Below are 1071512 nucleotides of genomic sequence, written 5' to 3' on the forward strand. Positions count from 1 at the left end.
CAAACCAAATCCAGCAGCACATCAAAAACCTTATCCACCATGATCAAGTGGGCTTCATCCCTGGGATGCAAGGCTGGTTCAACTTATGCAAATCAATAAATGTAATCCAGCATATAAACAGAACCAAAGACAAAAACCACATGATTATCTCAATAGATGCAGAAAAGGCCTTTGACAAAATTCAACAGTCCTTCATGCTAAAAACTCTCAATAAATTCGGTATTGATGGAACATATCTCAAAATAATAAGAGCTATTTATGACAAACCCACAGCCAACATCATACTGAATGGGCAAAAACTGGAAGCATTCCCTTTGAAAACTGGCACAAGACAGGGATGCCCTCTCTCACCACTCCTATTCAACATAGTGTTGGAAGTTCTGGCCAGGGCAATCAGGCAAGAGAAAGAAATAAAGGGTATTCAATTAGGAAAAGAGGAAGTAAAATTGTCCCTGTTTGCAGACGACATGATTGTATATTTAGAAAACCCCATCATCTCAGCCCAAAATCTCCTTAAGCTGATAAGCAACTTCAGCAAAGTCTCAGGATACAAAATCAATGTGCAAAAATCACAAGCATTCTTATACACCAATAACAGAGAGCCAAATCATGAGCGAACTCCCATTCACAATTGCTTCAAAGAGAATAAAATACCTAGGAATCCAACTTACAAGGAATGTGAAGGACCTCTTCAGGGAGAACTACAAACCACTGCTCAGTGAAATAAAAGAGGACACAAACAAATGGAAGAACATTCCATGCTCATGGATAGGAAGAATCAATATCATGAAAATGGCCATACTGCCCAAGTTAATTTATAGATTCAGTGCCATCCCCATTAAGCTTAACAATGACTTTCTTCACAGAATTTGAAAAAGCTACTTTAAAGTTCATATGGAACCAAAAAAGAGCCCACATTGCCAAGACAATCCTAAGCCAAAGAACAAAGCTGGAGGCATCACACTACCTGACTTCAAACTATACTACAAGGCTACAGTAACCAAAACAGCATGGTACTGGTACCAAAACAGACATATAGACCAATGGAACAGAACAGAGCCCTCAGAAATAATACCACACGTCTACAACCATCTGATCTTTGACAAACCTGACAAAAACAAGAAATGGGGAAAAGATTCCCTATTTAATAAATGGTGCTGGGAAAACTGGCTAGCCATATGTAGAAAGTTGAAACTGGATCCCTTCCTTATACCTTACAAAAAATTAATTCAAGATGGATTAGAGACTTAAATTTTAGACCTAAAACCATAAAAACCCTAGAGGAAAACCTAGGCAATACCATTCAGGCCATAGGCATGGGCAAAGACTTCATGTCTAAAACACCAAAAGCAATGGCAACAAAAGCCAAAATTGACAAATGGGATCTAATTAAACTAAAGAGCTTCTGCACAGCAAAAGAAACTACCATCAGAGTGAACAGGCAATCTACAGAATGGGAGAACATTTTTGCAATCTACTCATCTGACAAAGGGCTAATATCCAGAACCTACAAATAACTGAAACAAATTTACAAGAAAAAAACAAACAACCCCATCAAAAAGTGGGCAAAGGATATGAACAGACACTTCTCAAAAGAAGACATTTATGCAGCCAACAGACACATGAAAAAATGCTCATCATCACTCGCCATCAGAGAAATGCAAATCAAAACCACAATGAGATACCATCTCACACCAGTTAGAACGGCGATCATTAAAAAGTCAGGAAACAGCAGGTGCTGGAGAGAATGTGGAGAAATAGGAATATTTTTATACTGTTGGTGGGACTGTAAACTAGTTCAACCATTGTGGAAGACAGTGTGGCAATTCCTCAGGGATTTGGAACTAGAAATACCATTTGACCCAGCCATCCCATTACTGGGTATATACCCAAAGGATTATAAATCATGCTGCTAAAAAGACACATGCACACATATGTTTATTGCAGCACTACTCACAATAGCAAAGACTTGGAACCAACCCAAATGTCCATCAATGACAGAGTGGATTAAGAAAATGTGGCACATATACACCATGGCATACTATGCAGCCATAAAAAAGGATGAGTTCATGTCCTTTGTAGGGACATGGATGCAGCTGGAGACCATCATTCTCAGCAAACTATTGCAAGAACAGAAAACCAAACACCGCATGTTCTCACTCATAGTTGGGAATTGAACAATGAAAACACGTGGACACAGGAGGGGGAACATCACACACCAGGGCCTATTGTGGGGTGGGGGGAGGGGGGAGGGATAGCATTAGGAGATATACCTAAAGTAAATGACGAGTTAATGGGTGCAGCACACCAACATGGCACATGTATACATATGTAACAAACCTGCACGTTGTGCACATGTACCCTAGAACTTCAAACATAATAAAAATTAATTAATTAATTAATTTTTTAAAAAGACAGACAAGTCCTCATCTGGTGGATGTAGACTGTCAATAAGTAGTATCTAAAATTTAAAAATAAAGACCCAGCACCATGAGCTTACTATTTAGAAATATGAAGTGAAGTTTACTATTTAGAAATATGAAGGTGGCTCAGTCCTGTAATCCCAGCACTTTGGGAGGCTGAGGCTGGTGGATCATGAGGCAGGAGCTCGAGACCATCCTGGCTAACATGGTGAAACCCCGCTTCTACTAAAAATACAAAAAATTAGCTGGGCGTGGTGGCGGGCACCTGTAGTTCCAGCTACTCGGGGGACTAAGGCAGGAGAATGGCGTGAACCTGGGAGGCAGAGTTTGCAGTGAGCTGAGATCCAGCCACTGCACTCCAGCCTGGGCGACAGAGTGAGACTCGGTCTCCAAAAAAAAGAAAAAAGAAAAAAGAAATATGAAGTGAACACCAAAGGAAACATCAGAAAAGCACGGTGTACTTGCCTGTAGGAAATGGAATCGGTGTGGAAATTGCTTCATTGGAAGTCTAGTTATGCAAGTATACATTTTTTATTGGGAAAAATAACATACAGAAATGTGCATAAATACTTTGATATTTAACAAATAAGTAGAAAGCCAACTAATTATCAACCAGGTTATAAAATTGATTTTCATTTCTTTTGCAAAATATATAGAGATGTGAATAAATGTTACAGGTAGCACTTAAATGATTGAAAATCCAACTAACCATGAGCCAAGTCAAGACATTGAACATTATTTTCATCCTAAAAGTCCTTCATACAGCACTTCCTGACTGCAATTCCCTCATTCCTATCAAGACAGACCATTCTCCTGACTTGCACAGTGATACTTTTCTTTACTACTATTGCATGCATCCCTGTAAAATATGGTTTAATTTTGCTTACTTTTGAACTTTGTATAATGTTTATGTATTTTTTTCCACTCTCCTTTGGGTTGGTAGAGTCATCCATGCTGTTTCACGTAGCCTACATTTTTTTCCTCTATCTAAATATTTTTTGAATGAATATATTGGAGTGTATTGATCCATTCTATCATTCTACTGTTGATGGACATTTGGGTTGTTTCCAGATTTGGCTACTATAGGACAAATATACTATAATTTCATAAGTAATATAATATATATGGTTACATACTATCATATATATGATACTCTGGTGAACATAAATGCACTTTTCCCCCACCACTCTGAATTGTTTTCTATGTCACAGGTTACCAAGCACTTATGAACTCTCTATTCTGTTCCACTCATCTATCTGTTCATTCCCGAACCAATACTACATGGTATGAACGCAGCCAATAACATCTACATATCTGACAGTGCAAGATCTCTTGTGCCTTCCTTCCCTGCCTCCCCCTTCTTCTCCTTCTTCGATGCCTTGGCTCTTCCTGTGCCTAGAATTTTTGCATATTTTGAATTACCTTGTCATGTGTCCCTACCTCACACCAAATGCCTCCTGGGATTTTGAGTGGGACTGAACTGAATCAAGACATCAATTGAGAGATTAACCACCTCTCTGCATTTTGAGTCTCCACAACATGGCCCATCTCTGCATTTGTTTAGGTTTTCAGTAATGTCTCTCAGTCTTTCAGTAAAGTTTTATAATTTTTCTCACAAAAGTTTTTCACACTATCCTTTTTTATCCATTATAATTGCTATTGGTGATGCTATTTGTAAATGGTATATTTTTAACTACATTTTCTATTTGTTGCTTTTATATAGAATACAATTGAATTTTTAGACTGATATTGTTTTTGGTAATCCCCCATAAACGTTCTTACTAATTCCAATAGTTTATCCGTAAAATATTTTTTAATTTACTACAGATACAATTGTTTTATCTACAAAAAATGATGGTTTAGTTTTTTCCTTTCCTCAGCATTGCCCAGGTGAGGCCTCTCTGCAGCGGTTCACCCTTGAATTTCTGCTTGCCGTTGCCCAAGTACAGGCTCTCTGTAGTGTGGCTCTGCTTCTATGAGAAGTCCCCACTTGGGGCCCCAGGCTGTCCACAGCATCTTTTGAAATCCAGGTGGAGGCTGCCCCATAGCTCTAGCATTCTTCTTGCCTAAAAATTAGCACCACATGGATGCCACCAAGGTTTATAGCTTGTACTTTCCAGAGCCATGGCTCCAGCCACAGCTGCAGTGACTGGGCACTGTGCCGGATGTGGGTCTCCTGGTCCTGGCTGGTGATGGGGGCAGCCTTGAAGATCTTAGAGGTGCCTTCAGGGTCATTCTCCCGGTTCTGATCATTCCTTCTCTCCCCATCATCTCCTCAGTGAACAGTCACTTGGCCACACCCTTGGTTTGCTCTCCTGAACTCACCTTGTTATTCTTTACATGGTCAGGCTAAAAATTTTCAAAATCCTTCCATTTTGCTTCTCTTTTAATTATGAATTCCATCTTTAAGTCATTTCTTTTATCTCATATCTGACTGTATGTTAGTTAAAGTAACCACACAACTTCTTCATTATTTTGCAGAGACATTTCTTCTGCCAAACATCCTAGTTCGCTGCTCTTATAGTCCATCTCCTGTAAAGCCTGAGGCATGGATATAATTCAGATCAGTTCTTTGAATCTTTATAACAAGGATGGCCTTTCCTCTAGTTTCCAAATCTTGTTCCTCATTTCTGCCTGACACCTTATCAGAATGTCCTGTCCATATCTCCACCAACATTCTAGTCACAACCACTTAAGGAATCTCCAGGAAGGTTCAGGCTTTCCCCACCGTTCTCCTTTTCTTCTGAGCCCTCACCAGAATTGCCCTTCATGCCCCATTCATAGCAATCCAGGCTTTTTCTAGCATATACCTCCAAATCCTTCCGGCCTCTACCCGTTTCTCAGTCCAAAGCCACTTCCGCATTTTCAGGTATTTGTTATAGCAACGACCTGATTTCTCACTACCAGTTTTCTGCCTTAGTCTGTTTTGTGTTTCTAGAAAAGAATACCATAGACTGGATCATTTATAATGAACAGAAATTCATTTGGTTCACAGTTCTGGAGGCTGGGAATTCCTACATCAAGGTGCCGGCATCTGGTGAGGGCCTTTGTACTGTGTCATCTCAGGGCAGAGAATGCAAGAGAGCAAGAGAAGGCTGAACTGGCTTTTATAACTAACCCATTCCTGCAATAATGGCATTTATCCATTCATGAGGGCAGAGCCCTCATAACCCCATCACCTCTTATGACAGGCCTTACCTCCCCACACTGTTGTATGGGGGGTTAAGCTTCTAACACATGATCCTTGGAGGACACACTCAGACCACAGCACTAGTCAAGGATATCTTGAGAGGTGATGAAGTAAAGGATAGGCCTCTGCATCCCAATATTCTCCCAACTTAAAAGCCACAGTCAGGCTGATAAATGAACTCCAAATAATCAGATTTCTGAAATCCATGCCAGTGTCTTTGAAAGCCAAGTCAGTCACAAGAACAAGAATTTTTCCCCACTGATACTTAAGCCAAAAATTGACCAAAAGATTAGAAAGGAATGAAGAGAGAAAAAGAAAAGAATAGAAGGAAAAATCCATATATATAAAACAACAACAGGAACTGGGGGCATAGTTGGAATTCTGCAGCTCTCACCCCTGCAAAGAGTGAGTTGTGCCAGTTTGACTTGACTATTCATGAACTTCAGAATAATGGGGCATGTATTTTTTTTTTTTTTTTTTTGAGACGGAGTCTCGCGCTGTCACCCTGGCTGGAGTGCAGTGGCGCGATCTCAGCTCACTGCAAGCTCCGCCTCCCAGGATCATGCCATTCTCCTGCCTCAGCCTCCTGAGTAGCTGGGACTACAGGCGCCCGCCACCTCGCCCGGCTAATTTTTTGTATTTTTAGTAGAGATGGGGTTTCACCATGGTCTCGATCTCCTGACCTTGTGATCCGCCCGCCTCGGCCTCCCAAAGTGCTGGGATTACAGGCGTGAGCCACGGCGCCCGGCTGGGGCATGTATTTTATTCAATTGGTTTTTATTTTGATTTCATGATATTATTCTGGGGCTTACTATATTACTATATGTAAAAGTTTTTACATTCACGTTCATAAGCAAAATTGGCCTGAAATATTCCTTATTTATTTGTCCTTGGTATCAAGGTTTGTTATATCTTAAAATAAGTTGCAAAATGGTCTTTCTTTGTCTGTTGTCTGGAAGACTTTGTGTAAGAATGGAGTTGTTCTTTCCTTGAGTGTTTGGAATAACTGCCCTGTGAGGCAGCAGGGCCTGGAGTTTTAAGGAAAGAAATGTACCACTGATGTAAGTATTTGAAGGTTTTTGGTCTGTTGTAGTCTTCCATTTCCTCTTAAGTCAGTCTTGGTATACTTCCCTAAGCATTTCCCCATTTCATCTACATTTTCAAATTCATTGGCCTAAAGTTGTTAGCAATGCCTTATTTCTACTATGTTTGCACGTGCCACCTATAGTGATATTCCCTGTTTTATTCCAGTATCGGTATGTGTACCTTCTCTTTATTTTTGGTATATATCACAAGGTTTTGTCCATTTTATTCATGTTATTGAAGAATAAACTTTTATATATCTCAATCCTTCCTACTGTATATTTCTTTTTGTTTCCTTTGCTTACTGATCCTATCTTTATTAATTTTTTTTTCCTTTTTGGATAATTTTGCATTTGCTTTTTTAAACTTCTTTGAAGGATATCAAACTCATTTTCAGCATTTATTCTTTTCTAATATATGAATATGAAGCCTTTTCTTCTAGTTAAAGCTTTGGCTTCAGTCACAGTTTTAATATGTAGCATTTTCTTCTTCTTCTTCTTCTTTTTTTTTTTTTTTTTTTTTTTTTGAGACGGGGTCTCACTCTGTCGCCCAGGCTGGAGTGCAGTGGCGCAATCTCGGCTCACTGCAAGCTCTGCCTCCCGGGTTCACTCCATTCTCCTGCCTCAGCCTCCCAAGTAGCTGGGACTACAGGCACCCACCACCACGCTCGGCTAATTTTTGGATTTTTAGTAGAGACGGGGTTTCACCTTGTTAGCCAGGATGGTCTCGATCTCCTGACCTCGTGATCTGCCTGCTTCAGCCTCCCAAAGTGCTGGGATTACAGGCGTGAGTCACCACACCCAGCCAATATGTTGCATTTTCATTATTCAATTCAAAATTCAATTTTCATTATAATTATATAACATGATCCATTTATAACAATGTTTCTAATTTCCAAAGATATCTTTCCATTTATGCTTTTGTGATTGAGTTCTCCCTTAATTACATTATAATCAGAGAATATTTGGATATTATGTAAATCATTTGAAATGTTTTAATGTAAATCATTTGAAATGTTTTAAATCTTGCTTTATAGTCATGTTTGCAAATGCTCTGTGTATACTAGAAAATATGTTTTTTCTGCAGTTGGTTATGATGACCAACAGATGCTACTAAATCTAGTTTGTTACTTATATTATTCATCCTTTTGTATCTGGTCTGATAACTTCTTTCTTTTTGGAAATAGAGTCTCACTTTGTCGCCCAGGCTGGAGTGCAGAGGCGCAATCTCGGCTCACTGAAAGCTCTGCTTCCCAGGTTCACGCCATTCTCCTGCCTCAGCCTCCCGAGTAGCTGGGACTACAGGCGCCTGCCACCATGCCTTGCTAATTTTTTGTATTTTTAGTAGAGACGGGGTTTCACCATGTTAGCCAGGATGGTCTTGATCTCCTGACCTCGTGATCTGCCTGCCTCGAGCCTCCCAAAGTGCTGGGATTACAGGCGTGAGCCACCACCCCTGGCCTGGTCTGATAACTTCTATCAATCACTGAGAGGAGTGTACCAAAATTTACTTCTATAATTGCAAATTTGTCTATTTCTCCTCATAGGGCTCTCAAGTTTTTGCATTATATATTTTGGTGTTATTTCTATGAGGTACATCCACATTTAGATAATTGTGTCTTCCTAATTGAAATTTTCATTACCGTGAAGCATCTTTATCCCACCCAATGCTTTCTGCCTTGCAGCCTAGTTTGCGTGACATTAATCTGTTTACACCAAAATATCTTTTGCAAGTACAAAAGTGCATAATTGCCAATCATTTCTACATGATCTATTTTCATCAGCTGATCTTAAGATTTTTTTTTCTTGTCTTAGAGTGTATCCACTGAGCTTTAAATTTCAGTTATTATATTTATTTTTAGAAGTTCTGTTGTCTCTCTGCTGCTGCTCAGCCTGAAGAGAAGTGGTGCGATCATGGCTCCCTGTAGCTTCGACCTCCTGGGCTCAAGCGATCCTCCAGCTTCAGCCTTCTGAGTACCTGGGACCACAGGCAAGTGTCACCATTCCTGGCTAAGTTTTAACACTTTTTTGTAGGCCAGGTGCAGTGGCTCACGCCTGTAATCCCACCACTTTGAGAGGCTGAGGTGGGTGAATCATGAGGTCAGGAGATCGAGACCATCCTGGCTAACATGGTGAAACCCCGTCTCTACTAAAAAAAATACAAAAAATTAGCCGGGCGTGGTGGCAGGCGCCTGTAGTCCCAGCTACTCGGGAGGCTGAAGCAGGAGAATGGTGTGAACCTGGGAGGTGGAGCTTGCAGTGAGCTGAGATTGTGTCACTGCACTCCAGCCTGGGAGACAGAGCGAGACTCCATCTCAAAAAAAAAAAAAAAAAAAAAAAAAAAAAAAAAAAAAAAAATTGTAGCGATGGGGTCTCACTCTATTGCCTAGCCTAGCCTGGTCTTGACCTCCTGGCCTCAAGCGATCCTCCTACCTCAGCCTCCCAAAATGCTGGGATTACAGGTGTGAGCAACCACACCCAGCCTAGAAGTTCTGTTCTTAAGTGGACCGTATTGTTTTTTATAGTTTCAACTTTCTCTGCATAAATTTCAAATTTTTATTTCATTTCTTTAAACATGCTATGTTTAGTTGTTTCAAAACGCGCATCTGATCATTTCATTCTTTAAAATCTGTCCAGTTCTGCTTCCGTGATTTTTGTGTCTCCTGATCCTCATTCATGTTGTCTCCCCACCACCCCACCGCCATTACTTTGGGTATCTCGCAATCCCTACTAGAAAACATGTGTGTTCTGCAATGGGTTACAGAGTCCACTAGATGTTATTAAATGGCTGCCTGCTGGCCGCCGCTCTTGGAAGTTACTGCTGTTGGTGACCCGAGGTCCCTCCTTTACAAGCTTTCCTGTTTCCTTTCAGGAATGTTAGGGGCACTGACAGTCTCAACCATCTCAACTCAACTCCAGGGCTTGATTTTCCTTGGCCTCCAAGTCATAGATCACATGTACCCAGGACAAGTCTAGGCAGGAGCTGGTCTGTGGTCCCAGATAAATTCTCCAGAAATTTTTTCCCCATTTTCTTTTCTGTCGGTTCATTTCCAAAGCAGCTTTCTTTAAAATCCCCTATGGGTGCGTGGAGTGTAGGTTTAGATACGGCTCACCTCTGCAGTGTGTGTGATTCCCTTTGGGGTCCCAGCCTCGCACCAGGAGGCTCTTCTTTATGACTCTGGGTACTGGAACTGATTTCTCCTCCTCTCGTCCCGAGTGGCTGAGGAACCAAGACCTAGTGTGGGCCCCGCAGGCACCCTCAGGACATAGCCTGGTTTGATGGTCACAGACCCTTTCATGCATTTAATATACACACCAGCTTGAAAATTCTCTACAGACTTTTGTACCGTAGTTCCTACTGCCTTTTCATATTTTTGATATTTTTAAAGTTTTTTTGAAAAAAAAAATAGGCCAGGTACAGTGGCTCACACCTGTAACCTAGCACTTGGGGAGGCTGAGGCAGGAGGATCACTTGAGCCCAGGAGTTTGAGACTAGCTTGGGCAACATAGTGAGACCCCATCTCTACAAAAAAAAATACAAAAATTAGCTGGGTGTGTGATATGGTTTGGCTGTGTCCCCACTCAAATCTCATCTTGAATTGTAGTTCCCATGATCCCCACGGGAGGGACCCGGTGGGAGGTAATTCAATCATGGGGGTGGGTTTTTCCCCCGTTGTTCTCATGAAAGTGAAAAAGTCTCACAAGATCTGATGGATTTATAAAGGGGAGTTCCCCTGCACATGCTGTGCTGCCTGCTACCATGTAAGACCTGCCTCTGCTCCTCCTTCACCTTCCACCATGATTGTGAGGCCTCCCCAACCATGTGCAACTGTAAATCTGTTAAACTTCTTTTTCTTTATAAATTACCCAGGCTCGGGTATGTATTTCTTTATTAGGAGTGTGAGAACAGACTAGTATAGTGTGGTAGTGTGCACCTGTTGTCCCAACTACTCAGGAGGCTGAGGTGGGAGGATCAATTGTACCAGGAGGCAGAGGTTGCAGGAGGCTGAGGTGGGAGGATCAATTGCACCTGGGAGGCAGAGGTTGCAGGAGGCTGAGGTGGGAGGATCAATTGTACCTGGGAGGCGGGGGTTGCAGGAGGCTGAGGTGGAAGGATCAGTTGTACCCAGGAGGCGGGGGTTGCAGGAGGTTGAGGTGGACGGATCAGTTGTACCCGGGAGGCGGGGGTTGCAGGAGGCTGAGGTGGAAGGATCAGTTGTACCCGGGAGGTGGGGGTTGCAGGAGGTTGAGGTGGGAAGATCAATTGCACCTGGGAGGTGGGGGTTGCAGGAGGCTGAGGTGGGAGGATCAATTGTACCAGGAGGCAGAGGTTGCAGGAGGCTGAGGTGGGAGGATCAATTGCATGTGGGAGGCGGGGGTTGCAGGAGGCTGAGGTGGGAGGATCAGTTGTACCCGGGAGGCAGGGGTTGCAGGAGGCTGAGGTGGGAGTATCAGTTGTACCCGGGAGGCAGAGGTTGCAGGAGGCTGAGGTGGGAGGATCAATTGTACCAAGAGGCAGAGGTTGCAGGAGGCTGAGGTGGGAGGATCAGTTGTACCAGGAGGCAGAGGTTGCAGGAGGCTGAGGTGGGAGGATCAATTGCACCTGGGAGGCGGGGGTTGCAGGAGGCTGAGGTGGAAGGATTAATTGCACCAGGAGGCGGGGGTTGCAGGAGGCTGAGGTGGGAGGATCAATTGCACCTGGGAGGCAGGGATTGCAGGAGGCTGAGGTGGAAGGATCAGTTGTACCAGGAGGCAGGGGTTGCAGGAGGCTGAGGTGGAAGGATGGCTTGCACCCAGGAGGCAGAGGCTACAGTGAGTTGTGATTGCACCACTGCATTCCACTTTCTCTGGGTGACTGAGTGAGACTCTGTCTCAAACAAGAGGTCAAAGTTCTGAGTCACTACTTCAGTTTTCTCTGGATTATGGACCACAGGAGTTAATGCAGGCTCTAAAAATGCCTAACATTACCAGGAGATTAGGTTGGGCTCTGCAAGAATCCAGTTCAATAGCTATTAAAATATATTCTTCTCCTTGAATAAATGTTCTTAGAAAATTGAATAATATTGCTTTATAGGCCTCCAGATCCTAGTTGGTTTTTATTGCTCTGTTTTTAAATAGTTCACGGAATCAGGATAATAGAAGTTTAGACGGCACAGTCCCTGCATTGCTTATTACTAAATCTCCTAAGCTACTGCATAGCACTCTTCCCAGGGAATATGGAAAAGTGAGCACGGCTACACAATCAGAGACTCATATGCTGGAAGGACCCTTAGAGATTTTCTGAACCAACCAATCAATTGATTTTTTAAAAGAAACAGAAGAATTCTCAAGGTTAAGTGACTTGCCTCACATTAAACCTGCAGTGTTAAATTGCAGAGCTTCGACTAGAATGTGTCCTCTCCATTCCAGGCCATTGTCTAAGTAACAGCTTCTCCTAACAGAAAACTCAACAACATCACACAACACCATTTCTCTGACCCAACAGGAAGCCCTGAGGTAGGGGCACTCAGTCACAGGGTACCTCAGCCCTGCCATTGGGAACCAGACCCTCCCCTCTTCCCATTGAACCATCCTTGTGGCTGCAGAAAGAGGAGAGGTGAAAAGGGGGAAAGAAACATCTTCCTATGAGGCTTGGACTTGTTCTTGCAAAGAAATGCCTGAGCCAGGGACATCCACCCCTGTCTGGATGGTTGAGGCAGTGTCTGATGGTCAGTTTTAGCTTTCCAGGCTCCAAGGAAGAGAAGAGCCAGAAAGAGGAGGTTTCAGATGCATTTCTTGTGCCGTCCCTTTAAAATAGATGCTTCACCGGTTTGCTTTTGTTGATTTTAAGACTACAAGATAGTCATCTCTCTCTCATAATATCTGTAATGCTGACATCCACAAATATGTACAGATATTTATATGCAATTTAGTCAAGGTTGGTAAATCTAACAACTTGTAGCCACTACCCAGAACAAGAAAGAGAACATCACAGGTCTCCATGCATCCCTTGCCAATCACAACCCCCCTCTAAACAAGTATCTGACATTTTTAGTGGTCATTTCTTTTCTTTTCTTTTCTTTACAGTTTTACAACATGTGTGTGCCTCCATCGAATATACAGTTTGGTTTTTCATGTTATTGAATTTTATGTAAATTAAATCACATTATGTATTTTTTTAAAAGATTTTTTGTAGAGATGGGGTCTTACTATGCTGTCCAGGCTGGTCTCAAACTCCTGGCCTCAAGTGATCCTCCTGCCTCAGCCTCCCAAAGCTCTGGGATTGCAGGTGGGAGCCACGGTGCCCAGCCACCCATGCTGTACACTCTTCTGGGACTGCTTTTCCCCCTCATCATTATATTTGTAAGATTCATCCACACTGTTATCTATAACTGCCATTCTCTTCATTGCTGAACAGAATCCCATAGAATAAATATATTTCAGCTTACTTATCAATTCTATTATTGATTGGGCAGCTTGCAATTTGGGGTTATTATTAACAGTAATAATATGACACCTTGAGCATGCTGCTACATAGATCTTTAGACACACACACAGACTCACACTCAGATCTCTAAGGTATATTCCTAGGGGGAGAGCTGGTGTGATTGTCTTCAACTTTACTGGATAACATGAGGCCGTTCCTCAGTGATGGCACCCATTTGCAATCCTTTCAGTGGACTGGAGGGTCCCTGATACTCCATCCACATCCTGGTGAACATGTAATGGTGTCAAGCTGTAAACCTTACTGACATGACGGTGAGATGGCAGCACCGCCGAGCATTTCTGTGGTTTGGGACTCTGACTGCTGATGAGATCAAACACAGTGAAAGGTGGATTGGCTGTTTTTGCATCAGCCTTTTTGTGATTTACTCATTCAAGTCTTTGGCTCATGTTCTATTGATCATCCTGGCCTTTTGCTGTGATTTATAGATGTTCTTTATGTATTCTAGATACTAGTCCTTTTCCAGTATCTTTTCCAACAGTCTGACTTCTGTTCTCATTCTTCTTGTGGTGTGCTTTGATGAATAAGGTTCTTCATTTTAGTGTGTTAAATCGAGCAATCTTTTTTCATGTGTGGTTGGTTACTGTGTCTTCTTGGGGAAATCTTTCCCTCCCCCAAGGCCATGGCAACATCCTCCAATAGTCCCTTCCAAAAGCTTGTGCTTCCATGTTTAGATCTTGATATTTTCTACCTCTGGTCTTAGTTCTGGACTAATACCCTATCAGGTGACCCCCTCCCCCCTGCAGAAAATAATGATAACACCTGCATCTACCAGAGAAGGTGAGCAGCCTCCACCTGAGGCAAATGTGGCACAATCAAGCAGATAGGATCCTGGTGAGGCCACCCTCTGGAGGACCTGCATGGGAGCTACGCAAGTGAGTTCCCATGTCCAGGTTTTTAGTTTAGACCAAGCACAGTCCACACAGTGAGCACAGGGACAGGCAGATAGAGAGCCCATGGGGAAGAGCCTGCAGCCTTTGTTGGAGTGGGAAACCAGTGGGGAGGCCAGGAACAGGATATGAATGCCAAGGCAGGGAAATCCCATAAGTGAAAAAGCCAGAGAAGGGGTCCTCAGACTCCCCCTTTCCTCATAACCCATTGATCCTGAACCACACGTACAACAGACGCAGTCACTCTGCTGAGGACAGAGGAGACGAACGGACTGAAATTGTCACTCAAGAAACAAGTTTTCAGTTCATCCAGCCAAAGAAACTACCTACCAAGCAAAGGAAGCAATAATCATGGAGGAAAATAACTGATTCTGAACTTCCCAGCTCAGCTTTTTTTTTTTTTTTTTTTTTTTTGAGACGGAGTCTCGCTCTGTCCCCCAGGCTGGAGTGAGTGGCGCAATCTTGGCTCACTGCAAGCTCTGCCTCCCGGGTTCCCGCCATTCTCCTGCCTCAGCCTCCTGTGTAGCTGGGACTACAGGCGCTGCCACCGCGCCCGGCTAGTTTTTTGTATTTTTAGTAGAGACGGTTTCACCGTGTTAGCCAGGATGGTCTCGATCTCCTGACCTCATGATCCGCCCGCCTTGGCCTCCCAAAGTGCTGGGATTACAGGCGTGAGCCACTGCACCCGGCCCCAGCTCAGTTTTTTTGACCAGAATGCAATGAAAAATTACTCAGCACATGAGGAGCCAAGAGATCAGACCACGTTCCTGAGAAAAGGGAAGTCAGCTGTGTGTGGCTCTGAGTGTGGTTCTGGGTGCTGGAATCAACATGTCAGTGTTCACTCTGTTTATTCATTCTTGTGTATATAGTTAAAAGAGTTCTTTTTTTGTTTTTTTTTTTGTTGTTGTTGTTGTTTTTTGAGATGGAGTCTCGCTGTGTCATCCAGGCTGGAATGTAGTGGTGCAATCTCTGCTCACTGCAACCTCCACCTCCTGGTTCAAGTGATTCTCCTGCCTCGGCCTCATGAGTAGCTGGGACTACAGGAGCACGCCACCACGCCCGGCTAAGTTTTTTGTATTTTTATTAGAGACAGGGTTTCACCATGTTGGCCAGGCTGGTCTTGAACTCCTGACCTCAGGTGATCCACCCGCCTCGGCCTCCCAAAGTGCTGGGATTACAAGTGTGAGCCACTTTGCCCATCCTTTTTGTTTGTTTTTAACTATTTCATTAGTCAGTTTTCCCAACACTGTCTATTGAAAAAAATCCACCATTGCTGCACTGACCTGAAGTGCATATGCTCACACAGTCATAAATCACACACACGCGATTCTGTTTCTGGGTTTTCTCTTCTCCTCACGTGGCTCACTCGCCTACCGTTAGCACACTGTGGTGACCCAGCTCTACAACACGACTTCATATTTAACACAGCCAGTGTTCCTACGGTGTTCCAGGATGTCTTGGCTACCTGTGCACTTTGCAATTCCATATATATTCTAGAGGTGGCTTTAAAATGTCACTAAACAAACAAATGAAAAACCTGTGGAAGTGTGATTGAGGCCACATGGAATTGCACAGTCAACTTGGGAAGGGCCCAGATCATGGTGTGGCATCTGCATGGCAGTGGCATGGTGTCCGCGTGGCACCTGTGTGGCGCCTGCTAATCCATGAACATTCGTGGCTTTGTATCTGTAGGCTCTTGCAATGTCTTACATGAAGTTTCATAACTTTACCTGGGGAGGCCTTTTTGTTAGGCCTTTTTCTGGCCATTTGACATTTTTTGATGCTACTTTAGTTATATATCTAATTTTTTTTTTTTTTTTTGAGACAGAGTCTGGCTCTGTCACCCAGGCTGGAGTGCAGTGGCTGGATCTCAGCTCACTGCAAGCTCCGCCTCCCGAGCTTACACCATTCTCCTACCTCAGCCTCCGGAGTAGCTAGGACTACAGGCACCCGCCACGTCACCCGGCTAGTTTTTTGCATTTTTTTTTTTAGTAGAGACGGGGTTTCACCATGTTAGCCAGGATGGTCTCGATCTCCTGACCTTGTGATCCACCCATCTCGGCCTCCCAAAGTGCTGGGATTACAGGCTTGAGCCACCGCACCCGGCCATTTTTTTTTTTTTTTTTAGATGAAGTCTTGCTCTGTCACCAGGCTGGAGTGCAATGGCACGATCTTGGCTCACTGCAACCTCCACCTCCCTGGTTCAAGCAACTCTCCTGCCTCAGCTGCCCGAGTAGCTGGAATTACAGGCACCCGCCACCACACCGAGCTAATTTTTGTACTTTTAGTACAGACAGGGTTTCACCATGTTGGCCAGATGGTCTCGATCTCTTGACCTCCTGATCTGCCCGCCTCGGACTCCCAAAGTGCTGGGATTACAGGCGTGAGTCACTGCACCTATCCTAAAAAAATTTTTTTGAATTTCTTTCTTGAATACAGAAATGTAACTTTAATCCTTGTATCCAATAACTTTGCAAAGCTCGATTACCATTAATTCTAGTAATTTATCTACAGATTACTTTGGTCTTTCTATGTGCATGATAATCTGTGAATAATGGTACTTTTATTTATTCCTTCATAATCTTTATAAGTTTTATTGCTTTTTATCACTTACTGCACTGGCTGGGACCTCTCTTGCAAAGTTTGATAGGAATGGTGTTAGCTGACACTCTTATCTCATCTTCCTCTCTAAGACAAATTGTTGACATCTCACTATTGAGTATGACCTCTGCTGTGGGCCTTTTGCAGCCATCCTTTATCAGATTGAGGAAGTTCCTGTCCATTTCTAGATTGCTAAGAGGTTTCTTTTTAAATTATGAACACGTGCTGAACTCTGTCCAAGGCTTGTTATAAATCTACTAAGGTGATCATATTCTTTTTCTCCTTTAATGTGTCAGCGTGAAGAATTATATTGATTGGTGTTCTAAGGCTACACCTATTCTGAGAATACATCCACTGTGGTAATGAGGTATTTTTTCTCCTTCTGTTACTGATCTCAACTTGCTGATATTTGTTAAGGATCTCTGCACCGTGTTCAGGAGGGAGATTAGCCGGCAGTTAATTTTCCTTTCTGGCAATGTTTTTACTTGGTTTTTGCATCAAGTGTGCTGGTCTCAAACAACATATTGGGATGTGCTGCTGCTTTTCCTGTATTCTGAAAGCGTATGTGTGAGATCAGTGTTACTTATTCCTGAAAGCCTTCCTAGAGCTCACGAAATCAGTCTGCCATGCAGAACAAATCCCGGCCACGAGACTCTTTTCCTTCTCCTTCGGTCAGTTCAGAGTTGGGCATCTTTGTCTCAGGAGTTCCCAGGGCTGGGCAAGAGATGGGCACCGTGGTGATGTGGATGAGTCTTCCCCGATTTCCCACCATGGGCAGGCCCTGCCTCACTGTCCCCGCCCCAGGCCTCTCCACCCCGAGAGCCAAGGGTGTGTAGGAACTACCTCCCTTCGGACAGAGGCGGCCCGTGGCCCTGGAATTCTCTAGCCTTTCTGTGTCCATCCAGGGAAATACCTCCCTCTGGACAGAGGCAGCCCGTGGCCCTGGAATTCTCTAGCCTTGCTGTATCCATCCAGAAATTGACCTTGAAGTTTCAGATCTTTAATGCTTTCCTAGTACTTTCCTTTCCCCCAAATGCAGGCCTCGTGTGATATCATTTCAGTGGGAAGGTTCAGCCTAACAGCATTTCCAGATTCCAGAAGCATCAACTCTCCTTGCTCATCACGTCACATCCACTCTAGGAAATAGATCTTTGTCTGCTCAAGCCAAACCAACCCCTCTCATCTTTGTGATATGACAGAGGGTAGCATGGTAACTTCCCCCCTCTCCAGAATAACATCAGCAACACTTCACAGGAAGGTGCAGCTTCACAGCCAATCACACATTCCAGACAAACGGGCCACAGCTGTAAACCAAAGACAAGCTAATATTTCAAGTGCTTTGCGTTAGCAAATATCTTAGTGTTCTTGTTTCAATGAATACAAGTGGTAGAGCTAAAGATTTTGTCTGAGTCTAGAAAAAAGTCTTACAATGAATCTCTTCCAGGCGTACATCTAAGAATAATGAAATAAAAATCAGGAATATTGTTGGATAAATCAGAAGCTCTGGCAAAACCTATGCTTGTGTATATGCTTGTGTTACTACAAAGAGGAAGAAAGTTTCCAGTCCTGCCTGGCTTGCGTCAATATGCCAGTCAATTTGATCCCTTTCCAGTTTCTGGGGGTGTAGTGTCTACGATATTCGCAATTTTCAATGTTCTTTGAATAAAGAAAAGAAATAGGATGTTTCTGAATCTTTGCTCCACTTTGCTGCAGGAACCTGTGTATACAGAGCACCACTAACATTTTATTCTTTTTTCACTGTAAAAGAATATGGGCTTTTTTCATTCTCCGTCCAAAGTCATTATTACTTAAAAAAATGGAATTGGGCCGGGTGTGGTGACTCGCACCCATAATCCCTGCACTTTGGGAGGCTGAGGGGGGCGGATCACCTGAGGTCAGGAGTTCGGGACCAGCCTGGCCAACATGGCGAAACCCCGTCTCTACTGAAAATATAAAAATTAGCCAGGTGTGGTGGTGGGTGCCTGTAATCCCAGCTACTTGTGAGGCTGAGACAGGAGAATCGCTTGAACTCAGGAGGCGGCGAGCCAAGATCGCACCACTGCACTCCAGCCTGGGTGACAGAATGAGACTATCAATAATAATAATAATAATAATAATAATAATAAATCAGCAAAGGGAGTCTGTAATTAGTATGCAGTGGGTTTTGCAAATCACACCACAACTCCTGCTGGGCACTGGTGCGGAGCAGGCGGACGCACACGTTCTCTGCGTTTGTGACCTGCTCACACATGGGTCATTCCAATGCAGACCCCGTCACCCAGGTGACATTTACGGAAAGCATTACGCTGTTTGGTGAGTAGTTACTATAAAAAAGTTTAAAGGAAGAGTTGTCCTGGACAAAGATGCTTTATACATGAAGGATTTGGGTGCTTGGAAAAGCGTCCTGCAGAAGGTGGAGTGTGGGTTTTGCTCAGCCCAGGATATGGGTGGCTGTGCTCTTGCCCTACAGCGTTGACCATCACGACAGTGCTCACGCTGGTCCTGGCAGAATCGGTCCCTGCCATCCACGCTGCCTGAGTCACAGAATTGAAGAAGTGGTGGCAAAACGAGCGTTCAAGACCACACGGCCCAACAGAAAGGCCGTGGCCGGGGGAGACTTGTGGTTTGGCCTGCCTGAGGTCCTGCCAAAACAGTTCGTTCTGGTCTCTACACCTCCCTGGAAGGAGGTGCTCCATATTTTGGAGAAAATTACTCTCCTTTTGAGCGTCCTGACAGTTTTTACGCTGGCCATGCCCTCTAGTTACACACCCGAAAGTCCAGAAGCTGCCCGCCAAGGGTCCACAGCTCACGTTCCCGCCCCGGGTGTCCAGGTTATTCACTCGGGAAGCAAAAAACAATGGGACCAAGGATTAGAAATTAAACTGTGGAATTTACCTTTTTATCGGCAGTGTGCGTGGCTCTGCCTTCCTCGTTGCCTGTGTGGAAACCCAGGTCCACGTGGAGGAATCAGACGGCTCACAGGGCGGCTGCTGAACTGAGAAGGTGTCTCTGTTCACTGCACTAGTGTCGGCAGCAGGGCCCGAAAGAGATGATCTTCGCCCGCACACTTCATGAAGTCTTGAATTAATTATCCGAACTTCCACTTTAGGATCCTAATCATTTAAATACAAAAAAGAGCGGGGAGAGCCTTTTCGTGTGGTCAGAAATAAATCTCCTTTGAGTGTGTATTTCATTCTCGGTGCCATGATTTAAGGGATGAGACGGCTTTTTGTAGAAGTGAAAAGAGACACAGATAGAAATACAAAAAATACTGGAGCCGAAGTTTCTGCTTCATACCTGACTTTACACGGACAGTTTCTAGGTCTCAGAGGCCAGGCCTCCAGAGCAAAGGGGTCTTAAGAGTAGCCTACAACAGCACGGGCACATAGTAGCTGCTCAATAAATTTTGATGAAAGAAAAAGGACTAGAACCATTTTTGTTTGCCAACAAGAACCGCCTTCTAGGTTTCACCACAAATAACAGAGGGCAGGTAGAAGAAGCTCACGTTTCCCCAAATGATTGTTGAAGCACTTCTTACTCGTCGTACATTTCTGCTAAATACCTTCTAATGTGACAGGCGTTAGTAAACATCATTAATTGTTCAAAAATATAATTAAATATAAAAACACAATTTCCCACTTCTAATTGATACCTTATATTTTCCAAAATAGATTTAAGAAAGAGTTTTATCAAAACAACAACTTTCTAAGGACGATCATCCGTGGGGACCCCAACCTTACGAGGAGCTGCCCCCACCCCCACATTCCAACCAGCTGGCACTAACCTGCAGCAACAGCCAGGCCACAGTGGAAGCTTCTCTTTCAAATTTATATCGTCTTATAAATTATTTGCCTTTTACAATAATGCAGCACTTTCATAATAAAATATAGCAAGCAACAAAAGCAAAAATAAATAAGTGGGATTATATCAAACCAAAGAGTTCCTACTCAGCAAAAGAAACAACAATAAAAGGAAAAGGCAGCCTACAGGTTGGGGGAAACATTTGCTAATATTTTCTACAATATCCAAAATACACTGTAAGGAAGTCAAACAACTCAATAGCAGAAAAAAAATCTGGTTAGAAAATGAGTAAAGGACACAGCGAGATCCCATCTCTATAAAAAACTTTGCAGATAGACAGGCACGGTGGGTGCACCTCATGGTCCAGGCTACTCAGGAGGCTGAGGCAGGAGGATCACTTGAGCCGGGGAGTTCACAGCTTCAGTGAGCTGTGATGGTGCCACCACTCTCCATCCTGGCAATGGTGGTGCAAGACTCAGCCTGTTTGAAAAAAAATTGTTTTTTTAAGGAGCCAAAGACTTGAACAGCTATTTCTTTAAAGAAGATACACAAATGACCAACAGGTACTTTAAGAAGTGCTCGGCATCACTAGCCATAAGGGAAATGCATATCAAAACCACGGTGAGGTATCACCTCGCCCCAGCTAGAACGGCTACTATCAAAAAGACAGGAAATATCCAGTGCTGGGAAGAATGTGGAGAGAAGGTATCACGAGTACACTGCTGGTGGGAATGTAAACTGTTGCAGCCATTATGGAAAACAGTGTGGAGTTTCCTCACAAAAATGAAAATAGAGTTACCTGCGATCCAGCAATGCCACTGCTGGGCATCCGTCCAACGAGAAGGAAATCAGAACATCACGGAGGTCACTACACGTCTGTTTACTGTGGCACCGTTCACAGTAGCCAAGGCAGGGAAGCAGTGTAAATGAACACAGAAAACACGGTAAATGTGCAGTGGAATATTATGCGGCCAGCAACAGAAGGAAGCCCGTGTACAATGCGATGCGTGGAATTAGAAGGCATTCCGTGAGGGAGACAGGCAAAGACGAAGAGCTGCGTGGTCTCACATGCGGAGCCTAAAAAATTGTGTCAAACTCATAGAAACAGTAGAATTAGAACAGTGGCTGTAGGAACTGGGAGGGGAAATGATGATGGCGCCATCATCACCACGCCCCACGTCACAGGACAGGGATACATTACGTGTCAGGGGTATCACTGTGTGGGAAAAGATCACGCCATCATCACCACGTCCCATGTCACAGGACAGGGATACATTACGTGTCAGGGGTATCACTGTGTGGGAAAAGATCACGCCATCATCACCACGCCCCATGTCACACAACACGGATACAGTACGTGTCAGGGGTATCACTGTGTGGGAAAAGATCACGCCATCATCACCATGTCCCATGTCACACAACACGGATACAGTACGTGTCAGCTGTATTGCTGTATGGGAAAATATCATGCTGTCATCACAACATCCCATGTTATGTGACACGGATACAGTACGTGTCGGGGTATCACTGTGTAGGAAAAGGTCACGCCATCATCACCATGTCCCACGTCACACGACAGGGATACATTATGTGTCAGGGGTATCACTGTGTGGAGAGAAGGTCACATGGCCAGGACGTAACAGACAGAACGTGGAATCCCGGGCTTCTGCTTCGCACACGAGTGCTCCATGTATCCATTCTCCCCTGAATTCATCCACATGTCCAGTGAGTGTTCAGTGAGCACCACTACGTGTTGGACGCCATATTGTATTCAGCTCTGGGGATGCACTGGTGGGAGACAGAGGCTCCGTCTCTCTGGACCCCCAATGCCCCACAGCGCTCTCTGATCTCCCATTCTCTCGGATCAGTGTGTCCAAGCTCCTGTCACAAACCCACCCTGTGCAATCAGCTGCAGCAAATCAGTTCAGCTGTCCAGTCCAGTCACTCCGGACAAAGCTCAGGGTGGCCGTCTGGCTGTTCCCAGGCCCACAAAGGCCACGCTTCACTAAAACAGACACTTGCATCAATCTAGGAGATGTGGTCCCATCTATGTTGAGTGTTTATGTTATTTAAAATCTAGGCAAGCCAGGCACAGTGACTCACACCTGTAATCCCAGCACTTTGGGAGGCTGAAGTGAGTGGATCATCTGAGGTTGGGAGTTTGAGACCAGCCTAACCGACATGGAGAAACCCCATCTCTACTAAAAATACAAAATTAGTCAGGCGTGGTGGTGCACGCCTGTAATCCTAGCTAGGGAGGCTGAGGCAGAAGAATCACTTGAACCTGGGAGGCAGAGGTTGCCGTGAACTGAGATCATGCCACTGCACTCCAGCCTGGGCAACGAGAGCGAAACTTTGTCTCAAAAAATAAATAAATAAATAAATAAATAAATAAATAAATAAATAAATAAATTTAAAAATGGGCGTGGTCGCGGGTGCCTGAAATCCCAGCTACTTGGGAGGCTGAGGCAGGAGAATCACTTAAACCCAGGAGGCAGAGGTTGCAGTGAGCCGAGATCGTGCCATTGTATTCCAGCCTGGACAACAAGAGCAAAACTCTGTCTCAAAATAAAATAAATAAAATAAAATCTAGGCACATCAACATTTTGTAGATGAAATTCCACCTTAATATAAACTTTCTATATAAATCCTTGAGTCAAGTAAAGAAAATAATTACCCTTTTATTTGTTTTTGGCATCTGGGTTTCAGAAGCTTAAAGACAAATGTGCTGGTGCATCCCCCTATATTTAGAAACCTGTCGTATTCCTAGGAGGGGTAGAAGCATCTCCAGCTCTTTCAGAAACTCCTGCAAGATGAGATCAGTTCCAGGGCTGGGCCGGGGTCGGCCTGCAATGGGAGGGCCGTGGACGGCACCAAATACACAAGTTCTACCTGGCTTTGTGTCGGTGAAACACACACTTTCTGCTGTAGCCCCCAATCCTCGTTAGACCGTGGAGGGTCCTGGATGTTTAACAGCACAGCGCTGGCCCCAAGGGTCCCTGGGCCTACTGTGGACCAGCCCTTCCCCAGACCAGGAAGCAGCCCTGCCCAGAGCCCAGCAGGGTCTGTGTCTGGAGCGCCCCCCACCAGCTGCCCCGACCCGGGCATTCTGCCTGCAGATCCCTGGGAAAGCGCTGCTCCCTGCTCTGGGTGTCTGCACGTTCATAGCACGTTCTCAGCACGTTCTCGCTGACATGTTACTCGGCAGGAAAAGCCCTAGCTGGGAGGTGCAGATGGCGGGCGTGGCCCCTCCCTGGTCCTCCCTGCGGGCGCTGCCCAGGCCTCAGCCCTGCGTTTCACCAGGCCCAGCCCACACCCCTGCTGGCCTCTGAAGTCCCGTCGGCCCCACTCTCCCTGACTTCCTCAGCCTTTCACTGTCCTGGTCTTTGCCTTTTCCCTCACTTCCCCAGCTGCTGTGCAGTGGAAACACGGACTGTGTCTGATCTAGTCTAAACAGCAATTTCAACTCCCATTCATCAAAACGCAGCGTCACGCCTGGGAACCAAGGGTGTGGAGGGGATGTGCCCCGGCTGAGCATGTCCCCGTGGCCAGCAGCTGTGGAGCAGACACCAGCCACCTCCAGGACTGAGCAAGACCACGACCCTCCCTGAAGCCGCTGACCCTGACACGAGCCTCACCCGGCCCCGTGATGACGGCCACCCTGCGTTCTCCTGTATTCATTCACACACCCGTCGGCTCACCCATCTATTCACCAAGAACCATAACATTCACGCACCTATCTGCTCACCTGCCCACTCACCAAGCACCACATCGTTCATGCACCCATCGGCTCACCCATCCATTCACCAAGCACCATATAATTCATGCTCCCATCGGCTCACCCATCCATTCACCAAGCACACGCACCCCTCGGCTCACCGATCCACTCACCAAGCACCGTATCGTTCACGTACCCATCAGCTCACCTGCCCACTCACCAAGCACCACCCTGCAGATGGCATGGAGTGGATGCTGGAGGCGTGTACTCTGGGGACTCAGTCCCCCTCTCACCCTTGCTGTGGCTCGATGACCTTCGCTGGAAGGTCATCAGGGGCCAGCCCAGGCTGGACAGGGGCAGTACTGGGAGAGGCTAGAGGGCCAGGCCAGGCTCCCTCTGTCCGCTGTGTGCATCGGCCTGTCTCTCAGGCCTCACAGGACAACACGTGTCTGTGTGGACCTGGGTGGCAGATGTCACAGTGTTCCTGAAGCACGAGGCACACGCCTGCACTGCGGTTAAAGCACGAAGGTGCTGGCCTGAGCACACCCTCATGTTCATTCTTCCCACACCAGAGCTACAGTAACAACAGAGATGTTATCTGAGGCAACCGGACTGACCTGAAGAAAAAGAAGGGCTGGGACACGTGTGAACTCCGTGTGGACAGGTGGGGTGGATGGCACAGTTGGTGGGGGCACAGGCGGGGGCACCGAGAGGCGGGGCCAGGGCAGGAGGAGCCCCTCACCCCTGGGAGCTGGGCAGGCAGCCAACCACAAAGGCACGTCCGTATCAGTCGTCACCAAACTCCAAGGAAAGCCGGCACCACCGCAGGGGAACATGGCAACAGGAGAGAAGCTGCCGCCAGGGCAGCAGAGCTAACATCAGAATTGGAGCAGGACATTTTAAGAATATAGCTAGCTAATATCCTCAGGGGGACAAAGAGGGGTATCTGATGTTTCATGTTCAGCTGTGAAACAAAAACAGGTGAAACTGAAATATTTAACTGTTGGGGGAAAAGTCTTCACAGAAGAGGAAAACTGGACGCAGTCTTGAATGAGAAAAACAGACCCACTCTGTGGATTAGGTCGGATCAAGCCATCACCCCTGACCATGCCCTGTGGAGCCAGAGGATGCTCTAGTGTGGCATCTGTTTTGTACACGTTACTATCCTATGTTTGAATATCACAAATTTCAAATTCTCTAAAAACATGGATCATTTTTATTTATGCTAGAAATTTCAGTTAAGCAAGACATTTAACCAGAACAGGTTTGCCAGGCATTTTTGTAGTGGCAATGTTTTTATTTAAATGGCTGTTAAGTGACGGTCCTCTATACACAGCCACTAGCCCACCTCGTCCCTTCGTGCAAATGCGACAAAGATATCTGGATCTTGGCTGGGCGCGGTGGCTCATGCTTGTAATTCCAGCACTTTGGGAGGCCAAGGCAGGTGGATCACCTGAGGTTAGGAGTTTAGGACCAGCCTGGCCAGCATGGTGAATCCCCATCTCTACTAAAAATATAAAAACTAGCTGGGCGTGGTGATGTGTACCTGTAGTCCCAGCTACTCAGGAGGCTGAGGCAGGAGGATCACTTGAACCGGGAGGTGAAGGTTGCAGTGAACTGAGATTGTGCCACTGCACTCCAGCCTGGGTGACAGAGTGAGACTCCATCTTGGGAAAAAATGGTATTTGGCAAATACCTGCATTAATGTGCCATTAAGAGTAAAATTACTCTTTGTAAAATGTCTTACAAGTTTGATAAGAAGCAGTTTTATGATTTAATTGAGACAATTTTTAAAGATTTTTGTGCCTTGTTCTTCAAATAATTTCCCTTTGGAAAAGTGGAGAGATTAATTGAGTTTTTTAGGCAATCCTATTTCTTTGTTGGATCCAGAAAATCTAGGCCTTGAATTGCCTCTGCCCTTTCCTGAGAATCAATGTGGAATAAAGATGGTGTATTAACTTATTCCCAGCTCAGATATAAGGGTGATATTAAAGAAAAAAATGAAGGCCATGTAACAGAAGAGACAAGAAAAATCTACCAAAAGTCATTGTTGCTTCATGGAGTCATTAAAAAAAAAAAAAGTGACATTTGTGTAAGCACAGATTGAATACAATGTAATTAAATAGAGGCTAATAGACCTCTACTCAAACTGGGTACAATGTAATTAAATAGAGGCCAATAGATTCCTACTCAAACTGAGTACAATATAATTAAATAGGGGCTAACAGACCCCTACTCAAACGTTGTGGGAAACTAGATATTCAAAGGCCTTTCTCCAATTGGGACCCGAGTGCTAACGGGTCCTGTAGAGCTTATTTTACCTGTTATTAAAGTGAGGGTTATCTATAAACTTTTCAAAAAACGTTTTTTTCTGGCCAGGTGCAGTGACTCATGCCTGTAATCCCAGCACTTTGGGAGGCTGAGGCAGGAAGACAGCTCAAGACCAGGAGTTTGAGACCAGCCTGGGCAACATGGTGAGACTCCATCTCTACAAAAAGTACAGATTAGCTGGGCATAGTGGTACACGCCTGTGGTCTTAGATTCTTGGAGGATCACTTGAGCCCAGGAGTTTGAGATTGCAGCGAGCTGAGATTGTGCCACTGCACTTCAGCTTGGGCAACAGAGTGAGACCTTATCTAAAAAGAATAGAAAAGAAGAGAAAAAGAAAAGAAAGAAAGAAAAAGGAAAAATAGCAGATGTTGGTGAGGTTGCAGAGAAAAGGAAACACGTACATATACATTGTTGGTGGGAATGTAAGTTAGTTCAGCCACTGTGGAAAGCAGCTTGGAGATTTCTCAAAGAACTTAAAACAGAGCTACCATTCCAACCAGGAGTCCCAGTACTGGGTATATATCCAAAAGAAAACAAATCTTTCTACCAAAAAGACACCTGCGCTCGCATGTTCATTGAAGCACTGTTCACAATAGCGAAGACGTGGACTCAACCTGGATACCCAGCAGTGGTGGACGGGATACAGAAAATGGGGCCCATACACACCGTGGAATACTATGCAGCCACGAAAAGAACAAGATCATGTCTTTTGTGGGAACAAGGATGGAGCTGGAGGTTATTATCCTTAGCAAACGAGCACAGGAAGAGAAAAGCAAATACCGCATGTTCTCATGTTCACGTGGGAGCTAACCACTGAGCACACATGGACACGAAGATGAGAACCACAGACACTGGAGACAGTAGAGAGGCAGGGAGCAGGGCGAGGGCTGAAAACTCACTCTCAGGTACTGTGCACAGTGCCTGGGCGACAGGGTCATTCGTAACCCACACGCCAGCAACACACAATTTACCTACAGCAATAAACCTGCATGCATATGCCTGGACCTAAAATAACAGTTGAAAGAAAAAAACTGAAAAATACAGAAATTGGAAATAAATATTATGGAGGATTTATTTATTTGATGGAGATGAACATTTCGAAATGTGATCTCCTCAAATTTTTAGGATAAATGGAAAGCAAAAAGCTTCCCTCATTGTCTGAAGTCAGCTGTTTATCTCCATCGGCACACGCATTTTAGGTAATGAATTTGTTAAATAATGATATATGTACATTTAAAACTTGGAGCAATACCGGAAAGTCTCATTTTTAAAAAAACAGTATCATCCCAAATTCCACTGATCAGAAATGAACACTGTCAACATTTGGTGAATGTTATTCAAGATGTCTCTAGAAAAGAAAATGTCCTCCCTGCTATCTCTGAACACATGTTCTGCTGCTTCTCTGAAGTCGCTATCCAGGGTGCACTGTCCTCGCGTGGGTCACACACACTTTCTCCTTCTCCACCTTTGAGCCACCGCTCTGGGCTCCTGGGCGTTTCCCGCTGTCTCTTTCATCATCTCAAGCTCCCCTTTAACCTGACTTTCCAGTCATGTCTATTCTTCCCTTGTTTGTAATTAAATTAACTGGGAGGGTTTTGTTTTGTTGATGCTGTTGTTTCCTTAGCTCTCCACTGCTTCCTATTGCTTTGCCATCTCGTCTTTGAGCTGCTGTTTTCTTTCATTCATACAATCATATTTTCCACAGCAGGTGGGAAGCCCTGAAAGGAATTTACTTCTGTTCCTTTTGTGATAGTTCGTCTAGCCTGGGTTCTCCCCATTTTGCTAACCTGGTTCTTTTCCTTCCCTCCTTCCTTCCCCCTCCCTCCTTCCTTCCCCTCCCTCCGTCCTTCCCCCTCCCTCCCTCCTTCCCCCTCCCTCCCTCCTTCCCCTCCCTCCCTCCTTCCTTCCCCTCCCTCCTTCCCTCTCCCTCCTTCCTTCTCCTTCCCTCCTTTCCCCTCTCTCCCTCCTCCCCCTCCCTCCCTCCTTCCCCTCCCTCCCTCCTTCCCCCTCCCTCCTTTCTCCTCCCTCCATCCTCCCCCCTCCCTCCTTCCCCCTCCCTCCTTCCTTCCCCCTCCCACCTTCCTTCCCCTCCCTCCTTCCCACCTGTCATCTTTCCTCCCTTCCTCTCTCCTTCCTTTCTTCCTTCGTTCTTCCTTCTCCTTCTCTCCCTCCCCACTCCCTCCCTCCTCCTGCCATGCTCCTCCTCTTCCTCCCTCATGCTCGTGGGAAGTCGGCAGCTTGGTTTGCTCTGATGTCCTGTGGCTGAATTCTCTCCCAATCCCACCTGAGCCCAGCTTTTCTTCCACGAGGAGGGAGACTGGGAGTGGTTTTTGTATCCCAAACGTACTGTGTGTGTCTGAGGGTGAATGCGTGCGAACGTGTGAGTGTTCGAGTGTGAGTGTGCATGTTTTGTGTGTGTTTGTGAGTGTGTACGTGTGTGAGTGTGCGGGTGTGAGTGTGTAAGTGTGAAAGACGTCATGTCATATACTCATGTCTAAGTGTGAGTTCAGTGTGAGCATAAGTGTGTGTACGTGTGTGTATGTGTGTCTGAGTGTGCAGTGAGGCGGGATAGGGAGGGGTGTAAGAACTCAATTCCATTTACAATAGCCACAAAAACAATACAGTACCTAGGAATGCATTTAATCAAGGAGATGAAAGATCTCTACAAGAAGAGCTACAAAACACTTGTGAAAGAAATCATAGATGACACAAAAAACATGGAAAAGCATCCCATGCTCATGAATTGGAAGAATCGATATTGAAATGGTCATACTGCCTACAACAATCTACAGATTCAAAGTACCAATGTCATTTCTCACAGAATTAGAAAAAACAATCCTAAAGTCCATATGGAACCAGAAAAGAGTATGAATAGCCAAAGCATTCCTCCTGAGCAAAAAGAACCAATCCAGATGCACCACATTGCCTGACTTTAAATTATACTACAAGTCTATAGTAACAGCAGCATGGTACTGGTACAAAAATAGACACAGAGATCAATGGAACAGAATAGAGAACCCAGAATAAAGCCACAACCTACAACTGATCTTCAACAAAGTTGACAAAAATAAACAGCGGGAAAAGGACATCCTATTCAACAAATGGTGCTGGGAAAACTGGCTGTCAATATCCAGAGGAATAAAACTGGACTCCTGCCTCTCATCACATACAAAAATCATCTCAAGGTGGATGAAAGACTTAAATGTGCAGGAAAATAAATCGTCGACCGAGTGAACAGACGAGAAATAGAACGGTAGAAAATATTTACAAACTACGACTCCAAGAGAGGACTGAGATCAGAAATGACAAGGAACTCAAACAACTCAGCAAGAAAAACTAAACAACCCCATCACGAACTGGGCAAAGGGCATGAACAGACACTTCTCCAAAGAAGAAATATACATAAAATATACATGAAATATACATGGCCAACAAACACATGCAAAAATGCTCAATATCACAAATCATCAGAAAAATGCAAATTAAAACCACATTGAGATATCATCTTGCACCAGTCAGAATGGCTCCTAAAATGTCAAAAGAACAACAGATGTTGGCATGGATGTGGAGAAAAGGGAATGCTCATACCCTGTTGGTGGGAATGTTAATTAGTTCAACCTCGATGGAAAACAGTGTGGAGATTTCTCAAAGACCTAAAAATAGAGCCATCATCCTACCCAGCAATCCCACCTCTGGGCATCTACCCAAAGGAAAAGAAATCATTATACAAAAAGACACCCATACCTGTATGTTGATCAAAGCACTACTCACAGTAGCAAAGTCGTGGAACCAACCTAAGTGTCCATTAATGGTTGACTGGATACAGAAAATGTGGTATATCCAAACTACAGAATATTATGCAGCCATACGAAAGAATGAAACCACATCCTTTGCAGCAACATGGTTGGAGCTGGAGACCATTATCCTAAATGAACTCATTCAGAAACAGAAAAGCAAATACTGCAAGTTCTCACTTATGAGCGGGAGCTAAACGCTGGGTACCATGGACATAAAGATGGAAACAACAGACACTGGGGACCCAAAAAGTGGGGAGGGAGGAATGGGGGTAAGGGGTGAAAAACTACCTATCAGGGCAATGTTCACTATTTGGATAATGGGTACTCTAGAAGCTCAGTCCCCCCAGTGTGCAGTATACCCACGGGACACAATGTGCACATGTATCCCTTGAACCTAAAATAAAACAAAGTTTAAAAAAAAAAAACAAAAAAACAAAAAAAAAAAAACAGAGGAAAAGGATAAAAATGGAAGCACATCAATTTCCCCGAAGTTGAAAACCAGCACCCAGACCCGGGACAGAGTGAGGCTCCAGACCTGGAGAGAGTGAGGCTGCAGACCCGGGATAGAGGCTCCAGACCCGGGACAGAGCGAGGCCCCAGACCTGGAGAGAGCGAGGCTGCAGACCCGGGACAGAGCGAGGCTCCAGATCTAGCATCACTAAACCACTTTCTCTTGAACATCCACAGATCATCACAAGGAAACCATTGGGCGGTACGTGAGGGAAAGTCTAATGAATCCATCCAAAATAGGATCTGAATTTTACTTCCAGAGTCTAAGCATGATGTGTGTGAACTGTGTGTTTTAAGGGAATAACTTTCAATTAAATAAACTTTCAACTAAAAGCACCTGAAATACATCTGGGTTTTAATTTTGCCACTAAGGACGCCTGCATTACAGCCTGAGTCACCTGATCCATAAACCACAACTCGTTGTTGGGGGCCTTTGAGGCACATGTGATCCTCGGCGTTGTGTCCATGTATCCAGGATCCCACATGCGTCTGTTGTGCGCTGGGCACAATTCTAAGGTCTCGAAAGGTGGACATGAGGAGGTGGTGTTCTGAGACTGAGGCCCCACAAGCGTCTTGCTCAGGAAATAATTGTAAAAGATACCTAGCCTGAGACAGGAAGAAACATCTGTGGTGTATTATGAAGCAAAGAAACAAAGTGGCAGAATAATATACAACCTCATTTTTAAACAAAAAACAGTGTGTGTGTGTCTGTGCATGTATGTGTGTGTCTGCGTACGTGTGTTTGTGTCTGTGTGTGTGTTTGTGTGTGCATGTATGTGTCTGTGTGTGCATGTGTATGTCTGTGCATAAATGTGTCTATGTGTGTTTGTGAGTGCATGTATGTGTCTGTGCATGTGTCTGTGTGTGTTTGTGTGTCTGTGCATGTATGTGTCTGTGCTCGTGTCTGTGCTTCTGTGTCTGTGCAGGTTTGTGTCTGTGTCTGTGTCTGTGCATGTATGTGTGTGTGTTGTGTGTGCATGTGCACATGAGCACATGGGAGAAGTCTGAAGTGTTAACTTCTAACTGATCATGCATGTCATGTCACACGGTGAAAGGATGGGAGAACTGCAGCATCTCACTTGTCACTTTACACTTTCTATATTGTTTGAATTTATTTTATGCTGAGGATTTATTACTCTTATTTCCATTGGTTGTTATTTTTATTGTGATAAAATACACATAACAGGCCAGGTGTGGTGGCTCATGACTGTAATCCTAGCACTTTGGGAGGCCAAGGAGGGCGGATCACCTGAGGTCAGGAGTTTGAGACCAGCCTGGCCAACATGGCAAAACCCCATCTCTACTAAATATACAAAAATTAACTGGGTGTGCTGATGCATGACTGTAACCTGAGCTACTCGGGAGGCTGAGGCAGGAGAATCACTTGAACCGGGGAGGCAGAGGTTGCAGTGAGCTGAGATCGCGCCACTGTACTCCAGCCTGGCGACAGAGCGAGACTCCGTCTCTAAAACGAAAAACAAAACACATATAACATAAAAGTAACCACTTTTAAGTGAATAGTTCAGTGGCACCAAGCACATGCACACTGCTATGCAGCCATCGCCACCATCATCCCCAGAGCCCCGTCTTCCCACACAGAAGCTCTGTCCCATTAGACACCAGTTCCCCATCTGCCTTCCCCAGCCCCGGGCACCCATCCCCCTCCACTTGCTCTTGCATCTTAGGCAACTCCAGGGACCTCCTGTGAGTGGAATCATGTAGTGTTTGCCCCTTTGTCCTTCTGTGTCTGCCTTATTCACCTCAGCATGATGTCCTCAAGGTTCATCCGTGGTGTAACCTGGGTTGGAATTTCCTTCCTTCTTTTCCCATCCTGCTTTAAGGCAAAACCCACAGCTGTCATCGTACTTGCTGTTGAGACGGAATTCTTTCTCCCTCAGCTCTAACACGACTTACTGTGCCCTCACAGGTCTCCCTCCTTAATCCAAAGTGAATGGTGAAAACAGCCAGAAATAATGATAAAAGGGTGACAGATGGAAATCATAATCCATATGAGACTATATGATAAATTTTACAGACATAAATTGACTCTGATTCTTTATTAGCAAAGAGAATAAAATTGACTTTTTTTTTTTGAGACAGGGTCTCACTCTGTTGCCCAGGCTGGAGTGCAGTGGTGCTGATCACAGCTCGCTGCAACCTTGACCTCCTGGGCTCAAGGGATCCTCCTGCCTCAGCCTCCCAAGTAGCGGGGACTACAGGCGTGAGCCATGGCGCCCAGCTGAAAGAAAGTCTCTTACACAGAAACACAGCATTACCATAAGAATAGAAGGCAGAATACATACATAACGAGGAGGACACCCAGGACCTGCCACAAAGGCCCGTGAGAAAATCCCAACAATTAACAAAGACTCATATTTCAATGACCCATTAATCACAACTATATAATATTAAACCCATCTATATATTAATACTAGAAACACATTTCAACTCACCCATACATCCCACACACTTTAATATGAATAGGCAAATAAATCATTAACTGGATCCAAAAAAACCTAACTATTGAACTCATGTACTATTATTTAAAGAGTACCTACAGAATTCTTACCTCAATATTTTCTTGCAAAATAAGTTCTTTTTAAGTCTAAATAATATCCTATTGTATGTAGACAGGAGCCATAGTCTCAGGGAGACTCCGCAGACTGCCAGGTGCAGGGTGTTGACGGAGGCCACGTTGCCATCTATCCCACACTGCAAATCATGTGAACTAATGTGCGGTCCCTCCAACGTTAGAGAAGAACATTTACTTCACCACAGGCTTATCAGCACTGGATATTAATTTTTTAAATGTTTGTTAATCTGGTAAGTTTAAAAAATCATATTAATCATTTCTTTCACTTTGATTTCCCAGCCTAATATTGAGGTATAGCTTATTTCCACATGTATATTGGCTATTTGAATTTCTTCTGTGAATTACCTCTTCAGACACTTTTCCTATTTCTTTACTGGTTTCTGTTTAAAAATATTCTTGCCTAGACCACTGTTACACACATAAAGGTGAAATGGAAGATTAAACAATTTTGCAGGTAATTCAAGAAAAGAAAACCTTGATTTTGTACTTAATTATCTAGATGTTCCAAGTGCAAATTTTGATTTGAATTATCCATGTAATTACCTTAATTCCTTACTTTGCCATTTCAGCCAAGAAAACTTATTTTCACTGTACTTTTACCGAATAATTTTAAAATAAAACTCTGTTGAACTTTGTTCTTACCACAACCAAAAATCTAGCATTAGAAATTAGTTCCACCTCAGCTATTTCCAGCAAGAGTCTCTGGCGAAGCCTTTCTTACTGCTTTTACCTAAACACCTCTTCCAAAGCTCTGTGGTCAGGGTGTGCGTTTCTTGGCCATTTTGACTGAACTGGTCAAGTTGGAGAAGAAATAAATGAGATGAGCACACTGTGTGCTCAACACCTCCCGCCAGGCCACGCGTCCACCTTCAGTGGCCACGGAGTGGTCCGGAGAGGTTTAGGGGGTCGGTGGGGGGAGGGGACTTCCAGTGACGAGTAAACAGCAAAAGATGCGATATTCCAACAGGAAGCGAAATGAAAATAGAAGACTCAGTCGTTATTTACGGCGGCTATAATTTTCTCCATAAAATGAAAATGAAATCAAATGAAAAGAATTAAAATAGATTTTTAGCCAAGTGGCAGCATAAACAGAAGGATGAATTGTGAAGGCAGACAGCTCACCTGTAACCGGCAGTGTGTCTGCCTAGAAAATGAGGAGAGCGAGCGAGGAGAACACACCACCCTTGACAGGATCTAAAAATATAAAACAGCTTTGAAACTGTCATTCAGGAGATGAACAGCAGGCCAGGCGCGGTGCCTCACGCCTGTAATCCCAGCACTCTGGGAGGCCGATGTGGCCGGATCACTATCAGGTCAGGGGTTCGAGACCAGCCTGGCCAACATGGCGAAACCCCGTCTGTACTAAAATTACAAAAATTAGCTGGGCGTGGTGGTGGGCGCCTGTAATCCCAGCTACTCAAGAGGCTGAGGCAGGAGAATTGCTTGAATCCGGGAAGTGCAGGTTATAGTGAGCCCAGATCGTGCCATTGCACTCCAGCCTGGGCGACAGAGCAAGACTTTGTGTCAAAAATCAATCAGTCACTGAACTGGCAGTGCGTGGACCATGTTTTCCTTCCCCCCAGTCAAAAAAGAAAGAGAGGAAGAGAGGAAGAGAGAAAGAGAAAGGGAAAGGGAAAGGGAAGGAGAAAGAAAGAAGGAAAAGAAGGAAGGAAGGAAGGAAGGAAGGAAGGAAGGAAGGAAGGAAGGAAGGAAGGAAGGAAGGAAGGAAGGAAGGAAGGAAGGAAGGAAGGAAGGAAGGAAGGAAGGAAAGAAAGAAAGAAAGAAAGAAAGAAAGAAAGAAAGAAAGAAAGAAAGAAAGAAAGAAATTTTCGTGTCAAAGAAAACAATTTGTCACTAGTAAATTCTCAGAACATGAAATGCTAAAAGAATTTCTTTCAGAATGAAAGGAGTTGATATCAGATGAAAATGTGGACCCTTAGAAGTGAATGAAGAACATAAGAAATGGTAAATGTCTGGCTAAATACAAAAGATGTTTTTTGCTTTATTGCCTTTAATTCTTTTATACTGCATGTGACTGTTTAAAGCGAATACTACAACATTACCTTGTGGAGTTCATAATAAATGTAAATAAAACATGTCTAACAACAATACCACAAAGGATGTGGGCGGGAGAAATACAGACCTATGTGATTGTGGGGTTTCCACATTTCATGTGAGTATTAAAACGGCAGCTGTGATTGGATGTGACAGGGAAGGGCCTCGAATCCCGGTTCCGGTTCTAAGGGAACTCTCCTTCCTGTTTTTCCCACTAAATGCAGCAGCTATTAAAGAACCTGAACACGTGCACAGAGCAGCTAATGGAAGTCTCTGAACAGTGCATAGTAACAGGTACATTGGAAGAAGAACAGAGTTTTAAATATCACGAACTGGCAGTGAGTTTACCATATTTTCCTTCAGCATCATCCAGCCCAGACTCAATTCAGCCTAAAATCCAGATGACAGGGTATGGATACAGACGGCCCCAGAGACCGTCAAGTTTTGGGTTGAATAACTGGAAAGGGGTCTCCTAACACTCAGAAATTTCCCTTTACAAATACGTATGTATGTATATACTCGCTCACATGCTAATCCCTAAGTAATTCTGTGGTGGCAGCAGTGGCAACAACAGCCAGGACCCACCCACAGGAGCTTAAACTGTGGGGCATCAACTGTGGGGCAGCCAGCCCTTCCTCTCCATGTGGAGGAGCTGGGGCACGGGGCTGGTGGGGCACGGGGCTGGTGGGGCGCGGGGCCGGGTGGGGGCGCGGGGCCGGGTGGGGCACAGGGCCGGGTGGGGCACGGGGCTGGTGGGGCACGGGGCTGGTGGGGCACGGGGCTGGTGGGGCGCGGGGCCGGGTGGGGGCGCGGGGCCGGGTGGGGCACGGGGCTGGTGGGGCACAGGGCTGGTGGGGCACGGGGCTGGTGGGGCACGGGGCCGGGTGGGGGCGCTGGGCCGGGTGGAGCGCGGGGCCGGGTGGAGCGCGGGGCCGGGTGGGGCGCTGGGCTGGGTGGGGGCACGGGGCTGGGTGAGGCACTGGGCCGGGTGGGGCAGGGGGCTGGGTGGGGGCACGGGGCTGGGTGGGGGCATGCCTCAGCTTCCTTTCCTCTCTTCTCTGGTTGGCTGGTCCTGGATGCAGGAGCAGTGGCATGAGGTGGACAACAGGACAAGGTGAGCAAAGTTCAAGTTTTCTGACTGGAGGATTAAAATGGGGAGCTCCAGCACACTTGAAAAGTGCCAGGACATCGTGGAGAAAAAGGAGCTCAGAACATCGAATTCATGAAGCTGTTGATAAACATCTGCGTTCACCTCTGAACTACACATGCATAGATCTGACTTGAAAAATATGTACAATTTTCATAAGACTTAAACAAGACCTGGAATACTGTAACATAATATTCAAATTGTCCAAGATACAATCCAAAATTACTTAATATAAGGCCAGACACAGTAGCTCTCGGCTGTAATCCTAGCACTTTGGGAGGCCAATGTGGGTGGATCACCTGAGGTCAGGAGTTCAAGACCAGCCTGGCCAACATAGTGAAACCCCACCTCTACTAAAAATACAAAAATTAGCCAGGCTTGGTGTTGCGTGCCTGTAATCCCAGCTACCCAGGAGGCTGAGGCAGGAAAATCGCTGGAACCTGAGAGGTGGAGGCTGCAGTGAACTGAGATCGTGCCACTGCCCTCTAGCCTGGGTGACAGAGCGAGACTCCATCTCAAAAAAAACAAACAAACAAAAAACAAAAACAAAAAAATGTACTTAATGTAAAAAGAACCAGTAAATATCTTAAGTTACATGGAAAAAGACAATCAACAGGCAGTAATGCTGAGACAACACAGATGTTGGAATTACCCGACAAGCCTTTAAGTCAACTCTTATAAAAATGCTCCAAGCACTCTTGGAATGAATGGAAATATGGAACATCACAGCAAAGACACAGAAGATACAAATAAGAACTTTCGAGCAGACACCACACACCAGTTATCAAACCAGGGGAGGACTCCAGGTACGTAGAAAATAGCCAAGGTCATCGCAATGCTGACCACCAGAGAGAAGTCCAGACACTTCTGCCCACTGCAGCTTGGTATCAGGGTCACCGAGGAGTACAAACAACAGTCAAGCACTAGGTAGAAACACATCTTAATTCACCACAGAGAAGAGACAGAGAGATCAGCTCCAGCAGTGTGCACTGTCCCCTGGCTGGTGGACCACTCTGGCAGCCAATGCCGGACAGCTGACTTTCACGCACCCCCTCATGCTACGGAAGAGGACCCCTGCCTCTCCCACGCAGAGTGTGAAACCCTGAAAGCTGGGGCATAGCTGAGGGTTATTGATGTTATACATTTAAGCTGAACAAAAGAGCACATGTGGGCCGGGTGAGGTGACTCACGCCTGTAATCCCAGCACTTTGGGAGGCTGAAGTGGGCGGATCACCTGAGGTCAGGAGTTCAAGACCAGTCTGGCCAACATGGTGAAACCCTGTCTCTACTAAAAGTACAAAAATTAGCTGGGTCTGGTGGCGCTTGCCTGTAATTTCAGTCACTCAGGAAATCTCGCAGGTGTCTACTTGAACCCGGGAGGTGGAGGCTGCAGTGAGCCGAGATTGCGCCACTGCACTCTAGCCTGGGCGACAAGAGCAAAACTCTGTCTCAAAAAAATAAATGATTAAATGAAATTAGAAAGCACACATGGAGCTTGAAAAAGGGAAAGATGAGTCCTACACAGGCTGCGTGGCTCTTTATCTCAGGGTAAGGAAGTGTTCCAGGCCCAATGCCCATCTTTATCAGCCTAAAGAGGGTTCATGCATGTGACTGCCTTTCCCAACAAACACCAAACGGAAAAAATTCTAACAAAATACAATCACAAAAATTTTAAAGCTCAATGGATAGTCTCAACAGAAGAATGGAAATGACAGAGGAAAGGGTAAACTTGAAGAAGGACCAATAGAAATTACCCAACCTAAACAACAGAGAAAAAGACTGAAAAAAATGACAGCTTCAGGGACTCGTAGGACAATATCAACATGTCTAACATTCATGCTACCAGCGTCCCAGAAGAAGTGAAGGAAGCATACGATGCAAAAAGAAGCATTGGAAGAAATGATGGCTGAAAAATTCCATTTGACAAAAACCTAAATCTCAGTGTCTTTTGAGATTTAGAAAGTGCAGTGAACTCAAAATATGATAAACCTAAAGAAATGTACACTCAGACACATAATTAAGCAGCTAACAACTAAAGGCAAAAAATTTGAAAGCAAGCAGAGTAAAATGACATATTACTTACAGGGTAACAAGCTTTCAAATGACTGTCCATTTATCTTCAGAAACCATGGAAGCCAGAAGGAAATGGAACATTTTTCATGTGCTGAAAGAAAAGGGATGTCATCATAGAATTCTATACCCAGTGAAAAATATCTGTCAGAAATTAAGGTGAAATAAAGACATCCTCAGATGAAGCAAAACTGAGAGAATTCATTGCCAACAAACCTGTTCCTGAAGAAGTGATAATGGGAGTTCTTGAAGCAGAAGGAAATAACATTGGAAAGAATCTGGACCATCTGGATAAATATAATACAGTTCTCCCATTTACCTGCAGGAGATACATTCAAAGACCCCAGTGGACGTCTGGAACCATGGATGGCACTGAACCTGACTGCCATCTGTGGAAACACGATTTTGTTCATGTTTTCCATCCACAAACATAATGCCTTTTCCATCTTAACCAAGCGCTTACCGGCTCACTGTAACCACCACCTCCTGGGTTCAAGTGATTCTCCCGCCTCAGCCTCCTGAGTTGATGGGACTGCAGGTGCTGGCCACCATGCCTGGCTAATTTTTGTATTTTTTAGTAGAGATGGGGTTTTGCCATGTTGGCTAGGCTGGTCTTGAACTCATGACCTCAAGTGAGCCACCCGCCTCGACCTCCCAAAGTGCTGGAATTACAGGCATAAGCCACCGCGCCCGGCCTCACTGTAGCTTTTGCAGTTTGAAGTGCAACAGCAAAACTAATACGAATTTATTTTTTCATCTTCATAATTCATGGGTAGAAGATTTGTTCTTACCATAAGATCTTGGGAATCTCAGCAACTTTTTTCTTGCCTTATTAAATAAAAAATGTTTACTTTTTCACTGAAGCATTTTACTGCTTCTCTTGGGTGTGTCTATCTGTATTGCCAGCATCACTGCTCTTGTGCTTTGGGGCTATGATAAAGTAAAACGAGGGTTACTGGAGCACAAGCGCTGGGATACTGCAACGGTTGATCTGATAACCAGGATGGCAACTGAGGGACTAACGGGTGGGTAGCGTATACGGCATGGATACGCTGGACAAAAGGACGATTCATATCCCAGGTGGGAGGAAGCAAAATGGTGTGAAATTCGATCACACACCCAGAAAGGCAGGCGATGTAAAGCTTATGAGTTCCTTCTTTCTAAATTTTTCCATTTAATATTCTGGGCCATGGTTGACCTCAGATAACTAAAACCACAGAAAGCAAAAACCTGGATGAGAGGGGCTACTGTAAATGAGTCTTCTCTTGTGTCTCTAAAATGTCTGGCAGTTGAAAGCAAAAATTATAACATTGTCTGAATTGTTTTTTCAAGGTATGTAGATATAACATTCAAGATAAATATAACATAAAGGAGAAGGAGTGAAGTGCCGTATGTAGTAATTAGCTTTCTGCATTCCATTTAAAGTGTTAAAATGTGATTTTAACTTGACTGTGAAAAGCTAAATGTGCACATTCTAGTCCCCAGAGCAGTCCTTTAAAAACTGTACAAAGAGATAGAGTTTAAGAATGACAATAAATTAAAATGGAATATTTAAAATGTTCAAATAACAAGAAAGATGAAACAGGGAAACAGGTGAATAGAGAACAGGGAACAGCAGAAAACGATGAATGAAATCATGGTCTTAAATCCAAACGCAGCAATAATTACACTGAATGTCAATCATCTAAGTACACCAATGAAAAGAGTGATTGTCAGAATAACTAAAAATGACCTAATTATATTCTACCTACAATAAATTGACTTTGAATGTAGTGATATAGGCAGTGAAAAGATAAAAGGATGGGAAAAGATACACCATGCAAATTCTAACCAAAAGAAAGCATGGAAGTGGCATCAGCAAGGTTGTGGATCGGCAGCTCCAAGCACTTGCTACCCCAAGGAAGGCCTGGAAATCCAGGAGAAAGTGTAAGAACCAACGCTGGGAACTTCAGACTCAGGCTGCACTCCTGTATCACCAGCTTTCCTGGTTCTCCAACTTGCAAATGGTGGGACTTTGCAACTTCATAGTCACAGGACCCAATTCCCATAATAAATCTCTCTCTCTAGATGTAGATTTAGATATGGATAGCTATCCTCCTGGTTATATTTCCCAGGATAACCCTAATACACATAAAAAGGATGGAAATTCTGACACACATGACAGCATGGATGAACCTTGAAGACATCGTGCTAACTGAAATAAACCAGACAAGAAAGACAAAAAGACAAATACTGTATGATTCCACTGAGATGAGGCACCTAAAGCAGTCAGATTAATAGGTTCAGAAGGCAGAATGGTGTAGGTAGGGGCTGGGGACACAGAGGAATGGGAAGTTATTGTTTGATAGGTACAGACTTTCAGTTTTACAAGATGAGAAGAGCTGTGGAGATGAATATTGGTGATGGTTGCAAAACAATGGATGTATTTAAAACAACAAAACTGTGGTTAACATGGCAAATTTTATGTTATATGTATTTCACCAGTTTTTTAAGTTAAAAATAAATATTTATAGTCTCAGCATCTTCAAATGCCTCACAAATATTTCCAAGCTTTATCCTTGATTTCTTATCCTACCTGTGTCAAAAATCTTCACCTTCCCAAGATTTTTTGTATCAAATGCTAATAAGAGGTCCCTAATCCCTGGCAAACACTTGATTTTTTTGGAGTCAGGCTGAATAATAGTATATAGGACTCACTGAATCAAGGAATATGGGGTTTGCAATTTTCTGTTCCCAGGCTATCTGTGCAAAACTCAGCAAACTTAGTAATGAATGAAATGATGTTAAAAAGCAATCTCTTTAAAAGTCTGAAGCAAGACAAAGATGCCTGGTAGCTAGGCTTCTATTCAACATTGTCGAGACCCTTGCAATTGCCCTGAAATAAGAAAAAGCCATACAAAGTATATTTCTGTGAAGGAAAAGACAAAATTGTCATATATAGCTGTTACGGCAGTTTCATAAAGATTCTCCAAAATACATAGACAAATGGTCAAAGTTATTTAAAATTATCAAGTTTGCTAGGTATAAAACAAATATGCAAACTTCAACTGCATATCCATATACTAACAATAAACAGAAAATGTAATTTGTTAAAATGTTGTTTATAAAGGAAACAATAAAATGAAGGGACAATCCACAAATGAGGATAAAATATTTACAAACCATATATCTGATAAGGGCTTAATACTCAAAAATATAACGAACTCAAACAGCTCAACACCAAGAAAACAAACAACCTGATTTTAAAATGAGCAAAGGACATTAACAGACATTTCTCAAAAGAAGACACACAAGGCCAGGCACAGTGGCTCATGCCTGTAATCCCAGCACTTTGGGAGGCCAAGGCGGGTGTAGTACTTGAGCTCAGGAGTTCAAGACCAGTCTGGCCAACATCACAAAACCCTGTCTCTACTAAAAATACAAAAAGTAGCCGAGTGCTGTGGTGCATCTGTAATCCCAGCTATTCAGGAGGCTGAGGCAGGAGAATCACTTGAACCCAGGGGGCGGAGGTTGCAGTGAGCCAAGATTGCACCACTGCACTCCAGCATGGGCAACAGAGCAAGACTCTGTCTCAAAAAAAAAAAAAAAGACATACAAATAGCCAATGGAATATTTTTAAATGCTCAACATTTTTAGTCATCAAGGAAATAAAAATTAAAACCAAAATGAGGTATCACCTCAAGCTTATTTGAATGGATATTATTTTAAAAAGATGAATGATAACAAGTGTTGGTGAGGATGTGTAGCAAGGGAACCCTTGTGCACTGTTGGTGGGACTGTAAATTAGTACAGCCTCTATGGAGAAGAGAATGGAGGTTCCTCAAAAAACTGAAAACAGAACTATCATGCAATCCAGCAATCCCACCTCTGGGTATACAGTCGCCCCTCGACACATGATGGCATTATTCGGACAGAGCCCTATTGTATATCAAGGAGCATACTGAACGTGTATGTATCACTTCTGCACCATTGTAATGTTGAAAGATTGTAAGGCAAACCATTATAAGTCAGGAGCCATCTGTAGAGCCACAGGAATTAAAACCAGCAAATCAAAGAGACATCTGCACTCCCGGGTTCATTCACAGCACCGTTCGCAGTAGCTGAAATGTGGAAGGAGCCTCAGCACCGGACGAGTGGATAGAGAGAACGTGGAGCACGTGCAGAATGGGACACTACTCAGCCTTTAAAAAGAAGGAAATTCTGTCATTCTCAAAAACACAGATGGATCTGGAGGACATTATGCTACTTTGAATAAGCCAGGCACAGAAAGACAAATCCTGCATGATCTCACTTACATGTGGAATCTTCAAGTCAATCCCACAGAGAAACAGAGTGGAATGGTGGTTACCAGAGGCTGAGGGGTGAAGTGGGGAAGGAGAAGGATGGAGAAAAAGGAAATGCTGATCAAAGGGTACAACATTTCAGTGAGGCAGGAGGAATGAGTTTTAGTGATCCACTGCACTGCACAGTGACCACAGTTAATAATAATGTATGTTTCAAAATTGCCAAAATAATAGGCCTTTAAGATTCTCACAGTAAAAAAGAATGACGAGTTGGTGAGGTGGTGGAGATGCTAATTAGCTTGATTGGGTCTTTCTACAAAGTATACGTAGATCAAACCATCACGTTGTACCCCATAAATATACACAAGTATTATCTGTCAATTAAAAATAGATTAAAAAATAAGTCTGGGAATGGTAGCTCACACCTATCACTGCAGCACTTTGGCAGGCCCAAGAGGGAGGATTATTTGAGGCCAGGAGTTCGAAATCAGCCTGGGCAACATAGTGAGACCCCCGTCTCAATAACAATAGTAATAAACCCGGTGTGGTGGTGCATGCCTGTAGTTCTAGCTACTTGGGAGGCTGAGGCGGGAGGATCACTTGAGCCCATGAGCTTGAGAGTTCAAGGCTGCAGTGAGCAATTATCATGCCACTGCACTCCAGTCTGGATGACAGAGCAACAATCTGTCTTTAAAACTAAATACACAAACAAATTGAAAATACATTAGAAATGTGAAGATGAAAGTTTTACAGAAAAAAAAGGTACACCTCAAAAATATCTTGCTTTTCCCTTTTTTACCTCATTCGAAAGTAAAAGCACTGCAAATGTGGTAACTGCCAGGGCACAAGCAACTGTCACTTCTGGGAATTGCTGTTCCTTCATCATAACATCAAACAAAATTTTAATACGAAAATTTTAGTAACGAAATTGAAATATTTTGCATAAAAATTCTAATAAAAGTTAACATTTATTCTTGTGTTTCAGACTTTTTTTAGTTTTCTGATATTCGATCTTGGTCACAGCTCTGGCCAAACATCTCTTTAGCCCCCTGGCCATTTGGTATTTAGCAAAAAATGAAAGAGAGTATGGAGATGTACCTCTGGCAACTCTGAATATACCTAACAAATTATTTGCAAGACCAGCACAGAGAAAAATTTGAAACTTTTTGAAGACCACTAAAGGATACTCTAAAATAGATATATGCCTTTATGCTGGAAAGACTGAAGACCACAAACATGCTTCTTTCTCCCCGATTGATATATGGACTCAGTATGATTTCAATCAAAATCACAAAAGGGATTGTGTGGAATTGGATGAATTCTAAAACTCCTGTTGAAAGGCAAAGAACCAAGAGTGGCCAAGACACTCCTGCAGGAGAGTACGGTGGGGATCTGCCCAATATCTAGATTTTTATAAGGACCAGCTAGTGTGGTGTTTGTTCAGGACAGACCCAGGGGACAGAAAGAGCCCAGGAGTAGACCCAGACATATTTGTAAATTTAAATGTTTGTAATTTATATAAATAAATATCTGATGATAGGATTAAAAAATGTGAAATCATCTGAGTAATAAAAAATATAGAAATGTAACTGGCATATTAAAGAATACAGCCCCCAGGCCGGCTGCGGTGGCTCACGCCTGTAATCCCAGCACTTTGGGAGGCCGAGCAGGCGGACCACAAGGTCGGGAGATCGAGACCATCCTGGCTAACACGGTGAAACTCGTCTCTACTAAAAATACAAATATTAGCTGGGTGTAGTGGTGGGCGCCTGTAGTCCCAGCTACTCGAGAGGCTGAGGCAGGAGAACGGAGTGAACCCGGGAGGCGGAGCTTGCAGTGAGCCGAGATCTTGCCACTGCACTCCAGCCTGGGTGACAGAGAGACTTCGTCTCAAAAAAATAATAATAAAATAAAATAAAAATAAAAAGAATACAGCTCCCCAAAAGAGAAGACTTCTCAATATTAGCCATTTACCTTATTTCACCTCTCACATAATAGGGATTCATTTCCCCCTCTGTGACGACTATCCCACAAGTAAAATTCTCCCTTTTATGACTCTGGGAGTCCTAGTAACCGCCTGTTACCAAAATATTGCACCACACAGGGTGGGTGATCTTCGCTTTGCATCTTGAGTGGACACATTGCTGGCAGCATTCTGAATTTGTGTGGCTGACCTTCGCCACGGCATAGTGGCAGGTTTTACAGCTCAAGCCAGGCAAAACGGTCCTTTCTAAAATGAGAGAAAAACTGACCAGCAAATCAATCAAAGCTTTAAATAGCTGAAAAATTAATTAAAAGGTGACATTTGTGAGAGTCCAGAGTTAATTGTTTTGGTCTGTGACTCTTTTTTTTTTTTTTTTTTTTTTTTTTTAAACAACCCTTCCCACTCTGGTGTCCACTCTGTGCATCTTCAGTTAATCCCAGCCAGTCAGGTGCCCACCTGCACGTTGCTGTTCCCTCCAGACAGCCACGCGTTCCTCTGTCTTCTCCCAGTGAGATCCTAAACTCCTCAAGCACGCAGACCATGGCCTCTATCTCCTTTGTGTACACTGCCATGTCTGGCATGGTTGAGGAGTGGAACTGACTCTGCAGAGAAGTTTTGCAAAACAATTAGGGTAAGAAAGAAGTGGGAAGGATGGTAGATGAAGGGGTTCATGAGTAAAGAGCTCAAAGAGATGGTCTCAGACTTTAGTGATGTGGAAACTGATAAAAGGAAACTCAGATTGTAAAATAGTATGTACAATATCATCTTACTTTTATTAAAAAAAAAAAAAAAAACGGTACGGGGAGAGGGGCTCCAAGAGGGATAACTGGAGGCATTAGTTACTTATTAGTTACTTGCCTCCTTCACTGAGAAGCAGCAAAATAGTAAATCATCACGTTCTGAGTAGATTGTCCAAGAGGGACACTGGAATTCAACAGAAAAGTGGCAGGAAACTCCTACACCAAGGAAGACAGGGGAGAAAGGACTGTGGGGCTGGGACAGGCTCCCAATGCAGGAAAAGGGTAAGGGAGAGAGGAAGAGAGGGGGCATGGCTGCTGCTGCTCCAGGAATGTGGGGGCTGGGACAGACCCCCCCCAGTGCAGGGAAAGGGTAAAGGAGGGACCCTCAGCAGCCTACATTCCCACCGCGGACTCCTGCAGTCTCAGCCGTGAGAGCCCCTTTGACCATGCAGGTCCTGACCTAACAGGGTGCTGCCAGGAGGCTGTGCGGTGGCACTGCCCGAGGGAGGGAGTCTCAGGGTCCCACACGCTCCCTGAGACCTAAGCGGCTACAGCAAGGCACGGTGCTGGAGTCCCGCCCCCAGGGTACCGAGGCAGTGTCCTGGGGCTCAGTGATGCCAGGCTGAGACATGAGTGAGGCCCGGGCTGCCACAGCTTGGGCTAAGGTGCAAGTGCTGCCAGGGCTGAGGCTGTACATGGCACGCATATTCTCCACCCACCTGCCTAGGCTTCCACCATTGAAGGGGGGCCTGCTCTCCCCAGTGGAAGGCCACAACATGGTCACCACTGTCCCCCACCCAAGAATTCCGCAGGGGGCCTGGGGATGACCCTGCCCCAGCCTACCATAGCTGCCACCTGCACACATCACTGGGGGACCTGAACACAAGCCTGCCTGGCCGTCTGTGCCCTCACCTCATGCCAGAGCATGCAGTCTGGGTGCCAGGCGATTGCCCATCCCAGTCCATCACTTTCAGCACCTGAATACTTCTTCTGGGCCCTGAGGTTGGGCGCACCGACTCTGCTGCTACTACCACAGCTGGCACCTACCTGCATGTACCACCTGCGGGCCTAGACACTGGCCTGCCCAGCCCATTGCAGCCACCACCAGCACCAGCATGCACTGCTTGGGACCCAGAGGGCTGTCCTGCCACTGTCATCACCCATGCCATGCTGGCTGACCAGGGGCGCAAGAACCACCCACTCACCTGGTCCACCACTACCACTACTGGCATCCAAGTAAGCTACCTGGAAGCCCCAAAATTGCCCACCTGGACCTGCCACAACCGGTGCCAGGATATGCCACCTTGGGGCCCAAGGACAGGCATGCTCCTTCCTCCACTGCCACCACTGGGGCCTAAAGACTGGCCCCACCTGGGATTCCAGCCCCCAGCAAAGCGTCACCACAGCCTCCACTAATAACCACACCCTAAGCCACAAAGGAAATCGCAGACACCACTGACATTGTTTACAGCTAAAGAGGAAATATGGAGACGACACTGCTGTATGCACCCAGAGTCAAAGCCAAAGGGCCCTATCCAACCAGCACCATCGACACATTTCAGGAAAAATCCTCCACTATGAAAGCAAACTCAAAGAATTGGAAGAAGTGACTATTACAGCAGATCTGCAGATGTCAACATAAGGAAACATGAAACAGAATAAAGGAAGGAAATATGACACCTCCAAAGGAACATAATAATTCTCCAGCAATAGACCCCAACAAAAAACAAATTTACAAAATCCCGGAAAAAGAATTTAAAATATAGATTTTTAAAGTGGCTCAGTGAGATACAAGAGAATAATGAAAAACAATGCAAAGAAATCAGAAAAACAGTTCAGCACATGAATGAGAAATTTACCAAAGAGATAACATCATGAAAAAGAACCAAACAGAAATTATGCAAATAAAGAATTTACTGAATGAAATACAAAACACATTTGAAAGCTTCAGCAATGAACTAGACAGAGCAGTAGAATCTCAGAACTTAAAGATAAATCTTTTGAAATAACCCAGTCAGACAAAAATAAAGAAAAAAGAATTTAAAAGAATGAGCAGAGCTTTTGTGACATATGGGACACATTAAATGACCAAATATTTATCAGTATCCCAGAGGCAAAGAGAGAACAAAAGGTTTAGAAAATCTATTTAATGAAATAATAAATGAAAACTTCCCAAGCCTAGCAAGAGTGTAGAAATCCAGATATAGGAGGCTCAGAGATCCCCAAACAGATATAATGCAAAAAGATCTTCTCCATGGCACATTACAGTCAAATTGTTCAAAGACAAAGTAAAAATTCTAAAAGAGCAAGAGAATAGAATCTAGTCATCTACAAAGGAACCCCCAGCAAGCTAACAATGGGTTTCTCAGTAGAAACCTTACAGGCCAGGAGAGGGTAACATTCTATATTCATATTCAAAGGACTGAAAGAAAAAAAAGCCCTGCTATATAAGAATAGTATACCCAGCAAAATTATCCTCAATAAGTAAAGGAGAAATAGTCTTTCCTAGATAAACACTGGGGGAATTTCACCACTAGAATGGCCCTACAAGAAATGCTCAAGGGAGTCCTACCTAGAAGTGAAAAAAGGACATTTACCATCATAAAAACACAGGAAAATATAAGATTTACCAGTAAAGCAAACACATAAATGAGGAAGAGAAAAAACGCAAATGGTACTACCAAACCACAACCCATAAAACCCACCAAACCACAACAACCCATAAGATAAAAAGAAAGGAAAAATGAATACAAACCAGAAAACAACTAACAATATGACAGGAACAAAACCTCACAAATCAATAATAACCTTGAACGTAAATGGATTAAATTCTCCACTTGAAAGGCATAGACCGGTTGAATGGATTAAAAAGCATGATCCAACTATATGCTGCTTATAAGAAATGCACTTTACAGGTAATGCACATATAGACTGCAGTTTAAACAAATAGACTAAAAGTAAAGGAATGTAAAAGATATTCCATGCAAACAAAACCCAAAACAAGCAGAAATAACTACACTTATGTCAGACAAAACAGAAGACTTTAAGTCAAAAACAGTAAAAAAGGGCAAAGAAGATCATTATATAACAATAAAAAAATCAATCCAGCAAGATGATATAGTAAGGCTAAATATATATGCACTCAACACTGGAGCACCCAAATTTATAAAGCGAATACTACTAGATCTAAAGAGAGAGACTCCAATACAATAATAGTGGGGGACTTCGACACCTTACTCAGCATTAGACAGACCCTCTAGACAGAGAGTCAACAAAAAAGCATTGGATTTAAACTGGACTTGAGACCAAACAGGACCCAAGAGATATCTACAGAACATTTTATTCGACAACTGCAGAATACACATTCGTCTCATCTGCACATGGAACGTTTTCCAGGACAGACCATATGTTGGGTCACAAAATAAGTCTCAGTGAATTATTTAAAAAATCAAAATCATATCAAGTATTTTCTCAGACCAGAAATGGAATAAAATTAAAACTCAATACCAAGAGGAAGTTTAGAAACTGTAAAGATACAGAGAAATTAAACAACATGCTCCTGAATGACCACTGGGCCAATAAAGAAGTTAAGATGGACCTTCAAAAAATTTATTGAAACAAATGGAAATGGAAATACAACCTACCCAATTCTATGCGATACAGCAAAATCAGTACTCAGGGAAGTTCACAGCAATAAACTCCGACTTTAGAAAAGTAGAAAGATTTCAAATAAACAACCTAACAATGAACTGCAAGCAATTAGAAAAGTGAAAACATTCCAAACCCCAAATTAGCAGAAGGAAAAATAATAAAGACCAGAACAGAACTTTACAAAATACAGATGAAGAAACAATATTAAGGATAAATGAAACGAAAAGTTGTTTCTTCAAAAAGATAAACCAAATTGATATACCACTAGCTAGACTAACAAAAAACACAGAAGACCCAAGTAAACAAAATCAGAAATGAAAAAGGAGACGTTACAACTGATATACCACAGATATACAAAAGATCAGACTTTTGTGAACAACTATATTAACAAACTGAAAAATCTAGAAGAAATGAATAAATTCCTGGACACGTACAACCTATGAAGTTGAATCAGTAAGAAACAGAAAACTTTAACAGATCAATAATGAGTAGCGAGATTGAATCAGTAATAAAAGGTCTACCAACAAAGAAAAACTCAGGACCAGATGGATTCACTGTCAAATCTACCAAATGCATAAAGAAGAACTAGTACCAATACTCCTCAAATGATTCCAAAACATTGAAGAGGAGAGAATTCTCCCTAACTTATTCTACAAGGCCAGCATTACCCTGGTAATAAAACCAGACAAGGACACAATTAAAAAAAGAAAACTATAGGCCAATATCCCTGATGAACATAGATGTAAAAATCCTCCACAAAATACTATCAAACTGAATTCATCAGTACATCAAAAAGATTATACACTATGATCAAGTAGGATTTAACCCAGGGATGCAAGGATGGTTCAACATACACAAGTCAGTAAATGTGATACATCAAATCAAAAGAATGAAAGACAAAAAAAATTTAAAAACACATGATCATCTCAATAGATGCAAAAAGAGCATTTGATGAAATTCAATATTCCTTTATAAGAAAAACTGTCAACAAATTAGGCATAGAAGGGACATATCTCAAAATTAAAAGGCCATATATGACCAGCCCACAGCTAACATCATACTGAATGGGAAAAAATGAAAGCCTTTCCTCTAGAACTGGAACAAGACAAGGATGCCCACTTTCATCACTCCTATTCAACATAGTACTGGAATTCCTAGCCAGAGCAATCAGGCAAGAGAAAGAAATAAAAGATATCCAAATTGAGTGGCCAGGCATGGTGGCTCATGCCTGTAATCCCAGCACTTTGGAAGGCAGAGGTGGGTGGATCACTTGAGGTCAGGAGTTTGAGATCAGCCTGGCCAACATGGTGAAAACCCATCTCTACTAAAAATACAATAATTAGCCAGGCGTGGTGGCATGCACCTGTAATCCCAGCTACTTAGGGGACTGAGGCAGGAAAATCACTTGAACCCAGGCGGCAGAGGCTGCAGTGAACCGAGATCACTCCACTGCATTCCAGCCTGGGAGACAGAGCAAGACTCTGTCTTTAAAAAAAAAAAAAAAAGCCGGGCGCGGTGGCTCAAGCCTGTAATCCCAGCACTTTGGGAGGCCGAGACGGGCGGATCACGAGGTCAGGAGATCGAGACCATCCTGGCTGACACGGTGAAACCCCGTCTCTACTAAAAAATACAAAAAACTAGCCGGGCGAGGTGGCGGGCGCCTGTAGTCCCAGCTACTTGGGAGGCTGAGGCAGTAGAATGGCATAAACCCGGGACGTGGAGCTTGCAGTGAGCTGAGATCCAGCCACTGCACTCCAGCCTGGGCGACAGAGCGAGACTCCATCTCAAAAAAAAAAAAAAATCCAAATTGGAAAGGAGGAAATCAAATTGCCCCTTTTTGCAGATGACATGACCTCATATCTAGAAAAACCAAGAGACTCCACCAAAAAACTCTTAGAAGTGATAAACCAATGAAGTTAAGTTGTAGCATACAAAAATCAGTGGCATTTCTTTTCTTTTTCTTTTTTTTTTTTTTTGAGACAGAGTCTCACTCTGTTGCCCAGGCTGGAGTGCAGTGGCACTATCTTGGCTCACTGCAAGCTTTGCCTCCCGGGTTCACGCCATTCTCCTGCCTCAGCCTCCTGGGTAGCTGGGACTACCGGCACCCATTACCTCACTGGGCTAATTTTTTGTATCTTTAGTAGACATGGAGTTTCACCGTGTTAGCCAGGATGGTCTCGATCTCCTGACCTCTTGATCTGCCTACCTCGGCCTCCCAAAGTGCTAGGATTACAGGCGTGAGCCACCGCGCCCGGCCTCAGTGGCATTTCTATACACCAATAACGATATAGTCAAACAAGATAATCCAGAAGGCAATCCCATTATGATAGCTACAAAAAATAATAAAATACCTAGCAATAAATTTAATCAAGGAGGTAAAAGATCCCTCCAAGGAAAACTACTAAATACTGGTGAAAGAAATTGAAGAAGACACAAAAATTGGAAAGCCATCCCATGTACATGAATTGAAAGAATATCATTAAAATAACCATGATTCCTTAATCTACAGATTCCATGTAATCCTTATCAAAATACCAGTATCATTTTTCACATAAATAGAAAAAGCAATCCTAAAATTTATATGAAACCAAAAAAGATCCAGAATTGCCAAAGTAATCCTAGCAAAAGGAGCAAAGTTGGAGGCATCACATTACCTGACTTCAAATATATTACAAGGATATAGTAACCAAAACAGGATGGTATTGGTATAAAAGTAGATATGTAAACCAATGGAACAGAATAGAGAACCCAGAAATAAACGCACCTATTTACAACCAACTGATCTTTGACAACATCATCAAGAAGATACACTGGGCAAAGGATACCATCTTCAATAAATGGTCCTGGGAAAACTGGATGACCATATGAAGAACAACACTGGACCTTTATCTCTCACCATATACAAAAATCAACTCAAGATAAATCAAAGACTTAAATATAAGATCTGAAACTACAAAACTACCAGAAGAAAACATAGGGGAAACGCTTCAGGACATTGATCTAGGCACAGATTTTATGGTGAAGACCTTAAAAGCACAGGCAACAAAAACAAAAATAGACAAATAGGACTACATTAAATAAAAAGCTTCTGCACAGCGAAGGAAACAATCAAGAGTGAAGAGACAACCAGTTGAATGGGAGAAAATATTAGCAAATTACTCATCCAACAGGGACTAACATCCAGAATATACAAGGAAGGAATTCAAACAACTCAACAGTAAAAACACAAATAATCCCATTTAAAAAAAATAAATGGTCAAAGGAGAATAGACCTTTCTCAAAAGAAGACATACAAATGTCCAACACACATATAAAAAATGCTCCCCATCACTTACCACCAGAGAAATGCAGATCAAACCCACAATGAGATATCATCTTACCTCACTTATAATGGCTATTACTAAAAAGAAAAAAAACAATAACAGATGTTGGTGAGTATACGGAGAAAGGGGAACTCTTATACACTGTTAGTTTAGGAACTTACATTCCCATTTAGGAACAGCATGGAGATTTCTAAAACACCTAAAAATAGAACCACCGTAAGATCCAGCAATCCCACTACTGGGAATTTATCCAAAGTGGAAAAAAATCAAAGGGATACCTGGCACTCCCAGGTTTACTGCAGCACTATTCACACTAGCAAAGACATGGAACCAGTCTAAGTGTTCATCAACAGATGAATGGATAAAGAAAATGTGATACACACACACAGACACACACACATACCATGGAATACTATTTGTCCATAAAAAAGAATGAAATCATGTCATTTGCAGCAACACAATGAAACTGAAGTTCATTGTGTTAAGTAAAATAAGCCAAGCACAAAAAGACAAACATCACAAGTTCTCATATGTGGAAACTAAAAAAGTTAATCATACGAAGGGGACAGTGCAAATGCACAATTAGAAAACATAAGGTCTAATGTTTGATAGCCGAGTAGGAAGACTATAGTTAATAATTATGCATTGTGTTTTTTAAATAGCTAGAGGACCTCAGACGTACCCAACATATAAAAATGATAAATACTCAAGTGACTAATACCCTAAGTATCCCGACTTAATCATTACACAGGCACATATACTCATAATATCCCGACTTGATCATTACACATGCACATATACTCATAGTATCCCAACTTGATCATTGCACAGGCACATATATTCATAGTATCCCGACTTGATCATTACACAGGCACATATACTCATAGTATCCTGACTTGATCATTACACAGGCACATATACTCATAATATCCCGATTTGATCATTACAGAGGCACATATACTCATAGAGACCCCCACCAGAAAGTTCTATGAGTGTAACAAAATTTTACATGTACCCCATAAATAGGTACAAATAGAATGTATCAAAAATAATTTTAAAAATTAAAAAACCAGTGTATGTATATATACACATTCACACACATACACATATACTCATAGGGACTCAACCAGAAAGATATACACCAAACGGTTATGGTTTTTCTGTGTGTTGTGTGTGGTTTTTATTTTCTTTTTTTATGTTTATATGTGATTTCTACATGTTCTAAAATGAAAACATATTTTCATTATTAAGAAAAAGATCATCATTAAGCATAAAACCAAGGCTTCTACTTCTAGCTAAAACAGCTAGAAAATTAGGTAACATGTATTTAACAATCTATCTGCAAAATAACCCCAGTACATAACACTGTTACAGGCACTGAACAGTAGATAGTGCCGGACTGTGATCCTTAGAAAGTGGGGAACAGTGGAGATGCGAGTCCTCCAAGCAGCCTAGATTGGCTCCTGAAGGCCAATTGTGATCTTGGCAAAGATAGGGAAAACAAGGCCAGGTGGCCTTGTTCATTGAGTAGAGGAGTCGGAGTACTGGAGAGGACAAAATCACTCAGGCAAAGAGCTCAGAAAGATCCATAAGGGTTCTCCTGAGTCTTTAGCTGGAAACCATTTGCTCATGACCAAGGCAAAACTCCTTAGATTGCAAATAGCAAATTCCAGGGAAAGAAAAGGCACTGAGGAGCTATAAGGGAAGCAACGTCCAGAGCTCACAGGTGAGGAATCATTTACATCCTCCATGGCTAGCAGGGAGAGACTGTGTTGAGTCCATTGGCCATCGGTAAACTGCCTTAGTAGTGAGCCTAAACGAGCGCTATGGGAAAGACTAACTTATACCTGCCTTAAAACAGCTTAAAAACAAGACTTGAAAGGATCAAGCAGGACTGAAAATAACTTCAATAGTTTTTAAAGAAATACAAGAAAATCTAGAGTTTGAAAATCTAAAATTCACATTGACTGGCATCTAAAACAAAATTACTAGACATGCAACAAAGTGAGAAGATGTGAAGCCTAATCAGTCAATAGAAGCAGACCTAGAAGTGACAGAGATTATGGAGTTATCACACAAAGACTTAAAGTAGTTATTATAAACGTGTTCAATATTCTCAAGAATATAATGAGGAGAGAAAAATGCAGGATATAAAAGATAGAAAAAGAACTAAATTTCCAGAGATAAAAATTGCAATAGCTGAAACAAAAATTCTATTAAATGGTATTAACAGCTAATTAGACATTGATGAAGAAAAGATCAGTGAACTTGAATTCACAGCAAAAGAATCTATCCAAAACAAAGCACAGAGAGAAAAACACTGAAAAACTGAGCAGAGGCCTCACACACCAAAGGCTACATCACGCAGTCTAAATGTGTGTAACTGGAAGCCTAGCATTGGGATGGGGACAAAAAGAAATTTAATGGTGCAATTTTCTAAATTCAAAAAAAAGTGTATAAACCTAGGACCTAAAAACTCAAAGAACCCTCAAGGATAAATACAAAGAAAATCATGCCAGGACGTATTATAATGAAAATACTCAAAACTCATAATAAAAAACCAAAGTCTTAAAAGTAGCCAAAGGGCTGGAAATGGTGGCTCATGCCTGCACTTTGGGAGACCGAGGCGGGCGGATCACTTGAGGTCAGGAGTTCGAGACCAGCCTGGCCAACATGGCAAAACCCCATCTCTATTAAAAATACAAAACTTAGCCAGGTGTGGTGGCACACGCCTGTAATCCCAGCTACTTGGGAGGCTGAGGCAAGAGAATTGCTTGAACCCAGGGGTGGAGGTTTCAGTGAGCCAAGATTGCACCACTGCACTGCAGCCTGGGTGACAGAGTGGGACTCAGTCTTAAAAAAAAAAAAAAAAAAAAAGTAGCCAAAGAGTGAAGACACAGAAGACACAAATTAAAATCCAAACTTCTGCACTTTGAAAGTTTCCATAAAGAAAACGAAAAAGCAAGCCCCAAACTGGGAGAAAATTTCTGACACACGGCTCGTACCTGGAACACGTAAACAACTCTTACAACTCAGTAATAAGACAAACAACTCATTTTTTTTAATGGGACAATATTTGGACACTTCATAAAATATACAAATTGCCAAAAAACCAGAAAATATGCTTAACATTATGCAGATTAATCCCATGCAAATGAAAACCACAATGAGAGACTACTGTATACTCCTAAAGGCTACGGTTTAAAAGACTGACATCGCCAACTGCTGGTGAGTATGTGGAGCAACCAGAACGCATGTATGTAGTTGAGCCCTTTCGTTTAAATCAGTAAATATAACAGCAACTGATACTCAATCCTGGATTGAACAACATGTGCAAGACTCGGTGAACTGGGAGAGCAGGTCATTAACGGAATCCACACAACGAATGGAACATTTCATTGTAAGAAAAAAGGATGGCCAGGCATGGTGACTCACGCCGGTAATTCCAGCACTTTGGGAAGCTGAGGCGGGTGGATCACCTGAGGTCAGGAGTTTGAGACCAGCCCAGCCAACATGGCACAACCCTGTCTCTACTAAAAATACAAAAATTAGCTGGGCGTGGTGGTACACACCTGTAGTCCCAGCAACTTGGGAGGCTGAGGCATGAGAATCACTTGAACCCTGGAGGCAGAGGTTGCAGTGAGCCAAGATCACACCACTGCACTCCAGCCTGGGTGACAGAGCGAGGCTCCATCTCGAAAAACAGACACAGCTACAGACAGAATGTTCATGTCTCCCCAAAATGCATACACTGAAATCCTGAGAGGATGGTGTTTGAAGGTGGGTCCTTTGGGAAAAGACTAGGTCATGAGGGTGCAGCCCCTGTGAATGGGATTAGTGCCCTATGAAAAAGGCCTCAGAGAGCTCTCTCCCCTTCCACCATGTGAGGACGTGCGAGGCAGGAGAGCATCGTCTACAAACCAGGAAGCGGGTCCCCACCAGACACTGATTCTGCCGGTGTCTTGGCTGCCAGCCTCCAGCACTGTGAGTGTTGTTTACAAGGCACCCAGTCTATGACAGCGGCCCGAATGGACTCACACAAAGATGTAAATATAACATTTAAAAAAGTAAAAACCCTAGAATGTTAAGTGTGGGTTGGAAATATTAGCATACACATATCACATTTTTCCCTAACTCTGGCCAATGAACGGCCTGGAGGCAGTGAGAAGGCAGAGGTGGCCACCCCACACTCAGGCTCCGGTTGCTGGACACCAACCCCTCAGCAGAAGCCAGGGCTCAGAGGAGGTCAGGGAGGATGGCCGGTCCAGGACAGGGGCAGGGGAGACGCAAGATGAGCCCAAGGACACCTTTGTGTCCTGGAAATCAAAGAAGCTGCAAAGACCAGCTAGACTAAGAACAGAGGCACCTCTGGAAACTGAGCTCCGCAGCCAGTGATGGGAAGGCTTAAGGTCAAAAGGAATCATGACTGTATTGACTGAGACATAATCTAACAAAACATGTGTTCACGCCATTAGTTTAAAACTAAAAAGCAAAACACAAAGAATAAGACAAAAATTCTTATTTGTTACCATTGGAGGTAAGTTGGACACCAATTTATTATACCCAGAAAATTGGCAATGAAAAGGGAAAATGTTAAAACTTTCTTTCTGAACAATCCTAATTTAATATTAAGGGAATATTCTTTTTAAAGAGGAATTCCAGCTAATAAATACAGAAAGACTGGAGAGGTAGAGCATCACCGGTTTGCAATCCCCAGTGAAAAAACGAATCTGTGCAAACATCATCAGCATGGAGTCACGAAATGAACACCGGGACGGGAGCTGCCGGAGCCCTGTAACAGGAGCGTGTTGCCACTGATCAATCTTAGAGTCGCCGCTGAAGCTGGCCGATGTCTTTGAGTCCTCGTGTGAGAGGAGGTAAAGTATCCTGCACTGCCTGTGACATATTCCCGCTGCTCTACACTGCACTGGAGTCTGATCAAACCTTCACGGCTGCCGTTCAGCTTGGAGGAGACCGGGGCGTGCAGAAGCCAGCCCAACAGCACCACACAGCCCCGGTGTTAGCTAGCTGTGGACACAGTCATGCTGCATAACGAATGACGCTGAAATTGATTATGGGCTTTCATACCCCCTGGAGTAAGGAGGGCCCCACAGCTCTGTGGCTGTCTCGGTTGAGCCGAGCTGTGCAAGGGCCACAGAGGAAAGCTCCTGGAGAGGGAGGCACCTCCTCCCACCCTAGGTCAATACAAGTCACCGTCCAACCAGCTGTGCTGGGGCAGCAAACCTCCTTCTCCTACAGAGCCTGAGGGCAGGGAGAGAACTATTTGCTTACAAACATCCTACATACCTCATCCGTAGATAAACCCAGATTCCGCAGGACAATTGACCCAGTTTCTTCAAGTCAAAGACAAGACAAAAAACTGTGGAACAGAGAGACGACTCTGAGACTTCAGAATCATGTCCTTTACAGGGACATGGATGAAGCTGGATACCATTATCCTCAGCCAACCAATGCAGGAACAGAAGACCAAATCCCACATGCCTCACTTACAAGTGGGAGCGGAACAATGAGAACACGTGGACACAGGGAGGGGAACACCACACTCCGGGGCCAATGGGAGGCGTGGGGTGGGGGGAGGGAGAGTGTCAGGATCAGTAGCTAATACACGTGGGGTTTAATACCCAGGTGATGGCTGTTGGGTGCGGCAAACCCCCACGATACACGTTTACCTAGGCTGCACGTCCTGCACAAGGATCCTGGAACTTAATAAAATAAATTTAAAGAGACTTCAGAGACAACACCAGACCACACGGCTCTTGATGGGGTCTTGATGGGAACATGCAAACACACGAATTTCCCCAGTTCTGAAGCAACTAGGGAAATTCCCCTGTGGACTGGGTTTTCTGTCATGCCAGAGACCAATCAAACCTTTACCTCTGACGGTTTTCAAAATAATGATGAAGGCATCATTTGCAATGTGCATTTAAAACAGCCGCCTGGCCTGGCTTGGCTGCTATGGAAGCTGTCAGCTGCAAAGGGAAGGTGCCTGGGAGATGGGGAAATGGAGGAGGGGCTGCCCCAGGACCCCAGCCAGCCTCCTGCCCCTCCCTGCAGCTGCTGCCCGGGGGTTGGGCTGCTTGCTGGAGAGGGAGGTCACAGAGCCCCACGTGGCTCCCCTGCTCACTGCCTGCAAGCCAAGGCCACCATGAGACTCCACCTCGCTCCCTGTGGGGTCGCCTGGGGCAAGGGGGTTGGGCTGGGGCTTGGCCTCTGCCACGCCTCCAGAGCAGCGCTTCCCTGGCCCACCTGTGCGCAGATGGGTTGCAGGTGAGGACGGTCAGAGAGTGGAAATGGCCCTAAGCCCCACAGGTGTGACTGGGAGAGAAGCGGACAGCCAGGCCTGGGGGCACTGAGGGTGGCAGACGCTGGGACCAGCTCACTGTGCAGACTGGGGCTGAAAAGCAGCTGGGTCCACGCCAGGCTGTCAGCATAAAACACATCAGATTTCCAAGACTTTGCAGCAAACCCCCCACAAAACACTTGATTAATGATCTGTACACTGGTTACATGTTGAAATGATAATATTACGGATATAGTTGTTTAAAATATTTTATCAGAATTTCATCTGCTTCTTTTACTTCTTAACCATGGCTACTAGGAATCTAAAATTACATGGGTGTCTTCTTGTTCTGTTTGTCCTGGGTGGTGGTGGCCGGATGGGAGGACGACGTCAGGCGAGGGTCACTGGGACCCCGGCTCAACGCCATTCATGGAACGGTGACTCAGCGGTGGGGCGAGGTGAGGACACTCCTCGAATTCCGGCAGGCACTCGAGGCAGGACCATCCTGCTGTGGGTGACGCGGTCTCTGAAAAGATCCTGACAAGGGGGAAAGACTGACTCTGCCAAGATCTATTTATTTATTTATTTTTTGAGACGGAGTTTCACTCTTGTTGCCCAGGCTCGAGTACAATGGTGCAATCTTGGCTCACTGTAACCTCCGCTTCCTGGGTTCAAGCGATTCTCCTGCCTCAGCCTCCTGAGTAGCTGAGGTCACAGGCACATGCCACCACGCCTGACTAATTATGGATTTTTAGTAGAGATGGGCTTTTGCCATGTTGGTCAGACTGATCTCGAATTCCTGACCTCAGGTGATCTGCCCACCCCGGCCTCCCAAAGTGCTGGGATTACAGGCATGAGCCACTGAGCCCAGCCTGGTGAGATTTCATTTTATTGTCTATATAAGTTTTTGCACTGAACTAACCCCAGATTCACTAATGTGGGGAGGAAGACGTAGCTTCTAGGGGCAGACGCAACCCCCAGGGCTCTTGGAGGAAAATCGTGTGGAATCCAGAGTCCGGTGACTTTGGCAGTAACTGAAACGGGATATTTAATATTCATGCATTTATTTCACAAATGATGCCAGTGCACCTGTGTGTGCCTGGGTCCCGGGAGTGGCCAGCCTTGCCCTGGAACACAAATGAGTCACAGAGAGGGACAGGTCACTTGAAGAATAAGCCAGGAGCTGATGCGGGAGAAGACGGGTCAGAGGTGTTCCCTGGCAGGAAAACCCAGGCCCCCCAGAACCTCCTAGAGCGCCCTGAGATCTTCGGGTTTGTTCTGAGAGTGGCAGGCCCTGCTGGGGAGGGGCGGTGGGCCCCGCTGGAGAGGGTGGCAGGCCCCGCTGGGGAGAGGGGTGGCAGGCCTCGCTGGGGCAGGTGAGCAGGGATGTGATGGGGTCACGCGCTTTGCAGGGAAACCAGCCTCTGGCTGCTGCAGGGGTGCAGGAGGTGAGAGGGCAGGGGCCGGGGCCAGGCGGGGTGGCGGTGTGTTGAGAAGCTGGGTACACGTGCTCCAGACGATGGCCGTGTCCCTGTGCCCCCAAGGCTGAGGTCGAGGTGGCTGCAAGGTGTGCCCCGGTGATTCAGGGGCATTCTTTGATGGACAAAGGTTGGCTGCAGCCCTGAGTTTCAGAAAACTGCTTTTTCCTCCAACTGCAGTTACTCATTTTAGAAAGTAGAGCCGGGACTGCCGGGCAGCACTGAAAATACCAGGTATTAAAGATGGAGTTTTAAAAACGAGTGAATGGAGGTGCACCCCGGAAAGGCAAGCCCTCGGCAGGCAGGGGTCGTTTTGCCCGAACAGGGGGCAGAGGCCCGCGTTGCCCACCAGCTCAGGAAGGAGGGTCGGTGGCGAGGCCCCGCCCTGCGCAGGACCAGGCTCCACACTTCCCTGGGCCGGCGAATCGAATCACTCAAGAGCTCACCCAAGTTCAGGTTCGTCTCTGGGGGCTCGTCGGGGGCTGAGATGCTGGAGGTGTCCTGAGAAACGAGGCTGGAGGCTGCGGCCAAGGTTTGCTGAAGAGCGAAGGGGCTGGAAGTTCTGCGTAATCTTGATGATGATTTTTTCCCCTCAAGATGCTTTTGTGTCCTGGGGCAAACCCTGGGCACTGGCCCTAATTCTGGCCCTGACTGGAGGTTGGGAGTAGAGTTTTTAACACTGAAGGTCTTTCCGATAGGTTTGCCGAGCTTTCCATGCATCTGTGATGTCCGACCTCAGCCCCCGTGTCCAGCGTGAGGGCTGGTGGCTGCTGAGATGGATCGCACACTGGGTTTAGAGGCGCCAGTCGCTGGCAGCATTGGTGCCACAAACCCTCCTGAGATATTATTGGAAAAGAGTCTTGGTGCGCCTGCCTGGCACAGAGAAGCCTCCAGAGAAATGTCAGATGAGTCATGAGTCTCAGAGGGGGCGGGCAGCCAGGGAGGAAGCAAGGAGCCGAAACCAGGAGGGAGCCAGCAGGAAGGCGGGGGCGGGCGGGCCCCGGGGTCAGTGCAGCAAAGGTCTGGGGGCGCCGGGTGCGGGCAGTTGGTGCAGACGCTGCAGGCAGAGATGCCCTGTGAGTGCCTGGACCCAACCCAGGCCTCCACATCCAGGTCTAAAGGGGTGGCCCTGGCCTCGGTTTCCCTCTGGTCTCGGGTAGTCATTCTCCGTCAGATCAGAGGCCCTTCTGGTCACCTGGTGGATGGCCGGTGTCTCTAACGCCACCAAGTGGATCTGCTCTTAGCCCTCGACACCTGCGCATTTGGCTGACGCTGACCCTGGCAGCCTGGCGGGAGGCCCTGCGTAGCCAGACGAGGTCCCTGAAGTCCACTGATAAGGCCAGCCCAAGAGGAGAGGCCGGAGCAGAAGGCGCCTCCATCAAGCTCTCACCACAAGCTGTACTTTCTTTCTTTCCTTTTTTTTGAGATGGAGTTTCACTCTTGTCGCCCAGGCTGGAGGGCAATGGTGCTCGGCTCACTGCAACCTCCACCTCCCAGGTTCAAGCAATTCTCCTGCCTCAGCCTCCCAAGTAGCTGGGATTACAGGTGCCTGCCACCACTCCCGGCTGATTTTTGTATTTTTAGTAAGGACAGAGTTTCACCATGTTGGCCAGGCCGGTCTTGAACTCCTGACCTCAGGTGCCCTCCTGCCCCGGCCTCCCACAGTGTGGGGATGACAGGCGTGAGCCACCACGCCCGGCCCATGAGTGGTACTTTCTAGGCTCAGTCCTGTGTTTGGTTTTCTCCTCAGCGCAGCTCACTGATGCTAGAGGTGCCATCATACTTCGCTTCTCAGGGCTTGGCCCTGGGCCCCATCCAGATGCCCTGGGCGACTTCGCCTGTGAAGCTGGCTTTCTGGAAGGGCCCAGGAACCTGCATTTCAACAAGTTCTCCAGGGGATTTTAGTTCTAGGTCACCCCTGGCCCGGATTTGACTTTTCTGCCCCTGATTTGATTCCAAGGCAGGAGTGGTCAGTTCAGGACAGCAGCACGAGCTCTCACCAGGTGCATGAAGCCCAGGAGGCCCATCTGACTCTCTGAGAAATCAAAGCAAACTCACTCAGCCAAGCCTCCCGCAGACCTTCCCTGGGCAAGGCCTGCAGTAGCCCCGGCCCGGGAGGCAGCGCACAGCTCCTGGATTATTTATACGTCAGGTCCAGTCCAGCCAATCTCAGCGTCTACGCCCCTTCCGAGGCCTGGCGGGCCACCAGGGATCCACTCAGAGACCCGCTGTCCCCTACTGGCCGCTGCAGAGGAGGTGGGAGGTCAGGAAAACCACGCTCGTTTTAGAGAGGTGGTTCTCAGACTGTACGCACTGCGCGCTCTGCAGAACCAGAACGCCCGGCACCCCCGCGTGTGCGAATCTGTGATGCGGAAACGTGTCGGTGGGAACCCCGACCCCACCAGCCTCCTTCCCCCGGCCTGGGCTCCGACACCAATTCCTGCGGCCGTCGGCATTTTCCAGGTCGAGGTGAGGTTGATGGTGGTGTGGGCTGTTTTCAACCACATCCCCCTCTTGTTGCCAGGATGGGAAGAAAAGCCAAGGGCCTGGCCTGCCCTGGGGCTGTGCAGGTGGCTGGAAGGTGCCAACCAGACATCTCATCCCACCCGCAGTAGGGCTCCTTGGGAGAAGGAAGTCACTCCAGCCCCCAACAAGCAGAAGCAGGTAGATAAACACCACGGCTCCTCCCTCGGGATAACCACATTCCCGGGAGGCCCCACAGGCCCAGCTGCCCACATGGTCAAACTGAGGGGCAAGGTGCCTTCCCCTGTCCGCTTCCTGGGGCCACCTCCAAGATGAACCACTTGTTCTCAGATGCCACCCTCAGCTCTTCCTGTGGGGAACCCCAACCTCAGCCCCACAGCACACGAGCCCCCAGGTGAGTGACTCCAAGTCCTCCCTGACTCGCTGACTCCCCGGCCTGCAGGAACCAGCGCAGCTTTGGGAGCTGAAGAGTTTAGTCCGGATGGATCGGTGGGCAGAAGCCTGGCAGAAGGGAGGGTCTTCATGTGAACTCGGCTGTCTCAGGAGACACCCGGCTCCAACCTGGAGGAAAAGACGTTGGTAGCCGAGAAGCCCAAGCCTGTTTTGTGCTGGGGCCGAGGACCTTGGCCTGGCAGTTTGGTGGAAAGCATGGCCAGTGAGCAGCACCAGTCTCCAGAGGCCGCCCTGCCCGCCAGCGAGGGGCAGGTGAGAGCGCCGGCCTCACATCTGGGGGGAGGGGGATCGGCTGGTGCTGGCCCAGCGACTTCTCTAGCCCTTGGCTACTGGGGCGGCTCCTACCTGGGGAGAGGTGAGTGGATCCTACCCTGGGGAGGCAGCAACTGCTCCATCCACAGTCAGAGACCCCGAGTGAGGACAGCCTGACCTGGCGCCAGGTGCCTGGGTTGCTGTCAAAGGATCTTTGGTGCAGGGAAGGAGGGTGAGTCATTCCTTCCCACTCCCTGAGGCCGTCCTCCATTAACCACTGACAGTGCTGGGAAATGCATTTCAGAAGCTCCCTGAGGCTCGGTCAGTAAGAATTTCTGATACTGAGCAAGAATTTAGAGAAGCCCTCATTTCCGGCAGGTGGAATCTGGAGGGATAGAGCTTGTGTGGTAAGACCAAGGCCTCCCACACAGGCCCGTGGGCAAACAGCCCTGCAACAGGACAGGGTCCCCAACGAGGGCACCCCAACCCATGGGCGGCTCCACGGGGGAAAGGGCCCAGGTGTACAATAGAGGGTCTATGGGATCAGGACCCAGGTCTACAGTGCAGGGTCTATGGGGAGGGGACCCAGGTCTAGAGTGTAGGGTCTGTGGGGACGGGGCCCGGGTTTACAGTGCAGGGTCTGTGGAGACAGGACCTAGGTCTACAGGGCAGGGTCTGTGGGGAGGGGACCTGGGTCTAGAGTGCAGGGTCTGTGGGGACACGACCCGGGTCTACAGTGTGGGGTCTATGGGGAGGGGACCCAGGTCTAGAGTGTAGGGTCTGTGGGGACGGGGCCCGGGTTTACAGTGCAGGGTCTATGGAGACGGTGCCCAGGTCTAGAGTGCAGGATCTGTGGGGATGGGACCCAGGTCTACAGGGCAGGGTCTGTGGGGATGGGACACGAGTCTACCATGCAGGGCCTAGGGGGACAGGACCCGGATCTACAGTGCAGGGTCTATGGTGCAGTGCCCTGGCCTACAATGGGACTGTTTTTCAGTGTGTTCATGGGACAGGTTGGCCCCCATACTTGCACACGCTGTTGGGACACCCACCTGCCCTCCTGGGCTGCTTTCCCGCCCTCCACCAGGATGCAGGTGACCATGAGGCCCTTGGAGACAATGTAATCTCAGCAGGAGGCAGCACAGCCTGGGCGCCATGTTTGGACTTTGTCCAGCTGTGGGAACATCCACCTGGAAGCCCAGGTGAGAGCACTGGAGCGTGTGCCGGGTAACCCCATGTGTTCAGCCAGCTCCATGGCCCTGGGACCACGGGTGAGGGTCCTGACCTGGTTCCACGTGAGATCACCAGGTGAGTCCCTCTTCTCTGCAGGTGAGCAGGGCTGGCCCACCTGATCCCCTAGGATACACCCACACCTGTGCCTGGGGCCTCTGCAGGTAAATGGAGAAGGGAGGACTATGCAAACAACAGGAAAATAACAAGCATTGCTGGAGATGTGGGGAAGCTGGAATGTGGGGAACCCGGTGCACTGCTGGTGGGAATGAGGAACGGTGCAGCCACTGTGGAAACAGCATCGTGGCTCCTCCAGGAATTAAAGATGAAATTACCATAGGATCCTACAGTCTCTCTTCAGGGTGTATCCCCAAAAGAATTGAAGGCAGGGTCTTTTGTTTCCAGTCTTTTTTTTTTTTTCAGAAGCTCGCTCTGTTATCCAGGCTGGAGTGCAATGGAGCAACCATAGCTCACTGTAGCCTCAACCTCCTGAGCTCAAGGGATCCTCCTCCCTCAGCCTCCCGAGGAGCTGGGTCTAGAGGTGCATGCTACCACGTTGATATGGTGTGGCTGTGTCCCCACCCAAATCTCATCTTGAACTGTAGTTCCCTTAATGCCCATGTGTCATGAGAGGGACCTGGTAGGAGGTAATCGAATCATGGGGGTGGTTACCCTCATGCTATTCCCGTGATAGTGAGTTCTCCCGAGATCTGATGGTTCTGTAAGGGCTTTTTCTCCTTTGCTCAGCACTTCTTCTTCCTGCCATCACGTGAAGAAGGACATGTCTGCTTCCCCTTCCACCATGATTGTAAGTTCCCTGAGGCCTCTGCAGCCATGCTGAACTGTGAGTCAATTAAACCTCTTTCTTTTATAAATTACTCAGTCTCAGGTATGTCTTTACTAGCAGTGTGAGAACGGACTAATACACACATGCAGCTAATTTTTAGATGTTTTGTAGAGATGCAATCTCGCCATGTTGCCTAGGTCGGTGGCAACATGATCCTCCTGCACTGGTCTCCCAAAGCACTGGAATTGCAGGCATGAGCCACCACCCCAGCGAAAGCAGGGTCTGGAACAGCTATTTGCAAACCCATGTTCAAAGCTGTATTCACAGCAGCTGAAAGGGTGGAAGCGACCCATGCATTCACTGATGGATGAATGAACAACGTGAGGTCTGTTCATGCAATGGGATCATTTCCAGGCTTTTTCTAACACCCCCCACAGCACACATGAACCTTCAGGATGTTATGCTGAGTGGAATCAGCTGGTCCCAGAAGGATAAATCCTGCGTGATTCCACTCATATGAGGCCCCTAGAGTCATGAGATTCACAGACAGAAAGTAGAACGGTGGGTTCCAGGGCCCAGGGGAGTGGGAATAAGGAGTTGTTCGATGGGGCCAGAGTTTCGGTTTTACAAGAACAAAGTTCTGGAGATGGGATGTGCAACAACACAAATGTACTTAATGCCACTCACTATGCACTTAGAAATGGCTGCAATGGCAGACGTCATGTTATGTGTATCCTACCACATTCAGGGGGGCTGGACAGAGAGACCGACATGTCGCAGGAAAAAGAGGCGCTGACCCGCCCCGGCCAAGGCAGCAGTGTCAACCAGACATGCGGCTGAGTGTGGCAGCCTGCAGCGGTGGGAACAGAGCTGCTGGGAACTGAATGGCCCTGGGGCCCCTGTGCCCTCCCTCTCTACTCCTGGTCATTTTCTGGAGTCCTCAGCAGTGGGAGGAGCTCAGCTGACAGTGACCATGTTCCATCCACCCAGAAATCCCCCCAGGAGCTGGTGAAAGCAGCTTGGATGACACTGCCCAGTGGAGACCTGTGCAGTCCAGGTGTGGACCTGTCCCTGCAGAGCTGGGCTCCTGAGATGCACCTCATGTGATCTGAGAGGCCAGAGGTTCAGTGCGGAAAACAGCAGGGAAAACCACATTGCATTCTCTCACGCTGACGGTGTGCAGTGGCCATATTTTGGAGGTATTGGGTGAATGAACTAAGATGAGCTTAGCCTGTTTCTCCTTCGTTGAATGCGGTTGGCATCCTATTTCCATCAGAACACACTGCGGAGATTGCTGGGAAATACAGGATTCCTCCTCTTCACAAGAAGATACGGGATTCTTGAACCAGAAGTGGCCCTGGGGTGAGGACCTGCCTGTTCCTCCAGGTGGGGAGCGCCTGTGCTGGGAAGCAGAAGGGGCAGGCACCAACGCCGTGGTCCACCCCGGGACAGTCCACCCCGGGACAGGCAGCTGTGACCAACGGGCCCTGGACCCTTCCCACCCAGAGGCCAGCACTCCTCTGGCCCGACCTGGCCCCAGTCTCCACGGCGACTGCCGCTCTGATCCACAAGCTGCCCTCATTCTTCCGTGCAGCAGGTTGCGCCCTCACCGATTTGTGTCACAGGAATCAATCCTGTGGTTTGTGTCACAGGAATCAATCCTGCACAGAAGGCTGTTGTGTGCTGAAGCTGGAAGGAATCTGCGAGGCTCTAAGACGCTGGTCCCTCAAGCCATCCCATTTGTGTGTGCAGCAAAGGCCAGGACTAGACTGGCCAAGGAGTGATCCAGAGGCCCTGTCCCTCCGTCCACCTCCCAGGCCGGCCTGCACCTGGTGACGGGGGGTGACCGAGAGGTCCCGTCCCTCTGTCTGCCTCCCAGGACCTGGTGACAGGGTGACCGAGAGGACCTGACCCTCCGTCCACCTCCCAGGCCGGCTTGCACCTGGTGACGGGGCCAAGGCCGCGGCTGGGGGAGGATTTGCAACGTCTCCTGCAGGTGACAAACTGCGTCCCAAGGCCAGATACAGACAGAGCTGCCACCGACCGCTCCCACGCCCGGCATTCCGGGAGACCTCCCTCCCATCCCCAGCAGCGGACGCCCCCCGCCCCCCACCTCCCGCGCCGGGGTCTGAACTCCCAGCCAGGCCCGGCCTCTGCACACAACAGTGAGAAGCCAGGCCCGACGCAAACCCCCTGCTGCCTCCCCGCTGGCGCCTCTGCGCCCTGGGACCTCCCCGCCTCCTGAGCCTCCAGGCGGTTTCGGAGCGGCTCTGGGCGATCCGTCTTCCTCCCGCCCCCGCAGCGCCCGGAGCGGCATCGGGTCCCCGGCGTCACCGCCTCGGGCTTCTCGGGTCCTTTGGGAATCGGGCCTGAGGCATCCCTGGCTCTCGGCTGCCACTTCCCCGCGGGCTGCTCCTCCCAGAGCTGAGGCTCCGGCGCAGCCGCGCTCCCCGGCAGCTGCTTCCCAGCGTTCACGGCGGGGCCCGCGGCTCCCCTCCCTGCTCTTTATTCCCCTGAGCAGCCCCGGCGAGCACCAGAGGAACTCGTGCCTGATCCACACGGGCCGCGGCTGCCGGCACCTGAGAGCTTCTCCAGGAAAACCCGCCTGACGCCCGCAGGGGCCGGACCGGAGAAGCCCCGAACAGCGTGTGCTGCGGGCCGGGGCCCCCGAGGGCTGTTCCCGGAAAGCTCCGGAGAGCCACGTCTGCCGCGGGCAGAACCGCGCCCCCCAGATCCGTTCCCTCAAGTCTGGACTTCGATGCGCGGTGTTTGGAGACGCAGCCTCTTCGGAGGTAGTTACGGTGACTGAGCCGGGATGCGGGGTCCTGAGCCGGGATGCGGGGTCCTGAGCCGGGAAGCGGGGTCCTGAGCCGGGAAGCGGGGTCCTGAGCCGGGATGCGGGGTCCTGACCCCAGCGCCGTGGCTCCGGGAGAAGAAGAGACACGGGGTGCGCTCCCTGTGCAGAGGGAAGGCGCGGGGCGGCTCCGGGAGCCAGGTCTGCGGGCACCGCGGCCCAGAACTTCCAGCCTCCAGACTGTGCGCAGCAAAGCCCCGGTGTCCGCGGTAAATCCCCGGTGTCCGCGGCAAAGCCCGGTGTCCGCGGTAAAGCCCCGGTGTCCGCGGTAAAGCCCCGGTGTCCGCGGTGCTGGGGCTCACACGCCTCTGCCTGGCTGCCGGGTCCTCGCAGGCGGGGACGGTGCCCGCCGTTCCTAGATCCCTGGGGAGCAGCACAGGCTGCGGGAAACCGGCTCACAGCCCGGCTGCAGGCACCAAGGCAGCGTCCAGACTCGGGACGTCCTCCAGCCACGGGCGAAATCACAAATCACAGCCATTGCTGTGGAGTTCGTGGGTCCTGTGGAAACTGGATATGAGCCTCTGGTGGCAGCTCCTGCCAATGCCTTTTTTTTTTTTTTTTTTTGAGACGGAGTCTGGCTCTGCCGCCCAGGCTGGAGTGCAGTGGCCGGATCTCAGCTCACTGCAAGCTCCGCCCCCCGGGTTCACGCCATTCTCCGGCCTCAGCCTCCCCAGTGGCTGGGACTACAGACGCCGCCACCTCGCCCGGCTAGTTTTTTGTATTTTTAGTAGAGACGGGTTTTCACCGTGTTAGCCAGGATGGTCTCGATCTCCTGACCTTGTGATTCGCCCGCCTCAGCCTCCCAAAGTGCTGGGATTACAGGCGTGAGCAGCCGCACCCGGCCCCAATGCTTTTTAAATTCCAAGACATTGAGTTAACTAGTCTCTAGAATCTTCTGCTTCTAACCTGGAGTCCCAACCGTCTTTGGCCAGACAGGGTTCAGGCCAAGCTAAAGCTTCAAGTGCTGGGCCCCAGTCCCTGAGCCGAGACTCACCTTCCTGGATGCCCGGGGCATTTTCCTGGCTCCGAGGAGGAGGTGGTGGAGGTTCTCCTCTGTACACAGTGAGTCGGGGCCTCACACAGGCCATGCCAGGCTGGTGCCCGAGGGGCTGCGAGTGCCCTGGGCCTCCAAGGGCAGGGGAAGTGAGGGGCTTCCCTGTATCAGTGTGGGGAAACTGACATCCATGTCGTCTGTGCGGCTCTGAGCCGCGGGTTATCAGCTGCTGGTGAGGCTGTTCCTTCAGGCGTTTTCCTGCCTGTTCGTCAAGACAGGCGGGCACGAGGAGTGAGTCTCGTGAGAGGCCCCCAGGCAGGCCCGCAGGTAGCTGGGGTTGGACCTCAGCTGCCCTCTGCCCATCTTGCAGGCGCTTCAGGCGCCAGCCCTGGGTCCCTGGCTGCCAACCAGCTGGGTAGGGAGCGCCCGGGTCCAGGTCTTGCCCTTGCCGTCCATGTGAAGTGCCCTGACCCCGTGTCTTCACTGTACTGCTCACTGCTCAGGTGAATTTAACAAAAAACCCTGGGATTACGGTGAACTCAGCTAATGACAACAGTGTCCCTCCCTGACCCCACTGGTCTGAGCTCCACAGGCAATGGTCTCTGAAATCTTAACCAGAGGAGCATGTCATGTGACATTTCCAGACAGAAGCCACTGAGAGAGGCGTCTCGCTCTGTCGCCCAGGCTGGAGTGCAGAGGCCTGGTCTCTCAGCTCACTGCAACCTCCGCCTCCCAGGTTCAAGCAATTCTCCTGCCTCAGCCTCCCAATTAGCTGGGATTACAGGTGTGCCCCACCATGCCTGGCTAATATTTTATATTTTTTGGTAAAGACAGGGTTTCACCATGTTGGTCAGGCTGGTCTCCAACTCCTGACTTCAAGTGATCCACCTGCCTCAGTCTCCCAAAGTGCTGGTATTACAGGCATGAGCCACCGTGCCTGGTGAGAGTTGGGTTTTAGTTTTATTCTGTTTTTCACAGATTCTGGGGGTTGAATGGCAAAGAGGCAGGAGCAGGCAGAGGTCCATACACAAGCTCAGACTCACCCTGCAGGAGCTCTGGCTGGGAGGCTGCCAGGATGGGCAGGATGTGGGAGCTGCCCTGGGAGGTCCCTCACTCTCCCCATACTGACCTCACGTCCCCATTACGTTCCTCATCCCAGGTTGGGCCAGCCACTGGGCGCTGGACAGAGCTTAGGATGTGGGACGGCTCCGGCTGGGTTAGAAACCAGGTACGTGGCAGAAGCTGGCCTGGAGCTGTCCACAGGCCCCGCCATCCTTGGACGGCCCCAGCTGAAGGAGCTGGTGCAGCTGGACACAGAGACCCACTGGTGATGAGACGGGGCCATACACTCCTGCAGGGCACAAGCCGAGACCCCTGGCTGGAGGGTCAGCACCCAGGGTGGCAGCAGCTACAGGGGGGCTAGGGAAGGACCGGGAGCAGAGCCTCAGCTCCTGCTGCTGCTGCATACACAGAACACACTGGCCGGGGGATGCCAGGCTTCTGAGGAGTCATATTAAAAAGCAATATGAGACAGGCGAGGTTAATTCTGACAGTGACGCGTCCTCTGACCACGTATCGCGAACGCACCATCGTCCTGGTGTGGACTCGGTGGAAAGACCATGGGGCGTCTCTTGCCAAACCAGCCACATGTGGCAGGCCCCGCCGTGGAGCCTGGGGGCCCAGTGTTTCTCGGATTGAAATCACACACAGACCCTCTTTAACAGAAACAAAAAGTATTGCCACTACCCAGGGTTTTGATTTAATGGCCACTTATGCTGTGCAAACAGCTATAAAACTGGGCACAAGCTCTTGCTGACTTGTATTCCGCCAAAAAGCCGAACAGTGGCAAATAAAACAAATGTAATGAAAAACCAACATGAACATAACTCAGCGGGCGATGTTTTGCCGAGAGAGCGCCGGTTCCAGAGGCCACTCTGGGGTAGGGGGACGTCTGCTTGGCAGTCCTCCGTGCACTCCAGCTGGGAAGCTGCTTGGCCCCGCTGGCTCGAAGGTCCCCCTGACGGACGTGCCTTGATGTTGCCACGATGGACAGGATTAAAGTGCTGTGGCTACTGTGACGGGTCAGGAAGACAAACTCGGCCCAGAGCACAACTGCGAGGCACATGGCCGTCCCAAAACGGCATCAAAACCAAACGTGGCCCCGGGAGGCCACGAGAAAGTCCCACCTTGCAGAGAGCTCGGCTCCGGCGCCAAGCGGGGCTGGCTGGGGCCCCTTTGCAAGGCCCACACACCCTTCAACACCAGTGCCCGCCACAGGCTTTGTGGGGAGACGCTGCCGCTGTGTTTCCTTGCCAGGGGTTCTGGGCTCAGACCCTGTCCACAGCACCCTGCCCAGCGCTGCAGGCTCACAAAGTGTGGACGTAGGTGGCAAGGGAGCCCCTCCCGGGTCTCTGTCCCACGCTGATGGCTGGCTGTCTGGGCAGGGGTGGGGCAGGGGCCTCTCCGGGTCTCTGTCCCATGCTGATGGCTGTCTGTCTAGGCAGGGGTGGGGCAGGGGCCTTTGCCACGGGTGTGTATTTCCTTTTTGTTTCCTGATATGGAATTCTGTTGGGATTTTGGGGATGACAGTAAGAACATTAAGGAGCTGCCACTGGATGGCGGAGCCCCTCGTCACAGGAAGGTCACTCAAGCTGGCATGGTGTCCGTCCCCCTATCCTCTGGGAATTTCCAGTCTCTGGTGAGCCTGGCAAAGATGCCCTTGTGAGGCAGCACTGGCCACTGGAAGGTAAGCTGAAGCCACAACCACAAGGAGGGGGACGGCGGGGCCGGGCTTCTCTGGCACTGACACTGAACGCCCACGTGGTCCTGGGTGCCCTGGCTGTGGCTGGACCTGCGGCATGTGGAACCCCCTCCTGGCCCAATTGTCTGCACGGAGCAACCGGGGCGTGGGGAGGTCTGAGCTCCACAGTTCAGGCTGCAGTATCCGAGGATGGAGCCTGGGACCCCTTTGCCTTTCCCATGTGTGATGCCAAGAATTTCCCCAAATGTCCTCCGTTTTATCCCCGAGTACAACATGGCTAGAAAGTGGAGCAGAGGAGCTGAGGGCAGGAAGAGGAAGGTGGGCCACGCCTCCCAGGCCAAATGCCAGCCCCACGCTCCTTGCCCGCTGGGCTCCTGCACTGCCCACTCCAGGCACACACCCAAACAGGCAGTCACTCTGCCTCTCACCTGCCCAGGTGCACAGCCAGCCCCCTGACCTCCAGCAGGCACTGGCGAGGCAGGGCAGAGGCTGCCAGGATAGAGATCACAGTGGGCAGAGGCCTGGAGACAGAAGGCAGGAGGGGGCAATGTGCCAGCCTCATTCAGGGCAGCAGTCACAAGATGGGGAGGGGATGTGGCCTGAGAGGCTGAAGTCTGAGCTGCTCTGCACCAGGTCCAACTTCAGGGAAAGCTGTAGGGCCAGTGAGTCTTCCTCCCTACTGGGTCTGTCCACAGCAAGCTGGTCAGTCCTCAGCAGGAGGTCACGTCTCGGCCTCCAAACCTGCTTCTGGCAGCCACAGACCCCCAGTCAAGGGGACCTGACTCAGAAGCCCGTGCAGCAGGGCTGAAACAGCTGGCTTTGGAAAATCCAGCTCTTAGACTGTGTGTGTGTATACCTTAAAAACAGTTCAGGGCTGGGCGTGGCAGCTCACACCTGTAATCCCAGTGCTTCAGGAGGTTAGGAGTTCAAGGCCAGTCTAGGCAACACAGCAAGACCCTGTGCTAAAAAATAATTAGCCAGGCATGGTGGTGTGCACCTGTGGTCCCAGCTACTTGGGAGGTTGAGGTGGGAGGATCACTTCAGCTCAGTTCAAGGCTGCAGTAAGACCATGCCACTGCACTCCAGCCTGGGCAACAGACCCTGTCTCAAAAAAAAAACTTTCAGGTGGAGCTCCTAGGAAAGGTGGCCTGCAGCAGGCATCCCTGAGCCAGGCCCCCAGGCACTCTCAGGGTGACGCTTCTTACCTGGACCACCATCTGTGTCCACTGCACCGCACTTCCCCTCCTCTGGCACCGTCATCTAAGGGTGAGGCCAGCCAGGGGCCAGGAAGAAAGAGGCCCCCAGGCATCCTCAGAAGTATCTTTGTTCCCAGGGCGGCTCCTTCCAGGCTGACAGGTGCACTAGTGTCTGTGATGAGACACCATAGCACAGGCATTTGGACCCAGCATGCAGCGTCTCAACGGGCTTCCTGCCTGGGTTGAAGGCTTGTTCTCTGCGAGGGACGGCCATGGGCTCTCAAAACCCCTAAGAGATGTGTCTGTCGGCCTCTCAGCTGCACATCCCTGTCTCTGGGACTTGCCTGAGCACAGGGCCGGGCCTGGAGTCTGGCTCTGACAGCGCCTGCCCAGGGGATGCAGATTGGGCCACACTTTGAGGAGGACTAGACTCCGACGTGCCTTTCACAGAGGAAGGACAGGGAGGAGTCGAGGCAAGGCGAGCCTGTCGCCAGCGAGTCATGGAGCTGTGCGGGGTCTGCCGCAGAGCTTCCAGTGCACTCCGACCCCGCCACCGGACCAGCTAGGCCAGACCCCCTGGGAGCCGAACACCCCAGCTTTACAGTTTTCCCAGGTGGTTCTGAGTCACTGAGCCACAGGCAAGCCTGGAGCCAGGAACAGCAGTGGAGGACCCAGACACAGAGGCACCGAAGCCCACACCGGCTCCCCAGTCTGGCCCAGTGAGTGTGCATGTGTGTACCTGTGTGTGCATGTATGTGTATCTGCGTGTCTGTGTACACGTATGAATGTGTGCATGCGTGCATGTCTGCCTGTGTGCATGCATATGTGTACGAGTGCATGCATGCATTCCTGCGTCTGCCAGCATGTGTACATGTGTGAGTGTGCATGTGTGCCTGTGCGTGCATGTATGTGTGCGCATCTAGCTGTGTGCACGTTTGTGTGCCTGTGTGTGCATGTCTGTGTCTGTGTGTGCACGTTTGTGTGCCTGTGTGCGCATCTACCTGTGTGTGCATGTCTGTGTGTGTGCATGTTTGTGTGCCTGTGTGCACGTGTGCATGCCTGTGTGCAGGCACCTAGTTGCCAAACAGACCATGCCGACTCACTAGTGATAGGTCAACAATAAAACTGGACTGTCATCGTCATAGAGCAGTGGTTCTCAAAGTCAGTTCTTCATCAGAAATCTAGGGGCCAGGCCTCTAGGCAGCTGTGACACAGGCCAACGGCCAAGAGCTGCAGGTGCTGATCAGACTGCAGGGCATTGGTCCTCCTGAAAAGGTGGACACAGCCTGCCCCTCAGGGTTGTGGGCACAGGGCGGCTGTGTGGGGCCCCCTCCTCTCCCACCAGGACCTCTGCTCACATGGGATGTGTGTGCCTCTCTGGGTGTTCACCTGATAATACAGACCTGGTGGCCCAGTCTTCACTCACAAGCACAGGTCCCAGGCTGCTTACCGGCACGTGAACTGCTGTGTTGGAGTCAAATGCTCACCCCTATGGTCAGCATTCACTGGGGAAGGGTCCGGTCTTGTGAAGCCTTGAGCACGACTGGGCAGGGGTGGCCCTCAGGGCTGGGCCATTCACGGGAATAACATGAATTAGAAAACGAATACTACCAAAATGTTTAAAATTTGTATCCAGGTGTAATGGTGCACCCCTGTAGTTCCAGCTACTCGGGAGGCTGAGGTGGGAGGATCCACTGAGCCCGGGAGATCAAGGCCGCAGTGAGCCGTGATGGCGCCACTGCACTCCAGTCTGGGCAATGGAACAAGACCCTGTCTCAAAAGAAAAAAGGAAAAATAAAACCTCAAAAGTGTTTCAAAAGCTCTCTACTGTTTCTTTTCACGCTTATTGTTGGAGATGGCTGCACTGGAAGACCACACTCTGAGTCACTGCTGTGTCAAATTAAGTCAGGGCTGCTGGATGACAGCTGTTCTATTGCTGTCACTGACTTCTGGTGTATCAAAAACAGTCCAAATAAAACATAAATGGCATGAGATGGGGCTAGAAACCAGGAGAAATGGCGTAACGTGTTGCAGACATTCAAAAACGGAGCTACAGCCATGGTCTTCCCATCTAGCACCCGCTCTCTATAGCTTTGTTTCCTTAAAGTCAACGAGTTTGAGGAAAAAATGGCACAAGACTTTGAACCGCACTTTTGAGCATTTTTAAACAGTCCTTCCAACTTTCCCCTGGTGCTCAGCTCCATCACAGGACCAAATGCTGGCCCAGCACTAGGGCCTGGGCAGAGCGCGATCTGTGATACGTGCGCAAACAATTTAGTACATTAGGCCTAGGGTGCTTCCTTTTCAAAGGTCTCCTTTGACCCTCACTACTCTGTAAAATGGGCAGGGGAGAGCTGCTCATGCACCTTTTAAACAAGTTCAAAGGATGCAGAGATTAGAAGATTCAACCCAGGTGTTCAGAGGCCACAGTGAATAAAAGTCAGGCTTGGAACCAGCTCTGAGAGTTGAAGGAAAATAAATTCAATATTAAAACACCAACCATATTTCTATAGGTTCGCAATGAACAATAAAGCAATGGGAAAAAATCACATCAAAATATGAAATCTCTACAGATAAATTTAACAAAAGGTGTGTAAGACCTGAGTATGTTGACTACCAAACACTGAAATTAAATGAAACAGTGACATTGAGACCTAAACAGAGAATCAGAGGACCCAACACCGTCAAGATGTCTGTCCTGCCCAGTGGACGGACAGATTCCCTCCTGCCCAGTGGATGGACAGATTCCCTGCAATCCCAATCAGAATCCCGGCAGCTTTCTTGTAGAAATGACAAGCTGCCACTGAAACTTACATGGAAATACGAAAGACCTAGAATAGCCAAAATTACCTTGAAAATTAACACAGTCGGGCTTGGGGCCGAGAAGGTTTCCCAGCTCCATACCTGGACCCACCTCTGTGCACCTGGTGGCCGCCCCCTGGGTTCTCCCTTGGTGCTGGTGATTGTGCCAGTCATCAGAGGGCCTGTGGGTGGGCCCGTCCAGTCTGGCCCTGCACCCCTCCAACCCCCTCCTCCCCACCCCACCTCCAGGCTAAGCAGGGAGCTCGGGCCTCTGTGCACTCCAAGCATCAGCCCATTGCCTAAGGCAACAGAAAGCTTCTCCCAGTAAACAAGGATCCAGGATACACCCAGCCCCAGCGGCCATAGCCACTCCTACCCATACACACCATCTACCGGCTCGTGGGTCAAACTGCACAGCCCGACATAAAACCTGCCGACAGAAGTGCATAAGGCTCCAGAGGCAAAGCCAAAAGACCGTACCTAGAACTCGCTACAGTCACACACACCCCCCACCAGGGGGTGGGGGAGGAATTAAAAGATAATATTACAGAGAAAGAAAGAGAAAAATCCTACTTGCAAGAAAATAATTACAAAAATTGGAAGTGCCGAGTCTCCAGATGAGCCAGCAGAAGAATTTTGGTGCCATGAAAAATTTGAATGTAGTGACACCACCAAAAGATCCCAGTAGCTCTCCAGGATTGGTCCCTGACCAAAACAGAAACTCAGAAACGACATGTAAGAAATGTAGGCATGGATTTCAAGGTAAGGGAGGAGACCACCCCTCATATTGTCTTATGTCCAGTTTCTGCCTCCAAAGAAAAAAGAAGTAAAAACTAAAAGAAATGAAATCCACAGGAAGACAGCCCAGCGCACGCCCTGGGCCTGGTAGTTAAAAATCAACCCCTGACTTAACTGCTTGCGTTATCTACAGATTTCAGACATTGTATGGAAAAGCATTGTGAAAATCCCTGTCCTGTCCTGTTTTGTTCTGATTACCGGTGCATGCAGCCCCCGGTCATGTACCCGCTTCTTGCTCAATTGATCACGACCCTCTCACGCAGAGTTGTAAGCCCTTAAAAGGGACCGGAAGTGCTCCCTCGGGGAGCTCGGTTTTTTGAGATGTAAGTCTGCCAACACTCCCCGCTGAATAAAGCCCTTTCCTTCCTCAACTCGGTGTCTGAGGTGTTTTGTCTGTACCTCATCCTGCTACAAAGGGAGCTTGACAAGATGCCAAACAGGGTTGAAAATTAGCACACAGAAACTTCTAAAGCCCCCCAGGAAATGAAGGAAGAGATAAACATCTTAAAAATAAATCAATCAGAGCTTCTGGAATTGAAAAACTCATGGAATTTCAAAATACAACTGAAACTTTACCAATAGACTGGGCCAAACAGAATAATGAATTTCAGAGCCTGAAGACCAGTCTTTTGAACTAACCAGATAGACAAAAATATAGAAAAAAAAATTTTTAATGAACAAAATCTTTAAAAAACACAGAACTATGTAAAGTGACCAAACCTACAAATGATTGGCATTCCTGAGAAAGGAGAAAAAGTAAACAACCTGGAAAACATATTTGAGGGAATAGCTCGAGAAAATTTCCCTAATCTTGCTAGAGAGGTAGACATCCAGATACAAGAAATCCAGAGAACACCTCTGATGTGGTTTGACTCTGTCCCCACCCACATCTCTTCTTGAATGGTAGCTCCCATAATCCCCACGTGTTGTGGGAGTGGCCTGGTGGGAGATAATTGAATCATGGGGGTGGGTTTTCCCATGCTATTCTCATGATAGTGAGTGAGTCTCGTGAGAGCTGATGGATTTATAAAGGGTAGTTCCCCTGCACACGCTCTCTTGTCTGCCACCATGTAAAACATGCCGTTGCTTCTCCTTCGCCTTCCAGCATGATTGTGAGGCCTCCCTAGCCATGTAGAACTGTGAGTCCATTAAACCTCCTTTCCTTTATAAATTAACCAGTCACAGGTATGTCTTTATTAACAGTGTGAGAACAGACTAATACAGTAAATTGATACCAGAAGTGGGGCATTGCTGTAAAGATACCCAAAAATGTGAAAGCAACTTTGGGACTGGGTAACAGGCAGAGGTTGGAACAGTTTGGAGGGCCCAGAAGAAGATATGAAAATGTGGGAAAGTTTGGAACTTACTAGAGACTTGGAGGGCTCAGAAGAAAGGAAGATGTGGGAAAGTTTGGAACTTCCTAGAGATTTGTTGAATGTCTTTGACCAAAATGCTGATATTAATATGGACAATGAAGTCCAGGCTGATGTGGTCTCAGATGGAAATGAGGAACTTGTTGGCAACTGGAGCAAAGGTGACTCTTGCTAGGCTTTAGCAAAGACACTGGCAGCATTTTGTCCCTGCCCTAGAGATCTGTGGAACTTTGAACTTGAGAGAGATCATTTAGAGTATCTGGCAGAAGAAATTTCTAAGTGGCAAAGTGTTCAAGAGAAAGCAGAGGATAAAAGTTTGGAAAATTAGCAGCGTGACAATGCAGCAGACAAGAAAAATCCATTTTCTAGAGAGTAATTTAAGTGTGCTGTAGAAATTTGCATAAGTAACACTTGGTTAATCATGAAGACAATGGGGAAAATGTCTCCAGGGTGTATCAGAGACCTTCAAAGCAGCTTAGCAGGAATAAATGGTTTTGTGGGCTGGGTGCAGGGCCCCCCTGCTGTGTACAGCCTAGGGACTTGATGCCCTATGTCCCAGCTGCTCCAGCCATGGCTAAAAGGGGCCAAGATACAGCTCAGGCCATGGTTTCAGAGAGTGAAAGCCCCAAGGCTTGGCAGCTTCCACATGGTGTTGGTCTTACAGGTGTGCAGAAGACAAGAAATAAGGTTTGGAAACCTCCACCTAGATTTCAAAGGATGTATGGAAATGCCTGGATGTCCAGTCACAGGTGTGGCTGCAGGGGCAGAGGGCACGAAGTCGTCAGACTGCACAAAGCAGCAGGACCCTGAGCCCAGTCCACGAAACCATTTGTTCCTCCTAGGCCTCCTGGCTTGTGATACGAGGAGCTGCTATGAAGACCTCTGACATGCCCTGGATACATTTTGCCCATTGTCTTGATGATTAACATTTGGCTCCTTGTTACTTATGCAAATTTCTGCAGCTGGCTTAAATTTTTCATCAGAAAATTGGTTTTTCTTTTCTATTGCATTGTTAGGCTGCAAATTCTCTGAACTTCAGTGCTGTGCTTCCCTTTTAAACATAAGTTCCAATCCCAAACCATATCTTTGTGAAGTAATAAAACTGAATGCTTTTAAGAGCACCAAAGTCACCTCTTGAACACTTTGCTGCTTAGAAATTTCTTCTACCAGATACTGTAAATCATCTCTATCAAGTTCAAAGTTCCACAGATCTCTAGGGGGCAAAAGGCTGCCAGTCTCTTTGCTAACGCAAAGCAAGAATCACCTTTGCTCCACTTCCCAATAAATTCCTCATCTTCATCTGAGACTATCTCAGCCTGGACATTTTGGTGAAAACTATTCAACACATCTCTAGGAAGTTTCAAACTTTTCCACATCTTCCTGTCTTCTTCTGAGTCCTCCAAACTGTTCCATCCTCTGCCTGTTATCCAGTTCCAAAGTTGCTTCCACATTTTTGGTTGGTTGGTTGGTTGGTTTTTTGGAGATGTGAGTCTCACTTTTTTCACCCAGGCTGGAGTGCGGTGGCACGATCTCGACTTACTGCAACCTCCAACTCCTGGGTTCGTGATTCTCCTGCCTCAGCCTCCCAAGTAGCTGGGATTACAGGCGCTCACCACCATGCCTGGCTAATTTTTGTATTTTTAGTAGAGACGGGATTTTGCCATGTTGGCCAGGCTGGTCTCAAACTCCTAACATCAGGTGATCGTCTGCCTCCCTCAGCCTCCCAAAGTGCTGGGATTACAGGCGTGAGCCACCACATCCAGCCTCAGGTATCTTAATAGCAGTACCCCATTCTACCAGTATCAATTTACTATATTAGTCCATTTTCATACTGCTATAAGAAATACTCAAGAGTGGGTAATTTATTTTTTAAAAAAGAGAGAGGTTTAATGGACTCACAGTTCTACATGGCTGGAGAGGCCTCACAATCATGGCAGAAGACAAAGGAGGAGCAAAGGCACATCTTACATGGTGGCAGGCAAGACAGCATGTGCAGGAGCCCTTTATAAAACCATCAGATCTCATGAGATTTCTTCACTATCACAAGAACAGTGTAGGAAAAAGCCATCCCTATGATTTAATTACCCCCACTGGGTCCCTTCCGTGACACATGGGGATTATGGGAGCTCCAATTCAAGATGAGATTTGGGTGGGGACACAGCCAAACCATATCAGCCTCTGAGATCTATTCAAAATGAACACCACCAAGGCATATAGTCACCAGACAGTCCAAGGTCAACACACACACACACACACACACACACACACACACACCTCTTAAAGACTGCTAGAGAAAAAGGTCAATTTTTTATGTACAAAGGGAACCCCATAAGGCCAACAGCAGATGTCTCAGCAGAAACCTTACAAGTCAGGAGAGATTGGGGGCCTATCATCAGCATTCTTAAGGAAAAGAAATTCCAACCAAGAATTTCATATCCCACCGAACTAAGCTTCATAAGTGATGGAGAAATAAAATATTTTTCAGACAAGCAAGACCTAAGGGAATTAATTGCCACTAGACCAGCCTTACAAGAGATCCTTAAGGGAACTCTGAACATGGAAACAAAATAATGATACCTGCTGCCACAAAAATATCTTAAGTACATAGTCCACAGACCCTATAAAGCAACCACACAATAGAAACTCCAAAGCAACCATCTAACAACCTGATGATAGGATCAACACCTCACATATCAATATTAACCTTGAATGAAAATGGTCTAAACAGCCCAGTTAAAAGGTACAGAGTGGCAAATTGAATAACAAAGCAAAATCCATCTTCAAGAGACCCATCTCGCATGTAACAACACTGATAGGCTCAAAGTAAAGGGTTAGAGAAAGATCTACCACACAAATGGAAAACAAAAAAGAGCAGGGGTCACTATTCTTAGATGTTAAACCAACAACAGAGAAAAAAGGGGATGAGGGGACAAGGAAGGGCATTACATAATGATAAGGGGTTCAATTCAACAAGAAAACTATCCTAAATATATATGCATCCAACATTGGAGCACTCAGATTCATAAAACAAGTACACCTATACCTACAAAAGACTGATGGCCACACAATAAGAGTGAGGGACTTCGATACCCCACTGACAGCATTAGACAGATCATCAGGGAATAAAACTAACAAAGAAATTCTGGACTTAAATTCAACACTTGACCAACTGGACCTAATAGATATCTATAGAACCCTTCACCTATCAACCACAGAACATACATTCTTCTCATCTGCACATGGAATATACTCTAAACCATATGCTTGGCCATAAGGCAAGTCTCAATAAATTCAAACAAAATTGAAATCATGCCAACCATACTTGGAGACCACAGTGGAATAAAAATAGAAATTAGTACCAAGAATATCTCTCAAAACCACAAAACTACATGAAAATTAAACAAATTGTTCCTGAATGACTTTTGGGTAAACAATAAAATTAAAGCAGAAATCAAAAATTTCTTTGAAAGAAATGAAAATGGGCCGGGCGCGGTGGCTCAAGCCTGTAATCCCAGCACTTTGGGAGGCCGAGATGGGCGGATCACGAGGTCAGGAGATCGAGACCATCCTGGCTAACACGGTGAAACCCCGTCTCTACTAAAAAAATACAGAAAAAACTAGCCGGGCGAGGTAGCGGGCACCTGTAGTCCCAGCTACTCGGGAGGCCGAGGCAGGAGAATGGCGTGAACCCGGGAGGCGGAGCTTGCAGTGAGCCGAGATCCCGCCACTGCACTCCAGCCTGGGTGACAGAGCAAGACTCCGTCTCAAAAAAAAAAAAAAAAAAAAAAAGAAATGAAAATGAAGACACAATATACCAAAATATCTGGGATGCAGCAAAAGCAGTAATAAGAGTAAAGTTTGTAGTGATAAACATCTATCTCAAAAAGTTATAAAGATCTCAAATTAGCAACCTAACATCACACCTAGTGGAACTAGAAAAATAAGAACACTAACCCCAAAACTAGCAGACGGAAAGAAATAACCAAAATCAGAGCAGAATTGAATGAAATTGAGATGCAAAAATCCATACAAAAGATCAATGAAACTAACAGTTGGTTCTTTGAAAGACTAAACAAGATTGACAGACTGCTAGCTAGATCGACAAAGGAAACATAAAATCTCCCAAGATTGTACAGGAAAACAAACAAAAAAATACTGAACAGACCAATATTGAGTTATGAAATTGAAGCAGTAATAAACCCACCCATCAAAAAAAGCCACGGAATAGATGGATTCACAGCCAGTCCACCAGATATATAAAGAAGAGACGGTACCAATTCTACTGAAACTATTCCAAAAAATTGAGAAGGGACCCCCTCCCTAACTCATCTTACAAGGCCAGCATCAGCCTTTTATCAAAACCTATGCACTAGTAACACTCAAGCTGAGATCCAAATCAAGAACACAATCATATTCACAATAGCCAGAAAAAAAATAAAAATACCTAGGAATACATCTAACCAAGGAGATGAAAAATCTCTACAAGAGAGCTAAAACACACTAATGAAAGAAATCACAGATGACACTAATAAATGGAAAAACATTCCATGCTTATAGATTCGAAGAATCAATATAGTTAAAACGGCCATACTGCCCAAAGCAATCTACAGATTCAATGCATTCCTATCAAATTACCAACATCATTTTTCACTGCACTAGAAAAATTATGAAAAATGTTAGATCTACTCTAAAATTCATATCGAACAAAAAAAGAGCTGGAATAGCCAAAGCAAATCCTAAGCAAAAAAATAATAACAGAGTTGGAAGCCTCATATTACCTGACTTTGAATTACACTATAAGGCTACAGTAACCAAAACAGCATGGTACTGGTGCAAACACAGACCCAAAGATCAGTGGAACAGAATAGAGAACCCAGAAATAAAGTCACACACCTACAGCCATCTGATCTTTGACAAAGTCAACAAAAATAAGCAATTGGGAAAGGACTCCCTATTCAACAAATGGTGCTGGGATAACTGGCTAGCCATACGCAGAATGGCACTGGACCCCTACTTTCACAAATTTTTACAAAAATTAACTCAAGATGGATTAAAGATTTAAATTTAAGACCTCAAACTATATGCATCCTAGAAAAAGACAGGAATCACCACTCTGGAAATCGGCCTTGGCAAAGAACTTACGACTAAGTCCTCAGAAGCAATTGCAAGAAAAACAAAACTTGACACATACCTAATTAAACTAAAGAGCTTCTGCACAGAAAAAGAAACTATCAACAGAGTAAACAGACAAACCACAGAATAGGGGAAAATATTTGCAAACTATGCATTCTACAAATATCTAATATCCAGAATCTATAAAAAAAGAAATCAACAAGCAAAAAACACATAAATCAATTAAAAATGGACATAAACAGACACTTCTCAAAAGAAGACACAAGTGACCAACAAATGTGAAAAAATACTCCATATCACTAAACATCAGAGAAATGCTAGTCAAAACCACAATGAGATACCACCTCACACCAGTAAGAATGGCTATTATTTCGGATATTGAGCTTTTTTTGAGACAGGGTCTTGGTCTGTTGACCGGGCTGGAGTACAGTGGCACAATCACAGCACAGTGCAGCCTTCACCTCCTGGGATCCTTTCATTAACCCCCTAAATGGCTGGACTACAGGTGTGTGCCACCACACCCAGCTAATTATTTTTATTTTTTGTAGAGACGAGGCCTTGCTATGTTGCCCTGGTTGGTCTCAAACTCCTGGGCTCAAGCAATCCTTCTGCCTTAGCCTCCCAAAGTGCTGCGATTACAGATGTGAGCCATTGTGCCCAGCCAGAATAGCTATTACTAAAAAGTCAAAAAACAATAGATGCTGGGGAAGCTGCAGAGAAAAGGGAATGCTCATACACTGCTGGTGGGAATGTGGGCCCTGTAATCCTGGCCTACGGGGAGACGCCATCCTCCAAAATAAAGTGTGGAAATGAACGCCTGCTCTGTCCCACATGGCTGCAAGCGTCAGAGTTCTTTGGGGACCAGCTGTGCACAGTAAGCCAGCAATGCTCTGATGTCCCCAGGACAGAAGCGTGGAATCACAGCAATAGCCACTCTACCCACACCTTCCGGCCCGTGAGCCAGGGACGAGGACGACGAGCCTCAGGCCTCGAGGGGCATGAGCCCCTTGTGCTGCCCCAGGTCTCACAAGACTCCAGGACAGAGCTCTGGCCTGCAGCAGCCAGGATCACCCTTCAGCCCCGTGCTGTGTGACACAGTCATGGCCACACAACACAAACTGTCTCCTTCATCATGTTTTATGTAGATTGTGTTGAAATGGTCCTATTTTGGGCACAAATAAAATATTTCAAAAATCACTTCCCCTGTCTCCTGTTGGGCTTTTCTAGGGTAACAGGACGCTCCCACTCGCACTGCAGGAGCACCTCCAGAGGGGGGCTGGAAGCTTCTCTGGGTTTTCTGAGAAGAGGGCCCGGGGTTCTTGCCCGTGGGGGTGTCTACCTGGCACTCACCGGCTGGCTCGCTGACCTGCAGGGATGTCTGTGCACTCCGGTGGGACTGGCTCCCACAGGCCCAGCTCAGCATCCAGGCTGCAGCCATCTTGCAGCCCACATGGCAGTTCCGAGAAGGGGGTTGGCGGTTTTCCTCCCATGGAACGGCCAGAACACCGTGAAGCTTGTTTCCTCCCCACCCTGACCCAGTCTTCCCCGAGCCCTGTCTCTCCAGGTCGGGTCTTTCGGGCTCGAATGGCATCCTAAACGGGGCGGGAAATGCCTCCTCCTGCCAAACCAGAGGTCAGGAAGGCCAAGGACACGAGGGTGGGGCCATCTGCTTCAGGAAATGAAGGCAGCTTCTCCTGGAGATGTGGAGGGTTCACACTCGCGCCACCTGGGTTCCTGCTGTCTAGATGGGTGGGCCCACGATCCCCGCCTCTCCATACCTCCCATCGGCTGTCCTGCCCTGTCCTGTCTGTGCACAGAAGGGAGGTGTGGGCATCGAGGCGGTCCTGGGCTGGGGGCACGCTCTGGCCTTTCTCACCTTGAAGCGTTGCTGCCTGGACAAGCTCCTCGGGGCTCTGCACTGGCAGCACACGAGGTGTGCGTGTTTCTACGACAGGTGGCCCCGCAGACTTTGTGGCATGCAGGGCCCCTCCCGACTTGAGTCACTGGCAGGGCACCCCCCCAGCTCACTCTGTGCCCTCAGGAGGCTCAGCCCTGCTGGGCGGGAGGGCCAGTCCTGTGCAGAGGGGCCACGTCACACGTTCCCTCTCATTCGTGGCCAGTGGGAGGGAAGACAGGGTCAGTGGGCGAGCCGCCTGTAGTTTAGGAGGAAAAAGCAAAAAATTTAACAAACGTGAAATGTAAAAACGATGATTTTTACAGAAATACTACGTTCTGAAAACATTTAAGATGGTGAGCTCTGCCATCATTTTTTCATGTTTTTTATTTTACATTTAGGTTTGAGGTTTCCATCGTCATTAAGTTTCAGTAAGTTTTCTGCAGTCATCCACAAAAACGGGTCAGTAGCACAAAAGTGTTTCAACAGAACATAAATGTAACATAAATATTAGCTGGAACCATAGAAAGTTGCTACTTGATCACTTTGACCTCAAAAACAGTAATTTCATCTGGCATGACCAAATAGACCTGTAAGTAATATGGATGTTTACAAGCAAAGCTGACTGGGCTCTCTAAGCCACAGGGAGAGCAAGATGAAGCTTGCAGGACGCAGCTGGCGACGATCACTCAGGGCATCCCTGAAAGTGGCTCTCCTGCAGCAGGGCCACCCGCGACGGAGGTCACAGCCAGGGCCACACGAGCTGCAGGGTGGGGCAGGCTCTGCCTCTGCCGCTCCTGTGCACAGCAGAACAACGGGCGTGACGTGACACAGATGAGCCCGGCCCTGGCTCCTCAGGGAGGACCCTGTAGACCTACGCTGGGGATGGTGGGCGCCCTGAGGAGGCGTCACCTCCCCGGCAGGGCCCTCCACTGGGCACCACCCTGAGGTCTCTGGCTGCCAACCGGGCGGGACCACCTGAGTTTCTAATAGGATGGATGAGGCCAAAATATGTATCCTGGGCAATGACAGGCGTTTTCGCAGCTGCAAGGGGAAAACCTCCAGGATGCCTTCCCAGCCTTGGGATACAACCGACCCACTGTCCACAGTGCGGAATTGCACAGGAGTGCCAGTGCCTCATACCTCAAGCTGTGCCGATTCTCCTCACCTGGGGAAAATGCTTATTTAAATCCTTGTTTACAACTGCTCTTGTCAAGGGCACCATAAAACTCCATGTTCAGAATCTGGGACATGATGGCTTCCCATGGCCTAAGTGGGTGCTGGTAACATCCCCCGCATGCAGCGTGGCTGGAGCCCCTGAAACCCGGCTGGGGCCACATCCTCCCGTCACTTTGGGCTCCTCTGGCTAAAGAGGAACCCTGCCTCTCCTCTCCCGGGCTCCTCTCTCCCCACCTCCCCAGCTTGCAGTGTCAACACCACGAACCCACGTGAGCTCCACCCTGGTTTCTTTCCTGCCCTCCCCCATCTCCCACGTGGCCCGGGGCTCTTCCCATCCCTCCTGACCTCTCCCTCCACGTTACTTCCTGGGAGGCAGCTCCAGGGCCTCGGAGGGGCGGCTGGAGGCCGAGGGCGCGTGGGGGGCCCGCAGGGTGCAGGGGACGCTGAGGGCGCGGGGCCCAACCTCCGGCCAGCCGCCTGGACTCTGGTCTCTGCTCTGAGCGAGGTGCGCAGGTGCCTCCCTAAAAGGACCCCCGGGGCTGCTGCGTGGAGAAAGGTGGACAGGGATCCAGGGCGCAAGCAGCGATGGCGGGAGAGGCCGGCACAGACGCGGCAGGTGCACGTGGTGAGGCCACCCCACGCAGGGAGGGGTGGAGCGCGCAAGCCGGGACTTCCACCTGCACAGGCTGAGCCAGGCCTCTGCGGAGCTGCTTCTGGCACCTGTCCACAGCGTCTGGACACTGGGCTAGGAATGGACCCAGGAGCGTCCCCTGCGCAGGGGGTGCTGCAGGTACCCAGGGGAAGGGCATTCGCGGCTGCCAGGCCCATGGAGCTCACGCCGGAGGCAGACCAATTAGACGACTACAAACGGTGCTCAGTGCTGCAGAAGCAGCCAGGGACGGAGGAAGGTGACAGGCGGCTGTCTTGAGAGGGCGCCAGGCATCTCTGGGAAGGGAGAAATATTCTGCGAAAAGTGGGAGAAATTCCACGGGAAGGGGCCAGCAGGTCCCAGGCAGTGTGGGCGGAGAGTGTGGGGTCAGAGATGAAGCTGCAGGTGGGTTAGGGAGTGACTTGCAGGTGCGCATCTAAACCTTATTCCTTCCTGCAGGAAACCATTGGAGGTTTAAAGCAAGGGAACAGGGCGCGGTCACTACCACAAAGGAACCCTCCGGCCGAGTGGAGAACAGGGAAGAGATGGCCGGGCTGGACAAGGCGGAGGCAAGAGTGGGCAGGACTCTCGGAGGGACCTGGGGAAGAACCAAGGCTGGCCCAGGATTTGGGCTTGCCTGTCTGCGTGGGGGGGCTGCCTGTGGAGATAGGGTTCCTGTGAGGAGCAAGAGGATCCAGGCCAGAGGGTGGGTGGTCCCATCTGAGATACGGACTGACTGCAGGTGGCCATGCCAAGGACACAGTGAGACATGGGCTGGAGGCTGAACAGGCTGGGGCTGAGGAGCTCGAATGTACTGAGTGGATGTATTACCCCTTCTTTCTTAAAGGCCCCCATTTTTTTCAGGGACCCCCCTCTCCTGTCACCATGCACCTTGGGGGAGCTGACCCCACTCCCGAGCCCAGGATGGACTTCACTGGCCTGAAAGCCCCTTCCCCGTGATGGTGTTTGGGTGCTAAATCTGGCCAATAAGATGTCAAATTTACTGGCACATTTTTTATTCCCAAAGCTACACAAAAAGAAACCCTTGTCTCCTCACCCCCACCCCGAGGTTAAGATGTCTGGCTGCAATACCCCCCACTGCCATGCACTCCTGCTGCCTGCCAAGGACGCTGCCACCATGGTGGCATGGCCCGGCCCGACAGCAGCATGGAGCTCTGCCTTCCTCTGCAGGCGACAGCACATCGCACCTGCCGAGGTCGAGGAAATCCTGGGCCGGGCCCAGACTGGGGCCTCTGTGCTTCCAGGCTGATGCATTTCAGCTGGTATGGAAGGTGCGGGCCTGGAAGAAACTACCCGGTAGCGAAGTGCAGACACTGAAGAGGGCACTGCCCCCGCTGGCCTCAGGAAAGGGGAGACGCAGTAGCAGGAGAAGGTCAGCTGGGAGCTGAGAGCACCAGAGGACTGAGAACTGGCAAATTACAATCCCCAGGAAGGCAAAGGGAAAAAAGAAACAGAGCAGCAGGAAACAGCAAAAGGGCAGATGTAATTGGTCCATACGCAACAGTTAAAAGACGGAGGCTGGCAGAGCGGATTACAAACACCCACCACTTCGTGCTGTCCACAAGCAGCTCCCTTCAGATAGGGTACAGGCGGGCTGAAAAGTCAAAGGATGAAAAACGGCACATCACACCGACAGGAGTGAAAAGGAAAGAACTGGAATGGCTTTGTTACTATCAAAGTAAAACTTCAAAGACAATTACTACGGTCCAGGGTCCTAATGACAGATCAGTCCAACAGGAAGACATGGTGACCCTAAACGTGCACGCGCAGAGTACATCCTGTCAGGACGGGGGTGAGGAACAGACTGCGGCTGCCCATACTTGTAAGCTCCCCACATTTCTGCACGAGTAGCTACCGTTAGAGAGAGCCCTTCTGTACACTCTCATTCTATGCAGTACACACACAGTGAGCTTCAGCTGGGAAAGCGGCTGCTCCAGCTGAGGAAATCCTGGTCGTGGAGGAAACTGCATCTCTGTAGGCCCTCACAGGCCCACGCAGAGGCGAATGAATTTGGCTCTCTTCTGCATCTCCATCTCCCGGACGCTCACTGATCCGCCCCCGGGCCTGGTGGTTGCTGTCCCAGCTTGGTCCTGCAAGCCCCTCTGGGTGGAGCTGCTCAGCCTGTGCTCCCAGACTCATGCCTGCAGGGTGACCCTGCCTGCATCAGGATCCTCTTCATAACCTCCTGCCCTCCAGCTCCACTAGGGCAGGGCTTAGCCTCTCTGGCTGGCCTGGCATAGATGCTCCAAGACATCACACACTTGGCTATGGCCTGGGCTGACACAAGTTCCGTAAGCACCTGAAGGCTGGCGCACGAGGGTCTCTGGCTAAAGCCACCGCACGCTTAGGCTGTGCCCTTCCTTCCTGGCCTGCGGCATCACCTGCTGTCCCTCCTCTACATGGTGGAGACACCCACACACCTTTGTCTAAGCAGACCAGCAGCTGACTTGGATTGGAAACGGCTTGTGCCCCAGCAGGCCCAGCAACACACAAGCGACACACGAGCAACACAAACGAGCGACACACGAGACACATGAGCAACAAGCGACACACGAGCAACGAGCAACACACAAGCGACACACAAGCAACGAGTGACACACGAATGAGCGACACACGAGCAACAAGCAACACATGAACGAGCGACACGAGCAACAAGGGACACAAGCAACGAGCGACACACGAGCAACACAAACGAGCGACACACGAGAGACACACGAGCAACACAAACGAGCGACACGAGAGACACACGAGCAACACAAACGAGCGACACACGAGAGACACACGAGCAACACGAGCAACGAGCAACGAGCGACACACCTGCAACAACCAGCGACAACGCACTCCTTCAGTTGGTTCGATCCAATGCTTTAGAGAAACATGGGATTTCTGCATTATTAAAATATGTAGATATAGCAAAGAATGGAATACAACAATTTCAAAGTGTCGGGGGTGGGGGCGGAATACATAAACCTTTAGGGTTGGGGTCTTGCACATCTCTAACAGCCATGAGGAGACCAAGCCCTGGCTCTCTTGTGGGACCTGCTGACCCCAGCAGAGCCCTGCAGACAGTCCGCAGACACACGGTGGTCACTTCCATCCAGGGAGTTCTGGCAGGATTTGTTATGTGGCAATAGCAACTCAATACCTCATCCTAGTTCTTCCCAGGGCAGGGCTGTGCACAGAGAAGGCACAAAATATACTTGGAGTTAATACACATTTACCGAGTATCTGCTAATTTGCAGATGGCATGCTAAGGACAAGGGAGAAGCTGGTGATTCAGATGGCATAATTCCTGCCCTCAGGGAGCACAGTTGATCACACTGCAATGAGTTCTATGAAGGAAATTCTCAACAACACAGGATGCCAGATGAGTTAAACGCTATGGTGTTAGGACAGAAAGGGAAACAGGCAGTGTAGAATAGAGACCCGAGAGACCCCAGGTGGAGACCCCATGAACACGTGTGACGTCTGCAAGTAACAGAAGCAGCACTGCAGACCAGTGGAGAGACAGTGAACTCACTGGTGATACTGGAAAAAAACACTTTCCACATGCCATAAAGTAAAATTGGGTTCTGCCTAAGCACACACACCACACACACACATGATTAGGCCCAGCTGGATTAAAGGCGCACACACACACACTAACCCTATGACTCTGGAGTAGGGAAAAAACCTTCTTAAGTCCAAGACACGCAAACAACAAAGGAGAAGATTGATAAATTTTACTACATAATAATTAAACACTGTAAAAGATACTATTCTAAATAATGTTAAGAGTTAAGACAACTGGTAGACGGAAAGAAAATATTTGTAACATATATAACAAAGGCTTAATAGCCTGAACAGATCAAGAATATCAGTTCCATCAGAAAAAGAGAGTAAAAATGGGAAGACGACATGAAAAGGCAATGCACAAAGGAGGAAGGCACCAACATCTGAATCAGTCCCCCATCCACTCGGTGCCGGGCACAGGAGGGGCCCCGCCTCCCGCCAGCCTCTTCCTAGTGCAGACATCACTGCTGCGTAAGGCTGAGTCACTCCATCACCGTGAGGACGCAGCGTCAGCTCCAAACGGCTTTCTGGACACAGCTTTGGAGAGAGCGCCATTTTAACAAAATCAAAGTCCTCATACAGGAACATCTATTTTTGCGGTAAATCTTGGCAGTCATGGTAACGACCCTCTCCCCATGAGCACTTGGTGTTAATGCTCACTTTGAACCCCTAAAACACAAAGGGTGAGCCCCGTGTGCTGCAGCCAGCCCCCACGTGGGTGAGAAGGCCTTTAGGATCCAGTGAGGCCCGTGTTTCTTTCTCATGCACACTTATGGGAACAGACAAAAAACTATGTTTAGAAAAGATGCATTCTTGAAGAAATTTTAATTTAAAAAAAATCAAAAGAAAAATTGAACAGTGCCTAAATCTTTATTTTCATAACCTACATTTTTTTTTTTTTTCAAATTAGACAGTTTTACACTGAATGACACCAAAGGAAACTTAAATTACCAATAGTTTACATGTAAGCTTGATTCCAGTCTTAATGAAAAGAAGCAGAACAAAAACGAAACCCTCAAGGAGCGTTCCACGTGGCCCCCACACTGTGAACTGCCGGCAGCCAGTGCCCTCGCCTCGATTGTCTGCAGCCCGGTAGTGGGCCGCGAGGCACGCAAGTCACAACTACAGCTCGCCAGCGGGGCACGCAGACAGGCATGCACCACCGCTACCCGTCGCCTGGATACACTGAACTGGTTGTTAAGCCTGAACTGCAGAGATCCTAATACAGCAACGCAGGACGTTTACTGCCACCCGCCAGTGACAGCCGGTGATGTGATGACAGGAGGGCCTGGGTGGAAATGTCAAGACACTCACTCTCAGAAAACGACGACTCCACTTGAAATTCATGTCTGGTGAAACGGGGCCAGGTTTTTATTCTTCTATTTCAAAATGATAAGCATCATCACACGATTTTACAAGTTAAAATGCCATTTGTCGCTGCTGCATCTCTGATTCTATAACCTGAGATACTGCTGGGGGTAAAGGAGGGTGTTAACTTAAAAAAAAAGCATGAAAGCCACTCTCATCGCTGTATGTGACACACGCCACAGCAGTGGGCGTGGACCACCACAGCTTCCCATTATGGTAACTCTCATTTTCTTCTGAGTGGACACTTTCAAAGTAGTATCGGGGTTTCTGGATATCATATAGCTATCTGTGTTTCACCTTCGTTTAATTAAAAAGGATGCTATAAAAATCGCATCCGAGCAAGGTCTCTGCTCTTGATGCAAAAGACTGCTGCTGGCTAGGCAGTAACTACAGTGTATTGACCGGATGGCAGCAGAGCCCTCCAGTGGCGACTGGCTACCACACGCGCTGCCCTCTTCACGCAGCTGTTGAGCTCATACTTCAGCCGACAAACAAAGTGAAGGACTAAGCTGGCTCGAACCACACACACACACACTGCGCTGCAATGCTCACACCTTGGGGGAAAGGACTTCTCATTATTAAAAACCAAGGACTCACTGGCGGAGGGGCAGGCCTTGTGATTTGGGAATGGCTGATGGCGCCCCTGGTCCTTCTGTAGCGAAGATGCACCTCGTAGGCCAGGCCTTGGGGTTGCCTCCCAGCTTTTAGAATATTGAGAGTTTGGGTTTCAGAGATCAATTATTTCTGATTTTTTTTTCTTTTTTTTTGGTCAGTGAACTGACAACTACAAAAAAATAAATCCCCATGTTTCTTTAAAATGCATTTGAAAAACACTAGCCCTGTGGCTGTTTCTCTGTATTTGAATAATAGCAACTGCTTTAAAGGAAATGGTCAAAAATGCCAGGCATGTTTTCCTCTGGCAGGTAAATCATGCTTAGCTGCAAGTGATTTTAATTAGATTACTTTTCACCTCCACTTATGATCCTGCCAGTTTTTGCTCTCTACATACTTTAAAACTCTTTCACGTTAGATATGATTAGTATGCATTTACATACATTTTAAAATAAGAGTATGAAAACATCTGGAGGCTTTTAATAAGACTTTCCAATTCCCTTTTGCAGCAAAGAGGCAGAATCAGTTCAACACACCGATGTAAGAGAAAAAAAGAAAATCTCAACAAATCAAAATAATATTCAAACCACAACATTTAGTTTATCTACATCCAGCTCAACAGCAACATTTATAATATATCAATAATTTGTATCAGAATTTTCTCTGTAGGTACCTTTTTCATATGTTCTGATTATTTACAACTGTACAAGCGAAGCACACTCCCGAGTGCACGTATTTAATACAGTATTGACTATTTGCATTTACAGGATTTCCCAACATTCTGAAAAAAGATCAACTGTTGAAGATCTTTAAGGTATATTACAAAAACTACTGCTAGCTCTTGTACTACACTATGCTTACTCAGTAAAACCAGCGACAGGAGATCCACACAGTAACTGAGTAACTCTGACCCACTCACGCCAACCCAGGGCCGGGCTCCATGGACTCTAAGCTGTCTTATACAAAAGTTAAGGCAAAGTCATTTTCAAGTTTAAATAAAATTCAAGTCTTTAAATATTGGATGGAAATAATTTTTTCTTAAAAAAAACCCTCAGTCTTGTTAAATAACATTTTGTGGAATAAAGTGTATGGTTACATTTAGCAGGAAATATTCTTATTTTAATGTTTGCTGCTTAGAATACTTAAAGAAAAATTTGAGGCATTTTAAAACAAAATAATTTATATTTAACTTTATTATAAACTTGCTAACTTTAGTGCATCCTTGTTCTTCAGAAGTGCAGCACTTCTGGAAGTGAATCAATGAGGCCCTCGTCTTGGAGGTAAAAGAGCAGGAACTTTATCCTCCACCAGCCAAAGAGGGGGAAAAACCACAAACACCATTCTCTCACGATTACGTAACTCTTAAATCCATGTGCTGATGCAGAGGTACGGGAAGATGTCCACACGGAGCTGACGATGTGGACTCTCTCCAACCAGAGTGCTGGGGAACACGGACAGAAATGTGCACAGAGCAGGGCTGGGGCCGTCAGCTCACAGGGGTCAAAACAACATCATGGTACAACTTCTGGTAACATGTCAGTGGGCAACCAAGTGTATGTTTTCATTTAGGTTCTATTCACAATGTGCTTTGAATTTATATTACATAATAGCCACTTGAAACTGGAGTGAGAAGCTGGTTACTTGCTTGCAGTGCATCAGAACCAAGGTTTCAGGTCTCTCTGGGGTGGCCCCTGCAGGTTCACTCTGCCCAGGAGATCAAAAAGGACGCGCTCTCTACATTCTTAAATGCCAGAGTCCCCTACCAACGGCTTAGGTAGAAGCACAGCTCCCACATCAGCGCTGTTGCCCTGGCACGGCCAGCACTGCCTCTACGAGGCCACACCTGCCTCTGCCAAGGCCACTGGCCCTCATTCATCTGCGGGGACATTCTAGAGATATGCACTTGCAGACCAGTTACTAAAAAAAAAAAAAGTAGCAGAGTTCCCTTAATTTAGAAAAACTCACTATATATAGCTTGCATTCAGAGCCACATGGAGGCTTAATAAAAAATACCAATTTGTTAGGATAAATGCTTTTTCTATCTTGGAAAAAAAAAAAATCAGACTTATGCATCACCTCCAGTTAAGCACCAACCTAAAATAAGGTTTGTATTAATTAAATCCTGAAAAATCGATTTTTTTTCAAGAGGGGGAGAATCCAACTCACAGAAGAAAACCAACTTGAGGATCCCACAGGCCTCAGACACTGCAAGCTCCTAACCAGCGGCTCGCCCTCGCACTGAGTGTCGTTTGTGGTTAACACAGCGCTCTGCGGCCCCTCCCAGACGTACGGTTTTCACTGAGGAGACTTGGGGGGAGTGCTCTGCTCTCGGCTGAGACGCTTCCCCATGGCCGAGGGCGAGGGCCGGCCCCCGGCCGGCCGCCTCTGGTCTCTGGGGGCTCCAGGTGTGGACTTGAGGGCTGGGGGCTCCCGGTATCTCTCCGCGGGCTCTGCCAGCTTCTTTTCCTCCTTCCCACAACCAACAGTGTTTGGCTTTTGTTCTTTTTGGGGTTGCAATGGGGAAGAAGGAGGCTCTTTACTTGTTCTCTGACAAATCTCTGCGTAGCTGGGCTTTCGCAATTCCTGGAAACAGACAATCCTGGGTTACCTGTGTGAAATGGTGTCTCCAGGGACAAGACAGGTAATCAAGTTCACTTAAAAGAGTTTTCAACTATAACTAAGTTTCCATCTTCACTAGTGTTTTTAACTTTTAAAAAGTTCATAAAATCTAATGATTTAGTTTCCCCTGCCGTGTAGCACTCCCTCTGTGCCACTGTAGTAATGGATAAAACTAGAAAAGGTGTGAGGGAGAAGAGTGCTGACTGAACGCCATCCCCACCTAGCCCTCAGCTTGCTTGGGCAACGCGGAGGCCCAGGAGGAGTCCGGATGCTGCCTGCGCTCACTCCGCCACCTCGGGACAATAGAAGGGTGTCCCAGGTGCCCACGGTGGGCAAAGGACCCTCACACAGTACTCAACCCTGAAAGGCAAACTCCAAAAACAGTCTTTAAATAAAAATGTTTTGCACATTTCAAACTACAAAGCACTGGAAATGTGTAAGAATGATGAAGACAGCTAAAATCTTCAAAGAAATGTGTAACAGTTTTCAGATAAGTGGAAGCATAAAGGCTAAACAACAGAAAAGTAAAATATTTCCCTTAGCTTTTTTTTTTTTTTTTAAGAGATACAGTCTCACTCTGTCACCCAGACTGGAGTGCAGTGGCGCAATCTCAGCTCACTGCAACCTCTGCCTTCCACGTTCAAGTGATTCTCCTGACTCAGTCTCCCGAGTAGCTGGGACTACAGGTGCCCACCACCAAACCCAGCTAATTTTTTGTATTTTTAGTAGAGACGGGGTTTCACCATGTTGGCCAGGACCGTCCTGATCTCCTGACCTCATGATCTGCCTACCTCGGCCTCCCAAAGTGCTGGGATTACAGGCTTGAGCCACCGTACCCAGCCTCTCCTTTTATTATTATTATTTATTATTAAAAGTATTAATTTTAACCTATAAAAAAATCCTTTTTTAGACTCAGCCCAGGGGACAGTAAGGGATTAAACTCCCAAATTCAATTAAAAAGCTCACCTAAGATCAAACTACAGAGGCCACAACTCAGAGTAAGAGAGGTCACGGTTCACCCAGTAGGGAAAACAGCAGAAAGGAAGTCACTGGGGTTCAGGCCTGCTGGGCCGACAGGGGTTGGAGGCTGGTGGGGCCACCATCTTGCTCTTCCTGTCTCTTCATCAGACACACGATGCGCACGCACGCAAACACACACATGCGCGCACACACACGCACGCAAACACACGCGCGCAAACACACACGCGCGCAAACACACACACGCGCAAACACACACACGCGCGCACATTGCTGAAATGATCCTAGAGTCTATGGAGAAACAGGAGCTGGGGTCTTGCTACTACTCAAGAAACCTCTACTGACCAACACTGAAATAAAAAGACTACATGGTGGTCCGAGAAAGAACTTGAGCAGTTAGTGGAAAGTTATTAGCAAATATTAAGCATATTTTGTACAGAAAACACAACACAGACAGACGCAAATAAAAACCCACCAAATTAGATGTGATTAAAAAACGAGCAGGTGCAGGAGTGCGCAGCGTCTGTTCACACCAGAGCCTCGCGGCTGTCGTGCAGGAAGGCAGGCACGAGGTACGTACCGTGGCGGCTCCGTTCACCTGCACCGATTTACATGCGGTCGCAGTGAGGGCGGGAGGAAGTCTGTCCACACTGTGGGCTTCCCTCTGTTTCTCCGCCACCTTGGGATCACTGTAAAAATGCCACCCAATATTTGAATCTCATGCAACGTCACAGGCCATTCAAGTCAGTAAACACCAAGGCGCTGGGAGAACCCCAATACTCACTCAGGTGAATGAGCTGGGGAGGGGGATCGCTCGTACGCTGCTGATACAGCACAGGAAGCCGGCGCTGAGGGCTCTCTGGAGACCACTACAGGAAGGGTGTTCACACTTGCATCTGCACTGAGGGTCTGAAACAGGGTCGAGAGTGTTCATCAGAGTCCTGCCGGCACTAAGCGGAGCTGGCACCAATACCCGTTCACCCCACCCGTGAACAGCCTTGGGAGAGCGGCACAAGGACACAGGGGAGGAGGGTCTTCTCCAGCAAAAATGTCGCAGAGAGCCCAGGACTATCCTCTGCCCCACATAAGCGCCCACCCTTCTCTTTCTCGGCAAATGCCCCATTGTTCTTACATCACAAGCCTTATCTCCTCTCCCGCAATGATGATCTGCAAGCTTATTTCTTAACTGAACAGGCATCCAACACATCTCACCCACCTGGCACTTTGGGCCCAGCACGACATGGCACCACAGTACACGCACATCTGCTGAGTGTCGAATCCTAACACAGTTCAACACAACTCATTCACGCAGCTGAGAAAAAACAATCGGCGCCTCCACACCCGTATAAATGTGAGCTCCCAGCCCTCCCTGAATTCAACCCCAGGAAGCAGGTGTGCGAATGCCCCCATCTCAACAGGTGAGGAAACTGAGGCCCAATACCTCGAAGTTAATTCATCCAAGGCCAGGAAGCTAAGGACGGAGCGAAACTTACTCTCTCCTTACTCTAGCCAGCGACCCCTGGGCAGTGGCTATTTCATGTGTGCTTGATCTTATGCATGTGGGATGTGACAATACACTTGTCATGCAACTTAAAAAAGGCAGGAGGGCAGGTGATCGTCACACTTCTGCCCTTAGATGAAGGCTAACGACAGACTGAGAGCCCTTCCAGCCTGAGAACCAGAATCTGCTGCGACTCCTATGCTCAACCAGCAGGAATCCAGCTTGGTGGAAACAGGATGGCAAAGGACTCCTTTTGTAAAAGTGCATTTTAAATTCAGGGTAGGGGCCAGGTGCGGTGGCTCACACCTATAATCCCAGCATTTTGGGATGCTGAGGTGGACGGATTACCTGAGGTCAGGGGTTTGAGACCAGCCTGGCCAACATGGTGAAACCCCATCTCTACTAATAATACACAAATTAGTCGGATATGGTGGTGCACGCCTGTAGTCCCAGCTACTTGGGAGGCTGAGGCAAGGTGGGCGAATCGCTTGAACCTGGGAGGCAGAGGCTGCAGTGAGCCAAGGTCATGCCACTGCACTCCAGCCTGGGCACCAGAGCAAGACTCCATCTTAAATTAATTCATTAATTAATTCATTCATTCAGGCTACATTCAGTCCCAATGCAACTGAAATGCAGATCCACAACTGCAGGTCATGAAGCAAGTCAGAGCGACCGTCACGAGCTCCATGTCAACAGGGGAAGGGCTGAACCCCATCATTTCTGGAGCCTCCACCCCACTTTGAAACCCAAGGGCCACGCTGTTGACTCGAGAAGCTCCTGAGAAGCAGCAATGGAGCCCACTACACCTGGGTGGCGGCATGAGGCTCAGGGTCAGGCTTTTCAAAGCAGCAATTCGTTCTTCAACAGAAACCTTACACAGAAACTCAAATTGGGCACAGCAGTAGCTGCTGTTTCTGAAGCAGGATTGGAGACCTGCCTCTTCTCCACTCAATACCAAGGGTAGAGTAGGCCACAGTTGGAAAACGAGATCTTTAAAGTGCATTTCTTCTCAAGGCACTAATACCTCAGAAATGATGGTGTGGAAATTTAAGGCTGTGTTGACAATCCTGGAATGTACTCAGTCTCCAAGGTTGAACACAGGAGCATGATCATCTACCAATACACAAGGACTAGACACATCACCTGGCTTTTTAAAGTGTAAAGATGCTGCATCAAAATTCACCTTAAATTCTGCCCAAGGAACTAAGGAACTGTTCTATCCAATGCGGTGCCTTCCCGAAAGCCTGGGGGGAAGAGACACTGACTGCAGACCTGGGTGAGGGAGCAGGCGGCATGGTCACGTGGCGTGGAATAGACACACGGTGGCTCTGGGGCACAGCCGGGGAAAGGGCCCCGGCACAGGGGACACGAGCAACCAGGAGTGCTCAGCAGGCTCTTCCTGGGCTCTTCCGACGCACAGGAGGTAACTGGGCAGAAAACTTTCTCTGCACTTCCCAGAGCCTTCAAACGTCAGGTGTGGCAGCTGGACAAGTCCCACCTTCACCTCGCTAAGGACGTTAGAGGCCAGAGCGCTGGGCTGAGCATCCTCTGGCAACTGCAGCTCTGGATGACTCCTGGGATGATGTTCACTGCAGCCGAGGGGGCACCTCGTGGGGCAGCCCAGACCTCACCAGAAGCCACCCGCACTACACACTACAGGGGGGTTCTCCCAGGCTTCTTGCTCCTTGTCTCATGTAGATTACTACACATTTTACTTATTTCCAATATTATTCAGGTTCTTCTATTTCATTCTATTGTTTTGTAAAATAAAGGCAGGTCTGAACAACAATGACAATGCAATCTAAGTTTCTGGGTGAGAGAAAGGGTGTGTATAGCCTATCATTGCACAAGTTTCTACCTCTGACTTCATCAGACAGCAAGGTTAAGGAGAAGGCCCAGTCCTGGGATCAAGACTGGCCTTACTCCAAATCTGTGCGACCTCTGCAATCACATGGCCTCCAAGCCTCTCTTGAGTATTAAAAACAAACATGTATAAAGAGCTTAGCAAAGCGCCTGACACGGAACCCATACCTAAACACTGTTGGCAACTATTAGACATGCAATGTATCCCTTACCCTTTCTTTGGATGGTCCTATTATCAAGCTAGATAGCCTGTTTTCAAACAAGTCCTCTGTCTTCAAATTGCCCGCAGCTCCAGGTAATGGAGGGAAGTTGGACAGCCCCAGCTCGAAGCTTGGCGACGGAGGCTTTGGTGGCGTCGGAGACTGTGTTTGGCTGCTCTGCAACAGAATGACATCCCAGGGTCACGGTGTGGAGAGAGAAGACCACGCAGCTTCTCATTTCCACACCCGTCTGGAAAATATCTGTAGAAACAAGCAGATCATTCAACCCAGACAAGGGCTTCCTCACCCAATCGAAGCAACTTCAACCATCTAGAGCAGAGCTTAAAAACTGAAATCTCAAGATGCTGCTGCCCAAGAGACGTGTCACCAAGGACACAGTGAGGCTAAGGTGCTATCCAAAGAGCCGTCCAGCCATGGCTGCCAGCACTCACAAACACCAGGGGCAGCTGAAGGCAAGGGAGGCGCTCTGGAGTGATGGAAAGGAGGGCAGCCTGAGTCTAGACATTAAACTTTCCCACTTCCAGACAAGTGTTGGGCTATTACAGCATGGTTTCTAATGCAAGTCACAAAGATAACTGTGAACAATACATGACACTCTCCACAACCTGTGTAAGAAATTTTACACACGTGCATCAAAAAAGTGGTTTAATAAAAGGGAAGGGGGCTTGAATTCTCTGAAAATAAACTTAATGAAAGTTATATTTTTTAATAATTAAAAACACAGTATTTGATAACAAATTCGAATCAGATTCTTTGACTTCAAGAAAGCAAACTCAGTATAAAAGAAGAGAGTGTACTTTGTAAGCCCAAATCTCAGGAGAAAGGCGGTAATACCTTTTATTGGAAAATGATCTATCCACCCGCTTTAACAAGCTGGCAGTCATTTTGCGAGTACGCAGTTCCTCGGCTGAAGGCCACATGGCACAGAATGGGGAAATGAGTGTATTTTAGTTTAGAAATGAGTTTATATTTACTAAAGAATACAAGTATTTTTAGTTGAAACAATGAGCTACTTTGACCAGGAAGCAAAGCTCTCATGGGATCCACCTAACTTGAGAGTGCCAACGTTTCTCCAAAATTTATACACAGGAAGGTGAATCCCTGCATCAGTAGATTCCAGAGAAAATACATCAGAAGTGAAAGCAGGTCAAAGGATGAAAATGAACTCAGGCTGACACAAATCCCAGTCTGTGACATAAACCCCAGCACAGTCTGTGTTGGGCATTCTACTTGCTTCTCTGCTCCATGGGACAGGTGCCTAATTTTAGCTTAGCTTTTCCCAGTTAGGTGTCCTTGGCAATAAGCTTGTTACCTACTAAGCAGCTGGCTGTTGTACGCTCTCTACAACCTAGTATTGTGAACATGATGCTCGAAATAATCCTGCAAAGCTCTAAGTTACACATGGCCATCGTGATGGCAAAGCGGTTTTAAACATCTGCACGTTTCTGAGGTGAACACAGCTTTTCAGAAGATAAGCATCATTAGAGAGACAGCCTTCCCAAAAAATGTATTTAAATCTCAACTCGTAGAAGCAAAAGAGGCAGGCAACAAATGCTCAGATGTTGGAGTTATAAAATGACATCGCCGACAGATGGGACTTGACTTGGAAGGCAGTGTTAAAATTCTCTAGGATCTGAGCGCCCCGGGTGAGGTCTGAGTACTGCTCAGGTCCCATGGGCGTGGTTAGGCCCGAGGCTCACACACTCTTACAGAAAAAGAATCTGGACCTTTCTGAGGTCCTGAGAGCAAGTACGTAAAACGATGGGCGTACGCTCTGTAATCAGTACAACACTGGGCCACACACCGAAGCTTCTAAGCAGGTCAGTCATGAACACACGCACCAGGAAAGCAAGGCAAAACGGAACGGAACAGAAACAGGGGTGGGAAAACATCACAGCAGGCACAACAGTTCCCCACGTTTAAATGCTTGCCTTGTTAGTCCAAATGGTTACAGGAATTCACTAAATCCAAATGGAATTAACCGGTAAAAACTGCCTTACCAACTAGTTAAACAAAAACTAGACTAAGCCGACTTTATGAAAGGCAGAATTTCTGAGTTCTAAACAGAGATTGTATCTTTTGTGATGAGAAAGCACCTGTGTGATGGCTTGAGGGGCTGGACCAGGATTTGTCCAGGTCTTCTCCAGCATTCCTTGTATGGAATCCCACATCTGCAAGCCCATGGAGGCATCCCTCCCATCTTTGTGGGTACTGCTAAGTGCCACTGTGCCGTCCCACCACTGGTTCACGGGTACTGCTAACTGCCACTGTGCCGTCCCACCACTGGTTCATGGGTACTGCTGCCACTGTGCCGTCCCACCACTGGTTCATGGGTACTGCTGCCACTGTGCCGTCCCACCACTGGTTCACGGGTACTGCTGCCACTGTGCCGTCCCACCACTGGTTCACGGGTACTGCTGACTGCCACTGTGCCGTCCTTCCTATCTTTGTGGGTACTGCTAACTCTGCCACCGTGCCGTCCCACCACTGGCTGTGGAGAAGTCCATGCCAACCTCCACTAAAGACCAGCACAAACATTTTCCACAGGAGAAACTGTTTAATCAACCCAAGCAAAATCACCACGTCTCGTGTACTTACCGCCACAAAAACCTATCACTTATGTTTGGGTCTGTCCTGCCAGTAAGTTACAGCAGAAGGAGATAATGCTTTCTACACAGCAGGAGAGTATTCGAAAGTTTTGAAGGAAAAACACCAACAAACAAATTGCTCCGTGGAAGACGCTTACTCTGCTCATTGAAATGAATGGCTCCAGTCTTTTGAGACTCTTCGGTACAGCTGCCACACAGAAGAGCTCACGTGCACACCCGTGTGTAGGCTGCAGTGCGTGCGACAGCAAGCTCCTGGCCATGCCTATACCACAGCACACACGCCTGTGCACAATGGAGTCCCGTGCAGCACATCGCTATTTCCAAAACCTCTACAACTGCTTCTTCCTAGGCCAGCCAGGGTGTCAGTTATTATTTAGCGGATTTCAGGTTACAAGTCTTTTGAAATGCTCATTCTTGTGTCTTAACCTTAATCCATTTAATTAAATCTCAGGTTTGGTATAAATTAGATTTAAATGTCTTGTCAAGAGGCATATGCTTTATGTACTCACTGTAAACTTCTCCTCCCTTTTCTTCCGGTAGCCAAAGGAATTCTTCCTAGGAGTGGAAAGTGAAAGACTGTTATTTTTTTTCCCACTTGGAGAATTTATTGTTGAGCACGTTTGCACTCACATAAGCAAAGTACACATCAACTCAGTCTTCATCACTTTAAAACCTTTCAAAGATGACTTTCAATTCTAGAATCCCAACTCTAAGAAGCATAAGCGGAGCAACACCAAGTTTACAGCAAGGGACTAACGTGGAAGTCCAGGCAAGTGACAGAGAAAGGAAGAAAACACTGACTAAAACCATCTCCCTGGTGCCTCCCTGGGAGGTCTGTTGAGACGTGAGTACTGAAGATCCCGTGGGTTGAAATGACAAGACACATAAAATCTGAGACGGAGCTCCATCAGTGAGTTGTTTAAAATGGTGGTAAGAATTTTCCCGGTGCAGATTTGTTTTACCAAAAACAAGGCGGGCCTCTTCCCACGAAAACCACACAAGGACCTCTGTGCCCCAAAGACTTCCTGTCCTCGCCTGCCAGCCTCAGGAACCACGTTCTGGACCTCCCCCTGCAGGCAGCAAGGCCATGCCACACACGCCGCTGATAACCACAAGACACACACTGATTAAGTGGTGACTTCACGTAGAGACCTGGGACACTAGGATGGCCAAGGCATTCCCATTTCCTTGGACAGGCTTATGTGGACTAACAAGTCACATGACACACATTAATCTTAATTTATAATTTAATGGAATGCAAAGACTCCCCCAAGAGCCTTGCGTTACATAACTTAGAAAGGCGTTCAGACATAGTCTTGACTAATCCCTTCATTTAGAGAAAACCAAAAAGTAGTCTTGCCTAAGATGGCCTAACACTGGAACACTCCGTGGAAGCATGGGCCAGCCCCTCTAGGGGAAGGATGGCACAAACCTTCAGGATTCTGGAGCAAATCCCTATTATCTCCTACAGAAAACTTCCTGGAAATAGCTCCTGGCTTTCTACTGGGGCCTTGCGGAGACTGCAAGCCAGACTATGGGACGTGGGTGAGTCCTGAGCCACAGGTGGGGCACAAGTCCCGACAACCCACCCTCCTGCAGGAACAGGGGGCTTGGTGCTCCTTGTCCTGGATCCCTGCCTGCAGCCTCACAGGGAGAAAGGGACCTGGGCCTGCATTATGGACAGCCATCCCAACACACACCTGGCTCGGCACCACTCCCTAACAGGGGGTGCTCCCGAAACCCAGGGAGCTGAACGCCCACTCCGCTGTGCCACGATGTAGAACTGGTGGAAAGGTGGGGCTACGACGGCTCATGAACAGAACTAGGAACGCAACCGGATGAGAGTCCGGAGTGGGACAGGACTCAACTGGCCCTGGGGACCTGGGAGGGGTGTGAGATGGATGGTGCCAACACCTGCCTGCCCGGAGGCACTGTCCTGAGTGAGGGACAGCAGCCACATGGGAAGAGGACATCCCGCAGGGCTCGGCAGAGGGCATCCCTCCGCCAAAGGCAGCCTGCTCGTCACTACCAGCTGAGACACAGGGGCACCCATCCCTTGGAACACAGTGGTGTCCAGGACACAGACCTGCCTGCCATGGAGTCCTATCCCAGTCACCATGAGTGGGCCCAGTCAACACTCCCCACACCCTCACTGGGCTCCACGTAACCCGTGTCAGACCCAGAAGCCCGCCTGCAGCTGCAGAGCGCAGTGCCCACCATGCAGGGGAGCAGGCTGGCCAAGCCAAGGCTCACCGACAGGGCCATGGCGGGTTCCAGCTCACAAGGGGTAGCAAGGGACCCAGGGTGGTGCCAGCACCACAGAAACACCACTGTGACACCTGCGACTCTGAATGCGGTGGTGTGAAGAGACCCTGAAGAGGTGTGCTTCCCCCAAATAACCCTAACAGTAGCTCCACCAAGGCAGCCACCTGGCACTTGGGCTCCTCATGCCCATCAACCCGGCTGGGCTGTGCCCTGCCATGGCTGCTATGCAAGGGTAGGGACGTGTGTATGGACTCCGGTAAGGGGTTCTCCAGGGTATCTTAGCACTTTGGCCCAATAGAGAAAGTTAATGGAAACAACACAAACCTTCCCAAAAAGGGGAGGTGGAGGCTGCTGGGGATCAGGTTCTCGGGGCAAGCAAGGCCTGGAGCACTCCCTGCGAAACAGAACAAGCTCTTTCTCAACACAGAGGGAAGGAGGACGTTATGAAGGTCAGCTCTGGCTTCAGGACCCGTTGCAGAAACAGGCTGCAGGAGCTGCATGCACTTTCCCCGCCCATTGTGCCCATGCGGTGTACGCTTCCTAAACCACTCCCTGCTGCAGTGCTCAGGTTTCAGGTGGGAGGACAGCTGTCCTCCCTTGGTGGGGGGACAGAGGGTCTCCATTGGTGCAAAATCTGCATCTGTTAGGCAAAAGCACAGACTTGTTACCACTGCAGCATTTGCAAGTTCAAGTACTGTTCAAGGGTATCCTGGGTAGAGCACACTCATTAGCAAGTGTTGGACTCTCAGCTTCAAGGCCACCTGTATACACTGTGTGAGGGAGCTGGAATTCAACAAGCCCCACTTTCACTTGCCAGGAAGCTTCTTGTGACGCTCCTATGAACAAGGCACACTGAAGGGCACAGGAGGCTGAGGCCAGGGGTCTTGTCCATTTAGTCTGCCTCCTTCCACACCATGCCCACAACTGATGCCCCCCAGAGGGAGCCACATGGCGTTGATGAGTGGGGCTCTGTCCCAAGTCTGAGCCCCAGCTCTGCAGCCCTCCTCCCTCCAAGCTTCTGGGCCTTAAGAACCCCAAACTGAGACCCAGGGCTAGCAACTGCTCCCTGAAGTCAGTGACTCTGCATGACACAGTGGGCCCCTTTTGGCTTTGCATCTCCAAGGCCTGTTAAGCCAGCCTGACGCCATGTTTCCTGTGAGACAGCCCAGTGCCAGCTCTCCCAGACCATGGTGCCTTCCAATGCCACTGCACAATCCCTGCAGCAACTTCTATGTGCTCATTTAATCATTATGGGCAGGAATGAGATGCTTCTGATGCCTCTTCATGTTGAATTCTCACTGCACAGAGCGTGTGCACTGGGGCAGCAGGAAGAGGAGTCTGCACATGAGGCACAGTGCTATACATTTTGTGTACAGAAAACTCAGAAAAAGTTCAGGAATTCAAGTCACTTGTTTGTCACTTATGAAAGGGAAATCCTGACGGTCCTTATCAAGGCAAGGACTGGCCTTATCAACAATGGGCGGGTGTGGTGGCTCACGCCTGTAATCCCAGCACTATGGAAGGCCAAGGCCGGAGGATGGCTCTAGGCCAGGAGTTCAAGACCAGCCTGGGCAACACAGCGAGATCCTGTCTCTACAAAAAATTTAAAAACTAGCCAGGCATGGTGGTGTGCACTGAAGTCCTAGCTATTCAGCACGCTGAGGCAACAGGATTGCTTGAACCCAGGAGTTCAAGGCTGCAGTGAGCCATGATCGTGCCACTGTACCCCAGCCTGGGCAATAGAGCAAGACCCTGTCTTAAAAACAAACAAAAAACCAACTACAGGATTGATGCCAAAAAAATATTAAAACCAAAAACAGTGGGCAGGAAGCACAACCACGACCCATCCTGGCTAGTCTCAACCCTCCAGTGAGATCAGACTTCAATCCTGATCTGCCTGGTTACCCGCTCCAGGCTCCACCTGCAGTGCCTGGTGCACACCCCGCTGGAGGGCACCAGGCCAGCAGCCATGGGGCAGAGCCTGGACACTGCTCTCGCAGAGGGGCCTGGTGAGTCAGAGACACTGCCAAGAGGAGACTGCAGGCACATGGGATGAAGTCTACGACTGCTGAGCTCCAATGTTTCTACAGACAATGATCTAAAACATCTACAGTTCTCACTGAACCATTTCATATTCCAAAAAAGATGAAGCCATTTAAGTCTCAGCAATTATATAAAACCCTTTATGTTTATAGCCTTCAATTAGATTTTCTGTGACATACTTAAAGACAATTACAAAACAGACCTAAATTAAAGAATTTTAAAAATATTAGTAGTTTACGATGGTCCACAGTAGCTGCTCAACAACTCACCTTCCCCTCCCTAAACCAGGAGAGGATTCAAGACTGCCTGGCTCCACGCGCCCAGGCCCAGCCTCTCTCTTGGCATATGCTGAAGGGTTTTGTATCCGTGTTCTAGTTTGACCTGCTTGCCTTGTTTGTGGACTCCGGACACCATTAATTAATCGATCTGCAGTGAAGTTAAATATTGAAGGACTTTCTAATAACCCAGGTCCTCTCTCCGCACTAGGAATTGCATGCCGCAGATGAGATTTACTAGGATTCCTGTAAATAAAAATGGTTTTATGTGTTCAATTATAAAATGATCAAGGCATGACATAACATGCAGACTGATAGGGAATAGCTAAGCTGAAATCTGCTTTCTATTTAATAAAATATAAAAATAGGATTTGGAATGGTTAACTCCTACCACATAGGATAATACAAATCTATTAACAATGTGCCACGATTCTGCTGTTTTTCCATCCAGGCCCAAATTAAAATCAGGCACACCTGATGTGTACAAGTTGCCCCAGAGCCTCCTCTCAGAGAATCTGAGGCAGGCACCCACGCCAGATGGTAGTGCTTAGTCTTTACAGAATGCAGCTGTGTGCTTCAAGTGGCTCTGTCTGCAAGGAGCAGGATTAGTGATCAAAGCTCTCTCATCCCAGCTCCGGAAGGGCAGTAGCGTAAAGACCAAAAGCACGAGAAACGCCCCGGAACTTGCCTGCTTCGAGGAGGATACTGTCTGAGAGAAGTCAGAGGAGACGCCGCAGGCTTGAACGTTGGAGACGTAAACCCATTTATAAATCCAGTATTTGGAAATGGAGTTACCTAGATTCATTTGAAAACAGACAAGTAAAGAAACTACAAAACAGACTTCAATTTCATTAATACCAACAAATCTGTGGAAACCGACGGCATTTCTTGATGTTGTCAGAGTCATGACTCATGTTGAGACACGTATTTTACAATTTTATCGCCAATGGGTGCTGTTTAGAAGTAGGCTGGAGCTTTTGTGCATCCTTTCAGCCAATCCTTACAACAATCCAGCAAGGAGAACTGACACGTAGAAACTGGCACTGAGAGGAAAGACGTGGTCAAGAGTGCATGGGCTCCAACAAGTGTTGTAACTTTTAGCATGTAAGTCTGATACTACCTCCATCGCTGGCAGGAAGTCAACAGGTCTTGAATCCTGATGGCTTTAATACAACTCATCAACATTCTCAATCTCAGGAGCACCTGCACCTGCACTAACCCTACTGCTGCTCACTCGGCTTGATCCAACCACAGACTGACAGCGCCTTTACTTTACCTCGACACAAGTCCTGCTCTGCAGACCAGGGTATTTTCATATCATCATTATTCCCCAAGTCACAAGGTAAACATGGCATGCAAATATACTAACATAAGATTCAGAAGAAAATTAGAAAGGGCCACAGAATCCCTAAAAGATCTTAAGCAGTTAAAAATACTGAGCATAGAATTTTAAGTATCGGCCAACTATTTTTAAAATCTAGACACATACAAAAGTAAGATAAAACTTAGTGTTAAAACAGTTCCTTTAAAGAAAAACAAAAAACAAACAAACAAACAAAAAAAACCAAGATCAATCACTCTAATTCTCTGGCTTCTGGATCCATGGTTTCCAATACATTCTGAATCACTGACATTTTGCTCCTAATGCTCCTGACGCAGGGCACTTAGTTCCTGAGGGCCTTACAGTCCACACCCTCAATGTCACTAACGTGACAGAGATAGGCAGAGAGCCCTCCTCGTTTGGAGAAAAAGAGAAAGAAAAGGAAAAAAGCAAGTAATTCTCCTTAATTAGAGCTAACTGGGAGATATAACAGAAAAAGAATATTAGAGATAGCTTGGGACCAAAACAAAATCATACAAAAGGCAAGTTAGAATCTCCAATTTGCTACTTGAGAAACTCTATACGCTGTAAGAATCGGATTCTTTAAAAATACATCACACATGGCCGGGCGCGGTGGCTCACGCCTGTAATCCCAGCACTTTGGGAGGCTGAGGCGGGCGGATCACTTGGTCAGGAGATGGAGACCATTCTGGCTAACACGGTGAAACCCCATCTCTACTAAAAATACAAAAAATTAGCCGGGCGAGGTGGCGGGCACCTGTAGTCCCAGCTACTCGGGAGGCCGAGGCAGGAGAATGGCATGAACCCGGGAGGTGGAGCTTGCAGTGAGCCGAGATCAGGCCACTGCATTCCAGCCTGGGCGACAGAGCGAGACTCCGTCTCAAAAAAAAAAAAAAAAAAAAAAATACACCACACAGGAGGAGCCATGGATGCAGACCTAGATCTGAGGCTGTAAATCACGGGAAGAGCAATGAGGACTATTCATTTCAAGCAAGTCATTTTATAGACAGAGCCCTGATATTCCAGTAAATTTGCTCAAGATAAAAAATAAAATTGGTCATATATAAAAAATAAAGTTGATTATTAATGCTATAACTTCCTATTATTACTTGTTGGGGATTAATAGGCACGACCTCTTCAGTTGCAGAACAAGGGACACACATATTTTAGAGCAAGTAAAAGGCTGCGATGGAGAGCCCCAGTTCCAAGACTCAGAGCAGGACCAGCTGGCTGGCACACACCGCAGTCTGAACGTACAACACGAGTCAAGGCCATAAGCTGACCCAGGACCCCAAGGATCCCCAAGAGGGTCAACCATGATTAAAGAAACGGGAGAAGCAACTGCTGCAGGAAGAACTAAAAGGACAAGCACGGCAAGCCACGTGCAGCGATGATTCTTCAACACCCAGAGCCTACGCACTAAAGTCTCTGAGGTTCTCTCACGATATGCTTTTGGGAAAAGGAAGTATTCAGCTATGGGTACACTTTTACAGATGTACTACTTCAAAAAACCAGAAACTTTCTTAGCATTAGGACTTACTCAAAAGAGAGAAACGTAACTTTACCAAAGGTTCTTCTACTGCAGTGGTTCCAGACTCAAGGGGAACTGGGGGCCTCTGAAAATCTCTCCCTGTCCCCGCCTGCAATTCACACGGCCTTAGGAGCTATTTTATAAATGGAGTATGGTTTCATTTCTCTGCTTAGAAACCTTAGACAACTTCCCACAAGCACTAGGCCAAAGCCCACAAGCCTCAGGACAGCTAAGCACCTGTGCAGTGAGGCCTGGAAACTTCCAGCTCGCTCCCCAACTCCCTGCCACCTGTCTACGCTTCAGCTCCAACACCCGTGAATCCACGATCATCTTCTGTTCATGAAACTTCCTTCTCTTTGATTCCTTCTGAAAAACTCATACTTAACCCGAAAAGCTCAACCCAGACAACACCACAATCCCTGATAAGCCCTGTCTGTCTGTGTTCTGCCATTCTGTACACATTCCGTACGCCTGTCTCCTTGGCAAGTTTGACTTTTCCAGCCTGAGTTGTTTGATGGGCCCATATCTTCACTTTCCGTATACAGGCATTTGTTTTCTCGAGTTCACTCTGCTCTGAACCTACCCTCATTTTCTGCCTGTCAGCAGTGACGTCCCTGCCCATCAGGGTGCCTGGCTCCCAGCCATCGGACCCCGAGGACCACCCAGTCTTCCCCTTAGTCCACAGCAAAACCCTGGACATGAACTCTTCAAAGCTACTAACTCAATTTCTGCTTTCTGATCATAACCTTCTATGGATACTACCCTTCAATCTCTCCAATTCCAACTAACCTGCATTGCTACCTCATGCAAACCTCTAGTCCATGAACCCATCTTCAGTTCTCAACTAGACTTCAGCTTCAAGGACATGCTCATCCGTGTATTGCTGACCCTTGTGCATCCAATGCCACCAAACTCATGCTAATTCCCACCCAGGACCCACCTGATCTTTCAAGCATCTATAGCAGCACACAAAGATCCAGTACAGACTTATGAATTCCAACCACAGCCTTAACAAAGGCCAAAATCCATAAAAATTAATCATGTCAACCAACTCTAAGGCTGGTGAGAAGTGAGCAAAATAAGGCTGGTGAAAGAGGAGGCCTTCTCCTCGGCCTTGCTGTCAGAAGCCTATTAAACACCTCTTCCTCCTCAGTTAATCCCCCTTGCATTGTCCTCTGTGTAGGGGACACCAGGTATACTACCGCTCTTACCGCCCTCTGTATCTTGATAAGAGCTGCATGACAAGAGCTCAGGAGAGGGGAGAGGGGAGAGGGGCTGAGCAAGGATTGTGATCACAGCAATCCAAAGTTCTTTATGCATAAGCTCTGTTCTCAACTACATTTAAAATCCCCCACATAACTTGAAGGTCTATTTTACTATGTCAGACTGCACACATATCTGGCTTCCTATTAGATGAGGATTTTAATCCTTCAAATTATCTAGCATAGTGTCTACAATATAAATTCCTAGTAAAGAAACGACGTACCAGGGGTGGGTCAAGATAGCTGTGCGTTGCTGACCACGTCTGGGGCGTGATCAGGCTGTACAGGGGGAACTGCTGCTGGGGGCTGTACATGGGAGGGAAGTAGAACGATGTCGCGTAGCGCTGCTGGGCATACAGGTTCACGTCCAGGGGTCTAAATCCATTCTTTGGCAAAAATGTGTTTATAGCTATTGCCTTTGCTTTTATCCGCGCCTGTTTGAAAATATGTAAGTTTCTATTAGAATACTTACGAACTTCAATTTGCAAATAAACAAAGAATAACCAATGGTCTTGCTTACCTTAATTGGTTTTCCTTGAAAAGTTTTGACTTCTTCTCGAAGGTATTTGTAAGCCTAAGGGCAAAATTAAGTACAAAATTCCATTTGATTAACCTTATGAATAAGAGACACCAATAGTTCACTCAATAGCTCAAATAGGGAAATATATATTTAAATTATGGTGAACAGAACTTAGAATAATGATTCTTGACACCCCCTGGGTCACAGATCCCTTAAAATAACCTCATAAGAGCTATGGAACGTGTACCCCAAATTCTCACAAACAAGATTTGTACACAATTTTGTAAGTATTAATAGATGCCATTGAAGTCTCCCAAAGACCACTGGCTAAGAACCTTGACCTGGTGGAAAATGATGAATACTGATTTCCTAGTATTAATCCCAATTTCAGATTAGGAGTATGCAGTTCAGGAAATACCAGACAGGAAGGAAAAGGATTAGGATCATAACATTCTTTACATATCTCCTTGTTCTTCTCCACACGAATTCTACATTAAACCCCTACAAAACTGTGGAGGCCCTGCACCTCTGATTCAGTCTCATCCGATCACCTTCGCCGTGCAGGCTGGCAGAGCTCACGCTCAGCTCCACAAACATGGTTACTCTATCTTCCGTCCCCCCTTTCCCCTCCATCCAATTCAAACCCATCTTTCAGGTTTCTGTGTTTTCTTTTCTGAACCCCAGATATTGTTTATACCATTTAACACTTTATAATACATGCGTTAGTTTCCCCACAAATAAGATGTTTCATTCCCTTAAGGGCAGGAAAACTACTAACTCCTTATACCTCCTTACAGAGCTTACTTCTCAATACCATTAAAAGCATCTTCCAACATACAATGAAGTCTGCAGGGAGATGAAGATTAGGTTCAAATTTCCCCCCAAACACTTTGCAAATAGTAAAACTTTTATCTGCCCAGACAGAAGAACAAAACTGATTTTCCTAGGTTGCTTAGCTTGCTGTCCTTAGAAAGTAAAATCACATGCTTTTTATATTGCTATAAAAATTATCCATACAAATACACTCATTTAAGTTTCTACAACTTGATTTCCTCTGCAGATTATATTCAAACTTACTATCACAAATAATCTCAATGCCCAAGTTTAGTCCCAACATGCACTAATACTAAAAACTGGTAAACTATGCAATTCATAGGGTGATGGTGGAAAGAACTTACCTGTTGTGCATCAGCTTCTGTTTCAAATGTAATAAACCAATTATCATTATATGCAAATTCACAGTTTATAAATTTTGGTAAATTATCTCCTTTAAATAGTGCTTCTACTTCCTACAGGAAATAGAGATGTTAGAAATTAATTCTCAACAATGCCACTTTTTGTCCTCACTAAAAATTTTTTAACAAATGCATTATCTTAAGGAACTATCCTTAAACAAACTAACATACCATGATGCCTAGTAAATTTCTCTTCCAAAAAGGATGAGGGTTCAGCAGGGCTTCCAGAATCAGAATCACAATGCCATAGAGAAAAACAGTTACATAGCTTACAGCTTCCCCTACTCTCAAGATACCATTAAGCTAAATTAATGTGATAACTATCATACCATTTTCTGGGCTGATAATTTCACAACTTTAAAAAAAAAAATAAAAACATTGCTTGGACTTCTGTTTCTGGCCATGATGGACTAGATTTACTCTCCCAGATGACTCCATTTAAAAAACAAAGACAAAATACATGAAGAACGGTTTCAGGCCCTGACCCCCAGCATGTACACGAGTGTGATCCCTGAAAGGGACATGAACGGGGTGCGGGGGGGTGGGTAGCCCTCAGTGCCTGGGCCACAGAGCCCGCAGGGTAAGCCTGAGATGGCCTTCCCCACATCTCCAGCCTGGAAAACAACTGCCTGAAGGATGAGAGGGAACAAGCCCAGGGCAGGCTCACCAAGACAAGAATGGTTTGTTTTCCCACTAGCCACTGTGGAAAACTCTCCTAAACCCACAGGATAGCACGGACAGTGCTCAGAAGGACACTGCTTCAGCCGTGGGGAAAATGAGCCCTGGAGAAAAGGCTGCTCTGATTCCACCTAACAAGTTGGCTCCAAGTAACTTAACTGCATTTCAAAACAAAGCTCAAGAATATTTATTAGAATACAAAAATATTCAGTAAAGTCAAATTTAAAACGCCAAGCATCTCTTCCAAAATCACAAAGCATGCAAAGAAATAGAAAAATATGACCTATAATGCAAAAGATTAGACCTAGAAATGATAGAGACGATAGACTTAATACACATAAAACGTTTACTACATGTATATTCCATATCCCATAAAAGGTAAAGACTGAGCATGTTAAACATACATGGAAGATTTTTTAAAAAGATCCAAATCAAACTTCAGTGGAGATGAAAAATACAGTGTCTGAAATTAAAACTACACTAAATAAAATAAACAGCTGGCTAGGCACTTTCTGAAGAAAAGGGCGAAAGGGAGAAGAAAACATTTAACAAAATGGCTTGATAAATTTCAGGTACAAGAAGTTTGAAATCTATACCAAAGTATATTGCAATCAACTTGCTTAAAACCAATAGTAAAATCTTCACAGCAGCCAGAGAAAGACTTATTACACACAGAAGGATGGTGATAAAAACCACAGAAAACGTACACCAGCAGAGAGAATATCTTTAAAACACAGAAAGGAAAAAACCCCATCAATCCAGAAATCTATATGCAGCAAAAATACCTTTCATAAATAAAGGTGAAATAAGATTTTCCCAAACATACTAAAGCTGAAAAAAATTCATCATCGGCAGACCTGTACAAGACATGCTAAAGGAATATCCAGGCAGAAGGAAAGTCCAGATTGACATAAAGGAGTAAGAAGCACTGTAAATGGTAAATACTGAATAAACATAAAACACGTTTTTCTTATTTTTAATCTCTTTTTTTAAATGACTTGTTTAAAGCAAACACAACAACGATGTATTGTGAGGCTTATGACTGTGTAGAATTAAAATGTATGACAACAGCACAGCCAGAAGTGGAGAATGGGAGAGCATGGCTGGAAATGGGAGAGCATGGCTGTAAGGTCAAGAGGTATGCTGCTCTGTGAATTACACGGACTCTACTACAGTTAGAGGGTCAGCTGAAAACCCTAAAGACAGGGGGTCCAATCTCTTGGCTTCCCTGGGCCACACTGGACTTCCGTGGAAGAACTGTCTTAGGCCACACGTAAAATACACTAACACCAATGATAGCTGATGAGCTTTTTTTAAAAAAAAACAACTCATAATGTTTTAAGAAAGTTTACGCATTTGTGTTGAGCTGCATTCAAAGCCGTCCTGGGCGGCATGTGGCCCACGGGCTGGAGAAGCATGCCCTAACGCACAACTAAAAATCAGAAACAAAGGGTTATACCTAATAAGTCAAAAAAAGGAGATAAAAATACACATTTAATCCCAAACAAAAGGAAGGAAAAGGGAAAGAAAATAAAGAACAGAAGAGACAAACAGAAAACAAACAGCAAGATGAAGAATTTAAATTTAATCATATCATTACATCATTAACCTCTTAAATGTAGATGGGCTACGCTCTGAATTAAAGGACAGAAACTGAGGAGGTTCATGCCTGTAATCCCAGCACTTTGGGAGGCCAAGGCGGATAGATCACAAGGTCAAAAATCAAGACCATCCTGGCCAACACTGTGAAACTCTGTCTCTACTAAAAGTACAAAAGTAGCTTGGCATGGTTGCGCACGCCTGTAGTCCGAGCTACTTGGGAGGCTGAGGCAGGAGAATCGCTTAAACCCACGAGGCAGAGGTTGCAGTGAGCTGAGATCATGCCACAGCACTCCAGCCTGGCAACAGAGTGAGACATCATCTCAAAAAAAAAAAAAAAAAAAAAAGACAGAAATTTTCAGATTGGATAAGAAAAGCAAGACCCAATTACACACTGCTCACCAGAAATCCACTTTAAATACGAAAACACAAACGGGTTAAAAGAGGATAGAAAAGACCTACCATACTAATGTCAATCAAGGAACGCTAGAGTGGCTATATTCATACCAGACACCAGAGGAAAAACAGCAACAAGGAAACACACGGCCATTCCATAAAAAGTTTCTAGCCAGGCACACTTCAAAAAGTACAAAAGGAACCTGACAACCAAATGAACAACAAAAAAGGATTCCAGGGATTCTAATGCCCTATGCTGTTGTCCCATCACTGGTAAATGCTTACTGGTTAAAAGACAAAACACATCAACGCAAAAGTCACACTTGACTAATGGTAAATTAGGATTGACTTTTAAACTCAAACAATAATACTTTCAGGCCACTAGACCATCAGTCTACTAGTGGCAAGAATGGTTGACTCCTCTGCCTCTGGGAAAATCCTATTTTTAAGAAAATCAGAATCAGTATTTAAAATGTATTCATCACTGACAAGCACCTAGTGACATTTAAAGAATTTTCTGGAAACTCCTAGCCTACATTTCTAAGACCCAGTAGAAGGGCTCTATAAAAATTATACAGAGTCCTTGGGAACTTCTTTTCTTACGTGGATTGTTTTAGGCTACTTATTTTCCTTCCTTTTTTTCCCAACTTTTAATTTATCAAAGTTTCCTTTAAACCTTCTCTCTTAAGACTTTCATTGCTCAAGTTTTACAACAGATATAAGGTCAGCAGTTTTAAATAATATAAATATTCCAAAATCAATGTCTACTGCTAAATGCAGAAAATTCTCCTTGGTTAAAGTTTTACAAACATTTCAAGTCTTAAAAATTAGGATCTATGTTTTAAATATTACTTTAAGTTAATACAGATGTCCAAATTAGTCATAAGAAATATGCTGGTCCTCGGCTGGGCCCGGTGGCTCACACCTGTACTCCCAGCACTTTGGGAGGCCGTAATCCCAACTACTCGGGAGGCTGAGGCAGGAGAAGTGCTTGAACCCGGGAGGCAGAGGTTGCAGTGAGCCAAGATCGCGCCACTGCATGCCAGCCTGGATGACAGAGCAAGACTCTGTCTCAAAAAAAAAAAAAAGCAAGAAATATGCTGGTCCTTCATATTCAGACCCTTAATAAAAATAGGAGGAAAAAATTACAATCCAAAATTCTTTTTCTCCACATACTACAATACAGAACTCGTAAAGACAGGCTGAGTTGAACAGAAGGTAAAACTTGCTAGGGTAGGACCACACTTACATGAGAGTAACAGAATTCCTCACGCCAGGCAGAGAACTTTGTTGGAACCCTAACCTTTGTCACATGCTAGTTTTCCTTAGGAAACTCTCACACACACTAACCCACTCGGACTGAAAAGCTAAATTTGGAAGCCTGAGCAGCGATGTCCATTTCCTCGGCAGAGAAGGTGTGTGGAAAGATGCAGCATGAATGACGAGGCGGAAATCACAGGAGAGATGAGAGCAACGACAACGACAAACCCAGGCTTCCTGTGTCCTGCAAGTCCCCAGAGCAGGCAGAGCCCGTTTTCTGAGGGAGGATAAACTAAGTTCGCAGCACCTTATACAAAGACTTTGCTTCATGATTTCAAGGTGTAACCATCAGTGTGTTTACTACACAGAGCAACTCAGTTTAGGCACCTGGATAAACGGCAGATTTTACAGCAACATGTAACAGTAGATAGCTTTTCATTACTTTTAAGCTATCAGATACTGTGGTTCCCTAAAATTACTGCCCAAGTCGGGTGAATCATGAGGTCAGGAGTTCGAGACCAGTCTGGCCAAGAGGGTGAAACCCTGTCTCTACTAAAAAATACAAAAATTAGCCAGGCACAGTGGCAGGCGCCTGTAATCCCAGCTACTCAGGAGGCTGAGGCAGGAGAATCGCTTGAGCCCGGGAGGCAGGGCTTGAAGTGAGCCGAGATCACGCCACTGCACTCTAGCCTGGGCAACACAGTAAGACTCCGTCTCAAAAAAAAAAAAAAGGCCTGCCCAGGTTCCCGGTTCTCTAAGAGTGGCTGTGCTGGCTCGGACCAGGTTACCGGTTCTCTGAGAGTGGCTGTGCTGGCTCGGACCAGGTTCCCGGTTCTCTGAGAGTAGCTGTGCTGGCTCGGACCAGGTTCCCGGTTCTCTGAGAGTGGCTGTGCTGGCTCGGACCAGGTTACCGGTTCTCTGAGAGTGGCTGTGCTGGCTCGGACCAGGTTACCGGTTCTCTGAGAGTGGCTGTGCTGGCTCGGACCAGGTTACCGGTTCTCTGAGAGTAGCTGTGCTGGCTCGGACCAGGTTACCGGTTCTCTGAGAGTGGCTGTGCTGGCTCGGGCTGTGCTGGCTCGGACCAGGCCACTCTGGTGGCTCAGGGAGTTATTCATGGCGCCCCTTTGACATAAAATACTTGTTTTGAAAAGTTATTTATCACAAAACTGCTGTTTTCTTGATTTGTGGGTTTACTAATCTTATTTTTAAATAAATATTTAAATGTGTTATTTTTAATTTCTAAATATAGAAACGAATAAACCTTCACTATCTTATTATAAGGAGTCCTGGGAGCAAAAGGTTTGGGAATCATTCCCTCCTACTCTGTAACTCAGTGTGTGTAAACCCTGGGAAAACAGTGTTAATATAAGTATTCAGTCTAAAAAACATACAGCCCAAAAAAACACACAAAAGTAAAAAAAAATCAAAACCAACAAAGACCTTTGGGAAAATGTTCAAGTAACCTTCAGAAGAGAAAGTACTTACTTCCACAGGGGTAGATTCAGGTATTTCACGCAATATTACTATGCAGCGATTCTGATTTGGCCTTACTTTCTCTCCCTTTTCATCCACTTGGACTAAAGGTAAAGCTATAAAGAGAAGAAAAATCAATGGTAAAACAAAAATATTAAAATGTGATATGCCAGTGGAATATGTTACATTCTATTACTATATTACTAAATACGCTAAAGAAACCTACAAATAATGGGCAAACTGTCAAAACTTTTGCTAGTCTAACACAATCCAAAGATTTTAAACCAATCTCACATGTTAGTTTTCAAAACTAAGGAATACGGACATTTAAAATCCTGCAAGAGCCATGATGTATGTAACACTATGAAACAAAGGTTCTAAACAGCTCAAGCACTAAAAGCAGACAAAAATACAGGGTTAATGGCTTTCTCCTTCCCACAAGTACCTAAAGTGAAATAATCTTGTCTTATAACTTGTTTCTGTGTGCCCTTCCCTGGCTCCCTGATGATCATCTCTTACCTAACAGTCATGCATTGTTTAACATTAGGATGCTCATGTGACTGCGGTAATAGACCTAATTCAGATTTTGCCAGTTTTTACATAAATTGTGTTTTGGTGTCATATCTATGAAACTATGCAATGCGCAGATTCGAGTTACAGCAAGTAATGATGACAATTAGGGCTCAGAGGTGCCCATTGTCGCAAAGATACAAATTACCAGCATCAAGATGAAAGTGGCAACATCATTACAGGTTCCATCAACAGGAAAAAGGTAACAATGGAATATTATGAAAAAGTTCACACTAATAAATTACGTGAAACAGAAACATTCCTTAAAAGACATAAGCCACGAAAGCTCACTCTACAAGAAAGGTAACTGGGGCATGACTGTAATTTAAATTTTTGTATCTTAATCTGACAAAAGATCATCAAAGACTCATACGCTGAAAACTGCAAAACACTGCCAAGCGAACGTTTTACAGACCTACATAAAGACATAGTCTGTGCTTGTGGGTTGCAAAACTTAACACTGATAGAATGGTTCTCGAGTGAATTCTTCTCGAGTGAATTTACAGAATCAATGCAATCCCAATAAAAACACCAACAGGACTTTTTGAAAAATTGTAATGATGATTCTAAAATTCATATACAAATGCAAAACATTTAGAAGAGCCACAACAAAGCTGGAGGTTCCGTAACTACTTTAAGACTTACTATAACGTTACAGTGATCAAGACACTGTAGTGTCAGCATCAAATCAGACAAATAATCTAGGGAATAAAACACACATTCCAGAGATCAACACCCATGTGCACGGGCAGTCAATACAACAAGAGCCCAGACATGTGGGGTGCTGCAACAGATACACACAGGATGCATACCCCACACCATGTGCAAACATCAGCACAAAAAAGATCACAGACTCGAATGTTCAAATGTAAAACATAAAAGTAATAAAAGGAAAACTATTAGAACCTTGGACCAAGCAAAGATTTCTTAGGTACAACACCAAAAGCAAGATCCGTAACAGGAAAAAATTAACAAATTGGACTATAAAAAAATTTCTACTTCTGCTTCTCAAAAGACACTGGAGAACAAAAAAACCAGCTGTACACGAAGAGAGCATATTTGTAAATCACGTGATAAGGACTTGTATCCAGAACACCTGTACTACATATTTCAGTGTACCCACATACATCATTGACAACGTGACCGTGGGGCAAAGAAGCATCTTTTCAACAAGTGCTGCTAAACCACTCGACATCCACAGGCAGAACATTCATCTAGGTGCAGACCTGGCACCACCATTCACAAAAATTAACCCCAAATGGATCATGGACCTAAGTGTAAAATGCAAAACCTTAAGTCCTAGAAAACACAGGAGAAAATCGAGAAGACCTTGGGTCTGACAATAACTTCTTAGACACCACACTAAAGACAAGATCCGAAAAAACGTCATTAACTTTTAAAACTTCTGCTTTGTGAAAGGCAATGCCAACAAGATGAGAAGCCATTGACTGATGGAAAACAGTCGCAAAAGACACGTTTGACAAAGGATCGTTAACATCAAAAAACTTAAAACTCAACAGGAAAATGAACAAGACTAAAAAATGGGCAGAAGACCTGGACAGACACTTCACAAAAGATTTACAGAGGGTGAATCTACATATGGAAAAACGCTTCACATCATATGCCACAGACAATGCAAATTAAGACATCAATGAGCTGTCACTGCATACCTATTAGCACGGCAAAAATAAACAACAATGACACCAACAAATGCTGCCGAGGATGCGGAGCAACAGGAACTCCCATTCGCTCCCGACGGGAATGCAAAGTGGTTCATCCACACTGGGAGGCAGTTTGATGGTTTCTTACAAAACAAATCATGTTCGTAGCATATGATGTGGCCATTGTGCTCCTTGGTATTTATCCAAAGGAGCTAAAAACTTATGCCCATGCAAAATCTGTACACAGATGTTTATAGCAACTTTATTCACAACTGCCAAAACTTGGAAGTAATCAAGACGCCCTTCAGTGGGCAGACGGATAAAGAAACTGTGGGACATCCAGACGATGAACTATTATTCAACACTAAAAAGAAATGACCTATCAAGCCATGAAAAGACATGGAGGAACTTTCAACATATATTGCTAAGTGAAAGAAGCCAATCTGAAAAGGCTACATCCTACAGGATTCCAACCCTAGGACATTCTGGAAAAGGCAAAACTATAGAGGCAGTAAAAAGATCAGTGGCTTCCAGTGATTGGGGGAGGCAGGGATGAACGGGTGGAGCTCAGAGGATGTTTTTTTAAATTTTTTTTATTATACTTTAAGTTCTAGGGTACATGTGTACAAGGTACAGGTTTGTTACATATGTATACATGTGCCATATTGGTTGGTACATATGTATACAGGTGCCATGATGAGTTAATGGGTGCACCCGCTAATTCATCATTTATATTAGGTAGATCTCCTAATGCTAACCCTCCCACCTCCCCCCACCCCACAACAGGCCCTGGTGTGTCATGTTGCCCTTCCTGTGTCCAAGTGATCTCATTGTTCAATTCCCACCTATGAGTGAGAACACGCGGTGTTTGGTTTTCTGTTCTTGTGATAGTTTGCTGAGAATGATGGTTTCCAGCTGCATCCATGTCCCTACAAAGGACATAAACTCATCCTTTTTTATAGCTGCATAGTATTCCATGGTGTATATGTGCCACATTTTCTTAATCCAGTCTATCAATGATGGACATTTGGGTTGGTTCCAAGTCTTTGCTATTGTGAATAGTGCCGCAATAAACAGACGTGTGCATGTCTCTTTATAGCAGCATGATTTATAATCCTTTGGGTATATACCCAGTAACGGGATGGCTGGGTCAAATGGTATTTCTAGTTCTAGATCCCTGAGGAATTGCCACACTGTCTTCCACAATGGTTGAACTAGTTTACAGTCCCACCAACAGTGTAAGTGTTCCTATTTCTCCACATCCTCTCCAGCACCTGTTGCTTCCTGACTTTTTAATGATCACCATTCTAACTGGTATGAGATGGTGTCTCATTGTGGTTTTGATTTGCATTTCTCTGATGGCAAGTGATGATGAGCATTTTTTCATGTGTCTGTTGGCTGCATAAATGTCTTTTGAGAAGTGTCTGTTCATATCCTTTGCCCACTTTCTGATGGGGTTGTTTTTTTACTTGTAAATCTGTTTGAGTTCTTTGTAGATTCTGGATATTAGCCCTTTGTCAGATGAGTAGATTGCAGAAATTTTCTCCCATTCTGTAGGTTGCCTGTTCACTCTGATGGTAGTTTTTTTTTTTTTTTTTTTTTTTTTCTGTGCAGAAGCTCTTTAGTTTAATTAGAACCCATTTGTCAATTTTGGCTTTTGTTGTCATTGTTTTTGGTGTTCTAGACATGAAGTCCTTGCCCATGCCTATGTCCTGAATGGTACTGCCTAGGTCTTCTTCTAGGGTTTTTACGGTTTTAGGTCTAACATTTAAGTCTTTAATCCATCTTGAACTAATTTTTGTGTAAGGTGTAAGGAAGGGATCCAGTTTCAGCTTTCTACATATGGCTGGCCAGTTTTCCCAGCACCATTTATTAAACAGGGAATCCTTTCTCCATTTCTTGTTTTTGTCAGGTTTGTCAAAGATCAGATGGTTGTAGATGTGTGGTATTATTTCTGAGGGCTCTGTTCTGTTTCATTGGTCTATATCTCTGTTTTGGTACCAGTACCATGCTGTTTTGGTTACTGTAGCCTTGTAATATAGGTAATATAGTTTGACTTCAGGTAGCATGATGCCTCCAGCTTTGTTCTTTTGGCTTAGGATTGTTTGCAGATGACACGATTGTATATTTAGAAAACCCCATTGTCTCAGCCCAAAATCTCCTTAAGCTGATAAGCAACTTCAGCAAAGTCTCAGGTTACAAAATCAATGTGCAAAAATCACAAGCATTCTTATACACCAGTAACAGACAGAGAGTCAAATCATGAGTGAACTCCCATTCACAATTGCTTCAAAGAGAATAAAATACCTAGGAATCCAACTTACAAGGGATGTGAGAGAGAACTACAAACCACTGATCAATGAAATAAAAGAGGACACAAACAAATGGAAGAACATTCCATGCTCATGGATAGGAAGAATCAATATCATGAAAATGGCCATACTGCCCAAGGTAATTTATAGATTCAGTGCCATCCCCATCAAGCTACCAATGACTTTCTTCACAGAATTGAAAAAACTGCTTTAAAGTTCACATGGCTCAGAGAATGTTTAGGTCAGCAAAATTACCCTATATGATACTGTAATGGTAGATACATGTCACTACACAGTTGTCTGAACGCACAGAATATACAATATCAAGTGAACCCTTATGTAAACTGTGGACTGCAGGTGATAATGATGTGTCTGTGTAGGTTTCATCAGTTATAACAAATGTCCCTCTACTGGGGAATGTTCATATGGGAAGAGGCCATGCATGTGTGCAGGGGATATAATGGGAGATCTCTGTACTTTGCTCACAATTTTGCTGCGAATCTAAAACTGTTCTAAAAAATAAAGTATACTGGACGGGCGCGGTGGCTCACGCCTGTAATTCCAGCACTTTGGGAGGCCAAGGCGGGCGGATCACGAGGTCAGGAGATCGAGACCATCCTGGCTAACACGGTGAAACCCCGTCTCTACTAAAAATACAAAAAATTAGCCAGGCGAGGTGGCGGGCACCTGTAGTCCCAGCTACTCGGGAGGCTGAGGCAGGAGAATGGCGTGAACCTGGGAGGCAAAGCTTGCAGTGAGCCGAGATCACGCCACTGCACTCCAGCCTGGGCAATAGAGCAAGACTCCGTCTAAAAAATAAATAAATAAAGTATACTTCTAAAGAAAGGACTCAATTGTTAATAAAACTAATAAAGTATGTGTGGGACATCTAAATAGACACTACTGCAAAGAAGAAAAAAGAAGGCAAATAAGCACATTTTAAAAATGTTCAATTTCATTAATCATTAGAGAAATAGAAGTTAAAACCTCAACAAGATACCACTATATAGTTATTAGAAAACATAAAATTAACATGATTGCATACCAAGTGTCAGAAGGATATGGGGAAACTGGAGCTCTCATCCCTGCTGGTAGTGGCCAACCGTAAAATGGTCCAACCACTTTGGAAAACAGGTGGGCGGTTTCACAGTTAACCATACACCTAACAACACAATCCAGACATTCCACTTCTGGCTATTTACCCGAGAGACAGGGAAGCACAAGGTCACGCAGAGACTTTCACACAAGTGTCCACAGCAATTTGTAGTGGTAAAAACCTGGCAATAACCTAAATGTCTTTAACTGGTAGGTGCATGAACCAACTAGGAATATCCATTTGAAAGAATACTTCCCAGCAAAAAGAAGCAATCACCTACTAATCCAGTCAACAACAAAATAGTTATGCCAGACCAAAGGAAAGTGATATTGCATAATCGACTCCATTTACATCAAATTTGTAAATACTGCACACTGATCTGTAGTGACAGGAAGCAAATCAGTGGTTGCCTGGGGAGGGGTTGAGGAAGCTTGGCATGGGTGGCTGTGATGGCTGTGTTTGGTATCATGATTGTGGTAGTTTCATGGGTGTATAAATATGTTAAAACTTACCAAATGTACACTTAGAATGCATAATCTATGGTATGTAAATTCTACCTCCATACAGGCAAGGGTGTCACCCTCTGCACTTCACGCCTCACCCAACTCACCTGCCCCCATGACGTGACACTGAATGATGAGCTTCAATCCCATTCATGCTTTCCCACCATCTCCATGCTCCTCTGAAGCCACAAAAATCCCTGCGCTTCAGCTTTACACACCCCCAAGCTTTATATACATGGTATCACCTTGCACAAATTTGGAAATATGCTTTTATAAACATTATAATTTTAAAATTTATTCTTGTTGGAATATGTAGGCCTAGCTCACTGTAACAGCTCTGGTACTCACTGTGTGAATATAACACGATGTATTTATTCTGGTGACAAATATTTTAGCATGTCTTTTTAATTAGCAGTTTCAGTTATATGAAGGGTAAAAACAGCACTTGAATCAGACATACTAGGACATGCACTGTATGTTTATTATGACATTAAAAATAATCTAGAAATGTAACTTACACAACTTAACACAAGAGCTGCAGTATTCAAAGTAAAATCATTCAGACAATCTTGAGTTAAATTTTTAAAAAGATAAAATTAATTATTCATCAAGTATCTGCTGTGTGTCTGAGTCTCTGCTAGGTATTCTGGGCACAAGATTTAAACATAAGATGAAGCCAGGCATGGTGGCTCACACCTGTAATCTCAGGACTTCGGGAGACTAAGGCGGGCAGATCACTTGAGGTCAGGAGTTTGAGACCAGCCTTACCAACGTGATAAAACCTCGTCTCTACTAAAAATACAAAAAATTAGCTGGACGTGGTGGTGCATGCTTGTAATGCCCAGCTACTTGGGAGGCTGAGGTAGGAGAACTGCTTCAACACAGGAGGCAGAGGTTGCGGTGAGCTGAGATGGCACCACTGCACTCCAGCCCTGGCGACAGAGTGAGATTCCATCTCAAAAATAAATTCATTCATTCATTCATTCATTCAATTTAAATAAAAAACAAAACAAAACAAAACAAAAAAACAAAGTAAGATGAGAACTTTAATCCTGTGGACCTATTTATGACATGTTCATCCTCTTTTTTTTTTTGAGACGGAGTCTCGCTCTGTCGCCCAGGCTGGAGTGCAGTGGCGTGATCCTGGCTCACTGAAAGCTCCGCCTCCTGGGTTCACACCATTCTCCTGCCTCAGCCTCCCGAGTAGCTGGGACTACAGGCGCCCGCCACTGCGCCCGGCTCATTTTTGTATTTTTAGTAGAGACGGGGTTTCACCGTGGTCTTGATCTCCTGACCTTGTGATCCGCCCGTCTCGGCCTCCCAAAGTGCTGGGATTACAGGCGTGAGCCACCGCGCCCGGCCATGTTCATCCTCTTAAGAACTACAATTAATGCAATAACTTGCTAATGATATTCTTATCACACAGGTTCTTACAAAGGCATGTACATCTCTGTCCAAAAATCGAGTGAAAAAAAGACAAAATGAGAAACTAAAGAGCTGAGTGCAAATGGATAAAAGGTAAGTCATAAAGAAGGCAGGAGAAGATGGGACGAAATAGGTGACGAGGCTGCCCTGGATCGCCTATGGGCAGGTGGGCTCTGTTAAGTAACCACACAGAGCAATTTAATATCCTCATGGTCGGTGGAAACCACTTCTTGCCAGTAACAATCAACTGAGAAATCATCCCAGTGGGGCAGCAGCATTTGCAAAGTCTGTCCTAAAAGGAATAACTAAACCTGGAACTCCTAATCGTAACCAAAAAGACTTCAGAGTATAAACAGGGACAAGAATGCTGCTGGCCTTTCAAAGATGGGGCCCAATTCAGCTGGCACAGACAACAGCTTCTGTTCTGCATGGTGACACCAGGGAGCACGGCGCCATTCTGGGAGATGGCAGTGCCACTCTCAGAACTCACAGTCAATGGTAATCATGTTTGCCAGTTTCTTCACTGTCTCCAATAATTTAATAACCCACGATATCTGTCTAAAAACAGAGAAATAGAGAACTTGTATTTGTGAAAAGAAAATCCAACTAAGCTCTAAGGTAAGATGCTTACCTTTTTATACTACTGTAAAGTCAAATCCACACAAGAACAAAAACACCTGCATGAACTGTCGCCAGTGCAGTTGAGCCAGGGACAATGTGGAAACCCTTCTATGTGAGTATAGGCAGTGGACTTAAAGGAGACTTTAAGTCAGGCTTAGCAATGTCCAATCACTCAAAATTATGTAGGGGGCATCGTCAACACTTAATGCTTAAACACTGTTTGATGTTGCCAAATTTCAAAGAAACAACTTCACTCACAACATAAGTTTTTTGTTTTTTTTTTTGAGACGGAGTCTAGCTCTGTTGCCAGGCTGGACTGCAATGGTGCGATCTCAGTTCACGGCAACCTCCGCCTCCCGGGTTCAAGCAATTTCCCTGCCTCAGCCTCTCAAGTACCTGGGATTACAAGCACGCACCGCCACGCCCAGCTAATTTTTTGTATTTTACTGGAGATGGGATTTCACCATGTTGGCCAAGACAGTCTCAATCTCCTGACCTTGTGATCCTCCCACTTTGACCTCCAAAAGTGCGGGGAATATAGGTGGCCCACACCTGGCCCACAACATAATTTTAAGAAAAACTGCAATAATTATTTCATCAAAACATAAACAGGAAGTTGCAATTTGAAAGAAACACCTTTAGCGGCAAAACTGTAATTAAAATGTATTTTACTTTAACTATAAATGTTATTTTTATTTTGTTTTTCATGAATGAAAGAGCTATCTTTAAAATTCCCATTAAAAAGATTATTTTCTACTTCATATGGCCCAAAACTTGTTTGAGGTTTCATAATGGATCCAACTGGCATTCCCAGGACTATCAGATGCGAGTACAGAATTACTGGACCTGAGCAGAAAGCAACGGAGGCAAGAGAAGAATCTGACTTGCCATCAAGGACCTTAATGTTTGATGGCTATAGATTTAAAGGTTCACGCTGAGAAGACAAATACTCTAAGGACAAGCATTATTAATTTAAAATTGTCATTCACTTACATCTTAGCACTTCCACAATCAAGTCCACATCAGTGCTGAGCTTCTTGATGTGGTCGAGGTTAGCCACCGTTGTGATTGGCACATACTGGTCACTGTCCATCTGTGATATAAGATACATGTCACTAGCAAGGTTCTCCCTGTTGAAAGAAAACAATCTCTTTTAATCAATATTTCTTTAAAAAGAAGTTTCACCTACTGCAATTCCAGTTTCACAAGAGGCATGAGTGTGGCATGGTATTGCTTTGGAGTTAAATCGGAGCCCAGGACCCATCTGTTATTTGCTGTCTCTCCAGCCTCAGTTAAATTTTTTCAAAATCTCAGCCTTGAAGAGGCAGGGAGTGCAAAAGTAAAAGTATACTGCACTTTCTACAATCAAAATTCAGGAGAAGACGGTTATTTTTAAATAAGACGTAATTATTTGTAGCTGTCATTTTTGCCCTAAGAAGTATTTGAGGAGTTTATTAAAAATACATACAATTTTGTTAGGCTGGGCACGGTGGCTTACGCCTGGAATCCCAGCACTTTGGGGGGCCAAGGTAGGCAGATCACCCAGGCTCAGGAGTTTAAGACCAGCCTGACCAACATGGTGAAACCCTGTCTCTATCAAAAATACAAAAATTAGCCAAGCATGGTGGCAGGCACCTGTAATCCCAGCTACTTGGGAGGCTCAGGCAGGAGAATCGCTTGAACCCAAGAGGTGGAGGTTACAGTGAGCTGAGATCGCACCATTGCACTCCAGCCTGGGTGACAAGAGTGAAACTCCGTCTCAAAAAAAAAAAAAAAAAAAAAAAAAAAAAAAAATTAAAGTAAAGAAATCCAGCTGAATGAACAAGAAAGGAAAACATAAAAAGGCCAGGATAACGTCATTCACAAAATTCCTCCTGTAGACTCTGGAACACTCACTAGAGAGCCTATATCCAGCCCTGGCTTCCTGGCAGCCAGAATTAAAAAGAAGGAAACAGTAACTTTACCCACAAAATCCAAAGGTGAGCCACAAATCATCAGCAGTTTGGGCCATGATGAGCTATTTTCTGGTGTTTTGGTCAAAGATCAATGTTTCCTGTGAATTCTCAGGGCATCGTACAATGTAGTAAACAAGGTCCTAAGAAACATTTCAAAACTGAAAACAGTGCTGGGTTCCTGGGGACTCTGCTCAGTGTCCCTCAGTGAAGGCCCATGACTGCCGATCAAACGGAGGCCATGCAGGAGGAGGCCCTGCTCCACCCTCATCTTGGCCACCTTCCAGTTGTAGCTGATTTTGGCCCCGTGGGGCTACAGAAGGGGGTGAATGGCAGAGGGCTCACACCTGTGCCCCCCAGGGTGCTCCACTGGTGCCCCAGCACCTCTTGCGTCTACTGTGTCATGGTGCGGTATGCTCAGACTCCACACGTGGACCAGCATGGGCATGGGGAGGAGGCCAGCAGAGCCCCTGACACCTCCACCTCATACAGCCCACAGGCTTCAAGGAGCCCCTAGCAGACACCTGTGTGGAGTCCTCAGGGCTCCGGAGAAAACACCTGGAAAACCACCATCGACAGAAAACCTCACACACGGCCAATCGGTTGTTGCCACACTCAGAGAAATTACATCAAATCCAATCCCACCTTCCTTTATGTCCAGTTCTGCCACTGGAACTTTAAAGGTTTTACTAAGAAAAAGGTATTAATCAGGGGAAAAAAAAATGATTAAAAATGAGTGTTATATAAATAAAACAACTTGCTATCTCAGTGTTTGGTGTGTTTTCAGAAACAACTGGCACATTTGTTCTCAAACTTCGGTGTGAAGAGTCTGATTCAGCAGCACAGGGCGGGCCAGGCCCTTCAGACGGCACTCCAGACAGTGACCCCCAACACCACAGGGGACCACTGACATGAAGGTTCCATTCCGTTCTCAAATGTCAAAAGATTGTTATTACTCAATATTCCACGTCTTAATATTCATATATATGGATATGAGTAGATACTCCTTCATAAAATATCACATTTGTATATAATTTAACTATTTGCACGAGACTAGAAATATCAGGCATTAGAAAAAAACACCACCAGCCTTACCTAGATAAGCAGAATTCCAATGTTTTTTTAAGTACTTCCCGGGGGTCTTCCTGGCTTTCTGGTTGAGACTCATTTCCTCCTACAGAAAAGTAATAATCAACTTAGGAAAAACGGCTTAAAATTTAGGAAGCAGATAATTCAGTACAGCGGTTCTAGTGCTTTCAACTTACATTCTGACACAACTACATAAGTGTATATTGAGTATGAAAAATGCTACTTTACCTATCAAAAAAGAAAATCATGCAAAAAAACGTATTCCTTTATCCCCCAAAACAAAAACAGCACAATTTAGAAAAATAATCTAAGTCTCATGAGCAGAGTTTAGCACGGGCTTTTTCTACCAGAAATGACAAGTGTAAGTTTAGCTAATGCCTTGTCTCACTGCAAAAAGAATTTTCAAGTAACCTACACAAACACAAACACTAAACAATAATAAAATATAGAGGAAAAAATTAAAACAACAACAACAAAGATAACTGGCAAACAACCAAGGCTGGAGATCATAAACAGACAGGCTCTACAACACTAGACAGTTTCTACAACAGAGGCTTCAATTTGCCTTTCAACTTCCAGAGTAGAAGGAACAAGTGAGAACTGCTGTGTTACAGAATTCCTGTAAGAGAATGATAAATAACACCAGATCTTCAAGAGGAATTTGAAGCCGTGAATTTGAAGCTCTATAAGACAGAGCTGGACTCTGGACACTGCATAAACAGGTATTTTAATAATGTTGAGACGACAGGCACTGAAATCCTAAGAACTAAGTTTTTTTCTACATTCCTATACAAATTAGCATGGTACAATCATACATGAGCCATGCTAACACAAGAGACACTTGTATCTTAAAAGTCAAAGTTAAAGACCATGAAAAGGCAAAGACAAAGTGGAGCGTTCAGGACAAATAAGAGGGACAGGGAGTTTGTATGGTGTTATACAATGAGCTTAGTAAAAATCCACTCCCATCAGCAAAAAGAAAACAAAACTGCTAAAGCAACCATAACACAAAACCAAACCATGGGACTCAATGAGACTGAAAACTGAAAATTGAAAACACAACCTGATGCCACTGTCCATCTAGACTAAAGTGTCTCCGGGTCACTCATCTAAATTTACACTCCACCCCCCATGTTTGATAGGTGTTTACTAAATATTTCTATGTGCCAGGCACTATGGCAGGCTCTGGGAATTCAGCCTGAATAAGGCAAAGCCTGTGCTCTCGTGAAGCCAACACTCTCGTGGGAGAGGCAGATAACAGACAGTTAACCAGTAACTATATACATCATGTCAGAGAGAAACTGACACTGAGGAAACCACCCAGGATGAGGGGCAGCAAAGCCTGGTGCCGTCCAGACAGGAAGTGCCATGCGATCTGATAGAGGAGGGGTGGGGCACGCAGGAAGGTGGGAAGTGTGTTCTAAGTGGGGAGCCTCAAGCACAGGCGTCCCAAGATGGGACCTCTCAAGGGGTAGAGTTCAGCAGTAGGAGGCCAGCACAGCTGAGAAGAGGGGTGACAGACACAGTAAGAAATGAGGTCACAGAGGCTGATGTGTGTGAGTGAGATCAAGGAGGACGTTAGAGGATGTTAGAGTAAACGTCATAGAAAACCAATTCAAGGCTGACATTTTGAAAAGATCTCTGGTTCCATGGTGTAGACAGACTGTGCAGGCACCAGCCGGAAGTTAATGCAATCATTGAGGACAGGGCACTAGGGAGGACTCTCCAAGCGACAGGTGGTGCCGAAGCCACAAGGGAAGGAAGAAAAACAGCCCAGGACTGAACCTGGGGCACTCCCACCTTCAGCAGGAGGCAAGTGCATGAGGGCCAAAGGACATAGGTTAACAGCCAGCAAGGTGGGAAGACCATTAGGATACTCTGAAGTTAGGAGCCAAGATAATCACCCACTACAACATAACACAGTAGAGCCAGGTAAGTTAAGAAGTTGGAACTAACTGCTAAATCTGGGTCTACTAACTACTAACTACTGCACCAGGGTCATTAAAGAGCTCGACAAATGCTGCTTAGGACAGCTGTCTACCTGGACTGGACTCCAGAGGGAATGGAAGCAAGGAGACCTGGACTGGACTCCAGAGGGAAGGGAAGCAAGGAGACCTGGACTGGACTCCAGAGGGAAGGGAAGCAAGGAGACCTGGACTGGACTCCAGAGGGAAGGGAAGCAAGGAGACCTGGACTGGACTCCAGAGGGAAGGGAAGCAAGGAGACCTGGACTGGACTCCAGAGGGAAGGGAAGCAAGGAGACCTGGACTGGACTCCAGAGGGAAGGGAAGCAAGGAGACCTGGACTGGACTCCAGAGGGAAGGGAAGCAAGGAGACCTGGACTGGACTCCAGAGGGAAGGGAAGCAAGGAGACCTGGACTGGACTCCAGAGGGAAGGGAAGCAAGGAGACCTGGACTGGACTCCAGAGGGAAGGGAAGCAAGGAGACCTGGACTGGACTCCAGAGGGAAGGGAAGCAAGGAGACCTGGACTGGACTCCAGAGGGAAGGGAAGCAAGGAGACCTGGACTGGACTCCAGAGGGAAGGGAAGCAAGGAGACCTGGACTGGACTCCAGAGGGAAGGGAAGCAAGGAGACGTGGACTGGACTCCAGAGGGAAGGGAAGCAAGGAGACCTGGACTGGACTCCAGAGGGAAGGGAAGCAAGGAGACCTGGACTGGACTCCAGAGGGAAGGGAAGCAAGGAGACCTGGACTGGACTCCAGAGGGAAGGGAAGCAAGGAGACGTGGACTGGACTCCAGAGGGAAGGGAAGCAAGGAGACCTGGACTGGACTCCAGAGGGAAGGGAAGCAAGGAGACGTGGACTGGACTCCAGAGGGAAGGGAAGCAAGGAGACCTGGACTGGACTCCAGAGGGAAGGGAAGCAAGGAGACCTGGACTGGACTCCAGAGGGAAGGGAAGCAAGGAGACCTGGACTGGACTCCAGAGGGAATGGAAGCAAGGAGACCTGGACTGGACTCCAGAGGGAAGGGAAGCAAGGAGACCTGGACTGGACTCCAGAGGGAAGGGAAGCAAGGAGACGTGGACTGGACTCCAGAGGGAAGGGAAGCAAGGAGACCTGGACTGGACTCCAGAGGGAAGGGAAGCAAGGAGACCTGGACTGGACTCCAGAGGGAAGGGAAGCAAGGAGACGTGGACTGGACTCCAGAGGGAAGGGAAGCAAGGAGACGTGGACTGGACTCCAGAGGGAAGGGAAGCAAGGAGACGTGGACTGGACTCCAGAGGGAAGGGAAGCAAGGAGACCTGGACTGGACTCCAGAGGGAAGGGAAGCAAGGAGACCTGGACTGGACTCCAGAGGGAAGGGAAGCAAGGAGACCTGGACTGGACTCCAGAGGGAAGGGAAGCAAGGAGACCTGGACTGGACTCCAGAGGGAAGGGAAGCAAGGAGACCTGGACTGGACTCCAGAGGGAAGGGAAGCAAGGAGACCTGGACTGGACTCCAGAGGGAAGGGAAGCAAGGAGACCTGGACTGGACTCCAGAGGGAAGGGAAGCAAGGAGACGTGGACTGGACTCCAGAGGGAAGGGAAGCAAGGAGACGTGGACTGGACTCCAGAGGGAAGGGAAGCAAGGAGACGTGGACTGGACTCCAGAGGGAAGGGAAGCAAGGAGACGTGGACTGGACTCAAGAGGGAATGGAAGCAAGGAGACGTGGACTGGACTCCAGAGGGAAGGGAAGCAAGGAGACGTGGACTGGACTCCAGAGGGAAGGGAACCAAGGAGACCTGGACTGGACTCCAGAGGGAAGGGAAGCAAGGAGACCTGGACTGGACTCCAGAGGGAATGGAAGCAAGGAGACCTGGACTGGACTCCAGAGGGAAGGGAAGCAAGGAGACCTGGACTGGACTCCAGAGGGAAGGGAAGCAAGGAGACCTGGACTGGACTCCAGAGGGAAGGGAAGCAAGGAGATCTGGACTGGACTCCAGAGGGAAGGGAAGCAAGGAGACCTGGACTGGACTCCAGAGGGAATGGAAGCAAGGAGATCTGGACTGGACTCCAGAGGGAATGGAAGCAAGGAGACGTGGACTGGACTCAAGAGGGAAGGGAAGCAAGGAGACCTGGACTGGACTCCAGAGGGAATGGAAGCAAGGAGATCTGGACTGGACTCCAGAGGGAATGGAAGCAAGGAGACCTGGACTGGACTCCAGAGGGAAGGGAAGCAAGGAGACCTGGACTGGACTCCAGAGGGAAGGGAACCAAGGAGATCTGGACTGGACTCAAGAGGGAAGGGAAGCAAGGAGACCTGGACTGGACTCCAGAGGGAAGGGAAGCAAGGAGACCTGGACTGGACTCCAGAGGGAATGGAAGCAAGGAGACCTGGACTGGACTCCAGAGGGAAGGGAAGCAAGGAGACGTGGACTGGACTCCAGAGGGAAGGGAAGCAAGGAGACCTGGACTGGACTCAAGAGGGAAGGGAAGCAAGGAGACGTGGACTGGACTCCAGAGGGAAGGGAAGCAAGGAGATGGGACAGCAAGCAGACAGCTGAAGTGTTTTACAGTGGAAGATGGGCTGCCCCGGGGTGGCTTCATCTGAGATGAGAGATAATACCACCTTAGAAAGATGGGGAGTGACCCAACCATGCAAGAAACGCCTGGCACTGCAGCCAGAGGAGACTGAGGAGCAAAGACAATGACAAGTGAGGCTCTCGGGGAGATTGGAGGTTGGGCACATGGTGCTGGGAAGACACAGGCCATCTGCCTCCAGGCAAGATGGAGTCACAGGAGCTAGGTTAACTTTCCCTTTAAAACCACCAAGAAACCAAATAAGATAGATGAAATGATAGTTTTCTAGATGTGGGACATAGGGCAACAAAGGACATGGATTCCTACGTGACATGAGACTTTTTTTCTTTTTTTTCTTTTTTTTTGAGAGAGTCTTGCTCTGTCACCCAGGCTGAAGAACAGTAGCGCAGTCTTGCAACCTTGGCTCACTGCAACCTCCACCTCCTGGGTTCAAGTGATTCTCACTTCAGCCTCCTGAGTAGCTGGGATTACAGGCACACACCACCAGGTACGGCTAATTTTTTTTTTTTTATTTTTAGTAGAGACGGGGTTTCACCATGTTGGTTAGGCTGGTCTCGAACTCCTGACCTTGTGATCCGCCCGCCTTGGCCTCCCAAAGTGCTGGGATTCCAGGCGTGAGTCATCGCGCCCAGCTTGACATGAGACATTAAAGCAACCCCCACAGGTCCAGCCCACTGCCCTAAGGGAAGTCCCAGGCTGTGCCCAGGGAGTGGGAAGTCAGATGGGAACCCAGTGTATGGTTGCGTGAAAGAGAAAAAGAGAATGCAGGAGATGGGGAAGCTGAGTGCATAAGCCAGACAGCAGGAGGAGCTCCAGAGAACCGCGGGGCCCAGGCCCCAGCACTTTTGTCGGCCAGGTTCTTTGCAAAGCACAGATGTGATGAAACTACCCAAGGCTCATGGAAGAACCACCTGAGAGGATCAGAAGTGTAACAATATATGTTATTCACGTGCAGGGCCTGAAATGGTTAACCGTCCCCCCCCCCCCCCCCCCCCCCAGAAAATCTTGTGATTCCCGGAGCCCTGCCTTGGTGATAGGAAACAGGTCCCACACCACACGGTTCCACTCACACTTAACACATTTTAAAAACAAGATATGAAAGGATCACACTGTTTCCAAGAAACTTGGCTGCATCTCAGAACAAATATCAAATACTTAAAGAAATACAAAAATACTAAGCCCTGAATAAAGTAAAACTCAATCTAACCAAAAATGACCACGCATGCAAAGAAAGCAGCAGAACGGTGTGACCCGTGACAGTGAGAAATATCAACCCACAGACGTCGTCCAGACCTGACACGGACGGTAAAATTAACTGAGAAGGATGGTAAAAGTTACCATAACTGTATTCCATATGTTCACAAAGTCAGGTAAGGACATAAAAGTTACAAAAATAAGAAAGAAAAGAGAAAAAACTTATAGAGATGAAAACTCCCATGTCTGATATTAAAAATACCTGATGAGATTAACAACAGGTTAGGCATTATAGCAGACTTGGGAACCTGAAGACACAGTAACAGAAACTTCCCAAAATCAAACAGAAAATGAGAAGCACGACGAGCTCCGAGGATCAGTCAGCTGCGGACAACATCGAGCAGCTCAGCTCCAGTGTAACATCAGACCCTGGCACAGTCCGCCCCCAACCCAGAGAAATCTACACACGTGAATAGAGAGCACTGGAAACCACCACCACATGGACAAAGAGGTGTGCTTTTTTGCTTGTTATAATTTAAATCTCTTTCAAAAACAACTGACTTTTAAATAAAAATAAAAACAATATATTGTCAGTTTATAACATAAGTAACTGCAAAATGCATGATGACCAAAGCATCCAGGCCACGAGAGCAATGGTGGCAGACTGCCCTGATGCTGTGCTCTACGCGAAGCAGCACGCAGCTGCTTCACAGGTAGACTGGGTTAGCCGAAGGAAGTGGAACAAGACGCAAAGAAATCATTAAAACAGCAAAACAAAGAAGAAGGCTACTCCACAAGAAAACAGAAAAAGAGGGAAAGAGGAACGAAGAACGGATGGGACAAAAAGAAACAGAACACGCCTAGCACTCAATCTTGGTTTCTAATATCACTCTCCAATGAAGGGCCCAGTGCTCCTTGGAGAAATGGCTGATTCTAAGACTGAAGCAAGGAGAAAAAAACAAAACCAAACAAAATAACCACGAAAAGCCCTACGTTGATGGGGCATGTCAAAAGGAGCCAACCAGAACTCCTGATGGCCAAAGCTAGAACAATTTGAGCAACAAAATAAAGTAGTATTAGATTATAACGAAAAGTATAAAACAAACATTCCTGAATCCACACTGCTATAAATAGTTGAATAAGTAAATAAAGAAGAGACGAGACAAATCTCCCATACGTAAGAATTTTAAATAATTTACGAAGATTCGTGTCCTCATAGAGGGGAACTGTAACTCCCCAATTCCTTGAGTGTGGGCCATACGCAGCGACTTCCTTCCAAACAGTACAACACGGAAATGGGGAGGGAAAGAGTAACTTCACGGTGAGAAACCCAGTAAACAGCCAGGCGATCAAGATCCACACCAACAGTGATATGTCATGCTGGCAGTGTGCACCTTGACATACGTGATGAAAATGGTGTTTTACCTTCTCAAACCCATTAACACTGCAGCATCACAACGAGAAAACATCCAATTCTAATAGAAGAGGATGCTACAAACCACTTGACTAGTACTCTTCAGAACTATTATATCAAAATTACCACAAACAAGGAAAGCCTGGGAGACTGTTACAGCCAAGAGGAGCCTAAGGAGACATAACAATTAAATATAATGTAGTTCTCAACTGAGATCTTGCAACAGAAAAAGGACGTCAGGTTACAACGTATCACTACTGGTTCAGTGATGGGGACAAATGCACCATATTAATGTGAGACGTTAATGGTAAGAAAAACTGGGTGCCAGGTGTATGGGAACTATGTGTGTTCAATCGTCTCCATCTGCCTGTAAGTCTAAAACTATTCTAAAACCAACAGCAAGATGAGAGACCTAAACCGAACCAAAGCAATTACCACACTAAATGTTAACATTCTAAATGGAAAACAAAAAAGCAAAACCCAAATGTTATCTACAACAAATGCACTTTATTAAATACACAAATAGGTTAAAGTAAAAAGGATATAAGGTATACCATATTAAGGCTAGTCAAAAGAAACCTGGAATGATTACATTAACATGAGACAAAGTAAATTGAGAGCAAATACTATTACTAAAGATAAAGACAGGGGTCAATCAAGAGGCCACAAAAATCTTAACAAGTCTTCAAATACATGAAGCAAAAACTGATAAAACTAAAAGGATAGGCTGGGCACGATGGCTCAAGCCTGTAATCCCAGCACTTTGGGAGGCCGAGACGGGCAGATCACGAGGTCAGGAGATCGAGACCATCCTGGCTAACACAGTGAAACCCCGTCTCTACTAAAAAAATACAAAAAAACTAGCCGGGTGAGGTGGCGGGCACCTGTAGTCCCAGCTACTCGGGAGGCTGAGGCAGGAGAATGGCGTGAACCCGGGAGGCGGAGCTTGCAGTGAGCTGAGATCCGGCCACTGCACTCCAGCCTGGGCGACAGAGCGAGACTCCATCTCAAAAAAAAAAAAACCAAACAAACAAACAAAAAAAAACCTAAAAGGATAAACAGACAAATGCATAAATTAATAGAACCTTTCTTTCAATAGCTGACAGAACAATTAGGCAGAAATCAGGAAGCGCATAGTAATCCTGCACACTGTCACTCACCCTGACCTCATTAACACTGACAAAATATTCCCCACAGCAACAGCAAAACACATACTTCTCTCAAGGACAAATGGAATATTTAACAAGACAGCCCATATTTGAAGCCATAAAACAAGACTTAATATATTTAAAGAAATTCAAGTCATACAAAGTATGTTCTTTGACCATAATGAAATTAAACCAGAAATTAATAAAAGCAAGATCCCTGGAAAACCCCCAAATATTTGTAAACTAAATCAAATACCTCTGTATTACCTATGAATCAAAGAAAAAAAAAATCAAAAAAGAAATAAAGTATTTGAAAGTAACTGAAAATGAAACAAGGCATCTAAATTCCAGAGATTCTGCTTAAGCACTACTGATGGGGAAAATAGTGAAACTAAATGACTGTATCAGAAAATAAGAAAGGCCTTGTATTAATGAGCTCCACTTCTACCTTAGGACATAGGAGAAAGGGTAAATTAAACCCAAAGAAATCAGAAGAGAGTACATTACAAACATCAGAAGAAAGACAATGAAATAGGAAAGAGTAAAATAAATGAGAAAAGTCGATAAAATGAAAACACTAACTTTTTTTTTTTTTTTTGAGATGGAGTTTTGCTCTGTCCCCCATGCTGGAGTGCAATGGTGCGATCCTGGTTCACTGCAACCTTCGTCTCCCGGGTTCAAGCAGTTCACTTGCCTCAGCCTCCCAAGTAGCTGGGACCACAGGCGCCCACTACCACACCCGGCTAATTTTTCTATTTTTAGTAGAGATGGGGTTTCACTATGTTGGCCAGGCTGGTCTCGAACTCTTGACCTCAGGTGATCTGCCCGCCTCAGCCTCTCAAAGTGCTTGGGATTACAGGCGTGAGCCACCGTGACCAACGGAAAACACTTTTTGATAAGGTCAATAAAACTAGCAAACTTCTACCCAGATCGATTGGGGTGATAAAGACGACACAAATTACCAGTAACAGGGATGAGTGATGTAACGTGACTACAGATTTCACAGGTGATAACAGAGTATTAGGAGCAACTCTGTGCCGCAAATCCCATACCTCCGATGAAATAGACCAAATCTGTGTAAACATATAAACCAAAGCTCCCTCGAGAAGAAATAAATAAGTAGCACTATGAAAAAAGAAACTGTAGTTGAAAGCTTTCCCACAAATAAAACTCCTGCCCAGGTGGGATGCGGTGGCTCACACTTGTAATCCCAGCACTTGGAGAGGCTGAGATGAGCGGATTGCTTGAGCTCAGGAGTACAGAGACCAGCCTGGGCAACATGGTGAAACTCCGTCTCTACAGAAAATACAAAAATTAGCCAAGCATCGTGGTGTGCTACTGTAGTCCCAGCTACTTGGGAGGCTAAGGCGGGAGAATCGCCTGAGACCAGGAGGTTGGGACTGAGTGAGCCATGATCATACTACTGTACTCCAACCTGGGTGGCAGACCAAGACTCTGTAAGTAACTAAATAAAGTAAGTTTAGTAAGAAAGAAAGAAAGGAAAGAAGAAAAAAAGGAAAACTCCTGCCCACATGACTTGTTTCACTTCCTCATATGAGGAAGAAATAATACATAACCTCTCCCAAAAACTTAAATAGAATGAAAAACACTGAAATGAAAACTAGAAACCAAGATCTCAGGTGTGAAAATTCTAAGCAAAGTTTTGGTAAATGGAATCTAATAGTATATCCAAATACACTGTATCACGATCTACGGAGGTTTAGACCATGAATGTTGGTATCACATTTGAAAAACAATTAATACAATTCATCCTAACATACTAAAAAACAACAAACATATGCCTATCTGCATAGATGACAAATTACAATATTCATTCCTCATAAAAACCTCTCAGCAAACCAGGAAAAGAAGAGCGCCTCGTCCACATGATAAAGGGCACACACCTAAAACCACCACTAACGTTACACTTAATGGGGAAATACTGAGTGCCTCTCACAAGACCGGGGACAAGCCACACGTTTGTCCGTTGTTTCCACTTCTGTTCACCTTTGTATTGGAGGGCCTACTAGTACAACGGGGCAGGGTAAAGAAATAAAAGGCCTCAAGATTGGAAAGAAAGTAAAACGGTCTTTATTCTAAAATAATCCAATCATCTATGTAGAAAATCCAATGTAACCTACAAAAAAGTGCCTAAAACTAGTAAGTGAGCATAACAAAATTTCTGGGTTTGGACTCAGTATATAAAAATTAATGTTTTGATATACTAGTAACCAACAACTGCAAATACTAATTTTAAAAATCACTTACAATAGCACCAAAAAATAAAAAATACGTATAAATGGGATAAAAGATGTAAAAGACCAGTACACTGAAAACCAAAAAATACTTCTCAGAGAAATTAAAGAAGATCTAAACAAGTAAGAGATATATCTTGTTCATGGATATTGTTCAGATGTTAACGTTCTCCAGCTGATCTAGAGATTCAATGAACCCCCAACAGAAATCTCAGGACTTTGTCGATATTAACAACCTCATTCTAATTTGCATGGAAATGCAGAGGAACTAGAATTTAAGAAGAAACTCTGAAAAATAAAGTTGGAAGGCTATCACTACCTAATTTCAAGAATTATTTACAGTACAGGCATACCTCAGAGATATCATGGGTTCAGTTCCAGAGCACTGCAATCAAGCAAGTCACACAAAATTCTGTTTTCCCAGTGAATATAAAAGTTATGAGTACACTAAATTGTTGTATATTAAATGTGAGATAGCAGTATGTCCTTTAAAAAAAAAAAAAAACTACAATACCTTCATTTAAAAATACTCTAATGATGGCTGGGCATGCTGGCGCAGGCCTGCAATTCCAGCACTTTGGGAGGCTGAGGCGGGTGGAACACTTGGGGTCAGAAGTTCAAGACCAGCCTGGCTAACATGGCAAAATCCTATCTCTAATAAAAATTTAAAAATTAGCTGGGCATGGTGGCACACGCCTGTAGTCCCAGATACTTTGGAGGCTGAGGCGCAAGAATCACTTGAACCCCGGAGGCAGAGGCTGCCATGAGCTGTGATCGTGCCACTGCACTCCAGCCTAAATGACGGAGTGAGATTATGTCCCAATAAAAATGATCTATTGTTGGAAAATGTTAACGATCATCTGAGCCTTCAGCAGATAATGATCTTTTCTGCTGGTCCTGCCTTGATGATGAGGGCTGACTGTCCAGGATGGTGGTTGCTGAAAACTTGGGTGGCTGTGGCAATTTCTTAAGAAAACAGCACTTTCACCAAAGATTTCTCTGCAGCGTGTAATGCTGTCTGATACCATTTTATCAACAGTGGGACTTCTTTAAAAATTAGAGTCACTCTTCTCAAACCCTGCTGCTGCTTTATCAACTAGGTTTATGGAATATTCTAAATCCTTTGTTGTCATTTCAACAATATTCACAGCGTCTTCACCAGGAATAGATTCTAACTCAAGAAACCATTTTCTTTGCTCATCCATAACAAACAAGTTTTACACATTCAAGCTGTACATGAGATTGCAGCAATTCAGTCATATTTTCAGGCTCTACTTCTGATTCCAATTCTCTTCCTATTTTTACTACATCCGCAGTGACTTTCTCCACTGGAGTTGTGAACCCCTCAAAGTCCTCCATGAGGGTTGGAATCAATGTCTCTGGTTAATGTTGACATTTGGACCTTCCCTCATGAATCACAAATGCTCTTAACAGCATCTAGAATGGTGAATCCTTTCCAGAATCCATCAGAGGAACCATGATCTATAGCAGCGAGAGCCTTATGAAATGTCTTTTTTAAATAAGAAAATTTGAAAATCACCATGACTCCTTGATCCATGGGCTACAGAACGGATGTTGTGTTAGCAGGCATGAAATCAACATTCGTCTCCTTGTACAACTACCAGTCAGAGCTCTTGGGTGACTAGGTACATTTTCAATGAGAAACTAAAATCTAAAAAATATCTTTTTTTTTTTTTCCTGAGCAGTAGGTCTGAACAGTAAGCTTAAAATATTCAGTAAACCATGATGTAAACAGATGTCCTGTCATCCAGGCTTTGTTGTTCCACTTACAGAACACAGGGAGAGCAAATCTAGCATAATTCTTACGGGCCCTAGGATTTTCAGGATGGTAAACGGTAAATAAGCACTGGCCTCAAGTTAAAGTCACCAGCTCCATTAGCCCCTAACAAGAGAGTCGGTTTCTAATGTTGAAACCAGGATTAACTTCTTCTCTTTAGCTATGAAAGTCCTAGATGACATCTCCTCCTAATATAAGGCTATTTTGTCTCCATTGAAAATGTGTCATTTACTGTAGTCATCTTCATCAATTATCTTACCCAGATCTTCCGGAACTAACCTCTATGAGCTTCAAACTTTTCTTCTGCAGCTTCCTCACCTCTCAGCCTTCACAGAACTGAAGAGAGTTAGGGTCTTGCTCTGGATTAGGCTTTGGCTTAAGAGAATGTTGTGACTGGTTTTTCTATCCAGATCAAAGTTTCTCCACCTCAGCAAAAAGGCTGTTTTGCTTTCTTATCATTTCTGGGTTCACTGGAGGGGCACTTAATTTCCTTCAATGACTTTTCCTTTGCATTTACAGCTTGGCTAACTGTTTGGCTCCAGAGACCTAGTTTTCGGCCTATCTCAGCCTTTGACATGCCTTGCTCACTAGCTTAATCATTTCTAGTTTTTGATTAAAATTGAGATAAGTAAAACTCTTCCTTTCACTGGAACCCCTTAGAGGAGGGAATGTAGGGTTATTAATTGCCTAATTTCAATACTGTCATGTCTCAGGGAACAGGAAGGCCCAAGCAAAGAGAGAGAGAGACAAGGGAACAGCCAGTTAGTGGAGCAGTCGGGACACACACATCATTCATAGATTAAGTTTGCCATCTTAAAAGGCGTGGCTCCGCTCAAGCCTGTAATCCCAGCACTTTGGGAGGCCGAGACGGGCGGATCACGAGGTCACGATATCGAGACCATCCTGGCTAACACGGTAAAACCCCATCTCTAAAAAAAAAAAAATACAAAAAATTAGCCGGGCGTGGTGGCGGCGCCTGTAGTCCCAGCTACTCGGGAGGCTGAGGCAGGAGAATGGCGGGAACCCGGAAGGCGGAGCTTGCAGTGAGCCGAGATCACGCCACTGCACTCCAGCCTGGGCGACAGTGAGTCTCAACAAAAAAAAAAAAAGGCATGGCTCCTGGCGCCCCAAAACCAAAACAATGGCAGTAATACAAAACACCAAAGATTACCGATCACCATTAGCATTAATAATAATGAAAACGCTTAAAATACTGTGAGAATTACAAAAATGTGACACAGAGACATGAATACCGTGCGATTGGAAAAATGGTGCCAATTACTTGCTTGATGCAGGGTTGCCAAAAATCTTCAATTTATAAAGAACATGGTAGCTACAAAGCACAATGAAGAGAAGCACAATAAAGCAAGTTATGCCGACAAGCCAAGCAGTGCACTACTGGAGTCAGAGCGGGCCAGTGCATCGATGGCACAGAAGAGACAGTCCAAAAATAAACCCAGACCCACATGGACAAATGACTTCCTACAAAGGTGCAAAGGCAGCGCTGGTGGAGAGAAGCCTTTCAACAAACAGCCGCAGATTCCTACACACAAAATGAAAATAACTTTGATCCACATTTCATACGTTATACAAAAACTAACCTAAAATGGACCTAGAAATGTAAAATCTAAAGCAATTAAACTTATAGGGAATATAAACCAATAGGAAGAACCATAAAAGAAAAAAATGATAAACTTTATTATATAAGAAATTTTTAAACTGCTTTTCAAAAATACTCTTAGGAGAACAAAGTATATTGCATACCTTGGACTTATATCCAAAACATAGAAATAACTATCAAAAGTGAATAATAAAACAACCCAGTAAGAAAATGCACAGACAGACACAACATCAAGTAAGATATATGCATTACAAAAAAATGCTGCAAGTGAGAGCCTGGAAGTTATCACTCTGGTCTGACAAGTAAAAAATCTAAAAAAACAGAACAATTAACAACTCTTCTTAGATCCTAAGTAAGGTCACAAGGCAAACAACTGCTGCCATATCAGACAGACAGACAGACAGATGAATACAGAAGCGATCACAACGTATGGAGCAGAAACCTTTGCAGGAACCAGGGCGAGGACAGAAAACACTGCCCTGGAACTGATGAACTGCTGGATGCTCAGGGTGACCAAGTCTGACAGTTAAAAACTGCAGGGAGTCCCAGTCATTGGCAGGTGAGGGGGTCCTGCACTTCTGTGAGTTATACTTTCTGGAGCTCAACCAGGTCCTCATAGTGAATATGAGAGAAAAATCCCTTTGTGCTTCTGGCAGGGGTAGGAGTAAAGTAACCATTTTGAAAAATACCAGAGCACTCTGTTCTTCTTAACAAGGTCTGCTCTCAGGAAAGACAGTTTACCCAGAGTCCAACTTGCTGGGGTTTAGTCAGAGCAGAACATACCTAGAGGAAGGGAAATACCTAGCTCCTGCCCCATCTAAGAGGGGTGGAAAAAAGAGAAGCTCCTGTGAGCTTCACAGTCCAGGCCCGGGCTCACTACAGACTGAGACTCCCAGGCCTCCTGTGGAAGGCGTCCCCTGCCCACACCTCACCCTACAGCACTGAAGGTGTAGTCACCACAGTGCCTTCCACCCAGCACACCACAGCTGGTTCTCGAGAAAGTTACAAGGCATACAAAAGGCCAAAAACACAATGTCAAGACAGAGCAAGCATTAGAACCAGGCATGACAGGGATGTTAGAATTATGAGACAGGGAATTTAAAAGAACTAGGATAAGATGCTAAGGGCTCAAATGGATAAAGGAGACAGCAGGTAAGAACAGGTGGGCAAGGCAAGCAGAAAGATGGAAATCCCAAAGGAAAAAAAAGAAGTGTGACAGATCAAAACTACTGTAACAAATGTAGACTGCCTTTGATGGGCTATTAGGAGACTGGACATGGATGAGGACGTATCAGCAGAAACCTCTGTTGGGACTCAGAAAACAATACCCCAAAATGAAGGTCTCAGAAACAAAAGTTTTCTGGGGTCTTGTTTTATGTGCTTGAGAGTTGAACTGTGACCGAGTGGGAGCACTCTGGTCTCCACCATCAGGGGAGACACGATTTTCAGTTCAGGTCAGGTGGCCGGTCTGAAAACAGGAACCCAAGACTTTTTGTTCTGCACACATCAAGCGCTCAGGAGTTTGTCTTAGTAAGAGGTCCCGTGTGTGGGGGTTTTTGTCATCTCAGCTCCTGCTGCCTGGTTAGCTTGTGTCAACAAGAGTCTTTGCTAATTGAGCCCATTCCTGAGAGTGAATGTTTTACGGGGGATATCTTTGGAATTGCTTCTTCTATGTCCTCTCCAGGATCTATCCTGGACTTTCCATCAAGAGGTTATTGGATTGAGTCACTACTGGAATAAATACACCACTGAAAATTCTAAATGTCAATGGCCAAAAGATAGACGCTTTAAATCAGAATTGTAAATCTTAAACGGGATTTTAGAAATCTCATCCTAAACAACTGATAAAAACATCAAGAACAAAAAGGGTGCTTGGCATCACTAGCCACTAGGAAACACAAGCCCATTTCTAGAAAGACCCAACAGTGCTATGGTTAGCCTTAAACATTCTCTTTAAAATTAAAGAGCAAAAATCTGACCTAAAACAAAATTAAAAAGAAATGAGTTACCAAGCCATAAAGACGTGGAGGAAGCTTAAATGTATGTTACTAAATGAAAGAAACCAATCTGAGAAGGCGACATCCTGCAGGATTCCAACCCTATACATTCTGAAAAAGGTAAAACTATGGAGACAGTGAAAAAACCAATGGTTGCCAGGGGTTGGGGTAGGGAGGGGTGAGTAGGCAAAACACAGTGTGACTTTTCGGGCAGGGAAACTACTCTCTCTGATGCTACAATGGAGGGTACATGTCATTATACATTTCTCCAAACCCACAGAACATACACCACCAAGAGTGAGCCCTCATGTAAACTGCAGACTGCAGGTGATGGTGATGTGCCAATACAGGATCATCAGTGATAACACAAGCGCCCTCTGGTGAGGGAATGTGGACAGCGGAAGAGGCCACGCACGGGGGGGGGGGGAGGGGAGCATATGGGAGATCTCTATGCCTTCCACTCAAATTTGCTGTGAACCTGAAAAGTGCTCTAAAAAGACAGTCTTTTTTAAAAAAGATGTTTGATACTAGTCCTTAGGAAAATATAAGGGTCATAAGGATGTGGTGCTTTAATCTACCACTGGTTGAGAATAGAAAATGGTACCACCACTTTGGAAAACTGCTTTACCATTTCTTAAAAGGATAAACATGCCTATGAGATGATCCAGCTACTCCATTCCAAGGTATTTTACCCAAGAGAAATGAAAACGTAAGTTTATATGAAATCTTGCTGGCAAATGCTCACTTTTATAAATACTTTATTTACTGGCAAAGCCACATTTTGAAAACAATCCCAAAATCCATGAATAGGGGAGCGGAAAAACAAACTGTGATATATCCATATCATGAATACTTCTCAGCAATAAAAATAAATGATTAATTCATGTTACAACATGAATCAATCTCAAAAATAGTAACTTAAGTCAGACAAAAACAGTACACACTGTCAAATTCTATCACACGTCTGTTGTCCAGCAACTTGTGGGGCTGACGCTGGAGGATCTCTGGAGCCCAGGAGTTCAATTTTTTTTTTTTAAGAGAAAAAAATCTACAGAATGCAAACTGACATACAGTGATAGAAAACAGACCACTGGTTCCCTGGAGAAAGGAGAGGGCACAGGAAGCTCTTCCTGGTGATTGGGATGTTCATGATCTTGATTGTGATAAGGATTTTACAGGTACAGAACAACTTATCAAACTGGGTGGACAAAGCAAAGAGGAATGAAAAAGGTAACAAATCAGTAATGCATTATTTCCTCAATTCTCCTTAAGCTATGGAAAATCTGGGGTATACCTGAATATATGATGTTTATTGTACATTGGTTATGCCTCACTAATGCTTTATAGGAGTGAGGGAAGGAGTTGTGGGAGGGAGATGAAGGAGGAAGACAGAGCAGAAGGTATTCTTTTTCTTCTTTTGAAAATAGTTTTAAATACCCCCTTTAAAAAGAATCACCTTCTTTTGAAATTAAACTTTCCAGAATATACTTTAACGTGCTGTTATTTCACTTTTGATAATGTTCCCTATCTCCTATCTTCAGACAGATTTTAACATGTTATTTCACTTTTGGTAACATTATTTATCTGCCATCTTCAGGCAGATTTTCACATGTTATTTCACTGTTGATAACATTACCCATCTTCCATCCTCAAGACAAATCTTCACATCTATCTACCTCCTATCTATCTTCCATCTTCTGTACAAATTCTGACCCCAGTTCAAGATTAGGTCATTTCAATTTAGTCTGAAATTTAAATTGTTTATTTTGAACCCCTTTTACTTCCTGCCATTAGGATTCTCACTCCTTCCATGTATAATGCCCTTTTATCTTTTGTAAAAATCTGTTTTAATGATGAGGATTCCTTTCCTTTGCCATCTTAAATTCAATGGACTCTAACATGACTCCAGTTTATCCCAATGTTCTGCCATTCCCAAGTCACTAACCAGTTATTGGTAAATTAACAAGGGGGATATAATCAAATGAATTGCTGAATACCAGCACTTCCTCAGATTTAGAAAACTGCTCATATAGACAGGAAATTCACTTTAAGCAAATTCAAGATGGCAAATTTATATTTACAAGAAACAAACATGGCTTAATTTTTGTGCCTTTATAAATACTTTATTCATTTTACCAAACAATTATTATTTAAAGCAACAAGCTCCACTGAAGTTTTTAAAAAAAAAAAACAAACAAAAAACTGTCACAGAACATCTACATACACATTTTCCCTCTTAAGTGACAGTTTCTGATTTTGACAGTCTTAAGCCAGCGAAATCATTCTGCATGGCTGTGCCTTACAGCATTGAGGTCTGGCTCTCCAGCCCTGCCCAGTGCACTCCCTGCTCACTCGATAACGAAATGTCCGTGGCAAGTGGGGTGGGGGAGAGGACAGGGACTGGTTAAGAACAATTGTGGTAATACAAATGAAAACATGGGAGGCCGAGGCGGGTGGACCATGAAGTCAGGAGATCGAGACCATCCTGGCTAACATGGTGAAACCCCATCTCTACTAAAAAAATTTTTTAGTGATCCGCCCGCCTCAGCCTCCCAAAGTGCTGGGATGACAGGCGTGAGCCACCGTGCCCGGCCCAGGTTTCATCTTTTGAGACCTTACATGCTCCAGGGCACCCTCCCTAAACAAGGACTCTCATCTTCTCTGCATCCACATAAGAGTGAGTTTAAAGTAGAATTAAAAGGAGGCAAAGACAGACACATTGTTCAAAGACTGTTAACGTGCTAAATAAAAAAAAAAATACATAAAGCAGACCATAATCCCTGGGAAAATGAACCCATAAGATATGTTTACCTGTCTCGCTATTTTCAGGCAGAGAGTCATATTCCGAGGGACCCAGAGCGAGCGCGCTCATGTCTGCTGGGTCCGACTCCTGCGGGTCTGGCAATGCTGCATTCTCACGGCTCTGGTCACCATCACCACTGGCATCAGATCCTACAGTTAGGAGTTTGCCCCAAGGCAGGGTTAGAAGCATAACCTTCTCTTAGAACAAAGCTCACACTTGCAGTCACTCAACTTCTTTAACTGGATTGTAAAAGACCTCTGGCCTCTCAAGCACTGCCACATACCATGACACAGTTGTGAATGAACAACAACATCTTAAAGACAGATTAAAATGGCAACAAAAGCACAGGGCTGAAAGCCGGGGGCTGCACACCACAGCCATGCTCAACTTACCCTGTGGGCCACGGTCTGCGTGGTGGCCAGCCGCCTCCTCCCATGCGGCACTCACACCGTCAGCAGCACTGCTTGCTTCCAGATGTAACACAGGAGCCCCCCACACTTCTGCATTAGGGTTCAGCTCTGAAACCTTAGTTGCTGGTACCTAGGAAGAAATAGGAGATAGACATTTGTATCCAAATGTCAACCAAATACAATTTTACTCCTTAATGCAGAGTTAAGAGACATCTGATACAGGCTCCAAAGGCTCAGCCTATGTATTTACACACACCTTTGGGATGAAATCAGGTTCAAAATTTTTTAAAAAAGAAAATGCAGTCAGGATTCCATCAAATTCCCCCCAAGTTTTAAGTTCCTCCTCCCAAGACCAAGGCTTGCAGAGATGGGGAAGGACAGGCCTGCCACCAAAAGATTCAGTATTTCACAAACTGTACCTGAGGAATAGCTGGTGACTTCCTAGACTCCTAATAAAATCACAATTCAGGGTTTTACAAACTTGAATACAATGTAGACGAATAAAATTCTAAACAGAAAGCTTAAAAAAGTCAGCAGTGCACAGTGGCTCACGCCTATAAACCCAGCACTTTGGGAGGCCAAAGCGGGCGGATCATCTGAGGCCAGGAGTTCACGACCAGCCTGGGCAACATGGCTCTACTAAAAATACAAAATTAGCCAGCAGTGGTGGCGCGTGCCTGTAATCCCAGCTACTTGAGAGGCTGAGGCAAGAGAATCACTTGAACTCAGGAGGCGGGGGTTACAGGGAGCTCAGATCGCACCATTGCACTCCAACCTGGGCGACAGAGCAGAACTCCATCTCTAAAACAAAAAAAAGAAAGAAAGCTTCAAAAAGTCACATAAACAAAAGGTGTAGAAAATGAACATTGCTCCTGAGAACAAAGGTGTTCTAATAGGTCTGTCAGGGATACTGTAGGATAAGAAAGCTCAGGCATCCTTTGAGGAAGAAGATAAAATATCTCACATTTTTCACAGAACTACCTGTTCCCATTCCCAATAGAGCTTCAGTATCACCTTGAAAGAGAATCCACAGGTGACCATGAGGCTGCTAGTCCAGTGTTCCGGACAATGGGTTCTCAGATCACTGGGGCTGAGGCCAAAGCTGCCTCGGACAGCTGTGAACATGGGCTAAACCTCACCTGGAAGACAGAACAGCTCCCGCCATCAACATGATGCCTGGCACACACCAAGCTCATCGGCCATCACGACAGTCACGCATGCCCAATCAGTCCGACAGGGCAGAGTCCTCTACTCAAAACCCCCTGCATCAGCTCGGCTCGTCTGGAGTAAAAGATGAAGTGCCCACTGCAGTCACAGAGCCCTCCTGTGCTCACTGCTCCCTGGCCTTGTCCACTTCCAAGCACACTGACCTCCTTGCTGTCTCTAGGCACACTGGCACTTTTGCTCTCCCCATCCGTCTGTCCAGAACATCCTGCCGAGAGACTGGGGACTGGTGGTCCTTCTTGACATAGAGTATAAACCCACAACAGTCCCCCACCATGTGGATACTCCCTACTCCCTGCTTTTTCTGATACAAGCCTTTCTTATGCTTACACACCTTGAAGCACTCCCCTAAAGTCTAAAGAAAAGTCAAATGTCCAAACATACAATCCTTCAACAAACTTACACATTATTTGCCTTTTCAAATGTACCACACACCTTCACACCACAGTGTAGGAAGTCAAAGTTTCTGGAGGAAGGGACAGGTCCCCGGTACCCGGTGCCCCTTGGACCCAGGCTGCAAGCTGGGAGCAGGTACACTGCACTACCCCAGCATGAAGCACAGACACACCAGTTTCGGTGCCCAGAACACAGGAGAAGGGCTAGGAAGCACCACCATGGGCCGTCAAGAAAACAATGGGTGCATTAACAGTTTTTAAAAGACAGAATAAATCCACATTGGCTCAGGTGATGAGGCTGGTAGGAAAAAACATAAAACTATTTCTGAAACTGAGAGAAGGCGGCTGATGTGGTGAAACTTATGGTATACACTGTTCGTTCCTGCTCCTCCAGTCACTGGACCACCAATGAGCATCATGCCCATAAAACCAAATGTTTCAATGAGGACCTATCTGGAATTCTTTTTCCTTTTTTTTTAAGAACTGGTGATAGGGCAAATAATTGGGTTCCTTCAAGAATATTATAATCAAGAAACACCAATTCTTCAATTTTCCCTCTTGCATTACATCTAAATTTCATTTTTGGCCTCTGCTTCTGCACAGTGTTACCTGCACTCTTCTCTCTCATTAACTCATCTGTCCAACAAGTGCCTCCGACATGCGCACCAGCATGCTTGTGCCAGGCACAGCGCTGAGCTGGCAGGTGTGACGGTGAAGAAAACAGACAAGAGCTCATGGAGCTACATGAGGGGCAGGAGACAGCCACAGGTCACCCACAACACTGGCTCTGGCAGCATGCACACCTTTCCGCCCGTTCTGTTGTCTTTGTCAATTCATTTCTCTATTCTCTTTCCTACTCTACTACTTCCATACAGCGCCTTTCCTATTAGACCGCCACCACCACACAATCCAGTTTTCCGGCCTTGGTTCCATTCCATCCACTTAGCTGGCTCCCCTCAGCTCATGCACATACTACACGTGCTTTAAATTCCCAACACTAACTAATAGTAACCTTCTCTATTATTAGTACCTTTTGCAGTTGACTGTCCTTCAGTACCAAAATAAATTTTGTAGTTTATTAATACAGACCAACAGCACTTTGAAAGCAGTGACAGCATGGCTGTTGGGGCCCCCATGGCCCTCATGCTCCTCCCATTCCAGGGTGGCAGTCACCATGGGCATTCCGTTCACTGTAGTACTGCTGATAGCTAGCACAGTCCCGAATTCAGTAGGGAGGTGCTCAAGATAAATGAGGAATGAACCAATGTTTAATAAATAACATAAATTTACATTTTCCACTATTTGACAACTTCTGCAAGGTTTTATGCCACCAATGACTACGACTCTACCCTTAACCAGTGACTACCTCTTAGTGAAGAAGTCCAAATCAAGTGTAGTGTATGCAGTTAGGAAATGTTCAATCAATCCTGTGACCGAAGAGATGCGACCAGGAATGAAAGAATGAAGACATCTTTTAAGGCTTAATGACATTCAAGGATCTACCATATGCTGAGCACATTCGACGCACTTCCTTGTACTGAATCAGAACAAGTCTTGGAGGCAGTTATTAACTGGACTCATTTCACAAATGAAAAAACCAAGGCAGAGAAAGGTTAAGTAACTTGCCCAGAAAAACGATGGTTAATTAGAAAGTTAGATTCTAAGCAACTGTGTTCAGCAAAATACAACATTCACCAAGAGTTCATTAACTTATAATTTACAAGAGAAATAGTTTGTATTAAACAAAGATCTGAATCTCCTATTATTTCTACAAAATATGGCTATTCTCTTGCAGTCATATGGAACTCTAAATGGTTATCAAGAACTCCAGCGTCGGGCCGGGTGTGGTGGCTCATGCCTGTAATCCCAGCATGTTGGGAGGCCAAGATGGGCAGATCACTTGAGGTCAGGAGTTCAAGGCCAGGCTGGCTAACATGGTGAAACCCCATCTCTACTGAAAATACAAAATTAGCTAGGTGTGGTGGCACACACCTATAATCCCAGCTACTCAGGAGGCTGAGGCAGGAGAATCATTTGAACTCAGGAGGCGGAGGTTGCAGTGAGCCGAGATGGCACCACTGCACTCCAGCCTGGGCGACAGAGCAAGACTCCATCCTTTAAATAAATAAATAAATAAACAAACTCCAGTGTCGTCTGCTTGACTATAAGTCTTATTTTTTCCATTAAAAATGTATGGCCAAGCAATGGTTATTAAAACCACAGGTAAGCGGACCTTAAGAGCCACATTCCAAAGTGAACATGCCTGAGTTCAGATGCTTAAATAAACCCTTCTACCCCACCCACCCTGTGAGAAACACTAGGCTCCACTTTGAAAAATAACATATCAACTAATAAGTTTGTATACTATGGACATGAGGCACAACAGTCTCTCCGACAAGTTACTGAGTAGGAACCAGAGTGACTAATACTGGAGAAGGGAAGGGGGACTGGCCAATGAGGCATAGAAAGCAGGTGAGAGACGGGGGAAAGAAACATTCCATGCAAGCCCCAACCACTCCTAGAGATGCACTAAAAAGTTTAGTAATTCAGGGCAATTTGCTGACTCCGGAACCATACAAGGCTCTACCTCCAGTTCTTCATTTGTGAAATGGAGTGACAGTTGTTATATTAAGATTTGCTACCAAAAAAGACACCTGTAACAGCACTTTGAAAACTGAAGTTCTGAAAGGCAAGACACCATCGTTAAATGTGGTAATGCCTCATATTAGAATACTGTTTGGGAATACCTCATAATGGAAAAGCTAATTTAAAACTGGAAGCACACCTCTCACTTAGGCATCATTTATGCTCTGTGTTGACATCTGAGGCAGTGACACTGGTAACCAACTGAAAATTACGTCACTTCTGTAAAAGATTAACTGCAGATTATCTTAAAGATGTAGTTTTATACTGTTTTGCCTCCACAACCATTTAAGGAGCAAAACTAATGAATCTGAACATAACTCTCTCCAGAAAAACTCCCAATGTGAGCATGGAAGTAGAAGAGGTTGATGGATCATTCCTTATGTTACAGAAGGGGATTTCTACTTGTTTATTTCCATACAGTAACTGTTGACGTTTAAGCCATCTTTATCTCCTTAATATCAATACTTTTTCTTGCTTCACTGCCCACAAAAATCACAAATAAACCACTGGCTGAATAATGAGATCTTGCTACTCTGAGTATGTGCTTTCAATCACACTGCTTCAATAAATGTCTGTTTTGTGAGCAAAACTAATTTCCTGTTGTTGAATGTTGCCATTTATTACAGAATTTCTAAAAAGATGTTCAAATTAGCTGCCCATAGAATCATTTGCTAAGCTTCTTCCAAACCAGAGGGGCAGCCCCATCTTGGGGTTCTGAAAAAGAAAGAACTCCACAATGATTCTAACTGCAAAAAGACAAAACCAAGATTTTATAGCCAGTTAAAAGCAGCAAATTCTACCTGCCTCAGACACATACAAAGGTATCAGGAAGCACAGATTTTTAGATAAGTTTGTCTTTTGCAGTGTGACTTACACCTTCAATGGGCTCACAGGCTTACTAAATCAACTACACTACCCATGAGATAAGATGCCCTCAAAGGGCTCTGACTGCACTGCGGCCAGGAAGACAGAAGAGCTGGCAAAATTCACAGACAGAAAAAAGTCAACACAGAGCTGTGTAGGACAACTAGCAGGGCATGCTTTAGTGCTAACAGGAGTTTGCACACAAACTCTGGCTTAAGTACACCAAACAAGAATTCATATTCTCCAATTTGGAAATCATTGTTAGAGTAATTCACAGCCATATATAAGCATTCAAACAACTACCCACTGTTTAGAATAAATCTTTATTAATTTTAAGTTAAAAACAATTAAAATGGGCTGGCCTGGTGGCTCATGCCTGTAATGTCAGCACTTTGGGAGGCTGAGGTGGGTGGATCTCCTGAGGTCAGGAGTTCAAAACCAGCCTGGCCAACATGGCGAAATGCCATCTTTAAAAATACAAAAATTAGCCAGGCGTAGTAGCACATGCCTGTAATCCCAATTACTCGGGAGGTTGAGTCACAAAAATAACTTGAACCCGGCAATCACTTGAACTTGGGAGGTGGAGGCTGTAGTGAGCCGAGATCGCGCCACTCGACCTGGGTGACAGAGTCAGACTCTGTCTCAAAAAATAAATAAAATTTAAAAATTAAAATGTATAGCCTAGCATACTGCAGCACAACAGTAAAACAGAGAAAACATACTTACGAACTGTCCGTCTCTATCATGCCATCCCCAAATAACACCGTCCTCTGACCCCGGCAGCTGAGGAGTGTTTTCTGAAAACGAAGCAATTTCCAAGCCCTGTGGCTTGTGGTGTAGATCCTCGCTAAATACTGTTTCACCTTCTAGCGCACCTTTTGTGACTGTATTAGTCCAGAGATAGCGCACTTGATATCCACCACAACCACTGGCCAGTCTTTCAGAAAATACTGGGTTTCCTAACCCTCCCATCGGGTAATAAGAAAATTCACTCAAAAAACAGGAGACTCCTTCTGGGACACTCTGCCAATTCACTTTTGAGGGATGTTCAGATCTATTTAGGATACCTTCTGTGAGTGATGAAATGTGGCCACTACTTGGTACGACAGTGTCTTTGTTGTCCACGGGGACAGCGGGAATCCCCTGGGCCGCATTGCAGGGGGCAGCTGGGTATCTGTCCACTAGGGCGGGATCAACACCAACCAAAAAGAAATGCCCACTGGAAGTGTCACGTGACTCTATTTTCTCGAAACTCACCTTAGCATTTCTCATAAAACCCAATTCACCATTTAAAATCGACTGTTTAAGAGTGGACTTGGTGTTTCCTTCTTCGAAACGGTGTGCACTTTCACTTGTCCCATATGGACCCAGGCAGTCAATAATTTTGGGGTCAATACGATCTTTCTCCAAATAAAGTCTCTCTTCCTCTTCTTTACGTGTTAGTTTTGGTTTACTCAACCCTGATGTATTAGGACCAAAGATACCAGGAGCGTCTTCAATTGATTCACAGTAAATTCCCTTCCATTTTGTGCTTTTACCACTACTAACAGAATTCTCTACTATTTCTGACTTCTGTATAACTGGATTAAAACTCGGATTTAATGGTGGTATAACATTAAGACCATTATATTTGCAGTTGTATACTCGGTGTGTTTCATAATTTTTTTCTATTTGATTAGTTTCAAAATCAGCGTTCTCCGTTGTACTAGAACTAACGCAGGAGAGTATATCCTGACGTGGCACTGCCTCATATCTTTGTGTGCCTGTTTCCCCCTCACAGGTTGTTTTAGAATCTGACTTGACAGTCTCTATGCCATCTTCAGTTGTCTCTCTATACTTTGCTTGCAGTGATTCTTTTTCACCACTTTCTAACCTTTGAGGGTCACTCAGGTGGTCTTGTGACACACTGAATGAACTCTTCACACATATTTCACCCTCTATTTTGTCACCTGGGCTTGTTTCCCTCTCTTCTTCCTCTGCGCAGGTGAAAACAAATACGGAGGACATACAGTCACTGTGAAGAGATCTGGAGTGACTGGGAGACTTGCCATTGGGCGGCACTCCTTGTGCCATGCTAGGCTTTAGGCCGTCTGTCCTCTGCACTATCCCCTCCGTGTCCACCAAACGCTCCATACAAATTTGGTCACAGGTCTGTGTTGCAGCCTCATCTACGTGACACCAAGATTTCGATTCAAAAGCCCTTACACCATGACCCTCAGCCTTCAAAACGCCAATTCTGTCCTCTTCTTGGTAAAAGGCACTATTTTCAGATTGCAGAGACACCTCTCCTCTGTCTGGCAGCAGGGAACTTCTGGCCTCCAGGCTGCAGTCCGCTCTGCGCTGCGCCTTCCTGACTAGCCCGGGAACAGGTTCCAGCTCCCAGCAGTCATCAAGCTGGCTTGGGGCTGCTTCTCTTGAATTAGCATAACCTGAGAGACACCCACTTCCAAATCTCACTGCAGTGATAGGCCTCTTGGGACTTAAATCAATTCTATCTAGACCAACATGAAGGATACTATCTGATTTGCTAACATCCAAGTGGAAATCATCATTGTCGCTTAGTGGTATGATAGAGTGATTTTCTCTCTCCTTTTTAGAATGTAAACTCTGGTCGACAATAACTGTTACCCGCCTCCGGGTCATTACACCCTGCAACATATGCAGTGTTAGTACGGAAACCACCAGGTGGATGTGCACTGTCAGTACGGAAGCTACCAGGTAGATGTGCACTGTCAGTACGGAAGCTACCAGGCGGATGTGCAGTGTCAGTACGGAAGCTACCAGGCGGGTGTGCGGTGTCAGTACGGAAGCTACCAGGCGGGTGTGCGGTGTCAGTATGCAAGCTACCAGGCGGGTGTGCGGTGTCAGTACGGAAGCTACCAGGTGGGTGTGCGGTGTCAGTACGGAAGCTACCAGGTGGGTGTGCGGTGTCAGTACGGAAGCTACCAGGTGGGTGTGCGGTGTCAGTACGGAAGCTACCAGGTGGATGTGCAGAGTTAGTACGGAAGCTACCAGGTGGGTGTGCGGTGTCAGTATGGAAGCTACCAGGCAGGTGTGCGGTGTCAGGAAGGAAGCTACCAGGTGGATGATCCATCTCACTTCCTACTCCTGAGTTATGGCTCTCACTTTCTTCCAGAAGGACACACACGTGTCTTAGTGAGTCACTGTCCATGTTGTTATTTAATTCAGGGAGTAAGTCAATATTATGTAGTGCACTACTTTCTGCATAATTTTTAGGGAATTCAGTGCAAGCTTCGGGCTGTAAAGCCTCCACCTGCGTGTTACCAGCGTTTGCTTCACAAGGTGCATGGCTGAACGCCACAGGCTCAGGGCAAGGCTTGGTTTTCCCACTGCATTCCCCTGTCCTTTCACCCAGCGTGTCCCAAGGCGAGAGTTCTTCCTGCTGTGGCTCTGGCTCGCTGGCCCCTGACACGGCACGCAGGGCTGAAGGCACAGCAGAGCAACACTCTCGTCTTGTAGCTACTCTGTCTGCCCAGGTGCCCAGTTCCTCTGCTACGCTCGGGCAGGCAGAGTCGGCAACACAAATGCTGTGAAACTCGCACTCTCTTGAATCCTGACATTGCTGATGATCAATACCAACAGAGTTTCCATCTTTCTTCTCCCGATCGGATAGGTCAAAAGACTCACGCTCATCACCGCTACTGAGGTGAACGCCGACCACCATTTCTTTCTCTACTAAAGAGTTTTTACAAGTAGCTGGGTAACAGTGCAGATGGCCACTCACATAGGTTTCCTCCTGCAGGCCTCGGTCAGAAGGCAGGGGCACACATGAGAAAGGCTCCTCATCTTCATAACAACTTTGTCGGCTGCCGTTACCCACACACGGTAGATCACAGACCCCCTCAGAATTCTGCTCATTAACAACAATATCTAAATTCTTGTCACTCTCATCCAAGTTATCATACCTTGTTAAGAATGTATATATAAAAGAGGAAAGAGAGTTCAATAACTGCTTGGGTCTATGACCCTGTTTGTGCCCAGACCCTGAGAAAATCCTTGTCCGCGCGCTAATGCCAGCTGCACTGCTGGCTCCACTGCCAACAATGTGAACCTCCTCACCTTCAGGGGTATCAAATAATGAAGATAAAGTTTTACTTATCTTGTTTTCTGGTTCCTTCTCCTCCAAAGATTTTTGTAACAGGCCAGTTTTTTCACTGTCATTGTCACTACCTAGTTCTTTGCTGAAGCAACAGCCCATGTTTGAGAGCTCACAAGCATACGACACGCGTGCCGATCTCGAGCCTCCACAGACGCACCTCACGCTAACACTAACTTGCTATAATTTCTGAGGAGAAGCCAACACCCAGAGAACAAAAATAACCCCTTGCACAGCGGTCACATGTTCCTGCCACTCAAACCCAAATCCTAATGACAACAGAGCCCGACTGACAGCCAGCATACTCCATGTGCCCAATTCCAAACAGGACCGGGATCCAAAAGCTCAGAACAGCAGCAAGAATGCTGCATTGTGGTTTTTCTTATTCTCATAAACTCAACAAAACATAACTTTAAATGTTATCCCAGCCAGAAAGATTTCAGGCTTCTGGTTTTTCTATAGTGTTCCAGTATTTCCCAAATTATATTTCATGGGATGGTGTTAACGAAATAAAATAGTTCATAAATTCCCCCAAAGGAAAACTGTATCAGAATTTTGCTCCGTAAAATATATAGCTCCTTACAGTTGTATTTAATTTTCTAAATTTACGAAATGATGTCTGAAATAAATATCAATTTTTAAAAGGTGAAAAAAATCAAAGGAGAGCAAAAAATAAATAGCAATAAAAAATAGTGTCTGTAGGAATCAAGAAATTATTACTAATTATGTCAGGTGTGAAAATGGAATGATGTTAGAGATGCATGCTGAAGTATTTGGGGCAAGGCGATACATTATCTACAACTTGCTTTAAAATACCCTAGCAAATACAGTAAATATATACACACATATATAAAAGTTAAAACAGTCATGTGCATAGGGGGAGGAATAGATTTAAAAACAGCAGTCCAGGCCGGACGTGGTGGCTCATGACTGTAATCCCAGCACTTTGGGAGGCCAAGGGGGATGGATTACCAGAGGTCAGGAGTTTCAAGACCAGCCTGACCAACATGGTGAAACCCCATCTCTACTAAAAATACAAAAAATTAGCCGAGCGTGGGAGTGCGTGCCTGTAGTTCCAGCTACTCGGAAGGCTGAGGCAGGAGAATCACTTGAACCCTGGAGGCAGAGGTTGCAATGAGCCGAGATCGCGCCACTGCACTCCAGCCTGGGTGACAAGAACGAAACTCCACCTCAAAAAAACAAAACAATACAGCAGTGGAATGTGGGGATGGGTAATCGTTCAAGTTCATGATGCTGCATTCGGTTCATATTATTCTCTCCACTTCTGCAGATGTCTGAGCACTCCAATTAAGAAAAAGGAAAGAAAAGGAAAAAAAGGGAAAAGAGACCTACAAGCTCTGGTGCCAGAACTAGAAAGTCTCTTGAAAGCACTTGATGCAGGAACGCCCAGCCTGCCATCTGGTGAGAAACAGGCGCTGTCCACAACTAAACAAGTTGCTCCTGCACTACGTGGTCCGGCCCCTGACGGTGGACTCACATAATGGGTCTTGTCTTATCTTATGTTGACATCTGTAATGTTTTGCTTTTAGTATAAGTAATTATTTTTCTTATCATGGTTCTGACATGCTATGTGAAAAACAAAATAATTGTTTTAATTCCTCTGCAAGAGAGATGTTGTTGTTTATTTAACCTGTGAGTTATGACTGGTGTCCTATTAATTTTTTAATATTAACATTTTATGATAAAAAGTTTAGGAATTATACTTAAACATGAAGGTAACAGGAGCAATTCTGAATACACTAAAATTCAAGTACTGAAATCATCATAATAATAATGATTATGATGATAAAGGTAGTAAACACTTTACATAGCACTATGTGCCACAAAATATTAATTACATCTATGCACCCATTTTGTCACACATCTTAATTTGCACTCTTAACGACCCCCCAAGGTAGATACTACCAATCCACTGTACAGATAAGGGAAATGAGGCACCAAAAGCTTTAGTGGCAGCTTCGAATGACAAAACAAAACTCAGATCATACATTGACCATACTGTTACACTACTCAAAGAGAATGAAATATCTAAATGGAAAAAAACATTCTGCTCTAAAGATACAAACGATTCATACCGGCTGTAGAATGAAAGGGCACAGTAAAGCAGACAAGGTCACGAGATCACCTGACTGGGTTTGAGTCTCAGCTCCATTTTTACGTGTCATTTCTGGCAAATCATTTAACCTCTTTGTCTCAGTTTTCTCATTTGTAAAATGGAGCCAACAACAACATCTATTTCAAAGAGCTGTTACACAGACTTTAAGTAGTTGGAATAGAATCCCAAAGTCCCACTTCAAAGTCCCTCATAATCTGGCCCCAGCCTACCTCTATGATCTCGGCTTCTAAGACACCAATCCCCCAACCTCTTCCATCTCATACCAACGAACGCCAGCACACTGCCTCACTGTTTCTTTCTCTAGTCTCCTCCCCGCACTTTTCAAGCCTTAAAGTCCTTTGTGAAACCATTCTGTGCTGCTCTAACAGAATACCTGATATGGGGCAATTTATAAAGAACAGAGATTATCCCAGCACTTAGGGAGGCCAAGGCGGGCAGATCACCTGAGGTCAAAAGTTCGAGACCAGCCTGACCAACATGGAGAAACCCAGTCTCTACTAAAAATACAAAAAATTTGCCAGGTGTGGTGGTGCATGCCTGTAATCCCAGCTACTCAAGAGGTTGAGGCAGGAGAATCGCTTGAACCCAGCGGGGCAGGGGTTGCAGTGAGCAGATATCATGCCATTGCACTCCAGCCTGGGCAACAAGAGCAAAACTCCGTCTCAGAAAAAAGACAAAAAAAATCCCTTTCCAAAAGGGAGAAATAGGCAAGAAGCAGCAAGAGGTCCCAAGTAAGTTCAAGACCCAACAGGGCAGACAATATTAACTATCAAGCCTCTCTGCAGAATCATCTCCTTTGACTCCAGGTCCTAACCCTCTGGGCACCATGGAACAGGGTTGGGTCCCCAGGGCCTCAGGCAGCCCCACCCAATGGCTTTGCTGGGCTCAGTCCACCCAGCAGCTGTCAGGGGTTGGAGTCTCCTGCCCACAGCTCTCCCAGGCTAATGCTGTAAGCTGGCAGCTCCACAGTTCAAGGCTCTCAGGCCACTCCCACGACTCTACTAGGCAACGCCCTTGGTGGGGCTTCTCTGCAGCAGGTTCAACTCCAAATTTCTGCTTGTCATTGCCTGAGTACAGGCTCTGCTGCTGTGACGAGTCCCTGCCTGGCCCCAGGCTGTCCACAGCATCCTGTGAAATCCAGGTGGAGGCTGCCCCACAGCTCTATAGCATTCTTCTTGCCTGAAAATCAGCACCATGGATGCCAACAAGGTTTATGACTTGTACCTTCTGGAGCTGCAGCTCAAGCCACCACTGGGCCCACTCGAGCCACAGCTGGGGTAACTGAGGAGCAAGGCACCGGATGTGGGGAGTAGAGATCCAAGGCAGTTCTGGGCAGCAAGCCTGTGGAGGGTCCCCAGTGCTCATCTACCAAGACACTTCGGCCCTCCTAGAGGGCAAATGTGATGGGCCTGTGATGGGGGGACAGTCTTAATGATATCTGAAGTAGCCTCACCAACACAGCAAGACTCTATCTCTACAAATAAAAACTAAAAGTTAGCTGGGTGTGAGGGCGCGTGTCTGTAGTCCCAGCTACTTGGGAGGCTGAGGCAGGAGGATCACTTGAGCCCAGAAGTTCGAGGCTGCAGTGAGCTATTACTGTTCCACTGTACTCCAGCCCGGGTGACAGAGTAAGACCCTGTCTCTAAAAAACAAACTAAACTAAACAAAACAAACAATTCTGAAAAGACTTTCAGATGGTTGAAAGAGCTGGGTGTTATAAATTATTTCCTTCTTGTTTATCTTTTTAAACGAAATAATAGTGCCAAATACAAAGTATTTCCTCTTGAGTTGAGACTCCGAAGCCAGATTGCCTGGGTCCAAATCCTGGTTCTACCACTTTTTAGTTCGGTAATCTTGGAGATAAATTACTTAAACGGCTTTGTGCCTCAGTTTCCTCATTTGTAAAATGGGGAAAACAGTAACTAGGGGTAAGACAGGTGTAGGGATAACAGGAATTAATGAGTAAACTGAAGTGTTAGCAGAGTACACAGTAAGAGCCATGACAATCTGCAGTGATTACCACCATATGTGATACATTCTTTATACTGGAGACATTCATGGAGCACCTACCTGTCAGGAAGACACTGGGATACATCAACGAACAAAACCAAACCCCAGCTTTGATGGAGCTTGCATTCTAGTCCAGGGAGACAAACACTAAATCTAACAAATACCTAACATTGTTAGAAGGTGCTAACTGCTACACGTAAAGGGTCTGAAGCAAGCCAGAAGTGAGGAGATGGATGTGGATAGATAGGACTCGCTGAGAAGGTGAGGCTGAGACTGAGAAAGGTAAGAGAACAAGCCTCAAACACTTCTGGGAAAGGGACATGCCAGGACCAGTTGAGGCAGAGAGCCCTGCGGTAAGGTGATGCTGGAATGGTCAAGGGTCAAGAGCCCACTGGGGCTGAAGCAGTGTGCCAGGGGAGAGCCAGTGGCCAGCAGAGTCAGAAAGGACAGGTGCCAGACTGTGAAGGGCTAGGGCCCTGCCAGGACTCAGGGTGATTGTGATGTTGAGCACAGGAGTGGCAGGTTCTGACTTGGCCTTCTCGAAGGGATCCTCTGGCCACTGTGTTAGAAAGGAAGGGTGGGTTGGGGACACCAGTGAGGAGTGACTACAGCTGCCCAGGTGAGAAGTACGGGCTTCATGAGATGAGAAGTCCAAACAAACAATGAAGCAGCCTGACCATCTCAGAAACTTTGACACCACTGCGTGATTCAAGTATCTCATATACACAAGTTCCCTAATTTGAAGATACACATTTCTCCTATTTTCGCAATTTCTATAATCACGACACGTCTTCAAATTGCTGCCGAAACTCACAGGGCTGTTTCAGGATCTTGGCAGTGGATTACCTACATGTGTTTATTTTGCAGAAATACACTGAGTTGTACTTTTATGATCTGTGCACATAGCTGTGTGTGTTGTATTCCCATACATATGTAAGGACACCAGGGCCTATGAAGGCAGCCAGCTGCCAGGCAGCGGACTCTGACACATCTGCCGCTTCCTCCCAGGGATTTGACTATCCTCTCAGTACAACTGTTTGCATGGTACTGCCACACAAAGTTGATTTATAAATCTACTATTGAACAAAATGCCTTAATAGCAATTAAACTGAATCCCAAAATGAAAACGAGTTTGCAAAAAAACTATTTGTCATATTCTAAATGATGCAAATACTAAGCAGTAAAATTACTAATTTTTTTTTAAAGAAATTACAAAATGTTCTAAGTCAAGAGATGTTTTTACTGATCCCAGCGCCTTGAAAGACTACTATTACATCTGTCACACTCCCACAACAAAAGAAGTTTTAGCAGCATGGAACTCATTTACACAAGGATAAAACTAAGAATAGTGAACCAAATAGGGAATGAAGAAATCCTTCTATTTTTAAGTATGCCTTGGAGCTAAAAAGATCAGGGGTATGTGTTATAGAAAGCATTCCTTCTGTCAATGGCCAAAATGCTACAATCAAAATGCTACAATACTATGTCATCAAAAAGAAATATCCTACATTAAAAAGGATCTACTCCGTCTCAGCACGAATACAGTCTAAGAGCAAAAGAGGGCATCTGGTCAGAGTATCCTCCATCCTGGGGCACGTTCTCGGAAGTCAGCAGGAGACCAAGAACCGTGCGTACACTCTGGGGGTAAAAGGATTGTTTTGTCACTAAATCATTCTGAAGTAAAGGCAGCTTTACACTTCCTAACATAGTAACAAACGTATTTCTAAGACAGGAAACTGTACCAACATCCTTAAGGAAAGTTCTGAGGTCTTTTGTTTTTATTTTATTTTTTTAGAGACAGTGTCTTCCTCTGTCACCTAGGCTGGAGTGCAGTGATGCAATCACAGCTCACTGCAGCCTTGACCTCCTGGGCTCAAGCAGTTCTCCCCCATCAGCCTCCTGAATAGCTCAGACAGCAGGCACGCACCACCATGCCTGTTCTTTTTTTTCTGTGTAGATATGGGGTCTTGAATTGGGCTCAAGCAATCCTCCCACCCTGGCCTCCCAAAGTGCTAGGATTTATAGGTGTGAGCCACTACACCCAGGCAAGTCTTTTCTTTTCTTTTTTCTTTTCTTTTTTTGAGACAGAGTTTCGCTCTTGCTGCCCAGGCTGGAGTGCAATGGCGCTATTTCAGCTCACTGCAACCTCTGCCTCCCAGGTTCAAGCGATTCTCCCATCTCAGCCTCCCGAGTAGCTGGGATTACAAGCATGCGCCACCACACCCGGCTAATTTTTGTATTTTTAGTAGAGACGGAGTTTCATCATATTGGTCAGGCTGGTCTCGAACTCCTGACCTCAGGTGATCTGCCCGCCTAGGCCTCCCAAAGCGCTGGGACTACAGGCGTGAGCCACTGCACCCGGCCCAAGTCTTTTCTTAAAACAGACTGACAAGGTGGCAACAACCTGCCAAAAGGTTTAACCTGCAAGATATCAAGCCAAGAGCAGCCATGTGTCATTTACGTATAAATATAGGAGTTGGATATTTTCATAGAAATGCAAGCTTTCTGATTGCGAAGCCTACTCTTATTTAAAATATAAGTCTGCAATAATTAATCTGGATTGCTAATTAATATTCATTCAGAAGCTGTGTCATCAAAAGGCAAAGGTGGTTTCTTTGAAAACTGATAAAGGAAGGGACGAAAGTTTTTTGTTATTACCATCTGTAAAGGAGTTTTAAAAAAAGAAAATTCTGGGCCAGGTGCAGTGGCTCATGCCTGTAATCCCAACATCTTGGGAGGCCAAGGCGGGTAGATCACTTGAGGCCAGAGTTTCAACATGGCAAAACACCATCTCTACGAAAAATACAAAAATTAGCCAAGCATGGTGGCGCATGCTTGTAATTCCAGCTACTCAGGAGGCTGAGGCACAAGAATCGCTTGAACCCTGGAGGCGGAGGCTGCAGTGAGCAGAGATCGCACCACTGCACTCTAGACAGCTTGAGTAACAGAGGGAGACGGTCTCAAAAATAAATAAATAAATAATCATTTTGATATAGATGATTTGCTGAACTGTACATAGAGTTTAGTATGAGGACGAGTTAGAGTTCCAATTTCACCTTCCCAGTTTCACACTATGATTAGAAGACTTGCTGTGACTTTGCATTTTTCTTTTGAGGAAGTAATTTAACATAAACACTTCTATCTAATATTACTTGTCCCTTAAACATCATCATTCACTCTCATTCCTCTCTCAAACCTGCTGTTGATTTATGATAAAACACAACAGGATCATTCCAGCAGAAAATGGTTTCCAGGCTGATGCAGTGCCTCCAAGGGAAAAGCAGCTGTTTGGCTGGTCACACGCAGGAATAAGAACTGGAGTCCCTGAGTGGGCTTCAGGAGGGGCAAAAAGCCGCCGAGAATGACGTTTGCTATAGATGAAGTTTGTGGCCCTAACAGGGAAGGTAAAGAACCTTTAACCAAATGACACTGTTGCTGAATGCAAGTGGTTATTTTTTCTTCTCAAGGAGAACCCATCGCAGTGGCCCACTGCCAGTGGTCACTCTTCATCATAAATACCCTCAAAATCCTTTCAATCACTTCTCGCTATCTATCACCTTACCTTCAAAGTCAAGATCTTAGGAGGAATGTCACTGTTTAAGTTGTGTCTACCACTCCTGTCTCTCACCCACTGCAATCTGGCTTTTGCTCCTATCAGTCCTGGAAAATACTCTTGCTAAGGTCACAACTGACCCCTCACTTTGTACCTTACTACACTTCACTTGAGTCAGCCTCTCTGCCTCTATCTCCACCCCACACTGTCCTCTGGTTTTCCTTCCATCCCTCTGACCACTCCCCGTCCTAGTTTCCTTCACGTTTCTGAAATATTGAGGGACTAGAGAGTTTCATCACTATCCCTGCCTGGAACTCAGGGAAACTTAACGCAAAGTACTGTAATCATAACTATTAGTACGATATACTTCAAATCAGTAGATCCTTATTACATCAAGGTGAGAACATTCAAAATGATCTTGCTTGACTAGGGGCAAGATAAAGAGTGCTTCTTCTAGACTCACCTATGTCTCAGCGCCTCGCACCTCCAGGTGTACGCTCATCTCGTACCTAAGGCTCACACACAATATGATCATGCAACCTTGCATGCTGTGTTAGGGCTCCTTGAAGGCATGTGTATCCCACGCTCATCTGAACAAGCTCTCCACAGAAAATTCTTAGCCATCATTATCACTTGCACTCAGTTTTGTTGAATGGATAGACACTCAAATTTTATGCAGGCAGTACTAGTTGCCTGTCTACCAGACACAACGCATTGAGCTGGCCACAGAAGTGAACAGAATGCGGAGACACAGAGCATGTTTGTGACTGCCCAACGCTGGGTGAGAAACAGGGCCTAACTATAAGTGGGCCTGGGAGTGGACTGGGGATTTACTGGGGTAATGTAAAAGTTCTAAGACTACATTATGGTGATGACTGCAGAACTCAGTAAATCTACTAAATATAATTCAACTGCATACTTTAAATGGGTGAATTTTACAGAATGTAAATTACACTTTAATAAAGTTTTGTTTTTTAATGAACAGAACACAGTACCAGAAGTTTACAGTTTAGTGGAGAAAACACATGTACACAAATTTGAGTAATTCTGACAATCAAGTAACTCATTATAATATACTGCTCTCATATTAAATAGGGAAACTATATTCTTTTTTTTTTTTTTTTCTGAGACAGAGTCTCACTCTGTCACCTAGGCTGGAGTGTGGTGGCACGATCTCAGGTCACTGCGACCTCCGCCCCCCAGGTTCAGGCCATTCTCCTGCCTCAGCCTCCCAAATAGCTGGGACCACAGGCACCTGCCACCACGCCCAGCTAATTGTTTTGTATTTTTAGTAGAGACGGGGTTTCACCGTGTTAGCCAGGATGGTCTCGATCTTAGGGAAACCATATCCTTACAGTCTAATAAAGATCACTTTTTTGTATTCTTTGGCTAAACCTGTAAATAGTTACTAGCTCAGTAAGTTTTCTGGAGATGGCAGGAAGCTGTCTAATAAATGCAACTAAATAGTACCAGTGGATAAATGCAAACCTGCTCCTGAATTATTCAGGTATTTCTTTGGGTATCTCTATTGCAAGTCTCCTCCTACTCGACTTTAATGGAATGGCTAAACTGTAAATAGCCTGGTTCCTCAACCCTAACTGCTAAATGTACTCACGTGCCCATCATAACAACTGGCTGAGCCCTGCCACCTAATCACTAAACCAAAGCAAACTCCTGGTCAACTATGAAGCACGTAACTCTCCACACCTGTAGGTGCACTATGAACAATGCTAATTAGAAAACATTCATAGCAATGCCTGCAATAGGTGGATGTCTGAATATTATGTTGGACTGAAAGTCAACCATGGAGAGAACCGGAACTTGCTGAAACAAACTAACTCCCTTAAAGATTTATACTCGAGGGATATCTAATTTATGTCTTATATAATTTTCTTCTTAGACTACCAAAGGTCTTATGCTTGGATTTAAAATGACTTTAAAGTATTATAAAATTCATTTTTAAAAAATCAATGTGCACCAAGCGCAGTGGCTCATGCCTGTAATCCCAACACTTTTGGGAGGCTGAGACAGGTGGATCACTTGAGGTCATGAGTTCAAGACCAGCCTGACCAACGTGGTGAAATCCCATCTCTACTAGAAACACAAAATTATCCAGACGTGATGGCACATGCCTGTAATCTCAGCTACGCGGGAGGCTGAGGCAGGAGAATCCCTTGAGCCTGGGAGGCGGAGGCTGCGGTGACTGAGATCACGCTATTGCACTGCAGCCTGGGCAACAAGAGGGAAACTGTCACAAAAAAATAATAATAATAAAATAAAAAAATTAATGTAGAAACAGAATACACAAAAATTTTACATAAAAAATAAATTTATAAAATATAATAATTTGGAAGGTGTCTTTTGTTTTTTTAAAATTCTTCTTTGCTAAAAGCTGGCCGGGCATGGTGGCTCATGCCTGTAATCCTAGCACTTTGGAAGGCCAAGGCGGGAGGATCACTTTGAGTTCAGAAGCTCAAGATTAGCCTGGGCCACAAAGTGAGACCTCGTCTCTAACTGAGGAAAAAAAAAAAATTAGTTTAACAATCCAACTCCTCCTTTAATTCCTACATGAACTGCTTATAATGAGGGAAATAGATGAGATTTATTGTAATTTTTATTTTTTACATAAAAAATTTTTACTTTTTAAATTTTATGCAATGTATAAGATCCTTCCATCAAACTGAATTTCGAGTAGTAGCTCTCTGAAGCACTTTATATATGCATATGCAAATGATGAAAGGCAGAATTTAAAAACCAATGAATTCTACTCCCTTATTCTTTCTTTAACCACAGCTAAAATGTGAAACAAATTTTCTGAGTAAAAGCTTACTATTCAATCTGTGTGGTTTAAGGAACACCAGCTACCAAAACGGAAAGCTAATCATATACATACAACAGATTATCAATGACACAATAAAAATTTTGTGATTAATATTTGACAATAAATTAATCTAAATGGTATGCTGCTGTTTGCAGAACTCCACAGAAAACAGACACACACAGAAGCTAGTAAGGACATACAGTATTGACAGTTACTATACCCGTGGGGTGTGGTGATGAATGGATCCCCGACCACAACTTTTTGAGAAATATCTACATTTTCTAATTTTTGTTACAATAAACATTTTTCTTAAGGAAGTATCTCTGAGCCTTGACTGTGATTAAACAATCTGTGATTAATCTCAAAATCAAATTACCTGACTCAAAGGTGGGATGGAACTTGTCTGAGAAGTGGTTTGAGATATAGGACCGTTCATCTGTAAAGTTGAAAACAAAGACAACATCAGTACAACATTAAAAAAAAACAACAACACATGTCTTCAAACCACAGTAATTGGGCCAAACTAAACCCACTGAGAAATGCACATTTTACATGACAAATTTGTGAATTCATAAGATATTCAGAAGGTAGGAGGCTTAAAATTGTTAAATTCTGAATGAACATCATAGATAAAGTTCTTTGTAGTTTCGTTTGGGAAAACTAAGAAAAGCTACTTTTCTCAAAGCCATTTTGGAACTTTAAATATTACCGCTTGACCTAAAATTTTTAAATGAACAAAAGTAGTCAAAAAAATTTATATTAAAATCCTAACTCTTTAAGTACATCCTACTATAGTGACTATAATGTTATTAAAGTGTTTACAAATCACTACATATCCTCGATTTAAAAAATAAATGGCTTTAAGTATCTAGAGCTATAACAATTTTGTTTTTGTTATCACCTACTACTTACAGTTTCCTCTACAAAGCTACCTATACATTTTTCGGAATGATGGGGCTCGGACTTCCTCCCCCAAAAATACGGCACATTGACATTTGAGGAAACAGCAGAATCAGGCCAAGGAAACTAGAAAGAATTCTCCTTACCCCTTCTCCCTCGAAGCAGGCCATAACACAGCCAACATTCCCCTAAAGACCCTTCCAGAGGGGCCCTGCTTTGTACCAGGAGGAATATCACACAGGGATGTCAAGAAAAACCTGAACACACCAGCCTTGCTAAGCTTCTCCAGTTTATTAGCTCTAAGTCACATCCCTTCTGTCCAATCATGCTTCTCCACACTGTCAACATCTGCATCAGACTCCGTAAAAAAACAAACACACAGTTTTCCCTATTTCTTGGGTTCTTCCTTTGTGGAGGCTCCTATGTCACATACGACTTATTACTAAATACACGTGTACGCTTTTCTCTTGTTCATCTGTCTTTTGTTACAGGGGTCTCAGCCATGATCCTCAGATGGGTAAGAAACCTGTTCTCCCCCACAAGACTCTAATATCCATATGCAGATCCTAAGATGTGCCAGTGTTCCTGCTGAGAGCCCCTTACTAACTCCAGTACAGAATCCTTTATCAAAATAGCAATAGACTCCCCACCACCCCATTCGACAGCACCCACCAGATGAGCACTGTCCTTGCCCTCCTGGACTCTCTGCGTCTGCGGTTCAGCCACAACCTTAGCGTCCTGATCAGAAGTCATGGGCTCCACTGGAAGAAGTGTGATGCTAACCTCAGGATGCTGTAAAATGGCAAAGACATTAAACAGGTCATTTGAAGGGCACAGTATGATTATTTAAATAAAATTAAAATCCTTGAGTTTTCCAGCACACACGTTTATCCCTCTGAATTTAAAAAAGTTTAAAGAAGTCTGCCCATATGCATACCTTACTCACCAAGAAGTGAACTTAATTTTTTAAATAAGTAAGTTTCTTCTTCACACCATTCTGGTGAAGATGACCACACTGGGAAACTTGGAAACCCACGTGCTGACACAAATAAACCCATTTGTGCCTGAAAACTCAAGTCTTTTAAAAAAACAGAAAATTGAGGGCTTAATATCCAAGATACATACGGAACTTGCACCACTCGATAGCAAAAAATAAATAACCTGATTAGAAAATGGTCAAAGACATGAACAGGAGTTTTTCCCAAGACAACATAAAAATGGCAATAGAAATATGAAAAAGTGCTCAGCATCACTAATTATTGGGGAGATGCAGAATAAAACCACAATGCTATTTCACCTCACGATGTCAGAATGACTACTACCAGTAAGACAAGAGATAACAGGGCATGGAAGAAACAGAACCTTTGCACACTGTTGGTGGGAATGTAAATTGGTGCAGCCATTATGAAAACAGTATGGAGGTTGCTCAAAAATTTGAAAATAGAACTACCATACGATCCTTTCTGAGTATTTACCCAAAGGCAATGAAATCACCACCTCATAAGAATATCTGCACTCCCATGGGGACTGCAGCATTATTCACAATAGTCAAGACATAGAAACCACCTCGTTGTCCATCAATGGACAAATGGATATAGAAATCGTGATGTGTGTATATGTCTGTCTATGCTATGGAATGAAATATTATTCAGCCTTTAAAAAGAAGGAAACCCCGTTGTATGCTATAACATGAGTTAATCTGAAGGATATTGGCCAAGTGAAATATACCAGCACAAAAACACAAATGCTGCATGATCTCACTCATATGTGAAAGCTACTATCTTAAAAAGTCAAACATAGAAACAGAGAATAAAATGGTGACTACTGCCAGGCACGGTGGCTTAAGCCCATAATCTGGGAGGCCGAGGCAGGCAGATCACCTGAGCTCAGGAGTTCGAGACCTGCCTCACCAACATGGAGAAACTCCGTCTCCACTAAAAATACAAAATCATCTGGGCGTGGTGGTGCATGCCTGTAATCCCAACCACTCGGGAGGCTGAGGCAGGAGAATCACTGGAAATCAGGAGGCAGCGGTTGCGGTGAGCTGAGACAGTGCCATTGCACTCCAGTCTGGGCAACAAGAGTGAAACTCCGTCTCACAAAAACAAAACAAAAAACAAAACAAAAAATGGTGACTACCAGGGGGCTAGCAAGTAGGGAGGAAATGAAGAGATCCATGTCATGGGTACCAAGTTACAGATATTTTGGCTGAGTAAGTCTGGAGATCTAATGTACAACACGAGGCCTGCAGCTGTAATACTGTATTGTACACCAGAAACTTGCTGAGAGTATAGTCTAGGTGCTTTTACCAACACAAAAGAAGGGTAAAATTACATGAAGTAATGGCTATATTAATGGGCTGGACTCTAGTAACCATTTCACTACGTACATCAAAACACCTCACGCACACACAATTAAAAAAAAAAAAAAAGGTCAGTTGCGGTGGCTCACACCTATAAATCCCAGCACTTTGGGAGGCCAAGGCAGGTGGATCACCTGAGGCCAGGAGTTCGAGACCAGCCTGGCCAACATGGCGAAACTCCATCTCTACTAAAAATACAAAAATGAGCTGGGCCTGGTGGCCATGCCTGTAGTCCCAGCTACCCGGGAGGCTGAGACACTAGAATTGTTTGGATCTGAGAGAGGCAGAGGTTGCAGTGAGCTGAGATGACACCACAGCACTCCAGCCTGGGTGACAGAGCAAGACTGTCTCAAAACACACACACATACAACACACACACACACACACACACACACACACACAACACACACACAGAAAATTACAAAGTTAATAGGACTCCAGAAATAAAAACAGTTGTTGATGAATGCTAAATTTAGATATATTTAAGTGTCCTCACTTAACATCATCAATAGGTTCTTGGAAACTGACTTCAAGTGAAAGGATGTGTAGCAAAATCAATTGTACCACAGGCACAAACAAGTGTTAAGTTCCTACAGCATATTTCCAGTCACAAAAATATCACCAAACTTCTAAATAAAGACCCAAAACTCCTTCTAACATTTTCAAATGGCAATAAATATGAGCCACACACATTTTTAAAAGATTAACAAGACAGACAATTATGTACCTAATATCTGGTGAGTCAGAAAGTGACAGTGGTCACAGTGGTGATGTAACCACCACTGGATTTAACCAACCAAGGAATAAATGCTTGCAAAGTGAAAACTGTAAAAATATTATGGCAGGGCGCAGTGGCTCACGCTTGTAATCCCGCACTTTGGGAGGCTAAGGCAAGCAGAATGCTTGAGCCCAAGAGTTGGAGACCAGCATGGGCAACAGGGCGACACCCATCTCAACACAAAATACAAAAATTAGCCGGGTGTGGTGGTATGTGCCTGTAGTACCAGCTCCTTGGGAGGCTGGGATAGGAAGACCACCCAAGCCCAGGAGGTGGAGGTTGCAGTAAGCTGAGATCGCACCCCTGCACTCCATCCTGGGGGACAGAACAAGATTCTGTCTCAAAAAATAAAAATATAAAAAGAATATTCGTGCCACCAAGCAGTTAAAAAACAAACTAATGATGACAAATAGGGCAGGCTCGCTGAGCACTTTATTCGTTGTACATTTATATTATTACAATAGACTTTATGAATTTTTGTTTCACAATAATTTATATTCATTCATTTCCCAACCTGCTTATTCCAGTTCAGGGTGACAGGTGGCCAGAGCCTATCCCAGCAGCTCAAGGAGCAAGGTGGGAACCAGCCCCAACAGGACACTATCCCATCACAGGGCCACTCACACACATACCCACACTCACTCACTCAGACTGGGACCAGGCAGACACGCATATCCACCTAACATGCACACCGTTGGGATGTGGGAGGAAACTAGAATACCCATTAAAAAAACACATAGACATGCAGAGAACATGCAAACTCCACACAGACAGTAGTCCTGGCCAGGAATTGACTTCTTTCTCATAATGTTGAAATGACATTGAAAGAAATGATGTTTTTCAAAGTGGTTCTTCATGAAGCATTTACTCAATCCAATGTCTAGACACTAAACTTCACATATAACATCTCACTCAATTTTTCCAAACAACGTAAGAAGTAACTGGATCACCACCACTTTGGGAGGCTGAGGCGGGCAGATCACCTGAGGTCAGGAGTTCGAGACCAGCCTGGCCAAACTGGTGAAACCCCATCTCTACTAAAAATTAGCCAGGCGTGGTGGCAGGTGCCTGTAATCCCAGCTACCCAGGAGGCTGAGGCAGAAGAATCACTTGAACCCAGGAGGCAGAGGTTGCAGCGAGCCGAGATCACCCCTAAGCATACTCTAGCCTAAGCGACAGAGTGAAACTCTGTCTCAAAAGGATCAGGAGGGATAACTGTAGCAATCCCGTATCCTGAGGATTCCTAGACATCCAGGTCTGACTTCAAGGCATTTCTTTTCACTGCAAGCTACACTGCTTCCCAAACAAGACAAATATTTTTATTTAACCCAGGTATCTTTTTAGATACATCTGAAAACATACATCAGACTGTCAGAAAAAAATACCTTTAAAAGTATATGTATTTTTGTCTTACTAAGTAGCCATACAGGTTTTTCAAGATATAGTGGAGCTCCCTATTCACCATAATCTGCTTGTGATAAATTCTCAAAAACCTTGTTAATGAAATAATCTGATGATCAAAGGCAATCTCATCCAATTGTGTAAACTGTATCATCAATCACAAAAACATCTAAATGCTATCAAACAGAGCTGGAAATGTAAGCTAGCACAGAAAAAATGCTTGAAATAAAAGTTTCACAGAGGTTGCTGTTTTCCAAAATATGGGGCGTATGACAAACGTTACATTTTAACAGACATACCTTCATTTTAACGTGTATTATCTTCTTTTTATGTCTGTGCAGTACCAACCTCTTTATTAAACCAAGAAAAGAGTGAATCAATTTAAAGAAATATATTAAGTTCTAGTATAAATGCTATCAGGACTCAAAACGATCTTGAAAACAAATGTGAGTAACTAAATTTTAGAAGACACAGATTTCGGGAACATCTGGACTGAGATTCTAGGTCCTTGGCTCTCAGGCCTCAGACACACTGAAGAATCCCTGGAACACACTGTGATTTTGCAATTTTGTAGTTCAACTTTTTATTGTTATTTTTATTATTTTTTTAACTATGCAGATGATTCTGAAAAACTTGAGCAAATACTTCTAGGTGATGTTGAAGTAACACACAGGGGGAGTAGCTCCCACTCCCTGAGGTGGTTTTCTACAAAAGAACAGATGGATTCCACTGCAAAAGAAACCTATATGTCATTAAACATCCATTCTCACACAACCATGAAATCCAGAAAGTAAAGACGTATTAATAGCTTAGCAATCAAATGGGCAAGTCATGGAAGGTGCTGTAGAGGCTTTTACCAACATTAACTTCCAGATTTTTAAGATTCTTATGATAGCCAAAAGGAAAAATAAAAAACAATTAAAATAACACTTTAATACTTGTATTTTTTTTTAGACAATTGGAATTTACATACCTCCTGATGGAAATACCAACAATACCATATATGAAGTGGTCTTGCAAAAAAACAACAACAAAAATCAAAATGTTACCATGACCCTAAATCTTATTACAAACTAACCGCAAATACAAAAGCCAGGGAACCAGCAAGGGATTCCAGGCAGTGGGAAGTTTCTGAACAACTGGCTTCTTCAACACAAAAGGAGATGTAAGACACACGCTGGTCAGTCAGACTATGGCTTTACTTGGATAAAGGGAACAAACCAACTACTAAAAAAGAAAAAAGATAATCAGAGAAATAACAGTAACAGGACAACTGAAAATACTAAAAAATGAGTCTATTTTCTTAGATGTGATAATGATGTTGTGGTTATGTTTAACAAAAAGGAAACCCTGTCTTTTAGAGATGTGTATTGAAATATTTACAGGGAAAATAATACAATGTGTGAAATTTTCCTCCAAGTACTACGTGGGGCAGAGACCCAGAGGTTCATCGTTACTCTTCCACCTGAGAGAAGGAAGTTCACTATGCTATTCTACCTTTGTACATTTGAAATTTTCTATAGTAAAAGGTTAAAAAAGTAACCACGCCACGGTGTCAGCACAACACAGTGATCCTGATTTGAACACTCTGCATCCTATCTATTAAAAAAAGTAAACTTTACACCAATGTATCTCTTAATTACTAATCTGATAGTTTTTCAAAAAAGGCTTATAAAGTTTTCCAACAGAAGGGATTACTGATAGTCACCTCATTTAAACAGTTAATAATGTATCATTTTAATGCTTTTTAAATTTACCTAACGTGTGAATCTAGAATGAGATTTAAAGAATGATACAAGCATTGACAACTGTTTCAATAAATAACAAATTTTTTGTTACTGGTTCAAGAGACCTAAAATATTTTGAGACTTAAAATATATCAATTATTGCCTCCTGGCATGGCCAAAAAGCAGATCTCTAGATTGTAAAGGGAAATATTCAAGGGGAGAAAAGAATCCTCCAGCCAAAGCAAAGTATTTCCACGCAGCAGACCAAGGAGTTGAAGGCAGGCTCCACACTTGCCAGAGACTCACACCTCTCGCAGGCCTTACCGAATTGGACAGGAGGATTTTATTTAACATCTCTTTATTTTAAAAGCAGAGAGGATAAGTATGTTCTCCCTTCCTATCTGTGGCCTCTATGCCAGTAACATATTTTTAACCTCATCTGTCAAAGCTACAGTCTAAAAAAGTAGTTTTATCAACCTTGTTCAACACTTGGGATAACATAACTCTCTTAATTCAGTTTCTAAAAATTTCTTTTCATATACACCAGAAATGTTTGTTGCATGATTAAACAGTTATTACGGTCTTTCTAGACACAAAAGGCAATCTTAAAAATATAACACCATCTCAAATAAACAACTATATGTCAGGTAGGTGACATAATGATTTAGAGAAAAATTATTAATTTTGTTTTGTTTTGTTTTTTTGAGACAGAGTCTCCCTCTGTCGCCCAGGCTGGAGTGCAGTAGTAGGATCTGGACTCACTGCAAGCTCCGCCTCCCGGGTTCACGCCATTCTCCTGCCTCAGCCTCCCGAGTAGCTGGGACTACAGGCGCCCACCACCGCGACCGGCTAATTTTTTGTATTTTTAGTATAGAAGGGGTTTCACCGTGTTAGCCAGGATGGTCTCGACCTCCTGACCTTGTGATCCGCCCACCTCGGCCTCCCAAAGTGCTGGGATTACAGGCGTGAGCCATCGTGCCCGGCATTTTTTGTATTTTTAGTACAGACAGGATTTCACAGTGTTAGCCAAGATGGTCTCCATCTCCTGACTTCGTGATCTGCCAACCTTGGCCTCCCAAAGTGCTGGGATTATAGGCATGAGCCACCACACCCGGCCAAATTATTGTTAATTTAAAGGACAGCTATTTACACACAAAATCCTACAAATTCACCAAGAAAAAAAAAAAATTAAGGCCGGGCCCGGTGGCTCACGCCTGTAATCCCAGCACTTTGGGAGGCCGAGGCGGGCGGATCACGAGGTCAGGAGATCGAGACCATCCTGGCTAACACGGTGAAACCCCGTCTCTACTAAAAAATACAAAAAACTAGCCGGGCGTGGTGGCGGGCGCCTGTGGTCCCAGCTACTCGGGAGGCTGAGGCAGGAGAATGGCGTAAACCCGGGAGGCGGAGCTTGCAGTGAGCCGAGATCGCGCCACTGTACTCCAGCCTGGGCGACAGAGCGAGACTCCGTCTCCAAAAAAAAAAAAAAAAAAAAAAAATTATTATTATTTTTTTTGAGACAGAGTCTTGCTCTGTCGCCCAGGCTGGAGTGCAGTGGCACAATCTCGGCTCACTGAAACCTCTGCTTCCCGAGCTTAAGCAATTCTCGTGCCTCAGCCTCCTGAATAACTGGGATTACAGGTGTGCAACACCACACCTGGCTTTTTTTCCCCCCAGTAGAAATGGGATTTTGTCATGTTGATCAGGCTGGTCTTGAACTCCTGACCTCATGTGATCCACCCACCTTAGCCTCCCAAAGTGCTGGGATTACAGGAGTGAGCCACCGTGCCCGGCCACACCAAGAAATCTTAAAATGTACTCAGTAGGCTTGTTTTTTGAGGTAAATGTTGGTATTATTATTTTGAAGCTATTTTATTTTACATATTGTATATATACATGCCTACACATATTCACACTGAACAGGATAAAGCTGATATGAATTTCCTTAACGTTAGGTACACAGATTTTCAACATAAAAGGAGATATGAATACAAAATTAAAGAAGCTAAGTAAACTCCACATGGTCATTTTTTAAAATTGGAAGTGTGACTTTTTAAACTACAGTACAGGCTTCCTTTGCAATACACCACTGTTACCACCGATTTCCTTTTCCTATTCTGGACTCTGATCTTGGACCTCATGGTGTACGTAGCTGTCCTTCCGTGGAGTCTCCTTTAAGCCACCACAGTTCTTCAGTCTTACCTTATTCATCTACACTTTTCCAGAGTACTAGTTAATTACTCTGTAGAATGTTCCTCAATTTGAGATGAGCCTGGGACATCTTACCATGGAGCAGGAAGCCACGAAGACAACTGGTCCCATCAGGAAGACACAGAGGCCACAGCAAAGTAAGGGAGGGATTCCCAATAGCCATGCATGGGACCACATCGGGATCAGGAAGAATGAACGGAAAACAAGTCGGCAGCGATCATGAGAGCTATCACCACCACCACACTGCTCGCCTTGGGACTGCAGGACACCCACTCATTATTCCCAAGATCACTAAAGAACAATAATTCTTTCAAGCTGCTGTTCCTGGATGAACTGCATTTCCGAATAAACAAAAAGCTGATCAGAGCAAGAACCACAGTCAATGGGGAGTGAACAACAGGATCAGAAAAATCAAAATATCCCAATACCTAATATAATAATGAAGTCAATAATCATTGATGTCTGCTAAAATTATCAAGTGAAGAACTGATGGGAGGTTTCCAAATGGTTAAGTGAGACACTGAATGAAGCCATTTTTCAGTATTATCATTAAAACTGGGCCTCTAGGCATTATATTTTTGGCGTGATCAAAGGCTACCATCCACAAAGTACTCATGCCAAAAAAGAGCCTTAATCACACCTCTAGATCTTACTCCCAGTTTAAAGGGAATTCTAGGGAAATACATCACACCAGCACAAAGCCATCATCTAAATCCAAAACGTGGGCAAGAGAGACAACCTCATTTCTATAGCAAATAAAAGACATTTAAAAGGAGAGCTATTTTTATTGCCACAGAATTGAAAAGCCTTAACCAAAATAATCCAATGTGATGTAAGAACTGTGTTTGGATTCTGAGTCAAATAAATTAGGTTTAAAATAACCTTTTTGACATAGAAAAACTTGAAGGTTGCCTAGGTAATAAAAACATGATAAAATTACTATTAATTTTATTGAGTTCCAATCACAGTACTGTTATATTTATTATAAAAGATCTTGTTTATAAGAGCTAGAAACTAAAAGACTCATGAATAAAGATATACATCTGGAATTTGCTTTAGAATGTTTTTTTTTAAAGAATATATATATTTTTTTAAGTTTAAGGGGCGAGAAGAAACAAAAACATATGAATGGCAGCAAGCTGATGGTAGCTAAAGCTAGATGACTGGTTAATTGAGGATCACTATAGTATCCTCTTTACTTCTATGTGTTCAAAACTCCACAATAGGCCAGTCGCGGTGGCTCACACCTATAATCCCAGCACTCTGGGAGGCCAAGGCGGGCCGACTGCCTGAGCTCAGGAGGTGGTGACCAGCCTCGGCAACACAGTGAAACCCCATCTCTACTAAAATACAAAAAATTAGCTGCACATGGCAGCGTGAGCGTGTAGTCCCAGCTACTCGGGAGGCTAAGGCAGGAGAACTGCTTGAATCTGGGAGGCCGAGGTTGCAGTGAGCCGAGATCGCGCCACTTTACTTCAGCCTGAGCAACAGAGCAAGACTCTGTCTCAAAAAATAACATAACATAACATAACATAACATATAAAATTGTCCACAATAATAAGTAAAAGAAAATCCAACTTAGATATATTATCAGTACACACTTAAGACTTCATATGCTTATTTCTATTTAAAATTTGTATTAATGAAATATTAAATGTGTAAACAAATTTATTAACAATGTTCACAGCAGCTTAGCAAAAAAAAAAAAAAAAAAAAAAGGTGGAAATAACACAGAAAGTAGGCTCATGCCTGTAATCCCAACACTTTGGGAGACCATGGTAGGGAGATCACATGAAGTCAGGAGTTCAAGACCAGCCTGCCCAAGCAGGCTGGCGAAACCCTGTCTCTACTAAAATAAATACAAAAATTCCCAGCTACTCGGGAGGCTGAAGCACAAGAATCACTTGAACCGAGGAGGTGGAGACTGCAGTGAGCCGAGAGCGCACCACTATACTCCAGTCTGGGCAACAGAGCAACACTCCACCTCAAAAACACAAAAACTAATGTAGTATGTTATAATTACTTAAAATAGTCACAAAAACTGCATAAAGATTTTTTAAAAAGATAAAACTATAGATACTAAAGTTGCAATATATTTATAAAAATTCACACAACAAACTTTGTAAGTACTTAAAAACAAGAAACTAGAAGAAAATATACCAAAAGACTAACAATGTGTGATTAAGTTTTTTATTTCGTTTCATCTTCCAGAGTCTCAGTTTTTTAAATAACGTATTATTTTTATTACACATCTTAATAACACATCCAGCTTGCTGATTCCACCAGCTGCTGAGTCCAAGGCCCCTGTCATCTTTCCCACAGAAAGGACACTGCTGTCCATGCAGGAGAAGCATCTAAGTCGCTTGGCTGTTGTTTCTCAATACAGATTAATCAAGTGCAATTCCGTGAGCAAATTTTCTTGTGAAACTACACTGTTCAGTCCTGTTCACTAAGACAATGGTTCTCAATGTGTGCTGTAGGCATAGTCCAGAGACCCAGAAACCCTTCCAGTGGGGCCACAAAGTCAAACCATTCTCAAAATAATGCACAGATGTTCTTTGCTTTTTTCGCTCTCATTCTCTGGACAACACCACAGTGGAGTTTTGGTATAGCATCAAAGAACATTCAAAGAATACCCAACATTCATTTGTATGAAATGACTACTAAAATAATGAAGTAAATTACCTGAGGCCAGATTTCCTTCACACACTTCAACCAAAATAACACAGTACTAAGAGATGAAATGCAAAAGCAGGTAAGAATCCAGCCAAGATTCTATTAAGTCAGACATTAAAGAGATTTACAAAGCATGAAAAGCCAGTGCCACTCTTACCACCGAATTATTTTTTGTTTTGGGAAATACTGCTACCTTTCATAAACAATGTTATTTATATTACCTAATGGGTTTGTTATTATTAAAAATGTATATTTCTAATATTAATTGATTCTTGATACCTAACATAGTAAATACAGATAGAGATAAACCATACATGGAGACAAAACATATAATAAACTCAAGCTTTTAGACCAAAAGCGTGAGAATCACTCCGCTAATACAAACCCTTAAAACCTAGTTCTCAAGGACAGATGCCCATGTTCATGGATGGAAAGACATACCATTTTACGGATGGGAAGACATGGTATTTTTAGAATGCCAACAATCCCCAAATTAAGCTAAGATTCAATATAATCCCTATCAAAATTCACTTTTTTGATAGATATTATTTATTTATTTATTTTTGCAGAAATTGCTGAGCTGATCCTAAAATTCCTATGGAAATGCAAGGGACCCAGAATAGCCAAAGCAATCTTGAGAAAGACTAAAATTGAACAACTCACACACTTCCTAATTTCAAATCTTACTACAAAGCTACAGTAATCAAACCAGCATGGTACTAGCATAGACCAGACACATAGATCAATCAATACAATAGAAACGAGAGTCCAGAAGAAACCCTTACATTTATAAACAACTGATTTTCCACAAAGGTGTCAAGACCAGTTGAGGGGAAAAGAACAATCTTGTCAACAAATGGTGCTGGGACAACTAAACGTCAACATGAAAATAATGAAGCTGGGCTCCTACCTCAACATACACAAAAATTAAGGCAAAATGAACCAAAGAAGTAAATGTAAAAGCTAAAACAATACGAGTTGGAAGGAAACAGCAGTAAATCTTCATAAACTTGTATTAGGTAATGGTTTATTAATTATGACACTAAAAGCATAAACAGCAAGAAAAAAATACACTGGATTTCACCAAAATGAAAACTTTTGCCCTTCAAATCACACTATCAAGAAAGTGAAAAGATAACACAAAGAATGGGAAAAAACATTTGCAAATCATATATCCAATAAGGGACATACATCTAGAATATATAAACAATTCCTAAAACTCAACAATGAGACAAATAACCCAACTTAAAAATTGGCAAATGAGAGCTGGGTGCAGTGGCTCACGCCTGCAATCCCAGCACTTTCAGAGGCCAAGGCAGTCAGATTACTTGAGGTCAGGAGTTCAAGACCAGCCTGGTCAACATGGTGAGACCCGGTCTCTACTAAAAATACAAAAATTAGCCAGGCATGGCAGTGGGTGCCTGTAATCCCAGCTACTTGGGAGGGTGAGGCAGGAGAATCACTTGAACCTGGGAGGCGGAGGTTGCAGTATGCCAAACTCATGCCACTGCACTCCAGCCTGGGCGGCAAAGCGAGGCTCCATCTCAAAAAAAAAAAAAAAAATTGGCAAATGATCCAAATGAACATTTTCCCAAAGAAGATATAAAAATGGCCAGCAAGCACATGAAAAGATCTTCCGGCCGGGCGCGGTGGCTCAAGCCTGTAATCCCAGCACTTTGGGAGGCCGAGACGGGCGGATCACGAGGTCAGGAGATCGAGACCATCCTGGCTAACACGGTGAAACCCCATCTCTACTAAAAATATAAAAAACTAGCCGGGCGAGGTGGCGGGCACCTGTAATCCCAGCTACATGGGAGGCTGAGGCAGGAGAATGGCGTGAACCTGGGAGGCGGAGCTTGCAGTGAGCTGAGATCCAGCCACTGCACTCTAGCCTGGGTGACAAAGTGAGACTCCGTCTCAAAAAAAAAAAAAAAAAAAAAAAAGAAAAGATCTTCCATATCATTCGTCATGAGGGAAATACAAATCAAAACACAAAATACCGCTTTGAAATGAAATTAAATAAAATGAAGTAAATACAGAAAATTAAAACAAAAATACCACTTTGCATCCACTTGGATGACTATTATCAGAAAGATAGGTAATAGCAAGTGTGGCAAGTACATACAGAAGCTACAATCTTCACACACTGCTGGTACAAATGTAAAACACAGCAGCCACCAAGGGAAGAAGTCTGTCAGTTTCTCAGTATGTTAAACACAAAGTTACCACATGACCCAGTCATCCTACTCCTAGGGATATATCCCAGGTAACTGAAAGCATGTATCTGCCTGAAAACCTGTATGTGAATTTTCAAAGCAACATTATTCATAATAGCCAAAAAGTGGAAACAACCCAAGAAATAAACCACTAGGTTAAGAGCCTCCCTTTGGTGCATGTGTCTGGCATAACTCATCGGATTTTCCAATAATAGCAAAAATCATAATTTCAGAACTTGATAATTTCTAAGAAAATCAAAATAAAGAGGCATTTCCTAAACAGCATGAAATTCTTTTTTGGTACGAAAGGGTAATGTGGAAACACAAATTACTTGTCTCTGAATCAGAAACCTGGAAAGAAAAAGAAAGAGTTTGGTAAGGATTTGGTAAGGATTATTCTAAGTGCTTTCTCCACATGTTACCAAATCAACTTAATTCTGTTAATTAGGTTCCATGCCTATTTAGCAGAGCAAGAAACTAAGATCGGGGATAACTCAAAGTCACAAAGCTAGTAAGTTCAGTGAGGCTGTATCAATGCACACATAATTTTGCTATTCAACTATGCATGCTTGGAGATCATTTAAGTGCTATAGGCAATTCACTCTATCAATCCCTGTGTGTGGGTGCATGTTCCACCCTAACACGCCCTCAGAGAAGTGCACCTACAGTTTCCCTAGCTCATCTTCATTCCTTCTTCCCTTTTACGGTAATAATCACTGCACCAATGTACAGATCATGATTTTAGTATGTAAAGATAAGCATCTTTTTTCTTACAATATGGTACTTAAATATAAGCCAAATACTTATCTTTTTATACATCAAAAACAGTGATTTGATTTCATGCCAGAATAAAACTGGTATTGGATCAATTACATCAGTGATAACATTAAATATATTGTACCTTACACGGGGATCTTCAAGCGTATGGATAATTTTTGCATTATGGGTTGACCTTAGAATAGACATTTCCCATGAGAATGCACTGTACGGGAGCCAAATATAAAACCTCTCTCCTGAATCTAAAAACAGTATTCTGAAGTCAGGAACTCCCTACTCACAACAGATTACTCCCTGTTCTACCTGCCATGTTCTGCACATTCTATTCCCTTTTCTTGGAACACAGGTGTCCCTGTGCCCTGTGTTCTTATCTACAGCACACAGTGATACTGAGAACAGGACAGAAATACATATCCTACCAACGATATATTACAACTTACCTTGATGATCTTCCTTTTGTTAGAAACATTCAAATACATGCAGTTTTACTACAGTGTTGTCTAAGTACTCCATTTCTTTGTTTGTAAAGTTTGCTAAGTTATCTTCTAACTCTAGTTGTCTATGATTAGGAGCAATGAGTTAAGGGATGGCACATGAGCAGAGATGGACAGCACAAGATGCTCCTAGACAGACATGTGTTCCAAGAATTCCAATATAATTAAGACTATTTTACAAAAATTAGTAATATTCAACTAGATAAGTAAATAGAAATTTACCTAAATAAGGAAAAAGGGCTACAAGAACTTTAGAGATTGCCTTAATTACGTACTATATAATCTCCTTGGGAACCAATTAGAAAAAGTCAAAATGTGTTACTTCCAATGTCCAAACATAATTTGTAGAAAGCAGTTTACCATCCAGACTTTGATCCCTTTAAAGCTACATAAATTGATCAGGAAAAAAAAAAAGATCACAGAAGCTAAATCCAATCATTAAAAGCACAGCACAATCATGGCTGGGCACAGTGGCTCACGTCTATAATTCCAGCACTTTGAGAGGCCAAGGCGGGTGGATCATCTGAAGTCAGGAGTTTGAGACAAGCCTTGCTAACATGATGAAATCCCAAAACACAAAACTTAACCATGAATGGTGGCATGCGCCTGTAATCTCAGCTAATGGGGAGGCTGAGGCAGGAGAATTGCTTGAACCTGGGAGGAAGAGGTTGCAGTGAGCCAAGATCGCGCCATCGCATTCCAGCCTGGGCAACAAGAGCAAAACTCAGTCTCAAAAATAAAAAATAAACATAATAAAAAGCACAGTCAGAGCATTCTAGGATCAGAAAGAAGGATGTCTTTTTTTTTTTTTTTTTTTTTTTTTGAGGTAGGGTCTCACTTTTTCACCCATGTTGGAGTGCAGTGGCCCAATCTCAGCACTGCAGCCTCGGCCTTCTGGGTCCAAGTGATCCTCCTGCTTCAGCTCCCCAGGTAGCTGAAACTACAGAAGCATGCCACAAAGCCTGGCTAAAAAAGGATGTATTTCCTTTTTTTTTTGAGGAGTCTCACTGTGTTGCCCAGGCTGGAGTGCAGTGGCACAATCTCGGCTCACTGCAACCCCTGCCTCCCGGGTTCAAGCAATTCTGCCTCAGCCTCCTGAGTAGCTGGGACTACAGGCGTGCATTACCATGCCTGTCTAATTTTTGTATTTTTACAGAGATGGTGTTTCACCACACTGGCCAGGCTGGTCTCAAACTCCTGACCTTGTGATCCGCCCGCCTCAGCCTCCCAAAATGCTGGGGTTACAGGTGTGAGCCACCAGCGCCTGGCCCTTTTTTTTTTTTTTTTGCAGGCTGGAGGGCAATGGCACAATCTCAGCTAACTGCAACCTCCGCCTCCTGGGTTCAAGCGATTCTCCTGCCTCAGTCTCACAAGTAGCTGGGATTACAGTGGGATTACAGGCTCCTGCCACCATGCCCAACTAATTTTTTGTATTGTTAGTAGAGACGGGGTTTCACCATGTTGGCCAGGCTGGTCTCAAACTCCTGGCCTCGTGATCTGCCTGCCTCGGCCTCCCAAAGCGCTGGGATTACAGAAGTGAGCCAACACGCCCAGCAGAAGGATGTATTTCTTAATAGAAACTTTCATTATGATTTCCACATGTCCATATCTAAATAGAGAAGTGCAGAAAATAAAATATAATAGGAATTATAGTTCTTCACTCATCTGCCTTGTGCTGTTGGTTGGATGATATGGATATCTCACAGCTGCCAGCACCACTCTGTAATATTTGAAATGCATTCTTATCTTACAACAGAATAATGTGAGAGCACCTTAGGGCAGATTATTCTGTTCCTTCCATGTACCTTATACAGATCATATACTCAAGTGAATCTGTAAGCTTGAATAGTGGGAACATTTACAGAGCAACAGACTGCTGTTTCCGACAAAACTGTTATTTTAGTCTTTTGTTTTTTTTTCAAGATTCAGTGTCTCTATGATATTCTTTTCATTTCATGTTCTTATAGTAAACCTGTCACTCAAAGATACTGACGGATAAAAGAAATGTGTCCAATCTCAGTAGAGTAGTTGTTTAATTATACATTTAAACTGGCACTCAGCACTGGAGTATTCCTAAGGAGATGCTGCCAATAAATTTCAAGATTAATTTTTTAAAATTTCCTTTATAAGTGTACATCAGTGCTTCTACTGAAAAAATCAGCAGTAAGAAAATGTGAGTTTTATTTATAGTTTGAGTTGGTTCTGCTCCTAAGAAGGACATAATCAGACACAAGATACAAAAACTTATTTTTCAGCAAGATCTGACTGGAAAAGTACCTACATGAGAAGATCATCAAATAATGTACTTTCAAAATCTTCCCGTTTTTAAATTTAGAACATATCTACTAAGTCGACACACACAGAAAAGGAAAACAGTCCCCTCCAATGTTAAGGTCTGTGACTGGGTCTACGACATTATCTTCTGGAGAGTACAATCTTTTGAAAAGATCATTTTAGCTAGGATTCTTACTAAAACATAATACAAAACCACCACCAAAATTGGAGTTTAGATCATCTCATTCTCTGGCTAGGAGAGCATTTTACTCATTAAACCTTTGACAAACTCAAAAACCACCACTCTAATACTTTGTTATAAAGAAGCTTAAATAAAATACCTAAACCAAATGCACAGAACATTGTTTTGCACAAGCCCTAAGCTGCAGCAGTGCAAATCATGGCCCTCAGAGTACCACTTCTTGCTTTTATTCTGTGCTGTACCTTTTCCAGTAAAGAGCTTTTTAGGAAGGGTTTCCACATCTTTTCACACACTTTCACAAGGGGAAAAGCAAATGGAAAAGTTGAACACTACATTAGGAGTATCTTTTCAGGACACAAGCTTAGCTAATTTACACAGCTTCCTTGTCAAGTACTGGACTACCAGGAAGCACCGTAACCAAAATCTGCAGTCAGAGCAGGGCACAGCTGCAGCATGTTCACTTCATTTAACCTCAAGTTGAAGAAGAAACATAAATTTTTTTTTTTCTTTTTTTTTTTTTTTTTTTTTTTTGAGACAGTGTCACTCTGTTGCCCAGGCTGGAGTGCAATGACGCCATCTCAGCTCAATGCAACCTCCGCCTCCCAGGTTCAAGTGTTCTCCTGCCTCAGCCTCCCAAGTACCTAGGAGTACACGTGTGCACCACCATGCTCAGCTAATTTTTGTATTTTTAGTAGAGACAGGGTTTCACCATATTGGCCAGGCTGGTCTCAACCTCCTGACCTCAAGTGATCCACCCACCTTGGCCTCAAAAAGTGCTGGAATTACCGGTGTGAGCCACTGTGCCCGGCCTAAAATCTTTTTAATATAGATGTTAAATTACCTGGTTGAAAAGCTAGTTGCCTCTTTTGTCCAGTCTGTTTAGAATATATTCTAACCTCCATTTTTCTGTCCATCAGCATTTTATTCCATTAGAAATTACTTCTCATGTTGAGAAGGTCAACCTAGACAAGCAAGATTCAACCTAACCTGGCAGGATGTGTGCTGGATGCCCAGGAAGCCTATCCTGACTTGCTAGCGTCCCCTGCTTCCACTCTTCCACATCCTTCAGACCCACCTGCTCACTGCTGCACTCCTGCTCACTTATGCCATCTCTCAGCCATGGACTGATCTCGCAGATGGCAAACAAAGTATACCCAGAGTCCATAGAAGGCAAAGGCAACTTCTTGATGTTTCACATGCAATCTTACCTTTTGGACAAGGAGCAGAACTGCCTGATTCAATCTTTTATAATTTACTTTTACCTTAAGGAATTGCATATATAAACTTATCTTACTGCACAGCTTTAATTCCATTTTGAATATGTATTTTCTTGAGATTATTGATAGTCTCCATAAAAATCTTTGCTTCCTCTCATTTACATCTGAAAACAAAACAAAAAAAAATGCCGATGGACAAACACAGTAGCATTGGTATACACCTGAACTGAGGAAAAGCCAGAACTGGCAGCACAGCACACAGGGCCTTCCTTGTCAGGAATGCACCTTGTAGAGTACACCACTTCACTTTGCTGGGTGGAAAAGGTCTCTCTCCACCTCACCCTTCCAACGGATCCTGCATTTCTTCAAGGAATACAGATCATATTCTATTGAGCTTTCCAATTCATAATCACAAAACTACAGTTTTCAACTGAAAATACATAATACTTAAAGAGTAAGATGGGGCAGTGGTGAGCAAACTCATTTTTCAGAGTGGCAAAATGTCAGAGCTGGGAAGCAGTTCGGAGCTGCTTTAACCCTGTGCTGCTCAAATAGGAAGGCATACTTGCTCCTAAGAATGAGTCAGAGAACCATACCCAGAAGGTGCCCAACTCTTCTATGGGGAAAAAAAGCACATTCCAATTTTTAGAACATACAATGTTAGATGTCTTGAAATGATACATAAATTGATTTAGTTTAAAAAAAAAACTTGACACTCAACACTGACAGAAAACAAGCTGAGCTGCACTAATCTGAAAATCTGAAATCCTCCAAAATCTAAAACTTTTTGAGCACCAACATGACATCACAAGTGAAAAATTCTGATGTTTCTTCTCACCTACAAAAATAAAACATATTCCAAGAACAATGGTGCATAACTGTAGTCCTAGCTACTTAGGGAGCTGAGGCAAGAGGATTCCTTGAGCTCAGGGGTTCAAAACCAACATGGGCAGCATAGCGAGACTCTGTGCCCTAAAAGATAAAACAGGTCGAGTGCGGTGGCTCACACCTGTAATCCCAGCACTATGGGAGGCCAAGAAAGGAAGATCACTGGAGCTCAGGAGTTTGAGACCAGCCTGGACAACACAGTGAAACGCTGTCTCTATAAAAAATAAAAAAATTAGTCAAGCATGGTGACATGTGCCTGTAGTCCCAGCCACTTGGGAGGCTAAGGCAAGAGGATCACTTGAGCCCGGGGGGTGCGGGGGGGCATTAAGCTGAGATCATGCCACTGCACTCCAGCCTGGGCAACAGAGGAAGACTCTGTCTCAAAATAAAATAAAGTAAAATAAAAAAATAAAATAAAATAAATACATAAAACACAGTGTACAGTGACCTTTTAATCACAACACAGCATCGTAGGTAGAGACTGAAGTCTGCTGCTGCTGTTATCTGATGGCTGATTCAGGTACTATGGCGATATTACTGGACTAGTTAGTTACCTGAGCACATCATTTCCTCACTGTATTAATGCTATGTCATGTTCTTTACTGCTGAGTACTCCCATGTGAGCAAGGATAAGAAGATGACTGACACTTGGTAGCATATAAATCCAGAGCCAGGCACGATGGTGACATTAAGCAAGCAGACTGTCCACATGGGTGGATGGGATGGTGACATCTTTGCTTTCTGATGGTTCAATGTACAGACCTCATTTCATGCTAAAATTATTTAAAACACTGTATAAAATTACCTTCAGGCTATGTGTATAAGGTGTGTAAGAAACAATTCTGTGTCTAGACTAGGATCCCATCCCCAAGATACCTCATCATGTATATGCAAATATCCCAAACTCCAAAAATAACTGAAATATAAACACGTCTGGCCGCAAGCATTTCAAATAAGGGATACTCAACCATAGTTATAAAAAGGTCTTCCTCAAGTTATTAACACAGCCCTGGAGGCATTACCTAAAGTCTTATTATCTGAACATGCAAATTACCTTCCTTAATAATTAAATGCCATTTATACAGTGTTGTAAGTGGTGATAAAATACACCTTATTTAACATACGCATTAATGTGAAGTCTTCCTTTCTTGAATTTAATATTCCTAATAGATACGTACTTCTTAGCACTTCAGTGAAAGGGAAATATTCCATAACAATTATAATAATCCCATATAGCTCTTGAAAATCACACCTCAGAAAGTCAAGACAAGGAATCTAACTAGAGCAGACATAAGACACTTGACCAAAGTCAGGATCCTATCTTCATTAGTCTAGATCCCATTTACTCCTGTCTTTGCAATTATGCTCTTTTTTTCCATTATGTTCTACCCTTCCCTGTCACTGTTTCAACAGCTTATGTCGCAAAAGAAAGAAAGTGAAGGTGGGGAGGGGAGGAGCTGAGGAACAGGGAAGGAGGGCAGAATCAATGGGACTGGATGTCCTCCTGGCCTCCTGCTGAGGAGGCAGCTCTCAACTGTTTCTATCTCCAACCTCCCAGAAAACGTTCCTTCTACAAGCACCAGCCTCCTGCTTGCTGCTGGACAGGGAGGGCCTCTCAGCACAGTGCAACAGACCAGTCTTTCCCTTGAAGCCCACTCTACCCTCTTCTACTCCCTCACCTGCTTTCTCAGCCTCTTGGGAATGCTCTTCTGCACTAGGTAGGGCAAAAGCTCTTTTGCCCAGTGCAATCTGAAGAAATAGTAAATCAAATGGGCAATTATAAATATGAATACATATTTAGCTATTTTATACATCTTCATTCATGTGGGCCTTTTTCTGAGACTTAGTCAATTAGATATTCTTTCTTTCTCACATAAACCATATCCATAATGCATCAACAAAGATTTTCATTGCTTTTTAAAGTGCAGCTGAGACCGGAAAACACTCTGAACAGTACAGCGCTTCTATGACCAAAGTTTTCAAATAAGTAACTGCTTTTACACTCGGTTCAATGATCAATTTATATTAATTAAATCACACAGATGCATGAATGAGTACGATCGATGAACAAGTTTGGAAGCTAACCTGGCTATGGTAAGCACACAACTCCACTGGTGGGACAAGGGAACAGCCCCGCTGAGGAGAAGCCAGCCCCAGTGTGGTGCAACCCACAGGTATGCACGGATCCACAGACAGTGTTGATCCTGGTGACAGGTCACGGTATGTGTGCAAAGGAGTCTACCTCCTCGTCTCCTTGAGTTATGCTCCTGTGCTCCCAGTTTCTCCTGGCTTCCGTTCACAACCATATGCTCCATTGCAGCACAAAATTATCTAAGCGAATGCCCAGTGAACATCTTATGATCCTACAGACTTCTTAAAATCAATTCCCCACTTCTCATTTAAAACAAATACGAACTGATAACCAATCTCTCTTATTGAAGGACATATCATTGACTCAGGTGCCCAAGGCAGAAACTTGCAAACACAGCCTTAACTTCTTCTCAAGTTTCATGAAACTGTTCAGAAAACCACCATCTGAACTGAATTACCACCCAGTTTCTTAAACCCTTCCTCCCACCTCCCTGAACTCCAGATTCTTCCAGAGACTGCCCTCCCAAAAGCGAAGGACTCGCAATTGAAACCTTCTGACAGGTTGCACCAGGATAAAGTGAAAAGAACCACAGCTACTGAGATGCTCTCCCCATCCTCCCACAAAGCCTGGGTGAGTTATTCTATGTACTCCTGCACACCTTTACACCTGGGAATACAGCATATCAAATTACCATCCTCACTCAAAAAACTCAAGTTTCGTCACTGGGAGGTCAGAAACCTGTCTACCCTGTTCACCGCTGTATCCCTAACACAGCACCTAAATGAGTAAAATCTCAGTAAATACATTAATAACTTATTACCTTGCGGCAACAAACGTGGGAAAAATTAACTAGCATTTAAAATATAAAGCCCAGAAAATGGGATGAGTCCAAAGAACGGCCACTGCTGGTGCACATTCCAAACGGTGTAACAAGGGAAAAGGCAGTACTCACAGCTGAGGGCAAAATTACTTTGAGTTAATTTTCATTTTATTTTATTCTCTAGACTTTGTATATGCATACATGTAGGTCCATTTAAGTGTGCACTTGGGATCTAAACATACAAAAGAGTTAAATACAAAGTGATGACATTAAAATTTTTAATTTTATTACCAAAACAACAAATCATTAAAAAAGTTCCCAAGTGGCAAACACATACTAAAACAATTATTTGTATTGGATGTGAGATTGTAAAATCTATCTATTTGGTCTTCCTCCCATTTCATGGCATATAATTCCTAAATTCCCTGGAATCTCCACAGTAATAAATGTCTTTTTGTGCACTAATGATATGACTGGGCTGGCAGTGCTAAGGCAGTTTCAGGATGGGAACGAGTCACCAGAAAGACTGAGCCAGAGTTAGACAGCTGGGACTTTCAGCCCATTCCCCATCTCCAGGTAGGGGAAACTGGCAGAAGGTTAAGTCGATCATCAATGGCCAAGGATTTAAGCAATCATGCCCATGTAATGGAGTTTCCATAAAAACCCTAGGCTGGGCGTGGTGGCTCACGCCTGTAATCCTAGCACTTTGAGAGGCCGAGGCGGGAGCATCACTTGAGGTTAGAAGTTCAAGACCAGCCTGGCCAACATGGTGAAACCCCATCTCTACTAAAAATACAAAAATCAGCCGGGCGTGGTAGCAGGCACCTGTAATCCCAGCTACTCGGGAGGCTGAGGCAGGAGAATCACTTGAACCTGGGAGGCGGAGGTTGCAGTGAGACTGACCCGAGATCATGTCACTGCACTCCAGCCTGGGTGACAGAGCAAGACTCCATTCCAAAAAAAAAGAACTAGGTTTGTGGAGCTTCCAGATAGCTCAACACGTGGAGGCTGTTAAAGGGTGGCAGCTCAAAGAGGACATGGGAGCCCCTTGCTCTTTCCCCACACCTCGCCCTATACATCTCGTCATCTGCATCCTTTGTAATATCCTCCAAAATAAACCAGGAAACATGTCTTCCTTATTTCTGTGAATCAGTCAAGCAAAGTAATGGAACCCAAAGAGGGGCCATGGGGATCCTGAAGTATGACTGGTTCCTCAGAAGCATGGGTGAGCACCCTGTGGCATGGAAGTGGCGTCAGAAGGGGCAGTCTTGTAGGACTGAGCCCCCATCCTGTGGGACCTGATACTATCTCCAGTAGAGGGCTGAGATCAAAGGGGAGGGTGCCCCGCTGGTGCCTGCTGTAGAACTGATTGGTTGCTGGTGGGGAGAAATCCCCGCACGCTTCTTGGTGACCACCAGTCACAGAATTCTTCTGGGTTGACTGTTGTGATGTGAGAGCAGAGGAAAAACTGTTTTTTCTTCAGGAGGGAAAGGTCAAAAAATCCTTTTCAAAATCTACTGAAAGCTATGATACAGAATTCAGAAGTTCCAGGACTCCGCCAAGTTCATCTACAAACAAGAAAAGGAAACGTCAAGGAATGCAGGCTGCAGCATGGCGAAGGGGGGGGCGGGGGGGCGTCCCCTGACAGGTGGTGAGGGCCCCACCTCTCTCCTCCTTCGGGGGACACCCAAAGCAGATACCACAGTGCCTGGCACACAGCATGTGTTACACACCAGAGCCAAACGGCAGGCGTGGGAGCTATGAAATTCCAAGTTGCGGCCAGGGGCGGTGGCTCACACCTGTAATCCCAGCACTTTGGGAGGCCGAGCTGGGTGGATAGCGAGGTCAGGAGATCGAGACCATCCTGGCTAACACGGTGAAACCCCATCTCTACTAAAAATACAAAAAATTAGCTGGGCGTGGTGGTGGGCACCTGTAGTCCCAGCTACTCGGGAGGCTGAGGCAGGAGAACGGCGTGAACCCAGGAGGTGGAGCTTGCAGTGAGCCAAGATTGTGCCACTGCCCTCCAGCCTGGGCGAAAGAGCAAGACTCTGTCTCAAAAAGAAAAATAAATAAATAAATTCCAAGTTGCTCAGAGAGTCAAAGTCACTGATTCCAAGCACAGAATCCAACAACAATCTTCAAATATTAGGCATTACACCTGCAGATGAGAACTGTTTCCCAGACAACAATATAAACTGTTTAATATTAAAATATAATGAATGTCCCCTAAAACTGTTACTTACAAAAGTGATACTACTTTTTAAAAAAGAGACCAGGCGCAGTGGCACATGCCTGTAATCCCAGAACTGTGGGAGGCAGAGGCAGGTGGATCACCTGAGGTCATGAGTTGACCTGCCTGGCCAACGTGGTGAAACCTCGTCTCTACTAATAAAGTATAAAAATTAGCCAGGCATGGTGGTGGGATCCTGTAATCCCAGCTACTCGGGAGGCTGAGGCTGGAGAATCACTTGAACCTGGGAAGCGGAGGCTGCAGTGAGCTGAGATTGCGCCACTGCACTCCAGCCTGGGTAACAAGAACAAAACTCCGTCTCCAAAAAAAAAAAGAATTTAAGTTCCAAGATTTTTTTTTTAATCTTACTTTGGTTTACTATTCCAAATGACAATTACCTAAGACATAGCAGTACCATCTCCATTCTACAAATAAACTGTATTACAACTATAGGCCTGTTATGGTTATATGCCTACTTCAATAGACAATGTGACTGCGAAAAGAAAAATAGCTCAGAGCAGTTGAGCTATGTGAGGTATGCAGGCCCAGAGAGCCATGAGTGTGGGACTTCTGTCATGCCTCCCGCCCCAGATCCATGTTGAGCACAATTGTTTAAAGTCATTTTGTTCCTGACTGGCTGCTTTACCCTTATCTTCATGTTCCTGAAATCTATGACAACAATGAACAATGTACAGCCAATCAATAGCTTATGTTATTTTGATGTACGTTTTTTATAAACAACTCAGGAACTGCCTTTTTTCCCTTTAAAAATTTACTTCCAACTTCTGCTAATGGGGTGTATACTCAGAGCAACCTGAATCCACACACCTGGGCTGCAATCCTCAGGCTTGGTCCAAATCAACTCTACTTATATTAATTTTGCCTCAGCTTCTTCCTTTTAGGCTGACATACCTGATGTAGACAGCAGGATTCAGAATGTCTCCCCTCAATCAACTGGTTTTTCTGAGCGCGGTGCTGGGAACCAGTGTGACACTCTCCACTTCAGAGGTCTCCTGAAACTGGAACTCCCATTCTTTGGCTGAACATCTAGACTTTACTTGGACTGTTTTTCAAACTCCCTCTTTCCTTTAAGAGTTAGGGCTTTGCTGTCTTTGGACAAGAGATTTGGGTAAAGAGGTCCGCAGACAACTGCCTTCTTTCTGCCTCTGCCTCAGGGCCATGATTTCGGGTCAAGGTTTTTCCACCTCTGCCTCATGCAGAGGTTTGGGATGAAGGACTGGCAGATACTGGTGGTTACATTTTACAGAGCATGCTTTTAAGATTGCAGCTGTTTTCTATAATTTGAAAATATGGACTTAGCCTTTCGTTTGTGACCAACTCCTGTTAGTTCCCAAATGAAAAGTGCACCTTTTTGCTCCTGCAGAGAGATATGAGGGTCTACTCCCACGTACCTTGCTTGAGCACTCCCGTCACCTGGCAGTTAGGGACAGTCCAAGACACATCGCACTTAGCCTCTAAACACATTCCCAGCCTTTTGTCACTTTTCAAAAGTTAGTAAATGATACAAAATTGGACTTCACAATCTGAGCACTCTTTGTAGAAACATCAGCTGGATATATGTGCACTTATGGAGCACTCTCTTATAGATATTTAGAAAGTGGAGCCACCTAACACAGGACAGTTGTGAGCAGCAGTAGCCAAAATGAGGATCCTTTGAAGTGTCTAAAATAATTAATTTGTGTACCTAATTGGGGCAAAAGTTGGCTTTAGAACCAGAGAAACTAAATGGGAAACCTACTTTATGTTTCTGCTAAAATGTGATAATAAGATTTGAAAAGATTCTTTTTCAGAGTTCTATGGTCAGAAGTATAAAAAGCTGATACTTTGGCTATTGTTTTTTTGGAAGGAAGAAAAAATGTCTTTCTGCTTTTTCCTCTTTTGGATCCTGTTTCTGGGAATTCTTTTCAGTCAACTGAAACTCATCTTAAAATGTGTTTGATCCCTGTTCGATTCCAATCTTGTTGGTATGATTTTTGCAGAGGAAAATACAAAACTTCATTTGCCTTTCAGAAAGCTTAAGATCTCCCTAAAATGCTCCTCTAAGACTTGTTCTTCTGTTTCCTTCCACACTCCACACTTCTACTCCTTCTTCCTTTTGCTGTATTTGATACATGACGAAATCTAGAGAAGTCTTATGACTCTGAGACTCTCTTAGGAACACAGAAAGAGGCAACACTCACCTGCTGTGGCAGGGGGGCATATTTTCGTTACAGAGTCTGAAGAGTTGTGAGTAGTTTCCTCTCAGGTCTAAAACTCTGCTCCCTTTTGCATTGTCCAATTTCGTTGGTTTTGGGGGGCTTTAGGGGTTACTTTACACTGCGAGAGAGCGCCTGACTTTTGTGTGTGCGAGGGCGGACAGCTCACTGGTGAAAGCTGCGGTTTGGGAAGTGGCTGAGTGAATAGTTGTTACTGCAGGATGGCTACTCTTTATACATTTAGACAGATGCAGTTTGAACAGTTGGAGGTTATAAGCGCTCACCACCAAGTGATAAGATTCCCATATGGGATGGGCTTGTCACAGTAGGCTGACTGGGCCACTCACCAGCCTTGAGGGAATGTCCTTGCAGTGAGAAGCACTGTGGAAGCTCTGCGTGGCACGTGTTAAGGCATTTCCCTCCTTTGGGGGACCCAAGGTTCAGTGTATTAATAAAAGTGATTTTTAAAGATCTAGATCAAGGGTGTCCTATCTTTGGCTTCCCTGGGCCACAGTGATCTTGGGCCACACATAAAATACACTAACGATAGCTGATGAGATGCTTAAAAACAGAGAGAGAGAGAGAGAGAGAGAGAGAGAGAGAGAGAGAGAAAAGAAAAGAAAAGAAAAAGAAAAAAATCAGAAAAAAAAAATCTCATAATGTTTTAAGAACATTTACGAATTTGTGTTGGGCCACATTCAAAGCCATCTTAGGCCGAGGGTAGGACAGGCTTGATCTAGATGCTCTGCCTTTCATCTGCTTTTCAAATTTAAGTATTAGGCCCTAGAAACTGCAAATGTTTTTTTTCCACTCATTAAAGTAAGTAATCTAATCAAGAAACAACTAGGTTGGAGGACCACCTATCTAACCAGACTGCTCTCCAATACATGACTTTCTATGGCCGAGGGCACTGGCTCACACATGTAATCTCAGCACTTTGGGAGGCTGAGGCAGGCAGATCCCCTGAGCTCAAGAGGTCAAAACCAGCCTGGGCAACATGGAGAAATCTCGTCTTGACAAAAAAAAAAAAATACAAAAAAAGAAAAAATTAGCGGGGCATGGTGGTGCACGCCTGTGGTCCCAGCTACCCGGGAGGCTAGGGTAGAAGGATCACTTGAGCCTGGGAGGCAGAGGTTGCAGAGGTCACTGCACTCCAACCTGAATGACAGTGAGATCCCGTCAAAAACAAAAACACCAAATATGACTTTCTGACATTTAGCTAGCTATCCTGAACCTCTTTACAAAAGAAACTGACATCTCTAAGGGCATCTCCCTTCCTGTACTCAAGCCACTACAAACTTTTACAATGAAAAAAACATTGGCTTAAGGTTCACAGAGCAAACCTTACCTTTGTTTAATGTTTTTCCCTGGCAATTCCTGACTATCACTATCCCTTTTTGATTCAACAAATAGTGTTTAGATCTAAGTTCTCTGCCTTCGGGATGTAAGTTTTCACCTGAGAGTCATGTCTTCAGAAGTGAAAATTTAGGGTTGCCTAGCAATCTGAGTTGTTTAGGGTAATGGAACAGATAACTAAGAGACTGATAGTCTAAAAGCGGGGAATTATTTTCACTAGCAAATGAAAAAATCTTATAAAACTATAAGATCTGCTTCTGTTAGTGCATCTGCACGTCTTTACTTTTATGTATCATGTATATATAATATTTCACTACGAAAGTATATGAAAGACCTCTAATTAACCAGCTTAAAGAAAACACAAATGCTTAAATCAAATATTTTATCAGAAAAATAGAAACTCAAAAGTCTTTTAGTTCATGACTTGGGTAAATCTTTGGTAAATAAAGATTAGTTTGTTGGTTTAATGAAAGGAGCTGTGTCTTCTCATCAGCAAATACTCATTCATTTAACTCTAGGGTTTCACAGGCTGTAGAAACGATTAACAAAGAAATAACTTGAGATGATGGCTAGCTTTGTTTAATGAACTATTCAAGCAGAATAACTGTTAAGAATGAACAAATTAGGGCCGGGTGCAGTGGCTCACACTTGTAATCCCATCACTTTGGGAGGCAGAGGCAGGTGAATCACTTGAGGTCAGGAATTCGAGATCAGCCGGGCCAATACAGTGAAACCCCGTCTCTACTAAAAATACAAAAATTAGCTGGGCATGGCGGCACGCACCTGTAGTCCCAGCTACCCAGGAGGCTGAGGTGGGAGGATCACTTGAACCCAGGAGGCGGACGTTGCAGTGAGCTGAGATCAAGCCACTGCACTCCAGCCTGGGTGACAGAGTAAGGCTGCGTCTCAAATAAATAAATAAATAAATAAATTAGATGAATGTAAATGAGATATTTATAAACAAACTTTTCATAGTTTCACAAACCTTTTTCAAAAATTTAATCTTAAAGCCATGTTATATTAATTAACAGATAATCATAAAATACCTATGTCATTTATAGGATACAGAAAAGTTAAATATATTTAGGTCTCTTATAAACAAAAATTGAGGAAATACTAAGAAATTGTTTTCATGTGGTATAAAACAGTTCAAAATTACTTCCTGGGTTTTTCACTGGAAATTTGAGTTACTGAGAGTTAAAATTGTAGTTAATATACGTAATTAAAACTATTAGGTGTAAGAAACAATTTTATATACAGAGTGTATTTTAAAAGATGTAAGGAAAGTTGAAAAGAGAAAATAATTGTTTTCCCCTTTTACACAAGAGATTTTTGCATGGTCAAAATGATAAGGGGGAAAGGAAATTAAGTTTTTTCTCTTAAGGTAAAATGCCAGTATAAAAAAGAAAGGTAGGTTGCAGGGAGCTGAGACTGTGCCACTGCACTCCAGCCTGGACTACAGAGGGAGACTCAGCCAAAAAAAAAAAAAAAATTTCACATCGGGCGTGGTGGCTCACACCTGTAATCCCAGCACTTTGGGAGGCCAAGGTGGGTGGATCACAAGGTCAGGAGTTCAAGACCAGCCCAACCAACATGGTGAAACCCTGTCTCTACTAAAAATACAAAAATTAGCTGGGCATAGCAGCGTGTGTCTGTAATCCCAGCTACTCAGGAAGCTGAGGCAAAAGAATTGCTTGAACCGGGACCCGGAAGGCAGACGTTGCAGTGAGCCGAGATCATGCCACTGCACTCTCCAGCCTGGGCTACAGAGGTAGACTCGCTGCCCCCCCCACAAAAAAAAAAAAAAAAAAAAAGAGGTATAGGTCAAAACCAGCTTAAGCAAGTTGTAGAACGTTTGTGGAAGATTAATCTTGTGAAAAAAATATTGTGTATAATCAAGCTGGCTAAATTAGAAGAGATTTAATTTTGCTAAAATTGAACATTAATATACAACATACACTAATGCAGGGCCAGAGACTGGGTCCCTGTGTCAGAACAGCAGACTTTTCCTGGAGCACTGGTCTGCTCTTTAACAAAAAATTTTAAGTTGTCGTAAAAAGTTTATGGAAATTTTATCTTGCATGGTCCAAGCTGACTGAGATTTGATGGACAGCTCTATTAAAATAGCTTTCTATTTAGGAGGCTGAGATGAAAGGATCACTTGAGCCCAGGAGTTTGAGGCTGCAGTGAGCTATGATCACACCACTACACTCCAGCCTGGGCAACAGAGCAGACCCTGTCTCCAGAAAAAAAATAAACAAATAAAGGCTCTAGCATTGATAATATAGTGATGCAAAGGTAAAATGTATTTTTCTCTTTTGAACAAGATGTTCGTATAATATTAATGATGATAACAAAAGACTTTTGTTCACCTTTTGAATAAGCTGCAAAACAAGAGAAAGATTCTGTTGATCTCATGCTGTCTTTGTCAGGTCATTTGATTGTTTAGAAAACTGAGTATCAAAAAAGAGTAAAGGTTTTTGCATTTTTGGCCGGGCGCGGTGGCTCACACCTATAATCCCAGCACTCTGGGAGGCCAAGGCGGGGGATCACGAGGTCAGGAGATTGAGACCATCCTGGCTAACACGGTGAAACCCCATCTCTACTAAAAATACAAAAAATTAGCCGGGCATGGTGGCGGGCGCCTGTAGTCCCAGCTACTCGGGAGGCTGAGGCAGGAGAATGGCGGGAACCCGGAAGGCGGAGCTTGCAGTGAGCTGAGATAGCACCACTGCACTCCAGCCTGGGCGATAGAGCGAGACTCCGCCTCAAAAAGAAAAAAAAAAAGGGTTTTGTTTCCTGAAATCTTTCAATTATCTGGCTAAATAACTAGTATTTTACAGCAACCTGTGATCCTATTTTGAACAAGAGTTTTAAACCTTTAATGTTTCACATATTTCCCAAAATCAACTTTCAAATTCTAAAATTAAGTCTTTTCCAAAAGGAATCCCCTGCAAGTCCGAGAGAGATCTATTAGGCTTAATTTCCATGTTAAAATTGTATGTGAAGCTCTGTCAAGTAAGACGTGCTGTTTAACTTTGGGTTATATTTGAGTGCATGTTATTAATATGTGTTCCAAAATCACATGAGATTTCTGAAACCCTGATATGTCTTGGTATGTCAGACATAATTATGGTTAATTATGTTAAATTTTTGTATGCCATAAAAATAACGAAATTTCTTGTAAATTGTGACTTTAACTGTAGCTACTGTAAGTCTTTTGGCATCCACAGATAACTATTGTTCTACTTTGACTCTTCTCAAAAAGCAGTTTACACTTGGCTATGGTCAAAATTTTGCTTTTTCTTCAAGGGAATTCATGGAAAATAATTCTTTTTTTTTAAGAGACAAGGTCTCGGCCGGTCGCGGTGGCTCACGCCTGTAATTCCATCACTTTGGGAGGCCAAAGCAGGCAGATCACCTGAGGTCGGGAGTTCGAGACCAGCCTGACCAACATGGAGAAACCCCATCTCTACTAAAAATACAAAATTAGCCGGGCGTGGTGGCACATGCCTGTAATCCCAGATACTTGGGAGGCCACGGCAGGAGAATCACTTGAACCTGGGAGGTAGAGGTTGTGGTGAGCTGAGATCATGCCATGGCACTCCAGCCTGGGCAACAAGAGTGAAACTCTGTCTCAAAAAAATAAAGAAAGAAAGAGACGAGGTCTCACTGTGCTGTGCAGGCTAGAGTGCAGGCACCTTCTAACTCACTACAACCTCCCACTCCTGGACTTCTGTGGTCCTCCCACCTCAGCCCCACTAGAAGCACACGCCACCACACCTGGCTACTTTTTCCATTTTTTGTAGAATAGGTGTCTTGCTATGTTGGCCAGGGTGGTCTTGAACTCAAGGCCTCAAGCAATCCTCACTTCTTGGCCTCCTAAAGTGCTGAGATTATAGCCATGAGCCACTATGCCTGGTGGTAAGTACTCTTGAATACAAGTTTCTGATAATTTTGGAGATCGTATCGCTGGACTAAGTAAAAACTTTCAGAACTCTAATAAACTGTTGAGTTCATGAAGATTGCTAACTCTGTATATCAAGCAGAATAAAACTTAATTACATAGGACTGAAATTACAGATAACTGAAATGATTTTTACAACATTTTGTTCGAAACATTGCTGATTCTTTTCTTTTCATGTTTTGTTTTCCCAAGTCAAGGAAGCTTTTTCTTTCATTTATAGCTTGTAGCGAATGAGTAAAACATAACTTTATGAGCAAAACTGAAACATTTGCCTTTCTACCTGATTTCTCCAAAATGCGTAAACCAGTCATGAGTATCCTTATTTTATGACAGTCTAATTATATGTGTTTTAAGCTCCATAAAAACCGGTTTATTGTAACAGGACACAATTGAAGACACTGGCTATTCTACCGACGCTCTTGACTGGAACGGTGTATTTTAAAGTACGACCAGACTGGTTTAAACAACTGAGGTTGACTATGTAGAGCCAATAAGAAGCCTGTTGGAAAGACCAGCCTGGTACCTTGTTTACACGGCTCCTTTACAAGGTTCCTGATGTATAGCAGTAAAAGAATCTTACTTTCTGACATGCCCAGGAACCTCAAGATATTTTGTGACCTCAAGAAGAGAGGAAGTCACCCAATTCATATATTACCAGCATAGTCCTTGGCTTGGCTTCCTAGCCTTGAGGGTTTAGAGTTGAATCCAAAATTCCTTATGAAAGTTCCAGCAAAGATAAAAAGAAACTATATGGCCAATCATTATTCTTGTTGTATTTTATGCAAACAATCAGCCCAAGGACAATACTAAAACTTATTTTGCAAGTAAGCTGGTCCTCCTAAGATTTATATCTTTGGTAAAAATGGGGACTAGAGAGAAGAAAAATTATGCTTCCCAAGAAAACTACAGTACCCATGTTATTAGATTCCAGCCTTGACCATTGTGTGTGTGTGTGTTTGAGTTTTTATTGTTTTCCTACAATTTGGACTGAATCCCCAATGTAACAGGATTTTTACTATGTATCTTATTGTTTTACCTCTAAGAAAACCAAAAGCATGAAATTCAAAGACTACAGAAGATTTAACAAGCAATGACAGTTACACAAATCAGTGACTTGACTGAGGACTGAGAATGAACCTTCCCAGCACCGTCATACATCATTCCATCATAAAAATCCACTTGTAACTGCTGCTAATCAGAATGTGTATACATACACACACACACATACATATATACACATGCACATGCACATGCATATACATATACATATACATATACTCAGAGCAACTTGGTCCATGCTCCTGGGTTGCAATCATCAAGCTTGGCCCAAATAAACTCTTTACTCAGCTTCTTCATTTTAGGTCAACACTAACATCACAAAGAAAGTTTCAGACAGGCCAGGGATGATGGCACATGCCTGTAATTCCACTGCTTTTGAAGGCCAAGGCAGGAGGATTGCTTGAGCCCAGGAGTTTGAGACCAGCCTGTGCAACAAGACAAAAACCCATCTCTACAAAAAAATACAAAAATTAGCCAGGTGTGTGGCACGTGCCTGTAGTCCCAGCTACTCAGGAGGCTAAGGAGGGAGGACCGCTTGAGACTGGGAGGTCAAGGCCGCAATAAGCCAAGATCACGCCACTGCACTCCAGCCTGGGCAACAGAGTGAGACCATCTCAAAAAAAAAAAAAAAAAAAAAGTTCCAGGCAAACTATAAGAATCAGCCACTGAAAACTGCCATCAGTTCCAATGATTCTGAATTACTGTTCAGAAAGGTAGTTAACTTTTCTCAATCTTGTAGTGTAGGACATCTCTAGCTTCAAAAGATAACCACGATGAAAATTACTATTAATACTTTCTGTTTAACAGTAATTATTAAACTATTAAATATTTAAACAATTAAGTTATTAAACTATTAAATACAGGGCCTGTATCTCTGATGCTGAACTATGATGTGTGACTTAAGCCCCCAAATATATCATGTTATTTGGATCCAAGGTGCTGCACAGAACGCTGACCCTTTCTAAGAGTTGGGTATTACTTGCAACAGGCTTATAAGCAAGAAGCTAGAAAGATCCCATTTTCTGTTCTTCCTGTATTGGATGATGTAAAGCAAACTGTCACCAAGACTCAGTTTCCCAAACAGTAAAACAAGTGTTCTGTCTGAAGAATAAATGGGGGAAAAAAAGGCGGGGGGCTTTCAATCCTCTGAATCACAAGTCCAATACATTGTTGAGGGTGGGAGTTGTTGCAATTTGCAGTAGTTTCTTAGAGTGTAAGAAAGCTGTGTGAAAGATCCTGACACATACCACAGTTGCCTGAGGACAGTAAACCAAAGGCCAGGAGAGCTCACAGCAAATCACATTATCTCTAGTGTGAGTTCCTCTACACAAAGGTGACAGGTATGGACACAGGTGTTGAAGTTGGATCCGCGCCTGCACACAGACTCCTGTGTTAACAGCGTGGACGTTAAAATTAACAACTCTCTCTGAATGCTTTAGGAAGAAAACCATTCAATTTACATGAGTTTGTCTTAGACTATTTCTCAAAGATGAACTGTAAGCTGCAGTCTGATTACATGATACAAACTGGAGCTTGTTAACTAGAACACCAATTAGCACCTCCCTATTTGGATTAAGGTTAATGGATTATCTAAAATGACAAAACACTTAATTTTCCTGGAGTAAATATATTTCAATCTTTTAAAAAGCACAGTCTAATACCTGCTATAAAAATCTACCTCAAAAAGTTAAAACACTTATTTAAATTATCTAACATATATATCTAACATAACAATGCTTTCACCAATTTCTTTTGATACACTACAGCGCAGGGTACGCCTTAATAGCGATCACAGTGAACTCTGCAATTACAGCGCAAAGGGATGCTGGACTTAAAGAGGAGACTCGTTACAGTCCTACTTTTGTTACCAACTAACCAGCTGTATCTCTAATTAATTTTACCTCACGGGCTTCAGTTTCTGAGTCTGTAGAGATCTAAAATCCTAAGACTGCAACTGCAATATTACACTGTTTTTCTGACAGTTATTTTCACAAACTAGTTACAAAATCTCAGTTGACAAAATAACATAGAACAAACCTCAAAGTCTTAGAATATAAACGTCCTACTTCGAAAGTACTATTTAATTCACACCTAACATATGAATTAAGAATTAATCAGGCGCGGTGGCTCAAGCCTGTAATCCCAGCACTTTGGGAGGCCGAGACGGGCGGATCACGAGGTCAGGAGATCAAGACCATCCTGGCTAACACGGTGAAACCCCGTCTCTACTAAAAAATACAAAAAAAAAACTAGCCGGGCGTGGTGGCGGTGCCTGTAGTCCCAGCTACTCGGGAGGCTGAGGCAGGAGAATGGCGTAAACCCGGGAGGCGGAGCTTGCAGTGAGCTGAGATCCGGCCACTGCACTCCAGCCTGGGCGACAGAGCCAGACTCCGTCTCAAAAAAAAAAAAAAAAAGAATTAATCAGGCCAGGCACAGTGGCTCAGGCCTGTAATCCCAGCACTTTAGGAGGCCAAGGCAGGCAGATCACTTGAGGCCAGGAGTTGGAGACCAGCCTGGCCAATACGGAGAAACCCTGTCTCTACTAAAACTATAAAAATAAGCTGGGAATGGTGGCGTGCCTGTAGTCCTGGCTACTCTGGAGGTTGAAGCACGAGAATCACTTTAACCCAGGAGGTGATGACTGCAGTGAGCCCAGATACAGTCACTGCACTTCAGCCTGGGGGAGAGAGTAAGACTCTGTCTCAAAAAAAAAAAAAAAAAAAAAAAGAATTAAACGTTCCTTCAGTCTTGTAATTCCAGACTGATAACAATGGAACTGATAAAAAGAAAATATTCCATGCAACTGGGTTAAGGCTGATTAAATGTTATGTTCACTATTATTATTATTAAACATTTCATAAACATATGCTTTACAATAAATTTACCTAACCACACGTCCCAACATCAAATTGAAAACTGGAAGTTAAGGGTCAGGCACGGTGGCTCACGCCTGGAATCCCAGCACTTTGAGAGGCCAAGGCAGGTGGATCACCTGAGGTCGGGAGTTCGAGACCAGCCTGACCAACATGGAGAAACCCTGTCTCTACTAAAAATACAAAACTAGGATAGCCCAGCAGCTGCGGCGGTGGCGGCTGCGGAGCGACCACGCTGCAGGCTGCGGCAGGGCGCGGCAAGATGGAGGTGACGGGGTGTCGGCACCCACGGTGACCGTTTTCATCAGCAGCTCCCTCAACACCTTCCGCTCAGAGAAGCGGTACAGCCGCAGCCTCACCACGGCTCAGTTCAAGTGTAAACTGGAGTTGCTGGTGGGCAGCCCTGCTTCCTGCATGGAACTGGAGCTGTATGGAGTTGACAACAAGTTCTACAGCAAGCTGGATCAAGAGGATGCGCTGCTGGGCTCCTACCCTGTAGATGACGGCCGCCGCATCCACCTCATTGACCACAGCGGCGCCCGCCTTAGTGAGTATGAGGATGTGTCCCGGGTGGAGAAGTACACGATCTCACAAGAAGCCTGTGACCAGAGGCAAGACACGGTTTGCTTCTTCCTGAAGCACAGCAAGCTTGGCCGCTACAACGAGGAGGAGCGGGCTCAGCAGGAGGCCTAGGCCACCCAGCGCCTCGCCAAAGAGAAAACCCAGGCCAGCTCCATCCCCGTGGGCAGCCGCTGTGAGGTGTGGGCGGCAGGGCACTGGGGTACCATCATGTATGTAGGTCTCACAGATTTCAAGCCTGGTTACTGGATTGGTGTCCGCTATGATGAGCCACTGGGGAAAAGCGATGGCAGTGTAAATGGGAAACGCTACTTCGAATGCCAGGCCAGGTATGGCACCTTTGTCAAGCCAGCAGTCGTGACGGGCGGGGGGGGGGCACTTCCCGGAGGAGGACTACGGGTTGGACGAGATATGACACCCAAAGAATTCCACTGCTCCACCTCCTAACTCGGCCATTGACTGCCCCTCCTGTGTGTGCCCATGGCCCTTTTCTCCTGACCCCATTTTAATTTTATTCATTTTTTCCTCTGCCATTGATTTTTGACACTCATGCATTAAATTCACTAGAAACCCGGAAAAAACAAAACAAAACAAAACTAGCTGGGTGTGGGGGCACATGCCTGTAATTCCAGCTACTCAGGAGGCCAGGACAGGAGAATCGCTTGAACCCAGGAGGCAGAGGTTGCAGTGAGCCAAGATCGCACCACTGCACTCCAGCCTGGGCAACAAGAGCAAAACTCCAGCTCCAAAAAAAAAAAAAAAAGAAAGAAAGAAAGAAAGAAACTGGAAGTTAATGATCCAGCATTTATTTGCCTTACTCATATAATTATCTAATATAATTTGTGGCCATATAATGATTTTGGGAAAACATCTAATCTTTAGCTATTTATGTTGAGCTGTAACTTCATGTGATTTCATGAAAAACCTATTCTCAATAACAGACTAAAACTACCACCTCTTTCTACCCATAAGGTTGGCAGGGGAGGTGGCGGGGGTGGGGGGGACTACCACAGTGACCAACACACTTCCAAAATTCTGAACTTATAGGAAATACTATGCCAAGAGTCTGTGTGGCCTTGCCTGAAAGATAATAAAACTTGTGGTCACTCAGAATCCCAAGGCACACTGCAAAAGTTTACTCTTCACTGGAATTTTGCCAGGTCATGGAGATTTTTAAGTGCCTCAATGCTTCTACAGTTTATTTGGCAGTTCTACGTCCCACCTCCAGTCCTTTCAGGCTTAGGTTTAACTCTCCTTACTGAGCCCTAAAGAATAATGATTTCAGCAGAAGAGATTCAATTCATCAGTGTATAGAAAAAAATGGGAAAGTTGTGAAAAACTGAAAAGGTCATGTGCACAAAAGCAACACTGGTAATGCTGCTTCCCATATTCATTCTTTGGTCTTCACTGACAGTGTGAAGAAGCAACTATTGCTGATTCATCAGTTACTCATTTTCACAATAGTCAGTACTCCAAGTCAGCGGTACCCAACTTTTTTTGATACCAGGGACTGACTGGTTTCATGCAAGACAATTTTTCCACAGACAGAGCAGAGGGGTCAGGGGGTGCGGGGTGGTGAGGAGGATGCTTTCAGGATGAAACTGCTCCACCTCAGATCATCAGACATTAGATTCTCATCAGGAGCATGCAACCTAGATCCCTTGCATGTGCAGTGCACAACAGGATTTGCGCTCCTATGAGAATCTAGTCAACTGCTCATCTGAGAGGAGGTGAGCTCACTCACCCTGCTGCTCACTCACCCTGCTGCTTGCTGCTCACTCACCCTGCTGCTTGCTGCTCACTCACCCTGCTGCTCACCTCCTGCTGTACAGCCCAGTTCCTAACAGGCCATGACGGCTATGGGTCCACAGACTGGGAGTTAGCGACCCCTACTCCAAGTGACCCACTGAAAGGCAATCTGAACTAGCAATCTAGCCTGGTAACAACTGTCACTGGAGCAAGACACAGGGGCTCACACTCACATTCCCAGCAACTTGGGAGGCTGAGGTTGGAGGATCACTTGAGGCCAGGAGATTGAGGCCAGCCTGAGTAACATGGCAAGACCTCATGCATCAAAAAATTATTATTTAAATAGCCAGGAGGATCACTGGAGCTCAGAAATTGGAGGCTGCAGTGAGCAATGGTCATGCCATTGCACTCCACTCCTGCAGCCTGGGCAACAGAGTGAGACCTCACCTCTTAAATAAATATCAAGTATCACTGGAGGTATGAATATCAACCACAGAGGAATATGGAACATAGAACTTAAAATCATGCCAGGCAGACCGGGCGCAGTGGCTCACACCTGTAATCCCAGCACTTTGGGAGGCCAAGGCAGGCGGATCGCTTGAGGTCAGGAGATCGAGACCACCCTGGCTAACACGGTAAAACCCCATCTCTACTAAAAATACAAAGAAATTAGCCGGGTGCGGTGGCAGGCACCTGCGGTCCCAGCTACTCAGGAGGCTGAGGCAGGAGAATGGCGTGAACCCAGGAGGCAGAGCTTCCAGTGAGCGGAGACTGCGCCACTGCACTCCAGACTGGGCGACACAGAGAGACTCTGCCTCAAAAAAAAAAAAAAAAAAAAAAAAAAAAAAAAAAACCATGCCAAACAAAAGTTCACCCAAAAAGACTTTCACAGTAAGCTACCGTATTTACAGTACTCAAGAAACACTAAATGCCAACCAGCGTTCTATTAATGGTTTGAATGTTTTTAACCCCCTAAAAGCACAAGAGACAATGCTTTCATCCTGTCAAATGTCTAGATTTTTAGAAGGTAACATCCCATAGGGACTTCAAGTCTACTTTTAAAGTCAGGACTGAATGGTTAAAGCAATGAACTGGAAATCCATTGGGGTTTCCCAGCACAGATCTGAATCCTACCAACTACGGCGTCTTTTCGTTTGCAAAGGTGATTCACTGACCCCTCCCACAGACAGAGAGCCTGGTATTACTTCTCAGGAAGAAATGAGACTGCTCTCCAACCGGACTAAACTTTCCTTCTTTACAGACCCAGTAAAAACAAACAAACAAACAAAAAAAACTGTACATGCCTCCCAAAGGTTACTGGTATTCTCTGATAAGGCAAAAATTACACAGACGATAATCTCAGCAATGAAATACAAGTATATAATCAACAAAGAGAAATAAAAAGAATGTTCAGAAAAGCACGAAGCCTATAAAGAAAATTTTGAAGGACTTGGTATTTTTAAAAAGAGAATGTCTAACATGTTAACAGACAATAATCACTGAAGCAATTTGTAAATCTATACCAAATTGATCACTAGGTTTTTATCTCTGTATTTTGAGCACTGACAATAAAAACAAAGCTCTCTGAAATGTGAAAACAAAATGTTCTCATTTTTCAGAGACATTCTTAAAAAAGGAATGTTAATAAGTTTGAAATTATCTGAAATAACAAATATATTTTAAACAACTGGCAAATATTAGCAAATTTAAGACATATTTTCTAAACAATTTTTAAAGCATTTTTAAGCCAGGTGCAATGGCTCACATCTGTAAGTCCAACACTCTGGGACTGCTTGAACCCAGGAATTCGAGACCTGCCACCTCTACAAAAAAAAAAAAAAAAAAATTTTTTTAATTAGCCAGGTGTGGTGACATGCACCCATGGGTCCCAGCTACTCGGGAGGCTGAGGCGGTAAGATCGCTCAAGCCCAGGTCGAGGCTGCAGAGAGCTGTGAGCACGCCACTGGACTCTAGCCTGGGTGACACAAACTGTCTCAAAAAAATGAATAAAATATTTTTAAACATACATGATTATATGTAATACAAATTAAAGGGATTTTAAGGAAGCTGGCTGGTCTCATTTAGACTGGGGCTTGGCCTTTTCAACTATGAAGATGTATAAAGGTGTACACAAGAAAAAAGAGGTTCCCTAACTTGCCGCCTAGTAACACCCACCATATAACCACTTCCTGCTTCCACACCACTCTCTACAAAACAGAATCATTTAAAAAAGACAATTCTATGACATAAAACCCTTCAACTGCTTCCCACTGGTCTTAGGATAAAGGGCAAAATAATCAACCTATATGGGACCTCCCAAGCTCTGTAAAATAAAACTCTCCACCTGCTTCCCAGCCGTGTTCTCTTCCTTCAGCCTTGTTCACACTAGTTCCTTCAAAGCATTCTGCACCTTCCCACCTGGGGCACTACACAGGTAATTCTCTCTGCTGACCTCTCACTCCATCACCATCCCTCCAATCTCAGTGCCACCATCGCGTCCTCAGGGAAGCCTCCTGATACCTCCCCCCAAGGCCGGATCTTAGTGCACTGCACTTTCCTATTGGATTATGTGATTGTCCACCTGTCTCAATGGACAGCAAACTCCAAAAGAGATGGCAATCTATCCCTGTTGTTGATACTGGGATTTACTCATCAACTATTTAGTGCAAGCTACATACCAGATATTGTTCTAAGGCCTAGGTTCATACTGAGGAGCAAAATATAAATCTTGATCTCGTAAGAGTTTACTTTCAAGTATGAGAAGATGGGCCATAGCAGCCGAAACAGCTCAGTTGGGAGAGCGTTAGACTGGAGAAGATGGGCCATACATAAAGTAAGTAAATTACATGGCATGTTATAGTGTCATAAATACTATGAAGAATAACACATCAAGGAGCGGAGACATGGAGAGTGCAGGGCAGGATACACCCTAACACATGTAACTGTTGTAGCAGACTATCCAAAGCAGCATGGAGCTGAGAGCCAGTCACTTCCAAAGGCCAGTCTCTACGGCTTTACAGAGAACAACGCACTTTCCTATTCCTGCTGGATGACGGGCCTTACAGAAAAATCCTGTTGCCTTTCATCTTTGTATCCCTAGTGCTCAACTGGTCAGAACACTTGCCACAGGAAGAAAATGAACCCTTCTCTTACCTCTCAGTGGCCCTCCTTTATTCCAGGCCCTGTAGCAAGACTTAACAGAAAATTAAAAATGGAAAAACTTCCACTAAAGTTTAAAAGATACATTTTCAATATTGCAATTGTTTTATTTTGGGTTAACACGATGTTTTTATTTTAAAGCAAAATAAAGGTAAGAAATTCTATGGCTATCAAAAAGGGGGCGTTTATTTTATTTTATTTATTTTATTTATTTTTTTTTTGAGACAGAGCCTCACTCTGTCGCCCAGGCTGGAGTGCAGTGGCGTGATCTCAGGTCACTGCAACCTCTGCCTCCTGGGTTCAAGCAATTCTCCCGCCTCAGCCTCCCAAGTAGCTGGGATTACGAGCACGCACCACCACGCCTGGCTAATTTTTATATTTTTAGTAGAGACGAGGTTTCACCATGTTGGCCAAGCTGGTCTCGAACTCCTAACCTCAGGTGATCCACCTGCCTCAGCCTCCCAGAGTGCTGGGATTACAGGCATGAATCAAAGCGCCCAGCCGTGCCAGGCGCGGTGGCTCACGCCTACTAAAAATACAAAATTAGCTAGGCGTGGTGGCACATGCCTATAATCCCAGCTACCAGGGAGGCTGAGGCATGAGAATTGCTTGAACCTGGGAGGCAGAGGTTACAGTGAGCCGAGACCGTGTCACTGCACTCCAGCCTGGGCAACAAGAGTGAAACTCCATCTCAAAAAAAAAAAAAAAAAACAAACGCCCAGCCGAAAGAGGGCACATTTTTAAAGACTGAGAAACAGTATAATTTAAAGGTCGTGTGGTTAAATCACCCTATCTGAAAATACTTTATGTACTGTATGTAGCTATGAAAAATCAGTTAAAAATTTGTAAATATAGCTTTTATACTCTATAAGAACCTTTCTAATGTATTCTTTTTGAGTAAAGATTTTCCTATTTGTTTACAGAAAGGTATAAGTATACAATCAGCAAACAATTTCTCTGGAACACAGGTGGGAGATAGCTTTAAGCATTCTTATCTCTTTACTTGAATTAATTTCATTAAACATCTACAGTTTACCAGGCCCTGGGCTGGGCAGAGTTGACAAGCATAAAAAGAGAATCTCACTCACAAGGAGCTTACATTAATTATGTGCTAAATAACACAAGGGTACACTTACGTTGCTACAGAAACAGAGAAGCATAACCTCAGAACTTAAGGCAAAGCAGCCTGGAGGAATCCTAAAATATCTTTTTAAGGATGGGTTAAGGAGCTAAGTAAATATTTTAAAATTTTTTTAAAAGGAGGTGGACATTCAATTTCAGGCAAAGAATCTACCAAGAGCAATGGCTACAACATTTGCAACACCAAGGCAAGAGAGGGAGGTATGATCCTGACTAAAAGGCGGGGCAGGGCAGAGAAAGAAAACACAGAAGTGGAAGCACACACAGGGCGAGGCCTAGGGCAGTCCTGGAGAGTTTCTGAAGAGGCCAGCCATCAGGCTATGCCACACTCTGGCTACAGTGTGACTAACATGATTTGTGTAAATACAAGAGTATTTTATCAGGCAAATTCACGCACATCAGACTTCATAAAGAACATTTTCAGCAAAGATCAAGTCTCATCTCTATGATTATCACACTCAACCTAAAAAATTAAGTAGTACGCTTTCAAATTTGTATCAAACACGGCCAGGCGCACTGGCTCACGCCTGTAATCCCAGCACTCTGGGAGGCCATAGCAGATGGGTCACTTGAGGTCAGGAGTTCAAGACTAGCCTGGCCAACATGGTGAAACCCCATTTGTACTAAAAATACAAAAATTAGCCAGGCGTGTTGGCACGCACCTGTATGTAGTCCCAGCTACTCAGGAGGCTGAGGCAGGGGAATCCCTTAAACCAGGGAGGCAGAGTTTGCAGTGAGCCGTGATCATGCCAGTGCACTCCAGCCTGGGCAACAGAACAAGATTCAGTCTCAAAAAAAAAAAAATTGTGTTAAACATGAAATACTTTCAATATTACAACATACTCCATGGTCTAGGTCTCCTAACCGGGGCAATGGGGCTGATGGGAAAGAAGATGTAAAACCAGCAGCATCACTGAACTGCATACCCTTTATGGTTGAAATCAGAGCCATGACAGCTTCACCAGAAAAACTGTGAGAAGACAGAGTTTATAAAGGCATTGAAAGGACAAAAGGTATTAAGGTATGGGGTGGGGGGTGGCAGTGAGAAAGAGAAGGGAAGGAAACACAGCTGAGTTAATAATCTTCCCTGTTCCTAAGGAAGGCATTTACACACAGGAAAAACAAAGCATTAGAATGTTAGGGGAAAGAACTTTCAAGTTGGAATTTATCTTCCTTCTTTTGAGAACCTAGCAGTTTTCTACCTTACAATTCCATGTTCTAAAAAAGGAATTCATTTTCTAATCAAAATAACTCTAGAAGCATAGTAGTTACAAAGATACCAACAAGCATAAGAGCAAAAAGTTGAACCTGAACTAAACTCAGGCCTGATGAGGTTAACTCTGAGTGCCTCATTTACTTCGTACTCTAAAATAAGCTTTTACAGAAAAAGGAGAACTCTTCACATCAATAAAGTTCTAGAAAAAAGCATAAGCAAGCGAACCCTCATAGCAATGTCTGTTTTTAACAAGGCATTTCCCAAAAACTTGACTTCAGCGCTCATGTCTTCTCCCCATTGGAAAAAGGTTGTTTTGAGGATTTTGTATAAGAAATTGCAAGAATATATACTCCAAGAGTTTTGTGTAACTTATCAATCTGAAAAGAATATCCCTAAATCTGACAGAATCTATAAGAGTACTGCATGCATGACAAAAACATATTTAAAACTTGTACCTTTGGCCGGGTGCCACGGCTCACGCCTGTAATCTCAGCACTTTGGGAGGCTGAAGTGGGCGGATCACCTGAGGTCAGGAGTTCAAGACCAGCCTGGCCAACATGGTGAAACCCCATCTTTGCTAAAAATACAAAAAAATAACTAGACAGGTGTGGTGGCGGGCACCTGTAATCCCAGCTACTCGGGAGGCTGAGGCAGGAGAATCACTTGAACCCAAGGGTAGAGGTTGCAGTGAGCCCAGAATGAGAATGCACCATTGCACTCCAGCTTGGGCGACAAGAGTGAAACTCTGCCTCAGGAAAGAAGAAAAAAAAAAAACCTTGTACCTTTAACACTAGGATAAAAACAAATGGAATTGATGGTAACATATCTATATAGCTTTTTTACAACCTCAAAAGACCATAACATAGACAACAGGTTACTAAAACTGGAAGACCCAGATTATAATCCTAGTTATCACTATTTTGATGGAAAATATGAATTTTAACATCACAATGAAATAACAGTGAAAGGAGTTTGTCAGCCACTCCTTGGCTAGTAACATCTACCACAGCCTATCACTACAAAAACTTGCAAATCTATGTAGAGTAGCTGCAGCTACCTGAAGGCACTGTTCATTGTAAACACCATTAACAATTTGATGTCCCAATTTGCATGTTTTGGGGGTGGGGAGAGACAAGGTTTCACTGTTGTCCAGGATGGAGTGCAGTCGCAGGATCATGGCTCACTGCAGCCTCAACCTCCCAGGCCCAAGCTATCCTCCCACTTCAGCTTCCCCAATAGCTGGGTCTACAGGTGTGAGTCACCATGCGTGGCTAATTTTTTGTTTGGTAGAGATGAGGTCTCTCTCTGTTGTCCAGGCTGGTGAACTCCTAGGCTCCTAAACTCATGTAGGCCTCCCAAAGTGCGGGGATTACAGGTATGGTGAGCCACCTCGCCCAGCCTGCACGTATTTTAGAACTACATTTTAAGATAATGTGAAGACTACTTCACAAAAACAGCTTAAATATATACTTGTCAAAACTTGTGCTTACTTATGGAAATTGCATTAAATTCAATAAATTCTTTAAATCTCACTTTTAAACAGGGCAATCTTCCCAAACATTAAATCAAATTACATTTCTCCCTGAATTTGCTGCCACTTAATTTCAGCTGCTCTTCTACAGAACTGTACCTATGTTATCTTTTTTTCTCTCTGGTTCCTACTCAAAAATAGTGGAACTGCTTTCTCCAAATACGCATTCTGTGCTCAGAATCTGTTTTCTCTGCCCAGATACATGTAAACAAGCAAAAAAAAAAAAAAAAAAAAAAAAAAAAAAAAAAAAAAAAACCTTTCTGCTAATAAATTGACAGCTAGAAAGTAGAATATTTTAAAAATTCAATAAGCTGGGCGCAGTGGCTCACTCCTGTAATCCCAACTCTTTGAGAGGCTGAGGCAGGTGGATCACTTGAGGCCAGGAGTTCTAGACCAGCCTGGGCAACATGGTGAAACCCTGTCTCTATTAAAAATACAAAAATTAGCCGGGTGGGGTGGCACGTGCCTGTAGTCCCAGCTACTCGGGAGGCTGAGGCAGGAGAATAACTTGAAGATCTAGGAGGTAGAGGCTGCAGTGAGTTGAGATCGTGTCACTGCACTCCATCCTGGGTGACAGAGCAAGACTCCATAGGGGTGGGGGGGAGGAAATCAGTAATAGTAAAAATAGCAAAAAACAGTCAACATTTTCATGTCTGTGTTAAAACAGTCCTAAGAAAATTATATTATCATCATGTCCCTGTTACAGTTGAGAAAATGTAGGCAACACGAGGGTAACTTCTAATGAATAAGCCATGCCTTTGTTTCATATAAATAAGTCAACTCAACTCACACTAACTTTTCAAAATACAGGATAAAATTTATTTCTAACCAATGCAAGTTGCAAAGTAAAGTATATAAATTAAATTAATGGTTAAATAATAAGTTTGTTAATCTGATGTCTTTCGGAACGCATTTCACTTAGCAAACCTCTATTAAGCTATTTCTTATATCGTTTGATTACAAAACTGCCTTTCAGCATATTAAATACAAGGGGAAAAAACTGAAAAGCCACAACCATTTCAACTTCTGTAAATTACCCTGACTGTAATGAGGGGCGCCAGGCAGGTTGGGGAAGTATGGAAATTGCACACTGCACACACCACCTGACCACTAAGGAAAAAGAGGACACCACTCTTCCCCACTGTGGTCGTCACAAACTACAACTCAGCACCTATTTCAAGTGCATTTAAATATTCAAACAACTGAAACTAAGAGAAAAAAACTTTCGAAAGGGAAAATAACTTGTCTGTCTCCTTCAATGTTCACCTTGGAGTTACTCTTATCTCTAGAAAAAGGCCTCACGCATACTGTTTATACTTACAAACTCCACTGCCCTGTCAAGGAAAACCTTCCTGTTTTCTCAGTTATCCAAAACTTCAAACTTCCAATTTACTATTAAGACAAGTTATTGGGCATCCACTTATTCGAGAATCAAACGAAAGCCAGATAGGAGGTAGTTTTCTACAGGCAGCTTTCTCAAGTTTCATCTCAGCCAAGTCTTAAGACAGTTTTAGGTAAAAATAGGGGGAAAAACAAGATGACATTCGCAGGAAGTTTCGATGCACAACAGCACTGAGGCGGAATGGCTCTTAACGTTCCCAGGCGCACCCTGAGAGGCAGGTGCAGCAGCTTTCCGACGGCTCCTCTGCCGCCTGTGTATCCCAGCCCCAAGACCAACACCGGCAATCTTCACATCCGACTTTATTTTTTTAACTCCTTCAGATCTACCTCCGCTCAAGTCTATCAAGAGGAAAACAAGAGCGTTCCAAACACACACCGAGCAACAGGATCCCAACTTCCTGGTTCTAAAGGAATGTGATGCCCTGATGACCCGTCCCGCCCCGCACCCGCACGGCCGCCTACCCGGGCTCCGGCGGAACCGAGGGGCGAGCAGCGAGGCTGGCGCCGCACTGCGGGTGCCGGCGCCCGCCGGGCCTGGGGGCGCTCGCGGCCCGCGACCCCGGCCCCGCCCAGGCCCTGCCCGACCCCAGTCCCCGCCGGCCTTGGCCCGGACCCGGCCCAGACCCTCGCCCGGTCTTCGAGGCACCCAGCTCCGTCGACTCCCGCCTCGCCTCGGCGAGTCCTCCTTAGTCCCGGCCCCGGCCTTCCCCTGCCCCGGTCCCGGCCCTCCTCAGCCCCAGTTTTTCCCTGCCCCGGCCCCGGTCCTCCTCAGCCCCGGCTTTCCCCGGCCCCGGCCCCGGCCCCAGTCCTCCTCAGCCCCGGCCCTTCCCGTGCCCTAGCCCCGGTGCTCAGCCCGGCCCCGGCCTTCCCCTGCCCCGGCACCGGCCCAGGCCCGGCCCTGCCCGCCGCGGCCGCGTCCTCCGGGAAGATGGCGGCGCAGTGACAGGCGGCGCGGCGCGGGTCCGAGCTGGGCCGGGAGGGACCGCCCGCCGCGACCCAGGGTGCCTCACCTGTCAGCGCCGCCGCCCCGCCCGACCGGCCGCCCGCGGGCTCCTCGCCTCAGCCCCGGGGCCCGGTGGCCGCGCCACACGCGGGGACGGCGAGGAGAGAGACGGCAGGGAGAGGCGGCGCGGCCGGGCCGGGCCGGAGGTAGGGGAGAGGGCGAGGGCGGGCGCGGGCTGGCGGCGGCGGCGGCGGCGGATTCTTCCCCTTTTGGGCCCGAAAATGTCTCAACCCCGGGACTCCAGATCCCCAACGCTCCTTCCCGTTCGCATGAGAACACACAGCTCCCACTTCCGGGGCCCTGCGGAAGTCCCGCCCCCGCGCGGACCCGCGCCCCGCGCCCTGCCCTCTCGCACTCACCCGCCGGTCCCGCGGACTGGCGCTCAGCACCCGGGAGAGCCTCACGTCATGGCGTTGCGGCGAGCTGATTGGGCGCATCCGATGCCCGGCCCGCCCCGCCGCCTTCTTGGCCTCTCCGCGCGTACACCCTGCTCGCGGTCTTGCGATTGGCGCGTGCGCGCACATCGCCCCGCCCCGCGCACGCAGCGCGTTCCGCCCCGTCCGTCGTACCCGGCGCCGCCAGAGCGCCTGACGCTGCGGGGCCGTTCGGGCCCTGACTTCCGGAGGGCTGGGCTCTGGTGGTCCGCACCGCGTGCGCCAGTTAAAGACTCCTGTCTGCCGCCCAGGACGGACGGCGACCCAGCCCTAGCCCATCCCCAGACCCTGGACCCAGACCTGGACTCTGCCCCGAACCTCACCCCCGGGACCCAGGCCCCGGCCCTGCCCCGAACTCCCACCTCACCCCCGGGACCCAGGCCCCGGCCCTGCCCCGAACTCCCACCCCACACCCGGGACCAAGGTCCCAGCCCTGCCCCGAACTCCCACCCCACACCCGGGACCAAGGTCCCAGCCCTGCCCCGAACTCCCAACCCCACATCTGGGATCCAGGCCCCGGCCCTGCCCCGAACTCCCACCCCACACCCGGGACCGAGGCCCCGGCGCTTCCCCGAACTCCCACCCCACACCTGGGATCAAGGTCCCAGCCCTGCCCCGAACTCCCAACCCCACATCTGGGATCAAGACCCCTGCCCTGCCCGGAATCCCCGCCCCACACTCGTAACCAAGGCCTAGGTTCAGCCCCGGAATCCCCAAGCCCACACCTGGGATCAAAGCCCCGGCCCTGCCCCGAACCACCAACTCACACCCGGGACCAAGGCCCCGGCACCACGTTTCCCAGAGGCGCTGGGGTCGGGCCCACGTTGGAACGAGTCAGATGCTCTTGGCAGCTCAGGGAGGCGTTCACACTCCTGTCATTTGCTTGAGGATGGTGACGACTCCGAAGTATAGCAGTATGCTTTACCTACCCCGATCAATTTTATGGAAGAAAAGGAAACCAAACAAAGTATGTTGCATTTCCCTTAAGCTTGCTGCCTGATTTCCTGGTTTTTGCTCTGATTGGCTACATATACACATGTATCAATTATTCCAAATTTTAGGTTTGTTCCCCCATTAAAAAGGCTTTTCAGGGATACCATATTCATGGTTAACTGTGTACCTGTGCTTACAACTGTTTTTTTAATTTTGGTTTTTGATACAGGGTCTTGCTCTATGCAGGTCTGCACTATGAGCTCGGAGTGCGGTCCCGGGCCCCCAAAATCTGGGATTACAGATGGGAGCCACTGTACCCAGCCTGTGCTTATAATTTTTCCTACTCAGTGTTCAAATGCTGACAATTCTATGTTTTGGAAGAAAGCCTCTCCGACTTCCCATAGTGGGTGATGTCCGACTTTATTGACATCAAGGTTGGTTGCCTTCTTTGTGAAACCTTGTTGCATCCTAGCTGTAAGGGAATTTGCAAGTTAAATAATTATATTCATAGCAATGTTTTTAAAGAACATTTAACCACATAAGACAGATTTCCTTTAATATTAAAAGCATGTACATATTTCAGAAAACTTGCTTACCTGGACAACGTGCCCTGCCCAGTAGGCGATAGTGTCCTTGCTTAGGTGCGTGGTTGCTTTACCTCCACCGATAGCCTGCAGGAGTTTACTCTTGCTCTTGAATCCTAACATTGCTAGGCCCATTGATGTGGTATAAGTCTAGGAATTCTGCCCCAAAATTGGTAGGTTAAACTTTTTTTTTTTGAGACTGACTCTTCCCTCTGTCACCCAGGCTAGAGTGCAGTGGCACAATCTCGGCTCACTGCAACCTCTGCCTCCTGGGTTCAAGCAATTCTCCTGCCTCAGCCTCCCGAGTAGCTGGGACTACAGCCGCGTGCCACCACGCCCAGCTAAATTTTTGTATTTTTAGTAGAGACGGATGGTCTTGATCTCCTGACCTTGTGATCTGCCTGCCTCGGCCTCCCAAAGTGCTGGGATTACAGGCGTGAGCCACTGTTCCCAGTTGGTAGGTTAAACTTCTATCTTTTTTGTCTATGTCTACATTCCAGCAGACATGTATGTCTTATCTGTTACAAAAGAAGGTAATGGATGGGTTCAGTGGCTCATGCCTGTAATCCCAGCAATTTAGGAGGCCAAGGCGGGCAGATTGCCCAAGGCCAAGAGTTTAAGACCAGCCTGGGCAATGTGTCGAAGTCCCATTTCTTAAAAAAAAATTGTTAAAAATTAGCGAGGTATGGTGGTATATGGCTGTGGTTCCAGCTACTCGGGAGGCTGAGGTGGGAGGATCTCTTGAGGTGGAGGCTGCAGTGAGCTGTGATTGTACCACTGCATTCCAACCTGGGTGACAGAGCGAGAGCCTGTCTCAAAAAAGAAAAAGAAAAAAACTGAAACTAAAAGAATTACATCTCTTATTTTCTCTTTGTATTGTGTAATCCTTTCCAACAATCAAAACTAGGCCTTTTGTTCCCTCATGGTCTTCTTTTTTTCAAACCTGTGTTTGAGAAGAAACATCCATTTTCACCTTGAGATGTGAGGTTATAACATGAAATACATTTTCCTGGCACTTCTACTTAGACAAGATCAATTTTTAAAAACTTTAGCATAAATTTCTCAAACCATGGTCAGATCTCCCTCATTTCCCATGTCAAGCAGTTACAAATTCTGTCAATCCTACCTAAAAGCTCTTTCCTTCTCCCCCTCCGCCCAGTGGTTTTGCCTGTTGTTACTGCTCACCTGGTTTGTTTCAGTAGCATCGCAGTTGGTCTCTGCTACAGTCCATTACTCACAGTGCCAAAACACGTTTCCTTAAAAAGCCTCATCACCATCCTCCTGCAATGCGACCTTCACCGGCTCCCTGTTGCCTGCCCAGGAGGATAAAGTCCAATTTCTCCTGCGGAAGAAAGACCCTTGACACGCTAGTCCCAGCCTGTCTTCAGCCCAGTCCCTTGTATTTCCTTTCCTGCCTTATCCTAAGACACCCTTACCTTGCAATCGCACTCATTTTCCGAGCATTTGTAAAGGTACTGAGGGAGTTGATAGTCTACACTTGAATAAAATACAGACTTTACACTCCAGACTGCACAGTTGACAGGTAAGTCCACAGTTCATAGTGTGGACAGTCCTATACAAAGAAATGGAGAGGTGCCTCAGCTCCAGATGCTGTGCTCTGGAAGTCGAGGGCGGCATTCTTTTGGAGCCTGAGCACTTGGGTCCTAATGGGTGTGAGTCCCCTGGCCTCAAATGTGCTTCCTCTACTTCAATGTCTACTTCTGGGAGAATCTCGCTTATTTTTCAAGTTACAGCCCAAATGTCAACTATTAAGTCTTTTAGGCAGTTGGTTTTCCTTCTAGGCCCTATTGTTAGCACTCTGTTTGTAGCTCTGTTGAGCTTCATCACATCATACAATTTTCAGCTGACACTACTGTCATCCCAAAGAAATGGTCAGGCCCCGAGGGCAGAGGCAGTGAGGGCAGTGATCTTGGAAGAAAATCTCTACCGAACAAATACAGCAAGTGTATTTCTCTAGCAAAGGCCTACATTTCAGCTGGTATCTGAGAACATTCTTTTCTTTGTCTGCGGGGGGTGTCTCCCTCTGTCGTCCAGGCTGGAGTGCAGTGGCGCAATCTTGGCTCACTGCAGCCTGCGCCTACCGAGTTCAAGTGATTCTCCTGCCTCAGCCTCCCGAGTAGCTGGGATTACAGGGATACACCATGACGCCGGGCTAATTTTTGTTTTCGTTTTTTTTTTTTTTTTTTTTTTTTTTAAGTAGAGACAGGGTTTTACCATGTTGGTCAGGCTGGTCTCGAACTCCTGACCTCAAGTGATCTACCTGCCTTGGCTTCCCAAAAATGCTGGGATTACAGGTGAACATTTTCTTTTATCCCCAAGCATTTTCTGTGAAAGAATAAACACCACTTCTCCATTGTGTAGCCACACTGCTCAAAAATTTATTTCTAATGGTTTAGGACTATTCCTTTGCCCATTGATTAAACAAATATTCATTGAGTAGCTACTCAGTCTCAGGGACTGCTAATGCTGCAATGACCAGGGCAGCATCATAGATGAGAAGCAGGTAACCAGGGATGGAGGGTGAGGGTGAGGGATGGAGGGTGAGGGGAGGGATGGAGGGTGAGGGATGGAGGGTGAGGGTGAGGGATGGAGGGTGAGGTGAGGGATGGAGGGTGAGGGGAGGGATGGAGGATGAGGGGGAGGGATGGAGGGTGAGGGTGAGGGATGGAGGGTGAGGGTGAGGGATGGAGGGTGAGGGTGAGGGATGGAGGGTGAGGGTGAGGGATGGAGGGTGAGGGTGAGGGATGGAGGGTGAGGGGAGGGATGGAGGGTGAGGGTGAGGGATGGAGGATGAGGGTGAGGGATGGAGGGTGAGGGATGGAGGGTGAGGTGAGGGATGGAGGGTGAGGGTGAGGGATGGAGGGTGAGGGTGAGGGATGGAGGGTGAGGGTGAGGGATGGAGGGTGAGGGTGAGGGATGGAGGGTGCGGGTGAGGGATGGAGGGTGAGGGATGGAGGGTGCGGGTGAGGGATGGAGGGTGGGGTGAGGCTGTGTAGAGTGCTTGGGTGGCTCAGAAGCGGGTCCAAGCCAACTTAAGAAGGAACCAGAAAACGATGACTAAGCCAGGGCCAGAGACACACCATCCACAAAAAGGAACACAGGTAGGAAGAAGGAGGCAGTGAGTCAAGATTTACTATGAGGCAGGCCAGACGTGATAGCTCAAACCTGTAATCCTAGCATGTTGGGAGGCCAAGGCGGGTGGATCATCTGACGTCAGGAGTTCGAGACCAGCCTGGCCAACATGGTGAAACCCCTATCTCTAGTAAAAATACAAAAAAATTAGCTGGGCATGGTGGCAGGCACTTGTCATCCCAGCTACTCGTGAGGCTGAGGCAGAAGAATTGCTTAAACCCAGGAGGTGGAGGTTGCTGTGAGCGAGATCATGCCATTGCACTCCAGCCTGGAAAACAAGAGCGAAACTCTGTCTCAAAAAAAACAGATTTACTATGAGGCAAGAGAAGCCCTTAGAAGGTTTTGCTGTGGAGTATCTCCAGCCACAAAAGCCACTCAAATAGAAACACAATAAGGAACTGACCTAGGCAAATTAGGTGGAAGTATTAAAATGAAGAATGGTGGTAATACATTTGAATACTTTGAGTATAAAGGAACGCATGAGCTTTTACAGATACTGACTAGTATACATGAGTGGGTAAGTAAAAAATAGTAGCCATGAGGAAGGAAAAAAGAAAGCTCTTCTTTACAGTAAAATGCTGACTAATATATGAAGAAGAGATTTTTTTATTTTTATTTCTGGAGACAGGGTCTTGCTCTGTTACCCAGGCTGGAGTGCAGTGGCACAATCCCAGCTCACTGCAGTCTTGACCTCCTGGGCTCAAGTGATCTTCCCGCTTGAGCTTCCCAAGTAGCTAGGACTACAGGCATGCACCACCATGCCCAGCTAATTTTTGCATTTTTTGTAGAGACGAGGTTTCCTCATGTTGCTCAGGCTGGTCTCGAACTCCTGGGCTGAAGCAGTCCGCTTACTTCGACCTCCCAGAATGCTGGGATTACAGATGTGAGCCACCGCACCTGGCCAGAATTATTTTAAAAATCATTATCTCGTAACCACCAGAATTCTGGCAGAAATCACAAATGAATGCTAAAATCATTGGGCGAAATTCTGTTAAGGATGTAGATTATGTACACCACCTCAAAGCTTATTAATTACTTGTTGCTTATTAATTTCAAAGGGAAAGGAGTATTTTTACAGTGAACCAATATGTTAGACCCCATCTGAATCAAGTAATCAAAGTTAGCATAACTAATAATGGTGGCCTGACCCCCTCCGCCCCACACCACTATGTGTCTGCCTCAGTTATATGGTATTCCAGCTAAAATTCGGCCGGGCGCGGTAGCTCACGCCTGTAATCCCAGCAGCACTTTGGAAGGCTGAGGTGTGCTGATCACAAGGTCAGGAGATCGAGACCATCCTGGCTAACACGATGAAACCCCATCTCTACTAAAAATAGAAAAAATTAGCTGGGCGTGGTGGCGGGCACCTGTAGTCCCAGCTACTCAGAAGGCTGAGGCAGGAGAATGGCGTAGACCCGGGAGGCGGAGCCTGCAGTGAGCAAAGATTGTGCCACTGCACTCCAGCCTGGGTGACAGAGTGAGACTCTGTCTCAAAAAAAAAAAAAGAAAAAGAAAAAAATTCACAAACTTATCATGAGGAACAATCAGACAAACTGAAATTGAAGGATATTCTGCTAAACAAATGGCCCATAATCTTTAAAAATGCCAAGGTCATAAAAGACAGTGAACACTTGAGGAAGTTTTCCAAATTATAGGAGACTAAGGAGAGAACTCAAGCACGACATGGGCAATCCTAGATTAGCTCCGAGGTCCGAGTAAACATTTGCTGTGATTAACATTACTGGATTTTATTTTATTTTATTTTATTTATGTATTTATTTATTTATTTATTTTGAGATGGAGTCTTCTTGCTCTGTCTCACAGGCTGGGGTGCAGTAGTGCGCGATCTTGGCTCACTGCAACCTCTACCTCCTGGGCTCAAGCGATTCTCGTGCCTCAGCCTCCTGAGTAGCTGGGACTACAGGCCCACACCACCATGCCTGGCTAACTTTTGTATTTTTAGTAGACAGGGTTTCTTCATGTTGTCCAGGCTGGTCTTGAACTCCTGGACTCAAGTGATCTGCCTGCCTCAGCCTCCCAAAGTGCTGGGATTACAGGTGTGAGCCACTACAGTCAGTTTGGGATTTGAGTATGGACTGTGTATCAGTCTTCTAACCAAGGCTAAATTTCTTGAATTGGTTCTTGTTTGTTTTTTTTTTTTTTTTTTTATTTGAGACGGAGTCTTGCTCTGTCGCCCAGGCTGGAGTGCAGTAGTATGATCTGGGCTCACTACAAGCTCTGTTTCCTGGGTTCACGCCATTCTCCTGCCTCAGCCTCCCGAGTAGCTGGGACTACAGACGCCTCCCACCATACCCAGCTAATTTTTGTATTTTTAGTAGAGACGGGGTTTTACCGTGTTAGCCAGGATGGTCTCGATCTCCTGACCTCGTGATCCATCTGCCTCGGACTCCCAAAGTGCTGGGATTACAGGTGTGAGCCACCGCGCCCAGCCGAATTGGCTCATTGTTTTATGGCTATGTAAGAGAATGTCTTTGATCTTCGGAGATAGCAATGAATTATTTAGGGGTGAGGGGTTAAGATACCTTCAAGTTTCTCTCAAAAAGTTTAGTGAAATATACACACACATATGAATGTGTATCTCTGTATATATGTATGTATATATACATCTCTCTCTCTCTTTCTCTCTCACTCTCAGAGAACATGACAAAACCTTAATTGGTAAATCCAAGGGTAGGATATATAAGTGGTTGCAATTTGTCTGTAAACTTGTAATTCTTCAAGATAGAGTTATCTTGTGGAGACACATATTGCAGTTATTGATGAATAGAGAGTTACCTTGTAGAGACACATACTGCAGTTATTTATGAATGGCATGGTATTATGTTTAGGATTTTCTTCTAAATAATCTAAAGAGGAAGCAGTTGGTAGAGACAGGTGAGAAACAATGGACAAGCTGGTGTGGTGAAAATTGTTGAAGCTGGGTGTGATGGATACAGGTGGGGTTCCTGATACTCTTCTCCCTACTTTTGCATGTTTTAAATTCCCTATGGCAATAAAAACATAGTAATGAGATGGAGGATTTTAATTTGTCATAGACATTCCATGACAGTGTATGGCTCAAAAAGCAGTCAGAGAGGACTCCACCCTTCCTGGCTGCAGGAAAAGAGCTCTGAGTCTCCCAGCCTGGGAAGTCAGAGAGGCTGCAGTGGAGTTGAGTAAGGGGTCCCGCTCAGACGAGGAGGGTTCAGGCTTGTCGGGAGGAGATGGCACAGGAGGGAGCAGCCAGGGACGAAGGAACCACATGGGTGAGGCCTGTTAGGAGGTTTAGGGTCTGCAGGAACATGGAATTTTGGAAAGACCCTCTCTAGGGGGAGATGAGAAGCTTTGCTGTGTTGTACTTTATAACTCTCTAGGGCTACAGCCTTTGCAGAAACCCACGTTAAAGACCCAGGCTGCCCTGAAACGGCTTCTTGAAGCTGGATGTGTGTTTCCTTCGTAACTAACACCACTCTGGCCTAAGATGTCTAGGGCTGCAGATATTCATGTGATTTCTTGCAGAAATCTGCTGGGGTTTAACCTACATAGCGCCCGTCTGCACATAGGCATAACATTATCTTCTAGGCCTGAGAATGGCGTCACTTGCACCTTGATGACTTGCCTGGCCATCGCCCTCATAAAGAAGAGGAGTGAGTTGATGAGACATGAGGTTTGGTAAAGACTCCCCAGTTGGGGATTGGATGTGTGAGGAAGAGGCAGAGACCCCGACTTCACAAGCACCCGGAGAACTGGCAAAGTGGACATCGTTTTTTTTTTTTTGAGACAGAGTGTTGCTCTGTCGCCCAGGCTGGAGTGCAGTGATGCCATCTCGGCTCACTGCAACCTCCACCTCCAGGTTCAAGCAGTTCGAGTTGCCTCAGCCTCCCGAGTAGCTGGGATTACTGGCATGTGCCACCACGCCTGGCTAATTTTTTTTTTTTTTTGAGTCACAGTTTCACTCTTGTTGCCCAGGCTGGAGAGCAATGGCATGATCTCGGCTCACCACAACCTCCGCATCCTGGATTCAAGTGATTCTCCTGCCTCAGCCTCCTGAGTAGCCGGGATTACAGGCATGCGCCACCATGCCTGGCTAATTTTGTATTTTTAGTAGAGACGGGGTTTCTCCATATTGGTCAAGCTGGTCTCAAACTCCTGACCTCAGGTGATCCACCTGCCTCGGCCTCCCAAAGTGCTGGGATTACAGGCGTGAGCCACCGCACCTGGCCTTAATTTTTGTATTTTTAGCAGAGATGGGGTTTCACCATGTTGGCCAGGCTAGTCTCAAACTCCTGACCTCAAGTGATCCTCCCACCTTGGCCTCCCAAAGTGCTTGGATTGCAGGCATGAGCCGCCACGCCTCGCTATTGGTGTTTCATATTTTTAGTAGAAACAGAGTTTTGCCATGTTAGCCAGACTCCTCCTGAACACCTGGTGTTAAGTGATCAGCCTGCCTCAGCCTCCCAGAGTGCTGGCATTACAGGCATGGGCCACTGCACCTGGCCTTGACTCAAGAAATGAGCGGTGGGGTGCAGTGGCTCACGTCTGTAACCTTTTTTTTTTTTTTTTTTTTTTTGAGACGGAGTCTCACTCTGTCACCAGGCTGGAGTGCAGTGGCATGATCTCAGCTCACGGCAACCTCCACCTCCCAGGTTCAAGTGATTCTCCTGCCTCAGCCCCCTGAGTAGCTGGGACTACAGGTGCCCGCCACCACGCCCAGCTGATTTTTGTATTTTTAGTAGAGATGGGGTTTCACCGTATTAGCCAGGATGGTATCAATCTCTTGACCTCATGATCCTCCCACCTCGGCCTCCCAAAGTGCTGGGATTACAGGTGTGAGCCACTGCGCCCATCCCACATCTGTAATCTTAACTCTTTGGGAGACCATTTGGTCGCTGTGAAAGGTGATGAGGATACAAACTCCAAGGTAGAGTTTCAGCCTTCGGAGCATGCGATGAAGCAGGAGCTAAAACAACACATAAACCCAGGCTCATCGGCAGTGCAGCAGGGGCTGTGATGAAGGAGCACAAGGAAGGGGGGACCAGGTGTGTGCACCTGCCCAGAGGCTGGGTGTGTGTGTGTAAAGCACCTGCCCTGCCTGGGGGCGTGGGGGCGTGTGCCTGCGCGCGTGGGGCACCTGACCAGGGTCTGGGTGTGCGTGTATGCGGGGCGCCTGTCCAGAAGAGGCCCCAGTGTCTGAAGTGGGCATGAAGAGCCCAGCAGCATTAGAGTAACAGGGACTGACAGGTTTCCCTCAATGGAAAGAAAGTTTTTGAAACAGAAAAACAGCATGGGCATTTGTGGGGTACATAAGAAAGAGACAAAACGGAACCATCTGGGCCAGAAGGCATGATGGGAGAAGTGGCAGGAGCCTGGGAGAGCCTAGGAGAGGTGTGAGCTAGGCTCATCCTGGGGTGGCCTGTCAACGCCAGACTGTGTCCGGGAGGCCATTGCGAGGCTTTGAAAAGATGCTTCACATAGAAGTTACGGTGTTCAGGTGACAGGCAGAGGTTGACCTAAACGCTGCAGAGATGTTGAGTGGAAAGCTGGAACTTAAAATCTTGATTTGGCAAAATCACAGGCTCAGCCGGAGAGGCGAGTGTTGGCCAGGACATGGGACCCACTTCCTCTAAGACTTACAGGAGCTCAGAGCCCTGGACTTCAGCTTTGTGGATGAGGAGGTCAGGTTGTTTGCTGAAGATGAGGGTGGGCTGGTAGGGTGGAGAAATGATGGGGTCTGTAAAAATGCTTGAGGCAGGTGCTTAGAGGAGGATGGACATTGCCAGTGTCCACTTGTGTCCACTTTGCTGCCCACTCACACGTGCGGGTGCCAGGGACTCAACCTGCTCTTCCTCCTCTTCAGAGCTGTCACCTGTTGTGTTCATGGAAGTCCTTCTCCAACCCCCATTTAAGACCAGCTAATCAGGGAGAGTCCCGATTCCCCATGACCTTACTTTGTTTTTTTGGTTGGTTTGTTTGTTTTGATTTTTTTTTTTTTTTTTTTTTTTTTGAGACAGAGTTTTGCTCTTGTTGGGCCGGGCGCGGTGGCTCAAGCCTGTAATCCCAGCACTTTGGGAGGCCGAGATGGGCGGATCACGAGGTCAGGAGATCGAGACCATCCTGGCTAACACGGTGAAACCCCATCTCTACTAAAAAAATACAAAAAACTAGCCGGGCGAGGTGGCGGGCGCCTGTAGTCCCAGCTACTCGGGAGGCTGAGGCAGGAGAATGGTGTGAACCGGGAGACGGAGCTTGCAGTGAGCTGAGATCCGGCCACTGCACCCCAGCCTGGGCCACAGAGCCAGACTCTGTCTCAAAAAAAAAAAAAAAAAAAAAAAACAAAACAGAGTTTTGCTCTTGTCGCCCAGGCTGGAGTGCAGTGGCATGATCTCGGTTCACTGCAACCTCTGCTCCCAGGTTCAAGCGATTCTCCTTCCTCAGCCTCCCGAGTAGCTGAGATTACAGGTGCCTGCCACCACGCCTGGCTAATTTTTGTATTTTTGGTAGAGACGGGGTCCCCCCATATTGGCCAGTCCGGTCTTGAACTCCTAACCTCAAGTGATCCGCCCGCCTCGGCCTCCCAAGTGCTGGGATTACAGGTGTGAGCCACTGCGCCCAGCCTGATATTTGTTTTTTAAGCGATTGCAATTCCGCCTGGTGTTCTGGTGATCTGGTGTTCCGTGCTCTGTTTACCAAAAGAGCAATGCTTTTGTTGTGCTGTATTGTTATTTCAGTTACTTATTTATTTGTCTTTTTTTTTTTTTTTTTTTTGAGACAGGGCCTCAGCCTGCTATCACCTAGACTGGAGTGCAGTGGTGTGATCATAGCTCCCTGCAACCTCTAACTCCTGGGCTCAAGCGATCCTCCCACCTCAGCCTCCTAAGTACCTGGGATAATAGGCTCAAACTAGCATGCATGGCTCGGTACATTTTTTTAAAATCTGAATTCTGTATATCTTGAACTATACCGAGAGAAGTATACATTGGTGGAGATTTTGAGGTGCCACTGTTCAGAGACATTCTAATCACATTCTCCACTGTTTGAAACTCCCCAACGTATCTATTTTTACCTTAATTTATATTCCCTATGTTAAGAAGGGCATTTGAGCACATTTTCATGTTTGTTAGCTATTTCTATCTTTCCCTTGCCTGTTTAGATCTAGATTTATTACAAGAAGTTCATGATGGAGACAGCTCAGGAATGGAAGAGGTGAGAGATAATTCTGTCAAGGAATATGGGGGGTGTCGTAGGGAACAGGGAGATGAGGTCAGAGAAGGGACTGAAGCTGCCTGATTGTGTGACCTTCCCAGGAACCCAACCCCTTACTGGTTCCAGTACCAAATTCTATGTTCTTCCTCCCCACGAAGTTTTCTCTCCGGAGTCAGATGCATTTCCCTAGAGAAATTTATTTTAACCAGGATCTTCTTTTACAAATGTCCTATTTGCACAGACTCAAGCCCAAAGACCAGAAGAACCTCTGTCCTGGAAGTCGGTTCTGTTTCCAATGGAGCAGCCTCTGCAAAGTGTACCACACGATGAGTTAACATATCTCACTTTTAAAAAGAAAAATACTGATACGCCACTGACATGGTTTGGATGTGCGTTCCCCCATCCTCACCCACAGTCCCATGCTGGGAGTGTCACTCATATTTAGCTCTGAATCAATGGGGAACCCATGCAGGAAGATCATAATAAACACGGAAAATTCTGATAATTTTGTGATTCCATGAGATAAGAAAAGAACTTCCCTCTCCCGGAAATCTCACTTTGAGGGGAGCCAGCTGACATGTCTTAGGCCTCCCTGCACCCCTGAGAGAGGCCCACATGGAGAGGAGCCCACAGCCAAGGAGGCCTCTTGGAAGTGGACCCTCCAGCCCCACTTGAGCTTTCAGATGATCACAGCCCAAGCTGACCTCTTTTTTTTTTTTTTTTTTTGAGACAGTCTCACTCTGTCACCCAGGCTGGAGTGCAGTGGCATGGTCTCGGCTCACTGCAGCCTCCACCTCCTGGGTTCAAGAGATTCTCCTCCCTCGGCCTCCCAAGTAGCTGGGATTACAGGCACACTCCACCACCTCTGGATGATTTTTGTATTTTTAGTAGAAACAGGATTTCATCATGTTGCGTGGGCTGGTCTTGAACTCCTGACCTCAGATGATCTGCCTACCTCAGCCTCCCAAAGTGCTGGGATTACAGGCATGAGCCACCGCACCTGGCCTCACAAGTCCTTTCTGAAACCACAGATGGGCACTTCGCCTGCTGTGTGTTATTCTGGGACTTCACCAGCCTCCCTCCTCCTGTCACCGCCATCAGTCTGTGGGATGCACGTGGAGCCTCTTCACAGGACAGCAAGCATTTGAACATAGCAGGAGGATGACCTGGGGCCAGGGTTTGTTTTGTTTTGTTTCATTTTGTCTTTTCGAGACAGGGCCTCACTCCGTCACCCAGGTGGGAGTGCAGTGGTGCGATCACGGCTCACTGCAGCCTCTGCCTCCTGGGCCCAGATGATCCTCCCACCTCATCCTTTTGAGTAGCTGGGACCACAGGCATGTGCCACCACATGGGGCCAGTTTTCGGCCTCCATTCTGAATGGTTGTGATTTCTGTTGAATTCTTTTTCCAAGAGGTGATTGGGTGAGCTAAGATTGACATTATCAAGTATTTTTAAAACAAGGCTGTGAAGGAAGCAGTGGGCGGCGAGGGCGATGGAGTGGAGGGAAGGTGCAGGAGGGCCCAGGTCGGGAGGGCCAGGGAGCGCAGCGGCATTTCCGGGGTAATTATGTCTACTTTGCAGCTTTCTTGGTGGTGTCCACAAAAGCCCCACAACATCAGAGCCGCTGCTTTATCCCCAGCACCTGATACAGGCACTATCGAAGCTCGCTGCAGTCTCCACCCTACAAGACTGCAGAAAATACGGAAGAACATGAATAGCATGATTCAAAAAGAAAAAGAGGGCTTACTGGTGCATAACAAAGGGAATTAGGAAGAAATGAACCAGAGACACATTGAATTTTGAGGTCACACTTGTCTATTTCTTTAGAATTCTCAATAAAGTACTGAACATTGGCTGCACGAATTATTTACACACTTGTCACCATGTAGCCGAGGACTAAAACTTCAACATTCACCTGCTACCAGCCTCCAAACGGTGGCGACGTTTGTATCAACAGTTACCTAAATTGTAGGTGGGGAAGTCTAAATATTCCTATTAAAGACAATTAAAGACAATCGTATTCAAGGCCTGGATAGTGAGACCTGTTTCCTGGGAAGGTAGTCAGTTGGTTTTCACCACAAGGAGAACCTGGACATCTTCACGCAACATCATCAGCCTGGTGTATGGCTCTTAGAAGAGGCTGGAGGGGGGATCTTGGAGCTGGCAGATTTGGGTTTGCATCTCAACCCCCAGCTCGCCCCTGCCCTGGCACCAAGCCTCTGCTTCCCCATCTACGTGGGGACGGACCTTGCGTTCAGTGCTGCTATAGGTGTGAAGAAACAGCATAGCCTATGTGCCTGCCACTCAGCCAGCGTTGGGGAAACAGCACTCCTTTCCTGCCAGCGCCAGTGCCAGGGCAAACTCCGGCTGTGGGCATCTGCTCTCAGCCCCACGTGTGTCTGGGCGTTGCCCCCGCCCTGCCCTGGTGTCTGCCCGTGACTCACTTTTCTTGCTGCCTTCAGCTTTGAGTTCCGGTTTCCCATCTTGAAGTCCTGGCCCTAAGTTCCAGTTTCTGTTTCTGGTGTTCTTTGATTTCTAATTAAATCCAGTCCCTAAATGGTTGGTTCAAATCGGTGTCTAAAGGTTGATTCTCTGACACTGTGAATCTCAGGGGTGCATTACAGTCTAAGTCGTACTTACAATTAGTGGCCAGTAAATTGCTGATAGCCTTTAACAAGTGTTAGCAATTTGGAATTCAAGAAGTGTTTGTCGATACTTGTGTTTACGGATTTTAAAATGTTTCCAATTTTTTACATGTTACAAAAAATATAAGCATAGATTGTAACCATGTTTATAATTCATATTTTATAAATGTATTTTTAAAATAATTTGAAGAAATTTTTAAGGCTGGGCATAGTGGCTCACCCCTGTAATCTCAACTCTTTGGGAGGTCAAGGCAGGTGGATCACTTGAGGTCAGGAGTTCGAGACCAGCCTGGCCAACATGATGAAACCTCGTCTCTACTAAAAATACAAAAATTAGCTGGGCGTTATGGCAGGCACCTGTAATCCCAGCTATTCGGGAGGCTGAGGCATGAGAATCGCTTGAACCCGGGAGGCAGAGGTTGCAGTGAGCCAAGATCACACCACTGCCCTGCAGCCTGGGTGACAGTGAGACTCTGTCTCAAGAAAAAAAGACATGGTCCGGGCATGGTGGCTCACACCTGTAATCCCAGCACTTTGGGAGCCCGAGGCAGGCGGATCACAAGGTCAGGAGATCGAGACCATCCTGGCTAACACGGTGAAACCCCGTCTCTACTAAAAATACAAAAAAATTAGCCGGGCATGGTGGTGGGTGCCTGTAGTCCCAGCTACTCAGGAGGCTGAGGAAGGAGAATGGCGTGAACCCTCCTGGGTTCAAGCAATTTCTTGTGCCTTAGCCTCCCGAGTAGCGGGGATTACAGGCGCTTGCAGTGAGCCCAGATCGTGCCACTGCACTCCAGCGTGGGCAACAGAGTGAGACTCCATCTCAGGAAAAAAAAAAAAAAAAGACATTTTAGCCTTACTATCTGTTACAAACTGAATGTCTGTGTCCCTCCACAAATTCATGTGTTGATGCCTTCACACCCACCGTGCCTCTCTTTCGAATAAGGAAGTATTTATAGTTAGTTAAGGTCCTGAGGGTGGGGCCCTGACCCAATGGGATTGTGTCCTTATAAGAAGAGACATCAGAGCCCTCTGTCATCGGAAGACACTGTGAGAAGCTGCCGTCCGCATGCCAGGGAGAGGCGCTCAGCAGAAACAGCCTTGACGACCCCCTGGTCTCGGACTCCCAGCCTCCAGAGCTGCGAGAACATAAGCCCAGCCTGTGGTATTTTGTGACGGCGGGCGGAGTAGACTCATACCCTATGCAGCGGTGTGTCTGTGAACCTTCTTAACATCTTGAATTGAAGTTAACTTACAGCCAGGAAAAACTCAATTACAACAGGATGAATCCCGGATAAAAGGTCTCTCTAGGGATATTACTTGCTGCCACTTTTTCACATTTATCGTTTTTTGGTTGATACCACATCACAGAATACTGAAAATCCACTAGTAAACATAAAAATGGCCTTTTAAACATTTTGCAGTCTGTCCAAAAATTTTTGGGGAGGCCTTTACACCCCTTTCCCTTCAGGAAACTTTCTAGGAGCTGCACATTCTACACCAATTAACATCAGCTGGCTCTAAAGCGAAACTACAAAGATTCTTAAATTGTCTGATTAGGGATAATCGTGATTTTTAAAGTGACATTTGTCCAAAAGGATGTAGAAAGGTAAGCAACTTACTTTCCTGATTCACTTTTAGGTTGATTAGAGTGGCAGTTTCTGTTTCTCCAGTTATGAAAGAATCTCATAGGGTTAGGGAACAGGCCTTTCCTTTAAACTTTGTCTTCTAATTCAGTGTGGTAACATGACTGGGGTTGGGGGACCCCTCTCTCTCTCTAACTTTTGGCAAGTTATTTAACTTCCTTGGGGCTTGTTTCTTCCATTTGTTGAATGAAATACTGATCTAGAAACTATCGTGACTGAACAGAGCAGTTATATTAGTTTTTTTTTATCTTAAAAGTTCATCTCCCTCCTCCTCCTTGCCACCCTCCGTCTTCTTTGTGGAAAACAGTTAGTGATGAGAACTTAAGTCAAAGGTACCTGGCCATGAGAACTTCTATACTTTTGACTATGAAACATTTTTTTTTTCTTTTGAAATAGAGTCTTGCTCTGTTGCCCAGGCTGGAATGCAGTGGCACAATTTTGGCTCACTGCAACCTCTGCCTCCTGGGTTCAAGCAATTTCTCGTGCCTTAGCCTCCTGAGTAGCGGGGATTACAGGCACATGCCACCACATCTGGCTAATTTTTGTATTTTTAGTAGAGACAAGGTTTCACCATGTTGGTCAGGCTGGTCTCGAGCTCCTGACCTCAGGCGATCCACCCACCTCGGCCTCCCAAAGTGCTGGGATTACAGGCATGAGCCACTGTGCCTGGCCGGAAGCACTTGTATCTGCCACTCTCCAGAAGTAAACCTATTTCAGACTGACAAGGAAGAAAGGCAGCGTTTCGTCATCTGTGTGTATTGCCGGTTCTTCCAACAAACAAAGTTCTGTTCTGCTTCTTTCAGGCATGGAAGATAGAAGGCACAGTTCCATTCAGCAAGGCAAACAGCAAACATGCTGCGGCTCTTGGCAGCAGGATGGCCATTGAATGACCCACATATTCTGAGGCCATCGCAACGCCGTCCCAGGCAGTCAGGACACACCACGCAGTACCGGGAAGGACGAAAGAAGTGACAGCTACGACAGAACGAAACGTTCTCTGGCCCTGGAAGGAGGCGGCTGCGGAGTCTCCGATTTTCTCGATTGACTGAGGAATACCGGTTTCTTCTTTAAATGTAAAAACTCCCAAATCATGAAGTTAATGAAATGCTTTTTAAATTAACAAATCAAACAAAAGTGGTTGAAAACTTGCCACGCTGGAACTCCTGGCAGTGTGATAGTGGACCCCGGACCTGAGGAGGGCAGCATAGGGGACCCCTGAGAGTGAAGTCCTCGGGCCCGAAGTCGCTCCCACCGCCGGCCGCCCGCCGCAGCCCACCTCCAAGCTTCCTGCGCTGCTCCCTGCTGGTGGGACCCATGGTGTGCATTCATTCAGCTCACACATGGTCAAAGACGCAGCTCCAAATACCAAGCGACGCTGCTTGGTTTTTAAAATTAAACTGTTAATTTTGAGATAATCGTAGCTTCACATGCATTTGTAAGGAATAATACAGAGAGGTCTTGTTCACCCTTTACCCAGTTTTCCCCAATGGTTGCGTCTTGTTATTTTTATTTTTTATTTTTTTTGAGAGTCTCGCTCTGTCACCCAGGCAGGAGTACAGTGACATGATCTCGGCTCCCTGCAACCTCCACCTCCCGGGTTCAAGAGATTCTCGTGCCTCGGCCTCCCAAGTAGCTGGGATTACAGGTGCCCACCACCACGACTGGCTAATTTTTGACATTTTTAGTAGAGACGGGGTTTCACCATGTTGGTCAGACTGGTCTCGAACTCCTGACCTCAGGTGATCTAGCTACCCCGGCTTCCCAAAGTGCCGGGATTACAGGCGTGAGCCACTGCACCTGGCCTCAGTGGTCGCATCTTGCACAATTAGGGGACAATATCAGGATGCTGACTCGTGGCCCAGGCACAGCCGTCCACCCCCACAGGACCTTCTGCTCCCTCTCAAGCCACCGAACTTTCCTCCCATCCCTGCCTCCTTCTCGGCCCCCGTAGGGTCTCCATTGCTGTACTTGGATCATTTCAAGAATGTTGTATAAATGGAATCTCATGATGTACAACCTTTTGGTCTGGACTCCCTTCACCAGGGCCACTCTCTGAAGGTTTCTTCAGGCCGTGGTGTGTGTGCCCATAGCTTGTTCCTTTTCACTGCAGAGTATATGCCATAGTGTGGGTTTCTACCATCTGCTTAACCTTACCCTTGTTCAAGGTCAACTCGGTACTTTCCAGTTTTTGACCATTATGAATAAAGCTACTACAAACGGTTGTGTACAAGTTTTCACATGAACGTCAGTCTTCGTTTTCTCCGGGATGAACACCCTGACCTGAAGTTGCCGGGTCTGACGGTGATTGCGTGTTTAGTTTGTTAAGAAACTGCCAACCTGTTTTCCAGGCGGCTGTACCATCATACATCCCACCAGCCCGGCGTGAGTAATCTCCAACCTGTTTCCCAGGTGGCTGTGCCATCTTACATCGCGCCAGCCCCGCGTGAGTGATCTCCAACCTCTTTCCCGGGCGGCTGTGCCATCTTACATCCCGCCAGCCCCGCGTGAGTGATCTCCAACCTGTTTCCCGGGCGGCTGTGCCATTTTACATCCCGCCAGCCCCGCGTGAGTGATCTCCAACCTGTTTCCCGGGCGGCTGTGCCATCTTACATCCCGCCAGCCTGGCGTGAGTGATCTCACCAACGTGCGGCCGCATCACCCTGTTATTTTCAGTCACGTGGATAGATGTGCAGTGCTGTGTTGTTGTTGTTTTAATTTGCATTTCCCTAGGAGCCCATTATGTTCGTATCAGTCTCTCGGACATCTCTTCTTGTGCTTATTTGCCGTTCATATCCTCTTTGGTGAAATGTTTTTTTCTGTCTTTTGCTCATTTTTCTAACTGAACTGCACTTTTTTTTTCTTTATTGGACAGAGGGTTTCACTGTGTTGTGGAGGCTGGAGTGCACTGGTGCGATAATAGCTCTCTGCAGCCTCAGCTGTCCACGTAGCTGGGACTACAGGTGCGTACCACCACGCCCAGCTAATTTTTGTTTTTTTTGTGTAGTTGAGGTTTTGCCATGTGGTCCATGCTGGTCTCGAACTCCTGGTCTCAAGCAATCCACCCTCCTTGGTCTTCCAAAGTGCTGGGATTACAGGCGTGAGCCACTGGGCCTGGCCTTTGCTTTTTTTTTTTTTTTTTTTAACCATTGAGTTTTGAGAGTTATTTGTGTATTCGAGGCACTGGTCTGTGTTGGATATGTAGTTTGAATCTATTCAGAATATTTTCTCTCAGTTTGTAGCTTGTCTTTTCATCTTCTTAACATAGTCTTTTGCAGAGCAAAAGTTTTTATTTTTTGTGAAGTCCAATTTTTTTGTGAAGTCCAATTTTTCTATTTTTCCTTTTATATATTATGATACTGGTAAGAAATTTTATATATTATGATGCTGGTAAGAAATTTTATATATTGCGATGCTGGTAAGAAGTCATTTCTTAGTCTTCAATCCCAAAGATTTTCTCTGTTTATTTTCTAAAAGGTTTATAGTTTTGCATTTTACATTTAAGTCTGTGATCCATTTTGAAATCAGGTAGATTGAGTCCATCACTTTATTCTTTTTCTTTTTTCTTTTCTTTTTTTTTTTGAGGCAGAGTCTCGCTCTGTCATTTAGGCTGGAGTTCAGTGGTGCGATCTTGGCTCACTGCAAGCTCCTCCCGGCTTCACACCATTCTCCTGCCTCAGCCTCCCGAGTAGCTTGGACTATAGGCACCTGCCACCACACCCGGCTAATTTTTTGTATTTTTAGTAGAGACGGGGTTTCACCGTGTTAGCCAGGATGGTCCCAATCTCCTGACCTCGTGATCCACTCGCCTCAGCCTCCCGAAGTGCTGGGATCACAGGTGTGAGCCACCGTGCCTGGCCTGCTTTATTCTTTTTCAAAATTGCTTTAGCTACTCTCATTCCTTTGTCCGTACATATAGATTTCAGAAAAATCTTCTGTATATCTGCAGGATATTTGCTGGCATTTCAATAGGAATTCATTAAATCTATATATCAGTTTGGGAAAAATGATATTTTTGCTATAGTGAGTCTTCCAATCAATTAACACCCTGCGTCTCTCTCTTTATTTAGGCTTTCTTTGATTTCTTTCACTAGTGTTTTGTAGTTTTCAGCATTTAGATCCTGTACATGTCTTAGATTTATACCTAAGTATTTTTTTGAGTAACTGTAAATAATATTGTATTATTCATTTTGGTGACTTTGTATTCATTACTAGTATATAGAAATATTATTGAATTTTGTATGTTTGTCATGTATCCTGTGATCCTGATGAACTCACTTGTTAGTTGTAGGAGGGTTTCTTTTGAGATTCCTTGGGATTTTATCTGTGGACAATCGTGTCATCTGCAAATAGGGACAACTTCTTTCCATCCTTCCTTCCTTCCTGCCTGTCTGCCTTCCTTTTCTCTCATTCTCTCTCTCTCTCTCTTTCTTCTTTTCCTTTTATTTCCCTTTTTGCGTTATTGCGATAGCTAGGACTCCCAGCACCATGTTAAACAGAGTGGTGATAACAGACATCCTTGCCTTGTTCCTCATCTTAGGCTGGGAGTTTTCGGTCTTTCCCATTAAGTATCCTGTTAGCTGCAGGTGTTTTATAGATGTTCTTTATTAAGTTGAGGAAGCTTCCCTTTATTTCTATTTTTTAACAGATTTTCAGGCTGGGTGCGGTGGCTCATGCTGTAATCCCAGTACTTTGGGAGGCTGAGGCAGGTGGATCACCTGAGGTCAGGAGTTTGAGACCAGCCTGGCCAATATGGTGAAACCCTGTCTCTACTAAAATATAAACATTAGCCGGGTGTGGTGGTGGTTGCCTGTAATCCCAGCTACTTGAGAGGCTCAGGCAACTAGAACTGCTTGACTGCTTGAACCCAGGAGGTGGAGGTTGCAATGAGCCAAGATCACGCCACTGCACTCCAGCCTGGGCAAGAGAGCAAGACTCTGTCTCAAAAAAAAAAAAAAAAAAAAAGAAAGAAAGAAAGAAAGAAAGAAAGAAAGAAAGAAAGAAAGAAAGAAAGAAAGTCCAGTCTGCAGAGATGTTGAATTAAAAACAACGTCCGGCCGGGCACGGTGGCTCAAACCTGTAATCCCGGCACTTTGGGAGGCCGAGACGGGCGGATCACGAGATCAGGAGATCGAGACCATCCTGGCTAACACGGTGAAACCCCGTCTCTACTAAAAAATACAAAAAAAAACTAGCCGGGCAAGGTGGCGGGCGCCTGTAGTCCCAGCTACTCGGGAGGCTGAGGCAGGAGAATGGCGTAAACCCGGGAGGCAGAGCTTGCAGTGAGCTGAGATCCGGCCACTGCACTCCAGCCTGGGCGACAGAGCGAGACTCCGTCTCAAAAAAAAAAAAAAAAAAAAAAAAAAAAACAACGTCCACTTTGCCAGAAACTTCAAACAGGAGACCAAGTGGTGCTTTCAGGGACATCCAGGGTGATGTTGCATCCCAGGACGAGAAGAGGCTGCCACTAGGACCCACAGACAGAGCTCCAGGGAGTTTAACATACAACCTTTAAAAGGAAGAAATTGGCCAGGCACGGTAATCCCAGCACTTTGGGAGGCCAAGGTGGATGAATCACGAGGTCAGGAGATCGAGACCATCCTGGCTAACACAGTGAAACCCCGTCTCTACTAAAAATACAAAAAAAAAAAAAAAAAAAAAAAAAAAAAACACATTAGCCGGGTGCGGTGGTGGCTCCTGTAGTCCCATCTACTTGGGAGGCTGAGGCAGGAGAATGGCGTGAATCCGGGAGGTGGAGCTTGCAATGAGCCGAGATCAAGCCACTGCACTCCAGCCTGGGCAACAGAGCGAGACTCCATCTCAAAAAAAAAAAAAAAAAAAAAAGGAAGAAATCACGCCAGCCCAGAATCAACTGCATAACAGAATGTGCTCCAGTGTGTAATCGGCAGGGTTTGCTGGAGGACGTCTCCTAGGATGCTCTAGAAGCATAAAGAGATGCCGGTTGTGAGGCTTCTGCCTCAGGACTCGTGGACTGGGCAATCCAGCCCTCTGGAGACCACTGAACAGGCAGCATTCCAAATCTTCTGGAAAACATCAGAGGAATAACAGGACATGAGAAATCCCCAAGCAAGCTCCAAGGAAGGACGGGAGCTCATTTCAGCCTGGAGGCGTTTGCTGGTCGGGAGCAAGGGGAAGGTAAGGTGCGAGGCCGAGGCCAGGCCTGCTGGGCAGAGCCACGGGCAGAGCCACATGGGTTTATCCTGGAGTCCTGTCTGAGCGACATGGGCTGGGAGGGCTGCACCCTTGCTCACACCGGCGGCCGGGCAGCCCAGGAAGTCCCAGGCCCGCAGGCTGGATCTCCGTGGCCTTGGGAACATGCCCATTTGTTTTTGTGCCATCTGCAGCACTTTGAGCTGCAAAGGCAGAGACCACCTAGAGCATCAGCCAAAGGCCTGTCTTTTATGGCAGTCTGTGTCCACCAGCCTGGCTGGGGAAGGGCTCCCGCTCCAGGCCTCCTACGTGGGGACACGGACGAAAAGGGGCTCTAAACAACCACTGGGAAAGAAGTGTGTGAGAAGGACAATCTCCGGCAGTGGTGAGTGTGACAGAAAGATGGGGTGTGAGGCAGAGCCAGGGAGGGTGGCCGGGCTCATTCAGACCGGCGGGTCAGAGAAGCGGTGTGAAAAGTTGGGCCTCATGGAATGGGAGTTGGGACATGGCCTTGGCTGCCTGAGGTCGGGAGGACACAGCTACTGCGTGGAGTCAAGGGACTGAGAGGCCACAGAACCTAAATGGGACCCGTGGGTCTGGGGGTGCGGCCATGAGTGGCAGCGGAGTCCTTCAGGGTACGGGCCAGGCGCATTCACTCAGGGATGGTGCATCACACGCGTGGCAGGTGTCTCCTCCCCACACTCCCCAAGACAGCTCCCACCCCACGGCCACATTCTCAGGCGGCTCTGACACTCCTCCCAACAGTAGGCCCACATTCCCTCCCTCTTCACCCCCGTGGGCTTCCAAGGTGGTGGAGGTAACACCCCGACTTCTGAACTGAGGGCCCCACCCCTGCCTCACTTCGGTCTGCCCCTGCCCCCTCGCCCCGGCCAGGACTGCAGCCCGTGGGGGGCCCACACCACAGGCGTCAGGCAGGCTGTGGGGTGGCAGCTTAGGCAGGTACCTGAGTACACTGCCAGGTCATTCTTCCTTGTCCCCAGTCCCCAAGGGATTAGAAGTGTTTCTAGCACTTCTATACTTCCTGAGATGACTCCCTGTTCTGTGGTTTTGGTGCCAGTAATTGATAAACCTCCAAAATGCTGCCAATCGGACCACGTCCTTGCTCCTAACGCTAAGACCCTCAGCTCAGGCCGCTGCCCCTTCAGTAAGACACTCCACAGCCCCTCCACATGCGTCTCCACCTGTTGCCCAGGACGGGGAGTTTACGTTTTCTAACACCATGGTTACTAAAGGGCTTTTCCAGGCTGCCTGACTTCAAAATCTGGAGAGCTTAGTGTTCTTTTTGCTTTAAGTTGTTAGCAGGAAATAAAGTAAACACCGCCCTGTTCACTGGAATAACTTAAAACTGCGCTGTTAATTAAAAAGAAAGAAAGAAAGAAAGAAAAAAGAATTCTAATCCTTTGAAAATCCTGGCAGAAAGGAAACTTTCTCAGTCCCACCTGAGGCGACTGTTCCCCGCTGACCGAGCGTCCTTCCCTCCCGCCCTGGGCCCTGCAGTTTGAGGCCCCCACTTCCCGCCCCAGTGCCTGCCAGGCACCCCACAGAGGTGGGGACGCGGGCTCTGCAGGACAGGAGGCCCCCAACAGGTTTCCGGCTAATCCACCAAATGGGCACCTTCTTTGCACAGCGGCTCTGGGAGCTGACTCAGATGGCAACGACTCCACAAATCCTGACAGATTCCATCAAATCACACCCAAGCCAACCGCTACAGCTGAGTGTGACGGCAGCTTGGGGCTGGACGGACACCACAAACTACACAGTTATGTTGTGGGAGTACGCAGGAGCCCCTGACTATGTGCCCAGGAGCACGCCTGTGTCTAAGGGGTTCAAGCAGTGTGAAATTCTATTTTTTTTTTTTTTTTGAGACGGAGTCTCACTCTGTCCCCCAGGCTAGAGTGCAGTGGCACAATCTCGGCTCACTGCAAGCTCCGCCTCCCAGGTTCACGCCATTCTCCTGCCTCAGCCTCCCAAGTTGCTGGGACTACAGGTGCATGCCACCACGCCCAGCTAATTTTTTTTTGTATTTTTAGTAGAGATGGAATTTCACCGTGTTAGCCAGGATGGTCTCGATCTCCTGACATCGTGATCTGCCCACCTTGGCCTCCCAAAGTGCCGTGATTACAGGCGTGAGCCACCGCGCCCAGTCCAGAAATTCTTTAACTTAGGATTCCAATCTGCCTAAAAGACAAGCACTAAGCAGGTTCTGACTGGACTGCTCCCTGGAGGGTGGGCTGTGGGCTGCAGGATACGGGGCTCCCACACCTGTTGCTAGAGCCATGGCCTGTAGCCGAGAGGAAAGTCCCTCGAGGCCTGAGATATGTGGCTTGGAGCTAGGCCTGGGGGGTCAGGAGAAGGGTAAATAGGAGACGCCACAGGAGCTCTTAATTTGGGCCAGGAAGGCGATGCATGAGATATGATGTAGGCAGATATTGAGGAAGAGCTTGACATCTCCAAGGCCTCGTCTGGAGCCTGAGATGGAGTGAACAGTTTGGTCCTTTACACCCTGTCATTCTGTGATAGGAATGAACTCCAAATGGGAAGACAGCAGAGCCTCAAATCCCAAAACAGCAGCCCTGCTCACTGTTCGTAAGCACTTTTGTGACGGGAGAGTGCAAGCTGGTCCTTCCGGGGAATCTGGTCCTTCTCCTGACCCTCTTCTTTTTTTACTTTTATTTTTATTTTTGAAACAAGGTCTTGCTCTGTCACCCAGGCTGGAGTGCAGTGGCATGATCTCAGCTCACTGCAACCTCCACCTCCCGGGTTCAAGTATTCTCCTGCCTCAGCCTCCAGAGTAGCTGGGATCACAGGTGTGTGCCATCACACTTGGCTGATTTTTGTTTTGTTTTTAGTAAAGACCATGTTGATCAGGCTGGTCTCGAACTCTGACCTCAAGTGATCCACCCACCTCAGCCTCCCAAAGTGCTGGGATTACAGGCATGAGCCACCATACCTGGCCTATAGTTCATTATTCTACTGGCAATTTTGGGATTGGTAATGAATGTTTTTAGATACTTATACAAATTGCTTATTTGTCGATTTTGGAGCTGGTGTTCTTATTTTATTGTTGGACTTTGTACACCAAAAATATAAATGCTTTTTAATATGTGATGGAATTATTTTTTGGGTTATATGTAGACTTAATTGTGTTGTTATGACACTCACATATAATAAAAATTTGGTAAGGTTAAATCTAAGCTTTTGGGGGATATGATTTTGGCCTTTTGAATCATGCTTAGAGATTTTATAAAATAGTCTTGCCTGTAATCTTACTCTTTTCAATTAATTTTCTTTTCTTTTCTTTTCTTTTTTTTTTTTCTGGGTCTGGCTCTATGGCCCAGGCTGGAGTGCAGTGGTGTGGTCTTGGTTCACTGCAACCTCTGCTTCCCGGGTTCAAGCCCTCCTCCCTCTTCAGCCTCCTGAGTAGCTGGGACCACAAGTGTGCACATGCCTGGCTAATGTTTGTATTGTTTGTAGAGATGGGGTTTCGTCATGTTGCCCAGACTGGTCTCAAACTCCTGGGCTCAAACAGTCCTTCTGCCTCAGCCTCCCAAAGTGCTGGGATTATAGGCGTGAGTCACGGTGCTTGGCCTCCAGTTACTTGGCCTCCAGTTAGTTTTCTACGTGTAACTGTGATGATATTTCTAAATGCCCATTGGTTTGTCACTTGGATTTGCTTAAAATCCACGCAGTGCTCCCCACAGCCCTCGGGTTGAAGAGTCCCTGAGAGCTGACCTGTTTTGCTGGTCGGCTGCTCCCTGGCTTAGCTGGGTGCTTGCAAACATGCCTCTTCTGGGACCTGCCTATCCGGCCACTGTCAGGCCTAGGGACGCCGGCTGCACCTGGGCGCAGACACCCCGTAAAAGCACCTTGTTCCTCACACTCAGTGCCTTGGCACGCACCACTACCTCTCCTAATGTTCTTTCTACTTCTTTCTTCAATTGACCTTTGAAATGTTTAAGTACCCTGCAGCCTAAGGCAAGTACCTTTCGCTTGATGGCTGCCAAGAAAAGCACCTGTGTAGCCTTGCTGGGGGTGTCAGTGTAGGTGCTGTCCACCCACTGGGGAAGGCAGGGGCCTCTGCACACCCCACACCTCTGATTTATATCTTCCCCTCAAATTATATCATAAACATCCTTCCTTGCTAGCACAGAAGTACCTGCCTTAGGTCTTCATAGCTCCGCAGTCACCTGAGGGGATGGCTGAATCTGTTTAGCCGCTTTCTCTGCTGACCTCATCCAAGTCTCACCACCCAGTGTTTCTCCTGTAAATGGCACAGCTTCGCGTAGACACGCTGACAGCATTCATGGGGGTCCACGTGGAGTCACAGGCCTGCTGCCCACATCATCCACTGTCCCAGCGTGGACTTAAAGGACTCATCAGAGACCTCAGGTTGAACATGAAACATTAATTCTGAAAGAACAGACAGAAACAAAACACATTAGACCAGAAGGACAAAGAGCCTGGGAGGAGCACCTTCAGCCAGGAGGGGTGGGATCTGGAATTGTGGAGTCTCTGTTTGGAGGAAGGACGCTCCACCTGAGGTCCCCGCAGGCAACGGCCCTGGGTTGGTGGCCGCCGAGTCCCTGGAGATGGCAGGGCAGGGCTGGTGGACAAGGTGTGGTTGACAGTGGGTGCTGGCTGAGTTTGGATATAGAGTGTGTGGTCCCAGGACACCCTCAGAGAAGTTTGGAAAATTTATTCCTGAAAATGTGCGACAATGGGCTGCAGGGTGTGGAAATATGTGTATTCTCCCCTAGTGATGCAACGGTTAGGAAGGGAAATTTGGCAGCATTTGTTGGTGAAAGGTGTAAAGCAGACATTCCTGCTGGTTCAGCAATCCCACCTCCTTGTCAACCCCACCTCCTCATCAACCTCATCTCCTCATCAATCCCACCTCCTCGTCAACCCCATCTCCTCATGTCCCCTCATGAATCACCCACACATGGGCATTCTCCGTTGTGAAATGTATTGCAGTTGTTGGAAACAAGATGGTTCGACAATAAAAAGAATGAGCTACAAGCCATGAAAAGGCGTGGAGGAACCTTGAACGCATGTCACTAAGTGGAAGAAGCCAATCTAAAGAAGCCAATCTACGAGTCCAACAACAAGACATTTTGGAAAAGACGGAACTGGGAATAATAAGATCAGTAATAAGGTGAGTGATTGCCAGGGGTTGACAGACGGGGAGGAATGAGTGGGGGAGCACAGAGGATTACTAGGCCAGTAAAATGATTCTGTAGGATACTGTGGTGGTGGATCCATGTCATCATACATTTGTCCAAACCCATAGAATGTACAACAGCAAGACTGACCTCCAATGTAAACTGTGGACTAAGAATGGAGAGAGGCACTGGGTGTGGTGGCTCACCCCCTAAGATCGGAGACAGGCGCTGGGTGCGGCTGGGTTCGGTGGCTCACGCCTGTAATCCCAGCACTTTGGGAGGCCAAGAAGGGTGGATCATTTGAGGTCAGGAGTTTGAGACCAGCTTGTCCAATATGGTGAAACCCAATCTCTACTAAAAATATTCAAAAAATTAGCTGGATGTGGTAGCACACCTGTAACCCCAGCTACTCTGGAGGCTGAGGCAGGAGAATCACTTGAACCTGGGAGGCGGAGGTTGCAGTGAGCCGAGATTGCGCCACTGTACTCCAGTCTGGGCAACAGAGTGAGACTCTGTCTCAAAAAAAAAAAGAAAAGAAAAGAAAAGAAAAGTGAAAAAGATTGGAAGAGAGGGTCATTACCAAATGATTTATCAATTAATTATTTAATTAATATGGTTAATTTCGTGGACCCCGTACAGCATTCAGGACTCCAGTCGGGCGTGTAAGGAGCTGGGATGTCATCACTTATACTCTCAGAATAAGAAAAAAACTGAACCATCTGAAAATCGACGCCTTTTCTTTGGTCTGCCACAGAATCGAGGCATAGGGAAAAACCACTGCCCAAAACCCCAGAGAGGCAGGAGAACGTGCAGGAGCACAGCTGAACGGAGCGGAAGCGCCGTGTGGATCCAGTACCAGCAGGAACACCAAACTGCCACTGATGCCTGCTGGAACGTGGGAAGAAAAAACCACCTATCTAGAGTTCTATGTCCGGTGAAATTACCTTAAGGGGATTTGTTGTCAGTAGATCTGCCTTGTAAGAAATGTTACAAGTAGTTCTTCAGAGAAGGAAAATGATGTAGGTCAGAAACCCGTATTTCTCCTTGGCTCGTTGATGGCTGTTGTCTTAGTCCATTTGTGTTGCTATAAAGGCACACCTGAAGCAGCGTAATTCATAAAGAAAAGAGGTTCATTTGGTTCACAGTTCGGCAGGCTGTGCAAGAAGTGTGGTGCCAGCATCTGCTTCTGGTGAGACCTCAGGAAGGTCCACTCACGGCGGAAGGTGAAGGGGAGCTGCTTGTGCAGAGATCATGTGGCCAGAGGGGAGACGAGAGAGGGGCGAAGGCACCAGGCTCTTTTCAACAATGAGCTCTTGGGGGGACTCATAGAGCAAGAACTCTCTCATTCCTGCCAGGACAGCACCAAGCCGTTCCTGAGGGATCCAGCCCCGTAACCTGAACACCTCCCACCAGGCCCCACCTCCAACACTGAGGGTCACATTTCAACACGAGGTTTGGGGAGACAAGTATCCAAACCATAGCCGGCAACTTCTCCCTGTGTCTTCCTTTCATCTTCCCTCTGTGCACTTGTGTGTCCCCATCTCCTCTTCTTATAAGAATACCAATCCTAGGCCGGACGCAGTGGCTCACACCTGTAATCCCAGCACTTTGGGAGGCCAAGGCCGGTGGATCACCTGAGGTCAGCAGTTCGAGACCAGCCTGGTCAGTGTGACAAAACCCCATCTCTGCTAAAAATACAAAAAAAAATAGCCAGGTGTGGTAGCTCGTGCCTGTAATTCCAACTACTTGGGAGGCTAAGGCAGGAGAATCATTTGAACCCAGGAGGCAGAGGTTGCAGTGAGCTGAGATTACACCATTGGACTCTAGCCTGGGCAACAAGAGTGAAACTCTGTCTCAAAAAAAAAACAAAAAAACAAAAAAAAAAACAATCCTTTTGGGTTAGGGCCCAACAATATGACTTCATTTAACCTTATTACCCTCATCTAGACCCAATGTGCAAATATAGTCACATGGGGGTTAGGACTTCAACGTGCAAATTTGGGGACACCCAGCTCAGTCCATAAGAGTCCATGGGAGAGGTCAGGGCTCAAAATAAGAACTTGGCTTCCTTGACACAGAGACGACTGTCCTCAGTGACCCTCCTCCTGTTGTATGTGCGACAAGCCTGTTAGCTTGGTGTGATACAAATCCTGTGATTATGCTATGTCATGTGGCAAAAGGGATTTTTAGATGGAATCAAGGTCCCAAGCCAGCTGACTCAGTTAATCAAAAGAAAAATAATATCGAGTAGGCCTGACCCAATCAGGTGAGCCCTTGAAGAGCAAACTTTTCCTCTGGCTGGCCTCAAGGAAGAATGCAGAGACCTAAGCTTTGAACTCCCACTGGCCAACAGCCAGCCAAAGCCAGGGACCTCCCTCAGACAACCACAGGGTCTGACTTCTGCCACAGCCTCAGTGAGCTCGGAAGACCACCTGAACTCCAGATGCAGCCTCCCAAGACCCTGGGCAGAGGGCTGAGCTTCGCGTGCACAGAATTCTGACCTACAGAAGCGGAGGTGATAGCTGGGTGTTGTTCTCCACTCTAAGCTTGTGCTAAATTGTGCAGCAGTAGCGCTTCCCACACTTGCCATGGCATTTCCTTCCTCCCCTCTCCTTCCTCCAGCCTGTGGCCGTATGCCTGCTCTCTGCACCCCATATACCATGGTAGTCCAGGCCTTGGTCCTCCCCCGCACCCCAGGATCACCACAGTGACCTGCTATTTTTAACCATATGTTTAAAACAGGGTAGGAAGACAGAAGCACATCAAGTTCATGAAGCGTGAGTTCCAGAGACACTCTGACTTTACAAGTGAGTGACTGTGGATCTTTCTCACCCTATCATCTTCTTTCTTGGTTCATTTTGAACACGTGCTTCTTATCCACCACGTTGCTATTTCTTGACATGTGCTCTGAGGACCACCCATCGCATGTGGCTTGGAGAGCTGGGGTGCTGCCTCCAACGTGCAGAATCTGAACCATCAGCACAGGGCTGGGCATTTGCCTGTTCTCCTGGGGGCTTCTGGATATATTAAAATGTCACAATTCCTCTGGTGTCTAACCAGAAGTGTGGGAAATAGAAAGATGAATGGGTTATGGTCCGCATCTTCCAGGAGTTTACAAATTCAGCCTAATAAAGAGGAAAAGATGCCTTCGATGACAATATAAGAGAGTGTCTGAGTCCGTTTTGTGATGCTATAGCAGAACACCACAGGCTGGGTAATTAAGAAATAGTCTATGTTTATTTGGCTCATGGTTCCAGAGGCTGGGAAGTCCAAGATCGAGGTTCCTTCCTGCCGTGTCATAACATGGTGGAAGGCATCCGTCACATGGGCAAGAGAGAGCACGGGCTCAAAGTTGCATCAGCATTAATCCCTTCATGAGGGTGGAGCCCTCGTGACCCACACACCCCCATATGGCCCCACCTCCCAGTGCTGTTGCCTTGGGGATTAAGTTTCTAACATGTATTTTTTGGGGGACACATTCAAGCCATAGCAGGGAGAATATGGTAAGTTCTATAAGCAAGCTCTAAGGCCTGAAAATGTAAATGCCCCCATGTAGAAACCTGGCTATGAGTTGAGGGTGATCTGAATATTTTTATTTATATTTTTGAGACAAGAGTCTCGCTCTGTTGCCCAGGCTGGAGTGCAGTGGCCTGATCTCTGCTCACTGTAATCTCCACCTCCCAGGTTTAGATTGTTCTCCTGCCTCAGCCTCCCGAGTAGGTGGGATTACGGGCGCCCGCCACCACGCCTGGCTAATTTTTGTATTTTTGGTAGAGACGGGTTTTACCATGTTGGCCAGGCTGGTCTTGAACTCCTGACCTCATGATCTGCCCGCCTCAGCCTCCCACAGTGCTGCAATTACAGGCGTGGGTCACACGTGGGCTAGGGCACAGTCCCCAGAAATCTGTGGATTAGGGCCAAGGATAGATGAAGGAACCTGAAACCAGGATGTCAAATGTTGTTGCAGGAGATAATCAATTTGGGCTCCATAAAAACTGGAATGTGCTGAAGTTAGCAGAGATCTGGCTCAATGAATGTATCAGACGTCGAAGGCCACATCGACTTTAAAGGTCATGGGCCACAAAACACAGGGTCCAAGTGTGTGCCCAGAGTGACACCGGTTTTCCTGACGCCTCTGAGGATAATGCTGTTGGCCCTGCTAACTAATGAGGGTGTTTGTGATGAAAAGGCAACAGTGGCCAGGACTATGCTGACTGTGGGGTGCTGGGGCTGCGGGGAGAGAGGGACCTCAGCAGTCGTGTGTTTGTCATGGGCGTGGACAGCTCAGGACAGCACAGCTCTGAGCTGGGTGGACAGGATCAACACCTACCGCGGGGCCAGGCCTCAACGGGAGCCCTGGGAGTGAGGCTTACAGAACACTGACACACATTTGGTGTAGACGCACAGGCTATGACGCATGACCCCAGACAGGGCCTCCACCCGGGGCTGCCTTACACGCTGAGGCCCGAGAGGACTGCCTGGGAACCATGCAGGGTCAGGCCGGGAGTGGACGGGGCACGTGCTAGATCCTCATGGCTCAGCACCCACCTGCCTGTGGTCCACACAGCACCAGTTTCCTTGGGAGAACGCATCCTTCCAGCCGTGTGTCTGTCTGTCCTGCCAGGAGTGCCCGTGGGGCAAGGCCGGGCTGAGGGCCCTGCGTGGCTGTTGGCGAATCCCACGGTGGTGCTCAGTGGAGCATCCCAAGGACAGAAGGCGGCGGTGCTGATTCACTTCTGAGGCACAATCAGAGACCAAGGTCCCGCCTGGACTCCGAGGCTCCCTGGGCCTCGGCCAGTTTCTCTGCTCTCATTTCCCCACCTCTGTGTGGCTCCTGGATCATCTCAAAGACACTGTGCCTGCTCCCCGCCATTTCTCAGTTCTACAATTCGAAGGCGATCCGTATTTTCAAGCAGCTTACAGTCTTGTCGGAGACACCAAGAATGCAGCAGACGCTCTGGAAGAATCAACAACTGACAGATACTTGTATATAAGCAGGAACAAACTAAAGAAGAAAGGAAACATGCCATTTAGAGTCATTTCTGCACTAACCAGGTGCTGATTCGTTAAATAATCGATGAAACGGTTGTTTATTCGCCAAGTTGTTCAAACATTTGTTAACTGGCACCTACTAGAGAGCAAGACCCGACGCTGTAAAGAAAACACGGTGACGTCACACGTTGGGAGATGACTGACATCTGCTGCTTAACATGAGAACTAAGCAGGTGACATTTTGGTTTAGAATCCTCAGCTGATTTATGTCAAACAAGCAAAGGAAGCAACCATGGAAACAGAGCTCAGGCCCTTTCCCGGCAGTGGCTTTGCTGTTTGGGAGAGACAGGCTTCATGGACTCACTCATTATTTCAGTTTATCCCTATTTGCAGCATAACGTTGTTTGAAAAAGCAGAAAGGGACTTAGGTGTAGATGAATTGAATACACCGTGGGTTCTTGTATGTGTGGGTTTTGTGTGTGTATGTGTGTGTGTGATTTTATTTTGCTTCTATCTAAAAATCTCTCTAAAAAGACACTAGAGGTGACGAAGATAGAGAAGGAGAAAAAGAAGGAGGAGGAGGCTGGGTGTGGTGGCTCACATCTGTGATCCCAGCACATCGGGAGGCCAAGGCAGGAGAATTGATTGAGGCCAGGAGTTCAAGACCAGCCTGGGTAACATAGTGAGACCCCATCTCTATAAAAAATTTAAAAAGATAGCCGGGCATGGTGGCACACACCTGTAGTCCCAACTACTTAGGAGGCTGAGGTGGTGGGATCACTTGAGCCCAGGAGTTTGAGGCTGCAGTGAGCCATGATCGCACCACTGCACTCCAGCCTGGGTGACAGAGTCAGACCCTGTCTTGATAAACAGGAGGAAAGAAGGATGTGGTACAAGCCTTTCAGGACAAACAAAATGGAAGAGGAGGCATGGATGAGGAGCCATGGGAGCTGGGCCAGTGGTGTCCGCACATCCTACCGAGGAAGCCGAAGAACAGCGGAGCCGCAGGCAAGCACATTTGCAGCTCAAACCCGAGAGGCACAGAACGGGAGCATCAGCATCCATGGGTGTCGGGTGAAGGCAGGCCTGAAATAAAAGGCTCGCAGGAGATGGGGCAAGAAGCCTGCTCCTCCACCTCTCACAGAAGGTGAGTGACCCCCTGCTGTGGCCGGCGCCTGGAGAAGGTGTGTTCTCTGGGCCACACAGAGAGAGGTCTCTCCCGGGATGGTTTGAGTCTGAGGCCACCTCCTCTTCCTCACTTGGCTCTCGGAACACTGGCAGCCAAAGGATTACTGTCTCCCAGACAAGGCGTTTGAACACTTTCCTTTAAAGGACCTCATTCATCCACTTGGAAAGCCACGAAGATCCTAACAGGAAGGGGTCTCAGATGAGGCTTCCCCCAAGATCACAGAGCAATGTGGCCACACACAGAGCTGCAGTCAGCCTGGTAGTGGCTGCTTTGCTGGGTGGACAACGCCAAATCTTCAGACTCCTGGGGAAAGCATCCACGGTCAAGTTCACACAGAAACAGGACAAACAGGAAGCCATTCGGAGGAAACGGGCACCGCGCAGGGAGAACACCTCAAGGAATAAAAATGCTAGAATTTACATCCTTAGAGAGAGAAGTAGATGTTGAACCCATGAAACAATAACGGAACACTTAAAAAAGAAATGTATTCAAGGAAACAAAAGCTTATGCAAAAAAAATTAAACTATGAGAGCAAAAACGCCAACCTCAAAAGAAAGGTTGGAAGATAAAATCTTTAAAAACTCTCAGAAGGTAAAACCAAAAGACAAAGAGATGAGAAATGAAAGAATAAAGATACATTTTTGGTTCAGTGAGTAGCTAAAACATTTAAAATAAAGTTCCAGCCTGAGCAAAGAATGAACAAGACCCACAAGGCATGTCACGAAATCGCAGAGCTCTAGGGAGGAGGAGACTCAACCCTTACTGCCGAGAGAGTCAGAAGCCAGCCTGACACTGGGCCGGGCAGAGGCAACCCCGGACTTCAGGAGGCAACAGAGGGGGAATGCTGGGAATTCCGTGAGCACACCATCTCCATTAAGCTTCCTCACCCAGCCACAATCTCAGTTCACTGCAACCTCCGCCTCACGGGTTCAAGCGATTCTCCTGCCTCAGCCTCCCGAGTAGCTGTGATTACAGGCGTGTGCCACCATGCTCCACTAATTTTTTGTGTTTTTAGTAGAGACAGGGTTTTACCTCGTTGGCCAGGCTGGTCTCGAACTCCTGACCTCAGGTGATCCACCTTCCTCGGCCTCCCAAAGTGCTGGGATTACAGGCGTGAGCCACCACGCCCAGCCCCGTTTTCTATTTTTCTAGAGCAGTGTTTTTGATGGACTGTGTTATCCCCTCATATGTGTGGTTCTGGCTCAGGAAACAGTCAAGCAGAGGCTTCTAGAAATGGATAAAAGATTGGATTCAATTCCCACTAAGATTCCTTCTGTCTCCAAGACCGTGTAATTCTTATGGCATGAAAATCTCATTAACATGAAACCTGGTAATTTGTAATTTGTACTAATCATACTGAGCTCAAGTTGGAGTGTGGCGTTGAGTTCATAAAAAGGCTGTCCCAGCAAGTAATGCTGCTTGAGAACAAACTGAGGTCAAACTTTATAGATGCACCATACAAGCAGTTTGTGTGATAATTAAAATAGTTCTTAGAGATAGTTTCCAAGAATGTTTTTCTGCTTAGCAACCCTTTATTAGCATACTTTTTGGTTACTGAATATACTTGACATTTCCCTCATTCCACAGCCTTCCCTCCAATTAGCCTGAATTGATAGGGTTTTTACCCATGTAAGCATCTTGACTACCGCCGCAGAAAGAAGATGTGAATGAGGGTGCTCCAATCTAAGGAACAAAGACAGGTCACTGAGGACAGAGACTCTGACTTCCACTTGGCTGTTGTCAATAAGATTTTCCTGAAAGCTCATCCTCTGACAATTTCACGTGCTTTGTTGATGATATCTCAAAGAGCTTAACATTCCTTGAGCCACAAAGAAGAACTTGGCCGATGGAATGAAGTGATGGCAACACCGGGAGGAAATGCCATCTTCTTCAAAGTCTGGTAGCTGTGGGCGTGAGCGCCCTCGTGTATGATGGCTTCCTGCGTGACAGTGAGCTCACATCCTGGAGAAAGGGCTAGAAAGAGAATAGGCAGTTCTATCTGACTGCAAATGCAATATAAGTCACAGAATGCTGTGTCTGGGGAGAAAGCTGTTATGATCTTACGCTTTATTAATAGTGCATTCCCCGAAACAATGGCTATTCTCCAAGCCCTGTGACCCTCTGCGTTGGTAGAACACACCTTCCATGCTGAACTTGGGCCCTGGCACTGTATTTTAAGAGAGACATGGGCAGACAAGTGCAGACTGAGGTAGGGTAAAACACCAGGAACTCTGTCTTATGAGGAATAGTGGAAGGAAATGGGAATAATTTCTGGATTGCATAGAATTTCAGGCAAACACGAAAGATCTTTTTAAATATTGGGGGGGAAAGTAAGGGGAAAAATGATTCCTTTTGCGAGGTAGGCAGTGACAACTTATATTCTGTCTCCCTCCATTTACCTTCCTGGTTTGTTCTCCCATCTCCCAGCTCCACTCCAGGTGACGGTTCAGACTTGGAATTCAGCTGCTGTGGGTGTTTTCCAGAAAGCTTGATGACAAGGGCTCTTCCTGACTTTTATAAAAGCTTGGAAGAATTTAGTGGTAGGATAGACAGAGGAGTGATGCTTTTAAGAATTAGGAGAAAAGGCTGGGTGTGGTGGCTCACACCTGTAGTCCCAGTACTTTGGGAGGCAGAGGTGGGTAGATCACTTGAGGCCAGGAGTTTGAGAACAGCCTGGCCAACATGGCAAAATCCAGTATCTACTAAAAATACAGAAATTAGCCAGGCGTGGTGGCGCACGCTTGTAGTCCCAGTTACTCAGGAGACTGAGGCACAAGAATTGCTTGAACCAGGAGGTGGAGGCTGCAGTGAGCCGAGATTGCATCATTGCGCTCCAGCCTGAACGGCACAGCGAGACTACGTCTCAAAAAAAAAGAAAAAGAAAAAAAGAAAATTAGGAGAAAAAGAACTGTTCTGGGAAGAAAGGAATGGAAGTATCGCAAGATTAGAGGAAGGCTGACTCCCATTTTATGGAGATGTCCAGAAGAAAGGACCGCAGGTGCAGCTGAGGGAGTTGGTGAGCGGCACGCCCACACGGAAGGCAAGGGACTGGAGCATCTCGGCAGTCATGAGCCCGGACTGACGCCTGTGGGAGGTCCCTGGGTGCTTGGCTCTGCGCCAACTCCGGGGACCCCTTCATTGTCCCGGCGCCGTCGGACAGTGACCGGGAACTAATAACGAGGGAGATGAAGTGTTACCACAACGCTGATGGAAAGAGGCTTAGACATGGATGTAAACTGACTTTAAAGAAAGTACTTTCTTGCATGCCTATATTTATGGATTAGATAACTATACATTTACACAGCTCAAGGACAGATCAAGGACCAATGCGTAGAAGGTTCTGGAAGGAATATTTAGTTAATGCAAAAAGAAATTTCTAAGCATTGTCACTCCCAGCAGTAGGAGAGTGCTTTTGGAAGCCAGAGCTCCTGCCACAGGGCAGAACACTGACATCCATCTTTCAGGGGTGTTTTAAGGGAAAATTCCATGATGAGTGTCACACACTGGATTAAGCAATATCTTCCAGCCCTCCCAAATCTGGGGTTCTGTCATTCTATGAATTATCAGAATCCCTGGCTCACAAGTGGGACTGGACTGAGGCTCTAAGAGCTTGTAAATATTTGCACAGCAGTCCTTTGAAAGCACTCATCGGGACTTCTGTGCCATAACACTCTGCCCTGAGTGACCACCGAAGTGTTTATTTTACTCTGGCTCCTCGGACGGGTGACTGAACTCATTTGCAAACAGCGAAAAGACAGCCGTGTCAACTTTGATTGATCTCAAGGTCAGAGGTGTTGTTTTCCTTCTTGTTGTGTAAGGAATGCGTTTTTTTCTTCTTATGGTAACTGTAATACTGGACTGAGCACAAAGAGAGAGGACATTTGAAGTACATGTTGCAAGTACCGCTGGAGGGATTAGGGACAAATGAAATGGAGGCAGAGATTGGGAAGACAGTTGAAGTATTAAGCTTACTTCCCAGCCCAGCTGAGCATTTTATGACGGATGTGTCAGAGCTCCAACTGCTGGCCTTGGCTCGACCGCCCTGAGATTGCTCTGCTGTGTGTCAGAGGACATCATCAGTGTTTGCAAAATCCAATTAAAGCAGCATTAGTGCACACGGGCACACGGAGCCGCCCAGCGCGTTTCATGCCCAGTCCCTCTGGCAGTTCTGGGAGCCCAGCCGCAGTTTTAGAAAAGAGTTATTTGGATGAGATTTGGAACAGAATTTTTTTCTCCAATTTAAATTATTTTTCATTTTATTGAAAACTTCCAGAGTTCCATTGGTTCAAATATCAAAGCAGGGAAAAGAAACTTTTCCTTCCTTTTTGTGACACGCTTATAAAAATTATTTTCGTCACTCAGGTGAATTATCAGCAAGTATGATGTCATGCTGCTGAGATTAAGCACGAGGACAGGGAGATGCAAGGCGGGAAGGCTCGGCTCCCGCCCTCGCTCCTTAGATGCAGAATGTGCAACTGAACCGCAGCTGTTAGTGTTACGTAATCCAGGGATACTAGGAAGTAGAAGTGGCCAGAACTATTTTATAACAATAGTAGGAAAATACATTTTTCTCCATTTGTAAAGATTTCTGGTTTTGATTATGTATCAGTCCATAATCTGAATGTACATCCACATGGTGAAATTGTTTTGCATAATCTGTTTTAGGCCACGGCAGAGTTGCCTTTACTGGAGGAATTCTCCTGCTAATAACCATGATAACCTCTGTATTAGATATTAAAATAACAGTTCGAAGGCCCTAGAGATCACCCAGAAGCTGACAGAAACTGGAAGGACAAAACCCTTGCAATAAGGGAAGCAAACTGAAAAACTTAGTGTAGCCACATGAATCTGACTATTTGCTGAGGGCACTTCCCAGTCCATGCAGGGTGTGTGAAGATAGAGTTCAAATGAGAAGTGCCAATGTTCTCAACGCAGTGGTTTGCCTGTGTTCCCCGAGTTCATTTGCTGGAAGCTGAGTTGCTCTTGTAACAGGGTTGGGGCCTTTCCAAGGGGGTTAGCCCGAGGCTCTGCCCCTGTGGATGGAATATGCTTTTGTATTGGGAGTGGATTTGTTGTCTAGGGAGGTGGCTCCTGATAAGTTTGTCCCCATTCTTTTTTTTTTTTTTTTTTTTTGAGACAGAGTTTTGCAATTGTTGCCCAGGCTGGAGTAGTGCAGTGGTGTAATCCCAGCTCACTGCAACCTCTGCCTCCCAGGTTCAAGCGATTCTTCTGCCTCAGCCTCCTGAGTAGCTGGGATTACACGCCTGGGTAATTTTTGTATTTTTAGTAGAGACAGGGTTTTGCCATGTTGGCCAGACTGGTCTTGAACTCCTGACCTCAGGTGATCTGCCTGCCTCAGCCTCCCAAAGTGCTGGGATTATAGGCATGAGCCACTGCACCTGGCCTCTCTCTGTCTCTTGTCCCCACTTCCACCAGGGCAAGGCCCTCACCAGATGCTGGCACCATGTCCTGGACTTCCCAGCCTCCAGAACCATAAGCCAAAAAAATTGCTATCCCTTATGTATTACCCAGTCTGTAGAATTGTGGCAGGACAGTCCACAGCTCTCATTCTATTCTCAAAGAGGTGAGAGGTTCCAAAGGGGCTCATGTCTACTCATGTAGAAGCCAGAGGAAGACAGATCAGATCACACAGCCACAGCATCAGAGTTAGACCAAGAAAGGGGTGTTTAGAGACTTCCAGGCAATCATGAAACATTCCATTTCTATGTAAGCTGTTTGACTGGTATGAAGTTCGCACTTGCTGAGAATCAAACACTGAGAATATCAGGTATTCTATGTTGAGATCTGATCTTGACAAGTAAATGACAAAAGGCAGAGAAAAGTAGCTAGAAAAGAAGGAAGATGCAGCCCCAGTAGCTGCCTTCTTTCCCGTCCAAGGCCACGCATGCTGCCCAGCAGGTCTTGGCGTTACAGAGAATGCTGGCGGCTCTGTCTGTTGTTTGTTTGGAGGGCTCGCTGCTGAGCCACATCGAGTTTTCTGGAGACGCGTCAGCTAAGCTAGTGAGACCGTACTCAGTTCCTCCCCGTGCAGTGGGCGTTACCACTGTGATTCTGTGGGTGGGACAAGGAGGCAATGAGGCTAATGGGAGAAGTCAAGGGGCAAGCGCCCACTCAGTGCCCACTCAGCTGCCGACCGTGTGCTGTGGGCTCCCTTTCTTGCACAGAGAAAGGAGCTCTGGTCTGGTGATGGAGGTGGATGTGCTATGAGAGTCCACCTGCCAGAGCCGCAATGGAAATGGGCCCAGACTGCTGGCGCGTGCAGCAGGGACGACTCACTGGGGCAGGGGGAGTTCGCAGGGTGGCTGGGACCACACAGTCCCTTCCTCACATAGGGCATGGCACACCCCACTCCTATACAACCACCACTGTTCAGTTCTCACTTAAAAATCCGAACATGATCCCCCTTTGGTGAACTTTTTTGGTTTTTTTTTGAGACGGAGTCTCGCTCTGGCGTGCAGTGACACGATCTCTGCTCACTGCAAGCTCTGCCTCCCGGGTTCACACCATTCTCCTGCCTCAGCCTCCTGAGTAGCTGGGACTACAGGTGCCTGCCACCATGCCCAGCTAATTTTTTGTAGTTTTAGTAGAGACAGGGTTTCACCATGTTAGCTGGGATGGTCTCGATCTCCTGACCTCGTGATCCACCTGCCTAGGCCTCCTAAAGTGCTGGGATTACAGGTGTGAGTCACCACGCCCGGCCTGGTGAACTTTTAACATACTTTCCCCGTGCTCTAGCCACAGCCACATTGGTTCCCGTTAGCTAAATTTTTTCTTTTTCTTTTTTTTTTTTTTGAGATGGAGTCTAGCTCTGTCCCCCAGGCTGGAGTGCAGTGGTGCAATCTCGGCTCACTGCAAGCTCTGCCTCCCAGGTTCACACCATTATCCTGCCTCAGCCTCCCGAGTAGCTGAGACTACAGGCGCCCGCCACGGGACCCAGCTAAATTTTTTGTATTTTTAGTAGAGATGGGTTTCACCATGTTAGCCAGGATGGTCTTGATCTCTTGACCTTGTGATCCACCCGCCTCAGCCTCCCAAAGTGCTGGGATTATAGGCGTGAGCCACCATGCCCGCCCCCCTTAGCTAAATTTTTAACCATACAGTATTGTCATCTGCATGCTGTAGTTAAGAGCTTCCAGCGGTTACACGCACTAGATCTTAACAGCTGAGCCCTCATGAATAACATGTTATCTTCCACCATCTCTGGGAAGCAGTGATACTGTGGGATGGGAAAAGTGCAGTCTCCCAGGATTTCTGCCGTTTCCATGCTGAGTAACAGAGTATTTCCAGTCCTGTAACTCCGGTCCACGACCTTCAGTTAGGTGGGAATAACCTTAGGAAGTGCCCTTTCCCCATGTGGGCCTTTACAACCTTTAAAACTCCCAAGGATGGACCCAACTTGACAAACATCAACAGCTCCCCGTGTCCCAAAGGTGGACAGTCAGAGAACCTGGGGAGTGCCTGCTTCCGCACAGCTCATCAAACATCACACCTTTTGTGCAAGGTTTGGGAGAGCTGGTTTGGAGTGGCAAACATCGATTCAACCTCCAGACAGCACGGGGTAACCAGGAGGGGCACGGGGTAACCAGGAGGGGCAGTGGTCAAGGTCCCATGAGGAACAACTCAGCTGGTGCTCTGTCTACATGGCTCGCTCCCACGGAGACCCAGGGTGGGTGGGAAGGGGTTTTCCCCTTGGCGAGTTTGCCTCTTTCCCCCATTAACTATTATTTTCTCCAGACAATGCTCAGCTTCTAACACTCACCTTCCCAGGGAGCCTTGCTGTGGGAAGTGTGTCCGGGTGTTTCTCAGAGAGGCCTGGACGCTCACGGCCTGTGTGGTCTCAGCTTCCTTCATTGTTCTGGGCCTCGGTTTCCTTATCTATAAATTGGGAATGTGAAAGGCTCTCTTGAAGCATTACTCTCGGGACTAGAAATAAGTCACATAAAGCAAGGGGCTGGTGTGCACACTTCATCTATAAAGCACGGCTCTGACCCTGGGCTGCTTGTCTCAGAACACAGACATGTGGCCAGGCCACTGGTCCGAGCTCCTTCGGCCATTAGGCCAGACTGTAATCGGTTCTGCTTACAGAAGTTCAACAAGATGTAGTTTACCTCAACTGTGAAACACCTGCTAATACAGAACTCAAAGGTGGTGTAAAGATTAAACAGGTTCATGCTCATCAAAAGCTCCACAACATTCAACAAATGTCGGCTGTCACTGTTGTACAGACGCTCAACCCTCCCACCCTGTCATTCAAGGGTCTGGGGACAGGCATGAGGTGACAGCGTGACTGGGAAACTAGTGGTGGGGGTGGAAGCCAGGGCAGGCTCGGGAGGCTCAAGACCTGGCACTGTTCTGTGGCTGGGATGGGGTCTGGCCTCTGCAGGCCCTGCCTGGCTCCTTCTGTGTCCACTGGTCACCGTCACAACGGATCAAACCAGCACACAGGAATGCCTGTGCTTCAGAGGAAGTCACTCACGTAAAATATTTGATGTTTAAAAGGGAAATACATGCAAGTTACTTTTATGATTTTATAGGTTCTCAGCAGTCAGAAAAAGTAGCCAATCTATTAATCAGAAATAGTTCACAATACAGTTCTTAGATGATGTGCTTGTTTGAATTAATTCTAACATATCCACCCGTGGTGTCCCGAGCATGCGTGCTCTGACGCAGCAATAGCTTCCTGTTGTTTTATTTACTGATGTCCCCACGTGTGTAGCGCAGGGTCTGCCAAACAGTTGGAGCTCAGTGTCTGTTGAATTCAGTTTCAATGCACCAAACGCCCTGAATTTACTCCTGGAATTTCTTCTTCTTCTTCTCCCAGTCACTGGGGCACAAGCCCTGCCTAGATTTTCATACACAAAATGTTAGGTTTGAAGAAATGGAAGAAATGCTGTTTTTTTATGTGCAGTCAAGGAGCGACTTTCGAGGGAGCTCCACTGAGTGGCAAATTGTCTGAGTGCACACAGATCTCTTGGGGTGGACGTGACAGAACCCAGGCAGTGTGAAATGCGAAACACAACAGGAAGGCAAGCAATGCGGCCCGGCCCAGTAGAAGGCAGGCCCGTGGTGCACGGTGCGGCCCGGCCTAGTAGAAGGCAGGACCGTTGTGTAACGTGCGGCCCGGCCCAGTAGAAGGTAGGCCTGTTGTGTAATGTTTGAATTCACTTTCTTGTCTGAAAATGAGACACTTGAGGAACAGATCTTTGATGTGTGAGTGCAGGCTACTGCCCACGCACTTAGCAGAGAGGAATCAGTCACATGGGTTTGAATCAGTGAGTCGATGGTAAGGTATTTAAATAATGCTGAATTTACTTTATTCATTCATTTATTTATTTTTAGAGACAGGGTCTGGCTCTGTTGCTCAGGCTAGAATGCAGTGGTGTGATCACAGCTCACTGTAGCCTCTACTTCCTAGGCTCAAGTGATCCTCCCACCTCAGCCTCCTGAGTAGCTGGGACTACAGGAACTTATCACCATGCACAACTAATTATTTTATTTTTTGTAGAGATGGGATCTCACTGTTGCCCTCTTGAACTCCTGGGCTCAAGAGATCCTCCCAGCTGGGCGCTGTGGTGTGCGCTTGTAGTCCCAGCTACTCAGGAGGCTGAGGCACGAGAATCACTTGAACCTGGGAGGTCGAGGCTGCAGTGAACCAAGATCATGCCACTGCACTCCAGCCTGGGTCTGGGCTACAAAGCAAGATTCTGTCTCAAAAAAAAAAAAAAAAAAATGAGAGAGATCCTCCCGCTTCAGCCTCCCAAGGTGTTGGGATTATAGGCATGAGCCAACATGCTGGCCTAGAGTTCTTTTTCTTGTCATTATTCCCTAAACAATACAGTACAACAACTATTTACATATCGTTTACATCATATTAGGTATTATAAATCACCTAGAGATGACAAAGTACACAGGAGGATTGCATAGGTTACATGCAAATACTATGCCATTTTATACCAGGGACTTGAGCATCCACCGATTTGGGTGTCCACAGGGATTCCTGGAACCAATGCCCCATCCATACCAACGGATGACTACGTACAAAGACTCTGGTGAAAGGCAAGGGTGGGCTGAGGTCACTGGGTGTGGGGGTGGGTGAGGCAGCTCTACCCACACTGCCTTTAAAAGTGAGCCCCCGCCTAGGGTGTGCTGGATGAACTACCCTATCCCATAGGCTATTTCTATAGTTACAAACAGAATAATGGGGCTGAAGAATGAGAACACGCATTCAGTAGCCGCCTCTAGGCTGGAAACAGCATTTCCACTATTCACTTTTCTTCATCAGTCTGGCCCCAGGTTTGACCATTTCGTCTTTTCATTATCAACTTTTGTTTTATACAGCATGAATTTCTGCTCATTCCTTCATTTTATTTGTTCTTTTACTTTATTTTGCTGTTCTTCTTAAATTTAAGATGGATGTTTACCTTGTTAACTTTCAGGTAGAATTTTGTACTGCCAATTTTTGCATTTTGTATTTCAAGGTTATGTTGTTGGTTCACATTACTCTAAAGTTATCTTTAGGAATTAAACATTTATTATAATTATTAACACATTTGGGTTTATAGCTACCATATTATTTGTGATTTTCCTTTTTTTTTCTGTTTCTTTTCACTGTTTTCTTGCCTTCATTTCAAGTAGCTTTTGTTAACCATTTTAGGTTTTTTTCTACTAATTTGGAAGTTTTACATTCTGCTTGTGTAGTTATAACCATTAACCTAGGAATTATAATAGGAATACTTAATTTACCAAGTCTGAAGTTCATCAGTACTTTACCCTAGTTCTGAAAGTAGGACCTAGAACTCAACTCTATCCCTTTCTTGATTTATAGGCTTTATTAATTATGTGTTAAAATGCAATAAGATATTACTATTGGCCAGGCGCGATGGCTCACGCCTGTAATCCCAGCATTTTGGGAGGCCGAGGCGGGCAGATCATGAGGTCAGGAGGTTGAGACCATCCTGGCTAACATGGTGAAAACTCATCTCTACTAAAACATAAAAAGTTAGCTGGGTGTGGTGGCGGGCACCTGTAGTCCCAACTACTCGGGAGGCTGAGGCAGGAGAATGGCATGAACCTGGGAGGTGGAGCGTGCAGTGAGCTGAGATCATGCCACTGCACTCCAGCCTGGGCAACAGAGCGAGACTCCTTCTCCAAAAAAGAAAAAAAGATATTACTATGGTTTTATGTGCACTTTATTTGTTCCTCATTCTGGCACTTTATTTGTTCCTCATTCTGATAACTTTGCTTCTACTGCAAGTATATTATTATTATTATTATTATTTATTTATTTATTTTTGAGATGGAGCCTGGGTGACAAAGTGAGGCTCCGTCTCAAACAAAACAAAACAAAACAAAACAAAAATAGAGTCTTCTAAAAAATTGATTCATGGCTGGGCGCGGTGCTCATGCCTGTAATCCCAGCACTTTGGGAGGCCAAAGCAGGCAGAACACAAGGTCAGGAGTTCAAGACCAGCCTGGCCAACATAGTGGAACCCTGTCTCTACTAAAAATAAAATTAAAAAAAATTAGCCAGGCATGGTGGCGGGCGTCTGTAATCCCAGCTACTCAGGAGGCTGAGGAAGGAGAATGGCGTGAACCCTCCTGGGCAGGAGAATGGCATGAACCTGGGAGGCAGAGGTTGTAGTGAGCCAAGATTGCGCCACTGCATCCCAGCCCAGGTGACACTGTGAGACTCCATCTCAAAAAAAAAAAATTAATTTAAAAATTATATTCATTTAAATTATTCCAGTGTGCCATCTATTTCCTGCCTGAAACAGGAACTAATACAAATTTATATTTCACACTACTTTTTTGTGATCTGGATACTTTCTTTTCATCTATCTTTCAGTTCTCTACTTTTCTTCAGCTATCTCTATTCTGCTGTTAAAACCGTCTATTAAGTTTTCATTTTCAGTAATTAGTTTTTTTTTTTTTTAAATCAGGAAATTTCAGTTAGATTTTTTCCAAGTCTTCTTGGTTGAGTTTTCTAGCCTGAGTTTCTTTCTTTTCCTTTCTACATAGATTTAAAGTTTGTGTATTACTTCTTTAAACATAAGAAACAATATTATTTTGTATCTTGTGTCCTATAAGTCCAATATCTGAAGTCTTTGTGATTTAATTTATCTTATTTGTTGTTTCTGCTGGTTCTTATTCTTAATGCCTTGTTTTCTTTTGGATTTAATGATTTTTTGTTTTTTATTATAAGTTGTTCATTTTCCATGGAAAATTATTTGTAGGTATTCTTTGGGGTCTGGCATGAAAATAAGTTTCTTCAGGAAAAATTGTGTTGCTTTGCCAAGTTCACTCTAAGACCAGCATGAGGCCTAGGGTTTGGCTATAACTTCTCAGGGGCCTCCTTTACCCATTTTCTTAGTGCTCAGTGTGTACCCTTTGGGACCCAGCTTTATAGAGTGAATACTCTATTCACCTTCGGTAGCCCTAGGTTTTATTTCCAGCGCCTCATCCCCACAAGGCTATAAACACCAAAACTGGAGTTCAGTCAGTTCAGCAAATGCTCTGAGACTGAAAACCAACGCAGAGCTCCATCTGAGTACCTGCTTTCACTGACACTTTTTTTTTTCAAAGTGTATTAGGCCATTCTTGCATTGCTATAAAGAACTACCTAAGACTAGGTAATTTATAAAGAAAAGAGGTTTCATTGGCTCATGGTTCTTCAGGCTGTACAAGAAGCATGGTGCTGACATCTGCTCAGCTTCTAGGGAGGCCTCAGGAAGCTTACAATCATGGTGGATGGCGAAAGGGGAGTAGGCACATCACATGGTGAAAGCTTCAGGAAGAGGTGGGGGAGGTGCCATGCACTTTTAAATGGCCAGATCTCATGAGAATTCACTTGCCATTGCAAAGACAGCACCAAGCCATGAGGGATCTGCCCCCATGACCCAAACACCTCCCACCAGGCCCCACTTTCAGCACTGCGGATTATAGTTCAACATGAGATTTGGTCAGGGACAAATATCCAAACTCTATCATTGTACCCCTAGCCCCTCCCAAATTTCATGTCCCTCTCACATTAAAAAATATAATCATGCCTTCCCAAGAGTCTCCTAAAATCTTAACTTGTTCCAGCGTTAACTCACAAGTCCAAAGTCTCATCTGAGACAGTAAAGCACATTCTACCAATAAGCCTGTTTAAAAAAAAAAAAAAAAAAAAAAAAAAGTTATTTACTTCTAAGACACAGTGGAGATACAGGCAGCATTGGGTAAACATTCCCATTCCAAAAGGGTAAGTCAGCCAAAAGAAAGGCACTACAGGCCCCAGGCAAACAAAACCTAGCAGGGTAGTCATTAAATCTTAAGACTCCAAAATAACCTCCTTTGACTCCATGTCTCACATCCAGGGCACACTGCTGCAAGGGTGGTCTCCCAAGGCCTTGGGCAGCTCTGCCCCTGTGGCTTTGCAGGGTTCAGCCCCCTGGGCTGCTCTCACCAGCTGGAGTTGAGTGCCTGTGGCTTTTCCAGGTGTAGGGTGCAAGATGCTGGTGGATTTACCATTCCAGTTTCTGGAGGATGATGGCCCCCTTCTCACAGCTCCACTAGGCAGTGCCCCATTGGGGACTCTGTGTGGGGGCTCCAACCTCACATTTTCCCTTGGCACTGCCATGGCAGAGGTTCTCTGTGAGGGCTCTGCCCTTGCAGCAGGCTTCTCTGTGCACTCAGACTTCCCCATACATCCTCTGAAATCTAAGTGGAGGCCACCAAGAGTTCTTCATCCTTGCATTCTGTGCACCTGCATGCTTAACACTATGCAGGAGCTGCCAAGGGTTATGTTCTCCAAAGCCCAAGCTGTACCTGGGCCCCTTTGAATCATGGCTGGAACTAAGCAGCTGAAATGTGGGAAGCAGTGTCCCAAGGCTGTGCAGGGCAATGGATACCCTGGGCCTGACCCGTGAAACCATTCTGTCCTCCTAGGCCTCTGGGCCTATGATGGGAGGGGCTCCTGGGAAGGTCTCTGAAATGCCTTCCAGCCTTTTTCCCCATTCTCTTGGCTCGCTTTTACCTATGCAAATATCCCTAGCAAGTGATCATTCTGCAGCCTGCTTAAATTCCTTTAAAAAGCTTTTTCTTTCTGCGCCACATGGCCAGGCTGCAGATTTTCCAAACTTTTATACTCTGCTTCCTGTTTAAATGTAAGTTCCAACGTTAGGTCATTTATTTGCTCCTCCATCTGAGGTAAGCTGTTGGAATTAGCCAGGCTATCTCTTGAACGTTTTGCTGCTTAGTAATTTCTTCTGCCAGATGCCCCTAATCATCACTTTTTAGTTCAAACTTCCACAGATCCCTAGGGCAAGACCAGAACGCAGCCAAGCTCTTTGCCAAGGCATAACAAGGGTGACTTTTGACCCAGTTCCCAATAATTTCCTCATTTCTATCTGAGACCTCAGCAGCCTGGACTTCACTGTCCATATCACTATCAGTATTTTGGTCACAACTGTTGAACCAGTCTCTAAGATGTTCTAAGCTTTCCCTCATCATCCTATCTTCTCCTGAGCCCTCCAAAGTCTTCCAACCTCTGCCTAGTACCTAATCCCAAAGTTAATTTTACATTTTCAGGTATCTTTATAGCAATGCTCCACTCGTTGGTACCAATTTTCTGTGATCCAAACACCTCGCACGAGGTCCCACCTCCAGCACTGGGGATTATAATTCAATATGAGATTTGATGAGATTCAATATGAGAAAAATATCCAAACTATATCACTAAGTAATATTTAGATAACTTTAAAGGGTGTTTAAAACATAGTTTAGGTACTTGGTAATTTTTTTTGTTTTGTTTTGTTTTTTGAGATGGAGTCTCACTCTGTTGCCCAGGCTGGAGTGCAGTAGCATGATCTTCACTCACCACCACCTCTGCCACCCAGGTTCAAGCAATTCTCCTGCTCAGCTTCCAGAGTAGCTGGCATTACAAATGCCTGCCACCGCACCCAGCTAATTTTTGCAGTTTTAGTAGAGACAGGGCTTCACCATCTTGGCCAGGCTGGTCTTGAACTCCTGACCTCATGATCCACCTGCCTTAGCCTCCCAAAGTGCTGGGATTACAGGCATGAGCCACCGTGCCCAGCCATGTACTGTTTTCAATATGAGACTGTCCTTTATCCTTAGTCAACCATGTAAAATGGCACTTGTTTTAAAATTTATTATGTGTGGAACAGATAATGTCTGAAATTGCCTGAATCTAGCAGTAGGCAGCAGGGTAAGCCTGCTTTTAGCATATATGTGCTGGTCAAAGCTATTCTTGATCTGCCACTTTTTTAACCTATAGCTTTTCTTTTCTTCTTTTTTCTTTTTTTTGAGATGGAATCTCACTATGTTGCCCAGGCTGGAGTGCAGTGGCACAATCTTGGCTCACTGCAACCTCCTGCCTCAAGCAACTTTCCTGCTTCAGCCTCTTGAGTAGCTGGGACGACAGATGTGTGCAACCATGCCCAGCTAGTTTTTGTATTTTTGGTAGAGATGGAGTTTTGCCATGTTGGCCAGGCTGGTCTCAAACTCCTGACCTCCAGTGATCTGCCCACCTCGGCCTCCCAAAGTGCTTGGATTAGAGGCATGAGACACTGCGCCCAGCCTCAACCTATAACTTTTTATATTTAAAAAAATAATTTGGATTAGACCACATTTTCTCATGGCAGAGTCAGTCAGTCAACTAAAAAGGGAAAAAAGAGCAAATTGTGATGAGGTGACAAAATGGAAAACACGATCTAGATAAAGCCACATATCGCAGGTGATAACACATTGCCTCAAAATACGAAATCATGAAGTTTTTACATATCTACTTCTAAAATTTACTATTTAAAGTTATTAAAATTCTGTATGATTCAATTTTCTCCATCAACCCCATGGTCTTCCTAGCACTTTCCTATTTTAAATGTGTTTCAACTTCTGTTTACTGAGTATTGGCATGGTGGCCTGCCACAGAAATTTTGAAAATGAGAATAACTTAAAATAAAAAAGTGGTCTGAATTAATCCCAATGGAAAGTGAGCTATGCAGATGATGATCAGCTGAAACAGACTATAAGGAGAAAGGAAACAGGATAGGAGTTACTTGCTGGGCAGGATCATTCACGAGAGTTCTTTCATGTTTTCTTAAGAGTTTGGAATTCCGACTTTGTCAGTTCCCAGGTATACTGATGCTTTTATGGAAGTTTTAAATGAATGAACATTTATGAAGAAAGACCTGCATTAGTCAATATTAGCCTGGGACAGAGGAACAGAAGAGGGTTTATTACCTGTCTCTTTATATAATGGTCATAGGTTCGGATTTTCTAAACAGAAGTATTTTGGCATTATACGTTGTACCATATTTGGATTATCAATTGAACATGGATTTATTTTTTATTTATTTATTTATTTTTGAGACAGAGTCTCACCCTGTCACCCAGGCTGGAATTCAGTGGTGTGATCTTGGCCCACTGCAACTTCTGCCTCCCAGGTTCCAGTGAGTCTCCTGCGCCAGACTCCCAAGTAGCTGGGATTACAGGCATGCACCACCACGCCCAGCTAATTTTTTGTATTTTTAGTAGAGACAGGGTTTCACTATGTTGGTCAGGCTGGTCTCGAACTCTTGACCTCATGATCCGCCTGCCTCGGCCTCCCAAAGTGCTGCAATTACAGGCGTGAGCCACTGCGCCCAGCTCAATCAAACATAGATTTAAAGAGCATCTGCTTTAGATGCCAATGCGGTAGGCATCAGTACTGTTTACAAATAACTCTGTTATTCTCAACTCACTGTCCAGAAATAGGCACATGGGAGCTGAGACTGAAACATTTGATTGTCAAACTCATTCCCCTTTCCTCAGCATAGCTATTGTCAACCTTTATTCCAGGAGTCTGATCTCTCAATGACCATCCTGAACAGAGGCCCCTGCTGACCTGTGGTGGGTATCTCAACCAGTTTGGGCTGCCATAACAAAATACCACTGACTGAGTGGCTTAAATAACATGCAATTTTCTTTTCACAGTTTTGGAGACTGGAAGGTCAAGATCAGGGCATCAGCATAGTTGGGTTCTGGTTGCAGCCTCTGCCTGGCTTGCTGAAAGCTGCCTTCCCTCTGTGCTCACATCGTCTCTCCTTGGTGCATGCACGGGGTCGGGGAAGCCTGGGAGCAGCCCTCTGGCATCTTTTCTCAGAAGTGCTCATAAGTGTGCTAACTCCACCAGAAGAGCTCCAGCCTCGTGACCTTTTCTGAACCGAATTATCTCCCCAAGGCTCCATCTCCAAATACCATAACAATGGAGGTCAGGGCTTTCACATAGGAATTTGGGGAGACTCAATTTGGTCCACAGCAGTGGGCATGAAGCATCAGAGAGAAACAACCAACGCTGAGATTTGGAGACTATTTGTTATCATAGGATAATTTAGACTGTCCAGACAGATACATTCTGATAGCGAATATTATTTTTATACCTCTATGCTTTTGTGAGGAAATAATATGTTTTTAATTAAAAATAATAGCGGGAAAGGCACTTAGCTTACTATTAGTCTAGAAGTTGGTGGCAGGGCTGGAATTGAAATTTTAAGCCTCCTCCCTCTGGAAAACGGAAATTGCTAAAACATTATGGTTTCCTTGTGCAGACCTTCAAAATCAATTATTAAACTTGTGACAATAACGTCACATCATCAAAGTGAATTTTTTTCGCTGTTTTTAACCTGAGGGTCAGACATCACAACTACCTGCTTAACCAGCTTCCATAAACACCAAGGATTCAGATGTCTGTTGCAATATGAAACTTATCTTTGCTTATCTCGAGTATCTTTTTGGGTACAGCACAGAATGCTAATCTTAAGAAATTCTGCCTGCAGATATTTAGAATCGTTTGGAAATTGATCATACAAGCATAAGTACATGCATTCCAATACGTGTATGTTTATTATTATCACAAATCTTCTCTAGGAAAAGAGATCGGAAGATTTCCATTAAACCTAAAATTGTTCCTTTATGGAACAGCAGAATGCAAAGAATGTTTTTAACAGTGTGTCAATTGAATGACTCTTACTCAACCCATGGAAACAGCCCTTATCAGCAGCTCTGACGTGAGCAAGGGCAGAAGTTCATTAGCACAGGTGCCTGTCATGATCCACACACAGGAACGGAATTCTCACAGAAGAAACAACCTGTCTGCGTACGCAAACAGTGCTTTAGTGAAACACAGGGGCTGGGGGATTATTGACAGCATCTGACCCCAAGTGCAATCCATCATGTACCTCCATTTAAATACCAAACAATTCATGACCAGCCTGGACAACACGGCGAAACCTTGCCTCTACTAAAAAATACAAAAAGTAGCCGGGTGTGGTGGCGTGCACCTGTAGTCCCAGCTACTCGGGAGGCTGAGGCACTTAAATCTGAGAATTGCTTAAACTTGGGAGGTGGAGGTTGCAGTGAGTCAAGATCACACCACTGCACTCCAGCCTGGGCGACAGAATGAGATCCTATCTCATAAATAAATAAACAAACAAACAAATACCAAACAAGGTAATAACCCTAAAGAGGTCAAGAACAAAGCCACTCTTGGCTGGCAGTGCAAAAGGAGAGTGGCTTTGGAATTCCATGCTCCCTGGACTCACCTCCAGTTGTGTCTCTCCAGCTGTGTGACGGTGAGCAAGCATTCAACCACATCAAAGCCAGCACTCTTATCTGTGAAACAGAGACAATCACAACCACCTCACTATGCTGTCCCGAGAAGGAAAGCAAGTGACCTGGCATGTGGTGGAGGCTCCCTGCTTTGCAGTTGTTAAGGTTCAACGAGAATTTAACGAACAGAACAAAAGTTTAGCAAACGTTATTGTAACTAAGTAGTTAATAAGAATATAGATAATACATAATAATGCATAACAAATAATAATCTCTTTGCTCACTTATTAATGCCTGTAGAATAGGGTTAGTGAAAAGCAAAAATAATTCACATAAAGTATTTTTAACATGCCTGGTAGATAGTAACTGAGCAAAGAGTGAAGAAACAGAGGCTTGGTGAAGCTGATAAATTTTCCCAGGATCACAGGGGGTGGAGCTGTATCTCAGAAACGAAGCTCACACTCTTAACTCATTGTGTAATTCTGCAGAGAATGTCAGGCTGCACCTTTGGCCCAGAGGGTGGCTCTCATGCCATTGCTGCCTTCCACAAAGGAGGGTGTTTCCTTAGACTTCCCTGTTGACAGTTTTCCTCTTTATGGCACAGTGTGGAATTCTGACCCACTTCAGGGTTGTGCACAGGGTTCTGACAGTACTGTAATTCAGTAGGACTACTTGAGTATCGCAGGAGCCAGATTCCAACTGCTACAGCCCCAACTACATCAGGAACTTCCTCAAGCCAATATTCAATCAACAGAGTTCCATGGCCACTGCGAATGCTCTCGGCAGTGCTGCCTGAGGGGAGGGATGGCAGAAGAGTAAGACACAGTTCCTGTCCACGAAGAGCTGGCTACTTCCTTTGCAAACAAGATGTACACGAGGAAGCCTCCAGGTACAAAGCAGCATGTGACTCGTTCTGAACGAGTTCCTGTGGGGATCCAGGAAGTGGCTGATGGCCCGATGGAGCACTCTTAGGACCCTCTAAGACCGGATGGCTACTGACGGCTAATCCCCATGCAAAGACTCCTTTCAGGCAGGAAATTCAATTCTGCAAAATGTACCTTCCATTCATCAGAATCACAGCAACAAGAAGGTAAAACAGAAAATACCAAGTCCACAAAACAAAGAGATTTGAAAAACAAAGCTTTTCACTGAGAAGTGCCTGGCGGTCAGAAGCTTTGCAGAGGACCCTTGAGAGCGTCCTTTACTACGGCTGAGAAGTACCTTTCTCTGTCACAAGGTACACACACTTGGAGGCATCCTGGTAGCTGGAACCTCCATTAATACAGTCAAGAATTGGCAATGTGCCTCATACTGCAGGCAGCATTTCTGACTCTCCTCAGAAAGGCCTTTAGCGTTTGGTTTCTCCAGAGAAGCCCAGAAGTCTATCAATAGAGAAGCTTGCTCCTAGTGGTGTAGAACACGCACTTGCCCCCAAGAAGCTATACTCAGCCAGAAAATCACAAGAATAGGCAAGGATGTTGATTCTTATCAACATGCACATGGTGTAGGATGCTTGGTACCTTACCATTGTCATAGCTCTGGGCCCATGATATGCTTGGTACCTTACCATTGTCATAGCTCTGGGCCCATGATATGCTTGGTACCTTACCATTGCCATAGCTCTGGGCCCATGATGAGTCATTATGGTTGTGCATTCGCAGACATGCCTTTGTAGCTGAACAAGTTAAAAGCAGGTGGCTCACACTTATAATCTCAGCACTTTGGGAGGCCAAGGCGGGTGGATCACTTGAGGTCAGGTTTTGAGACCAGCCTGGCTAATATGGTGAAATCCTGTCTCTACTAAAAATACAAAGTGTTAGCCGGGAATGGTGGCAGGTGCCTGTAATCCCAGCTACTTGGGAGGCTGAGGCAGACGAATTGCTTGAACCCCGGAGGCGGAGGTTGCAGTGAGCTGAGATCGTGGCACTGCACTCCAGCCTGGGTGACAGAGTGAGACTCTGTTTCAAAAAAAAAAAAAAAAAAAGAAAAGAATTAAAGAAAGGATGTTTGCCCATCTGAAGCAAAGTATTGACTGGACTTATCTAAATACCGGATTAAAAGAAAAAGAAAGAGGAACTGGCTATATCAGAGTGAGAGAAAGTGGGAGATGCTGAGGAAACATATAAGAACCTAAAAGAAAGGGCAATAAGTATAAGCATAGCTTTGCTAATCTCGGAAATGGTGGCCAGAACTGTCCTGCGGCTTAGCAAATGATCATAGCCAGCGAATCCTAATTACCCTAGAAGCTTCCTTTAGAAGTGCCAGAGATGTAGGAGGTATGCTTATCCGCCTTGTGACACAAAAATGGAAGCATAGTTAATAGATGAGAAAAGCATGACTCAGAATGATTTTCAATATTGGAACGTTGGGAATTTATGAGAGGTATTTTCGTGTAAGAATAATAGGACTTATTTAAAAGGATTGGAGAGTGGGGGGCATCCCAGATGCGTGAGAAGCAGTATAGCTAATCGTTAGAAGTAGGTTTGCTGGAGCCAGGCTGCCTGGGTTCAAAGCCCACCTCTGCTGCCCCTTAGCTGCACAACCGCGGGCTGCTTTCGAGCCTTGCTGTGCCTCGGGTTTCCCCACGCACTTCATGAGGCTGTTGCAGGAATTAAACGAGTTAATATGTAGTCAACAGCTCTGAACACTGCTTGACTGAGTCAGCCCTACCTAACGTTTAATTTACGGGATGTGGCCCTGGGTTCCTTAAGGGAGCGGCCACACTATTCACAAACATTAAAGCAGTAAAGGCTCCATCCTCATCACCTTTCTCCTCTGTTGGACCCCACAGGACTGTCTCTCGCAACTGCTTCCTCTGCTCTCCTAAGGCACTCTGCGGAACCAGCGGCACCTCTTTCGCCTGAGATCAGGATTTCCCTTCTCCGCCCTTTTTGGGATTTAATAAGCACGAGAAACGAGGGCTGCAGGGGAGCCGCGAGGGCCTCCTCACCACCGCCCGGGATCAGGGTCGGGGGCGTCACCCGCTCTACACCCAGAACCCGGGCACGCCCCGCACGCGCGGCTCCCTCCTCCTCTGCGGGGCTCGCGGCGACCCGGGACGCCCAGACTCCCGGACACCCTCGACCCTCTGGACACTTAAGCCCCGCATCCCCCAAATGCCAAGACCCCGGACCCTCGAACCCTGGCCCAGGGCGGGTGGCTGGGGGCCTGAACCCGCTCCAGAAACCCGCAGGGCAGTCTGTCGGAAGCCTCTTCTTTACCCAGCATGAATTTTAGTCTCCGCGCGCCCCCTAAAACCCAGGCGTCCTCTCCCCCGCGCCCTCGCTCCCGGGGCCCTCACACACTCTCCGCGGCGGACCTCCAGGCCGGGCGGGTGCGCTGTGCGACGCCAAAAGCGCCATAGAGCACGCAAGACACGTTTGGCTGAGCTCCCGGAAGTGACGTACAGCAAGCGCCCGACGGCGGAAGTCCCTCCTGCTCCCGACGGCGGAAGTTCCGGGAGTGCCCAGTACCCGCGTGCATAAGGCAGGCGGCATGGCGCATTACAACTTCAAGAAAATTACGGTGGTGCCGTCCGCCAAGGTAGGTGGCTCCGGGAGGACCACTGCTACTTTCGCCTTCTCATTAGCGGGGTCTCAGGGGAGGGTCCGGGTCTGTAGCCGTGGGAGAGCGGTCGCCTTCCGCTCGCCCACCACCCGCTCCCGGGCCCGACCTGCCGGACGCGTACTCGAGATCATTTCCCCTCCCGCAGCAGAATCCGGGGTCCACCAGAGATCGGATCCCCCAGAGACCCGGGTCCACCTGAGACCGGGGTCCACCCAAAGACTGAGGGCCCCCAGAGATCGGGGTCCACCCAGAGTAGGGTTCCCTGGAGGGGCTCCGGGTGACGAGGTGGGCGAGTGGAGGGGACCCCAACATGTGAGGGAGGAAGCACTCCGTGGTCCGTGATGAGCCTTCAGATTCTGGGTTTGGCGTAGCCCCTCCCGTCTCAGGAATCCTCGGTTCGTTGCTATTGTGATTTAACATTTCTTAATTTTTAAGTCATTCTCTTTGACTGTTAGATTTGGGAACCCCTGTTCTTTTTTAGACCATAGTAGGCCCAGACTAAATTTTTACAGCGTTGGTTAGTGTGGCAAGAATGAGTCAACAAGTGTTAAGTGTTAGGATTTTTTTTTTCCCGCGAGACAGAGTTTTCCGCTTTTGTTTCCCAGGCTGGAGCGCGATCAAGGCTCACTGCAACCTCCACCTCCCGGGTTCAAGCGATTCTCCTGCCTCAGCCTCCCGAGTAACAGGGATTACAGGCGTGCGCCACCACGCACGGCTAATTTTTGTGTTATTAGTAGAGACGGGTTTTCACCACGTTGGCCAAGCTGGCCTCGAACTCCTGATCCCAGGTGATCTCCCGCCCCGGCCTCCCAAAGTGCTGGGATTACTGGCGTGAGCCACCACACTCGGCCCTGGTGTTACGACTTTTAAGAAGTCACGTTTTTATGTAGTGAACATGCGATTTGGGTCGCAGTTACAGAGACATTGACGGGCAACTCGAGCCTCTCAGGGACTGCTGCACGAGAGGGAGTTACTGAAGTCCCTGCAGAGTGACTGTTTTCCTCTCATCAGTGTCTCCTTTTCTTCACGTCTCAACGACGGAATGAGCTTGCCTTGGAAAGCTTTGTGGGAGTCTCGTATTTTACCTTCATAGCAAAAATTGTTTCCCCACTTCTCTCCATTTCTCATTTCTTCCTGACAATTGTTCTGACACATCTCTTGATAGATTGTAGTATTTTCTTTCTTTCTTTCTTTTTGAGATGCAGTCTGGCTCTGTTGCCCAGGTTGGAGTGCAGTGGTGTGATCTCAGCTCACTGCAGCCTCCGCCTCCCAGATTCAAGTGATTCTCCTGCCTCAGCCTCCTGAGTAGCTGGGATTACAGGTGCAGACCGCCAGGCCTGACTAATTTTTGTATTTTCAGTAGGATGGAGTTTCACCATGTTGGCCAGGCTGGTCTTGAACTCCTGATCTCAAGTGATCCACTTGCCTCAGCCTCCCAAAGTGTTGGGATTACAGGCATGAGCTACCGCGCCCGGCCAGATTGTAGTATTTTCGAGTGCAGGAATCATGTCTTATTTGTATTTTTGGTCAGCCATCTCTCAAGTTTGTTGAAGGAATTTGCTCTTTGGATTACATGAACTTTGTTCATGTTATTGACTTATGTGGAGAACTTTAGGATATGTTAGTACACCATCCATCTTCTGTGGAATGAGATTTGTATTTTTAGAGAACAGATGAGTTTACTTACCTAAAAAATGGGTGATGGTAATTGTTTGGTGATTGGAAGTTAAAAAAAAAAACACTTCAGGAAAGTGTGTGGTATTCAGTTCATTCTAGAAGCTGTTAAATGAGTGCCTGTCCTATGCATTGGGTACTGTGTTACAAAAATGCATTAGATAAAATACCTGCCTCTTTGGAAGTCGTTGTCAAGAGGGGTAAGTCGAGGCCAGCGCGGTGGCTCATGCCTGTAATCCCAGCACTTTGGGAGGCTGAGGCGGGTGGAGCACAAGGTCAGGAGATGGAGACCATCTTGGCTAACACGGTGAAACCCCGTCTCTACTAAAAATACAAAAAAATTAGCTGAGCGTGGTGGCAGGCACCTGTAGTCCCAGCTGCTGGGGAGGCTGAGGCAGGAAAATGGCGTGAATCCAGGAGGCGGAGCTTGCAGTGAGCGGAGATTGTGCTGCCACTGCACTTCGGCCTGGGCGACAGAGCAAGACTCTGTCTCAAACAAAACAAAACAAAACAAAAAAGGGTAAGTGGCATCATGAATGACCATACTAGAAATGAAACTGTTATCATGGAGGACCCACATGGATTGGGAGAGAAGAGTGCGGTTAGCTGTGGTAAGTTGGAGAGTCAGGGGCAATCTTATGAAGTAGGTAACCTTTGAACTGGTCCCCCTTCAGGATATGTGAACGCCATTAGTTGCAGAAAAATGTAGGGAAGATCTTCTGTAGGCCCAGAGGGAAGACCGTGTGTGCCCCTCATAGTACTTGGAAGACTGTTGTGACCACCTGTTTACTTGTCTCACTTGTAGACCCAGAGGGGAGACGGTGCGTGCCCCTCATAGTATAATACTTGGCAGACTGTGTTGTGCCTACGTGTTTACTTCTGTCACTGGACCCTGAATTCCATGAAGGAAGGGACAGTATCTTGTTCATTATCTTCAGCACCCAAGTATCCCTAACAACCTTTGTTTGAAATAATATTGAGTTAATCAAATTGTTGAATTAAAGTGTTCAAGAAAAAAGATCCAAGTAATTTTGTGTGACTAGATACATTGGATTGAGGAATCCTGGGAATCAGATCCTTATTAAAGAGAAGTGCTGACTCTTTGCACTGGGCAACTCATGCAAAAATCCTTCATCTCCTCAAGTAGTTCCCTTCCATGCTCTTAGGAAATTATGAAGTGGATTTTAGTTTTACCTGTTATTTTATGTACTTTCAAAGTCAAAGATACGCATAAAGAAATGGGAGGATTGTTTCTTTTTCTCAACTATTTTTTCTAATTTATGATTTGAGTTCTCTGATTACTGAAGTTTCAATGGTTCTTAGGTGTTTGGAAATTAAGATAGCATCAAGAAAGTATGGCGTAAAATTTATCTTAGCAGCCGTGTGTTTGAAGATGAACAAGGTTGTACATAAAATGTTTAGTTAGAGTAAATTTTTGTAATTTAAAATATGTAGTACTGTAATTAGTGTTTTAAGAAGGTTTCAAATAAGTGGATCAAAAGTAGACACTTTTGATGTAATTATGTTTTATTTTCTTTAATTGCAGGACTTTATTGACCTGACATTGTCGAAGACTCAACGAAAGACTCCAACTGTTATTCATAAACATTACCAAATTCATCGCATTAGACATTTTTACATGAGAAAAGTCAAATTTACTCAACAGAATTACCATGATAGACTTTCACAAATTCTAACAGATTTCCCTAAATTGGATGTAAGTGACTTGGGGGACTTCTGTGGTTATGTAAATATGAGCCTTCAGAGAATCAGTGTTTAACCAGTTTGGTGTACTCATTTGACAGAAAAGGAAACAAAGTAAATTACTTAGATTATTACTCAATAAGTTAGTGGCAAATAACTAATTTGTTGAATTAATAAAAGTGGGAACAGAATATGGGTTTTTTGATTCCCTAGTATTCTTTCCTCCAACCAAACCCCATCTAAGGAGGCCCGAAGCTCTCTTCTCAGGCTTTCGGTGTAACCCCTGGGCTTGGAGGTGCCAACCCAAGTGGTAATGATAGCTGTGGGTTATGAATGCAGAAGCTGACAGCTCACTGGTTGTCTGGGCTTCATCTCCTGCACCCTCTTTCCAAGGGTTTTATTCCTCTGGGCTCAGCTTGGTTGAGTGGTGTAAACTCCACCACTGTTTGTGATCTTGTTGCTTCATCAGCTGATGACAGTTCAGCACTGACTGTTTTCTTCTTTGGCAAGAAGAGATCACGTGGGAGCTGTGACTTTTGAATGAAGCCAGAAACCTTGAGCTCCTTTCTCTGCTGCACATTGCAGTTTGCCTGTTTCTTTATTTCTTTTTTTTTTTTTTTTTTGAGGCTGAGTCTCGCTCTATCGCCCAGGCTGGAGTACAGTGGCGCGATCTCAGCCCGCTACAGCCTCTGCCTCCTGAATTCAAGCAATTCTTGTGCCTCAGTCTCCTGTGTAGCTGGGATTACAGGCGCATACCACCACGCCTTGCTAATTTTTGTATTTTTAGTAGAGACGGGGTTTCACCATGTTGGCCAGGGTGGTCTTGAACTCCTGACCTCAAGTGATCTACCTGCCTCAGCCTCCCAAAGTGCTGGGATTACAGGCGTGAGCTACCACGCCCAGCCTGCCTGTTTCTTTAGCTGTGGAAAAGTAAGAGCAGTATCTGCTTGGCAGGCACTGCTGACAAAGCCTCATGACACCACGCATGGGGTAATGTGGTTGCAAGGTTATTTGAGGTTGTGAAGGGTGCGGGGATCAGCAGTATAGTCTCAAAGCCTAAATCCGCCATTGCCCCAGAATAGTCGCTGAAGGCAGATGTAAGCAGAGAGAAACATTTCGCTTCTGTGACAGTACTTCATATTTAAACAAGTAATGATGGCTTTTTTTTTTTAAGCCGGGGTCTTGCTCTGTTGCCCAGGCTGAAGTGCAGTGGCACGACCTTGGCTCACTGCAACCTCCACCTCCCAGGTTCAAGCGATTCTCCTGCCTCAGCCTCCCATGTAGCTGGGATTACAGGTGCCTGCCACCATGCCTGGCTAATTTTTGTATTTTTAATTGAGACAAGGTTTCACCATGTTGGCCAGGCTGGTCTCAAACTCCCAACCTCAGGTGATCCGCCTGCCTTGGCCTCCCAAAGGCGTGAGCCACCACACCCAGCCAATAATGGCTTATTTTTAAAATACAGAAGTACTTAAAATAAAATGCAAAAATTCTTGCTAGAGGACAGACACTTAGGTTGTATCTGTCTAGGATTTGACACAGTTGCTCAGTAGATGTTTGTTGAATGAGTGAATGGTTTCTTGGGAAAGGTCAGGTACTAGAGAGTACCTGGGGGTGAAGAAGGTGATTAAGAATATGTTTTGATTTTTTTTTTTTTTTTTTTTGAGACGGAGTCTTGCTCTGTTGCCCAGGCTGGAGTACAATGGCGTGATCTCAGCTCACTGCAACCTCCACCTCCCAGGTTTGAGCGATTCTCCCACCTCAGCCTCCCGAGTAGCTGGGATTATAGGCATGTGCCACTACGCCCGGCTAATTTTTGTGGTTTTTTTTAGTAGAGACGGGGTTTCTCCATGTTGGCCAGGCTGGTCTCGAATTCCTGACCTCAGGTGATCCGCCTGCCTCGGCCTCCCAAAGTTTTGGGATTACAGGCATGAGCCACCGCGCCTGGCCAAGAATGAGATTATTCTTAACTGATTTGATATTAGGAAACACTTGATTTTAGCAAACAACATATTTTGATCTACTTAGTATCAGATTTTTGTGGTTCTTTTTAAGAAGTTTTATCTTTTTCATCCTCAGTGTTATAGCCATCAGAGGTAGGAGAGTTCAAAGGTATTAACATTCTATTACTTCTTTCAAAGCCAGGACTGGTTATCTGAGAACAGCTTCAGAGTGGAGGGTTAGTGGAGGGTTAGACACTAAGTCGTCATTCACTGAGCGCTTATTGTCTGTCAGGTACTGTTCTGAGCACTAGGAATCCAGAAGTGGTCAAGGTTCATGATCTCATTCTGGTGGAGAAAAGACAGTAAACAGCGTGTCAGATGAATGCAGTGAAGCCATGGAAGGGAGTAGGGAGTATCTGTGCAGGGAGAGAGAGTCAGGCCTGTAGTCAGAGAAGCAGCAGGTGCAGGAGACCCAGGAGGTGGGGCAGGGTGGGGAGGTGAACACTGGGACATGGAATTGGAGGTGGTAGTCAAGGGTTGAGTTTATATGCACTGGCGAGATCTCTCAGGAGACGCTGACCTGTTGATTTAAAATGCATTAGTAAAATGTAGACGATGTTTAAATCTATCTGAAATCATCTTGGAAGAGAATGTAGGAAGAAGGGTGCTGTGGGGAGCATGAATGTTTCGGGTAGAGCTGTGAGCACGAGCCAGCACAGGACTTAGAGGGGGCAGACTCTTTACCTGGAAGCTGTGAGGAGAATGCTGCAGGCAGGATGCGTGGCCAGCCCCCAGTGCTTCAAGAGGTCTGTGAGATTTTAAAAACTGAGAATTGGTCGTTGGGAGGTCCTTGGTGAGCTTGTAGGCTGTTTAGAAGGAGTGGTGGACACAGAATTCTGGTGAGAGTGGGTTCAAGAGAGGGAGGAGAGAAGAGGAGAGACACAGGACCTCCTGGGAGCAAAGAGAAGGAATAGGAAGGATTTGGGGGCCACGGGCGTTTTTAATTTTTTTTCCTAAAGATTGGGAAATAACGGCAAATTTTTAGGCTGATGGGAATAGTCCGGTGGAGGGAAGAATTTCTGGCGCTGAGTTCCTGAGCAGCAGGAAGGGCACATGCAGGGCTGGGGGCTGGCCATTGCTGGGTCCTACAGCTCCACCACTGCGCTGGGAGCGAGGTGGGTGCGAGCCGTCACCATTGGCGCCCGCATCCCTTCTGATGCTTGTTTTCTCAGAGGACTAAATAGACAGGGCCCCTGGCCGGGAGAGGGAACTGAGGAGGAGACACTGCGGGCTTGAAGGGAGAGGGAAAGAAATTGTTCTTCAAGTGGTACTTCTAGGGATGAGAAACTGCCGGCCCAAAGTGACCATGGTGTGCTTTTTTTGTTTGTTACAGGATATTCATCCGTTCTATGCTGATTTGATGAATATTCTCTACGACAAGGATCATTACAAGTTGGCTCTGGGGCAAATAAATATTGCCAAAAATTTAGTGGACAAGTAAGGTACTTTTTTACTGTAGTGTCTTTTAAGTTATCAAAAGTGGGAAAAAAAAAACTAGTGCTTTTTATTTTTTACAGTGTTGCTAAAGATTACGTGCGACTGATGAAGTACGGCGACTCTCTCTACCGCTGCAAACAGCTGAAGCGCGCAGCCCTGGGACGGATGTGCACGGTGATCAAGAGGCAGAAGCAGAGTTTGGAGTATTTGGAGCAAGGTGCTTGTCACACATCTGCAGGAACTGCGTTAGTGTCCTGCTGAGAGGATGTGTCCTTGTTGAGGACTTGAGATGTCTGTTTTTGTTGTATTTTGGAGATGACCGGGTCAGTTATTTTTCCTAGCTTTACCTATGAGAAACAGTAATAGGCTGGTTTTTATTGAAAAAGTGGTAGCACGTATAATACTTACAAATCAACAGCACTGGTAAGAAAATTTATGTATTTCATATTTAATAGGTAAGGCATAGACAAAAAATCATGAGAAAGTACTGAAAAGTATAAAAAATAAGATGGCTCATAGTTTATTATTGACTTTTTTATTTTTAAAAATACTTTTATTTAATAGCACTTTCTGAATTAACGTAGTAGGATTCTATTGAAACAATTACTTGCCTATTTATTTGTGTGTATTCTTACATGACAAATTATTTTGATTCATTTGGTTTTCTTATCCCTCCTGCATCTTGCAAATAATTTTAAACAAAATTTATGATACGTGGACGCTTTGCAGGTGCTTTCCTGCAGATCTGTGTGGTCTTCGTGATGGCCCAAGGGATGCCACCCTGGAGCCATGTGTGTTACAGATGAGGTGGCAGAATGGCAGTAACCCATGTGTAGCCAGAACGGCATGGCATGCAGGCTTCAAAGTACGCTGTTTCCCTAATGTCATCTTGCTAATGAGAATTATCTGGACACTTCCAGCAACGCTGTTGGCCCCACTTTTCACCTAATGAGTTAAAACATGGGCTTAGAAGGGCTGAGGAATATGATTCTTACTAGAGCCAAACTTGGGAAATAACTATTGAATATACTATATATATACGGTTACTCTCTGCAACTATTTTTCCATCACTTTTGCATTACAAAAGTTGGAGTAAGATTAATATCACCACAGGCCTGGACTGTAACTAAGTTGAAAAGAAAATTGAAAGCAAATCTTACACTTTGAGTTTCTTAATTTTTCAATTTGAACTTTTCATATTTTCATAGTGCGTCAGCATTTATCCCGTTTGCCAACCATTGATCCAAATACCAGGACTCTGCTTTTGTGTGGGTACCCAAATGTTGGGAAGTCCAGTTTCATCAATAAGGTTGGTCTGTTTTTTATCGTAAAGCAAATAATCTGACCGTTTTAGGTCAGCGTTATTGTGTTCTGACTGCGCGGGATTCAAGATGGCCTTGGTGATAATCTTGGCCTCCGAGTTGGTCCTTGAGTAAACACTGCCCTGGTCTGCAGGAGGCCCCAGTGCCTGAGCACACCTGAGTTCCTCTTGGAGAGGATTGACTTTGTCTGTATCTACATTTATATTACTATTACAGAAGCCATTACTTTGTGTTCTTGTGTGTGTCCTGTGATTTCTAAGGAATTTGAGACATGTAAGTGCATTTTTGTTGACAACTGGAGAGGTTTTCTTGGGTGGTGTTGGCCTGTCCTGGAATGGCTATGCCAGGGGGGCTCTAGTGGCAGGTGACACTCGCCCAGCTGAGGTCTTCCAGTCTCCAGCTGCTTCTGGGTGATCTGTTACCTTGGTTGCTGTGTCAGCTTTCACATGAAATCATACGTGGTCCAGTAGAGGTATGGTGCCAAGTCGCTCTTTCCCTGGGTGAGCTCACTGACTAGGATTTGAGTGTAACATTTAAGAGACTCGGTCATTTGGTTCTTCAGGAAAATTTGGCTGAGTTTGAGGGACCCAGGAAGAGGCAAAGCAACATTTGAAATGTGAATTTACAACCAGCAGCAGCTCATGTGCTCAGAAAATTTGACTTACTCGGTGCCAAGATCACTTTATTTTTAATTTTAAAAATTCTTTCTTTTTGTTGAAACTTTTTCTTCTGCTTTTTGAGACAGGGTCTTGCTCTGTCGCCCAGGCTGAAGTGCAGTGGTGCAGACTTGGCTCGCTGCAGCCTCAACCTCCTGGGCCCAAACAATCCTCTCACCTCAGCCACCCAAGTAGCTGGGACCACAGGTGCACGCCATCACACCTGTTTAATTTTTTTATTTTTTGTGGAGACGGAGTCTCACTGTGTTCCCCAGGCTGATCTCAAACGCCCACGCTCAAGCCATCCTCCTGCCTCAGCCTCCTGAAGTGCTGGGATTACAGGCGTGAACTACTCCACCCTCCTTAAGATCACTTTTGCTTTAAAATCGATTTGTAAGTTTTGCTTTGTCTATAGGTTGCTGTGACGTGGTGACCAGCAAAGCTCTGTAGGGTCCTTGCTGATGTTTCAAATGCTTGTCAGCTCTGAACCTGCCACAGTGAGCCAGTGCTCTGGGGCCGATTTGGTGGCTGCTGGACCAGGTGGCTTTTTAAATTGCAGTTTAATTCAGCAAAATGAAAATTTCAACTCCTCAGTCACATGAGCCACATATTGAAGGCTCGTTAGCAGTGCGTGACTGGTGGCCCCGTTTGGACTGTGCAGACGGAACATTCGTGTCATCATAAAGAGCTCTGAGGGCGTTGCAGGCGGTGGGACAGGACGTGGGAGGGTGAGGGGAACTGGTGGCTGTCCTCCAGATGCCGGCCCTCACGCTGTCCTCGTGTCCCAGTCCTTGGCCTGGTGGTGTAAAGGAAGAGGTACCAGGCTCCTGTTTTGATGCAGTTTTATTGTGTGAGGTTTCTTCTATGGTTTTTTCCTACCCAAAATTAGTCTTGTGAAAACACACAGATGCCCTGTGTACACAGAGGAAACGAGGTGATTCTGAAAGTTCTCACTGTTGTTTCAGGTGACGAGAGCAGACGTGGATGTCCAGCCCTACGCGTTCACCACCAAGTCTCTGTTTGTTGGGCACATGGATTATAAGTATCTCCGTTGGCAGGTAAGAGTCTTGTCTTTATTTTTTTTAATTTATTTATTTTGAGATGGAGTATCACTCTTGTTACCCAGGCTGGAGTGCAGTGGCATGATCTTGGCCCACTGCCACCTTTGCCTTTGCCTCCGAGGTTCAAGTGATTCTCCTGCCTCAGCCTCTCGAGTAGCAGGGATTGATTACAGGTGTGCACCACCACGACGGGCTAATTTTTGTGTTTTTTTAGTACAGAGGGGGTTTCACCATGTTGGCCAGGCCGGTCTTGAACTCCTGACTTAAGGTGATCTGCCCACCTTGGCCTTCCAAAGTGCTAGGATTACAGGTGTGAGTCACGCGCACCTGGTGAGAGTCTTGTCTTTAAACAGAAAAAATATATTGGTTTATCTAGGGTAATCAAGAACTTGAAATTTATCATCATAAAGAAAACTCGTCTGAGCTCTGGGGATGCATAATAACAGGTCACATGTCTCTGATATAATTCAGGGGAGGCAGCCAGCTGCTAGTGTGGATTTCTGCATTTTGTTAACATAAAATGAAATTCTCTTTGTGTCATTTCTAACTCTGTTATCAGAAATGGCATATATACAGTTTAAAAGCATGAAGCAGGCCGGGCACGGTGGTTCACGCCTGTAATCCCAACACTTTGGGAGGCCAAGGCAGGTGGATAACCTGAGGTCAGAATTTCAAGATCGGCCTGGCCAACATGGCGAAACTCCGTCTCTACTAAAAATACAAAAATTAGCTGGGCGTGGTGGTGGGCACCTGTAATCCCAGCTACTTGGAAGGCTGAGGCAGGAGAATCACTTGAACCTGGAAGGCAGAGGTTGCAGTGAGCCGAGATTGTGCCATTGCACTCCAGCCTGGGCGACAAGAGTGAAACTGTCTCAAAAATAAATAAATAAATAAAAAGCATGAAGCAATGTTTTCACACTATAATTTTATAAATTGTGAAGAAAGTAATTCCTAAGACATGGGAGGGTTCTCAGTTATCCCAGTTTTTGTGTTTTGTGATGTCACTGGTAAAAAGAGGAGTCATTTCTCTCAGTGTCATGGCTAGCATTTCATTGAGCTCTACAGGGTTCCTCCTCCCTTTTTTGATGTTTAAATAAATAATATGGACTTTTTTCTCACTGCTTTATTTTATGGTGTTTAGGAGACCTACTTTTTTTTTTTTTTTTTTGAGACAGAGTCTCTCTCTTTCGCCCAGGCTGGAGTGCAGTGGCACTATCTCAGCTCACTGCAAGCTCCACCTCCCACGTTCACGCCATTCTCCTGCCTCAGGCTCCCAAGTAGCTGGGACTACAGGCTCCTGCCACCACGCCCAGCTAAGTTTTTTGTATTTTTAGTAGAGACGGGGTTTCACCATGTTAGTCAGGATGGTCTCGATCTCCTGACCTCATGATCCACCCGCCTTGGCCTCCCAAAGTGCTGGGATTACAGGCATGAGCCACTGCATCTGGCCCTACTTTTTTTTTTTTAACATGATTCTCCTGTAAGATTATTAGGTCTGGTTGGGCATGTGTGAGTGACTTCTGGGATGTGCTGGACAAGAAGCTTGTGGGTGAGTGTGCTTTCAGTGACAAGGTCTGGCTGTGTTAGGTTGTAGACACTCCTGGGATCCTGGACCACCCTCTGGAGGATAGGAACACCATTGAGATGCAGGCCATCACTGCCCTGGCCCACCTCCGTGCTGCGGTCCTGTACGTGATGGATTTGTCTGAGCAGTGTGGCCATGGGCTGAGGGAGCAGCTAGAGCTCTTCCAGAACATCAGACCTCTCTTCATCAACAAGGTGTGTGTGGTCACTCATGTTTTGCTTCATATCCTGCAGTATGAGAATAATGATTTCATTATTTTTCTTCCTTGCCTAGCCTCTCATAGTTGTAGCCAACAAATGTGATGTGAAGAGAATAGCTGAACTTTCTGAAGATGATCAGGTAAATCACGTTAATATTTTAAATATTTCTTACTTACCAATTCTGAATTCTCATCTCAGACAACCAAAGTTTAGATGAAGGAATTTTAGCAATACTAGTCCACAATTGTATTTTATAGTTGAGATAATATCCTCAGTGGTTTAGTGAAATGACATAATAAAAACGTAGTTATTGGCAAACTAAAACTAAAACATAGGTTTCTGGATTCCTACTTTGTTCTTGAGTGTGTAGAACTATCTGTATTTGATGGGCTGAACTTTTGGAAAATGTGATTACTTAGGAGAGAACTGTTGGAGGAGGGTGCTCACAGGTGTTAATTCATAAAACAGGTTCTGTGATTAAATGAGTTTGGAAACGAATGATTGAGTGAAGGAGAAGGAGGATCTTGGAATTTGGGGCTTTCTGGATCTATGAGTGAGACGTGCCTGCTAGCTTTCTCCAAGAGACAGGCAGTATTGTTGGACATAATTTTTCAAACTAATTGAATCCTACAACCCTTTTTTTTTTTTTTTTTTGAGACGGAGTCTGGCTCTGTCGCCCAGGCTGAAGTGCAGTGGCGTGATCTTGGCTCACTACAAGCTCCGCCGCCCGGGTTCTCCTGCCTCAGCCTCCTGAGTAGCTGGGACTACAGGCGCCCGCCACCACGCCCGGCTAATTTTTTGTATTTTTAGTAGAGATGGGGTTTCACCGTGTTAGCCAGGATGGTCTTGATCTCCGGACCTCGTGATCCACCCGCCTTGGCCTCCCAAAGTGCTGGGATTACAGGCGTGAGCCACCGCGCCTGGTCCTACAACCCTTTTTAATAGGCGTCCTTCATGATAAATGCTTTTAGAAGCATGCATTGGTAGAGTGGCTTTCAAATTGTGGTCCTGGACCAGCCATGTCAGCATCACCTTCTTAATTTCTTCCTTAATTTCCTCATTGATCCATTGGTCATTCTGGGACATGTTTATAATTCCCATGGGTGTCTTTTTTTACAGCTTTGAAAGTTTCTCTGGGTATTGATTTCTAGTTTTATTCCATTGTGGTCTGAAAAGATACTTGACATGATTTTAATTTTTAAAAATTGATGAGATTTGTTTTTTGGCCTAACATATGGTCTATCCTGGAGAATGTTCCATGGACTGAGGAGAAGAATGTGTATCATGCAGTGGTTGGATGACATGTTCTGTAGATGTTTGGTCTACAGTGCACTTTTTTTTGTTCTTTGAGACGGAGTCTTCCTATGTCGCCCAGGCTGGAGTGCAGTGGCACGATCTCGGCTCACTGCAGCCTCTGCCTCCCAGGTTCAAGTGATTCTCCTGCCTCAACCTCCCAAGTAGCTGGGATTACAGGCACGTGCCACCACACCTAGCTAATTTCTTGTATTTTTAGTACAGACAGGATTTCACCATGTTGGCCAGTCTGGTCTCAAACTTCTGACCTTAAGTGATCCGCCCGCCTTGGCCTCCCAAAGTGTTGGGATTGCAGGTGTGAGCCACGGCACGTGGCCTACAGTGCACTTTAAATCCAATATTTGTTGATTCTTTTTTGCCTAGGATCTGTCTAATGTTGAGAGCCTGATGTTGATGTCCCCAAGTATTATTGGCCCCTTTATTATTATATAATGATCTTCTTGTCTCTTTTTACTGTTTTTGACCTAAAATCTGCTTTATCTGATAGGAGTGTAGCTACTCCTACTTGCTTTTGGTTTCCATCTGTATAGAATATCTTTTTGTATCTCCTCGTTTTCAGTCTATGTGTGTCTCTACAGGTTAAGTGAATTTCTTGGATACTTTTTCATGTTTTCGTGATAGTGATTATCGTCTTCACTTCCAGATGTAGGACTTTCTTAAGTATTTCTTGTAAGGCTGGTCTACTAGTGATGAATTCTCTCAGTTTTTGGTTTTCTCGGAAAGAATTTATTTCTCCTTATTTCCGAAGGATAGCTTTGCTGGATGTAGTATAGTTGGCTGGCAGTCTTCTTTTTCTTTTCCAACACACTGAATATATATCACCCCATTCCCTCCTGGCGTGCAAAGTTTCTGCAAGGAAATCCGCTGTTAGTCTAATGGGGATTTTCTTATATGTGACTTGAAGCTTTTCTCTAGCTGTTTTTAGAATTTCCTTTGTATTTGATATTTGACAGTTTGACTATAATGTGGCTTGGGGAAGACCTTTCTGGGCTGACTCTATTTGGGAATCTTTGAACTTCCTGGTTTTAGATGTCCGTACCTCTCCCCAGTCTTGGAAAGTTTTCAGCTATCTCATTACATAGGTTATTAAGCCTTTTCCCGTCTCCTTCTTGAACTCCCATAATACCAACGTGTATTCTCTTAATGTTTTCCTGTAAATCTTGTAGGCTCGTTTCATTCTTTTTCATTCTTACTGCTTTTTTTTTCTCTGACTAGGTAGTTTCAAATGACAGATTTTTCTTCTGCTTCATCCAGTTTGCTGTTAAAACTGCCTATTGTATTCTCTCATCCATTGAATTCTTCAGCTATAGGATTTCTGTTTGGCTCTTTTTTATAATTTCTGTCTCAATTTAATTTCTTGTTCATATCATGAAATTGTTTTCCTGATTTTGTTGAATTGTCTATCTGTATTTTCTTGTTTCTCATTGAGTTTCTTTCAGAAAAATTATTTTGAATTCTCTTTCTGGCAACTCATGATTTCCTTTTCATTAGAGTCTGTTCCTAGAGAGTTAATATTCCTTTCGTGATTTCTTATTTCCTTGCTTTTTCATGTTTCTTGTGTCCCTTCATTGATGTCTCTGCATCTGGTGGAACAATGGCCTCTTTCATACTTTCTTCTCGATTGGCTTTCGTGGAGAGAGGCTTTCACCTCACTGGGTTTGAACGTGCCGTTTGGGGAGGGAGCCGTGACTTTCTGGATAGGAGCAGTGACATTGTTTCTGTGCAGCTTCCTCACCTCCACGAAATGTTGGCAGTAACTGGGTGGCTCCGTGGCCTCAGCTCTGGAAGTTTGTGCCAGCAGTGGTGTACGTTTTTAATGTCCTTGGTGTCAAGGGCTTTTGGGGTCCTGCTATTCTTGTTTTTCCCACAATAGGGGACTTATCTGAAGGGATCTTTCTGGGTGTCAGGTCTGAGATGGTCTACAAGCAGCTGCTATGGTACTGGGTTCCAGCTACAGGTACTCAGAGTAGCTGTGGGACTGGGGTCCTAGCCTTAGGGTCTTGTGTGCCTATCATGGTATCTGGCCTTGGTGTGCAGGTTTGCTCTCTGTGGTGGATCTGTGATCCTGAAGCACTCCTAGCAGCTTAGGCCCACAGGGCCAGGTTGTAGCTGTGACTCCACCCATGGGGTCAGGGCACAGTCCTGGCCTGACTCCAAGGAAGAAGTACTCTGGAGGTTTGAGCCTGGGAAGCAGGGTAGAGCTGCACTTCAGAAACCTGAGCCAGTAGGGAGGGCTTAGTGTCAGCTTGAGGGGACGAGGCACTGTGTAGTGGTAACTCTGGACCCTGGGATGGTGGGGCCCAGCAGTATCCCAGACCCTGTGATGCTGAGCGAGGTGGCAGCAAGGACCCCAGAATGGACCAGTCCGGCTGTCATTTGGGCTTTGGAGGACAGGGAGGAGGACAGCAGTGACTCCGTTTCCTGGAAAGAGTGGTGACTCTCCAGCTCAGACTGTAGGGTTAGTCCAGCTCCAGGGAGCAGGTGCTGGAGCTGTTTGCCTGGTGGGGCAGGTGCCTCGGCTCAGCCCCTGCCCTGTTTCCCTGGGACGTGGAGTACAATGTCAGCTCCTCCCCATGGTGCATGGCTGATTAGCTTGGGCCTGAGGGTTGTGACTCTTCTGGGTGGCCCAGGCACTGTTTCCTTGGGATACAAGGTATCTCTTCAGTGTAGGTGCTGGGATATGTGACCATTCTGGGCATTTCCCAGGAGGCCGCGCACTGCTTCAGCTCCGGCAGCAGGGAGACAGGGGTGCCCGGAGAGGCCACAGTGCTATTTACCTGGAGGCAGGGTACCGTTGGGTGCTGGGGCAAGGGCCGGGAGAGGGGCTCCGCCTCCACCAAGCCCTGCTGGGAAGGAGCTCCGCCTCCACCAAGCTCTGCTGGGAAGGGGCTCCACCTCCACCAAGCCCTGCTGGGAAGGGTGTAGCAGCTGCTCACAGCTTTGGGGATGTTGGGCCACCAGGTTTGGGTAGTTTGGAGGCAGTTTAGCCTCAGGGATGAAGGGGAGCTGTGGCCACTTTCCCCTGAGCAAGACGTACTGCAGCCGCAGTTCCAGTCCCAAGATGACGGAGTATAGCCGCCCCATGGGCCCAACAGACGGGGCCCAGTGTCAGCTCCTTCTGTGTGGGAGCTTAGCTGCGAGGACGCCAGGGGACTCCAGTGGTGAGGGCTGTGGGTGTCCAGAGTGGTGGTGGGAGCTGCTGCCATCCTCTTGCTTACCCTTCGCTGTAGGGAGAACCTCCTCCTGGGACCCGTTGCATCCCGCCTGTGGGGGGATTGTTGGCAGCCCAGCGTTTTTTTTGTTTGTTTGGTTGGTTGGTTTGTTTTAAGACGGAGTCTCACTCTGTCGCCCAGGCTGGAGTGCAGTGGCCGGATCTCAGCTCACTGCAAGCTCTGCCTCTCGGGTTCACGCCATTCTCCTGCCTCAGCCTCCCGAGTAGCTGGGACTGCAGGCGCCCGCCACCTCGCCTGGCTAATTTTTTATATTTTTAGTAGAGACGGGATTTCACCGTGTTAGCCAGGACAGTGTGTATCTCCTGACCTCATGATCCGCCTGCCTCGGCCTCCCAAAGGCTGGGATTACAGGCTTGAGCCACCGTGCCTGGCCCCCAGTGTTTTCTCTGGGCTGTATTTCATCGTTTTTCTACTCACCAGGGTGCCTGTCACTCCTGTGATGCCCTCTGGAGCTCCCCCTCAGTTACTAACATGTAGTTGTTCGTTATTCTGATTGCCTTTGTTGTAAGGGACAGATGTGAGGGGCTACGAGTCAGCCATCTTGTTGATGTCATTTGTATTTTCTTGATCATAGAAGAATATGAAGAAAATAACTGTTTTTAGGATATGTCTGTTTTTTAAGACTTTGAAACAGCCACAGATGTTGAACAGTTCACATTTGCAACCTCCATTTGCAGAACTGTACAGTTTGTTCCATAGGGAACTGGAAATAAATAATACATCTCTCATTTTTTCTTTGTATTCCCAGAAAATATTTACAGATTTGCAGACTGAAGGATTCCCTGTAATAGAGACCAGCACCCTGACTGAGGAAGGTGTTATTAAAGTTAAAACAGAGGTCAGTGCTGCCTTAAGTCAGGTATCAGTCTTTTTACTATCTGTTGTTTGATTCAAGTCAGTCATGGGGAGAAAATAGTTTTCTTTCTAGACATTATTACACTTGGAGCCCTCGCGGTAGCGAGGCGGGTGGCGTGCGAGAGCGAGGCGTGAAGACAGACCCCTCTAAGACCCACTTTCCCTGCGCCCAGTGGACAGTGGGGTTTGAGGGGATGCTTTGCTGTTGTCACCCCAAACAACTTTACCCTAAAGCAGCTGTTGTCTCTGGCCTTCTAATATTTCAGTAGCAAGTACAGTGAAAATTATTTTTATGGAACCTGTTCAGAAGTAGAAGGGAGAAAAGTCTGAAAAGCAGAACAGCTTTTGCAGGAGGCAGTCTGCTGCTGGATTTCACGTGCTGTCCTAATTACTTTCTACTTCACGTTGTTTTTATCTCAAAGAAAAGGACACTCCTGGCCGGGCGCGGTGGCTCATGCCTGTAATCCCAGCACTTTGGGAGGCCGAGGCGGGCGGATCACCTGAGGTCGGGAGTTCGAGACCAGCCTGGCCAGCATGGTGAAACCCCGTCTCTCCTAAAAATACAAAATTAGCTGGGCATGGTGGCGCATGCCTGTAATCCCAGCTACTCGGGAGGCTGAGGCAGGAGAACAGCTTGAACCCAGGAGGCAGAGGTTGCGGTGAGCCGAGATCGCACCACTGCACTCCAGCCTGGGCAACAAGAGTGAGACTCTGTCTCAAAAAAAAAGAAGGTGCTCCTGATGCCGTGGTTGCACCCAGGGATTTAAAAAGAAGGCGGTCCTGATGCCGTGGTCGCACTCAGGGATTTAAAAAGAAGGCGCTCCTGATGCCGTGGTGGCACCCAGGGATTTGTTGCTCGGGTTAGAGTCCTGAGGGGCAACATTGCCTCCAGTTTGTGACGGGCAGTTGGAGGGCGCCCTGCGCCTGTGCACGGGGTCACTGTGGTGGGAGTGAGGCCCAGGCACTGAAGATGCATCTTCCCTCAGGGCCGCTTCTGCCTGGGCCTCAGAGGGTGTGGCCCCTACATGTTAGTTACCTTGAGGGAAAAGTCTCAGTGGCTCTGATCTGTGGCTTCTGGAATCTGCAGCCAGAGGCTGCTGGAGGCTGTGTTTGTGACTGTGCCTTCTTTTTTACGTTATTAGGCTTGCGATAGGCTTTTGGCTCATCGAGTGGAAACCAAAATGAAGGGAAATAAAGTGAATGAGGTGCTGAATAGACTGCACCTGGCTGTCCCAACCAGGAGGGATGATAAGGTAAGGCGGCTCCTGGGACTGCCGTGGGCTCTCTGCGCTGTCAGCAGGTGGCATCCATGTGCCTTTTCCAGAAGCCTCAGATCCAGCTTCACACGCTCGCAGGTGGATATCATGGGTGGGCCTCAGTTTCACCTCCTTGCGTACAGCGAAGGATAAGAAAGTGCAAAGCGCCACATGGCACCTGTTTCTCACTGCATGACGCGGTCGTCGTGTATCCTTCCAGAAATGTGTCTGACATAGAAGATTAATTTTATTCACTGCATGACACGGCCGCTGTTTATCCTTCCAGAAATGTGTCTGACATAGAAGATTTAATTTTTAAAAAGTTCTTTAAACACAGATGGAAATCTGTTTCATTCTTTAATTTTTCATTTTTTTGGCCGGGGAGGTGGCTCACGCCTGTAATCCCAGCACTTTGGGAGGCCAAGGTGGGAGGATCACTGAAGCCCAGGAGTTCAAGACCAGCCTGGGCAACGTAATGGGACCCTGTCTCTATAAAAAAGTAAAATAAAATAAATTTTCATTGTTTTGTCCATTGTGGATGGGCACACGTCGTTACGCTGTGTCTTCATGTTTTACTGCAAATGTGTCCACACTTCACAATGTGGTGTGGACAGCATTCCTGACCCACAGACGCATTCCTGTCCCACAGACGCCTTCCTGGTGTGTGCTCCACTGACACCGGAGGCTGTGTCCTTCCCTCTGTGTCCTTGACGTGGTCGGGCGCTCACTCTGTCAGCCTTGTGGTGTAAAGATGGTTTTATTGTTGTGTGTTTCTGTAATGATGGGTGCGGTTGAGCTTGTCTGTCTGCTTATTGGCCTTTTCAGAGTTCTTTAGGCTGTTTATGTTTTTCTCACTGATTGGTTATTTTTATATTACAAAGGTTGGATTCTTGTTAGATACACTGTAAATATTTTTTTTCTCTTTTTATCACTTGCCTTTTTAACCTCAAATGTGCTGTACATTTTTATTTTTATTTTTATTTTTTGAGACAGAGTCTGACTCTGTCACCCAGGCTGGAGTGCAGTTGCCGGATCTCAGCTCACTGCAAGCTCTGCCTCCCGGGTTTACGCCATTCTCCTGCCTCAGCCTCCCGAGTAGCTGGGACTACAGGCGCCGCCACCACCCCCGGCTAGTTTTTTTTTTTTGTATTTTTTAGTAGAGACGGAGTTTCACCGTGTTAGCCAGGATGGTCTCGATCTCCTGACCTCGTGATCCGCCCGTCTCGGCCTCCCAAAGTGCTGGGATTACAGGCTTGAGCCACCGCGCCCGGCCACATTTTTAAACTAGTAAAATACATTAATATTTCTGGCTCTTTGGGTTTCCATTGTACATAGAAAGGCTTACCATTCATTCCAAAGTCATTTTAAAAGTATATTTTCTTGCTGGGTGCAGTGGCTTACATCTGTAATCCCAGCACTCTGGGAGGCCGAGGTGGGTGGATCACCTGAGGTCAAGAGTTCGAGACCAGCCTGGCCATCATGGTGAAACCCCATCTCTGCTAAAAATACAAAAATAGTCAGGCGTGCACCTGTAATTCTAGCTACTCAGGAGGCTGAGGTGGGAGAATTGCTTGAACCCGGGAGGCGGAGGTTGCAGTGAGCCAAGATCACTCCATTGCACTCCAGCCTGGGAGACAAGAGTGAAACTCTGTCCAAAAAAAAAAAATTATCTTTTATACTTGCATTAAAAATTAGCTTTTTTAGATAGTCTTCACCATGTCTTGAGTTGGTTCTGTTGTGAGGGTGGAGGTTGCACTCCGTTCCAAGTGATCGGCATTTCTGACCTGAGTATTGGAAATTTTATCTTTCCATTGAATTCTTATATGCACTTGAGTTTATGTCTAAATTTCTTTCATTTATTGATCCAGTGTTGTTTCTTACCACTTTCTTCTTCCGTAATTTTTCACGATAATCGTGATTTCTGTTTTTCCTGGATAAACTTTGGAATCACTGTGTGGAGTTCTCCTGGTCTCTGCGCAAAGTGACCCCGAAACCCTCTCCTTGCCCCTAAAATAATCTGTTGGTTTTAACTGGTCTGGGTATGGTTTTCCGTACCCCTTACACATAGGGAATTTGTTTCTACTTTTTCGGCTTTGTAAGTTTCTCATTCAGCAGGCATTTCACATAAATACTTTTTGTGGTGTCTTCTCAGGAGAGGCCCCCTTTCATCCCTGACGGAGTGGTGGCTCGCAGGAAGAGGATGGAAATTGAGGAGCCCAAGAAGAAGAGGGTATGCTGCCGGAGCTCTTGCCCGGTGTTCTCACTGGGGGAGGCAGGCTGTGTGTGCGTGTCACAGGGGCCTGGGGCATCGAACAGGAGGCGCGGGTGCCCAGGCACCGGCCCCATCAGGCTGCGGACACAGCAGTGAGTCCCCCTGCAGAAGCCCCTGTCATGGAGCTCTTTGGCTTGAGGGAAGATGGCCATGAATAAAATGCATGAGTAGGATGGACAGTCCACAGACGGCCAGAAACAGCTTTCCTACCGGAACCCAAAGGCGGGCCCCACAGGCACTGAAATAAGAAACAACCTTCCTACCAGAAATGGAAGGTGAACCCCACTGATACTGAGGGGATTGGAGAAAATATTGTTTCAAGTGACAAGGGGCAGAGCATTTCTGGATCTGAACGGCAAAAGGAAGCTGATGATCATTTCTCTTTCCATTGCAGGAACGAGATCTTGAGCTGGAAATGGGAGATGATTATATTTTGGATCTTCAGAGTAAGGCCCAGAGTGGGATCATTATTATAAAATGCCAGTTGAACGTGAAGTATTCCAGAAAAGGGGGGAAAGACTTAATGAGTAAAAGTGTTTCAGCCTATTTGTCAATTTCAAGATTAAAAGTTGCATCCTGAGGACCAGGTGTGGTGGCTCACGCCTGCAATCACAACACTGGATTGCTTGTGCCCAGGAGTTTGAGACCAGCCTAGGCAACATGGCAGAACCCTGTCTCTACAAAAAATACAAAGATTAGCCGAGTGTGGTGACATGTGCCTGTAGTCCCAGCTACACGGGAGGCTGAGATGGGAGGATCACTTGACCCTGGGAGGTCGAGGCTGTAGTGAGCAGAAATTGCACCACTGCCCTCCAGCCTGGATGACAGAGCGAGAGACTGTCTCAAAAAAGAAGTTGCATACTGATAGCACTCAGTGGGAGTTCTTCTGTTGTTTCCTGTTGTTTTGGGACGGTGGGGTGACTTGCAGCTTTCTCCGTGTGTGGGTGTTGAGTGAGGGTGATGTGGGAGTTGCTTCCTGTTGTTTTGGGACGGTGGGGTGGTTTTTGTCGCTTTCTCTGCGTGTGGGTGTTGAGTGAGGGTGATGCTGTTGGTGCGGCACGTGGAATTGCACGTCGTGCTCTCTTCTGCGGTGGTCGCTGACTTGCCGTCAGTCACAACTCATTTTACGCACGTAGTACTTGAAGATATTAAAAACTGCTGTAAATGTAACCACCGTTTTTTTAACTTTAGAGTACTGGGATTTAATGAATTCGTCTGAAAAACATGATAAGATACCAGAAATCTGGGAAGGCCATAATATAGCTGATTATATTGATCCAGCCATCATGAAGGTTTGTGTCACTTTTTAAATTGTGGATTGTTTTCCTTTTTGTCATAATATTACTGCTGGAAGATAGCACAGCTTCTGGGCCTGTCCCCTCGATCCTGATTCTGCCCCCGGCACCTCTTCCCCGCCCCGAGACTCTGGCAGGGTGCCGGGCCCGGGATGGGCTCTGCTCTGCTGGGCCCTATTCCTTGAGAGCTTTCCGCTGTCACATCTTTTTCCTGCCTCAGTCCCCTCCCTACATGCTTTTTCTTAGCATATAAATGTCCACAAGTTTTACTCATCCTTTTAAAAAACGAAAACATACTTAAACCGTGTCCTCCATCAGTTGTTATCCTGCCTTCTCAGTTGAGCTGTGTGAAACATGCTTTATATAATACTTGCCCTCTGCATGTCCCACGTTTCCACTCCTTGGTTCCCACAGGCCCTCCATAGTTGAGTTCACATTTTCAGTCTCATGGTCTCTGTGCTCCCTTTGCCTCCATAGCAGATTCTGGGATAGCAGATTCTGGGGGCAGCATCTCAATTTCATTGGTGCTGGAGGAGTGGCCTCAGGGCATCTGCTCTCGCCACTGCTGGGGCCCCCGTCCCGCCCATGCCCTCACTGTCCCTGCAGTGGCCGCCTGCCTTCCCAGCCTCTTCCCCTCTGCAGTCCGCGCTGCCAGGCGTGAGAAGCCTTGAGACTCCCCTCCTCCGACACAGCTGTGCCCGTGCCATCCGCTTCCGTGAGGCCTGGCCCCCCAGCCTCACCCTCTGCACTCCTGGCCAGAGTCTCACGCAGGCACATCTGCCTGTTGGGCTCCTGACTGGGTTGCTTCATTAGGGTGTGATAAACACGCATGTATTTTAGTTTTCATTTTTGTCTTATTTGTATCCAGTGATGTTGTATTTGGGATGACATTAGAACGGATACATGGGATGTGGCACGAATTCAGTTTCTCAGGACTGAGTTCCTTTTGTGTGTCTGCTGGGAGCATTGGAAGTGAAGGAGGCAGTCTCTGCACATTTTTAGCCTTGGAATTTAATTGTTTTACAAAAGGGAAACGGTGCACAGCGGTTCCTGACTTGCTGGCAGCTGGCGTTCACGTGGTCTCCATTTTCTTCACAGAACCCTCCCTGTGAGGTAAATGGCACGTAGGCAGGGCCCAGGTGGGACCGGACCAGGGCAATCGCTCTGTCTTTCGAGGCAGGGAAACATAGCTTATATATACACACTGCCACACTCACTGACTTAGGGGTTTTCTCACTGTTAATTTTGTTTAATTACAACTCTGTTTTTAAAGAAATTGGAAGAATTAGAAAAAGAAGAAGAGCTGAGAACAGCTGCTGGAGAGTATGACAGTGAATCTGAGAGTGAAGATGAGGAGATGCTGGAAATCCGACAGCTGGCAAATCAGATTAGAGAGAAAAAGAAGTTGAAAATTCTGGAGTCCAAAGAAAAGAATACACAGGGACCCAGGATGCCGCGAACTGCTAAGAAGGCAAGTTTGTGTCTTTCCAAAGAGGTGTGATCTCGTTTTTGCAGATTGGATTCCTGTGTGATCATTGCTAAATAACAACTTTCCACCCATTCATGGCCATAAGATTGCACATTGTTATTTTATTGGTTTATGGATTTGCAAGATTGCTCACGTCCTGATCTTTCATATTCTTTACTGTGTCCTTTCTTGGTGATTTTTAGCTTCGAGTTTGGCACTATTCTAGATCCAGTCTTTTTGCAGTTGTACAGAGTAAAACTGTAACCTAAGATTCACAGACATTTAAGGCTATCAGTTAACATTTTCCTGTTCTTTTCTCGCTCTCTCTCTTTTGCGGGGGTGGAGATGGAGTCTTGCTCTGTTGCCCAGGCTGGAGTGCAATGGCAGAATCTCTCCTCACTGCAGCCTCCACCTCCCAGGTTCAAGCAATTCTCCTGCCTCAACCTTCTGAGTAGCTGGGATTACAGGCACCTGCCACTACGCCCCGCTGACTTTTGTATTTTTAGTAGAGATGAGTTTCACCATGTTGGCCAGGCTGGTCTCGAACTCCTGACCTCAAGTGATCTGCCTGCCTTGGCCTCCCAAAGTGCTGAGATTACAGGCGTGAGCCACCGCGCCCGGCTGGTTTTCTTGTTGTTTAATTTCTGCATTAAATCTGGACTCTTTAGCAATTTACAGAAACCTGACCCAGTCTACAAAAGGCAGTTTATTGGCTCTGTGGCAGGGTGGGATGGGGGAAAGAAAGCCCACATGCAGGGCGGTTAACATGTCACCAGAGAAGTCACTTGACATTCAGGATGCCTCTCAGTGGGTCTTCCTGTTTGAACACACAGTTTTCATATGGTGGCAAGTGACTGGTTATGGCGGACTTGGACATTTTTTTACTTCTCCGGGTGGGGCTCAGCCATCTCTGGAAGGAGAGAGGTTGGCACACTGCCTTTGTCTTAGGCCGCCTCGCTAACCTCAGCTTTAGTGTCTCACCTCCGATGGAGACGGTCACTCTCCCCCGTGTTGTGGTGAAGAGCGAACAGATGTAGAGAGGACACTCTCCCCCGTGTGGTGGTGAAGAGCGGACAGACATAGAGGACACTCTCCCCTGTGTGGTAGTGAAGAGCGGACAGACGTAGAGGACACTCTCCCCCGTGTGGTGGTGAAGAGCGGACAGACGTAGAGGGGACACTCCCCCCCGTGTGGTGGTGAAGAGCGGACAGACGTAGAGGGGACACTCCCCCCCGTGTGGTGGTGAAGAGCGGACAGACGTAGAGGGGACACTCCCCCCCGTGTGGTGGTGAAGAGCGGACAGATGTAGAGGGGACACTCCCCCCCGTGTGGTGGTGAAGAGCGGACAGATGTAGAGGGGACACTCCCCCCCGTGTGGTGGTGAAGAGCAGACAGACGTAGAGGACACTCTCCCCCATGTGGTGGTGAAAAGCAGACAGACGTAGAGGATACCTGATGCTTCCCACGGCAATTGTTCCGTAAATGTTAGTTTCCGTGGGATTTAATTGAGCTATCCAAAAACATGAAAGCGAGGCCCAGTAAAAATTGCAACTTCTAAAATAAGTATAATTGTTGCAAAATATATATACATATATATTGTCTTGAAGTTTTTTTCAGCATTTCATCAAACTAATTTCAAACAAATATTTATTTTTTTCCTTTTCAGGTTCAGAGGACAGTTTTGGAGAAGGAGATGCGCAGTCTTGGTGTTGACATGGATGATAAAGACGACGTGAGTGTGGGGGCGGTTCATGTGTTCATGTGGCGGGATACACCTTTTTAATAAAGAAAACTGGCCAGATGTGGTGGCTCACGTCTGTAATCCAGGCACTTTGGGAGGCCAAGGCACGCTGGAAGATCATGAGGTCAGGGGTTCGAGACCAGCCTAGTCAACATTGTGAAACCCGGTCCGTACTGAAAAAAAGTACAAAAAATTAGCCGGGCGTGGTGGTGCCTGCCGGTAATCCTAGCTACTCAGGAGGCTGAGGCAGGAGAATTGCTTGAACCCGGAAAGCAGAGGTTTCAGTGAGCTGAGATCACACCACTCTACTCCAGCCTGGGTGACAGAGTGAGACTCCATCTCAGAAAAAGAGAAAAGAAAAGAAGGAAGGAAAAAGGGAAGGAAAGGAAGGAAAGAAAACAAACCAGGGTTTTGGAAAGCCGTGGGAAATGACAGCAAAAGAAATGAGAGCTTCCAGTTTTCGTCTTTAGAGATTTTCTGGCCCTGGGGCTGGGTTGAGGATTCCCTGACCCTGGGTCTGGGTTGAAGTGGTGGTGGGTTGAGGCTGCAGTCCAGCCTGGGCGACAGAGCAAGACTATCTCAAAAAAAAAATAAAAAGCTTCACAGCCCGCAGGAGGCAGCTCTGTGCGTATCCAGGGTGTGTCCACAGCAGCACCAGGCGGCGCCGTGACGTGCCCAGGGTGTGGCTGCAGACCCCGTCCTCTAGATGTGCAGTCTGCAGTTTCTGTCTGACAGTTTCTGTCTGACGGTTTCTGTCTGATGGTTGTCCCTTTGTGTTCATATCAGTAACCCCCAAAACGGGACGATGAGGGACAGAGTGTTATTTATGTCTGAAATACAAATCGTGATGCTATACTCTAATAATCACTTTTAAATGAGAGTTCTAAGTTTCTGTAAGTGGAGTTAAAATAAGCTTTCTTACATAAAGCAGCTTCTGTTAAGCGAATAAGAATATTTGACCAACAATTAATGTGAAATTGTTACAATTAATGTGAAATTGTTACTAATGTGAACTTAAAATGGTGTCACTAATATGAAAATATGTATTTTCAAGATCTTTAGCCCGTGTGGTAATGGTTCAAACACTCCTCTCCTCCCCTCTTGCTGGAGTGACCTCATGCCTGTTGCTGAGCCGGGGAGCAGGGCCGGGGTCCTGAGCGCTGAGCCCGGGAGCAGGGCCGGGGTCCTGAGCGCTGAGCGTTGCTTTCCCTGCTTTGCAGGCCCACTACGCAGTCCAGGCAAGAAGATCCCGGAGCGTCACTAGGAAAAGAAAGCGGGAAGACTCCGCTCCCCCGTCCTCTGTGGCCCGGAGTCGGAGCTGCTCTCGAACTCCACGTGACGTTTCTGGTCTTAGGGATGTCAAGGTCAGTCTCTGTGTTGTGTAATGTGATAAAATGACAGCCCCTGTTGTTTATTGCACAGGGTTCAGGGCAAACACCCGCAGTTGCCATTTGCAGGAGCTATGCAGGGGTTGTGTGCACTGCCTGCCCTTGTTTTGTGGCATCCTTTAGAGGAGAGCACGGGCCAGGGTACAAGTGGACGCCCCTGGACAGCTGCCCTGGATGGACCCCTCCGTGGCACTTTCCTTTTGCGGAGGGTGGCCAGAGCATGGTCTGACAGCACCGGCAGTCTGGGCTCAGGCCCCGTTGTCTGAAGAGGGCCAGGAAGTGGCCACTGCTGAGCACCAGGAGACCTCAAGTCCCAGGAAGCCCCCTGTGGGAGGAACAGCCAGAGGGAACTCCTGGGTCGATTGGCAGGTGATCCTGCTCATCCTTAGGTTGCAGGATTGTTCCCCCCAGGTGGAGAGCTTGAGTTGCATTTAGTTCATTTGTAATGTCTTTTGGCAAAGACACTTTAGATGTACACAGTCTCTCTTGGTGAAATGTCCTTTTATTAAACACAACAACTTTTAGTTTCAACATTGTGGCAATGGAGATGCAGGAGAAAGTCTGTGTGTGAACTGCAGTCTCCTTCATAGAAGCCTGAGCTTCACTACTCTGTGCCGTTGCCATCTTGAAACCTGGCTGTTAATATTGGCATTACCACTTGTCAATCAGACCTGAGCAAAACAGGTTCACGGGCCTGAGTCCTTAGGTTGTATAAGAGGGAGTTAAAACAGATGTGTTCTGACCTTCTAGGTCTAAAATGTAGCTAGTCCTGGGTGTAAAGCTTGTCCTAGGTATGATTTTCATCCAGTCTTTATACAAAAATATTCATTGAGTTCCTGCAGATACTGTGCTGGGCTTAAGAGAAAAGAGATGTTACAGGGTCTCTTCACTGAACAGACTGGAACCATTAAAACGGATTGTTACCCAGTAGTTCAAATTCAGAATGGTAAATTGGTTTTTAGCCATGAACATACTTCATTTTTTCTCCTCCTTTTAGATGGTGAAGAAAGCCAAGACTATGATGAAGAATGCCCAGAAGAAGATGAATCGGTTGGGGAAGAAAGGGGAGGCAGACAGACACGTGTTCGATATGAAGCCTAAGCACTTGCTCTCTGGGAAGAGGAAAGCTGGCAAAAAGGACAGGAGATAGTATCCGTTTGATTGTGGCTTGGCTAGACTGTTGCTGTTTATTTCCTGGCTTGGCACAGTGTGGTTTCATGAAACTGGAGTTCTGTATAAACTGAAAAAGACAAAATAAGTAAAGCACTTGTTGCTTTGCTGAAAACTATGGTTAACCCTATATAGATGTGGGAAAGTTTTGTCACTGCATAATATTACAAATATTTTGAGTAGACAATATTTCTACATTTAGTGGAGTATCAGTCGCTTCAGATTTTCAGAACTGGTAAGATTTACTGGTGTAACTGGGTTGTTTTTGATGGAGAAAAACCTTATTTTCTTTTGTAAGAGTTTGGGAGCAAACATGTTTATGAATGTGTCGGAATCCGTGCTTAAAATACCCTCCTAAATTATTTTCTACTCTTATTGTACAGTGTCTCATTGTAATCTGTCTTCAATTATTTTATCCAAAATAAACTTCCAGAAGAAAGTAGTTTTGATTTACTTAGCCATGTTTTGGTTCAGTTATAGTCACTATTGATTTGACCAAATAAAAAGGCAAAAAACATATGACATTTCTATTTTGTTTTAAAGCAAAAATACTTTTGGGGGAGTAAAGTGTTGCTGGAGGCATTAGGCAATTAAATATGGGCATTCTCCTATTTCTGTGGCCTGTCCCTGAAGTATATATGTTCAGTAAAACACAGAAATACCCCCAATACCATCTCAGAAGCACCTGCTGGGGAGCGTTGGGATGAAGAGCTGTGGGGTCGGAGGGACCCGCCCAGGGGTCCATGTGCTCCTGGAGCCCTGAGGACACACAGGGATCCGAGAGCCACCACAGATCAGTTATCAAGTCGCAATCAACATTATAGCTGAGGAAAGGATTTTAGTTGGTCACACTTCTGGATTACATATGGCAATTTTCAAAATTTACCAGGTCTAGGCCGGGTACAGTGGCTCAGGCCTGTAGTCCCAGCACTTTGGGAGGCCAAGGTGGGCAGATCATGAGGTCAGGAGAGCAGCCTGGCCAACTTGGTGAAACACCATCTCTACTAAAAATAGAAAAATTAGCCGTGCTTGGTGATGGGCATCTGTAATCCCAGCTGCCCGGAAGGCTAAGGCAGGAGAATCACTTGAGCCCAGGAGGCGGAGGTTGCAGTGAGCGGAGATTGTGCCATTGCACTCCTGCCTATGTGACAGAGCAAGACTCCATGTCAAAAAAAAATTTTACCAGGTCTGGTTTTTGAAATTCTTTCTCCGTATTAAACACCAAAACCTAATATGTAGTTACTTTGTGTTCAACAACAGTATGTTTTAAAGCAAGTATGTCTTTATTTGTAAGCATATTACTGAAATGTAATCAAATGAACAGAAGTGGATAAACATCGAGTCACTTGGCTGAGACCATACACATCTTCTGTACTGCTCGTATTAGGAATGTAATATCTGTAAGCCTAAATTCATTTGAAAGGTGAACTTAAATGCACATCGCCAAGGCTTAAGATGCAAAATTGAATGTCTTTTTTAAAAAATGCAACCTTGTGTTGCACTTGGAAATAAGTGATTTAGAAAGAAACAGATGAAGCAGAGACCCCTCCTGACCTTGGAGGCTTGGATAAAGCTGTGGGAAGGCAGCCTCACGGTCCAGCCAGGCTAGTCCGCCTGCGTCAGAACTCTCAAGCTCTCCCCAAGACTTTCAGGATCAGCCGCTGTTCATCGACCAAGTGCTTATAAAATGGAAACTGGGACAAGGGAAACGTTAAATTTCCTCCCTGCCACCAGGCAGATGAGAAATACAGAAATAAAGGAAAGGGAAAATGAAGACATGACAAAGTTGATGGAAATGAGTGATTTATAGCTGATGGGCAATCACATGCCCCTTTCGCCCTGTGTTGGGTGTGTTGTTGCCTCGATGGTGTGTCTGCCTGCACTGAGAGCATTCCACACAGCTGACTCGACCTCCCTGCCTCTCACACTCTGTGTGAAGCTCCACAAACTGGGTCACATCATCCAGGTGAGGCCACCACTGGTACAGAAACTTCTCGGCAATGGTTCTTAGCCAGGGGGTGACTTTGACTTTGCCCCTGGCCCCCTCTCCAGGAGCTCCCGCAGCTCCTCCTGGGACAGGTAGAGGATGCTTTTCTTTTCACTGGGATCCAGGTTCACGGTGACATTTTTCCTCACAAGCAGAAGGTAACAAATGTCATGCTGTCCCCAAATTCTGTCTGATTTTGCCTTGTGGTGATAGATTGTCATGAACACAATGTCCTCTGGAGAAATCTGACAGAAATTGGTGCAGTGTTAACAACACACATGTAAAACAGAATTTACAGAAAAATAGAGAAAATAAACACATTGTTTTCCTCAAAGAAAATGAACACTTTCTTTTGGTAATTGATAACTTCCAAAACCTCAATTTTAGCTAAGTAAATTTTTGTGGACTCAAGTCTGAATGATAAACTGGCTTTGGTTTCTTGGTTCCAGTAAACCTGTCTGTGTCTTCATTTAAAGAACTAAACCTGTCACACACACATCCTCAACAGAAAATCCCATAGAAACCGGCCAGCACTGTCAGGAGAACATCCGTCCTCTCTTAAAGATGTTCTTGAATGGATGAAGTTAACACATATGCTCACAGGATCCTGGACATTCTTTCTAGTGGACACTTGAATTTCCTCTTTGGTGTGTGGCCGACAGATTCCTGCATAGTCTCAACCCTGCCTGGGACACACAAAGACTCACACTGCCCCATCTACAGCTACATTCACGTTCCCATCCACAGCCCATCCACAGCCCCATCCACAGCCCCATCCTTCATCCTCACGGTGCTTCATGAGGCCAACAGCACAGATCCAGCCTGGACTTTGTTCAGCTTCTGCCCACTGCCAACCTGGACTCCCGTGGACACAGCCGTGACTGCGTGCTGTGCGTACCTGCTCCCCAGGAATTCCCAGTTCTGCTTGCAGATGCCTCTGGGCCGCCCGCCTCACTCCGATGGCATCGTTTTCTTCCAGTTCTGCTGGGTTGTATAATGGGTGGCTACAACGGGAGTCGGTAAAATACCCTGGAAAAAAATGCATGGGAATATCCCTCTTTATTCCTGAAAAGTGAATATATTAAATACAAATGCAGACGCTTCAGGTAAAAGCATCATCCGTCATCAGCAGATGACGGCCTAGCAGGGGAGGAGTGGGTTTGTCACGGGCTCTCAGAGCAGCATCCGCCTCCAGCCTCCACGGCCGTGGGCTTGGTGAGGGTCTTCCACATGACCCCCTGGCAGGGCTGGCCCTGGCTGCTCCCGCGGCCCTTCCTGCAGATGTGCACACACGTCCCGTGGCACTATCCCAGTATGTCGTGGGAGAGGGACTGGTTCCCACTCCGTTTTGTACCCACAGGGGACCTGAGATGCCATGGGATGGCAGGAGGAGGTGGTGGGGCTGTGGGGTGGGTGGCTGCAGTAGCTGGGCTGAGAAAGCTGGGCTGCACTTGGAAGGTGGTGATGAGTGAGCATGGTTTCATAGGAAGACTCTGCTGGAATACCTTTGACCAAGTTTTCTTACTGAAAGATTCTACCTAATTTACTCAAGTAACAGCAATGGTGCTATGACGGGAGGTCACACTCTCAGTAAATCTCTGCTCCCTGTCGTTCGTTCCTCAGACCCTCAGTGCTTCCTTGGGTCACTCTGCAGGAGTTTGTCTAAAGCCGAATCCACTCTTCCAAGTACAAGAGCTGGCACTCCCACCTGCCCCTATGTATCCTGGAGGCAGCTAACACATGAAAGGAAATCTTAGCTCCAGGGGCTTTATTTGCAAACTGTTGACTCTGTGCTACAGTTGAGCCTCTTAACTTTGCAGCTCCTGAATTTTTCTGCAACAAACTCTGCATTCAGTTCCATCAAGGAGCCAGTGGGTACAATTTGACCAGCAAACATGGTGGTGGATTTCACAAAGGGCAGGATCAACCCACGGCGGATCCGAGGAAGAACTAAGGGAGGACAAACCTCCTCAGACACAGCTGGCCATGCTTAGCCCTTCGCTTTAATGGGTCAGGCAAGGTCTGGTTTTGAAAATTTGAGGACAGCATAGGCCAAGACACTTTAAATGACCACAATTGACGTAAATGCTGTTCCCCTCTAAAAAGAAATTTTTAAAGTTGTAATTTTAAGAAGTACAGGATAATTAAAACTCTAAGACCTGTAAGATAACAATTTTTATTATTACCTAGTTAATTTTATGCTAAATGCTATTTATTTTAATCCCCCTAAATCCTTAGGTTGATAAATTCCTCTGCATTTAAGTAACTTGGCATTGCAAAGAAACAACAAAACAAAAAACCCAGAAACTCATATAGTTTCTTAATTTTTTTTTTTTTGAGATGCAGTCTCACTCTGTCGCCTAGGTGGGAGTGCAGTGGCGCAATCTCGGCTCACTGCAACCTCCGCCTCCCAGGTTCAAGCAATTCTCCTGCCTCGGCCTCCTGAGTAGCTGGGACTGCAGGCGCCCGCCAGCACACCCAGCTAGTTTTTTATGTATTTTTAGTAGAGACGGGCTTTCACCGTGTTAGCCAGGATGGTCTCGATCTCCTGACCTCGTGATCTGCCGGCCTCGGCCTCCCAAAGTGCTGGGTAAACAGGCGTGAGCCACCGCGCCCCACTTAACATTAACATTTTAGGCCGGGCGCGGTGGCTCAAGCCTGTAATCCCAGCACTTTGGGAGGCCGAGACGGGCGGATCACGAGGTCAGGAGATCGAGACTATCCTGGCTAACACGGTGAAACCCTGTCTCTACTAAAAATACAAAAAACTAGCCGGGCGAGGTGGCGGGCGCCTGTAGTCCCAGCTACTCCGGAGGCTGAGGCAGGAGAATGGCATAAACCCGGGAGGCGAAGCTTGCAGTGAGCTGAGATCCGGCCACTGCAGTCCAGCCCGGGCTACAGAGCAAGACTCCGTCTCAAAAAAAAAAAAAAAAAAAAAAAAAAATTTTAATGTATGATTAAGGTGACATTTAAAATAGCTAGAAAAAGAGAAATTATTTGAGAATCGATGATATAAGTGGTTAGTTTTTAGAAAGAAAGTTACATCATTTTCTCTAATGTCATATTAGAGACATCTATGTGAATTTAAGATTTAATTTTTAAAAATGAAAGCATAAAGTACTAGAAACATATATGGATGAATAATTACATGATATTCTGTAAAGAAAAATCTTTACAGGCAAGACACCAAGTCAGAACTCTAAACACACAAAAAATTGTAGATTTAAATACCTTAAAATAATCCTTCTGTATGTCAGCAAAGCCTTGATAAAAGACAAATAAAAATTATAAAATGTTTTATATTGATAAAATATTACAGATAAAGACAATACCCTTAAGATAAGAAGAGTTCTAATTTTATAATTAAAACCATGTAATTATTTATATAAGATCATCAATGTACAACTCAAAAATGAGGCAGACTGTTGTGTAAAGATGTCACCATTTGATATTTAAATCCACTCAAGATGGATTTGACTTGTATCTGTTTCATTGTTGTTACGAAAGATGTTGGTGTACATGGGCTAGAGTTTCTTCAGTTTTAATTTAAATTTGGCTGGGCATGGTGGCTCACTCCTGTAATCTCAGCATTTTGGGAGGCTGATGTGGGCAGATTACTTGAGGTCAGGAGTTCCAGACCAGCCTGGCCAACATGGTGAAATCCTGTCTCTACTAAAAATACACAAAAAAATTTAGCTGGGCATGGTAGTGGGTGCCTGTAATCCCAGCTACTTGGGAGGCTGAGGCAGGAGAAGCACTTGAATCTGGGGGGGCTGAGGTTGCAGTGAACCGGGATCATGCCACTGCACTCCAGCCTGGGTGACAGAGTGAGACTCCATCTCAAAAATAATAATAATAATAATAATAATAATAATGTAAATATGTAATTGACCTTTGCCTTATTTAACTAGTTTTCAACAACATGCACTCCCTCTTGCTCAATTTCTTGGCTTATCCAACATCAATTCCAGGAAAGAACAATAGGCTTTTATTGTTCTTTCTGGGTAAGGAGTCTGGGATACCTTAGCCTTACTTCATCCACCTTGAGGTAGGGACAGTTCTTCCCTCAAGCATATTTTTATTTAGAAATTGTTCCATTTGTATCATGGCTCCTATTTCCACAGACCTGTATCCTATCACTCTGTTACCTTTTAATCCTGTGTTAATCCTGTGCAGGGTCTGCCTAGAGGGATGAAGGATTTCTCAATAGCTCCATTTCTTTTTTGCCCCTTTTCTGAGGCTCCAGAGGCAAAAATTTTACTATTTAAAAAACTTTGAAAATATAATGCTTTGCACTGTTTCATTATCTATTTATCTATTTATTTATTTATTTATTTTGAGACGGAGTCTCACTCTGTAGCCCAGGTTGGAGTGCAGTGGCGCAATCTTGGCTCACTGCAACCTCCGCCTCCTGGGTCCCGGTTCAAGCAATTCTCCTGCCTCAGCCTCTGCAAGTAGCTGGGATTGCAGGCATGTGCCACCATGCCCAGCTAATTTATATAATTTTAGTAAAGACGGGGTTTCATCATCTGGGCCAGGCTGGTCTTCAACTCCTGACCTCATGATCCGCCCACCTCGGCCTCCCACAGTGCTGGGATTACAGATGTGAGCCACTGTGCCCTTCAACGGCACATTTTTAATTCACTTACAGTATGTATCATCCCAGATTTTAAAAAGAAAAAATAAAGGTGGCAAATGGAAGAGGAAAACAAAAGATTGTGACTGAAATTACTGAATAAATTATTAGAATAACTGAAAATCGATAAATGAATGCAAGACCTTGGAAACCAATGTGTTTGGAAGAGCTAAAAAAACTGTATAATTTCTTGCCTATCATATTCCAAACATTATCTACCAACTAAAGCTCTGGGCCAAATAGTTTTGCAATTAGGTTCTGTTAAAATATCAAAAACCTGTTTGCCATATCTGTCAGCTCTCTTAGGGAATATGAGGGCTGCATGACTCAGCTGACTTTGGCACAGATAATACAGAACAAAAATAACACAAAAGCAGTGATGGGTAATATTCTATAAAAGGATTAATGTGTTTTGTTCTTTTGTCTTTCCATAAGTTCACCTTTATACATGTAATTTTTAGTTATGTAGAAAACCAAAAGGCTATGCCTGAAATGTTTTCCCTAGAAATCAGTTCTAAGACTCAGGCATAAATGGTCTGTTTGAAACTTGTTTCTTTTGCAGTCAGAAAAGAAAGAATGGGAAAATGATATTCTTTTAAAGTTCTAAAAAATAAAAAATAAGTCTATGAACTAGGCTTTGAGGAAGAAACTAGTATACGATACTGTACCTATTATAATCCAACAGCTCTAATAATAATAATAATGATAATGAGACAGCCAGACACACTTGTGCTTCCTTTGTGCCAGTTTCTATTTTAAGAGTTCAATGTATACTAATTCATTTGGTCCTCACAACAACCTTTTGAGATAAGCACTACTTTATTCTCACAGTATCAATAAGGAACAGAAGCACAGAGAGGTAAATTACCTGTGCAAGGTCATGTGGCTGCAGATGCAGTTGAGCCCCCAGAATCTGTGCAATTTAACATGTTGGAATTGTCACTACAAATTAAGCACTGAAAGTTTTAGAGGCAAATGTTATCCAAATTTCAAGGAAGGAACTGTCATGCTCTGTAAAATGTTCTAGGGAATAAAAAACAGGGAAACCCTTTGCTAGGTTGATCTGGGCAGCAGATTCTGATACATAACACACAGAAAACATTGTAAAGGAAAGGAAGACAGACATTTTGATTAGGCTATATGTGGAGAATTTTCTTAAGAGAGGTTGTGACAACTTTAAGAATGATAGTTGATGACCTATAATGCTACAGGTAGGAGGTTAAGAATAAACTCTGGGAATAGATGATTACATTCAATTAAGGCAAATTAGAAGCAACAGAAAAGGCTCTAGATGTCAGTGAAATATAGAGAAAGACATGGAGGCCAAGACTGGGAAAAGCAAGTAAAAAGAAATGGAAGTGGAAAGAGTTAAAAAGGAGTAGGCCAAGTACTATAGGTATGAAAGAGAGGGTAAAACAAATCCAGCATGTGCTATGTGATATCCTTGAAAAAGAGAGCCATAATAATAAAGAAAAATATCCCAGACATAGAAGATGACTTAAATCCACAGATGGAAAGGGCTTGCCATGTTCCAGAAATACCGACACATTGATGTTGACACTGGGGTAACCTTCTCAGATCTCTGAGAAAACTGCTGCATTCAGAAGAGAACACCCACTCCCAACACCATCACTCCATCTTCTAGGCATTGTACAACCCTAATCGTCTGCTTTCCACCTAGAATGATGGATGATCCGTGTACTTATCAAAAGTCACTTCTTGGGCCAGGTGTGGTGGCTCATGCCTGTAATCCCAGCACTCTGGGAGGCTGAGGCAGGTGGATCACCTGAGATCAAGAGTTTGAGATGAGCCTGGCTGACACACTGAAACCCCATCTTTACTAAAAATAGAAAAAATTAGCCAGGCGTGGGGGTGCATGCCTGTAATCCCAGCTACTCGGGAGGCTGAGGCAGGAGAATTGCTTGAACCTAGGAGGCAGAGCTTGCAGTGAGCCAAGATCACGCCATTGCACTCCAGACTGGGTGACAGAGTGAGACTCTGTCTTAAAAACAAAACAAAACTCACTTCTTGTGAGGAAGATTCACCCATAGTCACCTCAAAGACATCGTCCAACAATTTCCCTTTTCTTCTCTATCAAATTTTCTCTCTCTCTGATGGAATTTTCCTACCAGCCTGCATGTGGCTATGATTTCATTTTATTTAAGTAACAGCTAGTTTTTTTGGCCCTCATTTGCCCAGCAAGCTACTCCACTGCTGCTCCGCTGTCTTTTGCAGGAACACTCTTAGAAAACACACTTCATGCTCACTATATCCAATTCCTTTCTCCAATATTTCTCATTCCTTTTCTCACATTTAAGACTATCAAGTAACTTAACCTAAATTATTAAGTACAATTGTTGTTGAGCTGTTCAAATTTTCAGCTCCTATCAAGAAAATTCCAAAGAACAAGCTTCTAAGATAACCACTTCCTGATATTTGATAGCATAGGTTAAAATTTCTGTAAATATCTTGAGAGATTATATTCAAATCCACATGTTAGAAAATGGTGATCAATAAAATTTTGGCAGTGAGGAAAATAAAAATAACTTTCCACAATAGGGACATTTTTATCTATATAAGTCAAGAAAGAATTAACACTTAAGCTATGATCACAAAAAATGAGGCCCTTGATCTTATCGGGAAAATTTGGGAGAGATAATTTTGGGAGGGCGTCTGTACATTGGTATAGTTTCTTGTAATAACTAAAAGAAGGTGTTCTTTTTTCCTCTATTTCTTCGAAGTGCTTATGAAGGACTGATAATATTTCTTGTTTATTTTTTATTTTTTGAGACAGAGTTTCGCTCTTGTTGTCCAGGCTGGAGTGCAGTGGCGCGATCTCGGCTCACTGCAACCTCTGCCTCCTGGATTGAAGTGATTCTCCTGCCTCAGCCTCCTGAGTAGCTGGGATTACAGGTGTGTGCCACCACACCTGGCTAATTTTGTATTTTTAGTAGAGAAGGGGTTTCATGATGTTGGTCAGGCTGGTCTCGAACTTCTGACCTCAGGTGATCCACCCGCCTCAGCCTCCCAAAGTGTTGGGATTACAGGCATGAGCCACCGTGCCTGGCCAATATTTTTTCTTTAAATGTTTGGTAGAACTCATTAGTGAGGCCATTGGGCCTTGCCTTTTCTTCATGGGAAGGTTTTAATTACTATGCCTTAGCTGGGTAATGCAAAGATGTACCTGCATTATTTCTGATTTTAGTCATTTGTGCCTTCTGTTCTTGATCATTCAATTTTATTTTTTAAAAATTTTTATTTATTTATTTTTTTACCAACTTTGTTGCTCTTTTTCTTTTCTTTTCTTTTTTTTTTTTGAGACAGTCTCATTCTGTTGCCCAGGGTGAAGTGCAGTGGTACAGTCTTGGCTGACTGCAACCTCTGCCTTCCGGGTTCAAGCAATTCTTGTGCCTCAGCCCCCTCCCCCTGCCTGTCCCCAGTTCCTCCTGCCGAGTAGCTGGGATTACAGGCACACACCACCATGTCTGGCTAATTTTTGTAGAGATGGGATTTCACCATGTCGCCCAGGCTGGTCTCAAACTCCTAGCCTCAAGTGATCTGCCAGTCTTGGCCTCCCAAAGTGCTGGGATCACTAGAAGCTTTTCAACTTTTTTATTCCAAAGCTATCTAATGTAGTTTTTGCCTCCTGAAATCACTTATATATAAACATATTGCCTGCAAAGTGGGTCACTGTATCACACCTTGGGTTTCTTAGGACACAAATCAACTGGCACGTGCCTGGCCAGCAGGTCATGTCTCTCAAATCAATCTGCAAACCATGGTCACAGAGCCAATCAGTCTTACAGCTTTCATTGTAGCTACTCTGTGGAATATTTTCAAGGACATATGTGTACTTTAGGATGTTCACATGTCATGATTAAGTTGTAAATTTCAAACATTCTAAGAATGCCTATTGTTGGCCAGAAGTATAAAAATTTCAGAGATTTTAAATAAAAGCATCTTTCAATCTTACTTAAATAGGTCTATGAAGTCTCCTTCTCTTCCTCTGGAAAGTAACTTAAGGGCGGTGAAGAACATCGTCCATAATGAAATTGAGAAGGGCTGTTCTCCCTGGGGACAGAAAGGTCAGTCTTTGCTCAACAAACAGCCGAAAGCCAGGAACACAGGCCTCCCCAGGCCTCTTGGCCGCCTGTCAAGCCTCCTCCATAAAAAATTCACATGGAACACGTTCTATTCTATCTTCTTTTCCTTCTTTCCTCCCTTTAGCAAATAATTATTGAGTGCCAACTATGTTCTGGACACTGTTCTAGAACTTCTGTGATAAGAAACAGAGACCCCAGCAGTGATTCTCTGCTGGGGCTGACGACTCTCAGGGGCATCCTTCAAAACTGGGCCCATTTGATTCTTTAAAAAAAAAAATTTCCAGTTCCTCTAAAAATTATGTCATGACTTTTATTTCCTTGATGTTAAGCTTTGTGTCTTAGGTTTGTGGCTGCTGACAACATTTTCTGGGCCCTGAAGTCACTGCCACTGGCTCGTTTGCTGGCCACTTGATTGCGCTGGCCTGTCTCCCACCAGGTGGACGCCCAGCGACTTCTGGATGCTATGTATGACAAAGATATGGGGGATGTTTGGAGTCTGTGATGTGCTATTGTCCTCCAGATAATGGTTTTCTGCAAGAAACTAGAGAAGTAACTATCTCAGATTTCCCTAATAAGAATAGGTTTTGAGCCAATTCTAGGCTGGCCCTAAATTCCTCTTCCTAGCACGTGAAGCCTGGGAAGCTCTCTGTGGGCCTTGCCCTCGGCAGCTCTCAGCCCTCGTCTCTGCTCCCCCATTCCTGTCCAGCTATTGGAAGCACCTCTCCGTTTCTCAGACTCTCTGCTCCTTTACTGGAACTGGGCAGTGCCCCTTGGAAAAAGCAGCACAGGTTTTCTTCTCCTAGATTTTGCCCTACACTTTTCAGAGCTATCTGGTCTCTGACATTCTCTCTTAGGTGTTTCCGGCGCTCTTGGGAGGTGGGCTGTGCCACTGCCTGACCCACCTGGCCTACCATTACCTGAAGGGAAGCATGAGCAGCCTTTGACATGGGAGTGGCGACTGCTGAGAGGGCACCGTCTGCACACAAGCGACGTAGCCTTACAGGACCCATGAGTATACGCTTAGTTTTTACTCATAATTTACTCAAAGTCACTGAGCTCCCACTTTGTGCCTGTGATTCAGATTTGAGTCCTGGGAGGATCATCTGAGATGACGTTTAAGCCAAGGGTTTCGATGAGTCAGATTCGGCCAGCTGCAGACTAAGGAAATGCAGGTTCCAGGCAGAAGGGGAAGCACGTGGACACGCTGAGATGCAGGCAAGGCCTCACGGCTGGAGCTGGCTTGTCACCTGGCATGGGAACCCCTTTCCTGTTCAGACTCTGCGTTCCTTTTAATCTGCGTCAGGGCATGTGATCAAGCAGCACACAAGCAACCCCACTGCAGCATCTGTCCCCCGTGGGCTGGGGCTGGGGACAGAGTTCTTTTCTTACAGCTCAAGTGTGTCATGTCCACTAATGCCGTGTCAGCTGCCAGCAGGGGCCCACGGGCATGGGGACCCGACACACACCGTGGAAGCTGACCTTGCTGTCTTCTCTCAGGAGTGGAGCCCAACCCACGCAGGGTGTGTCTTCACGGCTTTTCCTGGCCAATCTGATACCAAGATGCAGTGGCCAGAAGCACCTGCACGTCCACTCCTGTCGAGGTGAGATGCCATTTGCTCTCCACTGATTCTCTATCAGTGCTGAGCTATATTCTATAGAGTGCACTGATTCTATGTTAAGCTGTCACTTAAAGGTGCACAAATTGTTTCAATCAATCCTAACATATTCATCCATGTAATTAACACACTATCAACACAGAGAATACTTTCAAAATCTCACAAGGCTCCCTGTGCCCCCGGAAGTAGCCTCTATTCTTGCCTACATCTTAATTGGTTTAGCCTATTTTTGACCTTTATTTCACTGGAATCACATGTGCCTTTTGTATCCAGTTTCTTCCACTCAAGACTGGGTCTGTGGATTTACTCACACTGCTGTGTGTAGCAGGACTGCTCCCGCGGCATGACACCATCCGATTGTGCGAACACCAAGGCTGATGGAATCACGGCAGATGTTCTGCAGGGGCGTCCCTGGGCTAGAGACTGGACATGTAGTAAGGAGCTCCGTGAGCGAGCGCAAGCCTGGAACCCACACCGTATCATCTACTTATAGGGCAGTGCATAAAAACCTAGGAAACACCTAGTTTCTCAAAGTGACAACGAATGTGTCAACAACTTCCCAGCTCAGGAATATGCTGCATTAGTTCTCTGCTAAGTTAGTAAAATGGAAACAGAAGAAGGCAGAACCATCCACATTGATCTCCCACCAGGTCCGACTCCTTTGACTTTAGCAGATAGTGGCCAACAGCTCCACGGTAGCAGACGTGCTGCTCAGCAGTTACTTTCTATTCTGTCAACACTTGGTGATGTTGGTCCTTTAAATTTGGGTTTTAATTTGCACTTACCCAGCGATTAATGAGGTTAAGCTCCTTTTCATGTTTAACACCCATATTTTAATAGACTTTATTCTTTAGACCACTTCAGGCTCACAGCAAAATTGGGTGGAAGGTAGAGAGTTTCCATAGATCCCCAGCCCCTCCACACACACAGGCTCCCCGACTATCAGCATCCCCATCAGAGTGGTCCATTTGTTACAGCCGATAGACGTCCATCAACACATCGTTATCACCCGGAGTCCAGTTTACTTGAAGCTTGCTCCTGGTGTTGGACAAATGCATAATGACCTATATCCACCATTTCAGTACCATTCAGAAGAGTTTCACTGCCCTGAAAACCCTGTGCCCTGCCCACTCATTCCTCCCTCCCCTCTCACCCCTGGCTTTTTACTGTTTCCAGTTTTCCCTTTACTGGAATGTTGGAGAACTGGACTCTTTCAGGATGTAGCCTTTTCACGCTTCTTTCAGCAACATGCACCTAACTTTCCTCCTTGTCTTTTCGTGGCTTGGTAGCTCATTTCTTTTTAGTGCCAAATAACATTCTACTGTCTAGATATATCAGTTTACTTATGCATTCACCTACAAGAATTTAAAATAGAGAAGAGAATGCAGTGTTGGAGATTTACATTTGGGAGTCTAAACCATGTATGTAGTAAATAAGTATAAAGTATGTGTGAAAATTGTAAAGTAAAAAGCTGTCAGGATATTTGAATACACACAAATATACACTTCAGTTCATGCCGTAAAATGTTAGAAAATGTGTAAGTACATACTTAGGGTTGAAAAAGCACCTAGAGAGGAAGGGTGAAGAAGAGGTGTACCTGAAATAATAAAAAGAAAATCCCATCTGTCAAGAGGGGATCTAGAGTACCTCATCCCATGAGGAACTCCTAACCTTAGTGAGAGTCCAGCAGACAGATCCAAGTGAGAGGATGAAATCACTGCATGAGCACCCCCTAGGGAGCAGGTGGAGGGCAGCTCCCACAGGGACCCACTGCGGGTATGACCTGGACTTGTCCCCTAGGGGGCAGGTGGAGGGCAGTTCCCATATGGACCCACTGCGGGTATGTCCTGACCTGGACTTGTCCCCTAGGGAGCAGGCAGAGGGCAGTTCCCACAGGGACCCACTGCAGGTATGACCTGGACTTGTCCCCAGGTGCCAGGGCCAAGTGAGAAGGAAATGTGCCTTCCTTCCTATTACACCATTTTCTGTTTTGGTCTTGTTCTTTTGATAATATAGGTAGGGAAACAGAATCAGCAATGACATAGAAAGGCACCTCTACTTTGTCCTTAAAGGAGTTGGCAATGGTTTGACCAGAATCAAACAAGTATATATTTTGAAGACTAAGAATTTAAAACAGTTTAATAAAAAAAAAAATTATAGATATCACTTAGCTTTCAAGTTCAAAACCAACACATCTGCCTTTGGGGTCAGAAGTGGTTATATCTAGGAGACGGATACTCCTCTTTATAAAAGATGAAGGAGTTCTAAATCACCAGGTCAAAAGACATTCCTACTTAGATTTTCTGGATGGCATCCTAGTAATATAACAACAGTAATATCTAACCCTTGCTAAGTACTTACAAGGTGCTGGGTAACAGTCTAAGGCTCCAATGTCCAATTCAGTAGCCATGGCAACTCATAGTTCTTACATAACTAATTATATGTGGCTTTCAGCCTAAAACTTGCTAGAAAATAAAACTAAAAAAATCAGAAACAATATTATAAATGCAACAGAAACTATATAGGCAATATCCTATTAGTGTATCAAAATTTTAACAAACTAGACACAGTATTAAAATGCAATTTTTTTTTACTTTTCAATAAAACACCTGCTAAACAGTCTTGTCTGAAATTATAAATTGCCCAAAAGTAACCATAAATGAATCATTCTATTGAATTTAACATTTAACTTTGTAAGAAATAAATTTTTATTTTTCTTCATTATCATACAGCATTTAAGAATAAGAAAGCTGTCTTGAGAGTTCAAATTTGAGATACCTATGGCAAGTTTATAAAAGTACATTGATCAAGGTACAATTTTTAACATTAATATACACATTCCATAATCTCATTCTATTTAACATGAACACTGGCCTTTGTCGTTGTTATTTTTTTCTCCCTACAATATTTCCTGACTCTATAGGACAGCGGTTGACGCTGTCCCCCAGGGGCATCTGGCAACATCTGGTATAACTGTGGGTGTCACGGGAGAGGGATGCAAACAGCATCCAGTGTGCAGTCCAGGGATGCTGCTCATCGCCCTATAATGCACAGCATGGAACCCTCCCTACCACAAGGATTTCATCCAGCCCAAACGTGAACAGTATCAAATTTAAGCAACTCTTATCGAGTGGGACACAATTCCTATTTTATGAACACCTCTGTGCCCACTGTAATTCTGAAAACACAGACTTTGCTAACTGGTAAATACTATTTAAAAGAAGATTTAACCTAATCAATATCACTTATCAAAAGCAATGGTTGACTTTAAGTATCAACATGTTTCCAGAATGAATAAACCACACAATCAACTCAGAATGATACAAATTAGGGTCCATATCATTTAATTTCCCTTGAACCTGCTCTGCTAGTTTAATCTGCTAATATGAAAGTTAATTAGGATTGTTTTGAAAGAGTGAGACAATAGTTTCCTTTGCACATTTTTCTGAACTATGATAAAAATTTAATGACATATAAAGCACCTGGCAAATAGCAAGTGCTCTGCGAGTGCTCCGGAAATGTTTATCACAGCTTACTAAACACACAGGGTTTCACTTATTTGTTCAAATTTCCCGTAAGTATGTTATCTGCAAAGGTTAAATTAAGTTTTAGTTGCTCTCTCTCATTTTACAATAATCTGTTACAAATGTTGCTTAGAAACAGAACACATATCCAGGGCATGTGATACAAAATTATAAGTTAGTTTTTTCCACACAAGTTTTAAAGTATCAGTGTATATAACACATTCATGATAGTATTAAATGATAGAACTAAATTTAATGATCAATTAATGATAGAACTAAGTTTAAACTGAAAAAGTCATTCTAAGTTTGTTAAGTAGAGACATTTCTCAGTAATCACTTCCCTGCATATTCACATTCTGTGTATTTTCTCATGGTCAACAAACTGATTCAAATGATTTAAGTTATCCCACCATTTAAAGAGAAAAGTCTCTGTAATAATTTGAAACCATGGCGTTATCTTAATTTCACCACTGGCTGCTTTTTTCAGAAGTTCTTTTAGTTCTTCCTTGGACACATAACAAAAGCTTTTAATCTCATTGGGATCTGGATTCAGAGTGACATTCTTCCTCACAAACAAAATGTAATCAATTTCATGTTCACCCCAGATACCGTCCGACTGAGCTTTGTAGTGAATTCGTGTCAAATAATTAATTTCTTCTGGAGGAACCTAAGACATTAAAAAAAAAAAAAAAGTAAAACATTGGCCACGGCCGGGCGTGGTGCCTCACACCTGTAATCCCAGCACTTCAGGAGGCTGAGGCAGGTGGATCACAAGGTCAGGAGATCGAGACTATACTGGCTAACAAGGTGAACCCCATTTCTACTAAACATACAAAAATTAGCCGGGTGTGGTGGTGGGCGCCTATAGTCCCAGCTACTCGGGAGGCTGAGGCAGAAGAATGGTGTGAACCCGGGAGGCGGAGCTTGCAGTGAGCCGAGATTCTGCCATTGTACTCCAGCCTGGTGACAGAGGAGACTCCATCTCAAAAACAAACAAACAAACAAAAAAAACCCAAAAAACCATTGGCCACAGTAACAAAAAAAATCTAAAATTAGCTCACTGTATTACAGCAATATCTTGAACAGGAGTATAGGTTTAGGATTAGAACTTTTAAAGCATTAATCTCCTATCAACAATATATGGAAATCTTAATATTACATACGGAAAAATGATTATATTATTAGTTTCAAGCGTTTGCGTTTTTTCCTGTAGGACCAAAAAGATAAGTTTTTTTTTTTAAATGTTAAAAAAAAGGGGCAGTCACTCAAACTAGAAATGTGACATTCTTCTTCTTTCTTTTTTTTTTTCTTGAGACGGAGTCTTGCTGTCGCCCAACCTGGAGTACAGCGGCATGCAACAGCTCACTGCAACCTCCGCCTCCCAGGTTCAAGCGATTCTCCTGCTTCAGCCTCCTGAGTAGCTGGGATTACAGGCACGTCCCACCATGCCCAGCTAATTTTTGTATTTTTAGTAGAGACAGGGTTTCACCATGTTGGTCAGGCTGGTCTCGAACTCCTGACCTCGTGATCCACCCACCTCAGCCTCCCAAAGTGCTGGGATTACAGGTGTAAGCCACCATGCCTGGCCCGACATTCTTCTTTCTCATATTTTAAGATTGCTTTTTGGAAAATATAGATAAGAAAAACTTTATTTATCCAGGTCTTATTTAAGGGGGACAATTCTAAGAAAAAAAATTATTTCAATTAAACGAACTAGATTTATGGTTGATATTACTAAGAATTTCCGTAAGAAAACCTTCACCTTTTTTTGTAGGGGGGGAGTTTCAGGTGAAAACTGGAAAACCTGCTAGTTAAACTCTACAAGAGCTGTAACACTTGAAAATATTCATCTTAGATTTGATCAATTATAGAAATATTCAACCTGATATAGTACTTAACTGATCAATCCATCCCAGTATCGAGCTAAGTTTTGATGAGTGATACTAAGAAATTAAAATTTAAATAATCTTTATTCAAGATGGTTTGTGGGGCTAACTCATAACTCAGGAGGTTACCAAGCAAAGAACTATGTTTGAATTTAAAACTTTTATTAAAAACCTTTTTAAAGTATGTTTGGGTTTCAGCTTGTATGGTTGTGTAGTAGAGCCGGTTACCTCTTCCAAGGGAATTCCTAGCTCAGCTTTCAGCCGCCTCTGTGCTGCTCGCCTCACTCCAAGGGCGTCATTTTCCTCAAGCTCGCCTGGATTACTTAATGGATGACTACAACAAGTATTAGTAAAACAACCTGGAAAATGTTAATACAGAGACAGATCAACTTTTCTTCAAAGTAGGTCTGAAAGATCAAGAAAGAGTTTTATAAGTAACTGAAAAATGAAACATTTTTTAAGAATTTTAAAATGAGTTATAAAGGCCTATCAGTAATTATTTTAAGGATTTTAAAATGAGATATAATGGGCTATCAGTAATTATGTTGTGAAACAGACTACATTTGTAGGTAAGTTCCTTATAATGCTTCTTCAACCAAAAAAGATCAAAGTGTAGATAATACAGATTAAAGATGAATATATAAATCATACATATTGCCCAATCACTTACTAGTTCTTAATTTCTCTTGCTGTTGTATTAGGTTGCACGCATTGTGTAAACCTAATTTATGTAGAATATAAAACTATGCCATTCACAGGATTTCCTTTGTGACCGTGGCTCCAAGAATTCAGAATGATAAAAAGTCAAGTTAATGTACAAACAAAATATTGTACATTAAATGTACTAACCTGGAAAGGTAATCTTAGCATCTGATCTTTGCTGTAGCAGAAGCTTATTTTCGGTGTTGAATAAAAAGACACTAAAAGCTCGATGCAATAATCCTGAAAGCAAAAGAAATAACAATTACTTTAGCCTTAAGTACCAGTTATTTGCTGAATTCTCTCCTTGCAGTTCAGAATAACATTAGTAGCTTCCTGCTGCTTTTGCTTTTTCCCATGGTTTATCCACATGCATAGTCTCTGCATGGCTGTGGTGAGAAAGAGCTCTGCACTGGGCAGGGAAGTTGACAGTCGAGTGAAGGAAATGGTGATGCTGGTGGCCCCTTTCCTGCAGTCAAGTTCCCTACCAAGGACATTCAGTTCTCGGAAAGTGGTGAAGGCACACTCTTCCCTGCACGGTGCCCGCCTCTCTCCATTCTCTAGAAATATTAGAGGCTAGGCTGCTGCTGTATGTCAGGGTTAGTCCTCTTTTATGAATCCAGAATAACTCTGAAGAAGCCGAGTAAAAAGCGTGAAGAGAAATGGCTGTAACAGGAAGACAGCAAAGCAGATGCTAATGACTACACTACTTAACGAGCTGGAACCAAAGAGAAAATATGGTATTATTAAAGCCTGCACTTCCTTGAACAGAGTGCTCTTCTCAGCAAATGGGAAATGCCTACCCAAATAGTGTTATAAGAAAGACTATTTCAAAGCAGCACCTTTCTCAATGTTCTCATTCAGGTGACAATTCTTCTTGGTCTCAGCCCCAATTTTATTGTCATTTTCATCAATAAGGATACACATCTCTGCCAGGAGTTGAACCTGTTGCTTGTCGAGGTGGTCAGTGTTTATTTCAGGCATCATTACAAAATGTCTGATCTGTCCTAGAACACTAATATTAAAGGAAAAGAGAAAGAAAGGCCATCATATATTTTTCTGAATGTCATATAAACACAGGTTAATAATGATGTTGCTTCCCCATCTGCAGTTGTACCACTCTGCATCCCCACAGGGACCCCAAGAATGCTGCCAGCTGGCTGCTCAGCGCTATCTCGGTCATCATTTCTCCTGCAGGTTTCACAGCTGGCCTTTTACCACAGTCATGCTCCTAAAAGCCAAGCTCAACGTTCCACTCTAAATTCTTGACCTCTGAGCTATTCTGCAGCACTTGATACTCTATCCTTTTTCCAGTGTGCTTTTCTTCCCTGGTTTTTGGCCCCAACCTAACTTTTCGTCCTGCTTTTCCACACGAGCTTCTGTAATCTCTAGAATGTGCTCCCACTGCTGTCCTGAACTGTTTTTCCCACTGCCTGTCTCTGCACAGTTGCTCAAGAATGCCACAGGCCAATCTTGGCTGAAATCAATTTTTTCAAGGCACAATTTATGTGTCAGACATTCAATAACCTTTCTACCAATTTCACAGTAAGACTTAATCCAGTTTTTCTCAACCCAAGCTCCTGATCAGAAAAATGATTTGTATGAGTTTTGTCAATTTCCCCCAGGACAGTACTTAGCTGATATCATTCTAGATAAACAGGAGAAGACTTAATTTGTTATATTCAATAGATGCTTTAAGGCAGTGCTTGGCAAGTTTTTTCTGTGAAGGGCCAGATAGTATGAACTCTGCCTCTGTAACACTAAAATAGTCACAGGCAACAGGCGACCTGGGCAATATGTGAACTGAGTATGGGTACAGGCCAATATTTATGGACACTGAATTACAACTTAATTTTCATGTGTCACAAAATATTGATTCTTCTCCATCCATTTAAATATGAGAAAAACACTCAGCTCACAGGATGTAACAACAGGCAGCAGGCCAGATTTGGCCTGTAGGCCACAGTTGGCCCATCCCTACCTTAGTGAAACAAGCATTAATTTTCTGAACCCTCATTAATCCCTCCCATGTGATTAAAATGTAAAGCACTTACTAGGGTACTTTCAGTATTCTGACTCACACTTTTACATATCTATATCCAGCAGCATCTATGCTCTCTAACCTTTGTATCCTTCAGGGCATCTTTACATAGCCCGACCTTGAAGTTTTTTATTCCCTTTTTTCTTCTCCTTTATTTCTGAATGAATTATATATATACACACATACACACACACACACACACACACACATATATATATATAGAGAGAGAGAGAGACAAAATCTCACACTGTTGCCAGGGCTGGTGTGCAGTAGGGCGATCTCAGCTCACTGCAGCCTCCACCTCTCGGGTTCAAGCGATTCTCCTGCCTCAGCCTCCCGAGTGACTGGGACTACAGGCATGCACCACCACACCCAGCTAATTTTTGTATTTTTAGTAGAGACGGGGTTTCACTATGTTGGCCAGGCTGGTCTCGAACTCCTGACCTCGTGATCTGCCCACCTTGACCTCCCAAAGTGCTGGGATTACAGGCACGAGCCACCGCGCCCGGCCTCTACACAATATATTTTGAAGATCCCTTGTCCTCTCCTTTCTATGTGACTTTATTTCAAATATATAGATTTTACTGAAATACTTTTTTGTCTTTTAGAGGGCGTCTCGTTTTGTTGCCCAGGCTGGAGTGCGACGGTGCAATCTCAGCTCACCACAACCCCCACCTCCTGGGTTCAAGTGATTCTCCTGCCTCGACCTCCCAATTAGCTGGGACTACAGGCGTGCACCACCATGCCAGGCTAATTTTTGTATTTTTAGTAGAGATGAGGTTTCGCCATGCTGGCCATGTCGATCTCGAACTCCTAACCTCAGGAGATCTGCCTGCTTTGGACTCCCAAAGTGTTGGGATTACAGGCATGAGCCACCATGCCTGGCCTACTGAAATACTTTCAACAGAGTTCAAGCATACTGCAGAATGTACACAAAGTGTTTAAACAGCTACTTAATACAAAGTTCTAGACCCACATAGGGTCTGGGATGTGTATGTGTGTGTGTGTGTGTATGTGTGTGTCAGGAGTCAGCGATGATGGAGATACTGATAGCTAATACAAAAAATCTAAAGTAAGGTTAATGATGAAAACAAATCAAGAGGGAAAATAATGTGAAAAGGAAGTTGACTTCAGACTTAGCCTCAATTTCTCAATTTTAGAAAGATTTCCAACTTCTATAGGCTAGTTTTATACACAGTCATCCTTTGGTATATATGGGGGTTGGTTCCAGGACCTCCCACAGCTTCCAAAATTTAAGGATACTGAAGTTTCAGATATAAAATGGTATAATGTTTGCAGATCAGCTGTGTATATCCTACTGTATACAGACATGGGTCACATGATGGTGTTTCCGTATACTACAGACTGCATATACCACAGTGGTTCCACAAAATTATAACAGAATTGACATATTCCTATTGCTAATGATGTTGTAGCCATTGCAACATCCGAGCACAACACATCACCTTTTTTATATTTAGACACACAAATACTTGCTATTGTGTTATGACTGCCCGCATTATTCAGCACAGTAACACACAGTCCAGGTTTAGGCCTGAAGCGACAGGAAAAACAGCCTAGGAGCCACTGGCTACACCACACAGCCCAGTGGCTCCACTGTCTAGGTCTGCGTCAGCACACTCTGCTTCCACAAAGATGAAACTACCTAACAATGAACTTCTCCAAAGTATCCCTGTTAAGTGATGCGGGCCGAACGTTAAATTATCATCTGTAGATGATCTCATAATATCTAAAACAAGTAAATCCTACATAAATAGTTGTACTATATTGTTTACAGAATGTCTGTATATGTTCAGTACAGACGAAAATTTCTTCCAAATATTTTATAATGTGCAGTTGGTTAAATCCATGGATATGAACCCCAAGGACACAGTAGGCCAACTGTATCTCGGCTCACAGCAGCCTTCCCCTCCGCCTCCCAAAGTGCTGGGATTAAAGGCGTGCACCACCGCCCAGCTGTAACTACAATTGCTCTTTCAGGATTTTCAGAATTCATATTTTAAAACTAAGCTTCATAATAACAAGATAAAATGAATACGTCTATTTATGCATTTAAAGATAATACCACGTAGCAGACGCGAGAGCACATCACCCAACTCAAGAAAAAGGCCTAGTTCCATCTATGCGGTGCTCCCCATCTCTTCTCCTGCTCCATTCCCAGGAGAAGCGCCTTGAATGTGTTGCTGTCACCCCCTTGCACGGACGCAGGTGTATGCACCCGCGTCACACGCGTGGACTCGGCACGGGGAGGCCGGTGTCCTCACGCTCGAGTTTCTGAATTCTCTAAGAGGAGACTCCCAACTCTTAGTCTCCTGCGACTCGGTTTCCAATTCCACGAGTTCCTAAACCTCAGGTTACTGTGCGCAGACGACGATCTTTTCCACTGACAAAGAATGGCAACGTCTTCTTCGCCCCAACCCACGCCTCCGCCTTCCACAGGGCGCGGGCGCCCACCGGCCTCGCTCCAGTTCCGGAGACCAAAGCCGCCGTCCCCAGAAGTCCAGGCCACCGCGCCGAGACCTCACGGGTGGCCCAGACCTCGGGCCTCCTCTCCGCCCCGTCCCGCAGCTCCCCGGTGCCACCCTGCCCCTGTCTCCCGAACTCCTGCCCCTATGCCCGTCCACAGTACCTGATCCGCCTCCGGCCACAGACACCGGCCGGTCCCCGAGCGCGCCCACTTTGAGCGCTGTCCGCAGCGCGTACCGCCCACCGGGACGCGCAGCCAATCGCCCGCGCCAGCTCCAGTCCGCACCACATTGCTCGGCCAATTGGCGCCCGTACACGTCTGACGTCACAATCTCGCCAAGCGTCGCGCGGTGGCGCCACCTCAGTGGCCTGTGGCGCCACCTCCCTGCCTGTGGCAATCGCAGACGCGCGAAGCACCGGGAACCTGAGTCGTGAGCTCGGGTTCCGGCCGCTCCCGAGGGGGTCAACACGGCTCACCCCCAGCTCCGCAGAGGCAGCGTCCCGCGACTGGGCGGTGCCCGAGACCACACCAGCCGCCAGCCAATCACGCTTTCGATTCTGGCGTGCGAGCCCGAGGCGCTGCGAAGGGTGCCAAACGTCAGCCGTCTCGAGGCTCGCGTTCCGTGGAACCGAGCCCTCCCGGTCGGAAGGCGCCCGCGCGGCTGGGCCAATGGAAACGGAGGAAAGGCGGGACGTCACTGCTGACTGGCTGGTTGGGAATCCCCCCTCCCGAGTTCCGCCGCTGGGACTACAGCGTTTGGCCGCAGGGCGAGGTCTTGCACGTCTGGAACGGCGGTCGTCTGCGACCGGGACGAAGGCGGAGCAGAGCCGCGAGAGGGGCGGGGCGTTCCACGCTATGTTGGGAGTGTTCGCTTTCCGGGTACACGACAGGACGTTCTACATGTTTTCATTTCTTGAGACAGTTTCGCTTTCGTTGCCCAGGCTGGAGTGCAATGATGTAGTCTCCGCTCACAGCAACCTCCGCCGCCCGGGTTCAGGCGATTGTCCTGTCTCAGGCTCCCAAGTAGCTGGAACTACAGGCATGCGCCACCAAGCCCGGCTAATTCTGTATTTTTAGAGACGGGTTTCCCCATGTTAGTCAGGCTGGTCTGGAACTCCTGACCTCAAGAAGTGATCCACTCAGCTCAGCCTCCAAAGTGCTGGGATTACGGGTGTGAGCTACTGCGCCTAGCCCTCTAAACCTTTAAATAATCGTGAAATGTAGGCGCAGCTACAGCGAATTCAGCTGTTTCCTCTACCTTTTGTGTGGAATTTAAAATACTGAACTTGAGATGAACCTGGTGCGCACCAGTTCTCAAACTTCTTGGTCTTAGGACCCTTGCACACTCTTAAAATGTACTGAGGACCCTCAAAAGCTTTTGCTCATTGTTGTTTGCTACTGCTATTTACTAACGTAGAAATTAAACATATTAAAATATTCACTTAAAAAACACATGACACTAAGTTACATTTTTATTCAAAATCTTTTCCAGACAAAAAAATAGACTGATTTTGTTTTACATGTTTGCAGATCTCCTTCATATCTGGCTTCACACAGATAAGAAAATCTGGCCTCCTGCATGCGCAGCAAGTCCTCACTGCTGTCAGTGCGTTCTTGGGAATTACTTTAAGTGAAACAACGTATAGCAAAACCAATTTTACCAGAGGCTAAAAAATAAGGATTAAGTTCCTAATACTTCTGGCCAAGGAAAAAAAAAATCACTAAGCTTCTAAAGGCCATTCTAATATTAAACATTGAAATAAACGTGAGCTATACATACATTTAAGAAAGATTAATAAAAAACAAGATAATTACTACTTAAATTATTCCAGTTCTGGGTCATGTGTAACTGAAGTCTATTTCAGTAGCTCAGGGCACAAAGAGGGAACCAGCCCTCTTTGTGGATAGGACGCCATTCCATCACAGAGCCACTCACACGCCCACACTCGGACTGGGACAGTGAAGACACACACCAGTTCACCTCACGTGCACACCTCTGGGATGTGGACAGAACTGCGGTACTCAGAGGAAACCTATGCAGGTGTGGGGAGAACACGTAAACACCACAAACACAGTGCCACTGGCCGGGAGTCTTTTTCTCATCCATGTTACAAAGAAATGAATGAGCACCTGCTGTATGCAGTTTGAAAATTGAGAAGTATTTTTTAACAGCCTTTTCAAATTATCTTGGTTATTCTTTTTCGATACTACTACACCAAAACATGAGTGGTGGATTTTCCAATTACTATTTGGAATGTGAAACCACTTCGATGGACATTTTATACTCTTGTTACATTAAAACATTATTTTTGACTGTACCTCCAATGTCTATTTTCCTATGCGTGAGGTTGAAATGTCATGCATTGGTCATTTGGAAAATATTAATTTACTGAATTAAATCTTCGAAATGCTAAACATTTCATTATTCAATATCAATCACATTGTTAATATCACTAGTAATCTCATCAGAAAAGCTTTTAAGTATTGGGAAGCTGGCTTAAGTATTGTAGCACTGGCTTCAACATAAAGTCACCAAGTTCTTGATGGTTTTAAGTTTTTTTAATTTGAATTTTTGCATGAAAATTCAAACATTATTGGCAACAAGTACTGAGAATTATGTTCCTTGAAGTGGCACGAACATATTTATTTTCACGAAAATGTCTGCCAAATATCTAGGTTTGAGTACCTCACTTTATCTGTCAGTTCTTTCCAGTAAAAGTGGTATTTCATGAAAAAAGCAGCTAGTTAGTTCAGCTTACAAAACAAACGTTCCCACAAGTTCTTTTCCTGGAGACAACAGTCATAATTCAGTACGTAGCAGAAGTGCTTTATGTGTATTTTCCATTTTGTTATAGACAATATTAGATGTGTACTGAATGGTTGAGATGATTAGTTAGTATTTTTTACTGCTAACCATTAGCTGAGCCTTCAGTGAGTCATGATCTTTCTGCTGGTGGAGGGTTTTGCCTCAATGTTGATGACTGTTGATCAAGGTGGTGCTTGAAAGTTGGGGTAGCTGTCACAGTTTCTTAAAATAATAATGAAATTTGTCACATTAAGTGACTCTTCTTTTCATGGAAGGTTTTTTTTAACCCACAGGAAAACTTTTTTTTTTTTTTTTGGAGACAGAGTCTCGCTCTTTCACCCAGGCTGGAGTGCAGTGGCGTGATCTTGGCTCACTGTAACCTCTGCCTTCCGGGTTCAAGCAATTCTCCTACCTCAGCCTCCTGAGTAGTTGGCACTATGGGCGTACGCCACCATGCCAGGCTAATTTTTGCATTATTAGTAGAGCTGAGGTTTCACCATGTTGGCCAGGCTGGTCTCGAACTCCTGACCTTGTGATCCGCCCGTCCTGGCCTCTCAAAGTGCTGGGATTACAGGCGTGAGCCACAGCACCCGGCCAGGAAAACTTTGAAAATTGGAGTCAATCCCCTCAAACCCTGCTGCTACTTCATAAACTAAGTCTCTGGAGTATTCTAAATCCTTTGTTGTCATTTCAACAGTGTTCACATCTTCACTAGGATTAGGTTCCATTTCAAGAGACCACTTTCTTTGTTCATCCACAAGAAGCAACTGCTTGTCCATTCAAGTTTTATTATGCTATTGCAGTGATTCAGTTACATCTTCAGGCAGCCATAGACTTACAAAATATATTTCTTAAATAATGAGACTTGAAAGTCAAAATGACTCCTTGATCCATGGGCTGCAGAAGGGATGCTGTGTTAGGCATGAAATCAACATTCATCTCCTTCTATATCTCCATCAGAGCTCTTGGGTGAACAGGAGCACTGTAAAGCAGCAGTAATATTTTGCAAGAAAATCTTTTTTTTTTCCTGAGCAGTAGGTCTCAACAGTGGGCTGAAAATATTTAGGAAACCACACTGTAAGTAGATGTGCTGTCATCCAGGCTTTGCTGTTCTATCTACACAGCAGAGGCAGAGTAGAATTAACATAACGCTTAAGGAGCCTAGGATTTTCAGAATGATACATGAGCACTGGCTTCAACATAAAGTCATCAGCTGCACTAGGCCCCTAGCAAGGGTCAGCCTGTCCTTTGGAGCTCTGAAGCCAGGCTTTGACGACTCCTCTCTAGCTATGACAGTCCTAGGTGGCATCTTTTCCCAAAATAAGGTTTCAACTCCAGTGAAAATCTGTGGATTAGCAAAGCCGCCATCATCAGCGATCTTACGCAGATCTCCTGGATGACTTGCTGCTTTATCTTGCACTTGCACTTTCTTTTTTTGAGATGGAGTCTCGCTCTGTTACCCAGGCTGGAGTGCAGTGGCGCGATCTTGGCTTACAGCAACCTCTACCTCCTAGGTTCAAGTGATTCTCCAGCTACTCAAGAGCCACTGTGTCCGGCCCACTCTTACATTTGTAGCTGGGACTACAGGTGTGTGCCACCACACCCAGCTAATATTTGTATTTTTAGGGGAGGCAGGGTTTCACCATGTTGGCCAGGCTGGTCTCAACTGATCTACTTGCACTGGCCTCCCAAAGTGCTAGAATTACAGGCATGGTTGGCCTATCTTGCACTTTTGTATTATAGAGACAGCTTCTTTCCTTCAACCTCATGAACCAACCTCTGATAGCTTCAGATTTTTCTTCTGTAGCTTCCTTACCTCTCTCAGCCTTCAGAGAACTGAAGAGAGTTAGGGCCTTACTCTGTATTAGCCTTTGTTTAATGGAATATTGTGGCTGGTTTAATCTATACAGACCACTCAAAGTTTCTCCACATCAGCAATAAAGCTGTTTTATTTTCTTATCATTTGTGTATTCACTGGAGGAGCACTTCAAATTTCCTTCAAGAACTTTTCCTTTGCGTTCACAACTTGGCTGTTTCAACATGCCTTCCTCAGTATGCTTAATCATTAATCATTTCTAGCTTTTGATTTAAAGTAAGACATGTGCAACTCATTCTTTTATGAAACACTTAGTAGCCATTTTAGGGCTATTAATTGCCAGATTTTTTTTTTTTTTTTTGAGTCAGGGTCTTGCTTTGCTGCCCATGCTGAAGTGCAGTGGCGTGATCATGGCTTACTGCAGCCTTGAACTCCTGGGCTCAAGCAATCCTCCTGCTTCAGTCTCCCAAGTAGCTGGGACTACAGGCATGAGCCACCACTATGCCTGGCCCCTAATTTCAGTATTGCCGTGTGTCAAGGATAGGGAGTTCTGAGCAGAAGGAGACAGACAGGGAGGCAGCTGGTCAGTAGAATGGTCAGAACACATAAAACATTTATTGTCTCAGTTTGCTGTCTTATATAGGGGTGGTTCATGGTGCCCCCCAAACAATTACGACAGTAATATCAAAGATCACTAATCACAGATCACCATAACTGATATAATAATGGAAACATTTGAAACATTCCAAGAATTACGAAAACGTAACACACAGACATGAAGTGAGCACACACTGTTAGAAAAATGGTGCCGATAGACATGCTCCATGCAGGGCTGCCACAAATCTCCACTTTGTAAGAAACACGATACCTGTGAAGTGCAATAAAGTGATACATACGAAAACAACTGTGCCTGTTATATGACATATATATATGTGTGTGTATATATATATCACTTGAGAATGATTATGAAGCAACATGTCAAACAAGTTATAACACTATAGTGAACTAACTATCCAAGTGTTTCAGGCACAGTTAAAATAATCAGTAATGAGGACAATGACAGAATACCTAGTAAATCTTAATTCCCTATCAAACTATGCTCATAAATAAGTCTTAGTAAATTCAGCATTGTTGCCCTATGTCAGGGACAAATTACATGTATTTTGCATAGATGGACATGTGATAAGATAGAAATTGGTTTTCTGAGATAAGATTCCCTGCAGCTTCTGCAGGAGTATGTAATTGGATACCAGGATTGCAATCATAACCTTTTATAATTTTGGCTAGTTTTGTGTCTTTAAAAAGAAGTACACTGGTTACTTCAGGATACAGGGTGTTATGGGTTAAATTGTGTCCCCTCTTCAAATTCATGTGTTAAAGACCTCACTTCCAGTATTATACAATGTGACCTTATTTGGAAACAGGGTTGTTGTGGATATGACTGGTTAACATGAGGTCATATTGGAGCAGGGCCTACCCTACTCCAATATGACTGATGTCCTCATAAAAAGAATGCTAAATGTGCAGACAGACACGGACACAGAAAACGTCATGAGAAGACTGGTGGGGATATGCTGCCACAAGCTAAGGAATGCCCAGACGCTGAGAGCATTAACGGGCTCCCACCACAGCTTTCAGAAGGAACCAATCCTGCCAATACCTTGATTTTCGATTTCGAGTCAGACCTCTGACAATAAATTTGTTTAAGCTGCCTAGTTTGCAGTATTTTGTTACTGCAGCCTTAGCACATTAACAGTGAAAAGAACACGGGCTCTGGTGTCAGCCTTTAGTCTTTGCCCAGATGCACTATTATTTTTCACTTTTGACAAGTAATTTCAACATTCTCATGCTTAAAATTCAATTTAGAGTAACTTATACTTTATTGGATTCTTTTGGGGATTAAATTAGTTATAAAAGATGTTAAGCCGACTGACCCTCAAAAAATGATTTCTTTCCCTTGTTCTGTGACATGTCATGCACTCAGTTATTTTCAGTGACTTTTGTGGAATCCTAAATATATCAAATTTAAAAATTACATTAACGATATTCTTGGTATTACCTGACTGTGGTGCAGTGCTGCAAAATAAAACCACCTATTAGAATGTGGGTTAGATGGGACACCGTCATTTATAAAGCTTTCTATTTGTTGCCATGCCCAGCAGAATGTCTTTGCATACCACGCACTAAATAAAATCATGTTACTTAAATGTCACAACCTCTAAAAGTTTAAAAAATGACTTCTCTAAAGTCAAATATTTTTTCCCTGGCGTTCCTCTTACAGAATTATTTTTAGTGATAAAGTTTTATTAATATACTTAATGCAGAAATAACTTCACTTTTTTTTTCGGTAACCTGGATCCCCTAAATAGAATGCTAAATTTGTTTCTCGTGCAACAAACAAGTTACCGCTTCTGACTCTTCTTCTTGAGCTTCATTTTTGTTGTTGTTGTTTTTTTGTTTTTGTTTTTTTGAGACGGAGTCTCGTTCTGTCCCAGGCTGGAGTGCAGAGGCGAGATCTCGGCTCACCGCAACCTCCCGGGTATAAGCGATTCTCCTGCCTCAGCCTTCTGAGTAGCTGGGACTACAGGAGCGCACCATCATGCTTGTCTAATTTTTGTATTTTTACAGAGAGAGTATTTCACCACACTGGCCCGGCTGGTCTCGAACTCCTGATCTCGTGATACGAACGCCTTGGCCTCCTAAAGTGTTGGGATTACAGGCGTGAGCCACCGCGCCCGGCCTTGAGCTTCATTTTTAAAGGAAGGAGCAGGAATGTTAACCTACACAGAAAAAAAATGCTTTCACGCTCTTGATTTACTCTAGGCGCGGCTAGAGCTTTCTGCAGAGCGTTGAGACGGCTGTTTACGTAAAGACCATCATGCGGCGTTTCCAACCTAGATTCTAAGAAAAAAGCGGCCCAAGTCCCACCTTTCGCAGGGAACAGCTGATTCTGTTTTTCCTTCCCAGCCAATGGTGATCAAAAGCTTCAGAACGCGGGTGAGTCACCGCGGAGGAGCCGAACACTGACCGCCCCGTCCCCGCCAGGCTACCGGGCGGCCGGCAGCACAGCCCCGAGCGCAGACGGCCCCGGGTCTCAGGCCTCAGGCGGACCCCACCGCGGGCTCGCTACCCTCCCGCCTCGGTGGCCAGGCTGCGGGGCAGATGGACTCGGAGCGCCCCGCCGGTGAGTAGCTACGACCTCCGAGGCCACCTCTCGCGACCCGCTCGGCTGCAGGAGCAGGTGACCAGGATGGGGGCGTTGGCCCAGCAGCCAAAAGGGGTCTCTAGCGCGCCCGGACCCCTCGGGGCTGCGGGGCGGAAGCTAGGGCGTGACTTCCGGCGCCGCCGGGTGTGGGACGGAGGTGTGGGGCGGCTTCCGGCGGCCCCAGAGGCGCGGGACTTCCGGCGCCGCCGGAAGTGCATTAGCGCTAGGTCGGGGTTGTGGGGTCGGGGCAGTGCGGGGACAGCCGGTGTCCTGCGCGTCTTCGGGTCAGTACTGGGGGCCGCGTCGTAGGAACTCACTGGCTGTGCGCGACCCGGGCTGGCTCCGGGGGTGGCGGGCGCGGCTGCTGTGACAGGTGAGTGCCGCCATCTTCCTACCTGTCGGGCGCCGAGTCCTTCCCCGGATGCCCCGAAGAGGAGTCGGGACACTGCAGGGCTCAAGGGGGTGCAGGGGCAGTCGGGGCATAGTGGGGGATGGGTGCAGGTGGGCTCGGAATGCAGAGGATCCATGGTGGTGCAGGAGGGGTCGGGTCCCTGGAGGGCCCGTGGCGGTGCAGGAAGGGCGGTGGTGCAGAAGGGTTAAGGGTGCAGGAGAAGTCGGGGCGCAGGAGAAGTCCGTGGCGGTGCCAGAGGGACCAGGGTGCGGGAGGGATCGGGGCCCGGGGCAGTGCAGAAGAGGTCGGAGTCCAGGAAGAGTCGGGGCGCTGGAGGGCCCGGGGCGGTGCTGGAGGGGTTGGGGGCAGAAGGGTTCGACCCGGGGTGTCTCCCCTCCCCCTTTGCTTCGGCCTGGGCATCCCGGGGAAGTGAGTCTCCAGGGAAGCACTTGGGAGGCCCTTCGGAGAGGAGAATGGCTTTCCTTCTGTCCAGAGAGTGGGGATGGTCAGCTTCAAGAAGGGTGGTGAGTGCAGAGTGGCGGATGCTGAAGTGATTAACACAGCGCCATGATGTTGTTCCTCTTTTGAAGACTTCCTTTTCCTTCCTTTCCCCCTGTAAGCAGCCACCGCTGGAGGGAAACATTATTTTAAGACAGCTGTTCACCGGAATAACACAAGAGCAACAATAATGTACTCATTTACTAAACAAAGTTGAATAAATAAATTTTTTCAGGTTGTGAGCGAAAATATCTTAAGGTCTGCCAGGTTTTTAGAGATTTTGTCATTTATCTTAAACGGTAAAACATTTGTTCCTTGAAGCTGATACCATTATAGAAAAGTGTTAATTGCTTAGAAGTTTCATTTATTGACGTTCAAGTGTTTTTCTCTTAAATTCAGTATGTTGGCCTGTGAGTTACGGTCGTAAAAGTATTGCAGGAATTGTTTACCTCTGAATGAGAAAGCTCAAGATAGTTATATCTCCAGGATCTTTCTTCCTCTTCTGAACTTCCCCCAACCGCAGCACACACGCACATTGTTCTGGTTACTTTCCTGATCAAATTCGAGTCTTTCAAAATAGCTTTTGAAATGTCCCAGGAGTTGAACACGGTATCTAAATATGAACTGACCAATGTGGAACAAATGGAGTTTTCTGTTACCCCTGGGTTTGGTCGCTGCCTTTCTATTAATACTGCTCACAGGAGACAGAGTAGGGACTCGTGTACACTGGCCAGGTCTCATAACAGCAGCGTGACCTTGGGGAGGCCTTCCTAAGTCCCCACTTCCTGTCCTCTAACATGGTGTTCATATCAGCCTCATTTTGTTATTGGGAAGGTTATGTTATGTAATATATGCCAGCCATTCTTGCAAAGTGCTGTACACAGGAGATCTTGAGTGAGTGTGTTTCCCTTCTCCTCTTCTTGGGTAGCTATGTTAGACTCTTCACTTTGGGCGTTTGCCCTGAACTAAAATCCCTAAGACCCTTTCCCCGAGGTGAAACTAAGAGTTTTCTTATTTATCTTGTCTTATTTTTTCAGGGAAAAGATTTTACATCTGTTGAATTTCATCCTTGGTTTAAACTTGTTCTTTTAACTACTGAGATCTTTTGAAAATCTTGATGGCTATTTATCCGATTAATGATATTTCCTAATTCATTGTCATCCACAGAATTGATGGCGTATGTATTCCGTGCCTTCTTTTCGTCAGTGACAAAACATTTTAAGCAGGTTAATTCTGATGACAGATTTCTGAGGTTGCCTATAGAGACCATTCTCTTCCGCGATATTGCTCAGAAGTTGAATTTGGTGTCTCAGCCCACTAGGAATTCATCTAACAGTGTTATTATGATAAAATGTTACTACAAACTTGATTAAACTTCTGGTGGAAATTCCATCACATTTTATTCAATTTTCAATTAGTTTCTCCAATTTATTTTTAATGCCATGTGGAAATTATATTCCTTAACCATTCTTTTGCATTTGATTAACATTTACGAAATTAACCATTTAAGTAAGTGTTTTTGCTTCGATGAAAGAAAAATGTTTAAAATCCTACTGGATATGAAACTGAAAGTAATGTTTTGTGTTTTTCTGTTTCAAATGAAAATGTAAATTAAGAATTTGTTGGCAGGGCGTGGTGGCTCACACCTGTAATCCCAGCACTTTGAGAGGCCGAGGCGGGTGGATCACTTGAGGTCAGCAGTTCAAGACCACCCTCGCCAACATGGTGAAGTCCCGTCTCTACTAAAAATACAAAAATCAGCTGGGCATGGTGGTGAGCACTTGTAATCCCCGCTACTCGGGAGGCTGGGGCAGGAGAATCACTTGAACTCAGGAGGCAGAGGTTGCGGTGAGGCGAGATAACGTCACTGCACTCCAGCCTGGGCGACAGAGTGAGACTCTGTCTCAAAAAAAAAAAAAAAAAAAAAAAAATATATATATATATATATATAGAAAAGAATCTATTGAGAAAGAGCAGAAAGCTAAGTGTGCATTGATGCTATTTAATATTACAGCATTTCTGTTGCCCAGGCTGGAGTGCAGTGGCATGATCTCAGCTCACTGCAGCCTCCACCTCCCAGGGTGGAACAATTCTTGTGCCTCAGCCTCCCGGGTAGTTGGGAGGCGTGCACCATCACGCCCAGCTGATTTTTGTATTTTAGTAGAGAAGGGGTTACACCATGTTGGCCAGGCTGGTCTTGAACTCCTGACCTCAGGTGATCCACCTGCCTTGGCCTCCCAAAGAGTTGGGATTACAGGTGTGAGCCACCATGCCTGGCCCAATATTACAGCATTTCTAAAGATGAGGAATTTAGCCTGCTAACACAAAATGTGTTTATGGGTTTCATTAATTTGTTGAATGTTTGACCAGTGCCTACTTTGTGGAGAGCACTGTGCTGCATCAAAGCCGTGTGCCTATTGTTTCTGACTGCTTACAAACAGTAGGGGTATATTACGTACATGGCATGGCAACATATACTAGGGGCAGATGAATTGGACAGACTGTAAATCAGTCAAGAGTTCAGAAGGAGAGTTTATTCTGTGAAATCCATGGTAGGATAAAGAGATTGAATTTTTAGAAGGGACTATTTATAGTTTCTTGAAAATAATGTTTTACTAAAAACCAGAAGAACATTTAATCTACATAAGCCTTCTTTTTAATATGGTAATCTGCTCAATAATATTGGGTAAATGTAATATTTTGAAGGAAAATAATTACGTTTTGGAATCTCAGGTTTCTCTCTGTTTATATTTAGGTAAAACAGTGCATAGAGGTTAAAGAAGGTTATATTTGGAGTGAAGAAGTGTGTTTTTTCTCTTTACATTCTATAATCAGTTTATTAGTGTTTAGTCTGTTAAATACAATTGGATGCCACTTCACAAATGATGTTTTGGTCAACAACAGACCTCATGTAAGATGGTGGTACCATAAGATTGTAATACTCTATTTTTACTGTACCTTTTCTATGTGTAGTTATGTTTAGATACACAAATAGATACCATTGTGTTCTAGTTGCTTGCAGTATTCAGTACGGTAACATGCTGTGCAGGGATGTAGGCTGGAAGCAGCAGGCTCAGCCATCTAGCCTAGGTGTGGAGTAGGCTGTACATCCAGCTTTGTGTAAGTGTACTCTGATGCTCCCACAGTGACGAAGTCACCTAACGACGCATCTCTTAGAACCCGTCCCTATCCTTAAGCGATGATATGACTGTGTTGAAAGGCTCTTAATTGGATTTGGGAACTCTGTCCCGTAGGGATGTTATGAGGATTAGTGACTCTTTGTATTTATTGATCCATTTAAGCCTTACAGCAATTATTTGTAGTAGCTCTTCAGCCTCTGGTAGATCTGCCAGTCCACCAACTTTCTTGCAGTATCTCTCCATTAATTCTTCCTGTTTTCACTTCCCTTGTCTATTTTAGATCCATGGTATACCATTTAAGTAGTTGTTTTACAAACACCTGCCACTTCCTTGCCCCTCTTCCCATGGTACCAACCTGAAAACCCTCTAAACTGGTTATTAAACATTTAAATAAGATTTTTGCTACTACCGGTTGAGCATCCTAATCCAAAAATTCAAAATCCATAGTGCTCCAAAATCCAAACCTTTTTGAGTGCTAACACAACACAAGTGGAAATTTCCACACCTCACTTTGTGACAGACAGGTTGTAGTTAAAATGTGGGTGTGCAACATAGTTTATTCAGGATCCCCTAGGGCAAAATAAAATTACCTTCAGGGGGCCTGGCGTGGTGGCTCACACATGTAATCCCAGCACTTTGGGAGGCCGAGCTGGGTAGACCACTTGAGGCCAGGAGTTCGAAACCAGCCTTGCCAACATGGGAAACCCCCTTTCTCCTAAAAATACAAAAATTAGCTGGGCATGGTGTTGGGTGCCTGTAATTCCAGCTACTTGGGAGGCTGAGGCAGGATAATTGCTTGATCCCAGGAGACGGAGGTTGCAGTGAACCGAGATTGTGCCACCGTACTCCATCCTGGGCTACAGTGGAGACTCCATCTCAAAAAAAAAAAAAAAAAAAAAAAAAAATTACCTTCAGGCTATGTGCATGAGGTATATATGAAACATAAATGAACTTTGTGTTTAGCTTTGGGTCCCATCCCTGGGATATCTCATTATGTATATGTGGATATTCCAAAATCTGAAAGCGTCTGAATTCTGAAACACTTCTGGTCTTGAGCTTTTTTTTGGTGGGGGGCCAAGGACTGAGTTTCCATGGAGGATCTGGTGTGAAAGGAAAGAAGTGGTGATAGGACCAGTACAGACGCTGGGAAAAAATGTGAAGGGTGTGAATACAGAGACGATAAGGTTACTGCAGTATGAAAAAGTCTGTATTTGGTGCCAAGTTCCATGGAGATGATTGTAGGAAATGCATACATTTGGTTGCAGTTGATCGGCAGAAAAAGATTGCCAGCAGTATTGATTATTTTGTGAAGTGGCGAAGACAGCAAGCTAAACCAAAGAGAACACCATGTAACTTATGGAGAGGCTGGAAAACCCAGTGAGATAAAATACGTGATCCAAAACTTATAATTTTGATGAGAAAGGAGAGTTGATATTGTAATCTCTGCATTTTTGGTAACGAACTTGTAGAATGTCTGGAATGCAGAGGAATGTTTCTACAGATGAAGTTCTTAAGAGAGGGAAGGGAAGCCCTTTGCTGGTTTTATTTGCTTCATTTAACTGAAGACAAAGTCTCCCTTGTTCTCTGAGGCCATATCAGGACAGCTTTCACAGGCTTTTGATGTGGTTTCTTTTTTTCCTTTACAAAACATACTCTATAAACTACAAAGTAACTGTGTTTTATGTTGTAAAGCAAGACTTGCTTTCTTCTCCTTTGAAAATAGGCCTACACATATGCAATTTCAGAATAAAAGATGATTCTTGACTTTGTGCTTGCAGAAAGATGGAGACTTATTTTTCCTTATTCCTCCCACTATCTAAAAACACTGGCCATATGTAAAACAAATGTAAGAGTGGGCAGGGTGCAGTGGCTCACGCCTGTAATCCCAGCACTTTGGGAGGCTGAGGCAGGCGGATCACAAGGTCAGGAGTTCAGGACCAACCTGGCCAATATGGTGAAACCCCGTCTCCACTGAAAATACAGTAATTAACCAGGTGTGCTGGTGGGTGCCTGTAGTCCCAGCTACTCGGGAAGCTGAGGCAGGAGAATTGCTTGAACCTAGCAGACAGAGGTTGCAGTGAGCCGAGATTGTATGCCCACTGCACTCCAGCCTAGAGAATAGAGCAAGACTCTGTCCAAAAAAAAAAAAAAAAAAGACTGAAAGATGGAGAAAAGAAAGTAGGCTTGCTTCGTACATTGGGACCACAGAAATGACACGAAACTTAGTTCTCTGGGTTTTCTTTTTGCCTCATGTATCTCACACGTTGTGCTGGATAAGCTAGCAGTGCAGGTATAAAAGGGCTCAGACAAAACAAAACCCAAGAAAAGCCTGCTGTCTGTGGCTGAAAGACCAGGAAAGGGGCAGCCTACGTAGCGGAGAACTTTTCAACAGTGAGTGCTTTCCTCCAGCTAAATATCATAGGAAACACTGCAGCACCACCCTCACCCTGCTAATCAGAGGCTGGGCAGGTACTTCAGATTCCTACTCATGACAAGCTGGGATGAGATGCTCGTCTCTGCAGGGTTGCTGTCAGAGAAGGCTGGCTGAGGAGTTGGGGTTTTACTTCTGGGTGGTGACAGAGCACAGCCTCCTTCCTGCTAGGATGTCATAAGAGGGACCTTGCAAAACTCAAGAACTTTACTGCTGCCCTGTGGTCATGAGGCCACCCCTCCGTGGTGTGGGGGAGACTGTGTAGGGAGTAGCAGGAGGCAGCCCTGATTCAGCCTTGGTGGTGGGAGTGGAGGTTTGGGAGGAGGCTGAACTTCCCTTCTCATGCAGGGGTCCATGGAGGCTGAGTGGGAATCTCAACTTCCACCTCACTGTCCACATCCACCTGGCAGAGGCCTGCTGTAACAGAAGACTTACATCAGATCCTGAGTCTGATGTCAGGATTTCAATGGAAAATCGCGTAAAGTATAAAAATCTTACTTTCCTCTATGCTGCTTTACCTTCCCCATTTATAACGTAATCATAAATATTTCCTCCATATACCCTGAGAACCACACCACAGTTATGGAAAAACCTCACCACACTCATAGGAAAATATCAGCCTGAATAAGAAAAGACCACTGATGACACAGACTTTAGAATTATTTAACAAGGACCTTAAAGCAGCGATCGTAAAAATGTTTCAATAACCAATTAACATTGGAGACAAATGACAAATAGCCTCAGGAAGAAAATACAGGATGTGAAAAAGAAACACAACATTTTAGAAGGGAAAAATAGAATACGTGGAATAAATTCCGTGGATGGCTCAGCAACAGAAAGGAAAGACAAAAGAAGCTGTCAGTTTGAAGACAGAACAACCGAAGTTACCCAGTCTGAACAGCAGAGAGAAAATAGACTGGAAAAAAGTGAGCAGAGCCTCAGGGGCTGTGGGACTGTAACAGAAGATGCCGTATTTGTGTCGTCAGAGGTCTAGAAAGAGGACAGGGTGGGGGATGTGGAGGTGGGGGAACGTGTCTGAAGAAATCACTGCTGTATGGTTCCTAAATTGGGCAAGCCATACGCCTTCAGACTCAAGAAGCAGCATAAGCCCAAAGAAGATAAACACAAAGATGCTAAGACACATCCAGGCAAACTTCTGAAAACTGAAGACAGAAGAGTGGTAAGAGAGATACCACTTGACCTGTAGTGGGAAACAATTTGAGTGACAATGGATCCTTTTTTTTTTTTTTTTTTTGATATGGAGTCTTGCTCTGTTACCCAGGCTGGAGTGCAGTGGTGTGATCTCAGCTCACTACAACCTCTGCCTCCCAGGTTCCAGCAGTTCTCCTGCCCCAGCCTCCCAAGCAGCTGGGACTACAGGCAATGCCACACCACCCCTGGCTAGTTTTGTATTTTTAGTAGAGACGGGGTTTCACTGTGCTAGCCAGGCTGGTCTTGAACTCCTGACCTCAGGTGATCTGCCCGCCTCGGCCTCCCCCACGCCTGCGGGGATTACAGTCGTGAGCCACGGTGCCTGGCCTGACAGTGGATCTTGTGGAGGGCATAAGGAAGTGGCAGGACATTTTTCAGGTGCTGAAGGAAAAGGACTGTCAACTCAGAAATTTATATCAAGTGAAAATTTCCTTCACATGATTTATCTCCAGCTGATCTACTCTGTGAAAATAACCAAGGAAATTCTCTAAACTGAAAGGAAATGATAAAAGAAATGTGGGAACATCAGGAGGGAGAACAAACAATGGACAGCAAAAATATCGGTCGATTCAGCATTCATTTATTTTCTAAATTATGTTTGGAATTTGAAGCATAACTGTGGTGTGGTTCTCAGTGTATGTGGAGGATATATTTATGATTACATTATAAATGGGGAAAGGTAAAGCAGCATAGAGGAAAGTAAAGTTTTATAATTTATGTGAAATGGTAAAATGTTGATAATCAGTAGACTACAATAAGTTGTAAATGTATAATGTAAAACCTAGAGCTACCACTAAAAAAGTTATACAAAAGAGGCAAACTCAGAAATACTGTAGGTAAACAAATATGAAATTATAAAAAATGTTTACCCTAGAAGAAGCCAGGAAAAGAAGGCAAAGGAGAGAAGAGAGGGAGAGAGAATGAATGATACACCATGCAAAGTGCAGTTTATTTTGTGGCTGCAAGGTTGGATCAATATTTGAAAGTCATCAGTGTAATTGGTCCTGTCAGTAGGTCAAAAAAGAAAAGCTGCTTGGAAAAAACATGATAGAATTCAGCACTCATTTGTGAAAGAAACCCAGAAAATAAATGATAGAGGGAAACGTTTTCAATTTGGTAAACAGCATCTACAAAAAAATCTACAGCTAGCATCAAACTTAATGGTGAATAACACTATTTTCACCCAGATATTCAGGGCAAAGCAAGGATGTTTGCTGTCACTGTAGTAATTTAAGATAGTACCGGGATTTGTAGCCAAATCAATAAGGTAGTAAAAGGAAACAGAAGGCTTACAAACCACAAAGGAAGAAATAAAACTGTCCTTTTTTTTTAGATGACATAATAGTTGACATAGAAAATCCCAAGGAATCCACAAAAAATCTTGAAATTTAAGTAAGTTCAGCAAGAACGTACGCGTTTAATACATAAAATCCAGTTGTATTTATACTGGCAGTTAACATGTGGAAACCAAAATAAAAATGCAGTATCATTTAAACTTACACACAAAAAAGAGAGACGTTAGTGTAAAATGGAGAAGATACATAGGACTTTTTTTTTTTTGAGGCGGAGTCTTGTTGCCCAGGCTGGGGCAGCAGTGGTGCGATCTCAGCTCACTGCAAGCTCCGCCCCCCGGGTTCCCGCCATTCTCCTGCCTCAGTCTCCCGAGTAGCTGGGACTACAGGCGCCGCCACCTCGCCCGGCTAAGTTTTTGTATTTTTAGTAGAGACGGGGTTTCACCGTGTTAGCCAGGATGGTCTCGATCTCCTGATCTCGTGATCTGCCCGCCTCTGCCTCCCAAAGTGCTTAGATTACGGGGGTGAGCCACTGCGTCCGGCCCGATAGTAGCACTTTTATGCAGAAAAAACCTTGGCATTGAGGAAAGTAAGATCTTAATAAATACTGTATTCATAGATTAAAAGACTCAATAAATATACCATTTCTCCCCAGATTGATGTACAGAGTTAACACAATTCCTATCAAGATCCCAGCACAATTTTTGTAGATATGCAAAAGTTTATTCTAAAATGTAAAAGGACAAAGGACTAGAACAGCTGTAACAAAATGGAGAAAGATTTAATAGGAATCACTGTAACTGATTTTAAGACTTATACAGAACAATAATAGAAAGTGCTTCTATTAGTCTATTTTCATACTGCTGATAAAGACATACCTGAGATTGGGCAATTTATAAAGGAAAGAGGTTTATTGGACTTAAACAGTTCCACATGGCTGGGGAGGTCTCACAATCATGGCAGAAGGCAAGGAGGAGTGAGTCAGGGAGGAGTGAGTCACATCCTACCTGGATGGCGGCAGGCAGAGAGGGAGAGCTTGTGCAGGAAAACTCCCCCTTAGAGAACCGTCAGATCTGGTGAGACTTACTCACTATCACGAGAACAGCACGGGAAAGACCTGCCCCTCCATGATTCAGTTACCTCCCACTAGGTCCTTCCCACAACACATGGGAATTCAGGATGAGATTTAGATGGGGACACAGCCAAACCATGTCACTGCTGTTGGTGGAAGGATAGATATGTAGGCCAGTGAAACAGAATAGAGAACCAAGAAAACCCCATACAAATATAGCGAGTTGATTTTTTGACAAAGATCCAAAGCAGTTCAATCTAAGGATGGATCATCTTCAACAAATGGGGCTGGGATAATTGGATACACAGGTGAAAACAAACAACAAAAAGTTGACTTAGATTTTACACCTTATGAAAAGGTCAGTACCATATAGGTAATAAATTTAAATGTGAAACAGAAAACTATAAAAAATTCAGGAGAAAACAGGAGAAAATTTTTGGCCCCTAGGGATTCATGAAAAGTTCTTGTTATGACTTTAAAAGTGTGATGCATAGAAAAAAAATTATCAAAATTAAAGAGGTGTTGTGTTGTGAAAAACTCTATTAGAATGAAAAGCAACAGATTGGGGGAAATGATTTGCAGTTTAACCTATGTGACATATAATTCGTACTATAGAGTATATAAAGAACTCTTAAATCTCAACACTAAAAAACCCAAACAATACTATTAGAAAATGGGAGTGAAGAGGCCCCTCACTGAGGAGGATATGTGGATGATGGGAGTGAAGAGGCCCCTCACTGTGGATGACAAGCACATGAAAAGGTAGTGTCACTAGCCATCAGGGAAATGTAAATTAAGACCACAGTGAGATACTACACACCTAACGGAACAGCTAAATAAAAAAATAGTGACACAGGGATGCCTGCACTTGCAGGTTTACACAGCACTGTTCGCAATAGCAAAGGTGTGGAATCAACCTGAGTGCCCATTGACGGATGACTACATAAAATGTGCACACACACACACTCTGCAATACCATTCAGCCCTAAGAAGAATGAAATCATGCCATTCACAGCAACATGGATAGAACCAGAGGCCATTATTTTAAGTGAAATAAGTCACGCACAAAAAGTTATGTTCTCACGTGTGGGAGCTAAAAAATGTGAACATATAGAGGTAAACAGTAGAAAAATAGATAATAGAGACTGAGAAGGTTGAGTTGGGGGAGGAGGGAGGCTAGGGAGAAGAGAGTTAAAAGGTACAAACATACAGTGTGATAGAGGGAATACATTTAGAGTAGGGTGAGTGTCCTTAAGAAAATAGTATTTTAGGCCAGGTGCGGTGGCTCACGCCTGTAATCCCAGCACTTTGGGAGGCTGAGGCGGGTGGATCATGAGGTTAGGAGATGGAGACCATCCTGGTTAACATGGTGAAACCCCATCTCTACTAAAAATACAAAAAATTAGCCGGGCATGGTGGTGGACGCCTGTAATCCCAGCTACTGGGAAGGCTGAGGCAGGAGAATGACCTGAACCCAGGAGGCGGAGCTTGTAGTGAGCCCAGATTGCGCCACTGCACTCCAGCCTGGGCGACAGAGGGAGATTCCGTCTCAAAAAAAAAAAAACAAACCCCCCAAAAAACAGTATTTACTGGGATGGTGGACCCCCTAAATTGCCTGTCTTGATGACTATGCGTTATATACATGGCACAAAATTTCTCATATATGACATAAACTTGCATAAAAAAGTAGTGACAATACCAAATGCTGGTGAGGATGTAGATAACTGAATCTCTCATGTGTTGTTGAGGGGAATGTAGAATGAAACAGCCACCCTGGAAAATACTGATAGTTTGACACTTTCTTGGAAAAAAACCACAAAAACTAAACATGATTAAACATAAGCAATTCTGTTTCCAGGTATACCCAAGAGAAATAAAAGTATCTACATATAACAAACTTGTGCATTAACATTCATAATAACCTAAAAAATGAAAACAACCAAATATCTATCAGTTGTATTTAGCAATGAAAGGGAATACATTACCACTATGCTACAACACAGATGGACTTTGAAATCATTGTCCTAAGTGAAAGAAGCCAGTTGTAATAGACCAGAGCGTATATTGTATGATTCCATTTTTATGAAATGGCCAGAACAGGCAGATTGATATGGAGAGAAAGTAAATTAGTGGTTGTCTAGGACTAGCTGGGATGTGGGTGGGAGGAATGAGGAGTGAAGGCAAATGGGTGTGGGGTTTCTTTTTGGGGTGATAAAAATGTACAGTTGATTGTGGTAATGATCGCATAACTTCCTGAATATACTGAGTCATTAATAGGTGTCTTACATTGGTGTGTGAATCATATATCAAGATTTCTTTTAAAGCTAAATATACATTTACCCTGTGACTGAGCACCCTTATCCTTGGGCCGTTTATCCAAAAGAAATGAGAAGTTAGGTTCACATAAAACCCTGTATATTATTGTTCATGGCAACTTTATTAGTAATAGTAAAAAAATGGAAAGTATATATAAATATGTGTATATATGTATATATATTTTGCATCAGGTGAATGGTTAAACAAATGGTTAATGGTTAAATGTCCATACTGTGGACGCTAGCTAGTAACAAAAAGGAAGAAACTTGATACATGCAGAAAATTGGTTGGATCGCAGCCATTAAATTGAGTGGAAAAAATCTCAAAAAGGGTGCATGCTCTTTGATCCTATTTACATAACATTCTCAAAATGACAAAGTTGTAGAGATGGTTACAGATTAATGGTTATCAGGAGTCGAGGGATGGTGCCAGGGAGTTGGAGTAACTAGTGGGTGATCTGTGTGGTGAGGGGAGTGTTTCGTATCTTGAACATGTGGCACCTAAAGGAGTTTATGTATGTGACAGAGTGACAACTATACACACATTGTACTAATGTCATTTTGTTGGTTTAATGAAATTAACAAATTGTACTGTAATGATGTAAGATCTAACCACTGGGGAAATAGGGACCATCTTTGCAACTTTCTGTGAATCTGCAGTTATGTCAAAATAAAAAGTTGAGGCCAGGCACGATAGCTCACATCTGTAATCCCAGCACTTTGGGAGGCCGAGGTGGGTGGATCACCTGAGGTTAGGAGTTTGAGACCAACCTGGTCAACATGGCGAAACCCTGTCTCTACTAAAAATACAAAAATTAGCTTGGCATGGTGGTGCATGCCTATAGTCCCAGTTACTCAGGAGGCTGAGGCACGAGATTCTTGCTCGAAACTGGGGGATGGAGGTTGCAAAGAGCCGAGATCACGCCACTGTACCCCAGCCTAGGAGACAGAGCAAGACTCCGTCTCAAAAAAAAAAAAGTGGAAACTTCACAACTCACACGACTGTTTTGGTTGAGAGTTACTAGAAGCTTGTGATTAAAGCTTTTAAAAACTGTCCTAAATAATAGGCAAGCTGTCTTCCAGGTTTCTAACGTTTTTGGGTTGTGCTTGGCTTTTAAAGAGGTTTTCGTAACAAAATTTATATATGAGAGTTCTGCATAGTATGTAAGAAACAGGAAACAAAGCTAAACTGTATATACTCACATTCATATTTAGAAATATTTAGAAGAGATATTTAGAAAAACGCTACGACTTCCTTGAATTCCAAGGTTAAATATGTTGATTTCTACTATTTTATTTATAATATTAAAAATAATCTAAATGAAGTAAATTTTTATAAGTGACAGTATTGTCTCTTAGAAAAATATTTTCAGACTTGGTATTTAGGATTATAATTAGAATGCTTAATAAGCTGAATAGGAAAGATCTTGTTTATGTTATTAATAACCTTTATGGAAGACACTCTAAATTTTTTGTGAATACATTTCATCTCTGTTAAGATACTCTCCTTGGCTGGGCCAGTGGCTCAAGCCTGTAATCCCAGCACTTTGGGAGGCCGAGGTGGGTGGATCACGAGGTCAGGAGTTTGAGACCAGCCCGGCCAATGTGGTGAAACCCTGTCTCTACTAAAAACACAAAAATAGCCAGGCGTAGTGGTGGGCGCCTGTAATCACAGCTACTCGGGAGGCTGAGGCAGGAGAATTGCTTGAACCCAGGAGGCTGAGGTTGTATTGAACCAGAGATTGCGCCATTGCACTCCAACCTGGTGACGGAGTGAGACTCCGACTCAAAAAAAAGAAAAAAAAAATACTCTCCTTTATGTTTAAACTTATTTTTCAAAACAGGCTGACTTGTTTAAAAAGAAGGGAACGCTAGTGATTTTAAAATATTGTAGAAAAGGAATCATTCTATAACAAAGTAAGGAGGTGTTAGGGCTATTGAGTAAGTGAGAGCCATTTGGAAGGAAAGGAATAGCATTTCAGGGATATGGGTCTGCACCTGGTAATGTCTAGGGAGTTGATTATGAAGAGGGCTGGACACACCAGAAGTAAGGTCTTGCCTTAAGGCACAGAGCTATTGCTGTTGCGTAAGTCACCAGTGTAACCGTCTACGTGGAATTTAGATGTTTACATAGTTCTTATGTGTATTTTAAAGGTTAGCATATTTTTCCATTATGCTGATATATTCATTTAATAGAACCATCTGCTACTCTTGGGACTTGGGCCAGTCTTTTCTGTAAATGAAGATGATGGAGGCATATTGGCTTTAGGGAGATTGTGGGTGTGTCCTGCTTTGCTTTCAGCTGCACGTGGGGCAGGCATTCTGTGACAGTGAGGTGCTGAGCTGGCCTGACTATAGTGTTCATGGGAGGAGGGATCAGTAATAGCAGAAAATCAGCAGGTAATGTTCAAAATAGTAAAATCTGTAGTCGAAGAAAGAAGATATGTATGTAAATATATTACTTAAGATTATAGTAAGTAACGTAGTGATATAATTGGGAGGAAGGATGGATAATAACAGGAAATGAGTAGAAAATGCCCAAAGTGGGTAAATCGTAATGTTTATGTTAGAGATTTGAATAACTTAATCACATGTGGTTAGTTTGAATTGAGATATGCTGTAAATATACATGCTGAATTTCAAAGAGGTAATCATAAAATATCCCATTGTTTTTTATGTTGACTATAAAATATTTTAAACATTGGGTTAAGCAAATCATTAAAAGGAATTTCATATGCTTTTATTTTAAAAAATGTGGACACTGGAAAATTTATATCCATGGCTTGCATTGTATTCCTATTGGACGGCATGAGTCTAGAATGTGTGGTCTAGAATACGCAGTTAACATTGGTTCCCTCGGAGGAGTAGACCGTGCCTCTGTTGGACACCATGAGTCTAGGATGTGTGGTCTAGAATATGCAATTAACATTGGTTCCCTCGGGGGAGTAGACTATGCCTAGGGAATGTTGGGTAAAGGGAGAGCTATTTTTTTTTTTTTAATTTTAAACTTCTTTTTTGCCATTTGATACTTAAGATGGTAATGAAATTTGATAAAGAAATTACCCCTTTAATAAAGGCTGTGGTCCTACCTTAAAACATCTTAATTTGTCATATTCTAAATTATATAGTTAATGTTAACCATAGTAAGGAAGCTTGTAATTAGAAATCATCATTATGTTGTTCACTGTTTTTCTTTTGTTTCAACTCGCTATATCAGAAACACTGTTTTTTCTTGCTGTTTTTAGCTTATTGCAGGAGTGACCAGGACACTACCTTCTAGAAGTAATGCCCACAGAAAGCGCAAGTTGTTCGACTGCTCGCCAAGCAAAACAGAAGCGCAAATCCCATAGCCTTTCTATACGAAGAACTAACAGCTCGGAGCAGGAGAGGACGGGACTGCCCAGAGACATGTTAGAAGGACAAGTAAGCTACAACTGATCAGGGCCTTATTGATTGATTGATTTTTGAGACGGAGTTTTGCTTTTGTTTCCCGGGCTGGAGTGCAATGGCGTGATCTCCACTCACCGCAACCTCCACCTCCCAGGTTCAAGCGATTCTCCTGCTTCAGCCTCCTGAGTAGCTAGGATTACAGGCATGCGCCACCATGCCTGGCTGATTTTGTATTTTTAGTAGAGATGGGGTTTCACCATGTTGATCAGGCTGGTCTCGAACTCCCAACCTCAGGTGATCCACCCACCTCGGCTTCCCAAAGTGCTGGGATTACAGGCTTGAGCCACCGGGCCCAGGATCAAGGTCTTATTTTAAAGATGGTGATTATGTCTGTAATGTTATAAAAGTAGGCAAATGTGTAAAGGTCTCCAAAGTAGAAAAGAGGTTTGGGTTACTAAAAAATGATCACTCCTCCCAAACTCCCCCAAAATAAACTCATTAAAACTTCTGTCAAATACAACAGCATACACAGATGGGTTAGCATATGTATACTAGGTAATAACAAATCAAAGTAGGTATGAGAGTTTGGATTAGTTTTATTCTTTGTACAGCTTTGTGGACAGTACAATTCTGGGTTTTCTGTCTCTAATGGTCTCAAGAAAACGAGAGTATCATATCCTTTTAATGATCTCTTTCTGTTCTCTGAAGAGTTTTTGGAATCAGATCTTTTAGTGACTTGACTTGGCTTTATCCTTGTCTCTGCTGCAGTGAGTAAATGTCATCCTTGGATTAAAATGAACTAATTATTTTTGATAAAGATAAGTTTTGCTTATACTTTTTCTAGTTCGTTTATAGCTGATGAAATTCTGTCAGAATTTTTAAAGAGTATTATGAAGCCTAGACGCAGTATATGTTATATTAAAATAAACTCTAGATATATCTAATATATGGTTATATATGTCTGTAACTATATATAAACTTACAACCATTTCTTCACAATTGGAACACATTCATCAGCCATAATGCTGTAGGAAGATAGGGCTTAAACCTGAGAAATTGGCTTCTGTGAATATTGGATCTTGTTAGAACCTTGTGGGTAACTTTATGCCAGGACTTTGAGGCCGGGACCTCTACACTGAATACAACAGTGTGAACCCGGAACTCAACATGATTGCTGCCACGAAGAGGATCTTCAACTCCAATTAGATGAATATGCGTTGAATAAATAAACCTGGTTTATTGAATATGAATAAATACCTGGTTCTAATTTCTATAAAAAATGATTACATTTTAACTTAGTGTTCAAAATAAAATTATAAAAATAGCTTTGGTATTCTTAGTGTATTACTTTGCTAGGACTCCCATAACAAAATGCCCCAGACTGGGCAGCTTAACAGACTGGGCAGCTTAAACAACAGACATTTATAGTTTCTCCTAGTCCTTCCAGGCAGCTGGAAGTCCTAGATCAAGGTATGGGCAGGGCTGGTTCCTCCTGAGGCCTCTGTCCGTGGCTTGCAGACACTGTCTTCTCCCTGTGTCCTCACAGAGTTGTCCCTCTCTGCGTGTCTGTGTCCTAGTCTCTTCTTACGAGGACCTGTTATACTGGAGGGCCCTCCTTTATGACCTCATTTTACTCACCACCTCTTTGAGGGCCCTGCTTCCAAACACAGTCGCATGCTGAGGTCCTGGGCTTTTGGACCTCAGCATGGGACTTCTAGGGGACCCCGTTCAACACAGCACTTAGGAAACAGCAGAGCTGAGTGGCAGGACTCCTGTGGTGTTGGCAGTGTCTGTATCTATATCTGTGCTGCCTGATGTGGGAACCACCAGTCACATGTGGCTACTGAGCGCTTGAAATTTGGCCAGTGTCCCGGGACATAAAATTTTAATTGTTAAAACTTTAATTACATTGAAATTTACATAGTCAGATGTGGCAAGTGGCTACCCTATTGGACAGTGTGAGTGAGCAGTCTCAGATAGGTTTTCCTAGTTTGTAGGTTCACGTACGTTTCTAGCAGTGGAAACCCTGCAGCCCCCTCTGCTGGCATATTCTAGAGTTGTCCCCCACCTGGGGTGAACGTGTTCTCCTCTGGGCCCTGAATGCCCATTCTCCTTTGTGACACAGCACAGGCGGTGACTGCATCTCATGGTAACCCTCACGAAGGTAGCTCAGAGGTCTCCAAGCTGCACGGCCTCGTCCTCTGCCCCACCTTCGGCCTCTGTGTCTCCCACGCTGGCTCCCTAGACGGAGCTCATTTGTTTAATGAGCAGTGATTTGGAGTGGGACCAGCCAGCATGTTCTGTGAGTGGCCAGCGTGAGGTGCTCTGCCTTCCCGCTGCGGTGGGCGGGAGAGAGCGGTGGTGTCTGCTGCACGCGTTTGGCATGGTAGGTGTGAGGGGCGATCTCAGAACGGAGGTGTTTATTAACGTAGGAGTGGTCTCGTTCTAGACAGTGTAGAGCGATGCCCTTTCAGTTGTTGAGGAGCAGCAACATAGAAGAAAGGGCAGATGAGCCTGAGGGAGACATCGTGTTAGGTTTAACTTCATATGTCTCAGATTTGCCAGTCTGAAGTAGTTTAGAAAGCCAGGTTCGCGCAGGCACGGGAGGTCTGTCATTGCCGAAAGCTGCGACGTCCACGTGCACACAGTGCTGGCTGCGGCCTGAAGAGCTGGCTGCTCCCTGCACGTGTGCGCCGTGGCTTTCAGGTGCGGTGTGTTGGTGTCGATGTGATGAAAGAAATTCATTTAAAAGCTTTGCTGAGTCATAGCAGTGGTGTCTTGAGTTTTGTTAAGTGGTACCGAAAATTCAACAACTCGTTTTAGAGTCCGTGAAATGGAACGGCACAGAAAGGGAGAACTGATGGAAAGGTTGAAAGTCGTTGTGTAAGCGCGCTCTTCCTGGGCTCAAGTTGCCCTCTAGTGGGAAAGGCCTCATTTTGCTGTGCATTTAGTTTCTTGATTATAAAGTGAGGTTAATGCTGACTTCTCAGCTTTCTTTTCCATAGCAATTCCTTTTTTTAAAAAATTATACTTTAAGTTCCGGGGTACATGTGCAGAACATGCAGGTTTGTTACATAGGTATACACGTGCCATGGTGGTTTGCTGCACTCATCAACCCATCACCTACATAAGGTATTTCTCCTAACGCGCTCCCTCCCCCAGCTCCCCACGCCCCGACAGGCCCCGGTGTATGATGTTCCCCTCCCTGTGTCCATGTGTTAGCAGTTACTTTTATATTAATATGCACTTAATATTCAAGTATATATGACATGATGTAATTAGTTGCTGAATAATAAGAGCCTTAAAACATGATGGGTATAGATGAGTAGGAACTGATTCTGTAGGAGGAGATTGGCCTCGTGTAGGAGCCAGAAGGGCTTCTGAGGACGTGATGTTCGTGGGGAGGGATATTCACAGAGAGGGAATGGGGCATGCGGAGGCCACAGGGCAGGGAAAATACTAATAGCGATTCTCAGTTCAGTGCAAGCTTATGTTTCGTCGTTATTGGAACTTCTTTTTTTTTTTTTTTTTTTTTTTTTTTTTTTTTTTTTTTTTGAGACGGAGTCTTGCTCTGTCATCCAGGCTGGAGAGCAGTAGTGTGACCTCGGCTCACTGCAACCTCTACCTCCCGGGTTTGAGCAATTCTCCTGCCTCAGCCTCCCACATAGCTGGGATTACAGGCACTTGCCACCACTCCTGGATAATTTTCGTGTTTTTAGTTGAGACGGAGTTTCACCATGTTGACAGGCTGGTCTCGAACCCCTGACCTCAGGTGATTTGCCCACCTTGGCCTCCCAAAGTGCGGGGGTTACAGGCGTGAGCCACCGTGCCTGGCTGGGACATCCTTTTTGATGGCCTAGTTTTAATTTTGATTGTTACATTTTCCTTCCTTTTTCTTCATGTTCTTCATTGGTTTTAGAAGGATGTTTAGCGGCTATAGTATCAATTCTGTAGATTCAGTATTTAAAGTAGTATATATGTGTGTGTGTGTGTGTGTGTGTGTAGTTTGTGAAATTTATATGAGAAATCTGTGATAACTGTAAAACTCATATTGCTAAAATGCTATCATTTTCCTTAAAATTTCTGTCTTTTAAGTTAATCTCAGAAGAATTTAATAAATATCATGCATCTTTTTTAAAAGTTTACAACTCGGCCGGGCGCGGTGGCTCGCACCTGTAATCCTAGCACTTTGGGAGTCCGAGGCGGGTGGATCACGAGGTCAGGAGAAGGAGACCATCCTGGCTAACACGGTGAAACCCCGTCTCTACTAAAATTACAAAGAATTAGCCGGGTGTGGTGGCGGGTGCCTGTAGTCCCAGTTACTCAGGAGGCTGAGGCAGGAGAATGGCATGAACCCAGGAGAAGGAACTTTCAGTGAGCCAAGGTCGCACCAGCCTGGGTGACAGAGCAAGACTCCATCTCAAAAAAAAAAAAAAAAATTTACAACTCATCAGAATAAAACAGTTTATGCAATATGTAAATTTGAAAAGTCCCATAGAAAGGTTAAGGATCAGCCGGGCGCAGTGGCTCATGCCTGTAATCCCAGCACTTTGGGAGGCCAAGGCGGGCGAATCACAAGGTCAGGAGATTGAGACCATCCTGGCTAACATGGAGAAACCCCGTCTCTACTAAAACTACAAAAATTAGCTGAGTGTGGCCGGGCGCGGTGGCTCAAGCCTGTAATCCCAGCACTTTGGGAGGCCGAGACGGGTGGCTCACGAGGTCAGGAGATCGAGACCATCCTGGCTAACACGGTGAAACCCTGTCTCTACTAAAAAATACAAAAAAACTAGCCGGGCATGGTGGCGGGCGCCTGTAGTCCCAGCTACTCGGGAGGCTGAGGCAGGAGAATGACGTAAACCCGGGAGGCGGAGCTTGCAGTGAGCTGAGATCCGGCCACTGCACTCCAGCCTGGGCGACAGAGCGAGACTCCGTCTCAAAAAAAAAAAAAAAAAAAAAAAAAATTAGCTGAGTGTGGTGGCGCGCGCCTATGGTCCCAGCTACTGGGGAGGCTGAGGCAGGAGAATTGCTTGAACCTGGGAGGCAGAGCTTGCAGTGAGCGGAGATCACACCACTGCACTCCAGCCTGGGTGACAAAGTGAGACTCTGTCTCAAAAAAAAAAAAAAAAGGTTAGGTATTGAAACACTATTTTAAAAATATTTGATGAGGATTTTTTTGAAAATTACTCTGGGTGTTGGGAGTAGGGGACACATACCAAATAGTACATAGGCCATGCCCTCAGGGAGGTTGGAGTGGCATGTGGCTGTATCTAGCAGGCTCCTGTTGACTGGTGGGTTCAAGCAGTGAGTGCCTGTGATATGTTTAGTGCCCAGGACCTGCCCACTTGCTGGACCACACTTGACGATGTTGCTCCTTCCCTTCGCCTTCCCAGGGGTGTGGGAAACACACAGGCATGAAGAGCGTGGCCCAGGCAGGAAATTAAAAGTTAATGTTTTCACTCAATTAATAGACATTTGGCTCTTTTTTGTGAGATTTTTCTTTTTTTCCTCTTCACAACACTCTTTTAGGTGTTGTGTAGAGTGACGGGAAGAGTGACTGTGCTTTTGCTTGAAGTGCAGTGGGCATGGCGGGAACTCTGCAGAGGTGCCTCTTCTATGAGGGTCTAGCAGATGAAAATACTCATAGGATAGTGTCTGATGGCACTCAGAGACTGTTTATAATAGTTCATTTATGGGAGCTGCCACCTTTCTCTACAAATTTGGAAGTTTTAAAATAAGGTAGGTTTATGTCCTCTCTTGAAAGGGAAAAATTGTGTTATTTTGAAGGAGTGTTTGTTTTTAAATCTCGTATCACACTAGGTAGCCATTTCTACAATTTGATTCATAGTTTCCTTGGCAGAAATTTGGAACTTTAAACTCTTTAAGCATTTTATGTATAAAAATATGTAATGATACAAAACAAGAGTTTAGAATAAAAGATAATTCACTTTGGAAAAGGTTTAGAGTTATTCATTCATTCATTCATTCATTTTAAACAAAGTCTTCTTCTGCAGGATTCTAAACTGCCCTCCTCGGTTCGCAGTACACTTCTGGAACTGTTTGGTCAAATAGAAAGAGAGTTTGAAAACCTTTATATTGAAAACTTAGAATGTGAGTATCTCCTATTTTAATATATTTTTATAGCTTTACCTATCCATAGGAATCTTTGAAAGTCAAATTTATGAATTGACATTCATCACTATATTAGTTTTCTGCTCTGCTGTAGCAAACTTAAACTTATTTTAGTGGCTTAAACTAACACAGGTTTGTCATCTTGCAGTTCTGTGGGTCTGGTATGATTCCCACGAGGCCACAGTCGGGTGTTGGCCAAGCTCCACTCCCTCTGGAGGCTCTGGGGAGGAATGTTCCTGCGTGTTTGGATTGTGACAGAATTCAGTTCTTTGCAATTTTAGGATGGAGGTCTGTGTGCTGCACTCCTTGGCTCCTGGCCCCTTCCCTCTTGCTGGAGTCCTGCTTGCTCTCTGACCCGCCCTCTGAAGGATTGGGCTCCAGGATTGGGCTCCAGGATAGTCCAGGCACATCTCCCACTGCAGAGTCCTTGTGCCTGTGCTGGGTCCTGTTCACAGGTTATGGGCTTAAGGCACGGGCATCTTTGGGGGTTCATCATCCTGCTTACTGCACTGACCAGCCCAAATTGTGATTTTATAAAAAGCACATGGATCTTGGCCAGGCACGGTGGCTCACGCCTGTAATCCCAGCACTTTGGGAGGCTGAGGCGGGTGGGTCACGAGGTCGGGAGATCCAGACCATCCTGGCTAACACAGTGAAACCCCGCCTCTACTAAAAATACAAAAAATTTAGCCCGGCGTGGTGGCGGCGCCTGTAGTCCCAGCTACTCGGGAGGCTGAGGCAGGAAAATGGCGTGAACCCAGGAGGTGGAGCTTGCAGTGAGCCGAGATGGCGCCACTGCACTCCAGCCTGGGTGACAGAGCGAGACTCTGTCTCAAAAAACAAAAATAAAAAGTAAAAAATAAAAAATAAAAAATACATGGATCTTATAATTTTCCCTATACCAAGTACACCATAAATTGAGAAAACATTGATTTACCTTTTTATTAACATGCCATCATTTGAAAATTGATGCATATACTATATCTGACTTATTAAAGGCAAATCAAAACAATTTTGAATTAGCTTGGCTTTAATTTTTCTTTCTTTTTTTATTTTGGAAGTAATGCCCATATATGCTTAAAAATTTATCAAACAGTGTAAAAAGAAATCTACCATTACCCCTCAAGCCCATCACACTCTTCAAAGGAAGACATTTTCTGCATGTTTTTGCTTTTGGTTCTTTTGGTGGTCAGTACTGTGGGCACCCACCACCACGCCTGGCTAATTTTTGTATTTTTAGTAGAGAAGGGGTTTCGCCATGTTGGCCAGGCTGGTCTTGAACTCCTGACCTCAAGTGATCTGCCTGCCTCGGCCTCCAAAATTGTTGGGATTACAGGCATGAGCTACTGCGTCCAGCCCAGAATAATGTTTCTAACTGTGCAGAATCAAGCACTATGGAAACTGTTGAAATGCAGGTGCTATCTTTGAGACCCTGATAGCAGTGTCTTCCACAGTGTAGCAAGTGTGTGACCTTTTATTTTTGGAATGGTATCTGGAATGATTTCTTTAGTTTTTTGAGAACTCTATGAATTATGATCTTGCTTAGTAGAATATTATTCACATGTTTGTTTATATAACACTAATATATAACATTTTTTCTGTGTGCAAGTTTTGGAAGTGGTGAGTACACTTAAACATAAAAACATACTTTACATTTTTGAAAACTTTTTTCTTCCCAGTACGTAGAGAAATCGACACTCTTAATGAACGTTTAGCTGCCGAAGGACAAGCGATTGATGGAGCAGAGCTGAGTAAGGGCCAACTCAAAACAAAAGGTGAGGTGAATTCCCGTGAAAGTTTTTGTCTTGCAGATTATGTATGTAGGAAATTTGGAATTTAGTGAAGGACACTGGCTGGTTTGCGTTTTGCTGTCAGCAAACCTTGAACTATCTAATTCAGGAGTGGGTCTAAGAGAATAAGGAGCTCGGTTCTTGTTCCTGTTCCGCCATGGCTCTGTGTCACTAGGGTCAGACAAGCGCTTCTGGGCCCCCTTTCTTCCTGTTCGAGACACAAGACCTATTTGCAAGGCTGTGAGTCTTTGATTGCGTGATTGTGTTTGATTGTCACTCTCTGTCCCTGCAGCCAGTCACAGCACCAGCCAGCTCTCCCAGAAACTGAAGACCACTTACAAGGCTTCCACCAGCAAGGTATGCAGGCCACTGGCTCTTGAGCCAGCATGTGGTGGTTAAGGTGTGCAAATACGTACTTTAAGTTGCATATTTTCCAATTAGAAAGGCATAGTAGAAAAACATAAATGGTTTTAAGGGAAATTTAGTTTTTTAAAGGAATGTCCTGACTGGGCATGGTGGCTCATGCCTGTAATCCCAGTACTTTGGGAGGCCGAGGCGGGTGGATCACTTGAGGTCAGGAGTTTGAGACCAGCTTGGCCAACATGGAGAAACCCTATCTCTACTAAAAATACAAAAATTAGCCGGACGTGGTGGCGGGTGCCTGTAATCCCAGCTACTTGAGAGGCTGAGGCATGAGAATTGCTTAAGCCTGGGAGGTGAAGGTTACAGTGAGCTGAGATTACACCACCACACTCTAGCCTGGGCAACAGAGTGAGACTCTGTCTCAAAAAAAAAAAAAAAAAGAATGTCAGTATGCAGGCATTTACACAGTAGCTTACCCTAGTACCCACAGGAATTAATATATGATGTTTTAGTAAATATATTGTCTTTAGAGGGAATATATAATTTCTGTTGTTAATTGGCTTAATATAAAGGATCTGAATTTGGAGGAAGCTAATAAATAGGTACAAATTAGTGAAAATTATGTTCTGAGCTAAAGTTACATTTTAGTTCATTATGTTCTTTTCCTCAGTTTCCTAAATGTGAAGGTCTGTCTCTCAGACAAGTAGGGATGTTCATGGTGTTTTGTATTTTCTTAAAGTATCTCGTGCTGACCTTCTTAAAGTGGCAAAGGTTTAAATGTTTGGAAATTCATTTGTCTATGATGAATTACTACTATCAAGTGATATTTTGAGGTAATTTTGTATGCGTCTGTACTTTGGCATATTTCAAGGATACAAAAGATAAATTGAAATTTTCAGTGATCCTGCTATGATGGTGTAAGTAGTTCTTATTATCTTTGTATTTTTCCAATCTGTTTCCTTGAGTTTAAAGTTATTTAGCAGGACATCTGTAGTAAGATTAACTACAATTAATAGAGCAAATTCAGTCCTTCTGCCATTTGTCCTCATGTGATAGTCTTTGGTAGTTCTTCGTTATTCAAAAGAAAATCGGAAATTCCTGGTATTTTCTACTGTACTTTCCTTTGATAACATCTAGAATGTAAGTTGCTAATTTATTTTTTTGGCCATGTAATAGCTAGCTTCTACTTACAAGTTTTGAACTTTTTAATAAATTAACTTGAAGCTTTTTCTTCATTATGAAGTGTGAAATTATGTTCTTCCTCATTTAATTTCTTGTTACATTATCTTGAATTATGTTGCTTTTTCTGGTGTGTAGAGTTGTATGTATACAATGTATGGTCTTGGAATTCCAAAACTCTCATTATTACTGAAGTAGAGGAAGAAATGATTATATAAAGTTGTCCTTTACCGTGGGCAGTAAAAGGTAAGATTTGGACAAGGGTAAGGATATGTATAGTAATGCTTTGCTTTAAAAACTGTATTAGAGATATTGGCCGGGCACGGTGGCTCAAGCCTGTAATCCCAGCATTTTGGGAGGCCGAGGCGGGTGGATCACGAGGTCAGGAGATCAAGACCATCCTGGCTAACACAGTGAAACCCCGTCTTTACTAAAAATACAAAAAAATTAGCCGGATGTGGTGGCGGCGCCTGTAATCCCAGCTACTCGGGAGGCTGAGGAAGGAGAATAGCGTGAACCCGGGAGGCAGAGCTTGCAGTGAGCTGAGATGGCGCCACTGCACTCCAGCCTGGGTGACAGAGCAAGACTGTCTCAAAAAAAAAAAAAAAGTATTAGAGATTTTTAAAGCCCAGTCATTTTAGGTACTAGAAATTGATCTGAATCTATAAGAAGCATATTACTAATGATCTTTATAGTTTTTGCACACTGCCTGTACCCATTGTAAAAAATAACTATGAAAATATAAGACATCTGAAGATTGAAGAACTAATTTGGTAACAATACCTTCTGATTTGTACTACAGTGTGGATTCTTGGTACCAAAGCTAAGCATGAATGCGACAAGAGAAAGGCTACACAGTCTAGATTTATTACTTTCCCTCCTTCTGACCCAGAGCCATGAAAAGCAAGTAGCGTGCCAGGTGGGATGGCGAGAACGTAAAAGTGTGTTACATGAACACAGAAGAGGATTTTCCCCTTCCTTGGTGGCTAATGAGATTTCTGATGCCTACGTGGGAGGGAAGTGAGGCAGTCTAACCTGCAGCCCACTTTAAAGAAACTTATAAAAATCAGAAAGGGCTTTTTCCACAAAGAAAGATACTTATCTCCTCAAAAATATTTACAGACATTTTCACAACTGTGCTTTAGATTGTGCCTCAGTTAAAATGATCTGGGATGATGGGCGTGAGCATCAATTTGCTGCTTCATTCTGCTGCTTTTCTGTTATGAATGTTCCCTCTAAGTAATTCAGTGTGTTTTGGTGGGTCTCTTGGTAATGACGACTAAGTCAGCATTTTTAAGGAAAAAGAGTTAAGGTAATAGATGGTCAGAGTGTGGTGGGCATTTTGGAAGCAACACATGAGAAAATATTTGAAAACGGCGCACAATCTCCTGCACAGCTCCAGCAGCAGTGCAGTCAGCCTCTGGAAAGGAGCCACTCTGTTCTTACCCTGGGAATGCAGCAGGCGAAGAATGTAGCTCTAATAGTTTGTTTCTTATAATACTGTCATTAATGTTAGAAGTGATGAGAGACTTGGAAAATGAAATTTACTACAATATTGTTATTTATGTTAGAAATGGTGAGAGTCATGGAAAATGAAATTTACTACAATACTGTTATTTATGTTAGAAATGGTGAGAGACTTGGAAAGTAAAATTTACTATCATACTGTTATTTATGTTAGAAATGGTGAGAGACTTGGAAAATGAAATTTACCACAGCTTATTATGGTGGGAGGTTGTGTATGTCCTTTAATTTCACTCCCTGCTAAAATGTTATAATATTATTTAACATCTGAATGACACATTCTGTAAGCAAAAGCATTTCCCATGTGGTGGAGGCATAATTTTGTGGGATTGAATAGGATATAAGTGTTCAGAAAGAAAAGAGGATAGTGATGGGTTTGAGGTTGAACAAGTGCTTTTGCAATTCCTGTGACCAGTTCCAGTGGAAGTTCTTTCTGTTACTGCTGAAAATGTTGGCCTCTTCCTCAGCCTTTTATGTCATTGTATCCGGCAAGAATAACTCGAGGGTGCAGACCCAAATCGATGTGACAGTGGCTTGTGCTTTCATGGCTTAGGAAGAATGAATTTAGATCTGTTTTTCAGGGCTGTGCCAAATCAGTGTTTAAAACAAGTTTTGTAATGCCACTGATTTTCGTTTTTCACTTAATTTTTTGTTTTATTCTGAAAAGTCTACATTATTCTGATTTACTTGACCGCTGGACAGCTGTTTTCTTACCCAAGAAAAATTTAAAAAGCAAACTCTGCAGAAATCGTTGTGTTGAATTAATTTCTTCCTCACTCACTTCATATTTTTCCTGACAAGAGGACACGAGAACTGTCTGCTGTGTGTGTCGTCATTCGAGACGATGCCTTTCTCTGGTCCGTGCTGTGTTCGCGTTGTCTCCTGCTGGACTGAGCATGTCCGAAAGGCCAGGGGCCCACGGCCACACTGCTCTGCATCCTCATAGCTGGTGCCTGCTCTGAGCGAGCGCCCAGTCTCAGACAAACCAGCACACCTGTTAGTGTCGCCTTTTGATTCCTCCCAACCACAGGCTTTTTTCCACTTGATGATATGTGGTTGGTGTAAATTCTCAAAAACAGCAAAATGTGAACATGTACAGCGATCAGTGTCATTAGCTACAGTTAAGGGTTTGTGATGTCCTTCCTGACTCATGTCCTTCCTGACATGTCTGAGTGGCTAGCTAACAATTTGTTTTTTTAAGAATTTGGAAATTTTGTCTGATGGTTTGGGTTTGGGAGAGAGTGACCTGAAACACCTAAATCTACCCTTCTGCAGTGAGACCTTCCATGACTGGCTGTCAGACTGAGGTGGGGGAGCCTCCACAGGTCACCGCGAGAGCTGTACGCGTTCTCTGTGATATGAGCTGAACCCGCCACCCTTTCCACACAGGGCGTTTCAGCTCACACTTGTGCTGTGTTCCTTGATGCTTTAACTGTCTTAGTCAGTGATTTGTGCATTTTCCAGGATGTCTTTTTCATTTTCTCTTCCTTGACTTAGAAAAATTTACTTCAGTAAATTGTTTCATAAGACTCCTCATCTCGGTTTCAGATTGTCTCCAGCTTTAAGACCACGACATCGCGAGCTGCCTGCCAGCTCGTGAAGGAATACATCGGCCACCGGGACGGGATCTGGGATGTCAGCGTGGCCAGGACACAGCCAGTGGTGCTCGGGACTGCGTCGGCCGGTGAGTTGCACACGGACCTGGCCAGTCTGCAGAAGCATGGCTGTGCCTGATCCCTGAGTGACGGACATTCACTTTTCTGTGACAGAGGAACCCTAGATGCAAAAGTGTCCTGGAGGAGTCAGTGGAACCAACACATTAGCCCTTGGTGATGCTTAGTGCTGCGGCCTGCAGTCCTGCATTCTGTGGTCTTGTGAGAGGGTGTCCGGCTGCACCCTGCATTCCGTGGTCCCATGGATAGATGTGCATCTGCACCCTGCTTTCCGTGGTCCCGTGGGAGGGTGTCCGGCTGCACCCTGCATTCTGTGGTCCCGTGGGAGGGTGTCCGGCTGCACCCTGCTTTCCGTGGTCCCGTGGGAGGGTGTCCGGCTGCACCCTGCTTTCCGTGGTCCCGTGGGAGGGTGTCCGGCTGCACCCTGCATTCTGTGGTCCCGTGGATAGATGTGCTTCTGCACCGTCTTTTCCAGGTCCCTGTGGGTAGGACGTTGCAACTCATAGTGAACCAAGTATCTGAGGAAAGAAATACTTGTTTGGAATTGATTTAACTTAAATGTGTTGAGGAATCAGTATTCCAATTATTCGTTCTCTTTTTTTTTTGAGATGGAGTCTTGCTCTGTCGCCCAGGCTGGAATACAGTGGCGCGATCTCGGCTCACTGCAACCTCCGCCGCCTCCCGGGTTCAAGCAGTTTTCCTGCCTCAGCCTCCCGAGTAGCTGAGACTACAGGCGCCTGCCACCACGCCCGGCTGATTTTTTTTTTTCTTTTTTTTTGTATTTTTAGTAGAGGTGGGGTTTCGCTGTGTTAGCCAGGATGGTCTCAATCTCATGACCTTGTGATCTGCCCGCCTTGGCCTCCCAAAGTGTTGCGATTACAGGCGTGAGCCACTGTGCCTGGCCCTCTTTTTCTTATCCATAGCCACGTGTGTTTCTGATTTGTAGATGTATTTGACTTTTTTCCCACAAGTGGAGTACAGCTGAGGGGCAGTGCTGTGGTACTCACTGAAAGTGAACACTACATGGGCATGTAGCCAGCAGTGGAGGCTGATGGCCTCCCCCAGCTGGAGTTTGCCCGCAGAGTCACAGGGGCAGAGTGTGGAAAGCGACCCTTTGTTTTCTCTAAAAAAAGATATTTTATGAAAGCTATCTAAGGTGGTATAATACCCCTTCAGATAAAAATTGCTCATATTAAAAACGGTGCTCACTGAAAATGCTGTCCCAGCTTGTGAGACGTTACTCACTCACTGGACTCTGCTTTTTAGAGGCAGAAGTGAACGTGATAAACCACTTGATAGCAAAGAAAGTTCTTGCTTCTCTTTGTCGTGGATAAGTGTCTTGGATTCTTTGGAAATCATAGTTTAAAAAAAAGAATAGAAGGGTCCTTTCTGATATTTCAGAAATTTCATTTGGCTAATTGGCGCTTATTTCTCAGATTTTTCCATTAAATCTACTTAAAAAAGTAATGGCTATAGGAGAAGGGCCCGAAGATCCGAAGAAATGCTTATCTCAACAGTCATAACTGAATTTGGATGCTGTTTGAATTTGAACGCTAGATGTTCTGGAACATTTTAATACTTTAATAAAGTAATGAAACTGTGATGGAAACGACCTCTGTCTGTAATTTTCCAGCATGATGTAGCCAGCCTGATAGTAAAGTAGGAAATCGAGTCTCTGGTTGTCTGTTAGGTGACTTCATGGCCTCAGACAGGTCACAGCTTCTCCCATTTGGGAAATGTTTTCTTTGATCAGTTGAAGTCTACAGAGTAATAGAATCAAAGGTACAAGAGATATCAGTGGTAGTGTAACTTCCCATTTTTAGAGTATTTGTCTTATTCTTTCATTTGAAAAACTGTAAACTGATGATAGCTAAGTTCCGACTTCTTCATTTCCATCTTGCAGATCACACGGCTTTGCTGTGGAGCATAGAGACAGGGAAGTGCCTAGTCAAGTACGCAGGCCACGTGGGCTCAGGTAAGCACTGCCTAAGGAGTGCCGTAGCCAGAGGCCATTGCCTCCTCCAGTGTGTTTTTAAAATCGTGCATGGTAAAGCCCGCTGCTACTTCGTAGGAAGCTCTACTGTTTCGGTTGTCAAGGGACAGTGTGGTTTGTTCAGAGACTGGGATAACTCTGTGTCTTGAGTTTGTACGGGCTCAATAACAGGGAAAAGCTTAACTCCCTAAACAATGTACATATCATCTTAGTCTACATTTTATTTAATGTTGTATATAAACCATATGTAGGAAATTTTGTAACTGAAATGTGTGCATTATTTATCACAAAGTATCTGTTTTAGAGATTTACTTTTGGTGTAGTGATAACTTGGATATATTCAATAAAGGATACTCCATGAATGCGCTTGCGTGCCTGTAGTTAATGCTGTCCACGTAGTTAATGCTGTCCACGTAGCTCTTTTCTGCCTTTTCACTTAGAGCTGTGTGTGTACCAGTTTCCTGACCAGCTTTTGTTTCTGTTTCCTCTCGCACGTGGTATGTGGTTCCTTCCCCTGCAGTGCCCTCTTCACCTGCTCACTCGCCCTCCCTCACACCCTCCATGCTGCCAGGCTGAGAGGTGGCATCACCTGTGTGCACAGAGGGACAGGTGTGGGTGGGGCCTGTGGCTCTGCGCACCTGTTTGCCCATCCCCAGGGCCCTGATGAGCTACGGACCCCTCCCCTCCCCTTTCACAGGACCTCCTCTCCTTCGGCCATTCCTGCTGTCACCGTGTCTTGTCTTTCTTGCCCTGGACTTTTCTTCTTAGCATGTAGACAGGCTGGCACCTTTCCCGTGTTTGACGCCCTCCTCCGTGCTGCCTTCTTACCTGTCTTCCTCCCCTGGCATCCCACAGACTGACTGGGGTGCCACAGTGTCATCTGCAGTTTTCTAGCAGTGCCTGGTGTGTGTGTGATCGGTGCTCAAATGTAGAGCAAAACGATGTTACAGGAACAAGCGCTGTATTGTTTCCTCATTCAAATTTCCTCTTCAAAAACGTTAAAAAAATTAAATATATGTGCATAGGCTAAAAACTTAAGACTTGAAAGTCGAAATGACTCCTCGATCCCTGGGCTGCAGAATGGATGTTGTGTTAGCAGGCATGAAATAACATTCATCTTGTACATCTCCATCAGGGCTCTTGGGTGAGCAGGTGCATTGTCAATGAGCCAGTTGTATTTTGAAAGTTGTAGGTCTCATTGGTAGGCTTAAAATACTCAGTCAACAATGCTGTCATCAGATGTGCTGTCATCCATGCTTTGTTGTTCCATTTATGGAGGACAGGTAGAGGAGATGTAGCATGATTCTTAAGGGCCCTAGGATTTTTGGAATGGCAAGTGAGCACTGACTTCAGCTGAAAGTCACCAGCCACTTTCGCCCCTAACAACAGTCAGCCTGTCCCTTGAAGTTTCAAAGGCATGGATGTCTCCTCTCTAGCTATGAAAGTACTAGACGGCATATTCTTCCAATATAAGGCTGTTTGTTTGCATTCAAAACCTGTTGTTTAGAGTAACCATCTTCACCAGTGAGCTCAGCTGGATCTTCTGGAGAACCTGCAGCTTCTCCGTCAGCATTTGCTGCTTCACCTTGTACTTTTATGTTGTGGAGACGGCATCTTAAACCTCATAAACAACTCTGCCAGCTTCCAGCTTTTCTTCCGCAGCTCCATCACCTCTCTCATCCCTCATGGAATTGAAGAGAGCCAAGGCCCTGCTCTGGATTAGGCTTCGGCAAAAGGGAATGTTGTGGCTGGTTTAATCAATCCCAACCACTCCAACTTCCTGTGTATCGGCGTGCTTATCATTTGTGTGTTCACTGGAATAGCGCTTTTACTTTCCTTCAAGAACTTTTCCTTTGCATTCAGAACTTGGCTGTCTGGTGCAAGATGCCCAGCTTTCAGCCTGTCTCAGCTTTTGGCTTGCCTTCCTCACTAAGCTTAATCATTTATAGCTTTTGATTTAAAGGGAGCGATGTGCAACTCTTCCTTTCATTGGAATACTTAGAGGCCATTGTAGGGTTATAAATTGGCCTAATTTTAGTATTGTTTTGTCTCAGGGAGTAGAGAGGCCTGAGCAGAGGGAGAGATGAGAGAAAGGCTGGTTGGTGGAGCAGTCGTAACTCCCACAACATTTATTCAGTAAGTTTGTGGTCTTATGTGGGTGTGGTTTGTGCCCCCCCTCAAAATGACAATGGTATCATCAGAGAGCACAGGTCACTATTAACAGATACAATAATTATGCAAAAATCCAAGGTCAAGGTGCTGGCAAAAATAAATTAAAAAAAAAATGAAAAAGTTTGAAATATTGCAAGAATTACCAACGTGTGTCACAGAGACGTGACGTGAACACATGCTGTTGGGAAAATGGTGGCAATTAGGTCTTCGACGCAGGGTTGCCACAAACCCTCAATTTGTAAAAAATCCAATACCTACAAAGCACAATAAAGTGAAGGGTAATTAAACGGGGTATGCCTGCATCCACACACAGGCGAGTACATACACGCATAGTCATTTCAGTTCTCTAGAGAGGATTTAATTTTCCCCTGGCCAGCAGATAGAGTGGATGGCAAGCCTTGATTGACTTAAGGGTTGGTGGCCGGTGGGCTTCAGGCTTTAGGGGCTGTGCTGTTCTTCTCGCTCTCCCTTGTTCTAAGGGAGTTGTCCTTCAAGGATGTGCCTTCACAGGCCCCGAGCTTTAGTTTCATCTGCCGGTACTCTCTGCGTTAGCTCTCAGAGGCTGCTTTCTGCTTGGTGTCCGCCCTCATGCCCAGTTTAGGTGCTGTCAGTGCCTTGGGGAGGCGAGCAGCTGGCCTGCTCCTTCCGGGCTGCCTCTCCTGAGGGATCCGGCCTCAGCTCCTGTTGCAGCCCCTCACCTCTGGACTGCACCCTTGCTCCGGCTGGTCTCTGTGCCTTGAGGGAGTGCATCAGGTAGGGGGGCCTCCAGTGCTTCCCCCTGGGGCGTCTGGGCTTCCATGATGACTTAAAGCCTTTTGTTTATTTTTTGCTGTTAATCTGCAGCTTTTATAATTAATCCCAGCAGGGGTTTGAGTGGATCCATAGAGGCTGCCTTGTCCCAGCAGGAAGAAGTCTCTTCCTATTCTTGTGCCTGGCTTGTTTTTTTGTTGGCTTTCCATTCTTCACGCAGGTTAATTTGACCTTCCTGTGTTCACCCACTCACCGTCACCATCTGCTCTTCTGGCCTCCAGTATTTGGTGTCTGTTTCTTCGCTCATCGTCTCTTTAGTTCTTTCTTTGTGGGTCTGTGCCTGTTTCTTCCAGGATGCCTCCTGCATTTAGAGAGGTGTCAGAGAGGGGAGAAGACGCCTGTGTTTCTGGCACGCTGTCGTGTTGCGTGTGTCTCTCCTCTTCCTCCTGGGGACTTGTGTTTGCATTTTTCCACTAGGGGATTTTTTTGTTTTTTTTGAGATGGAGTCTCACTCTGTCACCTAGGCTGGAGTGCAGTGGTGCAATCTCCGTTCACTGCAACCTCCGCCTCCCATGTTGAAACGATTCTCCTGCTTCAGCCTCCCGAGTGGCTGGGATTACAGGTGCCCGCCACCATGCCTGGCTAAATTTTGTATTTTTTTAAAATTTATTTTTAATTAATTTACTTTTCGAGACAGAGTCTCGCTCTGTCGCCAGGCTGGAGTGCGGTGGTGGGATCTAAGCTCACCGCAACTTCTGCATCCCGGGTTCACATGATTCTCCTGCTTCAGCCTCCTGAGTAGCTGGGACTACAGGCACGTGCCACCACGCCCAGCTAAGTTTTGTATTTTTAGTAGAGATGGGATTTCACCATGTTGGCCAGGCTGGTCTTGAACTTCCGACCTCAGGCGATCCGCCCGCCTCAGTCTCCCAAAGTGCTGGGATTATAGGCGTGAGCTACTGTGCCCGGCCTGGGATGTTTTGATCTCTAAGTTGACCTAACTAAAGGGAGTAGTGGGGCTGCTGGGAATTGAATCAGTACAACTCTACAAGGAGGTGGTTTGACCCTGGATCACACTCTGCCTCTTTCCTCTTGGGTCCTCTGAGCAAAATGCCCAGCGGCAGACTCCCCCTCCTGTCCCCCAGGAGGGGAAAACCAGTGAGGGTCCCAGTTTTGCTGTGTCTGCGCCTCTCAGAGGCAGAGGTGACGCTGGTGGCAGAGGTTGTTGTCCCCTTTGTTCTTCTCTCTTTAGATTTCAGCTTAAATTTTATGACAGTTAAATGTGCACGTGATGGAAAGAGCCAGTGTCTTTGACACTGGATGAAAGGTAGCCGTGACTGGCATCCCCATTTCTGCTCCCCTCATGGCTGCTGTGGATTGGGTCAGGTGCCCATGGGTTCTGCTGCCACGCCTTTAAATCATGGCTCACAGTGCTGCCCCGGCCTTCTTGCTCCAGCCCGCCTATTGACCGTCCACTGTGGAAGGTGACTGGGGGTGATTGAGCTCTCTCGAGGACCTCATTACACCAGGCGTGGTTTCCATCCTCACCCCAACATGATTCTGTGCCGATTTTGTAAGATCTGGGGTCAGTTTTCACATTATTATGCCTGTGTGAGCAGTGCTGTGAAGAAGCTGCCTCCACAGCTCCCGTCACCATGTGCCTGCCCTCCGCCTCCTTCTGTGGCGTAGTGTCTTCCACCCACTCCTCACAGTGGCCCACCTTCATTTGTGATTAGCTGAAGGTTGGGATAGACATAATAAAGTGAAAATTGATCATCGATCTTACCAAAATTTCTCATCGAAATTGGAAGCGTTAATACTATTTATTAGTGGTTCTAGTGATAATTTGGTTTTAGCTCCATTGAGTGCTTAAGTTTATTGCTTGTAAGTGTACACAGTTTCCACCAGCTTTTGCCACAGTTGTCTGTGTTTTAATATTAATAATGAGGCTATCTTCTAGCATTTTTCATTTAGTTACTTAGAAAAATACAATTCTAATGGCATAGCTAGCAACATTTTGTTAAGGAGATCACCTTTTCAGATTTGGTAAAATTTCCTGTATGTTCTATGTTAGGGACATGCATTTTCTTTACAAGGGATGGAAATAAGGGTTGGTGTCCCCACAGTGACATGAGTCAGCTCTTTGCTCTGCTGACTGGTGCTGACTGATGTAGCTCACCCCATCCCAATCCCTGTCGTTTGCTTCGGGAAGATCCCAGGTGGGCAGTGTGGGCTGCAAGACGAGGTCAGACCTGTGGAGCCGGGCTCTGTGTTCAGTGCTGACATTTATGTGCGTGCTTGTGGTCTTGCTGACCACATGTCAAGCTATTCTGTCTACATTCAAGACAGGAGCAAGGGGGAAGTTGAAGTGCCAGGGTCTCACGCTCCTTTTTCAAGAAAATGATAGCTTCCGCAGACCTCTGGCTGGGCGCAGTGGCTCACACCTGTAATCCCAGCACTTTTGGAGGTCGAGGCGGGCAGGAGTTTGAGACCAGCCTGGACAACATGGCAAGACTCTGTTTCTACTAAAAACACAAAAGACCCTGTCTCTACTAAAAATACAAAGAAACTCCAAACTAGTCAGGTATGGTGGTACATTCTTGTGGTCCCAGCTACTTGGGAGGCTAAGGTGGGAGGATCACCTGAGTCTCGAAGGTGAAAGCTGTAGTGAGCTGAGATCGCGCCACTGCACTCCAGCCTAGGCCACCAGAGTGAGATTCTGTCTCGCAAAAAAAAAAAAAAAAAAAAAAAAAAAAAAGGCCTCTGCCAAATACCCCTTTTGTAAGGAGAGTGGGAGGACATCATAACCTGCGTAACCCAGTCCTGATTCATTCTCTGAGGCTGGCAGAGGTTAAAGTTTCTGGGGCCTGGGGTCTCTACTAGTCACAGAACAGATTGGGGTCCTTAGGCTGGGAAGGAAGGTGGGTGGGGTGGGGCTTGTGTAACAAATGGTGTCTGCCACACTATAATTTGTCTTCACCTGTTGTCATAATTATGTTTTCTTTTTTTTAATCCTGATTTATTTTTAGCTGAAAATGACATCTTTGTCTATAAAAAGAAATAGATGATGAATATCCTTTTCCTGGGTCCTAAACTGGGGTGATTTGGTGGTTCGTACCTTAGTTGTTTTTATTGTGCCTCTGTTCTAATTCACACATTTATGTATAGTTTAACTGAGTGGAGGATCTAATGTTGAACTCATAGTTCTTTTAATGTTGACTTTGAAATACACGCTATAGCTAATAAATGTTGATAACATGTTTTTGTCACTTTAAACCTGTTTTTATCATATTTTTATTTTGCAGTAAATTCTATCAAATTTCATCCCTCAGAGCAGTTGGCTCTCACTGGTATGTTGATTTTTTTCTTTACTGAACAAAATGATAGATGGTCTTAAAACAACTATAAATATTCCTTTCTTATCGTAGCAGAATAATCCATGGCTTTTATGAAAGTTAATCTTTAGTAGACATTTTATGAATTAAATGAGAAATAGATAAAGGAAAATACATTGAGCAGTACTTTCTAGAGATAGTAGTGGATAAGCAGTTGGTTTTATTGTGAGATGAAGATGGCTTCACGGTCTTCTTGAAACCTTTCTGTACAGCATCGGCACGTTTGTTGTTCCCCATGTGGTTCCTGTAGATGGAGCTCCTCGAGGCCCTGTGATTACCGTTGTGTTCCCTTAGATTGTATGCATCTGATACGGAGAAATGAGAAAGGTAGCACAGAGACACGGCAAGTTGCCAGAGTCAGCATTTTTACTTCTTTCTGGGTAATTTACCTAACCCGTGGTAGCTTGGATTTGCCATAATTTCAGAGTAGTTTTAAAAACGTGCCTTCCTTGGTTGCTTTTGGAGGGTAGCCTTACAGTACTGAGGACTTTTCCTGTGAGATTGTCAGACCCCCACAGATCCCCGTGATAACTCAGGGACATTGGTGATGATCTCGAAGGATGTGTGTAGGCTTTCCGTAGACCAGAGGTCCTTAGCGCTTTTTCTGTAAAGGAATAAGCAGTGAATATTTTCATCTTTGTGGGACATTCAGGCTCTGTCGCCAGTACTGAGTTCTGCTCTTGCAGCATAAAAGCAGCAGACAGTGCACTGATGAGTGGACATGGCTGTGTCCAGCAACTTTATTCACAAAAGTGGGCGGCTGCCTGGGTTTCGCCTGTGGGCCAGATTGTGCTGACCCAAGGATGGAGCACCGAGGCTGAGATGACTGGCAGCTTCACGCAGGTGGAGTTGTTGAAGAAGGAGCCCCAGTGACAAGTACTTCCAGTGTGTGGTGCAGCGAGTCACGCGGTTCGGTCAGAGTTTTTATGTGAGAGAGAAATGTGGTGGGAGGGTTAGACTGAGAGTCATTTTGAGCAGACCCAGACCACATAGCTGACTTTCACCTTCATATGTGTGTGAAGACTAAAGCAGACAAGGAGTTTACACCTTACGAAGTTGGCAGTTTGTGGGATGATTGGAAAGGGGGCAAGGAGACTGGTGGCAGTTAGATGTGTTCAGATTCAAACCAAAGGGCTCGAAAAGAGGGTGGAACCAGACACATCCAGGAACTGACAAAGACTTGGAAACATGAGGTAATGAGCATAGAGAGGGGAGAGTTAGACTAGGAAATGTGAAGTAATGGGGATAGAGAGGAGAGTTAGACTTGGCAACATGAGGTAATGGGCATAGAGAGGAGAAAGTTAGACTGGGAAATGTGAGGTAATGGGGATAGAGAGGAGAGTTAGATGGGAAACGTGAGGTAATGGGGATAGAGAGGAGAGTTAGATGGGAAACGTGAGGTAATGGGGATAGAGAGGAGGGTTAGACTGGGAAACGTGAGGTAACGAGCATGGAGAGGGGAGAGTTAGACTGGGATTGGGCATGATGTTGATCTGAGGAGGAGTTGCAAGTCCGGGCAGTACATTTATTTGCATGAAACGTGCTGTGTCAGCTCAGAGCAGCTCCTTTAGGGAAGTTGGGTGGCAGTGAAGAGAAGATGGAAGCCAGCCTGCCTCCTGTGTGTGGGTGAGATGTGGCCATGCTGGTGTCCGAGGCCTGTTCTGTGCCCCACAGTGCTGTACTTTTGTCTTTCCAATCCTCAATAAAAGCGTTTCCTCGCAAACTGGCTGCTGAAAACAGAGCGGGGCGGGAGCCGCACATATAAGGAGTGCTGATAGGTGCCTGGCCCATTGAAAGGCCGCATCTGTGTTGAATGGATGGAGATGAGTGTCGCTTTCCCGAACATCTCAGAGTTGATAGCAGCTCTGAGTTCTGATATGATAGGATTTCTTAGAGGTTAGATAGATGGAGAGGAAAATCAACTATTTGTACATTTTCTCTGAACTTCCAGGACTTCCTATGCTAGAATGAAAGGTGAAATAGTTTTTTAAGTGATCATTATTTCCTCAATTTTGGACATGTACTCTATTCTCAATAGCATTATGCAGTCTCAGAAAAGAGTTATTTAAGTAAAAAGTACATTCATCTCACTAAGTGGTCACTAAGCCGGAAAGGTCTGACTGCTGCTGCTCAGCCAGAGTGGCGGTGAAGAGCGCATTTTACCATGGTCTGTGCCTTGGGTAATTTTCCCCGATTTCTCTCTTCAGCTTCTGGAGATCAGACTGCTCATATCTGGAGATACGCGGTGCAGCTGCCGACACCCCAGCCTGTTGCTGACACTAGTGTAAGCACCTTTCCTTACCTGCGAGTGTGTAGGATGCTGATGTCTGCGAATCTGAGAATCCATTTATAATTTCTGTCATGGACCGAATGTTTGTGTCCCCCCAAGTTCAGCGTTGAAGCCCTCACCCCCTGTATGGTCGAATTTGGAGATGGGGACTCGAAGGAAGTAGTTAAAGTTCAGTGAGGTTGTGTGAGGTCCTCGTAAGAGGAGACGGTGGAGAGCTCGCCTGTGTTCTCAGTCTCTCTGTCACTCTCTGTGTCATGTAAGGGCAGAGCCAGAGGGTGGCCGTCTGTAAGGACGAGCCCGCACCAGAACCTGAATTGGCTTGATCTTGGACTTCCAGCCTCCAGAACTGTGAGAAAATGTTCTGTTTTTTATAAATCACCCAGTCTGTGGTATTTTGTTATGGCAGCCAGAGCAAACTAAGACAGATTTTAGTACCACAAAGTGGGGGACTGCTAAAGAAATGCCTGAAAATGTGGACGTGGCTTTGGAGCTGGGAATGGGTAGATGCTGTAGGCGTTTTCAGGTACCTGCTGGAGAAAGCCTCCATGACTGTGAAGGGCTTGTTGGTAGAAATACGGACATTGAAGGTGACTCGGGTAAAGGCTCAGAGAGGAAAGGGGAGAGCTGGAGAGAAAGCTTTTAGTGTCTTAGAGAATGCAAGTATCATAGACAGAATGTTGTGGAAAAGTGGATGTTGAAGGCTCTTCTGCTGAGGCCTCAGAGGAGGTGAGGGACAGGTTACGGGGAACTGGAAGAAACTGATCCTCATTACAAAATGGCCGAGGACTTGACTGAGCCGAGATCTTGTGAATGAAATGTTAAAGGTGCAGCCTGGTTGCTCTCCTTGCTTATAATAAAGTGCTAAAGGTCGGAGATACTCTGAAAGAGTTGTTAAGGGAAAGGGGATGACAACTTGTAAGATTCGGGAAATTCCCAGCCTATGCCTGTTACAAAAAAAGAGAAAGCCGGTTCCGAAGAGAGCATGCAGGGTTTGTCTGAACAGCCAGTTGACATGGAGGTGAGTGTGGGTGGGAGCCACGGCTTTAAGCACCCACCGCAGCAGGATCCAGGACTGGAGATGGGATTACACCCAGAGACTCTGCCAGCTCAAACCAGAGGGGACATGGTGGGGACAGAATGAAGGAAGGTGTCAGACTGCTGGGATTCCACAGCACAGAAACCAGCGCTGCCTGGGCAAGAACCTTTACAACCCTTGAAGATGAGGGAAGAACGCCCCTGAAGGTGATTCTGAGGTTGGTAGGGCTGCAGCTGTCACCGCAGTTCCCAGGACAAGGGCCTGTTTCTTCCTTGGTTTCGAAGTGTGGGGGCCTCCTTGGTTTCAGGGCCAGGCTGCCGTGGTCCAGTGCTGTGGGGGTGGGGCTGCCAGGCTTAGCCAAGGGGGTGACGCCCCTGCCCCAACATACTTGGAGGGTGGCGCATCTAGCCCAAGAGGGGCTCTCTGGAGCCTGAAGGAGCTCATGGAGTTTGCCTTGCGGGGTTTTGGACTTGCTTGGACCCCGCCACCCTTTCCCTGTTGCCTCTTTCTCTCTTTTGGAAAGGGAACGTCTGTCCCATGCCTGCCCTACTGTTGTATTTTGGAAACACGTAACTTGTTTGGGTTCCGTGGTTTACGGCTGGAGGGGAGCTCAGCTTCAGGGTGGGCGAATCGCACCCTGAGTCCCACCCAGTCCTGATTCAGGTGATGTTTTGTTGAGACTTGGGACTTCACACCATAGCGCTGATGCTGGAATAAGACTTCTGGGGCTGTTGGGATGGGATGACTGTATTTGCCATGCAAGAAGGACATGAATTTGGGGGAGGCCAGGGATAGGATGTTCTCAACCGAATGTCTCTGTCCCCCAGAAATCTGTGTTGAAGCCCTAACCCCCAGTGTGGCTGTATTTGGAGATAGGGCCTCTAAGGAAGAGGTTAAAGCAAAATGAGGTAGTGGAGGGGCTGCCCTGATCCCATAGGATGAGTGTGTCAGAAGAGACATCAGACACTCACCCTTATGGCTGCCCTTGTGCGCGCATGCTCTCTCTCTCCCCCCTCCCCATTTCTCCGTTTTTTTTTTTGTTTTTGAGATGGAGTCTTGCTCTGTTGCCCAGGCTGGAGTGCAGTGGCGTGATCTTGGCTCACTGCAACCTCTGCCTCCTGGGTTCAAGGGATTCTCCTGCCTCAGCCTCCCAAGCAGCCGGGACTACAGGTGTGTGCCACCACACCCAGCTGATTTTTGTATTTTTAGTAGAGACAGAGTTTCACCATGTTGGTCAGATGGTCTCGATCTCTTGACCTCATGATCCACCCTCCTTGGCCTCCCAAAGTGCTGGGATTACAGGGGTGAGCCACTGTGCCCAGCCTCTCTATGCTAATATTAATAGAAGAGCCCCTGTGGGCATGCTGCAGGATGGCAGTGCCATACACCAGAAAGGGGCCTCACCAGAAGCTGCACTGGTTGACACCTTCGTCATGGACTTAGAGTCTCCAGAACTGGAAAATAACAAATTTCTGTTGTTGAAGCCTCTTGGCCTGTAGTCTTCTGTTTTGGTGGCCTGCGCTGACTGAGACAGCACCTAGAAAGACGCTCCTTTACCTCTGTATGCGTGCATCTGCTCCAGTCTTCCTTTCTACAGATAGTAAACGTTTATCATCCACTCTCTTACAGTTTACGTTTGGATCCTGTTTCTTACTGTTTCGTCTGTTTAATATTAGACATCTGGTGTATCTTCCATGGACTTTTATCATCACATCAGCTAATGGCCTGTATGACATCAATTTTATGTGGTTCAAATTTAAACATAAATAACAAAAGATGTTGTGTATTGAGAAGAATGAATTCATGTTTTTATGCCATAAATTCATAAAATTCTTTACTTACCATTTGCCTTGGGCTGTCTGTGGTAGCCCAGCACCCTATGTTTATGATCTCAAAGAGGCCTGAATGTTCCTCTGAGTGCAGTTATCTCCCTAGTTTCAATGACAGGCTAAATGTTAGTAGCGTGGTCTTCCCGCATGCTCAGCCCTCACTGTGCGCCTGAACAGGTGGGAACAGCGCCAGGCAGACAGCATAGATGATGTACATGTCTAGTTGTTTTCATTTTGTATTGGGGTGTGATTGTTGCAAAGATGAGAGTAATCTAGTTTTGATATTTTCATCTTGGAATATTCCTTTTCTGCTTTGTGAACATTCTAAACTGTTCTATGTGGAGATAGTTAAGCAGTTAATAAATTACAGTGATAAATGAGTTTTCTTTGGTCCTAATAAAGGTTCTAATAGTTCATTTTTAACTGAATGTATTATGTATTAACACAGTTTTGTTCTCTTTGTGGAATTGCCAGACTATTTATTATGTAGAACATAACACTGTCCACTAACACGCACATTTAGTGATGAAACAAGTGAAATGTGCGCTGATGGCGGGCATGGTGGAGAGGTGAGGAGGGTGATCACTGATGCTCAGAAAATTCAAAATGTGCGCTGATGGTGGGCATGGTGGAGAGGTGAGGAGGGTGAGCATTGATGCTCAGGAAATTCAAAGGAGTTAATGTATGGATTGTTTTCCAAATAAAATAAGAAAGACATCAATTTTATCAGAGGGAAGATTCATGTACAGTACTTACATTAAAAACACCTAATAGTTCACTTAGAATGTTCACTTAATTTTATTTTCTTCTTTACTACTTTGCATGTGTTGGGTGAGTGCACTTCTCATGTTGATAGTTGCCATCTCAAGATTTGGGGCTGGTGTTGGGGGCTCTGAGTTAAAGACGAACCTCTGTGATGTGCCGTGACTTGAGCTGTCCTGGGAGCACTGCACACAGAGTTGTGTTGGGCCCTCCCTAAAAAAGAGGAGGCAGTGCAGCCCGTGGATGGCCAGGTCCCTGCAGAAACGGTGTGGGAGGTTCCTTCCAGCACTGCTGGATGAAATGAGGCTCCTTAGGTGGAAAGCAGTTTTGTTTTCTGAAGCTTTTGCCAGCCCGTCTTGACTCTGATTTGCTTAGCAGTTTTCATTTTAAATCTTAACACAAACTCTAATCTGTTAAAATCTGTATTCATCTTGAATCATTATAGCTTTTGGACAGATGTCTTGTGTTTTAAAATTTGCATCTGCGAGTTTTGCTTGACATCCACAGTGTTGATAAGCGTTTGGGTGGCACAGTGGAAACAGATTTAGACCAACAGAATGACTGTCGCATGCGAGTTAAGTTACACTGAGTTACTCGTTTAACTTCGTCGGCCTTCTTTTTATCCTTTGGGGGTTTACCCTGTGGCTGCTCCCGGCTCTTTGCTGTGTTCCCTCTGGAGCCGTTTTCCCAGCCGCGTGCAGTGCTGTCACCCATCACCCCCGGCCTTCAAGGTGACGTCCCGACTACTCCCCTGCTGCAGCCTGTCTGGGGGCCTCTGCCAGCCTTGTCAGCCTGGGGCCCCCCGGCCCCCCATCCCGACTGAGCTGCACATGCCACCCTGAACTTGCTGTCTCTGGGTGTTCCTTTCTTTGTGCCACCCATTTCAGGAAACGTCCCTGTCTGTCACCCAGTGCTTTAGACCAAACACCTTTCCACGGTCTAAACACCTGTATTGTTCTCTTACTGCCTGTGGAAATCACCCTGTCAGCCACGCCTGCAGCAGAGGGCACTTCAGTTCTTTCTTCCCACCCTACTCCAGGCCACCCTCTCTCATGGGCACTTCTCTCATCTCCTGTCCGTCTCCTCCGTTGTTTTCTGGGGCTACCATAACAACGTGCCAGGGGCAGGGTGGCTTCTAAACAACAGATTCGTGTTCCCACAGTCCCAGAGGCTGGAAACACGAGATGAGGGTGTGAGCAGGGCTGGTTCCTCCTGAGGCCTCTTTCCATGGCTCATAGATGGGTCTTCTCCTGGGTCCTTTATCCCTCTGGGAGTGTCTGTGTCCTCATCTCTTCTTACAAGGACGTCAGTCCTATTGGAATAGGGTCCACTCTCTTGGTCTCATTTTATCTTAATCACCTCTTTAAAGCCCCTTTCTCCAAACAACCACATTCTGAGGTCCTGGGGTGAGGACTTCAGCACAGGAATTTGGGTCCACAGTTCTGCCCCTAGCAGCCCCTTCCACCATTCCCTCCCCAGTTTGTTCACACAGCACACACCTGGCATCACACCCCGCCCACAGCCGTCTGGTGATTTTGCATCACACGGAATAGAACCTGGCATCCTTTCCACAGTCTCCCGGATTACACGAGCTGCTCCTGATGCCACCTCCGACTTTGCCTCCTGTAGCTGTTCCGCACATGGCGGAATGCTGTTCCTCAGCATGGGCGAGCCTTACTTAACCCTTCCTTTCCTCACATCTGATTCATGTGCGACCTCATCAGAGAGTCCCTCCTCAGTAATTCTATGTAAAATAGCCCCCATCCAGCTGCCCCTTGTCCTATTTTATTTTACTTCATAGAACTTACTGCCGTCTTACTCTGTGTGGCCATGTTGACGTGTGTTCCCGTGCTGCTCTGCATCCATGTGATACGTCTTCCCGTGCTGCCGTGCGTCCCTGTGACGTGCGTTCCCGTGCTGCCGTGCGTCCCTGTGACGTGCGTTACAGTGCTGCCGTGCGTCCCTGTGACGTGCGTTCCTGTGCTGCTGTGCGTCCCTGTGACGTGGGAACCCTTGTTGATGTGCGTCCCCGTGACATGCGTTCCCGTGCTGCGGTGCGTCCCTGTGACGTGCGTTCCTGTGCTGCGGTGCGTCCCTGTGACGTGTTCCCGTGCTGCTGTGCGTGCCTGTGAGGCGCGTTCCCGTACTACTGTGCGTCCCTGCGACGTGTGCTCCCGTGCTGCGGTGCGTCCCGGTGATGTGCGTTCCTGTGCTGCTGTGCGTCCCTGCGACGTGCGATCCCGTGCTGCTGCGCGTCCCTGTGAAGTGCGTTCCTGTGCTGCTGCGCGTCCATGTGACGTGTAATCCCGTGGTGCTATGCGTCCCTGTGACGTGTTCCCGTACTGCTGTGCCTCCCAGTGATGTGTAATCCCGTGCTGCTATGCATCCATGTGATGTGCGTTCCCTTGCTGCTGTGCGTCCCAGTGACGTGCGTTCCCGTGCAGCTGTGCGTCCCTGTGACGTGCGTTCCCGTGCAGCTGTGCGTCCCAGTGACGTGCGTTCCCTAGTAATGTGTTTGTGCTCATGACATACCTGTGTTAGGCCATTCTTGCATTACTATAAAAAAAATACCTGAGACCGGGTAATTTATAAAGAAAAGAGGTTTAATTGGCTGGTTCTGCAGGCTGTACAGGGAGCGTGGCACCAGCATCTGCTTGGCTTCTAGGGGGGCTTCAGGGAGCTTGGAGCTTTCACTCACAGCAGAAGGCGAAGCCGGAGACGGCATCATGTGATGGAAGCAGAAGCAAGGTGGGGGCGGGGGGTGCCCCACATCCAAACAGCCAGATCTGGTGAGAGCTCACCCCCTATTGTGGGGTCAGCACCAGGCTATGAGGAATCCTCCCCCGTGAGCCAGACACCCCCACCAGGCCCCACCTCCAACATAGGGGATTCCAGTTCAGCATGAGATTTGGGCTGGGACAAATTTCCAAACTGTATCAGTTCCAGTACTAGTACTTGTGTACATACGACATACCTCCCCATACTAACGTGTGTGTCTGTATGTGTGTGTGTGTGTGTGTGGTCTCTCTCTTTTGCTAGTTCTCTGAGGGCAGGAGCTTTACCAGGGGTCTGCACCCCAGAGTTTCTACCTGCTAGATTGAGCGTAGTTTTGCATGTGTGCATGTCAGAAGTCCTCTGTCCTCTTCTGCACTGTGTAAGCAGCACTTGGGCTGGGGGTGGGGACTGGCACTCTGTCAGCCCCTGATAAATATTTGTTGGATGAATATACAGATTTTCTTACAGAGCTGGCTGTAATGTGTTTGTTTTAGCCTTGGCCTTTGACAGGGGGCTTGATGTTACAAAGGAAAATAGACTTTTATGACTATAGCAATAGAATTCTAAGTATATTTTAAATAGGCTTTTGAGAATGAAAATGCTTCTTTTTTGCAATGTGATAAATTACTGACTTTCACTTGTATTTGGTTAGTTTTATATTGCATTTCTACTAATAACTGATGAAAACTTAAATGTTGAAAATCATTTTATTTGCCATTCTGTTGATGCGTGGAAATAAATGGTAGTTCAGTTTACAACATTGTGGATTCCACTTTTTTTCTGTATGAGATGGTTGTAGAGTTGATGGGCATTCACAGGCAGCAGTTATGGCTCAGAGGAGGACATACTTATCACAGTGGCCAGCACCGGGCTCCTGGTGGTGGCCATCGTGATGGATATGTCCTCAAGAGATTAATGAGAACCATCTATTTTGTAGCTGTGTCAAAAGAAACTCAAGATTTCCAGGAAATGTCTTTCTTTTCTGGCCTTCCCTTTGGCAGCAGATATCTGGGGAAGATGAAGTAGAGTGCTCTGACAAGGATGAGCCCGACCTCGATGGGGACGTGTCCAGCGACTGCCCCACCATCCGCGTCCCGCTGACATCCCTCAAGAGCCACCAGGGCGTGGTCATCGCTGCTGACTGGCTGGTTGGGGGGAAGCAGGCTGTGACTGCCTCCTGGGACCGGACAGCAAACCTGTACGATGTGGAGACGTCTGAGCTCGTTCACTCTCTGACAGGTGCCTGGGTTCTCTGAGTCCACCGCCTTCTGGCTGTGCATGTTAGTTTATGTCCATGGGTTATGTCTGACCTTGCCAGTTACTTCTTGACCAGAATGAGTCTCAGTCCTCTTGGCTCTTCTGTGGTAATTTTTGGAGATTCTTTCTATTAATAATAGAACTGTTGGTAGCTAAATTTATTTTATCTTCAGGGCTTTTAAATTGTAGCATGTAGTATCTAGATATTGGAAATATGGTAGTTGTATTAGTTTTCTATTGTTCTGTAACAAATTTCCACAATCTTAGTGTCTTAAAATGACAGGAATTGACGGCCTTATGGTTTCCCAGGTCAGGAATTTTGGGCCCGTAGTAGCTGCTCTTCTCCCTGGGGCCTCAAAGACCTGAGTGAGGGTGCTGCCTGGGCGGGACCTCCCCGAGGCTGCGATCCTCTTCCAAGCCTGCTGGTCTTTGGAGGAGGCCGTCCCTGCGGCTGGAGTCTGAGGCGTCGTCTTCTTGCCGGCTGCCAGCCAGGGCTCCTCTGGGCGTGCAGAGGCTGTGCCTGGCCCCGGGGTCCCTACACAGGGCATGCCTTTCCCACACAGCAGCCACTTTCCTCTGCAGCTGGAGCTCCCTTGCTGCTCTGAACTCTCCAACTTCTGTGACCCTTTTTAAGGGCTAGGCCAGACCACCCAGGACAATCTTGCCTTTGATAAACTCAAAGTCAACTCATTTAGGGACCTTAATTACATTTGCAAAATTCTTTTTGCCTTATAATGTATCATAATTACCAGAAAGATAATCTCATCCTATTTACAGGCTCTGCCCTAACTGAAGGGAAGCGTGGTAGGCATGTATGGGGTGGGGGTGGCTTGGGGCCATCTTGGGGTTCTGCCTACTGAAGTTGCTTCTGCGAACCTGTCTGTAAGTGCATTTCCTGCATGAGCGTTAAAGATTGTATTTGAGTGAGGACCCACAGCGTAGTATCATTAGAAGATATTCTAAGCAAAGAATTAAGATTTAAGTGGTTCTCACATTCAGCCTGTTAATTTGCCTGACCTTCTAACTGTTAGGGTCAGAAAATGGGTTATGCACCTGCTTGGTTTTCTGTTCCTTTGACGTGGACGGCTGAAAGGACTTCAGCTTCTGAGGGAAAACCTGCCCCACCGTGACCCACATGCTGCTGAGTGATTCCATTAGGTCAGGTTCACATTCTAAGAGAGACGGCTTCTTGGGTTCTTGTGCTGTTGAAAAGCTTTTTTCTCAGTGTGCTCCTCAGGTGATGACCTTGTGTTTTGCCATTTGGTTACAGGGCACGACCAGGAGTTGACGCACTGCTGCACACACCCTACCCAGCGGCTCGTGGTGACCTCTTCCCGTGACACGACTTTCCGCCTCTGGGATTTCAGGGACCCCTCCATCCACTCGGTGAATGTTTTCCAGGGACACACGGAGTGAGTTGCGGTAGTTTAGACATCTGTCTTTAGTCATGAAAAAAGTTCTGTGGGTTGACATGAAAACTTAATTCTAGCCTTAATTTTCAGTATTTCCAACTCTACTATCTTTCAAAAAAACGACTACCTTTCAAATTCTGCTATTCTTTTTCTAAACATTTAGCTCCATTTTGGCTATTTCAGAGGATCTAGGAGATTAACAGAAGGCACCATCAGATGTTCTCTTGAGAAGTTTAAAGAAGACAGAATGGGGGAGTTGGGTGGAGAGGGTTAGAAAAGAGCAGGGCTGCCAGAGCCTGTAGCTGAGCACAGGGAGCTGTTACCACCACCCACAGGGCCTGTGGCTGAGCACAGGAGCTAGCCGTGCCACCATGGGAGCCACGGGAGCTGTTACTGCTACCCACGGGGCATCTCCTGGGTCTTTTCCATCTAGTTTTTGTTATTACACGTGTCTGTGTGGTATATTCTGGGAGAAGGTGCACACATAGATGCGCACGCAGACAGAGACCCTCAATCCAGTGTGTCCCTTTCTGCTTGGGTTTCTCTCCAGCAACTCAAGCGTAAGGTCTTAACAGAACTCATCAGTTCTTTCTGTGACCGCCTCCTTCCCCGAGTCTGGCCCTGCTCAGTCAATGAGACCGCCTGCCCACTCATGGGGGCTGTCTACCTAGAGTGTTCCCTGGTTCTTCTCTTTTAACCTCTGCTCCCCGTTCCCCCATCATGTCCCATGTAGTCCACTGGCAGGTCTGCTGCCAGCTGTGCCTGTGGGATCTGTCCCGGCCACTCCTTGCTCCTCCATGCCCCCTGCAACCTCCCACCAGTGCTGCTCTCCACTCCACGTCTGGATAAGCAGCGTGCAGTGAGAGGTTTATAAATGAACTCCAAATATGAAAATCTGTTTTATATGTTTAACGTGAATTACTAAGTTTTAGATTTAGTGTTCAAAATGTTAGTAAGATGTTGGAAAGGAAAATAGGACTTTGTTTGTTTGTTAATAGATGGAGTCTCTTTCTGTCACCCAGGCTGGAGTGCAGTGGCACAATCTCGGCTTACTGCAACCTCTGCCTCCCGGGTTCAAGCGATTCTCCTCCCTCAGCCTCCCTAGTAGCTGGGATTGCAGGCGCCCGCCACCACGCCTGGTTAATTTTTGTATTTTTAGTAGAGGTGGGGTTTCACCATGTTGGCTGGGCTGTTCTCAAACTCCTGACCTCAGGTGATCCGCCCGCCTCGCCTACCAAAGTGCTGGGATTATAGATGTGAGCCGTCACGCCCGACCGGGACGACGTTTTCAAAAAGAAGCTTGAGATTGGAAAGCTAATTCCTTGACTCTGAGACTGGAACAGGAGTAGGCAGCAGTCACGACCACACGTAGAGATCTTTATGTCAGCCTGGGTCTGTTCGGGGGCATCACACGCATTAAACTACTCCGTCCTGACGTCAGGTTGGCGTTTATTCTGCCAGCTCCATTAGCGATAGCCACAGTAATACAGACTTCCCAGCGGTCAGTGGCTGAACACAGCACCGTGTTGTTGCTGCATCAGGGTGCAGTGGGCACCGAACTGGGCCCCCATGAGCTCCGCCATATGGCCTGACCCCGCTGCAGGCCAGCTCGTCGGTGAGGAAGATGGAAGATGCCGTGGCTCGGGGAACGCTGCTTCCTATGCATGTTAGCTTGGATGTGGTGCTCCCTGACGTCCACCAGATGCAGAGGGGCCCCACAGCAAAGCCCTGGCTGCACCTGGGCCTGCCACCTGGCAACACTGTGCAGGGCAGGGCAGAGGGGCCACATGGCTGCTCTGCTGTTCCTCATGAGAATTCACTGGAAGGGCAATTGGAGGCCTAGAGGGTGGGAGGAGCAAGATGGTCTCACTCCTGCGCCTGCAGTGCTTTCCTAAGCTTTTTTCTTAGAAAAGTTTCAAGCCTACATAAAAACTAACAGAGTAGTACAGTGTACCCACAAACCCTTCACCTAGGTTCGCCTGTTGTATTGCAGCACTGCTGTCTCCTTACACGTGTACACACCTCTCTCTGAAACACATGCCCACTAACCCTTCACCTAGATTTGCCTGTTCTTGTATTGCAGCACTGCTCTCTTTACACATGTGTACACACTGCTAACACACACGCCCACTACCCCTTCACCTAGGTTTGCCTGTTGTATTACAGCACTGCTGTCTCTACATAAGTGTAACACACACGCCCACTTACCCATCACCTAGGTTCGCTTGTTGTATTGCAGCATCGCTGTCTTTCTTTACACATGTGTACACAACTCTCTCTGAAACACACGCCCACTTACCCTTCACCTAGGTTCGCCTGTTGTTGTATTGCAGCACTGCTGTCTCTGTAGATGCATACACACCTCTCTCTGTAACACACACTTGTGTATTTTCTTTGACTGAGACCTTTGAAAGGAAAACTCCAGCATGCATTTTCTAAGAATAAGGATGTTCTCCTAATACAGTACCATTGTTCAAATAAGAAAATTAGTAAAAATTCTATGGCATCCTTTATCTGGTCCATATTTACATTTACTGAGTTCTCCCCAAAATGTCTTTGATACTTTTAATAGAATGGTCCTTCCCCCATTTTTTGTTACTTTTTAGGACATTGAGTTTTTTGGTGAAGAATCCAAGATTCTTCACCAAAGAATCTTGGTGCTCTTTTGTGGAATGCCCCTCATTCTGCATTTTTCTTATGACTTCCTTTAAAGTACCCCTCTGCTGTGCTATTGGTGTGCTTGAAGCACTCTTGCTGTTAAGATGGCATCTGCAGGTGTGCCTGCCAGAGGTGCTCTCCTGTTTCAAATAGTGAAGCGACACTGTTCCACGGATGTTAATTCCCCAGTGACCTTTCCTCAGTCCAGGGCCTCAGCTCATTGTTACATTGAGTCCTGCAGAAGGGGATCTTTGTAATTCTGTCTACACTGGTTAGTTGGCACTGTGTTTTTTGAGTGTTAGCGAGCGTAGATACCTGCACTTTGTTGGTGTTGGTGGTTGTGATCCCTGTGGTTGCTTTGTTTTTGGCTTCTGAGTGCCCCCCACCTCCCCACCCATGGGACCTGCAGGGCCGAGTGCCACCATCCTAGCACAGCTCCCTGCCCCAGGCTGGGACGACCCAGCAGCTCTCACTGCATTGACTCTGGTCATCTATATGGAGCACAAAAATCTGTCAGAGCTTTGAGAATTGGGTGAAGAGGGTAGTTTTGTGTCTAGAGAGCAGGGCAGCTTCCTCTGTGCTTCCAATATGGGGGTCGCAGGTATAGACTGGTGTGCCCTGCCGTGTCTGTCCCCTATGAGGGCAGAATGGAAAGGCCCAAGAATTCTGTCCAGAGGAGGACGCAGTGGAGCCAGGGCTTGGTGAGTTGCTGGTTTGTGCCAGGCACTGTTGGAGCCCCTGGCATCACCCCAGTTCAGAGAGAGAAACTGAGGCATGAGGACGCCAGGTGGTTTGCTGAGGGTTTGGCTCTAGGGGGTGATTCCAGAGCAGTCCCTCCTGGTGCCTTCAAGGTGCCTCTTGTGTTATTTAAGACCCTTCTAGCCCTGTGTTGTCTCTGTTCAGTTACCTTATTTAATTGAAAGACTATTTTTGTTTTGTGTAAAAAGAAAAGTTTTTGTATTTGTATTACTGGAGTTGATTGCAAGTGCATGTTTTTGCTTCTAAGGCTGTTGCAACCGTGTGGTCTTGGCCATTTGACTGTGAAGTGTAGTGAATGCTGGTGGCATCTTTAAACCATCTGCTTAGGCCGGACGCAGTGGCTCACGCCTGTAATCGCAGCACTTTGGGAGGCCGAGACGGGCGGGTCACCTGAGGTTGGGAGTTTGAGACCAGCTTGACCAACATGGAGAAACTCTCTCTCTACTAAAAATACAAAATTAGTCAGGTGTCGTGGTGCATGCCTGTAATCTCAGCTACTTGGGAGGCTGAGGGAGGAGAATCGCTTGAACCCAGGAGGTTGAACCCAGGAGCCGAGATCGCGCCGTTTTACTCCAGCCTGGGCAACAAGAACGAAACTCTGTCTCAGAAAAAAAAAAATCTGATTAATTTGCGGAAAATTTTTGCAGCTGGTGGATACGTGAAACAATGGTTTTTAGAGAGCTGTACTTATGAAGAATGTAGTAACTGTTATGAAGGAGTTATTATTAATGTGGACCTATGAATACAGTTTCCTAGGGTTTATGTCTTTCTATTGGAATCAGGTGTGGGGGTAGAGTAAGGTGGAGTGTGTAATTCCGTGTGCTCTCTCTCCCACATGGGTCTTCCAAGCTGTAGTCTATACTTCCACTCACCTGAACCGCGGGCGTGAGGTGAACGTGGACCAGACCTGCCCGGGCCAGGCTTACTCAGATCGTTTATGCTTTCGTTTCTTACTCAAATTATCATGAAGTAGCGTATCTTGTTTATGTGTACATCCAAAAATAAGTTTTGAAAAGATCTCTCTTTGGTGCTAATTTTGTTGCTGCGTCGAGGCGAGTTCACTGGACATCCAGCTTCCCCTCACCGGCCTGGTGCTTCCTCAGCTGTGCTCCTGCAGGATGAAGGCTTGGTCAGCAGGTGGAGCCATGGACGCCTTTATTGAACACAAACTGCCTGACATCAGATCAGCTGTGAGCCTTTAGACATGCCTCATAATGAGAAAAGCAGGAAATGAGAAATTTTACAAAAATGTTTCATCTGAGGCATCTTCTTAGTACCGCTTGCCTTTGTCTCTGGCGTGGGTTTTGCAGGTTCGAGCCAGTACACCAAATAAAACCCACACAAGGCATGATCCTTACAAAAGTGTAGAGCTGTGCATCTGCGCCACAGCACACCTGAGGCGCGGAGTGCGGGTTTAGTTTCTAAGATGTGCATCCACGCCACAGCAGAAGTGCGGCTTTAGTTCCTCAGATGTGCAGCGCGTCACAGCGCACTGAGGTGCGGGTTTAGTTCCTGAGATGTGCATCCGCTCCACAGCAGAAGTGCGTCTCTAGTTCCTAAGATGTGCATCCGCGCCACAGCCTTCGAGGTGCGGGTTTAGTTCCTGAGATGTGCATCCGCTCCACAGCAAAAGTGCAGCTTTAGTTCCTCAGATGTGCATTCGCGCCACAGCGCACCAAGGTGCGCGTTTTGTTCCTCAGATGTGCATCCGCGCCACAGCAGAAGTGCAGCTTTAGTTCCTGACTAAGATGTGCATCTGCACTGCAGCACACCTGGGTGAGGGCCGAAGTGCGGCTTTAGTTCCTGAGATGTGCATCCGCGCCACAGCAGAAGTGCAGCTTTAGTTCCTGACTAAGACGTGCATCTGCACTGCAGCACACCTGGGTGAGGGCCGAAGTGCGGCTTTAGTTCCTGAGATGTGCATCCGCGCCACAGCAGAAGTGCGGCTTTAGTTCCTAAGATGTGCATCCGCGCCGCAGCACACCTGGGTGAGGTCCGGGGGTGGGTTTAGTTCCTCCTTAAGAGAAATGACCAGGTTGTGTGTATCCGTTGGATCACTTGTCTGGGACGTTCTGAACATGACTTATAAGAGCACACCCTGGGTCTCCTGCCTTCCTTGCCACTATGTCATTCTTAGGGATCCTCTGCTCCGAGGGCTTCTCTGCAGTGGCCACCGCATCGCCAAGGACTTCCGTGAGCCTTCGATGCATATCCAGCCTGTTAGCGCCCAGACCCATGGGGCCTGGCACCCTGATAGGTGGGAATGTTCGCCCAGGGCCCGGCCTGAGGCCTGCAGGACTGCCCGCTCATCCAGGAGGTAGCTCTGTCGGTTTTCCAGGGCGATCCTGAGTCCTTTTCACCAGTTCTTTTCCTGAGCGTTGAAAGCAAAAGTCAGACATGCGTTCTTAGAAAGTTTGCTGTTCTTGTTGATGTAGGCCAAAAAGTTGTATGCAGGGTGTTTTTAGTGATACTGCTTAAACAGAGGCAGTATTTCTTCAACGTGTGTGACTAAAAGTACCCTTTCTCACGTAATTTATATTAACATGGTGTGGAATGTGGTGTTCAAAGTTTTATCTTAGGGCGTATTTTCACTTGTAGGAACTCAACATAAATTCTTTAGTACAGTATATTAGAATCTAATGTCTTTTATAATGTAGATAATTAATTATCTAGTTAAGGTGACTTGCTGTGTATTGGGTTTTCTTAAAGCATGAAGTAGCTCTAAAGGCTTAACGGTAACTGGCCCAGTTTTGTGATCCAGTTTCCAGGAGAGATTTTTCCCCACTTTCATTTTTTGCTTACTGTAATCCTCGTACTTTTACTTGAATTCTGTGCCTTTTTGAAAGACTGAAATTTGAGTTCCAGTGCTTCACTGTAAGAAAGAAAAGCGTAGGGAAATGGGTCCCCTGAAACGTGTGGTCGTTATCTTAGCTGGAGAAGTTGGAGCTCCGTGCAGTGAGCTGCTAAAGGCTTTGATCATCCGTGTTTAGAAGGACCTGTCGCCTTTTCCTTTTGATGTGTCTTATTTCTTTTCACTCTGTGTTATGGTATCTCTGTATTATAGCAGGAATTTTACCATGGTATTACTTAGTTGGCATAACTGTGTGGCTGTTTTTATTTGACTGTTAGTGACCCAGTGTGTACTGATTTATATGAAAAGCAATTTTAGATACTTCATATAGCAGAAATGTGAAGTTGTAGTATGTATTCTTAAAAATAATAAAAAGGCTTAATTTGAAAATTTCAGTGTGTCACAGAAATTGAGCTGTTGGTGGCTATTTCTCCCTTTTTTTTTTTTTTTTTTTTTTTGTGCCTTGGTGGCTATTTCTTATACCTTGTTTGATTGCACTCCGTAGATTGATGTTTTTTACAAATGAAGGTCTGTGGAGCCTAGCCCTGGCCGAGCAGGTTTGTTGATGCCAGTTTTCCAACAGCATATGCTCACTTCCTGTCTCTGTCACATTTTGGTCATTCTCACAATATTTCTTAGTTTTTCATTGTGATTATGTGAGGGTGGTCAGTGACTTTTTCCGTAACTGTTATTATTGGTTTTGAGGTCCTGGGAACCTTGCCCGTAGAAGACAGTGAGCTTAGTCGATAAATTGTATGTGTTCCAACTGACCTACTAACTGACCATTCCCTCGTCTGTCACCTTCTCCTAAGGCTTCTGACTCCCTGAGACACAACACTATTGAAGTTAGGCCAACTAACATCCCTACAGCCTCTCTGCCTTCGACATGTCTTCCTCACTAAGCTTTGTTCATTTCCAGCTTTCAAGTGAGGGACACGAAACTCTTCATTTGAACACAACCTCTCAGTGTTCAAATGAAGAGTTTCGTGTCCCTCACTTGAAAGCTGGAAATGAACAAAGCTAGTGAGGAAGACGTGTCGAAGGCAGAGAGGCTGTGAAAGGTGAACATCCTGAACCGGACAGCCAGGTTCTGAATGCAAAGGAAAAGTTCTGGAAGGAAAGTAAAACTGCTACTCCAAGTGAGAAGAACACAACCCTAATGCTGATATGAAGGAAGTTTGAGTGGTCTGGATTGGTTAAACCAGCCACAACTTTCCTTTTAGCCAAATCCTAATCCACAGTAGGGCTCTGACTGTCTTCAATTGTGTGAGGGCTTAGAGAGGTGAGGAGCTGCGGAAGAAAAGCTGGAAGCTAGCAGAGGTTGGTTCATGAGGTTTAAGGAAAGAAGCCGTCTCCATAACATGAGAGTGCAAGGTAAAGCAGCAGCAAGTGCTGATGGAGAAGCTGCAGCAAGTTCTCCAGAAGACCCAGCTGAGATCATCGATGAAGATGGCTGTGTTTAATAACAGATTCTCAGTGTAGACAAAACAGCCTTCTGTTTAAAAAGATGCCATCTAGAACTTTCCTAGCTAGAGAAGTCATTGCCTGGTGTCAAAGGACAGACTGATTCTCTTGTGAGGGGCTAGTACAGTTGGTGACTTGCAGTTGAAGCCAGTGCTCATTTACCATTCTGAAAATCCTAGGGCCCTTAGGAATTATGTGAAACCTACTCTGCCTGTGCTCTATAAATGGATCACCAAAGGCTGGATGAGAGCACATCTGTTTACACCATGGTTTACTGAATATTTTAAGCCTACTGTTGAGACCTACTGCTCAGGAAAAAAGTGTTTTTTTCCCCAAAATTGTACTGCTTATTGACAGTGCACCTAAGGGCTCTGTTGGAGATGTACAAGGGGATGGATGTTGTCATGCCTGGTAACACAACCCCCATTCTGCAGCCCATGGTTCAAGGAGTCATTTTGACTTTCGAGTGTTATTATTTAAAAAATACATTCGTAAGGCTATAGCTGCCATAGATAGTGATTCCTCTGATGGACCTGGGCAACGTCAATTGAGCACCTTCTGGAAAGGATTTATCATTCTAGATGCCATTCAGAACACTTGTGATTCATGGGAGAAGGTCAAAATGTCACAGGAATTTGAGAGACGTTGAGGGGTACAAGTCTTCAATGGAGAAAGTCACTGCAGGTGTGGTGGAAACAGGAAGATAACTAGGATTAGAAGTGGATCCTGAAGATGGAACTGAATTGCTACAATCTCATGATAAACTTGAATGGACAAGGAACTGCTTCTTATGGATGAGTAAAGAAAGTGGTTTCTTGACTGGGAATGTACTCTTGGTGAAGATGCTATGAACACTGTTTAAATGACAGCAAAGGATTTTGAATATTCCATAATCTTCAGTGGTAAAGCAGCAGTAGGGTTAGGGTTTCAGAGGACTCACTCCAGTTTTGAAGTTCAATTGTGGGTAAAATGCCTTTTTTTTTGAGACAGGAGTCTTGCCCTGTTGTCTAGGTTATAGTGCAGTGGTGCTATCTTGGCTCACTGCCACCTCTGCCTCCCAGGTTCAAATGATTCTCCTGCCTCAGCCTTCCGAGTAGCTGGGATTACAGGCATCTGCCACCATGCCTGGCTAATTTTTACATTTTTAATAGACAGGGTTTCACCATGTTGGCCAGGCTGGTCTTGAACTCCTAACCTCAAATGATCCACCTGCCTTGGCCTCCCAAAGTGCTGGGATTACAGGCGTGAGCCACCATGCCTGGCCTTGGTAAAATGCTTTTAAACAGCATCACATGCGATAGAGAAATCTTTTGTAGAAGGAAGAATCAGTTGATGCAGCAGACATCATTGCTGTCCGTTTTAAGAAATAGCCCCAGCCTTCAGTAGCCGCCACGCTGAACAGTCAGCAGCTGTCAGCATCGAGGCAGGACCCCCCACCAGCGAAAAGATGATGACTCACCAAAGGCTCAGATGACTGTTAGTGTTTTCAGTGGTAAAATTTATCTTACTTATAAAACACACATTGTGTTTTTAGAGGTAATGCGGTTGCTCACTTAACGGAATGGTTAAGTGAGCAATGGTGTGGTGTGATGGTGTGGCTGTGGCTTCTATATGCACTGGAAAACCAGACAGCTCGTGTGATCTGCCTTACTGCGATCTTTACCTCACAGCGTGGTCTGGAACGAACGGAACCCGCAGAAGCTCTGAGATTGCCTGTGTTTGTCCTAACCACCAGGAGCTGCAGCTGGAAGTCAGTGCTTTTTACCTGAACTAAGTTCTTTTCTGTTTGTGTGTTTTTCACCTGGCAGTGTAATTCCATAAGCCTGGCCCTCTCCTGGCTGCAGCATTCCCTTGCATACATCTGGGGGTTGAACCCACACGCAGGCCGTTCCAGCGTGGGCCCTCACTGTGCGAACTGTGGGTGAATAGACGTGCCTGCAAGAGGCTTTTGCTGTCATGACATTTGCCTGTTTAGATCCCAGCCTCAGTTCTCAGACTCCCCTCCACACACCCCAACCCCATAGAATTTTCCTCCTCTCCCCATTTCCCTTTTTTTTTTTTTTTTTTTTTTACTTTTTTATTTTGGTTGCTATAAAAAGGAGCTGACAGGCGAGGCGTCACTGGCCATTAAACCTCCTCCGTGGGTGGCGGGTGGCTCTGCCTCGTGCCGGGCTGGCAATGAGGATGAAGAAAAAAATAGGAGATCATCTCAACATGGATGCGATATTTGAGGATGCAAAGTTTTTTTGTTTTCTTCCTTTTTAATTCTTTACAAATGATTTTAACTTTATTCCCCAAATGTGGCCTTTGGTGCTTTCTTCTAAAGAAAACAAAACACACATCTAACCAAACAAAATTTTAAAAAATCAGTTGGAAAATTATAATGATCACTTTGAAGTGATGACATCTTTGTGTGCTTTTATTTCCAAACACCTGGGGGAGATATTTGGTACTAAACACTGAGTTCTAGATTGTGTGCAGTTTCGCACCTTGTGTCATGGTGTTAACGGTTTTCTTTATGCTTTTAAAGGGAAAAGGTATTTGGAAAGTGACATTTTTAACTGGATGATGGGCAGTTTTAATTGCACCTGACCTTTGTGCTTGGTCACAGGTAGCATGCAGGCGTCAGCTCGGGTGTGGGCCTCTGGGTGCTGTCCGGCCAGCCGGCCACCTGGGAGGTGGGCATTGGAAAGGCCGCATGTGGTCTGTGAATCAGTTTGCTTTCCACTTTCAGATCTGCTTTCTTTTTGGTGATGGTTTTTGAGTCCTTGTCTGTGAGGAAGGTGGAGAGCCAGTCGTCTACCAGGTGCTGACTTTGCGGACAACAGGGCCCTGTGGAAGGGCCTCTGGGGTGGAAGTGACATGGAGATGAGGATGACCTGCAGGCTGCCAGGCCTGTGTCTCCTGTCAGTGTTACATCCCCTACCCATATGCCTGAAAGCTTGGTGGTTGTTTTTTTAATTAAATTAAATTAGAGTATTTTAACAAAATGTTGTTATGTATTCTTGGAGTGTGAGTGCAGTTTTGCTACCTTGATGTACTCCACTGAGGTGAGGCCAGGGCCTTTAGCGTACCCCTCACTGGAGTGACGCTCATTGCACGCACCAGGCAACCTCCTGTCATCCACCCTGCCCCAGATCTCCACCCTGTCCATCAGTCCCATGTCCACCCCACCCTGGATCATCTGTGCCCTGTCCATCAGTCCTCCTGTCACCCACCCCACCCCGGGTCTCCGCCCTGTCAGTCCTCCCGTCACCCACTCCGCCTGGGGTCTCCGCCCTGTCAGTCCTCCCGTCACCCACCCCACCCCGGGTCTCCGCCCTGTCAGTCCTCCCATCACCCACTCCGCCCTGGGTCTCCGCCCTGTCAGTCCTCCTGTCACCCACCCCACCCTGGGTCTCCGCCCTGTCAGTCCTCCCATCACCCACTCCGCCCTGGGTCTCCGCCCTGTCAGTCCTCCTGTCACCCACCCCACCCTGGGTCTCTGCCCTTTCAGTCCTCCGCTGTCCCTTTGTGCACGTAGTTTTGCTCCCACTTGCCAGTGAGGACACACACTCTGTCTTTCAGTGTTTGCATTGTTTCACTTAAGATAATGGCCCCCAGTTCTATTCATGTTACTGCATAAATTAATAAATGTGATTTTATTTTGAGGAAGTGTATAGATTTATATAAATACAACTCTTAGTAATAACTGGCTAATATCCAAGGTTATTGTAAAACTGAGGCTAGGGTCACTAAGGACTCCAACTGTCACCCGTGATAGCTTTTCTGAGCTTTGCTGGTTGGTCTGAGTATGGTGCAGATTCCAGAGAACCGTAGTGGGCAGCAGTTGGTGGGAACAGGACCTTACTGCAGCAGTCGTGTTCAGGGGTGGTCTTGGGTGTTTCCTGTATATTAGCTAGTGACTGTTTTGTCTTGTGACAACAGAAACTGCCAAGGAGACGTTAGCAGATAATAGTGTGCAGCTGGGCACACCTAGGCCCAGTGGTTCTTTCTGTGCAAAGGAGAATCCTTGTCTCTTACCAGCAGAGCAGTGCTGGCCATGCCACCACCTTCAGAGCTGCCGTTCCGTCCTTCTCTGTCAGTGTCCTGTGGTATGAACGTAACAGTAACTTCCTGAGCTAGTCCCTTGTTGATGCATGTTTTAAAATTTTTATTGGTTTATTTTTTTGAGACAGGGCCTCACCCTCTTGCCTAGGCTGGACTGCAGTGGCATGATCACAGCTCACTGCAATCTTGACCTCCTGGGCTCAAGTGATCCTCCCACCTCAGCCTCCTGAGTAGCAGGGACTACAGGGCTGCGCCACCACTCCCTGCTAATGTTTGTGTTTTTTGTAGAGATGGAGTCTCACTATGTTGCTTAGGCTGCTCTCGAAATCTTGGCCTCAAGTGATCCTCCTGCCTCAGCTTCCAAAGTTCTGGGATTACAGGTGTGACCCAGTATGCCTGGCTGCCTGTTGATGCATTTTAAAATTGTTTCCAAGTTAGAATATTGTTTTTAAAAGTGAGAGGAGATTCAGTGTATCTCTGTTTTACCCTTTTAAAGTTCCTCATTTAAGAAGGGCTACTCAGAAACTAATAAAATAAGAACTTAAGGAAATAATTGCATTTGAATTGCTCTACTTAACAGCTTTGTTTTGACCTGTCAGATTCTGTCACTTTTCTTTGAGATAACTGTAAGACAGCCATCACGCTATTGACACATACTAGAAACTTCCTAACTGTGAGGTACTTTAGGACAGACTCCAGAGACAGGGGCGGGTGTCTGAGTCCACAAGTCAGCAGAAACCAGCATGATATGCAGAGGGGGCAGAATGGGGAGGGACGACTGCCTAAAGCATCAGCTTACGTTTGGAAAAGATGGTGATGACCATGCTGTGTGCATGTCCACTGCAGAGCCAGGGCCTGGGTGGCACGTGAGGGTCGCCTGGCAGCCTCTGATCAGCATCTGTGCGCTGTGTGCACTCAGCCACCCTCAGCTAGCTCTGCTTGAAGTCCCTGCACACATCTGAGCTGCAGGGTTTCTGGTGCTCAGTAGCAGAGCAGAGAAACACTTCATTTAACACCGTCTTTGGAGAGCACGATGTTCCACAGAAGCGATTTCTCCAATGATCCCTCAAGAACCAACACTTTGTAAAAAAAGACTATTTCGTGTGTGTGTGTGTAAGAGAGGGACATACCAGTGCTTTAGGAGTGTGCACGCACTGCCACGCTGCCTCCCTGCCCTGATGGCCTCACAGGCTGGGTGTTACTGTTTGTCTCTGTTGTGTTTTGTTTTGTTTTGGCTTCTCTGGAAGTCAGTTGTTGCGTTTTGCCATTTTTGTGTTGGTTTCTAACGCTGTTTCTCATTCAATCCCACCGAGGCGCCACAGATCAGTGTTTCTGTAATGGGTCTTCTTTCTTTGTGTCATAGCCAAGGTGAAGCTCTTCAGCTAGCAGAAGAGTGTTCTTACTGTGCCCCTATAGTTCATGGACCTGATCTTTAGAACCTTATTTTTGGCTGGGTGAGGTTATACTGAAGTAAATGTTTTCTTTGAATAGTCTGTGGAAAGGTTCTTATTAATTCAGTTAATCAGATCTTAGGGAGGCTTTAGTGTAGTCTGAAGTCACTTTAGAAGCTCTTCTCTGTGGACTGTGGTAAACACGGATATTGCAGAGGCTTCTTGTAGCTTTGCTGTGCTGCCTGTTGGCAGCACTTCCAGCCCTTAGAGTGCTATTGTGTGCCTAACACTGCTGACCTTATAAGTGGCTGGTCACTTGCCCCCTTCGCTGGGAGGAGGGAGGCGTCACTGGAGTGACTTTACCTCCTCCTCTGCTGCACACTGTCTCACGAGGAGCGGGGCCTGCACACAGCCAGTGCTTAATAAATATTTGTTGCATGAACAGTTCTGTAGTGCAGCCCTTATCAGTGACTTAGTTGGGAAATCTCTCATTATTTTTGCCGAGAGGGGTTTGGAGAGTAGCATGGCCCCATGAGACTACTGAGGTAGAACTATGCATTAGGAGAGCTGACTTCTCCAGGGAACAGTTGAATTTGAAATTCTAAAAAAGAATCACGTGTGATACATACTTGATTTTTGCTTTGATAGTTTTTTTTATTTTAAGAGTCCACTTTTTTGGGAGGTAGCCATCAAGGAGTATTTAGAAATGTGTCTTATTCGAATGTGACTTTTCCGTTTCTTGGTCAGTCCTCCGAGTTCGTCGAACGAATGCTTGTGTGAGTTCTTGAATTCCGAAAGATGTGGATGATGAGAAAGGCCGGGATGGAACTTCGGAGACCCTGAGTGTGCATTTGGGCTGCCTGGCTGTGAAGGGAAGACCTGATTAATGTGTTAGGAGTTGGATTTCATGCAGATAGCTTAGAAATTGCAGGAAGGACTCTGGTAACTCTGAACACAACGCAGCTACCCCACATGTTCCCTTGCACTGTGAAGCGCCCTCTCCGAGGGGCACCCGGGGTTCCTGGGCTGGCTTGTTGGGGTGTCCTTTGGTTACTTAGAGCACTGTTTTAAGGTCAGGGTTGTTGGTGACACAGGTGTTGTACTTTTGTATCAGCACTGTAATAGAACAGTTGACCTGCCAAAATAATAAAGCCACAGTGGTGCCTGTTTCACAGCTGTTCATTTTCAAAGATCTATTCTCAGTGCCTTGACTGAGAAGCCTGGGTTCCAAGGAAGGGACTGCCGTCCGCAGGCCTCCCCCTCGAGCACCCTTGCTGTCTGTGGACACACAGGCGTGCTCCTCAGAGGTAAACACATTACCTCGAGGAAGCTGCGTTTTAAAAATAGGAAAGGAAACGATCGTCAGTGTTTGATGTCCTGCCGGAAAAGCACTCCCATCAGCGCTTTGTGGCCCAGTGTTTTCCACGTCGTGTCTTCTTTTCCTTAGCCGTGAAATTTCGGCAGATTGTTATGCAGAAGCGGTTCTGTGTCTCTGTGTGACTGCGAGACAGCTGTTGGTCCTAATGAGGATGCCAGCTTCGCGGCGTTTCCGCTGATGGAGACCCGCGGAGGGAGCGGAATGTTCCAGACCAGGCAGTGGTGTGCGACGAGGAGGTGCCGCACTGTCAGCTGGAGGAGCACGCTCGGCTGCCCCACACGACAAGATAAATGAGTTTGCCGGAGTTTGGCAGCGTCGGAACCATTTCCAGTGCACGGCGGTGCGCGCCAGCCTCCCCGTGGGACCTGTGGGCTGAGGGTGCCTTGGAAACTGCTGCCTCTTTGCCAGTTCTTTTTTCTTTTGATGTCCGACAATACTTGTCAGGATTGTGATTTATTAAAAACCTAATGTCTTTCAGCATTTCATTAACATGGGGTTAGGCGATCTTTTGTTGAGCCTTTTTTCCTATTAATTTAGCAGAATGTTCACTGAAATTTAACTTGGCCAAACCTCCTGAAGACTCCAGTTCAGAAAGAAGTCGGGGGCAGCTCTCCTGTCGCTCTTCCAGGCTCCCCCAGCAGTCGGAGTCCTCTAAGCCTCATTGTAACCTTCTCACTGAAGCATGGCAGCGTCTGATTCATAGTCAAGCCCTCACGTTGTTTTTATTTTTTTAGATGAAGAATCTGGAGGTGTTACCAGGTTGATTTTGCAGAGTTTCTCTTCTCTGCTCATGCTGCTCTAGTTACCCGTGCTGCCCTCATTACCCGTGCTGCCATTGTTACCCGGCTGGGCGTTTGTTTGTGTCCTGCCCCGTGTGATGCTGCGGTTTCCAGTGGAGCAGTTTCCCCCCAGGAGACGATGTTGGTTGTCACCCCTGGGGAGGGGCCTGCTCTAGTTTCTCATGGACCTGGGCAGGGCGGCTGCTACATCCACAGGCCAGGATGCTGCCCCACAGGGAAGGGCCCCGAGCGGGGGAATAAGTATCAGCAAATCCACACTGCAGCTGTGGGCACCACGACCAGGCCTTTGAGAAGGCAGACGTGAAAACGGTCGCTGCCACATCATCCCGACTGTGTTCCGGGGCCTCAGTGTCAGAGCGTGTTGCCAGGTGTTGTTGACACTCCTTGATTCTTAGTAACTTTGCTGTACTTTGATGTTATATTTTTAAAAACCTTGTCTTAATGCAGTGGAACTTAGACTTAATTAGAACTCAGCTCGTGTCCACTTAAATGAGGAGGATTTTCATAAATGGTCTTGGTGACTGGATGGTGCTCCTCTCATCCAGGGCCGCATAGAGCATGAAATCCCATGTCACGGTACAGCTTCAGTGGCTGGGACAACTGGCATTTAATTGGACTCCAGAGTTCCAAGCAATTTTTATGGACCGGACCTCGGTGAGGGTAGATGTGGAAACCAAGCTTTTGGTCCACGTACATTAGTGATTTGTGATGACGAGAGGACACTTCCTTCATGGATAGGTGGAAATTCACATGCTTATCATCTATGTAGGTATCTCAGCCGCTTTAGTGAGGGGTGAGGTGGGTTTGGAGCCTCTGTACAGAGTGAGTGACCCCAGTTTTTGTGCCCTGGGAGACAGTGTAGGGGTCAAGCCTGTGTCTCTCCGAGAAGGCACTGCTCCTGCGTCTCAGGATCTGCCCACTGTGTCCTGAAGTCAGACCATGTCTTCCTGGGTGGGCCAGTCATGGGGGACTGGCGAGCACGCGGACCCACCCCAGCGCTGAGCCAGGCAGGACATGCAGCCCCCCCCCGGCCGCTGCTGAAGAGAGCTGTGGATCCTGCCTGGATGGTGTGCCCTGAGCTCACAGGGAAAGTAAGGTTTTTATCACACTCTTTTTACTGAACTTTGCCAGTGAGCGAAGAGGTGATTGAATTTTCTTCTTCAAATGTCGTTTTATTATTTGAGTCTTAAATACCTTCTGGCAAGTGCCAGAGACTTTCCTTTGATTGCTGGTTAAGGTAGTCGCCCCAGCCACCGCCAGCACAGCCTCAGCCAGTGAGGACATGGTTTCCTCTGTAGATTTTGCCTGGGTTTCTTCAGTGATTCTCAGTGCAATTCAAGTGATAACATACTTTGTTTATATGTTTAATCCAATTTTACCACTAGTAAGGGTATTTAATACACTTAGCACCATGTCATACACTGTTTTTTACATTTCAAGAGCAAAGTTGATGAAAGAGTTTAACACAAACTGATGAAACCTTTCTTCCCCATCTCTTCTTGTCTTTATGGTACTTTTCATCTTTAGGGTGTGTCTCCCATTTTAGCCGTTTTAGGGCCCCTTTGGTTCCTTGAGCCCCTCTCCCTGAGGGCCACATATTTCAACACATTTGAATTAAAAAGAAAATTGTTATTATTTTGGATTTATATAAGCAGGTTCCAAGAGTGGTTGTGATGTTGAATTTTTCTCCTCAAACTTTTTAAGATAAAAATTGTGTTTCAATATACATAATATAAAACTTACTATTTTAACTGTTTTTATGTGTGTATTTCAGTGGCATTAAATCAATTCACATTGTTGTACAACCACCAGCACTATTTCCCGTGCTTTTTCATTATCTCAAATGGAAACTCTGCACTCATGAAACTATTCTTGCCTGCCCCCCTTACCCCAAGAACCTGTGTTCTACTTCCCGTGTCTATGAATTTGCCTAGTCCAGGGATCTTAGATGTGCCTGTGAAACTATTCATGCCTGTCCCCCAGACCCCGAGAACCTCTGTTATACTTCCTGTGTCTATGAATTTGCCTAGTCCAGGGATCTTAGATGAGGGGGATTCTTGAGAGTTCATTCATGTCGTAGCTTGTGTTAGAGTTTCTTTTTTTACGACTGAATAATATTCCATTATGTGTACATGCCACATTAAATCCATCTGCTGATGGACATGTGGGTTGTTTGCATCTCTTTGGCAGTTGTCAGTAATGCTACTGTGAACGCTAGTGTGTGGGGCTTCTTGGCTGTTTGTATATCTTCTTTGGGAAAATGTTGATCCAAGTCCTTTGTCTGTGTTTGAATTGTTGAGTTGTCAGAATGTTTTTCTCGTAACTCCTGTGTTATGATTACATTGATTGAGAGTTGTTGTTGGAATGGATTTTTTTAAATTCTCTGCCATAGACCCAGATGTGTAGACATTTGGGCATGTTCTGTCCAACCCTACTTTCTGTAACCTCTCTTCATTCCGTTGCCTGGAGATGTGGAATAGAGTAGAATGGACTGTGTGTTTCTAATCCACTGGGAAGAAATCAGGTGTCCTTTTCTTGCACTGGTGGAGAGGCTTTGGGAGGCGGGAGCAGTTTGCAGAGGAGACAGCTGTGAGTCTGCGCTTCTCCGACCTCCTTCCCACCCACTTGGTCAGGGATGTGTGTGGGGTGTGGTGTCGCGTCCTGCACCTGCTGTTGTGTCTGACCCTGTGCCCTCTGCTTGTAGCACTGTGACCTCTGCCGTGTTCACCGTGGGAGACAACGTGGTTTCAGGCAGCGATGACCGCACGGTGAAAGTCTGGGACTTGAAAAATATGAGATCCCCCATTGCAACTATTCGCACGGACTCTGCCATTAACAGGTAACGTCAAACTGTTGGTTAAGTAAGTGGCGTAGTCTGATGGGAAAGGGTTGATTGTGATTTCATGTTTTATTCATGGAGGTTTAATTGATAGAACCCTGGGAACAATGGTTTAGGTTCCTTTGTCCTCTAATGCAGTTTCAGTATTCCATGAAAACTTAAACTAACTGAGCCTAAAACCAGGTAGGATCAGTGAGATTTGTAAGAATGAGAATGACACATTTGTGGCAGATGTGCAGGGCTTCTCTTGACTTCTTGTGAGGGTTGGTCTTGTGTCTGGGTGGGTCTGGTTCTACCATTGAGCAGTGTGTGTGCGTGTATTGTGTGTATGTGCGTGGGGTCTGTGTGATCTTGTAGCTACGTGTGAGTAACTTGATCTCTTTTGAATACTGTAAGCAGGTGGCACACGCAGTGTGTTAATGTAGTTAGCCTTGAAATGTGAATAATATGGAACCTCCTGCCTCATTATCTGTAAATTCAAAAACTTACAGTGTCACTGTTTTATACACAACCCACTTTTACCTCTTCTTTGCAGGATCAATGTATGTGTCGGCCAAAAAATTATAGCCCTCCCCCATGACAACCGACAAGTGAGACTGTTTGATATGTCAGGAGTGCGCCTGGCACGGCTTCCCCGGAGCAGCCGACAGGTAACAGCACGGTCGGTGTGCATACGCAGGGCATGGTGGAAGAGGACGGGTAGAGATATTTTACATTCTTATTTTGTTACTAAGTCTTTGCATGCTAAGTTTTCGTTGGAAATACTTGAGCTGTATTTAGAGTTCATAAAATTTAAAGTTGAAGAAGTAGAGTTGTATACCCGAGTTATTCCACACCTACCTCAGTGTTCTTTTTTTTTTTTTGTGAAATGGAGTTTTGCTCTTGTTGCCCAGGCTGGAGTGCGATGGCGTGATCTCACCGCATCCTCTGTCTCGTGGGTTCAAGCAATTCTTCTGCCTCACCTTCCCGAGTAGCTGAGATTACAGGCATGTGCCACCATGCCTGGCTAATTTTGCACTTTTAGTAGAGACGGGGTTTCTCCAAGTTGGTCAGGCTGGTCTCAAACTCCTGACCTCAAGTGATCTGCCCGCCTCAGCTTCCCAAAGTGCTAGGATTACAGGCGTGAGCCACCGCACCCAGCCCAGTGTTCTTAATACCATGATCAGTTTTTAAGTTTAAAAATAAACAAAACATGCAGTTCCTCTGTTTCACAGCCATGCGGAACGAGCCTTTTGGTGCACGTGTTAGTGGTGGCAGCTCTGTAGGGAAGCAGACTTAGATGTCTGCAGTTGTGTCTGTACAGACTGGAAGTGTTGAGTGGGCATTGTGGCCAGGCAGAAGCCGGGTTGGTTGTAGGTTGGGGGGTCTTTAAGGTGGGATCTCTTCCACCTCCAGCCAGAAAAACACGTTTCTATGGCAGGCTGTTGACGACAGGAAAAAATCTATTTAAATGTTAGTTTCTTGTTAGTGAAGGGTTGCTCCTTACTAACTTTGGAAGACAGCAGAGGGAGTTTCTTGCTATGTGCTGTTCAGCCCACCTGTCCTGGTTGCCTGGAAGGCGCAAAGAGAATCGAGACTCCACGGCACCCGCACAGATGCAGAGGCCTAGGGGGCCTGGGGGCCAGTGTTCAAATTCCCTCGCGACTCTGATGAGCTCTGCAGTCGGGCCTCGCTGTAGTGTGGGCAGCATTTGCTGTTGGCTTTCCCCTGGGAGGTCACAGGGGCAGCTGCAATGCACAGAAACTTCCCGTGGTCAAGGCAGCGTCTCCCCAGCATTGTGCATAATGGAACCCCTCATAGATGATCCCTCTTTCCTGTCTTTTGATCTTGTTGGAGTACTGTCTGGATACCTGTGTGAGTAAATGGATTTGTTCCCTGAGGCCTCCTGTGGCTGCACAGGGCCGCACACACCTGCAGGCTGCTCCGGTGGCCCCCTCAGTGCCTCTGTGGCTCAGTCTGGAGATCAACTCGTGGCTCATGGGCCGCAGCTGCCCTGCGGGGTGTGAGCCTCAGAAACTGCAGGCAGGTTGGGTGATTCGGGAGGCACGTGCGAAAGTGGGGGCTCTCTCAGCACAGCAACACCTTTTCTTCAAGTGGCACAGACTTTCTGGAAATGACCTTCACTGAGACCAGGTGTCTCTTCAGTCCCCTTCACAGCGTGAGAGTGCACTGTTTGAAGTTAATTATTGATGTTTTTACTCCTTGATACACATCAAAATAGTGGAGTAGAAAAATTTCATGACATTAGACTAAAATATGCTTCACAACCCCTAACACAGCCGTAAATTGCTTGTCCTGGGGAATCTTTTCATGTTTTGTTAACAGCTGAGTATCACTTATGTGTCCTCTCAGCTGCATCTTAGACATAGTAGAATGTTGTCTTTTCAACATGCCTGTGTGAATTGTAAAATTTCTGTGCAGCATGTAAAGTTTGCATTTTGAAGCACAAATTCATGAGAACTATTTGTTTATGACTATGAATTACGACTTTATTACTTTGAGAGTATTTTCCCTCAGAGAAATGGAATTCTGAATGGTTCTTCGTGGCCCTAATTCTGTGTAGACAGTTTTCTTTTCAGTTATCTGTGAACATTCAACTTTGTTGACATTGTAGGATTCTGTTGTGCCTGGGTTTATTCCCTCCTAAAGTGGTATGTGAAATAGATGTATTTATTTTTTATTTTTTAATTATACTTTAAGTTCTAGGGTACATGTGCACAACGTGCAGGTTTGTTACATATGTATACATGTGCCATGTTGGTGTGCTGCACCCATTAACTTGTGAAATAGATTTATTTTTAAGATTAATGAATGTGATTTAACTTTATTTAGAACTTGTAACACCTCTTCAGATAAATAAATGTGGTTTTCAGTGTCGCAGAACCCTGCTGGAAATCACCGACTTATATTGTTCTTACTTCTTCAGCTAACCGACTTGGAAGAGAGAAAACAAAACACTTATTTGAGCCTTTAAGTGGTGGAGTGAAAGGAACTTACTGAAAATATTTCCCTGTAGTGCTGGAGTAGGTGTGACTTCCCAGTGTGAGTTTTGGGAAAGCGAGCTTGGTGGAGAGTCAGGAGGTCCAGGGTCAGGGTTCCTGTGAAGAGCAGGCTCATGGGGCGCGAGGGTCACTGCGTGAGGGTCTCTGTGATGTGGAGACTCACGGGGCGCGAGGGTCCCTATGAAGTGAGGGCTCATGGGGTGTGAGGGTCGCTGCATGAGGGCCTCTGTGAAGTGGAGGCTCACAGAGCGTGAGGGTCCCCGCGAAGTGGAGGCCCACGGGGCTCAAGGGTCCCCGCGAAGTGGAGGCCCACGGGGCTCAAGGGTCCCCGCGAAGTGGAGGCCCACGGCGCTCAAGGGTCCCCGCGAAGTGGAGGCCCACGGGGCTCAAGGGTCCCCGCGAAGTGGAGGCCCACGGCGCTCAAGGGTCCCCGCGAAGTGGAGGCCCACGGGGCCCCGTGCTGAGTGTCCTGGAGCAGCACATCATGTACACTGGGGCTGCCACGATGGCATGGGACATCTTCGGGGTGCATCTGCTTCCTGGGTGGCAATGCTGTGGGCGCACGAGAGATGGAAATCCCATGGGAGCTCTGCCGGCGGTGAAAGCCTGGCTGGCTTTCTTCTGGAAGCTCTTTGTCTTTGGCACTTCCGCAGCAAATGCCTTGAGTTTCACTGTGAAGAGCTCTTGCCCACAGCCTTGGTTTTACTGCCAGTTAATGGATGCATTGCTGCTTCCTTTTTTGTGCCTTTTGTAACCCTTTGTTATGTGGTCTTTCTTACAATTATTTTATTTTTCTGGCCTTTTGTGATTCTCTCTCCAGATGTATAAATAGCTATTGTGGTTCTCTCTCCAGATGTATAAATAGCTATTGTGGTTCTCTCTCCAGATGTATAAATAGCATATTTATATGTGAATATTTTGCAGGAAAATTTTATGCCATTCTTTGGGTGTTTCTTAATCTGTCAGCTTTACTTAATACTGACTCACTGCTGTAATAGCAACGTATCAGAGCTGTTGTGTAATTTAGAAAATGCAGATGGGTCCTAAGGCACTGCTTACAGACATTCTAAGTGTTGGCTAAGAGTCTGCATCTGCTACCTACATACACACCAATATGCTATTGCTCTGTCACATATTTTGCAGTAACTTTTCCAACATGCTGATATTTAAGTGGAATTGCTGAAGATGGCAGGAATCTACCTAAAAGGCCATTTATTTATCCTTGTTTTATATGACACCAAATGTATTTTTCCAGTTCCTTTATTACTGAAGCCAGTTATTTGTTGAAATCCTATTTGAAGTATTTGAGTGAATATCATTTAATCTATCCCTAAATATCTCCTAGCCTCATTTATTCAAAATTTTCACGTTGATCATTTTTTTTTTGTCTGACTGTAATCTTACTCATATTTTCTTAAAGAAGGAGTCATACAGTGGTTTTGGGGCGGGTTCCACCAACCCTTGTGCTCACCGGCATCTTGGCCTCACTCGTCCTGGCGGCTCTGCTGGGCTCGGCGGTCAGTGCTCGGCAGTCCGTGCTCGGCAGTCCGTGCTCTATGATCCATGGGGTGCTCGGTGGTCTGTGTTCGGCAGCGGTTGGTGCTCGGCGGTCCGTGATCCATGGTCCATGCTTGGCGGTCCGTGCTCCGCAGTCCTTGGGACTAATCCTGGGCACCATGTTATTTTCTTGTAACTTTCTTACTTTGAGTGATGTGGGTATTCATTTCGCTGAGGTCTTATAAATCTTACTTTCGGGAATAATGCACTGATTTTAGTTTGTTTGATCGTCACTAGGGCCACAGGAGAATGGTGTGCTGCTCGGCATGGAGTGAAGACCACCCCGTGTGCAATCTGTTCACCTGTGGGTTTGACCGGCAAGCCATTGGTTGGAACATCAACATCCCTGCATTGCTACAAGAGAAATAAGGACACCGGCAGTCCTTAGTTTCACTCTTTGCCAGCACAGACCTTTGATGGGTGCAGGCTTTTCTGCATATTAATCAGCCATTTTGTGCGAGTTTGACCCTGGGAAGGGTGCTTTGTATATGTTCTTTTCACATAGTGCCCAGCTTGCATGAAATGTACAGAGAAATGTGTGGTCGTATTTTTTACTTTTGTCTTGTATATGTGTGTGTATTGGATCCTCTGGGCAGTAGAGGCAAAGCTCACCTCCCATGTAGCACATGAAATGCTTGTGAGTTGTTGACATTGGACAGGTGAACAGTAGGGCATTACATTTGTGTGAATTACATGTGAACCTCTGTATTACGTTGCGGCGTTGGCAGTCCTGCATTCCCTGAAGTAACTGTATGTATCTGCCTGTGCTGGGAAGACTGTGGGGCTGCCTGTGTTGGCTGGTGACCAGCAGGATCGCTCCGGGAGTTTGTGTTTACCTCACGTGAAGTTCAGCACGTGCTGTCGTGTAGTCAGCTTCCACTCTGATTTCTGTTACAGTTCTGCAAAGGTAACCTGGAGTTGAGAAGTTAAAAAAAAGCATGGGATGTTGGATTTGCACCATTTGGAATTTCTTTAGGAAAGAAAAGTTTTCTGCTTTTTTATAGAAAATCATTTCAATCTCTTGAGCTCTCATGCTACCAAATTTTGAAATAGGATTCTAATCACCGATTTCAAATATTAAGCAAAATGTAAAGCACTTTAATTTATAGCTATGGTTATAAACAGGCTTTAGATGTTTCAAATGACTTGTCCATTGAATGTGACTTGACCTTGATAAGAGGCCCTGCCGCCTGCACACAGAGCCCAGTTAATTCTCTGCACCTCGGTCGTGTGCTTCCGAATGGGCTCACTCCCGTGGTGGTGTTTGAGAGCCAACAACACTACCTCAGAGACGGGTCTTTGGGAAACTTTGGGTCTCACTGTTGCCTGGCTGGAGCACTTTGGTTTATAGCTGGAATACTGAGTTCAGTTCAGAAGGCAGGAAAGACAGTCACACCGACGTGTCCTGTAGGTGTAGGCTCTCCACTTAGGCGCACAAGCTGATGGCCGCAGCCAGCAGGTCCTGGTGACGAGACACTTCCAGCCCCCATGGTGGGGACGCCTCTCAGTGCCAGTCCCGCTACTGCTGAGGTAGCCTGGTGTTCTTGCCTTCTTGGAAATTACTGCTCACCTGGTATCTGTACGTTAATGTTTCTTGCTGAGTTATGGTTTTGATAAAGAGGCTCTCTTTTCTTGCCTCTTGTATTTTCAGTCCTTTCAATACGTCCACCTGGAGGCTCACCACTTGGAGAGACAGAGGAAGGTAATATTTGCAGCTGTCATGTGACACCCCCAGGTCTTTGTGTTTTGCCCCGTTTTACGGTGAGGTAGGAGGGAACCCATCTGGTGACTGGTAGATGCAGGTGCATTAGGACGTGGGACTTTTGGACCTGTTCTTTGGTGCAGCTCGCCAGGGCTGAGAGGCACCTCCATACTTGGGTCTTCAGGAGCTGGCCCGAGGAACTTCAAATCTAAGTCATCTAGAATGACTCTGAAATGACTGACAGCCCGGGGCCCGAGAATAACTGATAACGACCTCAGATGGATCGGACGTGGCTGAGGGACAAACAGCAAATATTTCAGTCATTTGATTTTACAGATAAAAAATGTGTTGTGTTTTTGTCCGACATTGTTTCCTGACTGCACTGTTCTGAGAACGGAGCCTACCTGGTCCCTCTGGCTGATTAGACTCTCAGGTTTCAGCTCCTGCTGTCCTGAGCGAACTTGCCTGATGCAGGGCTGTGCTGTGTCCAGATGTTGCTGGGGCCTCACTTTTTCTCTTGGCCGGAGGTCCGATTCCCAGAGCCTCCCGCACTGCACATGCAAAGGTCTGAGCCCAGGGCAGCTTCTGGGGCCACTGCATAGGCCGCCTGCTTGGGTTCCTCAGGGTTTAATTTGAAAGTCTGGGTGTTTTAGGATGATGGTTAGGAACATTGAAAAATGGCTGCAAATAGCCAAATCCAGATCCCTGCCAGATTAAACATTTTTGAGGCTTTTAAAAATCAATATTCCTAGTGGTCATTGAGTTCCAGGCACGCTGGTGCCCTTCACTGCCACAGCTGCTCACCTTCTCCAGCGAACTGGAGGGACCTCAGAAACTGGATTCCTGCATGTCCTTCAGGGCGCAGCCCTGCGGTGCTCAGGCACAGCTCTCAGGAGCGGGGGCGCCTTGCTGTTCGCTGCTGTGTCATCTTCTAATGTGAGCTCATTCACTGCTGCTGCAGCGTGTTAATCAGGAGTCACAGACAAGATCGGGGATGGTGCGTGTATGTGTGTGTGGCTAAATTAAGTCATACTGTCAACCACATGTGATCTCGTGTGAAACAGTGTTTGGAAGTGGGAACAGTTTTGTCCTGTATGCTGATGTGTCCAGAATTTCATTTAATGATAGACAGAAAATGTGTGGTTACTGAAAATTGTGTATCGATACAGAATTTCTTAACAGCCATGCTGTTGGGCAAAACAACTCTTTTTCAACCACTGCTCATCAGTTTTGGTAGAGACAAAAACTCTGTACATATTTTGGAATCTGAAGAATCCTCTATAAATCATTTGTTACTTAAATCTGTGAAAAACATATTTCTTTGGAGGAAAATGTATGCATTTATAAGTGTTCTGTGGAATCAGTTTTTATTGTATTGATATAATTGTCTCTAAGTGTTGAGTGTCTTCATTGCAATATGAAATTCATTAAAATGTCCATGTTCCATAATTATTATTATAAAAGCTTTGTGTTATTGGGAGTCTTTTATTATTTTTACAGTTTTTCATGTTTTGCTTTGGTGAAACATTGTGAATGACTATATAAATATCATGACCTAGAAATTGAACAAATATAATACTGGTCACTCGAAAAATTTTCAGGCTTAAAAAATCAGTTGTGTTTTCTATCTATCTCTTATGTGAACATTCAACAATACATAATTATGCTGCTTCATCCCTCATCAGGACCCTGAAAACTTCCAAAAGGGTTAACAGTTTGACACAATTTTTGGTAAAGTTCCTCAGTACAATAAAATGTTCATACTGTTCTCATTGCAGTAAGCTTGTTTGAAAGTTAAAAAACAAACAAACAAAAAACAGTTACAGCAAGTAGGTGCCATTTTCTGTGGGAGAATGCAAACCAGATTGGGAGTGGCTCCTGGAGGCTCCTGGTGCATGGCCATGTCCGACCCACGCGTGGAGGCTGAGACTGTGGCTGAGGCCATGCCTGAAGCTGAGGCCGAGGCTGAGACCAGGGCTGGTGCTGTGGCTGTGGGTGAGGCTGAGGCCTAGGCTGGGCCTGGGGCTGGGGCTGAGGCTGAGGCGGAGGCCTTGGCTGAGGCTTTGGCCGAGGCTGAGACCAGGGCTGTGGCTGTGGTGGTGGCCGTGGCTGTGGCTGAGGCTGTGGCTGTGGCTGAGACTGCTGTGGTCTCAGCAGGTGGAGAGTCTAGGAGGGTTCTTGCTTGAGCAGATAGTGGCTCCTTCACACTGGCAAGGCCACTGCCTAAGCTGCATTAGTGCTGGGAGTATCTTCACACCCAGAAAGGCAGACCATTTCTCCACTGGTTACTTAACTTTCCTACCTTCCTCCTTAAATCGCCTGTGATTATTGTCTAAATTTCATAATGTTACATCTTCAGTGAATTTAAAAGTTCATGCTCTATTAATATCAAGAATCCTGATAGAAACGCTTACACATTGCTGTGATTTCACCAAAACGCCAGGGCACTGGTCTCCCTTACTATCCATAGGTTTACTGTTTTTCCCTAATAACTTAGAATTTTAAAAATTATGCTAAAACTTGGAAACACCTGAATTTATATATGTAACATATACAGTTCATCTTATAGTGGGAAGAAGCTGAAAATGAAATTAGCTAAAAGTCTTGTGTGACTTTATTTTATTTAAAAAAATTTTTTTTTGAGATGGTGTCTCACTGTGTTGTCTAGGCTGGTCTCAAACTTCTAAGCTCAAGCGGTTGCTCACCTTTGCCTCCCAAAGTGCTAGGATTACAGGCTTGAGCCACCACACCTGGCCAAAAGTCTTGTGTAATGTAAAATCAATTTTAGTAGAGTATCTTTTATTAAGCAGCTTTTGGTCAAAATGAAAATGAATTAAGCAGGTCTTTGGAGATGCAGGAGCTCTGTGTGGAAGCCAAGCGAGAGTTTCCTGAGGCCTCTTGGTTTGTGGGCTGAGTGGAGAATGGTGAGGAATTGCTTTGGGTATCTGGTCAAGGAGGCTTCTCTGAGGTTGGTCAAGGCATCAGGAAGTGACGGGGAGAGTTCCCAGTGAGCAGAGCGCCATATGCAAAAACAAGGTGAGCTTGGCACACTTCAGGTGCCGAGCTCACGGTGTGACCAGAGTGTTGGTGAAAGGTGGTGGCCCCAGGGGGCTGGAGTGACTTGCAGGTACCATCTCACCCAGAAGCTCTGGGGAAGCTCTGGATTTCATCCTGTGCACCTGAAAGGGTGAAGATCAGAAGTGGGGAGACTGCCCAGTCATCCAGGTGAAGGATGTTGGTTGCCCGGGCTGTGTTGTTGGCAGTAGGATGGAGAAAGAGGATGGATTGAGATCTAAGGGTTAGAACAGGCAGTTCTTGCTGGAAAGAAGTGTTCTTCATTCTGCAGTTCAGAATACATCTAGGAAAGGTATTGATTGTGCAGGCATTTCTTAGTGTACTCAAAAGATGTTTCAAGCACCGACAACCTAAAATATATGATCAGGATTTTCCCCTTAAAGGGTTGATGATGAGTTAGGAAATGTCAGTCACAACTTAGAGACATTATTATCTTAGCTAAGTTCATCTGTCACCTGGGCTGATGAGCACCTTGCCCCCCACCACTCCACAGACTCTGCCTCCCTCTCACCTGGGCACCACATCTGCCTCCCACGTGGATGCTGTTGGAGTGGTTATGCCCTGGTATATAACACCCTGTCTAGGCATGATTGATTGGGGGTGGGAGGGTCTCAGGCCTTTAGACTTGGCCTGGAACACCACCAGCAGCTCTCTTGGGCCTGTAGTTTGCAGATGACAGACTGCAGGACTTGTCAGCCTCCATAACCACATGAGCCAGCCCCTCATCACAAGTCTTTGTGTATATGTATACATCCTATTGGTTCTGTTTCTCTGGAAAACCCTAATATAGTGACCTATTTAGTTAATGGTTCTAGTACTGTTTGTTATCCACATGAAATAAAATAATCTATTTGGAGCCCTACCTCACACCAAACAAAAATCAATTCCAGCATTAACTGTTAAATTTTAAAGGAGAAATCAAAATTAATTTTAAAAATAATTTTAGATTTATTAAAGTTCTTTAAAAATACATTAAGCATACTAGAAAAGATGGATGAATTTGACTACATTAAAATTAAAAGATTCTGTTCATATAAGACACCTTTAAGGTGAAATGATAAACCACAAGTGGTAGTTGCAACATATAATTCACAAAGGACTACTATCCAGGATAGTGAACAAAATAAGATTTTATATGTCTATAGGAGAATTGGAAATTGAACAGCAGACCTGAATAGGTATGTCACAAAAGAGAAAATATGAGTAGCCAATAGCAAAATATAGAAATTGAGAACATGAAAATTAAGGCCAAAATGAAATGCCATTTCACAGTCATTAGATTGGAGGGAAAATCTGTGGAGCACATATAGACTACTGGAACTTTGCACCCTGTTGGTTGGGGCCTACACTAGTACAGCAACTTTGGAAACAAAGCAAGTCTGGCTGTGTGCATACCTCCGTGCCCAGCACACTAGGTATGTGTTTAGAACACAGTTGATTATGCTGTAATGTCTAGAGCATTTGCATTAGAATCATCTTGAGTGTTTGTTAAAATGGAGACTTCTGGGTCTCCAGAAGCTACTGACTCAGAATCTCTGCGGAAGGGTGACCTGCCTTTTATAATAAACATGCTTTCATGTGGGATTCTACTGTCCAGTTTGAGAACCACTGTTATAAAGAACTTGCACATGTGCTGGGGGACTGTGCAGGGTGATAGCACCAAACTAGAAACAACCCAAACGTATACATGGGTAAATTGGCAAATCTACACAGAGGTAGCACAGAGCGGTAAAATCGGAGACCACCACGCTACATGCAATCCTTGATCTTAGGAACATAATTTGGAATGAAATCATAGGCACTGAAGACCACAGACATATGAAACCATTTTCATAAAGTACAAAAACAAAACCAAACCACATCTGCCTGTCCATCTATCTAATCCATGGTCACGTATTTTGGGGGCAGAGGGTGGGACTGGGAGGAGCTCAGAATTGGCAGTGTTGGGTTCTTAATTTGGATGGTGGGAACATGTCTTTTTTTTTTTTTTTTTTTTTTTTTTGAGACAGTGTCTCACTGTGTCACCAGGCTGGAGTGCACCAGCTCAATGATGGCTCACTGCAGCCTTGACTTCCTGGGTTCAATCGATCCTCCCACATCAGCCTCCTTAGTAGCTGGAACTACAGATGCATGCCACCACACCTGGGTAATTTTTGTATGTTTTTGTAGAGACAGGGTTTTGCCATGTTGCTCAGGCTGGTCTTGAACTCCTGGGCTCAAGCAATCTGAGTATTCATACTTTATAATACTTTACAATTAGAAGGAATTTTTTATACTTCAGTGTACCTAATATTATATAATTCAAAGAGTAATATAAGAAATTCTAAAGAGAAAGTGTGTTATTCCAAAGATGGATAAAGTGAGTGCTGATAAGATGGGGGATTTATACCAATATTTTTTGATAGCATCAGTTTTAAACTCATCATTGAAGAGCCATATTTTATTCACTTCACATATTAGTACTTTTTCCATTTTCAAACATGTAGTTTTATTCTAAACTGATTTTCAGGCAGTGTGCACATTTCATAGGAGGAAACACAAAGCCAATTTTGCTCCAAGATAATGTTCTTGAGAAAATGGTCACTGAGGAAGTTGTTGAAAGGCAGTGTGTTACACTGTGTCAAAACTGGGCTGCTTTCAAATACATTTTAGAAATCCCAGCTTTAAAGTAGGAAATGTAATAAGGATTTCATTTGCCAGGTGTGATCATAAAACAATACAAGTAGTTTTCTAATGTTGCTCATAAACTGGGACTGAAAATCATTTCAAATCCAGGAGACAGTCCAAAAATGGTTATTGAGCAATGGCCACATATTGGAATAAAAATTTTTATTCTCAGTCTGTGTTTTGGGGAAACAGCATTTCATTGCATAGGTGGATAAGTTCTAGAATATTGGCTAAACATATAATCATTTTCTAAACTGCATATGCATTGTAAAAGTTTTCTAGCTCCTGAAGTATTATGGAATTTTCTAGCTCCATAATATAAAAATATTCTACTGATAAACTTTATTTTCTTTCTTTTTCAGTAATAAAATTAATTATATATGTTCTCTAACCACTCCCTGTCAGAAGGAGCTAATTTTGGTTTTCCTCTCTTTTGAAACAGCTTTATTCTGGTATTCTGGTGTAACAGACAACACGCCAGTCATATTTAAGGTATAAAACGTGATTTCCTTTGACAGGCATTTACCATGAAATCATCCCCACAATCAAAATCATACACAGTCCCCCAAGAAAGTCACCCAGGCCCTTCCATGTTCCTGCACTGCCCCTCCTCACCCCCACTCCAACCTTGGGGAAACAGTGGTCTACCTTCTGTCACTAGAGATTAATTTGCATTTTCTATAATTTTGTATAAATGCAGTTATACAGTCTGTATTTTTTTTATTTCTTTCACTCAGAAAAATTATTTTGAAAGATTAATTTTATTGCATATCCCAATCTATTTCTTCTCATTGTGAGTAGGATTTTGTTGTGTGGATAAACCAAATTCATCTGTTTACCTGCCGATGAACATTCAGATTGTTTCCAGTTTTTGGCTATTTCAAATAAAGCTGTTATGAACACTTGTGTACAAGTCTCTGTGCTGACATGTTTTCATTCTCCTGGGCGAATTCCTGTAAATGTTGATTTTTAACTCTGAGAGCCTGCCATACCTTTCCCAATGTGACCGTTCTGGAGACCTCTGGTTTCCATTCCAACATGTAAAGGAACTTGGAAGTCATTTCTCTCTCCCTCACCATAAAAAGGCAAAAAACAGAAAACAGTGATTTTTCTTAGATCACAGCAGAGAGTTGTGGTCACAGGGCAAACTGCTGACCCCAAAACTGGAGAAACAGGCAGATACAGAGAACTGTGGTTTCCAGAAGAGCAGCTGCTGAAGCCAGAAATGGGTAGGAACCCCACATAGGGCCATGGAGGCATTGATGGAGGCTGGGGCTGGCTGTGGAGCGAGGGCTCCCAGATTTCTGGTCTGCTGACTGCCTCAGTTTCATGGGTTCTACTTCCAGGAGCACCACCAAGTTCCTATGGTGCAGACAGGAGAAGGATCCCCTCCAGTGTGGCGAGGGGAGGGAAGGTGGCTGAATTCAGCCAGAGCTTTCTCCCTACAGACCCCACTCTGCAAGGGCAAGGCCTTCACCAGCACATCTGACTTGTGGGGAAGGAAAATCACTTGGCTCCAGCCTCTTAGCCTTCCTGTCTCAGGGGGCAGTACCTTGAGAATCATTTGTGAAGGTCACAGATGCAGTGTGCAGGCCCTCTGAAAACATGAGACCAAATCATGGGGCTACAGACCCCTCCCCTCCCACTCCCCTTTCCTTTCCCTCCCCTGCCCTCCCCTTTCCCTCCGCTGCTCTCCCCTTTCCTTCCCTTCCCTCCCCTTCCCCTTCCCTCCCCTCCCCTCTTCCACCTGGCCTCACAACTACAGAGCTCCTGAATAAGGACAACCAAGGGGGCCACAGCTCTGACTCTACTTAAGAAGGAGTTTCAAGGGAAATCAAGACAGTAGGGGAGACAAAAGCAAAGACACCAGAGAAGATTGGAGCCTCTGATTTTTGCAGCTACAGCAGATAATGAGCCCAGCCTTCCTCCTAGACAGAGGCATAAAACCTCACACCAAAGGCCTGCTTACCTCAGTGCCTTCTGCTGAATAGATCGTGTTTGGCTTTCAGCTGAAGATGAGAAGGCATGCCAAAAGTCAAAACACAATCTGAAGAGACAAAATATCAGACCAGACTCAGATATGACAGAGACACTGGAATTAGCAGACCTGAATTTAAAAACACCTGTGATGAGTATGCCAAGGGCTTAAGTGGGAAAAGTGAACAAAAGGCAAGAACAGTTGGGCAATGTAGGCAGAGAAATGGAAATCCTAAGAATAAAAAGAAATACTAGAAATAAAAAACGTTGTAACAGAAATGGAGAATGCTTTTGATTGGCTCTTAGCAAACTACACATGACTGAGAAAAGCATCAGTGAACTTCAAGACAGGTCAATAGAAACCACTCAAACTGAAGAGCAAAGTGAAAAAAGAATGAAAAAGGCAGAATGGTATCCAAGATTTTTGTGGCACAATCACAAATGATATAATATGTGTGTTTGGGAATACCAGGAGGAGAAAGAGAAAGGGTGAGGAGAAAGATGTAAAGTAATAGCTGAAAATTTTCCAAAATTGATAGGAAAAACCAGACTACAAATCAAGAAAGCTCAGGGAATAAATGCCAAGTGGATAAATACCAAGAGACTTGATCAACACTTAGGCACATTATATTCAAACTGCAGAAAACCAAAGACAAAAAGAAAATCTCGAAAGAAGTCAAGGCAAAAACACTTTATCTATGGAAGAACGATAATAATAATGACATCAGATGTCAGGAACCAATACAACTAAGAAGAGAATGAAGTGAAATGTTTAAAGTCTGGAAAGAAAAGACCATCAGTAAAGAATTTTGTGTCCAGAGAATTATCCTGCAAACGTGAGGGAGAAATAGTTTCCGAGACAAAAACAGAGGAAATATGTGCATTTATCTGTATCCTGCAGTTTTTAAAAAATTTACCAGTTAGTTATAATCACTTTTAGAATAGGTTCTGTCAGATTTTCTACCTCAGGAAAGTAGCAGTTGGTTTATTTTCTTATTTTGATGTACTGTGATGGTGAGAACCCTTAATACAATGTGGGGCCAAAGTGGGGAAGGTGAACTCCATCTTGTTCCTGATCTGAAAGAGAAAGCACTCATTATTTCACCATTAATTAGGATATTAGGGCTATGTTTTCCACAGATGTTCATCCAGTTGAAGGAGTTCTCTTCATTGATGGCTGAAGAGTTATTAACAGAAATGGATGTAGGATTTTTTTTCCGATTTTTTGGTGCCTATTGAGATAACCATATTGTTTTTCTTTTATAGGTTATTAATGAGATTTATATTAATGGATTTATGAATGTTAAACTAACCTTGCATTTTTGAAGATAAACCCAGTTTTGTCATATTCTACTATTCTTTTTTATATTGCTGCATTTGATTTGCAATTATTTTGTTAAGGATTTTTGTGTCTATGTTCATGAGAGAGACTGGGCTGCAGTTTTCTTCTGAAGTCTCTGTCTGATTTTAGTATCAGTGTAATGCAGGCCTCATAGAGTTGGAAAGCTTTCCCTATTCTTCAGTTTTCTGAAAGAGTTTCTGTAGAATTGGTATTATTTTTACCTTAAATGTTTGGTAGAATTCATGAGTGAAGCAATATGGATATGGAGTTTTCTTTGTGAAAAGGTTTTAAACTATAAGTTAAATGTATTAGATATGAGGATATTCAGGTTATCAATTTCTACTTGAGTTAAACATTGACAGCTTATGTTTTTCAAGGAATTCCTTCATTTCACCTAAGCTATTGAATTTATTGGCATAAAGTTGTTCATATTATTCCCTTCTTATCCTTTAATATCTGTGGAATCTATAATAATGTCACCTCTCTCATTCCTGATACTGGTAACTACATCTTCCTTTGTTTCCTGATTAATCTTGCTGAAGGTCTATCAATTTTATTGGTATTCTTAATGAACAAAATGTTGATTTATTGATTTTTCTATTTCATTTGGTATTTTATTGTTTTCTGCTCTGATTTTTATTATTTCCTTTCTTCTCATTACTTTTGAGTTTACTTTGTTCTTTTTTCACTTAAGGTGGAAGCTGAGGTCTTTGATTTAAATCAAAGTTAGGAAATTACATTCCGTAGTATCTAACTGCATAGATGAGAACTTTTAAAATAGGTAACACATTGTGGGTTTTTTTTGGTTGTTATTGTTGCTATTGTTTTTAAGTGAAAACATTTTATTAGGAAAAGTAAAGTCACAAAAACATAAAAGTCATCTTTACCAGAACAAAACCATGTTTCAGAGCCCTTTATCTTTATGAAACATTGCACAGTTACTTTGCAGTTATTTTCTCTTTTCTCGAGAATGGAATGTGTATTTTTCCAATGTAAAATTAAACTTAGAACATCATAATCTGGAGTGGTTGAAATGTGCCTCTATTTGGAAAATGCATGGGGATGATTGATTATCCTAATTCAATGCCATCAGACGCAGCCCGGTGTGCTCAGACAGCTCCTATATCAGGCTTCCCTTTTCCAGCCCATTTGAAAAAGAGAACAGGGCTGGGTGGTGCAGGGCTTGGTACCTTTCCATGAGGCCAGGGTGTCCTGGTGGCAAGGCTCTTAGCAAACCTCTCCTCCCAGCCACGACAGATTTTCTTCTCTTTCCTGCCTTTCTGCTGCTGCTGGCTGTCCCAGGTCACGTGCTATCCTCAGCAACGGAATCATTTAATGACGCTCCCAGCCTCTGGCTTTACTCTTCTCTCCTTGTAGATAAGTTTGTTTATGAAAGGTGTTATTTTCTTACCCACAGCTAAAATGTCTTGAGGGACTGATTAATGATATTCCTAGCCCAAACTAAAACAGGCTGAAGCAGTGTCGGGCTTCCATTTCTTTTCATTTTTTGGCTGAAGTCGTATGCTTGCGTTGTTACTTTTAGCTTCACTCCATGGTTTTGCAGCATCTTTTGAAGTCACATGTGGGCTTGAGTGCACTCTGAACAAGGGAGGACCACACTGTTGCCCTTCCTGGGTTAGGCCCCTCCAGCAGGCACTGAAGGTATCTCCAGTTCTCGCGTGGCTACTTCAGGGAAGGCTGAAATGCCAACCATGGCGGACACAGCAGGCCTGCAATAGAGATTGCCCAGGAATCGCCAGTATCCCCTGCAAGGAACTCACTCCGTGTTTGATATATTTAGGAAGCAGTATGTATTTCCTGTTAATTTGCTAGTTCGCGGTTATGTTCTGTATTTCAGAGATTTCCAAATGTGCCAGAAAAGAGGAACCCCTCAATATTCCATCCAAGTAACGACTGCCTGTGGGATGAGGAACCCATTTAAAATGGTGTCTCTTCCAGCAGCTCTGTAAATGACTGGATGCCCTGGAGAGTGGGTTCAACGCTGGCAGAAAACAGTGCATGACTAGGGCTGCCCTCCTGAGTGAGGGACCGGAGGGGCCGGGGCAGCTGTCCTGAGTGAGGGACCGGAAGGGCCGGGACAGCTCTCCTGAGTGAACGACTGACCGGAAGGGCCGGGGCAGCTCTCCTGAGTGAGCGACTGACCGGAGGGGCCCGCACAGCTGTCCTGAGTGAGTGACCGGAAGGGCCGGGGCAGCTCTCCTGAGTGAGCGACTGACCGGAGGGGCCCGCACAGCTGTCCTGAGTGAGCGACCGGAAGGGCCGGGACAGCTCTCCTGAGTGAGCGACTGACCGGAAGGGCCGGGGCAGCTCTCCTGAGTGAGCGACTGACCGGAGGGGCCCGCACAGCTCTCCTGAGTGAGGGACCGGAAGGGCCGGGGCAGCTCTCCTGAGTGAGGGACCGGAAGGGCCGGGGGCAGCTCTCCTGAGTGAGGGACCGGAAGGGCCGGGGGCAGCTCTCCTGAGTGAGGGACCGGAAGGGCCGGGGCAGTTCTCCTGAGTGAGTGACCGGCGGGGCCGGGGGCAGCTCTCCTGAGTGAGTGACCGGAAGGGCCGGGGCAGCTCTCCTGAGTGAGTGACCGGAAGGGCCGGGGCAGCTCTCCTGAGTGAACGACTGACCGGAAGGGCCGGGGCAGCTCTCCTGAGTGAGCGACTGACCGGAAGGGCCGGGGCAGCTCTCCTGAGTGAGCGACTGACCGGAGGGGCCCGCACAGCTGTCCTGGGTGAGCGACCGGCGGGGCCGGGGCAGCTGTCCTGAGTGAGTGACCGGAAGGGCCGGGGCAGTTCTCCTGAGTGAGTGACCGGAAGGTGAGTGAGTGACCGGAGGGGCCGGGGCAGCTCTCCTGAGTGAGGGACCGGAAGGGCCGGGACAGCTCTCCTGAGTGAACGACTGACCGGAGGGGCCCGCACAGCTGTCCTGGGTGAGCGACTGACCGGAGGGGCCGGGGCAGCTCTCCTGAGTGAGGGACCGGAGGGGCCGGGGCAGCTGTCCTGAGTGAGCGACCTGAGGGGCCGGGACAGCTGTCCTGAGTGAGCGACCTGAGGGGCCGGGACAGCTGTCCTGAGTGAGGGACCTGAGGGGCCGGGACAGCTGTCCTGAGTGAGTGACCGGCGGGGCCGGGGGCAGCTCTCCTGAGTGAGGGACCGGAGGGGCCAGGGCAGCTGTCCTGAGTGGGGCGATCCTCCCTGCTCATTTTGTAAGGAAGGAGCCTCACCAGACCCCAAAGACCACTCCCAAGGGTGCCTTCAGACATAGTCTCTGCTATTTTTTTAAACTAATATTTAAATATTACCAACATCTATGAAGCAAAAGGTTTAAAATTCAGATTTTTGACTTTTCTTGTAAATATTAGAATACCAGACAAAACCTGGCCAGCATCTCCACCTTGCAACTGGGTGGAGCTGCAGAGGGGCCACCGTGTCTAGATACCTGAGCCAGGACCAGGTCAGCACCGTCCTTAACCGCCCGGCTCCTGCAGGAATTTGAATTTGCACCCTATGAAACGCATGCTGGCCACTTTCTAAATTTTCTCTCTGAGCCAACTTCTGTGCAGAGCTCCAGACTCTGCCACCTGGATGTCATGGATGTCCTGGATGGCAGAAACTCATGATGTCAACATTTATTTTTCCACAGCATTTTATTATGACAATTTTCAAACGTACAGAAAAATTGAAAGATTTTTTCAGTGAAAGCCCATATTTCCACCACTTAACTTTATGATTAACATTTTACATTCCTGTTCTATCACATATTCATCTATTCTCTAGCCCTCTTCTAAACCATTTTGTTTTATCTTTAGATATTAGTTTTTAGGGCAATTTTAGGCTTACAGCAAAGTTGAGCAGAAAATGCACAGTTGTTGCATATCCCTCTGCCCCCACACATGCACGGCCTCCTCCACCGTCAGCATCCCCCACCAGAAGGTGCATATGTTACAATAGAAGAGTCAACACTGTCACATCATTATCACCCCAAATCCACAGTTTACATTAGGGTTTACTCTTGATTTTGGACATTCTTTGGGTTTGGAGAAATGTGTAATGACATGGATCCATCATTTTAGTATCATATACAGTAGTGCCACTGCTCCAAAGAAATCTCTGTGCTCCACCTATTCATCCCTCCCTCTCCTCAGCCTTGGCAGCCACTGATTTTTAAAAAAATTACCTTTACTTATAGTTTTGCCTTCTCCAGAATGTCACAGAGTTGGAATCCTACAGTATGTAGCCTTTTCAGATTGGCTTATTTCACTTCACAATATGCATTTAAGGTTCTTGCATGTCTTTTCATGGGTTGATAACTCATTTCTTTTTAATACTGAATCATATTCCACTGTCTGGATGTCGCAGAGTTTATCCATTCACCCACTGAAGGACATCTTGGTTACTTCCAAGTTTTGGCAATTATGAATAAAAATGTTCTAAACATCTGTTTGCAAGTCTTTATGTAGACATAAATTTTCAACTTCTTTGGGTAAGTACCAAGAACAGCAACTTTTGGATCATATGGTAAGAGTATGTTTAGTTTTGTAAGAAATTGCCAAACTACCTGATATGGTTTGGCTGTGTCCTAACCTGAATGTCATCTTGAATTGTAACTCCCACAATTCCCCTGTGTTGTAGGAGGAACATGGAAGGAGGTGATTGAATTACGGGAGTGGGTCTTTCCTGCACTGTTCTCATGATAGTGAATGGGTCTCAAGAGATTTGATGGTTTTAAAAAGAGGAGTTCCCCCTGCACAAACTCTCTCTTTGTCCACCAGCATCCATGTAAGACTTGCTCCTCCTTGCCTTCCGTTATGATTGTGAGGTCTCCCCAGCTTTGTGACACTGTAAGTCCATTACACCTCTTTTTCTTCCCAGTCTTGGGTATGTCTTTATCAGCAGCATGAAAACGGACTAATATGTTACCTTTCAAAGTAGCTGCACTATTTTGCTCTCCCACCAGCAGCGAATGAAGGATCCTGTTGCTCCATATCCCTGCCAGCATTTGGTATTGTCAGTATTTTGGATTTTGGCCATTGTAATACGTGTATGGTAGTATCTCATTATCTCATTGTTTTAATGTGCAATTCCTTAATGACATATGATGATGAGTATCTTTTCATGTGCTTACTTGCCATCTGTATATCTTCTCTGGTGAAGTGTCTGTTCAGACCTTTGGCCCATTTTTAAGTTGGGTTATTTTCTTATTATTGAGTTTTAAGAGTTCTTTGTATATTCTGGATAACAGTCCTTTATCAAATGTGTCTTTTGCAGGTACTTTCTCCTAGCCTGTGGTTGGCTCCAGGATCTGTAGTGATATCCTCTATTTTGTAATTTTGGTGATTTGTACCTTATGTTTATCTTTGTCAGCCTAGCTAGAGGTCTATCAATTTTATTGGTTTCCTTTTGGGGTTGTGGGGATGGAGAAGTAGTTTTTTGTCTCATTGATTTTCTCTCTTATTTTCCTCTTAAGTTTAGTTAATTTCCATTTTAATCTTTTTTATTTCCCATTTCTGCTTGTTTTGGATTTACTTTGCGTTTTCTAATTTCTTGAGGTAAGAACTTAAATGATTGATTTGAGATCTTTCTTCTTTTCTAATACAGATGTTATATGCTATAAATTTCCCTGTTGGAATTGCTTTAGTGATATCCCACACATTTTGGTGTGTTTATTTTCATTTGTATCTGATTCTATGCATTTTAAATTTCTTTTAAAACTTTTCATTTGACCTATGGTTCATTTAGAAGTATGTTGTTAATTTCAAGTGCTTGGATGTTTTCCCGTTCTTTCTACTATTGATTCTAATTCTGCTATTGATTTGTTCCACTGTGGTCAGAGAACATACTGCATGATTTCAATTATTTAACATTTCCCAAGGTTTGCTTTTATGGCTCAGGATATGTTCTATTTTGCTACAAGTTCAATGAGTACATACAAAGAATCTGTATTCTGCTGTCATTGGATGGAGTCTTCTGTAAAATTCAATAGATCTCATTGGCCAATGTTGCTCACTTCTTTTATATTTTTGATGAATTTCTTTCTTGCAGTTGTATAAATTGTTGAGAGTGGGATGATGAAATTCTCAATATAATTGTGGATTTGTCTATTTATTCCTTCAAACTTGTTTTGCTTCATGTATTTTGAAGCTCTCTCATTTGGTACATGCACATTTAGGATCATTATGTCTTCTCATTTATCCTTTTATCATCATGTAATGTCCCACTTTATTCTTAGTAATTTTATTTGCCCTGAAATCTACATTTTTAAAATATAGCTACTCTGGCTTTAATTTTTTAATTTTTTTCTTTCATTTTATTCTATACTTTGAAACAGTGTCTCTCTCTGTCACCCAGGCTGGAGTGCAGTGGTGCAATCATGGCTCACTATAGCCTTGAACTCCTGGCTCAAACAATCCTCTTGCTTCAGCCTCCCTAGTAACTGGGACTATAGGCATGTGCCACCATGCTTGGCTTGCTTTTTTAAATTAATATTTGCATGATATATCTTTTTCCATCCTTATCCTTTTTGTTTCAAGTTAAGAAAAAGATAAGGGTGTCTGAAGTGAGTTTCTTGTAGGCATATAGTTGGGTCAGGTTTTTAAAAAATTCATCCTGCCAATTGCTGACTTTTAATTGCTATATTTAGACTAATTACATTTAAAGTAATTATTGATATGTTAGGACTTAAGACTGTTGTCTATTTGTTTCCTTTATCATTTCTGTTTTCTTGCCTTCTTATGTTATTTGGACTTTTTTTTACAGTTCCATTTTGACTTATTTGTAGTGTTTATGTGTATATTATTTCATATAATTTTTATTAGTTGCTCTAAGTATTACAATATACTTACACAACATCACAATCTACTGGTATCAGTATCTGTCTTAGCACTTTGAGTGAAATGTACAAAACTTACTTTCGATTAGTTCAATTTCTTCTTTCTACTTTTAAAATATTGTCATGAGTATTGCTCTGACAATAAAATTGTCTCAAGTATTTGCTCTGCATACATCAACCACCACATTGGATGGTTTTCTCATTTTTGCTTCAACCATCAAATATGATTTTAAAAACTCAGGGAAAAGAATAGTGTGTGCTATTTATCCCTATTTTTACCTATTTATATGTTCTTCCTTCTTTTCTGAGGTTCCAATTGTCCTCTTGCTCTAATTTCCTTTCTGTTTGGAGAGCTTCCTTTAGCCACATTTTAAGTGTAGGTCTACTAGCAACACATTCCTTTATATATTTTCATCTGAAAACATCTTTATTCCTCCCTCATTCCTGAGGGATATTTTTGCTGGATATAAAATTTAGGGCTGACAGTCCTTTTAGCACTTGAAAATTGTTGTACTACTTTCTATTGGCCTCCATGGTTTCAGATTAGAAATCTGCTATATTTGAGTAAGTTTTCCACTATTGGTAATATGATGCTGCTTCTTGGCTGCTTTTAAACATGTTTTTATTAATTTGTAGTCTTTAGAAGTTTAATTATGATGTGTCTTGGCATGAATTTCTTTGGGTTTATCTTGCTTGGGACTTACCGAGATTCTTTAGTCTTTAGGTTTATGTCTTTTGCCAAATTTGGGCAATTTTCAGCTATGATTTCTTTGAATCATTTTCTCAGCCCCACACACTTTCTCCTGTCCTTCTGGGACTCTGATGGCATGACTTTTGATTTTTGTGTGTGTGTGTGTGTTATTTTCCCATTGGTCCTTGAAGCTCAGTTCATTTTTTTAAAATCTAATTTTTTCTCTGTTGGTCAGACTGTGTAGTTTCTGTTGTTCTATCATGAAATTCACTGATCCTCTCTTTTGTATATTTATTCTGCCATTGAGCTCATGCATTGAGTGTTTTTTGTTTGTTTGTTTCAGTTGTATTTTGGGGTTCCATAGTTTCTGTTTAATTCTTTTTATCTTCTATTTATTTGCTGAGTCTTTCTCCTTTTTCACTTGGTTCAAGAGTGTTTGTAATTGTTATTGTCTTTGAGTGGGGGGCGATTCTGGTCCTGCAGGAGGGCACCTCCCATGCTGCTTGGTGTTGGCAGAATGCTAACTGTTTGCTAGTGCCACTCAGAAGAGTGGAGTGCATTTCCTCGAGTCTCCTGGTGCTTCTTAGTTTTGGGAGGTGGCTGAGAAAATCCGAGCTGCAGGGTGGACAGTGCTTCCCCAGGCCTCATGGTGTGTGTAGGGGGAGGAGGGAGACCTTGGGCTTGTGAGGGGGAGAACATTTCCCCAGGTCACCTGGTGTTGATGGGCCCTCTCCATCCTTGCTGGCACCTGAGGGGGCGGGCATGGTTTGTGGTGGAAAGTTCTTCCAGCGCTGCCTGTTGGGCCCTGGGCCAGAAAGGTTTTCCTGTGCTGCCTGGTGCCTGTAGCTCTCCTGCTCAGTCCCTGTCTGTGTCACCTGATTCCTGCTGGTGTTGCCCGCTGGTGCTTTCCTGAGCCACTGGTGCCCATGGGTGTGGGGTGGGATGTTGGGCCCGTGGGTGGGGAGTGCTTTCTGGACCACCCATGCCAGAGGGGCTCCTGGTTGTTCCCAGCTGATGTGGCTGCTGGGGCTAGAGGCGCTTCCCAGGGCTGCTTGCTGGTGCTCAGCGGGTGTCAGTAGACCCCAGGACTATGGGTGGAGACTCTGCCAGACCACCCAGTGCTGCAGAGGCTCCTGGCTGACCTCTGCGGGCTCCATGGACAGAGCAGAAAAGTATTCAAGAAAGGCTGGGCTGTCTTCTGCCGCTTGGTGGGGTTGAGTAAGCTGGAGGTCTGGGCCTGGGCTGCCTTCTGCCCCCAGGTGGGGGTGGGAGCACTGGGATGCTGCCCTTCCTCAAGTCCTCGGGTCCCCTCCACAATCTGGTCTCCCCCTCCCACCTGTCAGACGCTTCCTCTGACTGTCACCTTGTGGGAGGAGCAGGGAGGGAGGAGTCTATGCCTCCTTGTCAGAATCAGAAGTTGTTAAATCTTAACAGTGTCATAGGAGGAAAAGAAGTTTTAAATTTTGATGAAATCCAAATAATCAACTTTTTAAAAAGCCTTTAACAACTCTGTCTCCTGTGCAGGGGTTGTTGTCAAACTTTTCTTAAAGGGTTAGATAGTGAATATTTTAAGCTTTGCGGGCCATGTGATCTTGGCTGGAAGTGTTTGAGTGCCGTGGTAGCGTGAACGCAACCATATACAGTATGCAAATGAGTGGGTGTGGCTGCATGAAAGCCACTATAGACAGTATGCAAATGGATGGGCGTAGCTGTGTCACAGTAAAACTTTATTCAGATAAACAAGCCATGGACTGGGTGTGGTGGCTCATGCCTGTAATCCCAGCACTTTGGGAGGCCGAGGTGGGCAGATCACCTGAGGTCAGGAGTTTAAGACCAGCCTGACCAACACGGTGAAACCCCGTCTCTTCTAAAAATACTGAAAACATTAGCTGGGCATGGTGGATCCCAGCTACTCAGGAGGCTGAGGCAGGAGAATTGCTTGAACCCAGGACGCAGAGGTTGCAATGAGCCGAGATTGGGCCGCTGCACCCTAGCCTGGGCAAGAGAGAGGCTCCATCTTGGAAAAAAAAAAAAAAAAAAAAGCCGTGGGTTGGATCTGGCCCAGGGGCTGTGTTTGCTGACCCCTGGTCTGTAGGATAAAGTGGGGTGCGGCAGTCGATACCCCCATGATTGGACCCCTGCAGTCTCTGTGGCTCTACCCAATTGCATGCTGACCTGAAGTCCTTCGTGCATTAGGCTGTGGACCGTGTGCCTGGAACAGACTGTCTCCCTCTCCCCAGCCTTTCTGTGGACCACGGGCCTGGGACACGCTGTCTCCCTCTCTCCAGCCTCCTTCTGGAGAGAATGTGACTCACACTTTAAGATTCATCTTAAAGATCAGGCCACTATCAACCTTTTTGACCCCTCTGAAGTTGACACTCCCTCCAGACGTGTACTGCAGTGTCTGTAATATTTTACTGTCATCGTTTGTTATATTTTTACCATGATAGAGACTGTGGACCTATCGGGAACCATGTCTGTCTCCTGGCGTTACACCTAACTTGTCGTAGCACTGACTGAAGAAGTGCTGACCTTGTGTTCCATTCAGACTTAGTTAAAAAGAAAATGCTTGTCAGGTGACTGGAGGAGGATGGTTCTTAAGCGAGTGGAACTTGGCCCGGTGGCGTTGCCTAAAGCTGCCGCCCTTCCTGGGCTTCTGCATCTCATGCTCATCTCACAGGTTCCTGCCCCTCTCACCTCACCGGCCTAGGAGATGAGCGGCCTCCATCCCTTACAACCATGCACAGCATGGCAATTCCCCACAGAGACCGTCCTTTCCCCTCGATCCTAACTCAAAGCATAGGCAGTCTTCCCTGACTCAGTATATCTTCTGCATAGGGTGTTAGGGGCTGGTTATCTCCTCAGTAATTTTCTCTACATCTTGATGAAAAGGTTAATATACAAAAGCAGCAACCACCATTTTTCAGCTTATACATTGTCAGTAGCCTCTCTTCCACCATATAACCTCACACTTAGAGGCATTACATTCCCATGGCGCGTCCTAGGCACAGTCTGTCTAGCCTTAGAAAGCTAACGTCGTCTTAACCTCGCGGCCACAGCCACCAGCTGTGAAGACCGGGGCCGCAGGAAGCTGAAGTGTGGCGAGGGGGTTGCTATGGCAGTTATCAGCATTTTCAAATATCACAGGGCGGAAATTGCTTTGCTCAGCAGTGTCCATTTTTAATCTGCACATTAGTCCTTTCTGCAAATCAGTGCCTGGTAGGAAACTGATCTGCTGTTAGATTGAGTGGCTCCAGAGTTCTTCTTTGTGGAGGGGGAGAGATAAGGGAGAGGGACAGTTCCCAACAGTCTCTGCCTCTTCTGCCACCATGGATTCCGCTGACAGGAAAGGCCTTCTCGCCCCTCATGAGCCTGTCCCAGCCTGGATAGGCTGGGACAAGAGCTGCGGGGCGGCGCACACAGGGGGCACAGGCCACTCGATCATGGTTGGCTTTGTCCTGAGGCTCCCTTCCTGGGGCTGCTTCCCTCCTGATTTGTCCTCAGACAGGTGGTCCCCTCCTGACTTCGCTCCATCACACACAAACATGCACGCATGCGTGTACACACAAACGAGCACACACATGAGGACACACACATGCATGCACCACACAAAATGCACATACGTACACACGCACCACACAGCACACCCATGTGAGCATGCACATGAGCACACACACCACATACATACATGCCTGTGAGCATGCACAGAGGTGTCCACACACATGTGCACACACATGACAGGCATCCTTGGCCCTGCTCTCTGCTCCAGCTGCAGAAGCCCCTGCCCCTGCTTTGATGGTGTGGTTGTGGTGCACAGAAGTAGTGAATCCAGTATCTGCCTCAGCCCAGGGCAGAGGGGCGTGAAGGACAGATACCCAGGTGTGAGCGAGTGGGCATGCGGCCGTCTGGGTGTGTGTGCTGCTGAGCATGGAGGGCCAACGGATCCACATGTGACAAGTGGAGCACTGAGGTGGACCTGGGCGCTTTGTGGTAAAATTTGCAAAGGTCTTTGTGAGACAGGAGGGAGCCCTGGGGAAGAGGCCCTGGAGCACCATGTGTCCTAGAGGGAGGGTCAGAGATGGAGGCTGATGGTCACAGGAGAGAGGAAGAGGGCAGAGTGAGGAAGGATGGGGAAGAAGAGAAGATGGGGTGCACCAGCTGAGCCCATGAAGGCCGAGGTGGGTGTGCAGAATCTTTTTCTACCTTCACAAGATGTTCTCTATGAGAAGCACCAGTAGAGCAGTGAGGCTCTATCCTGACAGCAGCACTGGGCTCTCTTAGTTATTCACAAAGGCCTGGACCCAGAGGGACTGAGTCCATGGAGCTCCTCCCCAGTCCCTCATTTCCTCCTGGGGCACTGGAGCCTGGTGAGCCAGGCGTGGCCATGACCTCTGGGACGAGTCAGTAAATCTAGAACTTCCCACATCCATCTGTGGCACGGAGGGAGCCATCTCTGGACACTACCAGAATGTGGTCAGAACCCAAAAGCCTCATGAGCAGGGGTGTGGTGGGGAGACAAGAGTTAATACTGCCTTTATCAGCCACTCCATCATGCATCACGTAGCACCGTTCATACCTCATCCGGAGAGTGCAGCCTTGTGGCTTGTTTGCAAAGAACAGTGCTTGTTCTGTAAGTCAGCACCTCAAAGAATGAGTTGATTTCAGGTTCTGAAGTATTTCATACGTTTTGGTTCAGGAGTTTCAGTGAAATAAAAGATGGGTCTAGTTTGAACTGGTTCAACAGGTAATCACAAGTTGAGCTGATTCATCTGGAAAAAGATGACTTTCTGGGCTCTTTCATGCTTTAGTTTGGTTCACAACCTCGTTAGACATTGACAGAGGAACCCAGTGAGGGTTGCTGTGAATAGGAGAGTGGGTGACCTGTGTGGCATGCAGCCCTCTCAGCTAAACATGGACCTTGACGCCCTTCCTAGCATAGCAGCCGCAAGCCAGAAACATCAGCCACTGTTGGGTCTCATCTCTCTCCAAGATTTGATGGGTGATTCACTCAAGTACGAGTGCTGTTCACGAGAGCCTTCCAGGCATGGGGCGTTGTGCCGCTTCTAAGCATGTAAGAGCAGGGCCCAGGACTGCGCCCGGCATTGACCCACTGTTATTTTTTGCTTTGTTTTATTTTATTTATTTATTTATTTATTTTTTGAGACGGAGTCTCACTCTGTCGCCCAGGCTGGAGTGCAGTAGCACCATCTCAGCTTACTGCAAGCTCCGCCTCCCGGGTTCACGCCATTCTCCTGCCTCAGCCTCCTGAGTAGCTGGGACTACAGGTGTCTGCCACCATGCCCAGCTAATTTTTTTTTTTTTTTGTATTTTTAGGAGAGACAGGGTTTCACCGTGGTCTTGATCTCCTGACCTCGTGATCCGCCTGCCTTGGCCTCCCAAAGTGCTGGGATTATAAGTGTGAGCCACCGCACCCAGCCTATTTTATTTTTTTGAGACAGGGTCTCACTGTCATCCAGGCTGGACTGCAGTGGCATGATCTCAGCTCACCTCTGCCTCCCAGGTTCAAGCGATTCTCCTGCCTCACCCTCCTGAGTAGCTGGGATTACAGGTGCCTACCACCATGCCTGGCTAATTTTTGTACTTTTAGTAGAGACGGAGTTTCACCATGTTGGCCAGGCTGGTCTTGAACCCCTGACCTTAGGTGATCTGCCCGCCTCGGCCTTCCAAAGTGCTGAGATTACAGGTGTGAGCCATGGCACCCAGCCTGACCCACAGTTGATGGTGCACCATGCGCTTCAATGCATCAGTCGGGTGTCACCGTTGGAACTGCAGAAACTTTTATCTGGAGATGTAAACGGAAAAGGGGTTGAGTGTCCTGAGAGCCTTCTGCACGGGCGCAGCTCCAGTCTCAGTCCACATTCCATGGCTGATCACAGAACCCGCCAGGAGCTGTTCTCAGGAACAGTGTGTGTCCAGTGTATCCCCCCGCCGCCTGACCCAGACACTCCGTGATTTTACGTCCTCTATCAAGCAGAGAGAATTCTCCATGGTTGCTATTGTTTAAAACCTATGGCTCCTGATTAAAATACCACGAGCATGCCGATAGCAGAGCTGAGCCCTCGCTTTAAGGAGCTGAGGATCGAGCATCTGATGCTCATGCAGGAGGCAGGGGTTTCCCCAGAACTGAGGGGTTCAGGCGCTGGAAGGCCCAGCAGAGCCAGACCACGTGTGCCCCACAGCACACCGCAGTGAACCACAGAGCAATGACTCTCTTTGAAACAGAACCATGAGGTAGAGGCAGAAGCTTCCTAACTCAGTCTCTCCTGGAATCCAACTTAAAAAGAGTCCTGCCCAGCCTGCACCCACTGTCAGCGCACTCCCATGCGTGCACACAGGGGTAGACAGTCACCGCTTCTGCACTGGAGCACTGATGCCTTGCAGAGGAGCGACTGAGCTCACAGACCCACTTGGAGACATTAAACGTTGGCTTGGGCAGAGAATGAATCAGGAGCTCCTGACCACCCCAGTCTGATTCTCCAAACCTCTGAGAGTAGGCATTTGTGCTGACTGGCAGCACCCGGAGGGCTGACATCTGTTGCCTGCAAGGATTGGCGAGGAAGCTGGACAACTTTCAAGTACATCTAACAGTCATGGCAAGTCTAATGCTGGTAAATGGTGCAGAATCAATCATGAAGTCCAGTTTTGATACAGTTATAAAACCTCATATTCCTGACTAAGGAAGCCAGAGGTAAAGGGACAATGGTCTCTTTCTTCCCCTGAAGTTATTTCTTTTAGCTGGTAAACCAGAGACCACATGAGAAAGAGAAGAAAAGGTTTTCTTGGAGGTCTTTCTGGTGTGCAAGGCCTGCCTAGACAAAATGTGGTTCAAACTCAGCCAAAAATGTTCATAGAAGACACATTTGGGATCATTTGTTTTTTTCCTGCCTTTTTGGGAAAAAAAAAATTGCTTTGTTTTGTGAATATATGTACATATTAGGTATAAAAAACATGTAGGTTTCGGTTTGTATTCAAAGACTTCCAGTGAAACTGCAATAGTCCAGATTGCCCTGTGTTGTTTTTCAAGGAAACACTCACGTGGCTTGTGCAGGGCGACATCGTAGGGGCCTGGGGTGGGAAAGGCCAACACCACTGCGCACCCCCACCCCACTGGCGTCTCTGTCCTTCCCACAGGCCCTGCCCGCCTGACTCAGACAAAGGCCGGCCTCGGTTCTGACTGGAAAGAAGTCAGCCGTTCCCTTCCCACGTAGTGCTCCTGCACATCTTCCTTCTGTCTTTCCTCTCTTCTGTGCTGTTCTCAGTTTCCCATTGTTCTAATCGCCCCTCTCTTCTCTTCCCCGGGACTCTGGCTCTCGGGGTCCTCCTCTGGCCTCCTCACTCTGGTTTATCTCCCTTGCCTGCACTTGCCTGGTTCTCACATTTCATCCCACACAAAGCACCCGATTCCAGCCAGCGCCAGGGAGCAGCGCAGGGGCGCGAAACCCCGGGAAAGTGAACAGAAGCTCCCGGGGAGCTGCCTGGCATGCACCTTTGCAGATCTTCAAAGACGCTCGCCAGTGATGCCAGGACAAAACACTTTGCAAACTTCTCTTCCAAGAACAAACCTTCACCAGACTTATTACCTTTAGTTAAAAAGCCAGTATTTTAACTTTTTCTACCTATTGATTTTCTATCTGTCGATAACTTCTTATCAGGGCAGTGTCCTGAGCAGTACAGGAAAATCTGTACTTATACAGGAAATTATAGAAATTGTAGAATTTTCTGAGAAATAGGAAAATCTATATATTGGTGAAAGCTGCTGTGTGAGTTTCCTTGGGCTGCTGTCACAAATGAACACAAACTAAGAGGCTGAACACAGGTTTGTTATTTCACAGTCTGTGGGTTAGAGTCCGACGGGGTGTCCACTCAGCGATAGCCGGGCTCCTTCCGGCAGCTCTGGGGAGATGCCGTTTCTCTACCCTTCCAGCCTCCAGGACCCCCTTGCGGGCCCCTCCCCATCCTCGCAGCCACAGGCAGCCCTGCCTGCCCCATCCTTCCCTCGTTCCATCTCCCTCGGCCTCTCTCTTCTGCAAGCTTCCATGGAAGGGTCCTTGAGGTTACATGGGGTACACCCAGATGATCTGGGACAGCCTCCCTATTTCACGGTGGGCTGAGTAGCTACCTCCTTTCCCTGAAGCTTTAATCCCTCACCATGGAGCATTATGCAGTCACGGGGCCCAGGATGGGGACGAGGATGTTTTTGAGGGACTATGACTCTGCCTAGCACAGTTGGTATAAATCTTAGATTACGCTGAAATAAATTCATTTTCATGACCATCATATGAAGCAAACTCATCATATAATGTTTGAAAAGATCACTGTAGCTTTAAATTATTTTGTGTGCTTGTAACATGTTAACATCTGCTAGGCTTTGTAATAACTCTTTCATCTTTAACCATTCTCTGTATTAGTTCTCTTTTTTTCTCTCCAAACCAGATAACAGTTGTTTAGCAGGAGAAGCTTTTCTCTGGATCTCAATCTGCATGTCTCTAAAATGAGATTTTTAGACTTCCTGCCAATTTGTCATAAACATCAGAGTGATAAAATGTGGTCTCTGTCACAAAGAAATTTGCAATATTTCAGGGGAGATAAGAGATCTCCCCAAATGTTGAGAAATTTTGCAAAATTGCTAATATTTTCATTTGACCTTCTCGTTAAGAAAATATCAGTGTTCAATGGCGTGTAGTTCATATCCAATAATTTACCTACAAACGTTAGCCCAGGTCAGGACCTGCCCTTTCTAGGAAGGCCTGAGCCGTCGTTGGAGTGTGTGTCAGTGCAGGCCGGGGAGCGGAGGAGCAGTGGGGCTTTCACCCGCTGCATTTGTACATGGCTGCAGCAGCTGCGTGGTTACCGGGTGGTTTGGGAGTTTTGCAATTTCTCGTTCTTCCTGAGGAATTGTGCGGGATTCCATCTCACCCCCATGCAGTGTGACATTCGGGAACCAGACAAACCGTCTGTTGGGTTAGAAGGCGCCCAGGGGAAGATCCATGGACAACCCTTCACCTGGGGATTTAAAATCTACAATAAAGAAACCATCTTGCGGCCCTTGAGTTGCATACCTGGTTTTATGGCCAGAGCAGCGTCCATACCTCCGTCTCTCTCTGTGGGCTCTCCCGCGATGAGTGCTTCCTCATGTCATGGAGGCCCTCCCTGGTTCCCAGGGGCCCTCCCTCTGCCCCCCAGCCACGTGGCCTCTTTTCCAGATTCTTCTCTGTAACCTGCTATGGTTTCCGCAGAGGCGCCCCATCTGCCTGCCATGGAGGGCCCTTCCTGCCTCCCCTCTGATCCCATCAGGACAGACCTGGAGCTTGTCAGTTACTCATGCCCTTTCCTGTCCTGCATCCTAGTCATCTGCTTGGGTCTCCAGCTGCCCTGGGGATGTGGAGTGTTGGGGATGAGGACAGGGCTGCCTGACCCCAGCCATCCTCAGGCTCCACCCCAGGGCAGGCTGGGCCCTGTTGCTGTGCCCCCTCGGGTCCTGTGTCCCCAGGGCAGGCTGGGCTCTGTGCCTGTACCCCCTTGGGTCCTGTGTCCCCAGGGCAGGCTGAGCTCTGTGGCTGTGCCCCCTCGGGTCCCGTGTCCCTAGGGCAGGCTGGGCTCTGTGCCTGTGCCCCCTCGGGTCCCGTGTCCCCAGGGCAGGCTAGGCTCTGTGCCTGTACCCCCTCGGGTCCCATGTCCCCAGGGCTGAGCTCTGTGGCTGTGCCCCCTCGGGTCCCGTGTCCCCAGGGCAGGCTAGGCTCTGTGCCTGTACCCCCTCGGGTCCCACGTCCCCAGGGCTGAGCTCTGTGGCTGTGCCACCCGGCTCCCCTCCAGCACTGCATGGTGCTGTCATTGGCCTGTCAGCGCCATGGTGCTGTTTGCTTTGAAACATGCCCATCAACAGCCTCTGTTAAAACTGTGGGGAGCTGCCCAGGCTTTTGATGCCCCGACTGAAGGAACCGCAGGCCTGCCTGAGCCTCATTCATTAACTTTTTCCACACTGTTTAGAAGCACAGAGAGACTCATCAGCTCAGTGGCGAGAGTTTCGTTTCTGAGCCTGAGAAGCATGTTTGTTGCTGCATCTGATTTCCTTCAATAAACATGAGAGCACGTGGTGGTGAGACGGGTCAGGGACTCCTGCTCCAAGCAGGGTCTGGAGAAGAGGTGACTGTCACACAGCACTGATGGCAATGCTCATGCTGCACACGCATGTCCTCAGCAGGTCCGTGTATGTGCCTGTTCTCCTGTGCAAAGGGAGCCACTTTTTGAGGGCCCCATGGCTGTTTGCGCAGATGCCTTCTAGAGGAAAAGGCCCCTGGGGTCTGTGATGTGCATCTGAGGAACTGGGCTCCCCCGGGGCAGGGGTCCCAGGAGGTCATCTTCTCGCTCCTCTTTTTCTTTCTCTTCTCACTTTGCTCTCAAGGTCAGGGCACTGGGGGGTGCAGCCACGTCTTCACAGCCCTGCTGTGGGGGCGACCTTGGGCAGAAGAGGCCGCATGGGTGCTGGAGCCAGCTGTGGGTCCCACCCCATCGCCGCCATCGAGTGACCACAGCAATCAGCACATACCCCGAAAGCACCTTGACCATCATTACCAGCAGAACACACTTGAGAGAGAGCTTAGCATCACAACACGCTCACCACGGAGGCGAACGGCTCCCGAGTGATCCCACGTGTGTGTGTGCAACGTGTGCACGTGAAACAGGGAGAGAGACAGAGACAGAGACAGACAGGGAGAGACAGAGAGAGGAAGAGACAGAGAGACAGATACAGAGAATCAGAGACAGAGTTAGGGAGAGACAGAGAGAGACAGGGATAGAGACAGATGGGGAGAGACAGAGACAGACGGAGAGACAGAGAGACACAGAGAGAGACAGGGACAGGAAGAGATATAGAGACAGAGACAGGGAGAGACATCTAACTCTAAATGTGGCAGAGGCTGGTGGGTGTGATCAGGGTCGGGGGGTGTGGGGGTGGCGAGCGGAGATGCCGGAGTCTGTGTGGGAAGTGAATGACTTACTAAGTTCAAAGGCGGGAATGGAAAGTCCCCTGTATGGAGAGGCCGCTGTTGACTTGCAGGTTGACAGCTGACTTCTCTTTCATCTGCCACAGCCCCTGTGAAGGGACCAGTCACCATTTTTTCACTGAAACTTGTGCAGACAAATCATGGGGAGAGGAAATGGCCTTTTGGGGGTGAGGGGAGACTTGGAGAAAACCAGGCAGAGCTCTTGGGTTTTGAAGTACAGGGGAGCTTCCTAGGCTTTTCAGAGGAGGACCAGTGTGTTGTGGTTATTTCTGAGGAAGGACCATCTTCACCGGCTCATCCAGGATGGAGGGCGGAGGAGAAGCTCTCACGGCCAAGGGCCTGAGGAGATGCTTGTGACGCCACCTCAGGGTTCTGCCTCGAACTGAACTCGGGAGAGGGGAAAGAATCGATGATGACTGCAACATTTTGAGAGTGGAGAACCGAGGAAGAAGGAATTGAAAAGTAAAAAAGGGGGAAAACAGATGATGAGTTCAGTTTTCCAAATGTCAGATTTCAAATCTGTGTGGGACGTGGCTGTCGTTTCCTCCCACAGTCATCGAAAGCAGGGTCGCCTGTGGCGGGCGCAGCGTGAGGGCCGCACCCCAGCAGCACAGAGAGCAGCCTGCTCAATGCCACGTGACCTGCACAGCCACCGTGTTCCATTTCCTTCACGTTTTTTCTTTTTCTTACCTTCCTTCCTTCCTTCTCTCCCTCCCTCCCTCCCTGTTTCCCTTCCCTCCCCTCCCTCCCTCCTTTCCTTCCTTCCTCTTTCTCTCTTTTCCTCCCCTTCCTTTCTTTTTCCTTCCTTCCTCCTCTCCTCTCCCCTCCCCTCCCCATCCCCTCTCCTCTCTTCTTTTCTTTCTTGAGGTCTCACTTGATCACCCAGGCTGTAGTGCAATGACATGATCTCTGCTCACTGCAACCTCCGCCTCCTGGGGTCAAGCGATTCTCCTACCTCAGCCTCCCGAGTAGCTGGGATTACAGGTGCCTGCCACCATGCCTGGCTAATTTTTGTATTTTTAATAGAGATGGGGTTTCACCATGCTGGCCAGGCTGATCTCGAACTCCTGACCTCGTGATCTGCCTGCCTTGGCCTCCCAAAGCACTGGGATTACCAGCGTGAGCCACCGCGCCTGGCCTCCTTCACATTTTCTCAAAAGCGAGAGCAGCCCCATGCACACTGGGAGCTCACTTGAGTACCTTCCTTGGTGCTTTGCCAGTGAAGGAGGGCTTGGGAGCCGCTTTGACCATCATTAAAATAGCATTTCAGTCATAATACATCAAAAATGTAGTAATATGAAAACTGAAAAACTCCAGTGATGTTTCAAAGCAATGCAATTTAAAAAAACCAATTCAATCCGTTAACCAAAATAAACTTGGGGGAAACAATGCATTTTCTATGCTGGCAAGCAGATGTCCAAGACTGTGTCTGTTTGGGGTGAAAATGCAGGTTGCATCCTGCAGGAAGCCAGCATGGGGATGGGCTACTCACTCACCTCCCAGGGCAGCGAGGTAGCCGCTGACTCCAGCAGGCCTTGAAACCTCCCCTGCAAACGCAAGAGTATTGTCTCAGGCAGCGCGGCCGCCAGGGCCTCACTGTATCACCCCAAAGCGGGCGAGTTTCTAAACATTCAGCTGCTGGCACCAGCAGCAGAACCCACTACAAGGCTCCAGGCATTCAGATGCCTCCAGCCAGGCCAGCACGCCCATCTTTCCTTGAGCTGCAGGGCAGCCCAGTCATGGAGGTGGGAGCTTGGCTTTCTTCCTCCACGAGCAGGGACGTGGCTTCAGGAACCCGCTGGAGGACACGAGGGGCCTCCATGGTCTCAGCCCTCGCTTTGTGCACGGACTCTGGCCTTGGCACTGGGGCGTCTCCATCCTCCCGAGGGCAGTCGGAGGCTGAATGTCTTCAACAAGAGCACACGCAGGAGAGAGAGCTCAGACGTGCTTATGGCCAGGATCCACGCGTGTCCTCCTGTGAGAGGGAGACTGTGAAAATCCAGTAGACAATGTCAAAGTGTTGTTTTCCAACACGCAGCCTGAGCACCTTACGCTTTATGTAGATGAGAGATGGCACAGGCATGGGAAACGGCACAACCTGAAGTCAGCTCTGCAGCTTTCCAAGGTGTGAACGCCTGGGGAGCCAGCAGAGACCCCACCACACCTCAGCGGTCCCAGTGTCCCTGGAAAAGGCCATTTCAGCTGAGCTAGGAAGGCTGAGAACAGTTTCCAAAGAGACTTGTGATTCTGGTCTCCATTTGTGTCCCAAATGAAATCGAGTGAAATGAAGTATATTAATATTTTTTTTTTGAGATTTTGACAGACCCCAAGTCATAGTAGTTTAAAGAAGACAAAAACTTTATCGTCCTCCCCAATGTGAAACTATTTTAATTAGTTAGGATTAGTTTCAATGGTGAATGATAGAAAACCCCAAATAATAGAGGCCAAAACCCTTGCTATTCAGAGTGTCGTCAGCATTTCAGCAGGAGGTAGTCTCAGTCGCAAACCCAGGCTCTCTGGTCAGAACCTGCATTTTGACAAGATCTGCTGGTGGTTTACAGGCATACTAAGCTTTGAAATAAAATGGGGGTTTACTTCTCTCTCATATTTAAGTCTAGAAATGATCTCCCAAAGCTCAGTATGTGCCCCATGAAGTCAGCAAGCCAGAAAATTTTTTTTTTCATCTTCCAACTTCATTCTGTGTGTCCTGTACTCACAGTCATCTCATGCTGCACGGTGGCTGTGTGTGCTCCGTCCATCACACCCATATTTCAGGTAGGGACGGTTCCCGGAGGGTGCTCAGCACCTTGCCGACATCCTGCTGGCTGGCACGTTCACACATGGCCCTGTTAGCTGCAAGGGCCATGCTGACATCCTGCTGGCTGGCACATTTGCACACGGCCATGTTAGCTGCGAGGACAATGCTTCTGCACGTTTTGGTTTCTTCCCTTTCATCCTCCCACCCCTGACCGTTTTTGCCTGGGAGCAAGTGCCTAATAAATCACCTGCTCAAATCTTTGACTCAGAGACTGTTTCTAAGCAAACCCAAGCTGAGACAATGAAATCAACACTACCACCCATTTAGTTGCCAGCTGGGTGGAGAGTGGGCTGCTCTTCTGAGATGCTTTTCAGCCTCTGAAGGCTCCTTTCTAGAAGGCCCTGTCTATTTGGGCTACTTGCTTCCAGAGCAGTTGCATCTGACTGGATAGCTGATGGGCGATAAGGCCTGTAAACCTCAAGCCACATCTTTAAAGATGAGGGCCCTGATGTTCCACAGTGTGGGAAGTTACTGGGGTCCAGCCAGTATGTTCTGGGAGCTGCCTGAATGAAGGCCAATTTGTTATTTTAGTTGGTTGGCTTGTTTAACAAAAAATCAAATAACAAGAAATAAGAAAAAACATGCAGTGGCTTTGAGGTAGAACAGAAAATCCAGTGAGCCCGCTCTGTGCCTCTGGCAGAAGAAACTGTGAAGATTTGCATTTAGAAAAATGCCTCCTCAACTTTGGTGGCACCTGATGGTTCATGGTTCCTAAAATTAGAAAATGCTAGTGCCTCTGTTCTTTCTTTCTTTTTTCTTTTCTTTTTTTCTTTTTTTTTTTTTTTTGATGGAGTCTCACTCTGTCACCAGGCTGGAGTGCAGTGGCGTGATCTTGGCTCACTGCAACCACCACCTCCTGGGTTCAAGTGATTCTCCTGCCTCAGCCTCCGGAGTAGCTGGGACTATGGGCGTCCGCCACCACGCCTGGCTAATTTTTGTATTTTTAGTAGAGATAGGGTTTCACCATGTTGGCCAGGATGGTCTCGATCTCTTGACTTCATGATCCACCCACCTCGGCCTCCCAAAGTGCTGGGATTACAGGCGAGAGCCACCGCACGAGCCTTGGTTCTATGCGAGTATTTCGGAGACAATTAGACAAACATCCCACAGCCCCATTTTGAAGCCTGGCATTGTGTTGGCTGCAATGAATTCTAGGGGTGGAGGTGGCTAGTGAGAGAGAGTTGGGAGTCTTGTTTTGTTTTGTGTGTCCTGGAGGAGTTTAGGGTTCTGCAGGGTAATATGTGCTTGCAGGTACAGCAGGAGTAGCTTTCCCATTTCTCACAGAAGTTCAGTCCCCGAGCAGACAGAAGAGGTGAAATAGAAACACACATTACAGCTTTCTTAATGGCACGGGGACCGTGACACATTCCTTTGATGAACGGTGATGGAGTCACACATGAGGAAATTCAACATGGACACACCAGTCTCACTATTGAGACATCTGCATTGTATGGGAGCTAATGGCTTTGAATGAGCCCATATTCATTTTTCTAGCATTTTGATATTGACATAAAGAGAGAATGTGTGTGGACGGAGGAGGCTGCCCTGCACAGACTCTGGGTGTACTTTTTGCCGGTGACATTATGTTCCAGAGCCATTTTGCTTGTTCGGTTTTTCTGAAAGGAAAACATCCCCACAGTTTTTGGGGACTGCTGTTTCTCTCATGTCACATGTGAAGATCTGTGGGGTCCACAGTCTGCGACTGTTCTGTCCAGCATCAGTTCCATTCACACTGATTCTCACTTTCAAAGTCTACTCTGTTATAGGGAGAAGACTGCACATATAACGCAGCTCAGCGTGGAAAACCTTCCGCCTGGAGGGGTCGCCTTCCTAGAGGTGTGGCGTTGCCCTCTGTTTTGAACAGGCTGTGAGCCTTTTTGTCATTTGGGTTTTCTAGATGCAAACAGCAGAAGCCGCTGGCCAATCACCAAAGGGAACGTGCTGTTAGGATATCAGGGTCCCGGAGCTGCAGCAATGTGGGCTGACAGAAGAGAGCTAACGCACTTTTGGAGGTGAGGAGCTGGGCGCTATGCTGGAGACAGCTGGGCAGAAGCAGTTAGCGGGCGTTTCCTTGTGTCCTTAGCTCAAGAGTCACAGTTTCAGGAGCGAGCATCTCAGAGGTCAGGGTTCCTTCACATGCCACCTCCCTTCTAACTGTGTCATTGGGGAGGGGCCCGCCTGGACCCTCTGGCTCCTGTGGCAAGAAACGGTCCCATCAAGTCATCCAAGGGCCTGGAAGGAGGCTCCCAAGGAAAGCAGGAGGGGTGGGTGCTGAGCAGCGTCCAGCAGCAAAGATAGGCTCCAGCCCTGCAGGTGTGGCTGCGCCATCCCAGGGAACGTGCCCCGGCAAGCACTGGTGCTGTTCTCATTACAGGTGGGGTTAGTTTCACTGGACAGGTAGCACTTCCTCACCTCTCCCCCTCTGGATCGAAAGCAGGCGCTTTCGAGGGCAGATCACGTGGGCGTGCCATCTGGTTGCTGGGTCCACGCGGGTTCTCAGTCGTGACCTGGCTTGCAAGCTCTTTCCACAGTCAGATAAATGAAGCCGTCGGGGAAGTATCCTCAAACTCTTACAAATGAGCGTGTGATAATGACACATGGGGGGCCCTTCTAAGACCTCCGCTAGGCATATCAGTGACTGTGCTCATGACTGCCGACCTCCGCTAGGCGTTATCAGTGACTGTGCTCGTGAGCACGGACCTCCGCTAGGCGTTATCAGTGACTGTGCTCGTGAGCACGGACCTCCACTAGGCGTTATCAGTGACAGTGCTCATGAGCGCGGACCTCCGCCAGGCATATCAGTGACTGTGTCATGAGCGCGGACCTCCGCTAGGCGTATCAGTGACTGTGTCATGAGCGCGGACCTCCGCCAGGCATATCAGTGACTGTCATGAGCGCGGACCTCCGCCAGGTGTTATCAGTGACTGTGTCATGAGCGTGGACCTCCGCTAGGCGTTATCAGTGACAGTGCTCATGAGCGTGGACCTCCGCCAGGCATATCAGTGACTGTGTCATGAGCGTGGACCTCCGCTAGGCGTTATCAGTGACAGTGCTCATGAGCGTGGACCTCCGCCAGGCATATCAGTGACTGTGTCATGAGCGTGGACCTCCGCTAGGCGTTATCAGAGACTGTGTCATGAGCGTGGACCTCCGCCAGGCGTATCAGTGACTGTGTCATGAGCGCGGACCTCCGCTAGGCATATCAGTGACTGTCATGAGCGCGGACCTCCGCCAGGTGTTATCAGTGACTGTGTCATGAGCGTGGACCTCCGCTAGGCGTTATCAGTGACAGTGCTCATGAGCGTGGACCTCCGCCAGGCATATCAGTGACTGTGTCATGAGCGTGGACCTCCGCTAGGCGTTATCAGAGACTGTGTCATGAGCGTGGACCTCCGCCAGGCATATCAGTGACTGTGTCATGAGCGCGGACCTCCGCCAGGCGTTATCAGTGACTGTGTCATGAGCGTGGACCTCCGCTAGGCATATCAGTGACTGTGTCATGAGCGTGGACCTCCGCTAGGCATATCAGTGACTGTGCTTATGAGCGCGGACCTCCGCTGGGCGTTATCAGTGACAGTGTCATGAGCGTGGACCTCCGCTAGGCATGTCAGTGACTGTGTCATGAGCACAGACCTCCGCTAGGCATATCAGTGACTGTGTCATGAGCGCGGACCTCTGCTAGGCATATCAGTGACTCTGTCATGAGCACCGACCTCTGCTGGGCCTTATCAGTGACTGTGTCATGAGCGCGGACCTTGGCTTGGGGATATCAGTGACTGTGGTCATGAGCGCGGACTTTCGCCAGCCAGCTTCCGAGGAGTGGGGTCTTTCTCCGCTCTGCTTCTCCCAGGTGACCATCTTGTGAAGGTGATGAGTTCTTTACACACAAGTTCTGTGTGTGTGCGTGTGTGTGTGTTCCACACACAGGACCAAAGTTGAGACAGGCGCCCATTCTCTTGGTCCCACTCATGGCCCCAGTTGGCTGTCAGAAGTGGGTGTTCCCCACATGTACCCACCATGTCAGGGCACAGTGGTCACGTTTCACACCTCAGCAGGTGCCTTGATGTTGACTGGAGGCCCCAAAATCATCTCTTTCTGTGACTTCCAGATCTTAGATTCCCAGGAACTGGGAAATGGCAGTTAGTATCTTTTGGGTCCAAGAAACTTTGTCAGAGCCCTTGTGGGAGAACCATAAATTCTCACTGGATAAAGGGAAGAGTCTCGTGTTAGAGGAACTGCCTGTCTCCCCACATTCTCAGGTTCTGGAGAGCAGCTGAAAGCCATCTGGGTGGAGGTTGAGCTCCCACCGTGTAGCTTTGACGTATCGGGCAAGTTGCTTAAGCTCTTTAATGCTGTTTCCTCATTTATTGTGTGAGGCCAAAAATACCCATTCCCTAAAGTTGTGAGGATTAAAAACAGTAATGAAAAGTGAGTGGCAAGTGCTGAGTACATAGTCAAGTACCTGATACTTTTTAGTGTAAGGTAAGTAGCAAGAAAGCATTAAATTTATTTCCATTTACTCTGACTACATGCCGTAAACCATCTATGCACAGAGCACTGTACTGGGTGCCATGAATGACAGAATTAGAGTAACAGGTGCATGAAAAACTTAGAAGACAAATGGGACAGAGCTAGGTTGCAGAAGACTTAAAAAGTTTATGTATTTACTTTTTAATGGACACATTGTACATGTTTATGGGGTATGATTTGTTGTTTCCATGCATATCTGTGTTGTGTAATGATCCAGTCAGGGTAGTGTGTGTACCCATTGCCTCAAGCATGGATCATTATGTGTATCATGCATCATCATGTATCATGCATGCACCATCATGCATCATTATGTAGCATCATGCATGTATCATTATGTATCACCTCATGCATGTATCATTATGTATCATCATGCATGTATCATTATGTACCATCATGTATGTATCATTATATATCATCATGCATGTATCATGTATCATCATGCATGTATCATTATGTATCACCTCATGCATGTATCATCATGCATCATTATGCATCATTGTGCATGTATCATGATGTATCACCTCATACATGTATTATGTATCACCTCGTGCATGTATTATGCATCACCTCAGGCATGTATCATGCATGTACCATCATCATGTCTCATTATGCATCATTGTGCATGTATCACCGTGTATCATGCATGTGTCATCATGCACCACCCCATGTGTGTATCATTTCTTTGTGGTGAGCACACTCAGAAGCCTCTCTTCTCGCTATCTTGTCATATACATTATTTTATTGTTAACCGAAGTCAGCCTATTGTGCAATAGAACAATCTCTCCTCATCCCCTGTCCTCATCCTCCCCTCCTAAGCTTCCATAACCACTGTTTATTCTCTGCTCCTAGGAGATCAACTTAAATTTTTTTTTTATTTTTGGATTTTACATACAAGAAATCCAAAATCCATACAGGAAATCCATACAAGAGCTCCATACAAGATCACTCAGTACTTGCCTCTCTGTACCTGGCTTATTTCGCTTAACATGATGTCCACCAAGCTCATCCACATTGTCACAGATGCCGGGATTTCATTTTTTTCATGGGAGAATAGTATTCCATTGTGTATCTACACCACATCTTATTTATTCATTCTCCGTTGTTGGGCATCAAGGGCAATTCCATACCTTGGCGATTATGAACAGTGCTGCGATAAGTGTGGAGGTGCCAATGTCCCCTGAACCCACAGATCTTCTGTCACCTGGGTCTCTACCCAGCAGTGAGTTGCTGAGTCCCATGGTAGTTCTATTTGTGTTTTTTTGAGGAACCTCTCTGCTGTTTTCCTGAGTGGCCTTATAGAGCTATAGAACTTTAGGCCTATCAGAGATAAGCCCTCCAGGACACAAGCCATTTTCAGAAGGGCAAACTGGAGCCCAGGAAGGTCGGGTGCCTTGACCAAGGCAGGCAGAGTGTGAAAGAGGAAGTGTTAGAACCGCAACTGGTTTTCCTCTCCAGCCTCTTTTGTGAAGATTGGATGCCAAGGTCATGTAGGAAGCACTATGGATTATGTAGTAGGTGCTGTGTGCCATACATTAAGATTACGTTGTAAATAGCAGGCACTGTGTATTGTATATCAGCATGATGCACTGGGTCCTGTTTTCTGGGAGCCTGGCATCTGGCAGCTTCGAAGAACTTACAAGGTCCACAGGAAGAAATCTGGGACAGCCCAGGGAGCATCACTGAAAGAATTGGCCTGGAATGGAAGCCCCACAGCTCACCTTGGGGGAGCAGGGGGAGGATAGGGGTGAGGAGGGAGAGGACCAGGGAGAGCAGGGGGAGGACTGAGGGTGCAGGAAGAACACTGGGGGTGCACAGGAGAGCAGGGTGCAAGGAAGACAGTGGGGATGGCGGGTCCCGGGAGAGGGGAGGAGGGGGGGCAGGCCACCGGCCACCCTGACTTCAGCCAGGAGACCCATTTCAGAGGCTCAGAGGGTCCTGAGTTTGTGGAGATTATGCAGCCACAGTGGGAAGCCCATACCCGTGCTGGATGTGCAGATTGAGGGGGCTCCTGGGGGACTGCGTTCCTCTCCCCAGGGGCCATGGGACAGCAGCTGCTTGTCTCACAGGTATTTATTGGGGTTTTCACGACCTGCCAGGACTTTGCTGCCCATGTCATACATTTCATGTAACCTGTAGGTGTACAGGCCTCATTTTCAGACAAAGATGAACTAACATCAGAAAGTGTCTTGTTGGAGGTCACGGCTGGAGCCGGTTGGTCAGGCTCAGACTCAGGTTGGCTTCCCTCCGTGTGATGAATGGCTCCCGTATCACCTTTCCCTGACTATCAGGAGCTCCCAAAGGCCAAGGATGGGATGGCCGCCTGGACAATTCAGACCTAAGGAAGGGCTCCTGGCCTCTTCCCCGAGAGCCTCCAAGCTGACCACTCTCTTCCTGGTCAGCAGCTCATGACCCCCGGTGGCTTCCTTGAGCTGGGACTTGACTGAAACCCCTGGGACTGGCCCTCCAGCCGCCCTGACCTCAGGGAGTCGAGGTGCTCACTGGGCCAGTGCTCAGGAGGCTCCGTGCCAGCTGGAACGCCAGGAAACCCTCTCTCTGAAGCTTTGACCCAGGTAGGAGCCTGGAGAGGTGACATCCTGGCAGGCCTCTCCTGCAAACCCCAGAATCAGAAGTGGCCACACCAGGTCCAGTGCCCATGGCAGCAGTGGGAGCCATTTCCAGGGGAAGCTTTGGGGGTTATCTCCACTGTAATTGTCCTTCAAGTCTTAAAAAGACCCCTGAGTAGGAGAGAAAAAGTATCTTCAAAGAAAACTCCCTTCATCTTAAAGAAAGTGAAACGTCTGTGCCAGCCTTGTGCTCATCGCATTGCAGTAGAATTTTAGGCTCCGTCACTCTTGTGACTTCATTCGATTGGCATCGATATTTTGAAAATAATGATTTTTCCTAATTGTAAATGTAAAATGTATTAATTATAGAAACGTCATCCACAAGCCTCTCACTCAGAGAGAGGCACCGATAACTGTTTCTTTCCATGAAGTACATTCCACTGTCCTGTTTTCCCACCGCACCGTGAGGCCTGACGCTTTCCTCTGTCATGAACGGCTCTGATACAACGTGAAATGGAATTCCATCTCAGACAAGCACCGTGATCACTCACCCCTCACTCCTCAATGCCTGTGCGTCATCGAGCACCTCACCTGTGCTGTGTATTTCTCTTTAGGGTCACAAAGTAATTGCTCTGTAATCTCTGTGGGCAAGGAGATTTCTCCCGAGTTTGATTGGTTTTTCTGTTTTCTTAGGATAGAAATTTCTTTCTTTTTTTTTTTTTTTTGAGACGGAGTCTCCCTCTGTCGCCCAGGCTGCAGTGCAGTGGCCGGATCTCAGCTCACTGGAAGCTCCGCCTCCCGGGTTTACGCCATTCTCCTGCCTCAGCCTCCCGAGACTACAGGCTCCCGCCACCTCGCCCGGCTAGTTTTTTGTATTTTTTTTTAGTAGAGATGGGGTTTCACCTTGTTAGCCAGGATGGTCTCGATCTCCTGACCTCGTGATCCGCCCGTCTCGGCCTCCCAAAGTGCTGGGATTACAGGCTTGAGCCACCGCGCCCGGCCAGGATAGAAATTTCTCTGGCAGTCATTGGACTATTGAAAACACAAATAAGTCTCACTTCATACACTAGAAAACTTCATAATATAAGGTTTATGTTTGCCATGAGAGGAAACAAAATGTCTTAAATGCGTTCACACGTCCTAAGAACAATGGCATGAAACAGTCAAGGAAAAGTTCCTTCCGATAGTAAAAAAATTCACCCCCTTATTAAACCAACGATGAAGTTGCACCAGATTAGGGTTTAGTTCCGAAACTCTGTGCTTTTAGATATTTGGTCCGTTAGGATTTCCTGGTGGGAGACACACGCACCTAAGTCTCTTGTTGGTGGGGCTCCGGTTCCCTGGCCGAGACCACGTGTGTGTCTTCAGGCAGATGCATCCTCTGCAGGTGTCTGATGACCACAGTGAGGTGGGTGTGTTGATAATAATCTACTGTCATAGACACCTTACCTCATTACGCTGAACCAGGAAGGGCACAATTGATATTCTCAGGTTTTTTAATCCCTTAAGAAGAAAAGATAATTAAAAAACTCTTTTTACTCAAGAAGCATACGATAGAATCTGATCATACAAACAAAGGGTATTCCCACTGATTTGAAAATTACAGGTTGAATCCCTGAGACAAATATCTTCCCTGCTTTCAGGTAAATCACTGTCTATAGGTGAGATAACCATGTATAAAATTACATCAAATTGTGTTGTGGTGTGTTTTGATCTCCTTTATCCACACCACTATCAGTGAAGAGTTATTGACATGATATTAGCTAATCATAACAACCATTATTTATTAGTGACTATTATATATCAGACATTTTACACACTTTATTTCTAGTTTTCCAGAAACCCTGCATGGGAGCTGCTCTATTTTTTTTCGAGAAGAAGTTTCTCTCTTGTTGCAGTAAGGGCTATAGTAAAATGGCACGATCTCGGCTCACTGCAACCTCCGCCTCCTAGGTTCAAGTGATTCTCCTGCCTCAGCCTCCCAAGTAGCTGGGATTACAGATGCCACCACACCTGACTAATTTTGTAATTTTAGTGGAGACAGGGTTGCACCATGTTGGCCAGGCTGGTCTCGAACTCCCAACCTCAGGTGATCCGCCCACCTCGGCCTCCCAAAGTTCTGGGATTACAGGCGTGAGCCACAGCACCCAGCCTGAGCTGCTGCTATTCTTATGTGATAGATGGGAAAGCACATTGGAGGCACTGGTTGGTTAGGTGGTGGGGCCAGGCCGCACATCCAGGCTGAATTTTCTCCACGTGGCTGTGGGAATCCCACTGCCTGCAGCGCCTCCCAGAGGATCACACACACTGTCCAGGCGCTAGTAAGTGCTTTTAGGTACAGCTTTCTGTGTTCTGTCTCCGTATGGCCAAATTAAGCATTCAGTTTTAATTAAACTAATAAGAGGTGTCATTGGATGTGGTTAGAAAAGTGTGACATGTTCTGACACCTAGCGGTTTTAAGTATTTTCATCTGCTACGTGGCTTACGTGTGCCATGATGGCAGGACCCAGTGAGTTCGGTTCCCGCTGGGCACAGGGCTGGCTCTCAGGGTCCCAGCGGGGGTGGAGGTGTGCACAGGTGGCCTTGGCATGTCCTCAGCCTTCCCTGTGGGCTGTGGGCTGTGGACTGCAGGCTGGGCTGTGCCTGTATCTGGGCAGCTTACCCAGGGCTCCCTGGTATGACTTCCTTTGATGCCCGTAGCAGCCCTGTGGGGCGGCTGGAGGTAAAGTTTGTGTTGCAGGAGGAACTGATGCACCTTCCTTTCCTTTTGGCTTTGTAGTGCTTTCTTCATTCATTCATGAGCCCTCAAAATAGAATTTGAGGGCTTACTTTTTACTAGGTAAATCACAACATCTCCTAGCTCGGAAGGGCTGGGACAGCAGGGGAAAGAAAGTTGTGGAGATTGGAGTCTGAGTGACCCACGGTGGGGCACAGGGAGAGGCGGTCCCTGGACGCAGCTGGGCAGCCCTTCGTGCCTGGCCAGGCCCCACAGTGGCCACCCCATGCCCCTGCCAGTGCCTTCACCACCACAGCCCCATGCCCTGCTGTACTCCCAGCACGACCTCGGCAGGTTGAGTGAGCACGTGAGTGGGAAGAAGGGGCTTCCAAGACCATCCACATCCCACAACTCCGGGGACGTGTCCGAGGTTTCCATGGGGGAGTCATGTTTTCTTGTGTTGTCTAAGCCACTGCTGTTCCATTGTCTGCTAAAGCAGCTGAAATGGTTTCCCAAACAGAGTGAAAGAACACTTGTGCTTTGCTGAGGAATTCCTGCCCCTCCTACACTCCCCCCACCCCCGATGACACCTGGAATTGAGCGGGGGCCCTGGAGCCGCCCCTTGGCTGGTCAGGGTGGGCTGTTGATTGCCCGTAAGCAGCCACGCCCCTGTCCTTGGCCTCTGAGCTGTGCGAGGACGGCTTACACCAGCAATGCCGAGATTGGCTCGGGGAGTCCAAGTGCACATTCTATTTTGGAGAATTCTATCCACCGAAATTTACTGGCTTATACAAGAAGCCATGATCTTTGCTTTCTTTTATTTAACGATACATGATGTCCACGTGAACTAGGCAGCTTCCGGCGGCTCCAGAAGAGAGCAGTGGTGTTTGGATCTTCTGTTTCATCCTGAGCTGGCAGCAAGGGGCTCCCAGGAGGAGTGAAGTTTGACACCCCCACTCCTCCCCCAGAGGCCAAGCTCGCCCCTTCCCCAAAAGTGCAGAGCCCTGAGGTCTCTCACCTCACGACACTCCTAGGTGGCAGGCACCACTGGGGCTGCCATCATCCACAGATGAACTAGCAAGCTGGAGGGAGTCTAATGCTTTTCTGAAATGACAGCCAGAAAGTGGCAGGGCTGTTTCGTTCCAAAGCCCTCTCCCCTCACTCCACACAGAGCTGGCTGCACACGGGGCTTGGAGTTCCAGGAGACAGGGAGGAGGCACTAATGTCTTCACTTGCAAAAAACTCATGCTCAGCATAGAAGTCTTAACATGGGAAGCCAGCAGGCATGGCGAGGTGGTGTGTGGCCTCATGCACATCTGTGTGGCGTAGGGGACACCGTTTGGGGGCATCTCCAAGAAAAATGAGCAGGGCCAGGGCTGATGGAGGCCGGGATCAGGAGGGCCCTGGAGGGATGGGCAAGCACATGCGAGTGGTGATCAAGCCGCCTTCAGGAAGCCGTGAGAAGGGTTCAGGGAAGCTGATGAAAGGCCCAGATCTGGGCATCACCAGTGCATGGAGGGCTGAGTGGGCAGGAGAGGCCTGAAGAGCAAAGAGCACTCAGAGCCTGGAGAGCAACCGGCCCAGGGGATGTCCAAGAGGCTGGCACAGAGGGGGCTGGTACCCGAGCCTGATCACACAGCTCCTGCCTCTGCTCCCTTCTGAGGCTCTCGTGTGCTAAATCTAGCACACACACACATATGCACACACACGTACACATGCATGCATATGAAACACACGGCACACACATGCACATGCATACACACAATACACATGCACACAATGCACACATGCACACGTGCACACAGCACACACAAACATGCATACATACAATACATGTGCACACAGCACACACATGCAGAGCAATGTCCATGAGTGCAAAGCACACACATGCACACACATGTCCAATGTACACACAGCATATGCTCACACACATGCATACACATGCACACAATGCAACACATGCACATGTGTACACACTCCCCACAGAGTTCTGACTGGAAATGCTCAGGCAGGAGCAGCATTGGAAAGAGGCCCCTGGTGGGTGTGGAGACGGGACATAACCCACACTAGCCCAGGACACCATCAACTCCTCTACCCCAGGCTATTGCCCTCGGAAGAGCAGTGGCCCCCTCCCCATGGGATCCCTCACGTCCTCCTCCTCCCCTCTGTCTGAGACCCACCAGCCCACCCTTGCATCTGGGGTTTCTTCCCTTTCCTCTCACTTGGAGCCATGCACTGTCCCCCTGCCCAGACATCCGTGTCCACACTGCTCACCACCCCACCAGTGGTGAGAGCTTACCTGGGATCTTCCCTTTGCAAGAAAGAAGAGAAGGGATAAATACTTATTTTTCCTTCTCAGGGACAGTAATAATGGTCATTTTCTTTTCCTTTTCTTCTTAAACATCTCATTATGGAAATGTTCAAACACCTGCAAAGTAGAACAGAATGAGCCCCAATGCTGTCATCTCTGGGCTGTCTCTTTTGATCTGGTCCCCGCCCGCCCTCCTACGTCCCATGCTGATTCCTTTGAGGCAAACATCAGATGACATCTGGGCATTGGATTCTGAAACGTGAGTGTGAAGGAGACGGGGCGTGTGGTTGCTAAGTCTGCTCAGAAATCGTAGCCTTCGGGGAACCGATCACTATTTTGAAATGTCAGAACATGCGGACAGGGAAGAACTTAGTCGAAGTTTTGCTGTGACGAGGGCGCGTCCTCAGGAAAGAGGCTTGTGCGGCATCATCCTCAGCTTCTCATGAGGTGGCGTTGGTCGCGCGGTTCTTGGTTATTCCATAAAATCTTAGGGTCTTGTGACGTGTTGGTTGTTTTTTCATGTGTATGACTAAGCCTAGCACGCCAGGCCCCTGGGACGCCGATTTACAGGCTGTGTCCTCTCAGTGACAGCGCCCAGCTCCCGTTTCCTCCATCCTGCAGTAAGAGCTGTTAACATCACAGAGCTCACTGCGTGCAGCGGCAGAGGGAGCGGCTCCCCTCCCGCCTCTCGGGCTCTCCTCGCCTGTTTTCTGCACCAGAGAGTGAGCAACGGGGCGGCCTGGCCTTGTCCTCTCGTTCCCTCAGCCGCTGGCACAGTGCCTCGTAGGCAGTAGGTGCTTAACAGATGTTCAACTAAACTCCTTTCAAGCTACGTAAAGTACCCGTATTTGGCTTTATGGAACTGCATGAGCGATTATAGATGTTCAACTAAACTCCTTTCAAGCTACATAAAGTACCCGTATTTGTCTTCGTGAAACTGCAGGAACAATTTGGCTCGTGCTGGTTGAGTGAGAAAAAGCAGCTCCCGGGCCCTCTGGTGATCAGCTTCAGCCTTGGGTGTGTCTGCGCCTCCCTCTCCCGCCTGCCCCCACACCTATGAGACCGTAGGTCATGCTTGGCCAGGCCTGGCAGGGAATTTCTGAATCTACTTTGCATTCTTTTGAAGAAATGATCTGGTGTGGAGTTGGCTGTCGAGGGAAGCCAGGAGGTTTGTGTGCGATGCTGGGGGGATCGGGAGGGCCGGGTAGTCCCAGGGTGATGTGGGGCCCTGAGTCCCAGGCCCTGAGCCCATGGGCACGAGGGGCAGGTTGACTGGGAGCAGTTGTATTGCACCAGATCCTGCGACTCTTAGATGCCAACGTGTCCTCGTGCCCTGTTTAATTCCTCCTCCATCAGAGCCTCCTGAGTAGCTGAGACCACAGGCATGCTACCACCACACCTGGTTAATTTTTGTATTTTTGTTTTGTGGAGACGGGATCTTGCTATGTTGCCCAGGCTGGCCTCAAACTCCTGGCCTCAAGTGATCCTCCCACCTTGGCCACCCAAAGTGTTGGGATTGCAGGTGAGAGCCGCCACCCCAGGCCCTGATATTTTTTGATATTGACTAAATACTGAAAGGATAAAAAGCTCCTACTGAGTTGACCATGAGGCTGTCTCCTTCACTGTCCAGAGAGGAGTGCTGGGGCCCGCAATGCTCAGAGGCAGTGGATGAGGATGTGGACAGTCACTTTCCCTGTGCTTGACTTCTCACACAACCATCTCATACCTCAGAGCTGTGGGCTCGTGGTCTATGGAGGGGCCATGTCCTCAGGACAGAGCTGTGGGCTCGTGGTCTATGGAGGGGCCACGTACTCGGGGTAGAGCTGTGGGCTCGTGGTCTATGAAGGGGCCACGTGCTCAGGACAGAGCTGTGGGCTCGTGGTCTATGGAGGGGCCACATCCTCAGGGCAGAGATGGGGTATGTGGTCTATGGAGGGGCCGCATCCTCAGGAAAGAACTGTGTGCATGTGGTCTATGGAGGGGCCACATCCTCAGGGCAGAGCTGTGTGCTTGTGGTCCTCTCCCTACCACTCTGTTCTCCAGCCCCCTGATTCCACACGGCATCCCCTTCCCATCACTCCATACCAAGCCCAAATGTTCCATCCATGAAGATTCATGAGGTCGTTTCCTTTGGAGCGTGAGGCACATTCTCCTGTGGTCCTGACCTCTGAGCAGTGGGAACACCTTTCCATGTGGAGGTTCTCAGCGACCTCGGTTTTGGGTTTCGTCAAGCCATGTGTAACCCTCAGGCCAGCCAATGGAGGCTGCTCTGGGGTCCTCTGTGTTTGTGCTGTTGATTGTCCTTGGTCTCCTCCCAGCTTTGTCTCTGTTGATTAAAGGCTTTCTTTTGGGAAAGCTGGCCCTCTAAGGGCAGTGGCTTCCTGAAACCCTCCAGGGAGAGTGCATTTCTGTCATCGAGTTTAACTCAACTAACGGAACCGGATTTAATAGATTTAAAGCGGATGAAGGTGTGTCAGTCACAGAGCGGTGTGTCAATCACAGAGCATAAGGACCACTGCTGTGGCCACTTTGTCCTTTAACCCCGTGCACACCTATCAGATTTTGAGAATCAGAGTAGATGGCGGTTACTTTCTGTGGGAACATGCGCTTAGCTGAAACCCCTTACTAAGATGATCTGTCATCAGCTTCAGGTTTCATGCTTTAAAAATATTCTCAACAAGAGAGAAAAATAACATAGGAGACTTGGCTGTCTGGGGTGAGGGCAGGCTTGAGGAAAGACGGGCAGATGTGTGGAGCTGTTATGTTTGGAGGGGTTACCAAGAAGCAGACCCCCCATTGCCAAGAATGAGGGCCTTTTCAGGCAGGAGGGGCTCCTCTGTGAGTGACAGCGAGGACCAACCCCAGGAGCCACTTCTGGGGCCCACGAAGAGATGAGGCTGGAAACCTTTCTGTCCCTGGGCCATGAAACCATCCCTCCCGACATTCTGATTCTCCATGTTCAGTGGCTCTGGCCAGGGACCACTGACCCACCTTGCAACTCTGACACCTTTGAGGTTCGTCTTGAACCCTCTTTACACCTGCAGTTCTTTTTCATTCTCTGCCCATAACCTTGACCCTTGTTTTACTGTCTATGGGATAATTTATCATAAGGCCCAAGAAATGAGATGGTCTTTAGGGGGCTGACATCCCACCCGGAGGAACAGCCCGCACCTGCGGATGAGGGGGAGGCATCAGAATCTCCTGGGGTGTTTTCAGAGCCCCCCCACCTCCACCTCTGCCTCCACCTGAGGCCCCCCACATCCTCCCTTGAGTGGAGAATCACTGTGGTTAACGTGAAACACATAGACAAAAAAAAAAAAAAAAAAAAAAAGGCAGGCACCCACAGCTTGGCCTGAGGGCGGTAGGGTGGGACTGGAGACACGAGGTGGATGAGAGCAACACCTCCAAATGCAGGCCCACGGCCTGGCCTGAAGGGCGGTAGGGTGGGACTGGAGACGCGGGGTGGGTGAGAGCAACACCAAACAAGACGTCTTATCCCAGCCCCTCCGGCTGCAGCGTTGGAGCCCTGTGCTCAGCATGGCTGTAAGTTTAGTCTATTTCCTGGGTGACAGTGAGAAATTAAAGTCTCTTCAGCCAGCACAGGGATGTCCCTTTCTGGGCCTGCCGTGCCCACAGTTAAGTCCCTGGAAAGCAGCCAAATGTGTCACGGAGAAAACACTCTACTGGATTCTGGGGCGCTCAGTCCACACAGACTGACGTGGAGCTGCGGTGCAAACCCCTGAGATGTTTAGGAATCCCTTCCACCCCAGTTCCCACCTGGCTTAGTATTCTACAGGAAATTACCAGCCACACCCATGCTCCGTGTATTATGGCAAATCTGGGAGAGGACTCAGAACATCTCAAATTTCATAACCCTTCAACCCCTCAAGCCTCCATCGGCAGCCCTGGGAAGTAGGAGGCTAAGGCTGCGTTCACACACTGGTGAGAAAACCAAGGCGCAAAGTCACGCAGGCAGTGATTAGTTCATTTTATGCAGTTAATGAGAAGCGGGCTTAAGGCTTGAAGGGAGCTCTTTTCACTTCCTGCCCTGTGCTATTAGAACAAGTTCATTTACAGTAAATCTGTAAGGCTAATGTCGGGCTAGTAACTGCTGCTCAGGCAGAGGCCACTAATTGATGTAACTGTTACAAAAAGGAGAAGGTTTTGTTTGTTTGTTTTGAGATGGAGTTTCACTCTGTCACCAGGCTGGAGTGCAGAGGCCGGATCTCGGCTCACTGCAACCTCTGCCTCCTGGGTTCAAACGATTCCTCTGCCTCAGCCTCGAGTAGCTGGGATTACAGGTGCATGCCACCGCACCAGGCTAATTTTTTGTATTTTAGTATAGATTGGTTTCACCATGTTGGTCAGGCTGGTCTCGATCTCCTGACCTTGTGATCCGCCTGCCTCTACCTCCCAAAGTGCTGGGATTCCAGGCGTGAGCCACCACGCCCAGCCAGGAAAAGGTTTTAGAGCCAATTGTGTCCCTTCTTTGGGGTGGGTGGACACGTTATATAGTCTTGAGACCCCCCCAGAACTTAGCTTGATGAAAAAGGCCCAACAACCCAGGAAAGAACAATTTTACTTAATATTTTTATTCACTTAACAGAAACATTCACTTATCAGATATCACTGAAGTGCAATTTACAGAACTTAAAGGCAAATTAACATATGTAAATTCATATTTTAAGGTTTTGGATTTTTTTTTTACAAATATTACAAATGTACATCCATTGATACAATATTGCCATTCAATCATGCTTTTTTATGTACATACCTTCAATTAGAATTACTATGTATTAAGTTCATTTTGCTTACAAAATGCTGAAAACTAACGGGGTGCGCTGGGAGAGACTTTTTTTACCGATGCATAAACTGCAGAGAGATAGAAATCTCGGGCCTGTGTGAAAAGAGGCCCTGGGACCCAGGTGATCTCACCTTGGTGTTTAGGGCTTGCTCATCCCTCCAACCTCGGCTTTAGGATGATGAGTTGGGAAATAAAGTGTTCCTCTCACCAGGGTTCGATCTGCCTACGGTTCCCGCAGGGGCGATATTGTTTCGTGCGCATCTCTAGAGGTCGGCGCGGTGGCTCATGCCTGTAATCCCAGCTCTCTGGGAGGCCGAGGTGGGCAGATCGCTCGAGGCCAGGAGTTCGAGACCAGCCTGGGCAACATGGCGAGACCCCATCTCTACCAAAAATACAAAAATTAGCCAGTCTCATAAGCCGGTCTCAAAAAAGTAAACAGATCTCTAGAGATGTGGCCACTAGTGTTCCTTCTCGTGGGAGGTCAGATCACGTGGACACATTTAGGACAGTCCAAAAATGACTACAGTGACTCCCTGTGCACAAAGCGTCAGGAACCCAGCAGGGCTTCCCTAGCCTTGAGCATGAACCTGCTGCCTAGGAACCCAGCGAGGCTCCCCCAGCCCCAGCATGAACCTGCCACATAGGAACCCAATGGGGCTCCCCCAGCCCTAGCATGAACCTGCTGCGTGGATCCCTCGGTGGGGATGGTGCCTAAGACGGCCTCCTCCTGGGTGGGGGCCATGGCAGCAGAACAAAGCAACCAGGAGCTTTGGGACAGGGACTTACAAGACAGCAAGAAAGGGAAGAGGCAGGGAGGAGAGAAAGGGGCAAGAAGGGAAGTGAAGTGGCTGAGGGGAGAGTGAGCAGAAGGTGGTGCCAGCCGCCTCTCAGGCTTCCCTGAAATGGCCTGAGAAGGAAGCTCCCTCTGTCTTCACCACATCTCTGGTCCCCTGTGGCCTCTGCTCCTGCCTCCTCACTTCCCCACCATCCTTCCTTCACTTTCTCAGATTCGAAACTTGGGAGAAGTTTGACAGGAGCCACCAGCAGCCCAGTGTTGCCGGAAACAGCCCTGCTCATGCAGTGGTGAGGCCCGTGCCGCATCCTCCAGCCGCCTGCCTAGCCCCACGCGGTGGCAAAATACCAAAAGACCCTAAAATACCAGCGAGACGGGGTTGGTCTGTCCCTGCTAAGAGCTGCCTGGGGGTGCTACGGCCTTGCCTGCAACACAGAGCTTCTAAATTTCCACCTCCAACCGCGAACTCTGCAAAAACTGCAGACGAAGACAGGCTTTGGAGGTGTGTGGGACGGCGGCCTCCTGATATGGACTAGGGGCCTCTGCAGCCTCCCTGAGGGCCGTGGGAAGCCCACAGAGCCTCGCCGGGTTCTGTCGGGCGTTACAAGAGGCGGCCTCAGCGATCCAACAGCAGTTGGAAGAAAGGCTCTCAGCTTCCCTTTGGTCTCCGTTAGAAATTGATACTTACTGTATTTTGGGCCAAGTAGTCAGATTATTTTATTAGAATGGCTTCTTATAAAAGGGCATATAAGTTTCCCTAAATTAAAAATGTCTACTTTATGTACGTCTCAAATGTCTTTAATTGTTTTAAACAATATACTATAGACATATCTTGAAATTTATCATCTAAAAATAGGATTTCATCAAAATACTCTAACTATTCTGGGCATTGATATCCTCTGTATTTACTGTTTATGGCTCTCCAGATGTGGTAAACACTATATCAAAAAAAAGCATGTGACTTTGTTGATAAGAAAAGCTCCCTGTGAAAACAAAATGAGGTGGAGAAATATGAGCTGTGTGTTTCTTTGAAAAGTGGAGAAATAGGAGCTGTGTGTTTCTTTGACAAGGAACCCAGCTTGACATTTCTGAGGAACAGGACTCATCACAAAGTCAGCATGGTGTGATAGATATATACAGATGTAAAGAGAATCGCAGGAATGGAAAGGAAACAATAGCTATCGACCCGCACATCCTTTCCTCGGCAAAAACAAAACCAACGGAAACCTTAACTCCATCCATCCCTTGACATCACACACGGCTGCGAAACCGGGGCTGGAGGTGGACGGCAGAGCATGCCTGGCTGCTCAGCTGTTCCCTGCCGCTCAGTCCTGCAAAATTCCGGAAACAACCAGACACTGACTTTTTGACTAAGAACCAGGCAGGAAACCACATTGCTGATCTTCCCGATGGGAAAGCAGTGTGTGTTTTGGAGGCAGATAAAGGTGGCGTTGGTTTTATGAGGACTTTTGTAGGGGGCCTAAGCAGGCATGAGTATAGACCACAGAAAATCTGAAGCAAGGGGCTTGGTGGTGTCAGGTGGCGGGAAGTGTGGGGGAGCCAGGCTGTGATTTTGAAGTGGACTCGGAGGGGCCGGCCTGACTTCATCAGCCCCCATTGTGTTGTGCCCAGCGTATTTTCAGGGTGACAGAAATTGACCCGTCCCCTACTTGTGTCTTGCACCCTCACTTGGAGGGGGGTGCGTGGCCACTCCTAAGACCAATTCAGCGGTCAAAATTGCAGGGCAGGGCAGACCTGGCCTAAGAGTGGTGCTGGGATGTTCTGACCTGGACCCAAGAGCAAAATCCTCAGGCGTCAACACCAGCCCTTCTATCTCTGCAGAGGTGGCACAGCCCCTCCAGGCCCATCTGGGGCTGTGGGAATCCTGGGACCTGGCCCCTCCAGGCACACCTGTGGCTGTGGGATTCCTGGGACCTGGGTCTTCCAGGCACACCTGGGGCTGTAGGAATCCTGGGACCCATCTTTTCCAGAAACTCTCGGGGCTATGGGAATCCTGGGACCTGGCCCCTCCAAGCATAGCTGCGGCTGTGGGGATCCTGGGACCGGGGTCTTCCAGGCTCTCCTGGGGCTGTGGAATCCTAGGACCTGGCCCCTCCTGGCTGGGTCAGGCCCTGCCAGTTGGGAGCAACCTGTGTGTGGCGTGATCTGGTGTGGCATGCCTCCCGCATGTGGGGTCACCCCTGACTGCCTCGACTTCCTTCTCCTTTCACTACCCAGGGCCTGGGACCCTCCTCTCCTTACAAGGGGTCCCCACTGCAGCCCACATCGCCTCTGACAGATCCCTCCATGGAAAAGCTCCAGCACCTCAAACTCACTTCTGGCTGCTTTGGAAACTCTTCTCTCGCTCTCAACCTTCTCTGAAGAGCTTTAGTCTCTCCTTCCATGGAGTCTCCTGTGGACTTAATAAACGAATCCACACACTTGTACTAGTGGGTAGCGTGGAATTAATGTGTGGCTTTCTCCGATGTAGATGTCGATATTTCAGTACAGTCTGAGTTGTTTCTGGAAGGTCAGTGCCTGAGACAACACGAATCCCAACCCCACAGGTGCGGCTTCATGGTGCTGGTCACTGGGTGGCCGAGCACTTTCCGAGTCCCGTGAATTAGACCCTGCGTCTTCCCTCTAATGGTGAAGTCTGCTTACAATGCAGGCCCCCTCGCTGCAGAAACAGTGTGATTTGGAGCCCACTGGGGGAAAGCATCATACGCTTCTCTAGCCAACATCTCAGATGAAGGTGATTTGAGGCCTGGGTCGGAGACTTTAGCCAGGAGCTGGCCATGCTCCCACACGTTCAGGGGAGTGCTCGCTTCTGATGGCTGCGAACGTCTGAGTCTCCCATCGCCTCTTGACTCTCTCAGTTCTCTAAGCTTCATCTTAGGGACATCAGGTTACCAGAACTTAATAGAAACTGGTCGTTTGAGCTTAGCTTTTGCACTGAATTAAGATTTCATTTATTTTTGCGATTTTTATGAAAGATAAATATGAGTCCTTTATTTGAAAAAATGTTCTCATATCTTTTGAAACTTTATCTTGAAGTTGCCTACTCCAGTGCCTGTTTTCTTTTCTAAAAAACTCGACTGATAAATTTGGCCTTATTTTAAATCCCAGGAAAAGTTTCTATTTCCATACTAATATCCCTACTTCTTATTATCTTGTAACAAATAGCTACAACTCAGTTTCATTTCTGCCTTCTCATTATGATAACTGTAATTTATAGCACTCGACTATGTACAGCACGATGTTATTCTTGCACTTTCTGGGGTGGTCAGCTGGGATTATTTCCAGGAAGCCCACACTCCAGAGGTGGACACCAGCATCCAGAGGTGGACGCCAGCATCCGGAGGTGGACGCCAGCATCCGGAGGTGGACGCCACCATTTGGAGGTGGACGCCACCATCCGGAGATGGACACCAGCATCCGGAGGTGGACGCCAGCATCCGGAGGTGGACGCCACCATTCAGAGGTGGACACGACCGTGCTTTGCCGTCTGCCATCACCGTCATGAATTTCAGAGATGGATTTTTTAAATTGGAGAAATGAGAGACTGGCTACCTAGCATGATGAATGTTAGAAATGAGTTATCGGTGGTGAGATGGACAGCAACTCGAGGCACATGGATTACGTAAAGATACTTGGAAAAGAGCCTGACCCCTGTATGAATACAGCGCCTCGGTTCTCAGGGATGACGCCGTGGGCTAAAGCCCCTGTGTCCCATCTCCACTGTGAGCTGAAGGTCTCTGGTGTTGGAAGCCTGCTCTGAGGGTCACAGAATCCTGCCTCTTACATTGTTTGACAGCTGAACTTTTTTGGGGTCTTGTCCTGCAAGCTGTTGATTGGAGAATCTGAAAGAGCAGAGAGCTGGTAGCCTCTCAAGCTGAAAGTAAAGGTTGTTTTGAATTTTATTTTATGCTTGCTTTCTAATGAAAATTTAGTTAAAAAGTCAGACTTTGATCAAAGACTTCATCTCCTTATTACCTAGTAGGGAGGTTATAGGGTGGTAGCTAACCCTTACACAACCTTACAGACCTCAGTGGCTCTCAGTATCGGCCACAATAAACCAAACATGGTGATGGACTGAACAGGCGTGGGTGGCTTTGCAGCGTGCGTGGGCTGGGTGTTTCCAGGCTCCCCACCTCTGCAGCAGGCGTGGGCCGGGTGTTTCTAGGCTCCCCACCTCTGCAGCGCGCCTGGGCCGGGTGTTTCCAGGCTCCCCACCTCTACAGCGCAAGTGGGACAGGTGTTTCCAGGCTCCCCACATCGCAGGTCTTAACTCTGCCTCACCCGGGCTTTGGGACCTCTTCCTTCACTTTGCGGGAATGGCTTTTGTTTCTCTGGTTCTGTTTTAGGTGTTTGGTAATGTCGTGCATCTTAAATATTTTTTGAAAGGAGGTGAAGTATAAAAACCGAAATGAATAATGAAAATAATAGAGGATTCTTATTGGTTTCTCTGGGGCTGGGGTGGGCATGGCTTTTCTCTTGGCTTGTGGCTTATCTTCATGTGCCCCCTAAAGCTGTGCTTGTTAGACCCCAACATCGCCCAGAGGCGCACGCAGGGGTGGGGTGCAGGGACAGGGCCTGAGGCTCACTCCTGCCTGGCGATGCGTCGGTACCTCCTTCCAAGGCCGCAGCTAAGCCCCCTTGCCTGGATGGAGCCCCTCCCTCGGACGCCACAGGAAGCGTTGGGCTGACTCAACAGCACGTGTGCCCCTGGGTGTGGGAACATGGTTCTGGGGCCAGCGATCTGGGAAGAGGCATGTTCTGAATTCCAGTCTGGTTGCTTGTCCAAACATTGCACACTCGCGTGTTTCTGGAACACCAAAGGAAAACGAATGCAGGGAACCGGCCAACCCGCTGCGTCGCCCCCCAGACACGGCCCAGTCCCTCCAACGTCCCGCTCAGCTCCAGCAGCCAGGAGCCCGCAGCCTAGAGAGTCAGTAGAAACTGCTGCTGCTCTGGCGGTTTCCTCACCCAGGTGCCCAGGCCAGCCTTCTGAAAGGCCTTGAACAGCTGCTGTTTCACAGACTGGTAGGTGTGCGCCCCCAGCTTGGCCTCACAGTACATGGAGGGCGTGTCTCCGGGGCTGGGTGTCCGTGTGCTCAGCTGTGGACAAGAAGGAGAAAGAGCCAATCAGACACCAGCAGAAAAGGAGCTTCTGCCAGGTGAGTTTTACACACCAGGCATCAGCTCTCGGCCTTGGCCTTTTGCCTTTCTTTCTCCCACCATTACAGAGAGCAACCGTGACCAGGTCCTCCCGCTATTCCACAGGAAACCCAGTCATCGAGGAAACCCGCTTCATCCGAGGTCTGAACGATCAGTGAGCGGGTAAACTTGACTGCGATTAAAAGTATGAACACTGTGCAGGGGCTCCAGGCGGGGTGGGGGACGGAGGGGGACGGTGGGAGCTAAAACCGCGTCACAGTGGGCAGGGAGCAGGCTGGTGAGAGTCACTCTGTTGGCCGAGCAGGAGGATGATGGAGCTGGGGCGATTCCTCTGTTAGCTTTCTGAGGTGTGCCAGGCAAAGCTTAGCAGCAACACAAGACAGGGATCAAATGCAGCTCTGATCCCCCCACCACAGGGCAGGGAGGCCAGGAGGGAGGACGGGGCTGTGGGGATCTCCGAATCCCACAGCGGGTCTTCCAGGGAGGCACTTATGGGGGGGTCACCTCGAGCACGTGCAAGGGGAGAGGGCCCTTTTGTTCAGCAGGACGGCATGGATGCTTCCCTGACCTTCCCAGTCTCCAGGAGAAGGGAGACCCGGGCAGTGCCACTGAGCGGACAGGACAGAGACTGAGAGCTGCAGGATGCTGGGTGTCTTGGCCAAGCTCAGAACTAATATGTGCAATTCTGAGTGTCCTCTAAGCTGGCGAAAACGTTTGTTTTAGGCGTCAGTATGCCTACCCTGCTCTACCAGTTGACAAATCAACAACACTATTATTCCGGCTTGGAGTCATTGCTTGGATTAAAAAGTACGGAAAAATGAGCGAGGCATTTTTTATGTGTTGGCTGGTTTTTCTGTTATTTGTTGTTTTTGGTCACAGTCTATGCTGGAAACGCATACGAATGTGGATTTTGATTTAAAATCCAGAACTGTTGCCGTTATCCCTGCCTGTGAAGGAGAAAGCTTGCTCCTAATCGCTGATGTCGTGGAAATGCTTGGGCTTTGGGGTTGGGGAGAAATTCTAACCCTGAGATTCATTTCCTGTGAAATTTTGGGGAAATTATACAATTTTTCTGAGTGTCGGTTTCCTGATATCTAAACCGGGAATAGTGTCGACTTCAAAAGTCCCCAGGAGCAGCTCCTGTGACACCCGGAGTGAAGCAGGCGGGGCGTGCCCGGTGACGTCACGGGTTCAGCAATGAGCTCGTTTCCTGCTTCCGCAGCTCCAGGCTGGTCTGGGGGCGGTGCCTGGGGCCGTCCGGGGGCGGTGCCTGGGGCAGTTCGGGGGCGGTGCCTGGGGCCGTCCGGGGGCGGTGCCTGGGGCCGTTCGGGGGCGGTGCCTGAGGCCGTCCGGGGGCGGTGCCTGGGGCAGCGGGGTCTCTAGCCTACGGGGAAACGCTGCTGGCCTGGACAGCTGGGAAAAGGACATGTGAGGGGCGCTGGGTTTTGTGTCCTGCCTCTCCCTCCCTGCAGACCAAGTGGTGGCCTCTCCCGGGGGCTCGCTCAGGGCTGGAGCCAGGGTCTGGCTGGGCCCGTTTCCCTCCAAGGATGGGTGTGACCTACCCTGCCATACAGCCGCGCCCACCGTGCAGACAGCACGTGCTTGCAGAGCCGGGAGGGGCCCCCGCAGCTCCTCCGCCCGGTGGTGGTGTTGATAATCTCCAGGTCCGCGCTGCCCACGACCCAGTTCACGCTGAAGGGGGGCGACTTCCCCGGCTGGCGCGCCTCGGCGTCACTCACGCCTGTCAGGGGAGATGGGGAAAGGCGGCGTTAATATTCCTGGCCCCACACGGGGCTCCCCCGAGGGCAGCTCCCGGGAAACGGAGCCTGTGTGTGAGCGGGAGGAGATATTCCCACGCACACGGTCCTCCCTTTTCATCCTCAGGACCGGCCAGTTCACGTGTCACCCGCAGGGTGGAGGCTGCAAATCGGGCAGGACCGTGGTGGCCGCCTCAGGTCCACGGCGTTGCTGCGCCTGCGTCAACCTTCTAATCGAAAAGATTTTAATAGTCTGGCGATAATAAAGCTCGTCCAGACTCCCTCCCTTTCTATAAATATTCGTGGAGTGAATGAATGAGCAGAGCCACGTGGAAGTGATCTGAGATTGTGTTTATCGGGCACCTCTGTAGGCCCAGCTCTGCTGGAGGCTAAACACTGGGGTTCCTAAGCAGCAGGCAGCTCCCTGGCACCCTTGGGCTTACAGTTTAGCTGATGAGAAAAACAAAACAAACAACAATAAACACAAGACAGAAACGAGTGTAGGATCAGTTGATCTGCAATGTGATAGAGTGTTTGAGACTCAGTGCAAAGTGGAAATATGGGGCCTTTTGTTTGAAGGTTAGGAAGAATTTCGAGAGGACAGTGGAGCATTAAACCATGCGCGGGTTTGTCTGAGCTCAGGTGCCTGTGTGAGCTGCAGGGCTGCACGCCTACAATGCTGGTCCTGTCCAGAGAGAGCCAGCGTCTTCAGGGAAGTCCTGGTTTCAAATGTGTTGCCCCCTGTGTGCTTGGACTTTTAACCTGGACCACACAGTCCTTGCAGCCCGGCTCACCCTGCAGAGGGGTGTTGAGGAGGTCTCCACTCTGGGGTGGCAGCTGCTTTGCAGCTGGGGGTGGGGCACTTTCTGGCTTCCAACTGTGGCCCCAGCCCTAACTCCTTGAGGTGCTCCTGTGCTGATTAGGGCTTCTGGAGATGCTGCCATGAGATGTCTGGAAACCCCAGGGGGCACCTACCGAGACCCTGCCCTGTGACGGCCTGAGGATTCCAACACATGAGATTCAGGTGCAGCTGAGCCCCCACCTCCCCAGTTCATTGTCTCTTTCAGTCCCTTCTGAAGGCTGCATTTGGCAATGTGACCCTCGGGGTGGGGAAGGCATCAGAGGAATACAGGCTGCGGGAGGCCAGAGGCAGCGCCCCAGAGTCATAGTCCGATGCTTCCCATGCCCAGGGCTTCCTCATGGCCCCAGCATGGTAGACGTGGCCCTCAGACATCCATGGGCAGTGCGGGGAGGCACGTGCTGTTTGGCCCTGTCTCTGCTCGGAGTCTCATAGGAAGACGTGTGGTCCACACAAAAGTGAGTCGGCAGGGAGTCCAGGCTCCCGCTCACAGCAGTGGCGTTGAGAGTCTTGGTTTATAACCCAGGATCCCTTGCTCCATTCATTCCTCTTGAATCTCCCACCTCCCGTGGCACCTGCAGGACCTCCTACCCGATGCGTTCCCCAAGCCCAGCTGGCCGGGCATCTCCTTCTCATTCATGTTTCCTCGCAGGTCAGCTCTGCCTCTCCAGCCCTGCCTGCCTTCCTGGCCTGCTGTCCTGCGGTGCTCGGAGGGGAGCGGGGCCCCTGAGCTCTCGGGGGCCCATCATGCATCACGAAAGACAGCAGTGCCTACAGAGAAGAACTTGGCATCTTGGCCAGGGTATTGCATCCAGGCCACCCAAGTGCCTGCTCAGGTCCCCGGAAAGCTATTGGTAGAGAGGCCCAGGTGTCAGGATTGGTCTGAGAGCAAAGACCTGGTGGGCTGAGCATGGTGCGAGTGGGTTCCGGCCGTAGCAGACTCCCGGGAGGAAGCTGTCCCCATGTCATGTGGCAGCACAGCTCACAACACCTTCCTGGAACCTGGCTTCATTTAAATTCAGGGGAAGACCCATTCACTACGGAGCTGCACAGCCACAGACCCCAGATCCTCTGCTGCTCTCAGCTTCATCCACAAACCTGAGCTCTGTGGACAGACCGAGCAGATGTCCCACCCCACCCACCTCAAAAGTGACCTGGTGAGCCTGCCGGCCTCGGATGGGCAGTGTGGGACACCAAGTGAATCCCGTTCATGTCAGCTCTTCCTTTTTCCTTCAAGTGATCCATGGTGGCAGCTGCCACCGAGAGCCAGGAGGGACAATCTGGCCTGTTGGCCGCTGTGGCCGTCCTACTGGGCAGGGGCCGCCTGGGCAGGAGGAGCCAGCCGCCAAGGTCAGGGATGACCAGGAACTGGGAGAGGCAGTCACTGCCCTGATCTGCGTGCGCTGGGTGGCCTCCCCTCCCCCTCCTGCTCCCATCACCAGGCGGCCTCCCTTCCCCCTCCCACTCGCATCACCAGGTGGCCTCCCCGCCTTCTCCTGCTCCCATCCTCTGGTCTCCATGACTGTCAGGATCAACCACTGAGGCGCTGAGCTGCAGTCTGAACTCAGAGGAAAGCCTTGGGAGCCTGAGGTCTACACAGGACCTCCTGGTTCCTTGTCAGGACACCCTGGCTCTGGTCTGGGCCCATCTCCCTTCTCTTTGTGGAGGACAGCGGGGGCAAATTGTTGCTGGCCCTTGGCTGGCTGCCGTCTGACGGGGCTTCCTCCCAACACTCCCGTCTGCCAGCCATGATGAGGTCCGAACACTTCCGGGAAGGCAACTGTGAGGACGTGGGTGTGAACCCAGCATGTGCACTGCTCCACATGCGGTGGGTGGAAGGAAGGAGCTGGCAGGTGGGCCACGGGGTCCAACCTTGCACGGGGGCTTCTCCTTGCCAGGGTATGGTCCCATGTGTCCAAGTGCGCACAGGGAGGACGGCACCTGCTGTAAATAACAGCTCACCTGTGACGACGAAAATCACACTGCAAATCATCCAGTTCTAACTACAACAGCCCCACAGACTACTATTTAACATAGAAAGTGTTGTAAACCCAGGAGCAATCTTCAATATCCGAGCCTGTCCCTGACCCCAGAGGTGGAAAATGCACCCCAGGGGCCTCTCCCACTGGCCAGGAACCAGGTGGCTGGAGTTCCAGGCAGTTTGAGTCCTGTGACCCAGGTCATCCTCCACTTACCGCTCTGTGACAGGTGACTTCTCTGCTTCACGAGGTGATGTGAAGTTCAAATCAAGCAAACAGGAGCCCGTTTGGAGCACCCAGGCTAGGAATGCTGTTGTCTTCATTGGAAGGAGGATTTGAAGGCCAACTGCAGTTTGTTTCCTGCTCTCCAAGTCACACAGAGCAACAATGTTTCTAGTTAGATCACAGGGAACGTTTCCAACTTAGTTACAATCACCTAATTGTGTCCAGGGAGTGGAGGAACCCACCGACAAGCGAAGGTCAGAGTTCCTTTCTTTTTTGAGACGGAGTCTCGCTCTGTCGCCCAGGCTGGAGTGCAGTGGCGCAATCTCGGCTCACTGCAAGCTCCGCCTCCCGGGTTCACGCCATTCTCCTACCTCAGCCTCCCCAGTAGCTGGGACTACAGGCGCCCGCCACTGCGCCCGGCTAATTTTTTTATATTTTTTTTAGTAGAGACGGGGTTTCACCGGCAAACACGTTCTGTTCCCTTTATTTGTCCTCTGTGGGGGACAGGGCAGCGTGCTTACGCTTTGAGCTTCTAGGGAAGGGTCCGCTCCCCTCTGTGTTCTGCCAGCAAGAGAAAAACTTCCCAAGGCAGCCTAGAAGAATAGCAGTCCTTTTTTCTTCTACCTTCTTGTCTTTTTTTTTTTTTTAAATAAACGTTCCATGGGGAGATAGTGTTGGGATGTTTTCCTGAATATTCACACCGACAGTCATTTCTGACTTCGCTGTAACTAACATCTGCAGCTGATCACGCCCACGGAGCGGGAACCATGGCCCAGATCCCTGAGTCTCATGTACAAAGAGACACGGATGCTCATGTCAGTCTCACCATTAGGTTTTGCCGTTAATGACTCTCTCCGTGGGACAGATCCCTCATGGTGAGGGGAAGTGCAGTCAGGAGCGGCCTGCTTGCTCTGAGGAGCCCGGAGTTTCCTTCTCCAGTGCGGCCAGCAGCCAGGCCCTCTTCCCACGCCGGGGCCAGCCCTCCCGCAGCAGGTGTCCAGGCTCCAGGAAGGCCGTCTCTTCCTCGCCGACATGGAGGGGCCGTGGCCTCGTGTGCTTTCACTCTTTTTCCATTTCCCTGCGGCCCGAATCACACTCATGGAGGTAACTCCCCGTCCTGGGATGTCTCCTGAGGACACTCCAGCATTGGGACATCAGGTCACCCCAGGCTCTTCCTTTCTTTGTTTTATTTATTTGGACCCAGGGGAGCCCGTTGGTTTCTCAGGAGGCTTCTGCTCATACGTGAATGATCCCACTCACGCGTCACTGATTTTATAATTTTCCACCAATTTCCAGGTGCTTCACGAAGATGCGCAGAATCTTCTGGGAGCCGGTGCAGTTGCTCGCACACGGCGTTCCTGTTGAGCACCTTCCTGGCCATGGAGAAGTGGGTTTCGCGAGGGTTGAAGGGTGTTAGGGCTAAATTTTAACTCAGGCTGATTGCATTGCTAGCAGTAGTTGTAGACAGAACCAGACAAGGTGAAGACACATGTGCTCAGGCCTAGAAACGAAAGCCTGGCTTGTGTTTAATTTTAACTCCTAGGGCTGGAAATGTGAAAATGTGTTAACTCCTGGCTCATTCCTCTTGAAGTGGGCATCGGCTGATTTAAGATGGAACTCGAGTCCCAAGGACAGAGGGCGTCTGCAGCTGCAGGGGCACCTGCTCAGGCCTGTCCCACCCTGTCCCTCGAGATAACACAGCAGCACATACCTAGTGACCCAGTCCACCCAGAACACGTGGCACTACCTCCTTTCTCCAGCAGCGAAAGGTGCGAAGAGACCTGCGGCGATCGCGGGACGGAGACTGTGCCATCTGAACTGAGAAAACCTGAGCATCAGGCCAGCTGAGCTCCGACGAGAAACGCGTCCTCCCGAGAAATCACACGCAGAAACCTCAGTGCTGTGGACAAACACGTACACGCTTGCACGGGGCTCCCGTGCTTCTCACTCTGCAGGCTGCCCTGTGAGACCAACATTCCTGTGAACCTCTGGCATCCAGAAGCTCAGACAAATCCACACTAACCCCATGGAATGCTGGGCACCTCCTGCCTTCGGTGAATGGCCACACTGGAACAGTACTGTCTGTTCTAATGAGGTTTCCACATGCATGGAGCGTTGTACTTTTGTAGGCTGTATTTGCTTTAGGTGGTTGCTGTAACACATTGCTACACATGTGGTGGTTTAAAAGAGCAGAAATCTGTCCTCTCATAGCTCTGGAGGCCAGAAGTCTGAAGGTGCAGGCAGGGCTGTACCCCCTCCAGAGGCTCTGGGGAGACCCTCCTTGACTCTCCCAGCCTCTGGTCAATCCCGGGCTCCCTGGCTTGTGGCGGCTTCGCTCCCGTCTCTCCCTGCATCTTCACCGGCTTCTCTGCATGTGCCATATCTCCTCCGCCTCCCTCTTCTAAGGACAGAGGTGGCTGCAGGCAGGACCCGCTGAGATAATTCAGATCATCTTCCGTCTCACGATCCTTAGTTTACTCACCTCTGTAAAGACCCCTTTTTTCAGATAAAAGGTAATTTACAGGTTCAGGGATTCGAACTTGGCATCGGTGGGGCCATTGTCCAGCCCACTGGGAGTGAACCTCGGGACTGGTCTAAGGACGGAGTGAGCAGCGCTCTTCGCGGAGGAGGGACAGCCCCACATTCTGGGCCCCACACTTCGCAGAACAGGGGGGTTTGCAGGTGGCAGCTCGTGGGCTGCTTCTTCCCGCACCTGCTTCTTTTCCTCTGTGCCTTCTGCGTGTGATGAGGACCGGTGGGGCTCATGGTCCGGGATGGTGGGGAGCCTGCAGCTGCCCAGAGAGCAGTTCTGTGCCACCGGCTGGGTGTGCAGAGTGACCTGGAGATGCATGGGGCACCCGGCACGTGCACCTGCTGAGTGAGGGTGGCCTCTGTTGGGTAGGACCTTGGATTTGAAAATTTGTGTAGGAAGCCCAAGGAAGGGTGAGGGAAAAAAAGGTGTCCCTGAAACACTTTGTAGCCTGGTGGTGAGCAGGGTGGGGCCCACATTTTCTTTAGTAATTGCGCCCGAGCAGCCTTGGGAATAACGCCCTCGCTACCTGAGCAGCTTCTCCCTGAGCCGTCTGTCAGGGAACCACGCTCACAGACGCTTGTTAAACTTGGTATGTAACTGAGGGATGTGTTGGCATTTATTAATTTGTGAATATACCATGCAGCATATGGGCCATTCATCTTTGATAACATTTTTAAGGGAGCTGTCGTATTTCAGAGCAGATCTGTATGGGAATAAGCTGGTCTCCCGGAGCCTTTGGCACGAATATTCTGCCAGGCTGTCTGGTATGCAGAGATTGACTCGATGGGACTGTGTGACCTTTTCGCTAAATGCACACAGTCGTGTTAGCTGTGGGCTGTGGCAGCAGAGGAAAGCTGGACTCACTTCTGTGACGTACTAGCACTGTGGCCTCTGACAAGTTAATTAACCACTCCTACCAGCGCCCTTCAGCTACCACCGTGATCACCACGACCACTCCCGTTACGTCACCATCACTAGGACTGGGGGGGGGTGAATCCACAATTCATGTATGAAAGTGAGTTTTACTGTGGCTCGCGGAGCTATAAAAAGATACCTGACTTGAAGAAAATCCTTATTTACCTTTTAAAAAAGGCATTTTGTAAGCGAGGCATTACAGCATTTCTTTAAATAGCGAGCCAACTGTATTTACAATGTAACTCACTTTCCCAAAATTAATTTTACACAAGACATTTCAGGAGTATAATTTTTACATGCAGTGAGGCAAGTGTGTGTCACTGGGTAGCACTGCATTTAATTTTGCAGAGTGAACGGAACAGCACGTCATCTGGGCATGCACAGATTCGTAAAGCTAAAGGAATCACAGGGATCTCCTGAGTTTTCTATATGGCCAGGCATGCTGTGGGGTCTCTCTCTCTCTCACGCACACCCACATGCCTTTAATGGAAGTAGAGATGGTACATTTAATGTGAACTTACGGATTTGGGGTAACTAACTTCTAAGGCTGTATTAATGCCGTTTTATTCATTATCATTGATATGGACATCTTTATAATTGCCAGTAATTTTACAGCTGCTGTCTTGCTTTGATACAGTGCATTCTGTAAGAAACATAAAATGTACTATGGAGGCTGGAGATGGTGAGGTTAACTGAGGATGGACAGCTGGTTCTTTTTGCTGTGAGATAGTCCTAAAAAATTCTGTGGGTTCGGCCCGGCACGGTGGCTCACGCCTGTAATCCCAGCACTTTGGGAAGCTGAGGCGGGCGGATCACGAGGTCAGGAGATCGAGACCGTCCTGGCTAACACGGTGAAACCCCATCTCTACTAAAAATACAAAAAACTAGCTGGGCGCGGTGGCGGCGCCTGTAGTCCCAGCTACTCGGGAGGCTGAGGCAGGAGAATGGCGTGAACCCGGGAGGCGGAGCTTGCAGGAGCCGAGATCGCGCCCCTGCACTCCAGCCTGGGTGACAGAGCGAGACTCTGTCTCAAAAAAAAAAAAAAAAAAAAAAAAAATCCTGTGAGTTCCTGCAAGCCAGAAGGGAATACGAATGTTGAAAACACAGAGACCATGGCGGCTTTTCCTCGCCTTCCCTCACGTGACTGGTTTGAGACGGAGGTGCTGAGAGGGTGGAAGGCAGGCTCTGCAGGGCGTGGGACGGGCCACGCTGGCTGCACTGTCTGTGAATGTCCCGGGTGCGAGTTCTGCTGGGACGGCCGTGATGTCCAGGGATGCCGAGGCCCGGGCAGTGTCCTCTCAGGAGGGTTTGTGCCTCCACTGATCTCCAGGAACTTTATGCCTAAGAGACAGCCGAGGAGTTGCCAGGATGGACGACTGCTCGGGTTCCCCGAGTTTAAAGCACAGAGGCTCACAGGAGGCTTCATGTGAAATTTCCATGGCAGAGGAAAAAATCTGCATTTTTCATTTTTCAACCTGATAATGGCATGACTTGGCTTCTGTAAGGCTTGCTATTATTTCAAAAGATACGGGACAAATGGACTTTGGGGAAATAGGGTCTTTTGTTGTTTCAAATTATATATTTTTCTGCCCTAGTACTCAAAATGTAGTAATATGCCAGGTTTCAAGCTGGATAAAAGTGTGGCTGGTTTTCATTGCTTTTCAGTCCGCATTACCCATCTGAGATCGTTTTTCTTAAGCCCAAATAACACATTGAGTGTTTCCTGTAGAGTGAGCCCATCGGAGTTACACTCTCTCAGTGTTTCCCTGCAAACGCTGTCTCACCTTTGTTTTTGAAGGATACTTTTTCTTGATATCAGATTGTAAGTTGAGATTGTTTTTCTATCGGCATTTTAAAGATGCCATTTCATTGTTTTTTTGTCTTCTGAGAATCAGTTTTCAGTCTGATTTAGCTCCTTCGAAGTGAATTTGTCTTTCATTTCCTGACTGCTTTTAAGATTTTTTTCAGCAGTTTAACCACTGAGATGAGAATTAAAAAACAAATTCTTGGAGTATAATGTGCTTTTCAAACCTGCGCTTGGATGCTTTTTGTTTGTCTTGGAGAATTCTTAGTTACAACCTCTTTAAATATCTCTGCTGTTTCCTTACTTTTTCTTTCTTTTTCTGGAACTCTTAGTACATGCATTCAGACTCCTGCTCTCAGCTCTCTTTCGTACTTTCTGTGTGTGGTGGTTCATTTTATGTGTCCCCTTGGTTAGGCTAGAGCACCCAGCTAGATTAACTGTGAGATTAACCGGCAGTCCCAGATAATGCTGGGAAGGCATGTTCAATGCGATTAACGTTTAACTTGTTAGACTTCGAATAGAGCAGGTAACGCTCTGCAGCGTGGCTGGGCCTCATCCAATCTGCTGAAAGCCTGAAGAGCCAAGACTCAGGTTCTGTGAAGAAAAATAAATTCTGCCTCCACATGGTCTGTGGACTCTAGACGTGCCACTTCCATTCCTGCTGAAACTTCCAGCCTGCTGGCCTGCCCTGTACATTTTAGACTTGCCAGTCCACATGACTGCATGAGCCAATTCCTTAAAATAAATCTATCAATCTCTATCTATCTATCCTCTATCATCTATCTATCATCTATTATCTATCATCTATCATCTATCTATATCTATCATCTATCTATTATCTATCATCTACCATCTATCATCTATCTATCTATCTTCTATTCATCCATCCTTCATATATCCTTTCTGCCTTCTGTGCTGCATTCTGGATGTTTTCTTCGGAACTGTGCTCCCATTTATTAATTCTCTCTTGTGCTGTGTTTATGTGGTATTAAACCATCCTCTGTTTACTCTGTTAACCAAATTATTTTATTTTCTGTATTTCTGAAATTCCTATTTGGTTCTATTTTTTTCTGAGCTTTCTTCTCTCCCTCTAAGTGTTCCATCTTGCTTCAGAAAATGTCCTTTCTCCTACTGAGCGTGGTTATATTAGGGTCTGTGTCTGAAACTCAAACTGGAGTGTCTGTCCTGCTGCCTGTTGTTTCTTCTGGATTTGGGTTTTATCTCCTGTGTCTGCTTATTTTTGTGTGTGTGGCCATATTCTATTTACAATTTTTTTGTAGAGTTATTTTGAACTAATGAGTAATAGGACCATCTTAATTTAAATCAGGAGTGGAGATCATTTCAAGCTGTAAACACTGTAAGGGGCTGTTTGCCTTGAGCCCACCTTGGCCCTGGGAGGCAGGCCCACCTGCCCCCTTAGCCTGCCATGGCTGCTGAAGCACGTCTCAGCCCTTCAGCTTCCCAGGGACTCTTACCGGAAAATCTCACTTCCCATACCTGTCCTTCCCCAGGTCCTGGCCTGGCAACTCTTCCCTCTCCCGTTCGCTCTCTGGTGCCACAAAGGAGAATTGCAGGTGCCCTGCCAATGTCTCCCGCCGTCCTCGGTTTGCGGTGCAGCCCCCTGGGAGTGGCATTCTCCAGAATTTTACAGAATCTTCAGGGAACCATCGTTCTATATCTGTCAACGCCGGACACAGTTTTTTTTTTTTTTTTTAAGATAAGGGTCTTTAGTCTCTCGTTAAGTTTTGTGATTGGCAAACATTTCTCTCTCAGAATGGCAGAGCTTTGCATGCCTGGGTAGGAGAGCACATCTAGGCAGAGATGACGTTGAAAAGTTTTCATGCCAGAGAAACCTCAGAGTTTTGACTCCAGGGATGCGACTGTGAGCAATGAAGGATGTCCATGGAGAGGCTGATCCCAGTTCAGAAGAAGAGGGGTGGTACTCTTAGCCCGAGGCTTCTGAAGGAGGTATGGCTCACCGCAGCAGAGCGAGGCTTTCTAGCCCCCAAGCCAGCAAAGCACGGGGGGCGGGGGGCAGGGGGAGAGTCCAGCATCCTAAGATGCCGGCGGGGGCTAGGTGGCTTTTACCGTCCTAGTCTGCACTTTTCCCTTTAGCCCTGCGGCCACCTTCGTAACCCCACCGAAGCGAGGCCCACATGATTGTTTCAGGTCTGGGAACCAAACAGCAACCTGAAACCAGCTGGAATCTTCCCTTGGTGAGAAGGGAGAGGAAGCCTGCTGCAGCCTTTCCAGAGAGTCTCTCTCTCCCGCTGCTTACCCCACACTCTCAGCCCAACCCTGCCCAATTCGCAAAACCCTGTGGGAGTCCTTCTCCCAACTCCGTTCCCTCATTCCTCCAGGACTCTGCGCCAGTGTCTCCACCAAACCGAGAGTGCTCCTGACCCTTTTATTAGAGCTGAGGGTCACTTTTTAATCCTTCTTTTGTCTTGTTTTTTCTTTTTTGACAAAGCACTCATATTTTGTTTGTCCATCTCCCCTGCTGGAATGCAATCACCCTGAGGTGTGGATTTTTGACTGTTTTGTTCACTGCTCTATTCTCAGTGTGGGACTGTGCCCGCCACTTTGTAAATCATCAGTACACACTTGCCGAATGATTAAGCAAATGCCTGGATTATGCTGATCAATTTCTCGATGTTGGATACATTTAACGTATTGACAACTGAAGGATTTTCCTGGAGTCAATGATACAATTCTCAGGAGCAATGGGATTAATTTTGTTGCTTAAATTCTATTGGGAAACAATTCCTTAAGATCGTGGTGGAAATTAAATGAAAATTAATTATTATACAAAATATTTTTAAAAGGATTCTCCAGAAAATGAAAACAAGGTTTTTCAATAATTTTAAATTTATCATAAGCTATATGTCATCTAATTTGCCTAGAAGGTTCTGTGCTAATCTATAAAAATGTCTCATTAAATAGTTCTTTGTTGAATCTAACTTTTTTAGTTCTCATGAAAAGATATTAGGATTGTTTTTGTTTCTTTTTTTTTTTTTGTAGACATGGGGTCTGGCTATGTTGACCAGGCTGGTCTCAAACTCCTGGCCTCAAGTGATCCTCCCACCTCAGCCTTCCAAAGTGCTGGGATCATAGGCATGAGCCACTGCACTTAGCTAAGACTGCTTTTAGATTATTCTAGCAAGATTTATAATTTTTTTCCACCAAAAATTCCCGCAAGGGCACAGGAGGATAAATTCCTAGCTCTAGTGACTGTAAGATACAGCAGGCTGCTAAAATATTTTTGTAAAGCTTATGTGTTTATTACTAAACATTTGCAAAAATTTTGTAGGTTACTCCATAATAGACCTCTGTTTTAATGTAAAAATAATATTGCAAATCACTTACCATCTGGATACAAGAAAATATTTGCTACTGCTTCGCTAATATGTTATTTTGCAAAATACTCTTAATGATCATTAATTTCAGAAATTTCTCCTGAATTAAAGAGGCCTGATACTCCATAGAAGTTTCTTCAACTTAGTGTGATAACATTTGGAAAATCTGGACTCATAAAGAAATATGGACATAAATGGCAACAGAGAGATACTTTGAATGCCAAAAATAGGTAGCATTGGGCAAAATTCATAAGCTGGTATCGGTACACATTTCAGTAAGTATCAAACTTCTTTCTGGCAAATGGGGTTACTGTGAAACATGGACACCTGAAAGGGCTTCGGACGCCCCAGCTGTCCATTTTCACGACTCCGGGAACGTGTGTGCTGTGAAGGAAGACAGCTCGTGTTCTTCTCTATTTTATCACCAGCACTGCAATGTTCATCAAACGAACATAAACCAGGAGTCTTAAACAAGTCACAGTTCTAACAATCAATTCTCTAGGTCCATCTCTCAGATTTCATGTTCATTGCCAAGACCTTGAGGTGGGCTATAAATAATCACAGTTTTATCTTCAGTGTGGACTAAAAAATTAATCATTGGCAACATATCGGTTAAATAGGCCATTAACACAAACAACGATTTTATCCTACCCTGATTTTTTCCCCTTTGTTTTTTGTTTTTTTCCTTGATGAAGAGAAATAAAAATTTAGCCTTGATGCTGAAAGCTTGGAGAAGCATATATCCTCAGCTTGGTGGAACAGGCTGTCAAAGTGGCTCTTTCATCTTACTTTTTCCTAAAAGGGTGATTAATCAAAGCATAGGTTTTTATTAATTACTGTCCCCATCACTTTGTTCATCTTACTGAATTCACTGAGAAGGACCAAGGGCAAACTCCTTTAGGCTATACGTACTCAGGAAATAATGCAACTTTTGCTGAAGGATTCAGGGTTTGAGACATCCTCGAAATGGGTTTCTGGTCCTGAAGTTTTGCGGTAGGTTTAGACTGGTAAGTGCAGAATTTTTCAAGTATATCCTTCAAGAACGTTAATATGCATCCTGTGACTGTGTGAGTAAGGGTATCTTTTTCAGCTTGGCTGCTTCTTTTTAACTCAGAGCTGATTTAGCCATATCTAAATTGCTCAGCCTCATTCTGCTAATACATAAGCTTCATCTTCTAAGGCAGTTCTGCAAACTGACCTTGAGGGAAGCTTCAAGCAAACTTCATTTGCTTATTTGAGGGGGCTTTTTATTATTATCCCTATGCAAGATCTCTTTCTCTTTTGGTGCAAGAAATTCTGATGATTTCCTTTCAAAATTTGCATGATTGGTTTTTAAATGTCCATCAAGAACAATGCAGGGACAGCTTAGGGGTTGCGTGCAGGCAAGATACCAACATTTAGGCTCATTTGCATCTCCAAAATAATAAAAACCAGATTCCCGATAAGCATGTAAATGGAGGCTGAAATATTTAGTCAGGCTGCGCTGGCTGTGGTGTGGCAGGTGCCACCTGGGGTCAGGAGTAGGCAGGTGCCACCTGGGATCGGAAGCAGACAGGTGTCTCTCGGGCTTGGCCATTATCTGTGCCGCTCAATGATGTCAGGTGGATCTGAATTTCTCTAATTGCGTTTTCTAAAATTCACTGTGTTCACACTTAGGATTCAAAATTCCTGTTTTTATTTATGTTGACATGTTCCCAGATGGACACATGATTGAAAATCAGCACTGGGAGACTGGCTGCCGAGGGTGACACGCCAGTCCCAGGGAGAGCAAAACCTGCTCCGTTGATGGTGACTTGGGGAAGACGCGGTTGCATTTGTAGTCTGTATTTCCTTGTGCTGCGCAAACTTAAATAAGCCCTTCACTAGGCGCGGGACACAGAACGAGGATGGTCTAAGGAAAACGCACAGAAAAAGATCACAGGGGCCACTCATCAAACAGGTGAAAATCCTCTCAGGTTTAACTCTGAAATCTAAGAACTGCACCGAGGCCTTTTGGGTCCTCGGCGCGGGAACACTTGCTCTGAGTTCCAAACCGGTGATTCCAGGGCTTTTTGGGGCCCACTCCAGAGCAGTTTTTTCTGTTCAACCACAGTGAGTAAGTAGTCGTCACTGTTTTAAGGAAAAGTAGGGGAAAGAACCAAAGGAAACAGGAAAGCAAGAAAGAGGTTGAAACTGGGTCCAGACTCACTGCAGTGATTGGCCATTTCCACAATGCATAGAGGTGTACGGGCTGTGACTTGGCGGTGCACCTTTAGGCCCTCCCCTGCTGGGAGACGGCGGCCAGTGGGTGTCTTGGCAACGACATGGGAGCAGCGGCCACCCCTCCCTTAGCTGCGGCCTCTTGCTGCGAGGCCTGTTTCGCATTGTTAGTTTCTGTATGATTAGAAACACGGACAACTGCCCTAAGAAACCGCACCACACTGCCCAGAATGCAGAGTGGCACGCTGAAGGAACCGGGGTTTACCGCCAATCGGATCTGAGTTCAAGTCCTTGCTCCCTACTGATGAGGGGTTTGGGCGAGGTGTTGAATTTCTGAGTCTCTTCCCATCCCACATTAAGACAACAGAGGGGCTGGGCACCGTGGCTCACGCCTATAATCCCAACACTTGGAGAGGCTGAGACGGGTGGATCACTTGAGCCCAGGAGTTCAAGACCAGCCTGGCCAACATGGTAAAACCCAATTTCTACTAAAAATACAAAATTTAGCTGAGTGTGGTGGTGCACGCCTGTGGTCCCAGCTACTCAGGAACCTGAGGCACACGAATCGCTTGAACCTCGGAGGCGGAGGTTCCAGTGAACTGAGATTGCACCACTGCGCTCCAGCCTGGGCGACAGAGAGAGACCCTGTCTCAATAAAAAAATAAAAAGACAGCGGTAATAACCTTTGTCATTGGCTGGTGTGAAAATCGAGCAGCACAGTTAGGTGCTTTTCACAAATTATTTATTTCAAAAAAAGCTCCCACTCCTGCCTCCATGAATCCCTATTTAACCCGGATCTTACCCTTTGAGCAGTTTTAGAGTCCTGGGAAGAAATCCTAGGTCCAGTGACTCTCAGCTGCAGCAGGACACCACTCTTTCACCGTCCTGCTTTCTCTTTCCGGTGATTTGGTTTCAGACCTAACCCTGCCAAGCCCGTGGTGTCGCATTCCTTGTTGGGGCACAGGTTTTCTCTGTTTCCCCCACATATCTGCCTGATTCTGCCACAGCCAGGCCCTTCAGAGAGCTCTCCCACTCCAGCAAGGGAGGCTGACTCAAAGACCTGGTGTTCTGCAAGCCCAGCATGAGGCTGGCAGCGATTGGGGAACCCTCCCCCCGCTTCCTGTCGTCCCTGTTCCTGTGAAAGGCAGGGAGTCACCTCCGGTCAGTGTGTCCTTCACAAAACCCTCCCGAGACCACTCCCCGGTCTTTCTAGGGCACCTCACAGCTGCCAAGGGACTCTTCATCCTTGCAACTGGCTGTGTGCCAGGCAGCCCGGGCAGGCCCCAGGTAACGTGGGGAAGTGGAGGCTCGGGGAGGCTCGGGTCTCTGAGGACAGCTGGGCTGTGGGGAACCCTGGTGCGGAGCCGGCCCAGGGCTTGCGGAGTCACCTTGCAGCCTCTGAAGGGTGTGGAGGACCTGGGGCCCTGGGTCCTGAAGACCCGCTTCGCCGTGTGGCCCTCGTGCCCCCCTCCCTGCCCCTCCTCGCCCACCTGGCTCTTCCTCAGCATCGCCTCCTGTGGGCGGGCAGGTGGGGCCTCTCGGGTGAGCCCAGCACTAGCGATTCTGTTTTCAGGGCTCCTTCAGACACCGCTGTGAAAACAGCACCACGACCCATTCTGAAAACAGCATCGTCACACAGTCGTGAATTCACCGCAAGACCTGGCCTGTTGGCTATATGCAGAGAGACGCTGAACCCTCTCATCAGTTTTCCTTTTTAAAATCAGAGGACTTTGCCTATTAAATCATAAATTGCCACTAGCCAGCATGGGTGCAGTCTGCCGGGGATGGCACCGCCGGGCACAGCTGCGTCTGGCCTGGTGGTGGGAAGGAGGCGGACGGCCCCGGGAGGGGGGTTCTTACCGCTGAGGAGAGGCCGGTTGTGCCGGTAGGAGGCGGGCAGCTGGCCCACACCCTCCATGCGGTGGCTCATGACGCGTGCGAGGTGGCCCGTGTGGTGCAGGCTGCCCACCACGATGCTCTGCAGGTACACGGGCTCCACGAAGTGGGACAGGAGCGCGCCCTGCAGCCCCAGGACGTTCCACCTGTGGGGAGAGCCAGCGGTCAGCGGGGCCCCACCCGGGAGCCAGGGGAGCCCGGTCCTCCGCCCCTCTGCAGCCTGGTCCTGAGGACCTGTCACTTTCCCCACTGTGCGGACCTGTGGGGCGCTCGCTGGGAGTGCCCCAGACTCAACCCAGCCATCACGGGGGCTCTGGGGACGCTGTCGCCTGGGACTGGGCTCCGCAGGCCCCTGTGTGCTAACAAATGCTGCTCCCTTTTCTGAAAATGAGTCGTTAGAGTGGAAGCTGCTATGTTCTCTCTGGGACTTAGAATTAGATTTTTTTAAAAAGAGACTCTGTCCTGAAAGTGAATCTGAATTTTTCTTTATGTTAGCTGGGAAATATTGTAAATGGAATTTCTTTTAGTTTAGGGAAAAATACTTTGTACTCCCTTTGTTCTTAGCAGTCAAAATGACCTAATGTGTTGAAATTACATTAACAAATGACCTCGTTTTGGTCTGGGGATGATTTTGGTTTCAGAAGCCCGGATTGGAGATGAACAACAAGGCCATTTTGTGTGAAATAAATATAGCTCTGGGGTGAATGTTTTTGCTTTCTCAAGCAAAAATGCCGAGAGCATTGACAGGTTTTCCCCTTAAATTTGGGTGGCAAGAGTGTGTGTTTTTCAAGGCAACATTCTGTGGTTTCCACTCTAAATAATGTGCTTAAAATCCTACCTCCTTCAGCAGCAAGTGTTATGCAGCTAATTTCTTACATCATTGTTCTTTTCATTAATTAACATTTCTCCACTGTTAGAGCAATTACTGCCGTCCCCGCATGCAGCGTCTCTTTTCATGATTAATAAGGAGTCATTACATTTCCCTTCCCGAAGCAGTCAATTAACACAGAATTCTTTCCATTAATTACCGAATCTACCTGGAGAGTAATCTTCTCCCAGAACCTGTGACACCAATTGCTTTAAAAAGTTCTCTTTAAATTTTATTCCAAAAACACAAGCAATTTAGCCAGCGATATTAATTTGCCTCAGAAGCATCTCCGTGAATGAGAAACATCTTTTAATCTCATGCAAGAAAAGGCAGCCATCTGGCTGGTGGGGGTTTCGGGGAGCCGCTCTCCCTCTCTCCCTCCGCAAATGCAGGTCATTAAAGTAATGTGCTCATCTACATAAAACTCAAATGGAATATAAAAGGTAATATTTATATACAAACAATTTAGTCCTACAATTTAAACAGTCATTGGTTTTATGAAACATTTACTTCAGTCTATCAGATTTGCATAACTTCATTTAAAAAAATATTGTGGTCATTTCTACAAGTCACGGTGTTTCTCCCAGAAAGCAAGGGAAGGGCTGGCCGCTGGATGCGTGAGCTTCTACCAGGGGGGCAAAGTCGGGCACTCTGAAGAGTAGGACGAGACAGAGGCCACAGAGTGCCTGTCACCAAGGACCTTCATTCCACAGCGTGTCTGCCTGGATCTCGGACGGTTGGAGGCCACAGAGCGCCTGTCACCAAGGACCTTCATTCCACAGCGTGTCTGCCTGGATCTCGGACGGTTGGAGGCCACAGAGCGCCTGTCACCAAGGACCTTCATTCCACAACGTGTCTGCCTGGATCTCGGACGGTCGGAGGCCACAGAGCACCTGTCACCGAGGGCTCTTCATTCCACAGATTCCACAGTGTGTCTGCCCAGATCTCGGATGGTGGCTCTTCAGAGTCAATCTTTTCCTTGATGTTCACTGATAAGTCAGAAAATAGCAACAAATCCTGGGAAAGGAAATTTTTTGTAACTGAGCTTTTCCTTCGGGGAACAACGGCTGTGTTTTCTGTGTGTGTGTGGTTTTTTTTTTTTTTTTTAAAATAAAGACATGGTTTCACCATATTGCCCGGGTTGGTCTTGAACTCCTGGGCTCAGGCAATCCTCCTACCTCAGCCTCCTTAAGTGCTGGGATTACAAGTGTCAGCCACTGAACCTGGTCTTTGTGTGTTTTTTTTAGACAGAGTCTCACTCTGTCACCCAGGCTGGAGTATGGTGGTGCAAGTGGTGCAGCCGTAGCTCACTGCAGCCTAATTGTTTTGTATTTGTCATAGAGGCAGAGTCTTGCTATGTTGCCCAGGCTGGTCTCGAACTCCTGGGCTCAAGCCATCCACCGACCTCGGCCTCCCACAGTGCTGGGATCACAGGCGTGAGTCACCGCGTCCGGCCAATGCCGATGTTTTTGAGGCGCGGTTGAGGGATTTGGCTTGTTCCTTTGACTCTGAGACCAGAGGACAGACCAAAAGCTGGGAGGAGATTCAGCAGCGTGGCCCTCCTCGGGGTGTGAGAGGCCTCTCCCCAGATTTGGAGATACCGGAAAACAAGGCCCAGGAAAGGACCCCGTGCAGGGCCCAGGGCTCCAGGTTCTGTGTCCCAGTGAGCCTGTTAATTCTCGGTCTTAAAATGTCTTATAAATTAAAGCAGGGAAAAGTACATTTCCACCATCTGTGACAAAGCACCTTCTTGAAATAAGCCACGAGTTAAAAAGTAAAATTGGGTTTCCTGGAAGAGACGCCTCAGTGTTAGACGCCATCAGAGCACGGGCTTTGAACAAAACTTCCGGAACGTATGTGCGTGGCTGTGATGCTGCAGAACCGTCAGAAGACAAATAACTTCTCTATCTGGTTCCCACCTAATAGCCTTTACAATAAAGAGGAAATCAACCTTCTCCTTGCCTGGCTACCAGAGTTTAAACTTATTCGGCTAACGTGACCAATAAAACCAAATGTCTTTCTGAGTATCAGCTGGAGAATTTTCACCATTCAGGATTGAATGGAAAAATGCCTCTCCTTTTGTTCAAACAGCCGATATTACTGCAATGTTGACAGAGGAAAAAAACCCATGTCTAGTTTTCAATATAGATAATCCCTAAATAAATATATTTTTGTCCGTTTGTCAATCATTGAAATACCACAGATACGTGGGAAAGGTCTTGGAAAAAGGCTGCTGTTCTTTAGCCGGGAGATGCAACCTGTTCAATCAGTCCAGGCAGCGGCCTCCAGGCCACAGTGGAAGGAAAGACAGGTCTCTGGTGTGTTGACGACACCTCAGGCTGTCCCTGCAGGCGCCGGCGTCAGGCAGGGAACAGGACGGCCCTTGCCTGTTTTGGATGCTTTGGTTTTCCTCTGTGATGTGGCCTGTGAGGAGACGTAACTCTCTAAAGTTACATGAAGCCTGCGGCGAAGTCCTCAGCTACCACCAGGCCCGGCGTCCGCAGCTCTGCAGGGCCGGCTCTCAGGCCTGCTGTGGGATCGTCTGGGAGCTTTGAGGATCTCCAGAGGCCTGGCTGCCCCAGGGATTTTGGTGTGACTGGGGAGTCAGCGCGGCCATCAGCTTTCTCGGTGCCGCCCACGTGATCCTCATGAGAGCCGGGGTTGGGGACTTCGGCAGCAAAGCGGCACATTTGGAACCAACACAGTCAGGTACCAGTTAGGTCGTGATGCTGGTCCGCGGGGCCTCCCTTGACCCCTCTCTTGCTGCTCTGAGCGACTGTCTTCTCAGTGGTCCTCAAAGTGGGGTGCCTGGGCCAGCCATGGAGCATCACCTGAGAACTTGATAGAAATGCAGATTCCTGGCTGCCCCCCGGGGCTGCCGGCTCACGAACTGTGGGGTGGGGCCTGGCGCTCCAAGGAGCCTCCAGGTGGCTCTGAGGCTGCTTAGTTCGAGACCCACCATCTCTGGGTTGGTTCTGGGGTCACAGTCGCCGTATCTACCTCTCACGGCATTGGAAGAGCACAGGAAACAGATGAATCTCTGGCCGGTCTGGGGGTGACATTTCCCTTCCTCCACACCCCACCCCCAAACCCTGTCTCACACCTTCTTCCTCCCACCTTTTGCCAAGACAGGTAATAAGTCCGCGATGTCTCTGCATACAGGCCCCACCCCATTTCCAGGCCACTCAGACCTATTCTGGGGCCTTTCTAGGTGAAAGAGAAGCCAATGACTCAATAGCAGACCTGCTAGGAATTCACCCAGCATCTGCATTCTCGGTGGAATGCCTGATGTACGGATAGGGCCAGTCTTGAAGGGGCTGTTTGTAATTGCAAAGCAGACAAAGCGCGGCAGAACAGAAGTGGGAAATCACCTAAGTGCGTCTTAACAGGGAACTGGTTACATAAATGAGGGTGCATCCTTGACACCCTGGCCTGCCTGACCGTGGGTCCCACAGCTCCTGTGCCTCTGCGGCGGGCCTGGCTCGCTGGGATGCCCTCAGGGCCAGGAGGCCACAGCCGCCCCATCTGCACCTTCTGCCGTGTGGACCCTCTGCCCCTCACCGGCTCCTGCTGGCTTCGACCATCACATCACGTAGGACGCTTGTGACTGCTCTAAAAACACCGGGCTCTCACGCTGTCCCTTCCAAGGTCCCCTCCTTGTGTCCAGCATCATTGTGGCTGCCTCCTGCCAGGCTGCCCCTGCCCTGGCCCTCAGGTGCCTGTGGTGTAAATCTCCTGGCACTGCTGAGCACCGGTCTGGTGTGCAGATGGAGGTGCCTGACGCATAGGAGGAAGCTGATGGACAGTTCGTCCCTTCACCAGCAGCTGTGTTGTGTTCAACGGTGGAGACAACCCATCTGGGCTCTCAGCGACCCCACCCCACAGGCTCTTCCTCAGTGTGACCGTGACACCCACAGGGTGGGCCTGCACCTGCCCTGAGCCTCTGCAGCTTGGGACGTCTCAGCCCGAGGCGGTGGGATGATGCCACCTGGGACTGGGTCCTCTGACCTCCTGGGTGCTCCCTCAGGTCCCGGCCGCCATTCTGCAGAGACTCCTGAGTCCGTGAAGCAGATCCAGGGCCTCCGCCCACCCCAGCTGATCTGCCAGGAAAGGGTCCCTGCTGCCCGGGGGCTGCCTCGGCTGGTGCCACGTGGGGATGAAGTGAGCCAGCCCCCAAGCTCAAAGGGAGGGCTTGGGAGTACAGGAGGGCCTTGTTGTTTTAGGGCCACGTGCAACAGGCTTCAGGTGGCCCTAGGGTTTTGGGGTGGTTTGCTTCACAGCAGGAGACAACTCACTGGAGTCCGCGGCACAGCCTGAGGGGTCTTTGGGCTGCCGGCAGCTTCCCCAGGAGCTCACACAGGTCAGGCCAAGGGGAAGGGAGCACAGTGCACACCCCCAGGCTCTGTGGTCCGATTGCTCGTGTTCCCAAAAATTCACATAGAATCCTCACCTCCCAGAGTGCTCCCCAGCCCCTTCCACCATGGGAGGACATGGCACAGGGCGCTGTTACCACCTGGGAAGCCTCACCAGACATGGAAACCGCTGGAGCCGAGACCTTGGCCTCCAGCCTCCAGCACCAAGAGGAGCAAATTCCTGTGGCGGACCAGCATGTTCCGCTGCAGTGGCCGGGATGGACCAAGACTAGGTGGACGCCATCCTGACTGCTGACGTTTGGAGTGTGAGGCATCCGGGGACACAGGGGAGCCCGCTGGGGTCAGGTGGGGGCACGGGGCAGCCCGTTGGGGTCAGGTGGGGTCACGGGGCAGCTGGGGTCAGGTGGGGGCACGGGGCAGCCCGCTGGGGTCAGGTGGGGGCACGGGGCAGCCCGCTGGGGTCAGGTGGGGGCACGGGGCAGCCCGCTGGGGTCAGGTGGGGGCACGGGGCAGCCCGCTGGGGTCAGGTGGGGGCACGGGGCAGCCCGCTGGGGTCAGGTGGGGGCACGGGGCAGCCCGCTGGGGTCAGGTGGGGGCACGGGGCAGCCCGTTGGGGTCAGGTGGGGGCACGGGGCAGCCCACTGGGGTCAGGTGGGGGCACGGGCAGCCCACTGGGGTCAGGTGGGGGCACGGGGCAGCCCGCTGGGGTCAGGTGGGGGCACGGGGCAGCCCGCTGGGGTCAGGTGGGGTGGGTGGGATATTCAGCCGCTTCCAATTATTTTCAGTAAATTACTTCCAGGCCACACATGTCTCACTTCCCTCCTTAAAAACCTATCTGAAAAACACGCTTTTTCTTGATACAACTTCTCCGGCCAAGTCTGCCTGCAATACGCTGGTGAAACATAAAATTCCTCCGCACGAGGGCGAAGAGGACGATCCCAGGCACGTCTCTCCATTCCCGGGTCCCGACGATTCCTCCTCACCTCGGCCACCCGTGCGGGGGCCACGCTTTCCCACTGGGAGGACGGTTTCCGGGACATGTGGCGTCTCCTCCTCGGGCCTGTGCGGTCTGAGAGTCCTGCGGTGGAGCCTCTTGGTTCTGGGGACAGAGGACACTCTTCACTCAGCCCGGGGACCTTTGGTTCCTTCTGTGAAGACGGCGGCCATGAGATGACGCCTTGTGACTCGGGCCTCAGCCCTTTGCCTCCGTCTCTGTGTCTCTGTGTTGGGTTGGCAGCGTCCACGCAGTCTGGGTCATTGCCGAGCGTCCCAGGTCCCCACTCAGCCCGGCTCGTGTTTTCTCTCGTCCCCTGACTGGAGTTCCAGTTCTTACCTTGCAGATGCTGGGCTTGTCACCCTCTGCCGTCTCCACAGCATCTGGGCAGGGTCCCCCCAGGAACTGGGCTGCGGATTCTTCCATTATTACTTTTTGTGTTTGGTAAGTGTTAGCGAATTGATCACTGCTTCTTTCCTCACTAGAGGTGTTATAAAATGTCACTTAAGGCCGGGTGCGGTGGCTCACCCCTGTAATCCCAGCACTTTGGGAAGCTGAGGTGGGTAGATCACTTGAGGTCAGGAGTTTGACACCAGCCTGGCCAACATGGCGAAACCCTGTCTCTATTAAAAATACAAAAATTAGCCAGGAGTGGTCGCGGTGCCTGTAATCCCAGCTACTCGGGAGGCTGAGACAGAGAATCGCTTGAACCTGGGAGGCAGAGGCTGCAGTGAACCGGGATCGTGCCATTGCATTCCAGCCTGGGTGACAAGAGTGAGACTTCGTCTCAATCTATACAATGTATATTTTAAAAGGAGTAAAAATATTTTTAAACCAGACTGGGGGAACTTTGGGTTCGGTGTTTAAAAGCAGTTCTGTTAGGAAGGACCTGCACTCTGAGATTAGAACAAAGAACAACACTCATTTGACCTCAGTGGAGTCAACAAATCGTGGAGGAAGGCGTCAGAATTGTTCCCAGGCGGGCCGGGTGGCCAAGAGGAGGCGCGAGAAGCTCTTGCTGAGGGAACATTGAGCCGCCGATCTCTAGGTGGGGGGAGACGGAGCTCTGCACAGGCTAAAATTTAGATTTAGAAATCAGCCAGTGCCGTATTCCCCAGAGAGCAGCTGTAATTTCTTACGGTTCATTTTCATGGAGAAAGTTTTAATCTGCTCATTTAAAGACACATTGTGATCAATAATCAAGCTCAGGTACTTAAAATTAGAAACCATATCTGAAGGAACATTAGTTCCAGAAGATTTAGATTTTTTATATGCCACTCAACGTTTGATTCTTTAGAGACAAAAGCTAAAAGCACCTCTGCGGTTTTCCCTGTTCTTTCAAGAGCCTGCGGTCTGGCTGTTAGTGAGAGCGTAGCCTGGCTTCATAGAGCTAGAAAAACAGGCCGCCTCCACAGGCCTTTGGGATGGGACTGTTAAGCCTGCGGCGTCTGGCCTTGTCCCACACAGGGGCAGGGTTTGGTCTCCAGGGCGCTCAACCTTCACTTATGGCTTTGCCGGTCAGTTCTCATTGACCTGGGAAACCACCCACTTTCTGCAGTTCCACCCCGTCTTCCCAGGACTATGGTGGTGGTAGGATTTTAGGAATTGAGTTTACTGTGACTGTATCTGTTCTCTGATTTCGTGAAGACTGAATGGGTGACTTCTCTCGTCCGCCAGTGCCAGCCCCCCAGGGCTGCTGTGGGATGGCCCGAAACAGGGATGTTCCCCAGTTCTGAAGGCCAGAGTCTGAAAGGCATCTGCAAGGTCGTGCTTCCCCTGGGAGCGTGTGGCTGGTGCTACCCCCCAGGGTCCCTGTCCTCCAAGCACCCACTGCCCCTGAGGTCACAGAGGAGGCCAAGGACACCTGGACGCGTCTGTCCCTGGCCCCAGCACTCAGGTGCAGGCAACTGGGCCCCGTACTGGGCTCTGTCCCTGCCTCCCATCCTCTCGTCTTCCTGCTTCCCCAGCCTTTTTGCATCAGCACGAGGCCCTGGGCAGACTGAGATGCCTCAGGGACCTGGGACTCTAGAGCATCCTCTCATGGCCTGGACCCCCAGTGGGCCTGGCTGCACATCAGGCCATTTGCTTGGGGCTGGTCTTAGTGACCAGGCAGCACCCTTGGGCTCTAAGTGGTTAGGTAATCATCAAGTCAGTGGTGTCTGTGGAGCCCCTGAGATGTGAGGACACAGTTCTAAGTGCCACAGGGAGGACCTGATTTGTCATGAGAGACAAGATGGTCACAGGCCCTTGGCCCAGGAAGAAGGGCTTCTGAGCAGGGGCTTGGCCTACAGCTTTCTCTGCTGGGGCGCCCGGAGCCTGATGAGTGATCGGTGCTGTCAGGGCACCAAGGCAGGCGGAGTGGGGGTTCTGCCCAGCAAACAGGCTCAGAGTATCCTCCTGTGGCTCAGTCGTGGGTTCCCAGAGACCACAGTGGATTTCAGATGCAGCGAGGGGCGTGTGGCCTGCCAACACCCACAGATCCTTCTGAACGGCAGAGCACATTAGGTGTGCATCTCGGGAGGCATGCAGGATGGAGACAAAAGACTCGTTCAGTGATCCCCAGAGCAACGCCGAGGGTGCCCGAGAAAGAATCACAGCCCCATCAGCACAGGGTGACCTGCCTCGGCCCTTAAGGGTGGGGATGGCTGCACCATCACTGTCACCCACAGCAGCACCCACACCCATGTCCACACCTACACCATCACCCACACCCACATCCACACCCACACCATCACCCACACTCATGCCCACACCTACACCGTCACCCATGCCCATACTTACACCATCACCCACACTCATGCCCACACCTACACCATCACCCACACCCACATCCACACCCACACCATCACCCACACCTACACCGTCACCCATGCCCATACTTACACCATCACCCACACTCATGCCCACACCTACACCATCACCCATGCCCACATCCACACCCACACCATCACCCACACTCATGCCCACACCTACACCGTCACCCACACCTACACCATCACCCACACCCACATCCACACCCACACCATCACCCACACTCATGCCCACACCTACACCGTCACCCACACCCACATCCACACCCACACCATCACCCACACTCATGCCCACACCTACACCGTCACCCACACCCACATCCACACCCACACCATCACCCACACTCATGCCCACACCTACACCGTCACCCACACCCACATCCACACCCACACCATCACCCACACTCATGCCCACACCTACACCATCACCCACACCTACACCGTCACCCACACCCACATCCACACCCACACCATCACCCACACTCATGCCCACACCTACACCGTCACCCACACCCACATCCACACCCACACCATCACCCACACTCATGCCCACACCTACACCGTCACCCACACCCACATCCACACCCACACCATCACCCACACTCATGCCCACACCTACACCGTCACCCACACCCACATCCACACCCACACCATCACCCACACTCATGCCCACACCTACACCGTCACCCACACCCACATCCACACCCACACCATCACCCACACCCACACCATCACCCACACCCACACCATCACCCACACCATCACCCACACTCATGCCCACACCTACACCGTCACCCACACCCACACCACCACCCACACCTACACCATCACCCACACCCACATCCACACCCACACCATCACCCACACTCATGCCCACACCTACACCGTCACCCATGCCCACACCTACAGCCTGGTCCACACCCACATCCACACCCACACCATCACCCACACCCACACCATCACCCACATCCACACCATCACCCACGCCCACACCTACAGCCTGGCCCACACCCACATCCACACCCACACCATCACCCACACCCATGCCCACACCCACACTGTCACCCACACCCACACCTACAGCCTCACCCACACCATCACCTACACCCACACCACGCTGTCACCCACACCCACATCCATACCCTTCCCCAGCTCGAGTGCTCTCCCGTACCCTGGTGCACTGAACGACTGTGGCCGCAGGAGGCCAGAAGCCCACACAGAGGACGGAGGGGACATCAGATGATGTGTAAGGAAATGTGAAAAAAGTTTTCTCCACAACGTTTTGTGGCTCATTTTAAGCCACTGTAAAAATTTCAAGGTTTCTATCACACACTTTCATATTTTGCTGTAAACCGATCTTACTGCGGACATCGTGAAGTGAAATCTATTATTATTCATGGAATTCCGTACCCCGAAGAAGATCTGCTGCCACCCAGGAATATTATTATGGGTATTATTGATCTGACAGGTGATGCCTGTGCATGCCTTTTGATCTGCAGGTGGGAAGTAATGTAGTTGTGTTGTTTGTTTAGATATTTTGATACAAAAGATCATTTTTCATTGATATCAAAGGGAAATTGCAAAGAGAATGACCAATTTGTCTGGCAGACGCACTTTCTGTACCTTAATGATATATACAATTCTATCCATTTATTCTCATTTTAATACATGAAAGTTGCACAAAGTCGGAGATCAAAAGCCAGCCAGACATTTATCTCATGGCTGCCCAAACAGAACTGCATCTATTCCCAGAGAAATTTCTAAATGATGAAGCAACTATGACCACGGGTTCCTGGCCTCGTGTGGCATGAGACTCGTGCTCTTGAGGAGAGAAAATCCGTAGGTTTCACTGGTTTCAGCACATCCCTAAGATGTATGAGCAGCACACATACCTTTGGAGCCCTGGCCGAAGTCAGTGACTGAGCAGAAGATGCGTGCTTCACCGCCGTACAGTCGTCTGCCTGGCACATCAGAAGCCTGCAGTCCTTTCAACTTCCAGGTCCCAGGGCGGCGTCAATCATGCCACAGCGATTCCTATTTCACATCGTGGCCATTCGGACGAAAGAGCAGGTTTCCTTCATTCACGAGTGCAGTGAGCGGTTTCTGGACGCTGACTGCGTAGAGCACTTTGTGCCTCGCGGGGGTGTAAGGAAGCCTGGCAGGCCTCAGGTGGACGGACAGGCTGGCACGGTTGGAAGCAGCCCCTTCCTGCGCTGGGGCCTCCCCGTGGTGTAGCCGCCGCCTCGGGTGGGTCTCAGTGGAGCCGTCATAGCCAAGTCAGCCGGCGCTTGAAGACTGCTGCAGCCAGCACCAGGGCAACATGGAGGCTGCACTCGCCAGCCTGTGCCAGGGAGGCTCCAGGCACTCTCCCTGCCAGCCCACCAAGGTGTTACCAATGGCGCTGTGAGGGGTTCAAAGCCCTTGTCCCCTCCTCTGTGGCTCAGCCTCCCATTGCTCCCTTCTCCCTCCCTCCCTCCCTCCCATCTCTCTATCATCTATCTTCTATCATCAATCAATCATCTAATCTGTAATCTATCTTCTCTCTATCATCTATCATCTATCTACCTATCATCTATCATCTGTTAGTTGTCTATCATCTAATCTATAATCTATGTATCATCTGTCTGTCATCTCTATCCATCTATCTGTCTGTCATCTCTCGATCTATGTATGCCTGCTATGTACCCGCACCCACCGTGCCAGACACTGAATGCATGACGTGGGATGAGACAAGGTCCCTGCCTGCCAGAAGCTTAGAGTTTGGTGGGAAGGGTTGATTCTAAGGAGGGTGAGGGCCTCCCGGGTTCAGACAGTGGACTCCTAGCAGCCTCAAATATGTTATTTCTGGATGAGACCGTAGTATGCTGCTAACAATCAACTCTCGAAAGAAAGAAACCAGCATGTGTGTGTAGCTTTCCAATTTCCATGGTGTAAGCACCATCACTGTGGCCGATTTCAAGGCCCCAGCGTGAGGTCACTGAGCAGGTTTGGGCAGCGATGAAGGGGTTTGGAAAACAGCATGATTTTGTGGTATTTCTACCAAACAGATACAAGAGGTGTAGATAATTTCAAGACCACAAATAACAGTAAAATAATTTGGAGTGGTGAGTTTTGAGTACTTATTACCTTTGTTTTACTATAACTTATTTAGTTCTAAGTGTATGTAATTTAGTTTTTAATAATGACTTATTTGACAACCAACTTTCAAAACTGCCTGCACATCTCATCATGGCCCTCAGGACGAGGCTGGCTCCTGTGCACCCAGCGCCGGGCACGGTGCCTCGTGTGAGGTTGTTTCCACGGCCACGTGTGTCCTCCTGCCACTTCACAGACGGCGACTTCCACCTCCGTGTCCTCAGACTCCACTCTCCACAGAGCCCTGGCTGTCATGAACTCCCTGACTTAGAATATTTCATCCGTATTTGTGCATGAAGGATCCTTTATGTTGAATGTTATTTAAGCCCTAGGTTTAATTTTTGTTTTTGTACAGGATAGAAAGCAGATGAACACATACGTTATCAGATGGTCTCTCTGTACAAATAATGCACGGCCCAGATGCTTATGGTCTGGAATCATTAGCGTAACATATGCTTCCACTCAGAAACGGCAAGTGCGGCGCAATTCTGAAACAGCTCCTGCCTTAGCACGGACATCCTGGTCTACGCTTAGGTCTGATTTTGGCAGATACACAAGTACCTTCTTGCCAAAGGCTGTGTCCCCAGGCCACTGTTTGTGCCTGGCCCAGAGCAGAGGCTCCGAGTGGTGGCACCACTTCTGTCATCGTCGGGACCACTGTTTCCCCTCCTACCCCTCCTGCTCACCAAAAAGGGCTGTTGACCGAGGGCTCCCGAGGACCACCGAGGGCCACTGAGTGCACCCCACCATGGCAGGTACCCTGCAGCCGAGCAGCACTGGTGAGCCCTTGGAGGTCAGAACTCAGATGCAGAAGCAGACAGTACCTGGAACCGAACCCCTGCAGGCTCTGTGCAGGGAACAGCGTGGCGGCAGGACCTGAGAAGGGAAAGGTGTTGGGGAAGAGGGAGGGAGGCAGAAGGAGCAGCTCAGAGAGCTCATCAGTGAGGGGGGCGAGTGGAGCAGAGATGAAGAGATGGGATACGCACAGCCAGGGCAGGGGATGAGACAGAGAGGGAGAGACACAGACAGAGAGAGAGAAAGAGTGACAGAAACAGAGAGACAAGGACAGAGATAAAAAGACAAAGATAGAGAGAGACAGAGATGGGCACACAGAGAGAGACAGAGACAGAGAGACAGAGACGGGCACACACAGAGAGAGACAGAGACAGACAGACAAGGACAGAGATGAAGAGACAAAGCGAGAGACAGAGAGACATAGGGGAGAGACATAGAGACAGAGGCAGAGACAGAGAGAGGCCGAGAGCAAGAGAAGGAGGGAGAAGAGATGATGGGGACAAGGGGAAGCTAAGTCTAGACAGGTGACAACCAGTGACAGAACCAGAAGGTGGGCTGGGCTTCGAGGGGCCTCGGCCAGCGGTTGGGGGCATTTCAAGCTCTGCCTGTGCCCCCACACCCGGGCACCCCTCTGTCCACTGCACCCCTGTCCTGTCACCAGACTCGGGAGTGAAGCACTTGTGAATGGAGAGAGAGGACAGAACTCTATTCTAACCCAGCAGGCGCTTAGGATTAATTCCTGGACAAATTCAGGAGTTCTCACTCCAGCCACCCAGAGCCATGGGCGTGACAATTTCCACAAACTTTTATTCTCTTTTCAGAAGGAGTCTAGAATCGCCCCAAATTCCCAGTCACTGAAAACCCCTGGCCGGGAAGCAGTGTGGACCTTTGTTTTTCAAGATTTTGTTACAGAGAGAAAACCCTGCCCCTTGAGTGGCCACTGAGTGCCTGAACCTGCTGGCATCACGTGGGTTTGCACCCGTGTCCAGCATCGCGTGGGTTTGCACCTGTGCCTGGACCTGCCGGCGTCACGTGGGTTTGCACCTGTGTCCAGCGTCGCGTGGGTTTGCACCTGTGTCCAGCGTTGTGTGGGTTTGCACCTGTGCCTGGACCTGCCAGAGTCATGTGGGTTTGCACCTGTGTCCAGCGTCGCGTGGGTTTGCACCTGTGCCTGGACCTGCTGGCATCACGTGGGTCTGCACCTGTGACCGGACCTCCCGGCGTTGTGTGGGTTTGTGCCTGCGTCTAGAGTCGCGTGAGTTTGCACCTGTGTTTAGCCCACCGTCGATGGATGTTGAAGATCCCAGGGACAGCCAGGTTTCAATTCTGTAGATGCTAATTTACTTCATTTTTCTGGGGCACCAGAGAGTAAATTTAGAAACCCAATGCTATCTTAGGGCACCAAGAGAATTTCAGTTGAGGTGAAAATTACTGCTTTTTCTCCGTCATGAATAGATGAAAACATTACAAAGGAAGAATACATTTTCTTCTGAAAAATGAGCTATTTGTCGACAATGGGCTGTTCCCTTTGATGCAGAAACCACGGCCGGCTTTGGTCTGCTGTCATTAGGCCGACCCTGTGGCTCCCCAGCCAGGAGTGCCCAGAGCTGGGAAGGAAAGGGCACCATTTTCCCCAGCTCTCCTACCATTTCCATGAGAAGGCAGAACCACTGCTGTCAGGACTGGGGTTTCATCTGCCTGGACCCCAGAAGCCAGTCTGTGTGGATCCTGGGGAGCAGAGCTGTAGGGGACTGCAGGGGCTGGGGCAGGTGAGGCAGGGGCAGGTGCGGCGGGGGTCTCCCCTTCCTTCCTGGGCCCTGTGTCCCCTGATGTCACCCCCCTGACCTCCAGCCCCTTGGGTTTTGTGGATGGGCCAGGGCCCAGCGCTTGGGGTTAGGACGGGTAAGCACTGGAGACACAGCCCACCCCGATGGGGCGTCTGTCTGCTGGGGAACCCCGTTGTGGCTGCGTTTTGATGAGGATTTTATGGGGGCTGGCTGGGCCCACCCTCTCCCTTCTCTCCCCAGGTCCTGCTGTGGCAGTCGAGAGCCCAGGACCCCGTGGGCACAAGAGCCTCCATGCAAGCCTCGGGGGTGATGCGCCGGGTCCTCCTCTGGCCTTGGGCTTCCTGCCCCTCCCCACTCAGCCTCCTTCCTGCACATCCTGGGGACCAACCTTTGCATCCCCTGCCTGGCTCCGCCACAGAACGTCCTTACAGAGGGCCTCAGGGCCACAGCCTCGCTGGGAGGTGGGGGTGGTGCCCGGAGACCACATTTGCGTCAAGTGCGCTGTTTTCACTCCAGCTGCAGATGACAGAGGAACAGGACGACCAGAGTGTCCAAGCGCGTTCTGGGTCACTCAACCCAGACTTCCTGTGACCACGTTGTTATGTTATTAGTTTTTTTTTTTTTTTTTTTTTAATCAGGCTTGCGGGGAGTTCGTGGCTCTTTAGGGAAACTCATGCTATCCCCACACCTGTGACCCTTATTTTCCAAACCAAAGTTACAGAAATGTCCTGCAGAGGGGATGGCACTCTCGGGGCATCAGGCCAACGCTGGGGAGGTCTCAGGGCCTCAGACCAATGTGGGGGAGGTCTCAGGGCATCAGACCAAGGTCAAGGAGGTCTCGAGGCATCAGGCCGAGGTAGGGGGAGGTCTCAACGCGTCAGACCAAGGTTCGGGGAGGAGCTCGGGGCGTGGCAGCGACTGGAGGTGCTGTGGGGGAGGCAGGTGCCCATTCTGCACCTTCCTGCTCCTCTGCACAGAGCTCAGCTGAGGCACCTCATCCCGAGACCTCCACACGGAGCCTTTGAAAACTCCTTCCAAGAAGACAATGTCTCGGGGTGGTGGGGGAGAGGTGTTCCAGCAGCTGACCTCAAGGCCTGTGGCTGTCCCTGGATGATTTTGTCAGGTTTTGGTGGAAAGCACAGTGGGCAGGGGAGGCCCTGGCTTCTCATTAGCCTATGGCCACCCCGACTGGCCGGCAGCCTCAGGCCAGGTTGTGTTTGCCCCATGCAGCGGCAGTCTGGGGTGGCTGGGCCTTGCTCACTCAGGGACTCGGGGCGTCTTGGCCTCAGGGTGTGGGACTGAACACGCGAAATGGCTGTGGAGTTCCACGACTCAGGCACAGGGCCCTGACCTCATGTGCCCAACATCTCTGACCTCACCAGAAGTGGTACGCAGGGAGCCTGGGGCTTGGCCTCCCCACTGGCCGCAGCCAACGTCCACAAGAGGAAGCCGTGGGCCTCACCTGGCAATCTTGTCCGTGCAGGACATGGTGACCAGCTGCTCCCCCAGCAGGACGCCGTCCCAGGTCTGCACTGCGCTGGGGCCACGCACGGGGACTGTCCCTTCCCCGGACTCGATCTTGGTGCGCAGGTGCCCGCGGAACTTCCTGACGAGGTGTTTGCTGCTGTGCACTAGGAGAGAAGAGGACGGGGAGGGGTGAGAAGAGGGAAGCCGCCGTGGTTTGGGAGGTGGGAGAGGAGGAAGGACTGCAACAGAGGCCAAAGGGCCCCTCGCCATGGCCGGGCATTTGGCACGAGGAAGGGGCGTCAGAAGTTAGCGCTGTGTGTGGGTGGGCTGCAGAGCCACACCATCCCGCCTGGGCTGGGCCAACTTCCCAGTCAAGGGTCAGGGAGTAAAAACCCAGGCTTCATGAGCCAGACTCTCTTTTCACCAACACCTGCCTCTGCTGCATAAACGCAGCCATGGCCTGGACCGTGCTCAGGCTAGCGAGGGGCCACTGCGTCCTCAGTGCTTCATTTTCCTTCGCAGACTTGCACACGCAGTTGGACGTGTCGTTTTCAGGTGTCGTGAAATATCATTTTTCTCACTTTTCAGCCATTAAAAATGTAACTATTTATGCTTAGCTGGAGGGCTGTGCAGAAGTAGGCGGTGAGTGGGACTCAGCTCTTGCCCTGGTCCAGGTGTCAATCCTGGCTCCATGGTAAGCTGGCTGTGTAACCCTGGGAACGTGTCTCAAAGTCACTGTGACCCAGTGACTTCCTCTAACAACGGGGTATAACAGTGCTTGCTGCCCAGGCTGGGAGGAGTCAGCGAGGTGGCTCCTGTGAAGGTGCTGGGGTCGCCTGGGCACCTCCACTCTCACTGTGTCCCCTAATTACCAAGGGTCTCCATGGGTAGGAGTTCCATGAGGCCCAGAAGTGACAGAGCCTCTGGTGGGTCTTCGTGGGTCCCTCAGGTGTTCTGTGTTCTCCTTTCCAGGGTCCCCTTGACACCCACCGCCCCCCCATACCACATTCCCCATAATTACTTGGAGAACTAGCATGAGCAAGAGGAAGCTTAAATTTATATTTTTCTTTCTTTGAAAAAATTTTGTATGTTTTTGTTTTGTTTTGTTTGAGATGGAGTCTCACTCTTGTTACCCAGGCTGGAGTGCAGTGGCGCAACCTCGGCTCACTGCAACCTCCACCTCCCAGGTTCAAGAGATTCTCCTGCCTCAGCCTCCTGAGTAGCTGGGACTACAGGCATGCACCACCGCGCCCGGCTAATTTTTGTATTTTCAGTAGAGACGGGGTTTCACCATGTTGGCCAGGCTGGTCTCGAACTCCTGACCTCATGATCTGCCTGCCTCAGCCTCCCAAAGTGCTGCGCTTACAGGCCCGAGCCACTGAGCCCAGCCAAAATTTTGTACGTTAAATCTGGATTGTATTGTAATATGGAAATGGCCCACTGCTTTGCATTTGAATTATATATAAAATAGTATATTGATTCTATCATTTATATACGTATGATGACATAAGTGAATATTAAATACTTTCTTTAGAAAGTTCCTATTGAAGTTTCAGAAGCTGTGGAAATGGAATTTCCCCCTCACTTTCCCCCAGTGACAGTGCTTGATATGGCTGGGATCTGTGTCCCCACCGAAATCCATATTGACATGTAATCCCCAGTGTCGGAGGCGGAACTTGGTGGGAGACGATTGGATCATGGGGCGGATTTCTCATGCCCGGTTTAGTACTGTCCCCTTGGTGCTGTCCTCGTGGCAGTGAATGGTTCTCATGAGATCTGGTCATTTAAAAGTGTGTGGCATCTCCCCTCCGGCTCTCTCTCGCTCCTACTCTGGCCATGTCACCTTTCACCATGATTGTGAGCTTCCTGAGGCCTCCCCAGAAGTCAGGCAGAAGCCATGCTTCCTGTACAGCCTGCGGAACCTTGAGCCAATTAAACCGCTTTTCTTTATAAATTACCCAGTCTCAGGTGTTTCTCTAGAGCAATGTGAGAATGGACTAATACAGTGCTGAATGGTAACTACTGCTTGGGTTTATATAGGAACTTTCTCCTACAGATCCCAAGTAATTTCCAGTGTCTTTTCTAATTGTCTCTAAGAGTTGACATTATTTCACTATACATTCATAGTACCTAACGCCATGCATTGGGAAGAAAGATCACTGCATTCTTTGGAGAAAAGACCTTTTGAGAGGCTTCAGATGGCTTTTCACTTTGTAACCAACTAGATACTTGATGAGATAAAATTTGGACCCGTCTTTGAGTCATTCATGGAAAAAAGAGCCAAGGAGAGGTATTGAGCCTGGGCAGGCACAGCAAATAAATGCCCAGTCCTTCCCCAGATAAAGCACAAATCTCTTCTTTGCAGCTTTAAAGGTGATGGTGATGATAATGATGGTGGTGATGGTGATGGTGATAATGGAGGTGATGGTGATGGTGAAGATGATGGTGGTGTGGAGATGGTGATATGATGGTGATGATGGTGATGGTGATGATGGTGAAGATAATGATGACAATGGTGATGATGATGGTGATGGTAATGATGGTGGTGGTGATGATGGTGATGGTGGTGGTGGAGATGGAGATGGTGATAATGAAGGTGATGATGATGAGGGTGAAGATGATGGTGATGATGATGTTGATGATGGTAATGAGGGTGATAGTGATGACGGTGGTGACGATGAGGGTGATGATGATGGTGGTGGTGGTGGTGAGGGTGATGGTGATGATGGTGGTGGTGATGGTGATGGTGATGGTGGTGGTGATGATGGTGATGGTGATGGTAGTGATGATGATGGTGATGGTGATGGTAGTGATGATGATGGAGATGATGGTGGTGGTGATGGTGATGGTTGTGGTGATGATGGTGATGATGGTGATGGTGATGATGGTGATGGTGGTGATGGTGATGGTGGTGGTGGTGATGATGGTGATGGTGATGATGGTGATGGTGATGATGGTGATGGTGGTGATGATGGTGATGGTGGTGGTGATGATGGTGATGGTGATGATGGTGATGATGGTGGTGGTGATGATGGTGATGATGGTGATGATGGTGATGATGGTGATGGTGGTGGTGATGGTTGTGATGATGGTGATGGTGATGATGGTGATGATGGTGATGATGGTGGTGGTGATGGTAGTGATGATGATGGAGATGATGGTGGTGGTGATGATGGTGATGATGGTGGTGATGGTGGTGATGGTGGTGATGGTGGTGATGGTGATGATGGTGATGGTGATGGTGGTGATGGTGATGGTGGTGGTGATGATGGTGGTGGTGATGGTGGTGATGGTGGTGATGGTGGTGATGGTGGTGATGGTGGTGGTGATGGTGGTGATGGTGATGGTGGTGGTGATGATGGTGATGATGGTGATGGTGGTGGTGATGATGGTGATGGTGATGGTAGTGATGATGATGGAGATGATGGTGGTGGTGATGATAAATTGAACACAAAATAGTTTGTATGACTCAAAACACTTGGTTCTTTATGAACATCAACTTTCTGTGGAAGGCAACATTGAAAGCATGGAGGAGCCATCACACTTAACAGTTTCCACAACATTATCACAATATTAGGGACTTTACTCTTCCATTTGGGGGATATTTTCTCAGGGAATGTGGTTGTTGCTGTCCCTCCATTTCTGTTAATTATAGTATTCTTATATTCTCCCAATGTTTCAACTATTGTGGTCTTTTTCGAGATCTTGAAAGTTGCCTATTATATTGTAAGACTTTTCTAAATTCTTACCAGTTGCTACTGCACAACTAACTTTCCATGAAGTAGACTTGATAGCTTGTTAATGCCGTGACAACAGGGAGGTCTGGCTTTAATGAACAACTAGTTCCTAGCAGTTAACCCAAAGCTTTCAGGTTAGACTAATTTTGCCTGAAGAGCCAGGTGCATGAGATGCTCCTGAGTGTTTATTTTTGGAGGTGTTCAGTCTTGGGCTGCCTTCTCCACAGGCTCCCTGATAAGTGAGCAGCCCTAGGGTGACCTGAATGTCGGTGATCCTGCAGAGCCCATTTCCTCTGGCTCTTTCCTGGCTAATTGTGAGAGGTGGGAAGGAGTTGAAGATGCCACTTAAGGCTGAACAAAATGCGAATCCAACCGGCAATTGCAGGGAGCTGGCCCTAAATGATCTGTAGTGGATTTAGAGTGTGCCCGAGACAGTGAAAGCGTAGAACCTCAAACTCCTGACTGCTGTGTCTGCATAGATGCTCCCAAATACATTCAAACATTCTGGTCCAATTCTGCCAGTCCAAGTCATCAGACTCTTCATTATGGTGTTTATTAACCTATATAAAACCCTAGATAAAATGCTTATCTTTTGAGGTCAATATCAAGGTAAATAAGGATAGTTTTTAGATCCTCATTTCTAAATGAGGATGTGCTTTAGAAAATTGTTCCAGTGACTATTTTATTTTTAGGGGAGAATCAAAAGGAATTGGAGACAAACAAGAGGAGGCTTGTCCTCGGGGGAGCTAAAGATTTATCTAAAATGTGATGCGTGGTTGCTACAATCACAAGGGGGAGAGAGAGCACCAAAAATGAAACAAACCACAGGCCTGAGAAAAGAAGAAAATATTTTTGAACACCAAATAAATTTTAGATTTTCAAACTGTCTTCAAAAGGCATATCCCAGAAAGTCTACCTGTGAAGCAACCGGGTATTCATTGTAATAATAATACTATCCACAGTAGTTACCATGTGGCCATGTGAGTACACTTTGCTTTACTTGATTGATGATGATAGTGATGATGCTGGATTGTAAGGCCATTAAAATTCATTATCCTACAATGCACGGATATTATCATATTTTGCACATTTCTGTAACTCAATAGGAAAATCTGAAGACAGGAATTTAAGGAACTGTATTTTATATTCCCTGACTTCCTATGGGATTTTGATTAAATCTCTTGAACTACCTTTCTAATCGTTGAATGGAATTGGCTTAGAACAAACATACTAGGCTCTTAGCATGAACTTGTAGGTAAATATATGACATAATCTATTTTTCTTGGCATTTTCTGGACATAGACTGGAGAATTTAAGCTGCTAAGTTCTTGGAAAATGGCCGTAAGAACTGAGTTTACCAGGTTATTTAAAAACCATGCCAAGAAAGAAGAATTTGCAGGCAGGTCATTGGTGGGTTGGGAGGAGAGGAGCTGCTCATCCACAGTGAAGTACTGAGATCCTCATCTTCTGTTCCATCTGTGCTCTTTCAGGTCTTTCTATCCCAGGCCTCCCAGAGCTACTAAGGGACCCGTTGCCCTCTGTGAGTCTGCACTGACAGCAGTCATCAGAACCCTGACTCTAACATAGACACACACAGCATGTTCTCCTGGCTGTGCGAATAAATGTCTTTCAGGCACTTGTCCCCACCTTAACTGACTTGGCCCTTCTAGGTCCAAGGAAAGCCACAGATGTAGCAGTTTTGAGTCACCTGAGATGAATGGAGTAGCCCTGGGTCGCATGACATTGAAGACTGAGTCCGCGGCCTCTGTCGCGAAAGCACCTTTCCCCTCGATCACATGCGACACCACAAACACTTTTCCTTCCTGCCGGTGACACCACAGAGCAGGGAGTCCGACCATAAGCTCTGCCGGGCCTCTGCAGACAGACAGGCTACCAGGCCGTCCATGCCGCCAAGCCCTTTCTACGAAGCCAGCAAGGAAACAAATATTCCCAGTCTGAGGAGGTGATTTAAGGAGTTCAAACCCGGTGGCTCAAAACCCGACCTGTGCTCAGATAACTAGAGTCTTGGATGCCTCTCTGCCCCGAATGCATCAGAAACTCAGCCAGAGTGCATGGGGCGAGCTGCACTGGTAAACACTGGCCCAGAACCCTGAAAGATAAGCCAGGGCTGGAAACAACAAACTTGAATGTCTTCCAAAGCTGGCAGGCGACACGGCTCCCACAATACCTGCGACCAGCCGGCACTGATACCATGTCTAAGGCCTCCGGGAATGGGGAATTTACGATCTATCTAGACAAATGTTTTTGAGGGAAAAATAACATGGGGACATCTAGAATTTCTCAAGCCACATGCCTCCCAGGAAAGTGGGGTTTGCTGGTAACTCCAGGGCCCTGGTGTTGTGTGCAGGACTTGGAGCCCCTGAGCCTGGGCCTCCGGTGGTTGGGGCTCGGGGAACTCTGGTCCTGCTGAGCTGTCGGAGCAGGTTGCTGCTGGGAGGCAGCTGCTCAGCAGACACCGGAGAGTCAGAAGTGTGCTCCTAGAAACCCCAAGTCAGACTCGCTTCTCTCCTGGGCCTTTGGTTACATGACACTTACTGTAATGATTATTTAAACCTATCTACAGAAATTTTTTCTTATGCTCTACTCTGTGTTCCTTCATTTTTAAAGGAAGGGGGAACAATCTTGGGCACCAAACTTCTCTTTGACTTAATCACATCATGGTTATATTGATAGATCCGATGCATCAGATACCTGTCGTGTGCTTGTGTGGGCACATATGCTTGTGTATGTGTGTTTGTTTTGTGCACGTGTGCTTATGTGTTTGTATGTGCACACATGTGCTTATGTATCTGTGTTTGTGCATGTGCAGATGTGCTTAAGTACATGTGTTTGTGTGTGCACACATGTGGTTACGTACGTGTGTTTGTGTGCACGTGTGCTTATGTGTGTGCATGTGCACATGTACTTATGTATGTGTTTTTGTGTGCACATGTGCTTATGTATGTGTGTGTGTATGTGTGTGTATGTGTGTGTGTGTATGTGTGTGTGTATGTGTGTGTGTGTGTGTGTGTATGTGTGTGTATGTGTGTGTATGTGTGTGTGTATGTGTGTGTATGTGTGTGTGTGTGTATGTGTGTGTGTGTATGTGTGTGTGTGTGTGTGTGTGTGTGTATGTGTGTGTGTATGTGTGGGTATATATGTGTGAGAAAGAGGAGAAGTCTGGCACAGTTGAGAGAGAGGTTAGCAGGCGTGGCCCCTGTGGAGATGCACAATAGCTTGATGCAGGCCAAATGGGAGATTGAGGAAGGGATGAGCTAAAGAGACCAGGACCAAGCACGGTGCTGGTGAGAGGAGACAGGGCAGGTCCAGAAGGCGCCAGAGGCAGAGAGCACTTGAGAAGACTGAGACCTCAGTCCAGAGCGTCCTTCGGTTTCAGATGGGCTCCTCTGGCCCCCAGCAAGGGTCTCAGTGGAGGGGACTCAGCTCTCAGCACTCTGCGGCCTCTGCATTTGTGAGAATAACATCATGGCCCTTAGGGCTTCTTTCCTTCCCTGGGTTTCTTTTGGGAGTGTGGGCCTCTGAACTGGAGGGGCAGTGCAGCTGGGTTTCTGCAGGGTGAATCCACAGGAGGGAGGCAGTGCCAACTGCAGACCTCTGGGAACAGTGCAAACTGGAGGTGTCCAGCTCCTGCCGCCAGCGTTTCCTTTGGGGGCTTGTCACTATCGACACTGCCCTTGGCTAGCCCTGGAGGAGCCTGTCACAGCAAAATCCAGGCCACTTGCTCCCCTTATCCATGCTCCAGCCCTCTTTAAAGGGTAACAAAGAAACACACCGCCTGAGTTAGCAACCTGGAGACCCCTGCCCCTTATTGTAAAGGAGCTTAAAGCGTCTCTGCAGGGGAAATGGCAGGAGTCGTTCCTGAAGGTCTCTGCCTTCCTCGGGAGGTTCGAAGGTTGCAGAGCCAGCTCTCTGAAGGCTCCTTCCAAGCAGACAACGGCAGGAACTTGGGTTCTCCTGCCTTTACTGGTGACTTTGGCAGACAAATCCCTGTTACAGGAAAGTTCGCCGAGTGCCTACCTTCTCCACACCCTCCAGATAGGAGAGCGGAGGAGCGGTACCAGCCCAATGGAGAGCACAGCACAGGAAGGAGTTTCTCCATTTTGCCTGGCATATCTGCTGCAAAAATGTGAGAAAAATGCTTTATTTTTTCTCCTACCAGCACCTGCCACTTCTTAAAAGCACCATGAAATAAAAGACGTCTGTGTCTGGAAGTGAACCCCAGGGCGCCTCGGAGAATGTATTTGTTTTTCTAAACCACAGACACTGCAGTTGGAAGTGAGGGCTGGCTGGAGAGGCTGCAGTTGGTGATCGATGTACAGAGACGTGGGAGGCCCAATGGACTAGAACTGTCCCCTGGGGAGACCACGGGGTCTCAGGCGTGGACAAGGCTCCTGCTGTTCTCACTTAGCCCTCTCCCAACTCCCACCAGGGGCACATTAGCCAAGGAAGAGGCTGGACAAATTAGTGCCAACCCCAAGCATTTGGCGGCACTTTTCCTCTCGAGTCTGAGGGTTCCTAGCTGGGTCTTTATGATGGCAACCCTTTAAAGAAGAATGGAAAGATAATTTCCAGTAGCTGTCCAATGCGCCAGATTTCACAGAATTCCCAGTAGCTGTGCAATGCACCAGATTTCACAGCTTTATCGGGTGAGCTGGTATCATGTAGCTCTGGCTTGCTGAATATGTCCAGTGAAAATGAAGCCACTCCTGGTGGTTTTCCTGTCTCTCTGTTCCTGAGTCAGCCTGGTAGCAGGGGTGCCCTGTGTGATCTCATGGGGCCACACTGGGCCCCCTTCCCTCTGTGGCTGTGTTCACTTCTCAGGTGCTCAGGCTGCCCCTGCCTCTCTCTTCCTCCTGCAGGACGTTCCTTTAAAAGTCCCTGATGTTGAATAGGCTTCCCTTTCTTCATTCCCAGTTTGATGGGATTCTCCCATTTAATTTCCAAAGGGTGTGGAAATGCCACCCTAAATCCACTTACAGAGAACCCTATCCAGCCATCCCAGAGGATCCACTTACAGAGAACCCCGCCCAGCCATCCCAGAGGATCCACTTACAGAGAACCCCGTCCAGCCATCCCAGAGGATCCACTTACAGAGAACCCTGTCCAGCCATCCCAGAGGATCCACTTACAGAGAACCCTGTCCAGCCATCCCAGAGGATCCACTTACAGAGAACCCTGTCCAGCCATCCCAGAGGGAGCAGTGGGGCTGGAGGGAAATCCACAGAGAGGAGGAGGAATGTTTGTTTCTGGGCCAGCATCCCATCTGAAGACTGGAGAATCAGGCTAAGCTCATGTGGGATTAAAGGCACCATTGTCCCCACACCTTCTTGTCTTTGGTGGAGGCTGCATGACAAAGCCTGGAACACAGCAGGGCTCTATGAAATGCTTAATTTTCCTTACCTTGGTAATTAAAACACCATGTAGCCTTCCACCGGAGGAGAGTCAGGCCAAAGCCAAGCCTTAATAGCGGTGTGCGGTCCATGTATGTCTACCAGAGGTTTCCTCCCTTATCAGGACTGGACCCCTCATCATATACATATCACATACATCACACACACCACACACACACCACACACCACACACACACCACACACCACACACCACACACACCACACACACACCACACACACACCACACACACACCACACACCACACACACACCACACACCACACACACACCACACACCACACACCACACACACACCACACACCACACACACACCACACACCACACACCACACACACACCACACACCACACACACACCACACACACACCACACACACACCACACACCACACACACACCACACACACACCACACACACACCACACACACACCACACACACACCACACACCACACACACCACACACATCACACACACACCACACACACACCACACACCACACACACACCACACACCACACACCACACACACACCACACACCACACACACCACACACACACCACACACACCACACACGCCACACACCACACACACACCACACACCACACACCACACACCACACACACACCACACACACACCACACCACACACCACACACCACACACACCACACACCACACACACACCACACACCACACACCACACACACACCACACACCACACACCACACCACACACCACACACACACCACACACACACCACACACCACACACACACACCACACACCACACACCACACACACACCACACACCACACACACACCACACACCACACACCACACCACACACCACACACACACCACACACACACCACACACCACACACACACACCACACACCACACACCACACACACACCACACACCACACACACACCACACACCACACACCACACACACACCACACACCACACACCACACACACCACACACCACACACCACACACACACCACACACCACACACCACACACACACCACACACCACACACCACACCACACACCACACACACACCACACACCACACACACCACACACACACCACACACCACACACACACACCACACACCACACACCACACACACACCACACACCACACACACACCACACACCACACACCACACACACACCACACACCACACACACCACACACACCACACACACCACACACCACACACACACCACACACCACACACCACACACACACCACACACACACCACACCACACACCACACACCACACACACCACACACCACACACACACCACACACCACACACCACACACACACCACACACCACACACCACACACACACCACACACCACACACCACACCACACACCACACACACACCACACACCACACACACACCACACACCACACACCACACACACCACACACACCACACACACACCACACACCACACACACACCACACACCACACACCACACACACACCACACACCACACACACACCACACACACCACACACACACCACACACACACCACACACCACACACCACACACACACCACACACACCACACACACACCACACACCACACACACCACACACACACCACACACACCACACACACCACACACCACACACACACCACACACACCACACACACCACACACCACACACACACCACACACACCACACACACACCACACACCACACACACACCACACACCACACACCACACACACCACACACACCACACACACACCACACACCACACACACACACACACACCACACACACCACACACACCACACACCACACACACCACACACCACACACACACCACACACCACACACCACACACCACACACACACCACCCACACACCACACCACACACCACACACCACACACCACACACACCACACACACCACACACCACACACACACCACACACCACACACCACACACACACACCACACACCACACACCACACACCACACCACACACCACACACCACACACACACCACACACCACACACCACACACCACACACCACACACACACCACACACCACACCACACACCACACACCACACACACACCACACACACACCACACACACACCACACACCACACACACACCACACACCACACACACACCACACACCACACACACACCACACACACACCACACACACACCACACACACACCACACACACCACACACACACCACACACCACACACACACCACACACCACACACACACCACACACACACCACACACACCACACACCACACACACCACACACACACCACACACCACACACACCACACACACACCACACACACACCACGTGCATTGCCTGCATTGAAAGATCTGCCTGGGACTGCTTCTGGAAAGGATGTGGGAGCATGTGAATGTGTGTGTGGTGTATGTGATGTGTGTGGTGTATGTGATGTGTGTGGTATATGTGATATGTGTGGTATATGTGATGTGTGTGGTGTATGTGGTCTGTGTGTGGTGTGTGTAGTATGCGTGTGGTGCTTGTGGCATGTGTGTGGTATATGTGGTGTGTGTGTGCAGTGTATGTGGTATGCATGTGTGGCATATGTGGTATGCATGTAGTGTATGTGATATGCATGTAGTGTATATGATATGTATGTAGTGTTTGTGGTATGTGGTGTGTGGCATGTATGTGGTGTGTGGTATGTGTGTGATATATGTGGTGTGTGTGCTGTATGTGGTTTGTGTGTAGTGTATGTGATATGCATGTGGTATATGTGGTATGGTGTGTGGTGTGTGTGGTATGCATGTAGTGTATGTGGTATGTGTGTATTGTGTAGTATGTGTGTGGTGTGTGTGATATGTGTGTGGTATATGTGGTATACATGTGTGGTTTATGTGATATGTGTGTATGGTGTATGTGATGTGTGTGGTGTATGTGGTCTGTGTGTGGTGTGTGTGGTATGCCTGTGGTGCTTGTGGCATGTGTGTGGTATATGTGGTGTATGTGCAGTGTATGTGGTATGCATGTGTAGCATACGTGGTATGTGTGTAGTGTATGTGGTATGTGGTGTGTGGTGTGTGTGGTATATGTGGTGTGTGTGTGGTGTATGTGGTTTATAGTGTATGTGATATGCATGTGGTATATGTGGTATGTGTGTGGTGTGTGTGCTATATGTGGTATGGATGTGTGGTATATGTGGTATGTGTGTGTCGTGTATGTGATATGCATGTAGTGAATGTGCTATTGTGTGTATCATGTAGTATGTGTGTGGTATATGTGGTATATATGTATGGTATATGTGGTGTGTGTGGTGTATGTGGTTTGTGTGTGGTGTATGTGGTATGCATGTAGTGTATGTGGTGTGTGTGTATTGTGTGGTGTGTGTGGTATGCATGTAGTGTATGTGGTGTGTGTGTATTGTGTGGTGTGTGTGGTATGCATGTAGTGTATGTGGTGTGTGTATTGTGTGGTGTGTGTGGTGTGTGTGGTATGTGTGTGGTATACATGTGTGGTATATGTGGTATGCATGTGGTGTATGTGGTGTGTGTGTATTGTGTGGTGTGTGTGGTGTGTGTGTGGTATACATGTGTGGTATATGTGGTATATATGTATGGTATATGTGGTGTGTGTGGTGTATGTGGTTTGTGTGTGTGGTGTATGTGGTGTGCATGTAGTGTATGTGGTGTGTGTGTATTGTGTGGTGTGTGTGGTATGCATGTAGTGTATGTGGTGTGTGTATTGTGTGGTGTGTGTGGTGTGTGTGGTGTGTGTGTGGTATACATGTGTGGTATATGTGGTATGCATGTGGTGTATGTGGTATATACATATATGTGTGTGACATGTGCAGATAGCACTAAGCAATAGGATTTAATCATTAAAATGAAAGAGCGGAGTTTCCCTGCAGCACCTTTTCTTTTATCATGGAGATGCTGTTGTCAAGGGTGGCATCAAGGGAGAGCCCCACCCTGCTCCATGCCTGGCCCTCCGACCCTGGCACTCACAGCATCACTGCCCTTGGCTGATGGAGAGGACAGAGAGGCGGGGACCGCGTGGGTGTGTTCTGTCCTATCTCCACCGATAAATGCTCACAGGGCGGGTTTGCAGTGGAACTTTATAGTTCACCTGGGGAGACCCCTTTGCAGGGAATCACTCATCCTTGGCTTGGTTGCAAAAGCTGAGCTTTTTTCTCCCCAACGCTGTGAGCGAAGGCAAGCAGAGCCAGTCGGAATTTGCTCCCAGCCTCCGTAGCTCTCACTGGCCTTCCCTTCATCCCATTTTCCCAACCCAGGACACAGGGATTATCTGAGTTATTAAAACAAAACAGAGAACTACGGCCATTAGGTCGCTAATTTTAGGCCTCAGACTACTCTTCTGCCAATCACCTGAGCATTTCAGACTAAGATTTTGGAGGCATGATTATCCCACTAATGGCAGACGCAGTCCTCTTCCAGTACCCGAGGGCCCCACACACCGCCCAGGACAGAGTCCCAGACAGAGGCAGCTGGGGGCTGCTGGCCCACAGAAGGTGAAAGCATTGTCTCTTACGGTCTGCGGTGATCTCGTAGGGCGAGTGGAGTCTTGCGTCTCCGCAGGGGGAGGTGCTCACGTAGAGATGGAAGAGGATGTTTTCCCGCAGCCGGTAGCCGCCTTCTTTTAACCGCACAAATATCGATCGCTCCGAGTCCTCGCGCCGCTTGCTAGGGTCACAAAGAGGTTTGGGGTCATTTATCACAAACCAAACCAGAAATGTTCCAACCAGGTGAACGCTTGAGTCCTGTTTTGTAGAGTTGTTCCCCAAGTCTTTCTTTATCTTTTTCCTTTCTTTTCTTTTCTTTTTTTTTTTTTTGAGATGGAGTCTTGTTCTGTCGCCCAGGCTGGAGTGCAGTGGCGCAATCTCAGCTCACCGCAACCTCCACCCACTGAGTTCCAGCAATTCTTCTGCCTTGAGTATTAAGTGATACTCAGCCTCCCGAGTAGCTGGGATTACAGGCGTGCGCCACCACGCCTAGTTAATTTTTGTATTTTTAGTAGATACGGGGTTTCACCACGTTGGCCAGGTTTGTCTTGAACTCCTGGCCTCAGGCTCCCAAAGTGCTGGGATTACAGGCGTGAGCCACCGCGCCTGGCCCCACCAGGATCTTTTACCAGGCCATTTTTCCCCGTTGCTGTTAACCCACATCTATCCGTCTACACAGCTGTGACTCTGTGGATTTGCCAGTGCTGCTCACGGCCGTACCTCACAGCGGACTGCAGGTTTGACGCAGCCTAAGTGGGCAGCTTGTGTGTGATTAAAAGGAGAAAAGGAGCTGTAGGAAGGCCTGGGCTCCGTCACCAGCACAGGTGGACGTGGAGAGCCGTGGGGAAACAGCTTTCCTTCTGCATCCAGCCATGACCCAGGTGGGGCGGGAGAGGTCCCAGCCTCTCTCTGATGGTGAATGATTCGGCCTGTTGCAAAACCCCCACCAGCTGTGAAGCTCCAGCTGAGCAGCCTCACCTCGCCCCACCTGAGCGGGCACTGAGCAAATGCGCCTGCATTTCCTTCTTCCGTGGTTATTCCCTGTGTCCCGGTGTTTATTCCCCTGTGTCCCGGTGTTTATTCCCCTGTGTCCCGGTGTTTATTCCCCTGTGTCCCGGTGTTTATTCCCCTGTGTCCCGGTGTTTATTCCCCTGCGTCCCGGTGTTTATTCCCTGCGTCCCGGTGTTTATTCCCCTGTGTCCCGGTGTTTATTCCCCTGTGTCCCGGTGTTTATTCCCTGCTTCCCGGTGTTTATTCCCTGCTTCCCGGTGTCTATTCCCCTGTGTCCCAGTGTTTATTCACCTGTGTCCCGGTGTTTATTCCCTGCTTCCCGGTGTTTATTCCCTGCTTCCCGGTGTTTATTCCCCTGTGTCCCGGTGTTTATTCCCCTGCGCCCCGGTGTTTATCCCCCTGCGTCCCGGTGTTTATTCCCTGCTTCCCGGTGTTTATTCCCCTGTGTCCCGGTGTTTATTCTTCTGTGTCCCGGTGTTTATTCCCCTGTGTCCCGGTGTTTATTCCCTGCGTCCCGGTGTTTATTCCCCTGTGTCCCGGTGTTTATTCCCCTGCGTCCCGGTGTTTATTCCCTGCTTCCCGCTGTTTATTCTCTGCGTCCCGGTGTTTATTCCCTGCTTCCCGCTGTTTATTCTCTGCCTCCCGGTGTTTATTCCCTGCTTCCCGGTGTTTATTCTCTGCCTCCCGGTGTTTATTCCCTGCTTCCCGGTGTTTATTCCCTGTGTCCCGGTGTTTATTCCCCTGTGTCCCGGTGTTTATTCTTCTGTGTCCCGGTGTTTATTCCCCTGTGTCCCGGTGTTTATTCCCCTGTGTCCCGGTGTTTATTCTTCTGTGTCCCGGTGTTTATTCCCTGCGTCCCGGTGTTTATTCCCCTGTGTCCCGGTGTTTATTCCCCTGCGTCCCGGTGTTTATTCCCTGCTTCCCGGTGTTTATTCTCTGCCTCCCGGTGTTTATTCCCTGCTTCCCGGTGTTTATTCTCTGCCTCCCGGTGTTTATTCCCTGCTTCCCGGTGTTTGTTCCCCACTTGCTGGCCATCTACTTTCTGCCGGTCTTGCTGTTTTCACACGTTCTGCCCCATGGGTGATGGATTGTGTTCTGCGGGGCCCTGAGATCACACAGGCAACAGAACAGACATTTTCTCCACAGGAAGCCCTTGCGGCATCCAGCAGCCTTCCTGCCTCTGTGCCTGCACTCAGCCCATAGCCACCGCCCCCCACTGCCCCAGCCACCTCCCCCAGGACCCTTGGCAAATGTGTCCCAAGCCTGGACCCTGGGGCAGGGCCTATCAGCCACGTGGCTGCCCTGGACCCCACTCCCCTGTGCTGGTTCCCCATGCAGGGCAGGCATCAGGTGCACCTGTGGACCCCCCAGCTGGTGGCACAGCACCAGGCAGGTAACCAGCTCCTGGTAAATATTGGCCCAGTTACCTTCTCTGACACAAACATGAGCGAGGGATCTTGGAGATAGTCCCAGTTGAGCAGGTGGGCATTTAGGAGAAATCCTTCCCTACATTCTGAGAGATTTCTCTGTTCTCCCATATCCAACTCCTGCCGCACTCACAGGCCTCAGGGAACTGAGGGATGGGTTCAGTCTGTGGCTCCCTGATCAGAGGCTCTGATAAGAATGAGCTGAGTGTGGGCCAAGCGCAGTGGTTCATGCCTGTAATCCTAGCACTTTGGGAGGCTGAGACGGGTGGATCGCTTGAGGTCAGGAGTTCGAGAGCAGTCTGGCCAACGTGATGAAACCCTGTCTCTACTAAAAATACAAAAATTAACTGGGCGTGGTGGTGAATGCCTGTAGTCTCAGCTATTCAGGGGGTTGAGGTGGGAGAATTGCTTCAACCTGGGAAGCAGAGGTTGCAGTGAGCCGAGATCGTGCCACCGCACTCCAGCCTGGGCGACAGAGCAAGACTCCGTCTCAAAAAAAAAGAATGAACTGAGTGTGTTAAGGTGTTGTTTTCAGTGGCATCTGCTTGGCTACACATGGGCCTTTCTGCTTGTGTGTGGCTTTTGCACAGCTAATGGGCATGGAGATGACCCTCGCCAAAGCCTCCCGAGGTCCCATTACTCGTGGATTTGAGGAACGCAGACGGCTTCAGGGGATGTGAAAGAATAGATAGGAGACACAGGAGGAAGCGTTTCGGGCAAGGAGCTGACAGCGAACCCTTGGGACTGAACGGCCCGGGCTGGAGGTGTGTTGGAGAGGCCACGTGCTGCAAACCACGTGGGTTTCATTCCCGTCTAAGGTGTCTCAGGGACAGAAGGCTGCGGCATGACAGCCACCTCTGCCCAATGGCCAGAGCAGGCCACAGAACCCCGGGAACCCAATACTGGGGCACAGTTCTCAGGGTCTCAGCGGCCTCCTCACATGGACTTGGCACAGGAGGCAAGAAGACAGCGCATCTCCAAACCACTCCTTTGGCACTGCACTCATGTTCTCTGAGGGCAACGGTGGAAAAGGGGGCAGTGCAGGAATGTGGGGGGCGTGGGGAACCGAGGCCAGGAGAGGGTGGCCTTGCCCAGGAGGACGAGGGCTGCAAAGGTGTTTTCTGGGGGGAAACATGGAGTAAGGAGGAAGCCTGGAATTTTAGCATCTTCCCAGCCCGCATGGCGGCTCTATAGGTGTGCCAGGGATGTCTCTAGTCTGAATAATAAGGGACGCTTCCTGGCTCACCCTGTGCCAGGATAGAGGGAAGCGTGTTGTGAGCCAGGCACGGGGCCCCCTCTGCTCCCTGGCAGCCCCCAGCCGCAGTGTTCACCTGCCCTGGAGCCCGTCCCCAGCCGCTCACCTCAGGTGCAGCTCCAGTTGCGTGTAGAGGAAGTGCAGGAACGCCCGCCGGGCCACCACCTCCGCGTGGCAGTCATTCACCACCAGCCCCTGGTCACTGAGGTGCTCGCCGCTGATGCACTTGGTCCCCGACGACAGGGCCACGACCTGTGCTTGCCGAGCGTCCAGTCCTGGGGACACAGACAGCGTCAGGGCAGCGTGGCCCACGGCCCCCGTCTCCCTCCTCAGTCTTTTCAGGGTCTCACAACAGCGGTTTCCCTGGGTTAGGAAACCTTGGAAACACTGTTTTGAGAGCTGGGAAGCAAGGCTTCTGTGTGCCCCAGGCCGTCACAGGCGACCGCCCGCCTGAGGGATTCCCACCTACTCCATGGCAGCCTGAGACGGCGCTCAAAGTGCCTCTGTTATCCTTAAGGTTGCTGAAATGCTCCTGAGGCACCTTAGGAGCAGAGTTTTGAGGTCAGACTGACTACCAGGGCAGTTTTCTCCACCTCTGAATCCCAGGTCCCCTGTGAGTGGGAGCAGTGCTGGCTGCGGCCTGGGCTTCCTGCCCGACCTCTGACCACCTTTGCGCTTTCCCCTGTCCCCCAACGGGATCAGTGCACGACAGGAGCTGATGAACCTGTCACACTAACACAGAAAGGAGGCTGGATGTGTCATTTTAACCATAGTCAAAGGAACCCCATCCACAAAAATGATACTCCCTTCAGGGACTGAAAACAAACAAAACAAAGAAACCTGAAAAACAACCCCCAGCGTAATGTCCTTAAAGTATAATATCCATCACTTTGTTTCAGAAGAAGCTGGAAGACACAAGCCAATGTTTGTTTGCTCTGCTCTAACAGGTCTGTGTGGATGTGTATTTTCTCTGCACTTAGATGGTGAATTCCTTGAGGACACGAGTCAGAATTTCCACCAAATGATCCAAGCAGGGTCTCCCTAGGGAGTCCATGTCATTAGACGGGTCGGTGTTGCCGATCCAGTAACAAATCCATCATCCAGTCCCTTCGGCTGGAGGTGGCGGGTACATTGTGGCCACCGAGGAGCCTTGGGATGTGACAGCCACTGGCTGGGCCCGGATCCCAGGCCAAGTGAGGGCAGCACAGAGCCGCGTTAGCCGCCGACTGCGGCCACGTCCACGGAGTCACCTGGTAAATACATGTCCAGACCATTTCTGGGAAGAGGTGACGTGCAAATTCATGTCATGCCAGAAGCAGAGACCTCCCTCCCATCTTAAATAAAACCGACTTCCCCACGGCGAACAGTGCTGGCTGGTCATGAGCACTTCTCGCTTCTCACACACGTGTTCCTCTGATGTGACGTTTTCTCCCCTGAGCACTTGGTTCTCGAGCCTGAGGGCATCTGCCCTCTCTGGGCCCCAACGCAGGATCTTTCTTTGTGAGATGAAAGGGCGGAGTCAGCAGCTGCCAGTGAGAGCCAGGGAGAACGTGGAGCCCGGAGGGACGGAGCACTGCGGAAGTGCCCCGTGGAGGCCCAGCGGCATCCTTGCCCCCGTGGTTCTGCAGCTGGGGTCTGTCTGTCCAGCGTCCTTCCTTCCAGGCAAAGCGGTCCAGCACAGCCCCCGCCTCCTGCCCATGTCCACTGCTGTCTCCGCTCATCCCAGTTCTCCCAGCAGCCCCTGTTTCTGTGCCTGAAGAGAACTCCATGGTCCTGGTCCTGCTGTCTACCCACTGCCCCCTCCCTGGTGGGACTGGACTGCTCCTGAGCTCAGGAAGTGACCGGACTTCCCCAGGCCGCTTTAATCAAAAGAGGAGACGACCAGCCTCCCTGAGTTTCCTCCCCCAGGAAAGTTCGTGAGCAGCTGCCCTGTCCCAGCTCCAGGCCTCCTCCTCTCTCAGCCATCCTGGGGGCGGAGGCTGCCCCCCAGCAGGGGTCCCGGAAGTGGAAGAGCAGATGGGATCAGGATCTAAGGCTACAGGGAGCCGGGGTGAGCAGCTGCTACTGACTCTGCCAGGGGTGGGAGCCACCGTCTCACTGAGGCAGTCAGTGACATGTGGACTGTTGAGAAATGGTTCACGAGGGTGACATCACGAAGCAGAAATCACCCCACAGGTTCCAGCTTCATTAAGGCAGGTAGTTAGAGAAACGGGGAACACATTGATAATGATTCCTAACGAGTTTCAGGGTTCATGACTGGTGCACATGCAGTCTCTGGTGGAAACAGACAACTCTTTGGGAATAGGTGCTGTGGCCCGTGAGGCCCCGGCCTGCTCCTTCTCTTTGGATTCCATGGAAATTGGAGCTGTAGAAAAAAGCAACTGCTTTCCCTTCACCCCTCATTGATTCCCAGCTCCGTTTGGCTCCAGGCTCTGCCACACTCAGCACAGTTACGTGGCCCAAGAAGTGCATTGTTTGCATATTCAGTTTTCATGATTCCCACCCCTACGGCCAGCACCATGCTCCCAACACAGGAGATGTGAAGCCTGGACCGAGGGAGATGATGTAGTCAGAAACAGCTGCAGCACGAGATGTCATATGAGAAATGTCGCAGAACTGCTGTACACGGAATGTCACCAGCACGAGAGCGAGGGAGAGCGAGGGAGGAGAAGGGAAAGATGGACTCACACCCTGGGAGCTTCTGCACAGGGGGCAGGAGGAGGTGTCCAGGCAGAGTGGGCATGGCGACCAGAGGCAGGGATGGGAAAGGCACAGGCGTATTCTGCGGGACAAGGAGAAGCCGACGTTGGAGCCTGTGGGAGATGTGTGTGGGAAAGTGACGAAGCTTCCAAGGTGGGTGGAAGTCGGTCACAGAGGCCTTGAGTACCACCCTGAAGATCCAGCTCTTCACCAACAGACAGTGGGAGCTGTGAAAGGGTTTTCCGGAAGGACAGCAGCACTGTTGCCCATGAGTGAGTGCTGGGTTGCACAGGAGGAGAGAGGGGCCGGGACACTGGGTGGGAGGCCAGGGCTGGACATGGTACAGGAGGACTTAGGAGGTGCCCTCAGGAGTGGGTTGGTGGGAGGGACCCAGAGAGCAGAGCAAGGACCAAATCCACAGGATTTGGGAAATTTACACAGAGGATGGGGGAGAGCAAGAAGCCAGAAGATGTGCTCGGGTACCACACATTACAAATGAGAAAGAGGAAGATTTTAATGAAGAATGGCCAAATTCGGGGCTGACCGATTTAATTTGGGGGAAAGGAGAGGACGGGCGTCGTCATCTCTCCCCTCGGCGCCACGCGGACAATGCGGCATCAGGCAGCGTGGTGAGGTGGAAAACAGCTCAGTAGCAGTTAAAGACTGCGAGCAAAATGGTCAAAAACAGAAACAGCACCAACCAGTATTCAGATAAACACGCTTTTCTTAACACCCACGTCACGGGACAGCGCGAGGGTGCTGCCGCCATGGTGGGGCCACAGGCAGGTCGAGGCCACTCATACCTATGGAGAGAAACCAGGTACTTGGTTTATGGGCATCACCCTCCAGGTACAAACCAGTGGCATTTAGGGCTGTGTCAGCCCTGCACAGAAGTGTCTAACATTCTCCTTTTTCAGTGCTCTGATTCCCCACACGGAGATCCTTGATTGCTGGGGTCAGGGTGAGGCCACGCCAAGCTGTATGGACACCAAAAATGCTCTGCACTCAACGAGCAATGCTTTGTGTAAAAATGTGCCCGAAGCCAGGCCGCCTTGCAGCAGAGGCTGGGTTGGGGATGCTCCGGCAGGGGCTTATTAAGTCAGGAAGACAGGATGGGGCAGCAGAGACGCCAGGCGAGGGGAGGCTGTGCTGAGGTCCCATGTCCAGCTGACCCAACAGGAAGCTCTGGAGTGTGAGGCAAGGATGTGTGATGTGTCAGTCACGAGCTGTGGGCGCTCCCAGGCATGCAGGAGGTGCAGGAGGTGCAGGAGGAGTTTGGAAGTCCTCCTGAGGTCCTGTCTCCAGCTGACTCAACAGGAAGCTCTGGAGTGTGAGGCAAGGATGTGCAATGTGCCAGTCATGAGCTGTGGGTGCTCCCAGGCGTGTAGGCTTCTGGTGGCCAGGGCCGTTCTCAGGAGGTGGCTGCAGCCGTGAGCTGCCCTGGCCGGCACTCGGAGCAGCTGGGGAAGATTACGAGCCCAGGATGGGGTGGCTGTGGGGCCAACAGCATTTATTCCAATCCTTCCAATGATGCTATTAAGCCGATAAAATGTAAGTTTGTATAGAAGCATCACTCCATACATAGTGGCTATTGGTGATCTCTTTTCTTATAAATGGCTATTGAGAGTAAAACTACTACTCTGTAAGACAACATAAGAAGTAGTCACAGAAAATATATGTATACGAATTTCTATAGAATAAGTAGAAAAGCTGGCCAAAGAGCAGGGCTACTGCACCCCGCCAAAGCACCAAGCACGGTGAGTTTTGTAGAATTCGACCGAAAGGTAGCAGATTGTAAGTGTTCCGGAGCATGTAAAGACAAGAGAAGCCTCAGGTTGTGTGTCATCATGGAATGCCTAAATTATTGCCATACCCATCTGACGGAGGCTACGCAACAAAGAAGACAACAGAGCCCTCAGTTAGACAAAATACTAGCCATCAAGTAGCAGAGGAAAAGAGTACTACAGTACGTCCCTGCAAGGTGGGCTTATTTCTGAAATGTAAGAATTGATTATATTAAAAAATTAAGGCCAGGCACACAGTGGCTCACACCTGTAATCCCAGCACTTTGGGAGGCTGAGACCAGTGGATTGCTTAAGCCCGGGAGTTTGAAACCAGCCTGGGCAACATAGCCAGACCCCAAGTCTACAAAAAATACAAAAGGTAGCTGGGTATGGAGGCATGAGGCTGTAGTCCCAGCTACTCGAGAGACTGAGGTGGGAGGATCACTTGAGCCTCGGAGACGGAGGTTGGAGTGAGCTGAGATTGCACCACTGCTCTCCAGCCTAGGTAACAGAGCAAGACCCCGTCTCAAGAAAAAAAAAAAAAAAAAAAAAAAAAAAAAAAAAAAAAAGAAAAAAAAGAATTTAAATGCAATACAAAAATAAACATAATCACAGATACTGATAAGGCATCTGACAAAATACAACTGCTTTTGATAAAACGTTGAGTTTTTATCAAAACTCAACTCTATCAAGTGGAACAGAGGGATTGTTTCCTGAATGTGATTTTATGCACACACACACACACACCAGACACACATACACACACACGAGTATCATGCTCTACGGGGAGGCACTCCAGGCACTTCTATAACCATTCAGGAACATCTGCTGCAGCCACTGACGAGCACAACAAGAGAGAGAAATTAGCTCTGTAGTAATTGGAGAGGGGCAGGTAACACAAGCACTGTCTGAACATGCTATGATTCTGTGTCTGGAAACCTCCAGAGAATCCAGTTGACATACTGCTAGAAACAATGAGAGAGCTTAATATGGTGAAAGGGTTCCAAGTTAATAGACAGAAATCAATAACTTTCATATAGACACACAGCAACTAGAGAGATACTGTAAAGGAAAAATGACTCCATTTATAACGGCAGCAAACAAGATAATAGGAATAAGTTTAACAAGAAATGACCAAAGACTATAGTGAATAAAACTTCAAAATCCTATTGAAGGACACAGCAAAATTTAAACAAACAGAAAGACATGCCACATTTTTTGGATCGGGAGGTTTAACATAATGAATCCTCTCTAAAATTGATTTATAAAGTTGACAGGATTCCCAAAGAAACAGCAATAGTGCTTTGTTTTAGACAAGACACCTGGTTAAAAAGTATAATTTTGTTTTGTTATTGCTATGACTTGGGTATGGTTTATTTGTAGCTAAAACTCCTGTTGAGATTTGGTCCTCAGTGTGGTGGTGTTGAGGGGTGGTGGGACCTAGTGGGAGGTGTTTGGGTCATGGGGTGGATTCCTTATGAAGGGCTTGGTGCTGTTCTCAAGGCAGTGAGTTCTTGCTCTGGCAAGATGGATTAGTCCTCAAGGAAATGGGTTAGTTCCCATGAGCGTGGGCTGTAATGAAGCCATAATGCCCCTCTGGTTTTCTCTTTGCAAGTATCTGCTTCCCCTTTGACCTTCTCCTTCATGTTATGATGCAGGAAAAAAGCTCTCACCAGAATCCACTGCCGTGCCCTTAAACTTCCCAACCTGCAGAACCGTGAGCTAAATAAACCACTATTTTTTCTAAAGTACCCAGTCTCATGTATTCTGTTATAGCAACACAAAATGAATTAAGATAGTTATTTGTTTTTAACTGGGCAAGCTGATTCTAAAAGGAAACCCAGAAAATTCTGAAAAAGAAGACTAATGCTGGAGACAAGCCCTAGAGTACACCAAGCAGGTTACAGGGGCTCCACGCCAGGTCACTGTGGGGATGGGGTGTGAAGGGAAACAGGTGGAACAAAGTGGGGCATCCAGAACTCAACCCAACATGTACAGGAATTTAGTATAGGACAAAGGTAATCACATCTCAAACCACTGAGGCAAAGAGAGACTATCCAATTAATGGTATCTAACAACTGAATAGTCATCTGAGAAATAAAATTGCATCTTTATCTGAAACCATGTACCAGAATAAATTCCAAATTGATCAATATTTAGATGTAAGAAATGAAGAACTGCATTTGAATGTTTATAGCATCTTTACCCATAATTGCCAAAACTTGGAAACAACCAAGATACCTTTAGGCAGGTGAATGGATAAATAAACCATGGTATGTTCAGACAGTGGAATATTACTCAGCACTAAAAATAAATCATTTATCAAGCCATGAAAAGACATGGAGGAAAGTTAAATAAAAGTTAAGTAAAAGAAGCCGATCTGAAAAGGCGACATATTGTATGATTCCAACTACAGGGCGTTCTGAAAAAGGCAAAACTACGGAGATACATAAAAAGGTCAGTGGTTGCCAGGGATTGAGCAGGGGAAGGGATGAATAGATGGAGTACAAAGGATTTTTAGGGCAGTGAAACTACTCTGTATGATGGTATAATGGTGGATCCATGTCATTATACATTTGTCCAAACCCATAGAGTGTACAACACCAGGAGCAAACCCTAACACAAAGAATGGATTTTGGGTGATTAGAGAAATAAAGATGCATATGTCATAAAGAAAATAATGGATAATGTATAAACTTGGTGGGTACTATGGTTTAAATATGGTGTTTTCTCCAAGATTTATATTGAAACTTAATCCTCATTGTGGTGGTATTAAAAGGTGGGGCCTTTAGGAGGTGATCAGGGGATGAGGGCTCCACCTTCATGAATGGATTAATAACCCTATAAAAGAGACTTCAGACAGAGTCCAGCCCTTTTTTGCCCTGCATCTCATCTGCCCTGTGAGGATACAGTGTTTCTCCCCTCCAAATGATGCAGTAACAAGGCGCCATCCTGGAGGCAGAGCGCAGCCCTCTCCAGACACCAAGCCTGCTGACATCTGGATTTTGGACTTCCCAGCCCCCAGAACTGTGAGCAATGAACTTCTGTTGTTTATAAATGGCTCAGTATGAGGTGTTTTGTTGCAGCAGCACAAATGGATGAAGACACCGGGCTTCTCCCCAGCACATCACCCATCTCCAGACGATGTCTGGGAATGGGTTTTTATTTATTTACTTGGAACTAAGTCATTCTCAGCCTGTTCCAATGTTTTAAAGGTACATTTCTTATACTATATCTGGTTTTGGAGGAAAAAGATTAACAAATTTCAAAGAAGAAAACTGAAAGTAAAATATACCAATTAGCATCAAAGAAATACATTTCAAAATTATGGAAGATAGAGAGAGAAAGGAATAATTTTTACTCCACATGTAGACTGCCCCAAGGGTGTCGTGTGTTATTAATTCTGACTCCCTATTTCCTAGAACTGTTCCCACTGAATTTAATGACTCAATAACAGGGTTTCCACACCTTCCCTTAAGAAAGACTCTTCCACAGTTTATCAGCGCTCAGTGTTAGGAAACCTTCTTCAATGTTCAGCCTAACTGATCTTCTGTACAATTTCAGTCCACTTTCCAGACTTCATCTTTAAAGCTCCCAGTCTCTTTGTGGTTGCTATTCTCTGAATACTTGCAGGGAATATCATGATCGGCCTGCAATCCCACGTCTAGTCATTATTTGGCCAAAGTCTGTGTTTTATTTTCAATCTTTTCCTGCAAGCCAATTTTTAAAATCTTCTTGTGTTTCTGCTTCCATTCTCTATATTTCCTCTAATTAGTTTGAAATCAAGTAGATTTTAAAATGTCTGACTTGGGCATGTCTTATCTGTTGGGGACATGATTAGACTGAGACTGAAAGGAAACAGTTTTGCTTTTGACAGGGGAGATTTTTCTTCCACTAGGGTCTTGATTTATGGCTTTCCTCAGGAATCAGAAGACACTAGTGTCCCCTGGGCTTTTATTCTCTAAACATTTCAAATGCATTGATTTTGGAAGGAAGACAAGTTACGTGTAAATGTTTTGTGCTCTCCTCTACGAATGACAATACATCTGGGGAATATCAGATAACAAAGCACTGTAAGCAGAGTTTAACAGGCTCTAGGGCACAGGTAGCCCTGTTTCTGCTGCTTACTTGAGGCAAGAATTTAATTGTGTTCAGTTGTCTTGTTCGGAAAAAGTTTTCAAAGATTAAAGAAAATAATGCGAAGTTCTTAACATGTGCCTGATACACAGCAAAAATACCACCATCTTTAGCTATTATGATGCATATATTTCTATTCTCTTGTAATCATATTTGTTTCTCCATCTGCAACCAGGACATTTCTGTGACTTCCCTTGCTAGAATGACACAAAAACACCATTTGTTCCATTATTACTTCTACTGATTATAAAGCACATGTTCTTCCAATGAGAACAAGAGGGCTGGTGTGGGACAGTTGAAAGACAAGACACATTCAAGAACACCTTTCAACTAAATCTGACCACGGCACTGAACCATGGGCCAAATAACAATTCCAGGATGAGCACTCACTTGCCTTAAAGTATCAAGGGCATATTTTCATGTATTTCTGTTTGTTCATCCATCCATGCATTCAATGGGCATTAAACACCTAACTTATTCGAGGGAAAGGGGATACAAAACTGTGCAGTCTCAAAGCTCCTTTCACAGCACATGCTCACAGGCAGGGAGAAGGCAGCGTGGCAGGAGAGCAGAAGCTCACTGTGATTGGGCTACACCAGCTGTGGGGATGCCTTTTCAGAGGATGGGGCAACTGTGGACGTCAAAGCCAGTGTTAAGAGAGGGAGAAAGAAGAGACCTGTGTCCTGGACTACAAGGTGTGTAACCACTGGCCAGGTAATGAACAAAGAGGAGCCAAGGAGTGGGAGCAGCCTGCATGAAAACAAGGAGCATGGGAGGACAGCTCTGTGGTGAGGATGCAGTGGCATCTGTGGTTAGGACGTGGTGGGCTCTGTGGATAGGATCCAGTGGGCTCTGGTTAGGATGTGGTGGGCTCTGTGGTTAGGATGTGGTGGCATCTGTGGTTAGGATGTGGTGGGCTCTGTGGATAGGATATGGTGGGCTATGGTTAGGATGCGGTGGGCTCTGGTTAGGATGTGGTGGGCTCTGTGGATAGCATCCAGTGGGCTCTGGTTAGGATGCGGTGAACTCTGTGGTTAGGATGTGGTGAGCTCTGTGGTTAGGATGTGGTAGGCTCTGTGGTTAGGATGCAGAGGACTCTGGTTAGGACATGGTGGGTTCTGTGGTTAGGATGCAGAGGCCTCTGTAGTTAGGATATGGTGGGCTCTGTGGTTAGGATGCCACAGTCTGGTTAGGATGCAGTTGGCTCTGGTTAGGATGCAGTGGGTTCTGTGGTTAGAATGCAGTGGGCTCTGTGGTTAGGTCATGGTGGACTGTGTGGTTAGGATGGGGCGAATCTGTGTGGTTACTGGTGTAGAACTCCAGTGCCTGTGGGGCAGTAGTAGTTTCTGGAGGGCCTCCTGTTGTGTGGGTGACATCACCAGAACTGTCTACCTTCTTCCTAGGTACTCTTGAGTGGAGATGATGGGTAGAAGCCTTGCCCACCATGTCGCCTTCACCAGAACTGGGAGAATTGCTCTCTGCATAAAAGATGTCAAGCAAGTTTTGGCCATTCTTTCTTATACTTGTGTGATCGGAGGAATCTTTTGGTCACTGTTGAAATCACAGATGTGGCTCCAGCTTCCTACCAACCAAGAACCCCAAAACTATTGAATGAGTGTCTCCTTGTGAGGTTCCTGAAAATCTGTTTTTAGGCAATATTTTCAGGTTATTCTTATGGCCAGGTGAATTTGGGGAGCACAAGTGAAAAAAAGCAGATGAAGAATATTCATTTTTTCACCTGGCTGTGTGATGTCATTGGATGCAGTTTGGCAACAGGTGCTCTTCACTGAGGCGGATTCTTTGGTTTGGCAATTTGAATGAGAAACCATTGAATTGAGGGACAGTTTCTCTTGAACGTTGCACACATATGGTGCTCAGTAGATTCGGAGGCATCTACAAAGAAAACCCACTCCGTGGGCATCCACAGATGCTATGGTCCCCATTTGCTATACCTGAGTTTCAAAGAATGGTGGGCAACCGATTAGTGAATCCCAAATGCTGACTCTGTCCAACTGTGTGAACACGCCGCGAAAGCCAGGGTTTCTCAGCCTCAGCCCTTAGTTGTCAGGATAAGCAAAGTAATCACATACTCATTAATTTCCTTATAAAATGCTCCCAGAGGACATGCCACCCTCACTTTCAGGTGCTGAGACTGCCAGTCATGCCGGGGCTCAGTCCCAGTGAGGAAGCAAGCAGAGCCAATGCTCCAAGCTCCTCATGGGGCCAAAACATGAGGGAGTGCTTGGACCCAGGAATGTTAGACATGAATAACTCTGCTGTTTTAACACTCATTCTTTTTCCTTCCAAAATGACTGGGGCTTGCTTTGTAGACACAGATTCACATGTTGCTCTGACAGGAAATGAGGCAGTCACTGGCCCTGGGTGCCATTCATGTATCTTGTCCTCCTCAGTGTGGCTGACACTCGCCAAGCCTTCTGTGCCAGGCACATGTGAGAGCGCTGGGTCTACACACTAATCCAACATGCTGCTCACTCCACATAACATACAACACGGCAAAGGCACTAAGAGAGCCCAGAAACCACGCCAGGCTGATGCTGGCTGCTCTCCACCTGTGATGGCCTCAGGCACTGTGGCCCCCTCTACAACCCTAAGAGGGTCAGCCTGTGGACAGAGATGTGACCAGATGTCAGCTGGTTAACACTCTTTGCTGTCCCCCTCAGGGAATGGAACTTCTCCAAACCTGATGGGCTGTTGGTGAAGTTAGAGGTGAGAGGGAGGAAACTCAGGAGACGTCAGTGACCTTTCTGTGGGCCTTGGGGGGGAGCCAGCTGTGTGGTTCACTAGACAGTGCAACCTTATGAGAGTGGAGGGGATCCATTCCACAACACATCACATGTGTGTCTGTGACTCATGGTGAGTCAAACACACTACAGCCCCATCAGAAGGCAGGACAAGCTAGGCACTGACACAGGCAGCGTCCAGGCAAGCAAGCACATTGACAACCATGTGTCAGCCCTGAGACCTAACTGTTTACATGACAATGGCACATCTGGCACATTCTCCTACTGAATTAACTTGACTTTTCCAAAGTATACTTTTGGGGCATGAGAATGGATGGGCAGATGCAGCAGTATTTGCTGCTGCACAGTCCTCTCCACACTTGTCCCAGCACAGTGCTCAACTTGGAGTATTGCCCAGTATTACAGCTCAGTAACGAAGAGGGACTTGAGGCTCTAGGAGACGTAAGCAGGCACTATGGATACCTGCACCAGTGTTGGTTCTTGAACATCCAGCTGCTCCAAGCCATCCTCCCTCACTGGCCCTGCTGTGGAGACTGAGATGCAAAACTCTCCCTTTCCAACTCTCCCCATTACTTCCTGCACAGCTGGGCGGCCAGCAGCAAAATCCTGGCCAAAAGAAGTCTTCATGATGGAAAATGTCCTCCTCCTGCCCTGATGGGGTCTGGGAATGTGACCTGCAGCAGCAGGCGGGATGAGGAGTGGCCAGGGGGTGACACATCCTGAAACCACAGGGGCCTGAATGGTGCCTGCCACCACTGTCTGGCACGTGGGCCACTGTTGGTTACTGAGACAATAAAAAGGTAAAAAGGTGCTTGTTTGCAACACTGCTAATCAGCTATCTCACCTCCTGCAGCCAGTGGCGTTCCGAGTGGATACAACTGCAAAATGCATAGAATTTGGGGTAGGACACCACGTACATCAAAAGATCAGGCCAGGCAAGCTTATGAGAAGGTTATTAGTTATGTTCCTCAACATCAACACTGCGAGGGTTTCACTGGATATAAATATGGTAATTTCACATTTAGTAAATATATTCAATGCCCTCTTCCTACCCCCAAGAAAGAGGTAGAATGACAATGAACGCTTTGCAATTAATAGATTGAAAAGTCTATTTATCTCCACATTTGCATTAGGCCGAGCAAGCTCTTCACCCCATTAGTAACTCATTCTTTTATATCAAAGGAACAAATAGGAAACACCTGGTCTGATCGATGAACGGTCTCTTCCTTCTCCTACCAAGGATGGCTGACAAGGTCTTACTGGCGCTAAAACCAGAAATAATGAGAGCATGAAGCCAGAGCTCCTAAATAATTCATGAGCTAAATCTTGTAAGTGACGGTGCTTTCTTCATCTGTAAGCAACCACTTGACATGCTCATTTTTGTTCTGTTTTTAAGAAGATCATATTTGAATCAGCTCAGAGGGGAGCCTTGTTCAGGCCCTGTGAGTGCCACGCCCTCTCTGCTGACCTCCAATACTTTCTCTTCCTTTCTTGACTGAGGTGTGAGTTCCCCTGGGCTCAAATCTGGCTGGCTAGTTAGAGTCCTCATTCTTGGGTAATGACCCAATGACATAGGTAGGCACTGACCTAAGGTGGGGAGGCTGCCCCGAACCCACTGTCGATCATAGCTTCATGTTCTCCTCCCCTTCTCTGCCCTCCACTGACCTTGTCAATGACTAGCTCCCCCGTGAGCCACCTGTTGCCAGCATGGCCCCAAAGCTGAGACTGCTTTCTTCCATCAGGAGCTCCTCCTCAGCCCGAGACCCCACCTCCCTTCCCCTTCAGGGTCAGCCCTCAGGGATCAGATGCCCACCGCCTCTCTAACCTGGGAGCCTGCTTCCATGCACACCTCTTCCTGTCATCAGTGTGGTGAAGCCTCTGCAGGGGCTGGGTCCAGAGTGCTGTGCATGAGGACTTCAAAAGTCCAACGGAGCAGCAGAAGGAGACACAGACACGGTGTGCAGTGAGGGTGTGTGGGAAAGAGAGGTGTGGGGAGAGGAAAGTTTGGTTATAGCAGCATAGGGCAGGAAGCCAGGAGACCTCCATTTTGCTGTGTGAAGTCATGAGACCCTGTTTCTTGGCGTGAATTACCCCCAGGTTCCAATGTGGATGTGTCTGGAACAGCACGACAGATTCCTCCAGTGTTTCTGCAGGGAAGCCCTTTCAATATCACCTAATGCAGATGGACACATCTTGAAATTTTAAATACAGGGTCTACTAGGGAACGAGGGAGTGTAAACCATGACCCCAAGTGCATGCATTTGGAAGTTCACACTTATTTCAGAGGGTTACAGCTTCACTCAGTTTCACATTTGTTCACTAATTAGCCCAAATCCTTTAGAATATCTTTAATATCCCCAGCCACAAAGTGGGGACCCGGTCAATGATGATAACTCCTGCTCACAGATAACACACAGTCATTTCATGAAGCTTCTTTCTTCCTTCTCCCTCCCTTTCCTCACTCTCTCTTTTTCTCTTTCTCTCTCCCTCCCTCCCTAACTCTCTCTTTTTCTTTCTTGCCCTCTTTCCTAACTGCTTAACCAGAGCATGGTTAGGGTAAACATAAGAATATTTTAGCTTGTTGAATAACAGGAGAATGTGGCTTTACATACCCCAAACATTGCCTGGCATGCAGGTAAACACTGGATGCTAGTGTCCTTTATTTTTTCACCAGCAAAGTACTGTTACGCTTCCATTAAAAAAAGACTCATAGTCAAAGAGACCAGAATAAAATGAGTTTAGTTGTGTTGCCTTGAGACATAATGTTGGATTTTCTTTTCTCGGTGAAGTCTTTTGGACAATTAGATTAAAGATAGAAATGAATGCTCAGTTATGAGTTAATAATCAGAGAAGTGCAGAAGTGTTTGAACAGCTTTGATTGGAGTACTAGACCTTGAGAGAGTGTAGCAAAAATATTTTCTCCTCCCGTTCTCATGTTATTTCCATCTACCCATTTCCTTACTTGGGATAAATGAAGGCATTTGGTGAGGATTTAACTCATGGCCAGGGCTGCCAGTCCTCTCCTTAGTTAATTCAGCTTTGAGGGTTTTCATTGGCACCCTGTGAATTATTCCAGGCTAAACTATTTAAATGAGCCATAAGTGGGATTCGGGTGGAACAAATGTCTAGTCAGTGACTGATTTTCTTTTTCTCTCCATTTTGAGGAGGGATGTTTAGTAGAAATGTGTCAGCATTCACACTATGCAAGGGTCAGCATTGGTATAGTGAAATCCGTCCTGCATCTTATAGTTTAAACCTAACAGTTTAAACCAAAGATTTAAAATCAATTGCCCATCAGTGCTCCTTATTATACTGGGCTGTCGGCCTCCATGAATCTTAATGTGCCTGAACAGACCCACAGAGACACAGCATTAGCTTCACATTTCTCAGTATCCACTTAGCAATCATTAAGATCAATTCCTTGAAATACAGATGATAATTCGCCATCTTTCATCACAGCATGAGGTTTCTGTTTAGGGTTTTTTGTCCAGTTCATTTGTTTCAGCTTATCTTCCTCATGCCCGACTGGATGCAAATAAAAATATCTTGCTTTTAATTTTAAGATCAAAGTGACTGCCAGTCACTTTGGGGAGACAATGAAAGCAAAGGTTTTGAAAAATTGGGGGAATAAACTCCTTGTACTCCGCTTCTCTTAGGTCCTTGTGAAGATGAACTTACACAGATGCTCTTTGTATGATGGAAAGAGAAGTTTTAACTGTATTTAAACTGTCACGGTTTCTAAAGTGCAAATGGGAAAATCGTGTTTGATAACCAGCTTTATCTGGTACAACACAATAACACAATTCTTTATTCAAGCCAAAAGCGTGGCACAGATAGTACAGACACATTTTTTTTATCTTATGTGCTCATTTTAGGTTCAAAGCCAAACATATGAAGCAAAACATAGTCTACATTTCAAAACTTGGAAAACTTATGCTCTGCCGTGGAATTAATTGGCACTTCTGTATTTTCCCTAATAAATGAGGCCAGACCACTTCCCTCAGAAGGGTTTCCTTGTTGTCCTGGGCTGTTTTTACAAAGTTCAACTTTACCAGGCTGTTTTCAAGAAATGTGCATTTTTCCAGGGCAGTTATAAGTCCAAGAAATTTGTGGAGTGATAAAACTGGACCTTAGTTTAAATGGGAAAGAATATTTATAAAAGCCATGGTTTCAGAACATGTTTTGTAGGCTAGACTAGCAAAAGTTTAAACACGAACCCCTAAAAATGTACTCTAGAAAACTCGTTTTTTCTAGTTATTTACTTAATAAACTCAGAAAAATAATTTCCCATGAAGAGGTAATGCGTGGTCACCACCGGGCCTTGATGCCTACTTCCAACAGGAACCTGGAGCCGCGAAGGATAAAGGACCATCAGCTCCACGTTTCAGCTCTGCCCAGCCCGCAGGGCGTCAGGAAAGCCACTTGGCCTCTTGATCTTGGTGTCTGCATTTCCTAAAGCGTTAATAAGAATTCCTGCCTTCCCCACTTATCGGGGTTATGTCAATCAAACTGATTAGTGTACGTAAAAATGCTGTCAAAATTGTAAATCTGCATATTAAATGCAAGGCATCACTATCAACAGCCCCTTTAAGAATCATTCTCTCATGAAACACAAGAGTTTCTAAATAAAGCTGTACCCTGACAGCTTGGCCAGTAAGTGCTGTCGGGGTTCAAGAGGATGGGGAGAACATTTGCTTTTCTTTGTCCGGTGAAACGAGAGGATTCGGGAGGGAGCAAAGCTGAACTACTGTGTGATCCAGAGAAGGGTTGAGTGGGACCCATGCCCTCCCGGGAGACGGCCTGAGCGAGGCCCACGCTCCCCCGGAGACGGCCTGAGCGAGGCCCACGCTCCCCCGGAAGACGGCCTGAGGGAGGCCCACGCTCCCCCGGAAGACGGCCTGAGCGGGGTCCACAGCTTCCCGGAAGACGGCCTGAGCGGGGTCCACAGCTTCCCGGAAGACGGCCTGAGCGGGGTCCACAGCTTCCCGGGAGACGGCCTGAGCGGGGTCCACAGCTTCCCGGAAGACGGCCTGAGCGGGGTCCACAGCTTCCCGGAAGACGGCCTCAGTCAGGTTCACGCTCCACCGGGAGACGGCCTGAGCATGGCGAGGCTCCTCCGGAAGACCTGAACAAGGGCCCACGCCCTCCCAGGAGACGGCCTGAGCAGTGTCCAAGCTCCCCCGGAAGACACAGTCCACGCCCTCGGAGAAGATGGCGTGTGAGTCGGAGCAGAGGAGTTGAGAGAATGAGAACGAAGCTTCCGAGTGGCAGAGAGAGCAGCTGCCTTCAAGGTCGGGCCTGGGAGGGCTCAGGTTCGGTGCCTGCGGGTCCAGGGGCAGCAGTGCGTGTTCTCCTGGCATAAGGCTCACTGGATTCTTTTTAATAAAAGGCTGCCGCAGTTGGCCAAGCGTCCTGCTCCCTGGGGAGAATGTCTGAGGGTGGAAGCACTTGTTCAGCATGAAAGATGGAGTCTCACGCTGCAGGGAGGGAAGGACCACCTGAGAAGGGTCCAGGGCCGGCTGGGACCCCACCTCATTGGCGCTGTCGGGGGTGGGGACGCCTGCCGGGAATCCTAAGGAGACCTGAGCGGATGGAAATGGGCCCTGCGCCGCCTTCCCATCCGGGCGGGAGCCTGTGGGAGAAGGACCAGCTGGCCACAGAAGACGCCGCAGAAGACACCAGGCCAGCGCCTACGATACCAATCTAACGTCTCGTTCACAAGTGTGTGTATTCAGACGAGAGCCATGACCAGGACACGGGAGAAAGACCACGCGAAACAGAAAGCCACTGCCTCTGGCCTGGAGGACACGGGCCAGGGCGTCTCCTCAGAGGAGTTAAACAGAAGTTACAGCTACAGAACGATAGGCTCCCTCGAAAAAGGAAGAATGGAAGATAAGTGAAAGACTCAAATAATGAGAATAGGTTGCAAAAATTAGGAGGGAAAGGCAGTTGATGAGCTGTAGGATAAATTTAAGAAATCTCCAAAAACATCGAGTAAAAGAATGAAGAGACTAAAATTTAAAAAGTAAAAGCAGAAGATTAATACAGAGTATTGAAAATTTAACAGAAATGTGTGTAAATGAAGGAATTCATAACACAAATGACATGAAAATATACAAATAGCTTAAATATGTCAAGAGAGGTGAATGACTCATACCTAAACATATTCTTAAATCCAAGTTAAAAAAAAGACCTTTCCCCCTCCCGGGTAGGGATGGGTGCTGGTCACTGCAGAGAAAATGTGAGGCAGGTCAGAAATATTGGATAAAAGATAATGGAAACATTCCTTCAAAATACTGAGGGAAAATAATTGAAAGCTTAGAATTCCCCACCTGGGAACCTATTGAGACGGATGAGAAGCAAATCAAGGCATTTTGAGATGTGGGAATATTCACAGAGTTGATCTCCCATTGTAGATGATGCTTCTTGAGGAAGCTCTGTATGAGGGGAGACAAAGCAGGGGAGAAGACAATGATCTTGGAGATGGTGTCCCACTGGAAGAGCAGGACGCGGGGTCTGCAGAGCATGTGCCTTGGTGGGCCTGGCTGGGGAGTTCTCCGGGAGAGAGGCAGGTACCCTGTGCAAGATGCTTCCCTAGAGGCCTCGTGACTTAGCACGTATGGTAAAGGCACAATCTTTCTCTTCTTTTTCAGTAAGAAAAAAGAAGACATTCCAGAAAAAAAAAATGCACAATATTTCAAAAGCAATATAAGCAAGTCTAGCAACACACGTGAATCAAACTTAAACACAACACAATTGGAGCTGGGGGTGAAGGCAGAGCCTCTGTGTGTCCTGACGCCAGGCAGCCAGGCTCACTTTCCGGGGGAACTGTCCTGGGAAGGTTGAACGTGGTTCTGCTTGGCTCTGTGGTCGGAGTATCTACAATACTCTCATCAGATAGATGCTGTTCAGCTCTTACAATCACTCAAAAGACAAAATAGAGAAGACTTAATTATGGGCATAAGAAAGGATTTAAATACCAGTGATGATGGTGTAAAGATGTAACGTGTAATTGGGAGAGGCTGGCTAGTGGGGAAGGGACTGAGGGCTGCCACCCTCAACGCACAGAACGTAGTGAAACCACACTTTCTAAATTTGATGCAATAAGAAATAAAGGTTTATTATCTATAATTGTGCATTACAAACAATAATGGAAAATGAAAAAGTATCAAATGTTAATAGCATGAGTCAATAGATGTTCTCTAGAACTGAAAATCTAGAAATACAGAAGCAATATAGTACTTAGAGTCACAAGAACAAAATTTAAAATGGTTAGAGGTGGCTTCTGAGAGTGAAGGGGAGTGAGGGGTGGAGTGGGAGAATATGGCTTTTCATTCAGAAGTTCTTTAGAATCTCTACCATATGACTGCATTAATTTGATAAAAATAAAACCTTCTGTTCATAAGTATATATTTCTCTGATTATATTTCTCATAATGGCAAAGAAATGGTCTCTGATTCATAAACAGAACTTTCAGGAGCTAATTAATGTGAGTGAGTTGGCATCCCATCCACTGGAGTGGCAAATCAAATTGTGTTTTATTTCAAAATAAGTTTCATTTTAAAACATTGTGACATATACAGCAACTAGAACAAGACACATTACTCTGAGAATTTCTTAGGCATTTGCTTGAATAACTAACTAGAATTAAGATGAAATGGCACATCAACTTTAAGTAAATGAGTATCTAAAAATGTTTGTATTAGTAATTTTGCACATTTCTAATTTTTTAAAATCAATGTTTATCTCTTTACAATAGGAAAGTAAATTTCAGCAAGTTATTCTTCAGCATTCAGAAGTCACTAATTAGTGAAGCTCTACCTTGTGAAGCCTCATTTTCATATAATAAGTTTAATTCATGTAGACAAATTGCCTACACATAAAGCATTGTATTCACTGGCAACTCAGAAGTATCATTTCCCCACAAGCCTCTGTAAAACATTACTGTTTTCCACATGAAGTTTGAGAGTAGCTTCCAAAACTTGCCAGATTTGTTTCCCAGAAAGACGGAAAGATATTGGACAATCACGGTTCTGGAGCCGAAAAATGCTAAAAAATTACTTTCCAAGTCATACTGACTTATGCCTCTGGGGCTGGAAGTGCATTGCACAATAAGGAAGCCAGGGTGGCTGGTTCCCCTCGCCCTTCTACTCCCTCCCCCAACCCTCCCTTCTTTCCTTTCAGACCAGGACACTAATTTAAACTGAGTTATTCAGAAATCTGTAGCAGAAATCTGTGTAACACTCCACATTTTAAAATTTACCAAAGTTTTGTTTATATGGACCAACAACTCCGTGTGTACATAATTCTTTTATAGTTCTTTTATATTGGATTTAAATTATTCTTTATGAACCATTCCCCACTGGAATATAAGAGCCACAAGGGTAAGCATTTGGTCTCTTGTTCTCTGCTGTTTCCCTAGAACTTTGTATGCCAGGCACTGACTAAATAATTTGTAAATAAAACAGTGCCATTACCAATAATTAACTAACACTTACATGGTACTTGCTATGGGCTAGGTAACTCTCTAAGAGCTAGAAATACATGAACACATTTAGCCTTCAAAATAACCTGATCAGGTAGGTGTTGCTGTTATCCCTGTTTTAAAGGTGAGAGAACAGAGTCCCAGCAAGGCTCAGTTGCTGGCCATGGGTTGCAGAGCTCTGTGCAGGTGGGGCTGGATTCTGTACTAGGATGATGCTTTTGGCCTGCCAGACTCACTGCTCCCTTAGTGAGACTGCTGTACCTTGAGTGGGGGCTGTGTCTCTTCCTTGCAGCCCCGTGGGCCTACAGAGCAGTGCCCAGTGTATGGCAGTGCCCAGTTGATGGCTGCATGCTGGAGGATGAAGGAATGGTCACCTCCAGCAGGGATGAGCTTGGTGGAGGTGAACTCTTAGCCCTCAATTTGGAACATTCCTAATTCCACAGAGGCAGGTGTCATCTGTGTCTGAAAGGTGGGGCAGGTGCTGGTGGTCAGGGCGGGGCTGGTATATTTATATACTGCATGATCTATTTATAAAACAACTTTACCTTTCAAAGCATCTCATATTCTAGATCTCACCCAGTTACATTGTGAGGAAGCAGTTTCATTTTCATTTTACCAGGAGGCCCACACTGGGAAGATTACACAGCCAAGACATGGCACTGGGTGCTGGGTTCCAATATTCCCACGCCCAGCAAGACTGGAGAGGACCCTGCCAGCCCAGCATGGCTGAGAACCATGCCAGTCATCTGGTCCTTTATTTTTCACTATAAATACGATTGTATGTCAGGTCGATGGTCTTTTTCCGCCTTAGATTTTGCCGGCACATGCAGAGCAGGCGTGTGTGTGAAACTTAATCCAAAAGTCAGTTACTATTTTACAGTAACGACTCTCAAGTGTGTGAGAGTGTAATGAGTGTGACAAGGTGGTCATTACACAGTTGTGAAAAACTTTGGAAATGGAAATGGTTGAATTCAAATAACCCGCTGGCTTGTTATTAATGGGTTGGTGGCTTGTTGTTTCCACAGTGCTGACTCATCAAATCTAGCCCTCATTCATTTTCCTCCATCCTGGCTGACTGGAGAGGCCACCTCCTTGGCTCTCAGTGTGCCCCTCGCGCCTGGGTCACCTGTGTTTCTTAGAGTGGAATTCCCTCCCTGGGTGTGTGGGATGGGGAATCTTGGCAGAAATGAGAGCAAGAGGGACTCAGGACTCTCAGGAGACTTGGGTTCTCTGGAAGGGACTGGCCAGGCCCCCCAGAGATGGGGGATGTTTGTGCAGAGCTGGGCCCTGGCAGCCTAATCACAGCACCATAGTCAGGATGGCTTTTCCTGCTAATACGCTCTGGTCACTGATCTCTGTGTATTCTATAATATTTTGTCTTTCTTTGTCACAGCTTGGTGTGGAAGAGAGCCTTTTGGCCTCCAAGATCAGGTAGATGCTAATGCTCCTTTCTTTAGAGATGAAAATGCCCACAGGAAAAGAGGAGGTGGCTACCTTTGGTCATGACGATTCCTGCCAGAGCTTTGTGGCGGGCGTGCATGGGCATGAGGTCCATCGTCACCTCGCGGAACTTCTGTGTGACCAGCTGGGATATGGAGTCTGCGAATTCCTGAAAGACACAAGCACAGGCCTCCACGTTGGGCTGAGCAGGTGCCGCAAAGGATGATGGGCACTGTCCTCCCCATCCTCAGCCTCATCCCCATGTGGCCACATGTGGGCCTGCTCTCCTCCCCTTCTCACAGCCTTGTCCCCCCCTGGCCACATGTGGCCTCTCTCTGGCTGTGCCCCCAAAACTCAGAATCATATTGAGTGGCTTATGAGTGGTTAACCTCAGCGTTGCTCTCAGCAGAAACCCTGAGCTCTGCCGACCTCCCCATGGAAACAGTGTCCACTTCCCTGTCCCTGCCTCTCAGAGCAGTGGCTGGAGGAGTCTTTCAGGGAGGAGGAGGGGATTTTTACAGGGATGATGGGCCACCAGTCTTCTGAGTATTCCAGAGCCAGCGTCTACACAGCCGGCAGTCTCAGGCTGCTCTCCTGGCTAAATGGTTGGCGCTATGGCTCACTCCACAACCTCTTCTCACCTTCCTGCACATGCACCAGATGCACACATTCACATGCAACACGCAATGCACCTAGGGCACACATGCACACACGAATATGCACACACATGCACACACAGAGGCACGTGTGTATGTGCACACACGTACACAGACACATACACGTGTGCCCCTGCACACCCCTTAACATAATTTGATGAGTGATAAGGCGACTCCTGGTCTCTGGAAAAGCAGCACACACGGTAGCATGTGGCAGCCAGAGTGTGGCTCTGTGGCCACCCTTTCCGCAGCTCGTCTGGGCCCAAGGCTGCAGCACTGCCTTTTCCTTGATGTGGGGCCCCAAGCTTCTCATTGGGGGCAGTATGGCTGGCATAGCTGTTGCAGGCCTTGGAGTAGGAAAACCTGGTTGGACCCTCAGTTCTGCCACTCAGGGGCCTGGGTGAGTCATTAACACCTCAGAGCCCATTTTCCTAATTTACAAGCGAATCATCTTCATTTCCACTTTATGGTGTTTTTGTAAGGATTAAATGTAATACGGCATCTTAAGTGCTCAGCGCAGTGCCCCACACTTGGTAGGAAGTGCTCAGAGATGACGGCTGTGACTGTTACTTTTATTATTTTCATCATTATCATCGTCTCCCCCAGTCACCACAGGCATTGCCCGAGCCTCTGAGCAGCCAAATCAATTCATCGTCTCATCCATGAGGCAGGAAACAGTCCCTTTTTCTGATGAACCGGGTTTCTGCGTTTCCACTAGGCATGTGCTGATGTTGATACTGTGCAGTCTTTGGGCCCGGTTTCCACATTCCCACCAGGCGTGTGCGGACGCTGATGCTGTGCAGGCGTTGCTGCTGATAAGGACAGCTCTCTGATTAACAACGATAAGAAAGATAGACAGTGTTTAAAAATCCCACTTGTAGACAATAAAACATGTTTGTGTGAAAACAGCCCTGCCTGCCAGAAGCGAAAAACCTGCCACAAAACAACCTAGCCCCTCTCCCTCTTAATTCTTCTGCAGTAAAGGGCAGAAGTGCAGGGCCCGGTGCAGTCTCCTCTGCTCACCCCGGGGTTTGAGGTCCCCGAGCCACTGTAGCCCGTAGGTGATGTCAGCTCCTTTTCCCACTGTGCCATGAATCAATACGGAAGCCCCACATAGGACAGATGGCAGATGAGCTAGGCTTCTTCTGAGGGGCGCAATGCTGGCCTGAGAGGGAGATGGGCCCCCGACCTTTCAGGGACTGCTGTGCGCCTGGAGTCTTCCTGGGTGCTCCCGGCCCAGGCTGCTCCTGGCTGTCCTGTCTTTCATGTCTGGAATCAGGTCCAGAGAGGGAAACCTGTGTCCTGGACACCCCATGTGCTGTGTCCTGGAGCTGCTGGAAAAATACCCTTAAATGGGGGTCTTTAAACAGCAGGCATTCATCCTCCCACAGCTCTGGAGGCAGAAATCTGAGACTGAGCTGTCCAGGGACTGTGCTCCCTCCTGTGGCTCTGGGGAGCCTCCTTCCTGCCTCTCCCAGTTCCAGGACTCCGGGCATCCCTGGGTGGTGGCTGCATCACTGCAGTCTCCGCCTCTGTCCCCACGTGGCCTTCTCCTCTGTGTCTGTGTCTGCTCTTCTGCCTCTTGTAGGGACAACTGTCATTGGATTGAGGGCCCACTTGGTCAATCCAGGATGAGGCCATCTCGAAGTCCTTAACTTGAGGATATCTGCAGAGAACTTTTTCTCAGTCACCGTCACAGGGTTGGATGTGTCTTTCTGGGGCCACTGTTCAACCTGTTGCACCCTCGTTTACTCTTCCAATGCATGCTGTCAAGGGAGAGCATAACTCTTAATTTTTTTTTTTTCTTTGAGACAGGGTCTCTCTCTGCTGCCCAGGCTGGAGTGCAGCGGCACCATCACAGCTCACTGCAACCTTGAACTTTTGGGCTCAAACAATCCTCCCACCTCAGCCTCCCAAAGCACTGGGATTACAGGCTCTAGTCACTGGACCAGGCTCCTGTGATAACTTGGTCTTCCTTGGTGCCCAAATCACACATAGTAGCCATGAATGACATCCACAAGGTGGTTGGCAGGCGGGAGCCTTCGTGACAGTCCTTGGTTCTCACCTAGAAGGCTGGCGCTGCCCACATCTAAAGGTCAGGCCTGGTTGTGAGGTCGTCTGGCCCCTCCTGTGCCCCCCACGAGCTTGCACGCTGAGCTCTGAGCTGGGGTTGAGAAGAAGATGCAGGGGACAGAGGCCCACAGAGCCCTGGAGCCCCGAGAGGCCTTAGCTATCACCTTGGGCCTTGAGAAATCAGCTTCTGAGCACCGTGATAGCAGGCGAAGGTGACATCGGCAGCCCCACCACAGGCTCCTGCAGGGCGTGCACCACCAGTCCCATCCTGCCGGGACGTCCTGCGTCTCCCAGGGGAAGCATCCAGGCACAGGGTTGATGGGGCAGCCCTGCCTCTGGGACCAGGTGACGGGTGGGACCTCTGCCAGGCCCGGGACTTGTAGGCGCCAGCAGGTCTGGGAGATGGGGAGGCTGGCGTTGGGCCTTGACTTGGGGTGCTCATCCTCACCGGCCCGGTAGAGGGGACGGGGCACTGAAGGGCTCCCCGCTGGGCAGAGGGTCTAGAAAGCCTTGTCTGAAGCTGATGTCTGAGATGAACCTTGAAGGAAGAGTAGGAGAGCTTCCCTTTCCCAGGTGACAGAACGCAGGCTGCTCTCCTGTCGGTCGGCCCCAAGGCACATGGGCAGGCGAGGGCAGCACTGATCAGCTTTACTGCACAGGCATCCTGGACTCCAGGCATGGGGACACTTCCCCGGCCCGGGCAGTGGCTGTGGCAGCCTGGGGGCCACATCTGCCCCACGGGGTTCACTGTTGTTTCCCGCTCTGGAATCCGATTCTGGGTGATTCACGGGTGTTAATGTTGATTTGAGGACAGAACTACATCTTTTGCTTCTAAAACAGCTGTTATGGTGCCAGCCATCTGATTCCAGCACCTGCTGTGCTCCGGAGTTATTCCAAATGATGTGTGTAGCTGTTTCTTTTTCTTTTTTTGTTTGTTTGTTTGTTTGTTTTTTTAGGATGAAGTTTCGAATGTCTAAGAAGTGATAGCTTGTCGAGCACAGGAGGACTCTCTGTGTCACTTTGTGTCTGCCTGAGGGGCTCCAGCACAGGACATCAGGATGGTCCCAGACCAATGAGTCATGACAGTGCGCGCAAAAATAGATTTCACTGTGGAAACCGAGGGAGTGCTCTGTCCCCTTAGAGATGGGAAGACACACAAACAGTGACAGCAGGGACTCATTCTGAGCAGGCGCATTACCAGCCCAGGAAAGTGCCAATATTATCCTTTTTAGCTACTGAAGCAACGTAACCAGTCACACGGCAGGGGGTGGCAGAGATGGGAATTACCCCAGCCGTCTTGACCGTGACCCTTGCACTGAACTGGTGACCAGATTGCTCTGAGGAAAAGCAGGATCTGAATTCAAGGATGGCTGCAGGCTTCACTGCCTCTGGGTGCAGGTTCGAGCAGCCATGGCTGGGGCGAAGGTGGCCGGCACCTTGAGAAGGCAGCGGCCCTCGGAGGGGGGCCCATGGTGGAGCCTGGCCGCCCGCTCTCCGCACCCTGCAGGCCTGCACCCCTGCCCTAGGCTCCTATTATGAACCAAGCAGCCTGAGCCCCAGCTGCTCCCTCGTGGGGTCATTTGAGGAACAGCTGGGGTGGAATGAATCACATTTGGTTTGGGCCTCAGCATTTCCACAGACGAAGGCCTCCTCGACTCACTGGGGAGGGCTTGCATGGCCAGCAGATGCCAGGTGGACAGTAATGCTCAGCCTTCTTCCAGAGTGACAAGAGCCCCTGGCTGGTAGAGACAGCCTTGAACTGACAGAGCTGAATGGAGACATTGCTGGCCGGATGGTTCCACCCATCCCAGCTGGAGGAGGTGGGAGGCACAGCTGCCAACCAGGAGGCCATGGCACTCACGTGTGCACATTCAGTCCCGCAGGGTGGCTCCAGGCAGCGGCCATGGTACCCTCAAGAACAGGGTACTTCCTCTCCCCAGGGCCACACATTTCCGACTCCACAGCCTGTTTCTTTCTTTCTTTCTTTTTCTTTTCTTTCTTTCTTTCTTTTTTTTTTTGAGATAGAGTCTAGTTCTGTCACCCAGTTTGGACCTCAGTGGCCCAATCTCAGCTCACTGCAACCTGCACCTCCCAAGTTGAAGCAATTCTAGTGCCTCAGCCTCCTGAGTAGCTGGGACTACAGGCACGTGCCACTGTGCCTGGCTAATTTTATTTTATTTTGTATTTTTTAGTAGAGATGGGGTTTTGCCGTGTTGGCCAGATTGGTCTAGCATGCCTGACCTCAGGTGATCCTCCCACCTTGGCCTCCCAAAAGTGCTGGGATTACAGGGGTGAGCCACCACACCCGGTCCTTTTTTCTTTTTTAAAATTTCAACTTATATTTTGGGTTCAGTGGGTACATGTGCAGGTTTGAGTGATGCTGAGGTTTGGTGTACGAGTGACCCCAGTAGTGAGCACAGTACTCGGTAGTTAGTTTCTCATCCCCTTCCCTCCCTCCCCCTAGTATTCCCCAGTGTTTGCTCTTCCCATCTTGATGCCTGTGAGTACTCCATGTTTAGCTCCCACTCGTGAGAACATGCGGTATTTGACTTTCTGTTTCTGTTAATTTGCTTAGGATGACGGCCTCCAGCTGCATCCATGTAGCTGCAAAGAACATGATTTCATTTTTTTTTTAATGGCATAGCCTGTTTCTCAATCCATTATGTCCTGCCCTGCCTCAGTCTCCAAAACTCCTTCCTAGGCTCGAAAGGTTTCCTGTTCCCCTGTGTGGAGGTCCTCTCCCTCATCTGTAATCCACTGCCTTTAGAACTCCAGCAACATTCATGTAGGGGCCGATTCACGTTTTTTCCTGCACAATTACCTAACAGTTCATGTTTTATGATGTGACTCCCATGCAGTGCTGCATCTGTGGCTGGGAGCGTGGCTTGGATGCGTTTTGCATTTTCATGGTCCTGCCATAGCACCGTGAGTGATCACGGCTGTCATCAACAGTGGTGTACCTCTCGGATGAATGAATGACTGCGTGTATGGGTAAGTGCAACTCTCAGGGATGAACAGTCTAACAAGTAAAAATTTCAGAAAAAAGTTGGTTATTATTTTTTCAACCAGTTATTATCAGCATTTTTTCCTCAACCTTATCACACTGTCTTCATCTGCTGGGGCTGCCGTAAAAGAATACCATAGACTGGGCAGCTTAAGCAACGGAAATTAACGTTCTTACAGTTCTGAAGCTGGAATTTCAATATCAAGGTGTTGGCCAGGTCAGTTTCCTTCTGAGGCTTTTTCTCTTGGCCTGTGGGTGTCGTCATCTTGTCATGTGCTACCTGACCTCTCCTTTGTGTATGCATGAAGATTGAGCAGGACCAGACTCCGTGGCATTATTTGTTTGTTTGTTTGTGTGTATTTGAGACACGGTCTCACTCTGTTGCTCAGGCTGGAGCACAGTGATGTGATCATAGCTCACTGCAGCCTCAACTTCCTGGGCCCAAGTAATCCTCTTAGCTCAGCCTCCCAAGTAGTTGGGACCACAGGCACAGGGCGCCATACGTGGCTAATTTTTCAATATTTTATAGAGGTAGGGTCTCACTATGTTGCTCAGGCTGGTCTCAAACTCCTGGGCTCAAGCAATCCTCCTGCCTTGGCCTCCCAAAGTTCTGGGATTACAGGTATGAGCCACCGTCCCCGGCCCATGGCGTCATCTTTAATAAGGACACTAATCCACTGGATCAGCTGCCTCAACTCCATTACCTCATTTCGCCCGAAGTACTTCCTTAGGGTTTTGGACTTGCTTGGGCCCTGCCACCCTTTCCCTGTTGCCCCTTTCTCTCTCTTGGAAAGGGACGTCTACTCCATGCCTGGCTTACTATTGTATTTTGGGAACATGGAACCTGTTTGGGTTCCGTGGTTCACGGCTGGAGAGGAGAGCTCAGCTTCAGGGTGGGCGAATCGCACCATGAGTCCCACCCATTCCTGATTCAGGTGATGTTTTGTTGAAGCTCTGGACTTCACAGCTTAGTGCTGACGCTGGAATGAGTTAAGACTTCTGGGGCTGTTGGGATGGGATGAGTGCATTTGCCGTGCAAGAAGGACATGAATTTGGGGGAGGTCAGGGACAGGATGTTCTCAGCTGAATGTCTGTGGCAGCGTCACCTCTTTGGCTCAGAGTGAGTGAGTTCACTCTCTGGTGTCACCTCTTACAAGGACACTAATCCCATCAGATAAGGGCCCCACTCACGGCCTCACTTAACCTGAACTACTTCCTTAGAGGACCCATCTCCAAATACAGCCACACTGGGAATTAGGGCTCCAACATATGAATTTTGGGGGACACGAACATTAGTTCCATCGAACAAAACATGATGTCACCTGAGCGGCTCCCTTTCTGAACCCGTGCCATGCATTAGCCTGGTGGGTACACCTTAGGGGCAGGCACCACTTGCTCTCTGCCCCTCATAGGCTTTATCCAGAAACATGTGGACATGCAGGTGTGGACCGTCCCTCTCCTTCCTCGACACATGACAACATCTCCTTGCTTCCAGCATCGAGGAGGGCTGTGTGACCAGGGCTGCCTGTTGAATGCTGGAGGAAATTGTGTTTGCCATTTTTAGGTGTGGATCCTGAAATTCCTAAGTGATGCTCTGTGTTCACCTCTGAGGCTCTTTTCCTCCTCTTTATCAATCCCTTGTTTCCCTCTTCCCTCCCTACAAGCTGGATTCACAGAACCCCAGGATGGAGCCACGAGAGGGTTGGGGCCAGGGTGAAGGAGTTAGCTACAAGCCAAGCACTGCACAGCTTATTTATAGTGCGCCACTGGCTTTGGGGCTGTGGGTTACGGCAACAACATTATTAACTCTGAGTCACACAGGAGAGAAATCCATGAGAAAAAGACAAAGAAAACGTGGCAATCGAATTGAAGACTTATGCAAATAGTGCATAAAGTCTTACAACTTATAAATAGCAAAAGTCTCTGCACCATAACTCATGATTGATTTGACATGTGTGGTGGATCCATGATGAGCTGGTCTATTGCCAATGTCACATGTTCAGTAGGTCCAGATGATGACCATCTCCATTTAGGTGCTCTTCAGGCCTGGAGGCAGGTCTTGAGCATGTGCTGGGGAATCCCCAGGCCTCAGGGATTAGCTCCTCCTCACTGTTCTGCTGGCCAGTAGAAAATATTTTTGTTATGAAAGTAGCCATTATTAGTGTCTCACCTATGGAATGCTAGATTTCTGTGTATTGGTGGTTTGTGGATTCAGATATGCAATAGGAGGCGCAGGCAAAGCACCATGCACTCATATGCTTTGTGCTGGTCGATCTTGGTCCAGTGGAAAGATGTGGATTGGATAGCTCCAGCACTTGTTTCCGAGAATTGGTCCAGCTCTCATGCAAGTCCAGCCTTGGTGAAAGATAATTTGCATGATTTCTCAGCATGGTGCCACCAGGGCTCAGGAGTAGCACTGAGGGGTGCACAGAGACTGTTGCCCCAGAATGCCCCCGCATCCTGCCCCTCAGGGACTGCAGGGTCACATGGGGAGGACATGGCACTAGGTTCCTGGGTGACTGCTCTTGCTACACTCCTAAGCCCAGGAAACTTCCATGAGAACTTTTTTTTTTCCTTTTAAAAAGCCAACCTCATCTCCTCCTCTATAATCCTTTTCTCTTTATTCTTTAAGTTTTAAATTGAGGGGTGCTTGACACTTATATGCAGCATATTTTTCAACTAACATTTTATAAAGGTAAATGTAAAAAGAGAAAAGCAAAAATTTAAAAAACTTTCCTTACTTTGGGTGGTTAACTAATTAAAATGTAGAAAGATTTGTAGTGAGCTGGTTAAATTTTCTCTCTTTGATATTTAACCAGCATGATTCCCCATGACGGCTTCAGCAAGTCTCACCTCCTGGCTGGGGTCCCCATAGGTTGGCATAGCTCAGCTCCAGTGATAACCTCACTGTCTGAGTAATTAATCTCTTTCTCCGGGAAGTAGGCTTAGAATGGGTTGTGTTGGGGTCCCATTTACTCACTGCAGATCTTCTTCCCCTCCCTGTCCTTTTGGGACCACCTTGGTGTTTACATGGTGCTCAGAGACCTGAAATATTTCTGTGCTTGTCCACACAAACCCATCTTACTGATAACCAACATGACTTTCAACACAGATCTTGCTTTTTTGCACTGCATCCTTCCATTTCCCCAACGAAGCCCTTTCCGGGTCTCTCCACAGAACTGTGTCTACTGCGCCCCAGGTATTTTAAGTGATTGGTTTTTAATTAAATCACATACATGATTGCAGCTCTATGTAGTTTTCCATAGTTGAATTACTGTATGTAAATGACATTGTCATTGATGACATAGGGTGTTAGAAGCTAGATAGCAGCTCAGAATTCATATAGGGAAACATACTTCTTTAACACTAGGGATTTTTAATGTTTTAATCACTTGGGATATAATATATACAGTCAACTTTGGTTACTGCAAACCCAACTAATCAGACTTTGCCATAATGTGATTTTCTTCCCCACCTGGCACTTGGTTTACAGGAGAAGCAGCTAAAGTGCTCAAAAATAAGCTTGTGCCCGATTAGTTTTATGCATGCAAATTACAGAATATGCTCATGGGCCTGCAAGGGGTTCATTTCATCTGGATAAATGCATTCAGATTTAGAGTTTTGAGCATGTGGGCCAAGTTACACTGCATGGTCCCTTTCTAAAATAAGGGAAGAGGGTGCCCATAACCCGGAGGACCGAGTTATCTCATTGTGTATTATGACCAATCCACACCTTTCTGTCGTATCTTTCAATTCAGTGCTTACGTCAGAAGCTCTACAGAGGCTCCTAGGCTGCTCAAAAACCATGTACTTCCTAATTGTGTCCACTTGAAATTGCATCATAGAAGGTAGACAAACCTGTGTTTCTCTATGGAGGTCAAATGCCAGCTCCTTTTTAAAGGCTTCCCAGCATGGGAACCCTTGGTGTCCTACAGCACTTTGAAGCTGTGTCTTTCCTGGCATAATTCGTATGCGTATCTTTCTTTCTTCTGTACATGTCACACCTGTGCAATATACCACAGACCCTGTGGATAGGTGGTTATTGTTTCTACTGACTTTCTATTGGTTAATAGGAGTTCTAGCTAAGGTCATTGACATCGTGCTACTTGCCAGACACTTTCTAAATGCTTTAGGTGCATTTTTTCAATTAATACTCATAAACCACTTTATGGTTAAGGGGCTGCAATGATCTCTATCTTTGTTAACAATCCTGTGAATTAATGGTAGTGTGCACAGCTTAGGATACATGTCCTACAGTGAGCCACCTGTAGGTGCACAGCTTAGGATACTCCACAGTGAGCCACCTGTAGGTGCACAGCTTAGGATACATGTCCTACAGTGAGCCACCTGTAGGTGCACAGCTTAGGATACTCCACAGTGAGCCACCTGTAGGATACGTGTCCTATAGGTGGCTCATTGGTGGAGTGTTGTCCATCATGAGAATAACTAGTGTAGACAGCCTATGGCACATGCCCTCCATGTGGTTCATCAGGGGAGTGTTGGATCACGAGAATGACTTCTGTAGACAGCCTATGGCCTGTGTCCTTCATGTGGCTCACTGGACCTGTACAGATACTTGCAGGAGGAAGAGGCCACTTCTGGGTAGGCACTGGGAGTGGGGCAGTCAGGGAAGGCTCCTGGAAGAGAGTTTCTTTCTGGTCTTTGAAGGAATCACATAATCTAAATTGTCAGGGATTAAATGACCATAAAAAAGTTGGAGAAGCCATAGCCTAAAGCAGTTCAGAGGTGGAAACATTTGTTTCTGTGATAAGAACAAAGAGTAGATCAGCCTGGCCTGAGTAAGAATTTGTGCAACGTAGTTATGAGAAATTAAACTGAAAGGGCCACTCACTACAGGAGAGTGTAGGGTCTTGATTCCAGGCCAAGGAGTTCATCTGTTAATTCATCAAATATTTATGAATTGTGCTTCTCAGGGTCAAGCACAATTATACCTGCCAGGGATACATCAGCACAAGAAACAGGCAGAGATTGTTCCCGCATGAAGTTCAGACGTCACCCAGGCACATGGATGTCCTTTGAGCGACCCTGATCAGCAGGGTGACAGGGCTGGGTCTGCAGCTGTGTGAGGAGCCACATGTCCTGGTGAGGACAGTGATCCAGGGCCTGGCACCGAGGGCACATCTCAGCCATGGTAGGGTCAGCAGTTTGTTGTTTTGCTTTGTTTCAAGCACCCTAGATGTAAGCTGGATTATGAGGATGCTCTCAGGGCTAGGAAGGTCAAACTGTTGCACTATAGCTGTTGTTACCAATGGCTGCCTCCACCTACAGCATGGGCAGCACCCTGCATGGCTCTCGAGTGAGATCCCTGCTGGGAACTGTTAACACATTATTTAATCCACCCAACAACTGTGTGAAGAACTGTCCCATTTTATAACAGCAGCAAAAGAGGTTTAGGGAGATTTGGTAGGTCGGCCAAAGGTCTAAAGCAAGCAAGTAGTTGAGGCAGAAATGGGGTTGTTTCAGGTCTGAATCTGAGCTGCAGCAGCCTATCTTCATGGACACTATCTGATGCTCTTTTGAGGTGGATTCCCAGAAGGTCTCAGAAAACAAATCCAACCATACACTGTAAATCCTCAAGATAAAGAACTCAGCACATCTGTAGTGTCCAACTCCAGTCCTTAAGTGGGAGGGGAAGGTGGGCCTTAGAGACCCTCATGGTCTGGTCCACCTTCAGTCCTTGAGGGGAGGCACAGTGACAGTTCCAGCGGCAACTCCCCTACAATGTCATGAAGGCATAGGCTGCGGTCCAGATGCCCCAGCTCCTGCAGAAGACAGGTGAGCAGCTGGGGAGGGGCCGAGAGAGGCTGGACTGGGGGCAGGTGAGATGGTGCTTTGCAATATAGAAAGCCCTGCACAGAGAGACTCTAAAACCTGTTCAAAAAAGCCTGCAACAGAAGAGTCATCTGCAGCATAAACTGCTTTTTACAGAGGAAAAAGAGAGACATCCGGCTGTACCTGTTATTGTTGGTGATTTAGCCATTTAGAAAATGCCTGTTGAAGGGTCTCTTGGCAGCGGCGCAGGGTTAATATGTCTTCCATGAGTCTTCACGCCTCCCAGGAAAGAGCTCACACCGTGGGGAAATGAGCCCCTCCTGTGAACCCTTAAAAAGCAGCTTGGCTTCTCACAGGGACAATGGTGGTAGGTGGGACTGGGTGGGTGGGGGTTCTGGAGAATCATTGGTGATGTCCTGAGGCTTTGCCTGGAGCCCTCAGAGCAGAGGTCTGAGATGCCTTGAAGCTATGAATGCACAAATGGGCACTGGCTGCACACTGGACCAGCAGTGGTCAGAGGAGAGGGTGTGTGGTTTCTCGTTACATGATAGTGACAACCAGGTGCTTCCAGCTCCAGAGTTAAGTGGGGAGTCGACCCCATATTTGATGAGCTGTGCATTCCTGTGCTTAACAGAAAAGCAAAGCAAAAGCCTGCTCCGTTAGCTTCCACTTTTTGTTGCCCACATTTTGCCTACTGGCTCCGATTACCATGGCAAATTACCAGCATCATTCACATTGGAAAATGAACTTTAAATGGGAACATTGCAAAACTCAAACTTTATTCATTTCCAACACTAATATTTTGAATGGCATGAATAAATAAAATGTGCTCAAATTTGCAGCAGTAGTCCTCAGGGTAAAATTGACATTCAGCCAAAGTGGCGGGATACTAAAATCCATAGATTATAAAGGAGAAAGCCTTTAGTAAATATTTTCCTGTTGAAATCCTGTCTTCGGGTTTATTCCACTGAAAAATCAGAAAGGTTAGATTTGCATGTATGTGGGGCAACACGGAATCCAGGACCAATGCCCCGAGTCCCCAGGCTCCTTTCCCCTTTGAACTTTGCTTGGCAGTGGGTGGTGTGGCAGTGGGGGCGGGTGGTGCCTCACTGGAGAGAAGGTGCTTGGGAGTGCAGATGGCAGAGGGAGGCAGGGCCAGAGTCCACGTGGAGGTGGGACACACCTCGGAGCCCCCTTTCAAACAACCCATCCTGTCTAGACCCGGGAAGTAGGAGAAACACTGCTAGGAAAGTCCAGCCAGACACAAACCAAAGCCTCCAAGATAATCAGAGAAAATGGAAGATGATCTTCCCTGACTTCCATCTTCATATCCCTTTGTGTTTCTGTGGAAGAGGCAGTCTCTATGTCATGTAATGAGCCCTGTTTTCTGACAATTACAATAAAGCATCATTCATTTCAAAATCAGGGACTGGTAAAAACCGATGTCCAACCAAACAGTTCAAATTATCTGACTATTCAATTATTCTAAATCTCAAATTACCTAAAGGCAGATGGCAAATTTGAATGAAGGCATGAAAAGGAAAATCCCTTATTGTAGCCATTGTGTGGTGGGAAAAGCTCTAAACTTGGAATCAGAAGAACTGGAGTTGAATTCTGCCACCAACTTCCCCAGCTGCACCACCACCATGGGGCAACTGGGGTCTCTGAGCCATGGGTTCCTCCTCTGCAAGAGGCATCATAATAATCACCGCTCAAGGCCGAGGCTCTGCATCTTGGCACCGAGATGTACGCCTGCAGTATCCTGCACTCGTCTTTTCAGATGAACAGTGCTGGTGTCATAGGGGTGTTATGAGGTTGGATGACAGTGGATGGAGGTGCTTAGCCTGGTGCCCAGCACTGTTAAGCTCAGTGTCCAGCACTCAAATACCAGCTGCTGTTGTTATTGCCATTAGCATCCAACTGTGTGCAAACATAATTGTTTTTTTTAGAAAAACTACAGAAATAACTCACCCCCATGTGCCTCATCCTTGAAATTAAAGTGTTCTCAGTAGTAACCTGTTTAAAGGGTACCTTTGATACAATTAAGTATGCAGGCACATGCAGTTTTGAGGGGGCATATGTTGGGGTGACCTTTCCTGTGACTCTCTTGAAGTCAGTCTCTGTCTGTCTTGGCTAACTGACTTTGCTGTTGCTGGTGAGGCCTGTCCCCTGCAACGGTGCTCACAGGATGGTCCCTTTAAAAGAACCTGAATAATGAGGTGAATCATAAGGAAATCAAAGCTACATAGTTAGCCTTTTAGAGTTTTATTTTTAATTCACAAATAATAATTGTATATATGTATGGGGTGCAATGTGATGTCTTGATACATATACACATTGTGGGATGATCGTATCAGGCTGACATATCCACCACCTCAAAGACTTACTGTAGTGAGAGCATTTACAGTCCTTTCTTTTGGCTGTCCTGAAATACATGATACATTATCATTAACTATGGTCATCGTGCTGTGTGACAGATCCCAGAACCTGTCCCTCCTGTCTACCTGAAACCTTGCGCCCTCTGACGGACATCCTAGCCCCCGGTAACCGCCTTTCTCCTCTCCATCTCCATGAGAGTTCTACAGCCATGCACATAGATGCTGGGTAGACTTTGGACCCAAAGCCAACCTTAGGAGGAAGTTACACATATATCAGCTGTGCCATTTAGTCACTTTTAGTGAAATCATCAGTCTATTTTTGGTGAGGAAATGCTCATCAGTGAAAACGCCAGCTCACTCTTTAATTACATGTACCTTTATTTCTGTTTAAATTGGAAGCTAGCGTCTGAGGCAACAGCACATTCAAAGGTTAAGTCAGTGTGCTTTGGAGTTACGCTGTTGGCTGTGTGGCCCTCTGAGCATTGTTTTCTGATCTAAGCGTTCCTTCCTCTCTGATTTCACAGCTTGGGTGTGTTCTTTTGTGACTCTTGACACAAACATCGTCCTTGTCAGAATGGATGCCCGAGGACAAGGACTCAGTCTTACTCCTCACTGCAATCGCAACACTCACTGAGTGTGCATGGTGTGCCTCATCCCAAAGCACACTTGCCTCCGGGTCAGCTCGTGCACCGCTGTCTCTGAAGCCCTGCCCCAAAGGGAAGCTGGAAAGGAGCTGAGGGGGTCTGTCAGAGCCCTGACTACAGACAGGCTCAGCCATGCCCAGAACATCACAGACACCAGTTCTCAAGCATTTCTGCTTTTATTTCACCCCCATCCCTGTCCCCCAGGGAAAAGAATCAATCAGAATTTATTGTGCAAGGCACTGATGAAATACAGGGCGAAATAAGACAAGGTCCTCTACGTAAAGCAGCCTAGAATACGAAACAGGAAGCACAAAACATCATGTGATAAATGGCAGCTGACATTTCTCAAGGGCTGGCTGCATACCAGGTGCTCTTCTAAGTAACAGCGAGTGTCATTTCTGTTCATCTACATTGTAATCCTAAGAAGCAGGTATGATTATTATCCTGTTTTACAGATGAACAAGCCAAGGCTGAGGAAAATAAAATTCCTTGCCCAGCACACAGATAGTAAGTTGTGGGTCTGTGAGTCACACTAGTTCCATGAGGGCCCACAATGCATGCTGCCTCCGAGACGCTGAGGAGAGAGAGGAGGGGCCTTGGTTGCAGCTCCCACCCTCAGATGAGATAAGCCTGCAGGTAGGAGGCCTGCCATGGCAAATGCTCCCTCTTAGACAAATTGGGATAGGAGCTTAGGGGAGCAAATGACCCCTGACCTCCTGGAGCAGGCAGGCAGCCACCTGCATCAAGACCACGGGGTGCTTCTGTGGGTCCTAAGCCCCTTCCCCACTCCCTGAATAGGGGTTTCTAACAGAGGATGCTGAGGCACTCTGATATGTAATGTGGTTACACTGGTATAAGCCAAAAATAAAATTCTAAGGCCCCTCAACCATCCAAATGGACTCCTCCTCTCAGCCAAGGGCATTCCAGAGTTAACCTGAAAAACTGGTTCAGGCATGATGGAAGAGGGGGGTCGGACATGCCTCATGATACCTTCCTCCATTGTGGAATTCAGGAAAAGCCAACCAGCCTTAACATCAACACAGACCTGAGTCCGATGAGAAACAGTGACCATCTGTTCCCTCCAAAGCCTGCTACCCGGAGATCTGCATGGTCAAACCCTGGTCTCCACACCCCTTATCCTAACCCAGACCTTCCTTTCTACTGATCGTAACTCTTTCAACCAGTTGCCAATCAGAAAGATGTTATGATCTGGAAGCTGCTGCTTTGAGTTGTCCCGTCTTTCCAGACTGAACCAATGTCAATCCTACACACATTGAATGATGCCTCAATTCTTTCTAAAATGTATAAAACCAAGCTACGCACCAGCCACACTGGGCACATGGCATCAGGACGTCCTGAGGCTGCGTCACAGGTGCGTCCTTAACCTCAGCAAAATAAACTTTCTAAATTGGTTAAGGCTTGTCTCAGATACTTTTGGGTTCATGTTGGGGATCTGGAAGAGTAAGTGGGAGGCTTTCGGGGGGAAGCCTCTGCCCACGGCACCCTCAGGAAGCCCCAGTCTGCCAGGGCTGCTGGGTAGGACAGACCAGGGTGCTCCTGATGGGCAGACCCATCCCACTTCCCGAGGTGGAAAACCAGACCTGGGCCTCCCACTGCCCACCTCCTGCTTCCTCTCACTGGCTCAGTGTCCAGGACCCCTTCTCTCTGCCTCTCCCTTTGGTCTACGCAGGCCTCACCCCATGTATTGCTGCTGGGAGACAAGAGAGCCCACAGGATCCAGCCCCTGGGAGGACCGCCTGACCCTTACTCCACGGTGGGTGTGCCACAGCCAGCACGCAGGAGCAGGCCGGGCCCCAGCTCCATACCAGGGCGGGGCAGGTGTGCGTTTGCCTAACAAGAGCCTCCAGCCTGCAGCAGGAAGGTCCTCCCATGCATGCAAGGAGATGCATTAGAGCAGGCACAGCATATGCTGGTGGCTGGGCACAGCTTTAACTTCCAGGGTTACAGACATTGAGGCATTTCAGTCTTGGGTTGTTAGCATGTTTTAATCCAACATAATTACTTACAGTAAAGAATCCATCTAGGGAAAATGAAGAAAATACGGCTTTAAAATGAAGGATCTGCATAGAGCAAAAGCAGGGACTGAGTCCTACAAGGCTGAGTCTCTCTTGGTGCCTGAGGCTGTGCAAGGTCGGGAGCTGACCACCTTTTCCCCGTGTCTGACAAGTGGATTCTGTCCTTCGCATGTTGCTGTTTATTTTATGAATCAACCCCAGCCATTGTCCAACTCACGGGCACCTCCAGCAGAGAGTGGAGGCCTGCAGGGACAGGGACTCACAGGTGACCCACGCCTGCAGCAGAGTGGAGAAATGCCTCCCTCCTGGTCGGCGGAAGGACATCGACACTGAAGCCAGATGCTGGGGTCCGCAGGACCAGGTATCCACACCCCCACTGCACGATGAGACAATCAGCACAGAGAGGTGGGCTGGCTCTCTGACATGGGCTCAGGCAGTTGGTGGGAGGCTTGGAATCAAATCCCTATGTTTAAATTCTAGCTCCAAAATGTGAGCTCTTGACCATCATGTTAGAGGTGCCTTCCAAGGGCTTTTCACTAATTGAGGATTTCAAACAAGCCTGAGATAAGAGATCCCACATTCAGCCTTGAACAACTGAGGGTTGAGGGTTGTGTGCGCTGACATCTGTTGGTCTACCTGTTGATTATGTAAAGTAGTTGTCCACAGTTTCCTAAATCGTTAAATATCCACAATTCTGTTTACGCTCATTAACGGTAGTTACTGTTTTAGCAATCAACTTCAAATTTGAAAACCATTAAAACACAGAAAATAAACTAAAAACCACATTGGGAAGATGCATATTTCTGTTTTTGTGAAACTGGTGCTTTCTGGTCTACTCAGGAAGATATTTTGAGCCCGGGTTTAATTAGGATCTTTAAATTCTCATTTGTGTGCTGACACGAGGGTGCTAACAGATGAGGTCCTCCGTTTGGGGCTGATTCATGGTTATTTGCATTCATCTGGATTTAAAAAGATAAAAACCAGAAGAATCATTTCAGGCCATCTAGAGAAAAAGATTCCCTTAGAAAAAGTAGTTGTTCCATAATGAAAGTAATATTTACTTCCTAGCTTCTGTTAAATTCAAGAAAAGCCTTTAAGTGAGCATCTAAGGAATGCCAACCCCTCTTCTGCAAAATCACCAGGGAGGCTGATGTCACACGGGCTTCCAATGACGCAGAGGTGGGGCCTTCAGACCCCTTTGTCCCATGACTTTGCCCCTTTGCCCCTGAGTCTTTCTGTGTCCTGAAAGCAAGCTCTGGAGAAATCAGTGGATGAAAATTGCCAAGTGGTTCCCAATGCGCCTGGGTCCCTGAGGCAGGCTGGGTGCCGCTGCTGAGCATCCTGTGGGCTCCCAGAGGAATGGGGTCGGAGCTCCCTCACAGCTCAGTGTGTGCAGAAAACGCAGTCCTCTGGTCCGTGTTCCCTCCTCACAGCAAAACCACCAGCATCTTTGTGACGCTGTGTTCCCTGCACAATCCTGCAATATTTTTATTTTGTTTATTTACATACCCGACGCCCCTGGTGGAGTGAAAGCAACTGCATGGAGTGAGGGCCCCACGAGGTCCCAGAGCACCATGAAAATCTTGCAAAAAGTAAGCGTCTCAGAGGAAGCCACAAATGGCCCACCTCGGCCGGGTAAAGTTTTAAATTTGGACAAACATGCAACCAGATGGCTCCCGTGGTGTCCTGGAGGAAGCTGAGCTCAGCCCTGCGGAGTGCATGGTGTGTAGGTTCCATTAGATTTTCGTCTGGTGTCTGGAGGGCCTAGAGGAAGCCAGGAGAGGAGAAGGAGCCTGTGTTTCCCTAGAGAGGTCCCCGAGGCCTGGCTGGGCAGAGACTTCATGCCTGGCACTGCGGCAGGTCAGGGGCTGTGTGGTGGCAGAAGGCATGTCGTGGCCATGTCAGTGGAGCTGCCCCCTCTGAGTTATCAATCCCAGTTGGGGTGTTTGTGTCTGCCACCAACTTTCCTAAGACTCTGACCTCGCCAATCGCTCAGAAAGCAGCGTTCACCACTGTCAGTGTGCCTGCAATAAGTTGACTTGACCTTGTCTGCACTGGGCATTTCCAGATGGCCTGGGAGTGGGCAGGGGAGGGAGGGCACCTCACTCTGTGACCCAGGCTGGTCTCGAACTCCTGGCCTCAAGCGATCCTCCCGCCTCAGCCTCCCACAGTGCTGAGATTACAGGTGTGAGCCACCGCACCTGGCTAGAATCTTGTTTTTCACTCCCCAGGAGCATTGAAACAGAGTAGTCACAAAATAAACGTTTAGAAAAAAATTTAAAAGTTGCAGATATTACTGTCACAGGATTAGTAATTGTCACTGTACTGAGAAGACTTTTTATCCCCCTCACTTAGACAAAAGGCTTGTGACCTGAGGCCCTTCTCTATTAAGTGATTTTCTTTCAAATCACAGCACGCATAGACACTCAGTATGTCTTTTCTGATAAAATTTAAGTATGTGTTTTCTTCATACCCTGTTGCACCAGGAATCAAAAATGTCTGTATCAAGTTCTGTCGCCGTGAAATCTTGCTGGATCTTGTCACTGCTCCACGGGACAAAATGTGATGAACGGAGGTGGTTCAGGTGCTGCGCTTCTGAGAGGAGTGACGGGTTTCCTGGCTGAGGCTGCGAGGCCACTGCCCACTATGTGCCCACTTGCCTGGATGTCCCGGCCCGAGGACACCCAAGCGGGGAACAGAGGTTGAGGGGCGCGTGGCTGCTTGGAGCCTGTTCTCCAGAGAAAGCTCCTTGTTCGAAGAAGGTTTCTGACACCAGAACTCATTCTGGTTTCTTGTCAGTAACTGGAGGGGAAAATCCAAAGCCTTTGTTGCTAAGATACACAACATCCTTCCATGGAGAGAGGGAAGGAGAGAGAGAGGGAGAGGGAGGGAAGGAGAGAGAGGGGAGGGGAGAGAGAGGGACACAGAGAGGAAGAGAGAGAGGGAGAGAGAGAGGGAGAGAGAGTAAGGGAAAGAAAGAGAGGGGGAGAGGAGGGAGAGAAAGAGGGAGGGAAGGAGAGAGAGGGAGGGAGAGAGAGAAAGAGAAAGGGACATAGGGTAGGAAAGAGAGAGGGAGAGACGGGAGGATAAGAAAGAGGGGAAAGAGAGGGGGAGAGAAAGACAGGAATAGAAAAAAGGAGAGGGAGGGAGGGACAGACAGAGAGGGAGGGAGGGAAGCAGGGAGAGAAAGAGTGGGGAGAGAAAGCGGGGGAAGAGAGAGGAGAGGGAGGTGGGGGAAAGAGAGGGGAGAGAGAGAGAGAAGGGAGGGAGGTAGGGAGGGAAGAAGGGAGGAAGATAGATTTCAAAGCAGTTTTACTTTTCATGTGGTCTGTTTTAGCCTCTTCCTCCTCTGCCTTTCTTCTTGTATGTGTTTTAAAAGCTATTAATCAGTTTCAGAAAGCCAATTTCTGCCTCTGTTGTGAGCATCTCAGATTTTTCTTTTGCATTTTCAGGGCATTCTTGCTGGAAAGGCTCAGGCATGCTGGACAAACTATTATACCAGTGGAAGTCTGTCCAGTTTCTGATAAAACCAAAACTAATTTATTTTTTGTTTATCCTCCACTACCTTTGACAGAGCTTCCTCTGGAGATGTGTATCTTCATTCCCCACTCCTTTCTATGCCATCTCTTTTTGTTTTGTTTTGCAACTGACAAGGGGAAAAAATCTGACACCAACCTTGGAAGACGGTAATGCATTCAAGGCTTTTTTTCCCTCTCAGATGTGATAAAAATCTTGCCTAAAACCATGTCCAACCTTTTCAGCAGAAAGTCCAGATGGCTTTACAGCCTGTATAACAGACTTTACTCACTGATGCCTCTCAGAGTGTCGGCAGGGCAATGTCTTTCTCGAAGCAGAAATGCAAAACAAAAGACAGCATCTGTGATTTAGGGAGGGCTGGGGCATGGGGGCGCTGATGGTCATCTGGGAGTGCAAACAAAGAAAAAACTTAGAGCAGGCTCAGAAGAGAACTTCCCATGAATGAGGATTCCATCAGGTGGGCTGCAGGGTGAGGAGGAGATGGATGAAAATCAGCTGCAGTGGGTACGAGAATAGATCATTTGAGATGAGGAAGAATTTAACTTTTCCACCATTGAAGATGAGTGACTGCCGATAGAATCAGCTGTGGTGGCCGCATCTCTCCATCGGGGTGTGCTTGCAGTTCTGTTATGAGAAATTCCATTTCTGATGCTAACCATATGCGGATGTGCTGAGGCTCACATGAGCAGTGTGTGTGCAAGAAAAGAGGCCCAGGAAGACTCGTGATGCCTGGGACCTGGCGGGGTGACGTGGCTCCTCACTTACCCATCTTCAGTGTGAGGACGAATTCCTCATTTCTGTCGGCCACAGCTGCATACTCTGAGTGTGTGCTGATAGGCCCTTGACTCATCTGATGGCGTTACGCTTTACAGCTGGGGAAACTGCTTCTGGAAGAAGGCGGCAGCCCCTAGCGCCGTTCCACCAATGACCAGGCGGAGGGTTGAGGCAATGTTGTCCCTAGGATTTCTCCAGCTCTGACATGAATGTCTCACTTCCCGCATCCAGCGATGGTAACCGCTGGGTCACACTGCCTTGCCTTTCTGTTCTCTTGCCCCCAACTTCAAAGCTTTGCTGAGCTCATTATTACATCTGTGATGGAATTTCCGTCAAGCCATCTCCTTCCCTGAGTTGAAAATCGCCTCTCCCCTGCTGCCAACCCTAATTAGCCCTACCCAGTTCTGACAACCTGTGTGCCCACAGCATGGAGTGGTGGCTCTCAGCCCTGTCTGCAAATTGTATTCTCCTGGGGAGATTTAAAAACCATCCCCTGCCAAGGCCCCGACCTAGACCAATTGTGACGGGATGCCTGGGCTGGGGCCAGGATGTCTCTGTTTGTTGAAGCAGATTTCCATGTGTAGCTGGAGTGCAGAGTCACTGGCATCAGGTAAGCAGCTGGCTTCTGTGGGAACGGCCCACATCCTTTCCTGGTGAAACATGTTGAATATCTTCATTACGTGTGTTCCTCTCACTTCAGCTGTGGAAATGCCAGTGTTCCTGGAAGGCCAGGACAAGGCCTTTCTGTTTGAGGTCATGGTGTTATGTCTGGTGCAGAGCCTGACATGTGACATTTGTCGCTGTTGGTTGGCTGATTGATGGCGGCTGGGGAGTGTGAATGTAACATGGGATGTGGGAGAGAACATCAGAGGAGCTAAAAACCAAGAAATGATCTTCAAGGTGCTGTAAAATCTTGGGAAGGGTGTGAGAGTTGTGTGCAGGAAGATATGCTGGGGTTATAGGTATTTACACCCCAGGCATGTGTTGAAGTGGATTGCTATGCACTTTTGACCTCTTTAAGCCACTTAGGTAATAAGCAGATAGACCATAACAATTTCACCAGAAAATGTTGGGGACATCAGAGATGTCCGATGCAATTTAGAATAAAGAAGAGTACAATGGACAGGGAGGACGAGAGGACCCTGAGTGCCGCTGTCTCTGGTGGTGGGAGTCTGGGCTCTGAGCTGATGTGTGCACCTCTGTTTCTTCAATGACCTCTCTTGATAAGATTTTGGATCTGCCTCTAGAATCTTGACTTGTTTAGAGATCAGAAATAGCAGAATGCATGAAGGGTCTCATTAAGAATTTTTGCTTTTTAGAGTTGCCTAAGTCTAAAATACAGAATAATGATAAATGGTTTTATTTTATTCTTTCAAAATATTTTTCAGAGAAATAATCTCTAGTATCATTGAATAAGGGAGAAGTACAGCTTCTTTAAGACCCTGTTAATTCACAGACTTTAGTAGGAAAAGGTGACCTATGTGTGGTGCAACAGTAAGCTCTTGCTGTGTAACGACCATCCCCAAGTGCAACGGCTCAGTCAGCAAGCATTTGCTCCTCACTCAGGAGCCTGTGGTTGGCTGGGGTGGGATGATATAGACTGGCCCGTGCAGCTTGGCTTCCAGCTGTGCTGTGGGGTTAGGCCTGCTCCATGTGGACCTCCCTTTGGATCAGCCCCTCTGGAGACCCTTCCTGTCATGGTGCTGGCAGATGTGCCAGGGTCCAAGTCCAGCTGCCCAAGTGAACTTCAAATCTCTGCTTATTGGGTCCCTCCAGTCCCACCGGTCTAAGCAGGATCCATGTGTAAGACAAACATGAATGGGAGGGGAAAGTGTGTTCCCTCCACGGAGGAGGGAGAGAAGGCTAATATTTACTGACCTATAATCTAACCCATCTCAACAGCTTAGTGAGTGCAGAGTATAGAAAAATATGAAGGTTCCAGAAAGTGTGCACTAAAGTTTTCCTTCCCCATGGCTAGTCTCTCTTTCATAGTAGAGATGCTGCTTAACCCCATTATCAGCAGACACGATTGAAAAGGTTATTGGCTACTGATGTTTCATAACATATTCTATGCCTTTCCAGACAACTGCCACATTGAGATGCCTAACTGGTGGGGGAGAAATTGAGGGACGGGCATGGTGCATGGGGGTCTTCCTGTGGTGCTGTGGGGTACAGAAGGTCAAGTGCTCCATCGCAAATGTTGGGGGAGTGGGGTAAGGGGTCAGGATGGTTGTCTGCAGCTTTGCCTGGGACTGTCTGCATTTAGCATCTTTCCATGCATAACATATGTAATGACCCTAAAACTCCTAGGACACAATTAAGTGTGGAAAGGAGGAGTCCCGGCTGTCTCTGTTCTAAGCTCAACAACAGAATTGGAAAATGGGAGAGTAGTTTTTAGCCACCCTCATTTCTACTGCAAAATTCCCTTTTCACTCATCCCTTTATCCTTCCTAACTGCCAGAAAAATGTGCTCCTTCTCTGCTCCCAGCCTGGCTTCTCGCTAAGATGCTCGGCACTGTTCTGCTCACTGCCTTCAGGACAGTAACCGTCTGTCCTTTCTAACTCCCATCTCTCCAGCATTTTATTTGTGTAATTTTTGCTGTTTTCCTTTTCTTTTCCTCCTATACAAAATACCTATCTAAACATACAAACAAAAATAAGTATCCTGGATTCAACAGTATCCCCCAAATTCAGGTCTACCCAGAACCTCAGAGCATAATGTTATTTGGAAATAGGGTGTTTGCAGATGTGATTAGTAATGAAATTATCCTGGCCTTAGAGGAAGCCCTAAATCCAGGGACTGGTGTCTTTATCGCGGGGAGGAAGGGAGGCATAGCCCCGTCGGCCTTGGGTATGGAGGGAGACGTAGCCCCATGGGCCTTGGGTATGGAGGGAGGCATAGCCTTGCTGGCCTTGGGCATGGAGGGAGGCATAGCCCCATCGGCCTTGGGTGTGGAGGGAGGCATAGCCCCCGATGGCCTTGGGCATGGAGGGAGACATAGTCCCATCAACTTTGGGTGTGGAGAGAGGCATAGCCCCCGTCGGCCTTGGGTATGGAGGGAGGCGTAGCCCCTGTCGGCCTTGGGTATGGACCCACAGGTGGCATGTTTCTTCACTGCAACTGAGCCCCATTAGCTCAAAGCTTGCCAGAGCCAAACTCAAGTTTTTACATATCCAGTTATTTTAAAAATAGCCCAAACAAGCAGACTTTTAGCCATTGAATGGGTATCTGCTTGGCATTCCCTGTAAAACCTTACCATAGATGGGGACTCTATGGGGACTTGTGGTTATAAGATGGGGACTTGTGGTTATAAGACCACAGGCCGTTCAGGCCCCAAAGAACCCTCTGACCCAGAGACCTCCAGGGCGGCTGCGTGGCATTGCCTGGACACGGAGCCTCCTCTGAACCCCCTTTCCCGGCAGCTCCCTTGCCCTCCTCTCCTCTTGGAACAGACTTAGGCCGTGAGGGACGCCCCTGTATGCAAATCTGTCCAAGTGCCAGCCTCATATGGCCTGTGTGAGCTCCTGCCACCTGGTGGCACATCTTTTTCCTTGGTCAGCTCTGAAACTCCTCCAGTCTAGAGACGCGGGCACAACCAGGACAACAGCAGCCATGGAGGCAGGGGCCAGAGGGATGCATCCACAGCCCAGGGGTAGAGGATCCCCAGCTATGACTGGAGGCCAGGAGAGAGGGTGGGATGGATGCCCCTCAGAATCAGAAGGAACCAGCCCTGCCCACACCTTGAGGTCAGCTCTGGCTCCAGAGCTGTGAGAGAGCTGTGAGAGAATAAACTTCTGTAGTTTCAGCCACCTGGGTGTGGTCACTTGCTACAGCAGCCGAGGAGCTCTCACAAACACAGCCTTGCTTTCCACCACACCAACGCAGTGTTTGCTTCCAGAGTTGAGAGGTGGCTGGGAGGCATTTTCCACCATACTCAGAAATGCAAATAGATTCCTTGACAGGGGATGTCAAGCACCTTCCCTCGGCCGTTTTTCCGTGGGAGACTGACTTCCCTCCCTCATATTTGAGATAGCAAAAAATGGAACATTTTGTCATTCATTCATTTCAGAAACACACACATTGTCTCTCCTTTGTGTCCCACACATGCCAGGAAACAAATGAAACGGACAGAGATCTGCCTTTCCAGGAGACTAAAATGTAGTGGAGTAGATGCTGTTGAAAAAATAGTACAAGTTTATAAAGACAAAACGAAGTTTCTCACAATTGCTTTAGTAAACACATCTTGGGGAAAACAGCTGTGTTTTTTTTACCAAGGAGGGTTTTTGGGAGTGGCTGGACTTAAGGGTTTCCATGAAATCCGCTCTGGGTGATCCTGGAGGCACTTCCCAGGGCCAAGCAGCCATTATCTATAGAAAATGAGGTTTTCCCTTCACCTAATTTACAGCCTATATTTGAGATGCTATTGTGCTTAAAACATAGGCAGGATGGTATGCACAAAAATGCAAAAACCTTGAGGGAGCCCAGAGAAGACTTCATAGAGACAAGCAATAGCCAAACTGAGGCACAAGAAGGGCCTCTGTTTTGGAAGAAACAGGACACACGTGGATGGAGAAGACACATACTGGGCTCAAGCAGGAGCTCCCCTCAAGGGCACATGCCCCACTGCAGAGTGCAGTGCAATGCTGCTGCGACTGTCCCATGTGCGATAGGAATTGTTTTTTTCTTTTTAGACTTGCCCAGGCTGGAGTGCAGTGGCACGCTCTCAGCTCACTGCAGGCTCGACTTCCGGGGCTCAAGTGATCCTCTTACTTTAGCCTCCTGAGAAGCTAGGACCACAGGCGTGCATCACCATGCCCGGGTAAGTTTTTATTTTTATTTTTTGTAGAGATGGGGTCTCACTATGGTGCCCAGGTTGGTCTTGGACTTCTGGGCTCAAGTGATCCGCCTGCCTTGGCCTCCCAAAGTGCTGGGATTACAGGCATGAGCCACTGTGCCCACCCGCAATGCAATTTTTATTTGACGATGGATAATGAGTCTCCCTGATGATGATAGTCAAGCCAGCTGGAAGACATATGCTCTTAAATGTCTTGCGTGTTAAGAAGGAAAGCGTAAGGGACTAGGAGACCGACCACAGGGACCCCAGCTAATCTGGGGAGTCAGGAAGGGGCCCCCAGATGAGGAAACCCACAAGCAGAAGGTATCAGGAGCCTGCCTGCAAAAGCCAGGAAGGGCAGAACCAGTGTGTGCAGAGTGTGAGAGGTTCCTGTGTCACTGGGGGACGGGGACATGGATGTGGCCACAGCCCAGGCCTGGACTGCCCCTCACATGTCAATGGGGGTGTCCTCCCCCTGCCCCTGGTGAAGATCTAGCAGACTCCAGACATCAGAAAATTCTAGAGTCACTTTAAGTCACAAGCAGTGACTCCTTTGGTGATTTTAAGTGTGCAGCCCAGTATGTTAGCCACTAGTTTGGATGGTATGCAAATAAGAACTCTGCCCTGGCTGATTGCCTCCGTGAGATTCTCAGCCCTGACTACAGGAGGATGAGACTGTGTCCCACAGACCTGCCCTCCGACCCCAGACCGGGGCATGGCTTGGTGCGGCAGTTTTCTGTAGGGCGCACAGCTAAGGACATTTCATCCATCAGACCTGGGACTCTTCCACCCCTGGGCTTCACCTCCTCCTGCTTCCTGGCCTCCTGGGTCATGATGCAGCAGTAGCCTTTGGTTTGGGCTCCTGGGCCAAGAGCGGGTCCCACAATCTGGTCCCCTGTGCTCCTGGGGGAGGTGCGGACACCCTGGCCTCTCCCCTGCTCTGTGTCTCGAAGTGAATAAAATGCACTTGCTACTTGAATGTGGCTCATTGTCCTAACGGCCGCTTTGCGCCTGGCCATCGACCACATGCTGAAGTTACCTACACCACCAGGGGGGCCGGGTGGAGGACCCTGGAGGGAGAGGTCTCCTTTCCCCACCGTCCTGGCCACACCCACCACGCCTGTCTCATCTCACAGGGATGAGATTTTCCCACTCTGCCCTCCAGCTGCTTAAAGATGCTTCCCTTTTTTGGTGCTTTTGGGATTTTTAAAGATAAAAACTATCATAGTTGCCTCTTACGTAGTCTCTCTGCTTCTTATCTGTCTTACTTCCAAACCCTTTTAGCCTTGCTGGTGGCTTAAGTTTTCTCACATGCAGGTATAATGGCGTCTACAGCTGGATGCCCATCGAAGGCTGCCCTCACACCAGGGATGGTTCTTCCACATCCCCTCCTGCTCCTACAGTGACAGCTGCTCCCAGCCTCACACCACACCACATAGCCAGGCTGGGTCAGCTCTGTGCCCCCTATACCGCCTCTGCCTGGGGCACCCCCACGCCTCTCCTCCTGACATTGCTGGGCTCACACAGACACCTCCTCCTCCACTAATCAATTCCCCCCATCTGTGCTCCTATAACACTTAAAAAAATCTCTCTTACATTACTCATGAGACAGTATAATTTGTTCATTTGTTCAACGAATATTTACTGAAGACCTGTTCAAAATGCTTCTTTAGGTGCCTCCCTGAGCATAGCAATTGTATCTTCCTCATTTTAAAATTCCTCGTGGCTTCATAGATGCTCAGTAAATATTCACTGCAAAGGTATTTGGATTTGAAATCAAAACACACAGATGTGAATCTTCTGCCATGCGTTCTCTGGCCGTGGGCAATCATTTACCCTGATCTTGGAGGCTTGTTTTTCTCATCCATGAGATGTTACAATCCCACTCGTTCTTTCAACTTGATGTGGTCACTATGCCAAAGGAGAGGAAATGTAGGCCAAAGTGTTTAGAAGATAAAGCAATATGCAATGTAAGATGCTGCTGTGATTGTCAGGGTTGTGACATGCTTCTGGGATCAGTGATCAAGGAGCTGAATTGGCCCTGAAGGTCCTGGTGTCCACTCTACTGCCAGACCACGGTGTCATCTCTCACTTAAAAACCACTGGTTCTGAGAAGAATTAACCAAATACAGGGCACATAAGCACTGGTCAGAAGCCCACTCCTCTTGGCAAAATGCTGAGGAATTACGAAATGCTTTCTTGTCTCTTCAGTTATGGTACTGATGATAACATCACAGTGCAGGGATTTAACAGGTCCACACAGTTATGGACTCTGTGTGTGCTAATTTTAAAGGTAACAGGATAAAATAGTTATTTATTTAATTGCATTAAAAATAAAATACAGAAGTGACTTAACTGCTGAATGTTCATGGAGATGAGAAAAATTAAGTGGCCAAGCAAAAGTCATCAACTCTGGTTACCACCAACAGAGGGTGATAGCAGCCTTTGATACAGGGATAGGCTTGAACAGGTGAATTTTGGAACCTAAATGGATGATAAATGGAAGCGCTTACATATATTATTGAAAATGAAACCCATCAGAATATTGAATATCAATGCCCAATATAAAACTGTTAAGAAAATCAACCTTAAACAGAAAACTCTTTCTTTTCTTAATGCTTCTCTCTTCTGTCTGTTTCTGTCTCTCTGTCTCTCTCCCTCCATCCCTCCCTCCTTCCCTCCCTCCTCAGGGTTCATTAATTTGGCTGATTAAATACTAGGGTGACTGCTTAGAATTTAGAGTGAAGACCAGGCATCCCTGAGAAATCATTATGAATTTCTTGTGGTTTATTTTCTGTCATTGAATTTTGTGCTGACAGCTCTGGTATAATCCTGTCAGGTAGCTAATTTTTAACAAATAGACTTTATATTTTAAAGCAGTTTTATGTTCAAAGCAAAACTGGGAAGAAGCTGCAGAGATGTTCCCTATACCTGCTGCCCCCACACATGCACCTGCTCCTCTATTATCATAGTCCCCACAATGGGTGTCCTCACAGTGACACATCACCACCACCCAGAGCCCAGTGTTCACAGGAGGGCTTCCTCTGGTGTTGTGCACTGCACTGGTTTGACAAATGGATGAAATGTATCTCCCACTGCAGTACACACAGAGCAGTTTCCCTGCCCTAAAATCCCCTGTGCTCCACCTACTCAGCCCTCCTTCCTCTAGCCCCTGGTAGTCCCTGATCATTCCACTGTCTCCATGGTCTTGCCTTTTCCAGAATGTCCTGTAGATGGAATCATACAACATGTATCCTTTCCGGATGGGCTTATTTCACTCAGCAATATGCATTTACGTTTCCTCCCTGTCTTACTTGTTTGTAGTGCTGACTCGTATTCCATTGTCTGGATGGATGAGAGTTTGTGTATCCACTGGCTTACTGAAGGGCATTTTGGTTGCTTTCATGCTTTGGCAACTATGAAAAAGCTACTATAAGCATCCATGTGCCTTTTTCTGTGTGGACACAAGTTTTCAATTCATCTGGGTAAAGACCAAGGAATGTGATTGCTGAACCATATGGTCAGTGGATGTTTAGTTTCATAAGAAGCTGCCATGGTGTCTTCCACAGTGGCTGCACCATTTCACACTCCCACCAGCAGCAACTGAAGTTCCTGTTGCTCCAGCATTTGGTGGTGTCAGTGTTCTGGGTTTTGGTACTGGTGTCTCAGCATTGTTTTAATTTGCATTTCCAGGTAGCTAATTTTCCATCATATGATTTATTTTTGTGGATGATTAGCAGGTCAGGGAGCTCTTTAACACAGACCACCTCTATTTCTATTTTTTTTTTTTTTTTTTTTTTTTTGTGGAAAGGACAGGATGGATAGAGCATAGAATGCACATTTTTCTCTAGCACTTTATTTTCTCAGCTGGAAAACGGTTGGAGAAGTGGTTTTCTAGGATAAACAGATGCGGTTTCTTATAAAGTTGGTTTTGGAAACCATCAAATTCCATCAGATTCCTGACTAAGATTTCCTATGGGGGGAAAAGTCCCCAAAAAGGCAATAATTTTTAAAATAAAATTCAGTTCTTTAACTGATGGATATTTACACTAACTGAAGTCCATGCCTCTGACAGCAAACCATACAGACATTTTTGTGTGTCGGGCTGTAGGAATTTGCACTTGAAGGGATGATATTTGGGACGTGTCTGAGGTTGCGTCTAGGGGGGTTCAGGACTCCATACCCAGAGGGTGACTGATAAACATTGCTTGTCACGTTGGATATTGAGCACCAAACTTGATCCGGAAAGAAATGTGCCATTGCTTAGGAGTGCGAGGTTGCCTATCAGCGGATCTTGACTCTTGGGTTTGAATCTCGCCCCGTGCCTACAGACTAACATCCGCCATGCCAACCATGGCCTTGTCATCGTGGAAAGTGCCTCTTCAGCCGGGTGTGCACTGGCAGCGCTCCCTGGCATACACAAGGCCTGTCTAGTGGGCCAGGGCCGGCTCCTAGGATGAGGATTCTGCAAGACCTGTGGGTGGTCCTGTGGACGGTCCAGTGGCTACCACTGGGATATTTGTTTCTGGCTTAGGTTTAATATTTGAAAAGTTTTGTGAAATGTGCCAGGACGGATGATTATCATTCCAACAACAGAAATTTCAGCAGAATTACATGTTAACATTTCCCCTAAGCACAAGCCTCCCTGGTTCAGAGCCTGGCAAGGCAGGATGAGCCACTAGGCTCTGGTCTTTAGATCCTGGTCTCCAGGTTGGTGGTGCTGGAGGAGTCAGCCCTGGATTTCGACAGGAGGGAGGTGCGCTCTGGGGTGTGGCCTATCTCCCTCACAAAGCACTGTAACCTCTCCGCTTCCCATTTGCTGCTCTCCTGGCCCCTGTTTTGATTCAGGATGTTCCTGAGGTTCCCTTCAGTTCCCAGTCTCTGCAGTTGTGTGGACTGCCACCTGCGGGCACACCTGGGGCCGCATCATTTCACCTGGAATCTCTGTCTTCAGCCTCTTCCATTCCTGAGATTCTAGTTTAACTTCATCCTTTGTTTCCATGCTCTCTGTGTCTTCCTGTGTTTCCTTTAACTTCTATCCTTCATTCTCCAATTTCACCTGCTTCTCAGTGCTTGATTTCACCAAAGTCTCTATAATTTCCTGCTGCTTTGTTTATTAAGTCACTCATCAGATGTTGAATGGGGCCTATTTGGGACCCATTCAACATCTGATGAGTGACTTAATAAACCTTGGACTGTGCCAGGTGTTGCTGTCACGCTGGGTGAGCAGTCGGAAGGTGTTTGCTATATGCAGAGGTACAACTTCTGACTTCCACCATGCCTGGCACTGAGAGACACTCCCAGATGTTAAAATATTCACCAGTCCTGGAGAAGCAGCCTGCACCGAGGCTCAGCACTCCTGCTAACCTATAGAGATGTTGGAATCAATGAGACAAACTTCATTGACTCTGAATAACATTCCTTGGATGAAAGAAAAACAGAGGAAGAATAAACAAGAATCCATCTAAACCCACTTTCCAAGCCCTGGAGGCCCCAGAAGTGAAATTCCTCAACCACAAATTATTTTACTAATTTACTGAGCAGACATTTGTGGACGGCCCACTTGGTGCTGGGCACTGTTGCAGGCATGGGGTAGTGATGGGGTGACGGCGGAGGCTGCTGCGCTCCAGTCGGGACTAGGTCCTCATGGCAGCCCTGGAGGGGATCTCTGTGGTTGGGATGGGGGTAAGTGGAGAGGGGAGGAGGCTTTCCAGGCCCCTGATGCCTCAATCTCCTGTCCCGTTTCACTCTGACTCTCATTTCCCCAAGGAAGAGGCAGGGAAAGAGGAGACAGGATTGTAAAGACAAGGAGTAATTTTTAGTAACTTGGACTAAAAATAAATTGAGGTTAAAGGTTGAACTTAGTGACAATATTTTGACTTACAAGAATGCAAATTTCATATATTTCAACTTAATAGCTAAAATATGTGTTTTGGAGTAAACGTGGATTTCAATTATTCACATGATGTTGTCACTGGCCTGCCACAATCTAGATCTGGCTGTAGGCAAATGAAGAGTGAGACAGCCTCAATAGCTCCAGAGCTTGGCAGCATGGAGCCATGAAGACCAATGCTCGTGGGGGTCACTCAGGAGACTTGACTATAGATCCAAGTGTTGCCTTTATACAGTTGTGTGATCTCAAGCAAACCTCATTTCTCCTTCCATGGGAGATGGGGGCACACCAGCTCCATGCTGATGCCAGCCCTTTCCCCCGCCACACATGACTCAGTGCCCATGCCAGGCACTTGCGCTGCTGCTGATGGCGTTACTTTGTTTCTGGTGTCAGTGTTGTTTAGACTTTTGGGCAGATTGGGGGAAAGCCTAACAAAAGGCTTTCCGGGAGCAGGGAATGGCTGGGGTCCATGTGAAGCTTCTCCTGTCTTGGTAACAGGTGCGATCCTTCAGATGCTCCCCAAACATTTCTAATAAATGCTTAGTGGGTTCTTCTGGGAAATGAAAAAAAATGACACCTGACGTTGTTGTTAATATCCGAGCACACCTGCATCTTCCATGTTCAGATACTGTGAACTCAGAGGATAGGTAAAGAGCTGGCCAAGGTGCCTGGAGTGTCCCCCTGCCTGCTCCATAGAGACCTCACCACACAGATGAAGACCCTGAGTGAGGAGAGAGCCTGCGAAGCTCCTTAACCCTCCCCCCGACTCTGTTAGCCCTGGGTCTTCTGTCTCCCACTGGGACCCCTGTCACTGCTACGGATGCTCGTTCCTCAAGCTGGCACTCAAGCTACCGTCTCCACCCTATGATGATGGAAGCATAGTTAAATGAAGCTCTTTCTGGAGCCAACGGGCTGGATCTTAAGCCTCCCTGAGAATGTAAGTGTAATTTAGGAAAGTGGAAGGAATGATTGAGTCTGTGTCCTAATCCCTGAGAGTCTGTACTCACTCAAGTGAGCAGCCTAATCCTCCTGGTACCTGCGGCCTCAGGATGGAATCCTTAATTACGAGAGTCTCATTTCTGCTTCACAAGCACTACCAGAGTAGCATCTGTCGCTCAAATAACCTCATGTGAAAATAAAGTATTAAAATCAATAATTCAGCTTGGAGGTGAAATGGAACAGAAAAATAACTTTCTGGCTTGCCATGTCCTGGATTTGCAGGCGACCAGTTTTGCTGACTCCTGCTTCTCCTTCTCCTTGGAGCATCTGTACCTGGGTGGGTGCCGGCCGGCGTGCACCAGAGATGCAGTGGGGGATGCAGCTTCCGTCAGGGTGTGGGGGATGTACTTTCTGGAAGCAAGGGCAACAGTCATACCTTCTTCCAGGAGACCCCGTGGCCACCTCCGGGTCAGAGTGAGCCCCCGGCAGGCCCCAGGCTGGCTCCGAGGCCGATGCAGCAGGTCCAGTTATTCTGCTGTGGCCTGAATGTGGGTTTCTCTTCACTTCATCACATTTTGGCTTCAACACGGAACAGATTTCAAAGATCACACGAAGTCCCCTGTCTTCGGGACATCTCTCCTGATTTCTCATTTCTGGAGTGATTGTGAAGAAAGCCAAGTTTACCAGTCATTTATAATTTCACTCCAGGTGCCGTGATAAGCATGCACATCTCCCTTTGGCTGTCACAGTAACCCTCTGAGGTAGGCGCTGCCACGTTTCCCATTCAGAGAGGAGGAAAAAGATGCAGGGACGTGAGGCACCTGCCCAACCCGCACGGGCAGGTGGGAACCAGGGTCCAAACCCGGCCTTCCTTTCCTGCCTGCCTTTCCTCTGTGGAGGTGTCACTGCCGTGCTGCACACAGCTGCCATGAGTGCTCCGTCCCAGGTCCCTGTGCCTGTGGCCCCTCTGCCCACGAGGCTGGGCACAGCCACTGCCACACTGAGCTTCTGTGTCTTCTATTTTGTGTTTCACCATCTTTTTATAGATGGTAGAGGATGGAGTGGACACAGGAGGGCAGCAGGAGATGGGGTAGGAAGATGCAATCTTGGGGTTTTCTCACCATTTCACCTGACCAGAGGCCGGAACTTCATTTGGAATTCTTTAGCCTTTACATCCAATGATACAGTTGGGGCTGTTCGTCCATTCCTCAACAAGCATCTGCAGAAGGCCTGCTGAGAGCCAGGAACCAGCTGTGGAGTGGGGTGGGTGTGCCCAGGGTCTTACCTCAGGGTCTTACCTGTGTGGGGGAGGGCCCATTGGGAGACAGCTTTGGGGAGAAGGATGAAGGGGGATGTGCCCTGAGTGCCTCTGAAGTGACTCAGAGCTGGGGCCTGAACTTCTGAAAGATGCCCCTTCCACCTGTCCCCCAACGCCACTCCTCTGGCTTTCCACAGCCAGAAGTGTCCTGCTGCCTGCCAGGGGGTCCCCACAGCAGACAACAGATGGCAGAATGTTCATGAGGCCTCACTGAGTGCCAGCCACTGGGAGATAAGAGGTGAAAGTGGGACTGCCCCTTCCAAAACGTGTCTCTGCCACTCACGAGCGACTGTCCCTTTCAAATTGGGCCAATTGAAGTGACAAGAGTCCCTGCTCGCAGAAAGCACTGACACTTCCACAGTAGAGCCCACCACTGTGAGGCACCGCCTCCTGGGATAACAGGGGAAGCACAACTAAAACAGGGCACAGGGTTACCTCTGCTCAGCCAGGATGGCTTCCTGCCCTGGTCAGAGGGAGGGTGGGAGAACCACAGTGGCCACACACACCGCAGAAAAGACACCTGTACACCCATCCAAGTCAATTGAGGGGCCTTGCCTGCACAGTGCAAACTTCCATTGTGCAAAGGTTTCACAGAAATGTGCTTGCATCAACCTTCCTGCTGAGGTTGTAGAGACTCCCAAATGCCTGAGGCTGTGGGTCCTGCCTCCCAGCGTCCTCCTGCAGCCAGCTGGCAATGCTAAACACCCACACCATGTCTTTTGCTAACTGGTAATATTTCTGAAACTTGCTATGTCTGAAAACCAGTCACTTGGAACATTCTGCAGGGCAATCTCCAGCCTCCACTCTTGAGGAAGGAGAGGCAGTCGTGGAAGCCACACAGCCCGTGCCGCATCTCAGGAGCCCTGTGGACCCGAGGCTCGGTGACATCGGCCCTGGCCTTTGGACCTACTCACTTAGAAATCTGACATTCTGGATTCCTATTTTGAACTCTGTCTTCCCGTTGCTCTAGGAACCATCACAATCCTTTTGAAAACCACACCAAGAGGAGAGCTGCCAGCCGTCAACACCTGCTCCCCAGCAGAGCTGAGAAGGTTTTTCTGCAGCCCCCTCCCTTTCAGCAACGACATCTCCCCTCACAGGTCATCAGCCCTGCCCACAGCTAGGCTCTACTTGCCCCATCCTCTTTGGAAGTCCCTTATGAGAAGCAAAGCCAGACAGACTATAGCTGGGGGTCCTAAGTCAGCAGACGGGCCCTGCCCTCCAGGGTCTGTCCCCACAGCCAGTCCTTCCTCCTCCTCTTCCTGGTCGACCTCTTCCTTCCCACATCGGCCCTTCCACGGCCAGTGCCCTGCCATCCTTCCCACTGCCTGGCCACCAGGGAGACCTCTTCCCACACCCGCCCTGGCCTTCCAGCCGCCTCTGACCCATGTGACAGATCTGAGCTCAGGGTTTCACAGCAGGGTCTCAAATGTGGCATGTGAAGGTGCAGAGTTGAGTACGAGGTGCCTGAGATGTGATGATAATCTGCCAACCGCCTGAGGGGAGAGGGGGCCCTGAGAGCATCTCTGTTACATGCTACCCAAACAGAAGCAACAAACGTGCCCCCGGATGTCTGAAAGCTTCAGCGGCTCTCCAGGAGGAACATGGCCTCAGATGCCTGCGCCTGGGCTGCTCTGAGCACTGTGGTGTTCAGAGTGAACTTGAGGCCCTCTCTGGCCTTGAATATTTCACTGTTGGTGCAAAATTCCCCAGAATTTATTTTATTGTCCTAATGGGAACAGGGAAGTTCGTCTAAGAAAGACGCAGAGGGTGTCAGCCTCACTCTCAACCCCTTCCTGATCATCACCCTTCTCAGGGAGAGAAGCCTCCCCGAGGTTCCAACATGAGGAAGTGGGGTACATTTAAGGGGTCCTGGCAGGGAGCCCCGAGTTCCTCTCCCCACCGAGTCTCTCTGGGAGTTTGGGAAAGTGGTCAGGAGGGGAGGCCAGGGATAATTTGAGTTGGTGCAGACTCTTGTTCCCCTCAGCGTGGTGGGGGCTTGCAGGGAGAGATCAGAAAGCAGCTCAGGAACAGCCGAGCCAGGCAACAGGCGCCGCAGGTGATAGGGTGAGGGTCTGCAGGGGCTCCTGCGCCTCTGCATCAGCCCCAGCCAGCGCACATGGCTTCCACGGTTTCCGCCTTCATTGACTGCTGCTGCGGCACCCAGCACGGCTGAGTGAGCGCAAAGCGTCCTGAGTGAGGCGTCTGGCATGGCTGATGTTTCTAAGCCTCCCAGCAAGCCATACATCATGAAATATTGATATGGTTCCACTAGACTGCTGCACCTGACATTTGATTTATAGCTTTAGGTGTTCTTTTTTAATTCTAAACAGTCAATGAGGGATCAAAGGAAATGTCATATTTGTAGGGCTCAAGCTCAGAGGGGCTCCTCGGAAGCCAGGCAGGGAGGCGCCGTGGTTGCTCCCACAATGGGTCCTTCCCTGACCTCCCAGGGAGGGGCTTTGAGGGGCCCCTGTGCAGGTGAAGGCGCCCCTTCCCTATGCCCCAGCATCTCAAATATTTACCACGTTAAATATCAGCCTCCAGAATATTGCCTTCATTTAAGCTTTTCACGTTCCAATGATTTTTTATTATTTCCATCGACCAAAATAAATGAAGAAAATGTTTTAGACTACACTTGAAAGCATGTAAAAATCAATAACTGGATTTTAAAAGATTCAAAATGTCTTGAATACATTCATTTTCAAACATTTTCCTCTGATCTTTAAATAGCTTTTCTTGGAGCATAACAGTTTTTTGAAAAGTCAAATATGGAGCATTAAGGGTATAATTACCATTTTAATTATAACTCAATCATCCTATCTGCTTTGCATAGAAATTAAAGCTTTTATGTCAGGATTTTGGGCACTCACAAATGTTCAGGAGCAATTAATGTTAAAAGTTTAATTTTTTTAAAGACTGAGTGTGAACTTTGCAGTTCTTAATTTGCTTATTGCTCAGATGGGGCAGCAGAGATGCTCCCACGTGTCGTTTAATTTCTGAAGTGAGTTCATTTCCCCTTCTGAGTCAGCGCCCACATCCCTGTGACAGGCGGCACCGCACAGTGGGGAAGGGAGTGGATGGCGCCAGGCTGCTGGGCTTGGGCCCTGCTCTGCCGTGGTGATGGCAGCTTCCCTGAGTGCAGGCTCCCCTCACCCGGCTTCCTTGCTCATAACGTGGCCTTGTTGCAGCCCTTGCCTTGTGGGGTTGCTGCAGGATTCCTGTGAGTGGCAACGTGCAAGGTGCTGATGGCAGTGTCAGCCACAGTGCATTCCCTGTGCTGGCCTCATTATTTTCCAGAATCCCCTTTTTGGTTTGATCTAAAATAATCCCAGTCATTCTGGGAGTCATTGATTTTCCTCCTACCTGGAATAGGATTGTTTAAAAAATGGTACAACCTGTACATCCTTTGTATTCAGAGCAATAGTTACTAGATCACAAAACAGCACAAAGCCCTGAGAATCTTGCAGAAGCAGGGCCCTCTACTGCTGTGCCCTCCCCACACCCCACGTGCACTGACTGGCCTGGTTATAAAGTGACAAGGCTGCTTGCAAAGTCTTTATTTTGCATTAATTAAAATGCCATTTGGCTAAAACTTAACTAGATTTTCATTGAATTTTGCCTTGAGAAGGAAATACTAAAATGATAGATTTTCCCATCATTTTTCTGCGAATGAGTAATGTGCTTAGCGCTTCACTCCGGAGGCACAAGGTTGCAGTTTTGTGTGCATGTGTCTGTGCATGCTTGTGTGCAAAACGCAGCCTGGACATTTTTCTCCCAGTTAACCCCCCGGTCTAAGATCTGGTCCATTTCCTCTTGAGCTGCCACTGCTCAGGCTGGAAGGAAAAATCATTTTTATGGGCACTGCCGTGGCAAAATAAAATAATTCCATTTTTAGAAAGGCTGTGGAGTAGACCCCTCCCTTCCTGTATGTTTTTGCTGACAGCCTAGCTCTGCTTCACTTTTTATTTTAGCCAATTTTTATGTTTTTTAGTTTCCTCACTTGTGCTTAAAGTCTTACTTATATTAGAAAAAAATGAATGGAGGCAGGCAGACATAATTTAAAAATAATTATTATGCCATATCTTCTATACCTTGCACTAGATAATGTTCCCTGCGACTTAATCACTGAATATCACTTACATAATCAGGCATAATCCCAAGCGTAATTACAAAACATCCCATAATCTCCACGAGCCTGACAGGCAGTCGATTGGCTTCGTAAGTGATCGTACGGATTTTTCTAGAACACTGAGGGTTTCACATAATTTTTAAATTTTTGGTGAAGGGAAATTATTAAACATTTAAGTGAACACGTTTTAGTTTTGATGGCTCTGGGACAGTCTTTATATAAACAAGATCACTTCTGGGAAGACATCCCTTAGGCACTGCCTTCTGGTTTGGGTTTGCAGGAGTTGGCAATGTTTTTGGGGTAAGTCTAATTCCCTGACGTTGCTGGTGCATCCATCTGCCTGTCTCACTCCTTGGGCAGCACTGAGGGATCCGTGCCCCTGGGTCCCCCGAAAGCCCATCAGCAGGGGGCACAGGCGGGGTAGCCCTGGGGGATTGGGTCAGTCTGTGTGGCTCTGGTCTTTGTGGGCCGGCCATGCCCCTCCACTGGGGGCTCAGCTTGGAAGGGTGGCTGGACACATGGCTGCCTCTCTGCACCCCAGCCTTCCCATCTTGGGCTTGGTGCCCATCCCGTCACTTCCCTAAACCCTGCCTACTCCCTGCCAGTGCCTCTTTACTTGACTCTCCCTCAATCCCTGGTGTGAGTGCCAGGTAACTGCTGGACCCTGATCTATAAAAATGTTAACATTAGGGGCAGGCCCTGTCTCCTCTGACTGAGTGTGAAGTGTTGGCCACTTACAAACCTGCATTCTGCATAGCTGGGCAATTTAAGATGGTAAAGAATATACTATACTTTTGTTAGACACTGTAAAATCTATGTCAGTTTCTACTATTTGTTATTAGTTTCACAGTAACACAATCAATCAAATAAAACAGAAAAAAATCCACCCACAGAGAAGCAGTCACAGGTGACTGTCACGTTCCTGTGACAGGGATGTGGTGAAGCCCATCATGGTACGATTTGGTGCCATTTGTTCATTTTTGCAAACTCTTACAGCCCATAAGATACTAGAAGTTCCCTTTCATTTCAAACACTGACAGCTCCCTGCAGAATTTGAGAAGCATGAAGGAGATCATGGGCTGGACTGGAGGGTGTGGGAAAGCCGAACCATTCACTAGAAACAAGCAGCCATTTGCATTCCTAGTGTGGGGAGTGGCCTGGATTCATTTATTTTCCATCCATGCCTTTGTGGATTTCTCAGTGCACACACAATTGCTGAGTGCCAGGGTTCAGATTCCACCTGATCTCTCTGGGCATTGCTGCCCTCATGCACAAGTGGGGGCAACAACACTTGCTTATTCAACTCAGGAATGATACAAAGGCCACTTGAGACTGTGTTTGGGAAGGCCTTCTGTGAGTTCTAAAGTGTTGTCAAAGTATAATTTGTCCCTGTCAGAAGGAATATCAGGGAGTGTGGGAATCTCTTGTTACTGTGTTGGCCACAGTCGAAATAATCTAGTTCCCACCTCTCCACTGGAGAAAGCAGCTCTCAGATCACACCCCACAAATTCCCATGGTGGGTAAAGGGGCTGCCAACCTCCAGACAGGCATCCGTTCCAACAGAAAATGACCCAGGGTAGATGGACGATGCTCCAAAGGCCTATGAATGTGGCCGGTGGCCTTAATTTCTGTTGTCTGCTTATAACTCCATCCAAAATCCTGGCTGGAGATGATAAAAAGGATTCAAGGAGCTCAGAGTAAGCGGGACATGTAACCTGCTCAGATGCTGACCCACACCACATTGTGACAGCGATGAAAACAGAGTGAGGAATAAGGCCAGATCTATAGGATGGGGCTGGTGTCTCAGGAACAGACTTTCTTACACAGAGATGCAGCATATAGTATGAGAGCAGGGACACTCCAAAATAGTGAGGAAGTAAGTTCCGTAAAGGTTTCTAGGCCGACTGTCACAAGCAAGCATGATCTTGCCTATGGATCATACCTCAAGATGTATTACAGGTAGGTAGAATAAAATGGAAAAATAGCACAGAAAAGCAAACATGAATGTTTACCAAACTTCCTGGAGGTGGGTGGAGAAGATTTTTCAAAGCATAAATGCAGAAGGATAAGTCATAGAGCTGACAGATAGATTACCTGGAAATTAAAATTTTTTCTGTATCAAAAACCCTCCATCATAATCAAAATAAAAAGCAAAATAAAAGACATATTCAGATAATAATGATGGATTAGCAAGATCTCAAACAAAATGATTATAATCACATCTTGGTTGATAAGAACTCATCGCACAAATTCCTCTTAGAACTTGAAAACCGTCTATTCCACGATAAATGGATAACTGGCATTTTTTCTTCTACAGAGTGTTGAGGACTATGCAATGCATGTTTCCCTCTTTGTCTTGAATGCCAAGGCATTCTGTGCCCTGTCCGAGTACCTACCTTAGCTTGTTGTACTTACTTCCTGGAACATGACTTCTCCTGGGAATTAGACAGTGAATAAATGTAGTGATGTAGCTGAATGCCTGGCTAGTTAGAGAGTCGCCACATTGTCTTTTCCTCACGAATATAAATATTTCCTTTGTATGGATTCCCAGCAGTGGGAATACTAGACCGATGTGTACAAACGTTTCTGAAGTTATTGGTGTGTATTGCCAAATTGTTTTGTGCAAGGTGTAGCCCACCAGCAGTGTGTGCATGTAACACTGCCCTCACCCTCTGCAGCATTGGGGCTATACTCATGTAGACCTGGCCTTTGCTCACTTCTTGCTACTCCCTTCCCGTTCCTCATTCCAGCATCTTCACGTCTTGTCTCCATCCCCAGACTCACAGTGGCCTCCAGCCGCCCAACCACTCCCATTCAAATGGAAAGCATGCATTGAAATTGAGTCCCTCCCATGAGGCTGGAAGGATGCTTCTTGCCATTCTGGTGTCCCATGACGTGCTATGGAGAACAGAGTAAGTCTCAATAAACATCATTGTTTTTAACACAGCAAAGTGGGGCTCCCAAAAGTATTTGAATTTTAAAAGGATGAAGGCAGTGATTTGTCCAAATAGATCACTCAGATTTAGGGTCTGGTATCTAGCATCTCTCAAATCACACCATGTAGGTGTCACTTTGATTTTAGGGGAGTTGGGCTTACTGAGGAGGCCAGTATCTGAGCTCAGGGAAGACCTCAATTTCATGTCTTAGGGTATCTCCTTGGTGAAGGCAAAGTGCCCCCTCTCAGGCTAAGAAAAACCATTGGACCATGGTGTATCAGATAGTTCTTAGTCATAATACACATAATTTAACAACTATCTGCAAAGTGAGAATTTTTCCAGAAAGCATTATTTGGTAGCTTTGGTGTTGATTTTATAGCTGCCCTTCTGCCAGAGAACAGCGGTGATGAGATTTGCTGTCAGTCTGTTGGGTCCCATTTTTCTGTAATGAGAGATGATGTAGTGAGCTACAAAATAAGAGACAGATGATAAAACAATTCCTTACGAAAAAAAATATTAGAATACAATGGACCGGCAGGCAAATGATAAAATGCCTCTTTCCTGTTTTTTAAGCACTGTAATAAAACATTTTGGAGGTGGGGCATTGTGGATGTGCAATGCCATATCATAATTGTAAACAGAACTGAACTGGCCCAGAATCAGAGCCTGTGGCAGCACAGGGTCATTGGGATTCATTGTTCAATTGGAATATATTTTACTGTGAAATGTTCTGATGACATTAGAATGCAAAGTTCCTACAACCTGAACAACAGGTTTCACTCTGACTTCCATCTGTCATACTGAGGTACCATATGACTCTGTAGTTAAAAACCAATATAAATAATTTGGAACCCAAATCCATCCCATTGGCTCTTTATAGTTCTCCCCATATGATGGTGGCATACAGATCTCTCTTCCTGCCCACTTTGCAAAAGCACTGTCCAAATCTTGCCTCATGGAAATTGTCTTCCTCCACTGCAGCCCAAGTGGCCTTGTGGAGAGCAAGCCCATGATGTTGTCCTCATCGGAAAGATCCCAGTCTATCCTGCCTGAAAACAGCCCATTGAGAGCAAAGATGACTGCACTGCCTGCCATCCTCAGATACAGAAGTATGCTACTAACTTTTAGTTTTTATTTTTTAGAGACAGGGTCTTGCTGTTTCCCAGGCTGGAGTGCAGTGACACGATCCTAGCTCACAGCACCTTTGAACTCCTGGGCTCAAGTGATCCTCCCGCCTCAGCCTCCTGAGTAGCTGGGACTAAAAGTGCTCATCACTACACCCTGGTAATATTTTCAAATTTTTTTTTGTAGAGATGGGGGTCTCATTACGTTGTCCAGGCTGGTCTCAAATTCCTTGCCTTAAACAATCCTCTCACCTCAGCCTCCCAAAGCGCTGGGATTAGAGGTGTGAGCCACCATGCTACTGATGCTACTATTTTAATATCCTCCTTCTCTTAAACAAATCATCATACTCTGTTCCAGGGAGAATTTCCCAGCTACAAGGGCTTTTGTCTAGGTTGAAAATGGCATGGGTTGGTAAGCCCTGTACTCTAATGTAGAAGGAAGGAGGCTGGGCAGGTTCCAAGGATGCCGTTCCTGCCTGTGGGCAAGTGTGTCCCACAGCTGATTGGGAGGGGGAAGAAAGAGGAAGGGAGCATGAATGAGGAGGGGAGGAGAGAGGCTCTGGGGAGGACTTTGGGTTCTCGGTGAGGGATGAGAGCCGCAGATGACACAGAAATGCTCCCTCTGCGTTGTTTCCATCCTGCCTCCTCCTCCCTCCTCCAAGCACCCAGCCCTGGACTCAGGAGACACCAATTGGTCCCTGGTGATATTTCTAAATAACTCAGTGCAGAGAAACTGCAGGACTCAACATTTGTCACTGTCTTTTTAATGAAGCCCTTGAAGCTTGGTGAGAGGTGATGGGAGAGATACTTTCAGGGAAATAATTTTGGATGGGCACTTTCTGTTGGTAGAAAGGACTCACCCCATCTGTTAAGAACCTTGTCTTGTAACTATTTTCTTTTTCAAAAAACTCAGTATAGGATGGAAGAAAAACCCTGGGCTTCAGAGCAAGATGGACTCAGTTTAAACTCAAACGCTGCTCTCACCTTCTCTGTGTCTCTCTCCTTGTACTTCTTCTAATTCTCCAAACTGAGTATTTGAGCTAGATTTCCTCATGACTTACTACAGAGGTCTTTGGTTTAGGCAATGTGGCGATTATTCCAGGCAGTTTAGGGAGATTTACCAGATTGGAGAATGATGAGAAAAGAGCAGACGATACCTATGAGGCTAATATTGAGGAAGGAGAATACAATGTTAACAAAACAGGCAAGGGAATTTAAGCCATTTGGCCATTTGGAGCCATTAAGTGAAGGAAAAATAGAAAATTGACTGATCATAAGAGCCATTGGCAGCATCACTCACTGTAATACAATAATATCTTCTATGTCCAGAAGAATGAAAGGTCTAGAAAAAAATGTTATACTTGATACACTCGATTCAAGAAGAAAAGATATGGCATTTATAATTATTTCTACCCAAGTTACTTAAAGAAAAACATTAAAGGGTACAATTTTAAATTGTTTCAAAATTCAAGTTAGTGTAACTGCTCTCTTTTTCATAATGTACATAATAAATAAAATGGCATCAGTAGCCCATACACGGAACAGATTTGGTTCAACTTTCTGTACCACATTTGGCACCAGGAAAAAGCTGACACTACTCTGCTGCACTTACTACAACGGTGTTGTTAGAATCAGGAAAACAATACCCTTCTTTGGTCGGCTAGTGGAAAGTTTTTCAAAAGTATATCGGAATTTCAAAAAGTATTGAAGGTTAATAAAGGAGGAAAGCCCTTTTTGTTTTGTGAAATAAATTAACACAGTAATACATTTAGAACTACATCTGAATCTGAGGAAGGCTATCTAAATTTTAGTTAATATTGCCTTCATCATCTTCATCATACTCCACAGATTCTATGGGATACTTTGAAATTGTAAAAAAAAAAAAAAAAAAACACTGTTGTTGACACCCTAGCATCACAATTAAAAGAACTAGAGAAGCAAGAGCAAACACATTCAAAAAATAGCAGAAGGCAAGAAATAACTAAGATCAGAGCAGAACTGAAGGAGACAGAGACACAAAAAACCCTCCAAAAATCAATGAATCCAGGAGCTGGTTTTCTGAAAAGATCAACAAAATTGATAGACCACTAGCAAGACTAATAAAGAAGAAAAGAGGGAAGAATCAAATAGACACAATAAAAAATGATAAAGGGGATATCACCACCGACCCCACAGAAATACAAACTACCATCAGAGACTACTATAAACACCTCTACGCAAATAAACTAGAAAACCTAGAAGAAATGGATAATTTCCTGGACACTTACACTCTCCCAAGACTAAACAAGGAAGAAGTTGAATCCCTGAATAGACCAATAGCAGGCTCTGAAATTGAGGCAATATTTAATAGCCTACCAACCAAAAAAAGTCCAGGACCAGACGGATTCACAGCCGAATTCTACCAGAGGTACAAGGAGGAGTTGGTACCATTCCTTCTGAAACTATTTCAATCAGTAGAAAAAGAGGAAATCCTCCCTAACTCATTTTACAAGGCCAACATCATCCTGATACCAAAGCCTGACAGAGATACAACAAAAAAAGAGAATTTTAGACCAATATCCCTGATGAACATCGATGCAAAAATCCTCAATAAAATACTGGCAAATCGAATCCAGCAGCACATCAAAAAGCTTATCCACCATGATCAAGTGGGCTTCATCCCTGGGATGCAAGGCTGGTTCAACATATGCAAATCAATAAACGTAATTCAGCATATAAACAGAACCAAAGACAAAAACCACATGATTATCTCAATAGATGCAGAAAAGGCCTTTGACAAAATTCAGCAGCCCTTCATGCTAAAAAACTCTCAATAAATTCGGTATTGATGGAACGTATCTCAAAATAGTAAGAGCTATTTATGACAAACCCACAGCCAATATCAAACTGAATGGGCAAAAACTGGAAGCATTCCCTTTGAAAACGGGCACAAGACAGGATGCCCTCTCTTACCACTCCTATTCGACATAGTGTTGAAAGTTCTGGCTAGAGCAATCAGGCAAGAGAAAGAAATCAAGGGTATTCAGTTAGGAAAAGAAGAAGTCAAATTGTCCCTGTTTGGAGATGATATGATTGTGTATTTAGAAAACCCCATTGTCTCAGCCCAAAATCTCCTTAAGCTGATAAGCAACTTCAGCAAAGTCTCAGGATACAAAATCAATGTGCAAAAATCACAAGCATTCTTATACACCAGTAACAGACAAACAGAGAGCCAAATCATGAATGAACTCCCATTCACACTAGCTTCAAAGAGAATAAAATACCTAGCAATCCAACTTACAAGGGATGTAAAGGACCTGTTCAAGGAGAACTACAAAACACTGCTCAGTGAAATAAAAGAGGACACAAACAAACAGAAGAACATACCATGCTCATGGATAGGAAGAATCAATATTGTGAAAATGGCCATACTGCCCAAGGTAATTTATAGATTCAATGCCATCCCCATTAAGCTACCAATGACTTTCTTCACAGAATTGGAAAAAACTGCTTTAAAGTTCATATGGAACCAAAAAAGACCCCGCATTGCCAAGACAATCCTCAGCCAAAAGAACAAAGCTGGAGGCACCACGCGACCTGACTTCAAACTATACCACAAGGCTACAGTAACCAAAACAGTATGGTACTGGTACCAAAACAGAGATAAAGACCAATGGAACAGAACAGAGTCCTCAGAAATAATACCACACATCTACAGCCATCTGATCTTTGACAAACCTGACAAAAACAAGAAATGGGGAAAGGATTCCCTATTTAATAAATGGCGCTGGGAAAATTGGCTAGCCATAAGCAGAAAGCTGCAACTGGATCCTTTCCTTACTCCTTATACGAAAATTAATTCAAGATGGATTAGAGACTTAAATGTTAGACCTAATACCATAAAAACCCTAGAAGAAAACCTAGGTAATACCATTCAGGACATAGGCATGGGCAAGGACTTCATGTCTAAAACACCAAAAGCAATGGCAACAAAAACCAAAATTGACAAATGGGATCTAATTAAACTAAAGAACTTCTGCACAGCAAAAGAAACTATCATCAGAGTGAACAGGCAGCCTACACAATGGGAGAAAATTTTTGCAATCTACTCATCTGACAAAGGGCTAATATCCAGAACCTATAAAGAACTCAACCAAATTTACAAGAAAAAACCGAACAACCCCATCAAAAAGTGGGCAAAGGATATGAACAGACACTTTTCAAAAGAAGACATTCATACAGCCAACAGACACATGAAAAAATGCTCATCATCACTCACCATCAGAGAAATGCAAATCAAAACCACAATGAGATACCATCTTACACCAGTTAGAATGGCGATCATTAAAACATCAGGAAACAACAGGTGCTGGAGAGGATGTGGAGAAATAGGAACAGTTTTACACTGTTGGTGGGACTGTAAACTAGTTCAACCTTTGTGGAAAACAGTGTGGCGATTCCTCAAGGATCTAGAACTAGAAATACCATTTGACCCAGCCATCCCATTACTGGGGATATACCCAAAGAATTATAAGTCATGCTGCTATAAAGACACATGCACACGTATGTTTATTGCGGCACTATTCACAATAGCAAAGACTTGGAATCAACCCAAATATCCATCAGTGACAGACTGGATTAAGAAAATGTGGCACATATGCACTATGGAATACTATGCAGACATAAAAAAGGATGAGTTCGTGTCCTTTGTAGGGACATGGATGCAGCTGGAAACCATCATTCTCAGCAAACTATCGCAAGAACAGAAAACCAAACACCGCATGTTCTCACTCATAGGTGGGAATTGAACAATGAGATCACTTGGACACAGGAAGGGGATCATCACACACCAGGTCCTATTGTGGGGTGGGGGAGGCGGGAGAGATAGCATTAGGAGATATACCTAATGTAAATGACGAGTTAATGGGTGCAGCACACCAACATGGCACATGTAACAAACCTGCACGTTGTACACACGTACCCTAGAACTTAAAGTATAATTAAAAAAAAACAAAAAAAACAAAATGAAAACAAACAAACAAAAAAACACTGTTAGGATATGTATGATGAAAATTACAAAATGCTGACCAAAAAAATCAAAGAAGACCTAAATCAATAGACAGACATGCTATATTTACAGTTTGGAAGACTGAAATAGAAGAAATGTGAATTATTCCAAAATTGACCTATAGTTTGGTGCAATTCTTAACAAAATACCAGCAAACATTTCGTAGACATAGACAAGCTTATTCTAAAATATGTATATAAATGTTTAAGTCCTGGAATACCTGAAATGCCAACTTTATGAGAAAAGAGAATAAAGTAGACGGAATCACTCTACTGAATATTGAGGTTTACTCTATAGCTACAAGTAATTGATTGTGTGATGTTGGTAGATGGACGGATGCATGGGTCCACAGAGCAGAACAGAGAACCCAGCAAAGATACAAAGGTAATTCAGCGGAGGTAACACAGCCTTAAAAAAAGTAAACTGTAAATCCCACATCTCCATGTCTTATACAAAATCTTATACAAAAGTAACTAAAAGTAGACCATAGACGTAAACTATAAAACCTTCAGGAAAAAAACAAAAACAAAACAAAACAAAACAAAACAAAAAACAGGAGAAAATCTTTGGGATCTAGAGCAAGGTAAAGATATCTTAGACTCGATACCAAAAGCACCACCCATAAAAGGAAAAATGGAAGAAATGGATTTCATCAAAATGGAAAGCTTTAATTCTGTGAAAGATTGCCTTAAAGGGATGAACAACAAGTTACAAACTGCGAGGAAATATCTGCAACTCACCTGCCTGACAAAGAACTAGTATCTAGACTACACAAAGAACTCTCAAAACTTATCAGCAAAAACAAATTAGAAATGGGCAAAAGACACAAAGACATTTCAGTGAAGACGATACATGGATATATTGATAGGCACATGATAAGATGCTAAACTACATTAGTCATTCAGGAAATGCAAATGAAAACCACATGAGGTACCGTATGAGTCCACACGTCATGGAATGGCTGTTGTGAAAAGTAGTGGCCACATTAAAGGCTGAGAAGAGGCTGGGTGGGTCCCTCATGCCTTGTCTGAGAGGTGGAACAATGCAAACCACCAATTAAACTCTTGAGCATTTACCCCAGAGGGCATGGAAATTTATGTTCACACACAGAAAATTTGTAGTGATGTTTATAGCAGCTGCGTTCATATGAGTCCCAAACTGGAATCTTCCCAGATGTTCTTTCACAGGTTAATGCTTAGACAAATTGCAATGTGGCTTATTGTGGGATACTACTCAGCAATGAAAAGGAACAAAATATGAATGAATGCAACACCTGGATGAGCGTGTGAAGAATCATGCTGAGTGAAAAGACATGATTCCAAATACATACTGCATGATTGTATATATTTATGAAATATCAAAATCATAGAAATGGAGAACAGACCAGCGGCCACCAGATATTAAAGTTATGGGGAATGGGGGTGGAAGGTGGCTGCATGGTCATCAAGGGGCCCTGTGGGATGGGTGATCTGTGTCCTGACACACAACCTACACCTGGGATAAAATTACATGGGCTAAACAAGCGCAAGTGCAATTAAAACTGGGGAAATGTGAGCAAGCTGGGGGATCGTCAATGCCTGTCTGTGAGGCGTTGTGCTCTGGCTTTTTGAGGTGTAACTACTGAGGGACACTGGGTACAGGTACATGAGCTCTTTCTATACTATGTCCTAGAACAGCCATGAATCTACAGTTGTCAGAACTAAAAGCTTAAACAGGCACCTACACTCACACACGAACTTCTGGGCCTCACGCCAAACCTACAAATCTGTACTCTTGGGAAGGGAAGCTACAGTGTCTGCTCCACACACTGCCCAAGGGTTCTGCAAAGGACCCAGCCCAACATGTCACAGATAGTGTCCAGGAACCTCCATGGACACAGAGTCCTCTGCCGTGAGGTCCCTCCTCATGGGAACATCCCGAATGCTGGGCCGTGACAACTTCATGCCGCACCTCTCTTCACCTCTTCATGAGGACTTCTGACTGCACGCCTGACACTTTGCTTTCGCTCCTGCACCCCAAGTGTATTCTATGCTTTCACCTTCTATGTTTTAGCTGTTTGGGGCAAGGGTTCATATCCTCACGTTCCAGCAGCACTCCCACATGTACTGGATAGTTTTGATGTTTTCCTAGTGAGGGACTGAGTAGCACTCCCGCATGTAACTCACTGAAAACAGTTTGGGTAAAATGTAAAGTGAAACTGGAAACTGACTTCCCTCCATATTTAAATATTTCTGTCACTCAGGAAAATAAATAAGGAAAGTATTCAAAATGGGACAAGACCCCGGGACCCCGTCTGTTTCTGTTTTTTCTGCTCCGCCTTCCTCCTCCATGGAGTCTGTTCAGCAGGTGGTTGTGAGACTGCCCCTGAAGCTCCCCCCACATCTTTCTTGTACTGGAGACTCAGGTTTCTTTCTCAGTCCTGCGAGAAGGAAGAACATGTGGGACGGAGGAAAGCACTGGGTACCTACACTTCTGAAAACATGCCTAAGAACCATCGACTGCCATTAGAATATCTGCACCTGGGAACAAGCTGTTCATTCTGGAGGTGAATTAATCATCCCAAAGCCCAGGCCATAGTGATTCTCCTGTTTAAACTCCTAACGCCTCAGAATGTAGTTTCTGTAAGTTTACGGTATTTGCTTTGCTGAGATAGTTTACTAATCAACTCTCTCACAGGAAACCATTCGAATCGAAGAGAGAAGGCAATAAAAAGCTAAAACAGTAGATATGTAAACAGTAAGATATTCTCATCTTGGAAAACTGAATGCAAGTGAATTGGACCATTCACCTCACACTTGATAAACTTACCCATTTTGGTGTCTTGTCCACGGAGTGGAACACACAGAGAACAGTAAGTCACTATCTTCAGCTTTACTGTGCTGCTAGGAACTTTGCAGCACACAAGGCTGAGCCGATTTTAACTCATTAATTATGATGCTCTGGGGAAATTCCTTGGTGACTGACTCAGTTTCTCACTAGGAAAACATCAGAACTATCCAATAACTCCAGCTGGGTACCCTTGGAGGGGCAAAAGTGTAATTGCTCAACTATCTGAACCATTCTGTGACGTGGGCAAACTGAGAAGGGTGATCTGGCAGGAAAGGCTAGACCCACGAGGGAGATGACCCCGGGCTAATTCTGTTTCTGTCACTGTTTTTCTACGAATTCGGGAAAGTAACCGTTTCTGTCACTGTTTTTCTATGAACTCGGGAAAGTAACTTTTCTCTGGATTCCGACATGAAATTTGACTATCTTTACAGAAGCAGAGTCTTCGAAGATGGAGGAGGACAATGAGCAGATGAAAAAGAAGAAAAACAGGAAACACAAGAATGTTAAACCCATAGAGCTCCTCCCCACGACACAGCGCCTCCTCACAGCTCAGCCTCTCCTCACAGCACCTCCTTAGGACACGGCGCCTCCCATAGATAGCACAGTGACTACCCCCAGCACGGTGACTACCCCAGCATGGTGACTCCCCACAGCACGGCCACTCCTCACAGCGACTCCCTACAGCACGACGACTCCCCACTGCAATGTTCCTCCCCACCGCTCGGTGCCTCCCCACCGCTCCGCGCCTCCTCACCGTTCAGCGCCTCCTCACAGCGCCTCCTCACAGCACAGCCTCCTCACAGCACAGCCTCCTCACAGCGCCTCCTCACAGCACAGCCTCCTCACAGCACAGCCTCCTCACAGCACAGCGCCTCCTCACAGCTCAGCCTCCTCACAGCTCAGCCTCCTCACAGCACAGCCTCCTCACAGCACAGCCTCCTCACAGCACAGCCTCCTCACAGCTCAGCCTCCTCACAGCACAGCACCTCCTCACAGCACAGCCTCCTCACAGCTCAGCGCCTCCTCACAGCTCAGCCTCCTCACAGCTCAGCGCCTCCTCACAGCTCAGCGCCTCCTCACAGCACAGCCTCCTCACAGCACAGCGCCTCCTCACAGCTCAGCCTCCTCACAGCACAGCGCCTCCTCACAGCACAGCCTCCTCACAGCACAGCCTCCTCACAGCTCAGCCTCCTCACAGCACAGCACCTCCTCACAGCACAGCCTCCTCACAGCACAGCGCCTCCTCACAGCACAGCGCCTCCTCACAGCACAGCCTCCTCACAGCACAGCGCCTCCTCACAGCACAGCCTCCTCACAGCACAGCCTCCTCACAGCACAGCCTCCTCACAGCACAGCACCTCCTCACAGCACAGCCTCCTCACAGCACAGCGCCTCCTCACAGCACAGCCTCCTCACAGCACAGCGCCTCCTCACAGCTCAGCCTCCTCACAGCACAGCGCCTCCTCACAGCTCAGCCTCCTCATAGCACAGCCTCCTCACAGCACAGCGCCTCCTCACAGCACAGCGCCTCCTCACAGCACAGCCTCCTGACAGCACAGCGCCTCCTCACAGCTCAGCCTCCTCACAGCACAGCGCCTCCTCACAGCTCAGCCTCCTCACAGCTCAGCCTCCTCACAGCACAGCCTCCTCACAGCACAGCCTCCTCACAGCACAGCGCCTCCTCACAGCACAGCCTCCTCACAGCTCAGCCTCCTCACAGCTCAGCCTCCTCACAGCACAGCCTCCTCACAGCACAGCGCCTCCTCACAGCTCAGCCTCCTCACAGCTCAGCCTCCTCACAGCTCAGTGCCTCCTCACAGCACAGCCTCCTCACAGCACAGCCTCCTCACAGCACAGCGCCTCCTCACAGTGCCTTCTCACAGCACTGGCGCCTCTTCATTCTGGGGGCACAGATTGCAGGGAAGTTGCACTGGAGGAAATGACATGCAAGGAAGCCTTACAATAACCTGCTCAGGAAATGATGGTCCCACATGAAGCAGCTCAGCAGGTGCGGAGAGGCAGTGCAGGCTCTGGAAATGTTGAAATAGAGGCATCAATGTGTGTTGAAAGGGCCACACCCATGATGTGGAGATGAGCGATTGTGGCGGCACAGGGACCCCTCTATGGGAGGCAAAGAGGGATTCTGGAACCCCTGGCTTTAGTCAATGAAGGGCAGCATCCAGGAAATTAGCGGTTAACAGCAGTGGAGGGTGGAAAGGACAGGACTGCAAAATGGCGTTGGCCTTGAAGAAAGGCTCTTAAACAAGGGTGGAAAAGCGGTTTTAGAAGTTGTGTTAGGGAATGTAGACACCATGCCAATGTGACGAAATGAGCAGACACTACCTGAAAATCAACCACGTAACGTTCAGTTATTCCATTCAAACCCATGTCAGTTTTTTTTCTTGAACAGTGCAAACATTATTACATACTTCAATTATTCTTATCATCACATTTTGCAGACATTCCTGGAGTGGGACACAGCCTCCCGGGAGTGTTTACAGAACAGAGGGGATGGGATTATGCCAGCGTAAAAATCCCCCTCCCGAGCTTGGCACGTAAAACTTCGATTTCATTTTGCTTACCAAGAAGCAGTGCAAGGCAGGGCATAGTGGCTCATATCTGTAATCCAGCACTTTGAGATGTATGAGGCAGGCGGATTACTTGGGCCCAGGGGTTTGAGACCAGGCTGGGCAACATAGTGAGACACCCAACTCTATGAAAAATAGAAAAATTAACTGGTCACGGTGGTGTGTATCTGTAGTCCCAGCCACTTGGGAGGCCGAGGTGGGAGGATCACCTGAACCCAGGTGGAGAAGTCAAGGCTGCAGTGAGCCATCATTGCACCACTGCACTCCAGCTGGGGTGACAGAACAAGACCCTGTCTTAAAACAAAACAGAAAAAACAAACAACAACAACAACAAAACAGGACTGCAGAAGTTAGTTGCTGTGCTAATTTATGATACATCTGGTTCAGACACGCTGCTCTGATTCAATATGAAGTTCACACCCCAGTGTGGGCAGTCTGTGGCAGGTATGCAGATAAAGGACTTAACAAAGCACTGCGATATTACATTTCAGCGCGACAGAGAGTGTCTCAGCAGCTGTCTGTATTCTGTGCCTGCTGCCAGTTGAGATGTGAAAATTGTCAGACTATTTCTAAATGGAAATCTAGGCATTCACAGTAATGAACGTGTGAATAAAAGAAAAAGAAAACCTCTGCTGTTAAATTTGTTCCAGTGATTCTTAAGAGTTTAAATAATTAAATCTCTGAAAATGTATCACTTGTTTAAGCTCTTTCAGACCAGAAGCAGGATGCCCTGACTTTTTGAAATTCTGAACCCACTGTCCATGTGGGAAGGCTGTAGCCTGACCTGGCTGGGTGCTCCAGCCACACCCAGGGTGTCTGGGTTATGTAGAAAACGTCTTTAGGCTGAGTGTCTTGGACTCCTGACCCTTGCTGTGATTCAGGTGGTGGTTTCTGCCCCATCAGCTCCCCTGCACTTGGCTGCTCCACGTGGGTCCTCTAGTGGGTGTAGGCCTAGAGGGTCCATTAATCCCTCCACCTCTCCGATGGCTCCTTTTAAGATCTGTATTCAGTGGTGTGGGACAAACAACATCCCCGCCAGGCACTAGCCCCCGATTCTGGAGCTGCGCACCACCTGGGGGCTTGGTTTGCTCTTGGAAATAGTACCGGACAGAAGCGTTTGTAAGAGTGTGGGCGGGACCAGGCAGGGGTGGTTATCCCAATTTGCTGATGCTCCTCAGGAAGGCTCCAGACTACGGGCTGTGAATCAGGGCCTGAGAACTAGTAAAGCCAGGTAGAAGAAGTGCCTTTTGTTTTTTTTTTCTCTCTTAAACACGTTTAGATAGGACGGGAATGTTTTCCAGGGCTGGATGACCTGTTCAATGATGCATTATCTCTTCCCTTGCATGGTATTTTATGGTTTTGGATGTTTCTATGAAAGTAGGGAATACCTGGATAATCAGTGAATTTTACCCATGTTCTTTTGTGTGTAAGGGTGGTAATAGAGACTTCTTCACAAGGAGGGCTGAGTCAAGGTCGATTCAGCCATGGACCGTCCCAGGGCACTTGCAGGCATCTGAGAGGCAGCAGGTAGAGGATGTGCAGCTGTGAGCCTTTCCTGGCTTAGGCTGGCCATGGTCATGGCCTCAGACAAGAATAAAAACGAATTTCCTCAACCTGATAAACAGCATCTACAAAATTCTCACAGTCAACACCACGTGAAATGGGGAAAGGCTGGGCTTGTCCCCTGAGAGCAGAACTGGGCAAGGACATTGGCTCTCACCAGTGCTGATGGTTCTACTCAACGTTGCGTTGAAGGTTCCAGATGAAATGCTTAAACCCTTAGAAGAAAGCACAGAAATAAATCTTTGTGCTCTTGCTTTAGGCAATGATTCATTAACTAGGCACCAAAAGCACAAATCATGAAAGAAAAAATAGATAAATTGTGTTTCATCAGAATCAAAATGTTTGGTACTTCAAAGGACACCATTAAGAAAATGAAAAGACAACCCACAGAGTGGGAGAAAATATTTTTAAGTCATGTATCTAATGAGGCACTGATAAGACATTCTCCTATGTCTTATAATATATAATTGTATGATATACCCTAATACATAATAACATTTTATAACTCAGCAATAAGTAGCCCCAAATAAAAATAGGCCAAGGATTGGAATACGTATTTCTTCAAAGAAGACATAGAAATGGCAAATGGTACATTAAAAGATGCTCAATATCATTAATACTTAGAGAAATTAAAATCAAAACTACAATGAGACACCATTTCACACCCACTAGGATGGCCACAATCAGAAAGACAGATAATAACATGTGTTGGCAAGGATGTGGAGAAACTGGAACCCTCATACATTTCTGGTGGGATTCAAAATGATGCAACCAGCTTAGAAGTTTTTCAAAATGTTAAATACATTTTAACTCATCAAACCTACTGCCAAGTATATACCCAAGAGAAATAAAAGCATATATCTACATAAAACCACGTATTCAAATGTTCATAGTGCCAATATTCATAATAGACAAAAGTAGAAATGACCCAAATGTTGGATGGATCAACTGACAAATGAATAAATGAGATTCTGGACATCCATACCGTGGAATATTACTCAGCTATAGAAAGAAATGAAGTTCTGACATATGCCACACCCTGAAGACACCAAACTTAGTGAGAGAAGCCAGACACAAACGCTCACTTATGTGTAATTCTATTTACATGAAAAGTCCAGAATAGGCAAATTATAGAGACAGAAAGATCAGTGGTTGCTAGGGGCCAGGGGAGGGGAAAATGCTAACAGGTTTGTTCTGAGGTCAGAAAAATGTTCCAAAATTCCTATCCAAAGACAAGAATGATGGTTGCAGAACACTGTGAATATAGTAAAGACCTTTGAATTGTACTTTAAAGGGTGAATTTTATGGTATCTGATTTATAACTCAATAAAGTTATAAAAATACTGAGATCAAAGTATCAGTAAAAGTTCTAGATTTTTTTCCTTTACCTCAATGAATCATCTACATACCCCACACTTTGAAGACTTTAATACACTATACTAGTGAATTCTGGCCCCATGCATTTGGAATTTTTCAGAGAGCTTTTAGGATTTTTCAGAGATTTCCTTCCCCATGGGATGGTGGTGGTTATTCGAGCTGTTTGGGAAATTTTCAGAAAAGATACTCCTGCAGTTGTCAGATCAGCTGCAACACTTAGCTTTGGTTGACAGGGCTCAGGGTGCCACCTGCCATTTTCTTTAGTCATATTCATCTGAAGAAGTCAAAATCTTAAATCTGCAAAGCAGGCAAGAATGGATACACTTGCTGGGTATGGTGACTCACGCCTGTAATCCCAACACTTTGAGAAGCTGAAGCAGGCAGATTGCCTGAGCCCAGGAATTTGAGAGTGGCCTGGACAACAAAATGAGACTTCATCTCCACAAAAAAATAAAAAATTAGCCAGGTGCAGTGGTGGACGTCTGTAGTCCCACTTACATGGGGGGCTGAAGTGGGGGCTGAAGTGGGAGGTTCACCTGAGCCCAGGAGGTTGAGGCTGCAGTGAGCTGTTGTTGCACCACTACATTCCAGTCTGGGTGATGGAGTGAGATGTTGTCTCAGAAAAAAAATAAAAAATAAATAAAATAAAAGAGTGGATAGACTGGCTAGCTAGCATCATTTTTTTTTGACATCTAACAGTTATTAAATAAATATTATTTGTTGATTAAAAATATTAGAGTAAAAAATGGCATATTTCTGATATTTTGACTTGAGAATTCAAAAGACTTTCAGACAGCACAGCACATTGGCCCCCTGACCTCAGAGGAGAGACACATCGAAGAGAATTCCCCACGTGCAGGACTGGAGACATCCAATGTCCCTCCCACTCTAAATTGTAATTCTGGTCTGTGCTGGTGTCTGTCCAATACAGACACAACTACTGGTTAATTTGGTTAATTCAGACAAGATATATCAATTTATCTGAGGAAAACCCCCAAAGCTTCATGTGATCTGTTTGATTAAATTGTCTAATTGATTACATTGTAAAGATTTCTCTGATTACATTGGAAGCAGAGTTACTGTTTTCCCTCTCTCTAGATTTCAAGTTGTCCATTTTTTTCCCCATCCCCACAATCAATGGGAGAGACCCTTGTGTTGACGGTGGCAGAGCCAGCTATCCGACAGCCTTCCTCTGTTAGCTCGGATTCCTGGTCTCCAGCCCCCTCCTGCTATTGAGTTTTGACTCCAAATGCAAGTGGCCATCTCAGAACACAAGTCTCTCAGCTCATTACAGAAAAGTGCTTGATCAGTTTCTTATCCAATTGCCAAGCTCATTACATGTGCCCCAGACTTGGCTGAGTTGACTCAATTTCTACTAGCTTTTCTCCTGGTTTTGATTAACTTTGATGCCATAATTGCTTAGTTTGGAGTCATCTGATGTTACACAATCTTTAGGCACCTAGTAATGCTTTGCTGGGAAGAAGCTGTGGACTCAATGTGTGCCAGGCCCTGCACCTTTGTCTCCCATGGCCCTGTGAGCTGGGTGCCCTTACCATCCAAATTTTATGGAGCAGAATGGGCCACATATGAAAGGCCTCACAGGGAGAGCCAGGGTTCAGATCCTGAGTTGGGGTCCCTGGCCCAGGACCTCAACCACCACGTGAAACTGCCTCTCTGTGCTCAGATGGGACCCGCTTAATTTTGAGGGTTTTAGTCTCTAAAGGTAATTTTCCTTACACCACAGCACATTGTTTTCCTCATCGTATTAATACATGATACTTGTAATAGGCAAAGTGTGTATGTGTAACAGAAAATTTTATACAGAAAAAAAAGCATACAGGAAGGAGGCTGGGGAAAGACATGATGATGATTTATCAACTGCAGACCTCAAAGTTCAATAAAGTGAAAGGGAAGCAGCAGCCTGTGAGCTACTATCTGAGGGGCAGGGGCCGATGGTGAGAGGAGCTGTCTTAGGTGGGACTGCCTGTACGCTCGGTTCATCCTACTTACCTGTAATGCCACGGGGATGCTAATTCCTAGGGACAAAAGGGCAGCCCAAACCTAAAACACAATTCCTATTTCCTTTGCTACCCAGATTGATGAAATAAAAACCTCTCAAAGAAAACAGACACCAAGCACCCCAATGGTCTTTTTACAAACGCCCATAGCCCCATTATAGAAATGCTCAGGCGGCAGGTTACTTAGACAGGTCGGAACAATTAGACCGGAGACACAATGAAGGTTATTTCTGCCAAAGTGTTTTTAACTTTTCAGGTAGGCAGGGGCCATGGCAAGATGCAGACTCATGGGCAGAGGCTGGAGGCTTCTTTGTGTTTCCTGGAGCAGTGGTGCGGCGGGAAATGTGGAAGAAGAGGTGGGGTGGCCTAGGTGGGTGTTTCGTGATCTCCAGAAAGTGGAATAAATAATTTGTTAATTAATGGCATGCCATATGGAAGAGATCAGGTCACGGCTTTTGGTCAAATACATTTGAAAATATTTTATCAAATGCCCTGCTTACTGTGACTGTCAAGTGCCATGAGCAGCGATGTCTAAAGCTGTCGTTGTGAGCCTCATGGACTCCTCACTGCGCTTCCTAAAGAGAAATACGCTTCCAGAGATTAGGAATATTTCTCCGCAAGTGGGTGCACACACATGTGCATGTGTTTGTATATAATAAATATATTTATATTGTATTACATGTTTATATGTGTGTATATAAAAGTGCATTTATTATCATTTGTATCTGCAAATCTGGCTACTCACATGTAGGTTCCTTGGTCAAGATTTATAACCTTAATAGATGAATCTTTAAGATTGCAAGGCTGATTATTTTCTGTGTTATTTGAAGTTTTCCTTTTATAAATAAAGTTTCTTCAGGAAGTCAACAATATTTGTATAGTGTTAAAATTAGCCTCTTATTTTAATGTTTGATTTTTTAAAGGTGTGTAACTTCTTTGTGAAGTACCTGTGTGTAACTGTGCCATTGCTGCAAAACGTCCTCATTTCTGGGACTGGAGCTGGTCCTCGCTCCTCAGTGCTTTGACAAAACCCTCAGTGCATCTCCAGAATCGCACCAGAAGATGAACTGTCATGATTTGTCCTCACTTCAAACTCTTCCCAGAGCTTAATTCTAACATTTTATCATGACTAAAAATCATGTGGGGCCCTTGTTAAAAGTGCAGCCCAAGATAGTATGGTTTGGTAGCTCTGGGTTAAGTGCCCAGGAGCTACATTTTAAACATGACACCTAGCCAAGTCTTATGTGTGTGGGTTACAATTCAGACTGTGAGGTCTTCTCAGGGGCAATGGGTTTGTCTTACTTGTCTCTGTGTGTTCCAACTACCTGCGCCTGGAGCACATAGTACTCATTGAAGATGTCTGTGAGATGAATGGATGGATGGAGGGAGGGAAGGATGGAAGGAGGGACGGAGGGTGGGAGGGATGGATAGAAGAATGGAGGAAGGAATGGAGGAAGGGATGGAGGGAGATATGCAGGGATGGAAGGAGGGATGAAGGGAGGGATGGAAGAAGGAATGAAGGAAGGGAGAGAAGGAGGGATGACGGGAGGGATGGAGGGAAGGATGGAGGGAGAAATAGAGGGAGGGATGGGTAAACAGGGAAGGAGGGTGGGGGGGTGAAGAAATGGGGAAAGGGTAGAAGGACAGATGGATGTATGGATGGAGGGTTGGAGGGATGAAATGATGGAGAGAGGGGTGAAAAGATGGATGAGGGATGGAAACCAGTCTCCTTGCAGGAAAGCGTGACTGCCTGCAAACCACTGGTTGAGCTATAACAAACTTGGGCAGTCATTTATGTCTTTTCTAAAACCTGAGGAACATTTTGATGTGTCTTAAATAAGGATAAGTGAGTCCCATCCTAAATATGAAATACTCTGTCACTTTTCTCTGATTTCAAAAGTCATCAAAGCAGAATGTGCACATCTCGATTACCTCATTGTTTCTGCTCCAGCTCACTGCTGGGCTTATCCTGCTTGGCATATGCAAATTAGAGAGATGCCTGCATTACAGACACGCTGCAATCCCCGTGTCTTCACACTGAATTTGGATTTGAATAGTGCTAAATGGGTCTTCACATTTGGCTTTGGTGGTTAATTTGACCATTCATAGCATGTTTTCATATTTTTTCATGACGAATGTAAACATAATTAGCTCTTATTCAAAAATAATTTGGTTGTAGAATGCAGTGATTTCTAAACATGTCCTCCATTTTAAGAAACTCTAATATGCAAACATTCGAAATCATGGAGTGCGTAAATTCAGCATCTATTCTTCTCACAGTGATTTTTGGCTTTGGGCTTCACTGCAGGAGGCCTACAGACAATGGGATCCTGTAAGGCATTTAAGATGATACCCACTTGGCAATAATTGGATGAGTCTTTAAGGAATGTTGTAGCACCTCCATTAAAGCAATTATCTTGTTATTGTGTGGCTATTTCCATATCTGTTTCTCTGGTTCACTGTTTCTTAATAAATTTTATCCTGTTTATCTTTGTTTCCACAGTGTCTTAAATACCTGGTGCCTAATTAATGCTTTAGGTATTTAAAGGGTATTTTCACACATCTCTGTATCTCTCAACACTTCTGAAGTATCATGGGAACCCCCACATATTTATGAAATGAACATCCTTACAGACAGACAGATCATCCTGTATTATGATGTATGAGTACTGCACAGCTGTGGGAGGAAAATGAAAGGTTTAAAGACTCCTTGGATATTTCTTCATATTATAAAATAAGAATGACCTTTGCAACTCTACTTAGGTTCAGCTGCTTGTGAATTACGAGAGGTTCCTCAAGGAACAGACATTTCCCAGAGCCTCCTCACCCTCAGAAGACCACAAAACTTCTCTGCAGAAAGTATTACACTTTCTCAGTCCACTGAGGACTCCCTGTGTCAGGTGAAGTTTTATTATTGTCCTTAGCACTGAAAGAATTGCTTGCAGGATGTTTCAGCTCATTTCTTCCTGTTGTCATCTGTGATTCTCGACGGTGGTGACCTTTACAGTGCATGTGTGGCCTCCCCCTCTGTTCTGATTCTGACTCTCCTCTTCCTTTCCATCTAACAGAGTATACAGCCCTGTCACAGATAATGACTCCAGACAGCCAAAAATCAACAGACAGGAGATTAATGGACTTGGTTATTTTATAACTAATCCACATAATGATTTTTCCCTTTTTTATTTAAAGATTTGTGTGTGTGTGTGTGTATGTTTTAGATATAACCAAGAATGAACTTTTCCAAAGGTCACTTAATTACTAGGGGAAAATAGAAAGTGGTGCAGATAGTGTGTGTTTATAAGCATGTGGTGTCTGTGTGTGTGTGTGTGTGTGTGTGTGTGTGTGTGTGTGTGCACTTGTCTCCAAATTAAATTTTTTGGCCAAATAATCAAGTATTAGGAAAGGCAAAATACCCAGAGTGATTCTCACTCAGGATTTAGACTCTAATGATGGCTCACCTGCATGGACTGCAGTCAGAGAAGGTGCACACTCGCCTTAGGTGGCAGGCTGGGCTCCACTGCACCAAATGCTGGGCGTCCTGCTGCGTGGTCCAGCTTTTCTGAGTGGTTGGTGTCAGTGATGCCATTGAAATGCCCAAGAAACGAGCTGAAACATCCTGCAAACAATTCTTCCATGGTAAGGGGTATAATAAAACTTCACCTGACACAGGGAGGCCTCAGCAGACTGAGAAGGTGTAATTGTTTTCTGGAGAGAAGTTTTGTGGTCTTCTGAGGGCGACGAGATGCATGCGCTGGGGTTACCCATCCCTCCCACCAAGGCCTCATTATCACCTCAACTTTACCCTGGGGCTGGAGTGCAGGGATTAGAATGAAGTTTCTGATACTCATGGCTTCATTTAGGCCACTCCAATTGTTGATATGATTTTACTATATTGATTTTATTGCATTTAATTCCCATTTCAAATACCAGGAGAAGTTAAGGAATTGGTTCATAAAATATTTAAGATAATTGGCCAGACTATAAAAGGGGAGTGCCCTTAATTCACAAAGAGGAGAAGTCACAGGATTTGCTTCTCAGGTCTTGGTCCAGCCCAGCCTTTTTCACCTCATGCATACTACACACACACTGGATGCTCTGCTGAAGTTATGTTGTCACCTGGGACTGACACGTGCTTTCCGTGGCATCGTTTAATATGGTTGTGGTACTTTGCAAAATGGAGTAGAATCATTGGAGTAAATCATCGTGGCTCGAATAAAAGCATCTACTTTACAGAGAAACGTTCACTGAAGCTAGCCCATGTGGATGGAACTATGAGGGAGAACCACATTCCCAAACTCTACAGGCAGCTCATTAAAAATAGGGAGTGTCTTAAGGAATGTGGCAGGCATTTCTCCTTTTATTCATGCTGGCAGACTGATAAATACTTAACCGAATATGGCTTCAGAGCTTCAGCCCAAATGCTTAAATGCATTCACCCAAAAGCTCAACTGTCTTGGGCCACACAGTTTCAGTGGACTGTTCCTAGTTCACTGCTTCTGGTCCCTAATAACCACATTGCAGATAAACTTCATTTTCGAAACCATTTTCCCCCATTTCCAATTTCTCTTCTTCAGATCCCTAACATATAAAATGCTCAGTTTTAACTATTTCCTCAAAAACAAAAACAATCCTGTAGAGGCAAAATGCTTAAACAAGAAAACCAGGTCCCCTAGTCAAGTGAGGTGTTGTTTAGAATGATGCAGAGTTTTAAAATGGCAAGAATTTTCTATCTAGGATGGCCTCAAACATGGACCAGCTAGTTCTCAGTTAGGCAATTTCTGTCTGTTTCATAAATGAATCTAAAACATGAATGGAAATGGTGGTGCCTATGAGGGCCGGCTCACAGCCCGAGCCTTACGTCACCCCCTGACATTTTGGCATGGTGGATAGAGAGGTGGCGGATGAAGGATTTCAAGGCGGAAAGAAGACAAATCTGCCCCTTCTTGTCCACCAGGCGTCAGGTTCCAGGTTCTGGAAACAGGACGGTGGGCGGGCTCTCTGCTTCCTTGCATGGGCTAGAGTGCAGGGTGGCTGTGAGCTCTCTCACTCCAACATTTGTTTCATTCCCAGCAGCTCCTGACCTTGAGGGCTGATCTTCCCAACTCATCTCCACATTCCAACACCAGAAGCCTCTGCTGGGTCTCATACTCTGGATTCAAAGCATTGCTTCTCTTGAGACGCTTTCCTCATTTTGGTTGAATAGGATGTTTCTTTCCAAGTTTCTGACAGTGTTTCTGGTCTGTTGGGTTTTTCCTCCCTGGCCCCCACACTAGCTGGGTTGCTTGGCCACACCCTGGGCTGAGCGGAGACGTCTTCCTGCCATGCCTGTAGCTGAGCACGGACCCCCACAGCCCGGCATAGTCTCTCCTCAGGTTAACCCTGCCCCATTGAAAGGGTGGGTCAAATCTGCAGTTTTCAGAGCTGGCAGCACGGTGACCACAATTCACACAGGGCTAAGCGCATCCTGCACCTTGCATTGACCCCAAGTCTATGGGACTAAGGAGAAGTCATCTTTTTCTGGGTCCCGTTCCTGCTGATGGCAGTTTCATGTGAAGGAGTCACTCAGAGCCTTCATTTCATTGATGCAACAGGTTGTGAGGAGGTGGAGACAAACTCTGGCTGTATTTTTACTGTTTTTGCTTTCTTCTTGCCTCTCACATCCCTACATTTGCTCTGATTACAAAAGGGATTAAAAATGTATAAACAAAATCAAACAACACCAAACACAGCAGAAATATCAACCCATCCAGGCTGCAGTGGATTCTTGCCAAACTTTGAAAATTCTCCAAGTCAATACTTCCATTAGAAAAGAGCTTTTCTGGCCATGAAAAGTGGAGCAGCAGCGATCCACAGAGGGAGCAGGTGTGGGGCTGCTCCTGCCCCTGCTCTGAAGTCCCCCTGGGAGCTCAGAGGATGAAGAGACAGCCATCCATAGCAGGTGCCAGCCCACCTGTGACCAAGTGCAGATTTGCAAAAAGGAATGCATTCCCAACAATACAGCACAGAAGGTTTGGAATAACTGCTTTTGATAGAAGTTTCAACGGTTTTGAAGTTACTCTCGCAGCAGCACTCCTGCATTCTGGCTTGGTGTCTTCAGAGGGACGGGGTGGGCTCACAGCTGGGGGTGGGCAGTGGAGAGGGAATACGTCACACCTGTGATTATCGACCTTCCTGTGTGCTGTGGCCCCACATAGCCGAGAGCCACGTGGGTCCGGAGTTCAATCAGAACCCACAAAAGAACCATGTGCCCCACAGCAGCGATAACTAGCATCCAACAGAGAACCACGTGCCCCACAGCAGCCATAACCAGCATCCGCCAGAGAACCACGTGCCCCACAGTGGCAACAACCAGCATCCACCAGAGAACCACCTGCCCCACAGCGGCCATAGCCAACATCCAGCAGAGAACCATGTGCCCCACAGCAGCGATTGCCTTCAGGCAGAATGGGACTCTTTTGTGATACTTCTTTTTCCTGGGCCACTTTCACCCTCTCACTCTTCTTTTTGATGTGTGCATCCCAGGCTCGTTGATCATGGTATTGCTACGTGTTTCTTTCAGCCAGGTTTTGTCCTGAATTTAGTCAAAACTAAGCTGCAGCTGTGCGGGAAAGTGTGGTTGGCTGGCAGTGCCCACATGTTGGGGTGTCCCATCCTCCTGCTCACTCTCAAAGATGGGCAGTTATGGTGAAATCAGTGAAAGTCAAATCCAGCTTTTCATGAATTCTTAACCCTCTGCCTGGATGTCCCATCTGATCATTAAAATCACCCTGTGATGAACCCCCTTCCTCAGCTTCCCCACACCACGGAGAAGGCTGAGGCAAGTCCTTCAGACACACACATGGCCCCACAGAACCAGGACTGACACCCACAGGGCCTTGACTCTGAGGCCCCTGCCCAACCGCTGTGCACGCTGCTTGGCTGTCTGCTCACATTAAACATCACAGCATCGAGAAACATTCAGGGAACGATGACTCCTGACTCCTGCAGTCTTCTCCAGGTGGGTCATTCCTAGGGAGGAGGAGGAGCTTCGGGAAGCCGGTCTTTCCCTCTCTCCTCCTCTTGGAGATCGCAGACCCACAGGAGGAGAGCACCCTCAGATGCTCTCGGACACGGGTGGGTGGAAAGTCTCAGCCTCGTCCAGCCCTGCCTGTGATGGGCTAGCACTTGAGGACATCAGTGGCACTCTGGCTTTGAGTTAGGAAACCTACCGCCCCAACGGTTCAGCCACCTCCTCTGCATCTTTGTCCACCTGACTGTATCGCAATGGGGATGACAAGCTGTTTAGGAAAAGAGGTGTTTTGCTGTGATCAGTTCTCATCTTCTCTCCTACATTTATTACTCTTTTTAGTTAGTCCTTTTTTTGAACAAAAGTCTCCCTCCATCTCAAAAACAAGAGCCTTGTTTGTGAGTCACAGAAGAAAGTTATCTCCAAATTGGGGAATGTACAAAACTATGAGTTGGAGAAAAATGTTGGAACTTCACCTTAGAGACTTGTATGATAAAAAAATGCTTTTGCAGATACAAGAACAGGACGTGGTCATGACCTGCTGGTTCCCAGCGACACAAAGAGAAAGAATGGAGCATAAAAGATCCGGGGTGAAGAGAAATGAGATCTATACATGAGACATGAAGGTAGTCAGGGCTTTTCTGACATAGGAAGCCATAGGAAGCCAGTACATAAAAACCAGGTTTTCAAACAACCCCATAAAAAAGTGGGCAAAGGACATGCACAGACACCTCTCAAAAGAAGACATCCATGCAGTCAATAAGCGTATGAAAAAAAGCCCAACGTCACTGATCATTAGAGAAATGCAAATCAAAACCACAGTGAGATACCATCTCATACCAGTCAAAATGGCTAATACTAAAAAGTCAAAAAATAACAGATGCTGGTGAGAAAAAAGAACAGAATGTAAATTAGCTCAGTGGGAATGAGCTAGTGGGAATGTAAATTAGCTTAGCCACTGTGGAAAGCAATTTGGCAAGTTCTCACAGAACTTAAAACAGAACTACCATCTGACCCAGCAACCCCACTACTGGGTGTACACCCAAAGGAATATAAATTGCTCTACCATGAAGACACACGCATGCGCCTGTTCATCACAGCACTATTCATAATCGCAAAGTCACGGAATCACCTAAATGCCCATCCATGGACTGGATACAGAAAATGTGGTACGTATACACCATGGAATACTATGCAGCCACAAAAAAGAACCAGATCATGGTTCTTTTCTGCAGGAACATGGATGGAGCTGGAGGCCGTTATCCTAAGCAAACTAATGCAGGAACAGAAAGCCAAATTCTCACTTATATGTGGGAGCAAAACACTGGGCACCCATGGCCATGAATGGGGGAGCAATAGATACTGGGAACTACTTGAGGGGTGAGGGGTGGGAGGAGGGTGAGGACTGAAAATCCACCTCTCGGCCACTATGCTAATCACATGGGTAACAAAACAATCTGTACACCAAATCCCCACCACCCACAATTTACCCACATAGCAAACCTGCACATGTACCCTTGAACCTCAAATACGAGTCAACAAAACCCAGGTTTGGCAGGAGGCATCTGCGTGTGATTGAGCATAGCTGGGTCCTCCTAATCATGACTCTCCCACCTGTGGCTGCGAGTCCTCACCCAAGCCACCTGCCTCACAGGATTTGGGTTCCATTTCTGTAAGATAATGGACTGGGTCAATGTTTCTAAAATTCACTGGCATCTGATTTACTCATCAAACCAACAGACCACGCTATAAGGCAGGGAAATAAGTTCCTTTGTTCAGTAGCGAAGGACTCAGTCAAGGTCATGTGTGAACTCTTAGAGACTGGGTGGCTGTCACAGCAATGACCTGATGAGAAGGTGATGCCTCAGCGTGCCCAAAGCTGCATGGCAGGAGAGGGAAGGGCTCAGAATATCTTCTCTGGTGTTGTTTGGGAATAACCCTGCTTTAACTAAAGAATTAAAGTTACACTCACAGAGGAAAGGTAAAAGGCAAGAATTGTCACAAAGCACAAGTGGGAGCTGAATGCTGAGTATACGAGGGGAGATAGCTGGGCCAGTGACCTGACCCGCCAGGCCGCTGCAGGAGGCCGACCCCAGCACCCTTCTGGCAGCCACATGGACCCCATGCCTTTCACAGACTGTTTCCCAGGGGGCAAAATGTCAGCAACGGGTGCTAGTAAGGTGGTCAGAGCGAAAGCTGTGGACACGGCTGTGACTTCTGGGACAGGCACGGAGAGGCACTTTCACACACACTGTATCGTGGGGCCCCAAATGAACCAGGAGGTCAGCATCAGCACCCACGTTCTACGAGTGGGCAGGAGAGGGACCCTCAGCCTGGCTGTGCTGGGAGTTGGGCCAGGCCGGTCCCACACCCATGTGCCTGCTGTCTCTTCACGCGGCCATCACTGTGTTTCCAAGCTCTGTGCATAATGTCCTCTAGGCCAAGAAATAAATCAGACTGTGGGACCCAGGAGGGCATGTGGAGGGAACCACTGCCGCCTGCGGAGTGAGCCAGGAGGGCACGTGGAGGAAACCACCGCAGCCTGGGAGGTGAGGATGCTTCACTCTCATGCCAGACCCACCTGTCACGGTGGCCACCCCTCAGGAGGCCTCGTCAGACCCAGAACGGTGTCAGCATGGGCTGGACTGCAGTCCAGGGACTCTTTATGGACCAGTGCCCCTGACCTTAGAGGTGCTCAGAGAAGCTCCTTCCTTTGGAAACCCTGGCTGCTCTGCAGGTGAGGCAGCTCAGAGTCTGCGTATGCTGCTCGGGGCACCCAGCTGGCAAGAGGTAGAGCCAGGCTTAAGTTCAAGTCTGCCAACTCCCCAGGAGGCTTTCTCCCATTTCCATCAGAATGGACCCACCAGGACTTTTGCAGTGCCCTGTGGACTCTCCTGTGACCACACTTGTCACAGCTCAACTGACACCATGTCCTCCTGCCCTTGGGAACTGAGCCAGCCCAGCCTCCTGCACGTGGCTCTGCTGGTGACCTGGGTTCACATCCAGGGAGCTGGCTGGACAGAAGGGCTGCTGCTCTGTGTCCTCCCATGACTCTGATTATGAGGACAGCACCCCTTCTTTTTTGAGGGACAGGACAAGAATTCTAGGGTCATGTACAGAGGCCACACGGACGCGTGACCTGCCTATTCCAGCCCATTCTTAGCATTTGAATCCCTGTTTCTTGGCGTTGAAATCCAGAACAACTTTGCATGGCTGCTGCAGGCCAACACGTGTGCTTGATGGAGGGACATTCACTTCGATCTCTCAGTTTAGATAACTGAATAAAGCCTCTACAGCAAACCCCGCAACCTGAGAGCCATTTTACTAAATACTTTTAATTTTACTAAAATCATCACAAATGAAACGTGGTTAAGGCAAAAGGAGAGACTGCCGGCAGAGGATGGCTTTCACCCCTGTGTGTATTATCGTCATGACCAGAAGAAAAACGTCCTGTATTTTTTTAAAGACCCATTCACCCTTAGTGTTTGTATAGTAACTTTTGTTCTGTTCGCCTTTAATTTTGAATACTTGAGTGAATTCACAATTCCACTGAGTGCATTGATTTAGAAAACTTCATTTTAAAAACAGTTAATCGTGGTGCCATTGTTACAAATTCCCATGCCACTTTGTTACTCCCCATGCAGTGACAGGGCCTCAGATGTGTGGGTGAGAGAGTGGCCAGAATGTGGTGGTGAAGGAGATGGGGCTTGAGATTGGGAAGAACGAGTTCATCTCTCACCAACCAGCGAGAATCCCTCAGCCCCTCAGTTCCTGCCCCTTCTTGTGGGTGCTGTGAACACAGGCGCCCTCCAACCCTGGGGGACCTGAGGTCGTCACTGCATTTTTACTTAAAAATGCAACATATGAGACAGTTGTTGTTGATACGAGCATGCACTGGCTTTCAGTGTTGCTGAGTCTTGCTCTTCAGAATGATCTGGGAGCATTTGTGGGGAGGAAGAGATAAAATGCCTCGAGATGCGGCATATTTAAACAGATTTGACCCCCAGCCACGCGGCAAGCTCCAGCCTTTACAGAGTTGCTCGGCACTAGGGAACTAAAGGCGAGAACAAGGCCATGAGAAGCAGAAGGTGCCGGGGCGCTCCAACCAGTCTCCTGCTCCAGACACTACCTGGGGCAGTGGACCGAGAGCCAGGCCCATGTTAGGTGAAGGCACCTGGGCCCTTCTCCCATCTGCCCAGGGTCCTCTGTTTCCCATTGGTTTGGAAAGCTAGAATTTAATGGAAAATACTACAGGAATGAGAAACTATAAGCTCCAGTTTTGGGCAAAACGCTGCAGATTGCACGTTAATGAGGGATGTGTGCGTGTTTGCTGCTCGTCAAATGTTACCAAGACAGCGGCCCCCAGCATATGTGCCCATATTGGATACATCATGTTGGCATATGGACATATGGACATCTTACACAGGTTCTACTTTCTCAGGATGTGAGAAACGCATGTGAACATTCCATCACAGATCCTTCTTTTCTTTTTTCTTTTTTTCCTTTTTTTTCTTATTACACTTTAAGTTCTAGGGTACACGTGCATAGCGTGCAGGTTTGTTACATATGTATACTTGTGCCATGTTGGTGTGCTGCACCCATCAACTCGTCAGCACCCATCAGCTCGTCATTTACATCACGTATAACTCCCAATGCAATCCCTCCCCCCTCCCCCCTCCCCATGATAGGCCCCGGTGTGTGATGTTCCCCTTCCCGAGTCCAAGTGATCTCATTGTTCAGTTCCCACCTATGAGTGAGAACATGTGATGTTTGGTTTTCTGTTCTTGTGATAGTTTGCTAAGAATGATGGTTTCCAGCTGCATCCATGTCCCTACAAAGGACACGAACTCATCCTTTTTTATGGCTGCATAGTATTCCATGGTGTATATGTGCCACATTTTCTTAATCCAGTCTGTCACTGATGGACATTTGGGTTGATTCCAAGTCTTTGCTATTGTGAATAGTGCTGCAATAAACATAGGTGTGCATGTGTCTTTATAGCAGCATGATTTATAATCCTTTGGGTATATCCCCAGTAATGGGATGGCTGGGTCAAATGGTATTTCTAGTTCTAGATCCTTGAGGAATCGCCACACTGTCTTCCACAAAGGTTGAACTAGTTTACAATCCCACCAACAGGGTAAAAGTGTTTCTATTTCTCCACATCCTCTCCAGCATCTGTTGTTTCCTGACTTTTTAATGATTGCCATTCTAACTGGTGTGAGAGGGTATCTCATTGTGATTTTGATTTGCATTTCTCTGATGGCCAGTGATGACGAGCATTTTTGCATGTGTCTGTTGACAGATCCTTATTTTCAAGATGAGGAAGTGCAGGCCCAGAGGGGCCCAGGACTGGCTGAGTCCCTTCAGTTCTGCTCTGCCTTCCCAGCCCTGCATGCCAGCCCTCAACATGTTACTCCAGAAATGGGATTAGAGGAGCTCATTTGGATTTTCCCTGAAATCCCTGTTCCCTTTCCCGCCTTCCTGATCATGAAGTTTCAGTGAGTTGTGTTGGAGGACCAAGGCCTCGTCTCCACAGCCGTCGTCCCTGGGACAAGAATGAGATTGCCAAATGCCACTCTAAGCATGGTTCATGCATCTGCCCATTTCATTCTCCCAGCCGCTCTGTGAGCGACTGCTTTTTGTATCATCTCATTCAGGAATGAGGAGAAACCAGGGCACAGGTGCTTGGCACTCAAGGGCTTAGGTCCCACAGCTGGTAAGCGGATGCAGGAGACTGGCTCTGGAGACAAAGCTCACCACCTTCTCCAGGGCTGTGGATGGCAGCCGTGTGATCTGTCCCCTGCCCAGGAGACCACTGAAGAGTACACAGATTAGGAGCCAGGAGGCCTCAGCCCTCACCTCAGCTCTCCACACTCATTGGCTACTATCCTCAGTAAGACCATGGATGCCTCGACTTGGCCAGTGCACAAGGAGCACAGCATCAATGCCTCCAAACAGCGCTCACAGGTGACGCCCTCCTCTGGACCCCACGGACGCAGTGCACCGAAGCACCCTGACTGGACACCAGGATTGCTGAGAAGGGGGCTGGAACAGACTCAGGGTAATTGGGAGATGAATGGGAAGAGAGAGGCAGTAAGAGATGGAGGGAGGTAAAGAGATACAGGGATAGAGAGGGAGACGGAGACAGAGACAGAGAGACTGAGAGACAGAGAGACTAAGAGACAGAGACAGGGAGATACTGAGAGAGAGGGAGAGACAGACAAAGAGAGACAGGTACCAAGAGAGACAGAGACAGAAGAGGGAGACAGAGGCAGAGTGAAACAGAGACAGTGGGAATGTGAATCCCAGGCCCCTGCAGGGCTATCTCAGTCCTTAGTGCAGTGACTTGCAGAGCATGGGGCGTGCCCTGCATTGCCGGGGGCTGGGGTGGGAGTGGCTACGAAGTCATTTCTCTTGGGAGGAACATTTCCCTGTTGTTTCTAAACTCTCCGGAAACTGTCTGATGTCTCTAAAGAAACCACTGTTGCCTGCACTCGTGGAAAGCTGATTCAGGAAGGGGTCTCAGGAGTCTGGGATGTGAGTTTCCTGGGTGAGCGGTTGGGGGGCCTCTGTGGTGCCTCTGAGTCTGCAGGTCCTGCTGCTGCCGCCACTCCTGGGCTGTCAGGCGACGCCCGAGCCGTGGAGCCTGTGACTCTTGCCAGCCTGGGCAGTGCTTGCTCCCTGCAGGGTTGGCCCAGACTCTGTTCTGAGTGGGTGGTGGTCTGGGGCCCTTAGCCAGGCGGTGCCTCCCTCAGCTGCCTCCATCTGAGGCCCTCCCTGCAGCTCTGCCCCCCACACCCTGTGCCCTGCTCTCCTCCTCCCACCTGCTCTGCTCTGTCTGCTGTCAGTTTCCAAGGGAACCTGAGCTGACACGGGGAGAAGCAGAATTAGGGGCTGTGAAGGCCCCGAGAGGGGGTCCAGGTCCCAAATGCTGGTTTTGGGCTCCATCTGGGCACCCTGAGACTGTAATAGGGTGGCCGGGCTGCTGCTGAGGTCAACGCTGGGAGCTGAGTGCCCATGCACCCCAGGGCTGTCCAGCACCCATCCACATCAGCTCCTGGGGCTCACAGGAGGCACAGGCAGGTGTGCAAGCAACAGCGGCCCAGGAAGTCACCAGGTGCTGCGAGAACAATGGAAAGAGGCCTGTGACAATGGGCGAAGGAGAGAGGACTCAGGGGAGGGGGCTCAGGGGAGAGGACTCAGGGGATGTGACAATGGGCTCAGGGGAGAGGACTCAGGGGAGGGGGCTCAGGGGAGAGGACTCAGGGGAGCAGGGCCCTCCCGGGCATCCTTGGGGTGGGGCAGGTGGTACCCCATGTGCTCTCCCAGGTCCCCTCTCTTCTCTCGGACGCGCCTCTTTCCTTTATCTGCTCATTTAAACGTTGGCTTTTCCCAGCTGCCACCTCCTTTAGCTGTCCCTGTCCTTTTTGTTGTAACGATGAGTCCCAAAGGAAGGGAGCTCGGCCATCCTAACGGAGCCGTTGTCTACCCCAGGGAAGCTGTGGGTTCCCTGCTTACGGAGCCACCTTCCCACAGAAAGTAAGCCTCTCTAGCCTCCGAGCTCCATGGAGGTACCCAACGCAGCACTAGCCAGGAGGGCGGTGGAGCCCCTGCCGGCAGGTGACCCGATCTGCTCCAGCTTTCACCTCCCTGAGGGCTCCCACGAGGCTCCCATGCACTCAGGGGTCTCTGACCACTAGGACATGATGCCCAGGTGTGTGTCCCTCTCCTGGCTGCCTACCTCCTGCCACACAGTCGGGCTCTGCAGTCCTTCAATCAACTCTTCCCTGCCAGTCAGCCCACCGTGGTTTCTCCCTGTTTGGAACTAATAACAAACACTTTTTGTGTCACTCTTGCTGTGCTAAATCACAGACCTCTATTTTGATTAACAGTGTTCTGTGTCCTCCATCAGCCTAAAGCCCTTGGGGGCTGGGAGGATGGAGCAGGCTGGAGTCCTGAGGATGAGCCCCAGCCCCACAGAAGCTGAGCTCTGCTGTCTGTAACTGTCCTCCATGCTCCACCCCTCAGTGATTAGACTTTGGGCATGGGACTCAGGTCTCTGGAAACTCAATATCCTCCTCTGTAAAATAGACCTCAAAAATTTTAAATGAGGGTTACTGTGCATGTAAAGCACTTAGAAAAATGTGTGACCCAGATTAAGTGCCTGGGAAATATTAGCTGCTAATGGCACTATTGTCATCATCAGTAATCATGGCTATGAAATAGAGGGAAGTGGTGAAGCTTGGCTCACAGGCCCTGCTTAACTAATGAGCAGTCATATTAACCATATTTAAAAATTCTGAACATGGCATTGGGAATCTATAGGCTTAAATACATACCAGTGACATATTACAATTTCGCTTAACATGTTTTAGTAGAAAGTAGGGTGGCAGAAGCTATTATATAAATGTGTACTGTATACTGCATACATTGCATGCACATTGCATAATGTATGGTGTACATTGTGTGTACATTGTGTAAACATATATCACAACTGTATATACATTGTATACGCATGTTATAGAAATATATAGCATACACTGTATATACATTGTACACAAGTATAGTGTATAAGTGTATATCATACATTGTATTTACATTGTATAAATGCATAAATATATTGTTAAGCATCTAGGAAGCCTCTAGTGCCTCATTAAGGAGGGATTTTCTGAAAGTTTTTTTTCCATGTGTAACGACAATGAGCGACCTCTCACTTTCATTCTGGCCATCACAGACCCAGGACACGAAGAAAGCCAGAAGGTTTGGGGAGGGCTGGATCTGCAGGACGGTTTTTCCTTCCCTAAAAGAACACCTTGCCTTCCTGCGTGGACCACAGGATGGTGTGTGTGGCCACAAAACCCAGAAGGTGAGGTGCTGAAAGAAAGCAAGCTGCTGGGATCATTCCTGCTTCAAAGCAGGTGACGTGGCCACAGGCGTGTGGGAAGAATGGTCCAGAGACACAGGCAGCCAGCTGGAGTGGAAGGGCGTCCTGGAGACCCACCCCCTAGAGGGCTTCACAGAGAACAGAACCGCCTGGGGAGAGCTGGTGGAAAACAACAGAACTTCACACAGGCCCAGTGATCCGTTACCAGGACCCGGAACCTTAGCTTCAATGAGGCTTAGCTTGTCCCCAGTGACTGAAGCCTCCCAGGGCACTTAGCTGACCGGGGGATGACGGAGGGGAGTTGGGGCTTTCATGCTGGTCTTCCAGGGAAGCCTTAAGGCTGGCCCAAGTCTGGAGGAAAAGCTGTGTGTAGGAGTGACACCATCTTAAAGCCCATTCTTTGGAAGCCATCATGATGAAAAATGGCACACGCTGCTCTTCAGTCTCACCTCCTTCCACCCTTCTCCAGTAAAGCACCAACAACACACCCATCACCACTTCTAAGACACGAGAACTAACTTCAAACAAGCCAATTGTGAAATTCCGATTTTTCTCTGTAAGTAAGTTATGGAATTATTGAAAACCGTTAGGTAAGAAGGGCTAATTCCTACCTAACTGGTCTGTCTTCAGTCCTCCCTCCCTGAGTTACACACGGAGGCCTTTGCCACGATAGAAATGACGTTTGTTTTAATAGTGGATTGCAAAAGGGCAGAGGCGTGAAACCAAACTCAGCACACTGCAAAGACTGCTTGGCTCCTGACCCGCTTGTGATTATCTGTCCTCCACTCCATTTGTTCACAAAGTGAGTGAGACTGAATGGCCAGTTTCTAGCCAGAGCGGACTGCAATATTTGAGTGAGGGAGACAGGAAAAGACCTGAAAATCATTAGTGCCACCGCCTCAGGACCCTGGCATATCCGTGACCTCTCTGAGTGCTCTGAGAAAAATGAGGGACATTGGTGGGCACAGCGGCAGACAGGTGGCTGCTGGAGTCTCCCTCTTCCCACGGGACCCTCCTCTCCCTGGCACCACACTCTTACTCCCTTTTTCTCACTCTTCAGCTGCAAGGAGGGCTGCATCGTTTTTTGGCAAATAAAATATAAGACATCTGGTTAAATTTGAATTTCAGATAAACAATAATAACTTTTAAATGTAAGCTTGTCACTGTATTTTATCTGGCAACCCCTTGCAAGGAGCCTGCAGACCCCAAGCAAATGTCTCCTCTTAATCTAGAAAGCACCTTCACCCAGGATGGGAGCGACATGAGCCATCAGGCTTTTTGTTTGCTTTTAATATACTTTGGTGTGGGAATAAGTATCTCAAGGAATTGAACCCGTAATTGCATCATAAAAACAATGATGCTAATAACAGCCAACAAGCGAGGAGCGCTTACTGTATTGTTATAGACACACAAGCCTCAGAGCAACTCTGTGCAGAGGAGAAAACGAGCCACAGACTCGTTAGCAGCTTGCTGAATTAAAGATCTTTTGATAGGTCTCTGAAATGCTCACACAGGACAAGCAGGTTTTTCCTACCTTTGCACAAAGATCTGGTGACTGTAAGTCTTTCTCTCTAGTATAGATCTATATACACATATATGTGTGTGCGCATCCTGCACAATAGTGTGTGAGAGAGAGGAAGAAACAGAGAGAGAGAAAGAGACAGAGAGAGAGACAGACAGAGAGGGAGAAAGAAATTGCCCTGGACTTAGCTCTGCGCATCAAAGAAATGGCTTCATCTCGACTGACTGCCTCAACTGATTGAAGCCATTCCCAAGAATTGGTCATGATTTTTCTGCAAGGATTCAGCTGCATATTTCTTGGTGTGGGGACAGAGGATGAACCCCTCAGGCTTTCCTCTCATTACGGTGTCTCTGGTGGGAACAGTTGGGGATGCAAAGCCACTAGACATCGGATAGGAGAGAAACCTGCGGTTCCCTCAGCCCTTGAGGATTGCTTGGTGAGAATGTGGAGCCAGGTCCATCCAGGAGGTGAAGGCCCAACTCTAGGCTTCTTCTCCCAGGGACTTCACAGACACTTTTTATGTCTTTAATACCTGCATTCCCAGAGCCAAACCCACAGTTTCCAGTTCAAACACCTTGTTCTAGTGCCTTTTCCGCCGCCTGGGGATGCCCGAGGTGCCACCCCTCCCTCTCTGGGTTCCCAGTCTCTCTGAGTCTTTATGCAAATATAAAGAACTTCTTGCTGGCAGTGAATAATTCTCACAAGGCTGGGTGGCAGTGGAAAGTTTTTTTTTTCCAGCAAAACGAAGATTCTTTAAAAATTTTAGAAAGTCATTCAAGGAACTGTTTCTGTTTCTGAAGGCACTAGTTTGGAGTACGGACTGAGTGTGGGAGAGTGCGGGGTGAGAGTGTGTGGACAACAAGGTGTCCGTGCCTGATATGAAAATTTAAAAAACAAAGAAATAAAGGGGGTACTTGAGGATGAAAGATAAACTCACAAACAAGTCGATAAACTTCCTTTTCAGAGTTACTGAGCAGACAGCTGACTTTTACTGATTGATTTATTTTTACTGGCATTATGGTGTACTTTATTCTCCTTTCTAAATAGTTTTCATGGAAAGAAAATGCTGAAGAGCGTTCCTTTATGGTTGCATTTTTGCTTAGGATTTCTTTTCATGCTGGGGTGGGGAGCAAACTGAAGAGAGATGTAGGTTTTGTGATTTTATCATCTTTTATGATGATGCCTCCAGGTAGCACATATTTATATCCTGACACAGTCTTGTTCTTACTTCTGAGTACCCAGTTAACCTAGAGGAGCCTTGAGTGTACTGCAGATGAGGAAAGCATGAGAGATTTGCAATGGGCCAGGCAGGTGCACCTGAGCAGGCACTGCCCCTATCAGCTGATACTCATGGAGACTGGCCTGCAAACCCTGCGCCAGCACTGTAAACCCTACCTGTTTAGGTCTGGTGTGAGTTCTAAGGAATCTGATTAATGCCTGCTTTTGACACTCTGGCTGACTCAGATCCCATGAAGCTGAAGGGTTAGATGAGTCCAATCCTGAGAAACACCCTCAGGTGCAGGAAATAGTGAAAATCAGATGTGGAGAAGCCACACTTGTGATTTTAATCTTTATGAGAATTCATGCTTCTGAACTTCCTCTTTCAAAATCCAGATGACACACAAGTCTATCGTACATCTTTACCACTGGAGTGTGACTTCAGGTGTTTATAAGGAAGCTGAGATTCTGAATCCCAAGCACCACCACAACGATCACCCTTACAGACACTACTCAGGTCTCCGAGGGCCTTTGGGTGGCCCTGCTTCCTGCGAGCTGTCCCGGCAGGACAGAGAGACTCTTCCCGCCACGGCCCTGCCATTCCAGGCTGAGGCTGTGAGCAGCACCATGACAGGCTCTGGCCGCACTGGCTCTCAACAGCGTGGGTCTCTGACCACTCCGCAAGCTGGAAGTGCAGACCGCTGACTTCCCTCGAGAACCCACTGGGTTCCTGCAGGAGGTTCCTCAGAGGTGTCTAAACACACCACTCAAATGATTCGTATGCACCATCACATTGGAAACTTGTTTTCATTGACTGTTACTTAATGAGGAGACTGCCCTCCAGGATGGAGGTTCTGGAGAACCATCCAGAACCAGGATGGTTCTGAAGCTTCATTCGTAGGAGCAAGCCTTTGGTGGAGAGCACCGAGCAGACGTGCAGCATCTTTGCTGGCTTCTACCGAAACACCATGTGGATCCAGAGGTGGGTTTGTCGTTCTGCACGTGGAAGCCAGCCCTGCATGGTGTGAGTCTGGGACTGTGGGCAGAGAACCCAGGTGCAGAAACTGCATCGTTCCAGCAGCAGGCGCTGCTTCCAGGCTCCCTGGACGGACTCCGGCAGGGCGGCCTTCCCCCGTCCATCCCCCGGAGGTGGGGCTGTCCTTTTCCCAGCGTGGGACACAGCCCAGGAAAACGCACGGCTTGCTCTCCAGACACGGGTGCTAACAGGGTAGTCAGACAAGGGCCAGGGACTGAGGCCTTTAGGAACTTCAGCTCCAGAACCCCCATGCGGTGGCACCAGGGGTCTGCCTGAACAGAAGCAAGCTGTGTAGACTGGGGTCCGTGAAGTAGAGGCAGGATTTTGCGGGAAGGTTGGGGCAGAGCAAGGAGGAAAAGCCACATTTACAGCAATTTCTGAACTCTTTTCATTTTCCCCCCCTGAATCACATCCGTAATATGATTCGAATTTAATAAACTGCTGAAGGTTCCTGGCCCTGAGTCCCAGTGTCCTCCCAGCCCCCGCCCAGTTGGGGGTGCGCATGGGGAGCGGTACAAGGGAGGGTAATGGGCCCCTGGGACGCTGCGTGCAGAGCAGTGATGAACGGCCCGAAACCCTCGCGCTGCTCTGTGCCCTTCATCATCCAGTCCGGGTGGTTAGGGACTGTCAGAGAAAAATAATTTAGCAGCCACGGCTCTAACTGATGTTCTGCATTCTGGGGTCAAATGACTATTACAAAGTAGTAGCGCTGCCTGGTTTCTCCATCGTAAGAGTTCAGGGCTGACAACATGAAAGCAAAAGGCATTGCAGCCAGAATTCACTGACATCCTTCACATTTTACATGAGAGGGACGCAGGAGAGGGACTGGGGAGGCGTGGAGGACTGTTTCCTGCTTAACAGATTCAACAGAAGAGTGGCAGGCCCAGCTGGGTGAGCAAAGTGTCCCAGCAACGGGGGACACGCCCCAGACCGTGGGTGCTGGGGCTTCTCAGAGAAGGTGGCAGGAGACCTGAGCCTGCCAAGGTTGCACCCAAGGTCGTGGGCAGCGTTAGGAGGGCTCTCTCCCAGTGCCCCCCAGCCCCCTCCGCCCCTCCCCCCTCCCCCAGGCTGCAGGGATGAAGTGGCTTCCCGAACTGTCACTGGCTGGCAAGTTTAAACTACAGACAGTGCAGAAACAGGGTGAAAAAGGAAGAGAGAGGGGAGTAAATAAGAAGGAGGCATAAGAAAAGACCAAGCCAGGCCCCAGCACCCTTGTGAGGAAGTGTCCAGGGACTTATGTGGAAGCCGTTCTTGCTGTCCACCACCTTGTTTTTACTTACCGTTGTGTTTTTATTTGAGGATGAGTTTGGACAGCAAGACTGACAGAGATTGTGATTTAAATCCCTCTAACCCACTCCTTAAAATGACCACCGGATGTTCCACAAGTACTTGAAAATGAATGAATGGCTTCCTGAGAGGCAGATGGCCGGGGTGTGCCCTACCCCATGCCGGCCAAGAGTTCAACAAGCATTGGTTGACAAGTGAATAGTGAGCACTCAAACCCAGTCACAATTCAAGATGAGGGCTCTGTCACGACCCACGTGGTCTGTGTCACCCTGTAGTCTCCCTGAGCGGCGTCTGGGGTTGGAGTGGGACCTGCGTTCATGAAGAGATTTATGATCTTCCCAGGCAAAATAACGGATTCTGTCCTAGGTGTTGGGATGTAACGATGGTAGCGATCACGGCCATAACTTACAATTACTGCATACTTACGACGAGTCCCGCACTGGGCTAAGTGCTTTTTAACTATGTGAAATGTTTCTTTCCTTGATTGATGCCAAAATGAATAAAGATAATTTTCTATATCTGCTACATTAGTGATGCCCACAAATAATTCTGAACATGATAAGAGAAAAGATAATTTGCATAACTCAGCCATTGCACGACTTGGCAGGATAAGATTGTTTTAAAATGGTATCAGAATAGTTTCTGACAGACATGAGGCAGCAGAATAGGGTCTGGAGGCTGGAACATAAGGCCAGTTGACACTGACTTTCTAGAGCTGAATCAAATGGAAATACTTTAGTGATGACAGGAAGTGTCCTCTCCATTTACACAGGGCCTAGGCCGAATAAACAATGGAAACCTCTAGAGGGTATTTAAACCCCAGAAACTTCTGTAAGGCGCTCTGGGGCCCCTGTGCGCAGGCACTCCCACCCTGTGAAGTGTGCTTTCTTTTTCCAGAAATCTCTGCTTTTGTTGCTTCTTTCTTTCCTTGCTTTGTGGGTTTTGTTCAATTCTTTGTTCAAGGCGCCAAGAACCTGGACACCTTCAACCGGTAACACCCAGACAGAGCTGAGAACATGTGAGTGAAGGTAAACACAGGTTAGAAGGCGGACCCACAGCCGCGCAGGAAGGAACCAGAGGGGTCCTGCCGGGCAGAGTGAGGTCCAGCTCCCTACTCTCGCTCCGGCCTCCTCAGCCTCCCAGCGCGGTTCTCTCTTGGACCAGGGACCCCGTCTGGATCCTGCGGGACTGGGCGGCCTCCCCGGCTGCACCCAGGCACAGGGCGCCTCCCTGGTGGAAAACTTGACACCAATTGTACCCAGCACGACCATCCGACCCCACGCGTGGAGACCCAGCCACCCACGAGGCCTGGCACGGGGGAACCGGCCCTACCCTGCAGACGGAGGCACCCCGGCAGCTCCCTACCCGGCCTCGCCGTCTCCTCCCGGGCAGCCGCATCGTCACCCTCAAAACCGCCGGCAGCACCTGCTCTCCGGTCACCTCGCCAGCCCGGGGGGACATTCTTTCCCCTCCCGCTCCACGCGGCCGCTCCTTCCCCGAGAAGCCCGGACGCCAGTGCCCACAGGGAAATGTCGGGGTCCTCCCGCGCCCCCCGCGCCCCTCACCTGCGGCATTGGCGTCCTGGCCCTGCCGGGTGCGTGGCCGGGCATCTGGATGTCGAAAAGCGCCTGCAGCGCGGCCTGCGCGGCCTGACCCCGGGCCAGCTTCTTGCTGCGCCCCGAGCCCTCGAACGTCCTGCCATCCACGCTCACGGCCATCACGAAGCTCCGCGCCCGCCGCTCAGCCGGTTCCGCCAGACACACGTAGCGCAGCCCAGCGCGCAGGCGGTTCAGCAGCACCACGGGATTGCGCTCACCAGGGGCCGCGGGGGTCGCGGGGGTTGCGGGGGTCGGGCCCACCAGGTCCAGCGCGCGGCACAGCAGCCGCCGTCGCCCGTAGGCCGCGGACAGAAGCGCGGCGTCCCCGGGGCGGCCTCCCGAGAGACCCGGGCGTGGCGCCGGGGGCTCGAACTCCTGGAAGAGCGTGTCGGGGAAATCCGCCTGGTCAGAGGTGAAGTCCGTGCCAGGGCCCGGGCCGCCGCCCATGGCCAGATGTGCCTGGCAGGCGTTGGGGAACTGCACGAAGGACCTGAGCGCCAGCTCGGCCGCGCGCATCTTGGCCTTCTTCTTGGTGGGGCCCGTGCCCTCGAACGTGAGCCCGTTCACCTCCACCGCTACCGCGAAGACCGGGGCGTGCACCGGGCCCGTCTGCGACACTGTCCGGTACTGCAGGCCCGGTCTCAGCTCGTGCAGCTGCACCAGCGCGTTCTTGGGCGCCACCGACCACGACAGCTTCTTCCAGACCAGCTGCAGTTTGCACAAATGTCCTCCATTCCCCTCCTCCAGCGGCCGCTTCCTCTTCGCACCGGGGGCACCGCCCCGGGCCCGGTCACCCAGGGGCGGTGGCCGCGCGGCCAGGTTGCCCACATTGCGGTTCTCCTTCACCTCCGCGCTGCTGGTACCTGGAGGGGAGAACAGACCAGTCAGGACCCTGGGCGAGCGCCGGCAGGTCGATGGGAACAGCAGGCACTCCCCTAGGGTCCCTTGTCCCCAGGCCAGGCCTGAGAAATGACTGTGGCCACTGGAGGGAGGGAGCCCCTGGGGGGGCCTATGGCCCATGCGGGGAAGCAGCGTCCCTGGTCCCTTGCTGAGGGCCTGTGGCTGGGAGCTGTCCTCCTCTGGGCTGGCTCCCGCTCTAAGTGCCACTGTGTACCCCAAACAGACAAGCGCCCCTGACTTTGGACAAGTTTTGTGCAATGTCAAAGGTCAGAGAGGCCTTTCCTGGGGTGGTGTGGCCTAGTGTCCCCCTTCCCACCTGCTACAGGGACCTCCAGGCCCGGTGACCAGGGCCCCCCAATACTGAGGGGCAGGGGGTCCAGCCCCCAAACTCTACTTCCTCATTCACAGCCAGAGGTGAGGCAGGTGGCGTCTCCTGAGACCTCCCTGGAGGGAAGGATAGGAGCCCGCCCAGGTGAGGCACTGCGGCCTTGGGGTGAGTCCCGGTCTTTCTCCACGGAGGAGGGGCACACCTATTCAGTAACTACCCTCAGTCCTCTGTATTCCTGAGTTCCCCATCTATGGATTCAACTAACTGTGGAGAGAAAGTATTTGGGAGAAAATGGATGAATCACTACGGAACGTGTACAGACTTTTTTCTTGTTATCATTCTCTAAACAATACAGTATAACAACGATTTGCATAGCATTTACATTGTATTAGGCAGTATGCTTCTTCCAGAGGTGACTTAAAGTACAGGCACCCCTCCTTGTTTGGCTTCCCAGGTATCGTGTTATTCACTAATCTGAGGTTTGTGGCAACCCTGAGTTGAGCAACTCTATCAGCACCATTATCCCATGCCATGCGCTCACCTTATGCCTCTGTGTCACATTTTGGTGATTTTTTTTTTTTTTTTTTTTTGAGATGGAATCTCACTCTATTGCCCTGGTTGGAGTGCAGTGGCACGACCCCTCCCACTGCAACCTCTGCCTCCCAGATTCAAGCAATTCTTCTGCCTCAGCCTCCTGAGTAGCTGGGATTACAGGCACACACCACCACGTCTGGCTAATTTTTGTATTTTTGTAGAGATGGATTTTGCCATGTTGGCTAGGCTGGTCTTGAACTCCCGACCTCAGGTGATCCGCCTGCCTCCATCTCCCAAAGTGCTGAGATTATGGATGAGAGCCACCGCACCCAGCCACATTTCGGTAATTCTCAAAATATTTCAAAGTTTCTCATTATTGTATCTGTTATGGTGCCCTCTGCTGTGTGATCTTTGATGTTACTATGGTGGTTGTCCTGGGGTGTCACGAACCACACCCATTTAAGACGGCAAACTTAGGAAGTGTTGTGTGTGTTCCGATCGCTCCACCAGCCGGCTGTTCCCTCATCTCTCTCCCTCTGCTTGGGCCTCCCTGAGAAGCCCCAGTATTGAAATTAGGCCACTTAATAACCATGCAGTGACCCCTTAGTGTTTAGTGAAAGGAAGAGTCAGTCCTTTCTCACTTTAAATAAAATGTAGGGAGGAAGGCACGATGATAGCCAAGATGGGTCAAAAGCTGGCCCCTGGCAGGAACCCAGGCCACTCACTTGGTTTCTGCCCCTGGGAGTCTTACCACCTTCATCAGACAGGCAAGCACTGTAAAAAGACCTGTAATGTCCCAGTGTTTTCAGGGTAGGTACCAGGGGTCGGTGGTCAGGAGCATAAGCACAGATCCTTTGGAATGCATTTTGGGAGCGTGGGGCAAGAATAAAGAAACACATGCCTTACTCAGCAATTCTGCCGCTGGAGATGCGTCCTACAGAAACCTTCATACACAGAGGCAGAGCTGAACAAGGGTGTGCACTGCAGCATGCTTTCACAAAACTGAAAACTTTGAAAATGCCCAAGTTTCTATGGTTAGAGGAATGATGAGTAATCAGTGATACAATCACACTACAGAATATATAGAATACTGTATAGCAGTTGCGTCTAATGGACTACGTCTGTATGCTTCCATGTAGATGAATCTCAAGAAATAGGATGCCAGATAGTAAAATTGACTTGCAAAATAACCCATAGGGTAGGATATTATTATTATAAGAACACCAACGTTCTATATTCTTCATGCAGTCATCTATCTGTGACAAAGCTGCTGATGTGTGGGTAATAAAGATCCAGTCCGGTCTCCCCTGGGGAGTGCAGGAGGGCAGTGCAATGAGGGGCTGGGGGTGACTTCACGTGTGACTGCGGTGCTTTATTTCTTTTGCAGAAAATGTTCTGAAGTCAATTTAGCAAAATCGTCGTTTGCCAGCCAGGGTGACGGATGCATTTGATGATGATTTAACTTTTCCAGACTGACTATCCTGGACCACTGTTTTCTGGCAAAGTTGTTCCATTAGGGAATCTCAGCCATGGATGACCCCACAACCTGCTGGGTCCATACTGCCCTCACTGGTGAATGTGCTTCTGGAAGGCTCCATACAGGTTTACCACAAAATACAAAATTATGGTAGTGAGCTGCACCATTGCCCCTCCCTGAGGCCTGGCTCCTGCAGAACCAGACTTTGTTGTTTCTCATGGCCCCCGTCAGCCCTGGGGAATGTATTAATGTCCAATTGTCTCAGTGAGAAAGTTCCTTTACTGAGGTCGCAGAGTTTGTTAGCTGGTCGAGGTGCAGTTCAGTCCCAGGCATCGGATCACTCTTGTCTGTGTTGTTGCTATAAAGGTGATTTTATGGAAACTGATTACTTCCATCATTGTCTTGGCCTCTGTACAGTAACACCCTTTTCTGGGCTCTCTGGAAGAGGAAGAGGAAGCTGAACCCACAGGCTGCCCCACGTGTGACCGGATGGTGAGCTGTTCCAGGCAAGAACACACAGGCTTCCCCTCACGCATTGGCTTCGTCCGTGGAGAGAGGCTTTTCTGCTGGGTGTGGATGAGTTTTTTCCATTAAGCAAGTGGAAACTCGAGGCAATTTTTACAGCTAACCCACAGCTTAGAAATAGAGGTTGAGTGTGGCTGGATGTTGACACGTGGATTTGCTGGCCATGTGGCCCGGAAGCCAAGCAGGAATGAGACCGAGCTGGCCCAGCCCCACGTTCCCTGCCCCTCAGCTTATGACATCATTGTTGGAGAATGATAAAAACATACATTTCGCAGGCACAAAAGATGCCTTTGAAAATCGGGCACCTTCGCGAGGTATCCTGACACTGGAGAATATTCTTTCAGCTTGCACGCTGCCTGCCCATTCAGCTCGGGGTGGAACCATCGTCTCCTGGCCTCAACTATCATTACCATCTGGGTGCTCCTGCAGAAGGCTCTCGGCTCTGCTTTAAAAGTGCTCTCTGTTTGCTAAAATCTCTATTTCTCATTTGAATTTCCCGAATTGTGAGGTGGCTCTGTTGTTTTCTCTGGCAATTGTGTCTAAAAAGTATTAGGTTTGGGGAGTTAATTTTGTTCAAAATGTGGATCTGAGAGCTTGATCAGTATAGGTGCACAACGTTCATTTACAGTTGATGGCAGTAGAAACAGTTACCTTCTGAGGAGAAAGTGCTGAGTGCAAATGCTTTTGCTAGTCATTATGCACTTTGGGTATACATATAGCACTGAACTCTACTGTTTAGTGTGTTTCAGGCCAAGGGTTAGCAGATCAGATTAACCATGTGATTTTCCAAATTGAACTTAAAGATGGAGCAAAAACCCCAACACGGTCAACTCCCCAACCCCATACCAGACTGCATATAAATTTGCTTGGTACTCTGTAATTTCTTATTGATTTCTAGCAAGGTGGAGATGGACGAGACGGCCAGTGTGATTACAGTATGACCTTTGCTGGATCTTGGATTGGAACTCACGGAGCAACGCTTTGCCTCTAGCTGCACCGAACGCCTCTTTCTGATTCAATGTCCTATGACTCTCAGAATTAAAGTTTTCCATGGCATAAACCATGAATGTCAGATTATGATATGAGGGCCTCTTTCATGATAATCAATAATTAATAACAGCATACTTCAGGGGCCTGTCCTGGACACACCGGCTGGGCCCTCTGGGGGTGATATCACCCAATTAGGGTTCGGACTGCTCTGCACAGGCCCCGATTCCCATTTCCCTGATATGGGGGCCTAGCACAGAGGCCACAGTCCAGCGGTGGCCTCTGCATGGAGCTGTGGGGAATGGGGGTGCAGCAGGCGCTGCTCTGGGCTCTGCTCCATTGTTCACGGCTGTGTGACCCTGGACAAGTCACTCAGTCTGGCCAACTGATTTTTTAAGACAGAAAATGAACATTTAAAAAATATTTGCCTTATAAGATTCTTACAGGGATGAACAGAGGCAGCACATCTAATGGGCTGAGCGAGAGTCGGCCGTGGGGGAACATTGGATGCATTTTGAAAACACAGCAGGGAAATGGCGGGGCAGACACTTCTCACCCTCCTCTCACCGCATCTCGCCCACCTTGTTTCTCTCTCTCCGGGTCCCGGTTCTCTCTCTGCTCATCTTTTTCTCTGAGCTTCTCCGTGCACTTTACAGGAATTCCAAGGCACCTGGAAGAAGGGTTTCCAGAGCCTCACGTCTGCGAGTCACGAGCTGTGGCGGGGGTCGCATCTCCCACCTTGAGAGGAGTTTTTGAGGGAGTTTTGCTCCCTCAGAAGGGCCGAGAGCAGCATGAGCTTTTCCACACACAACAAAACCTCCCCTCTCTCCCTGGTTGGCAAGGCAAGAGTTTGTTCTCACAAAACCTTCCAGAACCTACTGGGTCAGGTAAAAGTGCAGGAGCCCGAGGCATACAAAGGGAAAAACAGGCTTTGCCTTTTTGTCCCTTGGGCCCAAGTGGGAGGAGCCTGACACTGTGACCCTGTGACAGTCGTGGGGCTGGGCTGGGTGAGGGTGGGAGCGGAGCTCACCCTGTGGTCCTGTGGCAGTCGTGGGACCAGGCTCAGTGAGGGTAGGAGCTGACCCTTGGGGAGTGGCGCTCTGGGCTCTGAGGCTGTCGGTGGATAGAGGCGCTCAGGCCCAGGTGCTGCCCTGCGGGCCTCTTGCTGTAGTGACTTCGTGTGAACCACTCACGGCTTTAACGCCGACTTTACAAATTAATGTTTTTTCTTTCCACATGGAAGGTATTAAATGTGTTACACTTACCTCCCCAACCCAGGAAATTATTCTCATTTTTTTCTCCATATAATCAACAGGTTTCTCACACTCAGTCGTCATATATAAAAACCTAGAGATAAAACATCAGGAGACCAGGAAAACACCAGGCTCTAAGTAGAAAGCTATTGATGGAAAGCTATTGTTGATGCACCTGCTTGGTGGGTCTCAGAGTCCAATTCCTGCACTCACCAGGGTCTCTACTTAACAGGCTACACCCTGGGGGTGAGGGGAGCTGGGGGACTATCTGCCTCCCCTCTTCATGCTGCTTGTGGAAGTTACCCCCGGGTTGTGTCCCAAACCCCTCACTCTTTGTCTGTGCGCCCCGAGTCTGGGTGTTCCCATAGGCCAGCAGGGAAGATGATAGCGGCTGTTACCACACAAAAGGCAGTGGAAGGTGCGGGTGTTCATTTGCTTGACTGTGGTAACTACTTCACCAAGTGTAAGTGTAACAAAACATCATGATGTACACCTGAAATATACACAATAAAACCCACAATAAAATACATTTAAAAAAGTCAGCCTGCCTTAGGCTCATGAAGCCTGATTAGCCCACCGATGGACAGCTCTGCCCTTGCTCCGAGAGGCTGGGCATGGCCACGCCCCTCCTGAGTCATTCCCTCTGTCTCTGATCCTTAGAGCAGGCACACTGAGCTTTTCCCTGGCTCCCACTTTTTGCATTTTGTCCCTGTCTTCTCTAGGGAAGCTGTCTCCAAAGCTCGGTGCACAGAATGGTGAATGGACTTGTCTCTCGGGCACAGAGGTGGATTCCAGAGGCTGGGTGCTGGCAGTGTGACCTGACCCATCACACAGTTCACAAATGCAACCTACTACACGGGCCTTGTTAGATCAATGGAGACGGTGCGTGTAACAGTGTTAGCATGATCTGTCAAATGTTGCAGACACTCCGAATGCATGATTTCAGCAACACATCAAAAAGATGATTCATCATGATCAAGTGGGTTTTATTCTAGAAATGCAAGGATGAATCCACCTCTACAAATCCATAAATGTGATTTACCACACAAACGGAACTAAAATCAAAAACCATATGGTCATCTCAATAGATCTATAAAAGGCATTCGATAAAATCCAACATCCCTTTATGATAAAAACTGTCAACAAACTAGGCATTGTAGACACATACCTCAAAATAATAAGAGCCATCTATGGCAAACCCACAGCCAATGTCACACTTAATGGGGAAAAGTTGAAAACATTTCCCTAAGGACTGGAACAAGATGATGTCCACTTTCACCACTTATACTTAAAATAGTACTAGAAGTCATAACCAGAGCAATCGGGCAAGAGAAAGAAATAAAAGACATCCAAATGGAAAACAGGAAATGAAGCTATCTCTGTTCCCTGATGACATACATGTATGTTATATATACCTGGAAAACCCTAAAGACTCCTCTAAAAGACTCCTCGACTTGATAAATGACTTCAGTAAAGTTTCAGGATACAAAATCAATGTACAAAAATTAGTAGCATTTCTATACATCAATAATGTTTAAGCTGAGAACCAAATCAAGAACTCAATACCATTTACAATAGTCACACACACACAATAAAATACCTAGGAATAAATTTAACCAAGGAGGTGGAAGACAGCTACAAGGAGAGCTACAAAATACTGATGAAAGAAATTGTAAAAGACACGAAAAAATGGAAAACCATCCTATGCTCATGGATTGGAAGAATTAATATTGCTAAAATGTCCATATTGCCCAAAGCAATAGGCAGATTCAATGCAATCTCTATCAAATTCTAACATTATTTTTCACAGAATTAGAAAAAACAATCCTAAAGTTCATATAAAACCAAAACAGACCCTGAATAGCTAAAGCAGTCCCAAGAAAAAGAACCAATCCAGATGCATCACATTGCCAGACTTTAAATTATACTACAAGTCTATAGTAACAACAGGATGGTATGGTATTGGTACAAAGATAGACACATAGACCCATGGAACAGAGTAGAGAACCTGGAAATAAAGTGGCTCATCTCCAGCCATCTGATCCTCAACAGAGCTTACAGAAGTAAACAATGGGGAAAGGACATCCTAGTCAATAAATGGTGCTGGGAAATTGGCTATCCATATGCAGAAGAATGAAACTGGACCCCTATCTCTCACCATACACAAAAATTAATTCAAGGATGGTTTAAAGACTTAAAAATAGGACCTGAAACTATAAAAATCTTAGAAGAAAACCTAGGAAAAACTTCTGGACATTGGCCTGGCAAAAGGTTTATCATGAAGGCCCCAAAAGGAAATGCACAAACCAAGAAATAGACAAAGTGGACTTAATTAAACTAACAAGCTTCTGCACAGCAAAACAAAACAAAACAAAACAAAAAACAAAAAAGGAAACAGACAACCTACAAAATGGGATAAAATATTTGCAAATTATGCCTCTGATAAAGTACTAATATCCAGAATCTAGATGGAATTCAAATAACTTAGTGAGAAAAAACCAAACGACTCCACAAAAAAATGGGGCAAAGGGCATGAACAGACCATTTCTCGAAAGAAAAAATATAAGCAACTAACAAACATATGATAAAATGCTCAACATCATAGGGGAAATGTAAATTAAAATCACACTGAGATATCATCGTACCCCAGTCAGAATGGCTATTATTAAAAAGTAAAAAAAAAAAAAAAAAAAAAAAAAAAATCCAACATGTTTGTGTGGATGCAGAGAAAAGGGACTGTTTGTGCATTGTTGGTGGAAATGTAAACTAATTCAACTTCTGTGGAAAACAGCATAGCGATTTCTCAAGGAACTAAGAAAAGAACCACCATTTGACCCAGCAATTGTACTGCTGGGCGTCTACCCAAAGGAAAAGAAAATCGTTACATAAAAAAGACACCAGTGTGTGTATGTTCATCTCAGCACTATTGACAATAGCAAAGACATGGAACCAACCTAAATGTCCATCAACAGTGGATGGATAAAGAAAATGTAGTACATATACACCATGGAATACTAGGTATCCATAAAAAAGAGTAAAATTATGTCCTTTGCAGCATTGTGAATGGAGCTGGAGGCCGTTATCCTAAATGAACTAACTCAGAAACAGAAAAGCAAATACTGCATGTTCTCACTTATGAGTGGGAACTAAACCATGGGTACACATGGACATAAAGATGGAAACAACAGATACTGAGGACTTGAGAAGCGGGGAGAATAGGAGATGGGTAAGGTTTGAAAAATAAGCTATCAGTACAAGGTTCACTATTTGGGTAATGGGTACATTAGCAGCCCAGTACCCACCAGGGTGCAGTATACCCACGGGACGGTATACACATGGGATGGTATACCCACAGGACGGTATACCCACAGGACGGTATACCCACGGGACAGTATACCCACGGGACAGTATACCCACGGGACGGTATACCCACGGGACAGTATACCCACGGGACAGTATACCCATGCACAGGTATCCCTAAGCCTAAAATAAAATGAAATTAAATTTTAAAAAAGTTTTGGCATGACCTACCAAATGTTGCAGGCCCTCAGAACACATTAATTGTGACCACAAAAGACACTGTAAGCCGCCAACACCTTTTGAGAGCATGAAGAGGGAGGTGTGGGGCCCACCTCCCAGGGTGGTGCCAGGGATTTGGGATCAAGGGGTTTGAGGGGCCTGCATTATAAAAATGATGTGATTCTCAAAATGCATTATTTGCATTTAGAACAATTCAAACGGACAATTCAAAATAGAATATAAGAATTGGTGATTCCTTTAGTCCACTCCGAAATTTATCATCCCAAATAATTATTATTCTAGCCAGTCATAATTGCATACTCATAGTATATTAGAGCTGGGAGTAGGTCTGCAAGAAACTCATGTGCTTACACCAGGGCAGACGGGGAACCACTTGCTATGCCAGCTGCACATCAGGATTCTTAGAAAGGTTTAGCATGTAACCAAGGAGATGAAAGATATCTACAAGGAGAGCTACAAAACACTGATAAAAGAAATGGTAGACACAAACAAATGGAAAACCATCCCATGCTCATGGATTGGAAGAATCAATATTGCTAAAATGTCCATATTGCCCCAAACACTAGTAGACTCAACGCCATCCCCCTGTCAAATGGCCACAGTTATTTTTCACAGAATTAGAAAAAGCAATCCTAAAGTTCACATGGAATCAAAACAGATCCCAACTAGCCAAAGCATTCTGAGAAGAATAGAAGAGAAGAATATCACTCTGTCTCCGTGTCTCTCCCTGTCTTTGTCTCGCTGTGTCTGTCTCTATCTCTGACACACACACACACACACACACACACACACACACACACACACACACACACACCCCTCGTTGGTTAAGGCTCCCCAGAGTCACTCACTCAGACTGGAAACAGATTCTTATCAACCCCTGGAGGGCTCCAGCTGGTAAACAGTGCCTGAATGTGTAACGTAACCAGTGTGTGTACCAGTGTGTGCCTGAGCATGTGCCTGTGAGTGTATGTGTAATTGTGCATGTGTGAATGTAAGTGTGACTGTGTGTATGCATGTGTGTGTGCATTATGTATACTTTGTGTGTGTGTGTGTGTGCATTTGTGTGCACACCTACATCAGTCCGGTGGGAAATGGCAGCGAGCTAGCCAGAAAGCAGGATGGCATGGTGGCCCTGGGGGGACAGCGCAGCTCCCCTGCCTTCTTGCCCTCAATGGGGCTCACACCATACTTCTTCTCCCTGGACATTCCTGATGTGGACTCCACGCACCCTTCCTAATGAAACCCGCTCCCAGTGAGACTCCGTGGGTGGCATCCCGGCCGCCCACACCCTGGCATGTCCTCCTGCCTCTGCACCCCAGCCAAGAACCTCATTCTGGAGACCTCCTAGAATGAGGCATCTGTGAACTGTGGCTTCTCTGAGGTCTTTGTGAGCGGCACCAGCTTTTCAGAGAGCTGCACATATCCTTCCCCTGTAGAAATTAGATAAAAGCAGGCAAATAATTTGGAACTATTAGATAAATACCACAAACCACAGTAAGAGGATGATGATGAGCAATTTGAAAACTCAGGGAGGCATCTGCATGGGAAAATGCAACATGAAATGATTTCCATCCATTTCTCTCACGGGCGTCCTCCTGAGCCTCAAACGCAAATGACCTTGTTTGATACAGTGTCCGGAAATGTGCTAAGTTTAAAGGTTTCGTGCGTTAAAGGACAGCATTTGGTGGAGAAAGCCCAACGTTTTATATTGTCATGACTGTGGTGAAACTTTTGCTTTCCAGGTGAAAGCTGTTCTGGCCGTGCAAAGGCGGATGGCCTAGGCTGCTGCCCTTCATAGGCGGAGAGCAGGTGCGGGTGGGGCCGGGCCTGGTGGATCTGCCCTCCGTCCGCCCCCCGTCCGCGGAGTGCAGGGCTGCGCTTGCTCCAGAGCTCAGGCGTCCTCTCCTCTGGCTCCCGCTGTCCGTCCTCTGCTGGGCCGTTTGCACACCCGGCTTCCCCTGTGCGGCATCATTGGGACCGCACGCATCACTAATAATGACGCTGCGTGTCTGCGGGTCAGACGGGCTCCTGGGAGCCAGCCAGGCGGCGCGCCACGCTACATTGGAAGAGATAATGTTGTTCCTGGTGAAGGTTATTCTGCGGCCGAGCAGCTCTTTTCCCTCCATGAAGCCCCGCTGAGGGACGGGAAGGCAGGTGCCCGGGTTCTCCAGGGCACAGCAGAGGTTCTGTAAGCGGCAGGAGGCAGGCTGGGGCCGGGGGTGGGAGGCAGTGGCTCCTGGCATTTGCGGAGTGGACACTGGCAGGCTGGGCAGCTGCAGAAGGGCCTCCTTCAAAGACCCGTCACGCAGGACCCCACGGGGCTGGGCCTGTGGTGTGTGGGACTCAGGAAGGAGCAGGTGCGCCTGTCGGGAGACTTCTCTCCAGCAAAGCCCAGGGCCGTCTTTGTGCCGGGCAGCCTTGGGCTCACCTGGTCAGAACTGGGTTGGATCCCAACCTCTGCACAGTGGTCAGCAGAGAGTTGACAGTGACCAGATGGCAGGAACTCATGACTGCTCAGCGTTGGGAGAGAAAGCTCCTCAGAGTTAGCTGCCCCAGGCAGACACGCCTTACAAACGTGGAGTTGTTCAGTCCACTCAGCCGAGACCAGCGTATGGGTGATGGGCTTCCAGGTGCGGCTCCCAGGCCCACTTCCCGCAGGTTCATGGCGTGGTGTGTGCCCTGCGAGCCTGTCCCCCGCTCCGCACCCTTAGATGAGGGGCGCTCGGCCCCAGACAAAAGCCATGATCCTGTGAGGTTGTGGGCATCCAGCATCCACAGGGAAGCACATGGGATTCCCCAAAGGTGGAGCACACGCGAGGTGGGATGGGAGCGGTCCTCGTGTCGGAGCCCACAGACACATAGACTCACAGGGTGTGAAACACAGGAGACGGGAGGAGGCAGGGCAAGGTCATGTGTGCTCCCACCACCCACCCTTGCTCCTGACATATGTGCGTGCACTGACGTGCACAGACTCACACGCCACACACCTGTGCACATGTGCAGACTCACACACTACACACATGCACACATGTGCACACACATCACACATATGCACACAGGTGCAGAGACTCACACCACACACATGTGCACACACCACACTCGGCACACATGCCACATGCATGCACACAGCACACACATGCACACACCTGCACAGACTCACACATCACACACATGCACACGCATGCACACACACACCACACACATGCACACACCTGCACAGACTCACACACCACACACATGCACAGACTCACATGCCACACACTTGCACACACACGTATACACACCACATGCATGCACACACGTGCACAGACACACACCACACACATGCACACACGTACACACACCACACACATGCACATACCTGCCACACACATGCACACACACGTGCACACACCACACACATGCACACACGTACACAGACACACACACCACACACATGCACACATGTACACACACCACACACATGCACATACATGCCACACACATGCACACACACGTGCACACACCACACACATGCACACACGTACACAGACACACACACCACACACATGCACACACGTACACAGACACACACACCACACACATGCACACACGTACACAGACACACACACCACACACATGCACACACGTACACAGATTCACACACCACACACATGCACACACGTACACAGATTCACACACCACACACATGCACACATGTACACACACCACACACATGCACATACATGCCACACACATGCACACACACGTGCACACACCACACACATGCACACACGTACACAGACACACACACCACACACATGCACACACCTGCACAGACTCACATGCCACACACATGCACGCACGTACACACACCACACACACACATGTACACAGACTCACACACCACACACATGCATACACATGTGCACACACCACACACATGCACACACATGCACAGACTCACATCACACACATGTGCACATACGACACTCGGCCCACATGCCCATGCACACACACACAACACACATGCACACACGTGCACAGACTCACACACCACACACATGCGTACACACACACCTGTGCACACACATGCACACATACGCACATGACACATATGCACGTGAACTCACCCCACACACACGTGCACTTCCCCACACACCACACATGCCACATGCATGAACACACACACACACACACACACACATCTTTTTCTACCTTCCCGTGCATCTGGATTACAAATGGATAAGGCCAAGCTGGCGGTGCCGCAGGGAGCTATGAAGGGAGGGCTGATTCATTTGCAGGTTTGTCTTTGAACAATCCATGAAAAGAAAGTAAATAAACAGCATCTACACAAAGGGGAGCAACTAGTTGATTGATTGAAAATGAGACTTCTCAAGCATTTCAAGAGCATTTTAACTACCATAAATCATTTAAAGTTATTGTTACCTCTAAGTTTCTACCCATTAGCGTGGAGGCTCGGAGAGGTAATGTTTATAGCCCAAGGCAGCTTGGCTGCCAGGACAGAGCATGAAAGGCTTCCGGAAAGTCCAGAAAGTCTTGGCCTCAGCAGGCCGTCTCCTCTTCTCATTGCCCGCTGTGGGAGTTCTTACAGGGAGGCAGGGGGAAGGAGAAGCTCCTACGTGGGGTGGGGACGTCCCTCTCTCAGAAATCTCAGGGGCAGAGGAGTGATTTTCCCATGCAGCCAGGCGGTTTATCCAGATCTTGGCCTCTGGTTGCTACAGAAAGGCGGTTGCTGCACCTCTGTAAGGTAGAAACCATTCGCTCCGCACCGCAGTCCTCTGGCCCTTGCTGAAGCTTCATTTCTTTTTCTCCTGAGGGAGGCCAGCTCCAGCCAGGATCCCAGCAGCTCCAGGTGTGGAGGAGGAGGAAACAGTGAACTTCCCCTTCCCAGGTGTTTCCAGGTCCACATGTCAGGCTCAGCTTGGGTGGGGGGTGTGTGCTCCTGGGGGCTGTGTGCTTGTGTGCTCTTGGAGTGTGTGTGTTTGTGTGCACCCCTGGGAGGGGTGTGTATGCACACATGCACATGCCTGGTGTGTGCTTTTTACTTTCTCTATCCCAGATTTCAGAAGTAGTGATCAATAAATGGACTCATCTGGAAATTTTCCAGTTTGGGTCACCAGAGAACACAAGCAACCTGCGTCAAAACTTGGCTTGAGTCTCAAGCTGTGCCGGGGAGGGAGCATGGAGTCTGGGTCGAGCCCTCCCTAGTGCCAGCACACCCTCCTCCTAACTTGCTCCTTCCATGTCTAGAAGAGAAGGGGTCCAAGAGAGGGCATTGACCTTCGCTCTGGTCCTGACACTAAAAGACTGTGATGCTGCTTTTGCTGAAAAACCTCCATTTCCAGTACGGTTAATTATTATGCTGTCTGGGAAGGGCTGTGTTTCCCAGGCTGATGGCAAAGTGCACGGAGTCCCTTGCAGACCCTTCCCACTGCCTCTTGTTGGTCTGACCAGCAATCCCAAGGTCACCTCACCTCCTCCCTGTCCCATGACAACAGGAGTGTGCTGACCTCTTCCTGGTTGAAAAAGGAGCCATCTGCCAGGTGGTGTTAAAATTTGAGGAGCTGTTCACATGGTGTGGAATGTCTTGTCCTCTTTGTTAAATGCCTGACAATTTGCTGTGAACATAGAGGCCAGCTCCTGCAGCCACACACTCCTGGATCCTCACCCCCACAGTCAGCTCCCGAGACACTGCTCAGGTCCCTTTCCTAAACCAGCCTGGTGCCATCCTGAAGACTCTGCTTGGCCCCTTTCCAATTTCATGTGCCAGAAATGTTTGCACAGGAGGGGCTCCTATCCAGCCCTTTCCTTGTTAAATACTTGTACAAACCATGCTCTAAGACACCATGACCATTGCTCTTTCTGGTTTGATGAAAAAACAAAGGAAGGAGAGGAGAGAATAGTCCAAGAAAACTGGTTAATTTCTTGGAATCCCTGGGGTTATCAGTCCCACAGACATTACTGACACTTTCCTGCCCTTTTGGTAAGGAAGGATTCCTGGTGAGGATGAGACTCCAGGGAAGCCTAAGATTCCAATTAAGGATGGAACTGAAGATGAGAATGGGACCAACCAGGTTGGAAACAGATCCAACCAGGAAATGCCACAGGTGAGGATGAGACTGCAGGTGCGGGTAAGATTCCAGGTGAGGGTGGGACCACAGGTGAGGATAGGATCCAGGTGACAATGACACTGAAAGTGAGGATGGGACCACAGGTGAGGATAGGATCCAGGTGATGATGACACTGAAAGTGAGGATGGGACCACAGGTGAGGATAGGATCCAGGTGATGATGACACTGAAAGTGAGGATGGGACCACAGGTGAGGATAGGATCCAGGTGATGATGACACTGAAAGTGAGGATGGGACCACAGGTGAGGATGAGACTGCAGGTGAGGATGGGACTGCAGGTGAGACTAAGTTTCCAGGTGAGGGTGGGAGCACAGGTGAGGATAGGATAGGATTTCAGGTGAGGATGACACTGAAAGTGTGGATGGGGCCACAGGTGAAGATGAGACTGCAGGTGAGGGTGGGACTGCAGGTTACAGTAGGACTCCAGGTAAGGATAGGACCTCAGATGAAGACAGGATTGTAGGTGGAGATAGGATTCTGGTGAGACCCTCAGATGAAAAGGATTCCAAGTGAGGATAGGATTACAGGTGCAGGTGGGACTGCAGGGAAGATGGGGATTCTGTAGGGGACTGAGAGCAGACAAACAGACCCTCCCAGATGACTCCAGGTATCTCAGGGTTTGGGGACAGCAGGGGACCCCTGCACACACACGGGGCCTTTGTGCACTTTGGGGAAAGGAAGCTGCTTACTTAGGGTGTCTTCATCCTCCGTGTTTGTGGTGCCAGGACTCAGGTGCTTGAAGGGAGCGAGGAAGGTTGACAATATGCTTACTTTATCTGGAAAGAAAAGAACAGGAAATGCACTTTTGACATGGAGTTTCAGAAAAACGCAATGCTTTTAGAAGTTCTTATTACTGAAGGTTGGACAAGGGACGTGGAAAGGTCACTTTGGTTTCAGCCATTTCATTTTGGTTCAGTCTTTTATTGAATATCTGACAGCATTTTATCAAATTCTTTTCTCCACTCAATTTAAAATTATACGATTTCCTTCTTTCTCCTTCTCTTATTTTAGCATTTCCCTTCACCTTGCCCATGTCCCTTAAAACTTTAAGCAGCTGTCTCCAGGGTAGCAACCTTGCATCTCTTTACAAGATCCCGGGTAGGGCAGAGCCTTCCGTCGAGATCATTTCACAGAGATGGGCTAAAACAAGTAAAACGATCTCACAATTAAAAGAGAATGGTGCAAATAAAGCCAAGACTATCTTTCCCTATTAGTGCAGAATTTGCTTTCTGGGCTTGACATGCATTAAAAATAAAGGACCTGTCACTTAGCAGGCGTTTGGCAGAAGTAGAGGAGGGGAGGAGGGAGCTAGTGGTGTGGGCAGAGCACGCAGTCCTCCCAGAAATGGCCAAGCGTCCTCAATACGGTGGCTGGAATTCCAGGGACTGCCTCTGCCTAAAGCCTGTGGCTGGGTGAGCAAAGGCCAAGCAGGTCTTGCCTCCTGGGTCCCCACTACTCTGAGTGCAGCACGATTGTGGAAACAGATCCAATCAGGAAATGACACTCCTCACCAATAAAGTATGCTGTTTTACTCCCATGGTCTCAGCAATTTATTTCATCAATAACGAGATTAAGGAATGGTGGGTTCGAGGTATGATTGAGAGAAATAAAAATGACTAATAAAGGGATCCGAAAGAAAAGCTCCTTATTTTGGAGATTTCCACCACCTAAGTTAAACCACCGCACTGGGGAGTATTGGTCCACACGTAGAACTCACTGCACTGCAGAGGAGACACCAACAGAGACACAGCACAGGGAGCCCCTGGCTCCCAGACGTCCTCCAGTCTACACGGTTCGCGTGTGCCATTATGAACCTGGACCTCATTGATTAAGAGGCCCCAGGTGGAAATGTTAGCGTTGCTCATGCAACACGGTGCAGAGTGCGACAGAAGCGTGTCCTAGCGTCCCTGCTGTCCAAGTTCCAGGGCACTGGCTGCGGGATCGGCTACTTCGCTACGCGGGATCCTTCCCTCTCCTTCGGAAGCTGTGGACACCCACGGGCAGGATTTCCCAGGAGGTCACTGAGTTTACATCACCCTGTAATGAGGACAGCTGTCCACAGGTGCCCCACCATGGCACTGTATATCTCCCTGAAGTGTAATTTCTCAAGAAAACATGAGCTGCTGGTTTCATCTGCCCTTGGCCTTCAGGCATCCAGACCCAGCCTGAAACTGGCTCTTTTTCTTTTGAGGCTGAGCCTGTTTTCTCCTTAGCCAAGGTTTTCAGAGGCCAGAAGAGTTCACACTGAAATTCATTCGGGAGCCCGTTAACAGCTGTTGTTTCCAGTAGGGACGGGCAACAGAGAGAACAATAAATAACTCAGATATAAAATGCCTGTGCCTTCTTTGTTCTACCAAACAAGAATAAACCAGGGAAGGGTTTGCTCTTCTAAACCCTTGCAGCCCAAACTAATTTACTACAAGAGAATGAAATATCTTGCTTGAGTTATAATTTCATTAAGGGAGTCCAATAATGTTACACTAAGAGTGTGAAGCTCAAATGATTTAGTCTGGAGGATCTCAAGATGAAATTACATTTTTAATAAAGTAAGGCTACCAGCCAAACACTCACACAAACGCACTAAACTATTCCAGACTTTACTTTAGCAAAATCGTAAGATATTTAAGGATTGTTTTAGATCTATCAAAGTTTTTACTTTCTGATGTTGCTAGATTTATCAAATAAAAATTCAGGATATCCAGTTAAAATTGAGTTTTACATAAACAGATAATTTTTTGGTATATAGGCATTTCTAACATTGTGTGGGACACACACATAAATATATATCTGTGTACATATATATATATGTATATACACACACACGTATATACTTAAAAACCTTATTCATGGTTTATCTGAAATTCAGTGGAAGGCAAAGGACTTCAATAGACATTTCTCCAAGGAAGATGTACTAATGTCAATAAGCACATGGACATGTAATCAACATCACTAATCATTAGGGAAATGCAAATCCAAACCACAATGAAATATCATCTCACACCCATTAGGATGGCTATTAGAAAAACAAAGCAAAGCCAGAAAATAATGTGTTGGTGAGGACATGGAGAAATGAGAGCCCTCTGGGGATGTGAAATGGGGTAACCGGCAGGTCAATGCCCAAATAATTGAAACTCAGAGAGATAACTGCACCCACATATCCACCGCAGCATCGTGCACCAGAGCCTAGAGGTGGAAGCAGCTCAAGTGTCCTTCAGTGGATGAGTGGATGAGTGAAACACGGTACAGCCAAGCAACAGAAGATTAGGCAGCCTTAAAAAAAGGGAAATCCTGCCATTTGCAACGAGCGTGCATGAAACTGGAGGACCCCATCCTAAGGGAAATAAGCCAGGCATAGAAAGACAAATCCTAGTGCATGATCTCTCTCATACGTGGAATCTAAAAAAAGTTGAATTCATAGAAGCAGAGTATAGCATGGTGGCTGCCAGGGTCCATGGGGTGAGGGGAGAGGGGAGAGAGTGAGGAGATGTTGGTCTAAGGTACAAAATTCCTAGGATGAATGAGTTTTGGAGTCTTAATGTGCCGCATGGGGACTCTGGCTAATAACACGTATTGCCCACTTGACATGGGATAAGAGAGCAGATTTTAAGCATCCTCATCCCCCACAATGGTAACAATGGCTGGTGACAGATGTGTTAATTAATTTGTGGTGATCATCATTACACAATGTATATATCAAATCATCACATTGTACACCTTGAATATATTCGACTTTTGTCAATTAAACATTTTAAAATTAAAATAAATACATAAAAATCAATGGCAAAACAAAATCAAATGTAACTGGGCGTCCTGTATTTTCTCTGACACTCCCAGTTGTGCCTAACCAACTTTTCTTTCCGCTAGGGCAGCGGACTTTAGATTTCATGGGACAGCTTGAGCAACCAAACTAAAGCAAAGGAAACAGAAAGCCAGCAGTATTGCAGACACTTATCTATTGCTAACAAGTACACCTGAAATTCCAGCTATGCTCTGTAATCACCGTGAAGGCACGTGAGCTCTGGGAGAGAAGCGATTATTTCTAAGAAAGGGCAGACCGCGTCTTTAGAGTGTTCTTGGAAAAGGACAGGAAGAATTACATTTTTAATACAGAAAAAGTACGACAGAAGTTCTTTGGCTTCAGGGCCTCTCTTTGTGGTTTCCTCGGAACCGATTGTCTGTTTGGGATCTGATCTATATTCTCTTAGTTCAAGATGAGTGGAACTCTGATATTCAGATAATTCGATTTTTTTGCATGTTTTTCATTGTCATCTTTTGAAAATCTGGTTTTTCAAGCTTCTGATGAAAAAAGGAAGCCATACTTTTTATTTTTTTTGCCTCCATTCTGGACCTTTTGGGTGTGCCGGAGAAGCTGCATCGCAGGGCGCCCCACGCTGCCGCTGCCGCCCCACCCTCTGGGTAACGCCTGGAAGAGCGGGCTGGGCTGGCTGGGTGCTCCTCTCAAAACGTCAGGGGTCGGCTGGGCAGTCTCCACGCCTCAGCTGCTCACATCCTGGGTTCTTGAGCTTGGGCTCCCATTATCGAGTATGGACCAGCTAGAAGCTGACCCGGAGGATGCAGTGAGCCGGGGCCAGCCCTGGTCTAAGAGTCAAGAGTCATTTTTAGGAAAGGTCGATGGTTGTTTTTAATGCATGGCTTGAAAGTTCCAGGACACTTGCTTTATAAATCTTGTTACTCACTGTGGAATAAACAGCATTTATTTGAAGCAGTTTTATGTATTTTAGGGGGCATCTGGGTGAGCATCTGGAGGGCACAGAAGCCCTTGCCTGGAACCACGTGCAGCTGTGAATTGCAGTTGGCCTCGGCAACACTGAGGCTCTGTGGTTATCGCCGGTTTTTCACATTATAACAGTTTGGGAGAACTACTACGCTGTCAGGGCTGAGGGAAAGAGACACTCACTGGAATAATTTTTAGGTATTTTCAGATGTCCTAATCATCTTGTTTAGAAATAAAATGCCCTGAGTTAATAGTCTACTTATTGTTTCGTGTTAACATCTTGGGGTGAGGATTATCCTTGAGTGAGATTAAAAAAAAAAAAAGCGATGGCTTATTTTCCCTGAAAGGCACTTGTGGCTATGCCAGCAGTTTTTCATTCAATATCACGAGTCCCCTGAATTCATGGCCTTTCCCAGAATGCTTGATATGAATTATCAGGTTTTAAGAACATGTGGTTGAAGTATTAGGTGTTAGTGTACTTTGCAAAATCAAAATAACTGCACATATTGAGGATACCTGGTTACTTCGTCATTAGTCACACTGCATAATCACTGGGGCACGTCTTAGCTTTCTTGACGTATTTATTCCAGGTAAAGAATCTGAGACGTTGAGAAGTTAGTGGCTGTGCCCAGGACTATCTATAAGGTCCTCAGCACATTCCAGGCTTCCAGCCTGCAGTTGCCTTCCGCACTGAGCAAAGGCTACTTAAGGAGATCTTCATCTTCCTATCTTTTCCTGCCTGAGTAAAGTTTATCCTTGTAGTGGCGGCTGAATGTTCTGAATTTTTCTTCCTTGCCTTGACTTTGTTAAATTTTATTTAACCTTCTATGTTTCATTTGTCATAGCTTTAAAATCAGAATAGCATCTTTGTTTCTAGGGCCACAAAAGGAAGAATAGTGCAATAAATAGTTTTTAATTCAAATATGAAAAGCATTTAAATTTAGGGTCTGTTTAATATTTTGTAGAAAAATCAAATGTACTCTCCTCTCTGCAGAAGTAATCACATACAATGTATTCATAAACAAGTTATCGGGGTTGGCTGAAAGCCCCAGGATCAGACAGTGCAGAGGAACCTTCCCTCATCGTGAAGAGGGAGAGCCAGTTCTCTACCTTTCCTGGTCCAAGGACCATGACTCAACAACATTAGCTGAGTGGGGCACAATGAGATTTCAGTTCTGTCTTACCAAATTCTTTCTGATCTATTGAAACCAAGAAGGAACATGGTAAGTGCATTATAGTCTCCACCAAAGTGAGCCTGGAGAAGACATGAGTGTGTGAAGTGATCTTGAGCCCACATCACAGTCCTAGAAAGAGCAGGAAGGAAGGCTCACTGGCCATGAATGCACAAGCCCTGGCCAGGATGACGGAGCTGCAGCTCACCAGCAGTCTCATTGTAAACAACAGCAAAACTGGACAAAGTCTATGAAACAACCGGTTTCAGAGTTTGGATGCCAGGCAGTCGTGACCACTGTTGCTGAGAAAAGGAAAGCATGTGAGTGCACCCCACAGCTCCACAAGCCTCCCACCCGGAAGCTCTTTTCAGCAGTAGAAACGTGGACCTGAAGAAGAACAAGCATCACTGTAAGTTGAGAAGGTGAAAACCAAAGCTTGTGCTGCTGAGGCAAGTAGAATTTGAGGGCAGAAGAAAGCTGCTTCAGAGATCTGGTGGGGCCACTGGATTTGGTTGAGACTCAGCCCCACATGAGAAGGGGAGACTCAGATCTCACTGAGAGCAGTGACTGGGGACCTGTGAGCTAAATGAAAATTCAAGTGATGGCACAATGCTGAAAGTCTGGGATTCTGATCAGGCAGAATTACAGATCACTGAAGAGCTAGGATTCAGCTGGGATGGTAAAAAGGTGATGTTTAAGGACTAGGAATACTCTAGTCCTAGATTAAGAACTGCCATGAACATGTGCTAACAAAGACTTAAAACAAGCTTTGAAATGATCTAGTTGATCATTTCAACTAGAAATTGGTCGGTAATAAACTACCCTTGGTCAGTAATAAGCTACCTGCTAGAAGAAAACTTAAGAACACCACAAAATCCATATTCTCAACAACATAGTATCCACAAAGCCCAGCAAATAATGATATAGTAATAGTAATGACATTGCTAGATGTGAGAAGCAACAGGAGAATATGACCTATCCTCAGAAAAAAATATAGTCAAAGTAAAAAGATCTAATGATCTTATCTGCTGAAATTAGCAGATAAGGATGTTAAATAGATGTTAGAAATATTTTTAAGAATTTAAAAATAAAGGGGACATAATAAGTAAATAGATGGGGAATCTTGGTAGAGAAATGGAAACTGTATAAATAAAATAAAAATTCTCAAGCTCAAAAACATAACATTTGAAATGAAAAAATTTACTGGATGGGTTTCACATTAGATATGTCATTTCACAAAACATATCAGTAAATTTGAAGGCAGATCAACAGAAACAATCAAAACTAAGCACAGGGAGAAATAGAAAAGGTGAAAAAGGTGACAGAGACTCAATGATCTGTTGGACAATACAAAGCAGTCTAACTTATGTATAATTGGAATTCGAGGAAAAAACAGAAAAACTGTTAAGGTAGAAAATGTACTTTAAATAATAGTTTTAAAGTTTTCAATTTTTTAAGACACGTCAAATCACAGACCCAAGTATCTCAATCAAACTTACACAGAATAAACCTGAAGAAGACTGTACAAATCAGCACAGCCAAACTCCTGAAAACGAAAGACAGGGAAAGTATTTTCAAAGTAGCCAGAGAAACAAGACCTCTCACATACAGAGCAACTGAAACAAGAATGACAGAATACAAATTTCAATTCTGCTAAAAGACTATTAACTCTTTAAATACAAGATAATGACAGTGTACTGTAATGTTTATCATATATTTAGAAAATATATAAAAAGAGGAGCACACATCTTGGGATGGGGTAAATATAATTATTCTGTTGTAAGTTTCTTCCTTTGATCATGAGGTAGTTGGCTATGGTAAGTTAAACATGCATGCTTTAATCTCTAGATCAGTCATCAAAAATAATACAAAGAGGTATAGCTAAAAAGTCAACAGAGAAGATAAAATAAAATACTAAAAATGATCGATTTGTTGAAAAAGGCAAAGAAGGAGAAACAAATAAACGGAATAAACAGAAAAAAAATTAGCAATGTGGTACACTTAAATCCAAATATGTCAGTGATTACTTTAAATGTAAATGGACTAAGTACTCCAATTAAAATGCAGAGATATTCAAACTATATTTAAAAAACAAAACATATTTTTGATTGCTACAAAAATGTACTTCAAATATAAAAACGTAGATAGGTTAAAAGTCAAATAATTGAAAGAGATACATCATGTAAATGCTTATTTTAAGAAAGATGGAATGGTTATGTTAACAATAGACACAGTAGTTCTCAAAATATGAAATATTGCCAGGGATTAAGAAAGACATATCATAATGATCAAGTCATCAAGATAATATAATAATCGTTGGTGTTTATGCACTCAACAGAGTTTTAAACAACATGAATAAAAAACTAAAAAATGAAGGAGGGTAGGAACATACATAAAGATAGTTTGAGATTTTAACATTCCTCACCTAGTTACTGATAGAATAAGTAGTGAGGAAAAGACTGTATCGAACAAAAAATTAGAAGAATGCTAACAGCTAACTTGACCTAAATTACATTTATAGAGGACTGTATAGAGTATTTGTTGAGATGGACTATACACTACAAAATAAAAAAGGTCTCAATAAATTTTATAGGTTTGAAATCATAAAAGTGTATTTTCTGGCCACAATATAATCATGTTAAATATACATAACAAAAACATATATGGAAAATCTCTATATACTCAAAAATTAAGTATCGCCGTTGTAAGTGACCGAAAAGTTAAAAGAGAAATCACAGGAAAATTAAAGCCTCTTTATTCTCAGTGATAATGAAAGTATAACATACCTCAATTTGTGAAACAGAGTTAAAGCAATGCTGAGACACATTTTAGCTCTAAATTTATGTTCATATTAGAAGAGAAGAAATGTCCAACATTATCTAAGCTTCTACTGTCAGAAGCTAAAAAGGAAAAAAAAAGAGAGTGCATCAAACCCAAACTTGTTAGAGGAAGAAAATACTAAAATTAATAGTAGAAGTCAAAATAGGAAGTGGAAAACAATAGGGGAAAAAACCCTAATGAAACAAAAAAATTGACTCTTTGAATAGGTTTGATAAATCTCGAGTTAGATTAATCATGAAAAAGGAGAAAAAACTTCCATGTTATCTAATTAGAAATAAATAAGGGGATCTTATTACAGTTCCTGCAGTCATTAAATAAGAATATGGGAATAATGTAAACTATTGTATGCTAGTTAGTGAAAAACATAGTTGCAATGGGAACACTCTTTGAAAGGCACACACTGTCAAAGTTCACTGATGGAGAAGTAGAAAACCAGAAGAGTGCAATGTATATTAAGTAAATTTAATTCATAGTAAAAACCACCTCACATGTAAACTAGTCTCAGACAGCTCCCTCTGGTGAATTGCAAGAAGTATTTAAAGAAGAAATTATACCAATTCTGTGCAAAATTTTCTAGAAAAATGGAAGGGGGGGTGACTATCAAAATTATTTGATGAGGTCGATGTTAATCTAAAGCCAAAACCAATCAATGACGTTATTAGGGAAAAAACCCTACAGACCCATGGTCCTCATGAGCAGATGAGTTTCTAACAAAATATTAGCAAATCAAGTTCATCCCTATATAAAAAGGTTAATGTATCATGAACCAACGTGGTTCATCCCGAAATGCAAGATTGGTTTACAGTTTGAAAATCAATCAATGTAATTCACATCCTTAACATAATAAAGGGGGAAAAAAATCATAGCATCTCAATAGATGCAGAAAAAACATTTGAAAAACACATGCCAAACCTCCACACTTGTATTTACAAACTATTGCTAAAATAAGTTAAAGATAAATAAATAGAAGGATATACCATTTTCACAGAATTCAAGATTTAGTATTGTTGTAATAACAATTGTCCCCTAATTTATCTACAGACACAAAATCCCATTCTTCATGAAAATTCTGAACACACAAAGGACTAGAGGAAAATTTCCTTAAATTGATACAGGACATATACAAAAGTTATAGCTAGTATTATATTTAATGATGAAAGAGTGAATGATTTCCTCGTGGGACTGGGAACAAGGCAGGGACGTCTGCCTTCACCACTTCTATTCAACATTGCACAGGAGGTCCTAGTTAGTGTCATAAGGCAAGAAAATAAAAGTCAAAGAGATTGGAAAGGAAGTAGAACTGACTTTATCTTCATGGCATGATCATGTTTGTAGAAATTCCTAGGGAAAGATGAAAACAACTACCAGAACTAGTAAGTGAATTCACGTATACAAAAGTCTGTGTGTTTCTATGTATCAGTTGAAAAAGTGGAAAATTAAATTAAAAAGCAATACTCTTAGGACAAAAAGTTATAAAATACTTAGGCATATTTGAAGGAAAAAAAAGACATGCCAAACCTACACTCATATTTACAAACTATTGCTAAAATAAGTTTAAAAAGACCTAAATAAATAGAAATAAATGCCATTTTCACAGAATCTAAGATTCAATATTGTTACAATATCAACGGTCCCCTAATTTATCTATAGATATGATTCAATCTCAGTCAGTACCCTTGTTGAAATTGAAAGATAATTTTGAAGTTTATATGGAGATGCAAAAGACCCAGAATAGTCTAAACAATATTGATAATGCAGAACAAATACAATGTAGTAATGGCGTAAGGCTAGATAAGTACCAGTGGAACTAGGAATAGAATCAAGTCTCAAGTCTGTATGATCAATTGATTTTCAACAAAGGTACCAAAGCAAGTCGATGAAGGAAAGAAAATCTTTTTAACAAATAGTACTAAGAAAACTAGACAACATATTAAAAAAATGATTCTGAGCCCCACCTCACATCCTATGTGAAAATGATCACAAGATGGATCATAGACCTAAAAGAAAAAGCTAAAACTATAAATTTTTAAGAAGAAAATTGAGGAGATTAGTTTCATGGTTTTCATGTAGGCAAGGATTTCTTAGCTAGGAGATAGAAAGCACTAACTACAAAAGAAAAAAATGACAAATTAGTTTTCATCAAATTGGAAAAATTCGGCTTGTTGAAATACACTGTTGATTAAGCTAAAAGGAATGGATAGATTGGGATGATATATTTACAATCAAGGTGACTGTTTTGTATCCAGAATACAAAAACTCTTGCAACTTAATAATAAAGGATATCAAATCTCCACTTATAAAAAGTAGGCAACATACTCGAACAGAAACTTCACAGTGGAAGACACTACAAAGATATACAAATAGCCAATAAGCACTTCCAAAAGACCAGCCTGGGCCACATGGTGAAACTCCATCTCTACAAAAAATACAAAAATTAGCTGGGTGTGGTGGTGGGTGCCTACAATCCCAGCTACTTGGGAGGCTAAGGCTCACGAATCGCTTGAACCGGGGAGGCAGAGGTTGCAATGAGCTGAGATCGTGTCACTGCACTCCAGCCTGGGGGACAGACAGAGTGAGACTCTGACACAAAAAAAAAAAAAAAAAAAAAAAGAATAAAAGGCTGACAGTGCTACATGTCTACATGTCAGTAACCATGTGGAAAATCAGAGCTCAGACCTTGGTATAATAACTTCAAGAAATTTTGGAAAATGTCTTGGTTGTTAAATATACACCTTTCCTACGAATTACCACCTCCACTTCTAGATATTTACCCAAGATAAATGAAATGTATATGTTCACAAAAAGAGTCACACGGGGATATTGATCCAAACTATTCATCACAGCTTAAAACAAGAGAGATCCCAAATACCCATCAACAGAAGAGTGGATACACTAATTGTGGTGCATTTATGCAATGAATTGCTCTTCAGTAAAACAAAACAAAATGAGTGAACTATTACAATTTTACATGATGATGTAGATGGATTTCAAAAACACTATGCTGAGCAAAAAAATCTGGGCACAAAAAGGAATATGCAGTGTGGTTCCATTTACATAAAGTTCCAGGAGGCTTTCAGCCCTCCATGGAGAAAGCAGAGCACGGGCATCTCTGAGGGGGGTGTGTGGATTGCGGGGAAGAGGTGGAAGTGGGCTTCTGCTGGTGAAACGAAAAGATGCTGTATTTAGATGGGGCATGTGCTACATGTGTGCATTTGTCGTTGGACTGGAATGTGTACGGTTTGTACATTTTGCTGTATGTAAATTACACTCCCATTATTAAAAAAATAAAAAAAAACAAAAATCATGACTGGACAAGAAAATAAATGATGTAAAGCAAGCCTCAAGGAATTGTTGAATCTACAAAGAAGAAAATTGAGGATGGTAGATATTAAATGAAGATCCCTGCTAGGAAAGCATATCTGCTTATGCCTCTGCTTATCAGGACTTAAGGTTTCTATTTTCTTTTTTATTCCCCCTATTTTATAGATGTGAAAGCTCAAATATATCAAAAAGCCTTAGACATTGCAATAAGAAAAATTATAGTCTCAAAGACAAAGTCCTTTGGAGCCAGCTTTGGATTTGCACTGAGGATCTGCATCTACATAAAATGAAGGGGGAGTAACCAGTGAGGGGGAAAACAAGAGCTCCAGAAAGCTGCAAGCTGAAATCAGAACTGTGAGCCTCAGGCCTGAAGGAAATAACATATACAGTGGTCCATTTCCAAGACAATGTGCCTTAAATCGGCTTAGGTCAGCAAACTACAGAAAAAACAGGATATACTAGGCCCCTGCTTGGATAGCCGACACCTACTTGTTGGCCCACCCCTCTGCCCCTTTAGTTGTCCTCACCCGAACCAAAGAAGTTTAGCCTAAGATGAAAGTTTATGAGCTTGTGAAATAGCTTGTTTTGTCTGTTCTTATCAGCCTGCCCAGCTACTTAGGTCATAAGTCAAATACCTGGAGAGCCCCTGAGCTGACTGGGATTGCAATGCATTGTGGGTTGCAATAAAATGCAGCAAGACAACCCTAAAGAAAACACCTAAAGCCCATGCCCAACGACCAATAGGCCACGTCCGGGAAGACTGTGACCCCATAGTGCTCAGCCTATGAGGGGCCGGGGGAGGGACCTGCGCACGAGGGGATAAATGGTTTGTTGAAGCTGTGCTGGGTGTAACTGCCCATCAGACACCCGATCTTGCAAGACCATCATTAAAAGTCTCACGTCCGCTCTTCTGCGGGTCTCTGAGTCCATTCTTTGGGTTTGGATGAGTGAGTTTGTTTCTCACAGGTCCAACCACAACCACACATACCTTGGTGGTCTCTGAGGCCTCAGTTTACCCACGATGATTTGAGGGACTGTGAAAAGATCAATGTTTTTGGAGGCCACTTTGTGGATGGAAACCCTGTTTCATTTTACAAATAGTTTATCAAACAATTTTTAGCAAGTATGATGAAAATTTAAAAAAATCTTTTGGTACATGATGATATGTCAGTTATCTGGAAAGTCATGTGAAATAACATATTGGCTGGAAATTTCAATAAAAATGATACTAAAAGTGATAATTGCCAGGATGTCTAAGAATTGGATTTTTTTTTTTTTTTTGTGAGACAGGGTCTCACTCTGTCACCCAGGCTGGAGTGCTGTGGTGTGATCCTGGTTCACTGCAGCCTCAACCTCCTGGGCTCAAGTGATCCTCCCACCTCCTGAATAGCTGGTGCCCACCACCATGCCTGGTTAATTTTTATATTTTTTTGTAGAGACAGGGTTTTGACATGTTGCCCAGGCTGGTCTCAAAATCCTGAGCTCAAGCAATCTGCCTGCCTCACCCTCCCGAAGTGCTGGGATTACAGGTGTGAGCCGCCGTGCCTGGCCAGGATTTGATCTAATACTCTGCCTCCGAAAAAGCACTAAATATTTCATAGGATAGGCTATTAAAAATCATAAAGTAAGCACTTTGAGTCTGTCCTTATTTCAAAAATTGAAAGTGAGGTTTGCACTTCTGCCTTTCCCTTTTGTGGGCCACGTCCCTTCCACATCTCGCAAAGCTCTGCTCTCCTGAATAGTTACATAACTGGAATCGGGGCTGACAGCTGGAGTCCACAGAACTCACTTGGTGCCCTCAGGCTACAATACTTCGGCCTCTGTTACAAGCTTCCTTCTCATGTTTTCCTTTTGCCAAAGCACGCTCTGACAGATGGCCTCCCTCAGGCTTGACCCACTTTCTCCATAGCTGTATATTCAAACAGAATACAGGTGTGTCTTCAAATGGATGCACTTCTATCTAAACACAAACGCAAATCAGTGTGGACAGGTGGGATGCCCTGGGAAGCAAGAGGATGATTAACCTCCATGCAGGCAGGAAGAAGGAGTAACACTGCAGAGGAAAGGCAAGGAATTTGTCTCACAGGTTTTCAGGAACATGGGCTTTAAAACGCCATCTCCAAGCTCCCGTCCTATGAACAACACAGGGAGTTCAGGCAACTTTTAAAGAGATTCTGGGTCTGCACTGAGCTTTGTGAAACACAAGAAGGTTTGATTCTTTCGGTGAATCTCTTCTGGCAATTTCAGAGATGGACACAATTCATGGGTTTGGGCCTGAAAGCATCCAGTTAAAACGGAGGTGGCCCGCGGTGTCAGCCACACGTTCATTGTCATGGGCTGAACGGTGTCCTCCAAGAATTCTGCTGAAGTCTAACCTCCAGTCCCTCAGAACGTGACCGTATTTGGAGAGTTTCTTTAAAGAGGTGATTGTGTTAAAAGCAAACATACAACTCCTAATTACCTTCTCAAAGTCCCCAAATTAGTAGGAAGTAATCTGTGCAAGTGGCAGCGAGCCTCTGGCCGTGACAGGAGCTCCTAGCAGCTGTGCATGTAAAAGCATCACTTCCAATTCATAGGGCTCAACGTTGGGCTAGCAATTAGTAGTATGGCCAAATTTGAGCTATTGGTGGAATGTGTCCTTTTTTCATAGTTTAATTTCTTTTTCTCTTTGTTGGTTACAATATTTCTGGTAGCTTTTAATTTTGAGATTTGTGGGTAGATAGTAGGTGTATCTATTTATGGAACACATGAGGTGTTTTGATACAGGCCTGCAATGCGTGACAGTCACACCATGGAAAACATGGTATCCATCTCCTCAAGCCTATAGCTTTTGTGTTACAAATAATCCAATTATACTCAGTTATTTTAAAATGTACAATTACATTATTATTGGCTCTATTCACCCTGTTGTGCTACCAAAAACTAGGTCTTCTTCATTCTTCCCAGTTACTTTCTTTTCGGTACCCATTAGCCATCATCACCTTCCTCATCTCATGGTTTAATTTCTAAGGCATTTTGTTCTCCCCCCAGGTAGCTTTCCTCAAAGCCAGGGCACTGGGACATTCCTGGGTCGTCACCAGGACTCATGGCAGGGCAGGGTTTTGACAGCAACCGTGGGGCTGTGCACAGTCTCAAAGACCACCCAGGCCACACCTGATGCACCGCACTCCAGCTAACCTTGGAAAAAGCTGAGACGCTGACATGGACACACAACAGATTGTTCTGTGTGCCCTTCCAGATGTGAGCGGTGGGCACAGATACAGATGGTCCCTCAGATGATTGATGGGAAAAGGTGACTCCTTGCAAGAAACTATATTTAAATTAGGAGAATAGTCTAAAGGTGTGTGTTCACACTTCACAAGGAGAAACTCACAGCTTTCCAAATGATTAGCCAAGGCTCAGCCAAATGTCAAAGTTCTAGACACGAATGCTCCACCTGGGAGTGGAGGCTCCAGAAATTGCCTGACATCATCCTCGTCCTTTCAGGATGGTGTCCTCAGTGAACTCTGCCTTAGGGTGCAATAATTAATAGCACTTCCTCCCACTCGCGCGCCCCAGGTTTAGAAGAGAAAGCACAGAGCCATCCCACGTGTGAAAGAAGCTCCCCTGGGAGGTGGGTGGCCTGAAGGCAACCATACTCTAATCCCCAGTCAGCTTCTGATTCCAAGGCCAAATTCCTCATGTCCTACTGAAAGCTTATCTGATTGTTCTGTAGGATTTCTGAGTCCATCTGCTCAAAACTGGACAAGTATGTCCTGTAAAGATGCAGTGTGTCCTTGTTCCTCTGATCCGTTTAACGCCATCCACCTAAGGTCCAGCCTCAAGGCCCGCAGGTCACCTCTGCCTGCCCGTTGTCCTCACTGCACCTGTTAAATGCCTCAGCTTCTGTAGAGGGTCCCTCCTGCTGTTTCTCCGCTCCACAGCCTGCTCCCGCCACTTCGGCTCTCATCTGGGCTTTGCAATAATCTCCTATTTATCATGGTCACCGATCTATTTGTTAACTGGTTGCCAAAGTCACTTTTCTTGAGTGGACGTTGTGCAAAGGCCCAAGAGGGGAGAGGGAGTGACCTCGTGGAATTTCACGTAGGTTTGTGTGGCCAGTGTTGGGGGTGTCAAAAGTGGGCCACGAGCCAGAGAGGAGCAAGTCAGGCCCCACTGGGCTCCCTGCACTGCCTGAAGTCACTGACAACCTGGCTGGCACCTCAGGAACATCAAAGGTTTGAAGCCAGGGCCTGAGAAGAGACTTGCATTCTGCAAAGTCCTCGTGGGAGCATCTAAGGGGAGGAGCTGCTTCCTCTCCCTGCTAAGGAAGAGGGGCACCCCGGACGCAGGACTCTCTGTGCACAGGTCATTTATTTCCTTCCTTCCTTCCTTCCCCTTCCTTCCCCTTCCTTCCTTCCTTCCTTCCTTCCTTCCTTCCTTCCTTCCTTCCTTCCTTCCTTCCTTCCTTCCTTCCTTCCTTTCCCTCCCTTCCTTCCTTCCTTCCTTCCTTCCTTCCTTCCTTCCTTCCTTCCTTCCTTCCTTCCTTCCTTCCTTCCTTCCTTCCTTCCTTCCTTCCCCTCCCACCCTCCCTCCCTCTCTCTCTCTCTCTCTCTCTTTCTTTCTTTCTTTCTTTCTTTCTTTCTTTCTTTCTTTCTTTCTTTCTTTCTTTCTTTCCTTCTTTCTTTCTTTCTTTCTTTTTCTTTCTTTCTCTTTCTTTCTTGCTCTGTCCCCAGGCTGGAGTGCAGTGGCGCGATCAGCTCCCTGTAGCCTCGAACTCCTGGACTCAGTCGATCCTGCCTCGGCCTCCCAAGTAGCTGGGACTACAGATGCGTGCCACCACAACTGGCTATTGTTTTATATTCATTAGACATGAGGGCTTGCTGTATTGCTTTGGGGGCCTCGGCCTCCCAAAGTGTTGGGATTACAGGTGTGAGCCACCATGCCTGGCCAAGATCTTTTATTCTCCAAGTCTAATATGTTCTTCCTGAATTCACTGCTCGGAGCTCCGGCCCGACAGCTGATGACACCATCTTGAATCGAAGCCTAATACAGAAGCCAGGCTTTAAGCCCCATGGTGAGCCAGGAACCTTGGCCACCTCCCTCCTGTCTCCTACCTGGGACTCTCCGATGGTCCTGGGAGGAGCTTGTTGAAGGCCTCAGCTTCACAAAGGTACTGGCAGTTCCTTGATAAGAGAATGGCAAGGTCCTTACTGCCCTCCTCTAACTCCTCCAGCCCTGATGACCCCAGCCTCACACTTGCTGTCACTGGGAGCCCAGGGGGCCTTGATGGGCCACCAGGCTCTTCTCCCCAGCGGGGCGTCTGCTCCTTGTGGGCCCAGGCTGCCTCTTCCATGGCTCCAGGTTCCAGTGCAGGGGCTGTGAGACCCTTCCAAGTGCTGGACCTCCCTACAGCTGGTGTCCTCATCCCTGCAACACAGACCTTCCCCATCTGTGTCCTGGGGTGCTGCGGGGATCCAATGAGACAAGGACAAGGAGAGAAAGTGCAGCAGGGTGGGGGGCTACCCTCCTGTGATGGCCAGGCCCGGCTCACTGCGTCTCACAGCAGCTGCCTTCAGCGCCCCCGGCTTCCCCAGGCCTTGCTGACGCTTGCCCTTCTGAAGCCAGTCACAATCAGCATTTCGCTTTATTTTCTGCTGAGCTTATTTGAAACTGGAAGTGTGGCATCGTGAACCCTCCTAGCAGGGCGCCCTGTTCTCTGCTGACCACACCGTGCCACGTTGTCCGCTCTGAGTCCATGTTTCTTCAGCACTGGTCCAAATGTGGGCCATTTCTCACCTCTTCTACAGATCAGACATTCTAGTTAACTGGAAAGCGAGCAATGATCGCGTAAGTAATTTGTTTAGAGAGCAGGTCAAAGAGCTAATAGCTGAGCTTGCAAGTCTAAATCTAATTATTTCCTCAGCACTGAGCTTCTGGCTGGCGCATGGAATGGGTTTTATTATTTTGAGCCTCCCAACTCCTCTGTTTGTGCGACTCTCTCCAGCCATGGGAGTGCTGCCGAACTGAACTTCCCGTCCCTGGCCCCATGCCCTTGGTGGCCCATCGCAGCTGCACGGGGGGGCGCCCACGCCTCGGCCGACACATCCTTCACGTTCGTCTCTGGTGAGTTTGGGCTATTTGAACAAAGGCTGGAAAAGCCTGTCATTCATTCCTTTCATCATTCTTTTGTTCAACAAAGACTTGCCAGGCATGTGCTGTGTCCCAGGATCTAAGAATCCAGCCCGGAGCTCCTGTCCTGCTCCATTTCCTCCCTGCCATCCCCATCTCCAGTGCCCCTGTGACGCCTACTACCTGTCCACCTCTCCCCTCCTGAATGAAGGCTTCCTGGGGCAGGGCTTTGCCTGCTTCCTGCAATTGTGTCCAGGGCGCGGGAGGCGGCCCAGCACAGGCAGGGGCTCTGACACGGGTGAAAGACCATGAGTGCTGCTCGGGACATCTGGCCTTTCACGTGTGCATGGCTGGGAGGGAGACGAGTTTCTTCCTTGGTCATCCCACTCGCTCCTGTTTTTCAGGGCCCCTCCTCTCCGACACAAAACCCTCCCCACCCTCTCCCTGTAGAGCTCCAGTGAGGACCTCCCTCCAGGAGCCCCAACCCCAGTTCCAGATAAACCTGTTTTTTCTAAAACTGTCAAAACCCAGCTCTAATGCAAAGGTAAGACAACCGAAAAGCATGTCAATTTGCCATTTCTTTCTTTGAGAAATCTGTAATAGGCTAGGGAACAACTGATCAATATAAATAAAGTTTTAACGGTGGAATTTCAGGTATCGGCACAGATGGAGAAGAGACTTTCGTGTCTCTGACCCTCAAATTACCCACCTCTCGACTCTGCGTGGGTTGGTGCACCCCAGTTTACCTGAGAGGCCAGGTTCACTTTTGGGGAGAAGAGATTTTCTCCCTCTGCAGCAGCAGCGCAGCCGGCACGAGGTCGCTGGGGGAATCTTCGGGGTCTTGATGGGTAGAGTGGTTTGCCAGAGAACCACCGAAGAGCCTTCCAGCAACTTCCAAGAGTGGGCACTTACTTCATGCCCTGGGAAATCTCTCCTCAGAGCCTGGCACAGGTTTTGGTATCAGCAGGGCCACGGCAGATGTTCACTGAATGAATAAGTGAATGACATGGAACGTAGGAAACATGAAATAAAATGAACTGAGAAGATCTGCAGGGACTGGTTATCTTGTCCATCTCCAAACACAGAGGAAATATGCTGACTTCCCACCAAAGTCCTGCTGGGGCCAACAGCAATCAGTTCGCTGTGCTCAAGTACCGGCTGTCTTCTAAGAGGTTGTAGGAAGGTATTTATAGTTCGGGGGAAGGAAGGAGAAACCATCTCTCGAGATCCCGTCCTCTCTCAGAAATCTTTGCGATGATAAGAATGAAGAGGGATGGCATTTTGGGCCTGTGATAGATGACACCACCCCAGATTTGCAGATGAGACCCTTTTATAGGAGAGGCGAGCACTGGTCAAATGGCATTTATAAAGAATCTGGCCAATAATATCTTTTTTTTCTCCTGGTTTTCATTACTACTCAGCACTTCCCGCCTTTCCAACTGAAGTTCAGTCAATCAGCAGGGTCTAGCAGGGTCCCCGACCTGATGCCTGGGGTCCCTCTGCCTCTCAGCTTCCCAGGAGGTGGCTAATGAGTGCTGAGATACAAGAGGGGGAGTGTGACAGATGCTCTGTCGGCATCGTCTTGCTATGCGATGATCACGCCCTGAGATAGATTCCTAAATGTGTCTTTCCTATGTTCAGGGTTTTTGTAATGTTATTTGGAGGGTGCACCAGCTTGTCATTGAGTGTGCCAGGGAACCACTGACCAGAGAAGTTTATTTGTGCCATGTCATTAGGACTGTGAGTAATAATAACAATAATAATAATAAAACAAAGGGAAGAAAACTCAGCAGGGGGCTGCCCTTGAGGGTGCCATGAGGGACACACAGGAGGCCCTGGTGGGAGGCTGCCCCGAGGAAGCCGTGCATTCTAGGATGTCACAGCCTGCCTCTGGCCTGTGCTTGGGAGGTGCCAGTGCAACCGCGCTTTCCATTTCTGTCTCTTGTTTTGGAGGTTGGATTTGAGGGATGAGGACAAACATGAGGAGCGAGAATTAGCTGGATCAGATCAGAGGAAAAGCATGAACCACAGGTGGAATGGGGCGTGTGGTGTGCAGGGTTGGAGGCACCGCTGTGGGGGACACGGGAGCATGGGCAGGGAGGGGATAGGCTCCGGGGCTCTGCCTGCCTCGTGGAGCAGGCACCTGCAGCTGTCCTGCACCTGTCTCTCCTGCATGAGTTGGCAGAGCAGCGTGGGCTCCCCCAGGCCAATTCTACCGCAGGGCTGAGCCCTGGGCCTCCCCGAACCTGAGTCCGGGCAGCAGTTTTACCATAAAAGGTCCATTTAGCAAACACACCTCAGGGCCTAGACTCCGTGTCACAGCTACCTGAAGTGCACAGAGCGAGACACATTGCGGCGAATCACTGGCCTCTCACTGCTCCCAGCGACCAGCAAAGCAAGTCACGGCAGCACATGGAGATGGATTTTCTGAGAGAAAGGCAGCCTGCAGTGCTCTCTATTAGATGCCCTGAAAATCAATCTGCAGCCCACTCCAGCCTGGTAAAATTAGATCTAAAACTGGTTAATTTAGTTTCAGGAGTGTTTTCCCACCCGAGGCCAGGCCTGAAGACACCGGGTGGTAAAGCACCCTGAGCTAGTGCCAGCCCCGTGCTCCTCCTCTGGGTGGGGACGATGCTCCATGGCACTGAGGGGCTGGTGCCAGGGACAAGATGGCGCTGCTCCCCTCCCCACCTCGTCACTGAGAGCCTCCTTCTCATGCTGTTCTTCTGCATTCCACATGGTTTGTAAAAGGATGTGGCATGTGGATGTTTTTAATTTGCCTGAGTGGGCGGGCTTATGGTTTTGGAGTTGGATCCTTGGGACAGCCGAACGCTCTAGGACGCAGCTGTTTTGCAGCTCAGGGCTCAGCAAGGGCTGAGTTAGGGAGGGCCGGGAATGACCTCAAGGCAGGAGTGAGAGGCCGGAGAATCATCACTTCCTCTACCGGAATCTCAACCATGCTGGGCCCCTGACCGTGAATGGAAAATTGGGAAGAGCAAGCGCAGTATCAGAGAGTCCCAGGACCCCTTGCCAGGGCCCCGGCCTGGGTGGGCACCCCCGTGATTACACGCCTCCCACTGTGTGTCCCAGCAGCCACAGACACCGTCAGGGCCAGGGTCACCCTCCCCGCCTCCCGGATGAGAAGAAGCCTCCAGAGCGGCCGAGAGACCCACCGTGGAGGCAGCCGGGTGGCAGACAGGGCCCGGTGTGTGTGGTCTGGTTGTGACTTTCCCACAAGGCATGACCCGTGGGAAGGAGGCGTCAGCTGGGATGGCACAGAGCCCTGCGGGGACCAGGGTTTTGTACCACCTTGGCTTTCAGTCATGCTGCGGGAAGCCTAGGTCCTCTCCCTGTAAGAAAAGACAGCTGGGTTCTGGGCTTTCATAGCACACGGGCACCCCCGGTTCCAGGACCCACCGTGAAGGGCAGATGCCAGCGCTGTTCGGGGCCTCCCGTGATCGTTCCAGCTCCCTTCCCACAAAGGCCAGGTGCAGCCTTGGAATCCTTGGAATCCTCCCCATGGATCCAACGGGAGCTCGCGCGCTGTGAAGACGGCCGTGCATTTTAAACGGCGCCAGCAAGGAGGCCGCACTGTGTATCCCGTGTCCCCATTTCCACCTATGAGTGGCGGCTTCATGGCGGTTTGGGAGTGGCGTCCAGGCTCTGTTCTGCAGAGTCCCTGTTTTTCTGCGAACCTCACCCTCTCTAGAGGGGAATGAGCCACTGAGCAAGCAGGGTTTCTTGCTTGTCTTCAGAAAACTGCAGCAAGGCCTGGGGAGCAGTTCCCAAAGTGTGTTCTGCCAAACACAAACAGGTGCTAGTGCCCAGAGCATCCTCACAAGCGTGTACTTGTGGAGGGCTGAGTTCTACAGAATTAAGCAGATTTCTTTATGGAGGGGCTTCCCGGGGCTTGTAGTGCGCATTGTGCTGATACAATTTGAAAATCTCCAAAATGGAGTGAGCACACACAGCCTCTCTCATGACCTTGGAACTCGATTTTCACGAGCATCTTACGGAACTTCTGTTCCACCAGACAGACTGGAGAAGTGCTGACATCTGGGGTGTCACGAGGCCTGGCTAATGTCTTTCGAACTGCCCTGCAGACACTTCGTAAGTGAAGCAGCGGACAGACCTCATTTAACCTGTGCTGAGCTCCAGGATGAGGGGTAGGGAAGGATGGCTGTCTCATTCTGCGTCTGGTCCAAAGTCAGTGTTTACATGTGCGCCGGCCGGTCTGGCCAGGGGTAGGGCGCATTCTAAAATCTCCTTCTGAGCGATTTGCTCATCAACAGCTGTTCTGCACACACACGTGGGGAGCCTGCCACGTGCCCACTCTGCTTTGCCTGGTGGAGTCAGGGGAGAATAGAACAGAGGGAGTTTCACTGAGAAAAAAATGCCGTGTGGAATTGGTGCATGGTTAGCATAGACGCAGCCACTTAGCTCACACAAGCCTGGAAATGCGCGCTAGTGCAGCATGTCACTTACGTCAAACTCTGAATGATCAAATATGGGAATCAATCAAAGACGGCTGACAGAGGGGCCCAGCCAATGGCGCACACGCTCACCGAGTCAGAGGCGGCCCCACTTCAGTGGAGACTCATCCTGCCTTCCTCGCCATCAGCTGGCATCTCCTTCGGGTTAGTGGAAACCTCCTCCCTGGGGCCACTCCTCTCGCCCCCCAGCTTCTTGAGTGGATGAGGCTGACCCCTCAGCTCCAGCGGGGGCTCTGATTAACCTGATCAGGATAAACCTACTCTCCTGGCAAAAAGGGACTCCAGAATTTGCAGTGTCCAGTGTAAAACAGAAATGTTGGAAAATCACTAAGAATTTCAAGATGGCGCCAGCAGAGCCTGAAGCCGAGGCCGGGGCCTTCCAGGTGGAGCTGGGCCGGCTCCTGCCCCACGCCCAGATGCCACGCTCCTCCCTGGCGTTTGTTCCGTGATGGGCACAGGACTCAGCTCAGGGCGGCGGAAGTCAGTCTTCCGGCTGGGGCAGGTGCGCTCGTGCGCCTGGAGCTCTGCTGGGTCCTGCAGGCACCGCCTGCGCCTCTCCTGGAAGCGGCCGGGGGTGGGGATGGAGAAAGGCCGGCCGCCCCCTCCACGGGACCCAGACCCCAGCCGCTGCTCAACTTTTCAGCCAGCCGCTGCTCAACTTATTTTTGCTTTTCTGAGCCAGCTGCTGCTCAGCTTTTCAGTTCCACGAGCCAAGGTTGGGCCTTCTCACATTTGCAGCCAAAGAGGTCCTGATTCATCCACCCCTTGTGACCGAATACCTCAAGCGTCTTCCCTGGGCTTGGAGTCCCCCATGTGTAAAGGGGAGATCACGATGTCTGTTTCAGTCATTACGGGGGCGCTATCTGGGTCGTCACTCACACCCCAGACACAGGAACAAGGCTAAGCCTGGTGCTGGTCAGGTGTGGGCTGTGCTCCTCGAAATTACATATACGTTTTTTAAAGACTTTTGCTCCGTTTGTCAGTGAGAGCCATTCTCATTCACTCCCGCCTTATTCATGCCAGAATGAACCAACTTAGGCAGCAGCTCTCGGTGAGCTGACGGAGAAGCCGCTCTGACAAGCTCAGAGCTTGCGCTCCATGTGAGGGGCCCAGCAGCTGCCCACTCTGAGGGAGGGCACCGTGGGCTCCGGGCATAGCTGATCTGCAGACCCTCGAGCTGTCATTCTCAGAGCTGCAGCCTGGGACCCACTTGGCCCGCAGCAAGGACAAGTTCCTCTGTAACCCACAGACTTTCTCAGGCAATGCATTGTTGGAGGCGTGTCCCTCCCGGTCTCCTATTGCCCCTAAATTTGCTTTCATTCATCATTGCAGTGCTCCTACCGTCCCCGCTCCCTAACCTCCTCTGCTCCTGCCTCTCCGACTGGAGGCAGCCAGAGCACACCTGTGTCATCTGGGTGTGTCTGCAGGGTGCTGTCCTGTGAATATCAACCAGGCCAGTCGTTGTGGGGGAGCGACATTGCACCCCAGGGTCACCAGCCACCCCCCAGCCACTCCCAGCAAGCCAGGGTCAGGGGCTCCCTGTGGGGCAGGGGCTTCTGCATCCAGCAGCTGGAAAGCTCTAGGCCGAGAGGATGAAACAGCTCCCAGTGTAGGGCTCTTGCCACCTCGGTGCTTTCCTAAAGACAGCTCTAGAGGCTGAGTTGCTTACTTAGTTTAAAACAAGCGTTTTGGCTCAGAAGAAGCAGGAGAAGCTGCTGCCGGGAGCTGTCTATGCTTGGCCAGGAGGAGAACAGGACACAGGGAAGGGCATGGAGCGGCTCAGGGGGCACCTCGGGAGGTCCCCAGACAGGTCTCGCAGGCCCCACCCCTGGGGGCCTGATGGGGCTGAGCTTCTCCCCTTGGCAGGTGCTGAGGTGCCCCTCAGTGCCCAGCATAAATCACTCTGCAGAGATGCTGCCCATTTGCCAGCTGCCATCCAGCAGACGCCAGGGAGACGCTGCATGGTGATGGGGACTCCACTCCTCCTGCCTATGCCCTGAGAAAAAACGTGTCATTGTGTTACTCGATTTTCTCAATAACAACCATGTGGGGCTCTGCAGGTAGAAAAGTGACCACTTGTGCCAGGCACTGAGCTGAGCGGAATCCAAATTCAGTAAAGCCCCTGCTCTCCGGTGCCTGGCGAGTCTCTTAAAGCTTCCTGGAGACCTGTGAGCTCGCCAGCTTCGGGGCAAGTTCCTTCCGCTTGACCGGCCAGCAGTGACATCCGTGGACCCAAAGGACCCTAGACAGACCCCTGAGGAAAAGTGACAGGCAATTGTTTGGAAATCCCCAAAAGAGAGCTGGAACAGAATATATTAGGACCTTCTTTCCCATCCCAGGGAGCCATGGGTGATTCCCCGGGAGTTCAGGCTTTCTACGTTGGTCCTTTTCATTGGATTATTTAAGGACACACAGCTTGTTGAAGCAGCAGGACCCTGTGTCCCTTTATGTGCAAATTAAATTTCAGGTCAAAGCCTCCTACGTACAGTTCCTGGCACCTGCATGGAGGGACTGTTCTGTCCTCAGAAACTGCTCCCAGCTCTGAGGGCTCCCAGAGCCTGTGGGGTTATGCCGGGCCCAGCTGACAAACCACAGAGGTAACGGGGCAGAGGTGACCCTGCCCAGGCCCCCATTCTGCATGTTGCTCCTGTGCCAGATGCAGTAAGAGGCTCAGTGCTAAGGAGAATATACATTTACCACGTCCTGACTGTGTTCCAAAAACGTGTGAAGCATTGATTTAGATGTGTTCCCTCAACCACCGCTCATGGGGTCCTCTGAGATACCTGCAATTACTCTCCTGATCTTGTGCTTCAGTTTGCTGAAACTCAGCCTGACTCTGGTGCCTCCACAAAATGAGCGATCTCCAGAAATAAGGGTTCAAGATTCAATGTGGCCAGGAGTTCGAGACCAGCCTGGCCAACATGACGAAACCCTGTCTCTACTAAAATTACAAAAATTAGCCCGATGTGATGGTAGGTGCCTGTAATCCCGGCTACTCAGGAGGCTGAGGCAGGAGAAACACTTGAACCTGGGAGGCAGAGGTTGCAATGAGCCAAAATTGCGCCACTGCACTCCAGCCTGGGAGAGAGTCTCAGTCTCAAAAAACAAACAAACAAACAAACAAAAAAAAGATTTAATGTGTTTCTTGAGAAATGTACCAGAATCCACCCACATCTTCACAACGTATGTTGAAGCCTCTAAGAAGCTGTGCATCAAGATACACCCATTTATTAAACCCCCTAGATACACCTGTTTATTAAACCCTTCGCCATGATACACCCATTTATTAAATCCTTCTCCAAGATATACCTGTTTATTAAACCCTTTGCTATGATACACCGTTCATTAAACCCTTCCCTTAGATACACCCATTTACTAAACCCTTCTCCAAGATACACCCATTTATTAAACCCTTCACCAAGATACACCTGTTTATTAAACCCTTTGCCACAATACACCTGTTCATTAAACCCTTCCCCTAGACACACCCATTTATTAAACTCTTCCCCTAGATACACCCATTTATTAAACCCTTCACCAAGATACACCCATTTATTAAACCATTCTCCTAGATACACCTGTTTATTAAACTCTCCACCAAGATACACTCGTTTATTAAACCATTCCCCTAGATACTACACTACTAAACCCTTCTCCAAGATACACCTGTTTATTAAACCCTTCCCCTAGATACACCCATTTATTTAACACTTCACCAAGATACACCTGTTTGTTAACCCTTCACCAAGATACACCCATTTATTAAACCCTTCACCAAGATACACCCATTTATTAAACCGTTTGCCTAGATACACCTGTTTATTAAACCCTTCACCTGTAGACTTGGGCTTTGTGTTGTTCTTTTCAAAATCTCCGACCATGGTGGAGGTGTGGATTTTCACTGCGATGAGCTTGTGGAAGGATCTGTGGGTTGCAATGTCACCATAGACCTCACCCGGCTGCTCTCCTTGCAGGACTGGTTGGCCGAGGGCCTGCCTCCTTCTGTGTGTGGGCCCTCCCCAGGGGCTCAGGTAGGGAGCTGAAGGACACACCTCACTCTCAGGACACTTGCTGTCTGTGAATCACCTTGCCATGGTACCTGTTTTCCATCCAACTGGTACCTGCTTTCCATCCAGCTCCAAAGACGTGTGGGCTCGGTACCCGGGAAGGAGAGAGTGGCCTGGGGGACCTTGTGGCAGGCTGGAGGGGCCAATGAAACCCACAGAGGATCATCTCCTCAAGTGTCTCCTTTCTTCTCCTTCATCTCTGTGACTTCCCTACCTGGGGACTGCTGGTGGCTAGAAATAAACTTGGCCTTGACTTTTCCTCCTATGGGTTGATGAGTCTTTCAAACTTTGGTGGAACTCTCAGACAATTTAATTTTGGGTCATGCTGGCTAGGGACGTTCCCTTTTCCCAGGTTGTCTGAAATAAAGAAGGCTTTGGCGGGGGGAGCACTGGCACCCCTTGTGACTGCTGTGAGGGTGAGTGCCAGGGTGGATCTGGGGCTGCCCACAGGTTCGATGGCACCAGCACCCTTTGCCCCTACCATCAACCCACTGGCCCTGCAGCCGGGGCCCCGATTCCTGCACGTCCCAGGACTGGACAAGGATTGCCGGGGCCCCGATTCTTGCACGTCCCAGGACTGGACAAGGATTGCCGGCTTTCCTGCTTCACAGATGATGAATGAGGCGAGTGGCAACAGCTTGCAGGACAAGAGGAGGAGCTTACGCACCCCCCCAATAAGCAGCCCACACCCACTCTCCGCAGAAGCAGCTCTCCTCGGGATGGCCGGGGGACGCTGGCAATCTGGGCCCTGGGGGACGCGTCTCCTCCTTTGACTGTGTGGCTGCATAAAGCAGGCATCCATAAAGGCCACTTATTTTTACAACCTTGCATTAAATTAAATGTGTTATTTTATGCAGGTGCTTACAAAGTCCACTGAGTAGCCTCTGATGACTCCCTGGTTCCTGACACAGTGGCAGGACTGGCACAGACCGAGTAGACCCCACATTGATTTGCTGCTCCCAGGACAGGACAGGAACAGCCGGGCAGCACCACCGACTCCTGGGAAGCAGGACGATGACCTGCAGTCACCTGCAGGCCCTGTGCTGGCCTCTGTCTTCTACAAGTGCCATTGGGAGGGGTCCTGGGTCCGACATCTCTGGCGTCCTTCTGAGCCACGGCTACTCCTGAAGAGGGCACAATGGCTGGAATGGGGATCTCTGGCTTAACCCCTGGCGGTGGTCCCATTGGTGACCCATTGGCTTTTTTCTCTGCAGGGCTAGGCTGCCCTTAGAAAACAGTTTCAGGTTCAGAGAGACTCGGAGGCTTGGGGAAGTCGAAGTAGGGGGCAGGGAGTCCTTGTTTTCCGGGGCCTTAGCCTGCATTCTGTTGGATTATGCCTCAGCCCAGGGGTCCCGGCTGCCCTTCCTCAGGGCATAGTCCTAGCCCAGCACTGGCAGAGAAGATCTCCCTGGGGCTTCTGAGAATTCAAGATCCTGGCATCAGATGAGTGACAGTGTTTTGAGAACACTCAACCTGCTTCCCAAGGTGCTGCCCTCCCCCGCCTCCCAGGTGGCAGATTCTCCCTGGCCTGTCCTGGGGGCTGCTCTCGCCCGGCCTCCATCCCCAGGCCCTCCTTCCTCTCTGCATGACTCTTCTGTGGGGAGAACTGGGCAGATGGACCCCAAACCCTCCCAGCAGAAGAGAGAAGTGAGGAAGCTGGAGGCCAATGCTTTCTTTGACTCTAAAATGAATTATCTCAGTATTATAGAAAATATAAAAATATACAATATTTAAAAAGGAAATTATATTGTCTCCCACCCCACCTTCCAAGAGCTCACACTGTTTATTATTTTGCAGAATATTTTATACTGTCTTAGCTTGAGAGGCAAGATATTAGATGAAAATAAATTGGATTTAATTTGTAAATATGAGCCCATGCTTCTTAATGAAGCTGAGATCATGCTTTACATGGTTTGGCAATCCCCTTTCCCATTGAATATTACATTGTGAACATTTTTCATTATCTAAAATATTCTTTAAAACATGAGTTAAAATGTCTACATAACACATTCCAATGAAAATATATCCCACGGCATGGCCGACCATTCCCAGATTGCTGGATATACAGGGAGCATCAGCGATTTTAGATATTTTGTAGATACGCGCTCACGTGTGATATGCATATGTATTATTAATAAGACTGCACTGAACATCTTTACACCATCTGGCACTACATCTACGATGATCTTTCAGTTCACATTCTTAGAAATGCAACAGCTGAGGAAAGGGAGTCAAGAACGTCAGGGCTCTCGATATCCAAAATCAGATTATTTTTAGAGTCACACCTAGTCCCAGGGCCACCCGTCCAGCATGAATATGCCCATCTCACTCAACCCTTGCCAGCCATGAGTGCGATTTTAAAACCTTGTTGCCCATCGGAAACCAGAAGGTCACCCTGTGGCTTTCACCTGTCTGTGTTGGTAACTAGGGAGGCTCGGCTGTTGTGTGTCTTGGTGAGCCTGTGTGAATCCTGTGTTCCCTGGGCTCTCGATTTAACTTGCCTCTGAGCCTCTGTGGACTGAGAGAGACAGTGGGCTGCACACTTGTACCTGGGAATTGTGTCTGCATGAGCAGACAGGGAGTGGCCTGGGTCTTGCTCTGTCTGCCTTGGACCCAACGCCTGCTGCAGGCTCAGAGGATGAGGGTGGCCGCAGCTCTTCATCCACTGTGCCTGCAGCTGGGCTGGCCAGGTTGTGTCCCACCCCTGGAGCTGCTGGCTCCGTGGTGATGGCGTCAGTGATTGCAGAGGAGGCTGGGCTGGCTGTGCTGCCCTCTGGGGAGACCTGATGAGCTCCTCCTCACTCCTCAGGCTGATGCCCATGTCTCAGTCTACTCTGGACCCTTGGACATGCTCTGTTCACACCACACACAGCATGCTTGGCCCATGGAGCCACTGTATCCAGTCCAGGGCAGGCATCTTTGCCTTCTTTGCCCCACCCTGCCTGACAGCAGGCTCCCACCTTCCTCACCCCACCCTGCCTGACAGCAGGCTCCCACCTTGGTCAGTGCATTCTGCAACCTTGAGTTGACCTGCAGCTAAAGAGAGCTAAATTTTTCTCTTTTCATATGTTTCATCTCTGTGGCCACCTGAACACCATCTGTGTGGGGCGTGTGGCTTGGCCATCACTGTGGCGACGGGTTCTCAGTGGTGCCGAGGTCTGGCCGTGGTCAGAGGGAAGGATTCTCAGTGGTGTGGAGGCCTGGTCGTGGTCATGGTGCCGAGGTCTGGCCATGGTCAGAGGGAAGGATTCTCAGTGGTGTGGAGGCCTGGTCGTGGTTATAGGGAAGGATTCTCCTCCCCTCCACGCACCAGCACGGTATCAGGCATGGAAAGGTTTGGGCTGGAGGTCTTCTCAGGCTGAGATAATGTCATTTCCTGAGAGCAAAATAATAAACCAAAGAGCAATGTATTCCCCTCTCCAGGCAGGCGGACAACAGTGACGTCAATTAAATCTAAAGGCCTGCTCCTGTTCAGCAGAAAATGGCTGCTGCTCTAGAAATCTTACGATGTTAAGGAGATCACTGGAGTCTAGATAACTGTTGATGGTGTAGCATCTGCTCCCACGGCCTCTCCTCGGTGTCTGCTGCAGTGGCTGCGGTGGTTTTCCTGTCTGAAGGCCGCCCGTCCCCCTCTTTCCTCCTTCATTTTCAGGGTCAGCCGGTCTGTGCTTTGATTCACCATAGGGACGGGCAGGAATCATCAGTGCAATTTTACCTGAGTAAACAAGCAAACCTTCTTCCACTGAGCTTCTGCCTTGAGACGTCTGTGAGCGCCGCCTGGTCACTTGGCGAGCAGCCGTTTCAGCTGCCCGGATGGAGGGGGTTCCAGTCAGTTACAGCTTCTCCCTCTCCCTGAGCTGCGCCCTGTCCTCCTGGAGGCGAGGGGCTGAGTCTCAGATCCTGGGCTTTAGTGCAGAGCAGGAAGCCTGTCCTTGGTCTGCTCCATACTGTGCCGGCATCTGCGCTCCTCCCTCATGATGCCTGCAGGGAAACTGCAGCCCGCTCTGCTCTCTGTAGCCTTTGGGACCAGGGCACGGTCATCCAGACACGGCCTTAGCTTCCTTGTGTCTCCTGGGCCAGGTGGGCAGGTGAGATATGTCCTCAGCCTCTGTGGGCCTGGAGAATCTCAGGGGCCTGGTTCAGGCCTTCTGCACCTGTCTGCTCCAGGCTGCATGGTGGCTGAGGCACAGGTGCGTCTGTAAGGCTGCAGGGCAACCCTGACTGCAGGGGACACAGTGCTGCTCCTTCAAGTTCACTGGAGGCTCCATTGTTAGCCCACCCATCCCCACCAGCCCAGGGTGGGACCGGCCCACAGCACCACATCGTCTCCAGGCCACAAGTAGAGGTTCAGGAGGAACCAGGGCTTCCAGAAGCAGTGCTCTCCTAACTCTTACCCAAGTTACTGCTTGACCCAAGATTCTGTGAACCCACAGTGGGAATTTGAAGCTTTTTCGTCCTCCCATGACTTTCTGACAGCATCCCTGAAGCCAGGTTGGCTTCACCAAAGCGACAGGCACCCCAGATGTGGTCCTGGGTGGGTGGCGGGGACGGGCGGACGGTGCTGAGTGGACACATTGCAGCAACACCACAGAGGCCCCACAGTGCATCGGGTGTGAGCTCTGCCGGCAAGAAGCGGATCGAATCATCCGTGCAAGGCTGCTGTGGGTACTTCCTGAGGCGCCATTTACAAAGGTCTTAGATGCAAGTGCCTGGCCTACGGTAAGTGCCCCTAAGTGCTTGCTAAATGCACAGAGTTCTGCAGGAAAAGCTATTTTGTTTCTCTGCATTTTCAACCAAAATTTGGAAGCCATTGCTTTCAGCTAGCAGTGTAGATTTCTATACATAAAGACCTGAAAACCGCTGTTTAAAACAACCTTTACTCTGAGTGGACTTAGAAATGAGGCATCAGGCCGAGAGATGCAGAGAGGCCTGACGTGTTCAGTCCCTTCTTGCCCCAGTCAAGTTACCAGGAATTTGAGGAAAGTGCTTGTCTCCCAAGACATTCTCAGACTCCAGGGCATGCGCTGGGGAAGGATGCGGTCGAGATGTCTGTGCCCCGTCAAGGGTCCTTTTCTGCGCTGAGCCGAGGCTCCGGACGTGGACGGGTTCAGAGCGAGCTGCACCCTGCGAGCCCGGAGACCTCGCGGCTGGTTGGAGGACGGCTCAGTTCCCAGAAAACACTCGGGTCTTTAAAAGGAAGTTGCAAACCCTGTTAAAGAGCTGGACTTCTTTTGTCTGTTTACTGTATCACCTTGAAGTCTTCACTGAACAGTTGATTAAAAGATGTGTGCTTTTTTTTTTTTGAACAAATAACTTAAAAAATTTATAAATCCATGTTTAAATGTAACCTGGGCTTTAGCTATGTAAGGTTGTGACTTTATTATTATTAATTTTTGCGTTTAAAATCGCTGTCTATTTTATTTTAAAGCAATTATATCCATACATTCAAAACAGTCCAAAACAGCAGAAAATATTTCCTTTGAGCCAACGCATAAAGCACAAAATTATCCTCATATCTGCCAGAGGATGGGCCGGACCGCATTTCAGGTAATCAACTCAGGAGCAGCAGAAGGCTTCCGAGGGTAATGGACCATGTAATGAGTCAATTTGTGGTTGCCGGGCGCATCCCTGCTCAGACCTGGGCGGGGCAGGTGGGTGTGGGGGCACGACTTTCGGGGCTCATCCTCCTCCACCACCTGTGGGAAGCTACGTTGCTTCTCTACGTCTCAATTTTCTCCTCTCTACTACAAAAATAGCAGCTACCTCATAGAATTGTCTTGAATATCAAATAAAGAAATCCACATGCAGTGTTTTTGTTACTTTAACGTAGGTTCCTTTTCCTCGGTTCATTTCCCTGCCAGTCCCCAGCAGCCCACCCTAGTGGAGAGGGGTCGTGCCCATGGCCTCAGGGCTGGCGGGAGGGTGGATGCACCCTCTGGCTGTGGGCTCCACGGTGATTTGGGCATGGCTGCTTCTCAGCAGAGGAACCACAGGAACTTGGCAGAGCCCAGCCATGCATACTCTAGAATGGTCTGCAGGAAGGAGATTGGTGTTAGGATCCACCCACGTGGCCGATAGCCTAGGAACCACTTGAGCAGTTGTTGTAGGGTGAGGGTGCGGGGCCCAGCCAGGGCAGCAGGGGTCCCAGTGAGAACATGAGTGGAAGATGGTGCAGGAAGGGGGTCCCCAGCCAATGTCCCAGCCCCAATCCCGACACTGACACAGCACTGGGGAAGTGGGTGCTCTGTGGATAGGAACGGCATCCGGTCTTGCAGAATGGAGGCGGAGTTCCAGAGCAGGAAAGGTTTATTTTGTCATGCCCAGGCTCTCGGTCTTGAATTCACACAAAAACCATGTGGGTCCTAACCACGACCCAGCCCATGTCAGCGATGGCTCGTGTGACTGGAATACCATAAATTACAGCTGAAATGCATACGGCCTGTGTCGTGCACCTGCTCAAGTCTCACCATCTTATGAAAGGGTCCTGCTATCAGCCCTGTTTTGCAGAGAAGAAACCCGGACACAGGAAGCGCAGCCGTGAACACCAGGGCGGGGAAGCCAGGATTCTCATCCAGGCCCCGCCCCTGGGACTGGGCCTCTTGCTCTGCGCAGTGACCTCTCAGCCTCGCCTTGAGAATCTTACAGACTGAGCACTGATGATGCTCCCAGGCACAATGACAAATTCATCCTTTTAATTTTTTGGTCAAAACCCAAATAATCTTTAGTAAAAACCAATTTGTAAATTATGCATCAATTCTGCCTTGATGGATAGAAAAGTTTTGCAATACCCAGTGAATATTGGGGATGAGTTCAGTTAAGCAGGTAAAGAAATCCTCGTCTTGCAATTGCAGGTCTCACGGTGATGTCCCCTCAGTGAAGCCTAAAAAACAAAGTGTGTTCGCTGGGTGCCAGACCCATATCAGGGGCTCTATTCATTCTTCAGACACTGTTCAGGTCCCACTCTCTGGAAGCCTCCTTGTTACTCCTTTTCTCACCCAGCCCGGCTCAGTGGGCTGCCCCTGCACAGCCATGGCCTCCAGCCAGCTACCCTCACTGTCCTGGAATTGCTCAACCTGCCCCCGACCCACCTTTTTTTCCTTGATGGGGGGAATACAGTGAACACTTAGCTGATGGGCAGATTATTAGGAAAAGCTGAGTGCTGGGAGAAGCTGAGGCAGGACTTTCATGTCTGACATAATGTAAAAGCATCTTAGAACATGTCTAGGGTCCAGGGTCTAAAACCCCTCATGGCCTTTGGAACACCAAGCTCTGTGCTAAAGGGTGGAAGGCTACCCTGACGCACCATAATGTAAGCCCAGGGCATAAAATCCCTCGTGGCTTGGAGAGAATCCAGGGCTCGTAGCTCTGGAGTGTGTCTAGACTTGCTGGCTCCTTGCTCCTTGCTCTCCCAGGATCGATTGTATCTAGAGTTAAAAGAATCTGCTCTCCATTATCTCAGGTAGCAGAGCAAATGCTAAGCCATCACAGCTGTAAATCATGTGCTTAATGCAACACGCCTTTCGACCTCCACATTCTCACCACCTGTTTCTTTGTTGGATTACCAATAAATAGCGTGAGCTCCCAGAGCTCAGGGCCTTCACAGCCTCCATGATCATGATGGCCTCCTGGTCCCACCTTTACTTCTCAAACTGTCTTTTCTCAATCCTTTGATTCCACCAGACTTTGTCACCCCCATGACCTGGTGTTGGGTCTGATCACCCCAACACAGATGGACAGAAGGATGGATGAAGAGATAGCTGGGTAGGTGGAAGATGGGGGCTGGATGAGTGGCTCATGGATGGTTAGAGAAACAGATAAAGGAATGGTGAATGAATGGATAGATAGGTGGATGGACGAATGGTGGATGGGTGGGTGGCTATATGGTGAATGGATAGGAAGATAGAAGGTCGATGAATGGATAGATGGATGATAGATGGATGGATGGATTGGGGAATGTTTGGGTGGATCATGGGTGGGTGGATGGATGGTGGACCAATGAATGGATGGATGGTGAATGGATGGGCAGAGGGATGATGGGTAGACAGGTGGATGTATGGTGGATGGATGTAAGGATGGGTATATGGATAGATGGGCAGGTGGACAGATGGTGGATGGATGGGTGGATGGGCTGATGAGTGGATGGATGGGCAGACAGATGGGCACAAGGGTACATGAGTGGATAGATGCTGGATGGATAGGTGGATATATGACGATAGAGTGGGCACATAAATGGTGAATGGATGGATGAATGGATAGATGGCGGGATGGATGGGTAGATTATGGATAGATGGATGGATGTAAGAATGGGTATATGGAGAGATGGATAGATGAGTGGATGAATAGATGGTGGATGAATGGATGACGGATGAGTTGATGAGTGGATGGATGAATGGATGATCAGTACATGATTTGGTGGTGGGTGATAGACAACTAGATAAATGCGACACCTCTTCAGCATGGTAAGAAATACTTGGGAATAGGGCGGCTCTAATTAAGACTTAAATCACTTTTTGTTTGGGCATGTGTCATGAAATGATAATTTGATTGGCTGTTTCTTAGTCATTTCATCAAGTCAATTCTATGCAAATAAGAAAACTGCCATAATATAGCAGATTAGCTATTTATTAAAATTAAAAATAATTTAATTTACATTAAGGATAAAACTAAGAAGTTATTTGTTTGATTCTGTTGATCATAGAGTCAAAGCAAAATTATCATGCTATGTGAAAAATTATCACTTTCTCAAATGCCACCTCTTCCATGCAGCCCTATTTATTGCCCCTAAATCAGTAGTGTCTCTCTTCTCTGAGCATTGATGGAACTCCTAGGGTAGTTATGTTATAGAGCCTGGATAGCCTGGATATGAGGCTGGTTTTACCACTCACCAGCCGTGTGATCACAGCCTACTGAGTGAATATCTCTAGACCTCAGTTTCCTACTGCATAAATGGGAAATAGCAATAGGACCAAACTCAAGACCCGCTATGGGACTTAACAAGCAGTACACATGACTCACTGTGCTATCCGTGAAGATCCAAGTAGACATTACTTGCTGTGATCGCCTGTCTTATTTCCCTCCTGCAGGTTCTTAGATGGACTGGTCTGTGACTCACATGAACAAATGTGGTTCATATTCATAAACACTTATTCACACACACAGATATGCACACACATGTATATCTGCATGTAAGACAGGATTTGGCAAATAGAAGATACTGAAACAACTTTATCGAATAAATGAATTATTAGGTAACTCATGCTACCAAAAGTTGAGAGATGAAACCAAATGATGGCCCAACTGGGATGGATGTGCCTGCGGGTGTTTGTTGAGGGGATACCAATCATTCTATTGCACTTCAGTTATAACTGGTTCCTCCTCTAACCTACTCTGGGGTCCAAAGTCAGCATAGGAGGCCCAGAGGAGTGAGCACCTGGTCATTGACCGGCCCCTGTGGGTCTCTCTCCCTCTGTTGATTCACAGCCTCCCTGTGGAGAGACCTAGAGCAGGTAACTGACTGGGATCCAGGAAAGGCCGTTTTGAGGCTGCACAGGCAGGGGCCTTGGAGTTTCTCACCCAGGCTGCACTGATGCACGCAGGTCCCTACCATGCACCTGGCTCCATCACCACTGTTGTGGGTCTGGGAGGATGGCAGTCAGCCAGGTGCTCCACTCCAGAGAATGGAGCCTATGAACTCACTCAGTCTCCATGAGAGCCAGATTCCTGCCGGTAAGTCACGTGGTGAAGCCCTATTAAGGGGAGCCAACCCTTTCACGTTGGCAGCACCCGGCTTGTGGGAGAGAGAAGGTGTCGGCCTGGGGCATGACCATCCACAGCTGACAAGGGAGATGGGTGCAGCATGGGTCCCCCTGAAACATTCCATGTGGAGACATCAGACCCCCTGGCTTAGGAGGTGTTACTGCAGGAGTGTTTGAGAAACTGTGTGTATGGTGGCCTGCAGTGTAGACCAGATGGTTATGAAGCATAGATCAGATGGCCAGAAAGTATGGGATATAATAGATGGGCAGGAAGTGCAGACCAGATGGCCAGGAAGTGTTGACCAGATGATGAGGAAGTATAGACCAGATGGCAAGGAAGTGTAGACTAGATGGTCAGGGAGTATAGATCAAGACAGTCAGGAAGTGTAGACCAAGACAGTCAAGAAGTATAGACCAGATGGTCAGGATATGTAAACTAGATGGTCAGGAAGTGTAGAATAGACAGTCAGAAAGTATAGAACAGTCAGTCAGGAAGTATAGACTAGACGGTCAGGAAGTGTAGGGTAGATGATCAGGAAGTGTAGCCCAGAGGGCCAGGAAGAGATCTGACGAGCAATTTCTAAGGCACTCTGCTAATTGCCCTGCATTAATTATCTTACTGACTCATAAGAATGATGAAGGGTTGTTGAAGGATGGATTTTATTGTAACTCCTATTTTACACATAAGCAAACGCAGTGGAGTAAGTGATATTCCTAAAATCACATCAAAACGGGCAGGTATGGAGTTTGCACCGTTTGCCTGACACATGCACGGGAGTCTGTGCTCTCCTTTGTCTGGGTTCTGTGTTGGTGGCTGGGTGGTTTTTGCCTCCCCACTCTTCACTCCTGTGCTATGGGCCGGCGTTGCACGTCCCGGGGTGGGCCCCACTCTTCTGGACTCAGCGCCCTGCCTGGCCTGGGCTCTGCATGCTTCTTCGCCTCTCCAGGGCCCACAATAGACACCTGCACGATGAGTGGCAGCCACGTGTGTTGAGGCCATGGGCTGTGGGCCCTAGGGCACCACAACGTTTAGGCAGGAAGAGCAGACGCCAGGGTGCACGGGGTAAATGGTGGACGGAGATCTGTGTATTTGTTTACGGATCACAATGTTTAGAAGCCTTAAAGAATAAGCCACTTGCAGTACATTTAAAAACCAACGAAGGTCATTCCACATTCTTTGTTGAGATGTCTGGGGAGACGTGACTTTGGAGCAGATGGCCCAGGCAAGGAGGTTCACAATTGCACCTCCTCTGTCTGTGGAGGGATGACTCTGTAAACTGAAGGGAGTCGCCCATCTAAGATCATCTTCATCGTGTTATGGTGTTTTGTTAAACTGTCCACAGAAACCAAGCAGCCCAGTCCTGGTGTGGGGAAGGGTCTCCTCAGAATTTCAAGTCGGCTGTGAGCACCCCTGGAGCTCCAGGGAAACACTGTGGCCTCAGGGTCAGGCCTTGAGCTTTAAGATGCAGCAGGGACCTGCCCCGTGGCTTTGCTCTGTCCCAGGCAGCCCCATTTCCCTCCTCCAGGGCCGCGCTGGCAGATCCCCTGCCGAGACGCCACGGGGAGCCTCCTTATATGTGGGCTCTGGCTAGAGGCAGATGAAGCCCAAGGTGCCAAGGAGAAGCTCTGACACTTGAATGTCACTTAACTAGATTTCCTTCCAGGCACCGACAAAACAATTGGAATGGCATCGACAAGGGGAAAAAAAAGCCTGCAGTAAAAAGCTGTTGTCTATGGCTTCTGGTGTCTTGAGGAAATTATTTCCGCTATTATCTTTCATGCAGGACTCCAGATTGGCCAGAGTAGTCTGTATTATTATGTGACCATCCAGACTCTTTCCTCCTCAGCACCCTAGCTAGTTTTAGGCTGAGCAACACTGATACAATAGTGGTTTTAAACTCAATGGGCATTCCAAAGTTCAGCAAATATATCAAGCCTTTCAAAGTTTCAGCAGGATAACTGTGAGGGAAAAAAAAAATCTATGTCTTGATTTTTGTCAATTGTCTTGGAAAATTTCCGTTTTCTGTTTAATGCGTGCTGTTGGAAATCAGCCAAGTGTGTCCCGCACCCCTTTGGTATGTAGGCTGCATGGCCGAGGGAAGAAAAGGGTTCACTTGGAACCCTGGATCCTGGTTGCATCGTGTGGCTAAGAAAACGGACATTTAAACAACACTGTTTTCAGAAAAATGAAACTAAAGCAGGAGCTTAAATATACACAAAAGGTACAGTGACATGTCTTTTTTTTTTTTTCTTTTTTTTTGAGATGGAGTTTTGTTCTTGTTGCTCAGGCTGAAGTGCAATGGCACAATCTTGGCTCACTGGAACCTCTGCCTCCTGTGTTCAAGTGATTCTCCTGCCTCAGCCTCCCAAGTAGCTGGGATTACAGGCGCCCACCACCACACCCGGCTAATTTTTGTGTTTTTTTTAGTAGAGATGGGGTTTCACCATGTTGGTCAGGCTGGTCTCGAACTCCTGGCCTCATTTTATTGATCATTTTACCTTTTTGGTGTCTAAGAATCTACTCCCAATTTAATATATAGCTTTAGCTTAGAATTTAATGTATGGACAGTGGAAACTTACTATTAAACACTTTAAAAAAAATCCAGCAGAATCCGTATGAGAGGTTCATTTTGGCTCATGCATATGCTCCCCTGTGCAGACGGAGTTATAGCAAAACCATGGGCTACTTTACGGAGGGCACAGCCTCACTGGGTGGAACCGGTACCCAGCGGGACAGAAGCCCAGAAGGTTGATGCTGCAGTAAATGAAGCCTGATATAGAGATGTTTGTAGGCTTTATTAAAATCTCATGTCTCTAAGCATTCTTGTTATATAGCAGAATGAATTATACCGTCCGAGGTTATTGCTCAGATAACCTACTGGAAATGATAGTTTTCCTCCTTCATCACATGGATCTAAATGTTAACTAAGTGCTTCTTAGCTTTTCACATCACATCGGAGGGATTCATTAGCTCTCACATCTCTGCATATGTGGTTTAAGAGTCTTTCGATTAAAGATGAATCAAAGTGATTCAGTTCTGTAAGTTTTGGATTAGAAATCAGGGTCTCTCTGGACACCATCTGAGTGTAAAATGTAGCACAAATTGCCTTTAAAAATTAATAATTTACCAAATCTATCAGCTAAGCCCAGTCTGGCTTGAGAAGATAAGTAAAATAAATATTGTAAAGTCAATTTTTAATAATCTGTGGCATGAAATTTAAGCACAAGAGAAAACATTTAGCAATTAGGCAGGAATATTCGGTGCATGATTAAATGTGAATAATAATACATATTTAAAGGCCCCATACCTTACCTGCTAGCAGGAAATATTTAAAGTTCTAATCTACGACACAGCATAGCTCATGCAGTTTCTTTGTTTAATGAGCTCTTGCCTTGTGCTTTTCATGTTTGAGCAGTTACTTTATAAGTATTTTTACATGGACAGCTATGTGTAAGGCTGACAAAGAGTAGCACAGACAGCTATGTGGTGGGGGATCGTCAGGCCAGCGCAGCCACGGAAAATAATATAATCAGATCCTTCATCATGCTGGTAACCAGTGGCTGGGTGTATTCATCTAATTATTGAGACAGCACATTTACATCTGAGGGATTTTATTATAAGAGGTTTATAAAATTTAGAGTTGAAGCTGATCTGTCTCTATCTACCAAATAGAAGCTGGACTCAGGACCACAGTTTTTCACGATGAAGAATCAAATTCTTGATGAGTGATGGCAGGTCCTCATCTTCCAGAAAGAGGAATTAAAAAAAAAAAAAAAAGGCAGAGGAAAGGAAATAGCTCGGCTGAGAAACAGAGAGTGAGGGAGCACAGTGCTGGCAGAGAGGGAGCTGCCGCCTGCCGCTGAGAACACACGCTCTGCACCCAGGGCACAGAAGAGGGAGACGATGTAATTGTCGAGGACCACATTGATGAACGCCCGCCCAGGGCCAGCCGCAAACTAGAGCCCCGTCCTGAAGGAGTCAGTGCTGTGTCTTGTGAGGGATGCTTCCAAAGGAGCTTGCATTGCACACACCCCGGAGCAAACCAGCAAGCAGAGAAGACGGACACTTCCCAATGAAAGCAAAATGTTCCTGCCTGCCCTGCAGGGCTCAGTTCTCCTTCCTCTCTGTGCTCTCACAGGGGGGCATTACACCTCCTCTGTTCTCGTCTAGCGTGTTTGTGAAACACTCGTCTCCAGGGGGAGCTCCAAGCTTTCCCGCCCTCCACCTCTGATCAGAGCGCTGGTGAGAGTCAGGTCCCCAGGACGGCGGGGGCACGGGCTGGAGGGCTGGGGCTCCTTGAGACCTGCCTGGATTAACCCGGACCAAAGGGGCCTCTGCACTGGAGAGTTACAGTCAAAGCAGAGCCCGTGCACTTGCCCGTCAGTTCCTTAATGTTTGTCTCCTGTTTGGTTTGTGGGCCACGTGGGTGGTCAGGATCTGCTGGACCTAACCCCACCCACGCCCAGCTGTGAGGAGATGAAAGGGTCTCAGGTGGCCGGTCAGGAGCTGCCAGACCTAACCCGAACCATGCTCGGCCATGAGGAGATGAAAGGGTCTCAGTGGTCAGGGTCTACAGGACCTAACCCCACCCACGCTCAGCTGTGAGAAGACTAAAGGGTCTCAGTTCTCAGGTCCAGGTTCCAGGCTGGCTTCCTGCGATTTCACAGAAGCCACTAAATCTTTTTGGGTAACAATGGGCTTATTCCTAAAAGCAGTGGGAGGTTGGGGGTCAAGGAACAACCTGAATTTATTCTTCTCTAGATTCTCTTTCGTTACAGAATCTTATTCACATTGAATAAATATTTATTCATGCCTACTGTGGGCCAGACACTATCCTGGGCCCTGGGGCTATAGCAGTGAACAAAGTAGACAAAAGTCCTGCCTTTATAAAATGCACATGCTGAGAGATAAGACTCAAGATGCTCAGACGGGGCTGCTGGCGTGTAAGTCAGGAGAGCCCACGCTGTTAGTGTTGACTGTTTGTTTTGTCCTTTCCATTGTAAGATTCACCCCATTGTCTCCTACAGTGAAGCCCAGGGCAGGGAACATGTTGACAGGGAGGTGGTCTAACCTCAATCCAGCTAGAACACTCAGAGAGCTCCTAGACTGAAATAGGGAGAAGGAAACACATTTTGGATGATTGTATTTGTTCCTTGGTGGGTCTGCTGCGGAAGAGCTGAGATATGTACCCATTGCATGTGCTATTTCCATCTCAGGTTATCTGAAGGGAATACGGAGGAGAAGCAGCCCCAGACACCTAGTGGCAGAGTGGCAGGCTTGAGGCACCTGTATCTGAAAGCTGCTGTGAGTTAAGGAAGCCACCACTCAAAAGGCCCAACAATGGGCAACGTCCCCCATCAAAGCCATGGACATGTCCCTGGCAACAGACTTGGCTCTTGACTTCCACGAATTTTTAAGCCAAAGTTGGCAGGAGGAATAGAACAGGGACGTCGAGTTACATCAAAGGAAAGATTTAAAATATATGGAATCCATCAGGCCACAAAGGATATTTCATAGCTTTATGCTTTTCTGATAAAACCTGGAAGACTTAATATAAGGTTGGGAGTTATCAGTGCTCTGATTCTTTAAATTTATTTACAGAGACAGCTGTGGAACGAGGGCTCATGAGTGAGAGGGAGGCACCGTCAATGCTTTCAGGCCAGACCAGCGGCTCATGCTTGGGAGACCGGGGCTGCAGGTGGGGGCACAGGTGGACCTCCACCTACCTGGACACTCCACTAGAGGGGAAGGTGCAGTGAGAGGCGGCGTCCTGTGACTGAGCTGACGGCGCTGGTCTTGGGGCAGGGAGAGGAGCCTGCAGGTCACAATGGCCTTGGTGACCCCAGCCCGCAGGTCACACATCCCTTACCTGGCAGCCATCTATTCTGGAAACCATGGATACTTACGCATCTGTGCAAAATTGACACAGTGCCTTAGTTATTTGGGGAAGGCTGACCAGGGAACTCTGATACATTGCTGTAACAATGACCACTCATCCGTCAGTGTGGCACCAAGCACAGGCTGCATACACTGTTCAGACCGTAGCGACTCACTGAGATTTCAGCCCACGGCACCCAGGAATGAAGGGCATTGGCACACCTCCTGTGGCCACACGCAAACTCTGCCTGGGGTCCACCCCGTCGCTCTCCACTCCATTTTGCAGATGGAGCCCGCCGAGTCTCCCTAGAAACAATGGCTTGGATCCTGGGAGCAGTGGCACCCACCTGTCTGGTTCTTATGGCCAAGAGCCCTGCAGCTAGATGTTCTGTGAGCCTGTGTTCCCATTTTATGGAGACTCAGAGAGGCACTTGCCTTGTGCATTTCTCCTGGAGCCTACACCACAGAAGGGGCCGTTGGCCAGCAGTCTCTCTGCTCAGAGTCCCCGAGTCTCCACAGGTGGCCGTGGCCATTGGGTTCCAGCTCACCTCTCACCCTTGCAACTGCTTTCCCAGCCCTCAGTAAGCTGGAGTCCTGGCCCGGGCCCTTGTTCCAGCTTCACGCCATTGCTCACACCCTTGGCCCCCTCCCTTCCTGGAATCACTGCTCTTCTTTTCCCCTCTAATCTGAGTCCCCTTTACTCCTTAAAACTCAGCTCAACTCCTCTGTCCTCCCTGAGGGATTCTGCAGGCCTCCTAGAAACCCCTCCAGTCTCCTGGCTCCTGAGCACCCGGCCTTGAGCCTGCAGTCACCTTGCCCAGCACTGCTTGGTCCTGGCAGCGTGACTGCTGTATGTTCATGGTGCTAGGGGGATTCAAAGGTTCTGGGGGAGGCAGGGACTACCCTTTAATTGTCTTTGCTACCTTCCTAGGGCCTAGTGAGTCCCATGCCACTATGTATGCAGTAAGACCACTGTGTATGCAGTAGGTCCACTATATATGCAGCAGGACTGCTATGTATGCAGTAAGATTGCTATGTATGCAGTAGATCTACCATGTATGCAGTAGGTCCACTATGTATGCAGTAGGTCCAACACATATGCAGTAGGTCTATTATGTATGCAGTAGGTCCACTATGTATGCAGCAGGTCTGCAAAGACTTTGCTGATTGACCTAAGGAAGGATAAGAGGATACGAATGTTTTTCCTGTGGCTTTGGGAGTAAGAAGCATTTAGGGCTACACACCTGACTACCTCTTGGCTTAATGGACGCTCTGTGGGCCTGCATGAGAGCAAGAATAAACGCCGAACACCCCTGTGAGAACCACGTCAGAGCAATGACTCCAAAAGCCACGCGAGATGGCGTGCTCTGGGGCCTCTTCCCCCGTGTGTACTGACTTGTGGCAAAGCGCGGATTCTCGTGCATATTTACAAATGACTTCTGTTTACCACTGGACAGTTCTATTGCTGAGTGGTCTGATTTCCTGGATTATGTCCTAAGAAAGTTGAGGACAGGGCACTGTGGCCAGCCTCCCAAAGTGCTCATTTAGTACCCACAGAAGCTTGGTGCTTTGTGTGTCATGATGGTGTGCATCAGGAGATTGCAAAAAAAAGAGAGATAAATAAAAAGTAAAAGGCACAGATGGGGCATGGACAGCTTCTCATTGCTTGTTCCATGTGATGGAACTCAACACATCTGCTCTCCTGCGGAAAAGCATCTTTGCACTAATTTGTTTGTCAGTGTCCATTGAGAGGACGATCTGTCATCCTGTCGCATTGTGGTTGCCCCGAGATGTTTGAAGACAAGGCTAGCCACAAATTGGAACTGTGGCCACTGGGGAGTAAGCGATGGAAACCACCAGCTGTTCTAAGTAACATCAACTGTGATTTTTTTTGTAAAGCAGAAATTTCAACCTAAGGTCTCCAAAAGCATTTAGCAGCTGCACACAGAAAAGCTAATCACCGTAACAGAAGAGTGAGTCTCTTCTAACGCACGTCCCGGGGTGTGTGCGTCGAAGCCTTGTTATAGCTGGAAAAACAAGAGAAGGGGGTGGTCAGAATTCAATGAGCCTAGGACCTCTATTTTGCTCCCTGGTATTTTAAGTCTTTCTGGTCAAAGGTAACAAGCATTATCCTGTAATTGGACTAGGGTTTCGGGAACAAGAATTGAGATTTCACTGTGCTACTGCATTTGATTTCCTGATCAAATGCTGCGATCTGGTCATGGCTGTTCTGCCCCACACACCACCGGCTTCTTAGAACACTTTACGCTGAACGGCACTCGTTTATTTGGGTTTTTGTTTCCCTGAATCCATTTGAATCTTCACGGCGTGTAGAGACTGTGCTTTGTCCTAGAACACAGTTAATGCTCAACAAATGTTACTTGGATTGAATCAATTCAAGTTAGTTTGTATCCTTCAAGCAATACCTGAAGTATCTGATCGTTTATACTGAATGTGTTGCTGTCCAGGGTTCCAGGGATTCGCTTGCAGACTCCCGGTCCTCTGTCACCGGGCAGGTCTCTGCGGAGCACCGCGGTGTGGGAGCCTGAACTCACTCACTCCACTTAGATCTTGTAGAAGACGGTTGGATCTAAGCAGAACCTTCCATCTACGGCCTCTCAAGTTGCCAACCCATAAAAGCCAGCTGTGCTCCTGGCTCGGTGAGCCTTCAGTCCCTGCCTTTCTCTGACTTCTCTTCCTTGTCAGCAGGTTAGTTTGTAGCCTGAATTGCAAGATGGAGACTGAGCTGGATCTATTTTAATTGCCATGAAGACATCATGAGCAGGAAGCATGCATGCTGGAATAGATGAGCAAACATTGACTCCTGCTGAAAGCCACAGCCTTCCAACTGCAACTCAGTGGTCAGAGGAGGATGAGCAAAAGTGGAGAACAGAGAATGAATGACCTGATGTGGAGCTGAGCAGGTGAGGGCTAATCTCACGGAGGGATGTCACTCAAAAATGAGGAAACAGGTTGTTTCAGGAGGTTAGAGTTTCCTTCCTCGACTCAGGCAGTCATTCTGAGCGTTGTGGTATTTGTCAAAAGGATGTGTTTATGTTTTATGCTTGATCTATAATGACACAACAAAACTCATATGGAGAAGGGGAGTCAAGATCTGATGTGTAAAAGACTCTGCGGTTTAAAATACGGAGGTATTTTGGGCTCCCTGGTCAGGGGTGAGGCCGAGCAGTGCAGCACACAGATCAGCTCTGCAGTGCCAGCCTCGTTAGGTTGGCCCTCCTGATCCTCTGACATGTACAGTTCTGTTGTCTTCACTGTGTATAAACAGGGCAAAGAGAGAACTGCCTCATTCCTGGGCATTGGCCTTTTTAAATCCTTTCTTTTTCTCTTTAAATTTCATGTTCCCTTGTCATTGTTGCTGTAAAACCGAAGACCTCTTCTGCGTGGCGATTTGGAGAACTAACACAGTCAGCATATGCACACGCATCATTCTTCAGGTGCAGTTATGACGGAAGGACGGTCCTGTCTCATCCCCATGCCTGTGAATCCTCAATTCTGCCTCTGTCCCCTGTTGCAGGCTTGGAAGGAAAAGCCTCCAGCTCTGAATCTGCTGCCCGGCGGAGGTTATTCCATTTGATAAAGTGAGGAGCGTGAATGGACGGAGCTGAGCTTCTAAGACCGGGAAACCAGTGAACCTGCTCGCCATGCTGGGCAAGGGAGCCCAGGGACTGGCCCAGGAGAGGCGGCAAGGCCGTGTGCAGACACTTTGCCCCTGGTTGACTCCGTATGGTGCTTCCTCCAACACTGCTTCCCTTCTCTACCCTGCTTCTCCCATCAGACATGGGGCAGACGCCTAAGAAGGCAGCTTTGTGTTTGACAAAACACAGTGGGGCCAGGAACCTAAGGCAGCTGTGAAAGAGCTGGAGGACTCCGGTCCCCAAACCCTGCCCGTCGGGAAGAGGCCACAGAGCTATGTGTCTGCCTCACGCTTGGGCAGACTGCTGCAGGCACGTGTGCACTCCGCTGGGCTCCAGGGGCCTGATTTTCTAACTTCTCTCTGAGATTGAGTTATAAAATTTAGATCCCCCATAAGCAGACTCATAGAGTCCCAGCTGATTTCTGATAAGGGTGGAAAAGGAATTGAATGGAGGACAGGTCACCTTTTTAGAACATGGTGTGGGAGTTTGGGAGTTCTTAGATGTGACACCGAGTACAATTCATAAAAGAGAAAATGCAGACATCAGACCTCATCAGAATTAAAAACGGTTCTGTGCTGCAGAAGGCTCTGTTAAGAAGGTAAGACAAGCTCAAGGTTAAGATAAAGGATTTACAAACCACATACCTGACAAAGGGCTAATATGTAAAACATATAAAGAACTCGCAAAACTTTGTAACAAAACTGGCAATGCCCCTAGAAATGGGCAAAAGACAAGAAAAGATATTTCTCTGAAGAGGATATGCAGATGGCAAATAAGAATATGAAAAGATGTTCAACATCATTAGCCATTAAAGAGATGCAAATTAAAACTACAGTGAGGTGTTACCATATACCTGGCAGAATGGCTTGGTTGAAAAGTAGTGACCACACCAAATGCTGGTGAAGATACAGGGAAACTGGATCGTTCATATGTTGCTGGTGGGAAAGTAAAATGTTACAGCCACTCTGGAGAAGAATTTGGCAGTTTCTTATAAAAGTAAGCATGCAACTACCACATGACCTGGAAGTCAAATTTTTTGGGCATTAATCCTGGAGGAAAGGACACTTTTGTTTGCATAAAAACTTGTACATGGTTTATTTATAGCAGCTTTATTTGTAATAGCCCCAACTGGAATTAGTCCAGACCAGATGTTCACCAGTGGTGAATGGTTAAACACACCAAGGTCATACACCTGCTTAACAAAAAGAGGAAATGAACTATTTGTATACACAACAACTTAGATAAATCTCCCGAGAATCACACTGAATGAAAAAACTCAGCCCCATTTTTTTTTTTTTTTTTTTTTCTTTAGACAGAGTCTCACTCTGTTGCCCAGGCTGGAGTGTAGCGGTGCAATCTTGCTCTCAGCTCACTGCAACCTCCGCCCCCGCCAGGTTCAAGCCATTCTCATGCCCCAGCCTCCAGAGTAGCTAGGATTACAGGTGTGCACCACCAGGCCCGGCTAATTTTATTAGTAGAGATGAGGTTTCACCATATTGGCCAGGCTGGTCTCAAACTCCTAATCTCAAGAGATCCGCCCACCTCAGCCTCCCAAAGTGTCGAGATTACAGGCATGAGCCACCGCTCCTGGCTCCAAAATGTTTTTATTTCTTTTTTTTTTTTTTGATGGAGTCTTGTTCTGTCACCCAGGCTGGAGTGCAGTGGCGTGATCTCGGCTCACTGCAAGCTCCGCCTCCCGGGTTCACGGTATTCTCCCATTCTCCTGCCTCAGCCTCCCAAGTAGCTGGGACTACAGGCCCAGCTAATTTTTTGTATTTTTACAAAAAAATAAACCACCATGCCCAGCTATTTTTTTGTATTTTTAGTAGAGATGGGGTTTCACCGTGTTAGCCAGGATGGTCTCGATCTCCTGACCTAGTTATCTGCCTGCCTTGGCCTCCCAAAGTGCTGGGATTACAGGCATGAGCCACTGCGCCCGGCCTTTTATTCCTTTTATATGACATTTTTGAAGTGACTAAACTATAGAAATGGAGAACAGAGTAGTGGTTGTCACGGGTTAGAGATTGGGGGCTGGGGATGGGAGGGAGGTGGGTGTGCTTATGAAAGGACAACATGGGGGCCTTGTGGTGACGGGACGTTCTGTGTTCTTCACAGTGATGGTGGAGGTATAAGCCTACACCTGTGATAAAATTACATAGATTTAAACACATGCATGCACACACACATACACACACACACACACAAGGACAAGGAACCAAGTAAAACAGGAAATCTGAATAAGGTGGGTGGAGGGTGCCAGTGTCTATATTCTGGTCTGAGTCAGGTGGGTGGGGGACACCAATGTGTATATTCTGGTTGTGGTGATGTGCTCTAGTTTTGCTAGTTGTTATCATGGAGGGAAGCTGGGTACGAGGTATGTGGGCACTTCTGTAATGCCTCTTACAATGGCATGTGCGTCCATAAACTTAAAAGTCTAATTAAAAATTGTTAAATGCCTACAGGGTTATATGGGTTTTATGTTTGCATAAATCTCATAATCAAAACCTTGAATCATGATCATGAACTGCAGTGGTGCTCCTGATGTTGTTTTAGCTGATGAAATTTCATTAACCTGCTTTCCGTAGGACAAAACAGTCATTACTCAAAAGTGTACCCAACTGCCTGCAAACAACGTAAACTGAAACCTCGGGTGTGGGCCTTTGGTATACAGACGGAAATTCTCATTCTCAATAAGATGACTCTGTAAAGAGAATATGGTAATACATTAGTCTGTAGATTCAGGCCCAACCCACGTGGATGCTACAGACGTGAACGGAGGACAAAGGTTATTGCTCTACCTGGTACACACATGAAGACTGTCTTTCCATGAGAAGCAGCCTCTGTGGACTCTAGGTCTTGCAAGAGGCATTATTCAGCTTCTATATTCTGCTGATATGTTTGCTTAAATGAAGATGCTTTAGATATGAATCCTGCTGGGCTGGTCTGCACCATGCTTACAAAGACAGTCACTTTGCATATCTGACTTTAGGAATCCTGCTAAAGATTAGATACAATCTTTCTCTTCCTTATCTTACTGCTTTCTTCTATAACTGCTATTTTTGCTTTTCCTCTTATGTTTCCCTCTTCTCCTCTACTTTTTCCTCCCCTGTCTTACTCTCTCCTCCCCTCATCTGCTTTCCTTGTTGCTAGCAAATCCACTCTTAAAGAACAGCTAAGGTAACTTCTCTAAACAGAAATGAAATAATAACAGAAGAAGGCTTGGGGCTTCGAAATGGAAAGAACAACATTGAAATGAATAAAAATAGTGCTAAGTATCCTTTTCCTCTTGTGGCACTCTCTCTATATAGAGGATACTTAAGACAATTGTATTTAGAAAGTATGGAGTGTAAGCGAACTAAGTGAAAGTAAACTTTCTATGCTTTACTCGAAGTGGCAAGGCACTGATGTCAGTAGACCACGGTGTGGTGTAGATGCACACTGAGATACAAAGAGCAACTGATAAGAAAACTGTAAAAGGCAAATACTAAAAATTTATGAATAAATCTAGGTAGAATCCTTAAGAATGTTCAAATAAGCCACAGTAATGTAAAAAGGAAATAAGCAGAATGAGAGGCAGAGGAACAAACAAAACAAATAACAAAATGGAAGATTTAAGCCTTGATATGTCAATAATTATGTTAGTTGTAAATGGCCTATAACATTCATTAAAGACAGAGATTGACTGAGTGGATTTTTTAAAAACCCACAAAAACATGATTCAACAATACACTGTCTGTATAAAGCTCACTTAAATTACAATGACATATGTGGATTGAAATTAAAAGGATGGGAAAATCTATACTGTATAAGTAGTAATTAAAAAATCAGTAGCCAGGTGTGGTGGTGTGCACCTGTAATCCCACCTACTTGGGAGGCTGAGGCAGGAGAATCACTTGAACCTGGGAGGCAGAGGTTGCAGTGAGCTGAGATCATGCCACTGCACTCCAACCTGGGCAACAGAGGGAGACTCCGTCTCAAAAAAAAAAAAAAAAATCAGAAGTGTCTATATGAAATTATATAAAGCAGACTCATAGCCAAGAAAATCACTGAAGGCAAAGAGGGAAATTATATAATGATAAAAGGAACAATTCATTGGGAAGATATAACTATCCTAAATTTAGTGCATGTTGCAAACAACAAAACATCAAAATATATAAAGCAAAAAGTGATAACCTGAAGTGAGAGGTAGGCAAATCAATAGTTACCTTTGGGACTGTCAACACCGTATTGTCAGTAACGGATAGAACTGCTAGACTAAAAGTCAGCAAGGATGTAGAAGACTTGATGGTAGTGCATCAACTAACAGGATCTACTTGACATTTTAGAATATTGTCACAGAATATGTCACAGAATTGCCATCAGCAACAAAGAATACACATATTTTTCAATTTATTCTGAAACACTCATCAATATATACCATATACTGAGCTACTAAACAAATCTCAACAAATTTAAAATAATAAAAATCATATAGTGTGTTCCTTGACCATAATGGAATTAAACCAGAAATCAATACTAGAAAGACAACAGAAAAGTCTTTAAACATTTGGAAATTAAACAATACACTTCTAAATAATCCATGTTCCAGAGAAAAAATCTCAGAGGTAATACAAATGCATTGAACCAAATGAAAATGAAAATACAAAAGCTCCAGTGTTAAGATGCAGCTAAAGCAGTAGTGAGAGGGAAATTTATAGAACATTTAGCACTTACACATATTTAGAATTGCTCTCAATGCTTACATTAGAAATGAAGAAAGGTCTCAAATCAATGATGCAAGTTTCTATCTTATAAAACTATAAAAAACTAGAAAAATAAACCCAAAGCAAGCAGAATTAAAGAATAAAGATGAGAGAAGAAATCAATGAAATTGAAAACAAGAAAATAGAAAAGCAATGAAACAAAACTAGTTCTTCTAAAAAATCTATGGAACTGAAAAACATCTTGCAAGACTGAGAAAGATACACAAAGAGAGAAACAGAAATCTCCGGTATGGGGAATGAAATAGGGGCTAGTACTACAGAACGTGTAGTTTTTTAAAAGAATAAGGGAATACTATGAACAATTTTAAGTTCACAAATTCCACACTTAGAAGAAATGGCTTGTAGAAAACCGTAAACTACAAAAACTCAACCAAGATGGAATAGCTAACCTGAGTAGTCTTACAACCATTAAGTGAACTCATACTTTAAAATCTCCCAGGAAAGAAATATTCAGGCTCAGCTCCCCGCCACACTTCAGATTAGGTCAGGCACCCACTTCTGCTTTAGTTCCTGTTCTTTTCCTTCACACCATGCATCACAGTTCATAATAATATATTAATATGATTATCTTATTAACCCCCTCTCCCAGAATCCTACAAATTCCACGGCTATGTTACTTGTTTTAATGTGTCTCCAGCATAAAGCCTGATACCTCATGGAAAATGCAGAGATAGTAACTAAATGAATAAAGGACTGAATGATATCTTTGCATGATAGGAACATAGCTCTCAGGGTGTCTTCTTTAACTTGGGATATATTGAGAAATTGCCCTAGAATATCAAGATGGAATTTGTTTAGGTTGGCAATGTCTTCATCGTTGACAAATATTAGCTCATGAGGTCAGTCAAGGGCTGGCTGGTTAAAGGAAAAAGTAAATAGAGGTATGAAGGAAGCATAGTTCCCTAATGCTCTAAAGTTTTACACAATAGAGTTTGTCTTCCATTTCCTGAAGTCTTAGCCAGGGACTGCGACCTTTACCTTTTTACTTTTGCTAGCAGTATTTTTTCATGAGAGTGTTTTAATCTAGGATGCACGTTCACTCAACTAAGTGAAAAGTCCCAAGTCGAGAAGTTCCAAATCTCTTTAATGGAGGTTGCAATTATGACTTATTTCCTTTGTCTGAGAACATAACCTTGCTGTCTGGCTGTGGTACAGATCGCCATTCAATATGCTTATATGAGTGTGCTTAATATGAATATGCTTATTCAAAGAATCAATTCAAAGGTCCCCAGAGCTCCACTTTCTCTTTTGCTTTTCATTGTTATTGATTATTGTCCTTTGGGAGATGGTCACCTTGGGCAGGGAAGGCTGGGGCTGACCAGGCATCCCCCAACGGCAAGGGTGGTTCTGTTCAGCTGGAAGCCAGAATCTCGCACAGCCACGGCCTCTTCCTAAATATCTCCTGAACAATGAATAAGTGGTTCAATGGATCCTCAGTTTTAAAGGAGATCCCAGGTGAAGATGAACCTGGCTGATATACATCCTTAAAAAGAAAAAAACTAACAAGCCAAAAACCTCCCATTTTCTAAAAAAATCCTGGTCTGGAAAGAATTCAAGCCATTTCAACTCTGAGGTAAGCTTTGGGAATGGAATTATCATAATCAAAGAGAAAAAGAAGTTAAGAGAGTAAGAAGAGGAGTCATGCAAGGAAAGGTGAAGCTTGAGAAAGAACACGGTGGGATAGCCAAGACCACAGTATTCTCTGAATTGTGGCAGCCAGTGTGAAATTAGGGCTGGGGTGTCTTGTGTGAGCCCAGGACGTCTCGCAGGCACGGAAGTGCTGCACTGGCCAATGTCATTCTCACTGCCCCACCAGCCTGCCGGGAGGACGTATGGTTTGCTGTGTGACTGATTTTACAGTGATCTCAGGGAAGAAGAGGAAGAGGCGGGGAAGTGGATTAAAACATGGGGATCAGCTGCTGCATGGAGGTCTCCTGTAATCCTTATCACCTCCTTACAAAAGGAATGAGTCCGGCTTCCCAGATGTGGATGTTCAGGTGGTGAGGTTGTCGTTCATCCATAGATGACTGAGGGGTGGAGCAGGGTTTCAAACCCACTTTGTCCAGCCCTGAGCCTGAGTGTCTCTCCCAGGACCACCTCCTACCAACCCTGAGTTGGGATGAGGACTGCTGCCCTGCCCCACTGACAGGAAATTGTGGGGAGAAGGAGAATACAGAAAGTTGGAAATACAATGCAGAGATAATTTAAAGGATCAGGAGCAAGAAGTTCTATTTATGTGTATAGAATCTCTGAAAAATTTAAATGATTCCTTCAGAAATTTAATAATTTTGTAAATGCAGGTCTAAAATGAACCACAATGTCCGCTAAGATACATCTTGGTTGGACACTATCTGGTGACATTACCATTATACTGTTGACTATAAATGTGACTGAATGAACAATTATGGTATCATTTGATGAGTTGGTGCATATTGAACACATACTATAGAACAATGTGTCTATTTTAATGTGTAGGTACTGATCTTTTTTTGTAATCAGAAAGAAAATTACGTTTTCAAGTATATGTTAAAAAAAGGGTTTGAGTTTTGGGTGGAGCTGTTAGATTCGGAGTAGGCTGATAAGGAGAGATTTAAAATGACATAAAGAGGTGATGTACACAGAGGCCGGTATGAGAGATTCCACATTAACTGCAATTTGAAAACGTTCTGCCTCTCTCCGCTTTTCACGTTTTAAATGGATATGTCTAGCCCTCGCTCTCTGAGGCCTGCTCTCTTTGTGTCAGGTTTCGGCTCCCACTGGGGCCTCAGCTGTGAGGGTGTGGCAGGCCAGGCCTCACGAACATGGGCCGCCTCTGGAACAGCTGTCTCACTGTTGACTGAGTGTTGAAGTTCAATAGTAAAAGCCAGTGCCCTTGTACAAACGCTGGGATGGAACAGAAGCCCGCCAAGAGTTTTGCCCAGGCCTTTCCTGGGCCTGAAAGCATGACAGAATAACGACGGAATTCTTAACAGGACCCATTCGGAATTAAACTAGTTTTACTGGGGTCTGAAGAAACTCCCCAAACCTTCGTGATTTAGCAGGAGACAAGATAAGGGTGATCACCCCGGAACCTGGACCATTTAGAGTAAGTAAATTTACTGAGGCTCGGGAGGAAAGTCTTCAGGACTCAGACCTTAGTTGTAGATGAGACGAAGTTCATCACTTATGTCCTCAGATGAATGCACACTTACACGCAGACATAGAGCTTAGAAGGCAAATAAGCTCCGGAAAACTCTGTAATTTTGAGTTGGTCTGGCGATATTTTCCGCTTCTTCTCCCTGTAACCAGTTATGGAAATAAACTCTCTTCCTCCTCCGTTCATCTGCATCTCGTTATTGGGCAGAGAAATTGCAGCTCGACCCTCAGTTCGGTCCAGGAACAAGGGGACTCGGGCTCACAGCTTCGTTGTGGGGAGATTCAGATCCTCAAAAAATTAAAGCACAGCATGGGTCCCCTGGGAGGCCATGGAGCACGAGGGAGGGCACAGCACCCACCCTGGCTCCAGGCCCCCTGTGCCTCCAAGCAGAGGTGTTCCCAGGCTGTGGGATGCCCAGGTTAGGGGGAAGGTGGGGCGGCTGGTGCCGGGCGGGGGGCTAGGAGCAGGTGACCGGTGGGAGCTCCGACAGGTGCTGGTGAGAGCAGAGCGGGGCTCAGGCCTGCTTCCAAGCCGATGCTTTTGTATAAAAAGAACTCAAGCAAGGGTTTGAAGCTTTCCTCCCCTCAGTGTTAGTCCTGGTGGAGAAAGCTTGTTAAAGGTGATTTAATCTCTGCTGTGGTGAAAGCCAGGACCATTAACTCAGGGGGGCCTGTGTTCCTTCTGCTTGAGGACAGAGCCTTCGCTGCCCCGGGCTGAGCCTCCCTCTAGACCAGGACCATTAACCAGAGGCCTGTGTTCCTTCTGCTTGAGGGCAGAGCCTTCGCTGCCCCGGGCTGAGCCTCCCTCTAGACCAGGACCATTAACTCAGGGGGGCCTGTGTTCCTTCTGCTTGAGGACAGAGCCTTCGCTGCCCCGGGCTGAGCCTCCCTCTAGACCAGGACCATTAACCAGAGGCCTGTGTTCCTTCTGCTTGAGGGCAGAGCCTTCGCTGCCCCGGGCTGAGCCTCCCTCTAGACCAGGACCATTAACTCAGGGGGGCCTGTGTTCCTTCTGCTTGAGGGCAGAGCCTTCGCTGCCCCGGGCTGAGCCTCCCTCTAGACCAGGACCATTAACCAGAGGCCTGTGTTCCTTCTGCTTGAGGGCAGAGCCTTCGCTGCCCCGGGCTGAGCCTCCCTCTGCACCATCCTGCAGTGTCTTCTCCTCATCCAAACTGTGGCCGCCCTGCCAGGCCCCTCCTTCTCCTCCCACTTCCTGGGCGAGACTTCAGAGTTCACAGCATCGTTTCAAAGCCTGCGCGGGAGAATTTAAATTCGGGTCTGCCTGCGTCCAGCACGGGTCCTGTCCTGTCCTTGGCTGCCACCCGGCTCCCTGCTGGTCACCCCAACTGGCAACGTGAGGCTGGAAGGACATGGCCTTGGGGAAGGTTTTAGTCCACACGTCACTCATAATATGACATTCAGCAAAATGTGTAAAAACGTTTCAAAGGGAAACAGATTTTATAGAAAGGGATGGGTAACCTTTAGGATATAATTGCTTTGCCAGAGCCTGTTGCTTGTGACAGCACCGCCTTTCTCTTCCTGACAATGTTTGTCTTATTAACTAAACAAATGTTAGCTGAATTGAATGAAATTATGTACAACCTAGAGAAGTTGGGAGGATGTTTGAGGTGCGAGCCCTCGTCATCACCTTTTGTAATATAACTTCATCTTGTAATGGAAGCAGCTCCTGCGAGGCTGTGTGTGTATGTGGTGTGTGTGTGTGTGCGTGTGTGCACGCTTGTGTGTGGGTGTACGACGAACACCTCTATTTAAATAGAGCAGCTCTTCAGAAGCTACTTGGATGGATCTGTTAATTTGCAAGGATTTTACAATATGGGGAATCATCACAAGGGAAACCTATACTATCCTAGCAGCTACTTTTTAAAAATTCTTTTTGTAATTCGTCCAGCTCTCTTTTCGTGTTAAAGAAAGTCTTCACTGATTTTTAGCGATCACACTTACTTCTTGTGAGCAAAAGCTGACAATGTCTGCAGTTTCAAAGGTAATTATGCCTGGCTTCTCAGCCAGCAGCTACTCTGATATTCCAAAATAATAGTATTAATGTTACCATTGGAACTGGGTTACTCTTCATACGATACTTCGTAGTATTGTAAACATCTTTATAATAGTAAAAAGGCATTTATATTATGAACACTTAATTTTTGTTTTCTAAAATTTCCCACCTCTTAAAGTTTTTAGGAAAGAGAACATTAAAAGATGTTAATGCACACACAGGTAGCACACAGGTACATCTAAATTTCCCTTGGGGAGAAGCTACCTTAACTGCCATTTCGAGTTTTATAGTTTTGCTTTAAACGAGTGATTTCATTTAAATAAAAAAGTCTTATTTTCTGTGATGAAAATTCAGCTGCTCTTTGTAACCCTGAAGCATCTTGATTTATTATTGACCATATCCTCTTTCAAGGAGAATATTCTTCTCAAAGCCATTATGCAGGAATTCTTATGTTTCTTACTGTTTGGCATTTTCTATTAATCTCACCACATCTGTATTCATGCTCTTTGGATAAAAAAACAGAAAAGTATAGTAGTTGCATATTTGGATAAATAAAATTGCAAGAATCAACACATTCTGTTCACCTGAAGGAGCCTAATGTATGCTGTTAGTTGCATTAAGGAACTCTTAGTAATTTAAAAAGCATTTTCAATAGAGCAAAGGTTTTTCTTCAGTTCTTTAGTAAAAAATGTACAAACTTCATTAAAATAAATTTTAGAAATTATTTTTGTGAAAGATGTAAATGAGAAAAAACATTTTATATGCATTTGTCTTCCAAAAATAATTTGGTGTATATATATACACATATATATACACACACACATGCACATACATATATGTAGCTAACTTTCCATATGTATTTATGTATATATTTGGATTAATGTAAACTTAGTTGCAGCTTATTATATAGTTTCCGTCCATGTATAGTTGCAATTCATACGTACTTATAGTACATATCCACAGAGTCACAGGACCCACACATTTAGGGTACAAAGACTAAGAAGCAACTCCAGCCAGGACGCTTGCAGCAGACACGCAGCCACGGTTTATTAGGAGCCCGAGTCTAGTCTCTTCTTTGCACAGCAGTTGCATGCCTGGCTCTGTGCTCATCTAACAAGCATCTCTTGCCTTCAGAGAGCTGAGTGACTCACCTGAGCCGATTGGGAAATTACTGATGGCAAGAAATATGGGAAGAAGGGAGGGATCCGAGTGCATCTAAGCCCTGATGAGGATCTTGGCCTTGGAAGGGCGGCCTGGGCAGGAGTGGGGTTTGGTTACTGATAGTGGGTCCTGTTGGGAAGGAAGCCAGGGTTTCAGGCTGGAGCGAAGTTTCTTTGGAGGTGAAAAGTGACTTGGAATGTTCAGGAAACAGTAAAACTTAAAATGGGCCAAGGATGGGACGTGTGGGGCAGATGGAATAAACAGGAGCAGAAGTTATTCCAGTTACGCTGAGCAGATCTGCTGTCTTTAATTTCTAACGTGAGGCTCCCCACCTGAGGTCTCACTTCTTAGGAACATTATCCCAGCTGGCGTGACCCTGTTTACTCATGAGAACCACTTCGTCCTCTTCCCTTCCTGCCACCTCTTACTTCCTCCTCTCCATTGGGCAGAGTCGCTGAAGCAGGGTGGGCAGCCAAAGGCCCTGCAGAACACCAGCTCTGGCCTTGGGAGTGAGACGCACCTTCCCTCTCCTCAGTGGACGGAGCAGGTCCTTCACTACGGGGCTCCTGAGTCTCCTCAGTGGACAGAAGCAGGTTCTTCACTATGGGGCTCCTGAGTCTCCCCCGGGATGGAGGCAGGTCCTTCACTACGGGGCTCCTGAGTCTCCTCAGTGGACAGAAGCAGGTCCTTTACAATGTGGCTCCTGAGTCTCCCCCAGGACGGAGCAGGTCCTTCATGATGGGGCTTCTGAGTCTCCGCTGCACATTAGCTCTGACGAGCTGAGCAGCACCTGGGCTCGGAGACAGCCTGGATTCTAAACCGAACATGGCCACTGATGAGCTTGGTGACCGTGGGACAGTCATTCTGATCCTCATGGTGTGGACCATGTCTAATATTAAATCTAATATTATATCTCCAGTCCTTAATATTTCACACCTTTGCTACAACTGCCTTTTATTTTTTTTTTGGTACCATCTTTAAAACTGGTAGCACCTGGCTCAGAGATTGCTTTTTGGAGCCAGAGCCCACAACGTACCCCCACATCGTGACACAATTTCAATGTCATGATAATGAATGACACCAGCTACACATAATATTTTCAATTTTAATTCTTAGTTTTGCACAACCTAATTTATTTGTTGCCTGTCCTGGGGGCAGCTGCACTGGTTTCCTGAAAAATGTCTGAATTCTAACGTAAATTAATCAAGATCATGCCACACTCTGGTCCAAGGTAAGCTATGAGCCAAGTATTAATTGTAAAGTGAATCCTAATGTGTTTCCAACAGAAGAAACGCATGAGATGCCAGAAGGTGAAACTGTTTTAAATCATGAAACGGGGTCCTCAGGAGAACATGAGCACAAACTTCAGGTGAGTTTTACAGCCTCTTTTGTGTCTTAGCTAAGGTGCCACAGACATGACAACGAAAACTCATGTGTTCAAGCCTCACTCCAGCCTTTGCCAGACCTAGAGGAATGAAGAGCTAGCACACTGCAGGATATTTTGTGATTTGACTTTATAGGTCCAATGGTGGACCAGTTTCTCAGCTCTCTTGGTAGTGTCAGCTGAATCATTTCCCTAAGTAGGACTGTCAAGTAGACCAGATGTCAGCTTTTGCATCTGTGCAGTAGATGACTAGTTTCACTTGCTGTTGGGTAGTTAATAACATCTGCCTCCTGAATTGCCTCTCATTATGCATTTAGAGAAGAATATCCTAGATTCCTTGGGAAAAAAATAGAAAAAGAATATTTCTAGCAAAATCTTTTACTTCCAACTTGTCTAAAAAAATTGTTTTTTTGGAAAAGCAATATTCCTCTCTGCCGTTTTTATTGTTTTTGCTTCAGATGCACTGTTTTTAACATAAGCTTTCTAACATCTGAAAGAAAGAAGAGTTAGTGTGGTTAATCTCTCAGAATAAAGAGGCAACTTCTCAGAGGGAAGAAGATTTGATGCAGAAAACCCATTGTTCACATATGATTCTTACTTTTGGAAGACACTCAATAATAAATAATAAGAGTTAAAGATATTTTCCAAGTCCTTTAGACATATTATCTCATTAACTCACATTCAATCCTTCCTATGAAGTTGGTATTACTCTTCACTTACACAAAATCTCACAGGAAGTAAATCAATCATTTTTATTTATTCTCATAACATATTTATCTTTTTTCTGTTACAATCGATTAATGTTGTAATAATTAAAAGAAATTTTAACATTTGTTGGAATGTTGATGCTTCCAGTGCTTAATAATACATAGAATCTCCTTTAATTTTCAAAATTGACGTTGATAATAAGATATTCGTCTCTGTATTTTACACAGATGAGGGAATTGAGCCTAGAGAAATTAAGAAACTTGTGCTAATTCTGTTATTCTGAATTCTCTTCTTATATTGTGGAAATAAATATTCATTTGATTTTATATTGCAAGTCAATTCCCAAGTAAATGTGTGGATATTCAACACCCTGGTCCCAATTAACAATGAAAAAAACAAAACAAAACAAAATTCAGTTTCAGTGTGGTTTTTAACCAATGCATGCTAAAACATCCTGGAAATAGGATCTTTCTCTAACTTGCCCGTAACTATAAAGTTAAATGCCCCATGGGGTATATTAGGCTAATAAAATTTAAGCAATATAACTGTATAAGATCTGGATTATTCAAAATTTCTGCAACAGCTTATCTCCTTATTACCCTGACCCAACAAATACTTTCCCTTTTTCCAAGAACCCCTTCTGGGGAAGACCAGAAGACAGTTCAGATTTCCCTCCTGGCTAGGTGAGGTTTCCTCATGTCTTTATTAAATTTCTCCCTGGTTAGGTCTCGTCTGTGCCCCCATCACTAAGCATCACCCTGTGGAATTCATGTTTTCACATTTTAATCTAAATTTTAAGTTTTCTGTGTGTTAGTATGTGTTAAAGTTTCATGTTTTCAGTGTGGAGCTCAAACCACAGGCCTGCTAGAGACGGCCATGCTGTGCTTGAAGCTGAATTGAAAAACAAAAATGTATACAAAATAGAAAACCAGACATTTTCACTTAATAGCTACTCTCTCGGTTCAAATAATGACAGTGTTATTCCAGGCTCACCCTGGTGCTACCCTGACAATAAACATTCTAATAAAATGAAGAGACCAGCAGCCGTACTCTTGAGAGTGAGACACTGTTCTTACGAAATTAAATGAAAAGATCAATAAGAGCCTGGCTACCTGTTATACTGTATATGGTAAAAGCACAGAAAATAGAAAAGTTTAGTTTAACACTTTGCTGTTTTGAATTTTTTTTCCTGGAAAACTTGGGAAAGAAACAGAGAATTCTGACATAGTATAAAATAAACAGACCAAGAGATGCTCGAGGAGTATGACCACCTGAGCTGAATGGACAAGAGGAAAAGCAAAAACAAGGAAGATGGGGAAATGCAAATGAGCCAGTCTGAAAAGGGGGTTGACTGTACTCAAACTAAGATAGAAAACAGTAAAGTAAATGAGATGGGACAAGAAGAGCAAAGAGGGATGAAAACTACTTCAGCACAAAATTGAAATAACACCTATAATGGGTTGGGAAGGCCGGGAGAGAAGTAAATGAATAAAAACAAACAACTGAACTTTCTAGGACGAGACCAAGTACAAAGTGATTTAATTTGTTCCTCTAAGTAGGCATAGGCCAAAGGGGAAAAACACCCAAATCCAAAGCTTATTTTTCTGTCCTCTGCTTGGAAGTCATTTTTCCTTAGGAGAGCTTTTGCCCCGTTTCATGTGGGAGAATGTGAGGAACCTGGACCCCACATCTGGTTCATGCTGAAGACCTTTCTTTGCTGTTTATGTTTCCTCAAAACTAACTGTCTTCAGTTTCCTTTCCTATTATGCAGGCTAATTAATTCTTTAATGTAAATAATATATTCCATTTGTTAAATATTATACAGTTTTTGGTCTGCCATACATAACAACTTACTTGATTCCCCTTGCAAATTGAATTAGTATTTGTATTTAACCATGTCCTTCAGTTCTCAAGTTCTTCAGCTCTCTATTGAAGGAATCGCCTCTGTGTGTGGGACCAGAGGGCAATGAAAAACTCAACACCTGTCAAGTCACCATTTTAATGTCTTAAGACTATTAAGACATTAATAGAAACCTCCTTTTTTCAGATATCAGTATGAGTTTAGCTGATTTCATAGCTAATTCCTAATAGCTTGGACTTAAGTGAGAATAAAAGGTTCAAGAGTAAAACTTGATTAAATGAGAGTTATCTAAGAATATTGAGAAAGTCATTGCAAGAGATGATAAAAACTAAATGAAAGGAAGACTCGAAGTCAGTGGATTATCTTTTTCTAGAGAGTATTAGTAGAAAAAAGGAAGGTAAAGAAATGTTTCCCTATTCAGCATGGTGGAGTAGAAATCTACCACTACGGCAGGTTAACACAAGTGCTATTCACCCATCTATCTATGCCAGTTTTCATATTTTTTAAAGGAATATTTTCTTCATCTCTCTTACAGTGTTCTCGTGACAGTTACAACGTTCATGTATGCGAGTTCACCTCTTATAGTGCTTGGTTCACAGTGGACTTTGATAAGTTTTGCTTTCTTGTGAACATATTCAACCATTTCTCACTTATTGATACCCCTTCCACAGTGCCTGACTTAGACCCTGGGAGGGTTGATGGCCTCAGAGGGTTTTGACCTATGCAATTGTCAAGCGTTTATTTCATTCTTCTCCTTAATTGAATTATAGCACTTGGTTTCTTGAAGCTCATGACTTCATTTAGGAAATATTTGAAAATTGATTATTTCATCACTTCATTGTAAAACATGAATGGAACTTCTTAGTTAATTAAAGCTGTGGATGAGAATTTAATTTTAACTTTATATGCCAGACTTACCCAAAGCATCTTAAGGATGAGGATTTAATTAGGAGCCTTTGGATGCATAGGTCAGTGGGATACCACCTACAGCAAGGTGTGGAATGACTTGGAGCGGCGTAGCCTGAGGTGCTTTATAACAGAAGTTTGGAGAGCAGGACACAGCTTCTGGCTCCACAGGTATATGAAATTATCCTGGCAAAATTATTTAACCTCTTTAGGTTTCAGTTTTCTCATCTGTAAAATGGGATTTTTGTATGTCTTTCCAAAAGATATGGTAAGGATCAAGTTATTTTCCCCTGTGGCTCATAGCAGGTAACAACCCACCTGGCTCTCAGGTGTGGGGAGAAAGGAGATGGTTGTCAAGGACGTCCCTGTAGTTCCACCAGGCAGAACAAAACGGGAAGAGAGTACAGAAGTCCGGCCATACAGCTTCTGCATTTTTGAGTGAAGACAGATCATATATAATTCTTTTGTTTTTGTTTTGTTTTGTGTGGTTGTTTCTTTTTAAAATGCGATTGCAGCCTCAGGGGTACATGTGCAGGTTTGTTATACTGGTGAACTTGTGTTACAGGGCTTTGTGTACAGATTGTAATGGCACCAGGTAATAAGCGTAGCACCTGATCTGTAGTTTTTTTTTTTTTTAATCTCCATCCTCCTTTCACCTCCATCTTCAGGTAGGTCCTGGTGTCTATTGTTTCCTTCTTCACGTCTCTGTGTTTTCATCATTTAGCTCCCGCTTATACGTGAGAACATGTGGTATTTGGTTTCCTGTTGCTGTGTTGGTTTGCTTAGGATCATGGCCTCCAGCGTCACACACATTGCTGCGAAAGACATGATCTTGTTCTTTTTTTGTAGCTGCATAGTATTCCATGGTATATATGAAGCACATTTTCTGTATCCAGCCTACCACTGATGGGCATTCAGATTGATTCCATGTATTTGCTATTGTGAATAGTGCTGCAACGAACATATGCATGCATGTGTCTTCATGGTATAGAAAAATAGTATTGCAAGTCTATAGACTAAATTGATGTTCTTTAGTTATTAAAGGGGAAGGATAATTATATTATTGGTGGTGTTTGATTTGCATAATGCAGATGTTTGAAACAAACATGTTAGTGGTGTTGGAAACATGTAAGACAATGTCTCTGAAGAGGTGAGGGGGAGATTAGGTTTTGGGCTGACATGAAACGAATGTGAATGAGACACAGGATATGGCCCCCTTTGATTTCAAGTTAGTACTACAGTCCAGCGGTGATAGGTCGACAAAGGAAAGCTGTTGATTTAGACCAAGCACGGTTTCCTTTCTAAGGCCCTATAAGGCACAGAGTTCCTGCTTAGCTGCTGGACTGAGGGAAATGTACATGTCTGGCCCAACCAGTCTTTCTAGTTTCAGTCTGCAGGAAATAAAGATGTTAACATAAGAAGCTATGTGAGGTTGGCTTATCCATGCACCCTATCACCATGCGAGTGATCTGTGAAAACTTTCATGAGAAAACACCTGAGAGAAGCATGAGTAAGATGGAAATGGGGTCATAGCTTATGTGTTGAAGCAAAAGTTTAGCTCATTAAGATGGCATAGCTGTAGTAGTCATGAAATTGACGTGTGGAAAACAGATTGGAACAACAATGAACTTAGGTAGATTCTAGATAATTCTAGTATTATTCTTGGTAATTTGTTGAATCTTGTTTACCTTCCTATATTAAAATAGAGAATATATTAGAAAATAAGAATAAACATAGAAGAATAGACTAATGAAACAACAAAGAGGGCCCAGAAATAAATGCATACATGTAAGGAAGACGGTACATTCTGAATTAGTGGGGAAATATTGACTGTTAAATAAGCTCTAGAAAAAAACTTGTTATCAATATGAGAAATTAAAACTGGTTTTCTACTTCCCACCAAATATAAAAATCAATTTCAAAAGGACAAAATACTTAAATTTAAAATAAAAACAATACAAATTTTAAGAGACTTAAAAATGTCTATAATGTTTAAGAAAGAATCAAAAGAAGAAAAGTGATGAAAAGAAAATTTGATAAATTTGACCTCATCGAAACTAAGGGTCTACATGATAATGTAAAGAGAGAATATAAATGAAAATATAAATAAAGCTACAAGCTGGAAATGGTATTTTAAAATGCACACAACTGACAAAAAATACTATCCACAATATGCAATAAAAAAGACAAACAACCTAGTTAAAAATGGGTAAAAACATGGACAGGCATTTTATGTAAAAATAAAAAAGTAAATAAATCAATGACAAGATTCACAAAATCATGAGGCATCAATGAAATGCAAAGTGAGATATAATGAGATACGAAACCTTCCGATGACCGAGTTGGAGTAGGTCCTTGAGAGATGGTAGATAAATAAGGTGAGCCCTGTGATTGCCTCAGCTTAATTCCCTGAGGTTGTTTCTAGGTGGCCACACAGGGAGGTGAACTGAAGCAGAACCTAGCAAGCTCCCTAGCTGAAAAGATTAGGCTGAAAAATCCAGGGAGGCTCAGACAGCTGGGGTTTACAGGAGAGTGTACGCAAGAGAGAAGTACACAGAGAGACCCCCAGAGATCCACTGCGAGTCCCCTGGAGTAATCAGCAGGCTACTTACCACAGGTGGGAGGAAACTACACCAGGTTGGGGAAAGAACCACCAATCACTAAGGAAAGTAATGCTAAGCTTTCACACAGGCCTGGAAATAGCACCTGTTTCCACCAGCAGCTGGAAAACCTGATGATTCACCAGATATTGCACAGCATACACAGAAGGGTCTTGTCTCAGTCCTAGGGAGTAATTACCCTTACACAGAGCATTGCAATGGTTCTACCTGGCAAACCTCAAGACCCCAAATAATGTAAACTGTTTCAAAGTAACTTAAAGGCATCCTGGAATGAAGTCAAGTCTATTTACAGGAAGACAAAATTATCCAGCACACAACAAGGTAAAATGTACAATGTTTGGTATCCAATTAATAATCATTAATAATTACTAGGATTGCAAATAAACAGAGAAATATAACTCATAGTGAGAAGACCAATCAATCAAAACTAACCCAGACAGATATTAGAATTAGCAGACAAGAAAATTAACTGTGTTTTATAATTGCATTCCACATGTTCAAAAAGTTAAGTAGAGACATGGAAGATAGAAAAAAAGACCCAAATCAATTTTTTAAGGATAAAAACTGCAATGTATGAAATAAAAAATACACTGGATGGAATTAACCATAGATTGGCCATTGCAGATGTAAAGATTAGTGAACTTGAAAAAATGAACTTTAAAAAATGAAACAGTGAGAAAAAAGAATTTTAGAAGTTCCTGAAGGGATGGGAGAGAAGAGATATTTGAAGATATAATGTCTAAATATTTTCCTTATTTGATGAAGATTATAAACCCACAGTTTCAAGAAGCTCAATAAACCTCACACACAAAATAAATCAAAAAGAAGAAAATTATACCAAGTCCGTCCATAAGAAAAACATTCAAAATCAATAACAAGAGAAAAATAATGAAAGCGGACATAAAATAAGACGTATTAGGTACAATTTAAACTAAAAACAGAATCTACCAACTGAATGGATCCTCCTGCCAAGGAAACCCTATACAAACCTAAAACTGAGTTCCCAGCCGTAATGAAATGGGAGGTCAGACCATGCCTCATTATACCACTCCCTTTTATGGTTTAGATACAACAGCTGACCAGCATTAATGTTAAAACACAGATCATAAGAATGACAGAACAGATTATCTGTGGCAATAAGATACTACATTATAAACAGGACCTAAGACCAAGCCAGGCAAGGGTGAAGTCACACACTCTACACTTGAGTGGTATTTTCACTGCCACAAGGTTTTTCTTTTTCTCTACTAGCTAAACTAGCAGTGGCCTCGAGATAAGCACCTAGTGACACAATTCGTAGCTCACAGTCGCCGCCTAACTGACCCTCGTGTTCCGCCAGCCATGACCCTGGCTTTGATATGACAAGAGACTGATTTCAGTAACTTTCTCCGGACAAGACCACAGACCATGGGCTGATTTTGGCTGGTTTACAGAGATTGAGCACTTGAGCGCCTTCATGTCATGAAAAACCTTTGACGTACAGGGCTTAATTGTCATATATTTAAATGTTAAGTGTCTACTCCAAAGTGAACATGGGTTTATGTATGCGCATGTCTGTTTCATATGCATGTGTCAGGACCCCCTTCATGAATACCCACAGCTCCTTCTGTCGCCTGTTGAATACGTATGTTCAGCCAACCGATTCAGCAAAGAGCTGCTGCCCAAATCCCTCCTCCGTGGAAATGCCCATTTCTGGTCTTGGCAGGAAGCTGTTCTTCCCAGCCTGTGAGACGGCCACCTTGCAGGCTGTAGCCCTTTACAAGAAATAAAGTCTCCTCTCCTTTCTAAATTTATAGATATTATTTTCTCGAATTAACAGCAGAAAAACAGACATAAGGAAAATAGCAGATTTCTTGTCAGAAAAAATACAAATGAGAAGATTATAGAACAATGCCTGAAAGGACTTGAAACAAAACAACTGTAAATCTGTAGTTCTATACCCAGCAAAAATGTCTTGAAAGAAAATAACTGTAAATCTGTAGTTCTATACCCAGCAAAAATGTCTTAGAAGAAAACAACTATAAATCTGCAATTGTATACCCAGCAAAAATGTCTTGCAAGAATGGCAAAATAGAGACATTTTCAGATATACAAAAGCTGAAAAAATTACCAGCAAACCCTCAGTACAACAAACGTTAAAGAAAATTCTTTAGGTGGGAGAAAAATGATAGTAGATGGAAATACTGATTCACGAAAAGGAATGGACAGCACCAGAAATGGTCACTGCATGGAGATATATGTGTGTGTGTGTGTGTGTGTACATATATATGTGTGTGTATAACTTTTCTTCATATTTACATTTCATAAAAGATATTGACTGCTTAAACACAAATAACAATAATGTAGACTGGGGATTATAATATATGTAAAAACAAAATGTATCAAAACATAGGGAAGATGAAGAGGTATACTATCTCTTGAAGGTAGATTTTGATAAATTAAAAAATATAAATAAAACATATAGCAATAATGAAAATAACAATAGAAAGGTATAGCCAATACCTAGAGGTATAGCCAATAAGCCCACAAGGGAGATACAGGCAATAAATGTATTCAATTAATCCACAGGAAAGCATAAGTAGTGAAAACAAATAGATTGCAAATGTAAAAAAAAAAGAAAAAAGAGAAACACGATAGGTTTATTCCTAATAATGTAAACAATCATATTAAATGTAAATTGTCTAAACACCTCCACTAAAAGACAGAAATGGGCAGATTGGGTAAAAAAAAAGCAAGACCCAACTGTATATTGTGTAAGAAAACTGCACTTCAAATATAAAGGCACCCTTAGGTTAAAAGTAAAAGGATAGAAAAAGATATACCGTAATAAAACCAAAGAAAGTAAAGCTGACATTGCTATATTACCATCAGATGATGTAGATGTCAAGTTACCATGGATAGAGTCATTTTCTGATGATAAAATGTCAATGCATTAAGAAGTCACAGCAATTCTGAATCTTTATGCAACTGGTATAGCTTGAAAATACACAATGCACAAACTTACAGAGCTTCAAGGAGAAGTAAACAAATATACAAACATGGCTGAAATTTCAACATCTGTCTCTTAATCATTCATGGAACAACTGGTACCACTTGACTGAAGAGACATTTCTAGAACACTTCACCCAACAACAACACAATGCAGATGCCTTCTTGGCATACCTGGGATACTTACCAAACCGGCTGGAGTCTGGGCCGGAGGAGGATCAATAAACTTAAAAAGATTCACATCATACAACCACATTCTCTCACTGCAACGGAGTCAAATTGTAATCAAAAACAGGTGGGCCTCTGGAAAATCTCCGGATGTTTGGAAATGGAATAACGTGCTTTCAAACCCCCCACAGACCAGGGAGGAGGCCAGCAGGGCGCTCAGGAAGTGTTTCAGACCGAGTGAAGGAGGAGTCACCACAAGCAGGTGCAGGGAGCTTCTGCGGTGATGGATGTGGCTGCTTTCTGGGTTGTGGTGATGACTTCATGTGTGCACAGCATAGGCCAAAGGTAGGTCAATTGAGCCTTGATCACATGGTTGGGTGTGCATGCGTGCAAGTGTATGATGTATGTATGTGTTTTTATAAACGAGGTGTTGCATCAAACTCACTAAAATAGCAAAAGTAATTTAAAGTGTTGACAAGGATGAGGGGACTGGGAGCCCTTCTTGGGTGCTGAGTGGAGGGTCAGTTGCAACAGCTGCTTTGGAAGAGCACGTCAGTCCGCATCCTAACGCACCTCACTCCACCCCTGTATCTGTCCCGCAGAGGATGACTTAGAACAGCATTGCTCCTGGTGACATGAAGCTGGACACAGCACGCATATCATCACCCAGGAAGGGGGAAATGAGCTTCCACACAAATCAGAATCCTGTATTCTATACCATCTGTATAAAACAATCACACGTATAGGAAGGTCAAAAAGCTACCATTTAGAAGAGTGCTTCTCAACACGTGGCCTGCGCTAGAATCGCTGGACGTTTGCTAAATTCAGATTGCCGGGCCCGGCCCCAGGGTTTCTGAGCATTTCTTATAAGCCACCAGGTGATGCTTTGAGAACCACCAGCTTAGGCATACTTGAAATGAAGCAGTGGAATGATTAGCTGAGCTCCAAGGGCAGGTTCACATCTGGGGAGAAGGAGGGTTGCACAGTCAGGAGGGTATGCGAGGTGTAGAATGTTGTATTCTGTTTCTTAACCTGGCAGCAGGCATTCACTTTGTAAATTTTAAAAGAAAACTGCATGTTAGTAAACTCTTTTGCATCCACGTTATACTTCACAATAAAGCAATTAAAAATGGACTAGACTAAGTAAATATTGCAAACAATGGGAAAAATAATACTATGAAAGAGAGAAGGAAGGAGGGTCCAGAAAATATTCATGAAGTATTGGTGGAAAGATAGAATATGAAAAGTGGAATGAGAAAATGAGAACAGAAGCATGAAAAAATTAATTATAAAGTATTTAGTTGTGGTCCTAGACCCTTGAGGAATCGCCACACTGTCTTCCACAATGGTTGAATTAATTTACACCCTCACCAACAGTGTAAAAGTGTTCCTATTTCTCTGCATCGTCTCCAGCATCTGTTGTTTCCTGACTTTTTAATGATTACCATTCTAACTGGCATGAGATGGTATCTCCTTGTGATTTTGATTTGTATTTCTCTAATGACCAATGATGATGAGCTTTTTTTCATATGTTTGTTGGCCATATAAATGTCTTCTTTTGAGAAGTGTCTGTTCATATCCTTCGTCCACTTTTTGATGGAGCTGCTTGTTTTTTTCTTGCAAATTTGTTTAAGTGGACCCAGCAATCCCATTACTGGGTATATATCCAAAATATTATAAATTATTCTACTATAAAGACACATGCACACATAAGTTTATTGCAGCACTGTTCACAATAGCAAAGACTTGGAACCAACCCAAATGCCCATCAATGATAGATTGGATAAAGAAAATGTAGTACATATACACCATGGAATACTATGCAGCCATAAAAAATGATGAGTTCATGTCCTTCACAGGAACATGGATGAAGCTGGAAACCATCATTCTCAGCAAACTAACACAGGAATAGAAAACCAAACACTGCATGTTCTCACTTATAAGGGGGAGTTGAACAATGAGAACACATGGACACAGGGAGGGGAACATCACACACTGGGGCCTGTTGTGGGGTGGGGAGCTAGGGGAGGGGTAGCATTAGGAGAAATACCTAATGTAGATGACAGGTTAATGGGTGCAGCAAACCACCATGGCACGTGTATACCTATGTAACAAACCTGCACGTTCTGCACATGTATCCCAGAACTTAAAGTATAATAATAATAAAAAAATTTAGTTGTTATTTCGAAATAAGATGAGCTGTTCGAGTGGCATCTGACACCAAATAACTCACTTCATTCTGTTTATCTCTGGTTTCCACCAGCAGAAAGTGAACTTTTACAAAAGTGAAAGTCCTTTAGTGTTGTAGAATGACCAGTAAAGTTTATACAGACAGCAACGCCAGGACCTCCTTTGATGATGAAAAGTAGGGCTAAATATCATCTGCGTGGAACAATGTATCAGAATATGTTTTGGCTTTTAATTTTATGAAGAAGAAAACACACCATTTAAATAATAAACATCATACTGAACTTGGCTATGGTAAAAGTTTGGTGGAAAATGGTTATTTTGTTAAATGAAATATTTTGACAACAGTAAAAAAACAACTAAAAGAGTTTCAGATATTAGAAAAAATAGAAGATGTAAGATAAGGGCCTGAAATTAAAAGTAGCAAAATGTTTCAGGAAAACCTGTCCAAGAAAGTCTGTACATACAGAGAAGAAATTGATGAATGAAGATACTTCCAAATTGACTCAGGGGAATGAATTACCCCAAAGGAGGGGCCTGGCAGCACTGTAATGTGACAAGGAATCTCAGCCTCAGATGTCAAGTTGTGAAAAGAAACCCTCAAACACCCTTTCTGGTCATCCACGATGCTGTGAGTCCCCACAGCACACACTGTGACGGGAAAGCCCAGGAAGCTCAGGTGGGAAGAGCGTGCACCTGCTCTCACGTGTGTCCAGTGACAGCATGCACGGATGGCTTCCTGCACAACCTGCACACATAACGCCCATCACTGAAGCTGATCTTGGTCAGATAGCCTCCCCTTCTGCAGGTACTCACCACCTGTACCTGGGTGACCGTCCCTGGCCTTAGCTCTAGGTAGGGGCTAATTATGATGCATTCAAGATACAGTGGTGGTCCCACTCCTAGCGCCAGTGATTGTTTTGTAATTTAATTTTGGTTAACGAAGTGTCAGGTCTTCTCCTTGGCAGTCGCCCATAGGAAAATGTTCCCCCTGCCTTTCTAGATGTTTCCATGTCTGGATGCAACCAGCAGGATTGCTGGGGTCATCTTAGGACCAGGAGAGCCCTACCTTGTGGACCAGGTCCACACCTGGATGGGGAGAGGAGCACAGCCTGGATCCTTGGCACCACTGAGCTGTCCCAGGAACCCATCCATGAGACTATTTCCAAAAGGCAGTTTCTTAGGGTGTCAGCCGTGGAATGGGGGCTTCGGTTACAAGGAACTGAGAGGAGCCTGTTCAATGCAGTGCCCCATTCAGAGACCTGCAGAGTGAACTACTAAAGACTTCGGGAGACACAAATAAATCTGCTCATATCTGCTCACGGCCAGAAGAGAGGCCCAGGTGTTGACAGAAATGGTTTTCCTAGTGAGGAAGACGGCCCAGTAAGCAGACCCAGGAGCCACACCACCCAGTCCTCACAGGGGTTTTAGTTTTCCTTTTCCAATGGGCCTGTCCTTGCAGCCCTGAGCACTAAGAGTGAGACGATGGAAACAGCCTGTCGGATGACCTGGGATACCTCAGGTCACGATGCTGGGGCTCCTCATTCTCGCTAGTTCGAGTCCCTTCCAGGCGGTAGATGTTATGTTACACCAGGCTCATCGGGAGCCCCGACTGGCCTCCCAGGAAGCTCCACGCTTCACTTAAAAAGCAGAAGAACAACAGGAAGAAAAATAATACAATACAGGGAAGAAGCAGTGGTTTCTGTATTTTACAAATAAATTGCACCCCAGGAGGGCATGGAACTTGCCCATGTACCTGGATCCAGGGGAAGACTGGGGAAGGAATGCTTGCAGGGCTTTACCAAGAGGAAGATGGAGCCAGAACCCAGGAGGCAGGTTCTGGGGAGTGGGGAAGGGCTCCATCAGCTCCCCAGCGCCTGCCCACCCAGAGCCACCGCCTTCCCACCAGCCAGAGCCTCAGCCTGCTGATCCCATGACTGATCTCAGGGGTCCCTGGCTCACCCCATAAGCATGACCGCCCTGTGCACACTGCACCACAGGACACAAACGTGCACCCTGATCCTGCCCATACACTCCGGAGAAGCGAGTTCCCAGGAGAAAAGGGCTCTGGGTAAGCGTATCCTGCACACCGGGATTCAAGAATGAATGACTGTGGTCGCTGGTGGTCCTGGTTCCATCCTTGGTCTTTCCACGAGTCTGGATGAGACCAGGTCCCCCTCATCTGAGTGACCCCCACTCCTTTTCTTTATTGCCAGGAACAGTCAGCCCCACACGCTGTTATCAATAACTGTCATTTTCCAAGGTTTGCCCAAGACTCTGCCTCGGTCAGGGCTGCCCTTTGGCCAGTATCCCTTACCTTTTTATTAGGATCTGGTAAGCTCTTCCAGTTGGACCCCACGCCCCTTCACATTCCAGGGACTCATCCTGTATCAGCCTGTATCATTCAGCTGCCCCCCCCCCCCGCTGTGCTGAGCGTGTGCAACGCATCACTACAGTAAAAGTTCTTAAGAAGTCCCATATCCATTGGTCCTGTCTGTTTTCTCCCCTTTTATCCTAGGTGTCTCCTGTGCCTTCCGTTTTCTCTCCCCTAATTGCTTTCAGGACCCTCTGCACTAGCACATCAGACAGCTTCATAAAGGCTCCTGGAGCAGAAATTAGATGCCCATCCGGACAGAATTCCCAGAGGAGAAGCCGAAGAGAACACACGTGAAATCTCATGCAAATCCCTGAGAATCAGGACCTCATGGGAAGAAATTCAACATATTCCTTTAAAAGAGGAGACGCAGTGAGGCTCATCCTCAGGGCTTTGTGCAAAGTGCTTCCCCCAGATTGAAATATAGGCAGTATCTCCAGGTCCAATTTAATCTCTATTAGGCACTCAATGGCTAAATTAAGGACTTTACGGATACCTAATTTAGATAAACCCTTAACTATTAACCTCCAATAATGTCATCATTTCACTGAGTAGAAAAGAAAACATCTGGGTGAGTTCAATTAGCCAAGGGCGTGGAGGAGAGGCCGGCACAGCGTCTGTGCATGCTAATTGTGTCTCGCTGACCCTGACGGAGGTGCTGCCTGCAAGGAGGCTGCGGCCAGCATGATGCTTGAAAGAGACCATCCTGCCCTCCTGGGAAGAGCTTCCCGAGAGACACCAAGAGCACAGGTGGAGGGAGGCCCACACTCCCACTGAGAGGAAGGAATTCCTCCTGCATAGCTCTGGTCCTCAGTTACAAGCCTGCTGCTTTTCCTGCCCTCTGAAAATAAGGACAGCTCATCTTATTTTATGCAATTACAGTCTGTTATGTAAAAGACATCCACAATCTTTGGAAAATCGTCATGGGTGTGTCTGTCCACTTCATTTCCTGCGGCTGACAGGGTGCTTTTTCTTTAGCCGCTGTGGCTGTATTTTGGTCGCTCCAGGAGGCACCCAGAGTCACCCCTGCCTCCCGTTCTCATGGCTTGGGTAATGATTCAGCACCGGACTCTCATGTCGGACGCCCAGACGGTGCCTCTTGCACCTGCGAATGCCTCTCTCACCCCCTTGGATCTGTCACTCATTATGTTCACACCTATGCTTTGCTGGCTCCTTTTGTTGAGGACGTCTGGTTCTTCCCCAGGGGAAACCGATCACAAAGGGGACTGAACAAAAACAGGCTGCCTAAAGCTATTTGACAAGGATCCGAGCGCAGGTGGATTTATCCTGAAGGTCATGGCAGGGAACATGGGTGAGTGGCAAGGAAGGGAGGTGGGGGAGACAGAAGTCCCTGCTTGCATGGGGCCCCTGGGGCTTTGGGGGCTGCAGGAGCATGCCTCAGCATTGTTCCAGTCTGAAAACTGAAGATTTGGGGTGTTATCTGCCACGTGACCCTCCACGGGCTGAAGGCTGCTGCTGAGGGGTGAGAAAGTGGTGACTTCTGGGTCCCCCGCTGGCCCTCGTCATGACTGGCACAGCACGCAGTCAGATGTGCTGGCAGGGAGCTCCTGGGCGCAGGCACGGTGGCCTTGAGAAAAGCAGAGGGAGCTGACAGTGTCTGCTGTGTGCAAGCCAGAAACACAGAGAGAGGTATGTGTCGATAAAACCTGGAAAATAACCATGTCCTCACATCCTGGGACTCTGGGAAGTCCTACAGCAAAGAAGAAGCCTGGCCTGTCCGTCTTCATGTGGCAAGTGTTTGCAGGAAATAGTTCATCATAAAACCCTTTTCCTCAGGTGACAGCTAGGAAACACCTAGGACACTTTATGAAATGGTGAACCAGCCATACAGGTGAAAGTGCCCTCCCAGTATGGGGAAAGATGGCAGAGTGTTAAACAGGGACACAGGAGCAGCGTGGATCCTCTGGTGGGAGCAAACAGTGGAGTGTGTGCCTTACTCAGCCACGAACATTGCACCTGGCGGTGCTGCCCTGACACCTGAGGACTCGGAGGGCCAAGTGAGGCTCAGAGTCTGAGGCAACCTGGACTGATCCCGAGGTGGACAGCAGGATGAGAGCCACCTGTGCAGTAAGAGGGAACACAGCTGCAGAGAAGGGGACACACCTGTATGAGGAGGGACACACATGTATGAGGAGGGGACTCACCAGTATGAGGACAGGACACACCTGCCTGAGGAGGGGACACACCTGTATGAGAAGGGGACACACCTGTATAACAGGGGACACACCCGTATGAGGAGGAAGTACACTCATATGGGGAGGAAGTACACCGAACACACTGGCGGAGGAAGAGAGCCCCCACCATGTGCCAGAGCCCCGTGGACATGAAACCATGAGAGACATCTGGTCTCTCTCCTTGCCCACATGCGAGACAGACGGGAAATTTTGGCATTTTGTTTATAGACTTAGGGAAGAGAATGAATGGACATTTTTTTTAGAAAGAGGTCACAGGCCATCTCAGTGGCTTATTAAAGGACAGCCTTGTGAACAGTATCCAGGAATTGTGGACATGGAGTTGGAGGCAATGTGGGAGCTGAGGGGAGGCCTGCTGCCATGCACTCCTGCGGGTCAGAGCAGACACCTGGCCAGGAGGCCAGCACACCCCCTTCGGATTAGAGCCGCTGCCACCATCATACCACCGGGTGTCGTTTGATCTGAGACAGCGGCTTTCCAGCTGTGGGAATTCAGTGGCATGATGATGGCAAATGCAGGGAGACAGCAGATGTGAAAGTGCTGGTCAACTGTCGCACATGTAAATCTAAGTCCACGGCCCACAGAAATCAGCTCTGTGTCCTGGGTTTGAATAATTGTGGGAAAAATAGTAATAATAATAATAACAATAATTTAAAAACCTCTTGGTTTTCTCTCTCTCCATGACTTTCTAGTTCTTTCACTTGGCTCAAAGACTTTCTTAGAAATACAGGTGATGCCATGGAATACTATGCAGCCATAAAAAAGGTTGAGTTCACGTCCTTTGTAGGGACATGGATGAAACTGGAAACCATCATTCTCAGCAAACTAACACAAGAACACAAAACCAAACACTGCATGTTCTCACTCATAAGTGGGAGCTGAACAATGAGAACACATGGACACAGGGAGGGGAACATCACACACTGGGGCCTGTCGGGGGATGCGGGCCTAGGGGAGGGACAGCACTAGGAGAAATGCCTAATGTAGGTGACAGGTTGATGGGTGCAGTAAACCACCATGGCACGTGTATACCTGTGTAACAAATCTGCACGTTCTGCACATGTACCCCAGGACTTAAAGTATAATAAAAAAAAAGAAGACATGAAAAAAACCCTTTTGTATTTTTAGGTAGCTTATGCAGCTAATAAATTCATTAAAAAAAAAAAAAGAAATACAGGCAACAGCAGTGGTTCTCCAACATCAGTGTGTGCCAGTCACCGGGCTTTGTCACAAGGCATCCTGGTATGCCGTGCAGAGCCTGGCCTCAGTGGGGTCAGGCCGGGCCTGACAATCTGCATTGCCAGCACATCCCAGGTGCCACTGCTGCTGTCATCGGGGCCACACTTTGAGGACTCTAGTTCTGTGATGCTGAGTCCCTTACCTAGAATTTAATTCCACATCCTCTCTCCCCTCCCCCAAGTCTGCAAAAAATGGCCTTGAAGGAGTTGTATCAACAAGACATTAGATGAGGCAGTTCTTCCCCATCTCCCCACGAAAAAATCAAGGAAATCACGGCTTTTCCCTTTGCCAATTGTACCCTTTGATGCTCAAGACATTTTTAATGTGATGATGTTCAACTTCTTTCTGCCTTTTGTTTCCTGAGCTTTTGGTATCACATCTGAGAAATTCTTTTGCCAAATCCAATGTTATGATGCTTCCCCTGTGTTTTCTTCTAAGAAAGTTTTAGCTCTTACATTTAGATCTTTGATCCGTGTTGAATTGATTCTTGTACACGGTGTAATGTAAGGCTTTAGCGTCGTTCCTTTGGGTGTGAATATCCAGGGTTCTCAGCACTGTTTCTTGAGAACACTGTCCTCTCTCCACTGAAAGGTCTCAGTACCCTTTTCCAAAAGACAACCCACAGAATGGGAGAAAATACTCACGGATCATGGATCTGATGTGAATTGGTTTCTAGACAATATTAAAAATTCCTACTACTGAATGCACACACAAAACAAAGAATCTAATTAAAAAATAGGCACAGGACTTGAACAGACATTTCTCCAAAGAAGGTAAACGAACGGCCAGTACGCACATGGAGAGAAGCTCAACGTCACTAATCATTAGGGAAATGCAAACCAAAACTGTGAGATACCACCTCATACCCACTGGAATGGCTACCGCAAGGGTTAGTGAGAACGAAATACCACCTCATACCCACTGGAATGGCTACCGCAAGGGTTAGTGAGAACGAAATACCACCTCATACCCACTGGAATGGCTACCGCAAGGGTTAGTGAGAATGTGGGAAAAATGGAACGCTGTGCACTGATGGTGGGAATGTAAGACGGTGCAGTTGCTATAGAAAATGGTATGGCTCTTTTCAGAAAATTAAAAATAAAATTGCCACATAATCGAGCAATTCTTCTAGTTATATAGTGTATTAGTCTGTTCTCACCCTGCTAATAAAGACATACTTGAGACTGGGTAATTTATAAAGGAAAGAGGTTTAATGAACTCACAGTTCCACATGGCTGGGGAGGCCTCACAATCACGGCGGAAGGAGAAGGAGGAGCAAAGGCACGTCTTCCATGGCGGCAGGCAAGAGAGCATGTGCAGGGGAACTGCCCTTTCTTAAACCATCAGATCTCGTGAGATTTTTTCACTATCAGGAGAACAGCACGGGAAACACCCACGCCCGTGATTCAATGACCTCCCACTGGGTCTCTCCTATGACACATGGGAATTGTGGGAGCTACAGTTTAAGACGAGATTTGGGTGGGAACACAGAGCCAAACCGTATCATAGACCCAATGGAATTGAAAGCAGGGACTTGAAGAGAATTTATACATCCACGTTCATGGCAGCACAATTTATGATGGACAAAATGTGGAAGCGTCTATCCATTGACAGATAAACGTGTAAACACAATGTGGAATATCCACTATTCAGCCTAAAAAGGAAGAACATTCTGATACATGTTACAACGTGGATGAACCATAGGGACCATCCACAATGAAAACTAAGCCAGTCACAAAAGGACAAACAATGAACAGTGTCACCTGCATGAGGTCCCTAGAGTCCTCACACCCACAGAGAAAGGAAGCAGCGGGTGGTTGCTGGGGCTGGGGATGGTAACGGGCTTAGTGTTTTGTGGGGACAGAGTTTCAGTTCTGGAAGATGAAACCTTCTGTAGATATGGATGGTGGTGATTGCTGCACAACTGTGTCAATGTACTTAATGCCACTGACCTATATACTCAAAAATGGATCAGAGGGTACATTTTGTGTTATGTATATTTTACCATAATTTTAAAAAAGAACAGAAAACAGAAGACCCTTGCCGAGCTTTACAAGCAACTCAGTCTTGTCTTCAAATATTCTTCATGAATTGAGATGGTGCCAGGTTGCTGTTTAATACCAACAAGTGACAGAGGAAATTCTAAATAAGTTTAGTCACGTTGTAGAAATTTGCTTACAAAACACGAGACTGGAATCAAACTCCTTTAGGGCCTTTTCCCCTCAATGGAGAGAGTGGATACCTTGTCACTGAACAACGTGATTTTCCCAGGTACAGTTTATTTACAGGCAACGCCATGTCCTGCTTACACATATGAGTAGTCAGCAGCTGGCTTAGGGAGGACGGATTGCAGGTGAGAGGAGGCGCTTTGTTAACGACCAGATGCTTCCTTGTTCTTTTTCCAGGTGCAAATCAAGCACCACCTGGAAGAAATGTAATCATTTCAGATGTCTTTAAAAATAGTCACTCTCTGAATTTAAATGTTAATTTAAAACAATTATGATGAGCAAAATAGTTAGGAAATACAGACTTTCTAAGTTAGGGAGCCAGGTTATTCAGACTATGATAATATTGAATTACTTATGTATCATGGATGAAGCAGCTAGATCTAAGTAAAGAAAGATAAAAAAAATAGAGAAAACAGAAACAAACATTGAATAATAATGCATAGATTAAGAAGAAAACAACTAGATGTGTCTTTATGGAAAGTTAAGCTCTGGTCAGAGCTAAGTTGGAGGTATTGGTGTTTCTTTCTCTAAAAAGGTTTAATGTGTTGGATCCAGTTTTTTCATAGTATTAGAAAAACTCTCTTTTTGGGATTGTTACTTCTTAAAATATTAACATTCTTACTACTACTATTTTTGAGGGAATTGAGCCATTTATGATTTTCAATTTTCAAATTTCTTCATGGATACAGATTCATTTCTGATTCATTCAACTGCAGACTTATTTTTTATAGGGAAGAACAGACCAAAAGCAAGTGATTTTTATATCTAGAAACTATTCCCCCCTTCTGTCTATTTCTCACCTATCAATCACCACACAAATACGTCTTCCATGAATGCAAGCAAATTAACAGATAATATTAAACAAAAGGGATTCCTTTTTCTTTAATATATGTCACTTAAAGGACTGCACTAGTTCAGAACTCGGCGAACTCATGCACAAAAGAGTGGTTGAAAAATTTCACTTACAATGGCACATTCAGAATAAATCATGTGGCTATAATTATTTGTATGCTTTTCCAGGCACATTAACTAAGCTAAACTCAGTGTATCATTTCATGCATAATTAAAGATTTAAGATCAATGAAACTTATACTCTTTATAGTTTCACCTAGGGACCCGGTGAGGGAAACAGCTTAGAAAACTTTTTAGACATTATCTACTAGGAAGAACGGAAACCACTGTAATTCCTTGTCCCTGTGTTAAACAATCCTGGGACCAGCAAAAGGAACTTCCCTGATTTCTCCAGGAAATACCTGCCCATCAGAGCTAAGCCTGGGAACCAACCAACCACGTCACTTCCTTCTCACCACCGGCAGTGGCTCCTGGAGACATCTGCTCTCCCTACCAACCTAAAGTTTCCTCATTAACTCTGCCCCACACAAGCCAGTTCTTGACTCTCATGCCTCCTGTCCGAGGCCCCAAACTTATAAACACCTCACCCTAATTTTCTGCTTTTAGCTCCCGCCAGGCTGCAACCCCCACCTCACTGCAGGGGGTCTCGTGAACACAGCTCTGCCTCAGCAACGATCTTGCAAGTGGCCATTTTGGGGACTTGACGGTTGATGGAATTAATCATCATGGTGTGCTCAAGACGCATGGGGCGTGGTAAGAAGGGTCACTACTGGCCCTTTCTTGCCCTTTCCCCTTAAACATATTTCTCTTTTACTTTGGGTAAAATAAAGAGTTGAGACTTCTTTAAGAAACAGGATCTTCTGACTGCCCGAGAAAGATCAATTTCTTTTTTTGTTTTGAGACAGAGTCTCACACTGTCACCCAGGCTGGAGTGCAATGGCATGATCTTGGCTCACTGCAACCTCCACCTCCTGGGTTCAAGCGATTCTCCTGCCTCAGCCTCCCGAGTAGCTGGGATTACAGATAAGCACCACCACGCTCGGCTAATTTTTTGTATTTTTAGTAGAGACGGGGTTTCACCATGTTAGCCAGGCTGGTCTCGAACTCCTGACCTCGTGATCCACCCGCCTCGGCCTCCCAAAGTGCTGGGATTACAGGCATGAGCCGCCGCGCCCGGCCGAAAGATCAATTTCTTTTCTTGGAAAGAGATGACATGGCACAATCTCCTGGGACAGGTTTTCATCCTAAACAACAGATTTTGCCTGAACAAAATAAAACCACTCAAAACTACAAAGGAAATCTTCAGAGAATAATTTTCTGAGCAACTGGAATAAGAAATAAATTTAGATGTAAGGCTCAGCTTGCTGCAGAGGAGTGGTGAGCCTGAGGGCTGGCCAGGGTGCTGGACGTGACCATTGAGACACAGCCGGTGTCCACCTCTACCCCGATTCCAGGAGGGTTCCGAGTTCGCTGGGACGAGCCATCCTGGCTTTAAGGCGGCTTCTCATGTCAGGGTCTGTCTTTGTCTTCTGATGCTCCCAGGACCAGGCTTCTCCCAGCTGTGGGTGGAAGGTGCGCCCCATTAACCCACACACAGAAAAGCATCTTGCTGCAGCTTGGGAGTCTCTGCTATGCCTCGGGAAAGAAAATGGAATCTTGGGACACCACACTCACTCTGCCAAAAAGAAAGTGACGCTTCGGAGCTGAGCCACGCGATGATGCTTCCCTTTCGTTCCTGAACACGGAGCTACAATTCCACAGCCTCATCCCTAAGCCAGGTCCCCACAGGGACAGAAGGCCACATAGCTCCCTGACGGCCTCCCTCACAAACTGCTCACAAGGAAAGTCCTGGTGGGCCCCTAAATCCCTCAGCCTTTCAGGATAGATATCCGCCTGTTTCTAGCCCTAAAACCGAGTTCTGTGGCATCTCACCCTGACGATGTCAATGACCAGCTCATCTTCACAGGTAGAGGACAAAGACCTGAACAAAAGTCATCCCTCTGCCCAGAATCATGCCTCCGCCCAGCCCGAGGGGAAGGCACCACTGGCCTTTTCCTTCACTCCTTCTGTCTGCACGTACAAGGTAGATTCACATCAGAGCCTCCAAGAACGTAATCATTTGCCTCATAGCCAACCCTCCCTCCTTCTTTCTCTCCTGCTCTCTCCCCTTTAAATATCGAAGTTCCCCAAACGCTCTTTAGAACAGGCGCAGGTCATGGACCCTCAGGTGACTGGCGCAGGTCATGGACCCTCAGGTGACTTTTGGTTCTTTCCCCAGACGCATCGTAACACTCAGGCCAAACAAACCTCTATCAGTGGAGGTGTCACTGTGGTGAACCCCCTCTAGGCACGTGTCCATCGGTCTGAACCTCTGCAGGTCTCCACAGGAAGAACAGCGTGCACCCACGTTCACATTTCTTGCAAGTACTTCCCATCTGCAAAGCAGGACTTTCTGAAGCTTGCAGTTGCTGTCCATCTCCTGGCCCTAATGAGCTGCCAGGAGAAGAAGGAAAGTCCCCACTTGAGAATGAGAACTTGGGGTCTCGCAGGCTTCCCTTTCCCTGATGAAACAATCAAGGCTTTTCTACGAAATCAAGCTTCTTTGCATTTTGATATATATTGTAAGTTTTTATTGATCACTAAAAGCAACGAAAAAAGGTTCTGCCCAAGAACTGATGATGCCCCTCTTAGCTCTATCCCAGGAGAGGCCCACCTACATGGAGGGAGGCCTTGCGGACCCCCGCTTCCTTCTGCACTTGGAGGTCCGCTGCTATGGCTTCCAGGTGCCCTCTGGTCTGGCATCTTTGCTTTTACATTTTTCTGCCTGCCCCTCACTCTGGGAGCTAAAAATCAATTAGTTCTTAAATAATGAGGGAAGTTCCCACCTAAATGAACCTCTTGGGGAAGTTTTTTGCGAAATGAGGACCCACCCAGCAGCGAACATAGTTTCTTCCTCATGCGTATGTTTTTAAATCTAACATTAGATTTGCTTCAAGTGTGACAGAACAAATACTCAAAGGAACAAACATATTTAAAAAGGTACTTTTCAAAAGAAGACACTTATGCAGCCAACAATCACATGAAAAAAAGCTCAACATCACTGATCATTAGAGAAACGCAAATAAAAACCATAATGAGGTACTGTCTCACACCATGGAATACTATGCAACCCTAAACAAAAATGAGATCATGTCCTTTGTGGGGACATGGATGGAGCTGGAGCCGTTCTCCACAGCAAATTAACACAGGGTCAGAAAACCAAACACTTCATGTTCTCACTTACAACTGACAGCTAAATGATGAGGACACACGGGCGAGGCGCGGTGGCTCATACCGGTAATCTCAGCACTTTGGGAGGCCAAGGGGGGTGGATCACCTGAGGTCAGGAGTTTGAGACCAGCCTGGCTGGCCAATGTGGTCAAACCCCATCTCTATTAAAACTACAAAATTAGCTGGGTGTGTGGCGCATGCCTGTAATCCCAGCTAGTTGGGAGGGTGAGGCAGGAGAACCACTTGAACCCAGGAGGTGGAGCGAGCTGAGATTGGGCCATTGTACTCCAGCCTGGGAGACAAGATTGAACCTCTGTCTCAAAAAAAAAAAAAGATGAGGCCACATGAACTCAGAGAGGGGAACAACACACACTAGGGTTGTTGGACGGTAGAGGTGGGAGGAGGGAGAGGATCAGGAAAAGTAATGAATGGGCATGAGGCTTAACACCTGGTTGACATAATCTGTGCAACAAACCCTGTGACGTGAGTTTACCTGTGTGACAAACCTGCACATGTTCCCCTGAACTTAAAAGTTAAAAAAATCCAATTTAATGTGCAATACCCTGACAGGTTTTGTGGCCAAATTTAAATGTTAATTTGGACATTATATATTCTGTTAGTTTTGATTGTCTTTACTAAGATGAGAAAAGTAGTCAACGGAATTAACTTCCTTAAAATCAGTACCTGCTGCACGCCAGGGACGGCAACAGAAGAAATCATTTCAGCGACAACGTAACACTTCCAACCTGCAGAAGTGCCGTATCAATGTCGTCATGACAAATGGCCCAGACCGAATTGTTTCTGTGTCAGAGTCGCTCATTATAGCTCTGGCTCTTGCAGGTCATCTCCCATTTAGGATAACTTGTTCTATTGTCTTCGTCAGAACACGTGTACTTGTCAGGCCTGCAGTCCTGATGTTTGGTTCAGAAAATATGGTCACTGTAATTATAGCTCTTCCCGGGCGAGGAAATGAGAATCCGACTCATAATCCTTTTATCATTGACTTGGATGATTTATTTCTCACCAAATGAGAATGGAGAAATTTCAAGGGCAATTTATCTAATTCTTTCCCTGTGCATATATTTCTTTTTTTAAAGAAATTTGCCCTGATCAGAAAAAGCACATTTTCCAGAGGGATTCTTTAATGATATTGATCTCTTGTGCATTGCCTAGCCTCTGATAGACCTTACATAATTGTCCCAATTAAGCTACCAGGTGAGTTTCTTAATCGGGTTTTTTTTCCCCTCTTCTTCTTGACGCATCACAGATGATTTTAAAGTTATTTTCAGGTCAGGTGCAGTGGTTCATGCCTGAAATCTCAGCACTTTGGGAGGCCGAGGTGGGCGGATCACCTGAGACCAGGAGTTTAAGACCATCCTGGCCAACATGGTGAAACCCCCTCTCTACTAAAAATACAAAACAATTAGCCAGGTGAGGTGGCATGCGCCTATAATTTCAGCTCCTGGGGAGGCTGAGGCAGGAGAATTGCTTGAACCAGGGAGGCGGATGTTGCAATGAGATCACAGCACTGCACTCCAGCCTGGGTGACAGAGTGAGACTCTGTCTCAAACAAATTTTTAGTTTTTAATTATTAAAAGTTGTTTTAATTATTACTTTGCCATCAGGTTCTATTTTCCCAAGCAAAGTGATCACAGTGTGTGTTCAGCTTCTCCGCCCCTCTTGGCAGGATATAACCATTCCCTACCCTGCCTGCCCACTTCCCACCACCTCCAGACCCCCGAGCACCCAGCAGCAACCCTCAGCCAGAGCCCGCCTCGGCCACAGCTCAGGGCTCTCTGCCAGCTCCACTGTTGAAGTCCCTATGTCAGCTGTGCGTGTGTTCTCTTGGCCAAGTGTCCCCAGCAAGCCTTTTAGTGAAAGAGAGCTTCAAGGGGAGAGGCAAAATGGTGGCAAAAAGCAAATTATTACAGCCTGTGACAAAAGGTACTCCACCCAAACCTCTACCTGCCGTCAGGGCTGCGTCCTAACCCAAGACAGCCAGGCAATGATGGTGACTTTTGGAATGGGATGAGGTTGGGGGCTTGAGAGTTACCCAGTTAGGGTGTGTGCACGCGTGTATGTGTGCATGTGTATGTGTGCATGTGTGCATGTACATGTGTATGTTATGTGTGCATGTGTGTACACACGTGTATGTGTGCATGTATGTATGTACGTATGTGTGAGCATACATGTGTGTGCATATGTGTAGTGTGCATACGTGTGAATGTGTGTATGTACGTGTGTGCGCACCTGTGTGTACATGAGTGTATACATGTGTGTATGTATGCACGTGTGTAGTGTGCATGAATGTAGGCATATGCATTTATATACCATTGTGAAGGAAATAACTGATAAATAGAAATGTTATTTAAAACAAGAAATAGCCTTGAAACACGTCCTCCACTCCGGACACAGTAGGAAAAGTACGTTTCCGGGGCTGGGTGGAGTGGGATGCAGCTGGTGGGGGAGGTGGGATGTGTGTCGGTTTAGGGTGGCCTGAGTGAGCTGAGCATAGTAACGGGGGTCACGGTAGGTTTGTGGGCCATTGAGAAGGAAGTGATCTTCACCCGGGGTGATGAGTGGGATTGGGGCCACAGTGGGGGCAGAGGAAGTCAGCCCATGGTGCATGGCTGGTGTGTGGGTGCAGGCAACTGTGGCGTTCAGCAGTGTTTCTTCTCTGGGGTGTTCATAGCATTTGGAGGAGGCTGTTATTCCAGCACTTGTCACATAGAATCCCTGCGTGTGGCTGCGTGTGGCCTTCGCTGATGAAGCTGCCTCCCGCCCCCCTGGGTCCCTGGTCCCTGCTCAGAAACCTCCGTGTGTCGTTGGTGAAGAGGAGCGTGTCCTGGTCAGTGACGTAGATGCAGACATGGGTGGAAGTGGCAGCAGGTTTGATGCCATCAGCTTTTCCGCTAAAGTGGTTAACCCAGGCTTAAGAAGCGCCCATATTCATCTTAGAATGAGAATCTATTTACGTCTGATAAATAAAATGCCTTCATTTTTTCTAGTGTGTACAACAAAGGTTCTATTTTATTTTTCATAATAGACCCAGATATGATTCTGTCTCAACTTGTGCTACTGAAAGGATTTCTGGCACAAACGTAGCTTAAGATTCAACTTAAATAGTTTGGACCTTTTTAAGAACTTGTGCTCTTTGAAATGCACTAAGAATGAAAAGAAAAGCCACAGACAGGGAGAAAATATTTGCAAATCACATAGCTAATGCTGGACCAGTATCCAGAATATGGAAAACTACTCTCAAAATTCAAAATTAAGAGGATAAATAACCCAACAAAAAATGGTAAAGGGATTTGAGCAGACACTTTGCCGAAGAAGATGTATGAGAGACGCAAGAACACGGAGGACAGCTAGCACCATCGGTCATTAAGAAAGCGCAAACGCAAACCTCAGTCAGACGCCTTGACACACCTGTGAGAGTGGCTGCAAGAAAACAACCACCGAGAAGCTGTCGGCAGTGAATGCTGACAAGGACGCGGAAGAGCCAGGACCGTCACATGCATGTGCTGGGGACAGTCACAGCGGGCAGCACGCCGGAGAGGAGGGTGGACACGCACTCCACACACACATGTGCTGGGGACAGTCACAGCAGGCAGCATGCCAGAGAAGAGGGTGGACACGCACTCCACACACACGTATGCTGGGGACAGTCACAGCGGGCAGCACGCTGGAGAGGAGGGTGGACACACTCCACACACACACGTGTGCTGGGGACAGTCACAGCGGGCAGCACGCCGGAGAGGAGGTTGGACACACACTCCCCACACACACGTGTGCTGGGGACAGTCACAGCGGGCAGCGTGCCGGAGAGGAGGGTGGACACACACTCCACACACACACGTGTGCTGGGGACAGTCACAGCGGGCAGCACGCCGGAGAGCAGGGTGGACACACTCTCCACACACATGTGTGCTGGGGACAGTCACAGCGGGCAGCGTGCCGGAGAGGAGGGTGGACACTCTCCCCGGAGGCCCCGGTGACTCCCGCCTCAGTCACCTCCCGCAGGGTGAGGACGCTCACACCCGCTCCAAGACCCACGCGGGACTGCCCACAGCGGCTTGGTTCCTCATCTCCCTGAACTGGAAACAGTGACATGTTTTCCTATCAGGGAGAATGGAGGAGTGAACGCGGCTCCTCCCCAGGATGAAACATGACCCAGCCACGCCCAGGAAGGAGCTGCCAACAGTGAAACTCAGATGTGTCCTGCTCAGTGACAGGAACCGGCTCGGAGGCGCCTGAGGATGGCTCCGTTTATGTGTTCTTCTCAAAATGGCAAAGTTACAGGGCCTGGAGGCAAAGCTGTGGTCTGTAGAGGCTGGGGTGGGAGCAGGAATGGGCCACAGAGGGTGCGAGAAGGTTCCGGGTGGTGGAGCTATTTGACATTTGATGGTGCTGTTCAGCCACGTGTACTTCTTAAAACCCAGCGCCGTGCACCGAAAGGACTGAATTCTCCTGTGTGTTAACGACACCTCAGTAAAACTTCAGCCAAGGTGAACGGAGCAGCCAGGGCTTCTCTTAGCTGGAACACATCGAAGGAGTGCTTGGAGCTGCCTGCCCCTCCGAGGCACCAGGGGGTCGGGGATGTGACTGTGTGCTTCGGGGCGGTGATCGTGTCCCCGGGGACTGTGATGACCGCACTGCTGACACAGTGAGCCCCAGAATTGCCCTGGAGATCAGCAAACTCAAGCAAAGCTGCCTTCAGCAGGGCGATTCCTCTGTAGGGAGTGTGTGCCTTCCCACCCTTGGAATTCGTTAGACCTTTCTGTTGTTGGATCCCTGGAAAGCCCCAAATAAAGTTCGAATTTCTCTATGGAAGACCCAGCACCTGGAACCACAGAGCAGGTTCCCCTGACACTGGATGTGACATTGCTTGTCAGAAGCCGCTGGGTCTTCAGGACAGATTCTCCTTTAATGTAAACTGGAATCCAGGGAAGGTAAACTGAGGCACGGCCCTTAGTGCTGACTGCAGGGCGGCTGGAGAGTTCTATGGAGAGGAAGGAACGTGGCGAACAGTGGAGACAGAATTCAGGATTCATTTACCTGTCCTCAGACTGACCTTTGCTCATGGGAATAGTGAAAAACACAGCCTGGGGGGAGGTTTAAGGTGCTAACGGGGCACGTGATGTATGGACAAGCATGGATAGCTACTTCATGTGCACCCAGAGGGCCACCCAGAATGTGCGGACCAGCAACACCTCTCCCACCCCCGCATGAGCAGTGGTGTGGGACCCCCAGGGCCGGAGCCTCCCTCGGGTGGTCCTGGCTGACACACTCTCCATCAGCCACGCTGACTCGTCTTTCAGAGTCTACTTTTGCTTTTGCACTTAGATTGCAGAAGGTTCTTTCTCTGTTGCAATAAACTGCTTTCTACTGCTGTGTGTCTCTTTAAATTCTTTTAAACTAAGAAGACAAGAACCGAAGACTCAATCGCCACCAACAATGGGAACAGCTAAATATGACCCAGGCGAGAATTCCCCGTCCATCGGGTTAAACTTGTAGTCCACTGCTGATTCCACAACTCTCCCCTTGTTCTTACACCAACGCTCCCTCCAGGCAGCCCGTGGGTGACATGAAGCTGGCCTCGGACACCACATCTTCTGGCTTCCCTGGCCTCTGGTCCGGTTGTTTCCTGGACCTTGGCCATGGCTGAAGTTCAGGCTCCTTTTGATAACGGGCTGCTGATGGCTTCTGATGAATGAAAAACGGGGCTAACACGGTTTTTCTCCTCCCTGCCAGTCCCTTGCAGGTGAGGGAAATTTGAGTAGCACAAAGAGAGACGGCCTCACTGAGGGTCTTCACAGGGCCCCATCCAGGTGCCTCCAGATGTGAGCGGCTCTCTGAGCACACGGAGGTCATTGTGCCGGCTGCACGCTTGGTGGGGAACGAAAACGTTTCTTTCTCTTGTCATCCTGGGGTGGGAGCCTCACCTAGTGACTAGGCGGACACACAGTGCAGGGCGGATTCAGGCCTGCCTCACCCTAAGAGAGTGGAGGGGCCACTCTCAGGAACCCGGGACGGGGTTGATTGCACCAAAGGCTCTGCCGTGGGGACTAATTCCCACCCTTGGAATTCATTAGACTTTTCTGTTGTTGGATCCCCAGAAAGCCCCAAATAAAGTTCAAATTTCTCTATGGAAGACCCAGCACCTGGAACCACAGAGCAGGTTCCCCTGACACTGGATGTGACATTGCTTGTCAGAAGCCGCTGGGTCTTCGGGACAGATTCTCCTTTAATGTAAACTGGAACCCAGGGAAAGTAAACTGAGGCACGGCCCTGAGTGCTGACCGCAGGGCAGTTGGAGAGTTCTACGAAGAGGAAGGAACATGGCGAGCGGTGGAGACAGGACCAGGGAAGGTAAACTGAGGCACGGCCCTGAGTGCTGACCGCAGGGCAGTTGGAGAGTTCTACGAAGAGGAAGGAACATGGCGAGCGGTGGAGACAGGACCAGGGAAGGTAAACTGAGGCACGGCCCTGAGTGCTGACCGCAGGGCAGTTGGAGAGTTCTACGAAGAGGAAGGAACATGGCGAGCGGTGGAGACAGGACCAGGGAAGGTAAACTGAGGCACAGCCCTGAGTGCTGACCGCAGGGCGGTTGGAGAGTTCTACCAAGAGGAAGGAACGTGGCGAGCAGTGGAGACAGGATTCAGGGTGCCATTCTGAAGGACAGGCCTTCAGCAGAGAACTCGGTATTCTGGTCTCCGGTCTATTTACAGCATCTCTTTCGCTTTCTCTCCCCTTTCCTGCCACACTTTGATCCATTCTCGTAAAGCAGGAGAGAAACTCCTTGGTTTATAGCCGCCATCTAAACATTGCGATGCTTTCTGTGTGAGCGTGGCAGTCGCTCTCTGTTTCTGTCTTTAGTACTGTAACCGCTCATCGGTTTAGCGCTTCACTACCAATTGGAGATGCGCAAGATTCACGGAGATCATTTGTGAGAAAAGGCATCGCCGTTCCTCGAGCCCCCATCTTGAAAGCAAATGTCTCTCTGGCAGAACCCAAGAAAAATTCCAGTTGGGTTTTCAAGAGCTAATTAAGGCACTGCACAGCTTCGTGCGAGATCTTCTCCCTCCCCATCGCCTTCTCAGTTTCTTCAAGATTAGGCTGAGGTTGGAAAGCAAACCCGAGAGCGGCTCCTACCGCGTTATTTCTGGGCTGTGTTGACGCACGAAGCCACCTCTGGCTCAGGATGGAGACTCAGGGTCTGAGCGAGATGACAAATCCAAAGGCACCTGCTGTCGAGCGAGGACTGAAGCCACCGCTGACACCGTGCCCAGCAAAACCAGCACACACGGATTATTAACCGGTCGACTTTGCTCCTAGGGGCGTGGAAGGCAGAATCAAAGTGAATAATGTAAGCATTCCCGAGGCAGCGCCAGCACGCCCTGCTCTGGGAAAATAAAAATAAATGCTGATGCTGGTGGATTGTAAAATCCCCTACCACTTCCCTTATTCCATCCTGTGCTTTTGAATCCAGCACATTAAGCTCGCCAGGGGAGGCTGGCTCTGACACAGCGCCTTGTCCCTCTTGCTGAAACGAAAGCCGCCTGTCTGACGAGGACATTGAGGACCCATAATTTACAGCCTCTGCTGCAAGTCTAAATGCTCCCCCACTGCAGGGATTGAAACGTTCTTCCTATAATTACAGTGGAATCCGAAGGCTAGCCAGCTAATGCGTGGAGCTTCTCCGCCAGCTGTTTATAATAGGGGCTTCTCAGCCAATATGTTGTTTTTAATATGTCATCCATACGAGGTTGTCAGGATCAACCTGTCCTTATTTTCTGTGTTTCTCCCCTAAAATAACATTATTACTTAAAAATTTAAATATTTGTGAGACTAAAAAGAAAAAGAAAAATACCCGAAAATGTAAAACCCAGTCTAGCCCTGTTGCCTCTTGGTCTGCCATAGAAGGATTCTTTGGGATGGACGCCCAGGATGGGGTGTTGTGGCTGCCTGAGACGAAGGGGGCTCTCTGGGAAAGCAGGCTCCACGCTCTGGGCCTCTGGGTCTCTGATGCCTTCGGTCTTTGGGAAACATTCTTGCTCCCTGGTGGTGTGGCGTCAACGGGGAGACGCTACCTAGTGTGGCCCAAGATGTGGTTTTGTCTAACTCATCCCACCCACAAATCCGGGTGCAGCTGCAGCTGCGTGGATATCTCACAGGTCACAGGGTTATTCTGGCATCCGATCCCCCAGCTCTGCTTTCCAAATGCTCTCCGATGGAGAAGGCGGCAGGCAGCTGCTGGTGCTGGAGCAGCCTCTAGGTCTGCCAAAGCCTGGTTTTGGCAGTCGGGGCCAGGGGCTCCCCCAGCAAGCAGCAGTGCTGCCCAACCCATTCTGGCCCAAGGACAAGGGGGTGCCCTCCTTCTTCTGACTCAGACCCCCGGCTACCTTTCCTTTTCACCTGCAGAAGCGACGGGGCACACATGGCAAAGCTGACACAGAACAGGTGTGGAGGGGATGGCAAGTGGCAAACCTTCGTGCCCAAGTGGGACACAGCTTGTGCTTTCTTGGATGGTTGAATTTGAAAGCTTGAAGAAACCTGCAGGATCCACACCAACACTTTTGTTATTTTGCGGCTCAGAACGTCAGCGTGTCTTACCCAAGTGGCCCCGCTGGGCTGATGGGGTCCCCTGATTGCTATCGCATGTTCTTTCCACCACGGCGACGCTTTCTCGCTACCCAGTCTGTTCAGATTGCCCTCCAGGAATTGGAAATGGACCCCAGATGCATCCATTTCTTCTCTTTCTACATCAAGTGCCGATCACAGACACTGAAAGAGTCGTTTCTATTAGAGATGGGAATGTTGGACTGGGTTTAATGTGGATGCTTCCACGGCAGAACTAACGGAGCTGCGCCTCCCCAGTGCCCCCTGCAAAGCGCCGTGGTCTGCGCACGGCTCCGGGAGGTCACGGCCTTCCCTTTACTGGCAAATGCAAAGCTGGCAGAAGACACTTAGGAGTCACATCTCTGAGTCCACTGTCTTTATTCTCTTCCCTACTTGGATTTCTTTTTCAGTATTCTGATCTTAGAATTTGTACTGAAAAAGTGAAAAAAAAAAATTGAAAACTGCTGGATTCTCCAGATTTCACTGGAGCTATCTGATTATAATTATCACAGTTTTAATACCAAACTTTTACACTTTTACACAAGTTTTTGAGAAATCCCAAATTATGAAAACCTCCAGAATAGACTGGTGGGAGAATAATTGTCTCAACCATCCAGAAATCAGTTTATTGAATTGGTTGGTTTGATGTTAGTTGTCGTAATTGACGACGGGTGCCTTCTGAGGAGAGAACGAAAAAAGAAAACAGTGCTTTATCCTCGAGGCACCTGTGGGCTAAGAGGAGCTGGTAACACCTGGAGCTGTGATACTAGAAAAAGGGAACATGGAGGAAGCTGTAAAGAGCTATGAAAATCCACGAAAGGATGGCAACTGCTAGAGAGATGGTAAATGGGGTCCATGGCAGGTGCATCGCATGGGTAGAGTGGATTTCAAAATCATAGAATGAATCCAGCCAGATGGAAAAAGCAATCAGGTCTTGGAGACAGGAATAAACAGGACTCTCCTAGGGAACGATGGGAGTTCAGTTAGGATGAAGCAAAGTGTCCTTCCAGGGGGCATGAGGCCAGCGTACCTGGGAGCCCTGGTAGGCTGGACTTGGTCAAGGGAACAACAGAGAACTGGAGACTCCTGGCCCTGGAGCAACGTTCCGAGGTCATCCAGCCTGACCCTCTCCCAGCTGTGTCCATCCCGTCTCACACCTTCCCAGCCAAGGTCCTGGGCAAATGACACCATGAGCCACCTACACACCCGGTTTCTGCTCAGCTGTAGCAAAACCACTCAGATTAAAAAATAACTGTTTTCAATACAAGTGCCTTCGAGGTCAAAATGTGTATCGCCTACTCCTACCCCAACTGCAGTACACACGCCTGTCCGTATCCACGCACAGCACACCCCTCGCTGAGATGTGGCTGATGCAAATACGCATCGCTCCACACAGCAGGCCCTGTGGGGCTAACAATGGCATCCCACGAGATCATTGAAAATGCCAAATTAACAGAACTTTATACTTAGCAAAATGAAAATTGGCAACTCAAAACCATGACTAACCCAAAATAACAAGGGCTCCTCCCCTGACTGCAGGAATTCCAGGAGCCCTTTCACAGCCAGGACTTACTGTAAATGCATAAGTTCAGTCTTTATTAACTCAAGAACACCAATTTTTAGCAAATTTTATGACTCATGCAGTGTAATATGTGTAAATGATCATTAGATGTAAAAATAGATAAAAATCTATGGCACCAATTTCTTGTGAGAACCAGAGAAAAGAGAACCTATTAAAACACCTCCCGGCCGGGCACAGTGGCTCACGCCTGCAATCCCAGCACTTTGGGAGGCTGAGGCGGGCGGATCACGAGGTCAGGAGATCGAGACCATCCTGGCTAACACGGTGAAACCTTGTCTCTACTAAAAATACAAAAATTTACCAGGCATGGTGGTGGGCACCTGTAATCCCAGCTACTCGGGAGGCTGAGGCAGGAGAATGGTGTGAACCCGGGAGGCAGAGCTTGAGATCGCACCACTGCACTCCAACCTGGCGACAGAGCGAGATTCTGTCTCAAAAAAACAAAAACAAAAACAAAAAACACCTCCCATTTCTTAACAGCCTGGCAACCTACTGGGGAATGATTCCAAAGGAGTGTTTTTTTCAACCTCAAAATAATGGAAACTCACGATTCCACAAAGTATTTCATTCCACAGAACCCTCCAGAAAGGTTCTCTTCTGTTAGTACCAGCATTCTCCTTGTAAAACCTTCTCATCGTTCTCCTTCTGAAGCTCCACAGAGCGAGTAGAACTCTATCTTCAAGTGTCCACTATGGGAAGACAACTAATTGCTCTTCTTTAATTTTATTTGGTGGGGGGTCGGGGGTGAAACTAAGAGCCGACTTTGTGTGTGTGTGTGTGTGTGTGTATGTATATATATATATATATATTTTTTTTTTTTTTTTTTTTTTTTTGAGATGGAGTTTCGTTCTTGTTGCCCAGGCTGGAGTGCAATGGCAAGATCTTGGCTCCCCACAACCTCCACCTCCCAGGTTCAAGTGATTCTCCTGCCTCAGCCTCGTGAGTAGCTGGGATTACAGGCATTCGCCACCACGCCTGGCTAATTTTTTTGTATTTTTAGTAGAGACAATGTTTCTCCATGTTGGTCAGGCTGGAGTTGAACTCCAGACCTCAGGTGATCTCCCCGCCTCAGCCTCCCAAAGTGCTGGGATTATAGGCATGAGACTACGCCCCCGTCTGTATAATTTCTTGTTGTTTAGTTGCTTAGTTGTTAAACTTTATGTTGCTTAGTTGCTTACATTATTGCAACTTGGTGAAATACTTTTGCATTCTAATTCTGATATTGTCTACAGTACTTGTGCTTCCCAGGTCCCTGTGCCTTCACGAATTTATGGCCGTGTACACATGTTAGACATTGAATAACACAGGACCAAGGAGAGAACCTTGTATCTCACCCACCACATCCCCCCTTCCTGTGAACAGGGGTCTCTGGGTACCGTCATTTGAACAAAAAAGTACTTTAATTTCTGGGTGTGGTCATTTAACTAATTACACATCAAGTTTATTTATGCTATAATTCAATCCACACTACACCATCTTGCCCTCAGAGGAGACCCTACAGTCTAAGAGTTCACCGAGCCTCTACTGAGCACCAGTGAGACGGCTGAGGTGAGAGAGACGCGGCATCCACACGAGAAGGGCTCGTCTTGCTCCCTCTTTACAGCAAATGCATTTTGATGGCAAGCACAATGGCCAAGTGGGTAGGGTCTCAGGAGGAGGTGCTGTGGCTGTGGCATCACCCAGGGAAGCCTTTTCTCCAGGACTCAGGGGAGCTGACCATGCATGAGGGGCAAGGGCAGCCACAGGAGGAGCTGCCCAAGCAGAGACCGAGGGCCACGCAGCTCGGGGGTCAGCCAGGTGTGACGAGCTGCAGACCGTGGGGGTGTGCACAAGTGGGCACTGGGCCAGGAGAGTCTTCCTCACCATCCCGGGGCTTGTGGAGTGCTGGGAGAAGGACCCAAGAGAAGAGAAACAACATGCCTTCGAGAAAGGTGGTGGGCACGGCCCAGCAGCCTCCTGGTCTCACAATCTAGAAACGTCTGAAAAGGAAACTGGTCCGGCACAATCCCTCAATCCCTCTGTGCAATCGCTTTCTGTCTGTGTTAAGTATTGATAAATGATTGATTAAGCAATTTTAGCAATGGGAGGGCACTGCCTGGGGCTCTGCAGTGGGGGGCAGGGCCACGCTCCTCACACCAACCTGTGTTACCATGGGCAGCTGATGAGACATGAGCAGGGCACACCAGGAGCGTCGGGCTGCCATCAGGCGGCAGTCAGGTGGCTGTTACACTGTCTCTCTACAGTAGTAGTTGGTCACAGGTAGCACCAGGGAAAGGCATCTCCCAATAGATAGAAATGCTTGGGACTGGTGATGAGCAGCTTCCCAATAGGATCTCAGGAACTGGGCAAGTGGGCTCAGGCGTGCGCATGTGGACAACTCACCCCAAGCGAAGAATCATGGGGGAAGGATCACGGGGCCCTGGAACATGACAGCGGATAAAACCCCAAGTCACATGTCAAACCGCGCACCCATCCTTCAAGCGGCCTGCTTGGGCCTCTTCCAAATATACTTTCCTTCCCTCCATTCCTGCTCTGAAGATTTTAAATGAACTCTCACTCCTGCTCTAAAACTTGCCTCAGTCTCTTCTGCCTTAGGCCCCTCAGGCAAATTCTGTCTTCTGAGGAGGCAAGAATTGAGGTTGCTGCAGACTCCAACGATACAAATTTGCTGCTGGGATAATTGGAACTGGCTTTTTTTTCTCTTTTTTTTTTTTTGCTGACAGGGCCTCGCTCTGTTGCTCAGGCTGGAGCGCAGGGGTGTGATCTGTGTCACTGAAACCTCCACTTCCCGGGCTCAAGGAATTCTCCTGCCTCAGCCTCCTGAGAAGCTGGGACTACAGACATGCCACCACTCCTGGCTAATTGTTTTGCTATTTTTTGTAGAGATGGGGGTCTCACCATGTTACCCAGGCTGCTCTTGAACTCCTGGGCTCAATCTATCCACCCACCTTGGCCTTCCAAAGTGTTGGGATTACAGGCGTGAGCCACTGCGCCTGACCTCAGATCTGCATTTTAAAGAATCACTCTGTCCCCAGAGCCACAGCCATCTATAGACGTCTATAGACATTAAGGAAATTTATCGGACTAGGGGACTGGAAATCTGGGATAAGAAGAGAAGGGTTTTTGGATTGGGCAATTTGGGTGGCCTCTGGGGTGTTCACCAGGATGAAAAGTGTAAGAAGAGAACAAACCTTTGTGTTAGGGACAGGTGTCGAGCTCCACCCTAGAGCTGAAGCGTGGCGGATCACGGGGCGGGGGCGCAGGTAGTTTCTAGTGCAGGAGACATGCCTTTCCTTGCTGAGGCCCCATCCCACTGAGCACCTGCTCTTCGGTTGCTGGCGTCCTCTCCACTTTGTGTGAATGTCTCAGGCTTGATTCCCTGCATGGCTTTCGTGTGTATCTCACAGCACATGACTCTCCTGTAAATTAAAAGGCATCTTCTCCATGGACACCCTGCTCTTTCCTCCTGAGCTCCCAGCATCCTTGTGTAAACTCCAGGGAAATCGAGGGTGTAAAACTCGTTCCCAGCCCTGGGGAGGGGTGAGAGGTCACCAGCTGCTAATAGCTGGAGTTTGGGGACGGGCTTCCAGGATGAAATGTCTGGGACACCCGGGGCTCAGAGCAGGGGCTCCCTGGTCTACACTGGGGGTCAGTGGGTCTTCAGAGAGACTGACGGACACACAGGCCTCTTCTGGGGGCCAGGAGGAGGGGGATGCATCCCAGGAGGCTGGTGGCACCCAGGCAGGACTGCGAACTGAGTGACACAGCCGGAGTGGACGGGCAAGGCGGTGCTGTGTCCACACACGGAAACATGACACCGGCCTGGTATGGACAGGTGAGATGACACTGTGTCCACACATGGAAACATGACACAGGCCAGGAGCGGACGGGCGAGGCGACGCTGTGTCCACACACGCAAACATGACACCAGCCTGGTGCGGACGGGCGAGGCGACGCTGTGTCCACACACGCAAACATGATGCCGGCCATGTCCGTGCCCCAAGCACCTGGGAGAGGCTCTCAGCCTCCACTTGCTGAGTGAGATCATCTGCCCAGCAGGAGGAAGACCCAGTTCACCTGTGCCCAGGATACAGGGGAGAGAATGTGTGGGAATGGATGAGCCTCAGGCGGCCGGCGGGTCAACTGGGCGGGGAGATGAGATTTACGTGTGCAAAGTCGGGATGGAAACGCCTGTGTGAGTGCTGAGCAGGACACCGGGAGGAGGCGGCTTCAGAAAGGCAAGGATGCTCACAGCACTGCGCGTCACGGAGGGTCCCGCACCACCCGGCTGGACTGAGCCTGGGGCCTCAGTGACTGAGGCGGCCGTCGGTCGCCCTGGAGGGAGCGCTGCCTGTGAGTCTATCGCACAGTGGGTCGGATCCTGGTCTAACGGCGCCACACCCACGGGGACCCCCATGGCTGCTGCTACAGAGGCTACAGAGCAGAGGTGCCAGCAGGTCAGGTGCTCAGGAAGAGTTGAGGAGAAATCAACGCGGCGGCTTCAAGCTCAGTCAGCAGGAGGATCCCTGGGGAGGGTCCAGCACTCCCAATTTTTCCAGTACCACTTACTGAAAACAGTGTGCGTTCCACCGTGTATGTTATATTTGACTTTGTTAAAGATCCCCTGGCTGTGGATATGTGACTTTATTTCTGGGTCGGATCCCCCTGGAGCAGGAGGGCCTCTTCCTCCCAGATGGAAGCCAGAGGCAGGTCCCCTTCTGCTGCTCCGGGGGCTTCGGTGGTTTGGAATAACTACTGTGGAGAAAGGAAACGTTACCCCAGGCTGGGTTTGACAGTGTATCTGGGCAGTTCTTCCCCTTGGACTTCCTGGTTTATGTTGTTACGAGTCTGTTTCAGGTGCTGTGAGGGGAAGGCAGGGGCCTTCACTCCCCATCTCTCGCTTTCTGTCCCTGAGCAGCACATCACCCATCCCGGGCCTCAACGGCCTCCTCTGTGGGGACGCAACAGCAGGGCAGGGGCCTGGAGTCTCCAGAGCGGCGCTGTGTGGACAGGGAAATCCTTGAAATACCCTCAGGATTGCCCCAAAGGAATTTGAAAATTGGAAGAGAAGGAGACACACTTCAAGAAGAAAAACAAAAGATGTGACACCTTGTTTTTTACCTGGCATATTCTGGCATATTTTTTTTAAAGTTCAGCTGTTTGAGCCAGACCTCATTATGGGAATTGTATGAACGCTTGGTGTTTGATGGATATTTTGCATAAATTTGGAACTGAAGTTTGAGGAGAGATAGGGCTGCCCAGTGGAAAGAAAATGTGGAAATCAATTACCCTTCCCGGGGAGCCTTATCTCAGAACGCCAAGGCCACCGGCAATGAGGAGGGAAATGCCCCCACAGCTGGAGGTAATTGTGGGAATTTTCTAGGCCACAGAGGATGGTTTCTTCATTACAAAACACTAACATTTTTGTTTCAGCCAAGTCTAGGTGGCAGTCTTTTGTCTTAGAGACAGTTAAGTGTTACTGTGAGAAAATTCTCAGCTGCTTTGAAAACAGTGAAAACTCTTTGCATTTTTAACAAAAGAAATGCATTTTGAAGGTGGGAAATTGTCCCTAGTGATTAAATAGAAGGCTCTGCAGAAGTGAAACATCCTTTGAAGGGGTGAGAGAAGGAGAAGGAGAAAAAAAGGGAGAGAGAGAGACAGAAAGAGAGAGGGGAGGAAAAGGGAGGGAGACAGAGGCAGAGAGAGAAAGGGAGAGATGAGGGCTGCAGGAAGGAGCCTGGAGTAGAGCCAGGGGGGCCTGCCTCGGGCGGGGGCGGGTGTGGAGGTGGGGGTCCAGCCCAGGACGCCTGACTGCGGGTCTCTGGCAAGGGCCCTTGGCAGGGAGGAGCCCTGGGCCCTGCAGGGCAGAGCTGGGCTGAGTGGGGAGAAGGCCACACCTGGGACTCAGGCGGTTGCTTTCAGCGTCCTGCATGGTGGCTGTGCTTGTAAAAGTCCAGCTCTTGGGGGATGAATTCCAGGCTCCTGAAGACGCCTGGGCTGCCTGATTGACAGCCCAGAAGCTGAGGCCTGAATGCATCTGCCAGGTGGTTATTGCTCTGCTTCCATGGAAACGCATGCAGGACGGGGGAGCCGAGGTGAGGTTTTAAAGACAGCCTTCTTTTTATAACTTGCCTACCTTATCCTCTTCCATCTGACCGCCGTTCCCATGGCAACCAGATCAGAAAGGCCATCGGCCGCACAAACTCTGATTTGCACGGTGGATTTGCCAAGTGCCAGGCGCCACCGTGCATCCAGGGAGGCAGAGGCCTCCCCGTGCATCTGAGTCACCCGAGGGCGGCTGCATGGAAAGGGCTGGGAGGTTGCAGGTGCCACGGCCTTCTGGGGTGTGGAGGGAATTCTAATTGCTGAACCCAGCCTGGGTGCCACGAGTGAGGGTGGCCACATCATGTTCAGATGCTCGGGGACAGGCAGCCTGGGTGCCACGAGTGAGGTGGCCACATGACGTTCAGACGCTCGAGAACAGGAACTTCCTTTCTTAATCAGAAACACAAGTGCTGGGCTGCCCACAGGTTCTGGATGGTGATCTTGTGGCAAATCATGGTGACTCTCCCCAGATCCCCACCTGGCCTACGATCCAACCCCTAGAGCACCTTCCCAGCCTCGCAAGGGCACCCACCCACTGCGCAGCGCTGCCTCTCACTCATGGCTGTGAAACTTGGGTTGCCTGATCCTGCAAACCCTGGCTTTCTCCTCTGACCCGTGGCTAACGCCATTTCCTTACTGGAGGGTTGACTGCACTGATCACAAGTGTGGAGTCCTGATAAGATTCGTAAGTAACATTGAGGAAGGGGCTACAGGTCGGGGAGACGGCCAATCACAGGCAACTGCTGGCGTGACATTCTGTTCCCAAAACCTCACTCCACAAGTAGCCCCAGCAGCATGACCTTATCTGCCCGTGGCCTGCTCCAGTATGACCCTATACAGCTTCCTTCCAGCCCCTGCTTCTTTGCGGACCGCCCCTTTTCTGCTGTGCTGCCCACTGCTTTCTTGCAACGTATCTTTGTACTTTCTCTGATAAATCTGCCTTCTTTACCCACAAATGTCTTGGTAAATTCTTTTACCACCTGTGACACCAGCCCCGGCCATTGCACCCACAACAACACACGGATGTGCCAGAAACAACGAAAAGCCATCCATACATAGATAAAAATATGGGACCAACATGAAGTGGCACCCTGCGCGCCTCTGTCCAGAGGAAGAGGGGGTGCTTACTTTTCAGAGAATGCCTTCGTGACTATTTCCCTTCGAAACAGTTATTTCATGCTATGTTTAAATCTAACTTGGGACTTCTGTGGGCCACAAATGTCTTTGACAATCCTGTGGTGGGCATGCACCTCCCCCAAACGCTTCTCGCAGGTGCACTGGGAGGTTCCCTCCTGCCCTGACGTGCATCCCTGGGAACAGCCCCTCTGCTGGAGGACTTAGAGCGTCCGTGTGGGATCCTGTCATGCCCAGGTAAACTGTCCCACTGTGTGTCTGTGCTGAGGTTCTCTGCCTGTGAAAAACCTGAATGCAGCAAACCTCCCGGGGTCTTTAACGAGCTGTGAGTGAGGATCTGGGCCTGAAAAGCCAAAGAAGACACCAGTGCTGCCCTAACAGGGAGAGACTCCAGTCATGGGAGCTCTGCTGGGCCTCTCCAGCCCTAGGACGGTGTGCAGTGTGTTAGGAAGTGCATAGCATTCAGGCGTAGTGTTGTTCTCTTTCGTGTCTCAGTAAAATTCTGAGCTGCACAGATGTGATGGAAGCCCTGGGAACAGCGTCACGGACGTCAGAGGGGCTGGTTCTTCTGTGTCTCACCCTGGTGTTGGCACAGGGCATGGAGGTTTCCATGACTGGATGTAAGGAGAGTCACAAGAATCCCTCTGGCATCTGCTCTACACTTCCTTAGTATCTCTGTTTAAGTAACTTAATACCCTGAGTCCAACTCTTAAATTTGTTGGGGAAAATGTCCTAACTCTAGACACGGACATCGTTGTTTGAAAGATTTCAGCTTCTCAGAATGATGATGAGCACTGTCACTAGCTGCTGACCATCAGGAGAACGCCAAAATGAGGACCCTCAGACGGGATAGTGCTAAAATAAGGACCCTTGGATGAGATAGCACCAAAATAAGGACCTTCAGACAGGAGAGAGACAAAATAAGGACCCTCAGATGGGAGAGCAGCAAAATAAGGACCTTCAGACACGAGAGAGACAAAATAAGCACCCTTGGACGGGAGAGCACCAATATGGGGCCCTTCAGACAGAAGGGTGCTAAAATACGGACCCTCGGATGCGAGAGAGGCAAAATGGGGACCCTCAGACAGGAGAGCGCCAAGATGGGGACCCTTGGAGGAGAAGGGGCCTGCAAACAGATGAGTCTTCACCAATGAATCCAATAGCTGATAGCACCGTCCCTGAAAGGTAAGCCAGCAGTCTACGGCATAGCAGCCAAGAGGGACGGTGAGTTGTGTTTCGAGAGTGGGGCTGCAGCTGTCCTGGGCGGGGCAGCATAGGTTGTATATGTGTGGCTGCATCTCAGCCTCTCAGCTACAGGGCGACCTGTCTGGGTCAACCAGGATCCCAGTTAGTAGCTGCAGTACAGAGTCCAATTCTTAAGGCAGGAGTTAGGCTGGAGGCTGGGACTCCATTCAGAGGGACTGTTCAGAGTGAGGACTGGGGGTACAGACCAGAACCCAGGCAAGGCAGCAGCCACGTGGAGTGGGAAGAAGCCCTGATGTTTGACAGGTTTGCTGGGGCCTAGGCAGTAGCAGATCACCTATGACATGTGAATGACAAGTTAGGGATAGCAGATTCCTTTCAGACCCTTGGCCTCACACGGGGGGTGTGCGTGGCTTCAGGGCCCGGACAGCAGAGGCTGGGAGATGGAGTTTTGGTAGAGCAGCTCGGAGGAGTAGAGTAGGTGGGATCTCACAGCCTAGCCTTTGATTGAAAACCTGTTTCTGAGAGGAACCCAGCACAACCTGCTGGGGAGAGCAGGAAATCCAGAGTCGGGTTCTGCCTCCTATACCATGGGTGGCTTTTGGGCGTATGGAGGGCAGAGCCCCATAGGAAGGGGAGAGACTGAGGAGAGGTGGCAGCCCCAACATGTAACCAGTTTCCACCAATAACACCAGGCAGGAGGTCAATTTACTTAGTTACTTGAGGGATGTGTTTTACTATTGATTTATGTTGATCAAAGCTGAGAACAATGATTTACAGGGAAGTGTATTTGAAGGACACACACTTCATTCATTTGTCAAGAGAAAGTTTAGCTTCTCTCAATATCAAGATAAAACATCGGAGGACTCCGTGCTTATGCCAGGTTCTTTGGGGCCCTCCATAGACGTGCTTTACTCCATAGATGTGCTTTACTCCATTGCATTTTGGATTATGCACCCAAATGACATATAGAAGAGATGGAAGGAGCTGTCTTTAAAAACTCAACAAACTGGAAATAGAAACAAATGCTCTCAACATGACAAAAACCATATACAAACAAAACAAAACAAAACAAAAATAACCTATAGCGAAAATCATACTCAATGATGAAAGACAGAATGCTTTTCCTCTAGAATAGGAAAAAGAGAAAGATACTCACTTTATCACTTTTATTTAATACAGTATTGGAAATTTTGGCCAGAGCAAATTAGGCAAGATGAAAGAAGTAAAGGGAATCCTAGTTGGAAAAAAAGAATTAAAATTATCTGTTTGCAGGTGACATGATATCATATCATATAACATGATACCATATGTAGAAAAGACATGATATCATATGTAGAAAAACCAAAAGCATTGTTAGAACTAATAAGTGAATTCAACAAAGTTGGAGAATATAAAATCAACACTTAAAATTAGTTGCATTTCTGTGTACAAACAATGATCAATCTGAAAAGGAAATTAAGAAAAAGTTCTGGCCGGGCGCGGTGGCTCACGCCTGTAATCCCAGCACTTTGGGAGGCTGAGGCGGGTGGATCACGAGGTCAGGAGACTGAGACCATCCTGGCTAACACGGTGAAATCCCATCTATACTAAAAATACAAAACATTAGCCAGGTGTGGTGGCGGGCACCTGTAGTCCCAGCTACTTGGGAGGCTGAGACAGGAGAATGGTGTGAACCCGGGAGGTGGAGCTTGCGGTGAGCTGAGATAGCCCCACTGCACTCCAGCCTGGGCGACAGGGCGCGCGAGACTCTGTCTTAAAAAAAAAAAAAAAAAAAAAGACAAAGTTCTATTTATGCTCTCATCTAAAAGAATAAAATACTTAGGGGGTAAAATACAAGGAGTAAAAGACTTGTATACTGAAAACTACAAAACGTTGTTGAAAAAAATAAAAGACATAAATAAACGGAAAGACATCTTATGACTGGAAGGCTTAATATTATTAAGTGGATAACACTACCCAATGCAATCTGCAGATTCAGTGCAATCTCTACCAACATCCCAAGGACTTTTTTTTCAGAAATAGAAAAATCCATCCTAAAATTCATGGAATCTCAAGGGGCTTTGAAGGGTCAAAATAATCTTCAAGAAAAGGAGAACAAAGTTGGAGAACTCCTGACTTCACTACGTACTACAAAGCTACAAATCAAAACAAAGTGGTGTTAGCATACCACACACAGGCCAATGGAATAGAACAGAGGGCTCAGAAATAAACCTTTGCATATGTAGTCAAACGAATTTTAACAAAGGTGCTGCAACCAGTCAATGCAGAAAGTATAGTTTTTTCAACAAGTGGTGCTGGGAAAACTGAATATTCACATGCAAAAGAGTGAAGTAACATTGTCTGCAAAAACGAACTCAAAATGAGTCAAAGACCTAAATATATGACCTAAAACTATAGAACTCGTAGAAAAGCTCATCAGGGAAAAGCCTCATGACACTGGGTTTGGCACTGATTTCTTGGAATGACACCAAAAGCATAGGTGATGAAAGAAGACATAGATAAATTGTACTTCACATTTAAAAACTTTTGTTCCTCAAAGGACACCATCAATAGAGTGAAATAGAAACGCACAGAATGGGAGAAAATATTTGCAAATCATATATTTGATGAGGGACTAATATCCATAATATATAAAGAAATATGGGCTGGGCATGGTGGCTCAAGTGTAATTCCAGCACTTTGGGAGGCTGAGGTGGGTGGATCACCTGAGGTCAGGAGTTTGAGACCAGCCTGGCTAACATGGTGAAACCCCATCTCTACTAAAAATGCAAAAAGTAGCTGGGTGTGGTGGTGGGTGCCTGTAATCCCATCTACTTAGGAGGCTGAGGCAGGAGAATTGCTTGAATCTAGGAGGTGAAGGTTGCAGTGAGCTGAGATTGTGCCACTGCACTCCAGCCTGGATGACAGGGTGAGACTCCATCTCAAAAAAAAAAAAAAAAAAAAAAAAAGAAAAGAAAAGAAATACAAATCAACAACACTTAAACCATCCAATTTAAAAATTGGCAAAAGATTTGAAGAGACATTTATCCAAAGAAGATGTACAAATGGCCACTAAACATATGAAAAGATGCTCAACATGACAAATTATTAGAGAAATAAAAATCAAAACCATGCGAGACCACTTCACACCCATGAGGATGGCGATTACTAAAAAACACCCACAAGAAATATAATTATTGGTGAGAATGTGGAGAAACTGAAACTTATAAATTGCCAGCGTGAATATAAGGTGGTGCAGCCACTGTGGAGAACAGTATGGTGGTTCCTTGGGAAAAATACGCATGATTCATAACTTGTACTTGTGGGTATATGTCCTGGATAATTGGAAGTGGCGCTAGAATAGATATTCAATACCCATGTACACAACAGCATTACTCACAACAGCCAAAAGGTAGAAACAACCCAAGTGTCCATCAGTGCACAAACGGATAAACAACATGTGGTCTATCCATACAACGCACTGGAATTCTGACTTGTGCATAACGGAGGCATTAGGCTAAGTGAGATGAGCCAGCCACCAAAGGACAAATCCTGTGTGATTCCACTCATATGAGGGACCGAAAGTTGTGAAATTCACAGAGACCGAAAGCAAAATAGAGGTTACCAGGAGGAGAAGGGGGTGTTCGTGTTGATGGGGACAGAGTTTCGGTTTGGAAGATGAAATGGGTCTGTGGGTGGATGGTGAGGTGTTAGCACAACAGTGAGAAGGGGCTTAACGTGACGGAACTATACACTTAAAAGTGGTACATTTTGTATTATGTGTGTTTTACCACAAAAAAGATGAAACACCCACATACCCAACAAGGCTATCTCACGATATTCTTGTTACCTGCATTGGAATGCAGTGAGGACGACATCCCTTCTCAGGACTGCTTCTGTGGACACTAGTGCAGGACCCTTCTTCTGTCTGTGTTCTAGGTTTCTCAGGGGCCATTGACAGACATTGTTCCCTATGAATAGCAAGTTCACAAAACTGAAGCTGTCAAAATTTTCTTTATACATGGGCTGTGAGGAAGTCCCATGCTACATTTGTAGCTCAACTTGTAAATTGCCCATGTATGTGTTCTAACTTTCCAATGAAATTATGTTTCTATTTTTCCTGTTTCTGGACATGATTTTAATGTATTTCATTTCCTGTTTTGTTACACTGAAAACATCCTAATAACTGAATTCAGTATTCCTGTATACTGTGTTGTGCTAATTATTATAACTAAATAGAGCTCTGAATCTATGGTACACCTTTTTATTTCTCCTTGGTTTTCCTTTTTTTCTAAAAGTCCCATAGGATTTAAATTACAGATTCAAATGATGCTGAAGGTAAAAGCTGAGAATAATAGTATATTTCAAAATGGCATATTTCAACACGTTTCTGTTTCAAACAAAGTAGTTATTTTGTTAGTCATTTTTCTGGACACTGTGAGCTCAAGGTCTTTTGGGATCTAGGAAACCCCGTTACTGAAACCACACTGTTCTAACGGTGTAAGAAGTCACAGAATCCTAAACAACTTTACAATTCAACAGTAATCCCAAGACAATGGTACAGCCGTTTCGTCCTAGCCCTACAAATGTTCACGGAAAACAATACTTAGCTCCCTAGACAGCGAATACTTTTCAAGAGCATTTTTTCCTTGAGAAGAAACACAGCTCTGTGGAAAAGTCAGAAATCTCTTTGTCCTTTCTATCCCAGAGTATTATTTTTCTGGTCTCTCAGTGGTGCTCTTTACCTGATAATATCCAGAAAGTCAGTTTGATTGTTACGTGATGCCAACAAAAGTGTTTGAAAATGACGAAGCCACCTAATGAAAACAAACAAACATACAAAAAATAGCCTCAAAGGCCCCCCTGGAACTGATGGAGTCTAACTGCATCATATTTGATTTTTTGGAGAGGCTTGATTCCCCTCTTGTCACTGATATCCCAGGGCCAGGGCCACCCTCGAATGACTCTCTCGAGAGATTTAGCATTTGCAGGTTTAAAAAGACAGCACCTACAGGAAAGACTGTAATACGACGTTGTTTAATCAAGTTAGTGTTGAGCTTGTTGTAACCGTTTCGACTTTTAAAGTATTTACAAATCAACAGTGCTGGAATTACCCCTCCAGTTTCAAATATGACACGGAAGTAACTTAAATGAAAACATCCTTTCTTATTCCGCGGTGCACCAGGGGATTTTTCTTCCCCTGAATGAAAGTGTCAGCGTCTCATTTATTAACAATGCAGATACACATCAAAGCCACTATTGAATCTGTCTCTCCCCATTTACTTTGCCTTCCTATTTCTACACCCTATATTTCTTGTTTAACGAATTGTTCTTGATGTGACGTCTTCACAATAAGCCCATAAGCACAACTGAAACACAATTTCCTGCTAGCTTCAGTCAAGATACATTAATCCTCTCGATATTTCCCAGGACAATACTATCTCTCCTCTGCAGACTTTATTTCTCTCATTTGTCTGAGAAGGAGAAAAATCCTTGAAAATTGGTTTGAAAAGTGGCGTGCAAAAACAGTCAGAGCTAAAATTTCTTGGGCACACACAATTTTCTTTAAACGCTCACATGTTCATGATGCGCCCGCACATTAAACACTTGCATGTGAGAAGCTGAGAATGAGGAGTCGCCGGACAGCTGAGCGTCCCTGTGCTGCTGCCACCCCAGGCTGCCGCCCACCACTCAAGCTCAGAGCTAGGGCCCCGTCCACGCTGTTGTCCCTTCCTGCAGCTTCAAGTCTGTTCTGTCCAAGTCACTTCTCCATGAAAACGTTGAGTGGAGCGTAAGGAATGGGAAGAAGCCTAAGCCATTCCTCTTATAGACTTGGGCAACCACATGGCGTTTATTCTCCAGACTATTCATTTGATGGGGACCTATGGGAAATGCTCTGGCAGCTATAGTAATTGCCTTCTGCATAGGTAGGTATGCATGCCTGTATGCAGGTGAGGAGGCGCATGTGTAAGTGCGTATGTCTGTGGGTGTGGAGGTGTGTATGTAGGCGTGCACGTAGGTACGTATGCCGGTACGGATGGATGTAGGTACAGATGCAGGTACACATGTAGACATCCATCTATGTTGGCAAGCAGGTGTGTATGTAGGCACCTATGTAGGTATGTGTGTAGGTACATATGTAGGTATGCAGGTAGATTTGTAGGTGCACTTATAGGTAGGTATGCAGGGATCTGTGCAGGTACGTATGGATATGGCTACAGATGCAGGTATGCATGTAGGTGTGTTCCTATGTTGGCATTCAGGTATGTATATAGGTACCTATGTAGGTATATAGGTGGATTTGTAGGTGCACTTGGAGGTAGGTACCTGTGTAAGTATCTATGTATGTATGTAGGTGGATTTGTAGGTGTACTTGGAGGTAGGTACCTATGTAGGTATCTATGTGGATTTGTAGGTGTACTTGGAGGTAGGTACCTACGTAGGTATCTATGTAGGTATGTAGGTGGATTTGTAGGTGTACTTGCAGGTAGGTATCTATGTAGGTATGTAGGCGGATTTGTAGGTGTACTTGGAGGTAGGTACCTGTGTAGGTATCTATGTGGATTCGTAGGTGTACTTGGAGGTAGGTACCTACATAGGTATCTATGTAGGTATGTAGGTGGATTTGTAGGTGTACTTGGAGGTAGGTACCTATGTAGGCATCTATGTAGGTATGTAGGTGGATTTGTAGGTGTGTTCGTAGATAGGCATGTGTATGTATATAGGTGTGTAGGTAGATTTGTAAGTGCCCTTATAGACAGGTCGCTACCTAGGAGGCATGGACGTAGGTGCAGATGCAGGCACACATGTAGGTATGTACCTATGGCAGCATGCGGAGGGAGATGTAGGCACCATGCAGCTCTGCACACAGCCTGCATCAACGACTCTCACCCACCAGTCTCTGGCCGCTGCCCGCTTGCAGTGGGTGGGAGCAGAGGGGTCCACCAAGTGTCCCAGGTCTGGTCAGCATAGTTGATGACTCTCCTGGTCTGATCCGCAAGGCTGAAGCACTAACTTGTTCATTGCTGTCTTGTCACCTTGTCACAACACCAGCCCCTTCGGGATGGAATAATAACGCTCTGTCTATGGTGAAGGCTTAGGCTTTGTAGAATTGTTTGGGGGTGAGAATGAGGCAGCACTGATTCCCTGTGTTCATTCCTCTGTCTCACCCACCTTGAGTGTTTGAAACCAGAAATGATTCTAATTCAGACTTGCAGTGTGATTCTAATTGACAAAATATTGGCCTTGGCTTGGAGTGTTCAAGTTTTGTCCAATGAGAAATAAAATATATGACTCTCCCTCCCTCTTCTGAGTGCATCATTGGATTCCAGCAATTGAATGTTTGTGAAGGTCTGGCAGGGAATTAAAATCTATTTCAGCTGGCGGAAGCTCCGAGGTGCTGTATTTCTGACCTGTGTATGGCCGTATTGAAGGGAGGAGATGCACAGTTCCTAGAGGTGCCACGTTGGCTACTCATTCATCTTTGAGTTTCGTGGTTGGGCCAATTACATCAAGCTCTACTGTAAACCTCGTTAGAGGAAAAACACAATGAAAATGTGTGTGTGCATGTGTATGTGCGTGGACGCCTGTGTGTGTGTGTGTTGTTAAGCACATCTCAGAGAAGCTTTCTAGATGGCATCTATTCCAGGCTTATCTGTTTGGGAGATGATAAATAGAATTCTTAATTATTGCGTTATTCTCTCTAAATTCCATATTATTAGTATATTCTACATAGGTAACTCTAGATGGATAATTAAGTAAATCATCTGGAGAGTCGAACAATATAGACACAGAGTCTGCACATTTCAGGTCGAGCTATTAAAAACATCAAGGTCTTCAGGGACTGGCTGTGTGTGGCCAGAGTTAACTAAGCTGGGTTTAGAACAGATTTGCTTTGGCTGTGTATTAAGCAGTTCGGGCTGCTCTCATACAAATATATTCTACTATGTATTCCTTGGACTGTGTTTTATTCTCTTATTTTTGACAGATATATGGGTATACAGACATCATGACAGACTTCAAGAAAAAGCAGCCGTGCAAAAGTAATGACGGCCAGCCATCGGCAAGCCTCAGAACTGAGGGTGGCCAGGTTGGTGGGACTGACCAGAGACACCACAGCTCACTGTTACCACGTGGGAAGGTGTCCAGGACTGCCAGACATTTCAGGAGGAGTCAGGAGTCTAGATTTACTGGTGCAAGAGATTCCCAAATTTAAAATGCCAAGAAAAGAGTGAACGTCGCTCGAATGGAGACAGATGAAGTACCTGTAACTGGTTTAGGGTTGGAAGAGGAAAGAAGAGAGAACACATGAATCTCCATTCTAAGTTTCCCACTTAGACCTCCCCACAGAGACCGCTGTGCGCTCAGCCCTCATTGTGTGTGAGAATTATCTGCAAGAATGCTAGAAAGTCACGGAGCCCTGGGCCCCACCAGAGAGGCCATCAGCTGCGTGCGTGAGGGCCGTGGAAACCCAGATGCTGGGGAGGCTGGATTTCAGCCCTGCTCCCCTTGGCCAAGGCCTTGGCTAGCAAACCTGGAAAATCAAACCAAATCCATCTATGACTGGGTGACACTCAGGTGAAGGGTTGGCAAGTTATCTGGTGATTCTCATGCAGCATAAGGGTTGGGAACCCCAGTAACATTTACATTACTTGAGTTCTTCGGTTGCAAGTTATTTAAAACAAGTGAAAACAAAAAGACTAAATAAATATTCTCCACACACACACTCACACTTCTCATAAACACAATTTGGCAAGTTAAGCCCTTGCTGGGTCTGGGAGCTGGACTTCTTTATAGCTCTGGAGGGGAAGGAGAGGAAGTGCCTGCTGCTGAGTGGAGACCCTGTGGGCTCACCCATGCCCTGCCCAACCTGCTCCCAGCCCCAGGCTGTGGGCAAAACTATAGCCTTACACTTCATTTTGGGCCAAGGGTTAGGTGAGGTAAATAAAGGTCATGAAGCATGACTTGGGACATCTGACTTATTCCTAAGGTGTAGTTGGAATAAAGCAGGAAGAAAAGAATACAGACATTCGGCAATGGACATGGTTTAGGGAAAAATTTTAGGTATTACAAAATGTGCAAAAAATGTTTGTTTTACATTTATGTTTTCAGGCTGGTGTGAACTAAATAGAGATTGACAGCTCTGAAGAACCAAGAGTGGTCAGAAAAACAAAAGCGTGGTGGTAGCTCCTCACCTACTGAGAGTTAAAAACAAGTGCCCAGGGCGTGAGAAGAGCTTGGCCTGATTCCAGAGAGGAGGAAGAAAAACAAAAACCAGATGAAAGGGAATTAGTTGAATTTACAATGAATTGGAGTCTTTCCATTGTACTAATTTAAAAATTAATATATCAGCTTCTAATTTTCATAAATTGTGGAAATTTCCGCAGAAGGTCATAGATATGTTTCTTGGTTTGCTTTGTGAAAGCATTCAATATAAAGAATCCATTCTATTACTTTTTATATATTAAACTCTCTCTTAAGCATCTATTTCATAATTTATAAGCTAGTGTAGACTTTTGAGGAAAGCATTTTCTTCAAAAAGATAAAGACATTATCTCAGATTTGCCAAAAAAAAAAAAAAAAAAGGATGTACAAACATCCTACAGTTGGCATTGCCTTTTAAAGCACGTTCAAAAATGATCCACAGCAAAGTGAAAATGGTAATATTTGCTCACATCATGTGAGCAGGTCTGAGTAGCTGATGTCCTGTGTCTGGGTTGCTGGTGTGATGTATTACAGTTTCTACAATTTGCTGCAGGCAGAAATCTTAATTAAGGCCTTTCCTAAAGAGTGACCTTCAGGGAGGGCATTACGGAATTGGTGTGAAAATAGACAAGTGGCCAAATGGCCCCGGTGGGACGGTGGAGCACTTGGATATCCCTCCTACCAAAGAATGGGCTGTGCTGGATATAGGCCAGGCTACAGGATCAATGATCAATGATCAATGAGGCCTGCACCCCATGAAAGATCCTAACCCTGGGGAGACGTGAAAGGGAGGACTTTTCTTTTTGGTGAATGCATGTCTGCTCCTCACACTGGAATGTTCTGCATCTCCCTGCACGCATGTCTGCTCTGTGAATTCTGGGCCTGTGCGAGTCTGTGAAGAGCCGTGCTCCCTAACAGCATAAGTGTCTCTGTCTTTCCTTGGAAGAAAACGCTCGCGTATCTGCACTCCTTGACGACTCCGTCTGACAGGTTTTAGAGGGAGATGGTTTCTTCCTGGTCAGCAAACCCAGGATGAGACGGGAACACATTCTGATCTGGTCAGGGAGACCTTATCATACAGTGTTTGCCCTCCTGTCTGAGAGAAATTGGAAGGCATCCTCCATGAAGGTGAAGATGGATTGTGCAGCTTCAGGGGGCACAGGCTCCTGGCCGGGTGCCAGCGAAGCGCGACTGCACGCCTCTGATCAGCAAGGCTTGCTTCTGCCAGATTTCTCGCGGCTGTGTGAGGTATCGCAGCCGAATGTCTCTCGGTTTGCTCATTTCTTGGCCAAAGTTACTCCCTGATATTTAAACTCTAAGACACTGATCAGCTCATGGAGGCCCACGGAGGCATCAGACCTTCCCTTTCAGCAAGGTGTGGCCATACATCTCTGGGAGCTTCTGCATTTAGGGGCAGTGGATTGACCCAAGTCGTCTGGTCACATTTCTCAGTATCCTCTGGTCTAACATTTTCACGTGAGTTCAGAGGAACAAATACCTTCACAGCCGCCACTTAATGTGTTTGCCCATTAGTAGCGGATCCACAAGTTTCGAGTTTTCTGTTTGCATTAGCAGAAGAAAAACAACAAAGTCAATCTCAGAGTTTTTTAAACCACTGGGAAAACTGTAAAGATGGCAAATGCTTTTGGGTAACAATTCTTAGGCAACAGACACCATGGTTATTTCAACCTGCCTGGTCTTTAGGTAAGATGAACTCTAAACTTCTCAAACCAGCACTTTCTGAAGCCTAGAAGAAGAATATGTAAGGAAGAAGAGACTCCAACACAACTGTATGCAAGAAACACTGGATGAATGTAGCATATTAGGATCAAACACTCTTGGTGTCTCTCTTGGTTGAAACATCTGGTGAACCTGAATGAGAGGGGGACAAAATGCTGTGGGATATTTAAATTAAAAAGTCTCTATACACCACATACTTTCATATTATGAGGGCCTGTCTATGCAAGCTGCTGCTACGGGTGCATGGACAACCAAGACCTCACCCTTGCAGCTGACTGACAATTCCATGACAAACAGAAGCACACATTAGCTCTCAGGTAAGTGAGCCTGTGCAAGGTGCTGTCATCAGAGAATGCATGAAGAACCAGGAGGCCCACGAGAAGAAGCAACACTAACAAAGGCCTAGGAGAAGAAGCAAGCCTAACACCAGCCCCTTTAGTGGAAAGCTTCATCCAGGACATGCCTTGGGAACTTGCCCTGGAGAAAGAGTAGGATTCCATCACTCAGAAAGGTAATAATGGGATGGTAATAGCAGGCAATAGTATACTATAGATTGTATGGAAATAATAATTGAGAAGAGTAGGTTAAATGATAAGATAATCTTATATCTGTAAGCACTTAACTGTTTACAAGGTAAGTTCAAATATATTAGTTCAAATGACCACTGAAAAAAATCCTCTGAGGTTTCTTTCACTACTGCTTTTAATTTTTATTTTAATTTAATTTAATTTTTCTGAGACAGAGTCTTGCTCTGTGGCCCAGGCTGCAGTGCAGTGGCACAATCTCGGCTTACTGCAACTCCTGCCTCCTGGGTTCAAATGATTCTCCTGCCTCAGCTTCCCCAGTAGCTGGGATTACAGGCGTGTGCCACCACCTCGCCCAGCTAATTTTTGTATTTTTAGTAGAGATGGGGTTTCTCCATGTTGTCCAGGCTGGTCTCGAACTCCTGACCTCAAGTGATCTGCCCTCTCTGGCCTCCCAAAATGCTGGAATCATAGGCCTGAGCCAAGATACCCAGCCTGCTACTCTTTTTTAAATAAGTGGTTAAATGGCTCACTCAAGACAATATACACATCAAAGTAAGAATCCAGAGCTGAACTTGGTTCTCTGTTTCCAAGGACTATACCCCTCTTGTCTCGTGAACTGCATCCGTTAGCAGATAGGATGCCACGTTTAAACCCTACAGGTTTGCCATGCTGAAGGAACAGGAACTTGAAGTCCACATCATGGCAGGTGCTTCCTATCTGTCAGGAACAATGAAAAAGTAACTGGCCAGAGGAATTGCCTTCTGCAGTCCTCACAATTTTATCATTTCTTTTTATTTATGTATGTATTTAATTGTTATTATTTTTTAAGAGACAGACTCTTGCTCTGTGGCCCAGGTTGAAGTGCAGTGGCATGAACATAGCTCACTGCAGCCTCCACCAGGCTCAAGCGATCCTCCCACCTCAGCCTCCCAAGTAGTTGGGATTGCAGGCATAAGCCACCACACCCGGTTAATTGTTTTTATTTTTTGTAGAGACAGGATTGTGCCACGTTGCCCAGGCTGGTCTGGAACTCCTGGGCTCAAGTAATCCTCCCATCTTGACCTCCCAAAGTGCTGGGATTACAGGCGTGAGCCGCTGTGCCTGGCCTATTATTTCTTTTTAGGAACCATTTTGAATCCTCTTATTTAACCAGAGGTTTACAGTCTTACTGACACCTAGCATTTGTGTGCCTACAGAGTGTTAAGAAATCCTGACAACAACTCAAAAAACCCCATTCTTCGGTTTACAATTTTGTCAGCTCCACAGCCATCCTACCTGACAATTAGCAGGGCTGATTCACAAGGATTCCCAAACCAACGCACACTGTTTTTGTGGAAAATAAAAATGGAATAAACAAAGTCAGATTTAATGAGCCCCAGAGTCTGGAGAAAATCCTATCCCTAGACTCGACGTTGAATCTGCCGTAACCTACGTTTCTTTATCTTTTTGTGTATACATACTACCCCTCAACAAGGCAAGGAGCTTGTCTGTAGCAAGATTTCAGAAAAAAAGAAAAAGAAATCAGTGTGCAAAGACCTTTCTGTCTCTGCTGTTCATGGCTGAGTGATTTGCCTCTTTGAGTTGCAGTTTCTCGTGTTAAAAAGTAGATAAATTTCCCTTGCTCGTCTAACTGGATTGTTGTAAAAATCAAAGGAGATAAGACAGCAGAAAGCTACTTCTAATTTGTAAATTGCTACGAAATGAGTTATTGTTATGTATCTCTCTTGGCCTTTAATAGTTGTTGATAAGATCATTTTTGTGATATAAGCTCACTCATTTGTTCTATAACTCTTCATTGAGTCTCTGCTTTTTGATTTAGGGAACTGAGGAGCGGGCAAGACACGGAAGCGTGCAGTTTAGTGGCAGAAGGCAGAGTGAACCATCAATAAGTGAACAATGAGCGCCGCACAGAGAAGTAAAACTAAGTAATGGGATGAGAATGAGACTGGCTGGGGGAGGGGCTTCAGAGATGGGGGTTGTTATGGGTTCGATGGTGTCCCACCCAGAAAATACATGTTGGTGTCCTAACCTATGGGGCCTCGGGATGTGACTGTGTTTGGATATTGAGTCCTAGCTGTTTAAGAGGAGACCCCACTGGGGTAGAGTGGGCCCATGGTCCAGTATGTAGGTGTCCTTATCAAAGAGGGTCATGAGGGGACACAGGGAGAGCACCACGTGACCCTAAGGCAGAGATTGAAGGAGCAGGAAGGGTCGTCCGCTGGAGCCTTCAGAGGGAGTGCAGCCCTGTTGACACCTTGATTCTGGACTTCTGGCTTCCAGAACTATGAGAGGATGGATTTCAGTTGTGTTAAGGCCCCGGGTTTGCTGGACTTTGTGTTGGCAGCCCTAGAAGACTAATGGGTGGTCCAAGAACACTTGTCTACAGGTGCAGCATTTCACCTGGGACTTGACCAAGGAGGGGGGCAGGGATGCAAATCAGGGAGTGTCCGGGGTGCTGGGGGCTCCGGCCGTCTGAGCCTCACAATCAGAAGGTGGGCAAGACCGCTGGAGGGGAGCAGGTAGGGAAGGAGGTGGGAGATGAGGCCAGGAGGGAGAGCAGGGTTTTGTAGGGGGAGTTGATGTGCTTGGACTTCATTCCAAGTACCATGAGAAGCCTGGGAGAGCTTTAAACACAGGTCACTGCAGACACGGAGCTCAGGCCTTCATGGAAGTATCTAATCCCCATGTACTTGCCAAGCAAGGCCACATGAAATGCTCCCAAGAAGGACTGTGACTTTAAAACCCTAAAAGGGACAGGTTACAGCACATTTTTAAAGTTTGCAACATGACATTTTCTGTTGCTATTCAATAGTTGTAAAAATGCTTCCTCAGAACTTTTAAACTATACAATAGTCACCATCGAATGCACACTTCCATTAGGTGAGTAACGTTGGCTCCAGACTAAGAAATTAAATCAGGATTCCAGTTTTTGGCAGCATAGTGTGTATCATGCATTTTATTTCTGCTATTGGATAATAGAAGTATTTATGCTATTTATAAAGTATTAGGTGGTGCAGTTTACAGAAAAATTTAAATTCCTAATGTTTAAGTGCTAATTTGCAGTCAGTAGCTTTGTTCCATTTTTTGTTTATTTCTTTGGGTATATTTTTGTATTAAGTAGACATAGTTTAGTCTTAGACCATGATAGATTCAGTTCACAATAATGAATACATAAAGATTCAGAGGATAAAATAATGGCAAATTGGTCTGTTTCTCTGTGTGCTACAAAGAATGAACTAACTAAGGAATCAGAGAATGCAAGTTCACACTTGATTCATGGTCCTCTTGCTGATCTCTCTGAACCTATTTCCTCAATTAATTAATTCTTGCCTTAATTTACCAAGTGTTTGTTTGTTGTTCAGTGCTGAGAGCACCATACTGTAAGACTGGTGTGATCCTGTCTTTAATCCGAAAAGTAGAGATGGAATCCAAGCATTGTTATTCTAGGCACAGCATAATATAGCATTCTTTTTTTTTTTTTTTTTTTTTTTTGAGATGGAGTCTTGCTCTTTCACCCATGCTGGAGTGCAATGGCATGATCTCGGCTCACTGCAACCTCCGCCTCCAGGGTTCAAGCGATTCTCCTGCCTCAGCCTCCTGAGTAGCTGGGATTGCAGGCGTGTGCCACTACGCCTGGCTAATTTTTGTATTTTTAGTAGAGATGGGGTTTCTCCATGTTGCCCAGGCTGGTCTCGAACTCCTGACCTTGTGATCCACCCCCCTCAGCCTCCCAAAGTGCTGGGATTACATGGGAGCAACCACGCCTGGCCCATTATATGGCATTCTTATGCCAAGTATAGTACCTGTTTTACAAGAGACAAGAATGATCCATTTCCATGGTTTCTTACTCAGGACACCAATTTTAGGTATTCAGCAGAAAAGTTAGCAAAACCGCAAGCAGGAATAAATGTTAAGTACATCTTCCTCCATTTTTTCTCCTATAAATAGACTTTAAAGTCTTAAAGGAATGAGCCCATAGACAATGTCCCTGTCTCCTGAGAGGCAGCTTTGGGTCTGAAGTCAATCAACTACTTTTGATTGAATAGTGTCCTGTCTGGATTTCTGTTCTTTATTTACTTTGAAATATGTAAATATTTGCATAGATGGTAAATGGAAATGGTGTACTTGTTGGTGAACCTCTGTTTGATGACTAAAACCATAATAATAACACCACCAGCTATGAATACTAAGCAAAAATGACCCTTTGTTCTAATTTTTCAAATCTGTGGACTACAACAGCACTCTTAGGGACAATAACCCACACAATAGATTAAAAGCCTGTTAAATGTTATTTTCAGCTTGGCAGAAGACCAACTGCTGAGTACCCTTTAGCTACACTTTTTTTGAAGTATGGCAAACTTACCATATCCAGGTAACTACAGTAATGTGTCATTTTAGAGTGATTAAATAATTGTACAAACAAATGGAATTAGGTTTACTGTGATTCCTAAATCCAAAATTCAGGCAGAGCCAAGGGGTGAGTTGTGGGGGTCTTTGACCTCCTAAACATTTACCATGTGCTCCAAACCTCCCTCGACAAATGTATAATCTAGTAGAAGCACACCTGGTGGATTAGTGCAGCTTCAGGACGAACCATCTCCCGTTCTCCAAACTACAGTCTGTCCTATTTTGAAAATCTGGAGGTATATCTCACTAAAAACATAAAAGATTTAAATATTTTTCTAGGTTTTCTCTTTTTTTCTACTTTAAATTCTCAACCAAAACAGAGGCATAATTTATATATATGTTTTAGTAGGAAGTCTTGGATTATCTCCTAATTTTAAATAGTTTGATTCTGGTTAAAATAATTTTTAGACCACAGTTTACATGATTTGGCTGATTTGAAAATTGCTTTTTATCATAATTAGTAGAAATTGGTGAACTGAACTCCTTTAAGTCTGCTACAAAGCCAACTTTGCAAGAATATTTCTTCTTTAAAGCACATGCTTTAAGAGAATTGCCAATAAAAAGCAACCAGTTAGAAGATTCATGCTGGAGGAAACATTCAAGTTGTATATCAAGTGCATACAATGTGTATCAAGTAGTTCATGTTCACATTTATTTACAAAACTCCTCAGAGAATTTCTGCTATGCTAAGACAAAATGAGAGCTCATAACTTCTGAATGTAATAAAAAGTATCATAGAGGTTATTTTGCCAAATGAAAATAAATCCAATACAACACCACTATGCAATGGGTTTAAACATTTATACCCAGGTTGATGAAGAGAATTCCAGCCTAATACTATATTTTGGCAGAACATAGTCTTAGAAAATATTTGGAGCAAGCTTCAGTCTTTAAGATGGGTAAGCTTTAGAGGAGCCTTAGAAATATTCCATGCCATTTGTTAGAATATGATGAAAAGTACACACTTTTCTAGTCACCGTGGCCATCATTATTAACATGACTGTCATCATACTTATTAATATAATCATCACCATCACCATAGTCATCATCATCACCATCATTATTACCAACATCATCACCATCATCATCATCACTGCTATCGTCATCATCATTGGTATCATCACCATCATCATCACTGTCATCATCACCACCATTATCATTGTCATCAACATTACCATCATCTTCATCACCATCATTATTATCATGATCACCTTCATTAGTATCAACATTATCACCACCATCATCATCGTCATCACCATCACCATCATCATGGTGATCATCAGCATCATTGCTATGATTATCGTTGCTATTGTAATCATCATAGTCATCATCATCACCATCATTAGTATCAACCTCATCATTGACATCATTATCTTCATCATCACCATCACTATTATCATCGTTGTCATCGTCATCTTTGTCATCACCATCATCATTGTCATCATTACCATCATCATCATAGTCATCATAATCACCATCATTATTATTAACGTAATCTTCACCATCATCATCACCATAATTAGTATCAACATCATCACTATCATCATCATTGTCATTATCACCATCATCATCATCAGTACCATCATCATCAACTTTATCATCATCATAGTCACCATCATCAGTATCAACATCATCATTAGTATCCACATCATCACCTCCATTATCATCATTGTCATCAGCACCACCATCATCATTGTCATCATCACCATCATTATTACCAACATTATCATCCTCACCATCTTCATCATCATTTAGTATCAACATTATCATTAGTATCAACATCACCATCACCATCATCATCATTGTCATCACCATCACCATCATTGTCATGATCACCATCATCACCATGATCATCATTGCTATCATCGTCATCATAGTCATCATCATAACCATCATTAGTGTCAACACTGATGATACTAATCAATCTGTCATTATCATCATTATTATCATCATATCATCATCACTGTCATCATCATTATGGTTATCATCTTAATCATATTCATCATAATCACCACCATAATCAATGTAATTATCATCATCATCATTGTCATCATCACCATAATTAGTATCAACATAATCACTGTCATCATCATTGTCATTATCGCCAGCATCATCATCACCATCATCATCATCGTCATCATCTTCATCACCACCATTGTCATGATTATCATTATGTAACTTAACTTTCCTCATATGGAGATCAATGCACACTGGGCTATGAACAATGGGGAAATTATTGTGTACTTTGGCTTCTTAGGCTGAGACATTAAGTAGAAACAACCACGTATTAAGACATCTTAGATAGATATTTATAGCACTATGACCCAGTGGCAAGGACCTGGAATGCAAACTCAGAGGACCTTAGTCCAGCCCTCCCTTTAGCTGGACTTGTGACAGTGACAGTGACCATGTCACTGACTTTTGAATCTCAGGTATGTCCCTTAAGTTCTATAAGTCTAAGTTGTCACATCAATGAAATGGAATAATAATAATAATAATACTTGACTAAGAAGTTGTTGTGAATGTCACACAGTATCCTTACTAACATCCTCATTTTGCAAAGAGAAAACCAAGCTCATGAAGATTAAGTAACATATACAAGGAAGCACAGGTGTTAACTGATGGAGTCTGAGTATGAACTAGGGTCTTTTTGATTACAGAATTTGTGCCCCAAACCACTTGTCTATACTGCCTTCATCGTATGAAATATTGCACATTTAATAATGTTCCTCTCCATTTTTGAAGACCACCAAAAATTTCTAAATAAGTTTGTGGAAATATGCAGAAAACACATGTTCTTTTGAGACAAATTTTAGAGAAAGAGCTTTTTGAAATAAAGGCCAATTTACACACCATTTTCTAATTCATCAGTTCTCAGTTGCATTAAACACTTATTGTTCTTCTTTCTCTTATAAATAATTGATTCAAAACTATTTATAAATTACATATATATGTACACACAGACACACAGGCACAAGCACCAGTTATGCTTTTTAGACACTAATCCTAAATCTGTCTTCAATCTGAAATTATATTTCATAAAGAACTTGTTCTGAGGAAATAAAATTATATATAAATGTCACTTCTATTTTCTAATCATTTATAAATTAATTGAGGGGATCTCACATACATTCCTGAGATATCTGCAGAAGTAACCACTTTAAAGTATAAATTCCATAGAATTTGAAGGGAGATGGAGTCTAATGTTGGTTGATGAGGTGGAGATGGCTTCCTGGAGGGCATGGAAGTTGAGGCATGGAAGAGGATATGTCTGGGTAGGATAGGAGAGAATAACTCAGTTTTAGAGGTAGCGAAAATGAACATTTCTGGGTTGGCAAAAATAAAAAGTCTCATTAAATCAAATATTGTGTGTATATGGAAAAACAGAAACTCTCATTTAGTGCTTGTGGTGGTATAAGTCAGTAGATACCTTGGAAAACTGTTTGGACTGGGCATGGTGGCTCATGCTTGTAATCCCAGCACTTTGGGAGGCTGAGGTGGGTGGATCACCTGGGATCAGGAGTTCGAGACCAACCTGGCGAAGTTGGTGAAACCCATCTTTACTAAAAATACAAAAAATTGGTCAGGCATGGTGGCAGGTGTCTGTAATCCTACCACTTTGGGAGGCTGAGACTGGAGAGTCACTTGAACCCAGGAGGCGGAGGTTGCAGTGAGCCATGATTGCACCATTGCACTTCAGCCTGGGCAACAAGAGTGAAACTCAGTCTCAAAAAAAAAAAAAAAAAAAAAAAAGGAAAAGAAAACAAAACTCTTTGGAGGGATCTCATTTGTGTGACAATACGCATGGTCTATGACCAGGTAATCTCACTCATACATTTATGAACAAGAGATACTCCCAGGATACAAGAAAAAATTATTGTTTATAAAAACCAAAAGTGGAAATCATCCACCTATGTTAGAATGAATAATTTTATGTGTTCAAAAATTTTAATGCCTTCAAAACATTCAAATTCCACTCAAATAAACATGACACATGCAATAACATGGATGAATTTCACCAATACAGTGGTGAATGAAAGAAGTAAAACACAATAAATTATAGATATATGCTTTTGTATAAATTTCAGAAATGACCAAAATCAAAAAACTTTGTTTAAAAAGACATCACTGACTCATCACTTACTCATCATTCATTCATTATTCACTCATCACTCACTCATTACTCACCTGTTGCTCATCATTTATCATTCAGTCATTACTCATTCAGTACTCAACACTCACTCATCACTCAACATTCATTCATCATTCATCACTCACTCATTACTCATGTATTACTCATCGTTCAGTATTCACTCATCACTCACTAATCACTTACTCAATACTCACTCATTACTCAACACTCATTCATTACTCATCATTCACTCATTACTCATCATTAATCATTCGGTCATTACTCACTCATCGCTCAACACTCATTCATCACTCATCACTCACTCATTACTCATTTATTACTCATCATTTATCATTCACTCATCACTCACTAATCACTCACTCATTACTCAACACTCATTCATTACTCATCATTCACTCATTACTCACGCATCATTCCCTCATTACTCACTCACACTCACTCATCACTCAACATTCATTCATTACTCATCATGCATTCATTACTCACTGAATTAACCATTCAGTCATTACTCACTCATTACTCATCACTCACTAATCACTCACTTATTACTTACTCATGCATCAGTCATTACTCACTCATCACTCACTCAACACTCTATTATTTATTACTCACTAATCACTCACTCATTACTCACTTATCATTCAGTCATCAGCCACTGATCACTCACCTATCACTCACTCATTACTCACTCAAACTTATTCATCACTCACTCATGTCTCACTTATCACTCATCACTCACTCATCATTCATCACCCACCACTCACTCATTTTTACTCAACACTCACTCATCATTCACCATTCGCCACTCATTCATCATGCACCACTCACTCATTACTCATCACTCACCCATTACCCATCATTCACTCATTACTCACTGATAATTCATTCATCACTTATACTCATCACTCATTGCTCACTCATCACTCACTTATCACTTGTTGCTCACTCATTACTCACTCATCATCATTCCCTTATTACTCACACATCACTCACTCATCACTTAACACTCATTCATTACTCATCGCTCACTCATCATTCATCAGTCAGTCATTACTCACTTATCTCTTATCACTCATTCATTACTCATCACTCACTCAGCACTCACTCACCAATATAAGTACCTCTCTGACTACATGGAGAAGTGATGTTGATATCTTTTAACCCTTAATCAGATATAAAATGATAGCCCATAATTGCATATGAACTGCACAATGTAAAGGCATCATTCGCTTTGTGAATTTTTTGTATAGTTCTCCCCGGAAAACTAGATTCAGGAGTTCCTTTGAAGAGCTGGAGTTGGTTGTCAGGCCTGGGTCCCTGCTTCTGGGCAGTGCCTCCCACTGAGCCCAGCACTGAAGTGCCCTGTTCCCATCATCCCACCCGTGTTCCTGTTTACCCGCCTATCATCTCACCCTGTGTGTAGTGACCTGTCTGTTCTCTATTGTTATTTCAGTTTTCTCCCTGAACTCTAAAGATATTTCACCTAAGTGTTACATGAATCAAAGTGCTGGTGTGTTTTTCTCTGTCTTTGGAAAGTTATAGAAGGTAGAATCGGCATGACTTTGAAGCGATTATTCCAGTAGAAATTCTGTTTTCATAGCTATGAAAAAGGGCTGCATGACAAAAACTGTGGCAATTCCCAAATGCATCTCGATACTTCTAGGTTGATTGTAAATGATAACTTGCTTACTAACATAAAATACTAATTTAGTTAATTATATTTTTAGTTCTTCATAAATACCTGTAGCACAAAAGGGTAAAAATAATTTTGGCATGAGTTGTAGCAAAGAACATTTTGATTAGGGCAGTAAAAGAGAAGTAAAATAGGTACACAGCAAAAACATTTCATCTTGTCCAGCTGTTATAGGTGGGCTGCATATTCAGAGAGGAGCTTCCCAGCTGCCAATGCAAAGAAATAATTCTGACCTTTGCAAGATTCACAATAATCATGGGATAAAAACAAACCACTTGTTTTGGAAAAGCACTGTTGTACTGTCCCTGAAACCTAGAGACATATTCTCTGGTGCACTTTTAAAGAAGTGATGGAGGGTGTGTTTGGGCAGCTTAAACATTTCTGCAGTAAAAGGGGGAGTTTAACTTGCTAGCTATGTGTGGGAACAGCTTTGAGTCTCCTGGAATTGTACACAGAATTTGGTGTGCATGTATACATAATTTTTCTAGAGTTAAATATCCAGAGCTTCCTTCGGGTTCTCAAAGGCAGACTTCTCCCCAGTGTGCCCCACAGCCCAGTTGTGTCAGAAGCACTCAGGGAGCCTCGTAAATTGCAGAGTCCTGGGCCTTACCTCAGTCAGAGTCACTGGAGGTGGAACTTAAGAATCTGCATTAGAATGGCTCTTTCTCTCTTCCCCTACAACATGTACACAAACCAATTCATGTGTCTGTTCATTCCCATTATCTTCAATTCAATTAAAAATGAAAAATAGTAAAAATCAATTTAGCAGAAAGCAATTCCACAGAGGGGCCTAATCAAGACAGCTCGAATAGATTGCTCGCCAGTAGTCTGTTTTGATCCAAGGGTAAAATGTAAACTAGCCAGGGGAATTTATGGACTTCGTGTCCTTCAGCCAATCCTCCATAAATATCGTTTCTCCCCACTGGGCATTTCAGGAGGATTAGAAAACAGAATTCTTTTTTTCTTCACTGACAAGAACCTGGAGGGCAGAAATTCAGTGTTTCAACTAAGGACAAAGCCATTTGATTCGTTAATCAACTGGGCAGAGGACAGGATTAAGGTTTTATTCTCTTCTTTCGAAGAACTCTGCCTGGCTGAAGGGTCACCACCTCATGCAGTACCAAAGTAGGTCAGTGGATGTTACCTGTGGGAATAGCCTGGTGAGATCTGAAATAAAAACTGCAATCATGAGGAAACTTCCAGAACACTGAGGCGGATCACTGACCACCAGGTAACCTGGCAAGGAAGGATGCCACACAGTGTCCACCTGGGTGCCATCAAGAACTGACACAATAGCTGTTGCTTTCACAGAGAAAGAAGGTTTCTCGTTCACCAGCCCCAGAGGGGGCCCGGCCCCTTCTGCACCTGCTGACCCCAGAGGGGCTCTGTGATGCTGCAACTCCCACAACTGTCCAGCCAGTCATGCTAAAGACCCTTTACTTCCCGGGGCATTTCTAATTTTAAATTTCGTGCTCCCACACCAGGAAAGAAGGTTTAGTTCTGTACTCTGGAGAAGTATATGACTGTGTGCACACAGGCAGACCCACACATCCTTGGTCTCTCAAGAGTGACAAAAGGTGCTTTTGCAAACTATAGGCCTCCTTCAAAATCCTGAGATTCCTGGCAAGGTTTTGTGTCACCCCTCTCAGGCTTAAAAAAAATTAAGTGTGTGCACACTTAATAAAAATTCGGTGTGCACACACTGAATCAGTGACATGGTGACCCATGGAAGAAGCAAGTCTACTAAATTTACTTGTGTTTGAAGAGGAGTTAAGCTGTAATAAAGGAGCTGTCAGCCGCTTGCAGGGGTCTCAGTCCTGCCTCTGTCAGGGCCTCTGGCCTGTGGACGGAAGTCTGAGTGGGTGTCACTTGGCTGCATGAGCTGGGCCTCAGGGTGAAGTCCAGGTTGTGCAGTCTAAAATATTCGTTTTCTAACCTGTGTTACTTTAACCTTTATTTGTTTTCTCACAACACTTAGATAGAAAAAGAAATGGGATCATGTTATCTGGTTATTGCATTAAAATTCTTTAAGCATGCAAGAAAGAATTATTTTTCAATAAATTTTGGTGAGGTGTCTGCATTTTGGAGAGATCTCTGTAATAGCATGAGCATATGGTGCCATTTATTTTCTGTCACCATCTTATTCATTTCCTTATTTTTTGTGTCAATCTAGCATATTATCTTAATTATGTTTTAAATAACTTTTGGAGAAAGCATTAAGGAATAGCAGTGAGATTAACTGTAAACACACGTATCATATGCACGTCCAAGGAAAAATCTAAAAGAATACAGCAGCTGTCTCTACTATTTAGAGCTTTACTCATTAAATTATTTTCCTCAAAATAACACATACACATTTAATTTTTAGGAAGAGAACCATGGATTATGCAGTATCAGGCTTTCGTGAAGGGATTTTGTTGTTGTTGTTGTTCACTCTGTAGCCCAGGCTGGAGTGCAGCTCACTGCAACTTCTGCCTCTCAGACTCAAGCAATCCTCCTGGCTCAGCTTCCTGAGTAGGTAGGAAAGCAGGCACACACCACCATACCCAGCTGTTTTTTTTTTTTTTGTTTGTTTTTGTTTTTGTTTTTTTTTTTTTTTTTTTTGTAGAAATGGGGTTTTGCTATTTTTCCCAGGCTGGTCTCAAACTTTCCGACTCCAGTGACCTCCTTGTGCCCCCGCAGGCCTTGATAGGTCCCAGGAAATCACAAAACCAGGCAATTCCCTTCTAGCACCCCTTCCAGCACCTGTGAGCCCTTCACATTCATTGTATCATTTCCTTTACACAGCACGATATAGATCTCGGTTGGCAAATATTTTCCATAAAGGGCCGTGATGTGGTTCCAATCTGTGTCTCCATCCACATCTCATGTTAAAATGTAACCCCCAGCGTTGGAGGTGGGGCTTGGCAGGAGGTGATTGGATCGTGGAGGTGGATTTCTCATGAATGGTTTAGCACCATCCTCTTGGTGCTGACCTCGTGATAGAGAGTGAGCTCTGTCCAGATCTGGTCTCTAATAGTGTAGCCCCGCCCATGCCCCGCCCCCTTGCTCCTCTCTGCCATGTGACATGCCTGTTCCACCTTCACCTTCCGCCATGATTGGAAGCTTCCTGAGGCCTCCCCAGAAGCCACGCAGATGCCAGCATCCAGCATCACGCTTCCTGTACAGCCTGCAGAACCGTGAGCCATTTAAACCTCTTTCCGTTATACATGTCCCGTCCCAGTCTCAGGTATTTCTTGATAGCAATGCAAGAATGGCCTAATACAGGCCAGAGAGTAGGAGTTTTTGACCATTCACCCGCTGTCCCAATCCTCCACTCTGCCAGTATTTCATGAAGCAGGCGCAAATGACATGCAAGTGGCCATGTTCCGTGAACTTGGATTCCGTTGCCTGAACCGGTTCGTTCCCTTCCATGCTGAGGTCCTGGATCCGCAGCTCCAACTTCCTTTAAATCCCTCCACACGGAGCCCATCGTGTCCAGCAGTGGCTCTCACACTGTGAGTGGGCATGCTCTGTCCCAGGCAACACCTGCATACCTTTCTTCACAGCCCACAAGCCAGTCCTACTGTTTTCTCCCGTGAAGCCAATCTTTTCGTTTCTCCACAACTCAGCCCACCCCTTACTTTTTCCTCTCCTTAATGGGAAATAATGCATCTGGCTCTGGAACTTCTGAGCGTGTCTGAGTGCACGTCTCATTGCAGACATGTGCGTATGCGTGCATATGCAGCCAGTCTGGCCCTGTTAGGGAGTCTCGCTGCAGACCCCTGACTCGGCTGGCTGTGCACTGCGTGGAGCCCCACGTGCATGGGCCTGGATATTCACATGGAGCTCCTGCCCTGGTCGTGAAATATTGTGGACTGCTTGCCTGACAACACAGGTCAGCTGCTGCAAAAAGCCAGTCTGCAGGTGGGCAGTCCAGGATGGTTTCCATGAAAAAAGGAGAAAAACAATGACCTTGAAGTAAAATTTTTATAAAGCTACATTTTTTTCAATATTTAAAAAATTCATAAAAAGTATCCTTACTATTCATTTTGGTTTTTTGCTACTAATATGCAAGGGGGCAGTTGTTGCCGGCTTCATGCTGTGCCTGACACTCTGTTTTGAAATTGCTCTGGACGGAAATCCCTGAATCTGGGACCCAGGTTCTAGGAATGCAAACACACACACACATGTACATACACACAGAGACACACACATCACACACAGAGACACACATGCACACGCAGTGCACACACACGTGCACACACATGTGCACACACGATGCACACACAACACACAGACACAAGCACAGGACACAGACACACACATAGACACAGACACACACACACGACACACAAACACATGCATACAGACACACAGGACACACACACATGCACACATAGACACACACACGACACAGACACACACACATATAGACACACTGATACAAAACACACAGGCACACAAACACACAGGCACTGACACACACACAGACACACACGCACACACAGAAACACACCAACGACAAATCAGCCTCACTGTGTGCATTGCCGTTGCCCCATTTAACCCGCATCCTGCGTTGCTGGACAGTGTGTATGTGGCGATGGTGCTGAGGAAGATGAGCGCGGAGGGAAGGCGGCACCTGCAAGGGATCGGAGGGTGCATTTTTTTTTTTTGCAACAGATAACTCAGATGCCAGTTTTCCTTTCCAGGGACGTTTTATGGTTGAGTTAGCTGTCTTAGGGAGGCGAAATGATTTCCCTAAGGTGTCTTCTGACTCACATCCACACACACCTTCCCTCGGAAAAGACTCGTTCTGCCTGAATTGAAAGCAGCACGTCCAGCCCTGAGCCAGTTGGCCTCACCGTGCCCCGGCCGGGCGTGGCAGCCGCCTCCGCATGCCCATGGTTCTGCCACTCCCATCCCCACCGTCTGCGCTCCAGACATCTTCTTGAATTAGGAGGACTCCAAACCAGAAGCTCCATCATATTCTATTTCTTTGCGAGTGTGTGACATCTTACAAAAAAGTAATAAATAATCTTCCAGTTTATCCTTTTCCATGACTTTTTCCATTCTTGGTATCAAAATGAGAGCACACTTTAATAACCATCTAATCATTTTTGGTTCTTTCTCTTAAAATCTGATCATCTATGATCTGATTATTATTTTATCTGATAATCTATTGTCAGCTTTTAAGAGAAACAGTGCGTGTGACCGTGTCTTTGGCTAGATGACGTGCGTCTCACCTATTGGACGTTTTACTGTCTGTCATGAGGGTCCTTTGGAATGGTTTTCAGGTAGAAATGAATAATATTATGGTACTGGTCAGGAAGAAATTTAATGACAACTGAATTTGTTTATGAAACTTTGAATTTGGTCATGCAGTTCATTTCAACTTCTCCTCCTGCAACGCTTCTGAAATAGAGAAATCCTGCCCATAATACTTACTATTTCTGGGGAGGAAATGCTAGAATACCTAATGGAAGCTTCCAGATGATACAAGTCCCAGGTCTAGCAGGAAGCCCACAGGCCGTTCAGTTTCCCTGCTACGGTATTTGCACATTTGAGGCTCATGTCCCCAAACACCAGACACGTGCAAAACTCTGATTCCCCGGCTACACGTTCCCAAGCACCAGACACCAGCAAAACTCGGATTCCCCGGCTACACGTTCCCAAGCACCAGACACGTGCAAAACTCTGATTCCTCGGCTACATATTCCGAAGCACCAGACACCAGCAAAACTCTGCAGCACATTTCTTTATGCTCGTCTGTTAGTTTCAGTGGCAGCCTATCTAGGCATTGCGCTTCTAGAAAGAAAACCAGAATAATGCGAAGAACGGAAGCTCTATGTACTGAGGGCCGTCTGGGCTCCAGGCGTCCTGTTGACCCACTGCGCAGTCTCATGTGGCTGTCCACACGGCCCAGGGAGGTGGAGATTCTTATTGTGTTCATCTCGTAAAGGAGGAAAATTAAATGTAGGGGAGAAACTTGCTCTAAGTACCTGCCGTGGACTGGCCATGGGATCCCCCAAATTCCTATGTCGATACCCCAACCCCAAAGGGAAGGTATTAGAAGGTGAAGCCTTTGGGAGGCGATTGGGTCATTAGGTTGGGGTCCAGTGATGGGATCAGTGCCTTTCTAAGGAAAGACATGAGGGCCCTGGCTTCCTCCCTCTCCAATCCCTGCTGTGTGAGGACACAGTGAGCAGGTGGCCAGTTGCAGGCCGGAGGCCAGGATGTCAGGAGGCAGGTCCTCCCCAGAATCCTGATCTGCTGCCTGGACAGTGGGCTCCCAGCCTGTTGCACTCAGGGACCAATGTCCACTGCCTAAGCCACCCAGCCTGTGCCCTGCTGCTACGGCTGCCCAAGACGGTGGCCGAGATGGAAGCGCTTCTGAGTCCTAGGGTGTTACTCAGTGATTCTTCCAGTGGCTGTTGAGTGACTTCCCTATAGGAGGGCAGAGCTGTGATCAATAAATATGGAAGCAGGAGGACAGGAGGTGACGCTGCTACAGAGGAAGGAAACAGAGCGGGCTCAGATGTGCTGGCTGCAGAAGAGAAGCTCGTTTTAGGTGAGGGAAACTCAGGAGGCCCTGGAGTCAGGAGGGAGCAAGACCAGACCCACTGGAGAGGCCGGCATGAGCCTTGGCACTGGACAGGAAGGCTGCACCTGCCCCCTTTGCCAGGCTGCCTTTGGAGCTCCCTCCTATCCATGCACCCCAGCTCCTGCTCACAATGCCCTTCCTCAAAACCCCTCGTGAGCACACATGGCGATCCCCTCTGAGCGCCTCCTTCACTCTGTGAATCTGATGACCGCCTGGAGCGAAACATGAGCTCCTTCTGGAGATGTTTACCCTTGACCAGGTGGCAGCTTTGAATGGCAGGGACTGGAATCTACCAGTGCAGCTCCTGTGTGGGCACCAGCTCAGGACGGGAGACAGGCCGAGTTCCAATGTCTTCCAGGACATGGTGGAGGGGCAGGGTGCTGTCTGAAGGGGTTTCCCTGGCTCATTGTGAGTTCTAAGTGTCAGGTGTTGGATGTACAGTGAACACTTCCACTGCATTTGGCGTACGCGGCTTTCCTGGCACTCACGTGGGGAGAACCCATGAGGAGGAGAGCTGGGAGCAGCCAGCCCTCCCTGTCCTGGATCCGACCATGGTGCCCTTCTTACTGTTGTCTGGGATAGGCAATGACGGCTCTTCCCCTGGCCTCTGGGTCCTTCAGAACTAGTCACGTGGTCAGGGCTGTTCTTTAATTTCAAGGATGTCTGGTCCAAGGTTCCGCAATTTACTGACTGTGTGACCTTGGGGAAACCTCACCTTTCTAAACCTCACAAGGGAGATACACACAATTCCCGAGTCATGTGTTCATCACGAAGGTCAAGTGAGGTCGCGCATGAACATGAATTATCCAGCAGCACACGGCCAGCGAGCCCTTGACGCTGGTGTTGGCGTTGGATGAATAGGATGCATTTGAGGGACCCTTGGTGGTTGAGAGCCCTCACTGTCACTGACCTCCATCCATCCTGGGATGGGCACCTCGCAGAACCTGAATGGATGTCAGTGCTGTCCCCGCAGCCAGTGAAGACCATGTGCTGTGGTCAGAGGCTGCATCTGGACCTCGGCTTGGCCAAGTTATGTGTGAGCATGCAGCTTGTTTCCTCCTCTCAAACGCGGGGACAACCCAGTAAACCTGCCTGGCAGAGTCGCTGAGAGACTCCCAGGAGGCCCTCGAGGTCACTTGCCACATTACTGTTTTCACGATGGCTTCTAAAGAAGTCATGCTGGCCGGCGCGGTGGCTCACGCCTGTAATCCCACCACTTTGGGAGGCTGAGGCGGGGGAATCGCCTGAGGTCAGGAATTCGAGACCAGCCCAGCCAACATGGTGAAACCCCATCTCCACAGAAAGTTCAAAAATTAGCCAGATGTGGTGGCAGGCACCTGTAGTCCCAGCTACTCAGGAGGCTGAGGTGGGAGAATCGCTTGAACCCAGGAGGCGGAGCTTGCAGTGAGCTGAGATCACAGCACTGCACTCCAGCCCGGGTGACAGAGTGAGACTCCATCTCAAAATAAATACAGAAGGAAGGAAGTCGTGCTTATTCTGTCAGTCCCTAGGATATCAACCCTGATTTCAGTAGACATTGGAGGCTGCTGAGCTCCTGAAAGCCCAGCCCTGAACCCAGGCTCTGCCGAGGGCATTCCTTTTCCTCTGGCTTCAGGTGAGAAATCGTCTGGCCCAGCGGTTCCTGGGCCTCAGCATGAAGGCTGGGGAGCTAAGCGAGGAGTCTGGGCATTTCTAGAGGAGCAGTGTATAAATAGGCCCTATTTTGTAGCATCCGGGAGAAGCCGGTTGGTCTATAAAAACCTCGATAATCGTGCCTCGTTTCCCGCTTTCACGGCGTGCCATGCCCTCGGTGATTAGTGTGCTTTTCAGACTAACAGCAACAGTATGTTGAACTGAATGCCACCTCCTGGGTAAAATGATCAATCTCTTTGACTTCTGCAGTAAACATGTTCCATCGGGGGGTCACTAATATGCTTTTATGACCTCACTGTCGGAGACGATACCATTACCAAGCTTGATAAACTATTCTTCAGAGGCTTGCTTTTAATTTTATTTTTTATGCAATCATGGGGGACTATAACCAATAAATTTAGCTCGATGCTTTCTCACTATTAACTAATTCTGAAGAAGCCCTCGGGGGTTCGTCAGGCACAAATCCTTCAAAGAATTTGTACAGGATATTGGAAATGATATTCACCCTGGGACAGAGGTTTAAGCCCGAGCTGCTACTGTTTTCTTTGCCATTAGAGTTACAACTTGGCTAAATGTCATTTAGTCAAAATGCTGGATTCTGCAGGATTTGCAGATAGGCCTGACTATTTGTCTTTAATAAATTCATAGACTCACAGAAGAGGTATTAGATTATTTGTTTGAGAAAAGGATGTGTAAGTGGCACCAGACTGCTGATGTGCAGTTTCTCATTAGGTCCATGCAGGCTCAAAAGTGCTCAAATCCAAATTAAGCTCCAGAGCCTTTTTGGAAAACATTGTAACAGCTGTGAAATGGAAAGGGGAGTTCAGATGAGGGCCTGGCTAGGGATCTTATCTTAAAGGGGCATCAGCTAGAGCCACGTCTGTGGTACAAAACCACGGGCTTGGCTATTTTCTTCTTTCTTTATGTCAAGGAGGGAGCTTCTTAAAATTATGCTTTAATGCTTGCATTGCTTCTGAGGTTCTGCTGTCTTAAAATCCCATTTGCAGAAGCAATTTCTTTCTTTCTTTCTTTTTTGAGACAAGATCTTGCTCTGTTGCCCAGGCTGGAGTGCAGTGGCACAATCTTGGCTCACTGTAGCCTTGAACTCCTGGGCTCAAGTGATTCTCCTGTCTCAGTTTCACGGGTGGCTGGAATGACAGGTGTGTGCCATGATATTCAGCAAATTTTTTGATATTTCTTCAGAGTTGGGGTCTCACTATGTTGCCCAGGCTGATCTCAAACTCCTGAGCTTAAGCAATCCTCCTTCCTCAGCGTCCCAAAGTGCTGGGATGACGGGGTGAGCTACTGTGTAGGCACCAGAAGTGATTTCTGGCTATTGTTTTCAACCACTGAGGACACCTATTGCCAAATGTTTACTTTCAAACCAAAGTTCAAATTTGAAAGATGTCTTAAACTGAGGGAATTGTTTCTTGGTTGAATTTCATATGCACACATCTATCTGGAGACCTTGGAGATGGAGGATAGAATCAATGACACCTTAGAGTCCTTTGTGATTCTATCGTAATTATCGTAATTACTTTTACTCTCAGACCAGTAACTCCCCCACCCCCAGTCCCTTCCTCACTAGAATCTAGCGTAACACCAAGCTAGAACACTGAACGCTTTTGCCACAAAACCAGTAATAATCAAATACCATTATAGATAGAATTCTCAATTCCAAAGCTTTCTCTCTCTCTCTCTCTCTCTCTTTCTTTCTTGACACTGCCACCCAGGCTGGAGTGCAGTGGAATGATCATGGCTCACTGCAGCCTCAACCTTCTGACTCGAGTGATCCTACCACCTCAGCCTCCTGAGTAGTTGGGACTATAGGTGGGTACTACCATGTCCAGTTAATTTTTTTAAAATTATTTTGTAGAGACGGGGTTTTGCCACATTGCCCAGGCTGGTCTTGAACTCCTGGGCTCAAGCCTTGGCCTCCCAAAATGCTGGGATTACAGATGTGAACCACTGCACCTGGCTCCTGTTCTACTGCTTGTTTTGATCCATTTGTTTGTGTGCTGCTGGGGTGGGTGGTATATCAGCTGGATGCACTTATTGTTGAAAGCTAAGGTGAAGTGCTATGTTCAAGGGATAGATTATGTATCAGAATGCCTTTTTGTTAAAGCAATACATGTTCAGTGAACACCTAACCCATGGTGGGCTTTGATCTCATGCCTGGAATTCAACAGTAAACAGAACAGGGAGACTCTCTTTCTTCAGGTAGCTCCTATTCCAGGTGGAGGAGACATGTGTGGGATGTGCCAAGGGGTGAGAAGTTGCGTGGAGAACAGAAAAGCAAAGTCAACGAGGTAGGGATTCCTGCAGCTTGAGGGATTGTCAGCGTCAACATTTGATGCTACATATGTGAGCCCGGTCTGAAAGGAGTGAAGAATCAGCCCAGGAAGAACTGGCTGGGCACACATATGAGCCATTGATGCCACCACACTGGATACCAAGACAGGGATGCTGTCTACACTGGACACCAAGATCTCGATGGTGTCTACATTGGATACCAAGATGTCAATACTGTCTGCACTAGATACCAAGACTTTGATACTGTCTACACTGGATACCAAGACATGGATGCTGTCTACACTGGACACCAAGATGTCAGTGTTGTCTACACTGGACACCAAGACATCGATGTTGTCCACACTAGATACCAAGACTTTGATACTGTCTACACTGGATACCAAGACATGGATGCTGTCTACACTGCATACCAGGATGTTGATGCTGTCTACACTGGACACCAAGATGTCAATGTTGTCTACACTGGACACCAAGACATCGATGTTGTCCACACTAGATACCAAGACTTTGATACTGTCTACACTGGATACCAAAACATGGATGCTGCCTACACTGCATACCAAGATGCTGATGCTGCTACACTGAACACCAAGACATAGATTCTGTCTGCACTGGATACCAAGACTTTGATGCCATCTACACTGGATACCAAGATGGGTGTTTCAAGTTGGCCATCTAATCCTCAAAGCAACAGAATGAGGTCAATATCATCATATGCATTTCATAGATGAGAAGCCTGAAGTCCAAAGAGTGGAAGCTATTTCCAAATAAATACAAGTCGCATGACCTGGAGAAGAGCTGGGATGTAAATTCAAGAGCACATGATTCTGAAGCAAATTATTTGCCCTCCAAGTTTCTGCTCTCATTGCCAGACAGCACCTTCGCAGGGGTCAGAGCTTCAGCCACAAGCAAGGTGCATGGACATTGGAAGAGTTTTTTGTCCCCCATGGACGTGGAGTAGGTGCTCTTACGTGTCCCAGTGAGATGCAGGAGCTGTGTGCTAATCTCGTCATGCCAGGGACACATCCGGAGTCTGTGCTGGGCTCACCCCGCGTCTGCCACCAGCCTTTTGCACAGCAGGAAATCAACAAGGACTTGGTAAAGAGAATGGGCTCTGCCAAGCTGCTTACTTTAAAGTTCACCTGACACATTTACGCTCAGGGGGAGTGACGAGGTCTGGAAGCGAACGTGAAGAATGAAGACTACAGCTGAAAACATTGCATCCTGAAAATCTGCCAAGAGTAGATTCTAGTGCTCCTACCACATCCACGCTGAGCGGTAACTTTGGAAGGCGATGGGCTTGTTGGTTGTTTGACTGTGGTGTTCATTTCACCATTTGTATGTATATCACAACATTGTGTTGTACACCTTAGAGATGTACAACAGTAAATAAAAAAATTACCAGAATGTTCACTAGTTCCAAGAAACCTGTTTTAATCTTGAGCTACCAGAAACCCACAGCCCACACATTAATGACAAAATGTTCTAGAAACGCGCCTCGAAGACCCTCAGTGACAAGGCTCGCTATGACACGATGACCGCCACCGTTAGGCCTGTTTCTGGAAGCCAGCAGTGCTCTGCAGCCGACCCTGGCAGGAGGGCACTCCACAGTGTGTGACTGGCGATGACAGTCCTCCTTCTCCTTGGCTGAGGATCCTCTTCTTGCCTGTGTGGAGTCTGTGGCTCTGCTCTGGCTCCAGTGCTCCCACCGTGGTTCTAGCCAGGAGTCTCCCATGTTGGAGCACGGTGGGAAGGGCAACTTTGGGGTGGAATTATCCAAACACATGGCGGTGCTGGGGTTCCAGGGCAGCCCTGAGGAGAGGGGCAGGGGGGCAGGGGTTCTGTAACCCCTCTGCCCAGGTGCATGCTCAGAAGCTCGGCGCCTGTGTGGAGGGACTCAGTGTCAGGAACAACCATGGATTTGCTGGAGAAGGAGAAGCTCTGGAATAGTAAAGTTGGATCACAGCTAATCATGGTGGCTTGAAGTGATAGCTGGTGAATGCTTGTCTATCTCGTGTTCAGTTACCTCTCTGGTTGCCTCTTACTGCTCAACTCTCCATTTTCTGAGCTCTGTTTACCCTGTTCTATCTATCTGAGTTAGCCACTTAAATTTGTTTTGAATGTGGTTGTGTATAAACAAAAGAACAAAAATACAGCCGGGGCGATGGCTCATGCCTGTCATCCCAGCACTGTGGGATGCTGAGGCAGGAGGATCGCTTGAGCCCAGGAGTCAGAGACCAGTCTCGGCAACATAGCAAGACCCTGTCTCTACTAAAAACAAACAAAAAATTAGCTGGGCAAATCACTTGAGCCTGGGAGATGGAGGCTGCAGTGAGCTAGATAGCTCTCTGCGTTCCAGGGCTGGGTGACGGTGTGAGACACTGTCTCAAAATATATATGTGTATGTTATATAAAATGACAAAAATATGTAAATACATAAAAATATACCTGAAATTGCGGATATAGAGCACTCCTGAATGTTCAGAAGGACGACTCTGACGCTTTGGGACGGTAGTCGGGAAGTTAGTAAATCACACACTTGCACGATCGTCCATTTCAGGGTAACAGCCATTAGTTCTCCATTGCTTTTCAAGTATTTGAAGGAGCAATGAATTTTGAATTTTAATGTTTCTCAGGGACCATGTGGTACTGAGTATGTTTTTTGATGCCCATTATCTGCGACATATTTTCCCCCTACCTCCTCCCTCAGCAGGGTTCTTTTCTGGCTACCCCCACACAGTCTGATAGAACTTGGTACACTCCAGACGTTTCCAGGTCTGGGATGTCCTGCACGGCAGCCCCCGGCCTCCTATGGCCCTGGAGTGCTTGAAATGTGGCCGCTGAGACAGAGGAACGGAATTTTAAGTTGTATTTAATTTTGATTGAATTGGAGTTGTCACCTGTGGCTGATGGCCACTGCACCGGACCGCCACCCAAGAAGCTTAAGATCCCAGGACACTCAAATGTGGATGGGTTTTGTGTTGTGAGAACAAGAAATCCTTTATGAAGAGGTTTTTACACCTTGCCAAGAACATGGAAAATTATGCAATTTGGCGGCGTTGCAGGACAGAGCGGAACCCTCTCTGCTCACGGCGAGACCAGAAGTGGAGTGTGGGGTTTGAGCACCCCGTGAATTCTCATCCTGACCACGGTAGAGAAAGGACGCAGAAAAGGGGTGAAAGAGACAGTAAAACGGAAAGGCACGCTGTGAACGGGCGTTTTCACAGGAAGGCCTTTGTTTTACAGCTGAAACCCAGATCTACCGGCCAGGTTCAAATTGAATTTTAGCTGGAGGCTTTGCAGAAAACCTGTCGCAGCGGCAATAGTGCAACGTCGTTAACAACAAAGACCAAAACTGGAGAGGAAAACCATGCAATAGCAGCGGCAATAGTGCAACGTCGTTAACAGCAAAGACCAAAACTGGAGAGGAAAACCATGCAACAGCCAGGAAGCAGACTGAGTGTCAGCCTCAGTGGGCCGGAAGAAGTGCGGCTGCACAGCAGTGCGGGGCAGGGGCAGACGGGCACACGTGTGGCTCGTGCCTGGACCCCCTGCTGGGAACCTGGATCCCACTGGCTGGTGTGCTGGGCCCTGACCCCCTGAGCCGACAGAGTCCAGGTGAGCACAGCACATTCGATCCCGGTGGGAAACCCTCTGCCTGGCTGCTGCCGGGACCCAGTGGTTCTGAGATCACAACTATTACAGCTTTCTGGCGGATGCGGGGGACGTTCACGCTGCAAAAGAGTAAGGACGTCCCCGCAAGGTCTTCCTGCAGCCCAGACCCAAGTCAGTTCTGGAGAAGCTGAAGGCGTGGGAAAACCCTCCAGCCTTGGGAGGCTCCCCAGGCCCCAGAGTGACCCTGTTCTTGCAGCCCTGGTCCTTTGTCCCCACAGTGAGAGGGTGGGCCCCATCACCTTCCACGGCTGTGCTGACACCTGCCCACCCCTCAGCCAGAGTCACTCGGGTGCCCAAGGAAAAAGTAACTTCAGATCCCAAAGTGTTTCTTCCAGGCCCGGAAGGTGCAGGAAGCGGTCAGCCACTGACTGCCCAGCTGGCACCTGCAGTGATGATGCTATTCTCACTCAGAGGTTTTGTGAGCAGATTTTTCTAATTCTTTGATTCTTCTTTGTGAGATTTAAGGAAAGCCTACGTGACAGTGCCACTGTCACCGCTCTTTATTCTTGCTCTCTGCCCATGGTCAACACGGAGTGTGCAGTCCTAAGATGTTTTCTATGCCTGGGCTCTGCCTCCGTATTTGTGGGCAGGAGATCTGAGCCAGTGCCAGATGTGGACAAAACTCAAGTCAGAGCCCAGAGGACAGCCCTGTGTGAATCAGACCGGGGTGCCCTGACCACACCCTCTTCCCAGAGGATGGCCCTGCTGTGAATCAGACCAGGGTGCCCTAACCACACCCTCTTCCCAGAGGATGGCCCTGCTGTGATACAGATAAAGGGTGCCCTGACCACACCCTCTTCCCAGAGGATGGCCCTGCTATGATACAGACTGGGGTGCTCTGACCACACCCTCTTCCCAGAGGATGGCCCTGCTATGATACAGACTGGGGTGCTCTGACCACACCCTCTTCCCTTTGCCACCTGCACGCCTGGACTTCTAGCTGCACCTGCATTGCTTTGCCCAAGGTTTTCTCTTCTGCTAGGGTTGGCTTTGCCATGTCCTTGGGCCAGAAGGGCTGGGGAGGGAACTCTTCCAGGAGCCACCATGGACTAAGAATGGGGCTGTGGGTGCAGGACGCCTGGCTCCCACCTCCGTCACAGGATGCAGTTCTGATGCATGTGTTTTAAGCCCTGCAGGTTCCCCAGAAGGGCCACCCCCAGTTGCTCACCGGGTGGCAGGCTCAAGGCCGGCCTCGTTGCTGGCTGACCTTCCTTCCTCGTGTCCTGCAGGTGCGTCCCTTATCCTCACTCCAAATAAACCACCTTCCCTCCATCCTGACCCGAGGCTCTCTCCTCTCCCAAGACGATGGAGGCCGGCAGGTGAGCTCTGACAGGTGTGTTTAACAACCACGTGTGCAACAGACGTGGCTTTCCCTGCTCCCTTTCCGTCCTCCTTTCCCAAGCTGGAGCTGGATGCAGAGCATCCCACCTGCTTGTGACTAGTGTGCATTCTCGAAATACATGCTTCAGACCAAATGTCTGCTTGTTCACCTGTGCGGGCTGCTCGGTGCTGTGCAGGCTGCTCTGTGCGGGCTGCTCTGTACTTGGGAAAATGAAGGTTGGCATGATTTCCTGCGGTAATGCCATCCGTTTTATGCCTTAATAAAGACTAGAAGGAAAACATTTTCCTCGAGCTCCGTGCGAATATCGCCCAAAGTGCAGCTCCCTGCGGAGGCCCCGTGCGCACTTCCGACTGTGACGTGATGGAGATGGGGGAAAATGAGTTAAAGTACGAGGATAATCTGTAAAGTGACACAGAAAGCTTGCAAACGGCCTCACTTGAAGCATTTGTATTTTACAGGTCTCAGGCAATGACAGGGCACGTGAAATTTGCTGGGTCGTTTATTCTAGATGCATGTGTTTGTGACTCAGGCTTTCATGTGCTGGGTTTTAGGAGTCATTATTCATCTGAAGTAGCAGAAAAGGGCTGGCTTTTCCACCGTGCCAGCCAGTCCTTTCCCGGTTTTTTATCGGAGCACTTGCTGGGGGAGGAACGTTTCATCCCAGCGGTCCTGGCGCCAGGCTGCCCGCTCACTGGAGGGAGGATTTCCATTAGAAAATTTCAAATTCAAAGTTTGGGGCGGCTGCACTGCAAGTGTGAGACAGAATGTCACTCAGATGTGGCCCCTGGAAGTAACTCTTGCATCGTGCCTTCCTTTCTTGGAAAAGGCACTGCTGTATGTGCTTAAATGGTGAATTGGACAGGAAGTGATTAAAATTCATTTTTTTCTCCTTCAGATCATATAGGCAAATTAATATCCAATAGCACATTTTTCTTGTCCTTCTTTATATTCTCACTAAAAGCAAAGCAAGGTAGAGACATCCTGGAATGCTGTAATCTTCTCTGGGGAAAAAGCAATTACGGAAACTGATATTACCGGTTTCGGAAACTGATATTACCAGGAAAAAAGCTCCACTAGGTAGTAAGCCTAGAATTCCACTTGGAGGTTCAGTAAATCAGCTCTTGAAATGGCTGGGAAAGGATGGGAAAACTTGCTTTCTTTCCTATGTTGGAATTTAAGTTTTTACATTTCTTCTTTCCTTTTCTTATTCTCCTGGTCTGCCCCCACCAATGTCCACCAAGTGAATTTGCTCATGCCGTATGTCACCTTGCTTAATAGCGAACATTTTGTCAGAATACTTGCACACGCGGCTTTCTGGGACGCCTTCCCAGGGTGGGGTGGGCCCATTGACTGTGGGACCCCATTTTCATGAAGAATCCTGAAAAGAGCTTGCCCTGAGAATCACGAGATGGGATTTCGTCTTCGGTCGTATGATCAGCTAGCCAGGAAGTTACTTAATTTTACTGGTCCCTGCTTCCTCCTGTGAAGCACCTGCATAGGCACTCTGTGAGGAACGGGGTCACCGAGCCACCCTTTCCTCGCAACTCAGCCCCAAAGCACAGGACAGAGCCTTTCCCTAGCAGGCGCTCACTAAATATTCCTTGAGTGAATGAAAGGGGGCAAAATTCACATCCATGTCAGTCCCACGTCTCTCTGAAATAGGCCTTCTTAGTGGAAAGGTAAAAAGAATTCAAGGATAGAAAGACAGCTGAGACAAAACAGGTGATATTTATCACTTTGTACATGAGAGGCCAACCAGTTAGAAAGGCAAGCATTCCAGCAGCGAGAGTGATGGATCCAAAACTCCCTGATCAGATCAGAAGATGCTGTGTTGGCCACATGAGCTTCGGCCTCAGTCCTCTGAGTGGAAGCAGTGAAGTCAGACAAGGTGAACTCAGAGCTGATCCACTCTGCCACGTCCTCACTCCAGAACCCCCGGATGACCTGTTCAATTCCCACACAAGCGATGACTCCTCGAGTTTCCAGGTGAATGCTCCTAATATCACTTTACATCTGTATCTGTTTGCCTCGGAATGCAACTGTTTCTTCTGTGGACACGTAGCCTGTGAGGATGGAGCTCTGCACATCCAAGCTCCTGGAAAAATACACTCCCCTGGACCTCCACTGAGGGGCGTCGGATGGAGCCTTCCATGTAACGTCTGCATGTGGTGTGGTCATATGCATGCATTCCATGTAACATCTGCATGTGGTGTGGTCACATACATGCAATCTGTGTAATGTCTGCATGTGGTGTGGTCATCCACCTGCATTCCATGTAACATCTGCACATAGTATTGTCATACGCATGCATTCCATGTAACGTGTCCACGTGGTATTGCCATATGCATGTATTCCATGTAATGTCTGTACATGGTGTGGGCATACACGTTCATTCCATGTAACGTCTGCATGTGGTGTGGTCATACACATGCATTCCATGTGTGGTTATACACATGCATTCTGTGTAATATCTGCATGTGGTATTGCCATATGCATGTATTCCATGTAACGTCTGTACATGGTGTGGTCATATGCATGCATTCTGTGTAACATCTGCAGGTGGTATTGTCATATACATGTATTCCATGTAACGTCTGTACATGGTGTGGGCATACACGTGCATTCCATGTAACATCTGCATGTGGTGTGGTCATACACATGCATTCCATGTGTGGTTATACACATGCATTCTGTGTAATATCTGCACGTGGTATTGCCATATGCATGTATTCCGTGTAACGTCTGTACATGGTGTGGTCATATGCATGCATTCTGTGTAACGTCTGCAGGTGGTGTGGTCATACGCATGCATTTGTGTAGTGTCTGTATGTGGTATTGTCATACGTATGCATTCTGTGTAACATCCACATGTGGTGTTATATGCATGCATTGTAGGGTCCTGCTTTTTTGTCTGAGGAGCTCCCTGGAGGACTCCGCAGCTGGGCCAGCAGAGAGCCATCACCTCTGGTGCCCTGCTGTGGTTTAGGTGGTGTGGATGGGAGGTGTGGTGCTCTCTGTCAGCCCAGGGCCCTACCTTTGGGTCCGTTTGACTTCTCTGTTGCTGTGATGCCCATATTATCAGATCATGAAAAAGTCATGCCACTCAGGATTTGGGACTGGCCACGCACAGTTAGCAAAACCCATGGCCTGAGGATTTTTCGCCCTGCATCATGGATCTTGTAACTCTTACCTCCCTTCGCCCTGCATGGATCTTGTAACTCTTACCTCCCTTCACCCTGCATGGATCTTGTAACTCTTACCTCCCTCTGATTCCTTGAAACAGAAACCACAGAGTATTCAAATAATTATCATGTAGGCTGCCTTCTGCCAACTGGAAATGTCTTTTCAGAAGATCACACACCCTGGACAAATCCTTTCCTCTAGAATGAGTCCCTTGCTGTCTCTACCCAGGAATTCCACTTCAGAAGAGGCTCTACGAAGCACGTGGAAAAAGCTTGCATTGGCATGTTTGCTAGTGTTTTCCATAAAACCAAAACGTTTAAGTAGAATAAATATGCAACAAAAACTAAATTAAGTGTATCCATACACAGGAGCATATGCAGTTTTAACTTGGTAGCACATTTGCTTAGAGATTTTCATATAATATATTGTTAGGTTAAAAATCCAGTTTCTGACTGAACCATATGCATCATATGACCCTGTTTTTGTAATAAAACTGTATTTATATTTACAGTTTGCAAATGTATATATATGTATGTGCATAAAAATACATCTGGAAGGACACAAACCAAAATTGAAAAAGCACTTGTACCTGGCTGGTGGGGTTATGAATGACTTTTCACTTTCATTTTTAATATCTATCTGAATTCTCTAGACTTTTACCATGGCCATACTTTATATTTTTAAAAACACACAAATGAAAAGCTAAACTTAGGGAAGAAAGAACAATGGGTCAGGCCTTCCCATCCAACATCTGATGAATACTAAATCATTTAAGCCAATTAATTAGTAGATATAGGAAACATTCGCTAATCACTAAACTTGCATCTACTTTTTGACATTTCAAAACAAAGTGGCAAGAACCACATTGCTTAGTTTGTCTGCTGTTTGGCCAAATGGTTAGACTAAAAATATGAGTTAATTGTCATTCTGCATGCATTTTTGGCCAATATATATCACCTCCTATGATAAGAAAATTATGGAAGAATTTCTTCACACATTTCCTGGGTGGTGGACACTGAGGCTTCTCGGAAAACACCATTTTCTTTACAATGTTGATGTCAAATGATATTTGAATATTTACTACATATATAGCATTGAGATGCAAGCTTTTCATATGGTTCCTGGACCTTTTCCATTTCTGAGAATAAGACCTCGATTTACGCAGAAATGTTTAATTTGACAGAATACATTTCGGAAACATCAAATGGGTTAGTCTAGGTCCAGCCCCACTGTTATCCTGAAGTTTTATTCTTTGAGTTCAAGACCACTTGGAATAGACCCTGAGGCTGCCCCTCGGGGACTCGGAATTAATACTCCCACATGCTCAGCAAGTACAGGCGGCCAGGAGTCAGGTGGGGGAGCTGTAGAAACTCTGTATTAGTCATAGAAACCGTGTGTGTTTAAAAGCTTCCACAAGTTCTGTTTATGACGGGCATGGCATTATTCCCCCCACCATAGATGAGTTAGGTCCCTGATGTCTCAGGTGACAGTAGAATGCAGTGGTTAAAAGCAAGTCTTTGAAGCCCAGCCGACTCAGGTGTGAATTCCGACTCAGCTCCTAACCACCTGCACAGTCTTGGACATTAAAAACCTCTCTTCAGTCTTTTATATACATATACCCTATATAAACCAAAAATCATATTCTAAGGCCCCCTAAGCTTCTGAATGCACTTCCTCCCCAGCCAGAGCTCTTTTAAAATTTAACCTGAGAGACTGTTTGAGGCCATGATGGGAAGTGGGGGTCAGACAGGCCTCATGATGCCTCTCCAGCATTAACAGCAACACAGACCTTAGGTCTGATAAACATTTACATATACCTAGGTATATCACCTAATGTAAATGTTTCTTATCAGACCTAAGGTCTGTGTTGCTGTTAATGCAGATTTGTGTACATGTACCCTAGAACTTAAAGTAAAATAAAAAATAAATTAAAAAAAGAAAAAGGAAATTCTCAAGAAAAAAAAAAAAGAAAAGAAAAGAAACATTTACAACCTCTTCTCTCTGAAGCCTGCTACCCGGAAGCTTCATCTGCATATGATAAAACTTCAGTCTCCACAACCTCTTATTGTAACCCAGACACTTCTTTCTGTTGATTCCAGGACTTTGGACGAACTCAACCAATTGTCAAACAGAAAATATTTAAATCTATCTATAAGCTGGAAGTGCACCCCCCCACCCATCCCCCACCACCCCCAACCCCTTCTCTGCTTCAAGTTTTCCCACCATTCTGGACCAAACCAATGCATTTCTTAAATGTATTTGATTGAAGCCTCATAGCTCCCTAAAACATATAAAACCAAGCTGTGCCCCGACCACCTTGGACACACGTTCTCAGGATCCCCTGAGGGCTGTGTCGTGGGCCAGGTCACCCATATTGGATACACGTTCTCAGGATCTCCTGAGGGCTGCGTCGTGGGCCAGGTCACCCATATTGGATACACGTTCTCAGGATCTCCTGAGGGCTGCGTCGTGGGCCAGGTCACCCATATTGGATACACGTTCTCAGGATCTCCTGAGGGCTGCGTCGTGGGCCGGGTCACCCATATTTGGCTCAGAGTAAATCTCTTCAAATATTTTACAGAGTTGGACTCTTTTCATTGACACTTAGTTAAACATGTCTATCCCACAAGATAGTTGAGACAAATGAAAGGAATTTCTGATAACCACACAATTGTCAGGAGCCAGGGAAACATTCAGTGAATGGTCATCATCATCACTTGAGTGTTGAGACGCTGCCTTTGTGATATTGTCAGAGTTGCTAAAATGCATGGCTACCTGTCAGTTCTCAGAGACCCTCATGTTTGAAGTAGCTGATAGTAACAGACGTTGTCTTCGTACAACCAGATAGACAGGGATCAGAGACAATTGATCTCTGGCCTCACAAACTACAAGAATCTGAGAGAGAAAGCCACAGGACACCGCCTCTAAGAGGGGAGATGGAAGGCAGGAAAATTCGCTCCGGGGTGTCTGACGCCTGGGAGTCAGAGGACAGTAAAACAAAGCGTGGCTGAAGGCCTTTCCTGCAAACCAGAAACCAGTGTCCCCAGTTAGCCATGGGGTAAACACCGACTCCCAGGAAGGTCCAGGCACAGGTGCCACCTCCTGTCTGTGATGAGGACACTATCTCCACTTTTGCATCCTCCAGCTCCTTCTGTCACTCAGCGTGCGTGCTGGGTGATCCAGTGCGTACCAGGGACTCTTACACATGCATGCCGACCCTACACGTGTCCCTCTTCCCAGCAATCATTCTTCTCCTTCTTCCTTTGCCCTTTTATACATTAGTTATTAAACTTGTGTATCTTAGCCCCATTGTTCAGTAACCTCTAAAGACTTGCACTTCTACTTCTCAGAACACTTCCGAGGTCTTCGGAGGATGGCGTGCCTGCAGCCCAGGCCAGGCCCCTTCGTGCTGGGCTCCAAGATCACCATGCCTCCTAACCAGACACCTCGTTTGTGCCGCTCCAGTCCCCACGGCAGGAGCGACTCCTCTCTCTCACAAGCATGAGGATCATGATGTTATTGCTTATAAAGCCCTTAAGCTCTCTTTCAGGTGTGTTTCAAATCGTTATCTCCTTACACCGACCAGACAGATGTGAGTCCGCTGCCTGGTGGCATCATCCTCTTGTTAGAAGAGCAGCAACTCACATTTCTATAGCAAATCGATGACACCACGTGACAAATCCAAAATCGACAACGGCTATTTCTTTGTTTTAGGTTTTATTTTTCTTCAGAGAGAAGCAAGTACAGCAAATATCTATCAATTTCTGTTTAATCTGATGACAAATTAATTGACTATGATAACAAGTGGTTATCTGCTTAGATATGTAACGTAGGCATTGGAAGGAATATTTTATCCTAACATTAGAACTAATATTTTGTGTAAGTGCAAAGAGGACATCGTCTTCACCCCACTGTGTTACAGATCAGGAGGTTGGAGGTGGCTCGGTTACGGGGTTAAGTGACCCTCACGCACGTCTTGTAGCCCTGAGCTGGGGAAACGAACAAACCCCTGTGCTTGCTGGGCCGTTCCACCCTCACATGCGATTTGCTTGAAGAACCTGCCAGAGGCTTCGTCTGGAACAGCACCTCAGTCTCATGCATCTCTATCACGAGTTTCTGCATTTTGACCACCAGCCTGTTCCAACATTCTCCACTCATCATTAAAATAACTTTATTCCAACCTTGCAGCTTCCAAATTAATGCTGACTCTTTCGTTATCAGAAACAAGCAATGATTTAGAGTATCACTGAACTAAAATCAGAATGTTTTACCTTGAGGTTTAATTCTCTCTAAAATCTAGTCAGATGCTCCACATCCTGGTTTCACCATCGTATCAGCACAAATCTTGAATATTTCATTTCCTAATCTGTCATCCTTCTAATCTCCTATTTTATAAATGCTCTGTTCTTTTTAATAATATAAACAGTATTGAATAGCTTATTTCTTTCTCTAATCAACCTGATTTATTTGTCTACTCAACATCCATCCATCCATTCATTCATCCACTCACTCATTCACCTATTCATTTTTTAATTAAGCATTTCACTAAATTCTTCAGCACTTACTATGTTCTAGACAGTGTCCTGGGGATATGAAGATAGATAGATAGATAGATGATAGATAGATAGATAGATAGATAGATAGATAGATAGTTAGATAGAATAGATGATAGGTAGATAATTCTTTGTCACTATGTTTAAGGTACACAAAATTTCATAGGAGAGTCCATGATATACCAACTTCTTGTAATACAATTAATGTATTTAGTGCAATAGAGCAAAAATAGGTCCAGGGCTTTATGACTAAGTGCTCAAGCCGAGCAGGTGTTCTGATGCCTGTGGAATCACCACCTGTAAGTCCCACTAATTCAATCGCCATTTGTGCCTAACATGCCCAATATTCAGTAGGAAAGAGATGCAAGAAAATAATTAGAGTTCCTAATATCTCTTTTGCCCACCATTAGATATCCATGTTTGCGATCTTCTGGGCAATTTTCAGGCCTGCTGGCATCACAAGTTCCTCCAACTAGTCTTGGATAATGGGTGAATCAGCGAGAAGCACTTTTCCTGAGCCCAGGTTCTAAAACCTCCACAGCAACAGCCCTAATGAAAAAGGTAATATCTCCCACTTCTCCTTTCTATTGCCTTTTTGTTTGGTTTTCACGGGAATCTATTTCTGAGTGTTTGCTATGGGCAGAAGCTTTCCTCATCTCCACTTTTGATTACGAGAACAGTGTTGCCCGGTGGCTGCCCAGGGGGAGGTGGCGGGCAGGGTCAGAGTGCGCACACACGTGTGTTCATGTGTGCTGTGCACGTGTGCTGCTGGGATCCAGGAACTACTGGCAATCACAGTGAGCGGTGACACGAAGGCCTGTAATTCTGTGTTGAAAATAATTATTTCCAGCCTAGAACTTGCAGTCTCGCTGGAATGAAATACACAGAAAATAGTCAGGACAGCCCAATCTATGTCTGAGCCTCAAGATTTAAAGATAATTTATATCCAAAAATACATACTGCTACGTCTCTTTACCTTTCCATTTTCACAGCCAGCTGCCAATTTAAGTAAGTATCATTGCTTTGGTTAAGGGCTTTAGTAATAAAATAATCATAACTTCACAAACAGGAAGAGATTCTATAAATCCTGAGTTTCACACCAGGAAACCACCCCAGAAAACACTTTGTGTACTAACAGCTGTAAAAAAAGTCAGGAACCTGACTTAAATAATTTCTTTCCTTTATGTATGTTTGGGGGAGGAGGCATTTCTGGTTCTACTTGTAACACGTGCATGTGAGGTTACACACAGATTTCTTTCCTGGAAAATTGTAAATAATCATCATCAAAACTGTAAAATGATCAAATACTGGCACGATTATTTTCTTCAGGAATCTCACAAATTCATCCGGGGGAGTGGATGTGAAATCTAAAATCTGAAAACATTTATTTCACTTTATGATTCTTTTTACTCTACATTCTTCTCTAATTTTTTTCCTTGACTGCAACATTGGTGTCTCTGTTTCTCACGGTCTGTCTTCGCCTCAGTCGTGCAGTTCTGTGGGTATCTAGGGGGCCTTTCAGCTGAAAGTACGTCCGCAGCCGGACGCTGGTGGTCCACGTTTTCCTGTCGGCTCTGTGGGTTGCATCTGCCTCCCGTGACCTCGGAGGGGTTCTGTGTGTGTCCTGAGAGGGAGGCAGCCTGGGAAGCGAGGGTGGCTTGCAGAAGACGCCTGCCATTTGCACAGAGCTAGCGGAGGCAGCTGGCCTGTGTGAGTGTGTGTGCATGTGTGTGTGAGCGTGTATGGGGGTGTGTGTACGCTCATGTGTGTGTGTTTATGTGCATGTATGTGCACGTGCGTGTGTGTGAGCATGTGTGTGTGTGCACACGTATACGCTCATATGCTTGTGTGTGTGTGTTTATGTGCATGTATGTGTCAGCAGGTATGCTTATGAGCGTGTGTGTGTGTATGGGTGTGTGCGCACGTGTATGCTCATGTGCTTGTGTGTGTGTGCATGTCTGCATGCATTTATGTGTGTGTATGTGTGTGAGTGTGTATGGGTGTGTGTGCGCATGTATGCTTATGTGCGTGTGTGCGTGAGTGTGTATGGGTGTGTGTGCGCATGTATGCTTATGTGCGTGTGTGCGTGCATTTATGTGCATGTGCGTGTATGCACGTGTTTGTGTGTGTGTGTACGTGCGTGTGCATGTGTGTGTGTGCACGTGCTTGTGTGTGTGTGTGCACGTGCTTGTGTGTGTGTGCACGTGCTTGTGTGTGTGTGTACGTGCGTGTGCATGTGTGTGTGCACGTGCTTGTGTGTGTGTGCACGTGCTTGTGTGTGTGTGCACGTGCTTGTGTGTGTGTGTACGTGCGTGTGCATGTGTGTGTGCACGTGCTTGTGTGTGTGTGCACGTGCTTGTGTGTGTGTGTACGTGCTTGTGTGTGTGTGTACGTGCGTGTGCATGTGTGTTGAGGGGATGTTGCTCGGGAAGCGAGGGCCAGGGCATGTCCTGGATAGAGACAGCTTCCTGGGGGAAAGCCTTGTTCTAAGACAACAGGGCAGTCTCGAACCTGCACGGCTGCTCCTGGGATTTGGAAAGGGTACAGACGGGAAGCTGGAGAGACGGCCTGGGGCAGTGGGGCAGACGTTAATGAGCATGCCTGGAACCCCATCCCTCGCCTTGCAGAGGAGGCAAGGAGCTGTCCAACTGTCTCCTAAGTAGTGGCACGGTCAGTGCTATGGTTTGGAGGTTTGTCCCCTCCAACTCTCATGTTGAAACGAGATCCCCAGTGTTGGAGGTGGGGCCTGGTGGGGGATGCTGAGGTCAGGAGTGGATCCTTCATGAGTGTCTTGGTGCCGTCCTCCTGGTCATGAACGAGTTCTTGCTCTGTACGTTGCAGTGAGAGCTGACTGGCAGGAAGAGCCAGGCCCTCCCACCGCCTCTCCCACCACGTGATCTCTGCACAGGCAGCTCCCCTCCCCCTCGGCCACGAGTGAAGCTTCCTGAGGCCTCACCAGAGGCAGATGCTGGTGCCACGCTTCCTGTACAGCCTGCCGAGCCACGGCTGCACAAACCTTTCTGCTTCATAAATCACCCAGCCTCGGGTGTTCCTTTCTAGCAACACACACGGACTAAGCCGGACGACATAAAGTGGCTGTTCCCGCCGCCTCCTGGCACCTCCCTGACTCACAGGCTTGGTGCGTGGCGGGGTCATGAGCGGGCACAGGCAGCCACTTCGCTGCTTGCATCATCGGCCCCATAGTTCCCCACAGGTGAGTCCTGCCCTGGAAACATCCCCTGCATCTTAATTTGCATTTGTTAATAATTATGTGAAATAGAGAAAATAACCTATTTGTGCACAGCTCTGACTTCCGAACGAAACCTACTCCAGCTTTTTGGAAGCCTCCACGTTTGGGGATGATATTAACCAAGTGAGCACAGAGGAGAGAGGCACGGCCCTTCTCTTTAACCCAGAAACTGGTCAGGAGCCTGAGGAGAGTGACGAAGGGAAAGAATTCCTATAGGAACTTCTCCCTCCGCTTCCCTCAGTTTAAAAGCACAGTGCTCGCCACAGCATCTCACTTCCAGTTCCTTGTGGAGATCTGCTTCTTGTACTTATCACATCCTCATTTACGATATGACTCTGCTAGTATTTTAAATACGTGTCTACCGTCCCTTATAGAGACATTCTCATCCCCACACAGATGAGTGGTTATGAGAGTTTTCCTTCCTAGTGCCTAGGATTCTGTTTTGATGATTTTTACGGGGTTTGCTTATGGTAGTAACTCAGCAAACTGCCTGATGATATTTAAAAACTTCTTCCTCCTTGATTTTCATTTTAAATCAAGCAAACACCATAATCCACAAAAACTAAATTAAAATCAATGTCCTTAACATGACTGGCAAGAAGGATGCTATTTCTGTTGTAAAAAGACTTGATATACATAATAGGATGATTAGAAAGTTAAAAATATAATATTGTGAGATGCTGTTTGGTTTGGTAAGACAGGGGTAAGATAGTCTTATTAGAATAATTTTCTTCAGTTTGATCACACATCTTATCAGAGGAGTAGGAGAGCTGTCCAGCATGAGATATTTGAAGGGGTGTTGGCAAGAACATCAGATGGACGACAGGAGAGAGGGGCCCAGCGGCATGGGGAGAAGCAGATGAGGGATGGGTCTTTGCTGTCGTCAACATTCACAAATCTATCATTCTGGATGCACAAATTAAAGTTATTCACTAAGCAAGAATGCCATTGAACTGTACCTTATAAAAATCCTGGAGTAAGTAGAAAAATGCCAGGCTGATATATCTGTGCAGTAAGAGACATATAACCCTGCCTCCATCAATAACAGCCCCCACACTTCATGGACTCCCTTCTTGGAGGTGGCTGTGAATAATCCGAATGCGTGCACAGCCTCACAACAAACTTGTGTCCATGGCTGTGGGCTACGTTCTCGCCAATGACAGTGTCTTCAACACACCTGAGTTTACTGCATTAACGTTACTGTGCAATACAGCAACTCCAGGCCTCCTGTGAGAGCCCGTGTTCACTTCCTAAACTGCTAGTCTACCCGGATTTTTAAAGTGTCATATCAAATACTGTTCCTCCATTTCTGGTTCCTTTCAAGCTGCACTGGTATCGATGTTTGGATCCCTGGCCACATTTCATATTTGTGTAACTGATCTGACAGTGCAGGTGAATCTATGAGCAGTTACCTATTGAGTCCCTGCTGTATGTGAGGCTCTCAGGAAGGACTTACGGACGCGCCAAAGTACTGCTGATGATAGTGGTGCGAGGAACACACTTTTACTCCTGTTTTATGGAGGTAAATCGTGGCACAGAATTTCACTTTACTCGTCTGAGGTCTTTGGTCATCCCAGCAGTGCCCGGTGTGAGCCCTCTCAAGTTCTACATGGTTTTCCCATCACCCACACCCTTCCCGTCGTGCTGGTTGATGGCACTCTTGCCTGTTGGGTGAGAAAGCCCTTTCCTGGACAGGTGGTGCCCTTTGTAGTGAAATCAGTTAGGTACTGTCACGTTTGGTCAGACGCTGAACCACAGATTTTAGAATGAGGCAATGATGGCTGAGAGGGAAATGGTTGCTGTTGCCACCAGCAGAATGTGCGGAATTGGGATTTTGAAAGCGTATTTACCCAGCGGAATCTGCCCTCTATGAGCTCCAGATTGGACTTGTCCTGCCCTTGTGGTCTGTCCCTTCCCAGGTTCCCACGGTTCTCTCTTTCCTACAGTGTAGCTTTGCTTTGGACTAGTGTTTGGGACAAGATGTTGCTTGTGGGTAGGTCTGACTGCAGGAGCCAAGCAGCACCACCCCAGCAAATCCCCCAGTCAGTCCACGCACCACGCCCAACACTGTGTGTCTCCCACAGATTGAGGGGGAAGATTAGGGAAGGCGAGTACCTGAGAAATCTGACTCCCTGGGGTCATCAGCACCCACGAGACACCTGCCTGAATCCGCCCCTGCACAGTGGCTATGGTCATCCTTGACCTGGGCCCCACACCCTTCCACTCTCCTGATGCAACGTCACATCTCCTGTGACCCCTTCTATAGTCTTCCCCTCACCGACACCCTTATCACCAGATTCTAAACATTTTCAAATCTCCCTCATTTAAAAAATAGCCCTCGTTGGAGCTCCTCTGCCCCCCTGCAACTCAGCAGCTTCCACGCGAGGGGGAGTCTTGCCTAGGAGACAGGGCGACGTCGGGAGAAACTATTGGTTGTGAGTCTTGCGGGCAGCGCTGCTGCGTCTAGAGGGCAGAGTTCAGGGGCACATGCAGGGCAAAGGACAGGGGATCTCCAGCACCAGTGCATGGCTGGGAAGCTGCTCTTTGCTCCCCTGTGACTGTGGGCATACGTCCACTGCCCCCTGTCACCACGGACACCCATCCACTGACCCCTGCCACTTCAGGGACCCGTCCACTGACCCCTGCCACCGTGGGCACCCGTCCACTGCCCCTGCCACCACGGGCGCCCGTCCACTGCCCCTGCCACTTCAGGGACCCGTCCACTGCTCCGCCACCGCGGGCACCCGTCCACTGCCCCGCCACCGCGGGCACCCGTCCACTGCCCCTGCCACTGCGGGAACCCGTCCACTGCCCCTGCCACTGTGGGCGCCCGTCCACTGCCCTTGCCATTGTGGGCACCTGTCCACTGCTCCTGCCACCTTGGGCACCTGTCCACTGCCCCTGCCACCTTGGGCACCTGTCCACTGCCCCTGCCACCATGGGCACCCGTCCACTGCCTTATGCCTTTCTCCTCTGCTCACCTGTTGCCCCTGTTATGGGACGTGGAGCGTGCAGCCGAGTCGCCTGACCAAAACACCCCTCTCAGAGCTCAGTGAGGGTCTCCCTCTCGGCACCCAGGTGAAGGGACATTGTTCAGACCTCATGCTGCATGGCCTCTGCCCCAGGGCCTCCCACACCCACAACCTTCCCTCCTTCTGAAACACTTGCGTCCTGGGTTTCCTCATCCAGTTTCCAAACCCAGCACCCAGGTCACAGTCACTTTGTCCTCCTTTCTCCAGCCTGCCCAGGTCCTTGTGAGCGCGTCTCACTGAACTCTGTCTCTCATGGCCACTGCCTCAGCCAGGGTCACCTGGCCTCTGTGGGAGCCACAGGACAAGACTCCTTGTGACCTGCTCTTCACGCGGAGCCTGAGTGGGTTTTTCTGTTCATCAACCTCGTCCGTCCCTGCACCCAAAGCCCTCCATGCACACCGCCTGCTTATGTCGGTTTCTAAACAAGATCTGCGAGGTGGGGTGTGGGCGCCCCACACTCTCCAAACTCCTCTCAGGTCATGGCCCACACTCTCCCTGCTCACGGCATCTCTGGGTTCTCTCTCCAGCTCACCGAGCTCATTTCCCATGTACGCCTTTGCCTTGAGGCTTGCTCTCCCGCACCTCTGGAAACCCACTTGTCACTTAGCACTCAGCACTCAGGTCTCAGCACTCAGCACCCAGCACTCAGCACTCAGTACTCAGCACTCAGCACTCAGGTCACTCGTTGCTGCTTCAGCGAGGTCGGCCCTGAGCATTTCTGCCTCCCATTAGGTTGGATCCTTGAATGAAGCTTTCAGACAAGCCCTGCACTATGACAGCTGGCGAACCTCAGCCTATCATGTGCTTCAGGACGTCCTGCCCTTGGGCCACCCACAGGTTCACTGAGCGCCTCTCCCTGCACTATGTCCTATGCAGGCAGCGGGCAGAGTAACCATGGAATGATCTGGTAAATTAGTGAGTGGCCGAACAGGCCTTGCCTTTTTGGGAGTGCGGGATCATTTCACAAGTCGATCCCATCAGGACAAAGTGAGTGCAGAGACTGCTGCATGCCAGGGGCTCCTCCTCCAGGCAGCCCTTCGCGAGAGGCGTGGCCCATGCTCCAAAGATGCAAGTCTTTCTGGGCCTCTGGCTGTTGACAGTTCCTTAATTAAAAATCCTCCTTCCAGCCCCCAAATGGACACCTATCTACAATATTCCACACCAACTGCAGCTCAGTCAAGCATTTTACTCATTGCAGTGATAACTGTGCAGCCTGATCATTGTTACAGCCACACAGTAATGGTGCCCTAGAGGCGGGGCGCGGCGGCTCACACCTGTAATCCCAGCACTTTGGGAGGCTGAGGTGGGTGGATCACAAGGTCTGGAGTTTGAGACCAACCTGGCCAACATGGTGAAACCCCGTCTCTACTAAACATACAAAAATTAGCTGGTGTGGTGGCAAATGCCTGTAATCCTAGCTAATCGGGAGACTGAGGCAGGAGAATCCCTCGAACCCGGGAGGCGAAGGTTGCAGTGAGCCGAGATCGTGCCACTGCACTCCAGCCTGGTGATAGAGCAAGACTTCGTCTCAAAAAAAAAAAAAAGTGCCTTAGAATTCCAGTTTTCCTCCTAACAACACACGTGGTTCACATCCCGTGTCTGATTCCCATCTCCACTGCAGGTTCCTCCAGCATTCTGTGTATTTTCTGTGTGTTGTTTTTAAAAAAACACCATCCAGTATTGCAGGCTGCAAATTTACATCAAATAGTTCATGCCTGTGATTTGAATCAGAGCAAAACATCCCTGGGCACCTGGGCACTGTCCCCGAAGAGTTAATTATCGGGGCCCCCACTGCGTGCTGTCTGCAGGCGTTTTCCTGTGTCAGCCTGTGCCATTCCCTGAAGACAGACCGTCCTGTGATGCTTTCTTGATGTTGCTTTCTCCCTCCAAGACATAATGTCTATCTCTAATTCCCGCACTGATTTTCGTTCTTAAGAAATCAACAAAACCAGTATCAAAAACAGCTGTTCACCCTCATCAACCAAAAGCATGGGAATCAACTCTCCCCCATGATTTCCTGTTCTGATCCTGATGATCCCTGGCTCCCTGTGTCTGTTGATGGGGCCTTCGGTGTGGGCTCCTGTTCGTGGAGCCTCAGTGGCCTGTCCCTGTGTCCTTCTGCCGTGGGCCTGTTGCTGGGAAATTCACCCCCGATACTGACCAGGGAAAGGTGTGATTCCCTGCGGAGTTGGGAAGCGGCTCCCAGAGGTCAGGCATTGGGTGCTGCCCCAGCACGTGTTATGGGCAGCTGTCCATTGCGTGCAGGGCCACTGAGATGCCAAGAGGTCATTACCAGCCTCTTCTCATCTCAGTGCCAGCCGTGATGATCAGAAATGAAGCATTTCTTCAGGGGGATGTGACCGCTGGCTATGGCACTGGGACTTTTCTCCCAGCGGGCCAATCGCACCTTCCCTTCGGGCAGGTGAGGGCACAGGCAGGCGCCTGAATGTGCAGGTTCACGCAGGCCAGGCGGAGAATGGGTGCTTCTCCAGGAACTTAAATCTTCATAATGAGGCGCATCTGAACCCCTCAGTCTTCCCCAGGAGTCTCACCTCACCTGCGGGCATCCAGCGGTGTCTGTTTAATGAGCCTGCTCTGAAATGAAGGGGAGGAACCGCATCCTGTGTGTTACCCCAGGGGAAGGACAAGGCAGGGGCTGGCCTCTACGCTCCTTGAAGCAAACTCTCATTATATGTTCCTGCTGGGCCCTAGAGAGTAATGAGCCAGCTGATTACTGTCTCTAGTGTAAACATCACCTTTTTTTTATTTCTTTTTTCTGAGATGGAGCCTCGCTCCATTGCCCAGGCTGGAGTGCAGTGGTGTGATCTTGGCTCACCGTAACCTCTGCCTCCCTGGTTCAAGCGATTCTCCTGCCTCAGCCTCCCAAGTAGCTGGGATTACAGGCACCCGCCACCATGCCTGGCTAATTTTTGTATTTTTAGTAGAGACGGGGTTTCACCATGTTGGCCAGGCTGGTCTTGAACTCCTGACTTCAGGTGATCCACCCACCTTAGCCTCCCAAAATGCTGCGATTACAGGCCCATGTCCGCGCCCGGCCTCTTGCACTGAAGCCTAAAGGCCAGAACAACCCAGAGGCTGTCGGGGTTTCCGCATTTGGGTTCCAATGTCCATTCCCGTCTTAGCAGTAGCCAGCCATTTCTGCTTCATCCCGCCATTGCTTCCTGCCTTGATGCTTCTGAAACTATCTCCTCAGCAGATGATCCCTGCATCAGTTGCCAGAGCTGATGGCGTTCCCTGTTTTATCCTGTGGTCTCATTTCTGGATGCTGCTACCGATGCCCATCTCTATGGCTCCCTGCCCACGGGTGCAGCCCCATCACTGAGAGGGAAGTGGCTGGAGAGGCGTCCAGATCTGGAAAGACGGAATGAGCCAGGACCAGGCAACAGCACGCAGGCCACGCCTCTGCAACCCGTGGGTCCTGAACAGGATTTTGGTGACATGCTCTGATCCATCATGGTGAGGGAGGTTCGCACAGTCACGCTTGTGCTGGGATTCTGCTGTTTACACCGTCCCCGGGCAACACAGACGTCAGCTCTTCTCTGCTCCAGCTGAGCAAATGTAAGCTGTCGAGGAGAATCCATGCCAGCTGCTAGCAGAATCTTCAGACGAGAGTCAGTCTGATTCGGAGTGAAAGCAAATGAGCGTGCGGCAATACCTCGGCGCCGGTGCAGCTACCTTCTTGGTAAACACAGTATTCCGAGGTGGTACTGAGCTCTGCTTCCTCAGATTAAATGTATCTCATTCTTAGATTGGCTCGGGCATTTTATGGCTTCCGCAAATGACAGCCTCGGTGCTGCAGAGTAATTCCACGCTGTCATATTTGTCTTTGGAAATTGTAACAAATTATGGTGATTTATAGCATCAAACTCAGCTCCCATTTTTCCCCAGACGGCAATGTCGCTGATGGCGAGATTCCGGGCCATCCATTTATCCTGCGTGGAGGCTGACAGTGACGCATGCCTCATCTGCTGCCAAGACACTGGGATCCCTTGAGGGGACTCTGTCGACATAACTCATGCCGTCCCTCGTGGCTCGCACCTCTGCTTACCTGCGGCCTCCTAATAACTCACGCTATCCCTCGCGGCTCGCACCTCTGCTTACCTGTGGCCTCCTAACCAGCTGTGACTTCTCGCCTGGTGAGCAGCGCAAGTCCTGAGTCTCCTTGCCCTGACCTGGCCCCTGTGAGTCCGTGGAAGTTCAGAGTTGTTCTGCCAAGGGGTGGGGGCCAGGGTGTGGTCAGGGCCTGTCTGGGGAGTGCCGCCCTCTCCCGCCCCAGTCTTTTCTTTTCATTTGAAAGGGAGGCAAACGTCAAATCTCTCTCCCATGGTTTCACAGACGACTCGGAATCCTGGCCTTTTAGGGTAGAAAGAGAACACAGAGATCCTGGCCCATCAACCAGGCCCCAGAAACGTGGGCAGCAGCGGGAGAGTGTCCAGGCTCCTGGCAGAGTGGGTCCAACCCCATGTTGTGCCCAGATTCAGGCGTTGAGGCCCCAACCCCAGAGGCTGGCATGAGGAAGTGATGTCTGGGGAGGTGATTTGGGTTAGATGGGAAGAGAAAGAGACCAGAGCCTCACGATTGGAAGAGAAAGAGACCAGGGCCGCTCTTGCTGTTTGCCACGTGAGGACACAGAAAGCGCCATTCACAAGCCAGGAAGGGGCCTCACGAAGGGCCTCAAGGAAGGCCTCATGGAGGGGCTCATGGAGGGGCTCACGGAGGGGCCTCACGAAGGGCCCTCACGGCAATCCTAGTGGGCTGGACCTTGGTCTTGGGTTTCCAGCCTTCAGAACTGAGAAATAAACATTTATCGTTTAAACCACCAAATCGATGGTATTTTGTGACAACAGCCAAGTGGGCTAAGACACCTTCCTCCCAGCATCTCGTCACCCAAAAACCTTGATGCTTCTCCATCGGCAGCGGACCAGGAAGGCAGGTCTGCACCTGTGTCTCCACTTGCCACTTCGCACATCCGGCGCCGGACAGTGGCCGCCTCCTTTCGGATTACTCACGGCTCTAGAATCTAGCTTATGTGTTTATTTTCTAAATGCTATAACTAGGACTCTGGCCCTAGACAAGCAAAATGTTCCCAAGAAAAATGAGAAAATAAAAATTGCTCTTTTCAATGGGGAAATGGTTCCCTATGTAATAAACGGTGCTGAGAAAACTGGCTAGCCATATGCAGAAAACTGAAACTGGATCCCTTCCTTAAACCTAATACAAAAATTAACTTAAGATGGATTAAAGACTTAAATGTAAAACCCCAAACCATAAAAACCCTAGAAGAAAATCTAGGCAATGCTATTCAGGACATAGTCATGGCAAAGACTTCATAACGAAAATGCCAAAAGCAATTGCAACAAAAGCCAAAACTGACAAATGGGATCTAATTAAGCTAAAGAACTTCTGCACAGCAAAAGAAACTATCATCAGAGTGAACAGGCAACCTACAGAATGGGAGAAAAATTTTGCAATCTACCCATCTGATAAAGGTCTAATATCCAGAATCTACAAAGAACTTAAACAAATGTACAAGAAAAAAACAAACAACCCTGCCAAAAAGTGGGCAAAGGATATGAACAGACACTTCTCAAAAGAATACATTTATGAGGCCAAACAAACATGAAATAAAACTCATCATCACTGGTCATTAGAGAAACGCAAATCACAACCACAATGAGATACCATCTCATGCCAGTCAGAATGGCAATGATTAAAAAGTAGAGAAACAATAGATGCCAGTGAGGCTGTGGAGAAATAGGAACGCTTTTACATTGTTGGTGGGAATGTAAATTAGTTCAACGGTTGTGGAAGACAGTGTGACGATACCTCAAGAATCAAGAGGCAGAAATACCATTTGACCCAGCAATCCCATTACTGGGTATATAACCAAAAGAATATAAATCATTCTACTATAAAGACACATGCACACATATGTTTATTGCAGCACTGTTCACAATAGCAAAGACTTGGAACTAACACAAATGCCCATTGATGATAGACTGAATAAAGAAAACACGGCATATATACACCATGGAATATATACACAATGGAATATATACACCAGGGAATATATACACCATGGAATATACACACCAGGGAATATATACACCAGGGAATGTATACACCAGGGAATGTATACACCAGGGAATTCTATGCAGCCATAAAAAGGAAGGAGATCATGTCCTTTGCAGGGACACGGATGAAGCTGGAAGACACCATTTTCAGCAAACTATCACGAGAACAGAAAACCAAATGCAGCATGTTCTCACTCATAAGTGGGAGTTGAACAGTGAGAACACATGGACACAGGGAGGGGAACATCACACACTGGGGTCTGTCAGGGGGTGGGGGGTGAGGGGAGGGAGAGCATTAGGACAAATACCTAATGCACGCGGGTCTTAAAACCTAGATGACAGGCTGACAGGTGCAGCAAACCCCCATGGCACATGTATACCTATGTAACAAACCTGCACATTCTGCATATGTATCCTGGAACTTAAAGTAAAAAAGAAAAAGAATTGCTTTTTCTAAAAAACTGAAAGTTCAGAAGTGCAAGCAGTAGCTCCTCATAGAGCAAGGTGGTGAAGGGCTCAAGTTGGAGCACTTCTGAGACACACACGGATGACACACAGAGGCCTGGGGGAGCTCCTTTAGAGGCTGGATGTGCTGAACACCTGCCCGGCTCCCTTCCCTTCCCTCTCGGGGTCAATGCTGCATTCTTGCACACGTCCAGAGAGCCTGGAAGTCTCTCGGGTGCCTGCGTTTGTGGCTGTGCCTGCGGGGGTTGCAGGCCTTTGGAAAAGAGGGACGCTGCAGGTCTGTGCCAGCTGGGGGCATCCCACAGGGGTCTTGATCTGGAACTGGCCAGACGGCAAAGTCCCTTCCAGGGCACAAGTTGGAGGGATCTCCTCTGATCCCTCCTTCACCCTCTCCCCAATTTGCATTAGACACAGTGGATCCAGGAGTGAGATGGGATGTCCCTGAGCATCTGGTAGAGGAAAGAGAAGTGGGCAGCTGTGGCAGAGCCCAGTATGAGTTATCTCAGAGGACCACGTGGCCCCTGGAGGACATGCTGGAGGCACACCTGACCCAGACCTGCAGGAAGAGAGAGAGGCGTGGAAGCCACAGGGCACTTGGAGGATGGGCATCCTGTGGTGGACGGGGAGCGTTCTGCCCAGGGACACGGCCTGGGTGAGGGTATAGGAGGCTGAGGCCAGGCATGCTGAGGGGCTCGAGGTCCTTCAGTGCCACTGGAGCATGTCACACAATGTCAGGGCTATGGGAGTCAAGGCCAGGAACTCAGCAGAAATCAGGGCATGAGAAGCCACTGCTGCCCGTGCCGCCTGACCCTGGCTGCTGCCGCACTCAGTGGATGCTTACCTCCATGCCTAGAGGGAGAGTGACAGGCTCTGCCTGCCCGGAAGTTCACACTGCACGGCATCCCATCCGCCCTCACTGAGGCTGCTCTGCTGTCCTGTGGCCTCAGAGGGTACAGGCGTTATTTTCACGACAGGTGAGGGGTCTCAGGCCAGAGAGGGCAGAGACCTGCCTGGCTCCACGCAGCCCTGGATGTGAGTCTCTGCATCCTAAAGCCAGAGTTTCCCCTGGGAGACTATAGTGGAGGGGAGGCAAGGCCAGAGCGGGTATAACAGAAACTCCAGGGGCAGCACTGCAGGTTCAAAGCCAGCCTTAGGATATAGCTGCTCTGGGACTATGCACCATACTTAACATTTCTGGAACACTTTGTCTTTTGTTTATTTATTTTTTTTTGTCCAGCAGTGCAACAGGTGTGCTCCCCACTTGCTAGTGAGCACGAAGGGGCATGGAGTCCTTCTCTGCCTAAGCCTTGTAGGTGTTAAGCGCTCACTCCACAGCAGCTGGTGCCATTTTCTCCATGCCATGGTCTGGCCTGATGCAAACCCATCAACCACTCCTGTGTGTCTGGCTTCCAAGGCCACAGAAAGGGGGCATTGGGCCTGCTGGCGCTGAAGTGTAAGCAACCTCTCCGGGACTAGGCTAACTACGGTGGTCTCGTTTCCCTCAAACAGGAAACGCAACACAACTGGCAAGGTCGAGGGTACGCCGGAAATTAGGGAGGCCCACCCATGGTGTTTGGAACCCTGAAGTTGCCCAGGAGAGCTAGATATTGTTTTCACGTCACGGGGGAATTTAAAGCAGCACACTACTGTTTGACAATTTCGCTTTTATTTACAGGGGCTGGATCAAACGTATATTTTACGTGATAAGTGGAAAGTGTCAAAATGAGCCACACACAAAGTGGTGACAAAAGAAATCATTTCAATAAAATTACATAATGTAAAACGAAATCTTAGAAACAACCCCCGTTAAATATGATTTGCATGCAACATAGCATTATACAATTTTTGACACACTGCAGAGAGGTATTGGGTCGGAAGTAGCTATGTGTAGAAAGCCATTTGCAGAATTTCTGTTCTTTTAGTGGTTTGAAAGCAGTGATAATTTTTTTTTTTTTTTTTTTTTTTTTTTTTGTGGCTGACAAGTGAATAAAAACCAATAATTGAATAGTACCATTTTACCCAGAAGGCAAGCTGATAATTAGAGGTGTAACAGACAGTTTGGATTTTATCTGAATTGTGGCAGCTCTGACTTGTTTTTAAAATCTGGGAACCAAATCAAGGCCCTGATTCTCAACAAGACAAGAAGAAAACAGGATTTTATTTGCAGTTCCTCCTTCTTGGCAGACACACGTGTTTTGGTACCTGAAGGGCAGCCTGTGGGCCCTGAGACGAGCACGTCCACATCTGATTGGGGAAATGAAGTTTCTCGGTAGCCAACAAGGTCAGGAGGAGAATGAAAATAAACTCAGTCCCTGCCACCAAGGGCACGCCAGGCAACAGCCCCTGCCCTCCTGGCCCGGCTGCCTCAGGGAGTGTTCCAGGGCACGTGAGTCTCACCTGCGGCCTTGGAAGATAGCGCCCCACTCAGACCCAATTCGGACCCTGCGATCACAGCCGCCCAGACCCCACTCAGACGCAGCTTGGACCCTGCGATGACAGCCGTCCAGACCCCACTCAGACGCAGCTTGGACCCTGCGATGACAGCCGTCCAGACCCCACTCAGACGCAGCTTGGACCCTGCGATGACAGCCGTCCAGACCCCACTCAGACGCAGCTTGGACCCTGCGATGACAGCCGCCCAGACCCCACTCAGACGCAGCTTGGACCCTGCGATGACAGCCGCCCAGACCCCACTCAGACGCAGCTTGGACCCTGCGATGACAGCCGTCCAGACCCCATTCAGATGCAGCTTGGACTCTGCGATGACAGCCGCCCAGACCCCTCCACTCAGATGCAGCTTGGACCCTGCGATCACAGCCGCCCAGACCCCACTCAGACCCAATTCGGACCCTGCGATGACAGCTGCCCAGACCCCTCCACTCAGAGGCAGTTTGGACCCTGCGGTCACAGCCGCCCAGACCCCTCCACTCAGACACAGTTTGGATCCTGCGGTCACAGCCACCCAGACCCCTCCACTCAGACACAGTTTGGACCCTGTGGTCACAGCCGCCCAGACCCCTCCACTCAGACACAGTTTGGACCCTGCGGTCACAGCCGCCCAGACCCCTCCACTCAGACACAGTTTGGACCCTGCGGTCACAGCCGCCCAGACCCCTCCACTCAGAGCCAATTCGGACCCTGCGATCACAGCCGCCCAGACCCCACTCAGACCCAATTCGGACCCTGCGATCACAGCCGCCCAGACCCCTCCACTCAGACACAGTTTGGACCCTGCGGTCACAGCCGCCCAGACCCCTCCACTCAGACCCAATTGGGACCCTGCGATCACAGCCGCCCAGACCCCTCCACTCAGAGGCAGTTTGGATCCTGCGGTCACAGCCGCCCAGACCCCTCCACTCAGACACAGTTTGGACCCTGCCGTCACAGCTGTCTGTCTGCACAAGCAGATTCTTGTCCAGGTGTGTTTTTCCACTTGCAACTCTGTGGCTGGGCAGCTTCAGGCCCGTTATGGTGGTCATGCGGCTTCCCTGCCTGGGCTGTTGGGACGGGTGGGATTCCACTCCGGGGCAGTGTGGGGTGCCTGCCCTGCTCTCCCCGCTCTCCGCGTTCCCACACTGCAGGATGACGGCCTTGAGAGCCAGAAATGAAACCTGAGAAGCGGAAGCTGGTCCTGACCGCCCTCCTCTGCCCGGCCTGTGTGGAGGGCTGCGCCAGGCCCTTCCAACTTTAAAGAGTTGCCCGTGAAGGGCGTCCTCCAGGTGGGTCTGCAGTGCAGTCAAGGCCTCCTGCAATTAATATGCTGGGAACACGTTTTAAATAGCTCCCTCCTCCCTTGCATAGCAGACGCTGACAACAAGCCTGTTATTTAGTATTCCATTTTTGATAGCTCATTGTATCTAAAAAGAGATCAATTAAAGCTCTCACAAACCTCTCCAGCTTAATTGAAGGACAATTTAGACATCACAGTAACAGCAGATCTGCCGTCCATTGCCGCATTTATTCAGGCTGGGAGCTGTTCACGTCTCCCACACACCCTCGCAGATGAAGAGATTTCAACTGGAAGAGAAACGCTACCATCAGAGGAAAGATAAATTGTCACCAACTTCATTCTCCAACGGATGAAGGGAGCTTTTGAAATAAAAAATAGACCTGAACAATGCTGTGGTGGAAATATTTGTGCCCGTGCTCTCCTGAGCAGCCAGGGACTGCGTTCCTTCTCCTTCCCTGGGAAGGGGCAGTGCCAGGCCCACTTATTAGCCAACAGCAGAGATGCGTTAAGTTTACAGCCCGCCCGTGATGTGAGGCAGCTCCAGCCAGAAATCTCAAGTTCATCCCGTCAAGTCAATTTTGTCTGTATTTTAAGAACTTATCTCTTGCAAAATGGGAACTTAACGTGTTTGTGATGGCCCACAGATAGCTCTTACTGAAAGCGAGAATCGCAGATGACAAAAAAAAAAAAAAAAAAAACACAAAATGGTGACCTCAGGGACCTGACGAATGGGCAACGATGGCTTCACCGCGTGTTTTCCTGACCGTGGAGTAGAGCCGTCCCGGGTAGATTATCTGGGCCCTGCTCAGGACGGTCATGAAACCCCATGCTGTTGTTATGTGAATATTGAAAGCAACACCAGGGTCTGAGAGGGCAGTGGGGTGAGCCTGGCCTGGGGCAGGTGGCACGAGAGCTGCTGAGTTTCCAGGGCATCGGCTGGTGAGTGGCCACAGCCCCTCCCATAGATCACCACCTGGTGGGCAGCAGCATGAAGCCCCTAGCGGTATGAAGTGTTGGGCCGTGTGCTGCCTTGGGGGGCTCTGATGGGCAACTCCACTCCTTGGCCGAGGGCAGGCTTTTCAGGATCAGGCTGGGGGGGCTGTGGCTTTTTTCACACAGGATGTGGACTAGCTGCTCGCCTGAGGGACCATCCTTCTGGGGTCCAGAGCACCCAGCTGGAGTCATCAGGGCAGGGTGTGCAGGGTTGGGGAAGGCTCTGTTGGGGCTGGGCACAGCAAGAGGTGGCAGGAGGATAATGCTGGAGCCTGGACAGGAGGTAAAGGGGTGGGAATGGATGCACAGGTCCAGACTCTGCTCTTACATCTAGGAGGCGTGTATCACCTATGCGATGTGTAATGTGTACATAAAGTGTGAAATGTATGTAGTATGTAAAGTACACATAATAAAGTTTATATAGTATGTAAAGTACAAGTGTTATGTCAAGTGTACATACCACATAAAGTCTATATAACATGTAGGGTGTATACGATATGTAAACAGTGTGTAATACGTCAAGTAAACAAAATACATATTGTCTATATAATGCAAAGTGTCTACATTATATATAAAGTCTACATATTGGGTAAAGTCTACATAATATGTGAAGTCTGTAATTGCAAAGTAAACACACACACACACACACACACACACACGTCCCTTGCAGCAGGAATGTGAATGGTCCCTGGGAAGTTTGGTAGGCTTGGTGAACTGACTTTTACTGAGCACCCAGTATTGGGAGTTGAAATACCAGCTCCATCTCTCCACCCGTCTCGTAGCTGTTGGCCTTGGCATTCTGAACCTCTGTGTTGTGCGGTGCCACTTCATTCTGAAGAGTGTGTAGCCCCATGCAGCCATGGCTCCATGCTTCCTAACGAGTATTGATCCCACTAGGGAATATTTTCAGAACCAGATGCAGTGGGTGCAATTCACACCAGCATCCTTCTCTGGAAGACTATCTACATTTTGCACTTTACTTCCATTTTCTATCTTTCTTATGTTTAAAGATAGTTCAAAATAATTAAAGTCAGTGTGATCTGAACATTTGGGGGATGTTTGTAACCGTAAACAATAGATTCTTTGGGATATAAGATAAAGAAAAACAAGTAGAACAGAAACGAGCATGGATTTCCTCGTCCACAAAGTTAGAAGAGAGTTTCAGTGAACTTCCCTGGGCAGTGACCTTGACTGTGCGAATTTTATCTCTCCCCTGACTTTTTCCTCCCCTTCCTCCCCTTCTCTTAAGCACGATGGCCTCTGTTAGCAGGAAGGGACCTCGTAGAGCTCTGGGAATGCTGTGGCCTTAGCAGCCGAGGGGTATTACCTGTTCACGGCTGTGGGCAGCCTTGGCAGGGGTGGCGGAGCAGCCTATGCTGACTGCACTGCGCTCCATGAAAAGCAACCAGGAAACCCCAAGGTCAGCAGAGGCAGAAGCGCAGTGAGGGTGCACGGGGCATGTCGCCAGTGCCCTGCACACTGTAGTGTTGGGAGCAGTCAGCAGAATGGCCGGTGCTAGTGGGCAGGATGAGGGAGGCTGCAGGGAGCAGATTTCAAACTGACTCAGCAGCCTCATAGCTTTTTGATAAGAACAGAGAAATGGACCCTTCTGGTTGTAAAGCTTGAAAATTACGTTTGTTTTTATCTGAGTTTCTTCCTCAGGAAATGACCCTCGGTCCTTTAAAAAAAAAAGCACCAAGGAGCCGAAACTCACCAGATCACTGCATCGGAACAAGACACCAGCCCCTTGCCTGCCTTGACTGCCTTTGCGACCACCTGCCTGCTGCCTGTTGACCGATGGCTCCTCCTAACTCTCCCTGGTTCCTGTTTTCCCACACATTTCTTCCCTGCTACGTAAACTCCTGATTTTAGTCAGTCAGGGAGATGGAGTTGAGCCTGAGCTCTCCTCTCCTCTGTGTCAGCAGTACTTGTTGTCTCGGTGATTGGCTTTCTGTGCAGAGAGCAGCAGGATGTAGGTCAAACCCCTGCTGTTTTGGCAACAGGTTCCTGCACTTATAGACCGGCCTCCACGGGGTGGGAAGGCGCTCCTGTGCTTCTGTTACCACTGTTGACCAGCTGTAAAATTACCGCCTGCAACTCGCAGTGAAAAAGTCTGCCTCCTGACTTTGACGAGAAATGGTGAGGAGCTGGGGACACAACCTGGGGACACTACGGCTCTCCGATCACAATGCTCTCACCACAAGTCACTGGAGACTGGGCAGCAACTCTGTCTGTGTCCTGGGTCTCATCTGAGACAAGAGTGCCGCCCTGTACCAGGCATCTCTTGTCCCTTAAGGCAGATGCTAAAGCCTTTGCAGAAAGGCCACGTCCGGGCCAGAGGATGGTAATGATGTTTAGGAGATCACAGCTGGGTGAAGGGTGAAAACAATGCCAGGAGGTCGAAAGACTGCAGAACCCATTACCGGTCTCCCGATAACCATTCTGATGGGAGGCCCTGACAAATGACCCCTGCAGAGCCAGATAAACTCTCCGCGTCCATCAGCTAATGCCAGGAAGGCAGGAACTCGATGAGGGCTGGCGCCAGGAAGGCAGGGCTGCCAGGAAGGCAGGGTCTGTGAAGCGCGAACACACTCACTGGTTTTGGGGAAAGGGTGAACAACCCAGTGAGCACTGCATGTCAGGAACAGCCACAGTAAACTCAGCCAGGCAGGAGCAGACAGAAGCCGTTCATCGAGAGCGGGACATGGGTGGGAGGCCTTGGCTACACAGACACAGGACCTGAAGATAAGATATTGTGGTGTGTCGGTCCCCACCATGTGTGCATAGCAGCGCAGGTGAAGGCATTGCCTCTGGGGAAACTGGGTGAGAGGCTGCGCAGGTGTATCCACTGTAGGGTGGGGCGAGAGGCTGCGCAGGTGTATCCACTGTAGGGTGGGGTGAGAGGCTGCGCAGGTGTATCCACTGTAGGGTGGGGCGAGAGGCTGCGCAGGTGTATCCACTGTACGGTGGGGTGAGAGGCTGTGCAGGTGTATCCACTGTAGGGTGGGATGAGAGGCTGGGCAGGTGTATCCACTGTAGGTGGGGAGTGAGGCTGCGCAGGTGTATCCACTGTAGGTGGGGCGTGAGGCTGGGCAGGTGTATCCACTGTAGGTGGGGAGTGAGGCTGCGCAGGTGTATCCACTGTAGGTGAGGAGTGAGGCTGGGCAGGTGTATCCACTGTAGGTGGGGAGTGAGGCTGCGCAGGTGTATCTACTGTAGGTGAGGAGTGAGGCTGGGCAGGTGTATCCACTGTAGGTGGGGAGTAAGGCTGGGCAGGTGTATCCACTGTAGGGTGGGGCGAGAGGCTGGGCAGGCATATCCACTGTAGGGTGGGGTGAGAGGCTGCACAGGTGTATCCACTGTAGGGTGGGGTGAGAGGCTGCACAGGTGTATCCACTGTAGGGTGGGGTGAGAGGCTGTGCAGGTGTATCCACTATAGGTGGGGAGTGTGGCTGCGCAGGTGTATCCACTGTAGGGTGGGGTGAGAGGCTGCGCAGGTGTATCCACTGTAGGGTGGGGGGAGAGGCTGCACAGGTGTATCCACTGTAGGTGGGGAGTGAGGCTGTGCAGGTGTATCCACTGTAGGGTGGGGTGAGAGGCTGGTAGGTGTATCCACTGTAGGGTGGGGTGAGAGGCTATGCAGGTGTATCCACTGTAGGGTGGGGAGAGAGGCTGTGCAGGTGTATCCACTGTAGGGTGGGGCGAGAGGCTGGGCAGGTGTATCCACTTTAGGGTGGGTGAGAGGCTGGGCAGGTGTATCCACTGTAGGGTGGGGAGAGAGACTGTGCAGGTGTATCCACTGTAGGGTGGGGCGAGAGGCTACACAGGTGTATCCACTGTAGGTGGGGAGAGAGGCTAGGCAGGTGTATCTACTGCAGGTGGGGAGAGAGCTGTGCAGGTGTATCCACTGTAGGGTGGGGTGAGAGGCTGGGCAGGTGTATCCACTGTAGGGTGGGGTGAGAGGCTGGGCAGGTGTATCCACTGTAGGTGGGGAGTGAGGCTGTGCAGGTGTATCCACTGTAGGTGAGGAGTGAGGCTGTGCAGGTGTATCCACTGTAGGGTGGGGTGAGAGGCTGTGCAGGTGTATCCACTGTAGGGCGGGGCGAGAGGCTGGGCAGGTGTATCCACTGTAGCGTGGGCGAGAGGCTATGCAGGTGTATCCACTGTAGGGTGGGAGAGAGGCTATGCAGGTGTATCCACTGTAGGGTGGGAGAGAGGCTATGCAGGTGTATCCACTGTAGGGTGGGGCGAGAGGCTGCACAGGTGTATGCACTGTGGGGATGGTGAGAGGCTGCACAGGTGTATCCACTGTAGGTGGGGAGAGAGGCTAGGCAGGTGTATCTACTGTAGGTGGGGAGAGAGCTGTGCAGGTGTATCTACTGTAGGGTGGGGCGAGAGGCTGCACAGATGTATCCACTCTGAGGATGGTGAGAGGCTGCACAGGTGTATCCACTCTGGGGATGGTGAGAGGCTGCACAGGTGTATCCACTGTAGGGTGGGGTGAGAGGCTGCACAGGTGTATCCACTGTAGGTGGGGAGTGAGGCTGTGCAGGTGTATCCACTGTAGGGTGGGATGAGAGGCTGGGCAGGTGTATCCACTGTAGGTGGGGAGTAAGGCTGGGCAGGTGTATCCACTGTAGGGTGGGGCGAGAGGCTGGGCAGGCATATCCACTGTAGGGTGGGGTGAGAGGCTGCACAGGTGTATCCACTGTAGGGTGGGGTGAGAGGCTGGGCAGGTGTATCCACTGTAGGTGGGGAGTGTGGCTGCGCAGGTGTATCCACTGTAGGGTGGGGTGAGAGGCTGCACAGGTGTATCCACTGTAGGGTGGGGGGAGAGGCTGCACAGGTGTATCCACTGTAGGTGGGGAGTGAGGCTGTGCAGGTGTATCCACTGTAGGGTGGGGTGAGAGGCTGGTAGGTGTATCCACTGTAGGGTGGGGTGAGAGGCTATGCAGGTGTATCCACTGTAGGGTGGGGAGAGAGGCTGTGCAGGTGTATCCACTGTAGGGTGGGGCGAGAGGCTGGGCAGGTGTATCCACTTTAGGGTGGGTGAGAGGCTGGGCAGGTGTATCCACTGTAGGGTGGGGAGAGAGACTGTGCAGGTGTATCCACTGTAGGGTGGGGCGAGAGGCTACACAGGTGTATCCACTGTAGGTGGGGAGAGAGGCTAGGCAGGTGTATCTACTGCAGGTGGGGAGAGAGCTGTGCAGGTGTATCCACTGTAGGGTGGGGTGAGAGGCTGGGCAGGTGTATCCACTGTAGGGTGGGGTGAGAGGCTGGGCAGGTGTATCCACTGTAGGTGGGGAGTGAGGCTGCGCAGGTGTATCCACTGTAGGTGAGGAGTGAGGCTGTGCAGGTGTATCCACTGTAGGGTGGGGTGAGAGGCTGTGCAGGTGTATCCACTGTAGGGCGGGGCGAGAGGCTGGGCAGGTGTATCCACTGTAGCGTGGGCGAGAGGCTATGCAGGTGTATCCACTGTAGGGTGGGAGAGAGGCTATGCAGGTGTATCCACTGTAGGGTGGGGCGAGAGGCTGCACAGGTGTATGCACTGTGGGGATGGTGAGAGGCTGCACAGGTGTATCCACTGTAGGTGGGGAGAGAGGCTAGGCAGGTGTATCTACTGTAGGTGGGGAGAGAGCTGTGCAGGTGTATCTACTGTAGGGTGGGGCGAGAGGCTGCACAGATGTATCCACTCTGAGGATGGTGAGAGGCTGCACAGGTGTATCCACTCTGGGGATGGTGAGAGGCTGCACAGGTGTATCCACTGTAGGGTGGGGCGAGAGGCTGCACAGGTGTATGCACTGTGGGGATGGTGAGAGGCTGCACAGGTGTATGCACTGTGGGGATGGTGAGAGGCTGCACAGGTGTATGCACTGTGGGGATGGTGAGAGGCTGCACAGGTGTATGCACTGTGGGGATGGTGAGAGGCTGCACAGGTGTATGCACTGTGGGGATGGTGAGAGGCTGCACAGGTGTATGCACTGTGGGGAGGGGGAGTGAGGCGTTGGTTTGTCATTGCAGGACTCATCTTTGGAGGCCAGAGCCAAGACTCAGGGCAGGGCTGTTGGTCAGGCCCCTGATAGGCCTGGGAAGGCCTTGCCTGCTCACAGTGTTTTGCGTGCCTGAGCATGCGGCCACAAGGTACTTGCTTGACCAGATAGTTTATTTTAATGATGGGATTATGCGGAATTTCTCTTTTCCCTCTGGGAGGCTGGAGTCTGAGCCACTGTGATCTGTCACACAGATGCTGCCTCCCTAAGTGACTGACCTTCAATAAAATCCTTGGACCTGGAGAATCAGGTAAGCTCTCCCGGCTGAACCTTGGACACCGAGGCTCAGGTGAGTTTCCCGGCTGGCGACATTGTCACCATCATTTCTGTGGGAACTGAGCCCATTCCCACAATTAACGGGGCAAGGACACCTGGAGGCACATGCCTGGATTCTCCTTGTTGTCACCCAGGCTCCCCTCCCTTCGCGGGTGACAATTTGTGGACTTGCACAATGTTAAACAGTGGCTGCTGGTGTGCCAGCCTCACCCAGTGAGTGCAGTGAGTACAGAGCCAGGGGGTGGTTTTGGGGGACCCCGGTGTGGCCAAAGACCCCTTCACTGACATGGTGAATACGCTGTGTAGGTCCAGAGACAGTGAGGACAGTTTCACAGACTTTGAATCCGGGACGGCCAGTGAGATAGCCCCGCCAGGACACCCTGGAGGCAGTGAGCAGGGTGAATAAAATGCATGGGTCACAATTGAAGCCACAGATGTGAACTTCAGTCCAGTAAGTGCAGGGGGAGTAAAGTTCTAGGATAAGGAGAGAAAGAGAAACTGGCACTGACAGAAAAAAACAGGAAGAGAAAAAGCCGGCAGAGGCTACATGGAAACTACTACACTCAAGGGAGGTTGGCTAATGGTGTCACGTGACGCCAGGCAAGTTAGGAGCCTGGGGAGAGTTACTGTGTGACCTGGGCTGACAGTTTTATTAAAAGGGACAAGTGGGTGGCCAGCGTGTGAGGGGCTGAGGCAGGCCTGGTGGGAACGAAGGTGGGCTGTTAAGGGGATCTGGCTAGGCCACAGGGGAGGGGGAGAGAGGTGTTGGTTTGTCATTGTTCTTGAATTAAGCTTGTTGAGTTGCCAACTAGAAGATGATAAAAGAGAGGGAGAATCTGAATCTGAAGACATCTGAGGGGAACTGCAGCTGGGTTTCAGTACAGGGTGGGAGCAGAGGCTGGGGTTCGGTACAGAGAGTTCAAAACACTAGGGAGGAAGCACTTTAGCTGGTGGAGTCCCCTCCTCTCTCACTCAAAAGCGGAGTGGGGTGGGGCGTGGAGCTGGGGGTCCCCTCCTGTCTCGCTGAAAGACGGAGTGGGGTGGGGCATGGATCTGGGGGTCCCCTCCTCTCTCACTGAAAGGTGGAGTGGGGTGGGGCGTGGAGCTGGGGCTCCCCTCCTCTCTCTGAAAGACGGAGTGGGGTGGGGCATGGAGCTGGGGCTCCCCTCCTCTCACTGAAAGACGGAGTGGGGTGGGGCGTGGAGCTGGGGCTCCCCTCCTCTCTCACTGAAAGGTGGAGTGGGGTGGGGCGTGGAGCTGGGGCTCCCCTCCTCTCACTGAAAGACGGAGTGGGGTGGGGTGTGGAGCTGGGGATCCCCTCCTGTCTCACTGAAAGACGGATGGGGTGGGGCGTGGGGCAGACATGACCGAGTGTATAAGTTGGGACTCAGCAGGCAAACAAGTTTCCTCAAAAAAATTCGACTGTCTCTGTTTAGCAGGGACACGAGGAGTGTTTTTTCGAAAGCCGTGGGAGTGGATGGATTGTGATTCATCCTTGTCATTTGATTATTCCAAAGGTATATTTGTGGGAGAAATGCAGGAAGGAAGGAGGGAGACGGGAGGAGGGCGCAGGGGCAAGCAGGGTGCCCGGGGCTGGTGTTTCCACCCAGTGGCATGGATTTGTCCTGATTGTGCTAATTCTTCCTCCTATTCTTCCTCCGAGACCCACCTATGGTCAAACAGTTTAAATAAGAGGCAAATGCAACGCAGAGCTCCTCACTCTTCCTCCCCATTGTCATGGCGTTGGCCAAACCCATTATCTCCGTTCTCTAGACTCCACAACTGATGCCCTGGAAAGTGAGGAGATATCACAGGGTGCCCAGAGAGACGATCCAGTCCCTGCTCAAGCGTGGGAACAACCCCAGACCCTTCCTTCCAGCCAACTGTGACCCCAGAGGGACGGCAGCCAGCAGAGCCTCTCACCCCCTCTCCTGGGTGCTGGGTCTGCAGCATGAGATTAGGTGGAGCTCCCCGTGCCCATCCAGGAAGCCTTGAGTTTCTCTTAACATGCAATACAAGCTTGCGACAGAGGGAATCCCCTCCAAAACACAGCACACCGTATTGTTTGTAAGAGCCTACCAGAGACTGAAAAGTAAACACACAAAGACACACAAAGTCTTCCCCACACCCAGCAGGGCCAAAGAGATTTTTCCCTCTCTCCAATAGGCTCTGAGAAATGGGGTCCCTGCTCCCCACACCACAGCCCACACCTGGAACCCCTCCCCACTGCAGGCTGCCCGACCACCCGCTCCACTGTATGCGGCAAACACACAACTACCTTTGGTTTGTTTTCCTCTCTGGGCCTCTGATCACATTTTTAAACACCTCCTTGTTGCTTTGTTCTCCCTGAATTTCCTGGAAGTGCTAACCTCAAAGTACCATGGAAAATGCCTTCCTAGAGCACCTTTGGCCTGACACGGTGAACAGCAGCTATTTTCTGAGAAAGCTCATTCTTTGGAGAGTCTCAGTGTAATTGCACTGATTGTGCTGGCTCTGGAAACCTCGGAGCCACCATAGGTCTTTGAAAACCAAGGAATGTGAGTCAACGCATTTTCGCAGCTAATGACGCTCTCTAGTTGATTAGAGTCAATGGCCCACATGGACCAATTTACCACTATTTACTGGAGCTACAAAAGGCATGAGCCTCAGGCCCCTTCATAGAGGTCGCGGCCACACAGACTGACCCTGGAGAGGTTTTAGTGTAACACAGTCTCATGGCTTTGGAGTGAAAGGATCTGATTTTGGAATTTGTTAGAGTCGTGGGAGCTAGAAGGGATTTAGAGACCAGTAGATACCTCAGTTGTACAGACAAGAAAACCGCAACCCCGAGTGCTTAGTAATTTGGCAAGAGTGAAGGTGAAGAGATGGTAGATCTAGAACGCAGAGTCTCCGCCTCACGGTCCCCACGTTTCCCAGGCCGCCGTGCGAGCCCTGTTTGTGCTGCGATAGGATGAGTCGTGCGGAATTGAGAGACTTACGGTGCACTGTGCTTTTAAAATAAAAAGAACAGCAGAAAAGGTGCTGTTCTGGGCTGCATAAAGCCCCGTCAAAATTCACACGTGCAAACCCTGACTCCCAGGACCTCAGAAGATGACAGTGTTTGGAGACGGTCAGAAGGCGACAGTGTTTGGAGACGGTCAGAAGGCGGCAGTGTTTGGAGACAGTCAGAAGGCGGCAGTGTTTGGAGACGGTCAGAAGGCGACAGGGTTTGGAGACGGTCAGAAGGCGACAGGGTTTGGAGACGGTCAGAAGGCGGCAGTGTTTGGAGACGGTCAGAAGGCAGCAGTGTTTGGAGACGGTCAGAAGGCGACAGGGTTTGGAGACATTCAGAAGGCGACAGGGTTTGGAGACGGTCAGAAGGCGGCAGTGTTTGGAGACGGTCAGAAGGCGGCAGTGTTTGGAGACGGTCAGAAGGCGGCAGTGTTTGGAGACGGTCAGAAGGTGACAGTGTTTGGAGACAGTCAGAAGGCGGCAGTGTTTGGAGACGGTCAGAAGGTGACAGTATTTGGAGATGGTGTCCTTACAGAGCTAATGAAGATAAATGAAGTCATATGACTGGACCCTGGTCCAACCTGCCTGGTATCCTTATAAGAAGAGCAGATGACAACACAGACACACACAGAGGGAGGACTCTGTGAGGACACAGGGAGAAGACACTGTCTGCAAGCCACGGAGGGGCCTCAGGAGGAACCAGGCCTGTGGACACCGTGATCTTGGGTTTCCAGCCTCTATGACTGTGACAACGTGAATGTCTATTATTGAAGCCACCTGGGCTGTGGTACTAGGGCAGCCCTAGGAAACTTACAGGGACTGACCGAATTATTCTCCACTTGCTTAAGAGAGGAATATGTGTTGTTCAGGCTGCCACAGTCGTAAAGTCCTTCTCATCTTTACCCAGACAATTTCTCAATGATCCAGAAGACGCAAAAGAGGCAGGCTCAAGTCTGACAGGACCGCACTGCCAGGAGCAGGCCTCACAGCTTCCCCTCCTGGGCGGCTGTCCCTCTGCCCGCCCTTCCTGCCATCCCTCTATTGTAGAACTGGTAAAACTTTCATTATTTTTAAAGCAAAAATAAAATAATTTTAAGGTCTTTCTTCCAATGATATCTTACACGAAAGCCCAAAAATAAAACAAGAAAACGGCGGAAGCACTTGAGGCACCCAGGGCCTGGGGATTGGTTTCTGAAAGCCTCCCTTCCCGCCCCTCTGGTGCCGACGGGCCCCAGGTCCAGTGATGGCCAATTGAAGGTCCTGCCCGGCGTCTGGCTGTGAATGTCTCCAGGACCCAAGGTACCAAGTAGACGGGTGTTCTGAGAAGTGAGGGCTGAACTGGGCTTGCCAGAACGTGCTGGGAAAGGCAGAGAGAATGGGACTGACTGGCCCTTACACTGTGGACACAGAGTCCTGGCCTCAGGAGGGGCAGTGTGGCCACCCCAGGGAGGCGGAGTGAGGTGAGTGAGGCTGAGGGGCTCCAGGTGGCCTCCTGTGCGGAGCACGTGGGCTCTGGCCAAGACCTCCTTCCGCACGTGGCCTGAGCTCCTCCCTCGTAGCCAATCACGGAACCATCCAGTCCCAATTATGCCAGCAAGTCACTATCAATCAGGGGTTAAAGGCTGCTCCTGGCCACTCCCACTCTGAGCAGATGGCTCTGCAGCCCCCAGGATGCCCATGGCGGGAGCTGGTCTGTGGCCAGGAGCCTTTCCTTTGCAGCTCGTGGACTGCACTCCAGGGCAGCTGTGGCCCGCACTGTCTAAGTGGATACAACCTTGGGCTGTCACTGCACTCTCCTTCCTCTCTGGCCAGTTTGGGGCTCTGTCCTTGGGGAATTAGGGGTGTAAAATGCCTGCAGTGGAATGGATCCTTCTGGTCTTGGCAGGTATTTTACTGACCTAGACTTTCTGTATGTTTTGGTGTTGACCTCCTGTGCAATGGAACCCTTAATTAATCCATTTAGTCTCTCATTCAGCAAACGTTTGCCAGGATTTTTGAGGCGGAAGCTGTGTGTCACCCCCACAGTCTGTGCCAAGTCACTGTGGGAACATCCTGGGACATGGCGGGAGAGCAGTGTCACCCAGAGCTCCCCGCCAGAGACGCTGCCCCACTGCCGGGAGCACCGCGTCCTCGCAGCCCGGGCCAGCACCGCCATCTCTGAGTGCCACCAGACACCAGGTGGCTCATAACATTAGGAAATGACTGTTTTAATCATTAATTACCAAATAAATGTCACTTTGCTGGTACAATATATGCAGTGATTTCTGTCATAAATTGACATCTGTAAGTCATAAATTGCTTAGTTTTAGCTGCTTTTAATTGCTGAATTTTCCCAAGCTACATGGTGCACACATTTTGGATCAGGTTCAAACTCCTCTGGCACTGGGCGCCTTCTGGGAACTGGCACGGAGGAGACGGGCAGCGGATTCTGACGGCTTCAGCAGCGCGAGAGGCACCCGACCTCTCACTGAAACGCTTGGCCTGCTCCCAGGAAGAGGCTTCCACGGAAAGCAAGAAGACCCTTTAATCAGAGGAGATTCTAGCGGGTCTCAAAGGAAGGATGCAGCTTCCACCGTCGAAAACGGAAATCAAAGGAATGAGACGCTCTAATGGACTGGAGGAGGCTGGCTCCGTCTTGGCATTGTTCAGAAACCCTGGCTTCTTCTCTGTTTGATTTCCAACAGGTTATTCCCAGAGGAACCACAGTCCTTTCTACCCAGAAGCCTAAAAATACCTGCTTTTGAGAGCACTGCCAGAGTAGGTGAAGAATAAAGAAGGCGTTTGGAGCGCAGGTGGGAAAGACTTGTGCTCTTCTAAGCACAGTGGCTGTGGCAGGAATAACGAGGTACAGAGACCACACCCGGACACGGGACACGCATGTCCCATTGCCCCAAACACGAGCCCCACACCTCTCGCTTGTAAAGGAAGTCCAGGCTCTCTTAGAACCGGCGGAATTCTAAAATGACACAAATTGGCAGAGGAGGCCTGCAAACCGGCGTCTGTAAGGTCGGCTGGCGGAGGCAGTGCAGAGTCGGAACCTGCCCCCGCGCTCAGCTCTGCTCTGTCCTTGCAGGAGACGTGGGTCCCGCAGCCTGGGGCAGAGACAGAATCTGGGCTCTGAGTCCCCACCCAGGTCCCCCAGGCTCATCTCAGGGGCCCTGTGTCTCTTTCCTCCACCCGTCTGCAGGGCAGGGCCCAGGTTTTGTCTCCGGGTGGCCTGTGCTCAGGGCTCTGGGCTTCTTACTCAGCTGCTCAGCCCTCCAGCATCCACCCAGCCTGGGGCAGGGGTGGGCCTGTGGCTTCCTCATTCCTGGCTGTTTTCTTGGGGCTCCGAGTCCTTCCCTGGCTCAGAGAATCACCTCCTAGGGTTAAATTCCCTCTGGTTTAAATGCACAGAGTCATTTTGTTCTCAAGGTTGGGCTCTCACAGAACCATCAATGAATGCTGTCTCTTCCCTGGTATATGCTGGAGATTAACACTTCACTTAAAAACACACCAAGAACCTCTGCCCTGGTCTCCACTGTCCCCCAACCAGCACCCCCTCCCAAGTTCTGCTGGTGACACTGAAGCACAACGTTCTTGCCCCGGGGAGGTGACTTCAGGACACAGACGGCTTCCCTTCATTCTCCTGCCTTCACCACAGCCCCCAACGGTACTGCAGTTATTGTGGGCGTCAGTAGGTCCTTTCTGATTTCAAGCAACGTGTGTGTCCTGGGCCTGTCTTGTCTCTTATTTCTAGGTTAGCTTTGTTTACGCTACTAAAAAGGTATTTTTAAACATTTAATTTCAACTTGTATTGTGGGTTCAGGAGGTAAGTGTGCAGGTTGTTACCGTGCTATACTGCGTGATGCCGAGGTTTGGGATATGAATGATCTCATACCCCATGTAGTGAGCGTAGTACCGAATCGGTTTTCAACCCTGTGCCCCTGCCGCCTCCCAGGGTCTGTTGCTCCCATCTTTATGTCCGCGAGTATCCGACGTTCACCTCCCACTTACGCACCGTCTCCCTGGAGAACCCCTGCGTGCCCCGTTGAAATCCGCATCCACCTCTGCCCCCCTCCGTGGGTGCTCATCTTGCCTTACTTTTCTTCACAGCTGTGACCACGTCCCAGCATAACATGCATGTGTTACTGTTTGGTACACGGATGTTTATGTTCCGTGAGAACCAACACTTGGCTGGTTTGTTCACGTTTGGACTCAAAGCCTGGCACGTGTGCGTCTGGTGTCTGCGTCTGGCACTGCTTTTGAGGCTTGGGAAAGGCGGGTAAAGTCTCTCAGTCACATCCCCAGTGTTGAGACTGTCCACGCCCACATCCACGTGAGGCTTTAAGACCCAATCACATCCCCAGTGCTATGACTGTCCACGCCCACATCCACGTGAGGCTTTAAGACCTGATCACATCCCCAGTCTGAGACTGTCCACGCCCACATCCACGTGAGGCTTTAAGACCCGATCACATCCCCAGTGCTATGACTGTCCACGCCCACATCCCCAGTGCTATGACTGTCCACGCCCACATCCACGTGAGGCTTTAAGACCTGATCACATCCCCAGTCTGAGACTGTCCACGCCCACATCCACGTGAGGCTTTAAGACCCGATCACATCCCCAGTGCTATGACTGTCCACGCCCACATCCACAGGAGGCTTTAAGACCCGATCACATCCTCAGTGCTGAGACTGTCCACGCCCACATCCACGTGAGGCTTTAAGACCCGATCACATCCCCAGTGCTATGACTGTCCACGCCCACATCCACGTGAGGCTTTAAGACCCGATCACATCCCCAGTGCTATGACTGTCCACGCCCACATCCACGTGAAGCTTTAAGACCTGATCACATCCCCAGTGCTGAGACTGTCCACGCCCACATCCACATGAGGCTTTAAGACCTGATCACATCCCCAGTGCTGAGACTGTCCACGCCCACATCCACGTGAAGCTTTAAGACCTGATCACATCCCCAGTCTGAGACTGTCCACGCCCACATCCACGTGAGGCTTTAAGACCCGATCACATCCCCAGTGCTATGACTGTCCACGCCCACATCCACGTGAGGCTTTAAGACCCGATCACATCCCCAGTGCTATGACTGTCCACGCCCACATCCACGTGAAGCTTTAAGACCTGATCACATCCCCAGTGCTGAGACTGTCCACGCCCACATCCACATGAGGCTTTAAGACCTGATCACATCCCCAGTGCTGAGACTGTCCACGCCCACATCCACATGAGGCTTTAAGACCTGATCACATCCCCAGTCTGAGACTGTCCACGCCCACATCCACGTGAAGCTTTAAGACCTGATCACATCCCCAGTCTGAGACTGTCCACGCCCACATCCACGTGAGGCTTTAAGACCCGATCACATCCCCAGTCTGAGACTGTCCACGCCCACATCCACGTGAGGCTTTAAGACCCGATCACATCCCCAGTCTGAGACTGTCCACGCCCACATCCACGTGAGGCTTTAAGACCCTGATGCACTTCAGCTGCAGGGACAGTCAAATCCAAGCTCAGGAGAGAATCATGTGGTTTCCAAGATAAATGCCAGATACTTGCTTCTCCCCATGCAGGACTCTGCTGCTTTTAGGGAAATGCACATTGCTGTCGGAGAAGAAAGAGAGCTGAACAGATCATGTTGCCGCGTGGATATCCGTTTTGTCTGATAAGGGCTGTGATCACTGGCTCTTGGCACTGTCCCCGACAAGGTGTCAAGGGTCCCGAGATGCTAACGTGCGGTGAGGTCAGAGTCTCTCTAAGATCCTGCAGGTGACTCAGGCCACAACCCCTGGGGAGGGTCCTCCAGAGGCTGGTCCACTGGGTGGAGACCTGGGCCCCGAGACGGGAGACTTCTCGTTCACCACCAGCCTGGCTCAAAGGACAGATGTCCTCTGGAGATGTGGCAATTAAGCTGACCGTGACAGGGGACAGGTGCTGACTAGCAGATCCTAGTTCAGATTTTGACACAAGAAGGTCAGGAGGAGCCTGTGCTGGTGGGGGTGGTGGTGCTGAGCTCAGCGGTGGAGGAACAGGGCGAGAATCACACCAGAAAACAAAACGCCTCGCTCAGCGACTCCACTGTCCTGCCCTGGGTTGACTGACGATTTTAGACATTTTAAGAAATTTCATAGGGTTTTCTGTAGATTTGACAGGTCTTTTCATCTTGAGCAGGAAGTAAAAATGAAAGGACTAAGCAAGGAAAAACCGCTGATAAAGAGGAGGCCACGCTGCAGTGACATTCTCATCATCGCTAGAGACGGGCGGCGCCTCAGAGGTGTGTCCTCACCCCCAGGGAGCAGCGGGCTTCTGATTGTTAAAGGACCGTGGGCTCTGCATCAGATCTGTGAAGTGAGGAATCCCACTGCATGGACGGCGGGTGAAAACCGTCAGTGTAAACAACCTACTTCCATATCTAGGACAAAGGTTAAGATGGGAGATTTTCTCCCTCTGAGGCCAAGTTGGATTACTTATCTAGCAAACACTAAGATTCCCAGACTAGGCAGCTGCCTAACGCATTTCTCTAAAAATTCCTGAAAAGAAAACAGAGCCAAATGTTTGTGTTTTTCTGGACGCCCCCAACGGAAGCCTGTTCCTGAAACGCAGCCTGGAAAAGGGAATGGGATCTGCTTTCTCCCTTGTTCCTGCCGAGAGGTCAGGAGTGATTAATTAGAAACGTGATTTGATCAAAACCACGTTTTAGCAGAGCAGCAAGAGTTTACCAACTCCTTTCACCATCACACGCAGCAGAAAGTCAGACGAGAAGGACGCGTTTCAAACACCTCGGGGCACCCTGGGTCGTCTCGCACGCCTGAGCACACGAGGGGCACCCTGGGTCATCTCGCACGCCTGAGCACACGAGGGGCACCCTGGGTCATCTCGCACGCCTGAGCACACGAGGGGCACCCTGGGTCGTCTCGCACGCCTGAGCACACGAGGGGCACCCTGGGTCGTCTCGCACGCCTGAGCACACGAGGGGCACCCTGGGTCGTCTCGCACGCCTGAGCACACGAGGGGCACCCTGGGTCGTCTCGCACGCCTGAGCACACGAGGGGCACCCTGGGTCGTCTCGCACGCGTGAGCACACGAGGGGTGGGTTGGATTGGAGAGTTCCCTTCTAGCAAAGCTGGAGAGTCTGGCAGTCCTGGAAAGTCCAGGCAATTGTAAGACTGGAGTCAGGGAAGCCAGGAAAGGCAGAAAAACGGCACTCTCGCCCGGGAAGGCAGGCAGGGTCAGGAGCCGAGGATGTGGGAGCAGATGCAGCTTCCCAGGGCCTGTGGCCGGTCATCTGTCTACACCGAGGCCCCAGACTGGGCAGCTGGCTGTTGCAGGGAGTTTGAAGACCTGCAGGAAGCTCTTGCCTCTGAATCAGGTACACAGACAGAAAACGGTCCTCTCTTCCAAATACCTCTTGCCAAGATGCAAGGGAACGTTGCCTCCCTTTCTCCAGCGAGGGCCTCGTGTACTACAGACTTGCGTTTCTAAGTGCCCGACCTAGAGTTTCAGATCCGCACTCACCGTCCATAGAAACGTAACGTGAGCCACACGGGTGCCATTACGTTTTCTAGAAGCTCAGTAAAAAACACAAGTGAAACTAATTTTAATAATAAATTTTATCATCCCAGTATGTCCAAAACATGATTATATCAACTTATAAGCAATATAAAGACATCAAGGAGATACTTGAAATTCACTTTTTCTTTGAAATGTGTTGTGTGTGGGTCACTGGCAGCCCCTCTCTCTCCAGACCTGCCCAGATCTGAGTGTGTAATTGGCACGCGTGCCCTGGCTGCGGGACTGGATGTCACAGACCCAGACGGCTTGTGTTTCAAATGCATGGTACGGAGACATGAATTTATTTTCATCAGACCTACTCTTGCTCATTTCCTTGACGGCCTAATTTTTTGGAATTGATTTCGTACAGCATTCAACACATTCTACAACAAATATTTCCTGAGGGCTTATGATGGGCTAACCACTGTTTCAAGCACTGAAGATTTAACAAGACAAAACAAAATGAACAAAAGACCAGATTAGACTCCTTCTGTGTTCTCCCAGGCCGGGAACAGAATGATTGTTTCGGAGCCTTTTCTTAATCCCAGATTTGGGGGAGTTGCCGGAACCCGCTGGTCCTCCCTCCTTCCCACCCGGTCCCCCACGCAGCTGCTGGGCCTGATCCTGGATACCGATAAGAGCTTCCGAAATCCATGCATGCACACCTACCCTGGAACTCCCCCCAGGTGGAGGTCTGAGAAGCTCCTCCTGCCCGAAGGCCTCAGGGGCTTCCTGGCACTCAGGATCCTCCTGCTGTGGCCCAGAGCCGCTTTCCCCAGCACCACGGCTCCCTCGGCAGCCACTTCATGCCCACTCCACTTCCCCTCTCCAACTCTTGCCCACGCAACCAGGATTGCCACATCGTGTCTTTGCTCATGATGCCTAGAAGCCCTGGAAATATGCAAATCAGATCCTGCTAAAATGCTTCTGTGAATTGCAGTCACCTCTGGATGCAGCCCTGGCTCCCGGGCTCACCGCCTCCCAGGAATGGTCCTGCCTCAGCCGGAGCCCGTCTCCTTCTGGTCATTCGCACTGCAGTTCTCAGGGGTTCCTGCCACGCGTCCTCTCTTCTCAGTTACCCTTGGTCCTTCTGCCTAGAGCAGCCCCTCTCACCCAGCCCGATCCCCTCCCAAGCCCAGTCAGCATTTGTTCACCTTGAGAACTCATCTCTGGGCCCCTAGATCTGGCCATTCTCCTGCCAGCGTGTTCAGCTCATGCTGCCAATCCGTGTCCCTCCCAGCCCCCATCACACGAGGCCCTCATCACTCGTGCAGCCACCGTTCCTTTCTGTCAGGGAGAGAGTCTTCCTTTCTGGAGGGCAGAGACCTTCCTGTCTCAAAAAGTCGCAGGACACAGAGGTTAGGATGGGGGCTCTGCCATCAGACCCACCTAGTTACAAGCCTCACTCCATCACTGGGACAGGGGAAAAGGTTCCCAGCATTTCTGAACCTGCTCCTCAAGTGTGAGACAACAGCATCTAGCATGTCAGGTACACGCGGTGTGCTCACGAGCTGTCTCCCTGGAACTGCCTCAGTACATACCAGTTATGATCTGCAATCTCTCATTTATCTCCGGCATCTGTGATGAGGCCTAGCACAGAGTAGGTGCCAGTGAATATTCCTAAAAAGGAGAATGACACTCCCCCAGTTGGAATACTTCCTGGAGCCTGGCCCTCGGCACTGGGCTAGACTTGAATTCAAATCACGGTTCTGCCAGTTACCAGCCTGCCGTGAGGGGCAGGCCACTTCACTTCTCTTTGCCTCACGTTCTACAGTAGGACAGCCAAGGTCAGGCCCTTGCCCTTGCAGGGGTGCGGGGAGGCCACCACGTGGGCTGGAGACAATGCCGGTAACAGTGGTGTCCCTCATGGCAGAGACTCAAGAAATATGATTGAAGTTGTTATCACTATTCTTCCTCTTCTTCAATTGCTCCTTCAACAAGTGTTTCCTTAATCTCTCAGCCAGAAAAAAGTGCTTCCCATGCTGAGTCCCCGCACCCTGCAGCACTGTCTATGGTGAGAACATCGTTCACTTAAGGTGCTGACGTGAGTCCCTGAGTCCTCCGCACATGACCTCCCGCACCCTTTGAGCTGTCCATGGTGAGAACGTGGTCCTCTAAGGTGCTGACCTGTGTCCTTGTGACCCCAGGTGACCTCCCGCACTCTTTAGAGCTGTCCGTGGTGAGAACGTGGTCCCTCCAAGGTGCTGACCTGTGTCCCTGCATCCTCCCCACCAGATCTCCTGCACCCTTCAGATCTGCCTGTGGTGAGAACGTGACTGCCCTACGGTGCTCACATGTGTCCCTGCATCCCCCCATATGACCTCCTGCATCCATCTCCCACATCAGATGCTTGCTGCTGGCTGTAGCTTAGTGTAATCATCTTCTTATCCTCCTTGGCCACTTAAATATTAAGAGGCCATTGATGAAATTTTGTTGAATGAATATAAAGTCACTAATACAATCGCACCAGTTTATGGAACAGACAGAACACTGACGTGAGGAAGAGGAAGAGAGAGCACTCCCTGTCTCTATAGGACATTTGATTTTACTTTTATTATCTTGCTATTATTATGATTATTATTGTTTCTGCCTTTAAAACAAACCCAGAGCTTTGTAATAATAGCGAAGCCTTTTGCCTTAACAGCTCTTAGGGTCAGTGGGCTGCAGGGTGAATTCAAGATTCCCGTGATCTCAATTCATCTAACTTCTAGAGAATTTGAGCAATGTCTCCTGCAGTGATTCAGCCCTGCCCTTGGCCGCAGACCTGCCTCCCACCTGGCCTGGGGGCCGACGTGCAGCAGCACTGGTGCTTTCCCCTCCCTCCCGCGCAGGGCTCTCCACTCTCCTCACCTGGAGTGATGCCATTCCTGTCCTTCTGATTACTCTGGCACCAGGTCTTCTCTGAAGTTTGCTTGAGAACGTTTTAGATTCTGGACCTCTCATTGCACTCTGGTCTATAATTTGCCCCATCTTCGTCTTTATGTCTCTCAGTCTATGACTTTGGATCTATTTAGGTGCATTATTCTGGTTTCTTTATATGAAACTTCTTCTTGTGTCTTTTTCTGTTTTAATCTAATTCCAGGAATAATCATTGCCTGCAACACAGATTGAATGTGTCTTCATGAACCACTATAAATATGAGGGTATGCATGTAATGTCATACCTCCCCTCGCCCTTCTCTAAGCACACCCTCTTCTCCGGCACAGATATACTTGGAATTTCTGAAATGGAACTGAAAGTGTCTACAAAAGGAGAAGAAGCTGAGGGGAGGCAGCGGGGAACTGGGCCAATCTCTTGGGGGCCTTAGAAGCATTAGGGAGCATTTTTGAAAGCCGTCTTACTTCTGCCGCCCAGGACAAGAGAGAATTTGAATACTATAATTTGGCCACCTAGAATAATTTACCTTACTCTGCCAAGTGAGGGCAAGCAGCTTTGTCTTTTCCCTCCTGTTTTCCACGATTTGTCCAGGCTGACTATACACTGTATTTGTGGTATGCCAAAGACACTTATTTCTTCAAAGTATTAGGAATGAGTATTTTATCCGAAGAAGATTCCTGGAGAGAAGGGACATTTTGGTCATCTGTCTTGGAGGTTCAGTGTGTTCACGTGACTCTCCGCGGTGGGCAGCATTGCCTGCTCTGGGCCTGCCTGTGACTCTGTGCCCCACCCTATCAGCTAAACTCTGCAAGCAAAGGAAGCCAGGATCGCAGAGCCCTCCACGTAGGCTGGTCGGAGAAGGACGGAGTTAAGAGATCTTGATACTTTTCTCCTTGTTGCTTCTCTAGGTTGAGCTCAGTGTAGCAAACAAAACAAAACTCCTCTGTGTACAGTGAGCGTGTGTGTGTCTAGCTGAAGCTATTTTGTAATTGTTTGTAAGACGGTTTACTTCCTGTGAAGATTTCACTCTCATTTCACATACCCAGGGTTAGCAGTTGCTGGATTTGCCAGGGACAGACCTAGCTTTTGTCCCCCGGACCATGTAATTTCTGCTAGCACCCCCTTGCCCACTTAACAGGGTCCTGGTTTAGAAACGGATTCGTATTTTCAGTCTAAACATGTGTCTCCTTGAAAGAACAGTACTAAGAAATTGTTCTTTTTTCTCTTTTGTTAGCAATTCTAATTTGTTTTCCCAAGTTGCTACTCTAAAGACCAGGTACCATGAAATCCTAATTCCTTTCCCTCAATTGCTGTGCACACGAGAGAGTAATTTGGAAATCATGGACAGCGTTTTAGTGGTTACTGTGGGGAGAAAGAAGTGCATTCATTTTTCAGTAGAACAATTGTATATGATTCAGTGATGTATATTTTCTAATAGCAGATGGCAGATTCAATGAGAGAAATTGCAACTCAAATCATTAGTTAAAAAATTCATGTCACTTTGTTAGATGTGGTGATTGCATTCTAAACTGGAGGTTGAATTACACACTGTTTAGTTTGCATATCTTGTTTTAACTTTTCTATATATTCTGTATATCTACATATAACCATTTTAACTGCGAAATTCCATGCATGTATACGTTCCTTTCTTAAATGTGTGCTTCCATATAACTATATTCTTTAAAATTCTAACATCTAGCTAAAGCAATGTTTATGAACAGAAAATAATGTCACTATAATTGACTTAAAATTAATAGGAAGATCAGAAATGAAGAGGTATAAATATACAATACACCTGTCAGGAAAGAAAATAAAAACCCTGGGGTTTTAGAAATACAAAGTAAGTAAGAATTCTTAATTGTATTCTCTTTAGTTTAGACTTCAGAGCAGACTTAGAATTGCGGACATTTGGAGAGTGAAGGACGAACAGTAGGAAGGCCAGTGGGCACCCATGTGGGTGAGGCTGAGGGTGACTGGGGGTCCCTGTGATGCTCAGAGGAAGTCTGTGGGTCCTCCCCACACCCGCACCGGGAAGCAGACCTGCTCACACTGACCCCTGTGCATTTGGAAGATTGGAGTCTGGTCTTTTGGAAACCTGCCCGTCCACTCCAAGTCCTTTTTCAAGAAGCCTGAGATGACCCGTTGCTTTCTAGATGCTCTCTCTCCCAACGTGCTTCGAACTCGGAGGCGTGAACCCAGTGCGGTGGGGTGGGTGGTGCTGGCCCTGCCTGGATGCGGCTGTGGGTGTTGGCTTTAGCGTGGGTCTCTGCATCCTGCCCGAGGCTCACATCCCAGGCCTGTCCCTCCCACTCTCCCAGGCCAGCGGACCCTCACTGGCCACAATCCTTCCATCCATCTCTCAGGACCCAAAGCAAACTGCCCCCACTCTGAAGAGAAAAGGAAAGGACGGTCAGCCCCTGCCAGGGGGCCTCGTGCCAGGATGGCCAGGCATGGGGGCTTTGTGCTTGTGCCTCTTAGCTGTGCCTGGGCGCCCGCAGCCCTACCAGGGCACTACAGACTTCGAGGCTTCTGATGCTCGGTGTCTTGGAGGCAGACCCTCTTTTATCCTGTCTTCCTCACCACTGTCTTCCTCACAAGGATTCCTCCACTGCCACACGCACAGCAGGGGCTCAAAGAGCGTTTGTTGAAGGAATGGGAAACTGAGGGATGGAAGGTTACGTGCCTCACTCAAGGCCAAGGTGTTTAGCAGCCAGACAGGCCCCGGATCTGATCCCGACTCCTCAGGGTGCCCTTTGCCTCCTGCCTGCGGGAGCAGCTCAGAGACACCGTTGATGGCATGGCATCACCCGCCTGGAGCACCTCGATTCTTGGGAACCCGCGTCACACAGCAGCGGCTGCCATTCTCTCTAACTCACAGGAAACTTAAACAGTTTCACAAGAAAAGCAACAGAAGAATACTGGATCATCTGTGACCAGCGAGAGACGGCGCAGTGCAAACCGCCCGGGGAACAGTGTCACCTCGCAAGGCCTGAACCGCGACAGGGGAACCCTTGACACAGCCGAGGCATTTCAACAGAGGCTTGGCCAGGCCTCCGCGGTCCTAACTCTCCCTGGTGTCCTATATCTGTCTAGATGGAGCCCGGGACCACAGCTGCCAGGAAACGCTCAGCGGGGAGCGGGGAGGGAAGGAAGCGCTCCTGCACCAGCAGCACAGAAAAGCAGCCCTGACAGTCCAGGTGCAGAGGCCTCAGTGAACACACAGCGCAGGTGCAGAGGCCTCCGTGAACACATGGTCCAGCTACAGGGGCCTCAGTGAACACACGGCCCAGGTGCAGAGGCCTCAGTGAACACATGGTCCAGGTACAGGGGCCTCAGTGAACACACGGTCCAGCTGCAGGGGCGTCTCCGCAGACACGGCTCCCCACAACCGAACTTCTCACCAGTCAACCTGCCCACGTGAAGTGTAGCCCAGAAGTCCGTGGTTTTCTTAAAAGACTATTTGCCAAGTTAATGGTTTAAAAAATACCAAGAAGATGAAAGAAAAAGAAAGAAAGAAAGAAAAAGAAAGGAAGAAAGAAAATAAAGAAAGAAAGAGAGAAAAGAAAAGAAGGAAGAAAGAAACAAAAAAGAGAGGAAGTGAGGAAGGGAGGGAGGGAGGGAGGAAGGAAGGAAGGAAGGAAAGAAAGCTGGAGGTCTTCACATGGAGTTAACAGTGTCACCGTTTCCTAAGGAGTTTGGAGACCAGGCCCTTGGAAAGGTAAGCAGGTCTGAGTTACTGACACTGGGCCCAATTCCTGAAATGCTGACTTTTGAATCTAAACTGATATATATATATATACACACACACACACATATATATATAGGTTAAATGGACAAAACACACATGGCAGAATCCCCGATTTGTCTTGAGCCCCTGTGGCTAGTTCAGTTCCCCAGGTGAATAAGTTATGATTTCTATGATGACCTGGAAGGATCTGAGACAGGAGATGCTCCCGTTAGAAGGTGAGGTGAGATGGTGAGAGAGAGACACAGAGAGGCAGAGACAGAGCGGGACAGAGATAGAGAGACAGAGAGAAACAGAGAGACAGAGAGATATAAAGAGGGACAGAGACAGACAGAGGAACAGAGACAGAGATATAAAAAGAGGGACAGAGACAGAGAGACAGAGAGTCAGAGAGAGACAGAGAGATACAAGGAGAGGGACAGAGAGAGAGAAAGAGACAGTGACCAAAAGAGAAGGTGGTGGGGCTTGGGGAGAGAGAGGAGAGAGAGAGAGAGAGCGAGAGAGAGTGTGCACTGGATCCCGAATGTGCCCAGTGGCCTCCACAAACTCCAGCAGTGGCTGCTGCTTTGCTGTTTCTTGCCCCTGTGTCAGGGACCCCCAGCCTGCGGCACGTGAGCCTCCTGCTGTGTAGAGAGACCAGGCAGCTGGGGCGCAGTCCTCTCTCGTTCCCACAGGGAGCATGGCTAGTTTACCCAACACCTAACAAGGTCAGCAAAGGTTGCCTCTGGGTTCTGACTCAGGCTATATTTCTATATAGAAATATATATTTCAGCTTCTAATTTTATTTTTAAATTCCATTCTGATGAGCTGCAGAGGAGGAGGCCTCAGGAAGTAAGCATTTCTACTTTCGCACCTATCTCCTTTTTAGAAATTAAATGCAGCCATTTGCCATATCTTAAAATCAGTTTAGGGTTTAATTGGCCATAAATTTCATCGTTTTTTGCCTTCTTACTCTAGACACATAGAAGTTATTTTCTAAAATATCATTTTTTAAAAAATGCAATACTGCGTCAAAATACTATGATATTATGCTCAAGACTGTCTTATAAATGACATCCTAAAAGAATGGCAGCATTTGGCACTGCTTGTTTTTTTTTTTTTTTTGAGACGGAGTCTCGCTCCGTGGCCCAGGCTGGAGTGCAGTGGCGCCATCTCAGCTCACTGCAAGCTCCGCCTCCCAGGTTCCTGCCATTCTCCTGCCTCAGCCTCCCGAGTAGCTGGGACTACAGGCGCTGCCACCATGCCCGGCTAATGTTTTGTATTTTTAGTAGAGACGGGGTTTCACCGTGTTAGCCAGGATGGTCTCGATCTCCTGACCTCCTGATCCACCCACCTTGGCCTCCCAAAGTGCTGGGATTACAGGTGTGAGCCACTGTGCCCAGCCTGAAGCACATATTTTTGCCTTGGATCACATGGGCATCTTACATCATTTCTCTCACCAGAGACTCTCATGCCCCCTGGCCTGGCACAGCAATGGGTGAGCCGGGAGGGCACAGCTATGGGAGAAGATGGAGATTCTGACAGGGGAAAGACCAAAGTGAGCCCTGCTAGTGCTTAGGGAAGGCATGGGGGCTGGTTGTCCTAGTGGCAGGGAGGACGGGGCAGATAGGAGCCCACAGGACAGGGGAGCGCTGGACCTGAGTGGGGTCGCAGAGAGAACACCGCACACTGGAAACTTTCAGGAGGATGGGAGCCCGCACCCTGGAAACCGCCGGAGGACTTGAGAGACAGGTGCAGAAGAGGCTGCTGCTCCGATCCTCTGAGAGCATAGTCTGGCCAGCACGGAACGCAGGGCAAGCACCCACTGGGCTTTAGGGTCTCCTGCCTCCCAGATAAAACCTGTTATTGGGTCTTCCAGTTTCATGGAATTGAGTTGATTCCATTTATTTATCCTAATAAATAAATATTGAGTGATGTGAAAGAATCAGAGTTTCTAAGAATAATTTTTAATGCACTCAGAATTAAGGTACAGAGAAAAGAAAGGCCACTCTGGAGTCTCTTCTGGAAGACCTTGCATTTGGACATCTGCCATCCAGCAAAGGAGACACACACCTGCCTGCGAGCGAAACTGGGATCACACTGTACACTTTCAGAAGTGTAACTTTTGGTCTATTTTTACTATTTTTTTTTTACTAAAAAAAAGCCTGTATGACAGGTTTTGTTTACAATTTCATGAAAATATTTGCATAGGGCTTGATGCTAATACAATACTATAGTTTATTTCAATCATGTTTGCTTTCTGTGATATTTTCTCATTGTAAATTTAGGAAGTCAAACAGAGAAACAGTGCGGAGTTGTTCAAAGCAAAATCACCACTGGGATTTGCGATGTTTTTCTGCTGCAAATGAGTGAGAATTGTGGATATTGTGGCAGCTGCAGTTCCTGAGGAGCTATGAAGCCAGATACATGGGTATCAGGACTCATTCTTTCATCTCCTCATTTCCTTTGGTTGCAGAGGTGAGCGTGCAGGTGTGCAGGCAGATGAGTGTGCAGGTGAGTGGACAGGTGAGCGTGCAGGTGAGTGTGAAGGTGAGCATGGAGGTGAGTGTGCTGGTGAATGTGAAGGTGAGCATGGAGGTGAGTGGACAGGTGAGTGTGAAGGTGAGCAGGCAGATGGGTGTGCAGGTGAGCATGGAGGCGAGTGTGCTGGTGAGCAGGCAAGTGAGTGTGCTGGTGAGTGGACAGGTGAATAGGTAGGTGAGTGTGCAGGTGAGTGTGCTGGTGAGTGGGCAGTGAGTAGGCAGGTGAGTGTGAAGATGAGTGAACAGGTGAGCTTGCAGGTGAGTGTGCAGGTGAGTGGGCACCTGTTTATCTCAGGTCTCTACAGGGCTGAGCCAGGCAGGGATCAGGCAGCTGTGCTGTGAGGCCACCAGGACATAGAAGAGGGAAGATGAAAATGGCTGCAGGAGGCTCTTTGGGGACTGATGGTGGGTGCCCTTCCTCGTCTGTCTGAATGACGGTGAGGGTGTTTGTTTTGTTTTGTAGCATGTTGATTCGTATATAAGAGACAAGTGCCCAAGGCTTGTCATTCTCACTTATAAAATGGGAGGACCACCCCTGCGCCATGCTGGGCTGAGTACTGGCTGGGTAGGATGTGGGCAGAACTTGGTATAATACTGAGCCCTCAGTAAATAGGAGATAAAGAAGAAAATAAACACAACACTTTGTAAAGAGAGAGGGCTGGGGAAGGAGGGCGGTGAAGAGGAGGTCATTGAGATAGAGGACCCAGAGAGCAGGTGCTGCAGCCTGGCTCCCCAGGGGCCCCCCTGAGCTGGGACCTCCCTGAATGGACATTTGCTGATGGTGCTTCTGGGCCCCAAGTGCTCCTAGTGCCCTTCTGCACCCACGCACGGCTTGTCCCTGCTTGGCTCACTCACACACCCTACTGCGGCCGTGCAGGTGGGTCTTAACCTGCAGCAGTGACCTTTCTCCACATCCACTGCCCCCCAGTGCCCACTTACATGGCCAGAGTGGCCCCAGTCTGTCAGAGGGTCGGCTTCAGCGGCCCAGGCTCCTGTAGGCCAGCAAGCTCTCAGCAGAGGTGGAGCTCAGAATAGGGCTTTGGGCTTCAGTTCAGGAGGCCAGTGAATGAATAGAGGATGCGTCTGCCGACATTTGTTGGAGGCAGACAGTGGCTGTGTGTGCTTGTCTGGGGTAGGCCTGTGCCTGTCACTGCTGGGGATGAGAGACTCAGTGAGCCTGGGGACCGGGGCTGTCAGCTGGGAAAGGACAGCTTGGATGAGCCCGGGTGGGGCTGTCACCGGCACTCAACTGTGCTCAGGTTACAACTCCCTACCCCGTGCGCACCAGCTGTCAACTGCTGCTGCCTGGGATAAAAGTGCCCTCCCCCATTTCCCCCCATGTCACAGAAGAGTGTGGGAACATGTTGAGCGTGGCGCGGAGACTGGTGAGGTTGAAGTACATGGCAGAAAGTAAAGGCACCGTCTGCAGAGAGCCGGGCCGGTGCCTCGAACACCCCACCCTCACTCTCATTCTGTCCCCTGATGTCCATTTCTTAGAGAAGGTGAGTCAGTGGATCATGCAGTGGTCACGGCGGCCTCTCCCTGCCCTTCCCAGACCCAGGCCCACTCTGCACCTCCTTGCACAGGCCTGAGGAAGAGCTCAGTGTCCTTGGGAGGTTGAGCCGGAAAACGCTGGGGATCTCGTTATGACGTTCTCCATGCAGCAGGCACCCAGCAGGGCGGTGCTCTACCCGGCTCCTCAAGGCAAGATGATGGGGGCCAGAATGGGGGCATGCTGGGCTTCAAGCTCAACGGGGTCTTGTGAGCCCTGCTGCCGCCCAGTGAGCCTGCTGCAGCCAGCTTCTCAACTGGCCATAGAGGTCATGACACCCAGTGAGATGGCCGCTGGACAGGACGCAAGACACATCCTGCTAATCCTCGATCTGCCATGAACTGCATATCCTAACCTTTTGGGGCCTTTGTTTCTTATGTTAAAACAATGACAACACTTCCGTGATGTACCTGGTGTTTCTTGAAGATAAAAATGTCTTATACCTGAAAGACCTTTAGGAAAAAAATAAGATACCCACACAGGGAATTCTGAGACTGCAAATCTTGGAAGGTGGCATCCTTCCCTCCTGCCTCCCGGCTGAGCCGTCTGCTGAGCAAGGAAGAGCCACATGTGATGTGGGCCGAGAGCACGGAACGGAACAGCCTCTTACACACGCACAGCATGAAGGAAACAGCCGGTTTGGGGGCATTTTCTCAGAGGTCATGAGTCAAACCTGCACAGATGATGAGGCGTCAGGCTGGGACAAGGGCTTTGAGTTGAAGATTGAGAAATTGGTGCTGGAAGCAGAGGGGACATGGTGAAAGGTGGAGTTTTAGAAAAGAGAATTGGGTGGTCAACGGGAGGCAGAGGACAGGTTAGAAGTGGCACGAGTCTTCTTGGACTTTCCTAGAAAGCGCCACAGAGAACAGACACTCCTGTTCCCAGCGTCCTGGAGGCTGGATGTCCAACGTCGAGGTGTCGGCAGGGCTGGTTCCTCCTAAGGTCCCTGTTCTTATAGACCCTGCTGTCTCCCTGTGTCCTCGTGGGGTCCTCCCTCTGTACGTGTCTGTGTCCTAATCTCTGCTTTTATAAGGACACCGTGTAGATTGGATTAGGGTCCAGCCTAAAAACCTCATTTTACCTTAATTATCTCTGTAAAGACCCCACCTCCAAACCTAGTCAACTGAGGTCCTGGGGATTGGACTTCAACCTGTGAATTTGGGGAACACACACAGCCTGGAAGTGGTGGCTATTTTAGTTACTTGACATGAGGCAGGAGGGGCTATGGTGGCAGAGTGGAGGGGAAAAGGTGATTTGAGGGATGATTTCAGGGTGTTGAGTGGCACTGCCAGGAGATCCAGGGGCAACAATTCAGGGGCTGAGTTGACAGAAAAACAGAAGCCAAAAGAGAAACTGCGGGCAGCAACATTGTAACAGGTGACTCAACTTCCTGACTCCCTTGCACAGGTTGTTAAGCTGAATTGGTTTTGTGGGTGAATTAATATTATTGATGGAGCAGAATGAATCAATAGCAGTAAAACCTTAGTAAGTAGCGCTAATTAATTCACCCCTCACGGAACGGCTTGCTTGTGGTTGGATTTTATGAACAGAGCAATTCTGCTGTTTTTGTTTCTTAAAAAAATTAAAACTAATATATTCCCCTGGCTGCTTAAGAAGCTGCTATAAATTAAAGGCCAGTCTGCTCAGCTCGTTAAAAAGGTAGCGGCTGGATTCTGTATTCTCAGTGCTGATTATTTTTCTGGGAGGGAAATGTATGCTTGTTCTGCCAGCTCACAGGTGGTGATTGTGGAGAATAATGGGTCTTAAAGATGCCAAAGCAGCGCATTTCACAGCAGAGATACAAAGCAGCACATCTCATAGCAGAGACACGGGAGAACAGCAAGCACACAGGCATGCGGCACTCGGCACCAGCACCGCCGGGTCAGAGGGACTGTGGAGCCCCTTTCCGTTTGCACACCCTGGAGACACAGGCGTGCGGACGCTGCTCTGAGGGGCTCTGCGCCCAGCCACCGTCTCTCCCCCTCTGTCCTCAGCCTCCTCCCCACCTGCTCCTGTGCCTCTGAGGCCCTGGGGTGCAGGAGGGTGGGATGGTCAGCTGGGGGACCCTGTGGGATCCGCCTGGGGTCAAGCTCTGTGGTTTCCAGATGGGGTCACAGAGACCCAGAGAGGCTGGCGGTTTGGCTCTGGCCTTGGGGCAGGACCAGGGTCGTTTCTGAATCAGCTCAACCCAGTCCACCTGATCCCTCCTCCGTCACACACTGCTCAGGAAACCCTCCTGTCAGACAGCGCATGAAGCCCCTCAAGTCAGACAGGGGTACCTATAGCTGCAGAGCACACAGCCCACGGGAAGGGGCTCAGGATCCATGGGAGGGGGCTCAGAGCCTATTGGAGGGGGTTCAGGGCCGCTGGAGGGGGCTCAGGGCCACTAAAGGGAAATTCAGGACCATGGGAGGGGGCCCAGGGCCACTGGGGAGAGGGGGAATCAGGGTCACAGGAGGGGACTCAGAATCATAGGAGGGGTCTCAGGGTCACTGGAGGGGGCCCAGGGTCACAGGATAGGGGCCCAGGGTCACAGGAGGGGCCTCAGGGTCCCTGGAGGGGGCTTAGGGTCACAGGACAGGGCTCAGGGTCACTGGAGGGCTCAGGGGCCATTACAGGAGGGCTCTCCCTGCTGAACATCCTGGAAATACAGTAGCAGCAGTTCATGCTATGGTTGTGTGGTGCTGGCAGGAGCCGAGAGGACCAAGAGTTCCATGAATTGCAGGTGGGACCCCTGGGATAAGCAGTGCTAGATCTATGTCTCTGTCCAGTCTTGAGTGGGTGAAGGGCGCTGTGCAACCCCCAGTTGGAGACAGGTGATCATCAGTCTATAGTGAGCGGAGGGGCCCTGTGTCACTCCCCAGTTGGAGATGGACCAGCTGCGTTTCCTGAAGCTTTTTGAGCCCTGAAACCTGCGCCCCTAGTGTCTCTCAAGGAAAGGCCCTTGGGGACAATGGCTGCATCACACATTGAAGGTGGAGGATGAGGAGGGGTGTGTGGACTCTGTCAAGTGCGATTCAGGCCCCATTATGCTGTGCGGCCTTCCAGCTCCGATAGGGCTGGCATCCTCCTAGCACACCCTTTATATCAGTACTTAGGGTCGGGCAGGCGAAGCTGCTCAGTGGTCACAGACCCGTCATCCGGGAACGCCGGTCACCTGCTCGAGGGCAAATATGCTGTTTCCCACAAGGCGTGGAGCCCTGGCAAAACCACACCGTGAGTAGAAGGCACAATTTACATCCTCCTACGATTGCCTGCGTTAGACTCAGCCACATGCTTATGTGTGCCGCTGAATCATGTAATTTCTGCATTTTTTAAAGAAAGATGAAAATGGGGAAATGATAGTACGCACATAACAGCAAGTTAATCATCAGTTGGTCGGAATCAAGAGAATTGTTGACGATGATTTGAGAGATTGTGACTCAGCTGTAAAGAGTACACGGGGAAACAGACGTTCAATGGAATGGCCCCTTTCTGATTTAATTTGACAGTCACAGGGGTGGAAGGGACTCTGAAATGCTCTCCAGTGAGGCAGCATGTCGCAGACGCAGAGCACCTCGCTTTTCTACGTGAAGCAGAAATACTTCCTAAAAAATAAAATAAAGACTCCGAATCTGAGCTAGTTGATGTAAATATGCTAGTTTACCATGTGAGAATGAGGAAGGATGAACTTCTCAACAGAAGACGAATTCCTTGGCCCCGACTGACACCTCTGAGGTTACTGCCGTTGACTTTTCCTCCCAAACCCTCATCACACTTGGTCTGACTTCCGAGTGGCCCAGTCACCCCGCACAGGCTGGCCATGGACACCCAGGTGCCATTCTCTCCCCGAATCTCCCCAGACATGCCTGGTGTCCCCGGCAGCCGCTCACCTTTCGGGACTCAGGGACTCCCTTTGAAGTCTTCTCTGTTCACCCAGTAAACATTAGTTATCCCTGTTCACGAAAACAGTCTCTACTCCCCAGGAATGTACAGCTTGGACGAGGCAGACGAGCGAGTGCCCCTGAATTGCCTATGTTGTGTGCCAGATTTCTTTCTTATTTTAATTTTTAAAAAAACTTTATCATGGTTTCAGGAGTGCAGGTACATGTTTGTTACACAGGTAAATCGCATCTTGCCAGGGTACACTGGTGTACACGTTATTTCACCACCCAGGTCATAAGCAGAGTGACTGATAGATGGTTTTTCAATCCTTGCCCTCCTCCCACCCTCCACCCTCAAGCAGGCCCCGTGTGTATCATTCCCTCCTTCGTGTCCATGAATACTCAATGTCTAGCCCCCACTTACAAGTGAGATAATGTGATATTTCATTTTCTGTTCCTGCATTAGTTCGCTTAGGATAATGCTATGCCATATCTCTAAAATTGTGTATGTATGTTGGTCTGGCATTGTAACTTATCTTTCATGGGTCTTTCTTTCTGAGATGAGAAAATTTGTCTTAAAGCTTCTTTTTTTTAAGATTTCATTTTATTTAGAGCAGTTTGAGGTTCTCAACAAAATAAAGAAGAAGGCACAGAGAGCTCCCTCGTGCTTCCTCCCCCCAAATGCACAGCCGCCCCATTATGAAGTCCACGGATTAAGCTGGGGCTTACGCTTGGTGTTGAACCTTCTATGGGCTTGGACAGATGGAGAGTGACTTGGATCCACATTGGAACATCACACAGAGCAGTGTCCCTGCCCTGAAAATCCACCGTGCTCCTTCTGTTCATCCCTCCTTCCCCACAAGCCCTGGCCACTGCTGGTCTGCTTTCATAGCTTTACATTTTTAGAATATTTTTTAGAACACATACCTTGTAACCATTTCAGACTACCTTATTCACCTAGCAATGTGCATTTAAGATTCCTCCAGGTAATTCCACGGCTTGATTGCCCATTTCTCTTTGTGCCGAATCACGCTCCACCGTGCGGATGAAGCCCAGTGCTTATTCTCTCACCCACGAAGGGAATCTTGGTTGCCTCTTATTCTGAATAAAGCCGCTATAAACATATGTATGCAGGATTTTGTGTGGACGTGTTTCCAGCTCCTTTGGATGAATACCCAACGTAGAGCTGCCGGAACATGCAGTGAAAATGTTTGCAGCCCTGTGTGTCCTCACCAATGCACTGACTAGAAGCAGGGAAATAACCTGGTCTGGGAGAAGCCTGCTGTGGGGCCAGCAGTCCTCAAACGATGTTCAAGGTGTAGGGAGGAAGCCCGGAGCCATGTGAGGCTTAAACCCATCAGACATTCTCCTCGTGGGAGCTTTCCCTGTGACAGCTACAGGGAAGCACACACGCAGTTCCACTGGAGCCGGGTTTCCAGGAAGGTGCTGCCTCTCCTGGTAGAGAAATGTCACCATCTCCCCCGAGGACAGCAGCTCAGGCGGCCACGTGGCCCCTTCCCTCCCAGAGCAGGAGGCGTGACAGTGGAATCTGGGCCCTGGAGCCACCTCCTGAGTTCCTAGCCTGGCTCTACTTCTTGTGAGCTGTCACCTTGACCAGGTAATTAGCCTGAATGTAAACCTGTAGAATGGAACAACAATATTACCTACCACAGGGGTAGGTCTTGAGTATCTGATAGTGCTCACCTCATGGATAATTTTTTGAGTATTAAGTGCGTGTGTGTATACATATATACATGCATGTGTGTGTGCATACATCTATATAGAGCTAGATATAGACAGAGAATGTATACACAGCACGTATAGAGGAGAGAACACACTCAGAGTCATATACACATATGTAGACACAGTGCAGAGAGACACAGATGCACCCAGATAGGCATAGAGATGATTTAGAAGTGTGTGTGTGTGTGTGTTTGTGTATGTGTGCACAGAGCTCACAATCTCAGCACGGTGCCCACACATGCTAAGCACACAATGGCTATTTTCTCTGCCCTAGAACAGGAAACCACCTCCTCCCCCAGAGGCTGCTTCCCTACTCACTGTGGTCCGCTGAGCTTGGTTGACACTTGAGCTGCATAAACAGCACTTGAGTCAAGGTCCGAGCAGACCTTCTTAATCTAATCAACTCTAAAATACTTGCTGTCGAGGGCTAACAGCCTCTTGAAGAAACTTGGGACCGTTCCACGTTTCATTTACATGATGGATGAGATGCAGAAATGGATTAAGTGGTAGATGAGCACCTTGGGACCCAGGAAACCATTTGGAGTTGGGGTTGTCTCTGGCCCGGCTACTTCAGCGGCAGTGGGAATCGATGTGGCCCTGCGTTATCTGCTGGTAGCAGAGGGAGGGCCTCGCTGTCTCCCATGCTCAGTCTCAGGGTCCCTATCAGCAGCAGGCCTCACTGGGGTCCGCCCAGCACTGACCCACGGCTGCTAGATCCCTGCGTTTGACTCCACATTTTACGCCTAAGGAAACAAAATCCACCCTCCTGCTGCCCTGATTTCCCTGGCAGTATCAGAAGACCAGAAAGGGCCTTCAAAGAATAAATCCATGCATATTTTTCTTGATATATTTTCCACCTTTATGGGAGATGAATGACAGTTGTAGCTACAGAACGATGACCACTTCCACTGCAGCTGCCACCATTTGAATGCAACAGGCACACCAAGCAGCACCCTCAGCCAAACAGCCAGTGAGTGCCAGTGTGTGAGCTCAAGCCACATCTGCTGGTGTCTGTGGCTCGACCCTAACCCTAGTGCAGATGCTACTGTCCCCAGGCTGCTCAAGTTCCTCCTATCCTCAATAAACTCCCGTGCGTTCCACGTCACGGGAAACACGGTTGTCAGGAAGATCAACGTCAGCCAGGCCCCATTCAGCACCCTCCTCGTAGTGACCTGTAGCACTGATTTCATAATCGCGGTGCCTCTGCTCAGACCCAGGGGCTGGGAGAACCCCTAGCTCTGCTGAGCGTGTTAATGACACTACAGAGTGGTCACGGGCCTGTCTTTGAAAGGCCTCCCGGGTGCATGGGCCGAGCCGCTTACGTCCCTGTATTCCCAGATGCATCCACTTTGTATTTCTTGTCACCAATATTGCTCTTTCTCCTGGCGACTGGGACTTCATCTATCATCACAAAGTAATTGTTGGATTAAGGATGAACGATTTTTCAGGATTTCAGACATTGGGACTTCATGCCACAGATCAACACTTGACCTATGCTGCCTCCACAGAGGTCACATTTCAACAGGAAGTGTTTCAAAATTTCACCTTCCCAGAGAAAAGTAAAAAATGCCACAGGATGAGAGGATGGCAAGGGGTCACTGTCATAAAGACAGTCGTAGAATTGTATATACTGACAGGGCCCTTCGTGCAAATATCTTGAGAATCTACAGAGCTTTGCATTTCGCAGATAACTTTCAAGCGTGATTTATCATTTGGTCTTTGCAACGGCCCTGTGCAGTGTATAAAGCAGAGTTTTTAAGATGAAGTGACGCAGGCCTAAAAGAAATGAATGGTTTATGAAAATAGATAATTAGGTCAAAAAAGAACTCAGCCCACTCCCCAATCAGATGCTTAGGTATAAATCTAACAACACATGTACAAGATATGAGGAAAACTACAAAACTCTAATGAAAGAAATTCAAGAACCAAATGAGAGAAATTCCATGGACAGGAAGACTCAGTATTTTAAGATGTCAGTTCTTCCTCACTTGATTTGTAGATTCAATATATTCTCAATCAAAATCTAAGCAAGTGATGTCATGGATATCACCAAACTCATTCTAAAGTTGATATGGAGAAGCAAAAGGCCCAGAGTAGTCAACACAATGCTGAAGGAGAAGCACAGACTGGTGAAAGAATGGACAGATAGATCAGTGGAACAGAACAGAGAACCCAGAAGTAGAGCCACACAAATACAGGGTTAGGGTTAAGGATTGATCTTTGATAAAGCAGAAAGATAATTAGACATCCGCAAGCCAAAAAATGAATCCAGACACAAATCTAACAGCTTTGTAAAAATTAACTCAAAATGAATCACAGACCTAAATGTAAAAGGCAAAACTATAAAACTCCTACAAGATGACATAGGAGAAAATGTAGATGACCTTAGGTATGGTGATGACTTTGTAGATATGACACCAAAGAAACAATCCATAAAAACAAAATCAACAAATGGGACTTAATTTAAAAACTTGTGCATGGTAGAAGCCAACGTCAAGAAAACGAGGAAGCATACCATAGATTAGGAGAAAACATATAAAGCATCCTTAAAACTCAACAATACAAAAACAAACAGCCCAGTTAAAAAATGCACCTGAGACCTTAACTGATACCACAGCAAAGAAGACATACAGACGGCAAAGGAACCTATGCAAAGAAGCCCCCTATCACATGTCACTAAAGAATGCAAATAAAAACACCAATGAGATGCCACTACACCCCTAATAGCATGGCCAAAATCCAGAACACTGACACCCCACATGCTGGTGAGGATGTGGAGCAGCAGGAACTCCCATCATTGCTGGTGGGAACGCAAAATAGTGCAGCCTCTGTGGATGACGGATGATGGTTCCACGGTTTCTAACAAACATTCTATGGTCGGATGATCCAGCAATCGAACTTCTTGGCATTTACTCAAAGGAGTTTAAAACTTATGTCCACGCAAAAACCTGCACTTGGATGCTTGTAGGAGCTTTAACTGTAACTGCCAAAACTAGGAGCAACCAACAGGCCCTTCAGTGGGTGAATGGATACTTCGTCTGTGGTTCATCCAGATCATGGCGTATTAGCCAGCTATTCAGTGCTTGAAAGAAATGAGCTACGAAGCCACAAAAAGACACGGGGGAAGTGTAAATGCACATTGCTAACTGAAAGAAGAAAGACCATCTGAAAAGCCTACATCCTGTAGGAGCCCATCTCTAGGACATTCTGTAAAAGGTGAAACTTTGTAGATAGTGAAAAGATCAGGGGTTGCCAGGGGTTGGAGGAGGGGGAGGTAAACAGGTGCAGCATGGGGGATTTAGGACAGAAAAACCACCCTGTATGGTATTGTATACTGTAATGGTGGATACACGCCATTGCACATTTGTCTACACCCACAGAATGTATAATACATTCTGCTGTAGCGAACCCTAATGTAAACTGTGAGCTCTGGGTGGGTGGTGATGATTGTCAATGTAGGTTCATTGACTGTAACAAAAGCCCCCTTTGCTGGGCAGTGTGGACAGTGGGGGAGGCTGCGCCTGTGTTGGGGCCAGGGGCATGGGGGGACTCTACTCACCACTCCATTATGCTGTGAGCCCCATGAAAGGAAAATAAATCTCAGGACCCCAAAATCGCTAAGCCAAAGGGAAAAGTCAAGCTGGGAGCTGCATCAGACAAACCTGTTTTCCATCTCATTCCTAAATAAGATCGCTACAAAGATAAAAAAGTTACACGCTTCCCTCGTGAGTTGCCCACAAGAAAATTCCCTGTGGACAAAGGACAAAGTCATCCCCTGTGCACCTGAGACAACGTATATCTAATTGCTTCCTCTGCCCTATTGTTTATGTCACAATGCAGAGTCACCGAGCCAGACCGAGGCATACCTGACTATTCTTCCTCTGCCCTCCTCTCACATGGGAATTGTGTATCCGGTGAAAAGCTACCTGTGACCTGGAAGCCACTGCTGACCTCAGTTGTCCTACCTTTCTAGACTAACTGATGTACGTTTTACACAGATTGATATGGATTGAGGTCTCATGTCTCCCTGAAATCTATAAAACCAAACTGTGGCCAGGCGAGGTGGCCCACGCCTGTAATCCCAGCACTTTTGGAAGTTGAGGCGAGGCGGGCAGACCACGAGGTCAGGAGATCGAGACCATCCTGGCCAACATGGTGAAACCTCGTCTCTACTAAAAATACAAAAAAAAAAAAAAAAAAAAATTTAGTCAGGCGAGGTGGCGGGCACCTGTAGTCCCAGCTACTCGGGAGGCTGAGGCAGGAGAATGGCATAAACCCAGGAGGCGGAGCTTTCAGTGAGCCGAGATCCCGCCACTGCGCTCCAGCCTGGGCGACAGAGCGAGACTCCATCTCAAACAAACAAACAAACAAAACAGAACAAAACAAAAAAAAACGAAAAACCAAATTGTGACCTGACCACCTTGGGCACCCGTCATCAGGACCTCCTGAGGCTGTGTCGTGGGTGCATCCTTAACCTTGGCAAAGTCAACTTTCTAAATTGATTGAGATCTGTCTCAGGTATTTTCTGTTCACAACCCCCAAATTATTAAAGTCCATTAACAACAAACAGCCACAAGAAGTCCAACCCAGTTCCTCTGCCCCCCACCCCCCAGTCTTTGGCTTTCTACTCCTGCAGCAACTACAAGAAGAGTGAGGCAGCAAAGGGCATTGGCTGAAGGATCCCGGGTGCTTGATCTGAAAGCCACCAAATCCGGAAGATGAGACACCTGAGAGCAGTTGGCGGGATGGTTGGGAACGGCTCAGCCCACATTTTCTGATGCATTTGATTTCACTTCAAGACCAGAGTGAAGCCTTTCATGTGGGAAGATCCATGCAGGCTGGCGTTTCAACATGGTACCAAGGTCAGGATCTCACGTTCCTAAGTGATTACCTGCACCTCTGCACCGAGGGGATGTGCTCACCTTCCTCCATCAGGTGATGGTTAGAACTTTGTCAACACCTTTTTCTTTCAAGTAAATCTCAAGATGCTTTGCCCAGAAAACCGGAAAAACTGACTCCCTCCTACACAAAGAAAGGATTCCTGGCTTCTCTGCGATTACTTCATGTCAGTGGAACAACATTCTCATTACTGTAGTCGGGAAGAAAAAAATGTGTTGCACAAGTGTGATTTCTATTCAGGACATAGTTTGGGTTTGTAAGTAGCATAAAGAAATAAATAAAAAGCCTCCTTCATTAACTCGTTAAAATATGAAACAATAAACAGAAATGAAATACAATGTAATGAAATCAATATATAAGTTAGGGTTGTTTTTAATTATAACTTAAATTAACCAGGATATCTCCATTGTGCAAGAATTTATTTCCAAAACAAAAATGAAGTCTATAAAAGTATACTCAATTACACCGGGGAATTGCAAATTTTCTGTCTTCCGGCATTCAAGAGATTTTTGTTTCCATTTATGGCTAAAATTATTATAACTGCTTGTATACTCATTTCCTTTACCAAAGGGGCTTATCTCCTTTCTCGTGTACACATAGCTTGACAGTAAAATTGATTTGTCCCTAAACAACGATTTTGACCTCAAAAAAAACACAGTGATTTCTGACGTGAAAGCTCCAGGGATGTAATTGGGTTCTGGGAGTCTGGGGGCCCCTTAGAGACCTTCCGGGGTCCCTCCAGCAGAGAGGAGCTGCTGAGGCTCCAGTCCTCATCCAGACAGAAGAACTCAGCTTTGTTTTAAATATAGTACTTTCTTGTTTCCCTTGAAAAATGAAAAAATGTGTGAAAACCACTGCTTCAGCAGGGTATGTGATTGTTGCATAGGTTCGGTTTCAGACAGAAGGAGGTGGTTCTGTGTGAATACGGTTATGCATTTGGTCTATTTGTTGTTTTGATTTGGTTGTTGTTGTTGTTGTTTCCTGAGCACTTACAAAGCAATATAGGTAAGTGTGGGGAGATATCATGGGTTCCCATGAAAAATAATACTGATCTCTTTCTTGTGCCTCAGCTGAACAATCTGAAACCAAGCATTTTATTTTTCCCTGTGCTAAACAATTGATATGGTTTGGCTGTGTCCCCACCCAAATCTCATCTTGAATTGTAGTTCCCATAATTTTCACCTGTTGTGGGAGGGACCTGGTGGGAGATAATTGAATCAAGGGGGCTGTTTCCCCCATACTATTCTCGTGGTAGTTGAGTAAGTCTTATGAGAGCTAATGGTTTTATAAGGGGTTTCCCCTTTCTCTTGGCTCTCATTCTCTCTTGACTGCCGCCATGTAAGATGTGCCTTTCACCTGCTGCCATGATTGTGAGGCCTCCCCAGCCTCATGGAACTGTGAGTCCATTAAGCTTCTTTTTCTTTATGAATTACCCAGTCTCGGGTGTGTCTTTATCAGCAGCTGAAAATGGACTAATGCAACAATACTGTGACAAGGGGAAAAATGACCTGGCTCCAGTAAATCTTTGTTTGACCCAATTACAGGCTACACACCGAGGCCACCCTGGCTCAAGGCTCACTTCAAGACCCACCTTGCAGGACAAGCAGTTCCAAGCTCACAGGTCACACCCTCTCCCCAATTCCTCCAGTCACTGCCCTGAAAGATCCACCTTAAAGCCGCCCGGCCCAGGCCTGACACCTTGAACTTATCTTCCTTTATTCCCATTTTGAGATACCCCAGATGCTACGTCAAGGTGGTTTTTTATCTGCAGCGGGTCCAATAAACCTGGATTTGATGGTCAACAAAGTCTTTCCTTGGGTTTTTGGAGCATCAGCAACCAATGTAAGGAACTTGATAGGCCAAATGATGGGAATTTAATGTGCAGACTGTCTTAAACAGATTCCTCCTTGGTAGGCAGAGGTAGGTCGGCCAGACGGTGCTGCTGTTGGGAGGATTTGCTGGTGAACAATCAAACAGAAGAATGGCACCAAGAGTCACCCCTCTGTGGTGGGAACATCGCCTGGATGAAGGCAGAGAAAACCTTTCTATGCCTGATACTGTGCTCGGAATCCTGGCCTAAGGAGGAGAAAGTGGGTTCGACAGACATAAATCAGGGAACAAAGATGGGAAGACAGCCTGGCCCTGGATGGACACCAGCGCCTGCCTCGGGGTTCACACTCAGCTATGGAGGCAATGGGGAGCAGGATCTGCTTTGACACGAATTCATGAGAAAAAGATGTGGAGTGCTTCGCAGATGACAAGGTCGATACAGACCAAGACACAGCTCCTGACGGAGGCAGTGTGGCCTCCGACGCCTTGGAGGAGTCGACTTGAGGCCTGGCTGGCTTTGTTCTGATCAGACCTAACCAGCCCAGAACCACAGCCCAGCACCCTCATCCACATTTTAAAACGTTCCCAAATCCAAAATCCTGTGGCTGGGAGACATAACCCGAAGCGACCCAAGGCCGTTTGTCTTCCTTGTGTATCCCTCTTCCTCTGAATATTCCTGTGTTCTCATGCACAAGTTACCAGCATGGCTCCATCAGTCCACTGTTTATTGTTTGATGTGCACTGAATTCCTTTCTTTCATATCTGAAAGCCCCCTGGTTCTGAATTCTGCCACATTTGTGGCAAAAGGATGGTGGGTATTTTTAGGACTGATACTTCCATACAGGAACCTACCCATCTTCAGCCAGACCACCAGCCTCCAGGGGAGAACGTATGGTGGAAAGGTGCAGACTTCGCCATGGTCAGGGTGTCCACAGTCGGGGCATCCACGATCGGGGCATCCACGGTCGGGGTATCCATGGTGGGGCATCCACGGTTGGCATGTCCACAGTCGGGGCATCCACGGTCGGGGTATCCATGGTGGGGCATCCACGGTTGGCATGTCCACAGTCGTGGTGTCCAGGGTCAGGGCATCCATGGTGAGGGCGTCCACGGTCGGGACGTCCACGGTCGGGGCATCCACAGTCGGGGTGTCCATGGTCTGGGTGTCCATGGTCCGGGCATCCAGCTCCATCAGAACCAAGGGTCCTGCCTCTTTGGTCTACACTTGTCCATGGCCACCCCTGAGTTAGAAGCCTGCTGGCTTCTGTCCTCGGCTGCTTGTTCCCCATCCCATGTTTCAGGAGGTTTTTATTTTTATTTTTTATTTATGAGATAGAGTCTCGCTCTGTTGCCTGTCTGGAGTGCAATGGCACGATCTCCGCTCACCACAACCTCTGCTTCCTGAGTTCAAGCAATTCTCCTGTCTCAGCCTCCTGAGTAGGTGGGATTACAGGTGCCTGCCGCCACACGTGGCTAATTTTTGTGTTTGTAGTAGAGACAGGGTTTCACCATGTTGGCCAGGCTGGTCTCAAACTCCTGACCTCAGGTGATGCACCCGCCTCAGCCTCCCAAACTGTCAGGTGGTTTGTAAATGGTCCTTCTGGCTTCAGCAGGTGCTCCTCTGGGAGCCAGGCTGTGAGCTGTGGGCTGGCCTTGCTGGATTTGGGGAATGGGCCTGAGAGAGTGTCCAGGCCCCGGTGGGCTGCATGAGGTTGGCCTGGCTTGGCGGCAGCATCGCCTCCACGGTTACTCCCAGCACTCCATGTCTTGGGCACCCCTGTGGTATCGTCTCGAGGCAGAGTGGCGCCGAGCCTGCACAGGATAGTGGCCTTGGTGACTTCCAGCTGTGCTCATTTTCACATTTTGGTTTTCGAACCCAGCCCATTAGGAGCCTCAGATTGCTTGGCCAGACTGGGATCAGCTATTAATACCAGGAATTCAGGTTTTAATTAAGCACGGGAGAAACAGGCTCAAGACAACAGCTCCATATGGCAAAGTTCTTTCCGTAACGTGGCTCCTTCTAATGTGAATGGGTTCTTGGTGATTTTTATTCTGAATTTCGTTTTTATGAATAATACATCCGCATGGTTAAATAAAAGGTGGAAAACATATAAAAATAAGGCGGCAGTCCCCCCCTCCCGCCCAGAGGCGTTTTCTCTGAACCTGGTTCCTCTTGGAGGCAGCACCTGTGTCTGTCATTGTTGGTTCCCCTCTGGCCGTTAAACGAGAGGCTCTACAGTGCTGACTGGAAAAACCACGTGCTTTGGTCAGGCTTGGAGATTTGCAGCAGTCGTTTTACATAAAGAGATGGTAGAAGTTGGTAGCAGAGTCAAACTCGTAGAAACAGCAGAAGGGTGGTTGCCAGGGGCCGGGGGAGTGGTGCAGGGGTTGCTGGTGTGAGGTGGATGGTTTCAGGGGTGGGAGGAGTGCGTTCTGGAGACTCAATGCTCGGTGTGGGAACCGCAGTCAGTAACCATGCGTCGTCTGCTGCAGGAGCTGTGATGAGAGAGGCTCCAGGGTGCTCAGGCTACTCAGTAAAAGGGGAACTGACCACGCGAGGCCACAGGCGTGCTACTGAGCGCAACTGTGGAAATCATTTCACAATGTACGTGTGCATCTAAATGCCACGCTGGACTCCGTAAACAGGTGCAATTTCTATGTGTCAATTAGACCTCAGTGAGGCTGTTCTAAGAATCTGTGTCTGAAGCCTTTTTAATTCATCCTGTGTGGTTCCTCAGAAGAGGATTCCTCAACCTTGCCTGGGCTGGGGCCTCGGAGAGAGCCTGGTCCTTGGGTCATGGACTCCACCTGAGTTTGATGGGTGTGGGTGGGAGAAGCAGCCCTGAATCCAGAGGCAGCACCAGAGGAAGGGCTGCTGCTGTCCCTGCCTCGGCCACACTGCAGGGCACTCGGAGGCTCTGCGAGGGCGTGCCATCCCCTTCCTTCTTTCCTCCCTCTCAAAAATGCCCCTTCATCTCCCCCACCAACAGCTCATTCCCACTAAGCATGGTTAAACGGTTGGCTGCTGAGGGTCTACAGCTGCATTACTGGCGAATGCTTGGACCCAAAGGCATCGAGACAGTGGGGCTGCATTTGGGGGCAGGGGTCTTTGTGGGAGCCCCTGAGTTCATTCTGTGCCCTTTCGGGGCTGGGGGGCTGCTCCCTGTCTTCAGCGTCTGTGCAATTCAGAAAGTGCTCCCTGGGTGCCTCTTCCCTCCACATTAAACAGATCTCCTGTTTCCCTACCTCTGAACGTCTCTCACACACAGAGGCAGGCGTGCACACACACACACACACACGCTCACCAGGACCCCCCTCCTCCGTCTTGTTGGACGAGGCGGCAGATTGTGTTATGCTTGTCCGACATGATTCCACTTATGCCTCGACATGGAAAACTCCTTAGGGCAGGGACTTGGTTCAGCACAATTTCATCTATTATTCAGCAATCTCTGTGTAGCGCTGGTATCTTGTAAGTGATAAATTATTATAATGAAAGAAAATCTGCTCGCCAGTTCATCTTGGAAAACACAAGATCGAGTTCCTCCGGCCGGCGTCCTTTACCTCACCAACCAGCCTGGGGACAGCAGCTCTCGGGCTCTCCTGGGCAGGGGGTCCTGCTCTATGGCTGACCCTGGTATGTGGGCTTTTTAGACCCCTGTTTTTCCCCGGATTCTCCTGTCAGGGTGGGATCGCTTTACAGTGATTTCGAGATCTTGTTTAGGAAGGTTTGGAAGAAGATGCTGAGGAACCGGACACCCAGGAAGGGATAAAACCCTTTTGATGACAATAATAAGCTCAGATGCCCTCGCAAGTATAAACGAAGCCCAGCTCCTCCATGCCACATGGTCCCGTCTGTCACCCAGCTCCCCTCGCCCAAGACACGCTCCACAGGTCTCCTCTCTGGCATGGTCCCCTCCGTCACCCAGCTCCCCTCGCCCAAGCTGCGCTCCACAGGTCTCCTCTCTGGCATGGTCCCCTCCGTCACCCAGCTCCCCTCGCCCAAGCCGCGCTCCACAGGTCTCCTCTCTGGTTCAACAGTGTCAGGGGACCATGAGTACTCAGTACTCTTGAGTTGATTTAACTCATATTAAACGTCCTTTAGGTAACTGGTAATTAGAAATACAAGAAATGACAATTTTTTAAAATTTAAATTTCTCAAGTATGTTCCATCGTACACCATTTCTGTGAAGTAGTAATAAGTGAAGGCTTAAAGAAGCAGAAAGTTCTGTAGTTTCAAGAGTTTAGAAAAGCCTTCTTTGAATTAATTAATTTACTATTTGGTTTATGTTTTTGCTTATAACTGAGGCTCCTCAACAATATTGTGGCAAACGTGACTGTATGTACAAGGTTGATGATGGGCAACTGTTTCTAAGTTTATTTGACTTTTACCTTTCTCTCTCCTTTTTCCTAATACAGTGCTTGGTGGAATGGTTTGGGGGGATTTCATAAGAATGAGCCCTTGAGAGTAGAATTTGACGATACGTGAAGTACCTCCACATGACATCTTACGCCTGGTCCATCTCATGGGACTCAGAGAGCCGCAGGACGTGTAACAGCCATCCAATCAGCTGCGGCTGGTCCTCCTGATGCATTGACTTAAAAATAAGTCTGTGAGGCCGGGTGCAGTGGCTCACGCTTGTAATCCCAGCACTTTGGGAGACTGAGGCTGGTGGGTCATGAGGTCAGGGATTCAGGACCAGCCTGGCCAACAGTGAAATCTGTCTCTACTGAAAATACAAAAATTAGCCAGGCGAGGCTGCGGACGCCTGTAATCCCAGCTACGTGGGAGGCTGAGGCCGAGAGACTTGCTTAAAATCCAGGAGGCAGAGGTTGCAGTGATCTGAGATCACGTCACTTGCCCTCCAGCCTGGGGGATAGAGCGAGACTCCATCTCAAAAGAAAAAATCAAAAAACAAACAAAACAACAACAACAACAACAACAAACTACATCTGCGTGACTGCCTCCCAGGCGAGGTAGCATGCCTCCTGTCTACGTAGCCACGGGTTTCTCTTGTCATTTTTCTCCTCAGGTCTTCCGTGGTGGGGCCATTTTCACCTCAAGTCTCCAAGAGCAGAGCCTTTCCACCCAGTCTGTTGGAAAGGATTTTGGCGTGGGTGTTTGCCATGAGCGGATGTTGCTAACTCGCCGTCAAGTGGCCCAAACTGTCTGAGTGGGCTGAGCAGACACCCTGGCACCAGCACAGGGCCTCAGACAGACCCTTCGCAGTGGCCTTAGCGCTGCGAGAAACGCCCTCTCCTCGTTTTCCTGGCTAAGCAGGGGGCTGCTTTTTGGAATTAACATTTAAAGCAGCTTAGGCTGCTGGAGCAAGGTCAAGGGCCTGTGCTGGAGGACTCTTAAAGAGCCTCCAGTTTTTCAGCCAGTGGCATGATATCAGGTCCAGTAAGTGGAGACCTGCAGAACTGCACAATCAGGGCTCTCTTCCTCCCACCCCTTCGTTGTACCAGGGGCAGAGCAAGGCTTGAAGATGTGTGGCACGCCTGTGGTGGGGTAGCCATCCACGCATCCAGCACACACGCACTGAGCACCCGCCGCCTGCCCCGTCTCTGCCGGGGACCGGGCTGCGCTGCAGGATGTGAGGATATGCAGGAAGCCATCTTTCCTCAGGGGCTTGGAGTTGTGGTGACTCATTCCTAGACGCGCCCGCCCAGCACAGACAATGCAGGGAGCCAGGTGGCCTCTGGGGCACGACCTGAATGTCACACGGAAGCTGAGGCTTGGGAATGGTGCACTTATAACGTGGCTGAGGTTCCTCAGGTGGCTAATCTCTGAGCTGGCTTTTGGAAAATCAGTAGACATTTGCAAGGCACAAAAAAGACAAAAACTTTGCCCTCAGAGAACAGGTGATGTTTAAATTCAAGAAAGGCACTCAAGAACAGCTTGCCTGCATGGAATTCCTGTGTCTAGAGGAGAGGGTCTCAGAGTAGAGCAACAGGGAGACCAGAAAAACCATCTGGGCCCGTGGCAGTGGCATCAGACGGTACGGTATGGAGGCTGGGCTTCACCCCAGGGCACTGGCTAAGAATGTTCAGAAGGATCAACACAATCAGATTTGTATTAGAAAAAATAGTGTGGAGGGCAGGCGCGGCAGGGGCATCTGCTGGTCGGAACCGTGGCTGTCGTCAGGGTCGGAGGCTGAGGGCCGAGGCTCAGCTGTCACCATGAGGCCAGGCTCTGGGATTCTTCCCTGTCCTCCCAGTCCAATGCCTTTTCCCTGGAGCTCCGTGCAGGCACTGCTTGTTCTGCACAGACCACAGAGAGACCAGAGAGAAGTATTCTGCGTGGCGTCTGTCTTCACAATTTCTACAATTCAACCGAGAGACAAAATCCTCCCAGGTGAACCATTTTAAAAACATTTGGTGCTGGTCCTAATGGACTTCAAAGTTGGTTTGTGGGGATCCAGAGAGATGAGAGCAGCCCTAGGCCTGGCAGCACTGGACGTCTACATGTTGGAGCCCATGGGGAGAACGAGCTCACTGCCAGGCAGGTGAACGTGCTGTGTTCCACGGCCCGCTGGCCTCGCTCATGCCTTCTGCAGGCTCCAGGTGCGTGCTTTACGGACAGGCTGCTCTGCCTACGGCTTTGTGATCTGTTTCCACTTGCAGCCGGGTCTCATGGACGCCCCTTCATGACTTGTTCACAGAAAGAGTGAAGGGGGCTTTCTTCATGCTGGTGACCAGCCAGGTGCAAGAGCTGGATAGCTGGATTTTCTGGACTGCTGGGTTGCACATATCCTTGGGATTATTGTCTTCTAAGAACTTGTATTCAAAAATGACAATAACATAGTTTGAAGTGGTACTCAATGGCAATGACATTTTTAGACAAGGAAAACAGTGATAGGCACCAATTGGAATGTCATGATTGTTTTTCTTATATCCCATTTACTTGTGGGGAAAAACCAGCAACAAGTCTATCTTGTTTAGGAGTAAAATGGCTCAGTATAAAGAGAATCTTCTATGAAGAGGGATCCTTTTGGCCTCCCTGCAAGCATTACTGCTCTATAAATGATTTAATAACACTAGTAATGACCATCAGCAGCTAGGAGAATCAAGTCCTGTACCAGGAGAGAAATGTCACTTAACAAATACTTACATGCAACCCCCTGTGCCTAGAGCTGAGTGGAGCCTCCTGGAGAGGCCCCATCAGGAATCAGGACAGAGGTTTGCAGGTGGGCTGCTCCCCAGGACAGACCCTGATCCCTGCAGGGGCTGGGGAGGTGCCGAGGATGGACCCACTGGCTGAGTGGCTGAGGCCAGGGGAGCACTGCTTAGAACAGGATGAGGGAGTCGGTGTCACCCGGCCAGGAGCCCCGGGGCACAGAGAACAGCTGGCCAGAAGCCCCTACGGGAAGGCCTATGGAATCTCACAGTGGGGAAGACGGCAATGTTGATGAAGGAGCAAAGCAAGGGTGTCGTGCAGCAGGAGGGAGAGTGGGAGCAAGCCAGGATTTACCGGTGCCCAGAGGGTTTAGTCTTTTATTTCATTTCCCGTCACTGGTGCCCAGTGTCTTCTTAGGCAAAAGGGAATGGGGGGCTTCGTCACCGACTTCTCTCCATGGCGGGGGGCTGTGTGTGGTCCTCTGTCCACGGCGGGGGGCAGTGTGTGGTCCTCTGTCCACGGCGGGGGGCGGTGTGTGGTTGCTAAAGGGAAAGTGAGTCTCCTGCCCAGGAGTCACGAGACTCAACAAAGTTCACGAGAACTACCGACCACAGTATTAAGGAATTATGATTATATAGGCGCAGAGCATGGCATAATTACACATTATGCTGACGGTGCCTTTCTTTTGAAGAGTTGTAAGCCTTCATTAAAATCTTGCAAATGACAGTAATGAAATGAAAATGAAGCCTTTCAAGGGAAGCCCTCTGGGTATTTTTCTTTTCCTTTTTGGGGGTAGACGGATACATCTATATAGCAAAAATGAAGCAGATATTTAGGTGACTATGATTTTTATAATCTTTAAGGCAATTCCCAATTGACAGAGTAAACAGACAACCTACAGAATGGGAAAAATATTTGCAAACTTTGCATCTGACACAGGGTCAATACCCAGAATCTACAAGGAGCTCAAACAACTCTACAGAAAAAAAATAACCTCATTAAAAAGTTGGCATAGGACATGAGCAGACATTTTCAAAAAGAGACATATGAGGGGCCAAGAAACGTATGAAAAAATGCTTAACCATCATCACTAACCATCAGAGAAACGCAAATTAAAACCACAATGGGACACCGTCTCACACCAGTCAGAATGGCTGTTATTAAAAAGTCAAAGAACAACAGATGTTGGTGAGCTTTCGAAGCAAAGGAAATGCTACTACGCTCTTGGTGAGAATGTAAATTAGTACAGCTTCTATTGAAAACAGCTTGGAGATTTGGCAAACAACTAAAAATAGAACTACCATTCAATCCAGCAATTCCACTAGTGGATATCTACCCAAAAGGAAAGAAATCATCGTATAAAAAAGATGCTTGTCTTCCTTTGTTTATTGCAGCACTACTCACAATAGCAGAGCATGGAATCAACCTAAGTGTCCATCAGCAACGGACTGAATAAAGACAATGTGGTACATACACACTGTGGAATACTATGCAGCCGTGAAAAAGAAGGAAGTCATGTCTTTTACAGCAACATGGATAGAGCTGGAGACCATTGTCCTAAGAGAAATAACTCAGAGCATGTATCCAATTGCCACATGTTCTGACGCGTAAGTAGGAGCTAAACGGTGGGTACCCATTGGATACACTGAATGGGAAAACAGACACTGGAGGCTCCATAAGGCAGGAGGGCAGAGGTGGGGACATGAGCCGAAACATCACCTGCTGGGTGCCCTGTTTATAGTTCCAGTGGTGGTGCACTGAGACATCCCCTTCTGGGTGCCCTGCTCACAATTCCAGCGATGGGTGCACTACACCCAGACTCCACCACTATCCAATATACACATGGAAGAAATCTGCAGCTGTAGCCCCCAAATCTATAGAAATAAAATAAATGAATATTGTAACTTAAAGTAAGAAAAGCAAGTCCCCACCACGCAGCCTTGCTCAGAAGCCCACAGTAGACAAAGATCCGTGGAGAAGCAGGTGGCAATGTGGCCCATTGCTTGGAATCCTGAGGGTGGCGAGGTGGCCCATTGTTTGGACCAAAACTGGTGGGGGATGTGGCCCATTACTTGGGGTCCTGATGTTGAGCTACACACAATTCTGGAAGATCCTGACAGCAAGCCCCTGCGAGGAGAGGAAGACGCGTCCCTGGGCAGGAGGAGCTCACAGAGGATGCAGAAGGCCCCGGGAGAGCCGGTGTGGGACCACGCAGGAGCGGGCTGTCCGGGGAGCTCTGGGTCAAAGCTTAAGCAAGCCAGGGAGAGTCACGGCCCTCTGGCCAGGAGGCAGACTGGAATCCACACACACAAGCGAAGGGATCTCCCAGGCCACACACAGCCTGCGGCACCCAGGCAGGAACAAGTGAAGCCCAGGTGAGGGAGCGGACGCCCATGGGGTTCCCGATGGGAAGCCCAGGGCTTCGGGCCGCCGTGCGCACCTGCTGTGCGGCTGGACAGAGGCGCAGCTGCCGGTGTGTGGCGGCCCCAGGCCCTCAGCCGTTAGCATGCAGCCCTGTATTGTAGCTCACAACCATGAGTGCTGTGTTAACGGGAGGACTCGAAAGAAATCTTCACTGATAAATTGAGAAAGTGTGTATGTGTTTTTGTGAGCTAACAGTGTATCTCAGATGTAAAATTCCAGCTTCCCAGTTTATGATTGGCACGGGCATCCTCCCTGCAGCGTTGACTCACTTGACAAAAAGATTCAGGGGAAACAAAGATGGAAAGGCCGTGGAGAATCTCACTGTTCTACAACAAGGGACTGACCCACGGGCTTCTATTTGCTGAGCTGCAAAATGAGGATGATGATGGATGAAATTCGTACAAGAACTGTACAGATTAAGTGAGAAACATGTAAAGTGTGTGTCACTTTGACCTGCAAGCATGCAGTGACGACCAGTGGCTGTCAATACTGCCACTGTCAGCATGACCATCATTCCCACGACCGCCTCACCCTGTGACCCTGTGTACAGGGAAGGAGGTATTGGAAATACGGGCTTGAGGAGGGGGTGCTCCTGAACAGTCTTTAATTAATATTTTAATACACTTTCAAGGTACTGGAAAGGACACTAAATTTACTTGGAAGATGCAGCCCTCCCGTTTGGACTTTAAATCACAACGGAAAGACAGATTGTGAAGTGGGTCAGTGAGAGGGTTTAGGAAAAAATTCGTACCTGGGCTCTTAAGTGTCCCTTCCTCTGCCTGGAAGCCTTCGTGAAACTTTTTCTTTTTTTTCATTTTTTGAGACCAGGTGTTTCTCTGTTGCACAGGCTGGAGTACAGCGGTGCCATCACAGCTCACTGGAACCTCTGCCTCCCTGAGCTCAAGTGATTCTCCCGCCTCAGCCTCCCAAGTAGCTAGGACTCCAGGCATGCATCACCACACCTAATTTTTGTATTTTTTTTTTCTAGAAATGGAGCTTCACCGTGTTGCCCAGGCAGGTCTCAAACACCTGGGCCCCAGTGATCTGAGCACCTAGGCCTCCCAAAGTGCTGGCATTACAGACACGAGCCACTGCGCTTGGCCTGTGAAACAATTTGATGACAAAAATTACTTCTACTTTTTAAAAAGTCATGAGGACTCCATGTGACAATGCCAGGTTCACCTGAGGGTAGGCCACAAGCAGCATAAATAGTGCAGAAATGGGAGCGGCGGGAAAAGCACATCCGTCGGCAGAGAGAAGCTGCAGACTCAGATGGGCCCATTGGGCATTCGCCTGGGATTGGGTGCCGAGGCCTGGCTACACTTAGGGAAACTGGCATTGGCAATACCTCACCCCAACAGCTGGCCTTCGTTTCCTGGGTCCAATCCTATTGTAAACACCTGATAGAGGATGGATATTAAGATTCAAGCAGGAGGCTGGGCACGGTGCCTCACATTTGTAATCCCCCAACACTTTGGGAGGCTAAGGTGGGGGGATCACCTGAGGTCAAGAGTTCGAGACCAGCCTGGTCATCATAGCAAAACCCCCATCTCTACTAAAAATACAGAAAGTAGCTGGCCTTGTTGTTGCGTGCCTGTAATCCCAGCTACTCGGGAGGCCGAGTCGTTGGAATCACTTGAACGCAGGAGGCCGAGGCCGCAGCCAAAATTGCATTGCTGCACCCCAGCCTGGGCAACGGAGTGAGACTGTCTCAAAAAAAAAAAAAAAAAAAAAAGATTAGATGTTACCAGAAAGGACACTAATTTATTGTGTAATAGCTGCTCTGACTAGAAGGAGTCCAGTTGACTTCCACTCTCCCATTCTTCCTATTTGGCAGGGAACTTAACAACGGCATGTGTTTGGGCAAATCTATGATTCTCTGAGGCCCCTGTTCCATAAAATGGTGCTAAATCCCTCCTCCCAGGTGCGTGCGAAGATGGCATTCTATGCTGGAGAGGAAGCAGCCGGCAGGCGGCTTCCTCTGGGCAGATTAGCTGCTGGGAGCAATGACGATGGCGGCAGCAGCAGTGACACTTGTAGCAGGGCCTTGCTCAGTCTCAGAGGTGGATGCTACGAATGACTCATGGGAGGAAGTGAGCTCTGAGTGTGAAGAGCCTGCAGTACTCAGACCGACAAGTTTGCGTTGGCCACAGACCGGCTGCTCAGAGCAGAAAGCCAGTTTGCCTGTTCCCGTCCTCTTTGGAACACCCAACTCCTAAAGTCACGGAGATACCACGTGTGGCTCAGAGACTCAGGGGGAGCTTCCCTAGATTTTCGTGAAGGCCATGAGTGGTCACTGGAGCCCAGGAGTCGATGACCAAGCCGAAGATAGGCTGGGCGGGCCCCCATCGGTGGCCGTTGGACAGAATCCATGACCAAGACGAAGATAGGCTAGGTGGGCCCCCGTCGGTGGCCGTCGGATAGAATCCAGGGTCGGCTCTGCAGTGTGGTTCTAAGCTAACTTCTGTCCAGTTTTCTTGCCAGCACACCCTTCTTGCGGTAAACGGTTTCCTGTGCCCTGAAGGAATCTCCCCATCTCAGCCTTGCCAAATGCATTCAATTTTCCTGTAACAACATGATTTAAAGCCTGCTTTAAAAAATAAACACCGATCTTAGCTATTGTGTCTTAGCCAGAGAGCTGGCCTCACAGGAAAAAGGCTCACGTTTGTTCCTTCTGCAGGAAACTTGGCATGCTGTACCCACGTCAGAAACACGTGCTGAGCTAATGAGCAGCTCACCAGAAAGAACCACATAGCTGATTGGTGTCCAAGGACCAGTGGTGTGAGAGGTGACGTGCTCCTGACGACAGCCACCTGCTCCCCTGGACGCCGGCATCAGCCGCTGCTGTCTGTGTGCTGGGTGCTTCCAGGCATCTTTCAAAGAAATCTTTAGGAACAGCTGTCACTGCAACCCTCGTGGGTCACAGTGAGAAAAGTTCAGTTTCAAAAGCAAACTAAGCCAAAGATAAAACAAAAGCAAAAGCATTAAATGTGAGTGGATCTCATTCCCTTTGCGGAAACCGAGGACTCAGCAGAAGTCATGGACGTTCTTAGCAGGGTCGACCGTCTCTATGGCAAGCTCTTCCTTGGAGACGGACTCTTGGAAGCCACTGGCAGGAGGGCTCCTGGGAACCGCTGCGTGTTGGGCGCTGCGTGCAAACCGAGCAGGGACGAGCTCGGAGGACCTGAAGGTGGTGGGGAAGTCTCAGCCCTACCACCCAGCGATAGCTGGCTATCCTACAGCGGGGTCTGCTGACTCCACACAGGGGACTGACTCCCAGAGACTCTGACATGGACTTTCTAACTGGCACCTACTGAATGCACTCCATGGGCGGCCAGGCCACTCAGGTGCAGGAGCCGCTCCCCAAGGTTCTTTCTGTGCCTGGAGAGGCCTGAGAGCCAGGTCCACTCTGCTTTCAATGCCACTTTTCAGCTCGTGCTTTCCCAGCGTCTCCCTCCCCAAATCAGCAATTCCTCACAACACACCTAGGAAAGAATGACTCCTGATGACAGGCCTCCTGAGGAATTGAGGAGGGGAAGCGTGATTTTTCTTCTTTCTTCATCCCCCCGGCATCCATCCGCTCTCCATGATAAACGAGGAGGGCATGGCCTCCTTTGTCATTGGAGAAACTGACTCCACACTGCACAGCCAGGGAGAGGCTATCCCGGCTGTTTCCTCAAGAATGAACCTTGACGGTGGCTGTGCAGATACACACACACACATACACACACATCCACACACACACCTGTACATCCATACACATCCACACACATACGCACACAGCTGTACACACACACATACACACACACGTGCACATACACACACCTACACACATAAACATGTACACACATGCCTATATACACACATACACATATCAACCCACATGCACACACACCTGTACATACACACAGACACACATCAGTACGCACACACACATGCACACACACCTGTACATACACACGCACGCACACACACTTGTACATACACACACATACACACACAACACGCACACATCTGTACACACATGCACACACGCGGCTGGGGTGGAGCTGGGATGAGGAAGGTGGATTCTTCGGGAAATGGGTAGTCAGCACCCCCGGATGACAGCTGGGCTGTGTCAGAGACGGCCGTAGCTGTGGCTCTTCCTGGTGCCACATTGACAAGGACCAGGAAGCAGCGCCGGCCTGGAGCCCGACCCCGGCAGTCGCTCTGCTCTAAGGACCTTTGCACCTCGAGGCCCTGAGTAGGACCAGCCCTGCTACCTGGACAGAGATGAGGATCACAGGACTGAACATTTCTTCTTGTGAAGAGGACGTCCCCTAACCTCCTACCCATAGCATCTGAAATCACCCGGATTAGAATCATTTCCTTGGCCGAAGGGAAGCCTGAGTGTCACTGAGCAAGCACGAGGTACCCAGCACCGTGGAGGGTTCTCTCTATGCTGCCAGTTGCACTTTTGTGGTTGGTGCAATAGCTCATAAATATGTACAGTGGTCATAAGCATCACAGTCACATACGATTTTAGAGCTGTGGTCAGTTTTTTTTTTTTTTTTTTTTTTTTTTTTTTTTTTTTACCATTTTCAAATTTTATAGTAAAAAATTGAGTCCTAAAAATTTGATGATTTGCTTAGTCACAAACTATAGTATCAATATATAGTCATATATATTTTATGTATTTGTTTATTTTGAGACAGAGTTTCACTCTGTCTCTAGGCTGCAGGGCAGTGAGGTGGTCCCAGCTCACTGCAACCTCTCTGCCCCCTGGTTCAAGTGATTCTCCTGCCTCAGCCTCCTGAGTAGCTGGGGTTACAGGTGCACACCACCCCCCTGACTAATTTTAGTATTTTTGGTAAAGATGGGGTTTCAGCGTGTTGGCCAGGCTGGTCTCAAACTCCTGACCTCAGGTGATTCGCCCGTCTCAGCCTCCCAAAGTGCTGGGATTACAGGCATGAGCCACTGCCCCGGCCAATATTCTATCTATCTATCTATCTATCTATCTATCTATCTATCTATCTATCAATACTCATCAATCTGCATTTACTATGAATTTTTCAGAAAAATATATTTGTTTCAGCTACTACAGAACCCAGATAAATTCTAGCTCTCAAGGAATGGCCTTATAAAGTGTCAACAATAAACAAAATTTTCTCCAGAAGTTAGTAAATGTCAGAACCTTTTCTGCATTATCTAATTTTAGTCTTTACAAGAGTTATCTGATGTTGACCTGATGTTGACTGTTTCTAAAAGAAACTGATGTCAAAGGTGTGGGTGGCTCCCCCGTGATCTCCAGGCTGGGAACAGGCAAGAAGATTTGAGCCGGATCCCTAGAGCCCTGGGTCAGCCCTTCCTGGAAAGGGAGAGGGAGTGGATGGAGAATGACTCCAGGGAGAGGTCAGGCGCTGTTTTGTTTGCACTGCCACGGCTTACGTATTCACACCACAGTCAGAAACACGGTAGCACAATTTAGGGATAAAATACAAACGCCCTGGTTATGTGGTGTTTTGAATCTTACATCTGCTGTATATTCTCTTTACTGTTAACACCAAAAGGAAAGAGCTGCTGTGAATCTATGACCTGTAGCCTGTCCCCGTCTCCTCTAAGCCTGTTCCTCCTTAACGCATGAGAACGTTACAATGAATTCATGCATCAACTAGAGTGTCGGTGTATTTTATTTGGTTCTAGATTCAAAGAGCACCCAGCCGCTTCTCGTGGTAAGTTTGGTGAGGATCTCTGTGTGCATGAAGCTTTGATACTACAAGTGTCTCCCAATTTCATCATTTCTGCTATGACGAAGATGCATACTGTAGCCAAAACTCAGAAAAGAGATAAGAAAAAGGGCAAACTGTTATGGTCAGAGAACTCAAAAGGCACATTTTCCATGCAATTATTTTTTGTAACAGCAGAATAAACCCATTTATCGAATAGAGTTATAGTAATAAATGGTATATTAAATTTTTCTGTAGGGATGATGAAAATGTCATCTAGATAAAGCCAGACTGAAAAAGCTGTTTCCAAACAGACCCTCAGGGCAGAATCCATGGTTCAGGTGAGTTCTCCCTTCCTGTCTCTTCTTCTGGCTGGCAAGCCATGCGTTGTCTCTGTGGTCTCAGCGGGTCCCTGAGCACCGTGTTCCTTCAGCCTGGAGTTTACAGGGAACCTTCAGGCTTTGCTGGTCGCTAATGCAATCAGGTTCTTTTGATTCCATGCAGCTCTTACTGTGACAAAGTCACCTTCCCTTCTCTCAGAGGCATTGCCCGGGGAGCGAGGTGGGCCCGGAGGCCGCTGGGGCCCTTCCTTCCTTGACAATCTTGATTCTGGATTGAATGGGGTGTGAGTGGTCTCCTCTGAGAAGCCTGGATTTGGGATTCAGTAAAAAGTCCAGGGTGACCATTTCCTGCTGCACTTGCACTTATAATTGTACTTGTAACTTATTTTTAATATATGTAGTTTCTAATGGGATAAGGAAAATGTATTTATTCAAGTGCTAGTAAGTTGCTTTTTGTAACTATTTTCTTAAAAAGTAAATACTCAACCTACAGTTACTATTGCGTGAGGAGGCAAGACATTTTGGATATTTAAAGATGGCCCTTACCTTTGAAAAGAAATGGAATTTCTGCTTTAGATGTCTCAATAACAGGAAGAGTGATGCAAAAGAATATTGCATCAACGCATATTGGCTTAGAATATGAATTTATGGACAACTTAGAGAATGTTAAGAGGACTAGCAGCCCATTATCTGGCAAATGAATGTCCAAAGTAAATGATTAAAATGAAATAAAATATTGATTTTCATGACAAAATGTCCATAGAACAATCAGTTTGGATGAACAGCTGCACAGTTTTGGAATTTAAACATTCAGAGTCTAGTGATCACAATGTTTACCAATCAATTTGTTAGTGATTTAGTTTAAAGGATGGCATTTGCAATATGTATATTTCTTTCACGTGAAAATTACACACAATTCAAGATCATTCCCACTGGTGATTCCTGGGCCGGGTTTCAGATTCTCCGTGTTTCTTCCCCCAACCCTTCCTTTCCTGCTGCCCAGGTTTGGGGGTGCACCTGGTGTCCCAGCACCTTTCTGACAGCCTACAGTCTTCACCCTATGGCAATAGTTCTCGAAAGTCTCCTCACCTGGGGCTTAGAAGTGCAAATTCAAGCCCCAGCCCAGACCCTCTGAGCTGGAAACCTGGGGAGGGGCCTCCAGGCTGTGCCTGGCAAGCCCCCGGGTAACCCTGGACACACCTGGTAAGGAGCGCGAAAGAACGCTGTCTACGCAGGCAGGTGAGAGCCCTGCTTCACAGCCCAAGGAAGGGACACGGAAAGGTTTAGGGCCTTCAAGAGACAATATGCCGTTCAGACAGAGGCTGATTGGCAAAACACGTAACGAGATGAACCCACCAAGCCTGTGTCCATCCCGAGTCCGAAAGAGACCACAAGAGGGCCAGCTAGAGCCCCACAGGTGGTCAAGAGGGAAGAAAAGGTGCAGGGAAGGGATGATTTCTTTCTGGCTGGAAGTTCTTTCTCCTCTAATCCAGCAGGTTTAGCGGTAGTAGAAGGGACTGCATGGGAGTGTGGGTTGGGGCACTTGGAGAACCGATGGGCTACTGCACGGACCGAACAGGAGACACACCGGGCTGGTACCTGCTTCCTGCATGGGGAACAGAATCCAGCAGAGCCAGGGTCCACTGAGTCAACAACAAGTGTGTGTCGGGCAAATTAAACCTGAGGTTCACATTACCACAGTGAAATGGCCTGTGCTATTGTGCCATTTTGTACCAATTTTCTCCATCCATGACAAAATGTGGGGCAAATAGATCAGTAATTAAGGCAAAGAATGAAGAATTCCACCGTCTACTTAAACAAACTGCTAAAGGAAGTGAGGATTTTTAACAGTGCAACAAAAACAAAGCAAAACGTGTAATGTCTACTCTGGACAGGTAACAACAATATACACGTTTTGAAATGTCTATAATCCAACAACAAATATGAAATCTAATTCATTTCAGTTGGGCCTTTTAACTTTGAAAAATAAAAGGAAACTTTTAATTTTCTTCTCTAAAGTGGCTGATCCCTAATTCTGGTGGGCAGAAGTTGGGCTTCTCCTGGCCGGGGTCCCCAAGGGCTGAGCGGCCCCTCTCCCTCCATTCATGGACGATTTACCACGTCTATCAGAGGTTAGAGAGGACCCAGTTCCCTGTCACTTGTTAGTAATGCTAGGCCATTTAGACTGGGACTGAAGGACCCTGAAACTCTGGAGTCACAGAAATACAGTCCGTGCTCTGTGTCCCAAGACCTAACCTCGGCTCTGAAGTTTCTCACCACCTAATGCTGTGATCTGCAGCTGAGACACACGTTTGAGCCACAGGCTGCTGTCCTGCTTGAGAAATGATGGTAACCATGTCCCAGACCCCTGTCACCAGCTACCACAGCCTCATTCACCTGCAGACCCGGATGGACTCCCTGGCCCAGGAGCTCTGCGTCAGTGCCATTCACTCCTCCAGTAAAGTAGGAGAGCCTGTTCATGCTGACACAGTGGGAACCCTAGGGACCCAGCCCACAGCCACGTGCACAGCATCCTGACTCCTGGCAGGGGACGTCACACGGCTGTCCTCTGACTCCAAGGAGCGTCTGCCCAGTGCCTCTGGACCTGCCTCGGGGCTCCAGCCATCATCCACACTGGACCTCACGCGGCTGACCTCTGTGGACTAAGGGCATGGTCTTCCAGGCCTTGTATGAGCTTTAAGTGGAAAAGTGGCTTCTAATAGGTAAGTAGTGGCTGTTGTTAACACAGCCCCCAGCTTGACAATTCCAGAGACTGCTGTCTACCCATCCCGCCCCACACAACAGTATGCAAGGGCAATGGAAGACAGCCCTGTCCCATGGGGGGCCAAGACCACAGCATCCACTGGAAACTGACCTAGGTTTCAGGGAGATTTTGAAAGAAGGGTAAAACACAGCTTCTGGCATCATCTATTTCTCATCTTGTTGAAGAAACAAGATCCATGCAAATGAAAAGTGATTTGACACAGTATAAAAGTCCGTGCCAATGTCTGGAGCGGGGTTTGGAAAGTCCATAAGATACTAAAGGAGGAAGAGGTATTTTGAGAAGACCTTTAGTATTTGCCTCGCAGTTTATTTCCTGGATTTATGCTAACCGGGTCCCTCAGTCCCAGAGGTCATGGAGACACAGTGCGCCTGTGCTGCTGCTGAGATGTTTGTCCAAGAGAATTTAAATTGTCATCAGTGGCAGGAAATAGTGAGTGTGCAGTGTATGAAAAAACTCTACCACTCTACCTTCAGGAGAGACGAGGAAGGAAGGGGGCAAGAGGAGGGAGAGAAGGAAAAAAGGAAGAAAAAGGGGAAAAGAAGGGAGAAAGAGAAGGAAGGAGAATGAAGGAAGGAAAGCAGGAAGGAAAAGAAAGAAGGAAGGAAGGAAGGAGAGAGGAAGGAAAAAAGGAAGTAATGAGGAAGGAAGAAAGGAAGAAAAAGGGGAAACGAAGGGAGGGAAGGAAGGAGGGAGGAAGAGAAGGAAGGAAAAGGAAGGAAGAAAAAATGGAAGGAGGAGAAAAGAAAAACAAAGGAAGGAAGAAAGGAAGAAAGAGAAAAATAAAGAGAAGAAAGAAAGAAAAGAAAGAAAGAAAAAGAAAGAAAGAAAGGAAAGAAAGGAAGAAAGGAAGAAAGAAAGAAAAGAAAAAGAAAGAAAGAAAGAAAGAAAGAAAGAAAGAAAGAAAGAAAGAAAGAAAGAAAGAAAGAAAGAAAGAAAGAAAGAAAGAAAGAAAGAGGCGGGAGGAAGGAAGGAGGGAAGGAAGGCGGGAGGGAGGGGAGAGGGGTAGGGACAGCGCCTCCCTCGCCCTCTGTCTTGAGCCCCTGCAGGGTGCCCGATGGCCACGCCCTATTGAGCGTCCCTCTGGCAGTAACACCACATCAAACCGTGGCATCCTCTTGCGGCTGCCGCTTCAGATTGCACAGCTAACGCAGAAGGCTGGAAAGAAGGACCCGAAACCCCCACCAAACTGTAAATTAAGGCGAAGGCCTCAGGAGCGATGTGCCCGGCCCGGGGTCCACGGCCTTTGGGCCCCTTGCAGGGAGCCTGACCCCGCTCCCAGAAGCGCTTCCCGGACTCGCTCAGGTCACAGGCGGGATGGGAATGTGCCGCGGGGCTGCTGCCTCACACGTCCGGGTTTAATAGACTTTTTTCCACTGATAAAAGACCACTAATGAGTTCATTTTCAAGCTATTAAACGGGCTATAATAGCTAGTTCTCCTGATGATTGCACAGAGACCTGCTGGTCACAGCGGGATTTTCTCCCTGATTAACTCTTTGCTGCCCTGGTGCTGGGAGGCTGCGTGCCTGGGGAGGCGGCACCCCCATCTGCCAGCCCTGTCTGCCCCGTCTCCTGCTTTCAGGTTCTCAGGGCCAAGAAGTCTCCTGCCGCGAGGACCCAGGAATCTGCTCTCCCGCACGCATCCAACACCTGCCATCGCTTCCCCTTTGAGAAACCTCTGGTCCTAAGCCAGGGCATCAGCTGACTGGTTGCACAGAGGGTGTTTCAATATCCACATTTCACACGAGGGACTGCACACCCTCTTAATTGTGTGTCTGTAATCCTGAAAGGACACCCTAGGAAGACGCTTCCCTCCGGGATGCTCTTTTAGCAACACGGGGAGCACACGGGCGGGGCTTTAACCCACACACTGGGCTCTCCTGGGCCCTGGGTGAGCTGTGCGCCTGCAAAGAGTGTGTCCGCCATGTGTCTGCGGTCACGACCACGCGTGGCGTTAGCAAATCGCCTCTCCAGGTGTCTGATTTAAACACCCTTCTCCAGCGTCGGGGGGCCGGTGATGAATAGCTGGGCTCTGGCAGCCCCCGTCTGCCCTCTTCATTAGGATTGCAGCAGGCCGACTTCAGATGCTTCTGTTTCGTATAATTTTGTTTTCAGCTATTTAAGCAAAGGTGCCCAGAGACCTTCAAGCTTGGGCAGCCACCAGCTGAATTGGATGGCTGCCTATTTTTTTATTATTACTGCCTGTTTTCCTTTTTAAGATTGTTTTATTATGAGAGGCCCAATAGGTCAGAGACGTTAAATTGCACAGTGATAAACTGTAGTGTGGGGGAGTTAATGACAGCGTTCGTCATGAGCGAGCAGGTGGCTGAGCTGGGCACAGGCTGTGCGTCACCTCCTGCGGCTCGGCTGGTTCGTGTGCATGGGAAGCTTGGGACAGCGCCTGGAATCTCATGATGTCCTGAGTGTCCCCGAGGCAGAGCCGTGGCAAGCACTGGCTTCCCATGGGTGAGGGCGGGCCCAGGTAGGCTCCTTAGAGGAAATCCTAACTCAAGGGCCCCCCTTTAATTTAGCACCATGCTTTCCGGCCCCCCAGTTGGAATAAGCAGGACCCATGAGCAGATTCGCCATCACCCACCTCTGCAGAGGCCCTACCGCCAGTGGGAAGCATCAACAGGAGACCAGCCCTGGGGCCTCCAGCTCTGCTCAGGAGAGCCGGTTTTGAATTGAGAGATGATAGGGGGAGACTGCAGGCTCCTAGGCCCCCTCCAGCCTGTCCTCAGGATCCTTCTAGAATCACTGTGGGCTCCCGGCCTCCCTGCAGCCCCAGGGCCCCCGCACGGGCAGTTCTGCGGCACAGCTCGGGCCTCTGCACAAGGCGCTCGCTGGGAACCCAGGCGCAGTCTCAACGATACGATACGTCCTCAGGCCCCTCTCTCCTAGCCCAGACCCCGAGACGAGGGCCAGAAACAGGCTTTGCTCCCCTCCGTCCCCACACTCAGTGACGGACATTGAATCTGCGTCTTTGCACAGATGGGAAAGGGGGATAATTTTCAGTAACTGGCACTACTTTTCTGTGTAAACCGGAGCCACCGATGCGGGGGTCCGGACAGTGCCTGCCGGAGTTCTCATCCAGCACCAGCTGCTGTGCCCAGGCCTGGGGGCTTCCCCGTCAGAGCCCTCCTCTAGGGACTTGCCCGGCCATGAATGCCTCTTGGTCCAGGGCCTTTTAGTTTGTGTCCTGGCATTTCACAAGGTCATAATGCCAAGCAAGAATGCTTTATGCAGGACTGTTCATGGAGATGGGCAGGTGCACACACACATACACATGCACAGACACACATGTGCACAGGCACACACACACACGCACACACAAAGACTTGCAGACACACCCATACGTACACATACAAACGCACATACACACATAGACACGTAAATGCACACACACACTCACAGACACATACGAGTTGGGGGCTTCAGCTCATGAATTTTGGGGACCCACTCAGCCCATAAAATGTCCACGGAATTGTACATTAGGGTAGGAAATACATAAGGTCCATACGGCGACATCAATGTTACAAGCCTTTACTTTCCAGTCACTGGTGCTGTGTGTGCGCAACTAGTCCTAAACCTCCCCAAACACACAGCGGGCAAGGGAGGGGGAGGAAAGCTTCGCCGTGGACCCAGCTTTCTCCTGAAAGGCTGAGGAGTGTCACAGGCTGGGGCTCTCTCAGGCCCCTCTTGGAGGCGTGGAGTGAATGCATCTTCCAGCGGCCGATCTTTCTTCTTCTCCTGGACCTTCAGTGTGCCCAAGGCCCATAAATCAGCGTGTGCTGCTAAAATCTGTAATACTCAGTTCCTCTCTCAACTTGCTCTCAGAACAAATAATTTAAGACACTAAGACAGTGGCAGTATATTTGATCCAAGGGGGAAATTCACTCTCATTCCGTTGGAAAGCACCTGCCTGGATGAAATTCTCTCTCCAATAATTGATTTTCTCCCTCTTGCTGCTTCACTCGTCAAGACCCCCCTCACTGGAGCTCCCCATTCCCCAAATGACGGGGAGGTGGGGGGTCTCATGGGATGAGAACTCAGCTCTCCCCCTCCACTCTCATCCTTAATGCATCCTGGCCTCTTCCTCCCTCCTTGGGAACAGGGCACGGTCCCCCCATTGATGTTCCTAATACGGGAATGTGACACATACATTAGGTTTAAGGAAAGGAGGGAAAAACATTTTTGCCTTTGGTGTAATTTCAGCCCAGAAATAGAGGATTCATTTCACATGACCTTAGCTCAAGGTGACTTGATAAATCTTCCCAGTGATGAGATCTTTTTGTGTCTCTTATCCACCCTTCTCCTTCTGAAGGAAACCCTTGCAGCAGTGAAAAAAAAAAATGGATAGACAGAGCCCTGGGCAACCCTGGACCATGTGTGGTACCTGGGGGTGCAGCTGGGGCCTCTTCCCACCCCCACCGGCCGTTGTCTGTTTCTCTCTGTTTCACCCTGTGTGAGCAAGGAGACCTGTCTTTAGCATCACAAGGAATTAGGCAGAACTCATCTCCCAGCGCTGGGGGCACGATGAGCTTCATTCAGCCCGACCAGGGAGATTGGAGTGGATTTTTCCAGCTTGTAGCTCCCGTGACTCAGTTCCTCCCCAGGGCTGAGCCGAGCCGGCCGCCTCTCCCACAGCTCATTAGCCATTAAGAGAAATCCAGAAAAGGCTGGTGTCCTCGTCATTGTCTGAACTGTGAGGAGGGGCCGCATCTTTGTACTTCTGTGCCAAGCACGAATCTGCCCTGCAGGAGGGAATGGGCGTGTTCCTCAAATACAACACTGGAAGCCAAGACCGCCCCTCTCCAGCCAGCACCTGAGCCCTGAGCTCCAGAAGGAGGGGCTGGAATAAGGAGGCGGCCACAACACCGGTGGGTCCAGCCTGTTAAAAACCAGCAGGTACTCATGAAGTGTTGTTGAAATAGAGGCTAAGGGCGAACAATTGTTCTGTAGATACTACGCATTCCTAATGTTATTCATCTTCCCAACTCTGAGGCAGCCTCTATTATTGTCCTCGTTTATAGGTGAGAAAATTAGGGTTGAAAGTCATTAAATAACGTGTCCAAATCACCTGCCAGTGATAGAGCCAATATCGCAGCCCTGTGTGTTGCCTGAGGCTCTTCTCTTGAACCAGAGGTCAGCAAATTATGGCCCTGGGGCTGGAGCTAGCCAGCAGCCTGCATTTTTTGTTATTTATTTATTTGGCATCCATGAGGTAACAATGGTTTTTACATTTACAAAGGGCTACATTGTATAAGCAGCTACATAATATCCTCGTTTTCCCTCTTGCTCTGCAAAACCTAAGCTACTCACTATCTGATCTTGAAGATCAGTGTGCAGAGCCCTATCTTAAACTATTGGGTTGTAGTGATTAGTAGCTGAAATAAATGTTGTTTTAAATTATAGTGTCTGAAGTTTTGATGAAAGCTGTTGATAATGGGTTGTGAACAAGTTAACAGCTTCGTTTACTTCTAGAGTTATAGCATACATAAATTAAATGACTTTTAGTGGGCGTACAGAGCTTCAGAATTAAAAAGGCTCTGACGGACAGCTCCCCGGCATGTGCCTGACAGAGATAAAAATAAACTTTACTGTTACCCTAACATCTCCAGAGTAGGATCTGTGGAAGGAGAAATGTACAAAGAAAGGTGTTTACTTACAGGGAGCAACATCATTCTCAGAATGCCTGTGGGGCAAAACAAGCATTAGCCATGCCTGAAATGTGTGTCTTGAGTAGTCAGTTGACTGTCCTCAAACCCATTCCATGAAAAGATCTTTTTTTTAAGCAAAAATATAAATTTCATGATTCTTCAATGGAATGTCTTTATAACGTTTTCTACTACTTCTTGTCATTCTTATTTTGATGACCACATCCATGAGACATTCTTCAGTCCTCAGGATGACCCGTGATTTCAAAGTGAACTTGCGAACCCACCCCAGCAGCAGTGCGGGGTAACTGTGCAGAGTTCCCAGCAACTCACGCGGCCACCCAAAACAGAAGGAGTATACAGCAGACGCTCATTTTCGTGAATGCAGAGCTGAGTAATCTATTAACACTTCAGTGTATCCAGGTTTACACGCTGTAATCGTGTTCACCCGTGAGCTGGGATTTGCCTGGAAGTTATCTTTTGGTAGAGTCTTCAAAGGTGGAGTTGAATCGACATGTTTCTTATTAGCTGGTTTCTGCCACTTTACGATTAGAACACGATGCCTTCATGTACAAAGCTAATAACGGAGATAAGGCTGGATGGTGAGCCGAAAGCCCGCAGCTCTGCACCTGAGAACAGCAAGCCGGTGGTGAAATGTGCTCGGGGAGCACGGGGAAATTCAAGGAGTTTATTTCTCCAGGCTTTCCAATTTGATTACTATAGAGTACAAAGCTATTAAAAATATGACCTTTGTATTTTTTTATGCCTTGGCAAAAAGCCAGATAATAACTTTGTTTGACTTGGTTAGTGTGATAGAGTGCTTATTCAGATGGAAATAAAATGACTTTTCTTTACTGGAAATTATACCTTGAAGTCTAAATGTCCATCATCGATACAACACACAGACAGCCTGAAAGCCACCGAGGCTGTTAAAGAGAATTCAGACCTGAAAGCTACCAAGGCTGTTAAAGAGAAGAATACAGTGTTTCCATTTTCTCAAAGGAAAAATTTATATTTTTGTACAGATGTCATCAACTTAACATGGTAAAAGGTAAATCTGTTGTTTCAATACAAAAGTAAAAAAACTGATTACATTAACCGAATATGAAAACTATGTTTATTACAGTTTTAAAAAGCAAAACAAATACTGTTCTCTCCTTAAACCATTGTTTTCTCATTGAAACTTTTAAACTAGGCAAAGCGAAAACATTTGGCTACATCTGCCCGGGTTTTAGTCTGAATTTTACAAAATACAGAAAAAGCAATGATTTTATTTTTCTAAATTAAGGATCAATTTCTGAAAGTTCATTAAACATGAGAGATGTTGATCTCAGGGTTTATAATGAGTGAAATATAAAGCAGATTTTGTTGATGAGTTCCCACCCATGATATAAAAAAATAGGTTCCCTCAATGTTTGTTAGCAGAGAGGGGATGTGTCTGTTTCAGGACTTAGTAAGAATTTTAGAAAAATGCCCTTTATGGCCGGGCGCAGTGGCTCATGCCTGTCATCCCAGCACTCTGGGAGGCCGAGGTGGGCGGATCACGAGGTCAGGAGACTGAGACCATCCTGGCTAACACGGTGAAACCCCGTCTCTACTAAAAATACAAAAAATTAGCTGGGTGTGGTGGCGGGCGCCTGTAGTCCCAGCTACTTGGGAGGCTGAGGCAGGAGAATGGCGGGAACCCGGGAGGAGCTGAGATTGTGCCACTGCACTCCAGCCTGGGCGACAGAGCCAGACACAATCTCAAAAAAACAAAACCAAAAAAAAAAAAAAAAAAAAGGAAGAAAAACACTCTTTTTGTTCTGGATTTAGGAACTTAAACTGGTCTCAGGGGTTTATGGCTCTTTCTTCTCATTGTTGGGGCCTGTGGGCCCTGGGTATACCTCAAACCACTGAGAAGCATGTGTGTTGGATTGGTGAAAAACAGTAAACAAAGGTACTTCTGTCTGAGGGATGATTTTTTTTTAATTTTTATTTTTTTTTGCTATTAGAAAATAATGACAAAAAATTATAATAGTGAGAACAGGGTATGAAGGAAATTCTAGAATGGTCAGCAGGTGCACTGCTTCGTCGTCTGTCTGCCTCCGGGTTCACTCTCCACTGCCTGCCCCATCTTGGAGCCAATGCCTGTGGCCTTGCCTTCCTGCCCTGCCACGCTGTGCTCACAGCAGCCTCCCAGATTGGAGTGTGCCTGCCCCACCACAGAGAAGCTGGGCATCCCCTCCAGCCCATGCTGGGGAGACAGCACAGCCCTGGATGCGGCCCAGGACTCACTGCCATTGCCAGGTACCCACGACCCAGAGGCCCGGGATGCGTGGTGTGGTGGACGTGTCAGGGTGCACAGCTGTCTGGGTGGGGCACTGTCCACCCGGGAGAGTGCGCCTTACACCAAGCCCGATGCATGCTGTTTCCTCCGTCAGAAGGCACAGAACGCACCGACTCGGATGGGAGCTGGGCTCTCCCACTGAGAACCCGCATTGCAAGGATGTGTTTCTTCCACCCCCAGGACTTGAGTGTGCTGGATTTGGAGATGTAGTGACCGAAGGAGGCGTTCCTCTACTGGAGAACACGGCCATGCTTCTGCAAGCAGCAGGCTAAGGCTGTTCCCAGGACACTTTCACCTCTCCAGTGTTGACACCACTTGGCAGGGCAGGGGCTGTTGTCCTGAATGCTACAGTCCCTCCCTTCGGAAAGTGGGTGCTCCTACCCAGTGGGGCGGCAACGCTGTGTTGTAAACACGCTGAATTCACCAGCCCTCTGATGTTCATTGCATTTGTCAGTGGGAAACTGTGGCCCCCAAATAAGGAGAAAGGCACTGAGAATTTGATTCTACTGGAATGTGGGTTCAGATCACCCTGCCCGTCAAGCCAGCAGAGGAACTGGTGAAGTGTGTCATCCATTTTACAATGTTGGTGGCAGGGGGAGGCTGGAATTCTACATGTAGGCTTTGTGCCCTCCTTCAGAAGGGAAGAACACGGCAGTTGTGTTTCATGTTGACTAATTATACTTTTTCTCCCATTTTTCTTGCCACCACATAGGAAGGGCATTGATGGTGGCTTACATTTCTATAGAGGATCCCAGTGGGAGTGTAACTGAATTGAAGTCATCATTCAAAACTACCGCTGCTAGGAGAACTTTGTATTTCTCTTCTGTTGGGAACTTGAATGTTTCATCCAGGAAAAAAAGAAAAATGAGGATCAGAACCAGTAAGTACTGCTAGATGTCTGTGTGCCCGTCCAGACACACTCTACACTGCCCTGCTGGGCTCTGCATCCTGGGAACTGGCCTCAGAGGGTTTTGCATTCTTTGGTTTCAGCGATAGGGAGGGAGGTGCTAGGGTTAGTTTTCCTTCTGTTTCTCCTCCAAAGCCCAAAACTTTTGTTGGACGGCTCTTCTCCTCCTACTACAGATTTCCCTGAGTTCAGTGAATTGCTCTCTGCTTTTTTCCCCTGAGATTGCATCTCCCCTGGAGCTTCATCATGCCCTTTAGTTTCTGCGACATTCTCTGCACCTTTAAGAGGACTTCCTTTGTTGAATTTCTTACTTATCCCTCTGAGTGTGCCATCTGCTGCCTGCCCAGACAGGTGTACCTAAGTTCCAGACTTTAACACAATGCCTTTAGGTGAGTCATAGAATTGCTTGGTAAATTAGAAGAGCAGGCTCATTTATGAGCTTTTCTTATTTAAGATCCTGTGAGTCCAGCTTTATTTTAAACAATCCAGCACCATTACTATAACCCCTTTACTGCCACTCAACAACCCCAAATTATAATTGTTTAGTGGATATCGTAAAAATATGTATAGCTTATCACCTTTTTAATAAGTCCAATAATGCTTCAAACTTAAGAGGAATGAGAAGATTCTACCAATCCTGAAAACTCATATACCTATAGGAAAGGTTGATTATTCAACCATAAGACACTTTATAATAATTTCCAAAAGTAATTGTTACTTTCAACAAGTCATATTTTTTGTTTAAGTACAGTGTCACTAGATTTAAAAATCAGATATTCTTTTTTTTTTTTTTTTTTTTTGAGACAAGTCTTGCACTGTCACACAGGCTGGAGTGCAGAGGCACAATCTTGGCTGACTGCAGCCTCCATCCCCGGGGCTCAAGTGATGCTCCCCGCTCAGCCTCCCAAAAGTCAGATCTTAAGTGGCGCCACTGAGCAAGGCTGAGGTAGTTAAAAATCTGTGAAATGGTAATTGACAATTTCTCAATGAATTAAATACAAATAAAAGAGTATTGTTTTGTTGGAGAGATCATTATGGCAGGCTGAACAACAACAAAATTAAAACCACTAAAAACAAATCACAGGCGAGATTTCCAGCAATGGCCATTTGAAGAGATAATTAAATCCTCTCTTCAAAAAGCAACTATACAGCTGAAACCCCTGTCCCCTGAAGCTTGTAGAAGTTCTGTCAGATTAAGGCAGGCTGTGAAGGAACTGTAACTTCTTGGCTGCAATTAATGGATCACTTGGCTTGGAGCAATGAATGGTGTAAAATAATCAACAGAGGAATTAAAGTGACACACTCAGTCATTCAGGAAGAGATGGAGAAGGCAAGAGACATATGGAAAATAAATTGCAAAATGGTAAATGTAAACTCAGCCATATCAATAGTTGTATTAAATATGAATGGTCTAAACACCCAAATAAAAAGAGCAGAGATCATCAGATTAGATAAATAAGATTGAGCTACACGCTATATACAAGATACATTTTAAAATCAAAGATACAAATACGTTGAAAGTAAAAAAAAAATACACACCATACAATGACTCTAAAAAAACTATATTTGCTATATTATTTATTGATAGAACAATTAGGTGGAAAATTAAATGACAGTATAAATCAACTCAAGCTATTTAACAAAAATAGACACTGCATGTAATAACTGCAGAACACATATTTTTGTTTTTTCAGAGTCTTGCTCTGTCACCAGGCTGGAGTACAGTGGTGCGATCTCAGCTCACTGCAAACTCCACCTCCTGGGTTCAAGCGATTCTCCTGCCTCAGCCTCCCAAGTAGCTGGGATTACAGGTGTGCACCACCATGCCTGGCTAATATTGGCATTTTTAGTAGAGATGGGGTTTCACCATGTTGGCCAGGATGGTCTCGACCTCTTGACCTAGTGATCTGCCCACCTTGGCCTTCCAAAGTGCTGGGATTACAGGCATGAACCACCATGCCCAGCCCACATATTGTTTTTAAGGACAAAAAACATTTTACAGAATAGATAATATGTTAGATTAGAAAACAAATATCAACACATTTAATAGAACTGGCATCATTTAATGAGGTTTTTGACCACAATGAAAGTAAATCAGAAATGTACAACAGACACAAATCTGAAAAATCTGCAAATATTTGGAAATTAGACAATATAGTTCTAAATAACCCATGGATCAATAAAGGAAAAACAAGAAAAATAAGAAAATAATAGCACTAAAACAAAATTATAATATATTAAAATTTATGGGGTGCAACTAAGACAGTAGAGGGCAATTTATAGCTTTAAACATTTATATCAGAAAAAAAGAAAGATCGCAAATCAGTGTTCTAAGCTTCCATGTGAATATAGTAGAAAAATAAGAGCAAACTAAAATCAAAGCAAGACATAATAAAGATTAGAGCAAAAATCCATGAAATAGAAAGCAAACCAAAAAAAATCAACAAATTGACAAATATTTAGGTTGACTGAACAGTAACAAAAGACAGAAGACACAAATTACAAACATTAGAAATGAAAGAAGAAACATTATCACCAATCTACAAAAATTTAAGGAGTCATAAGTGCCTATTATGGGCAACTTTACGGCCCAAATGAGGCAACCTAGATGAGATGGGGGAAATTACTGGAAAGCACAGATTTCCAAAAATGACTAAAGAGGAAATAAAAAATCTACAAAAATAACAATTAAGAAAATTAAACTAATAATTAGAGATCCCTTTACACAAAAAAAAGGCCCAGGCCCAAATGGTGTCACTGGTGAATTTGTTGAAGAAAAAATACTAGCAATCTCTTACAAACTGTTCTAGAAAATACAGAAGGGGAGATGACTCTCCATTCATTCAATTGTTCTAATATTATATTGATAGCAAGCACAAAGATATCACAAAAAGAGAAGTAGAGCCCAAGATTTCTTATGAATATGGATGTGAAACTATTAACACAACATCACCTAACTGAATCAAGCACCTTATGAAAAGGGTGTATGTAAAGACCAAGTTAGATTTATGCCTACAGGGAAAAGTTGGCCTAAAATGTAAAAATCACCTACTGTAAAATACTATATTAATCAAATAAAGATAAGACACCTGATTCTCACAATACATGCAGGAAAAAGTACTGGAAAAATCCAATTCTCGTTCATGACAAAATCCTTGACAACTCTGAGTACAACAGAATTCTGCAGCCTATAAAAGGGCACATCTGAATCACTCATGCCCAGCGCCATCCTCAGTCATGAGTGGCTGAGTGCTTTCCCATAGATCAGGGACAAGGCAAGGATGTCGACTTTTGCACTGGAATTCAACAGTATACTGCTGGTCCTTGCAAGTGTGAGAACAAAACAAACAAACAAAATACAGAAACACACCAATCACTCAAAGCATCCAGCATAGGAAATATTAAAGTGTGTTCATTTGTAGATGACATGATCATCTATGTAGAAAATCTGATAGAATCAACACAAAATATATTAGAACTAGCAGGTGATTTTAGCAAGATTGCAGGACACATGATTAGTATAAACATACCAATTGTCTTTTTATATATTACTAACAATCTAAAAAGAAAAACAAGAACATTGCTACATTTATAAGAGTCTCAAAAACAAATAACTAGGAATAGTTTCTTTTCTTTTCTTTTCTTTTTTTATTTTTATTTTTATTTTTTTATTTTTTATTTATTTATTTTTTTTGAGACGGAGTCTCGCTCTGTCGCCGGGGCTGGAGTGCAGTGGCATGATCACAGCTCACTGCAGCCTCGGCCTCCCAGGCTCAAGTGGTTCTCCTGCCTCAGCCTCCGGAATCGCTGGGACTACAGGCACACGCACCACATCCAGCTAGTTTTCGTATTATTTGTAGAGATGAGTTTTCACCACGTTAGGAATACACTTAACAACAACAACAACAATGAAATGCAAGACTTGTGTACTGAAAACTACAAAATATTACTGACAGAAATGAAAGGATACCTAAGTAAATCAGGAGAAATTCCATGTTTATGAATCAAAAGACTCAGTAACATCAGGATAACAATTCTTCCCAAATTATCCGTGGATTTAATGCAATCTCTGCCAATTCTTAAATCTCAGGATTGTTTTTGTAGAAAATGATAAGCTGCTCCTAAAATATATATGAAAATGCAAAGGATCTAATAGTAAAAAGAATTTTGCAAAAAAAAAAAAAAAAAAAAAAAAACCCAAAAAACCAAACAGATAAAAAAAATAAAGAAAAAGGTTGGAAAACTTATACTAGCTGTTTTCAAAATTTACTACCAAGGTAAAGTAATCTAGATAAATTGAACAGAATTGAGGTTTCGTGAATTAATGCTTTCATCCATGGGCAACTAATTCCTACAAAGGTACTAAGATATTTCAATGAGGAAAGGATACTCTTTTCAAGAAATGGTTCTGGTATGACTATATACTCACATTCAAAGAAATGAATATAGACCCTTACCTTACACCCTACCCAAAAATTAACTCACAATGAACCACAGGCCTAAAGGTCATAGCTAAAATTGTAAAACTCCTAGAAGAAAACAGGAGAAAATCTTTATTAGCTTAAATTTGTCAAATAATTCTTAGATACAACATAAAAAACACAATTCATTAAAGGAAATATTAAAAAATTGGACTTCATCAACTTTTAAAACTTTTGAGCTTCAAAACAACATCCATAAAGAAATGAAAAAATAAACCTTATACAGGTTGAGAATATTTACAAGTTGTATATCTGATAGATAACTTTTATCTAGAATACAGAAAGAAAGAATCCAACAACTCAGTAATGACAAGAATCCAATAAAAAGGAGAAAATTTTGCATAGTCACACCACTGAAGAGGATATATAGAAAACAAATAAAAACTCAAAAAGATGTGTACCATCATTAGTACTAGGGAAATGCAAATGAAACCACAGTGAGATATAGCTATCTACCCTCTCGCTATACACAGTGAGATATAGCTATGTACCCTCTCGAATAGCTCTAATTAAAAAGACAGAAAATACCAAGTGTTGGATGAACAATGAAAACAGGAGACTTGTCATCCATGGCTGCTCGGCATTTAGAATGAGACAGCTACTTTGGAAAGTAGTTTGTTTGTGGCTAAACCTAGACCTGCCACATAACAGTAATTCAGCACCTAGGCACCCACCCCAGAGGAATGAAAACACGTCCACGCGAAGGCATGTCGGGGAATACTCATGTGACTTCATTCACAACAAGCAGGAGCTGACAACACCACAAACGTCCATCAACAGGGAGGAGGAGAAACCACAGGACCTCTATCCAGACCTTCGAATACCATTCCCTAGGCCAAAGGGTGCGTCTGCGGACACGCCCCACAGCACAGGTGAGCCTCAAAAACGTTGTGCTGAGCAGGAGTCGGAAGGAAGACATGACGTATGGCATGATTCTGTTTATACAAAATCTCCAAAACAGGCAAATATTTAGAGATGGGAAGTCCATTAGTGGTTGCCCGGGGCTGGGGGTGGGATTGAATTGTTGCAAAAACATCATTAAATAAATGAAAAATTAAGCCTTCTTCTGCAACATCAGAGCACACACATCCCAGAAACCCACATTCGCAAGAGGGCGTGAGGGGCATCCCAGGTGGTCATAGCAGCTCAACACTGTAGATGTGTGAAAATGATCGAATTGTGCATGAAACATGGGCAAACGGTATGGAAACAGCTCGGTAATGCTGCAGCGGATACATGAACTGCAGTCTGTAGTAATTTCTACTGTATAGCTAGGATGGCACTTACTTTATTACCCTTGAGTAACAATATAAACTGTTGTTTTGGGAAAATGTTTGTTAGAAAACTAGATTTCACACAGCTCATAGAATTTTTCTCACTACCTGCAGAATTCCATTGTCAGCACCTACACCCGCCTCCGGCCTCCTCCCCAGACACGGTCCACTGTGAGCCATCACGGCTTCAAACTCGTTGTGTGTCCCGTTGCACCGTCATCACCTTCTCTGTCATCAGTGCGATTGCACACGCATGGATTCCCTGCCTTACTCAAAACCCTGGAGACCTCCCTCCCGCCTACAGGACCAGGGCCTTTCACCCTTAGGAATGCCCAGTATGAGGGCTGAGGGTTTCAGTCAGATAGTTCATGTTCATAGAGCTTACTAGAGACCCACAGCATTTAATCCTCAAACAGCTCCTTCGGTAGGTACTATTATCATCATTTTGTTCATGGGGCCGCTGAGGCACAGCAAGGTGAAACGCTTTGCCCAAGGTAGCTCAGCTGGTGAAAGAGATTCAGGGTAAGAATCAAGGCCGGTGCAGGGGCTCACGCCTGTGATCCAGCAATGTGGGAGGCTGAGGCGGGTGGATCACTTAAGCCCAAGAGTTTGAGACCAGCCTGGGCAACATGGTGAAACCCCGTCTCTACTAAAAACATAAAAAATTAGCCTGGCATGGTGGCACGCGCCTGTGGTCCCAGCAATGTGGAAGGCTGAGTTGGGGGTTTCACCTGAGCCCAGGAGGTTGAGACCCCAGTGGGCCTTGAAGGCATCACTGCACTCCTGCCTGGGTGACAGAGTGAAATCCTGTCTCAGAAAAAAACAAAAAACAAAAACCCACAAACAAAGAAAAACCAAAGAGAAAAAGAAAGAGGATAAGAATCCAGACTGCCTCCATTTTAAACCACTAAAGACGATTTGGGGTTCTCTTCGTGTTTTCTGATGCAACTCCGGGCTCCAGCGAGCGTGCCGTCCTGCCTGGTCTCTCCTGCCCGTGCCTCCGAGCACAGCCCGCAGCTGGGAGCCGAGCATGCCGTCCTGTCGTGTCTCCCCACCGGCTGGGGGCCGCGGTGTGCGCTTCCAGATGCTGCTGTCATTTCCCGCGACAGCAGAACACACACATCCGTGAAGTCTATAATCACAAACTGAGGGAACCTCACGAGGTTATGACAATTCCCCACCTCCGAAAATAACACTGATGGATATGTTTTTAAGAGACTGACATGTGTAACTCTTTATTAAAAAAATTATTAAATCACTCCTTGAAATAAAAAGGCAGTCATGTAATTAATAGTTATGTACTGCATGACAGCATAATTATTCATTACCAATATGCAGGAACAAAATGACTTCTAATTTTAGCTTCAGAGTCTTTAAAGGTAAAAAAGTACTTGAAAGGAAGTAAACTAGAAAGAGAAGATGGCTTTTGTGAGTGCTTGAGATTTTTCTTGACTTGCAATTTAAAAAAATTTAAAGGTTCAATTATAGATGATGTTAGGCTGCATTTATTGAAGCAGGCGAATCATGAAAACCACTTGTATATCTCAATAAAAATAAATTTAAAAATGTATATGTAGAAGGCATTCTAACACGGTTTTCTCCCACTGTTGTGTTAGCTGAAGATTTTTCTTTCAACTGTCTGGGGAAATGTGAATGTATCTGCATCTGTTCAGAACTGGCCAAACACCTCCACAAATTGTTCAGAATTATTGACGAGTCCTGAGAGCTAAACCCCAAGAGACATTTTTCTACGGTGCAGGCAGGAGCGTGGTGTAGGGGAGCAGAGGCTGCTCTCAGCTCAGGCGCTGAGTCCAGGCCTGGGTGGAGCCTGAGACCGAAGTCGCTGTCTTTATGCTCCTTCAAGGGAAAATACCCCTTTTCAGGGACAACTGGGAGACAGACAGTTGATGTGGGTTGCAATCCCAATGCCAGCTGAGGTGCTGACGGCTGGCGCCTCGGGGGCAGCCTACAGGGACTGAGGTTTGCCCCTTGGCGCTGGTGGGGTGTTTAGACCCCTGCATGGAAACAATGCTGGGATCCCAGTGGAGGGATGGCAGGGAATGTGCCTCGGAGGGAAAAACAGGCGTCTGGAGGCGCAGGGCTTGGTTTTGGAGTCTAAGTGCCACGGATGGAGGCCACAGAACAGCTTGCTCGGGAGTCCCCACTGGCTTTGTGCAGAGCGGGGAAGGCGTGGTGAGTGTCCGAGTGTCATTACGTTAATACAGAATTGCCACATGTCCGCTGGCCGTCCGACAGCAGAGACGTGCTCTGCAGTGACAGCCTCCACGCGCTCTGCAGTGACTGACAGCCTCCACGCGCTCTGCAGTGACTGACAGCCTCCACGCGCTCTGCAGTGACTGACAGCCTCCACGCGCTCTGCAGTGACTGACAGCCTCCACGCGCTCTGCAGTGACTGACAGACTCCACGAGCTCTGCAGTGACTGACAGCCTCCACGCGCTCTGCAGTGACTGACAGCCTCCACGCGCTCTGCAGTGACTGACAGCCTCCACGCGCTCTGCAATGACAGCCTCCACAGACACAGCCCAGGGGGCCCAGCCCCAGGTTGCTAAGTGTCCCCAGCGAGGCCTGCCGGACCCCTCCAGCCCACCTCCTGCTGAGCTGTGGCCTTCCTGTGTCCTCATCACCCAGCACAGCCGTGCCTCCTGCTCCTGCCCTCTGTGTGCACCTGCCTGGCTGCCCTGCTTCTCACGCCCCTGCCTGACCCTGTGCTCTGTCCTGCGTGGACACAGGCCTCCACTGGACGTCGGACGCTAACCCCACGTCTGCCCATGCTCGCTCCTGCGTGGACACAGGCCTCCACTGGACCTCGGTCGCTAACCCCACGTCTGCCCATGCCTCAGGCACCTCCCGAACTCCCGGGCTTCCTCTGCTCGGCAGCCGAGGTCTTTTCCTCAGGTGCTGCCTGGCCCTCCTCCTGTGGCTGTGAACTCCCCTCCACGTGTTGTGGGAGCTCCCAGGCCATCCGTGAGGCAGACTGGCTCCTCTCAAACTCCCACGACTGCCTGTCCTCAGTGATATTTCCAGGCTGCCCCCACACTCGACAGGGAAGAAGAACCTGAACGACTTGCCAGGGCCATAGGAGGAGGGAAAGTGGCTACACACGTCTCAGCATCTGTCACTCACCACCTGTTAACAGCCACGCACGAAGTGACCCACATGGTCTGAAGTGGCCTGATCGTTACATATTGTATTATACATAGTTTACTATATATTTAAAACATGCAAACACCACAGTTACTTTTGCACCAACCTTATATAAACACGTATTGGTTTCGGCTGTGGTTATGCATCTCCTGTCCTCCCTCATCGGCCCCCACCCTGTGCCTTCCTCCTAAGAATTCCCCTCTGTGGGGTCCTGCTGCCCTCTCCGTGCCTGGCGCACGCAGGTCCTACCTTTTCCCCGGGCCCTGGTGCACCTGCTAGCACGGCTTTCTGCCCACCCTGGCCTGGACGCCTCTCTCTCCCCACAGGATCACGCATCGGTCACCCACTCGAACTGGAGCCGCCCCCGGGTGAATCGTTAGCTCCTCGAGTGCCGAGATTGCGACTTTATACATTTTAATAACTTGGGACGTGCACAAGAAGGGGCTTGACGAGCCTCGGATTGATTTATTGATTTAGAGGTTGCTTTTCTAGCCAAAGTGACTGAAGATTAGACTCCTGGAAGATTGTATGGTAGAATTTGAGACAGGAGAAGCACCGTGGTGATCACGGACACTTGACTCCACTTGGAGAGCAGGGCCAATCTGTGCGTTCAAGATTGCCTCCCACAAACGAGAGACATTCTCCTCCATTCTTTGTCTTGATTGCCTTTCTATCTTAATTTTTTTCTCTCTCTCATCACCTTACATCTGTTGGAGGTTAAAGGGCACAGCTCAATATCTATCAGGAGAACTTGGACTTTAAACTTAAATCTCGGTCCTTGCACAGACCCCATAATCAAAGTATAAAACTGTAAGCTGTAAAAACTTCACGTAGAAGTTTGCCCACAGCTACACAGCCATGGTTATGAAATCTAAAGTTCCAGGATTTCCAGTGGAATTAACTTCTGGTTTGTCATAAGAGATGGAGATGCAGAAGCACTGGCTGTTTCACAAATTACTCTAGAAAGAGACAGCGGTGTTCTCTGGCTTTTCTCTCTCCGCGGCAGCTGTCTGTACGGCTCTCTCCCCAAGTGATTTCTTTCCTTTTAACTGATCACTCGTTCTCTAATATACAAAATCACATAAAACTGAGACATAACCTTGTAGAGGTCACCTGTCTCTTCGGTCATGTTTGTTGTCAAGGTGCCAGCACTTGAAGAGGTAGAGCTGGAAGGCATCAGCCATGGAGAGGGTGCGACTGCCCCCAGCATCGCCCCTGCTTCACTCACACGGCAGACAGGACGGCCCCGTCTGAAATCAGCCTGACCCTCCATCCTGGAAAGCCGCCAGCTCACGTGGGCTGAGCCCTGCCCTTGTTCGTGTGTGAGGAGATGACAGGCAGGAAGGACACGTCCGGCCTGGAGCACGCTGGCAGCAGGTGCATGAGGGGCTGAGAGCAAATGGGGGCGATGCATCGCCTGCAGGGAAGAGTCGCTTCTGTGCGCATCGTCAAGGAGCGAGGGGCCTCATCAGTGCTTTATGATAGCGGCACACAGCCCTGCTAGCCATGGGTAGTGCCTGCGATTACTGGCTTTCTACCGACGTCAGGCCGCGTTACGATCAGCGCTCGCTGTTCAGCACTTGCCAGGCTGTTAATCATTGGTGTGCGGCTCTGAGCAATGCTTTCAAAACAGTGTAGAATTCTGTTACTATGAAGGCACTGGGAGGAACTTAATAAGCCAACACAGATATTAAGAAAATGAAATAGTTTAATCACGGCCTTTTCTTCCACAGCTATGGCTGATAACAATGTGTTTCTGGCCGGGCGCGGTGGCTCACGCCTGTAATCCCAGCACTTTGGGAGGCCGAGGCGGGCGGATCACGAGGTCAGAAGATCGAGACCATCCTGGCTAACACGGTGAAACCCCGTCTCTGCTAAAAATACAAAAACTAGCCGGGCATGGTGGCGGCGCCTGTAGTCCCAGCTACTCGGGAGGCTGAGGCAGGAGAATGGCGGGAACCCGGGAGGCGGAGCTTGCAGTGAGCTGAGGTCGCGCCAGAGTGAGACTCTGTCTCAAAAAAAATGTGTTTCTGACACTTGGCTGAACGTCACTAGAGACCCTCAGCCGTCCAGGGACCCTGTTTCATTCTGCACAAGAAGCCTCCGTGGAAATAAGTCTGGTTCAAGGAAAAGAATTCAAATCCTGAGGTATTTTAGCATGGATTTCTACATTTTAAATGAAATCCTTCTTTCTGGCGAACTGGGAGGAACACAAAGACTTTCCCAGTGTGTCTGCCTCTTCTGGAAACCACGGAGAAAAATGAAACCAGGCCCTGCCATTTGCTCACAGCTGCCTCCTGCCCAGCCCTGGTCCTGCTTCCAGGCCAGCGAATCATGGCTGCCCAGTGTCGTGTCCACTGGAGGGGCCTCCCTGGTGTCCGCTGGGTTCTGACTCAAGGTCAGTCTGTGTTTTCCTGGTGCTCCTGTGAGGGCTGGCGGGGTTTCGTTTGTCTCATGAGGGGCTTGGAGACGCTGACGGGAAGACAGAGCCAGGAGAGTGCCGAGACCCTCAGTGAGGACAGGAGTGAAACTGGCTCAAGCTGTTTGCCAGGGTGTCCCCTAGCAACACAGAGCCCAACAGCAACGTGTTCCTTGGAAGTTTAGATGATCATTTTTTAATTTTGAGATATTCGTGGTTACTTGATTTACTCTTTCTCCTTTATTTAGACAAGAAAACTAAGGCCCAGGGAACTGGACTCCCTGGCGAGCGATGAAACAGGGCACAGTTTCTCCCTGCCAGTTTGCAGTTGGTAAAAATCTGTTTCTGAGACAAGCATGGGTTTACTCCTAGCCATGCTGTCCCCTGGGATTGGTGGAGGCTTCCTCATCATGATGGTCAGGACTTCACAGTGAGATTCGAATTCACTTTTCCCAACGTTACCTCCTGCTGTCACGGAGCTAAAGCCTCAACACCCAAGCCCCCCAGCGCCCAAGCCCCCCCCAGCATCCAAGCCCCCCAGTGCACAAGCTCCCCTAGCACCCAAGCCCCCCAGCGCCCAAGCACCCCCCAGCACCCAAGCTCCCCCAGCACCCAAGCTCCCCAGCACCCAAGCCCCCCAGCACCCAAGCTCCCCAGCACCCAAGCTCCCCAGCACCCAAGCTCCCCAGCACCCAAGCCCCCCAACGCCCAAGCTCCCCAGCACCCAAGCCCCCCCAGTGCCCAAGCCCCCCCAGCACCCAAGCTCCCCCAGCGACCCAGGCTCCCCCAGCACCCAGGCTCCCCCAGCGACCCAGGCTCCCCCAGCACCCAAGCTCCCCCAGCACCCAGGCTCCCCCAGCGACCCAGGCTCCCCCAGCACCCAAGCTCCCCAAGCGACCCAGGCTCCCCCAGCACCCAGGCTCCCCCAGCGACCCAGGCTCCCCCAGCACCCAGGCTCCCCCAGCGACCCAGGCTCCCCCAGCACCCAAGCTCCCCCAGCACCCAGGCTCCCCCAGCACCCAAGCCCCCCAGTGCCCAAGCCCCCCCAGAACCCAGGCCCCCCCAGCGACCCAAGCCCCCCCAGCACCGAAGCCCCGCAGGTCGTCACAAAGGCCGGGTGCTTCCGCTCTGGGTCTGTCCCCACCACCTGGGCATCTGCAGATCCTGTGAGTCCAGCTCACCCCCTACCCTTCACAAACTCCCCCAGAACTGCCTTCCCCGACACACTGTCTCTCTTCGCTAAACCCAACAGGCTTATAACCCAAGACACACAATTTGCCTGTGACCCTTGCGTGGCCTCTGTAGACGCAACAGCCTTGCATGTGCCGTTCTGAGAATGGCCGCTAAGTAAAACAGCATTAACACAAAGTGACCTGGACCAAGAGGCGGGGAATGAGACACAGAGAATGCGGGGGAAGGGAGGGTGAGGAGGGAAGAACCTGACAAAACCAGCCCCGCTCATTCCTTCATCTACTTGTCCAACACCATCCACCCAGCCCTTGTTCGCCCCGGCAGACACCCAGCCACACCCACTTGGCTCTTCATGGCCACCTAGACAGGAGCCTCCAGCCTTGCTTGCTAGAGCTGCAGTTGATTTATGAGATAACCCCAGCAATGGCATGAGGTCCTTTGACTTCGAGTATTTCACCTTAGAAATACGAGATAATTATTTCTTTATACATTTAGCAAACGTTCATGAAGGGTACACTGTGGCCAGAGACCATTCCGGGTCCATGAATGGGACAGACTAGAGCTTGGCCCTCCCGACAGTTATGTTCTGGTGAGGATGGGAGCCGGTGACACTCGTACAGGTAACAGGATAATTTCAGATGGCGATCAACGCTGTACAGAAGCAAGGCAGGGCGTAAAGGGGCGGGGAGGGCTCCATACCCAGTGGTGACACCCTCCCCTGGGTACCAGCCTGTTCCCAGGGAGGGGGCAGAGGAAAGTGGCTTACCCTTTGCCCTGGTTACAGTAAACTCTCAATCTGAAGCCACGAGGCATTTTCATTTCAGTTTCTACCCTCGCTCCACTCTTGGGTCTCCCTTGTTGACGGTGACTCTGGGCGGGGCAGAGGGGGTGTGTGCTGTAGCCAGAGGCTGAAGTTTCAGGCAGAGAAATGGCAACTCTGTGAGTGCTTCAGTGTACGTTTCTACAGGGTGGTTTATGAAAGGTCTACGTGCATTTTAGATTTCTGAATTACAGAAATACAAAGGAACACTTTAGGAGGCCGAGGTGGGCAGATCACAAGGTCAAGAGATTGAGACCAGCCTGGCCAACACGGTGAAATCCCATCTCTACTAAAAGTACAAAAATTAGCCAGGCATGGTGGTGGGCACCTGTAGTCCCAGCTACTCGGAAGGCTGAGGCAGGGGAATCACTTGAACCTGGGAGGCAGAGGTTGCAGTGAGCCGAGATTGTGCCACTGCACTCCAGCCTGGGCGACAGAGCGATACTCTTTCTCAAAAAAAAAAAAAAAAAAAAAAAGGAAGAATTATGAAGGAAATACTTATTTCTCAGTAGAGCCATCACCCACGGTGAAGAGTGGGAAGAGAGTGGCCTGTGAACCAGTGCCCCAACAGTGAGTTCCCAGCTTCCACGGAACAAGAAAAAAGGGTGTGCAACACGCTTGATGTGCCAGGTGCCTCCGCATGGGGTCCCAACACCATCCATGAATGTCCACCTCCACCGTTTCTACCCTGTCTTCCTTCTCTGCTTTCTTCCTCCCTCCATTCCATTCAGTGAGGCCTATAAAGCGCACCCACCACTGCCTGGCACTGAGACGGCTTGGACGTGGCAGGGACAGCTCACCCCGCTTCTACTCGAGGGGACCTGACAAAGGCTGCCTCGGGTTCCACTGTGAGGTCCCGTTCCTGGTGACTGGGCAGGCTCGGGCTCAGGGCCAGCTGGTGTTATGCCAGGTATATCATCTTTCCATGCCCGATGTCAGAGAGCAAAAATATGCGTAATAGGACACCCTAATGAACAGCAGTGCTTTTGTCAGTCTTTGATGCCTGGGAAGGACTTCTATATCCAGGAAGCGCTAGGTCACCCTTTGAACATCGGTTACAGTTGCAGTGAGGTAGCTGGCCGATGAATGGGTCTGGTGATTTGATGTCTGTCTACTGGAGATCTTGGGTAAAGGACGACGCTGTGTGGGCTGCAGTGCAGGACCAAGCTTCCATTCTCCTCCTGCTGCCAGATCTAGGAAAATGTGGCTCGGTTCACAGTTATGAAGGAAAATACGTATTTTTAAAATGGTAATTTGTAAAAGCAATTGTGAGAATTTTATCAGATTATCGTGGTTATTCTGGAAAAGTATAGTGTCATAGAAATTCTAAACAACAACTTTTCTCTTTGTTAAAATTCTCATCATTTTCTTCTGAAACTGCTACCCAGAGGTGTGGATAAGCATGATCTTAGAGAGGCGCTTGGCATGCGCTGCCTTAGGAGAATGTGTCCGCACTTCACAGGGAAAAGTAGCATGGCAGTGGGAGGACTGAGACGTTTTAATAAAATGCTGTTGATTTTCAAAGGTATACATCTTAGAAACATCCTGGTTTTTAGCTAATATTTAAGCTGATCCTAGGGCCATAAAAGAATCTAAACTGGATGATAAACTCATAATTATACTAAATATTTCATGAAGAAAAACAACAAAGATCTTAAACATCCAACTTCATAAACACACTTGTGTAGGCATGTGCACACATGTGCACATTACACACACATAGCACATGCATGCACACCCTACACACACATGCACACACTACACACATGCACACACACATGCACACACTACACACATTCACACACACACTACTCATGTGCACACAAGTGCTTGCACACACATGCACACACACTACACATGTGCACACACACACGTGCGCACACACTGGATACTCACAGCACTAGCCTTGTGACCATGCACCTGCCCATGTGGCTGGGCCTATGGAGGGGCTGTGGGCTGGGCTGTGGCCCTCACCCCAGAGACAGTGTCCATGGCGGTTCTCCAAGTCTGGGGAGACTAGACGGGAAATAACCACCCTAAAGCCGGGAGAGGTCAGGGACCGACGGCAGATCCTCACGCCAGCGCCCTCCTCCCACTCACTGTGCGACCGCATGGAGTGGCATTGAATGGACAGAGACCTCACCGCCCAGCAGTCACCAAGAACTACTCCCGCCTGCACACTAGCTCCAGGCTAGCGCGACGTGCTGCAAAGCCTCATCTTATGTGGCAACTTGACTGGGCTTGGGGCTGCCCAGGGGGCTGGTCAGCTGTTATTTCTGAGTGTGTCTGGGAGGATGTTTCTGGAAGAGACGCGCATTTGAAATGGTAAACTGAGCCAAGAAACTCCACCCTTGCCCATGTGGGTGGATGCATCCAGCCCACAGAGGGCCCAAATGGAACGGAAGCTGGGGGCAGGGTGGATCGCCTCTGCTGGAGCGGGCCTCCCTCTCCCCAGGGCCTTGCACCTCCGTGCTCCTACTTCCTCTCCTGCTTCCTCCTGCTTCTCCTGCTTCTCCTCCTGCTTCTCCTGCTTTTTCTGCCTCTGGACTCAGGCTGCGGCTGCACTGTTGGCTCCTCCAGTTCAGTTTTGAGCTCTTTGGGCTTGGACTGGACTATGTCACTGGCTTCCTGGTTCACCAGCACCCAAGCAGGGATTGTGGGATGTCTCAGCCTCCATGATCACATGAGCCAGTTCCCATAGTAAACCTCCTCATACACAGAGTGTCCCTAATCAAACAATCCAAAATCTGGAATGCTCCCAAGTTCAAAACTTTTTCAGTGTCCAACAGGAAGTTCAAATGAAATGCTCACTGGAGTGTTTCAGATCTTGGATTTTCAGAGTGTGGATGTTGAGCAGGTGAGTGTAATGAAAATATTCCAAAACCCTAAAAAAACCCAAATCCCAACTGAGCATCTCAGGTAGGGGACACTCAATGCGTCTATCTATTATCTATCTATCTATCTATCTATCTATCTATCTATCTATCTATCTATCATCTATCTCCCTATGTAATCTATCTATCCATCCATCTATCCTACTGGTTCTGTTTCTCTGGAGAACCCTGACCAATGCACAAGCCATCTTATATTGAATAATGCTGAGTAGTTTCCAAAATATTTTCACATGAAGTTTTGTCAGTTGTCCCTCTGAGCTGGTGTTCAGGGGACAGGCTGTCCTGGGCTCTCCCTGAGGGTTTAAGCAGGCCCAGGGACTCAGTCCAGGTCCCCGACTCTGGCCCCTCATCTAGTGTGGAGCAGCCTGAAGCCTGAGGGAGTGTCCTGTGCCAGCTCCTGTGCCAGCACCATGTGAACCTGCCTGTCCAGGTGACCCGCCATCCTACGTGGCACTTCAGGAGCCCCACGGAGCTCCTTGCCAGCACAGAGGGACGCAGAGCTCCTCCTCTCCACCCTCTCTTCACACCTCCCCTGATTCTGCGCACTTCTGCTGCCTGACTGTGCTGTGGCTCCTGGGCTCCCTCTCCCACCCTTGCCTGCTCCCACCTGCCCTCTGCGCCTGTCCCCACAGGTGTGTTTCCTCTTCCCTAAACACCAGGAGGCCCCTGGGCCCACACCCGCTCCAGAGACGTGATTCAATTAAGCAGGTCCTTCAGCCAAAAGTGCACTCAATGGCCTAAGACCTAACCCATCCGTGAGAACACTGGACGTGGGCGTTTGTATTTTGCAATCAGGCCACAGACACAGACACAGAGGTGGTGCTTCCTAAAGAAAACCACCACGGGTATTTTCCCAGGACTCTCCAGGTGCCCAGCCTAGGCAAGGGCAAGGTGACCTCAGAACTGGCTGTTCTCAACACTGCTGCTTGGAAGCACGGACCCCCAGGGACCATTTGAGCCGAGAGGAGGGGCGGCTGGCTGGCTCTGGGCTCTGGAGACTCCTCCAGCCACTGCTTCCTACCTGGAAGGACGCGTTTCTTCTGGAGTTTGCAGGTTGGGGTCACTCCAGGTGTACAAGGTGTTTGGAAATGAACCTGCCAAGTACCGTCGTATACTCAGCAACATGCCTGCACTGGATTCCTTTTTATTACAATACGTCACACGGCTTCAAATCTTTAGAAGCAATACAACATCCATATAATCTTTCCACTGATACACTCTAAAGAGTTATATGTATGTGTAATAAAAATACTTTAATTGAATTCAATTCATTACCGGAACAACCAACACTGGTTAACTGAAAGCAATATAAAAGTGCAAATATTCATTAATAATCCACTTTTAACGAGCTCTAATAAGCTTTTCATAAAACCAGTAGTTACTTTCCAAAACAAACACTTTTTAATTTTTCTGATCTATTCTCATTCTAGTCGATTCTCGGTTGCAGCTGGATGTGGTTAAGCAAACCAATCTGTATTTGTAGAAGCCGGTTTTCATTTCAGCCCTGGAAAGCTGGCATAAACTTAAACATTTCTCTGGATCCAATACATATTAACTAAAATAAGTATATTTGTGAAATTGAAAAGATTATAATGTACACTGAAAGAGTTTATGGCATTTTTACAATTTCAAATGTATCTTACATACAGGAGTACCTTGAAAAAGTATCAACCAAGGGTGCCACAGTTTAAAAACACACACAATTTTAATAGGTTATCTTGAGAATGATCACCTTCCTTCATTATTTAAATCATTTCTCAGAGTGAAATGTTCCTATGTTAATTTATTCAATAGAGTTTTTGGAGTCAAGCTCTGTGCAAAGTGCTGGGGCTGGAGTGGTGAACGCGGCAGGCAGAGCAGTCCTGGCAGGTGCACGTCCTACCTAATTTAGAACACGTCTGCAGGATCTTCATCTAAGATGGTATGAGCCTTGAGACCACAGCACTGTGCTTGCCGAAAGCATTCATGTCAGATTTTCCCTGGGAGAAGACCAAACCCAACAGGTCCCCTTGAGATGTGGCTCTGCCTAGTGTTGTGTGGAAATCTCCGGATGATGAAACCTCCCTGCTCTGCGGGCGATTGGCCCGCACACTCTGAGCTTCCCTCCCTTGGGACAACCTCACGTTGGATTGGGTTCAAAGCTCTCCCATTGTCTCCATCTCCCTTCCCTGTAAACGGAACCGGCTAACCACGTTTCTCTTAGAGAATTTAAAATCACTACTCAGTTACTCTTCATTTATCTCAGACACATGTTGAGTGATTCCGGTCTCTTTTATCTTCACTCATTTTGTTCCTTGCAATAGGCTTTGGCTATCTCTGGACACCTCCTCATTCTATCCCTGGACAGTTGCTGGTGTGGCTGTCAAAGCCCCTCCACTGGCCCAGAAGCCTCTTATCTAGCAACAGGGCTCTCTGGAACACTGTGCAGAAACCTGACATTAAAGCAAACTAACAAAGAAACGAAGACACGTAAAGGCCACCGGGTAGGTCAACCCAGCCATGATGAAGTCCACACGGGGCATCAGTGCAGGGCTCCCAGGTGTGGCTCTGAGGTATGTTTTTGGAGCTTGGGTGCTCCTTTGTTAAGGCTGACTTTATACTGGGTACTGGTTTCCAGCACACAGAAGATGAGAAACAGCTCAAGGGAGCGAGTTGAGGGGGGTGCAAGGCTGGGAGAAAAACCAAAACCAGTCTAGGCAGACTGAGTTTCTCAAAAAGCACTAAAGAGCCAGGCTCAGTGGCTCACGCCTGTAATCCCAACAGTTTGGGAGGCCGAAACAGGTAGATCACTTGAGCCAAGGAGTTCCAGACCAGCCAGGGCTGCAAAGAAATTCCCGTCTCTATAAAAAATACAAAAATTAACCAGACATGGTAGTGTGAGCCTGTAGTCCCAGCCACTCAGGAGGCTGAGGCAGGAGGATTGCTTGAACCTCAGAGGTTGAGGCTGCAGTGAGCTGTGATTGCCCCATTGACTCTAGCCTGGGTGACAGTGAGAAACCCTGTAAAAAAACCAAAACAAATGGTGCCTATGTAATGTGGGGGGAGGTTCTGCACAGACCGGCAACTGCAAGAGATACCACGGTTCACACCACCAGTAATGCCAGCAAGAATGTTGGTAAGAACACTCTGATGATATAAAGCTTGAACTTATTCAATTTATGTATATAGGTAGATAGATATCTATCTATCTACATATATTGATATATAGATATTTGATATTATGCATCATATCAATATACAATATATAATATATATTATATATTATATAACATGCATAATATTGATATATTACAGATCATAAATTAGATAACATATACTATATCAATATTATATAAAACATATATCATATTATATAACATATATCAATATTATATATTGTATGTTATATAATATTGATATAGTATATACAATATTGATACATAATATCTATTTCTATGTATAATATATATAATATCTCTCTCTATATATAACATTTCCAACTAACACTTTTGGGTAACCTTTGTTTAACTTTTGGCACTTAAGAGTCTTTTTTTTCTGAAAAGTGCCATATGATTTAATACTCATTCATGATTGAAAGGCTGTTGCTTACATCTTACAGAATTAAAGGCGTCTGCAACACAACAGAGGCAGACACACTGAAGGAATCCTGCTGCCTGAGCCATTTTATTTTAAATTACTGAGATTTCTTTTACCACAAGTGGCTCTGCTCTAGCTAACATCAGATCTTTGGCAATTTATTTTTCTGCCGTGATGATGTAAATCCTGTTTCTGCAGAATCCTTTAAATTCCACACCTTGCCAGCTCGGAGTGGGAAGGAAGGAGCAGCATTTCCTGTCACCAGCTTCATTCTTTAATTATGGCATTCTTCCTTGATTAGAGCTATAATCACATAGCACTCCCCAAATCTTGATTACCGGTGGAAAGTGTGAGTCTAATGAAACCCATTATACTCTTGAAGAGCAAATACACTTTCTTTTAGAAGATGGCAAGGATTTTTTTCTTAAATGATTACCCTCAACATAGAGTTTCAGGGTGTCGAAGTTTTCAAATAATTTTCCGTAAAATAATGTATTTGTTCCTTGATCCTCAAAAGTTAGAATCCATGGCAAAATGTAGGGAAAATATTGTAAGGTGAATTCTTGTCCTCTAACAGTATGATTCTTCTGATTAGATTTCTATCCCATCCCTAGAAAACATAAATAACTTAAATGTGTCGCCACTCTTAAACCGCAGTTTCACACGATGATGTATTAATTGCTCGCAATAATACAGTTCATGCGTCTGTGCGGCTCCTGTTTCTGACCAAAGCAAACCTCCTACTGCTCCAGGCTGCCTCCTAATGCCACATCTGCCATTTCCCTGCAGATACTAGTCTCAGGGGTGCTGAATGGAAAAGTAGAAATTAAAACGGAAAATTTATTTGTCTGGCATTGAAAAAACAGCCAATATTTTTATGGGAGAATAAACGGTTGGAGCTGCTTCCACCAGAAGACAGAGAAGAGAGGTTTGGGGGAAAATGGGTCTTGGGTGGCTGGGAGGAGATGCTCCAGGCTATTTTCCACGTGGAGGAAACTTAGCAATAATGAAAGTTCCTTTTCAGCTCTCATTAGTTGCTGCTGTATTTCCTGAATTACCCTGTCAAATTCAACACCCAATATAAATGAAGCAACTTTTAATCATTCCAGGAGAGATGGAGGACAGATGCAGATATTACTCTTCAATATATGGAAATAGTCTCAAAATGTCATTAACTCGTGAATTAACCATGAGCTTTGATTGTTGAAAAAAAGATGACATATTTCCCCATTTAGAGTTTGGGACAAGAAGTTAATTTAAATGCTAAAAGTACATATATTTGACTAACTTGATGTCAAATAAATCTCTTAGCATTAATACAGAAATGGCATTTCTAAAAGCCATAATGAATGTAGCTCAAGGCAAGCTTTTTAAAACAGTTTGACTCAATTGAGACCTTATAAAGCTTTGGTCTATTGTTCTACTTTCATGAGGTTTTTTTTTTTGGTCAGGCCAATAATAGCGAAGGATATATATTTCAGGTGAACATTTATTGAATGCTGACTGCCGGCCAAACATTGCTCTCTGTGCCTCGTGTGCATTACACAGTTTCTTACAACAAGCCGATGAGGCAGATAATTTTATCACCATCATTTTCCAGGTGAGTAGAATGAGATTTAGGATTAAGTGTTTTTTTGTAAGGTTGCTCGTCTAATAAATGGTGGTTCCCACTGCAGTCAGTCCTCTCCGTGTCTACGAGATGACACAGCTGGACCTGACGAACTGGGAGAAAAGGCAAAATCACCACTCATCATTCATCTTCTATTTGCTTAAAACGGTGTGTCGGGGGCTCCATGCAGGTGACACAAGTCACACAAGTCTTTTTCTTAAAGGAGGTGGAGAGGACTCGGCTGCCTTGCCTGCACTCACACGGACTTCTGGGGGGTAGAAGCCATCTTGGCGAGTGTCTTGGTTTGAGACCATCAGGGCCATCCCCTCATCATGGTACAAGTGTTTGTGCAGTCAGAGTGGCAACAGCAGGCAGCAGGCATGCCCTGGTCGTCTCCTAAAGCCAGAGCACTTCAGGAGAATGGGAAGGCCATGGTCCCACGGGCATGAGTGCTCTCCTGCCGCCTGCCAAGCCTGTTCGGGAACTGAGCCAGGAGGCTGACTGCATCCAGGAGAGAGCAGAGCTTAGAGCCTGCACTGTGGACAGTCATGTGGCCCTGGAAGAGAAGTCCCCAGAACCTTCAGGAACATCCCAGGGTCTTAGAATCAGAGAAGACCGAGAAATGCCACCAGTTGTGGAATGAAGTGAGCTTTGTCTTTCTCCCTGGCTGGCCCACAATCCCAGACCATTTATGAGCAGCCTGATCTCACAGCTGATCCACTGCCTTAAGAAAGCTTTGGGCTCCAACCTGACTTCCCGTTCTCATAAAACACGAAGAGGGCCAGACGCGGTGGCTCACGCCTATCATCCCAGCTCTTTGGGAGGCCAAGGCAAGAGGGTCATGAGGTCAGGAGTTCGAGACCATCCTGACCAACATGGTGAAACCCCATCTCTACTAAAATACAAAAAATTAGCTGGGCGTGGTAGCGGGCACCTGTAGTCCCAGCTACTCAGCAGGCTGAGGCAGGGGAATCACTTGAACCCAGGAGGCAGAGGTTGCAGTGAGCCGAGATCACGCCACTGCACTCCAGCCTGGGTGACAGAGTGAGACTCTGTCTCAAAAAAACAGAACAAAACAAACAAACAAAAACATGAAGACGGTTCAGGTTGAGCCTCAAAGCCACGAACTGCCCTTCTAACAGGCACAGTGGTTCTTGGTGGAACCGCTCAGAAAAAAACTTCAGGCCTTAATGGGGTGTTGGTGGGAAGGCCTGAAGTGTGTTTTAATCCCACAGCCCACAAACACTGGATGCCATCGCTGAGGGGGCACGGCGGTTACACTTACACACCTCTAGTGATGGGGAACTCGCTGTCTGTCTCCCAAGGGTGTTTTACTGTTTCTCCCAAGGAAATCTACTCTGTCCTTAGCCAGTTTGTTACAGATTGTACCTTTGCAAAATTCAGTTTAGAAGTCTCATTTTCGTTTGACAATTATAGTCTTACTCCTTAGGTGGAAGGGGTTAAGTTCAAGCTCTCCTTCTAAATGCCTGGTTCTTCAGTGGGGACACACTAGAGAGGGAGGGGTAGGTATCACGGCTCCTGTCTAGCGTGAGAATCACTAGTGTTGTTGAAAGAAAGCAACAAATAAACAGAACCAATTCTACCTTTTAAAGCAGGTTAAAAGCTAGTGTCAGAGCTGCAGTTAGAGGGTTAGAGGGGCTCCAGGGGTCCATTTACATTTTGACGTGAAATATGAGGAAAACACAATTGAGACAGAAACCTTAAAAATGGCGGATACTCTAAACTAAACCCACAAGTTAAGCCGAACATCTTAAGCATTTTCCAGATAACAAACTACCTAGGTGAATCCTGTTGTTGCCTGGGAGACATATGCACACATGCACACACACACAGACACACACACATGCACACACACAGACACATACACACGCACACACACAGACACACAAAAACACACAAGACACACACACACGCACACAGACACACACACACGCACACACACAGACACACATGCACACACATGCACACACACAGACACATACACACGCACACACACAGACACACAAAAACACACAAGACACACACACGCACACACACAGACACACACATGCACACACACAGACACACAAAAACACACAAGACACACACACACGCACACACACAGACACATGCACACACACAGACACACAAAAACACACAAGACACACACACACGCACACACACAGACACACACGCACACACATGCACACACAGACACACATGCACACACACAGACACACACAAACACACACACGCACACACATGCACACACAGACACACATATGCACACACACAGACACACAGCCATGCACACACACACATGTTTATACACCATTAATGTTTTTATGGGCGATCTTCTGAAACACTATTAAACTATGAAGTATTTTGTTTGTTTTGTATACTATTTGAAAAATGTATTAGTGAGAAGATAGATGACTCAAAAGGAGACTAATGATAAATTGTGAATTTTAGTAACAGAAAGTAAAGGATATAAGAAGAAAGCTTGGGATGAGATGCTGAGGTGAATGTAACCCAACCCGGCTGGAAAAAGCTGCCCGGTGCTCTCGCCTGGCCACAATCGTAAGATCCCAAATCCACTCTTAGCTAACGTCAGCGAACCCATGAAAACCTTAGATTCTGGAGAAAAAGTATTCATTCTTTTGTCTTCATTCTTAGTTATCTTTGCTAAAAGGAAAGGTTAGCTAAATCTAAAAAACATTTTCGTAAACTACAAATACACATTAAAAATATTTGTAATGGATATGAACACCATGTGTTACCAAGGGTGGATCTCATTATGTTATTTAGCACCCGATATAAAATAATTCAATAAAAAAACTCTGGGCATTTAAATCTAAATCCAGCATTGACAAAGCATGGAGTAGCTCCAAAAGGGTCTGAAAGCTGATAAATTCCAATCAAAGCAACAGCACGAAGTGGTGTGTTCCCACTTTGACCTGCCGTGTGCTGACCTAATATAACTAATGTCAGTTGCTTTATTATAACTTCCTAAAAACAAACGATGTGAACAACCCAATATCAGGTCTAAAAACCACCTAGGCTGTTGTTTAAACCACAGCATTTTTTGGAGGAAATAAAAGGTCTGTATTTATTTCTAGAACACAGAAGCTGCTGGGGTTTTAGCCAAAATCTCATCTGTAGTTAAAAGAGCAGCAGAAAGCTGATTCTTTAAGGACTCAGGGAGCACCTGTTTCGCTGCGCCTTTGTTGCGAGGGTGCCGCCGGGAGACTCCAGCCCCTCCTCCATCTGCACGTCTTGCCAGTGTCTGCTAGCGTTCTGCTTTCCAAATTAGTCTGTTAAAATTATTTCCTTATAAATCTTTTTTTAAAAAATGTACTCCTGGCTGGGGCGGCAGCTCACACCTGTCATCCCAGCGCTTTGGGAGGCCGAGGTGGGCGGATCACCTGAGGTCAGGAGTTGGAGACCAGCCTGGCCAACACATTGAAACCCCGACTCTACTAAAAATACAAAAATTAGCCTGGTGTGGTGGTGTGCGCCTGTAATCCCAGCTACTTGGGAGGCTGAGTCAGGAGAATCACTTGAACCCAGGAGGTGGAGGTTGCAGTGAGCCGAGATGGCGCCATCGCACTCCAGCCTGGGCGACAGAGTGAGACTCCGTTTAAAAAAAAACAAAAAGTGCTCCTGTTATAACTAATTTACATTTTACTTCAGTGCAAATATTTGACATTTATTATGTTTCATTTTTATATTTTAGAGCAAAAAGTCTCATTCTCCATATTTGTGCCATTAATGACTTCTTTTGAAAATTTGACCCAAAAGCTCAGAAATCAAAACCAGAACTTGTGAGAGGTCATAAACTTCAAACGCACAGGGATTTTGTCTACCTTATATCAAAAACACTCAAAGCATTGCTTGCCACATTGCCGGTGCTCTATGATTACTTGTTGAATGAACAATCCACCCAAATCCTTTAACTTCAAATCTTCCTGAAACTCGTGAACTTGGCCCTATGGAAAGGGATGCAGGCACGTCAGTTCCCCTGTCTTCCTGGGATGAGTTAATATCGGTAAACGTCATCAACAGTAGGGGCAGCCACACGCACGTTTTGGCAAATTTATGTCAGTATTTATTACAATTAAGTATTTCCCAGTTTTTATTGCTCAAATAACATATCATAGCCAATCAGATCATTTGATCAGAAAAACCCACCACATTGATATAATTTATATAAAATAAAAGCAAGATAAAGAAGGAGCTATTAGAACTGACCTGCTACCAATAAATATCACTCACCGCAGTCTTTCAAAATAGCGAATTAGCTCAAGGGCATCTCACCATAGACACTCACACACTCACACTCACACATTTACTCACAAACTCACATCCACACTCACGTGCACACGCACTCACACTCCCTCACTCACACACCCGCTCACACTCACATATTCAGACTCACACTCACACACATTCACCCCTTGGCTGTCAACAGCAGGCAGGTAACATATGTGCCTGGAGAGAAGCGAGAGAGGCAGACGGCCTCCACACGACCCTCTAAATCTAGGAAACCTCCACCCTGTGGCCGCCTCCTCATTAGCCGTGACGTCAGCATAACGGATTCCCACCATGTGCACGCACAGGGCCAAGAGGCCAAGGTGTTTACTCAGGCAATGCACTTAATCAACAGGAGGTAGGCGCACCTCTCCACTTTGCACATGGGGAAACTGAGGCACAGATGCCCAAAGGCCATGGGGCTGGTGAGCAGCAAAGCTGGATTTAAAACTCATCTCTAATGGACTCTACTCTGTCTTCCCTATCCAAGGTGCTACATTAAATAAGACACGCCATCAAACACAGAAAAAACAGATTTTTGCCTAAAGGGTGTTAATGATGTTTTACATGAAAGGGCTGGAATTCCCTTTTTGCAGCGTTTTCGGTACAAAGTCTCTGCGCCTATAAACTTAGCCACCTGCAGGTGGAAGCTGAATGACTCATTCTTCCCCACACTCACTTTCATGTCAGATGAGGTAACTGCCAGTTACACTTGATGCGTTACATGTTCCCAGACTGGAGGGCTACAGGCCACCCTTAGGTCAGGGTCACCTGGAGGCTGGCTGATGGTGGGGAGCTAGGGTGACTTCATGATTTCGTCCCCCCAGAAACAAAAGCAACAGTGACGTCGGCTTCACCAGTATGGGGAAGTGGGTGAATAAGGTGGAAGAGGGAGCTGCCCTGACCTCGGAGAGGCCAGGAAGGACTCGAGTCCTGCTGCGACGCGCGTCAGAACCACGGACAGGTCCCGGTTCCCTGCTCTTCAGGGGCACCTGGGCTTCAGGACCACAAAGGTCCCTTCCAGCCTGCGCATGCAGCTCCAAAATCAACTTTTTTTTCCCCCCCTGTACAGAGGCATTGGGGCTAATTTGCTGTCTCTGCAGAAACCCAATCCCAGATCTCTAATTCCAATCCTGAGAACGATTTGGAGCCTGGGGAGTGACAGTGACAAGGTGCCTGGTGGATTAGGCTGGTCCCTAGAGAAGTGGATGCTACTTTAGGTCAGCAATGTGAAAGTAGGGTGGTGTGCTCTCCTCTCCCCAGGCTTCCTCACACAGGGCTTCATTGTCGAATCGCACACAGCACACACGGCTGTCTCCCGGCCCCCCTCAGCCCGGGATAAATAAAACTCCAGGTTATCTCAAAGGCAGGGGTGGAAGCAGCTAATGCAGGAAGATGGGGCATTCATTACGCCATTTACACGAGCTGAGGAAAAATGATCAAATTCCCTGTGTCAACCACAAAGAGCTCAAGGATAATTTTTAAACGCAGGAAGTATTCCTCCAGGGCTCTGGTAGTTTCTTCCTCCAGGCTGCAGTGCATTTGCGAGTGTGCCAAGGTACGCCACTACTGATTTACTGCGCTGGGAACAGCACTCCATCAATGTCCCCGAGCTGCCACTGCCACCAAGCTCCCCCCGTCCCCGGGCGTCTTGCTTACAGAAGAAAATTATTCACTTGCTTGTATGTTACATGCAAAACAAACTATTTTTAGCTGCCTACATCTATCACCTCCCTTTGCTATCCAGGCTCGGTCAGGGGAGCAGGGAGAAGGAGAAGGACAAAGGAGTGGGGAATTCTCAAGCGTTCTTTAAAAAAGCGAAATGTGCACATGCTGGTGGTGACACAGGTTATCATCGGTGGTGACAGAGAAATGTGCAGGCTGTTCCCGTTGCTGTCACATGAGCTTTGTCTTGTCCTGCCAGGCGCCTGCGCGGAGTGGACAGTCAATGATGCTGGCAGAGCACAAGCCATTTTTCTTGTCTGCACAAGAAAGGCTCCGTGAAGCCTCCTGCTGCTGATGCCTTTCACACTTGTAAGGAGGGTGGGAAGCCTTTCAAATGACTTTTCTGGCCGAATAAGGTATTGCATTGGCACTGAATTCCTCTTCTTGAGGTTCTGGATTTTCGCTTTGTTTTGTTAATGTTTAAATTTATGACTCGAGATTTCACTCTCAAATAGTGAGGGCTAGGGGCTCCTCCAGTGCGACTTTGTCATGCTAATTTTTGCAAGCAGTTTCAAGAGTGCATGTCACGCCCAAACAAACACACAGAAAAGAGGTCGAGGTGGACTGCAGAACGCCAGCGTTTGGCTAAGGAGGATGTTTATGTGGTCAGTGTGTATAAAAGAAATGTTATTTGGCAAAAATGTCAATGTATGGAAAACTAGCTTCAGAGAGGAGAACCAGCGGGTCCTGGGACTCTAGCAGGGGATCTGGCCCCCTTTGCAGGGGATGTGGGATGACACAGGGACCAATGCTCTGAGCACTTAAGACGCTTCCGTCAGATTAGCCAATAGCACGATTCGCTCTGAGGTCATTGTTGCATTGCTTACGCATGCATTGCTATGGTACAGCCAACTGGATGGGCTGTAAAGCCTTAGGTGTGACTATATGTCCCTACTGGGAGGTTAGATGGACCAGGGTAGAGATGCATGCCAGCCCATGGACCTGGAGCCTGCGCAGCTATGGAACTCCCACTGCCCCGCAGTGCCATTGCGGAGCAGAAGTACGGGGGAAGCAACCTCTTTGTTGCTTCCACATAAAACCTCTAACTTGAGTTCTTGAAGTTTACAGGAAGTCAGCATCCACTTAAAGTCCAACTCTGATTGTGACAGCTTCCTCACCTGGTCTAAGGATGCCTCAGGCGCACAAAACCAAAACACACGCCGGCAGTGTATGCAAACGTACATCTAAGCACTCCTCAGACGGGTTGGGGGCTCTGTCACATCTAACCCAGCTCTGAGTCCATGGATGGTGCTTGCCTGCCTCCCACCTCCCTGCCGTCTCATCTCCATCACGAAACTCTGCAATGTTGAGCTGCCCCCTCTGCCTCTGCTCTCCGGAGTTCGCTGGAATGCCTACACCCCAATGCTTGGGATCTCTTCTTTGCTCAAGACCCCTTTTTCATCCCTCAGTCTTCTTCATTCATCAGGCTTATTCATTCATAAACTCAATCAGTCATTCCAGCACAGGGAAGGCTCGCTGTGAGGTGCTGTCTGTCCCTGCCTGGTGGAGCTCACCATCCCACAGACATGAGACAGATAGTGACAAATGACAACCAGAGTGGTGTTAGGAGGCATGTCCCAGGGACACATGAGGACAGCAGCCAGTCTGAGGCAGAGAGGTCCAGGAAAGGCTCCCAGAGGGAAGATCCCCATGCAGACTCTACAAGGTGCACACAGGTGAGTTCGGGGCAGCTTAAAACCCCTGAGGGATTTCCATTAGGACACACCCAGGTCTATCCACATGGCCCAAGTGCTCTAAGATGATGTGTCCTGGGGTCCAGCCTAGCTCATGACAGTTCCCTTTACTGCTGCCATCTTAGCCATGCTGGGCTTTGTCAAACAGCAAAATGGCACGAGAGCTCAAGCCCCCACACACACCCAGATCGTGTGCATCTTGAGGGACTATTTTCTAGCCCAGACTCTCTCTCTGCATGTCCTTGGCATCTTTTGAATCCACAAACAATGAACTGTGGTCTCATTGAATAGGAAGAGAGAAAATCAGACACTGAAAGAAAAACTCCTAATGGTGTGTGGGTCTTGATGACTATTGGGAAGGGCGGTGGTTTGGCTGCTGGTGGGTGTGGCTGCACGGTGAACTCACACTGCTGCCAGTGCAGTCACAGAAGACAGTCAGGTTGACCCCACCGGCAGCAAAATGCCAATCTTTCCATCAAGATGAGAGCAGGGCTCTGGACTCAAATCCGAACTTGCAACAGTCCCTTCTAGTCCTAAATTCTCCGCTCTTCACCAGTTTGACACCTCTCAGACAACTCTCTCCCTTTCTGTTCATTTGTTTTCACATGTGGGAGGGTGCTTGTGATGTGCTATTTGAGGTGCTGATGAACTCAGCAAAGATCCCGGAGACACACTGCGCGTGATTGCTCCCCACACGGCACCGGCAACCAAGCATGCACCCTTGGTGCCGTCCTGCCAGCGCCTGCGTGCCTGCGACCAGCATGCAAGAGTCCCTCTGGATCCTAGAAATAAGGTGGCTGTCAGTGAGGGGCGCTGGTGAGAAAATGGAAAGACCACACCATTTTTGGGAGGATGAAATCCAGAGGAGAAAACTGCATGCCGTGTTGCCACCGACACTCGCACGAGTTCTGTTGTCACGGCCGATGTTATTCATTACAGCGCCTGCTGCTCTGGAGGCGTAATTTAAAAAGACGCGTAACTGCAGAGACCGTCTCCGAGATGAGTAAATACTCTGAGGCTCTTTCACTTCAAAGTCTTTTTCCAGGAACATTAGAAAGAAGAAAGTGCTTTAGAGTTCTTTGTAGAAACAGACAATTGCAGGATTGAATGAGCCATTATTTTCTGTTAGCTGTGATTTCTTCCACCATTGGCTCCTTATGAAAAAAAAGTGTGTGTGCATATATGTGTGCATGTACATATGTGTGTGCACATGTGTATGTGTCTATATATGTATGTGCATGTGTGTATACACGTGTGTGAATATATGTGTATAGATACATATATGTGTGTATTCCTGTGTATACACATTTTAATATGTGTATATGTGTGTATGTATGTATACCTGTGTATATACATGTGTATATGTGTCTGCATATTTGTGTGTGTGTTTATATATGTGTGTGAGTATACATGTGTGTATATATCTGCATGTATATGTTTGTATAGTGTGTGTATATATGTATGTGTGGGGATATGTGTTTATATGTGTGTGGATATACATGTGTGGGGGTATATGAGTATATATGTATATATATGTGTATGTGTGTGTATACATGTGTATATGTGTGCATATATGTGTATATGTGAGCATGTATGTGCATGTATATGTGTATATATGTGTATGTATGTGTGTATATGTTGTGTATATATGTGTATATGTGTGGTGTGTGTATATATGTATGTGTGTGCATGTGTATATATGTGTGTGTATGCATGTGCGTGTATATGTGTATATATGTACGTGTGTATATGTTGTGTATATGTGTGTGTATATGTGTTGTGTGTGCATGTATGTGTGTGTATGTGTGAGCGTATGTATTACATATACAAATTTTAAATTTAGGGTATATCTGGAACTGGAGGCTCCAGTTTATGAGCCTGAAATGCCATTAAGCTGGTGTGAGAAATTCTAATTGAATGGATACATGTCTTCTCTGAGAGGAATAATTTAGGGAAATCCAAGAAGATTGCGGTTTAAAGCCACACAGACATGTTACCAGAAAGCTTAGGAAACGGAAAACATATTTTTATAGTTTTAAAAAGCTTCTGTTTTCTTTCTTCCGAAGTGTAACATTTCTCTGGCTTCTGAACTTCTGCAGGTGAGTACATGAAGTTTACACCGTATCTGTGCTGCACTTTACCCTTTGCTTCCTAAAATAATTCATCTTCCACAGTAACAGGATCTTCAAAGCAGGATTTATCTCCAACCCTTTCACACACAACCAGGCACAAAGCCGTGTTCTTCACCTTGAAGCTGGGACACAGGAAGCGCCGTAGCTTGACTGTCAGCCTCCTCAAGCATCCCCAGGACCCTTCATAAATGGAACGAACTCGAGCTGGCTCAACTGCTTGTTTTAAAAGTGTGTCTTTCTAGGAAATACTTGTTCTGCCATTCCCCCCACAGTTTTACAAAATAAATCACGTTGTGCTTGGAATCGTCCCTGCGTACTCCCCAGAACTGTTCACTTAGAAGATAAACATGTGGGTAAGCATTGGTCCATATGTATGTTCGATCAAGAGATCCTGGCCTCCGCGGAAACAGGTTTTCACGCAGTCCAGCTCTGGCACACTTTGAGCTGCCTTTCCGTTTTAATGCATGTTCAGAAGATGAATCTGCCATTACGCTGACTAATGAAGTCTAGTCCAGCCATAGCGGTGTCTTAGCAGCAGAAGTGATGGTTGGTTACTGAGCGTGTTTTAGACGCCGCCTGCGTTAGAAAGTATCTTCCATGGGGTGGGCCACTGTTCTCGAGGGGCAGTCTCGAGCCCCTCATCTTACAGGAGAAACTGAGGCCCACTGAGATTTAACAACTGGTGCAATGTCAGCCGCTGGTCAGTAGGTGGCGCCGGACCTACTCAGCACCAGGGGAGGCCCCTCCATAGTTTAGTGATAAAAGGCACTTTACAGAGGATGCTACCATGCTTGGTATAGAAACCTTGAAAAACTGGCTGCTCCGGCGCAGCTCAGAGAGGCTGTGTGGGGCACCCGGGGTACACAGGCACGGGGCTCAGAGGCAAACTCAACACATTCACGTCCGTCTTTCCATTTATGTTTGGTTGAATCAGCCTAATTTGCTTGTATGGAATGAAATTCAGAAAAAAACGATGATTTGCTTTTAGGGTCTTTGAAATGTCCTTAGTCATGTACTTGTACTTGGTTTGAAATCATATCATAAATTGGAAACAGGGAATTTGAAGGGAATTTTCAAAGTCCCTTGTGACTCTTCATGTGCAATCTCCAGCATCGAGTATTTCCTGATTTTCCACAGGGGATACCCTTTTCTATCATGACCTGGGCCTCTGTCCTGCCCTTCAACCACAGTTCATCTTTCCTGACCATTCTGCCCTATGATAACGTCTCCCTTTTATTTTCTCTATGGCTTATTTCAAAGCTAACCTGTGTCCACTTTTCTGTTTTAACAGCTAGCTTCTTTACACGAGGTATGGGTGTCTCAAATGTTTAGGCACATATACGAAATTCTAATTAGCTTTGCCAGAAATGACCCTATAACCTGGGCCAGATTGCCAGATGGGCCAGAGTATGCTCCAGTCGGCGGGATGTGCCCCTGGGCGAGCCAGGGTGTATCTCAGCCAGACAGCCACAAGATGCGGTGCTGGACACCCCAGTCATGAGTTCACTGAGCTGCTGACTTTCTGGGTTTCAGCTGTATCATCAGTAAGAGTGCTGTATCTATTCAGGCAGAGGAGATGATCTCTCCAGCTCCACTAGAGATCTTGGATCTGTGATGCACACATAATCACTCCTAAAATTACCTGAGACAATTTCTGAAATCACGAGGGAGTGGCTTCCTGAGAGGGGGTGATTACACGAACACAGGAGGACCTGGAGGTACTGCTTCTGTCACTGGCTGGGCTGCGTATTATACCTTTTCATAACTACAAACCCTCCCTGAAGGTCTCCCCAAGGTGAAATATCCATGAACAATTAGACTGTATTTGTTCTTGCTGTTTTACCCCATGGTGGACACCTGCCATAAATATGGTGGTGGTGTCTGTAAGACTGGCCATGTTCACAACTGCTCACATTCTTTTGTGAAGCATAGAGTTAAATGACAGCTCTGCAAAGAGTGAGATTTATAGCCTAGTTTATGTTTTTTGGGGGTAAGAAATTCTTCAGTGTTTCTAGAAGCTACTTACCCTTGGTAGATGTCACTTAAAGGGGAAGAAAATGCTGGGTTTGCAAGGGGAGCCTCCTGGTGTTTTGAGTAGGTCAGCATCCACATTACGAGATGGTAAAAACACTTCACTAGGACCTTTCACAAGCTAAGTACTCGAGGGGCCGTGATACTGAAGGGGGTGGAGAATGGAGGCAGCTCATAAATAACGTGGGGCTGGTAGGGCTGCAGCCCAGACAAGACCACAGGGCAGGGAAACGCACCTCCACCAGGCTTCGCGAACTTCACAGCACCTTCCCATAGAAAAGTGTCGGATACTGATCTAACCACATCAGAAGTCCTTGCTATCGGTCCATGAGAGGTCTAATTTAATCTGTCCCTTACTATCTTAAATTAAACGGGCACATGACTCCACTGACCATCCACAAGGTCTTTCCTGGAGTGAAGCTTTAATTCTCTGTCCACCCACTGCAGTCCCAGACAGGGGAGTAAGAAGGCCTGACATTTAATGACACTTGAGGAAGATGTGCATGCCTGGAGTTTCTCAGCTGTGGGACATCTGCCCCTAGCAGAGTGTCGGGGGCCACTGGCAAACGCTGAGGCGGATGTCCCATGGTCACCAAAACTCCGTGTGTCCGGGATGGTGGAGCAGCTTTTCCCGGCTCATGTGCACACACTGCCAGGCTGACTTCAGCAGCTTGGTCTCCCAAGCCGAGGTTATCTGAAGGACACCAGAGAACCGCGTTTCTCCTTCTGTGCCAAGGTGAGCACACAATGCTTCAGATGTTCCGCTCTCCCCTCGTGAGACAGACAGCCCGGCTTCTGTGTGGCTTTGGGGACAGGAGTGCCACTCACTGGCCACAGAATGACAAATTGCCTCTCTGCCAATATCAGAGCAGGGGCAGTTCTCACCACAGCGTCCTCCAGATGGGCCCAATTAAACTATTAGCCAATGAGCAAGGTCTGACGGCTCCATTAGGAACCCCCCTGTGCTTAAATAAACAGCTCAGAATAAAGAGTCTCTCCATCGAGCCCTGGCTTGGCGAAGGCCGCCTCCGGACAAGGTCTCCAAGGTCAGCTCTGGTGAGACCTGGGGGGTGTGGGGGTGGCTGGGGCAGGTCGCCCTCCCTGGTTCTCAGGGTCCCACAAGCCTCACCGCAGGGGGTGATGTGAGAGAGGGGGCAGCACCCCCACCTGCCACAGCCAGGACCGCGTTCTCCACCAGCCGCGCCCCTTTGCTTGTGCACACCTAGACAACCACATTGCTTGACTGGATGGAACTTCCAGAACCAGCCCCTGACCTTAGCATACTGGTCCCTTGCCAGCTGTCGCTCCCACATCCAGAAATTTCAGGCCTGCGCTGTTCGTCATGTGTAATTGTTGCCGAGCCAGGGGTATGTTTCGTGCAGAATAAATGAAGACAGCAGACAGCGAAGCGGGTCCTTGCTGCTGCAGAGTGGTGGGCACGGCTCTCGGCAGAAGCAGGGGCTGCCCACCTATGGGTGCTGCTTTCTCTCTGCCTGTGAAGGTGACCGTCACACAGGCCCAGGGCCCCCTCGGGGCTCTTATCACCCCACATGACCCAGGGTTGGTTTCCAGTGGGAGCAGAGCCTGCCTGGGAGAGGTCGCTGTCGCCACTGCCCCGGCTTACATAAAGATCCCTCGAAAACTACCAGTTCTTGAGAAAAACGACTATAAATAAAACGATCTTCAATACAGAGAGCTGGGCCCCACCAGCCCTGCTGAGATCCTTGGGGATGGGGCTGCGCCTTTCTCTTTGTGATTACAGTCACTGCAGTCCAGTAATTTGGGTGAACTCTGATTGGCCATCCAGTATCTTTGATGTTTTAGGAGGTCACACTCTACAAAAACCAAAGCGGGTCTGTCCCCTGCTTGCTTCTATGGGGAGGGGCCACCTCACGCCCTGCAGCACAGCCCAGGCCAGTGACAGCTCAGCGTGGCTGCCCAGTCTCAGCTTTTAACTGGGGCATCTGTTCCACAAATGCTCCTGAGCACCCACCGTGCACCAGCCCCGTGAGGGACGTAGCAGTGACCGGGACTGCCAAGGCCCCTACTGGGTTTAATTCATTCCGTGTAATCTCAGGCTGCTGCCAGCTCCCGGGAAGACCAGGCCATCTGTGCCCCTCCCGGGAGCACCCCACTTCCTTTCCAGAGCTCAGGGCTCCCCTGTTGGATTCTGTCCTCCCACCACTGACATCTGCTCTCAGGGGAGGACAGAGAACTTCCTTGGGGCAAATTAGAAATAGCTAATTTGTGCAAAAGAAAGCTGTTACTTGCTAGAATTGTTGCTCTGATTTTTCCTTATTCATTAATTTCCTTTCGCTACCAGGCAGCATATTGTTGTTCTTGGTTTTGTTTCGACCTTTTCAGCCCCCATGAAAACAAGCCGTCCTGAGGCGGGCCTTCTCGCACAGGTCAGCACCAGCAAGGGAGGCTCCTTACCCATTGTTAAAGCAGTTAGATGGTGCTGAACTTGACTGTGTGCTTTCACTCCAAGAGACGCCCTCTTACCGCCCCCTCTAGTCTTAGTCCTGGCCTAGGACTGATAAACAAACCAGCCGATTCCTGACAGTGAGGACGGACGGGTGTGTGTGTGCAGAGTAGGGGGGACGCACGCCCTCTCTGCTCTGCCCCGCTTGTGGCCATCTGCCAAGGCCAGTGTCCTCCCTGAGATGCCGAGCCCCTCAGACGACGGAGGCCTCTTCCCCCTGGGATCCAGGTGACGACGGAGACCTCCTCCTCCTCCCAGGATGACCCTCAGATGACAAAGTCCTCCTACACCTAGGATCCCGACGACAATGGTCCCAGGCACCCAATCACAGAGTGCTTGGAAATGGCCACTTAGAGCTTCACTGCGGAAGGGCGGCTGATCCCAATGTGAGGCTGTTGTCGTCTCCGAGGGCCACCTTCCTGCGGAGGTGACTTCCTCGAGGGGATCAGTGTCCAGGGGAAATACAGGGCTGCTGCCAGAGCCTGGAGACAGACGGGAGATGGTGAGGAGGGAGACCAGTGCCCGGGCGCTGGCTGGCCTGGGGTCCCAGTCATGGCAGAAGGACTTGGGGAGACAGCAGGGAACAGGAACTCCTGCTCAGAGCTGCTCCTGAGACACAGAAGGAACCTCCCTCGCTGGTGTCCAGCAGAGGGCATTGATGACAGGCCAGGGGCATGAGGAGGCTGGGGTTCGAGGCTGCTGTAGGCTCTGTGGGGGGCCCAGGAATGTTGGGGGGCCAGGAATGTGCCCACATTTGATCTTGGTCAACGCCCTCCACCCGACGCCTTCTGTGCCTGCCGAGCCTCAGGGTCTGGGTTTTGAGGCACCACATGTTTGGTCCCATCTCCTCCCAAATCCCGTTAAATTTCCCGGAATTTAGGACCAGGCACAACGCCATGGACAGAGTAGACCTTCAATAAATGGGTAATCAGATTGATGGTGAAGAATTAACTTTTTTTTCCTGTCAACCCTCCCTAGCAGGGTTTTTATTAATGGGGCTTTCAGCGGCCTGCAATGGAAAGGCTGCCTTGCCCCAGGGGACAAAGAAGAAGTAAGTCGGATCCCCAGGAGGGAGGCACGTGTGGCTGGGGGAGGGGAGTAACAGAATGAGCATACAATCGCAGGGAGCCGCCCCACAGCTGCCCGGGGGGTCCCGGGGGTACTGGGGGTCCTGGGGGCTGGCTCTGTGGAGGGGGAGGAGCAGAGGCGCCTTCAGCATCCATTGCTCCTGCCCGCGTCTGGGTCTCCTCTCCACGCCTGCTCCTTGCCCATCGCCCGGTCTCTGTGGCCAGTGCATGTGTTGTAAGCCACATCAAATCCACTTGAAATGGGGTGAAATGAATCTACCAACACCTGAATCAGTCAGTAGCAACCTGAGGTGATCATGTAGTTTTCGGGTTGCCTGAGGCTTGCATTTCAGGCTCAGCTTTAACAGGTTCCAGTGGCCATGGGGACGGGAACCGCATGCCTCCCCCAAAGGCCTTAGCTCACCTAGGGCTGCAGCGTGAGGGCCACGTTTCCTGGGGGCCACCCCACGGCACTGGCTACCCCAGGGGTGCTGAGACAGCGCTGTTCCTGGAGACCACCTAGACCCTCCAATGTCACCTGCTTCTGTCTGAGCTCTGAAATCCCCTTCCTGCGTGGTGGTGCCGCCCCTGTGCACCCCCACCCAGGACCCCTCTTCCCGCCTGTGCGGTGTGCTCTGGCTTCCCCGCAGGGCGGCAGTTCAGGGCTCACTCGCTGGCTTCCCACTCACAGGCCGCCTACCCCTCTAGACAGAGGTTCTGCCAAGGCAGGGCTTTCCTGTTTCCTTCGGTTCTGTCAGATCCCAGCATGGACCAGTCCTGAAGTGCAGTCCCTTAGAGGGTGGAATGGGCGTCTGTGGGGGCTGCTTGGTAATGGCAGCGAGGTTGCCTCTTCCCGACGACTCTACCAGGTTGGCCCTGTGTGCTTCTGTGTGCTGCAGGTGAGCCTGGCTCAGGGTTGCCGGCCACCGCAGCCCCTTCCCAGCCACACATCAGGCCCAAGGTGATGCATGTGGGGCCATGCCAGGCACCTGTGATGAAACGCTCAGCTCGTGAAGGTGCTGGCCAGCCCACGAGAGCTGGAATGCCAGAGTCACGCTCGGTTACAAGGTGGAGCGATCAGCGCAGGGGGCAGGCGCGAGGGTGAGGACGTGGTTGAGAGGAATCTCACTTCCCCTGGAGACCCTTGGGAGAGACGTGGGGGACACAGGGTGAGGACTGGGGCGTGAGGTTCCAGCAGGAACAGGGTTATCCCTGCATGGGGCCTTTCCTTGAGGTTTCTCTGTAGGGTGTCCCCTGAGCCCTAAGGCCACACCCACCAGCTGCTGAACCTTCCTGAGCTGTGACAGTTCATCGTCCTGGACAATAAGGCACTAGAACAGTGGGGGTGTTGATAACTAAAGCCAAACCCTGTGCTGTGGAAAGCAGGTGCCCACTCAACACCCCGGGTTTAAGGGGTCCTGGCAGGTTTCACTCCCAGACTGGCCCTAGTGCAGAGGAGAAGGGACTGGCCCTAGTGCAGAGGAGAAGGGACTGGCCCTAGTGCAGAAGAGAAGGGAGAAACCACCAGGTTTCCACATTGACGTCCAGGCATCTTTTCCAGGCTGAGTTTTCTGCAAGGCTCGTCGGGTCCATCCGAGGTAAAAACTCTGCAGCATACACTTAATTATCCCTAATGTGCTATTGATTAACCATGTATCCTAATAGAACCACTGTAAAACTGTCCTGTGTGTTTAACCATCAAAATAAAGGAGTGCTACCACCCTCTGCATTTTCAAACCTTCTACGCTCTAGGTCAGAGTTCAGCATTTTTATTGACTCTAGAGAGAAGATGGAAAACCGTATTAGAAGAAGTGGAATTTTAAAAAAGTGCCTTTTTATTAGAAATGCCTTTTTCTTAGGAAACGACCCGCGGCTGGCATTCAGGAGTGAGCTCATGGTGGGTCCCTTTACATGTCAGCAGTGGAGCAGGCAAGGTTTCCAGTATTTTCAGTAGCATCCTCGCTCGAAGTTAATCTTGTGGAGATCAAACTACCTCTTAGAAGGAGGAATAATATCTATTTTCATGTTTACGTTACAAAAGAGCTTATAAATTAGTGGGTTTCACTCAACATTGTTTTGAAGTAAGCTGTGGGTCTTGCGTGAGGTGTGAGGTGTGCCCACACGTGTATCTCGTTTATCTAGCTCCATCCAGACAAAACAATGCTCACATTTAATTTTTCAGATAACTGAAATAAAGCTGTCTGAGAGTAAAGTCTTCATAAAATTGGAAGCACTTTTATTAAGGCATTTCCAGGGTATTTTGCTTACTCCCTCTGCTTTTTAAAACAGAAACGACATCATAATGAAACCTTTTTAAGGTGCTTCATCACCAAAATGGGCATCAATTAAAACCCTGGAAAGTAACTTTGAAAGAATCCCCCTTGTGTTTGTAGAGCAATGTATGCTCATCTGGGGCCACGGATGACCTCGGACCCAGGGACTCATGGTGTCTCCGCCACCAGGGATCCCTGCCAGCCTCCCAGGGTCCATGTGTAATTCTACGTTTCTCTTTCTCCATGACTCCTAGCCCAAAGACAAACACTTCTTTGCGATCTCATATTGTGCTAATTTTACAACATCTGGTATTTTTGGGGTGGTATTAGATTGCTTCACTTTCATACTGGTTGAGAGGCTGGGGGAAAGAGAGAGAGGGAGGGAGGGAGAGAGAGAGAGAGAGGGAGGGAGGGAGAGAGAGAGAGAGAGAGAGGGAGGGAGGGAGAGAGAGAGAGAGAGGGAGGGAGAGAGAGAGAGAGAGAGAGAGAGGGAGGGAGGGAGAGAGAGAGAGGGGGAGGGGGGGGAGAGAGAGAGAGAGAGAGACAGAGCGGCTAATGACATACAACTCTATTCCTCCAGTGTGTGGTCTTGTGAATGATGCACTCTTATTGCATAAAAGGCCTTTCTCTTCATATTGGGGTGTTGGCTATGACTTGCGATTTGGGAACCTCACTCTTCTTCATGTGGGATGCACCGACTTCGACTCTGTGACTAGAATTGACTTCTTTAGGCCAATGTGCTCACTGGCATCAAATCAGTGATAATGATAGTAATTAATCTTTTTAATGTGCCTATTATATATGGGAAGATTATCTTAAAATTAAAATTATCCTCAAGGCTTATTTATCCTGTTGCCCAGAGAATGCTGTGGATTTTTTTCCCATGCCATGAAGTAGAGGCATTAGGATGGGCCAGAAAAAAAACAAAGAAAATTCCTTCAAAGATAAGATACTTTAAGTTGAAAAATCAAGGAACTCTCTCTTCCTAAAGTAGTGGTACCCATCTAGTGTTTTGTGGGGTTTTTTTGTTTGTTTTTACAAAAGTGCTCATGAAGCTTAGGGTTTCTGATTAACTCAGTGATGCCAAATTCTACAATTTTGTTTTTTTTGCAACGTACACCATAGAAAGCATGCAGTCTTGTGAAAAGTTCAAAAAGAGGTCTTCAGATTCAGTGTCTCCAGGTGGCCAGTTTCTTCTGATCTAGATTTTCAAACAAGTATGAAAGCAGCAAAAAGTTATTAATCAAAGCTCAATGGCACAGCTCAACTTCAATAAGTTGCTTCTGGTAGTACTGCAAATTCTAATTAATGGCTTGCTCATTGCACACAGGAAGTGAGATTTAGCCTTGGGAAAAGAAAGCAAGGAGTAACTCATGGAATTTGATAAATCATATTTTTTATGTTTGAAATTCTTTCTTTTTAAAAGCAGTGAAAATGTAACACTTTCTCTTCCTCTTACTGGAAATTTTCAAATAATTCCGTCTTTCCTCCTCTCTTGGCCTCAGACAGATTGTGGGGATAATGCGCCCACCCAATCTCTCCCCTCTGAAGCCACGGCTTCCCGAACGTCGCCCATTTCCGGAGTTTCTCGAGGCGTCCAACAGAAGGTGGCATCTCCTATGCTGCAGGCGGTTACCAAGTAACAGACCTCAGAAGCCTTCCAAGGATGCAAATGTGGTGTGTCCTCTAAGCCCAGGGCAGGGTGCTGGAATCCCAGTGCCAGGCCGCCATGGCGAGAGCTTCCTTTGCTGGGAGGCACGGATGGGATGAACTCCCTGGAAGCGGAAGGGCAGCCTCCGTCCCAGTGTCTCTCTCCCGTCTCTCTCTCCCTCTCTATCTCTGTCTCTGATTCCCTCTCTTTCTCTCTGTCTCAGTTCCTCTCTGATTCTATCTGTTTCTCCCCCCTCTGTGTCTCTCTTCATCTGATTCTCTGTCTGCATGTGTCTGCCTCAGTCTCTTTCTCTGTCTCTCAGTCTCTTTCTCTTTCTGTGTCTCTCTGTCTCTATCTGATTCTCTCTCTCTGTGTATCTCTTCTGTCTCTAGCTGTCTCTCTGTGTGTCTCTCTGATTCTCTGTCTCTGTCTCTATCTGATTCTGTCTGATGCTGTCTCTCGCTGTCTGTCTGTATCTGATTCTCCCTCTCTCTGTGTCTCTCTGTCTCTATCTGATTCTCTGTCTCTGTGTCTCTCTGTATCTGATTCTCTCTGTCTCTCTCTGTGTGTCTCTCTGTCTGTTTCTCTCTGTTTTTCTCTGTCTCTCTATCTATCTGATTCTCTCTGTCTCTGTCTGATTCTCTGTTTTTCTCTGTCTCTCTGTGTATCTCTTGTCTCTCTGTCTCTATTTGATTCTCTCTGTCTCTCTCTCTGTCTCTATCTGATTCTCTCTGTCTCTCTTTCTATCTCTCTACCACTCCATTGGCATCAGCACAGGACCCAGTAGTGCTGGGGAAGCTGCCAGCCATACAGGACAAGCCTATGTCACGACAGCCCTTGCTGGCATCTGCATCAGGAGGTCTCCTTGGCAATGAGGTCTAAGGAGCAACTGGCATCAGAATGGAGGCTCCAACCTGCCTTAGGTTGGCAAGACTTTGAAGCAAGAGCCTCAGATGCAATTAGCAGGACCTGCCTTTGTGCCATGTGCTCTGAGCTAATCTCACGGAGGCCGCTATTGTTTGGGGTTCAGCTGTCAGTATTGTTATCTTGCAAAATCTCTGAGTTTCCACTTCTTTGTCCAAGTGCCATGAAGCCATCCAAGTGGGGAGAAAGGGTTCTTCTGAGATTGATTTTTTCCCAGACACTGTGGTTCTGTTCAATTGAATTCACTCAAGTTGTGGTTAACATAAGCACTACGGAGAGTATGACATGTCAAATTAGCAGCTTTGCAAATCTCCTGTTAATTGTCAGCCTAATTAAAAAATTGCTAATTATAATGTTTATAACTTCAAATAACTGCTCAGCTATAAAGCAGGCCTGTCAGGTATAAACAGGGGACTGGAGGGAAAAAGTCAATCGACATCTGTTAATTTATCAGCAGCGGTATCCCAAATTGAAAAATAGATTGCCTATTGCACTGTAAATCTGCATTACAATAAAAAGACCGAATCCTTCCACACCTGCTAAATAAACGGGGAGGGGAGTCCTTCCTGGCTTGTCCGGGGCTCCTCTGCTGCTCACATCCCCGTCCTGTCTGAGAGCTGAGGGAAGGCTGGAGTCAGGCACAGGGGCAGAAAATGGGGGTCCCCACGCGACATCTAAAAAGCGAAAAAACAAAACTGACTAACACATGCACAGAAACACGATTCAGACAGTGGAATCATCCCTCTTCCCTGGAAGGAGCTTGGAGCCCCAGTGCCAGCCCTGGTCACTTTAGTCTGAATTCTCAGTGCGTCTCCTGCTGTGGAACGACGAGGCTGGAATATGACGCGTTTGTCTCTAAGATCCGGGCAATCCCAGCCCAACTTTCAGAGCCTGGTGAACTCGCCCATGCCCACATCTGCAGGGGGAGCTCCTGCTGGGCCCTGCCCCTCCTGGGCGACTCACCATGCTGCTTCCTACTTCACTGCCTGCCTGCCTTCCTCTCCCCCAGTGTCCTGTGAGGCTCCGGGACAGGGGTTGCCTCCACCCTCCTCCTCCATTGCCTGCCCTGCCTGGGTGACGAGTGATGCAGCTTCCTGGTTCACCGCCTTCCTTCCTTCCTCTCCTCCAGTGTCCCGTGAGGCTCCGGGGATTGCCGCTGCCTCCATCCTCCTCCTCCATCGCCCCCTTCCAGCCTTGGGAGTGGAGGATGCAGAGTAGAAGCTCCCTGTGACCGAGCCTGTGCTCAGAAATTCGTCAATCTCCTACCGCAGGTGCACTAACAGCACTTGGGTGTTGTTTAGTTTGGTTCAACAAACATTTATTGAGCATTTCACTCTGTGCCAGGAATTATTAATTATTAATATAGTCACATGAGGGAAACAAAGTCGGTCGTAAGGTCCCACCTTTGGGAAGTTTACAGACAAGCGTGACTATGCATGTTGGATTAAACTGGGGTGGAGTGGTGGCCGGTCACGTCAGCCACAGGTAACTGCATGTAATGAGGGGTAAAGAGGGAACGAACAGCTCGTGTCTGGGGCTCCAGAGGCCCTGGGATTTCACCCCGTTGTCCAGAACTCCTAAGGCCTAAGACGCCAGAAAAAGGGTGGATTTGTCTTATAATTGTGTCCCTCTGATGCTTCCTGGAGCCACTGTTGGAACCCCGTGTATCAGGTGAATGGGAGTGGAGTTGGATCCGGTGTCATGGTATCCATGGACACCTGCCCACCCCCAGCCCTGCACCTTGGCCCCAAAGTCTCTGAACTTTTGATCTACACCTGTCAGTACACGTCTGGCCTTGCCTTCGTTCCTCGGCGTGTTTAACCACATTCTGATAGAGCAGGAGCATCGCCATCTTGGACAAACACCACCATTTTCAGTTCTCCTTGATTAAAAACCGCCTAAATCCAGCCCCAAAACGTCAGCCTAATGGCTAATATCAGCATGACCACAAACATTCCAACCCTGAGATAAACCCCCCTCTGACCAGAAACATGCTAACTCTGAGATAGCCTCGTCTCCAAACAGAGACATTCGAACCTGCAATAAACTTTCCCTCACACAGAAACTTTCCGAACCTGTGATAAGCTCCCCTCCCTAAATCCTTAAATACCCTCAGTCTGTAAGTGAATGCTCCTGACTGAAATCAGCCAGAAGCCCCTTTCAGGTTTATTCTCCAAAATAAACCTGTCTTTAAGCCACTTTTCGTGTTTCCTTCCTTCTTTCTTAACTCTGACACATTCCGCAGGCCCTGTCCCCGTCACTTTCTCTGGGTTGTAATTGGGCACGTTCCCCATGGTGTCACGTACCTTAGCGAAGGGGAGGATGGGTTTCCACGGTTTCCTGAGTCACAGATGGCCCATGTCTCGTAGGTAATCCCTTTCTTCCCCACCCTAACATCCTCTCATCTCATCACCCAGGAGAGGAGAAAAAGAATTAGAAGGATTTACTGCCTTGGGCCAAGTTTCTTTTCTTCATGGTCTTCATTTTATGGGATGCCTTGGAAGTTGTCCTGTCTGAAGAGGCCGCTAGGGCTGGGGGAGGGCCCCGGCAAGCACCTAGAGTGCAGACAAGTGAAGCAGAGGGTGGGCCTTAGCAGGGGAAGCAGAGCCAGGGTTGGGAGTACAGAACCAGCCCAGAGTAGAGACAGAGGGAGGGTGCCATGTGAGGGTCGGCATTCACAGAGCAGACAGGAACCAGCAGATGCGGTGCCCAGGATCCTCTTCCAAACCTGCGTCAGACATCACAGTCACTCCCATTGCACAGATACTTCAGACACTGACTGTCACACAGGTGCCCAAATCTCCCAAGTGCAAAGGGATGGGGAGAACCAGGCACTGAAGTCTCTCGGCAGCTTCACCGTCTTCCCTCCACGGAACCGCACTGCCGCTGGGGAGGAAAGGGGGCTAGGAGCTATACATCAGGCTGAAGAAAGGGAAATGCAGGCACTGAGGCAGCGGCAGACGCTCTGACAGATGAACCCGCACTGCACCCGCTCCTCTCAGGGCACGTGCAGCGAGCCCAGGAGTCCCCGGGGAGGTCCACACCCTGAGCCCCGGCCCAGACATGTTACTTTTCAGGGTTGAAGGAGCTTTGAGGATATGATTGAGGTTACTGACCCTGCAGTAGGAGGATATCCCAGACTGTCCTTGGCCCAATCCAATAACCCTTCAAAGCAGAGAACTTTCTCCCACTAAAATCAGAGAGGTTTGGGGACAAGGGGAGCCCAGCCCACGGGTTTGAGGAGGAATTCATCCAGGCGGCTTCCAGGAGCCCAGGCTGGCCCCGGGTGAGAGGAGAGGAGAGGAGACGGGCCTCTGTCCTCAGCCTCAGGAACTGAGTTCAGCCAGCGCCCTGCCAGCCAACTGGAGTAGGGCCCTTGGCGCCCCCTGCAGAGCTTCCCCATGGATCCCTTCCCCCCCGCACCCCCCCGCCCCGCCCCGCCCCAGAGCCTGGCCTGTCTGCCCTCGGCTCTGGCCTTGCAAAGTTTGTTCAGAGGACTTGGTGCAGCCATGCAGGTCCAGATTTCTGACCCACAGAACCATAAGGTAACAAATGGCGTGGTTTTATGCTGCTAAGTTTGTGGTAATTTTACCACAGCTATTAAAAACTAGAACGAGTTTATTTCTTGTTCCAGAACTGTCAAATCTGGGTGAGGCTAGGGTCTGCAGTGAACTACAGCCCCTCGAAACCCATGGCTTCCAGCAGGCCAGAGCAGAGGACAGCAGGGGGGAGTCTGCAGGCTCTGGCCATGATTCCAGTCACTTCTACTCCTGCTGTGACCACTCCGGGTGCCCAGGGTGCTGGGCAGGCAGTTGGGGCGACGTCTCCCGGCAGCGCCCCTCTAGGGGAAGGAGCACCGGCTCCTGACGGGCAGTGGCCATCTCTGCTCTGGTTTCTACGGATCAGACATTTGTACACATGTGGCCTGGAAGCATTAGCAAAATGCCAGGGTGTGACCCAGAGAACTGCTGGTGACCCAGACGCAGAACACGATGTCACCAGGAAGACACAGGACAAAGCTACATTTAAGTCCAATGGATGTGATTAGCTGCAATGTTCAATTGAATTATTTGGTAAATTCAGTTAATAAATTTTATAAGTTCAATACATTTTATAGTGTGCAATTAAAGTACTTTAAAAGCGATCGACTATTTTAGAGCAGTTTTCAGTTTACAGAAAAGTTGAGCAGAAAGTACGGAGACTTCCCATACACGCCACCTCCTTGTACACAATTCGTCCTACTATTAACATCTTGCGTCTGTGTGCGCATTGATTACGATGGATGAAGCAATTTTGATGCATTATTATTGGCTACATTTACATCTGGGTGACTCTGCGTTGTGCGACTCTGAGGATTTCGGCAGGTGCACGTCCCCGCTGTGACTCCTACAGAGCACGGCCACTCCCAAAACGCCCTCCGTGCTCCACCTGCTCATCCCTCCCTCCCAGCAACCCCTGGCAACCATGAATCTTTTTACTGTCTCCGTAGTTTTGCTCTTTTCAGAACGTCATGGAGTTGAAATCACACCGTTTGCAGCCTTTTCAGATGGGCTTCTTCCACTAAATAATGTGCCTTTAAGCTTCCTCTGTGTCTCTTCATGGCTTGATAGATGAATTTTTTTTTTTTTTTTTTTTTTTTGAGACAAAGTCTTGCTCTGTCACCCAGGCTGGAGTGCAGTGACGCGATCTCGGCTCACTGCAATCTCTGCCTCCCAGGTTCAAGTGATTCTCCTGCCTCAGCCTCCTGAGTAACTGGGATTACAGGCAGGTGCTACCATGCCTGGCTAATTTCTGTATTTTTAGTAGACAGGGTTTCGCCATCTTGACCAGGCTGGTCTCATACGCCTGCCTCGGCCTCCCAAAGTGCTGAGATTACAGGCATGAGCCACCGCGCCTGGCCAGGTCATTTCTTTTTAGCATGAAATATCATTCCCTGGTCCGGATGTACTACTGTTTATCCACTCACCCACTGAAGGACATCCGGCTGCTGCCGAGTTTCAGCAATGATAAACAGTTGTTTCTGTGTGCCCGTGTTTCCACGCCTGTGGGTCAGTGTGCAGGTTTCTGTGTGCCCGTGTTTCCATGGCTGTGGGACAGTGTGCGGGTTTCTGTGTGCCTGTGTTTTCATGGCTGTGGGTCAGTGTGCGGGTTTCTGTGTGCCTGTGTTTCCATGGCTATGGGTCAGTGTGTGGGTTTCTATGTGCCTGTGTTTCCACGCCTGTGGGTCAGTATCAAGGCAGGCACTTGCTAGATCATATGATCAGGGTGTGTTCGACTTTGCAGGAAACTTCCAGACCACTCTCCACAGTGGCTGCACCATCCTGCACTCCCACCAGCTACGAATGAGAGTTCCTGTTGCTCCACATCCTTCAAAGACCTGACCTAATGACCCACAAACGCTGCTGTCACGGCTTCTTTCTAAGAGGCTTCACAGTCCAGAGAACTGCATTTCACTAACGGCCTTTAGGAGTTGGTAAGAAGAGTTGCTGTTTATGGCAAGCAGGCTGTGTGCTGGGCATCTCGTGTGTTCATCATCTCGTTTCATTGTCCTGGTGGTCTGGTAGGAGTGCACTAGCCTCCCTCGACTTCTGACAAGTAGCTGAAGACTGGGGAGGTGAAGTAACTTCTCAAAGATCACAGTCAGCAGACGGCAAGAGGAACGTGGGAATCCCGTGCGGCTGACCCCGGCTGCCGTCCCCACCCTAGGGTACTGTGTGCTGCGTCGTCATCGCTCTGTCCCCAAAAGGCTCCTCGACACTGCCGGTGTTCTTCCGTGCCCCACTGAGTTGCGTGGGCTTAACTGCTTAGAACGAGATGGCAGAAGAAATTTGGAGAAGGGAAATACAGAAAACAGATGGCACTTGGGAGGCCACAGAACCGAAAGACAGAACACCAGGGACCCGTGAGATTCAAGGTGTGCCATGTGGACACCTTGACCAGGGGCAAGAGGGAAGAAGCCCCCCATATTTTGTCATTAAAATCTCCAGAGCTGCCGGAACTTCTTGCATTAAGTTTCACTTTTCCCACAGGAAGTACTGGAACCATAATTAAAGAAAAAAAAAAAAAAAAAAAGCTTAGGTCACTGCTAACTTCCAACTTCAACATCTTTAATTTTACTTATTTCCCCGGGCTCCCTGGCTTATTGCCCTAGATCTTCCCTTAATATTTAAGACTTCACATGGCAATTAATATAAAGCCTTCACCACTGTTCCCAGCTCATTGGAAAAGCACGTGAGTGGGCATCGTGTGCAGACACAGATCGTGGCTGGGGGAGACGCCATGGAAACGGAGGATGCATCGGGACGTGGGGAACTCGCGTCCACCCGGGGAACAGCACACATCTGCCCCCACTGCCAGCGCAGGAGCACCAGGCCCGCCCCCGAGAGGACCTCCTCGAATGCCTTCTGCATGCGGGGCACCCGAGGCCCAGGGAGGGAATCCCCAGGCCCCCCACCCAGGAGGTGCATGGGCAGTGCTAGGCCCTGCTCGTCGGGGTCCAGCCCAGGGTCATGGTCTGTGCCCCACACCAAGGAGGGATCATCCACTGGGAGCGGAAATGTCAGCCACTCTGAGGCAGCTCAGGGAAATCCAACTCCTCCCTCCTGAGGACATCAAGAGAAAGACGGCACAGGCCGGGGTTGAGGGGCAGGGAGGGGCATTTCTCTGCGAAGTCCCTGGAGATGACACTTCCCTGGGGCCCTTGTGTCCCCCAAAGGAGGCCTCAGGCCAGCGGCGTGGATGCTCCGAGGTCTCCTTGGGTTTGCAGCATCTCAGGGCTGGCCTGAGGCCTCCAGGCCCACAGTAAATGAGGGTGCAGCACGGGGGTGTCAGAGGATGGACAAGGACAGCACAGGAACGAAGCACTCCAAGGGCTCAGCCTGACATTTGGGGACCCACGGTGTGGCCTGCAGGGAGCTGGGGCCCAGCCACAGTCCTGCTGGGTGGAAGGACCGGGCGTGGAGGCTCCAGGCTGAGACCAGCATTGGATAGGGTGGGCAGGGATTATTTAGGTGCCAAGAACCCAGGAGTAGAGGAGGCGGCACTGCTCTAAAATTCCACGAGAGGAAGGCCTGAGGGCTCAGGGCTGCATAGAACTGGGAGGAGAGGAAGGCCCCGCTGGAGCAAGTGCCAGGGTGACAGCAGCCAGAGGCCTTTCTGAGACAGCGCAGCCCCGAGAGCCGGCAGGGCACCGAGGACAACCCTCCCTGCCTGCCCTGCCAGGGCGAGCGTCTGAATCCACATTCTCCTGGGCTGCAGCTCATCTATGAACCAGAGCCTCCGAAGGGGGCTTGGCACATGTCCCAGCCTCTCTCATCCAGGTGATCCTCATGACCAGACGCGGCATTGCTACAAGACAGCTCAGACCGTGTTCCCCCAATCACGTTCCCACAGGAAAGCTGCCTGAGGGTTTCTGTCAGGCACACGCCGTTGCCAGCCCATTAGCTTTTCCTGCTTCCCGTGGTCTGCCCCATCCGGGGTATCCGGCGTCCTCCTGCAGCCGGGGGGAATTCTGAATGTTGTGCTGGAAACCGTCTCATCAACATTCAATTTCCTAACATTGGTTCCAACCCTGATTTTTAGCTTCATTGTTTTGAGGGGCGAGGGCATCTGGGCATTGGAAATGTGGGAACCCACACACAGCTGTCATCCACCCATAAGCCCTGACATTTTAAACTCATATTTGAAAGACTCTGAGACTCAAGATGGCCAGTATTTAATGGCATCAGCTTCGACCAGCACAGTTCAACCCATCCAAGTTGACCAAGGGTTTTGTAGACCCATTTGCTCAGGCTAGCATAGGAACTGTTGGCAAACATGTATGTTGACGTACTTTTAGAATTTGTGTACACTCTGCAAGGACTCCCGATGTAATCTACTAAAAGCATAGAAGGTTTTTTAGTTATCGTTATGTAATTAACATCTGTAATGGCAGTCGACTTAAGGAAATGTCTTTGCACTTACAGTAAGTACATTTGTATGAGAAATTATTTGCATAAATTGTCCCAAATAGAATTAATCTAAAACCATAGATTTTATGATCTTGCTCATGAAAAGCCGAGAATGATGAATCAAACATTAAGTTAAATGTCACATGATAATTATTCAGATATTGCGAGTTTACACCTAGGATCTTTCTGATTCTCTCTCTGTCTCTTTTCTTTAGGCATCAGGACTGAATCATGTTTTTTGAGGCCTATAAAACACGCAAACCTCTGATTTAGCTATTAAGGACTATAGAGACACTCAAATTTGGTGTATTTAAGTTGAACTCACATATAGTATATGTAAAATTGCATGTACAATTGCATACAAAATTGCAAATGGGGTTCTCTGTAAACATCTTTGCTAACGAAAATATTTTAATTTCATAGATTATACCAGGAAAATAAAACATCCATTTACAAACAGCAGTTGCTTAAAAGACGTGGACTAGGCAATTTTTCCATCTCCAGTGGAACTGAGAGGTCCTTGTTTTCACAGCTGAATATTCAAAGGGGTGTTTACCATAATTGGAGGATGCTTGACAGTTTATGCAGCCCACACTTAGCAGGCTTCAAAATAGGTCCTGAATTATTTGTTGCAAGCCCTTCGGTAAACAAGCAAGAATGCTGCTCAACTGTCCTAAAAAGCCACAAATTAGAGGCATTTTGGGTTACTCATAGTGATGTCTGAATGCAATGGTAAAATTCTGATTTCCATTTGTATTAATTCTCTTTGTGAACTTTACAAGCACTATCTTTCAAGTTTAATAACCTTTCTGAAAAAAAAAATCCTAACTGTAGATATTAACCTGAAACACAAGAAAATGGATCAGGTGGGGCCTCAGGTGAGGCCTTGTTGGGAACATGTTGGGTGAGAACATTAGGACAGTTCTTTCTGTGACAAAGACACCCTCCTTGGCTAAAGGCTGGTTGGGTCCTGTGAGCCCTCCCTGGATGAAGCGTTAGCGGGAATCCCGCTGAGCCAGTGGGCTGGACGCTCACCCTCACCCTTAATGATATTAACCGAGGCCCTCTGCGATTTTCCCCTCCATGGCCTCGCCCCACTACTCGGCTGCCATCCCCACTGGCCACTGGTGCCCTCACCCTTAATGATTTTAACGAGGCCCTCTGTGATTTTCCCCTCCAAGCCCTCGCTCCACTACTCGGCTGCCATCCCCACTGGCCACTGGTGCCCTCACCCTTACTGATTTTAACGAGGCCCTCTGTGATTTTCCCCTCCATGGCCTTGCCTCACTACTCGGCTGACATCCCCACTGGCCGCTGGTGCCCTCACCCTTAATGATATTAACCGAGACCCTCTGTGATTTCCCCTCCAAACCCTCGCCCCGCCACTCAGCTGCCATCCCCACTGGCCGCTGGTGCATTTGGACGCGGGTTCAGTCTCTTTCTCCCATTGCAGTAGTCTCGAGTGAAGTCTTCCTTCTCTGCTTAACTGCTGTCCTGAATATTTCTTTTGCATGTGTCACTAGAACCCAGTCATGTGACACGTCTCCTCCAGGAATGAGCACAAAGGACATGGGAACAGTCAAAATACACTTCTCAAACTTTAGGCACTGATACATGTGCTGTTAGTGCAGTGGAAAGTCCCTCAGATATGACTCAGAGACCGTTTGCCAATATTTTAGATAGGCATCTACAAAGCTTGGATTCCTGCATGGTTTCCTAAGCCCCAGTGCATGCAAATGAGCCAATTAGCAGCAGTGGTGGGGCTGATGGGCTCACTGGAGGTCGGGAAAAGTGGTGTGAGTCACCCACGTTCAGGTCAAGAACTCAAACAGCAAATAGCAATTAGGGCTGAACACTGAAGGGACCAACACTGTCACCATCTCAAGAGGCCCCGTGTGCACCGTTCTGCGGCACTTTATGAGAACCAATTTTCATAATGATAAGCCCTGGTCCCTGAGGAAAGATTGATTTATGTTTCACATATTTATTAATGGAAGGAGAAAGGCATTCTAATCTTTTCCAGAGCATTCTTTCTAAATAAAACAGTCCTCCCGTTGTGCTGCTTACAGGCTGCTTCTGTTACATTCGGGAGGACCATCTTCTGCGAGCTCCTGGTGGCAAAGGTCTTATGATGTGTGACAGAGCCTGGTCAGGTGGCACCGGCCCTGTAGGAAGGACCAGTGCAGTAGCTAGTTTATTTTTACCTTGGGCTGGTTGGCCATGACTGTCTCCCCTTGGCCTCTGGGGCTGACCTGAAGACAACACTGGGGAATTACGAACAGAGAGGACATTTTGTGCAGCAAGCCCAGCCCTAGCCTGCTGCCTGTCTCATGCTACAGTAAGATGAGGAGCCCAGGTCTGCAGGGTGAGGTGGCACCTCCCAGGTGTCCTACAGGTGAGAGTCCTCATCAGGGCTTCACCAAGATCCCTCAGCTCCACGAAGAGCTGTGCAGGGCTAGTGACGCCTGAGGAGATGATGCCAGGCATGTCCCCCAGTGGGGTTGGTGTCAACCCCTAGAAGGGAACAGAGGTCTCAGAGTCAGCCGATTCCGAGGACTTGAAAGTCAGACTCCCTGGAAGTTTCCATCACCCACCCACCTTGTGTGAAAGAAGCACACACACATGACACATAGAGACACACACAGACACACGCACAGACACATGCAGACACCGATGCACAGACACAAACACACACACGTAGTACATAGAGACACACACAGACACATGCAGACACAGACACACAGACACACACACATAACACATAGAGACACAGACATATGACAGACACACAGACACAAACACACAGACACATGCAGACACACAAGCGCTCACAGGGAGACATGCCTAGACACACACAGAAACACACACACACTCACAGAGACAAGCACAGACACAATCATAGACAAGCACAGACACATGCAGACTTGCACGCAGGAAGAAACCATTCACGTGTGGATACAGGGTGTCTGTGAGTCTCACGCTTGACCATGCCTCCAGTCTGGAGTCTCAGGCCTTCGTGAAGCCTCCCGGGTTCCCAGGGGAAGGCACAGCCCTGTGGAACCCTACACTAAACATTTTGAATATTTGGAAAGATATCTTTATAATCCAGCCTATATCAGACCTTCATTTTTCTTCTGTTAACAGCCAATATGTTTGGGTATAATTTTCATACTAATTTGTATCATAGTAAGTTAAAAGGTAGTATTCGGAAGGTTTTGCATCAACATTTCCTTCCTAGCACATGGAATTTCAGAAATAACATTTATTCTATTTCCCAGAGTGTGAACGGGGTCCTTAGAGGGCTGAACCCAGCAGCAGATGGATTTTACTTAGGACACGTTATTTCAAAGCATTCAAAGGATTCATCAGCTTATAAACCGAGATTTGTTCCAGGAAGATTTTGGCTATTGGCTTCCCTTGAAACACCAGGAGCTCATGCTTCCTCGAACCTGAGTCACCACCGTGAGCTGTTGTCAGACGCTGACCAGCAGCCACTCCTCTCCCAGTGGCCCTGGCCCTGCCACGCATACCAGCCCTGCCACACTTGACTCATTCCTAGAGGAACCTGCTGCCTGGACACACGAGTGTGCAACCCCACTGACCTAGACACACGAGTGTGCAACCCCACTGAAGCTCAACACTCACTGTTGCTCAGGGCCCCAAGGCTCAGAAAGGCTGTGACTTAAACACCCCGCGGAACCCAGGCACGCATTGGGGCAACACTCAGGCTTCCTGAGCTGTGCTGCAGGTTTCTGCTTCTCAACGCAGCCCTGCCTGGTTCTGTAAGAGAAGGAGCAGGAGCAGGTGATTAGGATGTCTGCGCAGGAGCCCTGGCGAAAACGCTTCCAGACAATGGGAAACTCAGACGTCTGGAAGGGATGGGGGCAGAACGTCAGCGCCACAGACAAATGTGAATCATGCTTATTACAATCTATTGAGTGAGTTGGCTGCACACCTCAAGCCTTTTCTTGATTCTGATTTTTAAATGGAATTTCAAATTCTTTCTATGAAAAGAAAAGGAAAGGTCAAATACAGGTAATTTCATCTCCGTGCTGCGCATGCACATTTCAAATACAATCTTCCAGCTTGCGGCCTGTTCTTACAACTGCCGGTTACTTCTCCTCTTCCCAGGGACCCAGCGGGGGTGGGGGTGCTGGGCCTCAGCAAGCCACAGTGTCTGCTCTCATGATCTCGCCCCCACCCGCGTTGAGCCCCCAGAGTTCTGTGCTCTGTTCCTCTTCCTCCTCAGAACTTTCTATTCATGACATCCCATCAGAGGACCTCACCAGCTTGCCCCAGTAAAGGATGCATGTGTGGTTTTGCTGTGCTTTTCTTTTGTTTACAAAACTCATCATATTGTTTAACTCCAGCCCAGATGATGCAGAGGTTAAGTCTGCTATCAACCCGGAGATGTTCGGAAGGAGACGGCCATCACCACCCATCACACCCGCTTTGCTCCTTCTGCTAACATGCATTTGCCTGCAGGCTCGGGGCATGTGGAAGGAGAGGTGACGTAGAATCGGGACAGAGCCAACTTGCCCATGGGGGTGGCATCTCCCTTGTGCTTCTCTGGATTCTGTCACCTGTTCCAGTCCTGGGAATGGGCAGACACTTCATATCCTCAGTTCTGTGCTTATAACATTGCATTCCCAGAGCATCGGTGCCACCTTTCCAGCCGTGACATGCAGTAACCTGTGTACCACATGCAGTAACCTGTGTACCACATGCAGTAACCTGCAATTAAGAGATGCTCCATAACACTGTTTCAAATTGAGGAACATGCAGCGACTCTGCCACAGACACTGACACCACGTTGCACCGAGATGCCCAGGCATCTGGAAATCAGGAGTTTAAGGAGACATCACTGCTTCCCTTTTCCCTTCTCACTTGCGCTAGGGGGAGTGGGGTGTCTGTACCTAAAAGCCCTTTCTCACTGGATGTCTTTCGGCAACATACTTGCTCTTGGTTCACATGCCCCTGTTCATGCCCACTTGTGGGGGCGGAGGGCAGCCAGAGCCCCACACCATCCCCGAGAGTCGGTATGTGAGGCGGGTGTGGACAGCGGGTGTGGACAGCGGGTGCAGACAGCCTCCATCGTTTTCCTCTCCCTCTCAGTGTCTCCATGGGCACTGCCAACGCTCGGTCTTTCAGCCTCCTTTGCGGCTTGGGGCTGCTGTGGCCTGCGGGCTGCCAAGGGATGTCCTGTGGGTTCCTGGGAAGGGCTCTGGGGTGTGGAGCACCCTGGCCATCCTAAACGGCACGCGGGCTCGTAATTAATCCTTCTTGAATGACCGCTGCTGATTCCCTGACATTACAAACAACCTGCGGCTGAACTACAGACATTCCTCGGAGCGGACGTACTGAAAAGGAAAAAAACCCTCCGCCAGGAAGGTCTGCCCCTGCTGGATGCCGCCTCCCGGCTGCGCTTCTCCGAGCCCCGCAAGGCTCCTGCCTCCCTCCACGCACGCGCTTCCCCTTCCTTCCTCCAGGCCCCGCGCCGGCCTCCCTCCACGCACGGAAAGGCTCCTGCCTCCCTCCACGCACCGCAAGGCTCCTGCCTCCCTCCACGCACGGAAAGGCTCTGCCTCCCTCCACGCACCGCAAGGCTCCTGCCTCCCTCCACGCACGGAAAGGCTCTGCCTCCCTCCACGCACGGAAAGGCTCTGCCTCCCTCCACGCACCGCAAGGCTCCTGCCTCCCTCCACGCACAGAAAGGCTCCTGCCTCCCTCCACGCACGGAAAGGCTCCTGCTTCCCTCCACGCACCGCAAGGCTCCTGCCTCCCTCCACGCACGGAAAGGCTCCTGCCTCCCTCCACGCACGGAAAGGCTCCTGCCTCCCTCCACGCACCGCAAGACTCCTGCCTCCCTCCACGCACGGAAAGGCTCCTGCCTCCCTCCACGCACGGAAAGGCTCCTGCTTCCCTCCACGCACCGCAAGGCTCCTGCCTCCCTCCACGCACGGAAAGGCTCCTGCCTCCCTCCACGCACGGAAAGGCTCCTGCCTCCCTCCACGCACCGCAAGGCTCCTGCCTCCCTCCACGCACGGAAAGGCTCCTGCCTCCCTCCACGCACGGAAAGGCTCCTGCCTCCCTCCACGCACGGCAAGGCTCCTGCCTCCCTCCACGCACGGAAAGGCTTCTGCTTCCCTCCACGCACGCGCTTCCCCTTCCCCCCTCCCGCCCGCTAACACATATCCAGCAACCCCCACGTCTAGTTTTCCTGATGGAGTAAGTTACTGAGGACAAATCATTTTCCAAATGAGACAACTAAGAGCTAGAAATGGAGAGTCATTACTCAGGGTACTGCACAACTCCGTGGGAGGGGAACACGCTTTTAACCTCCGGGTTTCATCCAGGGCGTGTCAGATGCCACCGTACTTATTTTCCAGAGACACTGACAGCCCGGAGAGGGCCAGGGGGACGGACTGAGACGTCTGTTCCTGCCTCAGACACACAGTTGTCGGCTGGACCGAACGGGCTTCACCTCATTCCTTTTGGTGCAGCCTCTGCCAGGGCCAGCAATACTGACCTGAGAGTTGATGGATAACTTGGAAAGTCTGTTACTCTGGCATTGGGAAGACCTGCAACTCACACTGTAAAAACATGAATTTTATTATGATAAAAAGTAAATATTGTTGGGTGAATATACATGGACGTGTATATGTATAATAGATCATATATATTTCAGATGCATAACAAGTGATTTGCTGATTTCATTGTGTGTGTGTCTGTGTGTGTGTATTTAGAGGCACTTTGTAAGTGGGCAACTTACGGTCAACGTCTAGGACTTAAAATATCCTAAATGAACGTTCATAATTTTTTTTCTTAGGGGAAATATTGATGAAACCCACTCGTTGAAACAAAACGTTGGTAAATGTTGCAAAACGATTTCTTTACTTTCTGGTAGTAGTCACAGAAACAAAGAAACGTGTCGCTTATACCTTATTGAAGTAGCTGCGTCGGAGACACTTGATTATTCCAGGAAAGACACATGGCAGGATGAAAATGTGAAAAATGAACACTGAACACTATGGGAACGTCGGGTCATAAAGATGATGAAGGAAACGGTGCATACCTCCGATGGAGTGTGCTGCAGGGACAGGGCTCAGGAGGGGGAACAGGAGCCTTCAGGGCTGAGGCGTGCAGCCACTGCCGCCGCTCACTGCCAGGCAGGCCTTGCTGGGCATCCCAGGAGGGGGCAGCTGGGCTGTGTCCCTGCTCAGCCACTTGCAGGATGGGATCCTAGGCGGATTACTGACTTCTTCCTGCCTTCATCCTCTCATTCATAAAATAAAAGTAACAATCATATCTGCTTCATATTAAAGAAAGGTTATTGGGAGGATGTTAGAACAGTGAAGATAAATATGTGTTAAACGTGCAAAACTAAGAATAACAGCCAAATAATGTGTGAGTAATCAGAGTGAGGTTCTATAGGAGAATGTTTAGCTGCTGCAATCTCCTGAAGTCGATGTCAGACCTGAGGGCTGCAGGGAGGCCTCTGGGAACGGCCCAGGAATCAGCCCTGCGAGGTGAGTAAGTTCCATAATATGTGCGCTTTCTCTACTTCAGAAAAATACATTCTTCGAAAGATCCATTTTTCAAAGCCTCCAACCCCCTTGTGAACAGATCGGCAAGTGTTAGGGCCCCAGCAGCCTCAGATTTACCCGTCCTACGTGTGTGACTGGAGAGGCAGTTCTATGCTGGATTTCGACGAACAGCTGCATCTGTCTGCACTGGCTGCACTTGGCTTCCTGGACTTCCTTGGTCGGCATTTTGGAAGCTTTGGTGGCACTAAGATTTTCAGTAGGAGCTATTTGTTATAATATGGGCTTAACCAATATGGATCTGGCTTGTAGTAAAAAGTCAGAATAAAAAGCTTATACAGCCTAGCATGAAATAGTCACAATCGTGATAAACTGTGCAAATATCGTTGGCCAAAAACCTCAAGTTATTTGTGTCAAGCCCTTTGGCTGTGTTGCGGTTGGGAGGTCCCAGAGTCCATCCCGGTTTTGATTTCTGGCCTTTAGATCACAGCGTGATGCATCTCCTCTGCTTGACCGGTCCCGGAGGTCACGTTCCACTCACTCATCAACTGTGAGTGAGTAAAAGAGGTGAAAATTGTCATAGGGAAGTCCAACACTTAAAATTAAAAAACTGGGAAAAGTTTAAATCATTCATGTTGGAAAGCTCCCTGCAGACCTTTTCTGCTGTCTGCAAGATTTCAGAAGCAAAGGGCCTTGGTTCAGGAGGTTTGGGTTCGAGGATACCTGGATGTTCTGGCTGACAGCCTGGAGGCCGAGGGTTAGTTACTCAGTCTCTGAGCTGGTGGTGTCTCATCTTTAACAGCTGAGATAACACCACTTTCAAAGGACTCTGTCCAGCACCCACGGTGCCACGCATGACAGAACGTCGTGAAATGCACTTAGTAGGGGCTCCTTAAATGAGAAAGGTGAACACGTCTGGCAACGAGGGAGGCCTTTGCAGGGAGTGAAGGGAAGCCATGTCTCTGATCCCTGCAGGAAGGCAGGGGCCAGCCTCAGCCCTGAATGGCAGCTCAGAGGAAGGGGCTGCAGAGTTCCATGTGGGTCAGAGTTGAATCTGCTCAGACTTGGAGCCCAGTTAGATGAAGATGTGGAGTAAGGGCTGCATCCTACCCACCCCTGACTTTGGTAAGAGGCTGTGAGTCAGGGTGGGTTTCTAACTCTTGACCTGAGCCCTTGTGCATAGATGCTTCTGGGATCCAGGATCCAGCCCTGAAGGTTTGCAGGCATGTTAGGACAAAATTGCCATTCGGGGTCTTGGCAAATGTGCAATATCGAATTAAGTGAGTTAATAGGTAGTTGGGGAATTATTAGAGAGGCTCAAAGTCCCACTTCTGCCTCCGAAGACAAGAAGAGTCCCTATTTTCTCAGATCTGTCTGAAACCTTCTGTGAGTGCAGCTCTCAGACCCAAGGGCCCCTAGACACCCCCACCTAGAACTGCTGAGTGCATGGTCAAGGCTTCCTTAGATAGTCCTGGCTCGTGAGCCATTGACTTGTATAGACTTAGGCATTTAAACATTTTTTTTAAAGTTCATGAATATGTTAAGGTACGATGTTTGAAGCACATTTAGACATTCCTCTTAAAGAAAAATAGTTTTAACGGTGCACTTGAGAATGACATAAGCATAACCATATTATCTGTTAAATGGCCTGGAATTTCCCCCTTCCATTTTTATTTTTGAGATAGGGTCTTGCAATCTTCTCCAGGCTGGGGACCTCTGGGCTCAAGCCATCCTCCTACCTTGGCCTCTGGAGCAGCTGGGACTACAGGCACCAGCATGCCTGGCTTCCCTGTCATTTTTATCTCAATTGTTTAGAAGTTTAAAGGGAATGAAACAAGAGGGTCTTAGAAACATTTAGGTGATTGTTTAAAAACTTGCAAAGCCCTACTTCCACAGACATTCCGGTTACTCATTTTAATTTTTTTTAAGATGAAAAGAGTGTTTCAAGGAAGTGAAGTGATGGTCACAGGGCAGCCATGAAGAGGATGGAGAGAGTGTGGGTGAGGCCCAATGAGTGCTCACAAACTCAGACCTCATGGGTCACTGTGGAGTGGAGGGCCCGCACATTTCTTTGGCATCAATCCCGGTCTCAGGGAGCCCCTCTATCTGTGGAGGAGACCCCCTGATCTGCCTGCTCTGGAAAACAAGGAACCTTCACACTCGTCAGGCAGCTGACACCTCCCCTTCACCCCAGCGCTAAGGAGCAAGGCTCAGGGCCTGAGACCATTTCATCAACATGCTTATTTTTAATTTAAAGAATAAGATAATAAATAAAGGAGCAGGTCTGGAGTGGAAAACCTGCACATGAAGGTTCAGACCAAAATGACTGTTTCCTTCCAAAGGCTCAGTTTCTGTTTGTAGCTGTGTTGGTTTGGTGTCTTTGGAGGAATTTGTCACCAGAGTCCTTAAACGGAAGTTGCCGACATGGACCACTCCATGCTTCAACAGTAGGACTCGTTTTAGGCTTGCAAGATGGAAACAGGTGCAAAAGGTTTGTTTAAAGGGAGTCTGACATGTTTAAAGGGAGCCTCCCCCAAACGATAGAACATGCTGGTACCAGGCGGGGCTGGGCTGGTGCTGCCTGGTTGTGAGGAGGTGAACATCTGCCCGGGGAGGGGTGTGCAGGGATGTCAGCCACACTGAAGGGGGTCCCAGACCACAGGAGCCCTGGGGACGGGCAACAACGGGACCTGCTGGGAAGAAAGCAGGAGTGTCCTAGCCAGGACCCAAAGCCACATTCCCCCTAGGTGGAGCTCCTCCTGGCCTGCTGGTGCGTCATGGATTTGGAGCTCAAGAAGGTGGCTGTCTACCTGCTGTTGGATTCACTTTTCACCGTTTAAAATCCCCACTACAGCTATGTATTTGCATAAGTCAGCTTTGGCTGTCACAGTGGGGAGCAGTTATGCCCACGGCTCCTGCACCTGCCCTGGACGCAGCACACACAGGATGAACTCGGTGAGGCTGCTCTGCCTCTGCAGATCCAGGCTCCGTCCCACCTCCTGCTGAGGGGCAACCGATAGGCCAGGCTTCCCTTGGTCTCCCTAGGAAGCCAGGTCAGACGCTCTCTTAGCATGTATTTTTTATGCGGTAAACAAGGCTTTATGTCTTTTCACAGATAGCAGAGAACAACCATATGGTTACAAGCACACTTTTCCTCCAATTCTTCCCTGTAAACTTGGATTCTGACATCCAGGAGACACCAAGGGAACAAACTGGATAACTGGAACTACAGCACAGGCCTAGTGGTTTTAAAGGCCAATCTCTGTGGCTTCAAATTCCGAAGGAATGGGTGAGTGCAGATGGCAGGGGTTTGACTGAGAGGCCGGTCACCCAGCAAATGCCCAGGGCAATGCCACAGGACATCAGGGTGTGTGACCTCAGGGTGAGGGACCTCGGGGTGTGCATCCTCAGGGTTAGCGTCCTCGGGGTTAGTGTCCTCAGGGTTAGCGACCTCAGGGTAAGTGACATTGGGGTAAGCGTCTTCCGGGTGAGCATCCTCGGGGTGAGCGTCCTCGGGGTGAGCGACCTCAGGGTGAGTGACATCGGGGTGAGCATCTGTGCATCTTCCCTTCCAGCACTCAGGACAGTAATGAGCACAGGGTCACACTCAAGGTCGCAGAGAACCTCTAGGTGGGCAGGGGCTGCCTGGGCTTGCATCTCCCTCTCACCTGCTGGCTTTCTCCTTTTCAAGTCCCTTTTAATCCTCTACAATATCTTGAAAGCTCAGAGCTTGAAAAGACTTGGGGGTGCTCTACCCTCCCTGGAGTCCCTTTTACGTGTGTGGTACGGTGAGCAAGTCGGCGTGGTTCACAGCCAGGGGCTCAGGTCCTTTTACGTGTCTGGTACGGTGAGCAAGTCGGCGTGGTTCACAGCCAGGGGCTCAGGTCCTTTTAGGAGGGCACCTTTGCTTGCAGGTAACTCCTCTGTGGAGTTTGCCCGAGGTGCGGCTGGGCAGTAAGTGTGGCCCCTTTCCTTCCACATCTTGGCTGTTCCAACACTGGGATGCTGCTTTCGTTTCTCCACCAAGGCCCCTCTCCCAGGCACTTGCTCCCCGCTTTCCCGTGGCCACTTGCTAGTGTCCTGTGTCTAACATCCCGCCTGGACCCTGGTGCCCGGGATTGTCTTACCCACTGGGTAAGACACATCCTAGCACGGAGGAGGAGAGCGCACAGGTGCCCACGTGGCTGGAGGGGGGGCTGGCTCCCACATGGGCATTCAGGCCAGTGCCCACTGGGTGCGGACATGAGCGAGTGAGTTCTCCTGTCCTTTCCCATCAGCTTCCACTAGTCACGATTTGGGGCAATTCTCACAATAAGAAGCACAGGCCCTGGGCTCTGTTTCCAGAGAGGCAGCTTTGAACACCAAATGTGGGGCAGTTGGTGTTTTATCTTTCTGAAGATAACCCAGCCGTGGAGAGAGAAAAGGCATCGAGAAGCTGCCCTCTCCTTCATCCTTGGAGGGGCGACCACACATTCCAGCAGCTGGGGACCGTCCTGGCCTCATTATTAACAGCGCCCTCTCTCACTTTTCAGAGTGTCTTGGTTTGGGTGATAAATGATGTGGGCACCCTATTTAGAGGAGATCTGTGCCGGGCGCCACAATAGCCAAGGAGTCTCTGTTTCCCTTCCTTCCCTCCTGTATTGTCTCATCAGACACATATCTTTCCAAGCAGAGCTAATTAGAATTTTGCATAAATGGAATGAGTAATGAGAGATTTACCCTTGTGCTATTAGTTTGGCTTGAAATCCGTCCTGGACCGAATGGCTGATTTCAGTCAAGGTGATCGGGTGCCACTCGGTGCAACTCCTGGGCCCTTAAAATCTCATTTCGTGTGACCTGGTTAATTGAGGTGTTTTTATGTTAATGCCTCATTATGGCCATGGTGGGAAGAGCTTCGGTTACAGGATGAAGAGCACTGTCTGCTAGGGGCACTCCGGTTTCCAGACCCTAGAGCTGCAGACTGTTCTGACGCACACACAGCATCTAAGCCACTGGGCCACGATCTGTCTAAGCCACTGGGCCACGATCTGTCTAAGCCACTGGGTCACGATCTGTCTAAGCCACTGGGCCACGATCTGTCTAAGCCACTGTGCCACGATCTGTCGTTGAATGAGGAAATGTTCCAACGACCGGATCACTTGGGCTCAACACGGAAACTGAGTGCAGGGGATGCTGCTGCCTGGACGACCGGATAACCGTTCCTCCTTAGGCTGTGGGTTGTCACTCTCAACATTTGTTGACATTTCTTTGGCATGCTGCACTTTCTCCCACTTAGAAATGTTCAAAGGCAGGAAGCTCCCTTCCCACAGACTCCAGTCAACAGCAGGCCCAGAGCAACCTTAGCCACTTAACCTGCCAGGCAGAGTAGGCAGGGCTCCAATGCTGTGGCCGGCGACCCCACTCCCCCAGGCCTCCCCAGCCTGTTTGCCGAGCACTCATTTCCCTACATATTCCTTCCTGTGCAATCCGCCATTCATACAAACTGCTTGGTGTTCTGGTCACTTCCAGAACATTCTCGCATCGTCCGTACTCTGTTCCTGAGCTCCTCCTTTTCCTCTCCCGCTTGGAATAACCTTTGTCTCCTCCCTCATCTGCTTCCATCTTTGCCCATCAACACCCTTCTCCACACACACACATACAGGGGCCAGTACAGGGTCCTCCGTAAAGACCGTGCAGATCGTCTCAGCCAGAGCTGGTCCCCATCGCCTGCCAGGACTCCCGGGCCATGCACTTCCCACACACTGCACTATGTGTGTGTGCACTTTTGGAAGTGAAGACAGAGCCTAGGGTATTTTTCCCACAGCGTTCTCCACCAGAGATTCCCAAGAACAGGGCATCCACTGAGGGACTGAAAGAGCAAGTGAAGAGATTTACAGCTTTATTAGAGAAAGGCTCATCCGTCATTTATTACCTCCTCCCAAATCTTCAGGACAGTGTTGCTTTAATAATTCACTGTGAGTGTGCTGGGAGGAAACGTCTGATGCTGGCTTCTGGCTAGAGGTAACTCAACGTAGCAAGCACGTTCGGGTCATGTCAGGCCCTGGGGTGAGTTTTCAGGACACACACACACTTCAAAAATAAAAACTATCCTTTCATAGTCTACGAAGCCTGCAGCGGGGAACTGCATCCTCATCAGATCCTGTAATAATCTTACTTGTTTCGGCCAGAAATTGGCAACTCTGTGGTAGAACACAGTATTCTCACACCAATAGTGATGGGTGTGTGTCTATGAACAAGGGGTTAAGGACCCCCTGGAGTCACAACTTAAATGGGGCTGAGAGAAGTGGGAAGCGTCAGGTCTGAAGGCAGCCCGCGGACAGGAATGATGTAAGGACGCAGTAGCCTCATCTCAGGAATGAAGGGCAGTCTTCTCGTTATAGAAGCCACCTCCGCCTGCAGACACATCTCCAACTTGTTTTCAGCTGATTTATTTTGCTCAGGGAGAAAAAGTTTACCTTGTAGTAGCGATGAAATAATTTTTATGTCCCAGTCATGCAGACCAGAATGCATTTCTCTCAAATTCATTTCCTCAAAGCAGTCTATTTTAAACCAGAACACATGTGGTATGGTTCTTAATGTCCTTTTCCCCAACAACTTGTGGAAGAAAATTCTCAAAGAAAATATTGTTATGCCTGTTATGATTCCATTTCTTTCTGTGACGGGAAAGTCCAGAACTTTAAGAGGCAAACTAATAGAGCTTAAAAAATAATATAAAAACCCGAAACCAGGAATTAGGCCACCTAGATTCTAGTCCTGGCTCTGCAGTGAATTATCCGCGTGACTCTGGCAAATTGTTTGGCCTCGGGGTCATGGTTTTCCCACCTGTAAAATGAGGTGATCACAGGGCATGGTCCTGTGGCTTCTAAGAGCTCCACTGTTCTGCAATCCTCCAGTGAGCAGAGCTCTCAGAGACCCTGTGGCTGCACACAAGGCTTCTGCTACTCTCAAGCAGCCCAGTCCAGCTTCACAATGGGGCCTGATAACGTGCATTTTACATGCAATCAAATACTGTCACCCAGCGAGGCCCGGGTTTTTGGTGTGGCTCCCTGTGAACAATCCTCCCAGCCACAGAGTCGCAGGTGAAAGAGCAGCGCACTCCACAGAGACTCAAGGGCGTGAGGGCGCATCTATGCAGCGAGGGAGGGCACCCGAGGGCGGACAGGTGGGGCAACAGCAGGGGACGGCAAAATGAAATTCCCGAGCTTCGGTGCTGTCAGCCAGAATACAACATTCATTCCTTAACAGACACATACTTATGTGCCAGGCAGACCCTGGGTGCTGTCATACAGAGATATTTAAAATCGCTTTGAAATCTGTTTTCTCAAAGAGAATCATTTAACCTCACTCACAAAAGAAGAGTTGCAGTCAGTCAAGTGCAGAAAATGTGGACAAGAGCTCCACAAAGATGGAAGAACATGGAGGAATAAGAGAGCACTGGGTGTCAAAGACCCAGAGGCCTCAGCACGAAACCAGCAGCTCATCCACAAGCTCAGATGCGAAGGAAGGACCAGTGTCCCTGCCTTCCCACCCGGGTTTCCTCCCGTGCTTCTGCAGAGTCACCAAGGGTCTCGCCTAGAGGAATGGCAGCCAGATAATTCGCCAAATGAAGACAGCAGCCTGGGAAGCCATTTGCCCTTTAAGGACATCAGTATCCCCTGAAAGTCGGTCTTAGAAACCAACCAACCAAACAAAACTGACCCCAAACCAGAGACCCAAAAGGACCACGAGAATTGGGTAGTCTTTTTGCTTCCTCCCCGCGGTTGGCCATTCTTCTCTGTGCAACCTGGGATTAAGCCGGGTTTGGGGTGTAATTTCTGAATGCCAACTCCATCTCCAACTGCAGTTAACTTCACTCAACTGCTTCTCAGGGTTCAAACACATTCTGTGTCCCTCACAGCTTCTGTTAGCAAGACCAGAGAGCAGAGGGGTCCCCCAACACCATTGCCAGATGTATCCTGGGAAGGGGTTGAGAACATTACGGTGACTGTAAGAAATTTAAATTGCACGTATTTACAGAAACAGAATAATATTCAGATCAGTGCGTAACGAAGATGGCCAGGGGCAGATGGGTTCTCATGGCATTCAGAACCACTGTGGCAAGGGCTGCAGATGAGAGAGTGAGCGGCCACAAAGCCCATGGGGCCAATACATGATACAGCTCTTTAAACACGGCCTGAATGCGGGAGGGGGGGTATCACAGCACTGTGGAGATGGGCTAAGAAGCATGTGGTTATCGAACGTTGCCATTCATCACAGCTTCATTTGCGTGGAAGCAGAGATGACTACACTGCTACAGACAACATTTTGTATGTTTTCCATGCTTTGCTTTTCTTATGGGATAGACATGATTTCTCATTCACAGCGGACAGCAATGGGATATTTGTGTGAGTTTACATAAAGAGAAACAAATAGCGCTAGCATTCCTACCGAGATGGGTCTGACCCCAGATGCAATTCACTTTTCCGAGGATTCAGGCATCTCTTGGTTCTAAATTAAATCTTATTTCTGAGAACTTTTAAATTGTGTTTCATAAGGAATCCAACTGACCTGACTGAGCACATTTGGGGGAACATGACTCTAGAAGGATGAAGCGGGGTATGGAAAGAAGAAAACCAAACAAACTCCATGAAAAATTTCTAAATTTATTCGAAAGGCAGAAGAAGGAGTGAGCTCGAAAGATTTTGCAGTGGTGAAAAGTTCAGAAACTCCCAGTTTCTGGGCGAACTCCTTGAAGGCTGCAATGCACAGGGCCAAGGGGTCTGAAGCAGGGAGTGGGGTCTGTTTGCCCTCAGATCCACCTGGGTCTTTGCAGCCAGGATGGACGCTGTGGGAGAAATATTTGGTGTTTTTGTACCAGACTCACCAGGTAACTCTCACCGAATCAGGGGGGTCATGGCAAATGTTTGGTGGGTTAGCCTTACACACAGATCTTATTTGGAGATACTGAGATGGATAGAAAGGAGAGAAAAAGACATCATAACTGTTTCTGAAGAAATTGTAGCTTGGAAATGATAGCTTCGTTTGGATGAGCAGAGAAATGCAGGCAAGGAAAAGAGTCACATAAGAAGGCGGTGGGGCCGAGTCCGAGGCCAGATGTGAGGGGCACACTCTGTAAGCGGAACCTTCCTGAGTCAGAGGAGACTGCACTGAACGGTGCCCTCTCAAAAGGATTGTGCAAAGGGTGGCTGCGGTCAGCCTGAAAGACCACTGCCAAAGAGCCAGGAGCCCACACTAGTGTGGATGCCTGTGTGCTGTGATCACAACGAGACAATGATAAGACCCTCTTCAGGGAGTGAAGTGGGTTTCAAAAGCACATCTTAACGAATTTAAATAGGAGAAGCAAACTACGGAGTGATCCTCCAATGCACAGATGAAAACTCCATCTATAGACTCCAAGGTGTTAAGTCCAAAATAACATTCCTCTGAAATCCATGACAGAAAAACAGACTTCTTTCTTAGAGAAGTTTTCTGAGAAGATGATGGAAAAACTAAAGACACCTTTCTTAGCTACTAAATGTTTTCTTAATGCATTCAAACTTCCAGGGCCTGTACGAAAACCTAAAAACATTTTTTTCAGAACTCAGAGAAGCATAGAATGTGAAGTGTTTGTTATAAGATTCAAAGTTAAAACTTTGTGGTGAAAAATGTATTTCTTAATATACACACACACATATATATTCTCTATATCTGGAATAACATAATAATAGTTCCTGGAACTTTTCAAACAGAAAGAATAAGTGGGGCACTTTTCTTAAAATATTTCTGTCTAACTGGATTGTAGAAAGTTTTAGATTTCCTTTTTCTCTTGTCTCTTAACTAAAGGTTTATACATCTCACCAAATGGGAATAGTGTTTTAATCACTTTTTAGCCACTCTGATCCATTCATTTTGATTATTGTGTAAACCCCAAACTGTTGTTTTATTTTTAATTATTAAATGGTACTGAGACAGGTCAGGTTCTGGCAAACAGGAAAAGTTGATTTCACCGAAAGATTTTGCAGTTTGAAAAGTTGTGATGGAAATGCTTCATAAACGGGCAGCAGAGTGAGCCCAGAAGCTCGGGAATGCATGGGTTCTGAGTGTGGGTTCTTATCCTTGTCTGTGCTCATGGGTGGGAGGTCAGAGAGGACCTGGAAGCCAAGGATAGTGCGAGTTCCGAGTGTGGGGCCTCATCTGTGCTCAAGAATGGGTGGTCAGAGTGGAACCAGAAGCCAAGGATAGTGTGAGTTCTGAGTATGGGTCCTTGTCCTTGCTCATGGGTGGGTGGGGACTGTGGGATGAGGAGGGAGAAGACCAGACAGGATCATGTTGAGTCTGGAGGGCCAACAGTGACACAGTTTAAGGAACAAAGCCAGATTATGTTTCTATGAGCAGGGCATGTCTGCCAGCCTGCAGCCTGGGATGCGAGCCTGTGTGAGCGTGTGTGTTGGTGAGTGCATGAGCGTGTATGTCAGTTTGTGTGAACGTGTGCCTGTGAGGGAGATAGAGAGAGACAGAGAAAGAAGGACACACAGCAGCCACCTGAATGAGCACACCACGATCAACTTGACTCCATGGATGACAAAGTCAACCCTCAGCATTGAGCAACATCAATGACTCCATACATGGGATTTCATGGGTACAGCTTTGCCTTTCCCCCTTCTCCTCTTTCCCGTTCCTTGCACCTGACACATAGAATTCTAAATAACAGGCAGGTACCAAATCCATCATAGAGTGAAATAATATATTTGTAAAAGTGTTGAATCCTTGGAAAAATTTAGAATTTTCCCTGGAACAAAATTCTATAAATTCTCATTCCCTCATAAAATGGAATGTAAGCAATAACTCAAAGCCATCGTTAGGTTTTTGCTTGCTACATTAAAATGTGGACTGACCTTTCTCATTTTGCGTACAGCACAAAGTCAACAGAGAAAAGGGAGGCACCACAGGAGGGACTCACAGATGTTTATCAGCACGTCTTTAAAGAAGTGAAGACACCCAAAGGGTCCTGCCCAGACCTCTGCTGGCTGGAACCAGGGTCCTGATGGGGATCATCATGGAAAATGCAGCCAGCGCTTGTGCCCCATGGGGCTGGGCTGGGGATACAAGGGCTTCAGTCCTCCAGGGGGAGGCCAGGTGTGTGCAGGGCGGACGTGGCTGGGTGGCCTCTTCCCCGGGATGGATGGACTGCAGTGTGGACTCTGCCTGGCTTGGACACTCCCACACCCACTCCAGTGGCTCAGCCTTCCCAGAATGGCTTCCCTTAATCTGTTTCCCATTCCTTTCCTTTTAAATTGAATCAGGCCTGAGAGGATAAACACTTACAAGTGAAATAAATCTTGGTATTTGAGGGCTATTAGGCTTTTCACCTGCCTCTTCAAAAAGTCTCTACGAAAACAAAAACAGAAACCCATGGAGGCTGGTTAGAGGACGCAGCACTTTAATTTCAGGGTGGTGCTGATAGCTGGGCCATCAATCTGCAGGGGCAGGGGATGGGCCAAGGCCTCGGCAGGGGCTCTCTGTGGCCTGGACCGGTGGTTAAATGAAATGAATGGCTTGGTTATAAACTAGTTGGAATGAATCAATTGAGTCGAACAAGGAGAGGATCATGTGCTGGGAGAGTGAGAACTGAATAGGTTTAAAGGAAGCATACCTTGAAAGCTACAGCTGCTGCAAGCTCTTGCAATCATGAAACTGATGAGCAGTTAATTTGCGTGAAAGTAGAGGAAGGTCTAATGGTGGTTGGGTGATGAGAAACAAAGGCTGTGGGGTGCTGATGGAGCCCATCAATCTTCTGGGAGTAGCCGGACGTTCCCGTTCCCTTGTCACATGGGTAAGGAAACGTGTTCCCGTCACATGGGTACGGGACCGTGAACCCGCTGGATTTCTGGCACACGGTTAGCTGATGCCCTGGTGCACCCCTGCCTCTCTCTCCGTGCAAGCATTATTTTGCTAATTAAGTTGTATACACTTTAAGGTCAAAGGCTCTGTCTTAGACCATTTTACGTGGTGGGCAAAAGAATAATATGATACCACTTATGTTAATTAAGGATACTATTATAAGTATCATGGTAACATTAACAAATGTTTATTGTTGATTTCTCCAGCAAGTGATCATTCCAAACAATAAATATGTTGAACTTTGACATGTGAAAGTTTCAGCTAATTGTGATCAAAGTCTAAAATGAAGAAATTACATTTTTTTAAACACGCTATTTGTATCCTAAGGCCTATTTCCCAGCTGCAGGCAGCACACTGAGAGCATGAGCCTTAGTCCCTCTTGCCTCCCATGGGTTATGACATTGCGCTTTTTTTTTTTTTTTTTGGACGAGTCTCGCTCTGTCACCCAGGCTGGAGGGCAGTGGCATGATCTTGGCTCACTGCAAGCTCCACCTCCTGGGTTCAAGCGATTCCCCTGCCTCAGCCTCACTAGTAGCTGGAATTCGGGTGCGTGCCACCACACCTGGCTGATTTTTGATTTTTAGTAGAGATGGGGTTTCACCATGTTGGCCAGGCTGGTTTCGAACTCCTGACCTCAGGTGATCCGCCCACCTCAGCCTCCCAAAGTGCGGGGATTACAGGTGTGAGCCACCGCGCCCGGCCATGACATTGCTCTTGCAGGGACTCCAGAGGCGGCTTCTCCTCCTTGCCTAAGTAAAGAAAGAGTTTCCCTAATTTCGAGTCATCTTGTAAATATGACCATTATTTGCATATTCTTACACAGCTATCTTTGGGACTTGATTGGATCCCAAAGCTAATATAATAATAAAGCTGGATCCTAGATTCTCAGACCTAAACTTTGGCACCACCAAGACAGCCTCATTATTCTCTTTGATTGATTTTATAAGAGATTAAAGTTATGCATTAGATTCAAAAAATAAATTTTCAATAGTACAAATGCATTAAATTATTTAAATAGTCATATTTTTTTCTGCCAAAAAAAATTGAGGACAAGGATTTTTCTGCCAAGAGTATAAAGACCCCTGTGTCCAAGGCTGGGGACGGCTCAGCCCTGAGTTGTGATGGGGACTTGGGGCCGGGCAGGAGGGGGCTCAGGTGCCACAGGAGTCACGCCCTTGCTGAGAGGGGGGAAAAGCTACCCACCCTGTGCCTCCACTCCTTTCCAGATTAATGAAGTTTGAAGAGGAAAATATTAAAGTTGCCAGTGCATATACAGTGACAGTTCTAAACGGAGCAGTTTAAATGTTTGCTTGTCACATATGCCGTTAGATTCACAGCCTACTTTTAAAGGCTCTGAGCAGATGGCACTTTGCTTATAATATCATTTCTGCTCAAATATAGGGTAAAGGAATGCCTCAAAACACAATTATTTTAAGTAAAACAATGTAACCAAAAAGAAGCCTTCGTGTCGTCCCATTGTCTGGGCAGCAGTATGTGAGGGAGCGACTGTGCTGATTCGGATTTGTGGACACAAACCGCCAGTGAGGGCCTGGGGGGCTGAGTCCCGGCGAAGCCTGTGGGCTGTTCTGACCACCCTGTGGCACCATCAGCCTCACACCTCATGGTGCACTCAGCCTGGCTGCACCCTCGGCCAGGGCTGGGACCCCAGTGGGAGCTGCAGCCTTGGGCATGGGTGGGCAGAGTTGGGGGACATCCTCGTTGCTGCCCTGACCTCCCCTGCTGTTCCCTGACCTGATTCATGTGGGTCCCACTCGGAGCTCCAGACCTTGGGGTGGGCAGTGAAGGACTGGAGACCCTGAGCTGCCATTCCTCCAGATAACACTCAGGGATGGCTCCAAGGGCAGGTGCATTTCTCACTAAGATCTGCACCAATGGAAATGGAGGGTATATTGGTGACTTGAAAACGTCCCTGTGGCAGGAAAGCACAGCCCAGCGGGGTCCCTCCCCACCCCCCACCTGGCCTTCTAACTGTCATGTCACACACACTCAGCATCCCATCCATCCCCCTCCTGCAAAAAATAAAACAATAACTGAGGGTGATTGCTCATTAAATGTAAAGGGAACTCCTCCTGTACTGGCTCAGTTTGAGAGGAGAATGATGACTTAGGTTAGCACTGACTCAACCCTGACCCTACCTCATCACTGACATCACAACGCCTTTTTATATGCCTTCCTGGTTTTTCTACTTCTGTTACCTAAGCTGAGAGATGGAGAGCTCTTTCCGAACATTTTAAGGTAAAAAAGTAGTAATGATTGCAAACTAAAAAACATTTTCACAAAAAATACAATTATATATATTGGAAAATAAGCCATGTTACTTCCTCAGTACATTTTGTAGGTGATCAGTGACTATCTGAAGCTGGTGATGCAAGGGGAAGAAGAATTTCCCAAGACAAGTGTCGGTAAAGAAAGGGAGATTTGTTAGAGAAAGTAGGAAAATATGTTGCAAGAAAGCAATGGGCAGGCCAGCAAGAGAGGAGCTGGCGCCAGGAGATGAAGGCTTGCTGAGGATTTTACAGGGTGGTGCTTGTGCTGGAGAGGGCAGTACTGATAATGCCCAGGTTGCAGTGAGCTAACTTGCATTTTTCTATCGGCCGAGGCGTTTGATGATACATTGAATTGTTTGATGATAAACTAGGCACAGGAAGATTGTAGTTATATGAGTTACCTGCACAGGAGGGCTCCATGCCCTGGACCATGAAGAAAGGCAGACTTAGAGCTTATCTGCTTCCTCTGTTTCTTTTCCTTTGTCCCGGCTGCCTGACTTGTTTTCCCTAATCAGGACTCCACAGCACCCCTTCACCCAGACCCAAGGGCAATAATGTCTGTGTGTCCCTCTCTGGGGTTCTTTACACACACAGGGGGCATCTGTATTCATGTGATATTTGAATAAACAGACATCACTACAATACCCTCAACAGCACATCTTAGAGAGCATCGCACGTCGTAGACCTGCCTATTGTTTTGTGTGGACGTAAAATATTCTGTTGTGATGACGCCCTGCAGTTCACCTAACCTGATGGGTGTTCAGGCTGTCCGCAGCAGGCTTTTCTCTCAAGAAATGCTGCAGTAAACATCCTTATTCAAAATTTGATTTGCTGCCTATATGCGTATGTGTGCAAATATATGAGCTGTTTGCTAAGATGGACTTTTTGGGCCAGAGATACATGGATTTCAGATTTCGATAGTGTTAGATTGCTCACCAAGTAACATCGCCTCTGCAATTAGGTAGATGTCTCTATTTTCATCTCTGAGAAATTTTAAAAATCATACAATTGATGACTCCACTATTAAAGAAACGATGATTTCAGAAAGAAAGAAAAATGGGGTTTTTTTTGGTTTTCTTTTTTGTTTGTTGTTTGTTTTTTTGTTTTGCCAAGACTGCTCACCAGTCTTTGCTAACATCAAGAAATTGCTATGGGAAGAAAACAAAGCATTGCACATTAAGGTGATAGCTGTTCTTGGTCAAAAGTCACTATAAAAAAGCCAAATGAAATGAGAGATTAATTTCCACTGCGAATTTGCAGCTAATGTCACAGGGCTGTGCAGCTTCTGTTTCTCAGCTTGTAGGAGCACGTGCTCAGCTGAAGTTTAATGATATTTTCTTGCACAAGACACAGTAACAGAAAGCCTTGCTTTGATACCTAATTAAATGTGAACAAGCCGTTTTGGATGTCAGCAACTTTTGACATATCTGCTTCCGGATATTAAATACAAGTTGTCGTATGTGGGTGTAGAAATGCTGACCCAAAGCTTTTGCGTTAAGAAATAAAAACTCTGCATTTGGTCAGACAGGGTGGCGAGTGTGGGGTCCCAAGAAGAGAGCCGTGGAGCTCCGAATATTGTAACGATGCAATGACAGGCATCAGAATTCCAGAGGTGGTTACTCGTTGCCAGTCCTTCTACAGTGCAAGGGGTTCTTGAGGGCTGGCAAAAAATAACTGGAAGGAGAGAAAGGCAGATGGGAGGGAGACGAAGGCAGCCCCTGCTCTCCTCCTTGCTCTTTCCTGTCCCCGTGCTCAGTGGAGCACTGCCCTACTTTGCACAGCCCACATCACGGAAGTCCAAGGCCCGCTGACCACACTGCCTGGATGTCTTCCACGATCCAATCCCTCTGGGCCGGCCCTTCCTATTGCCCCCTCCCCAGCCTGCACACACACTGTCATCTGGCTCGGCCGGGTCTCGCCGGTCCTCCTCCCTACTCTTGCACCTTGACAGTCCTTTCTCCAGGGGCCACTGCGGGTCTCATCAAAATGTACATCTATCCCTGTGCCGGGCACTCTGATGACACCAGGCAGATTTGCCCCGCCTGCCCCTCAACCCCATGCTGTGCCCCTTTCCTTCTGGGCGCAGGTGACCCAGCCCTCTGCTATTATGGGCTGAATGGTGTCCCCCCAAATTCCCATGTTGAACCCCTAACCCCCAGGACCTCAGAAGGGACTGTATTTGGACATAGCTCCTTCAAAGAGGTAATTAAGCTAAACTGAGGTGGCTGAGGTGGGCCTTCATCCGATAGGACCGGGGTCCTGACGAGAAGAGGAGATTGGGGCACAGACACACACAGAGGGATGACCCTGTGAGGACACAGGGAGAAGACGCCCTCTACAAGCCAAGGAGAGAAGCCTCAGGAGAAACCAACTCTGACTACATTTTGACCTTGGACTTCCAGCCTCCAGGATGGCAAGAAAATGCTTTTGCATTGGTTAAGCTGCCCAGTCTGTGGTCTTTTGTTATGACAGCCCCAGAAAATGAATACGATGGTTTATTACGCCTGGAACTCATTTCTTGTGTCTCAGAGTCTATGTCCTTGTTCTCTGTGCTTGGACCTACGCCATCCAAGTGAGGACTGTTGGCCCCAGGCTAGGACACATTCTATGACATGCACAGCACGTTGCACCTGTGAGGTTTAATGCTGACTACCTGTTGAAGGAATAACATTCGGATTTACTGTCTACTGGGTTAAATAGAATGTACTGTTTACACCAACTTCACGTAGTTTTCCTTTTCACTGTGGCTCCTGGAATTGTTTCAGGCCACACATGGCTCCCCATGTGCTCACTGGGGCTGGGTCAGCTGCTTGTCCTGGTTCATCCCATGCCACCCCCCACTGCATCCCACTCAGAGAGCCGCAGTCCCTCTGTCTTGCTCAGATATTAGCCCTGATTCCACTTCTGTCCCCTCCAGATAGCGGAACTGCTGCTGCTGCCTGATCTCAGTTACCTGTGCTCTCTCAGCCTCCAGGTCATTTCTAAATGTGTGTGTGTGTGCGCGTGTGTGTGTGCGCGTACAGGCGCATGCATGTATCTGACTACTGGATTCATGTCTACCATTTTAAAACACGTTAAGTTTCAAAGGAAAGTGTGTCTGCACTGCTTGCTGCTGTCTCACGATGCACAGCACAGTGCCTGGCATACATTTAGGGCTCAATAAACAGAATTTTCTTACAGAACAGGTCTGAATCCCGTTGCATGTTCAGCAGTGAAACTGCAGTGAACATTTCCGTCATCGGGAGCAAGATCAACAGTGTCTGCGGATTAAAGGCTGGAATTCAGAGCTATCTCCTAAAAGCACCACATGGACATTTAAAATTCGCAGTGGGGCATTTTTTCCTACTAATGAAGCTTTCTTAAACCTGTGATGTTGGTTTAATTTGTGCAAGAGTTTCCTCTTGTATTTGTTTAAATGTCCCCAGAAACCCAGAAGGCAGGAAGTGGTTTGATGGGGATGGAGACAGGCTTAGCTGGGGAGGCCGTCACTGGGAGCCTGAGTCCATGGAGGCATCCGTTCTCCGGCCACTTTTAGATTCAGACTTTGTGGACAAGCAGGGGAGTCCATAGCATTGAGTCCATTGTCCCAAATTCAGTGGGGACAGTTTTGTGCTCAAGGCATACAATGTTAGCAAAGGGTGGTACACTACTGAGCAGGAGTGCTTCCTCATTAAGTAGTGACAGCCAGTGAAGGGGAGGAATTGGAGGTCCCATCTACCTGTCAGATGCTTTATACGTTCATAATTAACTGGACTGCTAACAAGGTCTGTCTAAAGTAAACACCTTCTCTGCTTGGCTCCTGAAGGGCTACAAACATTTTTTCAACAACAGTAAAGGAATAAATGAATGAATGAAATGAATGAATGAATGCCGTGGATGACAACACAGTGGACTCTCAGAATAAGAACGGCCCAAGTACATGCTAAGGTGCAGCCAGGACAGAATTGAAGTCTTTTGATCTCAAGGTTCTATGTTAGTTAGACTATTTTAGTTAGCATGTTTGATAAGACTTGCAGAGTTATTCATCCAACAACTTCTGGGCTCACAGAGCTGGCTTTCATAACTCCTGTTCTTCTTCCAGCCTCTCCTGTGTCGGGCCTCCCCACCCACCAGGTGCTGGTCCTGAAGCCTTGAGTTTTTGGAAGGCTCTTCCCTCTCCAGAAGGAAGGGTTTGATATCATCACTTACACATGAGGGAACTCATCTGCACCCGCAAGTCAACTCCCTCAGGTGTCTCTAAGCCTTTTATCTCTAATTATGGAACAAACAGCTTTGTCTATTGTTGAAGGCTGTGAGGGCCCCAGGGAGAGTAAGAGCCTGGGGTTTCTGACCTGCAAGGGGCCTTGGCAACAATCCCTACTCAGCTCTTCATTTTCCACATGAACAACCTGAGTCTGGGGAATCAGGGCTTGTCAAGGCCGCCATGTCTAGCCTTGAGGGCAAACCACTTGGCTGTTGTGCGACGGTCAAGGTGGGTAAGAAGACCCGGAGACTGCATCACAGGACCCCAAACCGCCACCTGCAGTCTTTCATCTTCTCTTCTCTCGTTTTTGTCATTGTCCCCATATAGTAAAAGGATAAAAATATAACTCAAAACCATAATCTGAGATACAAAATAAATTATTTTTCCTATTGGATATAATTTAGAATTACTTCTTTTCAAAATAACCTGTGATATTGTTTTCCAAAGAAGTTAATGGCAAACTCACAGATGATAAAATTCTTATAACGATACTGAAATTCACTCGTTCTTTAATATATTTGATTCTTCCAACCACGGCTACGAATGTGTCAGCTTCAATATAGTAATGCTGCCTTGTTTATAATACTAACCTAAGACTGTCACTGCAGAAGCAAAGTAGAGAAAAGGTTAAATTAAAAGAAAAATTACTTCAAATTTCTATGGTAGTTATATTGACGAAATACAAGAAAAATAATGATTTCTTGAAATTTCCTTTAAAGAATGCATTAGGGCATTGTACAGTGTCTCTTGCAGACAGGCAGGCTGGTCATGCAAGAATCCTGGTCCACCCCTCAGGATTTCCCAAAGTGTGCATCACGGGACACCAGCTCCTCAGAATGGCAGCAGGCCTTGCACAGAGAAATGACTCTTTAGCCAAAAAGTCTCAGAAAAACCTAAATCTTTCTCTAGTAATCGACTTCTTGGAGCCTTTACTATTTTAATCTAATGTTATATATCTTGTTTGGGTTTATATCATGTAATTTTTCTGGTTGTTTTGATTATTATTAGAGTAGTTATTATTTAATTCCAAAGTGTATTTCTCAAACCATATTCTGTACGGTTTTACCACATGCGTTCTCTACATGGAAATATTGATTAAGCATCACATCTTGCTGTGAAATTCGAAGTTTTTGAAATTCATGCTTAAAATAGCAAATTGTTTCATGTATTAATTGGAGTAACGTGCTATTTAGCTAATCCACTGCCTTGCAAACTGTCAGGTAGAATACACAATCAATCTCTTCTGAGGGTCACTGGAGGGTATACAATGTGTGTGCCTCTTCTATGACCTGGGCGCTGATTTTTAACTCTTACTTAGTCTTTAACTGAACACAAATCAGGACTTTTAAACTGTACATGCATGACCCACAGCTGGCTGCACTTCCTTCCTCTAACAGTGTGTCTGACTGAAGTGTGTGGGAAACAAATGCCGTGGCCACGTTCAGGGGAACGGTGGGGACTGACTCACCTTATTTTCAGTCAGTCCCTAGAATAATTAACAATCAACACTCAAATTGATCAATCCTATTGAAGAGATGTTGAAGTGAAACGAAAAGTAAGGTACGTTTGGACAATTAGAGAAATAGGTCAAGCACATTGACGTTTTTTCAGTCCAGGTTTTGGAAACAGCAGGAGTTGGAGAGGCTCAGAGCCGAGGGAGGGTGATGGGATTCGGGATGAGCAGACCTCCCAGAGTGGGGCCTTCCTGACTCACAGCAAAGGTGAGGCCTGTGGGTGGGAAGCAGAAGGGGTCCCCTGAGCCACGTGTACCCTGGGGCTTCTTTTCACATGAAGCCTCTACATGGAATGTTACACAGCTCCACACCTGCACCAAGAGGGAGTCCTTGCGACTCGCCCTGGTTCTCAGGGGCAGTGGGATGAACAGGGGTGTGTGGGTCATGGGCCCCCCATGCCAGATATGACTCCTCTTGGGTTTTCGAGAAAGATGGAAGCCTGTAAAGAGTGCATCCGCTCAGTAGACGGTTCACTCACCACCAGCAGCCTCGGACAGTTAGGTCACTTCCTGGAGCCTCTGATTCTGGACCCACAAAAACAGACGCCAGCTGCCCTGCGTGGTGAGTGAGGATACTCTTCCTCCTGGCAAAAATGGGCTCTGCAGAACCGACCGGGCCCACCGTGAACTCTGAGCAGCCCCTCACCTGCAGTGCGGTTCAGAGCACATAGAGTGACCCCCAAGCCTCAGCTGCTCTCAGCATTGACAGGGTCACATAGCAAGGAGCAGAGCTCACATCAGACGCTCAGTAGTGACCGTTTTCTTCCTTGTACATCAAGCTATCCACTTTAGGGATCATTACCATTGATTCAGTCACTCATTTATTCATTAAGAGTTTATTAAACAATCTCATATGTAGAGGGTGAGAGTGCTATGGAGATAAAGAGGCAGAGGCAAAGGGCAGAAACAAAGATCCATGTGTAGGTGTGTGTGTGCCTGTATGTATGTATGTGAGAGCATGTGTGTATGTATATACAGAAACATACATGCATGTGAGAGTGTGTGCATGCATGCAAACATATTTGTAAATGAGAGCATGTATGTGCATGTATACATGGAAACATACATGCATGTGTTGGTGTGTCCATGAATGTGCATATACACAGGTGCATGTGTGTATATATATGTGTACATATGTTTGTGAGAGTGCATGCATGTGTATGTGTGTGTGCATGCACGTACATGAGGGCACACACGTGCATATGTGATTGTGAAAGTGTGCATATGTGCATGCCTGTGTGTGGGATGTGCATGTGTCTGTGAGAGATTATGTCTGTATGAGATTATGTCTGTGCATGTATGTGTGTGGGGTGTGCCTGTGTGTATGCATGCATGTGTATGTGTGCACGCACATATACATGTATACAATGCATTGTGTATGTGTGCATGCATGCATGTCTGTGTGCATGTGTGCACACACATGCCCATGTTTGTGTGTAGTATGATCACACATGTATTTTGTATGTGCGTGCATGTATATGCATTTGCATGTGTGTCTGTGTGTATGTGCACACATGCGTGTATGTGTGCCACACGTTTATATGCCTGTTTGTGTATGTGTGTGTGCATGATCATGCTCGTGTGTGTACATGTGCACACATGTATTGTGTATGCATGTGCCTATGTTTTATTTGTGTACATGTGTATGTGTGTGCTCATGCGTGTTGTGCTTTGTGTTTATATGTGTGCACATGTGTGTTTTGTGTTCATGTGCATTGTGTGTGCGTGTGTGGAGGCAGTGAGTGAGGTTGTGACAGACTTTATATGGACATACACACATACTTATGCTTTAAAATGGTGGAAATTATATATGATTTCTCCGGTTTTCTTTTTTTTTTTTTTACTTTGGTTGTGACAATATTTATGCTTAAAGCAGCCTTTTATTTCAGCCCCCGTTCCTGACATTGTGATTAAAGGTGCTTTCCAATTGCTTTGTCCTCTGAAGGTAAGTTATCGGAGGTGGTAGACATTCAGGCCTGGGAGCTGCATCCTGTTGAACTCCCAGTGTCCAGCGGACCTGCCCACCTGGACAGGCCGAGCCTCCACCGAGAGACGGATGTTTCTCAGGCCTCCCCGGGGTCTGGAGCCTGGGTGGCAGCCTCGTCCTGTAGGGCATTCCGCTCAGGACTTGGGACCTGGGGCCAAACTGCAAAGAGGCTGGAGGCAGTGACAAGGCAGGTGCAGCTGGCCCTCGGCTGTCCTGACCCAGTGCTCCCTCCCTCGGTCCCAGCCTCCACCAGCTTCTAGAGCAAGTTTGTCCAACCTGCAGCCTATGGGTCACATGCAGCCCATGCTGGCTTTGAATGCCCAACACAAATTTGTAAGCTTTCTTAAAACATCATGAGATTATTTTGTGATTTTTTTTTTTTTTTTTAGCTTATTAGCTATCGTTAGTGTTAGTGTATTTTATGTGTGGCCCAAGACAGTTCTTCTTCAGATGTGGCCCAGGGAAGCCAAAAGATTGGACATCCCCGATCTAAAGGTTTTCATTCCTGTTTCTTTTCTTGAATCCACCTCCCTGCTCATCTGGGTGGGGGCTGCTCAGGTCTCTGTGTGCGATCACAGCTGTGGGTCTGGTTATTTGCCCGCCTCCACACTCCTAAACACACACATTCCCCACAGCCCTGCGGCAAGAGGGTCAGCCTCTCTTCAGAAAGGAAAATCAAACAAAATCCAGGGAAACTGATGACATTTCCTTGAAAGCAACATGTTCCGGGTCTGCTCCCCTCTCGTCTTCCTTGTTGCTTAGTTTTCAGACGCCAGCCAGTCAGTAACATTAACATTGACTGAACACTGAGCGAAAGGGACACAGAGAACACATGGCTTAAACCTGCCCATCGCTGGAGGTATCGATACGCAAGACGGCGAGAAGAAACTGGGTGAGAAAGAAAAACTAGGAAGACATTGAGAAAGTGAGAAAAGATTCATCTACACAGATCAACAGAACTCCAAAAGAAGCCCCGCTGTTTGATAGTGAAGTGCCGTCTTCTCTAACGAGAAATTCACTCCTTTGTGTGTCCATCCTGAACCCCAGACAAGGGTGAGTGAGAAGAGAAACCCCACAGGCTTCCTCTGCATGCTCCCGGGATGTGCTGCAGCGTGAGTGCCCGGCGGGCTCACGGAAAAGCCCGGAACCAGCTGGGCCCGTGATCTGAGCACGGTGTATTGAAGCCCTGATGGAATTCTTCAACGGATCCTGTCATCCCCCAACTCCCCCAACTCCCTGCAACTTCCCTTTCGACTCGCTCACTCCGTAACCAGGCATCCGTCCCTATTTGAAGGTTCCTCTCAAGAAGGACAGTGAGGCAGAAGGCGGGTCACTGGGCTGTGAGGAGCAGTTGGGAATGGAGAGTTTCTTACGTAGTTCTCTAAACGTTAAACAATAATACGTGACTTCTACCTGTCAGAAAAACTACACACCTTTGTTAGAATGATGAGTTTCCAACGGTTACATACTAATAAATCAACATCTCTCTCTCTCCCACCGCCCTCTCTGGCCTCCCTCTTTAGTCGTTACTCACATGCTCCCTGCCCCATGTACCAACATGTTTAATCAGATGGTAAAGACTTAAAACTCTTTTTCTTTTAAAATTGTGTCTGTTGCTTCTTTCTCTTTCTTATAAACAGGCTTAATCAAGTTTTCCCCTGCAATGAAGATGCCACCCTTTAGCAGGTGCGGGACATGGGACACTGTCACTTGTGGACGGAAGAAGAGAGCTTGGAGGCCACTCCGACCTTCGAGAGCCACCTTCAACAAAAGCAGTCTCCGCAGCCATTGGAGGGGGCTCTGCGGCCTCCGATGTCAGACACAGAGCATGGGGAAGAGACATACGCTTCCTCTTCCTGCCTTCCGGAGAGCTGAAGATCCCCTTTCTTGTTGGAATAACAATATGTTGCTCATGGAAGGAAAAATTCGAACATCCTCGTCCCTAATTCTGAGAACAACCCTGGGCTGACATTGCGGCTGGGTATGAGAGATGCACGGAGGTAAAAACTTGATGGGAAAAGCAATTTCTAATGTTGGAAAAAGGCACATCTATGTGTCGTGTAAAAGGGTGGTTAAAGGTGGAGCAGAACATTAAAAAATAGACTTAACTATAGTAAAACAGTGAAGGTAGACACGGTTGAAGGGGCAAATGACTTTTTTTTTTTTTTTGACGGCATCTTGCTCTGTCGCTCAGGCTGGAATGCAGTGGCATTATCTCAGGTCACTGCAACCTCCACCTCCTGAGTAGCTGGGATTACAGGCACCCACCACCACGCTGAGCTAATTTTTGTATTTTTAGTAGAGATGGGGTTTCGCCATGTTGGCCAGGCTGGTCTCAAACTCCTGACCTCAAGTCATATGCCCATCTCAGCCCCCCAAAGTGCTAGGATTACAGGTGTGAGCCATCGTGCCTGGCTGCAAATGACTTTTTTTAAAAGCTCATTTGGTCAAGGCTGACACTGCAGCGTTTTAAGCGTTATCAAATCAAAGATGCATCCACTGCCAGCTGCAGCATACTGCAATCCCACTCTACCAGGAGATCAGGCACTCGCCAATATACGCAATCCCACTCCACCGAGAGACCAGGGGCTCCTCAGTACATGCAATCCCACTCCACTGAGAGAGGGACCAGGTGCTCCCCAATACACACAATCCCGCTCCACCGAGAGACCAGGGGCTCATCAGTACATGTAATCCCCCTCTACCGGGAGACCAGGCGCTCGCCAGTGCACGGAATCCCACTCCACTGAGAGAGGGACCAGGTGCTCCCCAATACACACAATCCCGCTCCACCGAGAGACCAGGGGCTCATCAGTACATGTAATCCCCCTCTACCGGGAGACCAGGCGCTCGCCAGTGCACGCAATCCCATTCCACTGGGAGACCAGGCGCTCGCCAGTGCACGCAATCCCACTCCACCGGGAGACCAGGCGCTCGCCAGTGCACGCAATCCCACTCCACCGGGAGACCAGGCGCTCGCCAGTGCACGCAATCCCACTCCACCGGGAGACCAGGCGCTCGCCAGTGCATTCCATGGTGTAGAGGAGTGTGTACACTTGGCTTGAGGGAAATGAAGACTGTGAAAGTTAAAGAAAGACAAAGAGAAAGAAGTGGAAGAGACAGAGTCATGCTGAGTCCACCTGCTGATGGAGAAGCCCTGAATGGCCGTTCCCTGAAGATGAGGAGGAGGCTGCATTCTGTGTGTGACCAGGACAGAGAATTCTGCATCCCACAGGGTAAATCTACCAATGACTGGCGATGGAATTGTCCATCCACCTTCAAATGCATAAGGCAAATACACAGACTGAAGTGTGAGAACACCTCATCATTGTAGCACACTGTATAAAAGCACAATTTGTGAATTAAACTCAATTTGGACCGTAGTGGAGAACCATCACCCATTCATTAGATGAATTACCATGCAGTCACTACATGTTAGAGATGACCCTCAAACCCCTCTTGAATACAAAAGCTGAGGCAGGAGGATGAAGGAAGAAGGTGAGGGTCTGGGGCTCCTGACTCTTCCTCTCTCTTGAGGTCTCTCTGTTCCAGCACCTGGGCAAGCAGGGAACCCTGAAAATCTGGGGATTTCCCTCTTTGTCCATCACTCCCTTCCCTTTTCTGTGCATGTTTTTAATTTTAATCTGGATTGATTAAAATCCAGATTATCCAAATGATGGCTGCTAATCCACAAAGGTCACCCCTCTATTCTCAGACTCGCTGAACTCCAGTGACCCTGCTGTTGCTCGAGCCCCATAAGACATTCTGCCCCCATTTCCCAGGGTACATGCTCCTGCCGGCCTCTCTGTGCCCAGCATTTGGGAATGAATGCCTCGCTGGCAGTGCTCTGGCTGATTTTCTCCCACAAGTTCACACAAGATTTCGGACTGGCCCTCCTTTAGAGGAATGTTTCACTACATGTGGTGATGGGCATGGGTTAGTTTTAAAAGCAGATTACAATGCAAGATTCAAGGTATGAGCCACTCACTACAAAGTTATAAACAGACTGTTATCTTCAGATGGTAGGGACTCGATTTTCATTGTCTTACTAACACTTTTCGGTAGTTTCAGAAGTTTCTACAATGAGTCTTCAGTAATTGTATTATCAGAACAAAAGCCACAAACACAATGAATGCAGAGGGATTTTGAGTGTGGGACAGTGAGTCGCATGGAGAAGCAGACCCATTCACTGATTCACTGCACGTGTTTATTAAGCACGTGCTACCCCAGGGGCTCATCTGAGTTCTCCAGATACAGCAGTTACAAGGAAAAAGGATGAGGACTTTGGTCCTAGTGGAACGGAGCATTTTCATGGGTGGAGGGCATGGGCATGATTAGCGAGGGGGTGGGGGCTGCAGGTTGACGAGGTGTCACAGAACACCTGATGAGGAGGGTGACATTTGAGTGTACTTCTAAGGGAGTGGAGGATGGAGCCTGTAGGGACCTGGAGGAGTAGAGCTCCACCCCGAGGCACAGCAGGTGCAAAGGCCTGGAGCCGGGATGCTGGTGAGCAGTGAGGAGGCCAAGGGGTGGGAGGAGACTTTTTTCAGATGAGAGAAATAGTAGCATGTGCTTGAGTAGACAGGGATGATCCAGGAGAGAGGGGAGAGTTGATGGTGCAGGAGACGATGGAAGAACTGGGAAGTGAGGTATGTGGGGTCCAATCACCCTTAAAAATAGAATGGGGAGATTTTGCACCAGATTAATAGGATAAAATAGATTATTAGCTGTTTAGCATAATAATCTTAAAATGATTAACTGATGATTTTGCCTGAATCCTCGGATGAATTTTTCATCTTGCAGCCTTGTGCATTTTAGGCAAGAGAACCTGATGGTCATTGTATCTGGGAGCATTTCTTTGAAAGCAAGGTGTTTTTTGAAAGTAGTATTTGGCCATATGAAGCCCACCACATCTTTTGACCACTGTTCACTATACAGTGGCTTTCAACTGTATTCATATTTTGTTAAATGTGGTCAACCACGGGGATGAGTGACCTTGCGACTTTCACAGGAGACTCACTCCTAAGAAGTGGTGTCCAGCCACCGGGAAGACCTAGCAAGCCGTGATTGATTTTAGTTAGTTTGTTGGATGCTACATTAGCTATCTACTGCTTTGTGACAAGTTACCTCAAGAGTTAGTATCTTAAAAAGCAAACACTTACTATCTCTAACTTCCTGTGGGTCGGGAATCCAGGAGCAGCCTCACTCTTGCTGTAAGGCAGTGGTTCCCGTCCCCAACCTTTTTGGCACCAGGGACAGCTGCTTTTGTGGAAGACAATTTTTCCATGGACTGGGGCCTGCAGGGATGGTTTCAGGATGATTCAAGTGCTTTATATTTATTGTGCACTTTATTTTTATTAATATTACTTTGTAATATATAATGAAATAATTATATAACTCAGCATCATGTAGAATCAGTGGGATCCCTAAGCTTGTTTTCCTGCAACTAGATGGTCCCAACTGGGGATGATGGGAGACAGTGACAGATCATCAGGCATTAGATTTTCATAAGGGCCTGCAGCCTGGATCCCTCACATGCAGAGTTCACAATAGGATTCTCACTTCTATGGGAATCTAATGCCACTGTGACCTGACAGGAGGCAGAGCTCAGGCATAATGTGAGTGGCAGAGAGTGGCTGTAAATATAGATGAAGCCTTGCTCACTCCCCTTCTGCTGTGTGGCCCAGCTCCTAACAGGCCCTGGACCAGTACCAGTCCTTGGCCCGGGGGTTGGAGACGCCTGAGTTAAAGTATCTAACTCTGGGGTTTTGTGAGGGGTACATATAAAGTGGTTTAGAATGATTTGGAATCATTGACATTATTACAATGAGGAAATCTGATAGGGTCTCAGAGAGCCTGGAAGCATAGAATGATAAAAAAAAAAAAAAAAAAAAAAAAGGCTAGTGTGCATCAAGATGTTAAAAGGGTGGGGAGTATTGAGAACGGCGAGCTTGCACACTCCAGCCTGAGCCTCCACTCTCTCGATGATGAGCCCAGCAGTTTACTGTTTGAGCGGGTAAAGGGTGCAGGGAGACCATGAGGGTGTGGGCACCACCCAGCCATGAGTCTCAGAGGTGATAACCCCACGAGTACAGACCTACAGGCAAAGCCCTGGAAAGAGTCCTTTTGAAGCTTTTCAATATGTGTGAAAAAAATTGCAGCTGAAATCCCATAATTTCATTAAAAAAACAAAGAAACAAATGTAGGTTGATTTTTCTATTATTTAATTAAAGTGGCATTTCTTCACATTTTCCAAACCTCTGTCTCAGCGGAGAGGCTTTGACCGTAAGTCCTCTTGATCTAATGATGAAGCCACTTTGACACTTCGAGGACACAGGTGGATGGGCAAGGTAGGCTGTGCTTTGTAGAGGAGTGGGGGCTGCATTCTGCGTGGTGCCTCTACCCACTCTGCCGGTTTTGTGGCTGGGGAGGGTAATGTGGTCTGGAATAGTGGCTGGTATGATGGACAAGGCTGCTGACGTGGATGGCACCGGGGGTCTTGAGGGACCCGAGAGGATGGACTGGGTCACTCGGTGCCATCAGAGCCCCAGGGCAGCAGCAGGAGGAGAGGGGGCAGATGGGCTGAGAGGGGCTGCAAGGCCAGGTAGGTTCTCAGGATGTCAGGCAGGCAGCTGAGTGGGGGTTAATGAACAGAATGCAATGGATATTGTTGACAGACAGTTTTGTAGAGAACAAGCTTAATCTGAAAATTTCAGACATAACTGTGCTGGAATGCAGAGTGCAGCAATTAAGGTGAAGCGATCTATTTATTCCCATCATTCATCATCAGATGATTTTAAATGTCTCCACCTAAAGCTGTTCTTACAAAGAAGCGTGCGAGGCCTCTCAATATTGTGCCGCTCTGAGGGTTCCAGGGATAGCTGCCGTCCGCCTCTGTGGATAACAACACACGGGGACAATGGGAGGCATACTTGGGAAGTTATTTGAATTTGGAGATCAAATTTCGCTTTGATTTTTTTTTTTTCTCTTAAGTATTTCTTCCCTAGCTATTCTAGGATCAGAAAGTGACAAAACACTTTGCAGTGAATTTCAGTGGTTTAATGTCTTATTTTAAATTTATGTTTACCATTTTATCTTCTTGTTTTTTATTCTTTAGCTGAGGTTCTAGTACACATGAATGCTTTACCAGCCATTAGCTGTGATTAGTGGAGCTGCAGTGAATGACGGTAAGTGAGCAGCATCAAATGTTGACCCGCTTTTATCAGAGAGCAGGGAATGTACAGAATCAGTAGCATGCTCAAATTCAGTTTGCTAAAACGCTGATGTTTTTGCTCCCTACCCTGGAAGCATGGGTGATGCTTTTCCTCTCCTAAGTAGAGCTTGACGAGGGTCAAGGCCATGCTTATCGACATGGCTGACATCATGTTTCTTGCCTCTCAGAAGCAGAACATTCCACGCATGAAAAACGGTGAGAAATGGGTACAAAGAGAACTGGGGAATAGGAACAGCTTGGGAGCAGAAGAGGTGAGCACCGCTAGGCTTCAAAATCTCCTCTCCTTTGCTGCTTTTCCTGTGGTCTGGCCTTTGTCCCAGAAGCCAGAAGGTCAACCACAGGTATTTACATATTCAGGTAACACATTTTGTGCCGCAGTGATTTCTTCTTCGCAAGGCAACAAATCCAAATGGTGTTCCAGGAGAGTATTTTCAGTTCCTTTTGATTCCTCCAAGTATTTTTATTTCAAAGGAAAACAGTCCTACTTTTCAACAAACAGAGGGCCTGGCGCTAGACTAGAATCCGCAGGATGGTGTTGCTTTCTGCAGTAAATGAGGATCAGAAGCTTGGTTTCTCAGGTATTTTTATCTTCTGCCTGTGTGTGAGGTCAAAAATCTTACTCCATTAAATAAACACACATTGACACGCTAGTCAGAAAGACAACACTGGCCTTATAACAGGAGGAGACTGATGGGGAACAAAAGAATCACACCCTCCACTGAGGACAACCTCTCCCGGGACACACAGTGGTGAACGGCAGGAAGTGGGGTTTTTGTTGGGCAGGAAGTGGGGTTTTTGTCGGGCAGGAAGTGGGATTTCATCGGGCAGGAAGTGGGGTTTTCGTTGGGCAAAGGGTTTTCTGGGGCCTCTTGACATGGCTTCACGTGTTCTTCTCTCCACATACCCAGTCCAGAGTGAAAAGGGAGATACACCCCACAGAAAAAGTTTAGGATTTTTATTTCATCAAATGGATATCAAAATTATTTCCATCATAACAAACAGTTTCCAGAAAATATGCTCTTTTCTCCTGGATTCCTTTACAGGTGCTTCCTTCACGCAGTGTCCCGGGTTCCTGCACCGTTGCACAGCTCAGCATCATGGCCCCGATCTGCCCAGGACCTGCCCACACGCGCCTCCTTTCACTGCTTCCACCTCAGATCCACCTCCTCAGAGGAGGCAGAGGGAAGACTCCGAAGGAGGAAGAGATGGGTGTGTCCCACGGGGCTTCAAATCCTCATGCATCGTGTTTCCCAGAATGTTCTTTTCTGTGAACGTTTGTCTCTCCCAGTGAGAGCTCATCTTAATCTTGATTTGCAGCTTGTTTGGCCGGTGGTCTTCTCACAAGCATGCGTTTTCTCCACATTGTCTTTTGAATCCAGTTTCCTAATGTAGCTAGCCTTTGAGATGTCCTCATGTGGAAAATTAATCTTGTTACTTGATGAAGATGGTGTTTGAACATCAATCCCGTGGCCTGGTCTGTTAGGTGGAGAGTGGTTCCTGTGCAGAACCGTGTCTCACCTGAGGATGGGCAGACTTGGGCTTTCTGGAGAGTGTGGGTGAACCACTATACAGGGATGCCTTCGTGGGCACGGTTTGGCATAGACTTGTGCAAATATATATAGACATATATGTATTTCATCTTCTCCTTTGTTTATAAACTAGATGTTTAGCTCAGAAGACTGTGAAGTTGAAGCTTGGTTAAAGCTGTTTCCTGCAGGCAGCACAGAAATCAGACCTTTGTCTGATTTATCCTCCACTTGTCCGAGGACCAGCCTGGCCGACACACAGCAGAGTCAGCTCTGGACAGCGGGAGAGGTTACAGGGACTCTAAAAAAAGCTTCTGGCCTCCATTCTTTCTCATCATGAAAAGTACTGCATTAAGTTGTTAACGATCTACAGCGTGTTAAAGCCTAAGACACAGGTCTCTTCAGGAAAACGACACGGTAGCTTGTGCTCACGTGAGGGTGGAAATGACAGCCATGCAATGCTGGAAGGCAGTGGCAGGCCGCAGCTCTGTCTGGGGCTGTGCTCCCTGCGGGCTGCCTTCGGTCCCCTGGGGTTCCAGTTTCTCCATAGCAGAGATTCTAGTTTAACTCATATCTTTTGATGCCTGTTCAAAGTGGAAGATTATAAGAACTCAGGGGAGTTTTCTGTGTTAGAGGAGAGGTGAGAAGATCAAAGGGGATGAAGAAAAGGGACTCTGGGCTCCCAAAGCCAGGGCGCCTACTTGCAGTTTAACTAGGGCAGACTCCATACCAAGCCTTGGTCTGAAAAGCCCAATCTGTTCCTCAAGGATGATGAAAGAATGCATTTACTCGGGAAACTCTGCCCTGACTAAATATGTATTACTTTTCGATGGAAAGGGAAGTATGAATATGTTTGCCTCCTTCCTGGTCAGAATCCTTCGGCCAGGGACTGTGCTGGCCGACAACAAGACACAAGGCCCTTTAGTCAAGACGCCGATGGAGAACTTGCAGGAAAAGCTACAAGAAGAACGTTCAAGGAGAGGCATGGGCTTTGGGGGGAGCCGGGGTCTTGGGAAACATTCAGGTTCAAATCCTAGTTTTGCTAAAGTCAATATCATTTTAGGGCAAGATTTTCCTTTTCTGTCAAATGGGAATAGTGGTATCTTCCTCCTGGGGCCACAGTGAGGATTTGGCGAGGATGTACACACAGGAGCACCTGGCACACGCCACGTCATCGTCACATACGAAATCCTTTTTCCTTCTTTCTACAGTCACTACAGAGTCCACCCTCCAGCCTGCAAGCCACAGCCGTGAACATGCAGCCCCTGGTGTATGTGAGCAGAGGGCTGAGGGCGAGGGTGGAAATCCACAGGAGAGGACTGTGGTAGTGGACGCAAGACACACCTGAGGTAAGGAACGGAGAAGGCCACGCAGGGAACATTTTGAATATGGAGGGAGGAGGGGAGGTCACCTCGGGTCCTGAGAGACCTTCTCAGCCTCCATGCTGACCCCATTGATCTAAACTAAGAATGACTGTTTCATAGGTGTTTCCTGCTCTGGTGCTGAATGAATCTCCCTATGGAAGTCGCTGAGTGGAGACCTACTTATGTTGCCTTTATAATAAAGCTACTGTGCAGTGTTCATGCTAAGTCTCTTAAGGGGATGGTTTAGACTTTCTGCAAATTGCTACAATGTACACAGCTAATGAATAACACAAGTTCCCTCTGATAAGGGGGAAAGTATTTCTTGCCTAAAGAGGGATGTTGTTCAGTCTTGTAAAACTGTAGTTGTGTCTTCTCTACGTCCTGCCGAGCATATCTTTCCTACAAATTAGAAAGAATCATCTGTTTTCTTGCCACAGACTCTAATTTCTTTGTGAATCTTGTTTGGATTTGAATTCCAATGAGCAAACAGCAAGGTTTGTGCAACGTTTGTTAGCTGCTGACTATGATGTAGAGGCCGGTTCTTTTCCATTTTTCCTTTTCATATTGTCTTTACTTTGGAGAGACTTTTGATCTGAAGAAAGCTGAGTTATGTGTCATTAGAAAGAGTGACCCTAAGCACAGGTGGTGACTTGAGCTTCCAAGGGGGGGAACATTCTGAAAGTATCTTCAAAGAGTGCGAGTGGGAGAGCTCCAATGATGGTTCCCGTGCTTTCTCTCTCTGGTTAGATGACCCCATGCCTAGCTCTTCTTGCAGGAAGCCCTTGGCACATCCACACAGCCCCTCCTTCTCTTACCTCAACCAGACACAACTACCTTAGCAGTTCAGCTGTGTTATTAAGACATTTCAGCGTGAAATTTGTTTTTCCTCGCTGAACTTTAAGCAGAATTTCAAGTGCCAAGTCTCTAAAGCCAAGTGGGGCTATTAAGAGATAATTACTAATTATGCTAATTTGAGAAGTTGCTGCTATTTCCTTCCTGGTCATTTTACGTGCAGCTCTCCTGAGAGCACGGTCTCCTCGTGGGGCTAATCACCTTCCCTGCAAAGCGCTCAGTGGAGGACGGTTTGTCCTAAACCTCCATGCCCCAAACCTGGGAAGGTTCACAGTCCGGTGGAAAGGGTGGCTTTAGGGAAGTCTATGTCCTCATTGTTAATGATTTATACTAGCTATTACAGCTTCTCACAGGCCAGTGGTAGCTATTCCTTTATACTCAGCCAGAAGAGTGTATTTAATTTCTAACATAGCTGTAGTTTTTCCCTCATCATCTCTGAGTCTTAATAATGGATCCTAAGCATTGGAACTGTCCTCGGGGCCTGGGAGCACGGAATCAGAGGCTGGGGCCTTGTGTGACATTGGTAATTACCATTCTTTCTCCAAGAAAAGCCACTACTTAGAAGAAATATAATAGATAAGCAAACCAATTGACGAATCTCCCTGGGTTTGAATTGACCCTGCCACTGAGACACTTGCACACAGAAGATAAGCTGGAGGGATAAGGATGAGATGCCTGGGAAGCCAGCCTGCACTTGGGTGCTGGGGCACCTTCCTCTCCTTCCCGCGGTCCCTGCCACTTATTCACGGCACCCACAGGGCAGGGGAGAGATGCGGCTGGCTGGTAAGTCTGGTGTGCCGATCGGTTTATCTGTGCTCACACCACACTGCCACAAGCGTGGACTGGAGAGAGGTACCAGGGCTGCCGCTGGGCACCTGACCACGAGCTCCTGCAGACTCTCAGCGTTCACACCATGCTCCTACCTTCAGCTTCATCTTTACTGGCCAGAAAGACCACCCCGGGGCTTCACCTTCGCTCCTCATCTTATTTCTCAGCTTGTTCAGGCCGGTGTGAGGAGGAGGACGGCTTCGACACCTCCACAGATGCTTCCCAGGCCTGTGCGCTGCCACTGCAGGGTGAGATGTGACCAAACTAGAGGATCTAATTTCGGCCCAACCACGTGTGCTCTGCATTTCCAAGTTCGAAAGTCAGTTCTTGCAAAATCTCAGGGCACTATCAGCCAGTGCCATGTGTTACTCTGAGGCCTGGCCGGTCCCGAGCTTGCCAGGCCCCGAAATAGGCTCCAATGGCTGGGGACACCTGAACCTCACCTCAGCATCGTCTGGGATGCCAGGCAGCCCCGTCTGGAAGCTCAGGGCTGGATCTCAGGCGTTAGTCCTTCCTGTTGGGCCAGTGGGGAGCTGACTTACACTTGCTGAGGACAAACTCAAGGTCTCCTATCTGGAGGGGAACCCGCCAGACGCCCGGTGCCATGCTGAGGCCCCCGCTGTGAAGGACACACCTGGGAAACTCCTGCCCCTGGCCGGGACCAGCATGGATCCTGGGAGCACCACCATAGCTGATGGGAGCACTGGGAATGTTGATATTTGGCACTGATTTTGTTCGTCTGCTCTTTGATATAGAATATAATCTCTTGGGGATTCCTTACTAAGGTGTTTTCCTCCACTTGACAAAGAAGAAAAGGTGAGAATAACAAGAGAGCTGGAGACCTTTGGAGCTGATTTCCAGCTGTGTGATCCGAGGCAATTCCTCATTTCTCAGGAACACAGTTGTGTCTTGTGTGATAGCTTCCAACAAATAGGAGTTACAGGCATTGCCAGAGCTCTCGAGACGAACGACTTATTTCTCTTTCTCATGAAAATAAGTGATGAAAGAGTTTCCCTCCTTCACAGGCTGTGTCAGATTTACATGTACAGCTTCCGCCTTTATAAGGACTAGGATAAGGGTAGGCTCTGACATTTCCAGGCTATTCCAGGTTCTAGTAGAATTCTCATAGCTGCCTAGAATTTCATACAACTCTGAACCATGCTTTCACGCCCCCCAGAGCGTCCTGACAAGGAATTAAAACCCAGACAAATTCTCTGGGTAGCTTATCCATTTAATGTTAGATGGATATTGACTTTGGATTTTCCAGCCTTCTCCAAATGCTCACAATTTTAGTTACTCAAAATACACCCAGTAAAAATACAGTTACAATTATAAGTTACATTAAGAAAATTACATTAAGAAAATACATAAGATACATTAAGAAAATACAACGGCTGGTAATGTTCAAAGCTGTATTTAAAACAGATGTTCTCAAATTCACGCATGAAACTTCCTCTAGGACAAAGACCTGAGTGACAATGACTATTTTCTTTTTATGACTTAATATTTGCTTATCTCCTGACACACGGTAATTGTTAAAAACGCATTTTTTACAACCTAGCCTAGCAGAAATGCAAGTTTTTTTATTATGTAAAAATTAATATATTTGAAAGATTTCACACAGCTCTAGCAGGCAAAAATTACCTAGTTTGATGGCTTCAGTTTCATACAAAGGTAAGAAGTTGCGAGGTGTATTGTGGAATTTGCTGGGTTTTTTTCTTTGTGTGCCTTCTGCATGAGGAGAGGCTGTGTGGAAGCACGGGGGGCAGGCACACTGCGTGTTCTCAAAGCAGGACTGGCTGTGGTCTGTGGGGAGCAACCCGGGAGGACTGGGAAAGCCCCCCTTATCCTACCCAGAAAGCTCTTCCAGTTACTGAAACCACCATTACTTTCACTGCATTGGTCAACAATGATTTTTCCTACTAACATGCAGCTCCTTAGTCCTGACAGCATGGTTTTCATCAGTCATGTGTACTTCCCTATGGAACAGTCTATCAAATCATTTCCACTTGCCAACTAGCTGACATCAGATTTTAATAGTGGCCGGTTTGAGAAAAAAGCATAGTTGTTAGGAGACAGGCGATGGAGGACCCTGGGCCATCAGAACCCAGGCTGCTGACATGGGGCGCCTGGAGGGTATCACTCACACCTGTGTGCCTGGGGAGGTGTGGGTGACGGGAGGCGAAGGCGGAACCTGCAAAGTCCCATTCAGTTGATCTGTTTCAAGAAAGCTTAAGTGGATCCTACAGTGCTTGGGATGAAATCCTCCGTTCCCCGGACTGGCACCCACTCACCTTGCTGCAGAACTGTCTGGCTGTGTGGAGGGTTAGAGAAGAACATTAGAACATTAACCCGGGCAGTGCTGCTCCCAGGATATTACAGTAGGATGGGCAGGGGGCGGCGCTTGGTGAAGGAGGTGGGAAAGGAGCTGGGTGGACTCTTGATAAATACAAACCGAGTTGCCATTGCTCCGTGGGTGTAAATGGTCCCAGCAGGACGATGCTGCAATACTTTCTCACGTGGGTTCCAGGGGGTTTCAAAGAGCATCGGCCAAGCCACAATACTCTTCTATTTGTCCAAAAAGCAATGGGAAGAGCGTGTAGTGAACCTCAGCACCTGGGCTGAAGAAGCCTGTTAAACAAGCCCCATGGCCAGAATTTATCCTGCTGCGGTACCTGGATACCTCCATGGGTGAAGTGCCATGCTCCGGTCCCATGGGGAACACGGAGAGATCAAAGTCACCCTTGTCACTTTAAAGCAAATTGTCAATGTATTGCATGTCCTCACTTCCTTGATGACACACAGAGCGCCAAGTTGGAGGATTCTGGCTACAGACGTACATAAAACGATATCTGCCATACAAGTGCAGGTCAGGGTCAGATGCCTGGAGACCCAGTGGCCTACTGAACGTGCTTCCTGGAGCTCTGAGGGAAAAGCTTAGTTCCTCGCTTTGCATAAAGAGACTCTGTGTGTGATTTCACTTAAAAGATGTCTCATTGTTTCAAAAAGGATTTGATGGGAAAATGTGTCTGGAAAATTTGAGAGGAAGGTATTCCTTGGACTAGAGTGGTACTAAAACCAACCAAACAAAAACCAATGGACATTTCAGAAGTTTCTATTTAAAATTGGATGCCAGGAATTGAAGTATGACAGTCAGTGTTCCAGATGAACTTTTCACTGGGTGGAGGAAGGTTGGACGATTTAGATTGCATTCGCAGCTGGCATTGTGAAGCACCTTCATGAACTACGTGTGAGTGTCGCTATCCAGAACTGGCATGAGGACCAAACAGAAAGTAGGCACCATATATTTTTAAGGCTAATTTCCAATCTCTCTTTCATTTATTAAAAAACCTAAGCTAAAATAATTCACCTAATGGGCATGTCTAATCTGCACGGAGTCTTTAATTCATTGGTCAAAGCTGGCCTCTAGGCACACATCTAAACCAGCCAATGCCCATTTAATGCCTCTTTGAATCTGTGCACATGTTCAAACTGTGGAAACAGTCTTCTGTGTATTCAGCCTGAAGTGGTAAAAGCTATGTCTGGGTCCTAACTCCCTTCTTAGGTTTCTTATTTAAGTAATTTTACTTGTCTTTCATTCTTTTAGATACATACTCTCCTCCAACAGAAGGCAGGAAGATCAATACCTGCCTTTGCAATCGTGACACCTCCATGCCCAACTGAACCATAGAAAGTGACTCCATGAAGCCTGTGAGCTCTTTCATTTACCCAGGTGTGCATTTTATAGCTGTTTCTCACTGGACAGCCTGTTTCAACCAGGTACTTAAAAGCCAGATGCTTCAGTGAAGCCTTAACAAGGGGATTTTATCATCATCATAGCCAATTAGTGATATCTGCTCTCATTCTTTCCTAAGTCAGATAACCTAATTCTTTTCTCTCTGTGGTTTGACATCCTGGTTTGATTGATTTTATTAGAAAACAAGAAGGCTCAAAATCATTATGTTTTCCTTTTTGCCTTGGCTGCCAGGAAGCCCAGCATTCCATCCAGTGCTCAGTTGCAGTAGCGTTATTATCCCCAGGTTTTTCCATTCTATCTGGAAGTGTATTTCCATTTGCAGAACTTAATCTATGCCTTTTATGGTAGTCCTATGAAATTATTTTTGGAAATAAGCAGGGTTTGAAAATGAAATAAAAGTCACTAAGTGTATTTTTAATATTTGTTTTCTACTGTACAAATAGATTTTGATTAACTAATTGAGAAACTTTCAAGTTTGCTTAATATTAAATGTGATTTTAAAAAATTGTAGATGAAAATTGATCCCCAAATCTAGGAAATGTAGGAAAGCTTAAGTATCCCGAAGCAGAAACCCAGCCAGTGGCTCCAGATCTGCTTCTCACCAGTGTTTCCACATCTGGCCTTCTTCTATCATCTTGCAAAGGCCCTGAGAAGAAAATCATATGCTAGTTCATATTTTCAAGCAGTTGAAACTAAACCCATTAATTTTAAGCAAAAAAAAAAAAAAAAAAACCAAACAGAACCAGGGATTAGAGGTACACAGAGCACTCTTGGAGTGACCAGCTGGTGCTGCTGAGGAAGCCAGGAGGCTCTGGAAGGTTTCAGAGCTGCCTTGCAGCATAGTGAGGCCGTGGCCTCCAACACCACTGCTCACGCCTCTGTCCTAGCTGCTGGCACAAGCTCTGGACACCCTTCTGAACAGCAGCAGGGCTGCAGGGAATGCTGCCTGCAGGGGGTGCAGTGCACACTTCTCTCCCGACTGCTAACTTGGTGCACCCGGTGGGTTCCACAACCCACGCCCAGCTGCTGTATGCACACTCCCCTCCCCACGGCTGAGTCAGTGTGCCCTGCGCGTTCCATCACAACTCATGCACACCTGCTGTGCACAGTCCTCCCCTGATTGCAATGAACTGGGTCGCTGAGGTTTGGTGTAGGATCTTGTCAGCCAGGGAGTGAGCAATTCTCCTGCCCCAACCTCCTGAGTAGCTGGGATTATAGGCACACACCACCATGCTGGACTAATTTTTGTATTTTTAGTAGAGATGGGGTTTCTCCATGGAGGCTAGGCTGGTCTTGAACTCCTCACCTCAAGTGATCCACCTGCCTGGGTCTCCCAAAGTGCTGGGATTACAGGTGTGAGCCTCCACGCCTGGACACCAGTCTCTTTCAATAGGTATGCAGGCTAAGGGTGGCTTGCAAGCTGATTTTGGGTGGCATGTGAAAAACTTTTAAACATGTATTAAATGCCATCTTATATTTTAATGGGAATTAGAACAGTATAGTGCAGGCACATCAAACTCACAAGCCTACGAATAACATAGTTAGAAAAATGCTAACAAAGGAAAAAAGCAAGGGAGGGAGGGAGGGAGGGAACCAACAGGCACAAACACAGCAGCAGCAGAAAGTCCCTGTTTCCACCATGCTGAGAAGACCTAACACACATCACAGGAAGGTGGTGGCCGGGGCAGAAACTGAAAATATGGAATTAAAATAGCTACAATTGGGGGAAACTTATATTTGGTCTCACTTTTTTGATTCGGGAGCTTAGCTCTTCCCACTCTCCATGTTCCTTGCCTGTGACTTGGAGGAATCATCCAGAACGTGGTCCCACCCACACATGTGGACGGCCGAGCTCCTGCTGGTAGGGAGGCTGCTTCCTCCCAGTGTTCTTGGGCACCTGTGGCCCCACTGCCCTGGGAACACGGTGGGGAATGAACATGCTAGCCCCCAGGGCCGACCCGCAATGTCATCCTTGCCCTTCTGTGTGTGTGCATGCCTCCGTGTGAGTCCACAATCGAGTATCTCTGCAAATGCTGGGCTGTCCTGTACCTCCTGCCCCGCCTCCATGTCAGCATTGCCCCTGTACCTCCTGCCCCGCCTCCATGTCTGAGCATTGCCCCTGTGGGAGGAATGAGACGGGGAGGGGCGTTTAGAGACTGTGGCCGGCAACACGGCTCTGAGCATCCCTAAGGCAGGGGCCAGGGTCTTCACAGCTACTTTACCTAGCGGGGCAGCATGACCCAGTTGACAGGCAGAGGCCAGGCACCCCGGTAGTGTTTCCAACTCTGTCCTCCCAGGAGGGGGCTCAGGCACTGGCTTCCAGCTCCCAGACTGAGGTTCTTGTGGGCGGGACTGTCCCTGAGCCTGTTGGCAAGATGACAGACTTTGCTTTTCTATCCCAATTGATTCTGAATTAAGGAACTTTGGAAATTTACCTTGATTGTGGTGGTCAGATTTTCCTATTTTTCTTAACTGTATAATCTGCCTAAAAGTTTACCTTTACCTTCTTTTTGTTGTTGTTTTTTGAGATGGCTGGAGTGCAGTGGCGTGATCTCAGCTCTCTGTAACCTCTGCCTCCCAAGTTCAAGCAATTCTCCCACCTCAGCCTCCCAAGTAGTAGCTGGGATTACAGGTGTGTGTTATCATACTTGGCTAATTTTTGTGTTTTTAGTAGAAACAGGGTTTCACCATGTTGGCCAGGCTGGCCTCGAACTACTGACCTCAGGTGATCAACTCACCTCAGCCTCCCAAAGTGCTGGGATTACAGGTGTGAGCTACCATGCCCGGCCACCTTTACCTTCTATAACATCTCAGGGCACGATAGTCTCACACACTCTTTTATTCTCTTGCTCTCCAAATTGGGATCCCATCATTTTACAACACTGATTCTTCTCTCCTGAAATGCAACATTTCAAATCTTTGGGTTTCAGAAAAAACAATGCCTTCTAAAGTGAATATATGATATTTACAGAATAAACTAATTTGTTCCTTAGCTCCCTTGAATCAGAAGCATTTTATATGGTGGCCTTTTGGTAAAAAATTGCTAAAAGAAACAAAACCAAAAATTGACGAGTGGGACCTAATTAAACTAAAGAGCTTCTGCACAGCCAAAGAAACTATCAACAGAGCAACAGATAACCTGTGGATTGGGAGAAAATATTTGCAAACTATGTATTTGACAAAGGTCCAGAATCTGTAAGGAACCTAAACAAATCAACAAGCAAAAAACAAACAACCCCATTAGAAAATGGGCAAAGGACATGATCAAACATTTTCGCTAAAGAAGACAAACATGCGATCAACTAGCATATGAAAAACGTTGAAAACGACTAATCATTAGAGACATGCAAAACAAAATCACCACACAATACTATCTCATACCAGTCAGAATGGCTATGATAAAAAGGCAGAAGATAACAGATGCTGGCAAAGCTATGGAAAAAAGAGAATGCCTATACACCGTTTGTGGGAATGTAAATTAGCTCAGCCAACTTTTCCAAATAACTTAAAACACAACTACCTTTCAACAATCCCATTCCTGGGTGTATACCCACCCCCCTCAAGTAAATCGTTCTGCTTAAAAGACACATGCACTTGAATGTTCATCGCAGCACTATTCACAATAGCAAAGGCATGGAATCAATCTAGTGCCCATAGATGGTGGATTGGATAAAGAAAATGAGGTCCACATACACTGTGGAATATAATGCAGCCATGAAAAAGAATACAATCATGTTCTTTGCAGCAACACGGATGCAGCTAGAGGCCGTTACCCTGGGAAAATTAACACAGGAACAGAAAATCAAATACCAAATGTTCTCACTTCTAAGTGGGTATTTGGGAACAGCACACACTGGGAACACTAGAAGGGGCCGGAGAAGAGCAAAGGTTAAAAAACTGCCAGGCCCTATGCTCGCTCCCTGGCTGACAAGATCCTACACCAAACCTCAGCAACACCCAGTTCATTCAGGGAACAAACTCACTCATGTTGACTGAATCTGAAGTAAAAGTTGAATATCCCTTGAATCTAAAATAAAAGTAGAAAAAAATAGATTAACTTGTAGATGGCAAAAAAAAAAAAAAAAAAAAAAAAAAAAAATATTGCCTAAAGAGAAATCTAGGGGAGGTCTTTATTTGGATATTTAGCAGAGTAATTAGTACTGTCTCATGGACGATGTGGTATAGGACTGTATGGGCTACTGCCTCACGTGTGAAATGGGACATTATTTCTACTTTGGCCCACACTGCAGGAGCACGCAGGGGCCTCCGGGCGACCTGGACGCGTGGGAACCCTGTGGCAAAACATTTAGAGGAGCGGGAAGCTCACCCAAGGCAAATTTTGGGGCAGCAACGAATATCATATGGAAAAAGAAGAGGAGCTGGTATAAAAGACGTTTTATTAATATGTGTGTGCCTGATGTCCTGGCGGCACTGGCTCGCTGCAGTGCTTCTGTCTGGAAGGTTTTCAGAAAGCAAAGGCGCACGCCACCTCTCCCTGCACAAAGCCACCTCGAACGTGCCTATTCCCATTGCTCGGATGAAGATGATTTCAAAAAAGGGAATACAATTGTGGAACTTTACGAGGAAGGATACAGTTAACATAACTGAAAGCAAGGCCAGCACTCGCTTGAAGGAAATGCAAGAAGAGATTAATTTGACAAACCTACATCTCCAGCTCAAGATCGGCCTTCCTCTGCTTGAGGGGATGTCAGTAGAGAGAAGGGCCCCGGCCCCAGCAGAGAAGTTAATGCATCATCATCAAAATTATGTAAATAATTCAAGTCACTTTTTAAAAATAAAGCAATAAGGAGAAGAATACAAACCAAAATATTGCAAGAGGTGCCATTTTGCCGTATGTTTTCAGATAAGACCAAACGAATGTTGATGTTGACGTAAAGTAATTCTCAAAGAACAAGTGTCAAACACAGACATTAAAAGCACCAGCTTGCTGTCGGCGTGTTTTCTATATTTCCCCATGTAGTTTTCATCTAGAGCGATTCTATCTATACTAAATTAGGTGGGCTTGTTGTGTGCACACACATCATATGGCGTGCAAAGACACACACGCACACTGGACAAATTTAGTTTTAGGTACACAGATTGCAAGTGATTTCTGCTGGAAGTCAGTTGGAGCTTTGCATAGGAAGGTATTTTACACATAAAGAATTTTATGCATTATTGCAACAGCAGCTTACACAAGCCCATTTAAGCCGGGTGTGCAGACAGTCTTGTGTGGCCTCAGTGTAACATACGATATTGTCTCAGTGATGTGTCTGTTCTGGACTGAGCTCTGGATCTCAGGGACACAACATTTGTGCTTTCATCTACCCTCAGCCTTGGGCTCATCCCAGCCCTTGGTCAGGGCTCCTGGGGTCCACAGAACTGACTGGAGAGGGGTCTAGAGAAATTGTCTCCATCTACACCCTTGCCGAAGTTCAGCGGCATGAGGGGACCTCTCATTCCCAGTGATCAGAGATTGATACTTACCGGCCCATTGCAAATAAAATGCCACCAAGAATCAGGAATTTGTTTACTATGTTTAAATGTTTAAAATGTTTAAATCTCAGAAACCCTACCTGTGAGTGTTTATGTAAAATGACTTTATAAGTAAGGTTGGGAACAGATGGGAAGAGCTATTTCAGTCAGTTGGTGTGTCAGAAATTGTGTAGACTCTATTTCACTGTAAACCTTTGTGACACTGTGGGAATGCTACAAGGTTACAACATGTTTTCTCAGGAGGGTCGCACTTACTTAACCTTTAAATTCACACTTGGGGCATCAGTCACTTAGAGTGAGTTCAAATGTCCTGGTTATTATTGTGCATCCAAATTTATTTCTGTAATCCACTTTTCATTCATTGACTCACTGAGTTTAAAATAGAACATGCACATTTACCTGTGGCTTCAATTCTACCTTGTTTTACCAGCACTGACTCTGAACCAGTTAATCTCAGAAGTGACTTCTTGTTCATGCAGGCAAATGGATGAAAGTATCCTCTACACAAACACGCAGGCACACACAAGGGAATGCAGTAGGTCCTCATTGTAAATCTACATGCCCGGTAACCCAAAGCGTGGATATCAACCTGATAAGTACACTTTGTAATTTTCACATTTAGTTCCAGGGTTTTACTGAATGAATCATGTGCTGTATTTTGTTGCATTTCTTGATAGCGAATCAGCTTCGTATTTTTTCTATTTTTCTTTTGGGAAATAGAATTAAAAATTCCCTCACCTCTCGTCTTAATTCATTGCATTCCTTAAAGGTTTTTACCTTGTGCTGTAATTAATAATTATTTTGGAATTCAATGTACTTATATAGATATCTGAAAAATGAAGATGTTTGCCTATCTGAATTTAGTTCAACGACCTCTACAGTTTCCTTTAACCCTCAGATCAAAACGGTGTATTATTGATGCTACTTAAGCAAGAGCACAGCAGAGCATGCCTATACATGTGTGTATATTTACCTGTATTCATTTACATGTGTACACACACAATACACGAAACACACACACAGGGGTGCACACAGGCATTCACTAAGGTGCCCTATATTCATATACATGTGTGCACACATACATATACACACAAACAAGTGTGCACACACGCGTTCACTAAGGTGTCCTGTATTCATATACATGTGTACACACACAGATGCACATACACGCACAAACAGGTGTGCACATATATGCTCACTAAGGTGTCCTATATTCATATATATGTGTACACACACACGCACATACACACACAAACAGGTGTGCACACACGCGTTCATTAAGGCAGCCTATATTCCTATACATGTGTGCACACATACATATACACACAAACAATTGTGCACATACACATTCACTAAGGTGTCCTATATTCATATACATGTGTACACACACACGCACATACACACACAAGCAGGTGTGCACACCCACACTCACTAAGGTGTCCTATATTCATATACATGTGTACACATGCACATACATGCACAGGCACACACAGGTGTGCACACACACGTTCACTAAGGTGTCCTATATTCATATACATGTGTACACACACACATACACACAGAAACAGGTGTGCACACCCACACTCACTAAGGTGTCCTATATTCATATACATGTGTACACACGCACATGCACACACATGCACACACAGGTGTGGACACACGATAAGGTGTCCTATATTCTTATACATGTGTACACACACACACACACAGGTGTGGACAACACATGCTCACTAAGGTGTGAGCTGGACTGCACGCTATTCAGTATCTCCCTGGAAACGTGCCCCTTCTCAGAAGGCCCTTGTGTGTCATGGTCCTGCAACGTAGCTTTTACGGCCACTGCTAACACACTGTTTCTGAGACTTCTGTTTTAAGAGCAACATGGAAGAGCTTCCAGCGGAGTCTTTTCCAAGTGGCGATTCACTCTACATTGCCCAGAGAACATCTGCTCCTGACTTTTGTGCTCTTGTCCTCTGGGGACCTGAGCTCTCCCCGTGGCCTTTCTGAACCCAGCTACTCAATCCCACACCAGGGCCTTGGTCCCTTCTTAAGCAAAGAACAGCCGGTGGGGCTGGAGGGACCAGGCTCTGATCCAGGCTTGCTCTCACCATCTCACTTTCTTTGGTAGCCACTTGCATTCTTTGGGCCTCACTTCCCTCATCTACGAGACAGAGACACATTTTAGTTGATGGTGTCTTAGGTCCTGTTAACCTCCCCATAAGAGAGTTATGAAGCAGACCCTACCCGACCTGGGAAAAGAGCCGTCAGCGAGAGGTGAGAACGGTCCACCTGCCACCTGCACAGGGGACAGCAGCCCTTCTTAGGATCACCGCAGTTCTCCCCACCTTTCATGAGAAATGGGCACCTTCCAAAGGGCCAGGAAGGGAGAAATCAAAAGGCAGAATGAAATGAAACCACTCAGCTTTGAACCACTCCGTTAGAGGACACTGCGTGGCAAAGAAATCAAGAGGAATTTTCTGGACGTTATTTAACCTAATCAGAGGTTAGTTCAATTCTACAGGTATTTCTCACCCTGGAGACATGATGGTTTCTCTAGCAGTGATGGTACAGGGTTGAAGATGGGATTAATTTTCTGGCCCTTATTGAGGTAGAGATAATGTTTCTGGGAAAAGGGCACTGTTACCCTAACCATAAGCTTTAGTTTTCAGAAAATGTTTCCAGAGGTGAATGTCTGTGGTTTTCTCTCTCACGGGCTGAATGGTATTCCCCTAAAGTTCATACATTTAAGTCCTGACCTGTGGTGCCTCACAGCATGACCGTATTTGAAGATGGGGTCTTTAAAGAGGTGTGTGAGGTAAAATGAAGCTGAAAACATACAGCTGAAAAGCGTGCATCCAAGATCAAAAGCGTGTGCAGGTGCCTGTGTGTCCGCAGGACTGGGGCTTTTTCTGCTGCTGGCTTTTCAGCTGTACCCAGCTCTGTATCTGGCCCATGGAGAACCACGAGGTGCACAGTTCTTGCCTGGCTAATTATTCTAACTGTAAAGAGCTGTTATCTGCGCCCTGTTGGTGTCAAAGGACATCTTACATGATCGGGTGAAAGCACCCTTTTCCCTGAGAGGTCAGGGCATGTCTCCTGCCTGCTTTGTCTTTGTTCCCAAGTGCCAGATGCATCAAGCCCCCAAAAGCATCTCCGTCAGAGCCAGTCCCCCAAACCCCAGCAGCCTGGGAGGCTCCTCGTGTGTGCAGCAGCAGCGGGGCCTGCCTGTCACCCAGGGTCCCTGACAGAAAGTGATGATGCTCCTCATTTCCGTGGCCAGGGTCCCCCTGTCCTCTCCTCCTCAGTGAGCCATGGCCTGGTGGGGTCCTGGAAGAGCTTCAGGTCCCATAGAGCAACAAACGAAGAACCAAAGGAAAGAAGAAATTGGTCCAGAAGTTCCATATTCAAAATGGGGAACCCTAGCCACGTCTACCCTTTGTGGGAGAGAGGACGTAACCTACGAAGGGGCCTCAGAGCTTTAACAAGCAGGGGTGTGGTCAGGGAGAACGTGGACAGCCACAGAGCCTGAGGAGCGGCCACGGGTACTTGCTGCAACCTCTCCACGCCAATGCTGTAAAATGAAGACAATAAATGTCACCGCCTTGTAGTGCTGTTGGGAGGATTAAATGAGGCAATGCACATGAAGCTGTTAGGACGGGATAAGGGCTCAGTAAATATTAGTTATTAATCTTTAGTGCCTATTGCCTAAGGGCCAAATGGACAATCAGTTAAACAGAGGCACTGCACTGATTCACAACTGACTGGTGCATGGACCTTGCAGAGCAGGAGAGTCCCAACCAGACGAACCTGCCAGGACACGTCCTCTCTGCATCGTGCTCACCTCAGGGGCCGGGTTAACTGCTGTAAAATAGATACATCCAATCTCGTGAGTTTTTAGTTCATATACTTTTGCCTGGGATGTGTGTAAAGGGCCACGTCCCCGGCTCCTGAACCAGAGCAGCCTCTGCGATGTCACAGGGCCATGGCACACACGCGGTTCTATTGATTTCTTCTCCACCAAGGGTGGGGGCCCTGTTTCTGACAGGAGCCCAGAATAGACTGTCATTCCTTCTTGCAAAAATACATCAGGATAAATCACATGTCACCGCTTCAGAGTCACAGGAAAAACACTCTCAAGTGAGTCCTGCAGGCCAGAGGAAGAGACGCCCAGGACCCCGCAGTGGGGGAACACTCCTCCTAGAAAAGATGCCCAGGACCCTGCAGAGGGGGAACACCTGTCCCCCCAGAAGAGATGCCCAGGACCCCGCAGTGGGGGAACACTCCTAGAAAAGATGCCCAGGACCCTGCAGAGGGGGAACACCTGTCCCCCCAGAAGAGACACCCAGCACCCCACAGTGGGGGAACACGCCTCCCAGAAGAGACGCCCAGCACCCCGCATTGGGGGAACACGCCTCCCAGAAGAGACGCCCAGGACCCCGCAGTGGGGTAACACGCTTCCCAGAAGAGATGCCCAGGACCCCGCAGTGGGAGAACACGCCTCCCAGAAGAGATGCCCAGGTCCCCGCAGTGGGGGAACATCCCCCCCGAAGAGACGCCCAGGACCCCGCAGTGGGGGAATGGCTCCTTCCCCCACCCACCTCACCCAGGGCGACACCCGAGAGAGCCAGGAGCAAAGACGTTCACTTCCAGGACAGAAGGCCACGCGGCTGGACTCAAATCTGAAGTTCGAATGTCCTCAACTGCAGATGTGTTTTTTGATATGAGTGATAAGAACGCTGACACAACACACTAACCTTTGGAGAGGCGCGGGTGAAGCTGTCTTGGGAAACACCAAGGAATCAGCTCAGCCAGAACCGAAGGAAGGAGAGAAGCCCCGGGGAGAGAGGCATGAAGGCCATTTCCTCAGCCACACTAGACTATGGATAAAATGTTTTCATAGTGAAGAGTACAGGTGCTAACCCCAGCATTCTACTGTGTTTAATTTATCATTGATTATGCATAAATATGCACAAACAGTATACAGCATTCAATCTATTGACTGATTTCCAGTTTAGCAACTCACGTTTTTAGTTTCCCTGATGTTCAAGTTTTGAGGCATTACTAAGTACTATTACGGATAAGGATCTCTGTCCAACTACTGCAGCCGATATTCCTGTGGCCAAAAATGAGCAGAGCCTAGGCAAGCAGCACATATTACAGAATTTTATTTATTTTCTATGGTGCATTTGGGTGTAGCTCCCACATAGGTCTCCTGCTTAGTTAGTGTGTATGAGAGAAGAGGTAACAGATGGTAGACAGATAGTTTAGATTCTAGATGACAGATGACAGATCAGTAAGGTAGATGGTAGATAGATGGATGGTAGGTAATAGATATGATTCCAAAGTTATCTAATAAGATAAGGAAGACCAAGAGACACGCTGTCTACATAGAAACGAGGGACCATTCACATTGGGTGACCGTGGCCTTTTCCATTCCCTATCCAATACCCGCAGTATTGCACGGACACGGCGCTGCCGGCACCTTCTGCCACTCTATGGATGACTCCGTAAATCGTGTGAGGCAGATGAGTGTATATCCTGCTTCACAAGACCGACCTCCAGGCAAAGAGATGCCGTCCTTGGTCACAAACGACGCCAGGCTCTATTGAGAGTCAGAGTCCTCGGTTTCCCCGGCTGCCAGACTTTTTCATGAGATAGGCAGGCAGTACTTGCCCTCATGTATGAAGCCAGAGGGCCCTGGGCACTGGGCAGTGCCTGGCTCTCCATAGCTGGGGAGCTGGGGACCTGCTTGCAGGTGAGGGAGACTGGAGAGCAGCTGTACATTCGGGAGAGAGGCCTGTGTGCTTACCAGGGAGACCTCAGGGGTCCACACTGGAAGCATGGGAGAGGGGCCAGGGGGAGGGCCTGGGGGACAGCGAGGGCGCCCATCTGCAATAGAGACCACGGAGAAGGCAAATCACATTCAGACTTGCTCTCTGGCATTTTTAGAACATGGTCTAGAGTTTCTGTTCCTGCTTAATCTCTACCATGTAGCACAGTGACTGACAACGAAAGGTGTTCAGTAAACATTTGCTGAATGGACAGACTCCAATTTATGTAACTATGACTTAAAAATAAACCCGACAGGGCCCTTTGTAAATGTACAATGTAAATCTGATAATGAATTCTACAACAAGCATGTATTCATGGGGTACAGCAAGACAGTCACTATGTTGATTTCTGGGAGCCCAGAGATGTGGATTGTGGCCTCCATTCTTGAGAAATCCCAACAAAGAGGGAGCACCACTGGCACCCACACCTGCAGGGAACCTCACAGAGCAAGAGCCAAGGAAGATGTCTTCTCTGCTAGTTTCATCGCCTCAAAGGTGGCTCGTGGATGCCACCCCCAAGCCCTGCTCCACACTGAGTGCTGTCCTGCGTAAAAGACCACAGCTCAGCCCACCTCTCCACAGCCTCCCCGGAAAATGTTCCCTTCTCCCAGAGTGTTCTGGCTATTTCTTTAAGAAATTCTTATTACAAAAACGCAATCAGTTTTCTCCGTGGGTTTTAATTGAGTAGCTACTATGCTTTGATATTGTAGAAAGAATAGAAATGTTCAAACTTAAAAGGGTCTATATTTTAATGGTTTAGTTTTATAAAGAACTTTCACTTGCTATAATAAAGGAAATACAATAGAAATCTATTTTTTGTAAGCCCATGTGATGATAATTTATATATATGTGTGTGTATATATATGTGTGTGTGTGTATATGTGTGTGTGTGTGCGTGCGTGTGTGTGTGTATATATGTGTTTGTGTATATATATATATATAGTGATGAGATCACAGAAGCTTATTTTTGTTCCCTGTTTGGATTTCCTGTGTGTGCCTCTGTATCTCCATAAACAGTAGAAGCTCAGGAGGAAGGGCCACGTCCACTCCTGTTGCTCGTGTCGTTGTGGTGCCTCATTCTTGGCCTCTCTCATAGTAGGCACATGAATAAATACATAAATAAATAAGACTTGTGTTCAATACAGTTTTTGTCTAAATACACATATAATGTTTAAGACAAAATTGCAAACAGAGCAGAATTGGATAGCATGTACCATACTTTAAAATCTAGTGTCCTCGGGAAGGGGAACATCACACACCGGGGCCTATCATGGGGAGGGGGGAGGGGGGAGGAATGGCATTGGGAGTTATACCTGATGTAAATGACAAGTTGATGGGTGCTGACGAGTTGAAGGGTGCAGCACACCAACATGGCACATGTATACATATGTAACAAACGTGCATGTTGTGCACATGTACCCTAGAACCTAAAGTATAATAAAAATTAAAAATAAAAATAAAATAAAATAAAATGTCCTTTCTGTATTGGTAGCCACATAAAACAAAACATAAGAAAGATGAAATTTAATCAGGCACAAGAAGAAACTTGGAAGTTATTCTTTCTCTTTCTCTCTCCATTAAAATCCCTTCCTTCATACCAGTGTGGTGGTTGTTTCTCTTTTGTTTTATGATGTAAGAAGATAGATTACTTTTTTATTAGTGGCAACGGCAAAAAGATTTATTTCACTTGGTGTAAAATATGCACAAAGGGAGACTTTAAACAATGATGTTTTGGAATTTTTACAATTAAGCAATCAGTGTTTCTCTCCATACTCCAAAACACAGTCACAAACCAATAATCTGTTTCACCACCTCCTAAAGAATTTGTGCTCTCAGAGGTTTAGTAAAGATTTCTTTCTCTACGTGGTTTTTGTAATGTTTATTTTAGACTGCTGCTGTTCTGGAGCTGGGGAGTCTTTTAATATTTCAACATTTTCTATTTGAATAAATGCTTTTGTGCTTTACCTCTTGAATCTGTCATCCCTCCACGTTGCATGCATATATTAGACATCGCACAAACACACAAGTGCACGTGGTAATGGCATGCCTTCCATTCATCACCCACATACGAGAGCCCATGTCATGGTTTAACTTCCCTGAAGCAAAAATTTGATTAAAAACTCAGGTGATTACATAAAATTATATGAACTCTCACATTTGTTATACTTAAAAACAAGAACCTTATCTTCCTAAATGCTTCTTAAGTAAATATTTCCCTGCATGTCAGTCAGTGCTGAATATATACTCATCTTTAGTTCCTGAAAGTGAAACAGTATAAGGATGTTGGAATAACGCTTTGCTACACATCAACACTATTATACTTCTAGAGGCAACAGCTTTTGCTCTCAGTTCAGTATCACTCAGGGCTGTCAAAGTTTCTGTATCCCTCATGCTACTGTCTTGGAGTTTTTTCAAAAGCTACTGCTTGTCCTAGTAGTTTTCCTAGAACTCCAACAATCTCAAAGACTTTGAGAACTATCTCAAAATTATTTCTTCTTCAGAAAAAATTAGCATTAGAAAAAATTAGCATAGAATTCTTAGAATTTTCAAAATTTCTCCTTGAACCATATATTTTGAATTGAAAACTCTTTCTGTTAGAATCCTTCGAGAATCCGGATAGTCCTTTGAAAAGGTTATCTGTAGTAGTAACATTTAGAATTGAAGCATGAATAAAATATCTTTGTGTCTGTAGTTAAATTAGGCTACCTATGTTTTTCTTTACCTAAGGAATAGTAAAAGCTTTTTTTAAAAACAAAAACAAAAACAAATTTTGTAGATCCCCAAATTTATAAAAACAATGTCCTTTTTAATTGTACACATCAGATAGTGCCTGAGCTTGTATGTATTTTACCTTTCCATCCTCAGTCCTGAACACAGTCTAACACAAAGAGGACAGGTACTTCCTTTAAGAACCCAGCTATTTTCACAGCTATAAGCCTGATGTGAGCGCAGCATCTGCTCCAGACAGGGATGAGTGAACCCAGTCAGACTTGGGGTTTGGAGGAGGTAAAAATCTATTCTGCTGATGTTTCTGTCATGTTTATTAAATTGCATTTTTTTTTCCAAATGCAATTACACTTTTAGGAAATATTGCAATTATTTAAAAGAGAGGACATTTTTGTACTTCCAGTGGACTCAAATCAATAAAACCTGTTTTTTGTTTAATCATTATTGGTGCCCTAGGTATATGCTTTGAGCTCTCCTGCTACGGGTCTCAAGTCCTGCTGCTTAGAAACAGTAAGTAACAAACTCTACTCTTGTTTGGTTTTTGCCATAAGAAGAGATTTGACTTGGGTTATCATTTTAAGGTAGGAGTAGGCTCCAGTTTCTGAGAACTGAGCTCCCCTTCCTATTTTAATACCACCTTTGAGAAGACGTATTTGAGAAATCATGTAAGACATTACAAAATGATGAGGCAGAGCTTCCGTCTGTTGGCAGTGGGAAACAAGAATCAAAGACTTCATCTCAAATAAATGGAGCAGTACAGATTAATTAAATCGATAAATTCTCCAAAGCACATCCTGGTTAAGGGGTTTAAGGGAATTCTTTCCATTATGTGCAAATCACCTGAAGGTGTTGAGCCATCATTTGCGCATAAGATTCACTCCATCTATTAGAGGCCCTAGAAAGGAAGGTTTACAAATAGATTCTGAGCAATGTTCGTTTTATTTATTATCCAAATGGAAAAACAACAGCCACAGAGAGAAACCTGGATCTGTTTTGCAAATGAGTGATCTGTCGTTGGCACCATTAAAAAGACGTGCAGTGATGAACGTGGCCAGATTTGAGTTAAAGATCCGTAGGAGTGAGATGGTCCTTAACGCTAAAAATAATAACTGCCCTCTTTCACCTTTGCATCCCCACTGCTGGGTTTCTCTTTCTGATCCATGGGAGAATTTGCTCATACACAGTGTGGCCCTGTTCCTCGTGAGGCTTCAGCTGGTGTGACTATTTGTATCAGAACTGAATTAGCCGTTCAGTTACACAAACACGAGGGTCCTAGTTGCCCTCTGCCTTGGAAGCAGCTCAGCGAAACCACCCTCAATTCCACAATTTTAAGTGTACACAGCTCAAAAAAGCTTTCAAAAATTTCACCTCTTAGAGAGTTGAAATAAATTTCCTTAAAATCTGAGTCACCTGAGCATTTATATCACATTTCTCTTCAAACTTGAGCACACATGCTACCCTTCTTTGTTTATAGGAATGCATGATTTATTGGACACTATTTCTTAAGTACAAAATCCCCTCCTTAATATAAAGATGGAATTTAGATGACCTGTCTGCTATGTTTTAAGATTTAAAAAATGAACATTAACTATTGATCATTTTTATAATTTAAAACAGATGATACTTAATTCCAATATATATGTATTTTATAACCCAAAGAGGATTTACCATTTTGCTGCCAGAAACTACATACTAACTGTATTCATTCACCATCAATAAAATAATACAATGTAATTATTTTGCTGCTCTTCCTATTCAAAACCTATGACTAGAATAAAAGGTGATTAAATATCCACAGTGCATATGGAGGGCCTGGGAAAGTCAGATTAACTCTTTATTTCCAAATATAGATCATTCTTCAGAAAAGTCTGCTATCTTTGCAAGTGGCCAAATTTTGGGGGCTGGAGGGATATTGTGGATTTCTTGAAAAGCAAACATGTCAATGTCTAAGTTGCTAATATTTGGATGTGGTTTCTGGGAAAATGGATTCACTCATAAAATTTGCAGATGGAGATTCAGGGCCTAAGAGCCCTGTTTGCTAGGGCGTTGCTTAAACAACATCAGGCAAGCAATCAGATGAAATAGCCCCGTCCTCCATTCCTTTTCAATCAAATAAATGAGTAAATAAAAGCCCAACTTTAACTGCTGAACAGGGATGTCTTGATACTGAGACAGTAACATATGTGAGCAGAAGAGGAATTCTGGTTCCAAGTTCCTAAATTTCTCAATGTTCCCTTCCCTTCCTGTTTTCTAAAGTCTCACCAGAGCACATTAGCCGTCCCTGTGAACCAAACATTTGATAAGCATTGTTTCTTCTCTTTTTGAATGGAATGTCTCTAGTCGATATTGGTACACTCTTAATGGAGGTCTAATATGTCAAAAGCTAGGAATAAACAATCGTCTTTGAAAAATCAAGGATTAAACAGCATCTGTTTCTCTGAGCGGAGGAAAAACTTTTAATTGTAAAGATAGAGGTTAATTTAGTTTCATTCTATTCGCAAATACTTAGCAACACGAATCAGGGTTCTTGGCCACACACCAGGCGGGGTGCAGCCCGTGCTGCTTTTCTTGAGCTATCCTAACCACAGAGACGGCGTCAACATGCAGTAGTTTGAATATTCTGTGAAGGGCAGCCAGGCTTTTCATAGTTCACTTGGCATTCATTCACCTTTATTCGTATATTCGGTTTCAAAATGGCAATAAGCACTTTTAAAGTCTCGTTTACAGTGTGGAAAATTACCCTTTTAGAAATCTTGTGAGCTAGTAATTAAGAACCAAATTTAAAACTGCAATATCTATTTTGATATAATATTTTTAAATGATGAGAAGCAGAGTATTACAATAATTTTGGTTTTAGGAGTTGTTCAAAATTGTTCATACTGCAAAAATACTGACATTCATTTTCTACTATTTTGGAAAAAGAAGTAGAGAAGTATAAAAATTGCTCAAATGTTTCGGCTGTTTTTACCGTGTATATACATACATACATACATAGTAATATACATGTATATATATAATATGTATGTGTGTATATATATCATACTATATATATGTATAGTTTTAAAATTGAACATTAAAAGCTTTTAGGGCATAAGTTATCTTTTCATGCCTCAAAAAAAAAAAAAAAAAGACAATTTCCTTTTCTGTGTTTCCTTACATAATGCTCTTCTGGGGTGGTGCTTCTGCAGGAACCGACTCACCCCTGTTTAGCTGTGGATACATGAATCCGTATTTTTTATTCTGCATTCAAACTCGTTCATCATATCTAACGCCCTTGAAGCAATCTCCAATTACTGTTATTACACGGGTCACTAGAAACCAGAGGCACTAATACAGATTTTTTGAAAAGAGAAAGAGGAAAAAAACAAGCACCACACAATTCGATGCTGGTTAACGGTTGAATCCATTTGATTTTATCACGAAATCCAGCCCTTCCTCCTGAGCTGTCTGTGAGCGAGATAAGCGGAGGACGTGGGGCTCCGGCCGGCGGTGCAGGGCTGTGTCCCTCGCCAGCCAGGGTGACACCGGCGGGGACGACTGTGGCATTGCAGGGCCTGCGGAGCCCGCGGCCGCTCTGCCCTCATCCTCAGCACAATCTTTCTATTTCATTAATTTTTCATGGATTTTCATTTCACAGCAAGCCGGCGTCTGCCATCCATCTGCTCGACTTATTTTGTTCCTTTTGCCAACTTTTTATTTGCATTTCACAACATTCAGCAACCTGCCCGTTCCCCACACCTTCCCATGACTCATGGCTTTACTTTTATAGAGCTACCTCGTGCTCAAAATGCATGTTCAAGTTTCTCCAACTCCGTATAACCAACCACTCTAGAACAATACCTAAATTTCAAGTTAACTTCTTTTGCTGTCAAATGCCTCAAAGAGGTGTCCTGTGCCAAAGCTCAAAAGCAAGCCGAGGGGCCCCGGATGGTTGCGGATCCTGCATGGCCAGTGGCTCCCGAAGCCCCTTCCCCTTTCCGGTTAATGAAGATTGACACGCCGCTTCCAAAACGCCAGCCTTCAAGGTACCTTGTGGAACCAGCTGACTTTGGATTGGCTCTCAATCTATTTCCAAATATGTTTGCCTTGAAAGAGCCTTTTTCAAAGAAAAATTCTGGCAACTTCAGTCATTTCATACATTGTACACAGTAATGGGTAGAAGATTAAAAATAGTTCATTTGCAAAATGACTTTCATGCCAATGCCTAGCTTCTTTTAGAAAAAATACATTCACCAAAGAGAGAAAAACAGATAGACAAAACAGAATATATGCACTGTTTTAATAACTAAAAACATTTAAGAAATTCCTCATACATATTACCCTGAAGTTATCCCAGGGTTCAGAGATTTATTGGCATATTTTAAAGTGATTTGTTTTTATATACTATACTGTTTGGACGAGTTCTGCCTCTATTCTACCTGGTTGAACTGATACTAACAAAACAAAATCTTTAAGCCTTTTCCTTTATTAGTTTTTGGATAAAATGTATCCTTTCATAACACTTACGCATTGAGCTATTTCTAATACAGGCAGATATTACTCTCTATAACCACATAATATGGATTTGGTTGTACATAATTACCTTGTATAATTCTACCAAGAACTATAAAATAAAGTGCAATCTCCTGTTACTCTCTGTGAGATATGAACTCTGTGGGTATTTAGTGATGGCAGGTAACAGTCTTCATAAACTCCAAGTGCTATTATTTTCCGAACGCCTCTGAATGAGGTAGGCGCGGGACATACTGACGTGTCTGGCATGTGTCATGGGATATGAACATCGCTTTGCCATTGACGTGAAAATGAGAAAGGTTTTCCCTGTCCTTCCCACAGTTTTTTTATTTTTATTTTTATTTTTTATAGCAGCTTGTTTTTCTCTCATATGAGAGTCAAATTTTGGCATTTTTTCATTGACATAAAAAATTTAAACCATTTATGAATAATTTCTAAAAGAAAGTCCCTACTGAAAAATAACACAGAAAATGCAAAATTGTACAACCCTAGGTCCCAGTAAAATAACAGAAGTAGGATTGATGTGTGGGGAGACATATTCTGAGAATCTTCTTTAAAGTTTATCTGAGAGAGAAATACAGGTTCCTGCCAAATAATACCTGAAAGTCATATTCTGTGACTAAGGTTTTTTTTTTATTTCTATTTTTTTTTTATTTTTAAAGATACATACAGCTTCCTTTGTGGCATGGTAACTAAAATATACCTTCCACAGGCAAGAATGATATTTCCAAGACTATGGATTGTACTTAATGAAAGTATTGTGTCCTGACCACACTTCAGCTGTAGCCTTGGTGTGCTTTATTTCAGAGCTCATAGATCATTTTGATAAGAAGCGTATCATGCCAAAGTCACTCTCAGAGTCACACATAGAAAAGGAGCCAGATGTCACCACACTGGGAAACTAAAAGTTATCTTGCGTCTTCAGAAATGATTCTTGTCCCTTAGACTAGGTGGAAATATGCATCTCACAGGCAAGAGGGTCAGCACGTATCTTAATCGTCTTTATTCCCCTAATAAGACAGCTCTTACTTTGTGCTTCTATCAGCGTCTTCAGTTAGCACCCGATAGAGACACACTAGAATTCCTTAACAGTCTCTCATACACACGTGGAGTTTAAATTGTGGCAAGTATAGAGTTTTAATATCAGATAAGCTTAAAAGCTGAGGTTATTCTATTCATTTATGGTTGTTAAGATTCATGACAATTAGGACATAATTTAAACTCACCATATTTTTTTTAAAAATAAAAATATCAGCATCTGTAATAATGATTATTATCATTATTACATTATTATTATTATTATTAATGTATTATAGATGAAGTAATCAATTCTCAGGAAAATGCAAATAAGTATTTAATGTGTCTCTTAGCTGGCTATGTTACCTTTCAATTTGATCAGGTACATCTACGTGGTTAATGTTTCCCCAAAAATTGAATATTTAGCAGTTTGATTTCACTTTCCTATCAAGATAGCTGCTGGCAGGTGCCATGGGAAATTCTCCTGCACGCCAGAAATCTCTTCGTAATAGAAATCAGTGTACAAATCCTCAATGCCCTTTCTGGTTTCAATTTTTGGCTTTGAAAATTAAGGGACTTGATATATTCAAAATAATCAAGGTATGGAAATATTTGCTATAGGAGTTTTATTTTGAATCACTAAAGTTAAGTTTGCAGCAAATGAAGTCTTTCCCCAGATTTCCTTTTTCCCCCTAAATTGAATAGTTTCTAAGCTAGCACGACTGATGCTTCATGGTAAGGCAAGTGAATCTGGAGAAAGGCAACAATTTCCTCCAGTTTATATTTCTATAAACTGCATTATTGTGAACTATTACTCCACGTTCTTCAACTCTAAATGTTTAAACAGACTAATCAAAAATATTGGGAAAGGTGAACACTTGAAGTGTAAAGATGATGCTTCCTTTTTCCTCTTTTAAAAGTCGTATTCATTATTCAGTCCGGTGACTTTCTCAATATCAATGCCACTTTGTGTTGGCATTATCTCTGAAGGACACTAACAGGTCTGTTTCAAAATGATAATTTCAAACAACAAAGTGAATCGCAAGCGCACACTTAGCAGCTGAGAGGTAAATGAGAACCACAACCGCACTCCCTTTCTGAAACCAAAGGCTCCAAAATCTTTTGAGGAAGTTGTAGGGGCCAATCCCTCCCAGTGTTCCTGACATTCGATCATAATGAATGTCTGTTTGCTATTGACATTAATGCCTTCAGACTGTCTGGGTCATTTCTATTATTGCAAGAAACAATAAAGGACCTGGCGACGGTTAGAGGGCATACAGGAAACGGTCTGGTAGAAACTTATCTTAGGCCAATGCAAAGATGAAAATTCTCCAGGAAAGATGGACAACCCCAAACACACCTAAGGTTGCCTCCTGCTTTCAAACAACTGGCAAAGCTGATCAATTCTAGCTGTGTTTTCCCAACCATTCTTTATACTCCTACCTCACTTAAAAAAATCGGCACATTTCAAATCATGATTAGAACTGAACTTTCTCCTGCAGGCTCACTAGTAGCTGACAATAACACAGGCTCCTCTTTGGGAGAGAAGGGTCGGCATGAGAAGAATCTTTTAATCCTTCCTGGCATGCACGCAGGCGACAATGGCAGTGGGGGCATTGCTCTCATATTGGAGCGATTGCTAATTTTGCACAATCCCCAATGTGAAAGCCCTCGCTTGCTGTAGCATTGACCAACTTCAGCACGGCCCAGCCCCGGGAATATCAGTAACAAGGCACAGCGTGAGTTTGTCAGTGGCAACTGTCAGCCGGCTGCTTTTCCTGCTTTCCTGGTTTGCGGGGTTTTTTCCTACTACTAACAAAATATGATGCTTCTTTCTGTTTTCCTGTATTCATTTCTGCTTATTTCTCCAAGGACGAGCCCTGTGTTCTCTCAACGTCCCAGTGTTTACAAATCGACGGACACCACATTGAGTAAAAACTGCCAGCCAATTTGGGGAGGCGATCGCAGGGCTTCGCCCACCCCTTCCTCGGGGACAGTTTGGATGGGAGTAGCTGGCGCCAGGGCTCGTTCCCCCGTTTTGGGTAATTCCTCTGGCACCGGGAGACGAGGTGGCCTCCGGAGCGCGGAAGGCAGTGCCCTCCCGGCCGGCCAGTGGGGACTGCGGGGCCCGGAGACGCGCGGGGTCCACCGGGAGCTCCTCGCAGCCCTCGCCCCACTTCGTCCCGGTCCCTCAAACATGTCACCGCGTGGCTGCTCACTGTCCCCTCTGGGCACGAGGAGGCCCCAGACATTTCCACGGGATCTGAACTCCCGAGCGCCCTGCACGGAGCGGCTATCCCGCCAGCACCCCAAAGTGAAGCTGCTCACAACGGACAAGCCTGGAGACCCCAGGAGAGGCCGGGGTGGAGAAGCCGGGGGTGGAGAAACCGGGGGTGGGGAAGCCGGGGGTGGAGGGTGCAGGGGCCGGCGCGCCACGAGGTCCTTACCTTTCCGCTTGGACCTCCGCCGCCTCCTCCTCTTGGACTTGCATTTGAGTTGACTGCTCAGCCCTCCAGAGCCTCTGCCGCTCCCCAGGACTGAGGCCATGGCCGAGACCCAGGCGCGGAGCCCAGAGCCGCCTCCCTCCTGCACCTGCACCTGCCTCCTTCCCGGCCGCCGGCGCCGCCGCCGCTGCTGCGAAGCTTGAGGTTGCAAACCCGGGAGCGGCTCACTTTTCAGGACGGAGCAGGAGAGCGCGCTCCGACCGTCTCTCTCCCTCTCTCAGGTTGTCTTCTGTGACTTGCTCCCACTGGGCTGGGAGCCTCGGCTGCGCGTCTGGCGCGAGCTGCTCCCTGGTCCGGGAGGGCGGGGAAGGGCGCGCGGCGCCCGGAGTGCTCCGAGCTTCCCGCGGGCTCTGCCTGCTGCTCCGGGCTCCCAGCGCAGGGAGGCTACTTTTGCGCCTCTGCTAGTTGTTTGGCACCAGCCACTTTGAAGCCAATCACGCAGGGAGCTTGTCTATTTGCTGCCGCAGCGTCTAATTAGATCCAATCACAACCGCTTTCGGGCTCTGACATCAGCAGCAGCCCCAGCCTCACCGCCGCCCCGCAGCTTGCAAACTCAGCTCCCATTTGGACGGTGAAGCTCCCAGGACCGGCGGCTGGAGGGAGGCTGCTCCCGGGGAACAAGGACGCGGCGCGGGTGCGTCTGGGAAAGGCCGGGGGAGCCTCCGGGAGGGACCCTGCCCGGGAGGACGAGGCCTCCTGCTGCAGCCACGCGGACAGCTCAGCTCGCCCTGCTCAGAAAGACATAGGAACGGGTTTCTCCAAACAACAGTTTTTAACTAGTTAATTCATTATCATGCTCCTTGAGTCAAGGGGGGGAAATACCTCTTCCAGAAATGCAGAGACCGCACTTCCTCAGAAACGGACTGAGGTTTGCAATTCCCCAGGAGACAGCGTCCTGAGGGGTATTTATTCCTCAGAGCCTGCATGCTTGTCTGTTTGCTTGTTTGTTTGCCTCTTGTCTCCCCCTCTTCGTATTCCTTGGCCGTTTCCATTGCAAAAGATAAATCTTGCATAAAGACAGAGGTTTTGGGATCTGAGTCTGATTTTTGCCGTCAGGAATTTCATGTGTTGCTTTATTTAGGGAACAATGACACAAAAGGAAGAGAAGGCTCTCATCGGAGAGTTTTGTTGTCAAATGTAATATTTGGATGAAAGAAAGTAAGATTTACAAAGAAGTGGATTGCACATTGAAACAGTTTTAAGCAATTTTTTTTTCCAGGAATGTCCTATGTTTCAAGATTATACTTATGGAACCCTAGAAGTCTTATGTAAAATATAAAGAGGAATAGAATCTGGTAATCATCATTGCATCTTGTATTTAAATCACATAAGCTTTTAATTATGATCCTTGTGTCAAGGGGGGACAATAGTCATGTTTTTTTAAAAAATCCACTCTAAAATTCATTAGCACACATTAACATGTTGATATAAAAATGGCACACAAATATTTCTGCTATTCATTGCCTCACTTGCAACCTTTTCAAGCTGCCTATGGGCCTAGAAATTTCCAGATAATTTTTATTATAAGAAAAAATAATCACTCTGGGGAACATTGGAAATAATTAGGACATTCCTGTGTTGTTATGTGCTAAGCCGATAGATCGTAGCTCAGTTTTCATTGATGAAAGACAGTAAGACATTTGATTTCAAATCTTAACTCTACTGCTATGACCTTGGGCAAGTTAAACCGTGCCTCAGTTTCCTCATCTGTAAACTGGCGATAACAACGTCACCCACCTCATAAGTTCATTCATACTCTTGACTCAGTATCAATCAGTATAGACAGGAACTGGAACATGTTAATTACTCCATGATTGTTTATTAAATTTTTTTCCAGCAAATAATTTGAAAGGAATGAGCGTATGTTACAGACAGGCCTCAGAAAGACAGGGCTTCTGTATTTTCCTTTGAGAACCTTCTAGTTCAAGTCAGACTGAGGACCACCATCAAACTAACATCCCTCTTCAGTGCTGGCTTCAACAACCCTGTTCCCATGACAGCACAGCTCAGCACTGCTGATAATTCCCAGCGAGGGTTAAGAAGGCACACAGCTCTCTCACTCCCTCTCTGCAATATGCAAGATATTTGAGTGCTTAAACTATATCGAGAAACACAGCGCTAGGACTCTGCCTGTGAAACTTCTGAGCTTCACACAATGTGCCTGCACTAATCCAAAGTTGCCCTACTTCTGTATCTGCAGAAAACCCAACAGGAAGTGGAGTCACCGAAGGAAGGTGCTTCAGAGGAGCTTCACAGACACACACAGCCCCCACAAGGTGGTCAGCATTTATTAATGGCCCCAATAGCTCCATCACCACACAGAGCAACCATGCTGTCTGGGAGACTTGTATACACTGACCCTTGTTTCACTCAAAGGGCAGGTATGGTGGCCAGAAAGTAACGTGTCTAAATTATATGTTCTTCTGATGTTGGTGGAGTGGGGAAACAAAGCTGAAAACTGTCTTTGAACACTTCATTTAGACCCTAATTTGAAAGTTAGTCAAGATCAAAATTTTGGCAAACCTTTTTCTCAAAGTTCCTCCAATTCATTCATTTTTGTATAATTTATGAAAATGCTGTTTTCACAGAGATACACGCTGTTTTCTGTATTTTATTTATTTTGCATAAGACGATGCATAATAGATGATGCTAGGGTGATGGCTGGGCGAGAAAGCATTTGCTTCTCATCATAGAGAGGCTTTAAAGAAGAGGCTGGCAGCGACAAGTACATTAACTCCGGCGTGGTCTCCAGCACGTCTCACTCTGCTGTTGCAAGCAGGGCTGCGAGTGAGCAGTGCGGGTAAGCTGCCATTCCCCGATGAGCCTCCTCACCTCCTGCCTGTTTCCCACAGTGCCTCGGCGCAGCTTGGCAGTGTGGTGGGATGAGCAGCAGTTGGAAGAGACTTCAAGAGCAAGAGCCAATCTCACCCGGTGCCCATCAGGAGATGTCGCTGTGGTGTCCCCAGCTACTTCATGCTCAGTCCCTGCTCTTCCCACAGAACAAAGCGCTAGCAGAGAGGTTGCAAGGAGGAACCAGGCAGCTACAAAGCCAACTGCAGCCCGGCATGAACCTATTGGGGCGGGGAGGAGATGGGTGAGGCACAGACAGGAGCCCCTGGCTGGATGGGAGGGGCAGTGCTGCCTCCACAGTGAGTCCCCACACCCAAGTGGCAAGTGTGTGCCAGAGCAAGTGTGTGACCCTTTCTCAATCAAGGCCAGAAAGGGTCCTCCTGTTGGAGTTGCTTAAAGCTCCACCGACTCACCGTTGCTCTCATCAGTCCTGCAATGTTCCCATGACAGCACAGCTCAGCTCTGCTGATAATTCCCAGCGAGGGTTAAGAAGGGTTAAATATCCTGTGTGATATTTTGCTTGTTTCTTCAAGGTCTGTCTATCCATAGATCACAAGCACCACAAGAGGCAAAACCACGTCTCTCTGTGGCTTTGATGCTCTGCAGGCACCGATGTGGGACACAAGTGTCCTTGCCTGGCAGATGCTGATACCTACCACTGGGGCAGTGCTTGCTCTGCTCAAGGTATGGTTCTGAGCTTAAATGTTATAGTGACTTTCATTTAATGCACAAGACCTCGATGGCAGCAGGACTGAAACAATATTCATTTTAGAGATGAGGAAGAAGAGGCTCAGACAACTTAGGTAACTTGCCAGAAGTCACACGGGTTACTAGTCAGGATTCACACTCAGCGCATCCTAACTTCACAGCCTGGGGTTGTTACCACGATGCCCTGCTGGTATTTTATTCTGCAGCCTGAAATTGGTGGATGTTGTGAACTTCCACAAGCCTTCTTGAGATAAGCAAAAAAAATACATTAAATAGTGACTCAAAGCTTCAGTAAGCCTACGTCTGTGCATAATATACACATGTATAAAAAAATCAGAATTTTTCTTTCCTCAGAACGAACATATGATATGGACAGAAAGACGTTATCATCCTCATTTTTCCCCTGAGGTTACGAAGGTGAAGTGTGAAGTCTGGATTCGTGTCATGTTGCCAGATAGCAGCAGAGCCATGACCTGAATGGAAGGTTCCAATCAATACATCCCCAAAATAACAGCCATGAGGAACTTCATAGAATCACATAACTGCCCTGACCTTTTATTTCTGCAAAAGAGAGACCTAAGGCATCCTTCCTGCGGCTGACCACACAGATTGCATCTTTTAACCCAAATTCAGGTCATCTTGTGTCCACTCCTGAATGTTTTCCTCTCAACTCCTTGACCCGTCTGAAGACATGGACAACCATTCTTTGCTTCAAAGTCCTGATGGTCAATACTGACTTATAGTACTTCAGTTCTTAATGCATTGCAATGTGTGTCTTTCCAGACAGTTAATTTAAGGGGTTGATTGACTCAATTTCTTACTGGTTTCCCAAAACAAGTAATGCTGACAAACAAACATGATTTCTTTAGAATCAGAATGCTAGTTAATATCCCCTTCCCTCCATCAGACAATTTTACCAGGTGGAAAACAGCAGAACAAAGGATTCCCTGGAGATACTTGTGTTTGCTGACTCACTTTGTCATCACATATGACACAAAATTATGACTTTTTACAAGAAATAGCACAAGGGGATTTTTTTTTACTCTTTCATCTTCAGCCATTGCTCTTAAATTTAAATAACTCACATCAAAGAACTTGGGCACCAGACCTGAAAGCATTGCCAAACAATATTGTGCAACATACCTGCTATGGCACGTGCACATGTATGCACATTCTCCTCAAAGGGCAAGGAAGGAGGCTGGTGAAGTGGAGGGGGCAGCAGAGAAGTCCCAGGATGCAGAGAAGCTTCTTGAATATGAAATGCTCTTTATCCTACACTTTTATCAGAGTTAGTTTTTTTTTTTTTTTAGACGGAGTCTCGTTCTGTCGCCCAGGCTGGAGTGCTGTGGCGTGATCTTGGCTCACTGCGAGCTCTGCCTCCCGGGTTCACGCCATTCTCCTGCCTCAGCCTCCCAAGTAGCTAGGACTACAGCTGCCCGCCACCACACCCAACTTTTTTTTTTTTTTTTTTTTTTTTTTTTTTTTTTTGTATTTTTAGTAGAGACGGGATTTCACAATGTTAGCCAGGATGGTCTTGATCTCCTGACCTTATGGAATTAGTTTTCCCCTTTGTTCATTCTTTTTCTCGGAGGCATGCCTACGGTTTGAGAGCACCAAATGCACACTTAGGAACTTCCTGAATGAACTTGGTGTGGAGCAGGTGGGCGGATCACCTGAGGTAAGGAGTTCGAGACCAGCCTGGCCAACATGACGAAACCCCGTCACTACTAAAAATACAAAAATTAGCGAGGTATGGTGGCACACATCTGTAGTCTCAGCCACTGGGGAGGCTGAGGCATGAGAATCACTTGAACCCAGGAGGTGAAGCTTGCAGTGAGCCGAGATTGCACCATTGCCCTCCAGTCTGGGCAACAGAGTGAGACTCCATCTCAAAATAATAATAATAATAATAAATAAAATAAAATAAAAGGACAGTACTTGGAAAATACAAGTGAAAAAAAAATCCTACATACATAGTCACAAGAGCAGACTCCAAATTCTGCTTCTGTTGGTGCTATGGGTCTAACATACTGGGGAAGACATAACCCTTTCTGAACACCATCTGTAAAAGGAGGGAAAACAACGGCACAGAACTGCTATGATGATAAAGAAAAAGGATGTGAATTTCTTTGTGAATGATCCTGACATGCCAAAGTCATGTAAGATGTTTAGTGTCCTCTTTTAATACAGCTGATTTTAATCACTAACGTACCTGTGACCAGGTGAAAGCACTGAAAATCAAGATAGTCTTTAAGATCCAGGGAACACAGGGATGGAGGCTTCCATCTCACAAGCCCTGGAGGCTCCCAGGCCCATTTATTATGCAGCACAGGTGACCTCAAGTCATCCATCTTTCCGCAGGGCTAATTGTAACAGCTGATTCCATTTCTTCCTGAGGGTCTGGGTCGTTCGTGCGAGGGCTCTGCCAGCTTCAGGGAGAATGTGCTGATCAGTTGTTTTATGATATCTGTGGCCTTTGGATAGAGTGAAGTATGGTATTTTACTACTAAATATTTGTGCAGGATATGAGAAATAATGGCCTGAAATAATCCTTTTCAATATCCTAGATAGGTTCAATTACTTACATTTACATTGACAATGCCCTTGGTTGCTAGTTTCTGAAATGGCAAACCTTAATATTTTATAGAATCATAAAAATTACCATTATTTAAAGCTACATTAATGCACGGCCCACCCTCGGTGTTTCTTTGTGTCTTAAACGAGTATGGTTCAAAGAGTTATTTTTTCACACTTTCCAAATCTTCTCTTTGAACCAGTGATTTTCAAAACGAACGATGTCATATCCCCAGAGCGCTGTGTGACAGCAGGAAGAGAGAAAGAAAACAAAACACAGATGGAATTAATGGTTTGGGGTGTTAATCGATGTAATAAATTGAAAGGAAAGGATGAAAGCTTGTCGGGAATACATTTCTGTTATTTAAACTAGGGTAGGCTGATGTAATGAATTTATTTCAATTTTCCACTCTGATGTTTAAAGTCTAAACACTTCATTTCCTCCTCCAGCTTCCTCAGTTCTCCTGGTATCTGAGGCGCAGGTGCTGTGCATTTGTGAGACTCCAATTCTTCATTTTCCAGCTCTCTCCCTGGCCTTGGCCTTCGGGGACCACATGCAGAGGCCTGAGGGGACGGCTGCTTGTCATGTGGTTTTGATGCTTGAATTGGCATCTCTGGCCACTGAAAGCATTAATTTAAAAACTCTGGATTTTAATTCCATACATTTGGTTCCAGCAGGGAGAGGAAGAGCCAGGGAAACCCTTACTGGGCTTCAAGCAAGGGTGAAGCCTGGGGAACTGGGCGGCCTTGGGTTTCTGCTTCCCCGAGACCCCAGCCTGACTGGGATCCAGGTGGGGGTCAGTGAGAAGCCTCCGATGCAGGCCCCGCCGCCTGTCTCATTTTTTTTGAGTTGACCAATGAGTAAAGTGGACCATCACCGAGGGAATGCGAGGTTGCCCTGCGAGTGAAAACCAGGTAATATTATCCCTTACTGAGTGAGCATGAGCTTCATGAGAGGTAACTACTCACACAGGCAGAAAATGTTGCTGAACTAGAGTGGATGTGTGCAAACAGTAGGCGATGAGGGACCTCGCTTTGCTACTATTGTGTCCGCTCAGTACTCAAAGGCCGGCCAGACAGCCAAATCCCACGAAACGCAGTGACATCCTCCTATTCCTCAAAATCCTGGGTCCATGCAGAACAGCCCTTGCTCTGAGGACTAAGACACATCAGGAGAGAAACCCTGTCCCACTCACTTCTGTGAAAAACAGCAACACCTTCCACCACACGTGCAAGAGAAATAAGGAAAGTGAACAGGAGGCAGAGGAAGGGGTCCTGCCAGGATAGCGGCCGAGCGTAGAGTCTGTCAGCTGTGGCCCCAGGGTGGATGGCAAAGCGGGGGCACCCCTGTAGCTGCGGCAGATACACTCGCGGGGTCTTGCTCCTGCCGGGGAGGAAACGAGGGAAATGAAATTCATCCAGGTCTCCTTCCCGCGAAGCCGCCCTTCTCAGCCTCACCCAGGCAGCGTTGGTCGTAGTTCTGGGTTTTCAGCTTTGATAATTGTCCTAGAGACATTGGGGTTCCACTAACATTTTCTGAAAACGAAGCCAGGTTTCCACTTCCAGGCTTCCTTTTTCGTATTTCCAGATCTGAGAAACGTTATTTATATGGCCATCCACGACTTCAAAACCCTGTCCCTCAGGGAAGCTCCCACTGAGGAGCTCCGACCCTGCCTGGCCTGTGTCGGGGAAGCAGTATTTCCCCCAAGTATTTTGGTGAAAATTAAACCAGGTAACACTTGAAAGAGTTACTGGAACAGTGGAAACACACGTGTGCAGGAAAATAACTCGAGCCGGCTGTTGCTTTGTAGAGCACCCGACATACCTGCAGGCAGCAGACGGGCTCGTGTCCTTCAGCCCCAGGAAGGGGCCCAGGGCTGCGGCCGGAGCCCAGAGGGCAGAGCTGCTGGACTCCCAGTCTTGGCCCTACCGGCCACGTGGGCTGTGGCTTCATGTCCCCACTCTACATTAGGCACTGGGTTGTTGTGTGGTTGAAGAATGTCAGCATTTGTGAGGCTCGGAACACTGCTGGGCACACAGAGTACTGTGCAGATATTTGTTATATCATAGCAAAAAAAAAAAAAAAGAAAAGAAAAAAATGCAGGGATCTCATGTCATTGCTTTAGACAGCAGTGTTGAGGGTCTATTTTCACAGCTGGTGTGCACCTTGGGAATGTATTATACAGGTGCCTAAGGGCGGGTTGTCTCCTTGTACTGTCTAACTACAGATATTAACTAAATGGACGTATTTTATTTTGTTAGATTTTACACTGGGATGGGGTGGGGCGTTAGAGAATACAACATTCTTACTGCAGGTCTCTAATTTCATAGATCCTTTGATTCACCACAAATATTGTTAAAATATATTTGGGAAAAGTCATGGGAGAGACCATTGCAGTCTTTGAAGAAGAAAGAATGCAGAAAGAAGGAGAATAAAACACATTCCAAGAGAAATGAATAAGTACAAGGAAAACATGAAGCTGGTGGAATAGACGAGTGGGTCCCTCCGAGCCATGCCTGCAGGGGTGTGTAGACACTGACCACAGGGAGCGAGTAGGTTTGGAGCCAAGCAGACCTCAGCCCAAGCTTAGTTGAGTCACCTGCTACCTACATGAAGCTGTGCTGTCCTCGTCTGTGGGGTGTCCCCATAAACGTTCATCTCACAGTGTTGTGAGCATCAGTCAAGGTTGCTTATGAGAAATGCCATGTTCCCAGGCACTCACAAACATCAGGAGGGTGTCACCGATAGCCTGTTGGACTGGGACACTGGTTCCCTGTTACACTTAGGTTAATATGATCACTGCACACAGCAGTTTCCAGGCTGATGCTTCAAAGCTTTGCTGGAATCCAACTGTGTGAGGTGGCATCCCGGAGACATGGCACTGAGACACCCATGAAGCTGGAGCGGGCTGGCTGTGGGTGGAGGGGACGCGGGGCTGTGGAAAGTCACCTTGGTTTTCATCCGGGTCCTTTGCAGCTGCCAACACATCAGAGGGAGGTCCGGTTGCCAGGACAGTGGCAGTGATCCATGTAGACTGCAGTTCTAGTGCAATCAATGGATGTGACACACAGCCAGTGCTGGACCTACTGAAGGTGGGGCTGTGTGAGTGCTCAGATGGCAGTGCAGGGCATGGCAGGGCAGCGGTGTGCAGCTGCCTTGGAAGGTGGGGGTGTGAGAGCCCACAGATGATGGTGGGGGGCATGGAGGGGCAGTGGTGTGCTGGCTGGGTGCCTGTGAAGGTGGGGCTGTGAGAGCCCACAGATGATGGTGGGGGGCATGGAGGGGCAGCGGTGTGCCAGCTGGGTGCCTGTGAAGGTGGGGCTGTGTGAGAGCCCACAGATGGCAGTGCAGGGCATGGCAGGGCAGCGGCGTGCGGGTGCCTGTGCAGCCTCTGGGGCGGGTCTGTGCTGTTGTCCTCCGTAACTGCCGGTGGCAGTGGAGCCTGCTGGGTGCAGAGGGCAAGCACGCAGCCTATATCTGCTCTGCGCTGCAATCTGCTCTGGGTGCCACCGGCTGACCCATGGTGTCAGTGACCACCTCCCAGTGGATCCGACGGCCCTGAAAACACTCCTCCTCTTGGCTGGGAGTCAAGAGGCTGGTCATTAAAGCAATAATGAATCCCAGGCTCTCCCACAAAACGATGGGAAGGGAAAATCACTTTGAGCTATTATTAAAATGTTTTCAATTTCTTTCGTATCCAGGAAACAGTTTCTGATAAATAAAGGAAATATGCTAATATGGTCTGTCTTTTTAAAAAGGGAGAATCGAAAGATGCCATTTGAAAAAATTTAATCTTATATCTACAGCCTCCATGTACAATAATATTTCAATAATTTTAGTGTTGGATTTTATTTTAATAATTTTGATGTGTAAGTTTTCAGGATTTGTATCATTTGTAAATATATTCCTATTTTCTTAAAATAATATTTTCTAGCTGGACACTTTGGGAGGCTGAGGCAGGAGGATTGCTTGAGCCCAGGAGTCAAGACAAGCTTAGGCAACATAGTGAAACCCCATCTCTACAAGAAAAAAAAAAAATTAGATGGGCCTGGTGGTGCAAACCTGTAGTCCCAGCTTCTCAGGAGGCTAAGGTAGGAGGATCGCTTGAGCCTAGGAGGTTCAGGCTCTGGTGAGCCGTGATTATGCCACTACACTCCAGCCTGGGCAAGATAGCAAGATTCTGTCTCAAAAATAAAACAAAATGAAACAAAAACAAACTAATAAACAGACAAAAATGATGTTTTCTTTAGTTTTAATTGATAGTACAATATTGCTAAACACTGCTGTAATTGCACTTTTACTAGAGACTCAGTTTTATGGCTGAAATAACCATTTATTTATCTGAAAATGGCTGCATTAATAATTAAATATATTGCTTTTTAGAGTTTTTAAATCCTTAATTTAGTTATAATGGGAAAATAAAGACACTTTAAAATTGTTAATTTAGTAATACATGTATTCAAAAAAATGCTAAGACCTCAGAATAAATTGGTGGGGTCTCTGCTCTCAGGTTGGACATATTCCCACGTCTAATTGCAAACTGGCATATGCCCTGGAGGTCAGGTGCACATTGCCCTTGCGGGATAAGGAAAACCGGAGAGAATAAGACACGCACGCAGGGCATCTCGCGGGTGACGAGGTTGTGTAGGGAGATTACTGAAACTTGTCCTTCCTTTACTACGTCCCATTTAATCCATGTTTTCTACGATGCATCTTTGCTTTGCAGATGACACACATTTGATGATCTCGCATCCGTTGTCTTTCTCCAAACAGTGATTTACACCCACATTTAGGAAAAATATTTCAGCGAGGCCCATGTTGTGAATTTCTAGAGTGAGCATGTGGCCATGTTCTCTAGGGCTTATAGCACAGACGAACATGGCTTTCAGCAAAACAAATCTTTGATGAAAATTATTTCCCTTGGTAAGCAACACACTTAATTTTATGTTTATAATAAGCTTTGTAAAGATCTCCAGAGCATGCCCCACAAATATGATAAGCACTGTTCATGTCACGTGAATCACGTGACGTGTACCCGAGTGTCACGTGAATCGCCTGACGTGCACGCGAGTGTCACGTGGATCACCTGACGTGTATGTGAGTGTCACGTGGATAGCGTGACATGTACCCGAGTGTCACGTGAATCCCCTGACGTGCACGCAAGTGTCACGTGAATTGCCTGACGTGTACGCGAGTGTCATGTGGATTGCGTGATCTGTACGCAAGTGTCATATGAATCACATGACATGTACACGGGTGCTTCCACCTCCTGCTCACCTATTTTCCCCTGTGAAGTTGCAGGATCTGAACTCTGGAGGGTGAGGTGGTGAGGGATGGGAGTGTCCTCCAGGTGCCCACATGGGGCCAGCTGCCTGAGTCAGCCCCAGTTTCCTAAGGAAGGACTCAAAAGGATTTTCTGGTTCATTCCGGTGAGTAAGTTCAGGTAAGCCCACCCAGAGTTGGGGAAAGGACCATCCAGATTTATTAGCTCAGCCTACCTTGGACACAATTCTAAAGGGAACTTGGATTTGGACTCTAAAGTGAACTTTTGCTTCTCTCGCTTTTCTCTAGATAATTTGATCTTCCTCATAGCATTGCATGGATTTTATGGACATTTAGAATGAAAGGAAGCCCTGAATGATCAATAATAATAATGAATTTTCAAAGCTTTCCTAGCCACAGAGGCTCCCGTTCAGATGAAGGGTGCATGTTGAAGGATGACGACTTGATTCTCTGTGGTTGAGCCACTGTATGGGAAGCGGAGTGGGAACCCCTTGCTGTTCACGGCCTCTGGGGCCATGAAGCGTTTCTCATCTAACCCTAAGCAGGTCATTTAAGAAGCCATATCTGACAATCTTGTTTATCAATGTTTTGTCCATTTTTCTTTCAAGGTTAAAGTGAAACCTCGTTTACCAAAAGCTTCATTCCATATCCTTTCCAACCAGATGGCTTCTGCCTGTTTCAGTCATGGGCAGTGGACATCTTGCTTCATTTGTTGATCACAGTGTTTTCTGTTCTCTCTGCCCACGTGAGACGGAAAAATCATAGGTGATTATTATTTTACAACCCCTTTGTTTTCAGAAATTAGAATCAGGATTGGATCCCTGATAACAGTTCAAACAATACTGATTTTCTGTTTGAATGATAGGACTTTTGATTTTCAGCTCAGCGTGTAAGGGTCTGCAAAGTCTTTTCCCTCTTTCTTAGGAAAAAGCTTTAAAAAAAATCCCTGAAAGTCAACAACTCTTCCTAGATTCTTCCGAGAGGTGATGTCATGGGGAAAACTTCTACCCTAAAAATTGTGGAGGCAGGTGGGTGGATAGAGCACCACACTTAGAAGAGCAGCTGTCCAGGAGGAGACACTTCTGTGGTAACAAGTGCTGGCAGAAAACCGAAGCTGCAATTGAGGAGTGGCTGTGTGCTCAGTGTGGAGGAGTCAGAGGCACAAAAGCTCTGGGTGACTCAGTCACGGAGAGAGGAGGGCACACATTTCCAAGTGTTACCTCCAGGAATTCAACCAGTTCTCACAGAGAAGGTCAGAGAAAAGTCTCCTCCTGCTTCTGGCAGTGGGAGGAGAAGGTGAAAGTGGGTCTTTTTGAAATAGACCAGAGTATTTATTTCACCTTAGAAAAGCCTGCTCTCGAGATAAATGATTTTACCAAAGTCCAACCTATAGGGGTTTTATCTGGGTCTAACCCACCTGGGAGAGGGGAAATGGCAAACCTCCACCCTGACGTTTCTGAACCATCTAAGGCACGTTGTCTTGGGCCACACATAAAACACACTAGTGATAGTTGATGAGCTTAAAAAAAAAAAATCAATGCATAATTTTCATGATATCTGCCATTGCAGATAGGCAAAAAAAATCATTACATTCAAAGGTTTGAACATGGCTGATCCAAGGGGGAGTAAAACAAACAAATAAAAAACAAACAATGTGAACACATCTGTGAAGGTCACAGCCCAGGGGGCACAGGCTCACCAAAGACCAAGACCTAATCATAGGACCTTGGAAAATGTCCTCCTCCTAACTCCTCACCACCACTTCAACAATCTCCTGTATAACAGCAGAAGAAAAAGGTTCTTCTGACAGAACTGTATGGCTCAGACCTATTTAAGAAGATGTCTCTAGGGAAACCCAAAGACAGCAGAAGAAACAAAAACATAGGATATCAACTAGCTATGGCAAGCAGGAAATGTGACCTAACTCCTAGCTAGACAAACATCAGACCTTACACTGAAGGTCTATTTGCTGCTATCCATTTTAGGCAGCACATTATGTCTGACTTTCAACAGCAACAATAACAAAATTACAAGGCACCCTAAAGTCAGTAAAACATAGTTTGAAGAGGCAGAACCAGCATCACAACCATACTCAGGTATGGCAGAGATGTTGGGGTTATGAGACTGGGAACTTACAACAACTATGATGAATGTGCAAGGACTTTAATGGAAAAAGTAGATAACCTGCAAGGACAGATGGGTAATGTAAGCAGAGAGATGAAAACGTTAAGAAAGAATAAAAAGGAAATGCTGGAAACAAAAACTGTAACAGAAATGAATTCTGCCTTTGATGGGCCATTCAGTAAACCAGACAGGGCCAAGGAAAGAATTAGTAAGCCCAAAGAAATGTTAAGAGAAACATCCAGAAGTGAAATGCAGAGAGAAAGAGGAAGGAAAAAAGACACATCAGCTGATGCAAGACCTGTGGGACAGTTATAAAAATTGTAATGAGAAATGCCAGAAAGAAAGTAGATAGAAAGAAGTATTTGTAGGAAAAATGACTGAAGATTATTCCACAACTAATGATAGATACGAAACCACAGATTCCAGAAGCTCAGGGAACACCAGGAAGGATAAATACCAAAAAAATCTACACCTAAGCATATCATGTTTAGACTGTAGAAGATCAAAGGAAAGGGAGTTTTAAAAGAAGTCCTTTTAAAAGAGAGACAGGGGTGGAAAAGAAACACCTTACCCCTAGAGGAACTAGGATAAGAATTATGTTAGACTTCTCTTCAGAAACCACGCAAGCAAGAAGAGAGTGGAGTGAAATATTTAAAGTACTACAAGAAAGAAAAAAGAACAAACACAAATGTAAAATTTTGTGTCCAGCAAAATTATCCTTCAAAAGTGAAGAAGACAAGCCTGAGACTGAGATAAAATTTTTACAAAAGACATATCTTATAAAGGACTGGTATTTAAAATATACACACAAAGCACTCTTAAAATTCCACAATTTTAAAAAGCCTATATTAAAAAGTGTGCAAAATAGCTGAACAGGCACCTAACAAACATGATATACAGATAGCAATTAAAGACATGTAAAAATATTCAGCATCATATGTCACTAGGAAACTGCAAATTAAAACAATAATAAGATACTACTACACACTTATTAAAATGATAAAAATCCAAAACACTGACATTATCAGATGTTGGTGAGGATGTGGAGCAACAGGAACTCTCATTCACTGCTGATGGAAATGCAAAATGGCCACTGTGGAAGCCAATTAGGCAGTTCCACACAAAACTAAACATACTCCTAATATAACATGAAGCAACCACGTTCCTTGATGTTTACCAAAATTAGGCAAAACATAAGTCTACACAAAACCTGCACGCAAGTATTTAAAGGGGAACTTTATTCATAGTTGCCAAAACTTGGATGTAACCAAGACATTTTTCACTAGGTGAATGGATAACCAAATAGGTACATCCATAAGTGAAATACTATTCAGTGACAAAAAATAATCTATCAGACCAAGAAAAGATATGGAGGAAGGAATCTTAACTGCATCTTAAGTGAAAGAAACCAATCCAAGAAAGTTGCATACTGTACAATTCCAACTCTGTGGCATCGTGGAAAAGGAAAAACTATAGAGGCAGTAAAAAGATCAGTGGTTGTCAGAGCTTGGAGGAGGAAGGGATGAACAGGAGGAGCACAGATTTTTAGGGCAGGGAAACTGCTCTGTATGATGCTCTAATGATGTGGATATATCTTGTTATAGATTTGTCAAAACCCATAAAATGTATAGCAAGAGTAAACCCTACTGTCAACTATAGGCTCTGGGTGATAATGATGTCCCAATGTAGGTTTATCAATTGAAAATGTACCATAATCATGCAAGATATTAACGGGACACTGAGGAAGAAAGAATTGAGTTAGCAAGAATTTGGTTTACAGAAAAACTGAATGGTGGAGATTTTAAAAAAGGCTACTAATTACAAAATTAAAAATTTGGACAAAAGACCTGTGGTGTTAGAGGTATTAGAGAGAAGGAAAAATACGTGCAAAAAGTATAAGGATCCATAGATAGATCAGTGGAAAGGGACATTTTACCACATGCTCATGTTTTACGACAAGGGACAAAATTCTCTAAGCTTTTCTTATAATGAGAATCATTCTTCTTAGGCGAGGCATATTATTTTATAATACTGGACATGGAGTCTCTTTGAATAGGAAAGTACTGCTAAATTAGGCTCATATTTTGAAACATTATGCAATACTAATTATCTTGACTGCTGGTAGATCACACGAGCTACTCAAAAATAGATGCCTGGTACAGCTTAATACAGTTCATTGATTTATTCCATCTCAATTTCATTTTAAAAGAGCTCGAAACAAAATGCCCTTCAGCTAGATACAACAATTTTCAGTACTTAGCTATGAGAAACCATAGAAAAAGGACAAAAAATAGGTACCAAATAAACTAAAATAAAAAATCTTTGAGAGAAGTTCATAGGGTCAGTACAGAGTCAATTCCGTCTCATCATCGGTGATTCTCAACCTTATTTACTTATCAGAAAAGTTGGGGGAAAGTTGAGACATAGAAAAGCAATCTAAGGACTCCCAACTGATGAATCAGAACCTCTGATATTGGAATCCAAATATTAGCACCTTTTAAAGCTGCACAGGCAACATGAACCCACAGCCAAGTTTAATCACCACTGCTCTGCTCCATGCAAAGAGGAAGGCTGGGGACACTGCTCTGCTCTATGCACACGGGAAGACTGGGGACGAGTGTTCTGCATCATCTACCTTGGAAGACTGAGCAAAGCGTTTTCCTCCAGCTAGGTGGGGCAATTTATTTCTCAACAACAGCTGAAGGGCATGTACTTACCAAGTAAGAAAGGGAAGTGCACTAGGAAGTGAGCACACTCCTGCAGGAAAGCTGACTCGCAGTTTAATGTTATTTTCTCTTGCAATCAGCTGAAATATCCTAATAATGCTATTCTTTATCCTCAATGGTTGATTAAATAGCTAGGATAACAATTGCAAGTACATTCTCGTTATTTAAGCTTTTCGGAACTGATCACACTCCCAATGAGTGTCTCATCTAAGAATTATGATCTGAACACAAGGAATAGCAGAAATTATCCTTTCAAATATGGGCAATAACAGTGTCCATGGCAGAAAAACACTGCTGTCGTGGTCTTCCTCCCATAAGATTACTCACTCATTCATTCACTCATTCATTGGCCAGATCTGTAGTTAGCAAGCCTCAGAGCTAGATATTCTCCAAAGCACTGGGGAAACTGGTAAGAAATGATTGACTTGTGGCATTGGCCTTCAAGACAAAGTGAGGAGTGAAGGCACCAGTGGGAATGTGTTAAGTGAGAGCAGTGCTGTCCACGGTCCACGGAAGTATGCAGGGCAGAGTGGGAGGGACACGTTATTTCTGCACACCCTGTCTGTGCAACTGGGCTGCAAAGTATTGGTATGTTTGGAGGCGTGGGGGGATGTTCAAATTATTGATATAAATGGGAAACAACTGTATTTATTTAAGTTGTCCATCAAGCAAACTTGGGAGGATATGGTGTCATCAAACTTTCCCTTGGGACATAGACCGTTGAAAAGAGCAGCTCACCCTCCTCAGCAGGTGGCTTGAATCTGTCTCCTGGCTGTGATTTCAAACACACTGGAGCCTGTTCCTGATGACAAGGTTCATGATGACAACCACAATACTGCTCAACGTGATGTCCCGGAGGACCCAGGAAGGAGGCAGCTTTCTAAAAATGGCTATGAGGAAAAACAGTAAATCCACATCTCTGTAAGTCTGAATACTTCCTGCCAGTAGTGTTATAGATTACAGTTTCTACAATCATGAGAAACACTCACCTGGGGTTTGCTACCCACTGTATCTGGGTGTGGATATTAAATACATTGTTCTAAATATTTTTCTCTATAACTCAAAACAGAAATTTTCATCATCCTCATGTCTCAGAGGAAATGGCTTATTTTTAAAGCTCTATGAGTACACGTGCTCAGAACCCGAGAGTTTTGTTTCATATATACGTTATGCCTTTGTTTTTATCTACGTTGTCTTTAAAAGTTTTTTGGTGTACATAGAAAAAAAATAAATGAAAGAGAATTTTGACATCTCTCTAGGTCTAATATAAATTCAAATCTTCAAGCTTAAGAAATTTTGACAAATCTCGGTTTCATAAGTAATTACTTCAGGTTTATAATTTATTTTTCCAATTTGTTTCTGTTGTTGTAGTTTTCCTTGATAATTATCAAAATGTTCTCTAGAAAACAAAACTGTTAAAAATGAAATTCAGATGTCTGGATAGAGACCTCTTGTTATACAAGGATTTTGCCTATCTCAGTTACCACGGCTGTAACAAACTAAGATCAAAGCCAAAAGGCCCTTCTGTGTACATTTCTACATGTGTCAAAGTCAACATATTCTGGTATAATTTCCAATTTTTTCCCCCTCATACTTTAGGTAAGAATGGTGACTAAAGTTTTTTTTTTTTTTTCATTTCTTGTATCATCTGTGCCTCTTGAAATGAATCATAAGGTACACTGGCAGGACTCAGGCTCTTTTACAGAAGGTAAACGATTTTGTGATATTTTAAACGTCTCTGTTTGTTAGGAGAGTGTGTGCAGGCTGATCCATCTCAGCTCCACTTCCCTGTTAGAAACAAAGTCACAGTGTAAAGCGATTTCGCCTTTTCTGTGTCGCAAAAGCATGGTCAGCATTGATGCTATTTAACATTTTATCAACTGAGGACGAGAGGAGACGGGAGCTCTTTGAGCGCCCTGAGAAGGCCACGTGGCTAATGCTGACCCCTGCTCACCGGGCTGCAGGGCACGGGAAGCAGCCACAATTACGGCTCCACTGCATTTTGCGAGACACAGGGGTCAGAACGATAGGATTGTTGTGCCGCCGAAGAGCAATAATTCAAGTTCTGCTTGCCTGTGCCGAGCTCCAGCCGGCTGCCCAGGCCAAACGTGGCTGAACAGTCAGCACCGGCTGGAAAATGAGGGACAGCCTTGGGCAGCCCTAGGGCAGGCTTTGGGTCACCTGGGGGGCGTGGGGTGGAGACACCTCGCACAGAAGCTCCCACTTTCTGAGTTCCCACTTCTCACTCTTGGAAGAGGGAGATGAATCCCTCTTTTACCTCTGAGACAGATTTCTCTGGAAGCCCTGAGTAGCTGGAGAGAAGGGAAGGGCCCTCTCTCGCTGTGGCTCTTCCTGCCCCCTCTTTCCCTCACCCCACACTCTTCATTGCTGGGCCTCTGGGGAAGGGCGGTTACACTGGGTTCCTTCCCACAGGTGCTGCCCTGCTTGGGAGAACCTGGCACGGGGCAAGGGTGCTGCAGGCCTCCTGTTTGCTCAGATGCCAGTGTGTGAGGACAGCGAGGGAGCAAAACAAACCCGACAGCTGAAAACAGCACGACAGGGAAACACCGGAACCAAAGGTCCCACAGGAATGTGGAGAAATCACCTCTGCAGCTTCAGGCCTGTGGCTGCCTGTAACAGGCTTTGTCTTTTTACCAGCGCTTCCTAATAGATTAGTTCTCGTTATGTAAGACATACTTTTCTCTCCTTTGTTCTTGGAATAATACCTAGGAGTTCTTTCTTCTCTTGGTCACAAGTGTGTTTCCCCAGCAGAGCTGACGCCCGCACTCACACAGGACGGAGGCTGCTGGCACACCCTCCACTCTGAGGCCACCCTGAGACTCAGGCCGTGCAGGTCTCTATTATTGGGTTCTAGGAAGGCGCAGTACTATCAACGCTTATCAATGCTTCAAGTGCCGTATTTTCAGGCTAGTGTAACTAACCAGAGCCCTGTTTTCTCCCGAACACACACACACACACACACACACACACACACACACACACACACACCAGTAACTTTAACAAATGACGCCAGGGAGACAGACTTTGTCCCGTGTGGCCACAGGGGGTCGCTGGAGAGCACCGGTCTGGTCTTGCAGGCTCAGGGAGGTCTTCCTCCTGCCTCTCTCTTATCAGCAAAAGCATCCTCTAAGTCCTCAGGGACACTCTTGCTTTGCTTCAGAATGATCTCATTTGGAATACGTTTTTAAAAACTGAAGCAAGAAAATGTAAGAAAAAAAATCTATTCCCTAGTACTGAATAAAAGGGGATGCGGTGTGCAGATGTCTTAACTGGTTTGTGAAGATTGTCCCCTGCAAAGGCTGCTGTGGGACCGTCAGTGGACAGCCAGGCGCCCAGGTGCTGAACTTCCAGAATAGAGCTGTGGAACCGTGCCAGCAAAACTGGCCTTGGAATAATTTAGAAAAGAAAATTTTATGATACGCTAAGAGAATTAATTATTAAAAACAGAAGAGAAGAAGTCCACACAAAGGAACAGAAAGAACACGGTCATGTTTAGAGAATATGTTTGAAAAACGTAATAATTACTGTGCCTTACCTGGCAAAAATGAATTGAAAATTGAAATGCTGAATCTAAAATAGAAAGTGTAAAGGACAATATTTATTTTATTTTTTGGTGTAACCTGCTGTATCAGAATGAATGGTTAGAGTTCGTTCAGCACTTTGATAAGTATATCTACCTATATTTTGGTAAGTAAATTGCTGAAGTGGTTTTAAAAAATCTATGTGCATACACACATGTTCATGGAAATAAAGGTTTAAAATAAGACAGAAAAAATTCACTTTGGGCTAGAAAAGTGAAAACGATTTCTGAGAATTTTCAGTTAACAAGATTGAGTTATCAATCATGTAAATCTAAATGAGTGAAGGAAAGAATCATAGCTGATCAAAAAACACCTGTATACCTGCCACAGATAAGGCACACACAAGATATTCTGCAGGGAATGTGCACATCGTAATTCTTCAACTTTGTAGTATCAAAGGAATAGATGCCTAGGTTTGAAACGTTAACTAATAATTCATATAGTCTTATAGCAAGTTCTTCTAATTTTGATATATATACACACATATACATATAATGAATTTACATCTATGTGTATGAAAATGCATATATATTTTCATATATATAGAAAATGTGTATATATGCATATGTGTATATGTGTATGTGTTTACATATATGTAAAAATATGAATTAAGAGCAGATGAGGCTGGGGTATTCTGAGAATTCTTCATTTAGCAGGTGAGTTTTCATTACTCCACTAAACAATTATTGAGTATGTAATAACCTTGAAATAGAAAAATGGCTTTGCTTCATTTTGGAGATTTATATGCTTGGAGGTAGGAGAGAGATTTCAGGCTGAAAGGCAGAAGGAAGGGAGTAGTCTACTTTGTTTCAGGAGTTCTGAGGAAGTCATTCTGTGGGAGTTATTCAAAGGATTTTAATGGAAGCATGGAAATTTGAATTTTAGTTTGTACAGAAGCCATAGAAAATGTTTCAGTAGAAGAGTAGTTGGCTGCTATCAACACAGAGACAAGATCCACCTCAAAATGCTTTTTCTTGTACTCCTATGCTAGGGAATGTATTCCTTCCCACCTCCAATTTTTCTAATTCTGATTTTCCCCTGAATGAAAAATTCTTAGGAGCCATGAGGGTTTGAAGCATATACACTTGGCCCAGGCCCATAACCAGCTGGATTAGTCATCACCTGCCAGGTGCTGCTGCAGTAACGAATACTCCCAGCATCTGAAAGGCTTACAACAGCAGAAGCTCATTTCCAATCCCATTGCCTATCAGCTGTGGCCTTGCTCCACAAGGTTCTCCTCATCCTCAAATCCAGGGTGAGGACAACCTTCATCTAGGGCTTTGCTGTTCCCAAAGTAGAAAGAAAAGAATGGTGGCTGAACTATGAGATGGCTTTCAAAGCTCCTGCGCAGCCGTGATCAACATCACTTTCAGTCTCCTCTCATTGACCAAAGCAAGTAACATGGGCAGTCTGGAGTCAATAGCATGAGGCAGATGAGCCTGTCGTGGGAAAGGGCTGGAATCATGAGAGTGGAATGATGCACGTTCATCCACATGTGTCCACGTGACCCATGGACACACAAAGCAAAGGACTCAGAATCTTTCCCTGTTTTCTTTATCATCTTCTTTTTCTTTACTCATGGTTTGGGCAGTGGGAGAGGGTATGAGGAGGGAAGAGCCTCTCTCTGTTAGGAACCTGGGAATACGTGGTGTCAGAGCTCATGGAAGCCATGGCAGCTGGTAAGCCAAAGAAAATAGAGTGGAGAAAATAAAGCCTCCAGGAAGAAGGAGCAAGGAGAAAATAACAAAAGAGGTGTGTGGCAGTTCAATCACACCAGCTTTTCCTGCAAACTGGTTCTTTGAAAAACAGTAATTAAACTGATAAGTTCCTAAAAGAACCTATCAAGAAAAAAGAGAAAAATATACACTTCCAATAGCCGTAATGCCACAAAAAAAAAAAAAAAAAAAAGATCACCACACATCTTGATAACACCAGAAAGGCAATAAGGAAATATTATGAATCAACTTCATACCAATAACATAGATAGCTAGATTAAATGGACAACTTCCTCAAAACACAATTTGCCAATATGGGTGGAAATGAAATATGAAATCTGAGTATGACATTTATGAAGTAATTCTAATTTGTTATAAAAACATCTTCATAAAAAAGAAATTCTTGACAGTCACACTAAATTTTGTGTAACACTGACAAAATAAATAATTCCAATCTTACCCCAAATTCTTCAGAAAATAGAGGGGAAAAAACATTTTCTCACTCAATTTATAAAAATAACATATTGCTGATACTAAAATGCAGCAAACTGAGAATTCAAAGCTACTTGCTTGATTCAATGAGGTGAACCTATGGAAAAGTCAACAGCCAACATCACAGTTAAGAGTATAACAGTGAACATTTTCCACAAGGCCAGGAACAAGTATATCCACTCTTGTTATTTCTATTAAACTTTGTACTTGAATTCCTAGCTAGTGCAATAAGGCATGAAAAAGAAATCAAGGTATAGATATGAGATAGAAGGAAGTTAAACTGTGCTTATTCACAGCACAAATGTAGAAAAATCCTAAGTAATTTACAATAAAGATTTCTACTAGAACTAGTAATGAATTTAGTACACAGGACACTAAGTTACATATAAAAATCAATTCAATTTTGTATGCTAGCAGCAAACTATGGAAATGTAATTAAATAATTCCATTTTCAATAACCATTGGAACACATACAACTTTGAGAACCAAATTTATCAAAGAAGCGTAAGAACTGTTGATATGGTTTGGTTGTGTCCTCACCCAAATCTCATCTTGAATTTTAACTCGCACATTTCCCATGTGTTGTGGGAGGAACCCGCTGGGAGATGATTTAGTTATGAGGGTGGGTCTTTCCTGTGCTGTTCTTGTGATAGTCAATGAGTCTTATGAGATTTAATGGTTTTAAAAATGGGAGTTCCCCTGCACAACCTCTCTTTTTACCTGCTACCATCCATGTAAGATGTGACTTGCTCCTCCTTGCCTTCTGCCATGATTGTGAGGCCTCCCTAGCCAGGTGGAGCTGTAAGTCTATTAAACCTCTTTTCTTTTGTAAATTGCCCAGTCTTGGGTATGTTTTTATCAGCAGCATGTAAACAGACTAGTACAAATATTCTCTAAAAAGTACAAAACATTCCTGAAGGAAATTAAGGAAGTCCTGAATAAATAGATATGCTAAGCATATGGATTTTAAAAGTCAAAATTGTTAAAATGTAAAGTCTTCCCAAACTATTCTAGATTCTCTACTATCTCAATAATAACGTAGGTGGCTTTTGGTGAAAGTTGATAGTCATCTCCTAAACTTACGGACTTGCAAAGATCTAGAATAGTCAAATTGATCTTGAAAACTAGGTACAAGACTGGAGGATCTATAATACCTAACACCAAGACCTAAAACTGCAGCAATCAAGAAAGTGAATATTGGTCTATACACAGGAAAAATGAATCCTCGTAGTTCTACATATAGATCAACACCAATGCTGTCAATGGAATGTTTAGTTCCCACCACGTACAATCTACTTACCAATGGTGCTGGTGGTGCATGAGAAGCCAGGGGTCCCCAAACCTCTCCCTGGGCCTCAATCTTCCTCTCTTACCACTGCCAGGCTGGTGGTCAAAGTGTAGCATGCAGAGTCCATGTTCAAGTCAGGGATGAACTCAGCCAAGAGTTCCTCAAAGGCAAGGTCAGCCCAGCCACACAGGTGAAGAGGTGGGTGGTACTGGCAAAGCAGCAAGAGATAGCAGGGTGCTCATCACAGCCAAGCTGCCCTCAGGAGCCTCCAACCAACACCTGCCTCCCACCTTCTCAGAGCCACTGCACAGGGCGGCTTCTGTGGGCTGCAGGGTGGCCTTGGGAGAGACACATTGAGATGGGGACACAGAATGACAGGCCCTAGATCTTCGCATTCATGATGGCAAACTGCTTTATTTTTATTTTAAGATGGAATTTCGCCCTTGTCACCCAGGCTGGAGTGCAGTGGTGTGATCTTGGCTCACTGCAACCTCTGCCTCCCAGGTTCAAGCAATTCTCCTGCCTCAGCCTCCCGAGTACCTGGGATTACAGGGGAGCACCACCATGCCCATCTAATTGTTTTGTATTTTTAGTAGAGACAGGGTTTCCCCGTGTCAGCCAGGCTGGTCCCGAACTCCTGACCTCAGTGATCCATCTGCCTTGGCCTCCCAAAGTGCTGGGATTACAGGCGTGAGCCACTGCTTCTGGCCAGCAAACTAATTTTTAAAGGCAACACCAAAGCAATTAAATGGTTAAACGAAGTCTTCTTAATAAATATAAAAAAAACAAAACCACCCTGAGCACTACCCCACATCGTACATTAAAATAGAAAACACGACCCCCCAGTCACGTGGAACACACAACTTAATTCAAGGTAGATCTTATATTTAACAACAAAAATGAAAACACAAAACTTCTAGCAGAAAATGTAAGAGGATATTTTCACAAACCCAAGGATAAAGATTTCTTAGACAGGATCCAGAAATCACAGTCATTAAAAAAGAAATAAATCAGACTTCATAAAAGTTAAAAAGTTTCTCATCAAAATGCACCATTAAAATTTGTGAATGAACAAAATAATGATTGGGAAAAAATATTTCCAAAATGTGTATCTGGTACGGGATATGTATTGAGACTGTAAAAAGAATCCCTGCAATTAAACAGCAATAAAAAGCAAGAAAAAGACTTGAACAACCACTTTATAAGAATACATATGATGGTCAATAAGGAGATAAAATGTTCACCATCACTTGTGTTCAGGGAAATCCACGTTGAAACCTCAATGCCATAACACTGTCCTCCGTCTAAAATGACTAACATTGCAACAATGGACAAGACCAATTGTCAGTGAGGATGTTGAGCGGTCAGAATTCTTAAACATTGCTTGTAGGTGTTAACATTTTTCCACTTTGAAAAAATATGGCAGTGTTTTAATAAAATTAAAAGATATATCTTCCCTTTGATACAGCAATTCCACTCCCAGTTATTTACCTAGGACAGATAAAAATTCTGGCCCCCTGCAAAAGGCTTGTCAAAAGTGGTCCATACCATCTTCATTCATAATAGCTGCAGACTGGAAACAATTCTGAAGTCCATGAAGAAGATAAGAGGTGTAGACAAATGGTTGGGCACTCATAGATGTAACAGTCCCTGGGAGTAACAGGGAGTCCACGACTGACAATGGACCAGTGTGGAACCATCACAGGCATTTCACCAAATGGAAGGTGCTGGACACAAGAGTCCATATCATATCACTTTATTTATGTCATGTTCTAGACTGGACAACCAAATCTATGCTAAGAAACAAACATGAAATGTGACTGCTCCATGTGGGGTGCCGGGATGGAGTAGGGGACCTTTCTGGGGTGGTGAAAATGGGCTGCATCTTAATAAAAATGAGGCGACCTGGAGCGTCACTCTGTCAAAGCCGTGCTGTTAAAATGCATGCATTTCAGGGGATTTGCTACCTATAAAAAGGATATCTATAAAATGGGTGGTAATTAAGAGTGGGTAGAATTACATTCCTAACAAAAATGACATTATATGTAAACAGTTGAAGGCCAGCATGGTTATATTGGGTGGTTCACTCCACTGCCCTGTTCCCTGTGTTTGTGTTCCACGTTTCCACACTAAATTGTTGCTAGCCCTTTGTTGTCCCTTCCCATGGTGTGTGCTGGTTGGCCACACTCGTCACCACCCTCTGGTCTGCATGGTGTTAGGTTGAGGTGGAGGAGAGGAAGCAGGATTGGAAATGTACTCCCTTTCTTAGGAAACCTCCCCATGGCTTTATTCTTTTCCTCTCACTAGAGTGGTAAATTGGGGAAAGTCATTCAACTATGTGCCCATAAATATAGGTATCAATACCCTCTCAATTCCCAGTTCTTGGTGTCAGAGTAAGTGTTGTTGGAACACAGCTGTTCTGTGCACATCTGCAGTGACTCTTCCCACAGCAAACTTGTGAGAAAATAGGGAAGTGTGAGTCCCCACCCATTTGTCCGGATGGGCAGTTGGCTTGTCTGAGACTCCATATCCTCCTGGTTGGGCATTGCACACAAAAGAATTTATCTCTACGGGGACTCAGTGTTCCAGGTAAATTACAGTGAAGCCAGCACCTGGGCCCCAGCCACTCTGTGTGCCCTCACCACACGTCTGACCAGGGCTGCTTCTGCAAAGAAGACCATGGCCCGGGGCAGCCAGGCTCTAGGGAAGGCTACTCTGTGCCGGTGCATTGTCCTGCCATCGTTGTGAGGCACTGGGTCGGTTGTGAGTTATTATGGCATCTTAGACATCCATCCCTGCAGAGAACTCCTGAGTGTGGCTGACATGTCCCTTTTACCCGGCTGCATCATTCTCAGGATAGGTGAGGTTCTCCTCCTCCATGCCGCCCTCCAACTGGGGTGGAATCCCATTGGTTAGCTGTGGGGGGTCCGAGGGGTTTGGGAACCTGGGACTCCAGTGCCTGCGAGGTGGGACCCGTGCTCCCCCGTCTGTGGTAGCCACGCCACCCTATGTCATTCAACACCTGCCCAGCACTTTCCTCCCGACATCACTCAAGCATAAGAGTCCTCCTGGGATGACCCTGGAGGGTGGCTCCTGATTTTGCCCCCTAGCCCAAAGGAAGTCTGCCAATTCAGAAGAAAATCAGTAGACTTCCGCGACTGAACTGTATGAAATGTGGGAGTCAACATGGTCCATGCAGTGGCACACGGGGGCTGAAATCTAAGACATGAAGCGAGCATTTGGATCCAACCTTCATGACACCTGTGACAGGGTGTATCATCATCAACGTCATCAGATCCGCTGTTTTTAAAGCAGTTTCATGGCTGCACTGGTGACTAGTCATGTACACAAAATACAAATATTTTATGCCAAAACGCTTTTGAATCTTCCTAATGTCTAAAATAACTGGCCGCTCTGCCATAACCATTTAATGAAGGCTAATTTGATTCAATGGGAACGGCCCAATACTATGAAAAGGAAGTTTCTACAGTTCATCTGTTCAGAAGCTGTAGCAGGATTACTTACTGATAAACTAACAGCGGACACTAAGAGACGTCGGAGCATTTTGCTATTAAACATTGACCAACAAATTAGCATTAAGAAAAATGCATATAACCTGCATAGTGATTCGTGTGAATTGGACCATATACATTCTTGCCAGGTAACCTATTCGCAAGTTTTGTGTCTTATACACGTTTTAAATTGTTCTGAAAAATTACAAGAACTATTATTTTATTTTAAAAAACAGTGGTTTGTTTTTGACTGAGATGAAGAATGGAGCATAATTTTTGGAAGCCCTAAATGGATTCTTTACAAACCCAAGTATTAATTCTAAATTCAAAACCCAGGAATATATTTTTTCAGGAGTTCCTACTCCCACAATCTTCTCTCAAACAATCAGAATTAAATTTATCAAGGTGTTATTTTTTTCAGTGGACTTATAAAACCATAGAAAATATGATATAATGTTTGTTTCTTTAAAGATATCTTTGGCCCTTTATAGATAACTCAACTAAAATGCACTTAGAAACAAAGGCGTGTCTCTTCATTCTCTGAGGTTAGAGTGAAAAGAGAAAAGAAAATCTAATAAATACCCATGAGAGCCATGTATCAGACCCAGGGGAGGCTGTCTTCTGTGACTGAGGCAGATGTTTTAAAAACCCGTGCAAACTCCTAGGTCAGTAATTTACAAACGCTCCCTAAACATGGAAAGAACTCCAGTGACTTTCCAGGGTGCCCGTTGCCCTGCAATTTTATAATAGTCAGACATACAGGAAGGAGCTCATGTGATGGACCCACTCTTCCATTTTGGATTTATTTATTACAAGACGCATTACATTGTTCACAGTTTTTAATGTAAGTGAGAGTGAGAAAGCCAGGGGGGAAAAAAAAACAAAAAACAGAAATTCAAATACAAGCAAAAAAATTTTGCAAAATTCATCCATATGATAGTTACTTGTAAGAAATATCATTTTGTTGCTTAAAAGTTAAAAAATATTTGAACAAGTGAAGTAGCTGAAAACATGATTTTTCTTAGGGTGAAGTCAGTCTCTGAAAGAATGACTCAGTGGTGCCTGAAATAAACATTACCTGTGTATCCCGTGGGAGTTAGCAAGGACTGGAGAAGGACCAAAAACAGAAGCAACAGTCAAAAAGAGAGAGAGAAAAAAAAAGAAAGAAAGAAAGAAAGAAAAAAACCAGAAGAAAGAAAAGGCTGCTTCCTAACAAAACAACAAAACCAAAAAAAAAAAAAAATTCTCAAAAGAAAAAAAACCTGTTTTCTTGTTAAAGACAAATTTTCAAACGAGGAAATTCAAACTGCCCACAGTTATCATTTGAAATCTTAAAAGCAAAGAACCAGAGAACATTTGAGTTGGAGAGAACTTTGGTTAGAAAGGTGAATTAACGCAGAAACCAAAATTTAAAAATCGCATGTTCTTGGCTAAACAACGGGTTCACACGGACATGAAGATGGAAACAACAGATACTGAGATTCCACAATCGGGGAGGGAGAAAGGAGGGCCAGGGTTGAAGAACTGCCTATTGGGTGCCATGCTTACCATTTGGGTGGTGGGTTCAAGGGAAGCCCAACACCTGTGTCACGCACCATGTTCAGATAGTGAACCTGCACGTGTAACCCCTGAAACTAAAATAACAAAATATTTTTAAAAGGGGATAAATTCCCAGGAGCTGAACCGTCCCTCTACTCACCCACCTCCTCTAGGAGGTCTGCCAGAGACCACTTGGGTCAGCTGGGAAGGGTCTTCGTCCCACAGACCCGCGTGTTTCTCCACCTCCTGTGCACCTCGCTGGCCACCAGCATGATCTTCTCACGATGACGTGATGTTATAAAAGTGATTATCTATTGATCCATGTGCTCAATTTTTAAAATAGGAAGTCGAGCCTCATTAGTCACAGATTCACAGTTATGAATTTGCGCACTGAGTAAAGTTTAACTTGTTATCCCCAAGCTTGTGCCACTTTTGAGGCCATTTGCGGATGTGCTCGGGGAAGCTTCAAAGGGGTGAGAAGCTTGGGCAGTGAAGGCGCGTGTTCACCACGGAAGCCAGGCTGTGTTCTTCCTGCAGCTCTCATACTGTGAACACGTGTTCTTTTCAGGGCCTGTTCCACGCCTTGCCTTTTGCCGTTTCAGGCCTTTTGCGGCGATCTCACTGTTTACAGTGACGCCCAGCACAGAGCTGAGATGCTTCCTGGTGTGTGTGAGAATCAGCAGCTGGGATGTGCCTCCTTGGGACAGTCTGTGCTAGAGAAGCTTTGCTCAGGCCTGGGTTATGGGCTATGGGCCTCGGGTCCAATATCAACGAGTGCACAATGGCTATTAAATACGGCGTCTTTAAACAGAAGCACACACCCATCAAGGTTAGCTATTGACTATTTGATGAAAATGTGTGACCAGCGGCTTTCAGGAACCTAACCTTGTGTGTTCCAGGGGAGCAATGGTTCAGGCCGGTTCAGGGTCAAGTTGACTTCAGAGAACACGAGAATCTGTGTTTAAATCTGCACAGTTCTCTTGGTTCACTTATTCCCTTCCAGGCCCTTTCTCATGCCTATCCCTGTACTGGATGATAGGTTATAGTCGGGACCAGGGGCAGACATGGCCCTGTTCTCGCCTTCTTTACAGTGAAGACCCACATAACACACTCAACCAGGTGGTTCCCCAGCTGAGGGGTCTGTTCCCAAGACAGGCCTGCGGGCTCCAGGAGCACTGACCTCACCGACCTGGCCGCCGCTCTCTCAGGAGGGTGGGAGGAGGGACAGCACCAGGAAGGATAACTCCCGGGTCCCAGGTTCAGGACCTGGGGGACGAAATCATCTGTACAACAACCTCCTAACTAGGGACATGAGTTTACCAAGATTACAAAACTGCACATGTACACCAGAGCCAGAAAAAAAGTTTTTTTTTTTGTTTTTTTTTTTCTGTTTAACGTTTCCACTAAAAAAGCAACAACTGGGATGAGAACTGCTCAGGGATTGTGACTGAGTGAATATGAAAGTGGGGGTGCAATGAGTACCCCCCAAAGAAGGGGAAGGTTTTATTGAAAAAGTCCTGAGGCCAAAGAAGCAGTACCTTATCTAAAGGCTTCGTTCACAGAGTGCCCTGTTGCTGCAGGGTATTGGAGGTGGTCCCCGTCCACATCTAAAGATGAGGGACTCCAGGCTGGGAAAGAAAAGCCACTTGCTGAAAAGCGCTCTTTCACGCCGGTCATGGCTGCCCCTCCTGGGTAAACTAGACAGCTCTTTGTTGAAAGTCTTGGTGATATTCACTTAATTCCCCCAGTCCCTCACTCCGCAACCTTCCCCAGCTTTCAGCTCCATCGTCCTGTGTGTTGAATCCGGCTGTCTGTATCTTACAGCAGAGAGTGAAGGGCTCTCCTTTTGCAAGGCTGTCCTGAAGTCTTAATTCCTCCCGTCCAAGAAAACCAGCAGCTGATCATCATCTTAAGCAGATCAGCACTGGCAGCCAGATGCCGTTCAGGCTTAAGTGCCCAGAAAGCCGCACGGATTAATTGCACTCTGTGTCATTAACCTCCAGGTCGGATTAGGTCACCTCGATTAAAAGCTGATGCTGGAAAGATTGAAAAGGGTGAGAAAGTCCTGGATATGAAGACAAAAACTTAAAGCACGAATGTCCCAATCCTTGGGGCTTTAAAACAACAGTTCAACCGTCTGATTCATTCAGAAATCTCTTCATCTGTTTTCATTCACACACTCACACGCATCCATTTCCATCCTTTGCACACATAAAGTTACTTTCAGAAGTTCAATCTACTGCCGTGATGAGATCCTTTGGCTGTCATTACTGATGTTGCTGGTTGTTTTGTTGTTGTTGTTGTTTTGTGGGATGATAGTGTGTTACAAACATTTGTAAAAGTCCATTAAATTACAACAGAAAACCCCCTAAAGGCCAATTCTTTGTATAAAATTTGAACCCGCTTAGTTGCCGTCAGAGCCTGCAGTAACGTGGTAATTTGCTGTGGAAGCGGGGTTTCCTATGTTGCTTTGGTAATAGAGTCCTGTGACGGGCCAATTGCCCGTGAGGACTGGTCATGTCCAGGTCTGTGGGCACTTATGCCAATTTCGATCCTAAAGGAAATGGCCTGACTTACTTCTACTGATTGTTTTGTAGAGGGGTAAGATGTCTAAGCAGAGAGGAACACCTGCTGCAGAGCCGAGCTGTCTATGCTTCCTGTCCCTTTATGGAAGCCTCGTGAATCCTTCTGATGAACAAATGATGTTTCACAAGTATGCCTTAGATATGTAGGCTCCAAATCCTAAATTGGTGCAAAGGTTGTCCTCTCTCCTCTGATCCTTCTCTCTCTAGACACTCCTTATAAATATGCCCACTCCCTCCATTCCAGCCTACCAGCAACCACCCAGCTCCTGCCTCCACCCGACAGCCTCACAGCGACCTGCTTTAGGGTCTCTCCACTATGACTTTTCCGCTGGTTGGAACAAAACAAGTCCACTGCAATACAGAACAAGATGTGGACTGACACGGTGCGCCTCAATGGATACTCAGAACCCTTCTTGCCCGAACCTCCAGGACTCTCCTGCTGAGATACGCAGTCTGCACTGTCACCCACCGATATTTAGTTGGCCCCACATATGCACGAAAGGCCTACTGGGCCACTCCCCTTTCCCTTCACCGATTTCATGATTGAAGCAGCAAAGCTGATACCTTTTTTTTTTTTTTTTTTTTTGAGATGGAGTCTCGCTCTGTCACCCAGGCTGGAGTACAGTAGTGTGATCTTGGCTCACTGCAACCTCTGCCTCCCGGATTCAAGCTATTCTCCTGCCTCAGCCTCCCAAATAGCTGGGATTACAGGCATCCGCCACCATGCCTGGCTAATCTTTGAATTTTTAGTAAAGACAGGGTTTCACCACGTTGCCCAGGTTAGTCTTGAACTCCTGACCTCAGGTGATCCACCCCCCTAGGCCTCCCACAGTGCTGGGATTACAGGCGTGAGCCACTGTGCCCAGCCCCATTACTCATTTTATTTTTTTCAGCCTTCTTTGGAATAACCTAAATTTGACCAAGGAAATAAATAAAAATAAGAATTATGCTAGTTTGGGGGCCTTCTGGAAAGGTACTTGCTTCCTAATTAAAAGACAGAGGAGAGATTGCCAGCACTGCCTGTACCCTGTCTTCCTTGCTTCAGTACAAGGGACTCTGGCAGCTATGGGGTCATATAAGTAGGGAGACAAAACCCAGCCATCCTCTCGACAGCAGAGCAGAAAGCTGTGGAAAGCAGGTCGACAGTGACACGGCAATTCTCCAGCTCACTCCTGACATGCCGGTCTCTAGGCATTTGTGACAGAGAATAACCAGACGCTTTTGCTTCCTAACCCACGCGTACACATGTCCTTGCAGCTGAGGGCAACCTTCATTGATGCATTGTGGAAAACACTAGTGTGCTTCGTCTAGGCTACAGAATACATAGCAAGACCCTGTGCCTTCCCCGAGAGCCGGCATGGCAGGTGGACAGGTCAGAGATGTGGGTAAGAGGGCCTTGTCTCTCCGACTCCAGGACTCAGGGTCCCAGCCCAGCCCCTCATCAGAACTCCAGCTCAGTCAACGTAGATTCTCTCATCTGTAAAATGATGATGGCAACACTCCCTTCACAGACTTGTCATCAAGATTAGAGGAAATGATGATTACCAAACAGTGCCAGGCATTCCACACCTTCACAAAGCGTACCCCCCACAGCCCTCCCTGTTCAGCAATTTATTCCTGAATAACAAATCACCCTGGAACTCCGAAGCTTAAAGCAACCAGCATTCTAATCTCACTCTTCCTGAAGCTGGGGAGCTCAGAGGGCTCCTGGTGTGGGCTGCGGACGCCATCTCATCTGAGGCTTGACTGGTGAGCACCTGGTTCCAAACGCGCTTCCCTCGTTGTTGGACGAACACATGACCTTCCTGGCTTTTGGATGGAGACTTTAGTTTCTCACGATGTGAACCTCTCCAAAAGCTGCCAGAGTGTCCCTGCAACAGGGGAGCAGGTATCCCCCAGAGCAAGTGATGGGAAAGAGACAGAGTGAAGGGGGGAGAGAGAGAGAGAGAGAGAGAGAAAAAACAGAAAAAGAGAGAGAGAGAAACAGAAAGAGAGAGAGGAGAGAGGGCATCCAAGAAGCAAGCAGTAGTATTGTGCAACTGCACCTCAAAAGTGGCATTGCATAGCTCCTGCCTTTGCCATCAGACACACATGGGACATGTGAGCACCAGGAGGTGGTGATAGGTAGGGCTTCCTGCCACGGTGCTCAGAAGATGGTCTGTGGCAAGTTCAGATTAAATCGCTTGGAGCAGTAACAAACAGACACGAAGTTGATACAGAAATAATGGAAATAATGGAAACTTCAAAATGAGGATGGCACAGACCAAAGCTGGTCAATAGAAATGTTAGTCACCTACATAGGTGAGCCCTGTAGAGAATTTTAAATTTTCCAGTAGCCATGGTAAAAAGTCACAACATGGAACAACTTAATTTCACTGAGGCTCAATTTCCTCTCCCATGAAACAGAAATGTCTGGAGTCTCCACTTCTGAGGGCCATTGTGCAAACTGAATGGTGCCACTCAGGACGTGCCTCACTGTGTCAAACTCCCTAAATGTTGGGGATGCCATGACTGACACCGCTGTGTTCGGATTTGCTGTGAGTTGGATTCTTGCAGCCACGGACCTGCACATAAAGAAATTGGTTGGGGCGCTGAGCTGTTGACCTAATAGGACTCTAGAAAAGGCTGAAACATTTGATAATCAGAATACCTTTTGCAACAGTTCTGTCATGAACAGGACTTTTATTGACAAAGTTTAGCCCCAAGACAACTTTTTAAAAAACATCTTGTTTTCTAAAACCATGTCTTCCTCTCTGTGATTGTGTAGCAAGATTACTGATGTGGGATGGCCACTCTCACACTCTATTATTTTATCGCAATTTATGTTTAACAGATTGTAATTACATAAAATACTGTACATTCTTCCGAATGCTAATAATGACTGAGAATATATGAATGTATAAGTATTACTAATTTCTTGTGCTGTTAAAAATGCAGTTTTATGACAGTTTTAACTGGGTTAACTGTGTGTGTGTGAGAGAGAGAGAGTGAGTGAGTGAGAGAGGGAATTTTAATAGAGGGCAGTACCATTATTTAATCTTCTTTTTATCAAGTGAGTTTTCAAAATATATTTAAAATTCTCACTTCCCCACTTTCTTGATGGCATATTTGGTTTTATGCTAAACTGAATTCAGAAGATCCTATTAATACAGATGGTTTAACGCCTGTGCTTTATTATAATGGACCCCTTTGTTCTGCGGTTTCCCTGCAACATGGACTAAGTCATTAATCAATGGGTGCTGCAAAATAATTGTCTAGTTCTTAACAATTGTCTATTGTTGAAGCATTTGGAATTTTAAGATAAAGATGTACAGGCTGCTCTAAAAAATGGTTTAAGATTACCCTTCATGGAATCGTGGACATATTGTTGGAAGCAGGAAGCAGCTGACCCGGTTTTAATGCATTTTTGAGTCTCGCTGTTCAATTGCCTATTCAAATTGTGCTGCAAAAGTTGACTTCATTAATGTCAGGAAATAATGATTTCATATTTTGTATTGAGCTGGCATGATTATTAAATGCAGAAATATCATAGAATTCTTCAGTATTTTGAAATAGAGTGAAGCATGTGAATAATCACAATGATAACTTTTTGTCTATTTAACATCAGTTTTTGTACGTGGCACTCCCATCTTAGATGCCTACTATAAATAAGAACCTGTATCTGAGTAACTACTATCAGCCAGAAATATATGACTACACCATGCTGCTTTAGTGGCTCAAAATTAGATATCTTTCTCGTTGAAAATGCTGTAATTTGAAATGTCAATAAATACTTTTCATGCCATCTTATACTGTAAAAAATTACCCCTTAAATCTGTCAAGATCAAAGTATAACTCATGGCCTGAAAAAAAAAAGTAAATTCTAACTTGGGGAAAAAATGTGTAACCCAATTTTTAAATGTGGCTCCCCTTCCTGTAAACTTGCTGATATGACTACATCTCCCCAGGCAGCATTCCCAGGGACTGTCTTAGGACATGCTTATTTTAGGTATAGCAGTAACCCATTACAGACTTTTTTTTTTTTTTTTTTGAGACAGAGTCTTGCTCTGTCTCCCAGGCTGGAGTGCAGTGGTGTGATCTTGGCTCACTGCAAGCTCCACCTCCCGGGTATGCCATTCTCCTGCCTCAGCCTCCTGAGTAACTGGGACTACAGGCGCCGGCCACCTCGCCCGGCTAATTTTTTGCATTTTTAGTAGAGATGGGGTTTCACCATGTTAGCCAGGATGGTCTCGATCTCCTGACCTCGTGATCCGCCGGCCTTGGCCTCCTAAAGTGCTGGGATTACAGGTGTGAGCCACCATGCCTGGCCCAGACTTTGATTAATAATTATTATTGAGTGATTTTTATTTGGTGAGTACCTGGAATAAATACCATTTCTTAACTGGAGAAAAAAAATAGCTGTGTTTGTCTCAATACCCCTTCCCCAGTGGGACCAATTGTAACTATTCTTTTTCTCTCTTGTCTGTAACAAGGCATTGAAAAATGATCAGGCTTCTGTCTCTTAAGTGTATTCAGCGAGTCTTCAGGGTATGTTAAGGCAGGAAGGGGCAGCTGGTCCCTCCCGCCACTTTAAAGTCTAGGAGGGTGAGGCTACGGAGAGCACCCGACTTACTTCAATAAGAACTGTGTTACTGCAGGAAGGGGCAGCTGGTCCCTCTGCCACTTTAAAGTCTAGAAGGGTGAGGCTATGCAGAGCACCTGGCTTATTTCAATAACTGTCTTCGGGAAGTTTCTCTGGGCAAAACATGACAAACGCATTATCCCGTTGAGCCTTCACCTTCACCCAGCCAAAATGAGGAGATGCATTGCCATGGTTGTAGGTGAGGAAACCGGCGGATGGTCCACCCAAGCTGTGCAGCTCCAATCCCAGAGCCGTGATCAGAAACTGTCTGCCTCACTCCAGAGCCCCGAGTTCTGCCTTCAGGCTGCTTTCCATTCTCAGTCTCACGCTCCTGAGGGAAGACAGAGCTTCTGACCCCAGAGCCCAGGTGATTTCCAAGGAATCAACTATGGTTTGACCGTGTCGGTTTTGCTCATGGCACCCGAGCACACACCCCATTTGCTGGAGTAGTTCCGTGTGAAAAATAGTTCGTTATGTTACATTGTATATACGTATGCAGATACCTCTATTACATTACACGATGTATATTTAAACATATACGTATGTCACGTACACTATATTACACTGTGTATATATGTATACGCATACATAGCTATGTATTCTGGCCTCTTCAGTAAGCAGTATGTGTGTTGGGATGAATCAGAAACCACTCATATTTTTGCCTCTCCCACTTCCCTTTTCAAAAATATTGATGGAAAAAACCAAAACAAAACAAAGCAAAACCAAACAAAACACTTTCTGCCTCTGAAACCCTGGCCTGAACTCTTGATATTTGCTGTGGTTTAAGTGTGTCCCCCAAATTTCATGTGTTGGAGACTTAATCCCCAGTTTGAACATATTGAAAGTTGGGGCCTTTACGAGGTGATTGGATCATGATGGCTCTGACTTCACGAATAGATTAATCTACTGGTGGACTAATGGATCAATAAATTAATGGGTTAATAGATTAATGGGTAATCATGGGAGTGGAACTGGAGGCCTTATAAAGAAAGGTCCTGGGAGTGACCACTGGTCGGAGCTCTCCCGAGGCCTCTGCACTCCGGCAAGTCCGACTGGGTCTCATCCTTTGCAGATGCACGCCGGGCTCTCTGAGCAGCTCCTCCCTGGCTGCCCCATCTTCTCACTGGAATATGGCACATAAAGTTTCCCAGAATGTTTCTTCTAGGTAAAGCACTGATCTCAAACTCTGCGTGTTTTCACACACAAAGCTGAACGAGAGCCAGTTCTAGGCCTAAATAGAAATACCTTTCCTGAGGGAATGAAATTTTAAATTCTCTGCTTAATGACAGAAAAGGCAGAAAATGAATTTTTCTTTTCTTTTCTTTTCTTTTTGAGATGGAGTTTCGTGTTTCATGTCACCCAGGCTGGAGTGCAATGCCATGATCTCAGCTCACTGCAAACTCTGCCTTCTGGGTTCAAACGATTCTTCTGCCTCAGCCTTCCCAAGTAGCTGGGATTACACACATGCGCCACTACGCCCGGCTAATTTTGTATTTTTAGTAGAGATGGGGTTTCTCCATGTTGGTCGGGCTGGTCTCAAACTCCCGACTTCAGGTGATCCGCCCGCCTCGGCCTCCCAAAGTGCTGGAATTACAGGCATGAGCCATCATGCCCAGCCATGACAGAATATTTAATGTAGTTTTTATTTAAAAATCTGTTTTTATTCAAATGTATTAATGTCAAAATCATATTGATCCATGCAATATGTTTATTAACTAGAAATAGGTGTTGGTGTTTTTCCAATCATTGTGATCCAAATCGTGTAGAACTTAGAATTGTCTCCATAAATAAATGCATTCTGCTCATAAATAAATTATAACATTTTGGAACACTGAGTTTAGAAGGGATTCTGCTAAGTGCATTGACATTTGACTTACAATGAAAGATGAAGTAATTTTGGATGCTGATGTGTTAGGATGTGTATATAATAGTCTTCAGTACACAGTTATTTCAGGGACGATCTCTGCTACTGTCAGATTAAGACAAAATAGAGAATGCTAGAAATTATCTACACCTTCATTTTCTTCTATTTGGGGACCATATGGAACTATAAGATAAAAATAAATCAAATGAATGAACAAACAAAGAAGAGAAGCAGATGAACAATGAAGAAACACAACCCCAAATCCTGCTTTGGTTCATGGTAACTGAGCATGGGCTCTTTCTCTCCATGCCAGGGCTGGCCTGGTGTTGATAGGTTGCAGTGTACTGACATTCCACTGTTTATGCTCATAGTTCTTTGAGGGAAGGTTCTCTCAGGTCTTGGAATGATGGCATTTATCCTGTGACTTTTATTAGACAGGGACATTAATTAAATGTAAAATTCCCTTAGGCTTATATGAAATTTAAAAATAGAAATATAAAAATTTATAGTAATAATACTGTAAATCTAATAATTTTTAGTCCATTTAATTCTTTTAAGGAATTTTATATATTTTGCCCTCCGTTACCAGATGCATGTCATAAATAAAGGTGATTATAGGACAGCTGGGAATATGTGGAAACATAATTCAGTTTTAGTGTTTGATATGGGACAGGGAACACAGTTAAGTTAGGTTATTTTTATGTTCCCATCTACTTGACTGGCATCTCTAAAGCTACTGCAAAATCCATATTGGAGACAGGACAGAGACAAATGCTTTGCTGAGAGACATCCTGCTTTTCACAGCACGTGTTTCTGATGAGGTATTTAGCTTTTCACAAGGTGCATTTCCATGTGAATGCGGCTCCCCTTACATCTGGACAGAGGCAGAAGGAAAAGGCACCCCCTTCCCTAACCATTGCCTAATATTATGTGACTTACACCCTTGGCCCTGCCCCTGAAGTTTATTACTCTTCCCGATTATGTTGAGACCTCTTTTTTTTTGCATTTATTTCATTTTGGACTTCATAGACATCCTTATAGTTTGTATTGTCATCTTTTTTTCTTCCCCTATCTCAATCACCTTGACCAGATACAATGCTGGACCAAGACCAAGAAAAGCAAATTTAACAGGGCCATCTATGAAGTCTCACCTTTAGAAGAAACCACCAAAACATCAGCTGCTGAAGTATAGATTTGGAGGGACTGTGGGGCGCAGACAGCCAGGCATGGAGCTGGGAGTTTTAGTTGGCAATAAGCTTATAGTGAGCTGACAGTGTGAGTTCCGTGGACGGATTCAGAGCTAGAAAGAATGAAATAGGAAGTATGATCTGGGGCACGAGAGGGAGGCGACATTGATAATCTGTAATTTACCTAGAGAAGAGTGATCAAGATCACCTGGATTATCAATCACTCGGCAGCTGTCACCGTGAGTGCTGTTGTGAGACACTGCTCCATCTGCGGGGGCGGCAGAGCCAGCTTGCTCTGGCTTGGCCTGAAGAAGACACTGAGAGTCGTCAAAAGTGCCCTCAGTTATTGAAACCCTGTTCTGAGGGAGGTGGAGTGTTTTCCTCCACATGGCTCCAGGAGACTGGACGATGATGAGTGTCTGAGCATTGAAAAAAAAAAAAAAGACCCATTTGTTATACAAAGCAGGAATTTCTTAATGAAGAGGGCCAGGTCTCAGTGAAGAGGGTTTCTTGGCAGGATGTGAAAACTTTCCACAGACTGGATGACTCTCCTCAGAAATACCGTGGAAGAGTTGGCTCTGTGCATGAGAGCTGGCGGCAGAGGTGAGGTGGGTTTTTTTGTTAGTTTGTTTGTTTTCGAGATGCAATCTCGCTCTGTCACCCAGGCTGAAGTGCAGTGGTGTGATCTCGGCTCACTGCAACCTCTGCCTCCTGGGTTCAAACGATTCTCCTTCCTCAGCCTCCCGAGTAGCTGGGACTACAGGTGTGTGCCACCACGCCCAGCTAATTTTTGTATTTTCAGTAGAGATGGGGTTTCACCATGTTGGCCAGGCTGGTCTCGAACTCCTGACCTTGTGATCTGCCCACCTCAGTCTCCCAAAGGGTTGGGATTACAGGCGTGAGAGCCCGCGCTCGGCCAGGTGAACTTTACTGACGGGTCTCGAACTCCTGACCTTGTGATCTGCCCACCTCAGTCTCCCAAAGGGTTGGGATTACAGGCGTGAGAGCCCGCGCTCGGCCAGGTGAACTTTACTGACGGGTTTTCGAGGCTTAGTGGGAAAGTGGGAAGCTTTGCACGGTGATCTAAGTTTTGCAACAAACCTTAATCAGTGCTCCCCATTCCCAGATCAGCTGCTGCCTCTGGGCCTCACCTCACTATATCTGAGAAGGTGCACAGGCTTCAGGGATCATAAGGGAGAAAGGGGGAAGACATTTAAGGAAGCTGGCAAGGTTTTCTTCTTCCTGTGTGCAAAAGATTTTCTGTTAACAGCCAACATTATCCTTTCCCACTCTAAGAGCTCCTCTGTGCCTGGAAGCTGGGGCTCCATATTACAGACCTGCTTGCAGGCCAGGTTGGTTTGGGCTCCACCCACACCAAGCTCTTGGAACATGACCGGAAGAAGCTGTGATTTCTGTAGCAGCTGCTGTGGGTGGGAGAAGGGAAGCCTGACCCGTGGCTCTGCTGACGGCTCCTGAGGACTGCTGGTTGGGGCCCGCAGCTTCTGCCACCCCCGACTTGTGGAATTACCCTGAGTCACACTGCTCTCGCCCTCCCCAACGTTGTGTAAATCCAAACTTCCTGCACATACTGAGGGGGTTTTGTTTCCTGACTGGATGTGGAACCGCACACTGTTGAGAAAGATGGTTCCCGTTGAGGTGGGTGTTTTTCTGAAGGTAGGCTGACCCGCACACTGTTGAAAAAGATGGCTGCCATTTAAGTGGATCTTTTTCCTGACTGGTCGTTGACCCACACACTGTTGAAAAAGATGACTCCGGTTGACGTGGGTCTTTTTCTGAAAGTACATTGACCCGCCCACTGTTGAAAAGATGGCTGCCGTTTAGGTGGATCTTCTTCCTGACCGGAAGTTGCGCAGCACACTGTTGAAAAAGATGGTTCCCATTGAGGTGGGTCTTTTTCCTGACCCCACGTTGACCCACACACTGTTGAAAAAGATGGCCCCCGTTTATGTGGGTCTTTTTGACAAGCATGAAGCCCTGGCATTCATGGGAGGCAGAGCCCATCAGAGGAGGGAGCAGAGCAGATGCTGCAGATGCCTGGAGGGGGAAGAGGGAGGCAAACGCACTGGGGGACAGACGTGTGCTCCTTCCTGGATGGCCCTGAGCCCTCCCCACCCGTCCGGTTCCACAGCCTCACCCCCAATCCAGAGCATGAAGCCAGGCTTTAAACAAGCCTGTGCCCCTCCAAACTCAAATAGCCCCAGCCCGCGACCTGGCATTAGAAGGAAACACAGCTTGGAGTCGAGAGCTTGGGCTTCCTGCCCCGCCCTCGCTGTTGCCTTTTGCCATAGGATGCAGGCCCCTGGTTTTATTTTCTGTGCTGCGAAGCATGGAAGGTTGACCGGGCCTTAGAGGCCCCTTCCAGCTCCGGTGTAAACGGGCTGGCCTCGCCAAGGGTTTCCTCCTTGATTTGTGTAGCAAATGGGAAATGTAAGTCATTATAAAGACAGACTTTCACTTAACCTGGACCTGTTTAAATAAGACAGGAGAAATAATGTGACGCAGTACTTTTTATTTTCAATTAATTAATTATTAATTTATTTATTTTAGACGGAGTCTCACTCTGTATCCCAGGCTGGAGTGCAGTGATGTTATCACAGTTCACTGCAGCTTTGAACTCCCAGGCTGAAGCAATCTGCCCACCTCAGCTCCCCAAGTAGGTGGGACTACAGGCACGTATCACCATGACCAGCTAATTTTTTTATTTTTGTATTTTTTTTGGTAGAGATGGAGTTTCACCGTGTTGTCCAGGCTGGCCTTAAACTCCTGAGTTCAAGTGATGCACTGAACTTGGCTTCCCAAAGTTCTGGGCTTATAGGTGTGAGCCACTGCGCCCAGCCACTGATCCACTACTATTCAGACGCAATCCCATGGCCTTTTGGAGCAGAACTCCTGAACTTGCTACAATCTTTGTATTGTTTGTGGTCCAGAGGTCGAGGACGGAATTCCTGCTGTTGAGTTTATGAATCCCCTTCTGAGTGAGCACACGTGACAGATCCTACTCCCTTTTTCTCATATTCTACCTTAAAGGTGATGCTGTCACAGGAAAGCAAACCTGGGCTCAGGTGAGCCTCTGCAAAGGCTGTGGTAAGGGGGTGACAGGTGGGGCTTCTTATGGGGAAAAAAGTCTGACCTCGGCATCTGTGTGGGCCTCCAGCTCAGGCAGGAAGGGATTTTCTTCTCTAGGGAGGGAAGAGCAAGGCGAGGTGGCCAGTGTGGAGGCCTCGGGGCAGGACAGGGTCCCAGGTGAGTGCGTAGAGTGACCCTTGAGGTCACAGGTGAGTGTGGAGGGTGACCCTAAGTGCAGATGGTGACCCTTGAGGTCATAGGTGAGTATGGAGGGTGACCCTGAGGTCACAGGTGAGTGCAGAAGTTGACTCTTGAGAACTGCCGCGTCTCTCTGTCCCCTCTGAGAGGCTGTGGGAGGGCTGTTCTTAACTCTAATACTTATCGAGTTCAAGCATCTGTCAAAGCCCAGGGCCAGGGGAGGACAGAAGACTGGGCCTAGTGTGGTCTGGTCACATCGATGTCCAGTATTTTGTCCAGGCTGGCCGGGGGGATAAGCGTTCAGTGCAGTGTCCACAGTCAGAGAAGGGGAATTTGGAGGCTCCATGTCCAGCCTGGTTCTAGGTCCATACAGGGATGGTCCACGAGCCTCCCGGGCCCACAAGGCTTCATATCCCTTCCAGCACGTGAGTTCCCTGGGTGTTAGCCTCCAGTCAGGTGCCCTGGAAGCAGAGTACAGGATGGGACTCACAAGAAAACCTATGAGGGTTGAAGAACTCGAGACAAGAAGGGTGTGGGAGAGGAGGGCACAGTGAGGCAGTGTTCATGGGGTCTCGGTGGCCTAAGTCACTTGGCAGAGTCCCTTCTCCTGAGAGGGATGCAACCCTTCCATGATCAACTTTTTGGACCCTTCTTGATCCAGGGCAATTGAGAGAGGTCATCAGGGCACCCTGGTGAAGGGCACACATCCACATGGCCACACGGGTCTGTCCAGTGAGACAACGGGCTTACTGCACCCTGGGCTCTTGGGCCAGCTTGCTGCAGTGATGTGGGGTTGGGTGCATCACAGTAATCAGCCTTCTCTTCTTTGATTAAGTTGTTCCTTCCCAGCTGGATCCGGGAGATAACCCGTGAAACACCCTGGCTCAGCACCATCCAGCAGCTTTTCTGAATGGAGACGCTTCTGGGCCATTGGGACACCTGCCGTGGAAATGTTTACAAGGCAATAAACGTGCAGTTCATGCCCCAGACCCTCTCCCAGGTCTGCTTTTCTTCCTTTGTCTGTTCCCAGGAAGGGCTTTGGAATCAGACCTGAGCTCGGGTCCCAGCCCTGGCAAGTTCATGTGACTTTGGTAAAGTCTGTTACATTGAGCAAGAGCGTCCTGGGATTTGAGCTGGGAATCTAAGCATGGTGAGCCCAGAAAGAGTTGATATGTGTGGGTATGGCATCTGCCTGTGTTGGGTGCCCTGGAGAAGAAGGGGGTCAGTGATCACCATTGTTACCCAGGTCACCTCCGTACTTGGATGCCTGTCTCACATCTGTCTAATTCTTACCTGTTCTTCATCCCTAGATGTGCATGCTTCAATCTAGCATCTCCATATCCTATCCCTCTATCCACACTGACCCTCCACGGAAATGCCCTGATGGTCTCGTTGGAGCGGGGAGCTCTGCAGACGTGAGCAGGGAAGCAGAGGCCCCGCCCCAGGACTGTCACGTGACCCTCAGGTGATGGTCAGGCAGCTGTTAAACTTCCTCTCTAAAGTAGTAACTGATCACAGTCAGTGCCAGGGAAAGGCAGTCTCCCCATAGATAGAAAACACCTGAACCTGGTGATCCGCAGCTTCCAGATAAGACCTCAGCAGTTGGAGGAGCAGGCTCAAGCATGTGCACTAAGAGGCAAAATGGTGGAGTTTAACCGGTATATGACCTTCTTCTAGGAAGCTCAACTGCTAAGGGAAGAACGCCTCAAGTGAGCACGCGCACAACTCCAGTGAACACCGTGCCCGTGGCCCCTCCTGGGCACTAGCAGGCCACTGTGCATGTGGATGGCACACCCCAAGGGAAGAACCAGGGGGAAGAAATGCAAACCCCAGAACCATGCCAACACAAAAAACCCCAAGTCAAGGGTGGATGGAGCACTGAGACCTCTCACATCGCCTGCTTGGCCCTCTTCTGAGTGTACTTTACTTCCTTTTGTTCCTGCTCTAAAACTTTTTAATAAACTCTCACTCCTGCTCTAGAACTCATCTTAATCTCTCACTCTGCCTTATGGCCCTTGAGCAAATTCATTCTTTTGAGGAGGCAAGAATTGAGTTGCTGCAGATTCACCTCTGCTAACGGTCTGTGAGAGTAATTCTGAACACAGGTGTGGGTGCAGCTGGGCTTTATTCTATGCTGTAACTGGCCTGGCTCATGCCTCTCCCTCCCTCCCGGATGAGTGAGGGCACAACAGGGCAGTGACTACTCCCGGCACCTAAATCTCAGACTCTCCATGTTTTACCTAATGAGAAAAAATAAAGTGATTTGTAAGGGGATAAATCTGGGATGCTATGAATTTTAAACATGTAGCAGAACTGTATGTTATTTTAATTTTAAGAACAGTCACCATATCCAACCAAGAAGGGTTAGCATGTAAATAATATCCCTGGACTAGACTGTGGCCATCATGAGCTTCACCCTGGACTTCTGTAATCAACCCCACAGCAGCCTGGGAATAACCCCCAAATAGGGAGTTTTCCCTCTTTGTAAGTAAGATGTACATTTAGAGCCAAAATGAAGTGGAATAAAAAAAACGGAAAAAAACTGGTGCCTACCCAATTGATTCATGTTATCATTAATTCAATTAAACAAATTTTTTTTTTTCTTAAAAGATTCCAAATTTTAAAAGAGGCATTTTGTAATCAAAAAGAGCCGATGGCAAAACCCATCTTGCTTGTGGAATGTTTTTCTTTCTTTAATTTGTGGCCGTCAAGATAAAAGTTTAAATATCAGATATGAATGTGAAAAGCACCATGTCGGCTATATTTAATATAATTATAATTTTTCAATATTTTATTAGAAACAAAGTCATATTATGATAACGAGGCATATTAGCATATTTATAATTTTGCCCTTCATACCCAGCAGGTTACTTGCAGGCTCTTTAATTCCAAGGATCTTTTGTGTAAATGTAACTACCTTTCCATTGCTAACAACACCATTGACCCCATGTCAGGCAACATTATCTTTTCAGTAATTTGCACCAAGACCTGCATTGTGTTTCATTTAGCAGAATGCTTATCAGGAAAAGACAGGAAGAGAGACATCCACAGCTCTTTGTCAAATAAATGGAGGTGATAATAAAAAAATGATAGGACTTCAGGAAGCAGACTAAGGAAGTGTGCAGACAGGAGGCAGAGAGAGTATCTGGCCGTTTGAGAGCAGAGAGAGGTAGGGCAGGAATGCAGGGGGCAGCTCCAGCTCTGAGTGGCTTTGGGGTAGGAGCAGGCAGGTTGCAATTCCTTGTTTCCAATTTCAGGTGCTTAAGAAACTCCACTTCTGGATTTGGGGATTTGAAATACAGGATGCAACTGCAGAAATGCCCTGTAAAGATGGAAGTGGGGAGCTGGTTTCATGGTCTCTGAACCCTCCACAGATTTGGAGGTTGCAGTGAGTGGAGATCATGCCACTGCACTCCAGCCTGGGTGATAGAGTCAGACTCTGTCTCAAAATAAATAAATAAATAAATAAATAAATAAATAAATAAATAATAAAAATTTTAAAAAGGTGTGTTCGAGCTAGTTATAATGATGTAAAATTCATGGTCCTAAACTGCAATTACTTTTGCACCAACCTAAAAGTCAACGCCCTAAGAAAAGACTGTTGGCTCAACAGGCCAGGGCCAGAGTAAACAGGACCTTTTCCCACGGAAATCTGGGAAAGGAAAGAGGACTGATGCAGGGAGTAAGATGGGAGAGAGAAGGGCTAACGTTAGAGCAAGAGGGGTTTTCAGAACTCTTGGGCTGTTACCACAGTCACTCTGGACAGGAGTGTTGGTCCAACTTTATTTACGTCTTTCAGGACAGAGTGGTTCCAGTGGGCGTTCAGCTACATTTAAAAATGACAGAAAGTATAAGAGAAAGGAAAACTAAGTCCTATGTGAGTATCTTTCAAACTAAAATTGAAGCTTACGGTTTTTCTGCTGGGTTATGTGTGTGGATATTTAAAGTTCCAGTGGCTTCCCATCTCTGGCTATTATTTCTGTGGAATTCAGAACACAGGACTCCCCATTGACTGAACTGTCTGGTAGTATTAGGTCTTAATCAGCACAAAAGCATAAACAATCTGAAACATTGCAATCAAAATTTTTCTACACCAGTAGATAAGGAAGGAAGAAGGAGATAAAAACAAACCTCTGAACACACATGTATTTATGCATGTGTACATGGGCACACACATGTACGTGGAACGATCTGTTAGAGTAGGGAGCTCAGTGACATGAGCAGGGCAGGAGAGGGCCCCCCACCCAGGAATGTCAGGTGACCCTCAGGTGATAGTCAGGCAGTTATTAAACTGTCTCTCCAAAATAATAATTGGTTGCAGCTGCTACCAGAGAAAGGCAGTCTCCCCAAAGAAAACACCTGAACCTGGTGATCAGCAGCTTCCAGATAAGACCTCAGCAGTTGGAGGAGCAGGCTCAAGCATGTGCACTAAGAGGCAAAATGGTGGAGTTTAACCAGTATATGACCTTCTTCTAGGAAGCTCAACTGCTAAGGGAAGAACGCCTCAAGTGAGCACGCGCACAACTCCAGTGAACACTGTGCCCGCGGCCCCTCCTGAGCACTAGCAGGCCACTGTGCATGTGGATGGCACACCCCAAGGGAAGAACCAGCGGAGAAGAAATGCAAACCCCAGAACCATGCCAACACATAAAACCTCAAGTCAAGGGTGGATGGAGCACTGAGACCTCTCACATCGCCTGCTTGGCCCCCTTCTGAGTGTACTTTACTTCCTTTTGTTCCTGCTCTAAAACTTTTTAATAAACTCTCACTCCTGCTCTAAAACTTGCCTGTCTCTCCCTCTGCCTTAAACCCACTTCTGCCCCTCGGCTGAATTCTTCCCTCCTCTGAGGGAGGTGGCAAGGAGTGACTTTGCTGCAGACCTGTTTGGATTTGCTGTTGGGGACAGAACCATTTTACTGGTATCCTCTTGGACCCTTTGACATTTTGTTTTAGTGCCATATTTCACAGGCAATTCTTGATATTTTAAAATCATTTTTTGAAGGAGACATTTTGCTGTGGATTTTTTTTTTTTTTTTTTGCTGTGCACAATGAATGGAAATGTTGCAAATATGAGCTTTCAATATCATTTGTAATTTTTTCATCAGAATATACATTGCTGAACTTAGTGACAGTTATCAGAAAATTGAGGGACAATAATTTAAGAAAAAGTCAGTGGAAGTAAAGTGTGGCTCTCAGAAACAAGGGGCTCCCCTAGTGCAAAAGGCAGGCTCAGATAGGGAAATAGCAGGGCAAAGGCTGTGAAAGGCAGGAGGATTTCACACCCATCTGCCACTTACTCAGAGGTCGTGGACTGGCCATTTAATTTTTTGAAACGAATTTTCCTTATGAGAACAGATGTTAATGATGACCTGTCAAAAGTCATTTCCATCAAGTACTATAATAACCTAGCTCAGTGCCTGGCCCATGCAGTCACTTAAGGAGTAGCAATTTTTATTATTATCATTATTATTATTGCTAGTATCTTGCTTAGTTGAATGCTGTTGACTTCCACTTGTCTATTGGTCCAAATTCTAAAGCTTCTTTAGTGTTCCCTAGAATGTCTATCAACCTGACTGAGAAGAGTGTTTAGGCTTTTGAGATGGAATCATTGACTTCAAAGTGCTCAGACATTACTATTGCTTGTGTTTTTAATCTGAAAGAGAAGACAATTACAACAATTATTGATTCATAGGATTTTTGTGTTGGAAAGAACTTCAGATAATTTTTGTTTGTTTGTTTGAGATGAAGTCTCGCTTTGTTGCCCAGGCTGGAGTGCAGTGGCACAACCCTGGCTCACTGCAACCTCCATCTCCAAGGTTCAAGTCATTCTCCCACCTCAGCCTCCCACATAGGTGGGATTACAGGCATGTGCCACCAGGCCTGGCTAATTTTTGTATTTTTAGCAGAGATGGAGTTTCACTATTGTTTGCCAGGCTGGTGTCAGGCTCCTGACCTCAAGTGATCTATCTGCCTTGGCCTCCTGAAGTGCTGGGATTACAGGTGTGAGCCACTGCACCCAGCCAGACTTCAGATAATTCTTAAACCACTTCTCTGCAGCCACCACTGAGACTGAGGATGGCTAGGCCAAGAAAAGTTCCCCTTTTCTGACCCATGTTGCTGTAGTCAAGTTAGAGCAAGAATCCATGTCTCCTGGACACCACTGCGGGGTTTCCACCTTTTAAAATAGAGTACAGTTGGGCTTGTTAGTATTACAGCAGTCCTCTCTGGAGTATCAAAATACATGATATGACAAAAGTTAATTACACACAACCAACCGAGGAAAAAAATCTCAAACTGTAATTCACAGTTGAATCTTTATGGTTTCCATGGTAGTGGGAAGATGAGAGTGTTCAAATAGAGCAATCTTGCACACACACACAAAAATGTGTTGGGTGATTTTTCCAACATCTCATAAGTAGTGAATCAGGCCAGATCTATTGTGGTGTTACTGGGAGCTGCGTGTCAGAGAGAAGAGCAAGCTCCGTTTCAGTGCCATCAGCGTGCAGCACCTGTGGCTCTCGCCATGTGCTGGCTCTCCCCAGGCAGGGAGACAATTAAATAATGAGGAAGGCATGGGCTTCCTGGGGCCCACGGACCAGTAGAAGGAATCCTCTTCTGCACCCAAGTCTGATGCTTTTCCTCATGCAAAAGTTTACCAGGGGATTCAAGGTGTGGTCAAGGTCAAGATCCAGTGTCCACAGTTGCCTCATTGACTGAACACACAGGGGACATTGGACCTTGACCTTGACCACAAGCCAGCAGCTGTGGTGCTGTGTGCTTATTTTTAATGAAAACTAAAGGAAGACATTTCATTTAAAAAAATTTATTTAAACATTAAAGATAATAATTCATAAATATTGTTTTTGCTTTATAATAAGAAAAAATAACAAAATATACTAATTCTTTTATCATTGGTTCAGGGTGTTTGTAGAAGACCCTTATAAGATTCTGATTGGTTTTTTCTAGTCTATCCTGCTACTTCTCTATCTTCACCATCATATCGAAACTTTAGTGAGAGATTTTAAAGCTCTTAACCAACAAGGTAAATATAAAGCATACATAGTCTTCAGACAGAATGACTTTAAGCCAGGAGGGAACATTGGTGTTTCCACAGTCTAATCTGTATGTTGGTGAAATGATGCAGAGATCTTGGTGAAACAAAATGTATAGACAACTGTCACAGTTGATTTCATCTGCTTCCCAGAAAAAAGAAAATTCATGATGAACATCAGGGCATCTGAGACAAATGTGAGAAGCCTACCCCAGAGGGTCTGTTCTAAGGATGCCTCCCACTGTGGTCAGTGCCCTCCTGCTGCTGCATATGCAGGCAGTTTTTTTCTTTTTTGAGACGGAGTTTTGCTCTGTCGCCCAGGCTGGAATGCAGTGGTGCAATCTCAGTTCACTGCAACCTCCGCCTCCCTGTTCAAGCGATTCTCCTGCCTCAGTCTCCCGAATAGCTGGAGTTACAGGCATGTGCAGTCACGCCCAGTTAATTTTTGTATTTTTAGTAGAGATGGGGTTTCACCATGTTGTCAGGCTAGTCTCAAACTTCTGACCTCAGGTGATTCGCCTGCCTTGGCCTCCTAAAGTGCTGGGATTACAGGCATGAGCCACCTTGCCTGGCTTATATTTTCTTTTCTTTTTTTTAAGACACAGTCTCATTCTGTTGCCCAGGCTGGAGTGCAGTGGCATGATATTGTTCCTGAACCTCCTGAGTAGCTGGCATTACAGGTGAAAACCTCCACATATGGCTGTGTAGGCAGTTTCTAATTTACATCCTCATAAATGATGGCATCACAAACATACTCGTACCCATGTCTTTCATCTGAATCTTTCAGATTATGGAGGTAAAGGCTAAATTGATTCTTAGCACAGAAATATTGAGTAAAAGGACCTGAATTTTAAAGAAACGTTGATAGGCAATTGCAAGGGAATTTATGGTATTCTAACACCTGTATTCCCATAGGCAATGCATGATAACTCTCTTTTCACTATTCTTTTGCAAAGATTTAGTGTTATTATTTAGACACAGCTTATGCCTTTCGGTACGTAAATTCTGGTATCTGGTATATTTTTGCATTTTATTGCTTATTCATGATGTTGTTCACATTTTAATGTATTTATTGAGTTTTTTCTTCTTTAGATATTTGTATTTACTTCTATTTTGTGTTCATATTTTATTTTTTATTTGTGAGTCCTTTTGTGTTAAGATTATTGACTCTTTATAATTCTTGAAGCTAACAATTTTCTGGGTTAATTGAGGTTGTTCCTGAGAGATGTGGCTGGAGGGATGAGAGAGAGAGAGAAGGAGAGAGAGAAAGAGAGAGAGAGATAGGAGGGAGAGGAGGGAGAAGACAATGTAATTTGCCTTTCTTCGCTTAGTCACCTAGCAGAATTATACTAAGATTGTGGTCAATTGGGCCTATTTTAAGCGTACTTATTCAGAGTGGATGATATTGCCATATTTACCCAGTATTTCAGTTTGTTCTTTAGATGTTGGCTGTTTAATTAAGGGCTGTAAATGGCTACATGTAAAATAACTCTTTGATAGTGGTTACCTGTATCTAACAATTTATTCAAAGACTCGCTGTAGGTATTTTTCTTCATGCTACAAAAAGGAAAAGTTAGCATCAGTTCCATTTTTGAATGTGTAGAATGATTCACCGACAAAACCAGCTTATAAATTGCATCCACCAAAGAGATATTTAGGAAGGGAACATTATGTCACGAAGATCTATTTATTTAACCAGAACTTTGTAAACCTGTGAGATCATGTCAGCATCTGCTCATTTTGCACCTTCTCCAGAAGGCACCTGTGCTCCTGTCTGAAGAATCCCAGCAGGCCTCGCCGGCTGTGGAAGGCACGCAGGCTAAGGAGGTGCTGTGCTCTCAGAGCGAGTTGTCCTGGATGTAGAGGCTCAGGGTACAAGTGTGTGTCATCATGCACCTAGAGGTCCTTGACTTCCCAGGTAATTGCAATGTCCGGAAAGGCAAAAAATAAACATAAAGCAAGTCAGAAATTAAGATTCAGAGAAGTTTTACTTTGAAGGGAATCTAAGGTTGGGAACAGAGGCCGAGAAGACTTATATGAGCAGTTCAAAGAAGAAGTTGTTTTGGGGCACATGTGCAGAACATGCAGTTATGTTACATAAGTATACATGTGCCATGGTGGTTTGCTGTGCCTGTCAACCTGTCACCTACATTAGGTATTTCTCCTAATGCTATCCGTTCCCTAGCCCCCTACCCCACAACAGGCCGTGGTGTGTGATGTTCCCCTCCCTCTGTCCATGTGTTCTCATTGTTCAACTCCCACTTATGAGTGAGAATATGCAGTGTTTGGTTTTCGGTTCTTATGATAGTTTGCTGAGAATGAAGGTTTCCAGCTTCATCCATGTCCCTGCAAAGGTCATGAACTAATCCTTTTTCATGGCTGCATAGTATTCCATGGTATATATGTGACACATTTTCTTTATCCAGTCTGTCATTGATGGACATTTGGGTTGGTTCCAAGTCTTTGCTATTGTGAATAGTGCTGCAATAAACATACGTGTGCATATGCCTTTATAGTAGAATAATTTATAATCCCTTGCGTATATACCCAGTAATGGGATTGCTGGGTCAAATGGTATTTCTAGTTCTAGATCCTTGAGGAATCGCCACACTGTCTTCCACAGTGGTTGAACTAATTTACACTCCCACCAACAGTGTAAAAGTTTTCCTATTTTTTCGCATCCTCTCTAGCCCCTGTTGTTTCTTTGCTTTTTAATGATCACCATTCTAACTGGCATGAGATGGTATCTCATTGTGGTTTTGATTTGCATTTCTGTAATGACCAGTGGTAATGAGCATTTTTTCATATGTTTGTTGGCTGTATAAATGTCTTCTTTTGAGAAGTGTCTGTTCATATCCTTTGCCCACTTTTTGATGGTATTGTTTGTTTTTTTCTTGTGAATTTGTTTAAGTTCTTTGTAGATTCTGGATATTAGCCCTTTGTCAGATGGGTAGATTGCAAAATTTTTCTCCAATTCTGTAGGTTGCTTGTTCACATTGATGATAGTTTCCTTTGCTGTGCAGAAGCTCTTTAGTTTAATTAGGCCCCATTTGTCAATTTTGGCTTTTGTTGCCATTGCTTTTGGTGTTTTAGACATAAAGTCTTTGCCTGTACCTATGTCCTGAATGGTATTGCCGAGGTTTTCTTCTAGGATTTTTATGATTTTTAGGTCTTACGTTTAAGTCTTTACTCCATCTTGAGTTGATTTTTGTATAAGGTATAGGGAAGGGGTCCAATTTCAGTTTTCTGCATATGGCCAGCCAGTTTTCCCAACACAGTTTATTAAATAGGGAATCTTTTCCCCATTGCTTGTTTGTGTCAGGTTTGTCAAAGATTAGATGGTTGTAGATGTGTGGTGTTATTTCTGAGGCCTCTGTTCCGTTCCATTAGTCTATATATTTGTTTTGGTACCAGTAACATGCTGTTTTTGTTACTGTAGCCTTGTAGTATAGTTTGAAGTCAGGTAGTGTGATGTCGCCAGCATTTTTTTTTTTTTTTTTTTTTTTTTTTTTTTTTTGCATAGGGTTGTCTTGGCTATGCGGGCCCTTTTTTGGTTTCATATAAACTTTAAAGTAGTTTTTTTCCAATTCTGTGAAGAAAGTCAATGGTAGCTTGATAGGGAAACCATTGAATCTATAAATTACTTTGGGCAGTACGGCCATTTTAGAAGAAGTGCTTTTTAAACAGTGAGACCCTAACACTTAAAACCTTAGCAGCACAATGTTATGTTGGATCAGAATGTAATGAAATGTCTGAGGTTTGGATTTGTAGTGTGATATTTTTCTCATTTGAGCTTGTTTTATCTCTTCATTTGTGGTGATTGTTTTCTTTTGTAAAAGGGCATTTTAGGCTGGAAGTCCATCTGCTGCAATGCTGCCCGCATGGCACCCCCACCAGTCTGGCCCTCAGCATGTGCTGATGGCGGGGGATTGGATGTTGTGAAGGTTCATTTTATGTGCAGCATGACTGGGCCACAGGGTGCCCAAATATTTGGTCAGATGTCCTTCTGGGTGTTTCCGTGGGGGTGTTTTGAGATGAGATTAGCATTTGTTTTTTTTTGTTTTTTTGTTTTTTGTTTTTTTAATTTATTTATTATTATTATTATACTTTAAGTTCTAGGGTACATGTGCATAATGTGCAGGTTTGTTACATATGTATACTTGTGCCATGTTGCTGTGCTGCACCCATCAACTCGTCAGCACCCATCAACTCGTCATTTACATCAGGTATAACTCCCAATGCCATCCCTCCCCGCTCCCCCCTCCCCATGACAGGCCCTGGTGTGTGATGTTCCCCTTCCCAAGTCCAAGTGATCCCATTTGGATCAATAGGTTGAGGAGAGCAGGTCCCTCTTCCAAACATGAGTGAGCCTCGTTGGATGGTGAAGGTTTGCATGGAACAAGGCTGGCCTCCCCCGGGCCAGAGCATTTTCTGCCTGGTGGCCTTTTTGCTGGGATACTGGCTCTGCAGGTTTTGGACCCGCCAGCTCCCATGGTCGTGTGAACCGGTTCTTACACACACACACATGTGTGTGTGCCTGTGTGTGTGTGTGTGTGTAACAGGGTGCTCTGTTTCTCTGGAGAACTCTGGCCAACATAATTGCCTCACCATGAAGAATGGAGCAGGTGAGTCTGCTCAGGCCCTAAGCTGGAGGAAAGTGGGGTGGGGGGGATGGAAGAATCTTGGGTTTCCCCGTCAGCCTGTGCACCCGCTGAGCTTGAGCACGGATGACAGGAGTTTGTGAAGACAACCACGGTATGCTCTGCAGTTGGTGAGGCCCCTACTCTCCTCCCTGAGTCTTCTCAGGCCCTAAGCTGGGGGAGGTCTGCTGGGGGGATGGAAGAATCCGTGTGGCTCTTGTGTTTGCCAGTCAGCCTCTGTGCGCCTACTGAGCTTGAGCGTGGATGACAGGAGTTTGCAATGACCACCACCGCGTGCTCTGCAGTTGACAAGACCCCTGCTCTCCTCCTTCTGAAAGAACTCTGCCCTGTCGCTGGAGAGTGCCAGCTTTGGGATCCTTCTGCCTGAGCTTGATAGTGGACGATAGGAGTTTGCAATGACCACCACAGTGTGTTCTGCAGTTGACGAGACCCCTGCTGTCCTTCCTCTGAATGAACCCTGCCCTGTCACTGGAGGGTGCCAGCCTTGGGACAATTCAGGGGACACTCTGCATGTGAATGACTGTTTGCCTATTTTTAAACAATTGTGACAGAGGTGAGATTTATTTCCAAAAATTCAGGGTCAGAGGGCACTGACCAGTGGCACCTTGCGATGGGCAAATGTAAGAACTCCAATAACTTTCAGAAATAACTGGTAACATATTCTGAAGGGGCTACTATTTAGATATAAATACAAACTGTATTTTGTAATGACTGGGGTGAACTCGGGAGCTTTTGGCTACGTATCCTGTCAATCAATGCACAAAAAAGTTTTTTAAAAATATTCCAAAGTTCCAGTTTCTTTACTTAAAAATGGAGATATCAGGAACTACTTATCATGTAACACTTTTTATAATTAATATTTGATATAGACTTGCACTTGATACTGTTCCAGCATGGTCATTCCTACCCTGGAAGAGCCAAGATCTATCCCATAAACATAACAGGAATCTAAAAAAATGACTTAGAACCCAGAACGAAGAGCCACTTTTTCTTCGTATTTGAGGGGTTGGAACACATTTAATGGAGGAGTCAACTTCTGCGCTAAACATAAGGGGACGATGGTTGCGTGGTCAGTGCAGATGCAGAGGAAGCTGGAGAGTGTCGGGCAGGTGCCCAGGGTCTGTGTGTCGATGTGTGTGAAGACAGGCTCTGTGTGAGTGCACGTTCATGCAGGTTTGTGCATGTGTTCATGCTTGTGCACACACACACGTGCTTGCAGCCATGTATGTGTCCACACGTGTTTCTGCATGTGTGTGTTTGCACCTGTGTGAGCACTATCGTCAGCTCACTCCTATTTGTTTTCATGTGCACATGTGTGTACGTGCTTATGTGCGTGTGTGCAGTGTGTGTAGCGCTAAAGAGAACTGCAAGGAAGTCAGTCTGGGGAGGTCGGATGGGTTTGCCACACAGACACCAGGAAGCCTCCTCTCAAAGGTTGTCAGTTTTGCACTGGTAGGTGGGCAGTTTAAAATAGAAGACGAAGAAACGACTTCACGCACACATCTAGAGGGAAGCACATTCACAGAGGTGCTTGGCGAAATGAAGTGTCAAATAGGGTGAATTTAAAAAAATGCAGCTGCCTTTTGGAAGTTATAGAGAAATTCACGCACCAGTTTTCACTCTTCAGCCTTAGAAAAATCCTCAGCAGATAAAATATAAATTAATATATTTTGTGAATAGCCAGAGATGTACTACTGAGATTCTTTTATGTGATAAGGTTTCACAATCTGTTTCAAGTTTTCATTTTTAAAAATATTTAATCTGTGCTCAAAAATTAATTTATATCTTGAAAAATGACAAAGCTCCTCACTAAGTCATAACTGGGTTCAACAAGATAGCAGTTGAATAGATTAACTAGCCTTTTTTGCATAGTGATTACACTGAAAGCAGACATATGTTTTGCAATCTAATAATAACAAAAATTAAAATGACCTTTTATTGTTATTTCATACTAGTTTTTACAGTTGTGTGATTTCATTATATTCTTAGAATTGATATGTTATAAAAATCTTGCACTAAAAAATTATAAGCAATGCAATATGTAGGTTGACTGCAAGAAAAAGTTCCAATTAACAAAAGTAAAAAATACTATCATTCATATATTTTATTATGCTTCCTGATAATTATTTAACAGAAGCGATACATTGTCAGTGTAGAACTTGATCAAGCATGCTGCTCTTGATAAATCATGATTAGTAACTACATGCTCATAGTTTTTAAATTCAAAATCTATAATCAACAAGATAATATGATTTTACCTTTTATGAAATTCTGAAACAATCTTTATGACCATTTTATGTCTTTAAATGTCAGATATGAGGATATATTAATAAAAAGAGCCCTTGACTGGCAGTCAGACGCATAGTATGTAGCCCTGGCTCTGGTTGTCCTGTCGGCTTAGCCGTTCTGAGTCTCTGTGATGTTACCTGTATAGCGAGGGCATTTGGGCCATGCGTTCTCTTGAATCCCTGGCTATTGTGAAATGATCAGATTTTCCTCTGCACGTAGGATTCAAAGAATTTGCAAAGTGCTGTATAGTTTTAATGCAAATTGTATTTAACTCCATGCAATATAGTTATTTAGGTACATATAATAGAGTTAGAAAGAAGATAATAAGTATGAAAGAATTACTGTTGATAACCACATTTCTTTGGTAGTCCTTTTTTCTTGGAAGTCAGCAGCCAGGTGAGCAGCATTTTAAGTCCAGCAGCTATTGCACTCTTTTAACAAAGGGGTTCGCTGTCTCTGCAGAAGAACTGCCTCCGCAGGTCAGCTTCAATCAAGTCATACGCTTGGTTTACAATGATATGATAATTTTTATTGAGCTAGTATAATTGAACAAACATTTTTTAACCATGTGTGTTAGTCCTGGGCCTGTTTTAGGCTCTATGAACATCTGTTTTAAGCCTAAAACATACACAATCACTTCCCAGTGAACTCTAGGAAAAATCTGTATTTCGATTTTTTGATCCGGTGCAGCTAAGGGGAGCTCGGGGGGAACAGTGCATGAGCCTCAACTGCGAGGGGAAGAACCTGTTATAAGCTGGAAATGAGATGCGGGCCTAGGGGAGCCAGGGATCCATTCTGAATTGGTTGCTCTTTGGAGGGATTAGCGAAAGTGAGGATTAATTCGGGATTAGGTGTTGCCATGAGTTAAGGGCAGTTTAGCAATCAGGTATCCAATTTCTAGGTGGAAATAGCAAAGCAGTTCTAGGGTGTTATTAGAAAGAAAGCAATTACCACTCAAAGAGGGGGTTGAGATGGCATTTCACAGCTGCTGCGTCACCCCGGAGAAAGCTCTTCCTCAAAACCTGCAGGTGGCTTTATCTATGTCTCCTCCAATTCTGGCCCATGACAGGGCTGTGCTTTTTCTTTTTAAAACTAGACAAGTTTATACCATTTTGAAATGATTTAAAAAGACATCACTTAGTATGGTACCATGCTTAGATATAGTATACAATAAACTACTTCGGGGAATGACGGTGGGTTGGACTGACGGGGTGTTGACATTTCAGAGAATTGGTTGGCTCAATCCAAGGGCAGACAGACTCTGCGGCCAGGAGCATGGTTTCTGCTGCAGCTGTGGAACTCCCCTTGGGAGTATGACTTCGTCTCATCAACACAAACTTCTTCGTTCATTAATCCCAGCAGTGATGCTAACAGAAGTTAGCGTGAGAATAAAACGAGGCAAGGTATGTGAAATGTCCTGTTCTCTCCATAACTGTACATGGTAGATACACAATGGCAAACTCACTGCTTATCCCTCTCCTTTTAGTTCTGTCTTTCTTAAATCCTTCTGCCATTATTTTCTGTTCATAGGATTCCAGATGAAAATAGATACGGCAGAACGTTGAAAGGAATTTATTTGCTTAGTGGAAGTAACTGTATCTAGTGAACATTAGTTCAAAATGGTTTATAATGTTCATCAAATTGTTATGATTTTTACTGCATCCCAATCCTAATCCTTTTCACAGCTTGTTCCCAACTGCGGCATGCACCTTGGGCATTTGGTTAATGGAGGTGCCATCACTGTGGCCTCATATGTCTACACTGCTGGCTGTTTCAGCCTCCTGGGGATACGGAACAGCCTCTGGCTGCAGTGGTACTCACAGTGGGGCCCGCCCAGCCCAACTCAGCTGTAACCATGTCATTTAGCTCCCTTGTCCTTCCCTTTCTTCAGCACAGCGTGGTAGGTGGATTTGAGCATCCTACAGTTAATGAGAGCAGCCGCGTAATAGAATCCGGGACTTAGGACCCTGTGTGGTCTCCTTTGACCAAAGAGCAACAAAAAAGGGAGCTGCAGAAAAATCCCCTCCACTTCTCCCTCCGCGCGCGTCTGTTCTGAGCTGGGGAGGCCAGCAAGAGCTATCTGAAGACAGCCTGCAAGGCTGAGCCGCCGGCCGTTACTACTGAGTGCTTCTCCTTCTGTCATTTAGCACCTTGATGTTTTTTATTTCTCCTTCTTGCCCCACTTCCTTTTCTCCGTTTTCTAGGGAGCAGAGGGAATTAAGAAAACTGCTGCTGTGCATTACTTTATAAGGCAGATTTGTGGACTGGTCATTTGGAGGGAATGACCTCCACTACCTCAGTTCTTAGCACCCCATGATGAGAAAAGCACGAGCCCTGTTCCAGGAAGAGTCACATACCCAGAGCCTGGACTATCCTCAGTGACAGAGAACACTTTCCGTATACAAAGCACTGCCCACTGGCTGCTACCAGGTTCTCATCCGTAACTGGCCACAAGTATGTGAATTAATTGTGATCTCAGTATTACAGGCTCATCACTTCCTAGGGCTCCTAGAGGCAGCAGTAATGCGTCATCATTTGATGATGATCATGACACATCTGGGAACCGGGCAGGAAGGAAAGAGTTGGTTACATCATCAGGTAGACCAGATGCCCATGCCACCTGCTTCTTTGGCCCTGATGCGCCTCATCCTCAGCTTCTACCTGGCCTCATGGGAGGCTTCCAGCATCAGCTGGCAGAGCGTAAAGGGACTTGAGTGACATTCACAGAATTCATACAGTACGTTGCTCCTAGACTGATGTGGACCTTGGTTGTACTGCAGCCCCTCTTAGCATTGTCCCTAAAGAACACGGGTGCAGGGAAGCCCTCCAGGTGGCGAGTTGAGCAGTACATTTGGTTTTCCATTTTATTTGTAGGGAGATACTCAGGAATATATGCCAACTCGTGAAGGGTCATCAGTGCCTGAGCTGGAAACAGTGATCTCTGTCCTGGATGGCCACCTGCTTCTCCTGCAGCTGCTCCCAGCGCTTGCACAGCAGACCAGTGAACACAGTGGCTCTTCTGGCCACTGTGAAGGGATGAAGTCTGTGTGTGGGTCTGAAAGGATGGGCTCTCTCCTACCACTGCTGAATGTTCAACATTCCAACAGTAGAGTCCAGTACTGGGTTCTGGGTGCAACACCTTGGGTGCCACACTATGCAACAGACCGCAGATGTTGCTTGCCTGAAAGGGGCAGCTCTTATCCTTATCATGACTGATGCACGGTGCAGAGATGGGAATGACTTCCTGCCCGATAGACCTCAGGCAGGACAAGCTGCTGAGGCCAAACTGACTGATCAACAGACAGCACATCATACAAGTTTTCTCACCAAAAAGCTGTTAGGGAGGAACAGACAGGCGTGCGCCGGGGGCTGACGACAGGGAATGTGCTGCTCTTTCCCTGTATCCACCGCCACCCTCTGCGGCCGCTGCAGAGTAGAGAGGTGATCACTCAGCCGGGGAGGGGCAAGCGTTTTTCTTCAGCAACTTCTCCATGTTCTTGGAACTCATGCAATTCAAAGGAAAAATAATGAATATGAAAGACAATATGGAAACACCTTCAGGATAAATGGCAGAGTGGAGAGCTCTCAACAGAATGCAAAATGCCTCTTTTAGCAAGAAAACCATATGAGCTCACAGCTCCTTTGTAGGCACTCAGTAAGATTTTCAGAAAATTTATAATGGCTGTGATTCTCTACATATTTATTTAAAATATGATTAAATACATTTCCTACACATTATTAAAAGGCTGCATTGAAATTGGGAAGGTATATATATGTGTGTGTGTGTATACATGTATATAAAATTATTATTATTATTGTTTTGAGATGGGGTCTTGCTCTGTCACCCTGGCTGGAGTGCAGTGGCACAATCTCAGCTCACTGTAACCTCCGCCTCCTGGGTTCAAGCGATTCTCCTGCCTCAGCCTCGGGAGTAGCTGAGATTACAGGTGCGCACAACCACACCTAGCAAATTTTTGTATTTTTAGTAGAGATGGGGTTTCACCATGTTGGCCAGGCTGGTCTCGAACTCCTGACCTTGTGATCTGCCCACCTTGTCCTCCCAAAGTGCTGGAATTACAGGTGTGAGCCACCGCACTCTGCCAGGTAAATATGTTTTTACAAAACGTCAGTTGAGATTTTTTTCATGTTGAGTAATAAATTCTACACAGTGAAAGGGTTAAAAATTGCATGGTATTTAGCCCAGACAATGTCAAACTAACCTTGCATTCTTGGTGTAAACATAATTTGATAATGAGGTACTATATATGTGAAATTTACATGTGTATGATGTATATATAGATGATGTGTATATATGAACATGTGTATATATGAACATGCATACATATTTGGTAATGAATTATTATATATAATATTAGGTTCATACATAAAATATTAGAATATTTTACTTTATCAATATTTTAGTATTTTGTTGCCTTTTTAAATGATTGATATTGGCTTGTAATGCTCCTTTATCTTGTAATCCTTAGTAACTGGATCATATGGAAAGTGCATGTTTAATTTTTTAAGAAACCACCAAATTGTCTTCCAAAGTGGCTGTATCATTTTGCATTTCCATACACAAAGAATGAGAGTTTCTGCCTCTCCACATCTTCAGCAGCAACTGATTTTGCCAGTGCTTTGGAATTTGGTCATTCTGGATGTCTAGAGGTACCTAATTGTGATTTTCATTTGTAATTTCCTAATGACATATGCTATTGAGCATCTTTTCATATGCTTATTTTCTTCCATATATCTTATTTGGTGAGGGATCTGCATAGACATCTTGCCCAATTTTTTAAATGATTTGTTTTCTTCTTGTAGAGTTTTAAGAGTCTCTATGTATTTCAGATACCAGTTCTTTATCAAAGATGTTTCACAAAGGTTTTCTACTAGTCTAGTTTGTCTTCTTATTCTCTTAACAATGTATTTTGTACATTTTGATTTTCAGTGAAGTCCACCTAATCAATGATTTATTTCATGGATTGTGCCTTTGGTGTCATATCTAAAAAGTTATAGCCAAATTCAAGTTCATCTAAATTTTCTGCTATGTTATCTTCTAGGAGTTTTATAATTTTATAGTTTGCATCTAGGTCTATGAATAATTTTGAGTTGATTTTTGTGAAGGGTGTAGGTATACATCCAGATTCTGTAGTGTTTTTTTTCTGCTTTTTTTTTTTTTTTTTTTTTTTGCATGTCGATGTCCAGCTATTCTAGCATTGTTTGCTAAAAATACTATCTTGTCCCCATTGTGTTGCCTTTATGCTTTGTCAAGACTATGTTTGTATAGGTCAACAAATACCACACAGTTTTGTGTATTGTAGCTTTATAGTAAGCTTTGATGTCAGGTACTATTAGTTCTCTAATTTTGTTTTATCTCCTTCAAAATTGTGCTGGCTCTCCTGGGGTTTTGGCCTCTTCATACAGACGTTATATTCAGTTTGTTCATATTCACAAAATAACTTGCTAAAATTTTGATGGGAATTGTGTTGATCAAATGGGGGAAGAACTGACATCTTGACAATATTGAGTCTTTCTCTCTATGAACATGGGATAGCTCTCAATTTATTTGATTTTTCTTTGATTATTTTAATCAGAGTTTTCAAAATTTAGTTTTCCTCACATAGATACTGTACACATTTTGCTACATTTGTACTTATTTCATTTTTGAAGTGCTGAGTAAGTGCTACTGTGTTTTTGACTCAAATCTCATTGTTCATTGCTGGTATAAACAAGTGACTGGCTTTTGTATATTGACCTTAAATTCTCCAATTTTGCTCTAATAACTTATTAGTTCAATTTTTTGCTACAATTATTAGTTTAATTATTTGCTACAATTTTTGTTGATTCTTTGGGATTTTCCACATTAAAATTATGTAATCTGCGAATAAAGTTTTATTTTTTCTTCCCAATTTGTATGCATCTTCTTTCTTTTTTGTCTTATTGCATTAGCTAAGATTTCTAAGTGAGAGGGGACAGCCTTGTCTTCTTCCTGATCTCAGTAAGACTTTTTTTTTATGATGAAAGGACAGAAACCCATCTTTCTTCATAATGATAGGAAGCCTTTAGAAAACACTCAATATTTTAGATATTCAAAACATAGTAAAAAATTGCATTTTAATTTAGAGGTTAGGAAAAGAAAACCAACACATGGAATAAAATAGGCTAAATTTAGTAACATTAATAACATTGTAAAATAAGATACTGGTATTTTAACAGTAGCACCCTGGGGAGAAAAATTCCTATTTAACAATTAAATGTCAAATTACTTTCCAAAGATAGATACGTGCTTAGGGTTGGCTCGACTTCATCCCCAAATTAAAAGGCCACATAAATATACGTAATCACACTGCCAGCAAGCACCTCACAAACTGTTTACTTCAAATGCCTGTCTATACAAATGATAAAATCAAATGCAAATGCGTTTTCTTAGAATAGTGATGCCTAAGACATTATATGGTTTTTTTGTTTGTTTGTTTGTTTGTTTTGTTTAGTTTTTTGTGTGCAAACAAGTAACCTTTGTCTGGCTGAAAACGTGTAGTGGACTGTAGTATTTAAGAAGCCGGCAGAAAGCAGAATGATACATTTGGATAATGTGAAGAATGTTCTCAAGAGGCAATTCGCGTAAGTGTGGTAGAGTCGGGAAGCCGCGATGTGTTTGCGGTGACCTGGGGCTGCGAACAGGGCAAACTGATCCTCAGCATGACGATGAGGGAAGGAGAGCCCACCAGAATCTGGGGACAGGGAACTGTAGGGAGAGGCCCACCCACCCCCTCGCCCCCCGTCGGATCCCTGACTGTTAAAGGCACAGAGCCAGTTTTTGATACCCAAGAAAGCTAGACATAGCCATATCCAAACTTCATCTCTTCCTTTTTCCAATCATCTGCTTGTCTTTGCAGTGACCAAACCCCGATAGAAGCAGATGGCCAGAGATCCTTGGATACTGTTCACACAGGTGAACTGCCCTGGACAGAAAACAGAGCTAGGAAGGGTGGAGGGCGAGTCTGGTGCTACAATCCCAAAGTGACCAGCCCAGAGATCTTACAGACATGGTGTTTTAGATAAGGCAAAGGGTGGTGTCAGTTAGCTCCCATTGCTACAGGGTGGAAAGGGGTCACCTCTCCCAGTTACTTCCTGTTCACACTGCTTGATATCCACCTGCCAGATCTTCAGGACGACTGCCCAGCATTCATCTCTCTATAGGGTGACACATTCATTGAAGGATATATGCACTTTAGTTGGATTTAGCGTCAGCTCCAGCTATGGTCGCTGTTAGGGAGTGCATGTTTGTGTCCCCTCAAAATGTGTATGTTGGAATCCAGCCTCCAATGGATAGTGTTAGGAGGTGGGCCTTTAGGAAGTGGTCAGACCATAAGGGTGGAGTCTCATGAATGGAACTCGTTCCCTTATCCAAGCCCTTATATAGGAGCTCATAAATAAGTATCCTGTATGAGAGAGCTCTCTCGCTCTTCTCCACCATGTGAGGACACAGTGAGAAATTGGCCGTAGGCAGGCTGGAAGACGGCCCTCACCAGAACCTCACCTTGCAGACACCCTGATCTCAGAGTTCCACCCCTCTCAACTGTGAAAAATAAATCTCCATTGTTCAAAAGCCACTTAGTTATAGTATTTGGTTAATAAATACCATAAGCCAACAATAAAATCATAGCTGGGGTCAATCATGACAGAAATGATAGAAAATAGATAAAGCTTGGTGAGAGATGGGAGGGAAGACATGGCTCGCACAGATTTTGAGAGACACTATCTTGGGAGGGAGAATGAAGTGTCATGGAACGGAGGAGGAGAAGCACAGAGAACTCACGGAAAGGCATCATTTTCCTCATATTGCCCTGGGGTGGCCTTGCTGAGGGATCCTGGCCAAGCAATTCGAATCAGCAACACACAGGCAGTGTCTGGGCTTTCCCTACACAAACATGCACACTCATGGGTACAGGAGCGTCTGCTCACTCCTGCCTGGGCCAGTCCCCCAAACACAGAGTATGTGTGAAGTGAACCCGTTTTTACGGAGTTTCCCAAACAACAAAGGCTTCCATTGCAGGCTGCCATATTTTTCCCTGTGATCTTGAGAAAAATATCTTAATGTTGCTGGTTTTCAATACCCTCAGCTTTAATGTGTTGTACTAGGAATGACTGTTGCTGGCAGCTTCCCTGAGAAGCAGAGTCTGAAATTGGAGAGCTGGTAGGTTGTTATTAGGTCAATACTTGTACAGGGAGAGAAGAAAGCAGGAGAGAGAACAGAGGGAGAAGGTGGGCTAGGGGAGCCGTGCCCCCAAATGGCCTTCAGACTTGTCCTGAGTTGTGCAATGTGGGGGATCCTGTAGGGGGTGGTGGACAGCTGAGGGCCCTCAGAGCACCCTGGGGGAGCAGGTCCTCTAGTCCTGTGGGACAGGTCGGGGTGCAGCCCAGTGGTCACATCGCCTACACAGTGTAGCAGTGATGCAGATGAAATATTACAGAATTATTAGTCACGATTATCTTTTCAAACGATTCAAACAGAAAACACAGGCTCTCTTTGCCCTTTGACTGTTGAATCACCAAGAATCCAGTTTAATTATAAATAGGTTATTTTTCTTTCCATCAAAATCTCCTTGGGTCCACATCTTATTTGGATATAATTATGATCAAATATCAAATAGTGTATTCTGGGTGAGTTAGCCCAGTTTCTCAGCAACTAATTATCTCACTGGGTTGACTTTTTCAGATATTTTTTCAGGCCTGGTTCTTTTTAATCCATTGAATGTTCTCTTGGAAGTGGCCAATGTTATTTTCCCTGAAGTATATCTCACCAGCCCCGAGTCGTTTTTTACTATTTGCATTCATTTTAAAATTGAAAATATGTTGAGAGTCCCAAGTACCCAATGTAGGTATCAGTAGAGTCCAAGGCTAGCATAAAAGCCATATCCCTTGGAAGGTAGTAGGAATGGGAACTCAGCTGACCTGAAGAAGAACAGGACAGCAGAGAGAATAAAAAGATGCAGGTGGTAACATGGAAATAAAGACCAAAAAAAAGCAATGTGTGGAGGGAAACTTGCATGTGGAGAGGGAGGAGTGACAAGTCAGAGAAAGCTTCTTACCTGATTAAATAGGGATAAGAGTTTCTCTAATGACATCTTGTTATTCTGATTTCTTCACTCAGGATACGTTGTTAAGTTCCCATTGTAATTATAAGAAGCATCCCGGAAACCATTCGTAATGTTGGTTTTCTCCAACTGTAAAGTGACATGAAAACATTGGATTTATGTGGGTTTTATATCTACTCTGAATAAAATGAAAATATTTAGATTTATATATTTTGAAGTCAGAGATGAAGCGTTATTTATAATTAAACATAATTAAATATTATTAAGTATAATTAAACATGTCTCTATCACTTTTTTCTACCATACAACAAAAGTTTTTTGGTAAAGATAGATCACTTGAATTCTATTTTACCTACGGTGAAAAAAATTATTTAAATTTAGCTTGTTGTGAGATCAAGTTTTCTGTATTGAGATAGAAAAATTGGTAATGCATATCTTAGCTAAAATATAGAAATGTGCTAAAGATTTCATGAAGTGATCTTTCAAACTTGATTTCATTCTTGTTTACTATATACACTCAAATATACTCATTGAATTTAAGCTTTGATAATTAGTAGTTTCTTATTTCCTATTAGATTTACTGATAAATGGCTGCTTTTCTCTACTTTCTTTGTTGTTATGACTTACCTTTGACATACTTCAATCTCTCCCCTATATTCACACACCTCTTTGTAATTTAGTTATCAATATTCTTATTACAGTTTTATTTTTATTTTTAAAAACAATCCAGTAAAGCATAGCTTTTCCATTATTTTCAACAACACTGTGTTGTTTTAAATGTATGCCCAGGAAAAGTATGTGAATGAAAGATGTTTTAAAAATCAATCTGATTATTTTAGCAGTAGAATATAATCCATTTACAATTTTTGTCAAAACATATTCTGTCACAATACATTACATTTTCTTTTTATTATATGTTTTGTTGTTTTCTTTTGATTGTGTGCTAATGCTGATTGATGAAATATTATTGATTTCCATACCGTATTACTAAGAGTACTAGTGGATTCCTCTAAAATTTGTATATATGCATTTAAACCTTAATGTCTTATCAGCCTCCCTTGTATTGAATAATTTCTTTGACTTGCACTGATATAAACATCCTTCTGTATTTCTCCTACTTCTACTCTCACTGCCCACAGATAGCAGAAATTTATTTTTAATGACCTTTAATTTTAGGTTTATTTTAATTTTAGAAATTAAAATAATTTTTGAAATTAAGTATCTCTAATTTTGCATTAAGTATCTTTAATTTTAAGACTGTTTTAAGCCACTGCATTGACATTTATATACCACATCACCAACACTTACTTTGACTTGTACTCTGAATTGTACTGGAGTTAATGCTTATTGCGATTCTTTGTACTTTATAGTTTCTTCTTTTCAATGATTCTTGTTCTTGTGCTTTGCTTATTTGTTTAACTAATATATGAATCTAAGCATGTATTATAGTTATGTTATCAGAATCATATTACTATATTATAGAGCTTCAGCTTCATATACATTTAGTAAACCTGATTCTCATTTTTTGAGCTGCTGATTTTTCTGGTACCTAATTACTTTCATAGGTCTGTGTCTAAGGTAGCTGGTAAGTATCCAGTAAGTTAACAATTGAGGCCATTATATAGTTTTCCTAGGGGCCCTCTCTGGTGCCTTTCAGTTCCATGGAGGACCCCTCTCACCTGCAATGCACAATTAGCTGTTTTCCCGGGAAACAGAGATTTCCTATCCGAAGTATTGGCAGGGAGTCAACCACAAAGGAGAGCCCCTTGGGGAGAAGAGAGGCTTTGCGGCCCTTCTCCGTTGCCCTCAGAGTTCTCTGCAGAAGCGTTCACACTGGACACGGGAGGCAGCAGGTGTCAGGGCACTCAGGATGTGGCCAGCTTGAGGGCAACTTTCCCAAGCACAGCCCTGGGGAAGCCCCACCCCTCAGACCCGCTCCCTGGTGCCTGGTCTCAGCTCCTTCTATCTTCTGGTGGTCAGCTGGGGGTAAGGCAGGCGTGCAGATTTCAATGGGAAGGGGCAGAAATTGTGGGAGCAACATAGGGAAACACATCCTGTTATAAACAAGCTGTTTCTGGTTAGATATTGTTTTCATTTTTTTTTATACTTTTACTTTGTCTTCTGATGTCCCCTGATTGATTCTCTCAAGAAAGGGCCTACCATGGCAGAGGCTACATAGAGCAAGACCAACTAACAAAGTCCACTGAGGAATGACTCGGTCACTGCCTCACTAGCACTCATTCCTTGTGAGCCAGCTTGCTCCACGGCTGTCCTCGTTCTCAGCTCTGAGGTTTGGGGACTTTGTGACATTCCACTAGGGAGTGCGTTTCTTTCTTGGGTGTCTCCTTGCCCCTCCCCATCGCTGGCTCTTCACCAGTAATGGCAGTTTTCCCTACTCTCTTTTATATCTACCAAAAACTCCTTACTGTCTTCTGTATCACAGCTACTCCTTCAGACCAGAATTAATAGATATTTGTTTTAGTGGGCGGCACTTGGTGAGTGTCATTGCTTTCCTCTAAGATGGGAACTGTGAAAAAGTGATGCGCTAAACAGGGCAGAAGTATGTTTGTGGGTACGTGTGTGTGTTACTTCGCTCAGTTTGGGTGGTATTATTTTTGACACACTTATGGGGAATGTACATGAAGTTATCCAATAGGTGACCTAGAATTTAGAGAAAATAAGGCTTTGAGAACAATCCGTATGAGCGGATGAGATCCTTCAGGGTGGCGTATGATATACTGTTAGACAAACTTACTTAGCATTTCCTGATGTCAAACACACCTGCAAGTGCTTTATAAGCATTCGCCAATTTAATCATCATATTTACTATGAGATATATACCATTAGCATATATGTTTTAAAGAAGAGGAAACTGTGGCCCAGAGAGGTTAAGTGTCTATTATGTAAGATCTCACTGGGCAGAGACAGGAAGATTCAAATGACAGAATCCTTGAAAACATCAGTATGTAGAGACGGAAGAGAACATGAAGTCCGTCAATGAGACTAAGGAGAAGCTGGAGGGCCAGGAACAGGCCAGAGAGGAGAGTTGGTGTTGGAGAAGCAAAGGGAGGAGATTCTGGAGGAGGGGCCTATGGCTTCCAGGGCACATCCAGGGCAGTCACTGGAAAGCCGGGAGGACCTGCAGGGGCAGTGTCCGTGTGGTCACTGGGAACCTTCTCCTGGGAAAGTTCACAGTGGAAGGTCCTACTGAGGAGGGATTGAGGGAGGAGGGAAGGGTGAGGAGATGGGCATGGGTCTGCTCAGAGGTGAGGGAGGAAGAGGATGATGCAGGTACTGTAATGCCACCCTGGACGGAGACACAGGTGTGTGTGTGTGTGTGTGTGTGTGTGTGTGTGTGTCTGAGATGACCTGAGAGACACCAAGTACGTGAATAGGAAGGAGAGGAGAAGCCAAACACCTAAGGCCCAATGCCACCCACCTACGAGCACATAGAATGAGGAATCAAGACCCCTGGGAAGTCTGGTCTTCCAAAAGAAGAATGGAGGCAAACACATGTTGAGCCATGGGAACTGGGAGTGAAGAATCAAGAAAAGACAAAGTCTCTGACGAATCAGCTTCCAGGGCAGCAAGCAACACCCCTGCCTTGATTCTGCAGCATTCACCCAGTGACACGAGACCCGGCCACCAGACTCATGCATGTCAGCTGTGGTCCTTGCCAGAGGTCCCTACACATTAAAACAGAATGATTCCACATCACTCTCACAGCCCACTCATCTGCTAGAAGTAAAGTAAAATTCCCCTTAAACACATTGCCTTATAAAATGTCATTTTATCAGCTTCCTGTGTAATGTGCATATTTTGCATTATTTCTGTCTCAAAGACATTTGGTCCTAGCATGCATGCAGAACACACACATGCATGTACACTTCGGCACACACATGCACAAGCATGCATGCACACACGTACACATTCACACACACATACATATGCCTGCAGAACACACACATGCATGTACACATCTGCACACACATGCACAGCATGCATGGATACACATACATGTACACATCTGCACACACATACACGGGCACACATCTGCACATACACATGCCTGCAGAACATTCATATGCCTGTACACATCTGCACACATACACACATGCTTGTACACATCTGCACACACATGCACACATACATGTACTCATTTGCACATGCATACACACACGTAGAACAAATGCATGTGTGTATACACATGCATACACAGAACACACACATGTGTGTACACACCTGCACACAATGCACATGCAGAACACATACATGCATGTACACGTTAGCACACACACACACATGCATGCATGCACACACTTGCATGTACATGCACACACACACCCTCTCTTCTCCATGCACACAAATCCCAGTTTTCTTCCCTGAGTTTCTGTAAGGTGCTCTACTACACACCACTTACAACCTCAGAGCCCCAGTGAGGGTTTGTCTGTGGCAGTCCCAGGACTGCAATGCATTATTTGATTTTATGTGAGAGCCATCTTCTGTATCTAATTTTTTTGTCACAGGATATCAAGTGCAGGTCTTTGTACAGAACAGATTCTCAGTAATTGTTTATTGATCCATTGGTAGTGACTGATATTTTAGGAATTCTTTGGGGAGAATGATCACAGCCATGGTGCCCAGCAGAAGAAAAGGGCAGTGTCATGACCTCTGGATGATTTACAATGACAGGTGTGGGTTTACACTTTTTCTCAGCATTCTTATATAATGCAATAAGATGCTTGCTAAAAATACAAGTTTTAGAGATTTTTTTCCACTTGGATCGGAGCTGAATTGCTTTGCACATTCTTTGGAGAAAAAGCTGAAATTCTGTTAGCTAGCATTATGAGTCAGCTGTCTATATTTATGACAGAGATTTTATAGAGTGCATATATTTATTTGGAAATGGTACCTGAGGGAATAAGGAAATCAAGTTGAATGTCTTATGGTGTCTCTCTATGATACCTGAGCAACTGTTGTAATTCTACCAATTCTGTAAAAAAATCATGCAGGCATGCAAGTTAATTGTTTGGAATTTTGAGTGCAGAAAATCTGAGAGAATGAGTTTTTCAATTTCATTATTTTTGCTTAGTGTAGACACATTCAAATACTAAGAATCATATTGCATTTTAAAATGAGATCTATGAAGACTGTTTGCCACTATTTGCTGGACTCCCTCTTGCACACTTATTTGTGATGGGGAGGCTACATTATTCTCCTCCACAACAGGCATCAGAATACATTTTACGGAGGTAAAATCCTGTCTGGAAAAATGTTTTCTACCCTTAGCAATGATCAAAGTAAGACCCCGGATATTGGTGACTCCCAAGGAGTCAGAGAAAAGGGATGTTTCTTTGCATGATAAAACGTTGCATGTACTTATTGCTGTACAGAGAGGAAGAAGAGAAGAGCAACAGAGAGAGAAGGTGAGGTTAGATAAGGAGGCCAGAAGGAACATGGGTGATGTCACTTTGCTCAAGAGCAGACAAAGAGAGAGAATGCCAAGTGGTCAACATGAGCTTTGGAAAGCAGGGACGTCTGGAAGAGAAGGGTGACTGCAAGGCAAGTGCTTCTGGGCTCTGTGATCAGTGCCAGGCGTAGTTGGGCTACCGGGAACCTTGGAGAGAGTGCTCAGAAGTAGAGACTGGGGCTGTGGGGATTTAAGGGGTGGTTTCCACTGCCCTAGAAAGGGGGAATTGGGAGGCCATTATTTAGATGTGCAGGGGCCTTTGAAAACAGTATGCTGAGAATAGATAGGGCTCAAGGACAGTATCTCCAATTGAACTTTTAATGAACTCCCATAGGCGCCAAGAAGGCGGGCAGATAAGGAAGAGCATAGAAACAAGGAACTGAGTAGAAGGTTACATCTGGGAAAAGAAAGTTTGTTTTGCATTGCATTCTTTCTGCTGACGTGGGGTTTATGGGGTATAAATAAAGTGAGGCGGAGGCTCTGAGTGCGGCCGCCGTTCTCTGTGTGTCTTTGTCTTGTGTGTGTTCTTTCATTCTCCACCACCCCCGGCACCCCAACAAGATGGCAAGGGACAAACTAAATTCAAGTTGTGTTTTTTTGTGGCAACTGAAAGGACCACAGAATAATAAAGATATTACCAGTGCTTAAATATGTGACAAGGCTGGGCGTGGTGGCTCATGCTTGTAATCTCAACACTTTGGGAGGCTGAAGAGGGTGAATTGCCTGAGTCCAGGACCAGCCTGGGCAACTTGGTGAAACCCTGTCTCTACAAAGAAAACACAAATATTAGCCAGGTGAGGTGGTGCGCACCTGTGGTCCCAGCTACTCAGGAGGCTGAGGTGGGAGGATCACTTGAGCACTGGGAAGCCAAGACTGTGGTGAGCTGTGATCATGCTATTTATTTATACCTATTTATTACTTAGCCACCAATATCCACTTACTCAACTGTTCAATTCCAGGGGAATGGATAGCAGTACCAGAATTTTTAACCTGCACACTCACAATAAACACGTTACTAACTAGAACATCTTCCTACATAATGTCATTTGTGAACAAAAGCAGTACTCTAGCCTGGGTAACGGAGTAAGACCCTGCCTCAAAAATAGTAAATAAATAAGTGACAAGTCTGGTCATGAGGCTTCAATCACCCCAAGAAACACTTCCTTTAGAAAGTGCACTGTGGCACGCTCCCTGAAGCATGCCAACCCTTAGAACAGACCCACACACGTGGAGGAGGGGAGGCTGCAGAAGGGATGAGAAGTCAAGAGGAAAGGAGGGTGGCAGGCACATGGGAAAGTGGCCGCTTCAGCAAGGCAGGGTGGACATGTGTTTGCAGAAGGTGAAAATGAAAGAAGGAAAGGGCTTCGATTTCTGGTGAGAAGGGATATAGACAAAGCAATGAGAGTTCTGCGGCAGACACACTACAGAGATGTGATAAACAGCGGTACTGACCAACTCCCAGTGAGCACCCCGTCATTGGAGGTCCTTCAGGCTACATGTCCAGGGTCCTGCGGCACGGCCTCCTCTCCACACCCCCATCTCTCAACCACTTTGTTCCATTCACATTTCTCCTCAATTCTTTTCTTATTTTTGATATGGAGTCTTGCTTGTCACCCAGGCTGGAGGACAATGGTACAATCTCGTCTCACTGCAACCTCCGCCTCCCTCGTCCAAGCAATTTTCCCACTTCAGCCTTCTGGGTTCAGCTGGGATTACAGGCACCCTCCACTACATCCAGTTAATTGTTGCATTTTTAGTAGAGGCAGGGTTTCACCGTGTTGGCCAGGCTGGTCTCGAACTCCTGACCTCACGTGTTCAACCTGCCTCGGCCTCCCGAAGTGTTGGTTGGGATTATAGGCATGAGCCACTGTGCCCGGCCATTCTCTTCAGTTCTTGAGGTCCTGCTCCGTGGGCTCCCAGACCTGTGAGCCCGTTATCAGCACCATCTCCCATTCTCAGCCCTGTCTTTCACCTTTTCCCTTTTCCCTCAGGCTGACCAGAGGGCCTCAGGGCACAGCGACCTTGGCTGCCGCCTCTGAGGGGGCTGTTTTCCTCCTCCCCCGTCCTCCTGCCCAGCATCCCACGTGCCAGGTGAGCCCACCTTGATCCTCACTGGTGCATCCAGGCCAGGCCACCTCTGTTTCCTTTAGAACCTCAGAGCCTCATGACACCAGACCGTACCTGTTCGTTCCTGCACCACTTTGCCTGTGAATTTGGAGGTCACAGTTCAGTCTATAAAGCACCTGCTTCTGCAGCCACAGAAACAGCAGGGCTCCGCCGTGATGCCTTTGAATGGACCACGGCTTCAGCCCAGCCTGGCCCTGGCGAGGCAGCTGACACCCCCACAGCCTCCCAGGCCTGTTTATGAAGAATCTGAACAAATGGGTATTTCCTGTATTTCTTCAGCATGTATCCAGGCTCTCCTCTCTAGAATGTAGGAGCCTCTGGAGGAAGAGGGAGTCCTGGCTTCTTTAACCAGTCTTAGGAGCACGGTTGGTGTGGGGTAAGCACAAAGATAGCAAGATAGATAGTTTTGAAATTATGTAGATATGTAACGAGCAGGATTTTCTTGTAAAAAAAAATCGTATCTTAGGTTAGTCTATAAAGGATAAACGTTGGTAAAAATAAGAGTTTTCTTGCCACAAACCTCAAACAGGATGGAATCACCAAATGTAAGATTCAATATTAATTCCCGTTTTTAAGAGATGAAATATCTTGCGTTGTTAACATAAAACCGAGGCCAAGGTGCGTCAGGAGGAGCAAGTGACACACAGGGAGCATCTGTATCTTGGAAAAATGTATCTGTGGGCAGAAACATATGGGTTCCTCTCTAAAAGCAGAAGCTTCCTCAGGCCCCATTAGGCATGCATTTTTCTAAATAGTTACTCTTAAACTTCGTAAACAAGCCAAACAACATATGGAATGATGATGATTTGCATAAAATATGAGGTGGGAAATATCCCATCATTTCTTCCTAAGTGTGTTGCGCAGTTTGTTTTTGGAAACAGCAAACCCAAGAGGAAAAAAAAAAGTGACTTCAGTTTGTGAGTAAATGTTAGAAAGGACCTCTCCTCTTCCAACATCCACCTGGTTCCCTGAGGCCCTCTGTTATGCCACTTCAGTGTGGTACAGCATCTTCTCTTTGGAGTTTGGTGAACTCTTTCCGGCCCCAGACACATCGACTTTTCGTGAAGATGTCGCCACAGAATCTCTGTCACGGACTTACTGCTTCCACCTGAACAGACACACTGGCTTGAAGGTGTCAGAGACTTTCACCGTCATGAGCAGATGCTACAGCCAGTCCCTTCCGTCACTTTCCTCTGGGTTCTGTGACAATCAGTATGTTGTTCTCGCACCCTTGCAAGGGACGTTAAAACACACGTGTTTGTGATGAAGTGTGTTTCGGCTGCACCGGGAGAGCCAGGGCACAGCACAGCTCCTGGCACCTTTACCTTGACCCCGTCCGTGTGTCGGGAAGTTGGGAATGCAGCGATTTTACACCTCTCTGCCTGCTCTGCCTCTGGGGAGAGACTGGAGGGGTGGTGACAGGTTGGGTAGGGATGCTGAGAATGAAAATCTCGCACGTGTGGACGTTTATCCTATCGTGTCCGTTCACTCAATTTGTCCCTCCTTCGTCCCTCCTTCATCACACTCATCGAGGGTCACCATGTGTCAGGCTCTGTCTGACACAAGACGACAACGGCGAGTTAAGCCAGAAACAGACCAGGCCATCAAGACCCCCGGAGAGGGTACTGGGCCCACCCCAGCCCTGCTGCAGCACCCAGGACTCAGTTTCCCCATGGCTGCAGGTGTGTGTTCCAACACTCAGTGTTCTGGCTTCAGAGAGCAGCTGCGTTTCTACATCACACGAATGCACAGGGAAGCACTCTGGAACCTAAGTTCTTACTTTCTGTGATACGTCCTCACCTTGATTCACAATCAGAGGTCAGGAGAAACCTGCTGGGGCCATGACTTGTCCTGCTCTCCACGCAGAACCAAAGTGAGCCCTGAGAGGCCGACCCTGTCACCTCGCCGTCCGTTAGAATAATCTGCCCAGCATCCGCCTGCAAATGTTGCCCTGGAGAGGGGGATTCTCCTCTGGTTTACTGTCTCTGAGGGTTCTTCCTGGTCTCAATGGTGTTTCAAGGATTAACCGTTGATGATGGACTCCTTATAAATGTAGCACAGAGACGCAGGTAGGGGATGACACAGCGTGATGTGGCCCCTGTCCTTTTCAGAACTGGCCTTTTCTCTCCATGCTACTTGCCTCATTTGGACACATATGTGACTGTTGCTGATGGGATATTTCCAGGGTCTAAGCAATCCTCTCTGACAGATAAGATATCTGCCACCAAAGCCAGATCTTAGCACCAGTTAAGACAGGGTTCTGGCCAGGCATGGTGGCTCACGCCTGTAGTCCCAGCACTTTTGGAAGCTGAGTTGGGGGGATCACGCGGTCAGGAGTTCGAGACCATCCTGGCCAATATAGTGAAACCTCATCTCTACTAAAAATAGAAAATAAGCCAGGTGTGGTGGCGTGTGCCTGTAGTCCCAGCTACTTGGGAGACTGAGGCAGGAGAATTGTTTGAACCCAGGAGGTGGAGGTTGCAATGAGCCGAGATGGTGCCACTGGACTCCCGCCTGGGCGACAGAGTGAGACTCTGTCTCAAAATAATAATAATAATAATAGTAATAATAATAATAATAGTAATAATTCTAACCCTCACCCCAGGCAGAGATGATGACAGTGTCAGATGGCAGGGGCTCAGAAGAATGAAGGCACAAACATCGACCTCCTCCATCAGAGGCCTCAGTGTGAGAGACAGGAAGAAAATCTCTCCTGTAGGTGCAGGTCTGGGACCCACGGGTAACAGTGCCAGGCCGTGGTCTTCAAGGGGAGGGGGAGAGGACCCACGGGTAATAGTGCCCGGGTGTGGCCTTCAAGGTGGGGGAGGACCCATGGGTAACAATGTCAGGGTATGGCTGTCACAGGGCGGGGGGCAGGACCCATGGGTAACAATGCCAGGGCGTGGCTATCACAGGGCGGGGGGCAGGACCCATGGGTAACAATGCCAGGGCGTGGCCTTCACAGGGCAGGGGGGAGGACCTATGGGTAACAGTGCCAGGGCGTGGCCTTCACAGGGCAGGGGGGAGGACCTATGGGTAACAGTGCCAGGGCGTGGCCTTCACAGGGCAGGGGGGAGGACCTATGGGTAACAGTGCCAGGGCGTGGCCTTCACGGGAGAGGACCCAGGCCTGTACACATGTCAGTCTTGGGCTCTGCCTCAGCTTGTGCCATCCACCACGAGCTTTTCTGAGCAAAGCATGGCCCAGGCCAGCAGCGGAAGTCTCTCCAGGCTGGGCACACCCAATGCCAGCTCAGATGGAAACCTGGGCACGTTGCCCGGGAGCCCTGTGCCAGGACAGGTGAGTGGGCTGGCCTGGGGGTCCCTGTAGCCAGAGAGAGGTGGCAAGCTTGGAGGTCTCCAGCAACAGAGATGGCACAGGGAGCGCAGCTGGGTCTCTGTCTCCTCCCAGCTGCCTCGGCAGACAACAGGTGCAGCAGTGACCTCCTCTGAGGCAGATGATGGAGGTGGCAGTGACCCTCTCTGGGAAGGAAGTCTGCCTTTGCTAAGGTTACCCCGGAAGCTGGGAGCAGAGGCAAAGGGAGAAAGAAAGATGGCAAAGAAAAGAAGAAACACACAAAAAGATGACTGAGAGGCATTAGAGAGCCAGGAAAGGGAATATTTTGGACTTCCAGATATGGTGGTTCTTGGTAAAAGGGACCTCCAGCAGCACACACCGGGCTACTGCAATCATAGCTAGGCACAGAGGAAAACTGTGCAAAGAGTTTGAGAGTGAAGAGCGCACCTCTCCTCTTACCCTGCAATTCTGCTCCTGGGAATGCATATCGTAAAAACAAACAAGCCTTTGCGTTGTTTCAACTCATTAAAATGAGAGAGTTCGCTGTGTAGGAGGTGGTGTGAAAAATTTCCAACCACGTTTGAAACATGAACGGTGGGCTCCGCGCCTCGTGTCTGCCTGGCATGTGTTTCTCCATGGTGCCCGGGGGAAGGTTTGGGAGGCCCACGCCGCAGCGTTGGCATCTAACAGGCACAGAGGGCAGAGCAGCTGGGGGAGGCCAGGGCGACGGGAGAATTTTTTTTTGTCGTGAAATATGAGTAAAATAAATAGATGCCAATAGAAAAGAAAAAGCATCAGTGTTCTAGATAATAAGTAAAGAAAACTTTAAAAAAATTCAGCGTTAAACATTTTTTGGAATACGATAAAGCAATAAGTATTCTCAAAATTCCAAGTTTTAATAGAAATAAATACTTTCTCATTAAGACAATTTGAACTTATTTGCTGTTTCTATGTGTAATTCCTCAAAATAACGCTTCCAGGTATTTCAGAATTACCAGCGTGGGAACGTGGGGAGCGTCAGCCTGGGCGAGGTGCGGCTGCGTGCCGGCCTGTGTGCGCATGCGCTTGTCCGTGTGTTTCCCTAAACCCAGCCCTGTCGAGAATCACCTAGCAACATGGTGGGGAGACTGCAGCAGGCCGAGAAGCAGGGTGTGTGCCAGCCGTGAGGGGAGGATGAGTGTCACAACTGCTGGTTTCCTTTACGAAAACGTGTAAGATTAATTTCCAAGCTATGTATGCTATGTAAGGTGCAGAGCTGAAGCCAGCCAACATCGTGCCTCATGCTCTAGGCGTGGGTGACATAATTTCACATCCCATTTAGTTATCCCAGATCTCCCTTGACAGACAGCAGCCGTCAGGAGACGGTTCTTTCGCCAGCAAGGAGTGGAGGGTGCTGTCGGAAACCACTCCCAGAATCTCTGTCGCGCGTGTGTGTGTGTGTGTGTGTGTGTGTGTGTGTGAGTGAGATGTGGATATTCAGATGTGTATGTTGGTAATATACACACACATATGCATATTAGTCTGGACGTTCCAGGGAGCAGAAGCAATAGGAGATTTTTGATAGGAACCAGACTCACAGGAGTGCTGGAGGCTGAGCTGGAGACCCAGAACAGCCACTGTGGTGGGGTCCAGTCTGAGGCCAAGGTAGATCCGTGTCCCAGCTCAGATACGCGGGCAGAGAGAGAGAGAGTTCTTTATCATGTAGACTTTCCCTACTCTGCAGGACTTCAATGGTTTGGTGAGAACCATCCACCTTAGCCAGGGCAATTTTTTTCTCAGTCTACTGATTCCAGTGTTAATCATGTCCAGAAGCCTTCACACAGACACCCCCAAAATCATGGTTAAATATCTGTGCATGCCACGCCCAGTCATAATTAATTTTATGTGTCAATTTTATGTTGAGAAGAAACACAAAGTGGGACAGAGAGAGAGGCAGAGAAGAGAGGAGAAAAAAGAGGGAGGCTGTGAAAACGGCCCTTAAATTCTAGACAGAGCTCTCTTATTGATAAGAAGTGTAAAAGTTGAAAGTCCATTAACCTTTCAAAGTTAGAGTTCCTAAATTACAAAAATATTCCAAAACAAATATTTAGCTTGTCATGGAAATAAAAGTGGAAAAAGAAATTGTAACCGAACTATATCCATGATAGAGTCACGAAACAGTCTCTAAGTTATGAGACGACCCTGAGGAAATATGCAAAGACAGCCATTTTTCTCTGGTTTGTATGACTTACAATCTGATTTTCACGTTGTGTCTTTAATACTAGTATAATCATAATCATTCCGCATGTTAGAATGGTGTTATCAGTTTCAGTACATAGAAAATTAAGAATAGGCCCAGTGAATTGTCTAACTTGTCATTTAAAAGAGTTTATAGTATAACATTTATTAAAACACCATATTTTCATCGCAGTATTCCGTTTTTGATGATATATATTTATTGAAATACTGCTGTGCACACACATTTAAATTTAAAGATTGAAAATTTCTTGCTATATTCTATAGGAGGAAGTCTAAGAAATTATAAAATTATATGTGTCTATACATACATACAGACAGAGATGTGTGCAGATATAATACAATAAATCTAACATTTAAAAAACAGATTTTCTTTTTTACTTCAAGTGTAAAAAATTCAAGATCAAGGAAAAAATAAAATTTTAATTTGTATTCAGAGACATTGAATGTGTCCAGAACAGATAAGACCTCTGTATTCAACCATGGACCTATGCATATCTAACTTTGTAAATAAATATTTGGAATGATTATTTAAGTTACAATCCAATTTGTCCTTTACAAATGGATTACTATGGGTTCATTAAATTTGTTCATTAGGCCTCCATAAGGGGCCTGCTGTGTTAGGAGAAAAACAGGAACAATTTGGAACAAATTTGTTATGTAAATTAGAGCATGCAAATGGAAAGGAAAGCTTGAGATTCCATGGGCTTTATTTCCTTTAAAGAATGAAATGGCTCAGTCCATTTGGGTAATGGTTCCACAGGCTCCTGTCTGGTGGGTCACTGACATAGTGTGAGACCGTGTCAGTGCCTAGCAAAGCTGCACATCTCTGGGCTTTCTGCTTTGGAGGTTTCCGGAAAGGAATATGCTAATCAGTTGAACCGCATGAAATTAAAGTGCATGCACATCAAAAAGCATTGATTATTTGTAGTTTTCCAGGATTCAACATAAATAGCCATTTAACAATCAGGGTCAGTGAATTTACGGGAATATGAGAAAATACATAGATATTCACTCAGACTAAAAATTGGGATTTGGATTTCATAAGAGAATTACTTAAAAGCAGATAACTTTGGAGGTCAGGTAGGTAATATTTGTCCTTAGAGGTTTTAAGCAATAAATTGAGCATTATTCAAATAGATGTAAATGAATGCATGAGAATAAAGATATGAACACACATTTGGTACCACAAAGCAAAAGGTGATGACTAGATGTGCAGATTCATTAAATTATTGAATTAGCAATCACTCCCACATAATTCTCGCCTGATTTCCAAATTATCTGCTTGCCCTTCCTTCATTATTTTATGTTTTATTCCCATTGAGTTATCGACTCTTTTAGTCTGCACATCTCAAGTTTGATTTATACTAACCACATGGTTTCTAAGCCCTGTCATTTTAAATGGCTTATTCCTAATCCCTTCCTTGATTGTATGTCAGACAAATCCTACCCATCTTTCACACCCAATACTCAAGTCCCACTTCTAGAACCTTCCCTGTTCCAAATATCATATTTCTCCATGTATCAGACACTTCAGAGTAATTATTTTCTATTTCCATAATTTATAGCATAAATACTTTATTTTATTGAACATCAATTTCTCTTCTGTACTTCTCCAGTTAGATTATTCATTCCTTAAACTTTGAGGTCAGCCTTAACCATTATATCCCCCAGGACATATAAAACCGTAATGATTAATTAGGTATAATAACTTACTGCTTGTGAACTACACCTAACAGCTACCTATAGAACATTCCACCCGACAGGAGAGAGGAGGCATTATCCTCCAGTGCCTATGGGACATTCTTCCACATGGACCATAATATACCATAAAAAAGCCTTAATACATTTAAATAACTAAAAAATTTAAACATAATGTTTTCTAACCATAAAAGGGTTAAATTAGAAACCAATAATGGAAAGAAATTTGAAAAATTCACATGCATGTGGATATTAACACATTCCTAAATAACCAACGGGTAAAAAAGAAATTACAAGATACATTTTAAAATACTTCGAAAGTAATGAAATGAGGACACAACATGACAAAAATTGTGGGAGTGCGGCTAATGCAGTGTTTAAAGACAAATTTATAGCTGAAAATATATACATAAAGAAAGCCAGATAGATATTTAATTGGTAATCTAACCTCAAACTAAGATATCTGGTCAATGAAGAGGAAACTGAACACAAAACCATGAGAAGAAAGGAAATAATAAATATTAGAGCAGAATTAAATGAAATACAGAATAGAAAAGCCACAGAGAAAGCCAATGAAACTAAAAGTTGATTATTTGAAAGGAAGAAAATTGGCAGATTTTTAGCTAGACTGACCAAAGAGAAAGGGAAGAAGATTCATTTCCCAAACGAGCAAAGAAAGAGGGACTTACTGACAATACTATAGAAATACAATTATTGTAAGATAATTATCATAAGGTATATAATTGGCTAGCTGTGTAAAAGTTGGAAGTTCATTGACCCATGAACAACTACATGATAGCAAATTAGATGGCTTAGATGAAATGGACAAGCATCCAGCATGACAGAAACTATTAAAACTAACTCAAAAGGAAATAGAGAATCTGAATGGGTCTAGTAAAGAGATTAAAGGACTAAACTAGTAATCCCAAAACTAACCACCAAAAAACCCAAGACCTAGTTAACTTTATTGTTACATTTTACCAAACACTTAATAAAAAATCAACATTAATTTTTCTCAAACTGTTAAAAACATAGAAAACACTTTGCAACTTGTTCCATGAGGCTGATATTGCTCTAATAGCAAAATCCAGTTAAAAGACAGAAAATCAAACCACAGATGAATGTATCTTTAAAACATAGATAAGAAATTCTTCACAAAGTAGTAGCAAACAAAGCAACCATCTACCTATAAAAGGATTATATAACATGACCAAGGGGGATTTACCTATAAAAGAAAGATTGGATTAGTATCCTAAAATCAATTAATGAAATACACCATATCAATTGAATAAAGGATAAACAACACAACCATCTACCTATAAAAGGATTATATAACATGACCAAGGGGGATTTACCTATAGAAGAAAGATTGGATTAGCATCCGAAAATCAATTAATGAAATACACCATATCAATTGAATAAAGGATAAACAACACAACCATCTACCTATAACAGGATTATATAACATGACCAAGGGGGATTTACCTATAGAAGAAAGATTGGATTAGCATCCGAAAATCAATTAATGAAATACACCATATCAATTGAATAAAGGATAAACAGCACATAATCATCTCAATAGATAAAATAGAGCATTTAATTAAATCCAACATTCTCCGTGATAAAAATGGTTAACAAAATAAAAGTGGAAGGGATCTTCCTGTACCTCATAAAAGTCATCTATAAAACTCTCAAAGCCAACGTCATGCTCAGTGGTAAAGGCTGAATGTTGTCTCAATAAAATAAGGAACAAGGCAGGATTCCACTCTTTTCACTTCTTTTCAATATTAAACTGGAAGATGTGGCTGGGACAAGTAGGGAAGGAAAAGAAATACCAGGCACCCAGATTGAAAAGGAAGAAGTGAAACCATATGTAGATGAAGATGACATAATTGTATATAGTAAATTCTAACATATCTATTAAAATAATTAAAACTGATAAATGACTTCAGAAATGTTGCAGTATTCAAAATTAATATATAAAAATTACTTTTATTTCTGTGCACTAGACATGAACAATTCAAAATTAAAATTAAGAAAAAAATTACTTATGATAGCGTTGAATTAGGAATAATTATAGTAAGAGAAGTGCAATGTTTATACTCTTAAAACTACAATGAATTGTTGAAAGAAATTTTAAAAGATCTAGATAAATAAAAAGATATCTCATATTCATGAAATGGACATCGTAATATTGGCAATACAGGATACTATTCCAATTGATCTACAGATTGAATATAATTCTGTCAAGATCCCAGATGTCTTTGGTGTAGAAGTTGAAAAACTGATACTAAATTTGCATGAAAATTCAGGTGACCCAATATAAACCAAACTTTTTTGAAGATGACAAAGTTGAAGGATTTGTGCTTCCTGATTTCAAACCTTACACCAAAGCTGTAGTAACCAGGACAATGTGGAACTGACATGAAGATAGACATATGGACCAATGGGACAGCATGAAGAGTATGGAAATAAGGGTGTCAAGACCACCCTATGGGGAAGCAATTGTCTTTTCAACACATGTTGCTGGGAACTGAATATCCATATGCAAGATAATGAATTTGGCCTCTGATTCACACCAAATACAAAATTAATCAAAGAGCTAAATATATGATGTAAAACTATTAAACTCTTACAAGAAACATAGGAGTAAATTGTTGTGCATTTGAATTAGGCAAGAGTTTCTTAGATAAGACATCAAAAGCATAAGCAATAAAACAAAAGCTGATAAATTGAATTTAATCAAAATTTAAAACTATTGTTCTTCAAAGGATAATAGTTCTTCTCTTTTTTGGAAGAATTTGAAGAGAATTACTATTAATTCATTTTTAAGCATGTGGTAAAATTTATCAGAGAAACCTACTGTAAATGGGTTTTCTTTGTGGATAGAATTTTTTTATTACTAATTTAATGTATTAAGGTTGTAGACTTAATCTGATTTTCCATTTCTTCTTGTGTAAGTTTTGGTAGTTCTTTTATTTCATCTAAGTTATCTAATTTGTTGGCAATTGGTTGTTTGTAGTATTTCTATTAATCCTTTGTATTTCCTTAAGGTTGATTGTAATGTATCTTCTTTCACTTCTAATTAGTAATTTGACCTTTCTGTTTTTTATTCTTGGTCAATATTCCAATGTGTTGTCAATTTTGTTGATATTTTTAAAGAACCAAAATTGGGGTTCATTGATTTTTCTCTCTTGTTTTTTCTATTGTCTAATTGTTTTATGTCCCAAGAATATTTATTATGCCTTTCCTTGTTATTTCTTTGGGTTTAGTTTGTTCTTCTATTTTTTGTCCCCTTAAATTGGAAGATTAGTTTATCTGTCTGCAATCTTTCTTCTTTCACAGTGCTCACATTTCCAGTTATAAATTTTGATCTGAGCACTACTTTCATTATATCTTATAAATTTTAGCATATTTTGTTTTCATTTTCATTCATATTAATGTATTTTCTTTTTCTTATGATTCTCTTTTTTTACTGGTTTTATAAAAAGTTGCTTAATTTTCACATATTTGTGAATTCTATTTATTTCTAATTGTGATCCTTTAAAGTCAGATAACATATGTTGATTTTTACATTTTTAACTTATTAAGACCTATTTTATGGACTAACATGTGGCCTACCCTGGAGAACGTTCCATGCACTCTTTTAAAAATTGTGTATTCTGCCATCGTTAGATGGGGTGTTCTTTAGATGCCACGTCCGGTTGGTATGTAATTCAAGTCTTGTTTTCTTACTGATCTTCACTCTAGAGGCCCTATCAATTACTGAAAGTGGACTATTAAAATCACTATTATTGTAAAATGTCTATTTCTTCTTTCAAATTATGTTTATAAAATTCATTAAAAATATGTAACAATTATAAATACTTATTCACCTAAAAACAAAGTACCAAGCTGATGAAGCAAGTTAATCCCTGCTTAATTTTTGCTTAAGTTATTAAGTTAATTTTTGCTTCATCAGTTTTGTACTTTTTTAAGGCAAATACATATTTATAATTGTTACATATTTTTGATGAATTAACCTTTTTATAAACATATCATGTCCTTCTTTTTCCTTTATAACAATTCTTAATTTAAAGTCTATTTTGGCTGATATTTGTATAGCCACCCCAGCTCTCTTTTGGTTACTATTTGCATAAATTACATCGTTTTACTTTCAATCCATTCGTGTCCTTGGATTTGACTTAAGTCTTTTTTATATAGCATATAGTATGATAATTTTAAAAATATATTCTGACAGTCTCTGCCTTTTATCATGTAGAAGTTAATTACATTTAATGAAATTTCTGTTAAGTAAGGATTTCTGCCATTTAACAATTTATTCTATATATGTTTTATACCCTTTTTTCTCTCACTCTCTCCATCATTGCTTTCTTTTGCATTAAACAGATATTTTCCAGTGTACAATTTCAGTTCCTTAACATTTTCTTTACTATATTTTTGAGTTATTTTTGTAATGGGTTGTCTGCAGAGTACAATAAATATCTTAAATTATACCAATCCAGTTTAAATTAATGCCAATTTAGTCTCAAAAGTATTAAAAATTTTGCTTCTAATTCTGCTCCCCACTTTTTGCTGTTATTTTCACAATAGCTTCTTTATATAGTGTTTTACCATCAATCTAGATTTATAATTATTGTCTTATGCAATCATTTTTTAAAAATAAGATAAAGAAGGAGTTGTAAACAAAACAACTCATTTCTACTGTTTTTATTTTTACTTATATGGTTCATTATTTCAGGTGGATTTGAGATATTGTTGATTGTCCTTCTGTTTCAGCCTTAAGGACTCCCTTTAGCACTCCTTGTAAGTTAGCACTAACAGCAACAGATTCTGAGTTTTTGTTTATCTGGTAATGTCTTAATTTTTCTTTTATTTTTGAAGACATAGATTTTCTGGACATGATATTCTTGGTTGACAGTGTTTTCTTCAGCACTAAATATATCATCCCACTGCTTTCTGAACTTAATTGTTTCTAATGGGAAACGTGTTGCTAATTTTGCCAAGCATCCCTTGTGTGTTATAAGTTGTTTTCCTCCTACTGTTTTCAAGATTGTCTTTGACTTCCAACAATTCAGTTTTAACGTAACTTAGTTTGGATCTCCTTGATTTTATCCTGATTGGGGTTTGTTGAACAGTTTTATGTGTAGATTAAAATTTTTCTTCACATTAGGGAAACTGTGGTTATTATTTTTTGAAATATTACTTGTGCCTCTTTCTCTCTCTGGCCTTTTTCTGAGGCCCCATTTTCTGTATGTTTGTACATTTGATGGTCTCTTGCATGTCTTTAAAACTCTACATTTAAAAAAAATATTTTTTCTATGTGTTCCTCAGACTGTGTCATCCAAATTGACCTACCCTCAAGCTTACGTATTCTTTCTTCTGCCTGCATGAATCTTCTGCTGAGACCCTGTAGTGTATTTTTTGCTTCAGCTACGGTACTTCCCAAATGGAGAATTTTCATTTGATTCTTTTAGTTCCTCTCTAGTAGGTTTCCAGGGCTACTATAACAAAGTGCCACAAAATGGATGGTTTCAACAACAGAAATGTATTGTTGCACAGTTCCGGAGGCTGTAAGTTCAAAACCTTGGTGTCAGAAGCATTAGTTCCTTCTTAGGGCTCTGAGGGCAGGATCTGTTCCAGTCGTCTCTCCTTGGCTTGCAGCTGGCTGTCTTCTTCCTGCATGGCCTCAGTCTCCAGTCCTGTATACAGGCCTGTGTATCCAAATGTTCCTAATACGCCAGTCATATTGGATTAGAATCCACTCAGTTACCTCATTTTAACTTGGTTACTTCTGTAAAGATGCTCCTCCTCAAATAAGATTATGCACTGAAATACTGGTGGTTAGGCTTTCAACATACAAATTCCAGGGAATGTGAGCTGTTACTTTTGACTACTATTACACTGGGGAGGGAGAAACGGTACTGGGGTAAGTCAGATCTCTCTGGAGCTTGCTGTTCCTTCTGAGAATAAGCTCTTTTTCTTGAAAAAAGTGTCCCCCAGGGTGCTGCAAGCCTTTGGCTCATTTCCTGAGTTCTAAAAATGTTGAACCTAACAATTTTGCCAGGTTTTCACAGCTTTTATGAAAAAAACAGAATTTGGAGTTGCTTACTTCACAATTTTCTATTTACTTGCTTTTAAAAGGTGTGTTATGTCTGTGTGTGTGCAACAAAGCAAAGTTTTATAGTTTTACTTGTTTAGGACATGTGTGAAATAATTTTTAAAAACTCACTATTTTTCTTTAATAATATTTCTGATATTTGTTTAGTTTTTATGTATAGTTATGTCATTTATTTTTAATTGTGAGAAAATATTCCATTGTGTGAATATATCAACATTTATGTATTTATTATTCTATTGATAATCATTTTCCTCAGTTTTATTACAAACACTGGTATTTGAAAATTCTTATATGTGTTTCTTTGGGCCCGTGTTCAAGACTCTCTTTAGGGTGTACTCCAATACCAATGAGTTAAGTCACAGACTCATAGGTATGTACATCTTCAACACTACTAGCTAATGTCAAATTGTTTTTTAAAATATATTTCCCAATTTACACTTACACCTGCAGTGAAAGGAAGTCCATTTTGTTCCAGATATCCTTTCACAATTTGTATTGCTAGGTTTGATTTGTGTGTGTGTGTGTGTGAGAGTGTGTGTGTGTGTGTGTGTGTGTGTTGATACTTACCCATTTTGCTTGCTGTTCGTTGTAATTCTTAAATCTGAATCTATGCTTTGGTGTGTATAAGTAATTTGGAAAATTTCTGTGACATTGTTTATTTAGGTATATCTTTTGCATGAGCAAAGGCACTGGCCATCTTGAGATAAATGTATTAATGGTCTTGATAACGTAGTAAGTTTTTGTTTGAATGTCTTCATGAAGATTAGTGTTGGAAATGAGTGTATTGCCTTAAACAAAAATCATAAACTGAGTTTCCCCTATGGAAAGGAACAGTAGAAAAATGTTAGATCATCCATATGAACACCTCTTGAAAAACGTATAAACATCAATGATAGCTGCCTGTTTTTGTTTGGGCTGTAAGTGGAAGAAAAAACCCAAAATGATAATTCAGAATTTAGAACTTTTATATCACTTTGGTTTGGTGTTGGAATTTAAACAGCAGATTTCGTGTGTGAATGATACAAGCTGAAAAAAATAACTAAACTTAAGGGATTTTAAATAAAAACAAATCAACATAAAAAGAGCTTATAACAACACAGGGAAACACTACACCACAAAAATCAAAGTCAAAAAACACAACAAAAAGTGGAATTACACATTCAAGAACTAGAAATAAGAGAGTAGTAATATTAAGATCAATTCTAAAAAATATGGCTGAGTTGGTTAAAACAAACCAAATAATAGAAGCTGTGATGTACAAAGAATGAGAAAATTGATATTTCTGTAAATTAAGTGGAGCATCTACAAAATTAAAAGCATAGATATGGCAATTAAATCCAATTATTTGATATATCTTAAGAAGGAATTAATGAACTAAATGGGTGATTGAGCTTTATAAATTTATCAGAATCCATTAGAGATGACAAAATAGAAAATATTAAATAGAAATGAAGAATTATGAAGGATGCAATGACAGACTCCAGTTTCTATTAAAAGTATCAGAAGAGAGAAGTTGATAAGATGGAAGAGGAAAGATGATTCATTTTTTCAGAAAGTGTGAACAAATACATTCCTCAAATTTTGGATTCACAAGAAACTCAAAATAGGACATATAAAAATAAACTACACTGAGACCATGTATTACAACTTGTCAATGCCAAATGATGATATTCTAAGACTGAAAACAAACAATAGATGATAAAAAGCACTGGAGCTCTATCCCCAGAGAGGTTGTTACTCAACAGTATGGGAAAATAAGGATGTTTCCATCTGATGGAAGTAACCACTTATGTAAAAACATCTAACAGAGGATATATTTCAAGAAAAATAAACTCTACATGATGAGTCTAGGATTCCAAGAATGAAGATGAGTAAAGATATTGGTAAACAAGATAGGGAACTACATAAACATAGTCTGTGTGGGAGACTGAAAAAAGATATGTCGCATCACCTCCTCCAAATTATATCCTTGAATATCCCTGAGTTCCACATCCACACATTCAATCTGTTGCTAGTTGAAAATATTTTAAAAATAATAAAGCAACAATAAAAATACAAATAAAGCATAGCAGGTATTTACATAACATTTAGATTGTATTAGGTGTTATAAGTAATCTACAGATTAAAGCTTACGCAAGGATATGCATAGGTTATATGCAAATACTGCACTGTTTATATCTGACACTTGAGCATCTGTGAATTTTGATATCAATAGGGGATCCTGGAACCATTCCCTTGTGGATACCAAGGGATGAATTTATCCATCTTCACTTTCTAATTCATGTAACATTAAAATATTACCTCACTTACAAAGAAGGGTCTTTGCATATGTAATAAAATGAAGTATCTTGAGATGCCATCATCCTGGATTATCTGAACACCCTCACAAGCATTCTTGTAAGACAAAAGCAGAGGGAGCTTGAGCAGACACACAGGAGAAGCTGTGTGTCCACAGTCAGAGATTGGAGCCATGTGGCCACAAGCCAAGGAGTGCCTGCAGTCACTAAAGGCTGGAAGAGACAGGAAAGATTCCATCCTGGGGCCTTCAGAGTGAGCACACCTGTGCTGAAACCTCAACTTCAGACTTCTGGCCTCCAGGACTGTAATGAGAACAGATTTCTTGTTTGAAACCTCCCATTTCATACCTTGTTGCCACAGTGGCAAGAAACTAACACGTGGTAGAACCAATTTATTGAATGGACTGGACTCAATTAGAGTAGAATGTCATTCATGAAATGGTACAAGAAAGGAAATAATGAAGATGTGAGCAAGAATTGATAACATAGAGAGAAAAAAAGTTCGGTCAAATTAGTAACTCAAAATCCTGGCTCTCAGTAAAAACAACAAAACAGACAAACTGCCATTGAATGTAATTGAGGAAAAAAAGGAGCAAGTACACTTTGGGGCTGCCCATCATCCTCCAGTTGTCATATGGAAGGCTTCTCTGTGTAAGACATAGTGACAGGTGTCTGTCTTCCCATCCTACCCCATCACTTAATCTGTCTCACACACAGAAGAATTTGCATACATTTTTCTAGATAAATAAAATGCAACATTTGTATGGATCCTGTATTAGTATGTTCTCACACTGCTGTAAGGACATACCTGAGGCTGGGTAATTTATAAAAGAAAGATATTTAATTGACTCAGTTTTGCATGGCTGGGGAGGCCTCAGGAAACTTACAATCTTGGTGTAAGGGGAAGGAAACATGTCCTTCACGTGGCAGAAGGAGAAAGAAGAATGAGAGCAAAGGGAGGAAAAGCCCCTTAGAAAACCATTAGATCTCGTGAGAACTCACTGTCACAAGAACAGTATAAGGGTAACCGCCTCCATGATTCAGTTACCTCCCAGCAGGTCCCAACTCACTGTCACGAGAACAGTATAAGGGTAACCGCTTCCATGATTCAATTACCTCCCACCATGTCCCTTCTGTGACATGTGGGGATTATGGGAGCTACAATTCAAGATGAGATTTGGGTGAGGGCACAGCCAAACCATATCAGACCCCTTATAGACAGACTTGCCATGTGTAAAACTCACAATAAACACAAAAGTAAATGCCTGTTAAGGAGGAGCAAGCTGGTTCTGAACTTTATGGTCCTGAATGGCAGAGGACCATCCTCTGCCATCACCATAGATACATCTAACCAGCTGAGGCTTCTAAGAGCCCTTAGCAGGAATGGGCTGCACCTGTCCTGAACCCAGAAAAAGCTGACACCTGTGGGGAGAACTGGCTCCACTAGGGAGCAGATACAGGAAAAAGGTGATTTTGAGGTGATTCTTAACACACTAAAGAGAAAATAACACAATCAGTTTCTATGTCCCATGGGGGGGTCCAAATGACACACAGGTATGTACGTAAGGGGAACCAGAACTTGAAAAACAAAAGGAACATCATGGCAAAGAATAATTTTGGCTTTAGATACAAAGGCGTGAAACTGTGCATGTCCAGAATATGACATAGGATGAGGGTGTCAGTTTCCCATGGACAACTGGCTGGGCAGTGCAGTAGGGGAGGGACATGGGGAGGAGGGGAGCTCTACACGGTCTTAGGTGTCCAGGGCTATGTGGAAATTCCCAACACCTGAAAGTCCAAAAACATCAGGGAATGTCCAAACTCCAAGGGAAATTGATAATCTCTGGTCTTCTTTTAGCACAACTATCTTAGCACCATTGTCTATTATTGCCCTAGAACCCCAACACTGTGTGTCTCTATCCTCTTTCCAGAAAGAGATAGCTTAAACAGATGACTTAAATAGAACACACACCTCTTACTTAGCCGTGTCATCTCTCATCCTTGCCAGAATATGCAGATCCCAAAATGCAAATCCAAAGAGACAGTTTGATAGATGAATGTGCTTTTGAAAGTTTAAACCAAATCCTTGCCATTATTTATAACTTTTCATCTTAATAGTGCACTATTTTTTGCCTTGCATAAATACAAAAGTTATCTCTTAAACTATTCCAGATAAAATTTTTATACAGCTCTTCACCGCCTCATTCACTTTCTCTTTATAAGTTTCTCTTTTCGAATCCTATTATCCCCTCAAGCATTGCACATAATTTTTCTCTGCTTGTTAGCGTACTGGCTTGCTAACTCCAATTCTTTATTGCATGCAGGGTATTTGTTCATGCTTACAATCTAGATCTCACCAACCATCAATTGAATTGAAAGTCTCCACAGTGCCTCTCTCAGCAATGAATCTCTTGCTTTATTCTCATCAGCATCGTCTTCCATATCATTTCATCTTCAGTTTTGTTTAATGCTTTGTGTCAATTTCTCTATTCCAGCTGAAATTGTTAACTTTGTCACATCATCAGCTAAATATTAACCATCAAGTCTCTCTCTCTCTCTCATTTTCAATCTCTCTCTCCCTCTCATAAGCAACCTTGAGCTTCACCTTCAGTTGAGATGCTGGCAATTAGTAATATCTACAACATTTCTGGCCAAGGTATTTGCATAACTTTATGGAACACCTATATGCAAGGCACTTTGCCCGGAGTTATAAAGTAGCTATCAATAAGTCAGACTTATTTTTGCTCTGAAGCAGTTTATTGTGCACCACAGAAGTTAAGAAATGCATTTGTATACATGAATACAAACAGTTTTATCACCCAACAAAATGTGATTATTACCATGTTGGTGATGCTATTGCCCTGGGAGTGGAGATTAAAGTCAGACCCGCAGCTTGCTCAGGTGACTGGAGCAAGATGTGGAAAAGGTGGCATTTGAGTTAAGATTTGAATAGCAACCAAGGTACTCAGAGAGGAAAGGCAGACAAGCTGGACCAGGGAAGTCAGCTAGACAAGATCTTTAACAATCTGTGTTCATAAACATTACCTTCTTAGAGACTGAACATTAAAATAGGGTGGGATCAACTATTCTGCAAGTGGAAGAGTTTTAGAGATTCTCATCTTTAATCTAGTGATAATAATTAGAATGTCCATGCATCTGCAGATATGATATTTTAAATCCAGCCAACCTCCTGGTCCTGCTGTGAAAGCATCATTGAATAATGATAGTTACACAACCTGGAATCTTCAATATGTAGGTCTCGGTTCCCAAAATCTTGAGTATTGGTGCCCAGAAGACTTTCTCCTGTGAATACAAAAGAGAAAATACAGCTTGGGACCCGTGATGGAGAGCAGGCATTCTCTTTTCAGTATGTTGAGAAGAAATTTCTCAGATCCCGATTTCTAGTGCAAAATGGTTTCTTCCACATCCTGTTAAATGTTCTTTTGCTGTTCCCTGTGAAGCATGTTGATTTCATTAAGGTGTGAAAGTTCTCCTAGTGACTCGAGATTGGCTTGGTCTTCGTCTTTCCCAGGTCATTCTGGAACACTGGAGAGTCCAGAGCGGCTATGCGTCGTTCCAGGACGTGATCCAGGCTTAGGGCTTCCAGGCCTTGGCAGTGAGGAGGGGATGGGGAGTCTACCATGAAGAAGACAGGATTCGTCTTTGGTTGATGACTCAAAAAACCACAGGGATGCTCCATGAATATTACAGTCTTCAAAATTACAGTTAATTTGAAGGTAACGTGGCTTACATATTTCCCCCAAGTAGTAGCACCGTTGTCTGCCGTGTTTGTAAACCCAGTGTTCCTGCCTGGGGCCCCCTTGCTTAGTCATCAGCAGCTTTGACAGAGCTGCCTGCCCTCTCCCATAGCATTCTTCACTGGACTCAGGAGCCTCCTTCTCTCGGTTTCCCTTCCACACCATTGGTGCTCATTTTCTCCTAGTCTGGGTCCTCATCTTCTCCATCTTCTGATAAGCACTCGGTCCTCTAGCCCCCATGGATTTGTCTCTTCACTTGCCTCTGTGATGATTCCCTCCATTCTCCTGGCACCTGTACGACTCGGTTCATCAGTGGCTTCCTGAACTGAAGATGTCCACTACCAAATCCATCTTCATCTTTCCTCCACCCACAGACCCAAGCTTGATCTTGCAAATTCTTCACGTCCGTAAATGGCAATTTGGTTCTTCCAACTTTTTCAGCAAAATCTCACACATACTCTTGGTTTTTCTCTTTTTCTTAGTTCCCATGCTCAATTGCTAGCATATGCTGTTGAATTTGCCCTCCAAACCTGCAGTATCCAATGACTGCTTATTCACCCTGTGTCCAGTCTAGGTGGAGGCAAAGCATCCCTCACTGGGTTGATGGCAGTTGCTGGTTTCAGATTTACTTCCTCCTTTTATCACCCTGCACACCCCCAGGTTTCTTCTCTCCACAGCCATCAGCATGATCCACTTAATGTAGGAACAAGCCACTTTCTGCTCAAATCCACCCGAAGTGAAAGCCACAGTCCCTCAGGGTCCCAAGCCTAACACAGGCCAGTCTTCATTATCTCCAGTGATGTTCCTGGGGACTTCTCTCTTCAGTGATCTTCTGTAGAAGCCTTGACTTCCTTGCTGCTCCTCAGACAGATGGAGAGCATCACAACGGATTCTATAACATTAGAAGGGTTACAAGATAATCTAATGATCAACAAATTGGTGGGAACGGACACATTCTTCTAAAGCCAGCAGAAACGTTATTCCCACCTCCGCATCCTTCCTTCCTCACATCTCTCTGACTGACCCCACGCCTTCCTCTTTCCCTCACAAGGACTCTCATGATTGCGGAGTAGCCACCTAGAAAATCCAGGAACACCTCCCACCTCAAGGCCCTAACTTAATGACACCTGCAAAGTCCCTTTTGCCACATAAGATAACATAATATCTTCACGAGTTCTGGAGATGAAGATGTGGATATCTTTAGGGGTCATTATTCTGCCCACCACCAGATTACAGACCTAGATGGAAAAGCTGAAAATGTAAAGTGCATATAAAAAATTGAATTTTTTGAGACTTTGGGGTCAACTATTTCTTATATATTACACAAAAAAGCAATAAACAAAAAGGAAATAAATATTTAAAATATCACTTTTTCAATAGATAGTAATAAGAATATGAAAAGTCAAATTACAGATTCAGAGAACATGTTTGTAAAACACACATTGGATACAGGATTTGTATCCAGAATATATGAAGAATTCCCATGGGAGAGATGAAAATGCAGACAACCCAATGACATTGGGCAGCAGACATAAATTTACAAGAGAGGGTCTTGGCATGGCCATGAGTGATGGAGACAGGTGCGTGGCCCATGTGGAGACCCTGGCACGGACTCCCTCAGGAAGAATGTGCCACCACTTTCTAGGAGAGTGGTCAGAAGGCAGCCCCTGGGCATCAGGTCTGCCAAGTCATGAGGAGCTGCCCTGCCTGAGGCCATGGTCATCCAAGGCTCAATGGGACACAGCTTATTATCCATGTTTACTTTGGAGGTCCCTGCTAGGTCCACTGAGACCTCGTCAAGCATGCACCTCAATTCAACTTCTCCCTCTGTTTAATTCACTTTCTTCACATTCCTTTCACTGTTGTTGATCCCTTAAAAATTATACTTCTCATACTCCATCAGAGTGTACATTTAGACAATGTATCTGTGACATGTGACAGTCACATGAGCAATAATCCTTGACAGTTCTGAGCATTGTTTATCAGAAAACTGTGAATTAAAACCAGCAGGAGACACCACTTTACATCCATTAGACTGGCTGAAATGGAACGACTGCCCACACCAAGTGCTGGCGATGGTTCGAGAAAGTGGAACTCTGTCCACTGCTTGTGGGACTGAAAAACGGCAAAACTATTTGAAAGCAATTTGACAAATTCTTATACAGTTAAATCAATCCAATTGCTTCATAGTTTCACTCCTATTTCCTACCACAAATAAAAACATGTCCACAGAACGAGTCAATGAAAATGAGTAACAAATTTGGACATCCCTGTGGTGGATTGTGCTTTTCATCGTGGCCACAGTAATACTTCCGGTTCTCTTCCAGAATCGTGCTGCTCCCCCAAAAGAGGCTGATTCTCTTAACCCTTTTCGTAGAAATGTGGCTGTCCTTTGACACATCTAGCCTTGACTGATAGAAGGTGGTAGAAGTGAGACTGAGTCATAGACAGCAAAATGCCTCTGCCAGGTCTTTCTCTCAGGACAACTGCCCTTTGTACCCAGCCACCATGTTGGGAGGAAGCTCAGACCATGTGTGGAGGTGTCAGGGCCAACAGTCCCCACTAAGAGCTTGAAGCTACCACCAGCCTCAACTACCACAAACACCAACCAGTGAGCCTCGAGAAGATTCCAGTCCACAGTCTGTTCCACTTCAGTGATGTCAGGCAGCTGAGATAAGCTCTCCCTGCTAAGAATTAACTGATTTGCTGATTAATGAGCAAAATAAATGTTGTCATAATTTCCCTAAATTCTACACAAGACACTTTACACTATTTGCAATAGCAAGGACATGGAATCAATCTAGATACCCATCAGTACTAGACTGGATAACGAAAATGTGGTGCATGTATACTGTGGAATACTACATGGCCATAAAAAAGAACAAAATCACATCTTTTGCAATGACACGATGCAGCTAGAGGTCATTATTCTAAGTGTATTAATGCAGGAACAGAAAACCAAATCCTACACATTGAGTACACATAGACACAAAGAGGGAATGATAGACGCCGGAGCATACTTGAGGGTGGAAGGCGAGGCTGGAAAAGCTGCTTATTGGTTCCCATGCTGACTACCTGGGCAATAAAATCGTTTGTACACCAAACCCCAGTGACACTCAATTGACCCATGAAACAAACCTGCATACGTACCCCCTGAACTTAAAATAAAAGTTAAAAAAGAGAGAAGAAAGGTGTACAAAAGGTCAAAACACACATAAAAATTCCCCAAATCAGAAATCATTCTGGAATTGCAGATTAACATCACAAAGAGACGCCACTATGCACTCATTAGGAGAAGTAAAATCAAAATGACTGACAATGGCAATGTCGGGAGGGCATCGAGCAACTGAAATCCCCACGATTCAGCCACTCTGGAAAATATCTTGACGTGAAAATAAAAAAGTTAAATGTGTACTTACAAAAAATCAGCAATTCAGCTCATGGGTATTTATGCAAAATGAATTTTTTAAAAGCTTCTACAAAAACCTGAACATGAATGTTCATAGAAATTTTATTCATAATGGCCCCAAATTGGAACAAATACATTTACCTATCAACTGGTGAATGAATGGGTGAGAAAACTGTTATATTCCTAGAGTGGAGGGCCAGATTGTTCCTAAAACTCTGTTATATTCCTACAGTGGATGGCCAGATTGCTCTTAAAAGTGTGTTATAGTCCTACAGCGGACGGCCAGATTATTCTTGGAGATTGAAGCTGCAGGGAGGGACCTACTTCAAATGATGGTAAGAAAACTTTGGGGGTGTTGGAAAGGGTCTGTTTATTCATCATGATGCCGACTCCACAGGACCATACCTCTCTCAAAATCAATAGATTGTGACTTTAAATGAGAAAAAACATGTTCACAGAAATACACGGTCAAGAATCTTTGTAGCGTCATTATTCACACTCTAAATAAGACCTTTTGCTTTTTCTGTTGCTCTATGATTTAAAAAAAATTAATGTAGAAAAAAATGAATATTTCTCAGGCACATTGCAGTTTATTATTATGTTTTTCTTTTTGTAAAACCAACATGTTTAATTTAAAATATCTGGGAAATAAAAGAACATACAAAAAATAATTAACTGCAATTCTACCGCACTATCCTAATCACTATTAACTTTATGTGTGTTTTCTTCCAGTTTTATAAAAATTGTTTTTAACATAATTCAGACTATTGCATTCATTTATCATTAATGTTATTAATAATAATTATTAATAAATATGTTTCCCGGTTTTTCACATCATAAACTTTAATAGACCCTTTGTTATATCATTAAATTCATAACTGATTTAAAGTTAGCATAGAAATCTCCTTTAGAACAAATGAAGGTTAGAGCAAAAGACATGGATCTTTCCTGTATGAGATCACACATCTCATGGTTTGGGCTTTCCAAACCTGGTCTTGGCTGATAAAAGGAAATTGGAGAAACAGTAGCTCAGAACTGCATAGTCTAAACAACTGTTGTGAAAAAGATGATTCAAAACATTCTTTTAGTGAAAGTAATCCTGAGCTACATATGACATACATCTAAGTGTGTCTATCCTAACTGGCACATTTCATTGTATAATCCCTGGACAATTAACACTTAATGAAAAGCTTTGAAATAAGTAAATTGTGCCATCTTAAATTAAATCGCGATGATTTGATTTCCACTGGAAATCTCGTAAGAAAACAAGAAGACATTTCTTAGGAAACAAATGTACTATTAATTCAATAGAGAATAGAAAGTGATGTCTCTAGTTTACTATAAAGGATAAGATAATTTTTTCATATTTGGATGAAAAGCATTATAATTAGGGCACTAAATGGGGGCCAGGGACTTTAAATGGAGTTATGTTACAGTTTTGTTTATACCATAAAAATCGTTGTATTTTTTCTTTAAACACATCACAACAGTATAACGAATTAACTGAAAGGTGTGATTAATATGTAAAAATTGACTTTGCAATTTGTGATAAGAAGTTGAAATCTAAAAAAACTGAAAAAGTGTTAAAATTGATATGCATAGGTGTCAACAATTTTCTGGAAACTCTCTTGCTTTCCAAGAGGGTATTTTGAGCACTTGAGATGAGCGATGGCCTCCTTTCATGGCTGACATGCTGTGCGTTACTATAACACGCTCTGTTAGCATGGTAGTTACAGCCTGCACAGCCAGGGTGCAGGCTAATCACCACCTGGAAGTGTTTACAAGAGAAAAGACAGGCTGCAAGAAATGGAACTGTATTCCTTTAGACCTAACTATTAGCATTCTCTCACAATTATCTCATGGTCTTAGAAATACATGATACTTCTCATTTCTCTATCATTTTTAATGTCTGACACCAAAATTAGGATATTGAGAAAGTCACAGAACTGAATTCCGTAATGATCTTTCATTACTCAGTGTTCTCACTGGTTTTTTCTTACCTTGGCTATTTTTTTTACTAGTTAATATGGGATTTTTTTACCCATTGAATACATCTTATCTCTGAATTACTCATCAAAGGTCCCCATGACATTTTCTCAACTCCATATTTCCTTCATAAATCTTCTTGCAGCTATAGTTTCCCCCTTTCCATTCTCAGAGTTGAGATTCCATGGCTTCAAACATGGACTGCTTGAACAATGGGAAACACAGTCCCTGATGAACATGTATTGGTGTAGAGACATAAGGAGTAAAAGTCGCCTCCAGGCTTCAAGTAGCTCATAAGTTAGCAGATATGATGAGCAAATAAACACACATAGGTGCACATGCATGCACACAAACACAGTACACAACTCACACATGTGCACTCATGAACAGCTGCACATATACACACATACATATGCACATGCCAGCACGGTGTGATCTGTGCCTTTCCAACCAGCTGATCACTAGGCAAGGGATACAGAAGGCTGCCTCTGGTGTGAATAGAGGAGATCACATCCTAAGCAGAGCCGTAGGTATTTACACCTGCTGAAGTATTTGTAGTGTGTCACCGCCTTAGAAAGGGTGCACACAGGTTGCGGGCCCTGGGCTGGCACTGCCTTTGCTCAACATGTGTGCCTCTCACATGAGCCAGCGGTTTAACCTCTGGCCTCACCACGGGTGAAAAGTGGCGCTTTGGCTTTTCATAAGAGGCTGGATTGGGACATCTGAAATAAGAAAATTACTCACCATTTTTGGAGGGACAGAGGCCCTGGAAATGCCATCCATAGACCTCAGTGCTTGTGA

The 1071512-nt window shown here is 46.5% G+C and overlaps 8 protein-coding genes, 1 long non-coding RNA gene, 1 other non-coding gene and 1 pseudogene across 16 annotated transcripts; 4 read left to right on the forward strand and 7 right to left on the reverse strand.

Annotated features, from left to right (window-relative positions):
• Positions 1–91672: 91672 nt before the first annotated feature.
• LARP4B (La ribonucleoprotein 4B) lies at positions 91673–217519 on the reverse strand. 2 transcript variants are annotated; one of them, XM_037983272.2, is made up of 18 exons: positions 217217–217519; positions 170265–170384; positions 169069–169128; positions 148908–149055; positions 148524–148664; positions 129750–129828; positions 127696–127832; positions 118527–118630; positions 113052–113162; positions 111874–111927; positions 111578–111787; positions 107907–108013; positions 107213–107464; positions 103145–103190; positions 100018–100182; positions 97226–97350; positions 96917–97130; positions 91673–95427 (listed from the first exon to the last, which is right to left on the reverse strand). In XM_037983272.2, the coding sequence occupies exons 2-18, from the start codon at positions 170343–170345 to the stop codon at positions 95140–95142; spliced, it is 2322 nt and encodes a 773-aa protein (XP_037839200.1). In that variant the 5' UTR covers positions 170346–170384; positions 217217–217519; the 3' UTR covers positions 91673–95139. The 2 variants fall into 2 exon arrangements, with proteins under 2 accessions (XP_037839200.1, XP_037839204.1); XM_037983276.2 differs by having other exon boundaries at positions 97022–97130; positions 217217–217516.
• On the forward strand, positions 204569–206578 carry LOC103237760 (tubulin-folding cofactor B pseudogene; annotated as a pseudogene).
• Positions 217520–217637: 118 nt separating the features above from the next.
• On the forward strand, positions 217638–234716 carry LOC119618787 (uncharacterized). The gene is made up of 2 exons (XM_073018676.1): positions 217638–218610; positions 234611–234716. Exon 1 carries the CDS (start codon positions 217650–217652, stop codon positions 218337–218339), a length of 690 nt encoding a protein of 229 aa, XP_072874777.1. The 5' UTR covers positions 217638–217649; the 3' UTR covers positions 218340–218610; positions 234611–234716.
• Positions 234717–236924: 2208 nt separating this feature from the next.
• Positions 236925–272821, reverse strand: LOC140712352 (uncharacterized). Of its 2 annotated transcripts, XR_012093878.1 has the most exons (6): positions 270301–272743; positions 269942–270011; positions 259120–259235; positions 249707–250163; positions 244153–244406; positions 236925–239848 (listed from the first exon to the last, which is right to left on the reverse strand). It is a non-coding gene; the product is annotated as an uncharacterized lncRNA (long non-coding RNA). The 2 variants fall into 2 exon arrangements; XR_012093879.1 differs by having other exon boundaries at positions 236925–244406; positions 272715–272821.
• A 509-nt stretch (positions 272822–273330) lies between these two features.
• On the forward strand, positions 273331–301591 carry GTPBP4 (GTP binding protein 4). Its single transcript, XM_008002098.3, has 17 exons — positions 273331–273491; positions 276736–276906; positions 280230–280333; positions 280414–280550; positions 281542–281642; positions 283277–283369; positions 284960–285151; positions 285231–285296; positions 290453–290542; positions 291702–291812; positions 293968–294045; positions 294482–294533; positions 295279–295379; positions 296656–296853; positions 298517–298582; positions 299812–299955; positions 300977–301591. Exons 1-17 carry the CDS (start codon positions 273444–273446, stop codon positions 301127–301129), a joined length of 1905 nt encoding a protein of 634 aa, XP_008000289.1. The 5' UTR covers positions 273331–273443; the 3' UTR covers positions 301130–301591.
• Positions 301592–302953: 1362 nt separating this feature from the next.
• On the reverse strand, positions 302954–305737 carry LOC103237761 (isopentenyl-diphosphate delta-isomerase 2-like). Its single transcript, XM_008002101.3, is given in 3 exon segments — positions 302954–303192; positions 303195–303381; positions 304035–305737. Coding segments are annotated over 3 exon segments (573 nt in total). The 5' UTR covers positions 304182–305737.
• Positions 305738–316175: 10438 nt separating this feature from the next.
• On the reverse strand, positions 316176–331789 carry IDI1 (isopentenyl-diphosphate delta isomerase 1). 3 transcript variants are annotated; one of them, XM_008002107.3, is made up of 5 exons: positions 331680–331789; positions 320443–320615; positions 319751–319843; positions 319130–319260; positions 316176–317682 (listed from the first exon to the last, which is right to left on the reverse strand). In XM_008002107.3, exons 2-5 carry the CDS (start codon positions 320585–320587, stop codon positions 317365–317367), a joined length of 687 nt encoding a protein of 228 aa, XP_008000298.1. In that variant the 5' UTR covers positions 320588–320615; positions 331680–331789; the 3' UTR covers positions 316176–317364. The 3 variants fall into 3 exon arrangements, with proteins under 3 accessions (XP_008000298.1, XP_008000296.1, XP_037839206.1); XM_008002105.3 differs by lacking the exon at positions 331680–331789 and adding an exon at positions 324292–325572; XM_037983278.2 differs by lacking the exons at positions 320443–320615; positions 331680–331789 and adding an exon at positions 323728–324201.
• On the reverse strand, positions 318791–318853 carry LOC119618852 (U7 small nuclear RNA). Its single transcript, XR_005235216.1, has one exon. It is a non-coding gene; the product is annotated as a U7 small nuclear RNA (small nuclear RNA).
• A 36-nt stretch (positions 331790–331825) lies between the features above and the next one.
• On the forward strand, positions 331826–405943 carry WDR37 (WD repeat domain 37). 3 transcript variants are annotated; one of them, XM_008002103.3, is made up of 14 exons: positions 331826–331935; positions 347553–347730; positions 353712–353808; positions 355509–355604; positions 355912–355976; positions 360234–360369; positions 362262–362333; positions 368579–368623; positions 370876–370952; positions 378362–378599; positions 379888–380029; positions 398085–398219; positions 398755–398869; positions 403016–405943. In XM_008002103.3, the coding sequence occupies exons 2-14, from the start codon at positions 347593–347595 to the stop codon at positions 403145–403147; spliced, it is 1488 nt and encodes a 495-aa protein (XP_008000294.1). In that variant the 5' UTR covers positions 331826–331935; positions 347553–347592; the 3' UTR covers positions 403148–405943. The 3 variants fall into 3 exon arrangements, with proteins under 3 accessions (XP_008000294.1, XP_008000293.1, XP_008000295.1); XM_008002102.3 differs by lacking the exon at positions 331826–331935 and adding an exon at positions 332153–332329; XM_008002104.3 differs by lacking the exon at positions 331826–331935 and adding an exon at positions 332169–332329 and having other exon boundaries at positions 378365–378599.
• A 48182-nt stretch (positions 405944–454125) lies between these two features.
• Positions 454126–974476, reverse strand: ADARB2 (adenosine deaminase RNA specific B2 (inactive)). Its single transcript, XM_008002108.3, has 10 exons — positions 973199–974476; positions 626685–626771; positions 610285–611180; positions 530324–530438; positions 509068–509236; positions 505298–505449; positions 491559–491727; positions 475299–475480; positions 459374–459552; positions 454126–457751 (listed from the first exon to the last, which is right to left on the reverse strand). The coding sequence occupies exons 1-10, from the start codon at positions 973296–973298 to the stop codon at positions 457575–457577; spliced, it is 2226 nt and encodes a 741-aa protein (XP_008000299.1). The 5' UTR covers positions 973299–974476; the 3' UTR covers positions 454126–457574.
• On the reverse strand, positions 758572–771322 carry LOC140712537 (uncharacterized). The gene is given in 5 exon segments (XM_073019563.1): positions 758572–759577; positions 759580–759681; positions 762652–762769; positions 769528–769764; positions 771170–771322. Coding segments are annotated over 5 exon segments (1284 nt in total). The 3' UTR covers positions 758572–758903.
• Positions 974477–1071512: the final 97036 nt, after the last annotated feature.

This window comes from Chlorocebus sabaeus, chromosome 9 (assembly GCF_047675955.1).
Source record: "Chlorocebus sabaeus isolate Y175 chromosome 9, mChlSab1.0.hap1, whole genome shotgun sequence".
NCBI classification, from domain to species: domain Eukaryota; kingdom Metazoa; phylum Chordata; class Mammalia; order Primates; family Cercopithecidae; genus Chlorocebus; species Chlorocebus sabaeus.

Coding starts and splice junctions, on each gene's coding strand:
- ADARB2 (XM_008002108.3), bottom strand. CDS start 973,298: ATGGCCTCAGTCCTGGGGAGCGGCAGAGGCTCTGGAGGGCTGAGCAGT. Junction 626,772..973,198: donor GCGGAGGTCCAAGCGGAAAG/GTAAGGACCTCG, acceptor TTTTCTTTCCAG/ATAAAGTAAGCATATTGTCA. Junction 491,728..505,297: donor CTACGAGATCACCGCAGACC/GTAAGAGACAAT, acceptor CTTCTCTCCTAG/TGCACAGCAGCAAACACCTC.
- WDR37 (XM_008002103.3), top strand. CDS start 347,593: ATGCCCACAGAAAGCGCAAGTTGTTCGACTGCTCGCCAAGCAAAACAG. Junction 360,370..362,261: donor GCTCGGGACTGCGTCGGCCG/GTGAGTTGCACA, acceptor TCCATCTTGCAG/ATCACACGGCTTTGCTGTGG. Junction 368,624..370,875: donor AGAGCAGTTGGCTCTCACTG/GTATGTTGATTT, acceptor TTCTCTCTTCAG/CTTCTGGAGATCAGACTGCT.
- IDI1 (XM_008002105.3), bottom strand. CDS start 324,419: ATGTGGTGCGGACTGGAGCTGGCGCGGGCGATTGGCTGCGCGTCCCGG. Junction 319,844..320,442: donor GAATGAGAACATTGAGAAAG/GTGCTGCTTTGA, acceptor TTTTGCTTTCAG/GATTATTGCATCGAGCTTTT. Junction 319,261..319,750: donor TGCTAAGATTACCTTTCCAG/GTTAGTACATTT, acceptor AACATTTTCCAG/GTTGTTTTACTAATACTTGT.
- LOC119618787 (XM_073018676.1), top strand. CDS start 217,650: ATGCCCGGCCCGCCCCGCCGCCTTCTTGGCCTCTCCGCGCGTACACCC.
- LARP4B (XM_037983272.2), bottom strand. CDS start 170,345: ATGACTTCTGATCAGGACGCTAAGGTTGTGGCTGAACCGCAGACGCAG. Junction 129,829..148,523: donor GCCTGAAAATAGCGAGACAG/GTAAACATATCT, acceptor ACTTTTCTGTAG/GAGGAAATGAGTCTCAACCA. Junction 107,465..107,906: donor CAGTATCCTCCTCGAAGCAG/GCAAGTTCCGGG, acceptor TTTTATTTACAG/GAATCCTAGTAAATCTCATC.
- GTPBP4 (XM_008002098.3), top strand. CDS start 273,444: ATGGCGCATTACAACTTCAAGAAAATTACGGTGGTGCCGTCCGCCAAG. Junction 294,534..295,278: donor TTATATTTTGGATCTTCAGA/GTAAGGCCCAGA, acceptor TTTTAACTTTAG/AGTACTGGGATTTAATGAAT. Junction 298,583..299,811: donor ACATGGATGATAAAGACGAC/GTGAGTGTGGGG, acceptor CCTGCTTTGCAG/GCCCACTACGCAGTCCAGGC.